The sequence below is a fragment of the Anomaloglossus baeobatrachus genome, chromosome 3 (genome assembly GCF_048569485.1).
Source record: "Anomaloglossus baeobatrachus isolate aAnoBae1 chromosome 3, aAnoBae1.hap1, whole genome shotgun sequence".
NCBI lineage: Eukaryota > Metazoa > Chordata > Amphibia > Anura > Aromobatidae > Anomaloglossus > Anomaloglossus baeobatrachus.
Window position 1 is genome coordinate 158,502,341 of NC_134355.1, and position 1,153,433 is coordinate 159,655,773.

Below are 1,153,433 nucleotides of genomic sequence, written 5' to 3' on the forward strand. Positions count from 1 at the left end.
ATTGCTTCAGTATTTTTTTACTCCCTAAAAGGATTTCTCTTGTTTTAATTCGCCTTTATTTTATACGTTTCAAACTTGATTTTAGCTTTGTTTCTCTTCTGCATTTCTAAAGGTAACCATGATGTATTTCATGACAACCTTATGTCTTGGATGAAATTCTGCACTCTGCATTTTATGTGTCCACATATTACAGGTTATGGCACTTACTACGAGCACTGGAGGTGTCAAATTGCTGACATGAATTAATCTATTCCTAAAATGTATTTATTTTTACAGCAAAAAATTATTTATGGACTGTGAGATCTGTGACAAAGGCTACCAGTGAATGTGGCCTTCTGCGAACTTCTCCACAGCACTTATGTTTCAAATGGTAAAAAAAATTCTGTAGATTTATTCAGTTACCCCTTTATACAGCTGAAAAAACCCCAACAAAAACAGTAATTAATCTGGCCACACACGTGGTAGTTCCCCAAAACAGTCACTCAGTGGACAGCCATCCCGACTCCACAATACACATGAATGTTCTTCCATTCATTACAACACTAAGCACAGACAGCAGAAGAATTGTAAACTGATGCCATCCCGTGTGCCGTTTATGATTTTTTATCGACCCATAGAATTGTATGTGCAATTTTGATTTGGGACTCCAATCTAATATATATAAAGCTGAGTGTATGTATGTCCGCTAAAGGAATCCACACCGTCGCATTTACAATCACAATATTTTGCACAGATACATCATGTGACCCAGGGAGCATCATAGACCGTGTTTTGATGGGAAAATTTAACCCCGCGCTTTACAGTTACTCTCCAAAAAACCTGCCTCCATTAAAGTCAATGGAGCTGGGAGCTATTAGCTTATTAATAGGAGCTGTAATTGGTTGCTATAGCAACAAAATAAATTGTTAGTATAAGAAGCTATAAGAAGCATATGTGTTAGGTAATAAGAGGTCAGTGGGGAAAGAGACGGGGAAAGAGAGACAGAGACGTTGAAAGAGAGCCAGAGACGTTGAAAGAGAGCCAGAGACGGGGAAAGAGAGCCAGAGACGGGGAACGAGACTGACAGACAGATAGAAAGAGAGAGACACAGAGATAGAGACAGAGAGAGACTGATACAGAGATAGACAAAGAGACTGATACAGACAGAGACACAGAGACAAACATCAGAGACAGAGACTGGGGGAGAGACTGTTACTATCCCGGGCAACGCCTGGTTAATACAGCTAGTTAATAATAGACATGGCTCCGTCTTTTGTTTTTTGCCAAAAATGGACATGTGAATAGCACCATAGAAGTTAATGGGCATGTATTCTAGCCATAAAACCAGTGGCGTACCGTCCATAGAGGCAGACCACGCCACTGCTACGGGGCCAGTGATCTGAGGGGAGCACTCATTTTAGTTTCATGATGATCATTCAATCCAAGCCAGCCAGGCTGGGTGTCACTTCAGCGCCGTTAGTCGCAGAAACCCTTGTGCTCTATTGCTTCTCTGGCTGAACTTGTATGTGAACGACACGCCCCCCTGGCTGACATAGGTTTGCAGCCAGAGAGGGGAGCTTCAGATGCAGGCAACAGGCAGGCAGATGTTTGCTTGTACTATTCGGGTGGGGGCTCTGCAGCGTCAGACACAGCGCTGTGTGGGCCCTCTCTTCACTGTGACCTGAGCCGTATGTGCTACACCTCCCCCCACTCGATCTGTATGTGCCCTCCCTGCTCCCTTATTTATGGGCCCCGGTGAGCTGTCTGGGCTCCCCCCCCCCCCCCCGAGATGCGTGTGTGGGCCCCGCAGAGCCGTGTGTGTGGGCCCCCTAAAGCCACGTGTGTGTGTGTGTATGTATGCATGCAACAGAGTTGTGTGTGTCTGTATGTATGTAGCAGAGCTGTGTGTGTCTGTATGTATGTAGCAGAGCTGTGTCTGTATGTATGCAGCAGAGCAGTATGGCTGTATGTATGCAGCAGAGCAGTGTGTCTGTCTGTATGTATGCAGCAGAACAGTGTGTCTGTATGTATGTGTGTATGTATGCAGCAGAGCAGTGTGTCTGTATGTATGTTTGCAGCAGAGCAGTGTGTCTGTATGTATGTATGCAGCAGAGCAGTGTGTGTCTGTATGTATGTATGCAGCAGAGCAGTGTGTGTCTGTATGTATGTATGTATACAGCAGAGTTGTGTGTCTGTATGTATGTAGCAGAACTGTGTTTGTATGTATGCAGCAGAGCAGTGTGTCTGTCTGTATGTATGCAGCAGAGCAGTGTGTTTGTATTCATGCAGCAGAGCAGTATGTGTTTGTATGTATGCAGCAGAGCAGTGTGTCTGTATGTATGCAGCAGAGCTGTGTGTGTCTGTATGCAGCAGAGCTGTGTGTGTCTGTCTGCATGTATGCAGCAGAACTGTGTGTCTGTCTGCATGTATGCAGCATAGCTGTGTGTGTCTCTGTGTATATAAATCCAGCAGAACTGTGTGTGTGTCTGTCTGTACGCAGTAGAGCGGTGTGTCTGTCTGTCTATATGCAGCATAGCTGTGTGTGTCTGTCTATATGAAGCCAGCAGAGCTGTGTGTCTGTCTGTATGTATGCAGCAGAGCTATGTCTGTATGTATGTATGCAGCAGAGCTGTGTGTGTCTGTCTGTATGTATGCAGCAGAGCTGTGTGTGTCTGTATGTATGCAGCAGAACTGTGTCTGTCTGCATGTATGCAGCATAGCTGTGTGTGTCTCTGTGTATATAAATCCAGCAGAGCTGTGTGTGTGTGTGTCTGTATGCAGCAGAGCGGTGTGTGTCTGTCTGTCTATATGCAGCATAGCTGTGTGTGTCTCTGTCTATATGAAGCCAGCAGAGCTGTGTGTGTCGGTCTGTATGCATGTATGTATGATGTGTATTTATGTATGTCAGTGTATATGACTGTATAGATTTGTCTGTTTATATGTATTTTTGTGAGTTTGTCTTTAAATATGTATATGTACATGTACGTATCTGTGTATGTGTGTGTCTGCGTGTGGATGGGGGCCCACTGGGACTCTTCTGCCCGGGGCCCACAAAAACCTGGAGCCGGCCCTGTGTCCCCCCCCAGTAACTTGTACCCCCCATTAAACATGTAAGCTACCCTCAGTAACTTGTATGACCCCCACTGGCTCCTAGTAACTTGTATGCTGGCCTCTCAGTAACACGTGTGCCGCCTCTCAGTAACTCGTATGCTGGCCTCTCAGTAACACGTGTGCCGCCTCTCAGTAACTCGTGTGCCGCCTCTCAGTAACACGTGTGCCACCCCTCAGTAACACGTGTGCCGCCTCTCAGTAACTCGTGTGCCGCCCAGTGGCGTACCGTCAATAGAGGCAGACCACGCCACGGCTACGGGGCTTGCGACCTGGAGGGGCCCAGGGCGGCTGCCTGCAGTGTGTGTGTTTTCAAGTTCATGCATCATGCCCCCGGGCCGTCACCTAGCAGCTCATTAACGCCGCTGGGTGCCAACACTGCTTGTATAGCTGCAGGCTAGCCAACGCAGAGATGCAGACGCGTCCACACTGCACACTGTGCGCGGCCTGTGCTGAAGAGGAGGGAGTGGCCAGGCAGCTTCTTCCTCCAATCAGAGAGCTGGCAGAGATGCCAGGAGGAGAACAGCCAATCAGGAAAGGGGGCTGAACTTGTTCAGTACAGCGCAGGAGAATGAAATGATGAAAAGGAAAACATTGCTGGAGTAGAGGAGCGTTATAGAACACAGAAAAGAGAGAAAAGCAAACAGAGAGCAGAAAAACAGTGAGTGAGCAGCGGAGAACAGAAGGAATAGAAAGAAAAAGCAGAGGAGAGAAGGAGCAGCCAGGAGGAGAGACAGGAAGGGCATGCAACAGGAAGGCCGGAGCCACTATCATCATCTTTCACAGCACAGGAGCAGGTGAGTATTATGATGTACAAATGTCTGCCTGTAAACACTACAGAAAAACTACCCTGTGCCATCATTTTGTTGTGTGCGTGTGTCTGTTGCCCCTGTGCTGTGCCATCATTCAGTGTGTGTGTGTGTGTGTGTGTCGGCCCTGTGCTGTGCCATCACTGTGTGTCTGTTGCCCCTGTGCTGTGCCATCACTGTGTGTGTTTTGCCCATGTGCTGTGGCATCAGTGTTTGTATGTGTTTTGTCCATGTGCTTTGCCATAAGTGTGTGTGTCTCTGTTACCCCTGTGCTGTGCCATCACCGTGTGTGTGTTTCTGTTGCCTCTGTGCTTTGCCATCAGTGTGTGTGTGTGTGTTGCCCATGTGCTGTGCTATCAGTGTGTTTGTGTTACCCATGTGCTGTGTCATCAGTGTGTGTGTGTATATTTTTGCCCATGTGCTGTGCTATCAGTATTTGTGTGTGTGTGTGTTTTGCCCATGTGCTGTGCCATCACTGTGTGTCTGTTGCCCCTGTGCCATCACTCTGTGTGTGTGTGTCGCCCCTGTGCTGTGCCATCACCGTGTGTGTGTGTCTGTTGCTCCTGTACCATCACTGTGTGTGTGTTGCTCCTGTGCTGTGCTATCAGTGTGTGTGTGTGTGTGTGTCTGTTGCTCCTTTGCTGTGCCATCACTGCGTGTGTGTCTGTTGCTTCTGTGCCATCACTATGCATGTGTGTATGTCTGTTGCTCCTGTGTTGTGCCATCACGGTGTGTGTGTGTGTGTCTGTTGCTTCTGTGCTGTGCCATCACGGTGTGTGTGTGTGTGTGTGTGCGTGTCTGTTACTTCTGTGCTGTGCCATCACTGTGTGTGTGTCTGTTGCCCCTGTGCTGTGCCATCATTCTGTGTGTGTGTGTCTGTTGCCCCTGTGCTGTGCCATCAGTGTGTGTGTCTGTGTATATGTGTGTATTGTGCCTGTACTGTGCAGTTTTACTATAGATCTATAAGGCTATGAAGAGAGTCATAATGGTTAGCATTATATGGGGGAGACAGATGTGAATATGTATATTGTGTGTGCGATGAGGGGCACGAAGGACATCACTACTTTAGGCAGAGTTCACATATTGCAGATATTTGGGGATTTGTGGTGTGAACCCACTAGTCTTGGTGCAGTGGCCTTTGCTCAGTAACAGGACGGTGCTTATATTCAGACTCTATGTGGGGATATTTGGTCATGGAGTGGTGGCATTATTTTGCAATGTATTAATGGCCTTGGTATGGTGGGTGTTGTTCAGTAACACTATGTAGTAGGTGTTATTTCTGACTATAAGTTGCCCCCAGTAACATGTATGATGATTATTATGTTAATATTTTATTGTCTTCATTTTTATCGGGGGAGGGGGGGGCCCATTCAGACTTTTGCTATGGGGCCACAAGATTTCTATGTACGCTCCTGCATAAAACTCAAGGATAGAACATGTACATGACAAACTGATGTGTGAATGAGGCCTTACTTGTGACACACTGTGGTCTATAGCTCTCCATACATTTGGATTCTAGAGATGGCCACATAACGCATCAGCCGCACACTATAGTAAAATACTTCACAGCTGCCATCTTCTGCTCTTCCCGAGGCCGCTGTGGTCCCGTTCTTCCAACATGTGATCAGTTTCTGGCTCTTTGAAAGAGCTAAAAGGTCACAAGCTCTCAATATAAACATTTACATACATGAAGCGTCAGCACACTTCAATTAATGAACACATGAACGTTAACGTTTACAGCACTTTTGGAATTCATGTATCCATTAATCGCAGTGTATTGACACATTGTGTTTGTATATGTTTGTATATCAACTATGAAATGTATTTGTGGTGCTCCGCATTAATTTAATAATAAAGGTGTGCAGGCCCGGTTTCCTTTTTGGAAGCTCTCAATATAAGTCTATGAGAGCCTCATTTTGGCTCTTAAAAACCTACTGACAAGTGACTTCCGATCTGCCACAAACCGCTGAAGATACCAGGTGGGCCACAAATAGCAGAAAACAACCAAATCAGTGCTGAGAAGAGAACACTGCAGCTATTTTACTATGAGCAGTGAACATACAATAGTGATATGACTCCAGTGGGGAAAAAATAAAGCTGTAGTGGTGCTTTAAGCAATCTATATATATAATTGCCTTATTCTGTCTGTCTGTCTTGCTCCAAAATTGTGTCCTTATGGTGACACAAAGCGGAATGGCCGCTGGGCTCGCCATGGCCCCACCCCCCGCACCGATTGGCCGCTCGCCCAGGCTCCGCCCCCCACTCGGATTGGCCTCTCGCCCCGGCACCCTGCCCGTATTGGCAACTCGGCCACGCCCCGCCCCCCTCACGCAATGCACGCTCGCTCTGGCCCCGCCCCCCACACGCATTCCCCGAAGCGACACGGAGCCACGACTCCTAGGTGAGTACTGTACCCCCCGGGAGCCCACATCAGCGTACGCCGCCAACCCAGCCGACACATACCCTCGCATTGCTGGGGTTGCCGGCGTATGCTGGTGTGGGCTCCCGTGCGAGCGGGGGACGGGATACGCTGGTAACCATGGTAGCATAGTTACCAGCGCATCAAGGTCCTGCAGCGGCGGAACATACACACGCACACACATAACAACACACACACACACTTCAGATCACACACATCACATCGCATCCACACACTCACAACATCCTGGGATATCGCTTGCTTCTCGGCGGCGATACTGTGCAGTGAGCTTCCAGGACCTGCCGGAGGATCACATGGCCAGAAGCATGTGGTATCTCCGGATGTTGTGAGTGAGAGCGCGTATGTGCAATATCGTCAGTGTGTGTGTGTGTGTGTGTGTGTGTGTGTGTGTGTATGTGTATGCAATCGGGTGTGTGTGAGTGTATGCGATCGGGTGTGTGTGTGTGTGTGTGTGTGCGATCGGATCTGTGAGTGTCGGCAGAGGAGCACGGCGTGCTGGAGGAGGGCTTGGAAGGACAGAGGCTGATCCTGGGGAACTCTGATGCTGGGGGAGGCTGGGAGGAGAGTGGCTGATGCTGGGGAGGCTGATGCTGGGGGAGGCTGATGCTGGGGGAGGCTGGGAGGGTGTAGGCTGATGCTGGGGGGAGGCTTGATGCTGGGGGGAGGCTGATGCTGGGGGAGGCTGGGAGGAGAGAGGCTGATGCTGGGGGAGGCTGATGCTGGGGGAGGCTGGGAGGAGAGAGGCTGATGCTGGGGGAGGCTGATGCTGGGGGAGGCTGGGAGAGAGAGAGGCTGATGCTGGGGGAGGCTGAGGCTGGGGGAGGCTGGGAGGGGGAGGCTGATGCTGGGGGAGGCTGTTAGGAGGGAGGCTGTTAGGAGGGAGGCTGGGAGGAGAGAGGCTGATCCTGGGGAAGGCTGGGAGGGGGGAGGCTGATGCTAGGGGAGGCTGGGAGGAGAGAGGCTGATGCTGGAGGAGGCTGGGAGGAGAAGAGGCGAGAGGCTTATGCTGGGGGAGGCTGGGAGGAGAAAGGCTGATGCTGGGGGAGGCGGAGGCTGATGCTGGTGGAGGCGGAGGCTGATGCTGGGGGAGGCTGGGAGGCTGATGCTAGGGAGGCTGGGAGGGGGAGGCTGATGCTGGGGGGAGGCTGGGAGGGGGAGGCTGATGCTGGGGGAGGCTGAGAGAAGAGAGGCTGATGCTGGGGGAGGCTGAGGCTGGGGTAGGCTGGGAGGAGAGAGGCTGATGCTGGGGACAGAGAGGCTGATGCTGGGGGAACAGAGAGGAGAGGCTGATGCTGGGAGGAGAGAGGCTGATGCTGGGAGGAGAGAGGCTGATGCTGGGGGCAGAGAGGCTGATGGCTGGTGCAGCATGGGGGATGGAGCACGATGGGGGGGTGCACAGCATGGGGGGATGGAGCACAATGGGGAGTGCGCAGCATGGGGGGATGGAGCACGTTTGGGAGAGCGCAGCACATGGGGGATGCGCAGCATGGGGGATGGAGGCACAATGGGGGAGTGCGCAGCATGGGGGATGGAGCACGATGGGGGTGTGCGCAGCATGGGGGATGGAGCACGATGGGGGGTGCGCAGCATGGGGGATGGAGCACGATGGGGGGTGCGCAGCATGGGGGATGGAGCACGTTTGGGATGTGCGCAGCTTGGAGGATACAGCACGATGGGGTGTGCGCAGCATGGGGGATGGAGCACGATGGGGAGTGCCGCAGCATGGGGGGATGGGAGCACGATGGGGAGTGCGCAGCATGGGGGATGGAGTACGTTTGGGATTGTGCAGCATGGGGGATGGAGCACGATGGAGAGTGCGCAGCATGGGGGATGGAGCACGTTTGGGAGTGCGCAGCATGGGGGATGGAGCACGATGGGGAGTGCGCAGCATGGGTGATGGAGCACGTTTGGGAGTGCGCAGCATGGCGGATGGAGCACGATGGGGAATGCGCAGCATGGGGGATGGAGCACAATGGGGAGTGCGCAGCATGGGAGATGGAGCACGATGGGGAAATGCGCAGCATAGGGGATGGAGCACGATGGGGAGTGCGCAGCATGGGGGATTGGAGAACGATGGGGGGTGCGCAGCATGGGGGATGGAGCACGATGGGAGGTGCACACCTCCCCCCAACACACACACACACACACACACACGCGCACTGCACAAACACACCACACACTGGGAACCACAAACACCGCCCTACACAGACACCCACACACACAGACAACGCTGCACACACACAACACCCAAACACCGTGGCATACATAAATATACGCACATACCGCACAACACACACATTGCACAAAACATACCTCCCCCCAAAACACACACACCCCTCTTCCACACAAACCGCGCAACACACACACACCCACAACGCTACAGACACACAGCGCACCACAAACAACGCAACACACATCCAACACCGCTCTCACCCCTCGCCACACCCAGACAACACTCAGAACATGTACAGCGCCCTACACAAACACTTGGCAACTACACACACAACAACATATATAACAAAAATCATACATTAACTACACAATACGTAAATTCTAGAATACCCGATGCGTAGAATTGGGCCACCTTCTAGTATTACTTATAAGTCTATTTATATTTACCTGCATGCATTTGATCTAATATCGCAGTAGAACACAAATAATCTAATTCCAGCATGATAAATATTGTATATCAGTGTCGCAAAACAAACGTACAAAAACAGCTTTTCTGAAATAAGTAAATCTGCATGTTTCTTGTTCACCATGACAAATGTAGCAGAACGTAAGATGACAGCGCAGGAATGTAATAACGGATGTCTCTCTCTAATAAATAATAGCATCAAAATCGGCTAATAAGAGTTTTTCAAAGTCCTGAAAATTAATAAAATATTTGTTCCCACTAATCCATGTCATATAGCCATATTAAAGACCTCAAGAAATCTGTGCATATGTAAGAGACTAGCACCCCCTAGTGTACATTCAATAAAATAGTTTCAATTTCCGTTCTATGCATTTTTATTTGGTTAAGGCCCCCTAAACAAGTCGAGTTTTCTTATACATGTTTTTTCTCCCCTCCCAAAAACAGAGAACAGGTACTCATTTTTCACTCATGTCGGTTTCTGTAGACGGATGCTCCATAAAAAGAGAAAAAAAGGGATAGGTTTCTATATTGTCTATTTGGCAGAACAAATTTGTAAACTCTCAGAGTTCATGTTTCAGGGACCTGTGACTTCATCCTAAACCAGCCATAAAGAAAATGAGACCAGGTCTTTACAAGGGATTAACCCTTTAACCACCCTGTAATGCTCACAGGGAGTGGACCAACTGGGCCACAGAACACAGAGGAGCAGGACTATGGATCACACCAGGTTTTCACCAGTACCTCTGATACGGAGTGTGGATTTGAACTCCAGGAAGAAACCAGTTGCCACTCAGGGAGACTTGGTGCTGTGACAACTGACCCAAGGTGTATGGACACTGACAGTCTCTGATGACGTAGATTTAGCCTTTATGGGAGTAATGTAACAGTGGCTGCTGCAGCAGGTTTGGCAATACACCAGCGACCGTTACAGCAGGCTTAGCCAATGTGGTACGATCCAGCAGCGGCCAGTACAGCAATATTGGCAGATATGGTACAATCCAGCAGTGGCAGGCACTGCAGGCTTGGCCGATATGGTAGGATGCAGCAGTTGGAACTACAAAACAGAATGGTGTAAGTAACACAGCTGCACCACATAGATAAGAGACCTGAACAACTAGAAACGCATCTCTAGGAATAGACAACGTTGCCCAGGTACCTCCCACACGGGGAGGGTGCCTTAAATACCTGGTTACGGGAGGGAGGTGTGTGTGTGTGTGTGTCGGCGCAGGAAAGTGCGAATACGCCGGATAGGCCATTACACACCTAACCTGTTTTCATGTTCCTTATCAGGCCATTTTTTTGTGTCACTTTATGAGGTAGTAACTCTTCAAAAGATCCCAGTGATTGAGAGTTTTTTCGTCACATATTGTACTTCATATTAGTGGTAAATTTAGGATGAATTTGACAAAAATTGATACATAAAGGGGGGAGGGGGTTCACAGCCTCATATAACCAACAATGAGTGCTGCTTCATGTGTGAAAAGGCAGAATCAATAAAGAGAAGAGTCCCTTCATTCCCCTGACGAAGCTGCTATGCAGCATAACGAGTGGGGCTTTTTCCATTTTCCTCCCTATTGAAGTAACTGCTTTGCTTCTCCTTTAGCACCAGTGCTATTTTGGGTCCCTACCCTCTTCATGCGGTTCCCTGCTCACATACTTGCCTGACTATTCCATCAGGATACCGGGCCCCACTGGTAACTATGTGTAGCTTAGGGTTAACCCCTTATATTACCTTTCACACATGTAATTTTCATGGGAGGGTTACCCTTGAGTCGTGATCTACTACTATTTTTTGTGCATGGGCATTTTTTATATAGACCTGTTAAAGGGAAGGTGTCGTGCTCAAAAAATGTTTTTCAATAACTGAAAAAATGTAAAGTATTAATGTTTTAATGTTTTGTTTAAATATTATTATATGTTTTTAATTGAGCAAAATATAAAAAAAAAATTAAAACGTTTGATATTTTCCACACTTACACACTAGGGGGAGCAGCTGCTGAAATCCTACAGAAATCCCACTGTAGAAAAAGCCTGGATTACAGCTGCAGTAAAGTGGGCAGAATCTGCTCTCCTATGTGTGATATCACACCTCCCCCTCCCAACCTGAGTGTTTCCAAAGGATAGAAGAGTATAAAATGTAGGGACACAGTGGGGAGCCATTTTGTTGGTGACCACAAATGTCTAAAGTGTCACAAAGGACAGCTACATCATGCTCCTCACATAACGATCTGCACACCCCGGTCCAGCAATGCTCTGCCGCATGCACGCCCACCTGCAATGTTCTGCCACATGCACGCCCGCAATGCTCTGCCACACGGATGCACGCAGTGTGTGTGTGTGTGTGTGCGCACTGTGTATATACTGTGTGTGACAGCACCCAGCATGATGGCAGCATGTGTATATACTATCTACAATGTACTCTGTGTATATACTATATACCGTGTGTACAGTGTGTGTATATACTGTGTGTGACAGCACCCAGCATGATGGCAGAATGTGTATATACTATCTACAATGTACTGTGTGTATATACTATATACCGTGTGTACAGTGTGTATATACTGTGACTGAGCAGCATGAGGAAGGCGGAGCCAGCATGTGTATATAATATATACCGTGTATTGAGTGTACATACTATATACTGTGTGTATATACTATATACTGTGTGTACACTGTGTATATACTGTGTGTGTGACCGAGCAGCATGAAGGAGGCAGAGCCAGCGTGAGTATATACAATATACCATGTACTGTGTGCATATACTATATACTGTGTGTATATACTATAGACCATGTGTACACTGTGTATATATTGTGACCAAGCAGCATGAAGGAGGCGGAGCCAGTGTGTGTATATACTATATACCATATACTGTGTGTATATACTACATACTGTGTGTACAGTGTTTATATACTGTGTGTGACCGAGCATGAGGGAGGCGGAGCCAGCGTGTGTATATACTATATACTGTGTATTGTGTGTGTATATACTATATACTGTGTGTATATATTATATACCATGTGAACACTGTGTATATACTGTGTTTGTGACCGAGCAGCATGATGGTGCAATGCTCTGCCACACACCCGCAATGCCCTGCCGCACGCTCACCCACAATGCTCTGCCACGCACGCACACACAATGCTCTGCCACATGCACGCACACACAATGCTCTGCCACACGCACGCACGCACAATGCTCTGCCACACGCACGCACGCACAATGCTCCGCCACACGCACGCACGCACAATGCGCTGCCACACGCACGCACAATGCGCTGCCACATGCACGCACGCACAAAATGCTCTGCCACATGCACGCACATACAATGCTCTGCCAGGCACGCACACAATGCACTGCCACATGCACGCACAAAATGCTCTGCCACACGCACGCACAAAATGCTCTGCCACACGCACGCACAAAATGCTCTGCCACACGCACGCACAAAATGCTCTGCCACACGCACGCACACAAAATGCTCTGCGAGACGCACACGCGCACACACACACACACACACACACACACACACACACACACACACAAGCACGCCCGCTGCGGCCGTACACTACTCACACAGGCCGACAGGTGACAGGCCATGGGGGGAGAGCGTGGGGGTGTCATTGGAGGGGGCGTAGCATCGGTGGCGGGGGGGGAGGGGCGCCGGTACACTACTCCCACGGGCAGAGCGGGTGACAGGGGGAAAAGTTCAGCACACAGCATAACCGCTGTGAGCTGCAGAAAGATGGCGCTGATCTGGAAAGCCCAGGGGGCACATCCATTTCACAACAGGGAGCTCTCCTGTAATAAGCCTAGGGGTCAGATTCCGACTATTAGGCTATGTGCGCACTAGGCCGTTTTCACCGCGGATTTACCCGCGGTTTTACTGCGGAAATTTCTTGAGAAATCTTTGAAATCTTTCTGCAGACATTGCCCAGCAAAACCTATGGGAAAAAAAATAGCTGTGCGCACGCTGCATTTTTTTCCTCAAGAAAATTCTTTGTGAAGATTTTCTTGAGAAAATTTCTTGAGAAAATGTGCATATCACTTCTTTTCTGCAGATACCTGCGGAATACCCCCGGAATTTCACTCCATTCACTGTAATGTAATCGCAAAATTCCGAGTGTATACTGCAGGTAGCAAATGATGTGCAGTATACCCCCGGTATAGCCGCGATTTACCTGCGGTAATGCACATCGCTCCCTGCGGTTTTGCAGGGAGTGATGTCATTATGCCAGGAAGAGGAAGCGGAGCAGAGTAAACACAGACGTCACACTCCCTGGACGCCGCACAGAAGCGCTTCCGTGTGACCTCCAGGTGCCCGTGCAGTCTGTGTCCCGCTGCAGCCCCGCCGCTGCACGCACAGCAGTGTCAGTGTCTGCCCACAGTGTCGGCAGATTGTCACCCTGCAGCGCAGGCAGACACTGACAAACAGCAGCGCGTGCAGCCGCGGGGATGACGAGCGCTGCTGTCAGGTGAGATGAGATCATTATCTGCTGTGACGATCTCATGCCTCCTGACGTCACCGCGGTTACTGCTGTCTATGCCAGTCTCGCGACCGGCCCGAGACTGTCACGGGCTATCACGATACTGCATAAAAAAACTGCAGGGACCAACCTGCGGAAAAACCACGGCAGAAACGCATGCGTTTTTCCCGCGGATTTGGTGCAATTTTTTACCGCAGGTGCGGTAATCTTCAACTCCCAGAAGTTTCTCAAGAATTTTTCTTGGGAAAAATCACTTTTCTAGTGCGCACATAGCCTTAGGGCGGCTTTGCACACTACGACATCGCAGGTGCGATGTCGGTGGGGTCAAATCGAAAGTGACGCACATCCGGCGTCACTTGCGATGTCGTAGTGTGTAAATCCTAGATGATACGATGAACGAGCGCAAGAGCGTCGTTATCGTATCATCGGTGCAGGCTCCGGCATTTCCATAATGCCGATGCCGCGACAGGTACGATGTAGTTCCTCGTTCCTGCGGCAGCACACATCGCTGTGTGTGAAGCCGCAGGAACGAGGAACATCTCCTTACCTCCCGCCAGCGGCTATGCGGAAGGAAGGAGGTGGGCGGGATGTTTACATCCTGCTAATCTCCGCCCCTACGCCGCCATTGGCCGCCTGCCGTGTGACGTCGCTGTGACGTCGCACGACCCGCCCCCTTAAGAAGGAGGCGGGTCGCCGGCCAGAGCGACGGTCGCAGGGCAGGTGAGTGCATGTGAAGCTGGCGTAGCGATAATTATCGCTACACCAGCTATCACAAGATATCGTACCTGCGACAGGGGCGGGGACTATCGCGTGCGACATCGCAGCATCGGCTTGCGATGTCGCAACGTCCAAAGCCCGCCTTAGAGTCTATGCACAGGGGCTGCCAAAAAGGAATGAGTAACTGTCATTACACACACAGCAAATCCAGCATGGCCCCCAGTGCCTCAAGTAAAATTAGAATGAAATAAAAACTAAATAAGCAGTGATTTCAATTTTGTATTAAAAATACTTTATATCATAATCACTATTTTTAATACAAAACTAAAAAACCGCGACACTTTCCCTTTAATATTAACTAGCGGGTTGTGAGGTTTCTAACTATTCCTGACCTACCTTGCAGGAATTTATTTGGGGGACTTAATTGTCTATGGCTGTGTAATAACTATTAATCTGTTTTTGGATCCGCGGTTAGGATTATTTATATCTATACTGGCTAGTTAAATCCTGGGAATAATCTTGATTATTTATTATGAATATCCTTATCATACAATTCCTTGTTATGCAAGATCGCATGTGTGTGCATATAATTATGCGTATATGTATAATATATGTTGGTATTAGGTCATTGACTTATAGATATATATTATATTTAATTCCTCGACTGTAGGATTGTGATCTATTGTCTCTGCCATTTTACATCCAGCATACCGTACTTACATTGGTATTAAACCATTACCTTGCCTATGGACATACTATATCCAGTTAGGTCCAGAAATATTTGGACAGTGACACAAGTTTTGTTATTTTAGCTGTTTACAAAAACATGTTCAGAAATACAATTATATATATAATATGGGCTGAAAGTGCACACTCCCAGCTGCAATATGAGAGTTTTCACATCCAAATCGGAGAAAGGGTTTAGGAATCATAGCTCTGTAATGCATAGCCGCCTCTTTTTCAAGGGACCAAAAGTAATTGGACAAGGGACTCTAAGGGCTGCAATTAACTCTGAAGGCATCTCCCTCGTTAACCTGTAATCAATGAAGTAGTTAAAAGGTCTGGGGTTGATTACAGGTGTGTGGTTTTGCATTTGGAAGCTGTTGCTGTGACCAGACAACATGCGGTCTAAAGAACTCTCAATTGAGGTGAAGCAGAACATCCTGAGGCTGAAAAAAAAGAAAAAATCCATCAGAGAGATAGCAGACATGCTTGGAGTAGCAAAATCAACAGTCGGGTACATTCTGAGAAAAAAGGAATTGACTGGTGAGCTTGGGAACTCAAAAAGGCCTGGGCGTCCACGGATGACAACAGTGGTGGATGATCGCCGCATACTTTCTTTGGTGAAGAAGAACCCGTTCACAACATCAACTGAAGTCCAGAACACTCTCAGTGAAGTAGGTGTATCTGTCTCTAAGTCAACAGTAAAGAGAAGACGCCATGAAAGTAAATACAAAGGGTTCACATCTAGATGCAAACCATTCATCAATTCCAAAAATAGACAGGCCAGAGTTAAATTTGCTGAAAAACACCTCATGAAGCCAGCTCAGTTCTGGAAAAGTATTCTATGGACAGATGAGACCAAGATCAACCTGTACCAGAATGATGGGAAGAAAAAAGTTTGGAGAAGAAAGGGAACGGCACATGATCCAAGGCACACCACATCCTCTGTAAAACATGGAGGAGGCAACGTGATGGCATGGGCATGCATGGCTTTCAATGGCATTGGGTCACTTGTGTTTATTGATGACATAACAGCAGAAAAGAGTAGCCGGATGAATTCTGAAGTGTACCGGGATATACTTTCAGCCCAGATTCAGCCAAATGCTGCAAAGTTGATCGGACAGCGCTTCATAGTACAGATGGACAATGACCCCAAGCATACAGCCAAAGCTACCCAGGAGTTCATGAGTGCAAAAAAGTGGAACATTCTGCAATGGCCAAGTCAATCACCAGATCTTAACCCAATTGAGCATGCATTTCACTTGCTCAAATCCAGACTTAAGACGGAAAGACCCACAAACAAGCAAGACCTGAAGGCTGCGGCTGTAAAGGCCTGGCAAAGCATTAAGGAGGAAACCCAGCGTTTGGTGATGTCCATGGGTTCCAGACTTAAGGCAGTGATTGCCTCCAAAGGATTCGCAACAAAATATTGAAAATAAAAATATTTTGTTTGGGTTTGGTTTATTTGTCCAATTACTTTTGACCTCCTAAAATGTGGAGTGTTTGTAAAGAAATGTGTACAATTCCTACAATTTCTATCAGATATTTTTGTTCAAACCTTCAAATTAAACGTTACAATCTGCACTTGAATTCTGTTGTAGAGGTTTCATTTCAAATCCAATGTGGTGGCATGCAGAGCCCAACTCGCGAAAATTGTGTCACTGTCCAAATATTTCTGGACCTAACTGTATATATATATATATATACACTCCCCCTCCCGTATATTCGGATTATAAGACGCACCCCCTACTTTCCCCCAAAATTTGGGGAAAAAAATGCGTCTTATAAAGCGAAAAATACGGTAAGTGGTCCATTTTCTCCTGTTACCCTTATGAAAATAAAAAATTGGGGCTAAAAGAACATTTTCGGGATTTTTTTTATTTTTTAATTTTCACGGTTTAATGTTTTAAAATTCTGTGAAGCACCTGAGAGTTCAAGATGCTCACCCCACCTCTACATACATTCCTCAAGGGGTGCAGTTTTCAAAATGGTGCTACTTGTGAGGGGTTTCTTACCCGATGTGTACTGCAGCTACATGTGCAGAGAGCAGGAGCCGGCACTGGCAGCGAGAGCGGTGGACGCTGGTAATGAAGGTAAATATCGGGTAACCAAGGAAAGGTCTTCCCTTGGTTACCCGATGTTTACACTGGTTACAGCTTACCGCAGCTGCCAGATGCCGGCTCCTGCTCCCTGGTCGCTTCATTTCGTCGCTCTCTCGCTGTCACACACAGCGATGTGTGCGTCACAGCGGGAGAGCGACGACCAAAAAATGAAGCTGGACATTCAGCAACGAGCAGCGACCTCACAGCAGGGGCCAGCTCGTTGCTGGATGTCACACACAGCGACAGCGAAGGGACATCGCTGCTACGTCACAGAAAATGGTGATGTAGCAGCGACGTCTTGTCGTCGTCGCTGTGTGTGACACCACCTTAATTCTCCGCAAAAGAGCTTGATGAAACAAGTCACTCTTGCACGCTGCCTCCGTAAAGGGATACCCACAGGTTCTGTTTAAACTGTACAGCCTAGAGCTCAGATAAGAAACGGAGGACATGATCGAAACTTAAATATCTTTCAACAAGGCTCAGCAGGGAAATGTTTTTAATAAACTTATTACAATAACAAGGGGGCACAATCAGAAATTAGGTGGATGGAAGTTCAGAAACAATATCAGAAAATATTTTACTGAAATAGTAGATGCTTGGAACAATCTTCTAGGAAATTTGGTTGAAAAATCAACAGTAGAACCACTTTGGCAAAACATTTCAATTCTAAAAATAAAAAAGCAGCGTAGATAAACTATATAATTTTTTCCGGACATTAATCACCCATTTGTCAATATACTTAATACTTCAGGCCATCCTTTAATGGCTTCCTGGCAATCACTTTTGGTAGTTGGCTGAGGATGCATAGGTTAGGGTAGATCGAAACACCTATCGGCAATTAGAGTCTACCTGGGAACAGAGGGGGTGAAAGGGGTAGTGATTTGGAATTTGATTCCATGGAAATTGTGTGTTTTGTATTTCCTTAAAACATTTGTGTGTTGGTTTTATATACTAGCCAGCTTATTCAATTCTGGTCCATTTTATATTGGGGCTCACCTGTTTTTTTGTGTGCTTTGAATGTTTTAAATGTTTTTAATGGTTTGGCTATGGTTGTTTCACACCATTGGTGCTGTGTGACACAAAAATGTTTTTGATATGTAATCAACTTATTTATAATTATTGATTTATTTGTTTGGTGATCCCTCATTTATGGCACTTCTTTTCTCCTTATTCTGATCGGTAGATCTGTCTTTCGAAACACCTATCGGCAATTAGAGTCTACTTGGGAACCGGGAGGGGGGGGTGGAAGGGGTAAGTGATTTGGAATTTGACTGGAATAATGCTTTCTGTGTGTGGAGGTTATTGAAGAAGATTGGGAAGGTGCTATAAGGTGGCCATACAAAACTACTTACCTAGCATTGAGTGTCGTATGGGCAGCAGGTGTACCTATAGACCTCCTTACACATGCTTGTTCGACTCACTGAGAGTAGAATTATCTGCTGTCAGACACATCTTTGGATGTCTTATCAACCACAGGAGACAACAGCGGTCCTCAAATAAAAGAATAAAATAGGGCTGCTATGGCAGGCCATTGATGAACAGAAGATAGGGGGTTTCCTATTAACCCCTTAACGACCCATGACGTACTGGGTACGTCATGGATCGTGTCCAGGCGGCGGCGATCCGCACACATATCAGCTGATTTCAACAGTGGAATCGCGTTCCACCCGCAACTTTTAACCCCTTACTTCTCTCTGCCAAAATCTGTCAGCGAGATGTATATGCGCTATATATATATAAAAAATTCCAAACGCCAAAATTACGGTTTTTGGTCGCTGCAACTTTTGCGCAAAATGCAATAAGAGGCGATCAAAACGTAGCATCTGCGCAAAAATGGATCAATTAAAAATATCAGCTCGAGACGCAAAAAATAAGACGTCACTGAGCTATAGATCCTGAAAAATGAGACTGTTACGGGTTTCGGAAAATGACGCAAAACATGCGCCACTTTTTTTGGACAAACTTGTGAATTTTTTTAACCCCTTAGATACAAGTAAACCTATACATGTTTGGGGTCTACAAACTTGCACCGACCTGAGGCATCTCACCGACACATCAGTGTTACCATATAGTGAACATGGTGAATAAAATATCCCAAAAACTATTGTGCGATCACACTTTTTTTTTTGCAGTTTTTCCACAGTTGGAATTGTTTTGCTGTTTTCCAGTACACCATATGGTAAAGCTTATGGTTTAAATTTAAAAGTACAACTTGTCCTGCAAAAAACAAGCCCTCATATGGCAAGATTGACAGAAAAGTTAAGTTATGGCTCTCGGAAGAAGGGGTGCAAACAAACAAAAACAAAAACAGAACAACTGAAAACGCCCGGGGGCTGAAGGGGTTATAGTCGTTAAGCAATATAAAGTTTGGATGGGGTTCACATGGAGAAGGGGTTATCATAATGAATGCTCCTCCCACCACCTTTGATGAGTTCTTTTACAATGCTTTATTTATATGTAGAGGCCATGGAAGCCAGTATTTTGCCTATTGACTGTAGGCCCAGGTTGACTTTAAGGGTATGTGCACATGTTGAGTATATGGTTGCAGAAATTTCTGCATCAAGATTTACTTGCGATTATGTGAGAAAACCTCACTTAAAAACGCGATAAGAAAGCACTGTGTGCACACAGCTAAAATAGTATATCTATAGGACAAGTAGGATCAATTTTCAGTTCCAGAGTCCTGCACTTTATTTTGGGAATGCTGCTATGACTTCAAGAGGTTGTTACTTCTTGTGCAGGTCAATGATCTTGTCCCTGACATTCTTAGAAAGCTCTTTGGTATTGCCCATGTTGTAGAGGATAGAGTCTGACTGATTAGTTGAGTCTGTGGACAGGAGGCTTTTATACCGGTAACAATTTAAGACAACTGTCTTTAATGCAGGTAACGAGTTGATTAGGAGCGTCTTAGGCTATGTGCCCACGTTGCGTCGAGGTAGTTGCAGTACTAAACGCATCCTCTGGCAGAAATGGTTTTTGCCAAAGTTGATTTTGATCACAAAAACGCGATAAATACGCGTGCGTTTTTACCGCGTTTTAAACGTGATTTACATGCTTTTTCATTGGTTAAACTCAGATGTGTTTTGAATATAAAGACACTGCTAAATAAAGTTTATACATACAAACACTTTGAAAAAAGGAAAAAAAAAAAAAAGAAAACAACTATAATTATATCAAAACGAAAATAGTTATATTTAATATAATTATAGCGGTTTTATAAGATCTATAACTAAAATAACATTAAATTAATATTTTTAATTATTTTATTTGTCGGACTATGTGTGTGTGTAAAGGGACATATCATTCCATTATTTTGATGTCATAAACGCATGTGTTTATGTAGTCCAAAATGCATGTTTTCTGCACCTAAAAAGCATGTAAAACGTTGGAATTTTGATGTTGCTTGCTTTTTGCTACTTCTCATTGACTTCAATGTTAGCAAAACGCAGCAAAAATGGCAAAAACAATGGACATGCTGCTTCTTTGAACGCGGAGTTTTTGCCCAAAATTATGCAAATTAAACGCAGTGTTTTGAACAGCAAAGTGTGGACTAGAAATCCCTATTTCTCATAGACTTTGCTGGAAAATCAAAACGCATGCATTTTGGCATTACAAAGGTGCAGTTGAAAACGCTGCGAAAAAGCATGTAAAAACGCATCGTGGGCCATAGCCTTAAGTGGTATGTAGTATCCAGCACTCTTAATGGTTGGTAGAGGATCAAATACTTATTTCTCTCTGCAAAATGCAAATAAATTTATATAATTTATACAATGTGATTTTCTGGATTATATTTTTGATATTCGCTCACTGTTAAAATTAACCTACCCTTAAAAATATAGACTATTCATGTCTTTGTCAGTGGGCAAACTTACAAAATCAGCAAGGGAACAAATAATTATTTCCTTCACTGTAGAAGACCACATTGTACTCACTGTACTAAATCAAAAGCTGGGGTTTTTTTTTGGAGAGGATCCGCTCTCAGTTCTAAAAAAAAAAAATAATATATGTCTGAAAATTTCTTAAAGAAAAACACTAGAAAGACTTATCCTATTCATTTCTATTGTAAAACCACTTTGCTGTTCACACGTTCAGTATTCTGAGTGTTGTTTTTCGCTTCAGGTTTGGAAAAACGTCCTGGTGGGGAAAGAGTGCATGTCACTTCTGTGAAGCAGTCACTGATGGAATCCTCTCCAAACTAGGAACTATCCAATCAAATTGCTGCAAAAAACACTTTAGGGAAAAAAAGGTTTTCCAAAAAAAAAACAAAAAAAAACCCAAAAAACACAGCCTTAGGCTTTGTGAAAATGGGTATGGAAGAGTTTATCAAAACGCATGAAGCTTTTTCAGTTAAAATTAGAAAAGAAAAAGCAAGTTTTAGCCGAAAATTTGCTATGCAGACTTAGAAATAAGTCCACGGTATAGAAAATATTGCTAAATGATTGAAGTGTGTTCCAGAACATCTCAATGATACAAACATATACTGATTTCTGCAGAGAACGGAGTTACAGCACTGGTACAGCACATAAAGTCCCTGGTGGTCCTATAAGTGCACACTAAAGAAGAGATACTGAAGGTGATCCGTTCCAGGAATGTCTCTTGTTAGGTGTTTAGTTTTTAAGAATTATTCGAGTTCCCTCTCTTCAGAAAACAGGTCGGCAAGGTCGGCCACAGTCAGGACGGAGGCTTCAGACTGCTTCATTGATGTACTTGTATGACTGAAAAACAAATAAGAAAACTATTTCGTTACAATGGTTAATGTCTGGTTTTGTGCAAATCAACCAAGCAACTTTCTACAACACTGTCTCAATACATCACTGCAGATATTCTACAAATAAATATGCAAAAAAGGAATTTTTCCCATCTAAGCCCCCACTAACATATGAAAGGTCTAGGCCCGATTTCTGGGAAAATTGGGTCTAGTCACTGGTGCTTCCTAATTCCTGCCAGCTGCAATCCTTATACACTTCAACAGAGATGTGGCTGCACTTTAGGCCCCTTTCACACGTCAGTGATTCTGGTACGTTTGTGCTTTTTTTTAAACGTACCAGAATCACGGACATACGCAGACCCATTATAATGAATGGGTCTGCTCACACGTCAGTGATTTGTCACTGCACGTGTCTCCGTGCAGCGTACCCGCGTGTGCGTGATTGCTGCACGGAGACATGTCCATTTTTTTCTGGCATCACTGATGTTCCACGGACCACGCAGTGGTGTGGTCCGTGAAACACGTGCCAGAAAAAAACGTACTTTTAAAATAAAAAACATTTTAACTCACCCGGCGTCCAGCGATGTCCTCTGCAGCCCGTGCAGCTTGCTCCTTCTGTGCCGGCTGATTACTGTCGCGCATATTCATTATGCGCGACACAGCCGACCCGGAAGCAGCCGCTGCAGGGGTCACCGCCGGCCGGATGCTGCGTCGCGGTAGCGATCAGCACCATGGAGAGCGGGAGCGCGCACAGGTGAGTGAATCTCTAAGTGCAATCACGGGCCACGGAGAACGGAGCCCGGATTGCACTTAGACAACCCACGTGTGCCGTGATTTTCGGCACACGCAGGGACATGTGCGTGTTTTACACGCCAGTGAAAAACGTCTGTGTTTTTCACTGACGTGTGAAACGGGCCTTAAAGCTTGGCAATTTGAGCAATCAAGGGTTCATTGACAATAGCCAGACCACCGAGTATACCCCATCAATCAGCTATAACCTGTAGAAAGCTGACCATTATTTATTCATTTCCTGCAGAGCCTCCAATGGAGAAACAAAGCATTACACATTCCACTCAAATAATGGACCGGACCAATGCCCCAAAGCAAGAAATGCACTTTGAGCAAGACTTGAGGATACTGAGATGAGGACTCATTTTATTGTCCCAGAAATAAACTCCTTTAACCCCCTAGCACAAAATTACTTACATACATGTCATCACTCGAGTTAAAGTGTATTAGTAATGCTCAGAAGCAAAGCGCTACACAAGAAAGACGTTGGCTACATTACATAGCCGGAAACTGCCTGACAGCAGAGAGGGGAGTTGAGCTCCGATTGCTGCGGTTAGCCATTTAGATGCTGCTGTCAATATCTGACAGCCAGTTATAATTAGAGCATTTGCACAGGCACGATCAGCCCCTCCAATATAACCTGGGGCTTCTGAAAGATTATATCGCTGCTATCCTGCTACTATTGTGAAGCTCAGCCTAATGGTGGTGTCACACACAGCGACGACGACAACGACATCGCTGCTAAGTCGCCATTTTCTGTGACGTAGCAACGACCTCAACAGCGACGTCGCTGTGTGTGACACAACAACGATCAGACCCCTGCTGCGAGATCGCTGCTCGCTCTTGAATATTCCAGGTCATTTTTTTGATCGCTGCTATCCCGCTGCGCCACATGCATCCTTGTGTTTGACACCGCAGCAGCGACGGTCGCGACGACGCTGAAGGCAGTGACGTAGGACTGAAGGCAGGACAAGGGCGTATTTTTGCGGTATATTTTACAACGCCGCCACGACTCCGATTGGTGGTCACAGCAGCGTTCTGATTGGGTAACTTGTCGAAGGCGTTACAGTGATTTCATTCTTTAAGTTCCATTCTTTGTTCCACGTAGTAGAGTCTCTGTCTGGTGTCACTAGTCTGTCATTCTTTGTGTCTTCCTTTGTTTGGCACGGTTACCCAATCAGGTTCCGCTGTAGTGATCACCAATCGGAACAGAGGGGCGTGAAAAAGGCAACGCAAAGGCGCTGTAGCGATCACCAATCGGAACAGAGGGGCGTGAAAAGAGGCGACGCAAAACATGTCTAGGGGTAAACACCACGCCTCTATCAAGGTCTGAGTCGTCGCACAGCGACGCGTGTGACACGTCCCAACAACCGTCGAGGTCGCTATGATCGCTGCTCCGTCGCTGCTTAAAATTACATGTTTGACAGCTAACTAGCGATCATGTAAGGTTGCTATTACGTCACAGGAAATGGTGACGTAACAGCGACGTCGCTGTCGTGTGTGAACCCTTTATAAGCGCAATAATTCTCTCTTCTGAGATAATCAGATCAATTATGGAAATGACACTCAGCTCAAACTCTTCTAAAATTTGGATACAAGTATCCATTTATTGTGATCCGATTGTCTTGCATGGCCGAATCATATCATAGGTACGGAGCAGATGATAACTTAATTTATCCATCTTCTCCATGGTCTGTGTCCGCGTAAATCGGACTGCAGTCAGATGACACCAGAGCGCAGGCCAATGTTTTACATGCACCCATTGACTTGAATGAGTGTGTGCTGTCAGATATATGCTGCTGCCAAATCGTAGCAGGCTGCGATTTTTATCTCATGCCAAAGTGACAGGAGAAAAAAAAACTTCTGAACTTTTTTCTCTGTTTCAATAAAAACATTTTTACTAACCTGGAGAATCATTTTTGCAACACAATAAATTTTGTAAAAGCAAAACCCAAAAGTTGTTTTTTTTCCCTACCATTTCATTCCACTTCGAATCCCCCCACCCCTCCCTCCATTTTCAATTCACGAACGTAAAAACAATGGGGTCACTCAAAACTGCAACTTGTTGCTCAAAAACAACACCTCAAACGTGTGTTAATGGAAAAATAAAAAAAATTATAGCTATTGGAAGAATGGGAGGGGAAAATTCAAAAGGAAAAACAAATTGGCTGCCAAGGCAAGGGGTTGATGTTGATGTCTACACAATTAGAAATATGGAAGTTTACAATGTACCTTAAAGCGAACTGGTCAGGTTGTATTTGTAGTCTGATCTGTGCACAGCATGGTATTCAGAAGGATAAGCTAAGCAGAATCAGATATAGGTTTTCTGGAAATTATTCACTTTAACTTGGATAAAATTCATTGTTATAGGATGGGGGTATATAGCAGGATGAGGGTATATAGCAGGATGGGGGCATATACCAGGATGAGGGCATATACCAGGATGAGGGCATATACCAGGATGGCAGTATATAGCAGGATGAGGGCATATACCAGGATGGCAGTATATAGCAGGTTGAGGGCATATACCAGGATGGTAGTATATAGCAGGATGGGGGTATATACCAGGATGGTGCTATGTAGAAGGATGGGGGCTATACCAGGATGGGGGACATGTATGTATGTATGTATGTATGTATGTATGTATGTATGTATGTATGTATGTATGTATGTATCTATCTAGTACAGACCAAAAGTTTGGACACACCTTCTCATTCAAAGAGTTTTCTTTATTTTCATGACTCTGAAAATTGTAGATTCACATTGTTGGAGGCATCAAAACTATGAATTATCACATGTGGAATGAAATACTTAACAAAAAAGTGTGAAACAACTGAAAGTATGTCTTATATTCTAGGTTCTTCAAAGTAGCCACCTTTTGCTTTGATTACTGCTTTACACACTCTTGGCATTCTCTTGATGAGTGTCAAGAGGTAGTCACCGGAAATGGTCTTCCAACAGTCTTGAAGGAGTTCCCAGAGATGCTTAGCACTTGATGGCCCTTTTGTCTTCATTCTGCGGTCTAGCTCACCCCAAACCATCTCGATTGGGTTCAGGTCTGGTGACTGTGGAGGCCAGGTCATCTGGCGTAGCATCCCATCACTCTCCTTCTTAGTCAAATAGCCCTTACACAGCCTGGAGGCGTGCTTGGGGTCATTGTCCTGTTGAAAAAATAAATGATGGTCCAACTAAAAACGCAAACTGGATGGAATAGCATGCCGCTGCAAGATGCTGTGATAGCCATGCTGGTTCAGTATATCCACTTATATCCTCCAAAAAGAATATACCCGATGCTAATGCTCCTTATAAAAATACATCATTTTATCAAGTTTAAAAATAAAAACAACATACATGGACATGGGCACAACAAGGTAGAGAGAAGTACAAATATAACTCCCACGAATTTCATATAATATGCACTGCTGCCCCAGCCCCTCACTGCGGTGCGATTTCAGCACCACCGGAGATGGACAGCGGCTGTGCATATTATGAGCGGGAGCAGGAGATCAAAGGCTGCAGCCCGCAGCACTCACCTGCCCCCACCTCCCCTGGACCCTGCAGTGTGTATAATATATATTATATATATATATATATATATATATATATATATATATATATATATATATATATTATATTATATTCTATATCCCCCCCCGTATATTCGGCTTATAAGTCGCACCCCCTACTTTCCCCCTCTTATAAAGCGAAAAATACGGTACCTCTTGAAGATCACCAAGAGAATGCCAAGAGTGTGCAAAGCAGTAATCAAAGCAAAAGGTGGCTACTTTAAAGAACCTAGAATATAACACATATTTTCAGTTGTTTCACACTTTTTTGTTAAGTATTTCACTCCACATGTGTTAATTCATAGTTTTGATACCTTTAATGTGAATCTACAGTTTCCAGTCATGAAAATAAAGATAAAAAAAAACTCTTTGAATGAGAAGGGGAGTCCAAACTTGGTCTGTGGGAAAATGGGAAAATAAAATTTTAAGCAAAAACTGTGGTCATGACACACTGTTATGGGGCGAGGATCTGCTGCTGGAACTATTATGGGGGTAATGTCCCCAAATTCTCTACAAAGGTTCCCCATCTTGGTAATGATCCTCCTGCCTTGTATATAATCCCCATCCTTGTATATGTATGTATATGTGTGTAGATAGATAGATAGATATATATATATATCTATCTATCTACACACATATACATACATATACAAGGATGGGGATTATATACAAGGCAGGAGGATCATTACCAAGATGGGGAACCTTTGTAGAGAATTTGGGGACATTACCCCCATAATAGTTCCAGCAGCAGATCCTCGCCCCATAACAGTGTGTCATGACCACAGTTTTTGCTTAAAATTTTATTTTCCCATTTTCCTCCTCTAAAACCAGGGTGCCTCTTATGGTCCGGTGCGTCTTATAGTCCGAAAAATAAGGTACATACACAAGAATGCACCCCCACCCAAACTGAAGAGTGAAGGAGGGTACGACAAAGGCATACTTTGGTGTCCAAAAGATCTACACCCATCTGCAGCGCCATGTAAAAAAAACGCACGTAATGCAACAAGCGGTGGGCAGGAGCCTTCAGGTTAAAGACCTCCGCCCCAGTACCTGATTGCCGACTGCGTCAAGGTACATGGTCTAGGCACACCAACGTGAGAGGATACAGACTGAGCAATTGCAGCCTGTACTCTCTGCCGCTTCGTGGGTGTAACAGAATGCACAATTACACCGTTAACTGCTAAACTGAAAAAGAAAGGAGAAACAATTAATGCCTAACTTGGCCTCTAAAGGCCAAATAGGTCTGAGACTCAGTTCCGTTGCCTCCAATTAACACTACACAAAACTAAGCAGCCTGGTGATGGCAGGCGCGGTATTATAGTCTGATGGGAAGGAGCTAATTTTCATTATAATTGTAATAATATAGTGTCAGCCTCCAGATGGCAGCTGATTTCCCCACTGTTAAGGGTACTTTACACACTGCGACATCGCTAGCGATCTCATTAGCGATGTGAAATTCTAGATAGCAAGTGCGATCTTTCGAGATCGCACATAGTAATTTTACGCATGTGCGATCTTGAAAGATCGCACTTGCGATCTAAAATTTCACATCGCTAACGAGATCGCTAGCGATGTCGCAGTGTGTAAAGTACCCTTTAGTGTGTCTCCCAATGAAGCGACTGACAAAAGAAAATTAAATGCTCATTAGACTTAATCAAAATCAAACAATATAATACTGTCAACACTTCCAACCGGTGAATGAATAGAAAGAATTACAAATAAAATACCTTCTGTCAACCGTCTTTAACATTGCTTGCATCCTTTCTTCAATTGTTGCTTTAATCAGAAACCGATGAACAATTGTAGCTCTATAACAAACAGTTGAAATGGACTTTTAGAATATTCTGAGAAAGAAGTCCTCACAGAAACATAAGAAAATAATCTGAATAGGAATGATAACAGTTAAATTATTGGGGACTGATTTTAAAAACCAACCAACCACCTCTATAGCTTGCTACTGAACAGCTCCCGAGACTCTTGTGGTGCTAGAGAGGAATCAAGCACTCGCAGTCACGCACCAAGAAGAGCCGCGATTATGTATCTCACAGCCATTGAGGTTGGGAGCAGCCATAAGTAGCACTTTGGAACTGTGCGGTTATGGGAGTGTCGGGTTAACTGGAGCAGGGACCTCTAAACTGGCCATCAGACTAGACACCCTGCGCTGCCCCTTATTGCAGAGGTAAGCTTGATGGTAGCTAGGTCTGGGCCGCCAGTGTGACCCTAACTCCTGTCCGAACTCTGATCTTGCACTCCCCCCACCCCCACCCCAGGAGAGGGCATAAAGCAAAGAAGCAAACCCCAGAAATAGCAAGGACAGGGGAAAAAAACAACACCTGCACAGTGCAATCAGACTCAGATGAGAAACAATACATGCCCAAGAAGAAATAAAACACAGGGAAGAAAAACTACCAACAAGGATATTTTACCACCACTCAGGAAAACCCACAACAGATGACAAGGTTCTGGATCACTACTATAAGGAATTGTATCGCTGAAGCAACACTGAGCTATATTCGGCAATGAGCAACCGGATCCAGTACCTTATAAAGAGTGAAAGCAGCTATGATAGGTCATAGCAGTCTGAGCTCCTAGCAGCAGTTCACAAAGCCAGCAGGAATTAACCCCTGCTGAACTGGAGAACAGTGAAGCTAAAACAGCCGACGCCAGTCAGGCTAAGCAACTAAGAGACCTCAGATCGCTTGTCCAAATCTGCGGTGTGAATAGAGTCCGAAGCCGACATGACACCAAACGAGTACAGTACAAAGCCGAACACCACATAACCTGCCATAAACTCCAGTGTTTCCACAGACTGAACCACAGTACATGCAGAACAAATCCCGAAAACTTACTTTTTCTGGCCAATTCTGTGCACACGACCTATTGCCTGAAGTTCATGTGCTGGGTTCAAAATTGGCTCTACCAAAATAACATGAGTAGCTTCAATGATATTCAGCCCATTGGATCCAGTGTGCAATGGAAGAAGTAAGATGTTGATCTTGGGATCATATTTAAATGCAGAAAGATTTTCCTGGTTAAGAAAAAAAAACATTTAGTGAATGGTAAAATATTTTTTCTGCAGATGTAAAGATGAAATGCTACATGTGTTACATGAAGGTATCAACTAGTCAGCATGAGGTGGTGCTCGTGATCTTCAGTGCTGTTCTACGCTTTGGTTCACTGGATTCTATATCAACTATTCTTGATTATTCACTTTTTACATGGCAATCAATCAATGTGACAAAAATGCTCGATGCAGCAAATCAGACGTATTGAAGTGGAAATACATCGAAAAAGCAATAGCCATTCGTTCAATTATACTATCAATCCTAAAATTTAACCCTAGTACTGTGGCAACATTTCAGGAGCTTCAATAAGAATAAACCGTCTTGAGTGACTTAAGCCTAAAACATTTAGCAAAGAAAGCTCCATCTTAAACTTTAACCCCTTAACGAATGCCAATACACATAAAAAAGGCAGAGGTTAAGGGACCTTATTCCCTAATCACCATTTTAAAACAATTGGGAATGAGGGTACAGTGCTCCCCCGGTGGCCAAAAATCCTGCAGGTGACAACTGTACATGACAGCTGACCTGACATTCACGGGCTTTGGCCTCAACCAGTTTTGGAAAAAATTGAGTTGAATGACTTCTTAACTACTGCTGTCAATTGTGATAGTGGTATCTAAGACATTAAAAAGGAGTTAAAAATCTATCTTTGACATAATCGGCCCATTGCGATTGTAATCGAGGGTGCTGATCATTGCCTTGGTACACTGAGGTCATCGGATGACCCCAAGGCATGTTGGCTTTATAGATCCTGCTATGAGCAAAGTCTCATAGGCTCTGTAAGTGAACAACTGGCAGGTATGTACCATAAAAAATATTCATGTAATATAGTGGAATTAGGTATGTGAACATGTAAAAAAAAAAAAAAAGGAGAACACAAGTCCAAAAACCCAAATTGCCATTTAAAAAAAACAGCCTTTGTGTTAAAAGAGGAATAAAAAAAAAAAAAAGTGCACAATTGGTATCCCAAATCCAGGAACGACCCAAACTATAAAACTGTCATGTTATTTATTCCCCATTGCACACACTTTAAATAAAAACAAACGAAAACACAACAAAAATGTCGCTTCTTCATTGTAAAGACAAAAATTTATTTTTAGAAAAAGTCATAACGTAAAAAAAAAAAAAAAAATAATATAAAAACACAAACATGGCGAACTTACCTGCAAAAAAGAAGCCCTAATAAGGCTCATTCGGCAACATTAAAAAAAGCTATAGAATCATTTTATCGCTATAATCGTACTGACCCGAAGAATAAAACGGTTTGATCACTTTTCTTGTGTGAAAAACAAAACCCAAAAACAGTATCTGAATTGCTGGCTGTTATTCATTCGGTGTTTGAAAAAGCTGAATAAAATGTTCTGTGTATCCCAACATAGTACCAAAAAATCTTCAACTTATGCAAAAATAAGCCCTCATACAGCTCGGGTAATGAAAAAATAAAGTTACAGATATCAGAATATGGTGCAAAAAATAACCTATTTGTTATAAAAAAAAAATTTAACGTGTGATCGCAGCAGAGCATATATGAAAAAAAATAAAAAATAAAAAATGATATGAATCTGGTATCACTAATTGCATTGACCCTATGAATAAAGTATTCTTATCATTTACACCATACGATGCACCACGCAAAAATAAAAATAATATCCCTGCACTACTATTTGAACATACTACCTCTAAAAATCAGAATAATAGTCGATTAACATTTATCCTGCACTCTCCGCTGAGTGGTTACGTCAGGGTTTCTGTGTAAATACCAAAAACCAGAATTGAGAATAAAACCCCCATTGGAACCAAAATTTTTGTTTAAAAGAACTGAAGTCCTCAGTGGTTGATACCTTTTAATGGTACCTTTTTTCCAGACCCCCCACTTCTGTGTTTTAGACAGCCCCCAAATCTAAGAAGCATCATTGTCAGAAGCTCCCTGTCCTCTCCAACACCATCCATTAAAAGATATCAACCACTGAGGACTTCAGTTCTTTTAAACAAAAATTTTTTTTATCTCTACTGGCTAACACGGTACAAAGATATATTTTACTTGTATCACCATTGGAACCACTCACTCTAATGAGGCAGATGGAGACACTTTGCACTCCAACTGGTCTACGTTCTGGTGGTTTCCAATCATTTTAGGTGACTTTTGAGCTCTGTGTACATCTAAAAAGATGGATACCACCAGAACAGATGTTCTATCAAATGGAGTCCAAAGTGTCTCCATCTGTCTCATTATAATGTGTTGTTCAGTTGGGGGTTTGCTGGAGTTTACAGTAGGTCCGGAAAGTATTCATACCCCTTTAAATTTTTCACTCTGTGTGTCATTGCAGCCATTTGGTAGATTCAATAAGTTTTTCTTTTCTCATTAATGTACATTCTGCACCCCATCTTGACAGAAACCCCCCCCAGAAATGTAGAAAAACTGAAATATCTCATGGTCATAAGTATTCAGACACTCATATTTAAGTCAGATGCTGTCCATTTCCTTGTGATCCTCCTTGAGATGGTTCTAGTCCTTCATTGGAGTCCAGCTGTGCTTATTTAAACTGATATGACTTGATTTGGAAAGGCACACAGCTGTCTATATAAGGCCTCACAGCTCACAGTGCATGTCACACCATATGAGAATCATGAGGTCAAAGGAACTGCCCAAGGAGCTCAGAGACAGAATTGTGGCAAGACACAGATCTGGACAAGGTTACAAAAGAATTTCTGCAGTACTCAAGGTTCCTAAGAGCACAGTGGCCTCCATAATCTTTAAATGGAAGAGATTTGGGACCACCAGAACTGTGCAATCGTGGGAAAAGAGCCTTGGTGAGAGAAGTACAGAAGAATCCCAAGATCACAGTGGCTGAGCTCCAGAAATGCAGAAGGGAGATGGTTGACTTTGTGCAACTTTCTTCCATCACTGCAGCCCTCCACTAGTCGGGCCTTATGGCAGAATGGCCGACTGAAGCCTCTCCTCAGTGCAAGACATATAAAAGCCCGCATAGTTTGCAAAAAAACAGATGAAGGACTCCCAGACTATGAGAAATAAGATTCTCTGGTCTGAGGAGACGAAGATAGAACTTTTTGGTGATAATTCTAAGCAGTATGAATGGAGAAAACCAGGCACTGCTCATCCCCTGCCCAATACAGTGCCAAAAGTGAAACATGGTGGTGGCAGCTATGGGGGTGTTTTTCAGCTGCAGGGACAGGACGACTAGTTGCAATTGATGGAAAGAGGAATGCGGCCAAGTACAGAGATATCCTGGAAAAAAACTTCTTCCAGAGTGCTCTGGACCTCAGACTTGACCAAAGGTTCACCTTCCAATAAGAGAATGACCCTAAAGCACACAACTAAAATAACAAAGGATTGGCCCAGCCAGAGCCCTGACCTAAACCCAATTGAGCATTTCTGGAGAGACCTGAAAATGTCTGTCCACTAACGCTCACCATCCAACCTGACGGAACCGGAGAGGATCTGCAAGGAAGAATGGCAGAGGATCTCCAAATCCAGGTGGGAAAAACTTGGTGCATCATTCCCAAGAAGACTCATGGCTGTACTAGCTCAAAAGGGTGCTTCTACTCAATACTGTAATGTCAGTTTTTCTTATTTAATAAATTTACAAAAATGTCCACATTTCTGTCAAGATGGTGTGCAGAGTGTACATTAATGAGAAAAAAAAATGAACTTTTTGGAATTTAACGGCTGCAATGAAACAAAGAGTGAAACATTTCAAGGGGTCGGAATACTTTCTGTTCCCACTGTACATGGAAACACTGATATAAGTGATCAGTAGAGAACACAAGAATGTGATTCCAGCTTTATGCTGAAATTGATCAAAAAATGTTGTTATGTATTGGAAATATCGGGAGTCCCCACATTACTGTAAGAACTAAGGCCCTGGAAAATCTAGCGAGCTCTGCACTCCCAAATCCAAATGCCCCTTCTACTGTATTTTTCCAAAAATAAGCCCTCCCCCGAAAATAAGCCCTAGTCGCGGTTCAATAATGAAGTGTCTGTGCAGCTAAAAAAGATAGATACTGCAGGACACTTCATTATAGACAGCGGCACTCTGCAATCACTCACCTGACGCTGAGGCAGGACCAGCAGTGATCGTACACCCGCATACATCAGCTCTCTCTCACACACACACACACACACAATCAGATCGCACACACAAACATCGGAGCACACACACACATCAGATCGCATACACACTCACCACATCCAGCGACACCGATCTCTTCTCGCCGGCAGAATCCTGAGAGGCAGTGCGGTGGAGCGCAACGACCTGCAGAACAGGACCTGCGGTCGGACACGTGACTTGCTCTCATCATTCCATGCGGCCGGAGGCACTGGATGTGATGTGATGTGTTGTGTGGCTGCAATCGGCTAGGTGTGTGGCTGCAATCGGCTAGGTGTGTGGCTGCAATCGGCTAGGTGTGTGGCTGCAATCGGCTAGGTGTGTGGCTGCAATCGGCTAGGTGTGATTTGCGGTGTGTGTCCTGGATCTGTTGTGTGTGATTTGCGGAGTGTGTCTGGGATCTGCTGTGTGTGATTTACTGTGTGTCTGGGATCTGCTGTGTGTGACTTGCTGTGTGTGTCTGGGATCTGCTGTGTGTGACTTGCTGTGTGTGTCTGAGATCTGCTGTGTGTGTGACTTGCTGTGTGTCTGGGATCTGCTGTGTGTGTGACTTGCTGTGTGTGTGTGTGTGTGTGTGTGTGTGTGTGCGCGTGTGTCAGCCAGCAGCAGGGAAGGACAGCGTGCAGCAACCACCGGAGATCACAGGAAGACCTGGGAGCCACGCAGATGTCCGGGTCTGGTGGGTAGGAGTCTCCTGGGAAGTGTGTGTGTGTGTGGGGGGGGGGGGGGGGGGAGGTCTGCTTTTTTCGGGGTAAACTTACCCTCCAACCGTGCTTCTCCAAGAATAAGACCTCCTCCAAAAATAAGCGCTAGTGTGTCTGCGATTGGCTGTGTGTGTGTGTGTGTGTGTGTCTGCGATTGGCTGTGTGTGTGTGTGTGTGTCTGTGATTGGCTGTGTGTGTGTGTGTGTGTGTGTGTCTGCGATTGGCTGTGTGTGTGTGTGTGTGTCTGCGATTGGCTGTGTGTGTGTGTGCGTGTGCGATCGGCTGTGTGTGTGTGTGTGTGTCTGCGATTGGCTGTGTGTGTGTGTGCGTGTGCGATCGGCTGTGTGTGTGCGCGCAAGCGATCGTCGCCGTGTGTGCGAGCGATCGTCGCCGTGTGTGCGAGCGATCGTCGCCGTGTGTGCGAGCGATCGTCGCCGTGTGTGTGCGAGCGATCGTCGCCGTGTGTGTGCGAGCGATCGTCGCCGTGTGTGTGCGAGCGATCGTCGCCGTGTGTGTGCGAGCGATCGTCGCCGTGTGTGTGCGAGCGATCGTCGCCGTGTGTGCGACTTGCCGTGTGTGCGACTTGCCGTGTGTGTGACTTGCCGTGTGTGTGACTTGCCGTGTGTGTGACTTGCCGTGTGTGTGACTTGCCGTGTGTGTCTGGGATCTGCTGTGTGAGTGTGACTTGCTGTGTGCGTCTGCGATCGGGCTGTGTGTGTGTGTGTCAGCCAGCAGCAGGGGAGGACGGCGTGCAGCAACCTCCGGAGATCACAGGAAGACCTGGCAGCCACGCAGACGTCCGGGTCTGGTGAGTAGGAGTCTCCTGGGAAGTGGGGGTGGGGTCTGGGTAAACTTACCCCCCAACCTGCTTCTCCAAGAATAAGAACTCCTCCAAAAACAAGCGCTAGTGTGTGCGATCATCTGTGTGTGTGTGTGTGTGTGTAATTAGCTGTGTGTGTGTGTGTGTGTGGGATCTGCAGTGTGTGTGTGTGTGATTAGCTGTGTGTGTGTGTGTGGGATCTGCAGTGTGTGTGTGTGGGATCTGCAGTGTGTGTGTGGGATCTGCAGTGTGTGTGTGTGTGTGTGTGTGGGATCTGCAGTGTGTGTGTGTGTGTGTGTGTGTGTGTGTGTGTGGGGGATCTGCAGTGTGTGTGTGTGTGTGGGATCTGCAGTGTGTGTGTGTGGGATCTGCAGTGTGTGTGTGTGTGTGTGTGGGATCTGCAGTGTGTGTGGGATCTGCAGTGTGTGTGTGATCTGCAGTGTGTGTGTGTGTGTGTGTGTGGGATCTGCAGTGTGTGTGTGTGTGTGTGTGTGTGTGTGTGTGTGTGGGATCTGCAGTGTGTGTGTGTGTGGGATCTGCAGTGTGTGTGGGATCTGCAGTGTGTGTGGGATCTGCAGTGTGTGTGTGTGTGTGGGATCTGCAGTGTGTGTGTGTGTGTGTGTGTGTGTGTGGGGGGGATCTGCAGTGTGTGTGTGTGTGTGTGTGGGATCTGCAGTGTGTGTGTGTGTGGGATCTGCAGTGTGTGTGGGATCTGCAGTCTGTGTGTGGGATCTGCAGTGTGTGTGTGTGTCTGTGGGATCTGCAGTGTGTGTGTGGGATCTGCAGTGTGTGTGTGGGATCTGCAGTGTGTGTGTGTGTGATCTGCAGTGTTTGTGTGTGTGGCATCTGCAGTGTGTGTGTGTGTGTGTGTGTGTGTGTGTGTGCGTGCGTGTGATCTGCAGTGTGTGTGTGATCTGCAGTGTGTGTGGGATCTGCAGTGTGTGTGGGATCTGCAGTGTGTGTGTGTGGGATCTGCAGTGTGTGTGTGTGTGGGATCGGCAGTGTGTGTGTGTGTGTGTGGGATCTGCAGTGTGTGTGTGTGGGGTCTGCAGTGTGTGTGTGTGTGGGATCTGCAGTGTGTGTGTGTGTGTGTGTGTGTGTGGGATCTGCAGTGTGTGTGTGTGGGATCTGCAGTGTGTGTGTGTGTGTGTGTGGGATCTGCAGTGTGTGTGTGTGTGTGTGGGATCTGCAGTGTGTGTGTGTGTGTGTGTGTGTGGGATCTGCAGTGTGTGTGTGTGTGTGGGATCTGCAGTGTGTGTGTGTGTGTGGGATCTGCAGTGTGTGTGTGTGTGTGTGTGTGTGTGTGTGTGGGATCTGCAGTGTGTGTGTGTGTGTGTGTGGGATCTGCAGTGTGTGTGTGTGTGTGTGTGTGGGATCTGCAGTGTGTGTGTGTGTGTGTGTGTGTGTGTGTGTGTGTGTGTGTGTGTGTGTGTGGGATCTGCAGTGTGTGTGGGATCTGCAGTGTGTGTGGGATCTGCAGTGTGTGTGTGTGGGATCTGCAGTGTGTGTGTGTGTGTGTGTGTGTGTGTGGGATCTGCAGTGTGTGTGTGTGTGTGTGTGTGTGGGATCTGCAGTGTGTGTGGGATCTGCAGTGTGTGTGGGATCTGCAGTGTGTGTGTGTGTGTGTGGGATCTGCAGTGTGTGTGTGTGTGTGTGTGTGGGATCTGCAGTGTGTGTGTGTGTGTGTGTGTGGGATCTGCAGTGTGTGTGTGTGTGGGATCTGCAGTGTGTGTGTGTGTGTGTGTGGGATCTGCAGTGTGTGTGTGTGTGTGTGTGGGATCTGCAGTGTGTGTGTGTGTGTGTGTGGGATCTGCAGTCTGTGTGTGGGATCTGCAGTGTGTGTGTGTGTCTGTGGGATCTGCAGTGTGTGTGTGGGATCTGCAGTGTGTGTGTGGGATCTGCAGTGTGTGTGTGTGTGGCATCTGCAGTGTGTGTGTGTGTGGCATCTGCAGTGTGTGTGTGTGTGTGTGTGTGTGTGTGTGTGTGCGTGCGTGTGATCTGCAGTGTGTGTGTGATCTGCAGTGTGTGTGGGATCTGCAGTGTGTGTGTGTGGGATCTGCAGTGTGTGTGTGTGTGTGTGTGTGTGTGTGTGTGTGTGTGTGGATCTGCAGTGTGTGTGTGTGGGGTCTGCAGTGTGTGTGTGTGTGGGATCTGCAGTGTGTGTGTGTGTGTGTGTGTGGGATCTGCAGTGTGTGTGTGTGGGATCTGCAGTGTGTGTGTGTGTGTGTGGGATCTGCAGTGTGTGTGTGTGTGTGTGTGTGGGATTTGCAGTGTGTGTGTGTGTGGGATCTGCAGTGTGTGTGTGTGTGTGTGGGATCTGCAGTGTGTGTGTGTGGGGTCTGCAGTGTGTGTGGGGGGGGATTTGCAGTGTGTGTGTGTGTGTGTGGGGGGGATCTGCAGTGTGTGTGTGTGGGATCTGCAGTGTGTGTGTGTGTGTGTGGGATCTGCAGTGTGTGTGTGTGTGGGATCTGCAGTGTGTGTGTGTGTGTGTGGGATCTGCAGTGTGTGTGTGTGTGTGGGATCTGCAGTGTGTGTGTGTGTGTGTGTGTGTGTGGGATCTGCAGTGTGTGTGTGTGTGTGTGTGGGATCTGCAGTGTGTGTGTGTGTGTGTGTGTGTGTGTGGGATCTGCAGTGTGTGTGTGTGGGATCTGCAGTGTGTGTGTGTGATCTGCAGTGTGTGTGTGGGATCTGCAGTGTGTGTGTGTGTGGGATCTGCAGTGTGTGTGTGTGTGGGATCTGCAGTGTGTGTGTGTGTGGGATCTGCAGTGTGTGTGTGTGTGTGGGATCTGCAGTGTGTGTGTGTGTGTGGGATCTGCAGTGTGTGTGTGTGTGTGTGTGGGATCTGCAGTGTGTGTGTGTGGGATCTGCAGTGTGTGTGTGTGTGTGTGTGTGTGGGATCTGCAGTGTGTGTGTGTGTGTGTCTGTGTGATCTGCAGTGTGTGTGGGATCTGCAGTGTGTGTGTGTGTGTGTGTGTGTGTGTGTGGGATCTGCAGTGTGTGTGTGTGTGTGTGTGTGTGTGTGTGTGTGTGTGTCTGGGATCTGCAGTGTGTGTGTCTGGGATCTGCAGTGTGTGTGTCTGGGATCTGCAGTGTGTGTGTCTGGGATCTGCTGTGTGTGACTTGCTGTGTGTGTGACTTGCTGTGTGTGTGACATCTGCTGTGTGTGTGACATCTGCTGTGTGTGTGACATCTGCTGTGTGTGTGACTTGCTGTGTGTGTCTGGGATCTGCTGTGTGTGTGACTTGCTGTGTGTGTCTGGGATCTGCTGTGTGTGTGACTTGCTGTGTGTCTGGGATCTGCTGTGTGTGTGACTTGCTGTGTGTGTCTGGGATCTGCTGTGTGTGTCTGGGATCTGCTGTGTGTGTCTGGGATCTGCTGTGTGTGTGACTTGCTGTGTGTCTGGGATCTGCTGTGTGTGTGACTTGCTGTGTGTGTCTGGGATCTGCTGTGTGTGACTTGCTGTGTGTGTGACTTGCTGTGTGTGTGACATCTGCTGTGTGTGTGACATCTGCTGTGTGTGTGACATCTGCTGTGTGTGTGACTTGCTGTGTGTGTCTGGGATCTGCTGTGTGTGTGACTTGCTGTGTGTGTCTGGGATCTGCTGTGTGTGTGACTTGCTGTGTGTCTGGGATCTGCTGTGTGTGTGACTTGCTGTGTGTGTCTGGGATCTGCTGTGTGTGTCTGGGATCTGCTGTGTGTGTCTGGGATCTGCTGTGTGTGTGACTTGCTGTGTGTCTGGGATCTGCTGTGTGTGTGACTTGCTGTGTGTGTCTGGTATTTGCTGTGTGTGTGACTTGCTGTGTGTGTCTGGGATCTGCTGTGTGTGTGACATCTGCTGTGTGTGTGACTTGCTGTGTGTGTCTGGGATCTGCAGTGTGTGTGATTTGCTGTGTGTGTCTGGGATCTGCTGTGTGTGTGACTTGCTGTGTGTCTGGGATCTGCTTTGTGTGTCAGGGATCTGCTGTGTGTGTGTGTCTGCGATCGGGCTGTGTGTGTGTCAGCCAGCAGCAGGGGAGGACTGCATTTACCTAAACATTAGCTTTTGACCACATATGCGACACCACTGTGTTCAGGAGAAATTGCATAAAAAATTAATGGGGTCAATTTTCTCCTAATACCTCCTTGTTGGAAATTATAAATTTGGTGCCAATACAGTATTTTAGTTGATTTTTTTTTTTAATTTTTGCTTTTACGTCTAAATGGAATAAAGTTTTGGGAATCACCTGTATGTAAAAATGATCAGCACACCCCCTACATGAATTCCTTGAGGGGTCTAGTTTCCACATTGTGGTCACTAGTGGGGGGATTCTGCTGTTTTGGCATGTCAGGGGCTCCGCAAATGCAACATGGCATCAACTGACAAATTTACGCTACAAAAAAAATCAAATATCCCTCTTTCCATTCCTTTCCCTGCCATGCGCTCAAACTGCAATTTTTGACCACATATTGGCATCATCGCATTTGGGAGAAAGTGCCTAACAAATTATGTGGTCCGTTTTCTCCTATCATCTATTGTGAAAATTAAAAATTTGGGGCTAAAATAACACTTTAGAAAAAAAAAAAGAAAGAAAAAAAAAAGTAAAATGTTCGTCTTCAAATTGACATTTTAAAAACTTCTGTGAAGCATCTACAGGTTCAATATACTCAACACGCCCTTAGATGAATTCCTTGATTGGTCTAGTTTCCATAATAATAGAGTCACTTGTCGGGGAGTTTCTGCTGTTTAAGCCCCTTAAGGGGTTCTGCAAATGCGACATGGCGCCTGCAATCTATTTCAGCCAAATTTGTGTTGCAAAAGTCAAAAGGCCCCATCCCTTTCAAGTTTGGCTGTTTGCCGGAACACTCAGAAGAAATTGGGTGACAAATTAGGGGTCCATTTTTTTGTTTTAAATGAAAAAAGTGGGGCTAAAAATAACATTTTAGTTGAGAAATATATTTTTTTTTTCTTCATTCCATTTTGCATCAAATCCTGTGTGACATCTGAAGGGTTTAAAACCTGATAGCAGTTTTGAAGTATTTCAGGGGGGAGGTTTTTAGGATGGTATCACTTTTAAAGCGTTTCCAGGATATAGGCCCCTCAAAGTACATTTAATTCTGAATAGCTCCCTAAAGAAACAGGTTTCGTAAATTTCTTGGGGAAACGAAGGACAAATTGCCTCTAAAAACTTTTAACCCTTCTAACTTGCTAACAAAATGACAAGATATTTTAAAAATTATGCAGATGTAAAAGTAGACATGAGAAACGTTATTTATTAATTATTTTGTACGGCATGACTTCCTGGTTTAAAGGGGTTGCACAATACTTGGACAACCCGTACGCTTTGCCCCATAAAAATAAATAAACCCATACTCACCTCCGATACGACCACAATTCCAGCGATTACTGAAGTCGCAGTTCCAGAGCCCAAGTGACAATGTTATTACATGTAATCAGTGCCCGGCATCTGTCTCCCTGCCTTCAGACAGTCGAGCAGAATGTCAGTGTTGCGCTGACTTCATGTTCAAATGTCCAAAAGTGGGGTGAAGGAAGCCGCCACTGATTTGTCAGCCAAAACAGAGCTGAGTATAGGCTTATTTATTTTTACAGGGCAAACAAGGGGAATGAGTAGAGGTTGTCCAAGTAGTGGACATCCTCTTTAACCCGTTAACGACCGCGGGTGGTAAACTTACGTCATGGCGGTCACAGGGTTAATCTTCCACTGCTGCCGCTGGCAGCAGCGATAGATCGGCGCACATCTCAGCTGATTTATACAGCTGAGATGTGTGTCTTCCAGGCACAAGCGGAATCATTATCCGCCCGTGCTGTTTAACCCCTTAAATAATGCTGTCAATAAGTGACAGCGCCATTATAAACGCAAGCGCTATAAACGTATACATACTGCCGACACCGGAAGTCACGTGACGTGATCACGTGACTTCCTGTGGTTGTCATAGTAGTGCAGGGTCATGTGATGACTCCTGTAGCTCACATGACTCACTCACTGTTTCACCTGGCCCAGAGCTGGGTGACATAAGAAATGAGTATATCTGCTATTCACAGCTGTGTAGCTGTGATTAGCAATCTGATCGCTCTGCCATATCTGCTGATCTATACAGCCCCCTAGGGGGACCTAGTAAAATAAAAAGTTTAAAAAAAGTTTTTAAAAAATGTAAAAAAAAACCCCGTAAAAGTTCAAATCACCCCCCCCTTTCGCCCCATTGAAAATGAAAGGGTTAAAAAAAATAAAAAAATAATATACACATATTTTGTATCGCCGCGTTCAGAAATGCCCGATCAAAATATACAATCAATTAATCTGATTGGTAAACTACGTAGCGGCAAAAAAAATTCCAAACGTCAAAATTACGTTTTTTGGACGCCACAAAGTTTGCGCTAAATGCAATAACAGGCGATCAAAAGTTAGCATCTGTGCAAAAATGGCACCATTTAAAAACGTTGGCTTGAGACGCAAAAAATAAGCCGTAGCTGAGCCATACATCCCAAAAATTGAGAACGCTACAGGTCACGGAAAAAGCGTAAAACGTACACCACTTTTTTCGGAAAAACTTCTGATTTTTTTAACCCCTTAGATAGAAGAAGTAAACCTATACATGTTTGGTGTCTACGAACGTGCACCGACCTGAGGCATCACAATGACACATCAGTTTTACCATATAGTGAACACAGTGAATAAAAATCTCAAAAACAATAGTGCTATTGCACTTTTTTGCAAATTTTCCGTATTTGGAATTTTTTAGCAGTTTACCAGTACACTATATGGTAAAACTCATGGTTTCATTTAAAAGTACAGCTCGTTCCACAAAAATATGAGCCCTCTCATGGAAGAAGAATGGCGAGAAAAGAAACGGAAAGCGAAAATTCGTCCGGTTGTGAAAAGGGTTAAGGAAATATAAAATGAAAGTTTAAAAATTGCAAAATTTTCGAAATATTTGCCAAAATTCTGATATTTTCACAAATAAACGCAAAAAATCAAATTCCCACTAACAGAGTGCAAAGTGTCATGAAAAAACCCCAAAAAATTTGGCCTAGTCATGAAGGTGAAAATGGCATGATAACTAAAGAGTTGTGTTCTTCAGAGTTAGAAAAAAAATAAACACAATACTTCCACACCTAAAATAAATAAATAGCCACAAGCCAAAAAAAATCCTGAAAAGTAACCTAATGGCAGCACAAAGGTAAGAGTTTTGTCAGGTAAAGGGGTGGTCCAAAGGCAAAAAGAAATTTTATTTAAATCCCTGTTTACTGCTATAATCTAAGCTATTTTCTAAATAATTTTATTAAAAATCCCTCACCGTTCCTTAACTACAGTAACTGCTATTTTTTTTTTTTTTTTTATTTCTTGTCTGATGACGATTTGTTTAAGGATCCCAGTGAATGCTGGGATAACCAAACTAAGTGTCATCAGGGAGCAGAGACCGCAGCCTCTCTCCCCTCCCTGAAATGAAGCGTCACCATGACACTCGTTTCAGGGGCTGCTCTGTGCCAGCTGTCTCTTCCCTGTTCCCTCACGTCTGCGCTGTGCACAGTATAATCTGCACAGCGCTTGCTCCGTTTTTGGCTCATATCTGTAGTAATCAGCCCGTAACAGATCACACAGTGCACAGCGCAGGGAGGGACAGACACAGCAGGAACACAGCAGGGACAGAGCAGCCCCTGAAATGAACATCATGAGGATGTTTCAAATAAGGAAAGTGACAGAGGTCACTGTCATGGTCACTGTCACATACTCTGCCCCTGATGACATTTCGTCAGAGTATCCCAGCATGCACTGGGATTCTCAAACAAAGAATCATCAGACTGGAAATAAAAATAAATAAACGAATGAAAAAGAATTGCAGTTATAGTGTAGTTTAGGAACGGTAGGGGACATTTAATACAAGTATATTAGAAAATAGCTAAGATAGCATCAAATGGATAGGGATTTAAATGAAATTTCTTTTTGCCTTTGGACCACCACTTTAAGCATTTTTTCATTAACCGCTTCAGGACCGCCGACGGTATATAAACGTCAGCATCTGCCGGGTTTTGTGCTGAACTGACGTTTATCAATGGTCTGCATTCAGGAGGTGATCGCGCCCCCCTGCATGCTGCCATCATCGGGTTTCCAGTGCCCTGAGACATCACCAGGATCTGATTGGATTAGGTCCTGGTGATGTTAACCCTTTGTGATCATTTATCTGCTGTGATCAAAAGTGATCACAGCACATAGAGGTTTCAGAGGTACAGAGAGCTGCTTCACGGTGGCTCAGTGGTTAGCACTGCATTCTTGCAGCACTGGGGTCCTCTGTTCAAATCCCACCAAGGACAACATCTGCAAGGAGTTTGTATGTTCTACCCGTGTTTGCGTGGTTTTCCTCCGGGTACTCCGGTTTCCTCCCACACTCCAAAGACAGAGTTAGGGACTCTAGATTGTGAGCCCCAATGGCGACAGTGTTGCAAATGTACGTAAATCACTGTGGAATTAATAGCGCTATATAAATGAATAAATATTATTAATTATTATTATTATTGTTCTCCTACCTCTCCCGGGTCTCCTGTGTCAGATCACGCAGGACCTTGGGTTGTCATGGCAACCGGAGGTCACATGATTCCGGGTCTGCCATCTATGGTAGCCTGTGAGATCCAGCCTGCAGCTGGATGTGACAGGCATTCTGCAGCATGACACTGTCAGTATGCATTGCTGTGCTGCTTCTGCATGGTAATCCATTAGACCAGTGATCAGACTTAGAAAGGTGAAAGTTCCATATATGGGCCAGGTAAAAAGCAAAGTAAAAAAAAAAAAAACCCCACCAAAAAACCCCTGCAAAATGTAAAAATAAAAGACAAAAAAAAGAAAAAAAATACCCAAAAACACATTTATTTATATAAAAACAAAAATAAACAAAAAGTGCACACATTTGATATCGCCGCATACGGCCCAACCTGATCTATAAAACTGTCTCACTATTTAACCCCTTCAGTGAACCGTTTTTTAAAAAATGCATCAAAAATTATCATACTGCAGAAAAAAAGTGGAATAAAACGCTATAAAAAAAATTGAACATAAACAAAAATGATATTACTGAAAACTACATCATGTCCCGCAAAAAACGAGACGCCACACAGCTCCATCAGTGGAAAAATAAATAAAAAAAAACAAAAACTTGTTTTTATTGCGTAAAGCATAACAAAAAAATAATATGTAAATGTAGTATTGGTGTATCCGTACTGACCGGATGAATAAACCTGTGTTGTTACTTTTACCAAACAGTGAACGGCATTAAAAAAAAAAAAAAAAAAATTCCTGAATATCTGTTTCATGCTAATTCTACCTACCAAATATGAAAATAAAAAAAAAAAATAAAATGTTATGTGTCCAAAAATGGTACCAATAGAAACGTCAATTCGTCACGTAAAAAACAATACCTCACATGGATGTCTCTCCAAACGCAACATGGCGTCCACTATTCCAGACAATTGTGCGCTCTAAAATTCAACTGGCGCTCCTTCCCTCCCGAGCCCTGCTGTACGCCCAAATAATTGATTTCCACCACATGTGGGGTATCGCGGTACTCAGGAGAAATTAAAGAATACATTTTATGGTGCATTTTTTTCCTGCTACCCTTGTGAAAAAAAAACCCCTATCTGGTTGAAATAACAGTTATGTGGTTAAAAATGCATTTTTTATTTTCACACCTCCAGTGTTAAATTCTGTGAAGTCCGTGGGGGTTCATGGTGCTCACCAAGTGTCTAGATATATTCCTCGAGGGGTCTAGTTTCTAATATGGGGTCACTTATAGGGGATATCCACTGTTTAAGCACTTCAAGGGTTCTCCAAACGCAATATGGCGTCCGCTAATGATTGCAGCTAATTTTGCAGTCAAATGGCGCCCCTTCGCTTCCGAGCCCTGCCGTGCGCCCAAACTGTAGATTCCCACTATATATGACATATCTGCGTACTCAGGCGAAGTTGCAGAATAAAGTTTATTGTGCATTTTTTCCTGATACCCTTGTGAAAAAATAAGCTACATGGTTGAAGTAACAATTTTGTGTTAAATTTTTTTATTTTTTTATTTTCATGGTTCAACGTTCTAAATTTCTGTGAATCCCCTGTGGGTTCAAGGGGGATCACCAAACAGCTAGATAAATTCCTTGAGGAGTTTAGTTTCCAAAATGGGGTAACTTGTAGGGGAGCTCCAGTGTTTAGGCACATTATGGGGTCCCGAAACGTGACATGGCGTCCGCGAAGGATTCCACGCAATTTAACTTTCAAAAATTCAAATGGCACTCCTTCCCTTCCGTGCCATGCACCCAAGCAGTAGACTTCCACCACATATGAGGTATCTGCATACTCAGGAGAACTTGCACAATACATTTTATGGTGCATTTTATCTTGTTACCCTTGTGAAAATGCAAAAATGTGAGGCTAAAAACATTTTTGTGGGAAAAAGTAAAATTTTCATTTTTTCCTTCTACATTGCTTTGGTTCCTGTGAAGCACCTAAAGGGTTAATAAACTTTTTGGATGTGGTTTTGAGCAGAGTGAGGGGTGCAGTTTTTAGAATGGGGTCACTTTTGGGTATTTTCTGTCACCTAGGCCTCTCAAAGTCACTTCATATGTGATGTGGTCCCTAAAAAAAAAAAAAAAAAAAATGATTTTGGAAATGTTTTAGGAAAAATGAGAAATTGCTGATGAACTTTGACCCCTTCTAACTTCCGAAAAAAAAAAAAAGAATTATGTTTGAAAAATTGCGCTGATGTAAAGTAGACATGTCGGAAATGTTATTTAGTAACTATTTTTTGTAGCATAACTTTCTGGTTCAAGGTCATAAACATTAAAAGTTTCAAAATTGCAAAATTTTAAAAATGTTCGCCAAATTTCCGATATTTTTACAAATAGACGCAAAAGATATCATCTTAATTTTATGCCTATTCTGAAGTACAATATGTCACGAAAAACAATGTCAGAATCACAGGGAACTGTTGAAGCGTTCCAGAGTTATAACCTGTCAAAGTGACACTGGTCAGAAATCCAAAAATTGGCCTGGTCATGAAGGCAAAGACAGGCTCTGGTGCGAAAAGGTTAATATAATATGCAGTTTGTTTACATTTTTATCTCATAAGCCAGACATGATTTGCATTTATTTAAAAAAAAAAAAATTGTAGCCATTGCTCCCATTCTAATAACTGGCACCTTAAGCAATTTCCCCCAAGGCTTTGACTCTCCTTCGCACTACATTAGTCAGGAATTTGAGTACCTGAAACTTCTGGATCCCATTGATCTGTGAGAAGACCAGGCCATTGTCCTGCAGAGCTTTTGCAATGATGTCCAGCACATCCTGCCACTAGAGAGAATAAATGATTGCGCTATGAATACTGACATGACAAGCATTACAGCTCACAAAGGAATATTACTGGGATAAGCAAATAGGAAAAAAGTACATGATAGGAAGGTCTGGTATAATGCCTACATACCCCAAACAAGATCATTTAACCCACTAGGACGTTTCGCACACACACTTACCCACAAAGCAGGTAACATTACACAACTAAAATGGAAGGTGCACACACATGTTCCTTCTGGAAAAAGACTGGTTTCTGTTCTCCTTAGCACATGAACGTGGTGCTGGGCACAATATTAAGTCTTCCTTCTTAGGGGCTATTGGATATTTTAATTGATGTAGCAGGGGTCGCTATTACAGAATTTCCCTCTAAGTGGGCGGAAAACTAAATTATGTGAGATGAAATCCAGCGCAGGAAAGAAGGCACTCTTCAATATAAATTTCCATATGGTTTATTCCATGTGCACACATATGAAGGTAAGTGCAGACAGCCCCTGAGCAGGGGAAAAATGACTAGTGACGCGTTTCGACCGTATTACACGGTCTTAGTCATGCAGCCCGGCCGATTGTCCGTGCTGCAGAGAGAGGGCCTGGAGACTTGGAGTGGGTGAGCTGAATTCCTTTGTCATTGAAAACTAAATTAAACCATTTCTTGAAATAAAACATATATAGAGCACCGCGCATCCAGTGGGGATTACATGTGCTAAACAAATAACATCCAAGAAGAAGTCTTTTTAACACTCTAATAATAAGTTAAAGGGAAGGTGTCATCCAAAAAAAAAAAATGTTCAATAACTGAAAAAAGTAAAGTATTAATGTTTTAATGTTTTGTTTAAATATTCTTATTTGTTTTTATTTGAGCAAAATATATATAAAAAAAAAAAAAGTTTGATATTTTCCGCTGTTAAACAGTAGGGGGAGCAGTTGCTGAAATCCTACACAAATCCCACTGTAGAAATAGCCTGGATTACAGCTGCAGTACAGTGGGCAGAATCTGCTCTCCTGTGTGTGATGTCACAGCTCCCCCCTCTCTGGGGGTTTCCAAAGGATAGAAGAGAATGAAATGTAGGGACACAGTGCAGAGCCATTTTGTTGGTGACCAGAAATGTCTAAAGTGTCACCAAGGACAGCTGGAGTAACACACAGGATAGGATTAGGTACACAGCTCTGCAGACAGTATCACACAGGATAGGATTAGATACACAGCTCAGCACAGTATCACACAGGACAGGATTAGATACACGGCTCAGCAGACAGTATCACACAGGACAGGATTAGATACACAGCTTAGCAGACAGTATCACACAGGATAGGATTAGATACACAGCTCAGCAGACAGTATCACACAGGATAGGATTAGATACACAGCTCTGCAGACAGTATCACCGGTACACACAGGCCGACAGGTGGCAGGCGGAAGGGGGGGGTGAGAGCGGGGGGTGTTATTGGAGACGGTAGCAGCGGTGATGGTGGGGGGAGGGGCACAGGTTCTCACATGCAGAGGCATACAAACACACAAAGCAGCAGGGGCGGCGGCGGCAACAGCAGTAGCAGGGGGGAGAGCGAGGCTGGGTAGAGCGGAGGGAGGGGGTGTAATTGGAGACGGTAACGGTGAGGGGAAGGGAGAGGAGGTGGCCCGGCGCCACGTACTCACACATCCCAGCGGTTGACAGGGGTAAAGTGGAGCAAACAGCATGGCTGTGAGTTCCACAATGATGGCGCCGATCTCCTCCTCCTGCTGTGATCTGGACAGCCCAGGGGGCGCATCCAGGTCACAGCAGACTCCTACTCTAACGTTACTAAATGGGGTCGAATCCCGATCACTGTTCTCTATGCACAGGGGCTGCCATAAAGGAGTGAGTAACTGTCGTTACACACAGCAAATACAAGATGGCAGCCCCCAGTGCCTTCAGTAAAATTAGAATTAAATAAAAACTAAATAAGCAGTGATTTTAATTTTGTATTAAAAATACTTGATTTCATAATCACTATTTTTAATACAAAAATAAAAAACTGCGACACCCTACCTTTAAGTGTCAGGAGTAATACTTTTTTACACCATGGACCAGAGCTACACAGTGGCGATGAGGCCACACAACATAAGTGACACTCAGAAACAAGAGAGTTGAAAAATTGCAGATGGACCCGGAAGATTGTGTGTGTGGTCCATAGTGTGGCTAGAGCTTTCCTAGGAAGGCTGAATGCAAGTGTGGCCTCTTCCAGGGTGAGTTGTGCAGAGAGAGTGGCAAAAATCGCAATACAGGCTGGAGTACCCCGGCCGGTGGTGTCCTGGCTGTAATGGAGTCGTGTATGGAATAGCGTGTGATGTCACAAGGTTAGGCAGTGAGCACTCCGGGCTCTACAATACGTCCAAAAACCAAACGTTTGAAAAGACTGTGTCCTTCTTCGTCTGATTGACCCAGAGCTGCACAGTGACAATGTAAAGAAGTATTACTCCTGACACTTAACCTATTATTAGAGTGTTAAAAGGCCTTCATGGGTGTTATTTGTTTAGCATCCTTACATGTAATCCCCACTGGATGAGCGGAGCTCTACATATTTTTTATTTCATTCATTCTGTCTGGGTGTTTGCCACACAGGGCCACGTGATCACCAGCGGCTCCATCATCTCTGTAGCGCAGGTGCTCCATATACATATCTAAAACATTTCTTTACACAGATGCTTCATGCTTGTGTTCTAGAGCGTGTTATGAACACACACACCCCCGGAGCTACAATCGTGCAGCTCCGATTCATGCCTTCTGTTGTTTGGGTAGCATGCATAAGTTAACACGCTCCCCTTAATACTTATTTTGCAGCAAACCAGCATGTTAAAGAGAATCTGTGACAATCACAAACCTATACACAGAATGACATTTACCGGATATGCTAATGGACTTATACCATAGTTACTCGCCCTCCTGCCTTCCCCCCGCCAAAAAAAAAAAAGTGCCAAATTAAGTACAGAAAGCAATATACTATGTAGTGTCTGCAGGTACATGACCTCTATCAGCACTGCTGATTGGAATAGACCGTGTGGTGTCATAGTGGCTGGATCTTTGTAGCTTAAATGTGGTACAAACACTTACTGTAGAGAAGACCAATGATTTTGCCCCTGGATCCAGAGATTGGATTTTCATCAGTGTTCTGACAACTGCCTCAACTTTTGTGGAATGGCTGCCCTTTAAAAGGTAAACAGATTTATTACAAGTTCACATTAATTTCAAAATAAAGTGAAATCGCTCTAAAAAAACAGAGTGGAGATAATTTTCGCATCATTATATCCTATGTACTGTATGCTGATCATCACCTGTGAGTTGACCATTCATCTACAGTGGAGGAAATAAGTATTTGATCCCTTGCTGATTTTGTAAGTTTGCCCACTGACAAAGATATGAACAGTCTATAATTTTAATGGTAGGTTAATTTAACAGAGAGAGATAGAATATCCAAAATAAATAAAAAAAAAAATAAATAAAAAAAAAAAAAAATCACATTGTACGTATAAGTTCTATAAATTTATTTGTATTTTTCAGAGCGAAATAAGTATTTGATCCACTAGCAAATAAGACTTAATACTTGGTGGCAAAACCTTAACGGCAAGCACAGCAGTCAGACGTTTAGAGTTGATGATGAGGTTTGCGCACATGTCAGGAGGAATTCTGGTCCACTCCTCTTTGCAGATCATCTTTAAATTATTAAGATTTTGAGGCTCTCCCTTGGCAACTCTGAGCCTCAGCTCCGACCATAAGTTTTCTATGGGATTAAAGGGAACCTGTCAGCAGATTTGGTGACTATAAGCTGCGGCAATGACTAGTGGGCTCTTATATTCAGCATTCTAACATTCTGTATATAAGAGCCCAGGCCGCTGTGTAGAACGACAAAAATGACTTTATAATACTTATCTAAACGGTCGCTTCGGTGCAGACTGGTCAAATGGGTGGCGGGGCAGATCAACGTATGGTAGTGCGCCTACGCAGGACCTTAATGCTGGCGCGTATGCATGACGTAGGACGCGTCATGCACCCCGACTTCACAAGGTAGGCAAGGATGGACATAAGAGGAGGTGCCGAACCCAGAGAACGGAGCCACCCATTTGACCAGTCTGCACTGAACCGACAGTTTAGGTAAGCATTATAAAGTCAATTTTTCGTTCTACACAGCGGCCTGGGCTCTTATATACAGCATGTTAGAATGCTGTATATAAGAGCCCACTGGTGATTGCAGCAGCTTATAGTCACCAAATCTGGTGACCGGTTCACTTTAATGTTTGGAAACAGGTTAGGTCACTCCATGACCTTAATGTGTTTCTTTTTAATGTCCTGGCGGAGGGAAGGAGGTGGTCACTCAGGATTTTACTGTACATAGTTCCATCCATTGTCCCATTGATGCGGTGAAGTAGTTCTGTGCCTTTAGCAGAGAAACACCCCCAAAACATAATGTTTCCACCTCCATGTTTAACAGTGAGGATGGTGTTCTTTGGGTCATAAGCAGCATTTTTCTTCCTCCAAACACGGTGAGTTAAGTTAAGGCCAAAGAGCTCAATTTTTGTCTCATCTGACCACAGCACCTTCTCCCAATCACTCTGAGAATCATCCAGGTGTTCATTGGCAAGCCTCAGCTAGGCCTGCACATGTGCCTTCTTGAGGAGTGGGACTTTGTGGACACTGCAGGATCTGAATCCATTACGGCGTAATGTGTTACCAATGGTTTTCTTGGTGACAGAGGTCCCAGCTGCCTTGAGATCATTAACAAGATCCCCCTTGTAGATTTAGCCTGATCTCTCACCTTCCTCATGATCCTGGATATCCCACGGCGTGAGATTTTGCATGGTGCCCTTGAACAATGCCGATTGACACTCATTTTGTATTTCTTCCATTTTCTTACTATTGCATTAGCAGTTGTCTCTTTCTCACCCAGCGTCTTACTTATGCTTTTATGGCCCATTCCAGCCTTGTGCAGGGCTATGATCTTGTCCCTGACATCCTTAGAAAGCTCTTTGGTCTTGCCCATGTTGTAGAGGTTAGAGTCTGACTGACTAACTGAGTCTGTGGACAGGAGGCTTTCATACAGGTGACAATTTAAGACATCTGGTTTTAATGCAGGTAAGGAGTTGATTAGGAGCGTCTAAGTGGTCTGTAGGAGCCAGAACTTTTAATGGTTGGTAGGGGATCAAAAACTTATTTCTCACTGAAAAATTCAAATAAATTTATATAATTTAAACAATGTGATTTTCTAGATTATTTTGAATATTCTCTCACTGTAAAAATTAACCTACCCTTAAAATTATAGAAAGGTTCATGTCTTTGTCAGTGGGCAAACTTACAAAAACAGCAAGGGATCAAAAAATTATTTCCTTCACTGTAGAAGACCACATTTTTCTGAATTTATACAGTAGGTGTTCATCTTAATAAGGTTTTAGTGAACGTGCAGAATATGGATTAAATATAGCGCGCACATAAAAATATATAAAAGTTTCTGCACAAGGTGTGTAATATGGCCACTGGACAGGTCCTCGAGGGGAGACACGTATCATCAAGGTTGGTAGCCTTGGTTATGTAATCTTGTAGCAAGCTCCAGCACGTATAGTGGTGAGAGAGTTAATAGGGTGCGTCAGGGACGGGTTACGAGCAGTCAGAGATGGGTGGGACTGGCTGCTCACATATCCCCTCCCTGGGGCGTTGTACAGCAGGTAAAAAAGAGCCAGTTGTCTGATTTACTGTCTGGGTGTGGAGGTGTGCAGACCTCCAGTGCTGTTAGTCTTGGCTAAGGACTAAGAGCTAGGCATTAACCTGAATTGGCAAACCCACACTACGGTATGAGTTATTGGGTTATTTGCTTTTTGGTCTTTAATTTGTGCCAGAAAAGGTTGTTTTTTCGTTCATTATCCTGAGCGCTTTTGCGGTACAAATAAACCACCCATGAGTTTTAATGACACTACTTCCTGTGCCTACCTCAACACGCAACCGAGTGAGTAGAAACCTTACAAGTGTCACATAACATACAAGGCGTTTAAAGCCACTGATCTACTTTTTCCAAGCGCACTTCATTCTTGATAGATGATGTATGAACAATTTACAATGACAAGCAAAAGGGTAACAATGTTTTGAAATTTTTACTTTCAGGCTCCATACCTCACCATCCACTACAACTCTGAACACAGAACTCTTTAATTTTATAGACAATCATCTTGGCTATCTCATAAATAAATTTGACTTGCAACTATTTAGCAGACGATTAGTTATGCAGATTCTTGTCATGTCACTACAATGATACTGTTTTGCACCTAAAAATCTCCATTTTAAATTATTTTATTAGCATTTTGTAAATCCACCTTTGCCTTTCAACACTGTCTGAATCCTTCTGATGCAAGCATGTCTTGACCGAAATCTGATTCCATGTCTCTTGTACATGTTCCCAATGTTGGTGCATACTGGTGGACTCACTTGAGAATGTATAAAGCTTTTCTTTAATTCTACCCACAAGTGCTTGATTGGGTTGAGGTCTGGTGACTGTGGGGGCAAATCCAGGATCTCTACTTCGGACACGTGTTAACCCCACATGAAGTGAGAGCTGCAACTGGCCGCTCCTTTCCTGTTGACTACTTCTGCGATCAAAGGCGGGGTGGGAAGCCGGCCTTGATTGAGCGTGGGGCTCGTGTGACATCACGACCGTACGTGAGACCCGGGAAAATGAGCGCAGCTCTACTAGAATGGCAAAACCACCATAGGTGAGTGTAAGCCTTATTTTAATTGGGGGAAACATGTGGAATGAGAAGGCGTTGTCCTAGTAGTGGACAACCCTTTAAACACTAAGTTCATTTAAAAGCCATGGCCATGTTTGCACTGATTTCTAAACTGAAAAAAATGAAACTAGCTTTAAATAAAATTAAAATTATTTTTTTTCTATGAATTTGTTGCTGTGGAGTTTATGCAACTCATACACGGCAGACAATCCTGTGGCTTCTGACCAAGTTGTCAAAAACACTCGATAAACATGACAAAGTCTTCAAGGGGAAGACAGCAGGAGTTACGTTCATCCAGCTGCTCGGGAGACACCGATTATATTCATGTATGATCGGTATGAGAGTCTGCAAAAGGGAAACGTAGCACAAAAAGCCCCTCAAAAGAACTACTAGCATTTGTCTGAAGCATCTTCTTTGGGCACAACTCAACGTTTACAAAGACATCTGTGAGTTGCCATGTGCACATACCTCTAAATGGTTTGCTCATTTTGTTAGGTCAGTTCTGGAGTTAGTACATGTAAGCTGTCCGTATCCTTGTGACAGCAGTCAGCCAACAGTCAGTACACACAAGCATTTGGCTCGGTTGGGTGTTCATGTGTTTTCAGTGGGGTTCGAGCAGAGTGGCAGAGAACCAAAGGTTCTAAACATAACTGGCCGATCCTAATCTTCCCTGTCATCTTCTGTCGAGGGAGAGTCAGAAAGCCCTTACACAAAGCAGCACCTCAATCTTATTGCTATAGGGGAACCCCTGAACATTTTCCCTTTCTTGGAGAACCTCCATGTCCATTTTCTACCTCAAAGAAGCTTGTCGCGGTGATAACCTTTTTATTATAGTTGCCCTTCATTCTAATCTCAAATAGATTGTTTTGACCATCATCTTTCAACAGTTTGAGGTCCCTAGGTCTTGCTGCTGTGTCCTGGAGAACCCCTAACCAGGCGATAAGGAACCTCTGAGTCTTAGGGAACCCCAGCTGGGAAACACTGACTTAGACTTTAGAGCAGAATGTTCTGCACTGGTCCAGACTCCTCTAGTTGCTATAGTTACGGCTATTGATGGTCTTTCAGGTTCTCTGCAAATGATTAAACTCAACTGTATATTGAAAACCTGGACATCTGACAAAACTGTAGCTATAGCAACCACTGCAATGACGAGCAACAGCCAAAGGGGTTAAGGCTGTTCTGGTATTACATCTAGTATAATGTATTAACTGTAATATACTGTATTTATGTACCTTTTCTATATATCGAAAATTTGCATACACCTCCATGGTGCAATGGTTTAACCAGTTCATGGACCATTTTCTCCTTCTTGACCAGGTCTATTTTCGAGTTTTATCACACAAGCAATTTTTTTTCTGTGCTGGTTTGCCACGTAACTGACGCTTATATATTGGCCCTGCTTTTAGGGAAATTACAGCCTCCTGCCTGCATAACAGATATCATGACTACTGGGTCTGGAGGAAGAAGCACTGTCGGTGCCTGTATACACAGCACTTGTTCAGGATTGGCAGAGATGAACTCCTACAGCTGAATCCCCACGCTCCTGCAGTTTGGAAATGGTTAACCAGATACGCTGCAGTAAAGCCTATGACTTTAAGGACACCATCTAGTCCAGGCAAAAATCATTCTTTCAATGCAATGTACGTTAAGAACACATAACCAGTAAAGATAAAAGGCAACTGTACAGGATTTTGCATTAATTCTGCCAGTTATTGGAAAAGCCACCACTGTATCAGTAGAATATGACCTTTGTATTTTATAGAAGTACCGTATTTTTCGCTTTATAAGACGCACTTTTGTTCCCCCAAATTTTGGGGGAAAGTAGGGGGTGCGTCTTATAATCCGAATATACGGGTCGAGGGGAGCTGGGGGCAACTCTGGAGCGGTGCTGGGGGCTGCTGGGGGGGGCTGGTGGAGGCTGGTAGAGGCTTGTGAAGCTGCGGGAGGGAGCCTTTGATCTCCTGCTCCCGCTCATATAATATGCACAGCCGCTGTCCATCACCGTGGTGCTGAAACTGCACCGCGGCGATGGGCTAGGGCAGTGGCTCATATTATATCTGCTTGCGCCCTCCTTTGATCGCACATGCCCCCCCGCCTCCTCCCCCCGTGTTAGATATGGCCCCCATGCTGCTGGCCATTCTAAAATAAAGAAGGGAATTTTGTTTACTTACCGTAAATTCCTTTTCTTCTAGCTCCTATTGGGAGACCCAGACACTTGGGTGTATAGCTTCTGCCTCCGGAGGCCACACAAAGTATTACACTTTAAAAAGTGTAACCCCTCCCCTCTGCCTATACACCCCCCCGTGCATCACGGGCTCCTCAGTTTTGGTGCAAAAGCAGGAAGGAGGAAACTTATAAATTGGTCTAAGGTAAATTCAATCCGAAGGATGTTCGGAGAACTGAAAACCATGAACCAAAAGAACAATTCAACATGAACAACATGTGTACACAAAAGAACAAACAGCCCGAAGGGAACAGGGGCGGGTGCTGGGTCTCCCAATAGGAGCTAGAAGAAAAGGAATTTACGGTAAGTAAACAAAATTCCCTTCTTCTTTGTCGCTCCATTGGGAGACCCAGACACTTGGGACGTCCAAAAGCAGTCCCTGGGTGGGTAAAAGAATACCCCGATAAAAAGAGCCGACAACGGCCCTCCTCTTACAGGTGGGCAACCGCCGCCTGAAGGACTTGCCTACCTAGACTGGCATCCGCCGAAGCATAGGTATGCACCTGATAGTGTTTCGTGAAAGTGTGCAGACTAGACCAGGTAGCTGCCTGACACACCTGCTGAGCCGTAGCCTGGTGCCGCAATGCCCAGGACGCACCCACGGCTCTGGTAGAATGGGCTTTCAGCCCTGAAGGAATCGGAAGCCCAGAAGAACGGTAGGCTTCAAAAATCGGTTCCTTGATCCACCGAGCCAAGGTTGACTTGGAAGCCTGCGACCCCTTACGCTGGCCAGCGACAAGGACAAAGAGCGCATCAGAACGGCGCAGTGGTGCCGTGCGAGACACGTAGATCCGGAGTGCTCTCACTAGATCTAACAAATGCAAATCCTTTTCACATTGGTGAATTGGATGAGGGCAAAATGAAGGTAAGGAGATATCCTGATTGAGATGAAAAGAGGACACCACTTTGGGGAGAAAGTCCGGGACCGGACGCAGAAACACCTTATCCTGGTGAAATACCAGGAAGGGGGCTTTGCATGACAGCGCTGCAAGCTCTGACACTCTTCGGAGTGATGTAACTGCCACTAGAAAAGCCACCTTCTGCGAAAGACGTGATAGAGAGACATCCCGCAGTGGCTCAAAAGGTGGTTTCTGAAGAGCCCGTAGAACCCTGTTGAGATCCCAGGGTTCCAGCGGCCGCTTGTAAGGTGGGACTATGTGGCAAACTCCCTGCAGGAACGTGCGGACCTGCGGAAGCCTGGCTAGACGCTTTTGAAAAAACACGGAAAGCGCCGATACTTGTCCCTTGAGAGAGCCGAGAGACAAACCCTTGTCCATTCCGGATTGAAGGAAGGAAAGAAACGTGGGTAAGGCAAACGGCCAGGGGGTAACCCCCTTATCAGAGCACCAGGCTAAGAAAATCCTCCAAGCCCTGTGATAGATCTTGGCTGACGTTTGTTTCCTGGCCTGTCTCATAGTGGCAATGACCTCTTGAGATAACCCTGAGGACGCTAGGAGCCAGGACTCAATGGCCACACAGTCAGGTTGAGGGCCGCAGAATTCAGATGGAAAAATGGCCCTTGAGACAGCAAGTCTGGTCGGTCTGGGAGCGCCCACGGTTGACCTACCGTGAGGTGCCACAGGTCCGGGTACCACGACCTCCTCGGCCAGTCTGGAGCGACGAGGATGGCGCGGCGGCAGTCGGACCTGATGTTGCGCAACACTCTGGGCAGCATTGCCAGAGGAGGGAATACATAAGGCAGTCGAAACTGCGACCAATCCTGAACTAAGGCGTCCGCCGCCAGAGCTCTGTGATCCTGAGACCGTGCCATGAATGCCGGGACTTTGTTGTTGTGCCGAGACGCCATGAGATCGACGTCCGGCGTTCCCCAGCGGCAACAGATCTCTTGAAACACGTCCGGGTGAAGAGACCATTCCCCTGCGTCCATGCCCTGGCGACTGAGAAAGTCTGCTTCCCAGTTTTCTACGCCCGGGATGTGAACCGCGGAGATGGTGGAGGCTGTGGCCTCCGCCCACAGCAGAATCCGCCGAACTTCTTTTAAGGCTTGACGACTGCGAGTGCCGCCCTGGTGGTTGATGTACGCGACCGCCGTGGCGTTGTCCGACTGTATGCGGATCTGCCTGCCCTCCAGCCACCGATGGAACGCTTTTAGGGCTAGATACACTGCCCTTATCTCCAGAACATTGATCTGAAGGGAGGACTCTGTCGGAGACCAGGTTCCCTGAGCCTTGTGGTGGAGAAAAACCGCTCCCCACCCTGACAGACTCGCGTCCGTCGTGACCACAGCCCAGGATGGGGGCAGGAAAGATTTTCCCTTCGATAGGGAAGTGGGAAGAAGCCACCACTGAAGAGAGGTCTTGGCTGCCAGAGAAAGAGAGACGTTCCTGTCTAAGGACGTCGACCTCTTGTCCCATTTGCGGAGAATGTCCCATTGGAGTGGACGCAGATGAAACTGCGCAAAGGGAACTGCCTCCATTGCTGCCACCATCTTCCCCAGGAAGTGCATGAGGCGCCTCAAGGGGTGTGACTGGGCCCGAAGGAGAGATTGCACCCCTGTTTGCAGCGAACGCTGTTTGTCCAGCGGTAGCTTGACTATCGCTGAGAGAGTATGAAACTCCATCCCGAGGTAAGTCAGTGATTGGGTCGGAGTCAATTTTGACTTTGGGAAATTGATGATCCACCCGAACCTCTGGAGAGTCTCCAGAGCCACGGTCAGACTGTGTTGACATGCCACCCGGGAGGGTGCCTTGACTAGGAGATCGTCTAAGTACGGGATCACCGAGTGGCCCTGAGAGTGTAGGACTGCCACAACGGATGCCATGACCTTGGTGAAGACCCGTGGGGCTGTCGCCAGGCCGAAAGGCAGTGCCACAAACTGAAGGTGTTCGTCCCCAATGGCGAAACGCAGGAAGCGTTGATGCTCTGGAGCGATCGGCACATGGAAATAGGCATCCCTGATGTCGATTGATGCTAGGAAGTCTCCTTGGGACATCGAAGCGATGACAGAGCGGAGGGATTCCATGCGAAACCGCCTGGTTCTCACATGTCTGTTGAGCAATTTGAGGTCCAAAACGGGACGGAATGAACCGTCCTTTTTTGGTACCACGAACAGGTTGGAGTAAAAACCGCGACCACGTTCCTGAAGGGGAACGGGGATCACAACTCCTTCTGTCTTCAGAGTGTCCACCGCCTGAAAAAGTGCAACGGTTCGCTCGGAGGGCGGAGATGTTCTGAAAAAACGAGTCGGAGGACGAGAGCTGAACTCTATCCTGTAACCGTGAGACAGAATGTCCCTCACCCATCGGTCTCGGACATGTGGCCACCAGGCGTCGCAAAAGCGGGAGAGCCTGCCACCGACCGAGAATGCGGTTTGGGGAGGCCGAAAGTCATGAGGAGGCCGCCTTGGAGACGGTGCCTCCGGCGGTCTTTGGAGGACGTGACTTAGACCGCCATGCAGAAGAGTTTCTCTGGCTCTTCTGTGGCCTGTTGGACGAGGAGGATTGGGACCTGGCTGAGGGCCGAAAGGACCGAAACCTCGCTTGAATTTTTCGTTGCTGAGGTCTCTTTGGTTTGGGCTGGGGTAAGGACGAGTCCTTTCCCTTGGATTGCTTAATAATTTCATCCAATTGTTCACCAAACAATCGGTCGCCAGAAAAAGGCAAACCGGTCAAGAACTTCTTGGAAGCAGAGTCTGCCTTCCATTCGCGTAGCCACATGGCCCTGCGGACTGCCACCGAATTGGCGGATGCTACCGCTGTACGGCTAGCCGAGTCTAGGACAGCATTCATGGCGTAGGATGAAAATACCGACGCCTGAGAAGTCAAAGACGCTACTTGCGGAGCAGAGGTACGGGTGACCGCATTAATCTCAGACAGACAAGCTGAGATAGCCTGGAGTGCCCACACTGCTGCAAAGGCTGGGGCAAAGGACGCGCCTATGGCTTCATAGATGGATTTCATTAGGAGCTCTATCTGCCTGTCCGTGGCATCCTTGAGCGTTGAACCGTCAGCCACTGCTACTACGGATCTAGCCGCCAGTCTAGACACTGGAGGATCCACCTTGGGACATTGAGCCCAACCCTTAACTACGTCAGAGGGGAAGGGGTAACGTGTGTCATTAAGGCGTTTAGTAAAGCGCTTGTCCGGGAAAGCCCTGTGCTTCTGGACAGCATCTCTGAAGTTCGAGTGATCGAAGAAAGCACTCCGAGTACGTTTGGGAAACCTAAACTGGTGCTTCTCCTGCTGTGCGGCCGACTCCTCTATAGGTGGAGTTGGGGGAGAAAGATCTAGCACCTGGTTGATGGACGCTATAAGGTCATTTACTATGGCGTCCCCTTCAGGTGTATCAAGATTGAGAGCAACGTCAGGGTCAGAGTCCTGGGCTGCGACCTCCGCCTCATCCTCTAGAGAGTCCTCAAGCTGAGACCCCGAACAGCGTGATGAAGTCGGGGAAGATTCTAAGCGAGCCCGCTTAGCCGGTCTGGGACTGCGGTCCGTGCCGGAGTCCTCCACGTAATAACTAGAGGCCACCCCAGTAGCACGCTTCGTCGCAGACCGAGAGGGGCCTGGGGGCGATCCCGCAGTGCCCGGGGCCTGTGTAAGGGCCGGTCTGGACTGCAAAGCTTCTAGTATCTTAGCAGACCATTTGTCCATAGACTGAGCCATGGATTGTGAAAGTGACTCAGAGTTTCTCAGCAAAAGCTGCAAACTCTGTCCCTGCCGCCTGGACAGGGGAAGCCGGCGGTTCTACCTGGGCCGAGGGTCCCACCAGTGCCCCAGGCTCCGGCTGAGCGAGTGCCACAGGGCCCGAGCATTGCTCACAGTGAGGGTAGGTGGAACCTGCAGGTAGCATAGCCGCACAAGAGGTACAGGTTGCAAAATAACCCTGTGTCTTGGCACCCTTGCTCCTTGTGAACGACATGCTGTTGTCTCCCAGGAGAGTGATCACTGAGGGATATATAGCCACAAGCTAACAGTACAGCCGAACCGAGAAAATGTATACAAATATAATATATATATATATACAGTTCGGCACTCTAGGGGGCGCAGCACCGGGTGACCGGTGTGGCTTACCGACCGCTCAAGCGGTGTGTGGCCACCAGATTCCCTGCCTCGGGTCTCCCAGAGATGCAGCCAGAAGTCCTCCACCGGCAGAATGTGCTTAAAACATGGCTGTCGGCGTTCACAGGGGAGGAGGGAGCCGTGGGCGTAACTACAAAAGTGCGGGAATCTGGTGCCCCAGAGTGATTAGTGAGGGGGGCGGAGGACAGCTAAGTGTGCTCCAGCCCTCACTGTCGGCGTCATACCGACCGTCCCGCCCTTACCCCTGACTGGCAGGCCCGGGGGCGGGAGTTTAAGGCACTAGGCCGCAAAAGCCGGGGACTAAAGTTAAAACCGCGGCCGGCAAGCAGGCGCGGTCGGCGCGGTAGTCCCGGTCTCATACCAACACCGCAGTCGCTGCAGCGTCTGAGGCCAAGGTGCTCCATGCACCGTCCCCAAGGGGACACAGAATACCTGTAGATGCAGGGCCCTGTCCCTGATGATAATCAGTCTCCTGTCCGTCAGAATCCCACAGGGGCTGCGGAGGGAGCCCGGTCCCAGTGCCTGGATGACCGGATAGGATCCCACTTCTCCCAGAGCCCCTAAGGGATGGGGAAGGAAAACGGCATGTGGCTCCAGCCTGTGTACCCGCAATGGGTACCTCAACCTTAACAACACCGCCGACTTAGTGGGGTGAGAAGGGAGCATGCCGGGAGCCCTGTTAGAGGCCCTCTTTTCTTCCATCCGATACAATCAGCAGCTGCTGCTGACTAAAATGGGAGCATGAGTGAATGTGTGCCTCCTTCAACACAAAGCATAAAACTGAGGAGCCCGTGATGCACGGGGGGGTGTATAGGCAGAGGGGAGGGGTTACACTTTTTAAAGTGTAATACTTTGTGTGGCCTCCGGAGGCAGAAGCTATACACCCAAGTGTCTGGGTCTCCCAATGGAGCGACAAAGAAAAAAGCTTTCGTACCTCCTCTAGCGTGTCTCCCGGTGTCTCCCCGATCTCACTGCTGATGCTGTGATCAGGCACGCAGAGATCATGTTACTCTGCTGTGCTGATCACATGACCGGCACGAGAACCAGGAAGTGGGGGAGCTCAACCCCACGGAGGAAGACACGAGGGATTACAGCGCTGGAGAAGGTAAGGAAAGAGTTTATTTTACTATGGGCAGCAGCATGGGGGCGATATCTAACACAGGGGGATGTGTGCCAGCAATATGAGACCTGTGCCAGCTGTATTGCATGTGTGCCAGCAATAGAAGACCTGTACCAGCTGTATTGCATGTGTGCCAGCAATATGAGACCTGTGCCAGCAATATGAGACCTGTGCCAGCTGTATTACATATGTGCCAGCAATATGAGACCTGTGCCAGCTGTATTGCATGTGTGCCAGCAATATGAGACCTGTGCCAGCAATATGAGACCTGTGCCAGCTGTATTGCATGTGTGCCAGCAATATGAGACCTGTGCCAGCAATATGAGACCTGTGCCAGCTGTATTACATATGTGCCAGCAATATGAGACCTGTGCCAGCTGTATTGCATGTGTGCCAGCAATATGAGACCTGTGCCAGCTGTATTGCATATGTGCCAGCAATAGGAGACCTGTACCAGCTGTATTGCATATGTGCCAGCTATAGGAGACCTGTGCCAGCTGTATGGGATGTGTGCCAGCACAAGGGGGCTATATTCAATATAAGGGGGCCATATCCAGATTAAGGGGGCTAATTATAGGATGGGGGGCTATAAGAGACATATACCCTATATGATTTGTTAGACGGACACTGGTATTATAAGATGGACCCCATTTAACAATAAAAAAATAAATTCTCTTTTCCTTCAGTAAATTTGGGGGTGCGTCTTATAATCAGGTGCGTCTTATAAAGCGAAAAATACGGTAATTACTTTTATTGATGCGATATGAAGTATCAACAATATGAAAGAGGTTTAAAGTAAAAACTAAACATTTGCAAATTTTTTTGTCCCTTTAAATTGCCAATAGATCAAAAAGGGGTCTGGGTCCCCCAGTGTTAGCGCATAAATACCCCTGAAAAGTGCAAAGTTAAGTAACTTTTTGGTCTTTTTTTTATAGTGATATATAGGGTTTCATTTTTAGGTCACTGTCATATTTTACAGGTTTTTGTTTTTTTTCTACGGTGGCAGAGCTTGTAACGGTGCATTCTGCTCCCACATGACCACTGGTATGGAGGACAACACCATCAGCACAATCAGTCCCCATCATTGTTCGCCGCCTGGGTAAACCACACTTTTGAATGTGCATTAATTGCAAAATTGGCATATTACAGTTCATGTAGCAGGGGTAAGTTCATGATTACATACACGGATTAAAGGGAATCTTTCGGCAGATTTTTGCTCCCCCATCGGAGAGCAGCATACTATAGAGACAGAGACCTAATTCCAGCGATGTGTCACTTACTGAGCAGTTTGCTGTCATTTTGATAAAACTAATGTTTTCTCTGCTGCATATCTAGCAGTTATACAGAGCTGATGAATATGCTGGACTATCTGGCAGCAGGCCAAGTAGTCCTCTAATGATAAAATCACAGATTAATCAGCAGTAGATTATCACTACTACACTAAGCAGTCCAGTAAGTGACACATCCATGTAATCAGGATCTCTGTCCCTACGTTATGCTGCTCTCAGATTAGGTGGCAAAAACCTGGTGACAGACTCACTTTAATGACCTATGAGACCAAACTTACAAATAAAGATATTGGCGTTAGTGGGCCATTTAGGCACAGATATTTTGCTATGATCATCTACTATTTTCTATGATTGATAGTCTTTGAGATGCACTTAACATTCTACAATCATTGTAATAGGCAGACAAATTTTCTATTTACACACATTGGTGTGTAAATAGAAAATGTGTCTGCCTATTACAATGATTGGACAGAATTTGGTCAGATATTTGTGCATGTAATGCAGACTAATGATCTATGATCTAGTCACACTCCTACAACTATGGTATTTATACAGTGTGTCCACCCATATCCTGTCCACCGCCATTAACTTGAGAACGGCAGTAGCTATAGGCATAGAAGTGTCTAGGTATAGTAAAGTAGCCATGCGCTACGCAATGAACCCACCTATAGCGCCACCTGGTGGAAAACATCGGAGTTAGCATTTTTATCTCGAAAACGGAACAAGATAGAGAAAAGAGTGAATTACAAAATTGTAGGGCATCATCAATTCAATACAAATCAACACCTTGCATACAGAATTGCTATGATATGAAACCTCTGACCCCCCCAGAACATTGAATGCTGGTCACGCATATGGAGCTCGCTCATGTAACTTTGATGCTCAAAGTGGCCACCATCAGCTGCAATGCACATCTGGACTCTGGACAGCATACTGTATCTTGTACGTCCTGCAATGTTGGTGGAGGGGTCGCATACACCTGCTCTTGATCTGACCTCACAGAAAGAAGTCCAATGGGGCCAGGTCAGGTGAGCGTGGAGGCCACTCCACGCAGCAACCATACCCAATGACTTGTAGGAAGGTCTCCATGAGGTATTGCTTCACGTCCGCAGCCTTGTGAGTTTTACACGTTCTAATCATAGCATTTTTGTATGCAAGGTGTCGATTCGTATTGAATTGATGATGCCCTACAACTTTGCAATTCACTTTTTTTCTCTATCTTGTTCCGTTTTCGAGATAAAAATGCTAACTCCGTTGTTTTCCACCAGGTGGCGCTATAGGTGGTTTCATTGCGTAGCGCATGGCTACTTTACTATACCTAGACACCACTTCTATGCCTATAGCCCCCGCCGTTCTCAAGTTAATGGAGGTGGACAGGATATCTGTGGACACACTGTATAATTCATATTTCTTAATTTTCTGTACTACTATCATGCCTTGCTAATTCAAATGTTAATTCAGGACTTTCCCACTGAGATAGTAACACAACAATACTTTTTCCTTACCTTTACTGGAATGTCCATCTCTTCATTTTCTGCCTTACTTGTGAACACGTAAGAGATCTCCTTGTGTGATGTGGTCTGTCTACATATAGCACACTTAATAGCACTTCTTCTTGTGCCAACACTATATTGATCGATAATGATCGCTACACATTCATTGCAGAAGCAATGGCCGCATGTCAGTACTGCCCACTAGGAAGGAAAGTAAAAAGAGTTGAAATAGTAATGGTAGTACTTGATATTCTTTATAATTGAAATGTATTGCCAAACAAAAAAAAGAGTTAAAAATGGAAAACAGAGCAATATGCAAAAAAAAAACAACAATTGGGACAGAAAGGGTGACCTTAAAGGAGTTGTACGGCCTTAAGTGGGCTTTACATGCTACAATATTGTTAATGAATTATCGTCGGGGTCACGTTGTTTGTGACACACATCCAGCTTCATTAACGAGATCGCAGTGTGCGACACTTATGAGCGACCTTAAACGATCGCAAAAGTGGTCAAAGTAGTTTCCCGCGGAGAGGTCGTCCTGAAACAAAAAAACGTTTTCTGCTTATTAGCGATGTTGTTAGTTGCTCCTGCGGCAGCACACATCGCTGTGTGTGACACCGCAGGAGCGACGAACATGTCCTTACCTGCCTCCACCGGCAATGCGGAATGAAGGAGGTGGGCGGGATGTTACGTCCCGCTCATCTCCGCCCCTCCGCTTCTATTGGACGCCTTCCGTGTGACATTGCTGTGACGCCGAATGAATCGCCCCCTTAGAAAGGAGGCGGTTCGCCGGCCAGGGCGACGTCGCAGAGCAGGTAAGTAGTGTGACGCTGCCGTTGCGATAATGTTCGCTATGGCAGCAATCAACACATCGGCCATACGACGGGGGCGGGTACTATCGCGCTTGACATCGCCAGCAAATGCAAGCGATGTTGCAGCGTGTAAAGCTCGCTTTAAGGTCCAAGTCTGCATTTACTCTGACTGCGGACTTATGAAACCTCAATTCTCACATTGTGCCCACTGCGCACTGAGACGATTTGACGATGCGGAAAGGGTTGTCATGTGACCGCAAGTATGCGATTCACACACTTCCAACCACACGGACTAGACTGTATCCAGCCTCGCTTAATAGAAAATGCATACTTGCGGTCACGTGCCCGCAGATCCCAGCACCAAAAATCGAAATATCCTCATAGTGCATGTGACGTGAGGATTCAAGTCTGCAGTCAGAGTGCACCTTTGTTTCACATCCTGGTGATTGGTGTTCTATTGTATTCTTATTGGGCTTTGGCTGGTCTGATTGCGCTCACTCCACTTCCGTACCTCTTCCTCTGTGTTCATGATATCATAATCGGTGACTTCTTTTCACCGCTGCCCATTGTAACATGTTTTTCCAAAAATAAGACCTCCCCCAAAAATAAGCTCCAAGCAGGGAATTTTCGCATTTTCGGAGCAAGGCTTAAATATAAGCCCTCCCCCGAAAAGAAGCCCCAGTCACGGATCAATAATAAATTGTCTATGCAGCTAAAAAAGATAAAGATACTGCAGGACACTTCATTATACACAGCGGCACCCCGTAATCATACTCCCCAGACACCGAGCAGAGGACCTGCAGTGATCACACCTCTGCACACATCAGCTCACACACACACACACACAATCAGATCGCGCGCACACACACACACAATCAGATCACACACACAATCAGATCACACACACACACACACACACACACAATCAGATCTCACACACACAATCAGATCTCACACACACACACAATCAGATCACACACACACACACACACACACACATCTCTCACAGTTGCCTCAATATATAGCCCCATCCTGCAACACAATGCTTCTCTCAGCTGCCTTGATATATAGCCCCATCTATAGCACATCACTCCTTTCAGCCCCCTAGATTGTACAGTCCCATCCTACAACACTTCGCTTCTCTCAGCTTCCTCGATAAACAACCTCATCCTGCAGGACATTGCTCCCCTCAACTGCTTCGATAAATATATAAATATATATAAATATATATATATATATATATATATATATAACCCTGTACTACCGCACATCGCTCCTTTCAGCCCTGTTGATATAGAGCCACATCCTGCAGCACGATCCTCCTCTCGGCTGCCTTGATATAGAGCCCCATCTGCAGCACCATGCTCCTCTCAGCTACCTCGATATATAGCCCCATCATACAGCATAGCGCGCCTTTCAGCCCCCTTGATATAGAGCTCCATCCTGTAGTAAATTCAAAAACCAAAAAGCCGATAAAAGTAGATAATAGCAGAGAACTTAACCCCTCATTTGCCTTCCAGTACACCAGCAGAACTTAGGATGCGGTATGGTTATGTGTTGCTTTGCCTTTTCTCCGATTCGCTCATCAGAAAGGGGATCAATTATTAGATATTACTGATAATTATTATCAATATATATCTGTCTCTTTATAGCTTAAATATCTAATATATAAAGCTGAATGTGTGTGTGTATGTATGTATGTATGTATGTATGTATGTATGTATGTATGTATGTATGTATGTCCGGGATTGGCATCTGCACCGTCACAGCTACAGCCACAAAATTTTTATTTTATTGATAGAAAATAGCTAAAAAGCAGACAAACAATATTGGATTAAAATTAGCAGAGACAAAAAATGGTGAGTACCAATAGATGGCGCCCTCACCCCACAGTAGGTATATGGTAGCACATGTTAGAGTTTAGCACACAGCACATAAAGGGCAATGGGGGAATTGGGCTCTCATCCACCATTTAGGTATGTTGGTTGCAAGGTATTATAGTGCGTTGTTACAAGAACCTTTCTGACACTATGTAATTGATGTATCAGTAACGGGCACCTAATAAGCAGCAGCACGCTTTAGTTTGTATGTAATACTGGCTTTTTAGCCCTTTATGTGCTGTGTGCTAAACTCTAACATGTGCTACCATATACCTACTGTGGGGTGAGGGCGCCATCTATTGGTACTCACCATTTTTTGTCTCTGCTAATTTTAATCCAATATTGTTTGTCTGCTTTTTAGCTATTTTCTATCAATAAAATATACATTTTCTATCATTAAGTCGTTGTACAGAATTTTTTCTTCCTTTTGTCTATAATAATCTGTATATGGCTTTGTCCATATTGTGAATATGGCACGGGATTGTCCGTGCCTTTTGGTATTGTTTATTTATAGCCACAAAATTTTGCACACTCACACGTCTGGACACAGAGCGTCATAGGCTATGTTGTGAGCCGAAAGTTTAACCCCGCGCATTCCAATTTACCATCAATTTTGCCCCTATCTACATAATGGGGAAAAAGTGAAATGAAAAGTGTATCCGCACCGTCTCATTTACAATCACGAAATTTTGCACAAAGACCACATGTGACCCAGGGCACGTCGTAGACTGTTTTGACAGGAAAATTTAACCCCGCACTTTACAGTTACTCTCCAAAAAACATGCCTCCATATTAGTAGAAGCTGTGATTGTTCCTATAGCAACCAAAGGACATTCATAGTATAAGAAGCTTATATGTGAGGTAATACGATGTTGGTGGGGAGACAGAGACAGACTGGGGAAAGAGACAGACTGGGGAAAGAGACAGACTGGGGAAAGAGACAGACTGGGGAAAGAGACAGACTGGGGAAAGAGACAGACTGGGGAAAGAGACAGACTGGGGAAAGAGACAGACTGGGGAAAGAGACAGACTGGGGAAAGAGACAGACTGGGGAAAGAGACAGACTGGGGAAAGAGACAGACTGGGGAAAGAGACAGACTGGGGAAAGAGACAGACTGGGGAAAGAGACAGACTGGGGAAAGAGACAGACTGGGGAAAGAGACAGACTGGGGAAAGAGACAGACTGGGGAAAGAGACAGACTGGGGAAAGAGACAGACTGGGGAAAGAGACAGACTGGGGAAAGAGACAGACTGGGGAAAGAGACAGACTGGGGAAAGAGACAGACTGGGGAAAGAGACAGACTGGGGAAAGAGACAGACTGGGGAAAGAGACAGACTGGGGAAAGAGACAGACTGGGGAAAGAGACAGACTGGGGAAAGAGACAGACTGGGGAAAGAGACAGACGGGGAGAGACAGACGGGGAGAGACAGACGGGGAGAGACAGACGGAGCACATTACTTGGCCAATTTAGTTAAATCTGAGTGGAATATCTGTGGTGTTGAAATATATGTTGTGAAATGCTTCTATTAGCCTAGTTTTTGCCTTTTAATACTTACATTTCTATTGATTTGTTTTGTGGTTTTTGTGTGCAGAATAAATTTCTGTTAATACATTCTATTTTGTTAACAGCAGTTATTAACCCGGGTAGTACAGCTAGTATTAAATATATTTCATAGGAAGTATCAGTCCCTTTAACATTACTGAATGTTTTAGGGAAGTTAAGCTATTACTATTAAATATGTCAAATGGGTAGATTAACTGCAAAAAAAAATTAAATTGGGGTAGCTAATTGCCATTAGTGCAATCTTACACAAACTATTTAGTAATATTTAATGAATAAATTCTGTGCAAAAATTAAAAAAGTTTTCGGGTCACTTTCCCTTTAAAAGTGCAATCTGCACAAAAATTATTTGATATATTAAGTGGATAAGATCTGTGCAAAGGGTAAGTCGCATATCCTGGCACATTGAGGTCGCTATCCCTTTAAGAAGACTATTCATGTAATTTCTTACGATTAAACCACTTAATCTACTTAAAGGTTAAATTGAATACAAAAAACATGTATTCGGACATTGTACAAATCAAATAAAAAGCTGAAGTTTTCCCAAACGTTTATATAAAAAAGAGAATTTTGTTTACTTACCGTAAATTCTTTTTCTTATAGTTCCGTATTGGGAGACCCAGACATCGGGTGTATAGCTTCTGCCTCCGGAGGACACACAAAGTACTACACTCAAAAGTGTAGCTCCTCCCTCTGAGCTTATACACCCCCTGGAGAACCAGATCTAGCCAGTTTAGTGCAAAAGCTGAAGGAGAATAGCCATCCACAAGTAAAAACAGAGCAAGAACCGGAACAAGAAACTGCCAACAGGCAACAGGGAGGGTGCTGGGTCTCCCAATACGGAACTATAAGAAAAAGAATTTACGGTAAGTAAACAAAATTCTCTTTTTCTTTATCGTTCCTATGGGAGACCCAGACATTGGGACGTCTCAAAGCAGTCCATGGGTGGGAATAAACAGAAAAACGGAGAAGTAGGCGGAGCCTAACTTCACAAGTGGGCGACAGCCGCCTGAAGGATGCGTCTGCCCAAGCTCGCATCTGCCGAAGCATGAGCATGCAGGCTAGTCCAAGTGGCAGCCTGACAGACTTGCTGAGCCGTAGCCTGGTGCCTGAAAGCCCAAGAGGCACCGACAGCTCTGGTCGAGTGTGCCTTGATCCCCGGCGGGAGAGGCACTTGAGAACACTGGTAGGCATCCGAAATGGTTGACCTAATCCAATGGGCTAAGGTCGGCTTAGAAGCAGAGAGGCCCTTACGCCGACCTGTGGTTAGCACAAAAAGAGAGGTGCACCGCCTAAGAGCAGCGGTGCGAGACACATAGATCCGGAGCGCCCGCACCAGATCCAGAGTATGCAACGCTTTTTCAAAGCGATGAACAGGAGCCGGACAAAAGGAAGGTAAGGTAATGTCCTGGTTAAGGTGGAAAGGAGAAATCACCTTAGGGAGAAAGTCCGGAGTCGGATGGAGAACCACCTTGTCTTGATGAAAAACCAAAAAAGGTGACTCCAAAGAGAGCGCAGCTAAATCAGAGACTCTCCTGAGGGAAGTTATGGCCACTAGAAAGACCACCTTCTGTGAAAGACGAAACAAAGAAACCTCCCTAAGAGGCTCAAAGGGGGGTTTCTGCAAAACCGTGAGAACCAAATTGAGGTCCCAGGGATCCAAGGGCCGCCGATAAGGCGGGATGATGTGAGACGCACCTTGCATGAAGGTGCGGACATGAGCCAGCCGGGCGATACGCCGCTGGAACAGAACTGACAAAGCTGAGACTTGTCCCTTGAGAGAGTTGAGGGACAGTCCAAGTTGTAGACCGGACTGTAGAAAAGACAGAAGGGTCGGCAAGGAAAAAGGCCAAGGAAAATGCCCGGAAGAGCGACACCAGGACAGGAAAATCTTCCAAGTCCTGTGATAGATCTTGGCAGAGGAAGACTTACGGGCCCGAGTAATAGTGGAGATGACTTCAGGGGGGATACCAGAAGTCGTCAAGATCCAGGACTCAAGAGCCACGCCGTCAATCTGAGAGCCGCAGAATTCTGGCGGAAAAACGGACCTTGTGAGAGAAGGTCTGGACGGTCCGGAAGATGCCACGGCACCTCTACGGACAGATGGAGCAGGTCTGGATACCAAGCTCGCCTGGGCCAGTCCGGGGCAATGAGGATGACTCGACGGCCCTCCATTCTGATCTTGCGCAGGACTCTGGGCAAGAGAGCTAGAGGGGGAAACATGTAGGACAGACGAAACTGGGACCAGTCTTGAACCAGAGCGTCCGCTGCAAAGGCCTGAGGATCGTGGGAGCGAGCCACGTAAACAGGAACCTTGTTGTTGTGACGGGATGCCATTAGGTCCACTTGCGGCAGATTGACTGAAACACTGCCGGATGCAGGGACCACTCGCCACTGTCCACGGTTTGACGGCTGAGATAATCTGCTTCCCAGTTTTCCACGCCTGGGATGTGGACTGCGGATATGGTGGACTTGAAGTCCTCCGTCCATTGAAGGATGCGTTGAACCTCCAACATTGCCAGGCGGCTACGTGTCCCGCCTTGGTGATTGATGTAGGCAACCGCTGTCGCGTTGTCTGACTGGACTCGGATGTGCTTGCCCGCCAACAGGTGGTGAAAGGCTAGGAGAGCTAGAAACACAGCTCTGGTTTCCAGCACATTGATCGAGAGGGCTGACTCGGACGGAGTCCAAGTGCCCTGCGCTTGGTGGTGGAGACATACCGCTCCCCAGCCGGATAGACTGGCATCCGTGGTGAGGATCACCCAGGACGGGGCCAGGAAGGAGCGCCCCTGAGACAGAGAGAGGGGCCGAAGCCACCACTGAAGAGAGCTCCTGGTCTGTGGCAACAGAGCCACTAGCCTGTGCAAGGAAGAAGGCCGCTTGTCCCAACAACGGAGAATGTCCAGCTGCAGAGGACGCAGATGGAACTGGGCTAAGGGAACAGCCTCCATTGACGCCACCATCTGACCCAGCACCTGCATCAGGTGCCTGATGGAATAACGGTGGGACCTCAGCAGAGAGCGCACCGCCAGTTGGAAGGACTGCTGTTTGACTAAGGGCAGCTTCACAAGTGCCGGCAGAGTCTCGAACTGCATCCCTAGGTACGTGAGCCTCTGGGTCGGAGTCAGAGTGGATTTGGGCAGATTGACAAGCCACCCGAATTGGGCTAGAGTGGCGAGAGTTAGCGAGACACTCCGCTGACAGTCTGCGCTGGATGAAGCCTTGGCTAGAAGGTCGTCCAGGTAAGGAATCACTGCCAACCCCTGGAGGTGCAGAACCGCAACCACTGCTGCCATGACTTTGGTGAATACCCGAGGGGCCGTGGGTAACCCGAAGGGGAGAGCCACGAATTGGAAATGTTCCTCTCCGATTGCAAAACGTAGCCAACGCTGGTGTGAAACTGCAATTGGCACATGTAGATAGGCATCTCTGATGTCGATGGATGCCAGGAAATCCCCTTGGGTCATTGAGGCAATGACTGATCGCAGAGACTCCATGCGAAAATGCCGCACCTGAACATGCTTGTTGAGAAGCTTGAGATCCAGGATGGGCCGGAAGGAACCGTCCTTTTTGGGGACTAGGAAGAGATTTGAGTAGAAACCTCTGAACCGTTCCCGGGCGGGAACCGGTACAATTACTCCGTTGGCCTGCAAGGATGCCACGGCCTGTGAGAAGGCGGCGGCCTTGGAGCAGGGGGGAGTTGACAGAAAAAAATCTGTTTGGCGGGCTGGAAGAGAATTCTATCCTGTAGCCGTGGGAGATGATATCCCGCACCCACTGATCGGAGACGTGTTGAAACCACACGTCACCAAAGTGGGAGAGCCTGCCACCGACTAAGGACGTTGCTGGCGCGGACAGATAGTCAAGAGGAGGCTGCCTTAGTGGCAGCAGCTCCTGCGGTCTTCTGTGGACGCGCTTTTGTGCGCCAGCTGGATTTTTGGTCCTTGGCTGAGTTAGTGGACGAGGCCGAGGGCTTAGAGGACGACCAGTTGGAGGAACGAAAGGAACGAAACCTCGACTGATTCCTACCCTGGACAGGTTTCCTGGGTTTGGTTTGTGGCATGGAAGTACTCTTCCCGCCAGTAGCTTCCTTAATAATTTCATCCAGCTGTTCACCGAACAGCCTGGACCCAGCAAAAGGGAGTCCCAGCAAGGAACTTCTTCGAGGACGCATCTGCCTTCCACTCTCGAAGCCACAGGATCCTGCGGATAGCGAGGGAATTAGCCGAAGCCACCGCAGTGCGGTGAGAAGCTTCCAGCATGGCAGACATGGCATAGGATGAAAAAGCTGAAGCTTGGGAAGTTAAGGTAACCATTTCAGGCATAGATTCCCTGGCGAGGGAATGCATCTCCTCTAGAGAAGCATAGATGGCTTTGAGAGCCCACACTGCTGCAAAAGTTGGGGAGAACAAGGCCCCTGCCGCCTCATATACAGATTTGGCCAGAAGGTCAACCTGGCGGTCAGTGGAATCCTTGAGAGAGGTGCCATCAGCCACTGACACAACGGTCCGGGCTGATAGCCTAGACACCGGAGGGTCTACCTTTGGTGAATGAGCCCACTTCCTTGACCACCTCAGGTGGAAATGGAAACCGGTCATCAGAACCACGCTTTGGGAAGCGTTTGTCAGGACAGGCCCTAGGCTTGGACACAGCGGCCTGAAAACTGGAGTGGTTAAAGAACACACTCTTTGTCCTCTTAGGCGAGGTAAACTGGTGCTTTTCTGCCAGAGAGGGTTGCTCCTCTGATACTGGCGGATTGAGATCCAGTACAGAATTAATGGACGCAATCAAATCACTAACATCTGAGTCACTTTCGGACAGATCAATGGGGCACATGGAGTTAGCCTCCGAGCCCCCTGTAAAGGCATCCTCCTCGTCCCGCGAGTCAGCGTCTGAAACAGAGCCGCGGGACGAGGAAGGAGAGGGAGCCCTGCGTCTCCTTTTAGGAGGACGGGGTCTGGGACCAGATGATGAATCCTCTGTGAGCTCCGCTGAGAGAGCCCTAGCAGCAGAGGCACCCTGTGAAGGGGGCTGAAGCATGCTCAGCAAAGTCCTGGACAGCTGTCCCATGGAATCGGCAAAAGACTGGGAGATAGACCTAGAAAAGGATTCTACCCAAGCCGGGGGTTCAGCCACAGGGACCGGAGCAGCCTGAGAGACCACTGGGGGGGCAATTCCATGCTGAGGCATCGTCAGGTTGGAGCAGGCATCACAATGTGGATAGGTGCTCGGTTCAGACAGTGGGAGCTTACATGCAGTGCATACTGAATACAGCTTTGGAGCCTTGCTCCTCGTGTGAGACATGCTGCTGAAGTGGGGGCTCTGCGAGAATGACCCCCAGAGAGTATATACAGAAGGTCCACAACCGGAGGTTGTGGCTTACCAGACCGCTGGAGCGGTTTGTGTGCCCTCCAGATCCCAAAGCCCGGACCCCCAAACACCTCAGCAGGGATGCTGCAGCCAGCGCTGATCGCAGGGAAGAACGCTGAGAAAATGGCGCCGGAACGAAGAGAGGGGGCGGGACTCACTCTGAGAGCGGGATCTGGAGGGCCATAGAGACCTACAGGGGAGGAGACATATACTCAGTGAGGAGTGTCCCTCCCCTGTGCAGAACGGCCGCTGGGCGGAGCCGCACTGTCCCTCTGCATGAATGACATGCGAGGGCAGTGAAACCGAAAGTAGGCCTCCGGCGAAGCCGGGGCCTAAATTTGAGCGGTGCGGCCGGCGCGCAGGCACCATCGGCGCGATTCTCAGGCGACAGCCAGAGAACCCGCCGGAATGTCACAAAAATCACTCAGCACACTCTCCCACAACAATAAAGTACAAGGGACCCCCATATTAAACGTCTCAGGTACTTAGCTTGCTGAGACGCAGGGTTCCAAGTTCCTGGGGGCGAGTGCTCCGGTCCAGCAGGATCCTGAAGGGCTGCGGATGGAGACCGGTCTCCTGCCAAGCATGGAGAACCGTGCTGGCTCCCACTTCAAGCCAGAGCCCAAAGGGATGGTGAAGGAGCACGGCATGTAAGGCTCCAGCCTTGGAATCAACCTTAATAACACCGCCGACACAGTGGGGTGAGAAGGGACATGCCGGGGGTCCAAGCTTGGACCCGCTTTTCTTCAAACTCTTTCCAAAAATGAAAAATCAGATGAGAATGCATGTGTGGATGTATGCCTCCTGAACACAAAGCGATAAACTGGCTAGATCTGGTTCTCCAGGGGGTGTATAAGCTCAGAGGGAGGAGCTACACTTTTGAGTGTAGTACTTTGTGTGTCCTCCGGAGGCAGAAGCTATACACCCGATGTCTGGGTCTCCCATAGGAACGATAAAGAAAATACAAATTTTATTGGGAGTTGTAGAAATCGGTTAAATAATTATTGGCATTTTTGTATATTTCATAAAATTGCCATTAACCCCTTCACCCCCGGCCATTTTTTGCAATTCTGACCAGTGTCACATTGACAGGTTATAACTCTGGAACGCTTCAACGGATCCTGGCGATTCTAAGATTGTTTTCTCGTGACATATTGTACTTCACGTCAGTGGTAAATTTAGGCCGATATTTTTTTCGTTTATTTTTGAAAATTTAGGAAATTTTGCGAAAATTTCGCAATTTTCAAATTTTGAAAATTTATGCCCATAAATCTGAGAGATATGTCACACAAAATAGTTACTAAATAAAATTTCCCACTTGTCTACTTTACACCAGCGCAATTTTCGAAACAAAATTTTTTTTCGTTAGGAAGTTAGAAGGGGTCAAAGTTCATCAGCAATTTCTCATTTTTCCAACAAAATTTACAAAATAATTTTTTTTAGGGACCACATCACATTTGAGGTGACTTTGAGAGGCGGAGGTGACAGAAAATACCCAAAAGTGACCCCATTCTAAAAACTGTACCCCTCACACTGCTTAAAACCACATCCAAGAAGTTTATTAACCCTTTGGGTGCTTCACAGGAACCAAAGCAATGTGGAAGGAAAAAATGAAAATTTTACTTTTTAACACAAAAATGTTAGTTTAGCCATAAAATTTTCATTTTCACAAGGGAGAAAAGAGAAAGTGCACCCTACAATTTATTGTGCATTTTCTCCTGAGTACGCCGATACCCCATATGTGGTAAAAATCAATTGTTTGGGCGCACGGAAGAGGTCGAAAGGGAAAGAGCGCCATTTGAATTTTTTAATTTCCGTTATGTGCATCCCTGATCAGCGCTTGGCGGGACGCACGGACAGATGCGATACAAAGAGCGTCGCGAATACGAAAAAAAAAGTCATGCCAAAAATTGAGCACGGATGCAGATACGTTATGTGCATCCCTGATCAGCGCTCGGTGGGACGCACGTACAGATGCGATACAAGAAGCGTCGGGGATACGGGAAAAAAAAAAAGTGCTGACGAAAACTGACCATGGATGCAGATCCGTTATCTGCATCCCTGATCAGCGCTCGGCGGGACGCATGGACAGGTGAGGTGTAAAAATGGACAGGGGATACAAGAAAAAGAAAAAAAAAGTTATACTCACAGTACCTAGGAGGATTAGCAGGAGGATTAGCAGGAGGATTACTGACCAGAAGAACTGCAGGAGGACAGGAGGAACAGAAGGCAGCCAGATGGACAGCTTTACACCAGCAGCAGGCAGGACGTTGGACAGATCAGCAGAAGGACCCAGCGATGGAGGCAGATGTGATCTGGCAGTGAAAACCTCGGATGACCCGATGAAGGCAGGTAGGGGACGTCGGGGGTGGGGGAGCAGAGGGGGGAGGGGGGAAAGCAGAGGGGGGGGGAAGCAGAGGGGGGGTGAGAGCAGAGGCAGAAGGAAGGAAGCAGAATAGAGATCACAGAGGAGGCAGGCAGATCGCGTGGGGAGCAGATCGGGATGTCGGGGGGCAGATCGGGGCGTGAGGGGCAGATCGGGGGGGCCACAGGCAGGGGCCATCACGGGAGCGCGCACGGGCTGCAAGGGGAGCGCGCACGGGCTGCAAGGGGAGCGCGCACGGGCTGCAAGGGGAGCGCGCACGGGCTGCAAGGGGAGCGGAATACTTACCATTGAAGCAGAAGCGGTAACATCAGCGGCGGCTGCAGCGGTGGCATGGTACCACAAGTACCAGCCAGTGCATGCTGCAGACATGGTGGGGGAGGGTCCCCAGACCAGCACAGGCCTAGGGAGGGCGGCCACCTCCAGATCAGACCGCACCACTGCACACCGATTGGAGCGATTGCGCGTCATAGCACGATCGCTCCAATCAGTGCTGCAGGGGCTGGGGGCGACATGTTTGAGGTCCACCTATGATATGCTGCAGCTGCTACAGTACATCATAGCCGGATCTCACAGTATCGCACTAATTCGGGCATTATTTTTGCCGAAATCAGTGCGAAAGATGTGGTTGGCGGTTCAGATTTGAACAGCCAATCACATCGATCGTCGATGGGGGTTGGCGATGCCACACCCCCCTGGGGTCAAGCAAAGGTCCCCTGCTGTAAGAAACAGCAGGGGACATAATTTGAAAGCCATTGCTATGGCCACGGCAATCAAATGAAGTTTGGGCCCAGAGATGGATCGCAGTGAATCACGTACATTTCTTCTTACAGGATTAATTTGAATTCTCATATCTTCTCACTATATATAACTTTGCAGTAAACGGGGATTTTTCCTTCATTATCTACAATCAATACAAGATGCCTTTGCTGGGAACATATCAGGGACAATCAGAGGACACATCAGGGGCAAAACTATATCATACCAGGATAGGGGCCATGTAATACCAGGATGGGCTGTCATATAATACCAATATGGGGGCCATATCACACAAGGATGGGGGCCATGTAATACCAGGATGGGGGTCATGTACTCGTAATATCAGGATGGGGGGCATATAATACCAGGATGGGGCACTATAAAAACAGGATGGGGACCATATAATAACAGGATATTGACACATACGAGGATGGGGGACAAAGATACAAGCATGGGATGGGAAATCTGGTTGCTGAGGGAAAGAGGCTCTTTCCCTCCTCACTCAGCTTCCATGTTCTGCTTTACATCTTTCTCTCAGAACCCAGCTTTCCCATGCTCTGATATTATGGGAAAGCTGGCTGCTGAGGGAGAGATGTATATCAGAGCATGGGAAAGCTGGGTGCTGAAGGAAAGGTGTACAGCAGAGCAAGTGAAAGCCGGCTGCTGAGGGACAGATGTATAGCAGAGCATGGAAAAGCTGGGTGATGAGGGAAAGATGCATAGCAGAACATAGGAAAGCTGGGGGGCCCAGGTCCCCATTCTACATCAGGGTCCATCAAACTGTAGTTACACCACTGGGTCACATCCATGAAAAGACCTTAAACATCTCTGGTAGAATGAAAGCTGCGTTCTGATTGGTTGCTATGTGTAAGGACAGGTTTCCTGTCAGATATGTTGGAGCAAATCAAAAAGGTCCGTGGAGTCTCTGTTAGGAGTCTCAACACAGAAACCAGCCAGATATCCCTCCGGGAAGGGCCCAGCCAAGGGGTGACTCTTTTTAGGAGACCACCATAACCACCATCTTAAGTGGCCCTTTTAGTCAATATCCAACTTTTTGACAAGTTTAAAAAGATATGACAAGGGAAATATTAAGGCCAGGTATCCATCCACAGACAGCTGTTTCAGGGTATTGCCCCTCATCAGTGTGGAGTAGGATTCTGGCTGGGTGGGAGCAATGCCTAGTAGACCAACAAAACAAAACAATCACTGATCTCGGGGAGACCGGCCAGAGAAAACACTGCCAGCAGCCAGCGAGGGCGCTCAAGACCGTGAAATCCTAGGTACATTGCCCCCTGGGAAATATGCAAATCAAAAAGGTCCGTGGAGTCTCTGTTAGGAGTCTCAACACAGAAACCAGCCAGATATCCCTCCGGGAAGGGCCCAGCCAAGGGGTGACTCTTTTTAGGAGACCACTATAACCACCAAAGGGCCACTTAATATGGTGGTTATGGTGGTCTCCTAAAAAGAGTCACCCCTTGGCTGGGCCCTTCCCGGAGGGATATCTGGCTGGTTTCTGTGTTGAGAGACTCCTAACAGAGACTCCACGGACCTTTTTGATTTGCATATTTCCCAGGGGGCAATGCACCTAGGATTTCACTGTCTTGAGCGCCCTCGCTGGCTGCTGGCAGTGTTTTCTCTGGCTGGTCTCCCCGAGATCAGTGATTGTTTTGTTTAGATACGTTGGAGCGTCTGTTTCACTGTATCCTCATTGTATACTGATGTTCTGTCATTTTCTGTATAAATACATTTGTGTTTTCTGTTTAAAAGGGAACCTGTCATGAGAAATGTCCCCTAAAACCTCACAGATTCCCCATCTGCAGCTCCTGGGCTGCATTCTATAAAGGTCCCTGTTATGATTGTGGCCACTTTCTGACCTAAAAAAAGTGTTTATAAAGTTGTACCTTTTTTGCTTCTGATTCTGTAAATCCGTCACGGGGGCGGGCTGCCTGATGGCCGTTATTCTGCCCCCTGGTCCTGTATGCCGCCCCCATCGCTGATTACAATAATGCTGGACGCCGCCCCCTTCTCCATCCATCGCCGCGCATGCCCAGTGCCCATCTCTCGGGGATGAGCACTGTGCCTAGCGTCACCGCTGGTGACGTGCACGCAGGGTTAAGATTATGGGCGGTGCTGTGATGTTTATTCCTAAGCAACCGCCCATAATCGCGGGGCCGCGCTTTCCCCCTCGGCCTGCTTCGTTCTGCGCAAGCGCGCTGCTGCAGACCCCCACGTCACCTCCTTCCCATCTTGCCCCGATGGCAAGGAGGTGACGTGGGGGTCTGCAGCAGCGCGCTTGACCCTGCGTGCACGTCACCAGCGGTGACGCTAGGCACAGTGCTCATCCCCGAGAGATGGGCACTGGGCATGCGCGGCGATGGATGGAGCAGGGGGCGGCGTCCAGCATTATTGTAATCAGCGATGGGGGCGGCATACAGGACCAGGGGGCAGACTAACGGCCATCAGGCAGCCCGCCCCCGTGACGGATTTACAGAATCAGAAGCAAAAAAGGTACAACTTTATAAACACTTTTTTTAGGTCAGAAAGTGGCCACAATCATAACAGGGACCTTTATAGAATGCAGCCCAGGAGCTGCAGAGGGGGGATCTGTGAGGTTTTAGGGGACATTTCTCATGACAGGTTCCCTTTAACCAGAGTCTGTAATGGACAAAGCGAGGCACAGAGTCCGACCCTCTCCTAGTCTCACCGGTGACTCCCGACCAGAGACAAGTCATATTAAGCGACCACAAAACTTACATAAGGTAAGATCATTATAACAGGAGTGCGAGTGCATAATGTGATTAATGACAGGAGCTGATAACAAACGGCCATGACACCACATTGTGTTGACACAGAAGAGTGAAGATTCTCCTGGAAAACTAAAGGAGAAGTGATCAATAGTGTCTATTAATAATCTGCCTGCAGCCACCACTAGGGGGGAGCTCCCATTCACTGCAATGCACAGGCTCCACTGCTCCACCTAGTGGTACACAGATTTATAACTAGTGACAGAGAACAGAGAATTCGGAGCGGTGTGTCAGAAAAACTGAGCTCCAGCTCCGATAAAAAATACAGTGCCTTGCAAAAGTATTCCCCATGAATTTTTCAACCTTTTCCCAAATTTCAGGCTTCAAAGATAAAAATTTATAGTGAAGAATCAACAAGTGGGACATAATTGTGAAGTTGAACGAAATTTATTGCTTATTTTAACCTTTTCTAAAATATAAAAAACAGAAAATTGGGGTGTGCAATATTATTCGTCCCCCTTAAATTAATACTTTGTAGCGCCACCTTTAGCTGTGATTACAGCTGCAAGTCGCTTGGGTATGTCTGTCTATCAGTTTGGCACATCGAGAGACTGAAATTCTTGCCCATTCTTCCTTTGCAAACTGCTCGAGCTCACTGAGGTTGGATGGAGAGCTTTTGTGAACAGCAGTTTTCAGCTCTTTCCACAGATTCTCGATTGGATTCAGGTCTGGACTGTGACTTGGACAATCTAACACCTGGCTACGCTTATTTGTGAACCATTCCATTGTAGATTTTGCTTTATGTTTTGGATCATTGTCTCATTGAAAGACAATTCTCCGTCCAAGTCTCAGGTCTTTTGCAGACTCCAACAGGTTTTCTTCAAGAATGGTCCTGTATTTGGCTCCATCCATCTTCCCAGCAATTTTAACCATCGTCCCTGTCCTTGCTGAAGAAAAGCAGGCCCAAACCATGATGCTGTCACCACCATGTTGGACAGTGGGGATGGTGTGTTCAGGGTGATGAGCTGTGTTGCTTTTACGCCAAACATATCGTTTGGCATTGTGCCCAAATAGTTCGATTTTGGTTTCATCTGACCAGAGCACCTTCTTCCACATGTTTGGTGTGTCTCCCAGGTGGCTTGTGGCAAACTTTAAACAACACTTTTTATGGATATCTTTGAGAAATGGCTTTCATCTTGCCACTCTTCCATAAAGGCCAGATTTGTGCAGTGTACGACTGATTGTTGTCCTATGGAAAGACTCTCCCACCTCAGCTGTAGATTTCTGCAGTTCATCCAGAGTGATCATGGGTTTCTTGGCTACATCTCTGATCAGTCTTCTCCTTGTTTGACATGAAATTGTTTGAGGGACAGCCGGGTCTTGGTAGATTTGTAGTATGATACTCCTTCCATTTCAATATGATCGCTTGCACAGTGCTTCTTGGGATGTTTAAAATTTTGGAAATCTTTTTGTAACCAAATCAGACTTTAAACTTCTCCACAACAGTATTATAGACCTGCCTGTTGTGTTCCTTGGTCTTCATGATGCTCTCTGTGCTTTAAACAGAACACAGACTATCACAGAGCAGGTGCATTTATACGGAGATTTGAGTACACACAGGTGGCTTATATTTATCATCATCAGTCATTTAGGACAACATTGGATCATTTACAGATCCTAAATGAACTTCTGGAGTGACTTTGCGGCAGTGAAAGTAAAGGGGACGAATAAAATTGCACGCCTCACTTTTCAGTTATTTATTTTTTACAAAAGTTTAAAATAAGAAATACATTTCATTCAACTTCACAATTGTGTCCCACTTGTTGTTTATTCTTCACCATAAATTTAAAATTTGTATCTTTATGTTTGAAGCATGAAATGTGGGATAAGGTTGAAAAATTCAAGGGGGCCGAATACTTTTGCAAGGCACTGTATATGTATTAGATTAATCAATGCAGAATTATAACATGTTTTCTGTTATTTTGTACACAGGGATGTGAACTAGAACAAGAACAACCCCCAAGATGCGACTATAATAAAATGTCGGTGTATCATCATGGACCCAAATATATTCCAGGTAAGAAGAATATGATAAGTGGTAGAGAATGGGAGTAGGAAGAGTAGCCAACATTAAAGCAGAAGGAGAGCGAATTCAAAAGGATCTAGGCACTCGAACAATGGACCGATGAGAACAGAATGGGGTTTACCAGAGACAAATGCAAAGTCCTAAATCTGGGTAAAAAATGTAAAAAGCATATATAGTATGGGAGGAATAGAACTAAGCGATAGCCCCGGGGAAAAGGACTTGGGCAAAATAGTAGATCCCAGATTCAACATGAATCTGGGATCTACAGTCCATCATTATTTCCATCATTCCCATATTCCTTTGCTGGGAACATATCAGGGAATATCAGAGGACAGGGGTCACATCCATGAAAAGACAGTACACCTCATTTATCAAAACTCCCCATAGAAACCAATCAGAGCTCAGCCTGCATACCTTAAACATCTTAGATAGAATGAAAGATGCGTTCTGATTGGTTAATGTGTAAGGACAGGTTTCCTGTCAGATATGTTGGAGCGTATGTTTCATTGTATCCTTATTTATACTGATGTTCTGTCACTTTCTGTATAAATATAATAATGTGTTTTCTGTTTATCCAGAGTCTGTAATGGACAAAGCGAGGCGCAGAGTCTGACCCTCTTCTGGTCTCAGCGGTGACTCCTGACCAGAGCCGGGTCACATTGTGCGACAACAAAACCTCACATAAGGTAAGATCATCAATGCATAATGTTATTAATGAAAGGAGCTGATAATAACAGCGGGCATGACGCCACATTATGCTGACACAGAATAGTGAAGATTCTCCTGGAAGATGAGAGAAGTGAACAGCAGTGTCCATTAATATTCCAATCCGCTGCGTGACATCTTGACTGCTTGAAGTCTAGTGGGAGCGCCCATTCACCGCAATGCACAGGCTCCACTGCTCCCCCTAGTGGTGCACAGATTTATTACTAGTGACAGAGAACAAAGAATTCAGAGCGGTGTATCAGAAAAACGGAACTCTAGCTCTGATAAAAATATACTATGAGATTAATCAATGCAGAATTATAAAGTGTGTTCTGTTATCTTGTACACAGGGGGTGTGAACAAAAACAAAAACGACCTCCAAGATGTGGGACCCAAATATATTCCAGGTAAGACTAATATAATAACAGATAGTGACCGAGAGTAAATCATGTGCACCTCTCTGCTATGTAATATTCGGCTGCTCCATGACCAGATAAGTTTCCTTTTTCTACAGATCACCGCTCCAGAGCGGGGGGCCCGCTGTGTCCCCACAATGAAGATGGGGTACGGCTGGGGAAGACGATTGAGAAGTCAATGATGTGGCGGCCGCCATGTCAGGAGCACGACACTCCTCAGTACGAGGCAGATTCCGGGCTCGGTCTCTGCTCTCATTGCTTTTCGCAGTCAGATGTAAATCACAGAGTAAGTGAATCTTCTGCTGCACCCACCACGATCTACAGCACATGCTGCCGTTATCCAGCACAAGGGCGGCACGGTGGCTCAGTGGTTAGCACTGCGGTCTTGCAGTACTGGGGTTCTGGGTTCAAATCTCACCAAGGACACCATCTGCAAGGAGTTTGTATGTTCTCCCTGTGTTTGCGTGGGTTTCCTCCGGGTACTCCAGTGTCCTCCCACACTCCAAATACATACAGATAGGGATCTTCGATTGTGAACCCCGATGAGAACAGTAAAAATATGTATTATAACTGGCCGTGTGTAAGAGTTTCTTTCATCCTGACTGTATATTTAGTATGGAAGGTGGTGACCCCAGGATATTTTGGGGTGCAGTATTGTAATAGTGTTTCTGTCTTATATATTTAACCTCAGCTTGTTCCCTGCTCCCATACACATGTTCTGTATATAGAGTAGACGCCTCATAATATATCGTACCGCACTGATCAGAGGTTTTCTGGTCAGCCATGACTTTCTCCCATCCAACTGAGTTTATGGTATCCTGTCTGATGAGATGAATCCCATCAGACTCAGTTTCTGCATGCAAATCCCCCCAAAAATTAGTTTTTATCACAGGAAGAAATAGGCAGAAACCATATGAAAGCAAAGCTTATCAATGTCTTTCCAGTAATAGGTCTCAAGTGGAGGACTACTGCATGACATCCATATTACAGCTGGGACTTTACTTCATGGCAAACGTTACCTGTCTGATAGACCATCCATAAAAGCGTAACTGGTGGAGGCTCAAAATCACGATCCCCATCACTGTTGAGAATAAGAGGCCCTACGAAAGCTCCCTGTGCTCCTAACTATTCCTGTAGACCAGGTGGCCCCAACTTGTGGCTCTCAGGCCTGTGTTGTGTGGCTCGGTGTACTAACCGTCAATCTTGCCATTTTAGGGACTTTTGGGGGGAAGATGAGTTGTACTTTTGAATTAAACCATACGTTTTACCAAATACTGTGGTGTACTGGAAAATGAGCAAAAAATTTCAAGTGCAGATGAAATTGCAAAAAAAAGTGCAACAGCATGATTGTTTTGAGGGTATTTTATTCACTGTGTTCACTATATGGTAAAACTGATGTGTTAAGCGGGCTTTACACGCTGCGACATCACTAGCCGATGCTAGCGATGACGAGCGCGATAGCACCCGCCCCCGTCGTACGGCCGATATGTGGTGATCGCTGCCGTAGCGAACATTATTGCTACGACAGCGTCACACGCACTTACCTGCCCTGCGACGTCGCTGTGATCGGCGACCCGCCTCCTTTCTAAGGGGGCGGTTCGTTCAGCGTCACAGCGACGTCACTGAACCTTCGCCCAATAGAAAAGGAGGGGCGGAGATGAGTGACCAGAACATGCCGCCCACCTCCTTCCTTCCTCCATTTCTAGTGGAGGCAGGTAAGGAGATGTTTGTCACTCCTGCGGTGTCACACACAGCGATGTGTGCTGCCGCAAAAACGACAAACATCGTACCTGTCGCTGCAGCGATATTAACCTCATAACGACGGCCGTACGACTTAAAGCGGCGGCAAAACAGTGTACCTATTCTGTTCCGCCGCTTTAAAGCGGCGGCCCGAAAAAACCCTGTAGCGCCCCCCAGCGACCGAAAATCTCGGGGGTTTCAGTTACCGGGGGTAGCGGAGACCCCCCAGATTATGAATCGGGGTGTTTTTTTTGGACCCCGATCATGTGATCGGCGGTATACACCGTATACCGACGAACACATGAAAAAAAAATAAATGGCCGGTAAAACGGATTTCTTTTTCATCTGACATGATCAAACATGTCAGATGAGAAAGAAATATAAACCCCTAGTGCCCCCCAAAGCCCCCGGTACCGGAGAGTCCCCCCCCACCCCTACCCCCCCTCCGGAGCAGTCAAAATGGCGCCGAAGCGCACAGAAAACTGCCGCCGGCGCCGGCTCTGCATTCATTTCCCTCCGATCTGAAATGATCAAACATTTCAGATCGGAGCGAAATGTCCTCCCCCTGACCCCTCCTCCGGTCCACCGGAGCCTTCTGGTCCACCGGAGCCCCTCCGGTTCTCCAGAGCCGCCCCCCTTCCCCCCTCCGGAGCATGCAAGATTGCGGCGCGCAGCGCACAGCGCGCGGCCGCATTCATTCTGCTCTTTCTGCCGCATGTGACACGTCACATGCAGCAGAAAAGTCGTCCCCAGGTCCCCCGGTCAGCCCTCGGTCAGCCCTCGGTCAGCCCCCGGTCAGCCCTCGGTCAGCCCCCGGTCAGCCCCGGGTCAGCCCCCGGTCAGCCCCGGGTCAGCCCCGTTACCTGGCTGCTGCTCCGTCCCCGCGATCACTCCGCCTCCTAGAAAGCTGGCGGCGCATGCGCAGACAGCGGCTGTCAGCTGGATCCTTGCAAGCAGGGACGCTGACCTCGCTGCTGCGCTGTGGACCGGGGGAGAGTGAGTGCAGTAATCTGCAGCCACACTCCTCACATGGAGAGCCTGCTGTTCTAGAATATGGGGGGTACGTTCTGTGAGCGTGCCCCTCATATTTTGGAATGAGGTTACTGCAGGTCACTCTGCCCTAGGTTGGACCGGGGCAGTGTGAGTGCAGTATTCTCAGATTACTGCACCCACACTGCTCATGGAGAGCTTGCTCTTCCAGAAAATGGGGGATACGTTCCCTGAACGTGCCCCCCATATTCTAAAAGGTCCAGAGTCGCCGAGGGACCTCCAAAATGGATTACAGCGATCGAAATTTATTTATTTTCAATAAATTGGTGAAAAAGGAATGTTTCGGGGAGTTTTTTTTTTCAAATAAAATTTTTTTTTTGTCTTTATTTTTTTCTATTACTGACTGGGTTAGTTATGTCGGGTATCTGTTTAGATGCCGTGACATCACTAACCCCAGGGCTTGATGCCAGGTGACATTACAGCTGGTATCAACCCCGTATATTACCCCGTTTGCCACCGCACCAGGGCGCGGGATGAGCTGGATGCGCCACTTCTGGGGCGGCTGCGGCCTGCTATTTTTAGGCTGGGAAGAGTCCAATAACCATGGCTCTTCCCACCCTGAGAATACCAGACCCCAGCTCTCCGCTTCACCTTGGCTTGTGATCTAATTTGGGGGGGACCCCACATTTGTTTTTTTTTTGGTTTTTTTTTTAAAAAAACGCCTGGGGTGCCCTCCAAATTGATCACCAGCCAAGGTGAAACTGTCAGCTGTGGTTTGCAGGCTACAGCTGTCTGCTTTACCCTAGCTGGCTATCAAAAATAGGGGCGACCCCACGTCGTTTATTTTAATTATTAATTTTCTGGGGGGCTAAATACAAGGCTAGGCACCCTTTAGTGCCACATGAAAGGCACTAAAGGGCGCCAGCTTAGAATATGCAGGGGGGTGGGACGTTATATATGTTTGACATCTATCCATTCATCCATTGTAGCATTTTAGGCTATGTGCCCACAATCAGGGTTTGCAGTGTTTTGGGCGCAGTGTTTTCCCTGCATCCATAGCGCTGCATTGTGCAGTAGAAGCACAGTGGAAGGATTTTTAGAAATTCTATGCCCAATGTGCTTCTTTTCTCCGCAGCATAAACCGACCTGTGGTGCAGCTTCCCGAGCCTCAGCATGTCAGTTTATGCTGCGGAGACAAGAGTGTTCTCTACAGGTAGCATAGAGCTCCACAGCAGCCTGAACCCAAATCGTGGGCATGGGCAGCTGCGTTCTCCCGTGGACAACACTCACATCTCTACAGGAAGGCTGGCACTGTGTACTAGACGCCGTGTCGCTGGATCATGGCCACATAGCCTAAAAGTGAGAAATTTGTTGCTACAGCAACATTTTTGTGAAGTACCTGTGGATTCAAAATGCTTACTATACTCCTGAATAAAATCCAGTTTCCAAAATTGGGTCACTTGTGGGGGGTTTCTGCTGTATAGGTACCCAAGGGGCCCTGCTAATGTGACATGGTGCCCGCAATTTATTTCAACTTTTCCAGAATTCAAATGGTGCTCCTTCCATTCCAAGCCCTCCCATTTATCCAAACAGAGGTTTTTGGCCACATGTGGGGTATCCCTGTGCTCATAAGACATTGGATAACAACCTGTGGGGTCCACGGTTTGTTGTTGCCTCTTGAAAAAGTAAGAAATATGATGCTAAAGCAACATTTTTGTGAAAAAAATGAAAAATTTTCAATATGGTAACCTAAGCTTATCAAATTCTGTGAAGTACTCTTGGATTCAAACTGCTCAATATACACCTAGATAAAAGCCTTGAGGTGTCTTGTTTCCAGAATGGGGTCACTTGTGGGAAACCTTCACTGTTTAGGCACCTTAGGGGCTTTCCAAATGCAACATAGCGTCCACTAATGATTCCAGCCAATTGTGCAGTCAAATGGCGCTCCTTCCCTTCCGAGCCCTGCTGTGCACCCAAACAGTTGATTTTCACCACACATAAAGGTATCAGCATACTCAGGAGAAATTGCACAATAAATTTTATGCTGAATTTTTTCCTTTTACACTTGTAAAAAAAAAAAGCTACCTGGTTGAAGTAACAATTTTGTGGTAAAAATGTATTTTTTTATTTTCATGGCTCAACATTATAAACTTCTGTGAAGCACCTGAGGGTTCAGGGTACTCACCAAACATCTAGATAAATTCCTTCAGGGGTCTATTTTCCAAAATGGGGCCACATGTTGGGGAGCTTCACTGTATAGACACCTCAGGGGCTCTCCTAATGCAACATAGCGTCCGCTATTGATTCCAGCCAATTTTGCAGTCAAATGGCGCTCCTTCCCTTCCGAGCCCTGTCATGCGCCCAAACAGTTGATTTCCACCACATATAAGGTATCGCCAAACTCAGGAGAAATTGCACAATAAATTTCATGGTGATTTTTTTCCTGTTACCCTTGTGAGAAAAAAAAAGCTACCTGGTTGAAATAACAATTTTGTGGTAAAATTTTATTTTTTTATTTTCATGGCTCAACGTTATAAAATTCTGTGAAGCACCTGGGGGTTCAGGGTACTCACCAAACATCTAGATAAATTCCTTGAGGGGCCTAGTTTCCAAAATGGGGTCACTTGTGCGGGGTTTCTGCTGTTTAGGTACCTTAGGGGACCTCCAAATGCGACATGGTGCCCGCAATCTTTTTCAGCCAAATTTCCTTTCCAAAATTCAAATATTGCTCCTTTCGTTCCAAGCCCTCTCATTTGTCCAAACAAAGGTTTCAGACCACATGTGAGGTATCACCGCGCTCATAAAAGAGTGGTTAACAAACCTTGAGGTCAAATTTTGGAATTACCTCTTGAAAAAGTGAGAAAATTGATGCTAAAGCAACATTTTTGAGAAAATTATTAAAATTTTCAATATGACAACGTAACGTTAACAAAATCTGTGAAGTACCTGTGGATCTAAAATGCTCACTATACCCCTAGATAGAAGCCTTGAGGGGTCTAGTTTCCAAAATGGCGTCACTTGTGAGGGGTTTCTTCTGTTTAGGTACCTTAGCGGACCTGTAAATGCAACATGGTGCCCGCAATCTATTTCAGCCAAATTTGCTTTCCAAAATTCAAATATTGCTCCTTCTGTTCCGAGCCCTCCCATTTGTCCAAACAGAGGTTTCTGACCACATATGGGGTATCGGCGCGCTCATAAGAAAGTGGGGAACAAGTTTTGGGGTCCACTTTGTTGTGTTATTTCTTCTAAAAGTGAATACATTTGGGTTAGAGCAACATTTTTAGGTAAAATTTAATTTTTGCTTTTTTTCATTCCACATTGCTTTTGTTCATGTGAAGCACCTGAAGGGTTAATAAACTTCTTGAATGCGGTTTTGAGTACTTTGGGGGGTGCAGTTTTTAGAATGGTGTCACTTTTGGGTATTTTCTGTCATCTAGGCCTCTCAAAGTCACTTCAAATGTGATGTGGTCCCTAAAAAAATGGTTTTGTAAATTTTGATGTAAAAATGAGAAATCACTGATAAACTTTGAACCCCTCTAACTTCCTAACAAAAAAAAATTTTGTTTCCAAAATTGTGCTGATGTAAAGTAGACATGTGGGAAATGTTATTTAACTATTTTGTGTCACAGAAATCTCTAGTTTAACGGTATAAAAATTCAAAAGTTGAAAATTGCTAAATTTTCAAAATTTTTGCCAAAATTCAATTTTTTTTATAAATAAACGCAAAAAATATTGTCCTAAATTTGGTACTAACATGAAGTCCAATATGTGACGAAAAAACAATCTCAAAATCACCAGGATCCGTTGAAGCGTTCCAGAGTTATAACCTCATGAAGTGACACTGGTCAGAATTGCAAAATTTGGTCTGGTCATTAAGGTGAAAATTAGCTCTGTCACTAAGGGGGTTAAGGAAATGAGCGACATGACAACGAGCAACGATTTTTGCCGTTTTTGTGCTCGTTGATCGTCGCTCATTTGCGTTACACGCTGCGATGTCGGTAACGACGCCGTATGTGTGTCACTAACAACGTGACCCCGACGATATCTCGTTGCCGATGTCGCAACGTGTAAAGCCCGCTTTAGTGTGATGCCTCATGTCGGTATGAGTTTGTGGATACCAAAACATGTATACTTTAATCTAAGGGGGTTAAAAAAAATTCAGAAGTTTGTATAATAAAAAAAAAAAATTAAAAATTAAAAAAAAAAAAGTATTGCTTTTGTCAGCATGTTCTTAGACCTGTAGCTTTTTCGGATCTGGGTCTCAAGTGACTGCTTATTTTATGCGTCTCGAGCTGACGTTTTTATACCATTTTTGTGCGGATTTTGATTGCATTTTAAAAAATTTTGTGGCAACCAAAAAAAAAACCCAAAAGCGTAATTTTGGCGTTTGGATTTTTTTTTCTCATCACGCCATTTACCGATCAGATCAACTGATTTTATATTTTTATTTTGATATATCTGAACGTGGCAATACCAATAGGGTGAATGTGGGGGATGGGGGGCTAATTTGAACTTTTCTTTTATTTTTTTTTTACTTTTTTTTTTTAATTTATTTTACTAGATCTACTGTCTGATCAGCAAAACTGCACTGTTCGCTTAAGAACCACCGATTTGTCAGCTCTTAGGCTACCGTTGTTTTCCATCAGTCACAATCCGTTTGTGACAGATGCGTTGGTGATTGTTGTACAACTGATGGAACGGATCTGTTAAAAAAACTGATCCGTTGTAGCAGTTTGTACCTGGCAAAGAGAATCCAGCTGTAGCCACGGCTAACCTGAGTGACGTCGCGGCTGACAGCGCGACTCATTTCAGTTGCTCCGTGGAGCTCACAGCGAGCGGCGGTGTTCTACGGCCGCTCCTGTCAGCATCCGATGTAGCAGAGCTGAAAGCGTCGTGGGACATCGTGTGGATTACATCGGATCTGGAGGGGTATTTAAGGATTTTAATAAAGTGGTGAAAGAGGGTGTTTTTTTTGTCTTTTATTTCAAATACAGGATTTTTCGGTGTTTGTGTTTATTTACTTTCACTACAGTTCAGTGATTGGGATGGGGGGTGTCTCAGACACCTGCCATCACTAAGCTAGGACTTAGTGGCAGCTATGAGCTGCCATTAACTCCTTATTAACTCAATTGCCACCGCATCAGGGCAATCGGGATGACCCGGGTAGAGTCCCGGGACTGTCGCATGTAATTGATGCGGCATTTCTGGGCGGCTGCTGCCTGATATTTTTAGGCTGGGGGCACCCCATAACGTGAGGCTCCCTATCCTTAGAATACCAGCCCTCAGCCGTGTGGCTTTACGTTGGCTGGTATCAAAATTGGGGGGGACCGCACGCCGTTTTTTTAAAAATTATTTAATTATTTACTTTACTGCAAGATATAGACCCGCCCACTGGCGGCTGTGATTGGTTGCAGTGAGACAGCTGTCGCTCAGCGTGGGGGCTCGTGTGACTGCAATCAATCATAGGCGCCGGTGGGCAGGAGAAGCAGTGAATACGAGATGGAATAATGAGCGGTCGGCATTTTCAAAAGCAGGAGAATCCGCTGGATCTTTGTGACAGCTGTGCAGCGCTGCACCGCTGATCGGTGAGTATGTGAGAGGGGGTGAGAGGGAGAGCGAGCGACAGACAGCGAGAGACAGAGAGAGACCGACCGACAGAGAGACAGATATTTTGTAACCAGAAAGGAATTTACACGTCTGAGCATGCTCTATTGCTAAAATACGGAACAGTCGCCGGAATCCGTCATTTGACGGATTGGACGGATTCAGGCGCCCATAGGCTTCCGTTATAACCAACGACGGATGCCAATGGAATCCTGAGCTCTGCGTTTTTTCAACGCTACAAAAAACGTTACATTCTGCGTTTCCTCAGCCCGGCGGTCAGTCATTCCATAACTGATCAGTCACATAGCAGATGCAAAGCAGGGCCATCAGTCGCAATCCGTCATTAATACAAGTGTATGGGTAAAAAACGGAATCCTGCAAAATATTTTGCAGGATACCGTATTTCCTCAAGGCGACGGATTGTGACTGATACAAAACAATGGAAGCGTGAAAGCAGCCTTACAGGAAGTATGTCATCGTCGCATCAGGGGTCATCATCATATGATCCGTTCCTACCATGGCAACCATTGGCTGCCCGTGAACGGCGGAATCCCCACAGCGGCCATTTCAATTGCGTCATATTTTGACAGCGTGATTTAAGTGACAAGCAGGTGCGATTGTATCGCGGATCCACTTGCCCTGTTAGCTGCACATGTCTGCTATTCAAATTTTCAGAGATGTGCGGGGATCACCACCGGCTCACTGCAGCGGCCGGTGGGGATTACCGTGACACAACCAATGACGTATCAGTCATGAAGGGGTTAAACTGCCCTTGTCTTGCTCTAGGCTTGTAAGCAATTGTGGTGTTTTTCCATGGTGGGGGGAGGAGGGGTACACACAGAGCGAGTTGCTGAGGGTGGCAGTACAGAGCAGTGAGAAAAAGAAAGCTCAGTGCTGATTGGTGGAGTGGCAGTCAGCAGGGGCTGCTGTGCAATGCTTCACCAATCAGAATACAGATTAAAAGCACTCTGTGCACAGTGAAGAGAGGACACAGCGCTGAGGTGGAGGAAGCTCCGCCTTACAGTCATCCCCTGCCGGCTCCATGACACCTACTTGCAGAAGTTAGTACAGAGCTCTGCACTAACACTGCTGTGCTCCTGTTGTGTGAAGGAGAGGGCAGGAGGCTCAGGACTGCGACATGTCCCTGGGGAGACTGAGTGAGCTTCTCCAGTAGGACAGGAGCTCTGATAGGTGTCCTGCTTCTTATCCTATTCCTGATACAAGCCCCCTTCTCCCTGTTATCTGCAGGATCCTGGGTCCTGTAAGTGTGGCATTTTATGATCCCTGGTCTGTGTCTGGAGCTAATGGTAAGGGAGTTAAGGGATATGCAGGTCAGTGACACTGCCCTCCCACTGTGCCCCGCCACTGTGCCCTGCTCTGCCATGCCTTGCCACTCTGCCCTGCCACTGTACTCTGCATTGCCAACATTGCCAGGCGGCTGCGTGTCCCGCCTTGGTGATTGATTTAGGCAACCGCTGTCGCGTTGTCTGACTGGACTCGAATGTGCCTATCCGCCAACAGGTGGTGAAAAGCTAGGAGAGCTAGAAGCACGGCTCTGGTTTCCAGCACATTGATTGAAAGGGCTGACTCGGACGGAGTCCAAGTGCCCTGCGCTCTGTGGTGGAGACATACCGCTCCCCAGCCAGATAGACTGGCATCCGTGGTGAGGATCACCCAGGACGGGGCCAGGAAGGAGCGCCCCTGGGACAGAGAGAGGGGACGAAGCCACCACTGAAGAAAGCTCCTGGTCTGTGGCGACAGAGCCACTAACCTCTGTAAGGAGGAAGGCCGCTTGTCCCAACAGCGGAGAATGTTCAGCTGCAGGGGGCGCAGATGGAACTGGGCAAAGGGGACAGCTTCCATTGACGCCACCATTTGACCCAGCACCTGCATCAGACGCCTGAGGGTATAACGGCGGGGCCTCAGCAGAGAGCGCACTGCCAGTTGGAGGGACTGCTGTTTGACTAAGGGCAACTTCACAAGTGCCGGCAAAGTCTCGAACTGCATCCCTAGGTATGTGAGTCTCTGGGTCGGAGTCAGAGTGGATTTGGGAAGATTGACCAGCCACCCGAATTGGGCTAGAGTGGTGAGAGTGAGCGAGACACTCCGCTGACAGTCTGCGCTGGATGAAGCCTTGACTAGAAGGTCGTCCAGGTAAGGGATCACTGCCAACCCCTGTAGGTGCAGAACCGCAATCACTGCAGCCATGACCTTGGTGAATACCCGAGGGGCTGTGGCCAACCCGAAGGGGAGAGCCACAAATTGGAAATGATCTTCTCCGATTGCAAAACGTAACCAACGCTGGTGTGAGACTGCAATTGGCACATGCAGAAAGGCATCTCTGATGTCGATGGACGCCAGGAAATCCCCTTGGGTCATTGAGGCAATGACTGATCGCAGAGACTCCATGCGAAAGTGCAGCACCTGAACATGCTTGTCGAGAAGCTTGAGATCCAGGATGGGCCGGAAAGTACCGTCCTTTTTGGGGACTAGGAAGAGATTTGAGTAGAAACCTCTGAACCGTTCCTGGGCGGGCACCGGTACAATTACTCCGTTGGCCTGCAAGGATGCCACGGCCTGTGAGAAGGCGGCGGCCTTGGAGCAGGGGGGGGTTGAGAGAAAAAATCTGTTTGGCGGACTGGAAGAAAATTCTATCCTGTAGCCGTGGGAGATGATATCTCTCACCCACTGATCGGAGACGTGTTGAAACCAAGCGTCGCCAAAGTGGGAGAGCCTGCCACCGACCAAGGACGTCGCTGGAGCGGGCAGATAGTCACGAGGAGGCTGCCTTAGTGGAGGCACCTCCTGCCGCCTTCTGTGGACGCGCTTTTGGGCGCCAGTTGGATTTCTGTTCTCCGAACAGCCGGGACCCAGCAAAAGGGAGCCCAGCAAGGTACTTCTTAGAAGAAGCATCTGCCTTCCACTCTCGAGGCCACTAGATCCTGCGGATAGTGAGGGAATTAGCCGAAGCCACCGCAGTGCGGTGAGAAGCCTCCAGCATGGCAGACAAGGCATAGGATGAAAAAGCTGAAGCTTGGGAAGTCAAGGCAACCATTTCGGGCATAGATTCCCTGAAGAGGGAATGCATCTCCTCTAGAGAAGCAGATATGGCTTTGAGAGCCCACACTGCTGCAAAAGTCGGGGAAAACGAGGCCCCCGCCGCTTCATATACGGATTTAGCAAGAAGGTCAATCTGGCGGTCAGTGGAATCCTTAAGGGAGGTGCCATCAGCCACCGACAACAGTCCGGGCTGAGAGCCTAGACACCGGGGGGTCTACCTTTGGGGACTGAGCCCACTCCTTGACCACCTCAGGTGGAAAGGGAAAACGGTCATCAGAACCGCGCTTTGGGAAGCATTTGTCAGGACAGGTCCTGGGCTTGGACACAGCGGCCTGAAAACTGGAGTGGTTAAAGAACACACTCTTTGCCCTCTTAGGCGAGGTAAACTGGTGCTTTTCTGCCAGAGAGGGTTGCTCCTCTGATACTGAGTCACTTTCGGACAGATCAATGGGGTACATGGAGTTAGCCTCCGAGCCACCTGTAAAGGCATCCTCCTCATCCTGCAAGTCCGCTCTTGAATCAGAGCCGCGGGAGAAGGAGGGAGAGGGAACCCTACGTCTCTTCTTAGGAGGACGGGGTCTGGGACCTGATGATGAATCCTCTGAGTTCCGGTCCTGAGAGAGTCCTAGCAGCAGAGGCACCCTGTGAGGGGGGCTGATGCATATTCAGCAAAGTCCTGGACAGAAGTCCCATGGACTCAGCAAAAGACTGGGAGATAGACCTAGAAAAGGTTTCTACCCAGGCCGAGGGCTCAGCCACAGGAGCAGGAGCAGCCTGAGAGACCACTGGGGGAGAGACTCCAGGCTGTGGCACCGCCAAGGTAGAGCAGGCATCGCAATGTGGATAGGTGCTCGGTTCAGGCAGCAGGAGCTTACATGCAGCGCATACAGAGTAAAGCTTTGGAGCCTTGCTCCTCGTGTGAGACATGCTGCTGGAGTGGGGGCTCTGCCAGAGAATGAACCCCAGAGAGTATATACAGAGGTCCACAACCAGAGCCGGTTGTGGCTTACCAGACCGCTGTGCTGTGCAGAGCGGTGTTGTGTGCCCTCCAGATCCCGAAGCCCGGACCCCCAAACACAGCACCTCAGCAGGAATGCAGAACGCAGACCAACGCTGAGAGAACTCTGAGAAAATGGCTGCCGGAGCGAAGAGAGGGGGCGGGACTTGCATGAAGAGCGGGATCTGGAGAGCCATAGAGACCTACAGGGGAGGAGACACGCACAGCAGTGGGGAGTGTCCCTCCCCTGTGCAGAACGGCCGCCGGGAGGAGCCGTGCTGTCCCTCTGCATGAGTGACATGCGAGGGCAGTGAAACGAAACTAGGCCTCCGGCGAAGCCGGGGCCTAAATTTGAGCGGCGAGGCCGATACGCAGGCACCATCGGCGCGGTTCTCGGGCAACAGCTAGATAACCCGCCGGAAATGTCAGAAAAAACAATAAGCACACTCTCCCCCAACAATAAAGCACAGGGACCCCCAAATATAAACGTCTCAGGTACTTAGCTGCTGAGACGCAGGGCCATGTCCCTGGAGATGAGTGCTCCGGTCCAGCAGGGTCCTGAAGGGCTGCGGATGGAGACCGGTCTCCTGCCAGGCATGGAGACCGTGCTGGCTCCCACTTCAAGCCAGAGCCCAGGAGGGATGGTGAAGGAGCACGGCATGTAAGGCTTCAGCCTAGGAAATCAACCTTACAACACCGCCGACACAGTGGGGTGAGAAGGGACATGCCGGGGGTCCAGACGTGGACCCACAGTTCTTCAAACTCATTCCAAAAGGGAAAAACCATATGAGAATGCATGTGTGGATGTATGCCTCCTGAACACAAAGCGATAAACTGGCTGGGTCTGCTCACCAGGGGGTGTATAAGCTCAGAGGGAGGAGCTACACTTTTTAGTGTAGTACTTTGTGTGTCCTCTGGAGGCAAAAGCTAAACACCCATGGTCTGGGTCTCCCAAAGGAACGATAAAGAAAAACACATCTGTGGGTTTTTTACCTGCAGATTTTCTGCACCTAATGCACTTCTTTGTGGGAAAATCTGCACATAAAACTCAGTATATACACAAGAGATCTCCCATCAATAGTTATAAACAGTATTTCTATTAACACCAAACTTCACACAAGAGTATATTATACCAATAAAAAAATATTCTTATTAAATAATTAAAAAGGAAAATATTTCGTTCAAAAAGTTAATAGTCAAATATTTACAGACAAATACAATTGTGGGGAGGTAGTCACCGCTACATTACATTAACTACATGTGCCAACGCTTAATGCGAATATTATTTATATTATCGATATGGGTTAAGGAATTACTGTTATAACTAAATACATCAGCAAAGGTAACAGAATGGTGAATTTGCTTCAAGAATTATTTCAACCCAGAAGTAAAATATCAAGTACCGTATATAGTCGAGTATAAGCCGACCCGAGTATAAGCCGAGGCCCCTAATTTACCACAAAAGGCTGGGAAAACGTATTGCCTCGAGTATAAACCTAGTGTGAGAAATGCAACAGCCACTGGAAAATTTAAAAAATAAAAGTATATACCAATAAAATGTAATGTGCCCATATTGTCCCTTGTAGTAATGTGCCCCATAGTAGCGTGCCCCATCCTTATGGCCCATAGTAATGTGCTCATCCTGCAGTAATGTGTCCTGCAGTAATGTGTCCATCCTTTAGTAATGTCTTCATTCCGGTCCTCTATGCTGTTGAACACACACACACACACACACACACACACACACACCACACACACACACGTTCTCCGTTCCCGCGGTGTCCTCGGCTACTTCTTGCAGTCCATAGGTACGTAGACCCCTCAGTGATCTCTCCCGAAACTGCCGCTGCAGGCTGTTGTTATGACTTTACTGCAGTTGGATGCTTTGCGGCGCCGTAAAGCATTTAACTACAGTAAAACATAACAGCAGCAGCCCTGTGCAGAGGACACGATCATTGAGGGGTGCTTCTTTCAGTCCGCATGCACACAGACCCTTTGGTGATCTCATCCAGTTCATGTAGCCGCCACTCCAGTCATAGTTTTACTGCAGTTGAATGCTTTGCGGCGCCGCAAAGCATTTAACTGCAGTAAACCCACGATGGCAGCCTGCAGCGGCGGCTCTGGGCGAGATCACCGAGGAGTCTAAGTGCCTGTGGACTGCAAGAAGCACCCCTCAAAAATCGTATCCGCTGCACAGGGCCACCGTTAACTGCAAGAAGCAGCTAAGGACACAGCAAGAATAGAAGACAGGTGAGTATAATTTTTATATGGGAACCTCATTCGAGTATAAGCCGAGGGGGGAGTTTTCAGCATAAAAAAAAAATAGGCTGAAAAACTAGGCTTATACTCGAGTATATACAGTAATAAAATATAGAGAACAATCAAAAATATAAGGAATTGAAATACATATCCGGCAACATGCGATATGTGCCATAAATGTCAGATGCTAAATCCACGATCTGGAATGCTTGAATAATTCTGGAACTCCCATAGAAGCAAATGGCCGTAAAAGCATTGCATCGAGTTGGGGTACTCTCATTCTTGAGACTAATGCACATCCAAGAGATGGGACTAGCACCTGTCAGACTTGTATGACATATCCCTTGGCTATGCTCAAAGCCTGAAATAGAACCACTCTTAAGAAAAGCATAACATGTTAGAATGTGGGTTCAATTAATTACCTGTTTTCCCAGGGTTTTTGCACATATTGGACAAGGCTCTGGATTTTCTCCTCCGCTGGTTTTGTCCTGAGACTAAAATAGAAGCAAACACTTCAGTTATTTTGCTCTCACCAACAGAAGGTCATCTAACGTGGCCTGGCTAAATTGTTTTTCCAGAAAGAAATGAGCCGGCACATCGCCGCTGACCCTTTGTAATGTTCGGTACTCCCAAGAATAAATGAGAAAAGGATAAAACTTTATGACAGTGACAATATTTGGAAATCCATAGAATCCTAGGCTACAAGAACTGGTGAAGAAACCCATAAAATCATTATAGGGGTTTTACCAAGACAATAAATCCATGCTGGGTAAAAGATTTTGGAAAGATAAGCTTTTAAAATGAAATTTATATTAAAAAATTCAGCATTTTTGTAATGAAAGAGCCTGGCAGAATTGATATAAGCAGTTGTCACTGAACGCACAGAGAGCACTTCTTCCATGACTGTGATTGACAGCTGGCCTATACTGTGTCCCCGTCAGACAGTGCTGTTCCATTAAGCCGGCTTGCTGCACGGTACAGGCCAGCAGACACTCTCGAAAGAAGCGCTGACTGCATTCACAGCGGCATAGGCATATAACGGAGTGATTTCCTCTTTCAGCAGTGTTCTGGGCCCTACTTACAGAGGGTTGTTTGTGCTCCCCGCTCTCGGCACACACAACCCATTTACTACTACTTGAAAATAAATTGCATTTGAAACGTTTAGGCTATGTGCCCACGGGGACAGTGTCCTGCGCTTATATCCGCAGAACATTCCGCAGGAGCTCCCAGGAAACCGCACCACAACTTCTGTCTGTTTCCTTGCTGCGGAATGTCCTTCAGATATGCTGCGGGCATTCTGCATTGAGGATACAGTACCATGGCTTCGACACTGCATCCTCAATGCAGAACAAGTGCTGCAGTGATTGGGGGAGTTCATACTTCCCTCCATCATGCAGCACCTCGCTTTCCGGCGGCTGGGTCACTGTTAGCGTCTGCAGGAGAAAGTGGGCGGGCCTGAACTAGCTCCGGCTGTCACGCGACCGGAGTTCGTGCAGGCCCCGCCCACCTCTTCCTTCCTGTACCTGGATTCACCGCGCTCCTGTACACCAGACGGAGAAAGTGATTCTGGTGAGGCAGGTAAGTATATGGGACCCTGCGGAGAAATCCGCAGGAATAATTGACATGCTGCTGATTTTTCCGCAGGGAAATCCGCATTATTTCCGCTGCGGAAAAATCCGCAGCGTGGGCACAGCAGTTCCCAAATGCCATAGAAATGGCTGGGCAGTAGCTGTGCTGCAGATTTTGAAAAATCCGCGGAATTTCCGCAGCGTGGGCACATAGCCTTAATCTGTTTCCAAAATCTTTGTGGTGATACCCCTTTAAAGTGTCAAAATCAACAAACCCCAATTACGTGTCTATATCACTGAATTGCAGATGCTCATAAATACCTTTTCTAAGTTTGTAAGGTATAGCAGCTGGCCCAATTTTTTCTGCAACTGAGACTTTGCCACGGCTTTGTCATTAAGCAACTTCACACGATTCTGCTCCACCTGCAGAGACAAAAGGAGAAAACATTTAATGAGTAACTGTCAGTTTATTTTTTATTTCATAACTCAATAGTACACATGAAAATAACAAACTTTGTTACATATATCTTACCATACAAATCTTTTCTCCTGGACTTTTCATTCCTTCTCAAAATTCTCAATTCATGGGTAAAATCTGTTTTGACTAAAGACTGATCGTTACATTACTGATATAGGACAGGACAGCTGCTACTGAGAGCATTCTAGCTCTAGCTCCACCTCCTCCCCTCTACATAGAATGTTATCAGTACTAACTGTCATGTCCTATCTCAGTAATGTAACAATCTGTCTTTACTCTACACAGTTTTTACCCATGAATTGAGAATTTTGAAAGCCATCAGTCCTGGCTGTGAGAGAAGCAGATTTCGCTGATAAAAATAAGTGCCTTTTTAATATATTTCATCTCAGAAATCTGCTTCTTTCTCTGCCAGAATTGATCTGTCATTATCAAAATTCTCAGTTCTGAGATAAAATCTGTACTCGGTGAAGACTTTCCCATTACTGAGATGGGAAATAGCAGTTGGTACTGATGAGATTCTATGATGATGGGAGGGGGAGGAGCTAGAGGCAGAGCTCCGCCCCCTCTACATAGGAGAGGACAGTTGTTACTAATAAGATTCTATCTCAAGTAAGGTAATAATCTGTCTTCAATCAACAGAGATTTTAACTGTGAATTGAAAATCCAGGAAGAGAAAGAAGCAGATTTCTCTAAAAAGATACAGGACAAAGTTGCTGATTTTCATGTACACTATTGAATTATGAAATGAAAATTGTGGTTACTTGTTAAGCATTTCTAAGACCTTTAACCCCTTCAGCCCCCGGGCGCTCTCCGTTTTTGAATTTTTGCTCCCCTTCTTCCAAGAGCCGTAACTTTTTTATTTTTCCGTCAATCTTGCCATATGAGGGCTTGTTTTTTGCGGGACAAGTTGTAGTTTTAAATAAAACCATACGTTTTACCATATGGTGTACTGAAAAACAGCAAAAAAATTCCAAGTGTGAAAAAACTGCAAAAAAAGTGTGATGGCACAATAGTTTTTGGGATGTTTTATTCACGGTGTTCACTATATGGTAAAACTGATGAGTGGGTATGATTCCTGAGGTCGGTGCGAGTTTGTAGACACCAAACATGTATAGGTTTACTTGTATCTAAAGGGGTTAAAAAAAAGAGAATTTTGTTTACTTACCATAAATTCTTTTTCTTATAGTTCCGACATGGGAGACCCAGACCATGGGTGTATAGCTTCTGCCTCCGGAGGACACACAAAGTACTACACTAAAAGTGTAGCTCCTCCCTCCGAGCATATACACCCCCTGGATGACAAATCCAACCAGTTTAGTGCAAAAGCTGAAGGAGGACATCCACCCATAAGTAGAGATAGAGTAAAACCCGGAATAACCGGAACCTCTGTCTACAACAACAGCCGGTGAAAAACACACGAAACAAGAAAACTGCCAACAGGCAACAGGGAGGGTGCTGGGTCTCCCATGTCGGAACTATAAGAAAAAGAATTTACGGTAAGTAAACAAAATTCTCTTTTTCTTCATCGTTCCTTATGGGAGACCCAGACCATGGGACGTCTCAAAGCAGTCCATGGGTGGGAAATAAACAGAAACTGAGAAGTAGGCAAAACCTAACTTCACCAATGGGCGACAGCCGCCCGAAGGATGCGTCTGCCCAAGCTCGCATCTGCCGAAGCATGAGCATGCACTTGGTAGTGCTTCGAAAAGGTGTGCAGACTAGACCAAGCGGCAGCCTGACAGACCTGCTGAGCCGTAGCCTGGTGCCTGAAAGCCCAAGAGGCACCGACAGCTCTGGTCGAGTGCGCCTTAATCCCCGGCGGGGGAGGCACCTGAGAACATTGGTAGGCATCGGCTATAGCCGACCTAATCCAACGAGCTAGGGTCGGTTTAGAAGCCGAGAGACCCTTGCGCTGACCTGTGGTCAGCACAAAAAGAGAGGTGCACCGCCTAAGAACAGCGGTGCGTGACACATAGATCCGGAGCGTCCGCACCAAATCTAAAGCATGCAACGCTTTTTCAAAGCGATGCACAGGGGCCGAACAAAAGGAGACAATGAAATGTCTTGGTTAAGGTGGAAAGGAGACACCACCTTAGGGAGAAAACCCGGAGTCGGACGGAGAACCACCTTGTCTTGGTGAAAAAACGAAAAAGGGTGACTCCGAAGAGAGCACAGTCAAATCAGAGACTCTCCTGAGAGAAGTTATGGCCACTAGAAAGACCACTTTCTGTGAAAGACGAAACAACGAAACCTCCCTAAGAGGCTCATAGGGGGGTTTCTGTAAGGCCGTGAGGACCAGATTAAGGTCCCAGGGATCCAGAGGTCGTCGGTAAGGCGGAATGATGTGAGATGCGCCCTGCATGAAGGTGCGCACCTGAGCCAGCCGGGCGATATGCCGCTGGAACAACACTGACAGAGCCGAGACCTGTCCCTTGAGGGAATTGAGGGATAGTCCTAGCTGCAGACCGGACTGTAGAAAGGACAGGATGGTCGGCAAGGAAAAACGGCCAAAGAGCATGGCCGGAAGAGCGACACCAGGACAGGAAGATTCTCCAAGTACTGTGGTAAATCCTGCCCGAGGAAGACTTCCGAGCCTGAGTCATAGTGGAGATGACCTCGGAAGGAGTGCCTGAAGCCGTAAGGATCCAGGACTCAAGAGCCACGCCGTCCATCTGAGAGCCGCAGAATTCTGGCGGAAAAACGGACCTTGTGAGAGAAGGTCTGGGCGGTCCGGGAGATGCCACGGCACCTCTACGGACAGACGGAGCAGGTCTGGGAACCAAGCTCGCCTGGGCCAGTCTGGGGCGATGAGTATGACCCGACGGCCCTCCATTCTGATCTTGCGCAGGACTCTGGGCAAGAGAGCTAGAGGGGGAAACACGTAGGCCAGACGGAACTGGGACCAATCCTGAACCAGCGCGTCCGCCGCCAAGGCCTGAGGATCGTGGGAGCGAGCCACGTAAACCGGAACCTTGTTGTTGTGCCGGGATGCCATTAGATCCACTTCCGGAGTGCCCCACTTGCGGCAGATTGACCGGAACACTGCCGGATGCAGGGCCCACTCGCCGCTGTCCATGGTTTGACGGCTGAGATAATGTTCCTCCCAGTTTTCTACGCCTGGATTGTGGACTGCGGATATGGTGGACTTGGAGTCCTCCGTCCACTGAAGGATGCGTTGAATTTCCAACAGGGCTAGGCGGCTGCGAGTCCCGCCCTGGTGATTGATGTAGGCAACTGCTGTCGCGTTGTCTGACTGGACTCGAATGTGCTTGCCCGCCGACAGGTGGTGAAAAGCTACGAGAGCTAGGAGCACAGCTCTGATTTCCAGCACATTGATCGAGAGGGCTGATTCGGACGGAGTCCAAGTGCCCTGTGCTCGGTGGTGGAGAAACTGCTCCCCAGCCGGATAGACTGGCATCCGTGGTGGGAATCACCCAGGACGGGGCCAGAAAGGAGCGTCCCTGGGACTGCAAGGAAGAGGTCCGCTTGACGCCACCATCTGACCCAGCACCTGCATGAGGTGCCTGATGGAATGACGGCGGAGCCTCAGCAGAGAGCGAACCGCCAGATGAAGGGACTGCCGTTTGACTAAGGGCAGCTTCACAAGTGCCAGCAGAGTCACGAATTGCATCCCTAGGTACGTAAGTTCCTGGGTCGGGGTCAGAGTGGACTTGGGCAGCTTGACAAGCCACCCGAATTGAACAAGCGTGGCGAGAGTGAGCGAGACACTCCGCTGAGAGTGAGCGAGACACTCCGCTGAGAGTCTGTACTGGATGAAGCCTTGACTAGAAGGTCGTCCAGGTAAGGAATCACTGCCAACCCCTGGAGGTGCAGAACCGCAACCACTGCTGCCATGACCTTGGTGAATACACGAGGGGCCGTGGCTAACCCGAAGGGGAGAGCCACGAATAGGAAATGTTCCTCTCCGATTACAAAACGTAGCCACCGCTGGTGTGAAACTGCGATTGGCACATGCAGATAGACATCTCTGATGTCGATGGATGCTAAGAAATCTCCTTGAGTCATTGACTGATCGCAGAGACTCCATGCAAAAATGCCGCACCTGAACATGCTTGTTGAGAAGCTTGAGATCCAGGTCGGAAGGCACCGTCCTTTTCGGGGACTAGGAAGAGATTTGAGTAGAAATCTCAGAACCGTTCCCAGTCGGGAACTGGTACAATTACTCCATTGGTCTGCAAGAATGCCACGGCCTGTGAGAAGGCGGCGGCCTTGGAGCAGGGGGGAGTTGACAGAAAAAATCTGTTTGGCGGGCTGGATAGAATTCTATTCTGTAGCCGTGGGAGATGGTATCCCACACCCACTGATCGAAGACGTGTTGAAACCACACGTCGCCCAAGTGGGAGAGCCTGCCACCGACCAAAGGACGTTGCTGGCGCGGCCAGATAATCAAGAGGAGGCTGCCTTGGTGGCAGCAGCTCCTGCGGACTTCTGAGGACGCGGCTTCATGCGCCAGTTGGTTTACGGACCTTGGCTGAGTTAGTGGACGAGGCTGAGGGCTTAGAGGATGACCAGTTAGAGGAACGAAAGGAACGAAACCTCGACTGGTCCTGCCCTGGACAGGATTCCTGGGTTTGTGGCATGGAAGTACTCTTCCTGCCAAAAGCTTCCTTAATAATTTCATCCAGTTGTTCACCGAATAGACTGGTCCCAGCAAAAGGGAGCCCAGCAAGGTACTTCTTAAGAAGCATCTGCCTTCCGCTCTCGAAGCCACAGGAGCCTGCGGATAGCGAGGGAAGCAGTCGAGGCCACCGCAGTGCGGTGACAGTCTCCAGCATGGCAGACATGGCATAGGATGAAAAGACTGAAGCCTGGAAGTTAAGGCAACCATTTTGGGCATAGAGTCCCTGTGAGGGAATGCATCTCCTCCAGCGAAGCAGAGATGGCTTTGAGAGCCCGCACTGCTGCAAAAGATGGGGAGAACGAGGCCCCTGCCGCCTCATATATAGATTTGGCCAGAAGGTCAACCTGGCGGACAGTGGAATCCTTAGAGAGGTGCCGTCAGCCACTGATACAACTGTCCGGGCTGAAAGACTAGACACCGGAGGGTCCACCCTTGGTGAATGAGCCCACTCCTTGAACACCTCTGGTGGAAGGGGAAAACAGTCATCAGAACCACGCTTTGGGAAGCGTCTGTCAGGACAGGCTCTGGGCTAGGTCACCGTGGGCTGAAAAACTGGAGTGGTTAAGGAACACACTCCTTGTTCTCTTAAGGTATACTGATGCCTTTCTGCCAACGGGGGATGCTCCCCTGATACAGGCGGATTGAGGTCCAGTACAAATATAATGGACGCAATCAAATCATTAGCATCTGCGTCACCTTCGGACAGCTCAATGGGGTACATGAAGTAGCGTCCGAGCCCCTAGTAAAGGCATCCTCCTCGTCCTGCGAGTCAGCTCGTGAATCAGAGCCGCGGGACGAGGAAGGAAAGGGGACCCTGCGTCTCCATTTTAGGAGGACGGGGTCTGAGACCAGATGAAGAATCCTCTGTGAGCTTTGCTGAGCGAGCAGCAGAAGCGCCCTGAGAAGGGGGCTGATGCATGCTCAGCAGTGTCCGGGACAGCTGTCCCCTGGAGAGAGGGATTCTACCCAAACCGGGGGTTCAGCCACCGGAGCCGGAGCGGCCGGAGGGACCACTGAGGAGCTTCCAGGCTGAGGGACCACTATGTTAGAGCAAGCATCACAATGTGGTTATGTGCTCGGTACAGGCAGTACGAGTCTACATGCAGTGCATATTAAGAACAGCCTTGCAGCCCTGCTCTGATGTGAGACATGCTGCAGAAGTGGGGGCTCTGTCCAGAATGACCCCCAGCAGAGTATATAAACAGAGTATATAAGCAGCTGCACAACCGGAGGTTGTGGCTTGCCAGACCGTTTAACATAGAGACATCTCTGTGCCCTCCAGATCCCCCAGCCCAGGCCCCCATTTGTCACAATGTGGTTATGCAGACATTAAGAACGCTGATAAAATGGCGCCGGAGCGAGGAGAGGGGGCGGGGCCTACTCTGAGAGCGGGATCCGGAGGGCAAATGAGGTATACAGGGGAGGGAATCTTTCCTCAGTGAGGAGTGTCCGTTCCCTGTGCTGAACAGCCGCTGGGCGGAGCCGCACTGTCCCTCTGCATGACTGACATGCAGGGGCAGTGAAAATCGAAACTAGGCCTGAGGCGAAGCCGGGGCCTAGATTTAAACATGCGGCCTGCGTGCAGGCACCATCGGCGCGGTTCTCCAGTGAAAACTGGAGAACCGGCCGGAAATGTTAACACAGTCATATAACACACTCTCCCCAATATATAAGTACAAGGGACCCCTGGAAAGACCACTTTCTGTGGTAATAACGTCTCAATACTTAAGTTTGTGAGACGCAGGTGCCAGGTCCCTGGGGGGGGTGAGCGCTCCGTCCGGCAGGATCCTGAAAGGGCTGCGGATGGAGACCGGTCTCCTGCAAAGCAGTGAGAACCGTGATGGCTCCCACTTCAAGCCAGAGCCACAGGGGATGGTGAAGGAGCGCGGCATGTAAAGGCTCCAGCCTTGTAAAATCAACCTTAACAGCACCGCCGACACAGTGGGGTGAGAAGGGACATGCCGGGAGTCCAGATTGGACCCGCTTTTCTTCCAAATCTTTGAAATCAAAAATCAAAATTCAGAGAATGCATGTGTGTGTGTGACCTCCTGAACACAAAGCATTGAACTGGTTGGATTTGTCATCCAGGGGGTGTATATGCTCGGAGGGAGGAGCTACACTTTTAGTGTAGTACTTTGTGTGTCCTCCGGAGGCAGAAGCTATACACCCATGGTCTGGGTCTCCCATAAGGAACGATGAAGAAAAATTCACAAATTTGTCCAATAAAAATGGCATACGTTTTGTACCATTTTCCGAAACCCGTAGCGTTCTCATTTTTTGGGATGTATGGCTCAGTGACTGCTTATTTTTTGCGTCTCGAGCTGACGTTTGTAACTGTACCATTTTTGCGCAGATGCTACGTTTTGATCGCCTGTTATTGCATTTTGTGTAAAACTTGCGGCAACCAAAAAACGTAATTTTGGCGTTTGGTAAACGGCGTAGTGGCAAAAAAATTCCAATCAGATTAACTGATTTTATATTTTAATAGAACGGGCATTTCTGAACGCGGCGATACCAAATATGTGTATATTTATTTTTAACCCTTTAATTTTCAGTGGGTGAAAGGGGGGTGATTTGAACTTTTAGGTTTTTTTTTTAAACTTTTTTTTTTACTTTTTTTTTTAATTTTTTTAGTCCCCCTAGGGGGCTATAGCGATCAGCAATCCGATCGCTCTGTCCCATCTGCTGATCACAGCTATACAGCTCTAAACAGCAGATATGGTCACCTCCTGCTTCACTGGCCTCCCAGCCAAGTGAAAACGAAAGTGACTCGTCATAGCTGCAGGCGTCATCACATGACCCTGTGCTACCATGGCAACCACCGAAAGTCACGTGATCACTCACGTGACTTCCGGTGGGGGCGGCGGTAAGTAAAAATCGTAACCGCGCGTATATACATCTCGCTGCCAGACTTTGGCAGCGAGATGTAAGGGGTTAATGTTACGGGTAAAATGCGATTCCACTTGTAACATGCAGGCACACATGTCAGCTGTTCAAAACATCTGATATGTGCGCCGATCACCGCATCCTACCCGCGGCAGGGGGCGGGGCTTAGCGGCACACGCTCCATGACGGAAAGATCCGTCAAAGGTCGTTAAGGGGTTAAGGAGGTATAATGAGAGAAACACTTTTGCACTTGAAAATGACTGTGCTGTATGTATGCACCAACCTCGTGTGGTTCAATGATGTGAAGAACAGGAGGGTTAGGCTTGGGTTCATCGGGAAGCCGGACTCTGAGCCTCTGGGTTGCCATTGACAGCTCATCAATTGCAGACACATGGTTACGTAGGACCATCCAGTATTCATGAAGTAACTAAAGTCACCATTCGAGGAAAAAAAAATAAAAACAAAAAACAATATATTCTGCATGATTAAAGCTAATAAAACTCATTTAAGAATATAAATGATTTTAATAGGTTTACAATCTTTTGATAGCAGTCATTGGTTAAAGGGGCTGTTCAAGATCTTAATAGATATCCTCAGGAGAGGTCATAGATATCAGATCATTGGAGTCAGACATCATAATTCTCCACCAATCAGGTATTATCAGGTGCTGTGGCGACTGGACTACAAAGTGTATGGAGACGGAGCAGTCCAGCTGTCTAGTGGCTGTTCTCATGTACTGCAGTTCATCTCTAGCAAATAGGAGGCGAGTTGCAGTACCCAAGAATATCCACTACAGTGTGTGCTGTGAACTTCAAACTGCCACGGGACTTGATAAATGCTGATCTGAAGAAGTGTGCAACCACGCAAAACGCGCATAATTTGGTGGGGACTCCCTCCTCTTAGCACTACTGGCACTATACAATTCACCAAGTAACTTTTCATTACTTTCGTATCTAAGGGGAAAACCTTTTTCAATGCGGAGACTGACAAACCAACCTGGTTGTCGGTGAGGAGTCTTATAGCTGCAATGCTCCTCTGGGTAATATTCAAATTGTCTCTTCAGGGAGGAAGGAGATGAACTCTAGCGCCACCTATTGGAAGTAGTAATCCTAAAACTCAAAAGTGGCCCTTTAATGAGCCTTGTCATATGGTTTGTCAGTCTCCAGAAGGAGAAACGTTTTCCCCTTAGACCCCAGTAGAGCTTCTCATACAGTCAGATCAGATCTCATACTTTGCACTGATGAGGAGCAATCATCCCGAAACACAGTGTCTGCAAATTGAGGTTCTGATCTGGCATAAATGCTAGGTCATATGAAAAAGCTTGTTAGAAGGGTCACTTTTGACTTTTAGGATTGCTACTTCCAATAGCTGGCACTAGAGTTAGTCTCCTTTTTCTCTGAAGAGACAGTTTGAACATTACTTTGGTATGAATGTTTCTCTCCCCTGTGATGGCTCTTGTATATAAAGTATTGACCATTGTCTCCATATGTTCACTGCTTCCACCACAGGTGGCTTTATGCATTGTATTGAACATACGATATACTGTGCTAACTTTCCCGCAGTTGTGCTGTTTTGTACTCCACTCACTTGCCATTTATGTATATTAATAAATTTGTATTTGTCTTTTTGCAACCGATTATCCATGTTGCATTTTTTTGCTCATAAATTATAGTGGAAGTTTCTGCACCTTAGAAGCCACATAGTGCCTAAGTGTCACTATTTGAAAGTATTTCCTCCTTATGGATTTTGTTTGTATAACGTCACTAAATCAACTAGCGAACTCACCTTATATTCTTTTTTCCAAGCCTCAAAAAGCTCCATGAAGCATGTGCCTTCATCAGTAAGCCTGGGATCCATGCGGTGACTTCTGGCAAATGCCAGGATCGCTTTCAGAGATCTCTCAAGCTCACTGGCTGCCCACAGGCCGCGGCTGGTTTTAGGCAAACGATCATCCACCAATCCATTTTCTTCTTCAATCATTTCCTCAAAAATAGCAGTCTGTCCTTTTACCCTGAAATGTAAATTAGAACAATAAAATTATCTGACACAACTTAAAAGAAAAAAAAATGAAATTTCCTCATCTGTACCTGATTTCAGAGTACAAACAGACATCAGACCTGAGGAGGCTGTGTACTTTCTTTGAAAATTTATGTCAGATAGGTATATGGTGATTTTTAAAGTTTTCTTGCCAGTTATTGTCTGGATAAAAAAAAAGGTTTATTTCAATATTGATTAAAGGGGGCTTTACACGCTACGACATCGCTAATGCGAACTCATTGGGGTCACGGAATTGGTGACGCACATCCGGCCGCATTAGCGATGCCGTTGCGTGTGACACCGATGAGTGATTTTGCATCATTGCAAAAACGTGCAAAAATCGCTCATCGGTGACATGGGGATCCATTCTCAAAAATCGTTACTGCAGCAGTAACGAGGTTGTTCCTCGTTCCTGCGGCAGCACACATCGCTCCGTGTGACACCGCAGGAACGAGGAAACTCTCCTTACCTGCCTCCCGGCCGCTATGCAGAAGGAAGGAGGTGGGCGGGATGTTACGTCCCGCTCAGCTCCGCCCCTCCGCTGCTATTGGGTGGCCGCTCAGTGACGTCGCTGTGACGCCGCATGGACCGCCCCCTTAGAAAGGAGGTGGTTCGCCGGTCACAACGACGTCGCCGGGCAGGTAAGTATATGTGACGGGTCTGGGCGATGTTGTGCGCCACGGGCAGCGATTTGCCCGTGTCGCGCAACAGATAAGGGCAAGTACCCACACTAGCGATATCGGGACAGATATCGCAGCGTGTAAAGCTCGCTTTATTCAAAAAAGATTTTGCAACCAATCTGACACAGATTTTTAGAGTACACAAGCCTCATTGGGTCCAAGTGTCCTGTTTAATAATGTATGCGATTTGTATTTCTTGTAACTAATTTTTTATCTGGATATGAAACTTTCCAATACAGATGAAAAGGTACTCAGAAGCTAGCTTGTAAGTAAATTACATAGTTAATTATAGCATGAGACATAATAAGCATTCCTAAATACGTTTTTCAGGACATTCGTAAAACTAAATGTTGGGAGCTAGGTCAGAGAAAATAAACTTATTTGGTACTCACCATAAAATCTTTCTAGTAGCTTTCATTGAGGGATACAGGAACCATGGGCTCGACGGCAAATCAGTGGGCAAGTTAGTCCATGGTTCTAGTGTCCCACAATGAAGCGACTGAGAAAATTGATGTAGCAAAGAGTACTGTACTTCAGTGTTAGCTTCAGAAATTTTAGCTATGAAAGGTATTAAAAAAACAATCCATAAAAACATACTGCCGGTGTCCTTTTGAGTCCACTCAAGGTCCACCTGATGTGTCCAGTGCAGGTGGTCAGACATGCTGTAACTTGGATTGATCTTCACGTGGAAGGATGGCGGAATGATTTAAGATCTCCTTCTCTGCTCCCCTTGCATCTCCTTTTCCCACAATCATATCCAAGATTTCTCCCCCGAGCATCCCTCATACTATAACTCTCTGCCACAACATACCAGACTCTCCCCTACCTTGACAAGCTTCAAAAGAAACCTAAAGCCCCACCTCTTGCGACAAACCTACAACCTGCCGTAACACTCAGTCCTCCATAGCGCCACATGACCATTTCCATCCTCCCCTACTGTATCCTCACCCATCCCTGTAGACTGTGAGCCCTCGCAGGCAGGGTCCTCTAGCCTCATGTACCAGTCTGTGCCGTGTTTTGTTCATGATTATTGTACTTGTCCCTTTTATTTGTACCCCTTGTGTCACATGTAAAACGTCAAGGAATAAATGGCACTATAATAATTATTATTATTATTCCTGCTATTGTAGAGACCAGTCAATAAGAATCAATGCAATAAAATTGACTATCACACCAGCATTGAACACATTAGGTGGACCTCCTGACAAGAAATCCAAAAGAACAGCAGGGGGTACTATACCAAGGATATAACAGTAAGGCATTGATGTAACTGCATGTTCCCAAATTTAAAACTTTGCGCTTTAAGTGATTGAACAGAATGAATATTTAATTGCAACGCTTTGTGCTTTAGGACATCATTTTCACAAGGCGAGGAAACAATGAAAAATAATAATTTATATATCCGTCTCTAAAAAAGGAAAGCAAACCCAACCAATGAAACTTTATTTGGTGCATCATTAAATATAGCAAAAAAAAAAAAAAAAAAAGTCATATCACATTAAAAAGCCAGTAACAGTTTCCTTTGTGTTTCTAAAATATGCCATATTATTAACATATGAATCATTGGACTTGCAGCTGCAGCATGACAAACCGATAAAAGAATATTATAACTATAAACAACTGAACTAATTTGCTACACGGAGCCCCTGAATACTGTCTTGTCTCATAAGAGAATAATCATTGTAGTGAGGTATCTACTTACGTATGAGAGAAGAGTTTGGACTCGTAATCCGTGAATAATTCATCAGCCTTACAAAAGACGCAGCTGTAAAAAGAGGAAACGTCAGACGCCCGCTGTCAGCAGTAGAGCACTCAATATTCGGCAATCGATAGACATAAGACAGGTGGGCTAAGAAATAGTCAGGTATAGAAGTGGCATCACCAACATAAAATAACACTGATCTTAGTGTACAGTATCCAAAAGTAGAGTCATAAAAATATATAGTGTCCATGTTCACCACCACTAGGCACTATTCACACTCGTGTTAAATAGTTTTTGTTTTCCTGTAAAATGACATATAACAGAACCAGAGGGACCCAACTATAGTCAATGGTGCAGTCAGGTGACGCTTGCATCAATAATACAAAAGGATCAATAGTTCTCTTTTTTTTATTTTGTTTGTTTTAATTCTGCTTAAAAACAGAATACAGAAATGGAGTTTCCTAGTTGTGGACACAGCCAGGCAATTTACACACACACACACACACACACACACACACACACACACACACACACACACACACACACACACACACACACACACAATCTATGGAAGCTGTTGTCTAACCTATCAAGTACATTGCATCTGCTGTCACACAGAGCATATTATAGTTCAGAGCTGAAGGCCCAATTCTGCACATCTCAGAGCTGAAATCTCCTGAAACATTCCTTGCTGGCTGAATGTTTGAACAGTTTGCTGTACCATACATTTAATAGTCAGATAGTCAATAGTCAAACAATGCCAGAAGAGGAGAGGCAATCGATGGAGGGTGGAGGTGAAGCAGGGGGTCGGCAAGTAACAAGTCAATCTTTATTTTTTTATTGCTACACAAAAATAATAAATAAATATTATATATATATATATATATATTATATATATATATATACAGTTAGGTCCAGAAATATTTGGACAGTGACACAAGTTTTGTTATTTTAGCTGTTTACAAAAACATGTTCAGAAATACAATTATATACATAATATGGGCTGAAAGTGCACACTCCCAGCTGCAATAAGAGTTTTCACATCCAAATCGGAGAAAGGGTTTAGGAATCATAGCTCTGTAATGCATAGCCTCCTCTTTTTCAAGGGACCAAAAGTAATTGGACAAGGGACTCTAAGGGCTTCAATTAACTCTGAAGGCGTCTCCCCCGTTAACCTGTAATCAATGAAGTAGTTAAAAGGTCTGAGGTTGATATCAGGTGTGTGGTTTTGCATTTGGAAGCTGTTGCTGTGACCAGACAACATGCGGTCTAAGGAACTCTCAATTGAGGTGAAGCAGAACATCCTAAGGCTGAAAAAAAAGAAAAAATCCATCAGAGAGATAGCAGGCATGCTTGGAGTAGCAAAATCAACAGTCGGGACATTCTGAGAAAAAAGGAATTGACTGGTGAGCTTGGGAACTCAAAAAGGCCTGGGCGTCCATGGATGACAACAGCGGTGGATGATCGCCGCATACTTTCTTTGGTGAAGAAGAACCCGTTCACAACATCAATTGAAGTCCAGAACACTCTCAGTGAAGTAGGTGTATCTGTCGCTAAGTCAACAGTAAAGAGAAGACTCCATGAAAGTAAATACAAAGGGTTCACATCTAGATGCAAACCATTCATCAATTCCAAAAATAGACAGGCCAGAGTTAAATTTGCTGAAAAACACCTCATGAAGCCAGCTCAGTTCTGGAAAAGTATTCTATGGACAGATGAGACAAAGATCAACCTGTACCAAAATGATGGGAAGAAAAAAGTTTGGAAAAGAAAGGGAACGGCACATGATCCAAGGCACACCACATCCTCTGTAAAACATGGTGGAGGCAACGTGATGGCATGGGCATGCATGGCTTTCAATGGCACTGGGTCACTTGTGTTTATTGATGACATAACAGCAGACGAGAGTAGCCGGATGAATTCTGAAGTGTACAGGGATATACTTTCAGCCCAGATTCAGCCAAATGCCGCAAAGTTGATCGGACGGAGTTCATGAGTGCAAAAAAGTGGAACATTCTGCAATGGCCAAGTCAATCACCAGATCTTAATCCAATTGAGGATGCATTTCACTTGCTCAAATCCAGACTTAAGACGGAAATACCCACAAACAAGCAAGACCTGAAGGCTGCGGCTGTAAAGGCCTGGCAAAGCATTAAGAAGGAGGAAACCCAGCGTTTGGTGATGTCCATGGGTTCCAGACTTAAGGCAGTGATTGCCTCCAAAGGATTCGCAACAAAATATTGAAAATAAATTTTTTTTTTTGGGTTTGGTTTATTTGTCCAATTACTTTTGACCTCCTAAAATGTGGAGTGTTTGTAAAGAAATGTGTACAATTCCTACAATTTCTATCAGATATTTTTGTTCAAACCTTCAAATTAAACGTTACAATCTGCACTTGAATTCTGTTGTAGAGGTTTCATTTCAAATCCAATGTGGTGGCATGCAGAGCCCAACTCGCGAAAATTGTGTCACTGTCCAAATATTTCTGGACCTAACTGTGTATATATATATATATATATATATATATATATATATATATATATATATATATATATATATATATATATATATATATATATATATATAATATATATATATATATATATATATACATGTATATATATACATACATATACACACACACACACACACACATACATACAACATACATACACAGTACGAACCAAACGTTTGGACACACCTTCTCATCTCTAGAACAACTGTTGAGAGAAGACTTTGAACAGCAGGCTTTCATGGTAAAATAGCTGCTAGGAAACCACTGCTAAAGGACAGGCAACAAGCAGAAGAGACTTGTTTGGGCTAAAGAAAACAAGGAATGGACATTAGACCAGTGGAAATGTGTGCTTTGGTCTGAGGAGTCCAAATTTGAGCTCTTTGGATCCAACCACAGTGTCTTTGTAGAAAAGGTGAATGGATGGACTCTACATGGCTGGTTCCCACCGTGAAGCATGGAGGAGGAGGTGTGATGGTGTGGGGGTGCTTTGCTGGTGACATGGTTGGGGATTTATTCAAAATTGAAGGCATACAAAACTAGCATGGCTACCACAGCATCTTGCAGCGGCAAGCTATTCCATCAGGTTTGAATTTAGTTGGACCATAATTTATTTTTCAACAGGACAATGACCCCAAACACACCTCCAGGCTGTGTAAGGGCTATTTGACTAAGAAGTAGAGTGATGGGGTGCTACGCCAGATGACCTGGTCTCCACAGTCACCAGACCTGAACCCAATTGAGATGGTTTGGGGTGAGCTGGACCGCAGAGTGAAGGCAAAAGGGCCAACAAGTGCTAAGCATCTCTGGGAACTCCTTCAAGACTGTTGGAAATCCATTTCTGGTGACTACCTCTTGAAGCTCATCAAGAGAATGCCAAGAGTGTGAAAAAGAAGGATTTTTGTGTACTCACCGTAAAATCTCTTTGTCTGAGTCTTCATTGGGGGACACAGGACCATGTGTATGCTGCTGTGACTAGGAGGCTGATACTAAGTAGACATAAAAAAAGTTAGCTCCTCCCTAGCAGTGTACACCCTGAGCCGGAGGCGGAACTATGCCAGTTTAGTGTACAAGCAGTAGTAGGAGAAAACTGAACAACCATAACTATTCAAGGTAATAACAAGAAACACACAGTATCTTATCTAAACCTATACTGTATATAAATATACATATAAAAAACAAATACGCCGGGTACGGAAGAACGTGTTTCCATAAGGAACCAGTAACATCCGGCAACAAAGAGCAACCCAATATCCAAATAGGGTGGGTGCTGTGTCCCCCAATGAAGACTCAGAGAAAGAGATTTTACGGTGAGTACACAAAAATCCTTCTTTCTCTATCGCTTTCATTGGGGGACACAGGACCATGGGACGTCCAAAAGCAGTCCCTGGGTGGGTACAGGAGTAATCCTGCAGATTCAAAAAACATATCTAAACTCTGTAGGAATGCTCGTTGCAAAAATATACCGGCTTATCATAGTGTGTGACAGCCGCTTGCTGTATCCAGGGAACCGTGGAAAAGGTATGAAAAGCTTGACTACGCGGCGGCTCTGTAGACTTGCTTGGCTGACGCGTGGCATCTGATTGTCCTAGAAGCCCCAATTGCACAGGTGGAAAGGCTTTTACACCCCTCGGGGTAAACCTGACTATTCCTGCAGACCTCTGATATGGTCTGCCTGATCCAACTTGCCATGGTAGCCTTGGGCGCCGGCATGCCCCTCCGGAGTCCAGTAAACCGGACGATTAGGCCGTCCAAGATGCAGAAGGGCGCGGATCTCGAAACGTAACTCCTCTGAGCTCGCACTACATCCGATGTAAGCCGTGACCTCTCCAAGGAACGAATGGAGGCTGTCACGAAGGATGGCGCCGCCATCATCTCATTCAGATACTATCCGGTAGGAAAAAAACCTGAGACTGGTGCCGAACAATTTCGTCTTGGTGAAAAAACACAAGAAACAAAAGTGACCCGCATGAGCGGGCTGACAGAACAGACCTTCCTCTGATTGAAGTGACTGCCCTAAACAAAGCCACCTTCCTGGATAGGCGAGAGATTGCGGATCAAACGGGGCTAATTAAAGAGACCCTAGAGCCAGCTGGAGGTTCCATGGTTCTAGCGGGGAACGACCTAGCGGTGCCAGATGGAGGACTCCTTGGATGAACGTCCTGACTTCCGGCCGAAATGCAAGATTTCTCTAGAAAAGCCAGATAGAGCAGACATCTGCCCTTTGAAGGTTGCTGGCGAGAGACCCGCCTGCAAGCCTGACTGTAGGAAGGCCAGTAACACTGGGAGTGACAGATCCAGTGGAGATGAATTGACGTTGACCTCACACTCTTGAAAGGAGATCTATCGGGTGCGGTAGTAGATGTTTGAAGACGGAGGCTTCTGAGTTCTGACCATGGTCTGTAACACCTGTGGGATAAAGCCTGCCTGGGCTAGTAGCCATGGTTCCACAGCCATGCGGTCAAATTGAGAACCCCTGAATATTGATGGAAAAAGAGGACTTTGCGACCGGAAGTTCAGACGATCTGGAAGTCACCCTGGGGTGTCTGATGAGCTGCGTGAGCTCTGCGAACAATGCTTGCCTGGGTTAACCCAGGCAATGAGAGTCACTGGTATGCCCTCTGCTCTGAGTTGCTTGAGGACTCCCATGACTTGATTGTTGAATCGAGAAGCCATCAGGTCCATATTCGGAATATCTCATCTGTGGCAGATCCATTCGAAAGCCTCTCCGTTCAGGGATCATTCGCCTGCCGCCAGACCTTGCTGATATAGTCTGCTGCCCAATTATCTGCGGCGGTGAAAAATGATTGCGGGCAAAATCTGGAGTGGTGAAGCTATGCCCACTGTAAGATCTTCTTCACCTATGTCACCTCCGTGACGCTCCTTGTTCCGCCCAGGTGATGTCCGACTGGATTCTGGATGGCGATTCTTGTATGCAAGGCTGAAAAAAATCTGTAGGGCTCGGAGAAAAAACTCTGATCCCTAAAAAAAAAAAAAAATAAAATTGATAGGCAGACGGCTCTCCTGGGAGGACTACCGACCGTGAGCCGTGTGTTTCGGAACACCGCTCTCCACTGGACCGCTGAGGGCCGCTGGTTCACCATAAAAACGAGCGTCGGGTTCCCAGAGTCAATTGGATCCTGCGATTCAAGGTAAATAGAGAATTGTCCCATCTGTTCTGCCAAGTCAGCTGAAGAAGACAAAGGCGGAAGCGGCAAACGGAACCGCCTCTATTTCCGCCCCCAGCCGACTGAGGACTCTCCGGCTTGGAGTGACGGAGGATCTGGCGGTCTCTTTGGAAGGACACGCGTCCTTGGATGGTATCGAACTCCATGTCTAGACAGGTAATCCTGCTGGCCGGAGTCAGAGAGGGCTTCTTCCGCTTGATGAGCTAGCTGAGTCGGGACATGATATCAATGGTGACCTGAACACCTAGGAGACAATCGAAGAACCCTGATCAACAAGGCGCCCAGGTGCGGAAACACCAAAAATGATCGTCTGCTATTGCGAGACGCAGAAGGATCTGTGCTGTTGTCAAGTTAGGTGCGACCTGTAAGTCCGATGATAGACTTGCTGAAAACTCTATTATGTACCCTGAGTCCAGTATCTCTCCGACCCAGGCGTCCGTGATCCAAGTCTGCCAGACGTGAATGAGAAGAGATATACGCCTCCCCCTCCACCTGGTCTGCGCCCACGCGCAACGACCAAGAGTCAACAGCGGGGTGGCGCTGTGAACCGGACGTCGTCTTTGATGGCTGGCGTGTCTGAGAAATGCCAGAAAAAGCATGTATAAAAGGACAGGAACTTCCTGTTCCTCTGCGGAGGCCTGGTTTTCTTTTGTGTGTGGAATCGAAGCTCATGTGATCTCGTCGATATCTGATCCAGCCAGTCCCCAAACAGATGACTTCCTGTAAAGGGGGGGGTTGTAAGTGATATCCTAGAAGCCACGTCCGCTTACCAGGTTCTGAGCCAGATCGCTTGACCGATGGCCCCCGTGCTGCCAGCCGCTTGCACTGCGCAGTAGGCTGCTGACAGATATGCGATGAGTATGTACTCACCCGCCAGAGCGATCTGTGTAGCCGTGACGAGAACTCAAGATTGCTCGATCCCGCACGAAGACCGTTCTGGAGGTAGCGGCCCAGGACATCATGGATACTGCCAGCCAGATGGCGGCGAAGACAGTAGGAGTACCGTGCCTGCCGTCTGAAGACAAACTGAACGGGCCACTCTCGGTGTCTTGATCCGTGGCGACTCGGAGCAATGCCCCGTGCGGGAGAGATAGTATTGGAAGATGACAGACGGAAAAAAACAGAAGGGCGACCCTAGGCGAGCATGCCCATTTCTTCTTGAGAGCCTCAGGGAAGGGGAAAAAGTAAATCAAACGACTTACCATTGTTGAATATCTTGACCGGTTGTCGTCAGTGCTTGTATAGAATTTCCGCAAATTCTGTATGGTCACCGAATTGCCTGTGTGCCCGCTTAACCTGTTTGAATGAGACATGCAAGCACTGGGTAGCCACAGAGTCCGTCTGCAGCTCTAGCGTACGACTTACCGCTTTGAGCGGACTATCCACCCTACCTCTGACATCCGCCCTCTGATCTGGACTCAGCATCGAGGCTGCATCCGACTCTTCTCCTGAAACAGGGGGTCAGCCGGTCTCGGAGCCGAGGAGCACTCGGAGTCTGGAGGTGATAGAGATGTCCGGGAGGGCTTGAGAGGAGACCCCGCAGGTCCCCTTCTGCGCTCCAGCAGTAGGGTCTGGATCAGACCGACTGTTGCCCAGAGCCAGCTGGACCGGGGGAGCATGGCCAGGCGTAGGGAGCGACTGCAATGCCTGCGCAATGGTCATAGACGCCCTGGGGAGAGAGCCCACAGACTGGGAAAGGGGTTCTACCCCTCTGGTTAAGGGAGCGCAGCGGAGGTCGGGTGGTTTGTGGCGCAAGCCGAGCGGGGGGCGAAGCCTGGCTTTGGAGAAATTTACCTAGCAGGCTGTGCAAGCCTCAAAAAGGCTATAAAGTGGCCCGGTCTGTATGGGGAGACTAGCATTAGCCATGGCACTTAGGAAAACAACCACTAGTCACGCTAGGGGGGAGACAGGAGAAAAGAGTGAAAAAATTAAGAAAAATAATAAAAAAAAAGGGGAAGGAAGCTATAGTCTGTTCCTAAGCAGGAGCAGCCCTCACCCAGGTCCTGTGTCCCACCCAGGTCAGCAGAGGTCTCAGAAACTGCGGGGACAGTATTGCTGAAGAAAAAAACGCAGCCCTTCATCATTTTTTTTTTTTTTTTTAATATAGTAGGGGGGCTGGCTGGTTTGGGACCGGGCAGGAACTGCAGGGGTCTGCTTGGGAAAAAACACGAGCGCGCGCAAGCGGTGAGACGGAGGACTGAGGCCTGAAGTATGCCGAAGCAGGGGACTAGAGTAGTGGGCGGCCCACGGGAGCGCAGCGCTGCGCGCAGAGCAGTCTTACCTGCGTTCTGCCGGTGTCGCTGTGATCCTCGGCCCCATCCTGCCTGCCGGAGAGTTGCCTGGGGAGAACAGTGTGATCACGATCCCCTGCCTGGGCCCAGGGAAGCAGTGAACGCTGGGGAGGCCTGGAGATGCAGAGCGCTCCTGCGCTGCAGCTGTGATCCTCCCCCTGGGGCCTGTCATGTAGGGGACGCTGGGAAGCTGTCTCCGGGCAGAAGGGGGGGCGTGGCCGGAAAAAGCGCGCGCAAACAGGGGGTGGAGCGCTCCGGCCTGAGGTAGGCCCAAGCCGGGGACTAAATTAGTGAGCGGCGGCCGCCGGGAGCGCAGCGCTGCGCGCGGAGCAGATCTTACCTGCGTCCATGCGCGGCGCCTAGATCCACGGGTCCCATCCTGGATGCTGCGGCCCCCAGTGAGTGCAGGCTGCTGCTGGCAAGCGCCAGGGGAGGGCTGCTGGGGGGCTGTGGGGGAGACTGCAGAGCGCTCCTGCCCTGCAGTGTCAGATGCTCTGCCTGGGCCCAGTGAATCAGGGAAGAACACTGGGGGAGGCCTGGTGCTGTGGGCGCTCCTGCGCTTGCGATCCTGATCCCGGTGAAGAGCGTCCTCGCCGTCTCCACCTGAAACACCCCTTGGGACGGTACCATAGGGGTCGACGGGGAGTGAGCCCATAAAAAATAAACGTGTGGGACCCCAAGCAGCCTCTGGAGTGGTACCGTGGGACCGGAGGGGGATAAGGGCTGTTGTCTCGATCCTCAAGGAACCCTGGGGACGACACCCTGTAGGGAAAGAGCAGGCGAGGTTTCTCTCTGATGCAGGGCCTAAAACCCTGCAGAAAAAAACATGAAAAAAAACGGAAAAAAAGGAATAGCCTAGGCTGAGGTTGGCCCACAGAGATATGGGCCCACATCAGCCTCCTACGACACTAAGCAAAAAACGGACATAGTTCCGCCTCCGGCTCAGGGTGTACACTGCTAGGGAGGAGCTAACTTTTTTTATGTCTACTTAGTGTCAGCCTCCTAGTCACAGCAGCATACACATGGTCCTGTGTCCCCCAATGAAAGCGATAGAGAAATAGTAATGAAAGCAAAAGGTGGCTACTTTGAAGAACCTAGAATATAAGATATATTTTCAGTTGTTCCACACTTTTTTTTACGTATTTCATTCCACATGTTTTAATTCATAATTTTGATGTCTTCAATTTGAATCTACAATTTTCAGAGTCCTGAAAATAAAGAAAAAGGGAATTTTGTTTACTTACCGTAAATTCCTTTTCTTCTAGCTCCTATTGGGAGACCCAGACAATTGGGTGTATAACTTCTGGCTCCGGAGGCCACACAAAGTATTACACTTTAAAAAGTGTAACCCCTCCCCTCTGCCTATACACCCTCCCGTGGACCATGGGCTCCTCAGTTTTGGTGCAAAAGCAGGAAGGAGAAAACTTATAAATTGGTCTAGGGTGAATTCAATCCGAAGGATGTTCGGAGAACTGAAGACCATGAACCATAAGAACAATTCAACATCAACAACATGTGTACACAAAAGAACAACCAGCCCGAAGGGCACAGGGGTGGGTGCTGGGTCTCCCAATAGGAGCTAGAAGAAAAGGAATTTACGGTAAATAAACAAAATTCCCTTTTTCTTTGTCGCTCCATTGGGAGACCCAGACAATTGGGACGTCCAAGAGCAGTCCCTGGGTGGGTAAAAGAATACCTCAATAAAAAGAGCCGAAAACGGCCCCCTCTTACAGGTGGGCAACCGCCGCCTGGAGGACTCGCCTACCTAGACTGGCGTCTGCCGAAGCATAGGTATGCACTTGATAGTGCTTCGTGAAAGTGTGCAGACTAGACCACGTAGCTGCCTGACACACCTGCTGAGCCGTCGCCCGGTGCCGCAAAGCCCAGGACGCACCTACGGCTCTGGTAGAATGGGCTTTCAACCCTGAAGGAAGTGAAAGCCCAGAAGTACGGTAGGCCTCGAGAATCGGTTCCTTGATCCACCGAGCCAAGGTTGACTTGGAGGCCTGAGAGCCCTTACGCTGGCCAGCGACAAGGACAAAGAGCGCGTCTGAACGGCGCAGGGGCGCCGTGCGAGACACGTAGAACCGGAGTGCTCTCACTAGATCCAAAGAGTGCAAATCCTTTTCACACTGGTGAATTGGATTAGGGCAAAAGGAAGGTAAGGAGATATCCTGATTTAGATGAAAAGGGGATACCACCTTAGGGAGAAATTCCGGGACAGGACGCAGAACCACCTTATCCTGGTGGAAAACCAGGAAGGGGGCTTTGCATGACAGCGCTGCAAGCTCAGACACTCTCCGAAGAGATGTGACTGCCACCAGGAAGGCCACCTTCTGAGAAAGACAGGAGAGAGAGACATCCCGCAGCGGCTCAAAAGGCGGCTTTTGAAGAGCCGTCAGAACCCTGTTAAGATCCCAAGGTTCCAACGGACGTTTGTAAGGTGGGACCATGTGGCAAACCCCCTGCAGGAACGTGCGGACCTGCGGAAGCCTGGCTAGACGCTTTTGAAAAAACACGGAGAGCGCCGACACTTGGCCCTCCCTTGAGAGAGCCGAGGGACAAACCCTTGTCCATTCCAGATTGTAGGAATGAAAGAAATGTGGGTAATGCAAACGGCCATGGAGGAAAACCGTTATCAGAGCACCAGATAAGAAGATTTGCCAAGACCTGTAATAGATTTTGGCGGACGTTGGCTTCCTGGCTTGTCTCATGGTGGCAATGACATCCTGAGATAGCCCTGAAGACGCTAGGAGCCAGGACTCAATGGCCACACAGTCAGGTTGAGGGCCACAGAATTCAGATGGAAAAACGGCCCTTGTGACAGCAAGTCTGGGCGGTCTGGAAGTGCCCACGGTTGACCCACCGTGAGATGCCACAGATCCGGATACCACGACCGCCTCGGCCAGTCTGGAGCGACGAGAATGGCGCGACGGCAGTCGGACCGGATCTTGCGTAGTACTCTGGGCAGCATCGCCAGAGGGGGAAACACATATGGCAGTCGAAACTGCGACCAATCCTGGACCAGAGCGTCCGCTGCCAGAGCTCTGTGATCCTGAGACCGTGCCATGAAGGCCGGGACCTTGTTGTTGTGTCGTGACGCCATGAGATCGACATCCGGCGTTCCCCAGCGGCGACAGATCTCTCGAAACACGTCTGGGTGAAGAGACCATTCCCCCGCGTCCATGCCCTGACGACTGAGAAAATCTGCTTCCCAGTTTTCCATGCCCGGGATGTGAACTGCGGAGATGGTGGAGCCTGTGACTTCCACCCACTGCAGAATCCGCCCGACTTCCTGGAAGGCTTGACGACTGCGAGTGCCGCCTTGGTGGTTGATGTAGGCGACGGCAGTTGTGTTGTCCGACTGGATTCGGATCTGCCTGCCCTCCAGCCACCGATGGAAAGCCAATAGGGCTAGATATACTGCCCTTATCTCCAGAATATTGATGTGAAGGGACGATTCTATTGGAGTCCAGGTTCCTTGAGCCCTGTGGTGGAGAAAAACCGCTCCCCAACCGGACAGGCTCGCGTCCGTGGTGACCACGGCCCAGGTTGGGGGGAGGAAGGATTTTCCCCGAGACAGAGATGTGGGTAGGAGCCACCACTGAAGTGATGTTTTGGCTGCAAGTGAAAGAGAGATGTTCTTGTCGAGGGAAGCCAAACTCTTGTCCCATTTGCGAAGAATGTCCCATTGGAGTGGCCGTAGATGGAATTGCGCGAACGGCACTGCCTCCATAGCTGCAACCATCTTCCCCAGGAAGTGCATGAGGCGCCTTAAGGGGTGTGACTGACTCCGAAGAAGTGACTGCACCCCCGCCTGCAGAGAAAGCGGTTTGTCCCGCGGTAGCTTGACTAACGCTGGCTGGGTATGAAACTCCATCCCGAGGTAAATCAGTGATTGGGTCGGCGTCAACTTGGATTTCGGGAAATTGATGATCCACCCGAACTGCTGGAGAGTCGCCAGAGTGACGGTAAGACTTTGTTGACAAGCCACCCGAGAAGGGGCCCTGACTAGGAGATCGTCCAAGTATGGGATCATTGAGTGGCCCTGAGAGTGCAGGACCGCCACGACGGATGCCATGACTTTGGTGAAAACCCGTGGGGCTGTCGCCAGGCCGAAGGGCAATGCGACGAACTGGAGGTGTTCGTCCCCGATGGCGAAACGCAGGAAACGTTGATGTTCGGGTGCGATCGGCACATGGAGATAAGCATCCTTGATGTCGATCGATGCTAGGAAGTCTCCTTGTGACATCGAGGCGATGACCAAGCGGAGAGATTCCATCCGAAACCGTCGGGTTCTCACATGTCTGTTGAGCAGCTTGAGGTCCAGAACGGGACGGAATGACCCGTCCTTTTTTGGCACCACGAACAAGTTGGAGTAAAATCCGCGACCACGTTCCTGATGGGGAACGGGAATCACAACTCCTTCTGTCTTCAGAGCGTCCACTGCCTGAAAAAGTGCGTCGGCCTGTGCGGGGGGTGGGGAGGTTCTGAAAAAACGAGCCGTAGGTCGAGAGCTGAACTCTATCCTGTAACCATGAGACAGAATGTCTCTCACCCATCGGTCTTGAACGTGTGGCCACCAGGTGTCGCCAAAGCGGGAGAGCCTGCCACCGACCGAGGATGTGGCTAGATGAGGCCGAGAGTCATGAGGAGGTCATCTTGGAGGCAGTGCCTCCTGCGGCCTTTTGGGGGCGTGACTTGGACCGCCACGCATAGGAGTTCCTCTGGCCTTTCTCCGGCCGGTTGGACGAAGAGGATTGGGGCTTGGCGGAGGGACGAAAGGACCGAAACCTCGATTGGATTTTTCTCCGCTGAGGTCTCTTAGGTTTGGACAGGGGTAAGGAGGAGTCCTTTCCCGAGGATTCCTTAATAATCTCATCCAACCGTTCGCCAAACAAACGTTCGCCAGAAAAAGGCAAACCAGTTAAGAACCTTTTGGAAGCAGAGTCTGCTTTCCATTCGCGCAGCCACATGGCCCTGCGGACTGTCACGGAGTTAGCGGATGCTACAGCCGTACGGCTAGCGTAGTCCAGGACGGCGTTCATGGCGTAGGACGAAAATGCTGATGCCTGAGAGGTCAAGGAAGACACATGCGGAGCAGAATTCCGCGTGACGGCATTAATCTCAGTCAGACATGCCGAGATTGCTTGGAGAGCCCACACAGCCGCAAAGGCCGGGGCAAAAGACGCGCCCGTGGCCTCATAAATAGACTTCACCAAGAGCTCTATCTGTCTGTCAGTGGCATCCTTCAGGGATGAGCCATCGGCAACAGACACAACGGACCTAGCAGCCAATCTAGAGACTGGAGGATCCACCTTGGGAGAGTGTGCCCAGCCCTTAACAACTTCAGGTGGAAAGGGATAATGCGTATCAGTGTGCCGTTTAGCAAAGCGCTTGTCCGGGACCGCTCTGGGCTTCTGGACAGCGTCCCTGAAGTTAGAGTGATCAAAAAACGTATTGCGCGTACGTTTGGGGAATCGAAATTGGTGTTTCTCCTGCTGAGAAGCAGACTCCTCTGCAGGAGGAGGCGGTGGTGAGAGATCCAACACCTGGTTGATGGACGAGATAAGATCATTTACTAAGGCGCCCCCCTCAGGGGTATCAAGGTTAAGGGCGAAGTCAGGGTCAGAGCCCTGAGCTCCCACGTCCGCCTCGTCTTCCTGAGAGTCCTCAAACTGGGATCCAGAGCAGCGTGAGGAGGCCGGGGAAGAGTCCCAGCGAGGCCGCTTAGCAGGTCTGGGGCTGCGATCCGGACAGGAGTCCTCCGCCTGGGACCTAGGGGCTATCCTGGGAGCGCGCTGCGGCGCGGACCGAGAAGGGCCTGGAGGAGACAAACTAACAGGGACTGGGGCCTGTGAAGAGCCCGGTCTGGACTGCAATGCCTCAAGCAGCTTAGATGACCATTTGTCCATAGACTGTGCAATGGATTGAGAAAGTGACAGAGAGTTTCTCAGCGAAAGAGGCCAACACCGGTGACTCTGTCCCTGCAGCCTGCTCAGGGGGAGCAGGGGGATCTACCTGAGCCGAGGGGCCCACAATTACCCTAGGCTCTGGCTGAGCAAGCGTGGCAGGAGTCGAGCATTGATCACAGTGAGGGTAGGTGGATCCCGCAGGCAACATAGCCCCACAAGAGGTACAGGCCGCGAAAAAAATCTGTGCCTTAGTAGCTTTGCTCCTTGTGGACGACATGCTGTTGCCTCTTAGGAGAGTGACCACTGAGGGTATATGGGAAAAGGGTATACCGCCTTTCCGAACAGATATATATATCTATTATATATATATCTATTATATATATATATATCTATTATATATTATATATTATATATTATATATTATATATTATATATTATATATATATATATATATATATATATATATATATATATATATATATATATATATATATATATATATATATATATATATATATATATATATATATATATATATATATATACATACATATATCCCGACACCTTAGGGGGACCAGCACCGGGTGACCGGTGTGGCTTACCAACCACTCACAAGCGGCGTGTGTCCTCCAGATTCCCTGTCGTGGATCCCCCGGAGCTGCAGAGCCTTGCTGCTGAATAGCATCCACCGGCAGAATGCTAAAAATGGCTGCCGGAGCTCTCAGGGGGGGAGTGGAGCCGGGGGCGGCGCTAGCAGAGAGCGGGAATCTGGAGTCCCCAAGTGGTCAATGAGGGGGGAGGGAGTCATGCAGGATGCTCCAGCCCTCAAGGCCGACGTCATGTCGGTAATCCTGCCCTTACCCCTGACAGGCAGGCTCGGGGGCGGGATTTTTCGGACTAGGCCGCGGCGAAGCCGGGGGCTAAATTTAAGGCCGCGCCCGACAAGCAGGCACGGTCGGCGCGGAAGTCCGCCGAAAAGATAACGGACGGAACCACCGCGGCTTCCAGGGAGCAGGTGCGACCCCTGTACAGTCCCCACATGAGGATACAGAGTACCTTCAAGTTGCAGGGCCCGGTCCCTGGGGATGAAGAAGCTCCGGTCCGGCAGGTTCCACCAGGGGCTGCGGAGGGAGCACGGCCCCAGTACATGGATGACCGCATAGGATCCCACTTCTCCCAGAGCCGCATAAGGGATGGTGAAGGAGACGGCATGTGGCTCCAGCCTCCGTACCCGCAATGGGTACCTCAACCTTAACAACACCGCCGACTTAGTGGGGTGAGAAGGGAACATGCCGGGGACCCCATCGGGGACCTCTTTTCTTCCATCCGACATAACTATGTATGAGAATGCATGAGTGGATGTGTGCCTCCTTCCACACAAAGCATAAAACTGAGGAGCCCGTGGTCCACGGGAGGGTGTATAGGCAGAGGGGAGGGGTTACACTTTTTTAAGTCTTTTTTAAGTCTCCCAATGGAGCGACAAAAAAAACTCTTTGAATGAGAAGGTGTGTCCAAACTTTTGGTCTGCACTATATATATATATTATATATATATATAATATATATATATATATATATATATATATATATATATATATATATATATATATATATATATATATATATATATATATATGTATATACACACACATATTGAACAGAACGCAAAGTGAATGAACAAGTAAGTATAAATCAAATCCCTATTTGGTGTGCGCACGCTTTGCTTCAAAACAGTATCAAAGCATCAATTCTTCTACTTATCATTCCACAATTTTTGAAGGAACTCAAAAGAGGAAGTTACCATATTTTTCGGACCATAAGACGCACTTTTTTTCCTCCAAATTTGGGAGGAAAGTGTGGGGTGCGTCTTATGGTCTGAAGCTGCAGGGTAGGGAGCTGTGGGGAGTCAGCGCTATGCAGTGGGATCACAGGAGGCAGGGAGGGTCGCTGCTGCAGGAAGCCGGCAGCTGGAGAAACCACGTGTGCTCGCTGCTTAAAGTAAATGAATATTCATTAGCTGCTCCCCGCCCACCTCTCTCTGCAGTCAGCGGGGGTGAGGAGCAGCAAATCAATAGTTTAATGTAAACAACGGTCACACGTGCGAGCTCCAGCCCTGGCTTCCTGCAGAGCTGGGGAGACTGTGTGTCCGCTGTTTAGGAGGCAGGAGCAGGGTGCCGCTGCAGCCATGTCTGGCCCGGAAGAAGTGTAGATCTGTGCAGTGTCCGGGCCAGAGCACGGCATACCTTCACAGCACAGCCGCAGTCTCTGTGCTGAGGGCTCAAATTACTTTCACTTTGCTCCTGCCTCTGCTCAGTCTCCCGTAGCTGACAAGGACCTACAGTGATGTAATGCAGAGGGGTGGCCAGAGCAGCACAGAACAGCACAGTGCCTGCCTCTACATTACATCACTGCAGGTCCTCGAGCACATCAGTAAAAGGAAGGCAATAAATAATATAGTATATAAAGACATTACTGTACACCTGGATGGGGTTGAATCATATATATATATATTACACACACACACACACATATACATATATATACACACATACACACACACAGTATGTAACTATATATGCACACACACACATACACAATATAACTATATAAACACACACATATACATATATATATATATATATATATATATATATATATATGAGTGTGTGTGTATATAGTTATATCATGTGTATGTGTGCGTGTGTGTGCATATATAGAGTTATATACTGTGTGTGTGTATATATCACACACACACAGTATATAACTCTATATATGCACACACAAGCACACAATATAACTATATATACACACACACACACACACACACCAGATTGGAGGATCACACATATAATGATGGGGAACATACATATTCCACGATGGGGGCCATATATACCTGGAAGGTACCCAGAATGGGGGATATGAGGACAGAATTTGGGGATATTATTACCTCAGTAACACTGTCAGCAGTAAAATAACAGTGTGTCATGACCACATTCTTTTACTTTAATTTTATTTTTTTTCTATTTTTTCCTCCTCTAAAACAAGGGTGCGTCTTATAGTCCGGTGCGTCTTATAGTCCGAAAAGAAGGGAATTTTGTTTACTTACCGTAAATTCCTTTTCTTCTAGCTCTAATTGGGAGACCCAGACAATTGGGTGTATAGCTACTGCCTCCGGAGGCCACACAAAGTATTACACTTAAAAGTGTAAGGCCCCTCCCCTACTGCCTATACACCCCCCGTGGGATCACGGGCTCCTCAGTTTTAGTGCAAAAGCAAGAAGGAGGAAAGCCAATAAACTGGTTTAAGCAAATTCAATCCGAAGGAATATCGGAGAACTGAAACCATTCAACATGAACAACATGTGTATACAAAAAAACAGGGGCGGGTGCTGGGTCTCCCAATTAGAGCTAGAAGAAAAGGAATTTACGGTAAGTAAACAAAATTCCCTTCTTCTTTGTCGCTCTATTGGGAGACCCAGACAATTGGGATGTCCAAAAGCAATCCCTGGGTGGGTAAAATAATACCTCGTGATAGGGCCATAAAAACGGCCCTTTTTTACAGGTGGGCAATCGCCGCCTGAAGGACTTGTCTACCTAGGCTGGCGTCCGCCGAAGCATAGGTATGCACCTGATAATGCTTGGAAAAAGTGTGCAGACTCGACCAGGTAGCCGCCTGGCACACTTGCTGAGCCGTAGCCTGGTGCCGTAATGCCCAGGACGCACCCACGGCTCTGGTAGAATGGGCCTTCAGCCCTGAGGGAACCGGAAGCCCCGCAGAACGGTAGGCTTCAAGAATTGGTTCCTTGATCCACCGAGCCAGGGTGGATTTGGAAGCTTGCGACCCTTTACGCTGGCCGGCGACAAGGACAAAGAGTGCATCCGAACGGCGCAGAGGTGCCGTGCGGGAAATGTAGATTCTGAGTGCTCTCACCAGATCCAACAAATGCAAATCCCTTTCACATTGATGAACTGGACGAGGACACAAAGAAGGTAAGGAGATATCCTGATTGAGATGAAAGGGGGATACCACCTTAGGAAGAAACTCCGGAATCGGACGCAGAACCACCTTGTCCTGGTGAAACACCAGGAAGGGAGATTTGCATGACAGCGTTGCTAGCTCGGACACTCTCCGAAGAGACGTGACCGCTACTAGAAAGGCCACGTTCTGTGAAAGGCGAGACAGGGAAACATCCCTCAAAGGCTCGAAAGGCGGCTTCTGGAGAGCAATTAGAACCCTGTTCAGATCCCAGGGCTCTAACGGCCGCTTGTAAGGAGGGACGATATGACAAACCCCTTGCAGGAACGTGCGTACCTGAGGAAGTCGTGCTAGGCGCTTCTGAAAAAATACAGATAGCGCAGAGACTTGTCCCTTAAGGGAGCCGAGCGACAGAACTTTTTCCAACCCGGATTGCAGGAAGGAAAGAAAAGTAGGCAAAGCAAATGGCCAGGGAGAAACTTCCTGAGCAGAGCACCAAGCTAAGAATATCTTCCACGTCCTGTGGTAGATCTTGGCAGAGGTTGGTTTCCTAGCCTGTCTCATGGTGGCAATGACCTCTTGAGATAATCCTGAAGACGCTAGGATCCAGGACTCAATGGCCACACAGTCAGGCTCAGGGCCGCAGAATTCTGATGGAAAAACGGCCCTTGAGACAGCAAGTCTGGCCGGTCTGGTAGTGCCCACGGTTGTCCTACCGTGAGATGCCACAGATCCGGGTACCACGACCTCCTTGGCCAGTCTGGAGCGACGAGGATGGCGCGGCGGCAGTCGGACCTGATCTTGCGTAGCACTCTGGGCAACAGCGCCAGAGGTGGGAACACATAAGGCAGCCGGAACTGCGACCAATCTTGAACTAAGGCGTCCGCCGCCAGAGCTCTGAGATCGTGAGACCGTGCCATGAAGGCCGGGACCTTGTTGTTGTGCCGGGACGCCATTAGGTCGACGTCCGGCCTCCCCCAGCGGCGACAAATTTCCTGAAACACGTCCGGGTGAAGAGACCATTCTCCTGCGTCCATACCCTGGCGACTGAGGAAGTCTGCTTCCCAGTTTTCTACGCCCGGGATGTGAACTGCGGATATGGTGGATGCCGTGTCTTCCACCCACGTCAGAATCCGCCGGACTTCCTGGAAGGCTTGCCGACTGCGTGTCCCTCCTTGGTGGTTGATGTATGCCACCGCTGTGGAGTTGTCCGACTGAATTCGGATCTGCTTGCCTTCTAGCCACTGCTGGAAGGCTTGTAGGGCAAGATACACTGCTCTGATTTCCAGAACATTGATCTGAAGGGTGGACTCTTGCTGAGTCCACGTACCTTGAGCCCTGTGGTGGAGAAAAACTGCTCCCCACCCTGATAGACTCGCGTCCGTTGTGACCACCGCCCAGGATGGGGGTAGGAAAGACTTTCCTATTGACAATGAGGAGGGAAGAAGCCACCACTGAAGAGAATCCTTGGCCGCCTGAGAAAGGGAGACGTTCCTGTCCAGGGACGTCGACTTCCCGTCCCATTGGCGGAGAATGTCCCATTGTAGTGGACGCAGATGAAACTGCGCGAAAGGGACTGCCTCCATTGCTGCTACCATCTTCCCCAAGAAGTGCATGAGGCGTCTCAAGGGGTGCGACTGGCCCTGAAGGAGAGATTGCACCCCTGTCTGTAGTGAACGCTGTTTGTCCAGCGGAAGCATCACTATCGCTGAGAGAGTATGAAACTCTATGCCAAGGTATGTTATCGATTGGGTTGGGGTCAGATTTGACTTTGAAAAGTTGATGATCCACCCGAAACTCTGGAGAGTCTCCAGCGCAACGTTCAGGCTGTGTTGGCATGCCTCTTGAGAGGGTGCCTTGACAAGTAGATCGTCCAAGTAAGGGATCACAGAGTGACCCTGAGAGTGCAGGACTGCTACTACTGCTGCCATGACCTTGGTGAAGACCCTTGGGGCTGTCGCCAGACCGAAAGGCAGGGCTACGAACTGAAGGTGTTCGTTTCCTATAACGAAGCGTAGAAAACGCTGGTGCTCTGGAGCAATCGGCACGTGGAGATAAGCATCTTTGATGTCTATTGATGCTAGGAAATCTCCTTGAGACATTGAGGCGATGACGGAGCGGAGGGATTCCATCCGGAACCGCCTGGTTTTCACATGCTTGTTGAGCAGTTTTAGGTCCAGAACAGGACGGAAAGACCCGTCCTTTTTTGGCACCACAAACAAATTGGAGTAAAAACCGTGACCTTGCTCCTGAAGAGGAACAGGGATCACCACTCCTTCTGCCTTTAAAGAGCACACCGCCTGCAGAAGAGCCTCGGCTCGGCCGGGAGGCGGAGAAGTTCTGAAGAATCGAGTTGGAGGACGAGAACTGAACTCTATCCTGTACCCGTGAGACAGAATGTCTCTCACCCAACGGTCTTTGACATGTGGCAGCCAAATGTCGCCAAAGCGGGAGAGCCTGCCACCGACCGAGGATGCGGAGAGAGGAGGCCGAGAGTCATGAGGAAGCCGCCTTGGTAGCGGTTCCTCCGGCTGCTTTCTTTGGGCGTGACTGAGCCCGCCAAGAATCTGAGCTCCTCTGATCCTTTTGAGTCCTTTTGGACGAGGAGAATTGGGACCTGCCCGAGCCTCGAAAGGACCGAAACCTGGACTTTCCCCTCCTCTGTTGGGGTTTATTTGGTCTGGGCTGAGGTAAGGATGAATCCTTACCCTTGGACTGTTTAATGATTTCATCCAATCTCTCACCAAACAGTCTGTCACCAGAAAATGGTAAACTGGTTAAGCACTTCTTGGAAGCAGAATCTGCCTTCCATTCCCTTAACCACAAGGCCCTGCGTAAAACTACGGAGTTGGCGGACGCCACTGCCGTACGGCTCGTAGAGTCCAGGACAGCATTAATAGCGTAAGACGCAAATGCAGACATTTGAGAAGTTAAGGACGCTACTTGCGGAACAGATGTACGTGTGACAGTGTCAATCTGCGCCAGACCAGCTGAAATAGCTTGGAGTGCCCATACAGCTGCGAATGCTGGAGCAAACGACGCGCCGATAGCTTCATAGATGGATTTCAACCAGAGCTCCATCTGTCTGTCAGTGGCATCTTTAAGCGAAGCCCCATCTTCCACTGCAACTATGGATCTAGCCGCAAGCCTGGAGATTGGGGGATCCACCTTTGGACACTGGGTCCAGCTCTTGACCACGTCCGGGGGAAAGGGATAACGTGTATCCTTAAGACGTTTGGAGAAACGCTTATCTGGATAAGCGTGGTGTTTCTGGACTGACTCTCTAAAGTCAGAGTGGTCCAGAAAAGTACTCAATTTACGCTTGGGATACCTGAAATGGAATTTCTCCTGCTGTGAAGCTGACCCCTCCACTGGAGGAGCTGGGGAAGAAATATCCAACATTTTATTAATGGACGCTATGAGATCATTCACTATTGCGTCCCCATCAGGTGTATCCAGATTGAGAGCGGTCTCAGGATCAGAATCCTGATCAGCTACCTCTGCCTCATCATACAGAGAGTCCTCCTGCTGGGACCCTGACCAGTGTGATGAAGTCGAGGGTCGCTCATAGCGAGCTCGCTTAGGCTGTCTGGGACTGTCGTCCGTGTCAGAGCCATCACCCCGGGATGCATGGGACCCCCCCGGAGCACGGATTTGTTCCAAATGAGGGGGGCCAGGGAGCATTGAATCAACAGTGCCCATGGTCTGAGTTACCGGTCTGGACTGCAAAGTCTCAAGGATTTTAGTCATAGTCACCGACAATCTATCAGCAAAAACTGCAAACTCCGTCCCTGTCACCTGGACAGTGTTCACAGGTGGTTCTCCTTGGGCCACCTCTAGCACAGACCCCGGCTGAGCAAGTGCTACAGGGGCCGAACATTGCACACAATGGGGGTCAGTGGCACCTGCCGGTAGAACAGCCTCACATGCGGTACAAGTAGCATAGAAAGCCTGTGTCCTGGCCCCCTTGCTTTTTGCGGACGACATGCTGTTGTCTAGCAATCTAGGAGGGTATATAGCCAAGAATAGCGACCGTACAGTGCACTGTATAGCATACAAGCATAAAGTACAAATGAACACTTCGGCACTAGTGGGGTCAGCACCCGAGGTGCCGCTTACCGCCCGCTCCAAGCGGGTGTGTGGTCGCCAGAATCCCGTGTCTGGGTCTCCCAGAGCTTGTCTCCCCTCTCCAGTCAGACTGCAAACAGGAATGGCTGCCGGCGTCCTGTGAAGAGGGGCGGGCCGTGGGCGTGCCCCAGACAAAGTGCGGGAAACTGGCGTCCCACTGTGCCCAGTGAGGGGGGTTGGAGTATGCTAAGCAGACTCCAGCCCTCGGCGCTGACGTTCTGACCAGCGTCCCGCCCTTCCCCTGACTGGCAGGCCTGGGGGCGGGAACGAAACGGAACTAGGCCGCAAAAGCCGGGGACTCGATTTATAAGCGCGGCCGTCGTATAAGCACGGCCAGCGCGGAAGTCCCCGGCGCACCACAAGTCCCAGCCACGCCGCAGTGTAAAAAACCGCCAGCAGCGGCCGGCGCGGCAGTCCCTAATACATAAACTCACTCAGCGAAGCTGCAGTGAGTAAAGCACAAGCGCGCCGCGCTGCTGTCCCCGGCGCACTAACACACCCAGCAATGCTGCAGTGTGTGTGTACGGGGACACAGAGTACCTTAATGTAGCAGGGTCCTGTCCCTGACGATACTCAGCTCCATGTCCAGCAGATTCCCAGGGGCTGTGGACGGAGCACGGTCTCCTGTGCCTGGAGACCGATGGGATCCCACTTCACCCAGAGCCCTAAGGGGATGGGGAAGGAAAGCAGCATGTGGGCTCCAGCCTCCGTACCCGCAATGGGTACCTCAACCTTAACAAACACCGCCAACAAAAGTGGGGTGAGAAGGGAGCATGCTGGGGGCCCTAGTATGGGCCCTCTTTTCTTCCATCCGACAAAGTCAGCAGCTGCTGCTGACTAAACAGTGGAGCTATGCGTGGATGTTAGCCTCCTTCGCACAAAGCATGAAAACTGAGGAGCCCGTGATCCCACGGGGGGTGTATAGGCAGTAGGGGAGGGGCCTTACACTTTTAAGTGTAATACTTTGTGTGGCCTCCGGAGGCAGTAGCTATACACCCAATTGTCTGGGTCTCCCAATAGAGCGACAAAGAAATACGGTATTCCAAACATCTTGGAGAACTAACCACAGATCTTCTGTGGATGTAGAAGGAAACAAATCCTTCTGTCTCTTTATGTAATCCCAGACAGACTATGTTGAGATTACATCCGGCTTTTCGCCCGTTCCAGTGCACGCCAGTACAGTGTATACAGTACAGTGGCAGCACGAAAAGCTACGGTCACATACTGTCATGTGACCGGAGCATGTGACCCAGAAGTTACAGCACTGCCATTGTACTATATACACTGTACTGGCGTGCGCCGGAACCGGCAAACCGGCGAAAAGCCGGATGTGTGAAACCGGCCTTAGTGGGGAGCCAGTTCATCACTTCCAGGACTCTGCTCTTTTTTATGCTGAACATAGTTCTTAAACGTATTGGCTGTATGTTTGGGGATGTTGTCCTGCTGCAGACTACATTTGGAGCTCTATATTATACTGATATCAGATGGGGGAGCAAAAACCTGGGGACAGATTCTTTTTAATGATGACCAAATCTCCAACTTCATTTGTTGAAATGCAGCATCAAACTTACAAGGAACTTGCATTCTGTTAGAGCCCAAACAATTAAAATTTTGACAACAGTCCAGAGAACCTACAGCCGTTTTTTGCACACCAGTTCCTATATTTTTATGCATAGTTCAGTCACTTGGCCTTGTTTCCATGTCAAAAGGTATGGGTTCTGGCTACAATTCTTACATGGAGAACAATTCTGGCCAAACTTTGCCAGTCAATGGGTGTAGCTGCCAGTTCTGAGCTGATGGCGTTGCAGGTCATCTTTCAATTTTGAAGGAAAATAAGCATGATGTGTTTTGCCATCTGCTGACCACTGGGTTTATAAAGCTCCAGTATGCTTTAAAACCTTTCCTGGGAGAGACTTTGCCGATGCACTATAATTACCTTAGGATTTGTTGCTGTGCTCAAGCTTGCCATGGTGTATGACTTGTGTGATATTAAACAATATTCCACAACATCTTCCACAACATTTTTTTGCTTTGCCACTTATATCCAACCGTAATCTGTCCACTGTATTTTTTGTGAGTTATAACTATTGGTTTCTGAATACAAGATGGGTAAAATGGGATGGCAAGGGAGATTTTGAAAGCCTGAATTCTATAAATATCTTTAAGGTCCTCAAAAGTACATATAACATAAGGGAATTTGTCAGGGAGATGCACTGGCAATACATGTATACTATACATCGTACATACATATGGAGTGGCAGCCGACCGACTCTAAGGTGGCATATTGATGCGGTCTGGATGACCTCTTGAGATGGAGGACCTTCAAGGTTCTTCACCGCTTCTCTGACTTGCTTCTGGCACGTTCTCACTTCTTCCATTTGAGTGGTAACAATGTACTGAAGGCCTCTGCAGTCCCGAAACCTGAGGAGCATAACATGTGTTATTACAAACTAATTGCATTGTTAAGAGAAAGAATTGGATGTTTAGCCACAGAAGAAACCGATGTGTGATTAGGTGAGAACATAAGGACAGAGTTCAGACCTTTGCATTATATAAAAGTTTTGAATCTCCGCTTTTATATATTAGCTTAATACTTCTAGGCGCAATACAGTAGGTACGGAAAGTATTCAGACCCCTTTAAAGTTTTCACTTTGTTTCATTGCAGCCATTTGATAAATTCAAAAAAGCTCATTTTGTTTCTCATTAATGTACACTCTGCACCCCATCTTGACAGAAAATTTCCCAGAAATGTTTGCAAATTTATTACACAAGAAAAACTGAAATATCACATGAAGATATGTACATGGAGACAAAGATGTAGTCCATGTTAAATAAGTTATCATGATGCAAATGATATCCCATCATAGAAAAGTGTATTGTGACACCGAACAATACAAATTCAATGGCTTTGTTGTATTTAAGGCAATCTCCATCTTTGGGGGACAATTTGGTTTCTTAAATGTATACGTAATGCTAAGAATCATTTTTGCAATTGGGCTTCATTAAAACTTTTGCCCCGCTGCCTTCTATATTGTCTGTGCTCCACGGTCTATGGCAGGCTGCAGGAAGAGGAAATGAGGAATCCATGAGCTCATTAATTTTTTTTCTGGAAGAAAATGGGAATGACATGTATAGGCAACCCGATCGGAGGACAAGATGGTATATAGGAAGAAAAGTTGAGCATAGTTATATGTTGGTTTGTTGGAAAAGATTCAGTTTAGTTTGTATTTTATTCACTGAAATGTCAGGTGTCTGTATCTAAGAGTCCAGTGGATGGTCCTATCAGTGATTGACAGCTATCCCTGCATGCACAGCCACAAATGATTGTTTGCAGCTGTATAACTGTAGCATTTACACAATGCACAGGGTGTTTACCTTCAGACAATATACTGATATGGAGTAGAATATGAAGCTTTTATTGTATATTTCAGATCTTATTTATATTCATTAACAGTCTGAAAATTGTCCTGAAAGCAAAAGTGTTACAAACAGTGTCACCAATATGCCTTATTACTACTTCTCTGGACCAAAACACACATTTGTGACAACCCCCCATTAACCTTACTTATCTGCCATGGACAGCTTGTTCACTTGGTGTTTATAGCTGACCGCTATTTCATTTTGCACACGCTGAACTAGATCTTCATCATTAGCATTTTGGATGGCACGCTGGATGACATCAATCCACCAGGGAGAGGAGAAGTTAATCTGCAAAAGAAATTAAACATTTTCGGTTGAACTTGAAGCTACAGCATTTTGAAAGGATTAGGGTTATCCTCAGAAGCGGCAGATAAAGGGATAAAAGCAAATAAGGGGACTACCGCATGGTAAGCCTAGTCAACTATCAAATAACCATGTACCGTGAAATAATACGGCTTAAACATTCATTCATTATGTTTCTTATTGTAGTAATTGTTGAAAGCAAAGGGTCTTGCAATTTAAACAGCCACAGCTAAGGCGCCGCTCACACTAGTGGTATTTTGCCGGAAAGCCGGATCCGGCACAAATGCGTTTCAGTTCCATTCATTTACAATAGAATCGTGGCAAGATGTGGTCACATTACTCTGATGCCAAATGTAGATATCCCATGTGAGGACATGGTGTATAATTGCTCACATTAGATCAGGTGGCCGTAAGACTGTGTTATGCCCATGACAACCAATTATATACAAAGAAAACACCTTCAAGAGAATGTTTGAAACTTGTGCAAATAAAAGTGAATGCAAAACAGATTGAGTCAATTGTTAGAAACAAGGCCAGATAATCTATAGGTGTTTTCTGAGCCACATGCTGATGACCAATCCTTCGTATAGGCAATCAATATGAGATCAGTGGGGGTCTGGTATCCAGCAGCTCCATCGATCAGCTAATATCTGCTCTGGTGGCCGCTAGATACAAGCGCATAGAATGGAGCTGCAACGTGGGACACTGCTGGAAACTGCAGAATGGCTACAATTCCCAACAACCAGCACTGTTCTGCTGTACCCAGAAGTGGCTGCAACACACTATGCACCCCGTTCCATGTGATAACATCTGCAGGCCACCAGAGCAAAGAACTGTTCGGGAAGAGTGGCTGACCCCAACCAATCTGATATTGATGACCCACCAGCCAGATGAGTCCTCGATATGTTGTGCTCGGACTATCCCTATAAGATTGCAGTGTATTTCAGAAGTATATGTCAGGAGGATTTCATAATGTACACAGAAGAAATCAAAATTAATCAACACCCAGTGCAAATTATATTTATTATCAAAATTCACAAACTTTCTAGTTTGCAATAAACCAATAAAACAAGAGAGAAATTAAAATAGTCCACACAACTAATATAACAAGTGGTTCTCCAACATCAACACAAAATGCTAGGACTAGGTATATATGTTGACTTAGTTTCCAACGCTTTTCTCTTCACCAACGTTCTCCCGGGGCCTCACCTACAGCGCAGCGCAATACAAGTGAATGGGGTCACAATGCAAACCCGAGGGTCGTGCATCAGTCAAGTCGCAAAAAATTGGATGTTGTTGGACTTCTCGTGATTTGCTTGTCGAGGTCAGAGTGCAAGCATTATCACTTTTATCGCTGTGCTATAGTAGAACAACCTACTGAACTATGGTCACATAACTGTTGTAGCCAAAGTCACCATCCTACTTGACTACTGCAGTAGCAGAAGTATTCACCCCCTAAACCAAATGCCTCGTTTGATCACATATTTACATTACATATCTGGTTTGAAGCTTTACTAGTTGCACTTGCTTGAGATAAAGCAGATCAAATATCAAAAAAGTGGTCGATTGTTGCTTTGAACAAACAAAGGGAAAGGATGCAAAAAGATAGCAACAGCATGAATGTTCTGAGAGACATAACTGTAAGGACAGTTTGCAAGTTCAAAGTTAACCCCTTAACCCCCGGGCAATTTTCAGTTTTTATTTTTTCTCTCTTTCCAAGAGCCGTAACTTTTTTATTTTTCTGTCAATCTTGCCATATGACAGCTTGTTTTTTTCAGGACGAGTTGTATTTTTAGGCTACATTCACACGACAGGTCCGTTTTTGCGGTCCAAAAAAAAAAAAAACCCGGTCCTGTTTTTCCACGGATGCATCCGTGTGACATCCATTCCATTCCATATACGGTCTTTTTTTGCAGACCACAAAAAAAAAAAAAAAAAAAATATGTAAGGCACGTTACATACCGTCCACGGTCTATTTCGTACAATAAAATAAATTACATAAAAAAAAACAACGTGCGGTCCCCCCACAATTTTGATACTCAGCCAAGATAAAGCCTCACAGCTGGGGGCTGTTATTCTCAGGCTGGTGAGACCCACATTATTGGGAGCCCCCCCAGCCTAAAAATATCAGCCAGCAGCTGCCCTGAATTGCAGCATCCATTAGATGCCACAGGCCTGGGACTTTACCTTCTTCCCAACTGTCCTGGTATGGTGGCAATCGGGGTAATACATGGGGTTGATAACAACTGTGTAATGTCACTTGGCATTAAGCCCAGAGGTGGTGATGTCACTGCGTTTATCAGATACCCCACATCCCTAACCCAGTCAGTAATAAAAAAAAAAGAGAATTTTGTTACTTACCGTAAATTCTTTTTCTTATAGTTCCGTCATGGGAGACCCAAACCATGGGTGTATAGCTTCTGCCTCCGGAGGACACACAAAGTACTACACTCAAACGTGTAGCTCCTCCCTCCTAGCATATACACCCCCTGCTAGCCAGTCCTAGCCAGTTTAGTGCAAAAGCTGAAGGAGGACATCCACCCACAAGTAGAGACAGAGTAAAACCCGGAACAACCGGAACCTCTGTCTGCAACAACAGCCGGTGAAGACACACGGAACAAGAAACCTGCCAACAGGCAATAGGGAGGGTGCTGGGTCTCCCATGACGGAACTATAAGAAAAAGAATTTACGGTAAGTAACAAAATTCTCTTTTTCTTTATCGTTCCTATGGGAGACCCAAACCATGGGACGTTCTAAAGCAGTCCATGGGTGGGAATAAACAGACAAACTGAGAAGTAGGCGAAACCTGACTTCACAAATGGGCGACAGCCGCCTGAAAAAAGCGTCTGCCCAAGCAGCGTCTGCCGAAGCATGAGCCTGCATTGGGTAGTGCTTCGAAAAGGTATGCAGACTAATCCAAGTGGCAGTCTGACAGACCTGGTGAGCCGTAGCCTGGTGCTTGAAAGCCCAAGAGGCACCGACAGCTCTGGTCAAGTGTGCCCTGATCCCAGGCGGGGAAGGCACTTGAGTACACTGGTAGGCATCGGAAATGGACGACCTAAGACGAACCAGGGTCGGCGTAGATGCCGAGAGACCGCTACGCTGACTAGTGGTCAGCACCAGAGAGAGGTGCACCGCCTAATAACAGCGGTGCGAGACACAAAGATCCGGAGCGCCCGCACCAGATCCAGGATATGCAACGCTTTTTCAAAGCGATGAACAGGAGCCGGACAAAAGGAAGGCAGGGAAAATGTCCCGGTTAAGGTGGAAGCAGCAACCACCTTAGGGAGAAAGTCCGGAGTCGGACGAGACCACCTTGTCTTGATGAAAAACCAAAAAAGGGGGTGACTCAGAAGAGAGTGCAGCCAAAACAGAGACTCTCTTGAGGGAAATTATGGCCACTAGAAAGACCACTTTCTGTGAAAAACGAAACAAAGAAAGCTCCCTGAGAGGCTCAAAGGGGGGTTTCCGGAAACCGTGAGGACCGGATTAAGGTCCCAGGGCTCCATAGGCCGCCGGTAAGGCGGAATAATGTGAGATGCGCCCTTGAAGGAGCGCACCTGAGCCAGCCGGATGATACGCCGCTGGCACACACTGACAGAGCCAAGAGCTGTCCCTTAAAGAGGGATAGTCCTAAGCTGTAGACCGGACTGTAGAAGGGACAGGAGGGTCGGCAAGGCCAAAAGGCCAAGGACACTTCGGAGCTCGAGTCATAGTGGAGATGACTTCAGGAGGGATACCAGAAGTCGTCAAGATCCAGGACTCAAGAGCCACGCCGTCAATCTGAGAATCCAGAATTCTGGCGGAAAAAAACGGACCCTTTGAGAGAAGGTCTGGACGGTCCGGAAGATGCCATGGCAACACTACGGACAGATGGAGCAGGTCAGGGTACTAAGCTTGCCTGGGCCAGTCTGGAGTATGAGAATGACCCGACAGCCCTCCTTACTGACCTTGCGCAGGATTCTGGGCAAGAGCTAGAGGGTGAAACACGTAAGACAGACGAAGCTGGGACCAAACATGCACCAGTGCGTCTGCCGCAAAAACCTGAGGATCGTGGACTGCGGATGGACAGCTGAGATAATCTGCCTCGCAGTCTTCACGTCTGGGATGTGGGCTGCGGATATGGTGGACTAGGAGTCCTTCGTCCACTGAAGAATGCGTTGAGCCTCCAACATTACCAGGCGGCTGAGTGTGCCGCCCTGGAGGTTGATGTAGGTAAACGCTGTCACGTCGTCTGACTGGACTCGAATGTGCCCAGCCGCCAACAGATGGTGAAAGGCTTAGAGAGCTAGAAACAGCTCTGATTTCCAGCACATTGATCCAGAGGGCTGATTCGGACAGAGTCCAAGCGCCCTGCGCTCCGTGGTGGAGAAACACTGCTCCCCAGTCGGATGGACTAGTATCCTGGTGAGGATCACCCGGGACGGGGCCAGGAAGGAGCGTCCCTGAGACAGAGTGGCCGAAGCCACCACTGAAACGAGCCCCTGGTCTGTGGCGAAGCCACCACCCCGTGGAAGGAGGAAGTTCGCTTGTTCCAACAGCGGAAAATATCCAGCCTCCGAGGAGGAGAAACTGGGCAAGGGAATCGCTTCCATTGACGCCACCATATGATCCAGTACCTGTATTCGGTGCCTGATGGAACGATGTCGACCGCCAGCAGAGGGACTACTGTTTGACTAAGGGCAGCTTCACAAGTGCCGACAGAGTCTCGAATTGCGTCCCTGGGTACGTGAACTTCTGGTTCGAAGTCAGAGTGGTCTTGGACAGAATGACAAGCCACCCGAATTGGTTAGCGTGGCGAGAGTGAGCGAGGCACTCTGCTAAGAGTCTGCACTGGATGAAGCCCCGACAAGAAGGCCGTTCAGGGCAAAAGATCACTGCCAACCTCTAGGGGTGCAGGACCCTAATCACAGCTGCCCCAACCTTGAGAGTACTCGAGGGGCCGTGGCTAACTCCAAGGGAAGAGCCACGAATTGGACCACTCCGATTGCAAAACGTAGCCAACGCTGGTGAGAAGCTGCGATTGGCACATGCAGATAGACATCTCTGATGTCGATGGATGCTAGGGAATGTCCTTGGGTTATCAATTGATCCGGTGAAAACACCCGGAACAAGACCGAGACTCCATGTGAAAACGCCGCACCTGAACATGCTTGAAAAGCTTGAGATCCAGGTCGGAAGTACCTGCCCTCTACGGGGACTAGGAATAGATTTAAGCAGAATCTCAGAACCGTTCCCAATTGGGAACCGGTACAATTACTCCATTGGCCTGCAAGAATGCCACGGCCTGTGAGAAGGCGGCGGCCTTGGAACAGGGGGGAGTTGACAGAAAAAATCTGTTTGGCGGGTGGATAGAAATCTATCCTGTAGCCATGGAGAAGTAATCCCGCCCCCACTGATCGGAGACGTGTTAAAATCATACGTCGCCAAGTGGAAGAGCCTGCCACCGACTAAGGACGTTGCTGGCGTGGCCAGATAGCCCGGAGGAAGCTGACTTAGTGGCAGCATCTCCTGCGGTTTCTGAAGACGCGGCTTCGAGCGCCATTTGGGTTTTACGATCCTTGGCCGAACTAGTGGACGAGGCCGAGGGCTTAGAAAACGCTCAGATGGAGGAACGCAAGAACGAAAACCTCCGCTGATTCCTGCCCTGGACAGGTTTCCTGATTTGGGATTGTGGCATGGAAGATCTCTTCCCGCCAAAAGCTTCCTTAACAATTTCATCCAGTTGTTTTCGAAAGACTGGTCCCAACAAAAGGGAGCCCAGCAAGGAACTTCTATAGAAGCATCTGCCTTCCACTTCCGAAGCCACAGGAGCCTGCGGATAGCGAGGAAAGTAGCCGAGGCCACCGCGGTGCGGTGAGAGTCTCCAGCATGGCAGACATGGCATAGGATGAAAAGGCTGAATCTGGAAGTTCAGGCAACCATTTCGGGCATAGAGTCCCTGTGAGGGAACGCATCTCCTCTAGAGAAGCAGAGGAGGCTACGAAAGCCCGCACTGCTATAAAGCTGAGGAGAACGAAGCTCCTGCCGCCCCTAAACAGATTTGGCCAGAAGGACAACCTGGTGGACAGCAAAACTATAAATGAGGAGCCATCAGCCACTGATATAACGGCCCGGGCTGAGCCACCCTTGGTGAATGAGCAGCCCACTCCTTAACCACCACTGGTGGAAAGGGAAACAGTCATCAGAACCACGCTTCATGGGAAGCGTCTGTCAGAGCAGACTCTGGGCTTGGTCACAGAAGCCTGAAAAACTGGAGTGGTTAAGGAACACACTCCTTGTTCTCTTAGGCAAGGTAACTCCGGCGGATTAAGGTCCAGTACAAAAGTAATGTACAGTGGGATCCCTATAGAGGTGCCGTCAGCCACTGATACAACTATCTGGGCTGAAAGTCTAGACACCGGAGGGACCACCCTTGGCGAATTAGCTCACTCCTTGACCACCACTGGTGGGAGGGAGAAACAGTTATCAGAACTCCGCTTTGGGGTCTGACAGGACAGGCTGTGGGCCTGGACACAGTGGGCTGAAAACTAGAGTGGTAAGGAACACACTCCTTGTTCTGTTTAAGGTATACTGATGCCTTTCTGCCAGCGGGGAGTGCTCCCCTGATACAGGCGGATGGAGGTCCAGTACAAGTATAATGGACGCAATCCCATCATTAGCATCTGCGTCACCTTCGGACAGATCAATGGTACATAAAGTAGCGTCCGAGCCCCTGGTAGGGACATCCTCCTCGTCCAGTGAGTCAGCTCGTGAATCAGAGCTGCGGGACGGGGAAGGACAGGGGACCCTGCGTCTCCATTTTAGGAGGACGGGGTCTGAGACCAGAAGGAGAGTCCTCCGTGAGCTTTGCTGAGCGAGTAGCAGCAGAAACACCCTGAGAAGGGGGCTAATGCATGCTCCGCAGAGTCCGGGACGGTCATCCCCTGGAAAGAGCGGATTCTGCCCAAACCGGGGGTTCAGCCACCGAAGCCGGAGCAGCTGGAGGGACCACTGATGAGCCTCCAGGCTGACTCTGCGTCTCCTGTGTTTATGTGCTCGGTACAGGCCGTACGAGTCCTCATACAGTGTAAATTAAAAACAGCCCTGCAGCCTTGCTCTGATGTGAGACATGCTGCAGAGGTGGGGGCTCTGACCAGAGTGGCCCCCAGCAGAGTATATAACAGATAAAATAAGCAGCTGCACAAACCGGAGGTTGTGGCTGCTAGGCCGTTTAATAGACATTTTTGTGCCCCCAGTCCCTCAGTCCAGGCCCCCACTTGTCACAATGTGGAATCTCTGTGCCTATGCAGGCACAGAGAACGCTGAGAAAATGGCGACCGGAGCGAGGAGAGGGGGCGGGGCCTACTCTGAGAGCGGCAAATGAGGTAGACAGGGGAGGGAATCCTTCCTCAGTGAGGAGTGTCCCTTCCCTGTGCTGCACAGCCGCTGGGCGGAGCCATCCTGTCTCTCTGCGTGACTGACAAGCAGAGGCAGTGGAAACCGAAACTAGGCCTCAGGCGAAGCCGGGGCCTAGATTTAAACATGCGGCCGGCGTGCAGGCACCATCGGCGCGGTTCTCCAGTGAAAACTGGAGAACCGGCCGGAAATGTTAACACAAACATAAAACACACTCTCCCCACAAAATAAAGTATAAAGGACCCCTGGAAAGACCACTTTCTGTGGTAATAACGTCTCATGTACTTAGCTTGTGAGACGCAGGTGCCAGGTCCCTGGGGGATGAGCGCTCCGTCCGACAGGATCCTGAACAGGGCTGTGGATGGAGACCGGTCTCCTGCAAAGCAGTGAGAACCGTGTTGGCTCCCACTTCAAACCAGAGCCTCTCAGAGGGTGTTGAAGGAGCGCGGCATGTGAAGGCTCCAGCCTTGGAAAATCAACCTTAACAGCACCGCCGACACAGTGGGGTGAGAAGGGACATGCCGGGAGTCCAGACTGGACCCGCTTTTCTTCCAAATCTTTGATCCAAAGAAAAAAATCAAAAATCAAAAATCAGAGAATGCATGTGTGTGTGACCTCCTGAAACACAAAGCATTGAACTGGCTAGGACTGGCTAGCAGGGGGTGTATATGCTAGGAGGGAGGAGCTACACGTTTGAGTGTAGTACTTTGTGTGTCCTCCGGAGGCAGAAGCTATACACCCATGGTTTGGGTCTCCCATAGGAACGATAAAGAAAAAATATATATAAATAAGAAGGAAGACAAACACATTTTTATTTGGAAAAAAAAAAAAAAAAAAAAAAACACTCCGCAAAACATTCCCTCTTTCGTAAATTGATTCGCAAGAACAATCAAACCTGGGTCCAGTGTAATCCATAATGGGGTCCCACGACGACCCATGCTCACCGTTTCAGTCAATAAAAAACAGAATGTTCACCATTGGTGGGAGAGCAGTGCAGTGACCTGAGCTAACATTAGGTCAGCCCAGGTCACTGCAGGGGATAACGAGTGCTGACTTCATGAGGTTAGCTAGGTACATTACCTGCGGTGATGGAAGGCGCTGAACTCCTGACATCAGCGCTTGTCATATACTTCCATTTTCCGCCGCGTTCCCAAGCGAAGTATCGCGAGCGTCCAGTGAGGTCACTGCTAGCTGATTCTCGGGCTGCTCGCGAGACCTGATGTGAGAACGCGGCGGGCATGGAATTCAGTGACGAGCGCTGACATCAGGAGTGCAGCGGACTTCATCACAGCAGGTAATGAACTTAACTAACCTCTTGACAGCAACGCTCATCATCCTCACAGCTGCTCGCATTGATGTGCGCGCAGATGCTGACACACTGCAGTGCGAGCGGCTGCGAGGCTGGCGCAGGAGTGGGACACAGACTGCAGGGGCAACCGACGGAAGCCACACAGAAGTGCTTCCGTGTGGCTTACGGGGATTTTGCGGACCCATTGAATTGAATTGTGTCAAGGTCCGCAATTACGGAACAGAATAGGACATGTTCCATAATAATGGAACGGACATACCGCATCCGATGTGTTTTTTTGTAGGAACTGATGCACACAGAAGTGCTTCTGTGTGCCATCAGATCCTACACAAAAGACATTGAAAAGATGGTCTTGTCAGTAGGTCCGCAAAAAAATAGGAACTGACCAGGACAAACAGAACGGTCGCCTGAATGAGCCCTTAACTGAAACCATACGTTTTACCATATAGTGTACTGTAGAATGGCAAAAATAAAATTACAAGTGCAGAAAAATTGCAAAAAAGTGCCATTGCATGATGATTTTTGGGATATTTTATTCACAGTGTTTAATATATCGTACAACTGATGTGTTGGTAGGATGCCTCAGGTCGGTACGAGTTCGTAGACACCAAACATGTATAGGTTTACTTTTTTCTACGAGGTTAAAAAAAAAACCAAAAAAATAAACGTTTGTCCAAAAAAATGGCGCACTTTTTGCACCATTTTCCGCAACCTGTAGCGTTGTAATTTTTTTGGGATATGGGGCTCAGTGATGGCTTATTTTTTGCGTCTCGAGCTGAAGTTTTTAATAGTACCATTTTTGCGCAGATGCTACATTTTAAAATCGCCTGTTATGTTACTTTGTGCAAAATTTGCGACGACTAAAAAGCGTAATTTTGGCATTTGGAAATTTTTTTACCGCTACGCCATTTACCGATCGTGTTAACTGATTTTATATTTTCATAGATAGGTGTATATTTTTTTATTTTCTTAACCCCTTTATTTTCAATGGGGCGAATGGGGGGTGATTTGAACTTTTAGGATTTATTTTTTTTTAAAATTTAAAAATAAATAAATATATTATATATATATATATATATATATATATATATATATATATATATTTTACAAGTCAGATTAGCAGTCTGACTGGCTGATTCATTTCTGTAGATCAGAGCTACACAGCTCAGATCAGCAGAAATGTTTGTCTTCTGTAACAGCCAAATCTCTGCTGTTTGTAACAGGAATTACATCATGATAGCAACAGGAGTCCTCACATGACCCTGTGCTACAATGGCAACCATCGGCTCCCTGTGATCACGTCACGAGGCCTCCGATGGCAGTGGGAAGAAGGGAATTTTGTTTACTTACCGTAAATTCCTTTTCTTCTAGCTCCAATTGGGAGACCCAGACAATTGGGTGTATAGCTACTGCCTCCGGAGGCCGCACAAAGTACTACACTTAAAAGTGTAAGGCCCCTCCCCTTCTGGCTATACACCCTCCCGTAGGAGTACGGATTCCTCAGTTTTAGTACCAAAGCAAGAAGGAGGAAAGCCAATAACAGTTTCAAAAAACAAATTCAATCCGATAACAAGATCGGAGAACTTAAGAAACAACATGAACAACATGTGCACCCGAAAAACGAAACCCTAAGAACAATAGGGCGGGTGCTGGGTCTCCCAATTGGAGCTAGAAGAAAAGGAATTTACGGTAAGTAAACAAAATTCCCTTCTTCTTTTTCGCTCCTAATTGGGAGACCCAGACAATTGGGACGTCCAAAAGCAGTCCCTGGGTGGGTAAAAAGATACCTCGTGATCGGGCTGTCAGGCAGCCCTTTCCTACAGGTGGGCCACCGCCGCCTGAAGGACCGGTCTACCTAGGCTGGCATCTGCCGAAGCGTAGGTATGCACTTGATAGTGTTTGGTAAACGTGTGCAGACTCGACCAGGTAGCCGCCTGGCACACCTGCTGAGCCGTAGCCTGATGCCGCAATGCCCAGGACGCACCCACGGCTCTGGTAGAATGGGCCTTCAGTCCAGATGGAATCGGAAGCCCAGCAGAACGGTATGTGTGAAGAATTGGTTCCTTGATCCACCGCGCCAGGGTGGATTTGGAAGCTTGCGATCCCTTATGCTGACCAGCGACTAGGACAAAGAGTGCATCAGAACGGCGCATAGGCGCCGTGCGAGAAATGTAAATCCTGAGTGCTCTCACCAGGTCCAACAGATGTAAACCTTTTTCAAATTGGTGAACTGGATGCGGACACAAAGATGGCAAAGTGATATCCTGATTGAGATGAAAGGAAGAAACCACCTTGGGAGAAAACTCTGGAATTGGACGCAGTACTACCTTGTCTTGGTGAAACACCAGGAAGGGAGATTTGCAAGATAACGCCGCTAGCTCGGACACTCTACGAAGAGACGTGACCGCCACAAGAAAAACCACTTTTTGTGAAAGCCGAGAAAGGGAAACCTCTTTCAAAGGCTCGAAAGGCGGCTTCTGGAGAGCAATGAGAACCTTGTTTAGATCCCAGGGTTCCAATGGCCGTCTGTAAGGAGGAACGATATGACAAACTCCTTGGAGAAACGTGCGTACTTTAGAAAGCCGTGCCAAGCGTTTCTGAAAGAATACGGATAGCGCGGAGACTTGACCCTTAAGAGAGCTAAGCGACAAACCTTTTTCCAACCCAGACTGCAGGAAGGAAAGAAAAATTGGCAATGCAAATGGCCAGGGAGAAACCCTCTGAGCCGAGCACCAAGCTAAGAATATCTTCCACGTCCTGTGATAGATCTTAGCTGAGGATGGTTTTCTAGCCTGTCTCATTGTGGCAACTACTTCATGAGATAAACCTGAGGCCGCTAGGATCCAGGACTCAACTTTGCTTTCCACCCACGTCAAAATCCGCCGGACTTCTTGAAAGGCTTGGCGACTGCGTGTTCCCCCTTGGTGGTTGATGTACGCCACCGCCGTGGAATTGTCCGACTGAATCCGAATCTGCTTGCCTTCCAGCCATTGTTGGAAGGCTCGCAGAGCAAGATAGACTGCTCTGATTTCCAGAACATTGATCTGCAGGGTGGACTCTTCCTGAGTCCACGTCCCCTGAGCCCTGTGGTGGAGAAACACCGCTCCCCACCCTGATAGGCTCGCATCCGTCGTGACCACTGCCCAGGATGGGGGTAGGAACGACTTTCCCTGTGACAATGAGGTGGGGAGAAGCCACCAACGCAGAGAGTCCTTGGCAGTCAGAGAGGGAGACAGTCCTGTCGAGGGACGTCGACTTCCCATCCCATTGGCGTAGAATGTCCCATTGTAGAGGGCGCAAATGAAACTGCGCGAACGGGACCGCCTCCATTGCTGCTACCATCTTTCCTAGGAAATGCATGAGGCGCCTCAGTGAGTGTGACTGGCTCTGAAGGAGAGATTGCACTCCTGTCCGCAGCGAACACTGCTTGTCCAGTGGAAGCTTCACTATCGCTGAGAGAGTATGAAACTCCATGCCAAGATAAGTCAGTGATTGGGTCGGGGTTAGATGAGACTTTGGAAAGTTGATAATCCACCCGAAACTCTGGAGAGTGTCTAGTGCCACTTTCAGACTGTGTTGGCATGCCTCTTGAGAGGGTGCCTTTATAAGCAGGTCGTCTAGATACGGGATGACCGAGTGACCTTGCGAGTGCAGGACAGCTACTACTGCTGCCATGACCTTGGTGAAGACCCGGGGGGCTGTTGCCAGACCGAAAGGTAACGCTACGAACTGCAGGTGTTCGTCGTGTATGACGAAGCGTAGGAAACGCTGATGCTCTGGCGCAATCGGCACGTGGAGATACGCATCTTTGATGTCTATTGATGCTAGAAAATCTCCTTGAGACATTGAGGCTATGACGGAGCGTAGGGATTCCATCCGGAACCTCCTGACTTTTACGTGTCTGTTGAGCAACTTTAGATCCAGGACGGGCCGATACGATCCGTCCTTTTTTGGGACCACAAACAGATTGGAGTAAAAACCGTGACCTTGTTCCTGAAGAGGGACGGAGGTCACCACTCCTTCCGCCTTTAGAGCGGCCACCGCCTGCAACAGAGCATCGGCTCGGTCTGGTGGTGGAGAAGTTCTGAAGAAACGAGTTGGCGGACGAGAACTGAACTCTATCCTGTACCCGTGAGACAGAATATCCCTCACCCAACGGTCTTTGACGCGTGACAGCCAAATGTCGCCAAAGTGGGAAAGCCTCCCACCGACCGAGGGTGTGGGAATCGGAGACTGCAAGTCATGAGGACGCCGTCTTGGCAACGGTTCCTCCGGCTGTCTTTTTTGGGCGTGACTGAGACCTCCAAGAATCTGAGCGTCTCTGATCTTTTTGAGTCTTTTTTGACGAGGAAAATTGGGACCTGCCCGGTCCTCGAAAGGACCGATAACCAGACTGACCCCTCCTCTGTTGGGGTTTGTTTTGTCTGTGTTGCGGTAAGGATGAGTCCTTACCCTTGGAGTGTTTGATGATTTCATCCAAACGCTCTCCAAACAATCGGTCACGAGAAAAAGGCAAATTGGTTAAGCACTTCTTGGACTGAGAATCTGCCTTCCAATGTCTCAACCACAGGGCCCTACGCAAAACAACGGAGTTGGCTGACGCCACTGCCGTACGGCTTGTAGCGTCAAGAACAGCATTAATCGCGTACGACGCGAATGCCGCCATTTGCGAGGTCAATGGTGCTACCTGCGGGGCAAATGCACGTGTGACTGAGTCGACTTGCACAAGCCCGGCTGAGATAGCTTGGAGTGCCCATACGGCAGCAAAAGATGGCGCTAACGACGCTCCAATAGCTTCATAGATGGATTTCAGCCAGAGCTCCATCTGCCTGTCAGTGGCATCTTTAAGTGCCGCTCCATCTTCAACTGCAACCAAGGATCTAGCTGCAAGCCTGGAAATTGGAGGATCCACTTTTGGACACTGGGTCCAACCCTTGACCACCTCAGGGGGAAAAGGATAGCGTGTATCTTTAAGCCGTTTAGAAAAACGCCTTTCCGGATAAGCGTGGGGTTTCTGGATTGCGTCTCTAAAGTCAGCGTGGTCCAGAAAAGTGCTTAATGTACGCTTGGGATATCTGAAATGGATTCTCTCGTGCTGCGAAGCTGACTCCTCTACCAGAGGAGCTGGTGGAGAAATATTTAACATCTTATTGATGGATGCTATAAGATCATTAACTATGGCATCACCATCTGGTGTATCTAGATTGAGAGCGGTCCCAGGATCAGAATCCTGATCAGTTACGTCCGCCTCATCACCCATAGATTCATCTCGCTGGGATCCTGACCATTGAGATGAATGTGAAGGCCTCTCATAGTGAGCCCGCTTAGGTTGCCTGGGACCATCGTCCGAGTCAGAGTCTTCACCCTGAGGTGTATATGCCCGTCCCGGAGCTTGGAAGTAATTCAGCTGAGGGGGACCAGGGGGCAATGATTGCACAGTGTCCGTGGCCTGAAGTACAGGCCTAGCCCGCAATGTGTCAAGAATTTGTGACATAGTGAGAGACATTCTGTCAGCAAAAGCTGTAAACTCAGTTCCTGTCACTTGGACAGCATTCACAGGTGGTACACCCTGGGTCACGTCCAGCGGAGGTCCCGGCTGTGCAAGTGCCACAGGGGCCGAGCACTGCACACAATGGGGGTCATTGGAGCCTGCCGGTAGAAAAGTCCCACATGCGGTACAGGAAGCATATAATGTCTGACCCTTGCGTTTTGTGGACGACATGCTGTTGGCTCTCTGCAATGTGAGAGAGTCTATAGCCAAAAGGCGACCAGCGCTATGCAGTACAAAGTATTTGCAGGAACAAAATACTAAGATTACTACTGGCACAAGAGGGGGTGAGCCCGGAGGGCTGCTTACCGCCCGCTGAATAGCGGGTAAGAGGCGCAGAATTCCTTGTCTGGGTCTCCCCGGCTCCCCTCTGCAGCTCAGCGTGTCAGCAGGAATGGCTGCCGGCGTCTGTGGAGAGGGGCGGCCCGTGGGAGTTCCCAAACAAAAGTGCGGGAAACAGTGTCCCCTCTGTGCCTATTGTGAGGGCTGGAGTATGTAAAAACGACTCCAGCCCTCCGCGCTGATGCACTGACCAGCGTCCCGCCCCTCTCCTGACTGGCAGGTCTGGGGGCGGGAACGAACGGAACCAGGCCGCAAAAGCCGGGGACTCGAGTTATCAGCGCGGCCGCCGTAAAAGCGCGGCCCGCGCTGAAGTCCCCGGCGCACCACAAGTGCCAGCCGCGCCGCAGTCCCAGCGGCCGGCGCGACCGTTCCCCAAAAGTGTGCCCGCTTCAGCGAAGCTGAAATGAGGCCATGGCACAAGCGCCGCAGCGCTGATGTCCCCGGCGCACTACAACACCCAGCATGCTGCGGTGTGAGCGCGTGCACGGGGACACAGAGTACCTTGAGGAAGCAGGGCCATGTCCCTGATGTACTCCGCTCCAATCCAGCATCTTCTCCAGGGGCTGTAGATGGAGCACGGTCTCAGTGCCTGGAGACCAGTAAATCCCACTTCACCCAGAGCCCTGTAAAAAGGGATGGGGAAGGAATCAGCATGTGGGCTCCAGCCTCCGTACCCGCAATGGGTACCTCAACCTTACAAACACCTCCGACATACAGTGGGGTGAGAAGGGAGCATGCTGGGGGCCCTGTATGGGCCCTCTTTTCTTCCATCCGACATAGTCAGCAGCTGCTGCTGACTAAAAACAATGGAGCTATGCGTGCGTGTCTGACCTCCTTCGCACAAAGCTAAAACTGAGGAATCCGTACTCCTACGGGAGGGTGTATAGCCAGAAGGGGAGGGGCCTTACACTTTTAAGTGTAGTACTTTGTGCGGCCTCCGGAGGCAGTAGCTATACACCCAATTGTCTGGGTCTCCCAATTAGGAGCGAAAAAGAAAAGGTGCATCCCTGCTGCGGGCATTTAAATCGTGCTGTCACATTTTGAAAGAGTGATCTAAGGGGTTAACAGGCACGGGTGGATTGCAGATCACCTGCGAAGCACACAAGTCAGCTGTTTAAATCAGCTGGCATGTGCATGGATTGCCACTGGCACATCGCAGCAGCCAGCGGTGCTTCCCCCTTCATGATTTAGGACTTACCGGTACGTCCTCGGTCATGAAGGAGTTAAAGGAACTATGGCTACACTATTGCAGAAAGAAGCAGCTATGACCAGCTGCCACTAAATTCCTGAGGAAGCAGGTGATAAAAAAAAAATAAAAAATAAAAGAGCCAGCAAAATAAAGATTTTTTTTTTGTACAGTAAAATCTCCTTTTCGTAGCCTTCAGTGGGGGACAAAGAACCACGGTGACTGACATTAATAAAATCAAAAAAGTTAGCTCCTACCCAGAAGGCTATATCTAGTCTACTGGTACTGTGCTACTCATGGAGTGAGAAAGCAGTAGAAGAAGCAAAAGAAAAGAAAGACAGAGAAGCCCAACAATCCCAAGAGGAAAATGAACACTCATCCAAAGGAGGGTGCAATGTCATTCAATGAAGATTGAGAACAATTTTACAAGTACCAAAAATGTAAATATCTCGGGTGCTTCATTGGGAAACACAGGAACAATGGGACATCCTAAAGTAGTCCCTGTGGTGGAAAATAAAGATTATACTGTTACACAGGAAGAATTGTCCTAAATCAGGCTACCGCCTGAGCAACCTCTGCCTATAGCACCTTTCCGTCTTCCAAGCTACCTTCAAGACTTGAGTCAGACAATGCAAACTTATGCACCCTGTAATACGTCAAGTTGTGAACAGATGACCAAATATCTGCCTTTACAGTTGAAGAACAGATGTTGGTGTCTGTCGGCCCAGGAGACTGCCACAGCCCAAGTAGAGTGAGCTCCAACCCTGAATGGGGGAGATCTGGCCTTGACTCTGTATGGTTTTAGAATGGTAAATTGAGTCTAACAAATAATGGTTACCTTAGAGGCAGTTAGGTCTCTGCATGGGCCGGATGTCGGAACGCATCTGACAGACAAGTCACACAGCACTGACTATGCCTGGGTGGACTTTGACTTATGCTCGTAATCATTCTCCTGATGGAAAATCCAATGGTTTCCAAGCTTCAGGTTCCTTTCAGAAGTCCTGACGTTTTTTTCCTATGATTATCATATATTCTCTACATCTGTAATGCAGTTCAAATTTTCCATATTCACCGTTTAGATGTTCGTGCTTAGAGAGTGCTGCTGTATTCTTTGGTTTCTATATTGTGGCATGGCAGCTTGCACCTATTTACACCTGCTTTAGCCTGTTTTGTTGTTTTCAGAAAAAGCCTTGCAAAATTGTAGAGCGGCTGTTACAGTTTGCAAATGTTGATAATGAACCTCATCTGCAATGGGTGCTGAATAATTCTCATTGCAAATGTACCTCAGATCTCTACATAGACAAAATATGGCACGCTGCCGGTAGGCGCCCTTGATACAATAATGTAGACTGTACATTATTCAATAAACTTGTCATAATCTTTACATATTTCTCATACACAGATCTGATATTAATCTTCATGTACCTTTCTTTGCAGCTCCCGTAAGTTTTGCAGGACTGGTTGTAGAGCTTGGTGGGCCTCCGAGACCTCAGCATTCGATTTGATCATGTAGTGTTGTTTAAGTTCTTTTATCTAGAATGAAAAAGTAACGTCTTATAGAAGTGTGAATTTTGACTATGATGGGCACATCTGACATTCCCTGCACTAAACACACTATAGCGCACCATATAGAAGTCTTGGTTCACATAGAAGGATTGTCACATCGATCCATCTATGGCAACATGGTGCTAAACCCTTCACGGGAATGGCCATAATAGTTGGATCCAATTATTCACCTATATAAGAATGTTCATCTCCCTTTCACAGCAGTAGATGCATGCTATAAAATATAGGTTATACTAGAAGACAAATCTTGTAATGAAGAATAGCACTGCTTTATTTGGTTAAGATAGGAAAATTATTCCTATTCCCATTCTAGCACAGTATATTTTATACATAAGGTGATAATGGCTACATTCATCCAATAAGAACATTAACTAATCTCCTTAAAAATGTCTGATCCCATCACCATGACAGAATAAAATAATGATCAGCGGTCTCTCCATTATTTGCAAATGTAGGGCTTTAGCTGCCAATATTTGAAGGGGTTGTCCAGCAAAGGAAATCCCCCCCCCCAAACACAACCTTCACCTTGCAGACTGGTGCCGCATGTCGTAGTCAGCACTGTGAACCCAAATGGTTTGTGGGGATCAATATTTAATATTTCTTAAAAAAAAAAAAATAAAAAAAAAAAAAATAGTGCAAACTAACCTCTTCCTCCAGTTTGTCATCGCGCAAGGTTGGCGGAATCCCAGGATGCTTTGCAGAAAGCAGTTCAAGCAGGTTGTGTGTGGAGTGCAGTCTCTAAATAAAATGGGCACATTAGAAATGAAAGGCGTTCTTAAAATTGCTTTAATTAGTTAAACCGCATGAAAATTAGCAAGGAAGTAATCGACTTATATTGTCTATATTTCTATTTCATTTCACCTGAATGACAGCTTTTATCTTTTAGTGCATACAGCTCGTTTCAATGGAGCCTGACCCTAAAGCCTGGCCAAGAATGCTCCGTAGCTACATTGCAGGAGAGGAGTTTGCCCTTTGGACCACCTCTTTAAGGGTTAAGAAATTTTAATCTAAATCCCTATTTAGTGCTGTAACCCAATTTAATTTCTAGTATGGTAGCATTTCAAGTTCTCTACCCTTCCCTAACTAAACTATTGTTTTTTTCCCAACTTCCATCATGTTAATGCTTTGTTTGAGAATCTCACTAAATGCTTAAAGAAAGCGTCCTCATGGGCAGAGGCTGCCGTCACTGATACAGCCTTTGTCCCCTCTCTAAAAAGAAGCATCATCAGGGACAGAATCTGCTGTCCATGAAAAAACCTCCGCCCCCTCCCTAAAATGAAGCATTATCAGTCATATTCATTTCAGGAGCTGGTCTTCAACCTGAGCACTGTTATTATACGATGTGCACAATGACAGCGCTCTGTGTTGCAGGCTCAGATCAGTAGCAATGAGCCAACAGAGCAGAGAGGACTTAAGGCTATATGCCCACGATGCGGAAAATTTGCGGAATTTGCCGCGATTTTTTCGCAGAAATTCCACAGATTTTTCAAAAATCCGCAGTACAGCGAGTCCCCAGCCATTTCTATGGCATTTGGGGACTGCTGTGCACATGCTGCGTTTTTTTCCGCAGTTGAAATAATGCAGATTTCCCTGCGGAAAAATCTGCAGCATCTCAATTATTCCTGCGGATTTTTTCACACGATCCCATACTTACCTGTCTTGATAGAAGACACTGGAATCACTTCCTCCGATGCAGTAGAGCGCGGTGAGGCCAGGAGCAGGAGGTGGGCGGGGCCTGCACGAGCTCCGGTCATGTGACAGCCGCCGGAGCTAGTTCAGGCCCGCCCACCTTTTCCTGCAATGTGCACACAGACAGCCGGAAAGTGAAGTGCTGCGTGATGGAGGCAAGTATGAACGCCCCGATCACTCCAGCACTTGTTCTGCATTGAGGATGCAGTGCCGAAGCCAATGTACTGTTTCCTCAATGCAGAATGACCGCAGCATATTTTCACGATATTCCGCAATAAAAACGCAGCATGTAAAAGTTGTGCTGCGGTTTTCTGGGACATTCCTGCAAAGTGCCAAGTGGGCACATAGCCTTAGTGCTTGGAAGTCAGAATACCTGGCATTCAGAGACCAGCAGCGCCCCCGCAAGATGGGATGTCAATAACAGTGGGCTCTGGTCTATTGCTAGCTCGTTACTACTAATTTGAGCTTGCAACACAGAGTCCTTTAAAGGTCATCAGGGAGTGATGATGCACTTCTAGCTGCTCAGTCTCAGGCTGCATTTCCTACCTGTAGTACCCTCCTCTGGCTGAATTACTATTAACTAACCATGCACCCGAGAAAACAACCTGTCAATCAGCCAGGCGAGGGTGCTGCTAGGTAGGATATACAGCGTGAGACTGAGAAGCTAGACGCGCATCATCTCATCCTCATCAGCTGCCAAACACAACGTAACATGATTTCTCACTTTGTGGAGTTATAAATGGGATCAAATGGCTTGTATTTTAAAGGGCTATACAGTCGTATTAACAAATGGTGGGTTAAAGTTTGTGATCGGTTCAAGAAAATTTTAACTAAAATTCCATAAAAAATGAAAAAGTAATAAAAAGACAGCAATGACATTCAGACCTCTTCTCCTCAAATACAGTGATAAAATGTTATGCCGATAACTGAAGGAGAACAAGGGAGGAGACGCATGAACCAGAAATGAACAAGAGGAAAAAACATGGCTCAGTTACTACAAACACCATGATAGATATATATATATAGAGAATGTGTCTTAGTAAGGAAGCTGCTAAACTTATGTACATGCTCAATCCTGGCCAAAAAATAATGCCACAATGTCCTAATGATTCATTAAGGCTCTGATCACATTAGTACCATGGATTCCCCTCAATAGAACCAAGAAGGATATGCTGGATCATTTTCAAACAGATCCTGACAAACCCCACTGATTTACTATGATGAGGCACCATTATGGTCAAAAAAAAACAAAAAAAAACAGAACAGAGAACAATCTAGGTTATTCAAAATGGAGGTTCCATTAAAGGGAACCTGTCAGGTGCAATATGCATCCAGAGCCATGAGCAGTTCTAGGAGCATATTGGAAATCCCTGCCTAACTGTCCCTGTATACACTAGCATAGATAGAGATCTTTAGAAAAAGTATTTCTAGAGATCTTATATCGTATGCTAATGAGCGAGGGGACTAGTCCCCTGGTGCGTTTGTTCCCCTAGCTAGTCGCTCCCATTTGCATGTTAGTACGCCCCTGTGTGTGTGCTAACATGCTAATGAATGTGCAGCGCCAGAGGATGATCTCACTCACCTCTCCGCCGCCATCGCATCTGACGCGGTATTTCGGCTCAGTGCGCATGACCCCGGAGTTTCGGTCATGCGCACTACTTCAGTTTGAAGCCAGGATGAGTACACCCGGCTTCATAGTGCACATGACCAAAACTCCGGGGTCATGCGCACTGAGCCGAAATCCAGCGTCGGACGCGATGGCGGAAGAGAGGTGAGCGAGATCGTCCTCTGACACTGCACATTCATTAGAATGTTAGTATGAAAACAGGGGCATACTAACATGCTAATGGGGCCAACTAGCCAGGGGAACTAACGCCCAGGGGACTAGTCACCACTCATTAGCATACAATGTAAGATCTCTAAAAATACTTTTTTTTCTTTTAAATCAGATAAATTTTTATTTTTCACCAAGTACACAAAACTTGTTATATTTTCAGCAATGAGCAGAACTACAAACTTTCCCTCCCCAACATCCCCTCCCCCCTCAGCGTACATATTACCCATAGCAATATCAAAGATCTTACATTTTAAACCTTCAATAGCATATATTGGAATGTATAGAACTAACTATCTCTGCCCATAGTCCAACATCTCCCAACTCTAATATTTATCCATATTGCAACCACGGATTCCACAATCTATCAAAAAGTGCAAGTTGTTTCCTTTTCCTATATGCTTCTTTCCATTCGAACAATATGATTAACATATGCGACAAATTCCCCTCTAGTCGGTGGGTCCCCGTGCATCCAGTGTTTGGCAATTACTTTCCTTGCCGCATACAGCAGTCTGGCTATCACTATTTTAAAATTGTTGTCTACTCTAATTTCCTCCACGTAACCTAGAAGACATACCAGGGGTTGTCTGGGAAGTTTACATATACGCTCCTTCTATTCTATTAAGAACAGTTATCCGAAAGGGTGCCAACCTGGGGCACATCCACATCATGTGGAAAATGCCGGCACCTTCTCCCTTACATCTAGGACAGTCGGAGTTACTCCTCAATCCCATTTTATACATAATTAGCGGGGATCTATATGCCCTATGCACCACGTAGAGGTGGGATAATCTTGCTGGTTCACTCATTGATAATTTCGGTATGTATACCAAAACACTATCCCATACCTCATCAGTGATCCCGTCTATCTCTGCCTCCCATTTAGTCCTATTGTTTACAGGGTGATCAAGCAAATATGTATGCAGTAGATCCCCATATATAGTAGATATGATTCTGCTTGTGGGTCCACTACTACACACATATTTCAGTACTAGGTCTGCCTGCACCAGCAATGATTGCTTAACCCCCTGAGCCACCACTGCATGCGCCAACCGTTTGGGATATCCCCACTTGGGTGGTACCAGTACAAACACATCCTGTATTTGTGTAAACGATTTCAGACGTCCCTGGCTAAGAATTTGCCCCATATACCTTTACGTGCCCATTCCTTAATTTTGCCTATCTTGTATATCTCAGAGCAGTTTTCTTTTTCCCACAACAGAGAGAATTCAATTATTGCTGGAATCCCTCTTATTTGCTTGATCTTCCTCCAGATTCTATTCATCAAGCTAAGAGTGGGGCTCATTTTTCCTACTCTCCCAAATGATCTGTCTTCCAGTCCGAACACTAATGGTTTCTGATGCAGAACATGCCCTAACAGTCTGGATGCTGGGTCCACCACCCCTAAATCTGCCCATCCCCTGAAATGTTGACTCTGAGCTGCCAGATAATATATTCCCGGATTTGGTAGTGCTAGCCCCCCTCATCCTTCGGTCTCTGTAGCGTCTCGAGTTTAAGTCTGGCTTGTTTGTGCTTCCATATTAGAGCACGGAACATGGAATAATTCTCCTTAACCCCTTCACGACCGCGGGCAGTAAAATTACGTCCTATTTTAACGTGACTTAACGACCAGGGACGTAATTTTACTGCCTAAACTTCATTTGATTGCCGTGGCCATAGCAACGGCTTTCAAATTATGTCCCCTGCTGTTTCTTGCAGCAGGGGACCTTTGCTTGACCCCAGGGGGGGCGGCATCGCCACCCCCTATCGACGATCGATGTGATTGGCTGTTCAAATCTGAACCGCCAACCACATCGATCGCACTAATTTCGGCAAAAATAATGCCCGAATTAGTGCGATCCTGTGAGATCCAGCTATGAGATGGCGCAGCTGCTGCAGCATATCATAGGTGGACCTCATGATATCCGGCTCCGGCTCCGACATATATTGCTTATAGTTAGGTGAAAAATTTATTGTAGTACATGAATATGTGTATGTGACCATCAGACATTTAATAATTTCTATGATACAATAATCAAGATATTTGGATAGAACATAAAATATATTTATTGGAATACAACTTTAGAACACAAAAAACTGTAATAAATTGTAAATATGTAATACACTATGTAATATACAGTAGATTACATATATATCTTGTGTGTGTATATACACTGTATATATATATATATATATATATATATATATATATATATATATATATATATATATATATATATATATATATATATATTACATATTTACAATTTATTAGTTTTTTGTGTTCTAAAGTTGTATTCCAATAAATATTTTATGTTCTATCCAAATATCTTGATTATTGTATCATAAAAACAATTAAATGTCTGATGTTCACATTGTACTACAATAAATTTTTCACTTAAATATAAGCATTATACTAAATGTTATTATTTAGTAAAATATTCAGCACATTCTGCATTGCACTACTGTCCCCAATTTATTATATATTTTAGGAGTCGGAGTCGGTGCATTTTATACCGACTCCGACTCCGACTCCACCAAAATGAGCTCCGACTCCGACTCCACGACTCCGACTCCGAAGCCCTGGTCTTCACCGGCCTGATCACATCTGCGTCCATCGCTGGGTCCTTCCTGGGCATTCTGCTGATCTGCCTGCTGCTCCTGTAAAGCTGTCCATCTCTCTGCCATCTGTTCCTCTGCAGCTCTTCTGGTTAGTGATCCTCCTGCTAGTCCTCTGGGTACTGTGAGTATAACTTATTTTTTTTTTTCCGTATCCCCTGTCCATTTTTACACCTCATCCGTCCGTGCGTCCCGCCAAGCGCTGATCAGGAATGCAGATAACGGATCGGCATCCCTGCTCAATTTTTGGCGTGACTTTTTTTTCCGTATCCCCGACGCTTTTTGTATCGCATCCGTCCGTGCGTCCCGCCAAGCGCTGATCAGGGATGCAGATAACGGATCTGCATCCCTGCTCAATTTTTGGCGTGACTTTTTTCCGTATTCACGACGCTTTTTGTATCGCATCCGTCCGTGCATCCCGCCAAGCGCTGATCAGGGATGCACATAACGTATCTGCATCCATGGTCAATGTTTGGCGTGACTTTTTTTTTTACGTATCCCCGACGCTTTTTTTTAATCGCATCCGACCGTGCGTCCTGCAGCGGCCGATCAGTGCACTGCGTCTGTGCGTTTGAAAAGTCAAATGGCGCTCCTTCTCTTCTGAGCCCCGCCATGCGCTCAAACAATTACTTTCCACCACATGTGAGGTATCTACATACTCAGGAGAAATTGCACAATACGTTTTATGGTGCATTTTTTCCTGTTACCCTTGTGAAAAAAAAAGCTACCTAGTTGAAGCAACCGTTTTGTGGTAAAAAAAAAAAAAATTTCTTTTCACGGCTCAACGCTATAAACTTCTGTGAAGCCCCCAGGTGTTCAAAGTGCTCACCAAATATCTAGAAAAATTATTTGAGGGCTCTAGTTTCCAAAATGGTGTCACTTGTGGGGGATCTCCACTGTTTAGGCACCATAGGGGGTCTCCAAACGTGACATGGCGTCCGCTAATGATTCCAACCAATTTTGCTGTCAAATGGCGCTCCTTCTCTTCTGAGCCCCGCCATGCGCCCAAACAATTACTTTCCACCACATATGAGGTATCTGCGTACTCAGGAGAAAATGCACAATACATTTTATGGTGCATTTTTTCCTGATAGCCTTGTGAAAAAAAAAAGCTACCTAGTTGAAGCAACCGTTTTGTGGTAAAAAAATTTTTTTTTCTTTTCACGGCTCAACGCTATAAACTTCTGTGAAGCCCCCAGGTGTTCAAAGTGCTCACCAAACATCTAGAAAAATTATTTGAGGGCTCTAGTTTCCAAAATGGGGTCACTTGTGGGGGAGCTCCATTGTTTAGGCACCTCAGGGGGTCTTCATACCCCACATGGCGTCCGCTAATGAGTGCAGCTAATTTTGCACTCAAAAATTCAAATGGTGCTCCTTGCCTTCCGAGCACTGCCGTGTGTCCAAAGATTTGATTTCCACCACGTATGAGGTATCAGCGTACTCAGGAGAACATGCACAATAAATTGTATTGTGTACTTTCTCTTTTCTCCCTTGTAAAAATGAAAAATTTATGGCTAAAGTAACATTTTTGTGTTAAAAAGTAAAATTTTCATTTTTTCCTTCCACATTGCTTTGGTTCCTGTGAAGCACCTAAAGGGTTAATAAACTTATTGGATGTGGTTTTGAGCAGTGTGAGGGGTGTAGTTTTTAGAATGGGGTCACTTTTGGGTATTTTCTGTCACCTAGGCCTCTCAAAGTCACCTCAAATGTAATGTGGTCCCTAAAAAAAAATTATTTTGTAAATTTTGTTGGAAAAATGAGAATTTGCTGATGACCTTTGACCCCTTCTAACTTCCTAACGGAAAAAAAATTTGTTTCGAAAATTGCGCTGATGTAAAGTACACAAGTGGGAAATGTTATTTAGTAACTATTTTGTGTGACATATCTCTCAGATTTATGGGCATAAATTTTCAAAGTTTGAAAATTGCGAAATTTTCAAAATTTTCGCCAAATTTCCTAAATTTTCACAAATAAACGCAAAAAATATCGGCCTAAATTTACCACTGACATGAAGTACAATATGTCACGAAAAAAAACAATCTCAGAATCGCCAGGATCCGTTGAAGCGTTCCAGAGTTATAACCTGTCAAAGTGACACTGGTCAGAATTGCAACAAAATGGCCCGGTCATTAGGGTGTTTTAGTGGCCGGGGGTGAAGGGGTTAAAGTGACTCTGAGGGATCCAAACAGGAGAATTGTGCAACACAGAGTATCTTGGGCATAAGCACCATTTTAATAAGATTAATCCGTCCTATTACGGATAAATAAAGCTTATTCCAAGCAGTTATCTTACTTCGCAGTTGCTTCAGCAAAGGGACTAGATTAATAGTAATGTAGTTCTCAATTGGCATGGATACCTGAATGCCCAGATATCTAAACTGGTCCACAACCCGCAGTCTGTTGACCTCATCACCCAGGATCGACCTATTCACTCCCGCATCCACCTGAAACAGATTCGATTTGGTCTAATTGATAGTACCGCTCGATCATCTGCATGGTACAGCTCAACGATGCCCCTGGGTCTCCCAGAAACAATAGAATGTCGTCTGCGTAAAGGGCTATCTTCTCTTCTAGATGGCCATATACAAATCCCTTTATGTCTCTGTTCTGCCGTATAGCAGCTGCCAGTGGCTCCACTGCCAGAGCAAAAAGGAGAGGCGAGAGCGGACATCCTTGGCGAGTACCCCTTTGTAAATCCACCGTGTGTGACAACATTCCATTAATCCTCACTTTAGCTACTGGTCTAGCATATAACAGCTGTATCCAGGATATAAAGTTAGGGCCAAATCCCAGATATCTTAGCACTCCCCACAGATATCCTGATTCCACACTGTCAAATGCTTTATGAGCATCTAATGAAGCTATTACTCTCTGTCCCGGATTGTCCACCGGCAGTTGCATGTTAAGGTATAATCTTCGTATATTTTTTGCCATGGATTTATTAGGCATAAAACCCGACTGATCCTAGTGGCCAAAATTTTAACATCCGTCGTTAACAGTGAGATGGGCCTGTATGATTCGGGGAGTTTTGGATCCTTATCCTCTTTAGGTATTACTGTTATTATCGCCTCCCTCATAGACTCTGGCAGTGTCCCCCTCTCCCTTGCCTCCTGCAAGACACTCAGCAAATTGGGTAAGAGTATTTCTTCCAGAGATTTGTATACCTCCATCGGCAGACCATCCACCCCCGTGGGCTTTTTCATTTGCCATGCCATGCAAAGCTCTCTATCTCCTCAAGTGTGATAGGGCCCTCTAGACTGTGTTTCTCTGTCTCTGTAATTTTGGGTAAGGTCATTGTACCGAAAAAAGCCTCTAGGTCGCTCTGTCTCGTCTCCCCTCTAGTGGAATAGAATTCCTCATAAAGGGCTGCGAACGTGTCCAGAATATCTACCCCCCTCCGTAACCAAATCTCCCGTTGTGGTGCGAATGCAATGCACAAAAGATGATTGTCTCTGGGCTGCGGTCACCACCGACAACAGATGTGCCACCTTTTCTCCCTCCGCATAAAAGTTCTCTTTTTGAAAAGCCTGCTTCCTAGCTACTTTCTGCAATAGCACCTTATTAACTTCTTCCTGCGCTGCTTTTAGCTTCTAACTATTCTCTGGTGTGGGCTGTGTTACCATCTCTGCTTCTGCTCCCTTCAAGGCCTCTGAGCAATCAATTTCCCCGTCTACTATGAGACTTACACCGGCAAACGTCTCTAAATAAAAGGCCTCTCAGGTATGCCTTCATGGCGTCCCAAACTACCAATGGATCCGCACTACCTCTATTAAGGGTAAAATATTCCAGAATCTCACTGGCTATACCGTCGATGTCAATACTTTTTACCCAAACCGGATGTAACTTCCATTCTCTTGTTATCTACTCCCCGTTTTTTAATAGATACCAGTATTGGACTATGATCCGATATTACTCTAGCCAAATATTCAACATTTGAAATTCCAGAGTCCATCAGATCATTTCCCAAGGCCAGGTCTATACGGGAAAGCGTACCATGGGTCGCTGAGTGACAGGAAAAACAGGTCACCCCTAAATTCCTTATCCTCCAAACGTCTACCAACTCCAATTCTTGAATAAAGATACCAAATGCTGTCGCTCCGTCCCTCCTCGCCTCCCGTGAGTTTCTGCTCCTATCCCAATATGCATTTATGACATTAAAGTCACCGACCAACAAGAATGGCAAATTCCCCCATTTAGCCGAACGCTCTCTCACCTCTCTAATTTTGACACTAGTGTAAGGCGGTGGAACATATATAGCAGTAATGCATAATAATTTTCCATACAACTTACAGATCACCATGACATATTGTCCCTCTGTGTCTATCCATGTCTCCACTTCTTCATATAGGGCGGATCTATGGACCAACACAGAGACCCCTCTAGCATAAGTAGAAAAAGTAGAGCGATACGCCTTTTGCACCCATCGCTTGTTCAGTACATTTGTCGTTTCGCTCGTCAAATGCGTCTCCAATAAACATTATTGATGGTCTCTGGTCTAGAATATATTTTATCATTGCATTTCTTCTACCTCTGACAGTCCCCTTACATTCCAACATAATAATTCTCCTCTCCCATGTTGAAAATTACAGGTTATCTTTAAACAAATATCCTGTCCCTTTGTACGCTGAGTCTTTCCCTTCCCTAACCCGCCCCTTAGAACCACCCCAACAAAACTCCTCCACCTCCGATTTACATCTTTAACTCCCTTATAGGCAATGAGGTCTGTCTCTCCCAGACCGGTCTACCTCGTTCCTCCTGTTCTGTCATACCAAACCTGTCTCATCCCAGTGAGCAAAACCCCCTAACTCACCTTCCGCCTTCACCATATTCGTTTTCATTTGCATATATCATATAATGTAAATCCACATTTAACTTTTAGGATCACTACTTCCAATAGGTGGCTCTGCACTAGAGTTTGTCTCCTGTCCTGGAGAGAAAATTTGACTAATGTAAACTGCTAACATATGAATTTTTGAAAAGTTAAGCATTTGTCAACCGCCGCCGCATAGCCAGAAGAAAAAAATAATTATTATCCTCCTCCTGTCATTGTCCAGCTTAGTGTTAGGAAACTTCTCCCTGCCCCATCTAAAGGTCCCGTCACACACAGATAAATATTTGGCAAATCTGTGGTTGCAGTGAAATCATGGACATATTGTTCATTTGTACACAGCCACAAACCTGGCACTGATTGTCCACAATTTCACTGCAACCACAGATCTGCCGTCACTGCCATAACAATGGGTTTATGAAGTCTCCTGCTCCACTAGCATATGCAAATGCTTCAGTCCTGTAGTCCAGGAAAATCACGAAATTGCAGTGTCACTCATAGCCAGCTTCTATCCTTCTCCTGTTGTTTGCAGCTTCCTTGCATTGATGTCTATCCATTTCATGGCCTCCTCTGGATCAAGAAAAAAGTGCAACTTCTCCAGTGCTGCTACTCGAAGTTTTGCTGGGAACATCATGGAATATTTAACCCCCAGCTCACGGAGTCGTCTCTTTACCCCTGTAAATTGCATTCTTTGCTTCTGTACCGGTACAGAGTAGTCAGGGTATATAGTCACTGGGTGTCCATCAATTGTCAGGTTCTCCAGATCCCGCGCCTTGCGTAGAATAATATCCCGGTCCCTGTAGTTAAGCAGTTTCGCCAGCATCATACGGAGTCCCTTGCCAGGTGGTTGCGGTTGCATTGGGACTCTCTGTGCCCCTCTCAATTGCATATAACTTGGTCAGATTATCAGCGTCAATCTTTTCTTTAAGCCATGTGTCTATGAATTCAGTAGGATTTCTTCCCTCTGATGCCCACCAGTCTTATATGGTTTCTCCTGGAACGGTTCTCCAAGTCATCCATTTTTGCAGACAACTCAGATATCTGCTGCTGGAACTTTTTCTCTGCTTTTTGCAGTGTAACTATATGATCCTCAGCTGCCCCCACTCTTTCCTCCACAGCACTGGTTCTCATATCAGTTTTCTTCTGACCTTTGAGAGTAGCTATATCTTCCTGTGTTCCCAGCACCTGCTGGGTTAATGTTGTGAGGGCCTGTTTGCAGGAGACCACCTGAAACACATCCTTAATAGTGGGGTTCTCCTGTATTTCCTCTGCTGCCTGCTGCTCTCCTGAATTCTCCTCCTGTTTGTCTTCTCCTGGTGCTCCCTCTATTCCTTCAGCCTCCTCCATATCTTCCTCCTCCTCCCCGTTCTCCTCCACGATCTTACCGATCTCCTTCAGAGGTTCCTCTGATTGTCTTGCAAACTGTGCAAGCTTTGCAGGCACTTCCATGCCACGTCGGCAGGCTGTGTTTACTTTCTCCGCCTCCTCTCTGACCTCAGTGCCATCTTGTGATCCAGACCCTCTCCCTGCTCCCACTTCCCTCTGTTGCCCCCTGGACATGCTGCCGGTTCAGGAGCTGAGACTTCTCCTGCCCACTGGTGTCACTATGATCGTCAGCCGTGCGGCGGCTCCAGCGGTATCACGGTGAGTCAGCACTAGAGTGTCTCCCTGTGTGTGCTCACATCCCGGTCCAGGCTCCGCCCTCAGAAATATTTTTTTCTACAGATCTCTTTATCTATGTTACTGTATACAGGGACGGTCAGGCAGGGATTAGCAATATGCACAGAACTACTCGTGGCTCTAGCTGCATATTGCACCTGACAGGTTCCCTTTAATAATTGGTCTAGAATGAACAGAAATGTGGAAGCGTAGATTTAGTTTCCAAATATAGCCTGACTAAAAAGGGGAACAACCTGCCCTTATAACATGTTTATCCTAAAATAGATGAAATTTGAAGCTAATTCAATGTTTTCCATACTTACTTGTAAAGAATCCGTCTTTAGCTTTTCTTTGTGTTCCTCTGATGACCTTAAAACTTCCCTATACAACTCGGTAGCCATAGGGTACTCCTCTGCAGGAACAGAAATCGACAATATTTTTTCTTTATTTCTGCAGTTTCTTGCCTATATATTCTATTTATTTACTAGGATGTTCTTTTCATTTAGATATTCAATGTCCTCCATTATAAATGATGGGGACCAACTGTATGGGTTGTTAAACAAACAATGCACATTATAATCAATAGATCTTGACCGAAAACCAAGTTTCCCATTTGGATGTCTTAAAAAATTTTTTTCCCTGTGCTTAGATCTTATTAATCTATATATATAATTGCCTTATTCTGTCTGTCTGTCTGTCTGTCTGTCTGTCTGTCATGCTCCAAAATTGTGTCCTTACGGTGACACAAAGCTGATTGGCCGCTGGGCTCGCCATGGCCCCGCCCCCCCCCACGGATTGGCCTCTCGCCCCGGCTTTCTGTAGGCCCCGCCCCCCTCACGCAATGCACGCTCGCTCTGGCCCAACTGACACGGAGCTCCGACTCCCAGGTGAGTACACACACACACACATCAGATCACACTCACTCTCACACACACCTCACACATCACATCCACACACTCACAACATCCTGGGATATCGCTTGCTTCTACACCGGCTCCGTCACGATCCCAGCAGCGCCAGACATAACCTTGCGATGCTGGGATCTTGACGGAGCCCGTGAACGCTGGTAAACATTATACACATCGGGTAACTAAGGTCCCTTAGTTACCCGATGTGTATAATAGTTACCAGCGTACACCGGCTCCCGGTACACATGTGCAGGGAGCCGGCATTATACTCCTCTCCCCCCAGGACTACTCCTCCTATTACAGTCTTCCTATTATACTCCTCTCTGAGTATAATAGGAGAACTATTATAGCATGGGGCATGTAGCACGATGGGGTGCGCAGCATGGGGGATGTAGCACGATGGGGAGTGCGCAGCATGGGGGATGTAGCACGATGGGGAGTGCGCAGCATGGGGGATGTAGCACGATAGGGAGTGCGCAGCATGGGGGATGTAGCACGATGGGGAGTGCGCAGCATGGGGGATGTAGCACGATAGGGAGTGCGCAGCATGGGGGATGTAGCACGATGGCGGGTGCACAGCATGGGGGATGTAGCACGATGGGGAGTGCGCAGCATGGGGGATGTAGTACAATGGGGGATGTAGCATGATGGGGGATGTAGCACGATGGGGGGTGCGCAGCATGGGGGATGTAGCACGATGGGGAGTGCGCAGCATGGGGGATGTAGCACGATGGGGAGTGCGCAGCATGGGGGATGTAGCATGATGGGGAGTGCGCAGCATGGGGGATGTAGCACGATGGGGAGTGCGCAGCATGGCGGATGGAGCACGATGGGGGGTGCGCAGCATGGGGGATGGAGCACGATGGGGGGTGCGCAGCATGGGGGATGGAGCACGATGGGGAGTGCGCAGCATGGAGGATGGAGCACGATGGTGAGTGCGCAGCATGGAGGATGGAGCACGATGGGGAGTGCGCAGCATGGGGGATGGAACACGATGGGGGGTGCGCAGCATGGGGGATGGGGCACGATGGGTGGTGCACACCTCCCCCCAACACACACACACACACACACACACACACACACACACACACACACACACACACACAGGGAACCACAAACACCGCCATACACAGACACCCACACACACAGACAACGCTACACACACACACAACACCCAAACACCGCGGCATACATAAATATACGCACATACCGCACAACACACACATTGCACAAAACATACCTCCCCCAAAACACACCACACCCACACAAACCGCGCAACACACACACACCAACGCGACAGACACACAGCGCTCCACAAACAACGCAACACACATACAACACCGCTCTCACCCCCCGCCACACCCAGACAACACCCAGAACATGTACAGCGCCCTACACAAACACTTGGTAACTACACACAACAACATCTATATATCTATATCTATATATATAATAAATATATATTATAAATAAATAAATAAATAAATAAATATATATATTATATATATATATATATATATATATATATATATATATATATATATATATATATATATATATATTATATCTATATCTATAACAAAAATCATACATGAACTACACAATACGTAAATTCTAGAATACCCGATGCGTAGAATCGGGCCACCTTCTAGTGTATATATAATCAAACACTCCACATGTAGCAGACATCAAACACCACACTTCTGTAGCAGTGGATCCCAAGTTCAACAACGGACCAACAAAATACCAGCAAATCCCAATTTTTTTTTTCACCACCCACCAATGTTAAAGGGGTTCTCCAGTTAAAACAAGTGATCACCTCTCCACAGAGCAGATGATAACTTGATGCTCGGTGGCCAACTGCATGGTCCCACACCGATCAACAGTAGTGACCTGTGCTCCATCCATTCCCTATGATTCTGCCAGGTGCCATATTCCACTTTTCCACCAGCCGTTAGAAAGAAAAAAAAAAAAAAAAAATTAATGGAGCGGCATCCAACTTGCTGCACTATCTTGTAAAGGCGATAAAAGGTTCTTGACGTACCCTGATCTGTCGATTGATGGTTGTCCTAGAAGTCAGCAAGTTATTAACTAGCCCATGGAGAAGTGATAATTTTTGTTAATAGGAGAACCCCTTTAAAGTGAGTAATTTACAGAAAATAGAAAGATCCCAGTAATGAACACAAAGATCTTAGAACAAAAACACGACATATACAGAAGGGTGATCCAATATAGCACCTTTAATGATGTGGATTCCAGCCAAACCATTAAGAGCACAGACAAGCTGGCGATGAGCCTCTTCACACTCTGTGCGACATTTTTTCTGGAGAGAAGTCAGCAGTTCTTCCATTGTCATTGTGCTGTAAAGGAAAGAAAAAGCAGAAAAAGAAGGGAATTTTGTTACTTACCGTAAATTCCTTTTCTTCTAGCTCTTATTGGGAGACCCAGACGATTGGGGTATAGCTACTGCCCTCCGGAGGCCACACAAAGCACTACACTAAAAAGTGCAAGGCCCCTCCCCTTCTGGCTATACCCCCCCGTGGTATCACGGGTTCTCCAGTTTTAGTGCCAAAGCAAGAAGGAGGAAGCCAATAACTGGTTTAAACAAATTAACTCCGAATAACGTCGGAGAACTGAAAAACCGTTCAACATGAACAACATGTGTACCCGCAAACAACAAAAAAATCCCGAAGGACAACAGGGCGGGTGCTGGGTCTCCCAATAAGAGCTAGAAGAAAAGGAATTTACGGTAAGTAACAAAATTCCCTTCTTCTTCAGCGCTCTATTGGGAGACCCAGACGATTGGGACGTCCAAAAGCTGTCCCTGGGTGGGTAAAGAGAAACCTCATGTTAGAGCTGCAAAACAGCCCTCCCCTACGGGGATGTCACTGCCGCCTGCAGGACTCTTCTACCTAAGCTGGCATCCGCCGAAGCATAGGTATGCACCTGATAATGTTTGGTGAAAGTGTGCAGACTCGACCAGGTAGCTGCCTGGCACACCTGTTGAGCCGAAGCCTGGTGTCGCAAAGCCCAGGACGCACCCACAGCTCTGGTTGAGTGGGCTTTCAGCCCTGAAGGAACCGGAAGCCCAGCAGAACGGTAGGCTTCCAGAATTGGTTCTTTGATCCATCGAGCCAGGGTGGCTTTATAAGCCTGTGACCCCTTGCGCTGGCCAGCGACAAGGACAAAAAGTGCATCTGAACGGCAGATAGGCGCCGTGCGAGAAATATAGATTCTGAGTGCTCTCACCAGATCTAGCAAACGTAAGTCTTTCTCATACCGGTGAACCGGCTGAGGACAAAAGGAAGGCAAGGATATATCCTGATTAAGATGAAACGAGGATACAACCTTAGGGAGAAACTCCGGAATGGGGCGCAGCACTACCTTGTCCTGGTGGAACACCAGGAAGGGAGCCTTGGATGACAGAGCTGCCAGCTCAGACACTCGCCGAAGCGATGTGATCGCAACAAGAAACGCCACTTTCTGTGACAGGCGAGAAAAGGAAACGTCCTTTAGAGGCTCGAAGGGCGGCTTTTGCAGAGCAACTAGTACTCTGTTCAGATCCCATGGATCTAACGGCCGCTTGTACGGGGGCACAATATGACAGACCCCCTGTAGGAACGTGCGCACCTTAGGAAGACGTGCTAGACGCTTCTGAAAAAACACAGATAGTGCCGAGACTTGCCCTTTAAGGGAGCTGAGCGACAAGCCCTTTTCCAACCCCGATTGCAGGAAGGAAAGAAAGGTGGGCAATGCAAATGGCCAAGGGGATACTCTCTGTGCAGAGCACCAGGATAAGAAAATCTTCCACGTTCTGTGGTAGATCTTAGCAGACGTTGACTTCCTAGCTTGTCTCATTGTGGCTACGACTCCTTGAGATAATCCTGCGGACGCTAGGATCCAGGACTCAATGGCCACACAGTCAGGTTCAGGGCCGCAGAATTCTGATGGAAAAACGGCCCTTGGGACAGTAAGTCTGGTCGGTCTGGCAGTGACCACGGTCGACCGACCGTGAGATGCCACAGATCCGGATACCACGATCTCCTCGGCCAGTCTGGGGCGACGAGTATGACGCGGCTGCAATCGGATCTGATCTTGGGTAACACTCTGGGCAAGAGTGCCAGAGGTGGGAAGACGTATGGGAGCCGGAACTGCGACCAATCTTGAACTAATGCGTCTGCCGCCAGAGCTCTTTGATCGCGCGACCTCGCCATGAATGCCGGGACCTTGTTGTTGTGCCGGGACGCCATTAGGTCGACGTCCGGCACTCCCCATCGGCGACAGATTTCCTGAAACACGTCCGGGTGAAGGGACCACTCCCCTGCGTCCATGCCCTGGCGACTGAGGAAGTCTGCTTCCCAATTTTCTACGCCTGGGATGTGAACCGCGGATATGGTGGATGCTGTGTCCTCCACCCACATTAGAATGCGCCGGACTTCTTGGAATGCTTGCCGACTGCGCGTCCCTCCTTGGCGGTTGATGTATGCCACCGCTGTGGAGTTGTCCGACTGGATTCGGATCTGCTTTCCTTCCAGCCACTGTTGGAAGGCCAGTAGGGCAAGATACACTGCCCTGATTTCCAGAACATTGATCTGAAGGGTGGACTCCTGCGGAGTCCACGTCCCCTGGGCCCTGTGGTGGAGAAACACTGCTCCCCACCCTGACAGACTCGCATCTGTCGTGACCACTGCCCAGGATGGGGGCAGGAAGGATCTTCCCTGAGACAATGAGGTGGGAAGGAGCCACCATTGTAGAGAGTCCTTGGCCGTCTGGGAAAGAGAGACTTTCCTGTCCAGGGACGTTGACTTCCCGTCCCATTGGCGGAGAATGTCCCATTGAAGTGGGCGCAGATGAAACTGCGCAAAGGGAACTGCTTCCATGGCTGCCACCATCTTCCCGAGGAAGTGCATGAGGCGCCGTAAGGGGTGCGACTGGCCTTGAAGGAGGGATTGCACCCCTGTCTGTAGGGACCGCTGCTTGTTCAGCGGAAGCTTCACTCTCGCTGCTCGAGTATGAAACTCCATGCCAAGATACGTTAGCGACTGTGACGGTGACAGATTCGACTTTGGAAAGTTGATGATCCATCCGAACGTCTGTAGAGTCTCCAGCGTAGCATGTAGACTGAGTTGGCATGCCTCTTGAGAGGGTGCCTTGACAAGTAGATCGTCTAGGTAAGGGATCACCGAGTGTCCCTGAGAATGCAAGACTGCTACCACCGCCGCCATGACCTTGGTGAAGACCCGGGGGGCTGTCGCCAGACCGAATGGCAGAGCTACGAACTGAAGATGGTCGTTTCCTATCACAAAACGTAGAAAACGTTGATGTTCTGTAGCAATTGGCACGTGGAGATAAGCATCTTTGATGTCTATTGAGGCAAGGAAGTCTCCTTGAGACATTGAGGCAACGACAGAGCGGAGGGTTTCCATCCGGAACCGTCTGGCGTGCACATGTTTGTTGAGCAGCTTTAGATCCAGAACAGGACGGAACGAGCCGTCCTTTTTTGGAACCACAAAGAGATTGGAGTAAAACCCTCGCCCTTGTTCCTGAGGCGGTACAGGAACCACTACTCCTTTCGCTCTTAGGGAGTCCACCGCCTGCAGCAGGGCATCTGCTCGGTCTGGATGTGGGGAGGTTCTGAAGAACCGAGCTGGAGGACGAGAACTGAACTCGATTCTGTACCCGCGAGACAAAATGTTTGTCACCCACCGGTCTTTGACCTGTGACATCCAAATGTCGGAAAAGCGGGAGAGCCTGCCCCCGACCGGAGATGCGGAGGGGGGGGGCTGGAAGTCATGAGGTAGCCGCTTTGGAAGCGGTTCCTCCATTTGCTTTCTTGGGGCGTGCGTGAGCCCGCCAGGAATCTGAGACTCTTTGCGTCCTCTGAGTCCCTTTGGACGAGGAGAATTGTGTCTTGCCCGAACCTCGAAAGGACTGAAACCTCTGCTGCCATTTTTTCTGCTGAGGTTTGCTTGATCTGGGCTGGGGTAAGGAAGAGTCTTTACCCTTGGACTGTTTAATGATGTCAGCCAATGGCTCGCCAAACAGTCTATCTCTAGATAAAGGCAAGCTGGTTAAACATTTTTTGGAACCAGCATCTGCTTTCCAGTCCTTTAACCACAAGGCTCTGCGCAAAACTACCGAATTGGCGGACGCCATTGAGGTGCGGCTGGTAGATTCTAGGACCGCATTGATAGCGTAAGACGCAAACGCAGACATCTGCGAGGTAAGGGACGCCACTTGCGGCACCGCTGGATGTATGATAGCATCCACTTTTGCTAAACCAGCTTGGAGTGCCCATACGGCTGCGAATGCTGGAGCAAACGACGCGCCGATAGCTTCATAGACAGATTTTAACCAAAGGTCCATCTGTCTGTCATTGGCATCCTTAAGTGAAGCGCCATCCTCCACTGCAACTATGGATCTAGCTGCAAGTTTGGAAATCGGGGGGTCTACTTTTGGACACTGGGTCCAGCGCTTGACCACATCAGGGGGGAAAGGAAAACGTGTATCCTTAGAACGTTTAGAGAAACGCCTTTCTGGATGAGCGTCGTGTTTCTGGATTGACTCTCTGAAGTCAGAGTGATCCAAGAAAGCACTCAATTTACGCTTGGGATAGAGGAAACGAAACTTCTCCTGCTCTGCAGCTGCCTCCTCTGCAGAAGGAGCTGGGGGAGAAATATCCAACAGTCTATTAATGGCTGAGATAAGATCGTTTACCATGGCGTCCCCATCCGGGGTATCCAGATTGAGAGGGGTTCCAGGATAAGACTCCTGATCACTCTCTTCAGACGCATCACAGGGCGACTGATTGCGCTGAGACCCTGAGCAGTGTGATGACGTTGAGGGTCTTTCCCAGCGAGCTCGCTTAGGGTGGCTGGGGCTATCATCTGAGTCATAATACTCAGCCTGGGAAGCCGGGGACCCCCTTGCAGTCTGGATTAATTCCAACTGAGGGGGATTAGAGGACAGAGACCTCGCCGTGTCCATAGACTGAGCCCCAGTCATGGATTGCAAAGTTTCAAGGATTTTTGCCATAGTCACAGACATTCCATCAGCAAAAACTGCAAAGTCTGTCCCTGACACTGGGGCAGGACTTACAAGCGTCTCAGCCTGGGTCACTACCCCTCCGGACTCCGGCTGGCGAAGCAGCACCGGATCTGAGCATTGCACACAATGGGGGTCTTTGGAACCTGCTGGTAGAGCAGCCCCACATGCAGCACACGCAGTGTACACAGCCCTAGCCTTGGCAGCCTTGCGTTTTGTGGATGACATGTTGCTGCCTCCTCAGAGCGATCTGGGGTATCCAGCCAGGAAGCGACCTCACAGCGCAAGAAATAAATAAATATATATATCTGGTGACACAGTACACCAATACACACTGAGGCACTAGAGGGGCCAGCTGAAATGCCGCTTACCGCCCGCTTAAGAGCGGGTGTGTGGTCTCCAAAAGCCCCCTAGTCCAGGTCTCCCAGAGCCTTGCGTCCTTCCTCTAGCCAGACTGCATGTAATGGCTGCCGGCGTCCTGGGAGAGGAGGGGGGGCGGGCCCCGGGCGTTCCTGGCTAAGAGCGGGAAGCCTGCTTCCCTCTGTGCCTAGTGAGAGGGCTGGAGCATGTAAATCAGGCTCCAGCCCTCGTCGCTGCTGCGAAACAGCGTCTCTCCCCTACCCTGATTGACAGGGTGGGGGCGGGAACGAAGCGGAGCTAGGCCGCAAAAAAACCGGGGACTGGATTTATAAACGCCGCCGCCGTAAAAGCGCGGTCGGCGTGTCCCCGGCGCACTACAAGTCACAGCAGCGCCGCCGGTCCAGTGGGGGTCGGCGCTGCGTTCCCACAACACAAAAGTCCCCCAGTAAACTGCAGGAACACCAACTCAATCGTTACGGTCCCCGGCGCACTACAACACCCAGCCAGCCCGGAGTGTGTCTGTGCCTGCCGGGGACACAGAGTACCTGTATGATGCAGGGCCTTGTCCCTGATTGTACTCCTGCTCCGTATCCATCAGGTGCTATGGGTCTGTGGATGGAGCCCGGCGTCAGAGCTTAGAGGCCGGCAGGATCCCACTTCCACAGAGCCCTACAAGGGGATGTGGAAGGAAAACAGCATGTGGGGCTCCATCCCCTGTACCAGCAATAGGTACCTCAACCTTACAACACCATCCACGGGTGAGAAGGGAGCATGCTGGGGGCCCTATATGGGCCCTCTTTTCTTCCATCCGAAATAGTCAGCAGCTACTGCTGACTAAAATCTGTGGAGCTATGCGTGGATGTCTGACCTCCTTCGCACAAAGCTTGAAAACTGGAGAACCCGTGATACCACGGGGGGGTATAGCCAGAAGGGGAGGGGCCTTGCACTTTTTAGTGTAGTGCTTTGTGTGGCCTCCGGAGGGCAGTAGCTATACCCCAATCGTCTGGGTCTCCCAATAGAGCGCTGAAGAAAGTAACACATGCCAGCCACTGCACTGTCTATAAAGGAGGATACGGAGCATCATAGGAAAGGGGGAAAGGGGAGTAGAGTTTTTTTTTCTTTTTATGCATTAGAGGCAGAACAGTGAACATATACAACATGAAGGGGCCCATGATGGTGACATATATCCCATGAATAGTGACATTACCAAGAAAGGGCTATGGATGGGGACATATATACCAGGATAGGCCAAGATTGGGAGACATCTATACCATGACTGGGGACATATTTACCATAAAAGGTTCCCCAAATGGGATACATGTATATCAGGATGGGAGATATTTACCATAAAAGGGGTCCAGAATGGGCAACATATTTACAAGGATGGGGGACATATTTACCAGGTAGGGGCCCAGGATGGGGAACATTAGTACAGGATGGGGGGGCAACACTTGTTTGATAGGATTTATAACACTACAAGAGCCTATACATTTGACCAACATGAGAAGGGAAGAGGGGGAAAGAGTAGCTGCCAGGTCTAAATTATGCACTGTGGTCCATCGGACTCTAGTTATACCACTGGTGTGTGAGATATAATAATACAGCTGTGATTTCCTGGTCTAACTTCCTGCATGATTAGGATGTAGTGATCTACCCCCGATGCTTTCTAATCATGCACAAGGTTAGACCAGGAAAATCAGAGCTGTATCTTTACATCTCACACACTGAAAAAAACGGATTTTTGTGTACTCACCGTAAAATCGTTTTCTCTTAGCCATCATTGGGGGACACAGGACCATGGGTGTTATGCTGCCTATCCATAGGAGGACACTAAGTAGATGCAAAAAGCATTAGCTCCTCCTCTGCAGTATACACCCCCTGGCCGGGCCAGGCAACCTCAGTTTTAGTACACAAGCAGTAGGAGAAAAAAAAAAAAAAAAAAAAACACAGTAAAACTTCTCAACGGAGGAACATGAGGAAAAAAAAAAAAAAAGAGTCATAACCAAATAAGGTACGGAGAGAACCAAGGCCCAACAGGGCAACAGGGTGGGTGCTGTGTCCCCCAATGATGGCTAAGAGAAAACTATTTTACGGTGAGTACACAAAAATCCGTTTTTCTCTGACGCCTCATTGGGGGACACAGGACCACAGGACCATGGGACGTCCTAAAGCAGTCCATGGGTGGGAAAAATAAAAGAAGACAACACAACCCAAGGACTAGGAACCAGTCCCAGACAGCCTGGAGCGCCTACTGAGAGAGGTGCTCTACTGCTGTTTGCAGAATTTTCCTACCCAGATTTGCCTCAGCTGAAACCTGAGTATGGCCTCTGTAATGCTTTGAAAAAGTATGTAGGCTAGACCAGGTCGCAGCCTTACACACCTGTTCCACTGAAGCCTGATGCCAAATGGCCCACGAAGCGCCAACTGCTCGCGTGGAATGAGCACGCAGCCCACTAGGAATGGGCTTGAGTTGCAAGCGGTAGACTTCCTGGATCGCAGAGCGAATCCAGCGAGCCAGAGTTGCCTTTGAAGCGGCCTGTCCCTTCTTAGGCCCCTCAGCAATGACGAACAAAGAGTCCGTTTTCCTAAAGGGGGCTGTCCTGGATATGTAATATCTGAGAGCTCTGACGAGGTTTAACGAATGCAGAGAACTTTCCACCCTATGAACTGGGTGAGGACAAAAAGGCAGAACAATGTCCTCGTTCAAATGAAATGGGGTAGGAACCTTTGGAAGAAAATCCGGAAGGGGGCGCAGAACCACCTTGTCCTGGTGAAAGATCAGAAAAGGCTCGCGGCAAGAGAGTGCTGCCAGCTCCGAAACCCGTCTGATGGACGTAATTGCCACCAGGAATGTTACCTTCCAGGACAAAAGAGCAAGGGAGGATTCCCTGAGAGGTTCAAAGGGAGACCTCTGGAGACCGTCCAGAACGAGATTGAAGTCCCATGGGTCCAGCGGCTGTTTGTACGGGGGAACTAGATGGGAAACGCCCTGGAGGAAGGTCATGACTTGCGGTTTTTGAGCCAGGCGGCATTGGTAGAAGATTGAAAGCGCTGAGACCTGCCCTTTAAGGGAACTGAGAGCCAACCCCGCTAGCAAGCCAGACTGCAGAAAGTTGAGAATTTTGGGGACGGCCAGAGGCATAGGCTGGACGTTAGTTTCCCTGCACCATAAAAGGAAGATTTTCCACGTACGGTGGTAAATGCGGGATGAAGCAGGCTTTCGGGCGCTGATCATGGTGGAGATAACCGCGTGGGAGAATCCTGCTCTTAATACCCAGGTCTCAATGGCCATGCCGTCAGCTTCAGGGCTCTGGAGTTCTGATGGGAAATGGGCCCTTGGGTCAGCAAGTCTGGGATGTTTGGAAGGCGCCACGGTACGTCCGTGAGCATTTGTACTAATTCGGCGTACCATGCGCGCCTGGGCCAGTCCGGTGCTATCAGTATCACCGGGACTCCCTCTGCCTTGATCTTCCTGATTACCCGCGGCAGCAGGGGTAGAGGTGGAAATATGTAAGGCAGGCGGAAGTGGTGCCAGGAGCAGACTAGAGCATCCGCGCCGATGGACTGCGGATCGCGTGACCTGGCTATGAACGCGGGTACCTTTGCGTTCAACCTTGATGCCATTAGATCCACGTCTGGTGTGCCCCAGCGAGTGCAGATGTGTAGCAACACTTCTGGGTGGAAAGACCATTCTCCGGCGGCCAGGCCTTGGCGACTTAGAAAGTCTGCTGCCCAAGTTCTCTACCCCCGGTACGTGTACCGCTGATATCACTGACCCAGTCGATTCGGCCCAGCTGAGCATCTTGTGGGCCTCGAGATAAGCCGCTTTGCTGCAGGTGCCCCCCTGCCGATTGATATAGGCTACAGCTGTCGCATTGTCCGATTGGACTCGAATCTGACGACCCGCTAGCAGAGGGCAGAACGCCCTGAGCGTGAGGAAGATCGCGCGGATTTCCAGGATGTTTATGGGTAGGGAAGACTCCTGGGGCGTCCAACGTCCTTGAGCAGTTTGGTGCCGGTACACTGCTCCCCAGCCTAGGAGGCTGGCGTCCGTGGTCAGGACCAGCCAGTTCACTGGGAGAAAAGATCTCCCCTTCGATAGGGATGAGGACCGAAGCCACCAGCGGAGTGCATACCTGACTGAAGGCGTCAGGTGAAGATGTTTGTCCAGGGAGAAGGGGCTCTTGTCCCAGGCTGCTAGAAGGGCTAGCTGCAGTGGGCGGAGGTGCAGTTGAGCAAAAGGTACTGCCTCCATAGCCGCCACCATCCTGCCGAGCACCTTCATGCTGAATCAAATGGAGAATGGAGACGGCGGACGTAGAAGGCAGCGTACCGCTTGTCAAAGAGCGATCGCCTTGTCCTGAGGGAGAAGGACCAAGCCCCGACGGGTGTCCAGGGACATGCCCAGGAAGGTGATGGATCGTGATGGGACCGGGGATGATTTGTCTAAATTCAGTAGCCACCCTAAGCGGGATAGGGTGTCCACGGTGATCTGTACGCTGGTTGAGCAGTCGCGGAAGGAGGGGGCCTTGATGAGGAGGTCGTCCAAGTAAGGGAGAACGACTACTCCCCTGGCGTGAAGGACGCTCATGGCGGCCGCCATGACTTTGGTGAAGACCCTTGGTGCGGTGGCAAGGCCGAAGGGAAGGGCTACGAATTGAAAATGGGAGTCCTGAACTGCGAAGCGGAGGAACTTTTGGTGATCTGGGGCGATGGGTATGTGCCGGTACGCGTCCTTGATATCTATGGAGGCGAGGAATTCCCCTTCGACCATGGATGCAATAATGGACCTTAGGGACTCCATTCTGAATCTCCGTATGTGCACATGTTTGTTCAGGTGTTTGAGGTCCAGGATGGGTCGAACTTACCCATCCTTTTTGGGGACCACAAAGAGGTTGGAATAAAAACCCCTGAACTTCTCGTCGTCCGGGACGGGTATTATCACTCCTGCTGTTTGGAGCGAGTGGATTGCTGAAAAAAACGCCTCACGTCGTTTTCGAGTCTTTGGGGGGTTTGAGAGAAGGAACCGACTCGGGTCCGAAATTTTATGTGGTAGCCGGAAGACACAAGGTCTTGCACCCATTTGTCGTCTGAGGCGGCAGCCCAGATGTGTTGAAAGAGCCACAGTCAACCACCTACAATGAGTGTGTCTTCCGGGGCGCCGAAGGAGTCATGAGGGGGGAAAACGTCGTGAACGAGTCTCCCTAGTCCTGGACTGTTTCGGTCTAGGCTGCCATGACAAAGTGGGTTTCGGGAAGAGCTGAGGTCGGTCGGTCCCTGCGTAGTCCGCGGCTAGTGGCGGGGACAGCGCAGGATGTCGACCAACCAAATGGAGTTCCAAAAGGAGCGGAACGAGGACTGTGAACGTCTGGTGAAGGTCGTCCTGGGCTTCAGTTGGGGAAGGGAGGTACTTTTTCCTCTCCCGTGGCGTCAGGAATGAGCTTGTCCAGACGTTCGCCAAACAATCGGTCTGGAAAAAAGGGAAGGCCCGTGAGAGACTTCTTGGAGGCAGAGTCCGCTTGCCATTGTCGGAGCCAGAGAGCTCTACGGATGGCTATGGTATTTGAGGCGGTAAAAGCTGCGCAGATAGCAGCATCAATGGAGGCCTGCATGAGGTACTCCGCCGCAGCGGCAATTTGAGCTGTTACCTCTGTTACGGTATGAGGACACTGGGATTCCTCAAGCGAAGTGTTAAGGGATTCTGCCCAGACCGAGATCGCGTTTGCGACCCACACAGAGGCAAAGGAGGGCGAGAGGGAGGAACCCGCAGCCTCAAAAGGCAGAGTGGGCGAGGTGCTCCACCTGTCTGTCTGTCGGGTCCTTGATGGAGGAACCATCGGGAAAAGACAGGAGCGTCTTTGTGGCAAGGCGGGAGACCGGGGGGGTCGACCAAGGGCGGATCGGCCCAGCCCTTAGGGGCAGGTGAGGCAAAAGGGTACCGGGACTCCATGAGTTTACGGTTACCGAAGCGCCTGTCAGGCTTCTCCCTTTGCTTTGTGATGATATCCTGAAACTCTGGGTGATCAGCGAAAAACTTTTGGGGTTTCCTTGCCCTCTTAAAGGAGACCACATGGTCAGTGGTAGTGGATGGGGGATCCTCCACATGCAGAGTTTGGTTGATTGCTACTATAAGGGAGTCTCTTGCTGTTTGATCATCTGGGGAGGGTGAAACCAAGGAATCATCCTGGTACAAACAGCATTCTCCCTCCTCCAGCTCTTCAGAAGCCGTGGAGTGTGTGGGAGAGCCTGCCCAGTGTGCTCCCAAGGGAGAGCCATGGGGGCCATGAGAGAGTGCTGGAGACACCTGGCCGTGTGCTCTTTTTCTGATCCCTGCAAACGGTGAAGCATGTGCCCGGATTACCTCAGAAGAATCCTCCATAGGGGTATCCTCAGGCTGCGTTCGGTCCAGGGGCCCAGAAGGGTGTGGAGGACGACATTGCATAGCCAGCAACAGGTTCGGTGACCGTTTTTCCATGGATTGGGACAGAAACTGTGCCCATTCCGGTGGGCTGGGAGCCCTAGGTTCTGGGCTGACTGTTGCGGCGGTGGTGGCGGGGGGGGGGGGGGGCTTTGGGGCTATAGGGGCACAGGACTCAGAGAGAAGAGGTGTGTTTACGTAGTAGCTCAGCGTGGCAGGCAGTGCAGGCTGAATAATAGACTATGTGAGCCTTAGCACTCTTAGAACCCTAAGAGTTCTCCATGTTCCTAATAGGAGTATGCCAGGAGGGGAGCAATGATATGCAGAGCTACAAGTGAAGCAGTGGGAAGCAAGGATTGTATTTGCTTCGGTGTACCTCACCAGAATCAGCCGATGGCCCTGCGTCCTCAGGAAGGAGTCTCTGTGATCTTTGCGCGTTTTCCTGGGGGGGCGGGGCTTATCGCGGCCCACGGGGGGCTGGGCTTAGCGCTAAAAGAGCCCCAAGAAGAAGTCAGTGTGCCCCCCTGCTGTCGGTAGTAAAAAACGGCGGGAAGGGAGCTTCTGTGACAGTTTTTCTCCCCCTCCCTCCAGTCAGCACACAGCTACCAGTAGATTATCTCTGCAGGATTCCCTGCAATCAGCAAGGGACTTTCCCTTCCTCTAGCCAGCACGCAGCTACGGTGGGAATAAAAGACTGTAAATTCAGTAGTCCTGGGAGCCTTCCCTGCACCGTCTTTCTCCCTTTGTCTGTGAAACCAGTCAGGGGGGATCTCACCTTAATGCTGCCTCAGTCCAGGCAGTGGAAATAGAGTCAGCCTGCTGTGTCCGGCCACACAGGTGCAATGTATCAACTCAGAGCCTGCAAAGAGGGGCTGAGGAATTGTGCCTCTGCCCTGGGCTCTGGAAAATCGGTGTCTGTGGGACCCGTCGTCCAGTAAAAGGCAGCCCAGGATCCAGCGTCGCAGAGGGGGTACATGGAGGCAACACTCCGCGTTCCCGCCTGTTGATGGTATTGGGAGATCGGTCCCTAAGGGAAACTGTCACCCTCAAAAAATAAAAAAAACCTTGAAAGGATGTGCTTTCTACAGATACTAAGCTAAAACTGAGGTTGCGTGGCCCGGCCAGGGGGTGTATACTGCAGAGGAGGAGCTAATGCTTTTTGCATCTACTTAGTGTCCTCCTATGGATAGGCAGCATAACACCCATGGTCCTGTGTCCCCCCCAATGAGGCGTCAGAAAAAACATGTGTCCGCATCTTAAAAGGATGAAAAAGTACACTACTGCATGTAAAACAATCTAACAACCACTTGGATTAAAAAAAAAAAAATTAGGTGCCTAATATTTTCATTGTTTGCTAATATCTCCACCACAGAGAAGCAAAATGTAGGGGGGGGGGGGGGGGGGGGGGAGTTTTATTCCCCTCTGCAGCCACTATTAGGCCCTGTACTCACTAGAAAAAGGATTTTTCTCAAGAGATTTCTTAAGTGAAAGATTAGCGCATCTGCGTTTAATACACGCACCAATAATGCATGCATTTTTGGTTCGTTTTTTCCGCAGGTTGGTCCCTGCGTTATCTTACCATTATATATGGCAATAAATGCAGGTACCTGCAGAAAAGAAGTGACATGCACATTCTTTTTCTCAAGAAATTTGGCAGAAAGAATTTTCTTGAGAGAAAAAAAAAAAAAATATAATAATAATAATAATAATAATAATAATAATAATAATAAACAGTGTGCGCATAGCTATTTCCCATAGGTTTTCCTGGGGAATGTCTGCAGAAAGGTTACAACCATTTTCTCAAGAAATTTCTGCAGCATAAACGCAAAAAAAAGCAGGTAAAAACGCAGTGTGTGCACAGGGCCTTATATGATGCGCTTAGTAAAACATGAAAAATTTGGTGGAAAGTGGTGTTTGGGCTAAAAGGATAGCAGATCGATCACTAAAATGCTGATACCATAGTACATGCCATCACAATGGGGTGTTTTTTATAAATGTGAGAACAAAAACAGGTTAGGCACATCAATATGTGCTCAAACCTTATTTCCCTGTGGAAGTGTGTTAACTTGCGAGCGACACCCCTACACTCCTTTTCATGGTCCGCCAGCCTCACTGGACTCTTCATCTTTGAGTGACATTTTCCTTTAACCAGGAACAGGCAAACCAAGGCATGGAAAGGAGGCATTTTCCAGATTGTTGTGAGGTAAGGTGATGCCAATAGGCTAGACTGACTAGGCAAGGGTATTTAAATACAGGGCTAAGGCAGCAAAAAAGAGAATTTTGTTTACTTACCGTAAATTCTTTTTCTTATAGTTCCGTATTGGGAGACCCAGACCTTGGGTGTTTAGCTTCTGCCTCCGGAGGACACACAAAGTACTACACTTAAAAGTGTAGCTCCTCCCTCTGAGCTTATACACCCCCTGGTGAGCCAGTCCCAGCCAGTTTAGTGCAAAAGCTGAAGGAGAATAGCCACCCACAAGTAGAACAGAGCAAGAGACGGAACAACCGGAGACTCTGTCTACAACAACAGCCGGTGATAACACGCGGAACAAGAACTTGCCAACAGGCAACAGGGAGGGTGCTGGGTCTCCCAATACGGAACTATAAGAAAAATAATTTACGGTAAGTAAACAAAATTCTCTTTTTCTTTATCGTTCCTTTGGGAGACCCAGACCTTGGGACGTTCCAAAGCAGTCCCTGGGTGGGAATAAACAGAAAAACTAAGAAGTAGGCAGAACCTAACTTCACAAATGGGCGACAGCCGCCTGAAGGATGAGTCTGCCCAAGCTCGCATCTGCCGAAGCATGAGCATGCACTTGGTAGTGCTTCGAGAAGGTATGCAGGCTAGTCCAAGTGGCAGCCTGACAGACTTGTTGAGCCGTAGCCTGGTGCCTAAAAGCCCAAGAGGCACCGACAGCTCTGGTCGAGTGTGCCTTGATCCCCGGCGGGGGAGGCACCTGAGTACTCTGGTAGGCGTCTAAAATGGTCGATCTAATCCAACGGGCTAAGGTCGGCTTAGAAGCAGGGAGGCCCTTGCGCCGACCTGTGGTTAGCACAAAAAGAGAGGTGCACCGCCTGAGCGCAGCGGTGCGAAACACATAGATCCGGAGAGCACGCACCAGATCTAGAGTATGCAGCGCTTTCTCAAAAGCGATGAACAGGAGCCGGACAGAAGGAAGGTAGGGTAATGTCCTGGTTAAGGTGGAAAGGAGAGACCACCTTAGGAAAAAAGTCCGGAGTCGGACGGAGAACCACCTTGTCTTGATGAAAGACTAAAAAAGGTGACTCCGAAGAGAGCGCAGCCAAATCAGAGACTCTCCTGAGAGAAGTTATGGCAACCAGAAAGGCCACTTTCTGAGAAAGACGATACAAAGAAACCTCCCTAAGAGGCTCAAAAGGGGGTTTCTGCAATACCGTGAGGACCAAGTTAAGGTCCCAGGGATCCAAGGGCCGCCGATACGGCGGAATGATGTGAGATGCGCCTTGCATGAAGGTGTGAACCTGAGCCAGCCGGGCGAGACGCCGCTGGAACAGAACTGACAGAGCTGAGACTTGTCCCTTGAGAGAGTTGAGTGACAGTCCTAGCTGCAGACCGGACTGTAGAAAAGACAGAAGGGTCGGCAAAGAGAATGGCCAAGGAGGATGGCCGGAAGAGCGACACCAGGACAGGAAAATTTTCCAAGTCCTGTGATAGATCTTAGCGGAGGATGCCTTACGGGCCCGAGTCATAGTGGAGATGACTTCAGGAGGAATACCAGAAGCCGTCAAAATCCAGGACTCAAGAGCCACGCTGTCAATTTGAGAGCCGCAGAATTCGGGTGGAAAAACTGACCTTGCGAGAGTAGGTCTGGACGGTCCGGGAGATGCCACAGCATCTCTGCGGACAGGTGGAGCAGGTCCGGATACCAAGCTCGCCTGGGCCAGTCCGGTGCAATGAGGATGACTCGACGGCCCTCCATTCTGATCTTGCGCAGGACTCTGGGCAAGAGAGCTAGAGGGGGAAACACGTAAGACAGACGAAACTGGGACCAGTCTTGAACCAGAGCATCCACGGCGAAGGCCTGAGGATCGTGGGAGCGAGCCACGTAAACAGGAACTTTGTTGTTGTGACGGGATGTCATTAGGTCCACGTCCGAAGTTCCCCATTTGCGGCAGATTGACTGAAACACTGCCGGGTGCAGGGACCACTCGCCACCGTCCACGCTTTGACGGCTGAGATAATCTGCCTCCCAGTTTTCCACGCCTGGGATGTGGACTGCGGATATGGTGGACTTGGGAGTCCTCCGTCCATTGGAGGATGCGTTGTACCTCCATCATTGCCAGGCGGCTGCGTGTCCCGCCTTGGTGATTGATGTAGGCAACCGCTGTCGCGTTGTCTGACTGGACTCGAATGTGCCTGCCCGCCAACAGGTGGTGAAAAGCTAGAGAGCTAGAAGCACGGCTCTGGATTCCAGCATATTGATTGAAAGGGCTGACTCTGACGGAGTCCAAGTGCCCTGCGCTCTGTAGTTGAGACATACCGCTCCCCAGCCGGATAGACTGGCATCCGTGGTGAGAATCACCCAGGACGGGGCCAGGAAGGAGCGCCCTTGGGACAGGGAGAGGGGCCGAAGCCACCACTGAAGGGAGATCCTGGTCCGTGGCGACAGAGCCACTAACTTGTGTAAGGAGGAAGGCCGCTTGTCCCAACAGCGGAGAATGTCCAGCTGCAGGGGACGCAGATGGAACTGGGCAAAGGGAACAGCCTCCATGGACGCCACCATTTGACCCAGCACCTGCATCAGACGCCTGAGAGTATAACGGCGGGGCCTCAGGAGAGAGCGCACCGCCAGCTGGAGTGACAGCTGTTTGTTTAAGGGCAACTTCACTAGAGCCGACAAAGTCTCGAACTGCATCCCTAGGTACGTGAGACTCTGGGTCGGAGTCAGAGTGGACTTGGGAAGATTGACAAGCCACCTGAATTGGGCTAGAGTGGCGAGAGTGAGCGAGACACTCCGATGACAGTCTGCGCTGGATGAAGCCTTGACTAGAAGGTCGTCCAGGTAAGGAATCACTGCCAACCCCTGGAGGTGCAGAACCGCAATCACTGCTGCCATGACCTTGGTGAATACCCGAGGGGCCGTGGCTAACCCGAAGGGGAGAGCCACGAATTGGAAGTGATCTTCTCCTATTGCAAAACGTAGCCAACGCTGGTGTGAAACTGCAATTGGCACATGCAGATAGGCATCTCTGATGTCGATGGACGCCAGGAAATCCCCTTGGGTCATTGAGGCAATGACTGATCGCAGAGACTCCATGCGAAAGTGCCGCACCTGAACATGCTTGTTGAGAAGCTTGAGATCCAGGATGGGCCGGAAGGTACCGTCCTTTTTGGGAACTAGGAAGAGATTTGAGTAGAAACCTCTGAACCGTTCCTGGGCGGGCACCGGTACAATTACTCCGTTGGCCTGCAAGGCTGCCACGGCCTGTGAGAAGGCGGCGGCCTTGGAGCAGGGGGGAGTTGACAGAAAAAATCTGTTTGGCGGGCTGGAAGAGAATTCTATCCTGTAGCCGTGGGAGATGATATCTCTCACACCCTGATCGGAGACGTGTTGAAACCAAGCGTCGCCAAAGTGGGAGAGCCTGCCACCGACTAAGGACGTTGCCGGAGCGGGCAGATAGTCACGAGGAGGCTGCCTTAGTGGCAGCACCTCCTGCGGTCTTCTGTGGACGCGTTTTTGGGCGCCAGTTGGATTTCTGGTCCTTAGCTGAGTTAGCGGACGAGGCGGAGGGCTTAGAGGACAACCAGTTGGAGGAACGAAAGGAGCGAAACCTCGACTGAATCCTATCCTGGGCAGGTTTCCTGGTTTTGGTTTGTGGCATGGAAGTACTCTTCCCGCCAGTAGCTTCTTTGATAATTTCATCCAGCTGTTCTCCGAACAGCCGGGACCCAGCAAAAGGGAGCCCAGCAAGGTATTTCTTAGAAGAAGCATCTGCCTTCCACTCTCAAAGCCACAAGATCCTGCGGATAACGAGGGAATTAGCCGAAGCCACCGCAGTGCAGTGAGAAGCCTCCAGCATGGCAGACATGGCATAAGATGAAAAAGCTGAAGCTTGAGAAGTTAAGGCAACCATCTCGGGCATAGATTCCCTGGTGAGGGAATGCATCTCCTCTAGAGAAGCAGAGATGGCTTTGAGAGCCCACACTGCTGCAAAAGTCGGGGAAAACGTGGCCCCCGCCGCTTCATACACAGATTTGGCCAGAAGGTCAATCTGACGGTCAGTGGAATCCTTAAGGGAGGTGCCATCAGCCACCGACACAACGGTCCGGGCTGAGAGCCTAGACACCGGAGGGTCTACCTTTGGGGAATGAGCCCACTCCTTGACCACCTCAGGTGGAAAGGGAAAACGGTCATCAGAACCACGCTTTGGGAAGCGTTTGTCAGGACAGGCCCTGGGTTTGGTCACAGCGGCCTGAAAACTGGAGTGGTTAAAGAACACACTCTTTACTCTCTTAGGCGAGGTACACTGGTGCTTTTCTGCCAGAGAGGGTTGCTCCTCTGATACTGGCGGATTGAGATCCAGTACAGAATTAATGGAAGTAATCAAGTCACTAAGATCTGAGTCACCCTCGGAAAGATCAATGGGGTACATGGAGTTAGCCTCCGAGCCCCCTGTAAAGGCATCCTCCTCATCCTGCGAGTCAGCTCTTGAATCAGAGCCACGGGATGAGGAAGGAGAGGAAACCCTGCGTCTCCTCTTAGGAGGACGGGGTCTGGGCCCTGATGATGAATCCTCTGTGAGCTCCGGTGGACGGAGGTCAGGTGATAGAGATCCTAAGGGACCCTTAGCAGTAGAGGCACCCTGTGAAGGGGGCTGATGCATATTCAACAAAGTCCTGGACAGAAGTCCCATGGACTCAGCAAAAGACTGGGAGATAGACCTAGAAAAGGATTCTACCCAAGCCGGGGGTTCAGCCACAGGTGCAGGAGCAGCCTGAGAGACCACTGGGGGTGAGACTCCAGGCTGTGGCACCGCCAAGTTAGAGCAGACATCACAATGTGGATAGGTGCTCGGTTCAGGCAGCAGGTGCTTACATGCAAGGCATACAGTATAAAGCTTTGGAGCCTTGCTCCTCGTGTGAGACATGCTGCTGGAGTGGGAACAGCTTCTACAAGAGAATGAACCCCAGAGAGTATATACAGAGGTCCACAACCAGAGACCGGTTGTGGCTTACCAGACCGCTGGCAGCGGTGTTGTGTGCCCTCCAGATCCCGAAGCCCGGACCCCAATGCACAGCACCTCAGCAGGGATGCAGAGTGCAGGCCAGTGCAGAGTGAACCCTGTCTGAGAAAATGGCCGCCGGAGCGAAGAGAGGGGGCGGGACTTGGGGCGTTCCTGTAGGAGAGCGGGATCTGGAGAGACCTACGGGGAGGAGACACGCACAGCAGTGGGGAGTGTCCCTCCCCTGTGCAGGATGGCCGCCGGGAGGAGCCGAGCCTGTCCCTCTGCATGAGTGACATGCGAGGGCAGTGAACAGAAACTAGGCCTCCGGCAAAGCCGGGGCCTAAATTTGAGCGGCGAGGCCGACGCGCAGGCACCATCGGCGCAGTTCTCGGGCGACAGCTAGAGAACCCGCCGGAAATGCCAAGATAAATACAGTAAGCACACTCTCCCCATACAATAAAGCACAGGGACCCCCAACATATAAACGTCTCAGGTACATAGATGCTGAGACGCAGGGCCAGGTCCCTGGGGATGAGTGCTCCGGTCCAGCAGGATCCTAAAGGGCTGTGGATGGAGACCGGTCTCCTGCCAGGCATGGAGACCGCGCTGGCTCCCACTTCAAGCCAGAGCCCAGGAGGGATGGTGAAGGAGCACGGCATGTAAGGCTTCAGCCTTGGAATCAACCTTACAACACCACCGACACAGTGGGGTGAGAAGGGACATGCCGTGGGTCCAGACGTGGACCCGCACTTCTTCAATCTCATTCCAAAAAGGAAAAAATCATATGAGAATCCATGTGTGGATGTATGCCTCCTGAACACAAAGTGATAAACTGGCTGGGACTGGCTCAATAGGGGGTGTATAAGCTCAGAGGGAGGAGCTACACTTTTAAGTGTAGTACTTTGTGTGTCCTCCGGAGGCAGAAGCTAAACACCCACGGTCTGGGTCTCCCAAAGGAACGATAAAGAAACTGATCTATACCTCGGGTTGAGGAAAACCTAGCTATGCCTTTACTTTGAGCACATTTTCATTGTTGTGGTCATGCTCCTTAGACAACAAATAAGTACAAAGCAGGAAAGTAGAGCAAGTATCAGCGAGCCAAAAGGTATATACCGATTTCATGATAGATAAGAGCAGGGCTATGCAACTTACCTCTTCTGCAATGGTAAGAATTGCCCACGCACAGCCTGTGGGTGACAACAGGCCTGTCTTAGCCTCAGTAGAGGATATAGGATGGAGGATACAGTCCGTCTATCTAAGCTACTAAGTTTGAGAGACCAATCGGAGATCTTCCGTAGCTTTGCTAGAGCATCCTGACAACAAACTTCATGCTGCCTGTGATAGAAATGTCTCTCCACTGGAGAAAAGTGAAGCCAGTGCACATCTTCTGTTTGTTCCGGGATTTGAATCTGCAAAAAGCAAATCACATTATATACATTTTAGGCTTATAGTGGTTGTCCACTACTAGGACAAACCCTTCTCATTTCTCATGTTTGCTCACCTCCCATGCCGGTGCCATTCCAGCAGTGTTGACACTCACTCTCCCGGGGCTCACGTGAGTTTGTTACGCCACATGAGCCCTGCGCCCAATTACCGACGGCTTCCCTCTCCCAGCCTTTGGACGTACAGTATAAGTAATTAAAGCACCACTCCAGGGTTTTTTTTATTTCAGCGCTAGAGTGGTGCTTTAAATCCACGTTCCCCGACCCCACTCTTATATGTACCCTCTGATGTCTTCATCTGTTATCGGAGACACTCCTGTCGGTCTCCAGCAGTTTGTGACCTTCTGGCTGCTCTAGTGTTTCCTAGACAGATCCGGAGGTCATTCTTCAATGAAAGTTCATGAGAGCCTCGTGTGGGTCTCGTTCTGGCCCTCATAGACTTGCATTAAGAGTTTAAGACATAACTTCAGACTTTGAGCTAGTCAGAAGTTTCGGTCAAAACCTGGCGCAACAGGATCGGAGTGGTGTAGGTAAAGGTGAAGATGCCGGAACGGGAGTATATATTTCTAGTAGCACCACTCCAGTGCAGTAAAAATAAACAAACCCCTAAGGTGGTACATTAACAGGAACTGAGTGGCAGCAGCGGTTCTCACTCCCTGTTGATTAACTATATGTCTGGAAGAGGGGGTGAGAGAAGTCAGTGCTGATTGTTACATTACACAAGCTCCGTGCCCAATCTTATGTGATCTCCGGGAGAGCGAGTGTCGGCATGGGTGGTGAGTATAACCTTTTTTTATTTTAATGGGGGAAAACATGGGAAATGAGAAGGGGGTTGTCCTAGTAGTGGAATATAGTGTATATAGTCCTCTATATACAACCCCCTTTCTTACTGCAGAATAAAATCATTTCAGAGAAAACCTCAGAACTGCAGCAAACTCTTAATTTGTGTCTTATTTCCTTCATGTAACAAGCAGCATGTACAGAAGATAAGGCGTATTCACAACAATGTATATACCTGATCAATAACGTCTTTTTTGGCGGACCTCCACATAACTTTGGCGATAAGACGATATAATGGAAGAGGATTCCTCCTGCAGTATGGTCTATAGAGTAGCTGGTCCCACCAATGTTTTACCCAGTAAGGGTCCACTCCAAGAAACAGCACTAGTCCAAATAAATCTAAAAAACACAATGGAAAAGAATACATATCCGTTCAAAGATTTTTTTTTCCCCCAGGCTGGGTTCTGTGGGTTATTTTGCCACTATGTAAAGCCCCGTTGCGGCGAGGGCTTGAAGACAAGAAAACATAACTTTCAGTTTAATCTTTAATCAGAATCTGTCACCAGGTTTTTGCCACTTAATCTGAAAGCAGCACAACGTAGGGGCAGAGATCCTGATTCCAGCGACGTGTCACTTACTAAGCTGCTTAGTGTAGGTTTGATAAAAATCAATGTTTAGTCAGCAGTAGATTATCATTAGAAAACTACTTGGCATGCTGTAGATAGTCCAGCATATTCATGAGCTCTGTATAACTGCTTGATCTGCAGCAGAGAAAAGATTGGATTTTATCAAAATGACAGCAAACAGCTGAGTAAGGGACACATCACTGGAATCAGGGTCTCTGCCCCTACGTTATGCTGCTCTCAGATAGGGTTGCAACCTGGTGACTGAATTCCTTTAAAGAGAAGGTATTGTCAAAACAAAATTTTAATGTTATGTTTAAATAAAATTATTTGTTTTTAATTCAGAAAAATTAAAAAAAAAAAAAAGTTAAAGTGTCATTTTCCACTCTTAAACACTATGGGGAGCAGCTGCTGAAATCCTACTGTAGAACTAGCTCACATTACAGCTGCAGTAAAAGTGTTCAGAATCTGCTCTCCTGTGTGTGATGTCACCTCCCCCTCCCAATCTGGGGGTTTCCAACAGGATAAGAGAGAATTAGGTTTAGGATCAGAGAACCATTTTGTTGTTGGCCACAAAGTGATTATATGTCTAAAGTGTCACCGAGGACCGCTGCATAGTGCTCCATTGTCTCCCTATGCCCCGCCGCTGGCTGTCTCCCTCCCTATGCCCCGCCGCTGGCTGTCTCCCTCCCTATGCCCCGCCGCTGGCTGTCTCCCTCCCTGTGCCCCGCCGCTGGCTGTCTCCCTCCCTGTGCCCCGCCACTGGCTGTCTCCCTCCCTGTGCCCCGCCGTTGGCTGTCTCCCTCCCTGTGCCCCGCCGCTGGCTGTCTCCCTCCCTATGCCCCGCCGCTGGCTGTCTCCCTCCCTATGCCCCGCCGCTGGCTGTCTCCCTCCCTATGCCCCGCCGCTGGCTGTCTCCCTCCCTATGCCCCGCCGCTGGCTGTCTCCCTCCCTATGCCCCGCCGCTGGCTGTCTCCCTCCCTATGCCCCGCCGCTGGCTGTCTCCCTCCCTATGCCCTGCCGCTGGCTGTCTCCCCATGCCCTACTGTATCTCGCTCCCCTATATTCTGTGCTGCCGGCCGGATCGGAGGTCCGAGGTGACATGCTGTGAGGAGGGAGGGGGGGGGGGGAATCAGTAGTGCAGTGCCGCTCGGGCTGCAGATCACCCAGCCACATGCACTCACCTCATACCTCATACCTGCAACCCCGGCAGGATGTCCTGTCAGCAATCATAGAACGAGCAGCGAACGGAGGCCCGAGGTAAGCGGCGGCGGTGGTGTAAGCGGCGGGGGAGGAGGGGGGCTGAACGACAGAGTGAGGGAGCAGCACGCCAGGATCAGTAACTGTGCAATCACTGATGCCCGGCATTGGTACTCACTCCATCCATCCCGGCGGCTGACAGGGGTAAAGTGGAGCACACAGCATACTATGTGTGCTCCACAAAGATGGCACTCATCTCCTCCCTCTGCTGTGATCTGGACAGCCCAGGGGGCGCGTGAATTTCCCAGCAGACACCTTCTATAATGTTACTAAATGGGGTCGGAATGCGACCACTGTTCTCTATGCCCTGGGGCTGCCATAAAGGAGTGAGTAACTGTCGTTACACACACAGCAAATCCAGCATGGCCCCCAGTGCCTTCAGTAAAATTAGCATTAAATAAAAACTAAATAAGCACAGATTTTAATTTTGTATTAAAAATACTTGATTTCATAATCACTATTATTAAGACAAAAATAAAAAAACGCAACACCCTTCCTTTAATAATCCTGCCAGTCCCACGGTGCCGGGGCCTGAAGATCAGATGTATTTAGACTGAGACCAGCAATGTTACCTTCTAAGCCCCTCTGCACCGGCGTTCCGCTCACACACCACCTATTCACCCCTGTTAATCGTAATGCCATTTCAGCAGCCTGCAAAAGAAAAAAGAAAGAAACAAAGTTCGGTCTCAGATCATTAATTTAACAATTTGCTGCCCATCACCTTATACCTTATACCTGCCTAAAAAAACACTATTACCCTTTTGGATTAGTGCAATCTCTTTTGCTGTTTAATCACAGTATGCGACTAATCCATTTGGAAAGTGATTGCTCTCTTGGTGAATTTTATGTTTTGCATTAAAAACCCACGCATGTAGTCAGACATTATCTGTGCTTCATCTCTCTCAGGTGTTGTACAAAATTGCTTTAATATTGAAAACAATTTGATAATTACAAAGTGATGGTTACAGCCGTAAAAAAAAAATAAAAAATAAAATTTAAGGAATACAAAAAAAACCCCTGAATTTAAATAAAGGGAACCTGTCAGCAGATTTTTGCTAACCGATTTGAGAGCAGTATGGAATGATATAGGCTGCTTGCTGCAGTTTTGATTAAAACATTTTTAACTGCTGCAGATCTACGGTACCTGTTCTCTGAATACAGAGCTTTGAATAACCCCGCTCACAACACTGATTGGCAGCATTCTATGTACACTGTGCATAGGCAGAAAGCTGAAAATCAGTGGTAAGGCATACTTGAATCAACAGTATCCCATGCACCACTCGTGGCAACGAGAAGCTCCTCTCCGTTTATAAATCTTTATTTGTTCCATTATACAGGTGGAAAAAGTACAAAAAAAAAACAACGTTTCGGCTGACAAAGGGCTTTTTCAAGCCATAAAAATTACATCAGTGGTAAAGCAATTACTAGTTATTTAGTGATGATCTGCTGCACTAAAACCAGTTTATAACAACTACATCAAGCAGCCCAGTAAGTGACATCTCTGGAACACATTGCTCTTGGATTAGGTGGCAAAAGCCATGGGACACATTCCCTTTAATTCTATTCAAGAGAAAAGCAGCTGATCTGCAGCGATTGGCAGAAGTTTCCACGCGATGCACGGAGCGGTGCCATTGAACTTTGATCACTTCATAAACCTGCCAGCAGCGGAGCCAATAACAGTTGGGGAGGAGCTGGATGTTGTATCCCGATTGATCTGATGATCAATTTAAAGGGTCAATTTATACAGGACAATAATCGTGAACGAGTATTCTTAGGGACACTCATTTCCCGATTATCTAAACAGGCCAGCAATAACCAGACAAACCAATAAAATGTTTGCTTGTTGGGCGGGAGGAGTTTTAGCAAACTTAGGAATCATTGTTCTTGGTAGCACGTCGTCCTGATGTTCTATCCGCACAGAATGATTGTGGTAAAGGGAATCTGTCACCACTTTGCCCTTTCTAACCTATTAATATGGGCATACAGGTAACAGTCATGCCTCTGTCTCATAGCAGATACCTTCTTGTAGAGAAATCATCTTTTAAAGCTTTAGGTTAAGGAGTTCCTCCAGGCTATGGGGCGTATGCTGCCAGGATATATAGCCCTGCCTTATTGCTTTATTAGCACAGTTTTCGCCGCCATATAGCATCACAGTATGCCTGTAACATGTAGTTCCTGCTCTTAAATCCCACGCAGTAAATGTCCCAAAATAAGCCTGTATTGTTTTGCACTCTGAAGGGCATTAGCTTAATTAACTGTTCATCACTGCTGTGTCAATTAGAGTGATCTTAAGGTGCCCTGTGGAAACGTGCTCTCCTTACTACCTTTGGAAGATGGAACAATACAGGCTAAGGTCGAGACATTTACTGAGCAGGACTGGGATTTTAGAGCAGGAACTACACATCACAGGCAGACTGTGCCGATAATAGGTGCCAAAAATCATGCTAATGAAGTGCATAGGCAGGGCTATCTTCCGGGCAGCATACGCCCCATAGCCTGGAAGATCCATTAACAAAGTAATACAGCCAACACTATTTTCAGCATACAATTACCTATTTTAACAAAGGAAAACATGTGGAATGAGAAAGGAGCTGTCCAAGCAGGGGTAGCCCTTCTAAAGGTTTCCTATTTATTCAATTGTCTCAAACCCATACATTTTTTTCTTGAATGAAAGGCAGGATAATGTGCAGTGGATTTCTAGTAGATCAGCTAATTACTGTAAGTATCATCACTGAGGCTCTTACCAGACATTGGAGGGGTTCACTAAAGGACTATTCTGGCTCAAAAAAGTGAATACCAAGTTTTATGATGTCCAAATGTCCTTCCTGGGACAGCCCCTTTCATCTTTTCTTAACTTCTAGTATTCATTTTAGCCACTATCACCTTGCCACTACCGCCGCACTGACCTTGGCTGTGGTGCATTCCACCATTTGTGCTTCATCTAAACAAATCCGCCACCACTCCACAGCGACCAGAGGGCTTGGTATTGCCATGTAGCGTTTTTGGTTGCGAAACCGCCGTCCATCTTTGCTATTGCTGTGAGGAATGTCCACATAATTTAACTCTGTTCTCAGAACATCATAAGTGGTTATGACTACATCTTGCTCTGCTAACATCTGAGGTTGTAGGAAGCCATGTTTCTTAACACCTTGATACACCTAAATGGAAGAAGTAAACATTACTGAGCATAGTAATCAAGTGTCTAAAAATATCCATATCCAGTATTCAAAATCTAGGCAGATGCTGTAAGGAGCACATTCGATTTGTTAAACGGTTTTGATAAAAGCCTGTTGGTAAAAAAATAAATTATGCTTTACTCACTGTCCCCAGGGCCAGTGCCAAGTATCCACCATTGCTCGTGGTGTCCGTAGCGCTGACATCACAGTGACAGCACTGCAGCCAATCAGTGAACCCAGCAGCTCTGAGCATTCTGTCCGGCATGAGCCACTAGGCTTAGGAAAAGGTTGCAGTGCTGACAACATGCCATCAACGCTGCAGACAAAATCAGACAATGGGTGCAGCGGCGGTGACTGCTTGCTAGACCCAGTGGGGTTAGTAAAGCACATGGTTTGTTTTTTTTTGTTTGTTTTTTATAAAAAAAAAAAAAAACAAACACCGTAGATGCAGGACGGGGTTTTTCTGAACCATAAAACCCCTTTAACCCTTTTGCGCCAGAGCCTGTTTTCACATTCCTCAAAAGGCCAATTATTTCACTTCTGACCAGTGTCACATTATGAGGCTATAACTCTGGACGATTCAATGGATCCCAGTGATTCGGAGAATGTTTTTTCGTGACATATTAGTGGTAAATTTAGGACGATATTTTTTGTGTTTATTTGTGAAAAAAAACCAGAAATTTGGCGAAACTGTTGAAAATGTCGCAATTTTCTAACTTTCAATTTTTTAAACCAGTTATGTCACACAAAATAGTTAATAAATTACATTTCCCACATGTCTACTTTACATCAGCAACATTTTTGAGACAAAAAAAAATAGGAAGCTAGAAGGGTTCAAAGTTTATCTGCAATTTCTCATTTTTCCAACAAAATTTAAAAAAAGCAAAAACAAACATTTTTTAGGGACCGCATCCCATTTGAAGTGACTTTCAGGGGCCTAGGTGACAGAAAATACCCAAAAGTTACATCATTTTTAAAGAAAAGCACACCTCACACTGCTCAAAACCACATCCAAGAAATTTATTAACCCTTCAAGGTGCTTCACAGGAATTCAGGAAATGTGGAAGAGAAAAATAAAAATGTGCTATTTTTTTTCCAACAAAAATGATACTTTAGCCCCAAATTTAGCATTTTGACAGGGGTAACAGGAGAAAATGTGCCATAGAATTTGTTGTGCAATTTCTCCTGAGTACATAGATACCCCATATGTGAGGGAAAACCACTCTTTTGGATGCACTGCAGGGCTCGGAAGGGAATGAGCGGTATTTTGGCTGGAACAGATTGCAGACGCCATGTCCCATTAGAAGATCCCCTAAAATATCAAAAGAACAGAAACCCCCACAAGTGAACCCATTCTGTAAACTACTCGAGGAATTAATCTAGGGGACGTGAGCAATTTGAGTTTTGGAGTGCAAATTATCGGTTATAGATAGCAGATGCACATGGCATGTGTTTGCAGAGCCCCTGATGTGCCTAAACAGTATGTAAAAACTAAAAATGTGACTCCATCTTGAAAACTGCACCCCTCAAGGAATTTATTTAGGAGTGATGAGCTTGAATCTACAGGTGCTTCACAGAATTTTATAACGTTGAACTGTGAAAATGAAAATATCTAATTTTCCAACAAAAATGTTGCTTTTGACACAAATTTTAAATTTTTACAAGGGTAACAAGAGAAAACGGACCATATAGTTTGTTGTGCAATGTCTCCGGAGTACGCGGATACCTCACATGTGGTGTAAAATGATTGTTTGGCTGCACACAAATCAGAGTGAAGAGGGGGTTAATGCCGCGCATCAGCCAAAATGAAGATGTAGCACGTTGATGTTATAAACGTATTCTTTTATTCCATCGGTCTACGCGTTTTGAGGATACACCTCTTCTTCAGGACCAGTGCATCAACATAGATACTATGTTGATGCACTGGTCCTGAAGAAGAGGTGTATCCTCGAAACGCGTAGACCAATGGAATAAAAGAATACGTTTATAACATCAACGTGCTACATCTTCATTTTGGCTGATGCGCGGCATTAACCCCCTCTTCACTCTGATTTGTATGCACATCCTTGTGGGGCTGCAGCAAACGCCTTCATCCTATGCTCTATCAGTGGTTGTGACTATCTCACAACCTTTTCAGGTGAGTGTATTTTTCCTGATCTACCTCACTGATCTGTTGGTATTACACTATCAGCGCTCCTTATTTTTCAGTTTATACGTTGTTTGGCTGCACAACAGGGCTCGGGAGGGAAAGAGCACTATTTGACTATCGAAGCACACATTTTCCTAGAATATTTTGGGGTTGCTAATTGCAAGAACAGCAGAACCTCTCCCACCGCAGTTACCCCACTTTGGAAATAACACCCCTCTGAGATTTCTTCTTTGGTATAAGTGACGGTTTTCACTCCATCGATAATTTCCAGAAAGAAGCACCCAGTATGTTTTATTGAAAAAAAATTGCAAATATGCCATAATAGTGTCCAATATACAGTGGGTACGGAAAGTATTCAGACCCCTTTAAATTTTTCACTCTGTTTCATGGCAGCCATTTGGTAAATTCAAAAAAGTTCATTTTTTTTCTCAATGTACACTCTGCACCCAATCTTGACAGAAAATAAACAGAAATGTAGAAATTTTTGCAAACGTATTAAGCAAGAAAACCTGAAATATCACATGGTCATAAGTATTCAGACCATTTGCACAGACACTCATATTTAAATCACATGCTGTCCATTTCCTTGTGATCCTTCTTGTGATGGTTCTACTCCTTCATTGGAGTCCAGCTGTGTATAATTAAACTGATAGGACTTGATTTGGAAAGGCACACACCTGTCTATATAACACCTCACAGTGCATTTCAGACCAAATGAGAATCATGAGGTGAAAGGAACTGCCCAAGGAGCTCAGAGACAGAATTGTGGCAAGGCACAGATCTGGCAAAGGTTACAGAAGAATTTCTGCAGTACTCAAGGTTCGTAAGAGCACAGTGGCCTCCATAATCCTTAAATGGAAGAAGTTTAGGACCTCCAGAACTCTTCCTAGACCTGGCCGTCCAGCCAAACTGAGCAATCGTGGGAGAAAAGCCTTAGTGAGCGAAGTAAAGAACAACCCCAAGATCACTGTGGCCGAGCTCCAGAGATGCAGTATGGAGATAGGAGAAAGTTCCACAAAGTCAACTATCACTGCAGCCCTCCACCAGTCAGGCCTTTATGGCAGAATGGCCAACGTGAGGCTCTCCTCAGTGCAAGACATATGTAAGCCCACATAGAGTTTGCAAAAAAAAAAAAAAAAAAAAAAACAGATGAAGGACTCCCATACTATGAGAAACAAGATTCTCTGGTCTGATGAGACACAGAAATTTTTGATAATTGTAAGCAGTATAAGTGGAGAAAACCAAGCACTGCTCATCACCTGCCCACTACAATTCCAACAGTGATACATGGTGGTGGCAGCATCAAGCTATGGGCGTGTTTTTCAGCTGCAGGGACAAGGCGACCGGTTGCAACTGAGGGAGAGATGAATGCGGCCAAGTACAGAGATATCCTGGAAGAAAACGTCTTCCAGAGTGCTCTGGACCTCAGACTTGGCTGAAGGTTCACCTTCCAACAAGACAATGACTAAGCACACAGCTAAAATAACAAAGGAGTGGCTTCAGAACCACTCTGTGACCATTCTTGACTAGCCCAGCCAGAGTTCTGACCTAAACCCACTTGAGCATCTCTGGAGAGACCTGAAAATGGCTGTCTACCAACATTCACCATCCAACCTGATGAAACTGGACATGATCTGCAAGGAAAAAAAGGCAGAGGATCCCCAAATCCAAGTGTGAAAAACTTGTTGCATCATTCCCAAGACGACTCATGGCTGTACAAGCTCAAAAGGGTGCTTCTACTGAATACTGAGCAAAGGGTCTGAATACTTATGATCATGTGATATTTTAGTTTTTCTTGTTTAACAAATTTGCAAACATTTCTACATTTCAGTTTTTTTTCTGTCAACATGGGGAGCAGAGTGTACATTAATGAGAAAAAAAAATGAACTTTTTTTGATTTTACCAAATGGCTGCAATGAAAGAGTGAAAAATTTAAGTGGGTCTGAATACTTGTATTGCTAGGCCCTGAGTGAATTTAGACTATAAAGTCTATTTCCTGAAAAATCTATTGCGTCGTGAAAACTTTTTTTTTTTAATTTTATTTTTTTTTTTAACCAAAATGACACTAAATTACAAGCAAATACATAACATTCTTACCATCACATGGAGAGAGGAAGAGCGAACATGACGATTAATTTCATCAACCCATTGGTGACAGATGGAACTAGGTGAAATGATCAAAGTTGCTCCTGTTGGAACAGGGTTCATTGCTACCAGGCAATGCGGGCAATAGAAAGGTACAGTGTGGACACTTTCCCGCTTATAGTTTACACACTCTGCGTGTTGCCATAGATGGCACTGCAAGCACTGTACCCGGTCCTTGAGGTCAGGATGCCTAAGACTACCACATATACATTCAAAACGGTAATCAGAGGTATTAACTGGGAAGACCGGACCTTGGTGGCAGTCCATTTCCTGAGATATGAACTCTATGTCAGTGGTAGATTTCTCATCCATCACAGGAGAAGCTTGCGAGGTATCCAGCGGCTCGGGAATGCCAGGATTTATAGTACACCCCTGAAGCGCTTTCTCTGGTGTACTGGTTTTGCTAAGTGCACAGTAGTCATGATCCTTGGACAAGACATTTAAATCAGGAACAGTCTCAGAAGGGTCTTCATTGTTTTCCCTGAGTTGAGTCCTAACGCTTTGCAGCCTATTGGAAGCTCTTGTGTTCTACAAAAAGAAAAAGGTAAAAAGTTCCTAATTTATTGATGAATACCAATTGTTACGGCCTTACTGACTTACTGTGTTAGGTGATAATACTTTTATTTGTTTACATGAACAACATTTGTACTAGAAACATCGACTAATGTAATTTTACTGTGTGGCATCACCTGGATTGGTAACTAAAGAATGCATGTCTGGAACACCAATGGTGTGAACAAGGTGCAAAACTGAAAAACATAACTATACAATAGGATAAAGAGTTGCACACAAGTAACAATGTATAGGGGAATAATGAAAAGCATAACTGCTATGGGAATACTAGACTGAAAAATACATTGAACTATCTGAAAAAGTGAAAAACATGAAAATGGAATATGCATAACTGCTATGAATAAGAGGAATATAAGAGATGTTTAGCCATTCTATTGATCAATGCAAAAGAGCCCCAAACCAATGCCAAGGTAATCTTTATTTTTGGGGTCCCTAGCCTATATGTAACCTCACCTGCAGTTAAAAAACTAAACATCTCTTATATTCCTATTATTCATAGCAGTTATGCATATTTCATTTTTCACGTTTTCAGATAGTCCATTGTATTTTCAGTCTAGTATTCCCATAGCAATTTTGCTACTCATCATTCCCATATACATTGTGACTTGTGTGCAACTCTTTATCCTATTGTATCACCTGGATTGGTGACAGTGGAAGCATTAATAAAGTGGGGATGTCCTGGCCTATTCCCACCAGCAGGTTGTGAAATCGGTCTCACATGTTCCATTCAAGAAAATTACTTATTACCTTTAAAAGAAGAGTCGCTGTATATACAGAAATCCAGCTCACCATTTTTTGGACTGAATGTTTATCTCGAGTCATCTGCTCTTTAAAGTTCACCCCCAATTTAAAGGATCCTAGAAGTCCACGACCTTTAACTTGCTCCACTATCTTTTTGGAAAGCAGCTTATCCAAGGTTTTTTTGAGCTGCCGATGATTCCTCTGCATGTCATAACTGTACATGGAGCTTATATATTTAAGGATGCCAACTGTGGACACACCTTTGCTTGTGTTCATTTCTTTAATTGCTGCTAAAACCATGACCCGTACACCTGGCAAAAGAGAAAAAGGACTTAAAATGCCAAATCCTAAAAGGACCGTCACATCCAGAAGAAGGGAATTTTGTTTACTTACCGTAAATTCCTTTTCTTCTAGCTCCAATTGGGAGACCCAGACAATTGGGTGTATAGCTACTGCCTCCGGAGGCCGCACAAAGTACTACACTTAAAAGTGTAAGGCCCCTCCCCTTCTGGCTATACACCCCCCCGTGGGAGCACGGGTCCCTCAGTTTTAGTGCAAAAGCAAGAAGGAGGAAAGCCAATAACTGTTTCAAAAACAAATTCAATCCGATAAACAATATCGGAGAACGTAACTTATCAACATGAACAACATGTGCACCCGAAAAACAAATACCCTAAGAAAAAACAGGGCGGGTGCTGGGTCTCCCAATTGGAGCTAGAAGAAAAGGAATTTACGGTAAGTAAACAAAATTCCCTTCTTCTTTTTCGCTCCTAATTGGGAGACCCAGACAATTGGGACGTCCAAAAGCAGTCCCTGGGTGGGTAAAAGAATACCTCGTGATCGGGCTGTCAGGCAGCCCTTTCTTACAGGTGGGCCACCGCCGCCTGCAGGACTTGTCTACCTAGGCTGGCATCCGCCGAAGCGTAGGTATGCACCTGATAATGCTTGGTAAAAGTGTGCAGACTCGACCAGGTAGCCGCCTGGCACACCTGCTGAGCCGTAGCCTGATGCCGTAATGCCCAGGACGCACCCACGGCTCTGGTAGAATGGGCCTTCAGTCCAGAAGGAGTCGGAAGCCCAGCAGAACGGTAGGCGTGAAGAATTGGTTCCTTGATCCACCGCGCAAGGGTGGATTTGGAAGCTTGCGACCCTTTATGCTGACCAGCGACCAGGATAAAGAGTGCATCCGAACGGCGCAGAGGCGCCGTGCGGGAAATGTAGATCCTGAGTGCTCTCACCAGGTCCAACAGATGCAAACCCTTTTCAAATTGGTGAACTGGATGCGGACACAAAGATGGTAAAGTGATATCCTGATTGAGATGAAAGGAAGATACCACCTTGGGAAGAAACTCTGGAATTGGACGCAGTACTACCTTGTCTTGGTGAAACACCAGGAAGGGAGATTTGCAAGATAACGCCGCCAGCTCTGACACTCTCCGAAGAGACGTGACCGCCACCAGAAAAGCCACTTTCTGTGAAAGCCGAGAAAAGGAAATCTCCTTCATAGGCTCGAAAGGTGGCTTCTGGAGAGCAATTAGAACCTTGTTCAGATCCCAGGGTTCCAATGGCCGCTTGTAAGGGGGAACGATATGACAAACCCCTTGCAGGAACGTGCGTACCTTAGGAAGTCGCGCCAGGCGCTTCTGAAAGAATACGGATAGCGCAGAGACTTGTCCTTTAAGGGAGCTAAGCGACAAACCTTTTTCCAACCCAGACTGCAGGAAGGAAAGAAAAATAGGCAATGCAAATGGCCAGGGAGAAACTCCCTGAGCGGAGCACCAAGATAAGAATATCTTCCACGTTCTGTGGTAGATCTTGGCGGAGGATGGTTTCCTAGCCTGTCTCATGGTGGCAACAACATCATGAGATAAACCTGAGGTCCCTAGGATCCAGGACTCAATGGCCACACAGTCAGGTTCAGGGCCGCAGAATTCAGATGGAAAAACGGCCCTTGAGACAGCAAGTCTGGACGGCCTGGTAGCGCCCACGGTTGTCCTACCGTAAGATGCCACAGATCCGGGTACCACGACCTCCTTGGCCAGTCTGGAGCGACGAGAATGGCGCAACGGCAGTCGGACCTGATTTTGCGGAGCACTCTGGGCAACAATGCCAGAGGTGGAAACACATAAGGTAGTCGGAACTGCGACCAATCCTGAACTAAGGCGTCTGCCGCCAGAGCTCGGTGATCGTGAGACCGTGCCATGAAAACCGGGACCTTGTTGTTGTGCCGTGACGCCATCAGGTCGACGTCCGGCATCCCCCAGCGGCGACAGATCTCCTGAAACACGTCCAGGTGAAGGGACCATTCCCCTGCGTCCATGCCCTGGCGACTGAGAAAGTCTGCTTCCCAGTTTTCCACGCCTGGGATGTGAACTGCGGATATGGTGGATGCTGTGTTTTCCACCCACGTCAGAATCCGCCGGACTTCTTGAAAGGCTTGCCGACTGCGTGTTCCCCCTTGGTGGTTGATGTACGCCACCGCTGTGGAATTGTCCGACTGAATCCGGATCTGCTTGCCCTCCAGCCACTGTTGGAAGGCTCGCAGAGCAAGATAGACTGCTCTGATTTCCAGAACATTGATCTGAAGGGTGGACTCTCTCTGAGTCCACGTACCCTGAGCCCTGTGGTGAAGAAACACTGCTCCCCACCCTGATAGGCTCGCATCTGTCGTGACCACCGCCCAGGATGGGGGTAGGAACGACTTTCCTTTTGACAATGAGGTGGGAAGAAGCCACCATCGGAGAGAGTCCTTGGCTGCCTGAGAGAGGGAGACATCCCTGTCGAGGGACGTCGACTTCCCGTCCCATTGGCGGAGAATGTCCCATTGTAGAGGGCGCAGATGAAACTGCGCGAAAGGGACTGCTTCCATTGCTGCCACCATCTTCCCTAGGAAATGCATGAGGCGCCTCAAGGAGTGGGACTGGTTCTGCAGGAGAGATTGCACCCCTGTCTGCAGAGAGCACTGCTTGTCCAGTGGAAGCTTCACTATCGCTGAGAGAGTATGAAACTCCATGCCAAGATATGTTAGTGATTGGGTCGGGGTTAGATTTGACTTTGAAAAGTTGATAATCCACCCGAAACTCTGGAGAGTCTTCAGTGCCACGTCCAGACTGTGTTGGCATGCCTCTTGAGAGGGTGCCTTTATAAGTAGATCGTCCAAATACGGGATCACGGAGTGACCCTGCGAGTGCAGGACAGCTACTACTGCTGCCATGACCTTGGTGAAGACCCGAGGGGCTGTTGCCAGCCCGAAAGGTAACGCTACGAACTGCAGGTGTTCGCTTTCTATAACGAAGCGTAGAAAACGCTGATGCTCTGGCGCAATCGGCACGTGAAGATAAGCATCTTTGATGTCTATTGATGCTAAGAAATCTCCTTGAGACATTGAGGCTATGACGGAGCGTAGAGATTCCATCCGGAACCTCCTGGTTTTTACGTGTTTGTTGAGCAACTTTAGATCCAGGACGGGCCGAAAGGACCCGTCCTTCTTTGGCACCACAAACAGATTGGAGTAAAAACCGTGACCTTGTTCCTGAAGAGGAACGGAAGTCACCACTCCTTCCGCCTTTAGAGCGGCCACCGCCTGCAGCAGAGCATCGGCTCGGTCGGGCGGTGGGGAAGTTCTGAAGAAACGAGTTGGAGGACGAGAGCTGAACTCTATCCTGTACCCGTGAGACAGAATGTCCTTCACCCAACGGTCTTTGACCTGTGACAGCCAAATGTCGCCAAAGCGGGAGAGCCTGCCACCGACCGAGGATGCGGAGAGAGGAGGCTGAAAGTCGTGAGGAAGCCGTCTTGGTAACGGTTCTTCCTGCTGTCTTTTTTGGGCGTGACTGAGTCCGCCAAGAATCTGAGCCTCTCTGATCCTTTTGAGTCCTTTTGGACGAGGAGAATTGGGACCTGCCTGAGCCTCGAAAGGACCGAAAACCAGACTGACCCCTCCTTTGTTGGGGCTTGTTTTGTCTGTGTTGAGGTAAGGATGAGTCCTTACCCTTGGAGTGTTTAATGATTTCATCCAAACGCTCCCCAAACAAACGGTCGCGAGAAAAAGGCAAACTGGTTAAGCACTTCTTGGAAGCAGAATCTGCCTTCCATTCTCTCAACCACAGGGCTCTGCGCAAAACCACGGAGTTGGCTGACGCCACCGCCGTACGGCTCGTAGAGTCCAGGACAGCATTAATCGCGTAAGACGCGAATGCAGACATTTGAGAGGTCAATGGTGCCACCTGCGGGGCAGATGTACGTGTGACCGAGTCGACTTGTATAAGCCCAGCTGAAATGGCTTGGAGTGCCCATACGGCTGCAAAAGCTGGCGCCAACGACGCTCCAATAGCTTCATAGATGGATTTCAGCCAGAGCTCCATCTGCCTGTCAGTGGCATCTTTAAGTGCCGCTCCATCTTCTACTGCAACTAAAGATCTAGCTGCAAGCCTGGAGATTGGAGGGTCCACCTTGGGACACTGGGTCCAACCCTTGACCACGTCAGGGGGAAAAGGATAGCGTGCATCTTTAAGCCGTTTAGAAAACCGCTTCTCAGGATAAGCGTGGTGTTTCTGGATTGCATCTCTAAAGTCAGAGTGGTCCAGAAAAGTGCTTAATTTACGCTTGGGATATCTGAAATGGAATTTCTCCTGCTGTGAAGCTGCCTCCTCCGCAGGAAGAGCTGGCGGGGAAATATCTAACATCCTATTGATGGACGCTATAAGATCATTCACTATGGCGTCACCATCCGGTGTATCCAGATTGAGAGCGGTCCCAGGATCAGAATCTTGATCAGTTACATCCGCCTCATCACCCATAGATTCGTCCCGCTGGGATCCTGACCAGTGAGACGAAGTTGAGGGCCCCTCATAACGAGCCCGCTTAGGTTGTCTGGGACTGTTGTCTGAGTCAGAATCGTCACCCTGGGGTGCATGTGACACCCCCGGAGCTTGGAAGTGTTCCAGCTGAGGGGGACCAGGGAGCAATGATGCCACAGTGTCCATGGTCTGAGTTACTGGTCTAGACTGCAATGTTTCAAGAATCTTTGACATGGTCATAGACAATCTGTCAGCAAAAGCTGCAAACTCCGTTCCTGTCACCTGGACAGCATTCACAGGTGGTACACTCTGGGTCACGTCCAGCAGAGGCCCCGGCTGTGCAAGTTGCACAGGGGCCGAGCACTGCACACAATGGGGGTCAGTGGAACCTGCCGGTAGAGCAGCCCCACATGCGGTACAGGCAGCATATAATGTCTGTGCCTTGGCACCCTTGCGTTTTGGGGACGACATGCTGTTGCCTCCTTGTAATCTAGGAGGGTATATAGCCGAGAATCACCAGCGACCGTACAGTACAAAGTATTTGCAAACACAAAATACTCAGTATACAAACGGCACAAGTGGGGGTGAGCCCTTGAGGGCTGCTTACCGCCCGCTGAACAGCGGGTATGAGGCCGTAGAATCCCGTGTCTGGGTCTCCCCGTCTCCCCTCTGCAGCTCAGCGTGCAGGCAGGAATGGCTGCCGGCGTTCTGTGAAGAGGGGTGGACCGTGGGCGTGCCACAAACAAAGTGCGGGAAACTGCGTCCTACTGTGCCTGGTGTGAGGGCTGGAGTATGTAAAAAAGACTCCAGCCCTCAGTGCTGATGCTCTGTACAGCGTCCCGCCCTCCTCCTGACTGGCAGGTGCGGAGGCGGGAACGAACGAACGAACTAGGCCGCAAAAGCCGGGGACTGTAGTAATAAGCGCGGCCGTGATATATGCACGGTCAGCGCGGAAGTCCCCGGCGCACCACAAGTCCCAGCCGCGTCGCAGTCCCAGCGGCCGGCGCGACCGTTCTCCCTGAGTCTACCCACTCAGCTAAGCTGAAGTGAGGAAATGGCACAAGCGCAGCAGCGCTGTTGTCCCCGGCGCACTAACACACCCAGCAATGCTGCGGTGTGCGCGCGTATGCACGGGGACACAGAGTACCTTGACGGAGCAGGGCCATGTCCCTGACGATACTCAGCTCCATATCCAGCGGCTTCTCCAGGGGCTGTGGATGGAGCACGGTCTCAGTGCCTGGAGACCGGTAAAATCCCACTTCGCCCAGAGCCCTAATGGGGATGGGGAAGGGATCAGCATGTGGGCTCCAGCCTCCGTACCCGCAATGGGTACCTCAACCTTAACAAGCACCACCGACAGAAAGTGGGGTGAGAAGGGAGCATGCTGGGGGCCCTGTATGGGCCCTCTTTTCTTCCATCCGACATAGTCAGCAGCTGCTGCTGACTAAATAGTGGAGCTATGCGTGCGTGTCTGACCTCCTTCGCACAAAGCAAAAAACTGAGGGACCCGTGCTCCCACGGGGGGGTGTATAGCCAGAAGGGGAGGGGCCTTACACTTTTAAGTGTAGTACTTTGTGCGACCTCCGGAGGCAGTAGCTATACACCCAATTGTCTGGGTCTCCCAATTAGGAGCGAAAAAGAAATGCTGTTACCCGGCGTATAGTAGTAATCTGCAGGTAAATCATGCTTAAATCCTGGTTAGCCTGGCTTACTAAAACAACAGCTACAGGGAGAAAATGTTTTATTTTCCCTTCAGGTGCTTGCTTCCAGTCATCAGGGAGGTACAGAGAGCAGTGGTTATAATCACTGACCTGCATGATGATTGACATTCCACTGCACGCACACACACTACATGTGCGCATGCACACACACACACACACACACACACACACACACACACACACACACACACACAGCGCAAAAACGCGCTGCCGTACCACATGCCCCTGTAAGCCAGTTATACATGATTTAAGCACCACTTACCCACAGATTAATGTGTTACAGTTTTTAATGAAGTGAATAGGATTTGAGCTGCAGTACCCGAGTATAGTCACTACCTAATGGATACAGACTTTCTGTTCCATATTTGTACACTGTTTTCATACACCCACAGTAAGAGCCAGTAGCCGCAGATCATTGGGGTGCCAGTGTCAGACACCAAAAAAAATCTAACATGAGTGTCCTAACTTCAGGATAGGCCATCAATAGAGGTCCTCAACATCATCTTCAATAAATATTAGTTCCTTTTTAATAAATACTTTAATAGTGAAACAACAACTAAATACAAAAATATAAAAGATACATGTGCAAGTCACTTATATGATGCTTATCTGTATTTCCAAATGGCTCTGAAAGTTCCCCTAAAGAGAAACTGTCATGTAAAAAACAATATTAACCTGCAGATAGCATTCTGAAGCTGCCCGGCTAGCCGCATTCAGTGTTCTGCTGCCAGGAGGAAATTAACTTTATTCCTCCCGGCTTCCTTGGGCTTTCAGTCACAGTTTTGAGCATAGTGAGAAACGTCTGTAAATATGCCCCCGGCAGCACTGACAACCAAATCGAATGCTGATTCGGCTGTCAGGCAGTGTTAAGGGCGTAGTTACAGCTGCCTCTCACTATGTTCAAAACAGTGACTGTAGCCGTGCCCCTATGACTGAAAGCCCAAGGCTACTGGGAGGCATAAAATTAATTTCCTCCTGGCAGCAGGGCTCTCAGTGTGGGTTCTGGGCAGCTTCGGAATGCTATTAATCTGCAGATTAACTCCATATCTGCAGGTGAATAGCTTTTTTACATGACCTATTCCTTTTAATACCCAATTGAAAATTTAAGTGTGCCCTGATGCTTATTTCCTGCCCTAAAAAGTTTCCTTATCCAAGCCGCAAGGACTCATTAACTCATGTTTTTATAAAACCACAAGCACTTCGTTTTTAATATGAAATGGTAGAACAGAAGGAACAGTATTTGCCCATTTCTGGAAAACGCAATGCCTATGATTACTTTCTGATTTCTTGAAACATACCTTCTATCTCTAGATTATATAGATAAGTTACCATGCATGCTTCATTTTCTAGGTGCAGTTCTGGTAGAACACAATGGCAGCTTAGGCAATAGCAACCTTGCTTGACTCCCTCGTGATCATGCATGTTGGATTAGCAGAGTTTGCATGTGTATTTCAATAGGGATCATCTCCAATCCCATCGCTGTCATCTGCTACGTAATATCGTACGTACGCCTATAGGTGACTTAACAGTGTGACTGGCACTATGGACACATAACCCTCCCTGTATCTACACAGCAGCTGTATTGAAGGCTTGTAATACAACTAAAAGAATCCAACATAGACACATGCGGTGAAGAGGCGGGAAGCTCCACACTAGGGCATAGTGTATCATGGCCTTGGTTCCAATAATATTTCCCTTTAAAGCAGTATTTATTAAAGCACTCACTAGGATAGGTCTGCCTGTTCACTGCCCTGCATTTCTTTGTCTTTTCTTTAGGTGGAGGTGGAATAAAGTAGTTTACAGTTTGTCCCTAGAAAAAAAAATAATATTCACAAAGTTTGATTATGGAATAATGGAAAATGAGAAAAGGTGACAGATACAATGACTTATTTACTCAGCCAAGGCTATAACATAAGTGGATGCATTAGTAGTTGCTGGTTAGTACAACAGGGATATTATGCAGCATCAGTCACTATTTTTAGGATACGTTTCAGAGCCACAAAGTGCATAAAAGGTGTTTTTGTCATACTCAAGAGCAATAACAAATCCTCTTAAGACAAATCTGTCCTTTTTTTCCTAGTGAGTGTTGAACTGTTGTATATAAATAGCTTGCCAATTAAGAATCTAATACATACATTAAAGGAACACTAAATAGAAGCCAAATCAGTGGTCATTTAAAGGGAACCTGTCATGTGCAATATGTGTGACGCCCCTGGACTATCACTTCGTCACAGGGTACTGCACAAACTGCCCTTCCGTGCAGTATTCCAAGTCCTCATGGTTCTGGGTCCTTACTTACGGTGTTGCCTCCAACAGCAAATCAAATCCTAGATAGACCCTGCACCACACCTACCTGACACACCAGTGGATGGCTTGAGTGGAATAGAGTTGCCCACTTGGGGGTGGTCAGGGAGGGGAGGTGAGTAGTGTAGTCTGTGAAGTAAGAGAGGAGTGAGTGATAGAAGCTGTCTAGGTTGCAGACGGTGGTCTGGACCTAGAGGAGTTGGACCCCTGGTCGCAGGGGATTGCGGCTAGATGCCTGGATCTGTCAAGGAGGACGGTCAGCAGCCTGGTACTGTCACCGGTCCGGGACCGAAGGCACGGCAGGGAACACGGACCCTAGGTTAGGGAGAAGCCTCAGGCAAACCGGCAATTAACCTGATGAGAACGGAGTCTTTTTGATCTGTTCCCACCCGCTCCAGAATCGGGCCACTAGCGCAACGAGGGGCATAAGGCCTTCCAAACAAACGGTCCAAGAAAATCCCAAGCGTGAGTCCTGAGAGCAAGCTCCCACACTTAGCCACAGTGGGGAATGGGGCCCGGCAAGTTACAGACTACTGGGCCACTACGTTGAAGTTAAACTTCTTGCCAGGAGGCAGGTCACAGATCAACAGGCAACACTATAGGGGACGGGACCCGGACGAGCTCCCCTCAAGCGGCAGCAATACCCCGAGATTTGGTTTACCTTGTTGTCAGCGTCTGCTTATTGACTGAGTGAGTACCTGAGTGATCCCTGCACCCTACGGCATTCCACAGAGTTCCGGGGCCTTCACCTACCCGTGGAAAGCCACAACACCTTGCTGCCCCACCCCATCACCCCAGGTACTTCCATCGGCAGCAGCCGTATCCCTTCATTACTGTACACCACGGGTGGCATCACGAACTATACCTCCCCTTTAAATAACTTTCCCCCTTTTGTATTTAGAAGTGGTCCGGAGACCCTTGAGTCACAAGTCATCACATGGATCAGAGTGGTTCGATCCGCTGCAGGGGCGGCACATATGCACCCAGAACCACAAGCAGTTCTGGGTGCATATTGCTAATCCCTGCCTAACAGTCCCTGTATACACTAGCATAGATAAAGAGATCTTTAGAAAAAGTATTTCTAAACATTGTTTCTGATTCCCGGCTTCAGTGAAGTATAGTGCGCATGACCGGAAGTGCTGGGGACTCTTGATTATGCCCAGTGCGCATTCATCCACCTTCAGGAGTGAGGCATACGCAGTGTATCTGCGAATTCATTAGCATGTTAATATGCCCACAGGGGAGAGTGCTACCATGCTATGTGGGCCAACTAGCCAAAGGAAGTAAGGCCCTTGCGACTAGTCCCCGGCCTCATTAGCATATAATATATGATCTTTAGAAATACTTTTTGTAAAGATCTCTTTATCTATGCTAGTGTATACAGAGACGGTTAGGCAGGGATTAGCAATATGCACCTAGAACTGCTAGTGGCTCTGGGTGCAAATTGCACATGACAGGTTCCCTTTAATAGCCAGTTTAGACGGGCCAATTGTTCCATGTGCATGGGTAGTGCAAATCGGTAAGATCGTTCTTGGAGCATTAACCATCATTGTTCTTGGCAGCGCAGGTCCTGTTTATAAAGGATGATGTGCTGCAGATAACCATGATATCACCCGATAATAATCACTGTGCTCACCTGTCCAGGTGATTGCTAGCCTGTCTACACTGCATGATTATATACAATTGAACATTCCCAGGCATGCTCTTTCTTAAAAGGAATCTGTTAGCAGGGTTTCACTCCCAAACTATTATTATTTGCATGTCTTTCAAATACAAGTCCAGCAAATAACTTTACATGGAGAGTCCGTTCTTCAGTTACTGAGAAAAACGGATTTTTGTGTACTCACCTTAAAATAGTTTTCTCTTAGCCATCATTGGGGGACACAGGACCATGGGTGTTATGCTGCCTATCCATAGGAGGACACCAAGTAGATGCAAAAGCATAGCTCCTCCTCTTCAGTATACACCCCCTGGCCAGGCCAGGCAACCTCAGTTTTAGTATACAAGCAGTAGGAGAAAAAGCCAGTAAAAACTCATCTCAACAGAGGAACATGAGAAAAAGAGAGTCATAACCAAATAAGGTACGGAGAGAACCAAGGCCCAATAGGGCAACAGGGTGGGTGCTGTGTCCCCCAATGATGGCTAAGAGAAAACGATTTTACGGTGAGTACATGAAAATCCATTTTTTTCTGACGCCTCATTGGGGGACACAGGACCATGGGACGTCCTAAAGCAGTCCATGGGTGGGAAAAAGAAAAACAAGACACTGCAACCCAAGGACTAGGAACCAGTCCCAGACAGCCTGGAGCACCTACTGAGAGAGGTGCTCTACTGCCGTTTGCAGAATTGTCCTACCCAGATTCGCCTCAGCTGAAAACCTGGGTATGGACTCTGTAATGCTTTGAAAACGTATGTAGGCTAGACCAGGTCGCAGCCTTACACACCTGTTCCACTGAAGCCTGATGCCGAATGGCCCACAAAGCGCCAACTGCTCGCGTGGAATGAGCCCGCAGCCCACTAGGAATGGGCTTGAGTTGCAAGCGGTAGACTTCCTGGATCGCAGAGCGAATCCAGCGAGCCAGAGTCGCCTTTGAAGCTGCCTGTCCCTTCTTAGGCCCCTAAGGAATGACGAACAAAGAGTCAGTTTTCCTAAAGGGGGCTGTCCTGGATATGTAATATCTGAGAGCTCTGACGAGGTCTAACGAATGCAGAGACCTTTCCACCCTATGAACTGGGTGCGGACAAAAGGAAGGCAGAACAATGTCCTCGTTCAAATGAAACGGGGTAGGAACCTTTGGAAGAAAATCCGGAAGGGGGCGCAAAACCACCTTATCCTGGTGAAAAATCAGAAAAAAACTCGCTGGAAGAGAGTGCTGCTAGCTCCGAAACCCATCTGATGGACGTAATTGCCACCAGGAACGTTACCTTCCAGGACAGAAAAGCAAGGAAGGATTCCCTGAGAGGTTCAAAGGGGGACCTCTGGAGACCGTCCAGAACGAGATTGGGGTCCCATGGGTTCAGCGGCCGTTTGTACGGGGGAACTAGATGGGAAACGCCCTGGAGGAAGGTCTTGACCTGCGGTTTTTGAGCCAGGCGGCATTGGTAGAAGATTGAAAGCGCTGAGACCTGCCCTTTAAAGGGAACTGAGAGCCGACCTACAGAAAATCGAGAATTCTGGGGATGGCCAGAGGCAGAGGCTGGACGTTAGTTTCCCTGCACCATGAAAGGAAGATTTTCCACGTACGGTGGTAAATGCGGGATGAAGCAGGTTTTCGGGTGCTGATCATGGTGGAGATAACTGCGGGGGGAGAATCCTGCTCTTGTTAATACCCAGGTCTCCATGGCCATGCCGTCAGCTTCAGGGCTCTGGAGTTCTGATGGGAAATGGGCCCTTGGGTCAGCAAGTCTGGGATGTCTGGAAGGCGCCACGGTACGTCTACGTGCATTTGTACCAATTCGGTGTACGAGGCGTGCCAGGGCCAGTCCGGTGCTATCAGTATCACCGGGACTCCCTCTGCCTTGATTTTCCTGATTACCCGCGGCAGCAGAGGTAGAGGTGGAAATATGTAAGGCAGGCGGAAGTGGTGCCAGGAGCAGACTAGAGCATCCACGCCGATCGACTGCGGATCGCGTGACCTGGCTATGAACGCGGGTACCTTTGCGTTTAACCTTGAGGCCATTAGATACACGTCTGGTGTACCCCAGCGAGTGCAGATGTGTAGGAACACTTCTGGGTGGAGAGACCACTCTCCGGCAGCCAAGCCTTGGCGACTTAGAAGTCTGCTGCCCAGTTCTCTACTCCCGGTATGTGTACCGCTGATATCACTGACCCTGTCGATTCGGCCCAGCTGAGGATCCTGTGGGCCTCGAGATCTGCAGCAAGGCAGCCTGTGTCCCCCTGCCGATTGATGTAGGCTACAGCTGTCGCATTGTCCGATTGGACTCGAATCTGATAACCCGCTAACAGAGGGCAGAACGCCCTGAGCGCGAGGAAGATCGCGCAGATTTCCAGGATGTTTATGGGTAGGGAAGACTCCTGGGGCGTCCAAGCAGTGTGGTGCCGGTACACTGCTCCCCAGCCTAGGAGGCTGGCGTCTGTGGTCAGGACCAGCCAGTTCACTGGGAGAAAAGATCTCCCCTTCGATAGGGATGAGGACCGAACCAACCAGCGTAGTGCGTTAGTGACTGAAGGCGTCAGGTGAAGATGTCTGTCCAGGGAGAAGGGGCTCTTTTCCCAGGCCGCTAGAAGGGCTAGCTGCAGTGGGCAGAGGTGCAGTTGAGCAAAGGGTACTGCTTCCATAGCCGCCACCATCCTGCCGAGCACCATCATGCTGAATCGAATGGAGCGAGACGGAGGACGTAGAAGGCAGCGTACCGCTCGTTGAAGAGCGATCGCCTTGTCCTGAGGGAGAAGGATCAAGCCCCGACGGGTGTCCAGGGACATGCCCAGGAAGGTGATGGATCGTGATGGGACCGGGGATGATTTGTCCAGATTCACTAGCCACCCTAAGCGGGATAGGGTGTCCACAGTGATCTGTACGCTGGTTGAGCAGTCGTGGAAGGAGGGGGCCTTGATGAGGAGGTCGTCCAAGTAAGGGAGAACGACTACTCCCCTGGCGTGAAGGACACTCATGGCGGCCGCCATGACTTTGGTGAAGACCCTTGGTGTGGTGGCAAGGCCGAAGGGTAGCGCTACGAATTAAAAGTGGGAGTCCTGAACTGTGAAGCGGAGGAACTTTTGTTGATCTGGGGCGATGGGTATGTGCAGGTACGCGTCCTTGATGTCTAAGGCAAGGAATTCCCCTTCAACCATGGATGCAATAATGGACCTTAGGGACTCCATTCTGAATCTCCATACGTGCACGTTTGTTCAGGTGTTTGAGGTCCAGGATGGGTCGAACTGACCCATCCTTTTTAGGGGACCACCTGAATTTCTCGTCGTCCGGGACAGGTATTATCACTCCTGCTGTTTGGAGCGAGTGGATTGCTGAGAAAAAAAGCTTTGCGTCGTTTGAGTCTTTGGGGGGTTTGAGAGAAAGAACCGACTCGGGGGTCGGGTCCTGGTAACCGGAAGACACAATGTCTTGCACCCATATGTCGTCTGAGGCGGCAGCCCAGATGTGTTGAAAGAGCCGCAGTCGACCTCCTACAATGAGTGTGTCTTCCGGGGCGCCGAAGGAGTCATGAGGGGGGAAAAAAACGTCATGGACGAGTCTCCCTAGTCCTGGACTGTTTCGGTCTAGGCTGCCATGACGAAGTGTGTTTCGGGGAGAGCTGAGAGGGTCGGTCCCTGCGTAGTCCGCGGCTGGTGGCGGGGACAGCACAGGATGTTGACCAACCAATGAGTTCCGAAGGAGCGGAACGAGGACTGTGGACGTCTGGTGAAGGTCATCCTGGACTTCAGCTGGGGGAGGGAGTTCCTCTTTCCTCCCGTGGCGTCAGAAATAAGCTTGTCCAGACGTTCGCCAAACCATGAGTCTGGAAAAAAAGGAAAGGCCCGTGAGAGACTTCTTGGAGGCAGAGTCCGCTCGCCATTGTTGGAGCCAGAGAGCTCTGCAGATGGCTATGGTATTTGAGGCGGCAAACGCTGCGCAGGTAGCAGCGTCCATGGAGGCCTGCATGAGGTACTCCGCCGCAGCGGCAATTTGAGCTGTTACCTCTGTGAAGGTATGAGTGAACTGGGATTCCTCAAGCGAAGTGTTAAGGGATTCTGCCCAGACCGAGATCGCCTTTGCGACCCACACAGAGGCAAAGGAGGGCGAGAGGGAGGATCCCGTAGCCTCAAAAACAGAGCGGGCAAGGTGCTCCACCTGTCTGTCTGTCGGGTCCTTGATGGAGGAACCATCGGGTAAAGATAGGAGCGTCTTTGTGGTAAGGCGGGAGACCGGGGGGTCGACCGAGGGCGGATCAGCCCAGTCCTTAGGGGCAGGTGAGGCAAAAGGGTACCGGGACTCCAAGAGTTTTCGGTTACCAAAATGCATGTCAGGCTTCTCCCTTTGCATTGTGAGGATATCCTGAAACTCTGGGTTATCAGCGAAAACCTTTCGGGGTTTCCTTGCCCTCTTAAAGGAGACCGCATGGTCAGTGGTAGTGGATGGGGGATCCTCCACATGCAGAGTTTGGTTGACTGCTGCTATAAGGGAGTCTATTGCAGTTTGATCATCTGGAGAGGATGACACCAAGGAATCCTCCTGGTACAAACAGCATTCTCCCTCCTCCAGCTCTTCAGAAGCCGTGGAGCGTGTGGGAGAGTCTGCCCAGTGTGCTCCCGAGTGAGAGTCATGGGGGCCATGAGGGAGTGCTGGAGACACCCGGCCGTGTGTTCTTTTCCTGATCCCTGCAACCGGTGAAGCATGTGCCCGGATTACCTCAGAAGGATCCTCCATAGGGGTATCCTCAGGCTGCGTTCCGTCCAGGGGCCCAGAAGGGTGTGGCGGATGACATTGTATAGCCAGAACCAGGTTCTGTGACAGTTTTTCCATGGATTGGGACAGAAACTGTGCCCATTCCGGTGGGCTGGGAGCCCTAGGCTCTGGGCTGACTGTTGCGGCGGTGGTGGCGGCGGGGGGGGGGGGGGATCTTGGGGGGCTATAGGGGCACAGGACTCACAGAGAGAAGAGGTGTGTTTACGTGGTAGCTCAGCGTGGCAGGCAGTGCAGGCTGAATAATCTCTTAGTACCCTTAGAATTCTGCATGTTCCTTATAGGAGTATGCCAGGAGGGGGAGCAATGCTCAGCAGAGCTACAAGTGAAGCAAGTACCTCACCAGAATCAGCCGATGGCCCTGCGTCCTCAGGAGGGAGTAAGCTCTGTGGAGAACTTCGCACGCTTTCCTGGGGTGGGGGACCAGTCAGGGGGGATCTCACCTTAATGCTGCCTCAGTCCAGGCAGTGGAAATAGCAGAGTCAGCCTGATGTGTCCGGCCACACAGGTGCAATGTATCAACTCAGAGCCTGCAAAGAGGGGCTGAGGAATTGTGCCTCTGCCCTGGGCTCTGGAAAATCGGTGTCTGTGGGACCTGTCGTCCAGTAAAAGGCAGCCCAAGATCCAGCGTCGCAGGAGGGGGTACATGGAGACGACACTCTGCGTTCCCGCCAGTTCATGGTATTGGGAGATCGGTCCCAAAGGGAAACAGTCGCCCTCAAAAAATAACAAAACCTTGAAAGGATGTGCCTCCTACAGACACTAAGCTAAAACTGGGGTTGCCTGGCCCAGCCAGGGGATGTATACTGCAGAGGAGGAGCTATGCTTTAGCATCTACTAGTGTCCTCCTATGGATAGGCAGCATAACACCCATGGTCCTGTGTCCCCCAATGAGGCGTCAGAGAAATCAGCATTTTCTTAAATATGCAAATGAGGCTGAAGAGCTACAGTTATTTGGAGGTCTGAAGCCTCTGTCACTCCAGTTCTACTCTCCACACCTGCTTGTCTGACAGCCTCCAAGCAGGAAGCGGCAGCAGTGGTTAGAAACTAGAGCTGGAGTGACAGAGGCTTCAGTAGATCTTCAGCTTCATTTGCATATCAGTTCAAATGGGGTTTTCTTCATAGCGGAGAACCAGACCGGCCATGTAAAAGGTCATGCTTGACTTGACTTTGAAAGAGCTACATGCAAATTTTAAAACTTTTTGGGTGAAATCCTGCTGACAGATTGCCTTTAATAATCAACCAGGGTAACTAAGATTTCCTCTTGCTGCTAAAGCAAAACAGTCTTAGCTCCTTTGAAAACACAAGGGTTAGGCCGGGGCCACACGGGGCACTAGTGCGATGCCCGCATGACACTCGGCTCGCGCTGGCAGCACAGCAGAAGCAGAGTGTCATGCTAGTATCCTTGCGACTGAGGTCCGACTGTGCAAGCGGACCTCAGCTGCGGGGGGCGGGCTGACACTGAGGGTGGGCGAGCCGGCGCTGTGGAGGAGAAGGAGGGATTTATCTCCCTCTTGCGTCCATAGCTGGCTATTGCGATTCTCGCTCAGCACGCGCGGTACACCGGTGTACCGTGAGTGCAGTGCGATTTTTCTCTCGCCCCATTGACTTGAATGGGTGCGAGAGAAAAAAAAAAAAGTCTCGCATTACAGTCTGCGATTGTTTTCTCGGTCCAATTAGGACACAGGCTAATATTGGTCCGAGTGGAATGCAATGTTTTATCGCACTCCACTCGCAAAGATTTTCTCCACAGCGCCGCCCATAATCTCGCGCATGCGCCGTGCCACTCTCGCGGGACTGTGCAATGTGCACAGTGTGACCGCTGGTGACGTGTTGCACATGCGCGAGATTATGGGCGGCGCTGTGATTGTCATCAGCAAGTACCCACCCATAATCTCGTGCTCGCGCTTTCACCGCCGCCTCCACCGTTCTGCGCAAGCGCTGGCCAGCTTACCTCACGTCACCTCTTTGAAGTAGCACGAAGGGGGGCGGCCTAAAGCGGCAGGAGGCAGACTAGCGGACACCAGAGAGCCCGCCCCCGTGTACCATTATCAAGATCTGAATACAAAAAGGTACCACTTTACAAAGTCTTTATTTTGGTCAGAAAGGGGGCACAAGAAGAACAAGAACATTGCTAGAATGCAGCCCAGGAGCTGCAGAGGGGGAATCTTTTAGGTTTAGTGCAAAATTTCTGATGACAGGTTCCCTTTAATAAAGTGAATGATCCAGTTGCAATTTTTTAGCAAAATATAAAAAAAAAAAAAAATGAAGAAAAAAAAAAAAATCACACTTTTTTTGTCCTGCCAAGACAAAATAACAGATTGCTGCTGGATCCATTTCAGACAGATGATTGCTGAAAATGTGAACTCAGCCTTAGGGATCTTTTTGTCCTACTATATATGGAGCAGGGGGGGGGGGGGCTCTAGCCATTTTACATCCATACATATGAGTGGGGCACGTCTGATCTGCAGGGTCACATACAGCAGACTTCTTAATATGTATATTTCTCTGTCTTAAAGTTATGTAACAAAATTAGTACGAAAAAGGAGGTAAAAAAAAAATGAAAAGGTCCAAGACAATATCTTACTACTCCAAAGAGATTGTCTATTCTTTTACTTTTAATAGCCTGATTGTTAAAATAATTTTGACATCATGGCCCCCTGTGAAGTCCCATCTCCTCAAATAATTATATCTTTGGTTGTCGCAAACCACGATTTATCACTAATCTTGAAATCCCAAGCGCCCGTGGTTTCCATTTGAACTGGCTGTCATCCATGAGACCCAGAACGCTTATTACCTCGGGTAATGTCAGCAAGTCTGCTTTGACATCTTTCCTGGGATGACAAAGGATTAAGCTTAGAACTTCCACCGTCTTTCCAAGTCCCATTTCATCTGCAAGAATACCTCCGGGCCACTCACGAGCAGCGGCGGGACGTTCACCGATTATACTGGAGAACAGCAGAGCACAAAACAACAGATTGCATGAGTAACCGCTGTGTGCAAAACTCACATTTCTCATGTAATGCATTATTAATGGAATGTGATGTGATACAGATGTGAATGGGGCGTTACATTACGTCTTAATAAAAAACAACAGAACAGGAAATCATGAGGAAATAAAAGCGAATGTGAACAGAGCCATAAAGAAATATATAGTATATATAGTATAATGTGTTATATCTAGTCAACTAGTCACCACATTTAGCAGGCACTGCTGACAGCAAAATGTATAAGAGGGCATTTACCACCGCAGATTATACAGCTGGATTTCTATTCTGCAGTCATCAATGCCGGCTAGAAGAGATCTAGGAATGACTGTTAAGGGTACTTTACATGCTGCGATATCGGTTGTGCATCATGGGCAAATCGCTGCCCGTGGCGCACAACATTGCTAACACCCGTCAACACTACTTACCTTCCCTGCGACGTCGCTCTCGCCGGCGATCCGCCTCCTTTCTAAGGGGGCGGTTCGTGCGGAGTCACAGCGATGTCACACGGCATCCGTCCAATACCAGAGGAGGGGCGGAGAGGAGCGGCCGGAACATGCCGCCGACCTTCCTTCCTTCCTCATTGCCGGTGGTCGCAGGTAAGGAGATGTTCTTTGCTCCTGCGGTGTCACACACAGCGATGTGTGTTGCCGCAGGAACGACGAACAACATCGTACCTGCAGCAGCAACGATATTTGGAAAAGGAGCAACGTGTCAACGAGCAACGATTTTCACGTTTTTGCGCTTGTTGATCGTCGCTCCTTGGTGTTACACGCTGCGATGTCGCTAACGGCGCCGGATGTGCGTCACCAACGACGTGACCCCGACAATATATCGTTAGCGATGTCGCAGCGTGTAAAGCCCCCTTTACAGTGATGATTTTATAAGGCCGAAACTATATCATTTGTGATTTTAAAGGGAATCTAACCAAAAAAATTCAGCAGCACTGTGAAATGCTATAATATGTAAACATTGAACACATGAAATTGGAACTGCATTGTTCTTATAGAACGTAGTAAAAAAGGAGGATACTTCGTGCACAAATTGGCCAATTCACAAGAGCCCAGCAGCCAGCAACAAGACGTACCCCTTTGTTGGGGCTCTAAGCTTATATTCTTCTACCTGTGCTCAAAGCCTACAATTTAAAAGGCAGGATCCAGCTCTAAATAAAACACCCTAGACTGATGGGAGGAGAGCTCAGTGAGAACGGAGTGTACTACAAATATCAATAACTGACCAGCACCTCCAAGATTAAGACAAGTGTGAACAGGTGCAATCTGAGACAACTTGTCAATATAACCCAAAAAAAATACAACTGCACTCTAAAATAGTATAATATGTATAGGATGAATATATGGAATTACTACTATACAAATTAGGTGAAAATGAGGTCTTTGGCGCACAAATTGGCATACCCCTTGTCACTGGCTGTTGGGCTCTCATGAACAGAGATGAGCGATTCCGTGGAGGTTCAGTTCGCCGGCAGCAAATGAGCCAAGCCTCCACAGGCTTGAACTTGACCCGAACGTTGGAGCAAGTAATTGATTGGCAGTTTGAGTCTCCACCCACATACAGCCAGACATAAGCATATCGCTTCCGGAGGAGGGAGGGCAGGCCATTTCAAACAATGTTTTGGGTTGCACAATACACAATCGTGCTGATGTTACCTCCAGTACGAGGCGTTCAAACACTGCAAGTGACTGGCACAGGGCTGAGCACCAAGCGTACCTGAGCACTCGCACGAGTGAACTTCACACATAAAGCATCCGAAGCTTGATTTTTAAATTTGTTGTTCGGTTCGAAACTCAAACCTCGGGTTTGCTCATCTCTAATCATGAATTGGCCAATTTGTGAGCCAAGTACCTAATTTTTTTTAATCTAGTTTATGTAGCAGTAATGAAATTCCAAATTAATTTATTCAATGTTTACATATTATACCATTTCAGGGTGCAGTTGAAATTTTGAGGATATTTACTAGTATATGGACTAGCTGTCTCAGCATGCACCTGTTCACACTTGTCTTATCCTTGGAGGTGCTGGTCAGTTATTTGATATTTGTAGTACACTCCCTTCTGACTGAGCTCTCCTCCCATCAGCCTAGGGCATTTTAATTAGAGTTGGATCCTGCCTGCCCTTTAAATTGTAGGCTTTCAGCACGGCTAGACGAATATAAGGTTAGGGTCCCAACAAAAGGGTAGTAGGTCTTGTCGTTGACTGTTGGACTTTTTGATTTGGTCAATGTGTGCCCCAATGCCTAATTTTTTAACCTAGTTTCTATAGTAGTAATGAATTTCAAAAATTCATATATACAATGTTTACATATTATACCATTTCAGAGTGCAGTTGTCTCAGCCTTCAATGCACACTTTTTTTACTCTCGGAGGTGCTGGTCAGTTATTTGATATTAAAAGGAATCGATCACCAGGTTTTTGCTACCCCATCTAAGAAGATCATAATATAGGGGCAGAGACCATGATTGAAGGGAAGTGTCACTTACGGAGATGCTTGTTGTCATTTCGATAAGCTCACTGTCTTATCTGCTGCAAATCTGTCAGCTGCCCAAGGCTGAGCTGTGTGTAACGCACCCACACCAGTGATCAGCAGCTTTCTGATCATGTACAGTGCACACAGAAAGCTGCCAATCAGTGGTGGGAGCAGGGTTATACAGAGCTGAGTAACATGGCAGGAGGTTTACTAGTCCTCTCCTGCTGATACAACAATAACTTTATGTAAACAACACTAAGCAGCCCAGTAAGTGACACATCGCTGGAATCAGGGTCTCTTCTCTTCATTACACGGCTTTCAGAATTTATCAATATTTATTAAAATTGGCTTTACCTTCCGGAAAAAGGATTATAGTAGATCTTAATTCTATCCAATGTAGTGACTTCTCTCCATAATGGATGCAGGGCATTTTCTATACAAATGAGAAAAACAAGTGAAATCACAATGTATAAAATGCAATTAAACACAAGACATTAACCCTTTACCAAAGCCTGCTTGCACATTGCTGAGAGCCACATTTTTAAATGCTGACATGTCACTTTATATGGCAATAGCTTTGGATTGCTGCTTCCAATCGGAGGGATTATGGACACTGTTTTCTTGTGACACATTGAGCTCCTTGTAAATTTAGATAGATAAAATGTGCTCCTATTTCGCAAAATATCAGAAATGTGGGAAAAATGTAGAACAATGTGCAATTTACAACCGTTCACATTTTTATACCCTTCTAACAAATCGTCACACCACACAAGATAGGTCACTAGAATTGTATCTAGGGTGTGAGGAGCAGAATATTACAATGCACTCCGCTGGAATACACTCGGTGGAAACAAAAAAATAACTATTTCCCACTAAAATGTTATTTTAGCCCCGAACGTTTCATTTTCACAAGGCATAAAATAGAAGTAAAACGGACACCACAATCCAAAAAGCAATTCCTCCTGAATGTGGCAATACTCAGAAAATACTGTATGCACACACATAAGGGCTCGAAAGGGCAACATTATTTGGCTTTTGGAGTATAAATTTGCCAGTAATAGTTTGTAGGTGCCATTTGCAGAGCCCGAGGTAGCAGATAAACCCCACACTGAACAAGTTTTACAAATTACACATGGGGAATTCATCTACAAGTCTAGTACTGACTTTGACCCCTGCTAGGTACGGAGAAGTAGCAAGCGATCAGTGAAAGGGAAGAGAAATTCTGTGTCTACGGAAGGGTGAAGATAGTGACCCTGCTGAATGAACCTACCGCTGGTCCCTGGGGTCCCTCACCGCCCTAGATAGGTTCGGCACCTATGTGCCAAGCCGGATACCTGACTCTAGGTATCCCTAGTGCTGGGCCTTAAAAATGGAACGGATGGGATTAGCTCTTCGTCAACACCACTAAACACTAAAGAAGACACAAGGAGGACACATGGGAGAAATAGTGCATGAACTGTTTATCCACAGATTGACTCCGGTAGAAGTTCAACAAACTTTCAGCAATAATACTACAAATGTACAAGCCACCTGCTTGCAACCAGAGCTTGAATGAACTGAATATCACCAGCACAAGTCCTGTGAAAATTAGAGTATTTAAACTCAAGGGTGAATACAGATCAGCAGCTCAAGGGAAGAGGAGCGCTGGGTCTTAAAGGGAAAAGGATGAAAACCCAGAAGAGAACCTATCTAAGGCTACTTTCACACATCCGGTTTTTGATCTGTGGCACAATACGGCGCTCTGCAGAAAAATCGCAACAGTTTTTTTTGCCGCCGGTTGTGGTTTTTTTTGCATAGACTTACATTAGTGCCGTATTGTGCTGCATGGGCTTGCGTTCGGTCCGTTTTTTGCTGCATGCGGCAGAGTTAGCCGATGCCGCGGCTGGATGGAACGTTGCCTGCAACGTTTTTGCTCCGGCAAAAAAAAAACGCATCGCGCCGCATCCGGCTGCTGCGGCGCATTTTTCAATGCATGCCTATGGACGCCGGATGCGGCAAAAAAACGCATCAGGCCACCGCATGCGGTTTCTTCCACTGCGCATGCTCAGTAGCGTGCCGCAACCGGAAAAAAAACGGACGGGCCGCATGTAAAAATGTATGCAAAGGATGCGGTGTTTTCGCCGCATCCATTGCATAGGTTTCACAGCTGGATTGAGCCGCACTGCTCAAACCGGATGTGTGAAAGTAGCCTAATACACTGAATACTGACAGCAGGAACAATAGTCCGGGAGCATTTTGCACAGCCAAATGCTGTGACCTTCTATTGCCGGACACTATAGTACGGTCTGTCATCTGTGACAACTCCACTGGCATTTACCAGAAATTAGTGCACAGAAGATGTTGCAGAGTGAAACATGGCAAATAATTTAGAGACCAATACATGGTGCTAGCTTGTGCTTCTGGAGATATGTACCCCATAAATTGTTAAATTGAGTGGTCCAGGACTTGACAATTAATGACATAGCTCAACATGAGATCGGTGGGTGGCCAACATTCCCCCGATCAGCTGAAATCTGCTGTGGCAGCAGTCACAACGAAGTAAGGTATAGGCTGCATGCAGGAGCACCGCACATTGCTTGGTGGCTGCTGCTGAGTACTGCAGTATACTCACTCAGAGGGAGATAAAGCAAAGTACTTGTCTTCAGTAACTAAGCAATGCTCGAGCCTGCTATGTTCCACCTTACATTGCCTAATTCAGGCCTCTGTGTGTCGGGTGTCAGACCCCCAATGATCTCACACCGATGATCTAATCAGCGGGGAGGTCAGCAAGGATTAGACCAGGAGAAACCCTTTAGGGGCAGTCCAGTACCTAAAAGGTCTTATTTAGATATCTATCTGTACACCCTAACCATTGTTTTCGAAATTTGCTTTTTTTTTTTTTTTAAATAAAAAGACCCACACTTCTCCCTATTCCAAAATATGTTTTTTCCACATCACTTCTTCTCACAGGAGGCTGCTTTATTTCCCCACACCATGTAGAACCCCGGTGGAACAGGACATGATCAGAAACTCAGACAGAAGCCTTCAAAATACAGCGGAACGCAGCATGTACCTAGCCCAAGTGAGATCTTCAGGAAAAGGGACCTGTCCGCTGGATTTTCATTATTAAAGAATAATGCCACCATGTCCAATCACCTGTAAATAGTTTTTCAGAAGTTCCCCAGGGAGAATTTACAGATATAAAAGGGGGAGATACCGTGTTTCCCCGATAGTAAGACGTAGTGGGGGTTTTGGGGGGGGTCGGCTAATGTAAGACGTACCCCGAAAGTAAGATGTAGTAAAAATTTATTTATTTATTTTTTTTCCTCTTTACAGTACAGTTACAGCGGCCGAGCGCTCAGCTGAGAGCCCTGACATGCCGCCGGCAAAGCGCTCAACTAAGCGCCCTGACATGCCGCCGGCAAAGCGCTCAGCTGAGCGCCCTAACATGCCGGCGGCCGAGCGCTCAGTTGAGCACCCTGACATGCCGCCGGCATGTGACAGCTCTCAGCTGACCGCCCTGACATGCCGGCGGCTTAACGCTCAGCTGAGAGCTGACACATGCCGGCGGTCGGGCGCTCAGCTGAGCGCTCGGCTACCGAGAAATGTTGAGATGTTGCAGTAATGTTGTCCGTGGTCCATCAGGACCATGGACAACATACAAAATCACACAGCCTCAGTGCCCTCATGTGCAGCCGCTGGTGGTTAAGTTTCCTTAACTTGCGGTACACTTAGGGCGCAATCGCGGCAAGTCCCCATACAGTACATTGCATGGAGACTTGCTGCGATTGCTGTGGGATTTTTTCCAATATAAGACATACCCCGAAAGAAGGGAATTTTGTTACTTACCGTAAATTCCTTTTCTTCTAGCTCCTATTGGGAGACCCAGACGATTGGGTGTATAGCTACTGCCTCCGGAGGCCACACAAAGCATTACACTAAAAAGTGTAAGGCCCCTCCCCTTCTGGCTATACACCCCCAGTGGGATCACTGGCTCACCAGTTTTAGTGCAAAAGCAAGAAGGAGGAAAGCCAATAACTTGGTTAAACAAATTCACTCCGAGTAACATCGGAGAACTGAAAAACCGTTCAACATGAACAACATGTGTACCCGAAAAAACCCAAAAATCCCGAAGGACAACAGGGCGGGTGCTGGGTCTCCCAATAGGAGCTAGAAGAAAAGGAATTTACGGTAAGTAACAAAATTCCCTTCTTCTTCGGCGCTCCATTGGGAGACCCAGACGATTGGGACGTCCAAAAGCAGTCCCTGGGTGGGTAAAGAAATACCTTATGTTAGAGCTGCGAAGACAGCCCTCCCCTACGGGGAGGCAACTGCCGCCTGCAGGACTCTTCTACCTAGGCTGGCGTCCGCCGAAGCATAGGTATGCACCTGATAATGTTTGGTGAAAGTGTGCAGACTCGACCAGGTGGCTGCCTGGCACACCTGTTGAGCCGTAGCCTGGTGTCGCAATGCCCAGGACGCACCCACGGCTCTGGTAGAATGGGCCTTCAGCCCTGATGGAACCGGAAGCCCAGCAGAACGGTAGGCTTCAAGAATTGGTTCTTTGATCCATCGAGCCAGGGTGGCTTTGGAAGCCTGCGACCCTTTGCGCTTACCAGCGACAAGGACAAAGAGTGCATCGGAGCGGCGCAGGGGCGCCGTGCGGGAAATGTAGATTCTGAGTGCTCTCACCAGATCTAACAAATGTAAATTCTTCTCATACCGATGAACTGCATGAGGACAAAAAGAAGGCAAGGAGATATCCTGATTAAGATGAAAAGAGGATACCACCTTCGGGAGAAACTCCTGAATGGGGCGCAGCACTACCTTGTCCTGGTGGAAGACCAGGAAAGGAGCCTTGGATGACAGCGCTGCTAGCTCAGACACTCTCCGAAGAGATGTGATCGCTACCAGAAAAGCCACTTTCTGTGATAGTCTAGAAAGTGAAACCTCCCTCAGAGGCTCGAAGGGCGGCTTCTGGAGGGCAACTGGTACCCTGTTCAGATCCTATGGATCTAACGGCCGCTTGTACGGGGGTACAATATGACAAACCCCCTGCAGGAACGTGCGCACCTTAGGAAGTCGTGCTGGACGCTTTTGAAAAAAGACGGATAGCGCCGAGACTTGCCCTTTAAGGGAGCCGAGCGACAAACCTTTTTCTAACCCAGATTGCAGGAAAGAAAGAAAGGTAGGCAATGCAAAAGGCCAGGGAGACACTCCCTGAGCAGAGCACCAGGATAAGAATATCCTCCACGTTCTGTGGTAGATCTTAGCGGACGTGGGCTTCCTAGCCTGTCTCATGGTGGCAACGACCCCTTGGGATAATCCTGAAGACCCTAGGATCCAGGACTCAATGGCCACACAGTCAGGTTCAAGGCCGCAGAATTCCGATGGAAAAACGGCCCTTGGGACAGTAAGTCTGGTCGGTCTGGTAGTGCCCACGGTTGGCCGACCGTGAGATGCCACAGATTCGGAAACCACGCCCTCCTTGGCCAGTCTGGGGCGACGAGTATGACGCGGCTGCAGTCGGATCTGATCTTGCGTAGCACTCTGGGCAAGAGTGCCAGAGGTGGAAACACATAAGGGAGCCGGAACTGCGACCAATCTTGCACTAAGGCGTCTGCCGCCAGAGCTCTGTGATCGCGAGACCGTGCTATGAAGGTTGGGACCTTGTTGTTGTGCCTGGACGCCATTAGGTCGACGTCCGGCCTTCCCCAGCGGCTACAGATTTCCTGAAACACGTCCGGGTGAAGTGACCATTCCCCTGCGTCCATGCCCTGGCGGCTGAGGAAGTCTGCTTCCCAGTTTTCTACGCCGGGGATGTGAACTGCGGATACGGTGGAGGCCGTGGCTTCCACCCACATCAGAATCCGCCGGACTTCCTGGAAGGCTTGCCGACTGCGTGTCCCTCCTTGGTGATTGATGTATGCCACCGCTGTGGAGTTGTCCGACTGAATTCGGATCTGCTTTCCTTCCAGCCACTGCTGGAAGGCTAGTAGGGCAAGATACACTGCTCTGATTTCCAGAACATGGATCTGAAGGGTGGACTCCTGCTGAGTCCACGTACCCTGAGCCCTGTGGTGGAGAAAAACTGCTCCCCACCCTGACAGACTCGCGTCTGTCGTGACTACCGCCCAAGACGGTGGTAGGAAGGATCTTCCCTGTGATAATGAGGTGGGAAGAAGCCACCATTGCAGAGAGTCCTTCTGTGAAAAGGATACTTTCCTGTTCAGGGATGTTGACTTCCCGTCCCATTGGCGGAGAATGTCCCAATAAGAGGACGCAGATGAAACTGCGCAAACGGAACCGCCTCCATTGCCGCCACCAACTTCCCGAGGAAGTGCATGAGGCGTCTTAAGGAGTGCGACTGACCTTGACAGAGAGTCTGCACCCCAGTCTGTAGTGACCGCTGCTTGTCCAGCGGAAGCTTCACTAGCACTGAGAGGGTATGAAACACCATGCCAAGATACGTTAGTGATTGGGTCGGTGACAGGTTTGACTTTGAGAAGTCGATGATCCACCCGAACGTCTGGAGAGTCTCCAGCGCAACATTCAGGCTGAGTTGGCATGCCTCTTGAGAGGGTGCCTTGACAAGTAGATCGTCCAAGTAAGGGATCACAGAGTGTCCCTGTGAGTGCAAGACTGCTACCACTGCCGCCATGACCTTGGTGAACACCCGTGGGGCTGTCGCCAGACCGAATGGCAGAGCTACGAACTGAAGATGGTCGTCTCCCATCACGAAACGTAGAAAACATTGGTGCTCTGTAGCAATCGGCACGTGGAGATAAGCATCTTTGATGTCTATTGATGCTAGGAAATATCCTTGAGACATTGAGGCAATGACGGAGCGGAGGGTTTCATCCGGAACCGCCTGGCCTCCACGTGCTTGTTGAGCAGTTTTAGGTCCAGAACGGAACGGAAAGAGCCATCCTTTTTTGGCACCACAACCAGATTGGAGGAAAACCGTGTCTTGTTCCTGAAGAGGAACAGGGATTACCACTCCTTCTGCCTGCAGAAGAGCATCGGCTCGGTGGAGAGGTGGGGACGTTCTGAAGAATCGAGTCGGAGGACGAGAACAGAACCCTGTCCTGTGCACGTGGGCACAATGTCCCTCACCCACCGGTCTGTGACCTGTGGCCGCTAAATGTCGCAAAGGCGAGCAAGTCTGCCATCAACCGCGGATGCGGAGAGATGAGAGAGCTGAGAGTCATGAGGAGACCGCCTTGGTAGCGGTTCCTCCGGCTGCCTTCCTTGGGCGTGATTGAGTTCCCGGAAACTGAGCCCCTCTGAGGCTTTTCAGCTCTTTTGGACGAGGACAATTGGGACCTGCCCGAGCTTGGGAAGGACCGAAACCTCGACTGTCCTTCCAGGACAGCATTAATAGGGTAAGTCGCAATGCAGACATTGCGAGGTTACGGACGCCCCTGCGGCACAAATGTACATATGCTCAAGACCAGCTGTGCAAGAACAGCTGAAAAGCTTAGGGTGCCCATACGGCTGTAAATGCCGGAGCAACCGACACGCCGATAGCCTCATAGACAGACTTCAACCAGAGTCCATCTGTCTGGTATCTTTAAGTGAAGTCCCATCTCCACTGCAACTATAGCTCTAGCCGCAAGCCTGGAGATTGGAGAATCCACCTTTGGACCCTGGGTCCCACGCTTGACCACGTCAGGGGGAAAAGGATAACGTGTATTCTTAATACGTTTGGAGAAAACGCTTATCTGGTAAGCGTGGTGTTCCTGGACTGCTTCTCTGAAGTCAGCGTGGCCAGAAAAATACTCAATATACGTTTGAGCAACTGAAATGGGACTTCTCCTGCTGTGCAGCTGACTCCTCCGCTGGGGGAGCTGAGGGAGAAAGATCCAACATTCCATTGATGGACGCTATAGGATCATTCCTTATGGCGTCACCATCCGGTGTATCCGGATTGAGAGCGTTGTCAGGATCAAAGTCCTGATGAGCTACGTCTGCCTCATCATACAGAGAGCCTCCTGGGACCCCCCCCGGAGCACCGATTTTATTCCCAATGAGGGTGGCCAGGGAGCAATGATCCAGATTGCCCATGGCCTGTCCGGACTGCAAGTCTCTATCCCATTGCAACTCCATCCCTGTCCTTGGACAGGGTTGACAGGTGGTTCCTTTGGCCACGTCTAGTAGAGACCCCGGCTGACTAAGTGCTCCAGGGGAGCATTGCACACAATGGGGTTCAGTGCCGTGGAACAGTATCACATGCCGTAAAAACAGCATCGAAAGCCTGAGTTGCTTATATGCTGCTGCCGACTAGCCATCTAGGACATAGAGCCAAGAATGGCGACCGTACAATGCAATGTATAGCATACAAGCATAAAGTACAATGAACACTGCAGCACATGCAATACAAGCAGCATAGAAAGCCTGTGCCTTGGCACCCCTGCTTTTCTGCTGCTGTAGACTAGCCATCTAGGGGAATATAGCCCAGAATATCGACCATACAGTGCAATGTATAGCATACAAGCATAAGTACAAATGAACACTGCAACCCCTGCAATACAAGCAGCATAGAAAAAACCTGTGCCTCAGCACCCCTGCTTTTCTGCTGCTGTAGTCTAGTCATTCTAGGCGAAAATAGCCCAGACTAGCGACCGTACAGTGCAGTGTATAGCATACAAGCATAAATACACATGAACACTTCAGTACATGCAATACAAGCAGCCTAGAAAGCCTGTGCCTTAGCACCCCTGCTTTCCTGCTGCTGATGTGTCGCCATCTAAGAGGGCATATAGCCAAAAATAGCGACCTATGCAGTGTAAGCATAAAAATACAAATGGACAACTGCGGTATTTAGTGGGGTCAGCACTTCAGGTGCCGCTTACCGCCCGCCTATAAGCGGGTGTGTGGTCGCCCTAGTCCTGTGCCTGGTCGCCCAGAGTCCGATCTCTCAGCTCGGACTGCAGTAATGGCTGCCGGCGTCCTTCTCCAGCTCGTGTGAGTAGGGGCGGGCCGTGGGCGTGCCCCCAAGTCAGAGCGGGAAACCGGCGTCCCACAGTGTCCAGTGAGAGGGCTGGAGCATGTAAATAAGGCTCCAGCCCTCGGCGCTGCTGATTGTACAGCGTCTCTCCCCTACCCTGATTGACAGGGTGGGGGCGGGAACGAAGCGGAGCTAGGCCGCAAAAGCCGGGGACTGGATTTATAAGCGCCGCCGCCGTAAAAGCGCGGTCGGCGCTAAGTCCCCGGCGCACTACAAGTCCCAGCCGCGCCGCCGCTCCCGGAGCGTCCGGCGCGGTAGTTCCCCATACATAAAGTCACTCAGCTAGGCTGCAGTGACTGTAACCCTTTACTGTCCCCGGCGCACTAGCACACCCAGCAAGTCTGGAGTGTGCTGTGCCTGTGTGTACGGGGACACAGAGTACCTGAATGGTGCAGGGCCATGTCCCTGAACGGTACCCAGCTCCGTATCCAGCAGGTTCAATGGGTCTGTGGATGGAGCCCGGCCTCAGGGCTTTGGGGCCGGTAAGATCCCACTTCCTCAGAGCCCCTCAGGGGGATGTGGAAGGAAAACAGCATGTGGGCTCCAGCCGCCGTACCAGCAATAGGTACCTCAACCTTACAAACCACAAGTGGGGTGAGAAGGGAGCATGCTGGGGGCCCTTTCATATGGGCCCTCTTTTCTTCCATCCGATATATGCAGCAGCTACTGCTGACTAAACAGTGGAGCTATGCGTGGATGTCTGACCTCCTTCGCACAAAGCAGAAAACTGGTGAGCCAGTGATCCCACTGGGGGTGTATAGCCAGAAGGGGAGGGGCCTTACACTTTTTAGTGTAATGCTTTGTGTGGCCTCCGGAGGCAGTAGCTATACACCCAATCGTCTGGGTCTCCCAATGGAGCGCCGAAGAAGTAAGACATAGTGGCACTTTTGGGGGTAAAAAGAAAGTAAGACACTGTCTTACTTTCGGGGAAACACGGTAGTGAAGATCCAGCAGTGCCTTAACTATGGCACTCAGAATGGTCCTGACTAGCCAAGCCTGGAATTACAGTGTCTGCTGTAATCAGGATCCACTCGTAGTAGACAGGACCAGTGAAGTCAGATACGACTGTGGTTACAAGTGTCACTAGTCACCACTGCTGCAGCACCACCTGAATGACTATGCAGGACAAGGCTCGCCAGTGTAAACCCTGCCAAGATACAAAGGAACATCTATGACAAGGTATCTGAAGAAGCCGTCACCTTGTGGTATTCCTTTAACAACCAAACTCCTGCTGATTGGCCCCCTTTAAATACATTCTCCACATATTCTTTTATTTGAAATAGCTAATGTGGACGTGACTAGTTAATGACTTTGGTCATTAAAGGGTAATTATTTTCAATAAACTTTTCAGAATAGGTCTATGTGCACACGTTGAGTATTTGGTTGCAGAAATGTCTTCACCATTTGTGCATCTCTTGGATTTTAATGGTGAAAAACGCAGGTAAAAACATTGAAAGAATTGACATGCTGCAGGATATTTTCTGCACCAAATCCGCAGAGAGATGAACCTCCACATGTGCATTACACTTCAGGTTTCTCATTTACTTTTCTGGCATCAGGATTTGCTTGCAGTTTTAATGACAAAACTGCACTAAAAAACAAACCACATAATAAACACGCACTGTGTGCACACAGCCCAAGACCCCTGCACACGTCCGTGTGTCCGGTATGTGTGAGGTCTGTTTGCACATGTTACGGAGACACAGACACACGCAGACCCATTAAACTCCATGCGTGTTTTCACATTGACCGTGTGTCCGTGTGCTCCTCACGTAGACGTGTCCCATTTTTCTCCATCAGCATGGGTGTCACACGGACCGCACACTGATGTGATCTGTGTCACATCAGTGTGACACGTACCGGAGAAAACCACGTGTGTGTGTGAAATAAAATGATTTTCTATACTCGTCTGTCTTAAGCCCTGCTGTCACTTTCTTCCGAGCCCGCTCATTATGCTCATTGCATATGCACTGCACCAAGGACTGGAAGCAGCAGAAGTGCCGGAGACAGCAGCACCATGGACAGGCAAGTATAGAAATTCATGCTGTCCGTGTGCTATTAGAATGTCACACGGATAGCACATGCTGAACACAGACATGGACACACAAACGCACCTACACCACGGACCAAGCAATATGTGTTTTGCACGGACGTGTGAAAGAGGCCTAAGCTGTCCTGAGTGTGTACATGAAGAATAACACCATTTATATCCTCTGTCCTTATTCTGCATTTTTATAGTTTTTCGCTCTGCGGGCTTTGGCCCTAATGTGCAATGTATAATAAGCTGTTTGGAGGAGCCTAGCTGCATGTCAGATCCTGCTTTAGGTAGCAAACAGAGAAGCAGCAGAATGGAGGAAACACATAAGTACTGAGTAGTGTGGATGTGAATCCAGCTCTGCAGTATAGTAGAAGACTTGTTGGAAAACTCCGCACAATTGTGGTGAGCTTTCCAACTAGCCTTTTACTATACTGCAGAGCTCCCAGTCTTCTCTCCTCCTCTGTCTATAGAGTATAATGGTAATGGGTTATGACACAACACCACAGTGAGGGGCAATCCAAGAGTGCAACGGGAGGTCAGGAGGAAGAATAAGTAGTGGCTCTTAGATGGACAAGGAAGAATATTAAATGCTAAGGAATATTACAAAGTTTCTTATATTTGCCTGTACTATTGGTTTATGCATGTGTTGAAAGTACAGGTCCATTTAATTAGTGCTTCCGCAGTAACCAGACTGTCAGGCCCAGCATCTGGGTAGCAGTCATGACACCCATCTCATGTTGCAGTAATAAACATATTACATACGAGAAATGACAAAATGAAAGGATGCTGTGCAGTAAGTGATCGCGTATCTACCATTAGAAGGCACACTTTTGAAGTTCTCTCTCTGCAGCATCCAATTGACGGCTTCATTTTGGTATGGGCGCAGGACGGGTATCAGTGCTGGATGCTGCACATCTTCATGCAGAGCTGGTTCTTCCTGTTGGTGAAGCTGTCTGACATAGTCGTAAAGTTCTTCAATATTCTGTCGCTCCAGCTCTTGGTCCGATTCCTCCTCATTGTCCTCTGAAATATCTGCAAATAGGTAATTATATAAGTAAATAACACAAATTAATGATGAAATAGTGTAAACCGTTCCACTAGTGGACGGACGGCGGAGTGCCACCAGACCAGTATGGCAGGTGGCACCCCCAGTATACCCAGTCATAACAGCTGAATTTCAAGTCTCTCGATATCTTTTTAAAAACTTTGCATTATGGGTTTTCTTGGTTATTCCTCCTGGAAATATATAAATAAATTGACAACCTTACAGTGTTGTAAGACGTGTGTCCAAAATCCGCTTACAAGTAAAAAACTAATATCACGGCTAGATCCTGCAAGTCTCCGCAATCTGCCACCAGGATTTTACAATGTAAGCTGAGAACAGCATGCTGCGAGGGTTAAAAAAGAAACATCTGTGTTTCTCTCATCTGTGTTCGAGCTATTTACTCATACTAAAGGGTTGATCTCTGTCTGATTTATATTAGTGTGACTCTCCTGCAGGTGCAGAGCAGTCCAGCACGCCCCCTGCTGTGATTGACCCCTCACAGTCAATGCACAATCTCTACTGAGAGCCTCTGGTGTGGGCAGAGACAGCTCCCAGCTCTGCTACACTCAATTCTGAGATAGGCTGGAATCACACTTGTGCATGTAAAAATCGGTCCAATTCTCATGCTGGAAAGTAACATAAGCTCTGTTCACGTTATGATCAGTGTGCAATGCAACTGCAAAGCGATTCTGTGATTTTTCAATTGATTGTAGTCCGTGTGCAATCTGTTGATGCGTATGTGATCAGTTTTTATTCTCAGCAGTTATGTCATCTGCCATTCAGCTCTGCTACATGGCCGCTGACAGCAGACACAGACAGAGCCATGTAGCAGAGCTGAATAGCCACTGACAGCAGACACAGACAGAGCCATGTAGCAGAGCTGAATAGCCGCTGACAGCAGACACAGACAGAGCCGCGTGATCAGAATTAAGTCGGATGAACTTCACCCGACTTCATTGTCATCCCGCGGCTCTGTGTCGTGGCCTGATTTTCGGTCACCGGTGAAGGTCTCACCGGTCACCGCAAATCCCCTGAGTGACCGCAGTGAGCCGCGCGATCAGCGGTGCCGTCACTGAGGTTTCCCGCGGCCCCAGCTGAAGTCCTCCCGCTGAGAGCGGTGGCCGCGGGTAACCTGAGTGACATCGCTGATAGCGCGATTCACTTCAGTTGCTGCGGGGAGCTCGCAGAGAGCAGTCGTGATCTGTGACCGCTCTCTGTCAGCTTCTGATGTAGCAGAGCTGAAAGCGTCGTGGGACCTCTGTGGATTACGTCGGACCAGGAGGGGTATTTGGGGACTTGAATAAAGTGGTGAAAGAGGGTGGTTTTTTTTTGTCATTTATTTCAAATAAATGATTTTTGGGTGTATGTCTTTATTTTCTTTAACTTACAGGTTAATCATGGAAGGTATCTCGGGGAGACGCCTGCCATGATTAACCTAGGACTAAAAGGCAGCTATGGGCTGCTGCCATTAACTCCTTATTACCCAGATTGCCACCGCACCAGGGCAATTCGGGATGAGCCGGGTACAGTCCCGGGACTGACACATCTAATGGATGCGGCAATTCCGGGCGGCTGCTGGCTGATATTGTTAGGCTGGGGGGCTCCCCATCCTGAGAATACCAGCCTCCAGCCATATGGCTTTACCCTGGCTGGTATGAAAATTGGGGGGAACCGCACGCCGTTTTTTTTTTAATTATTTATTTCATTTACTGCACGATATAGACCCGTCCACCAGCGGCTGTGATTGGTTGCAGTGAGATAGCTGTCACTCAACGTGGGGGCATGTCTAACTGCAACCAATCATAGGTGTTGGTGAGCAGGGAAAGCAGTGAATACTAGATGGAATAATTAGCGGCCGGCTTTTTCAAAAGAGAAAAAGCCGCCGGAGCTTTGTGACAGCCGTGCAGCGCCGCGCCGGTGATTGGGGAACGGCGAGTATGAGAGGTGGGGGAGAGGGATAGACAGACAGAGAGAAATAGAGACCGACGACAGAGAGACCGACAGAGAGCGAGACAGAGAGAGAGAGATTGACCGACATCGACAGACCTCACTCATTTGCAGTGTTTTCTGCAACATGCAATAAATGTATTTTTAAAAACAGATGTCACTAGGATGGTGTGTGTGCCGTCCGTGTGACATCCGTTTAATTTCACGCACCCATCCCATAGACTTGCATTGGAGTGACTCGCGCGAGAAACTCACCAAAACACAGCATGCTGAGATTTTTTTTTTTTCTCAGTCCGATTTGGACTGAGAAAAAAATAGCAGATGAGAGCTGCCTCATTGATTAACATGTGTCAGAGTGCTATGCAAGAATTTCTCACATTGCACTCGAGCGAGTTAATCGCAAGTGAGAAGCCGGCCATAAAGTCAGAACGGCTGCACACAGTGATCCAAGATAAATGTGGTTAGTTTCAGAAGCTCTTTGTATACATTATGCTGCTCTCAGATGAAATAGCAAAAACCTGGTGACAGTTTCCCTTTAAATCCATACATGTAAGGTACCTGGTATGGCCAAATCATGAAACTTTTCCATCAACTTTTGAATAATAAGGGAAGATTTCTTCATTCTTCTGTGTCCTTCGCTGAGAGATTCAGGTTTGGATAAACACGCTTCTAACAAATAGATCCCAACCTATAATCCAGCACAAGAAAAGTGACAAAACTAGGAACATTATTGGCAACAGGCAGAAACAGTCCTGACAGCTTATAGAAAAGCTAAACTATACTACACAAAGAAGAGATTTATCCAGGGAAAGGTGGACCAAGCTAAAAAATAAATACAGAAAACTAACCAGAAAAAAAAATACAGCAGGAGGATTTTACATAGGAGTAAATGACAATTGTAAACTTCCCATTCACACAAAACATGCAAAGAAAGAAAAAGGAACTTTAGTCAAAAAACATTGCAGCATTTAGGCTGCTTTCACTCATCCGGTTTTTGCCGTCCAGCACAATCCGGCAAAAAAAGTGATGCAAAGGATCCGGCGGAAAAAAAGGATCCGTTGCATCAGTTTTTCCATGCGTTCCCTCAGTTTTTTGATGGATCCGTTGTGCTACTGAGCATGCGCAGTTCAAAAAAACGGACATTGAATTCAGTCATATGCCGGATGATGACGGATCCGACGCCCATAGACTTCCATTATATGCAGGACAGCGCCGGATCCAGCGTGGTCCGTTTTTTTTTGCCGGAGACAAAAAACGCTTCATGCTGTGTCCTTTCCAGCCGCCAGACGAAGACATTTCGCAGCCTTACTTTATTCTGATATCTCTTAGTATCATATTAGAGCAAAACTTAAGATGTTTCCTGTGTTTCAGGAGATCAGTCATGTCCTCACTTTCTTATGTATGGCAATAAGACAAGTGCACAGAATCCTGGCTGTGCATTATCTACAGTAGGACAAAATCCAAAGCCCCTCCGACAGGGAAGTTGTGACCCAAAACATTTCTGCAGCTTGATGCACGAGTGGCAGAAGTCATATGTGACCTACGATGATGTTTAGGAGAGTAAATTCATCCTCAGTTTGCAAAAGCCAACAGGGTTTGTTTTTTTTTGCACAGCAGGTCACGTTAGCGATTAACGAGGATTAGATGCAATATAGCAATGCATCACCTCAATCTCCATACTTGATCCTGTCCAGAAGTTTCACTATTCATCCAGTGTGACTCAAGCTTTATGGATATAGTGTATTTACCTGCACGCCTTAGAATATTTTCATTATTCATTAGGCTGGGGCTAAATGGCGACTCTGGCTGGAATACAGGTCGCACGGCTAAAGATTGCTGCATGTGACCAACCTCAGAGAAATGTGATATTACATTGATTAAAGGGCAACTATTTAAAAAGGGACTGTCCAGTCTAAACCGATAAATAAGTCTGCAGTCACTCTGTGTGTCACCCTACATAACTACAGACTTGTGAATCCTCCATTGACTCACATTTCCAGCTCTGACACCAGTGAATCCTCACAGCGAACAAGTGCACAGTGCAAATGATGGGAGAATTCACAAGTCTGCAATCACATGGAGGGACTACAGACTTATGGGTTCAGACTGGACAACCCCTTTAATAGAGTCGCAGCCATTCTATTCCTGATCTGGCTAACAGAGGGAGGTCGCAAACAAAAATCGGATTTTTGTGTACTCACCGTAAAATCGTTTTCTCTTAGCCATCATTGGGGGACACAGGACCATGGGTGTTATGCTGCCTATCCATAGGAGGACAAAGTAGATGCAAAAGCATAGCTCCTCCTCTGCAGTATAAACCCCCTGGCAAAAACAGTAAAAACTTACCTCAACAGAGGAACATGAGAAAAAGAGTCATAACCAAATAAGGTACTGAGAGAACCAAGGCCCAACAGGGCAACAGGGTGGGTGCTGTGTCCCCCAATGATGGCTAAGAGAAAACGATTTTACGGTGAGTACACAAAAATCCGTTTTTCTCTGACGCCTCATTGGGGGACACAGGACCATGGGACGTCCTAAAGCAGTCCATGGGTGGGAAAAATAAAAGAAGACAACACAACACAAGGACTAGGAACCAGTCCCAGACAGCCTGGAGCGCCTACTGAGAGAGGTGCTCTACTGCCGTTTGCAGAATTTTCTTACCCAGATTTGCCTCAGCTGAAACCTGGGTATGGACTCAGTAATGCTTTGAAAAAGTATGTAGGCTAGACCAGGTCGCAGCCTTACACACCTGTTCCACTAAAGCCTGATGCCAAATGGCCCACGAAGCGCCAACTACTCGCGTGGAATGAGCCCACAGCCCACTAGGAATGGGCTTGAGTTGCAAGCGGTAGACTTCCTGGATCGCAGAGCGAATCCAGTGAGCCAACGTCGCCTTTGAAGCTGCCTGTCCCTTCTTAGGCCCCTCAGGAATGACAAACAAAGAGTCCGTTTTCCTAAAGGGGGCTGTCCTGGATATGTAATATCTGTGAGCTCTGACGAGGTCTAACGAATGCAGAGACCTTTCCACCCTATGAACCGGGTGTGGACAAAAGGAAGGCAGAACAATGTCCTCGTTCAAATGAAACGGGGTAAGAACCTTTGGAAGGAAATCCGAAAGGGGCGCAGAACCACCTTGTCCTGGTGAAAGATCAGAAAAGGCTCGCGACAAGAGAGTGCTGCTAGCTCCGAAACCCGTCTGATGGACGTAATTTCCACTAAGAATGTTACCTCCCAGGACAGAAGAGCAAGGGAGGATTCCTTGAGGGGTTCAAAGGGAGACCTCTGGAGACCGTCCAGAACGAGGTTGAGGTCCCATGGTTCCAGCGGCCGTTTGTACGGGGGAACTAGATGGGAAACGCCCTGGAGGAAGGTCTTGATTTGCGGTTTTTGAGCCAGGTGGCATTGGTAGAAGATTCAGAGCGCTGAGACCTGCCCTTTAAAGGGAACTGAGAGCCAACCCCGCTTGCAAGCCAGACTGTAAAAAGTCGAGAATTCTGGGGGTGGCCAGAGGCATAGGCTGGACATTAGTTTCCCTGGACCATGAAAGGAAGATTTTCCACATACGGTGGTAAATGCGGGATGAAGCAGGCTTTCGGGCGCTGATCATGGTGGCAATAACCGCGGGGGAGAATCCCGCTCTTGTAAATACCCAGGTCTCAATGGCCATGCTGTCAGCTTCAGGGCTCTGGAGTTCTGATGGGAAATGGGCCCTTGGGTCAGCAAGTCTGGGATGTCTGGAAGGCGCCACGGTGCGTCTGTGAGCATTTGTACTAATTCGGCGTACCAGGCGCGCCTGGGCCAGTCCGGTGCTATCAGTATCACCGGGACTCCCTCTGCCTTGATCTTCCTAATTACCCGCGGCAGCAGGGGTAGAGGTGGAAATATGTAAGGCAGGCGGAAGTGGTGCCAGGAGCAGACTAGAGCATCCGTGCCGATGGACTGCGGGTCGCGTGACCTGGCTATGAACGCGGGTACCTTTGCATTCAACCTTGAGGCCATTAGGTCCACGTCTGGTGTGCCCCAGCGAGTGCAGATGTGTAGAAACATCTGGGTGGAGAGACCATTCTCCGGCAGCCAGGCCTTGGCGACTCAGAAAGTCTCCTGCCCAGTTCTCTACCCCCGGTATGTGTACCGCTGATATCACTGACCCAGTCGATTCGGCCCAGCTGAGGATCTTGTGGGCCTCGAGATAAGCAGCTTTGCTGCGGGTGCCCCCCTGCCGATTGATACAGGCTACAGCTGTCGCATTGTCCGATTGGACTCGAATCTGACGACCCGCTAGCAGAGTGCAGAACGCTCTGAGCGCGAGGAAAATCGCGCGGAGTTCCAGGATGTTGATGGGAAGGAAAGACTCCTGGGGCGTCCAACGTCCTTGAACAGTGTGGTGCCGGTACACTGCTCCCCAGCCTAGGAGGCTGGCGTCCGTGGTCAGTACTAGCCAGTTCACTGGGAGGAAAGATCTCCCCTTCGATAGGGATGAGGACCGAAGCCACCAGCGGACTGCGTACCTGACTGAAGGCGTCAGGTGAAGATGTCTGTCTAGGGAGAAGGGGCTCTTGTCCCAGGCCGCTAGAAGGGCTAGCTGCAGTGGGCGGAGGTGCAGTTCAGCAAAGGGTACTGCTTCCATAGCCGCCACCATCCTGCCGAGCACTTTCATGCTGAATCGAATGGAGCGAGAAGGAGGACGTAGAAGGCAGCGTACCGCTCGTTGAAGAGCGAACGCCTTGTCCTGAGGGAGAAGGACCAAGCCCCAACAGGGGGCCAGGGACATGCCCAGGAAGGTGATGGATCGTGATGGGATCGGGGATGATTTGTCCAGATTCACTAGCCACCCTAAGCGGGATAGGGTGTCCACAGTGATCTGTACGCTGGTTGAGCAGTCGCGGAAGGAGGGGGCCTTGATGAGGAGGTCGTCCAAGTAAGGGAGAATGACTACTCCCCTGGCGTGAAGGACGCTCATGGCGGCCGCCATGACTTTGGTGAAGACCCTTGGTGCGGTGGCAAGGCCGAACGGTAGAGCTACGAATTGAAAGTGGGAGTCCTGAATTGCAAAGCGGAGGAACTTTTGGTGATCTGGGGCGATGGGTATGTGCAGGTACGCGTCCTTGATGTCTATGGAGGCGAGGAATTCCCCTTCGACCATGGATGCAATAATGGACCTTAGGGACTCCATTCTGAATCTCCGTACGTGCACATGTTTGTTTAGTGTTTGAGGTCCAGGATAGGTCGAACTGACCCATCCTTTTTGGGGACCACAAAGAGGTTGGAATAAAAACCCCCGAACTTCTCGTCGTCTGGGGCAGGTATTATCACTCCTGCTGTTTGGAGTGAGTGGATTGCTGAGAAAAAATCTTCGCGTCGTTTTCGAGTCTTTGGGGGGTTTGAGAGAAAGAACCGACTCAGGGGTTGGGTCCGAAATTCTATGTGGTAACCGGAAGACACAAGGTCTCGCACCCATTTGTCGTCTGAGGCGGCAGCCGAGATGTGTTGAAAGAGCCACAGTCGACCTCCTACAATGAGTGTGTCTTCCGGGGCGCCGAAGGAGTCATGAGGGGGGAAAACGTCGTGGCCGAGTCTCCCTAGTCCTGGACTGTTTCGGTCTAGGCTGCCATGACGAAGTGGGTTTCGGGGAGAGCTGAGAAGGTCGGTCCCTGCGTAGTCCGCGGCTGGTGGCGGGGACAGCACGGGATGTCGACCAACCAAATGAGTTCCGAAAGGAGCGGAACGAGGACTGTGGACATCTGGTGAAGGACGTCCTGGACTTCAGCTGGGGGAGGGAGGTACTCTTTCCTCCCGTGGCCTTAGAAATGAGCTTGTCCAGACGTTCGCCAAATAATTGGTCTGGAAAAAAGGGAAGGCCTGTGAGAGACATCTTGGAGACAGGGTCCGCTCGCCATTGTCGGAGCCAGAGAGCTCTATGGATGGCTATGGTATTTGAGGCGGCAAACGCTGCGCAGGTAGCAGCGTCCATGGAGGCCTGCATGAGGTACTCCGCCGCAGCGGCAATTTGAGCTGTTACCTCTGTGAAGGTATGAGTGAACTGGGATTCCTCAAGCAAAGTGTTAAGGTTTCTGCCCAGACAGAGATTGCCTTTGCGAACCACACAGAGGCAAAGGAGGGCGAGAGGGAGGAACCCGCAGCCTCAAAAGCAGAGCGGGCGAGGTGCTCCACCTGTCTGTCTGTCGGGTCCTTGATGGAGGAACCATCGGGTAAAGACAGGAGCGTCTTTGTGGTAAGGCGGGAGACCGGGGGGGGGGGGGGGGTCGACCGAGGGCTGATCGGCCCAGCCCTTAGGGACAGGTGAGGCAAAAGGGTACCGGGACTCCATGAGTTTTCGGTTACCGAAGCGCCTGTCAGGCTTCTCCCTTTGCTTTGGAGGATATCCTGAAACTCTGGGTGATCAGCGAAAACCTTTTGGGGTTTCCTTGCCCTCTTAAAGGAGACCGCATGGTCAGTGGTAGTGGATGGGGGATACTCCACATGCAGAGTTTGGTTGATTGCTGCTATAAGGGAGTCTATTGCAGTTTGATCATCTGGGGGTGATGAAACCAAGGAATCCTCCTGGTACAAACAGCATTCTCCCTCCTCCAGCTCATCAGAAGCCGTGGAGCGTGTGGGAGAGCCTGCCCTGTGTGCTCCCGAGAGAGAGCCCGCTGGAGACACCCGGCCGTGTGCTCTTTTCCTGATCCCTGCAACCGGTGAAGCATGTGCCCGGATTACCTCAGAAGGATCCTTCATAGGGGTATCCTCAGGCTGCGTTCCGTCCAGGGACCCAGAAGGGTGTGGAGGACGAAATTGCATAGCCAGAACCAGGTTCTGTGACAGTTTTTCCATGGATTGGGACAAAAACTGTGCCCATTCCGGTGGGCTGGGGGCCCTAGGCTCTGGGCTGCCGGTTGTGGCGGTGGTGGCAGGGGGGTCTTGGGGGGCTATAGGGGCACAGGACTCACAGAGAGAAGAGGTGTGTTTACGTGGTAGCTCAGCGTGGCAGGCAGTGCAGGCTGAATAATAGACTATGTGGGCCTTAGCACTCCTAGTGCCCTTAGATTTCTGCATGTTCCTAATAGGAGTATGCCAGGAGGGGGAGCAATGCTCAGCAGAGCAAGCACCTCACCAGAATCAGCCGATGGCCCTGTCCTCAGAAAGGATTAAGCTCTATGAAGATCTCAGCATGCTTTCCTGAGGGTGGGGGGGGGGCTTATCGCGGCCGCGGGGGGGCGGGGCTTAGCGCTAAAAGAGCGGGAAGATGAGTCAGTGTGCCCCCCCCCCTGCTGTGGGTAGTAAAAAAAAAAAAAAAAAAAAAAAAAAAAACGGCGGGAAGGGAGCTTCTGAGTTTTCCTCCCTCTCCCTACAGTCAGCACACAGCTTGTCACCGGTGGTTATCAGCCGGCTTTTCTGCTAGAGCAAATAAACAGAGCAGATAATAAACAGCGTGAGTCCCTGAGCCCTGGGCCCTCCCCCCTACCACCTGGAAATTATCTGCAAGATTTTCTGCAAACAGCAGAACTTCCCCCTCCTCCAGCCAGCAAGCTAGAGAAAGTTAACACTGTGTGTGCAGGATCCTTGCTCCTTGCACATAATAAATACTGTAGATGTCCTGGGAGCCTTCTCTGCAGCGTCTTTTCTCCCATTGTCTGGGAAACCAGTCAGGGGAGAATCTCACCTTAAAACACTGCTTTCCAGGCAGTGAAAATAGCAGAGTCAGCTTGCTGTGTCGGTGTCATATTCAACTCAGAGCCTGCAGAGAGGGGCTGAGGAATTGGGCTATAGGGGCACAGGCCTATACCCTGGGCTTTGGAAAATCGGTGTCTGTGGAACCCGTCGTCCAGCCCAGGATCCAGCGTCGCAGGAGGGGATACGTGGAGGCAACACTCCATGTTCCCGCCCGTTGATGGTAGTGGGAGATCGGTCCCAAAAGGAAACCGTCGCCCTCAAAAATAACAAACCTTGAAAGGAAGTGCCTCCTACAGACACTAAGCTAAAACTGAGGCTGCCTGGCCTGGCCAGGGGGTGTATACTGCAGAGGAGGAGCTATGCTTTTGCATCTACTTAGTGTCCTCCTATGGATAAGCAGCATAACACCCATGGTCCTGTGTCCCCCAATGAGGCGTCAGAAAAACAGTTTTTAATTTTTACATGAAATATTTTAAATGAATGACCTCTCAATTTTGAAATTAGACTTTCTCATCCTACACTAAACACATAGATTGTAAAAAAGTGTATTCAAAGAGTAACTACTTATGTTTATTTAAGAAATCAACAGAACAAGTGAAGAGGATTTACGGTGTCAAAAATCGCTCAAATCAATTTCCTCCTGCCTATAGAAGTCTATGGAGAGCAGAGGAGAAAGCCACAAGTAAAAATGCTTCTAGTAGAGGGAGAAAAAAACCCTGCAAGAACTGAAGGATACGAGTGGTATACACGCCAACTATAAGATTCATGTGGTTTCAAAGAGGTATATTTCGAAATGTATTTCATGAACAATAGTGAATGGCAAATGATAATGAACATAGCCTCTCCCAGTTTAGCACATGATGCCTATAACTGTGCTATGTGTCCTCCTTTTGTCACACGACCTGCATACATGTGGTAATCTAGTTCGACCCAAACACCCTGCAGCATGTCCCATCGATGGTCATTAGAGCAGTGGTATTGCGGTCCCGGAGCTCATCCAGTGTTGCTGGCGAAGGTGGGACATTGTTTATGTCTTTGATATACCCTCAAAAGGAAGAAATCACACTGTCAAATCGAGAGACCTGGGGTCCATCTGAAGAGTGCCAAGCCAACACTACTGCAGCACCCAATCTACGGCTTTGGGAGTTCCTCGTTGAAATAGCGCTGAACCTCAATGCCAGTGGGTTGGAGCTCCATCTTGTTGATAAATTAGGTGCCAGAAACAATAGTCTGTGTGGAAACAACCATAACTAACATATCAAGGTACAATGTACCCGTCACAGTATTTTCAGGGGGGGTGGGGAAGGGGGGGGGTTATACACCTTTGTTTTCAAGATTGCACAGAAAACATTTACTTTTGGATAATCTCTATTCTACTGTGACAGTGGGATTTTCCATTCCCGATATTTGGGCATTGTGACAGTTCCCCTTTCTACTTAAAGCACACCAATCACCAGGATTTTCCTATATAGCCTAAAGCCAGTGCTATACTGACACTATCAGGCTGACTCTACATCCTGACTACTAAAAGGTATGTATATATAGTTTTTGAAACACAGGCAAGTTACAGAAATGTACAGCTTTTTGATTGGCAGCAGCTGCCGATCAGCTATAGCTGGAGTGGGGTTTGATCTTTCGGCCCCCCGCCTGTCCATCCACCTCCTCTCTTTAATTCATTCTAATTCTATTAAAGAAGCGTTTTACTCATGGTTGTGTAAAACAAAGTGGTTGATGTCATACTCATGTGACCAGAAGGGGGCAGGGCCTCAGCCAACAAAGCTGATACAAAGACGCAACATTATTTTTCTGTTGGCTGAGGCCCTGCCCCTTCTGGTCACATGGATATGACATCAGCACAGGCCCTTCTAGCCACTTTGATTTACAAAACTATTAGTAAAACGCTTCTATAATAGAATTACCTTAAATTAAAGAGAGGAGGTGGACTGAAAGGCAGGGGGCGGAAGTCGCTATCAAACCCCACCGCAGCTATCAGCTGATCGGCAGCTGTTGCCAATCAAAGCGCTGTTCAATTTACAAACTTTACTTGTGTTTTAAAAACTATACTTCCTAGCTACCAACTAAACTAGTGGGAGGCTTAACCCGTTAGCAACCCATGATGTACAGGGTACGTCATGGATCGTGTGAGGTTAAACCCCACCCCCTGCCGTGGGCAGGCCGCACACATCAGCTGATTTCAACAGCTGACATGTGTGCCTGCTAGTCGCGAGTGGAATCGTGTTCCACCCACGACTTAATTCCTTCCATCTCGCTGCCAAAATCTGGCAGCGAGATGTACCGTATTTTTCGCTTTATAAGACGCACCGGAATATAAGACGCACCCCAAACTTAGACATAAAAAAAAAAAAGGTAAAAAAAAGAAAAATGGGGTCCGTCTTATACTCCGGTGTTCTCTTACCGGAGGGGGGCAGCAGTGGTGGTGAAGCGGGGTCACAGGAGGCACAGGTTGTGCTGGCAGGCGCGGCGGGTCAGTGGCAGCGGGGTCCGTGGTTGCAGGTGCCGTGGCGTCCGCGGTGGCAGGAGCCGTGGGGTCAGTGGTGGCGGCAGCAGGCCGATGCAGTGAATGTCCGCGGTCCCGGTTCAGTGGTGGCAGCGGCGGGGACTGCTCAGTGGTGGCGGCGGCGGGGACTGCAGTGAGTGTCCGCGGTCCCGGTTCAGTGGTGGCAGCGGCGGGGACTGCTCAGTGGTGGCAGCGGCGGGGACTGCTCAGTGGTGGCAGCGGCAGGGACTGCTCAGTGGTGGCAGCGGCAGGGACTGCTCAGTGGTGGCAGCGGCAGGGACTGCTCAGTGGTGGCAGCGGCAGGGACTGCTCAGTGGTGGCAGCGGCAGGGACTGCTCAGTGGTGGCAGCGGCAGGGACTGCTCAGTGGTGGCAGCGGCAGGGACTGCTCAGTGGTGGCAGCGGCAGGGACTGCTCAGTGGAGGAGCAGACGGATGCGGTGTTTTCCCAGTGTGTCCGCGGTCCCGATTCAAGTAATGACGCCTGGAGCGACGCATGCGCAGATAGAGCTCTCATCCAAGGGCTCCATCTGCGCACGCGCTGACTCCCGAAGCAGCGCGTGCGCAGATGGAGCTCTCATCCAAGAGCTCCACCGGCGCCATCATTTGAAAGTGGGACCGCGGACAACTGGTAACATGCTGCACAGCCGCCCGCCCCGCATGCACAGAGTGGCAGCCAGCAGGCTGCCCGCCCACCCTGCGTACAAGCCGCCGGGTACCTGTGCTTGCGTGCGGTGGCAGCCGGGTACCCATGGCTGTGTGCAGGTGGTAACTGGGTGCTGTGTGCGGGCGGCAGCCGGCTGCCGCCCGCACGGGCACCCGACTTCCGCTCGCACACAGCACCCGGCTGCCGCCCTCACACAGCCATGGGTACCCGGCTGCCGACCCCACACAGCACCCGGCTGCCGCCCGCACACAGCCACGGGTACCCGGCTGCCACCGCACGCAAGCACAGATACCCGGCCGCTTGCATGCAGCCACAGGCACCCAGCCGCCCGATCGCCCCAGACAGGACACCGCCCCCAGGTACCGCTTTATAAGACGCACCCCCCATTTTCCTCCCAAATTTTTGGGAGGAAAAGTGCGTCTTATAAAGCGAAAAATACGGTATATGCGCGCCGCCATTAGGATAACTTATCCCGCCCCCATCGGAAGTCACGTGACTTCCGGTGGTTGCCATGGTAGCACAGGGTCATGTGATGACTCCTGTAGCTAACGAGTCACTTTCTCTCAATGATGGCATAGTGCCGGCATTGAGAGTAAGGATAACTGTGGAAAAAAAAGGCGCAAAATAGGGTCTTACCCGGTATGACACGTGGGGGCAAGTGTGGGTTAGTACACTCACCTGAAGGGGTTGTGCAAGTCACAACCCCTATGAAGGCACGTAGTAAATGTGGAAGGCAGCAGTCCCGCAGTATAGATGTATTCCAAAAAGGTAGAGCAGAAAGCAGGTTTCAAAATCCGCGCCAGACCACAACGAATCCAGATGCTTGTCAGTAAATTCTCTATTTATTTTTTCACAGGTCTACGCGTTTCGAGGACATATCCGTCCTCATCATCAGGACAAAGTACAAAGAAAGACTATAGCCAGCTATAGTCTTTCTTTGTACTTTGTCCTGATGATGAGGACGGATATGTCCTCGAAACGCGTAGACCTGTCAAAAAATAAATAGGAGAGAGAATTTACTGACAAGCATCTGGATTTGTTGTGGTCTGGCGTGGATTTTGAAACCTGCTTTCTGCTCTACCTTTTTGGCATTGAGAGTAAAGCAGCATATCTGCAGATCTCAGCTCTGTAGCTGTGATCTGAAGATATGGAAGAGAGATCAGACAGCTGATCCATATAGCCCCCTACGGGACCTAGTAAAATAAAGAGTTAAAAAGTTTTAAAATAAAAAAAAATAAAAGAACCTAAAAAAGTTCAATTCACCCCCCTTTCGCCCCATTGAAAATTAAAGGGTTAAAAAAAACCCCACATATTTGCTATCGCTGCGTTCAGAAATGCCCAATCAGAATATAAAATCAATTAATCTTATTGGTAAAAAAAATTCCAAACACCAAAATTGCGTTTTAGGTCGCCACAAATTTTGCGCTAAATGCAATAATAGGCGATCAAAACATAGCATCTGCACAAACATTGTACAGTTAAAAACGTCAGCTCGAGATGCAGAAAATAAGCTGTCACTGAGCCATAGATACTGAAAAATGAGAACGCTACGTGTTTTAGAAAATGGCGCAAAATGTGTGCCACTTTTTTTTTTGGACAAACTTGTGAAATTTTGTTAACCCCTTAGATACAAGAACAAATATTCATGTTTGGTGTCTCCAAACTCGCAACGACCTCAGGCACCACAGCAACACATCAGTTTTACCATATAGTGAACATGGTGAATAAAATATCCCAAAAACTATTGTGCAATCACATTTTTATTGCTGTTTTCTAGCACACTATATGGGAAAACTTATGGTTTAATTTAAAACTACAACTCGTCCCACAAACAGCAAGCCCTCATATGGTAAGATTGACGGAAAAAAAAAATGTTACGGCTCTCGGAAGAGAGAGAGAGAAAAAAAAAAACAAAACAAAAAAAAAAAAAAACGGAAAAACGCAAAATGCCCGGGGGCTGAAGGGGTTACAGCATATAAGAATACCAACACAACTCCAAGAGAAAAATATGCAAGTCAAATGTATTTTATTTAACCTTTATTACAATCATTTTAAAACCAATCTCAAAACCCAAAATGGATAGAATCCGCATGATCGCGCCAGTATAGCACTGGCTTTAGTTTATATAGGAAAATCCTGGTGATTGGTGCGCTTTAAGTAGAAGGTTGCCTCATCACTGAACACTAGTCAGGAATCAAATTCCTCATCTTCTAATTTTGCCTGAAAACGTACACAGAATTCATAATGGATGCCGTCGCTGGCTGCCCGTAAATGATGCAATAGCTGCACTCGATATGGTTTCTGACACAGTCGACAACACAGAATCTTGGTTGAGGAATGCCAAGTTCATGACTTCTGTGAGATGTTGATTTCTGTGGGCTACGCGCAAAAGGTTTCTCCACTGCTGTCACGGAGTACAATGGGATAACCGGAGACCAGGGCTCCTAAACTGGCCCGAAGACTAGGGGGGGCTCTAGCTGTCCCTGATCCCAGAGATACGTCTAAACAAGCGATTATGTCTGGGCCGCCTTCCTTACACTGCTCCTGAACATCCCTAAGGGCTGGAACAGGAGTGGTAGATCCTACAGATAAGGACAAACAGGGGAAACCAAAACTTGATCACACAGAGGTATTAGACAACAAGTGATAAGGAAAATAAGAAAGAGAACGGAGGAAACCAATGAGACATGATAATTCCACAACCACGCACAAAGCAAAACATACACCAAAGAACTATGATACAGCAGCACACGGACCAGTGTAGCTAAAGCTATCGTTGGCATGGGAAGACAGATTCCACCATAATAGGTGAGGATTAGCTGTGATAGGTCTTCCTACAACGTGATCCCAGAGGTAAGCAGCAGGCCAGTTGAAATTAACTCCTGCCAGCCTGATTACAAATGAACACCGCAGGTCAACGCCTGAGCTTACATCTGTAACTCAGAAGCATCAGAGAAACCAGTCTGGAGTGTGAGAGTCTGTTGTGCCTCTAGACACCAAGGACCTGGGGTCTCTGGATGACAGTGATGGAATACCCTAACTAGATGCTCCGCATGGATCTCATAGGCTGGAACCAAAGTCCTCTCCTCAGGACCATAACACAGTCAGTGATCCAAGTACTGTAAAGACAGATGAACGACCAGAGAATCTAATTCTCGACACCTGAATTTCCAATCTATCTGCTAAAACCGAAGGTGGAGGGGCGGGAAGAGGAGCTTTTGAACGCAAAACTTCTTTAAGAGAGATTTGTGGAACATATTATGAATTTTATATGTTGCTCATAAGGCTAGATGGAAAGCCTAAGGGTTGATGACAGCAGTAATTTTGAAACTGACAATGAACCGAGGTCTTAACTTAAATGATGGCACTTTAAGCTTAATGGTTTTTATGGATAACCACATCAGATCACCCACACACCGGTCCAGACCAGGGAAACATCTACAGTCAACCACACGCTTATACTTAAGACACCATGTTATGCTGAACCTTTTCCAATGTAATGATATTGGTCTCAGCACTAGGTTATCCTCAGGTAGTCCGGAGGATTCCCCCTACACAAATGTACAGAACTGGAGATGGGGACCTTAGACACAAAAGAAAGGGGACATATCAGAGGACTCATTGCAGTGATTATTGATCGTAAACTCTGCTAGAGGGAGAGACAAGGACCGCTCCTGATTATCAGAGACCAATCAGCACAAATACTACTGCTCCAAATTCTGGTTCATGAGCTCTGTTTGTCCATTAGACTGAGGTTGGAACACCGATGAGCAAGAACGCTTAATCCCTAAGCGAGAGCAGAAAGCCCTCTAAAAATTGGCAATAAATGGGAGTACCTCTATCAGACGGATGGGATGCCATTGAGTCTGACGAGCGAAAGTATAAATACCTGAGCTGAGGTTTCTGCATTGGGTAATGTTGGTAAGGCGATAAAATGCGTAATTTTGGAAAACTTATCCAGTACAACAAAAATATAGCCTAACTTAGAGGGATCCATCCTAAAACCAGAGGCGGAAATTATGTAACTCAAAAATGGAAATTCCTGAACGGCAAATACACACTTTGCTAATTTTTAGAACAACCTGTTCTCTCTGAGAATTTGCAAAACCTGTTTAACATGTTTCAAATGTGACCGACCCAAAATCTTGTGAATAAATGAGAATGCCAAACAAGTAAATTTCCCCAACAGGTAAACAAATACATCATTACCAAAGTGCTGAAAAACCGCAGGGTTCATCAGCCCAAAGGGCATCACCAGATATTTTAAATGACCCTCTGGTGTATTGAATGCCGTCTTATAGTCATCCCCCTGTAAGACCCGAATTAAATTATAGACCCCCTGAGATAGAGTTTGGAGAACCATTTAGCACCAGTAATCTGATTAATAGGTCGTGTGAACAGCGTCTGATGCCGCCGGCAATTTATGAGCCAAACTTTTATGACAACTGGTTTGCCTTACCACTCGGTCATCCAGGGCTTTTTACGTTTACACATGCATCCTGTGTCCTCAAATTGTCGCTACCACCACAGAATGCTCTGGTGACTAGGTGGGTCACTTTCATACTGTCTTTGGACCGCTAACTGCTCTTCTCATACTCAAACACAACGCTTTCTCTTGCATAGTCATCATTTTGTGAGCTAAAGTCGCCCTGCCACCTGGTGAGTAAGGCCGGTTTCACACATCCAACATTTTGCAGCTTTGCCGGATCAGTCACACGCCAGCACAGTGCAATACAGTACAACGGCATCACGGCAAGCTCCGGTCACATGCTGTTATGTGACCGGAGCACGAGTTACAAATTCTGAGATGTGAACTTTCAAACGTTATTACTACAAACGGATGAAATTTATGTTTTTGCAGCTACACGAATGCAAAACCCAGTTAATCTTTTATAATCTTCCTGTACTGAAACTCGTGAGGGACCTTAGGAAAATGAGGACTTAAAGGGTTATTCACAAGTTGTTTCTTGAGCATCTCACAGTTCTGAAGTCTCCTTACTTCAGGACTTCTGGCAGGGTGGACCACTCCTCCCGGAGTGACAGTTCGGCCTAAGCCACACGGCGAGAAAATCGGTGTGAGTGGAGTGCGATAAAACATCGCATTCCCCTCGGACCAATTCTAGCCTATGTGTCAGCACACATGAGCGATTATTTTCTCAGCCCTAATCAGATCGAGAAAGCAATCGCAGCATGCTGCAACCGTAATGCGAGACTCTTTCTCTTGCACCCATTCAAGTGAATGGGGTGAGGGGGGGGGTAGAAAGAAAAAAAAAAAAAAAAAAAAAAAGAAAAATCGCACTGCACTCGCGGTACACCGGTGCGAGAATGGCAATAGCTATTATTATAGCATATTATTAATATGCACAGTAGCATGACACTTGGCTCCTGCTGTGCTGCCAGCGCGAGCCGAGTCTCATGCGAGCATCGCAGTAGTGCCCCGTGTGGCCCCAGCCTTCTGGTGAGCAGCAGAGCTATCATAGTAGGACTATAAAGCCAAGCACAGGCTCTGCAGTAATACATTCAGCCATCAGGGGTTTTGTTCTGGAATTTACACTGTTATTACTATATTTCTATATAGAGATAACAGGGCCCTTGAACACTCACTTGGTTCAGGAAATTAAGAGCTATGATTAGGAAAACTGCTCTGAAAGTTGCAGATTGTGTGGGCTGGCAATTCTGCAAGATTTATAACAACGGCTTGTCTACAGCTGATAAGGGATGGAAGTCAGCAAATAACTGCTGTATAGAAATGATTGGGCTGGAGGGAGGCTGGGATGCTAGGAGTTAACTAGAACACTTCTACGGTGCACGCTCACCTGGGAAGCTTACAATATTTAATAATAGTTAGAAGTACAATCAATTAGGAATGAGCGGACCCAAACTGTGAAGTCCGGGTTCCGATGCTCGAACAAGAAGTTCTCACGGAGGTTCATGTCCAAGTTCGGATGCTGCTCATTTGCTTAATAAAGTTGGCTGCACTGCAGCCTTTCAACAAATCAAGCTTTTCGGCTGTGGGCACTTTCGCACCCATCACGAGTACTGGCATGGCTGTGAGTGGCCAGCTGCATTGTCATTGGTCCTACACAGGACCTGATGTCATGATGCTCGGCACACACGGTCCTCTGTATGTTGACAAAAGCAAAGCCCCCCCCCCCCCCCCCCAGATACTGTACCCTTTAGTGCCATTTTAAGTCGTAAAAAAATAGCATGCCCCCCCCCAATATTTTTGGTAACTAGTCAAGGAAATCAATTGACCTAACAAATGTGGATAGAGAATAAACAAATTATTATTAATTATAAAAAAGTGGGGTCCCCTTATTTTTGATAATCAGCCCATGATAAGCAAACCACTGCGGGCTTCCGCCCTCAGCTGTCTGCTTTACCATGGCTGGTTATCAAAAAATAGAGGCGATCCCATGCCTTTTTGATTAATGATTTTCAATTATTATTAAACAAAACAAAACAAAAAAAAAAAACACAACCTAGGGCCACCCCCTATTTTTGTTAACCAGCCATTTTAAGACCAGGCAGCTAGAGGCTGGCATTATCAGGCTGGAAGGCTCATTGTTATTTGGCCTTTCTCAGCCTAAAAAATAGCAGCTTGCAACAGCCCCAGAAGTGGCACATCCATGAAATGTGCCAAGTCCGACGCTTTGCCCAGCTCTACCCGATTGCCACCGCACCAAGCCAGTCGGAGTAAGGCTCTGTGCCCACGTGAGCGTATTGCATACAGTTACGCTGCGTTCTGCACTGCAGCGCAACTGCATGTGTCCTGCGTCCCCAGCACAATCTATGAAGATTGTGCATAATCCAATGCGCATGTTGCGTTTTAGAACGCAGCGATTTGCAAGCTGCCAAATCGCTGCGTTCTAAAAAGCAACATGTCCCTTATTTCATGCGCTTTGGATGCAGGTCCAGGTCTGTCTATAGGGAAAGGCAGCATCCAGAGCGCATGAAATCTGCTTTTGTATGCAGTGTTTCTGCAGCGATTTGAAGCGCATATGTGCTGTTGAAATCGCTGCAGAAATTTCTTCAGGGACACAATGCAACGTGGGCACAAACCCTAATACTGCTAGGGTTCATGTCAGCTATGAATTCACAGCTGATATCAAGACCAGGTGTTACTAATGGCTAGGCGTCTATCAGACACCCCCTATTACTAATCCAGTAAATATACATTTAAAAAGCACACCAAAAAAAAAAAAAAAAAAAGTTGCTTTTTTGAATGAAATCTTCCCCACACTCCCTTGTTCAATCAATTAAGCAGAAATCCTTGAAGTTCAGAAATAATCCAATGGTCCAATAACCCAGGAAGCCCATCGGATCCTATGGAGCCTCATTCTCAAACTGAAGATTAAACTGAAGATTTTGTAATGAAATTTAGATTATTAACCTTTCATGTTATGGAATAAAACAAAAGAAAAAAGTTCTATGAAATTCATCTTGTCAAAATTTTAAAAATTATTCTTGTGTTCAGTGAGATATTGCTTAAAGTCCTCTTTCTAAAAAGAGAGTGAATTCATTTATGATCAGCATTGTACAAATAGACATTCCCCATAAGGTCACTTAAACACAGCAATCCTTTAGGAGTAGAATTGAGCGAGTACCTAACTATTCATACTCGCTATATTGTCTACATTCCGAATAGCGCGTGCAATGCAAGTTTACAGCATGACTCGTGTGAAGGGGCTGTTCTAAGCTTTTGGCCACTCATTCATTAGTCGTCACTGGGGTTCCCTGACCCTAAACCAGACCTTACAAATGAATGTCAACCACACTCGCTTTTTTATGACTGGTCACAGAGTTAATTTTTATGGTTGATCTTTGACATAAAGGAGAAAGAAACCCAACATGCCCAAATCCGTTTGCTCTCACTGAGATAAGCTAAAACGATGATTTATATACAAGCTTAATCGTCAACACAATGAACAAGCAATATCCTGACCATTATATGTTGCGCGATCAGAAAACAAGCTTTCCCAGGAACATTTGTTCTGGATGATCTTCCAGTGTAAAGGCACCTTGGATCTTCTTGCCATTCAGAACACATGGTTTGTGAATAGTCATACCATGCCTGAGGAAGAGACCTGAGATGTCTCGAAAGCTTGCTTTAGAACATCATATTTTATTTTTATTTTAGTTAGCCATTAAAAAGGTATCACAACTACAACATTTTAATTTTGTTTCTCTCACTGAGAGCAATCAATCAGAACACATGCACACACAGCCAAGGAGAAAGCTGAAATGTATTGACTCCATTGACACAAGTAGTCAACGATATAATAAAATTACCTTAAGTTCATTATTATGGGTTGTCCTTTGATAAAGTGCAATAAGCTTCTTCTTCTGCAGCCACATTAGCTCTTCCAGCATTTGGCCATCAAGTGAAGTTTTCACAAGAATGTCTTCTCTGCACATATTGCTGGATCCTTGTTCAGACCCATCAACATCTACAATCGATTCCTGCACACAAAGCAAAAGCTGGGCATGTCTGGAGGAAGAGGTACCAGTCAATGTAAGACTACACTCATGAAAGTCTGAACTAAAACATTTCCCAGATGAAACATGAAGACTGAATACACCAAGCAAAGCTCTCCAGACGTCATCATCAGGAAAGGGCAAGACTAATAAACTAAGATCTTCAGATAATGGGGCCAAGATGTCTCTGGAGTCTTTATTTTCTTCTCCTTGTGGCTTTGTACTTGGACCTTCAGTCTCATCTATGGATAAGATCCTTTCAGGACTGTCATTTATTCGGGAAAGTGATGTGCTCGGCTCAGTGGGTGCCCCATCCTCGTCTAGCGTTCCATCATTCCCTCCATCTTCATGCATATTCCAGGATAGCAGCTTCTTTGCTCCATCATCCAGTTTGACTGGAGCCGCTCGTTTCCGGCGACCTGACATCTTGGAAGAACTCTTGGCCCTAGAAAGTGAAGATGGAACATTTCTTAGCAAATGTGAGAACACATCATGCATTTGGAGAATAAATGGATAATATGGTATGGCCTCTGTAAGCTACAGCAAAGAATCTTCACCATGTAACGTAGCTAGCCATGCATTACAGCAGATGACCACTATTACATCATGGACAATAAACGGGTTGTTACATCACGGAGCATGTATAGACGTGTCGAGCATACAGAGATCAACACAAGGATCGGTATACGCCAGCACCAACCTCCAACAGTACTGATCAGTGATAGCGCCGATCTCTGCTGTTTAACCACTTAATCTCTGACAGATGCATTTATATGGAATTTGTCGCCTTCAAAAATGCTATTTAACTACAAATATCTGCAAGTAAATAGCATTTAAAGAGGTTAGTTAGGACTTTTTAAAAATACCTTAATGGGGCTAAGAACTTACCAGCAGATAGTTACTGACTACGTCTGTTCTGTCCAGTAACTGAGGTGCAATTCTCCTAATGACAAGTCAACAGATCAGCTCAGTCTGCTGTCGATGAGGTGTCACTGCTGTGGTGGTAATAAATAATTGACAGCCAACTCATGGAGTTGGTTGTCAATCTGGATGACATCAGCAGTGACACCCTGTCTATACAGCGGAGTAAAAGACAAGGAGCTGCACTGACATGACACCACGGGAAGCAGGAGAACTGCCAGCAGACAGTTAAGCTACCTGCTGGTAAGTGCTTAACCCCATAGGAAAGAAAACACAAAGTCCTGCATAACCCCTTTAAGGCCCTGTGCGCACTAGAAAATGAAATTTTCTTAAGAAAATTCCACACCCTCTGAAACATTACCGCACATGCGGCAAAAAAACGCACCCGAAAACCGCATGCAGTTTTACAGCGGGTTGGTACCTGTGTTTTTATGCATTCAATGCAATAAAGCACGTTGAAAAATAAAATAAAAAAAAGTGTTGTCATTTCCTTCTTCTGGGATAGAGGGATAGGTTGACAGATATTACAGCTTTTATTTCTGATGTATGTGTTTCATCCACCAAAAGTATTTCTCATACAGCAGTGATCCTGTGGGACCTTGGATCTGAGTTTTCGCAGGGTCACTTCCGGTCGGTGACGTCACTATTATCGCTTGTGAGGCCCTGAAGTTCTTGCGAGAGGTAATGTGTTGACATCCCCGACTGTGAGAAATGACCTGTAGTTACCCCTGCAGCCTAGTTCACGGAACGATGCTGCATTGAGTACTAGCTCACAGACGCAGCTGGATCAGTATGCAAGCGTCGTGGGGCCTCGTGTGGAATACGCCGGACCTGGAGGGGTATTTGGGGCTTTTAATAAAGTGGTGAAAGAGGGTGGGGTTTTTTTGTCTTTTATTCCTAATAAAGGATTTTTTGGGTGTGTGTGTTTATTTACTTTCACTTACAGGTTAATCATGGGGGGTGTCCCATAGACGCCTGCCATGATTAACTTAGGACTTAGTGGCAGCTATGGGCTGCCATTAACTCTTTATTACCCCAATTGCCACTGCATCACAGCAATCGGGATGAGCCGGGTACAGTCCCAGGACAGTTGCATCTAATGGATGCGGCAATTCCGGGCTGCTGCTGGCTGATATTTTTAAGGCTGGAGGGCTCCCCATAACGTGGGGCTCCCTATCCTGAGAATACCAGCCCTCAGCGTGTGGCTTTATCTTGGCTGGTATCAAATTTAGGGGGAGCGCACATTTTTTTTTTTTTTTTATTTATTTATTTTACTGCACGATAAAGACCCACCCACCGGCAGCTGTGATTGGTTGCAGTGTGACAGCTGTCACTCAGCGTGGAGGCGTGTCTGCCTGCAACCAATCACAGCCACCAGTGGGCGGGGGCATAAGTGAACATGAGATGGAATAATGAGCTCCTACCCCTTTGCGCCCGATTCTGGTCCCCATAGCTGCTGAGGGCCAAGCTGCTCAGAGGACAGGTGGAACAGAGACCTGTCAGTCCAGGGCAGAAAGAAGCTGCAGAGGAGCCGCCTGTCTGACCTTCTCTAGTGCATGGATATTGGTCTTTTCCTCTGAAATATAAGAGGAGTTCACAGCCCGGCACCCCAGGCTGCGCCCACACAGCCCGGCACCCCAGGCTGCGCCCACACAGCCCGGCACCCCAGGCTGCGCCCACACAGCCCGGCACCCCAGGCTGCGCCCACACAGCCCGGCACCCCAGGCTGCGCCCACACAGCCCGGCACCCCAGGCTGCGCCCACACAGCCCGGCACCCCAGGCTGCGCCCACACAGCCCGGCACCCCAGGCTGCGCCCACACAGCCCGGCACCCCAGGCTGCGCCCACACAGCCCAGGCCTGGTACATGACACCCACAGATCAGCTGCAGCTCCCTTTAGATGTGATTTACCTGCAGAGTGACGACACTGGAGGTGACCGGAGGCGCTTGCTCCTACAGGGGCTTCTGCTTAATACTGATCAGAAAATAACTAACCCAATCAGTTTATTTGTAGACTTACACAACTTCTATTAAACCACTAAAATAATAGAACTAAACACGATTGGTATAATATGGCTGTAATGGCATGGGCTGGAGAATCACTTCCAGGAGCTTTCTTCCACACACAGAGCCCCATACACTATGGCACAATCACTCAGAACTTTACTTTCCCGCTTCTTAGAACATTATATGGTAAAGTGAATGATGACAATAATAACAACTCGTCCGGCACAAAACAGCGGCCACACAAGGGAGGACACTGACAGGAATGGAGAAACAATGACCTGCGCCCAGCACAGAGCCCGGGCATAGGACAGCACACGTCACACAGCCGGATACCGTACCCGTGCTCTATAGCTCCGCTCCTCGGTACCGCACACTCTCCGCCATTGTGCGCCGCTCACCCTCCGCACACAGCGTCCATGACTTCTGTATACATCGCTGTGGCCCGGAAGCAGTGAAGACACGAGCAGCCATTCACTTCCCACAGCTCAGCCCCGCCCCCACCGTCCTATCCAATCACATCTCTGCATGGAAAACAAGCACAAAAAACAGAGGCTCTTACTGGCTTGTGAGACTGCGCCTGATAAAACAATTATCGTGATAGGCTGCCTGCGTGTCCGAGGTCGTGTCATGTGACCAGCCATGTGATGAGCTTTGTTATTGTGCCCAAAAGCCAAAACTAATCACGTTATGGAACGGAAAGGCAAAGTACATAGCGGTTATGTGTATACAGGAGAGGAGTGTACAGGGCAGGTGTATATACAGCAGGGGTGTGAAGCGGGAGGGTGTATATAGGATAGGTGTACAGCAGGAGGGTGTACATACTGGAAAGGTGTATACAATATAGGTGTACAGCAGGATGGGTGTTTACAACACAAGTGTTACAGGGAGAGTTGACTATACGAAAGGCATACTGCAGGAGGGGTGTATATACAGGAAAGGCATACTGCAGGAGGGGGTATATACAGGAGAGGCATACTGCAGGAGGGGTGTATATACAGGAGAGGCATACTGCAGGAGGGGGGTATATACAGGAGAGGCATACTGCAGGAGGGGTGTATATACAGGAGAGGCATACTGCAGGAGGGGTGTATAGGAGAGGCATACTGCAGGAGGGGTGTATATCCAGGAGAGGCATACTGCAGGAGGGGTGTATATACAAGAGAGGCATACTGCAGGAGGGGTGTATATACAGGAGAGGCATACTGCAGGAGGGGTGTATAGGAGAGGCATACTGCAGGAGGGGTGTATATACAAGAGAGGCATACTGCAGGAGGAGTGTATATACAGGAGAGGCATACTGCAGGAGGGGTGTATATACAGGAGAGGTATACTGCAGGAGGGGTGTATATACAAGAGAGGCATACTGCAGGAGGAGTGTATATACAGGAGAGGCATACTGCAGGAGGGTGTATATACAGGAGAGGTATACTGCAGGAGGAGTGTATATACAGGAGAGGCATACTGCAGGAGGGGTGTATATACAGGAGAGGCATACTGCAGGAGGGGTGTATATACAAGAGAGGCATACTGCAGGAGGAGTGTATATACAGGAGAGGCATACTGCAGGAGGGGTGTATATACAGGAGAGGTATACTGCAGGAGGGGTGTATATACAAGAGAGGCATACTGCAGGAGGAGTGTATATACAGGAGAGGCATACTGCAGGAGGGGTGTATATACAGGAGAGGTATACTGCAGGAGGAGTGTATATACAGGAGAGGCATACTGCAGGAGGGGTGTATATACAGGAGAGGCATACTGCAGGAGGGGTGTATATACAAGAGAGGCATACTGCAGGAGGAGTGTATATACAGGAGAGGCATACTGCAGGAGGGTGTATATACAGGAGAGGTATACTGCAGGAGGAGTGTATATACAGGAGAGGCATACTGCAGGAGGGGTGTATATACAGGAGAGGCATACTGCAGGAGGGGTGTATATACAAGAGAGGCATACTGCAGGAGGAGTGTATATACAGGAGAGGCATACTGCAGGAGGGGTGTATATACAGGAGAGGTATACTGCAGGAGGGGTGTATATACAAGAGAGGCATACTGCAGGAGGAGTGTATATACAGGAGAGGCATACTGCAGGAGGGGTGTATATACAGGAGAGGTATACTGCAGGAGGAGTGTATATACAGGAGAGGCATACTGCAGGAGGGGTGTATATACAGGAGAGGCATACTGCAGGAGGGGTGTATATACAGGAGAGGCATACTGCAGGAGGGATGTACATACAGGAGAGGCATACTGCAGGAGGGGTGTATATACAGGAGAGGCATACTGCAGGAGGGGTGTATATACAAGAGAGGCATACTGCAGGAGGGGTGTATATACAAGAGAGGCATACTGCAGGAGGAGTGTATATACAGGAGAGGCTTACTGCAGGAGGGGTGTATATACAAGAGAGGCATACTGCAGGAGGGGTGTATATACAGGAGAGGCATACTGCAGGAGGGGTGTATATACAGGAGAGGTATACTGCAGGAGGAGTGTATATACAGGAGAGGCATACTGCAGGAGGGGTGTATATACAGGAGAGGCATACTGCAGGAGGGGTGTATATACAGGAGAGGCATACTGCAGGAGGAGTGTATATACAGGAGAGGCATACTGCAGGAGGGGTGTATATACAGGAGAGGTATACTGCAGGAGGAGTGTATATACAGGAGAGGCATACTGCAGGAGGGGTGTATATACAGGAGAGGCATACTGCAGGAGGGGTGTATATACAAGAGAGGCATACTGCAGGAGGAGTGTATATACAGGAGAGGCATACTGCAGGAGGGGTGTATATACAAGAGAGGCATACTGCAGGAGCGGGGTGTATATACAGGAGAGGCATACTGCAGGAGGGGTGTATATACAAGAGAGGCATACTGCAGGAGGGGTGTATATACAAGAGAGGCATACTGCAGGAGGAGTGTATATACAGGAGAGGCTTACTGCAGGAGGGGTGTATATACAAGAGAGGCATACTGCAGGAGGGGTGTATATACAGGAGAGGCATACTGCAGGAGGGGTGTATATACAGGAGAGGTATACTGCAGGAGGAGTGTATATACAGGAGAGGCATACTGCAGGAGGGGTGTATATACAGGAGAGGCATACTGCAGGAGGGGTGTATATACAGGAGAGGCATACTGCAGGAGGAGTGTATATACAGGAGAGGCATACTGCAGGAGGGGTGTATATACAGGAGAGGTATACTGCAGGAGGAGTGTATATACAGGAGAGGCATACTGCAGGAGGGGTGTATATACAGGAGAGGCATACTGCAGGAGGGGTGTATATACAAGAGAGGCATACTGCAGGAGGAGTGTATATACAGGAGAGGCATACTGCAGGAGGGGTGTATATACAAGAGAGGCATACTGCAGGAGCGGGGTGTATATACAGGAGAGGCATACTGCAGGAGGGGTGTATATACAGGAGAGGCATACTGCAGGAGGGGGGTATATACAAGAGAGGCATACTGCAGGAGGGGTGTATATACAGGAGAGGCATACTGCAGGAGGGGGGTATATACAAGAGAGGCATACTGCAGGAGGGGTGTATATACAGGAGAGGCATACTGCAGGAGGGGTGTATATACAGGAAAGGCATACTGCAGGAGGGGGTATATACAAGAGAGGCATACTGCAGGAGGGGTGTATATACAGGAGAGGCATACTGCAGGAGGGGGGTATATACAAGAGAGGCATACTGCAGGAGGGGTGTATATACAGGAGAGGCATACTGCAGGAGGGGGGTATATACAAGAGAGGCATACTGCAGGAGGGGTGTATATACAGGAGAGGCATACTGCAGGAGGGGTGTATATACAGGAAAGGCATACTGCAGGAGGGGGTATATACAAGAGAGGCATACTGCAGGAGGGGTGTATATACAGGAAAGGCATACTGCAGGAGGGGGTATATACAAGAGAGGCATACTGCAGGAGGAGTGTATATACAGGAGAGGCATACTGCAGGAGGGGTGTATATACAGGAGAGGTATACTGCAGGAGGAGTGTATATACAGGAGAGGCATACTGCAGGAGGGGTGTATATACAGGAGAGGCATACTGCAGGAGGGGTGTATATACAAGAGAGGCATACTGCAGGAGGAGTGTATATACAGGAGAGGCATACTGCAGGAGGGGTGTATATACAAGAGAGGCATACTGCAGGAGCGGGGTGTATATACAGGAGAGGCATACTGCAGGAGGGGTGTATATACAGGAGAGGCATACTGCAGGAGGGGGGTATATACAAGAGAGGCATACTGCAGGAGGGGTGTATATACAGGAGAGGCATACTGCAGGAGGGGGGTATATACAAGAGAGGCATACTGCAGGAGGGGTGTATATACAGGAGAGGCATACTGCAGGAGGGGTGTATATACAGGAAAGGCATACTGCAGGAGGGGGTATATACAAGAGAGGCATACTGCAGGAGGGGTGTATATACAGGAGAGGCATACTGCAGGAGGGGGGTATATACAAGAGAGGCATACTGCAGGAGGGGTGTATATACAGGAGAGGCATACTGCAGGAGGGGGGTATATACAAGAGAGGCATACTGCAGGAGGGGTGTATATACAGGAGAGGCATACTGCAGGAGGGGTGTATATACAGGAAAGGCATACTGCAGGAGGGGGTATATACAAGAGAGGCATACTGCAGGAGGGGTGTATATACAAGAGAGTTGTACTGCAGAATGATGTATATAGAGGAAAGATGCACTGCAGAAGGGTACTGTAATACCCAGTATGCAGGACAGGAGAGTACTAATACTGTGGAGCTGTGTGTATAGTATTTAGTGTAGAGCTGGGCCTGTGGATGTGATAGAGAATCCTCCGTATACTATTTAGTATATACAAAGCTCCGCTGTTGTCACGGCTGTCTTTCTGCTCTAAGTTTTTAGTGACCGGTTTTGGGTCTGAGTCTCACTACCCCCTTTGAGACTCTGCTATTTGAGGCCCCCCGTGTCTTCGGTACGTGTGACATCCGTTTTCATACGTACCCGAGACACGGGCACATGTAAACCCATTAAAATAAATGGGTTTGCACACATGCATGTTCTCCAATGAACCGTATGTCTGTGTGGAGCATACGTTGTCCGTGTGCTCTACACGTAGACATGTCCATTTTTCTCTGGCAGCATGGAAGTCACACGGCCCACACACTGATGTAATCCATGTGACATCAGAGTGACACGCACCAGAGAAAACACATGTTTGTGAAATACAATGCTTTTCTATACTCACCTGTCTCCTCCGCTGCTGTCTCCAGTGCTGCTGTCACTTGCTTCCGACCCCCGCTCATTATGCTCATTGCATATTCACTGTACCTCGGACTGGAAGCAGCACCATGGACAGGTAATTCTAGAAGTTCACGCTGTTCATGTGCTATGAGGATGTCACATGGATAGCACATTGACAGCACACACTGAACACACACTTGGACACACGCACACCAAGGACCATGCAAAACTTGTGTGTTTTGCACGAATGTGTGAAAGAGGCCTAAATGTGTTTTCCTTTCCTTTTGCAGTTGTAGGGTTAATGGCAGTATTGGTTGCCAGCAAGCAGGCCAATTACCAGCAGCTCAGGTGTTTCCGGTTTGGACCAGTCCCAGTCCCTTTTATATACCCTATGCTACAACCAGAGGGTGCTGGTTGGTCTTGATTCATTTGGATGCTGGTCCTGGAGGTCGACGGAGCTGATTAAACCCTTTGCGGAGTTGCTGTGGTGTGGCTGCAGCAGTCTGTTGTAGTGGTTTACCCCATCTGTCTTCCTTCCTGATGTGTTCTTTCAGAGCAGCAGTGGGGCTAGTGTCCTTCACCTGCACACTCCCTAGCTAGGGATTTTTGTATGGTCATCTCAGGGCTTCAGTTTCCTGTTTGACAGGTGAGGAACCTGTATAGGGACTGACTAGGAGTGCAGGGTAAAGCTGCCGGTAAGTGGAGGTGGTGTCCACCTTCCCTCTCACTAACACTAGGGCCCACTGTTGTTTGTGTCCCTGGTGTACCACTTGTTTGGAGCTATGTATATACTACATAGTGTCGATATGTGCCTGTGTATATATTGTCGCAGGCGGAGGAGGGGACGCTGCGCTCTCCCACTGCTCGGGTCCGGGTCCGGCTGCTACTGCTCGGTGGTGGCGCGAGCGGTGGGCCGGATCCCGGGGACTCGAGCGGCGTTCCTCGCCCGTGAGTGAAAAGGGGGACTTGATTGTGGGGATTTGATATTGTCCGTGACGCCACCCACGGTTGTGGTGAGATTGGTGACACCACCGCTGCTCTGGACGGGGATCCCGGGAGCGATGGCAAGGAGCAGCCTGGATGTTAGTTCTCCCCTCTGTGGGTAGGGGGTTGGTTGTCCCGGGGCCCGGTGATGGGGTAGGGATGGATGGCAGGCGGGTTACGGGGCCTGGCGAGGTGCAGGGTCGCGGGGGCAGCGCTGTGCCGCACGGCACGGTGGTACTCACTCAGCCAATGATGTACACAAAGTCTCCGGTAAAACAAACGGCTGGATGGACGGGTCCCACAGACGGCTGCGGTGTTTCTTCTCCCGGCAGGTTGATGGTGACTGCCTTTCCCTGCACCTGTGTAGTGTAACGGTTCCAATGGGTTCCCACCGGTAACCCACTCTCCAGCTTGAAGGTTGCTGAAGGAGCCCCTTTTGCCCGCAGGCTCTGGCCCTGGGAACTTTAGCCTTGGCGGTGACTGTGTTTCCCTCTAACGGTTGGACTGTTGCCTTCTGTCGGGACTTGGCTGCTGGGAAACCCAGGAGGTTCCCTTCGCTAACAGATTTGACAAATTGCACGGCGACTCCTAGCCTTGCCGGGGTCCGTAAGCCCCTGCCGGATGGTGCTGGCTTCTCTTTGCGTACCGGTCCGGTACCGTTGGGCCACCGCCCGTCCACGGTCCTTACTGCTAGCTCCAATAGGCCTCTCCTGCAGACGGTCACCACCGTCTGCCAACCTTGCTGTTCCGTCCGGGCCACACACCCGGACCACTTTCTGTCTTCTCCTTTATCACTTCACTCTCCTCTCACTTTCACTTCCCAACTGAAACTCACTCTTTCTCCCGCCTCCAGGACTGTGAACTCCTCGGTGGGCGGGACCAACCACCTGACCCACCCCCTGGTGTGGACATCAGCCCCTGGAAGGAGGCAGCAAGGGTTTTTGTCTGACTTTGGTGTGCCTGACCGGGAGTGTGGGGTGTGTTGGTGTAGTGCTTGTGACGTCCTGGCTTGCCCAGGGCGCCACATTCCCCCTTAGTAAAATGCAGACCGTCCGCGGGCTGCCCGTCCATCACCGGTTTTATTTTCACAACTGAAAAAGATAAACGGTTAACATTTAAAAACATTTGCAATCTTCCCACATCGGGAGGCACATACTTAAACGTTGCTAAAGGTAACGGCTTCTGCTCTCTCCCACCCAAGCAACCTGGCCCTGATGCTGCCCCTAAGCAAATGGGCAGCACCCCTTGACCCCAGTCCAGCACAAGTTACCCGAGCGAGTTCTGTCCTTTTCAGGGGACCCACGTCCATGGGGAACCCCTGAAACCCCCGGAGGATCGCCACCGGTTGCGGTAGTGGCGGGCCTGGGCCATCACTTCCCTCCAGGCCCATCCTCCAAATCAGCTTCTCCGGAGGCGGTTACGGTAAAGCCAACATTTATATTTACAGACCACAAGTTCATGGTTTCCCTGCCAGTTCTCGGGCTTGTCCGTAGCAGTTTCTACGCATAATTTGCAAACAGTCCCCACGGGGACAACAGTTGCCGTCAACGACCGGTTCAAATCAGGGATGGTCAATCAGGTAACTTCTTCGGTAATCATTCACTTATCATTCACAATCTTTTTAAAACTTTTAAACTTTTTCTGACTTTGGTGTGCCTGACCGGGAGTGTGGGGTGTGTTGGTGTAGTGCTTGTGACGTCCTGGCTTGCCCAGGGCGCCACAATAGCTTATAGTGTGGAGTTCACACTGTATACTATACACACAGCAACTAACTATGAACTATATATACAGGTCTACACTCTCTGCTTATTTGTACTTTATACATCACATACTAGACACTGGAGCTGTTCTATGTATATCACATAAGAGATGCTGAGGTTAGTGTGCAGTATAAACACCACATAGGAGATGCATAGAGCTGATGAATATGCGTCACATTAAGAGATGCTAGGGCTGGAGCATCTACATCACAGGAGATTATGGGACTGGTGTATATACAGCACATAGGAAACCTTGGGGCTGATATGCATACATTACATAGCAGACTCTGAGACTTGTGTATATACATCACATTGGAGATGCTGGGACTGCTGTATATACTATACATTGCAAGAAGAAACTTTGAAATCCATTGGGCTGGTAAAAATACAACACATTGGAGACCCTGTGGCTGATATATATACATCTCATAGGAGAAGCTAGGATTGGTTGTATACACATATAAGACATAGAGGCTGGTGTATTTATTTCACATAGTAGACACTGGGGCTGATGTATATACAGCACTATACAACTATACATCACATAGAAGACACTGGTGTTTGTACTCCGCATAGGAGATGCTGTGTGTATATATACAGTTAGGTCCAGAAGTATTTGGACAGTGACACACTTTTCGCGAGTTGGGCTCTGCATGCCACCACATTGGATTTGAAATGAAACCTCTACAACAGAATTCAAGTGCAGATTGTAACGTTTAATTTGAAGGTTTGAACAAAAATATCTGATAGAAATTGTAGGAATTGTACACATTTCTTTACAAACACTCCACATTTTAGGAGGTCAAAAGTAATTGGACAAATAAACCAAACCCAAACAAAATATTTTTATTTTCAATATTTTGTTGCAAATCCTTTGGAGGCAATCACTGCCTTAAGTCTGGAACCCATGGACATCACCAAACGCTGGGTTTCCTCCTTCTTAATGCTTTGCTAGGCCTTTATAGCCGCAGCCTTCAGGTCTTGCTTGTTTGTGGGTCTTTCCGTCTTAAGTCTGGATTTGAGCAAGTGAAATGCATGCTCAATTGGGTTAAGATCTGGTGATTGACTTGGCCATTGCAGAATGTTCCACTTTTTTGCACTCATGAACTCCTGGGTAGCTTTGGCTGTATGCTTGGGGTCATTGTCCATCTGTACTATGAAGCGCCGTCCGATCAACTTTGCGGCATTTGGCTGAATCTGGGCTGAAAGTATATCCCGGTACACTTCAGAATTCATCCGGCTACTCTTGTCTGCTGTTATGTCATCAATAAACACAAGTGACCCAGTGCCATTAAAAGCCATGCATGCCCATGCCATCACGTTGCCTCCACCATGTTTTACAGAGGATGTGGTGTGCCTTGGATCATGTGCCGTTCCCTTTCTTCTCCAAACTTTTTTCTTCCCATCATTCTGGTACAGGTTGATCTTTGTCTCATCTGTCCATAGAATACTTTTTCAGAACTGAGCTGGCTTCATGAGGTGTTTTTCAGCAAATTTAACTCTGGCCTGTCTATTTTTGGAATTGATGAATGGTTTGCATCTAGATGTGAACCCTTTGTATTTACTTTCATGGAGTCTTCTCTTTACTGTTGACTTAGAGACAGATACACCTACTTCACTGAGAGTGTTCTGGACTTCAGTTGATGTTGTGAACGGGTTCTTCTTCACCAAAGAAAGTATGCGGCGATCATCCACCACTGTTGTCATCCGTGGACGCCCAGGCCTTTTTGAGTTCCCAAGCTCACCAGTCAATTCCTTTTTTCTCAGAATGTACCCAACTGTTGATTATGCTACACCAAGCATGTCTGCTATCTCTCTGATGGATTTTTTCTTTCTTTGTCGCTCCATTGGGAGACCCAGACAATTGGGTGTATAGCTTCTGCCTCCGGAGGCCACACAAAGTATTACACTTAAAAGTGTAAAGCCCCTCCCCTTCTGCCTATACACCCCCCGTGCATCACGGGCTCCTCAGTTTTTATGCTTTGTGCGAAGGAGGCTGACATCCACGCATAGCTCCACATCTTAGTCAGCAGCAGCTGCTGACTATGTCGGATGGAAGAAAAGAGGGCCCATAACAGGGCCCCCAGCATGCTCCCTTCTCACCCCACTCTGGTCGGCGGTGTTGTTAAGGTTGAGGTACCCATTGCGGGTACATAGGCAGGAGCCACATGCTGTTTTCCTTCCCCATCCCTTAAGGGCTCTGGGTGAAGTGGGATCCTAATCGGTCTCCAGGCACTGGGACCGTGCTCCCTCCGCAGCCCCTGGGGAATCTGCTGGACAGGAGCCGGGTATCGTCAGGGACAAGGCCCTGCTACTGTGAGGTACTCTGTGTCCCCTTGGGGACCGCGCATGGAGCGCTTGTGCCAATACACACTGCAGCGCTGCTGGGTGTGTTAGTGCGCCGGGGACTACCGCGCCGACCGCGCTTATTTGCCGGCCACGCTTATAACTTTAGTCCCCGGCTTTTGCGGCCTAGTATCGCATATTCCCGCCCCCAGGCCTGCCAGTCAGGGGAAGGGCGGGATGCTGCACAGGACGTCAGCGCTGAGGGCTGGAGCATACTTTGTATCCTCCTCCCCCCTCACTGAGCACCGTGGGGCACCAGATTCCCGCACTTTCTAGGGCACGCCCACGGCCCCCTCCTCCCCACAGAACGCCGGCAGCCATTCCTGTCAGCACTTCTGAAGCTGGAGAGGAGAGACAACACGGCTCTGGGAGGCCCAGGCAGGGAATCTGGTGATCACACAACCGCTTTGAGCGGGCGGTAAGCAGCACCTGAGGTGCTGGCCCCACTGAGTGCCGAAGTGTATATATATATATATATATATGCTTATATGCTATACATTTACACTGGACGGTCGCACTGTTGATTTTTGGCTATATACCCTCCTGGATTGTACTCAGAGGAGACAACAGCATGTCGTCCGCAAAAAGCAAGGGTGCCAAAGCACAGGCTTACTTTGCAACCTGTACCTCATGTGCGGCTATACTACCGGCAGGTTCCACCGACCCTCATTGTGTGCAATGCTCGGCCCCTGTGGCACTTACTCAGCCGGAGCCTCTGCTACGGGTGGCCCAGGTGGAACCACCTGCTACCACTGTCCAGGTGACAGGGACGGAGTTTGCAGTATTTGCTGACAAACTTTCTGAGAGTATGGATAAATGGTCTGCTAAGATACTAGAAGCCTTGCAGTCCAGACCGGTGACTCAGGCCCCGGGCACTGTTGAATCATTGACCCCAGGCCCCCCTCATTTGGAGCAGCAAAGTGCTCCTGGGGTGACTCATAGGTCCCAGGGTGAGGTCTCTGACACGGACCGCAGTCCCAGGCCACCTAAGCGGGCTCGCTGGGAAATTCCCTCGACTTCATCACACTGTTCAGGGTCTCAGCAGGAGGACTCTCTGGATGATGAAGCGGAGGTAGCAGATCAGGATTCTGATCCTGAGGCCGCTCTCAACCTAGATACACCTGATGGTGACGCCATAGTGAATGACCTTATAGCGACCATCAATCAAATGTTGGATATTTCTCCCCCAGCTCCTCCAATTGAGGAGTCAGCTTCTCAGCAGGAGAAATTCCGTTTCAGGTTTCCCAAGCGTACAATGAGTACGTTTCTGGATCACTCTGACTTCAGAGAGGCAGTCCAGAAACACCGAGCTTGTCCAGATAAGCGTTTTTCCAAGTGCCTTAATGATACACGTTATGCCTTCCCCCCTGACGTTGTCAAGGGCTGGGCTCAGTGTCCCAAGGTGGATCCTCCAGTCTCCAGACTGGCGGCTAGATCCATAGTTGCAGTGGAAGATGGGGCTTCACTCAAAGATGCCACTGACAGACAGATGGAGCTCTGGTTGAAATCCATCTATGAAGCTATCGGCACGTCTTTTGCTCCAGCATTCGCAGCCGTATGGGCTCTCCAAGCTATCTCAGCTTGTCACGCGCAGATTAATGCAGTCACACGTACGTCTGCTCCGCAAGTGGTGTCCTTAACCTCTCAGGCGTCGGCGTTTGCGTCCTACGCCATTAATGCTGTCCTGGACTCTGCGAGCCGTACGGCGGTAGCATCCGCCAATTCGGTGGCAGTACGCAGGGCCATGTGGCTACGTGAATGGAAGGCAGACTCTGCTTCCAAAAAGTTCTTAACCGGTTTGCCATTTTCTGGCGACCGCCTGTTTGGTGAGCGATTGGATGAAATCATTAAACAATCCAAGGGAAAGGACTCATCCTTACCCCAATCCAAACCAAACAGACCTCAACAACGGAAGGTACAATCGAGGTTTCGGTCCTTTCGGTCTGCGGGCAGGTCCCAATTCTCCTCGTCCAAAAGGCCTCAGAAGGATCAGAGGAACTCCGATTCATGGCGGTCTAAGTCACGTCCTAAAAAGACCGCCGGAGGAACCGCTCCCAAAGCGGCCTCCTCATGACTTTCGCCCTCCTCACACCGCATCCTCGGTCGGTGGCAGGCTCTCCCGCTTTTGCGACGCCTGGCTGCCACAGGTAAAAGACCGTTGGGTGAGAGACATTCTGTCTCACGGTTACAGGATAGAGTTCAGCTCTCGTCCTCCGACTCGATTCTTCAGAACATCTCCGCCCCCCGAGCGAGCCGATGCTCTTCTTCAGGCGGTGTGCACTCTGAAGGCAGAAGGAGTGGTGATCCCTGTTCCTTTTCAGCAACAGGGTCACGGTTTTTACTCCAACTTGTTCGTGGTGCCGAAAAAGGACGGATCCTTCCGTCCTGTTCTGGACCTAAAACTGCTCAACAAACACGTAAAAACCAGGCGGTTCCGGATGGAATCGCTCCGCTCCGTCATCGCCTCAATGTCCCAAGGAGATTTCCTAGCATCAATCGACATCAAAGATGCTTATCTCCACGTACCGATTGCTCCAGAGCATCAGCGCTTCCTGCGTTTCGCCATAGGGGACGAACACCTTCAGTTCGTGGCACTGCCTTTCGGCCTGGCGACAGCCCCACGGGTCTTCACCAAGGTCATGGCAACAGTAGTAGCAGTTCTGCACTCTCAGGGACACTCGGTGATCCCTTACTTAGACGATCTGCTTGTCAAGGCACCCTCTCAAGTGGCATGCCAACACAGCCTGAACATTGCTCTGGAGACTCTCCAGAGTTTCGGGTGGATCATCAATTTTCCAAAGTCAAATCTGACACCGGCCCAATCACTGACATATCTTGGCATGGAGTTTCATACTCTCTCAGCGATAGTGAAGCTTCCGCTGGACAAACAGCGTTCACTACAGACAGGGGTGCAATCTCTCCTTCAAGGTCAGTCACACCCCTTGAGGCGCCTCATGCACTTCCTAGGGAAGATGGTAGCAGCAATGGAGGCAGTTCCTTTTGCGCAGTTTTATCTGCGTCCACTTCAATGGGACATTCTCCGCAAATGGGACAGGAAGTCGACATCCCTCGACAGGAACGTCTCCCTTTCTCAGGCAGCCAAAACTTCCCTTCGGTGGTGGCTTCTTCCCACTTCATTGTCGAAGGGGAAATCCTTCCTACCCCCATCCTGGGCGGTGGTCACGACGGACGCGAGTCTGTCAGGGTGGGGAGCGGTCTTTCTCCACCACAGGGCTCAGGGTACTTGGACTCAGCCAGAGTCCTCCCTTCAGATCAATGTTCTGGAGATAAGGGCAGTGTATCTTGCCCTAAAGGCGTTCCAGCCGTGGCTGGAAGGCAAGCAGATCCGAATTCAGTCGGACAACTCCACAGCGGTGGCATACATCAACCACCAAGGCGGAACACGCAGTCGGCAAGCCTTCCAGGAAGTCCGGCGGATTCTGCTATGGGTGGAAGCCACAGCCTCCACCATATCCGCAGTTCACATCCCGGGCGTAGAAAACTGGGAAGCAGACTTTCTCAGTCGCCAGGGCATGGACGCAGGGGAATAGTCCCTTCACCCGGACGTGTTTCAGGAGATCTGTTGCCGCTGGGGGATGCCGGACGTCGACCTAATGGCGTCCCGGCACAACAACAAGGTCCCGACATTCATGGCACGGTCTCAAGATCACAGAGCTCTGGCGGCAGACGCCTTAGTTCAGGATTGGTCGCAGTTTCAACTCCCTTATGTGTTTCCTCCTCTGGCACTGTTGCCCAGAGTGTTACGCAAGATCAGGTCCGACTGCCGCCGCGCCATCCTCGTCGCTCCAGACTGGCCGAGGAGGTCGTGGTACCCGGATCTGTGGCATCTCACGGTGGGCCAACTGTGGGCACTACCAGACCGACCAGACTTGCTGTCTCAAGGGCCATTTTTCCATCTGAATTCTGCGGCCCTCAACCTGACTGTGTGGCCATTGAGTCCTGGATCCTAGCGTCTTCAGGGTTATCTCAAGAGGTCATTGCCACTATGAGACAGGCTAGGAAACCAACGTCCGCCAAGATCTACCACAGGACGTGGAGGATCTTCTTATCTTGGTGCTCTGATCAGGGGTTTTCTCCCTGGCCATTTGCCTTGCCCACTTTTCTTTAACTTCCTTCAATCCGGATTGGAAAAAGGTTTGTCGCTCGGCTCCCTTAAGGGACAAGTCTCAGCGCTCTCTGTGTTTTTTCAGAAGCGCCTAGCCAGACTTCCACAGGTACGCACGTTCCTGCAGGGGGTTTGTCACATAGTCCCTCCTTACAAGCGGCCGTTAGAACCCTGGGATCTGAACAGGGTGCTGATGGCTCTTCAGAAACCACCTTTCGAGCCAATGAAGGATATTTCTCTCTCACGCCTTTCGCAGAAAGTGGTCTTCCTAGTAGCAGTCACATCACTTCGGAGAGTGTCTGAGCTAGCAGCGCTGTCATGCAAAGCCCCTTTCCTGGGGTTTCACCAGGACAAGGTGGTTCTGCGTCCGGTTCCGGAATTTCTCCCTAAGGTGGTATCCCCCTTTCATCTCAATCAGGATATCTCCTTACCCTCTTTTTGTCCTCATCCAGTTCACCAATGTGAAAGGGATTTGCACTTGTTAGATCTGGTGAGAGCACTCAGACTCTACATTTCTCGTACGGCGCCCCTGCCCCGCTCGGATGCACTCTTTGTCCTTGTCGCTGGCCGGCGTAAAGCGTCACAGGCTTCCAAATTAACCCTGGCTCGGTGGATCAAGGAACCAATTCTCGAAGCTTACCGATCTTCTGGGCTTCCGGTTCCCTCAGGGCTGAAGGCCCATTCTACCAGAGCCGTGGGTGCGTCCTGGGCTTTGCGGCACCAGGCTACGGCTCAGCAGGTGTGTCAGGCAGCTACCTGGTCGAGCCTGCACACTTTCACGAAACACTATCAGGTGCATACCTATGCTTCGGCAGATGCCAGCCTAGGTAGGCGAGTCCTTCAGGCGGCGGTTGCCCACCTGTAGGAAGGGGCCGTGTTACGGCTCTATTACGAGGTTTTATTTTACCCACCCAGGGACTGCTTTTGGACGTCCCAATTGTCTGGGTCTCCCAATGGAGCGACAAAGAAGAAGGGAATTTTGTTTACTTACCGTAAATTCCTTTTCTTCTAGCTCCAATTGGGAGACCCAGCACCCGCCCCTGTTCCCTTCGGGCTGTTGTTCTTTGTGTACACATGTTGTTCATGTTGAATGGTTTCAGTTCTCCGAAATTCCTTCGGATTGAATTTACTTTAAACCAATTTATAAGTTTTCCTCCTTCTTGCTTTTGCACCAAAACTGAGGAGCCCGTGATGCACGGGGGGTGTATAGGCAGAAGGGGAGGGGCTTTACACTTTTAAGTGTAATACTTTGTGTGGCCTCCGGAGGCAGAAGCTATACACCCAATTGTCTGGGTCTCCCAATTGGAGCTAGAAGAAAAGGAATTTACGGTAAGTAAACAAAATTCCCTTCTTTTTTTTCAGCCTCAGGATGTTCTGCTTCACCTCAATTGAGAGTTCCTTAGACCGCATGTTGTCTGGTCACAGCAACAGCTTCCAAATGCAAAACCACACACCTGTAATCAACCCCGGACCTTTTAACTACTTCATTGATTACAGGTTAACGAGGGAGACGCCTTCAGAGTTAATTGCAGCCCTTAGAGTCCCTTGTCCAATTACTTTTGGTCCCTTGAAAAAGAGGAGGCTATGCATTACAGAGCTATGATTCCTAAACCCTTTCTCCGATTTGGATGTGAAAACTCTCATATTGCAGCTGGGAGTGTGTACTTTCAGCCCCTATTATATATATAATTGTATTTCTGAACATGTTTTTGTAAACAGCTAAAATAACAAAACTTGTGTCACTGTCCAAATATTTCTGGACCTAACTGTATATATATATATATATATATATATATATATATATAGATATATATAGATATATATATGTACAGTGCCTACAAGTAATATTCAACCCCCTGCAGATTTAGCAGGTTTGATAAGATGCAAATAAGTTAGAGCCTGCAAACTTCAAACAAGAGCAGGATTTATTAACAGGTGCATAAATCTTACAAACCAACAAGTTATGTTGCTCAGTTAAATTTTAATAAATTTTCAACATAAAAGTGTGGGTCAATTATTATTCAACCCCTAGGTTTAATATTTTGTGGAATAACCCTTGTTTGCAATTACAGCTAATAATCGTCTTTTATAAGACCTGATCAGGCAGGCACAGGTCTCTGGAGTTATCTTGGCCCACTCCTCCATGCAGATCTTCTCCAAGTTATCTAGGTTCTTTGGGTGTCTCATGTGGACTTTAATCTTGAGCTCCTTCCACAAGTTTTCAATTGGGTTAAGGTCAGGAGACTGACTAGGCCACTGCAACACCTTGATTTTTTCCCTCTTGAACCAGGCCTTGGTTTTCTTGGCTATGTGCTTTGGGTCGTTGTCTTGTTGGAAGATGAAATGACGACCCATCTTAAGATCCTTGATGGAGGAGCGGAGGTTCTTGGCCAAAATCTCCAGGTAGGCCGTGCTATCCATCTTCCCATGGATGCGGACCAGTTGGCCAGGCCCCTTGGCTGAGAAACAGCCCCACAGCATGATGCTGCCACCACCATGCTTGACTGTAGGGATGGTATTCTTGGGGTCGTATGCAGTGCCATCCAGTCTCCAAACGTCACGTGTGTGGTTGGCACCAAAGATCTCGATCTTGGTCTCATCAGACCAGAGAACCTTGAACCAGTCTGTCTCAGAGTCCTCCAAGTGATCATGAGCAAACTGTAGACGAGCCTTGACATGATGCTTTGAAAGTAAAGTTACCTTACGGGCTCGTCTGGAACGGAGACCATTGCGGTGGAGTACGTTGTGACGACATGGACTCTCATGGGTTAAAGTTTCTTAAAATCCAGCCAGACGGCATGATAGATTGTCTATAGACGGGGGAGAAGTCCCTCATTGTTTTTACAAGACTCTTGTTGACTCAATGTAATTGTGTTGGCCACTGAAAGCCAGACGTATTGTTCACCAGACATTTCCAGTAACCATTGTATTGTAGTTGTGTATTGATAATGTAATTACCTTAGTAGCCATTGTCTAGTCAGTGACTTGCCGACTCCATGTAGATATACTGAGTCTTTCTATGCACATCATTTAAATGAACATTATCCATGCAGCTTGAAATTCATCCAATGGGAGAAGCAATCTTGTCCAACCAATCGATGAGGACGCAGTGTATCCTAAGGGAAGGTTATGGCTATAAAAGGGACTTCTTTAAGCCACCAGGGTTGATGAAGGTTGATGGATGCTGATGGATCCAGTCTAAGCTCTTTGGAGCTGACTAGAGGATCAGGATATCTTATGGCTTTAATTTAGGGGCTCCGGTTCCAGTTGGAGACCATATCCACAGCCTAGGGATTTCGACTCCGGCTGCCAGGATTGTAACATCATACCAGGACTACATAAGGAGGACACTCAGGTTGGGACAGTTCAGTCACCTGTTACAGACTTTGCAGACCTCACACAGCTTCCTAAATCTGGCGTTATTCTAGTCACGGTGGGTGCCCGCCAAAAGCAGGGTGCTGCTGGACTGGAGTGAGTAGCCCTCAAACCTGTGAGGCATGGACATTCTAAATCCCTGGTGAGCCAGCGGAAGGGTGAGACTCTGTTGCCTGTTACATTTGTGTGTTTTGCTTGTTATGTGTTATGTGCCGTTAATTGTTTGGGGATCCAATAAAGTCTAATTATTGTGGTTCCCTCACCCTGTGTTGTCTGAGTAGTGTTACGCCCACGGTTAAGGAGGCCGGCGTTCAGTTGGGATGAGCCCTGAGCCACGCTGTCTTTCTAAAGGCGGCGGGTTTTAGTGGACGAGAGCACCCACTGAGCCCCGTGTCTCCACATACGTTACTTATGGTATTGACTGAAACCAATGTCCCCACTGCCATGAGATCTTCCCGGAGCTCCTTCCTTGTTGTCCTTGGGTTAGCCTTGACTCTTCGGACAAGCCTGGCCTCGGCACGGGTGGAAACTTTCAAAGGCTGTCCAGGCCGTGGAAGGCTAACAGTAGTTCTATAAGCCTTCCACTTCCGGATGATGCTCTCAACAGTGGAGACAGATAGGCCCAACTCCTTGGAAAGGGTTTTGTACCCCTTGCCAGCCTTGTGACCCTCCACGATCTTGTCTCTGATGCCTTGGAATGCTCCTTTGTCTTTCCCATGTTGACCAAGTATGAGTGCTGTTCACAAGTTTGAGGAGGGTCTTAATTAGTCAGAAAAGGCTGCAAAAAGAGATAATTAATCCAAACATGTGAAGCTCATTGTTCTTTGTGCCTGAAATACTTCTTAATACTTTAGGGGAACCAAACAGAATTCTTGTGGTTTGAGGGGTTGAATAATAAATGACCCTCTGAATAAACTTTTCACAATTTAAAAAAAAAAAAAAAGAAATAACATTCTTTTTTGCTGCAGTGCATTTCACACTTCCAGGCTGATCTACAGTCCAAATGTCACAATGCCAAGTTATTCCGAATTTGTAAACCTGCTAAATCTGCAGGGGGTTGAATACTACTTGTAGGCACTGTATATATATATATATATATATATATATATATATATGTGTGTGTGTGCATATATACTGTGTGTGCGTGCGTGTGTGTGTATATATATAATATAAATATTTATTTACATACCACATAGCCGAAACCAACACACACTGAGGGCTGCAGCCCACCAGGAATATACTTGGTGCAGCAAATTGTCACTTGTCACTCTAGGTCTGGCCCCCTCCTACTGTCCACCTCTTTTGTATAATCAGCCCCTCCTGCTGTACAAAGGGTTGGACTGGGGTGTCTGGGGGCCACAGGGGAAATTGACTCTAGGGGCCCTCACAACAGCTATATGCAAATTCATATCTGTAGATCGTTATCCCCATTATAGTGGAGCGTTGACAATAAAATAAAGGAGACCTCTGCACCTCTGCTTTGTGCACACCATAACTGGGATGTACAATTATGTTAGTATGCATTAAAGGGGGTTTTGATGAGAACAAATTATCACCAATCTATGATATCCACAGAATCAGTGATTATTAATTGGTATAATTCAGCCAGTGGAAATCACACCGATTGGAAAATTTTGGAACTTTTATCCCCATTTTAAAATGCAGAGGCAGGTTTGATCTCTGACCATAGTGTTGTTAATCCTGTTTAGGGCTCATAGAAAAAGCTAAATGCAGCACACACATACACTTAGTGAATGAATTGATCAGTGGGCAAATCGAACTTGCGGCTCTATTCTAATAGGAGTAAAGTTCTCCATGCAGCCAATTGATGCGGGTCCCAGCATTCAGCCCCCACCAATCAATAAGTTATATCACTTATTGTGTGAAGAGGTGATCACTTGTTTTCAATGGAGAACTCTTGAAAGTGCATCTTTGCTATTCTGTAGCAAAATCTCACAGGACTGACATGAAAAAATACGTTTCTGGTAGTCTTTACCCTACAATGAACCCCGTGCAAACAAATCCCCCAAAAATTGCAAAATTGCATTATTTTCAACCCACTTGGAATTTTTGCACTGAGTTTCAGTACACTCTATAGTAAAATGAATACTGCCAGTCTGACATTCAAAACTACAACTCGTCCTGCACCAAAAAAGCTCTCATGTATCTATGCGGATAGCAAAATAAAGTTATGAATCTTGGAAGAACGGAGGAAAAAAACAAAAGTGTAAAAATTGAAAATCCCCTGGTCCCTAAATGGTTAAGTAATTTTGCAGTGGTTCCTCATCATATGCCATTCGCACTCATCCCCTCCATGTGGATTATCGTCACAGACAGTAACGATGACGATGTACAGTAATAAAATGATTTTTTAACTGGCTAAAAATTATTTGTTTGCAGCAGTACATTTTCCTATGTAACCTGCCATCAAAACACCAGTGGATCCAATAGCACTTCTATAAATGTTTTAATATGCCTATTAAAAAGTAATTTTTAAACCTGGACCTGAGATCTGAGATAGGGCTCATTTAGACATCTGTGTATATCAGTTTGATCCCGGATGTCAGTAGCTCACCAGCGCCATGCTCGTACCCGCCCATAATCTCGCGTCTGCACATTTAGCTCACTGGCGTGAGCTATGGCAGCTGTGTTTTCTGCTCTGCCCGCGATATGGCAGCTCAAACTGCGCCTGCGCGATCAGACCTAACTGCACAGGTATGAGATTTGAAAATGTGACGAGGAGGATGACGGAGGCGTCATCCCGTCAATTAAGGAAGGAGGACAGCGATCAGTGGCAGGAGGGGGATAAAGGAGCAGAAAATGATCCCGCCCATCTGGCCAACCAAGGTAATTAGCATACCTAACGACCAAGTTTTATAAAGTTATTTTTGGAGTCCAGAAGGGGAGTCAAGGCCAAGAAGCACCTTCATAGAATGCAGCCCAGGAGCTGCAGAAGGTGATTCTTTTAGTTTAATAGGGAAAATCTGGTGACAGGTTCCCTTTAAGCTGTCATGCTCTGGTCAATAGAGCCATGGCCAGTCTGTGCTTAGCAGTCCAAGATCGGACCGATGAGACGTCTGAATGAGCACATACTATTACATAGGTTGTAACATCGATAGTCCATAGTGAAAGTTATATCGCATTTGGTAGAAAACAAAATTAAAAATCCCACAAAAAAGATAAAGTAAGGATTAAAAAAACAATTATAATTCACAGACACAATAATTACAGTGCCTTGGGAAAGTATTCACCTCCACAACCCTTGGCTTTTTACCTATTTTGTTACATTACAACCTGTGTTTAAATATTTTATTAATTGGATTTGTGTGGTGCATCAGCAATAAATTGTCTAAGTTGAGGAAGTGAAGGGAGAAACATTTAGGCAAAAATTAAATTTATGGGATAAAATAAATAAAAATTGCCATGTGTATATATATTCACCCCTTTTGCTATGAAGCCCCTAAAAAATTCTGGTGCAAGAAACTACCTTCATTAGTCACATGCTTAATGAAAAGGAAGTTCACTTGTGTGCAATCTTACTCTACTGTGGTCTGTCAGTATATACACAACTTTTCTGAAAGGCCACAGAGGCTGCAACACCATTAAGAAAGAGGTACCAATGATTAAATAACACTATGAAGACCAAGGAGATCTCCAAACAAGGCAGAGACAACGTTTTTGAGAAGTAGAAGTCAGGGTTCGGTTCTAAAAAATATATCCAAATCTCTGATGATTTCCAGAGCACCATCAAATCCATAATCATCAAATGGAAAAATTATGATACCACAACGAGCATGCCAAGAGAGGCCATCCACCAGAACTCTCAGCCCAGGAAAGGATGGCTTAATCAGAGAGGGAGCACAGAGACCAAAGGTAACTGTGAAGGAGCTGCAGAGATCCTAGCAGAGACTGGAGTATCTGTCCATACAACCACAATAAACCTTACACTTCATAGAGCTGGTGTTTGTGGAAGAGTGGCCAGAAAATAAGCCTTTACTTACAGCCAAAAAGGGGAAGGCTCATTTTGATTTTGACAAAAGACATGGGGGAGCCTCCCTAAATGTATGGAGGAAGAGGCTGTGGTGAGATGAGACCAAAATGTAACTTTTTTGGCCATCAAGGTAAACGCTATGTCTGGCACCAAACCAACACAGCCTATCATCTAAAGAATCTCCACACTGAAATATGGCGGTGGCAGCATCATGTTCTGTTTTTCAGCAGCAGTGACACAGAAAATGGTCCGAGTCGAGGAAAAGATGGATGGTGCAAAATACAGGGCTATTATTGAGCAAAACCACCTGTCACAGTCTCAGTGTTTTGAGACTGAGATGGACATGTTATTTACAGTTAGGTCCAGAAATATTTGGACAGTGACACAAGTTTTGTTATTTTAGCTGTTTACAAAAACATGTTCAGAAATACAATTATATATATATAATATGGGCTGAAAGTGCACACTCCCAGCTGCAATATGAGAGTTTTCACATCCAAATCGGAGAAAGGGTTTAGGAATCATAGCTCTGTAACGCATAGCCTCCTCTTTTTCAAGGGACCAAAAGTAATTGGACAAGGGACTCTAAGGGCTGCAATTAACTCTGAAGGCATCTCCCTTGTTAACCTGTAATCAATGAAGTAGTTAAAAGGTCTGGGGTTGATTACAGGTGTGTGGTTTTGCATTTGGAAGCTGTTGCTGTGACCAGACAACATGCGGTCTAAGGAACTCTCAATTGAGGTGAAGCAGAACATCCTGAGGCTGAAAAAAAAGAAAAAATCCATCAGAGAGATAGCAGACATGCTTGGAGTAGCAAAATCAACAGTCGGGTACATTCTGAGAAAAAAAAAATTGACTGGTGAGCTTGGGAACTCAAAAAGCCCTGGGCGTCCACGGATGACAACAGTGGTGAATGATCGCCGCATACTTTCTTTGGTGAAGAAGAACCCGTTCACAACATCAACTGAAGTCCAGAACACTCTCAGTGAAGTAGGTGTATCTGTCTCTAAGTCAACAGTAAAGAGAAGACTCCATGAAAGTAAATACAAAGGGTTCACATCTAGATGCAAACCATTCATCAATTCCAAAAATAGACAGGCCAGAGTTAAATTTGCTGAAAAACACCTCATGAAGCCAGCTCAGTTCTGGAAAAGTATTCTATGGACAGATGAGACAAAGATCAACCTGTACCAGAATGATGGGAAGAAAAAAGTTTGGAGAAGAAAGGGAACGGCACATGATCCAAGGCACACCACATCCTCTGTAAAACATGGTGGAGGCAACGTGATGGCATGGGCATGCATGGCTTTCAATGGCACTGGGTCACTTGTGTTTATTGATGACATAACAGCAGACAAGAGTAGCCGGATGAATTCTGAAGTGTACCGGGATATACTTTCAGCCCAGATTCAGCCAAATGCCGCAAAGTTGATCGGACGGCGCTTCATAGTACAGATGGACAATGACCCCAAGCATACAGCCAAAGCTACCCAGGAGTTCATGAGTGCAAAAAAGTGGAACATTCTGCAATGGCCAAGTCAATCACCAGATCTTAACCCAATTGAGCATGCATTTCACTTGCTCAAATCCAGACTTAAGACGGAAAGACCCACAAACAAGCAAGACCTGAAGGCTGCGGCTGTAAAGGCCTGGCAAAGCATTAAGAAGGAGGAAACCCAGCGTTTGGTGATGTCCATGGGTTCCAGACTTAAGGCAGTGATTGCCTCCAAAGGATTCGCAACAAAATATTGAAAATAAAAATATTTTGTTTGGGTTTGGTTTATTTGTCCAATTACTTTTGACCTCCTAAAATGTGGAGTGTTTGTAAAGAAATGTGTACAATTCCTACAATTTCTATCAGATATTTTTGTTCAAACCTTCAAATTAAACGTTACAATCTGCACTTGAATTCTGTTGTAGAGGTTTCATTTCAAATCCAATGTGGTGGCATGCAGAGCCCAACTCGCGAAAATTGTGTCACTGTCCAAATATTTCTGGACCTAACTGTACATGAACGTAATGCAAACCCTAAAAAACACAGTGAAATCCCAGGCTGTGAGGTAGCAAAACACAAAAAATGCCAAAGTGGATGAATACTTTCACAAGACACTGTATATAACTTAAGAAACTTGTTAAAGGGAATCATATCCCAAATGCTATTAATCGGCAGATATGGGTTTAATATATGGCTTCAATCACCACTCAGTACATAGCATTGACTGTAACCGTGCATCGACACAGACTGACAGATGGTAACAGAACATCTGTAGGTGGACAGAATGCCCCACTCCTACTGAGTATACACTGTGTTTTATATATATCTACAGTTAGGTCCAGAAAGATTTGGACAGTGACACAAGTTTTGTTATTTTAGCTGTTTACAAAAACATGTTCAGAAATACACTTATATATATAATATGGGCTGAAAGTGCACACTCCCAGCTACAATATGAGAGTTTTCACATCCAAATCGGAGAAAGGGTTTAGGAATCATAGCTCTGTAATGCATAGCCTCCTCTTTTTCAAGGGACCAAAAGTAATTGGACAAGGGACTCTAAGGGCTGCAATTAACTCTGAAGGCGTCTCCCTCGCTAACCTGTAATCAATGAAGTAGTTAAAAGGTCTGGGGTTGATTACAGGTGTGTGGTTTTGCATTTGGAAGCTGTTGCTGTGACCAGACAACATGCGGTCTAAGGAACTCTCAATTGAGGTGAAGCAGAACATCCTGAGGCTGAAAAAAAAGAAAAAATCCATCAGAGAGATAGCAGACATGCTTGGAGTAGCAAAATCAACAGTCGGGTACATTTTGAGAAAAAAGGAATTGACTGGTGAGCTTGGGAACTCAAAAAGGCCTGGGCATCCACGGATGACAACAGTGGTGGATGATCGCCTCATACTTTCTTTGGTGAAGAAGAACCCGTTCACAACATCAACTGAAGTCCAGAACACTCTCAGTGAAGTAGGTGTATCTGTCTCTAAGTCAACAGTAAAGAGAAGACTCCATGAAAGTAAATACAAAGGGTTCACATCTAGATGCAAACCATTCATCAATTCCAAAAATAGACAGGCCAGAGTTAAATTTGCTGAAAAACACCTCATGAAGCCAGCTCAGTTCTGGAAAAGTATTCTATGGACAGATGAGACAAAGATCAACCTGTACCAGAATGATGGGAAGAAAAAAGTTTGGAGAAGAAAGGGAATGGCACATGATCCAAGGCACACCACATCCTCTGTAAAACATGGTGGAGGCAACGTGATGGCATGGGCATGCATGGCTTTCAATGGCACTGGGTCACTTGTGTTTATTGATGACATAACAGCAGACAAGAGTAGCCGGATGAATTCTGAAGTGTACCGGGATATACTTTCAGCCCAGATTCAGCCAAATGCCGCAAAGTTGATCGGACGGCGCTTCATAGTACAGATGGACAATGACCCCAAGCATACAGCCAAAGCTACCCAGGAGTTCATGAGTGCAAAAAAGTGGAACATTCTGCAATGGCCAAGTCAATCACCAGATCTTAACCCAATTGAGCATGCATTTCACTTGCTCAAATCCAGACTTAAGACGGAAAGACCCACAAACAAGCAAGACCTGAAGGCTGCGGCTGTAAAGGCCTGGCAAAGCATTAAGAAGGAGGAAACCCAGCGTTTGGTGATGTCCATGGGTTCCAGACTTAAGGCAGTGATTGCCTCCAAAGGATTCGCAACAAAATATTGAAAATAAAAATATTTTGTTTGGGTTTGGATTATTTGTCCAATTACTTTTGACCTCCTAAAATGTGGAGTGTTTGTAAAGAAATGTGAACAATTCCTACAATTTCTATCAGATATTTTTGTTCAAACCTTCAAATTAAACGTTACAATCTGCACTTGAATTCTGTTGTAGAGGTTTCATTTCAAATCCAATGTGGTGGCATGCAGAGCCCAAGTCGCGAAAATTGTGTCACTGTCCAAATATTTCTGGACCTAACTGTATGTATCCTATTGTGTTTTGGTTAGATTTTATCCTATAGTGTCTGAGTATGTAATATATGTCATGGCTGAAAGCAATATTGTATTTTGTCATATAGAGTGTAATGTGTTTTGCGTACGGTGTTTTATTGCAGGGAAAGATTATATTGTCACTTATGTAAAGTATAAGCATGTTAAATAGGATGATATGGAGTAAGCTATAGATAAGTAACAGCCACAGGAATAGTAGTATAGAATGTTTTAAGCTAAGAGTTAGTGCAATGTAAGGACCAAGTGTGCAGGAGAGGGTTAAGTGGTAGATAATGTGTAGGCAATAGGAAATGTTATGTGCAGGTGCAGAACGCCAGAGATGGATACTGTGGGTGATCTCGGAGACAGAGCACAGTGGGAGGAGCAGAGAGTGAGTTGGGCAGACAAGCCAGGGAAAGTGAGGTGAAGTTCTGCTTAGGGGTTCCTGGGATCAACCAGCTCTGTTTCGGGGTCCACCCAGGCTTCCGGAGGTATCCTCCATTGTGTCCCACGTACACAACAATCACAAAGGCAAGAGACGGGATCCACAGAAGTTAGACTCAGCTCCTGGAGAGCTAGTACCTAGGGCGAGGGTTAGACAGAAGGGTACTCCATAGAACAGCGGCAGCAGAACAGTAACACGGGTGGAAACTGTCATGTCGTTATTTGCTAAATAAAGAAGTTGGAGTTTGAGTTAAAAGGAAATTGTTTCTGTGGCGTGTTGCTCAACTACGTCTATGACAGGGACCAGTGACAGGGGTGGCGGATGAGCCGGTAAAGATGCAAGTAAGTGTTGCACCCCCTGACCGGGACGGAACACATGCACGACACCAGTGTGAGGAAATAGTGTGGAGCCCTGCTGGCCATCACCTGTCTCCCGACTTCACACTAGAACAAAACCAGACGTGTTTACAGCCAATGTTCACTATGTACTGAGCAGTGACTACAGCTGCACCTCTAAGACCGAAAGCCTGAGGCTGCCAGGTGGATTCAAATTAATTTCCTCCTACTATACATTGACGAGCAAAAGTGTAACACTGTTTTGAGCTTTTGACTTTCAGGCTCCATATCTCACATCTTTGAACATGAGACTACCAACATTTTATAGACAATCATCTTGGCTATCTCATACATAAATTTGACTTGTAACTATTTAGCATGTGATTAGTTATGTAGATTATTGTCATGTCACTGCATTGTTACTGTTTTGATTCTAAAACTCATACTTTAACTTTATTATTTTTTAAATCTACCTTTGGCTTTCAACACTGCCTGAATCCTTCTAAGCATGTTCTTGATCAGATTTAAGCATGTCTCAACTGAAATCTGGTGCCAGATCTCTGCATACTGGTCGACTCACTTGGGTATGTATAAAGTTTTTTTTCTTCAACTCTACTCATTTAGTAAGTGTTCGTTTGGGTTGAGGTCTGGGGACAGTGGTGGCCAATACAGAATCTCTACTTCATTGTCATTGAACCATTTCTTCACCAATCTCGATGTATAATTTGGGTCATTGTCTGCTGCAACACTATGTCATCCTTTTCACACCCATAGTATGCAAGTGTATGAAGTAACTCGTCTTGTAGGATACTCACAGCATTGTTAACACCATCAAGCATGGTCAAGTATCCAAAACCTTTGGCTGTGAAATAACCCCATATCATCAGGCTTCCTCCACTGAACTTGACAGTTCCTTCAATTTCTTAATTCGTTAGTGTAATGCAAGGGTACTGCTGGGATGATTGGACTGCAGGCCAGCAAACGCAGTATGCCAGGCACACTGCGCTAGCTGTCACACAACTGTACACCTTAAATTGCCGGGGTACTTTTCACCTGCCTTCTGATCCTGCCTTCTGCTCTTTGGCAGAGCCCTTCCTAGGTGAAAATAGCGGGGTGGCTTTTGGCTGGGCACACAGGCCACAGTCAGATCAAATGCACTAATACCAGCAAGAAAAGTAGTAACCACTAAACAGGTATTAAGGGAGGCTAGGGACAAAGCCAAAAACAAAAGACCAGAACAGAGAACGAACCAGTAGAAACACAAACTAATAAACTTACTACCCAGGCACAACTGAAAATAATCAGTGCTGATCCAGAGGAGATGGGTTTAAATATCCCTCTCATGGATCATCTGACACTGCTGAGGTAATGCCCAGTCTCCACCTTCAACCGAGAGTGCCAAAGGAGGGAGTGAGGAAGATTGAATGGAAGGAGCCTCACACCACCTTGCTGAACCAGAAGACATATATCCCCTGGCAACCTTTAACACTAGAGGACCCTGGGACTCTTGCACCACATAATCGCTGGTAGCGATGGCGTCTCGCCTCCTAGCAATACCACAAGTCAAAGTGAGTTTCTTAGAGCACAAAAGTTGGCCATAGCAGTTTTCTGCCTGGAGATGCAGGTCTGTGAACTCAGTGAAAGTTTATTGAAGTCACCTGGGGTCAGGTTACCTGCAATCACAGGTGGAGGACTGTGGGAACCTTCAGCTGTGACCACAAATAACCTGAGTTGCGTCACTGCTCATTGTGTTTCAGTCTCTGCCTGAACCTCACAGCATTCGGTCATGTTTCATGATCGCGCACTTTGCCTTCAGTAATGTAGCAAAGCTGGAATCGTCGTGGGACCTCGTGTGGATTACGTCAGAACTGCAGGGATGTTTTGGGGGTTAATAAAGTGATGAAAGAGAGTGATTTTTTTTTATGTCTTTTATTTCAAATAAAAGATTTATTCAGTGTTTGGGTTTATTTACTTTCCCTTACAGATTAGTAATGGCAGGGTTTCATAGAGGGCTTAGTGGCAGCTGTGAGCTACGATTAAAACCTCATTACATCAATTGTCACCTCAGCAGGGCAATCGGGAAGAGCCAAGTAAAGTGCTGGGATTGTCGCATCTAATAGATGCGACAATCCTGGGCGGCTGCGGGCTGCTATTTTTAGGCTGGTGGGCTCCCAATAACAATGGGTCTCGCCAGCCTGGGCATACTAGCCCCCAATTGTTGGCTTTATCATGGCTGAGTATCAAAATTGGGTGGACAGCACACTGTTTTTTTAAATTATTTATTTAAATCATTTTATAAAAAGCCACATGCGGTTCCTTTTTTTTTTTTATACACAGCCAAGATAAGTGCATGGCTGGGACTGCAACCTGTAGCCATAGGCTTTATCTGTACTAGGTATCATAATATGAGGGGACCTTTATTCAAATTTTTTAATTTATTAATTCTTACTGTACGCTATAGATCCGGGTCTGTGATAGGAAGCGTCAGACATACTGTCACTCAGGGTGGGGGCGCGTCTAACTGGAACCAATCACAGACACCAGTGGACAGGAAAAGCAATGTATATGCATGAGCTTAATGTGTGGCCCTGTTAGTGAATGGGAGGCTGCCGGAGCAGTAGCCTCGGTAAGCATGAAGCGCCTGCTCCTGTCCCCCTATCCCTTCTACCATCATTTTTAATTGCCAAATTCTAGTCCCCATAGACTTATATGGGGACTGGCATCCGGCCAGATATCCGGGATCAATTCTGGGCTGGAACCGATTTATTGTTCTTTTAATTCCAGTTAGTCCTGCCAATCCCGAATACCTGCGAGTTTGCCTAACACTACTGGTGAACAATTCATTGAAGAAAAAACAAAAAGCCAGCACTAAATGTGCACTACAGCACTTAAAATTCCAAACTGTACTTATAAAAAATGTTGATATTTTTGGCAAAAAATTGCAATTTCTTGAGCTGCCTCGCCACGTCACGGCAAATCTCATCTGGGGCAGTCCTACACTAAAATATTTTTATAAAATGTGCCATACGGCTTCACATATGAATAGTAGAACTGCTCTTAGCAGCACTCACCTGGTCTATTTCAATCCCGTACCCATGACTGAGTCATAGTAGGGAGAGAAGCTCCGCGTCACTGATAAGTAGGTGCTCTAGGGTAAAAAATATACATAGAGAGAAGATAACCCCGACACACTACAACTCCCAGAAAAAGGCAGGATGCAATAATAAAGTATGCAAATTTTTCTTTATTAATATATCAGTTTCTTGAATGTCTTTTCAGAATAAATGATTATGGTCCAACACACATGGACGTTTCGGCCACAGGCCTTCGTCAAAATGGACTATTATCTGACAAATATACAAAAATTACAGTCAATAATACATTCATAGACGGAAAAAAAAACAAAACGTATACCTTCCAACATCATTTTTTTAAAAAAAGGATAAGGACACGATAATAAGGTAGAAACATACTGTGACATATAGTAAGAACCAGCATAGTATGTTCATAAACTAGTAGATTCAGGTGGATAGATAGTGCACATTTTAGGACCTGGATGATTAAATCGAGAATCCTGCCCGAGGTGAGGGTGTGTATCCAGCTGTGTCTATGGTAGTCCGACCAGAGCCAAAGGGGAGGGAGAGAAAAAAAGGGAAGAAGGAAAAAGATAAAGAGAAAGAGGCAAGAGGAAGGAGGAAATAAAGAGCAAAAAGGCGAAGACATGGAAGGAACAAGTAAATTGGAATGGTAAATGGTAAAATGCAATGCCATCTAATGTAGCACTCACCATGCAAAATCAAATGCACGTAGACATTCGGCTAAGAGGCTAATAATCATAGAAATGAATGGAGTCTCATATGTATTTCACTACAATGAAAAACATGTATTAGCAAGACATACTATACATATGTGTGATGTATAAAAGAACAATCCATGACAAATATTGTATATATGCACGAAAAATTATAGTACCTGTGTTAGTTTGCATACCATCAGGTGATACGATATAATGCATCAAGGGCACTTAGTGCCAGCACAAGGACTCTATGCTGAATATTATAATCAATGGTGCTATGGGATCAGACCTTAATAGAAAGAATCATACCTCATGTTAGGGACCACAGAAAAGAGAAAATATGCGCATAATACCATGAACAGATTTACCTATATGTACGGTGCCAAATAGGGTCAGCGTGCACTTGGTCACATAACATAAAGGGATAACCATAAGATGGCGCTTGTATTGGGTCCTAGTTTCAAATAGAAGGAACTATAAATATATCAAACGGTGTATCCATAAGCAATAAACCATGACCGTTGTAGCATAAAACACCACACATAACTATGAGGGTAGATCTCATTACCTGCTGAGAGGCGGTGGGATAGGTAAGCTGTAACAACATGATATGATATGGATATAATCTCCTTTTATTTTTTTGGATGATGTACATTGACCATATGATTCATTAACTTTCTTATCTCCAATGATGATGTGGTACTTATGGTTCACTGTGATTTCATGCGTATAACATATGTATCTTTCATTTCTGCATTTGAATTATTCATATATTGATATTTTTTTCTCTCTCTTGCAGAAACGCTAATTATTTGACAGTGTGCACTTATCTACACTCACATGGACTCTGTGCACCGTTCCTGTATCTAATTAGGCACCCAGGATGAGCCACTCCGACTTCCAGCCATTAGTATGCACGATTCCTATGTGTTTTTCCAGCGATTTCCCCTCCCCATCACATGACCTAGTCACCATGACGTTTGCCAGTGAAGTCGGGCCTGGAGCGCGCACTGCGCATGCGCGGCGTGCGTTCCACAGTCCCAACTTCCTGTATTCCAAATACAGGAAGTTACATTATTATACCCGCCCACACTTCCCATTTAAACCGCCTCTATGCTGGACATAGTTCACTGTGCAGGAGTCTTTACACAGAACACACGTCCAGCGGCGGTTTGGTAAGTAATGGCAGCCGACCTCTTTTCCCTTCCTCCATCCTTAAGATCTTGTACATTCTTGACGCTCATATGTTTCATTACCTTTGTCTATGTAAGGTCCTGGCAGCTTTCCCCTCCGGTTCCACCGGCTTCATTCTCCCTTTTCTGCCGGACATCCTAGGTAATGTTGATAATAGCAGTATATTATATGTGAAGTCTTTCCTTTTGGGCCTTAGTACTGATGATTATTCACCTTTACCATAGAATAGTCTTATTGTCACAGCACATGCAGGCCTGCTCACCAGCTGTTACAGCTTACCTATCCCACCGCCTCTCAGCAGGTAATGAGATCTACCCTCATAGTTATGTGTGGTGTTTTATGCTACAACGGTCATGGTTTACTGCTTATGGATACACCGTTTGATATATTTATAGTTCCTTCTATTTGAAACTAGGACCCAATACAAGCGCCATCTTATGGTTATCCCTTTATGTTACGTGACCAAGTGCACGCTGACCCTATTTGGCACCGTACATATAGGTAAATCTGTTCATGGTATTATGCGCATATTTTCTCTTTTCTGTGGTCCCTAACATGAGGTATGATTCTTTCTATTAAGGTCTGATCCCATAGCACCATTGATTATAATATTCAGCATAGAGTCCTTGTGCTGGCACTAAGTGCCCTTGATGCATTATATCGTATCACCTGATGGTATGCAAACTAACACAGGTACTATAATTTTTCGTGCATATATACAATATTTGTCATGGATTGTTCTTTTATACATCACACATATGTATAGTATGTCTTGCTAATACATGTTTTTCATTGTAGTGAAATACATATGAGACTCCATTCATTTCTATTATTATTAGCCTCTTAGCCGAATGTCTACGTGCATTTGATTTTGCATGGTGAGTGCTACATTAGATGGCATTGCATTTTACCATTTACCATTCCAATTTACTTGTTCCTTCCATGTCTTCGCCTTTTTGCTCTTTATTTCCTCCTTCCTCTTGCCTCTTTCTCTTTATCTTTTTCCTTCTTCCCTTTTTTTCTCTCCCTCCCCTTTGGCTCTGGTCGGACTACCATAGACACAGCTGGATACACACCCTCACCTCGGGCAGGATTCTCGATTTAATCATCCAGGTCCTAAAATGTGCACTATCTATCCACCTGAATCTACTAGTTTATGAACATACTATGCTGGTTCTTACTATATGTCACAGTATGTTTCTACCTTATTATCGTGTCCTTATCCTTTTTTTAAAAAAATGATGTTGGAAGGTATACATGTTTTTTTTTCGTCTATGAATGTATTATTGACTGTAATTTTTGTATATTTGTCAGATAATAGTCCATTTTGACGAAGGCCTGTGGCCGAAACGTCCATGTGTGTTGGACCATAATCATTTATTCTGAAAAGACATTCAAGAAACTGATATAGTAATAAAGAAAAATTTGCATACTTTATTATTGCATCCTGCCTTTTTCCATGACTGAGTCATGGCTGTGGGCGGGACAGGTCCAAGCAAATGCTGCATGAAGTAAATAGCCTGTGGACAGGGCCTGATGACTGAATGTGAACAGTCACCAACTGCCAAAATCTAGACAGGTGGAATACATGCCAAATTGGGGTGCATAGCAAGGTGGGGGTCAGCCAATTTTGGCGATTGGTGACTGTTCACATTCAGTCATCAGGCCCTGTCCACGGGCTTTTTACTTCATGCAGCATTTGCCTGGACCTGTCCCGCCCACAGCCATGGTTCAGTCATGGGTACGGGATTGAAATAGACCAGGTGAGTGCTGCTAAGAGCAGTTCTACTATTTCATATGTGAGGCCGTTTGGCACATTTTATAAAAATATTTTCGTGTTAGGACTGCCCCTACTGAGATTGCTGTGGAGTGGCGGAGTGGCTCAAGAAATTGCATTTTTTTTCCAAAAATCTCATATTTATAATAAGTACAGTTGGAATTTTTAGTGCTGTAGTGCACATTTAGTGCTAGCTTTTTTGTTGTTGTTTTGGTGAACAATTCATGCAGCTTTCTATTAATACCTTTACTAATTATAAAAAATGGGTGGACCATACACTACAAACAAATTCTACCTATTGTGTCACCAATACGTCTTCATAGATAGTTAGCTCTTGTCAAGAGGGTCCTCACACTTCTTGTTTACTTGTTGAATTATATGTTAAGACCCCTCCCACACACATAATACTGTTGGTCTAACTTGCCAAAATCAATGGGTTCGGCCGACAGGGTAATGTCATCTGACAGACCAAGCTGATATCTTGGACTCATCATTAATGATGCAAATTTATGTCAAAATGAAAAATATTGCTCAAGAATAACACAAAAATAGGTTCAAAATGTTACTGCACCCAGAAACACACTTTGCAGCTGCTATACTTTAGCTATATGGTAGAGCAGGGCGGTATGATCTCACTGCACTACCACTCTCTATTCTATAGACAGCAGATCACTTTAAGCCTGTGGTCTATAAAATAGCACAAAAATTCAGTGGCTAAAGGGGGCTTTACACGCTGCGACATCGCTAATGCGGAGTCGTTGTGTGTCGCCCTGGACAAGCCAGGGGACACAGGTAACAACACACACACACACCCACCCCCAGCAGTTCACAGCAGACATCCCCAAAGTGACCTGCTTTCTGCCTCGGGCTCAGACTGACACACCAGGTGGGCGGAGTCAAGAGATGGGGACGCCCACCCTGGAGTGAGCTGGCCTGAGGCAGGAAACAAGCCCAGTCAAGTCCTAGGAGAGGAGGAGAGAAGGTCTGCAGAGAGGCAGACATAGCCAGGGGCCTAGGTTGGAGCCTAGGGCCTCGTACAGAGAGTCCGGCAGACGGAAGTGGCCATCTGCAGGGAGCCGGAGAGACAGCTGGTGGAACCGCAGGTAGCCGGGGCTGGGCAGTGGCCCCCCGGTACTGAATCGGGGAGCCAGCTGGAAGCCGGAGTGCAGGAGAAGCGTGCACGGAGGTGGAAGAAAAGACTTACACCACCACACTGGGTCAGGGGAGAAACAACAACCGCAGCCGTCTGTGGGTACCCGTCCATCCAGCCGAGTGTTTTACTAAGAACTGTGTCATCGTCTCAGGCTGAGTGAGTACCACAGTGCCACAAGGCACAGCGCTGCCCCCGCGTCCCTGCGCCCACCAAGCCCTGCATCTCCCAACTCATCACTGGGCCCCGGGATCACCAACCCCTACCCACGGAGGGGCAACACAACAACTGGCTGCTCCATACCATCCTTCCCAGGATCCCCATACAGAGCAGCGGTGGTGCTAACAAATCACCACAACCGTGGGTGGCGTCACGGACAATAAACAATCCCCACACCCAAACAAACCCCCTTTCACTCACGGGCGAGGAGCGCCGCTCGAGTCCCCGGGATCCGGCCCATCGCTCGAGCCACCGAGCAGCGGCAGCAGCAGGCCGCAGCAGCCGCAGCGGCAGCCGGACCCGAGCAGCAGTAGGGAGAGCGCGGCATCCCCTCCTCCGCCCGCGACAGTTGGGGTCACGGAATTTGTGACGCACATCCGGCCGCATTAGCGATGTTGCTGCGTGTGACACCGATGAGCGATTTTGCACCGTTGCAAAAACGTGCAAAATCGCTCATCGGTGACATGGGGGTCCATTCTCGATTATCGTTACTGCAGCAGTAACGATGTAATTCGTCGCTCCTGCGGCAACACACATCGCTATGTGTGACACCGCAGGAACGAGGAAGCTCTCCTTACCTGCCTCCCGGCCGCTATGAGGAAGGAAGGAGGTGGGCGGGATGTTCCGGCCACTCATCTCCGCCCCTCCGCTTCTATTGGGCGGCCGCTCAGTGATGTCGCTGTGACGCCGCACGGACCGCCCCCTTAGAAAGGAGGCGGTTCGCCGGTCACAGCGACGTCGCCGGGCAGGTAAGTATGTGTGACGGGTCTGCGCAATATTGTGCGGCACGGGCAGCGATTTGCCCGTGTCGCACAACAGATGGAGGCGGGTACCCACGCTAGCGATATCGGGACCGATATCGAAGCGTGTAAAGTAGCCTTAAGGCACTGGCACATGCACAGTATGTTAGAGTAACAGCAAGGTAATATCATCACACTGGGACTCTAACATCCTCCTCATATGTCGGCACTATGACAGTGCTTTGCCTTGCCGATGGACTTGACAGGAACCTGGATTAGGTGAGTATATGATTTTTATTTCAATTAAAGCGTGGTGGATAGTGGGGGCATAAAAACAATGGGGAGACCCTCATGGAGTGTGGAGGATACTGTGGCTGGCCCTCATACATTGCAAGGACTAATGTTGGGGACCCTTTTAAAGTGTGGGTACCATAATACAGTGTGGGGCTAATGTGCGGCCATTATACAGTTTGAGGACAATATGGAAGCCATTATACAGTTTGAGGACAATATGGGAGATATTATATAGTTTGGGGCTAGTGGGAATATCATACTATATGTGGTATATGTGGGGAGCTGTAGATCCATCATACTGTGTACAGGGGAGCTGTGGGCCCATCTTACTGTGTATACAAGAGCTGTAGGCTCATCATACTTAGAGATGAGCGAACCTTTCAATGTTCATATGGTGCGTTGATGAACCAAATCCAAACCTTTCCGAACCCCATTGGATTAAATAGGAGACCAAATGTAAGGCAGAAAAAACACCTTTAGAGGGTCGAAAGCTTCAAAATAGCAAAAATATATTTGATAGCCATTAGCTTCCATGGCTAATGACAATAGAAATATAGAGATGGATGAGAAACAAGTGTAAGGCTGGTACTCTCATACCCCTGCCAGTACAGAGAAGACACAACTTGGAGACCCATCTTGGAGTCTAGAGAAAACATTTCAGGCAGACAGCAGGACAGTGCCATCAATTGATACCCCCTCCCCCATTTCCCCATAGTGTCTTTGCATAGCAGGGAGGTATTGTCCATGCAACACACAGTATGCGGCCTGGCATTTCCATCTTAGAAAGTGAACACACAGCGACTATGCCTTCTGCATCAGCTCATTGAGGCAGGATTAGTGCCCTATAAATTTCTGTACAACCAGGTTGAGCATGTGAGCCATGCAATGCACATGTGATGTTGCACCGTTATCGCAGATGGCCTTCCCTGGCTCCAGGTTCAGAGGAGACGGCTATTGATAAAACTTGGACTGGATAATGGTCTACAACTCTGCAGCTGTGTGACTACGATTTGCAATGCATAATAATTTAAGCATTATTAAATGCTTAAATTGCCTAATTGCATTGACTTACACACAGGATGTGGCCTGGCATTTTCATTTTAAAACTAAAGAGATGCATGAGGGACAGACATAGGGCTGGTGGTCCCATACCCCTGACACTACAGACAAAAGCCAACTTGGAGACCCTACTTGGAGTCTCCACTGTTATGATTCAGGGACCGAGGAGGATCAAAAAATTCAGAAACCCAAACTGTAACCAGAGTGGCTGGAACCTTAACGGATTGCAGACCTAATTCTAACACACAACTAGAAGTAGCCATGGGACAAGCCTAGTCGTCTCGATACAGCTGGAGAACTAAATATTCTTACAGATAGAAATATAAGCAAAGCTAATCTGCCTCGGAGCAATCCCCAAAGATATAGATAGCCCCCCACATGTAAAGACTACAGTGATATAGGAAAACACAAAACAAAGCTAGAAAACAGGTTCAGCAAAGGTGAGGCCCAAACTATCTTTATAGGAAAGGATAGGAAGGAGTACTGTCCATCTTTATAGGAAAGGATAGGAAGGAGTACTGTCTATCTTTATTGGAAAGGATAGGAAGGAGTACTGTCTACAGCCATAAAATCCCTCAAAAATACCAGCATGTCTGATATAGAAAAACCCTGAGACCAAACGGCCTCTGCCCCACTATATCAGCACTCTGATGTTACTGGGATCCAAAAACACTACTATAGATGAGGGACTGAATTAATACCAAACATGACAGAACACAATATATTGCAGAATCCAGAATCATGGAGCTGGGTATACAGACACTCCCAGCAGGGAATGATCCAATTCCACCAGGAACTCCACACAGTCAAAATAGAAATCAAGCATTAGTGGAAACAATAATCAGAGGTACAAGACCAACTTATCTGAGAGGAGTTCTGGTAGAGAACAGGGCTGGTTTCAGAACATCCTTAACACATAGGATATCCATTGAGCACCGGCAAGTAACAGGAGAAAACTACTCAGCTATATAGCCCAATAAGAGAGACCTGATTGCCAGTCCTCCACAGGTGTGTGACTTTCATTCCACAAATCAACTGCACCGTCAGCGCTGACCACAAGAGGGAGCCCCAAACTGGAAAATGTATTCACAACAGTACCCCCCCCTTGAGGAGGGGTCACCAAACCCTCACTGTAACCCCCGGGTTTGTCAGGATGGGCTTGGTGAAAAACACGTATTAAGCGATCAGCATGTATGTCGGAAGCAACCACCCAAGAATTATCCTCCTGACCATAACCTTTCCACTTGATCAGATACTGGAGCTTCTGTCTAGCAATACGGGAATTCAAAATTTTTTCCACTACATATTCCAGATCGCCTTCGACCAACACATGGTCAGGAGGCGCAGCCATGGGCACTACTGGTTCCACATATTTATTCAACAAAGACTTATGAAGACATTGTGAATCTTGAAAGTCCTTGGAAGAGCCAAACGGAAAGAAACAGGATTAATTATCTTCAAAATTTTAAAAGGTCCAATAAACCTTGGCTTAAATTTCAGAGAAGAGACTTTCATAGGGACATGTCTGGAAGACAACCAGACCAAGTCCCCTACCTTAAACTGGGGACCCACAGTCCTACATCGGTTGGCAAACCGTTGGGGATTTTCCTGGGAGTGAGAAAATTTATCCACCACTTCATCCCAAATATGCTGCATTTTCTCTACTGCAGAATCAACACCCGGGCAGGCGGAAATCTCCATCTGCCCCAAAGTAAACCGAGGATGAAACCCGAAATTGCAAAAAAGGAGACATCAAAGTGGCCGAGCTAGCTCTATTAATAAGAGCAAACTCAGCCAAAGACAAAAAAGAAACCCAGTCGTCCTGATCAGCCGACACAAAACATCGCAAATAGGTTTCCAAAGTCTGATTTGTCCTCTCAGTCTGTCCATTGGTCTGAGGATGAAACGCAGAAGAGAAGGATAACTCAATTCCCAGCCTAGAACAAAAAGCTCTCCAAAATCTAGACACAAACTGGACTCCCCTATCGGACACAACGTTCTCAGGAATACCATGCAAACGAACCACCTGACGAAGAAACAAAGGTACCGACTCCGAAGCTGATGGTAACTTAGGCTGTGGCACCAAATGAATCATTTGAGAAAATCTATCACAGATTACCCAAATAACCATCATCCCCTGAGAAACAGGGAGATCATAAATAAAATCCATTGAGTCTCATAGGCACCGGCACCGGCAATAATAGGCCACTAGAAGGAGAACAAGAAGACTTGGATCTAGAACAGATCCCACAGGACTGCACAAAACTCCTCACATCACAAGACAGAGAAGGCCATCAAAAGGACCTACTCACCAAAGCCCGGGTGCCAAAAATCCCAGGATGACCAGCCAACACAGAGCAATGAACTTCAGACATCACTCTACTCCTCCATTGGTCAGGAACATACAATTTACCCCAGGACATCTTTCAGGTTTATTCTCCTGAAATTCCTCAAGAGCAAGTTTCAAATCGGGTGAAATCGCAGAGAGAATCACTCCCTCATACAGGATGGTAGCAGGCTCGTCACTAGAGATGAGCGAGCCTCTGAAGGCTCAAGTTCGGTTTGGTTCGTCGAACGGAGGCCCCGTTCGAGTTCGGTTCGACAAACCGTTTGACGAACCTCTCGAACCCCATTAAAAAGAATGGGAGGCAAACACAAACACATAAAAACACATAGAAAACACCTTCAAAGGTGTCCAAAAGGTGAGAAACAACTCCCAAGACACCACAAACACATGGGAAAGTGACAAGGACATATACTCATGCGATAACAAAACAACTGGACGAGGAAAAAGAAGAGGAGACACAGATATAGGCATGTCATGCCCTTCTAAAATCATGAAAAACACATCAAGGGGACTCCAAGCAGAGTCTCCCTTTTTCCCACAAATTGGGCCCCACTGACACCACTTCAGTGGCATCACTTGTGCCCCAGTTGCAAACTTGACAGGTAGATTTGCATCAAGCACAGTCAAAAATACGCCAGCCTTAACTGGCCCCAGGATGACACAGGGGTAGTAAAGTCCTTGCGGATCCATGACTTGTTCGTCTTGATGAACGTGTATGTCCACATTGTCACTGGACAGACGCGTGCGCTTATCTGTCAGCACACACCCAGCAGCACTGAAGACACGTTCAGAGACAACGCTGGCTGCGGGACACGACAAGATCTCCAAGGCGTAAGTGGCGAGCTCAGGCCATTTTTCAACATTTAAAGCCCAAAATGAGCAAGGCTCCAAATGCAAAGTCATGGCATCGATGTTCATTTGGAGATACTCCTGTATCATCCTCTCCAGCCGTTGACTATGTGTCAGACTTCTTGTCTTTTGTGGCCTTGCATTGGATGGTCTAAAAAAATTATGAAACGATTCCATAAAATTGCTGTTACCAGCACCAGATATGGTGTTGCTGGTACGGTTTGACTGATAATGACGAGACAGTCCCATGCTTGGCAAGTTACAACTGGGAGACTTACTCCGTGCACCAATGGTGTTTGGTGGAAAAGTCAAGCTAAGATTGAGTAACAGCTTCTGCTGATACTCCTGCATACGTGCGTCCCTTTCTATGGCTGGAATTATTTTGCCAAATTTGGACTTGTACCAGGGATCTAAGAGTGTGGCAACCCAGTAGTCATCATCACTTCTAATTCGGACAATCCAAGGGTCATGTTGTAGGTAGTGCAGCAAGAAGGCGCTCATGTGTCTTGCGCATCCATGCGGACCAAGTCCTCGCTGTGTTTGTGACGGCGAGGTGATAACCGTGCTTTCTTCCTCTGACATCTCCCCCCAACCTCGTTCAACCGAAATTTGACCAAGGTCTCCCTCTCCCTCCCTGAGTCTTCCATGCCCATCGAGAGTTCGTCCTCCATTTTTTCCTGGTCTCCTGCACCTTCCTCAACATTTTGTCTGCTACCATGCGGCCTTGTTAATCCCTCTCCCCCATGGTCCCATGCCTGCTGCGTTGGTGATGCTGAATGTCTGGACCTTGTAGATGTTGGTGTCCCTTGCGCATATGAATCATCCTTTACTTCCTCCCCTTCCTCTTGTCCCACCCCCTGACTCCAAATAGTGTTTAGCGTGTGCTCCAGCATGTAAATGACTGGAATTGACATGCTGATAATGGCATTGTCAGCGCTAAACCTATTCGTCGCCATGTCGAAACTGTGCAGAAGGGTGCATAGGTCCTTGATCTGAGACCACTCCAGCAGTGGGATCTGCCCCACCTCTGCATCTCGTTGGCCCAGGCTATACGTCATAACGTATTGCACTAGGGCTCGGCAGTGCTGCCACAGTCGCTGCAACATGTGGAGAGTCAAACTCCAGCGTGTCGGCATATCGCATTTCAGGCGATGAACCGGCAGGCCGAAAGACTTCTGGAGCGATGCAAGTCGGTCAGCTGCGGTGGTTGAACGGCGGAAGTGAGCAGAGAGTGACCGTGCCCTGTGCCGAAGCCCATTTAGGCCAGGATTGTGGGTTAAAAATTGCTGGACAACAAGGTTCAACACGTGAGCCATACAAGGCACGTGTCACCTTGCCCCGGCGTAGGGCCGCACCCAGGTTTGCAGCATTGTCACACACGGCCTTCCCTGGCTGCAGGTTGAGTGGAGAGAACCATTTAGTAAACTCGCTTGCAAGAGCTGACCACAACTCCTCAGCTGTGAGACTCTTATTTTCAAGACATTTCAAGATAAAGACCGCCTGATGCCATTGAGCTCTGCTGCCAGCATAGTAAGGAGGTTTGCGGGATTCCTTGTGCGCAGTTACAATGCGGGTGACCTGACCAGGCAGGCTTGGGCGCGGAGGTGGAGGACCCAGACGAGGTTGAGGAGACAGAAGCAGTGGAGGAACTTCGACATACAGAGGATTGACGCACAAGTCGTGGGGACGCCAAGACTTGTTCAGCAGACCCTTCTGCATCTCTCACCATAGTTACTCAGTGCCCAGTCAGCGACATGTAACGCCCCTATCTATGCTTACTGGTCCAAGTATCGGTGGTGAAATGCACCCTGTCACACACAGAGTTTCTCAAGGAAGTGGTGATGTTGTGTGCGACATGCTGGTGTAGCGCAGGCACACCTTTCTTGAAGAAGTAGTGGCGACTGGGCATCTGGTACTGGGGCACTGCGACTGACATAAGGTCTCGAAAATCCTCTGTGTCCACCAGGCGGAAAGGCAGCATTTCGGTAGCCAAGAGTTTAGAGGGATAAAGTCAACCTCTTAGCTTTGTCATGGTTCAGAGGAAATGGCCTTTTATTTATCCACATCTGAGGGACCGAGATCTGGCTGCTGTGTGGAGACGGTGGTGAGTAGGGTGTCCCTGGAAAACTGCAGGTCTGTGAGGAAAGTGCAGGCAGAGACATGATGTTGCCTTCATCCAAAGTTGGTGCTCTTGATGTCTGAGAGAGCTCTACACCAGCACTTGTTTCCCCTTCCAAAACAACTGATGACCTGCCAAGCAAACTGCCTGTTGCGGTTACAGAGGTGGAAGGTCTGCGTGGAAAACCAGGTGTGACAGCTGTCCCCACAGTCATAGAGGATGAAGAGCGTGCGGATGCACTTGAAGGGGCAGACGGTGGTTGGCCCGCTCCGCTAGGCCGCATTGTAGCATGGTGAGCTTCCCACTGGGACACATGCTTGTTATTCATGTGACGATTCATGGAAGAAGTTGTCAAACTAGTGAGGTTTTGGCCTCTACTTATAGATTGGCGACAAATCTTACAGATCACATGATTTGGGAGATCCTTTGCGATGTCAAAATAGGAACAGGCTAGGCAAGGCTTAGAGGACATGCGACCTGCAGAGCCACCCCGACTAGTGCTCAGAGGCAGAGTTGTGGCTGAGGATGCAGTTGTTGACGTGCTTCCAGTACTCCGACTCTGTCCAGTAAGGCGCAAGGTAACTTCGTTGTTAGTTTCATCCTCCTCCACCGCCTCTGGTGACCTCCTCGAGTGCCTGACTTTGGGTTGACAGTAAGTGGGATCTAGAACTTCATCATCAAGTGTTGTGTTTGCACTCCCCTCGCCCTCAGACCTAACCTCTTCCTGCCCTGACTGAATAGTTAAGTTGTCATCCCAATCAGGTATCTGCGTCTCATCGTCATCAGTATGTTCCTCATTGTCTCAACCAACAGGTGTTAGACTTTGGGAATGAGGGTCTACATTATCCTCAGAAACTTGGTCATTAGGACCTGAATCTGACACACAAAGCTTCTGGGCATCACTGCAGACCATTTCCTGGTCTGTACTCACTGTAGCTTGGGAGCAGACCTCTAATTCCCAACCTATAGTGTGACTGAACAGCTCTGCAGACTAAGCCATCTCTGTTACACCATACTCTGCAGGGCGAGTGGAAGCTTGAGAGCTGGGAGAAAGCAAGTGCGATTGGGGTGATAACTCAGAGGACTGTTGTTTTTTGGATGTTGAAGTTGAGGTGGAGGAGAGGCCACTTGTTGGAACACTTGAGATCCATTCAAGCATGTTCTTTTTTTGTGCATCATCTACCTTTGTTACAGTTGTTCAGTTCCGTAAAAAAGGTAGCACATCCGATTGTCCATGGAAAGTAGTAGACATCTTACTTTTGCTGGAAGATGGCCTTTCTTCAGCAGATGTTAATGTAGCTTTCCCACCTATCCCACGGACACAAACTTTTTTTCCTTTTCCAACACGCCTGTTCCCCTTTCCACCAGAATCTGTCCTTTTGACACTCATTTTGTTAGCAACAAGATTGGACACTTAAAATGTGGTAGCAAAAATGGAGAGGTGGTGTAGATTGCAGAGGTGGTCTAGCTTTATTATAGCTGACTATCACAGTCAATTTTAGTATGCCCCTAACAGTGGCAGCACAGTTTGCAATTAGAATTGCATCGCAAAAATGGGCAGGTGTGTAGCATGCACAGGTGCTGTACCGTGATTGGCAGCAAAGCAACACTAAAGGTGGCTTTACACACTACAAGATCGCTAAAGCAATCTCGTTGGGGTCCCGGATTTTGTGACGCACATCCGGCCGCTTTAGCGATGTCGTTGCGTGTGACACCTATTAGCGATTTTGAATCGTTGCAAAAACGTTCAAAATCGCTAATCGGTGACATGCCCCCCTCTTCCCAATTATCGTTGCTGCTGCAGTAACGATGTTGTTCCTCGTTTCTGCGGGAGAACACATCGCTCCGTGTGACACCGCAGGAACGAGGAACCTCACCTTACCTGCGTCCAGCCAGCAATGAGGAAGGAAGGAGGTGAGCGGGATGTTCGTCCCGTTCATCTCCGCCCCTCCGCTTTGATCGGGCGGCCGCTTAGTGATGTCGTGGTGATGTCGCGGTGACGCCGAACGCACCTCCCCCTTGAGGGAGGGATTGTTCGGCAGTCACAGCGACGTCGCTGACCAGGTATGTGCGTGTGATGCTGCCGTAGCGATAATGTTCGCTACGGCAGCGATCACCACATATCGTTACAATGACGGGGGCGGGTGCTATCACGCTCGACATCGCTAGCAATTGCTAGCGATGTCGTAGCATGTAAAGCGGCCCTTAGGTAGTTTCCCAGACAATTTTAGTATCCCCCTAACTGTGGCAGCACAGTTTGCAATTAGAATTGCGTAGCAAAAATGGACAGGTGTGTAACATGCACAGGTGCTGTACCGTGATTGGCAGCAATGGAACACTAAGGTAGTATCCCAGACAATTTTAGTATGCCCCTAACAGTGGCAGCACAGTTTGCAATTAGAATTACGTAGCTAAAAATGGACAGGTGTGTACAATGCAGAGGTGGTCTAGCTTTGACAGCTGAACCAACACTGACAATCCCAGTCAATTTTATTATGCCCCTAACAGTGGCAGCACAGTTTGCAATTAGAATTGCGTAGCAAAAATGGGCAGGTGGGTAGAATGCACGGGTGCTGTGGGTCAGTGGACAGCAAAGGAACACTAACTTAGTATTCCAGACACTTTTAGGATGCCCCAAAAAGTGTCAGCTTTTTGGGGAAATAAAATAGCGTGGCAAAAATGGGCAGGTGGGTAGAATGCATGGGTGCTGTAGGTAGCAGGACAGCAAAGGAAGCCTCACTTTCTATCCCTGCTAATGAAAAAATGCAGCAAGGAATTGCCTGAGCTGAGGTAGCCAGACGCTGTTATGTAAATCCCTACACAGCGTTTGCACGGACCTTCCTAGCAGCTATGGCTATGAACGCCTGTAAATCAGCCCTGAAAAGGGCTGAAATAACCAGTAGTCCCTTATCCCTAAAGCGCTGTGTAGATTGCACTGTATCTCTATTGCACACACAGCAGCAGCAGCGGGAGCGGTGACTGTCACCCACACGCAGCAGAGATATAATGGCGGCGACAGGGAAAATGGCCGTGTCTTATAAGGCAAGGACATGTGACATGCACAGCCTATGACACATGCCCTTGCTTGTCTGGCAAAAATCCACTTTGCAGTGTGTGTCTCTGTGATTTTGATTTGCTGACAGCCTGGCCCCCCCCCACTGTACGCACGGTTAGGGGAAAAAAAAATGGCGATCGGCATTCTCTCAGCACTCCTCAGCAGCATCTATCTAAACCCCATCCCCCCCGCACACTATACGCTGAATTTTGATAATAGCGTGATTCACAGTGACTCACACTATTACAGTGAAAAGCCAGCTACTAACTAGCCAGGCTTTTTGTTGATCGAACCGTTCTCGAACGCTACTCGAACTGTCGAGTTTTTAGCAAAAGGCTTGAGTTCATCGAACGTCTCGAACACCCCCCAAAATCACTCGAACATGAATTTGGCGAACCTCGAGCCTCGAACATCGCTCATCTCTACTTGTCACATCCAGAGAATCAGCAAAGAAACTCCTAGAAAGGGTATCCGCCTTAATATTCTTAGTACCCGGAATTTAAGAGACCACAAAATTAAAGCGCGTGAAAAACAAGGCCCATCTAGCCTGGCTAGGATTCAACCTCCTGGCAGATTCAAGATAGATCAAATTCTTATGATCAGTAAGTACAACAATTTGACATCTCGCCCCCTCCAGCCAATGTCACCATTCTTCAAATGCCCACTTCATAGCAAAAATTCCCGATTCCCCACATCATAATTTCACTCCGGTGGTGAACATTTCTGGGGAAAAAAAAGCACAGGGTCTAAGTTTAGAAATCACAGGGTCTCTTTGAGACAAGACAGCCCCAGCTCCGATCTCCGAGGCATCGATCTTCACCTGAAAAGGAATAGACAAATCAGGCTGCCGCAAAACTGGAGCAGAAGTAAACCTCCTTTTAAGCTCCTGAAAAGCCAAGACTGCCTCTGAAGACCAATTTACAACATCAGCTCCCTTCTTGATCAAATCAGTCAATGACTTGACAATACTGGAAAAATTGTCTATGAATGTACAATAGAAATTAGCAAAACCCAAAAACTTTTGAAGGCCTTTCAAAGAAGTAGGCTGAACCCAATCATGAATGGCCTGGACCTTGACCGGATCCATCTCAATAGAAGATGGGGACAAAATAAACCCCAAAAAGCGATCTTTTGTACGTCAAACAGACATTTTGATCCCTTGACATATAATGCATTGTCCCTGAGAACCTGAAACACTGTCTGAACCTGTTCAACATGAGAATCCCAGTCGTCAGAAAAAATCAAAATGTCATCCAAATAGACAATCAAAAACTTGTCCACTAAGTCCCGGAAAATATCATTCATGAAAGATTAAAAGACGGAAGGGGCATTAGTGAGCCCAAAGGGCATCACTAGGTACTCAAAATGCCCCTCAGGGGTATTAAATGCCATCTTCCATTCATCACCCTGCTTAATGCGAATGAGATTATACGCTCACCGAAGATCGAGCTTAGTAAACCAACTAGCACCCTTCACTCTAGAAAACAGGTCGGAAATCAGAGGCAATGGATACTGATATTTAACCGTGATTTTACGAAGGAGACAATAGTCATTACAGGGCCACAATGAGCCATCCTTCTTGGCCACAAAGAAAAAAACAGCGCCCAGAGGTGAAGATGATGGTCTAATGTGACCCTTCTCCAAAGACTCCTTAATATAAGTCTGCATAGCAACATGTTCAGGTACAGATAAATTGAAAAGCCGTCCCTTAGAAAATTTACAACCAGGCACTAATTCAATAGCGCAATTGTACCGCCCACGTGCCAGCGGCCGAGCCGCTCAGATCCGGAGCCGGGGTGGCTCGAGGGGTTTCTGGATCCGGGGGGTCCGCATGGACACTCGAATTAAGAAGAAGGGGGGGGGGGATGAGATATATACAGAGGGGATTTTTGGAAAGTTGGTGACGCCACCCACGGTACGTGGTAATGTGAGGGACCACGGCTGCTGTTGGGGAGCCCGGTGACGATGGTGTGGCAGCTTGATGTTGTTTAACCCCTCCGTGGGAAGGGGGTTTGTGTCCCGGGGCCCGCTGGTGATGGACGGTGTTTGGGTGCCGCTGGGGGATAGGTGCAGGGGGGGTGCCAATGTACTCAGTCAGTCCTAGAATAATCACACCGACAGATTATAAACCAAAGTTCTGAGCACCACTGTAGTCTGTGGGGAGCATGCCTGGATCCGTGCCCCTGGTGTTGTTGTTGGTCTGTGGCCCTATCCCTGGCACCTTAGTCTCGATTGGACCCATCGGTATGAAACTCTCAGGGTCCCGCTCACCCGTGTGGCTAACGGAGTGAGCTTGCTCTCAGGGTTCACGCATAGGATTTCTTTGCACTGTAGTGGGAAAGTCGTATCCCATCGATACGCTAGTACCCCGATTTTCGAGCGGGTTGGGGATGACACTTGAAGTCTTCACCCCCGTCGGGTAAATTGCTGAAATGCGTGAAGCTACTTTCCAGCCTAGGGTCCACGTACCCCGTCGTGCCCTGACCCCTGCCCAGTGAAAGCTCAAGGCCGCCGGCTGCCCTTCTCGGCAATCTGTGCCCCTTGACACTGTCCCCTGCGACCGGGTTCCAGCTCCTGCCAGGCCCAGACCAACATTTGCCACCTAGCAAACAGGGAGCTCTCCTCTGAGGCCTCTCCTCATGAGAGCCACTTCACCTCCTCTCCTTTACACTCACCTCTCAACTCTCAACTCTCAATTGTCACTGTCCTCACTTTCTCCTCACCAACCCCCCATATGGGTGTCCCTATTCCCTTCAGGCCACCCAATGGTGTGTCTGGTAGGTTCAAGTGGGAAGTGTCCCTAGGATTTTAATTGGACTAGCTGTTAACAACACCAGAGGACTGGGATCCGTTAACCAAGGAGGGTGGATATTGTGCAGCAGGGCAGATTGCACAATACCCTGTGACAACCTGATAGGCCAGGGCGTCGCACAATTATAGTCCCTATGCGGAGGCAAAGACACAGCCTCGGTCTCCTTAAATACATCCATGAAATCCGCCAAATAGGGATAAAACAATCACTGATCTCGGGGAGACCAGCCAGAGAAAACACTGCTGGCAGCAAACGAGGGCGCTCAACACAGTGAAATCCTAGGTGCATTGCCCCCTGGGAAATATGCAAATCAAAAAAGTCCGTGGAGCCTCTGTTAGGAGTGTCGACACAGAAACTAGCCAGATATCCCTACGGGAAGGACCTAGCCAAGGAGTGGCTTTTTTTAGGAGACCACCATAACCACTATATTAAGTGTCCCTTTTAGTCAATATCCAACTCTTTGACAAGTTTAAAGATATGACAAGGGACATACCAAGGCCAGGTATCCATCCACAGACAGCTGTTTTGGGGTATTGCCCATCATTAGTGTGGAGTAGGATTCTGGCCAGGTGGGAGCAATGCCTAGTAGACCAACAAGACAAAACAATCACTGATCTCGGGGAGACCAGCCAGAGAAAACACTGCCGGCAGCCAGCGAGGGCGCTCATCACAGTGAAATCCTAGGTGCATTGTCCCCTGGGAAATATGCAAATCATAAAAGTCCGTGGAGCCTCTGTTAGGAGTCTCGACATAGAAACTAACCACATATCCCTCCGTTAAGGACCTAGCCAAGGAATGGCTCTTTTTAGGAGACCACCATAACCACCAATTTCGACCAGTTTCTGTGTCGAGACTCCTAAAAGGGACACTTAATATGGCGGTTATGGTGGTTTCCTAAAAAGAGCCACTCCTTGGCTAGGTCCTTCCCGGAGGGATATCTGGCCAGTTTCTGTATCGAGACTACTAACAGAGGCTCCATGGACTTTTTTGATTTGCATATTTCCCAGGGGGCAATGCACCTAGGATTTCGCTGTGTTGAGCGCCCTCGTTGGCTGCTGGCAGTGTTTTCTCTAGCTGGTCTCCCAAGGATCAGTGATTGTTTTGTCTTGTTGGTCTACTAGGCATTGCTCCCACCTGGCCAGAATCCTACTCCACACTGATAAGGGGCAATACCCCGAAACAGCTGTCTGTGGAAGGATACCTGGCCTTGGTATTTCCCTTGTCATATCTTTAAACTTGTCAAAACGTTGGCTATTTAGTAAAAGGGCCACTTAATATGGCGGTTATGGTGGTTTCCTAAAAAGAGCCACTCCTTGGCTAGGTCCTTCCCGGAGGGATATCTGGCCAGTTTCTGTATCGAGACTACTAACAGAGGCTCCATGGACTTTTTTGATTTGCATATTTCCCAGGGGGCAATGCACCTAGGATTTCGCTGTGTTGAGCGCCCTCGTTGGCTGCTGGCAGTGTTTTCTCTAGCTGGTCTCCCAAGGATCAGTGATTGTTTTGTCTTGTTGGTCTACTAGGCATTGCTCCCACCTGGCCAGAATCCTACTCCACACTGATAATGGGCAATACCCCGAAACAGCTGTCTGTGGAAGGATACCTGGCCTTGGTATTTCCCTTGTCATATCTTTAAACTTGTCAAAACGTTGGCTATTTAGTAAAAGGGCCACTTAATATGGTGGTGATGGTGGTTTCCTAAAAAGATCCACTCCCTGGCTAGGTCCTTCCCGGAGGGATATCTGGCCAGTTTCTGTGTCGAGACTCCTAACAGAGGCTCCACGGACTTTTTTGATTTGCTTTATTTGAACAGTCATTTTATACCAAGAGACTTCAGTTAAAGCTATGTAATTTTTAAGCCCTCTGAGGTGGTGCTCCTGACGCTGATTCATGTTACCATGCCTTCCTCGCCGATCTGGTGTTTGTTCATTCTGCCATCCCTATCTTTTGCAGAATAGAAGTGACTGCTCTACACTTCGCTTATTTCCTAATTCAGAGATCCCTGTGGAGAGACATCCTTGTCCAGTGGTGTCTGGTGAGGTTTGGCACAACCTGATTAGGGCCCCCTATTCTCTTGAGCCCCATTGTAGTTGTCTCTACGCTATGCACACCATTGCATTGATTATACATTAGAGTACTACTGAGCGCTGTTACCTTTTCCTTCTTATCTGACTCCCTCTGGAAAACATGAAGTTGCTTTGCAAGAGGTACAAGTGATTAGATATACTTTACTTCAATCTGCAATCGGCTTGACATATATAACGTTAACTAGACTTGCCTTTAGCTGTGATTTATTGGGAACTGGAAAATCAATCCATCAGCCTTTCTGCAAAGTAAACAAGAAAATGTACAATATTTTCTGTGCGCGTTACCATGGAGATCTCGCTGCATTACGGCAGTCTGTTCCCTTTGAATGATATAAACCCCTTCGGAGACCTTTTGCACTCTCTCCGAATTCTGATAATCTTGCAAAAGTAACGGAGGATAAATATTTTACTTATCTAATTTGCTATTGCAAAACATTTCTGATTTTATCACGTGTTCCGCATATATTTACAACCATTCTTTCAGAATTATCTGCATTGTCAAACACACAAAAAGAACATTCATTTCCGGTGGGTGAACACAATATATAGATGCCAATTCCCAAAAGTCATTTTATTTATTTATTTATTTATTTTTAGGATGAACCAACCTCTATATCCTATAATCTGCGTAACCTCTAAGGCTCCAAGTAACGTCTTCAAAAATATAGGATCTATATAAAATGACATAATTCTGCAACAATTCACTAAAATATGGTACATTGCAAAACTGAAAAAAAAATTGCCCCATTGTTTTACTGAGATAAGTAGCGCCAGAAATGGTTCACAGCTGCTCACCCTCCTAGGGACTAATATGGTCATTCATCTGAGCTGAATATGGATGTTATTAAGGGGCTTGTGAGTGATCATTTCTGATTTTTGGCTTGCAAATATCTACTGCTCAAAATTTAGGAATAATCCAAGACAAGGGCACAGCTGTTTAACCCCTTCCCACTACAGCTAAACATTTGCTTCATTTTCATTTTTTATACATATTCATAACTTTTTTTATTTATTCTTCAATATGAGGGTATGATTTTGCTAGATGAATTGTATTTTATTTTAGTTATTTTAAGAAAACTGTGGATAGAAGCGCAGAATACCAGGTAAGTGTTATGGGGGGACCTCCTGGTATAGGAATAGATGAAGATATACTACTACCAGTGGTCAGGGTCCACCGTGCAGTGATGGCAGAACTACAGCTGGTGGCACAAGGCCCTACTGAAACCCAACAGTAACTCAGTAACTAAGGTACTCTATGTTACAGGTCACGCAGAGGTGCCAACAGATGTAAAGAGACTCTGTCCCGTCACAGAGGACCTGTATATGCAGTAACCGTGTTCTAAGCCACACGATACTGCAATATGTATACTGAACTCTATTAAATGACAGAGTCAAATAAGGAAATAATATTATAGTAAATAAACAGAACTCTGTTCACTCAAAGTCTATATGGCGCATTACACTTCTGTTCCTTCACAGAATGTAATATATATGTCGCATACACGGTATGTATAGGAGCAGACAAGCAGAACACTAGCCGTATCCTGCTAGTAGGGCTCATGGTATATGCAGTGGTGAGTGTACAGGGTACTGCTCCTATATCGGCTTGCTATATGGTACAGTTGGTTAGCCACCGGTCCCAAAGCCGCCCAAGCCCGATATCACTGGAGCCTAGCTTTGCCAGCTATTGACCCTAACTCGGTCAATGGATATGACCGCAACGCCTCACCCTAACCTGCCTCCTGACCCTCAATCAGTCTGGTGGGACTTCGCCGCCTAACCCTATCTTAGATGTGTACAGCAGTATGCACAAAGACACCTCCATGTGTGCGCCAGGGCTATTTATCACCTCTGTACCGCCCACAAGATGGAGGGACCACGTGTAGCCAGCCCCTTTGGCCAATGGGAGCCCTACACATAACTGAGGATGTCACGGTGGCCAATAAGAATGTGCCACATCACCGATGATGTCACGCAGCCAATGGGGACGTGCCACATCACTGATGATGTCACTGTGGCCAATGGGAACGTACCACATCACCGATGATGTCACTGTGGCCAATAGGAAAGTGCCACATCACTGACATGCTCAGATAGTGGCAAAACACCCATAGGAATCCCGCACATGCTCAGTATGCTCATTTTGGCACTTAATGTCAGAATGCCAAAAAGTCCTGGTCAGCATCCGTGGCTCAGAAGACCAGACCGAGTGACTTCGGGTACGGGGAGGAACTGCTCCAGAAGGCAAACGAGGAGCCCCCGTATCCCGGTTCGTGACAGTACCCCCCCTCCGACGTTCAAATGCCGCAATCAGGTCAGGGGCATTGATGTTCTCTACTGGCTCCCAGGAGCGATGCTCAGGACCATACCAACCCAATCAACCAGATAAAATCGCCGCACATGGACCACTTTGGTCTCCAATATAGCTCGGACCACAAAATCGGATGAGGACGACGTAGAGAGGATGATTCCTCTCTGGGAACGGTGGACAATCTCACTGGTTTCAGTAGAGAGACGTGCAATGTATCGTGAATCCAGAGTTGAGCCGGGATGTGGAGTCGATATACAACCGGGTTTATTTGCTGAAGAACTTCAAAGGGGCCCAAGTACCGTGGAGCAAACTTTGTTGACTCCACTCGGAGTTTTATGTTCTTCGCAGATAGCCAAACGTAGTCTCCTGGTGAAAAGGTAGGAGCAGGACATTGGAACCTGTCCACTCCGGCTCTCATTCGCTCCTTGGCAGCTGCTATGGCAGCATGGGCATCATCCCACGTTACTCTGGCAGAAGAGGTACCAGTTTGTAATTGCTGGAGATGAGGAGGACACGGGCATAGGTACTGGTACCCGGGGATGTTGCCCATTATTCAGCATGAAAGGGGTTTGCCCCATAGCCTCGGAGATCGAGTTGTTCAGGGCAAATTCAGCCCATGGAAAGAGCACAGACAAATCGTCATGGTTGGTACACACGAAGTGCTGTAAATATGTCAAGAGGGACTGGTTTGTGTACTCTACTAACCTATTTGCCTCAGGATGGTATGTGGATGAGATATTAAGCTCTATGGATAAGAGCTGACTTAGATCCCTCCAAAACCGGGAGGTGAATTGCGGACCTCGATCACTGACGATCCTGTCCGGTAAGCCATGTAACCTAGAGATGTGTTTTATGAACAACCTAGTGAGAAGGCGGAAGATGGAAGACAAGACAGAGGAACCAGGTGTACCATGAGGGAGAAATGGTCGGTCACTACCCAGATGACTTTGTGACCCCGTGATCTTGGAAGATCAACCACAAAATCCATCCTCATGATCTCCCATGGTCTATCTGGACCTGGCAATGGATATAGCAGTCCAGCAGGCCTCTGACGAGATGGTTGGTTCCTGGCACAGGAAATGCAGGCCTGTAAATAGTCTTTCACGTCCCTCGCTAGATGTGGCCACCAGTACCATCTCTCGATGAGTTCCTGGGTTGACAAAGTCCGAAATGTCCACCTACCTTAGATGTATGTGCCCAGGACAAGATGTTGTTTTGTCTCTCAGGAGGTACATACATTTTTCCAGGTGGAACCTGGTCTAAGGTCACTGTTGCAATGGTGCGAATGGAGTCTGGTGGTAGAATGAATCGAGGCTCTTCCTCCTCATCCTCTATCGCCAAACATGACCTCGAGAGAGAGCATTGACTCTTATGTTTTTCTCTCCCAAAAGAAAATGAAGGGTAAACTTAAAACGGGAGAAAAAGAGAGACCACCGAGCCTGTCTTGGGTTTAACCGCTGAGCGGTTTGTAAATATACCAGGTTTTTATGGTCCGTGAAGACCTGGAATGGATGTTTAGCACCCTCTAGCAGATACCGCCACTCTGCTAATGCTAGCTTAGTAGTTGTGTTTATGCTGGTTTGTTCTCTGCTCTGATCTTTTGGTTTTGGCTTTGTCCCTAGCCTCCCCTAATACCTGTTAGTTACTCCTTTCCTTGCAACTAGCCACCCCACTATTGTCACCAGGGAAGGGCTCTGCCAAAGTACCACCTCCAGGGCCGAAAGATGGGTGAAAAGTAATCTGTCCTTTAAAGGCTGCTTGTGGCATATGGAGAGGTGCGTGTGTCTGCACATATTCCATTTTCACAAAGCAAACCGACTATAAGGCTATGTGCGCACTTACCGGATTTTTCGCGGATTTTGCCGCGGATTTGCTGCATGTTTCGCTGCAGAAAATGTTCATAACATCTCTGCAGTGAATCACCAGCAAATCCTATGGAGAAAAAAAATCCTGTGCGCACTGGGCGGAATTTGACAGCTGCATGTTTTGCTGCGGGAATCCCGCAGCAAAAACAAGTGCATGTCACTTCTTTTCCGCACATTGCTGCGGGATTTCACTCCATTGACTCAATGTTAATCATGAAATCCCGCAGGGAATAACGCAGGCAGCAAATTCTGTGCGGTTCACTGCGTTTTCCTGCGTTATTCCCTGCGGTATTTTGCGGTTTACCTCCGGTAATGTGCATCACTTGCTTGCGGTTTTGCAGGGAAGTGATGTCATTACAGGAAGAGGAAGCCGTGCAGAGTAAACACACACACATCAGACACAGATAGACATCACAGACACATCACAGACACATAGAACACATAGACACAGACACATAGAACACACATAGAAAGAAAACGGAAATATAGGAAAAAAAGAACGTGGGCTCCGCTGCATATTTACCTTCCAGCCGAGGTAAGCACACAGCGGCGGCCCGGTATTCTCAGGCTGGGGAGGGAGAGGGGCAGGGGTAATGTCCCCCGCCTCACTCCCCCTCCGGCAGCCGAGAATATCAGCCGCAGCTGCCCCGGCACTGTCGCATGCATTATGCGGCACTGCCGGCGTGTCCTCGGCTCTTCTTGCCACCGTGTAGCAGTGGTGGCAAGGTAATACAAGGGGTTAATGGTGATGGGGGACCACCGCCATTAACCCCAGGCTTGATCATGGCAGCGTCTATGTGACAGCTGACATGATCAACCCGTAAGTAAAGTGAAAAAAACACAGACACCAAAAATCCTTTATTTTAAATAAAACCAACAAGCCTCGTTCACCATTTTATTAACCCCTCCCAAACAAAGCTCCGGCGTAATCCACACAGCTCCGGCTCCTGCGTCCTGCGCTGCTTCCATCCAGCCGTGACTGTCACAGACACAGCGCTGAATGAAAGCAGCAGACAGCAGAGGTAATTACCGGTCATTTCCCACGGCCGGTAATGTGAACTCACTGCCGACCGTGGGAAATGCAGCGATCTGTCTATCCCTCTATCTATCTATCCCTCTGTCTGTCTATCTATCTATCCCTCTATCTACTATCAGAATTAAATGTATTTTTTTTTTTTCTTCAATGTGCTTTATTGCATTGAATGCAATAAAGCACATCCCAACCCGCACGCGGCAAAACCGCGGCAATACCGCGAACAATACCGCGGTAAAGCCGCGGCAAACCGCGGCAAACCGCATGCGGTTTTCGGGTGCAGTTTCCCGCGGTTTTTTACCGCGGGTGCGGTAATCTTTGAGTGGATGCGGAATTTTCTCAAGAAAATTCCATTTCCCAGTGCGCACAGAGCCTAAGAGTGTGCAGTAGTTATACTAATTATTAGGCTCGGTTCAAGTTAACCTGTCCACGCTACACCCAGTGTGTGCACGCCAAAATATTCAGAAAACCACATGGGCATGATAACATCCTTAGTGGGCCGACTAGTCTTTAGAATTAATGCCATTGGGACTAGTCAAAGGTCTAATTAGCATAGGGAAAAGGAACCTATAAATCAATTTTTTAAACATTGTTTTTTGACAATAGCATTGGACAGGGATGGTTAGGCAAGGAATTTTGGCCCACAAATGTTCTTGCTGCTACGTTAGAGAGCATAAGGGACCTGACAGGTTCCCTTTAACTATCATGTTGTTTTAGCTCAAAGTTGTACATTTTTAAAAGGGCTACTAAGAAAAAATAGACCACACAGTTTGTTGTGCAATTTTTCCTGAGTATACCAGTACCACATATATAGACAGAAACTACTTTTCAGGCACAATGCAAAGCTCAGAAGCTGAAGAGTTCAATATTATAGCACATATTTGCTGAAATGTGTTGTGGGTGCCATGTCCCATTGGCACAGTCCCTGAGGTGTCAGAACAGCAGAACCCTCCCACAAGTGACCCCATTTTGCAAACTACACCTTCCAATGAATTGATCTAGTGGTGCTGTAAGCATATTGATATCTGGGCAGCACTATGGCTCAGTGGTTAGCACTGCAGTCTTGTAGTGCTGGGGTCATGGGTTCAAATCCCACCAAGGACAACATCTGCCACCATTGCATGGGTTTCCTCCCACACTCCAAAACATACTCATAAGGAACCTAGATGGTGAGCTCCAATGGGGACAGTGTTGCCCTTGTATGTAAAGTGCTGTGGAATTAACTGAGCTATATAAATATTATTATTATATTAATGGTGCTTCACGGAATTTTACACCATTGTGTCGTAAAGAAAACAATTACATTTTTACCACAAAAATCTAGTTTTAGTCCCAGATTTTCCATTTTCACAAAAAGGAATACATAAAAATGGCACCATAGTTTGTTAGACAATTACTGTTAAACTTAACAATTACTTATATGTGGCTCTATAGTACCGTTTGTCCACATGTTCAGAAGACAAGGACTGTTATTTGACTATTTGCTCAGATTTTCCTAGCATAGTATTCAGACTCCATTTGTAGCGCCCCCAAGTGCTAGCAAAGAATAATCCCCTCTCATCTGACCCCATTTTGAAAATAACAGCCCTCTGGGACTTCATCGAAAGGTGAGGTGATGATTTTGACTCCATGGTGGAATTCCAGATACAAGCAGGGGATTTTGCAGAATGAAAAATGTAATTATGCCATTGTAGTGCCCATACATTTGTCAGGGCAGGGAGGACTGGTAGACCCAGGAGGTGGATCCGCTGGACCGAGCACTCCACCGGGGGGCAGGGTACATGGCAGCCGGAGCACTGGCGTGGCCGGGATGGGAGCGGCGTCCCACAGGGGACGGGAAGAACAATGTCACTGGGGTCACGGAGTTCCTAAGACTGTACGGTATACTGGTACAGGTGCAGGGTAGGAAAGACAAACAGTAGTCCAGGACACGGCACAAGGGGACCTCAGCACCTAGCTCACAAGACAAGGCTTCAAGACACGTTGATCAGGCGCCGCCCACATGGGAAGGCCAGTCTTATATACCCAGCACAGCCTCATGTCATTTCCTGCTGCAGGTGTGCTGGGCCTATAAGACCAGAGGAGAGTGGGCGCGGCCTGGTCCTATACAGAACCATGTGGCTAAGACTCAGAGTCAGACTCATAAGACCAGGAGCAGGACACAGGAGAGCACGAGCGGGAGCGGCAGGCATGACCGGCGGACACGTGAACTGGATCAGTGGGCAAGGAGCGGTGGTGCGATGCATGTGCGACTCGATAAGTGGGTACGGAGCAGTGGTGCGATGCAGGTACGACTGGATCAGTGGGTATGGAGCGGTGGTGCGATGCAGGTACGACTGGATCAGTGTGTACGGAGCGGTGGTGCGATGCAGGTACGACTGGATCAGTGGGTACGGAGCGGTGGTGCGATGCAGGAACCGGGTCAGTGGGTAAGGAGGGCTGCCGGGACACCGGGAGCGTGACAGTACCCCCCCCTTGAAGCCCCCCTCCCCGCGGCCGGGACATGTAGGCGCGCCGAAGAGGGGCAGCAACGTACTTCCGGGACAACCAGGACCGGGCCTCAGGACTGCAATCCACCCAATCGACCAGGAAGGACTGCTTACCCCGGACCGTTTTCATGGCCACTATGTCCCGTATCGGAGAACCCAAGTCAGCAGCAACGGAGGCAACGGAAAGGGGAGGACAGTCAGAAGCAGGACTGGAGTCTTGGACGACCGGATCGGGTGTCTCGGACTGGGTACAGGACATTGTCTCATCCTCAGTAGCCGGTGACATCGAAGTCTCAATAGCCAGGGACGGTGGAGCGACGCTAGACTGCGTCGTTTCTTCTTCAGGGCCCGGTGGTACCAAGGACTCAGGCAACAGGAGTTGTGGTACGACGCTGGACTGCGTCGTCACTTCTTCCTCCTGTTGTGACATGACAGGTCCAGGTGACAGGGACCGAGGAACAGGCTGTAGACAGGTATCCTGGCACAACGGACTCCAACGAGTGATTGCGCCAGAGCGCCAACTGATGTCAGGGTCATGGAGTTGTAGCCAGGGCAGACCCAGCAGGAGCGCGGGAGCCATTCTCGGGATGACGTACCAAACAATAGTCTCAGTGTGCAGGGCACCAACACAGAGTCTCACGGGTTCGGTGGTGTACCGGACGGGTTCGTATAGCGGTTTTCCGTCCACGGAGGCGAACCAAAGGGGTTTAGCAAGCGGGATGACCGGTATTTGATAACGGTCCACTGTAGCTTGTAGAATGAAATTACCCGCTGCCCCCAAATCGATGTGAGCCTCTGCCGTGAACCGGGTCTTCTCAGTCGTTACCTGGACAGTTTGTGTAACCGGGACTGAGGGGATTCCGGTACCAAGGGTGGCGGTTCCCACCATCCCTTGGACTTGGGGTCTTCCTGGCCTCTCAGGGCAAGAGCGGAGCAGATGTGAACCACTTCCACAATAGAAACACAGGCCCCGGGCGATCCGCTCTGCACGGCGTTGCTCGGTTTGGCTCAACCGGTCTATTTGCATAGGTTCGGGAGTTGAATCACAGGAAGGCAATGACGGGGGAACGGTAGACCTCTGCAGGACAAAGGCATGACGGACTGGTCGCTTCAACCGGGATACCTCCTTGGTCCGTTCCTGAAAACGGAGATCAATCCGGGTGGCTAGGGATATCAAAGCGTCCAACATACGGGGAACATCACGACCGGCTAATTCGTCCTTGATGCGACCGGAGAGCCCCTCCCAGAAGGCGGCAGTCAATGCCTCATTGTTCCAGCCTAGCTCGGAGGCAAGCGTGCGGAACTGGATGGCGTACTGGCCAACCGTTAGGGTCCCTTGGCATAGCCGGAGGAGCGAAGAGGTAACCACGGTAGTACGTCCTGGTTCATGGAAGGTACTTCTAAAAGCCTGAAGGAATTCCCGGATGTCGGTGGTCACCGGATCCTCATTCTCCCACAACGGATTTATCCAGGCCAGAGCTTCGCCTTTTAGGTGTGACATTAGAAATGCCACTTTTGCTTGGTCCGAAACAAACAGGTGCGGGAGCAGCTGGAAATGCAGAGAGCACTGGTTCAAGAAGCCTCTGCAGGTCTTGGGATCTCCCGCATAGCGAGGCGGTGCAGCGAGGCGGAGTTGCGAGGCCGAGGAGACAACGGGTTCGGACGTAGTAGCTGTACGCTGTGTAGATGAGGTCGAGGCGGCGGTCTGTAACGTATACAAGCGGCTGTCCACAGACGTCAGGAAATTCAATATACGGGTTAAGGTTTCCCTCTGTCGCACCAGTTCCTGGCGCAGTTCAGCCAGTTCAGACATCTGTGCTCCGGCGGAATCCATGGCCTGATCAATCTGTCAGGGCAGGGAGGACTGGTAGACCCAGGAGGTGGATCCGCTGGACCGAGCACCCCACCGGGGGCAGGGTACATGGCAGCCGGAGCACTGGCGTGGCCGGGATGGGAGCGGCGTCCCACAGGGGACGGGAAGAACAATGTCACTGGGGTCACGGAGTTCCTAAGACTGTACGGTATACTGGTACAGGTGCCGGGTAGGAAAGACAAACAGTAGTCCAGGACACGGCACAAGGGGACCTGAGCACCTAGCTCACAAGACAAGGCTTCAAGACACGTTGATCAGGCGCCACCCACATGGAAAGGCCAGTCTTATATACCCAGCACAGCCTCATGTCATTTCCTGCTGCAGGTGTGCTGGGCCTATAAGACCAGGAGAGTGGGCGCGGCCTGGTCCTATACAGAACCATGTGGCTAAGACTCAGAGTCAGACTCATAAGACCAGGAGCAGGACACAGGAGAGCACGAGCGGGAGCGGCAGGCGTGACCGGCGGACACGTGAACTGGATCAGTGGGCAAGGAGCGGTGGTGCGATGCAGGTGTGACTGGATCAGTGAGTACGGAGTGGTGGTGCGATGCAGGTACGACTGGATCAGTGGGTACGGAGCGGTGGTGCAATGCAGGTACGACTGGATCAGTGTGTACGGAGCGGTGGTGCGATGCAGGTACGACTCGATCAGTGGGTACGGAGCGGTGGTGCGATGCAGGAACCGGGTCAGTGGGTAAGGAGGGCTGCCGGGACACCGGGAGCGTGACAACATTGTAGTGCCAGTACATTTTAGTGCCCGTATTTTGAGGCCAGTTTGTGCTTTTGGAGACACGCACCCAGTAATTATGTGGACTCTTCTTGCTACTGTACTAAGAAATGCTAACTACATTTTAGGCACACTGTGGCTCAAAAAGGAGGGGTGTACTTTGGACTTGGAAGTGCAGATTTGGCTTGATTTCTTTTAGGGGTTGGAGAAAGAAGAGCCGAGAAGTTCTTCCAGAACCATTGTGCTACCAGTACCGTGCAAACTGCCTGTATTTCTGTTAACAAATAACAGAATGGGCAATTGTTTTATTTTTGTGGAATGAGTTGAAGCTTTCACTAAGAACACTTTACATAGCATTTTGGATTACATTTATCCTGTGCTTGACGTTGAGCACTTACATTGGGGTTTCCATTTACATCTTCGAAATACGGAATGACAAGTTCAGTATTATATAGTGAATATCCTGTCAGGGCATTGCCTGAATCACATATTTCAGAAATTTACATAGAAACCTCCATATAAATGCTCAGCGTAGCATGTGAGCCAAGCATTATTGTGATCTGTGGGAGGAAAAAATAACAAATGAACAGTAGGTCAAGAATTGATTTAATTTATTTTTAATGCCGTTCACTGTGCAGCATAAGTGATTAGACACCTTTATTATTCAGGTGAGTGCGATTACAGCGATACCAGATTTATATCGGGTTACTATCACACACAAAAAAACACTTTGAAAACAACAAAACAATGCCAAATTTTGAGAGCTATAATTATTTTATATTTTTACTGACAGTCATGTAAGGGCTTGTTTTTTGCAGGATGAGTTGAAGTTTTTATTTGTTAAATTTTCGATCACATATATTTTTTGTTTATCACTTTCTATTCTGATATTTGGAAGGTAGATTGTGGTAAAATTGATAAGATAGCTTTATTATTCAGCTTAATATGATTATAGCAATACCACATTTATAACACATTTATAGAGGGCAGTTTAGTTATGTTTTTAATACATTTCAATTTTAACACAAATCTGGGAGAAAAGTTAAAAGTATAAAAAAATATATAAAATGAACGACGTGACACAGATCACCGATTTTTTTACTGTTTCACGCTCGTTCATCTTCTCCCCCAGGCTTTACACGTTGTGACGTCATTACCGGCGCCGGATGTACATTACTTTCGATTTGACCCCGACGATATCGCAGTAGCAATCTCGCAACGTGCAAAGTATCCCTAAGAGCTGTTGGCATTGGACGGAGTATGGTGGAATGGATCATGGCCCTCTATCATGCTCCAACAGCAAGGGTGGGAGTCAATGGAAGACTGTCATCCCCGTTCACAATTAAGAATGGGACTAGACAGGGATGTCTGTTGGCCACTTTCCCTTTTATAATGGTGATGGAGACACTGGCTAATGAGATAAAGCAAAACCGTTCGATTAAAGGACTTCAAATTCAATCGGAATATTGTCATTATTTGAGGACGATCTACTCCTCTATGTGGCTTCCCCCTGAATAAGTATCCCTTCCATCTTAAAAGAGTTTGATTATTTTGGCAAACTAAGTATGGTAATTTTAAGGTCAATTTGCAGAAATCAGAATTCCTCAATGTTTTGCTCCCATCTTCAGAGGTCGGGTCACTCGAGACTGCCTTCCCCTTTAAATTGAACACCCAGTGAAGTAAGTACCTTGGGATATCACGATATACCCCCAATCTCTATATGATCTATATGATCTATATGATCTGAATTACTCGACTGGGAGCTTAAAGACTGGAATAACCTGCCTATCTCATGGTTTGGGAGAATATATGCTCTTAAAATTGACATCCTTACTAAGGTACTTTATTTCTTCCAGACCAATCCATGGGAACTAGATGTGACCTTCTTCCTCAAACTATGGAAAATCATGAGAAATTTTATTTGGCAGGGGGGTAGCTTGCGAGTGAGTAATAGGGTCTTGGTCAGACTGAGAGAGAGTGGGATGTGGGACTACCAGACCTAAGGGCCTATCATGCAGCGGCAATTGGTACCTGCGTACTGGATCTTGTGCAGGATCTCCTTGGTTTCCTGCAGGATCCAAGAGTTAAATTATAAAATCTTGGCGCATTGGTACAGAACCCCAGTAAAACATCATAGACTATACCCAGCAGTTTCAAGTCTTTGTTGGAGACGCGCCAGAGGGGAAGGAACAATGCTACATATGTGGTGAAACTGTCCAAACATTAGACCTCTCTGGAATGATATATTTCAGTTATATAACCATTTGCTTTCGGATCAGATCAGGCCCACCCAGGAACTGGCCCTCTTGTCTATGTTCTTGGGCTCCGTGCCTAGCGTTAAGAAGGACCTACTGCCATTCTTTCTGATTAACACACTCCAACGCTTAGAAGAAATCACGGCATTCGATGGAAAATGCGATTCTAAATGGTTTGCAATCTGGCACCCGTGGATATTTTTTAAAGAAACAGCGGGGATTCAAAGGTGTCTGACACAAGGGATCCTGGAGATCTAATTCCCTCCCTCCCCCCTCCTTCCCCTCTTACTCTATCTTTTCTTCTCTCCTATTCTATATCCCATCGTCTATATTCATCTCGTTTCTCTTATTTTACTCCTTCTTCCTCTTGTTATTTGTTATTTTATTTTAAAATGGATGAAGAATTTATTTATGGCATTACATCAATTATTGTTGAAGGTTTTCTAGGCACATAACTAATCAAGAAAGCGGGATAATTCCTGCTCGGACCAACCTTTACTTGTTCGATTATTTTTGCCTAATTGAATGCCTGGAATTGTTTTAATACTTATTGCTTACCTGTTTAATAAAAATATATTGAACCTTAAAAAATATCAGCAATTTCAAAGTCCATCTCCAGAGGTCTTGATGCTCCTTTGTCCTAGTGCACAACATAATCAAGATGTTTACAACCCATGGCACTGTAGCTTATCTCCCTGGATGTGGACAGCAGAAAATTATTGATGAAAACTTGTAATGCACTATAGTTAGGCTAGGTTCACACACTTCGTTTTTTTGACGCTGCGCTTTTGTGCGTTTTTTGCTGCGTTTTTGCTCACTGCGTCTTTATGCGTTTTTTATCAGTGAACAAAAAAAAAAAGGTCTGATGTCATTTCCTTCTTCAATATGTTCTTCATTCTCCACTAGTGTATGCAGGAGAGCAGACAGCTGCAGAACTACAAGGCTCAGCATACTCCATCCAATAGTGTATGCAGGAGAGCGGACAGCTGCAGAACTACAAGGCTCAGCATGCTCCATCCAGGACTGTATGCTGGAGGGAGAGTCAGGGGGAGCAGACCTACAAGGCTCAGCATCCTCCATCCAATAGTATATGCAGGAGAGGAGACAGCAGCTGTCGAACTACAAGGCTCAGCATCCTCCATCCAATAGTGTATGCAGGAGAGAAGACAGCAGCTGTCAAACTACAAGGCTCAGCATCCTCCATCCAATAGTGTATGCAGGAGAGCAGACAGCAGCTGTTGAACTACAAGGCTCAGCATCCTCCTTCCAGGACTGTATGCAGGATTTCTTTGCCCCCCCAAACAAAAAATGACATGGGCTTCAACATATTTTTGTATGCTAGCCGGGTACAGCAGGCAGGTACGAGCTGCCCCCAACCCCCAGCTACCTATTTGTACCCGGCTGGGAACCAAAACTACAGAGAAGCCCTTTTTTTGTAATTATTTCATGAATTTCATGAAACAATTAAAAAAAAAATGATGTGAGCTTCGCCTAATTTTTGTGTCCAGCCGGATACAACTAGGCAGCTGGGGATTGGAATCCACAGTGCAGGGTGCCCATGCTTTCTGGGCACCCCCGCTGCATATTGCAGTCCGCAGCCACCCCAGAAAATGGCGCTTTCATAGAAGCGCCATCTTCTGGCGCTGTATCCAACTCTTCCAGCTGCCCTGATGCCGGGTGGCTCACTGGGTAATAATGGGGTTAGGGCTAGCTGTATATTATCAGCTGGCCCTAAGCCCGAAATTCATGGTGTCACGCCAATATTAGGCATGGCCACCATGAATTACTAGTAAAGATAAAAAAAACCACAACACACAGAAAAATATTTTTATTAGAAATAAAACACAACACAATTAGTGACTCCATCTTTATTGAAATAAAGAACCCCCCTCCACAGTAATCCTGGGTCAAGGGTCCTGCGCCGTCCAATCCGGATCCAATATCATCTGATCGGTTTGCTGGAAGGCAAAGCGATCAGATGATGTGTCAGCTTCAAGTGCCTGAATCACATGACACAGCAGCTGATTGTATAAAAGCCGTTTATACAATCAGCAGATGCATTGGTGCAAAAAAAAAAAAAATACTCACTTATGTGCTGATTACCGGCAGCTCCTGGAGCGGAGTCTGATCCCGTCTGATCGCTGCAGGAGCGGCCGGTAGTCAGGGATGAAGTCTCCTGACGCATCCGCTGATAGGTTAAACCGGCCGGCCGCTGGCGTCACCCCGAGACTTACGATCAGCTGATGCGTCAGGTGACTGCATCAGGTGATCCATCGCCAGGTCCTGCATCCTGCAGGCATACGTCCCCGGGGAGGCTGCACACAGCCGGAGCAGCGGTAGCGGGAAGAGGAGCTGGGAGCGGGCATGGCACCGGGAGTCTGCTGTCAGGTGAGTATGACATTTTTTTTTCTATTGTTCACTTTTGTTTTTGCAGCCGCTTCCACCTCCTGCCCATACTTGATGCCGCACAGCAGCATACATGCACAGGACTGGAGTTGGAAGCAGCGGTGACAGTACCGGGAGGATTCATGCTTCTGTGTTTACTGACAGAAGGAATCATCTTCCTGTACATGTCACTTTACTACCCACCTCCTGCCTTTATAGCTGCGGTTTTGGTCTTAGAAACGCACCAAAACGCACCTATTTGCGTTTCTCATTGCGTCTTTCAACATCCCATTGCACTCAATGGATGAAAAGCGCAGTGAAAAACGCGGGAATAATTGACATGCTGCGTTTTTTTGGCACCACAAAAACGCAGCTGAAAAAAAACGCTGTGTGCAGACAGCAAAAATGAAAACTCATAGACTTTGCTGGGGAAGCAAAGTCATGCAGTTTTCTGAGCAAAAACGCACCCGAAAACTGCGCAAAAACGCCGCGAAAAACGCACTGTGTGAACTTACCCTTAAAGGTGAAAATGTATACCCTTTGGATCCTGGGACATCATGCTGCTTTATTTGAGCGGGAGGATCAGTTTATTTGAGGACTCTCCTTATCTGTGATTGCTGACCTGATAGCATGGGATGTCCTTTTACAGGGAATCTGCTTTACCCTTAGGGGTACTTCACACACAGCGAGATCACTACTGAGATCGCTGCTGAGTCACGTTTTTTGTGACGCAGCAGTGACCTCATTAGCGATCTCCCTGTGTGTGACACTGAGCAGCGATCTGGCCCCTGCTGTGAGATCGCTGCTCGTTACACACAGCCCTGGTTCGTTTTTTTATTGTTGCTCTCCCGCTGATAAGCACACATCGATGTGTGTGACAGCGAGAGAGCAACAATCCTGAATGTGCAGGGAGCTGGAGCCAGCGTCTGACAGCCTACGGTAAGCTGTAACCAAGGTAAACATCGGGTAACCAAGGTGGTTACCCGATATTTACTTTCGTTACTAGCCTCCGCAGCTCTCACGCTCCCAGTCCGGCTCCTGCTCCCTGCACACGCTAAGCTAAGTGGTGTGCGCTGGTAGCTAAGGTAAACACCGGGTAACCATACCCGATGTTTACCTTAGTTACCAGTGTCCACAGCTTCCAGACGCCGGCTCCGTGCAAGCGCAGCGTCGCTTGCACGTCGCTGCTGGCTGGGGGCTGGTCACTGGTCGCTGGTGAGATCTGCCTGTTTGACAGCTCACCAGCGACCATGTAGCGATGCAGCAGCGATCCTGACCAGGTCAGATCGCTGGTGGGATCGCTGCTGCATCGCTAAAGTGTGACGGTACCCTAATTGTCTGTGTCTGTGGGACCAACATAGTGAAAAGATAAGTGATTAGTTTAATCCTTTAAGTATAATACAGCTATATGACATAGGAGCTGGGAGTTCCCTTGTGAACTTTACCTGGGACATATGTATTAATTTTTATGTGTTGGATTTTTGTCCTGGCTAAGGATTGTATGCACTACATGCATTGTTCATGGGAACACTGTTGCTCTATTGATGCCCTACCTGCAATCATACAGAGGGACAATTATTTTGTTCTTGAGCCCTGATACAGAGTATATATTTATGTCTTTAACATCCGATATATTGAATGACTACGTGTCATATACAGTGATTAATTTTGTCTATCCACTCCTGAAGAACCCTAGACAGATAGGAAGAAATGCGTTTGGTGGTTTCCTCCAATTTTTGGTAGGAATAAGTTATAAAAATCTAGGACGATTGGCTGTTGTGTCCCTCTGATGTAATTGTATTGGACGAATACTGAATTGAACATTTGTGTTGGAGTATCACACATTTAATCATCTTTTGTCATTTCCGACTAGGCTATTTGGTGTTTTTGATCTTAGATTGTTTATCACTTTATCTCCCAATAGGGACTAATAGGGTCATTAGGTAAAAGTCGACGGTGAGCGGGGGCTCCAATTGCGCAGATAATATGGCGCCGACCTCCGCCGCAAGGTAGGGGCAGTCATAGGGCTCATTAGGGTCAGCCTCTTTGTGTGTTGTTCTTATTTAATGTATTGGATGTGGGGTTTCCCCTCTTTATAACCGTACTAATACATTTTAGGTTTTAGGAGTTTTTTGTTTATGATATAATGCACTATAGTCCGGATGGTGGACAAGCAGCCCTAATTAAGTTCCAAACAAATTCAAGCTGTCTTGCAGGTTTCACGGTGCTTCAGTTACAACTTGAAATATCAGTTGACATGTGAATGAAATGAAATGCTATGGCAGGAGACCCAGGAGGACCCTACTACAGAGACGTAAAAAAAGCTAGACTGCAGTTGTCAAAAATGTACGTGAGTAAGCCAAAATCTTTCTTGGAAAGCATCTTATGGACAAATGAGAACATTATAGAGCTTTTTGGTAACACAAATTATTCTACTGTTTACTGAAAATGGAATGAGGCTTACAAAAAAAAGAACCCAGTACCTACAGTCAAAAATGGTAGCAGTTCAAAGATTTTGTTTTGGGTTGCTTTGCTACCTCTGGCAATGGCTGGCTTGACAGTGTTTAAGGCATCATAACATCTTAAGATTACCAAAGGATTTTGAATCACAATGTAGTTCCCAGTGTCAGAAAGCTGGGTTTGCATCCTAGGTCAATTGTCTTCCAGCAGGACAATGACCCCAAATATACTTCAAGAAATGGATGGGAACAATGTGCTGGAGAATTCTGAAGTGGCAGCAATGAGTCCGGCTCTAAATCCCATTGAACATCTGTGGAGAAATCTTGCAATTGCTGTTGGGAGAAGACACCAGTTAAACATGATAGATCTGGAGCAATTTACAAAAGAAGAGAGGTCCAAAATTTCCTTTGAAGGGTGTAAGAAACTTGTTGATAGTGATAGAAAGCTATTGATTGTAGTTATTTATTCCAAAAGGTGTGCAACCAAATATTAAATTGAGATGGCCAACAATTTTATCCAGCCCATTTTTGGAGTTTTGTTTGAAGCTATGTCCAATTTGCATTTTTTTCCTTTGTTTTTTTTGTGTTGTTCCAATACACACAAAAAGTTAACAAAAAAAATGTAACTGCAATAATTTTCTCTGAAAAATACTTCATTTCCTGGAACAATTTCAAGGGTGCAATCACTTTTGGCCGTGACTGTACATATATATTTTTTTAGAGATGTGCAAATTTGTTTGAGGTGAATTGAATGCACCTTGAATTTTGAATAAAATTCAGATTGCAATTTGATCCATGTGAACTATAAGCAAGTTGATGGCTAGCTGGTCAGGAAAAAGCGTAAAAAAAAGCAAAACTCTACTTGCTATTTACCGGTCCTCCATTCTGTCCGACCTCTTCTTTCTGATGGTCCCTAGGGGGAGACATGCTAGTCTAGTCAGCGCCATGGGCATCGTAATATGGGGATATCAAAATATGTGCCATGATGTCAGATGCTTACTCTGTTCCAGAAGACCCCACGCAGAGTATGGAAGGCTGAAAAGGATGTCACAAGTGGGAGACAGTAGAAAGAAAGGCCAAGTGGTGGGACAAGTGAGCAGCAAGGTAATTTTTTTTATTTCTTTTTTATACCCTACTAGCTGTAGCACCAGGCGTTTCCCGAATAGTAATTAGTCAACAATTCACCTGACCATATATTCATGCCACTAAATTCAACTAGACCAACACAAGCGACTGTCCCCAATCAGGAAACCAATAAGTGGTTCATGTTCAAAACAAGGATTTTTATTACACAGATTAAATAACACACATTTAAAAAACAGAAAAATCCTGTAGGGACACTATTTTATGCCCAGAAACCATTGGTTACATCCTGACAACTAGGGCTATATGTTACAATGGTAAAAATACTATATATAAGGCAAAATACCAATGAGCATTGCCGCTAGTAAGACCATACATGCACTGACATACACATTATATCCATAAGGTTGCCCAATAAGTAGAATGAAAAAGTGCCTAATAACTAGAAATTAACAATGCACAGATGTAAACAGGAGGTCATCCCAAGGCTAAACGCCACAATAGCTACCTGATGAATAGCCTGGGTCCGGGTAAAACGTCCCTGCACCCCAACGCCGTTTCGCCCTTGCTTCTTCTGGGGGTGTGTAGACAAAAATCGTTGGTAAATAAGGTCATTCATTTACCAAAAATTGTTGTCTGGTAAGTAGCGATGTTGTTCCTCGTTCCTGCGGGATCACACATCGCTATGTGTGACACCGCAGGAGCGACGAACATCTCCTTACCTGCGTCCACCGGCAATGCAGAAGGAACAAGGTGGGCTGGATGTTACGTCCCACTCATCTTCACCCCTTCGTTTCTATTGGACGCCTGCCGTGTGACGTCGCTGTGACGCCGCATGAACCGCCCCCTTAGAAAGGAGGCGGTTTGCCGGCCAGAGCGACGTCGCAGGGAAGGTAAGTCCGTGTGACAGGTGTAAGCGATGTTGTGCGCCATGGGCAGCGATTTGACCATGACGCACAACATATGGGGGCGGGTACGCTCGCTAATGATATCGGTACCGATATCGCAGCGTGTAAAGTACCATTAAGGCTGTATTCAGATTTGTAAATGCATTTTTTTCTGCTATCCTCACATTTTCAGCAGCTGTTTGGATCACCTTATGCATTAACAATTTTTTCTTATTGCATTTCTGATGCTTTTTTAATGCCGTTTTAATGTTAATTGATGTATTTTTGGTAGTGGATTATAAACAGCGATTTTAAACCTTTTGTATAGTTTACTTTTATAATGCACTTAATAAATGCAACTGCATTTTTTTCCTTCAATATTTTCAGGCTTCTCGTCACCTAAAAGCTTATCTGCACTGACCGGCGGGAAAGCCCATTGCTGTTGTTAGAGGCCCATGTCAGCTATATTATATAGCTGACATCTGCTCTTGGAGAGAACTTTGACTTTAGAGCGGACTCAGAAGTAAAGTCCCTGATACGCTTCATGTGTCATGGGTTGGTAAAGGGTTAAAGTATATTTTCTCTTGAGAAAAATCACATAAATAGAATAATAATAGAGAGTAGTAGAGATGGGTTTAAAAGCCGTGCCAATGACCAAATGATCATGGAAGTTTAAAATTAATGTTGCTTTATTTCATGCACAGGTCAATGCGTTTCAAGAGACTCAGCTCCCTTCCTCAGGACAAACTGGCAAAGAACATCAAAGATTTGTCCTGAGGAAGGGAGCTGAGTCTCCTGAAACGCGTGCATGAAATAAACCAATATTAATCTTAAACTTCCATGATCATTTGGTCATTGGCGCGGCTTTTAAACCCATCTCTACTACTCTGTTATCAGCCTACATGGGGACCGCTGCTGTGGCTTGGAGTTACATGCTTTTACAGGAGTTGTGACTGTCACAACCCCTATTGGTGAGTAGTACTGCTCATTTCTAAACCCCGGTACTATTGGGGTAAGATCCTATTTGCGCTTCTTTTTGCACAGTCCTCTTACTATAAATAGAATAATATAAGTCTAAGGCATATATACTAACTCTCATATATTTTCTCTGAAAATGCCAGAGCCTTTTAGAGAAAATATAGTTGGCTGCAAGCGTTCAACCAGGATTTGATTCATCCTGCCTGCGGTTTGGGCAGCATGACTCGAGTGACAGGTTCCCTTTAACCTTATCTCAAATAATAATATCATCCTATTAATGTCATTGTTCGCTGCCTTTTTTCTATAAAGGGTAGATTTTAAATTGGTAGACCTTTATCGTTTCTGTTACTGTCCCACTTATCTGAAGGGGGTTTACAAAAAGTCAATGAACTTGCTGCCAAAACATCCCCTTTCATATGTTTTTACCTAATTTTCAGGCACAGAAACTTCTGCAAAAAATCTACAACGTGTGAATATCTCATTACAGTTACAGATAATGGCATTGTATGTTTCTCCAACCGAAACATTAAAGGGCTATACCCATCTCCAAAATCCCATCCCAATATGTAGTAGGTGTAATAACAATATTAGCAAATACCTCCAATTAGAAATGTAGTATAGGTCTTCTGATTCACTATGTTCTTTATTTTCTTCTTTATTTTTTTTTTTATATAGCGCTAACATATTCCGCAGCGCTTCACATACATCAGGAACGCTGTCCCCATTGGGGCTCACAATCTAAATTCCCTATCTGTATATCTTTGGAGTATGGGAGGAAACCGGAGTACCTGGAGGAAACCCACGCAAACACGGGGAGAACATACAAACTCCTTGCAGATGTTTTCCTTGGTGGGATTTGAACCCAGGACCCCAGCGCTGCAAGGCTGCAGTGCTAACCACTGAGCCACCGTGCCGCCCACTATGTTGCTTACCTCATGTGCAGGGGATTGCAGGACCTTAGGTATTCATCGTTACGACCACGCATATAGTCAGTTAGTTGTTCGTGGTCATAACCATGGATACCTAAAGTCCTGTGATGCCCTGGACATGGAGTAAGGGACATAGTGAATCAGGAGAACTATACTACATTTCTAATTGGAGATATTTGCTAATATTATTCTTATTATTATTACACCTACTACATATTGGGATAGTATCTTGGAGATGAGAATACCCCTTTAAGACAACAGACTCAGACGTCACCTTCTACGTTCTCGGGGACAGAATTCATATTGGCATCAGTGTCACGTAGACCAGTGCATGTTGTTTTACAAGGTTCCTATGATAAGTGTAGTTTGGCCTTTCCGGTTCACATCAGTTTTCATTAATGGTCTCTCGATGCCAGATAATGTTTTTATGCTTTGAGGACAGGCAGTAAAATGTGTTTCTGGATCGGTCCCAACTAACAACAGAAGAGACCCGTGGCAGGAGCTTACGATAGTTGTGAACATAATTTCTAAAGCAAATCCCCCTTTCTGGGAACAGTACCAAACTGCCAATGCCAACTTTAAAATCTCAAAATGAAATATTCTATGAAATGTCTATGATTTCATCTTGTATATCAACTTATAATTGCCATCTCAGCTTTAATGTGCATTACAAGGTGTCTTAAAAAATACTTAGCTCTTGTAGTACTTCTGTATACATTACTCAAGGACACAGCTAACTTTGGCCTTCAGTAGACAGCAGCATATGTTTTTCTTTCTTGCTTTACTGTATTCCAAGAGGCATAAATATTTTTTTTTTTCATTTATTGACGTTTTTATCTAATGACTTCTTTATTTTCAAGATATCTTTTTATAGTATTATTTTGCAGTATATATAACATTTTATTTAGTCAATCATATACTCCATACTCACTACTGAACCCAATCTACACCCTGGTGTCGAGCATTTTTATTGGCGACTGATAGAGAAAAAATTCAGCTCACTGCAATCTTCATCCAGGAAACTTGGAGGGTGGAATAGACCTTACTGAGATGTGGAAATCCAGAGGTAAGAATATTTGATCCAGCTTCACAAGTAAAATTTCCTTCACACACCAGAAACGCGTTGAGAGTGCCATGGACATTAATTGGTTTTAAGATTTGTTAACCTTCCGGGTGTAATGAACCAGCAGAGGGAGCTGGAACACCAGGAGAGTGCTAGGTAGGGGTTCCCCACTAGATGGAACTAGACTTAATAAACCAGCAGGTGGAGCTGGAGCATCAGGAGAGTGCTGACAGCAATCATCCACTAGAGGGCACAAGTCTCCCCAGTGGAAGAAGTGGATGGTCGTACGGGCCGGGGTCAGAACCAGGATGTCTACGAGGTACTAAGGGTTAGACGGAGACAGAGTCCAGAGAAAGCTGAGTCAGGAACCGAGAGGGAATGTCAAAGACCGGGGGAGCGCAGAAACCAGAGTAAATAGACAAGCTGAAGTCGGGAGCCAGGAGAGCAGGTAATAGCAGGGAGTACAGGAGGACGGAACAACTGAGGAGGGAGGATAGGAGGAATGGAGGTAGTCAGGACAGAAGGCAGGGAGAACATACACAGGCAGTACAGGATTTGGGGGAGCGGACACAATCAGGATGGGAGGCAGGGAGAACTAATGTAAACAGGATGGGAGGCAGGATCAGAACTCACAAGGGACCAGTGGCACACAGTAGAGCAGAATTATAACTGGCACCACCTGAACAGAAGTGCCCAGAAGATAAAGGCGCCGTGATCCCGGGAACGAGGCACGGAGGGGCGCCCCTCCCCACGGACACGCTCCAGGAAACACTGACAGCCTGAGTCATGACACCGGGACTTTTAATGTATCTACAATAAAGGAAATTTTACTTGTGAAGCTGGATCAAATTTTCTTACCTCTGGATTTTTATTGGCACATTTTTTATTTTAGTGAAGCATTACCTAAAAATGGAATGTATTTATTGTGCAAAAACTTATCTGTAAATCACAATTTTGGTGTAAACTCTGTGGTGTATTCTTTCCTCCTCTTTATTTACAGTACATTTTGTGCCGCTGTCACCATTATCCCTATGGGTGGTGCATGCACATTGCTATGTTCATGTTGTAGTGAAATCATTCGGTAAAATGACGCTGGAGTTGGCACGTGCGCATACTGCAATCTCCGGTGCCATTTTATTGAGGACACGACACCAAGTTGGTTACTAGTGATATTCGCAGAGACAATGTCTTCAATAAAATCACGTCAGAGTTCACAGAATGCGCATGTGTGATGCCCCTGGACTAGTCAGGGCGTCACAGGGTACTGCACTTTCTGCTCTTTAGTACAGGGCTCAACCCCCCATGGTTCTGGGTTCCCAACCTATGGTACTGCCTCCATCAGCATCCAAATCCCAACCACACCTCACACCACACCCTGTCAGACACACCAGTGGGCTGCTGAGCTGGAATAGGGCTGCCCACCTAGGGGTCGGGCACACTGGTGGGAGGGAAGTAGAGAGAGTTGAGTGTTAGCCCTCAAGAAGTGAGGAGCTAGGGGAGTAGTGGTTCCCTGGGAGTTGCAGGTTGGGTCGCAGACGGTGGTCTGGGCCCGGAGGAGTAGGAGACCCGGTTGCAGGGTATTGAGGATGAGTGCCTAGACCCGGTCTTGGAGGACGGTCAGCAGCTCGAGTCTAATAATTGGTCCGGGACCGAAAACACGGCGAGGTACAGTACCCTAGGTCGGGGAGTAGCTTCAGGTAGCCCGGCAATTAACCTGTGGAGGATAGTGACTTTATGGACTATCCCCAAGAAGCTCAGAGATCAGGGGCACTAGCGCAATGAGGGGGATAGGGCTTTGCAACCCACGCAGCCCACAAAAATCCTAAGTGTGAGCCCTTGAGAGCATAGCTCCACTACCAACAAGTAGGGTGCGGGGCCCGGACAGCTTTAAGCCAATGAGCCATCAGAACACTTCTAATTTTTGCACAGAGGAAGGGTCCGGATCACCTGGCAGTACTATAGGAAATGGATACCCGGACGGGCTACCCCAAGAGGGCAGCTACACCCAGTGACTTGGTTTACCTTGTTGTCAGAGTCTGCTTTGCGGCCGCATCATCACCAACACTGCCTGAGTGAGTACGTGGTTCCCCCCGGCCTCCCCTACCCATGGAGGGAACGTCATCTGGCTGCCCCACTCTATCTCCCCGAGGTACTCCCATCGGCAGTGGCGGTACTCCCCTTACCGCGAACCACGGGTGGCGTCATGAACTCTTATTCCCTGTAAATATCCCCTTTTCATTTGACGTGGCCGCGAGCCCCCGGGTCCGGAGACCCTCGAGCCACAGCAACAAACCCCGGATCCGAGCGGTTCGACCGCTGCAGGGGCGGCACACATGCGCTGACTCCGGCGCCATTTAATCAACAAATTCAACTACAATGTGAGCATAGCTCATGTTCTTCTTTATCTATTCCTTCCCTGGTTGCTTTATTCCCCTATATTTAAATTTAGTGTCTTGGTTGTCGCCATTATCCCCATGGCTGGTGCGTGTCCAGTGCTATGTAGTTGAATCATTCAACAAAATGGCGCTGGAGTTAGTGTGTACGCATAATGTGAACTCTGGCCCCATTTTAATGTACACTGTCTCTCCGAATATCATCTGAAACAAATTGGTGACTGTTGATATTCACAGAGACAGTATCTTCATTAAAATGGTGCCAGAGTTGGTGTGCACACACGTTGACTCCGGCACCATTTTATTGAAGAATTCAAATACAATGTGAACTTAGCACTGCGCATCCCAGCTTCGGATAGAAGGACGCGTTCGGAATTATATTATTATAGATAGATTATTGGTTACACTTGACAAGGGTCTAGTTGTCCATTGCAACCAATCAGAGATCAGCTTTCACTTTACCTCAGCAGCTTCAAAGCTGAAAGCTGCACTCTGGCTGCTATAGGTAACCAGAACAATCTTACAATACTATGAAGCCGTTCTCATAAATGAAGCCTATAGTGGCTAACCTTTTTTTTTTTAAAAAAAAATAAAATAATAATAGGCCTATGGCAGTGTAGTGGCTGTTTGCGGGGGAGTTCAGTTGCCACTCAGTCAGCCTGAAAGACACCTCAGGAAGAAGTGAGGCAGTTGAGTACGGGGACTTCTGGTAGACCAGGCACGCACGGGGAACAGGTCCCTAGAACCAGACATCCATTTAGTGGTCTGCTAAAACCTGCCGGTGAGGGCACTCCAGGTGTCTCACCAACCAACACAGAGTCCGCAGCATCCGCAGCAACGGGTACCACTTGCCACAGTTGAAAGTGAGTAAACACCAGTTGCAAGGCATTTCTGGACTGAGACTGGGTTATTCTGCGACCTGTTGTTCTACACACATACACCCGAGCACCTGGGGCCAGCCTCACTCTCGGGAGGCCATACCACCAGACTGCAGACACAATCAGCCCCAGATGCTTGTTAAACTGCAGTGGCGGTCACCTATCACCCTGACCACAAACACCAAGAGTGGCATCACAACTCAGAAGTAAACATCCTACCCTACCTGTTGCCAGAGGGGTCCCTAAGGAGAAGTCCCCACAGTGTCCCGGAGGCGACCACTGCAGCACTGTGGAAGGCGACTCATCTGGCGTCACAAACAGGATAAGGACTAGACCTGTTAAGACAGGTGACAGTGCGCCTTGGAGGTCCAATCGGAAAATTGGGACCGCCGCCATATTGACATTGCAAAAGCGCGCAAAGTTGAAGACTACAGCCCGCGCAGAAGGAGAGTACCTCCCATGAAGAGGTGTGGCTGTTGCAGAACCCCTGAAGTGTTTTGACCCCGTGAGATGAGAAGATGGGGGCGGATCTGTCCTTGAACTGGGGGGACGTCCCAGCCCTGAAGAAGAAAAACAACGAAAAACGAAACTGAGCAAAGAGTGCAGAGAGAACTTGTTGAGCAGTGTGCGAGGCAAGATGGAGCCATCAGAGAGCATCCGTGAGGAGCCGGGTTGGAACAGGCCGATGACTGCTGCTGAGCTGCAGGCTGAAGTCGGGGAAATAGCTGACAGCATGGAGGAGCGGAGTCGGCAGGAGATAACTGCATGGAAGAAGGAGATGGTGTTGGCCATAAGGAACCTGCAGATTTCAGTGCAGTGCGGCCCTCGTGGAGGTGCCGCCCCCGCCCAATTGAAGTCGTCGCCGGTGACAGCGACTCTGCTGTGGGATGTCTCCAGCCGGAGCCTGAGTGAGTCTTGCACTGCCCCTGACCGATCGGGTGTGCTGACCCAGCCGACGTTGTCACCAGACCAGGCCGCCACGCCGCGCCCGGCCAGATCAGACCAGGCCGTAATGCCTCGTATCCTGGCCAGACCAGACCAGGCCACAATGCCTCGTATCCTGGCCAGACCAGACCAGGCCGCAACGCCTCGTATCCCGGCCAGACCAGACTAGGCCGCAACACCTCCTGTCCTGGTTCCCAGACCAGAAGCGGTCACAGCGCCCCAGTCGCTGACTGGGGATGCCGCCTCTACATTCCTGCCAGAAGCGGCCAAAGAAGTGGCTCAACTAAGGAGAGACTTAAGGGCTAGGTTCCCAGCTCACCTGGTGGACATGTACCTGGTCCCCAGGCTGCCCTTCAGACCTGAAGCGGTCCCAGCACCCTCTCTGCTAGAGGGACCCATCGCCCTGCCTGGCTGATGAGAGCTCATCCCCAGAGCTGCCCCTAAGCCGGATGGAGGAGGAGGGAAGCATGTAGGCCGAGCCGCCGTTCCCCCGATGACCGGAAGAAGTCGCTGCATTCCCTGCCGAGGAGGAAGAGCTGGCCGCCTATATGCCCAGCATGTATGTCGCCTGGGAGCCAGCTGGTGACCAGGTGATGGTGATGCAGTGCCCAGCCCGTAGAGAACGGCGCCGCTTGAGGGCAAGACACCCCCTTGTGCAACCTACCCACGAGAAAGAACGAATGGAGGTCAGGGATCTGAAGGAGAAGCAGTCCCTACAGCAGACCGGGTTACAGGCCAGAGGTCCCCTCCACCATGGGGTAGTGGAGGAATTTAATTTTTACAGAGGCTACGGTTTCATCGTAGAGTCCGGAATAAAAGAGGGCATATTTGTCTCAAGAAGGGATGTACAGTCCCACTTACAGCGAGGACACCCATATCGAGACCTCTATGCTGGAGATGTTGTGGAATTCACCAGGCACATGGATGAAAGAGGCTGGTATGCCTTAGATGTCATGCAGTGCCCTAAGAACACAGTGGCAAGTCCAAGCTACACCCCCCCGCTGCTACCAGGTCCCCAAAGTCACCGCTACAAGATGAAGCACAAGATGAAGCACAAGATGAAGCACAAGATGAAGCACAAGATGAAGCACAAGATGAAGCACAAGATGAAGCTCAAGATGTCACTTCCCAGAACCAGAGCATCGAAGTGCCAAGCCCTGATCTTGAAGAAAAGGAGGTCCATGTAGTTGAAGAGTAGAGTTGAGCGCGGTTCGCGGTTTGAGGTTCTCCAGTTCGCGGCTCGAGTGATTTTGGGGGCTGTTCTAGATAGAACTAGAACTCGAGCTTTTTGCTAAAGCTCGATAGTTCTTATACGTTCGAGAACGGTTCTAGCAGCAAAAAGCAGGGCTTTTTACAGCTACAGTGTGCAGGAGCCATCGCTGGCAGCCTGCCAGAAGCTGGTAACCAAGATAAACATCGGGTATCCAAGCAAAGCGCTTTGGTTAGTAACCCGATGTTTATCCTAGTTACGTGCAGAAAGCCCACACTTCCCCGCTCAGCTCGCTCCGCCCCCTCCTGCATGCAGCATGTACACATACATACACACACACACACACACACACACACACACACACACACACGTCCCCAGCCATGCAGTCCACGACACTGACGTCCTCCTGGCACTCTGCACACATGGTCCCGCTCGGCTTACCTGCGGTGATGAAGTCCCGACCTCAGCGCTGTCACTGTCCTCCATGGCCGCCACTTGACACATCACCTTCTCTCGCTTCCGACCCGAGACTGACTAGCGGTGACATCACAGGCCTCTCGCGATACTTGGCTGTGAAGGTCATTGAACTCAGTGACAGGTGCTGTCAGCAGTGCAGGAGATCAGCGCAGGTAATGTACCTCTTTGACAGCAGCACTTGTCATGCCCTGCAGTGACCTGGGCTGACCCATTGATGTTAGCTCAGGTCACTGCACTGCTCTCCCAGCCAATGGGGAACATCCTGCTCTTCATTGACTAGGACAGTGTGGATCGTCATGGCAACCCCTTGGATTACACCAGACCTGGATTTGGTTTTCTTTCTAATAAATTGGTTAAAGAGGGAATGTATTGGGGAGTGTTTTTTCAAATAAAAATGTGTTTGTCGTCTATTTTTTTTTATTACTGACTGGGTTGGTGATGTCGGGTATCTGATAGACGCCTGACCTCACCAACCCCAGGGCTTGATGCCAGGTGACATTACACATCTGGTATTAACCCCATATATTACCCCGTTTGCCACCGCACCAGGGCGCGGGATGAGCTGGGGCGAAGCACCAGGATTGGCACATCTAATGGATGTGCCACTTCTGGGGCGGCTGCGGCCTACTATTTTTAGGCTGGGGAGAGTCCAATAACCATGGACCTCCCTAGTCTGAGAATATCAGACCCCAGCTGTCTGCTTTACCTTGGCTGGTGATCCAATTTTGGGGGGACCCCTACGTGTTTTTTTTTTTTAATTATTTATTTAATTTAAAATAACAGCGTGGGGTGCCCTCAGTTTTGGATTACCAGCCAAGGTGAGGTTGCCATCTGTGGTCTGCAGGCTGCAGCCGTCTGCTTCACCCTAGCTGGCTACAAAAATAGGGGGAACCCTACGTCATTTTTTTTCCCATTTTTTTGGCTAAATACAAAGCTAAGCACCCCTTAGTGCCACATGAAAGGCACCAAAGGGTGCAAAATTACAAAATGCAGGAGAGTGGGACATTGTGTCTTTCTGCCATTATAATGACAGAAAAGACTGATATGAAGTGCACAAGCACAAGCAAATCACCAGAGCGCTCTACGCTGTGAAAAGCAGTAGAAAATGGCACTGCAGTGAACATGTGACTGCCTCATGTAGGATGAAGCTATGGATCCTGGGTAAATTTATGTATTTTCCCTCCTTCAGTTTTTTTGCAGTACACAAAAAAAACGGAAGGCACACGGATGACAAACAGATGACATACGGACCGTCTACGGAACGGAAACGGATGCCACACGGATGCACCCGTGAAAAAAAACGGACTGTTTTTTGCAGACCGCAAAAATGGATCGGTCGTGTTAATGTCGCCTTATTCTGATCTGCCGTTTATAAACAGCAGGCAGAAATAAGTGAATAACGCCGGCCAGCGTCAGAAAATCTCCGGGGTTTCAGGGCTAGCTGAGACCCTGGAGATCATGATTCAGGACGGTTTTTCCGTTCCCCGCTGACGTGATCACAGGTATACACCGTACACCGATGATCACGTTACAGTAAATGACAGCGCCGGTAAAAAATTATTTATCTCCCATCTGGCATGAACAAACATGATAAATCTCCTCCCCGGTCCCCCGGTGTCGCCAAAGTGCCCCCCCTGATGCCCTCCCAGAAATCCAAGATGGCCGCGCGCACAGCAGCGTGCCGGCCGCATTCACCCTACTCCTCTGATTTCTGTCGCATGTGCCATGACACATGCGACAGAAAACTTCTCCCCAGGCCCTGCCAGGTCACCCCCTATAACCCCACCGGTGTTCCCCGGTGTCCGACGGTACCTGTGCAGCGTTGATCCCCCCACGGCCCTCTCCTTCACAATAGACGCTGCCGCATGCACAGAGCGGCTGTCATCTCAGCTTCCTGTGTTCAGACACAGTGAGTGGTGGTTATGCATCTGTAAGCTAAATGGGTGGCATGGTGGCTCAGTGGTTAGCACTGCAGTCTTGCAGCGCTGAGGTCCTGGGTTCAATTCTCCCCGAAGACACCATCTGCAAGGAGTTTGTATGTTCTCCCCGTGTTTGCGTGGGTTTCCTCCGGGTACTCCGGTTTCCTCCCACACTCCAGAGACATACAGAGCTATGGAATTAATAACACTATATAAATGAATAAATTATTATTATTACTGCAATGCCCTGCTTATGAGGTAAGGAACATAATTGATCAGGAGAGCTATATACTACATTTCCAAATGGAGGGATTTGCTTTTATAGTTTCCCTGCTGAACGACTACCAAACATGAGACTCCGTTATATGCCACAAGAAAACACATCTAAATAGCGAGCTCTGTTGTTAAGTATTCATTCAGCTGGATAACTGGACTTAAAGGGGTATTCCATCTCCAAGATCCTATCCCCAATATATAGTAGGTGGAATAGCAATAATATCAGCAAATACCAATATTTGGAAATGTAGAATAGTTCTCCTGATTAGGCATGCCCTTACCTCATGAGCAGGGCATTGCAGCTTTGGTAGCAACCATTACGACATGGACTCTGCTGCTGTTGACCCGGGGAGAGTGAGTGCAGATTCATTGCACCCATACTCCTCACATGAAGGGTCTGCACTCCTAGAAAATGGGGGATACGTTCCCTGAGTGTCTCCCCCCCATATTCTAGACGGTCCAGAGTCATCGTGGGACCCCTTTATTTTTTTTCTTACAAGAAATTGGTGAAAGAGGAAATGTTTTGGGGACTGTTTTTTCAAATAAATTTCTTTTGTCGATTTTTTTTTTTGTTAGTACTGACAGTTTATGATGTTGGGTATCTAATAGACGCCATGACATCACAAACTGCTGGGCTTGATCTCAGGTGACCTTACAGCTAGTATCAACCCGATTTATTACCCCGTATGCCACTGCACCAGGGCACGGGATGAGCTGGGGTGAAGCGCCAGGATTGGTGCATCTAGTGGATGCGCCACATCTGGGGTGCCTGCGGCCTGCTATTTTTAGGCTGTGAAGGCCCAATAACTATGGACCTTTCCACCCTGAGAATACCAGACCACAGCTGTCCGCTTTACTTTGGCTGGTAATCCAATTTGGGGGGGATCCTACTTTTTTTGTGTAATTATTAATATTAATAAAATAATTATAAAAAAAAGAGCCTGGGGGGACCTCCACATTGGATCCCCAACCACGGTAAAGCTGCCAGCTGTGGTTTTCAGGCTACAGCCGTCTGCTTTACCCTAGCTGGCTATCAAAAATGGGGGGACCCAACGTCATTTTTTTAACTATTTTTTAAATAGAAAAAATTAATTCCCTGTATTTTGATTGCCTACCAAGGTAACGGCAGGCAGATGGGGGTGGCAACCCATAGCTCTCTGCTTTGTCTGCGCTGAGAATCAAAAATATCGCGGAGCGCTACGTCATTTTTTTAAAGATTTATTTTTACAGCACTGTGATGTCCAGCAATCAAAATACAGGGAAGCCCATTTTGTTTTTAGTTATTTAAATAAATAATTAAAAAAAATATATATGGGCTCCCGCTGCATTTTTTGTATTGCTAGCTAAGGGTAATCCAAGCAGCTACTGGAGCTAACCCCCACTGCTTGGTGTTACCTTCACTGGCAATGTAAAATCCAGGGAAGCATTTTTTATTTTTTTTGCCAAAAAACTACAAAAAAAGGACGTGAGCTTCGCCATATTTTTGTATGCTAGCCAGGTATAGCAGGCAGGTGCTGGAAGAGTTGGATACAGCGCCAGAAGATGGCGCTTCTATGAAAGTGCCATTTTCTGAGGCGGCTGCAGACTGCAATTCGCAGCAGTGGGGCCCAGAAAGCTCAGGCCAACCTGTGTTGCGGATTCCAATCCCCAGCTGCCTAGTTGTACCTGGCTGGACACAAAAATGGGGCGAAGCCTACGTCATTTGTTTTCTAATTATTTCATGAAATTCATGAAATAATAAAAAAAGGGCTTCCCTTTATTTTTGGTTCCCAGCCGGGTACAAATAGGCAACTGGGGGTTGGGGGCAGCCGTACCTGCCTGCTGTACCTGGCTAGCATACAAAAATATGGCGAAGCCCACATAATTTTTTCAGGGGGCAAAAAACTTCTGCATACAGTCCTGTATGGAGTATGCTGAGCCTTGTAGTTCTGCAGCTGCTGTCTGTCTGTATGGAGAAGAGCAGACTGCAGCTGCAGAACTACAAGGCTCAGCATACTCCATCCAGGACTGAATTTTAATTGAGATTTTTTAAAATAAAAAATCCCCAATAAACCAGCGCTGATAAGAGGGTTTTTTATTAATATTTTATACTTTTTATTGCTATCCTTGTTTTAGACACAAATTTATTCAAAACAATTCACACAATAGAACAATGAAAAAGAAAGAAGAATAAACCACATATGGTAGAAATAAAAATAAAAGTAAAAATAAAGAATAAGTAATTGATAGTGCAGCAAACAGATACCAGGTGTCTGGTTGCAGTACCCCGGCCGGTAGTAGAGCAATTATTAAATCTAGTATAGTATATGAAGTGATGCTTCAAGGCATATGATATTTAATGACAATTGAAACTATCACTGCAATATGATTTTTCAGATACCTGGAGAGTTTTTTTCAATCCATAAGCAAAAAGGTTTTTAATAGAGGCTTAAATTATAAGCAGCAATTTCAGCGTTCCAAGTGCCTTTAAATGAATTTGAAGAAACTGCACTTCAGGATTGTAGTGAGGATGAGGTAAACTCCCACAAAGGAGCACGCCTGTTTATGGGGCCTAGCTCTCCACCACAAAGAAGCCGGTACGCCTGTTTATGGGGCCTACCCTACGCCACTTGGTCACCCAAGGGACTGGTGATCACTCCGTATACGGGTCTGGGTGGGTAATGGATTTGTGGTTGGTGGGTGGTGAAGAATGGTACCTGATATGATGTTTTATGATGTTTTATGTGAATGCCTCTCCTGTGTGGGGAAAGTTGTATTAAAATTTTAAAAAAATGTTCTTGTCTTTGCAGCCCGACGATGTGCTGTTGAAAACTAAGGGGGAATGTGGTGCCTCTGACCTGGTCAGGCACCACTGAGTACTGCACCCACGCTGGGTGAGTACAAATAGGTAATCCTGAAGGCTGGAATAGGGTGTGTATGCACAGACACATAGTGACCAGGTTTCACTCACACACCTTAGAGGGGACCCCTGAGTAGACCCAGGAGGGGGTGTGGCCTCCATATCTCAGCTAGTGGTACAGTGGAGAGGCTGGAAGCTAGTTTGCAGTGGCAGTCAGTCGGAGGAAGGAGAGGACTAAGCCGAGTCTGAAGTGAAGACGCAAGAGTGCGGACACACTAGTCAGACCCTGCAAGTGTAGTGGCTGTTTTCGGGGGAGTTCGGTTGCCACTCAGTCAGCCTGAAAGACACCTCAGGAAGAAGCAAGGCAGTTGAGTATGGGGACTTCTGGTAGACCAGGCATGCACGGGGAACAGGTCCCTATAACCAGACATCCATTTAGTGGTCTGCTAAAACCTGCCAGTGCGGGCACTCCAGGTGTCTCACCAACCAACACAGAGTCCGCAGCATCCCTAGCAACGAGGGGGCCAAGATAGAGCCAGGTAGCAGAAACTGCTGTGTGAATACTGACATGAAAAATTCAATAGCTATTTGTAAGAATGAAATGTGAAAAATGGAACCTGCATTACTGCCATGAATATATGAATAAAGAGAAATTTAGCTACTGAATTGATCAATGCAGAAGAGCCCCAACACTACGCCAAAGTATTTCTCTACGTTGGGGTCCCTAGCTTGTGTGTGTCCTCTCATGCAGTTAAAAAACTTACCGTGTATGGGACGCTGAGACCCAGGCTATATATGCGTATAATGTGGATTGGCATTAGGTGTGTATGGGGAGGGTTCACAAACGAAAAACTACTAACATTAAGGAATAACGTTTGGAACTCCATTCTATGTGTCTGAACTGGGTGCAAAAAACCTAAAAAACATCACTATGGGGAGATAAGGTATGCACACCAGTGACTATGGAAGGGGAATACATGGAATAGCAGAAACTGCTGTGTGAATACTGACATGAAAAATTCAATAGCTATTTGTAAGAATGAAATGTGAAAAATGGAACCTGCATTACTGCCATGAATATATGAATAAAGAGAAATTTAGCTACTGAATTGATCAATGCAGAAGAGCCCCAACACTACGCCAAAGTATTTCTCTACGTTGGGGTCCCTAGCTTGTGTGTGTCCTCTCATGCAGTTAAAAAACTTACCGTGTATGGGACGCTGAGACCCAGGCTATATATGCGTATAATGTGGATTGGCATTAGGTGTGTATGGGGAGGGTTCACAAACGAAAAACCCTCCCCATACACACCTAATGCCAATCCACATTATACGCATATATAGCCTGGGTCTCAGCGTCCCATACACGGTAAGTTTTTTAACTGCATGAGAGGATACACACAAGCTAGGGACCCCAACGTAGAGAAATACTTTGGCGTAGTGTTGGGGCTCTTCTGCATTGATCAATTCAGTAGCTAAATTTCTCTTTATTCATATATTCATGGCAGTAATGCAGGTTCCATTTTTCACATTTCATTCTTACAAATAGCTATTGAATTTTTCATGTCAGTATTCACACAGCAATTTCTGCTATTCCATGTATTCCCCTTCCATAGTCACTGGTGTGCATACCTTATCTCCCCATAGTGATGTTTTTTAGGTTTTTTGCACCCAGTTCAGACACATAGAATGGAGTTCCAAACGTTATTCCTTAATGTTAGTAGTTTTTCGTTTGTGAACCCTCCCCATACACACCTAATGCCAATCCACATTATACGCATATATAGCCTGGGTCTCAGCGTCCCATACACGGTAAGTTTTTTAACTGCATGAGAGGACACACACAAGCTAGGGACCCCAACGTAGAGAAATACTTTGGCGTAGTGTTGGGGCTCTTCTGCATTGATCAATTCAGTAGCTAAATTTCTCTTTATTCATATATTCATGGCAGTAATGCAGGTTCCATTTTTCACATTTCATTCTTACAAATAGCTATTGAATTTTTCATGTCAGTATTCACACAGCAGTTTCTGCTATTCCATGTATTCCCCTTCCATAGTCACTGGTGTGCATACCTTATCTCCCCATAGTGATGTTTTTTAGGTTTTTTGCACCCAGTTCAGACACATAGAATGGAGTTCCAAACGTTATTCCTTAATGTTAGTAGTTTTTCGTTTGTGAACCCTCCCCATACACACCTAATGCCAATCCACATTATACGCATATATAGCCTGGGTCTCAGCGTCCCATACACGGTAAGTTTTTTAACTGCATGAGAGGACACACACAAGCTAGGGACCCCAACGTAGAGAAATACTTTGGCGTAGTGTTGGGGCTCTTCTGCATTGATCAATTCAGTAGCTAAATTTCTCTTTATTCATATATTCATGGCAGTAATGCAGGTTCCATTTTTCACATTTCATTCTTACAAATAGCTATTGAATTTTTCATGTCAGTATTCACACAGCAGTTTCTGCTATTCCATGTATTCCCCTTCCATAGTCACTGGTGTGCATACCTTATCTCCCCATAGTTATGTTTTTTAGGTTTTTTGCACCCAGTTCAGACACATAGAATGGAGTTCCAAACGTTATTCCTTAAAGATAGAGCCAGGAGCCATCTTTACTTGGTCCACGCTGCCAGCAAACGGGCCAGAAAGGGGAGAAAAGGCAGTTGCGACTTCCTTGGATGAATCCAATATACTTCAAGTCAGGGGTTATCTGAAACAAGAAGTGCTGGGAAGGCGAGCTAACAGTCATCCCTACACCAGTCTGAAGGATACCTGGTTCTCCCTGCAGTTTATCTCAGCATCGCCCGGGTACCACTTGTCGCAGTTGAAAGTGAGTAAACACCAGTTGCAAGGCATTTCTGGACTGAGACTGAGTTATTCTGCGACCTGTTGTTCTACACACATACACCCGAGCACCTGGGGCCAGCGCTTGGGAGGCCATACCACCAGACTGCAGACACCATCAGCCCCAAACACTCGTTAAACTCCAGCGGTGTTCACCTATCACCCTGACCGCAAACATCGAGAATGGCGTCACGACTCAGAAGTAAACATCCTGCCCTACCTGTTGCCAGAGGGGTCCCTAAGGAGACGTCCCCGCTGTGTCCCGAAGGCGACCACTGCAGCACTGTGGAGGGCAACTCATCTGGCGTCACGAACAGGATAAGGACTAAACCTGTTAAGACAGGTGGCAGTGCACCTGGAGGTCCTATCGGAAAATTGGGACCGCCGCCATATTGACATTGCAAAAGCGCGCAAAGTTGAAGATTACAGCTCGCGCAGAAGGAGAGTACCGCCCACGTAAGATTTACTGCACGGATTTACTGTAATGATTTAGGGATAATTAATACTTGAAGACTGTTTATTTAATTTTTTTTAAAAAACTTTTACTTAATTGAAGAATTGCTCCATGAAATACTTTATTCTCTTCTTTTGACAATTTTTTTTTTTACCATTTATTGTATTAAACTTTATTTTTATCATGTATGTATGATATGAATTTATGTATTGTGTATTTTGATTTTGTCAATTTTTTTTAGCACAATCTGTATAAACAATAGACTATAGAAATCTTGTAATTTTCACACTGGCAACTGAGATTCTTTAAGCTATGTGCCCACGTTGCAGGTTTGGGTGCAGAAATTTCTGCACCATTTCCCTATCTCTTGGCAGGAAAAATGCAGCTGCAAAAATGCGTGTTTTGACACATATTTTAAGCATTTTTTCATTGAAGTGAATTGTTGAAAAACGCAGAAAGAAATGACATGTAGCAGATAATTTTCTGCACGAAATCTGTAAGGAGAATATCCTGAATGTGTGCATTACACTTCAGGATTGTCAATGACTTTGCTGGCATCAGGATTTGCTTGCAGTTTTGTGACAAATCTGTAAGCAAAAACGCAACTGTGCCACCTCCGCGACAGCCGACGGGCTGCTCGGATCTGGATCCGCAGTGGCTCGAAGGGTCTCCGGACCCGAGGCGGGGTCGCGCGGGCCGCTCAAATTGAAAAGGGGGGAAAAAGAAAGAGATATTTACAAAAATGGGGGTGGAAGGATTAGATAGAGTTCATGATGCCACCCACGGGTTGTGGTAAAGCGGGATACCACCGCTGCTGCGTTTGGGAGAGGGAGCACCCGGGAGCGATGGAATGGCAGCATGGGATGTTAACCCCTCTGTGGGCAAGGGAATGATGTCCCGGGGGCTCGGTGATGGAAGGCTGGGGACCCGTCAGGAGTAGAGGGGCACAATGTACTCACACAGTCCAGAGATACTGACACCGACACCGGGTAAACCAAAGTCCTGAATGCTCTGTAACCTTTGGCTGAACACGCTGGGTCCGTGCCCTTTTGGCGTTGCTGGTTGGTCTGAAGCCTTGTCCCTTGGCACTGTGTTTACTCTTTGTGAATCCCTTTTGGCTGAAACTACTCAGGTCCCGCTCACCTGCGTGGCTAGCAGGGTGATCTTGCTCTCAGGGTTCACGCTTGGGATTTTCTGGATGGTTTTGGGAAGTCCTATCCCCCTCGATGCACTAGTACCCCGATTCTGGAGTGGGTGGAGAACGGTTTGTGAAGATTCCATCCTCGTCGGGTGAATTACTGGGCTGCATAAAGCTCCTTCCCAGCCTAGGGTCCACGTACCCCGCCATGTCCTGGCCCCTGGCCGGTTGTAGCACAAGGCCGCCGATCTGCCCTCTGTGGCAGTACCGTGCCCCCTGTCACTACCCCCTGCAACCGGGGTTCCAGCTCCTTCCAGGCCAGGCCAACGTCTGGCACCTTGGATGGGTACAGGAGCCCAGCTCCGCAGCGTGACCTTTTCCTGTCACTGCTTACTGACACTCTCTGACTACAACTGACACTTCTGGCTCTCCTTCTACCATCCCTCCATCTGGGTGGCACTATTCCCCTCAGGCCGCCCAATGGGTGTCTGGTGGGTGTGGTGCAGAGTGTTCCTCAGGATTTGTGTATACCTGTTCTTAGCAACACCAAAGGGACAGGACCCATAACCAAGGAGGAGCGGGTACCATGCAGAAGGGCAAATTGCATGGCACCCTTGTCACGACCTGATAGGACAGGGCGTCACACAACATGTGCACACAGTCTTGGTCCCCTTTCACACTGTGTTTTGCATTAAGTTCACAGGTCCCGTCGGGGCATCCATCCGAATCACCCCACCCCCACCCCGCAAAGCGCCGACAGGGCCTTTGACTGTAATGAAGCAGACTACGTTAGCGTGTGCTCTGTTTTGTACCATTTTCGGACATATACGTTTTCTGCAGGCGTACACCAAAATGTAGTAGACTATTTAACTTATTTAAACAGGTAATTTTCTGATGATAGCCTCCTTTTAACAAAGAATACAGTGTAAAAAGATTCTACATTTCTGACATGAGAAATACAAAATGCCTAGGGGCCGTTACATCAAATTGTTGATGCCAGAAAATTGTAGGGTTGGGTAACATTGTTTCGACTTTTAGAATTTTCATGCCAGTTTCAAGCAGCTTTACCAAAATGGCCATTGCTGGGGAGGAGCTGGATGAAATGTGTCTATGGCTGCTCAAAAAATTAATCGAAATTAGTGCCATTTTCCCCTGTGACATGCATGAAGGTAATGCTATTAGATGTAATTGAAAAAACTACCGCGCTAACTGGATGACTGGGAAAAGGGAGTGAATGGGTAGACATAAATTTAGATATACAAATATGGAGACAGAGCAGGGAATTGGTAAACTGTAAACTGATTTATTGTATAATAATTTAAGATAAAACACAAGTTTTAAAATTATAAATAAAAACAAAACAAAAAACCTCTGCGTGGAGGTATTGTGAAGAGGGTCCTGGTGAGGAACTTAGGGACAGAAGGGGAGACGTGGGACCTGTTAGGAATACAAAATGGCAGGAATGAATGCAGGTATACTGATAATAGGAATAATGAGGATCTGGGTTGAATACTAATTACCTGGTGGTTATGAACACAATGAGGATGAAAATGTAGAATTTGTGAAAATGAGAAGAGGAGGAGAGAACAACTTTTGATGTTTCACCTTTATGTAGGAACCTGTAAACCAAGGTAAGTAGATTAGTCTGTGTTGACAGTAAGCTCCACAGTATGGGGGCTTCCTAAAAGGGTTGGAGGGGAGAGGGGGGAAACCTACCAGTACTGGTCTTTTGAGTGCCTGTGTATTTGCTTTTGGAGGCCTGATAGATTAGCGATATTTAGGAAAATGTCCTAAAAATATTATTAGATTGAAATTAGTATTAATAGATAATTTTTTTATTTTTCTTTCAAAAACTTTAAACTTACACATAAAGTTTCCCCTTTTTTTTCCCTACTTTGGGAGGATATATAAAGCCGCCATTTTACACTCTGGGACTATCCCTGAGGAAGAAGGATTGCAGTCCTTTGAAGCGCGTAGGATTTAGTACCCTTGTATCTCTGCACACTTGCTAAATCCCCCACTATCCACAGTGACGTCACCCATACCTGAGCTCACGGTAGTTGGACGAGAGAGTTTCCGGCCGGGACCTCCCACCCACTTCCACACGGCGGCCTATTACACCGCGCTCCACGCAGCTCCCAGCGACACTCCTGACGGACCAGCTTCCATGGACATCCCAAACAGTTAGGTAAGACAATTACTGCCCCTAGCAAGCCACCTGCTGACAGCCCGACTGTGACATTTTTTCACTATACCGTAGCTGACTCATACAGTCAGCTATCTGACCTCACTATCTTTGACTATGATCACCCTCTGTTTGCCATTACCTAACGCAACCACTAGTCAGGTTGCAGGTTAACCCTTGAGCTTCTACATCCTCATCAGGCAGCCTGAATTTTCAACAGCTGAACTCAGCGCTCACTGACGGGTAAAATATATATATATTTTTTTTTCTTAATCACCACCTAGTTCTATTTACAGCAATATTCTAGGTATATTAACTAATGACCCTCAATTCTAACATATATTTAACCCCTTAACGACCGCCAATACGCCTTTTAACGGCGGTAAATAAGGGTACCTCTTTCGATCCGCCGCTTTTTTACGGCGGTTGGAAAAAAGGGTATAGCGCTCCCCAGAGTCAGAAAATCTCCAGGGTTTCAGCTACTGAGGGTAGCTGAGACCCTTGAGATCATGATTCAGGCCGGTTTTTCCGGTCCCCGCTCACGTGATCAGCGGTATACACCGCATACCGATGATCATGTTACAGTAAATGACAGCGCCGGTAAAAAATGATTTATCTCCCATCTGGCATGAAGAAACATGTCAGATGGGAGATAAATCTCCTCCCCAGTCCCCTCCGGTCCCCCGGTGTCGCCAAAGTGCCCCCCCGACCCCCAACCCCCTCCCGAAAATCCAGCATGGCCACACGCACAGCAGCGCACCGGCCACATTTACCCTTTTCCTCTGGTTTCTGTCGCATGTGCCATGACACATGCGACAGAAAACTGCTCTCCAGGCCCTGCCAGGTCGCCCCCTATTTCCTTGGTGTTCCCTGTACCTTTCGCAGCTCTGATCCCCCCGCGGCCCCTCCTCCACAATGAATTCTGGTCACATGTGTGCAGAGCGCAGCTGTCAGCCAGCGTCCTGTGTTCAGTGTGAGCTGTGCTGGCTGCACGCACACCGCTGCTGTGACCCGGGGAGAGTGGGTGCAATGTCATTGCACCCACTCTCCCCAAATGGAGGGTCTGCACTCCTAGAAAATGGGGGATATGTTCCCTGAGCGTGCCCACCATATTCTAGAAGGTCCAGAATCGTCGTGGGACTTCCAAAATGGATTACAGGGGACCCGATTTTTTTTTTCTTTTCAATAAATTGGTGAGGGAGGGAATGAGGGAGGGAATGTTTTGGGGAGTGTTTTTTCAAATACATTTTTTTTTTGTTGTCAATTTTTTTTTTATTACTATCAATTAGTTATGTCTGGTATCAGATAGACGCCGTGACATCACTAATTGCTGGGCTTGATGCCAGGTGACATTACACATCTGGTATCAACCCCATATATTACCCCAATTGCCACTGCACCAGGGCAACGGGATGAGTTGGGGCGAAGCGCCAGGATTGGTGCATCTAATGGATGCGCCACTTTTGGGGCGGCTGCGGCCTGCTATTTTTAGGCTGGGAAGAGTCCAATAACCATGGCTCTTCCCACCTTGAGAATACCAGACCCCACCTTGGCTGGTGATCTAATTTGGGGGGACCCCACGTTTGTTTTGTAATTATTTATTTATAAATAATTAAAAAAAAAACAGCTTGGGGAGCCCTCCAAATTGATCACCAGACAAGATGAAGCTGTCAGCTGTGGTTTGCAGGCTACAGCTGTCTGCTTTACCCTAGCTGGCTATCAAAAATAGGGGGGACCCCACGTCATTTATTTTAATTTTTTTTCTTTTTGGGCTAAATACAAGGCTAGGCACCCTTTAGTGGTACATGAAAGGCACTAAAGGGAGCCAGCTTAGAATATGCAGGGGGGTGGGACGTTATATATGTTTGACATCTATCCATTCATCCATTGTAGCATTTTAGGCTATGTGCCCACAATCAGGGTTTGCAGCGTTTTTGGCGCAGAGTGTTTTCCCTGCATCCATAACACTGCATTGTGCAGTACAAGCACAGTGGAAGGGTTTTTAGAAATCCCATGCCCACTGTGCTTCTTTTCTCCACAGCATAAACCGACCTGTGGTGCGGCTTCCCGAGCCTCAGCATGTCAATTTATGCTGCGGAGAGACAAGAGTACTCTCTGCAGGTAGAATAGAGCTAAAGTCCACAGCAGCCTGAACCCAAATCGTGGGCATGGGCAGCTGCGTTCTCCAGTGGACAACACTCACATCTCTGCAGGAAGGCTGACACTGTGTACTAGACGCCGTGTCGCTGGATCATGGCCACATAGCCTAACAGTGAGAATATTGTTGCTACAGCAACATTTTTGTGAAGTACATGTGGATTCAAAATGCTTACTATACTCCTGAATAAAATCCTTGAGGGGTCCAGTTTCCAAAACGGGGTCACTTGTGGGGGGTTTCTAATGTATAGGTACCCAAGAGGCCCTGCTAATGTGATATTTTGCGCACAATTTATTTCAACTTTTCCAAAATTCAAATGGTGCTCCTTCCATTCCAAGCCCTCCCATTTATCCAAACATAGATTTTTGGCTACATTTCTCACAAGAAATTGGATAACAACCTGTGAAGTCCATGTTTTGTTGTTGCCTCTTGAAAAAGTGAGAAATGCGTTCCTAAATCAACATTTTTGTGAAAAAAAAGAAAATTTTCAGTATGGCAACTTAAGCTTATCAAATTCTGTATAGTATTCGTGGATTCAAAATGCTCAATATACACCTAGATAAAAGCCTTGAGGTGTCTTGTTTCCAGAATGGGGTTACTTGTGGAGGACCTCCACTGTTTAGGCACCTTAGGGGCTTTCCAAATGCGACATAGCGTCCGCTAATTATTGCAGCCAATTGTTCATTCAAATGGCACTTTTTCCCTTCCGAACCCTGCTGTGCACCCAAATAGTTGATTTCCACCACACATAAGGTATCAGCATACTCAGGAGAAATTGCACAATAAATTTTATACTGTTTTTTTTCTTTTTACTCTTGTTAAAAAAAAAAGCTACCTGGTTGAAGTAACAATTTTGTGGTAAAAATGTATTTTTTTTATTTTCACAGCCCAATATTATAAACTTCTGTGAAGCACCTGGGGGTTCAGGGTACTCACCAAACATCTAGATAAATTCCTTGAGAGGCCTAGTTTCCAATATGGTTTCACTTGTGGTGGTGTTTTGCTGTTTATGTACCTTAGGGGTCCTCCAAATGCGACATGGTGCTCGCAATCTTTTTCAGCCAAATTTCCTTTCCAAAGTTCAAATATTGCTCCTTTCGTTCCAAGCCCTCCCATTTGTCCAAACAAAGGTTTCAGACCACATGTGAAGTATCACCGCGCTTATAAAAAAGTGGGTAACAAACATTTGGGTCAAATTTTTGGAATTACCTTTTGAAAAAGTGAGAGAATTGATGCTAAAGCAACATTTTTGAGAAAACAAATGACAATTTTCAATATGACAACGTAACGTTATCAAAATCTGTGAAGTACCTGTGGATCCAAAATGCTCACTACACCCCTATATAGAAGCCTTAAGAGGTCTAGTTTCCAAAATGGGGTCACATGAGGGGGGTTTCTGCTGTTTAGGTACCTTAGGGGATCTGTAACTGCAACATGGTGCCCGCAATCTGTTTCAGCCAAATTTGCTCTCCAAAATTCAAATATTGCTCCTTTCGTTCCAAGCCCTCCCATTTGCCCAAATAAAGGTTTCTGACCACATGTGGGGTATCGGCGTGCTCATAAGAAAGTGGGTAACAAAGTGTGAGGTCAAATTTTTGGTGTTACCTCTTGAAAAAGTAAGAAAATTAGTGCTAAAGGAACATTTTTAGGTAAAATGTTAATTTTTATTTTAGTTTACTAAAATATTACTTTAGTTCCTGTGAAGCACCTGAAGGGTTAATAAACTTCTTTGATGTGACTTTGAGTACCTTGAGGGGTGCAGATTTTAAAATGGTGTCACTTTTGGGTATTTTCTGTTACCCAGGCCTCTCAAAGTCACTTCAAATGTGATGTGGTCCCCAAAAAAAATGGTTTTGTAAATTTTGTTGAAAAAATGGGAAATTGCTGATGAACTTTGAACCCTTCTAACTTCCTAACCCCAAAAAATGTTTCAAAAATTGCGCTGATGTAAAGTAGACAAGTGGGAAATGTTATTTATTCACTATTTTGTGTGACATAACTCTCTGGTTTATGGGCATAAAAATTAAAAGTTTGAAAATTGCAACATTTTAAAAATGTTTTGTCAAATTTCAGATTTTTTCACAAATAAAATAAAAAAAATATCATCCTAAATTTACCTCTAACATGAAGCCCAATATGTCACAAAAAAACAGTCTCAGAATCACCGGGATCCATTGAAGCATTCCAGAGTTATAACCTTAAAGTGAAGTGAAGACTGGTCAAAATTACAAAAAATGGCCTGGGCATTAAGTACAAAACTGGCTTCGTCCTTAAGGGGTTAACCATAACACTGTCAGTTACAGGTTAACACCTGAGCTCCTACATCCTCACCATTTAGCCTAAATATTTTACAGCTGAACTCAGTGCTCACAGACAGGTAATTTTGAAACCGCTACCTAGTTTTATTGTCAGGTAACGTTGAATTCATCACCTAGTTTTATTAACAGCACTAGTCTATTTCGTATTAACCATTTTCAACTCTGACCTTTATTGTCTATCTTCTATAGGTGGCACCAGCTAAATTATACAGTATCAGTAATCATATGAACATTCTCTCTATTTATCTCTTTATATTCACCAAACACCCTAACAGGTATTTACACTTATTATACAATACTATTACCAATTTTTATACTGTCCCTTATTTCCATATGGTTATTCATGTGATTACATCATTTCCATTCATATTCTTTCAATTTCCTATACCATTTTTACCAGGTGATACTCCAATCTCTATCCTATGTAGTTGCTGAAACCAGCACACATATTATATCCTACAGACAGCATTCATATCATCAGGTATTTTTCTATCACCACCATTAACACTTGTATTCCTGTGGTTTTTCTATTAATACTCATTTCAATCTACTAATATTTTTAGGACATTTTCCTAAATATCGCAAATCTATCAGGCCTCCAACAGAAAATACACAGGCACTCAAAAGACCAGTACTGGTAGGTTTCCCCCCTCTCCCCTCCCCCCCGTTTTAAGAAGCACCCACACTGTGGAGCTTAAGGCCCTGTCACACACAGAGATAAATCTGTGGCAGATCTGTGGTATATCTGTGGTTGCAGTGAAATTGTGGCCAATCAGTGTCAGGTTTGTGGCTGTATAAAAATGGAACAATATCTCCATGATTTCACTGCAACCACAGATCTGCCAAAGATTTCTCTCTGTGTGTGACGGGGCCTTTACTGTCAACACAGACTAATCTACTTACCTTGGTTTACAGGTTCCTACATAAAGGTGAAACATCAAAAGTTGTTCTCTCCTCCTCTTGTCATTTTCACAAATTCTACATTTTCATCCTCATTGTGTTCGTAACCACCAGGTAATTAGTATTCAACCAAGATCCTCATTATTCCTATTATCAGTATACCTGCATTCATTCCTGCCATTTTGTATTCCTAACAGGTCCCATGCCTCCCCTACTGTCCCTAAGTTCCTCACCAGGCCCCTCTCCACAATACCTCCACGCAGAGGTTTTTTGTTTTGTTTTTATTTATAATTTTAAAACTTGTGTTTTATCTTAAATTATTATATAATAAATCAGTTTACAGTTTACCAATTCCCTGCTCTGTCTCAATATTTGCATACCTAAATTTATGTCTACCCATTCACTCCCTTTTCCCAGTCATCCAGTTAGCGCGGTAGTTTTTCAATTATTTCTTCTTTTAGACAGGTTTACGCGGACCCTGCCAACTGCCTGCAGCTTCCATTCCCTTCTTCCCCTCCTTTTTTTATATATTTAACTGATATTTTCAGTCCTGTGTCCCCTCCCTGGCAACACCTCCATACCCCCAGAGTTAAGTATAGCCCCTTTCCCATTCCTTGTGGGAGCGCTAGTGTCCATCGTTATAATTATTGATAAAGATGTGCAGAATTCTTTAAGTGAGGTGCTCCTGTTAATGAATTTTGTGTATCTTATTTATGCAGACTCCTCATAAAGACTTGCAAATGAAACCCAGTATTAATAAATCGGGGTCATAGGGTCCAGTTAATCTATTAATTTAACTCATGCATGTCCAAAGATTAGGCTTGGCGAAACCATAATATTACATTGTGTCAATCATATGCTTCAATATTAAAGATGGGCAAATAGAGAAATATTTGGGTTCAGATTATTTGAGCTGAATAATTTCTATTATTTGTGTATTCATTATGAATAACGAACCCAATACAAGTCAATGGGAAGCTTGAATAATTTTCAGGAGGACCTTGATAGTCAGGCTAGGAGGGCTGTAAAAATGCTGTAATAGATGGGAAAATGCTGAAACTAAATGGGAACAGCATGGGGAAGATGCCTGGATGCATTTATGACTCACATTTGGTTTCTGGGAATAATAATGTCAGAGAATTACGTGGATTAAAGGCAGGAGAATTATACTTACCGAGATTCCCCGCAGCTGTCACACTACTTACGGGTCCGCTCATTAGATCTTATATATATACACTGCTTGCCCCACTCACCCTCTCTGCCGGCGTATGTGGTTGGCTGCAGTCAGACTGCCGTCGTGTTGGCGTGTCTGATTGGCTGCCCTCACAGTAGCTGTCTCGGTCCCCGAATGAAGTGTAAAAATAAATAAATGAAAAAAATCTTGCAGGGTCCCCCAAATACAGATACACAGCACAGATAAAGCAGACGAATACAGGCTGCAGCCCTCAGCGATGTGTTATATCTAGGCTGCATATAAAAATAAGAGGGAGCCCATGTGGCTTTTTAAAATTATTTTAATAAATAATTTTTTTAAAAAACATGCGGTCCCCCTCACTCAATTTTGATACAAGCTAAGATAAAGCCTACAGCTGGGGGATGGAATTCACAGGCTGATGATGTCCATGATTATAGCAGTCCACAGCCACCCAGAATTGTCACATACATTAGCTGTGACAATCCTGGTGCTTTACGCAGCTCATCCCGAATGCACTGGTGCAGTGCCAGTCGGGGTAATATAAGGGGTTAATGACACCTCACAGCTGCCACTAAGCCCTAGATAAGTAATGGGTAGAGATCTATGAGACCCCCATTACTAATCTTGTAAATGAAAAAAAAAAAATAAGCCCAAACACCGAAAAAATCCTTTATTTGAAAAAAACAAACAAAAAAACCCACCCTTTCTCCAATTTATTAACCCCACAAATACATAGGTCCAACTTAATCCACACGTGATCCCACAATGATCCAGGCTCTGCTAAATGTTGAAGTCGCAGTGTGCGGGAATGTGCCGCCCCCACGTCAGCAGCCGGGCTGCTCGGATCCGGATCTGCGGTGGCTCGAGGGGCGTCCGGACCCGAGGGTCGTGCGGCCACTCAAATGAAGGGGGTATTTACAGGGGATGGTGTATTTAAAGTTTGTGATGCCACCCGTGGTGTGTGGTAAGGTGGATTACCATCGCTGCCACTGGGGAGTACCCGGGGTGATGACGGGGGCAGTCAGGTGTTGCGACCCTCCATGGGTAGGGGGTAATGCCCCGGGACTCGGTGATGGGATTGGGGAGTGCCGTTGGGGTGAAAGGGTCAATTGCGTACTCACACAGTCCATAAAGCTGACACCGACAACTTGGTAAACCAAAGTTCTGGACACCGCTGCCGCCAAGGGGAGCTCGTTTGGGTCCCGTCCCCAGTGGTGTTGCCTGATGATCTGTGACCTTCTCTCTGGCACTTCCTAGTTGGCCCTGGTAACGTAAAACTAATCGGGTCCCGCTCCCCAGTGTGGCTAATTGAGGGAGCTTGCTCTCAGGGTTCTCGCTTGGGATTTTCTGGACCGTTTGAGTGGAAAGTCCTATCCACTTGTTGCGCTAGTACCCCGATTTTGGAGCGAGTGGAGAGCGGATCTTGAAGGCTCCGTTCTCATCGGGTGAATTGTCAGGTTGCTTGAAGCTACTGCCTGACCTAGGGTCCCCGTACCCCGTTGCGTCCTGGTCCCAGCCCGGTGATGGTACAAGGCCGCCGGCTGTCCTCCTCGACAGTTCTGTGCCCCTTGTCACAATCCCCTGCGACCGGGGGTCCAGCTCCTACTAGGCCCAGACCACCGTCTGCCTCCTAGTTACTTCCAAGGAGCCCAGCTCCTGACCTCCTCTCTCCTTCACCTCCAACACTACACTGACCTACTCCTGACACTCCTGATCTCCCCTTACGAACCCCTAAAGTGCGACCCTATTCCACTCAGGCCGTCCACTGGTGTGTCTGGTGGGTGTGGTGCAGAGTGTTCCTAGGATTTTGTTTAGCTGGTTTTGGCAACACCATAAATTGGGGACCCAATAAGGAGAAGGTGGATACTGCACAGAAGGGCAGATTGCACAATACCCTGTGACGACCTGATAGAGAACATGACCACCTGCTGCGGCTTCAGGTAGACACTGACTGAGCCTCAGCTGTGAACGGTGATGTCACTGAGTTTACAGTGGTTACAGCTGAAGGCTCCCATTGATACCCCACTTGTGACCACAGGTAAACTCTCCTCAGGTGAACTCATTGAAATCTGTGACCTCACCTCAGGTAAACTCATTGGAAGAAAAACGTGTATTTTTTTCAAAGAGATGAAGCTTTGTTCCTGGAATTTACACCAAATTCCTGCACTAATACTGCACCTCGTGGCAAAAAAATGCATCAAAACATGATGCGGTTTCTTGCCAGGAGATGCAGATTCTGTACAGGAATTTGGTGTATAAATTCCAGCACCAAATCTGTATCTCCTTGCAGAAAACCACACACAAAAAATGTGGTTTTCATACCGTTTTGGTATGATTTTCTGACAGGAGATGCAAATTTGGTGCAGAAATCTTGTGTAGACATTTCTTCACTAAACCTGCATCTCCTGGCAAAAAAGCAAAACGCAGTTTAGATGAACCTAAACTGTGTTTTTTTTGCCAGGAAATGTAGATATGCTGCTGAAATGCATACACCAAATTCCTGCACCAAATCTGCATCTTCTGGCAAAAAAAAATAAAAAAATGCATCAATATGTGATGCGGTTTTGATGCGTTTTTTTTTTGCGGGGAGATACAGATTTGGTGCAGGAATTTGGTCTATAAATTCCAGCACCAAATCTGTATCTCTTGGTAAAAACCTTGCAGTTTTCTGCCAGGAGATGTAGGTCTCATTGAGCACAATCAGTTCACCTGAGGTGAGGTCATTGAGTTCAATGAGTTTACTTGAGGTGAAGTCACTGAGTTCATTGAGTTCATCAAGGGTCAGTTCACCTGAAGTCATAACTGGGGTACTATGGAAACTCCAGCTGTGACCTCAGGTAACATCATTGACCTAAATGCTGGGTCGCCATGTGCACATTGACTATTTGGCTGCACCAACTCTGCATGTCCTGGCAAAAAAACACACCAAAACACGTGTTTTTTGCCAGTAGATGCAGATTTGGTGTAGAAATATCTGCAACTAAATACTCAGTATGCTCACATTGCCTAATCTGGCAATCCAACAGCTGGCTCAACTGATGTCACTGACAGCAGCGGTGTGCCCCCGAGTGTGAACTCCGATGACCTGACTGCCGTATTGCCAGACCGTCGGATTGTAGGACACAGTGGCACAGTAGTCCAACAGTCCAGTAGCTGGGAGGCCCGCAAGCCTTAAAGGAGCCTTTAAGAGAGTCTTTAAGTTTTTTAGAGCTTTCAGCTGTTGCGACACCTGGAGGTTGTGAACTCTGGTAACAGTTCAGAGCCTCCAGTTGTCTCAGCAGCTGGGAACTCAAGGAAATTTAAAGACTATCTGCAAGGCTCCCTTAAAGTTACTGGGTTTACAGCTGCCATGATATGCGTGGGCTGTGATCGCTGGTAACCTAACGGTTATCAGAGCTCACAGTCATCTGCTCTCCTGGCAGCTCTAAGGTCCGTAAACTGTAAAGGAGCCTTTAGGAAAGCCTTTATATAAGCCTTCAGGTTTCTTGGAGTTCCCAGCTATTGGGATGTCTTGAGGCTACGAATTCTGGTAGCAAATCACAGCCTCCAGGTGTCCCAACAGCTGGAAACTCAAGTAATGGTAAATGCTCTCTTAAAGGCTCTCTTAAAGTTACTGGGTTGACAGCTGCCACGAGACTCGGTGGCTGTGAGCTCTGGTAACCCAAAAGTTACCAGAGCTCGGAAACCTTAAATGAGCCTTTAGAAGAACCTTTAAGAGAGCCTTTAAAGGGAATATGTAACCACGTTTTTGCTTCTTCATCTGAGAGCAGCATGTTGTAGGCAAAGAGATTCTGAAACTAACCACATGTATCTTAGATTACTGTGTGCAACCGTTCTGATTTTATCTCAGAATTGAGTGTAGAAGATCTGAGTGAGCTTCCCAGCACACACCAGGCTCTCAATAGAGATTTTGCATTGACTGGGAGGTATAGAAACACATGGTCCACATATTTTACCACAAAATCATAAAGGATAGCATCCAATACATCAACTTTTCTTCACTTGTATCCAACCAAGAATACCAATGATGCAAAAAATCCATAAAATATATTTATTCATTTATTAACAATGTATAAAATTACAAAACTTGGCATTATAGGGCAAACAAAAATGCAAAACTGCACCCTCCATCTATTGGGGGAGGGGTGGGTGCGGAAACACAAAACCTGCAGAACATGTTACCAGGTAACTACACAAATATCATACAAAGTTATAAGTACTCCAAAATACACATTCTATATTGACTGGTAGTGATCTGTCACAGGCTCATGTGGACAGTATTCCCAGTCCCAATGGCCATCTGAGGAGCACTCACCAGTCATAGTAGTCAAACAGCATTTTAATCAATAAGTGCACAGACTATGTCAAAACATTTTAATTATCCACATGGGTCGTAGTGTCCGGCAGCACATCAATCTATATCACACAGAATCTTATATTAAGTGAATCCATGCGCTGCAGGACACCACCCCCAACCGTGGCGAATATACAAAATCTTGAACCGTGTATCCTCAGTACCATAACATAGTGTGCAATATCAGTACTCATGCAATCAATTGCTATAGACATCCATTTTAAGCTATATATATGTGTGGCACAACAAATCTCCCATGCATCATAGGAAATATAGCAAATGGCAGTACATAAGCACAATGTCTGAGTACAAACCTGGTTAACGGCTAATGCTTCTCATACCCCACCGCGCCTTGCCTTATAATGCCAAGTTTTGTGATTTTATACATTGTTAATAAATAAATATATTTTATGGATTTATTGACTGGAAGGTGTCAATCACAGCCAGTTAAAGCGTCAGGATTGTCACATCTAATGGATGCGATAATTCTGGGATGCTGTGGGCTGCTATTTTAAGGCTAGGGGTATAAGCTGAGCCAATTAGGATGCAACAATGTAGGTCCATGAAATACCTATATAACTGAGTGATGATGATGTAATAAAAACACTTTTTTGGAGACCATGAGAGGGTTGCCTTGGTACATGTTCCAGCGTGGCTTTCTATGTATCTAGCCTCTGTGATTTAATCAGGAGCAGATATAAAGATTTATATATCCCATGCTGAGTGGTGACGACAGTGGTGGCAGCATCATGATATGAGGATGCTTTTTTTTTTTAGCAGGGGCAGGGAAGCTGATCAGAGTTCATGAATGGAACTAAATACTGAAGGAACACCTGTTAGAAGTTGCAAAACACATAAGACTGGGGTGAAGGTTCACCTTCCAACAGGACAATGACCCTAAATATACTGCCAGAGCGGAATTGTTTGGATAAAAGCAAACTGATGTGTGTCACACTCCACAAACCAGATGAGGGGGGAGTGGATCCACTGGTCCAAGATACTGTTCACTGACACAGAGGAGCAGACCTGAGTGGCTACTGAGACTTCACTGCAACCACAGGAGGGCGAAATAGGTACACATGCTGGTAGGTAACCGGCAGAAAGCAGTCCCGGGATATCTCTGTATCTCAGCAACTGGCGCCACATGACGGAGACCAATTACTGTTATGGATAAGGTAGAGGATAGCGTGGACAGGTGTATGCTGGTACTGCTGGTACTGAAAGACACGCACTAGTGGATGGATGCATGCAGAGATAGGTAGGTTCAGAACGGGTACAGGCAGGTACACCTATAAAACTAGGTGGAAACAGAGTCATTAGGCAACATATAAAGTGAGTGTAGAAACACAGAGACGTGACCGTCGCTACTTCAGATCCTGCATAAGCGCACTTACCATTCCCACAGCCTTGCTTGCTTCTCATCTTCAGACTTGCTCTGCGCATGCTCAGAAGACTAATGTAGTTCCGGTCATGCGCAGAGGGCATCTGAAGATGAGAAGCAAGCACCCAGATAACAAGGCTGCAGGAATGGTAATTGCGCATGCACAGGATCTGAAGTAGCGACGGTCACGTCGCTGATGTAAATCCACGGTATCACGCCAGCAAGGTACAACTAGGCAGCTGGGGACTAGTATCCGCAGCGCAGGGTGGCCCAAGCTTTTTGTCCCCCCCCCCCGCTGTGAATTGCAGTCCAGAGTCGCCCCGAAAATGACGCTTTCATAGAAGCGCCATCTTCTGCTGTTGTATCCAACTCTTCCAGGAACCCTGTGTAATAAAGGGTTAATACCAGCTTTTTTTTACCAGCTACTATTAAGCCAGAGATTCTTAATGTCAGGCCAACTTTGACCCGGCCATTAAAAATCTCCAATAAATGGTTAAAACAAAAGACGCCACACAGCGAAAAAATACTTTATTAGAAATAAATACACAGACACACTTGGAGACTCCATGTTTATTACTCCCTCTCACCCCTCCACGATCCTGGTCTTCTGTCATCTTCAACCTGGCACTGGCATGATGTCTTGGCGCTACACGGTGTCCTCCGATTAGCTGTTCTCCTCTGCTGCTGTGACCGCGCACGCTGCTGCTGTCACGAGAGCAGAAGATGCGAGGGTGAATGCGCTGCCCTCTTAGTTGGAAGAATAGAACAGCAGGGGGTAACGCGGGCTTCAGAACGATGGCGCTGGAGATAAGCGCTATGCACAGGCGCCAACTCCGACGCCATCTTACTGCATAGAAAACTTATCATAGAGAGAGGGAAGAACAGGTGGCAGTTGGGCAGGAATCCAGATGAATACCTGCCTGGTTATTATCTGCTGCGGTGAAACTGTCAATCAAAAACCTGATGAATTTTTAAACTTCACTTTCTTGGATTTGAAAGCCTAAACACCTGAGCTGACCACTAATGGTATGTAGATAATCAGCCTGATAGTGCCAGTACAGCACTAGCTTTACCTTATATACAAAAATCCTGGTGATTGGTTCCTTTTAAGGCAAAGAAGTGGAATATTCTGCAGTGGATAATTGAAATCATAAGATCTCAACCACATTGAACATGTATTTCACATGACTAAGACAAAACTTAAGGTAGAAAGACCCACAAGCAACCAACAAATGAAGTCAGCTACAGTAAAAATCTAGCAAGGCATCACAAAGGAGTAAACCCAGCGTTTGGTGATATCCATGGCTTTCAGACTTCAGACAGTCATTGCCTGCAAAGCATTCTCTGCAACGTATTAAAAATGAACATTCTATTTACTTTTAAGCCCCTGAAATGAGGAGGTTTTGAAGAAAAATATTTGCAATCACAAAACGTTTCACAGAATGTATAGAAAAATTGTGACCTGCAGAGCTGAATTCATGAAGATTCTGCCAGTGTCCAAACCTTACCATATATATACTGTATATATATATTTTTTTATATATATATATATATATATATATATAAAATATATAAAGCTGAGTGTATGTGTGTATGTATGTGTGTGTGTGTGTGTGTGTGTAAATATGTCCGCTAAAGGAATCCGCACCGTCGCATTTACAATCACGAAATTTTGCACAGAGAACCCATGTGACTCAGGGAGCGTCATAGACTATGTTTGGTGGGATAATTTAACCCCACGCTTTACACTTACTCTCCAAAAATCCTGCCTCTATTAAACTGAATGGAGGTGGGAGCTACTGGCTATAAAAAACAGCCGTCAGTGGTTGCTATAGGAACAAAATACACTGTTAGTATTATAAACTTATGTGTGAGGTAATAGGATGTCGGTGGGGATACGGATATAGAGAGAGACAGAAAAAGACAGACAGACACACACAGACAGAGACAGACGGGGAAAAAGACAGAGAGATAGACGGCCAAAGAGAGACCTGGAAAGACATAGCCCTGGAAAGCGGCAGCCGGGCAAAGAGACAGACCGGTCAATGAGACAGACTGGGCAAAGAGACAGACTGGGCAAAATACAGACCAGGCAAAGAGACAGACCGGGCAAAGAGACAGCCCTGGAAAGAGACAGCCAGGCAAAGAGACAGCCGGGCAAAGAGACAGCGGGGAAAGAGAGAAACAGACAGACACACACATAGAGACAGACAGACAAGGAAAGAGACAGACAGAGAGACAGACAGACAGCGGCACACAGAGACTGGGAGAGAGACAGAGAAACAGTTACTATCCCGGGCAATGCCGGGTATTACAGCTAGTGTATGTATAAATATGTGTGTGTGTGTGTGTGTGTGTGTGTGTGTGTCCGCTAAAGGAATCCGCACTGTCGCATTTACAATCACAAAATTTTGCACAAATGCCTCACTTTACTCAGGGAACGTCATAGGCTATGTTTTGAGGGGAAAATTTAACTCTGCACTTTACAGTTATCGCCAAAAATCCAGGTTACATTAAAGTCAATGGAGCAGGGAGCTACAGTTCATTAATAGGAGCTTTGATTGGTTGCTAAAGGCAAAGAAGCTCATTCTTAGCGTAAGAAGCTTATGTGTGAGATAATATATCGGTAGAGACAGACAGAGACACACAGAGACAGAGACAAACAGAGACACGCAGAGGCAGAGACACACAGAGACAGACACACAGAGACAAAGACACACACACACGAACAGACACACAGAGACAGAAACACACACAGAAACAGAGACACAGAGACAGGGATACTCTTAAACAAACATACAGAGACACATAGAGACACGCAGAGACTGACACACACAGAGATTCACAGAGACAGAGACACACACACAGAGACAGACACACAGACAGACATATAGAGACACATAGAGGCAGATACAGAGACAGAGACACACACACAGAGACATATACACAGACACACACAGAGACAGACACACAGAGACTGATATAGAGACACACAGACACACACACAGAGACAGAGATACATAGAGACTGATAGAGACAAAAACACACAGAGACAGAGACACACAGACACACACACAGAAACAGAGACACTTAGAGACAGACACACAGAGACAGAGACACACAGAGATACACAGAGACAGACACAAAGACAGAGACACACATAGATGCAGAGATATAGACACACAGAGACAGAGACACAGAGACAGAGACACACAGAAACACAGAGACATAGACACACAGAGACAAAGACACAGAGGCACACAGAAACAGAGACACAGTGACAGATGTAGTTTAGATTGTAGATTAGTTGGACCATCATTTCTTTTTCAACAGGACAGTGACCCCAAACACACCTCCAGGCTGTGTAAGGGCTATTTGACTAAGAAGGAGAGTGATGGGGTGCTATGCCAGATGACCTGGCCTCCACAGTCACCAGACCTGAACCCAATTGAGATGGTTTGGGGTGAGCTGGACCACGGAGTGAATACAAAAGGGCAAACAAGTGCTAAGCATCTCTGGGAACTCCTTCAAGACTGTTGGAAGACCATTTCCGGTGACTACTTCTTGAAGCTCATCAAGAGAATGCCAAGATTGTGTAAAGCAGTAATCAAACCAAAAGGTGGCTACTTTGAAGAACCTAGAATATAAGACATATTTTCAGTTGTCTCACACTTTTAAGTATTTCATTCCACATGTTTTAATTCATAGTTTTGATGCCTTCAAAGTGAATCTACAATTTTTAGAGTCATGAAAATAAAGAAAACTCTTTGAATGAGTAGGTGTGTCCAAACTTTTGGTCTGTACTGTATATATATATATATTCAGTACATATATATACACATTATGTAATGTGGATGCAAAGTGTGGAATGGAATATATATTCTATTTCACAATTTGATTTGTTAAAATGGAACTTGAAATCTTGCAATTTTCACATTGGCCATTGGGGGCTAATTTTCAGGAAATCCATACAGTAACAACAATAGATTGTTTCAGACGCTAACTTTTGTATTGCACCATTTCATGAACAGACACAAACATCATTATGAAGGGAGTGAGAACAGGGGGAGATGTGATATCACCTATCTTGATTTGTGGATCCTGTGTTAGCTGTATGTAGAAATATTACCTGTCATTGTAATCCTGTCTCTCTAATGATAAAGGACATGCTGAAAAATCCCTGACAGGACAGTAAAGAAGAATCTATATAATAATAGTGTGAAAATTGCAAAAAAAAAAGTTTCTAAATGCATGATGCGGAAAAAAAAATTAGCAATTTTTATTTTAAAATATATATAACACAAAAAACTGATTTACACAATAGGTCATTTTTAGGCATGAGTGAACTGCTTGGTTCTCTGTTGCTGTGTAAGCCTAACAAGCCTTTTGATGCTCGGGTCTCGTTTACAGAGTATAATGGAAGTCAATGGAGAACCAAGCATTTTTCCGGAAAATCTTACACATTCCCTTTAAAGTTAATACAAAATTTAATATATAACAATATGTAGAAAGCTCCCAAACTCCATCCAGTGGCGGCTGCACAAAACGTTGAACCTATTTAATTAAAAAAAAAATAAAAAAAAAATGAAATGCTATAGAAGGGAAAAGAGTAAAATGTTTTCTGACACCATTAGCAATCTTTTGAGTCTTAATGTCATTAGAAATAGTGAATAATCCCCCAAATTCATGCTATATTAAGGTGTATGCGATATATCATGAGGAAATAATTGATGCTAACAATTCTAGAGCACAATGACATAGGAGAGAAAAAAAAGTTTTGTTTCCTTGTGATGAAATAGTATTGAAGGAAGAGGGCACCAGAGTACAGACAAAACCTTGGATCCGCAGCTCATTGTGTCAGTGCAGCGTCTTGTGCTCAGAGCAACGATTCCATCAGAGCCAGGTCTCCAGATCGCACCCAGGTAAGTCTTTAACTTTAATCCCCTAACTCAGCATTGTCACCACAGATCAGGGAATCTCATATTCCATCCATGATTGTATCCATGTTACCACTTTACACTCTGGAAGCTCATTATTTTTGCTGGTTTCTTGATGACAGCTCTGCATTTACTGATAATCTGGATGTAATCCCTATTGATTATTGAGTGGCTGTCAATGGTCAGTAGGTGCCAGCCTTAGTGACAGCCCTGCATGGAGTGGGCAATGCACTGAGCCCACAGCGACAGAAGGCACTGCTGGTTGCATTTGCTTGTGTGTGGGCTGCTGAATGTGTGTGGGAGCTCTGTGATTGTGGGAGAGAGTTACAGACAAAGCTAGATAAGAAAGCAACTGTGGCTATGGACCTGAGTGGACCACTGCTTCAGAGCACTATCACGGTAAGTGGCAATGAATGGAAGTTATACCGCTATATATATTACATAGGTATAGCCAGAGCATTGTCCTTGGTGGGGGAACCAGGAGCTAATATAGAAGGCACACCAAATCTCAAGTACAATGCAGAACACCTTGGCTGGAGCGCTGTCCACAGTGCTGAAAGTACAAGATGAGTCCACATCTGAGAGGGCAGAGCACAGGGACAGAGAACTACAGATCCCAGAGAAAGCACATACCAGCACAGTATATATGCACTGTGCATCAATAATACACATCGGTATAGGCTGAGCAGCACATACATTAATCTGAGTGTACAGCATGCACAGACTAACTGCTGCTCTATACTATACTATACACATAGTATTGAAGCTTGGTGCCTTGTGCTTTGTATTACAGTTTATTCTTTTTTATTCATGCTATTGTGATGTAATAGATAATAAGCAGAGCACAGACTAGGGGCAGAAATTCCCCCCCTTTTGCAATGGTTCACACTTAATATGCTATTAATCATTTACATATTAAAACTTTGAGACTGATATCCAGTCATCACTTAGTGTCATGCTATATGCACAGAACCATATCTAGATGACTAGGTCAGACCATTAAAGTTTACGACTTGATATTGGATGATATAGACTTCAGTATATCCAACAATGGTTCTGTATTTGTCAGCTGCTCTCAATACACCAGTTCTGACCTTGCCAAAAGGACAAGATAAACAAGTTGCATTTTTTAACATAAATTGAGAAAGAATGATGTAGGGCTGTTTTCTATCCTATCGTTTGCCTGGAGCAATGAAATGACAACCTTCCATGAGGGGAACCGGAGTTGACATGCAACAAGATACATACCAGCAATACCCATATGGTGGCCTGAGAAGTGTGTGTGTGTGTGTATGTATAAATATATATATATATATATATATATATATATACGTCTCATATATACATATATGTGTGTATGTATAGATAGGTAGATATATACATATCTATTCTACAATCTATCATCTCTCTATCTATTCTACTACCTGTTATCTATCTATTTAGTTATCTATTTATCCTACTATCTATCCTCTATCTATCTATTCTACTATCATCTATCTACCTATCTATCTATCTATCTATCCTACTATCCTACTATCACCTCTCTATCTATACTACTATCTATCATATATCTATTCTACTATCCATCGTCTATTTATCTATCTATCTATCTTGAGGCAGATTAGTAATCCTTATAAGTTATCAGGTAAGTCCATAAAAAAAAGAAAGAAAGGCCGAACTCCAAGATTCCAAATATAAAGGGTGAGGATTTCATTGGGCCAATGGAAGGTTTCAGTCTGAACTGCATTGGGCCAATAAAGCCCTTACTCTTCATATTCAGAGTTTTGGAGTGCTGCCTTTTTAATGTGTGTGTGTGTATATATATATGTTCTGTCTTTTTGCTAGTACACAAACTTACACCATACCTAGCAATATGACTATATACTATTTCATATCGCTATATCGCTCTAAGTATTCTTTCTCTTTCTTTATAACAGGGTCACAGTGTCTGGAGAGATGTCCCTGGCTACAGACTCAGTCTGCATAATGTAGAGTTACTAAGGCAGGATCTGGAAGCATTGGATTGTGATTAGGAACAATACAGAGTGATCAGGCATTTTTTTCCTAGCAACTCCTTTACTTTTCCCAAGGATCTGCATGGCGTCGTTTTGTAAAATGCTTGAATTTTGCTTGATCTTCTTGATGATGATGATGACACTGGACAGCTTTGATGGAAGTGTTGGTAGAGCAGGTGCTACTAGCCCAAGGTCAGTAGCAAGGATGGATGGAGATATTATTATAGGAGCCTTGTTTTCTGTACACCACCAACCTCCAGCTGACAGGGTACCAGAGAGGAAATGTGGGGAAATCAGAGAACAGTATGGCATCCAAAGAGTAGAAGCTATGTTTCACACTCTGGATCAGATTAACATGGATCAGACCTTACTACCCAACATTACTCTGGGAACAGAAATACGAGACTCCTGTTGGCATTCATCGGTCGCCCTGGAGCAAAGCATAGAATTTATTCGAGATTCCCTTATTTCAATGAGAGATGACAAAGATGGCATCAGTAAGTGTTTAGATGCCACTCCAACCCCTCAGGGCAGAATTAAAAAACCTATTGCTGGTGTGATCGGACCAGGGTCTAGTTCTGTGGCTATCCAAGTTCAAAACCTACTGCAACTTTTTGATATACCACAAATTGCTTACTCTGCAACAAGTATTGATCTTAGTGACAAAACTTTATATAAGTACTTTCTTCGAGTGGTTCCTTCTGACATTCTTCAAGCCAGGGCTATGCTGGACATTGTAAAAAGATATAACTGGACTTATGTATCTGCTGTCCATACAGAAGGTAAGATGATTGTGAAGCAAAACTAATTAAAAAAACCCCCAATAATAATCACAAATAATAGATGGTTGTAAGATCAGTGAGTCTAAACATCTTCATATGTATTACAATGCAGAAAGTTATAAAGAACATGGGCTTAGATCTTTATATTATACTTTGTCTATTGTACTATTATTATATATTTGTTATTGCACAGTACAGATTATACTTTTGGCTTCATGTACTTTATGCAATTGTTTACTTTGCCTTTTCCCCTGTTGATGTGATACCCTCAGGGTGAATCTTTCCTTCTGTACATTTTTTTCTAATAGGAAACTAACCCATGAATCTTTTATTACCTTGTAGTAGCAAACATGCCTTAAGTTGAATTTATTTTTTACAAGTTTTCAGAGTGAAGATATTGACCCAATGTTGGTAATATTGTCATTTCTAAAGAGTAAAATAGGGACTGAAGTCCTCATTCCTATATCTTCACTGATGGTCCCAGTGATTTATTGTATTTTTTCCATAATATTTTGCTTTTTGATGATCATTGGCTACTGAAGATTTGATTTGTAAGATCTAGCTGCTCTGCTGTGTTTTGACATTCATATAGTGGTGAAATCCTTTGGTAATGTGTAGTAACAAAACCTTGATGGGTACAATTTTATTATAAGATATAATGTAATGTTATCAGCAAATAAAAAAACAAAAAATATTATTACAAACCAGCAAATACCATCCTCCTCCTTATCTCAAAATCCTGCTCTACACTTTGTGAGATAAAAGCAGATTGTGCTGGAAATGTGCACATATAATAATGCTCATAACATTATTGTCAGTGTAAAGTGTGCTTGGGAGCAAGAAATAGTATATTCCTTTATTTGTTGTATATTATTTGACTTTAAAATGGACCTTTCCAGGAGTAATACTGTATTTTGCCTCATTTTAATTACTTTATTTACTCTTTTTTGCCAAAACGGAACATTTACATGACTTCATATCTTGTTAATCTTGGATTAGACATTGTCTTTATGGTGTATCCAGGTGATGGAACTCGTGAAATAGCTTTCTTAAAGGGGTTGTCCAGGATTAAAATTATTTTTTTTTATTTCTGCAGAAATAGTGCCATTCCTTTGCATGGCTTGTTCCTGCTATTGAAGCTCAACTGTAGTAAAAACTACATAGATCAGACATAACCCATAGACAGGAAAAGTGCTGTTTCTATGGAAAAAAAAAACAAACAAATTTATTCTTTTTTCTTTATTCCTTCAAAACCCCTTTAATTCTGGGGGAGAGTGTTTTACTTTTTTCCCCAAACAACTTTGAGTACATCCATATTACGTTCTTGTTTATTTGATGGTTCTTCTTGAAGATGATGTAGTATTCTCGCAAAGTTAATTATGGCTGTAAAAACATCACCTTAAAGATCCTTTATTTTTATTCTTGCAATAATACAATACAACAAATGGATACAAGAATAGGATGTGATGGCCATTTATTACTGCTGGATTCCAGGATCTAAATAAGATGACCTTTATTATTTTATACTCTTTCAAGTATGATAGACTAGGTGAAGAGTATTAGCATTTATAGATTTTGTAGGCATTTTCAGGGATATAATATTGGCATCCATAAGCCCATACTGTTGAGACTCCGTATTGCACTAATTGGTATAAAGAGGGGTTGCTGTCATAACCCCATTGACTGGAATAGGTTTCTATTAGCCTTTGTTGGTTAGGTTATTTATCTTATATTTCTAAACACTCGAAACATAGGTAACTCTCAACACAATTGTATTACCGATGTTATGATCATTACTGGAGTAAGCTTTTATGGTGTACATAGCAATGCTTTCATACTATCACTACTCCATATGCTCCAATTTTGTAGTTTTACACTCTTGTGAATCATGTTTTGTTGATACAACCTGTTATTTGGTGTTTACTAGGGATGATCGAATACCTCAAATATTTGGCTTCGCAAATATTTGACGAATAGGTAGCCCCTATTCGACTACTCGAGAATATTTGATGCGCAATGTAAGTCTATGGGAAACCTGAATAACAACTATTCGGAACTATTCGGGGTTCCCATAGACTTACATTGCGCATCGAATATTCGCACAGTGGCAACCTATTTGTCGGATATTTGCGAAGCCGAATATTTGAGGTATTCGATCATCCCTAGTGTTTACCATTAGTTTTATTATATTTTAGATTACTTGAATGGCTAGTTCTTAGTGTGCTTATGTTGATCTTATCTCCTTTTTTGTATACCTATATGTAACTGGAGCCCCCAGTAATCCTATAAGGTGAAGCCCTCCTGAAGGTTAAAATTGTGTTTTTGTTGGACTTATGAAACATCATTTTGCAAGTTGAGGCAAATAAATAACAATTACTATGTAGATTATGACACAATTGTATTAAGAAGGTATGATTTTTTATATATATATTGGCTACCAAAAGTTTACTGTCAGTATTTACATACTATTACAATTATACTACATATTTTCTCATGATGTATTTTTCAGCCTAGAATACTAAATAATGCAAAACCCTTGTAGAGCCGACTCTCATATCTGTCCAGTTTGATCACTTCTTACTGTTGATTTGCATTTTACCGTCATACCATCCTTAATTATATGACCAATTGTTATTAATACTGTATTTGTACCTTTGGCTATACTACCACCATTGTTTAGTGGTTAATTTGTATTGCAATCAAGAAAAAAACAAAGTTGTACAAACATATAACATGCTTGGTGCTAAGAGCTGCACCAATATGTGAAGTTCATAGCTTTAAGATGTATTTCAAACACTTTTGTTCCAAATAATTGACCTCATGATCATTAAACATAATATCATTATTTTTTTGTCTATTTATTGATTTATTTAATTTTATTTCAAGAATTGTGTCTCATGCGTTAAGCATTGTGTATTGTGTTTCTGACTTTTTTTTTAGCTAAGTCTATGTTATAGTTGTTGGTCAAAACATATTCGCATTTATTATAGGCTGCACAATCCAATTATTATAAATTGCAATAAATTTAAAGTACTGTATCTTAATCCAATTAAGTTGTATGCTGAGTGTTATATATGTAAAGCAGAGCGCTTTTACAGTTTGAGAGCTTACATAACTTTCAGCTGTGAACTAGAAAAAATGGTTATTTTCTTACTACCATTTTTATCAGCAACCATTCCCTTATGTCTTTTATGAGTAGTGTATGTCTAAATGTGAATGCACTTTGGAAACTCCAAGCACTGTAATCAGCCCTGGGTCAAGCACTTGGGAAAACCAATTTAAGTTAGCCTCGATTTCTTTGAGAATGATCCACTAATATTATCATACATTACCTACAGTAAATAATAACACCACATTATCAGACCCTGCATACATCAACTAAATAACTGGTGTACGGTGCCTAAAAAATGAGATCATGTAAGCATGCTGACAAGCGATCAAACAACCTGTAAGCTATCCAGCAGTTCTTCATAGTGAATCATAAAGTATTCTGCAAGTGACTGTAATGCCGTAGTAAAGTTGAAAGGGAAAAAACTTCTTTAAAGTGGTTGTCTACTGCACCACTGTCTCCTGGTTTCCTGAATATTGTGGGGGCAGTGGCCTCGGGAAGAGTGACAGTCCGGACGAGCAGCATGGCTGCATCAATTGTCCAAACAGGGAGTTCTCCGGTACTGCAGGCTGACACAGATATGTCTTTACAGCACTTGAAGAGCGCAGGGACACTGAAGCTGTTCCAATAGCAAATAGCTTGCAAGCGTAGAATCTTTGCCTAGGATAAAAGGTTGTAGAGATGGTCAATAAACTAGAAAATAAACTAGAAAATAAACTAGAGAGTAAACTATATATTAAAAAGTCCATCCGTTCTTTAGACAATCCTCCTTGTGCAACCAAAACACATCTCACTTGTAAATCATGGACTCAGTAAGACCTCTGCAGAGATCCTGTGATATCTGGCACCAAGATGTTAGCAGCAGATTATTCACGTTCTTTAGCTTGATGTGGCCTCCATTGATTTGCCTTGTTTTTATTGTGTTCTTCAAATGATTCACAAATAAAATAAAGGCCACTAAAACAATCATTTTGGACCACTCTGCCATTTTATTTAAATTGCCTTTTCTGTTTTCAATTAGTAAAGCGTATAATGAGTCCTTTAAAAAAAAATGTACCGGTTGCCGTCTTTTGCCATTTCCAGTGCTGCTCTGATCAGCGCCTGCTTTACGACCTGATTGCTCACACAGTGTCTCTGTTTGTGTGACGCCCTGGCCTATCAGGTCGTCACAGGGTATTGTGCAATCTGCCCTTCTGCACAGTATCCACCCTCCTTGGTTACGGGTACTGTTTTTTTGGTGTTGCTAACAGTTTAGCCAATAAAAATCCTAGGAACACTTTGCACTTTACCCACCAGACACACCATTGGGGGGCCTGAAGGGAATAGGGCCGCCCACATGGGGGGGTTGGTGAGGGGAAAGTGACGGTTGAGCTAGAGTTGAGCTGAAGTTGAGCAAGGGAAAGGAGAGGAGCATGGGAGAGGAGTGTGAAGCGGTGACTCTCTGAGAGAGAGAGGTTACTGGCTGGGAGCAGGGCTCCTGTAGTACTAGGTGGCAGATGTTGGTCTGGGCCTGGTAGGAGCTGAAACCCCGGTCGCAGGGGATAGTGTCAAGGGGCATGGACAGCCAAGGAGGGCAGCCGGCGGCCTTGAGCTATCATCGGGCAGGGGCCAGAGCATGACGGGGTACGTGGACCCCAGGCCGGAAAGTAGTTTCACACGTTCTGGTAATTTACCCGACGGGGGTGAAGACTTCAAGATTCATCCCCAATCCGCTCCAAAATCGGGGTACTAGCGCACCGATGGGATAGAACTTTCCCAATACAGTCCAAAGAAATCCTACACGTGAACCCTGAGAGCAAGCTCACTTCGTTAGCCATACGAGTTTTATACCCAAGTGTCCAACAGAGACAGAGGTGCCAAGGACAGGGCCATAGGCTAACAGCAACACCAAGGGCACGGACCCAAGCATGCTCCCTACAAGCTGCAGTGGTGCTCAGATTTCTGGTTTACAAACTGTCGGTGTTGTTATTTTCTCGACTGAGTGAGTACACTGAAAACCCCAGTTCTTATCCCCCACGGCACCTGAGCACCAACCATCCAACAGGCCCCGGGACAAAAACCCCCCACCCACGGAGGGGTTAAACATCAGGCTGCCACACCATCGTCACTGGGCTCCCCAACGGCAGCGGTGGTCCCTCACATTACCACACACCGTGGGTGGCGTCGCGGACTTTCCAATCCCCCTGTAAATAAACCCCTCCTTTTTCTGAGTAGCCGCATGACCCTCAGGTCCGGAGACCCCTCGAGCCACCGCGGATCCGGATCCGAGCAGCAGCAGCCCGGCTGCTGGCACGGGGGCGGCACATTTGGACCAGAGGTCACTTTCTGAATGTGAATCTATGACACTCAGAACAAGGGAGATTTACATTAAGAAAGGAACCAATTGTCTTCAGTGTGAGCCAGCAAGAAACAGCTGCAGTCACATGATACAGTAAAGGCAATGTTGAAAACGTCCAAAAATAGTGACCGACAAGTATTTTAATTACTAAATGATAACAAAGTGGACAGTAAATGTCGGTATGGTCAGTTAAGTAAAACTGTTGGCTTGAACTCATATTTATTTGGTTTACCTCACTGTTTAAGTAGAAGGTACATGTCAGCCTAATATTCACATGAATGTCATGACCCAAGCATTTCTGCAAACACATTGTCCAGAGCGTCATACTGCTTTCACTAGCTGCTTACTTGCCTTCTTCCTATACTGTTTTCTGTGATCATCTGCTCAGGTAAGGCTGCTTTCACACATCCGGTTTGAGCCGTGCGGCTCAATCCGGCTGTGAGACCTATGCAACGGATGCGGTGAAAACACCGCATCCTTTGCATACGTTTTTTACATGCGGCCCATCCGGTTTTTGCTGCTTGCGGCATGCTACTGAGCATGCGCAGTGGCAAAAATCATGCCGCATCGCGCCGCATCCGGCATCCATAGGGATGCATTGAGAAAAGCGCCGCATCGGCCGGATGTGGCGCGATGCGGTTTTTTTTGCCGCACAAAAAACGTGCCAGGCAACGTTCCATCCGGCCGCCGCATCGGCTAAATCTGCTGCATGCGGCAAAACCCGGACCGAACGCAAGGCCATGCGGCACAATGCGGCACTAATTAAAGTCTATGCAGGAAAAACGCAACCGGCAGCAAAAAAAAAAAAAACGGTTGCGTTTTTCCTGCAAAGTGCCGGATTGTGCCGCATAGCAAAAACCGGAGGTGTGAAAGCAGCCTAAGATATACAGAAGACCACAGTTATTCACATAAGGAATAACATGTTATTCACCATACCAGTCTATCTTTGTTAATTGTTCGATGGTTTAGTTCTCTATTTTACAGTTAGGTCAACACAAATTTGGACAGTGACACAAATTTTGATATTTTAGCTGTTTACCAAAACATATTCAAGATGCAGTTATCAATATGGGCTTAAAGTGGAGACTTTCTGCTTTAATTTGAGGGTAATCACATCCTAATTGGAGTAGGGGTTTAGGAATTACAGCTCATTAATATTTAGCTGCCTCTTTTTAAAGAGACCAAAGCAATTGAGCAATTATCTCAAAAGCTCTTTAATGGGCTAGATATGCTATTCCCACATTAATCCCTCATCAATTCAGCAGGTAAAAGGCCTGGAGCTGATTCCTTTTGTGGCATTTACATTTGGAAGCTGTTGCTGTGAACCCACAACATGCGGTCAAAAAAGCTCTCAAAGAAAGAGAAACAAACCCACCAGAGAGACGGCAGAAATGTTAGGAGTGTCCATATCATCAATTTGGTGAGCTTTGGAACTCAAAAAGGCCTGTATATTAACAGACCACAACAGTGGTAAATTATTGCAAAATCCTTTCTATGGTGAAGAAAAACCCGTTCACAACGATCCATTTAAGTGAAGAACAATATTTTTGTTCAACCCTCTTAATTAAACCTGAAAGTCTACACTACAATTGCATCTCAATTGTTTCAAGTTAACCACTTCATGACCTTTTATAAACTGGTATGTCAAAAGCCGCGTCCCTGCCTTGATGCAGGCTCCCACGCCAAATTTGACTATTTCTATGCACAATATGGCTGATTTAATCAGCCAACATGTTCTTCTAAGAGCCACGTGTGGATTCTAGTTCTGCCAACAGCTGTTAACCAATTAAATACCGCTTTCAATCTCTGACAGTGGCATTTATGATGAAACTACAGGGAGAGTGCATTATTCCTTCTGCCCATTAGTGTGCCTGTGATGAGAATGCAGGGCACCGATGGGTTTCCATGACAGTTGGGGGTCTGCTAATGACCCCCATGCTTTCATTGCAATCCTCCTGTGAACATTGGCCTATGGCCAACGTTCATAGGAGATTGTGATTTCTGCTATACATAGCAGTGCTGATGCGTTGCTGTGTATAGCACAAATGATCAGATGATCCCACATTTAAGTCCCCAAAAGGGACTATTAAATACAATAAAACTTGAAAAAAAAAATATAAAAAAAAGTTAAAAAAGCCACACAAAAGTTCAAATCACCCTCCTTTTACCCCATTAAATATAAAAAAAATCAAGAGGATGTTAATGGCCAGCCATAGTTCTTACTTCCTGTTGATTAATCAATTGTCTAAAGACAATTAGCTTTGGTAATGTGAGCGCCGGCGCCGTTTGCTGACATGGGAGGTGAGTTTAAGTTTTTTTTATTTTAATGGCACCAAACATGTGGAATGAGGAAGGATTGTGTACAACTCCTTTAAATCACAATATTGTGGTACTTCTAAAGGTGGTATCTCCTTTATGCACTCTGAGCTTGAGCCTTGCAAAAAATGCCAATGGAATGTAAAAACTGCAAGGGTGAAAGGGCTATGTAAGGAGATTCAGACACATCTGCAAGTAAATGTTACCATCTGCTGGCTGAAAATGGTAAAACAAGAACAATTGCCGGGAATATCAGAAAGAGGAACCAAAGAGCATACGTCTCCCAGGGGAAGAATTTAGAGGAGACACCAGGTCAGTTGACAGTTGTGTTGCAGATACTAAATATAAAAGGCCTAGCAGGGCCAAGAAGGGTGGAGTTGGATTCAGAATGTTTTTCCAGGAAGATTGTGTGGCAGTGAAATGAACTTACAGCCTTTTCACCACAAAAGGTCCTAGAGCAGTCAAATCCCAGAAATGTCCTGAGCTGAGAGGAAGATCGGTGACCTAAGCTAAGAGGAAGATCGGTGACCTAAGCTGAGAGAAAGATCTGTGATCTGAGATGAGAGATCGGTCACTTAAGCTAAGTAGAAGACCCTGAATTGTGCCAGTAGAAGCCAGTGATAAAATCCAGAGGAAACCTGTGACCTACGTCAGTAGAAGTACCTGAGGAAGACCAGACTTGTGTCATATCATTATCTTTCATAATCCTTAATTTGTTTAATAAACCCAGTTTTGGTTAAGTTACCACTACCTCCTCATTGTCTGGGCAATTGCCGTTGCATCCGACTGCCTGCTTTACACATGCACAGTACAAATCTCACATTGGTTGTGGTCATGTGAATGTAGAGCTTTATAGGCAATAGCAAGAAATGCCAGAGCATCTTTAAACAGGTGGTTGGAGCAGGAGCCAAAAACTTACAACAATGTTACACTTTTCTTGAAGTTTAGAACCTAGAAGCATTACACTTGGGTTTCACATAAAGTGACAGTAGCCACCATGATGACTGTCATGTATATTGCACAATAACTGGAGTAGGTAACACAAGGCATACAGTTAAGGAAATAATTGTTTGATCCCTTGCTGATTTTGTAAGTTTGCCCACTGACAAAGACATGAACAGTATAAAATGTTAAGGGTAGTTTAATTTTAACAGTGAGAGATGGAATGTCCAAAAGGAAATCCAAAAAAATCACATGGTAAATTATATCAAATTATTTGCATTTTACAGAGAGAAATAAGTATTTAATCTATCTGGCAAACAAGACTTAATACTTGGTGGCAAAACCCTTGTTGGCAGGCACAGCAGTCAGATGTTTTTTGTAGTTGATGATGAGGTTTGTGCATATGTCAGGAGGAATTTTGGTCCACTCCTCTTTGCAGATCATCTCTAAATCACTAAGATTTTTAAGTTGTCACTTGACAACCCAGGGCTTCAGCTCTTCCATACGTTTTCTATGAGATTAAGGTCTGGGGACTGGCTCGTCCACTCCATAACCTTAATGTGCTTCATTTTGAGCCACTGCTTGTGGCCTTGACTGTATGTTTTGGGTCATTTTCATGCTGGAAGACCCAGCCACCACTCATTTTTAATGTCCTGGCGGAGGAAGGAGGTTGTCACTCAGGATTTTACAGTACATGGCTCCATCCATTATCCCATTAATGCAGTTAAGTAGTACTGTGCCCTTAGCAGAGAAAAACCCCAAAACATGTTTCCATCTCCATGCTTGACAGTGGGAATGGAGTTTTTTGGTAGGTGGTGTTCATAGGTAGCATTTCTCTTCCTCCAGGCACGGTGAGTTCCGTTCAGTCCAAAGAGCTAATTTTTATCTCATCTGACCACAGCATCTTCTCCCAATCACTCTCAGAATGATTTCGGTGTCCATTGGCAAAGTTCAGATGGGCTTGTACATGTGTCTTCTTGAGCAGTGGAACTTTGCGGGCACAGCAGGATTTTAAGCCATTATGGCATAATGTGTTACCAATGGTTTTCTTGGTGAAAGGGGTCCCAGTTGCCTTGAGATCATTAACAAGTTTTCCCCGTGTAGATTTAGGCTGATTTCTCACCTTCTTCATGATCCTGGATACCTCACGAGGTGAGATTTTGCATGGAGCCCTAGATTTATATAAATTGTCACTCATTTTATATTTCTTCCATTTTCTTACTATTGCACCAACAGTTATCTCCTTCTCGCCTAGCATTGTACTTATGGTGTTGTAGTCAATTCCACACTTGTGCAGGTCTATGATCTTGTTCCTGTCAGCCATAGAAAGGTCTTTGGTATTGCCCATGTTGTAGAGGTTAGAGTCTGACTGATTGAGTGTGTGGACAGGAGTCTTTTATACAGATGACAATTTAAGACAGCTGTCCTTAATGCAGGTAATGAGTTTATTAGGAGCGTCTAACTGGTCTTTAGGAGCCAGAACTCTTAATGGTTGGTAGGGGATCAAATACTTATTTCTCTCTGCAAAATACAAAAAAACTTATATAAGTTATACAATATGATTTTCTGGATTTTATTTTGGATACTCTATATCTCTCTGTTAAAATTAACCTGCCCTTAAAATTATAGACTGTTCATGTCTTTGTTAGTGGGCAAACTTACAAAATCAGAAAGGGATCAAATAATTATTTTTTTCACTGTACATGCAAGAATTACTGTATTTTTCAGACTATAAGATGCAATTTTTCCCCTCAAATTTTGGGGGAAAGTGGGGGGTGCGTCTTATAGTCTAATGGCTGCGGTGCGGTGGAGGTGGAGCGGGTGAAGGCGGGTGCGGTGGTGGTGGAGTAGGTCATCAGAGGCAGGAGCAGGCCTTAGCAGCGCAACCCTGACCGAGTGGGCCCGCTCATTTGATATGCACGCCCATCATCCCGCCCATCATCTCTCAGCCCTGAAGCCGGCGCTAACAGGTGGGCGGGGGATACGCGCATACTAAAGAGCCGGCCCGTGTGATCACCCCAGGCAACTGCAGTCTGGAGTGATCATATGCGGCTGTATTCACTGCCCCCTGTGCACCATTATCAGCGTGGGGGGGGCAGTGAACGAGTACAGTATATGCACTGTTCCCCTACAGCATCGCAATGTCCTCCTGTTTGCCGGCCTACAGATGTGTGTGGAAAGTGGTGAGCACAGTGATGACGCCATCGCTGTACACATGGCTCAACACAGGTCAGCTGGCACACAGACAGGAAGCGAGCGATGCTGCATAGAGTGAGGAGAGGTGAGTATACAGCGGGAGTCCTCCAGCTGTTACTGAAATTACCGCAAATCCGGCTGCAGCTGAAGTGACCGCGAGATCCGCGGTGACTTCAGTCAGGTGATATGCAGTGACAGCTGGAGTCACCGCGGATCCCGGCGGCTCACTTCACTTGTAGCCTGACCCTCACAGAGAGCGGTTGTGTTCTATGGCTGCTCTCTGTGATTGTCAGATGTAGCAGAGCTGGATGCATCGTGGGACATCGTTTGGATTACATCGGACCTGGGTATTTTAAGGGTTAATAAAGTGGCGAAAGAGGGTGTTTTTTTTGTCTTTTATTTCAAATAAAGGATTTTTATGCGTGTGTGTGTGTGTGTTTATTTACTTTCACTACAGTTTAGTGATGAGGGGGTGTCTCATAGATGCCTGCCATCACTAAGCTAGGACTTAGTGGCAGCTATTGGCTGCTGCCATTAACTCCTTATTACCCCGATTGCCACCGCATCAGGGCAATCGGGATGAGCTGGGAAAAGTCCCAGGACTGTCGCAATTCTGGGCAGCTGATGGCTGATATTTTTAGGCTCGGAGGGTTTCCAATAACGTGAGTCTCCCCAGCCTGAGAATATCAGCCCCCAGCTGTGAGACTTTATCTTGGCTGGTTATCAAAATTGGGGGAACCGCACGCCGTTTTTGTTTTTTTTGTTTTTTTAAATTACTCCCATACAGTGTCAGCAGCAGATCCTCGCCTCATAACAGTGTGTCATGGCCACATTTTTTGCTTAAAAATTTTATTTTCCTATTTTCCTCCTCTAAAACCAGGGTGCGTCTTATGGTCCGGTGCGTCTTATAGTCCGAAAAATACGGTAACAATATTTTCTAAATATAAAAAGAAGTAATTTAAGGTGCATGCCTGTTATCCAGTGAACTCTCACCTACAAGCTCAGCATGTGCATTCTTTCTGATGCCTCCTATCATGCCCAGTGTCACTGAGGAAATTTTAATGCACACCTTTGTAGCATATACTAAACCTGCAAGATCTCATAGGTTCAGTCTAATGGGAATGCGTTTGTCAAAATGGGATATTGTCAGTTCATAGTTAGATCATTCCAGTATACCTCTCTGATATACCTCCTCATCTGGCACAAGCAGTCAGCTCAAAGTTAAAATAACTCAAATCAAATGTTCCCCATTCTGTTTTCACTGAAAAATATTTGGCAAGGCATTCATGCTTTTATGCACTATGCTTCAGCCACATGATTGGCTTATTACATATTTATATCAAGGAGGCAGTGTTTTCGAGCACTTGAAGCAAATCTATCATCAGGTTTCGCTACCTCATCTGAGAGCAGCATAATATAGAGACAGAGATCCTGATTCCAGCGATGTGTCACTTACTGGATTGCTTGCAGTAGTTTTAATGAAATCACTGTATTATCTGCTGCACATCTACCAGTTCTCTGACTGCTGAGCTCTGTATAACCTCGCCCACACCAGTGATTGTCAGCTTTCTTAGTACACTGTGCATAGGCAGAAAGCTGCCAATCAGTGGTGAGGATGTGATTATACAGAGCTATGGATTATGGAGGACTACATTGCAGCAGAATTACTAGTCCTCTACTGAGCAATCTCCTACTGATAAAACAATGATCATCAAATCTATGGCAAGCAGCACAGTAAGTAAAACACACTGGAATCAGGGTCTCAGCTTTTAGATTATGCTGCTCTCAGATTAGGTTGCAGAAACATGGGGACTAGTGATGGGCGAGTATGTTCACCACTGCTCTTTACTTGATTGATCGGGGTGCTCGAGTACTTGTGCAGCTCGGCTGAGAATCAGTGATGCTAAGAAGATGTTTAATCTGTGAAACAACGACCACAACCCACAGGCATGCTTCACTGTATGATGTGTGCAGGCAGACCATGGAGAGCCATTTACAGTCTCCGAAAGGCTCTCACTGGGGTTAACGCAACATTTTTTAATGTAGTGTGATAAAATGAAAAATAATTTGCCCTCCCTGCCCTGGAAATGCTCTGTTTATGGCTGTCTGTATATGGGCAGAGAGACGAACTGACCAATCACTGACTTCCTTTATACTCATTACCAGGGCCGGATTATAGGCGGGGCAGACGGGGCTCCAGCCCAGGGGCCCCCACCAAAAGAGCTTCTAAGGGGGCCCCCACCATACTTGGCACCTGTCAGCATTTTTTTTTTCTTCCCACCCTCTCCCCCTCCGTAAAGACAGTCTAATAAATCAGCTGTGTTTTCGGGGGGGGGGGGGGGAGGCGCGGGGTGTTGAAGCACCGCTATTTATTTGTATCTGCGTCTTTAAGACGCAAAAACAAACTGCGGGCACATGACGCTGATTGACACCGGAAGTACCAGCGGCCGCTTGTACTTCCGGGGTCAGGTGTGCTAATGCTCCCTGCTATGTGCTGCGGCCGTACCCAGCGAGGGGCGGGCAGCTTCCCCCCCTCCCCCTCCCTAGAAGCAGGGGCACGGTGTAGTGCGCCGCTGTATCTGCTGTCCCCGCTGCGCTCCTCTACACTGTGTGCATGCCAGGCACACTAGAAGGAGGCAGCGCGCTGTGCTCTGTCGGCTCTGCTGTGTGCTGTGCTCGGCATGCACCCAGTGTAGAGGAGCGCAGCAGAGCCGATGACCGCAGCTTCCTCTTTCCGTTCCTATTCAAATGTATTTGCATCTTTCAGATGTAAATACATTTGAACAGCGCGCCGGGACCCGGCCCCGCCCCCGACGTGCAGCAACGTGATGAGATCAGCACCTTGCTGACGTCATCACAGTGCTGCAGGCGCCACACAGGGGACAAGAGGAAGCGAGCGCTCCATGAAGGAGCTGAAGAGACAGGTGTAATTAATGGGGATGAGTGAGGAGGGGCTGAGGACACAACGGGGAACATTTGTGAAGGAACACAGCTCTGTGACAGGCAGAGGAGGAGCACTGTATTCCAAGGGAGGGGGGGAGGCAGGAGTGTGTAGTGATGGGGCAATGTAATTTGTGTGTGTAGGGGGTGATGAGGGTTGTATTGTGTGTGGGGAGAGGGGTAATGGAGGGTGCATTGTATCGTGTGTGTGGGGAAGGGTAATGGAGGGTGCATTGTATTCTGTGTGGAAAGGGTAATGAGGGGTGCATTGTATTGTATGTGGGGGGAGGGGTAATGGGGGGGTGCATTGTATTGTGTGTGTGTGTGTGTGAGGTGATGTGGGGTGCATTGTGTGTGTTTGTGAGGTGATGTGGGGTGCATTGTGTGTGTGTTTGTGAGGTGATGTGGGGTGCATTGTGTGTGTGTGTGTGTGTGTGTGAGGTGATGTGGGGTGCATTGTGTGTGTGTGTGTGAGGTGATGTGGGGTGCATTGTGTGTGTGTGAGGTGATGTGGGGTGCATTGTGTGTGTGTGTGTGTGTGTGTGTGAGGTGATGTGGGGTGCATTGTGTGTGTGTGTGTGTGTGTAGGAGGTGATGTGGGGTGCAGTGTGTGTGTGTGTGGGGGGGTGCATTGTATTGTGTGTGGGGGAGGGTTAATGGGGGGGTGCATTGTATTGTATGTGGGGGGAGGGGTAATGGGGGGGTGCATTGTATTCTGTGTGTGTGTGTGTGTGTGTGTGTGTGTGTGTGAGGTGATGTGGGGTGCATTGTGTGTGTTTGTGAGGTGATGTTGGGTGCATTGTGTGTGTGTGTGTGAGGTGATGTGGGGTGCATTGTGTGTGTGTGTGTGTGTGTGTGTGTGTGGTGATGTGGGGTGCATTGTGTGTGTGTGTGTGTGTGTGTGTGTAGGAGGTGATGTGGGGTGCAGTGTGTGTGTGTGTGTGTGGGGTGCATTGTAGTGTGTGGTGATGTGGGGTGCATTGTGTGTGTGTAGAGGGTGCATTGTAGTGTGAGTGTGTGTGTGTGTGTGTCAGAGCTGTGTGTGAAAGAAGCAGTACTGTGTGTGTGTATATATGAATTAGAGCAGTCTGTGCGGCCCCCCCCAGAACTATATGGGTCCCCCAGAGCGCTATGTCACCCATCGCAGTAATGAGTACACCACCAGAGCTGTTTGCCACTCCAGTAACGTCTATGCCCCCTGCCCCTCCTGTGATGTATATACAGCAGTGCTGTCAGTGTGCAGTCATGTCTGTTAGTGACAGCCATCGTGAAACACAGCCACATGTCCTGAAGGAGCTGGACGGAAACAAGCGGGAGAGGTGAGTGAGGCTGCTGGCGATTTCCCCATATTAATACCTGTAAGGGCTCATGCGCACGTGACTGCTGAATATTCTGCAGCGATTTGACAGCACATGTGCGCGTCAAATCGCTGCAGAAACACTGCATAATGGATGCAGTTTTTCTGTACAGAAAATCCGATTTCATGCGCTATGGCTGCTTCCCCCGCCATAGACAGAGTGGGAGCTGCATCCATAGCGCACGGAATAATTGACATGCTCATTTTATGAACGCACAGATTTGGGTCAACATTTTAGCACCCAAATCACTGCGTTCATAAAAGCTACGTGCGCACGTATCATGCACAATCTAAATAGATTGTATAGGGGACGCAGGACGCATGCATTTACACTGCAGTGCTATACGCAGTGTAAATGCATGGAATTACACAACGTGCGCACGAGCCCTAATGTGTCTGTGTCTGCATATATGTCAGTGTATATGACTGTGCATATATTTGTCTGTTTGTGTATGTATTTTTATGAATTTGTCTTCAAATATGTATATGTATGCCTGTATGTGTATATGCGTGTCTGTGTGTGGATGGGGTCCACTGAGACTCTTTCACCCGGAGGCCACAAAAACCTGAAGCCGGCCCTGGCTGCCTTAACATTGGGATCAGTAAAAAATGTGAGTAAAGCTTTACACGCTATAATATATCTAACGATGTGTCACGTCGTAAGTGACGCACATCCGGCATCGTTAGTGATATTGTAGTGTGTGACAGCTACGTGCCACCCTGATTGTGCGTTAAAACGTTGATCGCTGACACGTCGTTCATTTTCTAAAAATTGAACGTCTCGTTGTTCATCGTTCTTAAGGCAGCACACATCGCTCCGTGTGATACCCCGGGAACAATGAACTGCAGCTTACCTGCGTACTGCCGGCAATGCGGAAGGAAGGAGGTGGGCGGGATGTTTACGCCCCGCTCATCTCCGCCCCTCCGCTTCTATTGGCCGGCCGCTGTGTGAGGTTGCTGTGACGCCGAATGTCCCTCCCACTCCAGGAAGTGGATGTTCGCTGCCCACAGCGAGGTTGTTTGGAAGGTACGTGTGATGGGGGTAATCGTTTGTGCGACACAGGCAACAAATTGCCTGTTCCGCACATACGATGGGGGCGTGTGTGATCGCATACGAGATCGAAATGTGTAAAGCAGCCTTAACTCTACTTTCCGTGTATAAGTGACGGCTGTGAGTGATCCTGGACTGTGTCTGTATTGTACTGTGTGTATAAGTGACGGCTGTGAGTGATCCTGGACTGTGTCTGTATTGTACTGTGTGTATAAGTGACGGCTGTGAGTGATCCTGGACTGTGTCTGTATTGTAGTACTGTAAATCTGAATGTGGCAGAACAGGATAAATGTTCATTGGATTTATATCTAAATGCTACAGTTCGCGCTCTACTGTTATGGCTAAAAATGTTAACGTTATGGGGCCCCCACCAGATTTTCTGCCCAGGGGCCCCCACCAACCTTAATCCGGCCCTGCTCATTACTCGAGTTGAGCATCTGACTTGCTCGACACGAGGACCAAGCACCCGAGCATTTTAGTGCTCGCCCATCTCTACTGGTGACTAGTGATGAGTGAGCACTACCATGCTCAGGTGCTTGATACTTATAACGAGCGGTTGGTTGCTCAAATGGGCACTACTCATGTACCCGAATATAATGGAAGCCAATGAACGCATTTTTCTGGGAAATCTTCTGGAAAAATGCTTGAGTCCTCCATTAATTTCCATAAAATTTGCCCATCCAGGCATCTAGCTGCTCGTTACAAATACTGAGTACCCAAGCATAGCAGTGCTCGCTTATCACTACTGGTGACAAATTGCTTTTAACAAAATCATTACTTTTCTATACAGTATTTCAAATCTACATTGTATATAATGTTAAACCACATTATGGTTTCTCTCACACTAGCATATAAAAAATTGGTTCCATTCTCATCCAGAAAAGTGGAATGAGTGAAATCTGTTTGGTATTCCATAAGTCATGCAAGTGTATGATTGTTTTCTCACCTAACATCCATATGACGTGTTTTTTTTCTCACCAACTATTATTCTACAGTAAATTTACAGGACCATGTGAAATGCTCTATGCTACAGAATGGTAATGTAATTACCAACAACCAGAAGTCCAATTTGTGGACTACTGAAAAAAGGTCACTCTCAAAATAAATAGAATTAAAATGATATTTTTTATTGAAAATTCACCAATATAATAATAAGTAAATAAAACAGGAAAAATTTCCTCCAATAGAACAAACTAAGGGGGCAGACACATAAATATAATATAAATACAAGATATATATATACATATATGTATATATATATACATACATATAACATATACCCCTATTAATGTTAACCTTTTTTCTTTATAACAATTTGGGTTTTTGCAACAGCTATTTCAGTTTCATATATCTAATAACTGATGGACTGAGTAACATTTCTGGATTGAAATGAGGTTTATTGTAATAACAGAAAATGTGTAATCCGTATTTTAACAAAATTTGACCGGTGCAAAAGTATGGGCACCTCAACATAAAAGTGACATTAATATTTTGTAGATCCTCCTTTTGCAAAAATAACAGCCTCTAGTCGCTTCCTGTAGCTTTTAATGAGTTCCTGGATCCTGGATGAAGGTATATTTGACCATTCCTGTTTACAAAACAGTTCCAGTTCAGTTAAGTTTGATGGTCGCCGAGCATGGACAGCACGCTTCAAATCATCCCACAGATTTTCAATGATATTCAGGTCTGGGGACTGGGATGGCCATTCCAGAACATTTTAATTGTTCCTCTGCATGAATGCCTCAGTAGATTTGGAGCGGTGTTTTGGATCATTGTCTTGCTGAAATATCCATCCCCTGCCTAACTTCAACCTCGTCACTGATTCTTGCACATTATTGTCAAGAATCTGCTGATACTGAGTTGAATCCATGCGACCCTTAACTTTAACAAGATTCCCGGTGTCGGCCTTGGCCACACAGCCCCAAAGCATGATGGAACCTCCACCAAATTTTACTGTGGGTAGCAAGTGCTTTTCTTGGAATGCCGTGTTTTTTGCCTCCATGCATAACGCCTTTTTGTATGACCAAACAACTCAATCTTTGTTTCATCAGTCCACAGGACCTTCTTCCAAAATTTAACTGGCTTTTCCAAATGTGCTTTTGCATACCTCAGGCGACTCTGTGGCGTGCTTGCAGAAAAGGCTTCTTTCGCTTCACTCTCCCATACAGCTTCTCCTTGTGCAACGTGCGCTGTATTGTTGACTGATGCACATTGACACCATCTGCAGCAAGATGATGCTGCAGGTCTTTGGAGGTGGTCTGTGGATTGTCCTTGACTGTTCTCACCATTCTTCTTCTCTGCCTTTCTGATATTTTTCTTGGCCTGCCACTTCTGGGCTTAACAAGAACTGTACCTGTGTTCTTCCATTTCCTTACTATGTTCCTCACAGTGGAAACTGACAGTTTAAATCTCTGAGACAACTTTTTGTATCCTTCCCCTGAACAACTATGTTGAATAATCTTTGTTTTCAGATCATTTGAGAGTTGTTTTGAGGAGCCCATGATGCCACTCTTCATAGGAGATTCAAATAGGAGAACAACTTGCAAGTGGCCAACTTAAATACCTTTTCTCATGATTTGATACATCTGCCTATGAAGTTCAAAGCTCAATGAGGTTACAAAACCAATTTAGTGCTTTAGTAACTCAGTAAAAAGTAGTTAGGAGTGTTCAAATCAAGAAATTGATAAGGGTGACCATACTTTTGCATCGGTCAAATTTTGTTTAAATGCGGATTGCACATTTTCTGTTAGTACAATAAACCTCATTTCAATGCAGAAATATTACTCAGTCCATCAGTTATTAGATATATGAAACTGAAATAGCTGTTGCAAAAACACAAATTTTTATAAAGAAAAAAGGTTAACATTAATAGAAGTGCCCAAACTTTTTCATATCACTATATAAGTAAAAATATTGAAAATGTGGAATCCTTCAGATTATGAGAAAAAAATATAAATATATACGCAATATATGACAAATTTATTTTTTTCTTATAATCTGAAAGATTCTATATTTTCAATATTTTTACTTACCGGTATATGTGCTGAAATCAATTATATATTAAGATATATATATATATATATATATATATATATATATATATGTATATATATATATATATATATATATATATATATATATATCTTGTGTTTATATTATATTTATGTGCCTGCCCCCTTAGTTTGTTCTATTGGAGGAAATTTTTCCTGTTTTATTTACTTATTATTATATTGGTGAATTTTCAATAATAAATATCATTTTAATTCTATTTATTTTGATGGTGACCTTTTTTCAGTAGTCCACAACTGGACTTCTGGTTGTTAGTAATTAGATTGTGCAGGTCTTATACATCCCTTGGGATTTGTGTTGTTTCAGAATGGTAATGTAGCTTTAAAAATCACACGCCACATGGATATCACACAGACACACCTGTGGCGTCCATTTTTTTCTCGCATCCATTGACTTGCATTGACAAGTTATGTCCTATAGCCGAGTGTAGTCGCAGCATGCAGAAATGTGCGACAGATCTGCTCTGACTTATTGACTAAGGGGTACTTTGCACGTTGTGACATCGCTACTGAGATATCATTGGGGTAAAATCAAAAGTGACGCACATCTGGCGCCGGTAACGACGTCGCAGCGTGTAAAGCCTAGAAGCACCGATAAACAATCGCAAAAGCGTCGAAAATCGGTGATCTGTGTAGTGTCGGTCATTTCCATAATTTCGCTGCAGTGACAGGTACGATGTTGTTCCTCGTTCCTGCGGCAGCACACATCACTGTGTATGAAGCCGTAGGAGCGAAGGAACATCTCCTTACCTGCGTCCCGCCTGCAATGAGGAAGGAAGCAGGTAGGCGGGATGTTTACGTCCCGCTCATCTCCGCCCCTCCGCTTCTATTGGCCGCCTGCCGTGTGACGCTGCACGACCCGCCCCCTTAGGAAGGAGGCGGGTCGCCGGCCAGAGCGACGTCGCAGGGCAGGTAAGTGCGTGTGAAGCTGCCGTAGCGATAATGTTCGCTACGGCAGCTATCACAAGGGATCGCATCTGCGACGGGGGCGGGGACTATCGCGCTCGGCATCGCTACAATCGGCTAGCGATTTCGCATTGGTCTCAGTGCAATGTGATTTTTTTTCTCTCACATTGCACTCTCCATTTTATATGCCAGTGTAAGAGAACCCTAAGACATCTATATAATGTGACATCTATTGAACATTGCAGCAAAGATTGGCCTTTCTCTTTGATAATTCCCTTAGAGACAAGGGCGAATGCATATAAGATATAATTTAGATGAAAATCCATAACCAAAAAATCTGGCCTTTATCAGGTATGATCTCAAATGTGCTGTCCTTTGGAGAAGTTTGCCTGTTTCCATATCTACAGTGGGGAAAAAAAAAGATTTAGTCAGCCACCAATTGCGCAAGTTCTCCCACTTTTTACCCATCTAACCTTCCTAGCTCTTCAAAAACCATTAGTAGATTGTAAGCTCTTCTTGTTGGAGCTGTAATATGAATCTGTATATGATTAAGCACAGCATGAATCACTTTCCCTGCTTGAGTCTAAATGACATGTTGACAATTTACTTTGTAGCCATGTAAAATGTGGTTGCAGATGTTCACTTGCTCAGCATGCGTCCTCTACATCCTGTAAATTTAGGAAGCAATGGTATATTTATTGTGATCAGACTGCTGTTAAAACATTCTTCAGCTGTATTTTCTTAATCTCAAGTATGAATTATGCATCAAACTTTAACTAGTTTAATTTTTATTCAGTTGTCAAAAAAATATTCTAGGGATTCAAGATTTAGAATAAGAAAAGTATTTTAGTGTTAGATTTTTTAAAGTTAAATAATTTTTGTCATCCTAAGGGTTCAGTGACCTATTAAAGGGATACTCGAGGCAGATAAAAAATGATTCTAATGACCATGCCCTCATAAATGATAAAAAATAAATCCACAGTGTTGTTTCCCATCTTCACAGTACATGCAGTTCAGTGTGATACTGCATTTGCTCCTTAGTGCTCCCCCTCCCTTTTGGGATGTTACATCACACATCAGGGGGTGTGGCCTGCTCCATACTGTTGGTAACAGCAATCTCGCGGATAATATCTGCTTCTGTTAACTCTGAGCTCAGGGGGCATGGCCTGCCACTGGCCACTAGTTGCTGCCACCCCTTCATATTATCTCTTCCCTGCAGTCCTAAATCTGGGAGCGGTCCACACCCACCACCATATACCCTGCTTTCAGACTGAAGAGGAGATATTATCAGGGAGCTGTCCACATTACTTTTTCACAACCCCTGCTTTTGACTAAACAGAAACATATATTATCAGAGGGCTGGCAACTACTAGCAGTAGGGAGCAGGCCACACCCTCTCAAGTGTAAAATAAATTACCAGAAGGAAGGGGGAGCACTAAGGAGTTAATCCATCATCACTCTGAATCTGTAAGGATGGGGAAAAAAAACTATGGATCTGATCATTATAGTTTATGAGAGCATGGCCATTAGAATAACTTTTTTTCCCCCAGGAATACCCCTTTAAGTACAAGATAGATTCTGGACTGTATCCCCAAATTTGGGCTTCTCTCTTCCCCACCCTGCGATAGTGAAACATCACCTACCACTCCTGGTACATGTTAATATAGTTGAATGGTTTGCTCTTGTTCTCCTTATGTGGACAAATCTGGGTGTTATTGTTTGCCTTCACAGTCTGACACTGTCTAGTCATATTCAACTTTATTAAACTGTGTAAGGGGATACATCCATTTAATAAGGGGAATTCTATCAATTACTTGTCAATTAAGCTGTAAAGAGACAAATTCTCTTGACCACTGTGTAAAATGTCTCTGAGCAGCAGTTGGCTGTATCAGACCTTGCCATCAGGAGATTTGAGTGCTGCAGGGAAGATGTGGAGAACAGTGAAGATGGTGACCGTTGTGTCGTCGAGGATGGTGCTTAGCATAGACTCTAAAATAGTGGATGATGATGCCGCTCCAAAAGGGGACTTCTTCAGTTGTGGGCATTGGAGAAGTGGAAGGGTGCAAAGATCTGTCCTGCCCTGGAGAGGCCATGCCTTGGAAATACCAGCCCATGTCGATGAGTGGAAGCCGTCTGGATCCACACTTCATGTGCCTCTGTATTGCGCAGAAGAATACCAGCCACCCTTTGCACATAAGTCTGGCTTCCTCATCTTGGGGATAAAGGGATCTGGTGGTGCTGAGAGCAGGGCTGAATCTGAAGGTGTCCACAGCAGCAACAGTATCACCACACACCGACACACAGGTCCCACTTCAGGTGACAAAGAAAATGGCACCAGCACCAGCTTTCTGGAGATCTTTTCCAGGGGCCGTGTTTCGGAGATGTGCACAGTGTCAATTGTCACTTTCGATGACTCCACCTTTGGCCAAACCTACTGCAGTAGCCATTCATTGCCCAATGTGCAGATCTTCAGTTTTCCCCATGCCCTCCTTTGGTGTGCACATCCCCTATGGGGCTAGATCTATGCATTGGGGCACACCCGCTTGGGCCAGGTTCCGGCCACAAGGCATACCTTTTTTAAGGCTAACACTCTGATGGGCAGGACACTTTTTCATGCCTCCAAGCACTGTCCTCTCCCATGAAATGTGGATCCTCTATTCTGTTCATGAGCCATCACCATCTTAGAGCCTATGCTTCTGGCCACCATCTTGGGTTGCCCAACATCAGCGCTATTCCACTTGCGCCACGGGTCTTCACTACCACGTTTTCTCCCTGCGAGGAACTCACATCCTGACTAATATGCCAACCCAGTCCTACTTGGTTAGGACCCCGTAAACATAATGTCCAAATTCTTTAAAATAAGGGGCCCTGTAGCGCAGAAGTCCAAGAAATGGAGGTAGTGTCATGAGTCCCTGTTACTGTTGAGAGATTTGTGATGATTTTGTGATCTGAGTCTCACGTGTTGTTTTCTGGCTCAGAATACTACATGCATTTTCTTTCTTTCGGCACGGTTTTTCCCTTGTAGGTTGCTGCATACCAGTAGTTCTCAGCTGCAGCGAGTTTCTGAGCACTACCCTCCTTTTTAAATACTCACATGATCCGTCTTGTGATGCCGGATATAGTTTCACTATATGCTGACCGCCTGAGGAGTGAGGAAGGTAGCAGGTCTTGCTGATAATAACCTTGCTGTTTTCTGTATGGTGTTTGACTACTGTGTTGATTATCTTTTTGTTGTCCACACTTGTCTGTTAAGGCCCCATCTGAGAGTGCCATGTGATTTAGTTCTGTGTCCCCTGTTGCTCGATTTTTGGGGTTACCACTCCGGTCGCGGCCCTCCTGAGGGATAGTGGAAGTGGGGGGGTATGAGATCAGGGCTGGCCAGGAGCAGGTCCAGGCTGGCAGCCCAGATGTCCTCACCTCTAGAGGTAATTCTGGGAACAGGGATAGGGAGGGCCCCCCTAGTTTGAGGGTCAGACTAGGAGCCCCTATCCCCATATCCCCTACCAGTTCCGTTGCACCCCATATCCTATATCCCCAAGCTGTTCCGTGACACCCCTATTCCATATCTCCCATACTGGTTCTGTGACATAAACATAAAGAACATAAAGTCATTTTTCTTAAAACTCGCAAAGGCAACGTTTTCTCCATTTCCCCCTACTTTTACCAACAGTCCTTAGAAGATGGACACAGTCCAAAATGGGCTAAGCCTAGAGTTGGATGGGGCAAAGTCATTTAAAGGTGACAAATCCCTTCAAACACGCTGAAATATGTAGAAAAGGGCGCAATGGTTGCAACTAAAATTAAACCAATAATAAAGTTCAGGCCTCTCATCTATTAGGGCAATAAAACAGTCCCTCTCTTAAAACGGTCCTCACACTCAACACAGGTCTATCTTCTGGAGGGCAGGATCAAACTTTACTATCAGAAAATCTGAGTGTTACATACAAGGTGTGTGGAACATTGAAAAAAGCGACCAAACATTGCATGGTTGAAGATGGCACTGTGAATAGTCTTTAAGATGGCAAACAGTGGCACAGTTGCAAAAGAGGACTACGTTAGTCATGGGCATTGGGCAGCATGGTGGCTCAGTTGTTAGCACTGCAGTCTTGCAGTGCTGGGGTCCTGGGTTCAAATTGCACCAAGGACAACATTTGCAAGGAGTTTGTTCTCCATGTGTATGCATGGGTTTCCTCTCAGTTTGCTGGTTTCCTCCCACACTCTAAAGACATACTGATAGGGAATTTAAATTATGAGCCCATTGACAGTGTTGAATAGGTGAAAATGGGATGGCCATTCGAAAGAGACCCCACAATGCTCAAGGTGAAGCTGTACAACTGCCCACCAAGGGTTAAACAGGTTAGCACCATTTTGTTAGTGGAAAATTGAGAACATTATGGCAGAATGAGTAGTAGTTGTCTGTGAAGAAGAAAAGAGCAAGTATCAGCAAGGAACCTACAGTAATGGTAGTAAGCAGGCGAGTGGGGCTACTCTGGGACTGAAACAGTTAATGCATTGCAGCAGTTGTGTACTGGACACTGGGGAACAGGCTTGAAGAGAAGGTGTATTCGGTCAGACCAGTGGTGCATTTAATAGGGTGGTTTTCAGAAGTGTCTTCCATCATTGCGAGACCTTTGACAGGACTGAGATCTAAGGTTTATATTGACTTGTGAAACTCTGAGTTTTAAATGTAGTTGCTTTCTTTTGGTGGAGCAAGAGTTAAGGAATCTATTCATGCTGGTAGTTCCTTGTTACACCAATCTTAGGTGCAGCTGGTTTGTGACCACTCCCATTCCCTTTAAATAGCCACATATTCCATCACCTGATGCATAATATAGAACTCATTTATGAATTGACCACTGTGGAGGGAAGAAGTCTCTGGAAGCTGCCGGAGTCCTGTTGTTTGCAGCGCTGTTGTTTGGCTGCAACTTTAGTGTTGGTGTATATCCTTTTATCTGTGTTCCCCTGTCTGTCTTCTTTGCCCTGAATTTGACTATTGCAGTGGTGAAATCTATTGCACTCACCAGCCTTTGCACTACTCAGGGTGAGTGTAGAGACAGTGGAGAGATAGGGATGTTAGGGAGCTCAGGGTTCACACACAGGTTAGTGTCAGGAGATGACCATCTCCATTAGGGCATTCCCACCCTTTGCATACTCATTAAATGCTCTGTCTTAGTCCATGTGATGGACATTCCCTTGCCCAAGCGAGATAGTAACAGCTAGCAAGAGCCGCCCTGTCTTTCATTTAAGAATGGAGTCACTCCTATTGCCATTTTCATCTGAAATATTCACTAGTATTGTGCTGCCATCCAGAATCACTATGCATGTTCCTCTGTATTATGGAAAAGAAAACTATAATGTAATATCTGCTACCCTTTGTACAAAAGTTTATTCTTTAGTAAAAAAGACTAATTTTAAACTTACCGTATATGTCTTCCTCATCTGGGAGATAAAAGGGTCTGGCACCATTCAGAGCGGGGCAGGGCTAAATCTGAAGGTGTCCACTGCAGCAACAGTACCATCACACACCCAGAACCCCCATCTTTCTGTAGCATGCCGGAATGTGGAACATGAGTACCTCGTAAACCATTTACCCACCTCAGCCATATTACAACTGCAAAGTTTTAAGCTAAAAATTCTTAAGCTGTCACCTCCGCAGTCCATCCACAGCTAGACCTCAGACAAAGGCAGATCTAGGCTTTCTAGCACCAGGGGCAAGAATCCAGTTTGGTATCCACCCCTTCAAGCAGTAGTTATAATGTGTCCAATCATTCATATGCAATTTGCACACTGAGGCTATGTCCGCACGTTGCTTTTTACCTGCTTTTTTGCCTGACATGTCAATTGTTTTTGCCATTTGGATTTTGCCCTGCAAAGCTGAGTTTTTGATCAAAGTTCTGCAACAAAAAGGCTGCAGTTTGAACTGCATAGTGCGGACAAGAAACCCAAATTCCCATAGACTTTGCTTGAAAAGCAGAACACAACCATTTTGGCATTAAACGCTGCAGTTGAAAAAGCAGCAAAAAAGCAGGTAAAAAGCAGGTAAAAAGCAACGTGCGGACATAGCCTTACAGTCACGTGCTGACTAGCTGCTCTTCCTAATTTTCTCAATGTTCAGTGAAAAACTGAAAGAACCAGGAAGAAAAGCCCATTGTCACATGACCGTTAGTATTGTAAGGTTGCACCCCGCAACCTGGGGGTTCAACTCGCTTGCAGCGGGGTGAGGTAGCTTCAGCAACATATCTACAGTTTTTTTATAAAATATCCAGCCGTTTATTAAAAACTTGTCATAAACGGCAAACATTAAACATAACAGGCCTCTCCTGGCTTAAGGCAAAAACATAGCACAACCACATACCGTGGGCTTCCAGTCCAATACAGTCTCTATTGGAAGTGTGGCGCCTGTACACACTGGCTCCTGCCAGGGAACAACACTTGCTGTGGCTCCTTCCAAGAACCCAGAGACACACTGTAGACTCCTGTCTGTCTCTCCACTCCAGGAGAGCTTTGGTCCAGTAGCCACAGCACTAACCAGCCTGGCTTGCACACTACTTCCAGTCTAAACCCAGACTGAATTCCAGAACCCTGTGTTCAGCCTCCAACAGGCTGATACACCCAGAGCTCCCTGCTCTGCTCTCACACTCTCTGCAGAACACACACGGAGTCTCCTAAATCAGACTGGACACACCCACAGGTGGAGGTCTGTGATTCCCAGACCTGCACAGCACACAGGCATTATTAAAGGGAATCTGACCCTTATATGCAGAAACAAGCCTTTGTGGAACTACAAGTCCCATAGCAACCTCTTCAGTTTAATATCGCAGCGACCTTCTCCACTGCGACATATAGCGACCATTTTCCACATTGGTGGTCGCTATCTCACAGTATGAAAATCAAACATGAGTGGAGTCACCATGTGGTGACTGCTGGAACTAGCAAGCAGAGCTGAATCCTGACAGTGAGTATAATACATGCTGTTATGCTGTGTTATGCAGTCACTGAGTTCATTGTGGACACCAGAGGTCAGTTTTATCTGTGGTCAAAGGTGGGATACTGTGTGAACCTCCAGCTGTGACCGCAGATAAACTGAGTGATGTCACTGCTCACAGCTGTGGCTTTGTCAGTCTTTGCCTGAAGCCACAGCATGTATACATGTTATGTGCCCGCTCGTTGTAACTTCAGTATATATGTAGCAGGGCCGGGATCGTGTGGATTACACCGGAACTAAGTGTTTTGAGTTAATAAAGGAGTGAAAGAGGATGTTGTTTTTGTATTTTATTTCAAATAAAGGACTTTTTCAGAGTTTGTGTTTATTTCTTTTCACTTACATATTAGTAATGGAGGGGTCACATAGATGCCTCCGATTACTAAACTAGGGCTTAGTGGCAGTTGTGAGCTGTCATTAACAACTTATATTACCCAGATTTCCATTGCACCAGGTCAATCGGGATCAGCCAGGTAAAGTGCCAAGATTATTGCATCTAATGGATGTAACAATTCTAGGTGGCTGCATTCTGCTATTTGTAGGATGGGGATGCCCAATAACCATGAATCATGGCTGGGTATCAAAATTGGGGGGGACCAAACTCTGTTTTTTAAAATTATTAAAATAAAATAAAGCCACATGAGGTCCCTCTTATTTTAATACACAAGCAAGATAAGCACATGGCTGGGGGCTGCAACCTATAGCAATATGCTTTATCTGCGCTGAGTATCACAATATGGGGGGCCCTACACCAATTTATTTATTTTTACACCACTATAGGAAGCAGACAGCATGTGTGATTCCAAGCAGTCAAACACGCTGTCACACAGGATGAGGGCACGATCTGACTGAAACCGATCAGAGACACTGGGACTGCTGGTAGACGAGGGAATCAGTGAATATGTATGAGGGCAATGAGGGGCCCCAGAAGTAGTGTTACTGCTAAGCGGGAGACTTGGTAAGTCTAATGGTCCTGCTCCTAACCCTTTCTACCACCATTTTAAAGCACAATATTTGGTTCCCCACAGACTTATATAGGGATTGGCATCTGGGCAGATATTCAGGATTAATTCTGGTCCTGAACTGTTTTTTTTTTTTTTTTTAAATCCTGATGGACACGCCGATCCCAAATATTTGCGGGTTTGCCCATCACTAGACACATCCATTAGATGTGACAATTCTGGCACATTACCTGGCTTATCCTTATTGCCCTGATGAGGTAGCAATCGGGATATTATAAAAGGTTGATGACAGCTCGCAGCTGACACTAAACTGTAGATTAGTAATGGAAGGAGTCTATAAGAACCCCCCATTACTAATACTGTAAGGGAAAATAAATAAACACAAACACTGAAAAAAATCCTTTATTTGAAATGCAATACAAAAAAACACCCTCTTTCTTCAATGTATTAACCCCAAACACCCAGTTCTGACGTAATCCATATGAGGTCCCATGATGATCCCAGTTCTGCTACATAATGAAGTCGCAGTGCTTGGGCACATTACATAATATGTTCTTCGCCTGCGGCTTCAGACAGAGACTGATTGAGCCCCAGCTGTGAGCGATGACAACATTTAGTTTATCTGCGGTCACAGCTCAAGGGTCCTACAGTACTTACATCTGTGACCGCAGGTAAATTGACCTCAGGTGACCTAATTGAACTCAGTGACCTCACCTCAGGTGAACGCATTCTGTTCAATGAGACCTGCATCTCCTAGTAGAAAACCTTTATTTTTTGACAAGATATGCAGATATTGTCCTGAAATTTATGCATCACATTTCTGCACTAAAAATGCATCTCCTGGCAAAAAAAACGTCAAAACTTGATTCATTTTGCCAGGAGATGCAGATTTGGTGCTGAAATTTATTCACCAAATTTATTCTGTCAATTGCCATTTTTGTTTTACCATATTATTTGTACGCACACCACTGTAATTCATTTTTAATAATCTTTTAAAACCCAATTATTGAACCCTTGCCAAGAAGAATGTAACAAGAAATGCTAGATTGGTAGGTGCATATACAGAAAGCAAAAGGTGAAGGTGACAGTAGGCCACAGAACCCAAACTGTTTGGTGTATTTGACAAGTTCTGTGGCTTTCACTTGTAATCTTTATTGCTGACCAATAGTGATGAGCGAGTATGCTTGTTACTACTCGGTACTCGCACGAGTATCACTGTACTCGGGCTACTCGGCGGGTACCGAGTAATTTTGCAATACTCGTGCTTTACTCGTGGTCTTCATCCCTGCATGTTGGCGCTCTTTTGAGAGCCAGCCCTCATGCAGGGATTGGCTGGCAGACCACTGCAATGCCACAGCCCTGTTAGTTGTGGAATTGCAGTGATTGGCCGGCCCGCACAGCGTGACCGAGCCTTTATACCGGCGGGCGCGCTGTGCTCTGTACACAGCCATCTCATATTCCCTGCTTTCCACGCCCACAGGTGCCTATGATTGGTTGCAGTGAGACACGCCCCCACGCTGAGTGACAGGTGTCACACTGCACCCAATCACAGCAGCCGGTGGGCGGGTCTATACTGTGCAGTAAAATAAATAAATAAATAATTAAAAAAAACGGCGTGCGGTCCCCCCAATTTTAATACCAGCCAGATAAAGCCATACAGCTGAAGGCTGGTATTCTCAGGATGGGGAGCTCCACGTTATGGGGAGCCCCCCACCCTAACAATATCAGTCAGCAGCTGCCCAGAATTGCCGCATACATTATATGCGACAGTTCTGGGGCTGTACCCGGCTCTTCCCGATTTACCCTAGTGCGTTGGCAAATCGGGGTAATAGCAGCATATAGCTGCCACTAAATCCTAGATTAATCATGTCAGGTGTCTCCCCGAGATTCCTTCCATGATTAATCTGTAAATTACAGTTAAAAAACACACACACCCGAAAAATCCTTTATTAGAAATAAAAAACACTAACAAAGTCCCTCATTACCAATTTATTAACCCCGACAAACCCTCCATGTCCGGCGTACTCCATGGACTCCGGCGTCGCGTCCAGCTCTGCTGCATGGAAGTGACAGGAGCTGCAGAAGACACCGCTGCTCCGGTCACCTCCACGCAGCTAATGAAGGGAATAGCGCGATCAGCTGCTGTCAGTCAGGTAACTCCCGGCCACCGCTGGATCCAGCGGTGGCCGCGATTAACCTCAGCGACAGCAGCTGATCGCTATACTCACCTCAGTTGGTGCATGGAGCTGACTGGAGCGGCGGTGAGTAGCGCGATCAGCTGAGCTGTCACTGAGGTTACCCGCGGCCACCGCTGCATCCACCGCTGGATCCAGGTAACCTCAGTGACAGCTCAGCTGATCGCTATACTCATCTCATTAGCTGCGTGGAGGTGACCGGAGCGGCGGTGTATTCTGCAGCTCCTGTCACTTCCATGCAGCAGAGCTGGACGCGACGCTGGAGGACTGTGGAGTACGCCGGACATGGAGGGTTTGTCGGGGTTAATAAATTGGTAATGAGGGACTTTGTTAGTGTTTTTTATTTCTAATAAAGGATTTTTCGGGTGTGTGTGTTTTTTAACTGTAATTTACAGATTAATCATGGAAGGAATCTCGGGGAGACACCTGACATGATTAATCTAGGATTTAGTGGCAGCTATGGGCTGCCATTAACTCCTTATTACCCCGATTTGCCAACGCACTAGGGTAAATCGGGAAGAGCCGGGTACAGTCCCAGAACTGTCGCATATAATGTATGCGGCAATTCTGGGCGGCTGCTGACTGATATTGTTAGGGTGGGGGGCTCCCCATAACGTGGAGCTCCCCATCCTGAGAATACCAGCCTTCAGCCGTATGGCTTTATCTGGCTGGTATTAAAATTGGGGGGACCGCACGCCGTTTTTTTTAATTATTTAATTATTTATTTCACTGCACAGTATACACACACCGGCTGCTGTGATTGGGTGCAGTGAGACAGCTGTCACTCAGTGTGGGAGCGTGTCTCACTGCAACCAATCATAGGCGCCGAAAAGCAGGAAAGCAGAGAATACGAGATTGATTAATGAGCGGCCGGCTTTTTCAAAAGAGGAAAAGCCACCGGAGTTTGAACAGCAGTGCAGCGCCGCGGCAGTGATCGGGGAACGGTAAGTAAGAGAGAGGGGGGGGAACTGACCGACAGACTGTGAGAGGGGGACAGACAAGACAGAGAGAGACAGACCGACGGGAGATAGAATGAAAAAAAAAATGACCGACATCGTTAGTAAAAAGCACAAAACGTGCGTTTTGGACATCGGAGTGCCACACAAGGTTTTCACGTAAAATCTTTCATGTATTAATCTCAAAAAGTAACATACACCAGCTCTATCTCACTATTGGGTATGTGCCCTTAACATTTCCGCCATGAAAATTCATTTTGGTGTCATTTTGGAAGGTTTTCTGGTGAGTCCGTAAAAATGGCGTAAAACTTGGACAAAATTGTTCACAGCTGTGACTTTTGAGTGATAAATGCTTCAAGGGGTCTTCCCCATGCTGATGCCATGTCATTTGAGCACTCTTCTGAGACTTTTGTGACATTTTTAGGGTTTCTACATGCTGCCGGGGGGTCATTTCACAAAAATACTCGGGTCTCCCATAGGATAACATTGGGCTCGGTGCTCGGGCCGAGTACACGAGTATCTTGGGAGGCTCGGCCCGAGCTTCGAGCACCCGAGCTTTTTAGTACTCGCTCATCACTACTGACCAATAAGCGCTGATATCCTCTAACAATCCAAAACAACTCTAAAATGTATGCTGAATTTTCTGCCTTGGCTTTTATGCATGGCCCCTTCTAATTAGCTTCACTATATTAAGGGATGTCATAGCTGCAAGGCATTATGGGGATGGCCTGACAGTCATCCCTAAGGGGCACTTTGCACACTAGCAGGTGCGATGTCGGAGGGGTCATGTCGAAAGTGACGCACTTCCGGCGTCGCACTCGACATCGTAGTGTGTAAATCCTAGATGATACTATTAATGAGCGCAAAATCGTCGTAATCATGTCATCGGTGTAGTGTCTGGGAATTCCATAATTACGCGACTGCGACAGGTACGATGTTGTTCCTCGTTCCTGCGGCAGCACAAATCTCTGTGTGTGAAGCCGCAGGAGCGAGGAACTTCTCCTACCTGCGTCCTGCAGCTCACGCCGGCTATGCGGAAGGACAGAGGTGGGCGGGATGTTTACGTGCCGCTCATCTCCGCCCCTCCGCTTCTATTGTCCGCCTGCAGTGTGACGTCACTATGACGCCGCACGACCCGCCCCCTTAATAAGGAGGCGGGTCGCCGGCCAGATCGACGTCGCAAGGCAGGTGAGTCCATGTGAAGCTGCCGTAGCGATAATGTTCGCTACGGCTGCTATCACAAGATATCGCTGCTGCGACGGGGACGGGGACTATCGTGCTCGGCATCGCAAGCATCGGCTTGCGATGTCGTTGTGTGCAAAAGTGCCCTTAAGGTTGAGTGCACATTCTGTAGTTGATACAATCTTCTGCAATGTGTAAAACTGCGTGTTAGGCACTTTTTTTTGGCAATGCCATAAGTTGAAACCCAAATTGTTCACATATGCCAGTAACTATGAATTGAATGCAATTTTACACAAATTTAATTCACATTGAACAGATGCTCTCCTTTATATTGAATGAATATCATCTTTTCATCTCTTTAATGTGCAGACAAAAATTTATAGTCTTTTCAAAGTTTTTGATATTAAGAAATAACATTATTCATGCAACCAAAATGTCCTATTTTTCTTACACAACTCCACATCTTTTCCGTTTAAGACTTCATTTCTAGTCAACACCTACGTTTATTGGTTTTGTTTGTAGCTGTATTTTATTTTGCCCAGAGCTAAAAATTACTGTGGGAAATAAAGGAGCATCAAGCTGACATGACTGCCGCTGTTCCTACAGCTGTCGGAAATGCTTGTGTCCTTTAAGCATCTTGGGAACATGTGCAGAAAGAGGACAAAACCTAAGCTTGTCAGAGCTTGGGAAAATCATGTCTACTTCTACATAAGCAAACATGTCTTAAAAACTTTATAGCGGATTCCAAGCTAGTATTTCAAAGACAAAATATTACTAATTTGTCTTGTTTGAATGAGTGCAAACGTTTTGTAGTAACCAAGTGTGAACTAGGCAAAAAGGCTGTCAAAATAACTAAAGTCTTAGCCCTAATATGTTTGTTATATTAATCAAAGTAATTATTTAATTTTAAAGTGCTATTCAGATTCTTTTCTCTTCCTGCTGTTTTCAAGAAATAGCCTCAAGTTCTTTTTGGCACAATTGTTGAGTGCCCCACGTTAGCAGCACTCACCTCTACAAGAGCTAAAGCAACAGCAAGCTCGAATGCAGTGGAGAGATTAGTAAATAATGTTTAACTCAGGCTGGGTTCATAGCTGTTGTTTGGGAATTCCATATTTTCGTTCTGTTGTAGGAACACAAAAAATATATGCAAGGAATGAATCCATCAAATGATTGCACCAAATTGCTGATTACCGTATTGACTTTTTCTTCTCTTTTGCTTGTCTGGTCTAATAGAGAAAAATATAATCCATGCAGGGACTGGATCTGATAGGCACAAACAGCCACACAACTTAGCAGACAAAATAGCACAGCATGCTAGAAACAGATCCATGGCACTTAGGGGTACTTTGCACACTGCGATATCGCAGGCCGATGCTGCGATGCCGAGCGCGATAGTCCCCGCCCCCGTCGCAGCAGCGATATCCTTGTGATAGCTGCCGTAGCGAACATTATCGCTACGGCAGCTTCACATGGACTCACCTGTCCTGCAACCGTCGCTCTGGCCGGCGACCCGCCTCCTTGTTAAGGGGGCGGGTTGTGCGGCGTCACTGCGACGTCACACGGCAGGCGGACAATAGGAGTGGAGGGGCGGAGATGAGCAGGATGTAAACATCCCGCCCACCTCTTTCCTTCCGCATATCCTACGGAAGCCGCAGTGACGCCGGTAGGAGATGTTCCTCGCTCCTGCGGCTTCACACACAGCGATGTGTGCTGCCACAGGAGCGAGGAACAACATCGGACTGTCGCGTCAGCGTAATTATGGATTAAGCCGACGCTGCACCGATGATACGATTACGACGCTTTTGCGCTCGTTAATCGTATCATCGAGCCTTTAGACACTACGATGTCGCATGCGATGCCGGAAGTGCGTCATTTTCAATTTGACCCCACCGACATCGCACCTGCGATGTCATAGTGTGCAAAGCCCGCCTTAGAGAGTGAGTGGCCCACCTCCGAACAGCAGTGTCATTATAAACACAGTCATGGTGCCATGATGATGCAAAAATACTGAAGCAGGGAAGTGGAGAAAATGTGTTGCACTCTGTGTGGGAAGGTGTAGGTAAGCGTACTTACCATGGGTGAATATGTTTGTGTAGTAGATCTTCCATTCTCCTTCCCTATCACAGCTGACAAGAAATCTTACATCCCCTGTAGTGGTGGCCTGGTCTCTACTTTTTCTGCTTGCCGGTTTCTCTCCTTACGATACGCATTGACAGTGCACTCTCTTGCCATCTTGTCACTTCTTATTAGAGCTGGCAAGGGAGTGCACTGCCACTGTGCATTACAAATAATATGCACATTGACAAAAGAGCTTTACTGAGCATACATCAGAATTGATAACCGATGCATGCTTGGTAGAATGGAGACTAGTTCAGCCCCTGAAACCGACGTCACTAGTTAAGCTTAATTAAACATGATTTCAGGGCGAGGACATGGGTTTCTGCAGTGATCCCATCCTCTTCCCCTATGCATTTACATTTACTAGATAAATAGGAGCTTATGGTTAAGGAAAAATTTCCTGAGCTCTCACTTTACTCCACCGTCCAGTTTTACAAACAAAAAAATATCTACATGGTACAAAAATATTTTTACAAAGCACAGTCTTAAACTGAAGGAGCACTTGCTCAAACTCTGCTCCATTTATTTTCTACAGGACTGCCAGTGAAATTTGTTTACAGGATTAGGCTAATTTGGACTTATTTGCTGAAGGCTCTTCACTACAGAGCCACCTCTCTTTTGCTCCAAACTGGTCCATGTTTAAAGGGGTAATGCTGTGACATTCGATCTACAACACGTCATTGCTGAGTCCAGTGGTTGGCGGCAATCGTCACCAGCTGTATTTGGACATTACTGCTGCAGCCTTGTCAACAAATGACTCTAGGGAGTAGTAGGTAAGTTCTGTTTATTTATTATTTTAAACTCTTAAGTAGAGATGAGTGGTTCCATCAAGGCTCGGTTCATGGTAGCAAATGAGCCTAGCTCCACAGGCTCGAACTTGACCCGAACTCTGGATCAAGTCATTGATTGGCAACTTGAGTCTCCACCCACATACAGCCAGCCATAAACAGAATACCTCTGGGGAAGGTGGGCGGGATTTTTTAAACTTTTTTTTTTGTTGCACACTACATCCGAGCACGCTGTTGTTACCCCCAGTGTGCGTCGTTCAAACAATGCAAGCGGCTTGCACAGGGCTGAGTGTGACGCCCTGGACTAGCCAGGTAGTCACAGTTAGAGCCCCGCACAACACCTGTCCCCTAATAAGGTGTCACCAACCAACTATAAAAACCCTATTCACCCCCCTCAGGGCTTGATGGGCACACCAGGGGGCGGAGCCAGGCGGTTGGCCATGCCCACCGAGGAGTTCAAAGAGCCTGAGGCGGGAAAAAGTGAGTAGTAGTTGCTAGTGAGTTGAGTAGAGGAGTGGAGAGTGGAAGCAGGCCTGTGCCCAGGTCTGCAGCAGTCTGACAGGTGCCATGGTTGGAGCCCGGGCACCTTTGACTAGGAGGCATACGGAGGCCTCTGCCTGCAGGAGCTGGGAAGATGGCTCGGTGGAACCGTGGTGGATCGGGACAGGGTAGTGGCCCGCCGGTACCAACCTGGGGAACCGACTCGGAAACCGGAGCACAGAGGAGGGGGGTACTCAGACCCTGAAACGTGGTCCAGAAGCTAATGGACTGAGTTAATTAACTGATTGCGGCCAGGACTACAGGTCCTTTCCCACCCAAAGTCCCGACTGAAGACAACAGCCCAACGAGGGGGATAGAAAGCCATCGGTCATTCAGAGAGATCCCTCGGGCCAGCGTCTGCGGGCAAAAGGGCTCCTCCGACATACACAAGCCGGGGAGCGGACTCCTGTATTGCAAGTTCAGCTAGTCCATCAACACTTAAAAGGTGCAGGAGAAAGGATAATTAATTTAACACAAGAAGAAGTACGCCTACGTCTGAGTAAATTAAACATTGACAAATCCCCAGGGCCAGATGGCATTCATCCACGAATATTAAGGGAATTGAGCTCCGTAATTGACAGACCGCTGTATCTTATCTTTTTAGACTCGCTTGTAACAGGGTTGGTGCCTCAGGATTGGAGGATTGCTGATGTGGTACCAATATTTAAGAAAGGTAAGAGGGTAGATCCAGGCAACTACCGTCCAGTAAGCCTGACATCAGTAGTATGCAAAGTTTTTGAGGGCATTTTAAGGGATGACATGCAAAAATATGTTGCAGAAAATAATATAATAACTGACAGACAGCATGGATTCATGAAAGATAAGTCGTGTCTAACCAACCTGTTGGGGTTCTATGAGGGGGTAAGTGCAAACCTGGATATTGGTAATGCAGCTGATGTGATTTATTTGGACTTTGCAAAGGCATTTGATACTGTACCACATAATAGCCTTATACTAAAGCTCTAGAAGCAAGGACTAGGGGACACAATATGCAACTGGGTAAGGAATTGGCTAAAAGATATGAAACTAAGAATAGTCATAAATGGAACATTCTCTAAATGGGCTATGGTCAGCAGTGGGGTGACACAGGGATCTGTGCTAGGACCAATTCTTTTTAATCTCTTTATTAATGACCTTGTGGATGGGATTGATAGTAAAGTGTCAGTCTTTGCTGATGACACCAACCTATGTAGGATATTAAAAACTGACCTTGATAGTATAATATTACAAAAAGATCTGGATAAGATGTCAGAATGGGCAGATACTTGGCAAATGAGATTTAATGTTGATAAATGTAAAGTAATGCACCTAGGACGTAGTAATCCTATAACTGCGTATACATTAAATGGAAGTAAACTCGGGACTACAGAACAAGAGAAGGACTTGGGTATTCTCATTACAAATAAGCTGAGCAGCAGCACTCAATGTCAAGCAGCAGCTGCAAAAGCAAACAAGATTCTAGGGTGTATAAAAACAGAGATTAGATCCCGTGATCCCAACGTATTGTTACCCCTCTATAAATCACTTGTAAGGCCACATCTGGAATATGGGATTCAGTTTTGGGCTCCACATTTTAAAAAGGACATTCAGAAGTTAGAGTCAGTTCAAAGGCAGGCAACTAGACTACTACAAGGAATGGAAGGCCTCCCATATGATGACAGGTTGAAAAAGTTAGATATGTTTAGCTTAGAAAAAAGACGTCTCAGAGGAGATCTCATTTATATGTATAAATACGTGTGTGGTCAATATAAAGGACTGGCACATGACTTATTTCTTCCGAAGACAATACTAAGGACCAGGGGGCATTCACTGCGAGTGGAAGAAAAGCGATTCCGACAGCTAAATAGGAAAGGGTTCTTTATAGTTAGATCAGTCAGACTGTGGAATGCCCTACTACAAGAGGTAGTAATGGCAGATACTATAACAGCTTTCAAAAAAGGGCTGGATGATTTCCTCAGTACACACAACATTGTTGGTTATAAATGACTTAGTGACCAAATGTAGAACTGGTGGAGGAAGGTTGAACTAGATGGACCTAGGTCTTTTTTCAACCTTAGTAACTATGTAACTATGTAAAAAAGGCAGAGACCACCAACCGGGTGGGGGACCAGACCTCAGCTGGCTGCGGGCACCAACCACTCTCATCTTGGTTTACCAGAGACTTGTGTGTGTTTCTAATCATGAGTACACCTGTGCCCTACGGCCACCCATCTTCCTGCACCGCCAAACACCCCCCAACGGGTCCCGGTGCCACCATCCCTACCCACGGAGGGGTTAACATCTTGCTGCGCAAAATGTCCCCAGGTGCCCCGTAACCGCAGCGGTTGTGTCTACCTTCAGCACAACCCGTGGGTGGCATCACGAACTTAACCACGGCTCCGGCCGTAAACCTACGTCCCCCAAAACGCCAGCCCCTTTCAGATCGGAGTGACCACAGGGCCCCGGGTCCGGAGACGCTCGAGCCACCCACCAGTGAGCCCGGATCCGAGTGGCTTGGCTACGGCCGAGCACGGAGCGGTACACTGCACACCAATCGTACCTGAGCACAGCGCTGCTTGCACGAGTTTTGTTCGCATGTACAAGATCCGAACCACGTACCCGAACCATGATTTTACAATTTGGTGTTCAGTTCGAAAACCAAACTTCAGCTTCACTCATTTTTATTTTTAAGGATTGGGTGATGTCATTTTTACGTTTTCATTTTTCCCTCACCTTATTCCAAGAGCCACAACTTTTTTTTATTTTTTCAGTTGAAATAGCCATGTGAAGGTTTGTTTTTTGTGGGACGAGGTGTACATTTTTGAACTAAAACATCCATTTTATCATCAGATCTAATGGTAAGACAACAACATATGTGTCAGGAGTAGGGATGGGCAAGCATGCTCGCCGGTACTCGGTGCTCATCCAAGAATCTCAGTACTCGAGATACTCGGCGAGCGCAGAGTACTGGTGAGATGCTCGGGCACATGCTCAGCTCCCCTCCCTGCATGTTGGCGCTCTTTACAGAGTCAGCCCACATGTAGGGGTTGATGCAGAGAAAACCTCGCATCACCTCTTGTGGGTGCTCAGGAGAAAGATAAGTCAGACAATATGGGAACTCCGGCACACTCACTATCACCCTTAGAGACACAGAAAATCGGAAAACATGAAGCTGATGTCAAAATCCTTTTCTTTTTATTTTGTGGTGAAAATGTGCCAAAAAGTGCTGTACAATAGTCCGCCAATCACAACCTTTCGGCCAATATGGCCTTCTTCAGGTCGGACAGGCTGAATATAATATATACAAGAAACAAAACAAAAATACAGGACATCCATCAGTATAGAAAATTGGAACACATGAGGATATCATGACATATACATTGGGATAACAGGAAATAAAAATAGGAGACAATGATACAGAGTCATGGTTACATTGAAATATACAAATGCGTCAGCATCAATGATTCAGAGTGAAGTAGGGAAAACCATTGAAGAAATGTTGAAAAAATATATAACCAACCAAAAATGGATAATCCCATGAATCCATAGTGGTATGTGCGCGTTTGTGTGATGTCAATATTATGTGACGTACATGGTAAAGAGGCTCACCTTAAGAATAGAAGGACACAAAATTGATGAATATGCACAGGACACTATTGTTAGACCTATGGTATAATAGAATTGGTCAAATTATTAAAATAATGGCGTCAGGATGTCATTTCTGAAAGATTATTGTGTAATCATACCAATTCCGGGATGCTATAAGGATCAAGGTATGCAAGATAGTCAGTTTCGGAATGCACTATAGGTGAAAGGTAGCACTGGGGAAAGATAACAAGTGTATAAATAGAAGTAAATCACAGCTATGTGTGGTTAAACGTGTAATGGTTACCTGTTATCAGAACATATGGATCCCAGACATTGTATTAAATCAATGGTATGGTGGCGTATGGTCATGCACACAGGGGGTCTGGATTATATCGAAGCCAACACCTATAGCAGATGACATATCTTGGTAAATATGATTCATAAGAGAAATGTCATAGGGGATGACCAAAAAATTCGTAAATTACCTCAGTGATCCATAGAATGTGGATAGGTCTCTGACGTGATCAGAAGTCTAAGATGGCCTGTGAAATGCGGTGATTTCTATTGAGGACTGGAGAGAAAGAAGGAGAAGGATAGGAGAAAAGAAAGAGAGAAAGAGGGAGAGATAAAGGAAGAAAGAGAGAGGGAAAGAAAAAGGAGGGAGAGAGAGGGAGAGAGAGAAGAGAGGGAAAGAGAGGGAGAGAGAGAGGGGGAGAGAGGGGGAGAGAGAGGGGGAGAGAGGGAGAAAGAGAGGGGGAGAGAAGGAGAGAGAGAGAGGGAGAAAGAGGGAGAAAGAGAGGGAGAAAGAGAGGGAGAAAGAGAGGGAGAAAGAGAGGGAGAAGGGGAGGGAGAAGGAGAGAAAGAGAGAACAAAAGAAAAGAAGAGAGAGAAAGGGAGAAGGAGAGAGAATAAGAGAACAAAAGAAAAGAGGAGAGAGAAAGGGAGAAAGAAAGAGAAAGAGAGAAAAAAAGAGGGAAAAAAGGAAAAAGAAGTGAAGGAAAGAGGAGAGAAGAAAAGAAAGTAAAATAGAGTAGATATGAGATAAGGTAAATGCCAGATATGAATAAACATTGAGGATCAACAAACAGATAGTTACAGTATACCTTTGGTAATATATGGAGACCATGAGTAAAATGCCACAATGTGGTCACACTTGTCAGCAATTTGGAAGAAAATGGATGTTGGTTCAGGTAACTACCTGACTGTGTGAGAGAAAGAAAGGGTATTGAAAAAAAGCTTAGAACCATGAAAGATGGAAGAGCATAGTAGAAAAAGAATCTATACCTGAGACTCCACTGGTATCTAGTCTGGATAGGGGTCCTTGAGGTACAGTGGTGGGAGTCCGGGTAGCTAGTGGATAAAGAGTAAGAGGGAAGAGGGATCGCTCAGTAAGTTCTAATGGCCTGGTGTGCGTGTCCCAATCATCAAGATGAGCCACTTACCATGTGCCTGCGTGGTGTCAGGGGTGAACCGCACGTCCTATGGGTAGTGAGACCTGGCTGTGAGTGATCTATTTAACAAGAACGGTATCGCGACGTCACTTCCGGTTTTGGGCTGTCAATCAAGCATGGAGCCGGAAATGCATTACTGCGCATGCGCGGAAGAAAGAATACACAAGATCGTTGTTGTGGACGGTGGTTGCCTGGCAATAGGCGTCATGCCATTGGGTGGAGCGTAGGTTAGACGTGTTAACGCGCTCATGTGCCTATGAGGGCGTGTTTTCAGGGCACACAGTGATTTCGGCCGGTGGTCTCAGATGAAAACCGGACATAAGTGCAGGGGCAAGTGAAAGACAAGTGGTGGCCCAGGATCACATATAGGGTGCCCCACCACAGAAATGTTGTTAGTTCTGTAAAGGAGCAAAAAAGAGAATAAAATTAGAAGACATAAAATGTAATGGAAAGCACGCATAACATTGAACCAGTGAATGACATCTATTATAGGTACGTTCCTGTTGTTGTGAAATTGTGATATATTATCCACTGTATAATCAAATGTCATAATAGTGCAACAATTGAGTGACAGTATCAATGTCATTACCAGATAAAGGACTCTGAGAGATCCTATGCAGGAGATGGCATGCAAATATATATAGGGGGAGAAAGCATATTAGTACATTGTATGATGAATAAACGAGATCACAGGTATGTAAAAATCATCAAAAGATCCTTCAAAAACCTGATTCATATTTGCGGTTCAGACCGTGGGGTTCAAGAGTCCCCAGGGTATGAATCCATCGTGCCTCCCTTTCGCGGAGTAGTTTAACCCTATCCCCACCCCTACGGTGCAAGCCCACCTGATCAATGACCTGGAATTTGAGTTGAGAAATCCTATGTCCTGCTGAAATGAAATGGGAAGGGATAGGCAATAAAGTGCGTCCACATCTGATGTCGGACTTGTGTTTGTTTATGCGGTCTCGGACATGCTGGGTAGTCTCCCCAACATATCCGAGACCGCAAGGACACTTTATATAGTAGACCACGTAGGAGCTGTCACATGTAAAAAAATCCCTGATTTGGAAAGATGCACCTGTTCTGGGATGAGTAAAGGAGCTGCCCTTGGTGACATTAGAGCACTGTGCACACCTGAGACAGGGAAAAGTGCCAAATTGTGGGTTGTGTAGAAATCTCTGTTTAGGGACCTGGGTGGAAGAGCCTATGTCGGCTCGGACAAGTTTGTCTCTGATGTTGGGGGACTTCTTATAACAGAATAATGGGGATGCCTGAAATTCATTAATCTGTGGATAGGCGAGGCCTAAAAGTGGCCAGTGTTTCAGTATTATTTTCTTCACTAATGGAGAAAAAGGATGGAAAGTATTCACCAAAGGGATGCGGTTGGATTGTGTTGATGGATCAGATGGACGAGATGTCTTATTGTTGGCTATATTGGCAGGATAACCTCGCTGTATGAATTTGTTACCCATCTCCCTGTGTCTCACTGTGCGGGCCTCACTACAACTCACTATGCGGTCAACTCTAGTGTGTTGGCTAATCGGAAGAGAGTTCTTGGTGTGTTTGGGATGACTACTTGTAAAATGGAGAAGGCTATTCCTATCTGTCGGTTTTGTGTATATGTCAGTTGAAATAGTGCCATCGCTGTTTTTAATGATCATACAGTCCAGGAAATTAATCTCTTTGGTACTGTAATGAATGGTAAACGTTAAACCTGGTAAAATTGTGTTGATCTCACTGAAAAATGTCAACAAGGTCTCAAGGGGGCCGTCCCAAATCAGAAAAATGTCGTCGATAAATCGACGCCATAATAAAGCATGACGTATGATTAAGGGATGAGAATGTATATGTTTGTCTTCAAAGGACGCCATAAAGATGTTTGCGTAGGGGGGCGCGACATTAGAGCCCATCGCGGTCCCCCTACGCTGCATGTAAAACTGGTCCTGGAATAGAAAGAAGTTTTTTTCAAGGATAATTTTAAGGAGATCCATACAGAATTCCTTATTATCGGCCGGTAAGGTAGTGAATTGATCCAGGAACCAGTGTACGGCCAGTAAGCCGTCGTGATGGTTAATGCTGGTATATAATGAATTGACGTCCAGTGTGACAAATAAAGCTGTGGTCGGGACTTGACGTAAGTCAGTGAGTATCTCTAAAAAGTGAGATGTGTCCTTGAGATAAGATGGTGTTAGAGGGACAAATGGTGATAAGATTTTTTCAATAGTTTTAGCCAGAGGCGAGAGAACTGAATCAGTGGAAGCCACTATGGGTCTGCCGGGGGGGTCGAGATAAATGTTTGTGGATCTTTGGAAGGGTATAAAAAACAGGAGTGATGGGATGTGGATTATTCAGGAAATCTCTTAGTTTTTGATCTATTGTGCCATGTTCAAAATGTTGTTGGGCCATGGATCTGATCAAGGAGGCAATATCCGCGGTGGGATTATAAGGAACTGGTTCGTAGGTTGATCTATCGGACAATTGTCCCATAATCTCAGTAATGTAGTACTGCCGTTCTAGGATGACTATAGCGCCCCCCTTGTCAGCTGGTTTGATTATGATTGACTGGTTGTCTTTAAGACTTTTTAGGGCTCTAGACTCCTCAACAGATAGGTTGTTTTTTATATTAAATTCACCTGTATGAATCTGTTTGTTTAGTGTCTCAATATCATGTGAAACTAATGAAATAAAGGTTTAAACTGGATGGTAGGTCCTGGGAGGCATGTAAGAGCTATTTGTTTTGAGTTGTAAATTTCTAGGTGAAAAACAAAAAGAAGAGGTCGATGGATCATCACCTACTGGGTTTGTGTAATCGGTGTTACTAAAGTGTGTTTTTAGCCGAACCGACCTGTAGAACCTATCTAATTCTTGTTGGACCATAAAAGTGTCATATTGGGGAGTAGGGCTGTACGATAAGCCCTTCTGAAGGACTGAGTGTTCGGAGGGAGATAGGCTGTATGAGGAAATGTTGTAAACTAAATTCTCTTTACCTGTGATCTCGTCCACACTCTGTTCTCCCGATAATGGTGATCTCCGCCTCTGCCCCCTCCTCGTCTTTTTGTGGGAGGACGGCGCTGCCCTAAAAAATTGGGTTGATGGCGTTGTGGTCGCGAGTCCACATCTGAACTTCCGGAGGAGGAATAGTCTGTGAACCTTGGAGTGCGTCGTGAGAAGGAGGAGGATTCCCCTGAGCGCCATCTGTAGACGGTTCCCTGGGCGTAGTCCTCCTGGTCTCGTAGGAATTTATTGCGTTTTTTTTGCCTCCAAGGTCCTCCTGAAGTCCGCAATGTATTCTTCAGTGGTCTTCTTGAGTTTCTCAAGGTCTGTTGTGGATAAAACTTGTTTAAGTTGGACTTCAGTTGTTTGAATGTTGTCAGATAGTTGGTTCACCTCCTTTTGTAAAAAATCAATCGTAAGGGTTATGATGTCCATAGAACATTTGTTCAGGATGGCCTCGAATTTATCACAAAAATCGTTATTATCAGCAAAAATTGTAGGTCTGAGTGGGACACGTAAACCCCTTGGAATTCGTTTAGTTCTGTGATATTCTGCGAGGGTTGCTAGATGGAGATCCAAGGAGGCGTGTCTCTGTAATGCTCTCTCAAAATCCCTCCTTCTGATGTCTTCTGCTGGTATATTGAGGAAAGTGTTTGACGTGGTAACCTTTGAGACTATATCATTTGTCTCTGTCTCGTTGTAGGAAAACGTGGAAAAATTTGTTTGCGACATGGGCAAACCCAAAAACGAAAGGAATAAATAGTGTCTCGTGGGGAGATGAGGGAGCTAGGTCAAAAATAACGTACTGATGCAGAGAAAACCTCGCATCACCTCTTGTGGGTGCTCAGGAGAAAGATAAGTCAGACAATATGGGAACTCCGGCACACTCACTATCACCCTTAGAGACACAGAAAATCGGAAAACATGAAGCTGATGTCAAAATCCTTTTCTTTTTATTTTGTGGTGAAAATGTGCCAAAAAGTGCTGTACAATAGTCCGCCAATCACAACGTTTCGGCCAATATGGCCTTCTTCAGGTCGGACAGGCTGAATATAATATATACAAGAAACAAAACAAAAATACAGGACATCCATCAGTATAGAAAATTGGAACACATGAGGATATCATGACATATACATTGGGATAACAGGAAATAAAAATAGGAGACAATGATACAGAGTCATGGTTACATTGAAATATACAAATGCGTCAGCATCAATGATTCAGAGTGAAGTAGGGAAAACCATTGAAGAAATGTTGAAAAAATATATAACCAACCAAAAATGGATAATCCCATGAATCCATAGTGGTATGTGCGCGTTTGTGTGATGTCAATATTATGTGACGTACATGGTAAAGAGGCTCACCTTAAGAATAGAAGGACACAAAATGGATGAATATGCACAGGACACTATTGTTAGACCTATGGTATAATAGAATTGGTCAAATTATTAAAATAATGGCGTCAGGATGTCATTTCTGAAAGATTATTGTGTAATCATACCAATTCCGGGATGCTATAAGGATCAAGGTATGCAAGATAGTCAGTTTCGGAATGCACTATAGGTGAAAGGTAGCACTGGGGAAAGATAACAAGTGTATAAATAAAAGGAAATCACAGCTATGTGTGGTTAAACGTGTAATGGTTACCTGTTATCAGAACATATGGATCCCAGACATTGTATTAAATCAATGGTATGGTGGCGTATGGTCATGCACACAGGGGGTCTGGATTATATCGAAGCCAACACCTATAGCAGATGACATATCTTGGTAAATATGATTCATAAGAGAAATGTCATAGGGGATGACCAAAAAATTCGTAAATTACCTCAGTGATCCATAGAATGTGGATAGGTCTCTGACGTGATCAGAAGTCTAAGATGGCCTGTGAAATGCGGTGATTTCTATTGAGGACTGGAGAGAAAGAAGGAGAAGGATAGGAGAAAAGAAAGAGAGAAAGAGGGAGAGATAAAGGAAGAAAGAGAGAGGGAAAGAAAAAGGAGGGAGAGAGAGGGAGAGAGAGAAGAGAGGGAAAGAGAGGGAGAGAGAGAGGGGGAGAGAGGGGGAGAGAGAGGGGGAGAGAAGGAGAGAGAGAGAGGGAGAAAGAGAGGGAGAAAGATAGGGAGAAAGAGAGGGAGAAAGAGAGGGAGAAAGATAGGGAGAAAGATAGGGAGAAAGAGAGGGAGAAAGAGAGGGAGAAAGAGAGGGAGAAAGAGAGGGAGAAAGAGAGGGAGAAAGAGAGGGAGAAAGATAGGGAGAAAGAGAGGGAGAAAGAGAGGGAGAAAGAGAGGGAGAAAGAGAGGTCATCCCCTATGACATTTCTCTTATGAATCATATTTACCAAGATATGTCATCTGCTATAGGTGTTGGCTTCGATATAATCCAGACCCCCTGTGTGCATGACCATACGCCACCATACCATTGATTTAATACAATGTCTGGGATCCATATGTTCTGATAACAGGTAACCATTACACGTTTAACCACACATAGCTGTGATTTCCTTTTATTTATACACTTGTTATCTTTCCCCAGTGCTACCTTTCACCTATAGTGCATTCCGAAACTGACTATCTTGCATACCTTGATCCTTATAGCATCCCGGAATTGGTATGATTACACAATAATCTTTCAGAAATGACATCCTGACGCCATTATTTTAATAATTTGACCAATTCTATTATACCATAGGTCTAACAATAGTGTCCTGTGCATATTCATCCATTTTGTGTCCTTCTATTCTTAAGGTGAGCCTCTTTACCATGTACGTCACATAATATTGACATCACACAAACGCGCACATACCACTATGGATTCATGGGATTATCCATTTTTGGTTGGTTATATATTTTTTCAACATTTCTTCAATGGTTTTCCCTACTTCACTCTGAATCATTGATGCTGACGCATTTGTATATTTCAATGTAACCATGACTCTGTATCATTGTCTCCTATTTTTATTTCCTGTTATCCCAATGTATATGTCATGATATCCTCATGTGTTCCAATTTTCTATACTGATGGATGTCCTGTATTTTTGTTTTGTTTCTTGTATATATTATATTCAGCCTGTCCGACCTGAAGAAGGCCATATTGGCCGAAACGTTGTGATTGGCGGACTATTGTACAGCACTTTTTGGCACATTTTCACCACAAAATAAAAAGAAAAGGATTTTGACATCAGCTTCATGTTTTCCGATTTTCTGTGTCTCTAAGGGTGATCGCAAAAAGGTGTCAAATCGTTCGTCGTGTACACGTCGTTCATTTTTAAAAAATCATTCTTCGTTTGAAACGCAGGTTGTTTGTCGTTCCTGCGGCAGCACACATCGCTATGTGTGACACCGCAGGAACGAGGAACAACATTGTACCTGCGGCCGCTGGCAATGAGGAATGAAGGAAGTGGGCGGGATGTTCCGGCCGCTCATCTCCGCCCTTCCGCTTCTATTGGGCAGCCGCTTAGTGACGCCGCTGTGACGCTGAACGAATCTCCCCTTAAAGGAGAGATTGTTCAGCGGCCACAGCGACGTCGGTGAACTGGTAATTGCATGTGACGCTGCCGTAGCGATATTGTTTGCTACGGCAGCGATCACACCGTGACGCGCCACCGACGTGGGCGGGTGCTATCGCTCGCGACATTGCTAGCGATGTCGCAGCGTGTAAAGTCCGCTTAATACTACAGCCATGTTGGTTGTGGCACTACAGTGATTGGCTGGCCGCACAGCATTATCAGGTCTATATAAGACCTGATGGCTCTGTGCTCGTCACTCTGATCCACAATCAGCTAGTGGAGGGAGAGGTGCTGCTGAGCTAGGGACAGATTTAGTGTGTCAGAAAGCTCGGGGTGAGGAAGAATGATTCTGATCCCCGTGCTGTCTAATCACTCAATGAGTGAGCAGAAACTGCGGGTTGGTAAGCAGTGACATCACTGCTGCCACCGTTGCCATAGTAACCTAACAAGCAGGTTACTATAGCAATGGTGATCTCCAATCACTTGATTACCGGCGCCGCTATTTACCAGCTCCTGCAGGAGCCGCAGGAGTTAACTCCCTGTTTACCGAAGCCGCTATTCACCGGCTCATGCAGGCCACAGGCGTTAACTCACTGTTTACTGGCGCTGCTATTCACCGGCTTATGCAGGAGCAGGTAAATAGCGGTGACGGGAATCAGTTGATCGGAGATCACTGTTGCTATAGTAACCCACTCGTTAGGTTACTATGGTAACGGTGGCAGCAGTGATGTCACCGCTTACCAACCCGCAGTCTCTTCTCCCTCATTGAGTGATTAGACAGCACGGGGAGCAGAAGCATTCTTCCCCTCCCTGTGCTTTCTTATATAGTAGAGCTGCATCAGTTGAAGAAGACAGAGGATCAGGATCGTGGAGGGGTGAGAGGGAGTAATAAAGATGGAGTCCCTAAGTGTGTCTGTGTATTTATTTCTAATAAAGTATTTTTTCTCTGTGTGGTGTCTTTTTTTTAACCCTTTATTGGAGATTCTTAATGGCTGGGTCAAACTTGGCCGCACTCCACTTTCGACTGTTAGAGGTAGATGAAAACTTAATAAGTCAGCCTTCATCTGCTGTGAAAAACGTGGGCTCAGTGTGCGAGCCCACATCAAAGGCAGGGAAACGACTTTTGATGTAGACAGTACGTCATAAGTCATTAAGGGGTTAATGATCCCTCCCAACTTTCCAAAATGCAAACGAGAAAAAGGATTATTCTGTGCAAACAACATAGTGCGGCAGCATTTTAGACCATACCATTAACTACATCTCTAGCAACACCCATTTATAATTAAAACCTCCCAGCGACACATAATAAAAATGTAACAAAGTGATGAATGAATACTGTTAAATCACCACTCCAGCTTTTTTTTTATTAGCACTGGAGTGGCGCTTTAATTTAAGCCCACTGCCTCCTTTCATATATTCAACTGCTGGCGGCTTCAACTTTTACCGACGGCGATCCGGTCCTGAAGCGCCATCTTTTGCCTGTAGCTTCTAACTGGCTGGAAGTCAAAAGTTATGTCACAAGCTCTCAGTCCATCTCTATGAGAGTCATAACGGGGCCAGAACGAGACTCTCATAAAGTTGTATTGAGTTATGACCTTCATCTCTACATGAAACACTGGAGGTTCTGGCAGGTCACAAATCACAGGAGACTGGCTGTGATAGAAGATGAAGCCACCAGAAGGTGAGTATAACAAGGGTCAGGGGACTTAGATTTAATGCACCACTCCAACAGTGGAATAAAAATAATGCTTGAGTGGTGCTTTAAACCACAACGCCAAAAAAAAATGGCTGAATTGCATTTATTTTTTAGCTTTTCATATTTTTGGATTTTTTTTCCATTTTTCAGTAGACTTTATGGTAGAATGAATGGTGCCATTGAAAATGACAACTCTTCCAGCAAATGACAAGCCATCATATGGATATGAAAGTGGAAAAAATAAAAAAATATGATTGGGAAGAAGCGGCATAAAATATGTAAACTGTAAAAAAGAAAATTGGATGTGGAGGTGAGGGGTTAAAGTGTTTAGGGACAAATAATTAAGAAATGACAGTGAACAGGGACAGTGGGGGTCAATGTAAGGTCTAGAAGACCAAGCAAAATTTCTGTGAGAGCTGCTCATAGGATTGTTAGAAAGGCAAATAAGAATCCCCAGCATGACTGCAAAAGACCTTCAGGAAGATTTAGCAGACTCTGGAGTTGTGGTACATTGTTCAGAAACACCTGCATAAATATGGCCTTCATGGAAGCGTCATCAGAAGAAAGCCTCTCCTGTGTCCTACAAAATAAAATTCTGCGTCAGAAGCATGCAAGAGAACATCTAAACCAGCCTGATTCATTTTGAAAATAAGTCCTGTGGACCAAAGAGGTTTAAATAAATAAAAAATCTTTATTTTTATAAAGATTGATTTATTTATTTAACCTCTTTAATTAAAATGAAATTATTTGGGCAAATAATGATAAAAAAGTTATATATGGAGGGAAAAAAAGGAAACAGAATTTCTGGAAAAGAAGATATCGCCAACTATGAAGCATGGGGGTGAATCATGCTTTGGGGTTGCGTTGCAGCCAATGACATAGAGAACAATTCATGGGTAGCGGGAAGAATAGATTGAAAGAAATGTCAATAAATTCTTAATGCAAACCTAACACCATCTGTAAAAAAGAAGACGTCTAAAAGAGGATGACTTCTACAAATGGATATGATCCTAAACACAAGTTAAAATCCACAATATGCTACTTCTAAAGTCTCAAGCTGAAGGTTTTACAATTGACCTCACAGTCCCCTGATCTGCACATCATTCAAAATTTTTTTTGCCTAAAATACAAAGGAAATGTTATCTTTAACTCTATGCCTTTTAGAAATCATTTCTAGTGATGAGCGAGTACTAAAAAGCTCGGGTGCTCGAAGCTCGGGCCGAGCCTCCCAAGATACTCGTGTACTCGGCCCGAGCAACGAGCCCAATGTTATCCTATGGGAGACCCGAGTATTTTTGTGAAATGACCTCCCGGCAGCATGGAGAAACCCTAAAAATGGCACAAAAGTCTCAGAAGAGTGCTCAAATGACATGGCAACAGCATGGGGAAGACCCCTTGAAGCATTTATCACTCAAAAGTCACAGCTGTGAACAATTTTGTCCGCGTTTTACGCCATTTTTACGGACTCACCAGAAAACCTTCCAAAATGACCCCAAAATGATTTTTCATGGCAGAAATGTTAAGGGCACATACCCAATAGTGAGATAGAGCTGGTGTATGTTACTTTTTGAGATTAATACATGAAAGATTTTACGTGAAAACATTGTGTGGCACTCCGATGTCCCTGAGAAGAGACGTACATGAAGGCCTCTTGAGTCTAATGTGCCCATTTTGAGGAAGTGAGTCTTTGTAGTATTTTCCTTTGCCAGGGCAGTCCTAAATTGTGAGGTTCACCAATGCCCCTGCATACAGACGTGCATGAGGGCCTGTAAACCTGAAGTGCCCATTGTAAGGAAGTGGGTGTATTATAGTATAGCCCTTAGGCAGGGCAGCCAAAAATTGGGAGGCTCCACGTTGTCCCTGGATAGAGACGTGCATGAAGGCCTGTAAACCTGAAGTGCCCATTGGAAGGAAGTGGGTGTATTATAGTATAGCCATTAGGCAGGGAAGCCAAACATTGGGAGGCTCCACGTTGTCCCTGGATAGAGACGTGCATGAAGGCCTGTAAACCTGAAGTGCCCATTGGAAGGAAGTGGGTGTATTATAGTATAGCCCTTAGGCAGGGAAGCCAAACATTGGGAGGCTCCACGTTGTCCCTGGATAGAGACGTGCATGAAGGCCTGTAAACCTGAAGTGCCCATTGGAAGGAAGTGGGTGTATTATAGTATAGCCCTTAGGCAGGGCAGCCAAAAATTGGGAGGCTCCACGTTGTCCCTGGATAGAGACGTGCATGAAGGCCTGTAAACCTGAAGTGCCCATTGGAAGGAAGTGGGTGTATTATAGTATAGCCATTAGGCAGGGAAGCCAAACATTGGGAGGCTCCACGTTGTCCCTGGATAGAGACGTGCATGAAGGCCTGTAAACCTGAAGTGCCCATTGGAAGGAAGTGGGTGTATTATAGTATAGCCCTTAGGCAGGGAAGCCAAACATTGGGAGGCTCCACGTTGTCCCTGGATAGAGACGTGCATGAAGGCCTGTAAACCTGAAGTGCCCATTGGAAGGAAGTGGGTGTATTATAGTATAGCCCTTAGGCAGGGCAGCCAAAAATTGGGAGGCTCCACGTTGTCCCTGGATAGAGACGTGCATGAAGGCCTGTAAACCTGAAGTGCCCATTGGAAGGAAGTGGGTGTATTATAGTATAGCCCTTAGGCAGGGAAGCCAAACATTGGGAGGCTCCACGTTGTCCCTGGATAGAGACGTGCATGAAGGCCTGTAAACCTGAAGTGCCCATTGGAAGGAAGTGGGTGTATTATAGTATAGCCCTTAGGCAGGGCAGCCAAAAATTGGGAGGCTCCACGTTGTCCCTGGATAGAGACGTGCATGAAGGCCTGTAAACCTGAAGTGCCCATTGGAAGGAAGTGGGTGTATTATAGTATAGCCCTTAGGCAGGGCAGCCAAAAATTGGGAGGCTCCACGTTGTCCCTGGATAGAGACGTGCATGAAGGCCTGTAAACCTGAAGTGCCCATTGGAAGGAAGTGGGTGTATTATAGTATAGCCATTAGGCAGGGAAGCCAAACATTGGGAGGCTCCACGTTGTCCCTGGATAGAGACGTGCATGAAGGCCTGTAAACCTGAAGTGCCCATTGGAAGGAAGTGGGTGTATTATAGTATAGCCCTTAGGCAGGGAAGCCAAACATTGGGAGGCTCCACGTTGTCCCTGGATAGAGACGTGCATGAAGGCCTGTAAACCTGAAGTGCCCATTGGAAGGAAGTGGGTGTATTATAGTATAGCCCTTAGGCAGGGCAGCCAAAAATTGGGAGGCTCCACGTTGTCCCTGGATAGAGACGTGCATGAAGGCCTGTAAACCTGAAGTGCCCATTGGAAGGAAGTGGGTGTATTATAGTATAGCCATTAGGCAGGGAAGCCAAACATTGGGAGGCTCCACGTTGTCCCTGGATAGAGACGTGCATGAAGGCCTGTAAACCTGAAGTGCCCATTGGAAGGAAGTGGGTGTATTATAGTATAGCCCTTAGGCAGGGCAGCCAAAAATTGAGAGGCTCCACGTTGTCCCTGGATAGAGACCTGTTAGGTTCTTAGTGCCTCCGTGCTTGCATTTAAAAACCGCACGTGTGTGCCTGTTGGTGGCAGCTTTCCGCTGCATTTGTGTGAGTTTTGCAAAAACTTGGATATAACACACAAGTCTAGTGAATACACATCAGCACAGCATTGCAAAATGCGCAAGGGCGTTGTCAACGAACAAGGAAGTGGACGTGATGGTGGTGCAGGCAGACACCGAGGTTGTGTGCAAGCTCTAATTTCGCCACAACAAAGGGCCACATCTAGTCGCTCGCACGTCCTGTCCCAAATTCTTGGGGACCGCAGCAGTACACCGCTCTTGAACCAAGACCAGTGTCAACAGGTTGTTAGTTGGATAGCGGATAATGCTTCCAGTCAGATTGGCACCACCACAAACACTCTGTCTTCCACACGGTCAAGTGTCAGTAGCCGTGATACTGCACCGCACATTTCAGAACCTGATCCTCCTTCCTACCACCAGGCCGAGTACACGTCCACGGACATTACTGATCCCACACTTGGACACTCGGAATAGCTGTTCGTTCACGTTTCCATTCACAAATTCTGGCCTCTCGCCAGCTCCTGTTGAAGTGGGCCATGACGAGATTGTATGTACAGATGCACAAATATTTGAGCAGCCACGTTCTCACGAAGTTGGCAACGTGTCTCAACAAGGGGTGGACGATGATGAGACACAATTGTCAGGAAGTCAGGAGGAGGAGCAGGGTGCGGAAGAGGAAGACGACGTGGTGGATGATCCAGTAACTGACCAAACCTGGCAGGAGGATATGCAGAGCGAGGACAGCAGTGCACAGGGGGAGGGAGGCGTAGCATCCCAACAGGCAGTAAGAAGCAGAGTGGTGGCCCCAGGCAGACGTCAGGCAACTGTTCCCCGGAAAAACACGACACAAGGTGCCTGTACAAATGTTAGGTCTTCCCGAGTCTGGCTGTAATACTATTGTATGTATTGAGGATTTCGATTGCGTTAGGGCAATGACAACCAGAGACGAGTTCTTGGTGCAAGACATTTATAATATGCAACCAGCAAATATGTACATAAACGGAACAAAAACACAGTAGAACATAAATACAGGAAATACCTTCCAGGGACTGAGCGAAAGGGAATTCCCGGGACCGCGCACCGGACTCCCCCAGGGAGACCACCAACAGCAAACCCCTATACAGGGACTGTCTGGCAATCACCCCAGAAGCCCTAAATGCGCAGCAGCCGGGACACAAAAGGGCAATAGGTAAGTCGAAAAATGTCTGTACGTGATGTGAGTCCAGAGTGGTATTAAACGGAAGGAACCGGGCAGAAGTTCCGACCAAAGACGGCAAACGGAGTCCAGGTACAGCTAGATGATACCAGATGAAGTCCAGAGTCGGTGTCGGTTGTTTTCCAAGAGGATCCGAATAACAATCAGGAACCAAAAGCAGCAGGGCAGGAGCACACAGGAAGCAGTATACTCAGGCACTGGACTAAGCTTTAGGGGCGGCTTTTAAACAGATGGACAGGAAGTAGGGCAACAGAACAGAAAACTCCATGTTAACAAAGGGCAAGCTCTTTCAAAAGAAAACTGGAAAACCCGGAACTCTGACACTGGCAGTTTTTAAGTTGGCTCCAGATGATTCTAAAAAAGCCATTTGCAACACCTGCCATGCCAGCATCAGCAGGGGTACCAAAACTAGCAGCCTGACCACCACCAGCATGATCAGGCACATGTCAGCCAAGCACCCGACTTTGTGGGAAGTACAACAGAGTCGAGGAGCAGTGCTTGCTGATGTCACTGCTACGTCTTCGCTGGTTGTGCATGCGAGCCAATCCCCTGTCCATGCTGCCTGCGAACAAGCCTCCTCCACTCCTGCACCTGCAGTTGCCTACGCAGAAAGAACACCATCATCAAGCACGTCCTTGTCCCAGCGCAACGTTCAGTTATCCATTCAGCAAACCTTTGAGCGCAGGCGCAAATACACTGCCAACACCCCACATGCCACAGTTCTAAATGCTAACATTTCGCGACTGCTTGCGCTGGAAATGTTGCCTTTTAGGCTGGTTGAGACAGAAGCATTCCGCGAACTGATGGTGGCAGCTGTCCCACGTTACTCGGTCCACAGACGCCACTATTTCTCCCTGTGTGCCGTCCCCGCATTGCATAACTAACCACGTGTCACAAAACATCACACGTGCCCTGAACAACGCTGTTTCAGCCAAAGTCCACCTAACCACAGACACGTGGACAAGTGCATGTGGGCAAGGACGCTACATCTCGTTGACGTCACACTGGGTTAATATTGTGCAAGCTGGGACCCAGTCTGAGCGAGGGACGGAACACGTCCTTCACACACCAAGTTTTGCAGGCCCTACCTCAGTCAGGGTTTCACACACACTTTACAGCTCCGGAATGTCATGCTCCTCAGCCTCCTCCTCCTCCTGCGCATCCTGATCCACTTTACCCTCCACACCAGTCCCAAGCTGGAAGTGTCGCTGGCGGAGGAGGGGACGGTGCGCTCTCCCACTGCTCGGGTCCGGCTGACGCAGCTCTACGGCTGCTGCTGCTCGTTGGCTCGAGCGATGGCCGGATCCCGGGGACTCGAGCGGCGCTACTCGCCCGTGAGTGAAAAGGGGTGGTTTGGGTTTTGGGGATATTGTCCGTGACGCCACCCACGGTTGTGGTGATTGTGTGGACACCACCGCTGCTCTGGACGGGGATCCCAGGAGCCTGTGACAGGGAGCAGCTTTGTTGTTATTTCTCCCCTCCGTGGGTAGGGGGGTTGGTTGTCCCGGGGCCTGGTGATGGGGTAGAGATGGATGACAGGCGGGTTGCGGGGCCTGATGAAGTGCATGGTCGCAGGGGCAGCGCTGTGCCGCACGGCACGGAGGTACTCACTCAGCCCAATGATGATGACACAGTTCAGGGTAAAACAAGTGGCTGGATGGACGGGTCACTCGGACGGCTGCGGTTGTTCCTCCCTGCAGGTTAGTGATGACTGTCTCTCCCTGCACCTAAGTTAAGTGTTGGTAGTGATGGTTTCCCAACGGTAACCCGCTCCCTGACCTGGATATGGGCCGGAGGAGCCCCTTTTGCCCACAGGCGCTGGCCCTGGGAGACGGTTGCCCTTGGCGGTGGCTGTGTCTCCCCTTCACGGTTGTACGGTTGCCTTCTATCTGGACTTGGCTGTTTGGAAACCCTGAGGTCCCCTTCAATAACGGATTTGGCAAATTCACGGCGACACCAAGCCTTGCCGGGATCCGAAAGTCCTCTGCCAATGGTGCTGGCTTCTCTTTGTATACCGGTCCGGTACGGCCGGGTCACCACCCGTCCACGGTCCTTACGGCAGACTCCAATCGGCCTCCACTGCAGACGGTCACCACATCCTGCCAACCTTGCTGTCCTGTCCGGGCCACACACCCGGACCAACTTCAGGCTCTTTGCTGTCACTTTTCTCCTCTCTACTACTTTCCTCCTTCCAGTTCCTTAGCTTAACTCTCACTGCCTGTGTTTTCCCTCCTCCTCGGTGGGTGGAGACCAACCGCCTGGCTCCACACCCTGGTGTGGACAACAGCCCCTGGGGAAGGCAACAAGGATTTTGTGTTTTGACTATGATATGCCTGCAGGGAGTGTGGGGTGTTTAAGTGTTGTGCTCTGTGGCCCCTGGCTTGTCCAGGGCGACACAGAAGCACTGCAGCACTGCCTCGGCGAAGCGGCAACAGGCAGTGCTGAAGCTAATCTGCATAGGTGACAAACCCCACAATGCAGAAGAGGTGTGGACAGCTCTGAAACAGCAGGCAGATCACTGGCTCACAACTCTGAACCTAAAGCCAGGAAAGGTCGTGTGTGACAATGGCCGGAACCTGGTGGCGGCTTTGAGGCGAGGCCAGCTGACACATGTTCCATGCGTGGCCCATGTGCTCAACCTCGAGGTTCAGCGGTTTCTAAAGTCATACTCAGAGCTGTCTGATCTGCTGGTAAAAGTTCGCCGCCTGTCTGCACATTTTCGAAAGTCACCTACTGCTTCAGCCGGCCTTGCCGGCTTAAGACGCCGTTTGCATCTTCCGGCACACAGACTGGTGTGTGATGTCCCCACGCGTTGGAATTCAACTCTGCACATGTTGGTCAGGATATGTGAGCAGAAGAGGGCAGTTGTTGAGTACCTGCATCACCTAAGCCGTCGGGAAATGGGTCAAACTCCACACATAACACCTGAGGAGTGGAGATGGATGTCCGACCTATGCACCATCCGCCAAAACTTTGAGGACTACAACAAGATGGTGAGCGGCGATGACGACATTATTAGCGTCACCATACCGCTTCTCTGCCTTCTAAAATGGTCTCTGCTCAGAAAACAAACATGATGCATTGCAGGCGGAGCGCGATGAGTTTCAGCAAGAAACAGTAGTGGGTGTGGGTGATGAATGATAACACACAGCCCAGCCTCGTCTCATCACAACGTGCAGTGGAGGACTATGACGAGGAGGAGGATGAAGACATGGAGCAACTCTCTGGCCAAATTGAGGATATGACATGCAGTCATATCCTCGGTTCAGCGTGGCTGGCCAGAGGACAGGGTAGATGATGAGGAGGAGGAGGACAGCATGTTCAGTCATCGTGTTGGTCAGGATACTGAAGTGATGGCTGTTAAGAGTCTGGCACACATGGCTGACTTTATGGTAAGCTGCCTGTCTCGTGACCCTCGCGTTAAGAACATCTTGGCCGACAATCATTACTGGTTGGTAACACTGTTAGACCCACGCTAAAAGGAGAACTTTTTGTCTCTTATTCCCGAGGCGGAGAGGTCAGGCAAAATGCAGCAGTTCCAGAAGGCCATAGTCACGGAAGTAGGCAAAGCATTCCCCTCACAAAACGCTAGCGGCATAGGTCATGAATCAGTGGACAACCGAGGCGTACAGCCGAGAGAGGCACAAGTCCAATCCGCCAGAGGTAGGGGAACAGTCTTTAAGATGTGTGACAGTTTTCTCAGCCCCTCACGTACCACAGCCCCTGAGGTGCGGGGTAGTGCCACAAGAAATCCTAAGTTTGCCCAGATGCTGAAGGAGTACCTTGCAGATCGAACAACTGTACTCCGACATTCCTCTGTGCCTTACAATTATTGGGTATCCAAGCTGGACACGTGGCATGAATTGGCTCTCTACGCCTTGGAAGTCCTGGCCTGCCCTGCTGCTAGCGTTTTGTCAGAGCGTGTTTTTAGTGCCGCAGGTGGAATCATTACAGATAAACGCACCCGCCTGTCAACTGAAAATGCTGACAAGCTGACTCTGATCAAGATGAACAAGGGTTGGATTGGGCCAGACTTCACCACACCACCAGCAAATGAGAGCGGAATTTAAAGTTTGCCATGTACCTCCACTCACCCATGGGTACACACTTCTGGACTTTGGATAATCGCTGGACTGCTCCTCCTTCTCCTCATGCGCCACCATGATGATGACCGTTACAAATTGCAATACTTAGGCCTTTGTTTCAGGTATACCCCCAGTGGTAAATTTTTTCGCCCATTCTTTGCAGAATGGACATTACAACGACAGGAGACCCGCTCCTTTGCAATGGGAACAATGTTTTGAGGCCCTCATGCACGTCTCTACCCAGGGACAACGTGGAGCCTCCCAATTTTTGGCTGCCCTGCCTAAGGGCTATACTACAATAGACCCACTTCCTTCCAATGGGCACTTCAGGTTTACAGGCCCTCATGCACGTCTCTATCCAGGGACAACGTGGAGCCTGACGCTGCCACCGACTGCCACACACGTGCTGTTTTTAAATGCAAGCACGGACGCAATAAGAACCTAACTGGTTTTTAGGAGCGACAATTACTGAGAAGTCTGACACTATCAGACACTGCTGACTGACGTGTATTATACACTAGACTTGTGCGTTATATAATAGTTTGTGCAAAACGCGCACCTGTACGCTGCCACCGACTGCCACACACGTGCTGTTTTTAAATGCAAGCACGGACGCAATAAGAACCTAACTGGTTTTTAGGAGCGACAATTACTGAGAAGTCTGACACTATCAGACACTGCTGACTGACGTGTATTATACACTAGACTTGTGCGTTATATAATAGTTTGTGCAAAACGCGCACCTGTACGCTGCCACCGACTGCCACACACGTGCTGTTTTTAAATGCAAGCACGGACGCAATAAGAACCTAACTGGTTTTTAGGAGCGACAATTACTGAGAAGTCTGACACTATCAGACACTGCTGACTGACGTGTATTATACACTAGACTTGTGCGTTATATAATAGTTTGTGCAAAACGCGCACCTGTACACTGCCACCGACTGCCACACACGTGCTGTTTTTAAATGCAAGCACGGACGCAATAAGAACCTAACTGGTTTTTAGGAGCGACAATTACTGAGAAGTCTGACACTATCAGACACTGCTGACTGACGTGTATTATACACTAGACTTGTGCGTTATATAATAGTTTGTGCAAAACGCGCACCTGTACGCTGCCACCGACTGCCACACACGTGCTGTTTTTAAATGCAAGCACGGACGCAATAAGAACCTAACTGGTTTTTAGGAGCGACAATTACTGAGAAGTCTGACACTATCAGACACTGCTGACTGACGTGTATTATACACTAGACTTGTGCGTTATATAATAGTTTGTGCAAAACGCGCACCTGTACGCTGCCACCGACTGCCACACACGTGCTGTTTTTAAATGCAAGCACGGACGCAATAAGAACCTAACTGGTTTTTAGGAGCGACAATTACTGAGAAGTCTGACACTATCAGACACTGCTGACTGACGTGTATTATACACTAGACTTGTGCGTTATATAATAGTTTGTGCAAAACGCGCACCTGTACGCTGCCACCGACTGCCACACACGTGCTGTTTTTAAATGCAAGCACGGACGCAATAAGAACCTAACTGGTTTTTAGGAGCGACAATTACTGAGAAGTCTGACACTATCAGACACTGCTGACTGACGTGTATTATACACTAGACTTGTGCGTTATATAATAGTTTGTGCAAAACGCGCACCTGTACGCTGCCACCGACTGCCACACACGTGCTGTTTTTAAATGCAAGCACGGACGCAATAAGAACCTAACTGGTTTTTAGGAGCGACAATTACTGAGAAGTCTGACACTATCAGACACTGCTGACTGACGTGTATTATACACTAGACTTGTGCGTTATATAATAGTTTGTGCAAAACGCGCACCTGTACGCTGCCACCGACTGCCACACACGTGCTGTTTTTAAATGCAAGCACGGACGCAATAAGAACCTAACTGGTTTTTAGGAGCGACAATTACTGAGAAGTCTGACACTATCAGACACTGCTGACTGACGTGTATTATACACTAGACTTGTGCGTTATATAATAGTTTGTGCAAAACGCGCACCTGTACGCTGCCACCGACTGCCACACACGTGCTGTTTTTAAATGCAAGCACGGACGCAATAAGAACCTAACTGGTTTTTAGGAGCGACAATTACTGAGAAGTCTGACACTATCAGACACTGCTGACTGACGTGTATTATACACTAGACTTGTGCGTTATATAATAGTTTGTGCAAAACGCGCACCTGTACGCTGCCACCGACTGCCACACACGTGCTGTTTTTAAATGCAAGCACGGACGCAATAAGAACCTAACTGGTTTTTAGGAGCGACAATTACTGAGAAGTCTGACACTATCAGACACTGCTGACTGACGTGTATTATACACTAGACTTGTGCGTTATATAATAGTTTGTGCAAAACGCGCACCTGTACGCTGCCACCGACTGCCACACACGTGCTGTTTTTAAATGCAAGCACGGACGCAATAAGAACCTAACTGGTTTTTAGGAGCGACAATTACTGAGAAGTCTGACACTATCAGACACTGCTGACTGACGTGTATTATACACTAGACTTGTGCGTTATATAATAGTTTGTGCAAAACGCGCACCTGTACGCTGCCACCGACTGCCACACACGTGCTGTTTTTAAATGCAAGCACGGACGCAATAAGAACCTAACTGGTTTTTAGGAGCGACAATTACTGAGAAGTCTGACACTATCTGGACTGTTTTACACTGTGTACACCAGCCCCAGATATGATGAAGGCTGGTATACGGTCACCACTACCCTGCCTGCCTGCCTGCCTGTATACTGCTACAATAGTCCTGACAAGGACTCTTCTGGTCACTAGCCTGTATTCCGACCTGGCTATACCCTGCCTGTATATAGCAACAATAGTCCTGAGAAGGACTCTGCTACTGTACTCCGACCTGGCTATACCCTGCCTGCCTGTATACAACTAGAATAGTCCTGAGAAGGACTTTTGGTCACACTGTTTGCAGCCCTGCAACTGAAAAATCTATAAAGGGCCGCAAAGCTTTCCCTGAATCAGCGACACTCTCCCTACACTCACTGTCAGAATAGCTGTGAGCAGAGCACAGCGCGCCGGCCTATATAAAGGCTCGGTGACGCTGTGCAGGCCGGCCAATCACTGCAATTCCACAACTAACAGGGCTGTGGCATTGCAGTGGTCTGCCAGCCAATCCCTGCATGAGGGCTGGCTCTCAAAAGAGCGCCAACATGCAGAAATGAAGACCACGAGTAAAGCACGAGTATCGCGAGATTACTCGGTCCCCGCCGAGCAGCCCGAGTACAGCGATACTCGTGCGAGTACCGAGTAGTGACAAGCATGCTCGCTCATCACTAATCATTTCCTCTTCAACCCGCTTAACTGTTCACAATAACAGTAATTTTGAGAAGGGGTGCCCAAGCTTTTGCATGCCATTGTAGGTCCCCCATGGTCACTTCAAAACTGAATAGGTCCCCCCAAAAAATAAGTTTTATAACTTTCCTTAAAAGAATGAAAAATATCTGCTACATTTTTAAACCAAATAATATCCTAATATAAAAGAACATTTCGGAAATGGTGCTAATGTAAAGCAGATATAAGGTAAATGTTATTTATTAACTTTTTTGTTTTTCTTAATCTGAATTAAAGGGATAATCAAAGCTTGAAAATTACAAAAGCTTAGAATTTTTTGTTAAATTTCTGATAAATAAATTATAAATAAACACAAAACACATCTACCTAAATTTACCTTTTAAAGGGTTTTTCCCAAGAACAACATTCATTTTAAAGTTGATTTTAATCTATAGATCTTAGAATAATAATAATAATAATAATAATAATAATAATAATAATAATAATAATAATTTATACACTTGGATGTAATTAAAAAAAATCTTCCTGTGCCGAGATGATCTTATATATGTGTCCTTGACTAGTGCTAGTTTACAGTATGTGATAATAATTCTTGAATGCTTCAACATTTCTTGGGATTGGGATTCTGATTGGTATTCTGATCTGGCTTATATATCCTGAGTCATATTGCAAAGGATTGTTGAAAATCCACTTGTGACTTTTAGGATCGCTACTTCCAATAGGTGGCGCTGTGCTAGAGTTTGTCTCCTTTACTGGAGAGACAATTTGAATATTTCTTAGAGGGGCGTGGCAGCTATAAGTCCCCTTACCTGGCAGCCAGACTGGCTTGCAAAGTCTCCTTAAGGAGAATAGTGTTCCCCCGTGGTCCCCACATAGCTTTCTCATGAGCCAGATCAGACACCCCCATACTTTGCACTGACGAGGGGCAAGCACCCCGAAACACCGTGTCTGCAAATTGGGATTCTGATCTGGCTTATATATCCTGAGTCATATTGTAAAGGATTGTTGAAAATCCACTTGTGACTTTTAGGATCGCTACTTCCAATAGGTGGCGCTGTGCTAGAGTTTGTCTCCTTTACTGGAGAGACAATTTGAATATTTCTTAGAGGGGCGAGGCAGCTATAAGTCCCCTTACCTGGCAGCCAGACTGGCTTGCAAAGTCTCCTTAAGGAGAATAGTGTTCCCCCGTGGTCCCCACATAGCTTTCTCATGAGCCAGATCAGACACCCCCATACTTTGCACTGACGAGGGGCAAGCACCCCGAAACACCGTGTCTGCAAATTGGGATTCTGATCTGGCTTATATATCCTGAGTCATATTGCAAAGGATTGTTGAAAATCCACTTGTGACTTTTAGGATCGCTACTTCCAATAGGTGGCGCTGTGCTAGAGTTTGTCTCCTTTACTGGAGAGACAATTTCAACATTTCTTAGTGATTCAAAGAAATTTTTTTGTGGCACATTGCACTTAATGATAGTGGTACATTTTGCGCAATATTCTATGTGTTTATTAAAATATCAAAAATTTGACAAAAAAATTAGAAACTCTCAATTTTCAAACTTGGAGTTTTTATGCTCTTAAACCAGATAGTTATATCACACAATATCATATATAAATAATATTTTCCACATGTCTACTTTGCATAAGGTGCCATTTTTGGAACATATTTTTTTTGTTAAGAAGTTAGCATGGCTAAAATTTATCAGCAATTTCTCATTTTACCAACAAAATGTACAAAATCATTTTTTTTAGAGATTACATCACATTTGAAGTGATTTTGAGGGTCTTATGTGCCAAAAAAATACCCAAATGTAAAACCATTTTAAAAACTGCATCCCTCAAAGTACTCCAAACCACATTCAAGAAGTTTATTAACCCTTTAGGTGCTTCAAAGGAATTAAAGCAATGTGGAAGGACAAATATGAACATTTTACTTTCTCCCACAACAATATTGCTTTAGCCCCAGTTTTTTCATTTTCACAAGGGTAACAGGAGAAAATGGACCATATAGTTTGTTGTGCAATTGTTCCAGAGTACAAGGATACTCCATATAAGGTGTAAAACTACTGTTAATGCTCACAGAAGAGCTCAGAATGGAAGGAATGCTACAGTATTTGTATTTTGGAGTATAACATTGGCTTAGATTACAGATGCCATGTTTGCTGAGCTCCCGATGTTCCTAAATAGTGGAAACACTACACAAGTTACTGTATTTTGGAAACTACAACCATCAAGGAATATATCTAGAGGTGTATTGAGCACCTTGAACCCACAGGTGCAACACAGAATTTTATAATCCCAAATATTTTCATTTTCACAAGGGTAACAGGAAAAAAATGGACAATACAATTTGTTGTGCAATTTCTACTGAGTAAAGAGATTCCCCATATATGGGGGAAAACTACATTTTGGGCACATGACTTAAATCGAGAGGAAAGGAGCGCTAATTGAATTTTAGAGTGCCATATTGTCTAGAATAGATTGTGGATGCCATTAGATGCACCAAATCCGGTACTTTGCTCGGCTTTTCCCAATTGCCCCAGTATGGTGGCAAACAGGGTAATACTTTTGAGGTTCATGTCAGCTGTGAATTGACAGCTGGCATGATGCTTAGGGGTTAGTAATGGATAGGCATCTATCATCGCTCATTACTAACCCTGTAAGTATAGTGTTAAAAAAAACACACAGCCAGGGAAAAAAAGTTTCTTTGAACAAACACTCCTTGACACACCCTTTTTCACCATTTAGTTGAATTAAAAAATCCTCGATGTTCCGACGTAATTCAGATGGCGAATAAACACTCCCCTAAATTCACTTGTTCACCAATTTATTAATTAAACAGAAGTCTTTGAAGTCCTGTCGTAATCCAATGTAGTAATATCCATTGATGCCTATCGATTCCTATGGAGCTTCATTCCAAGAACATTCTAAGATTGCAGCTCCATAGGTTACTGTCAGTCAGTGACAGCTCAGAATTTTTCACAAGTTCCATACTGAGCATCCCATGTTTCCCCTTCTTCATACTGAGCACCACATGTTTCCCCCTGTTCATACTGAGAGCCTTATACTGCCCCTTCTCTATACTGAGCCTCTCATGCTGCCCACTCTCCAAACTAAGCCTTCCATGCTTGCCCTTCTTTATACTCAGGTCCCCTAGTTTGCCCCCTTTCCATGCTGAGACCCACATTAAGACCCTTCTCAATGCTGTGATTTCCCCATGTTGACCCCTCTCCATACTGAGCCTCATCCATATGTAATAAAAGCCTCTTGGATCTTAATCTCTATATCTGAGCTCCTACCTGCTCCTGGTTTTTGCATCTGCAGCATGATAACATGATCTTACTGTGCAGCAGCGACATCATTATCATGAAGTAACTACTACATGTTGGGGCAGGAAACTGATCAGTGCTCCTCTAACCTCGGAAGTACACGTGCTCACATATTTATATGGATTCACGTCTTGTAGACACCAATATGAATGAATACCAGGAATCTCCAACAAAACCTTAATACTTTAAGGTTGAAGAATAACGGAACTTTTATTTTATTTTTTAATATTTTTTTTTCCTATGGAAAGTTGTGAAACTTTTCAAATCACTTTAGTAGGGGATTTGTCTTCAATCTTGCAAATAATTGTTTGCAGCTTACAAACCCCTGATTGTCCACAGCCTATTTTTTGACTGCTTGACATGTTAGCGAGTGTGGACCCACTGCATCACGGTGCAGGCTACCCATGGAGGGGTGTGACTAAACTCCTACCATGTTTTCACCAGAGCCTCTGATGGTGAGGGTGGACTGGGCTGCTGTTATATTTAAGTTACCACTCCTGAGCAGTCCCCGGTACTGAAGCGGTTGACCCAAAGGTCAAGTACACAGGTATGGAGGACAGGCAGGACGCAGTGGATAGGGGAGTCTGACTGCACGGAGTTTGTACAGGAGACAGGCTGGATGGGCAGGTACTGGAGACAGGCAGGTCCGATTTGGGACACGAATAGGCAGGGCAGATTCAGGTATTGGAAACGGGCTGGCATGACAGGTTCTAGTAAAAGGATTGGTTCCAGGCTACAGGACAGGGTCCGGATCACAGCATGTGTTCAGGTTCAGGGTCTCAAGAGTACGGATTCAGGTACACAGGAGTAAGGATTTGAGTTCACGGGAGTAAAGGTTTAGGTTCACTGGAGTGCGGGTTCAGATACACAGGGGCAAGACAACATTACAAGCAAGCACAGAAACTAACTAGAAACTAAAGTGCTCAGGCATCTCCCTACAGAGTTTGGAAGGTATGAAGAAAAAAAAAGTTCAGTTACTCTTTAAACATTGTCAAGATACTTTGTATGCTCATTTATACCACTGATGGCTCATAATATTTTAGTGGTTACTAGTTTAAATATTTATACAGCTAAAGCCTGCTTTACACGTTGCAATTTTGCATACGATATCCCATCGTATGTGCAGCACGTTCAATTTGTTGAACATGCCGCACAAACGATTAACCCCCGTCACACATACTTACCTTCCATACGACCTCGATGTGGGCGGCGAACATCCACTTCCTGGAGTGGAAGGGACGTTCGACGTCACATCGACGTCACGCGGCAGCCGGCCAATAGAAGCAGAGAGGTGGAGCTAAGCGGGACGTAAACATCCTGCCCACCTCCTTCCTTCCACATTGGCGGCCAGGAGCCGCAGGACGCAGGTGAGATCTGTTCATCGTTCCCGGGGTGTCACACACTGCGATGTGTGCTACCCCAGGAACGTTGAACAATCTGACGTTCACTCCTAGAGAAATGAACGATGTGCATGCGATGAACGTTTTAACGTTCAATCGCAATCGCACGTACCTGTCACACACTGCAATGTAAATTACAATGCCGGATGTGCGTCACTTACGACGTGACCCCGCCGACACATTGTAAGATGTATTGCAGCGTGTAAAGCGGGCTTAAGTTTCAAGAATAACTTATTACTTATTTGGACAACCTCTTATTAAATGTTAAGTTCAGACTATGTTCTCCTCCCCACTCCATTGGGGGCTTCATGACAGATACCTATCATGGCAACAAATTGTCACTTAGATTGAAGTCCCTTCTTTCTGTCTAACCAGATGTTGAGGTCAGGATTATTCTTTTCTTCAAAAGGGTTAAATTACCAGGATTGGGATCGTACCTATTAGATTTTGTCTCAGCTATATTGTACTATTAGCATCCACAATGATGATACAGAAATAACTCATGTCATCTCACAACATCCGTGTTCTGTAATAGTATAGTGACACTGCTACTGCGCAGGTTCAAAAAAAGCAACAAAGAGGAGATATAACTCCCCCATAAATTTAGTATAATTACAGCAGATGTGTGCTACATTTGAGTAGTGTCCGGGCAACCCACCTGATCGAATAGTATGGGCGTCACTAATAGGTTGCTAGCCGGACACCGTGCACACATATGTGTGAACAGTGCCCTATGCACGCTACTAGTGTGCAATTTTATTATCTAGCATCACCCCCTCCACTAGTGGTAGCGTGTGAGTGATTGCTTTACCTTGCACCTGTGATGCCTCCATCATGTTGAGGGGTTTGGCTGAATCCTGTCAGTGCATTAGATTTCTTGGCCTCGGCTGACTGGCTAGTTGCCCTTTTTTCTGCTGTAAGTATACTGCTACTGCGCAGGGTGGAAAATGACTGAGCAGTTGGAACTTGATAGTTTTTGTCTTTAGAAATATGAAAGTATGAAGAATGTAAATGCCATGATAACATAAGAAGATGAACGAAGATACGAAGGTAAGCATCATGCATCTTTCACCATTATGGAGCCTCAATAGCTATTGTAGCGCCCCTGAGAGCCTCAGGGCACTACAAGGAACTGCATCCTCTTGGGGATGCAGGACCTACCCCCTGGGTCCTGGAGTACCAGTGCCGATTCCACCAACACACATCTAAAATCCTAGTTCTCCTCTCCACACTGGCCATAAAGGGTTAACCATGTAAGGGGATAGTCGCCATGGGAATGAGTCCCTGGGTATAGCCAGCCTGGTGGGAGGGGTAAGACAGTCAGGAGGCAGTCAGAGGAGTTAGAAGTGGGGAGCACACAGGAGAGGTGTGCGGACATGCCTGAGGTGGGTCCGTGTAACAGTGACCCCGGGGCACAGGAAAGAGGATGCCAGGACGGGTACCGAGATATCGCTGGGGCCAGAGCACAAATTGGGCACAGGGCCCTATGTCAAATGTCAAGTTTCAAACGATTTGATAAATACCTGCACGGTGAGGATACCTTCATGCACTTCATCGAACCAAATAATCTGGGGGCATCAGCACTAAACTAGGATCGGGGTTCGGACACTTACCTTCCCGCAGGGGCCACACTGCCCGCTGTACAGAGAAGGAGACTGTACCCCAAAAGGGACAGTTGGGGTTCCAAAACGCTCCACGCTACGGGATTCAATCTACAGAGAGTGTCGGGGACAGAGCAACCTGGGTCACTACATTGGCACTGATACTCCTGGGACCGGAACCAGCAGGCTGAGGCTCCATGTGAGTAGGGACTGTTAAAGTTAACCTGGTGTGGTCTCCATCATTATACACCATACATCTCCCAGTCACATCCCTACCTGCAGAGGGCCTACCACCATAGCTGCCACTACCACCATCCCTGGGAGTACCCACATTGAGCAGCAGTGGTTTTCCATTCTTAACTGCAACCCGCAGGTGGCGTCATGAACATTAACTGTATTATCCCCTGTAAACACTTCCCTTTTATTAAGCGTCCCAATGGCATGGGATCGGGCAACGGCCACCAGAGTGACATTCCCATTTGCAACCACCCGGGACCGAGTACCCCCTTCCCTGGGTGACACACTATCATTCTGCCTATCTTCAGTATTATTAGTCCATTGTGAATGTAACTAGTATAGTATACTGTGGATGTCTCTTACTCGTGCTCTATGGCCGATCCTCAGGAGGGCTCCACTATTATCTTTGCCTCTCTTCATCCTTCAGCTATTCTTTCCTGCCTTTCACTACAGCTTTAACTTTTTTTTATTTTCAGTCAATAGAGCTGTATGAGAGCTCATTTTTTTCAGCATGTATTGTAATTTTTGTTGTTATCATTTACGGTTCCATAGGCCTTTCTGATAAATTTTTTTTTTTTTGAATGGCAAAGTGACCAAAGCGATTCTGCTATTTTGATCAAAATGCAGTCTAAGTTCAACTTGTGGAGACTGACACACCAATCTGGCATGCGAGTGAGGAGATTTATAGCTGATAAGCTCCTCTGAGAAATATGCAAATTATCTTTTCAGGAAAATAGGAGCCATTGTCACGGATGGGGCACGGGTGACAGAAAGTCATGTGGTTTCTGGCCATAGAAGGTCACAGCATTTGGCTGAGCAGAATGCTCCCTGAATTTCCATTGTTCCTGCTGTCAATATTCATTGGGATAGGTAGATTTCCTGCTGGATTCATCTCTCTTCCTTTTAGACCCAGCATGAGCTTGACTTCTTCCCAGCTGCTGATCATCAGTATTCATCAGTATTGGTGCTTAAATACCCCTTCCTTCCTTGGACTGGTGCTGGTGATATTTTTCAGTTCATTCAAGCCTTGGTTGCAAACAGGTAGCTTGTACTCCTCTCTGATGTCAAATTTTGCTGAACTTCTACCTGTGTCATCTGTAGATAAGTAGTTCATGCATTTTCCCTGTGTGTCCTCCTTGTATTTTCTATAGTGTTTAGTGGGGTTGATGAAGAGCTCATCCCATCCATTCCCTATTTAGGGCCAAGCACTAGAGATACCTAGGGTTAGATATCCGACTCGGCGCAGAGGTGCACAACCTATCCAAGGTGGTGAGAGACCCCAGGGACCAGCAGGAGATTTGGTCAGGGGTCACAATCTTCCCTTGCCCTAGACACAGGTTTCCCTCCCCTTCCCTTTCGTTGGTCGCTTGGTAGTTCCCCATACCTAGCGTGAGACATACTCTAGTGCCACCTATTGGAAGTAGCTATCCTAAATGTCAAAAGTGACCCTCTATCAAACCTTGTCATATGACTTAGGATTTATGCCAGATCAGAAGAACCTCAATTTGCAGACCCAGTATTTTGGGGTGAGTGCCACTCATCACTGCAAAGTATGAGATCTGATCTAGCTGTATGAGAAGCATGCACATTTTTTTTAGTCCCAAATAAGTAAATTAAGTACAAAAAATGTCCCAAGAGGTGGACAACCTATGTTTAGTCCCTTAAGTAATACTCACCTCTTACCATTATAGGACAGATACTTATCACTTTAATAGTGCCAGTCTCTTCCCCTATAACTATACTAGCCACTTGACACATCTCTCCTTCAGTCTACCTTGCACAAGCCATGTCTCTGAAGGGTCAGTCTTGTAAGGACATTAGTTGGCAGAGCAGTACCTTGGCTGATGGGTGTCATCACTCGGGGAAGCCCGACATCAGCTTTGGAAATGATCTGCCACTCTGTTACATTTCTGATTTTATGAATGGTAAGATTATACTTCCTTTCCTTTATAGCATTATTACATAAAAGGTAAATATCTTGAAATTGTTTTACATTATCTGCTTGAATAGTTTCATCCAGTTTTCAATTATTTCCTTTCCATGTAATAGAAACTGTGGTGATGCGGTTTACTTCACAGTATCCAATATCCTAAATAGTTATTTGGGAGAAAGAATATTGTAACCCACTGTGATATCTGTACTAGTTATCTGAGGAATGGTGCGGGCTCCTCTGGGTTCATTGAATCAAACTCATCCAAAATACGCGGAATGAACTATGGGATATATCTATCAATCTCACTGGATTCATTTATACACAGTAGGGTAGCTGTGACTTTTTCATCTTTCATTATGAAACACTTTCATCTGTCATTATCCTGTTCTCCACTAGATGGAAGAGTATGAATTTTATCAAGGACACACAGCATATTTTTACTAATATTCCATAATGCTCAATGGCAGGTATTCATATCTTCATAGACAGAAAATACAAACACTTTATATTGGCGTAAGTTACATCAAAAGACAAAAACAAAGCAAACGATCAGGTACATTTCTGTTTTCAGCTAATACTCTTACTGTATATTCTTTTTCATACAATTCTGAACTTCAGGTAAGCCATGTTGTACGTATATTTTCTATCATACGTTGTTGTACGGATTTTTTTTTCACGGATACAACCTATACCCGTTATAGTCTATGGGGCTCTTCAAATGTCTATGCTTTTTTAACAGACCGTGTGTCCATGCAAAAACTCACAGAGAAATGCTCGTTATTTAGCAGTATCACTGATGAAAAAGGACAATACAAATCTACGGGTCCGTGAAAAAAATAAAACAACACACCAATGGCATCTGTGTACGATCCGTGTGCTCTACGAATTTAACATTGCAAAGGATAGGAGAAGCTTTGTAATAATTTATTTATTTACGTATCCATCTGTGAAAAATACTGATGACAAAAAATGGACACATGGACCATACACTGATGACACACTGACCCAAAACACTGATGACATGGAATTGTGAATGAGGCCTAGCAGTAAAAGTTGAAAAAATAGTACAAAATAATCATGGTTAGTAATGAGTGAATATACTCGGCACTATTCGTTATGAATATTACGTTATTTGTGATATCCGTTACTCGTTGAGTATTTTGGCATTCGCCTCGTGAGTCTCGAGTCTCCTCTCCACATGTTTGGCCCCAGATGTTCAGCCACTAAACATGTGAGGATTGCTTGCCAATCACAGTAAGGCTATGTGCCCACGCTGCGTATTTGCATGCAGTTACGCTGCATATTGCACTGCAGCATAACTGCATGCGTCCTGCGTCCCCAGCACGATCTATGAAGATTGTGTATAATCCAGGCGCACGTTGCGTTTTAGAACGCAGCGATTTGCAAGCTGCCAAATCGCTGCATTCTAAAAAGCAACATGTCACTTATTCCGGCGCTTTGGATGCAGGTCCCACTCTGTCTATGGTGGGGGCTGCATCCAGAGCGCATGAAATCGGCTTTTTCACTGCTTTCATACGCAGTATTTCTGCAGCGATTTGAAGCGCACATGTACTGTTCAAATCGCTGCAGAAATTTCTGAAGGGACAGGACGCAACGTGGGCACACAGCCTAAGGCCCCCTTCACACGTCCGTGAAAAACCACGCACGTTTTTCACGGACGTGTCAGAGGTGCGTTTTGCCCTCCGTGACCCGTGTTTATGGGCTACGTGTGTTCTCCGTGTGTTATCCGTGATAACACACGGAGAACGGGAACTTTCTACTCACTTGTCCCTGGCGTCGCTGTCCGTGGTGCTGATCTTCGGTCTCCGGTCCTGAGACTCCCCGCTGCTGCTGCTTCCGGCCGCAGTGAAGTGAATATTCAATGAGCATAATGAGCGGTGGTCGGAAGCAAGTGACAGCAACGGCAGAGACAGGAGGGCAGGAGAAGGTGAGTAAAGGTTTTTTTTTTTTTTCTCACAGACACATGTCTTCTCTCCGGTGCGTGTCACACGGAACACATCCGTGTGGTCCGTTTGCAGACGTGTGACACGTTTGCGTTTCGTGTGACACCCGTGATGCCAGAGAAAAACGGACATGGCGTGAGAAACACACGGACACACGTAAGTACGGAACGGACACATGTTCCGTGCGCAAATACTTACGTGTGTCTAAAACCATAGGAATACCTAGGTCTACGTGTGTACGGGTCTCCGGTACGTGAGAAAACTGCCAAACACGTACCAGAGGCACGTGCATGTGAAGGGGGCCTAATGCTGTACTCCTCTTTCTGCTGGCCTTTATCTGTGGTCATTAACCCCTTCATGCCCTGGCGATTTTTATGTTTTTCATTTTTGTTTTTTCCTCTCCTTCTTCCAAGAGCTATAACTTTTTTTTATTTTCCATCAATATTGCCATTTGAGGGCTTGTTTTTTGCGGGATGAGTTGTACTTTTTAACGACACCATTCATTCTGCCCCATACTGGAAAATGGGAAAAAAAATTCCAAGTGCAATGAAATTACAAAAATAATTGCAATTGCACGATGATTTTCGGGTTTTTTATTTATAGTGTTCACTATTTTGAAAACTTACCTGGCATTATGATTCCCCAGGTCAGTACGACTTTGTAGATACCAAACGTATAGTTTTACTTTTATCTAAATGGTGAAAAAAATTCAAAAGTTTGTAAAAAAAAAAAAAAAAAAAAAAAGAAGAGGAATAGCGCTTTGGTCGCTGTTTTCCGAGACCCGTAGTGTTCTCATTTTTTTGGATCTGGGGGTCAGTGATAGATTATTTTTTGCCTATTGAGCTGTTGTTTTCAATTATTACCATTTTTGCATAGATGCTAAACCATAAAAAGAGCAATTAAATTTTCCAAAATAAGTTCCGAAAAATTTTAGAGCAACAAAGGGCAAGAGTGTTTACCTGCCCAGGCCACAGAATCAAATGCACTTACAGGATGCAGCAAAACCCCTTAATAAAGATGGAGGCAACAGGTGTAAAACACTGGTGGAGCAACCACTCACGCACGGCCAGTTCATAGAGGGGGTGATTGCTTAGTATTAAAATTACACAAAAATGGCTTGTATAGGGCGACGTTCACACATGTAGGTGCACAGTGTCTGACTTACAGCCTATTGATGATGCCCATACTATCAGACAAGGCAGCTTGCCCATCACTATATAAGTGCACCACACACGAACGGAGACCCTAGTTTACAAGGCCTACATTAACAGGCCTGGCTGCGTCCTGTATAAAGATATAAGTAAAAAAAAATCTATATGATATATACACTATATATGCTTGCAAGTCCCTACACTAAATTTAAAAGCTAAACCACAAAAAAGAAGAATAAAATTTTCCTCCAAAAATTCACAGCATGTGTGAAAGACGCCCTATACAAGCCATTTGTGTGTGCAATTTTAATACTAAGCAATCTCCTCCTCCATGGAATGGCAGTGTGTGAGTGGTTGCTCCATCAGTGTTTTGCACCTGTTGTCTCCATCTTTATTAAGGGGTTTTGCTGCATTCTCTTAGTGCATTTGATTCTGTGGTCTTGGCAGGATAAAACTATTGCCATTTTTCTGCATTTTTGCATAGATGCAATGTTTTGATCATCTGTTGTTGCATTTTAATACATTGTTCTGGCAAACAAAAAATGTAATTTTGGTATACTTTATGATTACACAGTCTTATCACTTGTGCCAGGCAGAGCGATGCTTCTGCATCAGTCTGACCAGCAGAAATGCTGTGTTACTGTGAGTGCTGGTGCTCTGCCAGCATTCACAGAAAGTGAGTTATGGGAGTGACAAGGGTCATAATCTGACCCCATGCTGCAATGCCAACACATTGACGCCCCATGATCGTGTCATGCTGCCTCCGATGACGGCGAGGAACGATGCGATCCCTGCTGGAGCGCATTAGAGTGTGCTGTCAAGAGTTTGACAGCGCGATCTTAGGTGTTATAAGGTGTGGGTGGCTTTCTTTTCTAAAAAAAAAAAGGATCTGTGCGGGTACTCTTAAAAAAAGGTCTGTGTGGCCTCTCTGCAACAGGCTTTATAGGGGTACTCTTAAAAAAGGGTCTGTGGGGGAACTTTTAATAAATATGTCTACTTTACAAAGACAACTTGTGGATATGATGCTGACCATGTGCACTCTACTGCTTTGTTCGACCATGGCGAGGCCTGTTCTGAGTGGAACCTCTCTTGTTAATCCCCAGTATGATCTTGGCCACCATGCTGCAACTCAGTTTCAGGGTGTTGGCAATCTCCTTATAGCCTAGGCTATATTTATGTAGTGCAGTAATTCTTTTTTTAAGATCCTCAGAGAATTCTTTGCCATAAGGTGCCATGTTGAACTTGTATTGACCAGAATGAGAACCTGTGTGAGCGATAAACCAGATCTAGAGTTGTAACACTAATGAGTCACATGACACTGGTGAGGGAAAATGGCTAATTGGAATCAGTTTGGTCATTTTCATTTAGGGGTGTACTCACTTTAGTTTCCAACATTAATTTAGACACTAATGGCTGTATGTTGAGTTATTTAGAGGGCACACCAAATTTACGCTGTTATACAAGCTGTACACTGATTACTGTACATTGTATAAAAGTGTCATATTGTCCCATGAAAATATTTACAAAACTGTGAGGAGTGTACTTACTTTTAAAATATATTGTTTACAGTAATTACTGCTACTGGTTTTGGTTCTTATAGCAATAGTGCTGGCACAGGTGTTGTCTCTCTAGGGTACAAAAGGGCATCTCCTTGTCAGATATGCATGCTACAGGCCTCTAATTGGTGAATGCTTTGCCGAAAAGGAAACATGATTTTTCCTGCTAATGCAATCAATTTTGACTTCCCTTTTGTAACTGAAGAACTAATCTATTTTGCTTTGATGAGAGAAAAAAAGCCTGATTATCCAACAGTCATCTCTTTGCATGATACTTATGATATGCATGTTAAACCAAAAGCAATCAAACTTGAACTTGCCATGCTTGCCAGCATAACCAGCATGAGCCCCTGATGAAGGTGACGCCGAAACGTGCGCGTCAGGGTTTGGCGTAATATGTGCCCACAGGTCCTCTCTATCCAGGTATTTTCTCTTCATCATGTATCGCTCATATGTTTTCTCTTTGCTGTATCACACTCTGCTCTTTGGTTCACTGCACATCAGAGTATGCTGAAGCCACAGGTGCTCTATTCTCCTTCAGCATATCACTGCTCTGTGCATGTTCCAAGTTGCTTTACGGCACTGGTCTTGACAGCATCTCTATTATACCCTGGTTGTTTAGCATGCCATTATTATCTTACCTTTCTGCTATATTTCAACAGTCACTATTATTGCTCTCTTTTTCTTTGTTCCACCTGCTTTCATATATCATACAGCCACACTTACATCGATTAATTTATAACCACCTTTACGTGATATGCTTTTTATTACATACTACACATTGGGCTATGAGACTTTTTAAGCTTAAGATTATTTTTTCATGCCATTTATGATATTTTTTTTACTTTTTGTGACTTTCTATTTTTTAGCTGGATTCATTTCATTATACATTGTTGAGCACCTCTATATTGCTACCCTGCTACTTATTGGTTGTCCTAGAACTTTCGTTCTATATTTCTTTGCCAGCATAATGACATAGACTGGAAAGACAAGCGCAACAGGGTCTTTTCTGAGCAAAATTTTATGGAGGGACAATAAAATTGGTCACCTGGTTTTGGTTGTACATCCACAACCACAAATATTGCTTGGAAAAGGCTGCTGCAGCCCCACAAAAATGGAAGATAACACTGAAGGAGAGAACGAGTTGCTGTAATTCCTGCCCTGCCAAAATGGAGAGTCGTGGATGGCTGAAGTCAAATAGTCAATATGCTAGGAATGTAGTTTACAATAATTCGTATTCTATTAAGAAGCTCCATCCGTCCACGACTTTCCATTTTGGCAGAGCAGGAACTAAGCCACTCTCTCCTCCATTCTCTCCTCCAGTATTTTGCTTGCCAGCATGACTGGGGTCAGTCAGTATAGCCAATGTCGTCATTGTTATCAATTTCACACTGACTGTCACCATATGCCCTGCCTGTGCCTGGAATAACTCATTATCTTTCTAAACATCCATTAGCTGCTGTTCCTCCATCATATCCTGTTGCACAAAACTTTGTCCTTGAAGGTTCCAGGGGCAGCAATGAACATATAGAAGTTGTTATTTTTCCTCCATCACTTGTTGCATCCTTGTGATTGTATTTTCCAATATAAATAATGATGCTGCAGTTGTCTATACCGACAGACTTTTAATAGCCTCTTCGAAGTGCTTTAGTAGGTGACATGTTTCTGCCAACGGCAGATTTCGAAGTAATCCAAGCTCCAGCTTGTCTGCTGCACTATATAATCAGTAACTGCCTTACGTTGCTCATACAGATGCTTTAACACATGCAGCAATTAATTCCATAACGTTAGAAATCAGGTAGTGCTCAGGCAGACCATTCTGCTTCTACATAGCTTGGAGGCCATGCTTCACCACGTAATAACGGTTAACATGCCCAGACATGCTTCAGTCAGGAATATTTCTTTAACAAATTTTGCACAATGAGAGTGCCTTGCAGGATCCATATGTTACAGTGCCCATTAGCAGCCATTATGTTCCTGGCATTGTTGCTTTCTACATGCCTAGTTGTATTTGACGGGGATCCATTCAGCCTAACATTTGCTGCTCAATACTGAGGAACAACTCCTCCACTGTATGGCTTTTGTGCCAATAACCTCGAAAAAAGCTTAGCAGCACATTAGTGTACAAGGATGAAAAAGCTGATGGCAGGAGCAAATGCAACATCCTTTACTGTTGCCTTTGGAGATGAGGAAATGTCTAAGGAGAAGTATGTGGAGGATTTGTATATGTGCCACCTTGAGTTCCAGTTCCATTGTTCAACCATGCAGGTTGGTATCACCTGTTTTGTTTGAGATGGTGCATCTCTGATCCTCAAAACATTGCCCAGAGGATCATGGAAGACATGTATTGTCCTTAGTCATAATTGCTGCTCCATGTGTCCATGGTGTAGCACACTTTCATACACCACCATGTTGCTTTCCAGAGCTCGTACAACAAAGTCTAACAGTACCACTTCAAGAAGCATCAGCTAGGCATTTTGGTCATTTCTTCCACCTCTGACAAGAGGAATACACAACTTTTAAAGGACGTATAGGTAATAATGTGGAGCAGATACAGAACTATCAATTTTTGCAGAATGGAAAGAGCAGCATTACTATTGCATATATAGTCAGGGCTTAAAGTAACACTACACACAGAAAATGCACATTTTTTTCTGCACAGCAATTTCTTTCTTAATCTTCTAATTGAAAAATTAAAACTAGCACTTTTTATAAAAAATATTCTACTGTTTAAATTGCATTTTTTTTTTGTTTCATTTTAGCAGGATGCATTGGAGCATTAAAATCAGTTATGATTGTGGACATAGTCTTTTAGTGCTGGCAGGCACTTTATGCTTTCACCATTCTGAGCATCCTTACAAATAAATGCACCTTTAACAACTTTCCATAGTTTTTTTTTTTATTAAAATGACAATTCTATTTTGATAATATTAGGAGAACAGTAGTAGAGAACAACATCCTCATAAAAGTTTTATTAAATTACTATTAATATGATTCTGACAGTCCATGAGTTGCGAACTTGATGGGTTTTGTCCAGTGCTCTTCTTTATGCCTCATCACACTGCACCGCTATCCCCTTTACTTTAGGCCAGGACTCCTGGCCAAATCCAGGCAACATAGTGACCCATAGCTGAAAGTCCCATAGTGAAGAGGCAAGAGATTTTGCGCTCAGTAGCAGAAAGAAGACCAGACAGTAAACATCGGGGTGACCAGAGAGTTGAGTGTTTAGGTATTATGTTTATTTTTAATATTTTATCTTTGTAATTATGAGTTGTACGTAAGTCAGGGACTACCTGTATATAGGTCAATGTTTTTCAATGCTCAATATACAGTACCCTTTGTACAGGTTGCTTCTCAAATACAACCTCTGCTCAAAATCAGGAAAAGTGAGTATTATGCAGCCTTGGATTGGACATCTGCAAATGCTGGCTGGGAATAAGCACTGAATTGCAAAGTGGGCCACCAGATCCTTTATTCAGCTGTTGGCCATTTAAGTACAAGCAGTGTCCATGTGTGACGCCCCTGGACTATCAGGTCGTCACAGGGTACTGCACGCTCTTTCTTTTTAGTGCAATATTCGAATCCCTCATGGTTTTGGGTCCCCATCTTACAGTGCTGCCTCCAACAGCAAATCAAATCCTGGATACACCCTGCACCACACCCACCAGGCACACCAGTGGGCGGCTTGAGCGGAATAGGGTCGCCCAGGCCAGGAAGGGGAGGTGAGGAGTGAAGCAGGAGTGAAGTGAAGGAGTAGTAGAGTGCAGGAGGCTGGGAGTAGTGGCTCCCAAGAGAAGCTGACTAGGTTACAGACGGTGGTCTGGGCCTAGAGGAGTCGGACCCCCGGTAACAGGGGATTGAGGCTAGGTGCCTGGACCTGTCAAAAAGGGGGGTCAGCAGCCTGGTCCTGTCACCGGTCCGGGACCGAAGACACGGCAGGGTACACGGACCCTAGGTCAGGGAGAAGCTTCAGGCAATCTGGTAATTAACCTGCGGAGAACGGAGCCTTTATGGACTGTTCCCACTAGCTCCAGAATCGGGGCACTAGCGCAACGAGTGGGATAGGGCCTTCCATATAAGTAGCCCACTAAAATCCCAAGCGTGAGCCCTGAGTGCAGGCTCCAACACTTAGCCACGGTGGGGAGTGGGGCCCGACAAGTTCCAGACTACTGGGCCACTACGGTGAATTTAAACTTTGTGCCAGGAGGCAGGTCACGTATCACCAGGCAGCGCTGCAGGGGACGGGACCGGATAAGCTCCCCTTTGAGAGGCAGCGGCACCCAGAGACTTGGTTTACCTGGTTGTCAGCATCTGCTTATTGGCTGAGTAAGTACCTGAGTGATTTCCCCTTCACGGCACCCAGTAGCATCATCCAGAGTCCCGGGGCCTACCCCTACCCATGGAGGGCAACGACACCTTGCTGCCCCACTGCATCACCCTGGGTATTCCCAATGTCAGCGGTGGTACTCCCAGTTACTGCACACCATGGGTGGCATCACAAACTATAACTCCCCTATAACTCCCTTGTAATTATCACCCCTTTTTACTTTAGAGTGTGGCCCCTAAGTCCCCATGTCCGGAGACCCTCGAGCCCCGAACGGACACTACCCTCGGATCTGAGCGGCTTGATCTGCTGCTGGGGCGGCACACCCTCTAAAAACTTGGCGTCACGATTCGGACAGGACCCACTAACCTGGGTGACGTGCACCTTGAAATCCCAGAACTGCGTGTCAAAAGTCCTGTTTCTGCCATTTTCTGCCATCTTTGGCACCAAATGCCATCTTCTCAACCAAAAGCGCATGAAGACGAAGCCCCACCCCTCGTCCTGAGAGTTTGCCTGGAACCGGAAGTTCCCAGAGGGCCCCAGCGCAGCAGTGAGTGGCTGGCGAAAACCGAGGGGGCGTGACGGCATGTAACAGCGGAAGTGGAGCAGGGACGCCTGGACTCTGCCATAATGTTCCTGGGTACTGCAGAAGCAAGATGGCGGCTGCATGAGACTGGTCACCAGAGCGTGCTGCTCCTGGGACCGCGACCTGGATTGAGCAGGAGACGGAACAAGTCTTCAGGAGGATGAGGACGCAGTTCCGCTATAGCCTGGACCACTGGAGGGAAGAGATGAGGAGCCTGGCAATGGCAATGCGAGCCCGTGAGATTGAAGCAACCTCCTATGCAAGTGCTCCACCACCACCACCCTCGTCCTCGTCGGACTCCGAGCTGCTAATCCCAACACCAGCAGCGAAACCTTCAGCCCCCATTTGCCAAGAACAAGCTGCAGAGCTTCCGATCCAACCCCCCAACCAGGCCACGATAGCGGTTCCCCTAGCATCAGCCTGACCAGACCCGGCCGCATCACCGGGCCCGTACCTTGATATGGAGCACCCGGACTCTGCACCCCCGGCTGCGGAGCATTCGGTCCCTTTTCCCTTTGTGGCAGGGGGTGGAACCTGAGGAGCTGCCAGCTCCGCCGCTGTGTGGCATCCCAGCGGCTACTGGGCCCGCAGGAGTCAGTCTCCGAGAGCTACCAGTGAGGCAGGCGAGGCCGAACGCTGATGCCTCTTACTGGGAAAGAGAAAAGCAACTACAGAAATTGCAATTAGAAGTGACCACAAGAGATCAGCGACGACAGGAGATTGCTGCCCGTACTCTGAGAAAAAAAGAGCATCTGAGGATAGCCACCTTCCGCATTAGAGGGCCGCGGCACCTGGGCCATGCGAGGCGTTTTGACCCCGATAGAGGATGGGCGTTCATAATGGAAGCAGGCTTCACAGAGGAGGTGTTTGTCTCCCGGAGAGATGTAGAGGAGCATCTCCCGAGGGGGCATCCGGGCCGTAACCTGGAACCGGGAGAGGTGGTGCCTTATACCCGGCATTGTGGAGAGCAGGGCTGGTATGCCCTAGATGTGAAGAGGCTTGTCATGATCGATGAGAAAGTCATGCCGGCCTCCGCCATGGATTATAAGTAGAGTTGAGCGATGTTCGAGTGGAACGGTTCGCCAATTTCATGTTCGAGTGATTTTGGGGGGGTGTTCGAGTCGGTCGACGAACTCGAACGATTTGCTTAAAGTTTGGCAGTTCGAGTTACGTTCGAGAACGGTTCGATCACCATAAACGTGGCTTTTCACAGTAAGTATGTGCGCACGTCGTGTATTTGCATGCGTCCTGCGTCCCCAGCACAATCCCGCTCTCTTTCCTACTCACCGATCACGGGCGCCTCGCTGCACGGCTGTCACAAATCTCCAGCGGCTTCTCCTCTTTTGAAAATGGCTGCCGCTTCATTATTCAATCAGGTATTCCGTGCCTTATCTGCCCACCGGTGCCCATGATTGGTTGCAGTCAGACACGCCCCCAGGATGAGTGACAGCTGTCTTACTGCAACCAATCACAGCCGCCGGCGGGCAGGTCTATATCGTGAAGTAAAATAAATAAATAAGTAATTAAAAAAAAAAAATGCGGTTCCCCCCAATTTTGATACCAGGCAGCATAAAGCCACACGGCTGAAGGCTGGTATTGTCAGAATAGAGAGTGCCACGTTATGGGGAACCCACCACCATAACAATATCAGCAGGCAGCCGCCTGGAATTGCCGCATCCATTAGATGCGGCAGTCCCGGGACTCTACCCAGCTCATCCCAAATTGCCCTTGTGCGGTGGCAATCGAGGTAATAACTGGGTTAATCATGACAAGCGTCTCCCCGAGACACATTCCATGATTAACCTGTAAGTGAAAGTAAAGAAACACACAGCGAAAAATCCTTTATTTGGAATAAAAGACAAAAAAACCCCTAATTTACCTCTTTATTAATCCCAGACCAACAATCCAGGTCCGAAGTAATCCACACGACACTGTCAGCTCTGCTACATGAAGATGACAGGGAGCCCCGTAGAACACGAGCGATCTGTGTCCTCTCCACGCAGCACCTAAAGTGAGCCACGCTGTCACTGGAGACTTCACTCTGCAATGCAGACGTCAAGATGACCAAATCTTCCTATGTTTCTCATTAGAGGCAGTGGTTCAATGGATAGACCTACTGCCTAGGGAGCATTACTTCACGAGTTTAAGTCCCGGCCATCCCGGTAAAGAATTTCATTTAATTTTAAATTATAATTATTATTTATTTATGATTATTTAATTTAATTTAATTATGCACTGAGGGGAGGAGCCGGACATCAGCTGTGAGCTGCGGGCCACACTTTAAAATTGGAGCAGTTCACGAAATGAGGCTGCATTGTTCTCTCTCCTCTCTCTTCTCTCTCTTTTCTCTCTCTTGTTCTCTCTCTCTTGTTCTCTCTCTCTTGTTCTCTCTCTTGTGTTCTCTCTCTTCTCTCTCTCTTCTCTCTCTCTCTTCTCTCTCTCCTCTCTCTCTTCTCTCTCTCTTCTCTCTTCTCCTCTCTCTCTCTCCTCTCTCTCCTCCTCTCTCCTCCTCTCTCCTCTCCTCTCCTCTCCTCTCCTCTCCTCTTCTCTCCTCTTCTCTCCTCTTCTCTCCTCTTCTCTCCTCTTCTCTCCTCTTCTCTCCTCTCTCTCCTCTTCTCTCCCTCTTCTCTTCTCTCTCCCTCCCTTTTCTCTTCTCTCTCTCTCCCTCTTCTCTTCTCTCTCTCTCCCTCTTCTCTTCTCTCTCTCTCCCTCTTCTCTTCTCTCTCTCTCCCTCTTCTCTCTCACTTTTCTCTCTCTCAGACCTGGCGATGATCAATTGATGCGGTCACCTGACGGAATTAGCTGACACTAAAAGTTGAGCGGTGAGGCCGGCTTTTTACCGCCCGGCCGGCCAAACTATCAGCTGCTGCTGTTGGACAGGAGTCTGCACAGAAGTGTGTAGTTTGTTGGGTTTTTTTCCACTGATGCATCAGCTGATTGTATATACGGCTTTTCTACAATCAGCTGCTGTGTCATGTAATTCAGGCCCTTGAACCTGACACATCATCTGATCGCTTTGCCTTCCAGTAAACTGATCAGATGATATTGGATCCGGATTGGACGGCGCGGGACCCTTGCCCTAGGATTACTGCGGAGGTTTTTTTTTTATTTAAATAAAGATGGAGTCACTAATTGTGTTGTGTTTTATTTCTAATAAAAAATATTTTTCTGTGTTGTGCTTTTTTTTTATCTGTACTAGAAATTCATGGTGGCCATGTCTAATATTGGCGTGACACCATGAATTTCGGGCTTAGGGCCAGTTGATAATATACAGCTAGCCCTAACCCCATTATTACCCAGCGAGCCACCCGTCACCAGGGCAGCTGGAAGAGTTGGATACAGCTCCAGAAGATGGCGCTTCTATGAAAGCGTTATTTTCTGGGGCAGCTGCTGACTGCAATTCGCAGCAGGGGTGCCCAGAAAGCTTGGGCACCCTGCACTGCGGATTCCAATCCCCCGCTGCCTAGTTGTACCTGGCTGGACACAAAAATTGGGCGAAGCCCACGTCATTTTTTTTAAAAAATTATTTCATGAAATTCATGAAATAATTAAAAAAAAAAGGGCTTCCCTATATTTTTGGTTCCCAGCTGGGTACAAATAGGCAGCTGGGGGTTGGAGGCAGCCCGTAGCTGCCTGCTGTACCTGGCTAGCATACAAAAACATGGTGAAGCCCACATAATTTTTTTTGGGGGGGCAAAAGACTCCTGGTCCTGGATGGACTATGCTGAGCCTTGTAGTTCTGCAACTGCTGTCTATCTGTATGGAGGAATGCAGACAACAGCTGCAGAACTACAAGGCTCAGCATGCTCAATTCACTAGTGTATGCAGGAGAGCAGACAGCAGCTGCAGAACTACAAGGCTCAGCATAGTCCTTCCAGGACTGTATGCAGGAGTTTTTTGTCCCCCCCCAAAATGACGTGGGCTTCGCCATATTTTTGTATGCTAGCCAGGTACAGCAGTCAGGTACGGTTGCCCCCAACCCCCAGCTGCCTATTTGTACCCAGCTGGGAACTAAAAAAAATAGGGAAGCCCTTTTTTTAATTATTTCATGAATTTCATGAAGTAATTAAAAATAAAATCGACATGTGCTTCGCCCCATTTTTATGTCCAGCCAGGTACAACTAGGCAGCTGGGGATTGGAATCTGCAGCACAGGTTGGCCCGAGCTTTCTGGGCCCCTCTGCTGCGAATTGCAGTCCGCAGCCGCCCCAGAAAATGGCGCTTTCATAGAAGCACCTTCATCTGGCGCTGTATCCAACTCTTCCAGCATCCCTGAAGCCGGGTGGCTTGTTGGGTAATAATAAGTTAATACTAGCTTTGTTTTACTAGCTAGTATTAAGCCAGAGATTCTTAATATCAGGCAAGTTTGACCCGGCCATTAAGAATCTCCAATAAAGGGTTAAAAAAAAAAGACTACTTAAATAGAAATAAATACACAGACACACTTAGAGACTCCATGTTTATTACTCCCTCTCATCTCTCCACGATCCTGGTCTTCTGTCTTCTTTCTCTTTCAACCCATGCAGCTCTGCTACAGCAGACAGCACTGCATGGGAGGAAGACGCTGCTGCTCCCCGTGCAGTCTAATCACTCAGTGAGAGTGAGCAGAGGCTGCGGGCTGTAAGCGGTGACGTCACCGCTGCCACCCTTGCTAAAGTAATCTGTCAGGAGGTTACTATAGCAACGGTGCTCCGATCACATGATTCCCGGTGCCGCAATTCACCAGCTGTGGCAGCCAGTCCTTGCATGTGGGCTGACTCTGTAAAGAGCGCCCACATGCAGGAACGGGGAAGCCGACCATGTGCCAGAGCATCTCGCCGGTACACGGAGATGCAAAAATGAGCACCGCGTACCGGAGAGATGCACTGACAGGACCTAGCATGACGTCTAGCCATGTGACCAGTCTGTAGCCAATGAGATAATACACACGTGACTGGTCACATGCTATTTTGACGTCACGGAAGGTCCTATCATCAGTGCTGGTTACCGGGAGGATGCAGCGATTATCGGAAGGAAAAGTGGCGGAAGACTGAGTGCAGGACGTGTCGAGGGGACCTGTAAGTGTTATGGCAATATGTATTAACTGTATGTGTACATTTATAATGTGTTTTTATGTGTTTGTGTTTGCCTGCCATTGTTTTCAATGGGGTTCGAAGGGGTTCGTCGAACATACGTCGAACATTCGCCGAACGGAGCCTCCGTTCGACAAACCGAACTCGAACTCTAGGGGGGTGGCTCATCTCTAATTATAGGGTCTTAGTAGGCCTGATTGTTTATGTTGTATAAAACAGTAATTGTTTAACCAAAGCTAGGATTTTAGGTTTAAAGATGACCAACCATCAGGATTTTTCTATATAAACTAAAGCGAGTGCTTTACTGGCATTATCAAGCTTATTCTATACATACCTATAGTTGTGAGAGCGAATGTAAAGTTTTTGCAATACAGGCAAGTAAAGTTTGTGAAATGCACTGTTATTTGATTGATAGCAGCTACAGAATATCTAATAGGTGGGTTGGGTTTTTTTAGTTTTTCTTTTGACAGCACAATCAAAGGGATTTACAGATGTAGGTGCATCTCCGCTCCAGCCATGCCTATTGTCTACTAGCACATGTCTACTGATCAGGGGAGCCCGCGGTAACTGAACAGAGGTGACCTAGGACATATATATATATGTCCTAGGTCATAAAGGGGTTCAAGGCATGTGAAAAAAGCAAGTGAGTTTTTTGCTCTAATTGTGTTTTGTTGTTAAGAATAACTTTTGCCAATATGGGACTGCCCCTTTTTATGTAATAGACGAGCAAAAGGTTAACAATGTTTTGAACTTTTTACTTTCAGGCTCCATATTTCACCTTCCACAACAGCTTTGAATGTGATAATACCTTAATTTTATAAACAATCATCTTGGCTATCTCATACATAAATTTGACTTGCAACTATTTAGCATATGATTAGTCATGCAAATTCTTGTCATGTCACTGCATTGTTACAGTTTTGCTTCTGGTGGTGGAAAAATCTTTTTCTTCCTGTATACTACAAATTACAAACTGTTCTTAAATTACCTAATAGCTCAGTGTGTTGATAGGCTGATTCCCAAGCAAAAAGTCACTGGTTTCAATCAAGGAGCAGCCAAGAAGTAGATATCCCAAGAAAAGAGAAACATCATTATCCAACCCATTGAGGAGTGGTCTCTCAGCCAAGAAAATTAACAAACTGCATCATGTCAGTGTCATGAAAGAATAAAAAATGTATTTAGTATTTTGAAAGAATACAAAGTTAAGTCAGTTTATCCATTCAAAAACCAAGAGGTGGACGTCCACTCCAGACAAAATATCGGAGTCAGCAAGTTGGCTCATCACAAAGTCTATCAATTCATTGGAGGTGTCTCGTATGCTTCGTAATAGAGAGATCACAGCCATCCATACAAGCATACAATACACATAGTCTTAAATGGTGGCCCGAAAAAAGGTAAAGTATCGACTTCAATATTGCCATAAGAAGCATTTGCTCATGTTTGCAAAAAAGTATGAAACGTGGACAGTAGAAGATTGGAAACAGGTGATTTGGAACAATGAGACAAAATTCAATAGACTAGGCTCTGATGGGTGCAAATGGGTCAGGAAGAAACAAGGAAAAATGGCCTAACAGATTGAGAAATAGAAGGAACTGTCATGTTTGGTGGAGAAAGCCTGATGATATATGGTTGTTTCACAGCCAAAGGCATTGGTACATCACCAGGATTGATGGTGAGCTATATGTGAGTATCATACAAGATGAGTTACTTTGTACACTCGAGTACTATGGGTATGAAAAGGACGACATAGTGTTCCAGCAGGACAGCGACCCGAAGCCTACGTAGAGATGGGCGAAGAATTGGTTAAAAAACAATGAAGTAGAGGTGCTGGATTGGCCCCCAGACTTCAATCCAATCAATCACTTGTGGGTAGAGTTGAAGAACAAGCTGTGAATATACCCAAGTGAGTCGACCAGTATACACCAACATTGAGAATGTGTAGAAGAGAGCTGGGATCAGATTTCAGTTGAGACATGCTTGAATCTGACGAGAGTATGCCCAGAAGGATTTAAATTGTGTTGAAAGTCCTAGGGAATTTAGAAAACACTAACAAAATAAGTAAAATTAAAATTTTGATTTTAGGAGCAAAACAGTAACAATGACATGACAAGAATCTGCATAAGTAATCATATGCTAAATAATTAGTCAAATATATGTAGCGTTAACCAAGATGATTGTCTAAACAATTATGGTAGTCTCACATTCGAAGCTGTAGTGGATGCTAACATATGGAGCCTGAACTTCAAACGTTCAAAAACATTGTTACCCTGTTGCTTGTCAGTGTAAAATGGGGTGGTCTGGGTGGTGTGAGATCTTGCACTCTCCTTTTAATAAAGGTCTTTCCATGTATTTTATTGAGCTATTACCAAATGTTAACATAATTGCAGTTGTTACTGTTAAATAACTTCTAAAGTATGCAGCAGTGCTAAGTTAGTGGAAATAGCAAAATCTCTCGAGATCTCACTCTTAAACTGCGAGAGGACCCGCAGAGGGTTGTGGAATCCTGCTCTGAATGCTAAGATCCCACAACTTGGCAGTTTAGAGGATATTAGAGCTTTCTCTGCGCTATATCATTACTAGATTATATTTAGAGAAATCATCATCAAGGGATGTCCACTGTTTTACAGTATATAAATAGAAAGGGCAGCCCCAGATTGATGATAGATACTTGCTCCATCGGGGCTTATGTCTTACCCTTTCCTAAATGGGATTCAGACTTATGCACTGACTAGGCCTTAACTACATCTTGCTGCTATCCTCAATTAGGCATATATGGACGAAAATAATGTATGACAGATAACACAGTGACTTAATCTGCATCATTATTCTCAATGTCCCCATTTTGTGGGGGTTCGGCCATAAGCTCCGATGGAGCCACAGAATGTAAGGTAAAAGGTGATATGAATGTAGCCTTAATAAAGTTATTTCCATAATTGAAAAAAACATGCAATGTACAATGGATTTCTAATATGCAATCCTTGACAGCTGTTAGATGTCTGAATGTTGAATATTTGGAAGCCCAGATATTTGCTCTAAATATGCAATTTGCATTACTAAGATCTATTAACAACATGGATAGAGATTGATGTTCAGTAAACAGATGGTGGCTGGTGTAGATGTGGTAAAAGATGGTGGCATTGAGGTACAGGACAATGAGGCAGTTAGCTGGGTGACAGAAGATGACGGAAAGGCAAATTATCAGGAAGGGAAGTACTTAACTGACACACCCCAAGTTTTCCAGGTTGGCTGATGATGGGGTTTCATTAAACGGGTAGTACTGCTCCAAGATACTTCCTCTGAAAGCCAGAATAAAAAGGGCAATAGGAAAGCCAGACAGTTTTTGGTAGTCGATTTACTAATTAGGGGCACAAACAGAGCAGTCTGTCACAAAGACCAGAATCGTTCAATGGTGTTGGCACATAAAGGGAACCAATCACCAGGATTTTTGTATAAAAACTAAAGCCAGTGCTATACAGTACTGGCACTATCATGCTGATTCTATACGTACCTTTAATGGTCAGTTCGGATGTTTAGGTTTTGAAACCCAAGAAAGTAAAGTTTATAAAATCATCAGCTTCTTGAGTGACAGCAGCTGAGGAGCAGATAATATCTGGGGGGTATTCATAGTTATCCCCTTCCCCTGTTAGAATTAGCATAAGTATTATACAAACGATTCACTTTTTTTCTTGCAGGACCTGTGTGAGGTCATACCCATGTGACCAGAAGGGACGGGGCCTCAGCCAACAGAAAAATGTTGCTTTGTAGTATCAGCTTTGTTGGCTGAGGCCCCACCTCTTCTGGTCACATGGGTATGACATCACACAGGCCCTGCAAGAGGCAAAGTGAATAGTTTGTATAATACTTATGCTAATTCTAACAGTGGGAGGGGAGAACTATGATTATCCTCCAGCTATTATTTGATCCTCAGCTGCTGTCACTCAAGAAGCTGCCAATTTTATAAACTTTACTTTCTTGGATTTCAAAACCTAAACATCCGAGCTGACCACTAAAGGTATGGAGAGAATCAGCCTGATAGTGCCAGTATAGCACTGGCTTTAGGTTATATATGAAAATCCTGGTGATTGGTTCCCTTTAAGTTCGACATATCGAGGATTGGGTTGATAGATTACATCAAAGGGCTAATGAAGACCCAGCTGTCATGATGCACATTGTCATCAATGCAAATTTAGAGCGTGGTACTCGAACCAATTGAAAAGCAGGATAGTCAAACTTTCTGGGATCAGGTACCAGGACAGCACATCAAGATAAAGTGGATAGAAAGTGGCTTTTACTCCCACTCCACAGTGCTTCCTAGTCACGATGCTCAATGCTCTAATCAGAGTATCCTTACACTGACCAGAGCAGAGAACAGTGTAACACTAATGGAAAGTGAAGCACTATGGAGCAGCAGGGAAAGCTCTTCTAATAAGGTAACAATGTTCCTGGCAGTATTGCGTATACCATCATTCTATCTACTTTCTCACTGCACTAAGCAGTGAGATCTCATTGTTCGGTTAGGTGAGAATGAAAATGTCTGATATTGTATGAGCTACTGTGAGGAGATAGTTTTACTTTATTAGAAGAGTTACAACTCTCCAATCAGAGCACAGATCAGTGTGACAGTCATGGACAGTCCAGTGCTGTGGAGTAGCAGGGAAGGTTCTTCTAATAAAGATATGCTCTAACAGCATCGCATACAATATCTGTCATGCCACAGCACTGATCACAATCTCTCTTCGAGACATATGGATCTTTTGACATTCGAATTTGATGGCTTCAGTAAATTTTCTCAAAATAATTTATTCACGGCATATAAATTTGTGGGAATCTCAATACTGGAAAGCTTGTAATTTCTTGGAAAATTGATGTAGGTGAAAGAATAGAGAGAACCCTGTTGACCAAGAGAACTAACACTCTACAGGGGAGAGAGGAGTCCATTGATCACGAGAGCCTACACACTACAGGCAAAAGAGAGAGACCAAACCACACTCATCTTAAGAGCCTACACTTTACATAAGGCCTGTTTCACACGTCAGTGATTCTGGTACGTTTGTGCTTTTTTTTAAACGTACCAGAATCACTGACATACGCAGACCCATTATGATGAATGGGTCTGCTCACACATCAGTGATTTTTCACTGCACGTGTCTCCGTGCGGCGTACCTGCGTGTCCGTGATTGCCGCACTGAGACATGTCAATTTTTTTCTGGCATCACTGATGTCCCACGGACCACGCAGTGGTGTGATCCATGAAACACATGCCAGAAAAAAACGTGCTTTTAAAATAAAAATCATTTTTACTCACCCGGCTCCAGCGACGCTCTCTGCAGCCCGTGCAGCTTGCTGCTTCTGAGCCGGCTCATTATTGTCGCGCATATTCATGATGCACGACACAGCCGACCCGGAAGCAGCTGCTGCGGGGGTCAGCGCCGGCCGGATGCTGCACCGCGGGAGCTATCAGCACCATGGAGAGCGGGAGCACGCACAGGTGAGTTACTCTCTAAGTGCAATCACGGGCCACGGAGAACGGAGCCCGGATTGCACTTAGACAACCCACGTGTGCCGTGATCCACGGCACACGTAGGGACATATGCGTGTTTTACACATCAGTGAAGAACGTCAGTGTTTTTCACTGACGTGTGAAACGGGCCTAAGAGAGAAACTTTGGAGATGGAAAATGACTCTGCCGTACAAACTGGGAACCACAGATTTGTGATGATGACCCAAGTACTGACCTGTAATGTACAAGGTATAATAATCTGCTAGGTGTCATAGCTGAATACACTGCTTCAAGCATAAAAATAAGAAAACCCCAATAACAAACAAAATTTAAATTGGTTGTTTCCTATATAAAGGACCATAGATAAACCTACGCCAAAACATGAATATCCAACAAAAATAGCGTATCACGATCAATAATGATAAAAACAATTTTTATTATTACATATTACATACATATAAAAATTATGCTCATATAATAAGGGGGAAGGGACCCAACAGTGTGGTAACCAACAATACAAGGGGAAAAAAAATCAACCGCAGTAATGTCAAGGTAAATATATAATTTTAAGAATACAGCAATCAATTGGTCCAAGAATTACATAGCAATATAGAACAATTATTACAGAGCCAACATAATTTGAGGAGATGGTGCAAAAGGTTATTGTAATTATTAATAAGCTGGGATAAATAAGTAAAATATAATAATAAAGTGATTTTATTAGGTTGTAACCTATATGTAAAAATGTATAAGTCTAGTAATCTATATACCGATCTATAATACCACACAGTGTTCTTGTACAACCCCAAAGCCTATGTAAACAAACACACTAGCTGCTTTGGATATAATATGAATGATATGTATCAGTTTGAAAAATACCACTAATTGCACTATCCCAAATCAAGTAACAAAAATCTATCAACCACGGTTTCTATGCTATATTGATTCCATGACAACAATAATGTAATTACCACCAATGCTTGTTCCCTATTACATAATAAGCTAGGTACTCAGGTTGTCATTCACACTACTTGCATATAAGTATATTGACGTTAACCACGTGTAGAGTAGCATGTGAATCAAATTGACAACACAAAACTACCAAGCAATGTATCACAAGTAGCAAAATGCTACAATAATTTACATCATAGTAACCTTTACCTTACAATGTTGGGGAACCCCCGCTCTCCCAACGCACGTTTCAGCATCTGCTGTTTTTCTCAAGGGAGGAAGTGTTGTATGAGTGCAAAAGAGTTCTCCTAATAAACTCCTTTTCACCAATCACATAAACTAGCGTCATATAGAGGAGTCACCGCTGGAACGGCGCATGACACAACCATTGTGTCAGCCAGCACTGCCAGCGAGGGCGTCAACCACAATGCCGTATGAGGCTACATCACTGTGGGAGGAATAGACACGGTTACCTACAGGCCAAACTCACACGCAAGTGCGAATGCGCACAAATGGCACCCGACCGGTGTGTATCAAATATAAGTGCATTACCGCTACTGCCTTAATACTGGAGCACATGAATTTAAAAGCACTCAGAGCCAATGTAAAATATTCATGTGTACATTTAAAGTTATGATATTAAGATGCTATATGTTGGTAACCATATGTTAATAATAAATTATTCTATAATAAGTGTAGTGATACAAATATAAAACAAAAGTGAATACCATATAATACATATAGATGTGAAAATAATTATAATATAATAATATGAATCTAAATATAATATCAGCCAATGAATATAAATAATGCAAATAGCATACAAAATGAATGTGACTAATATAATGCCAAGTGATGAATGTTAAGATAATAATAAATACTACCATACATGTGTGATAAGAATAGTACATATGCTATAGCAGCATCATAATTTAGTGAAGTGACATGAGTACAATGAATAAATACTAACGCACATATATGAATGACTAATCACCAAAATGTTATAAATATTCCAGCAAGAACTGTGTAAAGTGGCATAAACACAATAAATGAATAAAAAAACATTGTACAATAAAACAATGGCTAACAATCCCACAAAGAACATCATACAATGTAACAAACACTTGGATAAGAAATCCTGGTCCATCCTGCAAGAGGGAGGAGGGGGGCGAAACTTCTGGAACTAATTCTAACCAATAGACAGAATATCAAATGTAATGGTCGCGGCTTAGGGGTACTTTACACGTTGCAACATCGCTACCAATATATTGTCGGGGTCACATTTTTAGTGACGCACATCCGGCGCCGGTAGCGACATCTCAATTTGTAAATCCTAGGAGTGACGATGAACGAGCGCAAAACAGTCAAAAATCGCTGATCTGTGTCACGTCATTCATTTTCATAATGTCGCTCCAGCTGCAGATGCGATGTTGTTTGTCATTCCTATAGTACCACACATCGCTGTGTGTGAAGCCGCAGGAACGACAAACATCTCCTTACCTGCATCCACCGTCAATGCGGAAGGAAGGAGGTGGGCAGGATGTTACGTCCCGCTCATTTCCGCCCCCTCCGCTTCTATTGGCCGGCCGCTTAGTGGCGTCGCGGGGACGCCGAACGCACCTCCCCCTTGAAGGAGGGATTGTTCGGTGGTCACCGCGACATCGCCGACAAGGTATGTGCGTGTGAAGCTGCCGTAGCGATAATGTTCGCTACGGCAGCGATCACCAGATATCGCATGTGCGATGGGGCGGGTACTATCGCGCTCGACATCGCTAGCCGATGCTAGCGATGTCGCAACGTGTAAAGTACCCCTTACTTGGGTAATACTGACCAAACAAATATGTTTTCACTTATACATTTATACCGTAGCATTATTAGTAAAAGGGCTACAAAATCCTTGACCTTCAAGAAGACTAATTTCCATCAGTTCCAAGAGATGAACTTAATGCAATAAAATGTGATTATGTTCTGAAAAATAAAAGTACACAAAGCTAATGGGCCACTTCTAAGCATCCTGAACCTTTTACATAATAAATACCCTTTGGGAATGAACAGGTTAAAAACAGTAGAAAACTATTATGGATAAATACAGCTGTAAAGGGGGGAATAATTGACAAAAAAAGTTTAGAAAATTAACGTAAGAGGGTAGTAATGAGGCATAAACATTAATACCATAAATTCTCCATTAAATGTTACCTCTTTAAGCAAGAAATGCAGCCATGCTTGAAAACACAAAAAAGACAAATTATCAGGTCAGAATGGCATACACCCTCAAGCTCTACAGGAATTAGATACCATGATAGGCAGACACTTCTACCTAATATTCAATGCTTCCATAATAGCTGGTTCTGTAGCCCAGTACTGGTACATAGCAAATGTGGTGCCAATATTCAAAAAGATGTGAAAAAATAACCCTGAAACTATATACCTGAATGTTTAACCTTTATTGCGGGCAATATCTTTGAGAGTTTTCTAAAGGTTCTATCATTCATTGTCTCAATAAAAATTAACCTCATACAGTAAACAAGCATTAACATGCATTTATGAAGGATTGGTCCTGTTAATTTCATCTGATGAACTGCTGTGATTCAGTAAACGCTAGACTGAACCAGGAAAAGAACGTGGATGTTGACTCTATGGGATTTTCAAAGGCATTCAATATGGTGCTATTAAAAAGGTTGCTACAAAGAATTACAACAATGGGACTAAGGGAAAATATGAGTAAATATGTTAATAACTGGCACAGTGCTAGAAAATAAAGAGTGGTTATTTATGGAACACACTCTAAATGAGCACAGTTATCAGTGGGGTATCAGAGAGGTCAGTATTGGGCCCTCTTTTTCTTTAATATGTTTGTTAGCAATTTTTTTTATTTTGCAAATGATAGTAAGCTCTTCAAAGTAATTAAAACAGAGAATGGGTATATAATATTACAAAGATATTTAGGCAAGCTGGATGCTTGGGTCAAAAAATACAGATTGAAGGTTAACATAGATTTATATAAGGTAATGCACTTGGGCCAAAGAAACAACTTGTACAGCTATGTGCTAAATTGTGGACAGCAAACTAATATCTAGGCAGTGGATGTCAAGGCAAATGAAACCATGGGATACATTAAAGATAGATTCTCTTGACAACTCTATACAAGTCACTGGTGCAGCAACAGTTACAACACTATGTAAAATTTCAGCTATAGCATATAAGGACCTGGCTGAACTAGAGCTGATCCAAAAAAGAATGACTAAGGTTATTAACTAGATCAGAACGGGGCTATTTACCTCCATTCCTAAACAAGCATATTTTCATGTTTTTTTTTCATACATGCAGTTTAAGAGCTGTAAAAAAAAGTCCTCACTCAGATTTCCTTTTAATTTTTGCATTTTTTTTGTGAAACGATGTGGTTATGTTAACATTATTTCCATACTCTTATTTTGCCGATATTGGGTGTGATCGGTGGGAAAACCAAGGAAATATGTTTATTTTCTACATTTATTTCATGACCACTAAAATACATTTTATAACTTGTTCCCCTTTCTGTAACAAATATTTTATATATCGGACATGGTTTGTTTTCTTTTCAGAGGAGCAGGGCTATAAGCAACGATTTAAATTGGCAGCATTATTAAAATTTTGTTTTTTACCTAGTTCTTTTTTCTTTAATTTTAATTTATTTTACACACTGTGGCTCCAAAAGGTCATAAAATGCCCATAAGGTGCGTTCCAACATATAATTACTTTTTTTAGCTGAATTTCTTTGTAGCTGGGGCTAGTATATTAGCTTCAGTTACAGTGGAAATGCAGCTTCCTGGCTATATAGAAGAGCAGATTTGGGTCTCCAAGGATCCCACAGCTCCTGTTTCCTCCCTAGACCCAGTGATTACATGACCGCAGGGTCAGAAAGCAGAGATGTTAATGAATTGTCTCTGCCTTCTCTATCGGGAGTTTGGCTATGTCTAACATATCATCTGCAGCTGCTCTACTACGTGGTCCGCCTGGATGCTTAAAGTTTATGGACGGTCTAGAAGTAGTTGAAGGAATGGATAGACTGCAATAATAAGACAGGTTAGCAGTTTGGATAAATGATTTCTTAGGTTTATCTTTTTACAATTAAAAATATGTGAATAGACACAGCAGAGATCTGTTTAATGCTATTTTTTCCTTAAGGTCCAGTCACACTAAGCAACTTACCAGCGATCCCAACAACGATAGGGATCGCTGGTAAGTTGCTAGGAGGTTGCTGGTGAGATGTCACACTGAGACGCTCCAGCGATCCCACCAGCAACCTGACCTGGCAGGGATCGCTGGAGCGTCGCTACACAAGTTGCTGGTGAGCTCACCAGCAACCAGTGACCAGCCCCCAGCGCCGCGTGGAAGATGCTGCGCTTGATAACTAAGGTAAATATCGGGTAACCAACCCGATATTTACCTTGGTTACCACCGCACGCAGCTACACGTGCAGAGAGCAGGGAGCAGCGCACACTGAGCGCTGGCTCCCTGCTCTCCTAGTTACAGCACACATCGGGTTAATTACCCGATGTGTGCTGCAGCTAAATGTGCACAGAGCAGGGAGCAGCGCACAATGCTTAGCGCTGGCTCCTTGCTCTCCTAGTTACAGCATACATCGGGTTAATTAACCCGATGTGTGCTGCAGCTACATGTGCACAGAGCAGGAGCCGGCACTGACAGTGAGAGCGGAGGAGGCTGGTAACAAAGGTAAATATCGGGTAACCAAGGACAGGGCTTCTTGGTTACCCGATGTTTACATTGGTTACCAGCCTCCGCAGAAGCCGGCTCCTGCTGCCTGCACATTTAGTTGATGCTGTCTCGCTGTCACACACAGCGATCTGTGCTTCACAGCGGGACAGCAACAACTAAAAAATGGCCCAGGACATTCAGCAACAACCAACGACCTCACAGCAGGGGCCAGGTTGTTGCTGGATGTCACACACAGCAACATCGCTAGCAACGTCACAAAAGTTGTTCGTTAGCAGCGATGTTGCTAGCGATGTTGCTTAGTCTGACGGGGCCTTTAGCCTGTGACAATGACGTCTCTGCCAGGTCTAGAGATAGAATTATCACTGATAGTGATGCTTGTTGTAATGTTCGATTCACTAAAAAAGTTCAAGGAAGGCCTGCATGCAATTCCTGAAAATATAGTATTACAGGTTATGTGCAGTAGATTCTGTAATGGGATGTTGATCAAGGGAACCAGTCTGATTGCCATATGTGGATTTGGGAAAGACTTGCCAATTAGCATCTGTCTCATGAGGTTTGCACTTCTCTGGATCAACATGGTAGGTCATTGGTTGTAACTATGAAACTACTCTCCTTCACATTGAGATTGAAACTGCAAGAAGAAAAAGAAATGGAATTATGGAAATCACAAGCTCAATAGACATGTTAATGATATTCAAGTGATGAAAAATAGAAACAAAATATTTAGTATTTAGTATGAGTGCCACGCACTGTTCACACTTACACACCTTGTCATAGACTAGTATCAATGAGGTATTATTGGTTTTCTAAGAAATGTTCTGCCATGCTGAATGAACATGACATCTTCTACTGACAGCTCCCTTTGCTATTGCTGTCCAATGACAAACCAGATGTGCTGGATGGGAGACAAGACCGGAGATGCTGCAGACCATGGAAATTCAATTAGCCAACACAAGCTGCTGATAGTAACATGAGCAACATGTGACTGGGCATTGTCATGTTGAAAATTGGCTTGTGTGTCACTGGAAAAATGGCTGGTTCCACTGGTTCCACGATTGGTCCATTCTGTACTACAAGTGAAATTGGATGTTATATACCAAGCTTAAGGTGTCAAAGAGTGTCTATACCAGAAGTCTCAATCTCAACTGGCTATATAGGTTGCAGCTAGAAAAAAATAATTTGGTCGGTTGGGCGCAATCTTTGCAGGGCCAAGTGACATTTTTAGTGGTACCCATCCTATAGTTATGTGCCCATCCTCATGCCCATCCAGTAGTAATGTTCCCATCCTTGTCCCCATCCTGGAGTAATGTGCCCATCCTTGTCCCCATCCTGTACTAATGTGCCCATCCTGGACCCAATCCTGTCATAATGTGCCCATTCTGGTCCCCATCCTATAGTAATGTCCCCATACTTGTCCCCATACAATAGTAATGTGCCCATCCTTGTTCCTATCCTAGAGTAATGTGCCCATCCTTGTCCCCATTTCATACTATTGTGCCCATTCTTGTACCCATCCTGGAGTAATGTGCCCATTCTTGTCCCCATCCTGTAGTAACGTGCTCCTCCTTGTCATCATCCTGTATTGTTGTGCCCATCCTTGTTCCTATCCTAGAGTAATGTGCCCATCCTTGTCCCCATTTCATACTATTGTGCCCATTCTTGTCCCCATCCTGTAGTAACGTGCTCCTCTTTGTCATCATCCTGTATTATTGTGCCCATCCTGGAACCCATCCTGTATTATTGTGCCCTCTCTGGTCCCCATCCAGTAGTAATTTGCCCATCCTTGCCCCCTTCCTGGAATAATGGGACCATCCTTGCCCCCATCTCGTAGTAATGCGCCCATCCTTGTCCTCATCTTCTAGTAGTGTGCCTTTCCTGGACCCCATCCTGTAGTAATGTGCCCATCCTTGTCCCCATTCTGTAGTAATGTGCCCATCCTGTAGTAATGTGCCCATCCTGGTCCCCATCCTGTAGTATTGTGCCAATCCTGTAGTAATGTGCCCCATCCTGTAGTAATGTGCCCATGATCGTCCCCATTTACTAATGTGCCCATGGTGGTGTTCTTCTTTCTGCAATGCCTCATTCTGTACACGTGTGACCTATTGTGCCATACATACACACACAAAATAATTATTCTCACCTATTCTCTGTTCCCTCGATGTCCTCTTTCTTGCTTCTTGTGACCCGCAAGTCTGTGGCCCCCTTGATGATCGCGGCTGGTGCAGGGGGCTACCGCAGTCAGCACTTTATTTGAAATGCGCTGCGCAGAGTCAAGCCACAGAGGCTGCATATGGCCTGTGGGCCACGTGTTTGAGACCCATGGTCTACACTAACCCTCAGAACCAGCTTTCCTGATGATTTGGGGCCTAAGTGCATTCAGATAATCCATTAGTAACATCATTTATAGAACCAAGGTGTGTAATTGCTTGTATTTTGTAATTGCTAGCTTGTTTGTGACAAATTAAAGGTTGAGACTAAAATTTATTAGCTAGCAACTTTCACCTAAAATATATTTTTTGATAAGTTATTCACATTATTCAAAAACATCTACATAATTTGCCTAGTAAAAGCATACATAGTGTACCTAGACATGTGCCAAGTGCTTTGGTGTCTGATTGCAATTATTTGTATTTCTGAATTGACATCCTATATTAATGGGAACCTGTCAGCAGAAATTTCGCCCAAAACCTAAAAGATTCCCCCTCTGCAGCTCCTGGGCTGCATTCTAGAAAGGTCCTTGTTATTATTGTGCCCCATGTGAGACCAAAATAAAGACTTTATAAAGTGGTACCTTTTTGTATGCAGATTCTGTAAATGTGACACGGGGGCGGGCTGCCTGATGGCCGTTATGCTGCCTCCTGCCGCTTTAGGCCGTCCCCCATCGCCGATTTCCATAGCTGTGGACGCCGCCCAGTGCTCCACAGGTCCCCGCGCATGCCTAGTGCTCATCTCTCGTGGATGAGCACTGTGCCCAGTGTCACCGCTGGTGACGTGCGCGCAGGCTTTAGATTATGGGCGGTGCTGTGATGTTTATTACCAAGCAACCGCCCATAATCACGGGACCACGCTTTCCCCCTCGGCGTCCTTCGTTCTGCGCAAGCGCGGTGCTGCAGACCCCACGTCACCTCCTTCCCATCTTGCCCTGAGGCAGGAAATAGATAGGACGTGACGTGGGCTCAGCAGCACCGCGCTTGCGCAGAACGAAAGACGCCGAGGGGGAAAGCGTGGTCTCGTGATTATGGGCGGTTGCTTGGTAATAAACATCACAGCACCGCCCATAATCTAAAGCCTGCGCGCACGTCACCAGCGGTGACACTGGGCACAGTGCTCATCCACGAGAGATGAACACTGGGCATGCGCGGGGACCTGTGGAGCACTGGGCAGCGTCCACAGCTATGGAAATCGTCGATGGGGGACGGCCTAAAGCAGCAGGAGGCAGCATAACGGCCATCAGGCAGCCCGCCCCCGTGTCACATTTACAGAATCTGCATACAAAAAGGTACCACTTTATAAAGTCTTTATTTTGGTCTCACAGGGGGCACAATAATAACAGGGACCTTTCTAGAATGCAGCCCAGGAGCTGCAGAGGGGGAATCTTTTAGGTTTTGGGCGAAATTTCTGCTGACAGGTTCCCTTTAATCATAATCTGAACATTGAAAGATCTAATTAGCTACAGACTGGGAAATCGCCTGGTACATCATTTACACTTTTTCTTAAAGGGAATCTGTCAACAGGTTTTTGCCACCTAATCTGAGAGCAACATAACGTAGGGGCATAGATCCTGATTCCAGCGATGTGTCACTTACTGGGCTGCTTAGTGTAGATTTGATAAAATCACTGTTTAATCAGCAGTAAATTATCATTACAGGACTACTTGGAGTGCTGCCAGGTAGTCCAGCATATTCATGAGCTCTGTATAACTGCTAGATCTGCGGAATAGAAAACATTGATTTTATCAAAATGACAGCAAACAGCTCAGTAAGTGACACATCGCTGGAATCAGGGTCTCTGACTCTACATTATGCTGCTCTCAAATGGGGGTAGCATTAACCTGATGACAGATTCCCTTTAATATAATTGGTACTGGGAATGCTGAATGTATGTCTACAGCCCCTGACAGAAGTTCTGTCGCTTATCCATGTTATGTAAATAAAAGCTTATAACCTGACTTTAAATTCATCCATTGGTTTTATAAATTAATCTTTTGAAAGCTGAAATTTGGTTTAGGTTATGAAAATAAAGTTGCTGCAAAGCTGAAATATTGATCATTTAATGAACACAGAAAGGTCAGATTTTGGCAACACATAAGTTTTGTCGCCCACAGAAAGTAATGTGAAATTCAAACAAATAATTAACTTCTACTACAAAGATATGTTGCATATCATTGGTGAATGAAGTTGTGGTGCTATTAGAGCCATATTTAATATTTTGTGTGACTTCCATGAGCTTGAAGGACTGCATCCATGCGGTTCAACAATGATTCATACAATTTATTGATGAAGTCATCAGGAATAGTAAAGAATGCAGTCTTAACCTTCGTCCGGCTGAGTAGGTACAATAGTAACTATTCCGTTTTAAAATTGCAATAACTTTTTTTTGAAAAGCCGAAGAGGGCTGAAATTTCGTGAGATCTCAGCAGTTTTGGTCCAGAATATATTGGGCAAATTTCAATAAAATATCTCCACCCCCTTCCGAGATAAGGGGTCGAGATATTTTTGCATCCATAACAAGCTGCATAGGTACAAATGTACCCTCATATATTTTGAATGAAGATAATGCAAGGAAAAAAAATAATATTTTTTTAATGATAATGCTATTTTATTATTATTAAAAACAAGTAAAACAACTGTTCATTTACATTATAAAAGAAAATGTAAGAAACTTTTTTTATTGATTTTCTTCGCAAGTAATGCATGTTGTCTTTGCTACCGAGTGTTCATCGCAAATGGGTTTCACACAAACCACACAAGACTTTCTAGTACGTTGTTTTCGCCTCAGGTCTCGGCAGACATAGCAACTACCAACAGGGGAGGGTCCACGACTACCATGAGGTATTTGAGGGCCAGCTGCTGCTTGCGATGCTACCAGAATGCATCGTCCAAGCACCATTTCTACTGCACCTTGAATAATGATTTCTCATCATCATTCGGTTTGTACTACGATCTTCAATTGCAGGCATACACAGCTGATTTGCGAGATCTTTCAGGAACTTTCTTCATTGATCCTTTGTCCTGAAGCTTGGATTGTCTTCTCTGTAGATGATGTAGGATGCTAACCCAGTGACGTCAATCATATTGTAGAAAAATGGCAGAGGCCAACGTAATGTTCGTCGTTTCACAGTGTACTCTCCCAACATTTTATCCATAACATCAACTCCGCCTTTTGTTTTGTTGTAGTATTTTATTATCTCTGGCTTGGCTGCTAGTGTCTCTTCAACTTCTCCCGTCATGTGCATAGATGATAGAAGCACGACTGATTTGTTCTTCTTTGGTACCTATGAACAGACTGTTGCATCATGATTGTAGGCAAAATTTGTCGAGTTTACAGGCCTTTCTTTGGCAGGCTGCATGTTGCTAGGTAGGAACCTTTTGTTTTTTCTCACTGTACCAACTAGTGTCATGTTCCAGGAGTTCAATACCTTAGCTAGTTCCATGGTTGTAAAGAAGTTATCGGTGGTGACATTTCTTCCAGAGCCTTTATACGAGCTTACTAGGTCCAATACTGTTCGTTCACCAATGTTTACTTGTCGAGGACCATCAGTTGGTTTCCCAGTGTAGAGCTGACCTTGTAATGGGTAGGCGTTTGACGAGTCACAAGCCCAGAAAATCTTTATGCCATATTTAGCTGGTTTTGAAGGTAAATACTGGGTAAATTTAGTATTGCCTCTAAATGGAAATAATTGCTCGTCGACGGTGATACATTATATGGCTTGTAGGCTCTCTTCAGATTTCTGTTCAGCATTGTCCAGATGTCCGGTATTGGTGCAGCTTTATCTGTTTGCACACGTTCTGCACGTGTATTTTCATTGTCAAATCTGATAAATCTGAGTATCATCTTGAAGCGGTCACGAGACATGGCTGCACGTATAAGAGGCAGAGCAGCAACATTCCACATTTCCTCCAGATTCTCTTTGTTGTCTCTGTGCACACCAGCAGCAATCAGTATGCTCAAAAATGCATGGAGTTCAGTTTCAGTAAATTGCTTGAATGTTTTTTGTGGTGGCCGTTCAGAAGAATCAGGAAAACGTTGTACCAGTTCATTGTTGTAAGCATCACAAACTCTCTTGGCCTTTCGATTTGTTTCTCGTAATATGATGTCACACATCTCGGGAGTCATGATTGACTTGAATAGCTCTTTTGCTGTATACAGGTTGCTGATTGCTGCAGGGCCACCTCTTTGTCGTAGAACATTACGAGATTTTGTTTGTGCATTTGGCAGTGGATCACTACACCATTGAGTTTTATCCTTGGCAGTCCAAATGTCGCCTGCACTTTGAGGCACAGACTCATCCTCAACACTTTCGTCTGAGTCGTATTCTTTTTCCTGCTCTATGACCATTTCTGGTTCAATGTCTGAATCTTCTTCAGTAACATCCACTTGTGGTACATAGTTTTCATCATCAGATGCAACATATGGTTCTTCCTCATGCTCAGAATCAGATTCTTCTAGCATTCACATTATTTCATCAGACGTAAATCTGTAAATATGAAAAAATGAAAAATAAATAATTTTCCGAAATACTACACAATACTACATTATTGGCTTTTCACAAAATGATACTAACCTACAAACACGTTTTCTTGGATTATGGCGGAAACTAGATCCAGCATCACTCATGATGACTTGGCAGATGAATTTTGGCTTCGTAATTTGGTTCAGTAACACGTGGCAAGTAGAATGAAACTCGATTCTAAAGGGCAGATAAAAAAGTAAATTATTTCTAGTGATAATTATTTATAAATGTTATTTATATATTATGTAAAACGTATACGGTTTCAGAATTTTCATTCCATCTTCGACTGTTTTTTCGACCAATAGGAAAATTGTAACAGAGCCACCATCTTTATTTTGTGCTGAATATAAGTAAAACATTGTAAAACAATATGTAGATACTAATTATTATCCATTTTTTATTATCCATTTTTCGTATAAAAATCATACCTATAGTGATAAGTTTCATACAAAATATATGTAAGCCAAGTCCAGGCTCAAAGGCAATTTCTGACTGTTCTGTCCCCACATAAGGCGAATGAAGGTATAACTGGCTGTTAGATGCTGTGAGACTTTCCTACCTTCGTATCCAAGAAATTGAAGACTTCACAAGCCTAGAAATGTGTGTGCTCACAGCAATGAGATGAACAGCAAAATGGCTACTGAGAGGAGGTAGGCAGGAAGAGAAGTAGAAGACACTCCCAGTTTGAATCAACTTAATTGACAGCAACATAAGAGAGCAGTAACAACACTGGCCAATAGATGTCAGCATAACATTTGTAGCTGAATGAACTTTAGTTTCTGAAACCAAGTAAAGGAGAAAGTCTTCCCACAGTGGAGGTTTATATGAAGATACAATTGTACCTCTGCAGCCTGTTAACGTTGTAAAATTATGTAGCCTGATGAAAGTTAAGCAGGCTTTACACGCTACGATATATCTAACGAGATGTCGGCGGGGTCACGTCGTAAGTGACGCACATCCGGCATCGTTAGTGATTAGAGTTGAGCGCGGTTCAAGTGATTTTGGGGGGTGTTCTAGATCGAACTAGAACTCGAGCTTTTTGCTAAAAGCTCGATAGTTCTAGTTACGTTCGAGAACGGTTCTAGCAGCAAAAGCAGGGCTTTTACAGCTACAGTGTGCAGGAGCCATCACTGGCAGCCTGTGGTAAGCTGGTAACCAAGATAAACATCGGGTATCCAAGCAAAGCGCTTTGGTTAGTAACCCGATATTTATCCTAGTTACGTGTGCAGGAAGTCGACATCTTCCCCGCCCAGCTCGCTTCACCCCCCTCCTGCACGCGGCATGTACACACACACTCACACACACACACACACTCACACTCACCTGTCCCCAGCCATGCAGTCTACGACACTGACATCCTCAGCGCCACATGGCCCCGCTAGGCTCTGCCCACCTGTCACTCTGCACACATGGTCCCGCTAGGCTCCGCCCACCTGGCACTCTGCACACATTACCCCGCTAGGCTCCGTCCACCTGTCACCCTGCACACATGGTCCCGCTAGGCTCTGCCCACCTGGCACTCTGCACACATTACCCCGACAGGCTCCGCCCACCTGGCACTCTGCACACATGGTCCCGCTAGGCTCTGCTCACCTGGCACTCTGCACACATTACCCCGCTAGGCTCCGCCCACCTGGCACTCTGCACACATTACCCCGCTAGGCTCCGCCCACCTCACACTCGGCACATATGGCCCCGCTAGGCTCCGCCCACCTCACACTTGGCACACTTGGCCTCGCTAGGCTCTGCCCACCTGGCACTCTGCACACATGGCCCTGCTAGGCTCCGCCCACCTGGCACTCTGCACAGATGATCCCGCTAGGCTCCGCCCACCTGGCACTTTGCACACATGGTCCCGCTAGGCTCTGCCCACCTTGCACTCTGCACACATTACCCCGCTAGGCTCCGCCTACCTGGCACTCTGCACACATGGTCCCGCTAGGCTCCGCCCACCTGTCACTCTGCACACATGGTCCCGCTAGGCTCCGCCCACCTGGCACTCTGCACACATTACCCCGCTAGGCTCCACCCACCTCGCACTCGGCACACATTACCCCACTAGGCTCCGCCCACCTGACACTCTGCACACATGGTCCCGCTAGGCTCCGCCCACCTAGCACTCTGCACACATGGTCTGCTAGGCTCCGCCCACCTGGCACTCTGCACACATGGTCTCGCTAGGCTCCGCCCACCTGGCACTCTGCACGCATGGTCCCGCTAGGCTCCGCCCACCTGTCACTCTGCACACATAGTCCCGCTAGGCTCCGCCCAGCTGGCACTCTGCACAAATTACCCCGCTAGGCTCCGCCCATCTGACACTCTGCACACATGGTCCCGCTAGGCTCCGCCCACCTAGCACTCTGCACACATGGCTCCGCCCACCTGGCACTCTGCACACATTACCCCGCTAGGCTCCGCCCACCTGGCACTCTGCACACATTACCCGGCTAGGCTCCGCCCACCTGGCACTCTGCACACATTACCCCGCTAGGCTCCACCCACCTCACACTCCGCACACATTACCCCACTCGGCTTACCTGCGGTGATGAAGTCCCGCCCTCCCGACCTCAGCACTGTCACTGTCCTCCATGGCCGCTGCTTGTCACATCACCTTCTCTCACTTCCGACCCGAGACTGTGACTAGCGGTGACGTCACGGGCCGCTCGCGATACTTGGCTGTGAAGGTCATTGAAGTCAGTGACAGGTGCTGTCAGCAGTGCAGGAGATCAGCGCATGTAATGTACCTCGCTCCTGACAGCAGCACTTGTCATCCCCTGCAGTGACCTGGGCTGACCCATTGATGTTAGCTCAGGTCACTGCATTGCTCTCCCAGCCAATGGGGAACATCCTGCTCTTCATTGACTGGGACAGTGTGGATCGTCATGGGAACCCCTTGGATTACAGCAGACCTGGATTTGTTTTTCTTTCTAATAAATTGGTGAAAGAGGCAATGTGTTGGACAGTGTTTTTTCAAATAAAAATGTGTTTGTCGTCTATTTTTTTTTTTATTACTGACTGGGTTGCTGATGTCGGGTATCTGATAGACGCGTGACATCACTAACCCCAGGGCTTGATGCCAGGTGACATTACACATCTGGTATTAACACCATATATTACTCTGTTTGCCACTGCACAAGGGCACGGGATGAGCTGGGGCGAAGCACCAGGATTGGCGCATCTAATGGATGCGCCACTTCTGGGGCGGCTGCGGCCTGCTATTTTTAGGCTGGGGAGAGTCCAATAACCATGGACCTCCCTAGTCTGAGAATATCAGACCCCAGCTGTCTGCTTTACCTTGGCTGGTGATCCAATTTTGGGGGGACCCCCACGTGTTTTTTTTTAAATTTATTTATTTAATTTAAAATAACAGCGTGAGGTGCCCTCAGTTTTGGATTACCAGCCAAGGTGAAGCTGCCAGCTATGGTCTGCACGCTGCAGCCGTCTGCTTTACCCTAGCTGGCTACAAAAATAGGGGGAACCCCACGTCATTTTTTTTTCATTTTTTTGGCTAAATACAAGGCTAAGCATGAAAGGCACCAAAGGGTGCAAAATTACAAAATGCAGGAGAGTGGGACATTATGTGTCTTTCTTCCATTATAATGACAGAAAAGACTGATATGAAGTGTACAAGCACAAGAATATCACCAGAGCGCTCTACGCTGTGAAAAGCAGTAGAAAATGGCACTGGAGTGAACATGTGACTGCCTCATGTAGGTTGAAGTTATGGATCTGCTCTCCGCCGAGCCGCTCGGATCCGGGCTCGGGTTGTCGGTGGCTCGAGCGCCTCCGGACCGGGGGCCACGTCGCTCTGGAAAGGGGGGGGGGTTTGGTTGTTTGGTTTGGGGTGGACCAGTTTCACGGCCGGTTCCGCAGTTCAGTCCCTGACTGGACTCCTGCAGACGGCCACCACCGTCTGCCTGCCTGAGCATTCCAAGGGGTCCTAGGCTCCGTCCTGGGCCCCTGACTCTCAGCTCGCCACTTTCACTCCTCTCACTACTCCTCTCCCCACTCGACTCACTTGTCCTTTCCCTCCCTCAGGCCAGCAGACTCCTCGGAGGGCGTGCCTATCCGCCTGGCTCCGCCCATCTGGTGTGCCTTGCTAGACCTGAGGGAGGCGGTCAGGACTTGTTGGCTGCTAGTGCCTCACTGGGGTGGGGGTGTGTGTGGTGTTGTGTGTTGTTACCTGTGGCCCCTGGGGGTCCAGGGCATCACAGATCCTGGGTAAATTTATGTATTTTCCCTCCTTCAGTGTTTTTACAGTACGCAAACAAACGGAAGGCACACGGATGACATACGGACCGTATATGGAACAGAAACGGATGCCACATGGATGCACCCATAAAAAAAACAAAACGTTTTTTGCGGACCGCAAAAACGAATCGGTCATGTGAATGTAGCCTTATTCTGATCTGCTGTTTATAAACAGCAGGCAGAAATAAGTGAATAGCGCCCCCAGCGCCTGGCCCACCCCCTGGTGTGAACATCAGCCCCTGGAGGAAGGCAACAAGGGTTTTTGGGTCTAGCTTAGATGTGCCTAACCGGGGTGTAGGGTGTGGTGATGTGATTACCTGTGACCCCTGGCTTGTCCAGGGCGTCACATTCCCCCTTAGCAAAATGAAGACCGTCCGCAGGCTGCCCGTCCAACACCGGTTTTATTTTTCTGCAAAAAGATAAAAAACGGTAACAGACATACATGCATATTAACATCATCCCACATCGGGAGGCACTTTCTTAAACGTTGCAAATGGTTAACGGTTACGGCTTCCGCTCTCTCCCACCCAAGTAACCTGGCCCTGATGCTGCCCCTAAGAAAACATGCAGCACCCCTTGACCCCAGTCCTGCACCAAGTTACCCGAGCGGGATCTGTCCTTTCCAGGGGACCCACGTCCATGGGGAGCCCCTGGAACCCCCAGAGGGTAGCCACCGGTTCCGGTGGTGGCTGGGCCCCAGCCTGCTCCACTGCGGGCCCTCCCTCCAATCTGCCTCTCCGGAGGCGGTAACGGTGGAAGCTGCAACAACAACATTATTTACAAGCCACTAGTTTGTGGTTGCCCTGCAAGTTCTCAGGCATGTTCATAGAAGTTTCTATGCAAGGTGAAGGGGGTCCCAACGGGGACCAGTTGCCGGCTACGACCGGTTCCAAATCAAGGCTTCAATCAGGTGAACAACAGTGCTTCGTAGCCAACGGGCTACCACAAACAAAACTGTAGGATCCCAACGGAGACTTGCCGTAGGGTCCCGACAGGGACCGTTAGCTGGGTCCCAGGGGCCATCCACAACGCTTGGCTCTGGTACAACTTCTCCTGCAGCTTTCCCACAGTCCATCACCGAACAGCACGAGCCCCCAACGCCACCCACACACAGGGGTGAGACTGTCCCACAGGACTCCATTTTCAGCTGCCGATGATGCGAGTACGACTGCTCCTCCAACCGGACTCCTTAGCCTTGAGGGCCGTCTGGAATGTCAGCAGAGTCCCAATGGGGACCAACAGCAAGGTAACCGGGGACCGCTACCATGCTTTAACTTTTCTTACTTCAAGGCCAGCCATTCGCAGGGCACTGGCCTACAAAATGCCCCCACTGCCGACAGTACCTGCAGCGCGCCATCCACGTGTCTCCAAAGGCGCGAATGACAAGCGGGGCCTCATCCCTCGACAGGGACTCCGTATCTTCCCCTGAGCTGCTTCCATCTGTTGTTTCCTGCCGCGGACTGGCTTCTCCGGGGTCCTCGGCGCCGCCCGCCATTCCTGCCACGGTCGGGCGGGTTGCTGGGGCAGACATCCTCTCCGCGGCAGGCGGGCCGCTGTCAGCTGCCGCGCGGGGAATTACTGCCGCGTTTTCGGGGCCCGCGGCTCCTGCGACCGGAGCAGGGGCTGCAGCCATCTCACCATCCTCTGCCCCCGCGGGCGCCGCCGCTCCATCAGGCGGTTCGGGGCTAGCATCAGACTCGGGAGCCGACATCTTCCATCCCGTTCCCCCTAAGCCTCTTTCCGGCTCCTCCTCTCCAGGGGCGGGGTTTTGGCCTTCACGCCTCCACTACTCGAGGAGACGCTCGAGCGGGAACTTTTCGCGCCAAAGATGGCGGCTTCTGAAATTTTCTGGCCGGACACCTCTGGCGGTAACAAGGCGCACCTCTACCAGACGGCAGAGCGGTAAGATCCTGTTCGTGACGCCAAGTTGTCGCGGGCGGAGGAGGGGACGCCGCGCTCTCCCACTGCTCGGGTCCGGCTGCTGCTGCGGCTGCTGCTGCTGCTCGGTGGTGGCTCGAGCGGTGGGCCGGATCCCGGGGACTCGAGCGGCGCTCCTCGCCCGTGAGTGAAAAGGGGTGGTTTGGGTTTGGGGATATTGTCCGTGATGCCACCCACGGTTTGTGGTGATTTTTGGTGACACCACCGCTGCTCTGTACGGGGATCCCGGGAGCGGTGACAGGGAGCAGCAGAGTTGTTAGTTCTCCCCTCCGTGGGTAGGGGTTGGTTGTCCCGGGGCCCAGTGATGGGGTGGAGGATGAGTGATGACAGGCCGGGTGCGGGGCCTGGTGAGGTGCAGGGTCGCGGGGGCAGCGCTGTGCCGCATGGCACGGTGGTACTCACTGAGCCTGAGACGATGACACAGTTCTCGGTCAAACACACGGCTGTAAAGACGGTTCCCACGGACGGCTGCGTTTGCTTTTCCCCCGGTAGTTAACGGTGACTGTCTCTCCCTGCACCTAGTACTTCTGTTGGTTCCAATGGGTTCCCACCGGTAACCCGCTCCCCGACTTGCATGTAGGCCGGAGGAGCCCCTCTTTGCCCGCAGGTGCTGGCCCTGAGAAACTGGTGCCTTTGCTGTGGCGGTGTCTCTCTCATACAGTTGGACTGTTGCCTTCTATCGGGACTTAGTTGTTTGGAAACCCGGAGGTCCCCTACACTGACGGATTTGGCAAATTCACGGCAACTCCTAGCCTTGCCGGGATCCGAAAGGCCCCTGCCAATGGTGCTGGCTTCTCCTTGTGTACCGGTCCGGTACCGCCGGGCCACCACCCGTCCGTGGTCCTTACGGCAACTCCGATAGGCCACTCCTGCAGACGGTCACCGCCGTCTGCTAACCTTGCTGTCTCTGTCCGGGGCACACACCCGGACGCTCTCAGTTAGTTACTCCACTACCACTTTCCTCCTCACACTCTCCCGTCCAACACTAAACTGGTCTCTTTTCCCGCCTCCAGGACTGTGATCTCCTCGGTGGGTGGGGCCAACCGCCTGGCCCACCCCCTGGTGTGAACATCAGCCCCTGGAGGAATGCAACAAGGGTTTTTGGGTCTAGCTTAGATGTGCCTAACCGGGGTGTAGGGTGTGGTGATGTGATTACCTGTGACCCCTGGCTTGTCCAGGGCGTCACACATACAGATAGGGAATTTAGATTGTGAGCCCCAATGGGGACAGTGTTCCCAATGTATGCAAAGCGCTATGGAATTAATAGCGCTATATAAATGAATAAATTATTATTATTACTGCAATGCCCTGCTCATGAGGTAAGGAACATAGTTGATCAGGAGAGCTATATACTACATTTACAAATGGAGGTATTTGATTTTATAGTTGCCCTGCTGAACGACTACCAAACATGAGAGTCCGTTATACGCCACAAGAAAACACATCTAAATAGCGAGCTCTGTTGTTTAGTATTCATTCAGCTGGATAGCTGGACTTAAAGGGGTATTCCATCTCCAAGATCCTATCCCCAATATATAGTAGGTGGAATAGCAATAATATCAGCAAATACCAATATTTGGAAATGTAGAATAGTTCTCCTGATTAGGCATGCCCTTATCTCATGAGCAGGGCATTGCAGCTTTGGTAGCAACCGTTACGACATGGACTCTGCTGCTGTGGACCCGGGGAGAGTGAGTGCAGATTCATTGCACCCACACTCCTCACATGGAGGGTCTGCACTCCTAGAAAATGGGGGATACGTTCCCTGAGTGTCTCCCCCCATATTCTAGATGGTCCAGAGTCGTCGTGGGACCCCCTTATTTTTTTTCTTACAATAAATTGGTGAAAGAGGGAATGTTTTGGGGAGTGTTTTTTCAAATAAATTTTTTTTGTCGATTTTTTTTTGTTAGTACTGACAGTTTATGATATCGGGTATCTGATAGACGCCATGACATCACAAACTGCTGGGCTTGATGTCAGGTGACTTTAAAGCTAGTATCAACCCCATTTATTACCCCGTTGAGCTGGGGTGAAGCGCCAGAATTGGCGCATCTAGTGGATGCACCACGTCTGGGGTGCCTGCGGCCTGCTATTTTTAGGCTGTGAAGGCCCAATAACTACGGACCTTCCCACCCTGAGAATACCAGACCACAGCTGTCCGCTTTACCTTGGCTGGTGATCCAATTTGGGGGGGACCCTACTTTTTTTTTGTAATTATTAATATTTATAAAATAATTATAAAAAAGAGCCTGGGGTGACCTCCATATTGGATCCCCAACCACGGTAAAGCTGCCAGCTGTGGTTTTCAGGCTACAGCCGTCTGCTTTACCCTAGCTGGCTATCAAAAATGGGGGGACCCAACATCATTTTTTTTTTAACTATTTTTTAAATAGAAAAAATTAATGGGCTTCCCTGTATTTTGATTGCCAGCCAAGGTAACACCAGGCAGATGGTTGTGGCAACCCGTAGCTATCTGCTTTATCTGCGCTGAGAATCAAAAATACCGTGGAGCGCAGACACTTACCCGGCCTGGAGGAGGGAGAGACGCTGGAGCGGAGTGGAGCACGAGCCGGACACAGTGAGGGGGAGCCACCTGGTGACTGTCGGGCCTGAGAGAGAGCTGGCTGGAGGCAGGCAGTGAAGTGACAGGCGAACGGCAAGAGAGAGGAGGCTGGTGAATGGAAATCCCCCGTGCATAGGGGCGACAACCAGCCGGGTAACTGGCTGGTCCTAGGACGCATACATCCCCTGGCTCTAAAGCCAGTGCCACGCACTAGAGCACCATCACCCACTAGGGCTGTAAATTAACCCTCACCCCCACAGCACGAGTCGCACTGCTCTGATAAGAAGCACAGGGGCTGCACACGGGTGTGGGGGAGTCTGAGGCTGGTTTCCCTGGAGGGGAAGGAGCAGTACTAGGGTGAAGTGGAGGGCCTGGTCGGGGGAGAAGAGGGAAAGCTAAGACCTCCAGAGAAGAAAGTACGCCCTGAGATCTGATAACATCCAGTGCCCTCATAACATCTGAAGAGTTAACCCTTGACTCAAGTCTGATCCTGTGGCAGTACAGGGAGAGGGGTGCTTCGGTTCCCTCTTCCATGATATAAGTAAAGAAGGGAGAAAGAAGAAAATTCGGGGCAGTGCTGCAGAATTGTCTTTTCAGAGCCCGCCTTTTCTCTATATAGAAAAATCCCTCACTTTCTGCATTGTACTCTGCTGCCATCTTGTGGACATTGGAATAATAGCTTGCTGCAAAGAGATTTCCACGGGACGGAGCCATGAAAGAGATGTACACCCCTGTATAATGTCTGAGTAGAGGGGGGCTTGTCTTACCGCCCAGATAGAGGACATAAGTGAACAACTATAATTTTAACGGTCTTACATCAATAAACAATATTGAAAGGCGACATAATATATTGTACAGACCAGGTGACGATCTGGCTGGGGTGAGGAGGAGAAGAGGTCCAAGCTGGTCATACAGATTGAAAGGGGGGCAGTCGTTTGTGACCCCTCTAGACAAGTTTCTTACTAAGAAAGACTGTGCTGTGAGTGACTCCATGCCACCAAAGTCACAACGACAATCAACCCATAAAAGCAATCAAGCGAAAAATAAAACTACGCGGTCGGGTTCCGTGGATATGGACCTGGACTCTACGCCTTCACTGTCTGCTTTGGTGTCTCAACAGGAAGATGGAGGAGGGTCACGCGACTCCCCATCAGAATCTGAGTCGGGAGATATGGAACACCATTTTGATCACAGAAAATTAAAAAAGTATCTGGATCTCCTTCCTACCAAGGAAGACTTCAGATCCCTGATTTCGGAAGTAAAAGAAACCTGTAAGTCAGAGATTAACTCAATCCGCCAAGATGTTGGGCTACTAGCAGATAGAGTGGACTCGGTGGAAAGGGATCACGATACCACTAGACAGTACATCATCAAATTACAAAAGAACGTGACCTCTTATGCTCGGGCTCTGAGTGAAACTAACAAACATCTGAAGGACCTAGACAACAGAGGGCGCCGTAAAAATATCCGAGTGAGAGGCGTCCCTGAGGCTACAGGTAATGAAGACGTCCATGCCATACTTGAAACCATATTCAACACTGTATTGGAGCACCCTACAACTCAAAGGATAAAATTGGACAGAGCACATAGAGCATTACGCCCCAGGGGGCCTCAAAATCACTCTCGTGACATTATTTGCTGTGTCCATGACTTCCAACTAAAAGAGTCTATCATGGCCAAAGCCCGTACTTCGGAGGGTATTGAATATAAAGAGACTCGGATCCAATTATTCCCTGATCTATCTTGGATCACCTTACAGAAAAGGAGACATCTGCAGCCACTACTTGCATCCCTAAAAGATAAGGGCATCCGATACCGCTGGGGGTTCCCGTTTGCCCTCATAGCCTCAAAAGATGGTCGTACGGCTGTGCTACGCTCTACTCAGGACCTCCCAGCCTTCTGCACTGACCTGGGAATCCCTTCACCCTCCCTGGTAGACTGGGAATTAGAGATGCCATCCAATCCACCCCGTCCGGTCTGGCAACAAGTGGACTCTAAGGGGGGTTCTCCCTCATCACGGCCTAAGGCACGACCGGCTCCGACCTGAGATGACAATTTTATTTTTTCTTTCTTCTAGGAACTGGAGCCTTGAGTTTGAGTCTCTGGTTTCAGGCTGCAGTCCCCCCCTTGGGGGGTGGTTTCATGCCCTCCCCGATTTATTATAAGGACTTTGGTTGGTCTTTTCTTTCATAACTAGTTGTTCACTTTCTTTTTTTTTCTTTTTTGATATTGATATATCTGGTTACGATTCCTCATATCATTTGCATTGGTTTGCTACTAGGGCGGTGAGAACTGAATACTCCCCTCTCTTAGATGTTTAGAATCTAGCTTTAGACACTGACTGTGATAGCAGTGTGTCCATAGCCACAAACCCCCTTTAAGGGCTAGAGTTACCCTGGTTCCTCCTACGGAAGAGTTGGTATAGGAGGTTAGGGTTTAGATATTGGTAAAGTTTTAAATTATGCCAATTTTTTCTTCTTTGACCCTGACCTGGGAGGACGGAAGCGGAGGTGAAGGCTTTCGCCTGTGGCTTCACTCGTCACCGGTAACATTTGTGACATGTAAATGTTATGCTTTATATGTTATGTGTTTTGTCATTGTCTTTTACCATTCCTTATGTGTTTACACTGATTGTGGTGAGGGAATCTTTTGTACCCCATTGAGAGCCATCCATCATGGGCCGTCAGGCAAGTTTGAGATGGGCAATACCCGGTTAGCCTTTGTATGTAATGCTAATTTTGCTTTATACTACTATAACTTAAAATATGGTTAAAATTTTAACACTAAATGTTAAGGGTTTAAACTCAAACATTAAGAGGCGAATGGCACTAGGTGAGATGCGGACCCAGCGAGCTGATGTGGTTTTCTTGCAGGAAACGCACTTGAATCTCAACGGGAACTGCAATTTCGCCAAACACCTTTACGCTACGATTTTTTTAGCCTCTCAGGAAAGGAAAAAAGCCGGTGTGGCGATTTTGATATCAAGGACCTGTCCCATTCAAGTTACTACCTCCCTGGCAGACCCACAGGGTAGATACCTTATCCTACAAGGGACATATAAGGAAGTTCCAATCCTTTTGTGTAACATTTATGCCCCTAACACCTCCCAGATCCTTTTTTTGAACCGGGTATTCCTCATATTAACACGCCTTCCCCCCTCAGTGTGGATTGTGGGTGGAGATTTTAACACTATTTTCTCTGACTCTTTAGACAGGTTGACCATTAACAATCAATTGTCGAGCCCGTCTCAACGTAAATTGACAGCTGCCTTTCGAAGACTGATCCGCAGGTTTGCCTTATTTGATTTGTGGCGAGTTAAACATCCCTCAGAAAAAACCTTTACCTTCTACTCTCCCCCTCATGGTACACACACCAGGATCAATTTCTTCTTTGGCAACATTCAGGCCCTTAGATTGACGAGCAAAGTGGATATTGGTGCAATAACGTGGTCAGACCACGCGCCAATGACTCTCACCCTAGATCAGACAACCCAACGTACAAGAGTCTGCCACTGGAGGCTCAATGAGTCCCTCCTCAAGAGAACTTCCTACAGAGACAAACTGGAAGCAGGATTGATGGAATACTTTGAGAACAATGAGGGGTCAGTGCCCAATTTTTCTACTATTTGGGAAGCCCATAAGGCCGTCTTTAGAGGGCAATGCATAGCTTTAAGCTCCCGCATCAAAAAAGATAGACTATATCAGAGAGATCAGCTCCTTAAAAGTCTCAGAGACTTAGAAAATAGGATGACCCTTAACCCATCAATACGTACCCTTAGAGGTATAGTAAAGACTCGTGCCCAACTGAAGGACCTAGAGGTCAATATAACAGAAAAATTACTACTCTATAGCAGGCATAAATACTATGACAAAGGAAATAAATCTCACTCTCTTTTAGCCCGCCAACTTAGGGAGGATAGGGGGAACTCATCCGTTTATGCCTTGAGAGATTCGGGAGGGAATACGTTATATGACCCCACTAAAGTTGCAAAGATTTTTCAGGATTATTTGTCAAGATTGTATTCTTTGCCCAGCACCCTTCCTACAGACCCAGGAAAACAGAGGGAGCTAATCCACTCCTTTCTTGAGCAGTGTAAGCTGCCTACCCTTACTAAGAATGCTGTAAACACACTGAATAAAGAAATCACGTGTGAAGAGGTAGGAGAGGTGCTTAAATTACTTCCTAATGGAAAATCACCGGGTCCAGACGGTCTGACATACTTCTACTACAAGGCGTTTGCGGATCGACTTACCCCCTATTTAGTTAAATTATTTAATAGCTTCCTCACGGGCTACCCTATACCCACAAGTATGTTACATTCATATATTACGCTTATACCCAAACCTGGGAAGGATGCTATGGAATGTGCCAATTATAGGCCCATAGCACTCCTTAATGCTGATTTGAAAATCTTTACTAAACTACTAGCTCTACGCCTTTCAGTTCTACTTCCTCACCTAATACATAAAGACCAGGTGGGTTTTGTCCCATGTAGACAGGGAGGGGACAATACCAGGAAGATCATTGACTTAGTAGAGGTTGTTAATAAGACAGAGAGTGAAGCACTCCTTCTTAGTTTGGATGCGGAGAAGGCGTTTGACCGTCTGGGGTGGCCATTCATGTTCGAAACATTGCATCAATTTGAAATTTCGGGTCCATTTATTACTGCCCTGAAAAGTCTATATTCATGCCCCTCAGCTTCGGTCAAGCTTCCTTATGCCACATCTCAACCCTTTCAAATACACAACAGCACTCATCAGGGATGCCCTTTGTCCCCCCTTCTCTTTGTCATGTGTATTGAACCATTGGCTGCTGCTATTCGCAATGACCCTAATATACATGGAGTAATGGTACGAGATAAGGAGTTTAAGCTATCTCTATATGCGGATGATGTCCTATTGATCTTGTCCCAACCACATATCACCCTCCCGAATTTGCATTCCTTGTTACTACAGTTTGGAAGGTTGTCAGGGTATAAGGTCAATCAGAACAAAACGGAAGCTCTGCCTCTTAATATTCCACAGGTGCGGGTCTCCTCCTTACAGGAAAACTACAACTATAAATGGAAAAACATATCCTGGACATACCTTGGGATACAATTAACATCTAAGTATAAGCTCTTGTATCAGCAGAACTATCCTAGTTTATTTACTGAGATAAAAAGGCTCCTGCTCAATTGGAACAAGCTCCCATTGTCTCTGTTTGGAAGAATCTCTGCAGTCAAAATGTCTGTTCTGCCAAAGTTACTTTACCTGTTTGAGACCCTTCCGGTGTGTGTGCCATACAAAGAATTGCGCAACATTCAGTCTAGTATACTTCAATTTGTTTGGGCCCATAAGAGACATAGAATCAAGAAAACAACATTATTTGACAGTAAACTGAGAGGAGGCCTGGGAGTCCCTGCTATTACTAGGTACTATTGGGCAGCACACTTACGTCACATCCCTGCATGGGCATGGTCTAATCGCAGTGCCTTCTCTAGATGGATGGAAATAGAGAAGTTATGGCTAGCCCCAATACACCCTAACTCCTACCTTTGGGGCACCTCATCTAATAAGCCTGACCCACATACCCTGGGCCCTATAGCCTTCACGAAGAGGATATGGGACTGTTGTGTCAAAAAGTTTCCACTTAAATCTGAACACTCTCCATTGACTTCTTTTCTTTTTAATCCCAGAATGCCGGACGGTATGCAGGGTACAGCGACTAAAACGTGGTTTGACAGGAAACTCTTTTGCTTTGCTGATATAGTAGACGCACACTCCAGAGTCCTTCTCCCATACGCCACCATAGCTGCTAAATTTAATCTCCCAGGCAATTCCCAATATCGGTATTTACAAGTTAGACACCTGATGCATTCCCTTTTTACCTCCTTAGAAGTCTCTATCCCTACACTTTTTGAGAGATTGTGCAGAGCTGGGGCCTCTACTAAAGGCCTCATCTCCGATATATATCGTATTTTAATGGCTCCGTGCCCAGAAGACAAGCCAAATCATACATATATGAGGAAATGGGAAGATTTCCTTGGTGAGTCCATTCCCTTGTGTATGTGGAAGCGGATCTGGGATACGGCCTCAAAGACATCTTCGTGCTATGTTTATAAGGAAAATCAGTATAAATTACTTATGTATTGGTATCACACCCCATCACTACTACATAAACTAAACCCAGCTATACCTGACAATTGTTGGAGGTGTGGAGCCACAGGAGGAGACATACCGCACATATTCTGGGTATGCCCCAATATCCAGTGTTTCTGGAGGTTGGTGCAATCTCTTATTTATAAAGTAACTAACCTTCGGATTCCCCTGGATCCTAAATTCTATTTATTAAATATACCACTTGCTCAGCTAGGGAAAAGAGTGAAGCGGTTACTATTACACATGACCACAGCAGCTAGATGTCTAATTGCCCGTAACTGGAGGTTGGCCCATCCACCCTCACTTACAGATCTCCAATCTCGGATCCAAGATGTGAGAAGGATGGAGTATTTATCTGCCCTGTCAAATAACACAGTAGATCTTTTTGAGAGTGTTTGGTCACTTTGGGATACTTATTGGGCCAACAAAGAATAACAGTGAAGTACGGCCTTGATGGAAGCCTGATATGCTCACCCTCCCCAATCCATCCCCCCTCCCTTATGTTTCCCTGTCTAGTATTGTATTGTTCGTCTTGTCAGATTCCCTGTTTTCAGTGTATTAGTGGATAATATGTATACTGATTTCTGGTTTACAGTTATTGCTAACAAGCTTGTGAGACATATCTATGCATCCATGTACTTTTTTTGTATCTGTTCTAAAAACTTAATAAAACATTCAGTTATAAAAAAAAAAAATACCGTGGAGCGCTATGTCATTTTTTTTAAAGATTTATTTTTACAGTACTGTCATGTCAGGCAATCAAAATACAGGGAAGCCCTTTTTGTTTTTAGTTATTTAAATAAATAATTTAAAAAAATATATATGGGCTCCCGCTGCATTTTTTGTATTGCTAGCTAAGGGTAATCCAAGCAGCTACTGGCTGCTAACCCCCACTGCTTGGTGTTACCTTCACTGGCAATGGAAAATCCACGGAAGCAATTTTTATTTTTTTTGCCAAAAAACTACAAAAAAAAATGACGTGCGCTTCGCCATATTTTTGTATGCTAGCCAGGTACAACAGGCAGCTACGGGCTGCCCCCAACCCGCAGCTGCCTATTTGTACCCGGCTGGGAACTACAAATATAGGGAAGCCCTTTTTTTACTTAATTCATGAATTTTATGAAATAATTAAAAAAAAAAACAAAACGACGTGGGCTTCGCCCCATTTTTGTCTCCGGCCGGGTACAACTAGGCAGCTGGGGGATTTGAATCCACAGCACAGGTTAGCCCGAGGTTTCTGGGCCCCTCTGCTGCGAATTGCAGTCCGCAGCCACCCCAGAAAATTGCGCTCTCATAGAAGGGCAATCATCTGGCGCTGTATCCAACTCTTCCAACAGCCCTGAAGCCGGGTGGCTTGTTGTGTAATCATGAGTTAATACTGGCTTTGTTTTACTAGCTAGTATTAAGTCAGAGATTCTTAATGCCCGGCACGTTTGACCCGGTCATTAAGAATCTCCAATAAAGGGTTAAAAAAAACCACCACACTGAAAAAAAATACTTTAATAGAAATAAATACACAGACACATTAGAGACTCCATCTTTATTACCCCCTGTCACCCCTCCACGATCCTGCTCTTCTGTCTTTTTTCCCCTTCAACACATGCAGCTCTGTCTGCTCCATCAGACAGCACAGCTGCATGGGGGAAGATGCTGTGCGCCGTGCAGAAATCACTCTGTGAGAGTGACCACAGGCTCCCGGCTGTAAGCGGTGGCACGGGTTGCCATAGCAACGCTGCTCCCATTACGTGATTGCGGTGCCGCTGCGTGCTGGTAGCGGGACGTCCCTGTCACCGCTACCAAGCGCGTTGCTATGGCAACGGAGATCTCCGTTATTGACCGGCTGTGTCAGCCGGTCAGGAGCCAGCTTCTGCGGACGCTGGTAACTACGGTAAACATCGGGTAACCAAGAAGCCCTTTCCTTGGTTATCCGATGTTTACCATATTTACCAGCGTCCGCCGCTCTCACGCTGACAGTGCTAGCTCCCTGCACACATAGCCAGACTACACATCGGGTTAAATTAACCCGATGTGTACTCTGGCTAGAAGTGCAGGGAGCTAGCACTAAGCGGTGTGCGCTGGTAACCAAGGTAAATATCGGGTTGGTTACCTGATATTTACCTTAGGTACCAGGCGCTGCTGGCTGGGGGCTGGTCACTGGTGAGATCTGCCTGTGTGACAGCTCACCAGCAACCCGTGTAGCGACGCTCCAGCGATCCCTGCCAGGTCAGGTTGCTGGTGGGATCGCTGGAGCATCGCTTAGTGTGACGGTACCTTAAGGGAACGGGGAAGCAGAGCGGGGAGTCGACCGTGTGCTAGAGCATGTCACTGGTACACGGCGATACACAAACGTGCACGTGTAAAAGAGAGATGCAATGACAGGCCCTAGCATGAGGCGTCATAGTCATGTGACCAGTCTGTAGCCAATGAGATAACAGACACGTGACTGGTCACATGCTATTTTGATGACGTCACGTAGGTCCTGCATCACTGCTGGTTAACAGGAAGACGCAGCGATTATCGGGAGGAATAGCGGCAGGAGACAGAGTGCAGGACGCATCCCGGGGACAGGAAAGTGTTATGGCAATGTTTATTAACTGTATGTGTACATTTATAATGCATTTTTATGTGTTTGTGATTGCCTCCCATTGTTTCCTATGGGTTCGATTGGTTCGCCGAACCGAACTCGAACCAGACCTCGGTTCGGCAAACCGAGCTGGAGCCGAACCGCGACCGGTCGCTCATCTCTATTAGTGATATCGTAGCGTGTGACAGCTATGAATGAGCAGAAATACTCACCTACTCGTTCATCGCTGACACGTCGCTCATTTTCTAAAAATCGCATGTCCTGTTGTTCATTGTTCCCGGGGCAGCACACATCGCTCCGTGTTACACCCCGGGAACGATGAACTGCAGCTTACCTGCGGCCGCCGGCAATGCTGAAGGAAGGAGGTGGGCGGGATGTTTACGTCCCGCTCATCTCCGCCCCTCCGCTTCTATTGGCCGGCTGCTGTGTGACGTCGCTGTGACGCTGAACGTCCCTCCCCCTTCAGGAAGTGGATGTTCGCCGCCCACAGCGAGGTTGTTTGGAAGGTAAGTGCGTGTGACGGGGGGTTATAGCATTGTGCGACACAGGCAAGAAATTGCCCGTGTCGCACAAACGATATGGGCGGGTGCGATCGCACGAGAAATTGTAAGGTGTAAAGCAGCCTTTACATGCCTCCCAGAGTTCATCTAGATTCTTTGGTTTTATTTTCCAAGCTTCCTCTTTCATCCTACCCCAAACATGTTCAATGATATTCATGTCTGGTGACGGGGCTGGCCAGTCCTTGAGCACCTTGATCTTCTTTGCCAGGAGGAACTTTGTTGTAGAGATGGATGTATGAGATGGAGCACCATCCTGCTGCAGAATTTGACCCCTTTTATGATTGGGTATGCAAGAGGTAGCTAATACTTCTTGATATTTTAGGCTATTGTTATTTCCTTCCACCTTGCAAAAGTTTCGCACACCCCCATGCTGAATGTAACCCCAGACCATGACCTTTCCACCACAAAACTTAACTGTTTTTTGGATCCATACGGGCTCCAGTAGGTCTCCTGCAGTATTTGCAATGGCTGTGGTGTAATTCAAATGAAGATTCATCAGAGAAATCCACCTTCTGCCACTTTTCCAGCATCCATCTGTTTAGCAGGCTGTGGGACTTGGCAAATGCCACACGGTTTTTTAGTTGCCTTTTGTTTAGTGCTGGCTTCTGGGCACTGATTCGACCATGGAGGCCATTTCGAGACAGAATCCTACAAACTGTTCTAGTTGACACAGGGACTTGAGGTTACCAGGCCTTTTGGAGCTCTGCTGCAGTGGAAGAGAGGCTGGCTTTGGATTTTCTAACCAACAAACGTTCCTCCTGAGTAGTTGTCATGCAGGGTCTGCTGGACCTGGGCTTGTCAAACACATCTCCAGTCTCTTTTTTTAATTCTTTGTACTTGACGCTGAGACACATTAAAGGTGCCAGCGACCTCTGCAGTGGATCTGTTCTTCAGCCTCTTGATAATCAAGGCTTTGGTCACAGGGTGCATTTTTGGCATGTTGTCAGAGGTCAAGTTGCAGTTCAAGTGAATATCTGGGGTGCTGGGTTTCTTTTTATACACACCCACTAATTAACCGATCATTTAGTGAGCACAGGTGAGGATGTAAACTAAGATTGAGTGCATTAAATGATAAGGCGACAAAACTTTTATCTTGCCAAAATCTGACCTTTCTGTGTTCATTAAATGATCAATATTTCAGCTTTGCAGCAACTTTATTTTCATAACCTAAATCAAATTTGGGAGGGTTTCAGCTTTTAAAAGAGTAATTTATGAAACCAATGGATGAATTTTAAGTCAGGTTATAAGCTTTTATTTACATAACATGGATAAGCGACAGAACATCTGTCGGGGACTGTAGATGAAAGAAAAGACTTATGCATCAGAATTCCCATTACAGTATAGTGTTTTACTATGTACATGTAACGCCCCAGGGCAGTGGGATACTCGGTCCCGGGCGTGCAGTGAAGGAATATGGGAGTCGTGGTCGCGGCCGATGCCCGGTCCCGAGACCCCGGGGGGGGGGGCGATCCAAAAAAGGGTGAAAAAGTGTAAAAATAAAAAAAATAAAATAAATAAAAGTTTTTGTCTACGCCTCTTGCAGGTTGCGGCTATTTTGTGGGAGCCGCCACTGCATGGTCTTCCTGGGGCGAGTAGTATTATGCAGCTCAGGTGTTCTGGCCTTCCGCAAGCAGGGCTAGGCCTCAGAAGAGGATGATGGTGGTTGTAGTGTGTGGTGTAAGCTGATGATGCACCAAGGTGGAAAGGATTCAAGCCACACAGGGACTGCATTTTAAACTGCTTTTACTCACTGTTCTGGTACTACCACTGGGTTGTGATGGTTTTCAGTTGTTCCCTCACCCTTTATTCCCAGTGCCAGTTGTTGACCTGGTGAGCTGTCCTCTGTGCAAACTTTGGTTTTTGGTGGGTCCCTGTGACCTAAAACCTCTTGGGATCCCCTCCGTTTCACAGTCTTTGCTCGTATAGCAGACAGCCTGGACAATTTTAATAAGTTGGACTCCTGTCCCTGTTCCCAGGTCCTCTATTTGCTGCTTTGCTCTGGACATTCAGGTTGATGGGGGATCCTGACGATCCCCTCACCTGGCAAATTTAACAGGTAGCTTTACGCGTACTGCCATTCAAGGGTTCTGCACCCCACCTTGTGCTTAGTTCTTTGAGTACTGGTCCCGCACTCCTCTGGCAACTCTCGGTTCCTTGAGTACTGGTTCCTTACTCCACAGCAACTCTCCTCCAGTCTTTCTTCAGGTTTTAACATCTTTCTCCTCACCTACTCTCACTTTCCCCTCCTCACACCGTACTAACGTCCTCTCATGCTTAACTCCTCCCTCTAACTGACTCCGACTTCACTCACGTCTTCCTCTCACTTAACTGACTTTAGTTCCCGCCTGCTCTCTGTTCAACTCCAGCCCCTGCCCCTCCCAGGTTTCTAGCTTACGGATTGGATGAGTTCCTACCAATAGGTGGCTTCCATCAGGCCCGTCTCTAAGCCATCTCCAGGCAGGGAAAAGGGGTTGTGTGTTTGTGTGTTGTGTTGTCACTGGCACTGGTATTCCAGGGTTTGTGTTGTCCACTGTTGGTTACATATTTTGTGGCACCTGATACCTCAAGGGTGCTACATTTACACATTTTGGGGTTCGAAATGCATCCTCTCTGACAGTTGTTTATACCCTGTTTGGACCTTTTTCATATGGATTTTAATTTGATTTAATAAATTTTTGGATTTTAATATCCCTCGGACTTTGTTGCTGGTTTACCCTCTGGCTACATTTACACAGTATTTAAACTATGATTGAAGCACTTGTATGAAGCATACATAGATTTATGTTTAAATTTAAGAACATTTTAGGCTTTGGCATGTGCAGTGATTTTAAATGTTTTTAAAATAAGAAACTAGTTTTAAAGATGGCAAGTCCTTTGAATTTATACACCTAGGAAAGAAACCCTGTTTAATGCCATATATGAGAACCTACTTATGGGATCATATATATAGTTACCATCAAAACTATTGAATCCCATTTGCAAATTTGCAAAGCATCTTGTAATTTTTAGCTGAGGACTACCCTTGGCCTTTTATAATCTCCTGTAAATATGATGTAAAAAAGATGCCACCTTCTGGCAATGTTCATGAGGAATCTTAAAAAGATTGGCCATTACTTTAACATAATGGCCTATCCATTCTATTGTCTGATCGGCTGGGGTCTGATACTCCTAACCCCCGCCGATCAGCTGTTCTTGTTGCCTGAAGCAGCAGCAAGCAGCCATGAATACTCAGTTAAGTTCAAATCAATGGGAGGCGAATGTGCAATACCTGGCTACCGCCGCTATCAGAAGATGGGGCAACTCTGGGACCGAGCATTTCCAGCTGCCTGCCACCACCTTCATGACCAAGAACAGATGATCGGCAAAGGTGCAAGTGTTGGACCCCAGCCGATCAGACATTGATAATGTATACTGAAGCTGGCTTTACATGCTACGATATATCAAACGATATGTCGTCGGGGTCACGTCATTAGTGACGCACATCCAGCCTCGTTTGACATATTGTAGCATGTAACACAAACGAGCGACTGTGAACGAGCAAACATACTCACCTTAACGTTAGTCGTTGACACATCTCTTATGTTCAAAAAATCGAACGTCCTTCTGTGCTCCGGTTGTTCATCGTTCCCGAGGCAGCACACGTCGCTCCGTGTGACAGCCCGGGAACGATGAACTGCAGCTTACCTGCGGCCGCCGGCAATTTGGAAGGAAAGGGTGGGCGGGATGTTTACGTCCCATTCATCTCCGCCCCTCCGCTTCTATTGGCCGGCCGCTGTGTGACGTCACTGTGACGCCGAACGTCCCTCCCCCTTTAGGAAGTGGATGTTCGCCGCCCACAGCGAGGTTGTTTGGGATGTAAGTACTAGTGACGGGGGTTACTGACTTTATGCGACACGGGCAACAAATTGCCCGTGCCGCACAAACGATGGGGGCGGGTGCGATCGCACATGCAATCGCACGAGATATCGACGCGTGTAAAGCAGCCTTAAGGATAAATGATCAATGTTAAAGTAGTGGACAACATCGTTAACCCAGAAATCACTTTTTTGACCAAACTTTAGTGGATTTTGAAGTATGCTTGGGATAATTGTCTTGTTGAAAGGTCCAATGACTTCTAAACTTCAGCTACCTCACAGAAGGCATGAAATTTTCTCCTAGAATTTCCTGATACTTGATTGAATTCATCTTGCAATACACATGTTACAGTACATGTTTGCCATGCCAGTGGAAGAACCAAGAGCCACAAAGCATTACTAAGCCACTAAAATGCTCCACTGTGGGTAGGGTGTTCTATTAAGAATATACTTCATTTTTCCACATACATATACTTCTTTCTTCCATAGAACGAAATGCCAAATACCTCTTTGGCTGATTTATACGATTTTGGTCATACTGAAGCTATCACAAAAAGTCTGACCACCAGTTACCTCAGGAACCTGGAGAAAACAAGTGATAACTTTTTCTTTCTGCCATGTCCAGGTATTGTAGCCAGCACTAAATATGCCACTAAGTAAAGATCCAGTGCCTAGAGAGCAGGTAGTGAAAATGGCACCAGCATGCAACAGATTTTTTTTTCTTCTTTTCTGCTGGCAGAGGAGTACTAATCAGTGGTGTCATGAAACTGCTGATGTCACTGCATTGTAATGATATCATACTGTTGACGTCGCTGAATTGCAGTGACGTTACCTAATTATGTGGCTAATGTTGCTGCAGTGCTGCAGAGGCATCAAAGATGTGGGAGCCAGGAGATGGTAGTGGAGGTGAACAGCGAAGGTACTTTTAAGCTGTGTGCGCAACTTGTGGTTTTATCTTGTTATTTATGCGTTTTTCAGTGCAGATTCTGAAGGGAATCCTGATGCCATCAAAGTTAATGAGAATCCTGAACATGCACACTTCACACATGCTTATTTGTGACTTGTAGATTTCGTGCAGAAAATAATCTGCAGCATGTCAACTCTCTGCCACATGACGTTGTAATGGTTGATTCACTGCTAAAATTTAAGAGCGGTCTGGATGCCTTTCTTGAAAAATATAATATTACTTATGTGCACTAGATTCTGTGATGGGGTGTTGATCCAGGGAGCTAGTCTGATTGCCATATGTGGAGTTGGGAAGGAATTTTTTTCCCCTAATGTGGTGCTTACTGTTTGTCGCATGAGGTTTTTTACCTCCTCTGGATCAACATGTTAGGCTATGGGTTGAACTCGATGGACTTAAGTCTACCTTCAACCTTGAACACTATGAAATGCTTTTAGCATTTTTGCACCTTTATTCACCCATTAACTTCCATTAAGTCAGTTAAAAACGCAATAAAAGTGCAGGTGTAAAAATGATTGCAGATTTGCTGCGTTTCCGTAGTATTTTTGCTTGATTTTTTGGATGCATTTTTAATTTTAAATTGTTTTTTATTTATTTTTTAAAAATGCCTTAAAACATTCTCTCTCTCTCAATATTCTGGTATTTCGCAAATATAAATAATTTTGGTTCCTAATTCACTTAAAAAGGAAAAGGTTTATTCTGATTTAATTTGTCTTTTTAAATTTATAATCTACATTACAATTTTTATTATTTTGTAATTCCATCTTTGTCTTTCAACACTGCCTGAATCCTCTTGAGTATATTCTTGATCGCAATCAAGCATGTGATAGGGAGATAAAATAGATAGATAGATAGATAGATAGGGGGAAGAAGGCTGCGTAGTATAAATAGCAATGCAGTATGTGAGCGAATGCCATAGACTTTGAGAAAGAGAACTATGATATGCCATGGACTTCCATAACCCCCATCCTGGATTTGCCCCCATCCATCATCCCAGGGGTGTACACTGACAGGTTGGGGCCCCATGTGCAAGAAATTGTGCCTTGGCCACCCTCCATTTATGGCGAGAAAGCTACAAATATAGATATATTGCAAAAACAGGAGAACCTGAGCAATTTGCTGAAAAACAGTTTAAAGTTTTTATTGCACAAAAATATCAAAAATACAAGTGTAGTACAATTAATCTCATTAATAGTCATACAAAAAGTGGAAGACAGATGGAAGGCAATTAATAACAAGCAAAACAGTGGCCTGGTACGGACACCAGGAATAAGTGTTCCAAATATGAACTTGTAAAACCCTAAATCACTGGCTTGCAAGCATAGCAGATAAATTTCCCCCAAATCACTGGCATGTAAGCACTATAGAGCTATTGTGAGGGAAAATATCCGAATGCATAGCCCTAAATCACTGGCACGTAAGCATAATAGGGCTAGTAAAAAAGGGGGGGGGGGGAGGGAAAAACTGGTAGAAGCATCAGACTTGGAAAAAACTGGGCAATAATAACCCCGAGAGGGAGCAGACTTGACCCCAGTCCACATTGGCCAGATGTAGGCGATGGGGAAAGAGAGAATCCCACTCAAGGGTAAAATTCCCAGTAAATGTGCAGTAATGTTAGAATAAGTCAAGAAATCCCAAGCAATGATGCATGTCCCAGTGGATGAGTAATAATATCAGAGTGAGTAAAAAATGTTTTCCCAAATAGGAATGCACGACCTGACTCACTGTCCAAGAGGGGCTTAGCCCCTGTTAGTACCTGCTACAATTTGTGCACGCTTGGGCAACCCCATAAAAGACATCATTAAGTAAGAAGACTAATGCTCAAAGTGAATGTGGGTGCCCAGCAAACCACAGAGATATAATTTACATGGCAGCAGGACTAAGGATGATAAAGGGGTAACCAGTGCCCGGAAGCACTATATTGCAAATAAGCCCCCCTATGAAGGGTATGGGGGAAAGAGGGGAACCAAGTGACGGTTCGACCTCGGGGAAGGAACACAAATTACCTGGGTGCGGTGGTGGAGAAGGCCCGACGTACGTTTCGCGGCTTACAAGCACGTCGCTTGCCGCTTCGTCATGGGGAAGGTGAAGAGTGGTGCACATATCCGGTAAGTGCAACTCATAAATACCTCCGCGATGGTGAAACCGCGAATAGGATTCAGAGTTCCGGAGTCGGACGGCGCGTGCGCGGGCCAGCCAGACACGCCCCCCGCCCCGCACCCCGGCAGTCAAGGAGTCAGGCGCATGCACGGACGCCCGAGCAATAGTTGCCCAGACGTCCGCGCATGCGCGGACTCCATCGAGACACCGGAGCGCGGACAGGGGACGGCAGGCAGGCGCGCGCACGCGCACAGGACTCCGGGAACAATGAATGGACACACAAGGCTGAATAACAAGTAAGAAAAACAGAAAGACAAAGGGATACATCAAAGAAACTGAGCACATTATAAAATACTGTAGAGATACAAGATTCATTGTCCATCAAAGGCATATATATCCTAACAAATCAGAATAAATGACAAAAGAAAAACGAATTCATGCATCAATACAGCAGAATCAATAAAATGTGTTCATATGCCAATGGATCCCAAAGGAGACCATAGAGTGTATACATCAAGGGACATCAATAGAATTTCAGGGTTGTCAAGTCCAATCCATTTCGGTAAGAGTCGCAGAGGAACATGAAGCAACATATAATAAAAGAACTAAAAAAGAAAAAGTGAAAAGTGAAATTAAAAACATAAAAACCACAAAAACCAGACAATCGTTTTTGCAAAGAGACAGTAGGTATATACGATAATATTCATAATAACGAATAAAATTGTAATATACAAAGAACCATAAGTCTCAATATTAAGAAATCAGAGAAAACACAGAAAACACAATGGTCCTACAAAAATGAAGCGAAACTCAAAGCCTCATTAAGACCCATAGGAGTGACCGTATTCAAAGCCACAATCCATTTTGTTTCTCTCTGGGAAAGCAACTTTTTGATGTTGCCACCCCTAATGCCAGTATGGACCACATCAATCCCCCGAATTTTTAGGGATCTTGGGTCACAATTATGGAATTTTTTGAAATGGCGGGGTAAAGTCTTGAGTAGGGAAAAGTCATTCACCGTCCTGGCCGCGCCAATATCCCGCACATGCTCCCTCACACGTATCCGCAACTCCCTAGATGTGAGTCCCACATAAATAAGTGGACAACTACAGGTGGCATAATAAATGACATTGGCTGTGCCACAAGAAATACGATGTCTAATCTGGTAGGTACGTTGGGAGTCGGAACTAGCGAAGGAGCATGAGCGGAAAACATTGGCGCAGGCAAGACAGTGCCCGCAAGGTATGCAGCCCAGGATGGGACCACTAGAACCAAAAGGATTGGGGCTTTTGGCGATGTAATGGCTATGAACGAGTAAATCATTCAGATTGCGGGCTCGACGAGCCGTGACCATAGGCGCAGGAGAGAGAGACCGAGAAAGGACAGGATCTGTTTGGAGAACAGACCAATGGCGGGCCAAGATATCCCGCATCTGATGCCACTCGGAATTATAAGTCGAAATGAAACGAGGATTTGAGTCACCAGAAGGACGTTTCGATGGTTGGTGGATGAGTGAATTTCTGGGGGTATTTTTGGCCCTCAGATAGCCCTTTTTGATGCACCGGCGACTATATCCCCTCTCCTCAAACCGTGTTTTAAGATCCACAGCCTGAGCTTCGAATTTGGCGTCCGATGAGCAGATACGCTTCATCCGTAGGAACTGTCCGGTCGGAATAGCTCGAATCGTAGCCCCTGTGTGTCCCGAGGAGGCATGAAGAAGTGCATTGACTGATGTGGATTTACGAAAAACATCAGTCTGAACACGTTGGTTGCCATCTACTTCCAGAACAATATCCAGGAAATCAATACGACTCGAGCTATAGTTATAAGTGAGTTTGATGTTATAGATGTTAGAATTAAGACACTGAACGAACGAGTCGAGCTGCTCCACCGTACCCTGCCAGAACATCAAAATATCATCAATGTATCTAATCCAGCACTGCGCCTGGGCAGCGGCCTGCACACCCTCGTCGCCAAAAACCTGTCTTTCCCAGTACCCCAGGAAAAGGTTGGCATACGAAGGCGCACAGGCCGCGCCCATCGCAGTGCCGCGCTTCTGGAGGTAGAAGGAGTTCTTAAAAGTGAAATAATTGTGTGACAGGGCAAAGTTTAACAGCTCGACTACTAGTTCATTCAGCTCTGGATCCCGACCGGACATTTCCAGGAAAAAGCGGGCTGCACGGACGCCATCTTCGTGTCGTATGCATGTATACAATGATTCAACGTCCATTGTGACAAAAAGCAAATCAGGTTCCATCGAGATGCCGTCAACCCTCATGAGCACGTCCGTCGTGTCTTTGGCATAGGATGGCAGTGATTCTACTGATGGTCTTAAATAAAAATCTATAAATCTACAAACTGGTTCACAGAAACCATCAATGCCAGACACGATCGGGCGGCCAGGAGGGTTAACGGCATCCTTGTGGATCTTGGGGAGGAGATATAGCGTCGGGGCTCTAGGGAACTTAACCACCAGACCATCGAACATCTTCCTGGATATAATACCCAGATCATGAGCTTTGGAGAGGATTTGTTGGAGTCGGGAGGAGAAAGAGGTGGTGGGGTCAAAGTCCAATTTTTGGTACGTCTCTTTATCTTTAAGTTGTTTAAATACTTCTCTCTCATACTCATTAACCGTGCTTTTCTGGATAAATACATCCAGAAAAACTTAGTTCCTCGCGGCCTCCGTGTGCAAATTTTTCCTTCATTTGAGGTGGAGGATACCATCTTCAAGACCAAGTGGGAGGAATTTGCACATGCTTGTTCCACTGGTTTTTTGACCCTTCTACGTGACCATAATAGCTCCACTCTGCTGGAGATTGAGACTGAGATGGACAATCTACTGTCTACTATTAAGTCTAATTCGTCTGAGGATTTTTTACAGCGATTTAACGAGGAGATGGATTTGAAGTCACACAAATGTGAGAAAGAGGTGGTGGAATATAAGTCACAACGGACGTGCCAAAGACACGACGGACGTGCTCATGAGGGTTGACGGCATCTCGATGGAACCTGATTTGCTTTTTGTCACAATGGACGTTGAATCATTGTATACATGCATACGACACGAAGATGGCGTCCGTGCAGCCCGCTTTTTCCTGGAAATGTCCGGTCGGGATCCAGAGCTGAATGAACTAGTAGTCGAGCTGTTAAACTTTGCCCTGTCACACAATTATTTCACTTTTAAGAACTCCTTCTACCTCCAGAAGCGCGGCACTGCGATGGGCGCGGCCTGTGCGCCTTCGTATGCCAACCTTTTCCTGGGGTACTGGGAAAGACAGGTTTTTGGCGACGAGGGTGTGCAGGCCGCTGCCCAGGCGCAGTGCTGGATTAGATACATTGATGATATTTTGATGTTCTGGCAGGGTACGGTGGAGCAGCTCGACTCGTTCGTTCAGTGTCTTAATTCTAACATCTATAACATCAAACTCACTTATAACTATAGCTCGAGTCGTATTGATTTCCTGGATATTGTTCTGGAAGTAGATGGCAACCAACGTGTTCAGACTGATGTTTTTCGTAAATCCACATCAGTCAATGCACTTCTTCACGCCTCCTCGGGACACACAGGGGCTACGATTCGAGCTATTCCGACCGGACAGTTCCTACGGATGAAGCGTATCTGCTCATCGGACGCCAAATTCGAAGCTCAGGCTGTGGATCTTAAAACACGGTTTGAGGAGAGGGGATATAGTCGCCGGTGCATCAAAAAGGGCTATCTGAGGGCCAAAAATACCCCCAGAAATTCACTCATCCACCAACCATCGAAACGTCCTTCTGGTGACTCAAATCCTCGTTTCATTTCGACTTATAATTCCGAGTGGCATCAGATGCGGGATATCTTGGCCCGCCATTGGTCTGTTCTCCAAACAGATCCTGTCCTTTCTCGGTCTCTCTCTCCTGCGCCTATGGTCACGGCTCGTCGAGCCCGCAATCTGAATGATTTACTCGTTCATAGCCATTACATCGCCAAAAGCCCCAATCCTTTTGGTTCTAGTGGTCCCATCCTGGGCTGCATACCTTGCGGGCACTGTCTTGCCTGCGCCAATGTTTTCCGCTCATGCTCCTTCGCTAGTTCCGACTCCCAACGTACCTACCAGATTAGACATCGTATTTCTTGTGGCACAGCCAATGTCATTTATTATGCCACCTGTAGTTGTCCACTTATTTATGTGGGACTCACATCTAGGGAGTTGCGGATACGTGTGAGGGAGCATGTGCGGGATATTGGCGCGGCCAGGACGGTGAATGACTTTTCCCTACTCAAGACTTTACCCCGCCATTTCAAAAAATTCCATAATTGTGACCCAAGATCCCTAAAAATTCGGGGGATTGATGTGGTCCATACTGGCATTAGGGGTGGCAACATCAAAAAGTTGCTTTCCCAGAGAGAAACAAAATGGATTGTGGCTTTGAATACGGTCACTCCTATGGGTCTTAATGAGGCTTTGAGTTTCGCTTCATTTTTGTAGGACCATTGTGTTTTCTGTGTTTTCTCTGATTTCTTAATATTGAGACTTATGGTTCTTTGTATATTACAATTTTATTCGTTATTATGAATATTATCGTATATACCTACTGTCTCTTTGCAAAAACGATTGTCTGGTTTTTGTGGTTTTTATGTTTTTAATTTCACTTTTCACTTTTTCTTTTTTAGTTCTTTTATTATATGTTGCTTCATGTTCCTCTGCGACTCTTACCGAAATGGATTGGACTTGACAACCCTGAAATTCTATTGATGTCCCTTGATGTATACACTCTATGGTCTCCTTTGGGATCCATTGGCATATGAACACATTTTATTGATTCTGCTGTATTGATGCATGAATTCGTTTTTCTTTTGTCATTTATTCTGATTTGTTAGGATATATATGCCTTTGATGGACAATGAATCTTGTATCTCTACAGTATTTTATAATGTGCTCAGTTTCTTTGATGTATCCCTTTGTCTTTCTGTTTTTCTTACTTGTTATTCAGCCTTGTGTGTCCATTCATTGTTCCCGGAGTCCTGTGCGCGTGCGCGCGCCTGCCTGCCGTCCCCTGTCCGCGCTCCGGTGTCTCGATGGAGTCCGCGCATGCGCGGACGTCTGGGCAACTATTGCTCGGGCGTCCGTGCATGCGCCTGACTCCTTGACTGCCGGGGTGCGGGGCGGGGGGCGTGTCTGGCTGGCCCGCGCACGCGCCGTCCGACTCCGGAACTCTGAATCCTATTCGCGGTTTCACCATCGCGGAGGTATTTATGAGTTGCACTTACCGGATATGTGCACCACTCTTCACCTTCCCCATGACGAAGCGGCAAGCGACGTGCTTGTAAGCCGCGAAACGTACGTCGGGCCTTCTCCACCACCGCACCCAGGTAATTTGTGTTCCTTCCCCGAGGTCGAACCGTCACTTGGTTCCCCTCTTTCCCCCATACCCTTCATAGGGGGGCTTATTTGCAATATAGTGCTTCCGGGCACTGGTTACCCCTTTATCATCCTTAGTCCTGCTGCCATGTAAATTATATCTCTGTGGTTTGCTGGGCACCCACATTCACTTTGAGCATTAGTCTTCTTACTTAATGATGTCTTTTATGGGGTTGCCCAAGCGTGCACAAATTGTAGCAGGTACTAACAGGGGCTAAGCCCCTCTTGGACAGTGAGTCAGGTCGTGCATTCCTATTTGGGAAAACATTTTTTACTCACTCTGATATTATTACTCATCCACTGGGACATGCATCATTGCTTGGGATTTCTTGACTTATTCTAACATTACTGCACATTTACTGGGAATTTTACCCTTGAGTGGGATTCTCTCTTTCCCCATCGCCTACATCTGGCCAATGTGGACTGGGGTCAAGTCTGCTCCCTCTCGGGGTTATTATTGCCCAGTTTTTTCCAAGTCTGATGCTTCTACCAGTTTTCCCCCCCCCCCCCCCCCCCTTTTTTACTAGCCCTATTATGCTTACGTGCCAGTGATTTAGGGCTATGCATTCGGATATTTTCCCTCACAATAGCTCTATAGTGCTTACATGCCAGTGATTTGGGGGAAATTTATCTGCTATGCTTGCAAGCCAGTGATTTAGGGTTTTACAAGTTCATATTTGGAACACTTATTCCTGGTGTCCGTACCAGGCCACTGTTTTGCTTGTTATTAATTGCCTTCCATCTGTCCTCCACTTTTTGTATGACTATTAATGAGATTAATTGTACTACACTTGTATTTTTGATATTTTTGTGCAATAAAAACTTTAAACTGTTTTTCAGCAAATTGCTCAGGTTCTCCTGTTTTTGCAATGTGTTTTGAGCTGCTGTGAGCCTTTGGTGTTTCCACCAGGCTCTCATTTTGTTCAGAATTTGTTTCCCATGGATTTTTCCAGGTTGCCAAATATAGATATATATGTATATACTGTATGTATACACACATATATATATATATTACATAGTGCCTGGTATTGTTATGTACAGCACCATCCCTTACATATTGGATGCTCGTTATTTTTGTTTATTGCTCCCTACCTTTATTTCATAGCGTTCTCTCTTGTTAGATATAAAATTACATGACTGCTGATGGAACATGGTAAAGCTTTTCTGATGGAGGAGCTGATGGACTGGTCTTCTGGTCAGATATTGCTCCATCAGCAGTCATTTATATCTAAAATGAGAGGATTATTTAATAAAGAGAGGGCACTGTGAATAACAAAAATAACGAGAATACGCTATGTAAAAGATGCTGCTATACAGGACAAGAGAGAACTCTATATAATAAGGGACAGTGCCATACATAACTAGCGTGGATGCTAATAAGGGACAGTGTTATACATAATAAAAGGGGAACTATGTAATTAAGGATGGCACTTTACATAGTGAGTACACTAAATACTAATGGACTTGCTATACATAAGAAGACTACGTTAATGTATCTGTGTGCAGTGTCAGTGTGCTGCATGATTTTTTTCTTGGACAGCACACAGACCCATGGAGTATGTCCTAATCCTCATAATCAGAACAGAACAGCACATGCTCCTGTGATGCCCTGGACTAGTCAGGTCGTCCCAGGTAGTCCCATGCACACCCCCCCTAAAAAAGGTGACAGCAGCCAAACTACAAACCTTTGTCACCACCCTCCGGGTTTGATGATCACAGCAGGGAGGCGGAGCCAGGCGGTTGGCTCTGCCCACCGAGGAGTTCACAGGCCCGGAGGCGGGAAAAGAGTCTAGATTAGTCTTGACAGTGGAGTGAAGTGGAGTCAAGTTCAAGGGCAGACCTGTGTTCGGGCCTGCCAAAGTCTACACTAGGTGTCTGGGTTGGAGCCCAGTCACCTCTGGCAAAGAGGCAGACGATGGTGGCCGCCTGCAGGAGCTGGGATTACAGCCAGTGGAACCGTAGGGACCGGGGACGGGCGGTGGCCCGCCGGTACCGAACTGGGGAACCGATTGGAAACCGGAGCACCAGGAGGGGTACTCAGACCCAGTACGAGGCCCAGAAACAACTAGGCTAAATCAAATCAACTGATTGAGGACTGGACTTTAGGACCTTTCCCACACAAGAACCGACTAAAGACAACAGCCCGACAATTAGGGTAAAGCCACCACCAAGGCATAGAGACCCAAGGGGCCAGCGTCTGTGGGCAAACAGGGCTCTCCCGACACACAGCAAGCCGGGATGTGGACTACCGTTGCTTAGGCATAAGAGTCATAACTTTCACACAAGAGAGGTGCAGGAGAAAGGCGGAAATCATCAACCTGTTAAGGGGAAAACTGCAGCCGGCTGCGGGCACCATTCACCATCTTGTTTGGTTTACCAGAGACTCCAGCGTGTTTTCTCATAGTGAGTACAACAGTGCCTTCGGGCTGCGCACCGCGCCGCACCGCACCGCACCGCACCGACACCCCAGCACGCATCCGTCCCCTCGCCTCAGCACCTCCCTCGGGCCCCCGGGACCACCATCCCTCTACCCACGGAGGGGGTCAACACCAAGCTGCGCAACACCGTCTGTTGTGAATGTCAGTTATGCTTTTCCTGCTGTGAGGCTCCCTCTTGTGGCCAGGAATGGTTTGGACAGAGACCAGGTGTGTTGAGCAATGGACGTTTCCATTGCTAACTCTCTGCCTATTTAAATCCTGGTCTGCTAGCAGGCTATGCCGGATGTCAGGTGTTCTTTGTACACCAGCCTGCTTCATCCTGCTCCAGACCACATCTACCCCACATAAGTGCTTGGCTCTTTATTTGTTGTTTGGTTCTTTTTGCTCTTATCTGAGTTTGTCTTTTGTTGTGGTTATTGTCAGTTTATTTGCTTGCAGGAATCTTCCCTCACAGTTGCTTAGCTCCCTGCAGCTATGTTTGGACTATTGCTCCTATTAGTCCATATGTTTGTTGTTTCTTGAATTTGTATGATTCCTGCTTTCTGTTCATTGGTATGACAAGAGCGCCTGGTATAGGACGGAGTTCAGATCTAGTGATCTGAGGGCTTTTTGTACTATCAGGTTTTTGGATTTTTGTAGGGTTTTTCTCTGGCCACCATCAGTCCCTTTCCTATCCTGTCCTATTTAGTCAGTAGGGCCTCACTTTTGCTAATCCTATCATCTATCTGTGTATTGTGTTTTCCTATATCACCACAGTCTTGGAATGTGGGGGGCTTGCTATTCTTTGGCAATCTATTTTCTGAGGCAGAGAGTTATTCATCTTTCCTTCCTTTAGGATAGCTAGTTCTCCGGCTGGGTTCATGGTGCACAGGATGTTAGTTCACCCCTCGGCTACTTCTAGTGTTGATGGTTAGCAAGGGTATGGCGGCCAGATTAGTTGCCAATGCTCTTGTCACCTTTTACCAATGATATATGGTGGTCTTCCATGGTTCCGGATCATAACAACCATCCCCGGGAGCCTAGTCAACGGCAGCGGTGGTGTCCATCCATTCACCACAACCCGTGGGTGGCGTCACGAACTTAAATCTAAATAAATAACTGCATAATTCCAAGTCATACTGTACAGAATAAATATTTGCATTCAGTGACTTACCGCTGACGTCTTTTCTGATTAGCCTATTGTTGTTTCTTCTCCATCTGGTCAGACCTTCATGTCACCATCTTACAGCCATGACTCGTCTTACGACTGATCACTGCAGCCCTGAAAATCAGGTCACATACAGGGTCGGACTGGGGTGCTAGGTGCCTACCAGGGAAATTGACCCTAGGGCCCCACACTGTAGCTGCCATAAACATTTTTATTACTTGTTCGTTTTCAGCTTTTCTCACTAAAGTGTGTGTCTTTTAGAAAACTATAGTGTGCAAAAGAGAACTATATTGTGCACTGCGCTATATTCAATGACTTCTTGTTCAGCCTCATATTTATTGTACTTAGTAATGGAATCTATTATTTACAATCAGTCGCAGTTTTTCTTACACACGGACATTCCTTGTTCTCAGTAACCCACCGAGTCCATCAGCCAAAAAATTTTCAATGTGAAGCAAAATGCTATCCATCATGTTCAAACGGAATAGTTTACAAAAGTTAATCCACCTCTGCCGCCATCTATCCACCCACATAGGGTCTATCCCAACTGACCCTATAAAAGTCAATATGTAGTGGTGTGAAGCATTACCACTCCTATACACTTTTCCATTTGGAGACTCTGGTGAATATTTGTCTATTCTTTTCACCTTCACACATTTACATAATTAACAGGTAATGATCGGCCACGAGTGTCTATACTGGATGTGGACAGTCATTCTGTAGGGACAGAGGCCTATAAAAGCCTCACTATGGTGTTTAAATTAGTTTTACATGTTGGATAAACCCTTTACAAGTCCTGTTTATTCTGACAATACTGCTTTATAAGTCGATAATGCTTTTTTTTTTCTCCCATATATTAATATTGAGAAAATTCCTGCACTATCATCATATATAGAGGCTCCCCTGAAGAGTAATTACATATAGCCTAAGATAATAACACTGTCACTGGGGGTACAGGATAATAACACTTACACTTGGGGTACGGGATAATGACACTGACACTCGGGGTACAGGATACTGACACTGAGGGTACATGATCATCACACTGACACTGGGGGTACAGGATAATTACACTGGGGTACAGGATAATGACACTGCCACTGGGGGTACAGGATAATGACATTGACACTCAGGGTACAGGATGATGACACTGACACTGAGGGTACATGATAATGCTACCATGGCGCCTCTGAGGCTTCAGTCACCATAGGGTACTGCACCTCAATTAAAGTGCAGTATTCATCTCGGGTAAGGAGGGGGTTAATCACCGGTGTTTCCACATTTCACCTTACATACAGCTTAGGTACCTTCTCACTAGGGACTGGACTAGGGTAGGCTGGGGGGTGGCCATCATGAGGCATGGCACTTTCCTGGCACTAGGACAAGCACCTCAGGGGTGGGCAACAATTGGGGTAGAAGTAGGAGCAATTTTTACATGATCTTCAGTCAAGTCGGGACTTCAGTTCTGGCAACATGACACCACCTTCTTCCTTCTTTCTTCATGGAGCCTGAGGCATGGAGCGGGAAGCTCAGCCCAGGTTCCTCACTTCTGAAGGGGCATCCTTTGGGAAAGGAGACTTTGAAACACTGGTGGCTACCTTTGACAAATGTGGGATCGGTTGAAGCCCATCACGGCAGAGACTGGCACCTCCGGGCAACCCATGGACAGTGAGTAAAGACCTGGAACCGCAAGTACTGTGTCAACCCTTCATTGTCGGCGCCAACGCCCCTCGCTTCTCGCCAATGGCCATTACTATCTCCATCATCCTCCCTGGGGCCTAGCTTCACCCGCGGGAAGCTAATCTATCCTAGCTGCGACACCATCAACCTCAGAGAACTGCGACCGCAGCAGCGGCTAATCCCTGCCCGCATACCGCAGGTGGCATCTCAAGACATGTACTACAGCCATCCATCCTCATCATTCCACCATCCTTCAACTCTATTCCCCTTTTGTGGACACCTTGGGGTCATGAAAATAGGCAAGGGCCACCCGTGATAACCCCCTGACCCTCTACCGGCCCAGTGACGAGTATTCCCAAGACCCCATGGAGTGCTCCATTACTGACATTGGGGGTACAGGATAATGACACTGACACAGGGGGTACAGGATAATGACACTGACAGTGGCGGTACAGGATAATGACACTGGGGGTACAGGATAATGACACTCCTCTACTATTATCACATATAAAGGCCCTCCTGAAGAGTAATTACATATAGCCTAAGATAATAACACTGACACTGGGGGTAAAGGATAATGACACTGACACTGGAGGAGCAGGATACTGACACTGAGGGTACATGATAATGCTACTGACACTGGGGGTACAGGATACTGACACTGAGGGTACATGATAATACTACTGACATTGGGGGTACAGGATAATGACACTGATACTGGGGATACAGGATAATGACACTGAGGGGTACAGGATACTGACACTGAGGGTACATGATAATGCTACTGACACTGGGGGTACAGGATACTGATACAGATACTGCGGGTACAGGATAATGAAACTAAAGGCCGCTTTACACACTGCGATATCAGTACCGATATCGCCATCGTGCGTACCCGCCCCCATCGGTTGTGCGACACGGGCAAATCTCTGCCCCTGTCGCACAACATCGCCCGGACCCGTCACACTACTTACCTTCCCTGCGACGTCGCTGTGACCGGAGAACCGCCTCCTTTCTAAGGGGGCAGTTCGTTCAGCGTCACAGCAACGTCACAGCAGCGTCACTGAACCGCCGCCCAATAGAAGCGGAGGGGTGGAGATGAGCGGGACGAACATCCCGCCCACCTCCTTTTTTCCGCAATGTGGCCGGGAGGCAGGTAAGGTGAGCTTCCTCGTTCCTGCGGTGTCACCTGGAGCGATGTGTGCTGCCGCAGGAACGAGGAACAACTTCGTTACTGCTGCAGTAACGATATTTGAGAATGGACCCCCATGTCGCCGATGAGCGATTTTGCACATTTTTTGCGACGATGCAAAATCGCTCATAGGTGTCACATGCAATGGCATCACTACAGCGGCCGGATGTGCATCACAAAATCCGTGACCCCAACGAGATCGCTATAGCGATCTCGTATCGTGTAAAGCCCGCTTTAGAGTACAGGATAATGACAATGACACTGAGGATACAGGATAATGACACTGAGGGTACAGGATAATGACACTGGGGGTACAGGAAAATGACACTGACACTGGGGGTGCAGGATAATGACACTGACACTGGGGGTGCAGGATAATCACACTGACACTTGGGGTACAGGAAAATGACATTGACACTCGGGTACAGGATAATGACACTGACACTGGGGGTACAGGATAATAACACTGAGGGAACGGGATAATGACACTGACACTGGGGTTACGGGATAATGACACTGACACTGGGGATACTGGATAATGACACTGACACTAGGGGTACAGGATAATGACACTTGAGACTCGGTACAGGATAAGACACTTGGGGTACAGGATAATGATACTTGATACTCGGCACAGGATAAGACACTTGGGGTACAGGATAATGATACTTGATACTCGGCACAGGATAAGACACTTGGGGTACAGGATAATGTCATTTGATACTTTGTACAGGATAAGACACTTGGGGTACAGGATAATTACTCTGGACACTCGGTTCTTTTCCCCATCACCCTTCTTTTCTATGTTCTGATGGCCATTTTGTCCTCCACACCCAGCTTTCCCATGATACCAGAGAATGGGAAAGCTGGGAGCTGGTGAGCTAAGGACAAGATGGCTATCAAAACATAGAAAAGCTGGGCGATGAGGAAAAGAGCCTCTTTCTCTCAGCTCAGCATCCAAATTTCCCAATCCCATCCCATGCTCTGACTGCTTCTATCCCTCTTTCCCTAATCCCTATTCCCTACTGATATATGGTTACTGTGTGGATTTCACTTACATCACATAGCAGGGACTGGAGCACACACCCTGCACCCCAAATCACACATCTAATGGATGCAACAATTCCGAGCAGCTGAAAGCTGCTATTTTTAGGTTCCGAAGGTCCAATAACCATGGTCCTATCCACCCTGAGAATACCAGCCCTCAGCTGTCTGCTTTATCATGTCTGGGTATCAAAATTGTGGGGACCGCACAATGTTTTTCTAAATTATTTAAATAATTAAAAAAAAAAGCATGGGGTCCCTATTATTTTGATACACAACCAAGATAAGCACACAGCTGGGGGCTGCCTGTAGCCCTATGCTTTATCTGTGCTGGGTATCTTAAAAAGGGTGGCCCTTAAACCAATTTTTATTTATTTTTCTTTAAGCCAATATAGACACGCGCACAGCGTCTGTGATTGTGAGCAGTAAGACACACTGTCACACAGGGTTGGGGCATGTCTGACTGTAATAAATCACAGACATTGGAACTGCCAGTGGGCAAAGGAAACATATGCATAAGCTTAATGAGCGGCTCCAGTAGTAGTGTTACAGTCGCACGGAGACTGGTAAATATAACGCTCCTGCTCTAATCCCTCTAGCCCTTTCCACCACCATTTTAAAGCGCATGATTCAGGTCCCCATAGACTTAATTCTGGATTCTGGGCCTGAACCAGTTTTGTTTTGTTTTTTTAAAATCCAGTTAGACCTTCCAATCACGGGTATTTGCGAGTTCGCCCATCACTATTCACAATGATAACTCCACTTTTATTTAAGGTCATAAAGATCCTTAATTGCAGAAAGTCCCATTAATCCAGCCATTTACTGTGAGTATGAATAGTACAATTCTACATATTGCAGTGCAGTGTATTAAAAATTTAAGCAGGTTAAACCACCCAGAGTGCTGACATAATTGGATATCATTTAATGTATTTGCCATAAAAAGGTAGCACTGAAAATGCTGTTACTAAGTCACCCAAGAGAGAAAACAAACTGCTTGTCCAGAAAAGTCTATTAATTTTTTCCACGTGAGTTATACTAGCAAAAACTAATTCAGATATTAGTAAACTTAATGTACACGCCACAAAATATATAATATATATTTAGACAACAGAAAATATTCCACAAAATGTATCTATTATATGATAGGATGAAAATGTGGCATTTCGTTCTGCGAGTTTGCTGCAATACATCAATGACATACATAAATGATGACATTGTCTTGATATGCCTAAAATACTCTCCTTAACATTGAAATTGCAACACCAAGAAGGAAAAGTCATGCAATTATTGAACTCACAAGATCTATAGTGATATACTAATGATGAAAAAGTTTGAAACATCAAGCATGAGCAGAGTTCGGCATTTAACCCCTCCCACATCATTGATTGGCATCTTTCTATGTACAATATATATTGACAGAAAGCTAAAAATCAGTGCTGTGGACATGGATGTACAGACTAGTAAACATTGGGCAGCTCGTACTGTAAAGATAATCTACTAGTGATATAACATTGACTGTATTAACCCCTTAACAACCACGGGCAGTAATATTACGTCCCTGCGGTCATAGTGTTAATCCCCACCAGCTGCCGCAGAAAGCCGGGGGGATCCGCGCACATGTCAGCATTTATACAGTTGACATGTGTGCCTTGCAGGCATGAGTGGGTATCCACCCATACCTGTTACCCCCTTAAATGACGCTGTCAAAATGTGACAGCGTCATTTTAATAGCGATTACGGTAATCACATACTCACTGGCCTCCACCGAAAGTTACGTGATGTGGTCACGTTGATCCGATGGTTGTCATGGTAGCACAAGGGTCATATGATGACTCCTGTAGCTCACATGACTCAGGTCCTATAACAAGTAGCCGAGTACTGCAAGTTACAGGAAATGAGCATTTCTCCCGATCTGAGCGGTGCTGCTCTGATCTGGATAAAAGAACCAGCGATCAGATTGCTGATCCTTATAGCTCCCTAGGGGACTACACCATGTGCAGAATTATTAGGCAAGTTGTACTTTAGAGGATTTTTTATTGATCAACAACTATGTTCTCAATCAACCCAAAAGACTCATAAATATCAAAGCTTAATATTTTTGGAAGTTGGAGTGTTTTTTTTTTAGATTTGGCTATCTTAGGAGGATATCTGTTTGTGCAGGTAACTATTACTGTGCAGAATTATTAGGCAACTTAATAAAAACCAAATATATTCCCATCTCACTTGTTTATTTTCACCAGGTAAACCAATATAACTGCACAAAATTTAGAAATAAAGATTTCTGACATGCAAAAACAAAACGCCAAAAAATTAGTGACCAATATAGCCACCTTTCTTTCTGATGACACTCAACAGCCTACCATCCATAGATTCTGTCAGTTGCTTGATCTGTTTACGATCAACAATGCATGCAGCAGCCACCACAGCCTCCCAGACACTGTTTTGAGAGGTGTACTGTTTTCCCTCCCTGTAGATCTCACATTTTATGAGGGACCACAGGTTCTCTATTGGGTTCAGATCAGCTGAACAAGGGGGCCATGTCATTATTTTTTCATCTTTTAGACCTTTACTGGCCAGCCATGTTGTGGAGTAGTTGGATGCACGTGATGGAACATTGTCCTGCATGAAAATCATGTTTTTCTTGAACGATACCGACTTCTTCCTGTACCACTGCTTGAAGAAGTTGTCTTCCAGAAACTGGCAGTAGGTCTGGGAGATGAGCTTCACTCCATCGTCAACCCGAAAAGGTCCCGCAAGTTCATCTTTGATGATACCAGCCCATACCAGTACCCCACCTCCACCTTGCTGGCGTCTGAGTCGGAGTGGAGCTCTCTGCCCTTTACTGATCCAGCCTCTGGCCCATCCATCTGGCCCATCAAGAGTCACTCTCATTTCATCAGTCCATAAAACCTTTGAAAAATCAGTCTTAAGATATTTCTTGGCCCAGTCTTGTCGTTTTATCTTATGTTTCTTGTTCAAAGGTGGTCGATTTTCAGCCTTTTTTTACCTTGGCCATGTCCCTGAGTATGTCACACCTTGTGCTTTTTGATACTCCAGTAACGTTGCAGCTCTGAAATATGGCAAAACTGGTGGCAAATTGCATCTTGGCAGCTTCACACTTGATTTTCCTCAATTCATGGGCAGATATTTTGCGCCTTTTTTGCCCAACACTCTTCTTGCGACCCTGTTGGCTATTTGCCATGAAAAGCTTGATTGTTCAGTTATCACGCTTCAAAAGTTTGGCAATTTCAATACTGCTGCATCCCTCTACAAGACATCTCACAATTTTGGACTTTTCAGAGCCCATCAAATCTCTCTTCTGACCCCATTTGCCAAAGGAAAGGAAGTTGCTTAATAATTAAGCACATCTTATATAGGGTGTTGATGTCATTACACCACACCCCTCCTCATTACAGAGATGCACATCACTTTACATTTATTTAATTGGTAGTTGGCTCTCAAGCCTATACAGCTTGGAGTAGGACAACATGTATAAAAATTATCATGTGATCAAAATACTCATTTGCCTAATAATTCTGCACGCAGTGTAGTAAAATAAAAAAAAAGTTTAAAAAAATTTAAAAAAGTAAAAAAAACCTAAAAGTTAAAATCAACCCCCTTTCACTCCATTGAAAATTAAAGGGTTAAAAAAAACCCCAAAAACTTACACACATTTGGTATCGTCACATTCAGAAATGCCTGATTTATCAAAATATAAAATCAATTTATCTGATTGGTAAACGGCGCAGCGACAAAAAAATTCTAAACACCAATATTACGTTTTTTTGGTTGCAACAAATTTTGCACAAAATGCAATAACAGGCGATCAAAATATAGCAACGTGCGCCACTTTTTTGGTCAAATTTCTTATTTTTTTTAACCCCTTAGATAAAAGTAAATCTATACTATGTTTAGTATCTTTGAACTCGTACCAACCTGATGCATCACATTGACACATCAGTTTTTCATATAGTGAACACCGTGAATAAAATATCTCAAAAACAATCATGCAATTGCACTTTATTAGCAATTTTTCCACACTTGTAATTTTTTTGTCATTTTCCAGTACACTATATGAATAAACTTATGATTTCATTTAAAAGTACAACTTGTCCCGCATAAAACAAGCCCTCATGTGGCAAGATTGACAAAAAAATAAAAAAGTTACAGCTCTTTGAAGAAGTGGAGCAAAAAAAAACAAAAAACAAACAATGAAAAATCTGCCTGGGGTAAAGGGGTTAAAATAGCAAAACACAGACCTGTAAGTGATACATCACTGGAATCAGGCTCTCTTACCATAAGCAAAACATTCATGAAATTGCAAACTTATCTGCAGAGGAATGGTCAATCACTGCCCATATAATGCATTGTGAAATCAACAGTCTTGCCAGCTCCCATAAGCAAAAATGCCATATAACAAAACAAAGGCTGTGGTTGCTTAAAAAATATGATTTTTTAAGTTACATTTTAATTTAAAAATAAATTCACGGGGGCGTGTTCTGGCTATGAAGGAGTGAGGACGTGTTTGTCTCACCTCCTACCACCGGACTACATTACTGACGATTCAATCAGCCCAAGAGCCCAGAAAAAAGGATATGCAGCGGAGGAGAAGGGAGAGATCCTAGGGGCTTAGCAGCGGAGCGTCACAGACAGAGGAGAAGGGGATCAGAGGCTTCCTTACCGGGCCGAAGCAGAGGACAGCACCGCAGACATCTCCCAAGATGGCCGCCGCAACAGCAAGTGCGGGGAAAACAGCGCGCCTCACAGTGTCAGCGGGCACGGAGAGGCAGGGGAAGCCCCAGCAGCAGCAAAGACAGAGGGAGGAAACCACCCGGGCAGCGGAGGAGAGGCAGCCGATAACGCCAGACAGCCAGCGTGCAGGGTCTCAGGTACAGGGGAGCCCTGGAGTTGGGAGCATGGGTGCAACCCCTGCCATTGCTGATTGAAAACCTGCAGTGTGGAGGCCTCAGGAGGGGGGAGAGGTGTCCTTACCCCTGTCACAGATGGAGGACAATAATGAATCTCAAAAAGAGGTTATTAATGCTGCAAATGGGGAACAGGGCCCTGCTAGTGGAAATCCGCTATCTACAGAGAGACACAGCCTGAGCCAAAAAGTGTATGATATGGAAATGCAAGCAGAGTTAGAGCCTACCACAAGTACAATAAGATCACATGAACCAGGAGTACTGACAGAACCTAATGAAATTCGGGCACATATCTCTTCTATGCCCACCAGAGAAGATATGGAGACATATATAGCCATGCTGGAACAGGCATACCGCACAGAGCTGTCAGCCCTGAGGGAAGAGGTGGAAAGAGTGGACACTCAGACCCAAATACAGGCGGCTAAAATACAGAAAATAGAAGACACCACTAAGGCACAAAGGGCCATTTTGGATCAACACTCCCGCCAAATACAATATATGGTGGAAGCAATGGACGATGCTGAAAACAGGGGCCGGAGAAACAATTTAAGGGTCCGGGGTTTACCAGAGTCTGTTGATCCTAAGAATCTCCAGAGAGCTCTCCAAGTGATGTTTAATGAGATCCTGGGTGAACCATCAAGCCAACCCCTGGAGCTAGACAGAGTGCATAGAGCGCTTGGCCCTACACCTACACAGAATGACAGACCTCGAGATATGATTTGCAGGGTCCACCATTATGTCCTTAAAGAGGCCATCCTGTTTAAGCTGCGCAGTGGAGTTTCACCAACATATGAAGGGAGCCAAGTCCAGATCCTGCAGGACTTATCCCGTTTCACTTTACAAAGGAGAGCACTGAAACCTCTCCTGGATATGCTCCATTCGTATGAGTTTCAATACAGCTGGGGATTTCCCTTCCGCCTGCATGTCCAACACGCGGGAAGAATGCATGTTCTTAGGAACCTGACTGATATGCAATCATTTGCTGCAGCCCTGGACATTCCGTTCATGCCTATAGAGGAGTGGCCGGTGTTTCCAATGGGGGGAGGGGGTGCCGCTCCAGATGGTGATCGAATGCGTGGCCCTCGAAGAGAAAGAAGAGGAAGACCAGTCTGATGTTTAAGGAGTTATAGGTTTAAAAACAAAAATTCATTGGGTTGTTTCTTAATAGAATGTACCTCCCAGTATTACCATGGTTTTTGCCAGGAGGGATTAAGTCTTTCTGATTATGAGGGTTCTGGCTGATAAACAAAACTACTAACAAAGGGGGGATTGCTCGGCACCACCTGAATTATTAGACAAATCATGTGCCATGTACCTATCAAAACACCTGAACACACACAATATGGCACAAAGAGGCACCAGACTTATGAATAATAAATAATTAATATGGAATAGACCTTGATGTGTGCAAAAAATACAATATTTATTTATTTATAAAGGGTGGCAAAACACTCACAATTTTAAAATCATTTAAAATCAGACATAAACACTAAACACTGCCTCCAACATGGGACATGTGAATTGCATAGACAAGCATATTGAGGGTAAACACAACAATACTGCCCCCTATCTGGGTATTCTTATACAAAATCAAGTATATACTCCATCTATGCTAAAAATGTGCTTGTATTGCATCAAGTTGTTACTGGGTATCCTGAGACTGTCACCAAATGGTATATAACAAAGGATAAACTAGCCAAAAATAATAACAATGAGTCCAAACAGTCACTAAGGAAGGTTACCAAAAACTGCAATACAAGGTCACGGAGTCACAGTGTGAGAGCCCGACGCGTTACGCCAGTCACGCTGGCTTCATCAGGAGACTGCCATCCCAGTGCTGTGTGGGTCTATAAATATCACCCACTAAAATATTTAAACCTATCCTACCTTACTTGCCTGCACATCTCTCTCTCTCCCTAATCCCCGAACCTATCCTTATCCCTAGAGTCCCCACCGTTCCTCCGCATTGGAATGACACAGATTAACTGGGGTTCACTAAACGTGAGGGGAGTTAATTTCCTGCAAAAACGCTCCCAGGTATTTTTTGACATGCACAAAAAAAGAGTCCATATACTATTGAGTCAAGAAACACATTTCAAAACGGCCCGCCTCCCCATCTTTAGAGACAGATATTACACTAACTAGGTCCACAGTTCCAACCCAGAGTCAAAATCCAAAGGGGTGTCCATAGGCATCCATAAGTCCCTGGTGCACACGGTCCTGGATACACGGGTGGACACTGAGGGAAGATTTATATTCCTGAAAATTTATGTTAACTCATTCATTTTTACCATTGTCAATTGGTATCTACCAAACAGAGACCCGGCGACGTCCTGCTCCTCTCTCCTGTCATCACTGGATGAATTCGCAGAAGGGACCGTGGGCGGTGATTTAAACTTCACTTTGGACCCTGAGGTAGACACAACATCGGGACATAACTTTCTCTCAATAAGGAAGCTACCGAAGGTTAAACGTTGTATACAAGAACTCAGATTAGTGGATGCATGGAGAATGCTACACCCAGTAGACCGTGACTACACTTAATTTTCCCCGGCTCACTCTCCGTACAGCCATATAGACCTATTCCTTGTAAACCAGAAGGCCCTGACATGGCAGATACAGGCTTCTATAGGCAGTATGTCTTGGTCAGACCATGCCCCCATATTCCTGAGCCTCACTATTCCGGATGGGCCTGGGAGGCCGTGGTCTTGGCGGCTGAATGATAGTTTGCTGAGGGACCAGGGATGCTTGAAAGACCTGCAGAACACAATAGATGAATTCTTGGAGATACACTCAGGAGACACTACTACCCTACCTGTTCAATGGGAGACACTCAAGTGTGTGTTGAGAGGAACTCTGATCAAACATGGGGCCAGGATTAAGAGGGAGAGAGACCAGGCCATTATGTCTCTACTTCAGAATATTTCAGACCTGGAGAAGATTCATAAGCAGACATTATCCCTGGTGACACTGACAGAGCTAGTTAAAAACAGAGAGGAACGTAAATCCATTCTGGACCGACAATACGAGCGCCACAGGAATAGACTAAAAAGATTTATGTATAACTATGCAGACAAATGTGGCAGACCACTAACTAGGTTACTGCATCCGAGGGGGGACCCCAGCCACATCCCTACGATCAAAAAATCAGATGGCTTTATCACTCAGAACCCAATCCACATAGCGGAGCAGTTTCAAAAATATTATAGCAAACTTTACGCCATAAGGGGCAAATTTGGGGATATGCCACAAGAAGCTTTGGAAACTAAAATAAACGATCACATACTTAAAACAGCCCTGCCGACTATACCTGACTCGCCCACCCCAGGGCTATGGGACACCCGGTGCCGGGCCGGACTAGTCCGGTGGTAGTCAGTGGTGGCTGGGCCCGGCTCCGTGGCCCTGGTGGGAGTCAGTATAATATGTGGCTGATGACTTTAAGTTTGTGTTCGTGACGCCACCTGTGGTATGCGGCTAATAAGCCGCCGCTGCTGTGTGAGGCCTCCGGGATGATATTATGGCAGCAATGGTAGTACTGCTCCCCACAGGTGGAGCAATGCCCGGGGCACAGTTGGTGCTTGTGAATGTCTATGCAGATGAAATAACTGAGGCCACTTCAGAGGTGCAGTTCAAGTTCTTTTACTCACAGTTCTTGTCAGGGCAGGCAGGACCCTTGGACTGCTGGGACCGCTGTCAGGGACCTCCGTCTTCTGGGTGATTCAGAGTGTGAAATCCGGTGCCCTCTCTCTCTTAGTGTCTCTTTCTCTGCTGTCTTCACTAGCCTTGCCTTAGTTAGATGGACTTGGCTTGGCCTCCATTACAGCCTCCAGGCTGGGGGGTCACCTGTCGGCTGATTACCCCTTTTCTGAAGGTCTGCTCTGGGTTCTGGCCCTGGGAGCTTGCAATTCCCTGGGCCTCGGTTTTTACTGTCTGGAGATTGTCTTTTCACTCCTCCAGTCTCTAGGGACCGTCCCCTGTCGCAGCTAATCACTCCACCGATGTCACTGTGGACCAGGCCACCGCAGCCTGCAGCTACTCGTAGCGCCTCTGGGCCCTCGGCTTCGGTACCCAACAAGGACAGCTCGTGGTACCTACAGGACTACCCGCGGCCCTGTGACCCTTTCTTTCCTTCTCTTCTTTCTTTCTCCTTGCCTGCCCCCAGCAGGCCTCCTCCTCCCTCCTTTCTCTCGTTCTTCTTCTCCAACTACATGCTGGCTCCTCACTCTTTCACTCCCTGAGGTAAACTGAAACTAACTTGACCTTCCTTTCTCTATCTGCTCTCTGGTGGCTCCTCCCACCTCCCCAGTTGCTAAGCTACCACCCTATGGGAGCAGGGATGGGTCTTACAGCCCCTCTCAGCATGCAGCATGGGAGGGTTGCCTGCCACTTTCCCTGGTCCTGTGTGTCCCTAGCAATGGGTGTAGTGTGAATTTACCAGGGGACCGGAGTTCACTCTCTTCCTCTCCCAGAATGGGGCATCACACCGCTGATGGGGTGCAATGACCTGTGGCGACGGAAGCCTCAGGGGCGCCACACTCCCCCACAGCAAATCCCAGCACGTCCTCGGGCTGAAAAACAACAAAAACATATGGAGAACTGCAAAACATTTTTGGTATGCAATAACATAAACTGTAAAACATTTCTTCCCTTTATGGGAGGCACATATCATGAACGTTGCAAACTTCTTATAAAGAAACTATGTGTGCACTTCCAGTCCATTGCACGGTTCAGGCAAATCCCCCATAATTCTGGTAGGGGGCACAACGGGTGCAACTAATTACATCTTTGGCTACTACAAGTCCAGTAGCCCGGCAGTTCGTTTCTTTCAATCAAACAATAATGGGACAATCGACCAGCCATTAAGTCCAATGGCCTGATTACATAAGACACATACACAACATACCAGCCACTAAGTCCAGAGGCCTGGTAGGACATAACATGGGGGTGACGTCTTCAAAAAGCATCAGGGGCAGTACAGCAGGAAAGGGTGTCATCTTCGAAAAGAATAAGGGGCAGACAGGGGCTATATACAGTTCAGCAACTCCTTACTTCTTTACATGTAGGGATTCTTCTCCGGCTCCCCACCCGGCAGCAGGTAGACAGCGGTCAGCACAGTCTGCGTCTCCTGCGTGGCTGTAGCAGGCCTGCTGCAAGATGCTGCGGCCTGGGCCTGCTCTGAGGTAGTGCTGCTGGCTTGCATAGGGTTACTGGCTGGCGCGAGGCTGCTGGCTTGCAGGGGGTTACCAGCCATACGGCGCCACTCTGGCTCTTCCGGGGCTGCCTCCTTGTCTTGGCGGGCCGCGCCTGGCATGGCGGCGGCCTGGGTTGGAGTCGCTGCTGCGGTGTGGATGGGTGTCGCTCCGGCGGTGAGATCTTGGCGGGCCGCACTTGGCGTAGCTGCGGCCCGGATCGGCGTCGCCGTGCCGGGCGTCCCTCCAGGGACCGCGGGCATGGCAGCGGGGGTTGGGGCTCTCGCGCTGGCAGGGGCATTAAATGACTCACCCCTCAGTAGCATCTCCGGTGTTCTGGTGGTCGCTGTCTTGCTGCAGGGTGCTGGTATCGGAGCTGCGGTCGTGGCACGCGCGCCTGCAGGAGGACCGGGCAGGAACCCCACCTGGCAATCCGGGTTCCGCCGGCTGGGGGTGTCACTCTCTTTACCCGGCTCTGCAGCGGCTGCTGGATCTTCTCCGCTCTCCAGGACGCAGGACACAACCCGGTTCTGAGGTGCGTGTCCCGGCTCGGCCACTCCTCCTCTGGCCGCTCGTTGCTCGGCGTCCATCCTTTTAGCTTCTTCACGCGCCATCTTTTCTTCCTCCGCCTTCTATGGCGGGCACCGCTTCGCGCGCTTTTCTTGGACAAGGGGGCGGGGCTTCTCTTCGCGCCCTTTCTTCTTGCACGCCCCCCTTCTTCCCGCTCTCAGCAGCGCTAATGGCGGTGGTTTCTCAGTAAAGTACACAGTCTGTCACACGGTTCTTCAGGCGCACAGTACCCGGTTAGACCGGGCACGAAATCCTGTTCGTGACGCCAAAGTTGACTCGCCCACCCCAGGGCTATGGGACACCCGGTGCCGGGCCGGACTAGTCCGGTGGTAGTCAGTGGTGGCTGGGCCCGGCTCCGTGGCCCTGGTGGGAGTCAGTATAATATGTGGCTGATGACTTTAAGTTTGTGTTCGTGACGCCACCTGTGGTATGCGGCTAATAAGCCGCCGCTGCTGTGTGAGGCCTCCGGGATGATATTATGGCAGCAATGGTAGTACTGCTCCCCACAGGTGGAGCAATGCCCGGGGCACAGTTGGTGCTTGTGAATGTCTATGCAGATGAAATAACTGAGGCCACTTCAGAGGTGCAGTTCAAGTTCTTTTACTCACAGTTCTTGTCAGGGCAGGCAGGACCCTTGGACTGCTGGGACCGCTGTCAGGGACCTCCGTCTTCTGGGTGATTCAGAGTGTGAAATCCGGTGCCCTCTCTCTCTTAGTGTCTCTTTCTCTGCTGTCTTCACTAGCCTTGCCTTAGTTAGATGGACTTGGCTTGGCCTCCATTACAGCCTCCAGGCTGGGGGGTCACCTGTCGGCTGATTACCCCTTTTCTGAAGGTCTGCTCTGGGTTCTGGCCCTGGGAGCTTGCAATTCCCTGGGCCTCGGTTTTTACTGTCTGGAGATTGTCTTTTCACTCCTCCAGTCTCTAGGGACCGTCCCCTGTCGCAGCTAATCACTCCACCGATGTCACTGTGGACCAGGCCACCGCAGCCTGCAGCTACTCGTAGCGCCTCTGGGCCCTCGGCTTCGGTACCCAACAAGGACAGCTCGTGGTACCTACAGGACTACCCGCGGCCCTGCGACCCTTTCTTTCCTTCTCTTCTTTCTTTCTCCTTGCCTGCCCCCAGCAGGCCTCCTCCTCCCTCCTTTCTCTCGTTCTTCTTCTCCAACTACATGCTGGCTCCTCACTCTTTCACTCCCTGAGGTAAACTGAAACTAACTTGACCTTCCTTTCTCTATCTGCTCTCTGGTGGCTCCTCCCACCTCCCCAGTTGCTAAGCTACCACCCTATGGGAGCAGGGATGGGTCTTACAGCCCCTCTCAGCATGCAGCATGGGAGGGTTGCCTGCCACTTTCCCTGGTCCTGTGTGTCCCTAGCAATGGGTGTAGTGTGAATTTACCAGGGGACCGGAGTTCACTCTCTTCCTCTCCCAGAATGGGGCATCACACCGCTGATGGGGTGCAATGACCTGTGGCGACGGAAGCCTCAGGGGCGCCACATACCCAACACTGAGGTTGAAAACTTAGACGCAGACTTTACAGAGACAGAAGTGGCATTTATTATCAGGGATTCTCCCTCAGGCAAAAGCCCAGGTCTGGACGGGTTTACCCCTAAGTTCTATAAACTATTTCAAACTCAGTTATCCCCGTTTATGACCAAAGTATTTAACTCCATATCTGAAAACTCCCAGTGGGTAGCACAGTCTCTCGAAGCCCATATATGTGTTATCCCCAAACCAGGGAAGGACCACTTGCTGGTTACAAATTACAGACCCATTTCACTGATTAATTTAGACTTGACGTTTTTCTCTAAGGCACTTGCCAACAGACTTGCCTCGTCCCTGCCTGGGATAATACACACGGACCAGGTGGGATTCATATAAAGGCCGGGAGGCACGGGACAACACCAACAAATTGTTTCTCCTGATGGCTCGGTCGAGGGCTCAGTCTCTCCCCCTGTGTTTACTTTCAGTGGACGCGGAGAAGGCCTTCGATCGGGTCAGCTGGAGCTCTATGATGGCAGCTTTGAGACAGGTAGGTTTGGGTCAGAAATTTTTGGGTAGTTTACGTCCCTATATACGAGACCCTCAGCAAAAGTCAGCACAAATGGGTTTCTATCATCATCCTTTCCGGTCCACAATGGAACGAGACAGGGATGTCCACTGTCACCCCTGCTATACGTCATAGTCATGGAGCACCTTGCGGTCGCCCTGAGAAACAACACAAGCATCCACGGGATAGATGCTGGGGGGGAGAACCGTAAGCTGGCTCTATTTGCGGATGACCTTCTCATGTTCATTTCCAAACCACACATATCCATCCCGTCCTTACTCAAGGAGTTTGAAAAGTTTGGCAACTTAAGCAACTTTAAAGTAAATTTTTCCAAATCAGAGGCCATGAACGTGACTTTATCGGTAGAAGACCTTACAAGAGTATCACAAAGCATCCCCTTTAAGTGGCAACCGTCAGTTTTAAAATATCTGGGAGTAATGGGAATGAGTGATTCACTACTAACATTTAAGCAGAGCCTGGATGCCTTTCTTGAAAAATTTAATATTACCAGTTATGTATATTACATTTTATTACAGGATGTTGATCCAGGGAACTAGTCTGATTGCCATATGTGGAGTTAGGAAGGAATTTTTTTCCCCATTGGAGCTTGTTTGACACATTGGGGTTTTTTTGCCTTCCTCTGGATCAACATGTTAGGCTATGGGTTGAACTAGATGGACTTAGAGTCTCCCTTCAACCTTAAAAACTATGAAACTATGAATGGGACCTCGGGATCCAACAAAAATTGTACATCATATTTTTTTTCCTTTATTAGAGAGGACAATCAGGGACTTAAAGAAAGACGACAAAAAGAGACTGACGTGGTTTGGGCGTATTAACGCGATAAAAATGGACGTGTTACCGAGGTTCCTGTTCCTCTTTCAGACAATACCCATGCAGCTACCGGGAAGTTACTTCTCCAAGATCCGGACAGCCAAGTCTGGGTTTGTCTGGGGGAGCAGGAGACCCCGAACAGGAACTAAAACTCTGACCAGACACAAAAGTGACGGAGGGGCAGGGCTCCCAAATTTACAGTTATATTACATGGCAGCTATCCTAACGAGATTACTGGACTGGCATTTTCATAGGAATTCGAAGCAATGGGTGGTGATCGAACAGGATATGCTGGGAAGTCTCTTACATTTACTCCCATGGTTAGAGAAAGAAAGTAGGACCCAGATAGCGAAGGGAATGGAGTTCACGCGGACAGTGATGGGGATGTGGGATGGAGAGATAAAAAAGGGATCTCTCTCAGGAGCAGGGCCCACTTACCCCCGTATTCGGTAATAAGAAGTTCCCCTTGGGACTCCACTCCCACAAATTCGGGGGATTTGCTCGGGCGGATGATACTCATTTTTGTCACGTGCTCCAGGGACTCACCCTACCAAATTATATTTCCATGCAGGCCACAGGGAGAGAGGTTTCCTGGATGGAGTACATGCAGTTGAAATCTTTCCTCTCGTATCAGGACAGGGAGAGAAGGATGAGGACACCCCCTACTCCTTTCGAGAAAGTATTTTTACTTGGGTCATCACCTGGACATGGCATCTCACTCATTTATAAAATGCTGAACCAGAGAAATAGGGTGCATAAACCTCACTTTGTATGTAGATGGGGAGAGGAACTGGAAGAGGATATTTCAGAGGACGATTGGAGCAGAGCGTACCTATGGACCCACAAGCTTTCTTTGGCGTGCGCCGCTCACGAGAAAAGTTATAAAATTCTCACAAGGTGGTACCATTACCCAACTAAACTACATGCTATATTTCACTCGGTGTCTGACGTGTGCTGGAAATGTGGCACAGAAACAGGGACAATACTACACATATGGTGGAGCTGTACTAAATTGCAACCCTTTTGGGACTCAGTGTTCTATCTGTACAAAAAGATGAGCGGAGGTGAAATAGAAAAATCCCCCCAGGTTGCCCTTCTTTCTAATCTCCCAGGAGCTATTATAACACAAAAAAGGAACATGTTGAGATTTTGCCTGGCGGCTGCCCGTATGGTTATCCCCCGATACTGGAAACAGACTAGATGCCCTACGGTGCTGGATTGGCTGGAGGAGATGACAAACCGCCACAGAATGGAGGAGATTACAGCAGAACTAAATGGGAACACAGAAAAATTTACTACAGTTTGGGGACCATGGATTATGTTCATGGAGTCCCCAGAGTTTGTGGAGAGTTTGGCGAGCTTTTTGAATTGAGAAACGGTGGGGAGTCCCATTCCTCCCCCCCCTTCCTTTTCTTTTCTTCCCCTCTCCCCCCTCCTCTCAAATTTCCTCTTCTCTATGCATATATCTTTCTTCTTCTTTCTTTCTTTTCTAAACATCTGCATCTTTCTAGTTTTACCTTCTATATGAAAAGATTTTTCAACAATTCATAAGATAATAGACATACATTGATAACGAGTATATCAGAATACGGGAAGTCAAAATAAGTGGGAATTCTCACTTATAATTTATCAATGGTTAAAAAGTAATAGTACAAAAATAATTTGAAGAATTCCAAGAAATGTAGTAATGTAATAATTTCTGGATGTTATCCCGTCATTAAAAAAATGTTGTTTATGTATCGCAATTGCACTAATTATATGTTTGTATGTTGACAACAGTTTCATTAATAAAATAGATTTGAAATAAAAATAAATTCACATCAACAGTGATGTTCACACACACGTTAACGCGTTTTGAATGCTTATCAGTTATAGTAATGTGTGATATAGACTAAAATACTACTATTTAACCCCTTAAGGTGAGTTTTCCTCTTTTTCCAAGACCCATAACTTTTTTATTTTTCTGCAGGATGAGTTGTACTTTTGAGTGACACCATTCATTTTATCATATGATGTAATGGTAAGTGGGCAAAAAATCCAAGTGTGGCCAAATAAAAAAAAAAAAATTAAATTCTGCATTACATTTTTTTTTCCCAGCATTCATTTTACCATAAACGTGACTTGGCTGTATGGTTCTCTAGCTCAGTACATTTAACCTCATAACGACGGCCGTACGACTTAAAGCGGCGGCAAAACAGGGTACTTATTCTGTTCCGCCGCTTTAAAGCGGCGGCCCGAAAAAACCCTGTAGCGCCCCCCAGCGACCGAAAATCTCGGGGGTTTCAGCTACCGGGGGTAGCTGAGACCCCCCAGATTATGAATCGGGGTGTTTTTTTTGGACCCCGATCATGTGATCGGCGGTATACACCGTATACCGACGAACACATGAAAAAAAAAGAAATGGCCGGTAAAACTGATTTCTTTTTCATCTGACATGATCAAACATGTCAGATGAGAAAGAAATCTAACCCCCTAGTGCCCCCAAAGCCCCCGGTACCGGAGAGTCCCCCCACCCCCACCCCTACCCCCACCGGACATCCAAAATGGCGCCGAAGCGCACAGAAAACTGCCGCCGGCGCCGGCTCTGCAGTCATTTCCCTCCGATCTGAAATGATCAAACATTTCAGATCGGAGGGAAATGTCCTCCCCCTGACCCCTCCTCCGGTCCACCGGAGCCCTCTGGTCACCGGAGCCCCCTCCGGTTCTCCAGAGCCACCACCCCCCTCCCCCCTCTGGAGCGTGGAAGATGGCGGCGCACAGCGCGCGGCCGCCTTCATTCTGCTCTTTCTGCCGCATGTGACACGTCACATGCGGCAGAAAGGTGTCCCCAGGTCCCACTAGGTCACCCCCCCCCCCCCCCAAGCCCCCGGTTATACGTTACCTGTCTGCCGCTCCGGGCCCGCGATCGCCGCCTCCTTCTTCAATGCTGGCGGCGCATGCGCAGACAGCGGCTGTCAGCTGGATCCCTGCAAGCAGGGATCCTGCTGACGTCGCTGATGCACAGGCTCCACTGTGGACCGGGGGAGGGTGAGTGCAGTGATCTGCAGCCACACTCCTCACATGGAGAGGCTGCTGTTCCAGAAAATGGGGGGTACGTTCTGTGAGCGTGCCCCTCATATTCTGGAATGAGGTTACTGCAGGTCACTCTGCCCTAGGTTGGACCGGGGCAGTGTGAGTGCAGTATTCTCAGATTACTGCACCCACACTGCTCATGGAGAGCTTGCTCTTCCAGAAAATGGGGGATACGTTCCCTGAACGTGCCCCCCATATTCTAGAAGATCCAGAGTCGGCGCGGGACCTCCAAAATGGATTACAGCGACCGGAATTTCTTTATTTTCAATAAATTGGTAAAAGAGGAATGTTTCGGGGAGTGTTTTTTCAAATAAATTTTTTTTTTGTCTTTTTTTTTTCTATTACTGACTGGGTTAGTGATGTCGGGTATCTGTTCAGATGCCGTGACATCACTAACCCCAGGGCTTGATGCCAGGTGACATTACAGCTGGTATCAACCCCATATATTACCCCGTCTGCCACCGCACCAGGGCGCGGGATGAGCTGGGGCGAAGCGCCAGGATTGGCGCATCTAATGGATGCGCCACTTCTGGGGCGGCTGCGGCCTGCTATTTTTAGGCTGGGAAGAGTCCAATAACCATGGCTCTTCCCACCCTGAGAATACCAGACCCCAGCTGTCCGCTTCACCTTGGCTGGTGATCTAATTTGGGGGGGACCCCACGTTTTTTTTTTTTTTTAAAAAACGCCTGGGGAGCCCTCCAAATTGATCACCAGCCAAGGTGAAGCTGTCAGCTGTGGTTTGCAGGCTACAGCTGTCTGCTTTACCCTAGCTGGCTATCAAAAATAGGGGGGACCCCACGTCGTTTATTTTAATTATTAATTTTTTGGGGGGCTAAATACAAGGCTAGGCACCCTTTAGTGCCACATGAAAGGCACTAAAGGGCGCCAGCTTAGAATATGCAGGGGAATGGGACGTTATATTTGTTTGACATCTATCCATTCATCCATTGTAGCATTTTAGGCTGTGTGCCCACAATCAGGGTTTGCAGCGTTTTGGGCGCAGAGTGTTTTCCCTGTGTCCATAGCGCTGCGTTGTGCTGTAGAAGCACAGTGGAAGGATTTTTAGAAATCCCATGCCCAATGTGCTTCTTTTCTCCGCAGCATAAACCGACCTGTGGCACAGCTTCCCGAGCCTCAGCATGTCAATTTATGCTGCGGAGATGAGTGTTCTCTGCAGGTAGCATAGAGCTCCACAGCGGCCTGAACCCAAATCGTGGGCATGGGCAGCTGCGTTCTCCCGTGGACAACACTCACATCTCTGCAGGAGGCTGACACTGTGTACTAGATGCCGTGTCGCTGGATCATGGCCACAGAGCCCAACAGTGAGACATTTGTTGCTACAGCAACATTTTTGTGAAGTACCTGTGGATTCAAAATGCTTACTATACTCCTGAATAAAATCCAGTTTCCAAAATGGGGTCACTTGTGGGGGTTTTCTGATGTATAGGTACCCAAGGGGCCCTGCTAATGTGACATGGTGCGCGCAATTTATTTCAACTTTTCCAGAATTCAAATGGTGCTCCTTCCATTCCAAGCCCTCCCATTTATCCAAACAGAGGTTTTTGGCCACATGTGGGGTATCCCTGCGCTCATAAGACATTGGATAACAACCTGTGGGGTCCACGGTTTGTTGTTGTCTCTTGAAAAAGTGAGAAATTTGATGCTAAAGCAACAGTTTTGTGAAAAAAATGAAAATTTTCAATATGGCAACCTAAGCTTATCAAATTCTGTGAAGTACTCGTGGATTCAAACTGCTCACTATACACCTAGATAAAAGCCTTGAGGTGTCTTGTTTCCAGAATGGAGTCACTTGTGGGGGACCGCCACTGTTTAGGCACCTCAGGGGCTCTCCAAATGCAACCTGGCGTCCGCTATTGATTCCAGCCAATTTTGCAGTCAAATGGCACTCCTTCCCTTCCGAGCCCTGCTATGCGCCCAAACAGTTGATTTCCACCACATATAAGGTATCGCCAAACTCAGGAGAAATTGCACAATAAATGTTATGCTGAATTTTTTCCTTTTACTCTTGTAAAAAAAAAAGCTACCTGGTTGAAATAACAATTTTGTTGTAAAATTTTATTTTTTTTTTTTCATGGCTCAACGTTATAAAATTCTGTGAAGCACCTGAGGGTTCAGGGTACTCACCAAACATCTAGATAAATTCCTTGAGGGGCCTAGTTTCCAAAATGGGGCCACTTGTGCGGGGTTTCTGCTGTTTAGGTACCTTAGGGGACCTCCAAATGCGACATGGTGCCCGCAATCTTTTTCAGCCAAATTTCCTTTCTAAAATTCAAATATTGCTCCTTCTGTTCCGAGCCCTCCCATTTGTCCAAACAAAGGTTTCCGACCACATGTGAGGTATCACCGCGCTCATAAAAAAGTGGTTAACAAACCTTGAGGTCAAATTTTTGGAATTACCTCTTGAAAAAGTGAGAAAATTGATGCTAAAGCAACATTTTTGAGAAAATTATTAAAATTTTCAATATGACAACGTAACGTTAACAAAATCTGTGAAGTACCTGTGGATCTAAAATGCTCACTATACCCCTAGATAGAAGCCTTGAGGGGTCTAGTTTCCAAAATGGTGTCACTTGTGAGGGATTTCTTCTGTTTAGGTACCTTAGCGGACCTGTAAATGCAACATGGTGCCCGCAATCTATTTCAGCCAAATTTGCTTTCCAAAATTCAAATATTGCTCCTTCTGTTCCGAGCCCTCCCATTTGTCCAAACAGAGGTTTCTGACCACATGTGGGGTATCGGCGCGCTCATAAGAAAGTGGGGAACAAGTTTTGAGGTCCATTTTGTTGTGTTATTTCTTCTAAAAGTGAATAAATTTGGGTTAGAGCAACATTTTTAGGTAAAATTTAATTTTTGCTTTTTTTCATTCCACATTGCTTTTGTTCATGTGAAGCACCTGAAGGGTTAATAAACTTCTTGAATGTGGTTTTGAGTACTTTGGGGGGTGCAGTTTTTAGAATGGTGTCACTTTTGGGGTATTTTCTGTCATCTAGGCCTATTGAAGTCACTTCAAATGTGATGTGGTCCCTAAAAAACTGGTTTTGTAAATTTTGATGTAAAAATGAGAAATTGCTGATAAACTTTGAACCCCTCTAACTTCCTAACAAAAAAAAATTTTGTTTCCAAAATTGTGCTGATGTAAAGTAGACATGTGGGAAATGTTATTTATTAACTATTTTGTGTCACAGAAATCTCTGGTTTAACGGTATAAAAATTCAAAAGTTGAAAATTGCTAAATTTTCAAAATTTTTGCCAATATTCAATTTTTTTCATAAATAAACACAAAAAATATTGTCCTAAATTTGGTACTAACATGAAGTCCAATATGTGACGAAAAAACAATCTCAGAATCACCGGGATCCGTTGAAGCGTTCCAGAGTTATAACCTCATGAAGTGACACTGGTCAGAATTGCAAAATTTGGTCTGGTCATTAAGGTGAAAATTAGCTCCGTCACTAAAGGGTTAAGCATCTACCAAGTAGTTTTTGTTTTATTTAAGAGGGGAAAAAAAAATTCTAAATAATTGAAAAAAAATAAAATCTTGCTTGTATCAAAACTTTTGAGAGCAGCAACGTTTTCAATTTTGGGGATGTGAGGCCTGTGTGAGGACTCATATTATTTTGGAGTATATACAATGTTTGATCGCCTGTTATTATATTTGTTTCTGTCAGTTCGGTGGTCAAAAAACTGCAATTTTGTTGGTTTCATTTTTTCTCGTTACGCTGTTTACCAATCAAAGTATATTATGTTATATTTTAAAAGACATTTCTGAACACAGCTATACTAAATATATGTTTTTTTTATTGTTTTATTTTCAGTGGGGCAAAAGGAGGGTGATCTGAACTTATTTTTTTTTATTTTTTTATATTTATAAAAACTTTTTTTTACTTTTTACTATTTTTACTAGTCCCCTTGTTGGACTTGAAACTGCTATACAGAGCAGTGCATGAGTATAAACATCAACACTGCTCTGTATACCAAAATTCACAATTTCCTATGAATATTGGCTCACAGCCGCCGTTGACAGGAGGATCGTCATGACAGATACAGGGGTCATCAGCTGACCCTTGGCTGTTATGACAACCCATAGGCACCCAGATGTTGAAGGCACATGCTGGCTGATCAGATCAGCCGATACGGCAGGGAAAGATGCGGGCTTGGTGTGAGAGCCCGCATCAAAGGCAGGGAGACAACCCAAGAAGTAGATAGCACATCATGGATTGTTAAGGAGTTAATAAGACAATTTACCCTCTAATTAAAAATATAGTAGAGATACGCAACAGATATTTATGCACACATTTTACACTATCTTTTTTCAATATGCAACTTTTTAATGCAATAAGAAACAAATCAAAGACAAAAATAAAGACAATTTTGAACTTTGGGCAAAATTAGAAAAACCACATGTGCCAACAAATACCACACAATTTTTTTAAAAAAACTGACTTAAAAGGCTAATATTTTGTATGTTTTTTGTTAGTCTTGTATTGTCTTCATTTATCACTTGATGATGAATTATGACCTAAGACTGACATCCTCAACAATTCGAACCTCCCACTCCCGTCTTCAAGATTTCTCACGAGCTGCGCCAATGCTCTGGAACACACTACCAAGAGCAATCCGATTAATTCCCAACATCCACACATTTAAGCGGGCCCTAATATCACATTTCTTTAGACTCGCCTATCACCTCACTGCCCTGATCTAATCTAGTCCCTTCTGCCCTTCATAAAGTTTACTTCCAATTCTTGTTCCCTGTACCTGTATAAATTCTGGCCGATGACGGGTTCATGCAGCTGGTTTTGAATACCCTATTAAATCGATGGCTGGACCATATATGACAAGCTTTTCTCCCCCAAATTCACCTTTTGTGCCTCCCCTATTTCCTCATAGACTGTAAGCTTACGAGCAGGGCCCTGACTCCTCCTAGTATCTTAATTTTGTTATTTTGTATTGTCTCATATTGTCTGTACATGTCCCCTCTGAATTGTAAAGCGCTGCGGAATATGTTGACGCTATAGAACTAAAACATTATTATTATCACTTTATCAATTGTTTTTGTTTATCTCAAAAAAGTAATTTTCTTATTTTACTAAATAGTTATTTAGTACAAGTTTTGTACTTGTTGTCATAAATGTAAGGATATTGCAATTATTTAATTAGGTTTAATTTCTCTATTTGTGAAAAATGTAAATAAAAAGACAGTTAATTTAAAAAAAATGCAAATTATGAATAGGGCCATAAATGTTCTGAATTCCACTGAATCAATACAGTGGGTGAAATACATATTGAACACTTCTCCAATTGCCTAAGTAAATATATTTCTAAAGTTACTATTGACATGAATTTCTCACCATATGCCGGTAACAACTCATCCAATCCACACAGGCAAATAAGCCAAACCATAAATGTCCATACGTTAAGTTATGTGAAATAATGAGAAAAGAGAGGGAGAGAGAGGTATTAAACATATGAAGAAAGAGAGGTGCATGGAAAGCCATGACACCAGTTGAAATCTATCAAGAATTAGAAATCAATCCTGTCATGTATTGAAAAATAATATCAACTGGTTCAACTGATGGCCTATAAAAAAGATGTCTCATTACCATGGTGCCACACAAGAAACATCTCATGATGGGTAAAATCGGTGAGCTGTCTCAAGACTTTCACAACCTTATTGTCGCAAAACATACTGATGGATTTTCTTACAGAAGAATTTCTATATTACTGAAGTTTCCAGTGAACACTGTTGGGTCCATAATGCAAAAGTGGAAAGAACATAATTTCACCATAAATCAGACACGACCAGATACTGGAGGGCCGGCAGCAGATCGGGAAGGTGAGCAGCAGATCAGGAAGGTGAGATGGTGGAGGGCCGGCAGCAGATCAGGAAGGTGAGATGGTGGAGGGCCGGCAGCAGATCAGGAAGGTGAGATGGTGGAGGGCCGGCAGCAGATCGGGAAGGTGAAATGGTGGAGGGCCGGCAGCAGATTGGGAAGGTGAGATGGTGGAGGGCCGGCAGCAGATTGGGAAGGTGAGATGGTGGACGGCCGGCAGCAGATCGGGAAGGTGAGATGGTGGAGGGCCAGCAGCAGATCGGGAAGGTGTGCTGGAGAGAGCGGGCAGCGGATCGGGAAGGTGAGATGGCGGACAGTGGGCAGCAGATCGGGAAGGTGAGCTGGAGAGAGCGGGCAGCGGATCGGGAAGGTGAGATGGCGGACAGCAGGCAGGAGATCGCGGAAGTGAGATGGCGGAGAGCGGGCAGCAGATCAGGAAGGTAAGATGGCGGACAGCGGGAAGGAGATTGCGGGGCCCTGATGGTGGACAGCGGGCAAATGATCGTGGAGGTGAGATGGCAGACAGCGGGCAGGAGATCGCGGAGGTGAGATGGCGTACAGCGGGCAGGAGACAGCAGAGGTGAGATGGCGGACAGCGGGCAGGAGATCGCGGGGGTGAGATGGCGGAGAGCGGACAGCAGATCGGGAAGGTGAGATGACGGACAGCGGGCAGGAGATCGCGGAGGTGAGATGGCGGACAGTGGGCAGGAGATCGCGGAGGTGAGATGCTCCCCACAAAACAGCAGAGAGCTGTCCATGAACCACATGTGGAGAGCTCAGAAAGATCTGGAATCAGCAGGTACAATTGTTTTAACCCCTTCACGACCGCGGGCTGTAAAATTACGTCCTATTTTAACGTGACTTAACGACCAGGGACGTAATTTTACTGCCTAAAGTTCATTTGATTGCCGTGGCCATAGCAACGGCTATCAAATGATGTCCCCTGCTGTTTCTTACAGCAGGGGACCTTTGCTTGACCCCAGGGGGGGTGGCATCGCCACCCCCCATAGGCGATCGATGTGATTGGCTGTTCAAATCTGAACCGCCAACCACATCGTTTGCACTAATTTCGGCAAAAATAATGCCCGAATTAGTGCGAGACTGTGAGATCCAGCTATGAGATGCCGTAGCAGCTACAGCAGATCATAGGTGGATCTCAAACATGTCGCCCCTGCAGCACTGATTGGAGCGATCGTGCTATGACGCGCAATCGCTCCAATCAGTGTGCAGTGGGGCGGTCTGATCTGCGGGTGGCCGCCCTCCCCAGGCCTGTCCTGGTCTGGGCACCCTCCCCCAACATGTCTGCAGCGTGGAGTGGCTGGTACTTTTGGTACCACGCCACCGCTGCTGCCGCCGCAGACGCCACCTCTGCTGTCACCGCGCCTGCTCCAATGGTAAGTATTGCGCTCCGGCGATGGCCCCTGCGCGCGCCCGTGAAGGCCCCTGCGCGCTCCCGTGAAGGCCCCTGCCCGTGCCCCCCCCGATCTGCCCCCCTTCGCCCCGATCTGCCCCCCGGCATCCCGATCTGCTCCCCACGCGATCTGCCTGCCTCGTCTGTCATCTCTATTCTGCTTCCAAGGTTCCTTCCTTCTGCCTTTGCTTCTCCGCCCCCTCTGCTCTCCCTCTAACCCCCCATCTACACCCCCTCTCCCCATCCTCTCCCCATCCCCCCCTGCCCCCCCCCGACGTCCTCTTACCTGCCTTCACGGGTCGTCCGAGGTCTTCACTGGCCCGATCACATCTGCCATCGCTGGGTCCTTCTGCTGATCTGTCCAACGTCCTGCCTGCTGCTGGTGTAAAGCTGTCTATCTCACTGCCTTCTTGTTCCTCTGCAGCACTTCTGGTCAGTGATCCTCTTGGTACTGTGAGTATAACTTTTTTTTTTTTTTTCTTGTATCCTGTCCATTTTTACACTTCATCCGTCCGTGCGTCCCGCCAAGCGCTGATCAGGGATGCAGATAACGGATCTGCATCCGTGGTCAGTTTTTGGTGTGACTTTTTTCCGTATTCGCGACGCTTTTAGTATCGCGTCCGTCCGTGCGTCCCGCCGAGCGCTGATCAGGGATGCAGATAACGGATCTGCATCCATGGTCAGTTTTTGGCGTGACTTTTTTCCGTATTCGCGACGCTTTTTGTATGGCATCCGTCTGTGCGTCCCGCCGAGCGCTGATCAGGGATGCACATAACGGATCGGCATCCCTGCTCAATTTTTGGCGTGACTTTTTTCCGTATTCGCGACGCTTTTTGTATCGCGTCCATCCGTGCATCCCGCCGAGCGCTGATCAGGGATGCACATAACGGATCGGCATCCCTGCTCAATTTTTGGCGTGACTTTTTTCCGTATTTGCGACGCTTTTTGTATGGCATCCGTCTGTGCGTCCCGCCGAGCGCTGATCAGGGATGCACATAACAGATCTGCATCCCTGCTGAATTTTTGGCGTGACCTTTTTTTTTTCCGTATCCCCAACGCTTTTTGTATCTCATCCGACCGTGCGTCTTGCAGCGGCCGATCAGTGCACCGCGTCTGTGCGTTTGAAAAGTTAAATGGCGTTCCTTCTCTTCTGAGCCCCGCCGTGCGCCCAAACAATTACTTTCCACCACATATGAGGTATCTGCGTACTCAGGAAAAATTGCACAATATGTTTTATGGTACATTTTTTCCTGGTACCGTTGTAAAAAAAAAAAGCTACCTGGTTGATACAAAAATTTTGTGGTTAAAAAAAAATAATAATTTTCACGGTTCAACGTTATCCACTTCTGTGGAGCCCCTGAGGGTACAAGGGGCTCACCAAACATCTAGATAAATTCCTTGAGGGGTCTAGTTCCGAAATGTGGTAATTTGTGGGGGAGCTCCACTGTTTAGGCACCATAGGGGGGTCTCCAAACGTGACATGGCGTCCGCTAATGATTCCAACCAATTTTGCTGTCAAATGGCGCTCCTTCTCTTCTGAGCCCCGCCATGCGCCCAAACAATTACTTTCCACCACATATGAGGTATCTGCGTACTCAGGAGAAATTGCACAATACATTTTATGGTGCATTTTTTCCTGATACCCTTGTGGAAAAAAAAGCTACCTGGTTCAAGTGACAGTTTTGTGGTGAAAAAAAAAATTGTATTCATGGCTCAACATTATCAACTTCTGTGGAGCCCCTTGGGGCTCGCTAAACATCTAGATAAACTCCTTGAGGGGTCTAGTTTCCAAAATGGGGTCACTTGTGGGGGAGCTCCACTGTTTAGGCACCATAGGGGGTCTCCAAAACGTGACATGGCGTCCGCTAATGATTCCAACCAATTTTGCTGTCAAATGGCGCTCCTTCTCTTCTGAGTCCCGCCATGCGCCCAAACAATTACTTTCCACCACATATGAGGTATCTGCGTACTCAGGAAAAAATGCACTATAAATTTTATGGTGAATTTTTTGCTGATACCCTTGTGAAAAAAAAGCTACCTAGTTGAAGCAACAGTTTTGTGGTAAAAAAATTTTTTTTCTTTTCACGGCTCAACGTTATAAACTTCTGTGAAGCCCCCAGGTGTTCAAAGTACTAACCAAACATCTATAAAAATTATTTGAGGGCTCTAATTTCCAAAATGGGGTCACTTGTGGGGGAGCTCCATTGTATAGGCACCTCAGGGGGTCTTCAAACCCGACATGGCGTCCGCTAATGAGTCAGCTAATTTTGCGTTCAAAAATTCAAATGGCGCGCCTTCCCTTCCGAGCTCCGCTGTGCGCCCAAACAATTGATTTTTACCACATATGGGGTATCAGCGTACTCAGAAGAAAATGCACAATAAATTGTATGGTGCACTTTCTCTTTTCTCCCTTGTGAAAATGAAAATTTTATGGCTAAAGTAACATTTTTGTGTTAAAAAGTAAAATTTTCATTTTTTCCTTCCACATTGCTTTGGTTCCTGTGAAGCACCTAAAGGGTTAATAAACTTTTTGGATGTGGTTTTGAGCAGAGTGAGGGGTGCAGTTTTTAGAATGGGGTCACTTTTGGGTATTTTCTGTCACCTCGGCCTCTCAAAGTCACTTCAAATGTGATGTGGTCCCTAAAAAAAATTATTTTCTAAATTTTGTTGGAAAAATGAGAAATCGCTGATGACCTTTGACCCCTTCTAACTTCCTAACGAAAAAAAAATTTGTTTCGAAAATTGCGCTGATGTAAAGTAGACAAGTGGGAAATATTATTTAGTAACTATTTTGTGTGACATATCTCTCAGATTTATGGGCATAAATTTTCAAAGTTTGAAAATTGCAAAATTTTCCAAATTTTTGCAAAATTTCCTAAATTTTCACAAATAAACGCAAAAATTATCGGTTTAAATTTACCACTGACATGAAGTACAATATGTCACGAAAAAACAATCTCAGAATCACCAGGATCCGTTGAAGCGTTCCAGAGTTATAACCTGTCAAAGTGACACTGGTCAGAATTGCAAAAAATGGCCCGGTCATTAGGATGTTTTAGTGGCCGGGGGTGAAGGGGTTAAAGAAAACAATAAGGGGGCGTGGCCTAATGATGGACGACACAGGTTGTATCTTTTAATTGCTGCTGTATCTCCAACCTCAAAAGCAACATAGAAGAAGATAAAAAAGTATAATAGCTTCAGGAAGACATGAGGAGCCTTTAGAGACTAAATTTGTCAGATTTCACATCAAAATAGTTGTAACCCAGGTCTCCTTAAGCTGTAAGCGGCGCATGGAGGTGCCTCTGTGACAGGACAATTATTCTACTACTAAACACCAGAGAAGATAATTTCTCACAAAATAATCTAATATTCTTTATCTGCTTTTATCAGTAATCGAAATTATCCCACAATTAGTGGATAATCTCCTCACACTGCTGAATAACATCCCTCTGAGGAGACAGCAAACTGCTTTTATGTAGTGAGGGAGCCATCTAGTTGTCATGGGGACACCTCAGAAAACATAAGTTAAAGCTATTCAGGAAATTTACTTCAAGTACATTTACCCTCAAAGCAGTAAGAAACATCCCCACCTACAATTTAATATCTTTTTGGAGCAATTCTGACTTGGTACAAGAGAATTATTTAAAGCTGAAATTGACAGTGTTGAATTCCTGTCAGTGGTGCCTGTGAACCCTGTTAACTCTGATCTATGACAGGATAACTGCCCTGACAGAAATCATTCTTGACAACTTTTTGGAGAAATTGTTCTGATTAAAACGAACTACCCTTGATAAGAAGAGACCCTAATAAAAATATTACGACCATAATTGATAATATCTGTGCAAATTCACAGGATAAATCGGCGGCTGAAATCAGTGGTGCAAACAACTGTGGCTAGCCTGAGACCTATATGCAGTTTGCATATCAGAGATCTTCTATAGCCTCAGTTGTGACCGCTAATACTAAAACCTGGTCTGACTTGTTTTGACACTTAGCAGAAGGAGAGCCCTTTACTAATCTCAATACTGAAGGGAGAGAGGACCCTCTCCTGCATAATTCCAGACATCGTTCAAGAAAAATAAAGCTGGCACAAAAAAGTTATTGAGCCTAAAACATTGCGGGATTGTTGACAGCAATAATGGAGAGTAAAGTAGAGATGAGCGAACCGGTCGCGGTTCGGCTCGAGTTCGGTTCGCCGAACGGAGGTCTCGTTCGAGTTCGGTTCGTCGAACGTTCGACGAACCGAACTCGAACCGCATAGGAAACAATGGCAGGCAATCACAAACACATAAAAACACCTAGAAAACACCCTCAAAGTTGTCCAAAAGGTGACAAACAACTCACAACACAACACAAACACATGGGAAAGTGACAAAGACATATACTCATGCGAAAACAAAAGAGCTGGACAAGGAAAAAGAGGAGGAGACAAAGATATAGGCATGGTACGCCCTTCTAAAATCATGTAAAGCACCGCAAGGTGACTTCAAGCGGAGTCTCCCTTTTTTCCAAAAATTGGGCCACACACACACACCCACCCCTTCAGTGGCAGCACTTGTGCCCCAGTTGTACACTTCACAGCTAGATTTGCATCAAGGACATTCAAAAATACGCCATACTTAACCGTCCCCAGGATGACACCGGGGTAGGTAGCAAAGTCTTTGCTGAACCATGACTTGTTCGTCTTGGCTCCTTTTCAAAAACACAGCAAGCAAGGGTTACTCCAAGTGGAGTCTCCCTTTTTTCTAAAAATTGGGCCCCACACACACCCACCCCTTCAGTGGCAGCACTTGTGCCCCAGTTGTACACTTCACAGCTAGATTTGCATCAAGCACATTCAAAAATACGCCATACTTAACCGTCCCCAGGATGACCCCGGGGTAGGTAGCAAAGTCTTTCCTCATCCCAGCTCTGTTCATCTTGGATCATTTTTAAAAACAATGTAAGCAAGGGTTACTCCAAGCGGAGTCTCCCTTTTTTTCCAAAAATTGGGCCACACAGACACTAACCCCTTCAGTGGCAGCACTTGTGCCCTAGTTGCAAACAGGATGTTTTGATTTGCATCAAGCACATTCCAAATCCACAAGCATTTTCTCTCCCCAGGATGACACAGGGGTAGTAAATTCCTTGTGGATCCATGACTTGTTCATTTTGATGAACGTTAGTCTGTCCACATTGTCACTGGACAGATGCGTGCGCTTATCTGTCAGCACACACCCAGCAGCACTGAAGACACGTTCAGAGACAACGCTGGCAGCTGGACACGACAAAATCTCCAAGGCGTAACTGAAGAGCTCTGGCCATTTTTCAAGATTTGAAGCCCAAAATGAGCAAGGCTCCATTTGCAAAGTCATGGCATCGATGTTCATTTGGAGATACTCCTGTATCATCCTCTCCAGCCATTGACTATGTGTCAGACTTGTTGTCTCTGGTGGCCTTGCAAAGGAGGGTCTAAAAAAATTATGAAAAGATACAATAAAATTGCTGTTACCAGCACCAGTGCTACTGGTACCGATAGACTGTTGGAGATGACGAGACCGTCCCATGTTTGTCAAGTTACAACTGGGAGATTCAATCCCTGCACCTGCACGGTTGTTTGGTGGAAAAGCCGAGCTAAAATCGAGTAACAGCTTCTGCTGATACTCCTGCATACGTGCGTCCCTTTCTATGGCTGGAATTATGTCACAAAATTTGGACTTGTACCGAAGATCTAATAGTGTGGCAAGCCAGTAGTCATCATCACTTCTAATTTTGACAATACGAGGGTCATGTTTGAGCTAGTGCAGCAAGAAGGCACTCATGTGTCTTGCGCAGCCATGCGGACCAAGTCCACGCTGTGTTTGTGGCATAGAGGTGCTAACCGTTCTTTCTTCCTCTGACATCTCCCCCCAACCTCTTTCAACTGAAATTTGACCAAGGTCTCCCTCATCCGCTGAGTCTTCCATGTCCATAGACAGTTCGTCCTCCAATTCTTTATGTTCTCCTGCACCTTCCTCAACATTTCGCCTGCTACCATGCGCGCTTGTTGATCCCTGTCCCCCATGGTCCCATGCCTGCCGCTTTGGTGATGATGAACGTCTGGACCTTGGTGATGTTGTTGTGTCTTGCACATATGAATCCTCCTGTAGTTCCTCCCCTTCCTGTTGTCCCACCCCCTGACTCCGAATAGTGTTTAGCGTGTGCTCCAGCATGTAAATGGCTGGAATTGTCATGCTGATAATGGCATTGTCAGCGCTAAACATATTCGTCGCCATGTCGAAACTGTGCAGAAGGGTGCACAGGTCCTTGATCTGAGACCACTCCATCAGGGTGATCTGCCCCACCTCTGCATCTCGTTGGCCCAGGCTATACGTCATGACGTATTGCACCAGGGCTCGGCGGTGCTGCCACAGTTGCTGTAACATGTGGAGAGTCGAATTCCAGCGTGTCGCCACATCGCATTTCAGGTGATGAACCGGCAGGCCGAAAGACTTCTTGAGCGATGCAAGGCGGTTGAACGTCGGAAGTGAGCAGACAGTTTTCGTGCCCTGGTCAGAAGGCCATCTAGGCCGGGATAGTGTGTTAAAAATTGCGGCAATTTGCAATTTGCAAAAAGGTTTGCAGCATTGTCGCACACGGCCTTACCAGGCTGCAGGTTGAGTGGAGACAACCATTTATTAAACTCCGTCTCCAGAGCTGCCCACAACTCAGTCGCTGTGTGACTCCTATTTCCAAGACATGTCAAGCTAAAGACTGCCTGATGCCGTTGTGCTCTGCTGCCAGCATAGTAATGAGGGGTGCGTGATTCCTTCTGCGCAGTGAGAACGCTGGTGGCCTGACCAGGCAGGCTTGGGGCGGAGGTGGAGGACACAGATGAGGTGGAGGAGGCAGAAGCAGTGGCGGAACTTGGACAGACAGAGGATTGACACACAAGTCGTGGGGACGGCAAGACTTGTGCAGCAGACCCTTCACCATCTATCACCATAGTTACCCACTGCCCAGTCAGCGACATGTAACTTCCTTGTTCATGCTTACTAGTCCAAGTATCGGTGGTGAAATGCATCCGTTCACACACAGAGTTTCTCAAGGAAGCGGTGATGTTATGTGCGACATGCTGGTGTAGCACGGGCACACCTTTCTTAGAGAAGTAGTGGCGACTGGGCATCTGGTACTGGGGCACAGCGACAGACATAAGGTCTCTAAAATTCTGTCTGTCCACCAGGCGGAAAGGCAGCATTTCGGTAGCCAAGAGCATACAGAGGGATAAAGTCAACCTCTTAGCTTTGTCATGGGTCGCAGGAAATGGCCTTTTATTTGTCCACATCTGAGGGACAGAGATCTGGCTGCTGTGTGTAGACGGTGTTGAGTAGGGTGTCCCTGGAAAAATGCAGGTTTGTGAGGAAAGTGCAGGCGGAGACATGATGTTGCCTTCATCCAACGTTAGTGCTATCGATGTCTGAGAGAGCTGTACACACGCATTTGTTTCCCCTTCCAAACCAACTGACGACCTACCAAGCAAACTGCCTGTTGCGGTTACAGTGGTGGAAGTTGTGCATGGAAAACCAGGTGTGACAGCAGTCCCCACAGTCCTAGAAGATGAAGAGCGCGCGGATGCACTGGAAGGGGCAGGCGGTGGATGGTTCGCTACTCTAGGCCGCATTGCAGCACGGTGAGCTTCCAACTGGGACATATGATATTTATTCATGTGACGATTCATGGAAAAGTTGTCAAGCTGCTGAGGATTTGCCCTCTATTAACAGAATCACGACAAATTTTACAGATCACATAATTTGGGCGATCTTTTGGTATGTCAAAAAAGGACCAGGCTAGGCAAGGCTTAGAGGGCATGCGACCTGCTGAGCCCCCCCGACTAGTGCTCAGAGGCAGAGTGGTGGCTGAGGATGCAGTTGTAGACGTGCTACCAGTGCTCCGACTCTGTCCAGGAAGGCGCAAGGTAACTTCGTCGTCGGTTGCTTCCTCCTCCACCGCCTCTGTTGACTTCCTCGAGTGCCTGACTGTGGGTTGACAGTAGGTGGGATCTAGAACTTCCTCATCAATTGTTGTGTTTGCACTCCCCTCACCCACAGACCGAGCCTCTTCTTGCCCTGACCGAATATTTAAGTTGTCATCACAATCTGGTATCTGCGTCTCATCGTCATCAGTATGTTCCTCATTGTCTATAACAACAGGTGTTACAGTTTGTGAAAAAGGGTCAACATTATGCTCAGAAACTTGGTCCTCACGGCCTGAATCAGAGTCACAAAGGTTCTGGGCATCACTGCAGACCATTTCCTGGTCTGTACTCACTGTAGCTTGGGAGCAGACCTCTGATTCCCAGGCTATAGTGTGACTAAACAGCTCTGCAGACTCAGCCATCTCAGTTCCACCATACTGTGCTGGGCGGATAGAGACTTCAGAGCTGGGAGAATGCAAGTGTGATTGGGCTGACAACTCAGAGGACTGGTGTTATTTGGATGCGGTAGTTGAGGTGGCGGAGAGGGCACTTGTTGGACCACTTGAGATCCATTCAAGCATTTTCCTTTTTTGGCCATCATCTACCTTTGTTCCAGTTGTTCGTGTCCGTAAAAAAGGGAGCACATCGGATTGTCCACAGTAAGTAGTAGACATCTTACTTTTGCTGGAAGATGGTCTATCTTCAGCAGATGTTAATGGAGCTTTGCCACCTTCCCCACGGACAAACCCTTTTTTTCCTTTTCCAACACGCCTCTTCCCCTTTCCACCAGCATCTGTCATTTTGCCACTCATTTTGATTGCGACAAGATTGTGCACTTAAAATGTGGTAGTAAAAATTGAGAGGTGGTGTAGATTGCAGCGGTGGTCTAGCTTTATTAACAGCAGAATAAACAACAATAATTATCCCTGACAATGCAACTACGGCCCTTAAACTGGCAGCATAAATTGCTAGTATAATAGCTTTGTAACAATGAGCTTGGATGTTCAATGCAGAGGTGCTGCAAATATCTTTGCACTAGTGGGACACTAATGAAGTCCAACAGCCACTTTTAGGATGCCACTAAGTTTCCTCAGTGTTTGCTATTATAATGGCTTAGTAACAATGAGTTTGAGTGTGCAATGCAGGCAGATGTGCTGCAAATATCTTTGCACTAGTGGGACAATACAGAAGTCCAACAGCCACGTTTAGGATTCCACTAAGTTTCCTCAGTGTTTGGTATTATAATGGCTTTGTAACAATGAGTTTGAGTGTGCAATGCAGGCAGACGTGCTACAAATATCTTTGCACTAGTGGAACAATACAGAAGTCCAACAGCCACTTTTAGGATGCCACTAAGTTTCCTCAGTGTTTGGTATTATAATGGCTTTGTAACAATGAGTTTGAATGTGCAATGCAGGCAGACGTGCTGCAAATATCTTTGCACTAGTGGGACAATACAGAAGTCCAACAGCCACTTTTAGGATGCCACTAAGTTTCCTCGGTGTTTGGTATTATAATGGCTTTGTAACAATGAGTTTGAGTGTGCAATGCAGGCAGACGTGCTGCAAATATCTTTGCACTAGTGGGACAATACAGAAGTCCAACAGCCACTTTTAGGATGCCACTAAGTTTCCTCAGTGTTTAGTATTATAATGGCTTTGTAACAATGAGTTTGAGTGTGCAATGCAGGCAGACGTGCTGCAAATATATTTGCACTAGTGGGACAATACTGAAGTCCAACAGCCACGTTTAGGATGCCACTAAGTTTCCTCAGTGTTTGCTAGTATAATGGCTTAGTAACAATGAGCTTGAGTGTGCAAAGGGCAGGAGGGTACAGTGGCAGGGCTGTGGGTCTGGGTAGAGGAAAGGAAGCCTCCCTTTCTATCCCTCCTAATGGGGAAATGCAGCGAGGAAATCCCTGACCTTAGCTACACAGACGCTGTCATCTTGTGTAGCTGTTAAAATCTGTTTTCATGGCCCTGACTGTCACCTATGGCTCTGACCCTGCCGGTATTAGCCCTTAAAAGGACTAATAGAAACTTCTGTCCCTATTCTGTATAGCACTGTGTATAGAGCGTACACAGCAGTATCGGAGACAGGAGCTACGCCAGCGGTGTCTGACACCCAGACGCAGAAGAGATAATGGCGTCCGGACGGGCAGATACTCGTTTTAATAATGCAGGGACATGTGCCATGGACATCCTATTACACATGCCGTTGCTTCTCTGGCTAAAAGTCCACTTAGCTGTGTGTGTGTCTGGGATTGGCTGACATGCTGGCCCACCCCACTACACGCGCGCGCTTAGGGAAGGAAGACAAGGAAAAAAAAAAAAAATGGCGATCACCATTATCCAAACAGCAGTGATCTGAATGCGCTGTTCCCGCACACTATACACTGAAATTTCATAATAGTGTGAGTCACAGAGTGACTTACACTATTACAGCGGAAAGCCAGCTAGTAATTAATCTTTTTGCTGCTAGAACCGTTCTCGAACGTATCTAGAACTATCGAGCTTTAGCAAAAAGCTCGAGTTCTAGTTCGATCTAGAACAGCCCCCAAAATCACTGGAGCCGCGAACTGGAGAACCTCGAACCGCGAACCGCGCTCAAGTCTACTCTCTAGACATCAAAGAGATATAATAGATTAGGCAAACTAGTTATAGACGAAGTTTAAAAACTATAATTAACCCCTTAAGTGACCTACTGTATAATACTAATATTGCTGAAACAAAATGTCTCAAAAAGATAACAGAAAAGGAAAAGAGGAAAAATACTTCGAATACATCAACAAACACCAAAGAGGCACCATCTAACACAACAAATATTTCACCTGGGAATCCAAACTCTGGAGTAATTCCCAAAATAATTAAAGACAAACGCCAACAAGGGAAGAAAAAAGGCTCAAGACAAAAAGAAAAGGATGCATCAAAAAACAGAGATGCTGACTGGGATGCTTGGGCCATAGATTCAGATTCTGGAAATTAACTTTCTTCTTCACTCAACAGTCCAGATAAAAAAGAGCACGCTTGGATGTCGAAAATAACTCACCTGATACCTCACCTATGGACTTAGGAGCTGTAAAAGAAAATGTTTGTTTATCACAAGACATACTCTCACTCCAAAAATTCATTTCGGACTCACTTTCTAATTTCAGAATGTCAATTCAGTCGGACTAAAGGGTGCTTTACACGCTGCAAAATCGCTAACGATATATCGTCGGGGTCACGTCGTTAGTGATGCACATCCGGCGCCATTAGCGACATCGCAGCGTGTGACACGAATGAGCGACGATCAACGATCACAAAATCGTTCAAAAACAATGATCGTTGACACGTTGTTTATTTCCTTAATGTCGTTGCTGCTGCCGGTACGATGTTATTCATCGTTCCTGCGGCATCATACACCACTATGTGTGACACCGCAGGAGCGACGAACATCTTCTTACCTGCGGCCGCCGGCAATGCGGAAGGAAGGAGGTGGGCGGGATGTAACGTCCCGCTCATCTCCGCCCCTCCGCTTCTATTGGCCGCCGCTTAGTGACGCCGCAGTGACGTCGCTATGACGCCGAACGCACCTCCCCCTTGAAGGAGGGATTTTTCGGCGGTCACAGCGACGTCGCTGACAAGGTATGTGCGTGTGACGCTGCCGTAGCGATAATGTTCGCTACGGCAGCGAGCACCAAATGTCGCACGAACGATGGGTGGTGGCGGGTGCTATCATGCTCGGCATCGCTAGCGATGTTGCAGCGTGTAAAGCACCGTTTAGATCAACGGTTCAATGAGATGAGATCAACTTTTAATTCTATGTCCACAAGAATTAAAAAAACAGAAACTGAAGTCGATTCATTGAAAAAAGATACCAAAATGGTCGCTATAGAGCAATTGAAAATTAAAGAAGAAATCAGAATTTTGAAACAAAAACTAACTGACCAAGAAGACAGGAAGCACATTAATAATGTTAAGGTTAGAGGCATTCCTGAAAATGTGAAAAATAATGAACGTTTTGCAATACATCCAGAAACTACTGAAAACAACCCTGCCTAACATGTCAGACTTGGATTTGACTGTAGATAGGGCTCATAGCCTACCTAGACCAAAATTTATATCACAAGACACTCCGAGGGATACCATTCTCAGGATACATTTCTATAAAACGAAAGAAACACTATTTGAATATGTACGGTGGGCTTTGCACACTACGACATCACAGGTGCGATGTCGGTGGGGTCAAATCGAAAGTGACGCACATCCGGCTTTGCAGTTGATATCGTAGTGTGCAAATCCTTTTTGATACGATTAACGAGCGCAAAAGCGTCATTATCGTATCATCGGTGTAGGGTCCGACATTTCCATAATGCCGCTGTAGCGACAGGTACGATGTTGTTCCTCGTTCCTGCGGCAGCACACATCGCTGTGTGTGAAGCTGCAGGAGCGAGGAACATCTACCTGCGTCCCAGCTGCAATGCGGAAGGAAAAAGGTGGGCGGGATGTTTACATCCTGCTCATCTCCGCCCCTCCGCTGCTATTGGCCGCCTGCCGTGTGACATCGCTGTGACGCCGCATGACCCGCCCCCTTAGGAAGGAGGCAGATCGCCGGCCAGAGCGACGTCGCAGGACAGGTGAGTGCATGTGAAGCTGGCGTAGCGATAATGTTTGCTACGCCAGCAATCACAACATATCGCTGCTGAGACTGGGGCGGGGACTATCGCGCTCGACATCGCAGCATCGGCTTGCGATGTCGCAGCATGCAAAGTACCCCTAAGACTTCACAAGAATCTTCCTTCACCCTACAAGAATTTAAAGATTTTTTTGAAGGAAACCCTTCTACAGAGGAAAAGTCTCAACAGTATCACTCAAGTACTTAGACAGAACAACATATCATATAGATGGGGATTTCCTACAAAGATCCTAATCTATCATGAAGGAAAGACTTTGTCTATCAGCTCTCTGCAAAAGAAGGCGAGAAGATGCTAAAGGATCTTGGACTTCTTACAACTTGATTTATTATTTCTTCTCTAGGCTCATCAATTTTGTTGGACAAAATTTATGGTCCACCACCTGGATTTGAAGAACACTTCATTATCACTGGATTTGGATATCCACTCATAAAAGAGGTTGAAGTAAGACATTGGCTGTTGAACTTTACCCCCATCAGGAGTGATCCTTGAAATGGGTTTCATTTCATTTCCATATCAAGGTCCTCCAGGAAGACTTTGGGACTTTTGTCATACAGTTATGTTTTTCTTGTTTGTATTACTTGTGTTTAACCTTTTTCCTTCCATACAGGAACAAAACAATAGTCAAGTTATATGTTTGTACAAATCTAACCTTTGGTTACCCCACACAACATTCGGAATAACCACTTTTTTCAATACTATTGCTAATGACAATTAATCTCTTGACATATAATGTCAGGGAACTAAACAGTCCGAGGAAGAGATTTGCAGTATGGAAATTCCTGAATGAATCAAAGGCGGATGTTGTAGGTCTCCAAGAGACAAAATTTAAAAAATACAAACCGCATTCATTCAACCATAGACTTTTTCCCCACAAATATACTTCCTCAAATGAAAAAAAAAAAAAAGGCTGGAGTGGCTATTCTAATTAGAGACTCGGTAACCTTTGAACTTATTACTAAGGTATCTGATAATGCAGGTAGGTATTGCATAATAGTGTGCAAAATCAACAACACAATATATACATTTGTTAATGTATATGCACCAACTAGAGGCCAGATACACTTTCTTCATAAGTTGATGACTATTGTCAGAGAAGTTCAGAAGGGGGATTTGATTCTTCTTGGTGATTTTAATTTGGTACCAAATGGCATACTAGATTCAACATCTAACACAAGATATCTTTTACCTACATTAGATAATTGGCTTGAAGATGAAGAATTGTTTGATATGTTCAGTTGCTTAAATATGAGTTCAAGAGAGTATACGTATTATTCTGACTCCCATAAGACTTTTTCAAGAATAGACTTGGTTCTAACTACATTATTTACAATAAATAAATTTAAATCTGTAAGCATAGGTCAAAGAACCTGGTCTGACTATTCCCCTGTAAATTTTCAGATAGGTTCTGGAAAATTAGATAATAGTGATAGAATATGGAGATGCAATTCGTATTTGCTTAGAAACCCAAAACATGCTGCAGTAATTGAAGAAGCCCTTAAAAATTATTTCAAGGAAAATGACACAAGCAATATCTCAATTAGCTCTCTTTGGAACGCACATAAAGCGGTCATAAGAGGGATAATGATACAAAATAACAGTAAAGATAAAAAGCAACATTTGAAGAAATTCAAAGAAATTTCAGACAAAATTAGGGAAGCTGAACATATACATATAAGAAACCCATCGGATGCAAATCACTCCTACATTCTGAATCTAAGATTAGAACTAAATTCTTTACTTACCCAAGAGTACTGTAAGGGGTGGGCAGACCCCTTACAAGGAGGTGCAGTTTCCCCCTGAAGATACCTCACTCTGGGGTAGTTACTGTTGATGTTATTAATAAACATGTTTTTACTGTGCAGTGGGTTTTCCCCTAGAGCCCGGGTGGGACGGCTGTCCCCATAGAAACAGGGCAGGAGAGAGGAGGAGCCGGCAGCTTAGAGAGAGAAGTGTGTGTGTGTTGAAGTCAGTTGATTCCGGGACAGGGGAGAAGGAACAGCCAGGGGCAGAGTGTGGAGCTGAGTGGGCAGAAAGAAAGAAAGAAAGAAGGGAAGAAGAGAAGAAGTGTCCTCAAGGGTGAAGCAGAATTGGTGTGGGTCCAGTCTGTGTTAGCCGGAGTGGGAGCCTAGGTGAAGTGGAGTAGCCGGGCACATCCCCACTAGAGGAGACAACAAGGAAAGATTTCCCCGGACAGGAATTGTGACCGTGCGCTACAAAATCCGTGCATTGAGCTGTCGGTGAAACTCTGTGCAATAAAGATGTCATTTGGTTTATCTGATCCCTGCCTGAAGAGTCTTCCTGCGGCTGAAAGTATGCTCTTTTCCACCACACTCTGCCCCACAGAACAATCCCCTGTCCCAGTAGTGACGGCGGAGCCGGGGGTTGGCCTGAGAGAAAAGGGGGCCACGACTACAAGCCCCGAGGCACCCCTGGCACCCCGTTACATGTGGCGTAGTCTGCAGGATCCGGATCATATGCAAGGGGTCCCGACTCAAGAAGATGGAGACCAAGTTGTGCCTAGGGCACAGGATCCGGATTATTGGCGAAGAGTCCCGATCCCTTGGTGGGAAGAACAAGTGGTGCCTAAGGCGTTGGACCGGGCACAAGATGGCGGAAAGATGGCCGCCGTCTGCACGAACACAGTGAGAGCGCGAAGAATTGGCGCCAAAAGAAAAGCCTGGGGCTGGTCAGTGAAGAAAAAGAAGTACGGAGTACTCCTCCCAAAGAGGGGAGGTGCTGGCCCCAGGATGCTGAAGAAGACATGTGAAGTGGGCGGTGTTCCAGAAAAAAAGAAGAACCGCCGCAGAGGGGTCGACCGGATGTGTGAGACTGGGGGTGGAGTATACCCAAGAGCGGGAAAAGTAGGCCCGCCTCCACCTTCCCCAGCATCTCCACCGTTCCCGGCGCCATTACAGGAAGGTCTGCAAGAGATCGGATGGGAAGAGTTTCAGTACCGGAGACGTACACAGCAGAGACCGGTGCTGGCTGAGATTTCCTGGCCGAGAAACACGCTGGCGGTGTCGCCAGAAGTCATGACAGGACTGAGTGCTGACCCAGACAAGGGGACACCGGCGGTGTTAGCGATCCACCAGAGTATGGTCACACACCCGGTGATCGTCGTGGGTAGTCCCCGTCCGTCCCGTTCAGCGACCCCGTCACCCCCGTCGGGGGTTGAAGAGGCAAAACCGGAGACAGAGGCGCCAGAACCACCAGTCAACTACGAACCGTTCCGGAGGCTGCGCCGCTTGCCAGGTCAGTCCCTTTCCGATTATGTGAGGGCTCAGCGGGCCGAATGGCAGCGCGCTTACCATCCCGAGTGACCCGTAACGACCGGAGGTGATGGACATGTTCGTGTTGAAGACCGGTGTTGTTAAAGAGCCGGAAAAGTTCCACAGTTTGCAACCATGTTTAAGTTACCGAGCCCGGAAGGAGCCTGATGCTGGACTGAGCCAGGGGCTCCCTCCGTGATGTTAAGGAAGACTTTATTGTTTGTCCTCCTATCTACTAAGACCGGGAGTGCTGTAAAAGCCTCCGGGCAGAAGACCAGCAAAGACCGGGAGTGCCTGTTGAAGGCCTCCTGGCACACTGCCTACAAAGACCGGGAGGTCCCAGGAGGGACTCCGGGTGCAGAACTTGGGCGCTCAGTGGTTGACTTTGTTTATGAAGGTTTTAAAGTTTTATCCAAAGTTTGCCTTGCTGCTAAATTGTGTTTTACAGGTTTGAGCCTTGCCGGGAGGCTTAGGCTTAAAGAGGGGAGGAATGTAAGGGGTGGGCAGACCCCTTACAAGGAGGTGCAGTTTCCCCCTGAAGATACCTCACTCTGGGGTAGTTACTGTTGATGTTATTAATAAACATGTTTTTACTGTGCAGTGGGTTTTCCCCTAGAGCCCGGGTGGGACGGCTGTCCCCATAGAAACAGGGCAGGAGAGAGGAGGAGCCGGCAGCTTAGAGAGAGAAGTGTGTGTGTGTGTTGAAGTCAGTTGATTCCGGGACAGGGGAGAAGGAACAGCCAGGGGCAGAGTGTGGAGCTGAGTGGGCAGAAAGAAAGAAAGAAAGAAGGGAAGAAGAGAAGAAGTGTCCTCAAGGGTGAAGCAGAATTGGTGTGGGTCCAGTCTGTGTTAGCCGGAGTGGGAGCCTAGGTGAAGTGGAGTAGCCGGGCACATTCCCACTAGAGGAGACAACAAGGAAAGATTTCCCCGGACAGGAATTGTGACCGTGCGCTACAAAATCCGTGCATTGAGCTGTCGGTGAAACTCTGTGCAATAAAGATGTCGTTTGGTTTATCTGATCCCTGCCTGAAGAGTCTTCCTGCGGCTGAAAGTATGCTCTTTTCCACCACACTCTGCCCCACAGAACAATCCCCTGTCCCAGTAGTGACGGCGGAGCCGGGGGTTGGCCTGAGAAAAAAGGGGGCCACGACTACAAGCCCTGAGGCACCCCTGGTACCCCGTTACAGTACAACAAAGTGACGTTAATAAACAAAACTAATTTTTACCATTCCAATAATAGACCCACAAAATTAATGATGAAAAGAATTAAGCAACAAAGAGTTAAAAGTAGAATACCAGCAATTAAAAATAAAGACAGTATCCTTTGTACACATCCTAGAGATATTGCAAATTCCTTCGCCAGATACTACCACGATTTATATAACTTGAAAGATAACGATAACCTAAAACAACCCACTGAAAAATCAATAAAGGATTTTCTAGATAAAATTGACCTTCCCAAAATTTCAAATAATGATTTAAAAACTTTAAATAAGCCATACACAAAAGAAGAAGTTATATTAGTCATCAAACAGCTTAAATTAGAGAAATCACCAGGTCCTGACGGGCTAAATAATGAATATTATAAAACATTTGGAGATATATTATCCCCATATCTGACCAGATTAATTAACTACTTATCTACAGAAGGACATATCCCAAAAGAGATGCTTACAGCTAATATTACTATTATCCCAAAAAATAAAGGTGATCCTCTAGACATGTCAAATTATAGGCCGATATCCTTGATTGACACAGATATGCAGTTAATCTCTAAGCTTATTGCAAACCGGCTTCAGAAAATTCTCCCTAATTTGATCCACTTGGATCAGGTGGGGTTTATTAAAGACAGGCAGTCATCTGATGCGACGCGTAAAATTTTGAACCTTGTGGATATGGTTGAGAAAATTGGGAGCCTTCTCTGCTCTTTTCATTGGATGCAGAGAAGGCTTTCGATAGGATCCACTGGGGTTACATGATCGCAACCTTAAAAAAATTCGAATTTAATGGTCAGATATTAAAATTAATATTAGAAATTTATTCCCAACCCACTGCAAAAATCTATGTCAATAACTTCCTCTCTAGTAATTTCCCTATACACAATGGAACCAGACAGGGCTGCCCACTCTCTCCTTTATTATTTGCCTTAATGATGGAACCCCTAGCTGAAAAAATTAGAGTAAGAGAAAATATAAAAGGTGTTTCCACAAATCACAAACAGTATAAAATCACACTATATGCTGACGATGTAATTCTTAGTATAACCGACCCACTAGAGTCACTTAGAAATACAATTAATATTCTGGATGATTTCTCAGCCGTATCATATTATAAAATCAATTATTCTAAGTCCCAAATTTTGGGTTATAACATAGACCCTGATATAAAAGATTGTATTCAGAAGAAATTTGCCTTCAAGTGGGAAACTGAAAAATTGAAATATTTAGGGATATACAACACAAAGCCAACAAAAAAAATGTATCTATGAACATTACCCCATTATTAAACAACATCCAAAATGAATTGAAAAATTTAAAGATGACTGAAGTTTCATGGATGGGAAAGGTCATATCATATACAGTACAGACCAAAAGTTTGGACACACCTTCTCATCTCTAGAACACCTTTTAAGAGGAGACTTTGTGCAGCAGGCCTTCATGGTAAAATAGCTGCTGGGAAACCATTGCTAAGGACAGGCAACGAGCAGAAGAGACTTGTTTGGGCTAAAGAACAAAAGGAATGGACATTTAACCAGTGGAAATCTGTGCTTCAGTCTGATGAGTCCAAATTTGAGATCTTTGGATCCAACCACCGTGTCTTTGTAGAAAAGGTGAACGGATGGACTCTACATGCCTGGTTTCCACCGTGAAGCATGGAGGAGGAGGAGGTGTGATGGTGTGGGGGTGCTTTGCTGGTGACACTGTTGGGGATTTATTCAAAATTGAAGGCATACAGAACCAGCATGGCTACTACAGCATCTTGCAGCGGCGTGGTATTCCAATCGGTTTGCGTTTAGTTGGACCATCATTTATTTTTCAACAGGACAATGACCCCAAACACACCTCCAGGCTGTATAAGGGCTATTTGAATAAGAAGGACAGTGATGAGGTTCTACGCTAGATGACCTGGCCTCCACAGTCACCAGACCTGAACCCAATCAAGATGGTTTGGGGTGAGCTGGACCGCAGAGTGTAGGCAAAAGGGTCAACAAGTGCTAAGCATCTCTGGGAACTCCTTCAAGACTGTTGGAAAACCATTTCCGGTGACTACCTCTTGAAGCTCATCAAGAGAATGCCAAGAGTGTGCAAAGCAGTAATCAAAGCAAAAGGTAGCTACTTTGAAGAACCTAGAATATAAGACATATTTTCAGTTGTTTCACACTTTAAGTATTTCATTCCACGTGTTTTAATTCATAGTTTTGATGCCTTCAATGTGAATCTACAATTTTCAGAGTCCTGAAAATAAAGAAAACTCTTTGAATGAGAAGGTGTGTCCAAAACTTTTGGTCTGTACTGTAAATCTATTATTTTGCAGAAAATTCTATACCTATTCCGATGTTTAACAACAACAATTCCTAAACCCTGGATCCAGAAACTGCAATCTCAGTTATCACTATTCATCTGGCAAAATAAGAAACCTAGAATTTCCCAAAAAATCTTATGTAAACATAAAAGGAATGGAGGCCTAGGTTTACTGAATATTTACGCTTATTATTTAACTAGTCTCATTAAACAGACCCAAAATAGTCTAATTACAGAATTTAAAAATAGTTGGGTACATATAGAAAAACATTATAATCGAAACATTCCCAAATCAGATATCATTTTGGCCCAACTTTTAAACACACAAAAAACATTAACTAAATTTCAAACAAACAAGTAAAGCAGAACTATGGGCATGGAAATCCCTATTAAAAACATTGATGAAAGATAATGTACCTTTGAAGGATATTAAATGTTGCCCAATTGAAACAATACAAATTCTGACTCCCAAAATGAACATAATAAAATGGATAATAATAATAATAAAACAATTTTCTCGACCTAATAGAAAATAACAAAATCTTGCCCTTCAAAAACATACAAAGTAAATTCAACATCCCAAATAAAGAGAAAAAAATTTGGTACCGTATAGAAAATTTTCTTACAAACAAAAAACCTAGATTTCAGCTTCCTAAACCCCTAATAAATTTATTGAATAATCCACTAAACCAAATTATTTGGAAAACCAGTGATATATATTTCTTGCTAAATGAAGATTATGAATTTTAGAAAAAGCTAAACCTAAATAATTGGAAGAAAAATTTGCACTAGGAATTCCCTATAAGTACATGGAAACAAGCTCTGGAAACAACTTATGCAACTGCAACCTGTGCTTCTCTTCAGGAGACATATTATAAAGTGTTTTCCAGATGGTACTATACCCCTCTAAAGTTGTGCAAGTTTTCTGCTAAAAACTCACCACTATGTTGGAGAGGTTGTGGGAAAAATGGATCCTTTATCCACATTTTCTAGGGATGTCCTTTACTTAAACCCTTATGGAAGGAAGTCAGAGACCTCTTAAAGCAATTAACTACAAAAGATATAAATCTTACTCCAGAATTGGTTATTCTTTCCATAGGGTTAGAAGAATACGAGAAAAAATATAGACACATTGTCAGTCACATTTTCTTAGTTATTAAGAATTTATTAGCAGCCAACTGGAGAGAAGAAAGAATACCATCTATTTCAGAAGTTACGGACAGGGTTTCAGCTCATAATTTATATGAGTATAATATTGCGTTAAAAGAAAAAAAGTGTCAAAGATATAAAATAAGATGGTCTCTTTGGTCCCAGATGTACATGCCAAACCTTGTTTTGAATTAGTTCCTTGACATTCTCTAAATAATATAAATGTAATATGTTATTTCCGAATGTGTTTATTTACTGTGCTAAATGAATATGAGTTTATAATCTTGCTTGACTTTGAAACTTAACGAATTGCCTCAATGTCTTCCTCCTTCCCTTTCTCCTCCCCCTTTATATTCCCTAACTCCTTCCATTCCCACTTCCCCTCCAATACCCCTTCCCCATCCACTTTTAGCCTACCCTTTCTTCCCTTCCTCTTCCCCTTCATTGTTCTTTCAACAATATTTTAAGAATGCATTTTAAATACTTCAATTACCCACTCCCCTGTTATTGTAAACCCCTTAAAATTGAATAAAGTATACAAAGAAAACAAAAAGTAATGCAATCTATCTTCATGGCCTGTATTCACGCTCACCACACAAAACTCCATTGCTGAACAAAAGCATGTTTGAGCACATTTAAAGTTGCCCAACAACATTTAGACATGACTATGATATACTGGGAGAATACAGTATAATCTGATCAGATGAGACCAAAATTGAACTCTTTGTATGCCATAATACACACCATGTTAGGTGACCAAAAGGCACTGCAAATCACCCCCAAAACATCAAACCAACATTGAAGTTTGGAGATGGGAACATCATGGTGTGGAGCTGTTTTTTAGCATACGGTACTGGCAAACTTAACCCCTTCACCCCCGGCCACTAAAACACCCTAATGACTGGGCCATTTTTTGCAATTCTGACCAGTGTCACTTTGACAGGTTATAACTCTGGAACGCTTCAACGGATCCTGGCGATTCTGAGATTGTTTTTTTGTGACATATTGTACTTCATACTAAATAGGATAACTGAAGTGAGCACTAATATATATTCTGAGTGCAAGCCAAAAAAAATGTATATTGTACTTCATGTCAGTGGTAAATTTAGGCCAATATTTTTTGCGTTTGTGAAAATTTTGGAAACTTGGCGAAAAATTTGAAAATTTCGCAATTTTCAAACTTTGAAAAGTTATACCCATAAATCTGAGAGATATTTCACACAAAATAGTTACTAAATAAAATTTTCCACATGTCTACTTTACATCAGCGCAATTTTTGAAACAACATTTTTTTTCGTTAGGAAGTTAGAAGGGGTCAAAGTTCATCAGGAATTTCTCATTTTTCCAACAAAATTTACAAAATAATTTTTTTTAGGGACCACATCACATTTGAAGTGACTTTGAGAGGCCTAGGTGACAGAAAATACCCAAAAGTGACCCCATTCTAAAGACTGCACCGCTCACACTGCTCAAAACCAGATCCAAGAAGTTTATTAACCCTTTAGGTGCTTCACAGAAACCAAAGCAATGTGGAAGGAAAAAATGAAAATTTTACTTTTTAACACAAAACTGTTACTTTAGCCATAAATTTTCATTTTCACAAGGGAGAAAAGAGAAAGTGCACCATACAATTTACAAAGTACGCTGATACCCCATATGTGGTAAAAATCAATTGTTTGGGCGCACGGCAGGGCTCGGAAGGCAAGGAGCGCCATTTGAATTTTTGAGTGCAAAATTAGCTGGACTCATTAGCGAATGCCATGTCGGGTTTGAAGACCCCCTGTAGTGCCTAAACAATGGAGCTCCCCCACAAGTGACCCCATTTTGGAAACTAGAGCCCTCAAATAATTTTTATAGATGTTTGGTGAGCACTTTGAACCCTTGGGGGCTTCACAGAAGTTTATAAGGTTGAGCCGTGAAAAGAAAAAAAAAAATGTTTACCACAAAACTGTTGCTTCAACTAGGTAGCTTTTTTTTCACAAGGGTATCTTGAAAAAATGCACCATAAAATGTATTGTGCATTTTCTCCTGAGTACGCAGATACCTCATATGTAGTGGAAATCAAATGTTTGGGCATACGGCAGGGCTCGGAAGGCAAGGAGCGCCATTTGAATTTTTGAGTGCAAAATTAGCTGCACTCATTAGCGGACGCCATGTCGGGTTTGAAGACCCCCTGAGGTACCTAAACAATGGAGCTCCCCCACAAGTGACCTCATTTTGGAAATTAGAGCCCTCAAATAATTTTTCTAGATGTTTGGTGAACACTTTGAACACCTAGGGGCTTCACAGAAGTTTATAATGTTGAGCCGTGAAAAAAAAAAAAAAAAATTTTCACCACAAAACTGTTGCTTCAACTAGGTAGCTTTTTTTTCACAAGGGTATCAGGAAAGAATGCACCATGAAATTTATAGTGCATTTTTTCCTGAGTACGACAATACCTCATGTGGTGGAAAGTAATTGTTTGGGCGCATGGCGGGGCTCAGAAGAGAAGGAGCACCATTTGACAGCAAATTTGGTTGGAATCATTAGCTGACGTAATGTTGCATTTGGAGACCCCCTGAGGTACCTAAACAATGGATCTCCCCCACAAGTGACCTCATTTTGGAAACTAAGGGGCTCCACAGAAGTTGATAATGTTGAGCCATGAATACACTTTTTTTTTTCACCACAAACCTGTTACTTTATCCAGGTAGCTATTTTTTCACAAGGGTATCAGGAAAAAATGCACCATAAAACGTATTGTGCAATTTCTCCTGAGTACGCAGATACCTCACATGTGGTGGAAAGTAATTGTTTGGGCGCATGGCTCAGAAGAGAAGGAACGCCATTTGACTTTTCAAACGCACAGACGCGGTGCACTGATCGGCTGCTGCAGGACACACGGTCGGATGAGATACAAAAAGCGTCGGGAATACGGAAAAAAAAAACAGTCACACCAAAAATTGAGCAGGGATGACGATCCGTTATGTGCATCCCTGATCAGTGCTCGGCGGGACGCACGGACAGATGCGATACAAAAAGCGTCGGGGATACGGGAAAAAAAAAGTCATGCCAAAAATTGACCATGGATGCAGATACATTACGTGCATCCCTGATCAGCGCTCGGCGAGACGCACGGACTGATGCGATACAAGAAGCGTCGGGGATACGGAAAAAAAAGGAAGAGGTGTAAAAATGGACAGGATACAGGGAAAAAAAAGAAAAAAAAAAAGTTATACTCACCGTACCCAATGGATTAGCAGGAGGATCACTAACCAGAAGAACTGCAGGAGGAACAGAAGGCAAGCGAGATGGACAGCTTTACAGGAGCAACAGGCAGGACGTTGGACAGCTCTGCAGAATACCCAGGAAGGACCCAGCGATGGAGGCAGATGTGATCGGGCCAGTGGAGACCTCGGAGGACCCGGTGAAGACAGGTAAGTGGACGTCGGGGGAGAGAGCAGAGGGGGAGTGGGGAAAGCAGAGGGGGAGTGGGGAGAGCAGAGGGGGAGTGAGGAGTGGGATACCGGAGAAGGAGCTGCAGAAGCAGAATAGAGATCATGGGGGATGCAGGCAGATCACGGGGGGAGCAGATCGGAATGTCGGGGGGCAGATCGGGGCGTGGGGGGGCAGATCGCAGGGGGGCACGGGCAGGGGGCGTCACGGGAGCGCGCAGGGGGCGTCACGGGAGTGCGCAGGGAGCGTCACGGGAGCGCGCAAGGGCTGCAAGGTGAGCACAGTACTCACGTGGAGCAGGAGCAGAAGCAGTGACATCAGCGGCGGCAGCAGCGGTGGCGTGGTACAACAAGTACCAGCCAGTGCATGCTGCCGACATGTTGGGGGAGGCTCCCCAGAACAGCACAGGCCTGGGGAGAGCGGCCACCTGCAGATCAGACCGCCCCACTGCACACTGATTGGAGCAATTGCGCGTCATAGCACGATCGCTCCAATCAGTGCTGCAGGGGCTGGGGGCGACATGTTTAAGGTCCACCTCTGATATGCTGCAGCTGCTACAGCATCTCATAGCCGGATCTCACAGTATCGCACTAATTCAGGCATTATTTTTGCCGAAATTAGTGCGAACGATGTGGTTGGCGGTTCAGATTTGAACAGCCAATCACATCGATCGTCAGTGGGGGGTGGCGATGCCACCCCCCCCCAGGGGTCAAGCAAAGGTCCCCTGCTGTAAGAAACAGCAGGGGACATCATTTGAAAGCCGTTGCTATGGCAACGGCAATCAAATGAACTTTAGGCAGTAAAGTTACGTCCCTGGTCGTTAAGTCACGTTAAAATAGGACGTAATTTTACTGCCCGCGGTCGTGAAGGGGTTAATGTAATTGAAGGATGGATGACTTGACAAATCTACCAAAATATTATTAATGAAAATCTGCAGACATCTACCAGGATGATAGAGATAAAACAAAGGTGGACATTTTAACAAGACAATGATCCCAAACGGATCCAAAAGGAAGAAAACTCTCAATTAGTTTCAGAAAAAGAAAATAAAGCTGCTAGAATGATCCAGCCAATCACCTGACCTGAATTCAATAGAAAATAGCTGTGATGGCTAAATAAAAAAAATCTGATTGTGTCACAATGGCTGCACCCAGTAACCTAGTGATACATCGTTGGATTCAGGATGTCTTTACTTACATCATGCTGCTCTCAGATGAGGTAGCAAAAACCTGCTGACAGATTCCCTTTGAAAGCTGCATTAGGTGCAATTGAAAAACTACATATAACTGAATAGGATAACTGAAGTGAGCACTAATATATATATTTTATGAGTGCAAGCCAAAAAATACATACTATACAAAGGATAAGGATGCACATCAAACATAGATAATGGTATAATGCCTCAAGCATATGGAAGAATATTGGAATATACAATGAAAAATGCTACTTGCTAATTTGAACATGTGAATAATGAATTGCATACTTGCCATGAATATTAGGAAAAAGGAGATATTTAGCAATCGCATTGATCAATGTAACTGAGCCCCAAGACCTCGTCAAGGTATATCTCTATATTGGGGTCCCTAGCTCTGTGACCCTAACTGTGTGTCATCTCATTGCAATTAAAAACTGCTGTGGGTGGAGAGGGGTAACGAAGGACTTTCTTATATAGGAGATGGAAAAAACATGGCCGAAAGGGGCGGAGCTGTGTTCACATTCAGAAAAAAACTACAGATAACTGAATAGGATAACTGAAGTGAGCACTAATATATATATTTTATGAGTGCAAGCCAAAAAATACATACTATACAAAGGATAAGGCTGCACATCGGCCATGTTTTTTCCATCTCCTATATAAGAAAGTCCTTAGTTACCCCTCTCCACCCACAGCAGTTTTTAATTGCAATGAGATGACACACAGTTAGGGTCACAGAGCTAGGGACCCCAATATAGAGATATACCTTGACGAGGTCTTGGGGCTCAGTTACATTGATCAATGCGATTGCTAAATATCTCCTTTTTCCTAATATTCATGGCAGGTATGCAATTCATTATTCACATGTTCAAATTAGCAAGTAGCATTTTTCATTGTATATTCCAATATTTTTCCATATGCTTGAGGCATTATACCATTATCTATGTTTGATGTGCAGCCTTATCCTTTGTACAATTGAAAAACTAGACTCAAATGGCTTTGTCCTTTTAATGTTTTGTCTATATTTTTTCCAGTTTTCTCATGTTATGTGATGGTCACTTGTGCATATCTTTACTATGTCATTAATTAGGGGGTGACTTGGGATTTGAATGGAGTGTTTGGGTCTTTAACACATTATGATTAAGAGCAGTGAGTATCTGAAACATGCCAACATTTGCAGTGGGGAAAATAAGTATTTGATACACTGACGATTTTGCAAGTTTTCCAACCTACAGGAATGGAAAGGTCCATAATTTATACAGTAGGTACACTCCAACTGTGACTGACAGAATAAAAATAAAATCCAGATAATCACATTGTATGATTTTTAAATAATTAATTTGCATTTTATTGCATGAAATAAGTATTTGATACAAAAAAACACAACTTAATATTTGGTACAGAAACCTTTGTTTGCAATTACAGAGGTCAGACATTTCCTGTAGTTATTGACCAAGTTTGCACACACTGCATCAGGGATTTTGACCTATTCCTCCATACAGATCATCTTCAGATCTTTCAGGTTTCTGGCTGTCACTATGCAACATTGAGTTTCATCTGCCTCCAAAGATCTTTTATTGGGTTAAGGTCTAAAGACTGGCTAGGCCACTCCAGGACCTTGAAATGCTTCTTACAGAACCACTCCTTATTGCCCTGGTTCCGTGTTTCAGGTAATTGTAATGCTGGAAGACTCAACCACAACCCATATTCAATGGTGTTACATAAGAATTAAGGAAAGGAAATTGCTGGCCAAAAATGACCTAATCCATTGTCCCTTCAATACGGTGCAGTTGTCCTGTTCCCTTTGCAGAAAAGCGCCACAAAGTATGATATTTTCACCCCCATGCTTCAAGGTTGGGATGGTGTTCTTAGGGTTCTACTCATCTTCCTCCAAACACGGTACAGGGAGTTGACACCAAATAGTTCTATTTTGGTCTCATCTGACTAAATCATTTTTTTCCAGACCTTCTCTGAATCATCCAGGTGGTCATTGGCGCACTTCAAACAGGCCTGGACATGTGCTGGCTTGAGCAGGGGGACGTTGCATGCCCTGCAGGACTTTAATCTATGATGGCGTGGTGTGTTACTAATTGTAATCTTTGAGACTGTGGTCCCAGGTCCCTTCATGTCATTGACTAGGTCTGCATCTTTTGGCAGAAAAGTGCACCAGAAAAGCGTCGAAACCGCATTGCATTTTTGGTGCATTTTTTTGCCAGAAGATGCAGGTTTGGTGCAGAAATGTCTGCAACCAAATGCTTAACATGTGCACATAGCCTAATCCGGTAATCCAGCATTGACTTCAATGAATTCACCTGAGGTGAGGTCACTGAGTTCAATAGATGTCATTTCACCTGAGGTTACAGTGGGGGTACTGTGGTGTGATGCCCCAGGGCTGTGGAGTACTCGGTCCAGGGCATGTGTGACACTCAGGGGAGTCGTGGTCGCGGCCGATGGCCGCTTCCTGGACTCTAGGGATCAGTACTAAATAAAAAGGGGTTTAAATAAAATAAAATAGTTTTTGTTGACTAAGCCACTTGCTTTGTGTGGCCAGATTATTTGGGGCCGCCACTGCAGGTTTCTGCTGGGGCTGGTGGAGTGATACAGCCTGGATGTTTGGAGCCCTCAACAAGCAGGGACAAGCCCCAGCAGTGAATGATGGGAATAGTAGTGGGGAACTGTCTGTGTGACTGCACAGTGTGATCAAGAACAACACTTGCCTTTACTTTGCTGTGGTGGCACCTGAACCCGCGGGTGCTGGTCCCAGGTGTGTCTGCTCCCCTTGTTCTCCGTGCCAGCTGTGACCTGGGTTGACTGTCCTCCATGCACACTTGTTGTTGATTGGCTCCCGTGGCCTAGAGCTACAGTCATATGAAAAAGTTTGGGCACCACTATTAATGTTAACCTTTTTTCTTTATAACAATTTGGGTTTTTGCAACAGCTATTTCAGTTTCATATATCTAATAACTGATGGACTCAGTAATATTTCTGGATTGAAATGAGGTTTATTGTACTAACAGAAAATGTGCAATCCGCATTTAAACATTTGACCGGTGCAAAAATATTGGCACCCTTATCAATTTCTTGATTTGAACACTCCTAACTACTTTTTACTGACTTAATAAAGCACTAAATTGGTTTTGTAACCTCATTGAGCTTTGAACTTCATAGGCAGGTGTATCCAATCATTACAAAAGGTATTTAAGGTGGCCACTTGCAAGTTGTTCTCCTATTTGAAGCTCCTATGAAGAGTGGCATCATGGGCTCCTCAAAACAACTCTCAAATGATCTGAAAACAAAGATTATTCAACGTAGTTGTTCAGGGGAAAAATACAAAAAGTTGTCTCAGAGATTTAATCTGTCAGTTTCCACTGTGAGGAACATAGTAAAGAAATGGAAGAACACATGTACAGTTCTTGTTAAGCCCAGAAGTGGCAGGCCAAGAAAAATATCAGAAAGGCAGAGAAGAAGAATGGTGAGAACAGTCAAGGACAATCCACAGACCACCTCCAAATACCTGCAGCATCATCTTGCTGCAGATGGTGTCAATGTGCATCGGTTAACAATACAGCGCACTTTGCACAAGGAGAAGCTGTATGGGAGAGTGATGCGAAAGTAGCCGTTTCTGCAAGCACGCCACAAACAGAGTCGCCTGAGGTATGCAAAAGCACATTTGGACAAGCCAGTTACATTTTGGAAGAAGGTCCTGTGGACTGATGAAACAAAGATTGAGTTGTTTGGTCATACAAAAAGGCATTATGCATGGAGGAAAAAAAACACGGTATTCCAAGAAAAGCACTTGCTACCCACAGTAAAATTTGGCGCAGGTTCCATCATGCTTTGGGGCTGTGTGGCCAATGCCGGCATCGGGAATCTTGGTAAAGTTGAGGGTCGCATGGATTCAACTCAGTATCAGCAGATTCTTGACAATAATGTACAAGAATCAGTGACGAAGTTGAAGTTACACAGGGGATGGATATTTCAGCAAGACAATGATCCAAAACACCGCTCCAAATCTACTCAGGCATTCATGCAGAGGAACAATTACAATGTTCTGGAATGGCCATCCCAGTCCCCAGACCTGAATATCATTGAACATCTGTGGGATGAGTAAAGCGTGCTGTCCATACTCAGCGACCATCAAACTTAGCTGAACTGGAATTGTTTTGTAAACAGGAATGGTCAAATATACCTTCATCCAGGATCCAGGAATTCATTAAAAGCTACAGGAAGCGACTAGAGGCTGTTATTTTTGCAAAAGGAGAATCTACAAAATATTAATGTCACTTTTATGTTGAGGTGCCCATACTTTTGCACCGGTCAAATGTTGTTTAAATGCGGATTGCACATTTTCTGTTAGTACAATAAACCTCATTTCAATTCATAAATATTACTGAGTCCATCAGTTCTTAGATATATGAAACTGAAATAGCTGTTGCATAAACCCAAATTGTTATAAAGAAAAAAGGTTAACATTAATAGGGGTGCCCAAACTTTTTCATATGACTGTACTTGGGGACCCCTCCGTTTCTGTCTTGGTCCTATTGCAGGCAGCCTGGACTATTTAAGGGGTTCAGTCCCCGACTTACTCTTTTCTGCTTGTGCTTTAGACTTTTTTGGGTTGGCAATGGACCCTGGAGATCTTCTAGCCCGGCAAAGTTAACAGCTGGCCATAAAGTGTCCCACTGTCCTAGGGTCTGCACCCCGCCTTGTGCTGAGTACTGTGAGCCTTGGTTCCAGACTTCCACAGGCCTCCTGTGGTACCTGGAGTCTAACGCTTCCACAGGTAACCCACGGTGCCTGGAGTCCTGGTTCCGTACTCCAGTCCCTCACTCCTTTTTACAGCACTCCAGTGGTTCTTCAGGTCAGTTTCAGTACTTTCACTTTCTTTTTTTTTTAATTTCAATACATTTTTATTAAGATTTTACATAATACAGGTTATACACCTCAACAAACATGCGGACAGTTGAAAAATTTGTCCTATAACAGCAGGACAATAAAATTCAAAGTAAAAACAGATAACAGCTGAAAATTCTGCATAGTAGGGTTAGGGTATACAATTTACAACACAGGAAGCAAGGGTAGGGATGATAGGTAATAAGATAACAGGTCCACCAATCACGACTGGAAGGACGAGAATTTGGACACCACCCAGGGGGACCAACGATTCCTTATTTTATTTTTGGTAAACAGATCTGAGGTCAGAAGGAGCTCGTATTGGTGATGTTTATTGATTTTTTTTTGATAATTTCCAATTTAGAGGGGATAGTTATTTCTCTCCAGTGGTCTGCCAGACACATACGTGCTGCTATTAGAATGTGTGATACAATTGGTCTCAAATCACCAGGGAATATATGTAAACCGATCCCCAAAACCGCTAGAGGACCGCTCAAACTTCCAGCCAGGCCTTTAACTGAGGTAATAATGTTAGACACTTCTTCCCAAAAAGGCCGGATGAGCGGGCAATCCCACCACACGTGCCCTAGGGAACCAACACCCGAGCAGCCCTTCCAGCAGGATTGGGGATAGGAACCACGGAATTTGGAAATCTTCAGCGGGGTGTAGTACCAGTCAAAGTGAACTTTCTTAAGTTGCTCAAGATGATTGATACAGGAGGAAAATTTCTGCAGGTTGCCAGAAGCGGACCACCATTGGTCTGGAGTTGAGGAGAAAGCAAGGGCCCCTTCCCAGCGCCTCATATTTGCTTGTTTAGGACCATTACCGGGGGAATTAAACACTTTATATACTACCGAGAAGCCGTGTTTTTGAGAAGAGGAAGAACTAAAAAAACGAGGTATTGGCGAGCAAACAGCTTTATGGCAGGATAAAGGAAATACACATGAATTTAAAATATGCAGAATTTGCAGATACTGGTAGAAGTTATTTCTGTGAAGGCCAAATTCATCCATTAGGACAGAGAAAGGTTTCAACTCTTGAATTAACCCCTTAACGACCCATGACGTACTAGGTACGTCATGGATCGTGTGCCGGTAAGCCCCGCCCCCTGCCGCCGGCAGGCGGCGGCGAGACGCGCACATATCAGCTGTTATCAACAGCTGATATGTGTGCCTGCTAGCCGCGGGTGGAATCGCTTCCACCCGCGGCCATTAACCCCTTACATTTCGCTGCCAAAGTCTTGGCAGCGATATGTATATGGGCGCCACCATGACAGTGACTTACCCCGCCCCCACCGGAAGTCACGTGAAATGATCACGTGACTTTCGGCGGTTGCCATGGTAGCACAGGGTCATGTGATGACGCCTGTAGCTAACATGACTCACTTCCTCTCAATGCCGGAATACAGCCGGCATTGAAAGTGAAGCAGCAAATCTGCAGTTCTCAGCTCTGTAGCTGAGATCTGCAGATAGTGCAGAGCGATCGGATTGCTGATCGCAATAGCCCCCTAGGGGGATTAGTAAAATAAAAAAAAAAGTAAAAAAAAGTTTTAAAAAATTAAAAAAATAAAAAAACCTAAAAGTTCAAATCACCCTCCTTTCACCCCATTGAAAATTAAAGGGTTAAAAAAATAAAAAATGCACACATATTTGGTATCGCCACGTTCAGAAATGCCCGATCTATCAAAATATAAAATAAATGAATCTGATCAGTAAACGGCGTAGCGGCAAAAAAATTCCAAACGCCAAAATTACGTTTTTTGGTTGCCGCAAATTTTGCGCAAAATGCAATAACAGGCGATCAAAACGTAGCATCTGCGCAAAAATGGTACCGTTGAGAATGTCAGGTCGAGACGCAAAAAATAAGCCATCACTGAGCCTCAGATCCTGAAAAATGAGAACACTACGGGTTTTGGAAAATGGTGCAAAACGTGCGCCACGTTTTTTGGACAAGCTTGTGAATTTTTTTTAACCCCTTAGATACAAGTAAACCTATACATGTTTGGTGTCTACAAACTCGCACCGACCTGAGGCATCATACCCACACATCAGTTTTACCATATAGTGAACACGGTGAATTAAATATCCCAAAAACTATTGTACAATCCCACTTTTTTTGCAATTTTTCCGCACTTGGAATTTTTTTGCTGTTTTCCAGTACACTATATGGTAAAATTTATGGTTTCATTTAAAAGTACAACTCGTCCCACAAAAAACAAGCCCTCATATGGCAAGATTGATGGAAAAATAAAAAAGTTACGCCTCTCGGAAGAAGGGGAGCAAAAAACAAAAACGCAAAAACGGAAAGTGCCCGGGGGCTGAAGGGGTTAAGAGGATATCTTTAATGACCATAATACCATTCCTCACCCAATTGCCTAACGTGAGGCCATCCACATGAAGCTCCAAGGCACTAATAGAGATAGACTCAAATTTAATCACCTGACGAGTAGAGACCAGATCAGACCACTAAGAAAATGCCACTTTCATTGTCTGCAGGGTAAGAGAGGGGGCAAAGGAACTAAGTACTCGCGCCTCCAGTAGAAATCTCAAAGCCCCACACGGGGCCAAGTATTTCTCCACAAGCACCCATTTGTGAGTACTAGAATCATCATACCACTCCCTTAACACCTCTAGAACCGCTGCTTTATGGTACAAATAAAAATTTGGGACCCCCAGACCACCATGTGAATAACTATAAAATAAGGTAGACATACCAACCCTAGGTTTCTTTCCTGCCCAAATAAATCTGCTCACAACTGCCTGCAGGAGAGAGAGAAACCTCTTGGAGAACCTCAAGGGAAGACAGCGGAATAAATAAATAATTTTTGGTAGGAGCATCATCTTAACTATCTGAATGCGCGCCATCCAGGAAAGGGGTAAATGTATTTGATTGTCTATGTCCTTTTGAATGGAATCAAGCAGAGTCTTAAAATTCTGTTTTACTATTGGAAAGTTTACAAATCCTTAGCCCTAGGTACGAAAAGCCGTCCTGGGCCCAAGTATATGGGACAAGTGAGGAGATTCTATCTTTAACAGATGGTGGAACATTAACTGGGAAGAGAACCGATTTTCCTTTGTTTAGCTTGTAATATGAAATCTTAGAAAATTCAAGAAGAGCATTTTTGATCCCTATCAATGATCTTTCACTATCAGTGCAAGAGAGTATTACATCGTCAGTATATAGACCGATCTTATGTTCTACATGGCCTATTTTAACTCCAGAGATATCCGGGTTGAGCCTAATGGACTCCGCCAGGGGCTCCATGACTAAAGCAAAAATTGGAATCCGCAGCACAGTTTGGCCTGAGCTTTCTGGGCACCTCTGCTGCGAATTGCAGTCCGCAGCCGCCCCAGAAAATGGCGCTTTCATAGAAGCGCCATCATCTGGCTCTGTATCCAACTCTTCCAGCAGCCCTGAAGCCGGGTGGCTTGCTGGGTAATAATGTGTTAATACTAGCTTTGCTTTACTAGCCAGTATTAAGTCAGAGTTTCTTAATGTCAGGAAGTTTGGCCCGGCCATTAAGAATCTCCAATAAAGGGTTAAAAAAAAAACACCACACAGAGAAAAAATACTTTAATAAAAATAAATACACAGACACACTTAGAGACTCCATGTTTATTACTCCCTGTCAGCCCTCCACGATCCATAGTTTTCTGTCTTCTTTCTCCTTCAACACATGCAGCTCTGCTACATCAGACAGCGCTGCATGGAAGGAAGACACTGCTGCTCCCCGTGCAGTCTATTCACTCAGTGAGTGAGCAGAGTCTGCAGGCTGTAAGCGGTGACGTCACCGCTGACAGGGGGGTTGCTATAGCAACGGTGATCTCCATTATTGACTGGCTGTGGCAGCCGGTGAATAACGGAACGGGGAAGCACAACTGGGAAGCCGACCATGTGTCAGAGCATTTCGCCGGTACACAGAGATGCTGGAATGATCACCGCGTGCCGGAGAGATGCAATGACAGGACCTAGCAATGGCATCTAGCCATGTGACCAGTCTGTAGCCAATGAGATAATAGACACGTGACTGGTCACATGCTTTTTTGACGTCACGGAAGGTCCTATCATCAGTGCTGGTTACCAGGAGGATGCAGCGATTATTGGAAGGAAAAGCGGCGGGAGACAGAGTCAGGACACTTCGTGGGCACCAGTAAGTGTAATGGCAATGTTTATTAACTGTATGTGTACATTTATAATGTGTTTTTATGTGTTTGTGTTTGCCTGCCATTGGTTTCAATGGGGTTCGAGAGGTTCGTCGAACGGTTCATCGAACGGAGCCTCCGTTCGACGAACCGAACCTCCGTTCGACGAACCGAACCTAACTCGAGCCTTCAGAGGTTCGCTCATCTATACTCCTCAGTAAGGGGGACATTAAGAGCAGCCACAGCCGTGGGGGAAAGTTTGGGCAAATTTAGTTTAGCAAGGAAAGAAGAAATTTCACCCTTCATGGGCTGGTGTGTTTTAGGATCTGACTTAAGATTATATAGTTGGGAATAGTATTCTTTAAACTCACTAGCTATATGAGTAGGGTTTAAAACTTTGGACCAGTTGTGCTTAATCAAAAAGGGAATGGTCATCTGAGCCTCCCTTTTCTTCACACGACTTGCTAGGACCCTACCGGCTCTATCACCCAAACTATAGAATTTGGATTTAAGCTTTTTTAGATTTTTTCATAGGAATACAGCATAAATGATCTCAGCTGATCTGTCAGACCTCTAATAGAGTCAAGGAAAATGTCAGAGGGGTGGGCCTTGTTTGCCCTTTCCAGGAGCTGGAGTTTAGACAAAATATCATTAAATGCTTTTAACCTTTTCCTTTTCTCCATTGCTGCAATTTTAATGAGGACACCTCTAGCAAAGGCCTTATGGGCCGCACAAAGAGTTTCATCCGAGACCATTTGATTATCATTAATGTCAAAAAATTCTTTTAATTGCCGAGCGATTTCATCGCTGGTATCTTGGTTAGTGAGGATATAATCATTCAGTTTCCATTTGGAAGGAGTAGGACCCTCGTCTGAAATTGTTAACATAACGAGCGCGTGGTCTGACCATGTAATAGGGACAATGTTAATCTGTTCACAACTCAACAGTAACGAATCATCTACTAAGATATAATCTATTCTAGAGTAGGTATTAAACCTTAGGGAGTGAAAAGAGTAGTCTCTCTCTCCTGCATGAGCATATCGCCATATATCATGAAAACGAAACTCACAGATCAGGTGGCCCATCTCTTTTCTGGCCGGGGCTTGGTGGGAACAATCTAGGGATTTACATATAGGGACATTAAAGTCTCCTCATATCACCGAGGAACCCTTTACCACTCCCCTAAAAGTCTCCAAAAATTTACGTATGAATTTTAATTGGCCCACATTGGCAGCGTACACTGAAGCAATAGTGAATTGCACATTGTTTAGTAGACCAATTAAAATGACATATCTCCCCTCAATGTCCCCCACCACCCTTTCAAGCTTGAAGGCTACAGAGCTTTTAATGAGGATTCCCACACATGTCCTTTTGTGGGCATTATTGGCAAAAAACCGATGAGGATAATTAACATTTTTCATTCTAACATTATCCTGGGCTAATAAATGTGATTCTTGAATGCACAAAACATCACTACTCTCCTTTCTTGCCTCCTTCCAGACCGATGACCTTTTATGCGGAGAATTTAATCCCTTTACATTTAGAGACAATACCTTTAAACCCATGGTATGTAAGGCCAGAAGTGGCTGTGATAGCCGAGAATCTGCTTCCTTTGGAGTATTAACCCTGCAGAAAGAAACGTTACAAACAGGCAAGACCTATCAACAAATAACACGACATAACAATTAAAGAAAAACTGAGAAACAAGTTGCTCCTCACATAACATGACGGAGCTACACAAGGACTGACAAGCAATCAAAAAAGTAAGAGCGAAAAAAAGACGCTCGTGGGGCAGGAACTGCAGGTGGGCAGGATGCGGCCACAAAATTTAGTAGCCAGCACCCTCTGCAGAAACAAAAAAAAAAATCCAGAAAAATGAAGACCACGACCTCAAAAGGCAAATGTTTTGGGAACTTCAAGCTTTAAACCATTCAGGGTTAATTCTCCTGTTTCGGGGTGAATATTTATCCAAGGTAGATGGCGGAGGGGGTGGAATATCCCAGTCCTCAAACACTTTCCCAAGTTGCGCAGTAGAGAAGCAAACCCGAGTGTTACCAATTTTACTGACAATGAGCTTGATAGGGAAACCCCAACGATATATAATACCTTTATCCCGTAGAATCTTTGAAAAAGGGGTGAATTCTCTCCTCCTCGCAAGCTTGCCAGCTGAGAGATCTGGAAACACCAAAAGGCGACCAAATCTGTCTGGCAGGGAAGGTTTCTTCTTTAAACCAAGCAGGAAGGCCTCCTTTGTTTTATAGAAGTGAATGCGGGCAATAGTATCTCTGGGAATCGAAGGGTTAAGTCCTTGAGGCTTAGGGATTCGGTGGATCCAGTCCACTAAGATATCTCTCCCTTCTGCTTCAGGCACAATAGCTTGAATAAAGTCCTGTAACAGGGGGAGCAGATCTTTATCATGTGCTTCTTCTGGTATTCCTCTTATTCTAACATTGTTTCTCCTGGATCTGTCCTCCAGGTCCAGCATTTTAGATGTTAACTTGCGGACTTCAGCTTTAAGCTCCTCATGCTCATCTATCAGGGCATTGTGGGACCCTGTTAACTCCTCCATTTTGTTCTCCAAATGATCTGTGCAGTTCCCTATGGCTCCAACTTCCCCCTTCAGCTCTGCCAACATGCTCTTTATATAATTTTGCATAGATTTCCTGAAAGCTGCAAAGAGGGATTTCATCTCCTCCTTTGTCAAGGACTCAATGGATCCAGGAAGAGATTAATGCTTCTTTAATAACATGCACAAGTCTACGCGTTTCTGGAGACACAGCTCCCTTCATCAGGACATTGGCAAGAGAACATCAAATCTGATTTGATGTTCTCTTGCCAATGTCCTGATGAAGGGAGCTGTGTCTCCAGAAACGCGTAGACTTGTGCATGTTATTAAAGAAGCATTAATCTCTTCCTGGATCCATTGAGTCCTTGGCGCGGAATTAAGACCCTTCTTCTATCACTCTCTGTTATCAGCCAACTTTGGGACTGCTGCCTGGACCTGGATCTTTTATATGCCTGTATAGTGGTTGTGACTGGCACAACCATTATAGGTGAGTGTGTTTTTATTACATATCTTCCTCCCTTTTTGGGGTAAGACCCTATTGCGCTTTTCTTTCCACAGTTTCTCATCTCCTCCTTTGTGACAGACTGGTTATTAGGGCTTACCATTTCCACAGTGCCCGCAGTCTATGTGGCGCCCCAGGACCTGGTCGCCACAACAGCATTGCCCTCCCAAAGGGTTAATGCTGAGCCTGGAGGTAATTGGGAGATCTATTGGCCAGTAAGTTAACACTCAACACAATTCTCCCTCCGGCCAGCAGAGGGAGCTCTGAACCTGGAACTTCAGGGAGGATTCCTTAAGTCTGGCTGAAGGGAGGAAGTAGTGGTTAGTCTGGAGACAGGAGTGAAAGAGTGCAGACGCAGGGTAGTGCTGCCTTGTGAAACTGGGGCCTAGAGCTTGGATAGCTTGGCCCAGTGAAGCAAGAAGTGCAGAGAGGCATAGCAGAGACTCGGACATCGGAGTCTGTAGTTGCCAGGGCATAAAATCCATCCCTGGTAGCTGAATCCGGAGGGCAGGAGAGCTGCAAGCCCCCTGTCCCAGAAGCAATCTGAAGGTACAACTGCATCCCAAGGGCCTGGTGTGGGCTCCAGCAGAGAAGCACCAGAGAGGGCCTGCGCAGTCTACCACACAGAAAAGGGGACGAACAACAAGTCCCAGCAGCAAGAGGGCAATTGCAAACCTAAAGTGCAGTGTCCTAAAACAGCAGAGAAAGATTAAGGAGTAGGCCTCATACTCAACTGGCCAAAGATCACCCCAGGCACTTCCAGGCCGGCCGGATCATCTTTACCATCTGTGACGGTCTCCCTGGACTAAGTTTCTGCCGAGTAAAAGAGGAGAAGGTAAAGAGACTACTGTTTGTGCCTGTTTCTTTCATTGCTTGTCGGCCCTGCACCGTGTTAGTCACACAGCACCATAGACTTCCACAAGCACCAACTGTGCCCCGGGCATTGCTCCACCTGTGGGGAGCAGTACCACCATTGCTGCTATAACATCATCCCGGTGGCCTCACACAGCAGCGGCGGCTTAATAGCCGCAGACCACAGGTGGCGTCACGAATACAAACTTAAAGTCATCCGCCACATATTCAACTGACACCCACCAGGGCCACGGAGCCGAGCCCAGCCACCACTGACTACCACCGGACTAGTCCGGCCCGGCACCGGGTGTCCCATAGCCCTGGGGTGGGCGAGTCAACTTTTGGCGTCACGAACAGGATTTCGTGCCCGGTCACACCGGGTACTGTGCGCCTGCAGGAATTGTGCTTAAAAGACTGTGTACTGTCTGTAAACCGCCGCCGCCATTAGCCTCGCCGAGCGCAGGAAGAAGGGGGGCGTGCCTGAAAAAGAGCGCGAAGGGAGCGCGCCATCAGAGCAGAGCGCTGTTAACCCCGCGCGACCCAGAAGGAAATTTGAAAAGTGAACGGAGCCTGGTAAGGTTCACTAAGGGGGAGGAAGATGTCCGACTCAGAGGGAGAGCAGGTGGCTGCCATCGCCCAAGGCGCCGCAGCACCGGCCGAAGCAGTCCCAGTCGCCGTCGCCCCGGCCCCCACTGTAGCGCCGGTAATGCCGATCACCATGCCGTACATACCGGGAGCAGAATGGCTGCCGCAGTACTCCGGGGAGTCCCATACCTTGAGTGACTTCAGAGAAAGCCTGCACAGCTTATTCCGGGTGTATCCGCTGACTGAGAGCCAGAAGGTGGGCATAGTAATGGGACAGCTAGCCGGCGCAGCCCAGCGTGAAGCGAAGTCCTGGCCTGATACAGATAAAGGGACAGCAGCCCAGATACTGGCCAAGCTAAAGAGTACGTTTGACACCCGCACCGCAGCAGAGATAAAGATGAGATTCTTTGGGTGCAAGCAGCGGGCCACAGACAGCATAAGGGACTATGCCTAAAACTTGCAGGAGGCCCTGAAAGCAGTTAAACAGGTGGATCCAGAGAGTGTACGTGAAGAAGACAAACTCCTAACTGAGCAGTTCATAGAGGGGCTCCTGTCAGATGCCCACAGGACCCAGCTGCGTATCCTGGTCCTGCAGAACCCTGCTCTGGACTTTGCCAAGTTTAAGGACCAGGCCATCAGGGTACTGAGAGAATCTACACCGAATGACCCAGTACCCCTCCGGCCTCTTGCTATCACGTACCCCGGGGTGGTGCCTGCAACACGAGCCACTGCAGGGGCTGAGGCGCAGTCCCTGGATAAGGATCCCACTGCAGAGCTCAGACAGCAGTTCCAGGAGCTGACCAAGACTGTGGCTGCCCTTGCCAAGACCGTGCAGTCTCTGCAAATGACCCCCTCGCCTGCAAAAATCGAGTTGGCCTCCAGCCCAGAGGACGTCCCATGGATGCGACAGAGGAGGATGCCGCCGACCCGAGGCAGAGACACAGACCGGTATGATTCAACAGGACAACCGATCTGCCGCCACTGCAACCAGGCGGGCCACATTGCACGACGCTGTCCTTTAAATGGGCTGAGCCTGGGGCCAGGAGCCAACCCCCAGGTGTAAGGAAGCCCGGCTCAAACCCCAGCCGCAGCAAGTATGTGGGAGGACGACCGGTCCTTCCCATTGTGCTGGATGGGATCCCTTTGAATGCCCTCCTGGATACGGGGTCCCAGGTAACAACCATCCCCCACAAACTGTACAAAAGATATTGGGCTGATTCAGACATTGACCATGGCCCAGATGATGATTTAACAATTGTGGCCAGTAATGGTCAGCCCTTACCTCAAATTGGGTACAAAGAAGTAACCATTAAAGTGGGGCGGGTGGAATTGCCATGTCAGGGGATGATAATTGTAGATATTGATCGCAAAGAATCTGACCCACTGCTAACCATTGGTACAAATGTGATAGAAAATTGTATTGCCGAAGTGATAATTTTGTTGCAACAGGCGTCTGAAACTGCCAGCTCCGGGCAGCAGCGTGTCCTACAGAGGGAGATCCGAGCCCTGATGAGGAGGCAGCAGGTAGAGCTGGCCGGAGGAGAAATTGGCAGTGTGAGGGTAAGTGACCCCCTCCCCATTGTAATACCCCCAAGAAGTGAAATGTTGATATGGTGTCGGGCAGCAATAGGCCTCAAGGGTCAGGATTACCATGCCTTGGTAGAACCGGTGTATTCAGACAGTAGGCCTGGAGTCCTGATAGCCAGAGGGGTAGCGGACGTCCGCAAGGGGAGAGTGCCCGTCCGTGTCTTGAATTGTGGGGAGGAGGAGGCCAAATTGCCCCGGTACGCCACTGTAGCAAAACTGTACACTGTCAGCAACAATACCATTAAAGCAGTGGAACCCTTGATCCCGTCCGACCAGGCGGAAGACAATGGCTCCAAGGGGCAGCCGGAAGACTGGTGCCAAAAATTACATGTAGGCACCGACTCCACCCCCTCGCACCAAAAGCATGGGGTTTACCGGGTGGTACAGGAGTACGAGCGGGTCTTCAGCAAACACCCCCTAGATTTTGGGCAGGTGAAAGGGGTTAAACATCAAATCCCCACGGGTGATCATCATCCCATTAAAGAGAGATACCGCCCTGTACCCCCCGCACAGTATCAGTGTGCCAAGGAAATGTTACGGGAAATGAAGGAGGCTGGGGTTATCAGAGATAGTTGTAGCCCCTGGGCAGCTCCACTAGTGCTCGTAAAGAAAAAAGATGGTACGATGAGAATGTGTGTAGATTACAGGCAAATTAACCGCATTACACATAAAGATGCTTATCCACTGCCCAGAATAGAGGAGTCACTAACAGCCTTAAAGTCAGCTAACTATTTCTCCACCTTGGATCTCACCAGTGGGTATTGGCAGGTTCCCGTGGCAGAGGCGGACAAGGAGAAGACTGCATTCACGACACCAATGGGCCTCTGTGAGTTCAATTGTATGCCATTCGGGCTCTGCAACGCCCCAGGGACATTCCAAAGGTTGATGGAGTGCTGCTTGGGCCACCACAACTTTGAAACCGTGCTGTTGTACCTGGATGACGTCATAGTCTACTCCAAGACTTATGAGGACCACCTGAAGCACTTAGCAGAAGTGTTTGAGTCCTTGTCGAAATATGGCCTGAAGATCAAGCCGTCCAAATGTCACCTCTTGAAGCCAAAGGTACAGTACCTGGGTCATGTGGTCAGCGCAGAAGGTGTGGCACCTGATCCGGAGAAAGTCACTGTAATCAAGGACTGGCCAAGACCCACCACAGTGAAGGAGGTGCGGCAGTTCCTTGGACTGGTGGGCTACTACCGAAGGTTCATTGATGGTTTCACCAAGATAGCAGCGCCCCTTCAAGATCTCCTGGTGGGCCAGCCAAAGCAGGCTAAGAAGCAGAGCCCTCCATTTGAATGGAGCAGCCAACTGGAAACATCCTTTGTCCGGCTGAAAGGGGCTCTCACGGGAGAAGAAATTCTGGCCTACCCTGACTACAGCCAACCGTTTGTACTGTATACAGACGCCAGCAACGTGGGACTGGGAGCAGTTCTGTCCCAGGTACAGGGAGGCAGAGAGAGGGTGATAGCGTACGCCAGTAGGAAGCTTCGGCCCACAGAAAGGAATCCAGAAAACTACAGTTCCTTCAAGCTGGAGTTCCTCGCTATTGTTTGGGCAGTGACTGAACGCTTCAAGCACTATCTGGCATCGGCCAAGTTCACCATCTTCACGGACAACAATCCGTTGACACACCTGGCAACAGCCAAGTTAGGTGCGATGGAACAGCGATGGATGGCCCGGCTGTCTAACTTTGACTTTACCATCAAGTATCGGGCTGGCAAGAAGAATAACAATGCTGATGCGCTGTCCAGAATGCCTCACTTACCCGAGTCTGGAGAAGACCTGGATGAACTCGAAGAGATAGAGTTACCGGCTTTCCATCACCAAGGTGTTTCCCAGTGTGAGCATGCTGTGGGAGTGAAGCGCTCAAGCCAGCACGAGGTCTCGGTCAACCCATTACTCCACCATAATTGGGAAGAAACACAGAATGGTGACCCGGCCGTGCGATTGGTCAAAGAGAAGCTAGCGCAAGCTGAGACCCATCTTGGCCCAGATGCTCCAGAGGAAGCCCAGCAGCTGTGGAAGGAGAGGGGACGACTGTTCACCTACCAAGGCAAGCTCTGCAAGAGATATGTCAACTGGCGAACAAATGAACTTGTCTGGCAGATAGTGGTTCCGCAGAGGGATGCTCCAATGGTCCTAGCAGCGTATCATGATAACGCAGGACACTTCGGGTGGAAGAAGTTGGAGGCCCTACTCCGTGATCGGTTCTATTGGGTGCACATGAGAAAGATGATCGAGAAGTGGTGCCGAGACTGTGGTCCGTGTAACCTGAGGCGGAAGGATGATGCCAGCCAAAGGTCTCCCCTACAGCCAATTGTCACGAAGCAGCCCCTGGAGTTGGTGGCCCTGGACCACGTGAAGCTAACACTGAGCCGGTCAGGCTATGTGTACGCCCTCACCATTGTGGACCATTACTCTCGTTTCCTGGTAGTAGTGCCTGTCAAGGACCAGACAGCCAGGACAGCAGCTAGAGCGTTCCAGGCATCCTTTTGTCGACCTCACGGCTATCCGGAAAGGGTACTGACTGATCAGGGTCCTGCATTCGAGGCTGAAGTGTTCCAAGAGTTCTGTAACATGTACGGTTGTAAGAAAATCCGAACCACACCGTACCACCCCCAAACCAATGGACTGTGCGAGAAAATGAACCATGTGGTTATTGATACGCTGAAGACCCTACCGCTGGAGGAAAGGAACCAATGGCCAGAAAAGTTGCCAGATCTGGTAGACCTGTACAACCATATCCCAGTGAATTCGACCAACTGCAGCCCCGCTTACCTGATGCGAGCCAGGCCTGGCAAGTTGCCTGTAGACTTTGAGATGGGGACTGTGTCGCCTGAGGCGGTTCAAGAAATAGAGGATTGGGATACAGAACGGCAGCAGCGGTACCGTAAGGTCCAGGAGTGCGTAGAGAGGAGCCTGTCTCAAGCAAGAACGAGACAAGAGCAGCATTACAATCAAACAGCCCCAGCAACTCCCTTAGCACCTGGAGAACAAGTCCTCAAGAAGAAGCGGAGGACGCATAAATTGGATGATCAGTGGGAAAACGAGCCCTACACCATTATCCCCTCCAACTTTGACAATAGTAAGGTATGCCTCATAAGCAAGGATGAAGGCAAGACCTATCAAGCAATTTCCCGAGACCGCCTGAAAGCGTGCCCTGAACGGTGCAGAATCCAAAGAGAAATGGAAGGAGTACAAGGAAGTCCCCAAAGTCAAGAGAAAGAAGGGGAGATGATTCAAACCATCCTTGGAAAGTTCCCCAAAACTTGGACCCGAATAAACAATGCTATAGTGGTACCAGTTTTGACGTTTCCGCAGTTGGTCGAGCCAGAAACAGAAAAGGTTCCGGATCCACCTAAAGAACCGTCCGCGCCAGCACGAGATGACACGCTAGCAGTGGAACAGGAGGATCAACCCCCTGTCAGTGGTGAACCTGTCATACCCTTGGCGACTCTTAGCCCACAAAGGCAACCATCACGCTTACCTATTGGGGTTAGGCCCACCTGTAGTGCTGAGATAGAAGACGCACCACGTAGTCAGGGGCAAACACCAGAGCTACGTAGGTCCCAGCGCAGCACTCGGGGACAACCCCCTCCAAGGTATAGAGAGTCAACTGTATAAGGGAAAAAGAAGGAGTATTTATTAGAATGTACATAGTTATGCAAAATGTCTGTAAGGTTGTGTACAAAATGTTTTTCTTTTCTTTGATTGCGAAAATGGACAATTGGGCCACTGGACTATGGGTGGCCAACACCTAAATTGTTCATAGTTAGCACCAGTGTGCTCGACACCCCTGAAGAAAAACCCGTCCGGCGTGCATAGAGTGGGGTCATCAATGCTCTGACGCACGCCCAGAGCCTACGTTGGGGGTTTGATCGCGGCGGGTCCCCCATGGAGCAGTGTAATGGACACCCGGCAGGGAGCCACACTGGACTCTTATAGTAATGTTTAAGTTTGTAACGTTAAAGTATTTGCGCCTCCCATAATGGGATGAAATGTTCTAACATGTCATGTTTGTTTCTACAGTCCGGGAGTACTGAATTTAACTAAGGGGGAGTGTGGCGCCCCAGGACCTGGTCGCCACAACAGCATTGCCCTCCCAAAGGGTTAATGCTGAGCCTGGAGGTAATTGGGAGATCTATTGGCCAGTAAGTTAACACTCAACACAATTCTCCCTCCGGCCAGCAGAGGGAGCTCTGAACCTGGAACTTCAGGGAGGATTCCTTAAGTCTGGCTGAAGGGAGGAAGTAGTGGTTAGTCTGGAGACAGGAGTGAAAGAGTGCAGACGCAGGGTAGTGCTGCCTTGTGAAACTGGGGCCTAGAGCTTGGATAGCTTGGCCCAGTGAAGCAAGAAGTGCAGAGAGGCACAGCAGAGACTCGGACATCGGAGTCTGTAGTTGCCAGGGCATAAAATCCATCCCTGGTAGCTGAATCCAGAGGGCAGGAGAGCTGCAAGCCCCCTGTCCCAGAAGCAATCTGAAGGTACAACTGCATCCCAAGGGCCTGGTGTGGGCTCCAGCAGAGAAGCACCAGAGAGGGCCTGCGCAGTCTACCACACAGAAAAGGGGACGAACAACAAGTCCCAGCAGCAAGAGGGCAATTGCAAACCTAAAGTGCAGTGTCCTAAAACAGCAGAGAAAGATTAAGGAGTAGGCCTCATACTCAACTGGCCAAAGATCACCCCAGGCACTTCCAGGCCGGCCGGATCATCTTTACCATCTGTGACGGTCTCCCTGGACTAAGTTTCTGCCGAGTAAAAGAGGAGAAGGTAAAGAGACTACTGTTTGTGCCTGTTTCTTTCATTGCTTGTCGGCCCTGCACCGTGTTAGTCACACAGCACCATAGACTTCCACAAGCACCAACTGTGCCCCGGGCATTGCTCCACCTGTGGGGAGCAGTACCACCATTGCTGCTATAACATCATCCCGGTGGCCTCACACAGCAGCGGCGGCTTAATAGCCGCAGACCACAGGTGGCGTCACGAATACAAACTTAAAGTCATCCGCCACATATTCAACTGACACCCACCAGGGCCACGGAGCCGAGCCCAGCCACCACTGACTACCACCGGACTAGTCCGGCCCGGCACCGGGTGTCCCATAGCCCTGGGGTGGGCGAGTCAACTTCATGGAGCTTCCTCTGCTTGAGGCCTGCAACACACATCCGTAGAAAACGTGCGTGTTTGGTCCGTTTCCGTATATACCGGAGACACGGCCAAACGTGCACCAATGTTATTTAATGTTTGAGGACACATGTGCGTTTTTCATTAAGGTCCGTGGGTCCGTGTGCGTGCTACGTTTGTGTCTCCGTTTTGCACGGAAGCATGTCCGTTTTCAGCACGCAACACGCAACACGGACCCAATGAAAGTCAATGGGTCTGTGCGCACGTCCAAGTGACACGGACGCATCTCTGTTTGTTCCCTGTACTTTTTGTGCTTTTTTCATGTGATGTCGGTCTTGTTTCTTTTTCTGTTTCGTTCTCTCCCTCAGTCCGTCGGTCGGTCGGTCTCTCTCTATGTCTGTCGGTCGGTCTCTCTGTCTTATCTGTCCCTCTCGCTGTCTTTCGGTCAGTTCCCCCCCTCTCTCATACTTACCGTTCCCCGATCTCAGGCGCGGCGCTGTACGGCTGTTATAATAACTCCGGCGGCTTTTACTATTTTGAAAAAGCCAGCCGCTCATTAATCAATCTCATATTCCCTGCTTTACCCGCCCACAGGCGCCTGTGATTGGTTGCAGTCACACACGCCCACCACGCTCAGTGACAGCTGTGTCACTGCACCCAATCACAGCAACCGGTGGGCGTGTCTATACTGTGCAGTACAATAAATAAATAAATAATTAAAAAAAACGGCGTGCGGTCCCCCCCCCATTTTAATACTAGCCAGATAAAGCCATACGGCTGAAGGCTGGTATTCTCAGGACGGGGAGCCCCACGTTATGGGGAGCCCCCCAGCCTAACAACCTAACAATATCAGTCAGCAGCCGCCCAGAATTGCCGCATACATTATATGTTCAGTCAGTCATGGGGGGCTCCCCATAACGTGGGGCTCCCCATCCTGAGAATACCAGCCTTCAGCCGTATGGCTTTATCTGGCTGGTATTAAAATGGGGGGGGACCGCACGCCGTTTTTTTAAATTATTTATTTATTTATTTTACTGCACAGTATAGACACGCCCACCGGCTGCTGTGATTGGGTGCAGTGACACAGCTGTCACTCAGCGTGGTGGGCGTGTGTGACTGCAACCAATCACAGGCGCCTGTGGGCGGGTAAAGCAGGGAATACGAGATTGATTAATGAGCGGACGGCTTTTTCAAAATAGTAAAAGCCGCCGGAGTTATTCTAACAGCCATGCAGCGCCGCGCCGGAGATCGGGGAACGGTGAGTATGAGAGAGGGCTTCTCAATTCAGTCACTCAGGGGATTAGCGGTCACCGGTGAGTCCTTCACAGGTGACCGCTAATCAGTACGCGGCACATTGACAGAGCCGCGGCATGACAATGAAGTCGGGTGAAGTTCACCCGAGTTCATTCTCATCGCGCAACTCTGTCTGCTGTTTGCCGACATGTATCAACGACATTGTGCATCACACACACACACGGAACATTTCACACGGACAACACACACACATGTCAGTTATTTCGCTCACGCACACACGGACATTCCAGACGCACAGACGGCTAGCATACGGGATACACACGCAAGGCCACACATACCATAAAAACGGACCTAAAAAACGGAAAACGGACCCGAAAAACGGCCCGTTTTACACGGACGTGGTTTTAACGGATGTGTGTTTTCGGCCTGAGGCAGAGGAAGTAGCAAAGTGTGCAGGCCTTGCAGACTTTGCAGCATGAGGGGAGGCAGCAGCCATCTTAGAAATCCTCTCCAGCCTGGAGCCTCTGGTAAAGAAGTCAGATACCTTTCTTTGGGAGCTCCGGAGCCTGGTTTTGGACCACTTCATCTGATCCCAGGGTGATACTGAGTGCCTGGAGAAAGATTCACCGCTGAAGCAACTGCCAGTAAGATGTGTGAGCTGCTTCACCTCCTGAAGTAGTCAGAGCTCCTGGATTATGTGACCAGCACCATGCTCTGCTAGGCCACTCCCCCTAGTACTTTCACTTTCCAATACTACTCCTCTCCTCACCTTCTCTGACTGACTGCATACCACTTTTTCCCGCCAACTTTCCAACTGACCACTGGCCCCTCCCCCTCGCTGGGTCTCTCCTTCAGGTTCGGTGGCTACTATCCAATCAGTTCCTGTCCCTTTTACCTGTTTCCAGGCAGTCTCCCAGTTTGGTATTGGGGTTGTGTGTGGCCTGAAGGTGCTGGTGTGTTTGCTGGCATGGGAATTCCGGGGTTTGGGTTTTCCACGGGTTACATTTGTGGCACCTGGTACCTCAGGGGTGCTACATTGAGAACTTCAGCTGTGATGTCAAGTGAGCTCAGTGATGTAACTACTCAGCTGCAGCTCTGTCAGTGTGTCCCAGATGCCGCAGTGAGCAGTCACATTTTCTAATGTGACCATGCACTGTGGCCTCAGATGTAGCAGAGTCGGGATTGTTGTGGGACCTCATGTGGATTACGTCAGATCTGCAGGGGTTTTTTGGGCATTAAGAAATTGGAGAATCATGGTGTGTTTTTTTTTAAATAGATAAAGGATTTTTCTATGTTTTTTGTTTATTTCTTTTGACTTACAGGGTAAGAAATGGGGGGATCTCACAGATGCCTTCCAATTACTAACCTTGGGCTAACCCCTTCTATTACCCCGATGGCCACCGCTCCAGCTACCGCAGAAATTGGTGCCTCTAATGGATCAACATATCTGGGGCCCCTGCGGGCTGCTATTTTTAGGCTGGGGGGCCAATAACCATGGGTCTCCATAGCCTGAGAATACAAGCTCCCAGCTGTCGACTTTATCGTGGATGGCGAATACAATTGTGGGGGACTGCCCTCCATTCTTTTTAAAATTATTTATTTAAATAATTTTATAAAATTCACATGGAGCCATTTGCTTTATTTGCACTGGGTATCAATATACGGGGGACCATGCGCCATTTTTTCCAATCATTTATTTATTTTTACACTTCACAACTAATCACAGATGCCAGCACCCTGGCAGTCTGACTAAAACCAATCACAATGGGATGGGCGCAACATGAGTACCGAGTATAAATGAAGTCAATGGAGGAGCCGAGCATTTTTCCAGAAGAGTTCCTGCGAAAATGTTCAAGTTACCCATTGACTTCCATTATACTCGGGTACTTGCGTTGCGCAGATCCGAGCGTCAGACTGCTCTTAACGAGTATTGAAGACCCGAGCATGGTAGTGCTTGCTCATCACTGCTGATTACTAATTGACTACAGCATGTTGAGCTGAATTAGCCTAAGTGCCCATGGGACTTTGTACCTGCGGATTTATCTGCAGTTACGTTCGCAGGTTTCCCGCAGCTGCTCCCCGAAAACCGCAGATATTGATAGCTGTGATAGTACAGCGAAATAGCTGTGGTAAACCTGCGGACATTCATGCGGCTTACCTGCGGAAGTCGCAGCCTCTATCTCCATAGTGGAGGGCCGGGAATTCCGCAGGTATTTCTGCATAAATAATTGACAAGCAGTTACGTGCGGCTGCGGGACATCTGCACATTGTTCTGCAGCCACACATACCGCAGCATGGACACAGCACTCCCCATGTCCCATAGGATAACATGGGGAGTGGCTGTACTTGCTAAAACCTGAAAATCCAGATAAATCCGCAGGTTTTCCGCGGCATAATCCGTGGGTAAAGAGTCCCGTGGGCACATAGCCTTATTAGCCATATACTTTGCTTTTTCTAGTTTGCAGTGGTGAATAAAGTGTCTATTACTATTTTCAAAGTTCCTTCAACTCAACATTGTTTTGAGCATTAGGTTCAAGCTATGTAAAATAGGGAAATTTGAATAGAAAATTGATACATTATTTGTGCAATAATAATCTGAAAATCCAAAGAAAACTTGTGAAGAAAGCTCAGTTAAATTACAAGGACCCAATCAATAAAGCATATAAGAAAGCAAATGTGATATAACTTATAAATGTCCCTTTAAGGAAAAAAAGTTCCCTTTTTCTCTCTTTTGTTATAGATTATGCCCTGTAGACATCAGTCAATGTTTTGCGAAGAAAATTACTAAGTATGCTGGAGAGTAGTTGCTTATAAAGTACATTAGTCGTACTGATAATTTGTGCTCATATTGGATATGAGTGGGAGGGAATGCTGGAAATGCCAAACTGCGCTGTTTGAGGTTTTCTAAAACCCCTTGTCGTCTTGTCACCTTTCTCAGATGGCTTGTGAGGCTTTACAAAAGTAACCTGTGTCTTGCCAGCTCAGTTTCATGCATAGAAATATCGACTTTCTATTTTACCAAACCAATATTCTTATATAAAAAAACCATTATTGATTATGTGATTATATTCCTTCATATAATATATACCGTATGTAAAATATGTATACAAATCTCTGCCATTAGAATACCATACAAGTCAAGAAATACCTATGTTAGAGACGTTCTCCAGTCACAACAAATTTACTACTGAATAATAATGTCAATTCTTATATAAGCAAGGTAATGTGGCTTTCTGTTAATTTTGCAGCCCAAATGGCTATAATGGTTTACCAGTGCCGACTATTAAACTAAGGGCGGCTTTGCACGTTGCGACATTGCACGTGCGATGTCGGTGGGGTCAAATCGAAAGTGACGCACATCCGGCGTCGCAGTCGATATCGCAACGTGCAAATCCTTTTTGATACGATGAACGAGCGCAAAAGCGTCGTTATCGTATCATCGCTGCAGCCCCCGACATTTCCATAATGCCGGTGCAGCGACAGGTGCGATGTTGTTCCTCGTTCCTGCGGCAGCACACATCGCTGTGTATGAAGCCGCAGGAGCGAGGAACTTCACCTTACCTGCCGCCGGCTGATGAGAAGGACGGAGGTGGGCGGGATGTTTACATCCTGCTCATCTCCGCCCCTCCACTTCAATTGGCTGCCTGCCGTGTGACGTCGCTGTGACGCCGCACGGCCCGCCCCCTTAGGAAGGAGGCGGGTCGCCGGCCAGAGGGACGTCGCACGGCAGGTATGTGCGTGTGAAACTGCCGTAGCGATAATAATCGCTACGGCAGCTTTCACTAGATATTGCACGTGCGAAGGGGGCGGGACTATCACTGCAGCATCGGTAACACATTGTTACTGATGTCGCAGCGTGCAAAGCCCGCCTTAGGTAATGATACTGTGGAGTAGAGAAGCGCAATAGTCTTACCCTGTAGGGAAATCAAAAAAGGCAAAGATCAAAGGTACACTCACCTTTTCAGATTGTGCAAAGTCACAACCTCTATGAAGCACATGCAATGATGGTATCAGCTAGCAGCCCTGAGGTTTAAGACGTATAATACAATAAAAGAAGGAATTGGGTATATGCCGCGCTAATACTCAAAATTGATATTATTATAATTGTATATATGTCAGTATATTATTATATATTAGTATATAGTATATATTGTTCGTACAGGTCGACGCGTTTCAGAGACATCTGTCTCCTTCATCAGGACACCAAAGGAACAATATGTTCCTGTACGAACAATAAAGGAATTATATTAATATCCATTTTGAGTATTAGCACGGCATATACCCAATTCCTTCTTCTATTGTATTATACGACTGTTAAACTAAGAAACAATTTCTGACCCATGAAACACCATACTCCTTACCCATGAAATGTGAAGGAGAGGTCTAGCAGTGTGCACAGCGTCTCGGCACGGTGGCTCAGTGTTTACCACAGCCTTGCAGCGCTGGGGTCCTGGGTTCGAATCCCACCAAGGACAACATCTGCAAGGAGTTTGTATGTTCTCCCCGTGTTTGCGTGGGTTTCCTCCTACACTCCAAAGACATATTGATAGGGAATTTAGATTGTGAGCCCTAATGGGAACAGTGTTCCTGATGTATGTAAAGCGCTGTGGAATATGTCAGAGCTATATAAAAATAAAGATTTAGTTATATAGGTACTTAGGTTGAAAAAAGACCTAGGTCCATCTAGTTCAACCTTCATTTTATTATTTATTTATTTATGTAGGTAGTGTGGGTACCTGACCTTTCAAAGGAGGGCTGGACTAATTAACCCGCTAATCCCAATAGTTATAAGATATTTATGAAGAAAGTATACTGTAGTAAAGTAAAACCGTACATTTATATATTGCCCCTCCCCCCGCCCCCCCAGTTAAACAAAAATATTAGACAAGATTTGCTATGTAGATTCTCCGGCAATAAGTGAAAGTTTCCTGAATTTCTGATCTTGGTAACTTTACATAAAAGTCACAGTCAAAATTAACTGTCACACAGGGCTGGTTTGGTTACTATTGGAATCCAGAGCTTGGATACCTAAGGTTTAATTTATTTGCTCCTATACAAGAATCTATAGATTCAGAATTTTGCTCAGCGTTTTTCTTTTTTTTCTAAATTTCTCCTATTTGTTTTAATTAAAGAGGAACCATTTCTTAAAAAGAAAATATATGTTGGTCTTCTATTACTTCCAGTCAATGAATACTGAAATACAAAACACTTTTCGTAAGGTTTATATACATGTATGTGACCGGTCTGGCAGGAATGGGGATAAGGATCCACGGATCACGGGCTTACTCTGGAGTTTCGTGACTAAGCGGCTACCTGGTCTTCTCTAAAGCCACTGGTGGTGAGGTTAGGTTTGAACTGCAGGTAGGCACTAGGTACCACTCTGTTGTGAATGTCAGTTATGCTTTTGCTGCTGTGAGGCTCTCTCTTGTGGCCAGGAATGGTTTGGACAGAGACCAGGTGTGTTGAGCAATGGGCGTTTCCATTGCTAACTCTCTGCCTATTTAAACCCTGGTCTACTAGAGGGCTATGCTGGATTTCAGTTGTTCTTTGTACACCAGCCTGCTTCATCCTGCTCCAGACCACATCTACCCCAGATAAGTGCTTGGTTCTTTCTTATGTTGTTTTGTTCATTTTGCTCTTATCTGAGTTTGTCATTTGCTGTGGTTATTGTCAGTTTATTTGAATGCAGGGATCTTCCCTCGCAGTTGCATAGCTGAGAAGCTCCCTGCAGCTATGTTTGGAGTATTGCTCCTATAAGTCCATGTGTTTGTTGCTTCTTGAATTTGCATGGTTCCTGCTTTCTGTTCATTGCTATGACAAGAGCGCCTGGTATAGGATGGAGTTCAGATCTAGCAATCTGAGGGCTTTTTGTACTATCAGGTTTTTGGATTTTTGTAGGGTTTTTCTCTGGCCACCATTAGTCCCTTTCCTATCCTGTCCTATTTAGTCAGTAGGGCCTCACTTTTGCTAATCCTATCATCTGTGTATTGTGTTTTCCTATATCACTGCAGTCTTTGAATGTGGGGGGCTTGCTATTCTTTATCTATTTTCTGAGGCAGAGAGTTATTCATCTTTCCTTCCTTTAGGATAGCTAGTTCTCCGGCTGGGTTCGCGGTTCACAGGATGTTAGTTCACCCCTCGGCTACTTCTAGTGTTGATGGTTAGTAAGGGGATGGCGGCCAGATTAGTTGCCAATGCTCTTGTCACCTTTTACCAATGATATTTGGTGGTCTTCCATGGTTCTGGATCATAACACCACTCCAAATATATAGAAAAAGACTCACCAACACTTCCAATAGGTGTGAACAAGGTGTAAGCTGAAGACACAATATAATTAAAAAAATATAGACAGCAGCACCCTAAAAATCTAAACTATGCTAACATTGAATGGGGGGATTCTGGCTGTGCATTACTGTTATAAGAATATTTGAAAAAAAAAAGATATACTTAGCTTATGTATTGGTCAATGAATATGAGCCCAATAACCACGACAAGGTGATCTCTTTACTGGGACCCTAATTACAATTCCTCTATGTGAATTAAAAAGTCTACAATTTTGGGCATTTAGGATACAGCTAAAAGGAATATGGCAAAGAACTGGCTATAGGGCCTTGTAATGCTAAAGTAATTGAAAAATGGTTTAAAAAATAGAAGTTAGTTTTAGTGTGTTAGTGTTAGTTTATTTTTTATCAATTAACAAAATGCAAAGTAAATGAGCAAAATTAAAATGTAAATGAAATCGATATTTAGTGTGACTACTCTTTGCCTTCAAAAAACATCAATTCTTCGAGGTGCACGTCAGGGATTCAGGGATTTTGTAGAATTATAGTCAGATGTGTAAGTAATTAATTATACCAAACCATTTTCATTAACTGAAGCAGAAAGAGCACTGTGGTGACTTAAAACTGGTTGAGAAACAGCCAAACTCTGCTACCCAGGTGAGGCTGTGGATGACAGTCTTGACCATGGTAAGATTGAGCGCAGCATCAAGACACAAGGCAGTTATACAACATCATCAAGGTCTCTTCAAAGCAAAGATTTCAAAGATGACTGATCTGCTGATCAAACACTTTTGAACCACCAAGAAATGGATAACAACTATAGACACAGTAGTCGGCCAAGGAAACTCAGTGCAGCAGACAAGAGACACATCATGCCTACTTCCTTTATAAATCAGTAAATCAGAAGATGTCAAACAGTTCCATTAGTTCAGAACTTGCAGCAACCAATGGATCTTGGCTACATCCATCTAATGTATGTAAACATCTGGTCAGAATGGTCATTATTGATTGTTTGCAGTAAAAAGCCATACATTCAAGAAGGAAACAATGCATAGTAACTATACATGAAAACAGAAACTGAAATGCTAAAAAAAATAGCAATAGATGCCCTGGAATGATTGATCAAATTTGTAAAAAAAAAAAAAGGCAGTTTGTTCACTGGAGGGCTGGAGACCATTACAACAATCTTTAGGTGTAATGGTGTCTTCACTGGTGAGAAATATAGGCAGATATGTATCCATCATGCAATAACATCAGGAAAGCATCTGATTGGCTCCAAATGTATTCTGCAGCAAGACTATGATCCCATATATACTGCCAATGTTATTAAGAACCATCTTTTTTTGAAATGTCACTTTATTTAATGAATTTTGAGAGAGAAGTAATACAATCACAGGGCTCTGAATGTGCAGAGATAACAAAACCACAAAAATAAAAAAATAAAAATAATGTAGCATCAATAAAATCTATCATAAAAAGCATTGAGTAATGTCTTAACATTAAAGGGAATCTGTCAGCAGGTTTTTGCTACTCATCTGACAGCAACATAATGTAGGCAAAGAGATTCTGAATCCAACGGATTATTACATAGATAACTAGGTGCAGCCGTTCTCACATAATCTCTTTGATTAAGTTTTAAGCATGTAGCTGTAGCGTGTCTCGCCCACACAAGGCTCCCAGTAGAGTTTGTACATTGACTTTGAGGGTTCAATCACAACAGGGGGCATGTTGGACTCCCATGCACATGTCAGCTAGACCCAGCAATGTTAATCACAGGGTAATAAAACCATTAGTTTACGTAAACAATAGTTCACACACAGATAAGAGAGGCATAGTTGCTTTTTGTTTTTTAACTCTTACAGCATGCTGTCATCAGCTTACATAGCAAAAACCTGCTGACAGATTTCCTTTAAACCCATTAAGGTAATCCAAGACAGAAGCACAAGTTTTGCATTAAAGAAACATGATCTAATCTAATGATAACACAAATTGAATAAGAGATTGTAGCCATAATAAGGATAACAAAATAAAGTAATAAATGAATAAATAAAATAAGAGAAAAGCAGAGGAAAAAAAGCAGAAAAAACTCAAAGAAGAAAATAATGGAGGGAGGAGAGGTGATGGAAGAGGGAGAGGTGAGCAGGCATGAGGTTGTATGTTTATAGATTCAATTTTTGCCCAATAAGGGCCCAGAATTTCGCAGAGGATCTGAATTCTAACCAATAACACCAGGATTTGTAAAAATTATCATAGGAATTATTGACAGTGGAGGTGAGTTCTTCCATTAACATAACTTCATTCATTTTGGAAAACCAGAGGGGAACTGTTTGAATAAAGTCTCTTTTCCACAGCATAGGAATGCATGCTCGAGCAGTCGTGATTAAATGTCTTAAAATAGAGGCCCTATATATTTTCATGGGAATGTTGCAATGATGGAAAACGAAAAGAGCGGAGTTTAGATCAATTGTTAAGGTCTGTGAACCTATGCAACACTAATTGCACATTAACCGCCTCACCACCCAGCACTTTCTTCACCTTCCTGACCAGGCCAAATATTACAAGGTTCAACAGTGTCACTTTAAGAAGTAATAACTCTGGAACGCTTCAACGGATCCAAGTGATTCTGAGATTTTTTTTATGACTTATTGTACTTAATGATAATTCTAAATTTAAGACGATATTTTTTGCATTTATGTGGAAAAATATCAGGAATTTGTAAAAAAAAATAAATTTAAAATTTGCTGTTTTTAATTGTTTTGCCCTTAAATCAGAGAGTTATGGCACACAAAATAATTAATAAATAACATTTACCACATGCCTGATTTACATCAGCATTATCTTTAAAACATTTTTTTTGTTAGGAAGTTAAAAGGATTAAAAGTTCATCAGCATTTTCTCATTTTTCTAAGAAAATTTACAAAAACAATTTTTTTAGGGACCACATCACATTTAAAATGACTTTGGGGGGGCCTATATAACAGAAATACCAAAAAGTGACACCATTTTAAAACTACACCCCTCAAAGTGATAAAAAAAAACATTCAATAAGTTTATTAACTCTTTAGGTGCTTGACAGGAATTAAACCAATGTGGAAGGAAAAAATTAAATTTTAACTTTTTCTGACAAAAATGTTGATTTAGCCCTAAATTTTGAATTTTCACAAAGGTAACAGGAGAAAATGGACCTTACAAGTTGATGCCAAATTACTTCTGAGTATGACGATACCCCATAAACTATTGTTTGGGCGCATGAAGAACTAAGAAGGGAAAGAGCACCATTTGACTTTTGGAATGCAAAATCAGCTATAATTGATAGTGAATGCCATGTCATGTTTTCAGAGACCCTGATGTGCCTAAACAGTGGAAAGCACCAACAAGGGGCCCCATTTTGGAAACTAGACCTCTCAATGAATTTAACTAGACATGTGGTGAGAATCATGAACCCCCAGCTGCTTCACAGAATTTTATAACGTTCAGCCGTAAAAATAAAAAATACCTTTTCCCCACAAAAATGTTGCTGTAGCTCTATTTTTTTTTTTTTTTAAATTTCACAAGGGTGGCGATAGAAAATGGACCCCAAAATTTATTGTGCAACTTCTATTGAGTATGCTACTTGGTGGAAAACTACTGTTTGGGCACACGGCTTATGTCGGAAGGGAAGGAGCACTGGAATAGATTGCACATGCCATGTTACATTTGAAGAGCACCTGACAAGTCATAACAGCAGAAACCCTCAAAGTGACCATATTTTGGAAACTACACCTTTCGAGGAATTGAGCTAGGGTCGTTTTGAGAATTTTCAACCCTCAAGCAATTCACAAAACTCTTTACATCGCACTGAGTAAATGAAAAATTACCATGTTTTCCTCTAAAATGTTGCTTTGGCCCCAAGTTTTTAATTTTCAAAAGGGAAATAGGAAAAATAAGTGCTATAATTTGTTACACAATTTTTACGGAGGTCAACAATACAACAAATGTGGCTTAAATCTACTTATGACGCATAGTGCAAAGCTCAGAAGGGAAGGAATGCTGTATTGGAGTGTATACAGTGCCTACAAGTAGTATTCAACCCCCTGCAGATTTAGCAGGTTTACACATTCGGAATTAACTTGGCATTGTGACATTTGGACTGTAGATCAGCCTGGAAGTGTGAAATGCACTGCAGCAAAAAAGAATGTTATTTCTTTCTTTATTTTTTTTTTTATATTGTGAAAAGTTTATTCAGAGGGTCATTTATTATTCAACCCCTCAAACCACAAGAATTCTGTTTGGTTCCCCTAAAGTATTAAGAAGTATTTCAGGCACAAAGAACAATGAGCTTCACATGTTTGGATTAATTATCTCTTTTTCCAGCCTTTTCTGACTAATTAAGACCCTCCCCAAACTTGTGAACAGCACTCATACATGGTCAACATGAGAAAGACAAAGGAGCATTCCAAGGCCATCCGAGACAAGATCGTGGAGGGTCACAAGGCTGGCAAGGGGTACAAAACCCTTTCCAAGGAGTTGGGCCTACCTGTCTCCACTGTTGTGAGCATCATCCGGAAGTGGAAGGCTTATGGAACTACTGTTAGCCTTCCACGGCCTGGACAGCCTTTGAAAGTTTCCACCCATGCCGAGGCCAGGCTTGTCCGAAGAGTCAAGGCTAACCCAAGGACAACAAGGAAGGAGCTCCGGGAAGATCTCATGGCAGTGGGGACATTGGTTTCAGTCAATACCATAAGTTACGTACTCCACCGCAATGGTCTCCGTTCCAGACGAGCCCGTAAGGTACCTTTACTTTCAAAGCGTCATGTCAAGGCTCGTCTACAGTTTGCTCATGATCACTTGGAGGACTCTGAGACAGACTGGTTCAAGGTTCTCTGGTCTGATGAGACCAAGATCGAGATCTTTGGTGCCAACCACACACGTGACATTTGGAGACTGGATGGCACTGCATACGACCCCAAGAATACCATCCCTACAGTCAAGCATGGTGGTGGCAGCATCATGCTGTGGGGCTGTTTCTCAGCCAAGGGGCCTGGCCATCTTGTCCGCATCCATGGGAAGATGGATAGCACGGCCTACCTGGAGATTTTGGCCAAGAACCTCCGCTCCTCCATCAAGGATCTTAAGATGGGTCGTCATGTCATCTTCCAACACGACAACGACCCAAAGCACACAGCCAAGAAAACCAAGGCCTGGTTCAAGAGGGCAAAAATCAAGGTGTTGCAGTGGCCTAGTCAGTCTCCTGACCTTAACCTAATTGAAAACTTGTGGAAGGAGCTCAAGATTAAAGTCCACATGAGACACCCAAAGAACCTAGATAACTTGGAGAATATCTGCATGGAGGAGTGGGCCAAGATAACTCCAGAGACCTGTGCCGGCCTGATCAGGTCTTATAAAAGACGATTATTAGCTGTAATTGCAAACAAGGGTTATTCCACAAAATATTAAACCTAGGGGTTGAATAATAATTGACCCACACTTTTATGTTGAGAATTTATTAAAATTTAACTGAGCAACATAACTTGTTGGTTTGTAAGATTTATGCATCTGTTAATAAATCCTGCTCTTGTTTGAAGTTTGCAGGCTCTAACTTATTTGTATCTTATCAAACCTGCTAAATCTGCAGGGGGTTGAATACTACTTGTAGGCACTGTATATTCCTGGAATGGTTTGAGGGTGCCATGTGAGATTGGCAAAATCCATAACATGCCAGAGAAGTGACCCCACTTTTCAATTTACACTCACCCAGTCAGGGGCAGACACTGACAGCTTGGGGCCTCTGTGCAAGAAATTTTGCCTGGGACCCCCCTTCTTCAGCGGCGACAAAGCTGCAGATATAGATTTATATGTGTGTGTGTACATAGCGCCTTCTCTTGTTATGTACAACATCATCCCTAACATATTGGATTATCTTGTCATTCTTGTTATTTATAGTGCTCTCTTTATTTCATAGTGTCCTCGCTTGTTAAATATAAAATGACATGGCTGCTGATGGAACATGGTAAGGCTTATTTTTTAAAGGTGAGGCTGATGGACTGGTCTTATGGTCTCAGATGCTGCTCCATCAGCAGTCATTTTATATCTAACAAGAGAGGATTAAGTAACAGAGAGGGCGTTGTGAATAACAAAAAGAATGAGAATATGCTATATAAGAGACGGTGTTATACATAACAAGAGAGGACACTATATAATAAGGGACAGCGCCATACATAACTAGCGAGGATGTTAATAAGGGACAGTGTTATACAGAGTAAAAGAAGAAACTATGCAATTAAGGACAGCGCTTTACATAATGAGTACACTAAATACTATGACGGTGTTATACATAATGAGGCTACATTCCTTCATCCATGTGCACTGTCAGTATGCAGTGTGCTGCCTGCCTTGTTTTTCTTGGACAGCATACTGACCTATGGAGCATGTGCTATTCCTCATCAGATCAGAACAGCACATGCTCTGAGTCTCACAGATCTCATTCTTGGCTTGGTAATTTTACCGGCTATGTGAATAGATCTATGAAACTCTAGGAGTCTGTATGCAGTCTGATAAAAAAAAAAAGTCTGGCAACACAAATTTGAGAATGTGTACTAAGGGATTTGACATATAATATCATTACTCCAAGTCATACTGTACAGAATAAACATTTTCATAAAGTTTTTTTCCGCTGAAGTCTTATCTGATTACTTTTCTGTTTTGTGTTCTGATCCGACCTTCACGTCCCATCTTCCAGCAACAACTCGTCTTGTCACACTGATCATCACAGCCCTGAAAATAACAAGGTCACATCTATTGTGTATATACATTGCCTCCTGAATAAAAATCCTCCAGGCTATGAAGTTATCAGGGCTGTCTCATATATAGTGGGATGAGGAGGACACTATGGGGGTCATATAATTAATTGTGAGGTTGGAAGGAGGTTATCAGGGCCATATCATGAATTGTGGGATGGGGATGATGCCATGAGGGCCATATAATTTGTGAGGTGGAGTAGACACTATGAGGGCCATTTAATGAATTGTGGGGTGAGGAGGAAGCTATGAGGCTATATAATTAATTGTGGGGAGGAAGCTTTGAGGAACTTAGCATTGTTCCCCACCATCCAATTAATTTTAAAAGGAATCTGTCAAGCACTCCATGCCATCCAACCCAGCAGCATTCACATCTGTATGCCAAAGTTCCCTGCCTAACTCACCCTGTATAATGTTAAACTAAAAAATGAATGTTTACCAAAAGGCATTTATAAACTGATCTTTCACTGTGCTACTTATGGCAGTGACTAGTTCATGGGGTGTTAGTTCCCCAGACTAGTTGGCCCTCCATCCATGCTTTCATGCCCCTATGGGTGTAATAACATGATTTCCACGTGGCATCACCACAGTTCCTGGAAATCTTGCACATGTGCGCGGCTGTGTTCACTCACAATTACTTTAATCTGAAGTTGGGTGTACATATCCCGGTTTAAAAGAGGCACACTGCACATGATCAGAATTTCAGAAGCTGTTTCTCCGATCATGCGTAGTGTGCCTTTCTGAAGCCGGGACGTGTGCACGCGACTTAAGATGAGATTCAATATGAGTGAACACAGCTGCGCCCATGCATAAGATTTCCAGGAGCTGTGATGATGCCGCCTCGTAGAAATGAGGTTATCATGCCCACAGGGGCATGATAGCATGGAAATAGGGCCAACTAATCAAGGCCCTAATTAGCATGGGAACAGTGCACTTTATAAGTCCTTGTTTTAAACATGAATTTTAGGCAATAACATTACACAGGACTGGTTATGCAGGGGATTTTTACATACTGATATGAATGCTGCTGGTGGGTATAATAGGATCTGATAGGCTGCCTTTAAATTCCCATATAATGTCCTCCTCCCCCACCTGTTTATCATAAAGCACTTTAAGCCCCTCTTCCACACCTCACTCTAATCCCAATCCTCCCCTTCCTTATTGCCCCTCCTCAGGCTATTGGTCACCCCTCACCTCGCCACTCCTTATTGTCCCCTCCTTAGGCTATTAGTCACCACTCACCTCTCTGCTTGGGCCTTCGCTGCACTGCTTCTTCTCCTGCTAGTAGTTTTCAAATAACACTGGCTTGTGCGTGCATCCTACTAGCGTCATCAGGGCGCACGCCCATGTGTCACTGAGAAAGTTCCGGGCAATGAGTAGAGGACAAACACCTGCCTTCCACTGCCTGCACTGTGCGGAGCTGCTGGTTCACTCCCTGCCCAGCATTCTGCATGTGATGAGGGCAATGTGGCCATGGGCCCCCCGGAGCCTTGATTTCCACACAACAAGTCAGATTGTCCTCATTATTAACCGGCCACCAAGAGCCCGCTAAACCTCCTGGACCTGGTGCAACTGCACTGGCTGCACTGGCAGTATGTTCATCACTGCACCCAGTGAAATAATCTAAAGTGCAATGAACATGTTGACACCACATGTGCCTCAAATAATTTTATAATATTGGGTGGTGAAAAAAAATATTTCATTTTTACCAATAAATTGTTGTTTTAGCCTAAAGTTTTTAAATTTTATAATGTCTAATAGTAAACAAACATGCAGTGGAAGTTGTTGAGTGAAAATCGCAAATCTGCCATTCTAGTGCGTTCAGTACATTGTAGTGCCCAGTACATTGTGCCCAGCTCATGCTTCTGCAGACATGGACCCACTAAAGTAATTTTCTCTATGTTTCTATGACCATCCAGTAAACTAGAATATCATGTCCCATTAATGCTGGATTAAAGTAATGAAATAAATGTTTAATTTGATAAAACTGTTTTCCTCTTCTTTTTCCTATATGTTTATTCACCATTTTTCATCACTCTTTATGCCTTAAAGTAGATTACAGCTTGTTTAGTTGTTTTTTTATTCAGCTGTTAAAAGCAGAACTAGGGCCTGTGCTACAAATGTCCTTATATTTTTAATGTCATGCCTTGGGCAAGGATTTCCCATCAGAAATACTGTAGAATCATTTTTAGTTAGGTTATGTCTGAGTGCCATGCCTGGTTCAGCGGGTCATGCTTATGCAATCTTTCAGCTATGAAGACTAATGTCGAATAATCCAAAAAATGCATGAGTTTAAAATATTGTAAACACAACATAAGGCACATAATGAGAAGTACAAGAGACTAACGTCATTCTTATTTTATAGGAAACTATGGAGAAAGTGGGATGGAGGCATTTAAAGAACTTGCTGCACTAGAAGGACTCTGCATTGCCCACACAGACAAGATATACAGCAACGCAGGGGAGAAAAGTTTTGACCGACTCCTCAGAAAACTCCGTGAGAGATTACCAAAAGCAAGAGTGGTGGTTTGTTTTTGCGAGGGAATGACAGTGAGAGGACTATTAATGGCAATGAAGAGATTGGCTGTGATCGGTGAATTTCTCCTTATTGGAAGGTAAGTTTATTTTTGGAAGTTTATTTTGCCAATTATCAAAATGACATTTTATATATGTTAAATCAATGTGATTGTTATAGATATTTACAGATTTTATATATTATTTTACCAATAAATTTTTATATAAACGAGAAATTTTATATTTGGGCATATACTGTATTGCCTTACAGACGCTCACAGCACCAGATTATAGTCAAATATAAAATAATTATAATTAATATTAATTATCACAGGATCTCCTGGTGTGTTTAGGCTTTGAAGGAATAATACATGATCTTCAAAGGTCATTTGAAGCTGACAATGGAACATATTCACTGACCGTTATTTATTTCCTTTGGGTTGACTGACAATTAATTTTTTATACCATATATAATATATAACACAAACTAAAATAGAAACAAAATAAGCATATACCTCACAGTAAGTATCTAAATAGTGATAGTACATGTAAGTAACATAGGATACATAGTGTTAGGAGAGAAGCCAGCACTCTTGACATAGAGTATTGTGCTCGAGGAAAGGACCAAGCCCTCGTTTGTGGAGAAAAAAACCTCAGCACCAAGAAGACAAAAAGGAGATTGAGCTGCTGCAATGTGAATGTTGTTTCATTCCAGACCGGCAACACAGTAAATCTAAACAATCCAAAGTTTCAACCTCAGGGATGGCAGCTTAATACTGTCAGGAGACCACCGCATGTGTAAGAGCTCCGTGAGGTAGTCCCCTAGCAGTATAAGCTGCCATCCCGCACCTGGCACCTCCTTCTCCATTACCTATACATTTGGCACCACCCATATAGATATCCTTGAAAAAGACCTTGTTGATGTGGAAACGTTGGATTGTTTGGATTTACCGTAGTGCCGATCTGGAATAAAAAAGTGTTCACATTGCAGCAGCTCAATCTCCTTTTTGTCTTAGTGGTGCATGGGATACATAATAACACGGTTTCTGATTAAAAAAAAAGTGTAAAAATACATCCCCCATGACAAGGTGAACCCTAATTAGGACGGTTCTTACCTCTAATGTAAAAACTTCACCTTGTGTTAATTAACCTTAATATAGCTAGGGACAGAGCAGGTTCGGGGCCCAGCTACCTGAGACACTCAGCCATGAGAAGCTATATAAATGAAAGGCTTAGCTCAACAAGGAAGAGTCATGACCCCAAATCGAAGAAATGAGCTGTAGTATAAGTTAGTATACATGTGGTGTATGTTATATCTATATATTATTACTATTTACTTACTGCAGAGTATATGCCCATATTGTTTCTATCTTAGGTTTTGTCAGTTAAATGGCCACAGTGTGAACATGCTCATACATGCTACATGTACACCAACTTATACTCTGGCTCATTTCTTTGGTTTTTCCGTATTTATTATATGTCCTGTCTGTGCATTGATAGCAATAATGCTTAGTATGCAAATGGAGGAGTAACGATAAAGGATGATCTGATAGTACCATTTCTTCTTTTAGGTTCTTGGAAACTCAGTCCAACACTCTAGCCATATTATTCAAAGTGTATCATTAGGTTACCGACTGAATTTTAGAGTTTGAGCAAAAGGACTTGGAGTAGAAAAGTGATGGGTCCTCTATAATGCCACATATAGTCATCACACAAGATGTTTGCTTAGGATAATTCATCCAAAGAAATCATAGTCTTCAGTAGAATCGTGAATACTTCCATTTTGGTGTGGGTTCCAAATGTAGAGAATTACAGATCCTACACCAGAGGTCTCAAACACGCGGCCCGCGAGCCGCATGCGGCCCCTCAGGCTGCTTCATGCGGCCCCCAGGGCCGTGCCCCCGTTCACTATCGCGGCCGATGCAGGGGCCGCAGCCACTATCTGCGCTTTATGTCAGATGAATGTTTTGCCGGTGCTGCGTCAGCAAAACATTTATCTGACATAAATCGCCGACAGGGGCTGTGGCCCCTGCACTGGCCACGATAGTGAACGGGGGCACGGGCCTGCAGAGAGCAAGAAGCAGAGATGAGGCAGCTGAGGGAACGCGGGACAGGTAAGAATGTTTTTTTTTTGTGTGTGTATGTGAAGGACGGCACATTAACCCCTTAGCGACCCATGATGTACTGGATACGTCATGGCTCCCTGGTACTTAAGGACCCATGACGTACCCAGTACGTCATGGCGAAATCGCGGCCCCGGTGGCTGCAATCACTTTGAAAATACCTTAGATTCGGGGAGGAGGGGACCTCAGGAGGGGTGGTGTCTCCTTCCCAGACCTACGGAGGCTGTGATTGGCTGACGAACGCCGCTCAGCCAATCACAGACACTGTAATGTTTCAGCCATTGAAAATGACTGAAACATTGAAATCCAGCCATGATCAGTGCAGCTATAGTGCTGATCATTGGCTGGAGCTGGGTGACCTCTGCTTCACCCGCCCCCAGCTCTGATTGGAGAGATTGGCCTTGCGAGCGATCTCTCCAATCACTGTGGATCTGGGGCCGGAAACTACTCCCCTCAGCTTCACTCCGGTGTCTGTGGAAGCTGAGGACTGGAGAGCGATCGGTAAGTTATAGCCACTGCCCCCTTTCAGTCGGTGCCACCACATTACTATAGGATGGGGACAGTAGTATAGGATGGGAACAAGGTGGGCACATTACTATTAGATGGGCACATGACTATACGATGGGGACAAGTCTGGGAACATTACTAAAGGATGGGGACATTACAAGAATGGGCACAATACTATAGAATGGGGACAAAGCTGGGGACATTACATGGATGGGCAGTTGGGCACAATACTATTGGATGGGGACATTACTATAGAATGGGGACAAAGCTGGGGACATTACTATAGGATGGGGACAAGGTGGGCACATTACTATGGGATGGGGACATTACTACAGGATGGGGACAAGGTTGGCACATTACTATAGGATGGGAACTAGGATGGGCACATTACTATAGGATGGGGAAAATGTGGGCATGTTACTATGGGATGGGGACTAGGATGTGGACATTACTACAGGATGGGGACTAGGATGGGCACATTACTATAGTATGGGGACTAGGATGGGCACATTACTTTAGGATGGGGACAAGGTGGGCACATTACTATGGGATGGGGACTAGGATGGGGACATTACTACAGGATGGGGACTAGGATGGGCACATTACTATAGGATGGGGACAAGGTGGGCACATTACTATGGGATGGGAACTAGGATGGGGACATTACTATAGGATGGGGACTAGGATGGGCATAGTACTACAGGATAGGTACATTACTAGAAGGGGACAAGGATGGGAAACATTACTATAGGATAGGGATAAGGCTGGGGACATTACTATAGGATAGGGACATTACTATAGGATGGGGATAATGATAGGCACATTACTATTGGATGGGGACATTACTACAGGATGGGGACATTACTATAGAATGGGACAACTATATGATGGGGACAGTACTACAGGATAGGGACATTGCTACAAGGAGACAAGGATGGGGAACAGTACTATAAGATGGGGACAAAGATGAACACATTACTGTAGGATGGGGACTAGGATGGGGCACAATACAACAAGATGGGAAGCATTGCTAAAAAGATGTTGGCCAAGATTTCTATATAGTGCTAATTGTAACACTATTAGTTACAAGAAAGGGATAACATGTAAAAAAAAAAAGCAAACTCAAAGTAAGGCATGACTTTTTTTTTACCATTAATTTTTTTTTATACATATGTAAACAAAGAATGTGCACATTTGTTATAATAAACAAGGGAAAAATGTTCAAAATCAGTGATCCAAGTGTGTGTATAAAAATATATATGGTACCAATAAGAATGTCACTTTGTCCTGCAAAGAATGCGTCCCCCAAAATTATTTTTTTTCCTCTGTGCGGCTAATACACCCAGCCGAGTTTGAGACCCCTGCCCTACACAGTTGGCTATAGCTAGATAAAACTAAACAATCTTTAGGTCAGCTGGCATTTTTGCACTTGAGTAGCCTAGTATGCAGTTTGGCAAAAAAAAAAATTTGAAGGTTAGCTGCAGCTGACAGATTTTGCCCAGGGGAGAGGTATGCTTAGGGCTTCTGAGTTGGAGACTTGGAGACTGCGAGAAATACTTCATTTTCTGCACCAATTTCAAGGGTGTATAAGAATATATATACAGTAGATATATATATATATATATATATATATATATATCTACTGTATATCTCTATATATAGATATATATGTATATCTTAGACATAATGCATCTGTTTATGATCCTATTGGTTTTATAAATGCAATTTTATTCCATTATAAATTACAATCATTAAGTAATTCCTGTATACATTTACATACACAGTAATATTGCAGCGTAGGGGACTGAAAAATGTAGCTACTTATTTGATACAGTAATTACGTTATTGTGCATTTTCTGGGCATAAATATGCAACAGATTTAATTGACATAACATTATAAAGAAATTGATGGATGCAAAATTATTTTTTTAAAAGGTTGCACTGATGACTTTTACAAGAATTGCATTTTTTTGTTATGTGTTGTATTCACAAATAATGATCGGTAATATACTTCTTTATGTTTTCTTAGTAGACACTTGAGAGTGGGCAGCTTACTCTCAGTTTTTCTTTGTTTTCAAGTTGAAATGGAATGTCTCCGATATTAAATGAGTGTTATTAATGGGGTTGTCCACTACTTTTACATTAATGCCCTGTCCTTAGGATGGGTCATCAATGTCTGATCGGCCGGGGTCCTAAACCCCGAACCCCCGCCGATCAGCTGTTTTCGGTCCCGGCAGCGTCAGCATGTAGCTGTAAATGCTCAGTTATGGAGCTTCTGATAGCGGCCAAGGCCAGGTATTGCACATCCGCCTCCTATTGATTAGAATGACGGAGGAGCTTCGAAGTTGAGCATTTCTGGTTGCCTGCTGCTGCCACTGGGACCGAAAACAGCTGTTAGTTGGGGGAGCAGAGTGTCAGACCCGGGCCGATCAGACATTGATAGGCCATCAATGTAAAAGTAGTGGACAATCTCTTTAATTTTAATTTTAAATGTAATTCCCTATCCACAGAATAGAGGATAGCTTTCTGATCCCGAGAAATGGGGCTTTGAATAGACCTGGCTTTATGGAGGATGATCATGTGCATTTCCACTCCATTCATTCTTGAATAGGAGATATATTTTCCTATGGACTCTGTGGGGTAAAAAAAAATATAAAATTAATGAACCTGATTGGTAAAAACTGTAAGAGAGAAAAAATGGGAAGTCCCAAATTGCTGTCTTTGCTTTGTCGTTGTTCCAGGACAGCAAAAAAAAATTAAATAAGAAGCAAATAACACATAGTGGCTATTCCAAAAAGTTGTTAATAAAAGGATAGTTTACATGCAAAAAACAAGATCACACAAAGGTCCAGCAATGTTAACAATGAAAACGCTATGGGTTTTGAAAAAATCGACTTACTTTTTTTTCTTTACAAATTTTTGAAATGTTTTCATCACTTAAATAAAAGAAACTGGTTGATGTTTGGTGTCGCTGTAATTGTACTGGCCTTTAGAATCATGTTGTCAGGTCACTTTTATAGCATAATGAACAAATATAAAAAAAAAAACAAGTAATTGTAATTTTTTTTTTTGCACAATTTCACCCCTCTTATTTTTTTTATTGTTTCCAGTATTTTGAATGGTAAAATTTATTGTGTAATTAAATAATACAATTCATGATGCAAAAAAGCATCTTATGGTTATGAGGATAGAAAAATAAAAGAGTTATGTCTCTTGAAAGAGGGGAAGAAAGAAAATTAAATTGGAAAAAGCAGAAAATTGGCATGTGAAAAAGGGCTTAAATAGATTAAATATTTGATCTTTTTGAAATAACAAAATCAACATTACTTTCCTCTGCTTTTCCTTTGCAACCTCTCTGCTGCTGCCTGCCTTGATGACATGGTGGGAATGGTGATATCACAAACAGTCACCTATTACACTCAGTGATAAGGCTTGCTAGAGTTTGAGATCACTGAGTGTAATGATTGTCTGCAGTGGTCACATACCACAGCCACATAAACAAAGTCTGATTAAAAGCAGCATATTGAAGAAAAAAAAGACTGAGAATCCCAATAGCATATGCGTGCGTGGTATCTTATAGACACCAGCGTACCAGCATAGTTTTTGAAGCAGAAGATGTTACAAGAAAACGCTCACAGTGCTTTTACTGCAGCAAATTCTTTGTCATCTTTGTGTTCATATGTTGTTTCACTTTATATAGAAAATAGGGACACTTAGAGAATAGATAAGAATAAGAGGTGGAGATAGGGGTTCACCACAGAGGGGCAAAACATTTCAGTGGACCCTTAACCAGGTTACCATGTATACAACTATGGTGGTACACCCTAATAGATATATAGGTACCTCAGAAGGACTGGACTGTTACTGAAAATCTTTATACTAACATTGACACTGAATGCAGTAAGACAGAAGGCCACTAGAGGTTGCTACCACAAGAGCAGGGATAGTCGATCAGTCAGGGTCTATGCCGGTATGTCACATCTGAACCAAGAAGAAAACAAACCAAAGTCAAAGAACAGAGCGGAAGTCAGATACTTGGAGAGCAAGTAAGCACAGGGGAGGGAGTGGAGGACACGGAACAGGACCGGAGTCCGGAGGACAGGGAGGGATAGAGGTAAGGTCAGGAAGGAGGGACGGAGCTCAGGATGGGCAGGAGGGATGGAGGTAAGGTCGGGCCTGGGAAACACAGGTCAGGTCAAGTCGGGGAATTGGAGGTCAGGTCAGGTCGGGCAGGAGGGACGGAGGTTAGGACGAACAGTACCGGGTTTTTGGAAAAGAAACAGAGGACTTCTCTCAGGAACATTGCACACAGTAAAGTTGGAAATATTACTGGCAGCGTCCTGGAAATAGCAGCACCAAGATATGGCGGCACGACCCCCGGAACGAGGCCAGAACGAACAGGCCTCTCCCAAGGGACCTAAACCCTGGAGGCAGGATACATGCACTGGCTCAGGGACGGCAGAGCCATACATGAATCATGACAAAAAGAAGATCATCAGCAGGCGCCTTTTGAGTTGCTTTAACCCCTTCACGACCAAGGACGGATCTGGATCGCGTGAGGTTAATCCCCGCCCCCTGCCGTGGGCAGGTCGCGGTGATCTACGCACATATCAGCTGTTTTCAACAGCTGACATGTGTGCCTGCATGTTCCGAGTGGAATCGCATTCCACCCGGAACATTTAACCCCTTACATCTCGCTGCCAAAGTCTGGCAGAGAGATGTATATGCGCGCGGCCATTATTTTCACTTACCGCCACCCCCACCGGAAGTCACGTGCGTGATCATGTGACTTTCAGTGGTTGCCATGGTGTCATGTGATGACGCCTCTAGCTATCATGAGTCACTTTCAGTTTCACTGGCCCGGAGCCGAATGAATCAGGAAGTGACCATATCTGCTGTTTAGAGTTGTGTAGCTGTGATCAGCAGATAGTGTAGAGCGATCGCATTGTTGATCCATATAGCCCCCTAGGGGGACTAGTAAAATAAAACAAAAAAGTTAAAAAAACCCAAAAAAACTAAAAGTTCAAATCACCCCCCTTTCACCCCATTAAAAATTAAAGGGTTAAAAAAATATACACATATTTGGTATCGCCGTGTTCAGAAATGCCCGATCTATCAAAATATAAAATCAATTAATCTGATCAGTAAACGGCGTAGCGGCAAAAAAATTCCAAACGCCAAAATTACATCTTTTGGTCGCCGCATTTTTACACAAAATGCAATAACAGGCGATCAAAATGTAGCATCTGTGCAAAAATGGTATCGTTAAAAATGTCAGCTCGAGACGCAAAAAATAAGCCATCACTGAGCCATAGATCCCAAAAAATGAGAACGCTACGGGTTTCGAAAAATGGTGCAAAACGTATGCCACTTTTATTGGACAAGCTTGTGAATTTTTTTTAACCCCTTAGATACAAGTAAACCTATACATATATATGTTTGGTGTCTACAAACTCGCACCGACCTCAGGCATCACAATGACACATCAGTTTTACCAGAGAGTGAACACGGTGAATAATATATCCCAAAAACTATTGTGCGATCACAGTTTTTTTGCAGTTTTTCCACACTTGGAATTTTTTTGTTTTCCAGTACACTATATGGTAAAACTTATGGTTTCATTTAAAAGTACAACTCGTCCCGCAAACAACAAGCCCTCATATGGCAAGATTGACAGAAAAATAAAAAAGTTACGGCTCTCGGAAGAAGAAACAAAACCGCAAAAAAAAACAACAAAAAAATGGAAACCGCTCTGGGGCTGAAGGAGTTAAATTCCCTGCATTTTAGGATTATTGATATCATTTTATTTTTGTCTGTCACATAAACAGAAATGTTAGAAAGTCCATTTCTTGCTAAATATGTGTCCTATCCACTAAAGGTAATGACAGCATGTTCGCTTATTGTTCACCAGTGTCACCATTGCAGCCTCCCTGACTTTCAGTAACATACTTCCTCACATTTTCCTCTTTGAACGTTCAGTCTGTACAATAAGCAATATTTAATTTATGACTGCAGCTCAATTTTTGATGACCTTACAAAGTGGCCTTCTATTTGCATTGCAAAGTAGAAATTCTGTCAAAATTAAGTTATTTTTACTCCTTAGTAATCATTTTCCGTTCATAGGTTTCTATAATTATTCCGGCTTTCATGCAAAGATAAAAACTGTTTCTGTTGCCTGTAGAAAGTTGTCACAGAATATGATTACTAACATTTTCTTGCGCCTTTCTTTGTTGTTTGGTTTATGTGTTATTTCTCCCTATTCTTTGATTTTTACATAAAGATTAACATTTAAACCATTGGTGTATTTTTAGGTTTAACCTGCGTTACATTCTCTTCTGCGCACTGTAGGAGAGAGAATTCCAGAAAGTCCCATAGAGGCCATCACCATTGCTGTTTAGTTGCTGCTTATAGCCAAGCAGATGGCACCAAATTAGTGCAATGATATTTTTTCTGACATATCAAGAGGCATAACAGAGTTTCAGACCCCACAGTCACCAGTGTCTGTGTAAGGTGTTATTCAGATATGTTTGTCATCCATTTGCTCTCATTTTTCCACGGACAGCAGGTTATATTTTAGGGGAAAATTCATATGTTCCTCTTTTTGTTGACAGTCCACATATAAAAAAACCTGTAAACTTATTCATGCCGTCCAAACTATGAGCATGAGTCAAAGCCTGGCTGCTTCATTGTGGCCAAGTATGTTTCTCTCTAAAATTCTTTTGCATTACAGACAAAATATAGTTTGCAGATCTATCAACTCTACCAGGACAGTCAGAGATGATTGATAGCTCTCTCCCGCAGCATGAGGCAAATCATTCACTTGGAGCAGAGCCAGCTCCAGGTTTTTGTTGGCCCCGGACGAAAGAGTCTCAGAGGGCCCTATGCACACACAGACACGCACATACACAAACATGTACACCTACAGGCAATACTTACATATACATTTTTGAAGACAAATTCCCAAAATTATATATACACAAATATAAATATATACGCAAATATATATATATATATATATATATATATATATATATAAAAAAAGACTGACCAGCACATCCAATAGGTGTGAACAGGTGCAAGCTGAAGACACAATATAACAACAAAAATATATACATCTGCACTCTAGACTACTAACAATGAATAAGGAAACTCTGGTATTACATTACTGCTCTAAGAATATTTGAAAAAAGAAATACTAAAGCTGCTTTACACGCTACGATTTATCGTGCGTTCACATGTTGCCCATGTCGCACAAAGTCATAATCCCCCGTCACACGTACTTACCTTCCAAACGACCTCGCTGTGGGCAGCGAACATCCACTTCCTGAAGGGGGAGGGACGTTCGGCGTCAGTCACAGTGACGTCACACAGCGGCCGGCCAATAGAAGCAGAGGGGCGGAGATGAGCGGGACGTAAACATCCCGCCCACCTCCTCCCTTCCGCATTGCCGGCGGGATGCAGGTAAGCTGCAGTTCATCATTCCCAGGGTGTCACACGGAGCAATGTGTGCTGTCTCGGGAATGATGAACAAGCGGCGCGCAGAAGGATGTTTGAGTTTTTGAAAATGAGTGACGTGTCAACGAGCAACGATAAGGTGAGTATTTTTGCTCGTTCACAGTCGCTCGTAGCTATCACACGCTACGATATGTGAAACGATGCCGTATGTGCGTCACTAACAACGTGACCCCGACGACATATTGTTAGATATATCGTAGCGTGTAACTTACCCTTTAGGTTATGCATTGGCCAATGCATGTGAGCCTGTTAACCACGACAAGGTGATCTCTTATATATCGGAACCCTAACTTGAAATGCAACTTTCTGGGTTGAAAACCTCCATGTCTGGGCAGAAAGGATCCAACTATAATGGAAAATGGACACACCCTGGTTATAGGGCAGAGTGCTCAGTCAGAAACAAATGAACTACAAATATATCTGGGTTAAAAGCCTACATGTCTGAACAGAAATCAGCAGTGCACCCAATAACCAGATTGTGTCCATCTTCCATTATAACTAGATCCCTTCTGCCCAGGCATGTAGGTTTTTAACCCAGATAGCGGCATTTCAAGTTAGGGTCACAATATGTAAGAGAGCAAACTGTCATGATTACCGGGCTCACATGCATTGGTCAATACATAAGCTAAGTATCTCTTTTTTCAAATATTTGTGGCACCCCTGAGGTTTCAGTCGCCACAGAGGTACTGCACCTCAGCCAGATGTGTGGTATTCCATCTCGGGTAAGGAGGAGGTCAACACCGGTTCACACGAAGCACGACACCCAGGCTCAGAAACAAATCATCAGACATGGCAGAGAGTGTGATTATACCTGAAGCCAGGCTGTCAGGAGGAGTCTTAGGAGTAGGAACATAGTACAAAGTGGGAACACAGTGTGAAGTGCGGAGTTCAGTCTGAGGAGCAGTGGAGGAGCTAAGACCAGTGGCCTGGAGCAGGTACTGCTCGGCCCGGGCACCTACAGAAAGGGTCCTAGAGACCACAGGAGCTAATCTCTCGTGGCCTTGTTCCACACATAATCTACAGGTGGAAGTGTGACGCCCTGGGCAAGCCAGGGGTCACAGGTCACAACATCACATGCACCCCACATTCCCGGCAGGTACACCAAGCTAACCTAAAATCCTTGTTGCCTTCCTCCAGGGGCTGATGTCCACACCAGGGGGTGGGCCAGGCGGTTGGCTCCGCCCACCAAGGAGTTCACAGCCCTGGAGGCGGGAGAACCAGGTAGTTAAGCCAGGGTAGTGAAGGAGTAAACAGTGAAGTGGTAAAGGAGGACAGTAAGAGTGGCGACAGAAAAGAAACAGTTAAGGAAGCCTGAAGTTGGTCCTGGTGTGTGCCCCGGACTGAGACAGCAAGGTCAGCAGACGGCGGTGATAGTCTGCAGGGGGACTGTTTGGAGGTTGCTGGAAGGACCGCGGACGGGTGGTGACCCGGCGGTACTGGAGCAGTATACGAAGAACAGTCAGCACCAGGGCAGGGGCCTTTCGGATCCCGGCAAGGCTAGGAGTCGCCATAATTTGCCAAATCCGTCAGTGAAGGGGACCTCTGTCTCCTAACAACCAAGTCCCGATTGAAGGCAACAGCCCGACCGTGAAGGGGAGACACCGCCACCGCCAGGGCACCAGTTTCCCAGGGCCAGCGCCTGCGGGCAAAGTAGGGCTCCTTCGGCCCAGATTGAAGCTGAGGAGTGGGTAACCAGAGAGGACCCATCGCTACCAAGAGACTTTACATAGGTGCAGGGAAGAGACCGTCACCGCTAACTGCAGGGAACCGCAGCACCGTAACCGTCCGAGGGACCCGTCCAACCAGCCGTTTGTTTACCGAGAACTGTGTCGTGTCTACTGGCTGAGTGAGTACCTCCGTGCCGTGCGGCACCGCGCTGCCCCTGCGCCCCTGCACCTCCACAGGCCCCATACCCGCCTATCCACCATACCAACCCCATCACTGGGCCCCGGGAGCACCGAAACCCCTACCCACGGAGGGGCAAATCAACAACTGACTGCTCCATACCATCACTCCCGGGCTCCCCAGACAGAGCAGCGGTGGTGTCCACTTAATCACCACAACCGTGGGTGGCATCACGGACAATAAACTATCCCAAAACCCAATCCCCTTTCACTCACGGGCGAGGAGCGCCGCTCGAGTCCCCGGGATCCGGCCCATCGCTCGAGCCACCGAGCAGCGGCAGCAGCAGGCCGCAGCAGCCGCAGCGGCAGCCGGACCCGAGCAGTGGGAGAGCGCGGCGTCCCCTCCTCCGCCCACGACTACTTGGCGTCACGAACAGGATCTTACCGCTCTGCCGTTGGGTAGAGGTGCGCCTTGTGACCGCCGGAGGTATCCGGCCGGAAAATTTCAGAAGTCGCCATCTTTGGCGCGAAAAGTTCCCGCTCGAGCGTCTTCTCGAGTAGCAGAGGCGCGAAGGCCAAAACCCCGCCCCGATAGAGGAGGGGCCGGAAAGAGGCTAAGGGGGACGAAATGGCGACTGGTCGCATGTAGCCGCGGCTATAGAAGCAGAGACGCCAGAACTCTGCAGCAATACCGGGTTCCTGGAAGGCACGATTGCCAAGATGTACAACCCAACTCCCAACGAGGAAGCCCCCGCGCCCGGCACGGCGACGTGGTTGAGGGACCGGACCGTCCCGCTGAGTAACCGTCTGCAAGCCCACATGCGACTCCTCTTGGAGGAGTGGGAGACCGACATGGCGGACGTGGTGGCAGCTATGCGGAGACGCGAGGTGGAAGAGGATTTGGAGGAGCGGGTAAGAGACCCACGCCCCTGTATTCCCGAGGGATCGGCCATTGAAGCTGAGGGGCCCGGCCTGCCTCCGCTCACCCTGCCTCTCGTCCCCCCACTACCCGCGTTAGCTGCTGCCGCCCCACCACTAGGCCCGCTACCTGCCCAACTGGTAGCGATACCCTGCCAATCCGCCCCGGCGGACCAACCGGCTGCAGACACTCAGGACGTTCCCGAATCATTCCCGGGGGAACCGCTGGAACCGCGGCCCTATAATGAAAATGTGCCAGAAGCCCCGGCAGTGATTGTGCCAGACCCCGAGCCCGGGACCGTGGCATGGATGAAAGCCCGGGTGATTCAATTCCACCAACGTCAGCAGGGTCAGATCTTCAGGATGATGGAGCAGTGGACCAACGAGGTGGAGATGCTGATTGCAACTGCCCCGATGTACGGAGGGGGAACGGATGTAGCAGAACCGACTGGTGACCCACGTCCCTATGTCCTACCAGGACCGGCCGCTGCGGCTGAGGGGCCCGGCCTAGTCTCGACCTATGCATCATCCTTGCCGTTACTTCTGGGGCGCCTCAGTGTAAACTCGCCTGACCTGCTGCCCCGTGCTGCTGCAGAGGGATCTGATGTGCTGGACGCTGGAGGCCAGGAGGCTGCGGCAGCTGGCGGTAACCCGCCTGGCGCAGGAACAAGAGATGATGACTCCGGCCCCAGCCCCGGGTCCGCTTCTGAGTTTGAAGAGGCAAGTGAGCATTCCCGCTATGTAGGAGACCCCGTGGTTTTCCATACCCCGCGTACCGGTGGAAATGGGTACCGGGTACCCCTGTCACAGCAGGCATGTCAGTGTATGTTTGATATGCTGGTGGCAGAGGATGGGTCCGCCTCAGCAGAAGAATCTGAGTAAGGCAGCGGAGCACCGTTGCACCGTCCCCGTTGGGACCACCAGTGTGTTTGTTTGAAACTTTTAGTGACAATGAAGAATTGATTACCGAACAGTCACCTGATTCTTCTGTGATTTGGAAACCGGCCGTTGCCGGCACCGTTGTCCCCGTGGGGACCGTTTGAAAAATATGCATAGGAACTCCTATGGACAAGCCCGTGAACTTGCAGGGCAACCACAGACGTTAGTGGCTTGTAAATAAGTTGTGTTACCGTTACCGTTTCCGCATTTACCGCCTCCGGAGAGGCAGGTTGGAGGGAGGGCCCACAGCAGAGCAGGCTGGGGCCCAGCCACCACAGGAACCGGTGGCTACCCTCTGGAGGGGAAGGACAGATCCCGCTTGGGTAACTTGTGCTGGACTTGGGTCAAGGGGTGCTGCCTGGGCTTTAGGGGCAGCATCAGGGCCAGGTTACTTGGGTGGGAGAGAGCGGAGACCGTAACCGTTAACCGTTTTAATGTTTGTAACGTTTAAGAACTGAACCTCCCGATGTGGGATGATGCAATAAATTGTATATATGTTACCGTTTTTTCTATTTTACAGAAAAACAAAAGGAAAATAAAACCGGTGTTGGACGGGCAGCCCGAGGACGGTCTGCGTTTTGCTAAAGGGGAATGTGACGCCCTGGGCAAGCCAGGGGTCACAGGTCACAACATCACATGCACCCCACATTCCCGGCAGGTACACCAAGCTAACCTAAAATTCTTGTTGCCTTCCTCCAGGGGCTGATGTCCACACCAGGGGGTGGGCCAGGCGGTTGGCTCTGCCCACCGAGGAGTTCACAGCCCTGGAGGCGGGAGAACCAGGCAGTTAAGCCATGGTAGTGAAGGAGTAAACAGTGAAGTGGTAAAGGAGGACAGTAAGAGTGGCGACAGAAAAGAAACAGTTAAGGAAGCCTGAAGTTGGTCCGGGTGTGTGCCCCGGACTGAGACAGCAAGGTCAGCAGACGGCGGTGATAGTCTGCAGGGGGACTGTTTGGAGGTTGCTGGAAGGACCGCGGACGGGTGGTGACCCAGCGGTACTGGAGCAGTATACGAAGAACAGTCAGCACCAGGGCAGGGGCCTTTCGGATCCCGGCAAGGCTAGGAGTCGCCATAATTTGCCAAATCCGTCAGTGAAGGGGACCTCTGTCTCCTAACAACCAAGTCCCGATTGAAGGCAACAGCCCGACCGTGAAGGGGAGAAACCGCCACCGCCAGGGCACCAGTTACCCAGGGCCAGCGCCTGCGGGCAAAGTAGGGCTCCTTCGGCCCAGATTGAAGCCGAGGAGTGGGTAACCGGTGGGGACCCATCGCTACCAAGAGACTTTACATAGGTGCAGGGAAGAGACCGTCACCGCTAACTGCAGGGAACCGCAGCACCGTAACCGTCCGAGGGACCCGTCCAACCAGCCGTTTGTTTACCGAGAACTGTGTCGTGTCTACTGGCTGAGTGAGTACCTCCGTGCCGTGCGGCACCGCGCTGCCCCTGCGCCCCTGCACCTCCACAGGCCCCATACCCGCCTGTCCACCATACCAACCCCATCACTGGGCCCCGGGAGCACCGAAACCCCTACCCACAGAGGGGCAAATCAACAACTGGCTGCTCCATACCATCACTCCCGGGCTCCCCAGACAGCAGCGGTGGTGTCCACTTAATCACCACAACCGTGGGTGGCGTCACGGACAATAAACTATCCCAAAACCCAATCCCCTTTCACTCACGGGCGAGGAGCGCCGCTCGAGTCCCCGGGATCCGGCCCATCGCTCGAGCCACCGAGCAGCGGCAGCAGCAGTCCGCAGCAGCCGCAGCGGCAGCCAGACCCGAGCAGTCGGAGAGCGTGGCGTCCCCTCCTCCGCCCGCGACAGAAGGACTAGGTCGCAACATGGGGATTGGTCCCTAGGCTAGAGGAGAAGAACCTACGGGCTCCGCTAGCAAAACCAACGGCTTGGGTGAGTCCAAGTACCACAGCCACACACTGCACATGAATTTGCTCGAAGGTGACCAAAAAGGACCAAGGGATAGAGCTTCACGCCACCCCACAGGGTTCATGGGCACAGATACAGGCTTCAATGAGCAAGGATGCAAGGCAGTAGGGCGAAGCAAGCACAGAGACGACAATGAAAGAGTACACTTTAGAAAGGTGCACCGGACTCGACCTCCGAACTACCCGGGATCGGCTGGAGCCCATCACGGTGAATCCTGGCACTCCAAAGGTGGTCCCTGGTGTGTGTAACTGGCTACAGTGAGTAAAAACCTTGAGACTGCATCCCTGTGTCTTTCCATTATTCACCTGTGCCCGCCATCATATACTACTACTACTCCCATCCACCCTGGGGCCCAGCTCTACCTATGGGGAGCTACACAATCTAAGCCGCGTCACCATCTGCCCCAGAGGTCCCCCATCTTGCAGCGGCGGCACCTAACTTGCTGCATACAACAGGTGGCGTCACGAATCAAACATCATCATCCCCTTCCTTTTTATTAAATGACACCATTGGGGTCATGGAACCGGGCCTAGCCACCGTGGCGTCCCAGCAGCAGAAGAACCGCAGCCCGGTAACAAGTCGCCCCAGGCCCCAGTGGGCGCGTCATATTCCTATAGCAAGAAGCCTCGCTCACCTGCTACACTTTGTCTCCTGTCCAGCTCCGCCTGGGTGCTGTGTCTGTGCAGGGCGTACTGCTTGATGGCTGTCACTTCAATAGACATGTCCATGCATAGTGCACACTGAGATTGCTGTATATACATCACATGGTAGGCTGGAGGCACACACTTCATTGGGGGGGCATACATGTTACTTTAGGTAACCACATTATTGGGTGGCATACACATTACTGGTGGGCAAACATGTTACTGAGGTGGAGGGACAAACTGCACTGGGAAGCATACAGCACTAGAGGGCATAAACATTACTGGGGTGGGGGGCATACAGCTCTGACGGGCATACACATTACTGAGGGGAATACACATTGCTGGTAGGAATACAGCAATCGGGTCATACAGCACTGGGGGGCATAAATCTCTGGGGGATCCTGGCTTGCACTGTGGCTCATTTTTATCTGTGGGATACGAAAGCATCAAACATTAACTTCGCTCACGATGGACCCCATCCTACAATGCACATGTATGTGCTTGCACTGCAAGTGCAAGTGTAAAATGCCGATAGCTGGCAAAGTCCCTGGAAATCTGCCAGGAGGTTGCAGAAAAAATCACCGTCCCTGACAACGGCAAGAGGGCCCACCCTTTTGCTGAGAGCCCCAGCACTTGCCAGGGTATACCGGATGCTGATGTCAGCCCTAACCTGGAGATGCGCTAAAAGAAGCCAGCCGTAGACAGAACTGAGAGTCCATATCAAACACTTCAAAAGACCATATTCTATTTCAATTACCAATCTTTATTAACATGATTAAAAAACAAAAAACACTAGACACAATAGACATGTTTAAAAATTGACAAAAACAAGGTGTAGGGTGGAGGGCCCATCATAATTCATTCATTTATAATATCATACAGCATTTAGTTCATAATAATACTTTGCTGATTCCTGATTACCATATATCATGGATTATATATCCCCTCTTACTCATTAGAATTCAATGGATTAATCCTCCGTTTATTATTATAGTATCCTAACACATCAAACCCAGAGGATATGAATCCTTAATCTCAAGATGTATGAAAGAGTGGGAGAACTCACAGTTCCTTCCAGAGGAATTACCAGAGTCCTTCCCAAACAAGGGGCAAAGCATAGATTAAACAGTTGTTTAATTTTCCATGATACTTTACCTAGACAGACCCTCCCCACACCACTCCAACGATCGTTTCACGTAGCTTCGTCAGGGAGTCGAGAATTTTTAAACATGTCTATTGTGTCTAGTGTTTTTTGTTTTTTAATCATGTTAATAAAGATTGGTAAGGCTACTTTCACACATCCGGCTTGAGCTCTGCGGCTCAATCCGGCTGCGCATCCTTTGCATAAGTTTTTCCTGTGCGGCCAGTCCGGTTTTTGCCGCTTGCGGCATGCTACTGAGCATGCGCAGTGGCAAAAACCGCATGCGGCGGCCGGATGCGGTTATTGCCGCATCGCGCCGCATCCGGCCGCCATAGGCATGCATTGAAAAATGCGCCGCATCGGCCGAATGCGGCGCGATGCGTTTTTTTTTGCCGCACGAAAAAACGTGCCAGGCAACGTTCCATCCGGCCGCCGCATCGGCTAAATCTGCCGCATGCGGCAAAAACCGGACGGAACGCAAGGCCATGCGGCACAATGCGGCACTAATTAAAGTCTATGCAGGAAAATCGCAACCGGCAGCAAAAAAAAACCGGTTGCGATTTTCCTGCAAAGTGCCGGATTGTGCCGCATAGCAAAAACCGGAGGTGTGAAAGTAGCCTAATTGAAATAGAATATGGTCTTTTGAAGTGTTTGATATGGACTCTTGATTGGAGACACTTTGGGACCACATTAAAGTGTTTTGTTATAGTTGATAACTTCCTTATGAGTAAATACTCGTAGACAGAACTGGACTAGTCTGGTCTCTAGCTCTGGTACCAGCCAGATCTTCAAACTATATTTTCTCTGAAATGCCGGAGCTAGTCAGAGAATTAAATACCAGGCTGCAATTATGCAGCTAGGCTTTGATTCATGCTTCCCTTGGATTGAGCAGCAAGAATCAACTGACAGGTTCCCTTTAAATAATTTAGCTATAGAAACCTATTTGTGTTATACCATTATTCCATTTGGCAATGGCTACATATTCACAGTCACCTCTCGAATGAAAGAAGAAGATAAAGCCCCTTATTTTTGAGAAAGAAACAATTACATTTTTTTCTTACATCTGAAATGCTTTGATATGCCCGATCGATGCACTATTTTCTTTAGTTGAATAATACATACACTATTGACCTCGATGCAAAAAAAAAAGCATCATTAAATGTTGTTTTTGATATATGTGCTTCACTGTGAATCAGACAACTGATTTAAAAAAATGCATGAGAACATTATGATTTATATTTTCAAATATTCTAGTATAAAAATGTCCTTTTTCTGTTCAGCCCTTATTATCATGATCAAATGTGCCATTTTTAAAGGAGTTGTCAAATTTGGATAACAAATTCTTTTGTCTTAACTTCTTCCTAAACCTACCGCAGTAACAGCACACAAGGTGCACTAGATGTAAAGGGTGCTTTACACACTGCGACATTGCTAATGATATATTGTTGGGGTCACGTCGTTAGTGACGCACATCCGGCGTCGTTAGCAACATCGCAGTGTGTGACACCAAGGAGCGACGATCAACGATCGCAAAAACGTCAAAAATCGTTGATCATTGACATGTTACTCCTTTTCAGAATATCGTTGGTGGTGCATGCCACTGGCTGTTCGTCGTTCCTGCGTCATCACACATCGCTATGTGTGACACCGAAGGAACGATGAACATCTCCTTACCTGCGTCCACCGGCAATGAGGAAGGAAGGAGGATATTCCGCCCGCTCATCTCCGCCCCTCCTCTGCTATTGGGCGGCCGCTTAGTGACGCCGCTGTGACATCACTGTGATGCCGAACGCACCTCCCCCTTTAAGGAGGGATTGTTCGTCGGTCACAGCGACGTCGCTGAACAGGTATGCGCGTGTGACGCTGCCTTAGCAATATTGTTCGCTACGGCAGCGATCACCAAATGTCGCATGAACGACGGGGGCGGGTGCTATTGCTTGCAACATTGCTAGCAATCGCTAGCGATGTCACAGTATGTAAAGCACCCTTAAATAAGACCTTTTATGGATCTTGGATGTCTTGAATTAAAGGGATTTTTTAGGCCTGGGTTTAAAGTCTGCAGCCACTCTATGTAATTGCAGACTTGTGAATCCTTACAGCTCGTAGTGTGCGAGCTGTTGGGATTCTCCAGTGGTTATATTGAGTGATGCTGTGCACGTCTAGTCAGCACATAACCACATTTATGTTAAACGCATAATTGCGATCACATAGTTTCCATCTCCAGGTGCCAGCCACAGAAGATCCTGCAGAAGATCCTGCAAACTGTAACACCAACCCCTTTACTTTTGTCTATTTTGTAAGTGGATGGATATAATTAATGACCTAGATGGATACTAGTCATCAACTGTAGGGTCCCATAATAAAAAAAAATAAAACCATTAGCCCCTTGATGACCCATTATTATTATTATTATTATTATTATTATTATTTATTTATAGAGCACCATTAATTCCATGGTGCTGTACATGAGAAGGGGGTTACATACAAAATACATACACAAGTTACAGTAGACAGACTAGTACAGAGGGAAGAGGGCCCTACCCTTGCGGGCTTACATTCTATAGAAATATGGGGAGGAGACAGTAGATGGGGTGTAGATTGGGCGGCAGCTCGGCACGGTGGTTGGGCGGCAGCTCTGCACGGTGGTCGGGCGGCAGCTCTGCACGGTGGTCGGGCGGCAGTGAGTTCATTGTAGATTGTAGGCATTTCTGAACAGGTGAGTTTTCAGGTTCTGTTTGAAGTTTGCAAAGGGATAGTCTGACGTGTTGAGGCAGCGAGTTCCAGGAGACGGGATGCTCGGGAGAAGTCTTGGAGTCGGTTGCGAGAGGAGGGAATGAGAGAGGAGGAGAGAAGGAGGTCTTGTGAGGACCGGGGGAGACGTGTTGGAGATTAGTTCAGAGATGTAGGGTGGAGACAGATTATACACAGCTTTGTAGGTTAGTGTTAGTAGTTTGAATTGGATATGGTGGAAGATTGGGAGCCAGTGGAGGGACATGCAATGTACTATGTATGTCATAGGTCATCTCCTTGCCTAGATGCGGGCTCACACACTGAGCCCACATCTTTCCATGCACATGCCGGCTGATTTAATTTGAGGCGTGCTGTTCTGAGCCCTCATGGGCATGCCTGCAACACAATCGCGGGATGCTGATGAGTTTTCATGACAGCTAGGGGTTAGCTGATCATCCCTGTGTCTGTCATCTCACTACTCCTGTGAAATGCAGCCCATGTCTTACGTTCATAGAAAACTGTGATTTCTTCCATGTTCAGCAATGCAGTGACATTGCTGTATATAGAACAAGTGATCAGACCATTGCAGGTTCAAGTCCCCCAACAGAACTTTTAAACACAGTGCAAAGTAGATAAAAGTGTTTTATGAAATATGAAAAAAAGAAAAAATGCATAAAAAGTTGAAATCACTCCCCTTTTGCCACATTAAAAATTAAGAAATAATAACAAAAATCACATATTTTGTATCACTACATTCATAAAAGTCAAAGTCGGTTCTATCAAAATATGAAATAAATTAATCCAATCGGTAAACAGAGTAACAAGAAGAAAAAAAACAATTGCAATTTTTCAGCCACCGCAACAACAGAAAAAAATTTAATAACAGGTGATCAAAGCATCGTATGTGTCCCAAAATAATACCAATAGAAACATCAGCTTCGGACGCAAAAAACAAGCACTCACGCAGCTCCTTATCTTAAAAATGGAAAACAATATGGCTCTCGGAAAGTCGCGCAGAGGCAAGAATTTTTTTTTTTTAAATTTCAGACTTCTTTTCACCACTTAAAAAAGCAAAAACTATAAAGGGTTTGGTATCTGCCTGCCAGGCCACTTTTGTAGTTTTATAGTTATCATACTGCCAGGTCAGTTTTATAGTAAAATGAATGCTTTAAATCAAAAAACAAAAAAATAATGCAGAATTTAATTTTTTTTGCTATTACGCCACACCTGGATTTTTTTTCGCTTACCATTACATCATACTAATAAATGGTGTCATTCCAAAATACAACTCATTCTGCAAAAAACAAGCCCTTGCATGGCTATATTGATGGAAAAATAAAAAAATGATGACTCTTGGAATAAAGGGAGGAAGAAACAAAAGCGTAAAAATGCAAAATCAGGGGTTAAAAACAATCTTTTTTTTTCTTTTTGTTTCTTACTGCTGGACTGTGATGAATACCCTAGTATTTCAATTACTAACACTTGTTAGTAATTGAAATAATAGGCTATTATGTAAAAAAAATGCTTTTTACTTTTACTTTTTTTTACTGGTTTGGGATTGTATTGAATTACTATAATGAAAAATTGCACTAGCATTAGCTATAGGGTAAGGGTGTGAAGGAATATAGGGTAAAGGTGTGAAGGAATATAGGGTAAAGGTGTGAAGGAATATAGGGTAAAGGTGTGAAGGAATATAGGGTAAAGGTGTGAAGGAATATTGGGTAAGGGTGTGAAGGAATATTGGGTAAGGGTGTGAAGGAATATTGGGTAAGGGTGTGAAGGAATATTGGGTAAGGGTGTGAAGGAATATTGGGTAAGGGTGTGAAGGAATATTGGGTAAGGGTGTGAAGGAATATTGGGTAAGGGTGTGAAGGAATATTGGGTAAGGGTGTGAAGGAATATTGGGTAAGGGTGTGAAGGAATATTGGGTAAGGGTGTGAAGGAATATTGGATAAGGGTGTGAAGGAATATAGGGTAAAGGTGTGAAGAAATATAGGGTAAGGGTGTGAAGGAACCAGGAGACAAGCGGTTTCATCTGCGCTGCCAAAGAAATGATAAAAGAGAATGGATGCGGGTTGCAAGGGATTTAACTCTATGTGTTTCTAAGTGATCTCACTAAGTACTTAGTGGTATCCTGAGGAAGAAGTGAAATCACTTCAAAACTCGTAGAATTAAACCACCTGCAACCCGCATCCAGTGTACTGGCTTCTCTATCATTTCTTTGATAGAGCAAATGAAACCACATTGTTTCCTGGCTCCTTCACACCCTTACCCAATATTCCTTCACACCCTTACCTTACTGTATATTCCTTCACACCCTTACCCTTTATTCCTTCATACCCTTACTCAATATTCCTTCACACCTTTACACTATAGCTAATGCTAATGGAATTTTTCATTATCCTAATTTAATACAATCTCAAACCATCCAGTAAAAAACCCCATAAAAGTGAGAAGTATTTTTTTAATATAGTAGCCTATCAGTTCAATTGCTAACAGGTTTCATCCATCAAATGAAACCAAGTTGTCTCGCTGTTCCTTCACAATTCTTCTGACCTTATGCTCTGTGAATTTAGTAGTAGCTGACCCATTTGCTATGCTTTTTGTAAGGCTGTGGAAACCGAAGAGACTGGGTGTTCATGCCACGCCGCAGTTGTAAAAGATGATTCCAGATATATTAATAAAAGTGATTTATTTCTACGCGTTTCGGAGAACTAAACTCTCCTTCAGGAAAAATCCCTAAAGAAGGAGAGGGTGGCTATCCAAAACACGTAGAAATAAATCACTTTCATTAATATATCTGGAATCATCTTTTACAATTGTGGCACGTCATCAACATCCAGTCTCTTCATTGATTTCCTCTAATTTCCTCTACTTACACATGGGGCTGCAGTAGCTGTGCCACCGTGTGACCCATACTTTGTGCAGTTGGTGGTGACTCACAGAACCCTTGAAGGTGAGACTTCCTAATGTCCTTTATTCCCTATACTCCTCGGATAAGACCCTATATGAGCTCCTTCTTGTCTTCACAATTTTCTCTAAGGTTGTGTGAGAAACAACCAGAAAAGATGAGCAATAATTCTGCATTCTTGGTTCTTAATTTCCGGATAAGACCCTATTATGCTTTTTTGTCCGTCAGCTCCCTGACCTATAGGATAAGGTTGGAAATATCTGTACAAGGCTAAGACATTATCTCAACCAACTGAATTTTTCATATGTTGAAGGAAAGCATAGCTTATTTTGTGCTCATCTTGAGAAAGATAACAAATGTGAAATAGGGTACATTTTATATAACCATAAGGAAACGAATTATGGCTGTTTACCAAATTGCAGTGTTACATATTTACATCAACTAATTGCTGTTCCATTTGTTACACGGCACATTCTGTCGTTAAATGGTCCTAAATGAAAGATGTGTTTGATTTAAACTAAACCATTCACAGTGAGATAAAAGGCTGAGATATATGACCTTCATAAATGGAAGAAGAAGACTGAATGCTAATCATAATTCCAGAATTTGAAGCCAGTACAACACATGTTTAGCTTACAGTTATTTGAGAGTCACCCAAGCATATAACTAGTACAGATCCAATTAGTCTAAACCTTCTGCTACAGTAACTTAATTTTTACAATATTATTTTTTCAGTGTGTTCTCGTCTCTGACATGGGGACATTAATTGTTATTGGATGTCACCATTATGTCTTGTGTTTACGAGGCACAGATACCTTTCCGTTTTTTATGCTCCTAATAACTTTATGTCTGTTTCTCTGTAAAGATGCCATTTGTAATGTTCTAATCATTATTCTGTCTCCTTACTCGATGAAAAGGATGTCTAAGGGAGAAAACTAATATTGTGCTGGTGACATATAGAAAACTGCTCACTGAAATGGGAAAAAGTCTCAACTTACTGCTTCATTATCCTCAAAAAGATGAAGCAAGGTCATGAGGAAGACAATTTTCGCTTCTGTGCTATGAGAAAAATAAACTACGGCTATTAGCTTATTCCTATATGTGCTCGTAGTTGTGCTATAACTATAATGAGACCAATTATTGCTATGGCCAATTATAAAAAGTTTTAACAGTCCATAAACCTGGCTTGTAACCCAGTATCACAAATATTTTCAGCTCACATTAAAATGATTTTGATTTTCTGTATTACATAAATGGAAAATATTGAAAGTAGTTTGGTAGAATATCAGCATGATATATTGAAAGAGTCTATGAAACCTCTTTTCATTAAAGGCCACTTTACACACAGTGACATCGCTAGCGCTGGTGAAAGCAGCCGCCCCCGTTGGTTGTGCGTTACGGGCAAATCGCTGCCCGTGGCGCACAACATCGCTAACACCCGCCACACATACCTGCCTAGCGACGTCGCTGTGTCAGGCGAACTACCTCCTTTCTAAGGGGGCGGTTCGTGCGGCGTCACAGCGGCGTCACTAAGCGGCCGCCCAATAGAAGCTGAGGGGCGGAGATGAGTGGCCGTAACATCCCGCCCACCTCCTTCCTTCGTCATTGGTGGCGGCCGCAGGTACGATGTTGTTCCTTGTTCCTGCGGTGTCACACATAGCAATGTGTGCTGCCGCAGGAACGACGATCAACATCGTACCTGCAGCAGCAACGATATTTGAGATTAGAACGACGTGTCAACGATCAACGATATGGTATTTTTGATCGTTAATGGTCGTTCTTGTGTTTCACACGCAATGACGTTGCTAACAAGGCCAGATGTGCTTCACAAATTCCGTGACCCCAACGACATCTCGTTAGTGATGTTGTTGCGTGTAAAGTGGTCTTTAGTCCGCAAAAGAATTATGAGTTTAGATGTGGACTCCATGTTTGATAATCCAATTAGTAGCTACCTCTACTCCTTACTCCTCCTCACGCTGTCCATAGAGCATAATGGGAGGAGTAAACTGACCTCTCGCTGTACTGTCAGTCAGTCTGCTCTTGAGCAAGATGAATTTGAGCTGTTTTCTCAAAATTCTCAAAGTTCAGGATGTGGGGGAGGATATTTCTCTGAGAAGATATATAATAAAGTTTCTTATATTCGCTTGTACTATTCATTTACACAAAATTTGTTGAAAGTACTGGATCCAAACAAATTTTCTAAACTTTCATTTGTGGATAGCTATAAAATCTATGTAGACTGGCTCCCCAGAGCCAATAATTGCACTGAACGCCAGTTGATTTGATAACGCCAATCACAAATTGTGAGTCTCTTAAAGTGAACCTGTCAGATGCAATATGCACCCAGAGTCACGAGCAGTTCTGGGTGCATATTGCTAATCGCTACCTAACTGGAACTAGATCTTTTATGGATGCTAATGAGGCTAGGGACTATTTGCAAGGCCATTAGTTTCTGCGCTCATTCCGCCCTTTTAGCATGGCAGTACGCATACAGGGGCGTGCTAACATGCTATTCAGTGCAGCATCTCCAGCAGTGACGCATGTACCTGTGTCTGCTGTCACCGCTGATCAGAAGTCCTAGCACTTCCGGTCATGACCGAAAGTGCCCGGCATTCAGATCAGGGGTCACAGCGGACACAGGTACGTGTGTCAGTGCTGGTGATTCTGCATTGAACAGCATGTTAGTTCATCCCTATGGGCATGCTACCATGCTAAGAGGGCAGAATGAGCGCAGGAACTAACGCCCTTGTGACTAGTCCCTGGCCTCATTAGCATATCATAAAGTATCTTTAGAAATACTTTTTCTAAAGATCTCTTTATCTATGCTAGTGTATACAGAGACAGTTAGGCAGCGATTAGCAATATGCACCCAGAACTGCTTGTGGCTCTGGGTGCATATTGCACCTGACAGGTTCACGTTAAGCCAATATAACCTTGTTACATTTTCTTGTAGTTGAGAAGTTCAACTAATTTTCTTAAGCCAGCTTTACACGTTGCAATTTCATTTGCAATGCCCCCATCGTATGTGTGGCACGTTCAATTTGTTGAACGTGCTGCACAAACGATTAACCCCGTCACACGTACTTACCCGTCCATACGACCTCGCTGTGGGCGGCGAATGTCCACTTCCTGGAGTGGGAGGGACGTCCGGCGTCACATCGACGTCACGCGGCAGCCGGCCAATAGAAGCGGAGGGGTAGAGCTGAGCGGGACGTAAACATCCCGCCCACCTCTTTCCCTCCGCATTACCGGCCGGGAGCCGCAGGACGCAGGTAAGATCTGTTCATCGTTCCCGGGGTGTCAAACACTGCGATGTGTGCTGCCTCGGGAACATTGAACAACCTCATGTTCATTTCATGAGGAATGGACGACGTGCATGCGATGAACGGATTTTCGTTCAATCGCACGTAGCTGTCACACACTGCAATGTATCTTACGATGCCGGATGTGCGTCACTCACGACGTGACCCCGCCGACACATTGTAAGATACATTGCAGCGTGTAAAGCAGGCTTTAGTCCAATTTTCTGTTTCAAATTCTCCTATGCATTCTGGCCACCCTATTTCTGAAAAGCACAGCTCTAGGAGACAATTTTCGATGTATATTTGAATAGTGACCTCTAAGACATTTTAGAATAGTTTTTGCAGGTCCCATTCCATTTCTACATCACACCTTTTAAAATATATTCTGTAACTGTAGTATGTACAGTATATATACTTCAACAAATTGACTTTCTCTTTAACCAAATATTTACTTTTTTTTTACTTGAAAAAACATTTGAATGTTTGAAGCCATAAACTAATTACACCAATCATTATGTGGTTGTCAGACTTTTCCATATCTAAGTGATGTATGTGTGTTACACCAGGGGTAATATGAAATTGTATAGACTATTCTGGGGTTATATGCCCCTATGGGACCTGCTCAGTGATCCCGTTGTAATATACTCGGCCAGATCGGGGGCCGCGTCTCAACGCGCGATAACTTGCACTGAAGGAATGACGACGTGGTGGATTACATGCCTGGTCACATGATAATGTATATTCGTGTGATGTGATCTTCCCCCTTTTCACCGTTAGGGTCCACGTGGCGCGGACCTATATATGTCTATACTATTTAAACCAGGGCTGTGGTCGCCCAGTAAAACACGTAACAGGCAGTTTATAATCCCCCCTTTGGATGGCCTGGGGGCGTGTCTTTACACTGTAGCGTCCCCTTGAATGAAGTGATGACGCGGCGGATCACGTGTTTAGTCTCATGCCAATGTTTACATTATGTGATGTGATCCTGTCCCCTCTCCACCGATAGGGGCTATGTGGCGTTTATCTATATGTTCTTAAACGAACTTTACTAGGGCGCTACAGCTCAGTAAAGCACGTAACAGGCGGTTTTAAGTCCCCTTTCTAACCTATCTGGATGCCCTGGGGGCGTGTCCCTACACTGCAGCGTCTCTCTGAAGGAAGCGATGACGCGGCGGATCACGTGTTTGATCACGTGGTGCTGTTTGTACCACGTGATGTGGTCCAAGCCTCGCTCTCGCATACACAACACAGAAATGCGATGCACGCACCGGGATAATGGAGTCTGAAGGACAGAGGGACGCCAGGACACGTGTAACCCAGCGGGAATAATCCTCCTAAAAGGGCGTTGAGTGTTTATTTGGCCATTTGTGATTATGAATTGCACCTGATTGGAAGTTATCTGGATTGGCTGTGCGGGCCCTGACCATACATTTATAGGTCATCACTTATGGGGCTAGCGGTTTGCAGCAATTGGTGTATGGACCCTCCAGGTGCCACACCATTTTTGGCCCACTACATCTTCTTCATGCTTGGTCCCCTGAGGAGTCACTAATTGTGACGAAACACGTCGGGAGGGATGTGGGGCGTCTGTGTACAAGGACATAGGTTCAGATGTGGACCGTCCTTGTAAGGACGGGAGTCAAGGGGGTTTAGGGCAAGTTACATCAAGCCCGGATTTCAAGCCCCGCTGTGACCCCTCCAATAAGAATTTACTGTGTTAAGCATTGGAAGATCATCTAAATGGGTGAGATCCTTCCTTATTATTGCTTTGTCTGTGTGTTGAATATTTGCTAAAGGGGTTAAAGCTGTATCCTGCTGTCAGTGTTTGTGGGATTGCTATATCCAATTTTCCATATATATCATATGTCGGTAGTGGGACCACTGTCCTTAATCCCCTGTACTACTTTGTATACTGACAGCTTGATTCTAATTACCCCCAACACACACGATTGTTATCCCCTAATGGTTTTTGCCCAAAGGTACCCTGACACGGTGTGGGAATACGGGCCTTTGGTTACCCGCAGGGTGATCCTAAGTGTATTTTTTAATATTGCACAATTTTAATGATTAAAATTAAAAGCTAAGTTTTATATCTATTTCCTCACTGATGCTATTCACTTGTCAGACTTTTAAGGGAATCTGTCACCTATAAAACTGCTATTAAACTGCAGATATGGGGTTAATCTCCAGGTCAATAGCATTTGAATCCTGCCCAGCATCTGCACATTGAACCCCACTGCTGGTAAGAAAAGACCTTTATTCCTCCTGGCAGTGTTCCAGTTTTAGTCACTGCGGCGGCATCAGTTCAGTCACCACTCTGTGAATGGAAAGCGGCATCTGTAACTGCCCCACGCCCTGACTGACAGCTGGTTGTAATGAGGGGTGTCTGTCAGTTAGCATGGGGGCGTGGTTACAGACGCCGCTGTCCATAAACAGAGCAGTGACTAAAACTGGAATACTGTCAAGCGCTGGTGCCACCTATATGACTGAAACCAAAATGCTACAAAGAGGAATAAAGTTTTTTCCTCCTGGCAGCAGAGGTCAATGTGCAGGCATCGGGCAGGTTCAGAATTCTATTAGCCTGCAGATTAACCCCATATCCGCAGGTTAATAGCGTTTTTACAAGTGACATGTTCCCTTTAATATTCAGATGAAAATCTTATCCTAGTTGTAAAGCTAACAAGGGTGAGCTTCAGGGCTGTTGCAGTTGTATGACTGTTTCACTACTAGTTAACAGGATCTTAGGTGTTGTTTGGGAATTGGTCTTTTTATAATTCGGAACTTCAAGTCTAACATTTTTACTAGCAGTGGGGATTTAACCCATGTGGATACTTCAGTATGGTAGCTTAAAGGCCCCGTTACATGCAATGACATCGCTAACGAGATGTCGTTGGGGTCACGGAATTCGTGACACACATCCGTCCTCGTTAGCGACGTCGTTGCGTGTGACACGTACGAGTGACCGCTAATGATGTAAAATACTCACCAAATCATTGATTGTTGACACGTCGTCCATTTCCCAAATGTCGTTGCTCGTGTAGGATGCAGGTTGTTCATCGTTCCTGAGGCAGCACACATCGCTACTTGTGACACCCCAGGAACGACGAACAACACTGTATCTGTGTCCTGCCGGCAAGGAGGTAGACGTGACTTTCTGCAGCTGATCTCCGCCACCCCCTTCGATCGGCCAGTGAACAGCCTCTTTCTAAGGGGGTGGTTCATGCGGCGTCAAAGCGACGTCGCTAGGAAAGTAAGTATGTGTGACAGCTCCCAGCAATATTGTGCGCCACAGGCAGCGATTTGCCCGTGACTCACAAACAACGGGGGCGGGTGCTTTCACAAGCAACATCGCTAGCGATGTCGCTGCGTGTAAAGCCCCCTTAAGTCCAAAGCCTTAACCACTCTGCCATGCTGGTGGAATACCTTAAAGGTTTGGATTCCATATGTAGTAGAATGGGTCAGTGACCCATTATGTCTATACATTATACAATTAAAGGAGTTGTCCATTACTTGGACTCAATTACTAAACTCCCCCATGTACAATAAAAACAGGTTGTACTACTCAGCTCTGATCCCAGCGTCATTCCAGTTATGTCAACACTACATTTCCTGGCACTCACATGACGTTGTTATATAACATGAGCCCTGCAGCCAATCAGTGCCCCCTAATGGACACCTTCACTCTCACGTCTATTGGACATGATTGACATTTCAAGGTAGTCAGAGAGCAGCAGCTTTCTATTTTTCCGGGTGTCAGTTTCATCCGAAGAATCTGAGAGTAAAGTGGCCCATTACTGGATGCTGATTGGCTGCAGGGCTCACAAAACATAAGAACATTACGGTAGTCATCTGTTACATATGGATTCTGATTATAAAAAAAATTGACAGTTAAGTATTGGTTCTTTTTAAAATTATCCCATTTTCTTCTGATAGGCTAATTTTTTACATTCTCAGAAAATCCTTCAACTGATTTAAGCCTCATGAAGATTGTTTTGAAGTGATTCTCTCCTTTGCCTATTTTTCAATGGTCAACGCTGATAAGCTTATTATACATTTTTATAGCATTTACAATATTGCAATCATCAGAATTCAGCAATAATCCATGGGACAAACTAGCAGCAACTGTTGAATTCTTCAGCAATGCCATCACAGGATAAAAAGCATAAACAAGCATTACACTGTACACTGTGAGTTTATGTTCCTAGCCGTCATGTAAACACACACAGCAAAAGCAAATATATATACTGCAAGTGCATCTCGATAAATTAGAATATCATCAAAAAGTTCATTTATTTCAGTAATGCAATACAAAAAGGAATTACATATATTATATACAGTCATTTACACACAGAGTGATCTATTTCAAGTGTTTATTTCTGTTTATGTTGATGATTATGGATAACAGCGAATGAAAACCCAAAAGTCATTATCTCAGAAAATTAGAATAAGCAAAGGGTTTCTAAGCGTTTAAAATGGTTCCTTAGTCTGGTTCAGTAGGCTACACAATCATGGGGAAGACTGCTGACTTGACAGATGTCCAGAAGACAGTCATTGACACACTGCACAAGGAAGATAAGCCACAAAAGGTCATTGCTAAATAAGCTGGCTGCCCACTGAGTGCTGTATCCAAGCATATTAATGGAAAGTTGAGTGGAAGAAAAAAGTATGGTAGAAAAATGGTGCACAAGCATCTGGGATAACCGTAGCCTTGATAGGATTGTTAAAAAAAGGCCATTCAAAAATTTGGGGGAGGTTCAAAAGGAGTGGACTGCTGCTGGAGTTAGTGCTTCCAGAGCCACCACACACAGATGTATCCAGGACATGGGCTACAACTGTCACATTCCTTGTGTCAAGCCACTCATGAGTCCAATAGACAACGCCAGAAGCGTCTTACCTGGGCAAAGAAGGAAAAAAAACTGGACTGTTGCTCAGTGTCCAAGTTGTTGTTTTCAGATGAAAGTACATTTTGCATTTTATTTGGAAATCAAGGTCTCAGAGTCCGGAGGAAGAGTGGAGAGGCCACAATCCAAGTTGCTTGAGGTCTAGTGTGAAGTTTCCACAATCAGTGATGGTTTGTGGAGCCATGTCATTTGCTGGTGCAGGTCCACTGTGTTTTATCAAGACCAAAGTCAGCACAGCCGTCTACCAGGAAATTTTAGAGCACTTCATGCTTCCCTCTGCCAACAAGCTTTTTGGACAAGGAAATTTAATTTTCCAGCAAGACTTGGCTCCTATCCACACTGCCAAAATTACCAATACCTGGTTTAATAACCACAGCATCACTGTGCTTGATTGGCCAGCAAACTCGCCAGACCTTAACTCCATAAAGAATTTATGGGGTATTGTCAAGAGAAAGATGAGAGACACCAGACCCAACAATGCAGACAAGCTGAAGGCTGCTATCAAAGCAACCTGGGCTTCCATAACACCTCAGCAGTGCCACAGGCTGATCGCCTCCATGCCACGCCGCATTGATGCAGTACTTCATGCAAAAGGAGCCCTGACCAAGTATGGAGGGCATTTACTGTACATATTTTTCAGTAGGCGCCAACATTTCTGAGTTTAAAATCATTTTTTCTGTTGGTCTTATATAATATTCTAATTTTCTGAGATAATGACTTAATCATCAACATTAACAAAAATAAACACCTGAAATAGATCCCTCTGTATGTAATGACTAAATAATATATGCTTTTCCCTTTTTGCATTGAATAACTGAAATAAATTAACCTTTTGATGATATTCTAATTGATTAAGATGCACTTGTATCTCCTGCCAGGTTCCCATAAAACTGCTGCAATAGAGCAGTGATACATACTGTATGGGAAAGGTATTAAATAATGTCATAGATGCTTTCTAGCAGAACAGATATTTTCCTGCTGTAGAAAATGCTTGAAATCTAATCTGCATGTTTTATAGATTGAGCTGTGAACTTTCTTAGCAGATTTTACCTTTTGCAATGCTTAAAATGCAAAGAAAAAACAAAACAAAAACAGAAAGGTCATGGTGCCATTTGTAAAACCCACAGCATATCCATTAAGCACACACTGTTGTACTATAATTTGTTTCAGATGTTTATGCGGATTTCACTCTGAAATTCTGCAACAATATGCTCCTGTAAATGTTGGGGAACGCCTTGACACCTATTGTCATTTCTCTTTACATTCAATAGCATCAATACCTGTAAGTGGGTTTTGTTTAAATTAGGCAGAACAAGGAAGAAGATGGAAGGAATACACTGCATAGTTATGCCGGCGTCCCACGCAACGATATATCGGGCGATATGTCGTCGGGATCACGTCGTTACTGACGCACATCCGGCATCGTTTGACATATCATAGCGTGTGACAGCTACGAGCGACTGTTAACGAGCAAAAATACACACCTTGTCATTGCTCGTTGACATAAAATCGTTCCTCCTTCTGCGCGCCGGTTGTTCATCGTTCCCGAGGCAGCACACGTCGCTCCGTGTGACACCCGGGAACGACGAACACAGCTTACCTGCGTCCAGCCGGCAATGCGGAAGGAAGGAGGTGGGCGGGATGTTACGTCCCGCTGATCTCCGCCCCTCCGCTTCTATTTGCCGGCCGCTGTGTGACGTCGCTGTGACGCTGAACGTCCCTCCACCTTCAGGAAGTGGATGTTCGCTGCCCACAGCGACGTCGTCCGGGAGGTAAGTACGTGTGATGGGGGTTTAACGACTTTGTGCACCACGGGCAACTAATTGCCCGTGACACACAAACGACGGGGGCGGGTACAATCGCTCATGCAATCGCACGATAGATCGTACCGTGTGACGCCGGCCTTACACTAATCGATTGGCAACTATTCATGTCCTGTAAGAAGCTTTCTTTCTTTAAAGGGATTGTCTATGATTTTAACTTGATGGCCTATCCTCAGGATAGGTCATCAATGTTTGATTGGTGGGAAGGTTATACCTGGCACCCACCTGCCCCACCTCCCCGATCAGCTTTTACGATGCTGGTGGCGGCCAGAACTGCTCAGTTGTGGATACGGCTGGGTACTGCATATCAGACTTTATTGATTTGAATAGGTGGTGGATATGCAGTACCCAGCCATGGTAACAATACAGTTAACGGAGTTGTGCTGTGCAGCTCCTCAATTGAGTAGTTCCAGTCGCCACCAGCATCGGGAACAGCTGATCAGTGGGGTGCCCGGTGTCACACTCCTATCAATCAGACATTCATGACCTATCCTGAGGATAGGCCATCAATTTTAATGTCCTGGACAACCTCTTTAAATTGTCATCTGACTGGCGCAGAATAAGTAAAGTACAATAAGCTTCTTACTGTACATCACCTGTCTTCATGAATGACTGTGTATAATTATAAGGATCTCTTCATGTTTCAACACATAAAGGTGGGAGAGATAACTGCAAACAAGATCTTGTGTCCTTTACATTTCTGTGCAGCTGTCTTGGATTCTTTTTATTTGTACATCTATTGTATTTGTAGCGCCCCTGAAGCCATCAGGAGCTACATGGAACTGCATCCTGTCAAAGATGCAGGGCCTATGCCCAGGGACCCAGAAGACCAGTGTCGGTAACACCAAAACACACATATAATCCCTTTTTTCCCTTTCCCTGAACTGGTGACAGGCTACGGTTGGACACAATGAATGGCTGCCTAGGGGTGGAATCGATCCTGTCCACTAGACGACAACCAGGGAGGAAGGGTCAGACAGTCAGTAAGTGGAAGTGAAAGGAGATGGACATAACGGTACTGATGGGAGAGTGTAGCAGTGACCTGTCAGGCTCAGACGTGTGGTTGCCGAAGGAGTATGGTAGAGTACTCTCGGAACTTCCAGGCAGACCTGATAAAATCTGCACGATGAAGGGACCATCCAGGACCTCACCGACCTTAAAGTTCGGGTCTAGCAGTAACGGGAGAACTGTGGACCGGGAACAGCGAACTGACCCAGCAGGGTTCAAAACTGTCTGCCGTATGGACTAAGACTGAAAGACTACCAGGAGGGGACCCCCAGAGGCTCCAAGCCATGGGGACCACCAACCAGAGATGGGTGCAGGGGAAGTTAACTACCAGGTCACCACACCGGCACTTGAACTAAGGGGACCAGTGGTGAGGACCAGCCTCCATTGGGTTGCAAGCATCACCATCGTGAGTAAAGATCCAGTTACACTGCAATCCCTGTGTGGTCTTTCTTCTTTCCGTGTCAGGGTATTGTGAACGGACTTAAACATCAAATATCATCATTTATCCCCTGGGGCCTAGCCCTACTTGCAGAGGGCCACAACATCCAGGCTGCCATTAACACCAGCCCCAGCAGTGAGAGACTGTGCAGCGGCGGCTCCATCCATATAGCCACAACCAGCAAATGGCGTCACAACAGAAATTTTATTGTAATCCCTGTAAATACCCCCTTTTAAAAGCGATCCCCCCCAGGGTCACGGAACCAGGCACCAGCCATTACATCCATGGCACTTCCCAGTGAAACCAGGCCCAGGACCGAGTATCCTATAGCCCTGGTGCGCGGCATATTCATTTATGGCCATACAGTGAATTCTGCTGAGATTGTCAGGATCTGTGGAAGCATCAAGGAACCATATCCTAAGGTCTGTAGCCCAAAATGCTGTAAGCCATGCGGACAATGCTAAATTTCCTAACTTCTTTCTCCATGTTGTTGATGTCATGCTCTGTTTTTGGAAAAAGGAAAAAGATCTGTTAGTCCCAAATGTGTCATAACAACACCATTAGCTTGCCTGCATTATATTTATATTGGAAAAATGACTAGAACAATATTATGTATTTAATCCATGATAATGCTAAGGAAAAATAGCCATTTTAATTATGTAATTCCTTTGCAAAACTAAATATCACTTTAAATAAGATCCATGGCATGGTATACATGGCATGCTCCATTTTTGGATTTGATCCACCAGCTTTAGACTCCATCAGTCCTCTAATGTGTCTGCTAATGATGGATGGGGATGTTGAGTATCTGAATAAGTTAATATTCTTAACTAGTGATCAGAAAACCCGTGGATATTCGAGTTTGTTGAACCTGCACACACAAAAAAAAAAATCAGGTTTGGCATTTGAACTTGACCCCGGACAACTAACCCCATACAAGTCAATGGGGACGAGACGTTCTGTGCTGTATAATGGCCGTAGTAAGTGCTAGGGGGCTAGAAATTGAAGTAAAATGTTAGTAAGAGCAGTACAGTTATACATACTGTGTTTCCCAGAGGCTCACACTGCATTCAGACTCTCTTCCGCACCTGCTTATTAAGCTTCATCAATATTTACTGCTTCCCCCGCCCCCTCTCTGTACCAGTGACTGGGATTGATTACAGTCTGCTGTACATGCCTCCCACCATGTGTCCACGTCTGTGATTGGTTGCAGTCAGTTTGCTGTATGGTAATGTAAAAAAAAATAATTTATTATCTAAAAAAGACATAATCTTCCGCCATATTTTAATAGCCACCACGGGTAAAAACAGACAGCTACAGCTGCAGCCGCCACCTGTGAGCTTTACCATGGCTGGATATCAACAGAGAGTGTTATGATCTAGTCACCGTGGATGATCACAAATATCCAATCAGCAGAAAAACACAAAAGTAGTTGGAACCTGAGCTGCCCGCAATCCCCTATCGGTCAGACCACACTTGAAGTAGCCGTGGAGCGTTCCTAAACACACCTAGATGCCACATCAGATCCGGAGAAACTTACTACACATCACAGATAGAAATGAGGAAACCTATCTTGCCTCAGAGTAGTCCCCAAAGGAATAGCAAGCCCCAAACATATAAAGGCAATGGTGATGTAAGAAAACACAATACACAGATAGGAAATATAGATTAGCAAAGGCAAGGCCCGACTTCCTAGATTGAACAGGACAGGACAGATAACTGATTGCGGTCAGTGCAAAATACCCTGTGGAAAAATACCAATCTCCTGATAAGAAAAATACTGAGACCACACGGACTCTTCCCTACTATATCAAGTATTCTTGTGAATAATGGGAGAAAAAAAATACCGAAAACATCACAATAAATACAAAAGTGCAAATGATCAAATAGAACAGGGAGAATCTCCCTTTTCTTGCAGTGGGACCTGCAGAGGGAGAACCCCAATGCACATCAAAACAGAGAGAGAATTCCTCTCCTGCAAGAAAACAGACTTTAAGCAAAACAAAAAGAAAAACAAACACTCTTAAGTGTGGATCAGGCAATAAAGCAAATAACTTGCAACTTATCTGGAATGGGAGAGGCACAGGAAAAATGGAAGGGCAACTCCAAGCCAATTCAGGGACTGAGGAACAACAACAATAACCGGCCTCAGCTAGCAGACACTGCACCACTATATAACCCAGGCTGATCTGCAATTATTGGGCTTCCCAAACTCCCAATTAACTCCCACACCTGTTGAGTTACAGTCAGCTTCACCCCCAGTCCTGACCACCAGAGGGAGCTCCAAACCATCACCCCCTCGGATTACATTCACAACAATAGAGGGGATCCTACACCATTTTTAAAAATTATTTAAATATAAATATAGGTTTAAATATAATTTTAAAAAAGGCAATGGATCTCCACCATTTTCTATAGTCAGCTACAGTAAAGCAAACAAGTGGAGGCTGGTATTATCAGGATGAAAGGAGCCATGGATATTGGCCACACCAGCCTAAAAATACCAGACCGCAGCTGCCCAGAACTGGCACTTCACATTAGATGTGCTAATCCTGGCACTTTACCTGGCTCATCCCGATTGCGGTTGCAATCGAGGTATTATAATGGATTATTGACAGCTGTGATTTGTCAAAAATGAATGCTGTCATCAAGCCAGGGATTAGTAATGGAATGCATCTAGGAGAGACCCCCATTGCTAATCCTGTAAGTGAAAAGAAATTAAACACAAACAAAAAAATCCTTTATTTGAAATAAAATACACACACCATCTTTTACCCTTTTATTAATCCCCAAAACACCCTTGCAGATCCAACATAATCCATATGAAGTCCCACGATGATCCTCAGCTCTGCTACATCCAGAGGCTGCAGAGAGGGAAAGCATGACCATTCTCTGCAGGCTTCAGGAATTACTGACAGTCGAGGGGGACCTGGCTGTTTGTTCATGTTATGTCACTCAGTTCAGCAGATTCACACCTGGGTTCCCACGGTGTGACCTCAGGTGACCTGACTGCCATAATGTCGGATTACAGTACACGCAATCCAACAGTCTGGCAGTCAGCTCACCTGAGGTCACACCGGGGGCTTTCCCGCTGCCCTCAGTGAAAGTTGAAGCTTGTACCGAACTGTCAAATTGTGGGTCACGGCTGTGTCTCGCAGTCCAACAATCTAAAAGCACTTTCACTGAGGGCAGTGAGGGAGTCCCCAGTGTGACCTCAAGTGACCTGACTGCCAGACTGTCAGATTGCGAGAACCCGAGTGTGACCTCCATTGAACAGAGTGATGTCACCTGCTCACAGCTGGGTCCCCCTTGGCTATCAGTGATTCTCAGAACCTGCAAAGAGCGGACATGTTTACCCATATTCATTTGAATGGGAAGATGTGCAGTACCCAACCAATTTTCGCTATCAGTTGACGGGGCAGCTCTGGAACTGAACATTTCCGGCTGCTTGCTGCTGTGCCGCCATGGAGAACAGCTGATCGGCGGGACTACCAGGGGTCGGATCCTGGCCAATCAGACATTGATGACATATCCTAAAGATAGGCCATCAGTGTAAAGGTAGTGGATAACTTCTTTAAATACAAGCTTTTACTGGCGTTGTGAAAATCACAACACAATCGGTTAAGCAATACCTCACGCCTACCCCGCTACCTACAATATCACCCTATAGCCTGCTTTACACGTTGCAATTTCGCATACGATATCGTATGCGATTTGCAACATCCCCATCGTATGTGCAGCACGTTCAATTTGTTGAACGTGCCGCACAAACGATTAACCCCTGTTACATGTACTTACCTTCCATACAACCTCGATGTGGGCGGCGAAGTCCACTTCCTGGAGTGGGAGGGACGTTCGGCGTCACAGCGACGTCACGCGGCAGCCGGCCAATAGAAGTGGAGGGGCGGAGCTGAGCGGGACGTAAACATCCCGCCCACCTTCTTCCTTCCGCATTGTGGGCCGAGAGCCGCAGGACACAGGTAAGATCTGTTCATCGTTCCCGGGGTGTCACACACTGCGATATGCGCAACCCCGGGAACGTTGAACAATCTGACGTTCAATTCTAGAGAAATGAACGATGTGCATGCGATGAACGTTTTAACGTTCAATCGCAATCGCACGTACCTGTCACACACTGCAATGTACCTTATGATGCCGGATGTGCGTCACTTACGACGTGACCCCGCCGACACATTGTAAGATATATTGCAGCGTGTAAAGCAGGCTTATGGGTGCTTGTCTCTTTTTTTTTCCTTCTCAAAGTTGTACTATGTTACTATATTTTAAACTGTAGCTCTGAAAAGACTGATATGTTTTAACTTGATGAATTGAACTGATAAGCGGACCATTGTTTTCCATGGTACTTATTTATTCACTCGCTGCTTCAGCATTTTGCCCTACTTTTTTATTAAATAAGACACAGTGTATTTATAATGTGTTCTTCATCTGAGGTTGTATTTACCTGACCTTCCAAGTATCACATGATGTTTATCATGTCCAGGTACAAAGAAATACAGAATACAAAGAGAATGCACTGTATTTAGTTTTTCTTATGACTGTAAATATTCTATTCGTACTTTTTTCTTTGACATACGAGTTACTAGAGATAGAAAGAAGTACTATCTTGTAACAAAGAAACAACTTGCCTATATACCATGGCAACAGAAGAGAATATTGAATTTTAGGCTACTCTAAAGGGCGCTTTACAAGCTGCGACATCACTGGCGATGTTGCTAGCGATAGCACCCGCCCCTGTTGTTTGTGCGTCACAGGCAAAACGCTGCCCGTGGCGAACAATATCGCTGGGTCGCGTCACACATACTTACCTTCCTAGCAACGTCACTGTGGCCAGCAAACAACTTCTTTTCTAAGGGGGAGGTTCGTGCGGTGTCACAGCGATGTCACAAAGAAGGCCACCAATAGAAGCGGAGGGGAGAGCAGCCGCATGAAGGACACTCCCACCTCGTTGCTGGAGGATGCAGGTACACTGTTGTTCGTCGTTGCTGGGGTGTCATACATAGCAATGTGTGCTGCCTCAGGAATGACGAACAACCTGCGTCCTAGAAGTGCAACGATATTTGGGAAATGAACGACGTGTCAACGATCAACGATGTGGTGAATATTTTTGATCGTCAGCAGTCGCTCGTATGTGTCACACGCAATGATGTCGCTAACGAGGCCGGATGTGTGTCATGAATTCCGTGAACCCAACGACATCTCGTTAGCGATGTCGTTGCGTGTAAAGCGGCCTTTACTAGTCTGGTCTGTTGGCTAAAATGCATTTTTATATGGCATCAACATTTAGTTTCTGGATTTGCCACAATTCTTTTTTGTAATTCATTCAATTGTAATCTTATATACAATAATTTATGGTACCTAATATATACACTGTTATAGTTGTGTCTGACTTGGTAGAATAATTTGCTAACAAATTTTCATTGTGGTGAGAAATAATTAAATATTCTTTATTACACAATATTGTGTCGTAAAATTTTGCATTTACTTTTTTATAAACAGTAGTGTTTGCTATCCGGTTACACCTCTATAAACCTGTCATCTGGCACACTGATGTAATTATTTCCATAGCAGCCAATTGTTGCTGTAGTACATTATGTTTCTATGGGCACAACATCACTGTGGTCAACAGTCACCGCATCATCACATTATAATCTAAACACCGGAGTGGCAGCACCTACGGAGGGCAGTGGTGGTGACTGGCATGTAATTAATCTATCAGTATGACTTCTCATGCTGATAATGAAAAAAAAACAAGTGAAGCTCATTTAGAATTGAATTTCTACCCAGTATGCCAGTGTTATTACAATTATACAACACTTTTATTTGTATCGTCAAATTGTAAAAAAAAAAACAAAAAACTGAACAAACATGAAAGGATAAAATATACGATATTTGCAGTTTATCCTAACTACATGCAGACATGCATATTATGTTATTGCTACTGTATTTTTTTTTACTTATAAGACGCACCGGATTATAAGACACACCTCAAATTTAGACACACCTCAAATTCTTCTAATCCGGTAGTGTCTTACCAGGGGAGGGTTGACAGCGGTGATGGAGCAAGGTCACAGAAGGCAGGGGCGGTGGTGGAGAAGGGCGATGCTGTGGGTGGTGCAGCAGGTGTCCCAGAGGCTGGCTGCAGGTGCTGTGAGGCAGAAACTTCCAGAAACTGACGACGGTGCAGGCTTAAAAAAAAATGGCGCCCGGAGACGGCATGTGCGCAGATTGGGCTATCGTTGTAGAGATAAAAATATAGCATATGAGAAGCACCCGTGGAGTGATTTCTGTATATTTATATTATAGAATTGCTCACCTGGTTAGGTTGTGCGCCCTCGCACAACCCCGGTGTTAGATGTATAATTCCTCTGGGAGATGAGGGACTGTCTCAGCTGGCGTTATCCGTTGTTCTGCTGGGTGGATCCAGGTTTGTTGCCTCTGCTGGCTTCAGATTCACGGACTTCTTGAATCCTGGAGCTCTGTGCGGACCTGCGTCCTCCCGCTGTTAGTTCAAATGATCTGATGGATTCTATTACTCACAGCAGCTCTACCCGGATTCCCTTATGGGAGTAGGCATATAGAAAAAAGATTCCGGTCTTTGTGAGCGCTAGTAATAGATCTTTGGACTTTGATCTTTTAAGAAATTTGGCTTTATTATTAATAACATAAAGCTCCTGTATTAACACTAGTGTTAATACAAGAGCTTTATGTTATTAATAATAAAGCCAAATTTCTTAAAAGATCAAAGACCAAAGATCTATTACTAGCGCTCACAAAGACCGGAATCTTTTTCTATACAGATTGGGCTATCGGCTCAATGACCAGTCGAGATCTCATCTTCGTACGCACCACCTCCAGGTGCATTTTCCCCTGCTGTGAGAGCAATGGTTGTGCAGATGAGATCTTGAGCCGAGAGCTCCATCTGCACACGAGCCGACTCTGGGCTCCATTATTTGAAGCCGCACTGCTGACATTTTCAGGAGGACTCCTGCCTCACCTCCCGGCAGCCCAGCAGCACAGCGTCCAGCAGCCCCAGGAGCAGAGTGCCTGGCAGCCCCAGGAGCACAGCGCCCAGCAGCACAGCACCTGCAGTATTGCCCCTGCTACCCCTCTCGAACACCTGCCGGTAAGCTATATATGTATTATAAAATGCACCCCTCCTTTTCCTCCTAAATTTTTGAGAGGAAAAGTGCGTCTTATAATCCAAAAAATGTAATATATTATGTTCAGAGCTTGTATTTGCAGCCAAGCTCATAATGTTTGTATATATAGAGGCTAAATTTTTATAAGTGTTGACCCTTATTTTTCAAGTTTTTGGGACCAAATCATGACTAAAGGCAACCTATTAAACCTAAGCCTTCTGTGTTTTTGTTAACTCACCTGCTATTTGGGTATTGTCTACATCTTCTCAATGGGATTGAGATCTGAACAGTTTTCTGGTCATGGCTCAAAATGTCAATGTTTTGCTCACTGAGCCACTTAGTTATCACTTTTGCATTTTGACATCATGCTGGTGAAATCATTGTTCTTCCCCAATTTGCTCCTGAATCATTGGGAGAAGTTGTTCTTTGAGGATATTTACATCGCAGTCTTTATACAAAATTGTGAGTGTGCCCACCCCCTTGGATGAAAGCCAACCCCACACACGAATGATCTCTTTACTTTTGACTTGAAACGGGACTAATGTTTAACCAATCCATAGCTGAATCCTCTTTAGGAAATAGTCCTGGAACTTGCAGGACTTTCTTGGATGGTCTGGAGCCTTCATCACAGTGATTGAACCTATCTCTCTGAGGTTCTTGATAATCCAATAAGTGGTTGAGTAAAGGCCCCGTCACACTAAGCAACATCGCTAGCAACATCGCTAGCAACATCGCTGCTAACGAACAACTTTTGTGACGTAACAGCGATGTTGCTAGTGATGTTGCTGTGTGTGACATCCAGCAACAACCTGGCCCCTGCTGTGAGGTCGTTGGTTGTTGCTGAATGTCCTGGGCCATTTTTTAGTTGTTGCTGTCCTGCTGTGAAGCACACATCGCTGTGTGTGACAGCGAGACAGCAACAACTAAATGTGCAGGAAGCAGGAGCCGGCTTCTGCGGACACTGGTAACCACAGTAAACATCGGGTAACCAAGAAGCCCTGTCCTTGGTTACCCGATATTTACCTTCGTTACCAGCCTCCGCCGCTCTCACTGTCAGTGCCGGCTCCTGCTCCTTGCACGTGTAGCAGAGTACACATCGGGTAATTAACCTGATGTGTACTGTAACTAGGAGAGCAGGTAGCCAGAGCTAAGCAGTGTGCGCTGCTCCCTGCTCTGTGCACATGTAGCTGCAGCACACATCGGGTAATTAACCCGATGTGTGCTGTAACTAGGAGAGCAGGGAGCCAGCGCTAAGCAGTGTGCGCTGCTCCCTGCTCTCTGCACGTGTAGCTGCGTGCGCTGGTAACCAAGGTAAATATCAGGTTGGTTGCCCGATATTTACCTTAGTTACCAAGCGCAGCATCTTCCACGCGGCGCTGCTGGCTGGGGGCTGGTCACTGGTGAGGTCACCAGCAACTCGTGTAGCGATGCTCCAGCGATCCCTGCCAGGTCAGGTTGCTGGTGGGATCGCTGGAGCGTCGCAGTGTGACATCTCACCAGCAACCTCCTAGCAACTTACCAGCGATCCCTATCAGGTTGGATCGTTGTGGGGATCGCGGGTAAGTTGTTTAGTGGGACTGGGCCTTTAGGAGCTGTCATGCCATTGGATTGATCCAGAGGCCTCCTGTGCTTTGGTCTGTTTCCCTCTCTACTGAGCCACAGTGAGGCTTGGTTGCTGTCCAGGTCCTGAACACTTAGTAACTAGTTGTGCTTGTTGCCTTTCTGCCAAGAAGAGTTTCCAAATGCCGTATTTCAGTCTGCCACATCACCTGGCAGATGTAACTATTTAAAGCCTCCCCAGGCTTCCACTTACTGCTGGTGATATTTCTGAAGTGGACTCTGTTTGGAACTACAACCTGCTTTTCTTGTGTTTCTCCAGATTATAACTTTTGGTTTACTTTATTTTACTCTGCACTTTCCCTGGAAACCCTTGTTGGCCGCTTAGGAAGCGAAGGTTTGAGTGGTCATCTAAGCTATCCCTTTAGTGTGGTTTCAGTCTGCGCAGGTTCCTTTAGGGACTGCATAACTGGGACTTCTAGTCTGTACAAGAACCAGGTGTACCAGGTGTAGTAGTTTTAAGTAAAACCATATTTTTTGTTTTATACAATGTGCGCACTTTTGTGCAAATAACAGAACCAATGTTACAAGCAGCATTTCCCTTGTCTGAAAAGCCATTTTGAATCAAAGTAATAATGACTGTACCTGTTTCCTTGAAGGTAGCCATGGTAACAGAAGAAGACAATGATTTCAAGAATCAGCTCCCTTTTAAAGTAACTAGTCGGCTCTTATAATGACAGACTGATATCTGATGCCTTGTCCTTGGTCTCCGTTAGCACTCTCTCCGGAGCTAAAGAGTTGGTCACTGAAATGATATTAGCCGGTCATTTTGTGGCAGGGCTGAAATTTAGTGGAAATGAGGTTTCTGTGATTAAGTTAATTTTCATGTCAAGAAATAACTTATTATTTTTTTGCAAATTATCTGATTCCTCATAACAAACCTGTGTTAATTTAAATTGCCACAAAACAAAGTAGGCAGCAAACTCTGTTAGAAGCATAATATGGATCAATCTCGAAACTTTTGACCTTGATTGTAATATACCGGACTGTAAGCAGGGATGTTTTAGAATTAAAAAAGCAGCACTGTCACAAGCCCCATCAGACCACATACAAATTCAGCTTCCTCATTACATAGCACGAACAAATAATGACACAAATACACACTATAATGTCTAGAAAACGCTGCAGAATATGATGGCTCAACAAAAGCCAAAATAATAAATATTACGGGGGTTTATTAAGTTTTGTCAAATTTCTTTATATGTTTGTTAATAGCTTCAAAGGTTATTCTCATGATACACAATTATGGCATATCCACAGGGGATTCTATAAATGTATGATACTGTCACGTCTCTACCAGAGTCCTCTCAGCTCTGCCCATCCACTGCAGTACAACTGGCTGACTGTGGTGGCACGTGCTTTCCAGCGGAAGTTACCACCTTTCAGCCACAGCCAAAGGGGAGGTACCACACACTTCTTATTCCTCCTCCAGTCTGCTGGTCGCTGCCAGATATAGTCTTGTGGTGTTACTGCTGTGTCTCTGGTTCACACACTGTTCTTTACCATTGGATACCTGTGTTTTGACCTCTGCTTATTCTCTGACGACTCTCCTGCCTGCCGTTTGTGTACTTTGCTGCCATCTCTGGTTTGACCTTAGCCTGATTTCTTGACTACTCTCTTGCCTGCCGATTTTGTCTCTTTTTGTACCTCCTGGTTTTGACCCTTCCTGACGATTACTCTTCTCTAGATTGCAGCCTTCCATAGGCAGCGACCTCCTGGACCCTGGAGTAATTCCAGATCCATGTACAGGGTTTCAGAGTCCTCTGGATCCTGCTGAGTGGGCTTCTAGTCTGTCCATGACAGCCATCCTGAGTCTGTCGCCCCGAGCAGATGTCACAGATACATGGAGTTGCCACTTCTGAAACCCAGACAGATCTCAAAAACAGAGGTCCATGGCGATACAACAATGCAGCACAAAATACCTCCCCAGCAGTGCCAAACAAATATCATAGTGCAACATTACTGGCCTGGCAGCAGAATTACGAGTCTACCCATCATTCCTCCACTTGGTGCCAGCAAGGATTCCCTTCCCAATTTACCATATTCTCAACAGTATTATGTTTCTCCTCCACTGTAAACTGCATTGTTCCCCAGGTTTCTCATCCCCCACTTACTAGCTGCATTTCGCCCCCGACCATTTCTCCGCCACTGACAGCAGCATTGTATCTTTTCCCACACCTCCACCATTCACAATATTATTCTAATTTTTCCCAAACTTACCCATCATCAATAAAGTTTTTCCCTATTCTCCACCCAGACTGGCAGGAGATGATGGAACTGATACTTGGGATTAAAGGGAGAAGCACTCACCTCTGCAGTTGCTCCAAATTCCTGCTAAGTGCAGGACCTGTGGTCATGTAATCATATATGTGGTAACAGGACCTTCTCTTCTTCTAGCTTTAGAAAATACATGCAGGCTTGGCATTATCAATGCAGATTTTGCTTCGCCAATACATTCAGCCCACAGACTGATTAGCCCACTGAGAATGTGCCCCAGAGGCCAATCAGTCTAGGCCTTACTGTAGACAAGTATTTATCATACAATACTAGTATTCCAGTTATAAAATGCAATCTGCTCATTTTTATTTAATTGAATGCAGTGTAAAATCAGTAGGATGCCAAAGAACAGGTATTAGACTTTATTGAAGTGTCTGTTCTTTATATTTGTTTCTTTGATGGTGTATTAAGCCTCTAATGTAAGATACAGAACTAAATCCTTGACGTTTCCCAGAAGTCCTTTGGCTTCCTCTGAATGTATTTGGCACTCACGTATAACAAATGGCAAAAGCAATCTGTAGTGAAATAATCTTTTTGCTTGACAGAGTTAGCTTCTTGAACAGCGTTCTGTTCTGCAATCTGAGGTCCATGGATGTGTAATTTCACCACCTGGTATTCAAAAACTAGCTAATCATATGATTCTAGTTAGCACAGAAGAAAGAGTGTTGTGTGTGTGTATATATGTATACATTTTTGCTCTGGCAAAAATAAAGAGACCACTGCAAAATTTTTCTGATTTTTCTCTTTATAGGTATACTAGCTGTACTACCCGGCTTCGCCCGGGTTAATAACTGCTCCTAACAAAATAGAATGCATTAACAAAAATGTATTCTGCACACAAAAACCACAAAACAAATAGATAGAAATGTAATTATTAAATTTTTGCCTATATTAACCAATCAGAGCTCAGATTAATTAACAATAGCAAAATAGAAGCTAAGCTGTGATTGGTTGCTATTGGCAGCCTGATAAATCTCCAGGCAACAGAAAGCCCTCCCCCCTGACAGTATATATTAGCTCACACATACACATAATAGACAGGTCATGTGACTGACCGCTGCCATATTTCCTATATGGTACATTTGTTGTTCTTGTAGTTTGGCTGCTTATTAATCAGATTTTTATTTTTGAAGGATAATACCAGACTTGTGTGTGTTTTAGGGCGATTATGTGGCGAGGTTGGTGTATGTGTGAGATGTGTGCTGAGGGTGGTATATGTGTTCAAGCACGTGGTAGTGTGTGGCGCATTTTGTATGTGTTTTCATATCCCCGAGTGTGGTGAGTATCCCATGTCTTGGGCCCCACCTTAGCAACTGTATGGTATATACTCTTTGGCGCCATCGCTCTCATTCTTTAAGTCCCCCTTGTTCACATCTGGCAGCTGTTAATTTGCCCCCAACACTTTTCATTTCACTTTTTGTATCCTATTATGTAGATAGGGGCACAATTGATTGGTAAATTGGAACGCGTGGGGTTAAAATTTCGCCTCACAACATAGCACCCAGCGCTGCCTGGGATAATAACTGTCTCTCTGTTTCTCTCCCATTCTCTGTCTGTCTCCCCCTCTGTATATCTCTCTCTCTCTATCTCTTTGTCTGTCTGTCTCTTTCCCTCTCTGTCTCTGTCTCTTTCTCCGTCTGTCCCATCTCTTTCCCTGTCTGGCTATCTATCTCTGTCACTTTCCCTGTCTGTCTATCTATCTCTGTCTCTTTCCCTGTCTGTCTCTTTCCCTGTCTGTCTCTTTCCCTCTCTTTCCCTGTCTGTCTCTTTCCCTCTCTTTCCCTGTCTGTCTCTTTCCCTCTCTTTCCCTGTCTGTCTCTTTCCCTGTCAGTCTCTTTCCCTGTCAGTCTGTTTCTTTGTCTGTCTGTCTCTTTGTGTCTGTCTCTTACCCTGTCTGTCTCTTTCCCTCTCTTTCCCTGTCTGTCTGTTTCCCTGTATCTGTCTCTGTCTCTTTGTATGTGTCTGTCTCTTTACCCGTCTGTGTCTGTCTCTTAACTTTCTCTCTTTCCCTCTCTTTCCCTGTCAGTCTGTCTCTTTGTCTGTGTCTGTTTCTTTGTGTCTGTCTCTTACCCTGTCTATGTCTGTTTCTTACCCTGTCTGTGTCTGTCTCTTTCCCTGTCTGTGTCTGTCTCTTTCCCTGGCTGCATTGTGACATGCCAACATTCCATATAAGGGCATGGCTGCGCATTCTTCTGAAGTTCTAGCTGCACTGTGGCTCCCAGCTCCATTCGCTTTAATGGAGGCAGGTTTTTTGGTGAATAACTGTAAAGAGCGGGGTTAAAATTTCCCCTCAAAACATAGCCTATGACACTCTCGGGGTCCAGAAGTGTGAGTGTGCAAAATTTTGTGGCTGTAGCTGCGACGGTGCGGATGCCAATCTCGGATATACACAAACATATATACACACACACACACACACACACACACACACACACACACACACACATACACACACACACACACACACACACATTCAGCTTTATATATTAGATTTTTGAGTAAATGTAAATTGTTCTTTTATTCTATAAACTACGGACAACATGTCTCTAAATTTCCAAGCAATACATTTTGAATTTATTTTTTGAAAATGAGAAATGGTCAAAATAACAAAAAAAATGCATTGCTTTCAGACCTCAAATAATGCAAACAAAAGAAGTTCATAATCATTTAGAAACAACAATACCAATGTTTTAACTCAGGAAGAGTTCAGAAATCAATATTGTGTGGAATAACCATGATTTTTAATCACAACTTTCATGCATCTTGACATACTTTCCACCAGTCTTTCGCACTGCTTTTGGGTGACCTTATGCCACTCCTGGTGCAAAAATGTAAGCTGTTCTTCTATTTTTGGTGGCTTGTGACTATCCATCTTCCTCTTGATTACATTCCAGAGGTTTTCAATGGGGTTCAGGTCTGAAGATTGGGCTGGTCCAACTCCAGCCTTGCTAAAGCATCCCCAGATCATCACTGATCGGCCACCAAATTTCAGAGTGGGTACAAGACACTGTGGCTTGTATGCCTCTCTAGGTCTCCAACTAACCATTAGATGACCAGGTGTTGGGCAAAGGTGAAAATTAGACTCATCAGAGAAGATTACCTTACTCTAGAAATTGGGCAGGATTTGGGCAGATTAAACTTTGCGAAGGACGTATGAATCAAGCCGCATACAAGGTTATCCTGGAAAAACAGTTGCTTCCTTCTGCTCAGGCAATGTTCCCCAACTCTGAGGACTGTTTTTTTTCCAGCAGGAAAATGTGCCATGCCACACCGCTAGGTCAATCAATGTGTGGATGAAGGACCACCACATCAAAACTCTGTGATTGCCAGCCCAATCTCCAAACCTGAACCCCATTAAAAACCTCTGGAATGTAATCAAGAGGAAGATGGATAGTCACAAGCCATCAGACAAAGAAGAACTGCTTGTCATGTGGCCTTGAGCATGCTGCTCACAAGTGGAGTGATTGTCTGCTGAGGCATGGCATCCCATTATTCTTGAAGGGTGGACCTCAGGTCATTGAGGTTCTGGGGTAGAGTTACGGCCTCTACATGGTGACTCAGATGATCCCATAGGTTTTCTATGAGATTACAGTCTGGAGAAAGTGCAGGCCACGCCACCTGAGATTCCCCAGTCTTCAGCAGCTGTTCCATAATGATGCAACCTCATGTCGTCCATGAAGATAAAATTAGGCCTGTGCTGTTCATGTAGAGGCACAATGGCTGGAATAATGCATAAATATTTAAGTAGTAGGGGCTATCACTGTACCATTAACAAATTGTAGGGCAGTTCTGTATTGACTAGACATACCTGCCCCCACAGTAACACCAACACTACCAAAGGCTCGTCTGGTGACAACAGTGGCTGATACATAGCGCTTTCCTTGACGTCTCCAACATCATTAGTGGCCATCATTTCTGCTCAGTATGAATCAACGTTCATCACTGAACAGCACTCAGGCCCACTGGTCTGTCATCCAACAAGACAATGACACCTGTGCCTGGTGGTATGGTCAGGTACCCTGGAAGGTAATCTAGCACACACACTACAATGATTTAAATGATTTTGAAAGGTTTGACGTGACACTCGGGTGCTTCTCACACCCCTAAAATAGGCCTGGAGTTAATTATAAAGCCAAAAAGAAAAAAGGTAAAAACAGCTCACCTGCAAGGCGTGCACGTATCTCTCCCTTTTTGTTTTAAAATTGATTTACCCCTTAATGACCTCGGGCAGTAATATTACGTCATAGCGGTCATAGTGTTACTGCCCGCGATCTGCCGCCGGCAGCATGCAGCGATCGGCGCACATCTCAGCTGATTTTTACAGCTGAGATATGGGCCTGCCATGTACGAGCAGAATCGTTATCTGCCCGTGCCGTTTAACCCCTTAAATGGCGCTGTCAATATGTGACAGCGCCATTATAATGGCATCGGCGGTAAATATTTACTCACGGACGATACCGGAAGTCACGTGACTTGATCATGTGACTTCTGGTGGTTGTCATGGTAGCACAGGGTCATGTGATGACTCCTGTAGCTCACATTATTTACTTTTGGTTTCACCCGGCCCAGAGTTGGGTAAGGCAGAAAATGAGTATATCTGCTGTTTACAGCTGTGCAGCTGTGATCAGAAGATATGGCAGAGCGATCAGGTTGCTGATCCACATTGCCCCCTAGGGGGACTAGTAAAATAAAAAAAAAGTTAAAAAATAAGTTTTAAAAAATTCAAAAAAATTAAAAAACCTAATAGTTCAAATCACTCCCCTTTTGCCCCATTGAAAATTAAAGGGTTAAAAAAATAATAATATACACATATTTGGTATCACCGCGTTCAAAAATGCCCGCTCTATCAAAATATAAAATCAATTAATCTGATCGGTAAACGGCATAGCAGCAAAAAAAATCCAAATGCCAAAAACTACGTTTTTTTGGTCACCACAAATTTTGCGCTAAATGCAATAACAAGTGATCAAAACGTAGCATCTGCGCATAAATGGTACCATTAAAAACATCAGCTTCAGATGCAAAAAATAAGCCATCATTGAGCCATAGATCCTGAAAAATGAAAACGCTACGGGTCACAGAAAGTGGCGCAAAACGTGCACCAATTTTTTCGGACAAACTTCTGATTTTTTTAACCCCTTAGATGAAAGTAAACCTATACATGTTTGGTGTCTACAAACTTGCACTGACCTCAGGCATCACACTGACACATCAGTATTACCATATAGTGAACACAGTGAATAAAATATCTCAAACAAAATAGTGCTATCGCACTTTTTTTGCAATTTTTCCTCATTTGGATTTTTTTTGCCGTTTCCACTTCACTATATGGTAAAACTTATGGTTTCATTTAAAAGTACAGCTCGTTCCTCAAAAAATGAGCCCTCACATGACCATATTGACTAAAAAATAAAAAAGTTACATCTCTCGGAAGAAGATGGCAAAAAAGAAATGGAAAGCGGAAAATCGGCCGGTCGTGAAGGGGTTAATAAACAAGATTTTTATGTATATTGAGAGCAACTTGATTTTTTCTACTATACTAGACACCGAAAAATACTGGCAGTTTTTAAAAATGCTTTCTTTATGCAGTGGTACAAGATAAACTCTGCACCTTTCAAGAAAACCAAAATTTTTTTTTGTAGATCAATACTCCATTGCATGCATCAATGTTCTCCACTGCTTATCTGCCAGTAATGGCTTTAAAGTAATGACATGGCCTCTTCCTCAATTGACCTAAACCTTGTGAGCCTTCCTTAACCCGTTCACGACATTGGACGGATCTATCTGTCAAGGATCGTGTCCCGTTAAGCCCCGCCCCCTGTCGCGGGCAGGCGGCGGCGGTCGGCACACATATCAGCTGTTTTCAACAGCTGACATGTGTGCCTGCATGTTGCGAGTGGATTCGCTTCCACTCGCAACATTTAACCCCTTAAATCTCGCTGCCAAAGTCTGGCAGCGAGATCTATATGCGCGCGGCCATGTTTTTTACTTACCGCCGCCCCCACCGGAAGTCACGTGAGTGATCACGTGTCATTCAGTGGTTGCCATCGTAGCACAGGGTGATGATGCCTGCAGCTATGAAGTTTCACTTTCGTTTTTCCTCGGCACGGAGCAGAGGGAAACCGGAAGTGACTGAATCTGCTGTTTACAGCTGTATAGCTGTGATCAGCAGATAGATAAGAGCGATAGGATTGCTGATCGCTATAGCCCCCTAGGGGAGCTAGTAAAATAAAAAAAAAAGTAAAATAAAAAGTTTTAAAAAATAAAAAAATTAAAAAAAAACCTCAAAGTTCAAATCACCCCCCTTTCACCCCATTGAAAATTAAAGAGTTAAAAAATAAATAAATATACACATATTTGGTATCGCCGCGTTCCGAAATGCTCGATCTATCAAAATATAAAATCAATTAATCTGATTGGTAAAAGGCGTAGTGGCAAAAAAATTCTAAACGCCAAAATTACGTTTTTTGGTCGCCGCATGTTTTATGCAAAATGCAATTACAGGCGATCAAAACGTAGCATCAGCGCAAAAATGATACCATTAAAAATGTTAGCTCGAGACGCATAAAATAAGCCATCACTGAGCCATAGATCCCAAAAAAGAAGAACGCTACGTGTTTCGGAAAATGGTGCAAAACGTATGCCACTTTTATTGGACAAACTAGTGAATTTTTAACCCCTTAGATACAAGTAAACCTATACATGTTTGGTGTCTACAAACTCGCACCGACCTGAGGCATCACATAGATCATCAGTTTTACCATATAGTGAACACGGTGAATAAAATATCCCAAAAACTATTGTGCGATCACACTTTTTTTGCAGTTTTTCCACACTTGGAATTTTTTTGCTGTTTTCCAGTACAATATATGGTAAAAGCTATGATTTCATTTAAAAGTACAACTCGTCCCACAAAAAACAAGCCTTTATATGGCAAGATTGACGGAATAATAAAAAAGTTACGGCTCTCGGAAGAAAAGGAGCAAAAAACAAAAACGCAAAAGCGGAAAGTGCCCGGCGGGCTGAAGGGGTTAAACGGGAGATTGAATGCGAAGGAGAACAGTCACCTCTCTGCAAAGTCAGGGACGATTTGGTTGGTGCTGCCAAAAAGTCAATCGTCAACAGATTAACAAACTGACAGACTCCATGGATGGAAGGCATACAGTTAGGTCCAGAAATATTTGGACAGTGACACAAGTTTTGTTATTTTAGCTGTTTACAAAAACATGTTCAGAAATACAATTATATATATAATATGGGCTGAAAGTGCACACTCCCAGCTGCAATATGAGAGTTTTCACATCCAAATCGGAGAAAGGGTTTAGGAATCATAGCTCTGTAATGCATAGCCTCCTCTTTTTCAAGGGACCAAAAGTAATTGGACAAGGGACTCTAAGGGCTGCAATTAACTCTGAAGGCGTCTCCCTCGTTAACCTGTAATCAATGAAGTAGTTAAAAGGTCTGGGGTTGATTACAGGTGTGTGGTTTTGCATTTGGAAGCTGTTGCTGTGACCAGACAACATGCGTTCTAAGGAACTCTCAATTGAGGTGAAGCAGAACATCCTGAGGCTGAAAAAAAGAAAAAATCCATCAGAGAGATAGCAGACATGCTTGGAGTAGCAAGCTTGGGAACTCAAAAAGGCCTGGGCGTCCACGGATGACAACAGTGGTGGATGATCGCCGCATACTTTCTTTGGTGAAGAAGAACCCGTTCACAACATCAACTGAAGTCCAGAACACTCTCAGTGAAGTAGGTGTATCTGTCTCTAAGTCAACAGTAAAGAGAAGACTCCATGAAAGTAAATACAAAGGGTTCACATCTAGATGCAAACCATTCATCAATTCCAAAAATAGACAGGCCAGAGTTAAATTTGCTGAAAAACATCTCATGAAGCCAGCTCAGTTCTGGAAAAGTATTCTATGGACAGATGAGACAAAGATCAACCTGTACCAGAATGATGGGAAGAAAAAAGTTTGGAGAAGAAAGGGAACGGCACATGATCGAAGGCACACCACATCCTCTGTAAAACATGGTGGAGGCAACGTGATGGCATGGGCATGCATGGCTTTCAATGGCACTGGGTCACTTGTGTTTATTGATGACATAACAGCAGACAATAGTAGCCGGATCCTTGGTTTAAGAGTAACTTGGTTTGAGAGCGTTTTGCAAGACAAGCAAAGCTTTTTATAAATGTGTAACTTGGTTAAAGAGCAATGCTTTGCAATAAGAGCAAATTTCGCTCTGGCGGTAACTTTCTGTACATATGTATTGTATACTGTACACAGTATACCATTGTACAGTATATACTATATAGCATGTCTATCAATTTGTATGTATGGATACAGTATTGTACTTTCTTTCTGCTAATCAGTGCAGCACATTGCTTATACTGTACCTCTCACGCACCAACAATTTTATTGTAAGCTAAAGTGCAGTTTAAGTTGCTTTACATGTTTTTTACTGTAAAACATTTTGTATTAGTGTATTGTAATAATTTGAATGAATTATATGAATACTGTACATTATTTTGTATTACTGTAACAAGTTTATATAAATGCAGTAAATATTTTTGGGCTGTGGAATGAATTGTCTGTATTTCAATTATTTCCTATGGGAAAATTCACTTTGAACTTGGTTTAAGAGCACAGTCTCAGAACCAATTATCCTCGTAATCCAAGGTTCCACTGTATATAATTTATTTATTTATTTTTTTTTAAATGCAGTAATGTATTTTTGTACACTTTTAGTTGTTTGATTATTATCACTTTAACAGATAGAAGTAAATAATTGAAAATTTACATTTTTAATTTAGTTGTACACTACAAGTATTTCTGCTCAAATCAACAGTATGATAAGTTCGATGAATTCCCATAAATAAAGCATAGAGGTGCAACAATATAAAATAAATCATTTTATGAAATACAATTTTTTTTAAATATATTAAAAATACTACAAAAACAAGAAAAAGGGATCAAAATATCAACCGAGGTATCAGTATGGTAAGTAAATACACAGATACATCTCTATAAAGTGCTGCCCATGCAAAATAGTAACACTATACACATAAATATCATAAATAACAGTATTTATGCAAAAAGACAGTTCAATGAAGTAATTACATGCAAAAACCAGTGTAAAATAAGACACTGCAAAATGCAATGCCCAAACAATTAGTGAAAATATTTTACAGGAGACAACTGTGAAGTTGAACGAAATTTATTGCTTATTTTAAACTTTTTTAAAAAAATAAATAACTGTAAAGTGGGGCGTGCAATATTATTTGTCCCCTTTACTTTCAGTGCAGCAAACTCACTCCAGAAGTTCATTGAGGATCTCTGAATGATCCAATGTTGTCCTAAATAACTGATGATGATAAATATAATCCACCTGTCACTGTGTGTAATCAAGTCTCCGTATAAATGCACCTGCTCTGTGATAGTCTCAGTGTTCTGTTTAAAGCATAGATACCATCATGAAGACAAAGGAACACAACAGGCAGGTCCGTGATACTGTTATGGAGAAGTTTAAAGCCAAATTTAGTTACAAAAAGATTTTCAAAACTTTAAGCATCCCAAGGAGTACTGTGCAAGCAATCATATTGAAATGGAAGGAGTATCATACCACTGCAAATCTACCAAGACCCAGCCGACCATCCAAACATTCATCTCAAACAAGGAGAAGACTGATCAGAGATGCAGCCAAGAGGCCCATGATCACTGTGGATGAACTGCAGAGATCTACAGCTGAGGTGGGAGAGTTTGTCCATAGGACAACAATAAGTAGTACACTGCACAAATCTGTCTTTTATGGAATAGTAGCAAGGAGAAAGCCATTTCTCAAAGATATCCATAAAAAGTGTAATTTAAAGTTTGCCACAAGCCACCTGGGAGACACCAAATATGTGGAAGAAGGTGCTCTGGTCAGATGAAACCAAAATCGAACTTTTCGGGGACAATGCCAAACCATATGTTTGGCATAAAAGCAACACAGCTCATCACCCTGAACACACCATCCCCACTGTCAAACATGGTGATGGCGGCAGCATCATGGTTTGGGCCTGCTTTGCTTCAGCAGGACAGGGAAGATGGTTAAAATTGATGGCAGATGGATGGAGCCAAATACAGGACCATTCTTGAAGAAAACCTGCTGGAGTCTGCAAAACATCTGAGACTGGGACGGAGATTTGTCTTCCAACAAGACAATGATCCCAAACATAAAGCAAAATCTACAATGGAATGGTTCACAAAGAAACATATCCAGGTGTTAGAATGGCCAAGTCAAAGTCCAGACATGAATCCTATTGAGAATCTGTGGAAAGAGCTGAAAACTGCTATTCACAAACGCTCTCCATCCAACCTCACTTAGCTCCAGCTATTTGCAAAAGAAGAATGGGCAAGATTTTCAGTCTCTCGATGTGCAAAAATTGATAGACACATTCCCCGAGCGACTTGCAGCTGTAATCGCAGCAAAAGGTGGCGCTACAAAATATTAACTTAAAGGGGCCGAATAATATTGCACGCCTCAATTTTCAGTCATTTATTTTTTAAAAAAGCATAAAATAAGCAATAAATTTCGTTCACCTTCACAATTGTGTCCCACTTGTTGTTGATTCTTCACCATAACATTAATTTTTTTTTATCTTGATGTTTGAAGCATGAAATGTGGGAAAAGCTTGAAAAATTCAAGGGGGCCGAATACTTTTGCAAGGCACTGTATGTACCCAAATTTTTGATAACCAGCAAAGGTAAAACAGACATAGTGTGATATTATCAGCGTGAGAAGGTCCATGGTAATTGGGCCCTTCCCAGCCTAAAATAGCAGCCTGCAACCACCCCTGAAGGGGTGCATCACATTAGATTAGCCTCTTCCTGATTGTCCTGGTGTGTTGGCAATTGGAGTAATGGTAGTTGGGGTTGATGTCATCTGTGTAGTTTCAGCTACTTCAAGCCCTAGAATTAGTAATGGAGACGGTGTCTAACAAACACCCGTATTACTAGTAAGTAAAACTAAAAAACCACACACAAAAATAGTTTATTATAAAAAAAACACTCCCCAACTGTTTCCCAGGTTCACCATTTTATAAAAAAAAAGTAAAAACTGATTCAGTTTTGGCATAGTTCAGGGATTCCGATGTAGTCTGGGGAATTTTACATATTTCACAAATGGAAATCTGAAAGACCTAAAAAGAGAAATAAAAACAAGAGACTGTCCCTTGTTTACTAATTTATTAGCAAGCAAAGTTCCCAGCTCCAACAAAGTCAGGCAATTCCCATGACGTTCCTCGATTACGTAGATCAAAATCTGTATAGACTTTGAGCAGCAGCCACTCCCAGCTCACTGTGCGCGCCACGAGACCCGGTGACTGGGATGAGTGGTGAAATCAGGAACAGCGTCTTGTTTAAATTTATCAAAATTGGGGGAACCCACGTCGCTTTTTTTTTTTTATTCTTTTTTTTTTTTTTTTTTTTTGGCTAATAACTGTAAAATCCATATAGCTATCTATCATTTCTCTCTATCATCTTTGCACATCTTTAACAGATAAAAAACACTATTTCCTTGAATGCATTTAATTGTGGTCTCTGTCACACGAACAGAACACAGATGTGACACGGATGTCATCTGTGCACCATACGTTTTTTTCACGGACCCATAGACTTCTTTTAACCCCTTTCATCTGTGCTGACAGTAAAAAACGGACATGTCTGTGTGGATTACACGTGATTCACCCATTCCTTGTGAAAATGCAAAAGTGTTAAGATCAACAGAGATTTTAATGAGTGTGCATATGAATGTGCCTCCTGTATGTGTGAAAACGGACACCACATTTACTGGAAATATGGATACATTACCATTCTGCACCTTAGTACACTGTAAATGGTCCTATAAATGAATGTTGATTAATAACTGCTGATAAAAATACCCTCATTGAATACAGATGGCATACGCGTGTAATAGGGATGCTAGGCAAGAAAATAATTGCAGACTCGTATGACATATGGAATACAAAACAGATATCACTCATCCAATTTTTTTGGATGAAAATCAAATGGACTTTTAATACAGAGAAGTGAGCCTCCCCTAACAGTTCACATGAAATTATCCATTTGTGAGCACAGGTTGTTAGAGATGAGCCACCCCCCTAGTGTTCGAGTTCAGTTCGGTTCGTTGAATGGAGGCTCCGTTCGACGAACGTTCGACGAACCTTTCAACGAACCACTCGAACCCCATTGAAAACAATGGGAGGCAAACACAAACACATAAAAACACATTATACATGTACACATACAGTTAATAAATATTGCCAGAACACTTCCAAGTCCCTGCGACGCATCCTGCACTCTGTCTCCCGACGTTTTTCCTTCCGATAATCGCTGCGATAGGATAGGACCTATCGTGACGTCAAAATAGCATGTGACCAGTCACCTATCTATTATCTCATTGGCTACAGACTGGTCACATGGCTAGACGTCATTGCTAGGTCCTGTCAGTGCATCTCTCCGGTACGCGGTGATCGTTCAAGCATCTCCGTGTACCGGCGAAATGCTCTGGCACATGGTCGACTCCCCGTTCCTGTATGTGGGCACTCTTTATAGATTCAGCCCACATGCAGGGACTAGCTGTCACAGCTGGTAAATAGCAGCACCGGGAATCACATGATCGGAGCACCGTTGGTATGGTAACCCGCCTGTCAGCGGTGACGTCACCGCTTACAGCACGCAGCTTCTGCTCATTCACTAAGTGAATAGACTGCACAGAGCAGCATCGTCTTTCTCCCATGCAGTGCTGTCTGATGTAGCAGAGCTGCATGGGTTGAAGGAGAAAGAAGACAGAAGAGCAGGATCATGGAGGGATAAGAGGGAGTAATAAACATGGAGTCTCTAATGTGTCTGTGTATTTATTTCTATTAAAGTATTTTTTCTCCGTGTGGTGTCTTTTTTTTTAACCCTTTATTGGAGATTCTTAATGGCCGGGTCAAACTTGCCTGACATTAAGAATCTCTGGCTTAATACTAGCTAGTAAAACAAAGCTAGTATTAACTCATTATTACCCAGCAAGCCACCCGGCTTCAGGGCTGCTGGAGGAGTTGGATACAGCGCCAGATGATGGCGCTTCTATGAAAGCGCCATTTTCTGGGGCGGCTGCGGACTGCAATTCGCAGCAGAGGGGCCTAGAAAGCTCGGGCTAACCTGTGCTGAAGATTCCAATTCCCAGCTGCCTAGTTGTACCCGGCTGGACACAAACATGGGGCAAAGCCCACGTCGGTTTTTTTTCATTATTTCATGAAATTCATGAAATAATTAAAAAAAGGGCTTCCCTATATTTTTAGTTCCCAGCCGGGTACAAATAGGCAGCTGGGGGTTGGGGGCAGCCGTGCCTGCCTGCTCTACCTGGCTAGCATACAAAAATATGGCGAAACTCACATCATTTTTTTTTTAATTTTTTGGCAAAAAAAATAAAAATTGCTTCCCTGGATTTTCCATTGCCAGTGAAGGTAACACCAAGCAGTGGGGGTTAGCAGCCAGTAGCTGCTTGGATTACCCTTAGCTAGCAATGCAAAAAATGCAGCGGGAGCCCATATATTTTTTTTTAATTATTTATTTAAATAACTAAAAAAAAAAAAAAATGGGCTTCTCTGTATTTTGATAGTCTGACATCACAGTACTATAAAAATAAATTATTAAAAAAAATGACGTAGCGCTCCGCGGTATTTTTGATTCTCAGCGCAGATAAAGCAGACATCTACGGGTTGCCACCCCCATCTGCCTGGCGTTACCTTGGCTGGCAATCAAAGTTCAGGGAAGCCCATTAATTTTTTTTATTTACAAAAATAGTTTAAAAAAAAAGAATTACGTGGGGTCCCCCCCTTTTTGATAGCCAGCTAGGGTAAAGCAGATGGCTGTAGCCTGAAAACCACAGCTGGTAGCTTTACCGTGGATGGTGATCCAATGTGGAGGTCACCCCAGGCTCCTTTTTTATAATTATTTTATAAATAATAATAATTAAAAAAAAATGTAGCGTCCCCCCCAAATTGAATCACCAGCCAAGGTAAAGCGGATAGCTGTGGTCTGGTATTCTCAGGGTGGGAAGGTCCATAGTTATTGGCCCTTCAGAGCCTAAAAATAGCAGGCCGCAGGCGCCCCAGAAGTGGCGCATCCACTAGATGCGCCAATCCTGGCGCTTCACCCCAGATCATCCCGTGCCCTGGTGCAGTGGCAAACGGAGTAATAAATGGGGTCGATACTAGCTGTAAGGTTACCTGACATCAAGCCCAGCATTTTGTGATGTCATGGTGTTTATCAGATACCCGACTTCACAAACTATCAGTATTAACAAAAAAATAGACAAAAAAAAATGTATTTGAAAAAACACTCCCCAAAACATTCCCTCTTTCACCAATTTATTGTAAGGAAAAAAAAATAAGGGGGTCCCACGACGACTCTGGACCGTCTAGAATATGGGGGGACACACTCAGGGAACGTATCCCCCATTTTCTAGGAGTGAAGACCCTCCATGTGAGAAGTGTTGGTGCACTGAATCTGAACCCACTCTCCCCTGGTCCACAGCAGCAGAGTCCATGTCGTAACTGTTGCTACCAAAGCTGCAATGCCCTACTCATAAGGTAAGGGCATGCCTAATCAGGAGAACTATCCTACATTTCCAAATATTGGTATTTGCTGATATTATTGCTATTCCACCTACTATATATTGGGGATAGGATCTTGGAGATGGAATACCCCTTTAAGTCCAGTTATCCAGCTGAATGAAGACTAAACAACAGAGCTCACTATTTAGACATGTTTTCTTGTGACGTATAACGGACTCTCATGTTTGGTAGTCGTTCAGCAGGACAACTATAAAATCAAATACCTCCATTTGGAAATGTAGTATAGCTCTCCTGATCAACTATGTTCCTTACCTCATGAGCAGAGCATTGCAGTAGCTTACAGATGCATGGTTACCGCCACTCACTGTGTCTGAACACAGGAAGCTAAGCTGACAGCCGCTCTGTGCATGCGGCAGCGTCTATTGTGAAGGAGGGGGTCGTGGGGGATCAATGCTGCACAGGTACCGTGGGACACCGGGGAACACCGGTCGGGTTATAGGGGGTGACCTGGCAGGGCCTGGGGAGGAGTTTTCTGTTGCATGTGTCATGGCATATGCGACAGAAATCAGAGGAGTAGGGTAAATGCGGCTGACGCGCTGCTGTGCGCGCGGCCATCTTGGATTTCCGGATGGGGGTGGGGGGGCACTTTGGCGACATCGGGGGACCGGGGAGGAGATTTATCAACCATCTGACATGTTTGTTCATGCCAGATGGGAGATAAATAATTTTTTACCGGCGATGTCATTTACTGTAACGTGATCATCGGTATATGGTGTATACCGGTGATCACATGAGCGGGGACCAGAAAAACCGGCCTGAATCATGATCTCCAGGGTCTCAGCTACCCCCTGAAACTTCTGAGATTTTCTGACGCTGGGGGCGCTATTCACTTATTTCTGCCTGCTGTTTATAAACGGCAGATCAGAATAAGGCTACATTCACACGACTGATCCGTTTTTGCGGTCCACAAAAAACGGTCCATTTTTTCACGGATGCATCCATGTGGCATCCGTTTCCGTTCCATATACAGTCCGTATATCATCCGTTTGTCATCCGTGTGCCCTTCATTTTTTTTCGTACTGCAAAAAATCTGAAGTAGGGAAAATACATAAATTTACCCAGGATCCATAGCTTCAACCTACAAGAGGCGGTCACATCTTCACTCTAGTCCCATTACTACTGCTTTTCACAGCGTAGAGCGCTCTGGTGATTTTCTTGTGCTTGTACACTTCATATCAGTCTTTTCTGTCATTATAATGGCAGAAAGACACATAATGTCCCATCCCTATTTTTGATAGCCAGCTAGGGTAAAGCAGACGGCTGCAGCCTGCAGACCACAGCTGGCAGCTTCACCTTGGCTGGTAATCCAAAACTGAGGGCACCCCATGCTGTTATTTTAAATTAAATAAATAATTTTTTTAAAAAAACACGTCGGGGTCCCCCTAAAATTGGATCACCAGCCAAGGTAAAGCGGACAGCTGGGGTCTGATATTCTCAGACTAGGGAGGTCCATGGTTATTGGACTCTCCTCAGCCTAAAAATAGCAGGCCGCAGCCGCCCCAGAAGTGGCGCATCCATTAGATGCGCCAATCCTGGTGCTTCGCTCCAGCTCATCCCGTTGCCCTGGTGCGGTGGCAAACAGGGTACTATATGGGGTTAAAACCAGATGTGTAATGTCACCTGGCATCAAGCCCTGGGGTTCTTGATGTCAGGCGTCCCTCTTTCACCAATTTATTAGAAAGAAAAACAAATCCAGGTCTGGTGTAATCCAAGGGGGTCCCATCACGATCCATACCATAGTCAATATCCCAGTCAATGAAGAACAGAGTGTTCCATATTGGCTGGGAGAGCAATGCAGTGACCTGAGCTAACATCAATAGGTCAGCCCAGGTCACTGCAGGGCATTACAAGTGCTCCTGTCAGGAGGATAGCGAGCTACATTACCTGCGGTGATCGCTGCACTTCTGATAGCAGAGCTGTCACTGCAGGGCATGACGAGCGCTGCTGTCAGGAGGCTAGCAAGGCACATTACCTGCAGTGATCGCTACACTCTTGATAGCAGAGCTGTCACTGAGTTCAATGACCGCCGCCTTCACAACCAAGTATCGCGGGTGCCTGTGACGTCACCGCTAGTGACAGTCTCGGGTCGGCAGTGAGAGGAGATGTGACAAGCGGCGGCCATGGAGGACAGTGACAGCGCTGACGTCGGAAGGGCAGGACTTCATCACCGCAGGTAAGGAACTTCACTAACCTCCTGACAGCAGCGCTTGTCATCCCCGCGGCTACTGTCAATGCAGTGTGGGCAGCTGCGAACACCGTACAGTGCGGGCAGCTGTGGACACTGCTGAGCGGGCAGCCGCGGGGCTGGGGCTGGAGCGGAACACAGACTGCAGCGGCATCCGACGGAAGTCACACAAAAGTGCTTCTGTGTGGCTTTCGGGGATTTTCGCACACGTAGCCAGGGTAAACATCGAGTTACTAAGCAAAGCGCTTTGCTTGGATACCCGATATTTACCCTGGTTACCAGCTTACTGCAGTCTGCCAGCGATGGCTCCCTGCACACGTAGCTGTAAAAAGCCACGAACTCGAACCGTTCTCGAACGTAACTTGAACTGCCGAACTTTTAGGTAATCCTTCGAGTTCGACGAACGACTCGAACACCACCCAAAATCACTCGAACATGAAATTGGCGAACCTTGAACCTTGAACATCGCTCATCTCTACAGGTGGTATAGGTATGCTGAAAATAAATGTCAGTAATATAATGCCGTGCAAACATCTCTACTCGACTTGTTCTCCATCAACCTCGTCCATTATCTCCAAAGGCATCTTTTTCTTTCATTTTTTTTCTTTTTGACTTCTTTCGATGTGACATGATTTGTCAGATACGATGATTTCCATGGCAATGATATATCGTGTCACTTTGCTTTTGATGATTCTTGTTCCTCCTCAGTATTCCAAGAAAAATCGCCTACAGTCACTGGAAGAATTTGCATATAAGTAGCTTATCATTATCACACGTTATATCAGATTCCTGTTACAGTCAGTAGAAATATTATTTCTTTACCGAAAAATTGAAATTATTTTTATTGTATTTTTGTTATTTGTTTCCTACTGAATTACCTGTAATCCCCAAATGGCTTATTTTTATGAAAAGGGGATTAGAAATATTTAGTTTTATGGAAATCTTTGTCAAGCTTTGTGAAAATGAACATCTTTTCTTTTCCTGCATATATTGTTTCTAGTCTGTTGCAGTAGACTACTGAGATTAGAAATAGACAGTGAATAATACTTATGCAAAACTTTTTGTTGTACATTATATGCCTCCAGCAAAATATTTCATTATCTCTTTCTTTTGGCATACATTTGTGATGGGGTCGCGGATCATAGGTCTTGTACCATTGCCAATGGGAAAACACAGACAATGGCTATGTTTTTGTTTAGCACCTATATTGCTAATAGGTTCATGCTGCCTAAATATATATATATATATATATATATATATATATATATATATATATATATATATATATATATATATATGCTACAGTTTAAAAGTTTGGGGTCACCCAGAAAAAAATTTTTCTTTTGAAAAATCATACTTTTATTTATCAAAGGAGTTGCATAATGAATAGAAAATATAGTCCAGACATTGACAAGGTTAGAAATAATGATTTTTACTTGAAATAATAATTTTCTCCTTCAAACATTGCTTTCATGAAAGAATGCTCATTTGCAGCAATTACAGCTTTGCAGACCTTTGGCATTCTAGCAGTTAATTTGCTGTGGTAATCTGGAGATATTTCCTCCCATGCTTCCAGAATCCTCCCATAAGTTGGATTGTCTTGATGGGCATTTTTTTCGTACCATACGGTCAAGCTGCTCCCACAACAGCTCAATAGGGTTGAGATCTGGTGACTGGGCTAGCCACTCCATTACAGATAGAATACCAGCTGCTGCTTCTTCCCTAAATAGTTCATGCACAATTTGGAGGTGTGCTTTGAGTCATTGTCCTGTTGTAGGATGAAATTGGCTCCAATCATGTGCTGTCCACAGGGTATCCCATGGCATTGCAAAATGGAGTGATAGCTTTCCTTATTCAAAATCACTTTTACCTTGTACAAATCTCCCACTTTACCAGTACCAAAGCAACCCCAGACCATCACATTACCTCCACCATGCTTGACAGATGGCATCAGGCACACTTCCAGCATCTTTTCAGATGTTCTGCATCTTACAAATGTTCTTCTGTGTGATCCAAACACCTCAAACTTCAATTCATCTGTCTATAACACTTTTTTCCAATCTTCCTCTGTCCAATGTCTGTGTTCTTTTGCCCATATTAAACTTTTCCTTTTTATTAGCCAGTCTCCGATATGGCTTTTTCTTTGCCACTCTGCCCTGAAGACTAGCATCCCGGAGTCATCTCTTCACTGTAGACATTGACACTGCCGTTTAGCGGCTACTATTTAAAGAAGCTGCCAGTTGAGGACCTGAGAGGTGTTGATTTCTCACACTAGAGACTTTAATGTACTTGTCTTGTTGCTCGGTTGTTCAGCTGCGCCTCCCACTTCTCTTTCTACTCTGATTAGAGCCTGTTTGTGCTCTCATCTGAAGGGAACAAGAATAGACTGTCGAGTTTCACATGAAAGTTCTCTTTTTTTGGACATTTTGAGAGTTTAATGGAACCAACAAATGTAATGGTTCAGATTCTTAACTAGCTCAAAGGAAGGTCAGTTTTATAGCTGCTCTAATGAGCAAAACTGTTTTCAGCTGTGCTAATATACTTGCAAAAGGGTTTTCCAGGGATTTCTAAACATCCATTAGCCTTCTAACACAGTTAGCAAACACAATGTACCATTAGAACGCTGGAGTGGTGGTTGTTGGAAATGGGCCTGTATACACCTATGTAGATATTTCATTCAAAACCAGATGTTTGAAGCTAGAATAGTCATTTACCACATTAACAATGTAAAGAGTGTATTTCTGTTTAATTTAATGTTAGCTTCATTGAAAAAAAAGTTCTTTTCTTTCAAAAATAAGGAAATATCTAAGTGACCCTAAACTTTTGAACTAAAGTGTATATATGTACTATTTAGTATACGTAACGTTTTTTATTACTTTTACCTTTCTATGTAATTGCATATTCTACTTTGCGATTCCATGCTACATAAAAGGTAGATTATGATATAAACAAAAAAGAACACTGTTATGACCTTTGTTTAGTGAATGGACCCTTATTGATGTTTGTAGCTTTTTTTTCAGCATATGCCAAACATAAGCTCTAAAAGTGACCTGAACATGTGCAGATGTTTTTATCCACTCCCTTGAAATTCTGAAGTGGGCTAGACTCTGAGATGGGACATTGATGCAGGGGAAAATTCTGATTGCCAGTTGTAGAGTCAGGAATAGAGATGAGCAATGTTCTAGGTTCGCCAATTTCATGTTCGAGTGATTTTGGGGGGTGCTCGAGATCGAACTCGAACGCGAGCTTTTTGCTAAAAGCTCGACAGCTCGAGTTACGTTTGATAACGGTTCGATCAGAAAAAAGCCTAGCTAGTTACTAGCTGGCTTTTCACTGTAATAGTGTGAGTCACTCTGTGATTCACACTATTATCAAATTTCAGCGTATAGTGTGCGGGGGGACGCGTTTAGATCTGTGCTGCTGGGAGAATGGCGATCGCCATTTTTTTTTTTTCCTAAGCGCACGTGTAGTGGGGCGGGCCAGCATGTCAGCCAATCCCAGACACACACACAACTAAGTGTACTTTTTGCCAGACAAGCAAGGGCATGTGTCATAGGCTGTGAATGTCACATGTCCTTGCATTATAAATACGGCCATTTTCCCTCACGGCGCCATTATCTGCCTTCTGCGTGTGGGTGACAGTCACCGCTCACACAGCTCCTGTCGCCGCTCCTGCTGTGTACGCTACACACACAGCGCTGTACAGAATAGGGACAGAAGTTTATTTCAGGGCTGATTTCCTGGGGCTCAGAGCCATAACTGACAGGCAGGTCCGTGGAAATGCTGTATACAGCTTTAGATAACGTCTGTGTACCTAAGCTCAGGGAATTCCTTGCTGCATTTCATCATTAGGATGGATAGAAAGTGAGGCTTCCTTTCCTGTCCACTGAACCACTGTACCCACCTGCCCACTTTTGCCACGCTATTTTTATAGAAAAGAGTGCTGAAACTTAGTGGCATCCAAAAAGTGGCTGCTATACTCCATTGTTGTCCCACTGATGCCAAGCAATTTACAGCAACTCTGCATTCTACGCTCCTGCCCATGTTTTGCTACGCTATTTTAATAGCAAACAGTGCTGAAACTTAGTGGCATTCACAAAGTGTCTCCTATACTCCATTAGTGTCCCACTGGTGCCAAGCAAGTTCCAGCACCTCTGCATTCAACCCTCCTGCCCATGTTTGCTACGCTATTTTAACCCCTTAACGACCGCGGGCCGTAAAATTACGTCCTAAATGACATAATGTTACTGCCCGCGGTCCTCCAGCGGCAGCATGCCGCGATCGGCACACATCTTAGCTGATTTTCACAGCTGAGATGTGTGCCTGCTAGGCACGAGCAGAATCGTTATCTGCTCGTGCCGATTAACCCCTTATATGGCGCTGTCAATACATGATGGTTTCATTTAAAAGTACAGCTCGTTCCGCAAAAAAATGAGCCCTCACATGACCATATTGACTGAAAAATAAAAAAGTTACGTCTCTCAGAAAAAGAATGGCGAAAAAAAACGGAAAGCGAAAAATCGGCCGGTCGTGAAGGGGTTAATAGCAAACAGTGCTGAAAATTAGTGGCATCCACAAGGTGTCTACTAGGTGTATACTAATTTAGTGTCCCACTTGTGCCAAGCAAGTCCCACCACCTCTGCATTCTACCCTTATGCACATTTTGCTACGCTATTTTTATAGCAAAAAGTGCTGAAACTTAGTGGCATCCACAAGGTGTCTACTATACTAATTTAGTGTCCCACTTGTGCCAAGCAAGTCCCACCACCTCTGCATTCTACCCTCATGCACATTTTGCTATGCTATTTTTATAGCAAAAAGTGATGAAACTTAGTGGCATCCACAAAGTGTCTGCTATACTCCATTAGTGTACCACTGGTGCCAAGCAAGTTCCAGCACCTCTGCATTCTACCCTCATGCACATTTTGCTACGCTATTTTTGTAGCAAACAGTGCTGAAACTTAGTGGCATCCACAAAGTGTCTGCTATACTAATTTAGTGTCTCACTGGTGCCAAGCAAGTTCCAATACCTCTGCATTCTACCCTTATGCACATTTTGCTACGCAATTTTTATAGCAAACAGTGCTGAAACTTAGTGGCATCCAAACAGTGTCTGCTATACTAAATTAGTGTCCCACTGGTGCCAAGCAAGTTCCACCACCTCTGCATTCTACCCTCATGCACATTTTGCTGCGCTATTTTATTAGCAAAGAGTGCTGCCAGTTTTAGGGCCATAGTTGCATTGTCAGGTATAGTCAGTGTTGGTTCTTCAGCTGTCAATAAAGCTAGACCACCTCTGCAATCTACACCACCTCTCAATTTTTGCTACCACATTTTAAGTTGCTAATCTTGTCGCTAACAAAATGAGTGGCAAAAGGACAGATGCTGGTGGAAAGGGGAACAGGTGTGTTGGAAAAGGAAAAAAAGTTTGTGTCCGTGGGGAAGGTGGCAAAGCTACATTAACATCTGCTGAAGATAAGCCATCTTCCAGCAAAAGTAAGATGTCTACTACTTTCCGTGGACAAGCCGATGTGCTCCCTTTTTTACAGACCCGAACAACTGTAAGAAAGGTAGATGATGCACAAAAAAAGGACATGCTTGAATGGATCTCAAGTGCTCCAACAAGTGCCCTCTCCTCCACCTCAACTACCACATACAAAAAAAACAGTCCTCTGAGTTGTCATCCAAATCACACTTGCTTTCTCCCAGCTCTGAAGTCTCCACCCGCCCTGCACAGTATGGTGTAATAGAGATGGCTGAGTCTACAGAGCTGTTCAGTCACACTATAGCCTGGGAATCAGAGGTCTGCTCCCAAGCTACAGTGAGTACAGACCAGGAAATGGTCTGCAGTGATGCCCAGAAGCTTTGTGACTCAGATTCAGGCCCTGATGACCAAGTTTCTGAGCATAATGTAGACCCTCATTCACAAACTGTAACACCTGTTGGTGGAGACAATGAGGAACATACTGATGACGATGAGATGCAGATGCCAGATTGGAATGACAACTTAAATTTTCGGTCAGGGCAGGAAGAGGCTAGGTCTGAGGGCGAGGGGAGTGCAAACACAACGCTTGATGATGAAGTTCTAGATCCCACTTACTGTCAACCCCCAGTCAAGCACTTGAGGAGGTCAACAGAGGTGGTGGAGGAGGATGCAACTGACGACGAAGTTACCTTGCGCCTTCCTGGACAGAGTCGGAGTACTGGTAGCACTTCTACAACTGCATCCTCAGCCACTACTCTGCCTCTGAGCACAAGTCGGGGTGGCTCTGCAGGTCGCATGTCCTCTAAGTCTTGCCTAGCCTTGTCCTTTTTTGACCTTGCAAATGATGTCCCAAATCATGTGATCTGTAAAATTTGTCGGGAATCTATAAGTAGAGGCATAAAGCTTACCAGTTTTACAACTTCTTCCATGAATCGTCACATGAATACCAAGCATAATTCCCAGTGGGAAGCTCACTGTGCTGCAATGCGGCCTAGCGTAGCGGGCCAACCACCGGCTGCCCCTTCCAGTGCATCCGCGTGCTCTTCATCTTTTATGACTGTGGGGACAGCTGTCACACCTGGTTTTCCACGCACACCTTCCACCACTCTAACCTCAACAGGCAGTTTGCTTGGTAGGTCGTCAGTTGGTTTGGAAGGGGAAACAAGTGCGGGTGTACAGCTCTCTCAGATATCGATAGCACTAACTTTGGATGAAGGCAACATCATGTCTCCGCCTGCACTTTCCTCACAAACCTGCATTTTTCCAGGGACACACTACTCACCACCGTCTCCACACAGCAGCCAGATCTCTGTTCCTCAGATGGGGACAAATAAAAGGCCATTTCCTCCGACCCATGACAAAGCTAAGAGGTTGACTTTATCCCTCTGTAAGCTCTTGGCTACCGAAATGCTGCCTTTTCGCCTGGTGGACACACAGGATTTTCGAAACCTTATGTCCGTCGCTGTGCCCCAGTACCAGATGCCTAGTCGCCACTACTTCTCTAAGAAAGGTGTGCCTGCACTACACCAGCATGTCGCACACAACATCACCGCTTCCTTGAGAAACTCTGTGTGTGAACGGGTGCATTTCACCACCTATAGTTGGACCAGTAAGCATGGACCGGAACGTTACATGTCGCTGACTGGGCACTGGGTAACTATTGTGATAGATGGAGAAGGGTCTGCTGAACAAGTCTTGCCGTGCCCACGACTTGTGCGTCAATCTTCTGTATGTAGAAGTTCCTCCAACGCTTCTGCCTCCTCAACCTCGTCTGGGTCCTCCACCTCCGCCCCAAGCCTGCCTGGTCAGGCCACCAGCGTTGTAACTACGCACAAGGAATCACGCACACCTCCTTACTATGCTGGCAGCAGAGCGCAACGGCATCAGGCAGTCTTTAGCTTGAAATGTCTTGGAAATAAGAGTCACACAGCGGCTGAGTTGTGGGCAGCTCTGCGGTCCGACTTTCGTAAATGGTTGTCTCCACTCAACCTGCAGCCAGGTAAGGTTTACAATGCTGCAAACCTGGGTGCGGCACTTCGCCTGGGCAAGGTGACACACGTGCCTTGTATGGCTCACGTGTTGAACCTTGTTGTCCAGCAATTTTTAACACACTATCCCGGCCTGGATGGCCTTCTGCACAGGGCCCGAAAACTGTCTGCTCACTTCCGTTGTTCAACCTCTGCAGCTGACTGACTTGCATCGCTCCAGAAGTCTTTCGGCCTGCCAGTTCATCGCCTGAAATGCGATGTGCCGACACGCTGGAATTCGACTTTCCACATGTTACAGCAACTGTGGCAGCACCGCCGAGCACTGGTGCAATACGTCATGACGTATAGCCTGGGCCAACGAGATGCAGAGGTGGGGCAGATCACCCTGATGGAGTGGTCTCAGATCAAGGACCTATGCACCCTTCTGCACAGTTTCAACATGACGAATATGTTTAGCGCTGACAATGCCATTATCAGCATGACAATTCCAGTCATTTTCATGCTGGAGCACACGCTAAACACTATTCGGAGTCAGGGGGTGGGACAACAGGAAGGGGAGGAAGTACAGGAGGATTCATATGCGCAAGGGATAACAACATCACCAAGGTCCAGACGTTCATCATCACCAAGGCGGCAGGCATGGGACCATGGGGGAGAGGGACTAACAAGGGCGCATGGTAGCAGGCAAAATGTTGAGGAAGGTGCAGGAGAACATGAAGAAATGGAGGACGAACTGTCCATGGACATGGAAGACTCAGCAGATGAGGGAGACCTTTGTCAAATTTCGGTTGAAAAAGGTTGGGGGAGATGTCAGAGGAAGAAAGAACGGTTAGCACCTCTACGCCACAAACACAGCAAGGACTTGGTCCGCATGGATGCGCAAGATACACGAGCGCCTTCTTGCTACCTACAACATGACCCTCGGATTGTCAAAATTAGAAGTGATGATGACTACTGGGTTGCCACACTATTAGATCCCCGGTACAAGTCCAAATTTTGTGAAATAATCCCAGCCATAGAAAGGGACGCACGTATGCTTAAGTATCAGCAGAAGCTGTTACTCAATCTTAGCTCGGCTTTTCCACCAAACACCAGTGGTGCACGGAGTGAATCTCGCAGTTGTAATTTGACAAACATGGGACAGTCTCGTCATCTTCAACAGTCTACCCGTACCAGTAGCACCGTATCTGTTGCTGGTAACAGCAATTTTATTGAATCGTTTCATAATTTTTTTAGACCATCTTTTGCAAGGCCAACAAAGACAAGAAGTCTGACACATAGTAAACAGCTGCAGAGGATGATACAGGAGTATCTCCAAATGAACATCGATGCCATGACTTTGCAACTGGAGCCTTGCTCGTTTTGGGCTTCAAATCTTGAAAAATGGCCTGAGCTCTCCACTTACGCCTTGGAGATCTTGTCGTGTCCAGCTGCCAGCGTTGTCTCAGAACGTGTCTTCAGTGCTGCTGGGTGTGTGCTGACAGATAAGCGCACGCGTCTGTCCAGTGACAATGTGGACAGATTGACGTTCATCAAAATGAACAAGTCATGGATCCACAAGGACTTTACTACCCCTGTGTCATCCTGGGGAGAGTAAAGGCTTGTGGATTTGGAATGTGCTTGATGCAAATGTACCTGTCAAGTTTGCAACTGGGGCACAAGTGATGTCCCTGAAGGGGTGTCTGTGTGGCCCAATTTTTGGAAAAAAAAGGCGACTCTGCTTGGAGTACCCCTGCTCTGTTTTTAAAATGAGCCAAGATGAACAAGTCATGGTTCAGCAAAGACTTTGCTACCTACCCCGGTGTCATCCTGGAGACAGTTAAGGCTGGCATATTTTGGAATGTGCTTGATGCAAATCTACCTGTGAAGTGTACAACAGGGGCACAAGTGATGCAGCTGAAGTGGTGTCTGTGGGGCCCAATTTTTGGAAAAAAGGGAGACTCAGCTTGGAGTAACTCCTGCTGTGTTTTTAAAAACGAGCCAAGATGAACAAGTCATGGTTCAGCAAAGACTTTGCTACCTAGCCCTGTGTTATCCTGGGGACAGCTAAGGCTGGCGTATTTTTGAATGTGCTTGATGCAAATCTACCTGTAAAGTGTACAACAGGGGCACAAGTGCTGCCACTGAAGGGGTGTCTGTGTGGCCCAATTTTTGGAATAAAAAGGGAGACTTTGCTTGGAGTCCACTTGCTGTGTTTTACATGATTTTAGAAGGGCATGCCATACCTATATCTGTGCCTTGTCCTCTTTTTCCTCGTCCAACTGTTTTGTTTTTGCAGGATTATATGTCCTTGTCACTTTCCCATGTGTTTGTGTTGTCTTGGGAGTTGTTTGTCACCTTTTGGACTCCTTTGAGGGTGTTTTCCGGGTGTTTTTAGGTGTTTGCGATTGCCTCCCATTGTATCCTATGGGGTTCGAGAGGTTCGTCGAATGGTTCGTCGAACGGGGGTACCGTTCGACGAACCGAACTCGAACTCTAGTGGGGTGGCTCATCTCTAGTCAGGAATGAATTTTCCTGAATCCCGGAAGGTAAGAGATTTGTGAGCATCCTATTCCAGATTACTGACTTGGCCGATGGACCAGAGTCTTACCAATCAATCTGTCCATATCTATTTACTAAGCATGCTTTGAATCAGTGATGTACAGCCAATGGCAGCAGCTAAGGAGCCAATGAGCACATCCCCACCCTGCATCGCACTTTCAACTGTATTGTCTTTGTGGATGTCAATACAGCTGACAATAATGATTTAAGAGTGATCCATCCACTCCCTCCTCCATCAATCACCCTGTGATGTGACTATATCATGTACGCTGCGCCAAGATTTGCAGCACTTCAGACTACATGATGCGGAGACTGGGGGAACCAGGGAACAAGGAAAGATGAGCATTTTCTTCTTATTCTTATTTGAACAGCTTACATGTGCGGCTATCAAGCACGAGTAGATCTCCTTTCCTCTCGTGCCTGTTAACCCCTTCCATCTCGCTGTAAAAATGTGACAGCGAGATGAAACAGCATGCCGCAGTAAGCATTCACTTTCCTGGCGCCATCAGAAGTCACATGATGTGATCACGTGGATCCGATGGTTGCCGTGCTAGCACAGGGTCATGTGATGACTCCTGTAGCTTTGATAAGTTGCTTCCTCTTATACCTGGCAGAGGGCCATTTGTAATAGGAGAGCTGCTTTTCTGCAGATCTCACCTGTGTAACTGTGATCTTGAGAAATGGAAGAGGGAGAAGATTGCTGATTGTTCCCTAGGAAAACTAGTAAAATTAAAAAAACCTAAAAAAAAGTTTTAAAAATTAAAAAAAAATAAAAAACCTTAAAGTTCAAATCACCCCCATTCACCCCATTGAAAATTAAAGTTATAAAAAAAATAAAAAATATACACAAATTTAGTATCGCCACATTCAGAAATGCCCGATTTATCAAAATATAAAATCAATTAACCTGATCGGTAAATGGTGTGGTGGCAAAAAAATTCCAAGCGCCAAAATTACATTTTTTGGTCATCGCATATTTTGCGCAAGATGCAATAACATGCGATCAAAATGTTGCATCTGTGCAAAAATAGTACCGTTAAAAACGTCAGCTCGAGATGCAAAAAATAAACTGAGCCCCAGATTCCAAAAATTGAGAACACTACGGATCATGGAAAATGGCTCAAAAAGTGCGCCTTTTTTTGGACAAACTTGTGAATTTTTTTAACCCCTTTGATAAAAGTAAACCTATACATTTTTGTTGTGTATGAACTCGTATCAACTTAAGGCATCATACCAATACATTAGTTTTACCATATAGTGAACACGGTGAATAAAATCTAACTAAAAAAATCATGCAATCACTTTTTTTGCAATTTGTCTGCACTCAAATTTTTTGTGCCGTTTTCCAGTATACCATATGGTAAAACTTTAAATTTCATTTAAAAGTACAACTCGTCCCGCAAAAAACAAGCCTTCATATGGCAAGATTGACAGAAAAGTAAAAAAGTTACGGCTCTCAGAAGGGGAGCAAAAAAGAAAAACGGAAAATCACCCGAGAGTTAAAGGGTTAGGCTGGAATCACACTTGTGAGTGTAAAATCGGACCGAGTCTCATGCTAGAAAGTAGCATGAGCTTTGTCCGAGTGTTGATCCGTGTGCAATGCAACTGAAATGCGATTCTGTGATTTTTCTCATGATTGTAGTCCATGTGCAATCCGTGTGTGATCCGTTTTTATTCTCAGCAGCTATGTCATCTGCCATTCAGCTCTGCTACATGGCCGCTGACAGCAGACACAGACATAGCCGCGCGATCAGAATGAAGTCAGATGAACTTCACCCAACTTCATTGCCATCCCGCAGCTCTGTCTGAGTGTCATGGCCTGATTTTCGGTCACCGGGGATGGTCTCACCAGTGACCGCAAATCCCCTAAGTGACTTAAGTGATCTGCGCTATCAGCGGTGCCGTCACTGAGGTTACCTGCGGCCACAGCTGAAGTCCTCCTCCTGAGAGCAGTGGGTAACCTGAGTGACGTCATCACTGATAGAATGACTCACTTCAGTCGCTGCGGGGAGCTCACAGAGAGCGGTCATGGTTTGTGACCGCTCTCTGTCAGCTTCTGATATAGCAGAGCTGAAAGTATCGTGGGACCATTGTGGATCACGTCGGACCTGGAGGGGTATTTGGGGGTTTAATAAAGTGGTGAAAGAGGGTGTTTTTTTTGTCATTTATTTCAGATAAAGGATTTTTTGATATATGTCTTTATTTTCTTTAGCTTACAGGTTAATCATGGAAGGTATCTCGGAGAGACGCCAGCCATGATTAACCTAGGACTTAGTGGCAGCTATGGGCTGCTGCCATTAACTCCTTATTACCTCGATTGCCACCGCACCAGGGCAAATCGGGATGAGCCGGGTAAAGTCCCGGGACTATCGCATCTAATGGATGTGGAAATTCCGGGCGGCTGCTGGATGATATTGTTTGGATGGGGGCTCCCCATAACGTGGGGCTCCCCATCCTGACAATACCAGCCTCCAGCCGTATGGCTGTATCCTGGCTGGTATGATAAGTGGGGGGAACCGCACGCGTTTTTTTTTAAATTAATTATTTATTTAATTTACTGCACGATATAGACCCACCCACCGGCAGCTGTGCTTGGTTGCAGTGAGACAGCTGTCATTCATTGTGGGGGCGTGTCTGACTGCAACCAATCATAGGTGCCAGTGGGCGGGGAAAGTATTGAATACTAGATGGAATAATGAGCGGCCGGCTTTTTCAAAAGAGGAAAAGCCACCGGAGCTTTGTGACAGCAGTGCAGCGCCGCGCTGGTGATCGGGGAACGGAGAGTATGAGAGAGTGGGGGGGATAGACCGACAGAGAGAGAGACCGATAGACAGAGAGAGAGACCGACAGACAGAGAGAGAGGCAGACAAACAGAGATAGACCAACATCGACAGACCTCACTCATTTACAGTGTTTTCTGCAACATGCGATAAATGTATTTAGAAAAATACAGGTCACTAGGATGGTGTGTGTGCCGTCCGTGTAACATCCGTTTTTTTTCACGCACCCATAAACTTTCATTGGAGTGACTCGCACGTGAAACTCTACAAAACGCAGCATGCTGCAAGATTTTTCTCAGTCCGATTTGGACTGAGAAATAAATAGCAGATCGGAGCTGCCTCATTGCTTAACATTGGTCCGAGTGCAATGCGAGAATTTGTCGCATTGCACTTGTGCGAGTTAATCGCAAGTGTGACTCCAGCCTTAATAATAAACTTCTAGGTCCGTACATTCTCAAAGCAATGGACAGATATAGTCTTTCTTTTGAGTCCATACCCTTCTCTGTGCACACAGCTCATACAGGAGCTGAGCATTTCAGAGTACTGTTTTGACTATTTATTGGTGGCCTTTAGAAGTTGGATAAGCCCTTCAATAAAAAGAATATGAAAAATGTATCGCTTATCTTTTCCTTTTCCTTGTTTCACATAAAAGATCTTTTCTCTATTTTTTCAATCTCGTTTGTTGCCTTGTTAATTATTTCTATGGTACTGTACTGTTGTTTTATTGATTAAAATGTGTAGTGTGGAAGAGAGTCAATTTGCAATTGAAACCACTTTGAATTGCTGGATAGAAAAAAAAAATTAAAATATTATTTCAATTGGTATATTGAATTATGTTTCATTTTTTTTTATATGTGTTATAATTTAAAAGATAAGCAAATAACTAACACAGAAAGAGTAGCTCAAATTGACTTGTGATAGGTTTAGTGCAAAGCTATTAATTGCATGGTCTATTGAGAAGAAACAACATAAAATATGACCCAGACATGAAGGACATAAAAGTCAAATGTTGAAGAAGAGCAAAGTCTCCCCACGCAACAACACATGAAGGTTTTGTGTAAGGTGTATACAATGATCTCATCAGGTGATAATTGCATGCAGTCACATTGAAGGTGGTATCAAACTCGAGTTGAAAGCTCATCTCCTACTTCATGGTTGTGCTAATTTATTAGGTGATTAAGCACACTGTGTATCTCTTTGCAATCAGAATATAAAATAGAAAACTGGAAACCAATTAAAATGTCTCCACAGAAAACATCTGAGTTTAGTTTTGTAAAATCTTTGTGATAGCAGAAAATAATTAGCTTTGCTTCAATATCTCTACATCACATCCATGACTTGAAAGGAAATGTGATTTTATTTTTGTTCATTTTGTGTTATGCAAAAAATACAAGTTGCGATTTAATCATTTCATCAAAGCCACTCTCTCATAGTTTTTTTAATCACACCATTTTTTTTTTCTGGCAGGGTCATGACATGTGGCCATCAGAACACAAATTGTAATATTTATTCTTGACCATTATATTTAAGAAATACATGAATATATTGGAGCAAGTCCAGAGAAGAGCAACCAACATGGTAGAAGGTCTGCAAACCATGTCATATGAAGAATGGCTAAAAGAACAAAGAATGTTTAGTTTGTAAAAGAGAAGGCTAAGAGGAGACTTAATAGCGGTCTACAAATATCTGAAAGGTGGTCACAATGCAGAGGGAACTACCATATTCTCATTAGCACAAGGAGGTACAAGAAGCAACGGGATGAAACTAAAAGGAAAGCGATTCAGATTAGACATAAGGAAACACTTTCTGACAGTGAGGGCAGTCAGGGCGTGGAACAGACTACCACGGGAGGTAGTGAGCTCTCCATCAATGGAAATCTTCAAGCGGAAACTGGATTAACTTATAGGTGGGATGATTTAGGAAAACCTGCACTTGCAGGGGATTGGACCCGATTGCCCTTGCGGTCCCTTCCAATTCTTCCATTCTATGATTAAAAGGTGCATGTTCTTATCATCAAGTTTGTGCAGACCGACATCCCCGAGCAGGGTCATTGAGCAGGGTATCTAAAGGATAGGTACAGAATCTTGTGGCATAGGCAGAATTTTTTCTGTCAAGTCTGGACTCACATACAGCAAGTCTGTTGCATTATGTTCAGTTCTTTGAGCATAATGCAACTTAAACGGATCACAACTGATGGCAAAACTGATCCAAAAATACATTGGTTGCCATCAGGCTTTCTCATCATTTTTTGCCTAGGCATATATCCGGAACTGGAACAAAATGTTGCATAAAATTTTGTGATCAGGCTTCTAGACCAGTGCATACACTTGCAAGTGCTGCAACTGATATTCCAGGTAGATGGAAACAATCACATAGTAAATAATGGCATCAGTTCCTCCATCCGTTTCCATGCACTGTTTTTGCTAAATGCAGTCTTGGAAATACTATATGTGAATCAAACATCTTTTATAGTGATAAAACACCAGAATGATGCCCTCAGTAACCTGGTTTAATTCAGATGTCTGTTCTTCATACACATTTTAGCTGTGATTTTCACCAATAGAACACGTACCCATTATAGTCTATGAAGCTGCTCAGATGTCCATGTTTTTTTGTGAGCCATGTAGCCATGAGAAGATCATGGAGATAAGACCATTTTTTTTCCGCACTACTGATGAAAAGTCAATAAAAAAGAAAAGTAGGCTCACCACTCCTTGGATGGATCCACAGGGTGGGACAGTTGACAGGGAAACACCGATACAAGTCCAAGAAAAAGGAGGGAAGAAAAATGCTGTAGTCTGTTCTTCTATAAAACATCCAAATTTATTTAAACATTTTAAAATCCTCTTTACAAATTACATGTTCTGAACTCCTTGCCCCGCCTTACGCGTTTCGGACAGTAGTCCTTTCTCAAAGGCTTGTTGATGTCTTTTTTTTTTTTTTTATTATACCATAACTTTTTATTAGTAATTAATGTCAGATGTTACATCATACATGTTGATGTCAAATAAAAGGAACAGTAAATAAAATGTTATATAATGTTACTGTTATTTGACATCAACAAGCCTTTGAGAAAGGACTACTGTACAAAACGCGTAAGGCAGGACAAGGAGAACGGAAAATGTAATTTTTAAAGAGGATTTTAAAATGCTTAAATAAATTTGGATATTTTATAGAAGAACAGACTACATGATGTTTCTTGGACTGATGGAAAGTAGCAATACAAATCTACGGGTCTGGGAAAATGAATGACATCACATGGATAGCATTTATGTGCTCTCCATGATTATAATTGCAAAAGATAAAAAAATTGTGATTTATCTATATATTTATAGATACATAAAAATCACTACTGAAACCCTGCTGGTAAAGTCTGGCAAACTAACCAAACAGTGATGAAAATCTGATCTAAACCACTGATGACATTGGTACAGACATCTGAATCTGGGCATTAAGTTAGCACAAGGTTCTCTGCCTAGCTGTGTGCACAATTATTAGGCAATTTGTAATTTAGATGATCAATTTTGTTAGTAAACAGCCTGAATATTTAATAAAGTAAATGTGATGTGTTTCTTATGAAAATGTATTCAGCTAAATGAAAAATATAAAATTTCCCATCTCAATTGTTTATTTTCATTTATGAAAGTGGGATTAATTACTGAACAACTCAAAAAAAATTAATGACCAATAGAGCCACCCGTGTTTTCAATATAAATCATAAGCCTTGAAGCCATGTCAGTTTCTTAAATTGAAGATCAACTTGTTTGGGCAGCACCAACCACACCTCTCAAACACTGTTCAAAGACGTGTACTATTTTCCTTCACCATAAATCAACCATTTAAGAATGGCCGACATGTTCTCAATAGGGTTTAGGTCAGGTGAGGCTATGCCAAGCAGTGGAGTACTTGTTGTATGCAAAGGAGCATTATTCTTCATAAAAATCATGGTTTTCTTGAAAGATGCAGGGCCCAATTCATCAAAGCTTTTAAGCTAGTATTTTGGCAAAAAAAGCTTTGAAAAGTCATAATTTTGGAGCAACTCAATGATGCAATTTTTGTATTCTCATGCTATTTTCACCCAATTCCAGCAAAGTGAGCAGAACTGGGATGGGACAGGGGCATTGCTGCTCCTCAAGTTCATGATGAGAGGCGGCTTTTGATACACCACAATATTCCAGCAGGAACTGGAGTTGGATTTATGGCAAGGTGCACACGCCACTCATCCGATGCACCTGATTCATGAAGGAATGCCTCTTCATGAATCAGGGGTGTCTGAATCCAGCATATATCGTAATCTAGACTGGCATGAACAATGCCAGTCTTGATTAATTGGGCCCACAGACTTTTTCTGGTACCACTGCTTGAAAAAAGTGTCATCTCAAAACTGATGGTAGGTTTGGGAGTTGATTTTGGTTCCATCTTCAACCTGAAAAGGTTCAACTTGCTGATATTTATTAATAACAGCCTATACCATTATCCCACCTTACAAATCTTTGGCAGTCAATGTGCATGTTTTTGAGACTCTATTGAGTATTTGAAACAAAATGTTTGATAGTTCTCTGATCATGCCCCAATAACGTAGCAATTTCAAGTGTGCTGCATCACTCATTAAGAGTTGTAAAATGTTTTACTTTTTAGTCAGTTATTTCTCTTTATTTGAAACAAGCTCCAATCCCCCCCACCTTCAAAGACTGTCCTTAGGACAAGTACACAGTCCATGATGGGCAAAGTCCATAAAGTTCCTGACTTGGCTGAAACATTGGGTCAGCTATCCCCACTTCCCCAAATAGCAGTCCTTCTGCCATTGACCCAGAGAAAGTAACAGGTCCCCACCTTTTCATTTCCCCCATAAGTCCATCAGGGCAGAGCATAGTCCATGGGGGCAGAGTTAAGGGTGAATAGGGCAGAGTCCATAAAAGTGGCTGATTGAGTCTACGGGGATATTGAGGACAAAGTCCATGAGCTTTATAGGGCAAATTCCAGGCAAAGGGCATACTACCCATTTGCGGTCTACAATCCCTAAATCCAGCAGCGGGTTAAACATCTTGGTGAAAAGAACAAATAAGTGACTGACAAAAAAACTCTTACATCTTCGAGTCTTAAGCCTGCTTTACACGGTACGACCGATTGTGCGATTTCACAATCGATCGTACCCGCCCCCGTCCTTTTTGCGTCACGGGCAAATCGCTGCCCGTATCGCACAAAGTTAGTAACCCCCGTCACACATACTTACCTCTCGTGCGACCTCGCTGTGGGCGGCGAACGTCCACTTCCTGGAGTGGGAGGGACGTTCGGCGTCACAGCGACGTCACACGGCCGCCGGCCAATAGAAGCAGAGGGGCGGAGATGAGCGGGACGTAAACATCCCGCCCACCTCCTTCCTTCCACATAGAGCCGGCGGCGGCCGCGGGAGGCAGGTGAGCTGCTCATCGTTCCCGTGGTGTCACACGGAGCGGCGTGTGCTACCACGGAAACGATGGTCAACTAAATTAAACGATATTATGGAACCTAGCGAGCAGTACCCGACTCACGATTTGTGAGCGATACTGCGTCACTAGGAGGTGTCAAACAGGCCGGCATCGCCAGCGATGCCGGATGTGCGTCACAAAATCCGTGACCCCGACGATCTATCGCACGATAGATTGTCTGGTGTAAAGCAGCCTTTAGACTCCAGGCCTTCCAAGGACTTTCAACTGTCCAGTTGATACAACAAGCTCAAAACAGGTCGTAATCCATCCGACTTCTTCATTTTTAATTGCTTGACTGGCCATTCTCACTGCCAGCTGAGCTATCATTGTTGGCACTTCCTTGGCCATCACAGTTCTTGTGGGATTCTGGAGAACTGAAATAGTCTCTCCTACACATATGGGAGACCCACTGGCTACTGAGCCAATATAGCTTTTAGCTGTTCGGCCATTTCATGGAGCTTAGGCCACATTGAAGTGGACATCTCGGTCTTCAATTCAAGTTTCAGAGCCAAAGCAACCATCTCGATCATACCACCCAGCCTCTCCTCCTCTGACATGTGGGCCAGTATCTGCTTCCACTCAGCGCTCCCGCTCTTCCTGGGATCCAAGGCATCCCTTGTCACAGCTCCACCTTCTCCAAGGAAGGGGCTCCTCTCCCTCAATATCCCGATCTTGTGGAGTGTCTGCCCATCCTAGGTTATCACTCATCAATGGGCGGGTCTTTTTCCTCCACCATGCCCTCTCGGGGGGGGGAAACTCTTTAACATGGGCTGCCATCTCCAGGTATTGCTCCCCCTCCAACAGGTGTCTAAGGGATTTTCAATTAAAAAAAATAAAAATGCACATATTTGGTATTGCTGCATTCAGAAATATATGCTCTATCAAAATATAAAATAAATTAGTCAGATTGATAAACAGCATAAAGAGAAAAAATATCAAAACTTCAGAATTGCAATTCTTCGCAACACTAATAAAAAAGTATAATACTGTAACAGGCGATCAAAACGCATCCGCCCGAAATTATTATCAATAAAATCAATCAATCAGCTCTGGGTGCAAAAAAAACAAGTTCTCACACAGATCCATATCTCAAAAAATTTAAAACCTTTACAGCTCTCAGAAAAAGCAAATTTTTTTTTTCAAACTTTATGAAAATTTCAGAATTTTTTTCACCACTTAAATAAAACAAAACTATACATGTTTAATATTTCCATAATCATACTGAACTGGAGAATAATACTGCCAAGTCAGTTTTATGGTAAAATAATCTGTGTAAATAAAAAAAAACAAAAACAAAACACAATTGCAGAATTTAACTTTTTTTCTATTTCCCCACACTTGGATTTTTTTCCTGGTTATCATCCCATCTTATGATAAAATAATGATGTCATTCAAAAGTACAACTCATCTTGCAAAAAACAAGCTCTCACACGGTTATATCGACTGAAAACTAAAAAAGTTATGGCTTTTTGAATAAGGGGAGCAAAAAACAAAAGTGCAAAATGAAAAATTGCCCGAACCTTAAGGCCTTAGGGCTCATACGCATGTTGCCGAATTTCATGCATTTACGCTGTGTATTGCACTGCAGCGTAAATGCATGCGACCTGCGTCCCCTGCACTAATCTATGAAGATTGTGCATGAGACGTGCGCACGTTGCGTTTGAAAGCGCAGCAGTTTGGATGCCAACATTTTGTTCCAAATCTCTGCGTTCCAAAAAGCAACATATCAATTATTCCGTGCGCTTTGGATGCAGCTCCTGCTCTGTCTATGGGAGAGGCTGCATCCAGAGCGCATGAAATCGGCTTTTTTTCTGCAGAAACACTGCTTCCATTATGCAGGGTTTCTGCAGCGATTTGACGCGCACTTGAGCTGTCAATTTCTGCAGGGACACGACGCAACGTGCGCATACAGCCTTAAAGGGAACCTGTCAGGTCCAATATGCACCCAGACCCACAAGCAGTCCTCGGTGCATATTGCTAATCCCTGCCTAACCGTCCCTGTATTCACTAGCATAGATAAAGAGATCATTAGAAAAAGTATTTCTAAACGTTATTTATAATATGCTAATGAGCGAGAGGACTAGTCCCCTGGGCGTTAGTTCCCCTGGCTAGTCAGCTCCATTATCATGTTAGTACGCCCCTGTGGGCTCCTGTCGGTGTGCTAACATGCTAATAAATGTGCAGCGTCAGAGGATGATCTCACTTACCTCTCCGCCACCATCGCATCCAGCGCTGGATTTCGGCTCAGTGAGCATGATCCCGGAGTTTCGGTCATGTGCACTACTTCAGTTTGAGGCCAGGATGCGTACACCTGGCTCAATACGCACTGAGCCGAAATCCAGCGTTGGGCGGCGATGGCAGCGAAGAGGTGAGTGAGATCATCCACTGACGCTGTACTAACATGTTAATAGGGCCGACTAGCCGGGGAACTAATGCCCAGGTAACTAGTCCCCTCACTCAGTAGCATACGATATAAGATCTTTAGAAATACTTTTTCTAAAGATCTCTTTTTCTATGCTAGTGTATACAGGGACAGTTAGGACAGCTAGGCAGGGATTAGCAATATGCACCCAGAACTGCTCGTGGTTGTGGGTGCATATTGCACCTGACAGGTTCACTTTAAGATTGTGTGGCAACGATGAGTTTTTGGGGAGTTTTAGATGTTGCAGCATTTTTCCACCAATTTTGTAAATTAGGTTACTTGCTTTTCTTTTCATTGCACTTTTTCCATGTGTTTATATTGCACTTTTGACTCAGCATTTTTTTCTCTTTATGTGTCATGTTTTACATAAAGCTGCTTTGTTTTTGATACCTCCTATTTGGCTTTGACAAAAGTTCATGGCAGATTATAGCAGTTTTTGTGGACAAATCCGCACATAATACTTAGCGAAGCCGCAAAAGAAATTGACATGTTGCTAATTTGAAATACGCACTGCAGGTCAGTTTACACTGAAGAAAAAAAAAGTACAGTTGGCAGGAGATTTTTTATAAATCCCATCCACTTTGCTGGAAACGTAAGACATTGTATTTTTGAAGTGAAAATATGCATAAACTCAATTAAAACTCATAGTGCGCACACTGCCTAAAAAGGCTGCTTCAAATCTGCAGCAAAACCACATCAAATAAGGAGATAAGGACGATAAAAAAAATGCATCAGAAATGGAGCAACAAGAGAAGATTGTAATTGCATAGTTGGATGCAGACACCTGCAGAAGATAAAAAAAAAGCAATGTGTGAACACAGCCTACGGCCGGTTTCACACTTGTGTTGTTTTGACAGAAACGGGATCCGTCACAAATGCAGTACAGTTCATTTATTTACAGTGGAAGTGTTGACACATGCGGGTAGAAGCACACAATAGCATGGTGTCGCGCTTCCACTGTAAATAAATGAACTGTGCTGCATTTGTGACGGATCCCGTTTCCGTCAAAACAACGCAAGTGTGAAACCGGCCATACAGAAGAAAAAACAAGCCCTCATGCAGTGAAGCTTATGGAAAAATTAGAACGTTATGACTGTTACATCTAAGATTGAAGTCTAACGGGGACGAGGGACAACCATCCCAAAACACCGTGTCTGCAAATTGAGGTTAGTTCTGGCATAAATTCTAAGTCATACGACAAGACTTGTTTGAGGGTCACTTTGACGTGTAGAATTGCTACCTCCAATAGGTGGCACCAGAGTTCGTCTACTTCGTCCGTCAAGACATAATTTGAATTAAGAATGAATAAACAAAAAAAAAAAATCAATAGATACCAGCCATACCAGATACAGCAGGATAGCCCTGGATTTGGGTCTATGCCCTGTGTTCCCAGCTAAATGTCCCTCACTGCTATCATGCAGTTGGGAGTTATGCATTACTATTAGTGATAAGCGGGTACTACCATACTCGGGTGCTCAGTACTCGTAACAAGCAGTTGGACGCTCGGATGGGCGCAAGTCATGTACAGAGTGTAATGGAAGTCAATGGGGAACGGGAGCATTTTTCCTAAACGTGTTCCAGAAAAATGCTCTAGTTCCCCATTGACTTCCATTATACTATCTACATGAGTCGTCCAGCTGCCCGTTATTAGTATTGAGCACCCAAACATGGTAGTGCTCACTTATCATTAATTACTATACCTCACTTGCCTTATAGAAAAGGGTTACAATATGGCTATAATTTTTAATTCTTCCCAATGAGACGCGCTATTGTGCAAGGAAGACAAATGTCATTATGTTTCTATTCATTTTCTATCCAGAGTAGAACAGTTTTCATACATGAGATGCTCAGGAATCTAATGTGACAAACAAATTGCTTTATGCATCTTACACCTGAATGACTTCTTAACACAGCTATGCTGTCAGTTCAGGGTGTAATTGATTGAGTTAACAGAATTACTGGTATCGTGACAATGCACATGTACAAACATTGCTAGGATGAAAATAGAAAGATTTCTCCCGTCTGCTTTGCTCTTTTCTTTTTATTAATTTAAATAGAAAAACTTCAAGTCAAGTAGTGTGTCAAAGCCAGCACTGAAGTTCTTTGCTTCTATAAATCTATAAAAAAAATATGTTTATAAAAATTAACAATGCATAATCAAAACAACAAAGTAAGAGGTATTATTTATATGAAGAACTGATATTCTGAAAAAAATAAGAATTAAAGCCATCAGCTGAAAGTTGTTGATGGCTTCTCCAGTGGAGATGTGACTATTCGGGTTAGCTCACACTGGCGTGTATTCACTTATGCCAGAGAATCGGGCTGATTATGCAAACTCTGCTGTGAGCGTGAGCTGAGAGTCATTTTACTGTGATGCATGTGAGAGTCAGATCACAGGTGCAGAGAAGATGGAGAACGTAATTTCTCCAATTTCTCCATTTTCTGTTTTGGCATATATCACACTGCACTCCAATGTCACCTGAGTGCAGTCCAATGATTTCCTCTCACCTATTGGGTGCACGCCGTCCGAGATACGCTGCTACTCAAAGCATGCATCGATTTTTTTCTTTTCTTCATGTCGAATCGGCCTGAGAAAGAATGCGCTGGTTGGCACTGCCTCATAGTATAACATTGGAGTGAATGCTATCTGATAAAACATTGGATAGCACTCATCCGAGTTATACACCAGTGTGTGTGAGTGTCGCGGGCGGGGAGGAGGGTGTCGGCACACCGCGCTCACCCCCTCTGCTCGGGTCCGGCAGCTGCTCAGTGGTGGCTCGAGCTGTGGGCCGGATCCCGGGGTTTCTCGAGCGACACTCCTCGCCCGTGAGTGAAAGGGGGGTTTTGTGGTTGGGTGTGGGGGATTGTTATAGTTCGTGACGCCACCCACGGTTGTGGTGATTTCACCACCGCTGCTCAATTCGGGGATCCCGGGGATGGTGATGCGGAGCAGCCAGGTGTTGTGTTGCCCCTCCGTGGGTAGGGGTTGGTGATCCCGGGGCCCGGTGGTGGAGACGGAGGTGCGGGGCCTGGTGGGCGCAGGGACGCGGGGGCAGCGCTGTGCCTTGCGGCACTGTGGTACTCACTCAGCCTGAGACACGGACACAGTTTGTACGGTAAACCAAACGGCTGGTAGGACGGTCCCACAGACGGCTGCACCTGCACTCCCGGTAGTTGACGGTGATGTCCCTCTTCCTTGCACCTATGTTTGACTGATGGTAGCGGTGGATTCCCTCCGGTTACCCGCTCCCCGACTGCAATCTGGGCCGGAGGAGCTCTACACTTTGCCCGCAGGCGCTGGCCCTGAGAAACTGGTGTCGTGGCGGTGGCGGTGTCTCTCTGCTTCAGGTTGGGCTGTTGCCTTCAATCGGGACTTGGTTGCTGGGGGATCTACGTCCCCTTCACTGACGGATTCGGCAAATTTGGCGACTCCAAGCCTTGCCGGGGTCCGAGAGGCCCCTGCCCTGGTGCTGACTGTCCTTCGGAACACTGCTCCAGACCACCGGGCACACAGCCAACGGGGTCCTTCCAGGAACTTCCAAACGGTCCCCCTCCAGACAGTCACCGCCGTCGCTGACCTTGCTGTTCTGGCCCTACACAAAGCTGGACCCTTCAGGCTTTCCTTCCTTCTTGTCACCTCACTTGCTTTCCTCCTTTACCGCTTTCTTACTTTCACTACTTTCACTTAGTTGCTTTCTCCTTCACCCCCCCTAACTGTTCTCCTCACTCCTGCTCCTCCCTGAGCTTTCTGCCTGGTTTCTCCCGCCTCCAGAACTGTGATCTCCTTGGTGGGCGGAGCCAACCACCTGGCCCACCCCCTGGTGTGAATCATCAGCCTCTGGAGGAAGGCAACAAGGATTTCTGGTTAGCTGTGATGTGCCTACCTGGAGTGTGGGGTGTGGTGGTGTTGTGACCTGTGACCCCTGGCTGGCCCAGGGCGACACATTCCCCCTTAGCAAAATGCAGACCGTCCGCGGGCTGCCGTCCTACACCGGTTTTATTTTTCTGAAAAAAGGGGTAACAAGGTTAAGCAAACATGAATAACATTTTTAATAACTCTTCCCAAACGGGAGGCACATTTCTTAAACGTTGCAACGGTTTACGGTTACGGTTTCCGCTCTCTCCCACCCAAGTAACCTGGCCCTGATGCTGCCCCTAAAACCCAGGCAGCACCCCTTGACCCACAGTCCAGCCCACGGTACCCGAGCGGGATCTGTCCTTCCCTCCAGAGGGTAGCCACCGGTTCCTTTGGCGGCTGGGCCCTGGCCTGCTCTGCTCAGGGCCCTCCCTCCAACCTGCCTCTCCGGAGGCGGCATTGCGGAAAACGGTAACGGTAACCAACATATTTACAAGCCACTAACGTTTGTGGTTGCCCTGCAAGTTCACGGGCTTGTCCATGGATAGTTCCCATGCATTTTTAAACGGTCCCTACGGGGACAACGGTGCCGGCTCCTGCCGGTTCAATCACAAGCAAATCAGGTTAAACTTCGGTAATTTTCATTTTCCTTATCATTCTTTCCAAAACTTTTAAACAAACAAACTTTTCCAACAACAAACAGGTGGTCCCCACGGGGACTGGACAACGGTGCTCCGCTGCCCTACTCCGGTCCTTCTGCTGCTTCATCCGAGGGAGGGGGTGCAGAGCTCACCCTGCTCTCGTTTCTGCCCCTAAGCTTCACATCCAGGGCAAAACACCCCCTCTCTCCGCAGTGCCGGGTATACCGCACCATGCCTCCCGGTATGAGGTTACGGCCAGGATGCTCCTCGGGCAGGTGGGTATTCACACCCCGCCGGGCTACAAACACTTCGGCCTCCAGGCCCGGTTCATATATAAACCCGTAGCCCCGGCGGACATCAAACCGCCTCACCTGCCCCTCGTACAACGGGCCCCGGACACGGAAGGTCGCTTGCCGCAGATTTTCCTTTTCCCGAATGGCTCGGGCCACCAGCTCGGCTTTCCTTCTCTCCCTCTCTGCGATCTCCAGGCCCAGCTTTGTCGGCTCCCTTTCCCAATATGGCGCTGCTGCCAGCTCCGGCGCACGGGTCGGGCCCCGCGGGACATCCAGAACGTTACCCACTGTCAGGAAGGTGGGCGGCGTATCCCGCGGTGTCATGGCCTTGGGCGCTGCCCTGCAGCAACAACCCGGCGCCACCTCAGCCGAGGTGTGGGGGATGGGCACAGGGGCTTTCCGCAGCTGGGCCTTCGGCTCGGAGCGGGTCATCGGCTCCGGCTCGGGAAACTGCTCGGGGACTGTCTCTGGCACACTCTTCGGGGCCTTCCATGGCAACACCTCCGGTTTGCTACGGGCTCCGGCTACAGGTCGGTCCGCTGGGGCGGACGGGCTGGGTATTGCTACCGGTGGCGGTGGTAGCGGGCCTAGTGGCGGGGTCACGGCCTCCGAGACGGGTGGCGAGGGAGGCAACGGGGGGAGAGGGCTTGGACCGGGTCCCTCATCCGCAGCGACCAGTCCCTCCGGGACATAAGGGCGTGGGTCACTCACCCTCCCTTCCTCCGCTTCCTCCTCGCGTCTCCGCACGGTGGCTATAACGTCCGCCATGTCGGTCTCCCACTCCTCCAAGAGGAGCTGCATCTTGACCTGCAGCCTTAGATGGAGCTGCGCGGTCCGGATTTCCACCCACGCTGCGGTTCCCGGCGCGGGGGCCACGGTGTTTCGGGACGGCATCCACATGGTGACTTTCTCTTTTCTTTCCAGGAACGGTATGCTTGCAGGGTCCTGGCGTCCCTGCTTTTATAGCCGCAGCTACATGCGGCCAGCCGCCATTGCGTCCCCCTTAGCTCTTTCCGGCCCCTCCTCTCTCGGGGCGGGGACTTGGCCTTCGCGCCTCTACTGCTCGAGAAGACGCTCGAGCGGGAACTTTTCGCGCCAAAGATGGCGGCTTCTGAAATTTTTCTGCCGGATACCTCCGGCGGTAACAAGGCGCACCTCTACCAGACGGCAGAGCGGTAAGATCCTGTTTGTGACGCCAAGTTGTCGCGGGCGGGGAGGAGGGTGTCGGCACACCGCGCTCACCCCCTCTGCTCGGGTCCGGCAGCTGCTCAGTGGTGGCTCGAGCTGTGGGCCGGATCCCGGGGTTTCTCGAGCGACACTCCTCGCCCGTGAGTGAAAGGGGGGTTTTGTGGTTGGGTGTGGGGGATTGTTATAGTTCGTGACGCCACCCACGGTTGTGGTGATTTCACCACCGCTGCTCAATTCGGGGATCCCGGGGATGGTGATGCGGAGCAGCCAGGTGTTGTGTTGCCCCTCCGTGGGTAGGGTAGGGGTTGGTGATCCCGGGGCCCGGTGGTGGAGACGGAGGTGCGGGGGCTGGTGGGTGCAGGGACGCGGGGGCAGCGCTGTGCCTTGCGGCACTGTGGTACTCACTCAGCCTGAGACACGGACACAGTTTGTACGGTAAACCAAACGGCTGGTAGGACGGTCCCACAGACGGCTGCACCTGCACTCCCGGTAGTTGACGGTGATGTCCCTCTTCCTTGCACCTATGTTTGACTGATGGTAGCGGTGGATTCCCTCCGGTTACCCGCTCCCCGACTGCAATCTGGGCCGGAGGAGCTCTACACTTTGCCCGCAGGCGCTGGCCCTGAGAAACTGGTGCCGTGGCAGTGGCGGTGTCTCTCTGCTTCAGGTTGGGCTGTTGCCTTCAATCGGGACTTGGTTGCTGGGGGATCTACGTCCCCTTCACTGACGGATTCGGCAAATTTGGCGACTCCAAGCCTTGCCGGGGTCCGAGAGGCCCCTGCCCTGGTGCTGACTGTCCTTCGGAACACTGCTCCAGACCACCGGGCACACAGCCAACGGGGTCCTTCCAGGAACTTCCAAACGGTCCCCATCCAGACAGTCACCGCCGTCGCTGACCTTGCTGTTCTGGCCCTACACAAAGCTGGACCCTTCAGGCTTTCCTTCCTTCTTGTCACCTCACTTGCTTTCCTCCTTTACCGCTTTCTTACTTTCACTACTTTCACTTAGTTGCTTTCTCCTTCACCCCCCCTAACTGTTCTCCTCACTCCTGCTCCTCCCTGAGCTTTCTGCCTGGTTTCTCCCGCCTCCAGAACTGTGATCTCCTTGGTGGGTGGAGCCAACCGCCTGGCCCACCCCCTGGTGTGAATCATCAGCCTCTGGAGGAAGGCAACAAGGATTTCTGGTTAGCTGTGATGTGCCTACCTGGAGTGTGGGGTGTGGTGGTGTTGTGACCTGTGACCCCTGGCTGGCCCAGGGCGACACATGAGCCCTTAGATGTCATTTACACTGTCCATAGGTCATCTGTGTTTTTGATCTGATATTCAGTTTAGTGGTTTTCACCATCAGCATTTCATCACCAATTTTCCCATATGAAAAACAAAATTAAAATTGAAAAGCTTTTATACATTGCAATGTTAAACACAGACAGCACAAGGATTGATTTTTACAAACCCTTAGACTTATATTGGTAATTTTGATCCGATGAAGAACATACAAGTATCCGTGAATTTTTTAACCACATATGTTCCTCGAAAGACAATGTTAATACCTCCAAAGGTTTTAGCACATTTATGAAAAGCAAATGTCTGACTGAGGCCTTAAGGCCCTGTCCTACACAGAGATAAATCTGCGGCAGATAGGTGGCTGATCTGTTGCAGATCTGTGGTTGCAGTGAAATTATGGACAATCAGTGCCAGGTTTGTGGCTGTGTACAAATGGAACAATATGGCCATGATTTCACTGCAACCACAGATCTGCCAAAGATGTATCTCTGTGTGTGACGGGGCCTTTAGACTGAAGAAGTCCCTTGATTCTGCGTCTCAGATACTATAAAAATCTGCCCATATGACAATATTCTAAACAACAGTGCTATATTTTATGGCTTTATCTAACAGTATGGCATCAATTGTTTGGCACTGGCATTGTTTGCTGACTATTCTATGGCATTTCTTTTTAGCAATTGTTTGGTTCTTTTATTTTAAAATTATATAGCACTAGTGCTATTTACAGTGCCTTGGGAAAGTATTCAGCCCCCTTAAATTTTCAACCTTTTCCCACATTTCAGACTTCAAACATAAAGATAACATTTTTAATGTTATGGTTTAGAATCAACAACAAGTGGGACCCAATTGTGAAGTTGAACGAAATGTATTGCTTATTTTAAACTTTTGTAAAAAAGAATAAACTGAAAATTGGGAGGTGCAAAATTATTCGGCCCCTTTACTTTCAGTGCAGCAAACTCACTCCAGAAGTTCATTGAGGATCTCTGAATGATCCAATGTTGTCCTAAATGACTGATGATGATAAATATAATCCACCTGTGTGTAATCAAGTCTCCGTATAAATGCACCTGCTCTGTGATAGACTCAGTGTTCTGTTTAAAGCACAGAGGGCATCATGAAGACAAAGGAACACAACAGGCAGGTCCATGATACTGTTGTGGAGACGTTTAAAGCTGGATTTGGTTACAAAAAGATTTCCACATCTTTAAACATCCCAAGAAGCACTGTGGAAGCGATCATATTGAAATGGAAGGAGTATCATACCACTGCAAATCTACCAAGACCCGTCTGTCTCTCAAAACTTTCATCTCAAACAAGGAAAAGACTGATCAGAGATGCAGCCAAGAGGCTCATGATCACTCAGGATGAACTGCAGAGATCTACAGCTGAGATGGGAGAGTCTGTCCATAGGACAACAATCAGTTGTACACTGCACAAATCTGGCCTTTATGGAAGAATGGCAAGGAGAAAGCAATTTCTCAAAGATAACCATAAAAAGTGTTGTTTAAAGTTTGCCACAAGCCACCTGGGAGACAAACCAAACATGTGGAAGAAGGTGCTCTGGTCAGATGAAACCAAATCGAACTTTTTGGGCACAATCCCAAATGATATGTTTGGCGTAAAAGCAACACAGCTCATCACCCTGAACACACCAGCCCTACTGTCAAACATGGTAGTGGCAGCATCATGGTTTGGGTCTACTTTTCTTCAGCAGGGACAGGGAAGATGGTTAAAATTGATGGGAAGATGGATGGAGCCAAATACAGAACCATTCTTGAAGAAAACCTGTTGGAGTCTGCAAAAGACCTGAGACTGGGACGGAGATTTGTCTTCCCACAAGACAATGATCCAAAACATAAAGCAAAATCTACAATGGAATGGTTCACAAATAAACGTATCCAGGTGTTAGAATGGCCAAGTCATAGTCCAGACCTGAATCCAATTGAGAATCTGTGGAAAGAGCTGAAAACTACTGTTCACAAACGCTCTCCACCCAACCTCACTCAGCTCGAGCTGTTTGGAAAGGAAGAATGGGCAAGAATTTCAGTCTCTCGATGTGCACAACTGATAGAGACATACCCCAATCAACTTGCAGCTGTAATCGCAGCAAAAGGTGGCGCTACAAAGTATTAACTTAAAGGGGACGATTAATATTGCACGCCCCAATTTTCACTTTATTTTTTTTTATAAAAGTTTAAAATAAACAATAAATTTCGTTCACCTTCACAATTGTGTCCCACTTGTTGTTGAGTCTTCACCATAAAATTTACATTTTTTATCTTTATGTTTGAAGCCTCAGTCTGATATAACGCCGCACAACCAGCTCTACCCTAACCTACTGTATCCTCACCAATCCCTTGTAGACTGTGAGCCCTCACAGGCAGGGACCTCTATCCTCCTGTACCAGTCTGTGACTTGTATTGTTTATGATTATTGTACTTGTCCCTATTATGTATACCCCGTTCACATGTAAAGCGGCATGGAATAAATGGCGCTATAATAATAATAAATAATAATAATAATAATAAAAGCCTGAAATGTAGGAAAAGGTTAAAAAATTCAAGGGGGCTGAATACTTTTGCAAGGCACTGTAGATGGGGTTTTTTTTCACTTGTTATTTGCCACTGTATAGCATGAACATTTCATGCTACTATTTTCGCATTATATGTCAATGTTGTGATTTAGTATTAATTTTTTTTGCATATAATGCTATAATTTGGACATTTTATTACTTTTTTTCTGGAATTGTTATTTTTTTTACTTTATACCCTTTTAATTTAGGGGTTTTGACAATATTATTTGGAAATTGTAGTCTTATTTGGACTACATTTGTGTGTATTGCTTTTACAAGATTTATGTAAGTAACATTTTAACTGTTGGTGCAATTATGGAGACTTTTGCTACTGTTGTTTGGTAGAACCCATAGGCATTGCTTGTCATTGAACCGCCTGTAATAAATATGCAGTTATAAACAGATGAGATCCTAAGTTCACATACACTTAGATTGAAATGATTAAACAATTGTAACAAGATGTTTCAGGTATTTACAGTAAATCATCCATGACACCAGCAATTTTTACCATATCAAAAATGTAGGAGGTCAGAAGGTTGCATACACCATGTTGCTTATGTCTACAATTAGCATGGAAAAATCCATAAAAGACTAATTGACATAATTTGAGCTAATTTGATATGTACATATCAATGCTTAAGGCCTACCGTTAAGGCCTACTTGCCTCTTTTCTTGATATCATGTAAAAATTAAAATCAAATTAGCTAAAACATCAGAAAAAGGTGGTCTTCCATAAGACTGTGACATCTTTGGGACAATTTCCAAACACATGAAGATTCCACGTTCCAAGTTCAAATTCTGATCTGCTAGTTAAAACACCATAAATGACACCTTGCAGCCATCTACCAAACAGGGTGGAGACATGTTCTGTGTCAGAGTTCCGGGATTTCCAGTTTTCTTATGAAGGATCTTGCCCTTTGTTAACATGGAGTTTTCTGTTCTGTTGCCCTACTTCCTGTTCATCTGTTTAAGAGCCCGCCCCCTAAGCCTAGTCTAGTTGCCTGAGTATACTGCTTCCTGTGTACTCCTGCCCTGCTGCTCTCATCTCCTGATTGCTGTTTGGATCCTGTTGAAACACCCGACACCAGCTCTGGACTTCACCTGTCTCATCAAGCTGTGCTCGGACTCTGTCTGCCGTCTCTGGTCGGCACTTCTGCCCAGTCCCTTCCGTTTCATATCCACCCTAGGACTCACATCACGTACGGACATTTTTGGACTATACCTGTTGCCCTTTCGTGTCCCGGCTGCTGCGCATCTAGGCCTTCTGGGGTGATTGCCAGACAGCCCCTGTATAGGGGTTCGCTCCTGGTGGTCTCCCTGGGGGAGTCCGATGCGCGGTCCCGGGAATTCCCCTTTGCTCCTAACCCAGCAGGTATTTTCTATGTTTATGTTCTACTGTGTATATTCTGTTCTGTGTACATATTGTGGTTACATATTATAAAACGTCTTTGCACCAAGAACCCGTCTCTGGTTGTCATTGCCCTAACGCAATCGAAATCCTCAGTGCATACAATAGTATTACATTATACTCAGGCCAATAAGAGGATTTCGCTGGGGCAATGACGGAGACACGAGTAGATCAGCTTTTCTCCATGATTAACTCCTTGCAGCAGGGGATGGAGGCGGTGCAAACTAAGCTTAGAGATGTGGAGGTACAGCTGGGCCATGATCACCAGGTACTGGGTCCCGCTATTCAGGATTTGCAAACCAGAGTGAAGGCTCAAGAAGCCACCCCCGCTACATCCGTATCAGCTCCCGGTATGCCTAGGTTACCTCCATTTCGTTTCAGTGGTGATCGAAGTCAGTTCCGTGGGTTTGTTAACCAGTGTATACTGTTTTTTGATGTACATGCTGATTATTACCGGTCTGACCGGTCAAAAGTGTTATGTACAATCATGTTGTTAACCTTACGAGCACTGGCTTGGGCTAATCCTATGATAGAGAATCGTGATATCCATTTAAATAACCTGGATGACTTTTTAACAGCAATGGCGCAAATGTTTGATGATCCTAATCAATCGCCGTGCTGCCGCTGAATCGGCTTTGCTTTCCTTACGTCAGGAAAAGCGGTCTGTCGTCGAATACGGCACTGAGTTCAAAAGGTTAGTGGTAGACACTGACTGGGGAAATAATGCGCTATTATCAGTGTTCAGAAAGGGTTTGTCCGGTACCATCAAGGACGAGTTAGCTCGTGCCGAATCTCCACGGGATTTTGAACTGTTTCTCCAACACTGTGTGCGTATCGATACCCGCTTGACGGAACGCAGACAAGAAAAATGGGCAGCTGTAAACCGGGTAACCAACTTTTCGTTTCCTTCTAGAGAACCCGCTCACAAGACGCCACGGGAGGCCGAGGATGTTCCTATGCAAGTGTACTCTCTACAAAGGCGAGAGACCAACGAACGTCGTGAACATCGGCTCCGTGAGCGTTTGTGTTTCTATTGTGGTCAATCGGACCATTTTCTGATTGACTGTCCAAAACGTCCAAATCGCCCGAATAAGGTACTGGCAGCAATGGCAGAGTGTGACAACACGGACGCAGAGTCCGATATCTCTGAGGCAAGTTTACACCTGGATGCGGTATTTCCCTCGACATTGATGTCAACTTCACCTAAGGACCCAGAAGGGAAATACACCCATTGCTCGCTTCCCATTCAGATATGGTGGGAGGGACAGTTAATTCCTACATCTGCTATGATAGACTCTGGGGCAGGGGGACTCTTCTTTTGCCAGGAAACACGGTATCCAGACTCAACAAAGATCCTCACCGGTTACCATGGAGACGGTAGACGGTTCTCCATTAGTTTCCATACCAGTTGATCGGGAGACAGTACCCCTTGAATGTGTGATGAAACCAGGTCAGCAGGAGACCCTTGTTTTCATGTTGATTTCTTCTCCCCATTTTCCGATAATTTTAGGAATTCCTTGGCTGCGGTCTACAAATCCAGTCATCGATTGGGAGACTAAAGAAATATCCTTCCCACCCCAGAGTGGTCCGACCATTAGTCCAACTGTACCGGTTCCAGTAACACCGAATGCGGAGGGCACTGTACAGGTACCTGTTTTATCCCCGGTTTATAATGACTTCGCTGATATATGCGACAAAAAGAAAGCAGATCGGCTTCCCCCGCATAGACCGTATGATTGTCCCATAGACTTACTCCCAGGGGCAGAGTTCCCGTTTGGTCATGTCTACCCGTTGGCGGCACCTGAGTTACAAGCACTAAAAGATTACATCGATGAAAACCTAGCCAAGGGATTTATTCGACCTTCTACCTCACCAGCAGGGGCACCCATCTTTTTCGGGAAAAAGAAAGAGGGGACTCTGAGACCTTGTATCGACTACCGGGAACTAAATAAGATAACCATCCGGAACCGGTATCCGTTACCGTTAATTCCCGAACTATTGGAGAGAGTACAACAGGCCAAAATATTTACTAAATTGGATCTCCGTGGGGCATATAGTCTACTCCGCATACGTCCCGGGGACGAGTGGAAAACAGCGTTCAGATGTCGGTATGGACATTATGAGTATCTAGTGATGCCTTTCGGACTTTGTAACGCCCCTGCGGCTTTCCAACACCTAGTCAACGATATTTTTAGGTATATAATGGACCAGTTCATGGTGATTTACCTGGACGATATCTTGATCTTTTCTGATTCCCTACAGGAACACCAGGAACACGTCAAGACAGTACTTACCCGTCTGAGGGATAACCACCTGTATATTAAACTGGAGAAGTGCGAATTCCATTGCTCAAAGATACAATTTTTAGGATATGTCATCTCTCCTAAGGGACTGAACATGGAGTCTGGCAAGATACGGGCAATTCTAGACTGGTCGGAACCGGGAAACATCAAGGAGGTACAACGCTTTGTCGGTTTTGCTTTCTTTTACAGACGCTTTATCCGCAACTTTTCAGAGATCGTCCGTCCTATCACTCTGTTAACCAAAAAGGGGCAGACGTTTGTGTGGTCTGCCCAGGCCCAGGAAGCTTTCAATCGTCTCAAGGTTTGTTTTACCTCAGTGCCAATACTAATACACCCGAATCCCGCACTCCCTTTTATTGTGGAAGTCGATGCTTCCGATTATGCATTAGGGGCTATCCTTTCACAAAGGACTGGGGACAAGAGTCTCTTGCACCCGTGTGCTTTCTTTTCTCGCCGGTTGTCCCCTGCAGAAAAGAACTATGACATTGCGGACAAGGAATTGTTGGCGATTATTTCTGCTTTTAAGGAATGGAGACACCACTTACAGGGAGCAGCGCAACAAGTGATAGTTCTCACAGACCATCGTAACCTAGAATTCCTTAAATCTGCCAGGTGCCTGTCTCCACGGCAAGCCCGTTGGAGCCTGTTCCTTAACCAGTTCAATTTTATCGTTACATACCGTCCAGGGTCACGTAATGGGAAAGCCGATGCCTTGTCCCGAATCCACGCCATGGACTCCGTGCCTGGAACCCCGTCTCAGACCGTTTTATCAGATGCCAATTTTGTTGGAGTAATCTGGGACCAGGACTTGTGGAAGGACATCAAGCTGGCCTATGATGGTGACGTATTCCTTGCTGCCCCCCCGAATGATGTGACTCTTGTCCTTCGGAATGGTGTGTGGTTGAGAGAGCGACGTATTTATGTCCCGGAGGCTGTAAGACTTCGGGTTCTCAAGTTGGTCCATGACTCCGTGTTGGCAGGTCATAGGGGGGTACAGAAGACGCAGGAATTTCTGAGTCGTTTTTTCTGGTGGCCTACCTGTTTAATGGATGTGAAAGACTATGTCCACTCATGTGTGGTTTGTGCCCGGTGCAAGGTCCCTCGTGTGGCTCCTACGGGACTCCTTCAACCGTTACCCGTACCATCTCGCCCTTGGGGATCCATCTCAATGGATTTTATTGTGGAGTTGCCCATCTCGGGCGGTAACAATACCATTTTGGTGGTAGTGGATCAGTTGACAAAGGCTGCTACTTTATTCCGTGTACCGGTCTTCCCTCAGCCGCAGAGACAGTGGATTTGGTTATCCAGAATATAATTCGGTTGCATGGGGTACCGGATGAAATCATCTCTGACCGAGGCGTGCAGTTCACTTCTAAGTTCTGGAAAGGGTTTTGTTCGGCACTCCATATTGATGTCTGTTTGTCTTCTGCATACCATCCCCAGACAAATGGGCAAACCGAACGGACTAATCAAACCCTGGAACAGTACCTGCGATGTTATGTCAGCCATCTGCAGGACGATTGGTTGCAGCTGCTTCCTTTGGCGGAGTTCTCGTATAACAACACTCAGAGCAGCTCCACTAAGGTAACGCCCTTTTTCACTAACTTGGGTTACCATCCGAATATTTTGCCTAGGTCACCGGTGGCGGTTTCGGTGCCAGCGGTGGAGGACAGATTGACGGAGCTACAACGAAATCTGGAGGTTTTAAAGGACTCTTTGGCTTCGGCTCAGGAGCGTTACAAGAAGTCGGCAGACACTCACCGGAAACAGACACCCATGTATAAGGTAGGGGACTCGGTGTGGTTATCCACCAAGAATCTGAAACTAGGTGTTCCTTCACAGAAGCTGGGGCAGAAATTCATTGGTCCGTTCAAGATCACCGGGATAGTGAGCTCTGTGGCCTGTCGGCTGAGGTTGCCGCACAATTTAAAGGTACACCCGGTCTTTCACGTTTCTCTGCTGAAACCAGTTTCCCCTAATACGTTTCAAGGTCGTATCGTGCCTCCTCCTCCACCGGTGATGGTTGATGGCCAGGAGCAGTTTGTGGTTGAGGACATTATTGACTCCCGGCTCCATCGGCATCGGCTTCAGTATCTGGTACGTTGGCAGGGGTACTCCCCCGAGGACGATTCCTGGGAACCTGTGGGTAACATCCGAGCGCTCCGGAAGGTTGCTCAGTTTCATCGGAGGTACCCGGACAAGCCTGGCCCTGGTCTGTCCTGAGGCTGTTTCTGGGGGGGGGAGTACTGTCAGAGTTCCGGGATTTCCAGTTTTCTTCTGAAGGATCTTGCCCTTTGTTAACATGGAGTTTTCTGTTCTGTTGCCCTACTTCCTGTTCATCTGTTTAAAAGCCCGCCCCCTAAGCCTAGTCTAGTTGCCTGAGTATACTGCTTCCTGTGTACTCCTGCCCTGCTGCTCTCATCTCCTGATTGCTGTTTGGATCCTGTTGAAACACCCGACACCAGCTCTGGACTTCACCTGTCTCATCAAGCTGTGCTCGGACTCTGTCTGCCGTCTCTGGTCGGCACTCCTGCTCGGTCCCTTCCATTTCATATCCACCCTAGGACTCACATCACGTACGGACATTTTTGGACTATACCTGTTGCCCTTTCGTGTCCCGGCTGCTGCGCATTTAGGCCTTCTGGGGTGATTGCCCGACAGCCCCTGTATAGGGGTTCGCTCCTGGTGGTCTCCCTGGGGGAGTCCGATGCACAGTCCCGGGAATTCCCCTTTGCTCGTAACCCGGCAGGTATTTTCTGTGTTTATGTTCTACTGTGTATATTCTGTTCTGTGTACATATTGTGGTTACATATTATAAAACGTCTTTGCACCAAGAACCCGTCTCTGGTTGTCATTGCCCTAACGCAATCGAAATCCTCAGTACATACAATAGTATTACATTCTGTCTTATAGAGGTGAACATGCTTTGATTCAAAAATGATAATACAATACAAGAACAGCAGCACATGACCTTATGAAAATGCTGGAGGAAACATCAACAACAGTATTGATATCAATAGCAAATAATATCCTATACTGACATGACCTAAAATGACTTTCAACTGCTTCTCAAAAACCAGCATAAAAATTTAAGGTTGCAGTTTTCAAATATACTTTCAAACAGTGACTACCGAGGTCCTGCTAGGTGTATATGGGACTCCTGGTGAATCCCACAACACACAGGGTACATGGGGAAATTATACAACAGAGGGGCCTGGGTCTAGGGAGAGGTGAGCGGGGTCGCCTCCTAACACTCACCTGATGCTGACCCCTACGCTGTCTAACGTCCCTATTCGGGTCCTTCCTCCCGTCTTCGATCACATGCCTAGGCCCACTCTAGCTCTGAACCCACCCTGGCTAGTGATGGCCAGTGAGATGCTACCCTTGCCACTGCAAATAAGAAAACACAAAGGAGCAGGGGCGGACATATCATTGGTGCAGCCTGTGGGGCCTCACAGGGGCCCAAAAGATAAGGTGGCCCATTTCTACAACTAAAGCTGGTAGAATTGTGCATTTTGATGCGTTATTGGACTAAAGAGGGCCGAAATACTGTTCTGGCACAGGTACCATCTTCTGTCTGTGTCTACTAGTGTGAGATAGTTAAGACAAACAAGAGCAGAAAGGGACAACAATGAGTTATCTAAGGTTTCTTCTGCAGGAGCTTTGCAGCTGCAGTTGTAGCAATGACTTACTCCTTCAAAGTGAACAGCTAAGGTATGAGCTATAGCTGACATAGGGTGGAGAGAGGAGTTGATATTTATAGCAGAAGGGAGTGGCTGCAGCTGAGATTTCTGCAGGATAGAAATGAATCTTAATGCCTTCAGCACCAGATGGAATTAAATATGCTTCAACTCAGTGGACAAGTGGGTACTAAAGAGAATCTACGATCAACAATATGCTGTGACCTTCTGATCCCAGATCCCCCCTAGATCACATAAAGGCCATATACATGTCAACAACAATTTTACTGTGAGGAGAAATTTCTTCTTGTCTAATCAAACAAAGCTGTTTGGTCATAATGACCATCATAATGTATAGAGAAAAAAGGGGGAGACTTGACAGACAAAGGGCACCATCCCAGCCATACAGTATTCAAGTGGCATCATCATATTATGTGGGGTGTATGCTGCAGGAGGGACTAGTGCATGGCACAAAACAGATGGCATTATGAGGAAGACAAATTATCTGTAGATATTGATATTGAAGTAACATTTCAAGACATCACCAGGTAGTGTAATCTTGGGTGCAAATCAATCTGCCAAATGGGCAATGTCCCCAAGTATACTTCAATCTTAAAGTGAAATAGCTTAAGGACTATAAAGTGAAGATAATCTAGTGTTTATCACACAGTTCTGGTCTTAGTCCCATAGAATATGTGTGAGCAGAAGAATAAGCATGTGTGAGAGTGAAGAAACCTGGATTACTGGATTATCAGTTCTTTTAAACAATTTTTGAATCCTGGATTAGTTACACCAGTTCTGTCACGAGGAATAGGCAAAAATTCCAGCAAACTATTTTGAAAAGCTTGTAGAATGCTAACCGAAATTTTTAACCAAATTTAGAAATTGGGCAAAACTACTAAATACTAAAGGCGTTTCACATTCTTGAAGTATAATAGTTATTCTAACTGACCTAAGATTAAGCTAATGAAAACATGCAATCATCACTCCCATAGGCAATGAATGGAGCCGTGATTGCACATGCTTACTGCCACTACATTCACACAGTAACCTTGTGAACCCCGTTTTTATGATCGGTACAAGGCTCCCACATATTCCATTGAAAAAAAATCAATACCACTTATTTAGAAGTTACAGTTGCATGAGCAGCATTACTTAGATCAAATATTTGCTGGATGTAAATCACAGAGGCGGATAAATGAATTGTAAACCCAATCCTCAGAGCATCCTTTAACAGGCTTTTAATAATAAATGTTTAAAAAGACTCTCAAAAATGGAAGACGGGATTAGTTTAGTTATAAACAGACAAATCAATTCTGAAAAGGAAACTCATTTATTTCTGTGGATTTCTAAGAGTATGTTAAAATGATCTTGGAACATTATAATAGAAGTCAGGTCGTCTACAATTCTCTGTTATAATGCAAATTAGCCTTGGTTATTGGCATGTGAAAGCATTAATGTGGTTTGACTTCAATCCAAGGATTAAACAATTGTTCGCATAAAGAGGTCAAGAAACAAGACAATTGATTTACATGTAGGACTTTCCAGTTTCTCTGGATTACAAACAATTCAGTAGAGCACAATATTAATATATATTCAGTTTTATTGAAAGCTTCATATTGTCAATCTATTTTAAAGGAGTATTCCAAGAAGTTATGTGGTGCCCCTGACCTGGTCAGGCACCACTGAGTACTGCACCCATGCTGGGGACAGTACAAAACAGGTAATCCAGAAGGCTGACCGAGGTGTGACTACACAGGCGCATAGTGATCAGGTCTCACACATTTACCTTTGAGAGGACCCCTGGGGATCCCAGGAGGGGGCGAAGCCTCCATCTCCACTCGAGGGGTGTGGTAGAGAGCCTGGTTGCTAGGTGACGTAGGCAAGAACAGGAGAGGAGGGAAGAGTGAGCCGAGAACAGTTGAGTGGTGAAGTTCAGGGAGAGCAGAAGCAGACCCTGTAGCTCTACACAATTCTGACAACGTACGCGCAGTGACTACCGACGGGGGAGAACGGTCACCTGGTAGTGCTGCCCGAAATCCACCCACAGCTAAAGAGAGAGCAACGGAGTGGAAAGTAAGGAGACTGTCAGGGAGATACCAGGCCCAAACGGGTAGCAGGTCCCAGTGCAGGGATAGATCCACCTGTCCTTTGCCAAACCTGCATGAGGGGGCACTTTACACCCCCAAGACAACACCACAGAGTCCGCAGCCACGTAGCAAAGTGAGGGCCCATAGCTCACAGGAGGCAAGCAGCCGGAGTGACCTGGTCCAGGCTACAAGCAAACGGGCCAAAAAGAAGGGGAGAGAGGCACCAGCAACTTCCCTGGGCGACCCCAGCAGGGCTTCAAGCAGGGGTTACCCCAAAACACAACGGGCTAAGGAAGGCGAGTTGGTAGTCACCCTCACAAGTCAGCCTGAAGGACACCTGGTTCCAGCCTGGTTCATCCCAGCTACGCCCGGGTTACTCACCCTGCCACCATCAGTGAGTAAAACCCCTGAAAGACATCCTGCTTGTGCGTGTGAGTCATTCTGCGACTTGTAGTTCCACACACCTACACGGGGCCCTGGGGCATGCCTCACTCTCAGGAGGCTATTACAACTGACTGCACCCACTATCAGCCCCAGGCACCCCTAACCTGCAGTGGTGGTCTCCACTGACTGCAATTCTGAGAGTGGCGTCACGACAATCAAAATAGAGGATTTCTCACCTGTGACAAGATCCAGCCGCGTGGAGTCCCTGAAGGTAATGCACAGCTGCACCGACACCGAACCTCGGGGTTCCACAGTTATAGTTATCTTTTATTCAAAGGATAGGGGATAATGTATTGATTTCTAAAGATCCCACCATTGGTAACCCCCGTCATCTCAAGTATGGGGGTCTACAGAGCGGAATACAACAGAGGTACGAATGCTCGACCTCCACTCCATTTGTTGTCTATTGGACTGCAAGATGTAGCTAAGTGCAGTAAATAGCTTTCTCTGACATCAATACTATTTACCTCCCTAGGAAAACTCCATTTAACCCCTTCACGACCATCGACGGAAAGATCCGTCCTTGTGCCCTGGGCCTTAACGACCAAGGACGGATGTTTCCGTCATGGCGGAATCGCGGCACCGGAGCCTCCGGTGACTGCAATATGTTAACATAAACCGCAGATTCAGGGAGGAGGGGACCTGTTCCTGACCTCAGGAGGAGTGGTGCCTCTTCCCCGGACCTACGGAGGCTGTGATTGGCTGACGAACGCCGCTCAACCAATCACAGCCACTGTAATGTTCCAGCCATTTAAAGTGACTGAAACATTGAAATCCAGCCCTGGCCAGTGCAGCTGTAGCACTGGCCATTGGCTGGAGCTGGGTGACCTCACTGGATCACCCTCCCCCAGCTCCAGTAGCTCTGATTGGAGAGATCGGCCTTGTGACCAATTTCTCCAATCACAGTGGACCTGTTGCCGGTGACCGCCCCATCAGCTTCACTTGTCGTCCCTGCAGCACGCCAGCACAGTGAGTGTACACAGTGCAATGGAAGGGCGATAAGCTCTGCTCCCATGCTGTTATGTGACCGGAGCATGGGACCCGGAAGTTGCCGCGCTGCCATTGCACTGTATGAAACCGGCGAAAAGCCTCCCGATCTGCCTCCGCCGCTGCCCTCCGCGATCTTCCACCTGTCTCCCCGATCTCCTACCCGCACCCCCACCCCTCGTATCTGCTGCCCGCACCCTCACCCCCACACCTCCCGATCCGCTGCCGCCGCCCTCCATCTGCCACAGTGCCACCGCTCCCCCCGATCTGCTGCCCGGCCCCTCACCGCTCGTGATCGGTGCCCGCCCCCTCACCTCCGTGATGTGCTGCGCGATCCCTGTCCTCCTCCATCTGTCATAGTGCCACCGCTCCCTCCGATCTGCTGCCCGGCCCCTCCCCCTCGTGATCGGTGCCCGCCCCCTCCCCTCCGTGATGTGCTGCTTGCCCCCTCCCCTACGTGATGTGCTGAACACTCCCCCCACCTCTCACCCCCATGGTCAGCTACCCGCCCCCTCCCCTGTCACCCCGTGATGTGTGCTCCCTCCCCTGTCACCGCCGTGATGTGTGCTCCCTCACCTGTCAACGCCGTGATGTGTGCTCCCTCACCTGTCACCCCCGTGATGTGTGCTCCCTCACATGTCACCGCCGTGATGTGTGCTCCCTCACCTGTCACCCCCCATGATGTGTGCTCCCTCCCCTGTCACCGCCGTGATCTGTGCTCCCTCACCTGTCACCCCCGTGTTGTGTGCTCCCTCACCTGTCACCGCCGTGATCTGTGCTCCCTCCCCTGTCACCGCCGTGATCTGTGCTCCCTCCCCTGTCACCGCCGTGATCTGTGCTCCCTCCCCTGTCACCGCCGTGATGTGTGCTCCCTCCCCTGTCACCCCCGTGATGTGCGCTCCCTCACCTGTCACCCCCGTGATGTGCGCTCTCTCTCCTGTCACCCCCGTGATGTGCGCTCCCTCACCTGTCACCCCTGTGATGTGCGCTCCCTCACCTGTCACCCCCGTGATGTGCGCTCCCTGACCTGTCACCCCCGTGATGTGCGCTCCTTCACCTGTCACCCCCGTGATGTGCGCTCCCTCACCTGTCACCCCCGTGATGTGCGCTCCCTCACCTGTCATCCCCGTGATCTGTGCTCCCCCACCTGTCACCCCCGTGATCTGTGCTCCCTCACCTGTCACCCCCGTGATCTGTGCTCTCTCACCTGTCACCCCCGTGATCTGCGCTCTGCTCACCTGTCTCCCCCATGATCTGCGCTCCCTCACCTCTCACCCCCGTGCTCTGTGCTCTGCTCACCTGTCTCCCCCGTGATCTGCGCTGCGCTCCCTCTCCCACCTCTCACCCTCCCCGATCTGCTGCCTCCTTCATCTCCTGTGATCCTGCTGCCTAGATCCATCCTGTAGGGTAACTATCCCCAATCTCACCTCCCACTCCCCTTCCACCATCCTCTGCCGCTCTTGCATCCACTGCGCCCTCTCCCATCTGCCCCCACCCTATCCCAGTCGCCGCCGTCTCACATTCACAGATGCTCCCTTTATATGCCGCTGCCCCCCCATCTGCCGCCGCCCAATCTGCCGCCCCCCAATCTGCCGCTGTTCTGATCCATCCTGTAAGTATTGTTCGTGGCTCTTTTCTAACTATCCCCAATCGCATCTCCCACTCTCTCTCCCCCCCTCCTCCCCCACCTGCCTGCCGCCAAGTGCTGATCAGCTACGTAATTGTTGCTCTAGTTTTTGCTTTTTTTGTGCACCCCAAATAAAAAAAACAAAACAAAACATGTACAATTAGGGACCTGATCAGCAATCGTCCTGCAGTCGTACTCGACTTTGGACAGGACTTCTTTTTTCCATCCCACCTAGTCCTCCCCCCCTTTTTTGCAGAACATTTGTGCGTGTGCCCTATTTTTTTTTCTATGCCATGGGGGTCTAGTTTCCAAAATGGGGTCACATGTGGGGGAGCTCCACTGTTTTGGCACCTCAGGGAGTCTCCAAACACAACATGGAATACGCTAATTATCCCAGCCAATTTTGCGTTTGAAAAGTCAAATGATGCTCCTTGCATTCTGAGCCCTGCTGTGCACCCAAACATTTGATTTCCACCACATATGAGGTGTCTGTGTACTCAGGAGAAATTGCACAATACATTTGCATTTTATGGTGCAATTTTTCCTAATACCCTTGTGAAAAAAAAAGCTACCTGGTTGAAGTAACAATTTTGTGGTAAAAAATAAATGTTTTATTTTCATGGCTCAACTCTATTAACTTTTGTGAAGCCCCCAGAGGTTCAAAGTGCTCAATAAACATCTAGGTAAATTCCATGAGGGGTCTAGTTTCCAAAATGGGGTCACATGTGGGGGAGCTCCACTGTTTCGGCACCTCAGGGGGTCTCCGAACACAACATGGAATACCCTAATTATCCCAGCCAATTTTGCGTTTGAAAAGTCAAATGATGCTCCTTGCATTCTGAGCCCTGCTGTGCACCCAAACATTTGATTTCCACCACATATGAGGTGTCTGTGTACTCAGGAGAAATTGCACAATACATTTGCATTTTATGGTGCAATTTTTCCTAATACCCTTGTGAAAAAAAAGCTACCTGGTTGAAGTAACAATTTTGTGGTAAAAAATAAATGTTTTATTTTCACGGCTCAACTCTATTAACTTTTGTGAAGCCCCCAGAGGTTCAAAGTGCTCAATAAACATCTAGGTAAATTCCATGAGGGGTCTAGTTTCCAAAATGGGGTCACATGTGGGGGAGCTCCACTGTTTCGGCACCTCAGGGGGTCTCCGAACACAACATGGAATACCCTAATTATCCCAGACAATTTTGCGTTTGAAACGTCAAATGACGCTCCTTGCATTCTGAGCCCTGGTGTGCGTCCAAACATTTATTTTCACCTCATATGAGATGTCTGTGTACTCAGGAGAAATTGCACAATACCCGGTTGAAGTAACAATTTTGTGGTAAATTTTTTTTTTTTTATTTGCACGGCTCAACTCTATTAACTTTTGTGAAGCCCCCAGAGGTTCAAAGTGCTAAATAAACATCTAGATAAATGCCATGAGGTGTTTAGTTTCCAAAATGTGGTCACATATGGGGGAGCTCCACTGTTTCGGCACCTCAGGGGCTCTCCAAATGCAACATGGTGCGGCTAACGATTCTAGCTAATTTTCTGTTCAAAAAGTCAAATGGCGCTCCTTCCCTTCCGAGTCCCGTCGTGCGCCCAAACAGTGTTTTTTCGCCACACATGAGGTATCTGCGTGCTCAGAAGAAATCGCCCAACAAATTTTGGGGGTTCATTTAATCCTACTACCCTTGTGAATATGCAATATTTGAGGCTAAATTAACATTTTTGTTGTAAAAAGTAAAATGTTCATTTTTTTCCTTCCACATTGCTTTAGTTACTGTGAAGCACCTGAAGGGTTAATAACCTTCTTGAATGTGGTTTTGAGTAGCCTGAGGGGTGCCGTTTTTGGAATGGTGTCACTTTTGGGCGTTCTGTGTCATGTAAACCTCTCAAAATCACTTCAAATGTGATGTGGTCCCTAAAAAATGTGGCTTTGTAAATTTTGTTGTAAAAATGAGAAATTGCTCATAAACTTTGAACCCCTATAACTTCCTTAAATTTTTTTTTTTTTCCTCCAAATTGTTCTGATGTAAAGTAGACATGTGGGAAATGTTATTTATTAATTATTTTGTGTCATATGTCTCGTTGGTTTTAGAGCATAAAAATTAAAAGTTTGAAAATTACAAAATTTTCAAAATTTTCGCGAAGTTTCTGTTTTTTTCCCAAAGAAACGCAAAAAATATTGGCCTAAATTTACCACTAACATGAAGCCCAATATGTCACGAGAAAACAATCTCAGAATCACCGGGATCCGTTGAAGCGTTCCAGAGTTATAACCTCATAAAGTGACACTGGTCAAAATTGCAAAAAATGGCCTGGTCTTTAGGTTCAAAATAGGCTTGGGGCTGAAGGGGTTAATGGTCTACAAGTACCAGTTTAACCCTGCCAAGTTATACAGTATCTTTAAAAAAGTATTCATACCCCATGAACATTTCCACTTTTTTCATGTTACAACCACAAAAGTAAAGGTATTTTATGTGATATATCAACACAAAGAAGAATTTGTAAGTGTAAGTAAAAAACACATAGTTTTCTAAATTATTTAAAAATATAAATCTGAAAATTGTGAAGTGCATTTGTATTCAGCCCCCTGTAGTTTGATACCCCTAAAAAACTCCTGAGTGATCAATTGCCTCATCCAATTAGCAAATTGAGCCCACCTGTGTGTAATTTATTCTCAGTATAGATACAGCTGTTCTGTGAAGGCCTAAGAGGTTTGTTTGAGGACATTAAAGATCAAACAGCATCATGAAAACCAAGGAACACACCATACAGGCCAGGAATAAAGTTATATAGAAGAGTAAAGAAGGATTAGGTTATAAATAGAGATGAGCGGAACCGTTGAAGTTCTGTTCGGCGGGTTCAGCCGATCATTAAGTCTCTGATTGGGCAGTTCTGCTCCACCCACATACAGGCAGCCATAGACAGAGCCCTTCTGGGGGAGGGCGGGATTTTTTCATTTTTTATTTTGTGCACACTACATCTGATAATGCTGTTTTTACTCCTAGTGCACACCATTCAAACATTGCAAGCGGCTCACACTCGGCTGAGCACCACATGTACCTGAGCACAGCGATGTTCGATCGAATTGTTAGCAAACTCGAGCACTGATTTTTTTTTTTATAAACTCCATGTTCAGTACAAACACAAAACTTTACTGTCCGGATTCACTCATCTCTAGTTATTATAAAAAGCTGAAGCTCTGGATATCTCACATAGCACTGTTCAATCGATCATCCAAAAATGGAAGGTCAACGGCACAACTGCAAACCTACCAAGACATGGCCGTCCACCAAAATTGACATCCAAGGCAAGGAAACCACTAAATAAAAAAGCAGCCAAGAGGCCCATGGTTACTCTGGAGGAGCTGCAGAGATCTGTAGCTCACGTTGAAGAATCAGTCCACAGGACAACTATTAGTTGTATACTCCACAAGTCTGGCCCTTTTGAAAAAGTAGCAAGAAGAAAGCCTTTTTAAAAGCAAACCACAAAAAGCAGTTTGCAAAATGCCATGTAGGGGGACATATCTAGCTTGTGGAAAAAGGTGCTCTGGTCAGATGAGGCCACATAAGGCCTTTTTGGGCTAAATGCAAATGTGTAAATATGTGTGGCGGAAAACTTACACTGCACATCACCCTGAAAACACCATCCTTCCAGCCAACATTGTAGTGGCAGCATCATGCTGTGGAGATGCTTTTTTTTAATGACGTAAACTTTATTGATTTTTAAAAGTATAATAAGACATAACATAGTATCTATGTCAAATACAAGAAGCGAATTGTGTGCATTGACCCTTTAACGTAAAGAATACCATTCAAATATCATTAATAACAACCTATCCTATCTGTTTCCTATAACAGAGGGAAAGGGGAAAGTAGATAAGTGAAGGAGAAGAGAGGGTAGAAGAAGCCGAGGCTGTGGAGATGCTTTTCTTCAGCAGGGACAGGGAAGTTGGCCAAATTGATGCATCACTGGGCCCAGGAAGAATGAGAAAAGCAGTTTGTTTTTATAAAAACTGCTGCCAAAAAACAGGTGGTTTCTAAAAATGGGAAACTCCTTTAATGGCCTATTGATGCAATGTATACACTGTTTAAGAGTGGGCAAGATAATAAATATTTTTGAGGGGGCCCTTTCTTATTAAACTTTATTTAACTTAATTTAACCTTTTAGTATTTTGTTGTAAATAAATTATTGCAAACCTGGGGACTTTGGGTTTCCATCGCATTCCTCAAGTACTTAAAGGGGTACTGATGAGCTAACAGAGAGCGTTGCTTACCTATGCCAAGCTGTTGAACCCTGTGGGAAAAAAAATCTTGCGACCCCTCAACCAGTCCTATGTATACTCATTTGTGTTCCCAAAGTGTCTAATCATGAATGTTCTATTATGATCTAGTCAATGGGAACTTGCAGCCACTTACCTCTCCTCACTCCCACCTATCGTTCTGGCCAATCTAACAGTTGCTATGCTTGATCACATAGATACCCCTACGCTACTAGTTGTGAATTCTCTAATATACCTAACAGGCGAAACATCATTTCACTGCCACTTGCTGTGCTCAGCTGCTCCACTCAGCCTCCAATTTCACTCGGCCGGGCCAGCACTCTGATGGTAAAATTTTTCAATATCAAATCAATATTATTTTTCAACCATTGCAAGGGGCCCCCCAAAAAACTTATAGGCCGGTGCCTACTATGCCTAACTGTTAATCTGGCACTGTGCTGCTGAAGTCAATATTGGCTGTATAGTCCAACTAATGGGAGGGTCACAGCTCCATTATGTCCAGTTTCAGTTAGAAAACCATAAGTCTAGATGTAATGGCATTTGTAGGAATGGGTTAAGGGTACTGATGGGGAGACTCACAGATAACCGGGACCGGCGGGTCATGGTTATCTGTTTTTTTAAAAATTCAGTTCTAGGCTGGATTCTGATCCCTATATAAGTCTATGGTGATCAGAATATGGTGATTAAAAATGGTGATAGAAGGGATAGGAGTATATGGGCAAGTACGCTGTACTTACCAAAGCTCTGTCATCGCTATACACTGCTCCCATGGCCACCCATTCACTTCTGGGGCCATGCATTAGGCTCATGCATATTCACTACTTCCCCGCCCACCGGCATCTGTGATTGGTTGCAGTCAGACGTGCCCCCACCCTGAGTGACAGCATGTCTGACACTTCCAATCACAGACCCGGTCTGCGGGTCTATCGTACAGTAAAAATAAATCAATAAATAAAATATTTGGTGTAAGGTCCCCCCATATTATGATACTCAGCACAGATAAAGCCTACAGCTATAGTCTGAAACCCCGAGCCGTCCGTTTATCTTGACTGTGTATCAAAATAGGAGAAATTGCATGCGGCTGTTTTTTTTTATCACTAGTTAAGGGGGTTAGAAAAGAAGTGGATCACATATGGATCAATGCCACACCTATCTTTGGGCTAATATTGAAGCTCTATTAAATAAAACCTACGCAACATCAAGACTGTGTGGCAGCCATGTTTTTCCAAAGTTATAACTACTTTTTATAACCATATAAGCTAATGTTTAACATTGCTCCTTATGATCTAATTGGTGCATCCTTGTGATCTGCTTTTTTTTCTACAATTAATCATGCATTTTTTCCATTGTTTTATTTTTTTACTTGTTAGAATAGAATGTAATACCTTGATGTACAATAGAATAGAATAGAAATAAAATACGGCATTTTCTTTGATGCCAATAAATATTTTATTAACCAGTTACTTCAGGAAAATATTTTACACAGGTATACACTCTAGTTACTTTAGTATGTATGATAAAAAATAAACCTGGCAACTTAAGCTGTGCCATCCAGAGATGTGCACCATAATTATTTTTCAGAGAATTTTGACATATCTAGGGCATTTTCAGTCTTTACTGCAGTGGAACATTTTAATGCATAGCAGGCTCCCTGGAATAAAGATTCTGCAGGAGAATTGCTAATGACACTACAATAGGCTTGCACTGACAGCTCCACAGACATGAAGAAAACCCTAGATCTAGAAGATTCTTGCAATCATTTTCTTTTAAGAAATCCCCTATCTACCAGTTTTACCGATCAGGAGATGCATGTGGGATGACTATATTGCTGGTATGCAAGCAGCACAATGATTTAATAAGAGAAGACTAGTAAACATATTGGGTGCCATGGAAACGTTTACACCAAGTCAGTACAATTTCTACGCTTCAGCATCACCCTCTGCTATTACAGTTTTGTGTAGGCTCGGAGTTGTAATATGGCGCCTACAGATGTCTATAGAGTCATACTACGAATCCTTATGTCACCGATTTCATAGGATTTTTTACAGTTATCCTTATGCCTGTGATTTTATAGGATTTTGTATATATGATTAGATATTCATGCATACACAATTGAATATTATATTATTATATTTTGATATTTAATCTAACTACTTATATTATTATATCACAACTATGGTACTTGAACATTTCGGATTCTTTTTACTTAATTCTGCTCTCTTAATGATGTCACCTCACTTACACATCCATGTGCATATACCCTGTCATAGGGGTGGTCTGAAACTAAAATTTATTTTATTCCTAAATACCTATTTAATTTCATAATCTAATCTCTTTTCTAATATACTTTAATTAAAAAAGTCCCTACTGTTCCCTCACTACTCTAACTGCTTTCTATATATATTAATTTTCCTATTCCTCTTTGATGATGATTCATTTTAGAATCTCAGTGCATGCTGAGATAGTCAAACAAAGAATCATGAGAGGGTAGAGGCTGCAATCACTGCCACAACCTCTGCCCCTCCCTAAAATAGTCATCAGTGACTAGTCCCTACTCTATTGAGCATGCCTCGGTTGTCAATGCTGACATATGCACAGTAGATTCTTGTACTGTGCAATATGCACAGTGACAGTGCACTCACCAGCTCTGATCAGAAGTGACGAGCCGACAAGAGAGCTCACTGTTAGTGTGCATTGTAAGAAGAATAGCCAGGCCAGTGCCACCCCAGCAAGTGACGTCACATATAGCAGTTAGATAGAGTAGTGGTGGAATGTTAGGGATTTTTAAATTAAAGTGTATTAAAAAAAGAGATTACATTATGAAGATAAGTAGATAGGCATTTAGGATTCAACTACATTTTAGTTTTGGACCACCCTTTTAAGACATATGGATATTGTGGAGATTGTCCCCCACTTGGGAACTTGCACTGTAAGCCACCGCAGCAAGTGACATCACCTAGAGCAGATAGATAGAGTTGTGGGGGAACGGTAAGAACTTTTTAAGTAAAGTATATTAGATTATGTTCAGAAATAGCCATTGAGGATTAAATTACATTTTAGTTTGAGATCACTCTTTTAAAGCATATGAATATTGTAGAGGATGGCCCCCACTTGGGAACTCCCACTATAAACCAGAACAGAGATGTCATGATTCCTCTGTGCAGAGCATCTTGCCTTTGGAGATGCTCTTCTGCACTTTCCTGTGTTACTAGCTAGCAGTGTGTTTGACAGCACAGGATTCCATGTTGGTGCTGATTATTCAGGTGTCCCACCTTCCTAGTAATTGCTCAGGCTTCTTTACTGAGCATTCTTGCCCAGGACATCGCCAGTTGTATTTTGTGGTTCTGCAGTTGTGCTGTTGGTGTGTGTCTCTGTTCTGATCTTTGTTCTCTGACCCAGGACCATTATTTGACCCCTCTCTGCCTGTTCCCTATTCCTGTCGTGATCTCCTGGCTGGTTGACCTCGGACTATTACCTGACTACGTCTCTGCTTTCCCCCTGAACTTATTGCATACTCTCCTGGACTTCTGACCCTTGGATATTTCCCTGACTACGCCTCTGTTTTCTCTTTATGCTTATACATGTCCTCCTGTTAACAGATCCCGGCTTTCCTGACTATGCTCCTGCCCAGACTTTCCGCAAGTAGTGGCTAGCATCACAAGAGAGCCATTCTGTAGCAGCCACCATGTAATTGTACAGTGCAACCACATAGGAGATGTATGGACAGACATGGCATTCTGTCTGCTGCTGAGGTTTATAGAAGTTGGATCCACAGTGATCACCTAATTGTCTAAACAGAGCTGTTTTCAATATATAAATTAGGACCCCTATCTGCATTCTGATTTCTTTCCACATCTAATCAAATATATAATATCCCAATAACATTCTGTAATTTTGCCATTACTACAAATGGATAAGATGCTTTAATTATGATAAATAAAGAATGCATGGACTCAAGTTCTTTAAAGTATGTGTGTATGAAAAAATAATGAAATTCCCTACAACATTGCTGTATCATTCAATCCTTCACTTGCCAATGGATCAGTCTTTCGTAAAAAGTTCATTTTCAGCAACCGGTTGTCATGGTAAAACACGTAGAGCAAAGAATACATTCATTTACATGAAGAAAATGTAGAAATAAAGGCAAACACTGACTGAGCACCTGGAAGGAGTCTTCATTGGGAACCTGACAAGAGACGTATGCTGCTCAAACATGAATCAGACCCCGGCTGTGTTATTTTATTCGTGTGTGATTTAATATGAAATGCTGTAGTGTTTTAGAAAAAATGTACTTTGGAAAACCGTCTGGAAAGTTTGTGTCTCAGATGACTAGACCAAGAGGCCTGTCCCCAGTGGTTTCTCCCCAACCCGCTCCCCTATACTGAAAGGTTCTCTCCCCTTGTGTATATAAGACTGGGAAATCAGTGAAGATTACTTGCGTATTTTGGTACCACACGGCATTGATGCATTTCTAACAATGTTCTCTAGAGAGTAAAGCTAACAAATATTTCAGTGCTATGTCTAATGAGTATAAAAACTTTTTTGCTGCAAAAATATAATTCATCCTTTATAACAACTAATTTGATATAATAACTTTTTTCTTAATTGGTATTAATTAAAGGGAACCTGTCACCAGGTTTTTTCAATATAATCTATGGCGACCTCCTCTATGGCTTTATACACCGCATTCTAGAATTTCCGCTTTAGAGTACTGCTTGGCCACACCACGTGGCTTGGGAGTGAAGAAGCGCTATTTGACTCTTGAGGCAAAGATTTTACTAGAATAGTTTACGATCTCCATTCTCAATATACAGAGCCCCTAAGTGCCAAACGAGCAGATGACTCCCTCAAAGGTTCCCATTTTAGAAATTACACCTCACTAGGAATTTGGCCACAGGTGTAGCGATGATTTTAACTCCATGGATATATTCTAGAAAAAAAAGCAGCAATGTATGTTACTGTGTGAAAATTGTAAATCTGCCATTGTAGTGCCCATACATTGTAGATACATTTGGACTATAACCTCTGTTTGGCAGCAATCATGACGCGCCCATGGGGGCTACGTTTATCTATCGTAGTATAAAAATAAATGAAAAAAAAAATTGGTGTAGGGTCCTCCATTTTGATGCCCAGCACAGATGAAGCATATGGCAACAGGCTTCAGCCCCCAGCCATGCACTCATCTTGACTGTGTATCAAAATAAGAGGAACCACATGTGTCTTTTTTTTAATTATTTAAATAAATTATTTAAAAAAAAACAGCTTTCGGTCCCCCTAATTTTGATACCCAGCTATGATAAAGCCCGACAGCTGGGGGTTGGTATTCTCAGGCTGGGGAGACCCATGGTTATTGGGAGCCCCCCAGTCTAAAAATATCAGCCTTCATCCACCCAGGATTGTCGCATCCATTAGCTGGGACGATCCAGTTGCAATCGAGGTAATAAGGGGTTAATCGCAGCTTACAGCTGACACTAAGTCCTAGATTTGTAATGGGAAAATACAAAAAAAAATCCTTTATTTCAAATATAATACAAAAAACACCCTCTTTTACCACTTCATTAACCCCCCAAAACACCCCTGCAGATCCAATGTAAGTCACACGGGGTCCCACAACGATGCTAGCTCTGTTACATAACTGAAGGCACAGTGTGCGATCATGGAACATGACCAAATGCTGTAAAGTTCAGGCAGAGACTAAGCCATGATGAGCTGTGACGTCCCTCACGTTAGTTGCGGTCACAGCTGGAGGTTCCCACGATCCTTCACTTATGATCGCAGGTATCCTGACCCCAGGGGACCTGAATGAACTCTCACTGAATTCCCAGACAGGAGGCTTGGTAAGTATGAAGCACTGCTTGCTTTATTATTTTTTTTCTATATTTTTCCTCTATTTTTTTTGTATTACTCTAGTGTTGAACCTGAATCGTTAGCCGGAATTCCCTGAGAATTCTTGCCCTAGGTCCTGCACCTGGATACTTTTGAAACCGCCCATCACTACCCAGCACTCATAAAATCGTAGAAGCTACAAGGAAAGCTCAAATGTTGAACTCTCAGATGGAGCTGAAATGTTCAGAAGCTGATTAAAGAGACCTGTAGAATTGTTTGTTTTAGACTGAACAACCCCTTTAAGCCTCCATTATCTCATATATGGCAAATAAGATTATATATATTTGTGCAAGTGAAACAAGTTTTCACAAATTTGCTCATTCTTATTACTAACTAATGATGTTGCCTTATAGCATGTAATATTGTTTACTTGATATTTGTTCCTATATATTTTTTCTTTGTTTACAATATTACCAAACATCAAGGCAAATTCTTTATAAGAGTCTGGCAGAGGCATCTAAAGATTCTAATGTGTTTTTATGTTAGTGACTATTTGGTAATGTTGTTTTCTATTATCTTTAATTAAATATTGCTTATTAGATAGTTAATCATTTTGCATGATTTGTATAAACAGTGTTGCTAAAGATAGAAGAGAAAAGTAATAATCATCCTCAATACTGGCAAAAAAACACGTTAAATGGTGGGGGTTTTTTTAGTTTTCGTTTCTATTTTAGTAACACTTTAAGAAACAGTTCGTTACTATAGTCTAATTTACCATCTCAGTTATTTTCCCTTGTGACAAAACATAGTGCGAACTATCTAACACACAACCAAAATATAAGAGTTGGCTTTTTATTTTTGTAGCATTTTCTTTTAACATGACTTTTTTGAATTATCTTTGTGTCAACTGCATTGAAGTAGTAGAACATCATTTTTATTGGGATAGGAACCAAGAAAATGACAGATAGAAGCATTGGCTGTTATATATGGATTTCATCCAAAAATGTCCACCTTCAACTTGCAGTGTTTTATTATAAACACCATTACGTACACTAGTTCTGAGATAGAGCCGGAGAAGCTTTTCTTAAAACACCAAATAGGCAAAAACAAGAAATTAAAGAAAATGTTTTGTTTGATAAAAGTCTACATGCTGCATTGCTGCTTCTACATACTGTATACTGCAACGTGAGGTCAAAACACTAATTTTGTCTTCAGACTCCCTCTGTATGCCCTCCAAATACTTTTTGAAATTCTCCCGCACTGTATGCAAATCCTGACTGTCTGGTCTGATGGGCATGCTTGCTGCAGCTCGCTCTTGTTATGTTTGACATGGATGACACCTCCTGCCTCATCCACATGTTCAAGTGAAATTTCGCAGCTGCAGAGAGCAATCACCGGCTCGCGCAAGTGCAATGTCCTCTGCCCTACTGTGAGCAGAGCCTAATACATGAAAGCGAAACGTCGAAGTCTGTGCATTCCCTAATTTCATCCGATGGTATGGATGGCGTCTTCTGAGTCATCCAAATACTCAGGCAAAATCTCATGCCTGCAGCTGTATTTGGTCTTTGGGTTCATGTGAAGACGGTAGGGCTCATGTCTTGTTTAGACTCAGTACACTTCCAGATGATTCCACTGCAGACGACATGGGTCAGCTCTGTTGTGTACACGTTTACTCCCCTGTTAATCGTAATGCCAACTCCACGTCTTTGTTGCTGACCCAGCCTTTCATATTTTGTAACTGCGCCACAGTTGTCACTTGACCCAGCATCCCCTTCTAACTCTTCCCTCAAGGAAACACACTCTTTACAGTTCAGTTCCTGACAGTTCTGGTTCACTGGCAGATGGTGATGTTAATCTACAAATACCATAGATCATGGAATATGGGTGTCTTCTATTGGCTTCCCCCTTGTCTTTTTCATTGCAGAATTGGGGACAATATATGAACAATGATAAAATCCTTAATTTTATGGGAATTTGATTTTTGTCCATACTACTTGCAAAAAGGGTTCTGACAGTTGCAACCAACTTTATTAAATATCAATTTTATGAATAGGGCATAACTTGTTGATCACTTGGGAGACCACCACCAGCAGTCTTGAGATTGAGGCTCTGGAAACCCAAGAACAGGGCCCAGCAGCTTCATCCTGAATGGAGCGGATTTGCACGTGTGGTCTCAGCTACAATTGTTGTTTTTGGAACCAATGTAAATTGCCATTATATATAGTTCCACAGGCAATGAGTGGAGTGGAGGCCGAACATACTCATCTCAGCTCCATTCAAGACCTGAATTAGGAGCCCTCATCTTGGAATCGCTGCAATGCTATGAAAAAAATAACAGCATTCATGTATGACATGTGAACTTTACTCTAAAAGTAGATACAATTACAGAAATACTTTTAGGATTATAGGGTTTACTTTGTTCTACCTTTACACAATATAAACACTCTTTAAATTATCATTTCCTGAGGGGCATAACCTTATTTTTGCATTGAAGGCCTCTTTCACATGTCTGTGTTTCTGGTACATGTGGCATCCGTTTTTTACATGGATGCTACAAGTACCCATTACTTCCTATGATTTCACTCACATGTCCGTGTTTTCACACGGACCGTGTGTTCATGCGGCACACATGGAGGTTGTCCATTTTTTTCCAATCTGATGGGTCACACGGACAAGTCTATGGGTGCTTTATTTGAACAAACACCCCCTCGACTTTAGAGCTTGTTCATCAATTTATTTAAAATTTTATTGAAAAAAATGCCCAACGTAATACATAGCGACGTCCCACAAAACCAAACCTTAAAGACATAAAAAAAAGACAATGATTAAAGAAATAAAGACAAAAGCCACCCTCATTCACCAATTTATTTCCTTGGCAAATCCCTAATCTGGGTCCGACCTAATCCAATAAGCGGGTCCCACGATGATCCATACTCACTGTCCCAGCCAAAGAAGAATAGATTGTTCCTCATTGGCGGGCAGAGCAGTTACTGCAGGCCCACACACATTGATAACCTATCCTAAGGAAAGGCCATCAATGTAAAAGTAGTGGATAACCTCTTTAATATCAATTGGAAGGATGGGATGACAGTTGAAGCTCCTGGTTCTGTAAACAATTTATATGGCATGGTCAACATTAAGTGTAGTATGAAAGAGGTCAAATGCTCAGCATCGGAGTTATGATTGATCCTGTCTATTGCAGCAGGAATCTATCAAGGTATCAAAGGTACTTTCAGGATGGGGTCCCTGGAGGAGATGCTTCTAAAATCGAGATGGTCTGGGTCTTGCTTCTTCCTATCAAAAGAAGACTCATGGTGCATGAGTCTGCGTTTGTGTGAATTGTTAAATACTTTTATGCAGAAATCACTTTGTGTAAGGAACTACGTAAGACAGCAAATGTTAGGATAGAGTTCTAATTTAGCAATGCAAAGATAACTAATGAACTATCTAGAGTAGAGGTCAAAGTTTTGGAGCTGACATTTATTTGGATTATGCAAATTAGACTTGTTAAGTCCCCCACCAGATCAATGTACAAATGTCAGGCTGTGCAATGTATCTCAGCGACCTGTAAATAAATTGTAAAGAATAAAATACATATAATTATTTTAATATTATTAATATGAAAAAGAAGGTACGAAGTATCCATGGTTTTCTTAATTAGCTTTAAAGAGGTTGCATATTACAGGACAACCCCATCTTAACTGGCAAAATGGCCTTGAAAAAAACCCCCAACATTCTCACCTCCCAAATTACGGCCACTAATCAATCACTTAACATAACAAGAGGTGTACATTTTGTTATTTTTTTCTGGGGCACTTTAGCACATAAGAATATGTTGGACAAAATTAGATAAAATAGCTCAAAATCTAGCTCTAGCTGGAAGACTAAAGGCTACTTTACACACTGCGATATCGGGCGCGATGTCGCCGTATGTGCGGCACGCCCTGTTCGTTAGCGCGATGTGTGTTCATCGCTGTGTGTCCATGTTTTTGTCGTGTGCTTACGGTCACATGTCACAATCTCTGTTATAGTCACCTTTCAAGCTATCTCGTGTCCCGATGTAATGAGGAACAATATTATCGTTGTGTAGCTGTCTCACCGCATGGATTTCCAAGTGTCATGGCGATATGGGCGTTGGTTCCCCACACAAAGTGCATCTTGATGTAGTAGAATTGTAAACTCGCTACACCCCTGCTTGCCTCGACTCATTTGTTTAATCAGCGCTATAGATTTTCATTGGTTGTTGGTAGTATAAATGTGCGCAGATGCGTGTTCATTCTTGCAGCTGTTGTCTACCCATTTGCGTTTGTCCTCGCACAACTTATTTTGGAAAACAACTGTCATCTGGACGCAACTGTCATCTGGACTTGCTTTTCTTTGCTTCAAGGTATGTGTTATCGTTTTATTTTTAATTATTTTTTTAATGTATTTTTTAAACTCATTGTTTGTACTGATTTTGCTCCAATTTAATGTTTGCCTGACGTGTATGTGCAATTTTTTTTTTTTTTTTTTTTTTAATTTTTTTTTATTCTTATTTAAATCAGTGCTTGTACTGATGTATCTCCAATTTACTGTTTTACAGATGTGTACTAATAAGGAGGAATTCCTACGTGAATTCATTGAGGTGTACCAGACGCAAACACCCTTATGGAAAATTAAATCCCCCGAGTACAGCAATAGGCAACTTAAAAAGGATGCGTACCTTAAAATGATTGCAATATATGACAAATACCATCCTAATCAAAAAGGTACCGAGGATCTGGTTAAAAGAAAAATACAGGCAATACGCACAGTTTATAAGAAAGAACTGAACAAAATAGAGGAATCCAAGCGTTCTGGTGCTGGCACTGGTGATGTCTACGTCCCAACGCTGTGGTATTTTGATTTATTAAATTTCACAAGGGACCAGGAGCTTCACAGGCCATCAACCAGTAGCCTCAATATTGGTGGTGATATTCCCCCTGATGCGAACAATGAAGTGACTATATCTGAGGTATAATTTTTAAAATTGTCCTAATTGGTTTTAAAAATTGTTTTTGGTATTTTTTATTGATGATGAAATGAATATTTGTCTACTTTCCAATATATATGTAAAAGTGTACAAATTTTGTTTAGAAAAATAGATTTGAATGACAATTTTATTTATTCATGTTAATTTTGTATTGCAGGAGCCAACAACAAGTCAGCAATCAACATCTGAACAACTAATGGAAACTCCTGCTAGCCAATTAACCAATGTTGATTTGGTTGAGGCAGGCCCATCCAATGTGTCCTACACACAAAGTTGGCAAAGGAGAAAAAAAACCATCCCTCCAAACACTACTACAGCTGTAACAAAACTGATGGGAGTGGCACAAAACATCCTAGACCAGCACAACAGACCACCCCTTTCTGGTATTGCTATGTTTGTGGATGATGAAATGCGTGAACTGACCCCAGATCAAAAATACATAGCCCAATGTTTAATCCAGGATGTCTTACGTTTGGCAAGAGCAAAAAAACTAACAGACTCATCCTATGTTGCCATTGGCGAGGTTTCTCATCCTGTTGAACCTGTTGAACCTGTTGAACCTGTTGAACCTGTTGATCCTGTTGCTCCTGTTGATGCCCCTGAAATTCCTCAAGCTGCAGCAGAGCCATCAAGACAAGCACTTCGAAAGGGTGGTGTGCGTGGCCGTAGGTCACGCATGAGTTTGGTAAACAAACGCAAAAAGAAGTAGTTGTATTGTTTTTTTATATTATTTTCGTATGTTTTTGGTGATTATTGTATTCCTTCTGTTGCCTGATATTTCGTGCATATTTGTGAAAATAACAAATGTGTAACCATTCCACAGATAATAAACCTGCCATATGAAATAATGTGTTTTTCGAATCAATTAGGCACAATTTTTGTGAAAATGGTTTAAAACTTTTATTTTAATTTAGATTTATTTATTAACTTGTCTAATTTTTTTTGCAATTTTAAAAAAATTTTTTCTGGTAAAATCTTAGTTTACAAAAAATTAGACATACATGGTTAACATAGAAATCTACAAAACAAACATCATTTATTTATTACGTTGATTAATATATTTAAGGATTAGGGCATCATGCGCCGCAGAGGCTTCTTTGAGTCGGTTCGCAGACACATAAACATCATATAGTGTGACTATTTCTGTAAAAAAAACAACAAAAAAAACATTTATTGTTATATATTTTAGCGTTTGGTTATAAAAATTAAATTAAACAATGAAAAATTGAAACATTTACCATTATGTTGTACACTCATGAAACTTACCATTACTGACAACTTGTTTTTCACGTTCATCTCCTGATGATGCGCTCATGTCCCAACCTGATCCTCTACCACCTAATTGAAACATAAGGTAATTTTGTTAGAGTATTAGCCATGTAGCTAAAGATTTTCCACTGTACTAACTTTGGAAAACCACATCAGTACCATTGTCCTCCATATTCTCTTCAGACGTTACATCAGCATCACCATGTCCTGATGATGGTGACAGAACATCATAATCAAGGCTGTCTGCTTCCTCATTTAAAATGGGTAGGCTATTTTCAGGGTTGGAATCCATGCTTGCAGACAGCTGCTGGACTACATTTTCATCAGTATTGTTGGTGGGCTGCCTTGACTCATTATTCAATGAGTTTACATCTGTTAACATTAAATAAAAACACTTTTCATTAAACCCAAACAACAACATATAATGTGATTTTTTGATCTAACAAATCACTGCAGACCGTTAATGATTTTAAAAACTGTTATGTTTTTATATTATTAATCACAAATATAGATAATGTATGTATGTAAAAATTATCTTACCAGCTATCAATACCAGGCTACTTCGAATTTCTTCGATTCTCTCCTTATCCCTGTACTTTAAATCAGCCCATTTCTTCAGTACCTGCGTTGATGTGCGTCTGATATGAAATTTACGGAACAGGCCCCTGCATATTTTTTTCACAACACTCCTTTTATGTCCCATAGGACGTGGATATGTCTTTGCACATATATAGTCCAGTGCATCCATCCTTTTCACCAAGTATTGGACCTCCCCTTGGCCCCAGACCTTTGAACGTTTGTTGGTTGCCATTTTCCCTTTCAGTTTCGCTTTAGATCAGCAGGTACACAGTGTGGCGTGTCACATGGTCATTTAGACGTTTGTACGTCATGACGTTTCTTTATTTATATGTGAACAAACTGAACATTGTATGTCGCCGTAATGTACATTAGTAATACTTATGTGCTCATTTTTGTATGCGCAAATGGTTTTTTTTGTTTTTATCACTTTGTTTTTTGTGTTTATTAAAGAATTATCTTTGAATTATATTTTAGTTATGGAAAAGTGCCTTTTTTTTTTTAAAATCATAATGTTTTATGTCATGTTTAAAACATACATATTAGTAAATTTAAATAATCAATCGAGAAAAATGATTGACAGAATGCTTGTACTGCTTAATTGTTTAGTTATCTTTTTTTGATAATTTGTAAATGAAAAATTTTGCCCAAATAAATATTTTGTTTACAATCATACATTATTTTGTAATGATTAAACATGTTATCACAATAAACTTCAAAAAACTATATTCACAATGTTGTATTAAGTTACATCAAACAATTTACTTTAATAACACAATAAACATTTTTCAACTCAAAATCAGAATCTTTCCACACTTAAGGCAATTTTAGTTAAAAAAAAAAAAAAAAACAAAAAAAAATTATGACTTACATTATTTAAACACAACCATGCAATCTCATGTTTAAAGAGCACCTAAACTCATGAATTAATTATAAACATGCTGCCATGACACAGCCCCTGGTCCATTAAAAAAATTACAATAATTAGCTCTGTTTTCCATTGCATCCATCATACTACGTGACAGGGGTGGCTGTGGCAAAAGATTATCCAGTGGGTTACCTTGCTGACGCCATGCCCCCAGCTCAACAACACCATTACTTGGATTTTCTACATCAACAAAGCCAGGTGGAACATATTCAAGACCATCTCTTTTTCTGAGAAAATTATGCAAATAACAGCATGCAAGCACAACATTGTCAATGGATTCAAGTTTTAAGTTGATTGGCATGGAAAAGATACGAAATCTACTGCTTAATATGCCAAAAGCATTCTCGACAACTCTTCTAGCTCTGCATAGACGATAATTAAAAATGCGTCTTTCAACATTCAAGCCTGTAAGTGGATATGGCCGTAACAAATTACGTAGTAATGGAAAGGCCTCGTCCGCCAAAAAAACAAAATTTAAATTTCCAATGGTATTTTGGTTTGTGGGTAATTGGAGTTGATTTTGTTTGAGCCGTAATGCAAACTCCGTATGTTCAAATACCCCACCATCAGAAACTCGGCCATTCATGCCGATATCAATGTACAGAAAATCATAAGTTGCGTTGACAACCGCCATAAGGATAATGCTGTGGTAGCCCTTGTAGTTGTAATAATATGAGCCAGAATTATGTGGCTGCATTATCCTTATGTGTTTGCCGTCAATAGCGCCACCACAATTAGGGAATTGCCATAATAGGTTGAATGTATTAGCAATTTTGTCCCAATCAGTAGGACTATTTGGCAAATGCATGTAGTCATGTAAAGCATGTGCTATTGCCAAACATGTCTCTGGAATTAATGAGCTAAGTAGAGAGCGGGACACTGCTGATGAATACTGAAGGTCAGTCAAACTGCGTCCTGTAGCCAAGAATCGAAGAGTCACCCCCAAACGCTCGTCTACAGGTACTGCCTGACGCATTACTGTATTATTGCGCTGGATATAAGGGCGGACTTTCTCTAAAAGGTATGAGAACGAGCTTTCAGACATGCGTAAGTAGTTTCGAAAGTCATGTGGGTTATGCTCTTGTAGGTCTCTTACAAGGTGCATGTGAGTATAGCGTTGTCTCTCTAGTAGCCATTTGCGTGCCCAAATTCTTCTTTTTCTTGTTCGGCATCGCATGTCATGATCCTCGGCAAGTGCAAGGGCTCCTCCGGCTACAAGCATGGCAGCTATTACGGCATTTTCCGGCTCACTACGCATATTTAGCCTGTATAACAGAGAATAATATAGTATTTGTTGTGGTATTTTCTAATAAAAACTTTTTGGGATAATAATAGCAAAATTTTATTTGGATCGCACAATAAAACCCCTTAACAAATATGATTATTATTCTTATTGGTCACAGTAATGTTTGACGTCTTTTAACCGTTACACTTTGGATGCCAGCAATCTTGATTAACATACAATTATGGATAATATAATATATCTAACTGTAATGTATTAAAGAAACACAAATACAGTCATGATATTGGCTAGTTAATAAATTAAGATAAACCCCATTTAATTCTACAACAATATTTAAATGTTATAATACAAAGGAAGACATAAATCCTATAAAAAAGGCCAAATATACAACAATTATAGTAAGAAAAAAAAAAATATAATTAAAAAAAAAAAAACTCACATGCGAAGTTTATCTCACAGACGAATGACGCCTAACTAAACGCCGGACACGGAGGCAGCAGGACACGTCCAAAACCGACGAAATGAACCTAGGAAATGAACCCACCAAATGGATAAACGCTAAAAGGATGTTAGCGTATTACATATATTATGGTCCAATCATGGAGCAGATGCGTTAGCAAATAGGAAACAAGTAGGTGTATTGAACATTTAAACCACCATACACGCCCGTATCGATGATGACGCAAGAGGCAACAATTTTTAAAGTCGCTTTAGTAGTGTCACACGTAACGTTAAGTATGTTGAAAGGAACGAGCAACGATAGTTACAAAGAAATTACAACGATTTTTGGGAATTAGGACCCGTGTAGCCGATTAGCGATAAATCACGCTTTTGCGACGATTTTACATCGCTGAACGCTGTTACACAAAGCTATATCGCTAACGATTGCGGAAGTGCGTCACCAAAACCGTGACCCCAACGACAAAATTCCGGCGATATCGCAGTGTGTAAAGCCCGCTTAACTTAAAAAAAAATACAAAAAATAAAGCTACAAGAAATCTCAGCTGTGCATAGACATTTGAGAAGTATAGTAGATCATAATATAATTATACCAGTTTATTTGCAATTAAGCTTGTTATATTTAGAATCAAAATAGCAACATCTTTTACATCATTATACAAAATGTCTTAGCAGAATACCATGATTACAATTACAAGACTTGCACTTTTCAAATATCATGGCATTCATGAAAAGCATGCTACAGAGCTCAACAAGAGGCAACGCAAAGTATAAGGATAAAGTGTGTATTACAGATATACAGCTGGGTCCAGAAATTTTTGGATAGTGACTAAATCTTCGTGATATTGGCTCTTCATGTCATTATTTTTTATTTAAAGTGAAACAACTGAGATATAATTGAATTTGAGTCTTTTAAGTTTAATTAAAGAGGTTGCATAAAAATATCCTATGAAACGTTTTGGAATTGCAACAATTATACTAAAATGCCATCTCATTTCAGAGGCTAAAAAGTTATTGGACAAAGGGACTTTACCATAAATAAAATGTTCAGTTTTAATACTTTGTAGGGAATACTTTGCCCCCTAATGACTGCCTTAAGTCTGGAAGCCACAAAACGCTGGGTTCCCTTCTGACCTTTCCTGCAGCTGACTTCAGTTGTTGCTTGTGGGTCTTTCTGTCTTAAGTATGTGAAATGCAGCTTGATGGGGTTGAGATCTGATGATTGACTCGGCCAATGCAGAATATTCTACTTCTTTGTCTTAAAAAACTCCTGAGTTGCTGTTGCTGTATATTTCGGGTCATTATTCATCTGTTCTTTGAGGCACCGTCCAATCAACTTTGCTAAATTTGGTTGAATTTGAGCAGAAAGTATCACCCAGTACACTTCAGAATTTATGCGTCTGCTTCTGTCTTCAGTCACATCAATAAACACTACTGACCCAGGGCCATTAGAAGCCTGCATGCCCATGTCATCAAACGGCCTCCATCATGTTTTACAGAGGATGTGCTGTGATTTGGATCATGAGCCGTTCTTAGGGGTACTTTGCACATTATGACATCGCATGCCGATGCTGCGATGTCGAGTGCGATAGTCCCCGCCCCCATTGTACGTGCGATATCTTGTGATAGCTGCCGTAGCGAATATTATCGCTATGGCAGCTTCACATGCACTCACCTGTCCTGTGACGTCCCTCTGGCCGGCAACCCGCCTCCTTCCTAAGGGGGCAGGCCGTGCGGCATCACAGCGACATCACACGGCAGGCGGCCAATAGCAACGGAGGGGCGGAGATGAGCAGGATGTAAACATCCCGCCCACCTCCTTCCTTCTCATAGCAGCCGGGATGCAGGTAAGGTGATGTTCCTCGCTCCTGCGGCTTTACACACAGTGATGTGTGCTGCCGCAGGAACTAGGAACAACATCGTACCTGTCGCTGCACCGGCATTATGGAAATGTCGGAGACTACACCGATGATACGATAACGACGCTTTTGCGCTCATTCATCGTATCAAAAAGGTTTTACACACTACGACATCGCAAGTGACGCCGGATGTGCGTCACTTTCGATTTGACCCCACCGACATCGCACCTGCAATGTCGTAGTGTGCAAAGCCGGCCTAAGCCTTCACCATACTTTCTTCTTCCCATCATTCTGGAACAGGATCTTAGTTTCATCTGTCCAAAAAATGCTTTTTCAGAACTGGGTGGCTTCTTTAGATATTTTTTTTGGCAAATTCTAATCTGGCTATTTTTAAGTCTTATTTATAGTTTGCAAAATGTGGTGAACCCTCTGTATTTGCTCTCATGAAGTATTTTCTTCATGGTAGACCTAGATACTGAAACACCTAATTCCTGGAGAGTGATTTTCAATTGGGTGGATGTTTTGAAGGGGTTTTTCTTCCCTATGGGAAGGATGCTGCGATCATCCACCACTGCTCTCTTTATTGCTTGCATGGGCGTCCAGGCATTTTTAAACTCCGAAGCTCACCAATGCACACTTGTTTTGCTGAATGAACCAAAGTGTTGATTTGGACAGTCCTAACATTTGTGCTATCTGATGGGGTGTAACTGAGATCACCTTATGAGGTCAGCCCAGGTCACTGCAGCGGGTCACACAGTAGTGTGTAAGCCACAGTGGCCAGTGACAAGTGGTGACAGCATGAGTTCAACCCAGTTCATTGCCCACTGTACTCATGCCGAGTATCGTACATCACCGCTTGGCACTAGACGCTGCGGCTCACACGCTACTGTGTGACTCGGTGCAGTGACCTGGGTTGCAATGATCCACCTGTAGCTGTTAACCATTTAAATTCCGCTGTCAATCTCTGACAATAGCATTTAACATGTGGTGACAGGAAGTGCATCACTGATTCCACCAATCGGCACCGCGTCATGTGATCACGGGGTGTCAAGGGGTTGTCATGACAGGCGAGGGTCAGCTGATAACCCCCATGCCTGTTATCACAATGTTTCTGTGAGTTGGCATTCATAGGGATCGTGATTTTTTATATCAGCACTGCTTTTATAGCACAGACGATCGGAAGATTGCAGCCTCAAGTCCCTAAAGGGTTCTTTAAATACTGTAAAAAGTTTTAAAAAAAAGTATTAAAAATTAAAAAAAAAACAAAAGCTCAAATCACAATTCTTTGGCCTGATAAAAAAAAAAAAACAATAAAAAAATAAAGAATACACATATTTGTTATCACCAAGTTCAGAAATGTCTGATCTATCAAAATATAAATTAAATTAATCTGATCAGTAAATTACATTTTTTGGTCACTGCAACATGAAAATAAAATGTAATAAAAGGCGATCAAAACATCACATCACAAGTTCAGATTTTTTTCCCCACTTTAATAAAAAAAAACTACGTTTGGTATCTACATACTCATCCCAACCTAGGGAATCATACTGCCAGTTAAGCTTGACCATATAGTGAAAATGAACTCTTATGCATTTTGCATAAAAAAATTCTTTAAATCTTTATTAAGATTAATAATATAATTAAAGAAGGTTGTTTCGACAACTGGATGAACATCGATGAAGCATTGTTGAATGCGAAACGTACGTTGGGTGGGTAGGGACGTCATCTTACATTTGTTTTGCTGATTTCCCTATATAGGTAAATGCTGTGCCATTATGTGATGTTCATATATATGGTTAATAATGTCACCTGTGTAATATATTACTGACACACTTGTGTCTTCAGTATTTTGATTCATGAGTCGTTTGTTACTATTAGGTAAATATTGTGCCTTTATGTGACCTTTATATATATATCGGTAAATGATGGGACTACTTGTGTAATATATTACTGACACACTTGTGTCTTTAGCATTTTGATACATAATTATTCTTTCACTATTGTACATTGTACTTATAGTGTGGTGTAACCAATTTTCATCTGTTTTTACATATTTATATACAGTATATTATAGAGGGTTCGGTTTTGTGTTCCAAATATTTTCCGTCTCCCCATGTGTAGGGGTTTCTATTTGTTGAGACAACCTTTTTTAATTATTTTATTATTCTTAATAAAGATTTAAAGAATTTTTATGCAAAATGCATAAGAGTTTTTGGTGTTTATCAATGTAGTTTATGCTCTCACTAGCGAGATTGTGGCAGAGGTGTTATCATATAGTGAACATGGTAAATAAAAAAAAAAGTTAATTATAAAAAAAAACAAAACAGTGTTGAGTTGTACTTGTTTTTGCAATTTCACCGCACTTGGAATTTTTTCCCATTATCTGTGCAGAATGAATGGTGTCATGCAAAAGTACGACTCGTCCCACAAAAAAAAAATCAAGCCTTGATACGGCTATATTGACAAAAAATAAATATGTTATGTCTCTTGGAAAAAGGGGAGGAAAAAACGAAAAACGGAAAATCACACAGTGGTATAGGGGTTAAAAAAATTCCATATAGTAATAGCTCTGAATCTAGTTTACTTGACCGGCCCCCTCACAATGTGTAGCTATAGATCAGGCAACAGATTTGCCCATTCATGCTTTTTTAGAAACATCACTTCAGTGTTTTGTTTTGTTTTTTAAGTGCTGGAGTGGCGCTTTAACTGTAAGCCCCTGTATTATACTTACCCTCTGACGGCTTCATCATTTTTTGACACGGCTCACATCCAGCAACGTTATCGTGTGCCCATAACCTCTGACTGGAAGTCAGAAGTTTTGTCACAAGCGTTCAGTGCAACTCTATGAAAGTCAGAACAAGGCTCTCATAAAGATGTATTGAGGCGTGACCTCCGGCTACCTCCATTAAACATCGGAGCTACCGACATTTCGCATATTGCCAGAAACCAAGGGACTGATGCTGGAAAAAGATGAAGATGGTGGCAGATGAGTATAGGACAGGGGAGGGAACTTACATTTAAAGCACCAATCCAGCGTTAAAATAAGGAAAACAGGCTGAAGTGGTACTTTAGGTTTTAAAGGGAACCAATCACCAGGATTTTCGTATATAAGGTAAGGCCAGTGCTATACTGGCACTATCAGGCTGATTCTCTACATACCATTAGTGGTCAGCTAGGATCAGCGTCGGACTGGCTACCGGAGGAATATCCAGTAATACCAGGCCTGGATTCAGGTACCTGCATTGCACTACGAAGCTCTCATCTGAGCTCCAGACTGCAGCCTAGACTGTACCTCGAGCGCCGAGTGATTGATTCCCCGGCGATTGCGGTTCAGTTCATGTCAGCTGCAGACAGACCGGGGTGATCTCTGGAGTTCAGGTGAGAGCACCGGAGATCACCACAGCCTGTCTGCAGCTGACATGAACTGAACCGCAATCGCCGTGGAATCAATCACTCGGCGCTCGTGGTACAGTCTAGGCTGCAGTCTGGAGCTCAGATGAGAGTTCCATAGTGCAATGCAGGTACCTGAATCCAGGCCTGGCATTACTGGAGATTCCTCCGGTATCCAGTCCAATGCTGGTTAGGATGTATAGGTTTTGAAATCCAAGAAGGTAAAGTTTATAAAATCAGCAGCTTCTTGAGTGACAGCAGGTGAGGAGCAGATAATAGCTGGGGGGTATGCATAGTTATCCCCTAACTCTGTTAGAATTAGCATAAGTATTATACCATCGATTTAAATTTTGACTTCCAGGACCTGTGGTGAGGTCATACCCATGTGACCAAAAGGGGCGCGGCCTCAGCCAACAAAGCTGATACCAGGAAGCAACATTTTTCTGTTGGCGGAGGCTCTGCCCCTTCTGGTCACATGGGTATGACCTCAGCACAAGTCCTGCAAGTCAAAATTTAAATCGATGATATAATACTTATGCTAATTCTAACAGAGGGAGGGGATAACTATGAATACCCCCTGATATTATCTGATCCTCAGCTACTGTCACTCAAGAAGCTGATGATTTTATAGTCTTTACTTTCTTGGATTTCAAAATCTAAATCAGCCTGATTGTGCCAGTATAGCACTGGCTTTAAGTTATATTGGAAAATCCTGGTGATTGGTGCGCTTTAAGGGAAGCATCTATATTTAATAAATTACAGTTTTGTGGTCATAAATGGGAAGAGGTAAATAGAACCATGCCCTCCTCAAGAAAAAAACAGCAAACAGCAATATTCTTGTGATCACAATTATAAAAAGACGTATAACATATCCTCAGCAGACCCCAATCCTGGTCACTGGAGACAATAAGGTGGACCTAACAGAACATTGCAGCTATTACAAATTGCATGCCTTTAAAGCTAAAAATCATTATCGTTATCCTTGTAACACAATGAAAGATGTTACAAATGGTTAAAAAAGTATATAAAAAAAAAAAAGAGCGAGAGAGGTGCTCATTAAGGATAAAGTATCTTGTGTTTTTTGCTTTGGCTATTTATCTTATAGTGTAGAAACAACATATGCAGAGCACAATCTGATGCATGAAACATGCCAGCTCTGCAAAATATAGGATTGAAAATAATGTGCAGCATATGTTTAGGTAGCCAATAAATGCTGAGCATCTGATTCACCAACACATAGTTAGTGAGAAGAGATGAAACTTAACACCACTTACAGCTTCACTAGGTGGCTGCTTCAGGATTCTCACCTTAGCAGCATGAAGAAACACTGCATAAATTTATACTTTGTGCTAAGATGCATTGGAATAGAAATCAACATCTTAAGAGTATGACCATGTTTTGCCTGGCAACAATAAAAGTTACTACTGTGTATAAAAATATTATAATATATCGCCATCTACTGTTCAGCCTTATGGGAATAAGAAGTAAAAACATGTACAAATGTGTATGGTGTGATCTATAATACGTGAGAGCAACCACAAAACAGAGTGCACAGAGTTGGGCTGCGTATACTGTGTACATCTGTCCAACGATGGAGCTAGTATAAATTGGGCTTTACACGCAATGACATCGCTAACGAGATGTCGTTGGGATCACGGAATTCGTGACCCACATCCGGCCTCATTATCAAAGTTGTTGCGTGTGAAACACACGTGTGGCGCCCCTGACCTGGTCAGGCACCACAGAGTATTAGACCCATGCTGGGGCAATGCTTCCAGGTAATCTCCAAAGGCCAGGATGAGGCGTGCACATACAAACACATAGCAACCAGGTCTCCCACACCATAAGAAGGGACCCTTGGGTAGCCCTGAAGAGGTTAACTTTCAATTCCCTGCAAGGGGTGTAGCAGAGGGGCTGGAAGCTAGAAGCAGGGCAGACAGGAAGAGAAGGAAGAGTACAGGTCCCCAGAGCAGAAATCTAATTCTCTGGAGCTGCTCAACCTGCCGGTGAGGGTACTTGCGGTACCTCACCAGAAACACAGAGTCCTTGCCCAAGCAGCAACAAGGGGACACACAAGGGGACAAGGCCAGAAGCCATCTCACCAAGGTCTACGCTGCTGGCAGACAGGCCAGTGAGGGGAGTGAAGTCAGAAACAGCTTCCTTGGAGGAATCCCACCATACTACAAGTAAGGGGTCCTCCTAAACAAAAGGAGTGCAAGGAAGGCGAGTTGATAGCTACCCTCAGAACAGCCTACAGGAATTCCTGGTTCGACCTGGTCATCACAGCATCGCCCGGGCATCTCACAGAAACAACCAAAAAGTGAGTAAACAAGTTAAAAGACTTTCTGGACTGTGTTTGAGTCATTTTGCGACTTGTAGTTCCACGCATATACACCCGAGCCCCTGGGGCCAGCCTCACTCTCGGGAGGCCGCACCATCCGACTGCAATACCATCAGCCCCAGAATTGCAGTTGCGGTCACCCATCCCTGACCGCAAATACCGAGAGGGGCATCACGACTTCATATAAAAGAAAACCTGACTGACCTGTTGCCAGAAGGTATTCCCCAAGAGCCGTCCCCGCAGTGTCACGCTGCAGTGCTGTGGTGGGCGACTCATCTGGCGTCATGAACAGGATAAGGATTAGACCTGTTAGGTAGGTGACCGTGCGCCTCAGAGGTCCGACCACAAAATTTGAACCACCGCCATATTGTCATCATCAAAAGCGCGCAAAGTTGAAAGCTGCAGTCCGCGCGAATGAGAAGAGCACCGCCCACAAAGAGGTGTGGCCGCCCCAGAATCCCCGGAGCGTTCTGACCCTGGAAGAGGAGGGCGTAACCTGCAGAAAAAGAAGAAGCGGGACTCTGAGAGAAGATGGACGCCGCGAGAGCTAATGTCCCCAGCCAGGACGACGCAGCCCAAGCAATGCCAGGCCCCGACGCGGTGAATGCAGCAGCGCCTAGTGCTGGTGTCGCAGTCGCAGCTGCGCCGGCTGAAGTCTCCCCGATTATGCCGATCTCCTTACCGTACGTCCCAGGGGCGCACTGGCTGCCCCAATACGCCGGCAAAGCAGACACCCTGACTGGATTCAAGAAGAAGATCAGCACCCTGCTGGACATGTAGGCAATGACCGGTAAGCAGAGGGCCGCCGTGGTGCTGGGGCAATGGGGCAATTGACTGGATTACTTACAGGAAGATGGGCTGCAGTGTGTACATTGCCCTGGCCAAAAACTAGTACTCTAGCAGGATACAGCTAAACCCCCACTAAAGTGGAAGCGTCACAGGTGCAGGAGGAGCAAATCACACACATACCTCCATGGAATGGAGGAGGGCGATTGCTAGATGATAAAACTGCACACTTGTGGCTTGCATAGAGCGCTGTTCACATATGCAGATAACACAGTCACAAACCCGCAGCCTATTAGGTGACACCCATACTATTAGAGCAGGCGGGCTGCCAAGCCGGACCCCACTGTGTATCATGCACGGACAGACACTCTACAGTGCAAGGCCCAACAGAAAGGGGCCTGGCTGTATCCTGTCCAAAAAAATAAATATGAGGTTTTTGTTGGTATTTATGGCCATAAAAACGTAAGCCTACAACACTACTACACTAAATATAAACATAGCAACAAAAACCTCATTTATTTTTACTGCGGGCCCTGCAATCTCAGAAGAAAAGACCATCCCAGCCAGAAAGCACCGCTCCAGCCAATCCAAACCAAACGACCCCTGGAGATCGTGGCCCTGGACCATCTAAAGTTGGTGCCCAGCAGACAAGGCTACAACTACGCTCTCACTATGGTCGATCATTACTCCAGATTCCTGGTGGTAGTACCAGTCAAGGACTTGACAGGCCAGACTGCAGCCAGAGATTTCCAAGCCCATTTCTGTAGACCACATGGCTATCCAGACCAAGTACTCACTGACCAAGGGCCAGCCTTTGAAGCTGAGGTGTTTAAGGAATTTTGTAACCTTTATGGCTGCAAAAAGATCCGTACCACAACCTACCATCCTCAGACCAACGGCATGTGCAAAAAGATGAATCGCATTGTTCTCGACCTCCTGAAAACTCTCCCACTAGAAGAAAGGAGCCAGTAGCCAGAAAAGCTGCCTGACCTGGTGGACATGCATAACAACATCCCTGTGAGTTCCACGAACTGCACACCGGCATACCTGATGAGGGCCAGACCTGGAAGATTGCCAGTGGATCTGGAAATAGGAGTTGAGACCCGTGAAGACCCTCTACAAGATGCTGATTGGGATTCCACCCGCCAAGCCCAATACAAGAGAGTACAAGAGTGTGTGGAGCGAAGCTTGACTCAGCAGCGGGAGAAACAAGAAAAAGCCTACAATCAAAATGCACCTGCTGTTCCTTTGATGCCTGGAGAAGTAGTCCTTAAGAGAAAGAGAAGACGTCATAAACTCCACAATCACTGGGTAGCAGAACCCTACACTGTGCTACCATCAACGCTTAGCCGTGAAAAGACATGCCTCATCAGCAAAGATGGAGGAAAGACAACAGCTGAAGTTTCTAGAGACCACCTTAAAAGTAGAGATGAGCAATGATTGAGGTTCGCCAATTTCATGTTCGAGTGATTTTGGGGGGTGTTCGAGCTCGAACTCGAGCTTTTTGTTAAAAGCTCAACAGTTCGAGTTAGGTTCGAGGACGGTTTGATCAACAAAAACGTGGCTTTTCACAGTAAGGCTATGTGCACACATTGCTATCTGCATGCGTCCTGCGTCCCCAGCACAATCCCTCTCCCTTTCCTACTCACCGATCACGGGCGTCTTGCTGCACGGCTGTCAGAAATCTGCGGCGTCTTTTCCTCGTTAGAAAATTGCTGCTGCTTCATTATTCAATCAGGTATTTCATGCTTTCCTCGCCCACGAGCGCCCATGATTGGTTGCAGTCAGACACGCCCCCACGATGAGTGACAGCTGTCTCACTGAAACCAATCACAGCCGCCGGTGGGCGGGTCTATATCTTGCAGTAAAATAAATAAATAAAAAAAAAACATGCGGTTCCCCCCATATTTGATACCAGCCAGCAGGATAAAGCCACACGGCTGGAGGCTGGTATTGTCAGGATGGAGAGAACCACATTATGGGGAGCCCACCACCCTAACAATATCACCCAGCAGCCGCCCGGAATTGCCGCATCCATTAGATGCGACAGTCCCGGGACTCTGCCCTGGTGCGGTGGCAATCGGGGTAATAATGAGTTTAATCATGTCAGCTGTCTCCCCGAGATACCTTCAATGATTAAACTGAAAGTGAAAGTAAATAAACGCACACAGCGAAAAATCCTTTATTTGGAATAAAAGTAAAAAAAATCCTCTTTTACCAGTTTATTAATCCCCAAATACACATCCAGGTCTGACGTAATCCACACGACACTGTCAGCTCTGCTACATGAAGATGCAGCAGCACCGTAGAACACGATCGCGCTGTGTCCTCTCCACGTAGCAATGAAGTGAATTGCGCTGTCACCAGAGACTTCACTCTGCAATGCAGAAGTCAAGATTACCAAATCTGCCAATCTTTATCATTACAGGCAGTAGGTCAGTGGATAGAGCGCTCGCTTAAGAAGCATAACCTTACAAGTTCTGATCCCGGTAAAGAATTTATTTATTTATTTTTAATTTTAAATTATAATTATTAAATATTTATAATTATAATTTAATTTAATTATGCACTGAGGGCAGGAACCGGATATCAGCTGTGAGCCGCGGGACACACCTCTAAAATCGGAGCAGTTCACGGAATGAGGCTGCATTGCTCTCTCCTCTCTGTCCTCTCTCTCTCTCTCTCTCTCTCCCCCTCTGTCTCTCTCTCTTTTTCTCTCTCTCTTTCTCTCTCTCATTCGCTCTCTCTTTCTCTCTCTCATTCGCTCTCTCTTTCTCTCTATCTCTCCTCTTTCTCTCTTTTTCTTTCCCTCTCTCCCTCCCTCTCTCCTCTCTCTCCTGTCTCTCTCTTTTTCTCTCTCTCGCTTTCTCTCTCTTTTTCTCTCTCTTTCTCTCTCTCTCTTTTTCTCAATCTCTCTTTTTCCCTCTCTCTCTCTCCCCCTCTCTCTCTCCCTCTTTCTCCTCTCTCTCTCTTTTTCTCTCTCTCTCCTCTCTCTCCTCTCTCTCTTTTACTCTCTTTTTCTCTCTTTTTTCTCAGTCTCTCTTTTTCCCTCTCTCTCCTCTCTCTCTCTTCTCTCCTCTCTCTCTCTCTCTTTCTCTCCCTTTCTCTCTCTCTCTTTTTCTCTCTGTCTCCCCCTCTCTCTCTCTCTCCCTTCCTCTCTATTTTTCTCTCTCTCTTTTTCTTAGTCTCTCTTTTTTCTCTCTCTCTCCTCTCTTCTCTCTCTTCTCTCTCTTCTCTCTCTTCTCTCTCTTCTCTCTCTTCTCTCCTTTCTCTCTCTTTTCTCTCTCTCTCTTTTCTCTGTTTCTCTCTCTTTCTCTCTCTTTCTCTTTTCTCTCTCTCTTTTTCTCTCTCTCTCTCCCTCCCTTTCTCTCCTCTCTCTCTCTTTTTCTCTCTCTTTTTCTCAGTCTCTTTTTTTCCCTCTCTCTCTCTCTCTCTCTCTCTGTCTCTCTCGCTCTTTCTCATAATTTTTTGGGGGGCAAAATACTCCTGCATACAGTCCTGGATGGAGTATGCTGAGCCTTGTAGTTTTGCAGCTGCTGTCTGTATGGAGGAGAGCAGACAGCAGCTGCAGAATGACAAGGCTCAGCATGCTCCATTCACTAGTGTATGCAGCAGAGCAGACAGCAGCTGCAGAACTACAAAGCTTAGCATACTCCATCCAGGACTGTATGCAGGAGTTTTTTGCCCACCAAAATAATGACGTGGGCTTCGCGATATTTTTGTATACTAGCCAGGTCCAGCAGGCAAGTGCGGCTGCCCCCAACCCCCAGCTGCCTATTTGTACCCGGCTGGGAACTAAAAAAATAGGGAAGCCCTTTTTTTAATTATTTCATGAATTTCATGAAATAATTAAAAAAAAAAATCGATATGAGCTTCGCCCCATTTTTGTGTCCAGCCAGGTACTACTAGACAGCTGGGGATTGGAATCCGCAGCACAGGTTAGCCTGAGCTTTCTGGGCCCCTCTGCTGTGAATTGCAGTCCGTAGCCACCCCAGAAAATGGCGCTTTCATAGAAGCGCCATCATATGGCGCTGAATACAACTCTGCCAGCTGCCCTGGTGACGGGTGGCTCGCTGGGTAATAATGAGTTAATACTAGCTTTGTTTTACTAGCTAGTATTAAGCCAGAGATTCTTAATGTCAGGCAAGTTTGATCCGGCCATTAAGAATTTCCAATAAAGGGTTAAAAAAAAGACACCACACAGAGAAAAAATACTTTAATAGAAATAAATACACAGACACAATTAGAGACTCCATGTTTATTACTCCCTCGCATCCCTCCACGATCCATGGTCTTCTGTCTTTTTTCTCCTTCAACCCATGCAGCTCTGCTACATCAGACAGCACTGCATGGGAGGAAGACGCTGCTTCCCGTGCAGTCTATATCACTCAGTGAGTAGCAGAGACAGCAGGCTGTAAGCGGTGATGTCACCGCTGACAGGTGCGTTGCTATAGCAACGGTGATCTCCGTTTTTGACCGGCTGTGGCAGCCGGTGAATAACAGAACGGGGAAGCAGAACGGGGAGCCGACCATGTCCCAGAGCATCTCGCCAGTACACGGGGATGCACAAACGAGCACCGCGTACCGGGAAGAGGCACTGACAGGACCTAGCAATGACGTCTAGCCATGTGACCAGTCTGTAGCCAATGAGATAATACACACGTGACTGGTCACATGGCTATTTTGATGTCACGATAGGTCCTATCATGAGTGCTGGTTACCGGGAGGACGCAGCGATTATCGGAAGGAAAAGCGGTGGGAGACAGTGCAGGACGCGTCACGGGTACCTGTAAGTGTTATGGCAATGTTTATCAACTGTATGTGTACATTTATAATGTGTTTTTATGTGTTTGTGTTTGCCTCCCATTGTTTTCAATGGGATTCGAGAGGTTCGTTGAGCCGTTCGTCGAGCCGAACTCGAACGCGGCCTCCGTTCGGCGAACCGAACCGAACTCAAGCCTCTAGAGACTCGCTCATCTCTACTTAAGAGATATCCTAAACAGCTAAGAATCCCTGAAAAAGTTTCCAACCCTTCGCCAGTCGAAGAACCAAGAGAAAGGATGATCCATACTGTACTTGGAGATTTTCCAGCAAGTTGGCCTCAATACAATGGAGCAGTTGTTATTCCAGTCATTACCTTCCCTCAACCCAGAGAAGAAGTTAGAGAACATGAAGGACCTGTTCAGAACTTAGAAGAGCCGAGTGAAGCTGAATCAGAAGACCATGCACTGGTATCAGCGCCGAGTACACCCATCGTTCACAGTGAGACACATACACCGGGTGGGAGGACACAACCTCAGACAGATGACAGTATAGTACTGCGTAGATCAACCTGCAGCAACTTTGGTCAGCCCCCATTACGGTATAGAGAAAGTACAGTTTAGTCCAAAATGCCAGTATAAAATGTAATGTTTAACCTGTGTACTGTTAAGTAAAGTTTCAGAATGTTTACAAATGTTTTCTGAAGGTTTAGTAACGTTCAAGTGAAATGCGCCCACAAGGACTATTGCGAGAACTTTGCTGCTAAAATGTGTTGCACCAGTTTACGTGCACTTTAAAAATTGACCACAGGTTATGAACTGGCTATAACCACAAACTCTCTCAGTGTAAAAATGTGACGCCCCGGACTAGTCGGGTCGTCCCAGGTAGTCACACACAACACCACACACCCTCCCGGTTAGGTGACACCAGCCAACCTAAAAACCTTGTCACCACCCTCCAGGTTTGATGTCCACACCTGGGGGGGCGGAGCCAGGTGGTTGGCTCCACCCACCAAGGAATTCACAGGCCTGGAGGCAGGAAAACACAGTCCAGAGAAGTCTGAGTCAAGTTCGGAGTCTAGAGCTGTCAAGTGCACGGGCAGTCCTGTGTCCAGGCTGCCAACAGACTACCAGGTGGCTGGGTCAGAGCCCAGTCACCATTGGCAAGGAGGCAGACGGTGGTGGTCGCCTGCAGGAGACCGGGAATACGACCGGTGGAACCGTAAGGGACCGGGACAGGGTAGTGGCCCGCTGGAACCAAACCGGGGAGCCAACTGGATACCGGAGCACCAGGCAGAGTACTCAGACCCAGTACAAAGCCCTGAACCGGCTGGGCCTAGTCGAATCAACTGATTGCGGACTGGACTTAAGGACCTATCCCACACAAGTCCCTTTAGAAGACAACAGCCCAACCATACAGGGTAAAGCCACCGCCAAGGCATAGAGACCCAAAGGGCCAGCGTCTGCAAACGGGCTCCTACGGCATATACAAGTCAGGGAGCGGACTACCGGTGTCTAGGCATAGGAGTCAAACATTTACACACAGAGGTGCAGGAGAAAGGCGAAACCACCAACCTATTCTGGGAGAAGCTGCAGCCAACTACGGGCCCCGTTCATCACTCCGTTTGGTTTACCAGAGACTCCAGTGTTTTGTTTCAGAGTGAGTACACCAGTGCCATAAGGCACTGCACCGCGCTGCACCGCAACACTTCACCCTGCACCCCGGCCCTCGCCCACCGGGCCCCGGCACCAACACCCCCTACCCACGGAGGGGTCAACACCTAGCTGCGCCATTACACCGCTCCCGGGAGCCCCCCATACCTTCACCACAGCGGTGGTGTCGACAATCACCACAACCCGTGGGTGGCGCCACGAACTAACATCCAAAACCAAACCACCACGGCCCCGGCCGTGGAACTCACCACCCAAATCCCCACGTGTAGCGCCAACTCCCTTGCAGAGCGACGTGACCCCCGGGTCCGTGAGAGGCTCGAGCCACCACCCGCAGTACAAGCACGGATCCGAGCGGCTCGGCTGTCACAGCCAAGCCTGCGGGGCGGTACAAAAAGTTACCTCAATGGTAACCACCACCTTCCTCAGGAGAGGAAGATTGGAGGAAAGGTCTGGGGAAAAAGATGACTCAGACCTTGTCACCAAAAGGATCGTGACCTACCTCCTGGAGGTTTTTGGGTGGGTTTCAGACTTGTGGGTGGTTGGTGGTGGAATGGTACCTGGTATGTTTTATATGTTTAAATGTAAATAGTTGCCCCTGTGTGGGAAAAGTTGTATTTACCCTTTTTTTCTTGTCTTTGCAGCCCGAGGATGTGCTGATGATAACTAAGGGGGAATGTGGCGCCCCTGACCTGGTCAGGCACCACAGAGTATTTCACCCATGCTGGGGCAGTGCTTCCAGGTAATCTCCAAAGGCCAGGATGAGGTGTGCACATACAAACATATAGCAACCAGGTCTCCCACACCATAAGAAGGGACCCTTGGATAGCCCTAAAGAGGTTAACTTTCAATTCCCTGCAAGGGGTGTAGGGGAGGGGCTGGAAGCTAGAAGCAGGGCAGACAGGAAGAGGAGGAGCAAGCAGTCTAGAGCAGAGTGTTCAGGAGTGTGGAAGGGAGCAGATGTACACCCATGCTAGCCAGACCCTGCGGAGTGTGGTAGCTGTTAACAGGGGAGAACAAATACCTGTGGGACAGCCTGAAAGACACCTACAGAGAGGTGGCCGAGTACGGGGACCGCTGGTATTCCGGCACGCACGGGAATACAGGTCCCCAAAGCAGAAATCTAATTCTCTGGAGCTGCTCAACCTGCCGGTGAGGGTACTTGTGGTACCTCACCAGAAACACAGAGTCCGAACCCAAGCAGCAACAAGGGGACACACAAAGGAACAGGGCCAGAAGCCATCTCACCAAGGTCTATGCTGCCGGCAGACGGGCCAGGGAGGGGAGTGAAGTCAGAAACAGCTTCCCTGGAGGAATGCCACCATACTACAAGTAAGGGGTCCTCCCAAACAAAAGGAGTGCAAGGAAGGTGAGTTGATAGCTACCCTCAGAACGGCCTGCAGGAATTCCTGGTTCCACCTGGTTATCACAGCATCGCCCGGGCAAGTCACAGAAACAACCAAAAAGTGAGTAAACAAGTTAAAAGACTTTCTGGACTGTGTTTGAGTCATTCTGTGACTTGTGGTTCCACGCATATACACCCGAGCCCCTGGGGCCAACCTCACTCTCGGGAGGCCGCACCATCCGACTGCAATACCATCAGCCCCAGACGCTCGTTAAATTGCAGTGGCGGTCACCCATCCCTGACCGCAAATACCGAGAGTGGCGTCACAACTTCATATAAAGAAAACCTGACTGACCTGTTGCCAGAAGGTATTCCCAAAGAGCCGTCCCGCAGTGTCACGCTGCAGCGCTGTGGTGGGCGATTCACACGAACGACCGTTAACGATCAAAATGACTCACCTAATTGTTGATCGTTGACAAGTCGTTCTAATCCAGATTATCATTGCTGTTGCAGTACGCAGGTTGTTCATCGTTCCTGCGGCAGCACACATCGCTATGTGTGACAACACAAGAACAAGGAACATCACCGTACCTGCGGCTGCCCGCAATGAGGAAGGAAGAAGGTGGGCGGGATGTTCCGCCCGCTCATCTCCACCCCTCCGCTTCTATTGGGCGGCTGCTTAGCGACGCTGCTGTGACGCCGAAAGAACCGCCCCGTTAGAAAGGAGGCGGTTCGCCGGCCACAGCAACATCGCTAAGCAGGTAAGTACGTGTGACAGGTCCTAGCGATGTTGTGCGCCATGGGCAGCGATTTGCCCGTGACGCACAACCAACGGGGGCGCTCTGTGTAAAGCCAGCTTTAGCTGATTTGAGGGGATGCTAACAATTTTGCATAGATGACTAGAGTTGAGCGCGGTTCGTGGTTCGAGGTTCTCCAGTTCTAGGCTCGAGTGATTTTGGGCCCTGTTCTAGATCGAACTAGAACTCGAGCTTTTTGCAAAAGCTCGATAGTTCTAGAAACGTTCGAGAACGGTTCTAGCAGCAAAAAAACAGCTAAATCCTAGCTTGGTTTCCGCTGTAATAGTGTAAGTCACTCTGTGAATCACACTATTATGACATTTCAGTGTATAGTGTGCGTGAACAGCGCCTTCAGATCACTGCTGTTTCTATAATGGCGATCGCCATTTTTTTTTTTTTTCCTTGTCTTCCTTCCCTAAGCGCGCGCGTGTAGTGGGGCGGGCCAGCATGTCAGACAATCCCAGACACACACACAGCTAAGTGGACTTTTAGCCAGAGAAGCAACGGCATGTGTGATAGGATGTCCATGTCACATGTCCCTGCATTATAAAACCGGACATTTTCCTCCAGGACGCCATTATCTCTTCTGCATCTTTGGTGTCAGACATCACTGTCGCAGCTCCGTCCTTTGTCCTATCGCTGATACAGCTGTATGCGCTCCATACACAGCGCTGGACAGCTTAGGGAGAGCACTTTCTAGCAGTCCTTTTAAGGGCTCAAACCGGCAGGGTCAGAGTTAAGGTGACAGGTCCTGAAAACAGCGACAGCGTCTGTGTAGCCAAGGTCAGGAATTTCCTCCCTGCATTTCCCTATTAGGAGGGAATAGAAAGGCAGGCTTCCATTCCTCTACCCAGAGCCCCACAATCCTGGCACTGTACCCTCCTGTCCTCTGCACACTCCAACTCATTATAACTAAGCCATTATACTAGCAAACACTCAGTGTACCTAGTGGCATCCTAAACGTGGCTATTGGACTTTGCTATAGTCACACTAGTGCAAAGACATTTGCAGAGCACGTCTGCCTGCATTGCACACTCCAACTCATTATAACTAAGCCATTATACTAGCAAACACTCAGTGTACCTAGTGGCATCCTATACGTGGCTATTGGACTTTGCTATAGTCCCACTAGTGCAAAGACATTTGCAGAGCGCGTCTGCCTGCATTGCACACTCCAACTCATTATAACTAAGCCATTATACTAGCAAACACTCAGTGTACCTAGTGGCATCCTAAACGTGGCTATTGGACTTTGCTATAGTCCCACTAGTGCAAAGACATTTGCAGAACACGTCTGCCTGCATTGCACACTCCAACTCATTATAACTAAGCCATTATACTAGCAAACACTCAGTGTACCTAGTGGCATCCTAAACGTGGCTATTGGACTTTGCTATAGTCCCACTAGTGCAAAGACATTTGCACAGCACGTCTGCCTGCATTGCACACTCCAACTCATTATAACTAAGCCATTATACTAGCAAACACTCAGTGTACCTAGTGGCATCCTAAACGTGGCTATTGGACTTTGCTATAGTCACACTAGTGCAAAGACATTTGCAGAGCACGTCTGCCTGCATTGCACACTCCAACTCATTATAACTAAGCCATTATACTAGCAAACACTCAGTGTACCTAGTGGCATCCTAAACGTGGCTATTGGACTTTGCTATAGTCACACTAGTGCAAAGACATTTGCAGAGCACGTCTGCCTGCATTGCACACTCCAACTCATTATAACTAAGCCACTATACTAGCAAACACTCAGTGTACCTAGTGGCATCCTAAACGTGGCTATTGGACTTTGCTATAGTCCCACTAGTGCAAAGACATTTGCAGAGCACGTCTGCCTGCATTGCACACTCCAACTCATTATAACTAAGCCATTATACTAGCAAACACTCAGTGTACCTAGTGGCATCCTAAACGTGGCTATTGGACTTTGCTATAGTCCCACTAGTGCAAAGACATTTGCAGAGCACGTCTGCCTGCATTGCACACTCCAACTCATTATAACTAAGCCATTATACTAGCAAACACTCAGTGTACCTAGTGGCATCCTAAACGTGGCTATTGGACTTTGCTATAGTCCCACTAGTGCAAAGACATTTGCAGAGCGCGTCTGCCTGCATTGCACACTCCAACTCATTATAACTAAGCCATTATACTAGCAAACACTCAGTGTACCTAGTGGCATCCTAAACGTGGCTATTGGACTTTGCTATAGTCCCACTAGTGCAAAGACATTTGCAGAGCGCGTCTGCCTGCATTGCACACTCCAACTCATTATAACTAAGCCATTATACTAGCAAACACTCAGTGTACCTAGTGGCATCCTAAACGTGGCTATTGGACTTTGCTATAGTCCCACTAGTGCAAAGACATTTGCAGAGCGCGTCTGCCTGCATTGCACACTCCAACTCATTATAACTAAGCCATTATACTAGCAAACACTCAGTGTACCTAGTGGCATCCTAAACGTGGCTATTGGACTTTGCTATAGTCCCACTAGTGCAAAGACATTTGCAGAGCGCGTCTGCCTGCATTGCACACTCCAACTCATTATAACTAAGCCATTATACTAGCAAACACTCAGTGTACCTAGTGGCATCCTAAACGTGGCTATTGGACTTTGCTATAGTCACACTAGTGCAAAGACATTTGCAGAGCGCGTCTGCCTGCATTGCACACTCCAACTCATTATAACTAAGCCATTATACTAGCAAACACTCAGTGTACCTAGTGGCATCCTAAACGTGGCTATTGGACTTTGCTATAGTCCCACTAGTGCAAAGACATTTGCAGAGCGCGTCTGCCTGCATTGCACACTCCAACTCATTATAACTAAGCCATTATACTAGCAAACACTCAGTGTACCTAGTGGCATCCTAAACGTGGCTATTGGACTTTGCTATAGTCCCACTAGTGCAAAGACATTTGCAGAGCGCGTCTGCCTGCATTGCACACTCCAACTCATTATAACTAAGCCATTATACTAGCAAACACTCAGTGTACCTAGTGGCATCCTAAACGTGGCTATTGGACTTTGCTATAGTCACACTAGTGCAAAGACATTTGCAGAGCACGTCTGCCTGCATTGCACACTCCAACTCATTATAACTAAGCCATTATACTAGCAATTTTTGCTGCCAGTTTAAGGGCCGTAGTTGCATTGTCAGGGATATTTATTCTTTATTATTCTGCTGTTAATAAAGCTAGACCACCACTGCAATCTACACCACCTCTCAATTTTTACTACCACATTTTCAGTCCACAATCTTGTCGCAATCAACATGAGTGGCAAAATGACAGATGCTGGTGGAAAGGGGAAGAGGCGTGGTGGAAAAGGCAAAAAAAGTTTTGTCCGTGGGGAAGGTGGCAAAGCTCCATTATCATCTGCTGAAGATAGACCATCTACCAGCAAAAGTAAGATGTCTACTACTTACCGTGGACAATCCGATGTGCTCACTTTTTTACGGACACGAACAACAGGAACAAAGGTAGATGATGGGCAAAAAAGGAAAATGCTTGAATGGATCTCAAGTGGTCCAACAAGTGCCCTCTCAGCCACTTCAAGTACCGCATCCAAAAAACACCAGTCCTCTGAGTTGTCATCCCAATCAAACTTGATTTCTCCCAGCTCTGAAGTCTCCATCAGCCCTGCACAGTATGGTGGAACTGAGATGGCTGAGTCTGCAGAGCTGTTCAGTCACACTATAGCCTGGGAATCAGAGGTCTGCTCCCAAGCTACAGTGAGTACAGAACAGGAAATGGTCTGCAGTGATGCCCAGAACCTTTGTGACTCTGATTCAGGCCGTGAGGACCAAGTTTCGGAGCATAATGTTGACCCTTTGTCACAAACTGTAACACCTGTGGTTATAGACAATGAGGAACATACTGATGAAGATGAGACTCAGATACCCGATTGGGATGACAACTTAAATATTCGGTCAGGGCAAGAAGAGGCTCGGTCTGAGGGGGAGGGGAGTGCAAACACAACAATTGATGATGAAGTTCTAGATCCCACCTACTGTCAACCCACAGTCAGGCACTCGAGGAGGTCAACAGAGGTGGTGGAGGAGGATGCAACTGATGACGAAGTTACCTTGCGCCTTCCTGGACAGAGTCGGAGTACTGGTAGCACGTCTACAACTGCATCCTCAGCCACCACTCTGCCTCTGAGCATTATTCGGGGTGGATCAACAGGTCGCATGGCCTCTAAGCCTTGCCTAGCCTGGTCCTTTTTTGACATAGAAAAAGATCGCCCAAATTATGTGATCTGTAAAATTTGTCATGGTTCTCTTAGTAGAGGTCAAAACCTCAGCAGTTTGACAACTTCTTCCATGAATCGTCACATGAATAAATATCATATGGCCCGGTGGGAAGCTCACCGTGCTGCAATGCGGCCTAGCGGAGCGAACCATCCACCGCCTGCCCCTTCCAGTGCATCCGCGCGCTCGTCATCTTCTAGGACTGTGGGGACAGCTGTCACACCTGTTTTTCCACCCACAACTTCCACCACTGTAACCGCAACAGGCAGTTTGCTTGGTAGGTCGTCAGTTGTTTTGGAAGGGGAAACAAGTGAGTGTGTACAGCTCTCTCAGACATCGATAGCACCAACTTTGGATGAAGGCAACATCATGTCTCCGCCTGCACTTTCCTCACAAACCTGCATTTTTCCAGGGACACCCTACTCAACACCGTCTACACACAGCAGCCAGATCTCTGTCCCTCAGATGTGGACAAATAAAAGGCCATTTCCTGTGACCCATGACAAAGCTAAGAGGTTGACTCTATCCCTCTGTAAGCTGTTGGCTACAGAAATGCTGCCTTTCCGCCTAGTGGACACACAGGATTTTAGAGACCTTATGTCTGTCGCTGTGCCCCAGTACCAGATGCCTAGTCGCCACTACTTTTCTAAGAAAGGTGTGCCCGCGCTACACCAGCATGTCGCACACAACATCACCGCTTCATTGAGAAACTCTGTGTGTGAACGGGTGCATTTCACCACCGATACTTGGACCAGTAAGCATGGACAGGGACGTTACATGTCGCTCACTGGGCACTGGGTAACTATGGTGATAGATGGTGAAGGGTCTGCTGCACAAGTCTTGCCGTCCCCACGACTTGTGTGTCAATCCTCTGTCTGTCCAAGTTCCGCCACTGCTTCTGCATCCTCCACCTCATCTGGGTCCTCCACCTCCGCCCCAAGCCTGCCTGGTCAGGCCACCAGCGTTCTCACTGCGCAGAAGGAATCACGCACCCATCATTACTATGCTGGCAGCAGAGCGCAACGGCATCAGGCGGTCTTTAGCTTGAAATGTCTTCGGAATAAGAGTCACACAGCTGAGGAGTTGTGGTCAGCTCTGTGGTCCGAGTTTAATAAATGGTTGTCTCCACTCAACCTGCAGCCTGGTAAGGCCGTGTGCGACAATGCTGCAAACCTGGGTGCGGCCCTTCGCCTGGGCAGGGTGACACACGTACCTTGTATGGCTCACGTGTTGAACCTTGTCGTGCAGCAATTTTTAACACAGTATCCCGGCCTAGATGGCCTTCTGAACAGGGCACGAAAACTGTCTGCTCACTTCCGCCGTTCAAGCGCCGCAGCTGAGCGACTTGCATCGCTCCAGAAGTCTTTCGGCCTGCCGGTTCATCGCCTGAAATGCGATGTGGCGACACGCTGGAATTCAACTCTCCACATGTTACAGCGACTGTGGCAGCACCGCCGTGCCCTGGTGCAATACGTCATGACGTATAGCCTGGGCCAACGAGATGCAGAGGTGGGGCAGATCACCCTGATGGAGTGGTCTCAGATCAAGGACCTATGCACCCTTCTGCACAGTTTCGACATGGCGACGAATATGTTTAGCGCTGACAATGCCATTATCAGCATGACGATTCCAGTCATTTACATGCTGGAACACACGCTAAACACTATTCGGAGTCAGGGGGTGGGACAACAGGAAGGGGATGAACTACAGGAGGATTCATATGCGCAAGACACAACAACATCACCAAGGTCCAGACGTTCATCATCACCAAGGCGCCAGGCATGGGAGCATGGGGGACAGGGATCAACAAGGGCGCATGGTAGCAGGCGAGATGTTGAGGAAGGTGCAGGAGGACATGAAGAAATGGAGGACGAACTGTCCATGGACATGGAAGACTCAGCAGATGAGGGAGACCTTGGTCAAATTTCAGTTGAAAGAGGTTGGGGGGAGATGTCAGAGGAAGAAAGAACAGTTAGCACCTCTATGCCACAAACACAGCGTGGACTTGGTCCGCATGGCTGCGCAAGACACATTAGTGCCTTCTTGTTGCACTACCTCCAACATGACCCTTGTATTGTCAAAATTAGAAGTGATGATGACTACTGGCTTGCCACACTATTAGATCCCCGGTACAAGTCCAAATTTTGTGACATAATTCCAGCCATAGAAAGGGACGCACGTATGCAGGAGTATCAGCAGAAGCTGTTACTCGATCTTAGATCCGCTTTTCCACCAAACAACCGTGCAGGTGCAGGGAGTGAATCTCCCAGTTGTAACTTGACAAACATGGGACGGTCTCGTCATCTTCAACAGTCTACACGTACCAGTAGGACCGTATCTGGTGCTGGTAACAGCAATTTTATGGAATCTTTTCATAATTTTTTTAGACCCTCCTTTGCAAGGCCACCAGAGACAACAAGTCTGACACATAGTCAACGGCTGGAGAGGATGATACAGGAGTATCTCCAAATGAACATCGATGCCATGACTTTGCAAATGGAGCCTTGCTCCTTTTGGGCTTCAAACCTAGAAAAATGGCCAGAGCTCTCAACTTACGCCTTGGAGATTTTGTCGTGTCCAGCTGCCAGCGTTGTCTCTGAACGTGTCTTCAGTGCTGCTGGGTGTGTGCTGACAGATAAGCGCACGCGTCTGTCCAGTGACAATGTGGACAGACTGACGTTCATCAAAATGAACAAGTCATGGATCCAGAAGGAATTTACAACCCCTGTGTCATCCTGGGGAGAGTAAATGCTTGTGGATTTGGAATGTGCGTTATGCAAATCTAGCTGTGAAGTGTACAACTAGGGCACAAGTGCTGCCACTGAATGGGTGGGTGTGTGTGGGGCACAATTTTTGGAAAAAAAGGGAGACTCCGCTTGGAGTAACCCTTGCTTACATTGTTTTTAAAAGAAGCCAAGATGAACAAGTCATGGTTCAGCAAAGACTTTATCTACCTACCCCGGTGTCATCCTGGGGACGGTTAATTATGGCGTATTTTTGAATGTGCTTGATGCAAATCAAAACATCCTGTTTGCAACTAGGGCCCAAGTGCTGCCACTGATGGGGTGGGTGTCTGTGTGGCCAATTTTTGGAAAAAAGGGAGACTCCGCTTGGAGTAACCCTTGCTTGCTGTGTTTTTAAAAGAAGCCAAGATGAACAGAGCTGGGATCAGGAAAGACTTTGCTACCTACCCTGGTGTCATCCTGGGGACGGTTAATTATGGCGTATTTTTGAATGTGCTTGATGCAAATCTAGCTGTGAAGTGTACAACTAGGGCACAAGTGCTGCCACTGAATGGGTGGGTGTGTGTGGGGCACAATTTTTGGAAAAAAAGGGAGACTCCGCTTGGAGTCACCTTGCGGTGTTTTACATGACTTTAGAAGGGCGTGCCATGCCTATATCTGTGTCTCCTCCTCTTTTTCCTTGTCCAGCTCTTTTGTTTTTGCATAAGTATATGTCCTTGTCACTTTCCCATGTGTTTGTGTTGTGTTGTGAGTTGTTTGTGACCTTTTGGACACCTTTGAGGGTGTTTTCTAGGTGTTTTTATGTGTTTGTGATTGCCTGCCATTGTTTCCTATGCAGTTCGAGTTCGGTTCGTCGAACGTTCGACGAGCCGAACTCGAACGGGACCTCCATTCGGCGAACCGACCTCGAGCCGAACCGGGACCGGTTCGCTCATCTCTATAGATGACATAGCCTTATAGCATAGTACTAGACAGCTTCTTGAAATGTAATTCACTCTTTAACATTATGCAAATTGTTTCTTCAGACAGGAAGAGGACTTGCACTCTAGTGCCACCTATTGGAAGTATCAATCGTAAAAGTCAATATCAACCCTTTAAACGAGTCTTGTCGAAGGACTTAGGATATATAAGCCAAAGCAGAATCTCAATTGCTACTTGCAATAGGTGGCACTAGAGTTCAAGTCCTCTTCCTCTCAGAAGACGCAATTAAGTATCCTCGTACGGGCTTGCCAGATATGGTCTGTCACACTCCATAAGAAGAGTACTTCCCCCTTAGTTCCCACTCTTCAACATTGAAATTGTAACACCTGGAAGGAAAAGTAGTGGAATTATGGAAATTAGGAGATCGATATTAATATCTAATTTGATCATCTTCTATGAGGAAGTATGGATGTTGTGTATCTTTCCAAAGGCATTCAATTCAATGTCACAGAAAAGGTTGGCACATAAAATGAGAGCAATGAGACTAGAGGAAAATATGTATAAATAGATTAACAAATGGTTCAGTGATAGTAAACAGAGGGTGTTTTGAATGGATCACATTCTAATTGGGTCAAAGTTAATACTGGGGTACCTCAGGGGTCAGTATTGGACCCTCTTCTTTTAACATATAAATATATACATATGAGACATTGCAGGGTATGCAGAGTAACCTTTCAATATTTGCAGATCCTACTAAATTCTACAAAGTAATCAATAGAGAGGTGAATATTTTACACTGGTTTCACATCAGCATTTTTCTGCCACACTGCCGGATCCGGCATAAGTGCAGTACAGTTCAATACAGTTCATTGGCAAGCTACGTCACATGTGGTCATGTAACCCGAGCATGTGACAGCATGTGACCGGAGCTTTCCGCGATGCCTGTGAACTGTATTGAACTGTACTGCACTTGTGCCGGATCCGGCAGTGCGGCAGAATACCGCTAATGTAAAACCAGCCTTATACCCACAAACTTAAATGTGTTTCATTTGGATTTTATGTGTTAAGGCCCCGTTACACGAAACTACATATCAAACGATATATTGCCGGGGTCAAGTATTCCGTGACGCATATCCGGCATCGTTAGCGACGTCATTGCGTGTGACACCAACGAACGGCCGTTAACGATCAAAAATACTCACCCTATCGTTGATCGTTGACATGTCATTCATTTTCAAAAAATCGTTGATTGTTGCAGGACGGAGGTTGTTCGTCGTTCCTGAGGCAGCACACATCGCTACGTGTGACACCTCGGGAACGACGAACTACAGCTTACCTGCGGCCACCGGCAATGAGGAAGGAAGGAGGTGGGCGGGATGTTACAGCCGCTCATCTCCGCCCCTCCGCTTCTATTGGGCGGCCGCTTAGTGATGCTGCTGTGACGCCGCACGAACCGCCCCCTTAGAAAGGAGGCGGTTCACCGGCAACAGCGACGTCGCTAGGCAGGTAAGTACGTGTGACGGCTCCTAACGATTTTGTGCACCATGGGCAGCGATTTGCCCATGACATACAAATGAAGGGGGCGGGTGCTTTCACCAGCGATATCGCTAGCGATATCGCTGCGTGTAAAGCCCCCTTTATACCAACAGAAAGTGGCAAATATTTGTCAGCTGTAAAGGGTTTTACATGGTTTTCTAAATATTTAAAAATATAAATCTGAAAATTGTGACCTGCATTTGTGTTTAGCTTTCCTGAGTCAATACTTTGCAAGACCACCTTTTGCTGCAATTACTGCTGCAAGTCTTTTGGGGTTTGTCTCTACCAGCTTTACACATCTAGAAGCTGACATTTTTGCTCATTCTTTGAAAAATAGCTCTAACTCAGTGAGATTAGATGGAGAGCATCTATGAAGAGCAATTTTTAAAGGATTGCCCCAGATTCTCAATGGGTTTTAGGTCTGGACTGTGACTGGGCCATTCACACACATGAATATACTTTGATCTAAAGTATTCTATTGTAGCTCTGGAGTATGTTTAGGGCCGTTCTGCTGGAAGGTGAACCTATGACCCAGTCTCAAGTCTTTTTCACCCTCTAACAGGTTTTCCTCCAGGATTCTCCTGTATGTAGCTGTAGCACCATCCATCTTCCCATGAACAGAGACCAGCTTTCCTGTCTCTGCTGAAGAAAAGCATACCCACAGGATCATGCTGCCTCCACCATGTTTGATGGAAGGATGGTATTGTTAGGGTGATATGCAGTGTTAGTTTTCCGCCACACATAGTATTTTGCATTGATCCCAAAAAGTTCTACTTTGGTCTCATCTGACCAGAGCACTTTATTCGATATGCTAGCTATGTCCCCTACATGGCTTTTTGCAACCTGCAAATGGGACTTCTTATGACTTGCTTTCAAAAATGGCTTTTAGACACTGTTCCAAAAAGCCATATTTATGGAGTACACAATTACTAATTGTCATGTGGACAGATTAGCCCATTTGCATTATGGATCTCTCTATAAGTCCTCCAGAATGAACATGGGCCTCTTGGCTGCTTCTCTAATTAGTGGTCTCCTTGCTTGGGATGTCATTTTAGGTGGATGGTCACGTCTTGGTTCTGCCATACTCCTTAAATTTTTGGATGATGGAGTGTACAGTGTTCCATGGGATGTTCAGAGATTGGGCTATTTTGTTTATAACCTAAGCCTGGTTTACACTTCTCCACAACCTTAGTCCTGACCTGACTGGAGTGTTCTTTGATTTTTATAATGCTGTTTGATCCATAATGTTCTCAAACAGACCACTGAGGACATCACAGAATCGCTGTAGTTATACTGAGAATAAATTATACACAGGTGGATTCAACTTACTAATTAAGTAACTTCTGAAGCAATTGGTCACTCAATTTCAATTAGGGGTAACAGACTACAAAGGGCTGAATACAAATGCCCGTCACAATTTTCAGATTTATATTTTTAAAATATTTAGAAAACTCTATACCATTTCCTTTACACTTCACAAATACTTGCTACTTTGTATTGTTATACTGAAGAAAAAACAAAAAGCCAGCACCAAATGTGCACTCCAGCACTAAAAATTCCAAACTGTACTGATTATAAAATTTGGAGATTTTTGGCAAAAAAATGCAATTTCTTGAGCTACCTCACCACGTCACGGCAAATCTCATTTGAGGCAGTCCTACACTAAAATATTTTTATAAAATGTGCCATACGGCCTCACATATGAATAGTAGAACTGTTCTTAGCAGCGCTCACCTGGTCTATTTCAATCCCGTACCCATGACTGAATCATGGCTGTGGGCGGGACAGGTCCAAGCAAATGCTGCATGAAGTAAAAAGCCTGTGGACAAGGCCTGATGACTGAATGTGTACAGTCACCAACCGCCAAAATCTAGACAGGTGGAATACATCCCAAATTGGGGTGCATAGCATGGTGGGGGTCAGCCACCGACCAATTCAATGAAGAAAAAACAAAAAGCCAGCACCAAATGTGCACTCGCCACGTCACAGCAAATCTCATTTGAGGCAGTCCTACATTAAAATATTTTTTATAAAATGTGCCATACGGCCTCACATATGAATAGTAATGCACCCCAATTTGGGATGTATTCCATCTGTCTAGATTTTGACGGTTGGTGACTGTTCACATTCAGTCATCAGGCCTTGTCCACAGGCTATTTACTTCATGCAGCACCTTGGACCTGTCCCGCCCACAGCCATGACTCAGTCATGAGTACGGGATTGAAATAGACCAGGTGAGTGCTGCTAAGAGCAGTTCTACTATTCATATGTGAGGCCGTATGGCACATTTTATAAAAATATTTTAGTGTAGGACTGCATCAAATGAGATTTGCCGTGACGTGGCGAGGTGGCTCAAGAAATTGCAATTTTTTGCCAAAAATCTCAAAACTTTTTATAATAAGTACAGTTTGGAATTTTTAGTGCTGATGTGCACATTTAGTGCTGGCTTTTTGTTTTTCTTCTTAGTATTGTTATACTGTATCTAGTGATGAGCACTACCATGCTCGAGTGCTTGGTACTTGTTAAGAGCATCCGAGAATAATGAAAGTAAATGACAACTCAAGCATTTTTCTGGGAAATCTCCTGGAAAAATGCTGGAGTCCCCCATTAACTTCCATTATACTTGGGTGTTGGAGTCGCGCCCATCCGATCATCCAACTGCTCTGAACAAGAACCAAGCCCCCAAGCATGATAGTGCTCACTTATCACTAGTTATATCACATAAAATCACAATAAAATACATTTAAAGTTTTGGGTATGATGTAAAAAAAATGTGGAAAAGTTTATAAGGCAAGGAAATCCTTTTTCATGGCACTGTACACAACCTGGAGGCTTGGGCTGAGAAATGACAATTAAAGTTTAATGTAGATGAATGAACTTGGGCTAAGGAAATAAAATGTAAATTTTGTAATAAATAGGAAAGCACTAGCTAACACTGTCAATGAAAAAGACTTGGTTGTATAAGCAGAAAGCAAACTCAAATTTAGTGCCCAGTGCCAGGCAGCTGTTGCCAAAGGAAATATAATCATGGCACGTATTAAGGAGGCATACAGTGTGTACGGAAAGTATTAAGACCACTTTAAATTTTGTACTCTTTGTTTCATTGCAGCCATTTGGTAAATGCAAAAAAGTTCATTTTTTTCTCATTAATGTACACTTTGCACCCCATCTTGACAAAAAAAACCCCAGAAAATGTAGAAATTTTTGCAAATTTCTTAAAAAGGAAAAACTGAAATATCACATGGTCATAAGCATTCAGACCACGCCAAAGTATAACTCTCAACTGTGTCCTAATCTATTGGGTCTAGTCTAAATTTAGATTGGGACCCAATTGAGAGTTATACCTTGGCGTGGTAACTGGGCTCAAGTAAACTTGGCCAATTTTATTTGCAAAATAACTCAGGTTTTCCCAATTTTTTTATTTTTTTTTTAATTTTTCATGTTTTCTTTGCAGCAATGAATTTTCACATTCTAGTGTTCACCATATACATATCTTTGTTTTTCTCCTTCCCTCTACTTGAGTGCAACTGCTATTTTTGATAATGTGTCCTATGAACTCTGGCACACTGCCGGCATTTACAGAAAGTATGTCGTGGCATACACAGGGGTCATTAGCTGACCTCTGGCTGTCATGAGAACCCCTTGGCACTCCGTGATCACATAATCAGAATGCCGATGGGAATGGGGAATTACACGCTCCCCGCTGGCATAACTTGAATCCTGCTGTCAGAGATTAATAGAGGGATTTAACTAGTTAACAGGCATGGGTGGATCTCCGATAATCTCATTGCTCTTGCAATAATGAACTGCTGGATGTTTCCTCTAGAGAAAAGAAGGTTTCTTCATCATAACATCCAGCAATTCATTATTGTGAGAGCAATGAGACTATGGAACTCTCTGCTACATTGTATTGTAATGGTCGATTCAATAAAAAGTTTCATGAAGGCCTAGATGCCTTTCTTGAAAAATACAACATTATGTAACTATTATGACAACTTTTAATTAAGGGCTGATGGTTTCCTCAGTGCACACAACATTGCTGGTTATAAATGATTTGGTGACAAATGTAGGACTGGTGAAGAAGGTTGAACTAGATGGACCTATGTCTTTTTCAACCTATATAACAATGTAACAGGTTATGGGTACTAGATTCTGTGATGGAACGTTAATCCAAGAAACTAGTTTGACTGCCATATGTGAAGTCAGGAAGTAAGTTTTCTACTGAAGTCGTCTGAAATCTCCTTTGGTAACGGCATTGTATACTTCCACAAACTTTGATAGATCTTTTAATAAAACAGGTCACCCTCAGACATCTTTATTCTGTAAACTACCCTTTCATATACATATCTAGCTTATGCCAATAAGACACTTTTTTGCCTGTATCAGGTACACAGTGGTCTATAAATAAATTTGATTTATGTCTAAGCCTCAGTACAAAGAGATTCTGATGATGAAATGTTGCCTTCTGATTTCCGTTAACATCGTCATGGAAAACTTTTATCAATTCAAAGTACCTCTCAATAAAATACTGATAGTAAATAATTGCTAGTATTCCAGCCATAGATGTTGTATATGACATGCCCCACCGGGGTCTGGGGGCACTCGTTATCGGGCCGCGGTTCTGTTTCTGCTCAGAGGATGTCACGGCGACACGGCCCTGCTCTGTGACCCCAGCGGTGTTGTTAATAAAGATGATTATGGTGGGGATAATTTACAGGGGATATGTCATGACACCACCTGTAGTATGCGGCAAGATGGGTGCCGCCGCTGCTGTTCAGTTCCCCTGGGGTCGGTGGTGACGCAGCAGAGTTGGAATAGCTCTCCACAGGTAGAGCTGGGCCCCAGGGCTGTTGGGAGTAGTAGTCTGTATTGGCGGGGTACAGGGCCGGAGGTGCAGGGAATAACCAGACAACGTAGGGATTCAGTCACAAGGTCTTTACTCACAGTTAAGAGTTCCAGATTAACACATCCGAACGGTCAAATGTGCCCTTGGAGTGCTGAATTCTGCTGTGAAGGGCCCCAGACGATCTCGGATAGTTCGGAGGTACAACCCGGTGCACCCTTCTGTGTTCCATTCTGGTCGTCTTTCTGCTTGGACCTCTCCCGCCTGTCCTGCGCCTGCACACACAGAGCCCCGAGCCGGTGTCCGCGGACCCTGTTGGGTGACTTGAAGCCCTATCCCTTGGCCCTATGTGGTCACCTTTTCACTGGATGTGTGTGGATGTGGCTTCGGTACTTGCAGTAACCTCAGCCTCCGGTTAGCTAGCTGAGCCTTGTAGTTCTCCACTAGTTGAGGGGCAAGTTCCCTTCTGTGGCCAAGTCCCTCCACTCTGGTATGCAGTTTGTGGAACGAGACCACGGGTGTATGGCGCACTTCCCGTGGGCTCTAGGACTCCTTCTCTCCTGTGCCTGGGCCGAGCTGCACCAGCTCCAGACCACAGGTCTTTACTCCTCCACTCCTACTTCCTAACTCACTTATTTTCCACAGTGTGCTCCCACTAAATAGACTACACCTCCAAGCTGGCTTAGGGGACGGTGCTTCTACCAAAGGAGAGCTATACCGTATCTTAGATGCACTAGGCCCTAACCATGGCCTGATGGAGTGTTGCTAAATAAGAGTGTATCTGTGTTTGTGTGTACACCGATTTGTGACCTCCCCCTCACCCGGGAATGGAATACTACACCTCTGGCTGAGATGCAGCAGCTCTGTGGTGGCTGGAGCCTCAGGGGCACCACATACAGTCAGGGCCAGAAATATTTGGACAGTGACACAAGTTTTGTTATTTTAGCTGTTTACAAAAACATGTTCAGAAATACAATTATATATATAATATGGGCTGAAAGTGCACACTCCCAGCTGCAATATGAGAGTTTTCACATCCAAATCGGAGAAAGGGTTTAGGAATCATAGCTCTGTAATGCATAGCCTCCTCTTTTTCAAGGGACCAAAAGTAATTGGACAAGGGACTCTAAGGGCTGCAATTAACTCTGAAGGCGTCTCCCTCATTAACCTGTAATCAATGAAGTAGTTAAAAGGTCTGGGGTTGATTACAGGTGTGTGGTTTTGCATTTGGAAGCTGTTGCTGTGACCAGACAACATGCGGTCTAAGGAACTCTCAATTGAGGTGAAGCAGAACATCCTGAGGCTGAAAAAAAAGAAAAAATCCATCAGAGAGATAGCAGACATGCTTGGAGTAGCAAAATCAACAGTCGGGTACATTCTGAGAAAAAAGGAATGGACTGGTGAGCTTGGGAACTCAAAAAGCCCTGGGCGTCCACGGATGACAACAGTGGTGGATGATCGCCACATACTTTCTTTGGTGAAGAATAACCCGTTCACAACATCAACTGAAGTCCAGAACACTCTCAGTGAAGTAGGTGTATCTGTCTCTAAGTCAACAGTAAAGAGAAGACTCCATGAAAGTAAATACAGAGGGTTCACATCTAGATGCAAACCATTCATCAATTCCAAAAATAGACAGGCCAGAGTTAAATTTGCTGAAAAACACCTCATGAAGCCAGCTCAGTTCTGGAAAAGTATTCTATCGACAGATGAGACAAAGATCAACCTGTACCAGAATGATGGAAAGAAAAAAGTTTGGAGAAGAAAGAGAACGGCACATGATCCAAGGCACACCACATCCTCTGTAAAACATGGTGGAGGCAACGTGATGGCATGGGCATGCATGGCTTTCAATGGCACTGGGTCACTTGTGTTTATTGATGACATAACAGCAGACAAGAGTAGCCGGATGAATTCTGAAGTGTACAGGGATATACTTTCAGCCCAGATTCAGCCAAATGCCACAAAGTTGATCGGACGGCGCTTCATAGTACAGATGGACAATGACCCCAAGTATACAGCCAAAGCTACCCAGGAGTTCATGAGTGCAAAAAAGTGGAACATTCTGCAATGGCCAAGTCAATCACCAGATCTTAACCCAATTGAGCATGCATTTCATTTGCTCAAATCCAGACTTAAGACGGAAAGACCCACAAACAAGCAAGACCTGAAGGCTGTGGCTGTAAAGGCCTGGCAAAGCATTAAGATGGAGGAAACCCAGCGTTTGGTGATGTCCATGGGTTCCAGACTTAAGGCAGTGATTGCCTCCAAAGGATTCGCAACAAAATATTGAAAAAAAAAATATTTTGTTTGGGTTTGGTTTATTTGTCCAATTACTTTTGACCTCCTAAAATGTGGAGTGTTTGTAAAGAAATGTGTACAATTCCTACAATTTCTATCAGATATTTTTGTTCAAACCTTCAAATTAAACGTTACAATCTGCACTTGAATTCTGTTGTAGAGGTTTCATTTCAAATTCAATGTGGTGGCATGCAGAGCCCAACTCGCGAAAATTGTGTCACTGTCTAAATATTTCTGGACCTAACTGTATGAGGGTCTTCATGGCAGCTCAGCACCTAAAACAAACCACTAGGATTCGAGCATAGATGTGTGAGAGTGATACGCATGGCCTGATGACTACCTGGGGAATGGGAACAAACAAGAGACTAGCATTTTAAGAGAAATCAACTCAACAGCAGGTACATACATTGTAAACTCAAAGAATGTGGCCTTCAATCCTACTAAAATATTACCTTTTGCCAGGAGAAGTCACTGCAAGACCATCATTGAGTCTAATACAAGGAAGGTTTGGGTCCACCATTATGGCTGATAGAGTTGGTAATATTAGAGGATGGACAGGTTTGTGTTCATTAGTCAACTCTTTTAAGGCACACAAATGCCTCTTGATATTGCAAAATATATTTGCTTATCTTTTCAGGTCAGTAGGGTAAGGTCCATGAATCACTTTTACAATATCCCCTCCCTCTTATTAGTTATTACTGTTAAAGTAGATCTGTTAATACTCATAACATGGCACGCTATGGGGACAGGTCTGCTCTTCTTTGAGCCAAAACAGTACAAAAATTATTATGACACTTGGATAACAGAAGCAATAAAAGTTAAGAGCCATGCAAGTAGAGATATAGCCATTCTTAAAGTAGCAAACGAGAAAAATAACTCAGCAAATACAGATGAAGATAATATCATGTGAATTTATTACTTTTCATTGTGACCTCGCATCACACTTTGCTTCTGCTCTTGAGTGCTTCCCTTCCTGCTAAGACACTACCTTAAAGATCAATGATCCTGACTTTCATCTTGTGGCTCCTTATGCAGGGTGCCTGGCTGACCAATCCCTTTCTGTGTGCAGGATTAATGTCCCCAATCTCCCTCACTGTCATTCAGTACTGCCTGCCTGCACCTTCACAGCTTGTATAGACCCTGTCATTTCCCTTCCCTGTTTCTTCAGAGATCGCAACATGCTCCTTGCCAGGTCATGTAAAAGCTGTGAAGGTGCAGGCAGGCAGTGCAAAACTAGAGTGAGGAGAAGGGGGATATCCAACCCACACACAAACTGTGTTACATATTAGTCAGCGGGTTGGCTAGTATAATAGGCAGCAAGACACAAGTCATGACATGACAACTGATTTCTGACATGATGGAAGGGAGAACACTTAGGAGAAGCAGCATTGCTGTGAGATGGGGGTCACAATGGGAAGTAGTGAAATCACATGAAGTAATCCGCGGTAAATCCGCGGTAAATCCGCGGCAAAACCTCATGCGGATTTGGTGCGGATTTTTTCCGCAGGTCCGGAAATCTTTCACTGGCAGAAGTTTCTCAAGAAATTTTCTTGAGAAACTTCACATTTCTAGTGCGCACATAGCCTTATACCGTAGTTACTTAAAAGAACAGGCAGAGTGGTATGAATCTTTGTAGTTTAGGCAGAATGTTGATTGAAATGCATTTATATGTGTCCGGATTACCCCTTAATGCTTAACTTTTAACCAACACAAGTCATTGAATTTGTATTAGCTGTTGAGATACCCAATTCAATTCTGGGAAATCTTTCTGCATAATCATTTCTTTGTCATTTTAAGAATAGTCATGTGTCCCTCCACAATCTTAGTCCCTCCCTAGAGTAAGATTTGTGGCGAGTTGTATGGAGGCGCACAACACTTTTAAGACAATCCTGATTCTTCAAGAGGTGTCTGACTCCAACATGCCCCACATCAAAACTGGCATAAAAAATGGTGGTCTTGGTGAATAAGGCTCCTTGTGTCTATACCAACTAACGTTGGCCATGGCCACAAATAGGATATACTTTTTGATACAAAGGTGTTCATTATAGTGCATATTAATTGTGTTTAGCCTATAGGTCTCCAGCTAATGCAAAACTACATTTTCTGTCTAACTCCAAATGTCAAGTAGTATCTAATCCCAAATGCCCAGACCAATGTAGGAAAGATCGCAAAAGTAAAGCATATTTGTTTCCTTAGTTAAACACACTTTGCCTGAAGCAAACATACTCTAAATTTATAGGTGAAAGCACTCTAGAGAGAAGCAGTAAAAAGCGGAGAATGCTAAAAACAAGAAAACGTTCAATGAACTCTTAGGAAAAATAGAGCAAACAAATGGCTGCCTAAAAATTGTTCAAAATGAAATGTGATCAAACCTATTTATGATGTTGTCACCTCAGTTAACCTGACAGAGATTTGTAATGTCATGATTTCTTACATTCCCAATTGTCCGAAACCCACATGTTATGACACAGCATTGACCAGTTGTCATGTCACAAACCTAAATTAGTATCCTAAGCTATAAGTATAAAGCTTACATGCACATTGAAATCATGACATACCTATACAAAAAAAAGTGCAAAACAAAAAAAAAAAATATATATATATATATATATATATATATGTATTCCACAAAAAAATTCCACAACTAAGTGAGTAATGGCACCACACTTTTGAAGGTTTGAGCAAAACAAGAATATTAATATCTGAATATTAAAGAAGCCTTCCCATAAAGATAATGTTTAAATAGCTCTATGTATTTCTTATTTTGTGAATGTGTTAATCTACTCATTTCCTGCTGCCTTATTCAGAATCCAGTGCTGTTCTGCTCCTCTTTTCAGTGATGTCACCACACCAGACTATGCGGCTCACTCTGTACTTTATATGCATGAGTTAGAAGTCTCTCTTACAATGTAAGCCTATGGAGCCTAGTTTTGATGCTTCATAGGCTTAAATTGTAAAAACCACTTCTGAGTCATGGAGTCATGTAGAGTGCAGTGTAACCCATAGAGTGTTAAGGGTGGTGAGGTCACTGAGAAAAGGAGCAGAACGGCGCTGTATGTTGGAAAAAGTGGTAGGTAAGTACAGTACAGACCAAAAGTTTGGACATACCTACTCATTCAAAGAGTTTTCTTTATTTTCATGACTCTGAAAATTGTAGATTCACATTGAAGGCATTGAAACTATGAATTAACACATGTGGAATGAAATGCTTAACAAAAAAGTGTGAAACAACTGAAAATATGTCTTATATTCTAGGTTCTTCAAAGTAGCCACCTTTTGCTTTGATTACTGCTTTGCACACTCTTGGCATTCTCTTGATCAGTTTCAAGAGGTAGTCACCGGAAATGGTCTTCCAACAGTCTTGAAAGAGTTCCCAGAGATGCTTTGCACTTTTTGGCCCTTTTACCCTCACTCTGCGGTCCAGCTCACCCCAAACCATCTTGATTAGGTTCAGGTCTGGTAACTGTGGAGGTCAGGTCATCTGGCGTGGTACCTCATCACTCTCCATCTTAGTCAAATAGCCCTTACACAGCCTGGAGGTGTGTTTGGGGTCATTGTCCTGTTGAAAAATAAATGATGGTCCAACTAAACGCAAACCGGATGGAACAGCATGTCGCTGCAAGATGCTGTGGTAGCCATGCTGCTTCAGTATGTCTTCAATTTTGAATAAATCCCCAACAGTGTCACCAGCAAAGCACCCCCACACCATAACACCTTCTCCTCCATGCTTCACGGTGAGTACCAGGCATGTAGAGTCCATCCTTTCACCTTTTCTGCGTTGCACAAAGACACTGTGGTTGGATCCAAAGATCTCAAGTTTGGAGTCATCAGACCAAAGCACAGATTTCCACTGGTCTAATGTCCATTCCTTGTGTTCTTTAGCCCAAACAAGTCTCTTCTTCTTGTTGCCTGTCCTTAGCAGTGATTTCCTAGCAGCTATTTTACCATGAAGGCCTGCTGCACAAAGTCTCCTCTTAACAGTTGTTCTAGAGATGTTTCTGCTGCTAGAACTTTGTGTGGCATTGACTTGGTCTCTAATCTGGGCTGCTGTTAACCTGCGATGTCTGAGGCTGGGGACTCAGATAAACTTATCCTCCGCAGCAGAGGTGATTCTTGGTCTTCCTTTCCTGGGGCGGTCCTCATGTGAGCCAGTTTCTTTGTAGCGTTTGATGTTTTTTGCCACTGCACTTGGGGACACTTTCAAAGTTTTCCCAATTATTCGGACTGACTGACCTTCATTTCTTAAAGTAATGATGGCCACTCGTTTTTCTTTACTTAGCTGCTTTTTTCTTGTCATAATACAAATTCTAACAGTCTATTCAGTAGGACTATCAGCTGTGTATCCACGAGACTTCTGCACAACACAACTGATGGTCCCAACCCCATTTATAAGGCAAGAAATCCCATTTATTAAACCTGACAGGGCACACCTGTGAAGTGAGAATCATTTCCGGTGACTACCTCTTGAAGCTCATCAAGAGAATGCCAAGAGTGTGCAAAGCAGTAATGAAAGCAAAAGGTGGCTACGTTGAAGAACCTAGAATATAAGACATATTTTCAGTTGTTTCACACTTTTTTGTTAATTATTTCATTCCACATGTGTTAATTCATAGTTTTGATGCCTTCAATGTGAATCTACAATTTTCAGAGTCATGAAAATAAAGAAAACTCTTTGAATGAGAAGGTGTGTCCAAACTTTTGGTCTGTACTGTATATTAATACACTACATGCATATATACACAGATTTAGTTTATTTATTTTTTTATCTAAGTGCTTCTTTAATCCCTTCACGACCCTGGACGTATCAGATCAAACAGTGTATTCTCTACAGCCCCTCACCCATTGACAACATCTATCATTATTATATACTAGAAGGTGGCCCGATTCATCGCATCGGGTATTCTCGAATTTACGTATTGTGTAGTTCATGTATGATTTTTGTTATATATATATATAGATGTTGTTGTGTGTAGTTACCAAGTGTTTGTGTAGGGTGCTGTACATGTTCTGGGTGTTGTCTGGGTGTGGCGGGGGGTGAGAGCGGTGTTGTATGTGTGTTGCATGTGTTGCGTTGTTTGTGGAGCGCTGTGTGTCTGTAGCGTTGTGTGTGTGTGTTGCGCGGTTTGTGTGGGTGTGGTGTGTTTTGGGGGAAGTATGTTTTGTGCAATGTGTGTGTTGTGCGGTATGTGCGTATATTTATGTATGCCGCGGTGTTTGTATGTTGGGTGTTGTGTGTGTGCGGCGTTGTCTGTGTGTGTGGGTGTCTGTGTATGGCGGTGTTTGTGGTTCCCAGTGTGTGTGTGGTGTGTTGTCTGTGTGTGTTGGGGGGAGGTGTGCACCTCCCATCGTGCTCCATCCCCCATGCTGCGCACCCCCCATCATGCCCGATCCCCCATGCTGCGCACCCCCCATCGTGCTCCATCCCCCATGCTGCCCACCCCCCATCGTGCTCCATCCCCTATGCTGCGCATTCCCCATCGTGCTCCATCCCCGATGCTGCGCACCCCCATCGTGCTCCATCCCCCATGCTGCGCACTCCCCATCGTGCTCCATCCTCCATGCTGCGCACTCCCCATCGTGCTCCATCCCCCATGCTGCGCACCCCCCATCATGCTACATCCCCCATGCTGCGCACCCCATCGTGCTCCATCCCCCATGCTATAATAGTTCTCCTATTATACTCAGAGGAGTATAATAGGAGGACTATAATAGGAGGAGTAGTCCTGGGGGGAGAGGAGTATAATGCCGGCTCCCTGCACATGTGTACCAGGAGCCGGTGTACGCTGGTAACTATGATACACATCGGGTAACTAAGGGACCTTAGTTACCCGATGTGTATAATGGTTACCAGCGTTCACCGGCTCCGTCAAGATCCCAGCATCGCAAGGTTATGTCTGGTTCTGCTGGGATCGTGACGGAGCCGGTGTACACTGGTAACTATGATACACATCGGGTAACTAAGGGACCTTAGTTACCCGATGTGTATAATGGTTACCAGCGTTCACCGGCTCCGTCAAGATCCCAGCATCGCAAGGTTATGTCTGGCGCTGCTGGGATCGTGACGGAGCCGGTGTACACTGGTAACTATGATACACATCGGGTAACTAAGGGACCTTAGTTACCCGATGTGTATAATGGTTACCAGCGTTCACCGGCTCCGTCAAGATCCCAGCATCGCCAGGTTATGTCTGGCGCTGCTGGGATCGTGACGGAGCCGGTGTACACTGGTAACTATGATACACATCGGATAACTAAGGGACCTTAGTTACCCGATGTGTATAATGGTTACCAGCGTTCACCGGCTCCGTCAAGATCCCAGCAGCGCAAGGTTATGTCTGGCGCTGCTGGGATCGTGACAGAGCCGGTGTACGCTGCTGGGATCGTGACGGAGCCGGTGTACACTGGTAACTATGATACACATTGGGTAATTAAGGGACCTTAGTTACCCGATGTGTATAATGGTTACTAGCGTTCACCGGCTCCGTCACGATCCCAGCAGCGCAAGGTTATGTCTGGCGATGCGTGCGGAGGGCCGTGGCGAGTGGCCAATCCATGCGGAGGGCGGGGCCAGGCCGAGGCGAGCGACCAATCCGTGGGGGGGCGGAGCCGAGGCGAGCGGCCAATCCGTGCGGGGGGGCGGGGCCATGGCGAGCCCAGCGGCCAATCAGCTTTATGTCACCGTAAGGACACAATTTTGGAGCAAGACAGACAGACAGACAGAATAAGGCAATTATATATATAGATTTTGAGTATTTTTCTTATAGAGTCAGAAGTTACTCCACAAGTGCTCAATGCATCTCTATGAGAGCCAGAACAAGGTTGTCATAGATTTGCATTGATTTGTGACCCTCATCATCCTCCATGAAACACTAGGGCACGCTGGCAGGTCACAAATCGTCAGAGCCTGTTGGAGCGCTGGGGATAGAGGATGAAGCCTCCGGAAGTAGAGTATTAGATATGGGTCAGGAGATTTGCATTTAAAGCACCACTCCAGCGGTGTAATTAACAAAAAAAAGCTAATGTGTTGCTTTAATATATGTGACACTCTCCTCCTTTCTCAGTAATTTTGTTTAAAGCATTGATTGTTACATTTTTTGGCTATTATGAGTATCTGTCTTTAACCCCTTCACCCCAGCCTGTTTTCACCTTCATGAACATGCACATTTTTTAAATTCTGACCAATGTCAATTTATGAAATTATAACTCTGGAGCGTTTCAATGAATCTCAGTGATTTTGAGATTGTTTTTTCATGAAATATTAATTCAAATACTTATGCCCCAAGAATGACAAAAGTATTCATGGAGTGATTCCTTTATTAGCTAATCAGAAGAATTATATTAGCAAGCTATCAGAGCACAGAGGCTCCTTCTTCATGCAAATTACAAATTAGACAAAATCACAACATTTAAATGAATGTTACAACAGGACATGGGAAAGATGATGCCTCCTAAAGATAAGCCAAGGAAATCAAATTGAGGTTTTTGTTACAAATGCAAATTTACAGAAAGTAATAAAAATGCCTTAAACATGCTCTCTCTCTCAATATTCTGGCATTTGGCAAATATAAATAATTTTGGTAAACTTAATTGACCTAAGTGCTGTTTCTGCATAGTCACTAAATGTGACTGTGAATTAATTCAATTGAGTTATACCGCAATAACAATCTATATATATAATTGCCTTATTCTGTCTGTCTGTCTGTCTTGCTCCAAAATTGTGTTATTACAGTGACATTGTGTCCTTACAGTGACAACCGTCGGATTGGCCGCTGAACTGGCCTGGCCCCGGCCCTCCACACGGATTGGCCGCTCGGCTCGGCCTGGCCCCGCCCCCCGCATGGATTAACCGTTTGGCCAGGCCCGCCCCCTGCACACGATGCCCGCTAGGCCATGTCCCCCGCACACGATGCCCGCTAGGCCACGCCCCCCGCATGCGATGCCCGCTAGGCCACACCCCCACAGGTGATGCCCGCTAGGCCACACCCCCCACCCGCACTTCCCACTAGGCCATGTCCCCCGTACACGCTGCCCGCTAGGCCACGTCCCCCGCACACGCTGCCCACTAGGCCATGCCCCCACACGCGATGCCCGCTAAGCCACACCTTCCATGCGATGCCCGCTAAGCCATGCCCCCACACACGATGCCCGCTAGGCCATGCCCCCTCACACTATGCCCGCTAGGCCACGGCCCCTCACACTATGCCCACTAGGCCACGCCCCCCTCACACTATGCCCGCTTGGCCACGCCCCCTCACACTATGCCCGCTAGGCCACGTCCCCTCACACTATGCCCGCTTGGCCACGCCCCCTGCACACGTTGGGCACCTGTACACCTCCCCCCAGGACAACTCCTCCCATTATACTCCTCTTTCCCCAGGACTACTCCTTCTATTATAATCCTCCTATTATACTCCTCTCTGAGGGGTTCGCAGCATGGGGGATGGAGCCTGATGGGGAGTGCAGCATGGGGGATGGATCACGATGGGGGGTGCAGCATGGGGGGTGGACCACGATGGGGGGTGCCCAGAATGGGGGGATGAAACACGATGGGGGGTGCGCAGCATGGGGGATGGAGCACGATGGGGGTGCGCAGCATGGAGGATGGAGCATGATGGGGGGTGCGCAGCATGGGGGATGGAGCACGATAGGGGTGCGCAGCATGGGGGATGGAGCACGATAGGGGTGCGCAGCATGGGGGATGGAGCACGATAGGGGTGCGCAGCATGGGGGATGGAGCACGATGGGGGGTGCGCAGCATGGGGGATGGAGCACAATGGGGGATGCGCAGCATGGAGGAAGGAGCACGATGGGGGATGCGCAGCATGGGGGAAGGAGCACGATGGGGGGTGCACACCTCCCCCCAAAACACACACACACCGCCACACACGCACCGCACAACACACCACACACACACTGGGAACCACAAACACCGCCCTACACAGACACCCACACACACACAGACAATGCTGCACACACACAACACACAAACACCGCGGCACACACAAATATATGCACATACCACGCAACACACACATTGCACAAAACATACCTCCCCCCAAAACACACACACGCACCCCACACACCCACACAAACCGCGCAACACACACAGCACCACACACACACACAACGCTACAGACACACAGTGCTCCACAAACAATGCGACACACAACGCAACACACAAACAACACCACTCTCACACCCTCCCCACCCAGACAATACCCAGAACATTTACAGCGCCCTACACAAACACTTGGCAACTACACACAACAACATCTATATATATATATATATATATATATATATAACAAAAATCATGCATTAGAATCGGGCCACCTTCTAGTACATTAATAACAGCCTTTTTTATTTTCCAAACTTCAATCAAGTAGGACAATATTGACCCCTTCAGCCCTGGGCCATTGAAAAAGTGTAATTGCACAATGCATTTGAGGGGGTTTTATTTACCTTTGTTCAATGTTTTGAAAAACTGACCTGGCATTATGATTCCCTAGGTTGAAATGAGTTTGTAGATACCAAACATGTATAGTTTTACTTTTATCTAAGTGGTGAAAAACAAACATTCAAAACTTTGTAAAAAAAAGAACAGCGCTTTTTTCACCATTTTCCAAGGCCCGTGGTACTCTCATTTTTAGGGATCTGGGACTCAGTGATGGCTTATTTTTTGTGTCTTGCGTTGGTGTTTTTAATTTATACCATTTTTGCGTAAATGCAATGTTTTGATCACTTGTTCTAACATTTTAATGCAAAACTATAATTTTCTCACTACGCCGTGTACTAATCAGATTAATTGATTTTATATTTTGATAGATCAGGCATTTCTGAAAGTGATGATACCAAATATGTGTATTTTTTTATTAGTATTATTATTATTGTTTTTTTTCAATGGGGAAAAAAGGGGTGATTTCAACTGTTAGGTTTTTTGTTTTTTAATATTTTTTTAAATCTTTTTTTCTTTTTACTGATTTTTACTATTATCCCTAGGGGACTTTATGATTACACTGACTAATCACCTGTAGTGATCAGAGCCATGCATTAGCATGCTTTAGCAGAAATGTTGTGTTCCAGTGAGTACCAGCGCTCAGCCAGCATTATCAGAAAGTGAATGATGGGAGTGACAGGGGTGATCAGCTGACCCCGCGCTACCATGCAAACCCATTTGCTCCTTGAGATTGCATCATGGGGCTGCCAATAATGACGAGGAACAGCGCGATCCTCAGCAGAACGCAGTAGATTGTGCTGTCAGAGTTTCATAGTGCAATCTAAGCTGTTAAAAGACGCTAGTGGATCCACCCACACCTGTTAGCCATACATGTCTGCTGAACTTCTTAGCAGACATGTGGGGGGATTACACGGTAATGGGACAGAAACGGACAAGGGCGTACCAATACGTCCTTGCTCATGAAGGTGGGGGTTAAACCACTCAGTGCTAATGTTGCTACTAACCCAAAATCCTGAAACCAAGGCTTGTGTGTCACAGAAAATATGCCTCATGTGAGATGGGCAGGTCATTCATCCAGGGATGTGAAGACCACATTTCCTCAACAGGTGTTTCACTGATTTCTTTACTATTAGGTTGTGTAAAAATAAAAAATTACATCTATTTCAATAATAAGTAGACTGAGCTCAAAATGTTTCATCTTTACCATGACTAATGAAAAAACATAACCTATAAAATATTATGATATTTTTTGCCAAGTACAGCACTTCCTTATATTAGTTCCTACACTATGGGCTAGCCACATGGCAGGGTTCACAAATGAAAGCACCTCATTTAGTTTTTTGGGTGCAGAATTTCCTGGAGTAGGTGTTTTTGTAGGCACCACTTGCAGAACCTCTAAGGTGCCAAAACAGCAGACATTCTCAATCCTCAGTGACCTAATAAAGCAGACTGCACTCATGGGATTCATATACTGGTGTAGTGACTTTGGAAATCCATTGGTTTTGTTCAAAAATTAGCTGCACAGCTCTGATTAGCAAAAATGAAGCATTCCTGTGAGAGCCGACGCTCTGTCGGCTCTCACAGGAAATACGTCATGGTGAAGTCAGGTGTCATCAGAAGGCCCACGAGTTATGATGGCAACTATTGGCTCCCCGTGATCACGTCATCATGAGGCCACTGATGGCAGTGGGGAATGGCGCGATCCCTGCCGCGGCCATTTAAATTCCACTGTCGCATTTTCACAGCACGATCTAAGTGGCAAGCAGGTATGGGTGGAATGCAGATCCACCCATGCCTGTTATACCCACAAGTCTCCTGTTCAAATCAACAGACAGGTGCAGGGTTCACAGCTGGCTCACTGCAGCAGCTGGTGATGATTACCACGAGATGATCGATGACGTATTAAATTTTACGTCATCGGTCATGAAGGGGTTAAATGTTATAATTTTGTCGCAGTAAATAATTTTTGATTTTGCCTGAAGAATGCGCCATTGGGATCTGAAAGCTTGCTAATATACACTGTGTGCAGAATTATTAGGCAAATAAGTATTTTGATCACATGATAATTTTATTACATGTTGTCCTACTCAAAGCTGTATAGGCTTGAGAGCCAACTACCAGTTAAGTAAATCAGGTGATGTGCATCTCTGTAATGAGGAGGGTTGTGGTGTAATACTAATGACATCAACACCCTATATAAGGTGTGCTTAATTATTAGGCAATTTCTTTTCCTATGGCAAAATGGGTCAGAAGAGAGATTTGACGGGCTCTGAAAAGTCCAAAATGGTGAGATGTCTTGAAATTGCCAAACTTTTGAAGCGTGATCACCGAACAATCAAGCTTATTATGGTAAATAGCCAACAGGGTCGCAAGACGCATGTTGGGCAAAAAAGGTGCAAAATAACTGCCCATGAATTGAGGAAAATCAAGCGTGAAGCTGCCAAGATGCCATTTACCACCAGTTTGGCCATATTTCAGAGCTGCAACATTACTGGAGTATAAAAAAGCACAAGATGTGCCATTCTTAGGGACATGACCACCTTTGAACAAGAAACATAAGATAAAACATCAAGACTGGGCCAATAAATATCTTAAGACTGATTTTTCAAAGGTTTTATGGACTGATGAAATGAAAGTGACACTTGATGGGCCAGATGGATGAGCCAGAGGCTGGATCAGTAAAGGGTAGAGAGCTCCACTCGCACTCAGACGCCAGCAAGGTGGAGGTGGGGTAATGGTATGGGCTTTTATCATCAAAGATGAACTTGTTGGACCTTTTCGGACCTTTGTTGAGGATGAAGTGCAGCTCAACTCCCAGACCTACTGCCAGTTTCTGGAAGACAACTTTTTCAAGCAGTGGTACAGGAAGAAGTCGATATCATTCAAGAAAAATGATTTTCATGCAGGAGAATGAGCATTCAAGGCATTCAACTACTCCACAGCGTGGCTGGCCAGTAAACGTCTAAAAGATGAAAAACTAATGACATGGCCCTTTTGTTCACCTGATCAGAACCCCATAGAGAACCTGTGGTCTCTCATAGAATGTAAGAAATACAGGGAGGGAAAATAGTACACCTCTCGGAACAGTGTCTGGGAGGCTGTGATGGCTGCTGCCTGCAATGTTGATCATAAACAGATCAAGCAACTGACAGAATCTATGGATGGTAGGCTGTTGAGTGTCATCATAAAGAAAGATGGCTATAATGGTCACTCATTTTTTGGGGTTTTGTTTTTGCATGTCAGAAATGTTTATTTTTATATTTTTTGTGCAGTTATATTGGTTTACTTTGTGAAAATTAACAAGTGAGATGGAAATATATTTGGTTTTTATTAAGTTGCCTAATAATTCTACACAGTAATAGTTACCTTCACAAACAGATATCCTCCTAAGATAGCCAAATCTAAAAAATCCCACTCCAACTTCCAAAAATATTAAGCTTTGATATTTATAAGCCTTTTGGGTTGATTGAGAACATAGTTGTTGATCAATAATTAAAAAAATCCTCTAAAATACAACTTGCCTAATAATTCTGCACACAGTGTAATTTTTTTCTGGTTAGACAATAAGGGAATCACTCCTAAAATACATTTGTCGTTCTTGGGGGCATAAGTATTTGAATTGATTTTTTCCAGCTAACAAGGTACCACAATATTACCTTCTATTGTATTTCATGAGATATTGTACTTCATAATAGTGGTAAATTTAGGATGATAGATTTTTCGTTTATTTGTGAAAATATCAGAAATTTAGCAAAACTTTCGCGACTTTCAAACTTTTAATTTTTATGCCCTTAAACAAAAGAATTATGTCACAAAAAAGTTAATAAATAACATTTTACACATGGCTACTTTTCATCAGCATAATTTTTGAAACATCATTTTTTTGTTAGAAGGTTTAAGGCTTATCAGCCAATTTTTTATTTTTCCAACAAAATTTACAAAATCATTTTTTAGGGACCATATCACATTTGAAGTGACTTTGAGGGACCTATATGACAGAAAATACCAAAAAATTACATAATTCTAAAAACAGCACCCCTTAAAATGTTCAAAACCATAATCAAGAAGTGTTTTAACTCTTCAGGTGCTTCACAGGAACTAAAGAAATGTGGAAGGAAAAATTGAAAATTTTACTTTTTCCCACAAAAATGTTTCTTTAGCCCCAAATTTAGCATTTTCGCAAGGGTAACCAGAGAAAATTCACCATACATTTATTGTGCTCTTTCTCCTCAGTACAATGATACCCCATGTGTGGTGGAAATCTATTGTTTGGGTGCAAAGAAGTACTCGGAAAGAAAGGAGCACCATTTGTATTTTAGCGTGTGGAATAAACAGCAGATGCCATGTCATGTTTTGAGAGCCCCTGGTGTGCCTAAACAATGGAACCTCCCCACATTTGACCCCATTTTGGAAACTAGACCCCTAAAGAAATGTATCTAGATGTTTGGTGAGCACCTTGAACTCCCTGGTCTTCACAGAATTTTATATTGTTGAGCCATAAAAATGAAAAATGCATTTTTACCACAAACATGTTGTTTTCATCCCAAATCTTACATTATTACAAGAGAAACAGGAGATAAGGTACCATAAAATTTCTTTTGCAAATTTTCCTGAGTGCAAGAATACCCCATATCTGGTGGAAGTCTACTGGTTAGGCACACGGCATGGCTCGGGAAGGAAAGAGTGCCATTTGACCTTTTTGAACTCAAAATTGTCTGGAGTTTATAGTGGACGCCATGTCGCATTTTGAGAGCCACTGATGTGCCTAAAAAGGGGAGCTCCCCCACTTGTGACCCCATTTTGGAGAGGAATTTATCTAGATACTTGAAAAGTATCTTGAACCCCCAGGTGCTTCACAGAATATTATAAGCTTAAATAATAATAATAATAATAATAATAATAAATAATATCTTTGAGCCGTGAAAATAAAAAAATACATTTTTACCATAACGACGTTGCTTTAGCCCCAAATCTTTAATTTTTCAAGGGTAACAGAAGATGAGGCACCATTCAATTGGTTGTGCAATTTCTCCTGATTTTGCCAATATTGCTTATGTGGTCAAAAACTACTTATGAGGCACAGTACAAAGGAAGGAGTGCCATAATTGAGTTAAGATTTAGTTGGAATGGTTCGCGGGTTCCATGTCACATTGGAAGAGCCCCTGAAATGACAGAACAGCAGACACCCCCATAAGTGACCCAATTTTACAAACTTCAGCCATCAATTACTTCCTCTAGGGGTGCAGTGAGCATACTGACACAACAGGTGTGTTACAAAATGTTATACTATTGGGCGGTGAAGAAAAAATAATTACTATTTTACCAGTAAAATGTTGTTTTACCTCCAGATTTCCAATTTTCACAAGAGGAATTGGTAAATAAGGCCCAAAAATATGTTACACAATTTCTTCTGAACATGGCAATACTCCACATGTGACTGTACAATACTGTTTGGACAAACGGCAGGGCTTCATAGGGAAAGAGCGCTATTCAATTTTGGAGCACAGGTTTTCCTAGAATAGTTTGCAGATTCCATTTGCAGAGCTCCAAAGTGCCAAACCAGCAGAAACCCCCTCAAGTGACCAAATTTTGTAAATTTCACCCATCTGGGAATTCATCTATGGGTGTAGTGAATATTTATTCTCTGGAAAACACTCAAATGCAATGAATGTAGCAAAATTAAAATTGCAAGTAAAGCTCTTGTCGAGCAACTGCTTACATGTTTGCACTAGGAGTGGCATAAGGTCACCCAAAAGCAGTGTGTAAGACTGGTGGAAAGCATGCCAAGACACATTAAAGCTGTAATTAAAAATCATAGTTCTTCCACAAAATATTGATTTCTGAACTCTCCCTGAGTTAAAACATTAGTATTGTTGTTTCTAAGTGGTTATGAACTTGTTTTCCTTGCATAATTTGAGGTCTGAAAGCAATGCATTTTTTTATTTTTTTGTTATTTTGACCATTACTCATTTTCAGAAAATAAATACAAAATGTATTGCTTGGAAATTCGAAGACATGTTGTCAGTAGTTTATAGAATAATTTCACTCAAAAATATACCTACAAAGAGAAAAATTTGAAAAACTCAAAATTTTGCAGTGGAGCTACAATATATGTCCTTATCACATAGACTAAAGCAGTTATGGTTTTATCTATACCTTTCCAATCTGGAAATTTACCCTATTATTATAAAAGCAATCATGTTGTTTTTGGTATATTGGAAATTTTCACTTTGCAATATCCACTGCCCATTAATTTTGTTTTTGTGGTTTTCATTAGCCACTACATAAGTATATGAATCCCGTGAGTGCAGTCTGCAGAAGGGACTGGTACACTTCACAAGCTAAATGGCATCATGAGGAAAGAAGATTATTAGCAACACTGAAGCAACATCTCAAGACATCAGCCAGGAACTTAAAGCTCCCAAACTGGTTACAAAGAGGCTTGAGGATATCAAAGTCAATGTTTTGGAGTGGCCATCACAAAACCCTTATCTCAATCCTATTGAAAATGTATGGACAAACCTGAAAAGGCAGGTGTGAGCAATGCGACCTACAAACATGGCTCAGTTACACCAGTTCTGCCAGTAGAAATGGGCCCAAATTCCTATCAACTACTGTGAGAAGCTTGTGCAAGGATATCCATAATTGTTGACAAAAGTCATACAGTTTAACCCCTTCATAACCAATGACATACTGGTACATCATCAGTCATGTGTTGGTAATCACCGCCAACTTCTGCGGTGAGCTGGTGGTGACACCCGCACATGTCTGCTGATTTGAACAGCAGACATGTGGTGTTAACAGGCTCAGATGGATCTGTGATCCACCCGCACCTACTTGCCACTTAGATTGTGCTGTCAAAGGAAAATCCTCTTTACATGTTGCAATTTCACATACGATATCGTATGCGATTTGCAACGCCCCCATCGTATGTGCGGCACGTTCAATTTGTTGAACGTGCCGCACAAACGATTAACCCCATCACACGAACTTACCCGTCCATACGACCTCGCTGTGGGCGGCGAACGTCCACTTCCTGGAGTGGGAGGGACGTTCGGCATCACAGCGACGTCACGCGGCAGCTGGCCAATAGAAGCGGAGGGGCGGAGCTGAGCGGGACATAAACATCCCGCCCACCTCCTTCCTTACGCATTGCTGGCCGGGAGCCACAGGTCGCTGGTAAGATCTGTTCATCGTTCCCGGGGTGTCACACACTGCGATGTGTGCTACCCCGGGTACGATGAACAATCTGACGCTCAATTCTAGAGAAATGAACGATCTGCGTGCGATGAGCATTTTACCGTTCAATCGCAATCGTACGTACCTGTCACACACTGCAATGTACCTTACGATGCCGGATGTGCGTCACTTACGACGTGACCCCGCCGACACATTGTAAGATACATTTCAGTGTGTAAAGCGGGCTTAAGACAGTGCAATTTAAATGTCACAGCATGGATCACGCTGTTCCATGCCGCCATTGGCCACCCCATGACGTGATCATGGGGAGCTGATGATTTCCATGGTAACTTGGAGTCATGAGATGATCTCTGACGCAACCATGACAGCGTCAGCTCTCACTGGAACGTTGCATTTATGGTGATCAGAGCTGTGCAGCTCTGATCAACAAAAATCAACTAGTGATGCGACTGCTGATCCATAAAGTCCTCTAGGAGGAGTAGTAAAATAAATTAAATAAAATTAAAAAAAATTCTCTCATTTGGCAAATATAAATAATTTTGGTTCCGAATTGACTTAAAACGGGAAAGGTTTATTCTGATTTCATGTCAGATAGGGAGAAAAACCTGCATATATGTATCTTTAGATAGTGTATGTAAACGTCTGGTTTCAACTGTACCTATAGCAAGTGGATCCTTGGATTAATCACAGACTCAGACTACCATATGATTGAGCACTGAAGTAGTGCACCACAGTTAGATTAGCGCTTTTTCTATGCCTATGTGGAATTTACTGTGTGCTCTGACCTACTATTACCACATTGGAAAAGCCTAAACTGGCACTGTTTGGCCAGTCCCCATGTTTTACACTACCTGTGACAGTATACCCAGATTAGCTGCACTAGACCATGTGATGTGATAGCTCCATGGACACCTGATATTATTAACCCGCTTTCTGAGTTTTCAGCAGTGTGTGAAATGGCTCTAGACATACTTTTTTTTGGCGAGGGGTAATCCTCATAAATCGAATTACTAGAGTGTTTGAATTTGCAGTGAATGTGAGAATTTCAGAAAACTCGATTCAAATTCAATCTTTCACAGATCAGTTCTCTTATCTATTGCTATAAAGCAGGGGTGGGGAACCTCCGGCCCGTGGGCCGTATGCGGCCCGCAATGACTTTTTCTGCAGCCCGCGGGCTGATTCCCGGGGACTGCAGTGCTGGGGCGGCAGCGGCATCTTGCTGGCTGCTGGCCCTTTAAAACCTCACACGGCACGTTCAATGCTGAAAGCTGTATTTCCTATATCTGAAGAACTTCGTTACCATGCTGGCACTGACTACATGAGGATTTTACTTTGTAGGTGGGGTAGGCACGAGGTGCGCTACAATCCATCAGAAGAGGAGTGACTACCCTATCATCCCCCAGGTCTTACAGTGCCGGGCACCACTCTGTACTCGGCAGCGGCGGCTCTCTGTGTGCCAGGCGGCGGCTCTCTGTGTGCCCGGTGGTGGCTCTCTGTGTGCCCAGCGGCGGCGGCTCTCTGTGTGCCCAGTGGCGGCAGCTCTCTGTGTGCACGGCGGCGGCAGCTCTCTGTGTGCCCGGCGGCAGCTCTGTGTGTGCCCAGCAGCAACTCTGTGTGTGCCCGGTGGTGGCTCTCTGTGTGCCCAGTGGCGGCTCTCTGTGTGCCCAGCGGCAGCGGCTCTCTGTGTGCCCGGCGGCGGCTCTGTTCCTGGCGGCAGCGGCTCTCTGTGCCCAGCGGTGGCACTCTCTGTGATCCCAGCCTCCCCCAGTGCTCTCTGTGATCCCAGCCTCCCCCAGTTCTCTAACTGCCTCAAAGCTACCCCAGGTCTGCCTGTGCCCCCAGCCTCCCCCAGGTTTGCCTGTGCCCCCACCCTCCCCCAGGTCTGGCTGTGCCCCCAGCATCCACCAAGTCTGCCTGTGCTCCAAGTCTCCCCCAGGTCTGCCTGTGCCCCCAGCCTCCCCCAGGTCTGCTTGTGCCCCCTGCCTCCCCCAGGTCTGCCTATGACCCCAGCGCTCTCTGTGCCCCCAGCGCTCTCTGTGCTCCTCTTTCTCCCAAGTGATCTGTGCCACCCCAGTGATCTGTGTCCCCCAGTCTCCCCAGTGATATTTGTGCCCTGAGCTTCCCCAGGTCTGTCTGTGCCTCCAGCCTCTTCCATCGTTCTCTGTGCCCTCTGTATCCCCAGTGTCCCCCAGGTTTGTGTGTGCTTCCAGCCTCTCCCATCATTCTCTGTGCCCCCAAGGCTGTCTGTGCCCCTCCGGCATCCCCCAGGGCTGTCTGTGACCCTCTGGCATCCCCCAGGGCTGTCTGTTTCCCCAGCTATGTATATACCCACAGCAATGTTTGTGCCCCCAGCTATTTCTGTGTAACCCAGTGATGTATATACATCCAGTGAAGTTTGTGCCGCCCAGTGATGTATGTGCCCTCAGTGATGGCTATGCCCCGCTGCTTCCCTAGTGATATAAATTCCTCCCAGCCCTCCCCAGCAATGTTTATGCCCCCAAGCTATTTCTGTGCTCCCCCTCAATGATGTATATACTCCCAGTTTTGTATGTACCCCTCAGTGATGTCTATGCCCACAGCCATGTCTATGTCCCGCAGCTTTTCTAGTGATATATACTCCTCCCAAGTGATGTATTTGCCCTCAGCATCTCCTTTTGATGTCTATGCTCCCAGCCTCCCCAGTCATGTCTATGCCCTCCAGCCTCCCCAGTGATCTACATTCCTCCCAACCCTCCCCTGTGATGTATATACAGCAGTCCCAGCCAACTCAAACCTGGAAAAGCAGTTGTGAAAACAACAAGATCAATATAGCCTAATATTACAGCTGCACCAAACAGTAGAAGCTCCAGCCGCCACAGTGAGTTAATTGTTTGAGCAAATATAGCAAAGTAATTTTCAAGTTGATAGTTTTGTGTGGCCCCCGAAGGTTGGTAGAAATTTCCAAATGGCCCCCGGCAGAAAAAACGTTCCCCACCCCTGTTATAAAGGCACAAAAATTTAAAGTTTAGAAATGGGAAAGGTTTCAAATTTTTGCTAAATTGACAATATTTTCATAAATAAATGCAAACCTTAAAAACTTAAATTTACCAATACTATAAAGTACAATGTATCACAAAAAATATTTTCTGAATTACTGGGATATGTAGAAACACTCCAAATTTATCACATAAAGGGACACAGCAGATTTGCAAAAATGACTATTTGTCAGGAAGGTAAAAACTATCTTAGTGGTTAAAGAAAGAAAAATGATCCCAGACACATCACTGTAGATTGCTTAGGTATCTATTTCTTTAATATACAAGAAAAGCCACAGCCACACCATGATTTACCAGAAAAACATGTGACAGTATAGTGCAACCATATTGTTCACAGCAACTGGATGGGGACTAGGACAAGTCGTTCTACTTATGTAAAAACCAGGAGAAAATTACGACCAAAGTCCAAGGTATTGAGGTGATAAACGTTATTGAAAAGGATAGGTGGGTTGGACACGGACATTGTATTGATGACCGCTCCTCTCCAGGTAATATGACACTTTAATCAATTGTTGTCAAAAACCCTTGTTGCCTTCCTCCAGGGGCTGATGTCCACACCAGGGGGTAGGCCAGGCGGTTGGCCCCGCCCACCGAGGAGTTCACAGTCCTGGAGGCCGGAAAAGTAGGGCAGATTAGTTTTGGAAGTACAAGTGGAAGGAGGAAAGTGGCAGTAGAGAAGCCTGAAGTTGGTCCGGGTGTGTGGCCCGGACGGAACAGCAAGGTTGGCAGACGGTGGTGACCGTCTGCAGGAGTGGCCTATTGGAGCTTGCCGTAAGGACTAGAGATGAGCGAACCGGTCGCGGTTCGGCTCGAGGTGGTTCGCCGAACGGAGGTCCCGTTCGAGTTCGGCTCGTCGAATGTTCGACGAACCGAACTCGAACGTATAGGCTATAATGGGAGGCAATCACAAACACATAAAAATGCATTATAAATGTACACAAACAGTTAATAAACATTGCCATAACACTTACCGGTCCCCGCGATCCCTTCTGCACTCTGTCTCCTGCCGCTATTCCATCCGATGATCGCTGAATCCTCCCTGTGACCTGCACTGCCAGCAGAGAAGCAGGACCTATCGTGACGTCAAAATAGCCATGTGACCAGTCACGTGGCTATTATCTCATTGGCTACAGACTGGTCACATGACTATGACACGTCATGTAGGACCTGCGAGTGCATCTCTCCGGTACACGGTGCACATATGTGTATCGCCGTGTACCGGCGACATGCTCTAGCACACGGTCGACTCCCCGTTCCGTTAGGGACCGGCTGACACAGCCGGTCATTAATGGAGATCACCGTTGCCATAGCAACGCAGTTAGCGGTGACGTCACCGCTAACCGCGGCTCCGAGAGCACCGTTGCTATGGTAACGCGTCTGTCAGCGTTACCGCTAGCAGCCAGCAGTGATCACTCACGGAGTGAAGGCTGCACGCTGCTTCGCGATTGTAGTGAGCATTGTAGTGAGGATGGAGGTTCCCCAGCCCCAAGTGATGAGCTGGTGAATCTCATCCTTCCTCACTACAATCGTCACTACTACTACACTAGAAAGAAAGAAGACAGAGGAGCAGGATCGTGGAGGGCTGACAGGGGGTAATAAAGATGGAGTCTCTAATATGTCTGTGTATTTATTTCTATTAAAGTATTTTTTCTCTGTGTGGTGTCTTTTTTTTAACCCTTTATTGGAGATTCTTAATTGCCGGGTCAAACGTGCCTGACATTAAGAATCTCTGGCTTAATACTGGCTGGTAAAACAAAGCCAGTATTAACTCATGATTACCCAACAAGCCACCCGGCTCCAGGGCTGTTGGAAGAGTTGGATACAGCGCCAGATGATGGCGCTTCTATGAGAGCGCCATTTTCTGGGACGGCTGCGGACTGAAATCCGCAGCAGAGGTGCCCACAAACCTCGGGCTAACCTGTGCTGCGGATTCCAATCCCCAGCTGCCTAGTTGTACCCGGCTGGACACAAAAATAGGGCGAAGCCCACGTCATTTGTTTTTTAATTATTTCATGAAATAAGTGAAATAATTAAAAAAAACGGGCTTCCCTATATTTTTGGTTCCCAGCCGGGTACAAATAGGCAACTGGGGGTTGGAGGCAGCCCGTGGCTGCCAGCTGTAACTGGCTAGCATACAAAAATATGGCGAAGCCCACGTCATTTTTTTGGTGGGCAAAAAACCTCTGCATACAGTCCTGGATGGAGTATGCTGAGCCTTGTAGTTCTGCAGCTGCTGTCTGCTCTTCTCCATACAGACAGACAGCAGCTGCAGAACTACAAGGCTCAGCATACTCCATCCAGGACTGTATGCAGAAGTGTTTTTCCCCCTGAAAAAATTATGTGGGCTTCGCCATATTTTTGTATGCTAGCCAGGTACAGCAGGCAGGTATGGCTGCCCCCAACCCCCAGTTGCCTATTTGTACCCGGCTGGGAACCAAAAATAAAGGGAAGCCCTTTTTTTATTATTTCATGAATTTCATGAAATAATTAGAAAACAAATGACGTAGGCTTTGCCCCATTTTTGTGTCCAGCCAGGTACAACTAGGCAGCTGGGGATTGGAATCCGCACCACCGGTTGGCCTGAGCTTTCTGGGCCCCACTGCTGCGAATTGCAGTCTGCAGCCACCTCAGAAAATGGCATTTTCATAGAAGCGCCATCTTCTGGCGCTGTATCCAACTCTTCCAGCACCTGCCTGCTATACCTGGCTAGCATACAAAAATATGGCGAAGCTCACGTCCTTTTTTTGTAGTTTTTTGGCAAAAAAAATAAAAAATGCTTCCCTGGATTTTCCATTTCCAGTGAAGGTAACACCAAGCAGTGGGGGTTAGCAGCCAGTAGCTGCTTGGATTACCCTTAGCTAGCAATACAAAAAATGCAGCGGGAGCCCATATATATTTTTTTTAATTATTTATTTAAATAACTAAAAATAAAATGGGCTTCCCTGTATTTTGATTGCTGGACATCACAGTGCTGTAAAAATAAATCTTTAAAAAAATGACGTAGCGCTCCGCGGTATTTTTGATTCTCAGCGCAGATAAAGCAGACAGCTATGGGTTGCCACCCCCATCTGCCTGCCGTTACCTTGGTTGTCAATCAAAATACAGGGAAGCCCATTAATTTTTTCTATTTAAAAAATAGTTAAAAAAAAAAAATTACGTTGGGTCCCCCCATTTTTGATAGCCAGCTAGGGTAAAGCAGACGGCTGTAGCCTGAAAACCACAGCTGGCAGCTTTACCGTGGTTGGGGATCCAATGTGGAGGTCCCCTCAGGCTCTTTTTTATAATTATTTTATAAATATTAATAATTACACAATAAAAGTAGGGTCCCCCCAAATTGGATCACCAGCCAAGGTAAAGCGGACAGCTGTGGTCTGGTATTCTCAGGGTGGGAAGGTCCATAGTTATTGGGCCTTCACAGCCTAAAAATAGCAGGCCGCAGGCACCCCAGACGTGGCGCATCCACTAGATGCGCCAATCCTGGCGCTTCACCCCAGCTCATCCCGTGCCCTGGTGCAGTGGCTAACGGGGTAATAAATCGGGTTGATACTAGCTGTAAAGTCACCTGAGATCAAGCCCAGCAGTTTGTGATGTCATGGTGTCTATTAGATACCCAACATCATAAACTGTCAGTACTAACAAAAACAAAAAATCGACAAAAGAAATTTATTTGAAAAAACAGTCCCCAAAACATTTCCTCTTTCACCAATTTATTGTAAGAAAAAAAAAAAAGGGGTCCCACGACGACTCTGGACCGTCTAGAATATGGGGGGGAGACACTCAGGGAACGTATCCCCCATTTTCTAGGAGTGCGGACCCTTCATGTGAGGAGTGTGGGTGCAATGAATCTGCACTCACTCTCCCCGGGTCCACAGCAGCAGAGTCCATGTCGTAATGGTTGCTACCAAAGCTGCAATGCCCTGCTCATGAGGTAAGGGCATGCCTAATCAGGAGAACTACTGTAGAGGAAGCTCTGCTCACTGGTATATAGGTGCTCAGAGGTAATAATAGATAAAATTAGTGAGTAACCTCGGCACTCTAAATCTCCCAGACTAAGTCAGTAAGTCACAATGGATAGTAATGCAAAATCACTCTTTATTGGTCCGTATTAAGAATTTTTTTTTTCATAAGCATATATGTTTTTGTCCAAAACAAGTTACAAATGACGTTTCGGCCTGAGCCTTCGTCAGATTGGACTTATCTGCATGTAATCATGAAAAATGACAATAATCAGTATCACATAAGAGTGAGAGAACAATAACATAAACTCGAACAATGTAGAGGTACAATTGGGATGCAGCAAAAAAATTGCAACACAGCAAGAAATGAAACACATGATACAAATGTCATAATACAGTACAAGGACAATATAGTAATGACAAATATGGGGTCAGAGTAGGCTTAGACAGCTCTGGTACGAAAGAGATGTCAATCATAAAGTAACATGTGCAGTAGGTGTAGAGCTACAGTATGCATGGCAGAACTAATGGGTAGACCGACCATAGAAAAAGAACGGAGAAAAAGTGGAGAAATAGTGGAGAAAAAGTGGAGAAAAAGTGGAGCATAAGAGGAGAAAAAATGGAGAAAAAGTGGAGAAAAAAGTGGAGAAAAAAGTGGAGAAAAAAGTGGAGAAAAAGTGGAGAAAAAGTGGAGAAAAAGTGGAGAAAAAGTGGAGCATAAGAGGAGAAAAAGTGGAGAAAAAGTGGAGAAAAAGTGGAGAAAAAGTGGAGCATAAGAGGAGAAAAAGTGGAGAAAAAGTGGAGAAAAAAGTGGAGAAAAAAGTGGAGAAAAAGTGGAGAAAAAGTGGAGAAAAAGTGGAGCATAAGAGAAGAAAAAGTGGAGAAAAAGTGGAGAAAAAGTGGAGCATAAGAGGAGAAAAAGTGGAGAAAAAGTGGAGAAAAAAGTGGAGAGAAAAAAGTGGAGAAAAAGTGGAGAAAAAGTGGAGCATCAGAGGAGAAAAAGTGGAGAAAAAGTGGAGAAAAAGTGGAGAAAAAAGTGGAGAAAAAAGTGGAGAAAAAGTGGAGCATAAGAGGAGAAAAAGTGGAGATTAAGAGGAGAAAAAGTGGAGAAAAAGTGGAGCATAAGAGGAGAAAAAGTGGAGAAAAAGTGGAGAAAAAAGTGGAGAAAAAAGTGGAGAAAAAGTGGAGAAAAAGTGGAGAAAAAGTGGAGAAAAAGTGGAGCATAAGAGGAGAAAAAGTGGAGAAAAAAGTGGAGAAAAAAGTGGAGAAAAAGTGGAGAAAAAGTGGAGAAAAAGTGGAGATTAAGAGGAGAAAAAGTGGAGAAAAAGTGGAGAGAAAGTGGAGAGAAAGTGGAGAAAAAGTGGAGAAAAAGTGGAGAAAAAGTGGAGCATAAGAGGAGAAAAAGTGGAGAAAAAGTGGAGATTAAGAGGAGATTAAGAAGAGAAAAAGTGGAGAAAAAGTGGAGATTAAGAGGAGATTAAGAGGAGAAAAAGTGGAGAAAAAGTGGAGCATAAGAGGAGAAAAAGTGGAGAAAAAGTGGAGAAAAAAGTGGAGAAAAAAGTGGAGAAAAAAGTGGAGAAAAAAGTGGAGAAAAAAGTGGAGAAAAAGTGGAGAAAAAGTGGAGCATAAGAGGAGAAAAAGTGGAGAAAAAGTGGAGAAAAAGTGGAGAAAAGGTGGAGCATAAGAGGAGAAAAAGTGGAGAAAAAAGTGGAGAAAAAGTGGAGAAAAAGTGGAGAAAAAGTGGAGATTAAGAGGAGAAAAAGTGGAGAAAAAGTGGAGAGAAAGTGGAGAGAAAGTGGAGAAAAAGTGGAGAAAAAGTGGAGCATAAGAGGAGAAAAAGTGGAGAAAAAGTGGAGATTAAGAGGAGATTAAGAGGAGAAAAAGTGGAGAAAAAGTGGAGATTAAGAGGAGATTAAGAGGAGAAAAAGTGGAGAAAAAGTGGAGCATAAGAGGAGAAAAAGTGGAGAAAAAGTGGAGAAAAAGTGGAGAAAAAGTGGAGAAAAAGTGGAGCATAAGAGGAGAAAAAGTGGAGCATAAGAGGAGAAAAAGTGGAGAAAAAGTGGAGAAAAAGTGGAGAAAAAGTGGAGCATAAGAGGAGAAAAAGTGGAGAAAAAGTGGAGAAAAAGTGGAGCATAAGAGGAGAAAAAGTGGAGAAAAAAGTGGAGAAAAAGTGGAGAAAAAGTGGAGAAAAAGTGGAGATTAAGAGGAGATTAAGTGGAGAAAAAGTGGAGAAAAAGTGGAGCATAAGAGGAGAAAAAGTGGAGAAAAAAGTGGAGAAAAAGTGGAGCATAAGAGGAGAAAAAGTGGAGATTAAGAGGAGATTAAGAGGAGAAAAAGTGGAGAAAAAGTGGAGATTAAGAGGAGATTAAGAGGAGAAAAAGTGGAGAAAAAGTGGAGCATAAGAGGAAAAAAAGTGGAGAAAAAGTGGAGAACAAGTGGAGAAAAAGTGGAGATTAAGAGGAGATTAAGAGGAGAAAAAGTGGAGAAAAAGTGGAGCATAAGAGAAGAAAAAGTGGAGAAAAAGTGGAGAAAAAGTGGAGAAAAAGTGGAGCATAAGAGGAGAAAAAGTGGAGATTAAGAGGAGAAAAAGTGGAGAAAAAGTGGAGCATAAGAGGAGAAAAAGTGGAGATTAAGAGGAGAAAAAGTGGAGAAAAAGTGGAGCATAAGAGGAGAAAAAGTGGAGCATAAGAGGAGAAAAAGTGGAGAAAAAGTGGAGAAAAAAGTGGAGAAAAAAGTGGAGAAAAAAGTGGAGAAAAAGTGGAGCATAAGAGGAGAAAAAGTGGAGAAAAAAGTGGAGAAAAAGTGGAGAAAAAGTGGAGCATAAGAGGAGAAAAAGTGGAGAAAAAGTGGAGAAAAAGTGGAGAAAAAGTGGAGAAAAAGTGGAGAAAAAGTGGAGCATAAGAGGAGAAAAAGTGGAGAAAAAGTGGAGAAAAAGTGGAGAAAAAGTGGAGCATAAGAGGAGAAAAAGTGGAGAAAAAAGTGGAGAAAAAGTGGAGAAAAAGTGGAGCATAAGAGGAGAAAAAGTGGAGAAAAAAGTGGAGAAAAAGTGGAGAAAAAGTGGAGAAAAAGTGGAGAAAAAGTGGAGCATAAGAGGAGAAAAAGTGGAGAAAAAGTGGAGAAAAAGTGGAGAAAAGGTGGAGCATAAGAGGAGAAAAAGTGGAGAAAAAGTGGAGAAAAAGTGGAGTAAAAGAGGAGAAAAAGTGGAGAAAAAGTGGAGCATAGGAGGAGAAAAAGTGGAGAAAAAAGTGGAGAAAAAGTGGAGAAAAAGTGGAGCATAAGAGGAGAAAAAGTGGAGATTAAGAGGAGAAAAAGTGGAGAAAAAGTGGAGCATAAGAGGAGAAAAAGTGGAGCATAAGAGGAGAAAAAGTGGAGAAAAAGTGGAGAAAAAAGTGGAGAAAAAAGTGGAGAAAAAGTGGAGCATAAGAGGAGAAAAAGTGGAGAAAAAGTGGAGAAAAAGTGGAGAAAAAGTGGAGCATAAGAGGAGAAAAAGTGGAGAAAAAGTGGAGAAAAAGTGGAGAAAAAGTGGAGCATAAGAGGAGAAAAAGTGGAGACAAAGTGGAGAAAAAGTGGAGAAAAAGTGGAGAAAAAGTGGAGCATAAGAGGAGAAAAAGTGGAGAAAAAAGTGGAGAAAAAGTGGAGAAAAAGTGGAGATTAAGAGGAGATTAAGAGGAGAAAAAGTGGAGCATAAGAGGAGAAAAAGTGGAGAAAAAGTGGAGAAAAAGTGGAGCATAAGAGGAGAAAAAGTGGACAAAAAGTGGAGAAAAAGTGGAGAAAAAGTGGAGCATAAGAGGAGAAAAAGTGGAGAAAAAAGTGGAGAAAAAGTGGAGCATAAGAGGAGAAAAAGTGGAGCATAAGAGGAGAAAAAGTGGAGCATAAGAGGAGAAAAAGTGGAGAAAAAAGTGGAGAAAAAGTGGAGAAAAAGTGGAGAAAAAGTGGAGCATAAGAGGAGAAAAAGTGGAGATTAAGAGGAGAAAAAGTGGAGAAAAAGTGGAGAGAAAGTGGAGAAAAAGTGGAGAAAAAGTGGAGAAAAAGTGGAGAAAAAGTGGAGAAAAAGTGGAGAAAAAAATGGAGAAAAAGTGGAGAAAAAGTGGAGAAAAAGTGGAGAATAAATGGAGAAAAAGTGGAGAAAAAGTGGAGCACCCTTTGGTGCCTTTCATGTGGCACTAAGGGGTGCTTAGCTTTGTATTTAGCCAAAAAAATGAACAAAAAAAATGACGTAGGGTTCCCCCTAGTTTTGTAGCCAGCTAGGGTAAAGCAGACGGCTGCAGCCTGCAGACCACAGCTGGCAACCTCACCTTGGCTGGTAATCCAAAACTGAGGGCACCCCACGCTGTTATTTTAAATTAAATAAATAATTTAAAAAAAAAAACACGTAGGGGTCCCCCAAAATTGGATCACCAGCCAAGGTAAAGCAGACAGCTGGGGCCTGATATTCTCAGACTAGGGAGGTCCATGGTTATTGGACTCTCCCAAGCCTAAAAATAGCAGGCCGCAGCTGCCCCAGAAGTGGCGCATCCATTAGATGCGCCAATCCTGGTGCTTCGCCCCAGCTCATCCCGCGCCCTGGTGCGGTGGCAAACGGGGTAATATATGGGGTTAATACCAGATGTGTAATGTCACCTGGCATCAAGCCCTGGGGTTGGTGAGGTCAGGCGTCTATCAGATACTCGACATCACCAACCCAGTCAGTAATAAAAAAAAATAGACGACAAACACATTTTTATTTGAAAAAACACTCCCCAAAACATTCCCTCTTTAACCAATTTATTAGAAAGAAAAACAAATCCAGGTCTGGTGTAATCCAAGGGATTGCCATGACGATCCACACTGTCCCAGTCAATGAAGAGCAGGATGTTCCCCATTGGCTGGGAGAGCAATGCAGTGACCTGAGCTAACATCAATGGGTCAGCCCAGGTCACTGCAGGGGATGACAAGTGCTGCTGTCAGCGAGGTACATTACCTGCGCTGATCTCCAGCACACTGACAGCCCCTGTCACTGAGGTCAATGACCGGCGCCCTCACAGCAAGTATCGCGAGAGGTCCGTGACGTCACCGCCAGTGTCAGTCTCGGGTCGGAAGCGATAGGTGATGTGACAAGCGGCGGCCATGGAGAACAGTGACAGCGCTGAGGTCGGGATGGCGGGACTTCATCACCGCAGGTAAGCCGAGCGGGGGGGTGTGTGGTGTGAGAGTGTGTGTGTGTGTGCGTGTGTGTATATGTATGTATACATGCCGCGGGCAGGAGGGGGCGGAGCGAGCTGAGCGGGAAAGTGTGTGCTTCCTGCACGTAACTAAGATAAACATCGGGTTACTAACCAAAGCGCTTTGCTTGGATACCCGATGTTTATCTTGGTTACCAGCTTGTGGCAGGCTGCCAGCGATGGCTCCTGCACACTGTAGCTGGGAGGGGGGGTGTGCGTGAGTGAGAGTGTGTGTGTGTGTGTATATGTATGTATACATGCCGCGGGCAGGAGGGGGCGGAGTGAGCTGAGCGGGAAGTGTGTGCTTCCTGCACGTAACTAAGATAAACATCGGGTTACTAACCAAAGCGCTTTGCTTGGATACCCGATGTTTATCTTGGTTACCAGCTTGTGGCAGGCTGCCAGCGATGGCTCCTGCACACAGTAGCTGTAAAAAGCCCTGCTTTTTGCTGCTAGAACCGTTCTCGAACGTATCTAGAACTATCGAGCTTTTAGCAAAAAGCTCGAGTTCTAGTTCGATCTCGAACAGCCCAAAAATCACTCGAGCCTAGAACTGGAGAACCACGAACCGCGAACCGCGCTCAACTCTAGTAAGGACCGTGGACGGGCGGTGGCCCGGCGGTACCGGACCGGTACGCAAAGAGAAGCCAGCACCATCCGGCAGGGGCTTACGGACCCCGGCAAGGCTAGGAGTCACCGTGAATTTGCCAAATCCGTTAGCGATGGGAACCTCCTGGGTTTCCCAGCAGCCAAGTCCCGACAGAAGGCAACAGTCCAACTGAGAGAGGGAAACACAGTCACCACCAAGGCTAAAGTTCCCAGGGCCAGAGCCTGCGGGCAAAAGGGGCTCCTTCAGCACCCATCCAAGCTGGGGGAGCGGGTTACCGGTGGGAATCCATTGGAACCGTACACGTTACACAGGTGCAGGGAAAGGCAGTCACCATCAACCTGCCAGGAGGAGAAACACCGCAGCCGTCTGTGGGACCCATCCATCCAGCCGTGTGTTTTACCGAGAACTGTGTCCTCATCATTGGCTGAGTACCACAGTGCCGTGCGGCACAGCGCTGCCCCCGTGACCCTGCACCTCACCAGGCCCCGTAACCCGCTGGCTATCCATCCCTACCCCATCACCGGGGCCCCGGGACAACCAACCCCCTACCCACGGAGGGGAGAACTAACATCCAGGCTGGTCCCTGTCATCGCTCCCGGGATCCCTGTCCAGAGCAGCGGTGGTGTCACCAATCTCACCACAACCGTGGGTGGCGTCACAGACAATATCCAATCCCCACAATCAATCCTCACCCTTTTCACTCACGGGCGAGGAACGCCGCTCGAGTCCCCGGGATCCGGCCCACCGCTCGAGCCACCACCGAGCAGCGGCAGCAGCAGCCGGACCCGAGCAGTGGGAGAGCGCAGCGTCCCCTCTTCCGCCCGCGACAAAAGCATTGTAGTGTGCATGCTCGGGAGGTCTTTAGCCTTTCCTCGCACCTGCGCATTACAGTTCTTTGATCTGCCCTCAGAGGTGGAAATCAAAGTGTTCCTGTGCAGGACCGCAATGTCAACCTGTGTGGATGACGTAGACATGTCTTCCATACTGGGCTGGGTAGAAGGAGGACAGAGATTGCAGCAGAGATGAGGCGCCGAACAGAGAGCAGCGTCACCCATTGGATCGGACCATACCCCAAGGTGAGTATTATAAAAGTGTTTTTTATGTTTACAGAGCGGCCTGGGCTGTTATATAAAGTATTCTGGAATGCTGTATATAACAGCACTACTGGTGGTGGCCTATAGTCGCCAAATCTGGTGACAGGTTCCCTTTTAATACATATGAAAAAAACAGTGCTAAAAAAAAATTGCTTAACTAACTTTCATTGCCTTGCCATTAAAGAACAACTGGATATGAAATGCTGACTGACGTTACAAAGTGTAAGCAGCCACATACTGGAGATTTACCTTGTACTTTACAGTACTCTAAACTGAGTCACAGCTTTAAAATAATCCACTGTACTATAGTTGGGTGCTACATTTCCAACATGGTAGTGAAAGTAAAAGAGGATAAAAAGCAACCTCCCCCTTGCAGGAATTATTTTTTTCTACCTTTTTAAATCACTGCATATGAAAAGTGAATGGTGAAATAAAGTTAAAGTTATTTATAGAATAAAATACATTAGAATGTCAGATGTGAGATAAAAATGAAAAATTTACCTTAACAAGATAACCTTGACGATGTCAGACACGGCATAATTGTACTTTCTATCTGTCATAGTCTGAAAGTGTAAAAGAACTGTGTGAGGCTTGCGTGAAAACAGTATAAAGTGTGAAGTTACTGGATGTGTTAACATGATCATTGTGCAAGTATGCAATGTTGTGAATGCTCTGAGTTTACAGAAGATACCTTATTCCTTTAGATCCCATTTTAAGCCTCTCACATAGCCAAAAGAGATCTCATACTTTTCACTCATAAGTCAAAAAATTGTGCCTGCAAATTGAGATTCTGCTTTGGCTTATATCATAAGAGTCATATGGCAAGGCTTTTTAAAGGCTCGAAATTGACTTTTAGGATAGCTCCTTACAATAGGTGGTCCTAGCGTTCTGAAGAGGCTGTTTGCAAATTATATTTCCCCGAAAAGCATGCAAGGTGTTTAAGTCTCCTCATATTGGCATGCCAGACCTGGAATCTCACTCTCTACAAAGAAAAACCTTACCTCTTAAATTACAGAAGATACAGCGATTGTTGCGTCGTGATTGTGGACTTTTAGGATTGCTTCTTCCAATAGGTATCACTAAAGTTCAAGTCCTCTTCCTCTCTGAAGAGGCCATTTGCATTTCCCAGAAGAACATGTAAGGCGTTTAAGTCTCCTCATACTGGCATGCCAGACCTGGCATCTCACTCTTCACAAGGAGAAGCCTTAAGCGGGCTTTACACGCTACGACATCGCTAATGCGATGTCGTTGGGGTCACGGAATTTGTGACGCACATCCGGCCGCATTAGCGATGCCGTTGCGTGTGACACCTATGAGCAATTTTGCATTGTCGCAAAAACGTGCAAAATCGCTCATCGGTGACATGGGGGTCCATTCTCGAATATCATTGGAGCTGCCGGTACGAAGTAGTTCGTCGCTCCTGCGGCAGCACACATCGCTCCGTGTGACGCCGCAGGAACGAGGAACCTCTCCTTACCTGCCGCCGGCCCCAATGAATGCGGAAGGAAGGAGGTAGGCGGGATGTTATGTCCCGCTCATCTCCGCCCCTCCGCTTCTATTGGGCGGCCGCTCAGTGACGTCGTCGTGACGCCGCACGGACCGCACCCTTAGAAAGGAGGCGGTTTGCCGGTCACAGCGACGTCGCAGAGAGGGTAAGTATGTGTGACGGGTACGGCCAATGCTGTGCGACATGGGCAGCGATTTGCCCGTGTCGCACAACCGATGGGGGCGGGAACGCACGCTAGCGATATCGGTACCGATATCGCAGCGTGTAAAGTAGCCTTTACCCTTTAGATTACAGATGATAAAGTGATTGTTGTGTCATGATCGTTACTTATGATAGTTCAATAATGATAATATTTATTTACTTATATAGCAGCATTAATTCCACAGCGCTTTATTAAAAAATTAAAAAAATTAGCTCTTTAATGACGCTATATAGTTAATGATTTTAAAATGTTAACTTTGCATGATGGGATTGTCTAGATTTACACACATTTCTAATATATCACAGCATTCACTACTCTCAATAGGCTGGCATTCCTTGTTCTTTATGGCCCTTATCTCAATATCATCACCGACAGGATTACAATGGAAAGAATGCAAAAAGAGGAAAGGATCCGGCACAAACTCCTCTGGATAAAATGTCAAAGCTTTATTAGCAAATATTAAAAAGGTTCCATCCGTGTAAACAAAAGGAGGGAGTTATCCCATGGAAACTTTACGCGTTTCGGACTTCCATATTAAAAGCAAAGAGTCCTTAATCATAATAATTTGACTTATGATTAAGGACTCTTTGCTTTTAATATGGAAGTCCGAAACGCGTAAAGTTTCCATGGGATAACTCCCTCCTTTTGTTTACACGGATGGAACCTTTTTAATATATGCTAATAAAGCTTTGACATTTTATCCAGAGGAGTTTGTGCCGGATCCTTTCCTCTTTTTGCATTTATTCCTAGACCGGCTGGGACTTGCCGGTGGATCCATGGCACCCGCAAGGACTGGCAGCCCGAGGACCAGGTGAGCTGAGGATACCCTATCATTACAATGGAAAGACATGTTTAAAATAAGTATGGAGTCAAACTACATAGGAGCACACAATTCATAATAGGTGATAGGTGAAAAAATTTTGCTGGCTGAAGTTTAATTTTTTTTTTTAAATATGTTGTTTCTGTAAAGTATACTGTTGTTCACAGCTCATAGTAGGCGCTGAGACAAGCTGGCTAGCCTCATTATGTACAAGAAATAAAATTAAAAAAGTATGCAAAAGATATAATTAGAAAAAGCTTATAGGCCAATTCATTATTGCATTTGCTCTTATTTATTCTTCTTTTTCTTGTTTTAAGGGGGATTTTTGTTTTGCACCAATTTTTTCTTTATAGGTACACCAATTTTGAACTCTTTTCTACTTCTTTCTCTGTTTGCCATTGTGGACATGGTTTTTGTAATCTAAGTCTTTGTAGATGATTCATTATTTTTAACTCTTTAAAAAGCTGCAAAATCTTTGTGCAAATGTTGTCCATTCTCCCGCTGTAGTCATTTTGTTTTGTGTGCTTGAAATACTTCTCGAGTTTTAGACTTTAGAGTTGTGTGTAACATTTTAACTGATCATGTGAATTTTTGCTCTAAAAAGTAAGAGATAAAAGGGTTTTGGATGATTTCTGAACCCATGTGTGCTATTTTGAAGAATTGTGTGCTAAAAACCGCAACAAATATGGAAAGACAAAAAAGAAAACTGTTTTAAAAAATCAAAATAATAAATTGGACCCAAAGTGTTTTTTGTTTCTCCATTATTTTTTCATTACAAAAGTGGCACACACATATATATATATATATAAAGGAAAAACCTACAACTGCCTAAAATTTTAAACAAAGATACCATGAGCTTCATATAGCCCAAAATTATGGGGTCCCACCTCTTGTAAAAATGACACTATATTTAAAACCATATATTTTATTAATTACATTTTACAAATAATGTTTTCACAATAAGTTTGAGAGGCAGTTTACTCTTGATGTCTTGCTGTGAATAGCCAGGTAAGAAAGTTATGCCAAACGTTTTTTTTTCCCATTTAGAGATGTTAGGATGTTTGGAAAAAAAAAAGTATTCTTCACAGGGATTACAATTACAGATGAGCTATCCTGATCGGTAAAGATCGTAAAATGTTAAAATCGTATGATTTTTGGCCAGATTGGATGAGGATCAGACATCTGAACATTTACTGCAAAAGTCGGCAATCTTGCCAAGGATTGGTAAATGTTCGGATGGTAAAAAACATCCTCTCCCTACCCATCACAGTCATGTCAGGTATTGGCATGGCTGTGATTGGCCAATATAAAAAAAAAAGGAAGCAAAAAGGTTAAAGCCGAGTCTCCCCGCAGCTGCAGCATTACTTCCGGGGCTGATAATTATCCCTCATACATACTCACTGCTTTTCCCGCCCACCAGCTTCTCTGATTGGCTGCAGTCAGACTGCACCGCCACCCTGTCTGACAATTTTATACTGATGGTGTAAAATAAATAAATAAAAATGCAGTGCGGTTCCCCCATATATTGATACCAATACATATGAAGCCACAGCTACAGGCTGCAGCCGCCAGCCGTGCACTTATCTTAGCTGTGTATCAAAATAAGAGGAACTGCATGTGGCTTTTTTAAAAAAATATTTAAATAAATATTTTTTTAAAAAAACGGTATGTGGTCCCTTTAATATTGATACCTAGCCAAGATAAAGCCTGACAGTTTGGAGCTGGTATTCTCAGGCTGGGAAGACCCATGGTTATTGGGCCCCCCCAGCTTAAAGATAGAAGCCTGCAGCCGCTCAGGATTGTTGCATACAATAGATGCGACAAACCCAGAACTTTACCTGGCTCTTCTTCATAGCCCGGGTCTTTTGGGGTTCATAAAGTGGTGAAAGAGGGTGGTGTTTTTTGCATTTTATTTCAAGTAAAGGATTTTTTTGGTGTTTGTGTTTATTTCTTTTCACTTACAGATTAGTAATGTGGGGTGCTCATAGATCATTCCCATTACTAATCTAGGGATTAGTGCCAGCTGTGGGCTGCCATTAACCCCTTAATACCGCAATTGCCACTGCACCAGGACAAAATCGAGAAGAGCCGGGTAAACTTCCAGGACTATTGAATTTAATGGATGCAACAATCCTGGGCAGCTGCAGGCTGCTACTTTTATGTGGGGGGGCCCAATAAGCATTGGTCTCCCCAGGCTGAGAATAGCAGCCCCCAGCTGTTGAACTTTATCTTGGCTCGTTTTTAAAATTGTGGAGGAACTGCACACTGTTTTTTTAAATTAATTTATTTAAATAAACACATTTTTTAAATAAATTATTTTTAAGTAAAGCAGCATGCGGTTTCTCTTATTTTGCTACACAGCCATGATAAGCACAAGGCTGGGGGCTGCAGCCTGTGGCCATGGCTTTATCTGTGTTGGTATCAATACGGAGGGGACCCTACAGCATTTTTTTTCTTTTTTTTAATTTATTTGCTACCACTATAAGGACATAGACAGCGTTTGTGATTCCAACCAATCACAGATGCTGTCTCAGAGGGTTGGGGGAATGGTTCAAAGGCAGCTAATCAGAGATGCCGGTCAAAGGAGAAAGCAGTGAATATGTTTAAGGGATAATTAGCGGATCCAGAAGTAGCTCTGTAGCCACGGGGAGACTTGATAGGTATCTATTGCTTTAACCCTTTTTTATTTTCTTTAGTTTACAGCCGACCTACACCATTTTACAGCACATCACTTTTTCCTTTCATTGAATTTAATGGGTTTGGCTAGTATTGCTGATCAGATCAGCTAGAATCGCCAATTGGAGATCTCAGGTGGGATCGACAATTCTGAACTGATCCAATCCTTGGCAGGATCGCTCATCTCTAATTACAATTAGCAGATTTTCCTTTATCTTTTTATCTCCTGATATAATATTTGTATATCTGGACAGTAAATCTAAAGATATATAAACCTGTTCTTATGATCTTAACCTCAAATAACTGTTAATAACATCTTACCATGTATTGCCAGTGATTTATGAAGGATAACACAGACGACGTATTAAGAAATATTGAGTGACCTTATGTTCATTGTTGAATCAGTTACTTTTTTTTTCAAAATCCTTTTACATTCCTTTTTCCCTAAAGACAAATGTCCCAATTCCATTTCCACCTGACCTACTATCATGCCATAACCCTTATCTTTACATTACAATAGCAAAGTATACAGCCTACATATAGTCCGTTTACAATTGTTTAAAATGTATTAATATTCCACCAAATTTCATACAGAATACTGAAACATATTGTTTTACTCTATAAAATAGTTTTTTGAACACTTCGGACTTCTGCAGCATAACGGGAATTTATCAGTAGGTTTTGCTATATAATCTAAAAGCAGTGTAAGGCTATGTGCGCACGTGTGTGTAATTCATGCAGTTACGCTGCGCTTTGTAGCGCAGCGTAACTGCATGCGTCCTGCGTCCCCTGCACAATCTATGGAGATTGTGCAGGGGCCGTGCGCACGTGGCATATTAGAACGCAGCGCTTCGGCTGCTGCCCGAATCGCTGCGTTCTAAGAAGTGACATGTCACTTCTTCCGTGCGCTTTGCCGGCAGCCCCTGCTCTGTCTATGGCAGGAGCTGCAGGCAGAGCGCACGTTCTCGCCGGCACCATGCGCTTCAGAACGCAGCTTTTCAGCTGCGCTCTGAAGCGCACCTTTTCGGTGCGGTGCAGAGCGCACACGTGTGCACATAGCCTAATATTGGATAAGAAATCCTGATTTCATGGATGTATCACTTACTGGCTTTTTGGTCCAATTTTGACAAAATCCCTATTTTGTCTGATATTGGTATAGCAGAGCTAAATCATCTGAGCTGTGTATAACCCTACCCACACCCCTGACTGGCAGCTTCCTGTGTACAGTATACATTGCCAGCAAGCTGTCAATTAGTGGTGGGAGTGGAGTTACACAAAGTAGCCTCACAGCCGTGCAAGTGGTGTGTTGTCCTTTAATAATAATCTGCTGCTGAAAAAACACTGATTGTATTGAAAATTAAATGCACAGCCTAGAAAGTCACACATCCCTTGAATCAGGTTTTCTTGCCCTCTATTATGCTGCTCTCAGATTAAATATAAAAAACCTGCTGACAGATTCCCTTTAAAGTGACATCACCAACAGTGTTGTGTTCGTGCTTGTGGACTTCAGGGAGTTGCTACTGGCTGGAGCACTGTCAGGACATTAGATTTTTCCCTACAGAGGATTATCTGTAATCAGATTGGGGTTGTCTGGCATTAGAGAGCGGTATAATGTCAGTATGCGTTGCTCCATAGGGTCACACCAGCGAATATTTACTCATCCGAGAGAATCGGATTGATTATGCAAGTCAGAGTAGGATCAGAATGTGACACAATTTTCTCTAGTAAGTAAAAGATGGAGAAAAAGAATCTCCATTATCTCAGTTCGTGAAAATCAGACTGCACTCAGATGTCATCCGAGGGCAGTCCAATGGTTTCCACAGACTCATTGACATGAATGGCCGAGTGCAATCCAATAATTATTATAATCAGATCCAAATCGGACATGCTATCATATTTTCTGTCACGGTCCGAGGATAAAATCAGACATGTGCACGGCCCCATAAGATAACATTGGTTCTAGGGCAATGCAATGCTTTGTCGGCTTATACTCGGACCAAAAACACAGTGGTGTGAACGAACCCTTAGGCTATGTGTCCACGTGTGTGCGCTCTGCACCGCAGCGTTTTTGTCACTGCATGTGCGCTTCAGAGCGCAGATGAAAAGCTCCGTTATGAAACTTTGGTGACTGCAGAATTCGTGCGCTCTGGATGCTGCCTCTCCCTATAGACAGAATGGAGACAACATGCAAAGCACACGAAAGAAGTGACATGTTGCTTTTTAAAATGCAGCGATTTGGCAGCATACAAATCGCTGCGTTCTAAAACGCAACGTGGGCATGGATTATGCACAATCTTCATAGATTGTGCAGGGGTCGCAGGACACATGCAGTTACGCTGCAGTGCAGAACCCAGCGTAACTGCATGAAAATACGCTACGTGGGCACAGAGCCTTAGACCTCCAAAGCTTTCTACCAGGTCTCTGTCCATCGGCCTGTTAGTTCTTTATCTTTCCTCTCTCCCTCTTACTTCCTTCTAGTTTTCACTAAATTTTTTCATTTTTTTCCACTTCTGACCCGCCTGCTTCATTAATAAAAATTTGTATTCTTAAATTAAACAAATTTGAAGCATTTCTTCTTATTACGCTGATAAAAGATGAATGGTACAATTCACCTATTAACCCCTTCACCCAGGCAAATTTCCATTTGTTTTTCCTATTTCCTCCCTTTCTTCCAAAAAACATAACTTTTTTGTATTATTCCATCAATACAGCTGTATAAGGGCTTGTTTTTTTGTGTGGTAAAAGGCAACATTTATTCTGCAACATAGTGTACTGGAAAAAAGGGAAAAAAATTCCAAGTGTGGTGACGATGTGAAGCCCCACAGGTGTAGTGTCGGTGCATTACCTTCAGGGACTCCACTCAGCTGGATCTGGTCACAGGTAGGAGATCTTCTTCTTGTCGTGACGCCACTCTCAGTATTGCGGCCAGTAGGGACCGCCACTGCAGGTTGAGGGACGCCTGGGGCTGATGGTGAGTGCAGTTAGTTGGAATAGCCTCCTGAGAGTGAGGCAAGCCCCAGGGCCCTGGGTAGGTGCGTAGAACCACAAGGCGCAGAATAACTCCACACAGGCAGAATGTCTTTCAGGGTTTTTACTCACTTCAGGTGGCAGGGTGAGTAACCCGGGCGTAGCTGGGATGAACCAGGCGGGAACCAGGTATCCTTCAGGCTGACTTCTGATGGTGACTACCAACTCGCCTTCCTTAGCCCTTGGTGGTTTGGGGTAACCCCGACTTTTAGTCCCTATGGGGGTCACCCAGGGAAGTTGCTGAAGCCTCTCTCCCCTTCGTTTGCCGTTTGCTTGTGGCCTGGACCAGCTCACTCCAGCTGCTTGCCTCCTGTGAGCTATGGGCCCTAACTGTGGCTACGTGGCTGCGGCTTTTGTGGTGTTGTGGTGTGGGCTTTGAGGGCCCCACACCGGCAGGTTTAGCAGGGAAAGGTGGATCTATCCCCGCTCCGGGATCTGCCGCCCGTTTGGGCCTGGTTCTCCCTAGCAGTCTCCTTACTTCCCACTCTGTGCTCTCTCTCTAGCTGGAGATGGGTTTCGGGTAGCACTCCTAGGTGACCGTTCTCCCCCGTCGGTAGCCACTGCGCGGACGCTGTCAGACTACAGCAGCCCAGGGGAAGGGGTCAGCTCTCCTCGGAGCTCCCTGGACTCTGCTCTGAACCGGCTCACATCTGGGACCTTCACTGCTGCTCCTGTCAGAGCTTCACTTTCCTGCTCCTCACTCCTCCACACTCTGCTGCAGACTGTTTACTCCTCCTTCTCTTTTCCCTTTTGTGCCTGCCTACGCCACCTAGCAACCAGGCTCTCTTACCACACCCCTTGAGAGGAGATGGAGGCTTTTGGCCCCCTCCACTATTCCAGTGAAGGTGAAGGCTTTTCCCCCTCCTGGGATCCCCAGGGGTCCTCTCATAGGTACATGTGTGAGACCTGATCACTATGCGCCTGTGTAGTCACACCTCGGTCAGCCTTCTGGATTACCTGTATTGTACTGTCCCCAGCATGGGTGCAGTACTCAGTGGTGCCTGACCAGGTCAGGGGCGCCACATTCCCCCTTAGTTATCACCAGCACGTCCTCGGGCTGCAAGACAACATTTTAAAATGCATAAAACATTAAAACATGTAAAACATTTAAAAGCACCAGGTACCATACATCACCACCCTCCACCCACAAGTCCGTTAACCCACCCAAACCCTTTCACGTTGGCCGCGCCTTCAGCCACTTCTGGCAGGATGTAGAGGCGGCTTCCATGGGCTGGTGGTTTTCAGGGTATACCTGGCCTGGTGGATCCGCGCCTTCAGCCTCTTCTGGCAGGATGTAGAGGCGGCCTCCACAGTTGGTGCTGACCAGGTACCCTCTTGGTGGTGGAGAGCCAGGCCCCATAAACAGGCATGCTCTCTGGTTGCAGGTGAGCCAAGGCCCTATATACGGACGTGCTCCCTGGTTGCAGACGAGCCAAGCCCCTAAACAGGCTGACTCTGGTGGTGGTGGTGCCCTCTGGTGTAACTATTTACACTGCGAGAGTTTGTGGCTATAGCCAGTTCATAGCCTTAAGGTTCATTTCTCACATGAGTTTATGTGGGCACATTCTTAAACTTGTAAAACGTTGCAAAACAAACTTTTTCCAAACTGGTAACTTGCTTTACTTTACATGAACTTTATGCAGACTCCTCCTCACCAGGGCTTGGGCCTGTAGGGCTGCGGCACCTGCTGTTTCCTTGACCTTTTTCTTCATCTGTGGTAGTCTCGTCAGTAGGTCCTTGGTCTTTTCTTTCTTCATCGCTGTCTTTCCTTTCTTCTTCTTTAGGACATGGTGCTACATCTAGTGCATACCAGCCTCTTTCTCCTTGATGCATGGTAAACTCCACTGAATCTCCCATCCTTAGGTTCCTTCCCGGATGTCCTCTGGGCAAATGAGCTCTAACGTCTCTTCTGTTGACAAAAATGCCTTCTTTCATACCAGGTGCTACTATGAAGCCGTATCCTGATTTTAGGCTGAAATCTTCTACTACACCTCGACAAAGTGGACCTCTGACCTGGGATTTGGCTCTTCTCAAAAACCGTTTCTCCTCTACGTCTCTGGCCGTGACTTCTCTCTGCTCTGGGGATGGCGGTGCAGGGAAAGACTGGGTTCTACTACGGCGCCGTGTCTTGCGGGCTTGACTCTGCGAGGTACAGCTTACCAGCTCCCAGGTGAGGCTTTTGGGTAGATCTTCTTCCGCAGACGGTGTCAGGTCTTCTTCATCCCAGCGGGAATAGGGCAACATCTCCGGCTCTGGGCATGGATCCACTGCTGGTATCTCCTGAGTCAGCTCCTCAGCTTCCTGGCCTCCCCTCCCCCTTAGTTCTTCTGAGCACTCCTTTGGTGGCAGTGCTGGGGATGGACTTTCTTCAGCAGGCCCAGGCAGGGATCTCTTTGGCATGATTGCTGCAGGAGTCGTCTTGGGGGTATGCGGAGGGAGTATGTACTGGTCCACCAACCATTGTGGAAACTTGGCCTCCATGTCAGCCTTCAGCTGCCAGTATGCGGGGTCCTCCCCCAGCGTGGGCTTTCCAGCAGGGACCTCTTTGGACTGGGGAGCGGTGTCTGCTCTGGCCTTGCAGGCCGGGGTAAATGGTGATGCAATCTTATCTTGGCGGGCCGCGCCTGGCATGGCGGCGGCCTGGTCTTGGCGGGCCGCGCCTGGCATGGCGGCGGCCTGGATGGGCGTTTCTGGCGCAGCTTGGATCGGCTTCGCAGCTGCGATGGGGTCTTTGCAGGCTGGGCTGGGCGTCGCTGCCTCGATCGGAGCTTGGCGGGCCGCACCTGGCGTGGCTGCGGCCTGGTTCAGCACCTCACTTGCGGCGCGGACGAGCGTGGCTGCTGCGGTGGGGTCTCGGCGGGCCGGGCCTAGCAAGGCGGCGGCCTGGGTCAGCGTCACACCTGCGGCGTGGATGAGGGTCGCGGTGGCTGCCGGTTCTCTGCGGGCCGGACTGAGCGTTGCTGCAGGGACCGGGTCTTGGTGGGCCGAGCAGGGCATCGCTGCGGCGGCCGGGGCTTGGCGGGCCGCACCTGGCGTGGTTGCGGCCTGGCTCAGCGTCGCCGCGCCGGGCGCCTCTTCAGGGACTGCGGGCGTGGCAGCAGGGGTCGGGGCACTCGCGCCGGCAGGGGCATCACTGGACTCACCCATCGGTGGCAGCATCGGGGTCTGAGTCGTCACCGCCCGGTCTGGCACTCGGCGCGCGGCTCTCCCCTCATAGGCCTGAACCGCGGCAGCCATCTCCAGAAGTTCCATGCGTTCTTCTCTGATCTGCTCCACGACCCGGGTCTCCAGTCGGTCGCAGAACTGGGCCAGCTCCCGATACCACCAGGCAGCGGAGCCCGGTTCTGGGTTTCTGCGGTCAGACGCCATTTCTTCTGCGCCCTCTTCTGTACGATTTCCCAGCAGTGGACTCGTCGTTGCCTCTAGTAGCAAGCTGTTCAGTTTCCGCTCTGCCTCTTTCAGCAGCTCCTTTCCCAGCAGCAGGCTTCTGGCTCCCTTTCTGTCCCGACGTCTCTGGACGCTTCCGCTCTCTTCACTTGCGAGGTCAGGACTCTGCAGGGGATCTCTGGGTAGCCACACCTCTTCGTGGGCGGTAACTTCTCCCAGCGCGGGCTGCTGTTGTTTTTCAGCGCGCTTTTCATGGTGGCAATATGGCGGCGCTTCCAATTTTTCAAGCGGACCGCCCAGGCACATGGTCACCTGTCTGAACAGGTCTAGTCCTTATCCTGTTCGTGACGCCAGATGTGAAGCCCCACAGGTGTAGTGTCGGTGCATTACCTTCAGGGACTCCACTCAGCTGGATCTGGTCACAGGTAGGAGATCTTCTTCTTGTCGTGACGCCACTCTCAGTATTGCGGCCAGTAGGGACCGCCACTGCAGGTTGAGGGACGCCTGGGGCTGATGGTGAGTGCAGTTAGTTGGAATAGCCTCCTGAGAGTGAGGCAAGCCCCAGGGCCCTGGGTAGGTGCGTAGAACCACAAGGCGCAGAATAACTCCACACAGGCAGAATGTCTTTCAGGGTTTTTACTCACTTCAGGTGGCAGGGTGAGTAACCCGGGCGTAGCTGGGATGAACCAGGCGGGAACCAGGTATCCTTCAGGCTGACTTCTGATGGTGACTACCAACTCGCCTTCCTTAGCCCTTGGTGGTTTGGGGTAACCCCGACTTTTAGTCCCTATGGGGGTCACCCAGGGAAGTTGCTGAAGCCTCTCTCCCCTTCGTTTGCCGTTTGCTTGTGGCCTGGACCAGCTCACTCCAGCTGCTTGCCTCCTGTGAGCTATGGGCCCTAACTGTGGCTACGTGGCTGCGGCTTTTGTGGTGTTGTGGTGTGGGCTTTGAGGGCCCCACACCGGCAGGTTTAGCAGGGAAAGGTGGATCTATCCCCGCTCCGGGATCTGCCGCCCGTTTGGGCCTGGTTCTCCCTAGCAGTCTCCTTACTTCCCACTCTGTGCTCTCTCTCTAGCTGGAGATGGGTTTCGGGTAGCACTCCTAGGTGACCGTTCTCCCCCGTCGGTAGCCACTGCGCGGACGCTGTCAGACTACAGCAGCCCAGGGGAAGGGGTCAGCTCTCCTCGGAGCTCCCTGGACTCTGCTCTGAACCGGCTCACATCTGGGACCTTCACTGCTGCTCCTGTCAGAGCTTCACTTTCCTGCTCCTCACTCCTCCACACTCTGCTGCAGACTGTTTACTCCTCCTTCTCTTTTCCCTTTTGTGCCTGCCTACGCCACCTAGCAACCAGGCTCTCTTACCACACCCCTTGAGAGGAGATGGAGGCTTTTGGCCCCCTCCACTATTCCAGTGAAGGTGAAGGCTTTTCCCCCTCCTGGGATCCCCAGGGGTCCTCTCATAGGTACATGTGTGAGACCTGATCACTATGCGCCTGTGTAGTCACACCTCGGTCAGCCTTCTGGATTACCTGTATTGTACTGTCCCCAGCATGGGTGCAGTACTCAGTGGTGCCTGACCAGGTCAGGGGCGCCACAACATTCTCCAAAAAGTGCAATTCTACAATTTTTTTTATTTACCATGTTCAATATTATTCCCAGATCAGTAGGAGTACCATCATACCAAACAAATAGTGCCTTGCTAAACTATTGCCCCCTTGGCATTTTTCATTGTTTTTTACCTCACAACGTGAACTTTGACTTTTTTTTGAGGGTTTGTATCAGTTCACGTAAAGAAAGGCCTACAATTGTGAATATTTCTTTTTCATTTTATTATGAAGCAATAACAAATAGGATAAAATAACTGAAAACTGCAGTTTGCATAAATATTCACCCCCCTAAAGTGCGTACTTTGTAGAGCCTCCTTTTGCAGCAATTACAGCTGACAGTCGCTTTCGATAAGTGTCTGAGCTTTCCGCATCCTTCTACTGGGTTTTTCGCCCATTCCTCAAACAAACCTGCTCCAGCTCCTTCAAGTTTGATGGGTTTTTTTGGGGAACAGATTTAGATAAGTTTGTGAACAATATTTGAGAGAGAAAGTCCTTTTGTATACAGGGAAAAAGTCTTAGATCTTTAAGTTGCGCTCATGAAAAATGGAGCAAAAACAAGTGTTGTGTTTATATTTTTGTTTAGTGTAGATCCTCTATCTTTTAGATGGTTATTATCATCAGCATTCATGTCTGTCGTGCATTTTCTTCTCTATTATTGAGGATGCTGTACTGTTTTTTGGCCACCATCATTCAGAATAGCGGCACCAGCTGAACGAACATAATTCTACGATACATTACTAGGTTTGCACCTGCATTTGTACAACCTTAGTGTGATGAGGAAAACTCGGGCTTAATAAGTCCCCAAACCACTAGATGTCGCTAGACACACCTAATGGGGGCAGTCAAACAAGCCAGGGGTCAAAAGCCAGGAGATAACGTAAATGACGAAAGAAGCGAACAGAGTCAGGGGACGAGCTGTGGTCGGTAAACAGAGAGGTCATGTAAGTACAAAGGAACGAGCAGAGCTGGAGTCAGGGGACGGGCCGGGGTCGGTAAATTGAGAGGTCATATAAGTACAAGGGAGCGAGCACAACCGGAGTTAGGGAACAAGCCGGGGTCAGGGAGTCAGGGAATCAAGTCACTAGGTAAGGAGACAGGAGGGGAACAGCGGAACTAAGTAGCGGGACAAGATAAGGTCAGACACTTATGGGAACCAGAATCGTGCACTGCAAAACAGGAACTATCACTGGTGGCATTCCGGATGAAACAGCTCCTAGATAAAGTGGAGCAATCACACTGAAGGAGGCTCCAAAGAACTGACCCCTTCCACACCACTTAGGACTCGATCGGGAACCATGGAAACATATGAGGCCCAGCATAGACTCTACAGGAGAGCAGAGCACTGCTTCAGAATCATGACACCTATAGGGTGATCGCATTGTCCACTAATTTATCTATATCTCCACCTTATTAGATTTATTGTGTCAGTCTCTTGCAGCAACAATGTATTTCTAGGCAGAATAACAGACAATGTTATAAAATAAATTGATCCAAAATTGTTGCTCATGAGGAATACAAGTGTTTACAAATACAGACATATCAGGGAAGCTAAAAGGACTTCTTTTTAGCTCGGGAGCCTATAGCTCTATACAGCAGAGAATTAATATATCATTCAAGCTATTAACGAGGCTATTAACAAAGCTTTAGCTGCACTAGACATCACGTCAATCTGGAAATTATGCTGTAGTTAGAAATTTTATTATTTTTACATCACTTTTCATAATCAGTGAAATGAATATACTATTGTTATTTTATTCATTATTTTAATATTTTTTATTTACTTGATGAATAATAAATGGTGATGACAATATTCCAAATGTTTTTGTTCTTCACTTTGTGACTTCCATTTTTCAAAAGTGTGAAAAGCTTAACTATACTTAACATTTGTTGAAGTACCATCTGCTATGATTTATTGAAATGCAGTCCTTTGAAATTAAAGTCATCTCACCGGGATCACATCACATATTTCATGGCAGTAAACAGATTTTCAGTTTCTCTCAGTTACTGCACTAAGCCTAAACTCATAGTTATCAGGAGACATTATATTCAGGGCTCTATATAAACCAGTGTACCCAAAGATTTCTTCTGGGTTAATTAGTCTGTGTCCTAAACGTGACACTAAACTCTTTTACAAATTGAAAAATGCAGCCTTATATTGAAGAGGAATATTGCAGAAACAATTATTAAAGGGAACCTGTCACGTACAATATGCATTCTACTCTAGAACCAGGGTGACGTGTGGCCTAGTAACCGCTTCCTACCCACCCCTGTGTTGTAATATTGAGTAATATGAATTTATAAAAATATGTTTTATTTCTTATGTGTTCCGTATGTAAATGAGTAGGGGCTCTAGTCCTCTGGGCGTTTCATCGCCCTGTGGGCATTTGCATGTTTTCCGTGGTATTATGCCCCTGTGGGCGTGACACCACGGATTTACATGAGCAACGTCCCCGTCGCTCCTTGAAATCCCACACGTTCGCACTTACCATTCACGCAGCCTTCTTATTCGGGTGCTTGCTTCTCGGCTTCAGATGTGCACTGCGCATGCTCAGAAGACTCCTGCGGTTCCTGTCATGCGCAGAGCGTGTCGGAAGCCGACAAGTAACAGCTGAGACAGCGCCTGACCAGAACCGCAGGAGTCTTCTGAGCATGCGCAGAGCGCATCTAAAGCCGAGAAGCAAGCACCCGAATAAAAATGGTAAGTGCGCATGCGCGGGATCTCAAGGAGCAATGGGACGTTGCTCATGTAAGTCCATGCTATCACACCCACAGGGGCGTGATACCACGGAAAACATGCAAACTCCCACAGGGCGATGCGACGTCTAGGTGGCTAGAGCCCCTGCCCATTTACATACGGAACACATAAATAATAAAACATATTTTTATACATTCATATTACACACTATTACAACACAGGGATGGGTAGGAAGGGGTTACTAAGCCACACATCATCCTGCTTCTAGGTTAGAAGTTATAAGGGTCCTGACAGGTTCCCTTTAACATTGGTATATCTGAACTGAATGTGCAAATTGCCCCTTCAGAGAGGAAGAGGACTTGAGCTCTAGTTCCATAGTACCAATCCTAAAAGTAAATATTGACCCTTTAACTCCTTCCCAAATGGGTGTTTTCACATTTTTGATCCTTCATTTTTTCCTCCGCTTATTCCAACAACCATAACTTTTAATTTTTCCATCAACATAGAAATATCAGGGCTTATTGCTTGCTGAAAAAGTTAAACTTTAGAATAGTACCATCCATTTTATCATGTGATGTACTAGAAAGTGGGTTAAAAATTAAGTGGTGAAAAAAAATCAAAATAAAAAAATATTTTGGCTTATTTCACATTTTTCTAAGAGCTATAATAGATATGGACCCGTGAGAGGGCTTGTTTTTTGCATTGTAAACCAGCATTTTCTTAAGTTTAAATGGAAGAAAAAAGGGGTGACTTGAATTTTTATATGTATGTTTTCATATTTTTAAAAAGCTTTTTTGTTTTACTTTTCAGTGTATTGGTTAGTCCCCTTTATTGACCTAAACCTATATTTATCCAATCACTTGTGCTATACACAGCACAGCATTAGCACTGATTTGTATAGCAAAAATCATGGTCTCTTATGAACTACAGATAAATCCTGGTTTTCCCATGAAAACTATCTTGACCAGCAAGGGGGGTCTTCGGCAGACCACCAGTTGTCATGGCAAACCATCAGAACCCAACAATCATAGAATGACATGCCCAACCTGCTGGTGTCAGGGATTGACATTGCCATATAACAGGTTGAAAGCCACAATCAGAGCTCCGATCCCTCCACGCCTGTTAGCGGCACATGATGGTTGAATAATTCAGTCATCTGTTAGCAAAGATGCAGGCTCGGCTTGCTACCCCATATCAAAGTCACGGAACCAGCAGATGATGTACCAGTATGTTATATGTTGGTGAGAGTTAAAGAGCCTTACCATATAAGCCAAATCGGAATCTCTATTTCCAGACACATATTTCAGAGTGTTGCTCCTCCTCAGTGCAAAGCAAGAGATCTGGCTGGTTTGGCTGAATGAGAGACCACTTAATGGAGTCTAAGGGGCAATATTAGGATGCTACTTCCAATAGGTGGCTCTATAGTTGAAATCCTTTTCCTCTCTGAACAGTTAATTTTCAAGCTTCAAACGGAACCTGAAAACCCATCTGTTAAAAAATGCCTAGAATCTACAATGACCTCACTGCTTCACCACCGTGCGGAGCTGCCGCCCGACCACCGTGTGGAGCTGCCACCTGACCACCGTGCAGAGCTGCCGCCCAACCACCGTGCGGAGCTGCCGCTCGACCATCGTGCGGAACTGCTGCCTGACCACCGTGCGGAGCTGCCGCCCGACCATCGAGCGGAGCTGCCGCCCAATCTACACCCCACCTACTGTCTCCTCCCCAAAATCCTATAGAATGTAAGCCCGCAAGGGTAGGGCCCTCTTCCCTCTGTACTAGTTTGTCTACTGTAACTTGTGTATGTATTCTGTATGTAACCCCTTCTCATGTACAGCACCATGGAATTCATGGTGCTCTATAAATAAATAATAATAATATTTAATTTCATAAGGGAGAATTGCATGGCCTATAAGTCTCCTTACGCTTGTATGTCATTCTCCACAGGGAGCTATCCCGTATGCCCCTCAACTGTATATGGAAATAATGCACTTTTTTATTTCTATAGGTACTACATGTATCATGTTCAGTGTATACATACAAGTTAAAGTGGAATTCCCATCTCCAAGATCCTATCCTAATATGTAGTTGGTTTAATAATAATAGTAATAATAATAATATTAGCAAATACCTCCAATTAGAAAAATAGAGAAATATAGTATAAATCTGTTAATTCATCATGTCCTTTACCTCATGTTGAGGGCATTGCAGTACCTTAGGTATCCATGGTTACGACCACGCATATACTCACAGCCAGTTAGTTGCTAATGGTCATATCCATGGATACCTAAGGTTCTGCAATGCCCTGCACATGAGGTAAGCGACAGTGAATCAGAAGAACTATACTACATTTCAAATTAGAGGTATTTGCTAATATTATTATTAAACCTACTGCATATTGGGATAGGATCTTGGAAATGGGAATACCCCTTTAAGTTCCTTATATATGATGCATTTTCCACTGGCAGTTTGATAAGAATTCTAGTGCTAGATGCTACATGTTAATTACACCTATTGAACTAATGCTATCTGTTTAGTAAGGAGCAGATCAAATATGGCATGAACATGTTGGGGCTGCTTTGTCAGTGATGATTATACTTTCTCCCTGAGAATCTGCTGAGAGAATAATTAGCTCAGTTTAAAATTGCAACAGTCGAGCAGCCAGCACTGGATCTAATGATAGCAGCAATGCCCGCAGGGACCCTAACAAATAATTATATTCCTTACAATCAAGAAGAACAGAGGTTTGATGGAAAAGCTCCCAGCCAGAAAACATATGTCAAATAAGTATCATCATAGTGTGTGCAGCGCTATAAAATAATAGACACAGCACCTGTATATAGACCAATCATATGTGAAAACATCATTATACATAGGCAAATACTATAAAGCTTAACATCACATAAAATCTGAACATGAATCATAAGTTTGAACTACAGTATATATGAACGTTAATTTTTAAAACTAATTCCATTAGCTGATTTAGCATCCAAATCAAGAATCCATTTGGACTCATTGAGCAGCTCAACATTCTTCTTCCCTTGTTGAGTATTTTACTCCAAAAAAATCCAGATTTTTCCCATGCACCTCTACAAGGGGTCCTATTACCACTGGCAATATGTGACATGTCTTGAGCAATTCTTTTTTTTTTTTTTTTTAAATCTTTCTGTTATTTCTCACATATTTGCTATTGCAAATCTCCATTGGAAACTAGTCAGTTTATTTATATGTCATCTTAAGGTCTGAAAGACCAAGCAAAATTTCTATGAGAGCTGTTTGTAGGATTGCTAGAGAGAAAAATCAGAATCCCCAAGCATGACTGCAAAAGACCTTCAGGAAGATTTAGCAGACTCTGGGGTTGTAGTATATTGTTTTTCTGTTCAGAGACACAGCACAAATATGGCCTTCATGGAAGAGTCATCAGTAAGAAACATCTCCTGCGTCCTCACCATAAAATTCAGTGTCAGAAGTATGCAAAAGAACATCTAAACAAGCCCGATGTATTTTGTAAACAAGTCCTGTAGACCAATGAGGTTAAAATAGAACTCCTGGCCACCATGGTGAAAGGTATGTGTGGAGAAAAAAAGAGCACAAAATTTCAGGAAAAGAACATCTCACCAAATATTAAGCATGGGGGTGGATCAATCATGCTTTGGGGGTTATGTCAGCCAATGGCACTGGGAACATTTCACAGGTAGAGGGAAGAATGAATTCAATGAAATTTCAACAAATTCTTGATGCAAACATAACACTCTCTGTAAAAATTTGATGTTGAAAAGAGGGTGGCTTTGTCGTAATTTCCATGGGAAAGTGGGGAACCATGGCTCATAGGCTGTCCCTCAAGCTGCGTGGCCCTATGCTATACATAACTTCAGGTATACTCTTGATGGTGGAGAGGCCTGGGACTGTTACTAACCAGTCATGACCTGATTCAACTCCCCTCAGGGAGGGGCGTGATAGGAAACCCATAGATAAAGACAGAAAGGGGAAAACCTAAACTCTGCCACACAGCATGGACACACAAAAGTAAAGACAATAAGAGGTTCAGGAGGAAAAATAAGATCAGAAAGAAAGCTACAAAACAACAGGGGTAAACTCCACATCCACACCAAGCAATGAGCACAACTTTCACCGTTAAGTCTGGGTCACCACACCTCACAGACCAACATAGAATGAATTATAGCTGGCATAGTTAGAAGGATTCATCCTGCATAAATAGGAGAGTAGAAGAGGTTAAAGGTCTGCTGCTCACAACATGTGACCAAAGGAGCAAGCAGATCAGCAGAGATTAACTCTTGCTAGCCTGCCTATGAATCAACACACAGCAGGGTCAACGCCCAAGTCTGTCTGTGTTGATTCCAGACTCCAGAGAAACCATCAGGCGGAATTTTAGAATCTGCAATCTGAACAACATCCAACGCCATCATGACAATCAGCGAACTATGTGCAAAACTTTGTGTGTCAGGCTTCAACAAATGGACAATGATCCTAAACACAAATCAAAATCCACAATTGACGACCTCAAAAGGCACAAAGTGTAGGTTTTACAATGGCCCTCACAGTCCCTTGATCTAAACATAATTGAAAATCTGTGGCTAGACCTCAAAAGAGCAGTGCAAGCAAGACGATCAAAAAATCTTCCAAACTGGATGACTTTCCAAGGAAAAATGGATGAAAATCCCTCAAATAAGAGTTTTAAGACTCCTGGCTGCTACAAAAAATGTTATCAAGTTATGATATTTGACAAAAAGGGTGCTACTAGGTACTAACGATGCAGGGTGTCCAAACTTTTGCATTGACCCATTTTCCTTTCTTGTTAATTTAAAAATGTACAAGATGAAAATATATAGGTTTTTTTTTGCCTAAAACACAAAGGAAATGTATCATCTTTAACTTCATGTCTTTTAGAGATCATTTCATCTTCAGCTTGCTTAACTGTAAACAATAGCAGTAATTTTGACCAGAGGTGCCCACACTTTTGCATGCCACTGTAGCTCCACCTCACTTCACATTTTTTTAACTGTGCTGTTTCATTGTATAGTCTGGAGACATTTCTGTTGGTGAATACAAAAATATTGTATAAAAAGTTTTGGATAGTGTATAGCAAAATGTTGAATCTGTCAGCAGTTTTTGTTAGAAGACAGCATGCTTCAGGGGTTGACACAGCGATACAGTGATCTGGCTCTTTTTACAGTGTGCTGTTGTTTACCCGCAATGATTGTTTTAGCTTCAGCAGATTTTCATTGTGGGACTAGGTCAGATAGATGTCAGCTGGTCCAGCACACACCCTGCTATGTTTAGCAGTTTACTGTCTAGAGAAATATAAATCTATAGCTTGGTGTGGGCAGGATCAGCTTTCTGAACTGTGCTACATGCTAAGTCTAAAAACTCTCATCGTGTCAGTGTACCGCCCCCGTTGAAGCAGCCGAGCTGCTCGGATCCGGGTTCACTGTGGCTCGAGGGTCTCCGGACCCGGGGGTCATGCGGCCACTCAAATGTAAAGGGGATATTTACAGGGGAGTTGATATATAGTTCGTCACACTACCCATAGTGTACAGTAACTTGGGGAGTACTGCCGCTGCCATTGGGAGTACCCGGGGTGATGAAGTGGGGCAGCAAGGTATCGTAACCCTCCACGGGTAGGGGGGATGCCCCGGGACTCATGTAGGGGTGCTGTGGGGTGCAAGGGTCACTCTCGTACTCACTCAGTTCATAAGCAGACACTGATAACCTGGTAAACCAAGTCTCTGGGTACCGCTGCTGCTGAGGGGAGCTCGTCCGGGTCCCATTCCCAATAGTGTTGCCTGGTGATCCGTGACCTGCCTCCTGCCACTAAGTTTGACTTCAACTTGATGGCACAGTAGTATGGAACTAGCCGGGCCCCGCTCCCCACTATGGCTAAGTGTGGAAGCTTGCTCTCAGGGCTCACGCTTGGGATTTTCTGGACCGTTTTGGATTGGAAAGTCCTATCCCCCTCGTTGCCCTAGTGCCCCAATTCTGGAGTGGGTGGGAACAGATCGTAAAGGCTCCGTTCTCCTCAGGTGAATTGTCGGGTTGCCTGAAGCTACTCCCTGACCTAGGGTCCGTGTACCTTGTTGTGCCTTCGGTCCCGGACCGGTGACAGAGCTAAGCTGCCAGCTGTCCTCCTCGACAGGTCCAGGTACCTTGCCACAATCCTCTGCGACCGGAGATCCGACTCCTCTAGGCCTAGACTACCATCTGCAACCTGGACAGCTCTTCCAGGAGCCCCCGCTCCTGACCTCCTCTGAGCCCCTCACAGCTCGAGGACTACTTCCCAACTTTCTATCCACTCACAGACTGACTACACTCCTCACCTCCCCTCCCTGACCTCCCAGGTGGGCAACTTTATTCCACTCAAGCCGTTCACTGGTGTGTCTGGTGGGTGTGGTGCAGGGTGTATCTAGGATTTGATTTGCTGTTGGAGGCAACACCATTTAGATAGGGACCCAGAACCAAGAGGAAGGCGGAATACTGCACGGAAGGGCAGCTTGTGCAGTACCCGGTGACGACCTGATAGTCCAGGGGCGTCACATCAGAACCGCTGCATCCAGTAAACTATGTGATACATTGCTGTCTTTAGATGAGGTAGATAAAATATGTTGACAGATTCCCTTTGAAGGAGGGATCTCAGTAAAAAGAACCCCTTTTAATATGCATATAGATGACTTAGGGCAGTGCACCCCAACTCCAGTTCTCAAGAGCCACCAATAGAGCATGTTTTCAGGATTTCCTTACTATTGCACAGGTGAAAATTTAATTACCATAATTTACATCCCCAGTGCTGTACTAAGGAAATCCTGAAAACATGCAATGTTGGTGTCTCTTGAGGACTGGAGTTTGGGAACACTGACTTTGGGCATGGTGAATTGCTTTGGATTCCACTTTATGAGCTATTCTCACATGGGAACAAGGATGGGCACATTACTACAGGATGGAGATCAGGATGGGCACACTACTACAAGATGGGGACAACAATGGGGCACATTACTACAAGATGGAGACAACAATGGGGCACATTACTACAAGATGGGGACAACAATGGGGCACATTACTACAAGATGGGGACAACAATGGGGCACATTGTTACAACATGGGGACAAGGATGGGTACATTACTACAATATGTTGGCCAAAATTACTATATAGTGCTTCTTTTATGAGTATGTGAAGAATGGCCGAATAGGGAACATTACTACAGGATGGGACATTACTACAAGGGAACAAGGATGGGCACATAACTACAGAATAGATACAAGGATGGGCACATTACTACAGGATGGGGACAAGAATGGGACACACTGTTACAGGATGGAGACAAGGATTGGCACATTAGTACAAGATGAGGACAAGGATGGGCACATTACTACAGGATGGAGACAAGGATGGGCACATCACTACAGGATGGAGACAAGGATGGGCACATTACTACAAGATGGGGACAAGAATGAGGCACATTAATACAAAATGAGGACCAGGATGGGAACTTTACTACAAGATGTTTTCCAAAATTACTATATGGTGCTAATTGTAAGACAATATTACTTATACGAAAGGGATAAAATGTAAATAAAAAAAAATCGAAATAAAGCATGAAATTTTTTTGTCATTTAAAATGCTTTTTTATATATACAGTAAACTAAAATGAACCAAAATAGTGTCTGTTTGTTATGGCCACATCCATAATGACTCAAGCTATAAAACTATAACATAACCCATATGATGAATGCCATTAAAAAAATATAATAAATTAGCAAAAAATGTGAAAAAAAAGTGATCCTAAGGTGAAAAGAAATATGGTATCAACTAAAAATATCACTTTGTTCTGCAAAGAATGCGGCCCACCAAATTAAATTTTTTTCTATGTGCGGCCCATACACCCAGCAAAATTTGAGACCCCTGATGTAAACTCTGCCTTAATATTAAAAACGTCTAGCTGGCCAAAGTTGAATATGGTTAAATATGAGAAGTCACATTTTGTAAAATTTATAAAATGCATCATGGAATACTTACTCAATGGGCACCCATGTCACCTATAACACTGGTCCAGAAAAGACAAATAGAGATTTTGTTTCTGATAGGAAAAATGTATAAATAAAGCAATTTTAAATCCAAAAAGCAAATAATTCACTTTTTTCCGGCTTTTGCCAGGTCTAATGAGAAATTCTACAAATGTATTTGATTTTTCTTTGAACATACTAATGTTTGAAGAGACATGTCCTTGACTTTAATGTGACTTTCATGCAGATGATAACATGATCCATCGAATTGAGCTGATCATAATTCTCTTCACTTGTCATCTTCAATAGTTTCAGATATTACTTTTAAGAGTAAACAAAGACCTTTACCTTCACATATCCAATTACTGAGCCATACACATAGCTATTGCCAATGACTTACATGACTTTGTGTTGACATTGTTTTTATTTCTCTGCAAACCTGAGATTAACTGATGATGTGTTTATAGCACATTAAACCAATTAAAGCAAGTGTTACTGGAATATACAGAATAATAAGTATTTGTAGGGTACCTTAAATGTACTTTTCCCAAAGCTGTCCTTAGGAGTTGTTTTGCCAAGTATTTCAAGGGCTCAGATACGGCTTTAAAGAAGGCATTTGATTTTAATATAATGATTATAGAAAATAGGGAATCGTGTGATATTACGTACACTTTTGCATAATATAGATCACAAAGGTAAAGTACTTAGTAGAGTTGAGCGCGGTTCGTGGTTCGTGGTTCTCCAGTTCTAGGCTCGAGTGATTTTGGGGCATGTTCTAGATCGAACTAGAACTCGAGCTTTTTGCAAAAGCTCGATAGTTCTAGAAACGTTCGAGAACGGTTCTAGCAGCCAAAAAACAGCTAAATCATAGCTTGGTTTCTGCTGTAATAGTGTAAGTCACTCTGTGAATCAAACTATTATCACATTTCAGTGTATAGTGTGCGTGAACAGCGCCTTCAGATCACTGCTGTTTCTATAATGGCGATCGCCATTTTTTTTTTTTTTTTCTTGTCTTCCTTCCCTAAGCGCGCGCGTCTTGTGGGGCGGGCCAGCATGTCAGCCAATCACAGACACACACACAGCTAAGTGGACTTTGAGCCAGAGAAGCAACGGCATGTGTGATAGGATCTGCATGTCACATGTCCCTGCATTATAAAACCGGACATTTTCTTCACGGACGCCATTATCTGCCTTCTGCGTCTTTGGTGTCAGACATCACTGTCGCAGCTCCGTCCTCCTGAGTCCTATAGCCGATACAGCTGTATGCGCTGCATACACAGCGCTGGACAGCATAGGGAGAGCACTTTATAGCAGTCCTTTTAAGGGCTCAAACCGGCAGGGTCAGAGTTAAGGTGACAGGTCCTGAAAACAGCGTCAGCGTCTGTGCAGCCAAGGTCAGGGATTTCCTCCCTGCATTTCACCATTAGGAGGGAATAGAAAGGCAGGCTTCCATTCCTCTACCCAGAGCACCACAATCCTGCCACTGTACCCTCTTGTCCTCTGCACACTCCAACTGATAACTAAGCCATTATACTAGCAAACACTCAGTGTACCTAGTGGCATCCTATCTGTGGCTATTGGACTTTGCATTAGTCCCACTAGTGCCAAGACATTTGCAGAGCGCATCTGCCTGCGTTGCACACTCCAACTAATTATAACTAAGCCATTATACTAGCAAACACTCATTGTACCTAGTGGCATCCTATACGTGGCTATTGGACTTTGCTATAGTCCCACTAGTGCCAAGACATTTGCAGCGCGCATCTCCCTGCGTTGCACACTCCAACTAATTATAACTAAGCCATTATACTAGCAAACACTCAGTGTACCTAGTGGCATCCTATACGTGGCTATTGGACTTTGCTATAGTCCCACTAGTGCCAAGACATTTGCAGCGCGCATCTCCCTGCGTTGCACACTCCAACTAATTATAACTAAGCCATTATACTAGCAAACACTCAGTGTACCTAGTGGCATCCTATACGTGGCTATTGGACTTTGCTATAGTCCCACTAGAGCCAAGACATTTGCAGCGCGCATCTCCCTGCGTTGCACACTCCAACTAATTATAACTAAGCCATTATACTAGCAAACACTCAGTGTACCTAGTGGCATCCTATACGTGGCTATTGGACTTTGCTATAGTCCCACTAGTGCCAAGACATTTGCAGCGCGCAGCTCCCTGTGTTGCACACTCCAACTAATTATAACTAAGCCATTATACTAGCAAACACTCAGTGTACCTAGTGGCATCCTATACGTGGCTATTGGACTTTGCTATAGTCCCACTAGTGCCAAGACATTTGCAGCGCGCATCTGCCTGCGTTGCACACTCCAACTAATTATAACTAAGCCATTATACTAGCAAACACTCAGTGTACCTAGTGGCATCCTATACGTGGCTATTGTACTTTGCTATAGTCCCACTAGTGCCAAGACATTTGCAGCGCGCATCTGCCTGCGTTGCACACTCCAACTAATTATAACTAAGCCATTATACTAGCAAACACTCAGTGTACCTAGTGGCATCCTATCTGTGGCTATTGGACTTTGCTTTAGTCCCACTAGTGCCAAGACATTTGCAGAGCGCATCTGCCTGCGTTGCACACTCCAACTAATTATAACTAAGCCATTATACTAGCAAACACTCAGTGTACCTAGTGGCATCCTATACGTGGCTATTGGACTTTGCTATAGTCCCACTAGTGCCAAGACATTTGCAGCACGTCTGCCTGCGTTGCACACTCCAACTAATTATAACTAAGCCATTATACTAGCAAACACTCAGTGTACCTAGTGGCATCCTATACGTGGCTATTGGACTTTGCTATAGTCCCACTAGTGCCAAGACATTTGCAGCGCGCATCTCCCTGCGTTGCACACTCCAACTAATTATAACTAAGCCATTATACTAGCAAACACTCAGTGTACCTAGTGGCATCCTATACGTGGCTATTGGACTTTGCTATAGTCCCACTAGTGCCAAGACATTTGCAGCACGTCTGCCTGCGTTGCACACTCCAACTAATTATAACTAAGCCATTATACTAGCAAACACTCAGTGTACCTAGTGGCATCCTATACGTGGCTATTGGACTTTGCTATAGTCCCACTAGTGCCAAGACATTTGCAGCACGTCTGCCTGCGTTGCACACTCCAACTAATTATAACTAAGCCATTATACTAGCAAACACTCAGTGTACCTAGTGGCATCCTATCTGTGGCTATTGGACTTTGCTTTAGTCCCACTAGTGCCAAGACATTTGCAGAGCGCATCTGCCTGCGTTGCACACTCCAACTAATTATAACTAAGCCATTATACTAGCAAACACTCAGTGTACCTAGTGGCATCCTATACGTGGCTATTGGACTTTGCTATAGTCCCACTAGTGCCAAGACATTTGCAGCGCGCATCTGCCTGCGTTGCACACTCCAACTAATTATAACTAAGCCATTATACTAGCAAACACTCAGTGTACCTAGTGGCATCCTATACGTGGCTATTGGACTTTGCTATAGTCCCACTAGTGCCAAGACATTTGCAGCGCGCATCTGCCTGCGTTGCACACTCCAACTAATTATAACTAAGCCATTATACTAGCAAACACTCAGTGTACCTAGTGGCATCCTATCTGTGGCTATTGGACTTTGCTTTAGTCCCACTAGTGCCAAGACATTTGCAGAGTGCATCTGCCTGCGTTGCACACTCCAACTAATTATAACTAAGCCATTATACTAGCAAACACTCAGTGTACCTAGTGGCATCCTATACGTGGCTATTGGACTTTGCTATAGTCCCACTAGTGCCAAGACATTTGCAGCACGTCTGCCTGCGTTGCACACTCCAACTAATTATAACTAAGCCATTATACTAGCAAACACTCAGTGTACCTAGTGGCATCCTATACGTGGCTATTGGACTTTGCTATAGTCCCACTAGTGCCAAGACATTTGCAGCACGTCTGCCTGCGTTGCACACTCCAACTAATTATAACTAAGTTGCATTGTCAGGGATATTTATTCTTTATTATTCTGCTGTTAATAAAGCTAGACCACCACTGCAATCTTCACCACCTCTCAATTTTTACTACCACATTTTCAGTCCACAATCTTGTCGCAATCAACATGAGTGGCAAAATGACAGATGCTGGTGGAAAGGGGAAGAGGCGTGGTGGAAAAGGCAAAAAAGGTTTTGTCCGTGGGGAAGGTGGCAAAGCTCCATTATCATCTGCTGAAGATAGACCATCTACCAGCAAAAGTAAGATGTCTACTACTTACCGTGGACAATCCGATGTGCTCCCTTTTTTACGGACACAAACAACAGGAAGAAAGGTAGATGATGGGCAAAAAAGGAAAATGCTTGAATGGATCTCAAGTGGTCCAACAAGTGCCCTCTCAGCCACTTCAAGTACCGCATCCAAAAAACACCAGTCCTCTGAGTTGTCATCCCAATCACACTTGATTTCTCCCAGCTCTGAAGTCTCCATCAGCCCTGCACAGTATGGTGGAACTGAGATGGCTGAGTCTGCAGAGCTGTTCAGTCACACTATAGCCTGGGAATCAGAGGTCTGCTCCCAAGCTACAGTGAGTACAGAACAGGAAATGGTCTGCAGTGATGCCCAGAACCTTTGTGACTCTGATTCAGGCCGTGAGGACCAAGTTTCTGAGCATAATGTTGACCCTTTGTCACAAACTGTAACACCTGTGGTTATAGACAATGAGGAACATACTGATGAAGATGAGACGCAGATACCCGATTGGGATGACAACTTAAATATTCGGTCAGGGCAAGAAGAGGCTCGGTCTGAGGGGGAGGGGAGTGCAAACACAACAATTGATGATGACGTTCTAGATCCCACCTACTGTCAACCCCCAGTCAGGCACTCGAGGAGGTCAACAGAGGCGGTGGAGGAGGATGCAACCGACGACGAAGTTACCTTGCGCCTTCCTGGACAGAGTCGGAGCACTGGTAGCACGTCTACAACTGCATCCTCAGCCACCACTCTGCCTATGAGCATTATTCGGGGTGGATCAACAGGTCGCATGGCCTCTAAGCCTTGCCTAGCCTGGTCCTTTTTTGACATCGAAAAAGATCGCCCAACTCATGTGATATGTAACATTTGTCATGATTCTCTTAGTAGAGGTCAAAACCTCAGCAGTTTGACAACTTCTTCCATGAATCGTCACATGAATAAATATCATAAGTCCCGGTGGGAAGCTCACCGTGCTGCAATGCGGCCTAGCGGAGCGAACCATCCACCGCCCGCCCCTTCCAGTGCATCCGCGCGCTCTTCATCTTCTAGGACTGTGGGGACATCTGTCACACCTGTTTTTCCACGCAAAACTTCCACCACTGTAACCGCAACAGGCAGTTTGCTTGGTAGGTCGTCAGTTGGTTTGGAAGGGGAAACAAGTGAGTGTGTACAGCTCTCTCAGACATCGATAGCACCAACGTTGGATCAAGGCAACATCATGTCTCCGCCTGCACTTTCCTCACAAACCTGCATTTTTCCAGGGACACCCTACTCAACACCGTCTACACACAGCAGCCAGATCTCTGTCCCTCAGATGTGGTCAAATAAAAGGCCACTTCCTCCGACCCATGACAAAGCTAAGAGGTTGACTCTATCCCTCTGTAAGCTGTTGGCTACCGAAATGCTGCCTTTCCGCCTAGTGGACACACAGGATTTTAGAGACCTTATGTCTGTCGCTGTGCCCCAGTACCAGATGCCTAGTCGCCACTACTTCTCTAAGAAAGGTGTGCCCGCGCTACACCAGCATGTCGCACACAACATCACCGCTTCCTTGAGAAACTCTGTGTGTGAACGGGTGCATTTCACCACCGATACTTGGACCAGTAAGCATGGACAGGGACGTTACATGTCGCTGACTGGGCACTGGGTAACTATGGTGATAGATGGTGAAGGGTCTGCTGCACAAGTCTTGCCGTCCCCACGACTTGTGTGTCAATCCTCTGTCTGTCCAAGTTCCGCCACAGCTTCTGCATCCTCCACCTCATCTGGGTCCTCCACCTCCGCCCCAAGCCTGCCTGGTCAGGCCACCAGCGTTCTCACTGCACAGAAGGAATCACGCAGCCCTCATTACTATGCTGGCAGCAGAGCGCAACGGCATCAGGCGGTCTTTAGCTTGACATGTCTTGGGAATAAGAGTCACACAGCTGAGGAGTTGTGGTCAGCTCTGCGGTCCGAGTTTAATAAATGGTTGTCTCCACTCAAACTGCAGCCTGGTAAGGCCGTGTGCGACAATGCTGCAAACCTGGGTGCGGCACTTCGCCAGGGCAAGGTGACACACGTACCTTGTATGGCTCACGTGTTGAACCTTGTCGTCCAGCAATTTTTAACACACTATCCCGGCCTAGATGGCCTTCTGAACAGGGCACGAAAACTATCAGCTCACTTCCGCCGTTCAAGCGCCGCAGCAGAGCGACTTGCATCGCTCCAGAAGTCTTTCGGCCTGCCGGTTCATCGCCTGAAATGCGATGTGGCGACACGCTGGAATTCAACTCTCCACATGTTACAGCGACTGTGGCAGCACCGCAGAGCCCTGGTGCAATACGTCATGACGTATAGCCTGGGCCAACGAGATGCAGAGGTGGGGCAGATCACCCTGATGGAGTGGTCTCAGATCAAGGACCTATGCACCCTTCTGCACAGTTTCGACATGGCGACGAATATGTTTAGCTCTGACAATGCCATTATCAGCATGACGATTCCAGTCATTTACATGCTGGAGCACACGCTAAACACTATTCGGAGTCAGGGGGTGGGACAACATGAAGGGGAGGAACTACAGGAGGATTCATATGCGCAAGGGACAACAACATCACCAAGGTCCAGACGTTCATCATCACCAACGCAGCAGGCATGGGACCATGGGGGACAGGGATCGACAAGGGCGCATAGTAGCAGGCGAAATGTTGAGCAAGGTGCAGGAGAACATGAAGAAATGGAGGACGAACTGTCCATGGACATGGAAGACTCAGCGGATGAGGGAGACCTTGGTCAAATTTCAGTTGAAAGAGGTTGGGGGGAGATGTCAGAGGAAGAAAGAACGGGTAGCACCTCTATGCCACAAACACAGCGTGGACTTGGTCCGCATGGCTGCGCAAGACACATGAGTGCCTTTTTGTTGCACTACCTCCAACATGACAGTCGTATTGTCAAAATTAGAAGTGATGATGACTACTGGATTGCCACACTATTAGATCCCCGATACAAGTCCAAATTTTGTGACATAATTCCAGCCATAGAAAGGGACGCACGTATGCAGGAGTATCAGCAGAAGCTGTTACTCGATCTTAGCTCGGCTTTTCCACCAAACAACCGTGCAGGTGCAGGGAGGGAATCTCCCAGTTGTAACTTGACAAACATGGGACGGTCTCGTCATCTTCAACAGTCTACCCGTACCAGTAGGACCGTATCTGGTGCCGGTAACAGCAATTTTATGGAATCTTTTCATAATTTTTTTAGACCCTCTTTTGCAAGGCCACCAGAGACAACAAGTCTGACACATAGTCAACGGCTGGAGAGGATGATACAGGAGTATCTCCAAATGAACATCGATGCCATGACTGTGCAACTGGAGCCTTGCTCCTTTTGGGCTTCAAACCTAGAAAAATGGCCAGAGCTCGCAACTTACGCCTTGGAGATTTTGTCGTGTCCAGCTGCCAGCGTTGTCTCTGAACGTGTATTCAGTGCTGCTGGGTGTGTGCTGACAGATAAGCGCACGCGTCTGTCCAGTGACAATGTGGACAGACTGACGTTCATCAAAATGAACAAGTCATGGATCCAGAAGGAATTTACTACCCCTGTGTCATCCTGGGGAGAGTAAATGCTTGTTGATTTGGAATGTGCTTGATGCAAATCAAAACATCCTGTTTGCAACTAGGGCACAAGTGCTGCCACTGATGGGGTGGGTGTGTGGGGCCCAATTTTTGGAAAAAAAGGGAGACTCCGCTTGGAGTAACCCTTGCTTACATTGTTTTTAAAAGAAGCCAAGATGAACAAGTCATGGGTCAGCAAAGACTTTATCTACCTACCCCGGTGTCATCCTGGGGACGGATAAGAATGGCGTATTTTGGAATGTGCTTGATGCAAATCTAGCTGTGAAGTGTACAACTAGGGCACAAGTGCTGCCACTGAATGGGTGGGTGTGTGGGGCCCAATTTTTGGAAAAAAAGGGAGACTCCGCTTGGAGTAACCCTTGCTTGCTGTGTTTTTAAAAGAAGCCAAGATGAACAGAGCTGGGATCAGGAAAGACTTTGCTACCTACCCCGGTGTCATCCTGGGGACGGATAAGAATGGCGTATTTTGGAATGTGCTTGATGCAAATCAAAACATCCTGTTTGCAACTAGGGCCCAAGTGCTGCCACTGATGGGGTGGGTGTGTGGGGCCCAATTTTTGGAAAAAAAGGGAGACTCCGCTTGGAGTAACTCTTGCTTACATTGTTTTTAAAAGAAGCCAAGATGAACAAGTCATGGGTCAGCAAATACTTTATCTACCTACCCCGGTGTCATCCTGGGGACGGATAAGAATGGCGTATTTTGGAATGTGCTTGATGCAAATGTAGCTGTGAAGTGTACAACTAGGGCACAAGTGCTGCCACTGAATGGGTGGGTGTGTGGGGCCCAATTTTTGGAAAAAAAGGGAGACTCCGCTTGGAGTAACCCTTGCTTGCTGTGTTTTTAAAAGAAGCCAAGATGAACAGAGCTGGGATCAGGAAAGACTTTGCTACCTACCCCGGTGTCATCCTGGGGACGGATAAGAATGGCGTATTTTGGAATGTGCTTGATGCAAATGTAGCTGTGAAGTGTACAACTAGGGCACAAGTGCTGCCACTGAATGGGTGGGTGTGTGTGGGGCACAATTTTTGGAAAAAAAGGGAGACTCCGCTTGGAGTAACCCTTGCTTACATTGTTTTTAAAAGAAGCCAAGATGAACAAGTCATGGGTCAGCAAAGACTTTATCTACCTACCCCGGTGTCATCCTGGGGACGGATAAGAATGGCGTATTTTGGAATGTGCTTGATGCAAATCTAGCTGTGAAGTGTACAACTAGGGCACAAGTGCTGCCACTGAATGGGTGGGTGTGTGGGGCCCAATTTTTGGAAAAAAAGGGAGACTCCGCTTGGAGTAACCCTTGCTTGCTGTGTTTTTAAAAGAAGCCAAGATGAACAGAGCTGGGATCAGGAAAGACTTTGCTACCTACCCCGGTGTCATCCTGGGGACGGATAAGAATGGCGTATTTTGGAATGTGCTTGATGCAAATGTAGCTGTGAAGTGTACAACTAGGGCACAAGTGCTGCCACTGAATGGGTGGGTGTGTGGGGCCCAATTTTTGGAAAAAAAGGGAGACTCCGCTAGGAGTAACCCTTGCTTGCTGTGTTTTTAAAAGAAGCCAAGATGAACAGAGCTGGGATCAGGAAAGACTTTGCTACCTACCCCGGTGTCATCCTGGGGACGGATAAGAATGGCGTATTTTGGAATGTGCTTGATGCAAATCAAAACATCCTGTTTGCAACTAGGGCCCAAGTGCTGCCACTGATGGGGTGGGTGTGTGGGGCCCAATTTTTGGAAAAAAAGGGAGACTCCGCTTGGAGTAACCCTTGCTTGCTGTGTTTTTAAAAGAAGCCAAGATGAACAGAGCTGGGATCAGGAAAGACTTTGCTACCTACCCCGGTGTCATCCTGGGGACGGATAAGAATGGCGTATTTTGGAATGTGCTTGATGCAAATCTAGCTGTGAAGTGTACAACTAGGGCACAAGTGCTGCCACTGAATGGGTGGGTGTGTGTGGGGCACAATTTTTGGAAAAAAAAGGAGACTCCGCTTGGAGTAACCCTTGCTTGCTGTGTTTTTAAAAGAAGCCAAGATGAACAGAGCTGGGATCAGGAAAGACTTTGCTACCTACCCCGGTGTCATCCTGGGGACGGATAAGAATGGCGTATTTTTGAATGTGCTTGATGCAAATCAAAACATCCTGTTTGCAACTAGGGCCCAAGTGCTGCCACTGATGGGGTGGGTGTGTGGGGCCCAATTTTTGGAAAAAAAGGGAGACTCCGCTTGGAGTAACCCTTGCTTGCTGTGTTTTTAAAAGAAGCCAAGATGAACAGAGCTGGGATCAGGAAAGACTTTGCTACCTACCCCGGTGTCATCCTGGGGACGGATAAGAATGGCGTATTTTGGAATGTGCTTGATGCAAATGTAGCTGTGAAGTGTACAACTAGGGCACAAGTGCTGCCACTGAATGGGTGGGTGTGTGTGGGGCCCAATTTTTGGAAAAAAAGGGAGACTCCGCTTGGAGTAACCCTTGCTTGCTGTGTTTTTAAAAGAAGCCAAGATGAACAGAGCTGGGATCAGGAAAGACTTTGCTACCTACCCCGGTGTCATGCTGGGGACGGTTAATTATGGCGTATTTTTGAATGTGCTTGATGCAAATCTAGGTGTGAAGTGTACAACTAGGGCACAAGTGCTGCCACTGAATGGGTGGGTGTGTGTGGGGCCCAATTTTTGGAAAAAAAGGGAGACTCCGCTTGGAGTAATCCTTGCTTGCTGTGTTTTTAAAAGAAGCCAAGATGAACAGAGCTGGGATCAGGAAAGACTTTGCTACCTACCCCGGTGTCATCCTGAGGACGGATAAGAATGGCGTATTTTTGAATGTGCTTGCTGCAAATCTAGCTGTGAATTGTACAACTGGGGCCCAACTGCTGCCACTGAATGGGTGGGTGGGTGTGGGGCCCAATTTTTGGAAAAAAAGGGAGACTATGCTTGGAGTCACCTTGCGGTGTTTTACATGATTTTAGAATGGCGTGCCATGCCTATATCTGTGTGTCCTCCTCTTTTTCCTTGTCCAGCTGTTTTGTTTTCGCATGAGTATATGTCCTTGTCACTTTCCAATGTGTTTGAGTTGTTTGTCACCTTTTGGACACCTTTGAGGGTGTTTTCTAGGTGTTTTACTGTGTTTGTGATTGCCTGCCATTGTTTCCTATTGGCTCGAGTTCGGTTCGTCGAACGTTCGACGAGCCGAACTCGAACGGGAGGTCCGTTCGGCGAACCGACCTCGAGCCGAACCGGGACCGGTTCGCTCATCTCTAGTACTTAGATTACACACTACAGAAGAAGAAATTTCACCAAGAGCTAAACGCATCATCTGCCCGGAAACATCAGCTGTGAGAAGCAAAACAGTGAAGACAGAGAAACTCCTGGGATCCACACTGTGGTGTCATAGGCATCCCCTCCACAGGTGCACAGGCTTCTGACTTTGCTGAAATTTTCACCGGTCTCTATCTCACTTGAAAACAAATTGCTTGCATAACCAAATGTTACACAAACTCTAATGGGTTCCATTTGTCCAGTATAGTATCCCTCTTCTGAGTGGCTAACTCTTCAGATGTCAGTCTACACCGGACAAATGAGTCATCAGATGAGACATGCCAAAAAGCTCCTGGTTTCAGATATTTTACCATATTAGAAAACACGCGCACATTCTCAGTAAATATTGATAAGAAAAATATGTGGGACTGAGTGATATAAACGTACTGTATTTTCTCACTAGAACTAAGGGGTGCTTTACACGTTGCGACATCGCTACCGATATATCGTCGGGGTCACGTCGTTAGTGACGCACATCCAGCGCTGGTAGCGACATCGCAATGTGTAAAGCCTATGTGAGACAATGAACGAGCGCAAAAGTGACAAAAATCGCTGATTTGTGTCACGTCGTTCATTTTCATAATGTTGCTCCTGCTGCAGATAAGATGTTGTTTGTCGTTCCTGCGGCACCACACTTCGCTGTGTGTGAAGCCGCTGGAACGACAAACATCTCCTTACCTGCTCTCCACCAGCAATGCGGAAGGAAGGAGGAGGGTGGGATGTTATGTCCCGCTCATCTCCACCCCAACGCTGCTGTTGGCCGGCCATTTGGTGACTTCGCGGTAACGTCGCTGTGACACTGAACGCACCTCCCCCTTGAAGGAGGGATTGTTCGGCGGTCACAGCAATGTCGCTGACCAGGTACAGTATGTGCGTGTGAAGCTGCCGTAGTGATAACGTTATATGCAAACACCATATATCGCATGTACGATGGGGGCGTGTGCTATCGCGCTCGACATCGCTAGCCGATGCTAGCGATATCGCAGCGTGTAAAGGTCGCCTAAAACTCCTGGTGTCTGGGGAAAATTACAGAAAAGCAAGCTAATATGAACTATAACTGTTGCAGGCTAATATCTAAAAGGGTTTCTTAGAGGTACTTTGCACGCTGCGACATCGCTAGCCGATGATAGCGATGCCAAGCGCGATAGTACCCGCCCCCGTCGCACATGCAATATCTTGTGATAGCTACCGTAGCGAACATTATCGCTACGGCAGCTTCACACGCACTTACCTGGTTGGCGACGTCGCTGTGACTGCCTAGGAATCCCTCCTTCAAGGAGGCGGTGCGTTCGGCGTCACCGCGACGTCACTGCGACGTCACTAATCAGCCGGCCAATAGAAGCGGTTGGGCGGAGATGACCGGGATGTAAACATCCCGCCCACCTTCTGCCTTCCGCATTGCCGGTGGATGGCGGGCGCAGGTAAGGAGATATTTGTCGCTCCTGCGGCTTCACACACAGCGATGTGTGGAACTGCAGGAACGACAAACAACATCGTACCTACAGACGCACCAACATTATGAAAATGACCGACGTGACACAGATCAGCGATTTTTGACTGTATCACGCTCGTTCATCTTCTCTCCTAGGCTTTACACGTTGCGAAGTCGTTACTGGCGCCGGATGTATGACCCCAACGATATTGCAGTAGCTATGTCGCAACGTGCAAAGTACCCCTTAAAGACAGATTTGCAATATGGATTCCTGATGGCCGCTAATATGTTAGCACTACAGGATTCTCAAAATACAAGGACTTAGGATTATGTCCAGGGTATCCACATTCAGGATTTGGGGTATAGGCATAGAATTTAGAGTCAGGTTTATATCTCAAGGGCCTCTTTTCTAATGAGAAAGCCTAAGGAGCTTCAGTGTAAAGGCACAGATACATGAATCAGGAATCCTACTTGTTTTAACAGATCAGAATATGGAATGCAGGCCACAACAAGGGGTTCAGGATACTAAGATACTAAGCATAAGGTAGGCAGTACATTTGGGCCCATGGTAAGCAGTTAGATCTTAAGTTCATCCACAGAATACAAGAACACAGGCACAGATCAGGGGTCTAGATATGTGGCAAACTATGTTCCATAGTGGGGTCACACATTTAAAACACTGGGCAAAGCCAAAAGTCACCAGGTACAGGATACCCAATCAGATTTAAGGTAGAGAAAAAAAAGATCACTTTCAGTGTTCAATATGCAGTGTGAAGATATCAGGTTTACATTCCTTTCTGCAAATGCAAGCTCAAAGTGTTGCAATTTACAGCAGAATACAAACAAGGTTCATGCTGAATCCCCAGAAAAAGCACTGAACTTCATGGTGCAGTATAAACTAAACACTATTCATTTAATGTAGGGTGTGTTGCTTTTAACCACTACAATATTGAGCATGCAAAGGAATTCTGGTGTACATTCCAACTAGTACATCTAGAACCAGAATCAGACATTGGTGCATATGCACAATCAATTTCCTAGCTGACTGCATATGTCATGATTCAGGCCGGAATCTGCCTTGGCAGTGCTCCAACCCTGACCTGGTCATGGCAGGGGTTAATCTCTCTCTGCCTCGTTCCCGCTTCTGGCACATTATATCCAGGTGTGGCAACTCTTTTGCTGCGCCAGTTATAGTCTATACCTACAGCGTGTGTAGCTGGCTCTGGTGAGTTCCCTGATCCATTTTACCGCATTCCCCTGACTTCCTGACCCATGTCTGTCAGCTCATTCCTGACCTCGTCCCTCATACCTTATCCTACCTTATCTCCTTGTGTATTCTGACTTCCCGGTACTTGACTTGCTTCGTCTCCGACCTTGGTTCTGTCTCGCCCCTTTGATATCTCCGTGATTGACCGGCTTCTGACCCCATTGCTTGCTTCTGACACTGTGTGTGGTTTTTCCCATTGTACTTTGTTTGACCTCTGGCTACCTATTTGGCTCGCTGACTATTCTACTGCCACCTTGTGGTTACTGTACTACTCCTGGTCTCCTATTAGTGAAGGGTTTCTGGGCTCTATTACCACTCTGCTGTCATCTAGTGGAATTTGCGCTGTACTGCTTCAGTACAGCGTGACAGCATACCTTTAGAACTTCTGCTGTCTTAGTAGAGATGCAAAGAAAGTTTTTTTCCTAATTGCAAATTTGAAAAGTTTGAAGTTTGCTTTGATTTACATAAACTGCAGTGAGGGCACAGGCACCTTCCAACCAACTGACACAGAGTGCAGTACATGGCAGTCACTAATGTTATTGACAATTTTATCCAGTGTTTTACCATTTTTACTTAGTTAAACATTTTATTTCCTCTGTACAAATGCATAACCTTACATTCATTTATTTTAAATGTCAAATTTCCATTTCGTAGCCAAGCCTCCAGCTTTAAGAAATGTATAAGGTCTTTATTAAATATGTTTAAAAAAAAGGGCCCAATACTAACCCACTGTTTACTGTGACCCAATTAGAGTCTGTTCCATTAATAACCACATTCTGCTTTTTATTATTGAGCTAGTTGTTAACTAAATTATTACACATATTTCTCCCCAAGCTCTTTTCTCTCATTTTATATACCAACCTTTTATGTTGCACTGTATCAAATGCCTTTGAATAGTCCAGACAGAATTACCCTGGTCCAGTATAAAACTTACCTCCTCATAGAAGCTGACAAATTGTAGGACTAATCCTTCATGAATCTATATTGATGTTGGGTCATGAGGTTTTTTTACTATTCAAGGATATCATCTCTTTTAGAAAACCCTCAAAGATTTTGCAGTAGAGATTAATCTTACCAGCCTATAATTTACAGGCTCAATTTTTGTCAACTTTTTAAATATTTCCCCCACATTTCTTATGCATTAGACCTGTTAGTAGAGACCCTGTTATTATGGGATCCTGAAAAGTAATAAAGCCTAGTCTATCACAGTACTTCATTGATACATTATTCTTCAGGTCAGTATGATTACTTACAGCAATACCACAATGATGTTTTTTTTTTATGTTTTGCCACTTTTACACAATATAAACAATTTTATAGAAAAAAAAAGAATTGTTTTTGCATCTCTATATGCTAAGAGCTATCGTTTTTTTATTATTCTGTGGACAGAACTGAGTGGGGGCTTATTTTTATGGGATAAGATGACAATTTCAGCTATATTCTTTTTCTTTATAGGCAACTTTGATTGTGTTTTATTCCACTCTTTTATGGTGGTATGATGAAAAAGCATTTTTTTGCCACTTTTTTAATGGTGTTAACTGAAGGGGTTATTTAGTGTGACAGTTTTATAGAGCAGGCCATTCTTAACCAGGCCAGTCCAATCTGTGTATTTTTTCGTTTTTACAAAAATACACTATATTTATTGGTATCATTTTTTTTATTTTTTTGTGATTTTTTTAATATTTTTACAAAGTTTTTAAACTTTTTTCTTACTTTTTAACCCAGTTACAGGATGAGACATCAACTTTTGTTGCCCTGATTGCTGATCTAATTCTCTGCAATGCTTTTACATTGCAGGGCATTAGATTAATGACTTGCAGACAGGCATATGTGCAGAGAAGACATGCATAGAAGACATGTCAGGACAGTGTGCAAAAAATGCAGTAGATGGAGAAATTAAGTTCTCCATCTTCTCTGCACCTGTGATCCAATTCCCATTCCTACATGCAAGAGACTCGAATCACAGTAAAATGACACTTGGCTCACAGTTGCAGCAGATTTTGAGCTGACTGTCATTACCATATAGCATGCAATTCTATCTCATGAAAGAAAACTTGGATGCTATACGCTAGTGTGACCCTAGAATTATATAAATACAATTGTAGTAACCCTTATCTTGTCAGAAAGTGCAGCACTTTATTAACATAGAATCACATAATCTTACAAGTTATGAATTTTTACATGTGTACAGGATCAGAACCAATAACAGCACAGGATTACAACACTAGAACAACCATCACTACAGAAATACATAATCAGAATCACCATCATTGCATGAATACATGACTAGTACCACAACTAACAGTTGAATACATCATACAACCACCATTGGTACATTAGTAAATCACCAGAACTACCATCAGTACATGAATTCAGCACCAGAACCACCATCAGTACAAAAAAACATCACCAGACCTGACAAATGTCTTTTATCAGCCATGCATTTATATCCGTTCACATAACCTTTAGGTTATTTGGTACCCCTTGCCTTGCCATACAGAAGAGAGCGACAAAGAAAACTGTTCCTCCTCAGGAATCCCTTAAGACCCATCTCCACTGAAAGTACAGAACTAAGAGTGAAAGCAATATGAAAAAAAAAAAAAAAGGACCTACTGGCAAACTCATTGTGACGATTGCTTTGATCAGTCAATGAGGGAGCTCTGGAACTGAGCTTCTCTGGCCACCTGCTGCCGTGGCCGCCACCAAGAACAGCTACTAGGCAGGGATTCCAGCTGTCGAACCCTGGCCGATCAGACATTGATGATCTATCCTAATGATAGGCCATCAATGTTAAACTAGTGGAATTTTTTTTTAATGCAAACCTCTATAATTTTACATCAGTGTTATTGTGCGGGCTCTATATTACAGTCAACACTGGCTTAATAAGGATAACTTCTAACAGGCAGGACCAGATTGGGACTGAAATTCACCCGTTGCATTTGAAAGCACACTGGTCCATGCTGCAACCCCACAACCACTTCTCTAGATGCAGGTCTCATGCCTGATACTGGAAAAAGTAATAATTTACCACTAATGCCAACGTATAGGGTAAATAATACCTCTTTGCTATGACAAAATAATGGTACCATATAATAATGGAATAGTGACACCATGCTAGTCATTGCCAAACACCACTGTTATATGATCAATTCTGCCATGAATACTGACAAAGAAGAGACGTATATTATTGCCATACTATGACCCCATATTACCAATATACACTGTATACAGTAGTGATAATACAACCATAGTGATTATTTACCAAAACTACTGTGTTAGTTTTACATCAGTGCTCTGCAGACCAGGCTATATATATGTGTATAGTATGCAGATGAATGTACAAATATATGTGTATATTAATATAATTTTTCTGATCGTAGACGTTCCTTTTCTTTTCCACACGGCTCAGACTGCCATGACCATTTCTTCCATTCATGACCCCTTTCTGCAGAATATAACACATAGACATCTTTGGCTTATCGCTTTTCCACACATCTACACAAACCTCATAGTATTATCACCAGTGTCTTAGGTTGAAATAATGCCCCCTCTGTGCTTTCCCTGGAAAAGCTCTCCTACTGTTGTGCCCCTGACCGTTCTTCTAATAATAATAATAATAATAATAATAATGCTCAATGTGTCTCCTTTAATAATGTCCTTTATAGTAATAAATAATAATGCTTCCCTGTGCTTCCTTATAATAAAAATAGTGACAAACCTTGGGCCACCTTAAGAAAATAATGTCCCTCCGTGCCATCTGGGCCTCCTTATAATAATAATAATAATAATAATAATAATACACCCCAATAATAGTGCTTTCTTATAGTAATAGCGCCACCCTGGCCTTCTGCTAATAACAATATTGCACCTATGGGCTTCCTTATAATAATATCCCCCTGTGCCTCCTTGTAATAATACTGCCTGCAGTGCCTTCTTTTAATATTAATAGTGCCCCCTGAGCCTTCTTAATGTAGTGTTGCAAGGGATTCATAATAATAATAATAATAATAATAATAATGTCCCCATGGTCCTCTTTATATTAATGATAGTACCCTCTGTGCTTTCTTATAATAATATTAGTACCCTGGGCCTTTTTATAAAAACTGTGCCCCATAGTCCTCCTTATATTATTAATAATGTTTCACCACTGCGCCTTCTTATAACAATATTAATTATAGTGCTACCTGTGCCTCCCTATAATATTTCAGCCTTTGCTATCTTATATTAATAATAGTGCACCCTTGGTCTCCTAATAACCATATGACTAATAATCCCCTATCCCCATTGGCTTCCTATATAATAATAGTGTCACCTTACAATAATAATAGCGTTCTTCATGTACCTCCTTATACTCACAAGGTTGCATCATGACGCCTTCTTAAATAATACTAGTGCCTCTGGGATTCTTTATAATGATAATATTCCCCCCTGGCTCACCTTAAAATAGAAATACTGATAATCCTTTGTTTCCTTGGGCCCCTTATAATAATAATGCCACCATGTGCCTTTTTATGATAAGAATAGTCAGCCCTATAGGCCTCCTCCTAATAACAATAGTGCTCCTTGGTGCCTTTTTATATTAATTATTATTAATAATAATAATAATAGTACCCCCTGGACTTGATGATAATAATAATGCACTAGAAATTGTCTCCTTATAATAGTAATAGTGCACCCCTAAATCTCATAATATTAATAATAGTAAGTGCCCTCCTGAGTCTTATAATAATAACAATAGTAATAGTGTTCCCCTGTTCCTTCTTATAATAGTATATAGTAATAATAATAATAATAGAGCAGGGTCTTATAATAATAGCGGCCTCTAGGCCTCATAATAATATGGACAATGTCTTCTTACAATAGTACCGTCCCTTGGGCCTCCTTATAATTATAATAATAATAATAATATGGCCAAGGTCTTCTTACAATAATACCGTCCCCTGGGCCTCCTTATTATTATTATTATTATTATTATTATTATAAGTGTTCCTCTGTGCCTTCTTATCTATTATATAAAGCTGAGTGTATGTATGTATGTGTGTATGTCCGCTAAAGTAAACCGCACCGTCTCATTTACAATCACGAAATGTTGCACAGACACCCCATGCGACTCAGGGAACATCATAGATTATGTTTTGATGGGAAAATTTAACCCTGCGCTTTACAGTTACTCCCCAAAAATCTGCCTCCATTAAAGTGAATGGAGCTGCGAGCTAAAGGTTATTAATAGGAGCTGTGATTGGTTGCTGTAGGAACAAAGGACATTATTAGTATAAGAAGCTTATGTGTGAGGTAATAAGATGTCAGTGGGGAGACGGATGGAGAGAGACAGAAAGAGACAGACAGACATAGGCACAGAGAGTAAGAGGCAGACAGGGAAATAGAGAGACAGAGACAGACAGGGAAAGAGACAGAGAGAGAGACAGACAGACACAGACAGGCAAAAAAAGGGAAAGAGACAGAGAGAGACAGACAGGGAAAGAGACAGAGAGAGACAGACAGGGAAAGAGACAGAGAGAGACAGACAGGGAAATAGCCAGAGGCAGACAGACACGGAAAGAGACAGACAGAGACAGACAGGGAAAGAGACAGACAGGGAAAGAGACAGACAGGGAAAGAGACAGATAGGGAAAAAGACAGACAGAGAAAGAGACAGACGGGAAAGAGACAGACGGGAAAGAGACAAACGGGGAAAGAGACAGATGGGGAAAGAGACAGACCTGGAAAGAGACAGATGTGGAAAGAGACAAACCTGGAAAGAGACAAACAGAGACAGACAGAGACAGACAGACATAGACAGACAGACAGAGACAGAGACAGACAGAGACAGAAAGAGACAGACAGACAAACAGATACAGATAGACAGAGACAGAGACAGACACACAGAGATAGACAGAGACTGGGAGAGAGACAGAGAGACAGTTACTATCCTGGGCAACGTCTGGGTACTATAGCTAGTAATAATATATAGTAATAATAATAGGGCCAGGGTCTTATAATAATAATAATAATAATAATAGCGGCCTTTATGCCTCCTTATAATAATAATAATAAAAATAATAAACATAATAAACATAATAATAATAATAATAATAATACTAATAATAATATGGCCAAGGTCTTCTTATAATAATAGTGTCCCCTAGGCCTCTTTATAATAGTGCTCTACTGACCTCTTTATAATAATAATAATAATAGTTGCCTATAGGCCTCCTAATAATAATAGGGCCAAGGTCTTCCTATAATAATAGGGGTCTCTAGGCCTCTTTAAAATAATAATAATAGTGATCTACTGACCTCCTTATAATAATAATAATAATAATAATAATAATAATAATAATAATAATAATAGTGGTCTTTAGGCTTCATCATCATAATAATAATAATGACAGGCCCAAGGTCTTCTTAGAATAATAGTGCTCTATTGACCTCCTTTTAATAATAATAATAATAATAATAATAATAATAATATTGGCCCCGGGGCCTTCTTATAATAATTGTGCCCCTTGGATCTCCTTTCAATAAAAATAGTGCCTTTGTGCTTGACAAATAATAAAAATAAATACTATACTCATCTCGTTCCCATGCAGTGATGATTTGCACCTCCTCACTGCAGTATTCTGCCACTCGTGCTATCCAATGGATTGTTGTAATTCAGAAAATTGTTGCAAAACTATGCAGCCCACTGCCGGACTGGCCCATCTAGCAGTTGCCAGAATTGCCATTTGGCCCACCCAGCCCAGCTAACAGGCAAGCAACTGTAGTTTGGCCAGCTGTAATCACTTCTTCTTGAGGGACCAAAGCCGCCCCGTCTGACATTGGTAGTAATATTAGATGGAATAATTGAGAAATTAAAATTGCACTTTTAAAATATATTGGAGAAATGTTGGTAAATGTTTAGAAGTAGTTCATCTCCTTGTCACAAACTGTTAACTATTCAGCAATAAAATACAGTTTCACCCCAGGCATTACAAAATTCAGAAAAGAATTCTGCCTTTCAAACCATAAAGTGCATCAGGCATGCTAGCAAGAAAATTGCAGTCTGCACACATGCTAGTAAGTTGATGGAAAGCAAAGCTGGCAAGGTGATATTTTTTAGAAAGCGTGTACATAGTGAAGTGCACATTAATTAAAAAAGAAAACAATACCAGCGATTAAAACAGAAAATCAGTGCAGAGACAGACTCAACATGACTCGCAAAATCTGCAAAGCACCGCATGTGTACAGACCATTGTTTCTCCAATAGCATATGGTCACACTGCCAAGCTTTCTAGATTATTTTTACATCCAGCTATAAACCTATGTTGATGTTAATTTTGGAGCCATTGTCTCTAAAAGCTTAATTGTCTTTTTATGGATTTTGACCTTGCTGAGTTTTCATACAAAATGATTCATTCTTGGATATATATGGAGTATGTATAAAAAAATAACATATAAATAGTAACCATATAACTTTCCTTCCAGGATGGAAAAATATTAATTTTGGCTTCTATATGTAATTCTATGTATGTAAAGTGAATAAACATTTAAGGTTCTGTGATGTTCAATTTGTTTTTATATATTCTGATACAAATTACAAAATCCCATGCCAGACATCAGTTAATTGATAACACTGTTGATACCTGCAGTCAGCACAGGAGGGAGCTGAAAAGTATTTATTTTAGTGGTCAATGGATATAGTTGCAATCAAAACTATGTCACTTCACCAGCAAATGAGATTTACTAGCAAAATTTACAAATGTCCTGCAGTTTCCAATAAACCAAACAACCAAAATAAATTAGTTGTATTGAACTATTTAAATTGTTTGGGTTTTTTTAATTGGTTTACTGCAAACAGCAGAAAGATTGCACATTTTCATAGTTTTCAGTTTGAATGAAGAACCAAGTCCATCATGTTCAACTTATAATTAATGAGGACGAGTAGTTGAAAGCTCAGAAAGGCTCATAGAATCATAAAATTGTAAAGTTGAAAGGGACCTCAAGGGCCATCTGGTCCAACCCCCTGCAAGTGCAGGTTTTCCTAAATCATCCCAGCTATATGTTTATCCAGTTTCCTCTTGAAGATTTCCATTGATTGAGGGCTCACCACCTCCCATGGTAGTCTGTTCCACTCTCTCTGACTGCCCTCTCTGTCAGAAAGTGTTTCCTAATGTCTAATCTGAATCTCCTTTCTTTTAGCTTCATCCTGTTGCTTCTTGTACATCCTTGTGCTAAACAGAATAGGGTAGATCCCTCTGCACTATGACCACCTTTCAGATATTTGTAGTCCACTATTAAGTCTCCCTTTAGCCTTCTCGTTTACTTTCTTTCAATTCTTTTAGCCGGTCTTTAAAGGACATGGTTTGCAGACCTTCAACCATCTTGGTTGCCCTTCTCCGGACTTGCTCCAATATATTGATGTCTTCCTCGACTCATGTACCGAGTATAATGAAAGTCAATGAGGAAACGTGAGCATTTTTTCAGAAGATCTTCCTTTAAGGCTACATTCACATGACCATTCCGTTTTTGCAGTCCGCAAAAAACGTTCCTGTTTTTTCACGGATGCATCCATGTGACAACCGCATCCGTCCCGTTCCGTTTCGTATACACTCTGTATGTCCTCCATGTGACCTGTTTTTTTTGCGGACCGCAAAAAAAATGGAACGCGAGTTACATGTAGTCCAGGGTATCTGGCCAGATGCTGGTCCCCATATAAAGTCTATGGGGAACAGAATCTGGGGCAAAGGGGTAGGAGCAAGTGCTACATACTCACCGATCACCGCCATGGCTGTCACTCTGCTCCCGCAACAGCTCTTTGATCTTCCCGAGCCGGCCACTCATTAGGCTCATACATATTCACTCCTCCCCCTGTCTGTGATTGGTTACAGTCAGATGCGCCCCCACGCTGAGTGACAGCTGTCTGACTGCAACCAATCACAGCCGCCGATGGGCGGGTCTATATCGTACAGGTTAATAAATAAATAAATAAATTAAAAAATCAGTGTGCGGTCCCCCCAATTTTGATACCAGCCAAGATAAAACCTCACAGCTGCTGGCTGGTATTCTCAGGCTGGGGAGACCCACGTCCATTAGATGCAACAGTCCCGGGACTTTACCCAGCTCATCCCATTGCCCTTGTGCAGTAGCTAACAGGGTAATATATGGGGTTGATACCATACATTTAATGTCACCTGGCATCAAGCCCTGGGGTTATTGATGTCACGGTGTCTATCAGATACCTGACATCACTAACACAGTCAGTAATAAAAAAAATAGATGACAAACGAATTTTTATTTGAAAAAACACTCCCCAACACATTACCTCTTTCACCAAAAGTTATTGCAGGGCATGACCAGCGCTAACTTCAGGAGGTTAGTGAGGTACATTACCTGCGGTGATGGAAGCCGCTGCACTCCTGACGTCAGCGCTCGTCACTGAGTTCAATAACCACCGCGTTCACAATCGAAGTATCGCGAGCAGCCTGTGACGTCACCGCTAGTCACAGCCTCGGGCAGCCCGCGAGAGGTGATCTTAAAAACGCGGCAAGCATAGAAGTCAGTGACTAGAACTGACGTCAGGAGAGCAGGACTTTATCATCACAAGTAATGAACTTTACTAACCTCCTGACAGCAACGCTCATCATCCCCGCGGCTACTCGCACGCTGCTGTGCAGGCAGCTGCTGACACTGCAGTGTGGGCTGGTGCTGACACTGCAGTGCAGGAAGCTGCTGACACAGCAGTGCGGGCAGATGCTTACACACTGAAGTGCGAGCCGCTGCTGGGCAGGCTCAGGAGCGCGGCACAGACTGCAGGGGCACACGATGGAAGTCACACGGAAGTGCTTCTGTGTGGCTTAGAGGGATTTTGCTGACCCATTGACTTGTATTGAGTCAAGGTCCATTATTACGGAACAGAATAGGACATGTTCCATAATAACAGAACGGACAAACGGCATCCAATGTGTTTTTTTGTAGAATCAGATTCACACGGAAGTGCTTCCATGTGCCATCCAATCCTACACAAAAGACATTAACAAGATGGTCCTATCAGTAGGTCCGCAAAAAAACAGGAACTGAACAGGACAGACGGAACGGTTGTTTGAATGAGCCCTAAAGGGAATCTGTCTGCAGGCTTTTGCTATGTAATCTGAATACAACATGCTGTAAGGCTTAAAACATAGAATTCGGGGGATGGTTTCTAGTCAAGGTCCGATCCATTGTTTTCCTGGAATGTTTGTTTAAGCAGCAGGACACAGTAAAGGCCCTGTCACACACAGAGATAAATCTGTGGCAGATCTGTGGTTGCAGTGAAATTGTGGACAATCAGTGCCAGGTTTGTGGCTGTGTACAAATGGAACAATATGTCCATGATTTCACTGCAACCACAGATCTGCCAAAGATTTATCTCTGTGTGTGACAGGGCCTTAAGACTTATCATTGCTCGGACTACAATGTTACCTGCAGGGCAGTCCAGCACGCTCTCTAACTATCAATGTAAAATCTCCATTGAGAGCCTGGCGTGGGTGGGACAGCTCTCTCAGCTCTGCTGAATGGCTAAATCTAAAAATTCTGATTGTGTCCATCACCTCCTGTATCCTCACCCATCCCTTGTAGACTGTGAGCCCTCATGGGCAGGGACTTCTTTCCTACTGTACCAGTCTGTGCCTTGTATTGTTTAGGATCATTGTACTTGTCCCTATTATGTACACCCCTTTTTCACATGTAAAGCACCAATAAAAGGCGCAATAATAATAATAATATTAATAATAATAAAAACAGCTGCAGCCAGTAATCTAAGCGATACATTGTTGGATTCAAAATCTCTACCTCTCTCTGACCTACATCATGCTGCTCTCAGATGAGGTAGTAAAAACCTGCTGACAGATTTCTTTTAATTGCCAGTAGAAGTGTTTGCAGGCAGGAATGATCAGTTATAATGGAAGGTAGGGCCATGTGGAAAAATGGGCTAAATAATGCAGCTAAGAAACCCCTTTACGTATGATTATTATGTAAAATTAGAGGAAATCCGGAAATATATTTTCACAGCACTGTGTGTTTATACACCATGGTCATATCTAATTATTTTGATTGAAAAATTGGTTGCAAACAACATAAGTGCATTAGATTTCCTAATACTTTAATTAAAATGGAAGGAACGTGCATTGAAAGCTTCATTGTTCATTACAAGCATTTAAGAACATACATTGTGTTGTTAGTAAGAGAGCCCATTTGCATATTCCATGTGCCATGCAGATAATTTATAATGACAAGTCTAATAAGATGTTTGCCACAGTCTGCTAACTTCTACCATGTTCCTTTATACAGACTGAAAAGCAAATCACAATAGATAGATCATCTTAAAGAATGTAACAAATTGTTCCTCCACTTTGGAGGTATAACAAATCTCTATTGGAAGACATTGTCCTGACATGTTTATTTTTGCTGTAAAGATCCACCAATTTTAGCATGCTAAGCTCTACACATAATGGAATAGCGGCTGCAGGGTTGAATGAAACATAGATTTTATATCTTCATTTCTCTCAGTTGTGGAGATATTATCTTGTGAAGTTTAGATTGTAATTTATAATAAGCCCAGTGGGGCATTGCTAGAGATTTTCCTGTTAGGTTGTGTACTTTATCCCCTGTGTGACACCTCCTGTTTATGATTGGTCAATATCATGTAGGTGAAAAACACACAACCTGATAGAAGAATCTCTGGTAATGCCCCATTGGGCTTATAATAAATTACAATCTAAACTTTACTAGAACACGGCCCCTGAAGGTCTAGCTGGAGAGATCAGGGCTATCTATCATTACCTGTTTCACAAGAAAAAATACGTTATTCTGACCTTCTGGCAATATCGCTGCAACAAAGATGAAAAATTTAAAAAATAAAAACTATTTTTTTACAGCTCTGCAGCCACTATTCTAGGACGTGGCATGCTAAAACTGGTGAAAGGACCTTTTTAAAGGGAATTGTCTGTCAATTTTTCCCCCTGTAATAAATTGGTTATCCAGGACTTTGCTTATTTTTTTCTTTGGGGCAAAGATCTTACAGGCTGGCAGTTGCTAACTACGTGAAGCCACAAATATATGAGGAGACAGTATAGAGATCTCTCTAATGATCTTTTTACACCTAGGCCTGCAACGAGGACAAGGGGGCATCCACGGTTAGAGCAAAGGAGGTTTAATCATAATCACAGATGCAGATTCTTTACTGTAAGAGCAGTGACAATGGAACTCCCTGCCACATTATGTTGTAATGGTTAATTCACTACTAAAATTTTAGAGAGACTTGGATGGCATATTAGAAATAATATAATATTCCTGGTTACATGCACTAGATTCTGCAATGAGGCATTTATCCAGGGATCTAGTCTGATTTCCGTATGTAGAGTTGGGAAGGATTTTTCTCCCCTAATGTGGTGCTTACTGTCTGCCAAATGGTTTTTTATTATAGTTTTCTTTAAGCAAGGGCTTTTTTGAGGGCACTCTTCCATAAAGCCCCATTTTGTGGGGTATACAGCTTGTATGGGTTTTATGGTCAGATAATTCCTTCTCCACTGTAGATCTTTGGCGCTCTTAAGGTTTTGTTGGTTTGTTAAATCTGATTAATTCTCTCATTGTTCAATCTGCGAGTTTTGGTGGTTAGCCTTATCTAGTCTGGTTTGTAGTTCAACCATATTCTTTTCATTTTGTTACAATGGATTTAATGGGGATTTGTATAGGTTCAAAGTTTGGGACAACTCTGATCTTTAACTTTATCTCTGATCGATCTTGAACCTTCCTTCAGTTGTATGTTGCTTGCAATGTGGTGTTGCAGACCTTTGGGTCTATCAGAGCAGGGGATTTATAATGACATCATTTGACAGATAATGTGACTAGTTTAACCAAACATTATTTGGGGGTTTTATACCAAAGCTAGTGAATATATAATATAACTGTGATGGGGTTACTCACTTGGCTTGCTTTACCGAGGTAGCACGTAGGAAACACTTCCATTAAAACTTCAGTTACTTTATTGACACATACAATGAACCTCTGCATGAGGTTCCTTCCTGAAGGCATAGCAGCCCTCACACACTGACTGACTCCGGTCAGCACGCGCACCTCTGCATGACCACATGACAAACAAACTGTCATGTCTTCACCAGAGTCCACTCTTGTGACATCTGCTTCGATCACCAGGCGCCGCCGTATTTCCACAGTTGGCAATGCTGGAGATGGGAAGGAGTCAGTGTCAGTGGCTCTGGTGGGCGCAGGCTCCACTCAACCACTAAGCTGGGTTTCCTTGGGACCTGCAGACCACTAGCTGACTTTGGTGGCATGTTTCTTCCAGCTGAAGTTACCATCTTTCAGCTATAGGCAATGGGAAGGCATCCACACCCTTCTTATTCCCCCTCCTGTCTGCTTGTCGCCACCAGATATAATCTTATAGTATACTGCTTTACTCTGGTTCACACCCTGCTCCTGAACTTCTGATCTCAGTGTTTGACATCTGCCTGTTCTGACGACTCTCCTGCCTGCCGTGTTGTGTACTTCGCTGCCATCTCTGGTTTGATTTTAGCCTAATTTGCTGAACACGCTCTTGCCTGCCGATTTTGTCCCTTTTTGTACCTCCTGGTTTGGATCCTGCCTGACGACTCCTCTTTCCTGGATTGCAGCCTTCAATAGCCAGCGATCTCCTGGACCTTGTTGTATTTCCAGATCCCTATACAGGGGTTAAAGGGTTTCAGGGTTCTCGGGATCCTGCTGAGTGGGCGGCTAGCCTGTATTCTGTCCATGACAGCCATCCTGAGTCTGTGGTCCCAGGCAGACGTCACACAAACAGTCTTCATCTTAACAGATGAGACACACCCATGGGCATAGGTATGTAGATATCCATCTCTCCAGCTATCCGTACAATTTGGCTTTCACATACCCTAATAAGACTCACAGACATCCAGGTTTACACTACTTCTGCACTGATCATCTTAACATCTTGTTAATATATATATATATATATATATATATATATATATATATATACAGTACAGACCAAAATTTTGGAGACACCTTCTCATTCAAAGAGTTTTCTTTATTGTCATAACTCTGCAAATTGTAGATTCATATTGAGGGCATCAAAACTATGAATTAACACATGTGGAATGAAATACTTAACAAGAAAGTGTGAAACAACTGAAAATATGTGTTATATTCTAGGTTCTTCAAGTAGCCACCTTTTGCTTTGATTACTGCTTTGCACACTCTTGGCATTCTCTTGGTGAGCTTCAAGGGGTAGTCATCGGAAATGGTTTTCACTTCACAGTTGTGCCCTGTCAGGTTTAATAAGTGGGATTTCTTGCCTTTTAAATGGGTTTGGGACCATCAGTTGTGTTGTGCAGAAGTCTGGTGGATACACAGCTGATAGTCCTACTGAATAGACCATTAGAATTTGTATTATGGCAAGAAAAAAGCAGCTAAGTAAAGAAAAACGAGTGGCCATCACTTTACGAAATGAAGGTCAGTCAGTCCGAAAAATTGGGAAAACTTTGAAAGTGTCCCCAAGAGCAGTGGCAAAAACCATCAAACACTACAAAGAAACTGGCTCACATGAGGACCGCCCCAGGAAAGGAAGACCAGGAGTCACCTCTGCTGCGGAGGATAAGTTTATCCGAGTCACCAGCCTCAGAAATCGCAGGTTAACAGCAGCTCAGATTAGAGACCAGGTCATTGCCACACAGAGTTCTAGCAGCAGACACATCTGTAGAACAACTGTTAAGAGGAGACTTTGAGCAACAGGCCTTCATGGTAAAATAGCTGCTAGGAAACCACTGCTAAGGACAGGCAACAAGCAGAAGAGACTTGTTTGGGCTAAATAACACAAGGAATGGACATTAGACCAGTGGAAATCTGTGCTTTGGTCTGATGACTCCAAATCTGAGATCTTTGGATCCAATCACCGTGTCTTTGTGCGACGCAGAAAAGGTAAATGGATGGACTCTACATGCCTGGTTTCCACCATGAAGCAGTGGGTGTGATGGTGTGGGGGTGCTTTGCTGGTGACACTGTTGGAGATTTATTCAAAATTGAAGGCATGCTGAACCAGCATGGCTACCACAGCATCTTGCAGCGGCATGCTATTCCATCTGGTTTGAGTTTAGTTGGATCATCATTTATTTTTCAACAGGACAATGACCCCAAACACACCTCCAGGCTGTGTAAGGGCTATTTGACTAAGAAGGAGAGTGATGGGGTGCTACGCCAGATGACCTGGCCTCCACAGTCACCAGACCTGAACCCAATCGAGATGGTTTGGGGTGAGCTGGACCGCAGAGTGAAGGCAAAAGGGCCAACAAGTGCTAAGAATCTCTGGGAACTCCTTCAAGACTGTTGGAAGACCATTTCCGGTGACTACCTCTTGAAGCTCATCAAGAGAATGCCAAGAGTGTGCAAAGCAGGAATCAAAGCAGAATGTGGCTACTTTGAAAAACCTAGAATATAAGACCTATTTTTTGTTGTTTCACACTTTTTTGTTAAGTATTTCACTCCACATGGGTTAATTCATAGTGAATGTACAATTTTCAGAGTCATGAAAATAAAGAAAACTCTCTTTGAATGAGAAAGTGTGTCCAAGCTTTTGGTCTGTATTATATATATGTATGTATGTATATATATATATATATATATATGTATATATATATATGTATATATATACACACCCTTGCACAATTTCTGTTTTTTTGCTATTTAATTTTTATACAAAGGATTTTTTCACTCTGGCCCAATACGTAAAATCAGACTTCAGATCCTTTTTAATTCCAAGTGGTAATGCAACAAATCAGGAAAAACAGTGTGGGGGATAAATACTTTTACTTGGCACTGCATCATGGCCAGTGACCTGCTGGTTTGAAGCATTTTCAATGGAAATAATCTCTATACTGTGTGATTCATTATATAGCCACAATAAAACACATCATTATTCATGTTAGCTAGTGATGAGCGAGTACTAAAAAGCTCGGGTGCTCGAAGCTCGGGCCGAGCCTCCCAAGATACTCGTGTACTCGGGCCGAGCAACGAGCCCAATGTTATCCTATGGGAGACCCGAGTATTTTTGTGAAATGACCCCCCGGCAGCATGGAGAAACCCTAAAAATGGCACAAAAGTCTCAGAAGAGTGCTCAAATGACATGGCAACAGCATGGGGAAGACCCCTTGAAGCATTTATCACTGAAAAGTCACAGCTGTGAACAATTTTGTCCGCGTTTTACGCCATTTTTACGGACTCACCAGAAAACCTTCCAAAATGACCCCAAAATGATTTTTCATGGCGGAAATGTTAAGGGCACATACCCAATAGTGAGATAGAGCTGGTGTATGTTACTTTTTGAGATTAATACATGAAAGATTTTACGTGAAAACATTGTGTGGCACTCCGATGTCCCTGAGAAGAGACGTACATGAAGGCCTCTTGAGTCTAATGTGCCCATTTTGAGGAAGTGAGTCTTTGTAGTATTTTCCTTTGCCAGGGCAGTCCAAAATTGTGAGGTTCACCAATGCCCCTGCATACAGACGTGCATGAGGGCCTGTAAACCTGAAGTGCCCATTGTAAGGAAGTGGGTCTATTTCAGTATAGCCCTTTGCCAGGGCAGCCAAAAATTGGGAGGCTCCACATTGTCCCTGGATAGAGACGTGCATGATGGCCTGTAAACCTGAAGTGCCCATTGTAAGGAAGTGGGTCTATTTTAGTATAGCCCTTTGCCAGGGCAGCCAAAAATTGGGAGGCTCCACATTGTCCCTGGATAGAGACGTGCATGATGGCCTGTAAACCTGAAGTGCCCATTGTAAGGAAGTGGGTCTATTTCAGTATAGCCCTTTGCCAGGGCAGCCAAAAATTGGGAGGCTCCACATTGTCCCTGGATAGAGACGTGCATGATGGCCTGTAAACCTGAAGTGCCCATTGTAAGGAAGTGGGTCTATTTTAGTATAGCCCTTTGCCAGGGCAGCCAAAAATTGGGAGGCTCCACATTGTCCCTGGATAGAGACGTGCATGATGGCCTGTAAACCTGAAGTGCCCATTGTAAGGAAGTGGGTCTATTTTAGTATAGCCCTTTGCCAGGGCAGCCAAAAATTGGGAGGCTCCACATTGTCCCTGGATAGAGACGTGCATGATGGCCTGTAAACCTGAAGTGCCCATTGTAAGGAAGTGGGTCTATTTCAGTATAGCCCTTTGCCAGGGCAGCCAAAAATTGGGAGGCTCCACATTGTCCCTGGATAGAGACGTGCATGATGGCCTGTAAACCTGAAGTGCCCATTGTAAGGAAGTGGGTCTATTTTAGTATAGCCCTTTGCCAGGGCAGCCAAAAATTGGGAGGCTCCACATTGTCCCTGGATAGAGACGTGCATGATGGCCTGTAAACCTGAAGTGCCCATTGTAAGGAAGTGGGTCTATTTTAGTATAGCCCTTTGCCAGGGCAGCCAAAAATTGGGAGGCTCCACATTGTCCCTGGATAGAGACGTGCATGATGGCCTGTAAACCTGAAGTGCCCATTGTAAGGAAGTGGGTCTATTTCAGTATAGCCCTTTGCCAGGGCAGCCAAAAATTGGGAGGCTCCACATTGTCCCTGGATAGAGACGTGCATGATGGCCTGTAAACCTGAAGTGCCCATTGTAAGGAAGTGGGTCTATTTCAGTATAGCCCTTTGCCAGGGCAGCCAAAAATTGGGAGGCTCCACATTGTCCCTGGATAGAGACGTGCATGATGGCCTGTAAACCTGAAGTGCCCATTGTAAGGAAGTGGGTCTATTTCAGTATAGCCCTTTGCCAGGGCAGCCAAAAATTGGGAGGCTCCACATTGTCCCTGGATAGAGACGTGCATGATGGCCTGTAAACCTGAAGTGCCCATTGTAAGGAAGTGGGTCTATTTCAGTATAGCCCTTTGCCAGGGCAGCCAAAAATTGGGAGGCTCCACATTGTCCCTGGATAGAGACGTGCATGATGGCCTGTAAACCAGAAGTGCCCATTGTAAGGAAGTGGGTCTATTTCAGTATAGCCCTTTGCCAGGGCAGCCAAAAATTGGGAGGCTCCACATTGTCCCTGGATAGAGACGTGCATGATGGCCTGTAAACCTGAAGTGCCCATTGTAAGGAAGTGGGTCTATTTCAGTATAGCCCTTTGCCAGGGCAGCCAAAAATTGGGAGGCTCCACATTGTCTCTGGATAGAGACGTGCATGATGGCCTGTAAACCAGAAGTGCCCATTGTAAGGAAGTGGGTCTATTTCAGTATAGCCCTTTGCCAGGGCAGCCAAAATTTGGGAGGCTCCACATTGTCCCTGGATAGAGACGTGCATGATGGCCTGTAAACCAGAAGTGCCCATTGTAAGGAAGTGGGTCTACTTCAGTATAGCCCTTTGCCAGGGCAGCCAAAAATTGGGAGGCTCCACATTGTCCCTGGGTAGAGACGTGCATGAGGGCCTCAAAACATTAAGTGTCCATTTTAAGGAAGTGGGTGTATTATAGTATAGCCCTTAGGCAGGGCAGCCAAAAATTGGGAGGCTCCACGTTGTCCCTGGGTAGAGACGTGCATGAGGGCCTCAAAACATTAAGTGTCCATTTTAAGGAAGTGGGTGTATTATAGTATAGCCCTTAGGCAGGGCAGCCAAAAATTGGGAGGCTCCACGTTGTCCCTGGGTAGAGACGTGCATGAGGGCCTCAAAACATTGTGTCCATTTTAAGGAAGTGGGTGTATTATAGTATAGCCCTTAGGCAGGGCAGCCAAAAATTGGGAGGCTCCATGTTGTCCCTGGGTAGAGACGTGCATGAGGGCCTCAAAACATTGTTCCCATTGCAAAGGAGCGGGTCTCCTGTCGTTGTAATGTCCATTCTGCAAAGAATGGGCGAAAAAATTTACCACTGGGGGTATACCTGAAACAAAGGCCTAAGTATTGCAATTTGTAACGGTCATCATCATGGTGGCGCATGAGGAGAAGGAGGAGCAGTCCAGCGATTATCCAAAGTCCAGAAGTGTGTACCCATGGGTGAGTGGAGGTACATGGCAAACTTTAAATTCCGCTCTCATTTGCTGGTGGTGTGGTGAAGTCTGGCCCAATCCAACCCTTGTTCATCTTGATCAGAGTCAGCCTGTCAGCATTTTCAGTTGACAGGCGGGTGCGTTTATCTGTAATGATTCCACCTGCGGCACTAAAAACACGCTCTGACAAAACGCTAGCAGCAGGGCAGGCCAGGACTTCCAAGGCGTAGAGAGCCAATTCATGCCACGTGTCCAGCTTGGATACCCAATAATTGTAAGGCACAGAGGAATGTCGGAGTACAGTTGTTCGATCTGCAAGGTACTCCTTCAGCATCTGGGCAAACTTAGGATTTCTTGTGGCACTACCCCGCACCTCAGGGGCTGTGGTACGTGAGGGGCTGAGAAAACTGTCCCACATCTTAAAGACTGTTCCCCTACCTCTGGCGGATTGGACTTGTGCCTCTCTCGGCTGTACGCCTCGGTTGTCCACTGATTCATGACCTATGCCGCTAGCGTTTTGTGAGGGGAATGCTTTGCCTACTTCCGTGAGTATGGCCTTCCGGAACTGCTGCATTTTGGTTGACCTCTCCTCCACGGGAATAAGAGACAAAAAGTTCTCCTTGTAGCGTGGGTCTAACAGTGTTACCAACCAGTAATGATTGTCGGCCAAGATGTTCTTAACGCGAGGGTCACGAGACAGGCAGCTTACCATAAAGTCAGCCATGTGCGCCAGACTCTTAACAGCCAGGACTTCAGTAGCCTGACCAACAAGATGACTGAACATGCTGTCCTCCTCCTCCTCCTCCTCCTCCTCCTCATCTACCCTGTCCTCTGGCCAGCCACGCTGAACCGAGGATATGACTGGTGTGCATGTCATATCCTCAATTTGGCCGGAGAGTTGCTCCATGTCTTCATCCTCCTCCTCGTCATAGTCCTCCACTGCACGTTGTGATGAGACGAGGCTGGGCTGTGTGTTATCACCCACACCCACTACTGTTTCTTGCTGCAACTCATCGCGCTCCGCCTGCAATGCATCATGTTTGTTTTTCAGCAGAGACCGTTTTAGAAGGCAGAGTAGCGGTATGGTGACGCTAATAATGGCGTCATCACCACTCACCATCTTGGTGGAGTCCTCAAAGTTTTGGAGGATGGTACATAGGTCTGACATCCATCTCCACTCCTCAGGTGTTATGTGTGGAGTTTGACCCATTTCCCGACGGCTTAGGTGATGCAGGTACTCAACAACTGCCCTCTTCTGCTCACATATCCTGACCAACATGTGCAGAGTTGAATTCCAACGCGTGGGGACATCACACACCAGTCTGTGAGCCGGAAGATGCAAACGGCGCTGAAAGCCGGCAAGGCCGGCTGAAGCAGTAGGTGACTTTCGAAAATGTGCAGACAGGCGGCGAACTTTTACCAGCAGATCAGACAGCTCTGGGTATGACTTTATAAACCGCTGAACCACGAGGTTGAGCACATGGGCCACGCATGGAACATGTGTCAGCTGGCCTCGCCTCAAAGCCGCCACCAGGTTCCGGCCATTGTCACACACGACCTTTCCTGGCTTTAGGTTCAGAGGTGTGAGCCAGTGATCTGCCTGCTGTTTCAGAGCTGTCCACAGCTCTTCTGCATTGTGGGGTTTGTCACCTATGCAGATTAGCTTCAGCACAGCCTGTTGCCGCTTCGCCGAGGCAGTGCTGCAGTGCTTCCAGCTTGTGACTGGTGTGGAGGGCACAGTGGATGAGGATGCGCAGGAGGAGGAGGAGGCTGAAGAGCATGACATTCCTGAGCTGTAGAGTGTGGGTGAAACACTGACTGAGGTAGGGCCTGCAAACCTTGGTGTGGGAAGGACGTGTTCCGTCCCTCGCTCAGACTGGGTCCCAGTTTCCACAATATTAACCCAGTGTGCCGTCAACGAGATGTAGCGGCCTTGCCCACAAGCACTTGTCCACGTGTCTGTGGTTAGGTGGACCTTGGGTGAAACAGCGTTGTTCAGGGCACGTGTGATGTTTTGTGACACGTGGTTATGCAACGCGGGGACGGCACACCGGGAGAAATAGTGGCGGCTGGGGACCGAGTAACGTGGGACAGCTGCCGCCATCAGGTCACGGAATGCTTCTGTCTCCACCAGCCTAAAAGGCAACATTTCCAGCGCAAGCAGTCGCGAAATGTTAGCATTTAGAACTGTGGCATGTGGGGTGTTGGCAGTGTATTTGCGCCTGCGTTCAAAGGTTTGCTGAATGGATAACTGAACGCTGCGCTGGGACAAGGACGTGCTTGATGATGGTGTTCTTTCTGCAAAGGCAACTGCAGGTGCAGGAGTGGAGGAGGCTTGTTCGCAGGCAGCATGGACAGAGGATTGGCTCGCATGCACAACCAGCGAAGACGTAGCAGTGACATCAGCAAGCACTGCTCCTCGACTCTGTTGTACTTCCCACAAAGTCGGGTGCTTGGCTGACATGTGCCTGATCATGCTGGTGGTGGTCAGGCTGCTATTTTTGGTACCCCTGCTGATGCTGGCACGGCAGGTGTTGCAAATGGCCTTTTTTGAATCATCTGGATCCAACTTAAAAAACTGCCAGACTCGGGAAGACCTAACATTTGTACAGGCACCTTGTGTCGTCGTGTTGTTCCGGGGAACGGTTGCCTGACTTCTGCCTGGGGCCACCACCCTGCTTCTTACTGCCTGTTGTGATGCTACGCCTCCCTCCCCCTGTGCACTGCTGTCCTCGCTCTGCATATCCTCCTGCCAGGTTGGGTCAGTTACTGGATCATCCACCACGTCGTCTTCCTCTTCCGCACCCTGCTCCTCCTCCTGACTTCCTGACAATTGTGTCTCATCATCGTCCACCACTTGTTGAGACACGTTGCCAACTTCGTGAGAACGTGGCTGCTCAAATATTTGGCCATCTGTACAGACGATCTCCTCATGACCCACTTCAATATGAGCTGGCGAGAGGCCAGAATGTGTGAATGGAAACGTGAACAGCTCTTCCGAGTGTCCAAGTGTGGGATCATTAATGTCCGAGGAGGACGTGTACTCAGCCTGGTGGTAGGAAGGAGGATCAGGTTCAGAAATGTGCGGTGCAGTATCACGGCTACTGACACTTGACCGTGTGGAAGACAGAGTGTTTGTGGTGGTGCCAATCTGACTGGAAGCATTATCTGCTATCCAACTAACAACCTGTTGACACTGGTCTTGGTTCAAGAGCGGTGTACTGCTGCGGTCCCCAAGAATTTGGGACAGGACGTGCGAGCGACTAGATGTGGCCTTTTGTTGTGGCGAAATTAGAGCTTGCCCACGACCTCGGCCTCTGCCTGCACCACCATCACGTCCACTTCCTTGTTCCTTGCCAATGCCCTTGCGCATTTTGCAATGCTGTGCACTGCTGACGTGTATATTCACTACTTGTGCGTTATATCAAAGTTTCTGGAAATTGCACACAAGTGCACCTGTACGCTGCCACCAACAGGCACACACGTGCGGTTTTAAAAACCAAGCACGGACGCAATAAGAACCTAACAGGTTTTTTTGGGGAGCGACAATTACAGACAAGTCATACACTATCTGGACTGTTTTACACTGTGTACACCAGCCCCAGATATGATGAAGGCTGGTATACGGTCACCACTACCCTGCCTGCCTGCCTGCCTGTATACTGGTACAATAGTCCTGACAAGGACTCTTCTGGTCACTAGCCTGTATTCAGACCTGGCTATACCCTGCCTGTATATAGCAACAATAGTCCTGAGAAGGACTCTGCTACTGTACTCCGACCTGGCTATACCCTGCCTGCCTGTATACAACTAGAATAGTCCTGAGAAGGACTTTTGGTCACACTGTTTGCAGCCCTGCAACTGAAAAAGCTATAAAGGGCCGCAAAGCTTTCCCTGAATCAGCGACACTCTCCCTGCACTCACTGTCTGGATAGCTGTGAGCAGAGCACAGCGCGCCGGCCGATATAAAGGCTCGGTCACGCTGTGCAGGCCGGCCAATCACTGCAATTCCACAACTAACAGGGCTGTGGCATTGCAGTGGTCTGCCAGCCAATCCCTGCATGAGGGCTGGCTCTCAAAAGAGCGCCAACATGCAGAAATGAAAACCACGAGTACAGCACGAGTATCGCGAGATTACTCGGTCCCCGCCGAGCAGCCCGAGTACAGCGATACTCGTGCGAGTACCGAGTAGTGACAAGCATGCTCGCTCATCACTAATGTTAGCCAATTGAACATGGTCTTAAGTAAGGTTGCTCTGAGCTTTCTTTTAAGAAATGCAACTTCTTCAGACAATATTCACACGCAGCAGATTTCTTGCAAAAAATTTGATGTCTATTGAATTCACCTGAATAAATCAAAGTGCGTGCCGATGAAGAGAATTTTATTCAGATGAAGAAAAAATATTTTCAATCAAATAAAAGGTCTAAAAAAAGTTCCCCCTGCACATCACCAGCGGATGAACAAAAAAAGACACAAAATAAACCAATGCAACAATTATAATAAAATACAAACAATATTGGATATATTTTTCTTTAAAGAATAAACTCTAAAAAACTGTCACAAAAATGATGCTTGGTTTTGGGACCTTATAAATATGTATCATCAAAACTAATTACATCTGTCACTTTTCTTGATCTATTTCATAGATGCATAAATTTATAGAATATTGCTGAGCCTAGAACAAAGCAGGAATAGTGGACACAATGTTTTCTTTCAAACTAACAAGCTTTTGTTATACTTGAAAGTCTCAATTATTGATTTTTCTGAGTAAGCAAGAATTTGCCTCTCATACGTTACTGCAGAATCATGCTGTCCAGTCATTAGAGAAATATTGTCAGGGTCTGGTTCAATACTGGCTAGAGATTGATTACACCACAAAAACTATTCATCACCAAGTCATTCTGATAATCCAATCTTTACTCTCTGCAGATGTTTTGTTTGGAAACAGTGCTTAAAGGAGCCATGCACATAGAGGGTTCTCTTGGATGGTAGCAGAATAATCAAGGCTTTTACCTTCAGAAATGCCAGATATCTTAAAGCAGGGGTCCCCAACCTGTGGATCATTGGCCCGTGATGTGTGGCTTGCGACTGTCTTCCAGCTTATTGCATTAGCACCAGGTCACCATCTGGAGAAGGTCCGATTTGACCCCACCGACATCGCATGTGCGATGTTGCAACGTGCAAAGCCGCCCTAAGGCGGGCTTTACACGCTGCGACATCGCTAGCATCGGCTAGCGATGTCGCATGCGATAGCACCAGCCCCCGTCAGTGGCACGATATGTGGTGATCACTGCCGTAGTAAACATTATCGCTACGGCAGCGTCACACGCACATACCTGTGCAGCGACGTCGCTGTGACCGGCAAACCGCTTCCTTTCTAAGGGGGCGGTTCATTCAGCGTCACAGCGACATCACACCAGCGTCACTGAACCGCCGCCCAATAGAAAAGGAGGGGAGGAGATGAGCGGCCGGAACATCCCGCCCACCTCCTTCCTCCCTCCTTTTCCGGTGGACGGAGGTAAGGAGATGTTGGTCGTTCCAGCAGCGTCACACCTAGTGATGTGTGCTGCCGCAGGAACGACAAACAACATCATTACTGCAGCAGCAATGATAATTGGGAATAGGGGGCATGTCACCGATGAGCGATTTTGAATGTTTTTGCGACAATTCAAAATCGCTCATAGGTGTCACACACAACGACATCGCTAAAGCGGCCGGATGTGCATCACAAATTCCGTGACCCCAACGAGATCACTTTAGCGATATCGTTGCGTGTAAAGCCACCCTTAGAGTGATTTCTATGAGAAAGCTTTGGCTGTCATTATACTAGTAATGGGGTCTATGGGTGTCACTACTGTGAAGGGGATGGGGCTAGATGTGGCTCGCGAACCTCTCTGAGACCTAAAAGTGTCTCTCAAGGCCAGAAAGGTTGAGGACCACTGCCTTACAGGAATGTGTTATCGACATTTTTCAAATAAAAATGGCATGTTTATTATTTTTATAGTCTGATATACTTTTATTCCATTGTTTTGTATGTGATTATTGAGGTATGTATCCTGCCTGACCTGTTGATCTGAGATGTGAACAGCAGTTTAGAGATTTGCTTTACAGCAGCCGTATGAACATGAAAATCCTCTGTGACTTGTGCAGAGTTGAATTTGCAAGGAGGGGAAATGGGTGAGCTGTCACCTTTAGGCAGGGGTCACACTGGCGTATAGCATCAGATGCGACATGTTAGGCTGGTTTCACACTACGTCTTTTTAACATCCGTTGAAAACGTTTTTTTAACGGAAGTACGGATCCTGCTTTTACAGCAAATAACGTATGCAAACGCATATGTTATTTTGCAGGATTCTGCACTGGATGTTTAGGGGCGGGCATTGGAGTCATGTGATCGGGAGTGAGGGTAACTAGACTGGGAGGAGGCTTCTGACAGCTGCAGACGCTGGTAACCAAGGTAAACATCGGCCTTGGATACCCGAGTCAGCTGCTCGAGAGAGAGAGAGAGAGAGAGAGAGAGAGAGAGAGATAGAGATAGAGATAGAGATAGAGATAGAGATAGAGATAGAGATAGAGATAGAGATAGAGATAGAGATAGAGATAGAGATAGAGATAGAGAGAGAGAGAGAGAGAGAGAGACACTCTGGTTCTGGGCATGCTCAGTCCAAAAGCAGGATCCTGTCTATCAGCATGCAACGTTCACCTGCGTTTGCGTGCGTTATAGTCAGGATCCAGCAATTTGCAGTATTTGGACGGAGCTCAAAAACGCTACATGTTGCGTTTTTGAAACATGTTAAAATAACGCAAAAGGACGGATCCTGCGTCTAACGGACGCAAACGCACGCAAACGCAGGTGGACGCGAGTCCATTGAAAATGCATTGACATGAAAACGGATTTGCACAGGATCCGTACTTCCGTTAAAAAAACGTTTTCGACGGATGTTAAAAAGACGTAGTGTGAAACCAGCCTTAATGATAATTGGCTCAAACTTTGCTGCAAGCATGAGCCAAGTGTCATGATACTGTGCTTAGTTTCTCTCGCATGTGAAAATAGGGGTACAGGTGTATGGGTGGGGTTATACACAGCTCAACATCAGAGCACTGTTACATCTGCAGCGGAGAAAATAAGGATTTTATCAAAACTACACTAGTCTATGAGTGCTGGAGAAGGCTGAGTACATCTACCCTGACGAAGGAGCCCGTCATGCTCTGAAATACATAGGATTGTATCTTGAGCCCCAGCATGACGTCACCTCCAGCACTGCTCTCTGCACCATGCCACTAGCTCGAAACACCTGATGGTCGAGATATCCCATGCGTGACATTGCGTGAGTAGCAAGGATATGTGCAGCAGGATAGACCCGCATGGCACGAAGCATCCAGCTCCCCAGCAAGGTATTGATTCAGGTTAGCAATAAGGCATGAAATTATCCTCATAGTGAGGCTACATATGTTCCACGATGTAGAAACTTTGTGTGCAGCTAGTACATCTGTTACCACGCTAACTATTTGCAGTAGCTTGCGGCTGCAGTAATCTAGAGCAACTTAAAAATCACCTACGCTGGTAACAATGGGCCAGCTGAAGCTGTGTTGGTGCCTCCATAGAGATTGTGACCCATCAATATTGGACACTGTATCACCATCTTACTCTTAAACTAAGCAAATCGGAGGTACCCTAGGTGTTGTTACACAGCACATGCTTTGGCTGATGACAGTGTTTGTTATGTGGTGTTTACTATCTACTGTTTATTACTTGGTGGACTATGCCTAGGGCTGCACAAGTTCACTTTAACTATGAATGATGTACCACTTTTGAGTATTATCTCATCCGATTTGGTCTTACTATATGCATGATTAATTTAGGATTATGCTATTAAATAGATTTTCTCATCCACTAAATATTTTACACTTCTACCAATTTGTGCATACTTTTAAAAAGGGCACTCTAGTGGTGTGATGAATGCACTGTACTCGACTATATGTTTATGTGCACTACAGCTGCTATTTAGCTCTATTTAAGCTATATATCAGTTGATTGTATTTACATCTTACTGTCACGCTAGTGTGCCGCCCCCGTGCCAGCAGCTGGCGCTGCTCGGATCCGGGCCTTCAGGGGTGGTGGCTCGAGGGCCTCCGGACCCGGGGGTCTCGCGGACACGCCGAAAAAATGGGGGGACGTAGATGTATGGGCTAGGCCGTAGTAAGTTCGTGATGCCACCCACGGTGTGTGGTGAGGTGGGACACCACCGCTGCTGTTACGGGGCACCCGGGGGAGATGTTGTGCAGGAAGTTGTTAACCCCTCCGTGGGTAGGGATGGTGGCCCCCCCGGACCCGGTGGCTCGGTGCAGGGGATGGCGACCGCAGGGGGTTCTGGTGTACTCGCGGTTAGTAAAACACACAAGTCTCTGGTAAACCAAGGTGATGGTGGCCAGTGCCGCTGCCGGTTGCATTCGTGTCCCCCCCACTCGGCTGGTGGTCTCTATCCTTTTCCTGCACTGCTTTGTGTAAGGTGGACCTTGCTAGTGTGAAACTCAGTAGTCCGCTCCCGGCTGGATGTGGCCTAAGGAGGCGTGCCCGCAGACGCTGGCTCGTGGGATCTATGGGCCCTGGCGGTGACATCTGATCCCTAATCGGTGGGCTGTTGTCTTCTATGAGGGACTTTGGGTGGGACACGACCTCTAGTAGTAGCCTAAATCGGTTAGTTAACCAGTTCCACTTGGTTCTGGTTCTGGCTTCAGGGTCCAAGTACCCCCCTTTGTGCTACGGTTTCGGGGTCGGTTCTCCGTGTCGGTACCAGCGGGCTACAACCCTGTCCTGATCCACCTCGGTTCCACCGAGCCGTCTTCCTGTCTTCTGCTGACGGAAACCACCGTCTGCCTCCTAGCCAGTGGCACCAGGGCTCCTACCCTGGTACCATTCAACTTGAACTCTCCTGCTGGAGCTACACTTAGCTCCAGCCCACACTCCTCTCCAAACTGAACTTCAGACTGAACTGACTTGTTTTCATGCCCTGGGCTGTCTGGACCCCTAGGTGGGCGTGGGGTCGGCAGCAGGTACGGGCAGCGAGGGAGGCAGCATGGCGGGCAGGGGCAGGCCGGGCCCTCAGTCTGGTCGGCCGGTCCCTGAGGGACATAAGGGCGTGGGTCGCTTACCCGCTCCTCCAAGGTTGCCTCCACTTCACAAACCCGAATGGCTGCAGCCAACTCCGCCATCTCAGCCGTCCATCGCTCAAGGATAAAGCACGCCTGTGCCTGGATCCAGCAGCACATGCGCTCTGTCTGGGCTTCTACCCAGGCCGCTGTTCCGGGCACGGGCTCCTGCACTCCGGGCTTGCCAGACGGGTCGGCCATGTTGCTCTGATGGTGTCTAGGAACAAGAAGGGTAGCAGGGTCCTGGAGTCCCTGCCCTTAATCTGCTCAGTCACATGTCGCAGAATCTTCACCCGCCCCCCCTTGGTCTTTTGCTGACACTTCTTTCTCAAGCCTGTTAGTTTCGTTTTGCGACTTCCGGCTTTCCGGCCGTGTTCCCAGGGGGCGGGGCTTCACCTTTTGCGCCCTTTTCTCGGGGAAGAAGGCGCTGGGCTGTATTTTTTGCGCCCAAAATGGCGGCAAAATGGCGACTTCTGAAAATTTGGCAATGGATCACCGCTGACTGTCCAATACAAGACGCACTTCCACAAGGTAAGTGGATGGGTAAGTATCCTGTGGGTGACACCAAGTTTTGGGGTGTGCCGCTCCCGTGCCAGCAGCCGGCGCTGCTCGGATCTGGGCCTTCAGGGGTGGTGGCTCGAGGGCCTCTGGACCCGGGGGTCTCGCGGGCTCGCCGTATAAATGGGGGACGTAGATGTATGGGCTAGGCCGTAGTAAGTTTGTAACGTCACCCACGGTGTGTGGTGAGGTGGGACACCACTGCTGTTGTTACGGGGCACCCAACCCAGGGGAGATGTTGTGCAGCAAGTTGTTAAGCCCTCCGTGGGTAGGGATGGTGGCCCCGGGACTCGGTGGCTCGGTGCAGGGGATGGCGACCACAGGGGGTGCTGGTGTACTCACGGTTAGTAAAACACACAAGTCTCTGGTAAACCAAGGTGATGGTGGCCAGTGCCGAGGCCGGTTGCGTTCGGGTCCCCCCACCCGGCTGGTGGTCATGTCTGGTCCACCTGGTCACGCCCACTGGTGTGCCTGTCTTTCCCTAAGGAGGGGTGACTAGGTTTTCTGGCTGGCTGTATGTTTCCTAATGAGGGAACGGTGTTATGCAGTGGCCTAACTGTGACTACCTGGTTTTGCCAGGGCGTCACACTAGGTACAGGGAAGTACCAAGCGAACGGTGAAAGGGAATTGAAACCCTGTGTCTAGGGAAGAGGGAAATGGTGATCCCTGACCAAACCTGCCGCTATCCGCTGGCTTCCCTCACTACCCTAGATAGTTTCCACACATATGCGCCAAACCAGATACCTGACCCTGGCTGACCCTGAAATAGGCCCTAGGTAAGGAACGAATTGGATAAGTGCTATTAGTGATATAAGATCTATCACCAGCACAGGGGGAATTAGGCCCTGTGCGCACTAGGCGTTTTTACCCGCAGATTTACCCGCGGTTTTGCTGCGGAAATTTCGTGAGAAATGTTTGTATTCTTTCTGCAGACATTTCCCAGCAAAACCTATGGGAAAAAAAATAGCTGTGCGCACACTGTGTTTTTTTCTCAAGAAAATTCTTTGTGAAGATTTTCTTGAGAAAAGTTCTTGAGAAAATGTGCATGTCACTTCTTTTCCGCAGGTACCTGCGGTATGCCCCCGGTATTTTACTCCATTCACTGTAATGTAATCGCGAAATTCCGGGGGTATTCCGCAGGTAGCAAATGATGTGCAGTATACCCCCGGTATAGCCGCGATTTACCTGAGGTAATGCTCATCGCTTGCCTGCGGTTTTGCAGGAAGTGATGTCATTATGACAGAAGAGGAAGCGGAGCAGAGTAAAAACACACATCATACTCCCTGGACACCGCACAGAAGCACTTCCGTGTGACCTCCAGGTGCTCGTACAGTCTGTGTCCCGCTTCGGCCCCGCCGCTGCCAGCACAGCAGTGTCAGTGTCTGCCCACAATATCAGCAGCTTGTCACGCTGCAGCGCAGGCAGACACTGACACACAGCAGTGCGTGCAGCCGCGGGGATGCCGAGCGCTGCTGTCAGGAGGTGAGATTAGATCATTACCTGCTGTGATGATCTCCTGCCTCCTGACGTCACCGCGGTCACTGCTGTCTATGCCCGTCTCGCGAGCGGCCCGAGACTGTCATTTGTGGACTCTCGTGATACTGCTGAGAACGCGGCGGGCATAGAATGCAGTGACAGCGCTGACGTCAGCAGTACAGAAGATTATCACAGCAGGTAATGATCTCATCTATTCTCCTGACAGTAGCGCTCGTCATCCCCTGCAGTGACCTGGGCTATTGATGTTAGCTCAGGTCACTGCATTGCTCTCCCAGCCAATGGGGAACATTCTGTTCTTCATTGGCTGGGACAGTGACTATGGTATGGATCGCCATGGGATCCCTTCCTTTATTGGATTACACTGGACGTGGAATTGATTGTTCTTTTCAATAAAATGGTGAAAGAAGGAATGTTTTAGGGAGTGTTTTTTCAAATAAAACTTTTTTTGTTGTCTATTTTTTATTTCTTACTGACTGGGTTGGTGATGTTGGGTATCTGATAGACGCGTGACATCACGAACCCCAGGGCTTGATGCCAGGTGACATTACACATCTGGCATCAACCCCATATATTACCTCGTTTGCCACCGCACCAAGGAAACGGGATGAGTTGGGGCGAAGCACCAGGATTGGCACATCTAATGGATGCATCACTTCTAGGGCAGCTGCGGCCTGCTATTTTTAGGCTGGGGAGTGTCCAATAACAGTGGACCTCCCTAGTCTGAGAATATCACACCACAGCTGTCCGCTTTACCATGGTTGGTGAGCCAATTTGGGGGGGACCCCACGTTTTTTGTTTTAAATTATTTATTTAATGTAAAATAACAGCGTGGGGTGCCCTCTGTTTTGGATTACCAGCCAAGGTAAAGCTGCCAGCTGTGGTTTGCAGGCTTCAGCCGTCCGCTTTACCCTAGCTGGCTACAAAAGATGGGGGGACCTCACGTTGTTTTTTTTTTAATTATTTATTTTATGGCTAAATACAAGGCTAGGCACCCTTTAGTGCCACATGAAAGTCACTAAAGGGTGCCAGCTTAGAAAATGCAAGGGGGTGGGACATTATATATGTCTTTCTCATCTATCTATCTATCTCTCTATCTATTCATCTATCCATCTTTCCCTCTATCCATTATCTGTCTGTCTATCGATTATCTATCTATTATCTATATTATTTATTGCAGTTACAGCATAAAAAAACGCAGGGACCAACCTGCGGAAAAAACGCGGCAAAACTGCGGTAAAACCGCGGCAAAACCGCGGGAAAAACGCATCCGTTTTTCCCGTGGTTATGGTGCGGTTTTTTACCGCATGTGCGGTAATCTTCAACTCCCAGAAGTTTCTCAAGAAATTTTCTTGAGAAAAATCACTTTTCTAGTGCGCACATAGCCTTAGGGTATTTAAAAATAAATACAAGGGGAAGTGCTGAAAATTAACAGCTAAAAAGGTGAGGAAATTTGCAGGGTCCTAAAGAGAAAGGGATAAACCCGAAGCAGGGGAAAAGGGAAAGTCAGAGCAATTGTGTAGCCAAATGCTGCAACCGTCTACTGTGTGAAAACCCATGACACTTACATTGTACACCAGAACCCCCTCTGGGTATCGATGAGGGGAGGCTTGGTAACAGTAGTACATATTATTTAAATAATCAACATTGACCAAATTCTACTTTATGTGGGGATAAGCGCGTGAGCCTAATAATATCAGTTTTTTACCTGTGGTGTGACACATTCTTCACAGAGGTGTCCTTAGCTCATTTTGCTGCAATCCCCACTGTTCTTTAGCTGCTGTTTAGTTGATCAGCTGTATAATATAGGGGGTGCTAGTGCAAATGTTTTGTTAAACTATTATTATCAGTGATATCTCTAATCAAATCGGTCACTGTTGGATGTTGGCTGTGCATCACAGCTAATGCCTGTGCTGCATAGAGCAGGCTCACCTCCTGAGTGTGCTTGTTACATTTATAGTGTTTCTGTTCCGTGCATGTACAGTGGCCATTGTAAGGGGTTTATTAGATGATCTTTTAGGCTTTTTTCATTTTAATTTTGTAATTTAAGCATAACGTATGAAATAAATGTAGTAGCATATTGTTTTGGTATATTTAGTAAAAATACTATTGAAAAAATCCAATAGAACCAAAACATTCAATACTAACCATGGGGCTAAACCAATATATTATACATCCTATTGCCTAAGCCTGGATAATGTTGTTTAAATAAAATATGGATCTAGCATTGTAATCTTCTGAAAGTGCGGTGAAATTCTTCAATATTTGAGCTGTGTAGACTTAAACACTTATATTCAATAGGAGTTGACAATGCACAGGAGAAAAGTATTGTACTGCTCACTAAGCAATCAGAATAAGTACTTTGCACTGTCAAGTGATAAATTTCCTACTGTCTTGCATAATTTCTCCTTCAATGAAGACTGATTTAAGAACCATTTTCTTGATTAAAGGTAATTCCATAGGTTCTGTTACACATCATTAAAATTATGCTCAACTCCAACTCAGCACATTCTGTGAAGGAGGGATCTATCTGTTACCAAATGGAAAACAGGCAGATGGATGTTAAAGGTAGTTGTATGAGATTGGAAGAAAATATCTGCTTTTTCTAGCAACAGTGCCATTTCGCTCCATGGCCTGAGGCTTTGCCTCTTTCAAATAAATGTGGCAGGAGACCAACCTGGTTGATCCTTGTAAGTCTTAGCAGCTCTTGTATTATATAGTCACACAAATTATTGCACACATGACCTTGATCTTGATAACTCAGCTAATGGTTGTATAGTCCCACTCAAAACTATTCAGATTACGTGTGACTTTTTGGCATTTTCTCACACTATGTTGTATGTGATGAAAATTGGCTAAAAATTAGTTTACACAAGGTTTTTATTTTTTCTTCACTTACACAGATTGGCTCAACTATTGTTTTAAGTACTAGTAGCTGAAACTCCAAAACACAACCTGTACAGTCTTTAGGTCCTTGCCATCACCATAGGGTCTTAGACCACTGTTGCTTCACACAGATCTTCAGACTCTGAGTGAACATCAAGGCATCAAAAGGGTGATCTGAAGTCCAAAGTACTTTTCCTCCTAAATCCCTATCTATTTAGTGTCACAATCTAAACTATTTTCTAATATATTTGTGTGATGGTGTGATATTGTGGGTTGTGTATAATTTTTTGTCGATTCATATTTTAGGTGTGTTGCTCTGTCCATTCCATGTATTATTTGTCCTGTCTGCAGGTTCATAACCCCCTGCAGTGCTTCTGCCCTAGGTGTGGAGAAGGGGGCCTGGAATCCACCCAAACTTTCTGCTTACCTGGTGGATTATTCAGTCTGTCTGAGAAGGGGAAGAGAGAAGCAGGAATATTTATCCTTTGTGGGAGAAGCTGAGGCTCCCCAGAGAGACCTGGACATTTTTTGTTTACTGGACTATTTTACCCACTGTGAGGTGAATTATTTTATGGACCTTCTGGATTACATGGAATAAAGGATCTTTGGATTTTTCACCCATGTCTCACTCTGTTGATTGTGGGATATGTGAGAAGGACCCTGTCACAATTTGCATTAGAAATGTACTACCATTCTCTAACTACAATATCTAACTGCTTTTCATTTCTTTTTCACTTCCCTTTTTGATGATGCTTAGTTTGAAAATCCCAGTGCATGCTGGGATACTCATACCAAGTGTAATCAGGGGCAGAGGCTGCGATCACTATGGAAGATGTTGATCCCTGATTGAATCAATGTGTTTTCAGTGACGCTCGAATTAGGGGCTGGAAACAGCATGTCACATTCCTTTGACGTTTTGTCTGATGCTTTTTCCTTTAAGCATTCAACCTCGGACCAAAAATCACAGTGATATCATGAGAGTGGCTGTCTTAACTGGACTGTGAAAACTGTGCGCACACATCCTGTTAAGACAACTGCTTGAATAATGTCATTGAGATGTTCTATCTAAGGTTGAAGGCAGTATGAAGGAGCCGTCCATTGACTGTCATTGTCATGGGCAGCCTAGGCCGACTTCGTTGCCCTGAGGCGTACAGTAAATGGTGGGGAAGATTTGATGGGGGTAGTAGTAGGATAAATGTCGTGATGCCACCTGTGGTATACGGACAGGGATTAGCCACCGCTGCTGTCGCTGTCCTCCGGGGCGGATGGTAGTAGCTGCCTCAGATGGTATCGCTTCCCACAGGTGGAGCGGGACCCGGGGAGGATGATGAGAGAAGTAGTATTTTCGGGCGTCGAGTCACGGGGCGGCGGTGCCAGTAATCAAGAGACAGAATCTATGGTTGCGGTTCCAGGTGTCTTCCAGGTGCCATCCCACTGTCTGTCTTTCCCTCCAGGTGTCCTTACTCACTCTTTGGTGCTGTGCTGCTCGCCCGGGTAATACCGGTCACTTGCTGTGATTGGCTTCGCCAACAACGGATAAGTTAGGAGAAGTCACCGGTGTTGAAAAGAAGAAGAAAGTCCCTTGTCAGAGTTGCCCTTGTAGCTGTGATGCACCTGGGCTGAGCAGTACACTCCCAGCCCCAGGTCCTGTGTAGAGAAGGAAGAAGTGGTGTCGTGTCCCAGAACTGATGTCTCGGGTAGACTGACTAGTGATTGTGTGTGTTTGCTCCTCTTCTACCCCAAGTGGAAGCCGCCCACCAGGTGGTTGTCCTAGTGACTGGGGCAGTCCCAAACTCTGTGTTGGCCACCCCTCTGCCTACCCTAGTTCAGCTCCCCAGAAATAAGGCTCCTAAGCTACTGTATATGTAAATTGGGAATGTGGAACACTGGTGATTAACCTCCTCCTTACCTCGAGGTGAATACTGCAACTTGAATGAGCTGCAATACTCTGTGGCGAATGAAGCCACAGAGGTGCCACATATGTCCATTTTTTTAAGTGATCAGACTAAAGGTTACATTTTAAATCCCATAGGTGCTATTTCTGATCTGATCTATATGTGAATTATCATAGTCTGGATACCAACGGGTTATCTTATATGCTTATTGTATGATTTGAGTTTATCTGATATGGCTGGGTTTTTCTCAGGAGGTTTCAACACTGATCAATGGCTTGAGGAGGCCATGAGGGTCTTTTCGGACAAAGGGACCATTCCAAAAAAAGTATACTCCCACTTATAATGATATCTTTCAAGATCTGACTATGATCTATAAGATATTCAACATTTGGTCCTAAATGAAACCGCACTTCGGTATAATATAATAAACAACCTTGAACATGTATATATGTTCAATAAAGAAGTGACAACGTAAAGAGATTAAAACCGATTTTTTATTGATATATATATTAAAAATTAAACACGCTCCTTGATAAAGCAACAGAGCGAAACACGTGTCGGAGTGAGGAGTCGTGGACGGTTTGCTATACCACCTGTATATACTGGTAAATATACCTTCTAACATATGATGCCTTTATTATATGTTTAATAATTGCCATTGCGTGTCAGTGCAGTGAGGTTCAGGAGGGTTGCACTTAATAGGATGGTTGTTTAAATTACTGCTTGGATATTTTGATACCATTTATTTAATTATTTATTCAACTATTTATCTATTTATTTCATCCATATTTGGTGGCCCCTATTTTCCTTTTCCCCCTCCCCCTAGCACATTGGCACTTTAATTGCAATATTTAGAAAATCTCTTTGAAGCAATTTTGTTTGGCATTTTTACTCATATATATTTAATATAGGTGGTATCTATTTAATTATCAAATTCCCATGAAATTTGTAAATTTGTATATATGGGATCACTATAATCAATAGAACAATAAATCTGATGTTCCGTCCGTGACCCTAAATATTATATTCATCACTTAGCACTTTTTCTTGCTGTTTTTCTGTGTAATTTTTTGTGTGAATTTTTAATATATATATATATCAATAAAAAAATCAGTTTTAATCTCTTTACGTTGTCACTTCTTTATTGAACATGTATACATGTTCAAGGTTGTTTATTATATGATCTATAAGAACCAGGTTGCATCGTGATGGGAGGTTCAAAGCCTAGAAAGTTACATCAGTGACGGCATAGTACCTCGAGGTCTAAGGATCACCCTAATTCCTGGTAATAGGTTTAAAAGTTCTGAATTTATAAAAAAAATAGTGGGAGAAGGAGGTTACTGGAAGTGCCCTCAGGCTTATGACACTACTCCTCAAGGAGGAAAGGCAGACCCTCTGGGCTCATAATGATAGTCTCAAATAACAGATCAGTCTAGCCAAAAAATACACTGGGGAACCTGACTTTGCCAAAAGGGAGACTAAACTGCAAAATACCATCGAACACTTTCAGTACACTATTAAGGAACGGAAACATAAGCAGTATATCCATGATGTTCAGGACTTCTGTGATAACAAAGCATACATGTTTCAGAACAATAGGACATTACAAGCTCAACCAGGGGTAGACATATCTTCCACGGACACTGATGCATCCGATATTGAGACAAGAGGTGGGCACAGTTTCCGGGGAAAAATAGGAACAGAGATAGAGGTCATGGACCGAATAGGGGGAGAGAAAAATATTAACCTACACAGGGTTCCCATTTTTTAAGACGTTACCAATCCCCTGAGAAATCGGTTGGGGTCAATAAGGAATCAAATCTAGAAGTATGTCCCCAGGTTATTAACCTCTCATCCCGCAGATTGAATAAAATGGAAATCTCTATACTGGAATGTGGGTTTTCCTTTGTTCCCACAACAACAGATTTTGACCTCTTTTCCTGTGTTAAGGATCTCAATATTTTTGCACATAAGCTAAAATGGAAAAAAAAATGTAATACGGGCACAAAGATCAGTTACGAATTGGGTATTCTCCTGCTCCCAGCTGTCAGGTTGTTGGAGAGCCTCTTAGATGCTTGCCCTAACCTCTCTGGACAGGGCCTCTTTTCTATGTTTAAAAAGAAAAGTACTAAGAAGCCAGCCTCAGAGAATGAAATGTTGGCTATAGACATTTTTATTAACCTGGTATCGAAAGCCCCCCCCTCGTATAAGAACACACTATTGGTAGAACTCCTATTGCCCATACATATATGGGTGGCTATACCAATATTGTTTCTAACTAGGTATGGGGGTCACTTATGTCTGTTTTTTTAAGCGATTAAATTAAAGGCTACATTTTAGATCACCATATCTGTAATAGCAATTTTACATGTGACAGGTTCCTTTTAAGATTATTTTTAAACTTGCTTCAGATGGATTGAAACAATGTGAAAAATTTGCAGACTAAACTGGATCAGTGTAATCAGATTTTTACCATTGCAATTATTTTTGGTTTCATTGTGGTTTTCCAATTTAATTGAACAAAAATAGTTACCAAGTTGGTACCTCAGGCAAGTAATGGCAAACTTATTCTACACTGTAAAGTAATAGACAAAGGTTAAGAAAGTACTTATTTGAGTACTATGGCTAAAACCCATAGTAGAGGATTACAGTTAAGCTGTCATGCCTTGGGATTTCATCTGGCAATCATCTGTTCTGCGATCTGATTCCCTCTCCACTGAGCCCCACATTCAAGTTCGGTTTGTTTCCAGGTTCTGAACATCCTTTGTTTGTGTTCATTCCTTTTCTGCCACCAGGTGTTTTTTATGTTGTAATTCAGCCTGCCCTATCACCTGGCAGGTTTAACTTTTAAAGTTTCCACTGGCTTTTTTGTCCCACTGGTGATATTCTGGAGGTGACCCTGCTTTGAATTCCAGCTTTTCAGCCAAGTGCTATTCCCTGGCAAATTAACTTTTTGGTTTATTTTATTTTTAATGATTCACCTTCCCCCAGATTCTTAAGGAGGTATCTGATACACTTGATGGCTGATTAGGAAGCAAGGCCCAAGTGATCATGTTAGTCACCTGGTTAGGATTGTTTCAGTCTGCGTAGGTGCCTACTATGACCTCTCATCTGTAGAATAACCGGACTGGTTAGGTGTAGTTGTATTGAGTTAGTTTATGTTGCTTTATTTTTCCACTTGTGCACTATTGTGCACATAACAGCACTACTCCATTAGTTCTGTGCTTTCTTGGGGCAACTCTTCAACAGATCGCTAGCAAATACTACAAAAAGTATACTACAAGAAGTATCAAAGATATATTGCTCAATATGCTGCTTTATTTACCAACATATTTATAAAAATGACAAGTGCTCTCAGCGATAAATATAATAAAAAGGGGGTACATATATAAAAAGATATATACTATTTATAGGGACTTTAATGGCCCACTCCTTCTTCCTCCTTCCAGTGGTCCCACCTGCATTCACATGGAAATACCAAATAATCAAATTAATATGTAATAAAACAGAACCAGTTTCTGATAACTCCTTAAAGAAAGGTCCACATAATATGGCGTTTCGGGGGTGGGTTGCTATAATGGTCATATCTTATAATTGAACTAGATGCGTAAATATAATAATCTTACTTTTTCATTCAAAAGTCAAGAGACTCTAAGACCTACAGCGCTGATGTCATTATCTGCCCACATGTGCTGTGAGAAGCAATAACATATTATAGGAAAATTTTCTACACACCCACCTATTCAAAACACAAAGAAGTAGACAGATTTTGAGTGAATTAATTCTTCTCTAAAGCAATGGTAATCATATACAATATTACACTTTGATTTTAGGAAGATTTTCTGTAAAGCTTTAGCTTACAATTGTGTTTTGGGTTTCATTTTTAAACCATAATATTGAGATATTAAAATCAGTTTGAGAGACGTATAAGGGACAGGGACTGATATAAATGGTGACTATCTCTTTACATCATTTAATATAATGTATATGAACTTCCTCTATCATTGCAAAAGTAGGCAGTAGCTTAATTTGTTGATAATTTTTTTCACCTGAACTACTTTTTTTCTTTCAGTGATGGATGGGCAGACAGAGATGAAGTAATAGATGGCTTTGAGCCTGAAGCAAATGGAGGAATTACTATAAAGCTTCAGTCCCCAGAAGTCAGGTCCTTTGACGATTATTTTCTAAGTCTACGTCTGGACACCAATTCACGAAATCCATGGTTTAATGAGTTTTGGCAATACCGATTTCAGTGTCGTATTCCAGGACATCCTCAAGAAAATACCAACTTTAAAAAGATTTGTAAAGGTAAGAACATTAATAATTTACTTATTTCTGGGTGATTAAGTTATTATTTACAAGTAATTTTGTAGTGATTAGTTATAAATACTAATTGTTTTACATGAATATGTTTTATCTCAAGAAGCTGTAGTATACATTGTAGCACTGCCCCACTGTCTCCCCTTGTCAGGGACACCAATATACTCACGGCCATCGTGTTCTCCCTGCTCTTGTCTGCCCCTCCCGGGGAGTTTTTTATGTCCTAGGTAGGTCTATTGGCAGGATCCTTAGGGCAAACCTAGCCTCTTAAAGAAACAGCGTGCACTCTAAAGTGTCCCCAGCCTATGGCTTGTAGTCTCTGTGTACATACTGTTAATAAACATTGCCATAACACTTACAGGTCCCCGCGACGCTTCCTGCACTCTGTCTCCCGCTACTTTTCCTTCCGATAATCGCTGCCTCCTCCCGGTAACCAGCACTGATGATAGGACCTATCGTGATGTCAAAATAGCATGTGACCAGTCACGTGTCTATTATCTCATTGGATACAGACTGGTCACATGGCTAGACGTCATGCTAGGTCCTGTCAGTGCATCTCTCCGGTACGCGGTGCTCATTTGTGCATCTCCGTGTACCGGCGAGATGCTCTGGCACATGGTCGGCTTCCCCGTTCCTGCATGTGGGCGCTCTTTACAGAGTCAGCCCACATGCAAGGACTGGCTGCCACAGCTGGTGAATTGCGGCACCGGGAATCACGTGATCGGAGCACCGTTGCTATAGTAACCGCCTTTCAGATTACTTTAGCAACGGTGGCAGCGGTGATGTCACCGCTTACAGCCCGCAGCCTCTGCTCACTCTCACTGAGTGATTAGACTGCACGGGGAGCAGCAGTGTCTTCCTCTCATGCAGCGCTGTCTGATGTAGCAGAGCTACATGTGTTGAAGGAGAAAGAAGACAGAAGACCAGGATTGTGGAGGGCTGACAGGGAGTAATAAACATGGAGTCAAGTGTGTCTGTGTATTTATTTCTATTAAAGTATTTTTTTCTCTGTGTGGTGTCTTTTTTTTTTAAGCCTTTATTGGAGATTCTTAATGGCCGGGTCAAACTTGCCTGACATTAAGAATCTCTGGCTTAATACTAGCTAGTAAAACAAAGCTAGTATTAACCCATTATTACCCAGCAAGCCACCCAGCTTCAGGGCTCCTGGAAGAGTTGGATACAGCGCCAGATGATGGCGCTTCTATGAAAGCGCCATTTTCTGGGGCGGCTGCAGACTGCAATTCGCAGCAGAGGGGCTCAGAAAGCTCGGGCCAACCTGTGCTGCGGATTCCAATCTCCAGCTGCCTAGTTGTACCTGGCTGGACACAAAAATGGGGCGAAGCCCATGTCGATTTTTTTTTTTAAATTATTTCATGAAATTCATGAAAGAATTAAAAAAAGGGCTTCCCTATTTTTTTAGTTCCCATCCGGGTAAAAATAGGCAGCTGGGGGTTGGGGGCAGCCGTACCTGCCTGCTGTACATGGCTAGCATACTAAAATATGGCGAAGCCCACGTCATTTTTTGGCGGGGAAAAAACTCCTGCATACTGTCCTGGATGGAGTATGCTGAGCCTTATAGTTCTGCAGCTGCTGTCTGCTCTCCTGCATACACTAGTGAATTGAGCATGCTGAGCCTTGTAGTTCTGCAGCTTCTGTCTGCTCTCCTCCATACAGACAGACAGCACACAGCAGCTGCAGAACTACAAGGCTCAGCATACTCCATCCAGGACTGCAGAAAAAAGAAATAAATATCCAGCAGCAACGTCTTCATAGGAAAATATTTTTCTTAAAATTCCATTTTATTGAAAACTAATTAAAAAACATAGTGCAGCAAGTTATAAACACGCGGTTGACGCGTTTCAGAAGTTAGACTTCCTTAATCATAACCATAACAACAATGGTTATGATTAAGGAAGTCTAACTTCTGAAACGCGTCAACCGCGTGTTTATAACTTGTTGCACTATGTTTTTTAATTAGTTTTCAATAAAATGGAATTTTAAGAAAAATATTTTCCCTATAAAGACGTTGCTGCTGGATAGTTTTTTCTTTTTGCTGCAATCACGTTTGAGCCTCCCTTATTCCATGCACCGTCTGACCTTCTCTATAACATGAATTTACCAGCATAATATCATAGGTGAGCTGTATTTTTTCTTTTTTTACTTGTGTCCATCCAGGACTGTATGCAAAAGTTTTTTGCCCCCCAAAAAAATTACGTGGGCTTCGCCATGGTTTTGTATGCTAGCCAGGTACAGCAGGCAGCTACGGGCTGCCCCCAACCCCCAGCTGCCTATTTGTACCCCGCTGGAAACCAAAAATATAGGGAAGCCCCTTTTTTTCATGAATTTCATGAAATAATTAAAAAAAATGACGTGGGCTTCGCCCAATTTTTGTGTCTAGCCAGGTACAACTAGGCAGCTGGGGATTGGAATCCGCAGCGCAGGGTGCCCAAGCTTTCTTGGCACCCCTGCTGTGAATTGCAGTCCACAGCCGCCTCAGAAAATGGTGCTTTCATAGAAGCGCCATCTTCTGGCGCTGTATACAACTCTTACAGCTGCACTGGTGACGGGTGGCTCGCTGGATAATAATGGGGTTAGGGCTAGCTGTATATTATCAACTGGTCCTAAGCCCGAAATTCATGGCGTCAATATTAGACATGGCCACCATGAATTTCTAGTACAGATAAAAAAAAAGCAACACACAGAAAAATATTTTTATTAGAAATAAAACACAACACAATTAGTGACTCCATCTTTATTGAAATAAAGAACCCCCCTCCGCAGTAATCCTAGGTCAAGGGTCTTGCGCCATCCAATCCGGATCCAATATCATCTGATCGGTTTGTGTCAGGTTCAAGGGCCTGAATCACATGACACAGCAGCTGATTGTATAAAAGCCGTTTATACAATCAGCTGATGCATCAGTGCAAAAAACAAACAAACTACACACTTCTGTGCAGACTTCTGTCCGACAGCATCAGCTGATAGTTTAGCCGGCCGGGCGAGAGAGAGAGAGAAGAGAGAGAGAAGAGAGAGAGAAGAGAGAGAGAAGAGAGAGAGAAGAGAGAGAGAAGAGAGAGAGAAGAGAGAAAAAAGGAGAGGGAGAGAGAGAGGAGAGAAGAGAGAGAGAAGAGGAGAGAAGAGAGAGAAGAGAGAGAGGAGAGAGAGAGAGAGAAAGAGAGCGAAATAGAGAGAGAACAAGAGAGAGAGAGAGAACAAGAGAGAGAGAAAACAAGAGAGAAAGAGAGAGAGAGAAGAGAGAGAGGAGAGAGAGAGAGAAAGAGAGAGAGAGAGAACAAGAGAGACAGAACAAGAGAGAGCGAACAAAAGAGAGAAGAGAGAGCGAAGACATAGAGGAGAGAGAGAGGAGAGAGCAATGCAGCCTCATTCCGTGAACTGCTCTGTTTTTAGAGGTGTGGCCCATTGCTCACAGCTGACGTCTGGCTCCTCCCCTCAGTGCATAATTAAATGAAATTAAATTACAAATAAATAATAATTATAATTTAAAATTAAAAATAAATTAAATTCTTTACCAGGGCGGCCGGGACTTGAACTCGTGAATAAAGATGAGCGATGTTCTAGGTTCGCCAATTTCATGTTCGAGTGTTTTTGGGGGGTGTTCGATTCGTTCGATGAACTCGAACGATTTGCTAAAAGTTCGGTAGTTCGAGTTGCGTTCGAGAACAGTTCGATCACCGAAAGCGTGGCTTTTCACAGCTACGTGTGCAGGGAGCCATCGCTGACAGCCTGCCATAAGCTGGTAACTAGGGTAAATATCGGGTATCCAAGCAAAGCGCTTTGCTTAGTAACCCGATGTGCACCCTGGCTACATGTGCAAAAATCCCCAAAAGCCAAACAGAAGCACTTCTGTGCGACTTGCGTCGTATGCCGCTGCAGTCTGTGTCCCGTTCCAGCTCCAGCCCCAGCTCCGCGGCTGCCCGCTCAGCAGTGTTCGCAGCTGCCCGCACTGTACAGTGTCCGCAGCTGCCCACACTGCAGTGATAGCAGCCGCAGGGATGACAAGCACTGCCGTTAGGAGATTAGTAAAGTTCCTTACCTGCGGTGATGAAGTCCTGCCCTACTGATGCCAGAGCTGTCACTGTCTTCCATGGCCGCTGCTTGTCACATGTCCTCTTGCTGCCAACCCGAGACTGTCACTAGCGGTGACGTCACAGGCTCCCACGATACTTGGTTTGTGAAGGCGGTGGTCATTGAACTCAGTGATAGTGCTGCTGTCATGCTGTCAGGAGTGCAGTGATCACTGCAGGTAATGTACCTCGCTAACCTCCTGACAGCAGCACTCATCATGCCCTGCAGTGACAGCGCTGACGTCAGGAGGGCAGGAGATCATCACAGCAGGTAATGATCTCATCTAACCTCCTGACAGCAGTGCTCGTCATCCCCTGCAGTGACCTGGGCTGACCTATTGATGTTAGCTCAGGTCACTGCATTGCTCTCCCAGCCAATATGGAACATTCGATTCTTCATTGACTGGGACATTGACTATGGTATGAATCGTCATGGGATGCCCTTGGATTACACCAGACCTGGATTTGTTTTTCTTTCTAATAAATTGGTGAAAGAGGGAATATTTTAGGGAGTGTTTTTTCAAATAAAAATGTGTTCGTCGTCTTTTTTTTTTTTTATTACTGACTGGGTTGGTGATGTCGGGTATCTGATAGACGCCTGACATCACGAACCCCAGGGCTTGATGCCAGGTGACATTACACATCTGGTATTAACCCCATATATTACCCCGTTTGCCACCGCACCAGGGTAACAGGATGAGCTGGAAGCAAATCACCAGTATTGGCACATCTAATGGATGTGATACTTCTGGGGCGGCTGCGGCCTGCTATTTTTAGGCTGCGGAGAGTCCAATAACCATGGACCTCCCTAGTCTGAGAATATCAGACCCCAGCTGTCCGCTTTACCTTGGCTGGTGATCCAATTTTGGGGGGGCTCCCACTTGTTTTTTTTTTTAAATTATTTATTTAATTTAAATTAACAGCGTGGGGTGCCCTCAGTTTTGGATTACCAGCCAAGGTGAAGCTGCCAGCTGTGGTCTGCAGGCTGCAGCCGTGTGCTTTACCCTAGCTGGCTATCAAAAATAGGGGGAACCCGATGTCATTTTTTTTTAAATATATTTATTTTTTTGGCTAAATACAAGGCTAAGCACCCTTTAGTGCCACATGAAAGGCACCAAATGGTGCAAAATGACAAAATGCAGGAGAGTGGGACATGATGTGTCTTTCTGCCATTATAAAGACAGAAAAGACTGATATGAAGTGCACAAGCACAAGAAAATCACCAGAGCGCTCTATGCTGTGAAAATCAGTAGAAAATGGCACTGGAGTGAACATGTGACCACCTCATGTAGGTTGAAGCTATGGATCCTGGGTAAATTTATGTATTTTCCCTCCTCCAGTTTTTTTGCTGTACGCAAAAAAACGGAAGGCACACGGATGACAAACGGATGACATACGGATCGTATACGGAACGGAAACGGATGCCACACGGCTGCATCCGTGAAAAAAACGGACCGTTTTTTGCAGACCGCAAAAACAGATCGGTCTTGTGAATGAAGCCTTATTCTGATCTGCCGTTTATAAACAGCAGGCATAAATAAGTGAATAGCGCCCCCCAGCGTCATAAAATCTCCAGGGTTTCAGGGGGTAGCTGAGACCCTGGAGATCATGATTCAGGCCGGTTTTTCCGGTCCCCGCTCACAGTAAATGACAGAGCCGGTAAAAAATTATTTATCTCCCATCTGGCATGAACAAACATGTAAGATGGGAGATAAATCTCCACCCCGGTCCCCTCCGGTCCCCCGGTGTCGCCAAAGTGCCCCCCCGACCCCTCCCGGAAATCCAAGATGGCCGCGCGCACAGCAGCGCGCTGGCCGCATTCACCCTACTCCTCTGATTTCTGTCGCATGTGCCATGACACATGTGACAGAAAACTCTTCCCCAGGCCCTCCCAGGTCACCCCCTATAACACCACCGGTGTTCCCAGGTATCCCACGGTACCTGTGCAGCGTTGATCCCCCGCGGCCCCCTCCTTCACAATAGACGCTGCCGCATGCACAGAGCGGCTGTCAGCTCAGCTTCCTGTGTTCAGACACAGTGAGTGGCGGTAACCATGCATCTGTAAGCTACTGCAATGCCCTGCTCATGAGGTAAGGAACATAGTTGATCAGGAGAGCTATACTACATTTCCAAATGGAGGTATTTGATTTTATAGTTGCCCTGCTGAACGACTACCAAACATGACAGTCCGTTATACGCCACAAGAAAACATGTCTAAATAGTAGGGAGCTCTGTTGTTTAGTATTCATTCAGCTGGATAACTGGACTTAAAGGGGTATTCCATCTCCAAGATCTTATCCCCAATATATAGTAGGTGGAATAGTAATAATATTAGGACATACCTTTATTAGCAAATTTAGTATAGTTCTCCTGATTAGGCATGATGTTATCTCATGAGCAGGGCATTGCAGCTTTGGTAGCAACAGTTACGACCAAGAACAACCCACTGTGTCTATGAATGGTGGTAACCATGCATCTGTAAACAACTGCATTGCCCTGCTCATGAGGTAAGGAACAAACTTAATCAGGAGAGCTACACTACATTAGAGAAAAGCTGTGCCCAATTGTCAAGTATTAAACCTTTAAAAAGGAACAGGTAAAAAAACTTTCCATATAAAAAGGGGGAATCATGATAAATTTAATGTGAAATATGCAATATGCATGTGTATCCAGACAGAAGTGTTGAGTGAGAAAGATAAACGTAACATGAAAAACCCATCGCGCGTGCGCAGGCCAAGGTTCCTAGAAAGAAGGAGACCAATTGACTGAGAAAGGTAAAAAAAGGTCAGGAGCGTGGGAAAAAATGAAATGCGCGTGCGCACCACGCTCATTGCTAGAACACCGGCACTCCTGAAGGGGTGAACGGAGTTCAAAGAAAAAAAAAAAAATTTCAATTGGTGCTGCTGCTTTGCAGCATATGCCCGTGGTAGGGAATGAAACTGCTCAGGAGCAGGGAAAGAAAGCAGATAAAAGGGTGTTAAGGAATTAAAACAAAAAGAGAGAGAACGGAATAAGGGTATAAAAATACCTGATAGAAATACAGATGTGCGGGGTTTGAACAAAGAGGAAAATGTATAGTGAAAAGGAAAAAGGAATACATGTACACTTGGGTACTGAAAACACACGATGCTCCATTAAAACAAACACACTTATAAAAACATTATCTGTAAAAAAGAAATGATGATTACAATCATATAAAACATGTGGATAAAGGACATATGTTAGACATATAAAATTTAAAAGAAACGCGCTCAATTTAAAAGAATAGGTAAACAACACATGTAATAAAAGACAATCCAAATGACCCCTACAGGAATAAGAACTATAAACATCTCCAGGTGACATTGACCTCCGTAACTCAATGTGTAGATGCAACCAAAAGATAATCGTAATAAATGACCATAGATGAAGATATGGATAAAAACATTGACATATAGTAAAAAGGTATGAAAAAAAAAAAAAATTATTTTAATAAAAATAAATGAAAAATAAAAAATTATATATAAAGATATAAAAAAATATATATATAAAAAAATATATATATATGGGAAAAAATCAAATGGGTTTGCTCTTAATTTCATTACAACGTATAGTAGCGATAACCTCAATATCAGGAGAATATTTTCCAAGCATTGGAATATCCTTTTAAATGACCCGATTCTCAGAGACACTCTACCCCCCCACCCTGGAATCACTTTCCGAAGACCCCCGACTATTAAAAATATGGTAGCCCCCAGCAGACTGAAGGGCCCTCTAAAAAAGGCCACTAATGCTTCTATAGTTGGGTCTTTCAGGTGCAATGTTAGGAACTGCTTGTGCTGTAGAAGCATTTGTCACAATAGAACGTCTTTTTGCTCCATTAAGGGACTTGAGAATTTTCCCATTAAGCACCATATGACTTGTCAGACAGACCATGTTGTCTATTTGATTGACTGTTTTTGCGGCAAACAGTACGTGGGGAGGACTAGTCAGGCTCTACACAACAGACTAAATTCCCATCGGCATAATGTGAAGGTCGGTTTCATGCTGCATGGTCTCTCTAGACATTGTGCCTTATTTCACAATAAAATGTGGTCTCTCAAAATCACCCCGATAGAACATATTACCACTGACACACCCAATAGATTGGAATTGCTCAGCAAGAAAGAGACTTTTTGGATCCATAAGCTGGGTACCTTAAAACCTCATGGTCTCAATGAGGTCACTGACCTTTTTTATTGACCTTCTGTCCTCTATTTTTATTTTTCATTTCTTCATTTTTTTTGTTTGTTTTCATCCCCGTTTTTATATATCCTAAGCAGTCATATCATACCATATCATATTGTATCAGTTCCCCCTCCTTGATTTTTTCCCATATATATATATATATATATATTTTTATATATATATTTTTATATCTTTATATATAATTTTTTATTTTTCATTTATTTTTATTTTTATTAATTTAATTATTTTTTTTTCATACCTTTTTACTATATGTCAATGTTTTTATCCATATCTTCATCTATGGTCATTTATTACGATTATCTTTTGGTTGCATCTACACATTGAGTTACGGAGGTCAATGTCACCTGGAGATGGTTATAGTTCTTATTCCTGTAGGGGTCATTTGGATTGTCTTTTATTACATGTGTTGTTTACCTATTCTTTTAAATTGAGCGCGTTTCTTTTAAATTTTATATGTCTAACATATGTCCTTTATCCACATGTTTTATATGATTGTAATCATCATTTCTTTTTTACAGATAATGTTTTTAGAAGTGTGTTTGTTTTAATGGAGCATCGTGTGTTTTCAGTACCCAAGTGTACATTTATTCCTTTTTCCTTTTCACTATACATTTTCCTCTTTGTTCAAACCCCGCACATCTGTATTTCTATCAGGTATTTTTATACCCTTATTCCGTTCTCTCTCTTTTTGTTTTAATTCCTTAACACCCTTTTATCTGCTTTCTTTCCCTGCTCCTGAGCAGTTTCATTCCCTACCACGGGCATATGCTGCAAAGCAGCAGCACCAATTGAAATTTTTTTTTTTTCTTTCTTTGAACTCCGTTCACCCCTTCAGGAGTGCCGGTGTTCTAGCAATGAGCGTGGTGCGCATGCGCATTTCATTTTTTCCCACGCTCCTGACCTTTTTTTACCTTTCTCAGTCAATTGGTCTCCTTCTTTCTAGGAACCTTGGCCTGCGCACGCGCGATGGGTTTTTCATGTTACGTTTATCTTTCTCACTCAACACTTCTGTCTGGATACACATGCATATTGCATATTTCACATTAAATTTATCATGATTCCCCCTTTTTATATGGAAAGTTTTTTTACCTGTTCCTTTTTAAAGGTTTAATACTTGAAAATTGGGCACAGCTCTTCTCTAGTTCACAAGGTTTTATCTTTTCTGCACTTTAAACCATCATAGGACACACTCACTGTATATGAATATGTATATATATATTTTTATATGTATATATTTTTAAAAAAAAAAAAATTCAAAATTTTTTTTCATTTCATTTTTGATTTTTATTTTTTATTTATATTTTTACTGGTAACAATTTCTCTTCACTTACACCAATTTACTTTTTTCTTTTTTCCCTTATGCATAAACTTCCCCTATTTTTTTCACTCTTTTCTGTTTGCTTCATGTGCAGCTTAGTCATTTGACAGATGATGTCATTTCCGCATACATGACCACTCCCTTTTAGTGGTATATATGTATCCTCTGGGTGCAGCATGTGTTAGGCTGTTCTTTTATTTTTCCTTGTCCTGATGAAGAAGGCGGACATGCCTTTGAAACGCGTAGACCTTTGTAAATAAAGAAAAAGTTTTTTTACAACCTTGGATATTGTGGTTTTTAGCGCAGCATCAAACCCGATTCTTTATCTCAATTGTTTTTTCTCCTAGAAAATGGGGGATACATTCCCTGAGCATGTCCCCCCATACTCTAGACGGTCCAGAGTCGTCGTGGGACCTTTTTTTTTTTTTTTCTTACAATAAATTGGGGAAAGAGGTAATGTTTTGGGGAGTGTTTTTTCAAATAATTTTTTTTTGTCTATTTTTTTTGTTAGTACTGACAATTTGTGATGTCTGGTATCTTATAGACGCCATGACATCACAAACTACAGCGCTTTATGTCAGGTGACCTCTTACAGCTAGTATCAACCCCATTTATTCCCCCGTTTGCCACTGCACCAGGGCACGGGATGAGCTGGGGGGAAGCGCCAGGATTGGCGCATCTAGTGGATGAGCCACATCTGGGGCGCCTTTGGCCTGCTATTTTTAGGCTGTGAAGGGCTAATTACTATGGACCTTCCCACCCTGAAAATACCAGACCACAGCTGTCCGCTTTACCTTGGCTGGTGATCCAATTTGGAGGGGACCCTACTTTTTTTTGTAATTCTTATTATTTATAAAAATAATTATAAAAAAGAGCCTTGGGTTACCTCCACATTGGATCACAAACCACGGTAAAGCTGCCAGCTGTGGTTTTAAGGCTACAGCCATCTGCTTTACCCTAGCTGGCTATCAAAAATGGGGGGACCCCACGTCATTTTTTTTTAACTATTTTTTAAATAAAAAAAATTAATGGGCTTCCCTGTATTTTGATTGCCAGCCAATGTAACGCCAGACAGATGGGGGTGGCAACCCGTAGCTGTCTGCTTTATCTGCGCTGAGAATCAAAAATACTGCAGAGCTCTACGTCATTTTTTTTTATGATTTATTTTTACAGTACTGTGATGTCAGGCAATCAAAATACAGGGAAGTCTATTTTTTTTAGTTATTTAAATAAATAATTAAATAAAAAATATATGGGCTCCCGCTGTATTTTTTGTATTGCTAGCTAACTGGCTGCTAACTCCCACTGCTTGGTGTAACCGTCACTGGCAATGGAAAAACCAGGGAAGCATTTTTTATTTTTTTTGCCAAAAAACTAAAAAAAAAAAAATGACGTGAGCTTCGCCATATTTTTGTATGCTAGCCAGTTACAGCAGGCAGGACAGGTTATCCAGAGATTTCTGGGCCCCTCTTTTGCGAATTGCAGTCCACAGCCGCCCCAGAAAATGGCACTTTCATAGAAGCACCATCATCTGGCGCTGTATCCAACTCTTCCAGCAGCCCTGAAGCTGGGTGGCTTGCTGGGTAATAATGAGTTAATACTAGCTTTGTTTTTCTAGCTAGTATTAAGCCAGAGATTCTTAATGTCAGGCAAGTTTGACCCGGCTATTAAGAATCTCCAATAAAGGGTTAAAAAAAAAAGACACCACACAGAGAAAAAATACTTTAACAGAAATAAATACACAGACACATTAGAGACTCCATGTTTATTTCTCCCTGTCAGCCCTCCACGATCTATGGTCTTCTGTCTTCTTTCTCCTTTAACCCATGCAGCTCTGCTACATCAGACAGCACTGCATGGGAGGAAGACGCTGCTGCTCCTCGTGCAGTCTAATCACTCAGTGAGTGAGCAGACGCTGCGGGCTGTAAGCGGTGACGTCACCGCTGACAAGCGGGTTACCATAGCAACGGTGCTCTGATCACGTGATTCCCAGTGCCGCTTCACCGGCTGTGGCCTCTAGTCCCTGCATGTGGGCTGACTTTGTAAAGAGCGCCGACATGCAGGAATGGGGAAGCCAACCATGTGCCAGAGCATCTCGCCGGTACATGGACATGCTCAAATGAGTACCGCGTACCGGAGAGATACACTGACAGGACCTAGAATGACGTCTAGCCATGTGACCAGTCTGTAGCCAATGAGATAATAGACACGTGACTGGTCACATGCTATTTTGACGTCACGATAAGTCCTATGATCAGTGCTGGTTACCCGGAGGACGCAGCAATTATCGGAAGGAAAAGCGTCAGGAGACAGAGTGAAGGATGCGTTGCGGGGACCTGTAAGTGTTATGGCAATTTTATTAACTGTATGTGTACATGTATAATGTGTTTTTATGTGTTTGACTGCCATTGTTTTCAATGGGGTTCGAGTTGGTTCGGCGAACGGTTGTCGAACGTTCGACGAACTATTCCTCCGTTCGACGAACCGAACCGAACTTGAACTCTAGGGGGGTGGCTCATCTCTACTCGTGAAGTAATGCTTCTTAGGCAGTAGCTCTAACCATTGAGCCACTGGCTCTAATGAGAAACATAGGAAGATTTGGTTATCTTGACCTCTACATTGCAGAGTGAAGTCTCCGGTGACAGCACGGCTCACTTCAGGTGCTGCGTGGAGAAGGACACAGAGCGCTCGTGTTCTACGGGGCTCCCTGTCATCTTCATGTAGCAAAGCTGACAGTGTTGTGTGGATTACTTCTGACCTGGATTGTTGTTTGGGGATTAATAAAGAGGTAAATGAGGGTTTTTTTTGTCTTATTCCAAATAAAGGATTTTTCGCTGTGTGTGTTTCTTTACTTTCACTTACAGGTTAATCATGGAAGGTGTCTCTGGGAAACGCTTATCATGATTAACCCCGTTATTACCTCGATTGCCACCGCACCAGGGCAATTTGGGATGAGCTGGGTAGAGTCCCGGGACTGCCGCATCTAATGGATGTGGCAATTCCGGAGAGCTGCTGGGTGATATTGTTAGGGTGGTGGGCTCCCCATAACGTGGCGCTCTCCATCCTGACAATACCAGCCTCCAGCCGTGGGGCTTTATCCTAGCTGGTATCAAAATTGGGGGAACCGCATTTTTTTTTTTAATTATTTATTTATTTATGTTACTGTACGATATAGACCCACCCACCAGTGGCTGTGATTAGTTGCAGTGAGACAGCTGTCACTCATCGTGGGGGCGTGTCTGACTGCAACCAATCATGGGCGCCGGTGGGCGGGGAAGGCACGGAATACCTGATTGAATAATGAAGCAGCTGCCATTTTCAAAAGAGGAAAAGCCGCCGGAGATTTGCGACAGCCGTGCAGCAAGGCGCCCATGATCGGTGAGTAGGAAAGAGAGAGGAATTGTGCTGGTGACGCAGGACGCATGCAGATACGCAACGTGCACATATACTTACAGTGAAAAGCCACGCGTTTGGTGATCGAATCGTTCTCGAAAGTAACTCGAACTGCCGAACTTTTAGCAAATCGTTCGAGTTCGTCGAACGACTCGAACACCCCCCAAAATCACTCGAACATGAAATTGGTGAACCGTTTGACTCGAACATCGCTCATCTCTACTTAAGACTCTGTAGGCACTTAGTCACACCCCTTCAAGTTAAGGTCGTCCATGGTGCAGTGGGTCTACACCTGCCAGCATACCATACAGTATATGATAGTTTATCTCCAAAAAATATAAAATATCTCCAATCCCAGTTGTTGTTGCAGAGTTCCATATAAATGCGGTCCAAGCTTTTTAACACAAGAATGACTGCAAGATGTACATGGTTGCTCCCTCTGTCATCTCACTCTCCCTCCCCCACACAAGATTACACTTGGGCGATCTGGCAGCCAGCGGCCAAAAAATGGTAAACTAAGTAAAACCTGCTCTGGAGCTATACTAAAGGGTACTTTACACGTTGCGACATCGCTAGCATTTGCTAGCGATCTCCAGCGCGATAGTACCCGCCCCCGTCGTATGTAAAATATCTGGTGAATGCTGCTGTAGCGAACATTATCGCTACGGCAGCTTCACACGCAAATACCTGCTCGGTGACGTCGCTGTGACTGCCGAACAATCCCTCCTTCAAGGGGGAGGTGCGTTCGGTGTCACAGTGACGTCACCACGACGTCACTAAGCGGCCAGCCAATAGAAGCGGAGGGGCGGAGATGAGCGGGACGTAACATCCCACCCACCTCCTTCCTTCTGCATTGCCGATGGAGGCAGGTAAGGAGATGTTTGTCATTCCTGCGGCTTTACACACAGCGATGTGTGACGCCGCAGGAGCGACAAACAACATCGTATCTCCTGATGGAGCGACATTATGGAAATGAACGACGTGACACAGATCAGCGATTTTTACCGCTTCTGTGCTCGTTCATCGTCGCACATAGGATTTACACGTTGCAATGTCGCTACCGGCACCGGATGTGCGTCTCTAACGACGTGACCCCGACGATATATCAGTAGCGATGTTGCAACGTGTAAAGTACCCCTAACAATCATAGTACACTGCAATGCAGCAGTATTATTCCTCAAAAAAAGCTATCTAAATGGAAGTTAAAAATGTTATGGATCTTTTACATATTTTATTGTGTAAAAATATAACAAAATATATACATTATATATCACCACAATTGTACTGATTACAGTTAATATGTTATTTTCATCTCACAATTACCACTAAAAACAGAGTAGTAAAACAATGCCATCTTACTGTTTTTTGTATATCTTACCTAAATAAAATAAAATGTAAAAATATTGAAAATGTCACATGTACTCTAAAATGATACTAATACGAGGGGCTGCTGATAAGTCTTTGGCTTTACCCAGAAAGAAAGGAGATAGGATGATGAAACTTTACATTTATTCCACATACTCTCCACTGATGTCAACACACTCCTTACATTGGTATTCCAAGTTCTGTAAGCCTAGCAAAAAGAAAGATTTCGGTTGTGCCTCCAACAAGACATCCGTAAAAGCCATGGCATTAGAAATGGTGTGAAATTTGGTACCCTTGAGGTGTTTCTTCAGGTTTGGAAACGATAGTTGGAGGGAGCTAGATCTGGTGAATAAGGTGCTTGGTCAACCAGCTGGAAGCCCAGCTCTGCCAGTTTTGCCATGGTGGCTTGTGCAGTGTAAGTGGAGGTGTTTTTTTGCAGGAACAAGATTCCTTTGGACATCTTGCCGCACCTTTTGGCCTTCATAGCTGCCAGAATTGGTGCAAAAGTTCAATGTAATACCTTGCATTGATGGTGGAACCCTTTTGAAGATAGTCCACCAGCAGCACGCCGGTAAAAACTAACTGAAGTGATTAAAGGGAACCTGTCACCAGGTTTGGCGACTATAAGCTGCGGCAATTCACCCCAAGCTCTTATATACAGCATTCCAGAATACTGTATATATGTGCCCAGGCCGTGCTGTATAACATAAAAACATTTTTATTATACTCACCTAGGGGGCGATCCAGTCCGATGGATGTTGCTGTTCTCCAGTTCGGCGCCTCACTGTGATCTCCTTCCTCCTTCTACCCAGCCCAGTATGGATGACGCGTCTACGTCATCCACACAGGCCGTCAATGCGGTCCTGTGCAAGTGCACTTTGATCTGCTCTGCTGAGGGCAGATGAAAGTGCTGTAATGTGCAGGCGCGAGGAAAGGTCAAGAGAAAGATCTGCGCATGCGCAGATGAGCTAAGTGCATAGGAGTAATTTAATAATTATGAATATGGCTATTACCACAATTATATTGCTCATGAATTTACTTGTATAATATTACTACACATCTTTAAGGTGACATTCTACTCCTTCATGAACTATTTACTTCTTAAATATTCGTTTAATGATGGCGACAACTAAATGCCAGGGTCATATGATGTATTTCATACAAACGACTCAGATTTGATCTACCCAATATCCAGTTACTTGGATGTTATCTCATGGTGCATTGCTCCTTAGTACACTTGAGCATTTTGTTGATGTGTAATGCACCAGTTTTATGTTGTTCATCAATTTTTCAAAGTACATACTTATTTCTCATTTTATACTAATCTTAATGGCTGGAAATTGCAGAATCCTAAGTGAGCGTATAAAAAAGAATTTATTTCCACCTTAAGTTATGATGTTTTCTTGCCTGAATTTAAAGTTCAGGAGGAACGTTACCATGGCAGCAGAATCTCAATATTCCAAAGAAGTTTAAGATTTACAGAATTGATTCAAGGGCATCATATTCACAATTGAAAGTCTCTTTAGATTTAGCAGTTTAGCACTGGCCTTATTTAGTGTTATATCATTTGAATGACCTATAATGCTGTCAAAGGGAAACAGATTTTAGAAAAGCATGGGACGTGACATGATTATTGAGAGGATAAAAATGAATCAGCTAATGTTCTTATTATCAAAATTGGCATCCTTTGCTACTCACAAAAATAAATATCGGTAATCGTACATCAATCACAGCAGACAAGACCAATTACATAGATGAAAAGGGAAAAAGATATTGAATTTGTTTCCTGAACTTTTCACCATAGAGGATTCCAGCAAAATCGTGACAATGGGAAACTTTACCTACACAAAGATTTAAAGGGGTTAACACTTCTTTGTTCAAACTTTACTGACTTAATATTTTGAAAAGTTATACCAATCTTTTCTACGTGTAGCCACCACAGAACCCCAAGTTTTTATCTAATCTAGTTGAGAAAAGCTTACGTACATTCAATGGCCATTGTATTAGACATCTGTCCTTTCACAATTGGAGTTTCTTTGTGAATAAAATGCAAAATAAAATGAAGTGATCAGTTTCAGAGTGAATCCACAATAAAATCGAAAAAATTGACCAATCAGAGCAACTCAACTTAAGCGGGCTTTACACGCTACGATATATCTAACGAGATGTCAGCGGGGGTCACGTCGTAAGTGACGCACATCCAGCATCGTTAGTGATATCGTAGCATGTGACAGCTATGAACGAGCAGAAATACTCACCTTCTCGTTCATCATTGACACGTCGCTCATTTTCTAAAAATCGAACGTCCAGTTGTTCAATGTTCCCGAGGCAGCACACATCGCTCCGTGTGACACCCCGGGAACGATGAACTGCAGCTTACCTGCGGCTGCCACCAACGCGGAAGAAAGGAGATGGGCGGGATGTTTACGTCCCACTTATCTCCGCCCCTCTGCTTCTATTGGCCAGCCGCACATGTAAAGCAGCCTTTAGGTGTAAAAATTGGTAGAGATGAGCGAATCTATTGAAGTTCGGGTTTGACAGGTTTAGTTGGACTTTAAATAAAGTTTGGTTCTGGAGCAGAACTTGACCTGAACCCCAATGGAAGTCACTAATTGGGCAATTCGGGTCTCCACCAACATGCAGCCAGCCATAAACAGAACTGTTCCGGGGGAGGGTGGGCAGGGTTTTTCCATGTTTTTTTGTACACACTACATCCAAAACCACTAATGTTAACCCCAGTGTAAACTATTCAAACACTGCAAGCAGCTCACACTGGGCTGAGCATCGGGCATCGGGCATACCCAAGCACAGCGATGCTCGGTCAAGTGGTCAGCATACGTAAAGCACCCGAACTCCAAACTCAAGCACAAATTTTTTAGTAAAGTCCGTGTTCGGTACGAACATTGAACTTTACTTTTCAGGTTCGTTCATCTCTGATCTTTGGTCCTAGGCTACCCTGAGCCAGTAATACTAATGCAATATTATTGAGAGTAAACAAAAATAATCAGAATAGAATGGCAAGAATTGTTCTGACAAAGCACAGATGGGTTATAACAAGTGTCTACGGAGTCTAAGGGATAAAGAAAAAAAGGAAAGGGCCTGCTCAGATGAATACAGATTTATTATGCACTATGCAGATGGAAGGGTTAGGGTTTAGCATAAGAAACATGTATTAATTACTCCTTCAAGTCAAGTGTCAACAGTCCAGTCACCTGGATGTGCAGTAATGGGCAAGGGCTGGCTGTCAAATTTTGGCCTGGGGTACAATCACAAAGTATCAGCCCATGAGTCTTGACATTTTAATTCCTGTGTCTTGCTCATTGATAGTTGGGTCTCCTCCTTCCTTACCTTGACCATGTCTCTGAGCACTGGTCATCTTGTACTTCTGGGCCCTCCATTGAGGTTACAATTCTGCAACTTGACATCACTGGAGGATAATGGGTTTCTCATCACTTCACATTTGATTCTTCTCAAAACTTTAGAAGTTAATTTGTGTCTTTTTTTTTTCTCTATACGTTTTTTGCTACCCTGTTGACTATTTGCAATAAAACGTTTGATGGGTCTGTGATTACGCCTCAATAATTTTTGATGTTCAGTATTAGTTAAACCTAATTTTAAGGCTATTTTGCCTGAAGAAAATTGGTTGCCTAATAATTCTGCACACCTTGACAAATATTGTTGATATACTTAGGCTACACCGTCCTTCATTAACCTCTTCAAAATAGGCCCATTTACCGTTTTTAGCTTTCATGTTTCCCTCCCCTTTTTCAAAACATATAGCTTTTTATTTTTTAGTCCACATAGCCATATAAAGCTTGATTTTTTGCTACACGAGTTGTACTCTTGAATGATACCATTCATTTTATGGTGAGAAACACTAGAAAGTGGGAAAAAAATTGTAAAGCGGGCTTTACACGCTATGATATCGTTAATGATTTATCGTCGGGGTCACGTTGTTTGTCATGCACATCCAGCGTCATTAACGATATCCCAGTGTGTGACACCTATGAGCGACCTAAAACGATCGCAAAAGCGGCCAAAATCATTTGCCGCGGAGAGGTCGTCCTAAAACAAAAAAACGTTCTCTTCTAATTAGCAATGTTGTTCCTCTTTCCTGCGGCGGCACACATCACTATGTGTGACACCGCAGGAGAGACGAACATCTCCTTACCTGTCTCCACTGCCAATGCGGAGGGAAGGAGGTAAGCAGGATGTTTACGTCCCGCTCCTCTCCTCCCCTCCGCTTCTATTGGACGGCTGCCATGTGACGTCGCTGTGACGCCGCACGACCCGCCCCCTTAGAGAGGAGGCGGATCGCCGGCCAGAGCGATATCGCAGAACAGGTAAGTCTGTGTGATGGGGGTAAGCGAGGTTGTGCGCGACGGGCAGCGATTTGCCCGTGTCGCACAACCGACAGGGGTGGGTACGATGGCTTGCGATCTCGCTAGCGAGATCGCAGCATGTAAAGCCCGCTTAAGTGTGATGAAATTGCAAAAAAGTTCACATCCACGATGTTGTTTTTGGCTATTTTTTTTATTTACCATTTTCTGAATATGGCAAGGCAGTAAACTTACGCAGTTACCAAAATGTATTTTTTTTTTTTTTTTTTTAACTGGTGAAATTTGAAGGGGAAATTTGTAAAAGAAAAATAAAATTATGCTTGTATCACCATATTCCAAAACCCGTAACGCTTTCAGTTTTTGGATCTGGAGCTGTGTGAAGGCTTCTTTTTTGTGCCCTGATCTGATGTTTTTATTGATATCATTTTGGGGTAGATGTGATATTTTGATAGCCTTTTATTGCATTTTATTGCAATGTTGTGGTGGACAAAAAAAATTTGCCTGGCTTTTTGATTTTTCTTTTTCCGGCAATGAGGAAGGAAGGAGGTGGGCGGGATGTTACGGCCCTCCGCTTTTATTGGGTGGTCGCTTAGTGACACCGCATGAACCGCCCCCTTAGAAAGGAGGCGGTTTGTCGGCCACAGCGACGTCGCTAGGCAGGTAAGTACGTGTGACGGGTGTTAGCGATGTTGTGCTTTCACCAGCGACATCGCTAGCGATGTCACTGTGTGTAAAGTGGCCTTACGTATATGTATATTTTTTTTATTGTTTTATTTTTAATGGGGCAGAAGGGAGGGGATTTTAACTTTTATGTTTTTTCATTTGTTTCATATAATTAACAACTTTTTTAAAAAAAATTTACTGCATCTAATAGTCTCCGTAAGGCACGTAAAGCTGCGATCTAATTGCTTGTGCTATACATAGCAGTGCATCAGCACTATTATGTATAGCAAAAATCACAATCTCCTATAAACGCCAGCTAAGCACTGGCATTCACAGTATAATCATAATGATTGGCAAGGGAATCTTGAGCAGACCACCAGTTGTTATGAAAACTGATCGGCGCCTCATGATCGTATCACAGGTGAACTGATGGGCACATGGAATGACCCGTCCCCCTGCCAGACCTGCTTAGCTCCATCCATGAATCATAAATGAGCCATTATGTGCTGGCAAAGTTCAGCCACACTCAATCCTGGACATGTTCCACAAATTTTGGTGGGACTGGTGTGAAATCATCCGAAGTTGCAAAAAAAAAATAATTGTGACATCTGAAGTTGTTTTAATCAAGAAAAATGGCAAAAACACATCCATGAATTAAAGCCATTGTGTTTACCTCTGTCTGCTTTATGAAAGATGTAGAAGTAATAAGATTTAAAAAGATAAAGCTGCTGTGATGCTGGTGTACCGCCCCTGTGTCAGCGGCCGAGCCGCTCGGTTCCGGAACCGCGGTTGCTTAAGGGGTGTCCGGCCCGGGTGTTGGGGTTGCGCAGACACCCGAATTGAAAAGGGGGGGGAGATATGTACAGGGAGATTGGAAGTTCGTGACGCCACCCATAGTGTGTGGTAAGATGGAGTAACACCGCTGCTGTTGGGAGCACCCAGTGGCGGTGGTATGGCAGCAAGATGTTCAACCCCTCCGTGGGTAGGGGGGTTTGCCCCGGGGCCCGGTGATGGTGGTGAAGGGGTGCTGTTGGGGAGGAAAGGGTTTCTGCGTACTCACTTAGTCCAAGAATACTGACACTGACAGCTTGTAAACCAGAATTCTCAGCACTGCTGCAGCAAGGAGGGAGCATGCTTGGATCCGTGCCCTTGGTGTTGCTTGTTAGCCTGTGACCTTTTCCATGGCACCTTCTTCACTATTTGGACCCTGTAGTGTGGAACTAGTCGGGTCCCGCTCACCTGTATGGCTAATGGAGTGAGCTTGCTCTCAGGGTTCCCGCTTGGGATTTTCTGGACTGTGTTTGGGAATAGTCCTATCCCATAGTTGCGCTAGTACCACGATTTTGGAGCGGGTGAGGGATGAATCTTGAAGACTTCACCCCCGTTGGGTAAATTACCAGGACGCTTGAAGCTAGGGTCTAGGGTCCACGTACCCCGTTGTACCCTGGCCCCTGCCTGGAGATGGCTCAAGGCCGCCAGCTGCCCTCCTCGGCAGATCCGTGCCCCTTGACACGATCCCCTGTGACCAGGGTTCCAGCTCCTACCAGGCCCAGACCAGCGTCTGCCACCTAGTATTCTACAAGGAGCCCTGCTCCTGACCTCCTCTCTCTTCTCCTCTCCTCACACTTTTCTTCCCACTTCTCTACTGACACTTCTCACTTCCCTTACCAACCCCCGAGTGGGTGGCCCTATTCCCTTCAGGCCCCCCATTGGTGTGTCTGGTGGGTGTGGTGCAAAGTGTTCCTAGGGTTTTGACTGGTTCTGATCTTAGCAACACAAAAGGACAGGGATCCGTAACCAAGGAGGATGTGGATACTGTGCAGAAGGGCAAATAACATAAAAGGGGGGAAGAAAACAGACTACTAGGTAACATCCATACCATATAACCAGCACTCCTAGAACTGCGGCAGCAAGCACCAATGCAGCAACCCACAACACAAATCTCAGAAAGAGGGTTTCACCAGCTCCTTTTGCCTCCTGCCAAGCTTCCAAATAATGAAAATAACTGGCACCCTCTGGTGAAAGTAGAAGGTATATATATTTAACCTGGGCATGGTCCCAACTGGAAACATCTGACCAGGAGTCAGGAGCTGCTAGAAGATAAACTGACATTAACCCTCGCCTCCCCAAAGGAAAGGGAATCCATTTAGTCAGTGGAGTCTCACAAGATAAAGTCTTACCCAGAACCTGTCATAAAACTGCAACAGAGAAAAGAATGTGACATTGATTTATAAGAGCAGACTTATTGCCTGCAAGATTACCTCTATTGCCCCTAAACTTATGTAAAAATGCTTATAATTGCACTTCAGCAACTATAGAAAATCCGACATAGGTTTCCTTCACATGTATAAAATATGTATGTGAAAAAATGGTACCGATGTCATCAGTGTTTTGGATCAGTGTGTCATCAGTGTATGGTCTGTGTGTCTGTTCTAGCTATCAGAGTATCATCAGTGTTTTTATGGTATGGAATTAAATTACAAAGTTTCTCTTATACTTTCCAGTGTTAAAAAGCACATGTTTTTTTCACGGACCCACAGTCTTGTATTGGCTCTTGTCATCCATGCTAATAGTTTAACCCCTTCAGCCCCAAGCCTATTTTGACCCTAAAGACCAGGCCATTTTTTGCAATTCTGACCAGTGTCACTTTATGAGGTTATAACTCTGGAACGCTTCAGCGGATCCCAGTGATTCTGAGATTGTTTTTTCGTGACATATTGGGCTTCATGTTAGTGGTAAATTTAGGCCGATATTTTTTGCGTTTCTTTGTGAAAAAAACGGAAATTTCGCGAAAATTTTGAAAATTTTGTAATTTTCAAACTTTGAAATTTTATGCTCTAAAACCAACGAGACATATGACACAAAATAATTAATAAATAACATTTTCCACATGTCTACTTTACATCAGAACAATTTTGGGAAAAAAAATAAAAATTTAAGGAAGTTATAGGGGTTCAAATTTTATGAGCAATTTCTCATTTTTACAACAAAATTTACAAAGCCACTTTTTTTAGGGACCACATCACATTTGAAGCGATTTTGAAAGGTCTACATGACACAGAACACCCAAAAGTGACACCATTCCAAAAACGGCACCCCTCAGGCTACTCAAAACCACATTCAAGAAGGTTATTAACCCTTCAGGTGCTTCACAGTAACTAAAGCAATGTGGAAGGAAAAAACAAACATTTTACTTTTTGCAACAAAAATGTTAATTTAGCCTCAAATATTGCATATTCACAAGGGTAGCAGGATTAAATGAACCCCCAAAATTTGTTGGGCAATTTCTACTGAACACGCAGATACCTCATATGTGGCGAAAAACCACTGTTTGGGCGCACGGCAGGACTCGGAAGGGAAGGAGCGCCATTTGACTTTTTTGAACAGAAAATTAGCTGGAATCGTTAGCCGCACCATGTTGCGTTTGGAGAGCCCCTGAGGTGCCGAAACAGTGGAGCTCCCCCACATTTTGGAAACTAGCCCCCTCATGGAATTTATCTAGATGTTTATTGAGCACTTTGAGCCTCTGGGGGCTTCACAACAGTTAATAGAGTTGAGCTGTGAAAATAAAAAAAAATTTTTTTACCACAAAATTGTTACTTCAACCAGGTAGCTTTTTTTTTCACAAGGGTATCAGGAAAAATTGCACCATAAAATGTATTGTGCAATTTCTCCTGAGTACACAGACACCTCATATGCGGTGGAAATAAAATGTTTGGGCGCACAGCAGGGCTCGGAAGGCAAGGAGCGTCATTTGACGTTTCAAATGCAAAATTGTCTGGGATAATTAGCATATTCCATGCTGTTTGGAGACCCCCTGAGGTGCCGAAACAGTGGAGCTCCCCCACATGTGACCCCATTTTGGAAACTAGACCCCCATGGCATAGAAAAAAAAAAACAGCGGCAGATGGGGGGGGCTGTAGATGGGGCGGCAGCAGATGGGGGGGCAGCGGCATATAAAGGGAGCATCTGTGATTGTGAGACGGCGGCTGGGATAGGGTAGGGGCGGATGGGAGAGGGCGTAGTGGATGTAGGAGCGGCAGAGGATGGGGGGAGGGGGGGATGGGGGGGATAGGGGGGAAGGGGAGTGGGAGGTGAGATTGGGGATAGTTACCCTACAGGATGGATCTAGGTAGCTGGATCACAGGAGATGAAGGAGGCAGCAGATCGGGGAGGGTGAGAGGTGAGGGAGGGAGCGCAGCGCAGATCACGGAGGAGACATGTGAGCAGAGCACAGATCACGGGGATGAGAGGCGAGGGAGAGCGGACAGCAGATCACGGGGGTGACAGGTGAGGGAGCACAGATCACGGCGGTGACAGGTGAGGGAGCACAGATCACGGCGGTGACAGGTGAGGGAGCGCACATCACGGTGGTGACAGGTGAGGGAGCGCACATCACGGCGGTGACAGGGGAGGGAGCGCACATCACGGCGGTGACAGGGGAGGGAGTGCACATCACGCCGGTGACAGGGGAGGGAGTGCACATCACGGCGGTGACAGGGGAGGGAGCGCACATCACGGCGGTGACAGGGGAGGGAGCGCACATCACGGCGGTGACAGGGGAGGGAGCGCACATCACGGCGGTGACAGGGGAGGGAGCGCACATCACGGCGGTGACAGGGGAGGGAGCGCACATCACGGCGGTGACAGGGAAGGGAGCGCACATCACGGCGGTGACAGGGGAGGGAGCGCACATCACGGCGGTGACAGGGGAGGGAGCGCACATCACGGCGGTGAGGGGACGAGCAGCCGATCACGAGGGAAAGGGGCCGGGCAGCAGATCGGGGGGGACCGGTGGCACTGTGGCAGATGGAGGGCGGCGGCGGCGGATCGGGAGGTGTGGGGGTGAGGGTGCGGGTAGCAGATACGAGGGGTGGGGGTGCGGGTGGCAGATCGCGGCGGAGGGCAGCGGCGGATCGGGAGGTGTGGGGGTGAGGGTGCAGGTGGCAGATCGCGGCGGAGGGCAGCGGCGGCGGATCGGGAGGTGTGGGGGTGAGGGTGCGGGTGGCAGATCGCGGCGGAGGGCAGCGGCGGATCGGGAGGTGTGGGGGTGAGTGTGCGGGCAGCAGATACGAGGGGTGGGGGTGCGGGTGGCAGATCGCGGCGGAGGGCAGCGGCGGATCGGGAGGTGTGGGGGTGAGTGTGCGGGCAGCAGATACGAGGGGTGGGGGTGCGGGTGGCAGATCGCGGCGGAGGGCAGCGGCGGCGGATCGGGAGGTGTGGGGGTGAGGGTGCGGGTGGCAGATCGCGGCGGAGGGCAGCGGCGGATTTGGAGATGTGGGGGTGAGGGTGCGGGCAGCAGATACGAGGGGTGGGGTTGCGGGTGGCAGATCGCGGCGGAGGGCAGCGGCGGCGGCGGATCGGGAGGCCGGTTTCATACAGTGCAATGGCAGCGCGGCAACTTCCGGGTCCCATGCTCCGGTCTCATAACAGCATGGGACCGGAGCTTGTCGCCCTGCCATTGCACTGTGTACACTCACTGTGTTGGTGTGCTGCAGGGACGATGACGGGGGCGGTCACCGGCAACAGGTACACTGTGATTGGAGAAATCGGTCACAAGGCCGATCTCTCCATTCAGAGTTATTGGAGCTGGGGGAGGGTGATCCAGTGAGGTCACCCAGCTCCAGCCAATAGCCAGTGCTATAGCTGCACTGGCCAGGGCTGGATTTCAATGTTTCAGTCACTTTAAGTGGCTGGAACATTACAGTGGCTGTGATTGGTTGAGCGGCATTCGTCAGCCAATCACAGCCTCCGTAGGTCCGGGGAGGAGGCACCACCCCTCCTGAGGTCAGGTACAGGTCCCCTCCTCCCCGAATCTGCGGTTTATGTTAACCGATCGCAGTCACCGGAGGCTCCGGTGCCGCGATTCCGCCATGACGGAAAGATCCGTCCTTGGTCGTTAAGGCCCAGGGCACAAGGACGGATCTTTCCGTCCATGGTCGTGAAGGGGTTAAAAGGGACATGTATCCCTGTGGCTTCGACGGACACATGTTCTGCGTGAAAACACGGGTATATGAGCAGCACCATAGTTTATAATGGGTACGTGTGGTATCTGTGATAAAAACGGATACCATACATACTGAAAACACGGACGTGTGAAGGAGGCATAAAAAATCCAAAATCACTGAAGCATCAAACATTGTTTAAACTAAAATTTGTATCAGTCTCGCACCTTTTTGCCACGATCCTACAATATATTATATTACAGAATTCTGGAAATATAGAAAAATGTAATGAATATCACTAGATTATGTCATTAAACAAACTGTCACTGTGGCCCAAAAATGAAGAACAGCCTATATTTTTTATACACAAATAAGAAACCATTGTAAAGATTATTAGTGATTTCTGTATAAATGCTAGGATACTAATATGAACACATCTAAGATATTTACTATGAATTTTATAATGCTGATAAATACATTTATGAAAACCAGCTAAAAAAAAATCATTGTTTTGTAAAAGAGTTCAATATTTTCTTAACTGTTTAGATCTAAAAAGTGGATCTCTTTTAGGAGGTAGAAGAGTCCCCTCTGCCAAATGAACAATCCAAGTATTAGAAATAGCACGTCGTTGTTTGAGGTTTCCATATTAGATTTTGGATTGAGGTCCAGGAGCTGTTACATCTGAACACAAAACATAATGATATTCACACTGCCCGGTCTCGCTCTCTTTTTTTTAGCACTAACAAAGACATTGCCTAGAAGAACAAAATTACTTTACATATATCATATACAACAGTTTTTATATGTTTTTTTCTACCTTTGATATGTTTATAGAACAGAAGGCGCTAAACAGTAAATCTTTCTGAGGGAAAAATAATAGCCTATAACTAAGGCATTTGCAGACAGATAAATCAATAATTGGCCATGCTTCTTTGGTCTTTTGTTTTTTTTCTTGTCTCTCTTGGGTCTTTTGTAACTTTGTGGAAAATAAGATTAATTCTGTGAATAAAGGTCACAGAAATCTATGCAGCTTGTGGAAGGAGTCCTAAGATAATGTTGATTAATGAGAGCAACATTTATGTATTTGTGTCAACAGGTTTTTATAGTCTTAAAGCTTGATTGAGTCAGATCATTTATCGAGGTTGTCCACATTATCTCTATTTTAACAGATGTGTCGGGGACATAATTTTGGAAACTTACTATTCTATAAATATTACATGTTCTTCTCCTGCACTTGATAATGCAGCTTTCTACACAGATTGCACTCCCAAAACATGTCTCCAAAAATGAATTGGTTAAGAAAAATATCAAATGGCCAACTTCTTCAACTATTCTAACAGATCTATCACAATAATATTTATTAACTTGTACATCAGTTCACGGTTAGCTTGATAGAAGGCCATTAGAACTTTTCAAATTCTTTTTCCTTTCAATTAAATGTGTTTAACTCCTTCCCATCAAAGCTAGCTTTCAGCTTCTTTACTAGGTCAAATTGTTCAAATCTGGCATGTTACTTTATGTGTCAATAACTTTAGACTTCTTCTATATATCCAAGTGATTCTGATACAATGTATTTTATGTAAGTGGTAAATTTAGGTCAAAAGGATTTGTCTGCAATCAAATAATCAATGTCAAAACAATCACTGATCTCGGGGAGACCAGCCAGAGATACTGACACTGCCGGAAGCCAGCAAAGGCGCTCAACACAGTGAAATCCTAGGTGCATTGCCCCCCTGGGAAGTATGCAAATCAAAAAAGGTCCGTGGAGCCTCTGTTAGGAGTCTCGACACAGAAAATAGCCAGATATCCCTCCGGGAAGGACCCAGCCGAGGAGTGGCTCTTTTTAAGGAGACCACCATAACCACCATAATAAATGGCCCATTTAGACAATATCCAACTCTTTGACGAGTTTAAACATATGACAAGGGAAATACCAAGGCCAGGTTTCCATCCACAGACAGCTGTTTCGGGGTATTATCCCTCATCAGTGTAGAGTAGTATTTTGGTTAGGTGGGTGCAATGCCTAGTAGACCAGGAAGACAAAACAATCACTGATCTCGGGGAGACCAGCCAGGGAAAACACTGCCAGCAGCCAGCAAAGGCGCTCAACACAGGGAAATCCTAGGTCCATTGCCCCCTGGGAAGTATCAAAAAAGGTCTTTGGAGCCTCTGTTAGGAGTCTCAACACAGAAAATAGCCAGATATCCCTCTGGAAGGACCTAGCCAAGGAGTGCCTCTTTTTAAGGCGACCACCATAACCACCATATTAAGTGGACCATTTAGTCAATATCCAACTCTTTGACGAGTTTAAAGATATGACAAGGGAAATACCAAGGCCAGGTCGGGGTATTGCCCCTCATCAGTGTGGAGTAGGATTCTGGCTAGGTGGGAGCAATGCCTATTAGACCAGCAAGACAAAAAAAATCAATCAAATCATCAATGTGCACAACAGGCTGAATCTGATAATGTGCCATTGAGTTTAATGGCTTCGAATGAGGTGAGGTTACTGAGTTCAATGAGTTCACCTGAGATCACTTCACTTGAGGTCACAGCTAGGATACTGTGGGAACCTCAGGTGAACTCATGTACATCACCGCTCACAGCTGCGGCTCCGCCAGTGTGTCTCTGAAGCTGCAGTCATCTGTCATGTTTTCCAATGTGACCATGTCCTGTGACCTCAGAATGTAACAGAGCCGGTATTATCGTGGGACCTCCTGTGGATTATGTTGTACCTGCATAGGTGTTTTGGTCGTTAATACGTTGGAGAAAGAGGGTGTTTTTTTGTTTTGTTCTTTTCAAATAAAGGATTTTCTGTGTTTTGTGTTTACTTCTTTTTACTTACACTGTTAGTAAAGGGGAATGTCTCATAGACCCCTCCCCATTACTAACCTCAGGCTTGATGACAGCTGTGAATTATTAACAACTCACACCTCTCATTAACCCCTTTTATTACCCAGATTAAGCACCACACCAGTGCAATCGGGATGAGCAAGGTAAGCAACAGAATTTTCGCCTCCAAAGGATGTGCCAATTCTGAGGCAGCTGTGGGCTGCTATTTTTAGGCTGCGGAGGACCTAATGACCATGAGCCTCCCCAGACCGAGAATACCAGCCTCGAGCAGTCTGCTTTATGTTGGCTGGGTATCAAAAATGGGGGGGACCCCCCAATAGTTTTTTAAATGATTTATTTAAGTAATTTAAAAACATGCATGGTGTCTCTCATATTTTGATAGCTGTCTGCTTTATCTGCGCTGGGTATCAAAATAAGGGGGGACACTATGTCATCTTTTACATTTATTTTTTTATTTTTACACCCCACTTTGAGGACCCAAGCAACTAGTATGAGGGCAACCAATCACAGATGTGGCACAGAAGATGGGGTATTTGTCTGCAAACAAATACTAAAAACCAAAAAACAAGCCAACACTACTTTAGTGTAGAACAACAGGCCTGTGACATATACTGTACCCTAGAAGCAAGCAATGTAAGAAGGTGAAGGGGTATACATGAGGCACCAAAAGACCAGCATAATAAATGTAATATAATGGGCTTAAAGGACCATATAGCATGAACAAAAACACTGTATTTAATAACTAGTCACTGTAAAAACAAAGAATAAAAACACTAAAACAGGCTGCAATAAAAAAGGCAGCCTAGACAAATAGCATGTACCATAAAAAAATCTTCCAAAAAACTCCTAATAGAGGTTATACAGGTTCCTGTCACACTGAGAAGACAACAGGGGACAGGAGCTCCTAAACTGGCTCTCAAGCTACGGGACCCTAGCTATCCCTTATTTCAGTTACCTCTGAAGGTAAGGATGTCTGAGCCACCTTCCTGGCCCTGCACCTGACCAGCCTTTATTTTGCACCCGTCCCCCTAATCCCTGGGGAGTGCCAAGGCAAGAACGATAAAGCCAGTAGATACAGACAAAAAAGGGAAACCAAAACTATCTCTCAGCACACACACACACACACACACACACATTCACACACACACACATTCACACACACACACACACATTCACACACACAGAGGTATAAGACAATAAGAGCTTTGGAGGAAAATAAGAGTAGGGTGGAAACAACAAGACAACAAGGGAACTCCACAACAACTCCAAGCTATGACAATCAGTGAGTTTTCGCAAAACTCTTAGTGACAGTTCCTTAATATAGATATAGCCCAACAAGATATGCACATGGAGAGTAGCAGCACAAAGTGTCATAACAGACCCTAAACATGAACAGAGTTGGAGCCAAAGACTCACACAAACATGAACATCATAATAAATGCAACACTGAATATACCCTGTATGAGATAGAGAAGATCACATACATGGACTAAATACATGAATAATAATACCTGGAAACAAATCATGTATGGCATACAGACTTGAATATAAGGCATGTGACCTAAAAGCTGTGTCCTATGTGTGGTAGGATAGAAGGGGAACAAAAAAAAGAAAAATGATGGAATGGGAAAAAGGATTTATTTTAAATAAAGACTTTTATTTTTTTGACTTACATAAGTGATATGAAAAGGCTTGTTAAAAAGCCATTTTTGACTTGTAGGATTGCTACTTCCAATAGGTGGCGCTAGAGTTTGTCTCCTTCCTCCCTGGAGAGACAATTTGAATATTTCACAAAGGGGCATTGCAGCTATAAGTCCTCTCACTGGCAGCCAGACTGGTTTGTCAAGTCTCCGTAAGGAGAATAGTCTTCCCTGTGGTTCCCACTATGGCTTCTCATAAGCCAGATCAGTTCCCATACTTTGCACTGATGAGGGGCAATCACCCCAAAACACCGCGTCTGCATGAAAAGGCTTGTTAAAAAGCCACTTTTGACTCATAGGATTGCTACTTCCAATAGGTGTCGCTAGAGTTTGTCTCCTTCCTCCCCAGAAAGACAATTTGAGGATTAGTAATTGGGTGTCTCATAGACCCCCTCCCCATTACTAACCTCAGGCTTGATGACAGCTGTGTCTTTTTGCCAGTTTACAGCTGACATTAACCCCTTATATTAAACTAATTGCCATCACTCCAGGGCAATTGAGATTAGCCAGGTAAGTGCCAGAATTGGCACATCTAAAAGATGCATCAATTTTGGGGTGGCTGCAGGCTGTGTTTTTTAGGTAGTGGAGGGACCAATACCTAGAGACCTCCACAGCCTGAGAATACTAGCTCTCAACTGTCCACTTTATCTTGCTGGCTATCAATATTGGAAGGGACTTCACAATTTGTTGTTAAATTATTTACTTAAATAATTAAAACCCGCTTAAGGCCCAGTCACACACAACGACTTACCAGCGATCCCGAAAACGATGCGACCTGATAGGGATCGCAGGTAAGTCGCTGGGAGGTCGCAGGTGAGATGTCACACAGTCAGATCTTACCAACGATGCAGGAACAATACAGGTCGCAGTAGTGACCTGTATACCGATCTCAGCAGTCACTGTGACCCTGTCACACAGCGTCAAACACAGCGATGGGTCCTGCCCAGCAGGACATCGCCTTTGAAGAAAATGGCCTGGACCATTCTGCAACGACTAGAGATCTCACAGCAGGGGCCTGATCGGTGGTAGGTGTTACACATAACGAGATCGTTAACGGGATCTCTAACAGAAACCGTGACTCAACTGCGATCTCGCTAGCGATCTCGTTATGTGTGACAGTACCTTTAGGGCCCCTTGTGTTTTCATATGCAGCCAAGATAACGCACACAGATGGCGGCTGCTGCCTGTAGCTGTATGCTTTTTTTTGCCCTGGATATTAAAATACAGGGAACCCTGTGCCCATTTTTCAAATTATTTATTTATTTTTACACTCCTCTTTGGGGACCCAGACAGCTGGTGTGAGGGCAACCAATTACAGACACTGTTACACAGAGTGGGCAAGGGAAGCGGGACTGCAACCAATCACAGACACTTTAATAGAGGGTAGGTAGGGAAGCAGTTCATATTCATGAACTTTATTGATCGGACCAGGAAGTAGTGTGACAGTCTCGGGGAAACTCAGTAAATATTACTCTCCTGCTTTAATGACCACACATAATTTGTTTCTCACTGTACCTCCCAATCACAGTAATGCCAGTAGCAAAGATGGCTACAGCAGTACTGCGATTGGCAAGAGATGCCCACATGTTCAGTGACTGAAAATCAGGCACCAAACATGCGGAGAAGGGGGCTCGAAGCTTACAGGGCAAGGACCAAAATGCTTGTCGAGTAACGGATATTTCAAATACCTTAATATTCGTGTGAGTAATGAATAGTGCTGAGTACATATGCTCATCACTAATAACTATCCAATTTAAAGACATAAAAATTCAAAGTTTGAAAACTGTGTCATTTTTAATTTTTTGCCAAATTTTCAATATTTAATAAACGCAAATCATATCAATCAAAAATTACCATGAAATACAATGTGTAATGAAAAAACAATCCCTGAATCACTGGGATTACCACATAAAGTGACACTGGTAAGATTTGGAAAATGAGGCTCGATCATTAACATGCAAATTGTCTCAGTCCTTAAGAGTTTAATGGTGTCATGAAATTAATATTTTCTGCAGCATATAAAATGTAACTTTGATTTTGTTATGTTTCAGGCAATGAAAGCTTAGAAGACAACTATGTACAGGATAGCAAAATGGGATTTGTCATTAATGCAATCTATGCAATGGCTCATGGCCTCCATGATATGCATGCAGTCTTGTGTCCAGGACATGTTGGTTTGTGTGATGCAATGAGACCTATTGATGGCAGCAAACTTCTTGAATACCTAATAAAGAGTTCATTTACTGGTGTTTCTGGAGAAGATGTGTGGTTTGATGAAAAAGGAGACGCTCCCGGAAGGTAAGAATTTGGTTTATATTAGCATAGCATAAGGGAACATTCTGTGGTATGAGATTTAACAGCATCGATCTATTAGGCCCCTTTCACATTGATTTCAGCTATCCGTTCACTGATCCCATCGGGGCTTCCTTCCGAACTCCCCGCATAACAGGATTTGGACCACTGACTATAATGGTGAAGACGGAGTCACTGTGTGCTCTGTCGTGCACCATTTTTGGGAGTGTACGCTTTCAGGATGTGGACACCCGGATGTAGTAGACTGCTTCTGGGTGTCCTCCTCCAGAAAAGCTTATACTCCCGAAAATGGGGCACAGTAGAGCACACGGTGACTCCCTCTGCACCATTATAGTCAGTGGCGCTATGTCTGAAACCCGTTTTGCGAGAGGGTCAGACGGAAGCCCTGACGGGACCACTGAACGGAGATCAGAAAACATTGTGAAAGCGGCCTTACCCTTTTTGTGGATTTTAACGAAGAGGTCCGTTACTGGACCAACCTACCTTAATCAATTACACTCCACATCTATATATATATATATAATTGTCTAATTCTGTCTGTCTGTAACGGAAATCCCGCGTCGTTGATTGGTTGCACCAGCTGCCTCCGGATTGGATGTGGGTATTGTGGGTGTTGCTGAGGGAGTGGTGCGGGCAGGCTTCTTAGATACCCGACTGCAGCCTTAGCAACGTGACACAGACAGTCACACAACCTGTGTTAGAGAGCAGAATACCCGATGCGCTAGAATCGGGCCATCATCTAGTGGAAAATAATAACACTGTAAACTTACCTCAATAGTCCATTCCAGAGATGTTAGCGCTGCTGTTCCCACTGGGTGATATTGTATGATGTGACCATTTCAGCCAGTTATCATCCACTGAATGTCTACAGCTCATTACTATTCCATCATGGCGGACATCTTCTCTGGCAAATGAATAAAGGGTGATTGTCTGCAGTGGTTCAGTAAAACAATAATGTCACATCACCCACTGGGATCAACAATTAAGGCATTTCTGAAACAGCACCACTGCGGGTGGTGAGTATCTATTGTTTTTTTTCAATGGGATCATGAATTGATTAAGTAGGGTCTGTCCAGTGGAGAACTACTTTATGAAGGTGCATTATTTAATAGAAAAAAATGTAGGTAATAAGTGCTTGTATCTTATAGTTCTCAGTCACAAAAAAAATGAAATAAAAAATCTTCACTTTTCCCTAGTGCTTCTGTGGTTGACTTGGTCTCCTAATCTCTGTATCGTGGTGTCTCTGTGATGCTGTCAAGGTTTTTCTTTCAGGTTTTGCAGATTTTGCTGCAGATTCATTGATAATCCACATTGACTCATGCAACAATTGGGGTTGTCACAGATTTTCTTTTTCAACAAATTGATATAGGGAAATATATAAATTTCCAAACAATCTGCAACAAGAGGTTAGGAAAAAAAATGATCACTGTAATTTCTGCGTAAAAAATGACAAATCATATGATGATGACATTTGGTCAAAATGTCATCCACTTTGTTGCTAATATATTCTATTGTAGATTTTTTTGTCTATATTTTAGATACAAAACTAATTCATAGCATTTCCTGGACACGTGGATGCAGGTTCGAATTTGTCTCCAATTTTGAAATACGGAAATAAAAATAATAAAGGATTAAAATACTGATAAACCTGAAAAATACTTCTGTAATCTGAAATATTTTTTTCTATTTTCTGCTATCTAAAGGTCATTCCTTGAGTAAAGTGCTTTTTATCTCCAAAAAAATACTGCATATCAAGATATTTTATTTTTTTCATTGGAAACCTGACCTTTTATGTTATGTACAGCACAATACATTACAATCTAGTCAATAATTTATAAAATTATATAAAATCATGCTGCACTGAGCAGAGAGCAAAATATGTTGAATCAGAGGAAATCGGGTATTTTGATTTCATAAATTCGGGATTGTTCAATTTTTCAATCTGTTGAATGATTTCACAAAAGTGATGACAGTGGTTTATGCAACCACCCTATGCTACTCTGTTCTCATACACTTTGAATGAACTACACACTACACAACTAGTATAGGCTGGTCACATTATTGCCATACAGCCACCTCCTAAATTAATCTTTGACTGGACATGGTGACTGGAAACAAATTTCATCCGGAAGGTGCAGAAGCAGGGACGCAAACTTACTCACCGCCGCCACTGGGTTGCATCCTCCCCTGCAGCTCCCCGGCCATCCACATGTGCTGCTGCCTCCTTTCCCTCCAGAGGCCTGTACACACAGCGCAGGTCTCCCAGCATGAGCACGCACACCGTCCTTTCTCTTAAAGGACTGCTGCCTTATTTCCAGGAAATGCCTCTCAGCCTATGGTTGAGAGGCACTATATATTTAAGACATCCCCCATTAAAGGAGGTGCCTGCACTACATCCTTAGTTAGTTTGGCTACCAGTCTGCTAGCTAGTTGTCAGGTCCCGTTTATCCCTATGTCTGTCACCTGTATTTGCCTTCCTATACCTATCTGTTTCTGTCTCCCTGTTTGCCCCAGGCATTCTGCCTGTACCTGCCTGCACCTGTGCCTATACCTGAGTCCATCTCCTGTCCTGGGGGTCAGCTGTCACAGTCCTGGTCACTACCCTGGAAATGATATCTGGTGTCTGCCTCACAGTAGGCACAGTAGGCACTTCTTGTGTTCCCCCAGGTCCAATGGGTCCACTAACCATGCTCGCTACCCCTACACCTATACTGACTGCGAATGTTACACATTGGTCCCAGAAATGGGACCAACATCTATCAGATATATAGGGTATAGCCTGTAATCTGCTGCTGTGTTGAGAATACTCTTTAAAAAATGATTGGGTTCTTTCAAGTGCTATACACTGTAACATTACACGAGTTAGATTTTATATATTCACCCAGTTTTGCATAAGTTCAGATAAATATAAGAAACTTTATCTGAAGATAAAGTTAGGTCATCAGAAAATTCTGCTTCTTTCTACATCTAGGAGCTTCTTCTCCCCCCCATTGATTTCTTAAACTCATCATCCACTCTTAAAAAAAGGCTAAAATTCCTCATGCTCAATACAAGATTTATTTATGCACATTTCATATTTTATTACCAATATTAGATGCACAAATAATTTTAATACAATTTAACTGGAGTGGTGCTCTAAATTTACAGTGCCTACAAGTAGTATTTAACCCCCTGCAGATTTAGCAGGTTTACACATTCAGAATTAACTTGGCATTGTGACATTTGGACTGTAGATCAGCCTGGAAGTGTGAAATGCACTGCAGCAAAAAAGAATGTTATTTCTTTTTTTTTTTTTTTAAATTGTGAAAAGTTTATTCAAAGGGTCATTTATTATTCAACCCCTCAAACCATAAGAATTCTGTTTGGTTCCCCTAAAGTATTAAGAAGTATTTCAGGCACAAAGAACAATGAGCTTCACATGTTTGAATTAATTATCTCTTTTTCCAGCCTTTTCTGACTAATTAAGACCCTCCCCAAACTTGTGAACAGCACTCATACTTGGTCAACATGGGAAAGACAAAGGAGCATTCCAAGGCCATCAGAGACAAGATCGTGGAGGGTCACAAGGCTGGCAAGGGGTAGAAAACCCTTTCCAAGGAGTTGGGCCTACCTGTCTCCACTGTTGGGAGCATCATCTGGAAGTGGAAGGCTTATGGAACTACTGTTAGCCTTCCACGGCCTGGACAGGCTTTGAAAGTTTCCACCCGTGCCGAGGCCAGGCTTGTCCGAAGAGTCAAGGCTAACCCAAGGACAACAAGGAAGGAGCTCCGGGAAGATCTCATGGCAGCGCGGACATTGGTTTCAGTCAATACCATAAGTAACGTACTCCACCGCAATGGTCTCCGTTCCATACGAGCCCGTAAGGTACCTTTACTTTCAAAGCGTCATGTCAAGGCTCGTCTACAGTTTGCTCATGATCACTTGGAGGACTCTGAGACAGACTGGTTCAAGGTTCTCTGGTCTGATGAGACCAAGATCGAGATCTTTGGTGCCAACCACACACGTGATGTTTGGAGACTGGATGGCACTGCATACGACCCCAAGAATACCAGCCCTACAGTCAAGCATGGTGGTGGCAGCATCATGCTGTGGGGCTGTTTCTCAGCCAAGGGGCCTGGCCATCTGGTCCACATCCATGGGAAGATGGATAGCACGGCCTACCTGGAGATTTTGGCCAAGAACCTCCGCTCCTCCATCAAGGATCTTAAGATGGGTTGTCATTTCATCTTCCAACAAGACAACGACCCAAAGCACACAGCCAAGAAAACCAAGGCCTGGTTCAAGAGGGAAAAAATCAAGGTGTTGCAGTGGCCTAGTCAGTCTCCTGACCTTAACCCAATTGAAAACTTGTGGAAGGAGCTCAAGATTAAAGTCCACATGAGACGCCCAAAGAACCTAGATAACTTGGAGAAGATCTGCATGGAGGAGTGGGCCAAGATAACTCCAGAGACCTGTGCCGGCCTGATCAGGTCTTATAAAAGACGATTATTAGCTGTAATTGCAAACAAGGGTTATTCCACTAAATATTAAACCTAGGGGTTGAATAATAATTGACCCACACTTTTATGTTGAAAATTTATTAAAATTTAACTGAGCAACATAACTTGTTGGTTTGTAAGATTTATGCATCTGTTAATAAATCCTGCTCTTGTTTGAAGTTTGCAGGCTCTAACTTATTTGCATCTTATCAAACCTGCTAAATCTGCAGGGGGTTGAATACTACTTGTAGGCACTGTATATCACCTTCCCCTGTTTTATACTCTCCTGCCACCATCTTGATCAATTTCTAACATCACCTCTATCGGTCTCTGGCGATGCATGATCTGCCCGTCAGCTCCAGCAGTTGAGACTTAATACAACTCTATGAAAGCCTCGTTCTGGTTTTGTTCTGGCTCTCAAAGACTTGCATTGAGAGATTGTGACGTAACTTCTGACTTTTAGCCAGTTAGAAGTTATTGGTACAATATGGCGCCTTGAGACCGGAGCGCCGCCAAAAAAAGATGAAGCTTCTGGAAGGTGAGTATAAGAACCAAGACAGGGGACTTACAGTAGATTTAACGCATTACTTCAGGGCTGAAAAAAACTCTCTGGAGTGGTACTTTACACATGAGAGGTTACTTGTATGTTTATTGATTTTTAAACACATGGTATATAGTATCTGAATGAAGGGAATGATAAGAAGATGAGTTGAAAGATTTTCTAAATGAAAAAAATCAATTTCTTTCCAACTTTAGATATGATATCATGAATCTTCAATTCATTGAGCCAAACCGCTACGATTATGTTCTTATAGGAACTTGGCATGAAGGAATTTTAAATATTGATGACGATAGGATACAAATGAATAAAAGTGGAATGGTGAGATCTGTATGCAGTGATCCTTGTTCAAAAGGACAAATAAAGGTAGGATTATACAGAACAATCTATTATCAATGTGAAATAAATGAAAAATACAAAGATTTTTAATGAAAACAAATTAGATATGTTGTTTTTAAAGAAATACATTTTATTATGGAGTTATGGATTATAACTAGTATTCAAAGGAATTTTGGGGGGTCCATGCAAATTGTGATTACTACATAAATTAAGTTACACAACTTTCTATAGTACTGTATTATGAGTTTTTTCACTATTTTCAAAATATTACCTATCAATAAATAAGAACAGTGAAGACCATAAAAGAGAAGTGAACAAAATTGTATCCCAATATTATAATGGACTGATATTTTGTAGCAAATTACAAGATTTGCACACCTGTTTCAGATGTATTCAATTCAGAGAACATAACTTAGTCTGGGTCCGCATCCGTATACTGTATATACGGGACTGCATTGTTGTTTCCATCGTGTGTTTAACAGTAACACCACATTGAAAGTGATGGAGCAAGTGAAACAATTGTTTATAATGGAATCATTCCCATCTATACGGCACAACAGGTTCTTGTACTGATTGGGTGCAGATGAGGATCTGGAGGCTAAATGCCAATGCTTTATGTAAAATCATGATCCGGATTGGGAGAAAATGGGAAAAGGCCTAATGACAACTGATGCATTTTGCCTAAAAATTGACTCGTAAAAAGCTTACCCAGACTTAGGGGCACTTTGCACACTGCGACATCGCAGGCCGATGCTGCGATGCCGAGTGCGATAGTGCCCGCCCCCGTCGCAGCAGCGATATGTGGTGATAGCTGGCGTAGCGAAAGTTATCGCTACGCCAGCTTCACACACACACTCACCTGCCGTGCGACGTCCCTGTGGCCGGCGACCCGCCTCCTTGTTAAGGGGGCGGGTCGTGCGGCGTCACTGCGACGTCACACGGCAGGCGGCCAATCAGAGCGGAGGGGCGGAGATGAGCAGGATGTAAACATCCTGCCCACCTCCTTCCTTCCGCATATCCTACGGAAGCCGCAGTGAGGCCGGTAGGAGACGTTCCTCGCTCCTGCGACTTCACACACAGCGATGTGTGCTGCCGCAGGAGCGAGGAACAACATCGGACCATTGCGTCAGCGTAATCATGGATTACGCCGACGCTGTACCGATGATACGATTAAGATGCTTTTGCGCTCGTTAATCGTATCATCCAGCCTTTACACACTGCGATGTCGCATGCGATGCCGGAAGTGCGTCATTTTCAATTTGACCCCACCGACATCGCACCTGCGATGTCGCAGTGTACAAAGTGCCCCTTAGACTGGATATACAGTTAGATCCAAAAATATTTGGACAGTGACACAAGATTTGACATTTTAGCTGTTACCAAAATGTATTCAAGATACAGTTATATAATCAATATGGGTTGACTCACAGCTTTCATTTGTGGGTATTCACATCCCATTTGGAGTAAGGGTTTAGGAACTACAGCTTATTAATATGTACCAGCCTCTTTTTTAAGGAACCAAAAGTCATTGGATAATTATCTCAAAAGCTCCTTAATGGGCTGCATGGATTATTCCTTCATTAAGCCATCATCAATTAAGCAGGTAAAAGGTCTGGAGCTGATTCCAGGTGTGGCATTTGCATTTGGAAGCTGTTACTTTGAACCCATAACATGCAGTCAAAGGAACTTTCAATTGAAGAGAAAAAGACCATCATTAGGCTGAAAAAAAAGTTGAATTCCACCAGAAAGATAGCAGAAATGTTAGGAGTGGCCAAATTAACGGTTTGGTGCTTTCTGCAAAAAAGCACACTGGTGAGTTTGGAACTCAAAAAGGCTTGCACGTCCGCAGAAAATACAGTGCCTTGCTAAAGTATTTAGCCTCCTTGAATTTTTCAACCTTTTCCCACATTTCAGGCTTCAAACATAAAGCTAAAACGTTTAATGTTATGGTGAAGAATCACAACAAGTGGTACACAATTGTGAACTTGAACGAAATTTATTGCTAATTTTAAACTTTTATAAAAAATACTAAATGGAAAATTGGGGTGTGCAATATTATTCGTCCCCTTTACTTTGAGTGCTGCAAACTCACTCCAGAAGTTAATGGAGGATCTCTAAAAGAGCCAATGTTGTCCTAAATAACTGATTATGATAAATATAATCCACCTGTGTGTAATCAAGTCTCCGTATAAATGCACCTGCTCTGTGATAGTCTCAGTGTTCTGTTTAAAGCACAGAGATCATCATGAAGACCAAGGAACACAACAGGCAGGTCCATGATACTGTTGTGGAGAAGTTTAAAGCCGGATTTGGTTACAAAAAGATTTCCACTACTTTAAACATCCCAAGAAGCACTGTACAAGTGATAGTATTGAAATGGAAGGAGTATCATACCACTGCAAATCTACCAAGTCCCAGCCTTCCATCAAAACTTTCATCTCAAACAAGGAAAAGACTGATCAGAGATGCAGCCAAGAGACCCATGATCACTCTGGATGAACTGCAGAGATCTACAGCTGAAGTGGGAGAGTCTGTCCATAGGACAACAATCAGTCGTACACTGCACAAATCTGGCATTTATGGAAGAGTGTCAAGAAGAAAGCCATTTCTCAAAGATATCCATAAAAAGTGTCATTTAAAGTTTGCCACAAGCCACCTGGGAGACACACCAAACAAGTGGAAGAAGGTGATCTGGTCAGATGAAACCAAAAATGAACGTTTTGGGCATAATGCCAAACAATATGTTTGGCATAAAAGCAACACAGATCATCACCCTGAACACACCATCCCCACTGTCAAACATGATGGTGGCAGCATCATGGTTTGAGCCTGCTTTTCTTCAGCAGGGACAGGGAAGATGGTTAAAATTGATGGGAAGATGGATGGAGCCAAATACAGGACCATTCTTGAAGAAAACCTGTTGGAGTCTGCAAAAGACCCGAGACTAGGACGGAGATTTGTCTTCCAACGAGACAATGATCCAAAATATAAAGCAAAATCTACAATGGAAGGGTCCAACAATACATGTATCCAGGTGTTAGAATGGCCAAGTCAAAGTCCAGACCTGAATCCAATCGAGAATCTGTGGAAAGAGTTGAAAACTGCTGTTCACAAACGCTCTCCATCCAAACTCTCTCAGCTTGAGCTATTTGCAAAGGAAGAATGGGCAAGAATTTCAGTGCCTCAATGTGAAAAACTGATAGAGACCTACACCAAGCCACTTGCAGCTGTAATCACAGCAAAAGGTGGCGCTACAAAGTATTAACTTAAAGGGGACGATTAATATTGCACGCCCAAATTTTCACTTTATTTTTTTTTATAAAAGTTTAAAATAAACAATAAATTTCTGTCAACTTCACAATTGTGTCCCACTTGTTGTTGATTCTTCACCATAACATTAAAATGTTTTATCTTTATGTTTGAAGCCTGAAATGTGAGAAAAGGTTGAAAAATTCAAAGGGGCTGAATACTTTCTCAAGGCACTGTATCATTAGTGGATGATCGCAGAATCCTTTCCATGGTGAAGAAAAGCCCCTCCACAATATCCAACCAAGTGAAAAACACTCTCCAGGAGGTAGGTGTTTCAGTATCTTGATCTACAATACAGAGAAGACTCCATGAAAGCAAAAACAAAGGGTTCACCACAAGCTGCAAACCATCCAGCTTTAAAAATAGAAAGGCCAGATTAGACTTTGCAAAAGAAAATCGAAAAAAACAAGCCTAGTTCTGAAAAAGCATTCTTTGGACAGATGAAACTAAAATCAAAATCTACCAGAAAGAAGTGCAGAAGAAAGTATGGAGGATGGTTGGAACAGCTCATGATCCAAAGCACACTACATCCTCTGTAAAACATGGTGGAGGCAGTGTGAAGGCATGTGCATGTATGGCTTCCAATGGCACTGGGCAACTAGTGTTTATTGATGATGTGGCAATGACTCAAAACATACTTCAAAATTACCCAGGAGTTTAAGGCAAAGAAGTGAAATATTCTGCGATAGCTGAGTCAATCACCAGATCTCAATCACATCGAACTGCATTTCACATGCTTAAGACAACACTTAATTCAGAAAGACCCACAAACAATCAACAACTGAAGTCAGCTGCAGTAAAAGCCTGGAAAAACATACCAAAGACGGAAACCTAGCAACTGGTGACATCAATGTCTTCCAGACATCAGGCAGTCATTGCCTACAAAGTATTAAAACTGAGCATCTTATTTATGGGAAAGTTACTTTGTCTAATTACTTTCGAGCCCCTGAAATGAGGAGGCTTTTTAGAAAAATGGTTGCAATTCCTAAACGTTGATATTTTTGTTTAACTCCTTTAATTACACTTGAAAGTCTACGTTTCAATTGCATCTCATTTGTTTCATTTTAAATAAAATCAGTGGCCTGCAGAGCCCAAATAATGAAGATTCAGTCACTGTACAAATATTTCTGGACCTAAATGTACTTGTTTTGGGTGGATAAAATTGAGTCCACTTCTCAGCTAGTGCAGGACTAGGTATCTACAGTATTACTGCTGAGAATTCACCACTGCTGGTGTTTCATATGTCAGTTTTAAACAGACGCCATCTGGAGTAAGATTAGCCAAATTCGTTGAGAAGCATTGACCTTATTAATTTAAGGCATCTTGTAAAATGTGTTCTCCACAAAATACAATTTTAATTTACCATATAATTTACACCAGTGTCTAGCATATAAAATAAAAAAAAACTGATGGCACTTCCTAAGGCCTAAAACACATATCCGTGAAAACCACGTCCGTGTAAAACGGGCCGTTTTTCGGGTCCATTTTCCGTTTTTTAGGTCTGTTTTTATGGTATGTGTGGCCTGCATATGTATCCCGTATGCTAGCCGTATGTGCGTGTGAAATGTCCGTGTGTGCGTGTGAAACTTAACTGACATGTGTTTGTGTTGTCCGTGTGGAATATCCGTGTGTGATGCAAAATGTCATTTACTACATGTCGGCAGACAGCAGACAGAGTAGCGGGATGAGAATGAACTCGGGTGAACTTCACCCGACTTCATTGTCACGCCGCGGCTCTGTCTGTGCCGTGTACTGATTAGCGGTCACCTGTGAAGGATTCACCGGTGACCGCTAATCCCCCGAGTGACTGAAGTGTCCCCCCCTCTCTCATACTCACCGATCCCCGATCACCAGCGCTGCACAGCGTTCACACTGCTCTGGCGGCTTTTTCTAATTTGAAAAAGCCGGCCGCTCATTAAACAATCTCGTATTCCCTGCTTTCCCCGCCCACTGGCGCCTATGATTGGTTGCAGTGAGACACGCCCCCACGCTGAGTGACAGGTGTCTCACTGCACCCAATCACAGCAGCCGGTGGGCGTGTCACTATGGAGTATAGAAATAAATAAATAAATAATTTAAAACAACGGCGTGCGGTTCCCCCCAAATTTAATACCAGCCAGATAAAGCCATACGGCTGAAGACTGGTATTCTCAGGATGGGGAGCTCCACGTTATGGGGAGCTCCCCAGCCTAACAATATCAGTCAGCAGCCGCCCAGAATTGCCGCATACATTAGATGCGACTGTTCTGGGACAGTACCCGGCTCTTCCTGATTTGCCCTGGTGCGTTGGCAAATCGGGGTAATAAGGAGTTATTGGCAGCCCATAGCTGCCAATAAGTCCTAGATTAATCATGTCAGGCGTCTCCCCGAGATACCTTCCATGATTAATCTGTAAATTACAGTTAAAAAACACACATCCCCAAAAAATCCTTTATTAGAAATAAAAAACACTAACAAAGTCCCTCATCACCAATTTATTAACCCCAACAAAGCCCTCCATGTCCGGCGTAATCCACGGACCTCCAGCGTCGCTTCCAGCTCTGCTACATGCAGGTGACAGGAGCTGCAGAATACACCGCCGCTCCTGTCAGCTCCACGCAACAAATGAGGTGAGTAGCGCGATCAGCTGCTGTCAGTCAGGTAATTCGCGGCCACCGCTGGATCCAGCGGTGGCCGCGGGTAACCTCAGTGACAGCTCAGCTGATCGCGCTACTCACCGCCGCTCCTGTCAGCTCCACGCAGCAACTGAGGTGAGTAGTGCGATCAGCTGAGCTGTCACTGAGGTTACCCGCGGCCACCGCTGGATCCAGCGGTGGCCGCGAGTTACCTGACTGACAGCAGCTGATCGCGCTACTCACCTCATTTGTTGCGTGGAGCTGACAGGAGCGGCGGTGTATTCTGCAGCTCCTGTCACCTGCATGTAGCAGAGCTGGAAGCGACGCTGGAGGTCCGTGGATTACGCCGGACATGGAGGGCTTTGTCGGGGTTAATAAATTGGTGATGAGGGACTTTGTTAGTGTTTTTTATTTCTAAAAAATTATTTTTTCGGGTGTGTGTGTGTTTTTTAAATGTCACTTACAGATTAATCATGGAAGGTTTCTCGGGGAGACGCCTGACATGATTAATCTAGGACTTATTGTCAGCTATGGACTGCCAATAACTCCTTATTACCCCGATTTGCCAACGCACCAGGGCAAATCGGGAAGAGCCGGGTACAGTCCCAGAACTGTCGAATATAATGTATGCGGCAATTCTGGGCGGCTGCTGACTGATATTGTTAGGCTGGGGGGCTCCCCATAACGTGGGGCTCCCCATCCTGAGAATACCAGCCTTCAGCCGTATGGCTTTATCTGGCTGGTATAAAAATTGGGGGGGACCGCACGGCAGTTTTTTTAATTATTTATTTATTTATTTTACTGCACAGTATAGACACGCCCACCGGCTGCTGTGATTGGGTGCAGTGAGACACCTGTCACTCAGCGTGGGGGAGTGTCTCACTGCAACCAATCATAGGCGCCGGTGGGCGGTTAATGCAGGGAATACGAGATTGATTAATGGGCGGCCGGCTTTTTCAAAATAGTAAAAGCCGCCGAAGTTTTTATAACAGCAGTGCAGCGCCGCGCCAGAGATTGGGGAACGGTAAGTATGAGAGGGGGGGGGAACTGACCGACAGACATAGAGACTGACCGACGGACTGAGGGAGAGAATGAAACAGAAAAAGAAAAAAGACCGACATCACATGAAAAAAGCACAAAACGTACAGGGAGCAAATAGAGATGCGTCCGTGTCACTCGGACGTGCGCACAGACCCATTGACTTTCATTGGGTCCGTGCTGCGTGTTGCGTGCAGAAAACGGACATGCTGCCGTGCAAAACGCACACAGGTACGGATCACAGACACGGACAAACGGACATGCATCAAAAATGCACGTGGAGCTTTTATCATACAATAACATTGGTGCACGTTTGGCCGTGTCTCCAGTATACACGGAAACGGACCAAACACGCACGTGTTTCACGGATGTGAGTTTCAGGCCTAACAGACAGATTTGAACAGGTGCAAACTAAATATGCATCATATTCTAATAAATGAACAGCTGCACTCTGAAACAATAAGGCATGCAAACATTGAATACAGGAATTTGGACATGCATTACCGTTAAGGAAATACATTTTAAAATTGAGTCACTTAGCCCATAAAAAAGGCCAGTTTTTGTGAGTCCAGCAGCCAGCATCAAGGCATATTTCTTTTTACTAATGCCTCTACCTAGGGACCCAGCAAAAAGAAATACACCTTGACGCTGGCTGCTGGGCTCACATACACTGGCCTTTTTAATTGGCTAAGTGTCTCAATTTTAAAATGTATTTCCTTAGCAGTAATACATGTCTAAATTCCTGTATTCAATGTTTGTATGCCTTAGCGTTTCAGTGTGCAGCTATTTATTTGTTAAAATATGTTGCATGCACAGTTTGCACCTGTTCACATTTGTCTGTTAGGAATGCTATCAGTTTTTTCATATTAGATTACAAGGTCATGCCGTCTGACTGAGCACTCCTCTTCAGCTTAAGGCAATTTTAATTTCCTATTAGCAGGTTCCTGCCCACCCATAAAATTGTAGGCTTTTTTAGCCCAAGTTGAGACATTAGTAGGTAGGGACTCAGCAAAAATAGATAAGCATTGATGCTGACTGCTGGGCTCACATAAAATTGGCCTTTTATATGCTCTATGTGTCTCAATTTTTACATTTATTTCCTTAGCAGTAATGCATGTCCAAACTCATGTATTCAATGCTTGCATGTCTTAATCGTTCAGAATGCAGCTGTTAATTTGTTAGAATATGTGGCCTGTAAAGAAGATCTCTTATTACTTTTTTGCAACTGTTTACCTTACCAAGAAAGGGTTGAAAAACTGATTAAAAGTTTTTTTCTCTTTTTTTCTTCATTCTATTAAGCAAATATGGGCTTCTGAATTTTTCCGTGCACAAAAAGCAAATTTCTCCTTTAGCTTATGTGGTATTAACAAATATTCTTCTTTGAAGGTGTTTACTTTTTCCCCTGTATGACGCTGCTCAATCATAAAAAGGCATTGTCATACAGGGGAAAAAAAAACACCTGAAATGGTTTAAATCAAATGGTTTAATACATGTATTCTAATAAATTAGAATGTTGTGTAACTTTCTTTTATATAGTATTACACTGTATTAACCTAAAACAAAAAGTAACGATGAATCATATTAGCCAGATAGCAAAAATCATAATACTTTTGTATAAATAGTACAGTGTCTTCTTTTTTAATATTTTGGCTGCTATAGTTTCCTTATAACTGGTGTGATCTGCCACCAAGCACCTGGGCACACCGGTGGTAATGAGTTCATAGATTCCCAGTTGGAATCTTGGGTAAACAGTGAGCTAATTTTTCTTGTTTGCTTATCACTTCTGCGAGGTTATCACATGAATTGTATGTATCATTCAGGTAGCTAGATTTCTCCTAGAAATACTGCCAATAAATCCTCCCACTCAATTCTCAGGTAAACTGTGTAATTGAATACCTCAAATAATTACTTGTTTAGTAGTCAACCACCAGTCGCTGTTTACTACACACACATTGATTAACACAGGCAGTTCTTCTAGGGAAACATTATTACAAGGGATCTTTACCGTGAATTTACACATGGAAGATTGGTTGCAATAAATACTTCTGCAGAAAAATATGGTTCTACACAGACGCGCCATACGGTGGTATAGGCAATACCTACTGGTCCTTGTACTGCCATAGGCTGAGTTCACACAGGGCATCTTTTGCTGCATTTTTGGTGTGTTTTTGAAGTTAGAAAGATGCACCTTAATACATGCATTTCCTTCTCCCAGCAAAGTCTATGAGATTTCGATTTTGCTGTCCACACTGGGCATCGTTCGTTGGCTGCATCTTGGCTGCGTTTTTCAAGATGCAGCATGTCATTCTTTTTGCGTTTTTACCGCATTTTTGACTCTTCCAGTCAATAGATTTGACTTAAAAACGCATTTGGCAAAACGCGGTAAAAAACGCATCATATTTTTGATGCATTTTGGCCACGGTGCGTTTTTGGTGCATTTTAAGATGCACTCGAGATGCACTGACAAAAAAGAAAAAAGCACAATGGGCAGAAGATTTCTATAAATCCCATTGACTTTGATGGAACTGAAGACACTGTATTTTTTGCACAGTGAAAATGTGCAGCATCAAAAACTCACCAAAAACTTATCATGGGAACTTAATCTTACAGGCTATGTGCATATGACAAAGTCAATATGACAAAATATTTGTAAAAGAAAATAATCTATCATTAGTGAAAATTAGCCATGTATGCATTGAAACAAGCTTTAAATATTGTTGATTTTAGTTTTTGAAATGTAAAGTAAGTTTTTGACTGCCGCAAGCATAAGAAAATGTCTAGAAAAATGCTAATGCCTTAAAGTGATGTTTTGCAGATAACTAGCTTTATTAATCAGATTGTAAGTAGAAGAGAAATTTCATGCTTGTTTTTCCTTAAAGGGAACCGGTCATGTTCATTTTTTTATATTAAACTGTATCCAGTGCATTTTAAATGATGCAATGTGCATCAATAACATTGGGATTAAAAAAAACATTTATTTATCTTAAGAAAAACTTGATATGCTTAGGTGAATGCAGTAATTACCTTAGGGTTCAGTCATATGGGTGGAGCTTTTGTTGGGATCAGTCACTATCACTCACGTTCAGGCATGATTCTATTTTTAACTTATGGAAAATATTAATCCGGCACTTAAAAAATAGATTCCGTGGTACGAAGCTTCTTCGTCCATGGCACCAAAAACGTTTTTTATTGTCACACAGATATCCTGCCTGTAAATAAACTTTCACGGAATCCTTTTTTTGAGTGCCAGATTAATATTTTACATTGCACAAATGGGGTTGGACCCTATCCAGGCACCAATTATTATGATCAGGAGTGCCGCACTTCCATGATAATTTTTTTTAACTTAGTCACGCCGCCAGCGTTGTAATTGATTATACCACAGGTCTTTCAACATCACTTCTCTGTTGAGCTCTGTAAATTACGGTCACATGATCGTAACTTCAGCACAAGTACTTCACCGACTTCTCCAAAGCTGAGCTCCAGAGCTCAGCATTGAGAAATAGTGGTGAAGGACCTGTGCTGACATCACAAATAGTGATTAGCAGATTCGCAGATAACCAGCACTGGCGGATCCTGGTGATCCGCTTTTTAAAATCTGGTTTCAGATATAAAAAAGCAAAAAAGAGGAATAAATATCATTACTTACAGCAAAGATGGAACTGCAGTTGTACATTGCCCAGGCCAAAACACTACTACTCCAGCAGGATACAGCTAAACCCCCACTAAGTGGAGGCATCACAAGTGCAGGAGGAGCACATCACACACACTTCCAAGCATGGAGGGGGCGATTGCTGGATGGTAAAACTGCACACTGATGGCTTGCATAGAGCACTGTTCACACTAGCAGATGCACAGTCACAAACCCGCAGCCTATTAGGCGACGCCCATACTATTAGATCAGGTGGGCTGCCAAGCCGTACCCCAACTGCGCACTACATAGGGGCAAGCCTGCCTGGATCCACAGACTCAGATGGGCTGTAAAGGGGAGGCTAGAGGGAAGCCACTCACCAAGTAGGACCCCCAGAACCCTGAAACCCTTTAACCCCTATACAGGGACTTGGAATTACACAGGGAACTGGAGATCACTACCTGTGGAAGGCTGCAGTCCGATGAGAGTAGTAGTCAGGCAGGGTCAAACCAGGAATTGCGGAACAGGGACAGAATTGGCAGGCAGTGACGTAGTCAGCAAACGTAGCAGAGGTCAGATCCGGGTCGGGCAGCAAGGTACAAAAACAGAGGCAGAAGGGTAGTCAACACACGCAGAAGTCAACACAGGAATCACCAACAGAATAGGACGTAACAGGAGCCAGGAAAATCAGAACTATATCTGGCAGTAATCATGTGACAGGAGGGGAAATAAGAAGGGTGTGGTGTCTTCCCATTGGCTGTAGCTGAACGCTGGCAACTTCAGCTGGAAGACACATGCCACCCACAGTCAGTCAGCGGTACTGCAGATCCCAAGCTAACCCAGTCCAGTGGATGATCGGAGCCTGCGCCCACTGGTGCTGCTGGCATCGACTTCTCTCTCATCACCAGCACCATCCACGGCAGGAACACGGCGTCGCCTGGCGATCGGAGCAGAAGTCGCTGGAGCAGACTCCGGCGGTGACGTAACAGGCAAGAACTCTAATAGCAAGGCCTAACAAAAAGGGGCCTGGCTGTATCCTGTACAAAAAAATACCATCCAGCAATCGACTCCTCCATGTTTGGAAGTGTGTGTGATTTGCTCCTCCTGCACCTGTGATGCCTCCACTTAGTGGGGGTTTAGCTGTATCCTGCTGGAGTAGTAGTCTTTTGGCCTGGGCAATATGCAGCTGCAGTTCCATCTTTGCTGGAAGTAATAAAATCTGGTTTCAGGCCAGATTCTGGTCCTCATATAAGTCTATGGGGACCAGAATCTGGTGATTAAAAATGGTGGCAGAAGGGATAGGGGGATGGGAGTAAGTGCGCTGTACTTACCAAGGCTCTGGCACAGCTGTACACTGCTCCCGCTGCCACTCACTCCCTTTCAGTGCCATGTATTATCATTCATGCATATGCACTGCTTTCCTCACCCAACAGCGTTTGGGATTGGGTACAGTCAGACATGCCCCCACCCTGAGTGACAGTGTGTCTGATGCTTCCAATCACAGACACTACGTGCATCTATCGTGACATAACAAAATAAATAAAATATTTGGTGTAGGGTCCCCACATATTATGACACCCAACACAGATAAAGCATACGACTACAGGTTGCAGCCCCCAGCCATGTGCTTATCTTGGCAGTGTATTGAAATAGAAGGAACTGCATGCGGCTTTTTTTTATTAATTATATAAGTAAATAATTTAAAAAAACAGCGTACAGTCACCCCAATTTTGATACCCAGCCAAGATAAAGCCCAATAGATGGGGGCCGGTATTGTCACACTCGGGAGGCCCATGGATATTGGGACACCACCCAGCCTAAAAATAGCAGACAGCAGCCGCCCAGGATTTTACAGTCCGGGTCCGCCCATCACTAACGAAGACTCAAAAATGAAAAATTCTGTAGTATTTAAAAGGTTAAAGAGATGAGTTGATCGCCGATGATTCCAGAACTTAATGTCAAGGGACCCTTTTAACATCTAGGAATTGTCCAACATGGCGAATGCCTCTAATGGTATCAGTATTTAGCAGGCAATAATGTTCATTTATTTTACACAATGGTAATTTAGATAAACTGGTAATGGAAACTATAATGCTAATTAATAATAAAAAGTGTTGACTTATTTCACTTCACCATATGTTATTGATTTGATATTATTTCCCTCTCTATATGGCTTAGGTGATCAGAAAGGGTGAAGTAAGTTGTTGTTGGATCTGTACTCCCTGCAAGGAAAATGAGTTTGTACAGGATGAATTTACATGCAAGGCTTGTGATCTGGGATGGTGGCCCAACCCTGGGCTGACAGGTGAGATTGCATTTCTTATAACACATGGAACATAAATACCAGAATTAAACTGTTAAAAAAAAATCCTATATATGTTCACAAAATATAAGCTTTATTTTTGCCATTAATGGTTGAACACTTTATTTACTACAGTCATATCAGAATTTACTATTTAAAAAAAAAATCTATTTTTAGCTATCACTTATGGATTTTGCACAAAATGAGCGTGAAATTAAGTACAAGCGACATGAACAAGGAAAAGCTTTATTGCAACCAAAAGTGTACACACTATTTTATATATATATATATATATATATATATATATATAGATATATATATATATATATCTATATATATATATATATATAGATATATATATATAGATATATATATAGATATATATATATATATATATAGATATATATATATATAGATATATATATATATATATATATATATATATATATATATATATATATATATATATATATATATCTATATATATATATCTATATATATATATATTATATATACAGTGCTGGCCAAAAGGTTTGGCACCCCTGCAATTCTGTCAGATAATACTCAGTTTCTTCTTGAAAATTATTGCAATCACAAATTCTTTGGTATTATTATCTTCATTTATTTTGCTTGCAATAAAAAAACACAAAAGAGAATGAAACAAAAATGAAATCAGTGATCATTTCACACAAAACTCCAAAAATGGGCAAGACAAAAGTACTGGCACCCTTAGCCTAATACTTGGTTGCACAATCTTTAGCCAAAATAACTGCGAACAACCGCTTCCGGTAACCATCAATGAGTTTCTTACAATGCTCTGCTAGAATTTTAGACCATTCTTCTTTGGCAAACTGCTCCAGGTCCCTGAGATTTGAAGGGTGCCTTCTCCAAACTGCCATTTTGAGATCTCTCCACAGGTGTTCTATGGGATTCAGGTCTGGACTCATTGCTGCCACTTTAGTAGTCTCCAGTGCTTTCTATCAAACCATTTTCTAGTGCTTTTTGAAGTGTGTTTTGGGTCATTGTCCTGCTGGAAGACCCATGACCTCTGAGGAAGACCCAGCTTTCTCACACTGGGCCCTACATTATGCTGCAAAATTTGTTGGTAGTCTTCAGACTTCATAATGCCATGCACACGGTCAAGCAGTCCAGTGCCAGAGACAGCAAAGCAATCCCAAAACATCAGGGAACCTCCGCCATGTTTGACTGTAGGGACCGTGTTCTTTTCTTTGAATACCTCTTTTTTATTCCTGTGAACTCTATGTTGATGGCTTTTCCTAAAAAGCTCTACTTTTGTCTCATCTGACCAGAGAACATTCTTCCAAAACGTTTTAGGCTTTCTCAGGTAAGTTTTGGCAAACTCCAGCCTGGCTTTTTTATGTCTCGGGGTAAGAAGTGGGGTCTTCCTGGGTATTCTACCATACAGTCCCTTTTCATTCAGACGCCGACGGATAGTAGGGGTTGACACTGTTGTACCCTCGGACTGCAGGGCAGCTTGAACTTGTTTGGATGTTAATCGAGGTTCTTTATCCACCATCCGCACAATCTTGCATTGAAATCTCTTGTCAATTTTTCTTTTCCTTCCACATCTAGGGAGGTTATCCACAGTGCCTTGGAGTTTAAACTTCTTGATGACACTGCGCACCATAGACACAGGAACTTTCATGTCTTTGTAGATGGACTTGTAGCCTTGAGATTGCTCATGCTTCCTCACAATTTGGATTCTCAAGTCCTCAGACAGTTCTTTGGTCTCCTTTCTTTTCTCCATGCTCAATGTGGTACACACAAGGACACAGGACAGAGGTTGAGTCAACTTTAATCCATGTCAACTGGCTGCAAGTGTGATTTAGTTACTGCCAACACCTGTTAGGTGCCACAGGTAAGTTACAGGTGCTGTTAATTACACAAATTAGAGAAGCATCACATGATTTTTCAAACAGTGCCAATACTTTTGTCCACCCCCTTTTTTATGTTTGGTGTGGAATTATATCCAGTTTGGCTTTGACAATTTTTTTTTTCATTGAAGACAAATTAAATGAAGATAATAATACCAAAGAATTTGTGATTGCAATCATTTTCAGGAAGAAACTGAGTATTATCTGACAGAATTGCAGGGGGTGCCAATACTTTTGGCCAGCACTGTGTATATATATGTGTATATATTTTTATATATATACATATATATATATATATATATATATATATATATATATATATATATATATATATATATATATATAATTGCCTTATTCTGTCTGTCTGTCTGTCTGTCTATCTGTCTATCTGTCTGTCTATCTGTCTGTCTGTCATGCTCCAAAATTGTGTCCTTACGGTGACACAAAGCTGATTGGCCGCTGGGCTCGCCATGGCCCCGCCCCCCCACACGGATTGGCCGCTCGCCCAGGCTGCGCCCCCACACGGATTGGCCAGCCGCTCGCCCAGGCTCCGCCCCCCCCACAGATTGGCCTCTCGCCCCGGCACCCTGCAGGCATTGGCAATTCGGCCACGCCCCGCCCCCCTCACGCAATGCATGCTAGCTCTGGCCCCGCCCCCTCCCTGCCCCCGCGCATTCCCCGAACTGACACGGCTGTCACGGAGGTGAGTACTGTACTCCCCCCCCACCCCCACCCCCCCCGGCCCCCGCTCGCACGGGAGTGGTGTGGATACGTTGGTAACCATGCTCGCATGGTTACAAGCGCATCAAGGTCCTGCGGAAGATCCACACGCACACACATAACAGCACACACACAAACATACACACACATCAGATCACACTCACTCTCACACACACCTCACACACACCTCACATCGCATCCACACACTCACAGCATCCGGCGATATCGCTTGCTTCTCGGCCTCGATACTGTGCTGTTTTGACCTTCCAGGACCTGACGGAGGATCACATGGCCAGAGGCATGTGGTATCTCTGGATGTTGTGAGTGTGAGCGCGTATGTGCGATATCGTCAGTGTCTGTGTGTGTGAGTGTATGCGATCGGGTGTGTGTGAGTGGATGCGATCGGGTGTGTGTGAGTGGATGCGATCGGGTGTGTGTGAGTGGATGCGATCGGGTGTGTGTGAGTGGATGCGATCGGGTGTGTGTGAGTGGATGCGATCGGGTGTGTGAGTGTCGGCAGAGGAGCACGGCGTGCTGGAGGAGGCTGGGAGCAGAGAGGCTGATCATGGGGAAGGCTGGGAGGGGGAGGCTGATGCTGGGGGAGACTAGGAGGGGAAGGCTGATGCTGAAGGAGGCTGGGAGGGGGAGGCTGGGAGGAAGGAGGCTGGGAGGAGAGAGGCTGATCCTGGGGAAGGCTGGGAAGGGGAGGCTGATGCTGAGGGAGGCTGGAAGGAGAGAGGCTGATGCTGGGGGAGGCTGAAAGGAGAGAGGCTGAGGCTGGGAGGAGAGAGGCTGATGCTGGGGAAGGCTGATGCTGAGGGAGGCTGGGAGGGGAAAGCTGATGCTGGGGAAGGCTGGGAGGACGGAGGCTGGGAGGAGAGAGGCTGATCCTGGGGAAGGCTGCGAGAGGGAGGCTGATGCTGGGGGAGGCTGGGAGGAGAGAGGCTGATGCTGGGGAAGGCTGGGAGGAGAGAGGCTGATGCTGGGGACAGAGAGGAGAGGCTGATGCTGGGAGGAGAGAGGCTGATGCTGAGAGGAGAGAGGCTGATGCTGGGATGAGAGAGGCTGATGCTGGGAGGAGAGAGGCTGATGCTGGGGGAGGCTGGGAGGAGGAGGCTGATGCTGGGGGAGGCTGGGACGAGGGAGGCTGATGCTGGTGGAGGCTGATGCTTGGGGAGGCTGATGCTGGGGGAGGCTGGAAGGAGAGAGGCTGATGCTGGTGGAGGCTGATGCTTGGGGAGGCTGATTCTGGGGGAGACTGGGAGGGGAAGGCTGATGCTGAGGGAGGCTGGGAGGGGGAACCTGGGAGGAAGGAGGCTGGGAGGAGAGAGGCTGATCCTGGGGAAGGCTGGGAACGGGAGGCTGATGCTGAGGGAGGCTGGAAGGAGAGAGGCTGATGCTGGGGGAGGCTGGAAGGAGAGAGGCTGATGCTGGTGGAGGCTGATGCTTGGGGAGGCTGATGCTGTGGGAGACTGGGAGCGGAAGGCTGATGCTGAGGGAGGCTGGGAGGGGGAGGCTGGGAGGAAGGAGGCTGGGAGGAGAGAGGCTGATCCTGGGGAAGGCTGGGAAGGGGAGGCTGATGCTGAGGGAGGCTGGAAGGAGAGAGGCTGATGCTGGGGGAGGCTGGAAGGAGAGAGGCTGAGGCTGGGAGGAGAGAGGCTGATGCTGGGGAAGGCTGATGCTGAGGGAGGCTGGGAGGGGAAAGCTGATGCTGGGGAAGGCTGGGAGGACGGAGGCTGGGAGGAGAGAGGCTGATCCTGGGGAAGGCTGGGAGACGGAGGCTGATGCTGGAGGAGGCTGGAAGGAGAGAGGCTGATGCTGGCGGAGGCTGATGCTGGGGGAGGCTGGAAGGAGAGAGGCTGATGCTGGTGGAGGCTGATGCTTGGGGAGGCTGGGAGAGGGAGGCTGATGCTGAGGGAGGCTGGGAGGAGGGAGGCTGGGAGAGGTAGGCTGATGAGGGGTGCGCAGCATGGGGGAAGGTGTACGATGGGGGGTGCGCAGCATGGGGGATGGAGCACGATGGGGCTGCACACCTCCCCCCAAAACACACACACACCGCCACACACGCACCGCACAACACACCACACACTGGGAACCACAAACACCGCTCTACACAGACACCCACACACACAGACAACGCCGCACACACACACAACACCCAACACACAAATACCGCGGCATACATAAATATACGCACATAGCGCGCAACACACACTGCACAAAACATACCTACCCCCAAAACACACATACGCACTCCACACCCACACAAACCGCGCAACACACACAGCACCACACACAGAACGCTGCAGACACACAGCGCTCCTCAAACAACGCAACACACATACAACACCGCTCTCACCCCCGCCACACCCAGACAACACCCAGAACATGTACAGCGCCCTACACAAATACTGGCAACTACACACAACAACATCTATATATATATATATATATATATAACACAAATCATACATTAACTACACAATACGTAAATTCTAGAATACCCGATGCGTAGAATCGGGCCACCTTCTAGTATATATATATATATATATATATATATATATACATATATATATATATATATATTTACAAAATTAATTCTTGCACCTTTTCCTTTTTTCTCGAAACCTTCTCTTTATACCTTTTCTCTTATAGTAGACCTGCGGATCTACCTGTGAAGCATCCAGCAGTAGTCCCCCATCATGCTCATATTCTATTTAACTTGGTATCGTTGTTCCATCTCGTTAATATCCTATGAAATCTTTCTCCTTGCTCTTCACTAACAGCACCAAGTTTGTCAAAGTTAATCAGACAACCCAAGGCTTTAAAACATTTCAGCATGTTCTCCACAATGGACTTACATTTTGGATGTTTGTTGTTGCCTAGAAATGTCTTCATGATGTCTTTAAAAGAATCCCAAGCCTTTTTTTCAACAGACTTCTTTTTTGTTTAGAACACAACGTCCTTTATGAGTATCCGAATATCCAGACCCAAAAAATGCATCCCTTAGTTTTGCTTTGGACAGTCCCTGAAATTTGGTACACAGGTACTTAAGTTTCTCCTTCTTTCGAATGAGCTTTCACAAACTGCTTCATCAGTCCACGCTTAGTATAGAGTAATGGCAGGAGAACGTTAGTGGGACCAACTAAACTTTCTGCAACTATGCTCTGGAGTCCAGGTTGTAAAGATGCTGTCATTGGCCAACTGCTTTGGCTTCAGTGATGACTCCTATATCAGCTGTCCCATTCACACAAAAAGTATGGGTACTTAGTATATCCTATTTACTGCCCAAGGAGCACAGAGAGAACTTTCAGCTCACCACATGTTGACCATCTTTGATTCTCGTAGTCAAGTTCCTTGAGACTAAAATCTAAATTCGCATAGCTTTCCTTCAAGTGCACAGAATGACCTACAGCACTGAAGCATACTTACTGCCATTGTGCAGCAGCACAGCTTTCAGCCCTTTTTTGGAGGACTTAATTAAGACTCGCCCCTCTCTCACATTGTTCTTAAATATAAATTCTTCCATCACCCCAGGAACATCCAAACAATACGCTAGAACATCCTCTTGAGACAAGAATGGAAGGAATTCCTTTTGGAACTCTATGAAATTTTATTCTTTTTGAAGCCTATGAAGTCAGTGTTTTTAAATAAATGGAATTTGTTTGATATTTTGAAAGATTCCAGTGATCGAAAGTATATAAAAATCACCTCTTACTTTTCAAACAATTTTACTCTTGCAGACCTAAGTGATCACACCAATCTTGACTGTATGTGTGATCACACCAATCTTGTAGTTTTTTTTCCTACAACACACAAATTGTATACGGACAACACCTGTGTGTTGTCCGATTGTTTACATGCACCAAAAATTTAGAGAGTTTAATCCATGATTCTGATCAAAATTTGACGTCTCCAATTTTTTGTGCCAACAACTTTCTCTTCGAAAAAACACGGACATGAGATATTTTTCTCATGGGTGTGTTTTCTATCCAAGGAAAGCGTGGATAGGTCACAAACGTGAAAAATTGATCTCTGAATGAACGCTAAGTTGGTATGTTACTTTTGTATGTTACTATCTAAAAGTCAGAATTTTCATGCCGCATTTAGGTCCAGATTTTCAGGGGGGGGTTTTATAGTGGGGGACACATGCTAGCAGATGATTGGAGAATATAAGGGTCTCCATTCACAATTGGGAAGAATTTTCAATGCAGTAGTTTTCTGAGTAAAATGGATTTAAACAAGATGGTATTTGGCTCAATAAAATGTAGCATATTTATTTACGAATCAGATAAAGCTACTGAAACATCACACAGTGAACCAGTATCAGTAAATATTCCAATTTTAGTAGTCTGAGATTCTGTTTTTAGCCCATGTGGCATTTGTTCTTACTCAAGACATGGCATTTTGAGATTTTCCACTCAGAGCTAATATTTAATAAATCCTGAATAAATACTGAAAATTAAAAAAAAAATCCCTTTTATATAGAAATACAGTGCCTACAAGTAGTATTCAACCCCCTGCAGATTTAGCAGGTTTGATAAGATGCAAATAAGTTAGAGCCTGCAAACTTCAAACAAAAGCAGGATTTATTAACAGATGCATAAATCTTACAAACCAACAAGTTATGTTGCTCAGTTAAATTTTGATAAATTTTCAACATAAAAGTGTGGGTCAATTATTATTCAACCCTTAGGTTTAATATTTTGTGGAATAACCCTTGTTTGCAATTACAGCTAATAATCGTCTTTTATAAGACCTGATCAGGCCGGCACAGGTCTCTGGAGTTATCTTGGCCCACTCCTCCATGCAGATCTTCTCCAAGTTATCTAGGTTCTTTGGGTGTCTCATGTGGACTTTAATCTTGAGCTCCTTCCACAAGTTTTCAATTGGGTTAAGGTCAGGAGACTGACTAGGCCACTGCAACACCTTGATTTTTTCCCTCTTGAACCAGGCCTTGGTTTTCTTGGCTGTGTGCTTTGGGTCGTTGTCTTGTTGGAAGATGAAATGACGACCCATCTTAAGATCCTTGATGGAAGAGCGGAGGTTCTTGGCCAAAATCTCCAGGTAGGCCGTGCTATCCATCTTCCCATGGATGCGGACCAGATGGCCAGGCCCCTTGGCTGAGAAACAGCCCCACAGCATGATGCTGCCACCACCATGCTTGACCGTAGGGATCGTATTCTTGGGGTCGTATGCAGTGCCATCCAGTCTCCAAACGTCACGTGTGTGGTTGGCACCAAAGATCTCGATCTTGGTCTCATCAGACCAGAGAACCATGAACCAGTCTGTCTCAGAGTCCTCCAAGTGATCATGAGCAAACTGTAGATGAGCCTTGACATGACGCTTTGAAAGTAAAGGTACCTTACGGGCTCGTCTGGAACGGAGACCATTGCGGTGGAGTACGTTACTTATGGTATTGACTGAAACTAATGTCCCCACTGCCATGAGATCTTCCCGGAGCTCCTTCCTTGTTGTCCTTGGGTTAGCCTTGACTCTTCGGACAAGCCTGGCCTCGGCACGGGTGGAAACTTTCAAAGGCTGTCCAGGCCGTGGAAGGCTAACAGTAGTTCCATAAGCCTTCCACTTCCGGATGATGCTCCCAACAGTGGAGACAGGTAGGCCCAACTCATTGGAAAGGGTTTTGTACCCCTTGCCAGCCTTGTGACCCTCCACGATCTTGTCTCTGATGGCCTTGGAATGCTCCTTTGTCTTTCCCATGTTGACCAAGTATGAGTGCTGTTCAAAAGTTTGGGGAGGGTCTTAATTAGTCAGAAAAGGCTGGAAAAAGAGATAATTAATCCAAACATGTGAAGCTCATTGTTCTTTGTGCCTGAAATACTTCTTAATACTTTAGGGGAACCAAACAGAATTCTGGTGGTTTGAGGGGTTGAATAATAAATCACCCTCTGAATAAACTTTTCACAATTTAAAAAAAAAAAAAAGAAATAACATTCTTTTTTGCTGCAGTGCATTTCACACTTCCAGGCTGATCTACAGTCCAAATGTCACAATGCCAAGTTAATTCCGAATGTGTAAACCTGCTAAATCTGCAGGGGGTTGAATACTACTTGTAGGCACTGTATGTAAAATCTGTAAAGAAACAGAACCTGCTATGTGGTGAACCTCTTACCTATATTGACTTAAATCAGACCAGAAAATGACAAAATATGCTGAAAATATGGCATTTCTCCATGTTTTAAATGAAAACTAATCCTAGCAATAAATGTTTAATTTAAACATGAAAAAAGTCACTCTATTTATAATAAGTGTATATGGTAAGTGAATATATTTAAGTCCTTTTTGTCATGATCCAGAAACAGTCAGTCCTGTAAACACCCCACAAACAAACAGGGGTTAACACCTTGCTGATCAGTTCCATCATTTACTAGTGGATGTCTGGAGCTCTAGCCCCGAGGTCTACAAGCAGAATAAGTGAGAGTGCAGCAGCTCACTGGTGGCCATTGATTGGTGGTATTGGTCACATGGCATATGACAAACTCATGTGAGTCGCAGGAGTCCCTACTTTCGATATCACTCTATTCTCTATTAGTGTCAGTGCGATGCATTTAAAAAGGGGATGTCCTGATAGTGAAGTACCCCTTTAACCCCTTCACAAACTATGATGCACTGGTACGTCATAGGTTGTGACGCTCATTTGGATGTGGGCTCAAACGCTGATCCCGCAAAATTTAAGAAAAAAAAAAATTCATATCCCCCTCCTTTTCCTCATTGAAAATAAAACAATATCCTCCCCCCAAATGTCCGATCTATCAAAATATGAAATAAATTAATCTGATTGATAAACAGTGTAACAATTTTTTTTTTCAAAACGACAGAATTATGTTTTTTTGGCCACCGTTAAATTGCAATAAAGTGCGATAAGAAGCAAACAGCATATCGCATTTACACCAAAAACTGCATTTGTAAAAACATCAACTCAGGTCGCAAAAAATAAGCCATCACACAGCCCCAGATCCTGAAAAATGAAAACCTTATGGGTGTCCGAAAATGGTGACAAAAAAAAGCAATCTTTTTAAAAAAAAAGAGAATAATTGGAGTTTTTTTTCACCACCTAAATAAAAAAAAATAAACTATACATATTTATATTTGGTATCTAAAAACTCGTACTGACCTGGGGAATCATAATGCCAGGTCAGTTTTACCATATAATGAACATGGTAATTAAAAAAAAAAACAATTGTGGAATTTAACTTTTTTTTTTCAATTTCTCCGCACTTGGATTTTTTTTCCCATTTTCTAATACAAAATGTGGCAGAATGAATGGCCTAATTCAAAAGGACCACTTGTCCCACAAATAACAAGCCCTCCTATGGCTGTATTGACAGAAAAAAAGCTATGGCTCTTAGAAGAAAGGAGAAAAAAAAACGGAAAATCGCCAGGTGGTGAAGGGGTTAAGGAAGAAGTTGCTGGAATATGTTTTCATCTTTTTTAAATTTTCTTTGTTCCTTTACGGTATGTGTTTGTTAACTCTTCAGCACGATGACTTTACCAAGATTGATGCGTTACATTACAAGTAATGTTAAAATAAATCCTATTTTGTGTTGAAGCAGCGTTGTCTGTCCGAGCTCCTGTAAGCAGAAGAGATAATGGAACAGAAGCCTGAGTCTTGTATGGGAGTCTCATAACATTTTTCACCATTCCACTTATAGATGCAGCCATAAAAGGTTCACGATCTATACCGCATTATCATAGCACAAATGGTGTCTTGACTTTGAATTGGCTGACAGAGGGTTTAAACTGCAAGTATAATACAGAAATGACTGTTATTTCACATCAGGACAACATAAAGACACCATAAGGTGATATTGTAAAAGTTCCAAGCAGATGGAGATTACCGTCTACAAACTGTTCACTTAAGTAGAGAATTTGCATAGCACAATAAAAATGTAAATGCAATTTTCTGAGCCATTCTGTTGTGCAACATCTTTGCTTAATGTATAACTTATCAACAGGATCCGCTCCAATGCCAACTCTTTGTATTCATGGTAAACATCTTGCTTTATTTAACCCAAAATTAACTTATTGTTTTCTCTGCTTTCTACAATGTTGATAGATAAGTAAAAGGAATCATTACTTTCAACAAAGTTTGCAAAAATCAATGGTACATATGATAATAAAAAATCTTCGTAATGCATCTTATTAGAGAAATCAGCATCCTTCTCAACTTATCAGACACTTATTCCCCTCCCCCGCCTCCTGAACTTGTCATCCACTGTCAAAAATCAGTTTCGGCTAAGAGAAGATAGACTACAGGGGTCATGTGACAGCTAATTATCCTCTATGGCAGGGGTCCTCAACTTGTGGCTCGGGAGCTACATGTGGTTTGCGGGCCTGGGATGTGTGGATCATGTCTCTTTGCCAGTTCGGTTCATTAGCACCAAGAAGAGAAGGCCTACAGATGATGACTTTTGTGAGTAGCCTACATAGAAGAGCATACCTAGATGTGTGTATGCTGTCCTTGGAGGAAATATAAATGTAATGAGCTTGAGATGGGATGATACTTCCAGTTAGAGGGGTGCTTGATGTGATAGTGTTGTGCAAGAATACCAAATGGGATAAGTTGTGAACCCCTGGAAGTAATTATACTGCCTATATGGGTGGATCAGAAGGCCTTGGTGTGCTTACGGCTGTTATACCACTGATGGGAAACTCTGGGTGTCATTACTGGTCATACGTGATACTGGATGGGAATCACAACCATCTCTCACAGCTTAATGTGGCTCTGAAGGTAAGAAAGCTTGTTCTCTATAGATAAGGGAAAAGTGAGCAGCAGGGAAGGGAACAGGCAGCAGCGGATAGAAAAAAAGTCCAGAGCTCTGTAACAAGTGTTTTACCTCCCATCAGAGCTTGATTCAGATAAAGACAGCTCAGCTCTGCTGTATAATATCCTCCATGTTGCTGGAGCCTGTCTCTGTGTGCTAAAAATACATGAAGAGGAGGAATCCCCAGCTGCTTTCTGTACATGGGAGACATCAGTCCAGCTCGTTATCTCCCGAACAAATAGTGGATTGCAAATTATCAAGGCGAATACTGGTGAAAAATCTGGATGTAATTTAATCTCTACTAGATACTTGTAGCCACCAAACAGAAATATAGTTATTTAATGCCAGATAACTAGCCTGTTACATTCACATTATTAACCCTATATAATTTACCATATTATAGTACAATTCTAAAGGGCTGTAATATGACATCCATAAAAGTCTATGAGGGCCCTGATGTAACTAAATAAGCCATTGATTTCATATGGAGGCATACAACTTTTCCATATCAAGGATGGATTTAATATTTTTAGAGTTAATATTTTTAGATGACATTGATAGTCCGATGTTTTTCTCTAAAGCAGTATTTTTTAAACTCCAATCCTCACAACCTCCAACCAATCATGTCTTCAGGATTTCCTTAGTATTGCACAGGTTAGATGCCTCAATAATGATCCCATCACATGTGTAATACTAAGGAAATCCTAAAAACATATATATATACACACATTTGCTTACACTATTGATTTATGCAAACTATGTTGACCTTTTATTGTTTCTTGCTTTGTCAGCATTGCATAAATATTATGAACAGCCCATTGAATTTTTTTTGCTGGTCCATGGTATGAAGGCTATTAAAAATGAGAGCCACTGATCTATTTTCTTTCTCCCAACAGGTTGTGAGCCGATAGTTATAAAGTATCTGCAGTGGAGTGACATTGAATCCATCATTGCTGTGGCCTTCTCTTGTGTGGGGATTCTTATCACTATGTTTGTCACCTTGATCTTCATTCTCTACAGGGACACCCCTGTGGTGAAATCATCAAGTCGAGAGCTCTGCTACATTATCCTGGCTGGGATTTTCCTAGGGTATATATGTCCTTTCACACTCTTAGCCAGGCCCACTACAACGTCATGTTATTTACAGCGCCTCCTGGTTGGTCTCTCATCAGCAATGTGCTACTCTGCGCTAGTGACCAAAACCAATCGCATTGCCCGAATACTAGCGGGAAGTAAAAAGAAAATTTGTACTCGTAAACCACGTTTTATGAGTGCTTGTGCTCAAGTAATCATTGCTTCAATACTGATTAGCATGCAGCTTACTTTGGTAGTCACATTGATCATTATGGAGCCCCCAATGCCCATTCTTTCTTATCCAAGCATTAAAGAAGTCTATTTGATCTGTAACACTAGTAATTTAGGTGTGGTGGCTCCTCTTGGCTATAATGGACTGCTGATAATGAGCTGCACCTATTACGCATTCAAGACCCGCAATGTTCCAGCAAACTTCAATGAAGCTAAATACATTGCATTCACAATGTACACTACTTGTATCATCTGGTTGGCATTTGTTCCAATATATTTTGGGAGCAACTACAAGATCATTACCACATCTTTTGCTGTCAGTCTTAGTGTCACAGTGGCTTTGGGTTGTATGTTTACTCCCAAGATGTATATTATTATTGCCAAACCTGAAAGGAACGTTCGAAGTGCTTTCACTACTTCTGATGTTGTACGTATGCATGTCGGAGATGGAAAAACACCCTGCAGATCAAACACCTTCCTCAGCATCTTCAGAAGAAAGAAACCAAGTGCTGGGAATACAAAGTAAGTAAAGTTCACTTTACCATTATCACAGTACTGGAAAATGTGCATTATGTGTCCTGTACAGAATTGTTATTCTGTAAATAGAAAGTTATGAAAAAGCTCTAGATTTCTTATCCTGCATTACACAGACAACCTATTGATCTGAATGGGCGATAACTAATGCATCATTTCCCAAATGGGATTTTTTGCAGGGAAACTGAAACAACAATGCCTTCCTATTTTACCAGTGGTTACAGCAATTCATTAACACTTTTTTTCAGCATAGTTGATGTTCAAGCAACCAATCCAGATAGACTGAGCTTTAAGGGAAGACATAATATCACGTGGCCTACTAAGCACAAAAGACATTCAGTACACCAGGTCAAAGATGCCAGCCATAGAGGTGCATACCACCCTGGTCTAGCTGCCATGGAGGAGCAGACTATATTCCCATTCATGGCCATATGAATACTTTTGCTCAACTCTAACAGTACATCTCTTTGTTTTCACGGTAGTTGTAAGGGGTTTTCCTTCTTTTCCCATAGTAGTCACAACTGTTCATTCTCTTCTCCTATTAGCTACAGTACTGATACCCTCCTTTTTTCCCTTCTTTCATTAACCATAAAAAGCCTCCAAAATGTTGCCAATAAATTACCACATATGAAAAAGACTATTATGCAAGTAGAGTAAATTTGCCCAATAGTCCTTTTAACAATACCAAAGCAGCAGGGACTAAAACAAAACCTTTAATTACCATGATTAAAATACAATGAAAAATAAAGTGCAGTGCAATAAACATAAGATGCAATATACAAGAAAAATAAGGGTCAATCTCACTCGATCCTTCTCCACGGATGAAGTAAGCACCAATCAACAAGCGAGGAGCCACAGGTTGGAAGAACAGAGACAATAACCAGGCTATGAAGTATAAACAATCCCCTGTCGTGCCCCGTGTGCAGACTTCCGCTCTGATAAGCGCAGCACTCTAGTAAGCTGTGTGCCCCAAAATCTCATGAAAAAGCACCCTCCCAACACGTTTCCCTTTCAATCAAAAGAGTTCATCAGGGGAGAAACAAGAATCAATCTGCAGTGGCAGGGATTGGTACAAAATTGCACAAAAAAGGCAATGTGTGCAAAGACAGACGGTGATGCACTGCCTAATGACCCCCACTCAGTTAAATACCTTGCACGGTGCCACAGCTTTTGAGGTCACATCCTCCATGTACCAGCTGCCGGTCACTTCCGCATTGCTCAACCCACAGTACCAGCGCATCTGAGGTCACATCCTGTGTGCCAGACGCCGGTCAATTCCACAATCCCAAGTGGAATGCAGTGGAGCACACAGTACCGTGCATCTGAGGTCACATCCTGTGTGCCAGACGCCGGTCACTTCTGCAATTCGCAGTGGAACGCGGTGGAGCGCATAGCAACACGCATGCGCGGTCAGCGCTCCACTGTCTGATCAATGCAGGGCACAGAACGCCGAGAGCACATGCGCACAGACCACAGCTATTGTGCACATGCACACAATAGTGTCTGCAATCCACTTGCCGGATCTGAAAAAAACAATTAATCCATTGCGCAGATGCCTGCATAAGGCAACAAACATGTTGCACCATGGCAACCTACAGGACAATAAGAGAGCAATGCACTCTGCGGTTATTCAAGTTGAATAACCTTTATGGCCTCAGTCAAACTAAAGGGCACAAAGGGTGACATTCACCAATACAGCAAAAAAACAATTGTATGCTATAATGTGGAGTATGTAAAACAGCAGTATATTAGCAAAATTACTGAATCAAAAACTGAGAGGATACAAAAAGATTTATACACCATATGGGAGATGAAGATCAAGTAATTTACCACACTGACCCAAATAACTAATGAACCACAGAGGCCAGAAATGTAAATAAAGCAGTCAAAATTGATTTGGTCATTGAGACCCTCAGGACGACAGGTATTGAGGCGAAAGATCATCCTTTCCTCTTTCTGCAAAAGTATACGATCCAAATTGTCACATCTAGGAAATGATTTGACCTTAAGCATACCCATGAAGGAAATGGCTTCCCTATTTGAACTGTGCTGTATATTCATGTGCCAGGCAATAGGGGTATCACGTGCATTCCTGATGTCCCCCAATGTTCACCTACTCGCCTGCGAAACTCCCTGGGGGTATTACCGACATATTGTTTACTCCAATGAGACGTGGCCAAATACACAATGCCGTTTATTTTACAGTTAATGAAATCTCTAATATAGAGAGATTCTCCTGTGAATATGCTAGTAAACCTTTTACCCGTGCCAACATGCTCACATGCCACACATAGACAGCCCTTGAAGCAACTAGACGGTTTCTTTGGAATCCACGTGGTACATCCACTGAGTGCCACAAAGTGGCTATCTGTAAGGTGATCACCCAAGGATCGTTTTTGCAAAAGGTGACATTTGGCTGCAGATCAATGCATCCCACAATGTCATCATCCATCTTTAGGATCCCTCAGTGTTGTTCAAGTAATATTATAGAAAAAAGTCCAGCACACCCAGTTCATATGGAGACCACTCAAACCAGATGGAGGAGTCGGCGAACATCCACATGGCAGGAGAAAAAAAGATGTCGAGCAATCACGTCCAGGTTATATTAAATATAAAAATTCTTTATTTTAATCCATATTAAAATAACTTAGTCCATCCGAGAATTAAAAGAAAAAATCTAATGAACAATAGAGTAGAGGAACTAGTTTCAGACTACATGTCCTTATTTTTTTGAGGTGTAAAGGCCACTTTACACACAAAGATAAATCTGCGGCAGATCTGTGGTTGCAGTGAAATTGTGGACAATCAGTGGCAGGTTTGTGGCTGTGTACAAATGGAATAATATATCCATGATTTCACTGCAACCACAGATCTGCCAAAGATTTATCTGTGTGTGTAAAGTGGCCTTAAGACTTCAGTGAATAAGGACATGTAGTCTGAAACTAGTTCCTCTACTCTATTGTTCAATGGATTTTTTCTTTTAATTCCCGGATGGACTAATTTATTTTAATATGGATTAAAATAAAGAATTTTTATTTTTAATATAACCTGGATGTGATTGCTGGACATCTTTTTTTCTCCCTCAGTGTTGTTCAAGTATCTGCCTAACATGAGAGGCACCCTTAGTATAAGTCATGATAAGTCTTACACCTCCATCCCTTTCATTTTCTTTCAATTGGGGGGACAGAAGTCTGGTCTGATCCTGATTGAGGAAATGATGGAAAGCTTCCCTCAAAACATGATCTGGGTACCCCTTTTCCAAAAAACGATGCCTAAGGTCCTTTGCCTTTTGAGCAAATTTAATCTGGTCAGAACACTTCCTTCTCAGGCACAGGTCCTGTCCTTTGGGGATACCGCACCTGGGAGAAAAATGGTGATGACTGTCCAACCTGAGGAGTGAATTTGTTGCCATTGGTTTCCGATAAATAGTGGTCTTGAGTTTCACCTCTGGATCAATCAACACCATCAGATTGGATAACATAAGTGAAGGTGAGGCTTAAAGAATTAGAATTAAGATCCTTGACAAATTCAGAAAACATCTCACGGGGTCCCCTCCATAACAAAAAGACATCGTCGATAAAATGAGTCCTAAGATCAATCATGTTAGTATAACGTGCAAGTGAGTCATGGAAGACCATGGTGTCCTCCTACCAGAGCTCCCCATTGCTGTGCCCCTGAGCTGGTGGTAGACTGATCCATCAAACATAAAGAAGTTATTATGCAGGACAAACTGTAACAGTGACAGAATCAATTTATTATGAGCATCAAATTGTTGTCCCCTAGTTGCCAAGAAATATTGAATGGCCTCGATTCCCTGGTCATGAGGAATGGAGCAATGCAATGTTTCAACATTGATGCTGGCCAGAATGGTATCTGACCCCACCATGACACCCTCAATTCTGGTTATAAAGTCCAAACTGTCCCATATGTAAGAAGGTAAGGAAATGACAAATGGATTTAGGATCTTATCCAAATACACCCCAACATTTTGTGCAATATTACCTACACCGGAAACAATAGGTCTACCTTTGAGTGGGCTCACCCCCTTATGTATCTTTGGGAGTATATAAAAGGTAAACTTGACCGGAAAATCAGGGACCATGAAGGAAAACATCACTACCAATGAGACCGTCCTTTTTAGCCTCCACAAGCAGCTCCTTGAGATTGTTTTTAGCAGTTTCAATAGAGTTACCAGAGATCTTACAATAAGTATTCATATCCTTTAAGATATTTAGACATATGTCACGATAGTCACTAGAATTCATCAAGACTATATTGCCCCCTTTATCTGAGGGCTTTATAGTAAATGTAACATCTTTCTCTAAATTACATAGGGCCTGCATTTCAGTCCTGGTTAAGTTATTTATTTGTACACATAGCCCAGATATAACGCCTGTTTGAACAAGATTGCTTCTAGTTAAAGAAAGGACATCCTGAGTGACCAGATTAAGAAACACGTCAATAGTCAATACATCAGTCATACAAGGGGGCATCTTGGTGCTGGGATTCTTTAGTGTAGTAAATGGACCTCTACTAGTATTAGAAACTAATCGATCCTGCAGATCAGCCAATAATCTCACATCATCCAACATATCCATAGGGATGTCGTTCTGTACAAATTCTATTATCTTTTTGTTTAAAGATTTTTTTCCAGCGGAGCTTACAGACAAATAGATTGAGATCTTTGATAAAGTCAAAGACCGAGAAGTCACTGTTGGGAACAAATGAAAGAACTCGCTTGATTGAGAGGGAAATGCGTTGGGAGGGTGCTTTTTGATGATGTTGTGGGGCAGACAGCTTACTAGGGTGCTGCCCTTTTCAGGGTGGAATTATTCACACAGGGCATGACAAGGGATTGTTTATACTTCATACCCTGGTTATTGATTATGTTCTTCCAACCTGTGGCTCCTCCCTTGTTGATTGGTGCTTAGGATCGGGTGAGATTGACACTTATTTTTCTTGTATAGTGCACCTTATGATTATTGCACTTCACTTCATTTTTCATTGTATTTTAATCATGGTAATTAAAGGTTAAGTTTTAGTCCCTGTTGCTTTGCAAATAAATTACAACAACACAATTTTTCCCTTATATTTACATCAGAACTTTCTTCTCCCATTCCTGTATTTAGAGCTTTTTGTACCCCTAGTACTGTTGTCTCCTTTCCACATCAAACTCAAATCGTGGACGTATAGGCAGTAATTAAGTCAAAGTCAAGTCTTTCCCTTGTAATTATACCACTCATTTTACTTTCCAGTAATGGGTTATTTCCACTTCCCTAAGTAACCACCGTAATCAAAGCAATGAGAGCAATGGTTTCCCAACCTCCACAGGTAATCACAGTTGCGTCCATCCTTTTCCTCCAATGGTCACATTAATAACCACCTCTATCAATAGTCATTGCAGTGCATATCCTTTCCTTCATTAGTCACAGAAGTGTCTGAAACCATCATCCATTAGTTACAACAGACTGAACAGTTCTCTAATACCTTTGGTTTTCGATCCAATGATTTTATTCATATGACCAGATCCAATTGTGCACACCACATATATTAGTATTGTACACAGGACATATAGTTGTATTGGATTTAGCAACATTTCAGGTTAATAGCCTCAAACAGATTTTAAAGTGAACCTGACAGGTCACTCATGCCCTCTCACCCAGAAGCATTGATATATTTATTACTAAATACCCTGCCTATGGAGCCCTTTATACTGCCTTACATCTAAACACATATTCAAAAAAGATATTTATAAAATCCTTTTTTGATATGCTAATTAGACCTTTGATGAGTCAATGGGGCGTTAGTTCCCAAGACTAGTCAGTCCTCTCCGCATATTATCACGCCTTTGTGGGTGTGGTAACATGATTTGCAAAGAATCAGTGTGGTCACCAGCTCTCTTCAAATCCCACACATGCGCACAGCTTTCTTTACTATCATCAATGAGCCTCTGAAGCTAGATGTATGCATCCCTGCTTCAGAGAGGCACACTGCGCTTATGCAGAAGTGAAGCGTACACCGCCCTTCAGAGGCACAATGATGTTAGTGAAAAAAGTCGCATGCATGCGCAGAATATACAGAGAGCCGATGATGCCGCCTCTCTGCAAATCATCTTATCCCACCAAGAGGGGCGTGAAAACTTGCAGAGAGGGTCGACTAGTCTGAGAAATCAACGCCCCATAGACTCATCAAAAGACTAATTTGGAGGCATCAAAACTATTAATTAACACATGTGGAATGAAATACCAAAAAATTGTGAAACAACTGAAAATATGTCTTATATTCTAGGTTCTTCAAAGTAGCCACCTTTTGCTTTGATTACTGCTTTGCACACTCTTGGCATTCTCTTGATGAGCTTCAAGAGGTAGTCACCGGAAATGGTTTTCACTTTACAGGTGTGCCCTGTCAGGTTTAATAGGTGGGATTTCTTGCCTTATAAATGGGTTTGGGACCATCAGTTGTGTTGTGCAGAATTCTGGTGGATACACAGCTGATAGTCCTACTGAACAGACTGTTAGAATTTGCATTATGGCAAGAAAAAAGCAGCTAAGTAAACAAAAGCAAGTGGATTACTTTAAGAAATGAAGGACAGCCAGTCCAAAAAATTGGGAAAACTTTGAAAGTGTCCTCAAGTGCAGTGGCAAAAACCATCAAATGCTTCAAAGAATCTGGCTCACATGAGGACAGCCCCAGGAAAGGAACACCAAGAGTCACCTCTGCTGCGGAGGATAAGTTTATCCGAGTCACCAGCCTCAGAAATCGCAGCTTAACAGCATCTCAGATTAGAGAGCAGGTCAATGCCACACAGAGTTCTAGCAGCAGACACATCTCTAGAACAACTGTTAAAAGAAGACTTTGTGCAGCAGGCCTTCATGGTAAAATAGCTGCTAGGAAACCACTGCGAAGGACAGGCAACAAGCAGAAGAGACTTGTTTGGGCTAAAGAATACAAGGAATGCACATTAGACCAGTGGAAATCTGTGCTTTGGTCTGATGAGTCCAAATTTGAGATCTTTGGATCCAACCACCATGTCTGTGTGACGCAGAAAAGGTGACCGGATGGACTCTACATGACTGGTTCCCACAATGAAGCATGGAGGAGGAGGTGTGATGGTGTTTTGCTGGTGACACTGTTGGGGATTTATTCAAAATTGAAGGCATAGTGAACCAGCATGGCTACCACAGCATCTTGCAGCGGCATGCTATTCCATCCGGTTTGCGTTTAGTTGGACCATCATTTATTTTTCAACAGGACAATGACCCCAACACACCTCCAGGCTGTGTAAGGGCTATTTGACTAAGAAGGAGAGTGATGGGGTGCTACACCAAATGACCTGACCTTCACAGTCACCAGACCTGAACCCAATCGAGATGGTTTGGGATAAGGTGGACCGCAGAGTGAAGGCAAAAGGGCCAACAAGTGCTAAGTATCTCTGGGAACTCCTTCAAGACTGTTGGAAGACCATTTCCGGTGACTACCTCTTGAAGTTCATCAAGAGAATTCCAAGAGTGTGCAAAGCAGTAATCAAAGCAAAAGGTGGCTACTTTGAAGAACCTAGAATATAAGACATATTTTCAGTTGTTTCACACTTTTTTGTTAAGTATTTCATTCCACATGTGATAATTCATAGTTTTGATGCCTTCAATGTGAATCTACAATTTTTCAGAGTCATGAAAATAAAGAAAACTCTTTGAATGAGAAGGTGTGTCCAAACTTTTGGTCTGTACTGTATAATAAGAGGACTTTATAAAGACCTTTTTTCAATATGTGTTTAGCTGTTAGGCAGGATATTTGGTAATAAATAAATATATATATATATATATATATATATATATATATATATATATATATATATATATAAAAATGCTGGTGGGTGGGAGGTCACGAGGGACCTGCCAGGTTCCTTTTAAGTACAGAAATACAAAGCACAAGTTGCAATAGTTTAGGGCCATATAATGTTGCCATACATATATAGTTACTACTATACATAAACACTACATACAAAACAGTATTATACCAAAGTGCAAGGTTACAAACCTATTGACAATAGCCTTTCCAGTGGGAGACTCGGGGCACAGGTCAAGCTTAAGAGCTACAAGCAACTATGCTTTAGGGATCCATACGGTTGTCTTCCATAATGAAGGTACCTACTGAGAAAGCACTTGCACTAGGGAATGTTAGAAAAGGTCCCACTGTACAATAGATAGTAATCTGCCTCTAGTCATTTATATGGGGGAGATAAATTACAAATGGCCAACTACAGTATATATCACCTGTTATATAGTCTATGATGAAACGTGATGGGTACAGATCTATTATGAACTGAGATATGACCCTAGTATATGCAGGTAAACTACACATAGTATAGGGATCAATGCCCTTTAAAAGAACATGCATAGAATAGAGTAATAATGTCAAATATAGGGAAAATACATGGAACATATCAGTTTTAAGGCACAAAATTGCATGCTTGCAGTATATATATAGCACATATACTAAAGTTATAGCATCCTGGTTCTACAAAATTAACAGTCCTGCAAATGGTAATTCATACCGGCAGTTCAGAAATAAAGAATATTTAACTGAATGCTCCAGAGACTACATTTATTTCAGCTGGTTCAGTAGTAACTGAATAAAGGGGTCAAAGTCTGAGAAGTATGTGTATGTATGTGTAGTGACAGACCTGACCTGCGCAAATTCAGAAAAATTATGTCTATATGGAAGTCAGATAAACTACCCCAAGGGGTCTCATTAACTACTATCTGATTTTCTCTGTTTGATAATCCAGTTTATTCCACATTTTCTGTTATACGGTGCACCACCTCTGGAATACCTACTTCCTGATACTTATAGTACATGGTGTATAGTTGTGAATAATAATGGTATTATCTCAGTCGTTAAATTGAAACCATTGTTTTAATTTTATTTAATAAATGAATAGTACACATGAAAATAAGCATTCAAAACCATAAGAAATATAACAAAAAGAGGAAACTTTAAAGGACCGAAAAAAATCCTCTAAAACCAGATATTTATTAATTCTAGTTAAAAAATGGCAAGGCCATGTAACACAAATAGTTGCAATGGTCAAAACACACAGCAAATGTCGTGCAGGGGTGGGTATACAGAAATAGGGTTATCTATGTGGTGCAAGATAGCCGTGTGTATATAAATAATAGTCTCTTAGAAATGATATTAGAGCAATAGCTTGTGAGACTGGGCTACAAGTCCCTGGTCTCAATCCTTCCTAACTGCGGAGGTTAATACAGCATAATGTTTTGGGCGCCCCCGCTCAGCATCAAGTCGCCCTGTTTTACCCTATTCTTAGCAAAGTGCCAAATTCATACCCATCACCCAGAAAAAGTGCAATTAGTGCTGAAGTTAGGATAATTCACTCAATCAAACATTGCACAAGATCAGTATTTGGAGATATTGATAATAATAATGGTGTTGGTCATATATTAACTCCCAGGTGGGAAAAGCAAAATAACCTATACATTTTGTCCTATAGGACAATTCAGCTGTCTAGATGTAATATATTATTAATAGACCCATCTATATAAAGAGGTCCGATGACCAACACAATGTTCTTAAAAAATGAAAAATAGGCCCATAAATAAGTGCGTTCCACTTATCTTGCTGGAAAATAAATCCCAGAAGAGTTCTGAAGCATTCCCCCCCCACTCTTTCTGGGGTTCATCAGGGGACATTAACGAGCCATGTAAAATCCTCAATACTCCATTTCACCTTATAGTTCCTAGTGTCCCGTTATGGATCCATATAAATACTATAAGGTGGCATGGAGTATTGTGGATTTTACATTGCTCATTAATATCCCCTTATGAACCCCAGAAAGAGTGAGGGGAAATGCGTCGGCATACTTCTGGGATTCATTTTCAAGCAAGATATGTGTACCCCTTAATTGTGACGTACTTATTTATGGGCCTATTTATCATTTTTTGAGAACATTCTGTTGGTCACTGGACCTCTTTATATAGATGGGTCTATTAATAATATATTACATCTAGACAGCTGAATTGTCCTATAATAGGACAAAATGTATAGGTTATTTTGCTTATCCCACCTGGCAGTTAATATATAACTAACGGCATTATTATTATCAATATCTCCAAATACTGATCTTGTGCAATGTTTGATTGAGTGAATTATCCTGACTTCAGCACTAATTGCACTTTTTCTGGGTGATGGGTATGAATTTGGCACTTTGCTAAGAATAGGGTAAAACATGGCGAGTTGACTGAGCGGGGGCGCCCAAAACATTATGGTGTATTAACCTCTGCGGTTAGGAAAGCGTGAGACCAGGGAATAGTAGTCCAGTCTCACAAGCTATTACTCTAATATCATATATTATACCATGGGTCCTTTTCTGACAATTCCTAGCTTATGTACTGTCTAGGTAGTTCAGCTATATTGGACAACCATATACCCTTTAAACCACAACCACATTTTATCTGATAATGGCACCTCTCCATATATAATGTCAGTACAGACTTACTTGTCTAGTACTAGTAATAAGTATTTCCATTATGTATCTCCCCCACATTTTGGTGCTACTACTTCCTTCCAGCCATCTGACCATCTGAGTAGTCAAAACTGTTCTTCTCTTTCACTAATAGACACAAAAATCATCCCCTTCAATCTAGTGATAAAACCTTTCTGAAGCAGTGCCCATTTCTCCAATAAGAATAAATCAGAATGGCACAACGTCCCTTTTCTGCCAATACTTATAACAGGGATGCACTTCTGTGGTATTTAGCCTGTTTATTGGGCAGTGATCATCAGAAAATGACTAGTGATGGGCGGATTTGGACTGTAAAAGTCCGGATCCGCGTGGTTTCAAACATACCCAAGTACCGGACCAGGACCCAGAATTTTCAGGGAATTCTGGCCAATGATCAGGATCCGGCACTTGGGAAATAAAAAGTAAAAAATAAGAAAGAAGCAAGCGATTCAAACTTACCAAGCCTCCGGCACGGCTGTAACCTCTCCCACAGCTGTTCATTTATCTTTCGGGGCTGCTCATTATTGCTCATCCATATGCACTGCTTTCCCTGCCCACTAGCCTTCCTGGCATTTGTGATTGGTTGCAGTCAGATGCGCACGCAGCCTGTGTGACAGCGTCTTACTGCAACCAATCACAGGCGCTGTCTGCGGGTCTATCGTGGTGTAACCATAAATAAAACAATTGGCGTAGGGTCCCCCCATATTATGATACCCAGTACAGATAAAACATACTGCTACAGGCTGAAGCCCCCAACCATGCACTTATCTTGGCTGTGTATGAAAATAGGAGGAATCGCATGCGACTTTTTTAAAAAAATTATTTAAATGAATAATTTAAAAAAACCGGCGTGTGGTATATGGATTTTAAAAAGCCGCATGCGGTTTCTCTTATTTTGAAACACAGCCAAGATAAGCGCGCTGTTGGGGGCTGCAGCCTGTAGCCGTGTTTTTTTATCTGTGCAGGGTATAATATGGGAGGACCCTATGCCAAATATTTTATTTATTTATTAATTTTTACTGTACGATATAGACCCGCAGACAGTGTCTGTGATTGGAAGTGTAAAACAGGCTGTAACTCAGCGTGGGGGCGCACCTGACTGCAACCAATCACAGACACCGGTGGGCAGGGAAAGTAGTGCATATGCAGTGAAGGTAATGAGCGGCCATGGGAGTGAATGAGCGGCCACAAGAGCAGTTACAGCCATGCTGGGACTCGGTAAGTACCACCCGCTTGCTCCTATCCCTCTATCCCTTCTATCACCATTTTTAATCTCCTGATTCTGGTCCCCATAGACATATATGGTGACCGGCGTCCAGCCAGATATCCAGGACCAGTCCTGGACTGGAACCAGTGGGAGGGGGGAATTTAACCCGGTTAGGTCCACTGGTCCTGGTTATCTGTGAGTCCACCCATCACTAAAAATGACCCATTGTCTAAGTAAGATTTTTGTGTTACATGTAATCTGGCAGTGTGTGTGCATATGTGCATGTGTGTGCGTGTGTATGTGTGCCAATATATATCATCGCCTCTACTAAAAAAAAGTTTCAATAAAGCTTATTATCATCATTAGGGACAGGATTAGAATAACAAGTGACATCTCTACACACATCTGCTAACAAAGGATTCACAAATCACAATAGACCCTGCACCTCCTTCCTTAGCAATGTGATATTAAATTAAAAAAAAGAACAAAACATTGCAAAATAAGACCTCAGTCTATGAATTTCGCACCACAGATATGCAGTTTTCTACGGAATATAACTGAGAACAAATAAGCAATTTATGCGTGATGTTGTCAGGCTTTTTAGGTTCCCGGCAGTATTTGGGCATTTTTCCTACATATTCCAAATATCTACAAAGTCTTAATTCAAAATATAACTCTTCAACATCTGCATGTATGGTCAAGCCCACTTTCCTTAATAAAACCAAATAACCAGCAAATATACTGCATATCTTGCTGCAAACAGAAAAAACTAAAACTATTGGTTTCAAATAATAATTGTTCATTCTATAGATGTATTTATGTAATATTCGAAGCAGCACAAACTCATTGTCATAGATTTTCTTTTTTTCTAAGATGCACTAGACATTCAGAAATTGAGGTAACCACATGAAAAATGCAAGTGTCAGACTTTATTACACAATCCGGTCCGGCTGAACAGATGTCCTTTTTTTATCGTAATGTTAAATTATGGTGTAGAAGTCGGAAACAGATTTTGAATAGTGCCCCAGCTGCATTGCCACTGTAATTCACAAAAGATCTCAATCAGCTGAAAGGGCTAAATTGCAGCTTGGGAAGTGGATTGAAATTTCATGGCATTATTGAAACTACGCCATATAACTTTCCTTCCTGCTTTTACAAAGTATATCCTACTTTATGGGACCTGTAAGAAAATATTCATTTTACAAATGGATGTCTAATAATATTTTTATACTGAAACATGCATTTCAAAAACGTTGATTTTTTTTTTTTATTAAACTGAAGGATATTTTTATAGTAATGAAAATGTTATGTATATATAGATTTACCATAATTTTTTGGGAATATATTTAATGCTGTGTGTGTACATACAGTCATGGCCGAAAGTGTTGACACCCTTGAAATTCTTCCAGAAAATGAAGTATTTCTCCCAGAAAATGATTTCAATAACACATGTTTTGTTATACAGATATATACTGTATTCCCTTTGTGTGTGTGTATTCTATACCAGGAAACATCTTTGAACAAATTATTAAACAACATGTATGCAAGTACTTGGATGAGAATGAAGTGATTAACCAGAGCCAGCATGGGTTTGTAATTAATAAGTCATGTCAGGCTAACTTAATTTCCTTCTATGACAGGATCACTAACTGGATGGATCAGGGAGACACAGTAGATATAGTATATTGTGATTTCAGCAAAGCATTAAACAAAGTATCTCATACCATCCTTATTGAAAAAATGACCAAGTATGGATTGGACAAGGCAACTGTTACGTGAATTCATAACTAGCTTAGTGATCGGACCCAAAGAGTTATCATAAATGGCTGCACATCTAGTTGGAAGAATGTCTCAAATGAGGCACCACAGGACTCTGTCCTGGGCCCTGTGTTGTTCAACATCTTTATCAATTATTTAGATTAAGGAATTGAGAGTAAACAGATTAAATTTGATGATGACACAAAGCTAGGTGAGATAGCCAATACTAGAAAAGAGAGAGGACTCATAAAGATCTAAACAAACTGTAACAGTGGGCAGAAACTAACAGAATAGTTTTTAACAGGGAGAAATGTAAAGTCCTACATCTGGACAATAAAAATGAAAAAAGCATATACAGAATGAGAGGAATAGGGCTAAGCAACAATACGATTAGGGCTAAGTAACAAACTGGAGCAAGTTCAGAGAAGAGAGACCAGAATGGTGACCAGTCTGCAAACCATGTCCTATGAGGAACAGTTACAGGATTTTTGAATGTTTAGCTTGTGTGATGCCTCTGTGGTAACCAGGTATCACAAAACAAGGTAACACCACAGAAACAGCTCAGGCCCTGCATAACTGTACCAGTCAATACACACACAGCACACCAGGATACATACACTCCAAAAACCAGGGCGGGAGACTCCCATAGAACCAGGTGACAGGGCTGGGCACTGTGAGCTAACAGGCAGCCAGACCTGGGGGAGGAGCAGGTGGCCTGGGAGGTGTGGGTAGACAACGAAACAGTCACTTTAGAAAAAGTGAGTGGAGTTGGAGGAAGAGAGTGAGGAGGAAGTGAAGTGAAGTAGGTGAAAGGGTGCAGTCGTAAGAAAGGTGTCAAGACAGACAAAGGAATCTTGAGACACAAGGAAAGAGGAGTAGAAATTCACCGCAAGGACCTGAGGAGAAACAGCAGCCACTCAGGGAAGAAAGTAGCTGGAGAGCGAGAGAGCAAGCTCCAAGGACAGAGGCATCCTCTGGGGTGGACATCCAGGGCTCCCAGTACTTTGCTCGCATGGGGTGCAGATTCCAGAACAGACCGGGACTTCAAGCCATCTGTTAACTCTACCAGGTGGGTGGGTTTCCAGGACTCATTTTCCACCACTAACATCCAAGGTATCAGCAGCAAAGGAAGGGCCGGGACATATTCCCTTAAATAGTCCAAGCTGCCTGCGATAGGACCCAGACACCAGGATGACCTCCAAGTGCTCCACACCAGGGAGGACCCACACACACACATGAGTGCATCAGTGGACGAGTGGCACCAGGTCAACTGGCACAGGGACACAGGACTCGGGTGCACCTGGGATCTAGCACGTCTCCAGGGTGTCAACCCAGCTGTAAGTAAAGCGACCAAACTGCACTCCCCTGTCTGGACTGAGTTATTTCCCTGCGCCTCAACGTTAACCCTTACCTGCCCCTGGGAACAAGCCCTACTCGTGGAGCGCTTCACCATCCACGCTGCCCCATCCATCATCCCCAGAGAGGACCGGCAGCGACAGCCATACCACCCTTGGCCACGCACAGCGAGTGGCGTAGTCATACTATTTTTATTATTTTTCCTGTTTTATTTAAAAACTGTTCAACGGTGACCCCGGGTCCGGGACCCCTCGATCCACGGACCGCCTGGATCCGAGCAGCTCGGCTGCCCCGGGGCGCGACACTTGCAAAAAAGAAAACTGTGAGAAGACTACAAATATGTCAAAGGCTGTCACACTGTAGAGAGATCAGCCCTATTCTCATTAGCGAAAGGACAGACTAGATGCAATGGGATGAAACTGACTGGGAGGAGACACAGATTACATATTAGAAAAACAGTGATGGTGAGCAATGAGTGGAACAGGCTCCCACAAGACGTAGTGAGTTCCTCTTCAATGGAAGTCTTCAAAAGAGACTGGACTGACATCTGTGTGGGATGATTTAGTTAATCCTGCATTGAGCAGGGGGTTGGACCAGATGACTCAGGAGGTCCATTTCAACTCTACCATTCCATGATACTCTGAACAACACAAAAAAAAACAGAGGTAAAAAAGCAAATTGAATATAATTTTAGAGAAAATTGTAAAAATGGTCTCGATAAAATTGTTGGCACCCTCAACTTAACATTTGGTTGCACACCTTTTGGAATGAATAACTGTAATCCATCGTTTTATATAACTATCAACAAGTTTCTTACACCTCTCAACTGGAGTTTTGGACAACTACTCTTTTACAAACTGCTCCAGGTCTCATATGTGAAGGGTGTCTTCTCCCAACAGCAGTTTTAACATCTCTCCACATGTGTTCAATGGGATTTAGATCTGGACTCATTGCTGCCACTTCAGAACTCTTCAGGGCTTTGTTTCCATCCATTTCTGGGTGCTTTTTGAAGTATATTTGGGGTCATAGTGGAAGACCCATGACCCAGGACACAAACCCAGCTTTCTGACACTGAGCACTACATTGTGACCCAAAATGCTTTAGTAATCTTCAGATTTCCTGATGCCTTGCACACAATTAACAAAAAAGAGACAGTTCGACTCTGTAGTGCTAAGATATGTGTAACAATGAATATAGGAATATAGACATGCATTAGTGCTATGAAAAAAGATATAAAAACTGAAACACTTAGCACACAAAAATGGCCAGTGTTACATGAGCCCAACAGCCAACGCCAAGGCGACCTCTTATTGTTGGGTCCCTGCCTACTCTAATGCATCTCTTAGGGTTAAAAGAACCCCTCCAATTTATGGGCGGACAGGAACCTGCAAATAATGAATTAAAATTGCCTAAGGCAAAAGTTCAGGAGTGCTCAATCAGAAGGCATGACCTATAATCTAAGAAAAAGACTGACACCACTTCCTAACTTTCTAATGTAAACAGGTACAATCTGAGCATGAAACTTAGTAACAAAAAAGAAACAGTTGCACTCTGTTGTGCTAAGATATGTGTAACAATGTTATTCATTGTTACACATACCGTAGTACTAGTACTACAGAGATAAACTGTCTCTTTAATATTACTATGCACCTGTTCACATTAGAAAGTTAGGAAGTGCCGTCGGTCTTTTTCTTGCACACAATTAAGGCACCCAGTGCCAGAGACAGCAAGACATATACAATATATCTTTGAACCTCCACCAAATTTGACTGTACGTACTGTGTTGTTTTTTTTTGGTAGACCTCATTACATTTTCAGTAAACAGCAGAATGATGTGCTTTACCAAAAAGCGCTATCTTGGTGTCTTTTGTCCACAACATGTTTCCCCAGAAAGATTTTGGCTCATGCACAGTTTGACAAACTGCAGTCTAGTATTTTATGTCTTTTTGTCAGCAATGGGGTCCTCGTGGGTCTCCTTCCATAGCATCTTAACGTCCATCAGTAACGTCCCGGATGTGGATTCACTGGGCCAATGTTACGGGGGGCTGTCTGATAATAAAACCCAAAGGAATATCAGACAGTCAGGGTCCACCGTGCAAAGACTCTGCTGCAGACTATGGCAGAGGATAAGGGGTATATAAGTGTGCCACTGTAAATAGTAATAGCACAAGTGCAGAGTCCAATACCTCTGTTAAACTCACAGAGGAATATAATTAGGAAATAAAGCAATTCCTCCCTTACTTGGAGGGTGTGTGGTATGGTCTCTGTTAATGGTCACAGAGACAAAAGCAGTGAGTGGGAAATTGCACCTACCTAGGTCCGTTCCTCTAGCGGTGCCAGGAGACGGACACCAGCGTAAGCCACACAAAGCTCCTACCTGCGTTCGCTCTACTAGTGTGCGAGGACACGAACCATTAGATATGGCAGCTGCCTGGGTCTGCTCCACTAGTGGTGCAAAAGAGACGGACAGCAGCATAAGCTGCACAAAGCTCCTACCTATGTTCGCTCCCCTAGTGTGCGAGGATACGAACAACTGCCAGACGCAGTATAAGGAACGTTACCCTAGCGGCAACATCCACCTACGAGTAGAATCACAAGGCCCAGCCGGACCATGTGCCTCAGGCACCTTCCTATGTCCGCTCCACTAAGATGTAAGGATACGGACTGCAGCCGAAGCTGTAAGGTATAAGAACGCTACCCTTCCGGTAGCGCTCACCTAGCATAGACAGAGAGATGCCTAGAGGGACGTGCACAGAGCGTCTACTCTCATGCATGAACCAAGAGGACTGAGCCCGGGCGGCGTGCGTCAGGGTCTTATATAGACTTTGTGCCTCATCCAAGATGGAGGACACCAGATCCAATCCACTGCCAGAACGACAGGAATGACGTCACGCTGGCCTATCACCGAGCAAAGCATCACAAGCACATGACCAGCGACCAATCGGCATAGAAGGTGTCAGAGACATGTGACCACGTGTCACAAACACATGACCAGCGGCCAATCAGCTTAGAAGGTGTCAGAGACATGTGACCTCGTGTCAGCGATGATGTCACCCGCACATGTGCAATGGCTCCAAAATAGGACTTAGTCTCCAGCGCTTGCACATGTGCAGTAGCAAGAAATCCGAACATAGTCTCCAGTGCTCGCACATGTGCAGTAGCAAGAAATCCGAACATAGTCTCCAGTGCCACAGCAACCATAACAGCCGTGCACCGGACTCCCCCAGAGAGGCAACTCGGAGCTAAACCCTATACAGGGACTGTCCAGTCACCCCGCCAGAGGGCCTAGATGCACGGTAGCCGGATCACGGGAGGTACGGAGTCCAAGTCCTACAGAAGTCTGCTAGAGTCCAGAGGGAACTGTAGGCAGGACAGATGACTGGAACCGGGTTCAGGTGTCGAGAAGGAACAGCAGACAGGATCCAGATCCAGACGAGATGTGCAGAGCGAGGTTACCAGGAACCGGTGACAGGATCAGACTGACGGATGATGGCGGGATCAACAGCAGACAGTCACGGGACACTTCCTGGGGGCTCCGAAATTGGGACAATGTCAGGGCAGTAGTCAGGCTCTGAGGAAGAGACAGAGTTAATCTGGTACAAAGTACCAGTACAAAGTACAAAGGGACCTGAATTCCTAGCTATGGGAACACGTTGATCAGGCACCGCCCACAGGGAAAAGGAAGTCTTATATACCCAGTACTTGTAATTAGCCATATCCTGTTCCAGGGACGCTGGCCCTTTAAGAAGAGGTGACTGAGCACGTGCCCTAATGCACATGCGCGAGGCCCGAGTGCCAGAGGCCAGAGCAGGAAGCGGCGGTGAAGGTGCAGTAGATGCAGGGGAGCCAGGCAGAGGATCCGGAGACGCAGGGGGACGCCGAGACCGACGGATGGATGGCACAGGAGACGCACAGGAGGGGGAGTGAGAGGGACCACCGTGGGCAGGACAACTGGAGACCGGAGCGGTGAGTGACAGGCGGCGACGGGACCCGGGGAGCGTGACACATTTCAATTCATTCAAATGTCGACAAATAGTTTGTGCTGACACTGATGCACAATGAGCCTGCAAGACAGCTTGAATTTCTTTGGAGCTTGATTGGAGCTGCTGTTTCACCATTCGGACTATTGTGCATTGTAACCTTTCATCAAGTTTTCTCTTCTGCCCATGTCCAGGGAGATTAGCTACAGTGCTATGGGTTGTGAACGTCTTTTTTTATGTTGTGTACCATAGACAAAGGAACTTCAAGGCCTTTGGAGATGAATTTGTAACCTTCAGAATCCTGATATTTTCAACTATTTGAGTTCTCAAGTCCTCAGACAGTTCTCTTCTCCTCTTTCTGTTCTCCATGATTAGTGTGGCACACTCAGACACTCAATGCAAAGATCAAGTCAACGTCTCTACTTTTTATCCTTTTTCAGGTATGATTTTCATATTGCCCACACCTGTTACTTTCCACAGGTGAGTTTGAACGACCATCACATGCTTGAAACAAAGTTGTTTACCCGAAATTTTGGAAAGGTGCCAACAATTTTGCCCACCATATTTTGGGGTTTTGTATAAAATTATGTCCAATTTGCCTTTTTTTCTGTTTTTTTTTTGTGTGTTGTTTCAGTACTCACAAAGAAATGAAACGTGTAAAAAAAAAATATGTAATTTCAATAACTTTCTGGGAGAAATACTTCATTTTCTGGAACAATTTCAAGGTCCCAACATTTTCGGCCATGAGTGTATGTAACAAAAGCAGACCATGTGGTTGTTTTAGAGAGTGTCAAACCCTTGTCGGGGGGTGAGGACTTGTGCAGTACTCCCTGCTTGAGATGAGCTATATTACTAGCAAATAATGAGTTTGAACACAGTGGTCAAGGAAAAATCTTGAAAAGGAAAACCAAGATCAAGCTTTCTGGCCTGCTTGTCAAAATACAGATGTGCCCCTAGTATAGGAGGCAAGATATCTATAAATATCATTCAAAATTTCCTCTTTGTTTTATATGAAGGAAAAAGAAGTTTAGTTCAAGAAATACTGGGACTTTCATGATAAAGTTTGTAGTTGCCCCAAGAATATATGTAAAACTGAAAGATAACAATTTTGATAAATGAAGCCCAATATGTTCACAAATTTCAAAATAAATGATGCTTTTATTATAGTTTATATTTTCTTTTAATGGAAAAGGAATCACATTTACAACAAAAATGGGATGTACATGGCTATTCATCATAAATATACATCTCACGGATATTGCGGACAAAGGAGGCCCATGCAATCAGCAGTTGGTGCCTCCTGTATATGATGGCTGATACACAGCTACAATAGTTGGGATTTGAAATAATAATATCTAACTAATTTTTGAAATGCTAAAACAAATTCATAGATAAAATAGAGCAAAAAATCCAATGTGAAAAAAACCTTCTTACAAAATTGTTATTATGGAAGAAATACATAAATCATTATCAACACAACTGTAACCACACATGCTATAAAAGTAAGTTATCCTGTAGGGTGAAAACTGTACGAAAAAAACACTATTGCTGTTTTTTGTTTAGAAAAAAATATATGGTTCTCAAAATGTAGGCACAAAATTAAATTATATAAAAACAGTGTTTTCTATGTGACACTGGCTGGTTTTGAAAATCACTAGCTCTGAAGAACCTTTTAAAGAGGACCTGTCACCAAGTTTCCCAATATAAAGTATGGCCGCCTCCTTTAATGCCACTATTACAGCATTCTATTAAGCTGTATGTATGTCCCCAATCCCCTTTCCATAGCTCAAAAAATACCTTTTCTTATACCTACAGATAGTGCGGTCTGGTCCCATGGGCGTCTCTGGTCTTGATGTAACATTACCTCTATTCATACAATCACCGTTCTCCTTCCCATCTTCATGTGTCCTATGTCTTAGACACAGTATCACCCAATCATTCTCCTGCACCGGTGTACTTAGATTCGCTCTGCTGAGGGAAGAGCAAAATACTATAATGTGCATGGAAAGGCCAAAAAGCGCTGATGACTAGAGATGAATGACCCTAAGATTCGATATTCGGAGTTCGGGTTTGGAAACTGACTTCCAAAAAAAACAAACTTTGGGTTTAAAAATTGAGTGAGTTACGAGTGCAAATCACTCAAGCGAGCAGCGCTGTGCTTGAGTATGTGTGATGCTCAGCTCTGTGCGAGTTGCGTGCTCACCTTTGGGGTAAAATCAGCATGATCAGATTCAGTGTGCACACACAAAAAAAATTGAAAAACCCACCTACCCTCCCTCGGAAGTGTTCTACTTATGGCTGGCAGCAAGTGGGTGGAGCCATGAAATGCCCAATTACTGACTCCATTAAGGTTCGAATGAAGTCGCGGTAAAAAACCGAACTGTTTTTAAGGTTTGAATTTACCCGGTGAACCGAACCTCCAAAGGGTCGCTCATCTCTACTGATGACCCAGAAGAAAAACCTGCACATGCGCACTACTGTACTTTGCTCTGCACTCAGTAGCGTGATTGGGTGACACTGTGTGAATGACATAGGACAGAGACACCCATTGTACCGGACCGCTTTGTCTGTGAGCATAAAAAAGCTGTTTCTTGAGCTATGCAAAGAGGATTAGGGACATACATTTAGTTTAATAGAATGCTGTAAAAGAATGCTTAAGGGTGCTGGCTGTACATTATATTGGGAAAACCTGGTGACAGCTTTCTTTTCAGATAGATTATTTTAATATTCACTGCCACATATTCAGTATATAAAACAGCATGAGGTAAAGCATGAGCTTGCGAAGGAGAGTTAGAGGTTATAGAGGTATCTATGATCAATATATCACAAAATGCAACTTCATCTTGAAGTCTGAAAAGCAAAGTTATTATTTTTAGTTCAGCATAAAATTGGAACACAAAGTAAATAACCTAATCCTTCAGATATCAGGAATGTATTTTAAGAATGCCACTGGTCTACAATCTAATGATGTATTTTTTCTTCCTCTTGGCTGGTGGACTTCACTTATTAACAGTTGATTTGTAGCAATGATTTCTATAAGTACAGCTATAGACAGCCTTTCCTTAGGTGTGATCACTGTGACAATCTGACACCCAGAGAGCTCTGCTGATTTGGATTAGACTGGACTCTTACAAGATCATTTCCATTCCTTGAATAGGGCACAGCAGTGAAGAAACCGTTGTGTTTGGCTGATAATTTTGGATTTGTAATTCGTCCCCCAAGAGTCACATCTAAGGAAAGGCCATCTATAAAAATAGAGTTTGACTTATGCCAATGTGAAACTAATGTCTTATACTGTACAGTCTAAATGAATGATACTTAAAGTAATGATGCCATTTTGTCATATGTATTCATTCTTGGGTGGGGAATTGTGTGCAAACATATATGTTGATCCATAATTTATCAACTGGCATGCTTCATGCGTAACGACATTGTGAATGTTTTGCACAATTTTTCCTTGAATGTCTCTATAATTAATCGCATGATTTGGTATATGCTATGGCCAACTGATGTGTGCATGGAATGTAAGCTATGAAAGTCATTCACTGTATCGCTTTAGCAAGCTAAGATTATGTTATTTTGTTTCTGCTAATCTATACTGCATCCATCAGATTCTGCTGAGAGCAAATATTATGCATGTAACTCATCAATTTGCTACACGTAAACATCAATTTACCCCAACACAAAGACACCTAGACATACTGCATGCTAATGGTCTTTAAGTGTGTTAAAAAACATATATTATATATATAAAGAATATATATATATATATATATATATATATATAAATAATAATAAAGAAATATATATATAATAAAGAAATCGAGCAGATGTTGCTTGATAATTTAACTGTCATCTCATAAACATTAAGGATAACACAAAATTATCATTCACATTGTTTTAGTTTTAAACTGAGAATCAACATTAACAAGTAAACAGAACAGCTCTACATACCAGCATCATTAACCTTTCGGGTGCTCAAGCAGGCATGGAGATTAATGCAACTAGAAAAAAGTCAGCATTCTGTTCTCCAGGAAGAATTATTGTTCTTTATTCCAAAATCATGTAGATAGGCAATATTAAATATATCAGAACATTTCCTTAAGCGTTTCGGTATAAAATTCCTTGATCGTAGCCATTCAATACATGTTAGAATGATCAAGATCAAAATTAGTTAAAAAAAAAGTATTATTATAGTAATACATTTAAAAAAAATAGTTTTGATCTTGGTGATTGTAACATGTATTTGTAATGGGAGCACTGTCTGTGGTCACTTGGCAGCTCCTAAGAGGGCCACCACGACAGGTTTGGCACAAACAAATTCCTACAATCACCTGGAAATCTATCAGGCAGGTTAACCTTGGGTTCAAATAAAAACACGGGGCTGTAGTGGCTTGTGTCTGAGCGGTTTCATGCTGCTTCAACTGTCTTGCAAGATACTGGACTAACTGGGCCAGGTCTTGCATTTGATCCACCACAGCTTAGGCCAGTTATACTGTAACGGGAGCACTGTCTGTGGTCACTTGACTGACAGTTCTACAGAGGGCCACCATGAACAGACTTAGCAGACTTGACTACTCCATATTCCAGATCCTATGGATTACCCTGGCCTTCACCCTTTAAGCCCTATACAGGGATCTGGATTTATCATGGACCCCTAGGCTTGCAATCCACCGGCTACTGTAGGCGCTCCACCACGACAACCCACAAGTCCGCATATCGTTGACCCTACACCACCACTGCTGCTCCGGTAAGCCATATATGGTTTGTAAGACACACCCCCATTTTCCCCCAGTTTGAGGGGGGGGGAATGTGTGTCTTACAAACTAGAAAATATGGTATTTTTTATTAAAGATTTGTCTGCGAGCCAGATGCAGCCATCAAAAGAGCCACATCTTGCTCGTGAGCCATAGGTTACTGACCAATGTTATAGCCCCACCCAAACCAAACAGCAGTCAACTCTATATCTCCCTATATGCATGGGACTAAGCTACAACTGTCTCCCTGACATCATCCGCGACAAGAGTGTGCTGCCTGTCATTATCACAGTATTTTCAGCTGTAATTAAGGAATTTTATTCAAAAACACATGAGGCCTGTTATATTTTTATAAATAAAATATAAAATAAAAACTATATAGAAAACACAGGTTATTAATAATTATTTATAACCTATTGTGTTGCTTTTATTTTATATTTTTACTACTCAGACATTAAAATATATATAATAAGTAAACAAATTTTATTTAATAATTTTCAAGAATTTCCTTAAAAACACACCATATGTCACTTCATATATCCATTTTTAGAATCTAAGTGAAGGTGTTAATTTCCAAATCATACAGGCAGTAAAGAAATCCTATAGTTACAAACATAGAGAATAACATTTGAATTAAAGGGGTTGTTCAGTGCTTTATATTGATGGCTTATCCTTAGGATGGGTCATCCATATCAGATTGGGAATAGGTAGATGCGACACCTTGTACCGCGGCAAATCAGCTGTTCCCAGTGCTATTGGCTGCTGTATATGATCGGTTGCAGAGCTGCACAGCTCTGTCAATGAGGGCCAGACATATGATTGGGGCAGCCTGTGCAGCCCACAGGGGTCCAAGAAATAAGGGGGCCCATTTCACCTCCAAAGCAGGTGATATAGTACATTTTATTGAGTTATTGGACTTAAAAGGGTCATATACTGTTCTTGGACAGGGGTCCTTTTCTGTCTGCGTCACCAGTGCCATCAACTGTATAGTGGCCGCGGCCGGGTACTGCACAACCATCCTTATTCAAATTAATAGGAGCGAATGCAGTATACCACCGTGGCCACTATATAGTTGGTGGAGTTGTGCTGTCCCATTCCGCAATTAATCACCCTTGGTCACAGGCTTAGGGAACAGCTGATCATCTAATATTAAAGGGGTTGTCTAAAGCTATTTTATTTTCTTAATTTGGGTCTAAGAACTAATAGGCATGTAGTTGATATCTACCTGGCTGTTCTGCCTGGCCCAAATCACTGCTGGCACAGAGCAATCAAGAGTGCACTCCTGCTGGTGATCCTGAGGCTTCTGCTGATGTCATGCTGACAGTGCAGCAGTTTCTCTTCCACTGACTAACTGAGGGGGGCTGGGTACCAATCAGCATGACATCAACAGTCACGCCTCGTCAACAAAGCTGCCAGAAGAGAAAGAGCTGCTCTATTGATGTAAAACAGCAAAATCAATAGCAGGAGCGGTCCGTGACCACTCTGTGATGGCAGAGATCTGCACTGGGCTGAACAGGCAGGTAATTAGCAACTACCTATCAAAGTACTGGACACCCACTTAAATTTTGATGCATATGACATTATACTGTTTATAAATCACACACATGCACACACGTAAAAAGAGTTAGTAGTATATACTAAATACAGTATAATATTCATATATAAACTACACATAAATCATTCATTTACATTTTTCTGGCTTTTTATTTTTAATTTTTGAAGTGATTTTCTGCATGCTGTATATTCAAATGCACCCATCTTTATTTTATTCATAGTTCTAATGGAAAGTCTGTATCATGGTCTGAACCAGGTGGAAGACAAGTACAGAAGGGGCAACACATGTGGCAAAGACTATCAGTGCATGTGAAGACCAAGGAAACAGGATCATCAAACCAGACAGCTGTGATAAAGCCAATAACCAAAGGCTACCAAGTGCAGAGCAAGAGCCTCACATTTTCAGATACTAGCACTAATACTTTATACAATGTGGAAGAGGAAGAAGAAAATGAGCCAGGAAGGTTCAACCAACCAAGCAGTCCATCTATGGTGATACACAGGCGATTGAATGCAAGTCCTCCACCTTCTCAAGAATTTGAGGAGGGATCCGTATATTTGTCGGAGCAAGTCTCTAAAAGCCTGCCATTGCAAAAGTCTATTTTAGACCAGCTGCATGGGGTGATCAATAAATTCTCAACTGGCATTCCAGACTATAACTCTGTTATTCCAATACCAGGACCAGAGAATGGTGTTGATTCCATCTACCCTACCCAGCAAGTGCTTCCACTTCAGATGGCGGCTTTCAGTGAAGGAATAGACTCCTCCACTGAGGAGGTAGAGAATGAAAAATTTAACCTTATTCGGGATTATATGTATGACAGCACAGATATACCTGATGAAGAACTTGTTCCAAGGAAATTAGTGCTGGAGGATTCACCTGCTTTGACTCCTCCATCTCCTTTTCGGGACTCAGTAGCTTCAGGCAGTTCTGTGCCTAGTTCACCGGTTTCGGAGTCAGTACTCTGCACACCCCCAAGTGTGACATACGCTTCAGTTATGTTGAGAGACTATAAGCAAACCTCATCCACCTTGTAGAGAATTGTTCTTAAGCTATATAGGGCTTGTAAATGTAATCTAAAAGGACAATTTATAGTAAAAGTGAAAAAAGAAGGAATAGCAAATAATAAGTGTCCTGCACTAAAATCGATCTTTATGAGGGCTCCAAGTCTTAACAGCTGTATTATTTGTTTCACTGTATTCATAGAGATGCAGAACATTAAACTAAGCACAACATTGTAATTAACACCTAGCTATAATTCCCTTTTGGCAACAGTAGCCAAAAATTTCTGTAGAAACCATCATGGTCATATTCGTCTTGTTAGTCATTTCATTGGGCTCTGGCGAGTATTAAATGTATATGGCTATGGTATATGTATATGGCTATTTTATAACAAAGAAAACCTTTATTGAGTGTACGATGATGTATTTAGCAGGGAAGCTGAGTAATCTTATATCCTTTTTTTGTTTGCTCATTAATTTATTCAAGAACATGATATGTAGAAAAGAAAAAAAATTGTCTTTAATGGCACATCATTGCTCTTCACAACCAACCAATAGTTAGGGTATATACCAAATGTGTCAATCATGTATAACAGGATACATGCAGCCGAGGCATCTTGATTTAAAGGTAATCTGTCAGGAGGTTATTGCTACCTCATCTGAGAGCAGCATGATGTAGGCAAAGAGATCCTGAATCCAATGATGTATCACTTAGATTTCTGTCTGCAGCCATTATGACACAATCTGATTTTTTTGGATTAGTCATGTAGCTGAGATCTAGGGAGCTGACCCCGCCCAAACCAGGCTCTCTATAGAGATTGGACATAAACAGGTATCAATCAGAGGAGGGGGCATGGCGGACTTCTCTGCAGGTGCCAGCTAAACCTAGCAATGATAAAGCCTTTAGTTTAAGTAAATAATAGCAAGGAGCCTCATGAGAGGCATAGTTGATTTTTCTTAACCCCTACAGCATGCTGGCTTCAGCTTACATAGCAAAAACCTGCTGACAGATTCCCTTTAACATCCCATTAGCATCACTATATAATCTGATGCCTAAAAAACATGTTATAGCTGTATCCACTAAAACAATGGAGCACCAACTAATGCTTTAAACATTTTAGGTGGCTATAACTATAACTTTCCTAACCTTTAAAAAACATTCCTTCCACTCAACCGGTAGACTTTTTTCTAACTGGCGGTGAGTTAATATGTATACTGTGTGATCATAGCATAAGAAATACTGCCAATACGGACCTTCTTGGTAAGGTGTTCTACTGTATATAATCCAAAAAATGAGGACTAGGAATCCAAACCAGATGAGAATAATTACAAGAATGTTCCGGTGGAAATCCTTACGTTTTTAACAAATTAAGGATATGATTACCATATCGTAATGATGTTTCAGAGATGACGCATTTTCATCAATTCTTTTCTCCATCACTGAAATCCAAAAGTGAATTAAGTAAATTTATTATATGTTTTCCAATATCTGGAATGCAGTTTTCTGCAGGAGGGACTGTCCTACTGTTCTATCTTTAGTGAGAGACCAAATGGACTAAGTCCAGAATTTATTAAGAATGTTTTTTCCTACAATGGAGTAGGGTGTGCCAAATTAATTGAGAGATACTTGATTTCTAATAAATATTTAACATCCTAAAGCAGTTAGAAATCTATGATAGCTATGATATGTCACAGATTTCAGCTACAATTTATACCAATATCTGTTGCCCCACCCAGGTTGGGATTGGCACTAAAATGAGAAAACAAAAATCATAAATTTGTTTTTAGAATTAGCCCTTGTGGCAAATTTTTGGACTTATTTGTTCCACCGTATGGGTTATACCTTGGGTAGGCTCATTTTGTTCCTAATCGGAGTAGAAACCTTTAATATTTTTTTCTAAGTTAAATGTCCTTTTACCATTACATGTATAGCTTTCATATTGAGAAGGGCAGCTATTTTTAGTTAGTATTTCAGTATTTGAAACATTTATGTTAATATTTTAAGTGTAGATGAGTCAATTCTATAAATATATACATTCCAATAGAGCAGGACTGATGTTTTAAATGAGATAGCCCATGGGGTTGTCTAAGCTTTCGAAGGGTATGCCTGTGTCCCCACTATGTTCATGGCGAGAATGGAGGTAAACCTATATAGGTCTTCTCATCAGAAGCTTTGATCTGCACAATCATTTATATATTTTTAATCACTGTGGGAAATGGAAAATCACTTGTCGCTATTTACTTTTGTATATTTGAACTGTTTAAACTACTTATAGTTGTCTCACCGATAATAAATATTACTGCTATTTTTGTCAACCTGTGTTTATGACTTACATACAGTTTTAGAAATCTACATTTTTCATATATGGCTACTATCTTTAAAATGTAAAGCCGACCTTTGTATGTCTGAGATAGCTGCTAATATTAAAATAAAAAAGTTTTGGTTTATATGTGAGAGTCTTTAAGGTGTTTGCAATAAGTATGCATAAGATTAAAAATTGTAGAAAATGTATTGCACAATCGAGTATTTATTATAATCTCATAAGAGTAAAGAGAAAGAAAAATACATTTTTGAAAATGTTTTCATAGACAATATTTATTGTTCCGGATTAGAATCTTTCCCTATAGATTAATGTGAATTAACATGTAGAATAGGAGTTGTGACCTTGTGCTAACCAGTCATTTTGGAATTCTATTTCCCAGCATGTGTTCACTACTCGCTGTCATCCAGAACTGCTGGCGAGCTAAAGGTTGACAACATTTGAATTGGAAAAACCAGACCATTTTTACCTCAGTATTGGTATTTTAGACTCGGGTTTGTTTTCTATGTTGCATGTTTCCTCTGCATTTTCTATTTCAGAGGATAATTATCTATATTTTGCCAAGGAAATTTCAGTGTTTCTGGTGGCATTAAATGTTAAAGAACCTTTATTGCATTGTTGTGGTCCATTTCACTTGTTACTTGGCCACAATCTGCTGTATGTTGTATGAGCAAGTGAAGAATGAAGGAAAGACCTACACTGCGTATAACATATTAAAACTGTTTGCCATATAAATGCTGCCATTTATTTATCAATGAATGTAAAATATTTGCATTGATAACAATAAAAGTTACAAATCTTTTCTACTTGGTTTTCTACTTCTTTGAGAGTTTGTGAATTGATATTATCTTTTTGTAATGTATATTTACCAAGGTATGACCTCATCGTCTGAGAATGAATGTTGGGTTAATAAATAGCTGCGGTGAATATCCATCGGAGAAAGATCCATCCTGAATCACCATGAATAGTAAAAAGATACAAGTTCATCTCAATAAATTAGAATATCATCAAAGAGTTAATTTATTTCAGTAATTCAATACAAAAAGGAAATATATATATTATATATGCAAACAGAGTTATCTATTTCAAGTGTTTAAATCTGTTAATTTTGATGATTATGGCCAATGAAAACCCAAAAGTCATTATCTCAGAAAATTAGAACAATTACAACAAAACACCTTCAAGGGCTTTTAAGCATTTAAAATGGTCCCTTAGTTTGGTTCAGTAGGCTACACAATCATGGGGAAGACTGATGCTGACTTGACAGATGTCCAGAAGGCAGTCATTGACACACTCCACAAGGAGGGTAAGCCACAAAAAGTCAATTGCTAAAGAAGCTGGCTGTTCAAAGAGTGTTGTATCCAAGCATATTAATGGAAAGTTGAGTGGAAGGAAAAACTGTGGTAAAAAAAGGTGCACAAGAAATCGGGATAACTGCTGCCTTGATAGGATTGTTAAGAAAAGGCCATTTGAAAAATTTAGGGGAGATTCACAAGGAATAGACTGCTGCTGGAGTCAGTGCTTCAAGAGCCAACACACACAGACATATTCAGGACATGGGCTATAACTGTCGCATTTCTTGTGTCAAGCCACTCATGACCAATAGACAATGCCAGAAGCGTCTTACCTGGGTCAAGGAGAAAAAGACCTGGACTGTTGCTCAGTGGTCTAAGGTGTTGTTTTCAGATGAAAGTAAATTGTTGAGTAAAGAGGCACGCAATCCAAGCTGCTTGAGGTCTAGTGTGAAGTTCCCACAATTAGTGATGGTTTGAGAGACATGTCATCTGCTGGTGTACGTCCACTGTGTTTTATGAAGACCAAAGTCAGTGCAGCAATCTACAAGGAAATGTTAGAACACTTCATGCTTCCCTCTGCTGACAAGCTTTTTGGAGATGGAAATATAATTTTCCAGCAAAACTTGGCACCTGTCCCACTGCCAAAAGAACCAATACCTAGTTTAATAACCACAGCGTCATTGTGCTTGAGTGGCCAGCAAACTCACCTGACCTAAACCCCTTAGAGAATCTATGGGGTATTGTCAAGAGGAATATGAGAGACACCAGACCCAACAATGCAGACGAGCTGAAGGCTGCTATCAAAGCAACCTGGGCTTCCATAACACCTCAGCAGTGCCACAGGCTGATCATCTCCATGCCATGCCACATTGGTGCACAAGTTTATGCAAAAGGAGCCCCAACCAAATAGTGAGTGCATCTACTGTACCGACTTTTCAGTAGGCGCCAACATTTCTGAGTATAAAATCATTTTTTCAGTTGGTCTTATATAATATTGTAATTTTCTGAGATAATGACTTTTGGGTTTTCATTGGCTGTAAGCCATAATCATCAACATTAACAGAAATAAACACGTGAAATAGATCACTCTGTGTGTAATGACTCTATATATTATATGTGTTTACCTTTTTGTAATGAATTACTGAAATAAGTTAACTTTTTGATAATATTGTAATTTACTGTGATGCACTTGTATATCAATCATTTTGGGATGAGCCTGAGCCCAATTATACACATTATTCATTTCAGATAAGTCTTGACTGTTTTTTGTTTCGACTCAGCTTCCCTCATTGTATCTAACACTAATATCTCTTAACGCTCCAGACTACGAAGCCTGAAAATCCAACAGAATTTTCGTCTATTTTTTACCTTCGTATGCACTATATCAATATTGTGTCCAGCCAGTTAAACATGACTAGGAGTAAACTCAAGACCAAAGTACAAGAGAAAGACTTGGGTATTCTGGTTACAAGTAAGCTGAGCAGCAGCACTCAATGTCAGGCAGCAGCTGCAAAAGCCAACGAGATTTTAGGGTATATAAAGAGAGTGATTCGATCCCAAGATCCCAAAGAATTGTTACCCCTCTATAAATCACTTGTAAGGATATTAAGAAGTTAGAGTCAGTTCAATTAGATCATTAAAAGGAATAGAAAGCCTCCCATATGTTGAGAGGTTGAAAAGTAGGGCTGGTTTAGCTTACAAAAAAGATGTTACAGAGGAGATCTCATTTATATCTATAAATACATGTGTGGTCAATATAAAGGACTGGCACATGACTTATTACTTCCAAAAACATTATTAAGAACCGAGGGCACTTATTATGGGTGGAAGAAAGGCAATTTGGGCAGCTAAATAGGAAATGGTTCTTTACAGTTAGAGCTTTCAGACTATAGAATTCTCTACCACAAGAGATAGTAATGGCAGACACTATAACAGCTTTTAACCCCTACACCCCAAGCCTGTTTTCACCTTCATAACCAGGTCATTATTTTTTCAATTTTGACTAGTATCACTTTATGAGATTATAATTCTGGAACACTTCAACGGATCCCAGTGATTCTGAGAATTATTTTTTGTGACATATTGTACTTCCTGATTGTGGTAAATTTAGGGAGCTGTCTTTTGCATTTATTTGTGAAAATATCAAAAATTGGCAAAAATGTTCAAACTTAATTTTTATGCCCTTAAACCAGAGGGTTATGTCACACAAAATAGTTAATAAAAACATTTCCCATATGTCTACATTAAACTTGGCCTGACATTAAGAATCTCCGGCTTAATGCAAGCTGGTAAAACAAAGCTGGTATTAACCCCTTATTATTTAAGACCAGAAAAAAAAATTCCCATAAAAGATAACCTTTAATTAGACATTTTAAAAGATATAAGATTTACAAAAAAAAGTGTAACACTCACCCTAGTAGTGCACAGGCAAACAAGACAGGTAGATACCAAAATTAATTTTTGAAAAGGGTAGGGAGGGGGGGAGACTGTCCCTAATTCACCCCTAATTTTATCCCTACCTGGCAATGGAGGGTATGATGCCCTAGGGTTTTGGTGCCCCCATTCACCGATAGGAGACCCTAAAGTCACCCTAAAATGCCCTACACTACGCTAATAAGGTGACTGTATGTAAATTGTTCTTTTATTCTATAAACTTCTGACACCATGTCTCCTAATTTCCAAGCAATAAATTTTGTATTTATTTTCTGAAAATACTAGTTTATAGAATAAAAGAACAATTTTCATTTTTCTCAAAAATATACCTATAAAGAGAAAAATCAGAAATACTGAAAATTTTAAAGTGGTCTCTTAATTTTTACCAGAGCTGTATATTATATATATATTGTACACAATATATAGTAGAAAAATAAAGAAATAATTAAAAAAAAATGACGTAGCGCTCTGCGGTATTTTTGATTCTCGTGCAGATAAAGCAGACTGCTAAGGGCTGCCACTCCCACCCCCACCTGCCTGGCAATACCTTGGATGGCGATAAAAATACAGGGAAGACCATTAATTTTTTTTTATTTAAAGAAATAATCAAAAAAAATGCATGGGCTTCCGCTGTATTTGGATCGCCAGTCTCATAAAGCCACGTAACTGGGGGCTGGGATTCTCTGCAGCCGCCCCTGGAAATGGCATATTGTTTCTTAGCGCCATTTCCAGGCACTTTACCCAGCTCATCAAGCGGCCCTGGTGCCGGGTGGCTCGCTGGGTAATAAAGGGGTTAATACCAGTTAATACCAGCCTTGTATTCTCAGATGGTACAAAGCCCAAAATTCATGGTGTCATGCTAAATTAGACATGGCCACCATGAATTTCTAGTAAACGGTAAAAAAACACTTTATTTATTAGAAATAAAGCAAAAAAATTTAGAGACTCCATCTTTATTATAAAAAAAATCCTTAGTCCGATGTAATCCACAGGGACAGCAATGTCAGCTTCATCACTCTGTACAGACAGTCTATACACAGTGAGAAGCAGAGAGTATTGTCAGCTCTGCTACATCGCTCTGTACAGAGCGATGTAGCAGGCTGACAGTGAGGATATGACTTGTGCAGTATAGCATTGAATCACCCCACACCTGACGCTCTCCAGACAGAAGTACTTCAACTGCATGGAAATACATGCAGATCATCCACTCCTGTCATGAGATTGCGCGCCGTAATGGTAAAGTAGCACAGTGACAATGAAAGTTCAGCTACCAGGACCTTCGATGATGTCATAGTCATGTGAGCAGTCTGTAAGCCAATCAACATTCACACCAGACTGGTCACATGCTATGACATCATTGAAGGTCCTGTAAGTCAGTGCTGGTTACCAGCGGCACAGCAATGATCGAGCTCGAAAGCAGGAGCGGCCGGGAGACAGAGTCTGCAGGATGCGTCGCGGGACCTGTAAGTATAATGACAATGTTTTTTAATAATGTGCTTTTTTTTTTTTTACAGCCCCTTGACCTCATTTGGACACGATCTGGACCTGATCTGTAACACGAACTTCCCAGGAAAGCTCGTGATCGAGATCGTGTACACGATCACTATATGATCGGTACGATGCCTGAACTTTACAGATTGTGATCACCCATCACTACTAAGAATCCGAAATCGATATTTACAAAATGTTCGGGCGAGGCTCCCAAACGCGAACATCGGGGGGTTCACCCATCACTAGTTACCTGCTAACTTTATAAAATGGAAGAGTGTAGGGATTTGCTTTTAGAATGAAAGCTCATGGTGGTTTATAGAAAAATGTAATAATTTTTCATAAAATAAAGATTTTCATCATGAAAACTTCTTATACAGAATTATAAGGAAAGGACTTGCAACTTTTCCTTTTAAATTTGTTTTGTTTTTCTTTAAATACAAAGGAAGTTCTTAATTGCTAACGAGAGAAGTAATGTCACCATAGCTAAAGCCATAGATGTAGCATGTTATGGTTCTAGACTTTTTTATTCCATTATTGGTGCACTATTGACTCTCTGATATATTAATAGATCATGTTGTGCATCCCCAACTCAGTCCCTTATGTGGATAATAAGTAACTTACTGGTGGTGATTGTAGGTATCACATTAGTGGTTTCTAGTGATCCTTTTTACGTACCGGCTGTGAGTAATATCACTTCTTAGTCATGTACTGTAGCTGCATCGCTATGTTGTTTTTAAGTCAGCAAATTCATTTGGCGCACACAATAGCTTCCATAATGTATAACAAATATTTTGGGCTTTTTATTTCTAGTGGTAATTATAGTATTGGACATGCTGGCTGTGATAAAGTGAATGACACATATTTTGCATACAATCCTAATTGTTTAAACTTGACATTCCAGCCGCTATTAAGAGTCCTCTAAGAATCACATTGGGACAATGATAACAATTTGAATTTGGATTAAAAGGATAGGAAGTAACTGATCTTGCTAGTTTAGAGGGGAGCAAACACTGTGCCAATAGGGCTCGACTGTACTTCATCAAACTGAACTTGTGCTTGTGTTCCACCTTGGACGTGGGTGTGACACTTACTCCTGTCTTTAGGGGAGCATTCACCTCCCCGCAGCCGGTTGTAGATGTGGCAGGGTAACACATCACACAGAGAGTCTCTTTACAAAACAACATGAACTGGTTTATTCATTCTTCAACCTTCTTGACAGACATGGCCATTCCTATCCCGTTCTGCTGTTCTCTGCGGTACTCCTTCTGTGTAGCCCTCGCCCTGGGTATTTGCTTTCTAGCGGCCGAACCAAAGCTTCTAATTGTCAGCATTCTTGTCTTCCTGACAACATGTGTCCAATCGCTGTCTCGGATGGCTACACTAAGCCCATCCCGAGGTGAGCCGTAGGCTGAGGAGACACAGAGGATACTTCCAGGTTCCCCGATGGGTCCAAGTTACCAAGCAACGTCCGCACACCTGAAACCTCTCTGCAGAACTAACTTCCCTCAAGCCTGTCAAACCAGCCAACCCTCTGGCTCTCTCTTTCTTCCCATCCTGGCTCTCCGTTACCTCGGCAACCAGAAAGTATCTGTTACATTGTACATACTAAAACCTTCAGCGACTTAGTCACAAATTAATTTTCTTAAAGCTTGTAAGTTTATTCCATGATGTTGAAAACAGATATACATGTTAAGAACATAACAGCCTACGCGTTTCAAAAATAGGGGTTCTAAGAACCCCTATGTTCAAAACGTGTGGGCTGTTCATGTTTTTAACATATAGAAAAGAGCTGTGGAAATAAAAGCGCAGATAGGGTATTACCCCAATATATGTGGGGTGAGGAGGGGGGAGTAAATACAGTGATTTGATGTTTCTTTGGTGCTTGACGGTCCTGAGGAAGGGAGCAGAGCTCCTGAAACGCGTAGACCTATGCCAATAATAAAGACACGTTAATCTGACATTTTAACAAGTGATCATTTGGCGCGGCATTATCACCCCTCTTTACTCTTCTCTGTTACATGTTTTTAACATGTATGTCTGTTTTTAACATCACGGAATAAACTTACAAGCTTTAAGAAAATTAATTTTGGACGAAGTTATTGTAAATTTTTTTTCTTGGATCTCCACTTTCTGAATGAGAAGACTGGTCTCCATGCACTGTCCTGGACTAATGATCCACGTTTGGATTGAACAGGTGAGCTGACTGACATTTTTTTAATACACACTAAAACCTTGATTTACTCTAATAACTATTTGGCTAACATTCCTATATTTTACATAACACAGTTAATGCATTAGCCACACATAACAGATTATATAGTAAAATGCAATATGCAGTAAAACACTTTAAACTCTCAGTCGCTAAATGACGCCAACCGCTGGAGTTCTACGGCTCTACTACCCTGCCAACCCGTATTCTCCAGCAGCAACACTTAAACAGCCATTCTATAAAACATGACTATTAAGATGTACGCAATATAAAACAAATCGAATACTACATGTATGAACACCGTAGGAGTGGGGTAATCTGTCCACCTCCTACACTTGTTAGAACATTGTCTATAAGAGCAATTATATTTATTTTTTAGCTTCTATCAGTCTTTCCATTGCTTTCCTCTTCTATTAGTAGTATACTTCCATACGTCCTATTTGCAGTTCCCACAATTGGATGTGTTGGGGGAGACCTCCAGGGGGTCTCTCTCAGGGTCTTGGAGGAGGATTCCAAATCAGAACTGCACAGATGAATCAGGAGAAATGACCACACAGAGACATGTCTTATCCGGGAGAAGCTCAATGCTCTTCTGACCCTTGTATTCAAAACAGCATATATATACAGCTTACTCAATACATCCTCATTATCTATCAACCAACCAGCTAGGCGGGCATAGTTCATTCCTTGTCTGAACAGTCTTAGCAACATTCATTAGCAAAACATTCAAGTATGTTTAGACATAGATGAGAGTCTATGAATGGAACAATGACAGTTACATATTCTCTTCCATTCATGAATGTCAGTCACTTATTTGAAACTACAGATAATCATGCTTCCATGAATAGAAGAATGCTAGTTACCCATCTGAAACCACAGATAAGTATCTCTTCCATTCATGAATGTCAGTCACTTATTTGAAAATACAGATAATCATGCTTCCATGAATAGGAGAATGCTAGTTACCCATCTGAAACCACAGATACGTATTTCTTCCACTCATGAATGTCAGTTACCTATTAATGAACTAAAACTTATTATACTTAGCCCTGAGCATAATTTGTTTTGGTTATACATTCTGTTAATATTTCAATTAGGTATATATGGAGAAGCAATACATAAAGCATTCAAAGGACAGATTTTCTTACTATTATACTGGACAAACGATTCATAGCCTAGGCCTTCACAGATGCACCAGTATCCATGTTACTGTGAGAGAACTGGAGCTGTCTAGATTAGTCATTACTGGAGTTTGGCTTGACTGATAGCTGAGCTCCAACTGTAACAACCAAGACGGGGCCTGCACCATTCTTGGCAGTTTAATTCTCTAAAAGCCATGATCAATAGCAACAGTTTCAAGATGGAGGGGGCTTCCTCTCTCAGCCTATCAGCACTGCCCAAAAAAGATTGCACTGGTTGTCATACCACCAATGCAATGGTTGTCAAGCCATCCGACGGTCAAACCGTCAACCCCAGGTCTTTCAACTATTATGGGCTGTGAGGGTCTAGTGGGCATTATGTCAGTGTAAAACTGACAAGTGTAATGCACGGCAATGCATATGTCTTTCAGGATATTACACTAGGAATCAGACATGTAATGTTGAAGTCCCAAGGAGAGCCAAATAAAAAAAATTAAAAAGTATTTTAAAAATTATAAAAACAAATAAAAAAAAACCCACAAAACAAAAAATTAAAATATTACAAATAAATATCACACCAGTAGATTTGCATGTCTATGTAAAAACAAAAATTAAAATAAATTGTACACATTTGGTTTTTCTAGGTTTAGAATGACAATTTATTAAGAGTCACATTTTGTAACCCTTACTTTGAACATAGCAAAATTAAAAAATAAAAATCATGGCAAAAACTGTTTTTTTCCATAATCTATTCTAGGATGAATTGCTCTCTAAAGTCAAATAGCGCTCGTTTCCTTCCGAGCCCTTCCTTATGCCCAAATGTTTTTTTCTCTACACATATCTGATATTTTCAGATTCAGGATTAATTCTATTTTTTAAGTCTATTTTATCCGGTTACCCTAGTGCAAATTAGAAATTTGAGGATAAAGCAACACTTTTGTGAAAAAAAACATATTTCATTTTCACAACCAAATGTAAAATTATGTGAATCATCTGTGTGTTCAAAATACTTACTACACCCCTAAATAAATCCCTTGAGGGGTGCAGTTTACAAAATGGGGTCACCTATGGAGGCTTCTGCTGTTTCTTATCTGTCACTAGAAGCTTTGCACAAAACTCACCTATTGTCATGGCAGCGTCAGGCGCTGTTCACATTACAGATCCTGACACTCCACCCTGTGGTTTCTCTGGGGCTTTTGAGCTACACAGGTAGGCTTGCGAGTTGACCAGCTGTGTGCTCATTTATGAGCAGACTAGCAAGATCAATCCTCTGCTAGCCTGCTTGTTACTTCTGGATCACATGTTGTTGGAAGCCTATCACATTGGTTCCCTTCCTATTTAAGATGGTGGAATCTGTCCTCTCACATCGACTACAGTTTATCACTGGGTTGGTCTGTGTGCTGTTATGTCCCAGTCCTGCTGGTGATTATATTGCTTTGTGCTTGCAGTTGTTGTGGCATTCTCCCATCGTCTTGTTGTTCCCTCCCTTCTCTTATTTTCCTCTTAAGCTCTCCTCATCTTATACCTCTGTGCAAGTGTGCTGTGAAAACGAGTTTTGGTTTTCCCTGTTTGTCTATTTCTGTTGGCTTAATCACACTCCTGGCTTGCCCTTCCTCTGGGAGGATCAAGGCTGATCAGGAGGAGGGCCAGGAAGGCGGTTCAGAAATCTTCACCTTCAGAGGTAACTCTGAGATCAGGAATAGCTAGGGCCCCCTAGCCTGAGGGCCAGTCTAGGAGCCCTTGTTCCCTGCTTTCTCTGTAATTACCGTGACAGTATCTCAGGAGTTCTCCAAACGTGACATGGCATTTGCAGTCTGTTCCTGCAAAAACTAAAGACCAAAAGCCAAATGGTGTTTCTTTTCTGCCAAGCCCACACAGTACTTTCTTACCACATGTGAGGTATCAGCATACTCAGGCAAAAATGGATCCCATAATCAATTGTGCAATTTTTCCTTTTACTCTTGTGAAAATTAGAATGTTGGGGCTAAAGCTTCATTTTTGTGGAAAAAAAGTAATATGTAATTTTCATGGCCCCATATTATAAAGTTCTGTTAAGCACATGTATATCTGTCTGCAATTGTGCAGCCGGGCTTTGATTCATGCTGTCCGCAGTTTGGGCAGCATGAATCAAGTGATAGGTTTCTCTAAAGATAATGCTACTAAAATTACCAATACAAACTATTTATGTCAGCAAATGCAATCCTCAAAGATTTAAGGGAACACTTCAGCATCACATTATAACCGCAGGTCAAATTGACCTCAGGGACAAAAATCTGTCCAGATAGGAAGTACAAGCAATTGTGAATCACTTTTACTTGATTTATACAAATGAAAGTGACAGGAGCTCTGGAGTAATAGCAAGACAAGAAGAAAATGGTATTACATGTGGTGGCCACAGTTACCCTATTTTTATCCTTCTTGGATTAATCTTATTTAGTTTAGCATTTTGTTAGCATCCTTAACACTACTGATAGTATGAGATTGTACTTTGTACTTGCATCAAATTCTACTGTCTTCCAGTTCAGTCTCAAGTGCATGGAGCAGATAATAGGATAGGTACTGTATCTGTTTTACGATGAGGCATCCACCCATCAGCAGCACTGCTATCCACTTCTTTGTGTGATGAGGACAAGGAGGAGATCTGCCAGATCCCTTCAAAATTACCCCACAGAGTAGCCACTCTTGGGCACCTTTCTCACCAAACTATCAGAAATAGAATCCATGAAGGTGTCATGAGGGCAAGACATCTTGTAGTGGAACTTAGCACAGTCCAGCTTTGTACTCTCTTGACAGATGAGAACAGATTCAAACTGAACCTGTGATAGATGTGAACGAGTCTGGAAATGTTATGCTGCCTGGAACATCATCCACCATGACTAGTTTGCTGGTGAGTCAGTGATGGTTTAACGAGGTATAGCTTTGAAGAGTTGTACAAACCTCAATGTGATAGACAACAGTACCCGACTGCTGTTAAGTACCAGGATAAAATCCTCCCAGGCCGTGTCAGACCTTACATTGGTGCAGTGAACATTTGGCTCCTCCTAGTGCAGACCCGTATCCAGCCGTATGAAGACAAAGTGTGTAATTAGCTACTAAATGAAGAATGTATTGAAGCCGTTGAATGTTCTTCATGTTCCTCGGATCTGAATCTAATTAAAAAAACTCTGTATAATTGCATACAATGCCTTTAAGTAGAGCTACAGCTTGTCAAGGAACTCAATTATGTCTTGATCCAGGTCTATAGGGACAAGCCCTAGGACACAATGTCTCATCTGGAGCATGTCAAAATATTGTCAGAAGTGCATAAAGGCATGTGAGGGCAATATACATTATTCTTCATGCTGAATGCACATAAGTATACAAATTATTAAGATCTGCTGCTAGCAGCTCCCTTTGCAGTTGCCGACCAATGATGTCCCAGAGGTGCTTGATTGTAAAAAAAAGTCCGAAGACGAGGCAAAACATGATAGACCAAGCAGTTTATTTCCATCTTTTAATAATTTGAATATCATTAATATGTCTATCTAACCTGTGAGTTCCACAATTCCGCAATTTTACCTTCTTGGTATTACAATTTTTTAGGAGGGGAGTGTATGTGAGATGTCATCCATGGGCATTACTACAATTGTAGCTGATATACCAGCAGCTAAATTGACCCATTTCCAAACAAAAGTGAACTGTGACTAATAAATGATGAATTAAGAAGGAATAGAGAGGAAGAGAAATGTTTGTGAAGATATCAACCAAAATCATCATCATTTACTTATCCTATCCTGAGCTCACACGCTGCAGTTGGCTAACAGTACTGATCTATATTGTAGCACAAGTATCTGTATGGCATAAATCCTTATAAAATGTTAAATACACGCTAATTACATCTCCCCACATAACCATCAGGTTTACAGAAACTCTGCCTAGGATAAGAATAATGTAAAAATGTAAACTAATGTTTGATGCTCTAGTAAATATTACCGTAGCTACATTTATTAATCAATGTATAATATCAATGGATATATTACAAGGGTTTATTATACTATAGCTGAACATTTCATTTTTGGCTTATAATGTTCACCAATAAAAGAAATTATACATCTAAAACATTTTTTTAAAATCTATAAACATTGCAATTTTATTTTCAAGAGTGCTGTTAGTCATAATTACCATTAATGCACAGGATTTTTTTTTTCCACAGGGAACAAATCTGAAAGCATAAATGTGACTACCACACCAAAAATACTGTATAATATACAATGCACAAAAAAATGAAATAAATCTTGATTACCAATTGTCTCACTATTTAAGCTTTGATACATTAGGACACTGATCTGTAACGCTGTACAATTGTGTATTGCGCTTAACTTAGAAGCGTGTGAGTCGCCTTCGGGATGATGTAAGAAGCCTATAATGGTAGGACCACAAGGGTGACAACGTTGGTGTTCATTTCAGCTTCATCCAATGGAATATTACTTATGTTCATGCCTGTTGAGAGAGGTTTAGGTAATATATGCACATGAATAAGTTAAGTTTTCTCCAATAAATAATAATATTTTTAGCATTCTTGTGTATTCGAAAAGTGCTGACTGTACAAAACTAGTTCAGGATAATTCATGGGAATGTAAGCTGTGCTTAATTTGGCCATAATTCTGGAGCCTTCACAGAAACATATTACTGGACATGGATGGTGCAATTCTGGAGATCTTCTCTTGACTAGTGATGAGCAGACTCGCAGATTACCGGGACCGGCGGGTCCGTGTTATCTGGTTCTTAAAATCCGGTTCCAGGCCGGATTCTGATCCCCCTATAAGTCTAGGGGGAACAGAATCCAGCGACTAAAAATGTTGGTAGAAGGGATGAGGGATGGGAGCTGGTGCACTGTACTTACTGACTATCCGTCATAGCGGTACACTGCTTCCAGAGCGCATTCCCTTCTGGGGATGATCATTTTCCTTCTTTGCATATGCACTGCTTTCCCCGCTCATGGGCACCTGTGATTGGTTGCAGTCAGATGCACCCCCACGCTGAGTGGCATGGTATCAGCTGACTGCTTCCAATCACAGGCACTGTTTGCGGGTCAGTATCATACAGTAAAAATAAATAAATAAAATATTTAGTGTAGGGCCCCCCATATTATGATACCCAGCACAGATAAAGCCTATTGCTACAGGCTGCCACCCCCAGCTGTGCGCCTATCTTGGCTATATCTATATCAAAATAAGTGGAACCGCATGTGACTTTTTAAAAAATTATTTAAATAAATAATTTTAAAAATTGGCGTGCAGTCCCCCCAATTTTGAGACCCAGACAAGATAAAGTCTGACAGCTGGGGGCTGGTATTCTCAGGTATTTCAAGTGATATAAAAAAGTGGAGTATTTGGAATGACCTATAAAATGCCATAAAACATACAAAGTGCAAACCTTTGAACCACATTGAAGCATAGCTCTGTTACGGTTGCTGCGAGCACTGGAGACTATGTCCAGATTTTTTGCTACTGCACATGTGCGAGCGCTGGAGACTAAGTCCAGATTTCTTGCTACTGCACATGTGCGAGCGCCGGAGACTAAGTCCTATCTTGGAGCCATTGCACATGTGCGGGTGACATCATCGCTGACACGAGGTCACATGTCTCTGACACCTTCTATGCAGATTGGTCGCTGGTCATGTGCTTGTGATGCCTTGCTCGGTGATAGGCCAGCATGACGTCACTCCTGTCGTTCTGGCAGCGGATTGGCTCTGGTGTCCTCCATCTTGGATGAGGCACAGAGTCTATATAAGACCCTGACACACGCCGCATGGCGCTCAGTCCTCTTGGTTCATTCATAAGAGTAGACGCTCTGTGCGCGTTCCTCTAGGCATTCCTCTGTCTATGCTAGGTGAGCGCTACCGGCAGGGTAGCGTTCTTATACCTTACAGCTTCGGCTGCTGTCCGTATCCTTACCTCTTAGGGGAGCGGACATAGGCAGGTGCCTGAGGCACATGGTCTGGCTGGGCCTTGTGGTTCGACTCGTAGGTGGACGTTGCCGCTAGGGTAACGTTCCTTATACTGAGTCTGGCAGTTGTTCGTATCCTCGCACACTAGGGGAGCGAACAGAGGTAGGAGCTTTGTGCGGCTTACGCTGCTGTTCGTCTCTTTTGCACCACTAGAAGAGCGGACCTAGGCAGGTGCCATATCTAGTGGTTCGTGTCCTCGCACACTAGTGGAGCGAACGCAGGTAGGAGCTTTGTGCGGCTTACGCTGCTGTTCGTCTCTTTTGCACCACTAGAAGAGCGGACCTAGGTAGGTGCCATTTCGCACACATTGCCTTTGTCTCTGTGATTATTAACAGAGATCATTCCACACACCCTCCAAGTAAGGGAGGAATTGCTTTACTTACTTATTATATCCTTCTGTGAGTTAACAGAGGTATTGCACTCTGCCATAGTCTGCAGCAGAGTCTTTGCACGGTGGACCCTGACTGTCTGATACTCCTTTAAGTTATTATCAGACAGCCCCCCGTAACATTAGGACTGAGCCAAGGGTCTGGCAGTTATGGCAGAATATCAGCAGTTACACCGTTACATACAAGTACTTGAGTCACGGCTCAAGAGTATAGAGGATAAACCTCAGACCATGGTGACATCTGCACATGATCCTCGACTTGCTCTGCCAAACAGATATTCTGGCGATGCCAGATCATGTCGTGGTTTCATTAGTCAGTGTCAGATACACCTAGAGGTCAACTCTTCTCGCTTCTCTACGGAGAGGTCCAGAGTAGGCTTTATCATCTCCTTACTTCAGGACAAAGCCTTAGAATGGGCGACTCCCCTATGGGAGCGCTCTGATGTGGTTACTCTGAGACATCAAGACTTTCTTGATGCTCTTAAGGCGGTATTCATGGGTCCGCAGGTTACCCATGATGCGGCCCTGAGACTGTTAGATCTATCTCAGGGTTCGTTATCCACTAGTTCTTATGCCATTGCTTTTAGAACTCTGGTGGCAGAACTAGATTGGCCAGAGAAGGTGTTGATTCCTATCTTCTGGAGAGTGTTGGCAGGCTATGTCAAGGATGCTCTTGCTACTCGTGAGGTGCCTGCTTCTCTGGAGGACTTGATCACAGTAGCAACGAGGATCGATGTACGCCATAAGGAACGTAGACTCGAGGTCTCTTCCTCACGCCCTAAGCATCGGGCTATTCCAGTTGTTGAGGGTCTACTACCATCTTCCTCAGCATCTGAAACATCTCCCACTCCTATGGAGTTAGGTCATACGTCTTCCAGACTACGCAAGTCTGGTCCTCCTATATGGTACGTATGTCGTCAGGGTGGGCACTATGCCAACAAGTGTCCTAGTCGTCAGGGAAACTCCCTGGCCTAGTAACCATTAGAGGGGGGTTACTAGAGACGTCTTCTGCACCCTCTAAGTGTTGTATCGCAGGTCAGCTCTCGTTATCTGAGAGTACATGGCCTATTATGGCTTTTGTGGATTCCGGAGCTGACGGGACTTTTGTGTCCTCAGGATTTGTAAAGGGACACAATATTCCCTCTATCATGTTAGAGGCGCCTATTCCTGTCCGTGTTGTTAATGGAACTATGTTGTCTGACTCCATTACATTGAGGACAGTTCCCTTGCGCCTTTCCCTGTCTCAGGGTCACATAGAGGAGATTTCTTTTCTTGTTTTGCCTGAGGGTATAGACGACGTCCTTCTGGGTCTCCCATGGCTTCGGACTCATGCTATTCACATTGACTGGGAGTCTGACAGCATTATTAGTTGGGGTTCGAAATGTCAGTCCCGATGTCTTCCCTTACCACCTAAGGTCATTGCGGTTGCATCTACTGATCTCTCTCCCATACCTACACCCTATCTGGATTTCGCTGACGTGTTCTCCAAACAGGGTGCTGAGGTTCTTCCACCCCATAGGCCGTATGACTGTGCCATAGACCTTATCCCAGGTTCGGTTCCACCTAAAGGCAGGGTTTACCCCCTGTCGATACCTGAGTCGGAGGCCATGTCGACCTATATAAGAGAGAGTTTAGAGAAGGGGTTCATTCGTAAGTCTGTCTCTCCCGCGGGAGCTGGGTTTTTCTTTGTTCGGAAGAAAGAGGGTGATTTGCGTCCCTGCATAGATTACAGGGGTCTCAACGCAATCACAATAAAGAACAAATACCCATTACCTTTAATTTCGGAGCTCTTTGACAGACTGAGAGGAGCTCAAGTTTTTACGAAGTTGGATCTGCGGGGTGCGTATAACTTGGTACGAATTCGAAAGGGTGACGAATGGAAGACCGCTTTTAACACCCGAGACGGTCACTATGAATACCTCGTCATGCCTTTTGGGTTATGTAATGCACCCGCAGTATTTCAGGACTTCGTAAACGATGTGTTCAGGGATTTACTGTTATCCTCAGTAGTGGTGTATCTGGACGACATCCTGATTTTTTCTCCTGATCTGGAGACTCATCGTCAGGATGTCGTTCGTGTCCTTTCCCGTTTAAGGGAGCACTCATTGTTTGCTAAACTCGAGAAATGTGTATTCGAGCAGTCCTCATTGCCTTTTTTGGGTTACATTATCTCACAAGAGGGCCTGGCTATGGATCCTGCGAAGCTCTCTGCTGTCCTGCAATGGTCCGAACCTCATTCCTTGAAGGCGGTGCAACGCTTCTTAGGATTCATAAATTATTACAGGCAGTTCATACCCCATTTTTCTACTTTGGTGGCCCCTTTGGTGGCCTTGACTAAGAAAGGTGCTAATCCCAAAGCCTGGTCTACTGAGACATCTCAGGCTTTTGAGGCAGTAAAAAGACACTTTTCAACTGCACCCGTTCTTCAAAGACCCGATGAGAGTAAGCCCTTCCTCTTAGAGGTTGATGCCTTTTCAGTGGGTGCTGGTGCGGTCTTGTATCAAAAGAACGGTGCAGGTAGAAAAAGGCCGTGTTTCTTCTTTGCAAAAACCTTTTCACCGGCAGAGAGAAACTATACCATTGGGGATAGGGAACTGCTCGCCTTGAGATTAGCCTTGGAGGAGTGGCGTCACTTGCTGGAAGGAGCGAAACATCCTTTCCAGGTCTATACAGACCATAAGAATCTGACGTACTTACAAACCGCTCAGCGTCTGAATCCTCGCCAAGCCCGCTGGTCCTTGTTTTTCTCCCGCTTTCACTTCTCCATCAACTATCTGTCTGGGAGTAAGAATAACAAGGCAGACGCCCTGTCTCGCTCTATGCTTTCTACCCAGGAAGAGATTGACGAACCTCGTCTTATCCTTCCCTCCAGGGTTTTTCATACGCTCTCCCCTGTGACGTTAGACCAAATCCCACCGGGCAAGACCTTTGTTCCGCCTGATCGACAGAATGATATACTGTCATGGGCCCACACCTCAAAGGTGGGTGGGCATTTTGGTATTAGGCGGACACGAGAGTTACTGGAGAGGTGGTATTGGTGGCCACACTTAGCCAGCCACGTCAAGAGATATGTCGGTTCCTGCTACTCGTGTGCTCGCAACCGTCCATTACGGCAGAGACCGGCTGGGCTCTTGCATCCTTTACCAGTGCCAGATAGACCATGGGAGGTGGTAGGCATGGACTTTGTGGGTGATCTTCCATGTTCACAGGGACATAGATTTGTGTGGGTCATTACAGACCATTTCTCCCGGATGGTTCATCTCGTACCGTTATCGAGAATCCCATCTTCCAGGGTACTAGCCAAACTATTCCTCAAGCATGTCTTTAGGCTTCACGGGATGCCAGATCGTATCATTTGTGATAGAGGCCCGCAATTTACTTCCCGTTTCTGGCGAGATCTTTGTAGCCTTCTGCAAATTGAGTTGAATCTCTCTTCGGCATACCATCCGGAGACCAATGGTTTGGTTGAACGTACCAATCAATCTATGATTATATACCTTCGACACTTTGTTGCTGAGAACCACGATAACTGGTCCTCCCTCCTACCCTGGGCAGAATTTGCCCTTAGCAATTCGCTGGCTGAGGCCACTGGGCAGACACCGTTCGTACTCAATAATGGGCAACACCCTAGGGTACCGGTACCGTTTCCCGCTGCTGCACCTCCTCCTCTTGTGGCCGACTGGGCAACTAATGCCAGAGAGGTTTGGGATCGGACTCAAGAGTCGATCCAAGCAGCTAAGGACCGTATGAAGACAGTGTCCGATCGGTTTCGTCGCCCGGCTCCTGTCTTTTCTCCAGGGGACTTTGTGTGGCTCTCTGCAAAACACGTGAGACTTAGAGTGAGCTCTGTCAAATTTGCTCCTCGCTTCCTGGGTCCTTATGAGATTCTTCGACAGGTAAATCCTGTAGTCTACCAATTGAAGTTACCCGTCCATCTTAGGATTCATGACAAATTCCATGTCTCACTGCTAAAGCCGGCTATTTTACCTCACGCTCGTGAAGTGCACTCTCCTGCCTCTGATTCCTCTCGCTCTAGCTATGAGGTACGAGCCATAGTTGGTTCTAAAATGGTTAGAGGGCGCAGGTTCTTCTTGATAGATTGGGAGGGTTACGGCCCGGAACATCGCTCTTGGGAGCCTGAGGAGGCTGTCCATGCTCCCGACTTAGTTGCCGATTACCTGCGTCGCCGGGAGGGGGGCCCTTGAGGGGGAGGTACTGTTACGGTTGCTGCGAGCACTGGAGACTATGTCCAGATTTTTTGCTACTGCACATGTGCGAGCGCTGGAGACTAAGTCCAGATTTCTTGCTACTGCACATGTGCGAGCGCTGGAGACTAAGTCCAGATTTCTTGCTACTGCACATGTGCGAGCGCCGGAGACTAAGTCCTATCTTGGAGCCATTGCACATGTGCGGGTGACATCATCGCTGACACGAGGTCACATGTCTCTGACACCTTCTATGCCGATTGGTCGCTGGTCATGTGCTTGTGACGCTTTGCTCGGTGATAGGCCAGCGTGACGTCATTCCTGTCGTTCTGGCAGCGGATTGGCTCTGGTGTCCTCCATCTTGGATGAGGCACAGAGTCTATATAAGACCCTGACACACGCCGCATGGCGCTCAGTCCTCTTGGTTCATGCATAAGAGTAGACGCTCTGTGCGCGTTCCTCTAGGCATTCCTCTGTCTATGCTAGGTGAGCGCTACCGGCAGGGTAGCGTTCTTATACCTTACAGCTTCGGCTGCTGTCCGTATCCTTACCTCTTAGGGGAGCGGACATAGGCAGGTGCCTGAGGCACATGGTCTGGCTGGGCCTTGTGGTTCGACTCGTAGGTGGACGTTGCCGCTAGGGTAACGTTCCTTATACTGAGTCTGGCAGTTGTTCGTATCCTCGCACACTAGGGGAGCGAACAGAGGTAGGAGCTTTGTGCGGCTTACGCTGCTGTTCGTCTCTTTTGCACCACTAGAAGAGCGGACCTAGGCAGGTGCCATATCTAGTGGTTCGTGTCCTCGCACACTAGTGGAGCGAACGCAGGTAGGAGCTTTGTGCGGCTTACGCTGCTGTTCGTCTCTTTTGCACCACTAGAAGAGCGGACCTAGGTAGGTGCCATTTCGCACACATTGCCTTTGTCTCTGTGATTATTAACAGAGATCATTCCACACACCCTCCAAGTAAGGGAGGAATTGCTTTACTTACTTATTATATCCTTCTGTGAGTTAACAGAGGTATTGCACTCTGCCATAGTCTGCAGCAGAGTCTTTGCACGGTGGACCCTGACTGTCTGATACTCCTTTAAGTTATTATCAAACAGCCCCCCGTAACAAGCTCCCTATAATGGTCCAAACATGTTGCCAAGAGAGAAAGCATAGCCTTGTTAAATATACAGTCTTCTGTTGTGGAATAACTCATTTGATGTAAGCATAACATATAAGCAATCATCACAACTGTATGTTAAATTTATGGACTAGTATCCTTAAGGATGTACTGTGTATTAGTGTTATCTAAAGTAGCAACAACTAACAGTTCATGAATATTAATAGTGGTGAAAATACAAAACACATATAAATATGTAAACAGCGTGCATAAGTGCATAATATACATCTTAAGTAACTCATGCATAATAAAATGCTTTAGTTATATATTTCCCAATTTAAATCATTTATAAATTAAACAACTTGTCATACAACTCTTACAACTCCTTCTTCTTCAGAATTTTATCTTGAAATATCTCAAGAAGAATAGCCTCATGATCCAGTATCAACATGGGTTTATGAGGGATCGATCCTGTCAAGCTAATCCGATCAGCTTCTATGAAAAGTTAAAAGTTCCAGACTGGACCAGGGAAATGCAGTCAATGTTGTGTATATTGACATTTCAAAGGCATTTCATACTGTGCAACACAAAAGGATGTTACAGTCATATGAAAAAGTTTGGGCACCCCTATTAATGTTAACCTTTTTTCTTTATAACAATTTGGGTTTTTGCAACAGCTATTTCAGTTTCATATATCTAATAACTGATGGACTCAGTAACATTTCTGGATTGAAATGAGGTTTATTATACTAACTGAAAATGTGCAATCCGCATTTAAACAAAATTTGACCGGTGCAAAAGTATGGACACCTCAACATAAAAGTGACATTAATATTTTGTAGATCCTCCTTTTGCAAAAATAACAGCCTCTAGTCGCTTCCTGTAGCTTTTAATGAGTTCCTGGATCCTGGATGAAGGTATATTTGACCATTCCTGTTTACAAAACAATTCCAGTTCAGTTAAGTTTGATGGTCGCCGAGCATGGACAGCACGCTTCAAATCATCCCACAGATTTTCAATGATATTCAGGTTTGGGGACTGGGATGGCCATTCCAGAACATTGTAATTGTTGCTCTGCATGAATGCCTGAGTAGATTTGGAGCGGTGTTTTGGATCATTGTCTTGCTGAAATATCCATCCCCTGCGTAACTTCAACTTTGTCTCTGATTCTTGCACATTATTGTCAAGAATCTGCTGACACTGAGTTGAATCCATGCGACCCTCAACTTTAACAAGAATCCCGGTGCCGGCATTGGCCACACAGCCCCAAAACATGATGGAACCTCCACCAAATTTTACTGTGGGTAGCAAGTGCTTTTCTTGGAATGCCGTGTTTTTTTGCCTCCATGCATAACGCTGTTTTGTATGACCAAACAACTCAATCTTTGTTTCATCAGTCCACAGGACCTTCTTCCAAAATGTAACTGGCTTGTCCAAGTGTGCTTTTGCATACCTCAGGCGACTCTGTTTGTGGCGTGCTTGCAGAAACGGCTTCTTTCTCATCACTCTCCCATACAGCTTCTCCTTGTGCAACGTGCGCTGTATTGTTGACCAATGCACATTGACACCATCTGCAGCAAGATGATACTGCAGGTCTTTGGAGGTGGTCTGTGGATTGTCCTTGACTGTTCTCACTATTCTTCTTCTCTGCCTTTCTGATATTTTGGCCTGCCATTTCTGGGCTTAACAAGAACTGTACCTGTGTTCTTCTATTTCCTTACTATGTTCCTCACAGTGGAAACTGACAGTTTAAATCTCTGAGACAACTTTTTGTATCCTTCCCCTGAACAACTATGTTGAATAATCTTTGTTTTCAGATCATTTGAGAGTTGTTTTGAGGAGCCCATGATGCCACTCTTCATAGGAGATTCAAATAGGAGAACAACTTGCAAGTGGCCACCTTAAATACCTTTTCTCATGATTGGATACACCTGCCTATGAAGTTCAAAGCTCAATGAGGTTACAAAACCAATTTAGTGCTTTAGTAAGTCAGTAAAAAGTAGTTAGGAGTGTTCAAATCAAGAAATTGATAAGGGTGCCCATACTTTTGCACCGGTCAAATTTTGTTTAAATGTGGATTGCACATTTTCTGTTAGTACAATAAACCACATTTCAATCCAGAAATATTACTCAGTCCATCAGTTATTAGATATATGAAACTGAAAAAGCTGTTGCAAAATCCCAAATTGTTACAAAGAAAAAAGGTTAACATTAATAGGGGTGCCCAAACGTTTTCATATGACTGTAACATCCTTTTGTGTTGCACAGTATGAAATGCCTTTGAAATGTCAATATACACAACATTGACTGCATTTCCCTGGTCCAGTCTGACTTTTTCATATGACTGTATATAAATTGAAAATAATGGGACTAGAGGAAATATGTGTAACTGGGTTGACAACTGGCTCAATGATAGGAAACAAAGGGTAGTTATTAATGGAACACACTTAGACTGGGGCACAGTTAACAGTGAGGTGTCACAAGTTCAGTATTGGGTCCTGTTTTTTTTAACATTTATTAATGTCCATTTAGGGGTCAAAGAGAGTAAAATTTCAATATTTGCACACAATACTAAACTCTTAAATGTTATCAACACAGAGTGGGAGTATTTAATATTACAGCAGGATTTATGTAAGCTGGAGGCTTGGGCTGATAAATGGCAATTCAAGCTTAATGTAGATAAATGTAAGACACCTTTCAAATTTTGTTTTGTTCTTTGTTCAATGGTCTCTTTGGGTTTTTGTCCGAATCCCCCACAAAATGGTACTTGGACATGTGCGTCAAAGAGGCCACTATAATGGGTGCAGACAAAGTGACCTTGTGCTCTGCCGTATATCATTTTTGGGCGCATACACCTACGAGAGGTTGACACCCAGACGCAGTCTGCTATGTCTGGACATTCGTCTCCCATAGGTTTATACACTCGAAAATGGTGCACAACAGAGCACACAGTGACTCCATCTGCACCATTATAATCAATGACTTTATACATGTCCGAATTCCATTTTGTAGAGGGTTCAGATGTAAGTGCCAACAGGTGCACTAAATTTGGGAAAGAACATAATGTGAAGGAGCCCTAAGAGGCAGAGGAAATAAAATGTACAGGTTATGTGTGTCTGAGGCCACAGGCTCAAAATGGCTACCTAGGACAGACTTGGCACAAGAATCAAGATAAACCCTGACACCATTTAACCCCTATACAGTGATCTGGATTTACAACGGGGTCCAGTAGATTGCTACCTCCAGAGGTGTGCATAAGAGGCAGGAATGGTCGCCAAGAATGGTCTAAGCTGGGAGGTCACATAAAGGACAAAATCAGGATCCCTAAGGGTAGTCAGTGAGCTAGGTTCAAATTGAGAGGGTAGCAAAGTACAAACAAAGGAGGAGGAGAAGCATCAAATAACAAGCCGAGGCCAAACAGGAAAACACCAATAATTAGTAGGACAAGAAAACCAGACTTTTCCAGGGAAGCACAAACAATATCTGTCAGTTTCCAGCAGTAAGCTGGAAGCTTAAGTAGGATGTGATGATTTCTAATGGGCTGAATCCAGGAGCTGACAACTTCAGCTGGATATCACACACACCCATTCTGTCAGACTGGAAAGTACTGTAGATCCAAGCCAGTCTAACTAGAGTTAGGACAGAGCTTGCATTTTCCAGAGCTTCTGGTTCTGACATCTCCTCTATCACCAGAACCTCTCACAGAGTGAATATGGTGACGTCTGACGACAAAAGCAGATGTTGCAGGATCAGGTTCAAGTGAAGTTGTGACAGTATAACTAAGTAATAAATTGTAAAACTCTGGTTAAAATTGTCACTAGAAAAGACTTGGGTATATGAGGGGACAGAAAACTCAACTTTAGTGACCAGTGTCAGGTAGCTGCTGCTAAGGTTAATAAAATAATGGGATGCATTAAAGAAGCATAGCTACTCATGACAAAAACATTTTTTTCCACTATACAAGTCACTAGTGCGGTCACACTTAGAATACGGTATACCTGTGTACCTGTGTAATAGAAGCTCATTACAACCGTGGTGGATGCCGCTGTCTGCACACAAAGCTCGATCATCCTGATGCCAGTGATAATTAAACATTTCTGCACACTGATGAAACTCGCCTGACCAAAACGTTTTTGACTGTTTAATTTCTAATGCCTGGATATTTAAAATAAATTGAACAAAATCTTCTACTGAGTGCCAAATATTGCTTGATACGACATATCAGTTTGGAACCTACTTGTGCACCACCCAGAATTATTCACAGAAAAGGAGATAAATTCAAAAGAAGTAAAAACAACTCACCAAATGCAGCCATTAGCCAACAGGTCAAACAGCAAAAAGCACTAGCAGGATGCAGCCAACCCACTATGATAAAGGTAGGGGCAACACAGGTGCAGAATACCGATGAAGCAGCCACTCTCAACCTACCATATCATGGAGGGAGGGTTGCTGGTATTTAACATGCACACAGATGGAGTTTGCATAGGGTGCCAGTCACACGCATATGTGTGATGCACAGTGTCTGGCTTACAGCCTATTAATGGTGCCCATACTATTAGATTAGGCGAGCGGCCCAGCACCCCTTTGAGGTGTCTGTCCTGTGTGTCGAGGCACCTATATAATGCTGGGCAGTCTAACTTATTTAATAGTATAAGCGTCATTAACAGGCACAAGTTTATTTAATATGCCTGCATTCAGGGCTGGGATGAGGAGTGAACAGGTTAGGCGCCTACCTAGGGTGTCATTTCACAACATGTTGGGGGGGTGCACTTTTTGAAGTTGAGATGCAGCTGTACCTGACATTCGAAAAAGGAGAGAGTGATGTTGTAAAAGGGTTGACAGAAGAAGATACTCAGATTCAGTGCTCGATGGCATTTATGCATCAACATCACCATCTGTCTGAGGATCAGGGTCACAAAGAACCAATTTGTAAGAAGTTTGTTTCCTCGAGGTAATGAGTTAGAAGGAGACCCCTATGGAGCATCATTCTGGGTAATGCTGCGCTGTGCCTGACTCGGCGACTCTGATGAGCGGAAATGTTAATGATGTCACTGCTCTTCAGAGGCACCTGGCCTCACACAGTATAGCGTGACATGGTGACCCTGAACAGCAGTAACTTTACTGATTTCCCTACTCTTCAGAGTCGCTGGGTCTCACTCAACGCAGCGGGACCCAGAATTGGCTGCAGGCAAAATGTAATACTTGATACTATGAAGTAGTGTGATACTAGTCCCTAGGTGGCGCTGGATGGAAGCTAGAGACTTTGTGACGTAGTATGAAGCTAGTAACAAGATGACGCTGGAAGCACTAGTGTACTGAGAGAGCAGAGGGAAAGTCAGACTAGACAGGATCAGTAACCAAGAGGACATGACAGAAGACAGAGCAGGCAGAAATGAGGTTAAGATACAGTTTGAGTGTCAGGATACCAGGAGAGTATGTATGGGATGTAAGGAGGAGGCAGGGGCGTGGTCAGGAAGAGGTCCAAGGTCAGAAGCCAGAAGGTAATGACAAGGTCCAGGAGGACAGGCAGATCAGAGTCAATAACAGTCCAGGTTCGAATAGCCAAAATCAGATAAGACACAACAGGAGCCAAGCACTTACTGCAGAACAGGAAATATGACTGGCATTGTTCCAGCTGAGCATGCTCCCTAATAAAGTAGAGCAATCACTCGGAATGTGGAGCATATTAGCAAGCCCTCCCAGCACCAGCGTAGGACCTGGTGTGGGAAAGCAACCCATCCACAGGAGTGCAAAACAACAGAGCATCAAGGCAAAATTCTCTGCACAGACAAACAGGTGAACACCGGCTCCACAGGAGAGCATAACAGAACGTCACAGCACAAAAGATGCACCTCAAATCAGAACCATGACACAAAGTCCATGGAGCATCAGAAAGGTGCTCCATAAACATTGTTAGTCAGAATATCTGCACTACGTCGGACCAGCTGGGAATTTCTTGAAAGCATTTTATTCTGGTCCGTGTCACATGGATGTCTTTAGTGTGCAGTATGCTTTTCACAGACCAATCATCTTCTATTGGCTTTTATCTTCTGTGCTAACACTAAAAAAATGTACATGTCTCCTAGTGGATCATGTGGACTCACTGTCCATGTGACAATACAGAGGTGTGAAAATCAACACTGATTTTAATGAGTATCCATATGAAGGTGTCTCCAGTACATGTGAAAATGGACACCACATGTACTAGAAACATGGATGTGTGAAGGGGATCTTACACAGAGACCAGGAAAGCAACACACAATAAAAATGACTAAGTGGTGACTTCAACAGGTTTTTATTAGGGTGATGGACGCGGAATGGCTAAGCAATATGCAATGAAGAAATACATAACAAAGAAAATCAAATAACAGTTGGCATGTTTCACAGTTACACTCGACTGATTAAGTATGTGCAATCACTAAAGATTATTATGAAGAAATTCATTTAGCAATAACCCAACCCCACTCCTTTTATCTGGGGAGCATCAGAGTTGCCCTACTATGGTCACAATATGCAATCATATAAGAAACTGTAAACTTTCATAGACCCACTTATGACAACAGTTCACTAAACTTTGTGTTAATAAGTTAGTCTTTCTCACAGTACTGCATGATGGGTGGGAAGTACCAGCTAAGCTAACTTGCTGTTTCTGATCAAATGCCCATTTCAGAGTACCTGGGTCTCAATGTCCAATTTTCGGAGCTTGACCATTTAGATTGATCCTCTTCCGCTGACGATTTACAGTGTTTGGTCTTTGGGTTCCTCTGGTCATGATATTCGGTCTTCTGGTTGCTCTGGCGATGATATTTGGTGTTTGAGGTCCTCTGGTGATGACATTCGGTCTTTGGATTCCTCTGGTGATGATATTCGGTCTTTGGGTTCCGCTAGAATGTTATGCAGGTTTCGGGTTCCTCTTGGCTCACTGTGCTTCCAGATGATTCCCTTGGAGATGACTCATCCATTCCCCTGATGAGCTTGGCAACGACTCTGCCTTTCCACTGCCAGCCCAGGTTTTTATATTTGGTAGCTGCACCACAGTGGTCATCTGACTATACTTTGTTCATCTGAATTCCTGGACCATGTCAAACCAGCTGAGAATTATTTTTTTCTTATTTGAAATAAAATGGTGAATGAGAGTAAATGTCTTGATTTACTTCTCTGTGTTTGTACATTTATAGTTTTTTTTTCAGATATCCTGTTTTGGACTACAATGGATTTGATGGAATACAGTAGATTCCCTGGACTATGGCGGAGCTGTATGTGTTTTTTTTTTTTTTTAAATAACATGGAAAATGAAGGAAAGCTTTGGGGAGTGGTTATTGATTTTTTTTTCATGTTGTGTCTTTTATTTTTGGATTACTGGGTTAATAATGGCGGTGTTTGGCAGAAACCAGGACAATATATTTTGGTGTCCTAGGCAGAAGAGGATAGTGCTGCCCCCCCTCCTGAGCGGGGACCTTCCACCCACACACACCGCAATACCCTCCCTCCTGTAAACATGTAGTTAAAATCAATTCAAAATGAGCTTAATAACAAAAAAGGAAACATTTAAAAAAAATAAAAATAAATAATTTAACATTATGGTTATAACTAGCAAATGATTTTAAGCAGGTACCAAATACAAACTGTAACTCAGACGTTATTGAAGAACACTGAAAGAAGAATGGTACAAAGTGCAAACAATAAAGGTAAATGAATAAAGTGCAGCATAACATGAGAAAACTCAAATAACACAATCAACAGATAAACAAATTACAAATAAAAAAATGGTAAAAGTTGTCAATAATGCGTTGACAAGGAATCATTCCACCATACATTACAGTGCAATTTGTCTTGCTTTCATGGATGCAAACTCATCAAGTCCATTTATTTTGCTGTTGCATATTCAATTGATAGAATGCTAAGGATTGAAAGTCTTTCTTGACCACCAATTGATCTTAAGTAGTTTTTTATAAGTTTTAACTTGCTAAAACTTCATTCACATGATGAAACAATCACTGAAAGAGTTAAACATAAGCACAATGCTGTTTCACTGTTTGGTTAGGAGGACTGAAAGCAATCATTCTGAATAATTTGAAAGAGTTCAAGTGATGTTGCAGAATTCATGTCTGACAGTAAAGCAATCTGAAGCTTTCAATTCCTATACAGAATTCAGATGAATCCAAATCACTTTGATATTTAAGTGCAAGATCATTCGATGCTTTCTGTAAATCGGGGATGTCCATTTCAGTAAGTGTTGGACAAAAAAGAAATGCAAAATCCTCTGCAGTTTTCCTTAGGGTTTCTGACTTCCATGTTAAGTTAGAGATGAGTACATCAAAAACCTTTGCAATATCAACTCTAAATTAATCTGCAGCAGAAACGTTTACTTCATCTTCATACACTGTGTGTAGAATTATTAGGCAAATGAGTATTTTGATCACATGATACTTTCTATACATGTTGTCCTACTCCAAGCTGTATAGACTTGAGAGCCAACTACCAATTAAGTAAATCAGGTGATGTGCATCTTTGTAATGAGGAGGGGTGTGGTGTAATGACATTAACACCCTATATAATGTGTGCTTAATTATTAGGCAACTTCCTTTCCTTCGTCAAATCTCTCTCCTGACCCATTTTGCCAGACTCTGAAAAGTCCAAAATTGTGAGATGTCTTGCAGAGGGATGCAGCAGTCTTGAAATTGCCAAACCAAAAAATCAAGCGTTTCATGGCAAATAGCCAACAGGGTCTCAAGAAGCATGTTGGGCAAAAAAGGCGCAAAATAACTGCCTATGAATTGAGGAAAATCAAGTGTGAAGCTGCCAAGATGCCATTTGCCACCAGTTTGGCCATATTTCAGAGCTGCAATGTTACTGGAGTATCAAAAAGCACAAGGTGTGCCATACTCAGGGACATGGCCAAGGTAAGGAAGGCTGAAAAACCACCACCTTTGAACAAGAACCATAAGATAAAACGTCAAGACTGGGCCAAGAAATACCTTAAAACTGATTTTTCAAAGGTTTTATGGACTGATGAAATGAAAGTGACTTTTGATGGCCAGATGGATGAGCCAGAGGCTGGATCAGTAAAGGGCAGAGAGCTCCACTCCGACTCAGACGCCAGCAAGGTGGAGGTGGGGTACTGGTATGGGCTGGTATCATCAAAGATGAACTTGTGGGACTTTTTCGGGTTGAGGACGGAGTGAAGCTCAACTCCCAGGCCTACTGCCAGTTTCTTAAAGACACCTTCTTCAAGCAGTGGTACAGGAAGAAGTCGGTATCGTTCAAGAAAAACATGATTTTCATGCAGGACAATGCTCCATCACATGCATCCAACTACTCCACAGCATGGCTGGCCAGTAAAGGGCTAAAAGATGAAAAAATAATGACATGGCCCCCTTGTTCACCTGATCTGAACCCCATAGAGAACCTGTGGTCCCTCATAAAATGTGAAATCTACCGGGAGGGAAAACAGTACACCTCTCGGAACAGTGTCTGGGAGGCTGTGGTGGCTGTGGCACACAATGTTGTTCGTAAACAGATCAATCAACTGACAGAATCTATGGATGGTAGGGTGTTGAGTGTCATCATAAAGAAAGGTGGCTATATTGGTCACTAATTTTTGGGGGTTTTGTTTTTGCATGTCAGAAATGTTTATTTCTAAATTTTGTGCAGTTATATTGGTTTACCTGGTGAAAATAAACAAGTGAGATGGGAATATATTTGATTTTTATTAAGTTGCCTATTAATTCTGCACAGTAATAGTTACCTGCACAAACAGATATCCTCCTAAGATAGCCAAATCTAAAACTAAAACACTCCATCTTCTAAAAATATTAAGCTTTGATATTTATGAGTCTTTTGGGTTGATTGAGAACATAGTTGTTGATCAATAATAAAAAAAATCCTCTAAAATACAACTTGCCTAATAATTCTGCACACGGTGTATGACTCGTAAAATGCCCCACTTTTACATTTTCATCTCTCTTGTGGAAATGTTGCAGGAATGTCCGATGTTTCACATATTTTTGGCATAATCGAATACTTTCTGCACATCAATATTCCGTCTCTCCTGAAACGCCATTTTAAGGCCATCTGATGCTTCTATTGTAGAAACCTCTTTACCTTGTAGTAACTGATTCACTACATCTAGGTGGCCTAAAATCTTGTTCCATGCATAAAAAATTGAAGTTTAATTGTAGCTGAAGACTTTTCCCAGAAGATATAGTTCATGATTTGCTGAGGTTTTCACAACTTTGCTGATGGCCTCACGTATCAGGGATTTGATTGTATAGTGCTTTTGTTAGCAATTGGGTCTTCAAGACCACATGTATCTGTATGTCCTTTCAGGGTTGATTTTAAAAATTGTACAAGTATCTACCAATGTTATGTGGAGCTAGAGAAAACTTGCCATGCTGAGTCTATGCATTGCACATGGAACAAAGGGTGCGTATTCATTGTCTTGAAAAATTCTTCCTTGTACTCCATTAAATTTTCCTGCCATATTATCAGCATTGTCATATCCTTGGCCTCTAGCATCTTTGAGGTTAATGCCGTCAGTGGATAGTTTTTTGAGAATCTCAGAAGCCAGACCACTTCCTCTCTTTTCTTTAGTGTGGATGAAATCAATAAAGCTTTCCTCGATGCTTACTTTTCCATCCACAACTGAAACATAATGTAGGATATCACATATTTGTTCATGATGTGATATATCAGAGCAACATACTTTGCTTGTTTTATCTTTCAAATAATTTCTTTCTTTCCCAAATTGTCAGTAAACTCATTCTGAATTTTATTGAATAAGTAACTGACACTTTTTCCTTGATGTGAGTAATTTTTTTCATTCAGAGCAGTGTTATGTTTCCTTAACACTTCTATGATGTCAAGAAAGATGCCAGCTTGAGGAGTGACAATTACATCACTAGACCCCCTAAGTGGAAGATTGTTTTTGGCACAGAGTAATAAAGCTTGTAGAACACACTGTAAAACATTTCACCACTTTTCTTTTTCTCTCAATATTACCTTCTCCAACTCAGAATCTATGGAATGTCTTTTCTTCATTGGGTTTTCCATTAATTTACAAAAAGAGTAATTATAACGATGGTCTGGTGAATTTTCATGTGTTAATTTTCTTGAATTTTATGCAATTGAAAAAGAAGGAGAGAAGCGCTCCGCTATGAAAGAAGTACAGGAAATGTGTGGTGCAGATCACCTGGGCAGTTGTGCACCACTGCACAACTCCGGTAATCGTGGATAATTGATAACCTGCGAACCAGATACAGCTGCCTCCGAAGAGTAGAGACATCCAGGCACAATCACCACGGGGGGGAGCCGAGGCGATCCACACACAGCAGCCACCTTTAGGTAGAGGGAATCCACATGCTGTGATCCAGATACAGCTGCCATTGGGGAACAGATACGTCCATGCATAGTCACCACCAGGGGAGCTCTGAAGTTCACACGCAGACGTCTTAAGGTAAAGGGAATCCACATGCTGCTAGGGGACAGAGGAGGTGCCACCTGAAGGCAGAGGGAATCCACATGCTGCTGGGGGACAGAAGAGGTGCCACCTGCAGGCAGAGGGAATCCACATGCTGCTAGGGGACAGAGGAGGTGCCACCTGAAGGCAGAGGGAATCCACATGCTGCTGGGGGACAGAAGAGGTGCCACCTGAAGGCAGAGGGAATCCACATGCTGCTAGGGGACAGAGGAGGTGCCACCTGAAGGCAGAGGGAATCCACATGCTGCTAGGGGACAGAAGAGGTCTGCTCGTGGCAATCACCAGGCGATAGAGGGATGTCCACTCACTATGCCAGCGTGTGATGCAAGATCCGGATCCTGTAGGTGATGAAAGCAATCCTATGAAACCGCTGTCACACTCACAGCCTCCCCACTGCAAATTGCAGAAGAGCAGAGGGAATCATTGAGGAATAAAAAATGGCTGAATAGAGGCGCTGCGGACAAGAGGTGTAAAAATAAGCGGACATTTTCATTTTTGGGTCCTATAAACGCATAGTTCCTTGTACTTCTCTTGCTATTTTCTAATAAATCATCCTTAATTTATTTTTACACCTCTAGTCAACAGCACATCTATTTAGCCATTTTTTTTATTCCTCATTGATATTCTTGCATTTTAAATTTTCCAGTCTAAAAATCCTTTTTGGGAGTTAAGGTTAAACTATGTTTGGCAAGTAAAATGCAAGGAAAACAAAATAAAGCTTCTGAAGTTCTAGAATAAATCATCCAAATGCATGCAACATTTTTCCCATTAGCCACCCATTTCAAAAACTAATTTAGGTTGAAAAATGTTTTCCTCTTGATAAAGAGTTCTTCGAGAATAAAGATCCATGCCATGATCAGGTCCTTGCTGTACAAGTTATTGTCTAATTATCTCCCTTGTCTCTGGCCCTGATGGTGGATCATTTAAATTTATTATACCAAATTCTGCAACACAAATGTCCTATAATGGTATTTCTGTGACAGTTGACTTACTTTGAGGTTCAGCATTCTCTGGAACACACTCTTCAGTGTTACCTTGTTCTGAATTCAAGAAGGTACAGATTGTCATGATCCAGGCCGGCTTTTCCCTGCTGCTGGTCACACCCATCTCTGGCCTGGTCATGTCAGGGGTTAACTTCCCTTGCCTTGTTCTGGATCCCAGGACGCTATATATTGCCTCCTTACCTATGGCTCGGTGCTAGTGATATTTCTGCCTTGCAGCGTGTATACTGGTTCTGGTGAGTGTTCCTGATCTGTTCTGCCTCCCTGCTACTGTGTCCTGACTTTGACCCTTCCCCATTCCTCTGCTTGTTCTGGTCCCTGATTTCCCTCTCCTGTATGTTGTTTATGCTTCCCTCTGCATACCTGATCTCCCGGCTTCCAACTCGGTTCTGTTTTCTGACTTTGATATTGATCCTCCCTTTGCGGTAACTCGACTTTCCTGGCTAGACCCTGACTGTTTGACTACTCTATTGCCCCCTGGTCATTTGCCTGTTAACTGCCTGCTGAAGTTACTCTGCTGTACTTCAGCTACCTTTTCGTTACAGTGTTTCTTTGTCTCTCCTTCACTACTCTGCTGCCACCTAGTGGGGATGATGCTGCACTACATCTTATTAGCCTTTGTACAGTGTGACACAGATGAGTCTTTCTGGAACTTCACAGGCTGTGGTCAGACGCTCATCAATATCTCTGCTGCACACCTCTGTGGCTCTGGGACCATGGGAATCATAGCTTGAACTAGCTGTTGAATGCATACTAGGTAGTCCTTCAACCTCAACAGCTTTGGCTGGTTGTAGCCATTTGTGCCACTGCTAGGAGACTTTACTTGCTTTTTTTCTCTTAATTTTCGCCTTTTCTGGATTTCTGCTTCTGACCGCTTTTTTGAAGACATTCTCTGAGAAAGAATAAAATTATTTCATAGTTTATCATCTGTTACAGCTATTAAATAGAAAAATGAGGGAACTTCCCATGAAAAATACATATTTAAACCCACACAAATAAACAAAATTTTATCTATTCCTATGATGTAAAAGCTTAAAATGGCGCTGTTCAGCCAGCCCCCATCTTTTATATTGGCTGTGATCGTTTCCTCCTGACTGTCTTCTGTAGGCCATCTGATGTGATACCAGCGTGGTATTATTGGGAAGCCTGCACTATCACTCTTCATCAGTATTGGAGTGAATCGAATCGGAAACTGTTCAAATTCGAAGGAACCTGTGAATATCAGGAAATTCAACTCAACATTGATTCTTCGAGGATCAATGCGATAGTTTCTGGTCATAAAGCCATGTTTTGATAATGATTGAGAAGGAATTAATTATAAGGGCTTATGCAGATGAACGTATTATATAATGTTTCCACAGACCACTTTGGACCCATACTTTAACTCTATGCACCTTTTACTGATCTATCTCGGAATACAATATGTCTAATGTATTAAAAAGTGAGTGCCACTTAAGAAATTTGAAGCATTCTGGTATGTATTTAAAATGAAACTTATTCTACGCCTGCTGTGAACTGGTACAGATTTGTGCTGCTTTGTGTGTCTTTAACACCTTTTTCTGCTCAAAAGGCAAGAAAAGTCACAAATTATAGTACAAGCATGGTAAGCACCATAAAATCCTGAATAAATTCACCCCACAGAGACTTTCTTTGACATTAATGCAATACAAAAGTTCCATCATATGCCATATTATGCAGTAGGCAATGCTTCCATCAGGCAATAGAGACTCACAGAGGCACAACATAATGGCATGCAGAATGCCTATGGATCTGTAATGAGGACCAGGAGAGATTTGGATTTGGATTTGGATCACTTGGAATAGTGTATAAACCATAAAAAAGTATATTTTTTTTTTATATTTCAACCTTGCAAATGGCAACAATAAATAACAATTTGTCTATGAATTCACTAAATTGAGATGTTCAGGCTCATTATAATTCTGCTTTATGCAAGATTTAACATAACAATAAAGGAGAATGTAAGCCCTGCTGTTAATACGTTATTAGTATTCTTAAAGTATGTTTTTGAAATAACAATCAATGGTCTCTTCATCTGAAGTAATTTTCATAGTTATAGTGAATAACTATAATTTAAAGTGCAGACCTATTGATATGAAGCCTTTGTTTATTATAAGGTCGCGGAACATCAGCCATAATTACTTTTACGCATTTAGACTATTATAGTAATCTGAGACAGTGACTAGAAAGCTTTTAAAAGAAATATATTCACTCCAGTTTCTATGCTGAGCAGTATAAATCCACGGTAAAAGTCAAAGACATCTTCCTGGTCTATGTTAACCTGAATATATTTTTCACCTCCTTAATTTAACATAATCCTTATTGTTTAGTCAATAGAATAAATTTGTACCTCTTGATACAAATTTGTCACATTGGTATTTAGCATAGAACTTTTTTTCCTTAGCAGCACACTATTGATATCCTTAACCATTTTATAATCAGAGTCTGTTCCATTTGGAAGAAGTAATTTTAATTAAAATGATCATTGATATTTACTGAGTATCTGTCACCATTATGTGGCACCCCTGAGGTTTCATTCACCACAGGGTACAGCACCTCACCAGACGCGCAGTATCCATCTCGGATACGGAGGAGGTCATCGCTGGTAAAACCACCACAATCCACCAAAACACACACAGTTAGATTCCCTCTCACTGGGACTGGGCTAGGGTAGAGACATTGGAGGGTGGCTATCACTAATATAGTGGCCCCTCTGTTCACCAGTTCAGAAACCCGGGGGGGGAGGAGCTAGACACTGTGGAGCAAGGCGACACATACACACACACTTAGGGTATGTGCCCACGATCAGGACTCGATGCGTTCAGAATGCAGAGAGTACTGACCGGGGGGGCCGCGCGTCTCTTCCACAGGAGAACGCAGGAGACCGCAGCTGTCAGTACCCATGATCCTGCTTGTGTTCTTCCTACGGAGAACGCAGGCAATTCCGCAGCAAACAATTGACATGCTGCGCTTGGGAAAGCTGCTCTGCAGGTCAGTGTTTGCTGCGAAAAAAACAAGCATAGTAGGCACGGGATTTATAGAGATCCCGTTCACTACAGTTTTCTGGTACTGTACACCGCAGCTGTTTGGACGCAGCTAACATATGCTGTGTCCAAACCGCTGCAAACACTGATTGTGGGCATGCACCCTAACAAGCCGGCTAGTCCAGGACATGAAAGGAGTAAGACGCAGGAGGACACAGTCGCTGAGGAGAGAGCTGATAGCTCCCTCAGGACTGGCGCCCACCTCAGGGTGCGGAGCCCTAGGCTGGTGGGCACTGCAAAGTCTTCCAGCAGAATCCGCTGGGCAGAGGATTTCAAGTCTTCTGTTCCACACACACAGCGCCGAGAGCAAAGCAGCATATACAGACAGGAGTCATGACCAAAGGGCGGCTCCATCTATGGAATCGCGGTGCCTGCTATACGGGATGGGGGAATGAACAAATGACTCGGAATGAACAAGGGGAATGAACAAGAACTTGGGTCCCAGGGTAGCTTCAAGCCGCAGGGACTTGCACAACACGGCGCAGGGAGGAAGGAGTCACTGAAAGAAACACCGGTTCTGACCTCCAAACTATCTGGGATCGGCTGGAGCCCATAACGGCGGAGTCCGGCAGTCCAAAGGTGGTGACATCTCAGTGAGTAAAGAATTTAAACTGCACCCACTGTGTCATCTGATCCTTCCCACGCCCCACTCTCTTTCCTTGGAGTGGACTACTACTCCCCACATCCTCCATGGGGCCTAGCTCTACCTGTGGAGAGCTGCAACACCCAAGCTGAGTCACCATCTGCATCAGTAAGAAACTGGTGCCACAGTGAAACGCTGCCACTGAAGGCACTCACTGTCTACAGATCTTCCCACATGATGCATTGCTGATCTGGGAGGAGGTCTATTTTTACAGCCAGCACGTGACCCAGGGTGACCCAGGACAGCAACTGGACCCACTTAGGGGAATCTATTTCAAGGACACAAAGAAAGATGAGGAGATTGATGGCCTAGACTAAATAGAGACATCTTGAAGCATATACCTCCCCTGATGAACCCCAATATATCGGGGCGAAACGCGTCGGGATCAAGACCAGTCCTGGCAGGATGACTACTTGGACTTTCAGGCCCATCATATCTGTGGATAAGACCCCCATTTAATGCATCTCCCCAGTTGTTATAGCTATTTAGGCATGTGCTTAACTGGGAATTGAGAATTATAATATTTACATGAGATTGGGGGTTTCTGAATTGTGACCTAAGACACATGACTACATAATCACTTCAGCACACTGCACCTGGTGGTGGTTCTAGGTCAAAATAGTGACAGGGACATATAGGGCTAGCCGCCGAGGAACGGGGGGCACCCAACAAATTAAGGTGTACTTGACCTCCATTGCTAGGTAGGGATAAATATAAGGGAACATTAGGTCCCTTTATCCTAGTATTGTGATATCTTAATAACCTAATGATAGCGGGTGGTGCACGCCCCTTGCCCACTGCCCTATTTGAGGACCTCACAAAATAATCACTTATCACGACTTTGTTAGTGACTTGTACAATTGGATATGGATCCAGTGTTTTTAGATTAAGATATAAGATTTTAGTGAAATTAATAAACGTGACGTTTTAGAGGTTTGTTCTGGTCAATATAGCGTCACCATCTGCCCCAGAAGAGAGAGACATTCCGCAGCGGCTGATAATTGGCCGCATACCACAGGTGGCGTTACGAATAACAACCCCCATCATCTCCATCTCCCCCATCTTTTATTGACACTGACAGGGTCATGGAACTAGGCCAGGCCACTGTGACATCCCCAAACCGGCCTGGTGACAAGTAACCCAAAACCCAAGACCCCGTGGGTGCGTCAATTACAATCAATGGTACGTTGTGATTTATACTTTTTAGTTTATTCTATTAAATGTGACTTTTTTATCTATATGGTTGAGCTAGGCAGTGCTCACATCACATTCTCCTGCTAACTGATCACTCCATCCGGGACGCCATCTGAACACTCCAAAAATGGTACTCACACATTTCACAGATATAGCCATTTACTATAGTCTATAGTATGAAACGGTGTACTCTGACCTTTCTTCCATCTTTTTTCTCAAATACAAAATGATTGGTAGACATAATTATTAAATGATAAACTTTCACCAATTTTTTTTATTTTGAACTGAAAGCAGGATGTAATAGCAGCTGCTAACCAGAAAAAAATGTTTCTGTTTTTCTATTAATTTCACATCTGTTGCAGAGATATCAGCAATCAAAGTACTTGTCACCTAAAAAGAGTTACTTTATAAGAGCAAGATGGTATTATCACTTTTCACTGGGAATGTACTTCTTCCCCCTGTATGATGCTAACCAGTCATTAGCAGGTAGAAACATTCAAAGGAAAGGAGACAACATACGCACCATAGCTTAAAGCATGCTTCTCTTATTGAGATGTAATGATACAGATTTACAGGTCTAACCTCCAGCATGAGTAAGGGGGGAGGAGCAGTGACGCGGAGTTTAAAGGTGTCTCATTACAAACCCTTCTATCAATTTTCCTCCTCTCGTAGCACTGTCAGCTCTGCTGTACTGCCCCTCCCCCCACTCTCTATCCAGAACTGTTGTTAGTAGTTGGCTGTGAGATCGTTCTGTATTCAAATCAGGATCATCATTACATCTTACACAGAAGTAACCTACCTGTTCTGGACTACTCCTGTGTGAGATGTAATGAGACCCTGCTCTGCTCTCACTTAATAGCGATTACATGTTGAGTACAACAGACATAAGTTTGATTATTGACAGATCACTGGACAAGCAGCGTGGGGGAGGTGCAGTTTATTAGAGCCAACAGTGCTATCAGAGGGGAAGAGCTAATAGAATGGTTTGTAATGTAAGACAGCTAAACTCCGCTGTGCTGCCCCTTCCCCACAAGGAAATTATCCTAAAAGAGTTAGTTATCTGTGCTCTCTAATCATGTAGAAGGTTTTACCAGGGATGTCTGATATAATCTCACACACTAAAAATCCTGCTCTAAGCTATGGTGGGGCATGTTCTTTTTTGTTTTGAGTATTGCTGCCTGCCTAAGGTTGGGCAACTTCAATCAAGGGGAAGAAGTTCAGAGCCCATTAAAACTGTATGATAACTTAGTAGGTGTCAAATACTTTGGTTGCTATTATATAAGTTTTATTCCACTCTGCAGACACTATTATATTGTGTGTTCCAATATGAAATATGTGGTAAATTGTCCTCTTTAAGTCCAACAAAACAGAGAGTCAACTGGAGCCCAAAGTTTCATATTTTAGACTCCATTTGCCTCAGCCTTGTGAAGGGCTAACACACTTTTCAGTCATTCAGATCCTAGTCATGATGAAGTGCTCAGCAAGGTAAAGACCATGACAAATACCCTGGTTTACTTTTCAGGATTTATTTTGCTTAGAAACTAATCAGTCACTAAATAAGTCTACCTGATGGCACATTGCATTTACTGTTAATTTAGTAGGTTTAGCAGTGAAGGTGAGGTTAGCTTCTTCTGGTTTGAAATATCACTCCGTAGTAGTAGAGCATCAAGCAATTGTGCAGCTGCAGTAGCGAGGAGCCAGCTGTCAGACATAGCCGGACACCCCATTGAGAAGACAAACAAAATAAAATATCCAGCCATGCAATGATTCAACTGTAATGGAGGAAAAGTGGGATAAAACTTTGTATTTATTTCTTCATTAAAAAAATGTTAAAGCAGCAGACAGTCCAAAAAATTTAAACCAACTGGAGTGAAACACCGACGCATTTCGGCTAGGCCTTATTCATGCTTTATGTCAAGGTGTTTCCGTTCGAATTACAAGAACCTGGAATTGGGAGAATTAGGTGAGCTGACATGTACCTTTGATTTTTGTCTGTATAGAGAAGGCAGAGACCATTTATTACTGTCTCTGCCTTCATAATTGCTTTATACACAGCATTAAATTAATGCTAATGACTCTTCTTTGTCCAGACCCAGCAGTCATATGATCATTGTATGCAGGGAAATAACAGGAGCTGCTGGGTCCTAGGAGATCAAGTCACCTGTGCCATGCAGCCAGAGGGCTGAATTTCCAATTTAGCAAAGGCTAATATACCAGCCCCAGTTACAAGACAATTATATATATAAAAAAAAATATTTAAATGTTGACATGCCCCTCCCAAAGATCTTTTATGATCTAATGGGGGGCACAATATGTGAAAATGAAAACATAAATAAATACATGAAAAAGGTTAATAAAGAAAAGTTGCTGCCAGTCCAAATCGCTGTTACTACCCCCATGAGGAAAAAAAAGTCGGAATTTTTTAAAAAAAAAAGTTTCAGTGGTCCTTTGTGGTTAAAGTAATTGTGTGTCTGTTTTTCACATTTTATTTATTTTTTATAATTTTTCCCACCAATATTGCCAAATATTACCACACAAGGGCAAAATTAAACATAGAAAGGATGAAAAATATTAAACAATATGCCCCACCTATCACGAAAAAAGATGCAAAAAATTATTTGACTATCTGAATGAGAAAAATGTCTACAGATTTTAAAGCAGACTTAGGAGAAAACCTAAAATGTCCCAGGTCACAGTGGATGTCATGTAAATGGCCTAGTTTTAATACCAAGCCAGACAGCTGTCATCTTGTACTGGATGCTGCTAAGTTATGTTTTCTTAGACAGTAGTCACAGGCAAAAAGCCCAGTCACACAAGGAGCTATACAAACCCCAACATTCATAACTGACCACCGGTGTCCAAGTGTCTGGGATTCTGCTTTGAGCAAAGAATGCTTTAACCGGTAAAAAAAATATAATTGCTCACCCATGCACATACAAATCTCAGACTCGTGGTGTTTCACCCATCAGATATATCAGTTTTAATTACCTGACCACACCAAAAGGTCTTAGCAGCATGAACGTGCCATATCTCTCAACTTCCTTAGTTATAATTATTTTTTTTCTTAATACGTATACTTAATTCCATATGTTCAAGGGGGAGGGGAGGATTTGTCTTCTTTAGAGACAGAAGTGTCTTATGGATTTTATAATTTCTTTAAGATATTCCCTTTAAATGAGATATTTCAGAATATGTAATGCAGAAATATGCATAAACCACTCACATATCTTTCCCCCAACTAAAGGACCCCACTCTATTTGACTTCATAGCTCCATCGTCTTTTAAAATTCAATGCTAGGCTAGCTTAAAGAGAGCCTGTCACTAGATTTTTGCTGTCCGAACCTTGAACACCATGTATTCAAAGCCTGGCTGTATGATTGCTGTCAGGTGTGTCTTCTACAGTATCTACAAGACAAAACAATCACTGATTTCGGGGAGACCAGCCAGAGAAAACACTGCCGGCAGCCAGCGAGGGCGCTCAAGACAGTGAAATCCTAGGTACATTGCCCCCTGGGAAATATGCAAATCAAAAAAGTCCGTGGAACCTCTGTTAGGAGTCTCAACACAGAAACCAGCCAGATATCCCTCCGGGAAGGGCCCAACCAAGGGGTGGCTCTTTTTAGGAGACCACCATAACCACCATATTAAGTGGCCCTTTTAGTCAATATCCAACTTTTTGACAAGTTTAAAGATATGACAAGGGAAATACCAAGGCCAGGTATCCATCCACAGGCAGCTGTTTCGGGGTATTGCCCCTCATCAGTGTGGAGTAGGATTCTGGCTAGATGGGAGCAATGCCTAGGATTTCACCTAGGATGTACCTAGGATTTCACTGTCTTGAGCGCCCTCGCTGGCTGCCGGCAGTGTTTTCTCTGGCTGGTCTCCCCGAGATCAGTGATTGTTTTGTCTTGATGGTCTACTAGGCATTGCTCCCATCTAGCCAGAATCCTACTCCACACTGATGAGGGGCAATACCCCAAAACAGCTGTCTGTGGATGGATACCTGGCCTTGGTATTTCCCTTGTCATATCTTTAAACTTGTCAAAAAGTTGGATATTGACTAAAAGGGCCACTTAATATGGTGGTTATGGTGGTCTCCTAAAAAGAGCCACCCCGTGGTTGGGCCCTTCCCGGAGGGATATCTGGCTGGTTTCTGTGTTGAGACTCCTAACAGAGGCTTCACGGACTTTTTTGATTTGCATATTTCCCAGGGGGCAATGTACCTAGGATTTCACTGTCTTGAGCGCCCTCGCTGGCTGCCGGCAGTGTTTTCTCTGGCTGGTCTCCCCGAGATCAGTGATTGTTTTGTCTTGTTGGTCTACTAGGCATTGCTCCCATCTAGCCAGAATCCTACTCCACACTGATGAGGGGCAATACCCCAAAACAACTGTCTGTGGATGGATACCTGGCCTTGGTATTCCCTTCTACCACCATTTTTAATCACAAACACACCTTTAATCGATAGTATAATAATACGGTAATTAAAAAGCCTATAAACTAAAAAAAAATCATAATAACACAACAAAAGGTAAGTACAGTCATATGAAAAAGTTTGGGCACCCCTATTAATGTTAACTTTTTTTCTTTATAACAATTTGGGTTTTTGCAACAGCTATTTCAGTTTCATATATCTAATAACTGACGGACTGAGTAAAATTTCTGGATTGAAATGAGGTTTATTGTACTAACAGAAAATGTGCAATCCGCATTTAACAAAATTTGACCGGTGAAAAAGTATGGGCACCCTTATCAATTTCTTGATTTGAACACTCCTAACTACTTTTTACTGACTTACTAAAGCACTAAATTGGTTTTGTAACCTCATTGAACTTTGAACTTCATAGGCAGGTGTATCCAATCATGAGAAAAGGTATTTAAAGTGGCCACTTGAAAGTTGTTCTCCTATTTGAATCTCCTATGAAGAGTGGCATCATGGGCTCCTCAAAACAACTCTCAAATGATCTGAAAACAAAGATTATTTAACATAGTTGTTTGGGGGAAGGATACAAAAAGTTGTCTCAGAGATTTAAACTATCAGTTTCCACTGTAAGGAACATAGTAAGGAAATGGAAGAACACAGGTACAGTTCTTGTTAAGCCCAGAAGTGGCAGGCCAAGAAAAATATCAGAAAGGCAGAGAAAAAGAATGGTGATAACAGTCAAGGACAATCCACAGACCCCCTCCAAAGACCTGCAGTATCATCTTGCTGCAGATGGGGTCAATGTGCATCGGTCAACAATACAGCGCACTTTGCACAAGGAGAAGCTGTATAGGAGAGTGATGCGAAAGAAGCCGTTTCTGCAAGCTCGCCACAAACAGAGTCGCCTGAGGTATGCAAAAGCACATTTGGACAAGGCAGTTACATTTTGGAAGAAGGTCCTGTGGACTGATGAAACAAAGATTGAGTTGTTTGGTCATACAAAAAGGCGTTATGCATGGAGGCAAAAAAACACGGCATTCCAAAAAAAGCACTTGCTACCCACAGTAAAATTTGGTGGAGGTTCCATCATACTTTGGGGCTGTGTGGCCAATGCCGGCACCGGGAATCTTGTTAAAGTTGAGGGTCACATGGATTCAACTCAGTATCAGCAGATTCTTGACAATAATGTGCAAGAATCAGTGACGAAGTTGAAGTTACTCAGGGGATGGATATTTCAGCAAGACAATGATCCAAAACACCGCTCCAAATCTACTCAGGCATTCATGCAGAGGAACAATTACAATGTTCTGGAAAGGCCATCCCAGTCCCCAGACCTAAATATCATTGAAAATCTGTGGGATGATTTGAAGCGTGCTGTCCATGCTCAGCGACCATCAAACTTAACTGAACTGGAATTATTTTGTAAACAGGAATGGTCAAATATACCTTCATCCAAGATCCAGGAACTCATTAAAAGCTACAGAAAGTGACTAGAGGCTGTTATTTTTGCAAAAGGAGGATCTACAAAATATTAATGTCCCTTTCATGTTGAGGTGCCCATACTTTTGCACCGGTCAAATTTTGTTTAAATGCGGATTGCACATTTTCTGTTAGTACAATAAACCTCATTTCAATCCAGAAATAGTACTCAGTCCATCAGTTATTAGATATATGAAACTGAAGAAGCTGTTGCAAAAACCCAAATTGTTTTAAAGAAAAAAGGTTAACATTAATAGGGGTGCCCAAACTTTTTCATATGACTGTGTATATATATATATATATATATATATATATATATATATATACATACATACACACACACACATTTTTTACATTTTTGCCCCGGGGTACCCCTATCTCCCCTTTTTTTGTGCAATTCCTCCATGTGCAGATTAATGTTTTCTGCACATGTGGGAATATGCGCACCATCTTACAATTCACAACCATCCTAACCCATGTCCATCTTAGGATGCTTTAATATATTGTTAGTATTAATGTTTCATTCTATTAACATTCCAGCAATATATATTCTAAGGATGGCTTTACACGCTACGAGATCGCTAGCCTATGCTAGTGATAGCACCCGCCCCTATCGTTATGCCGATATGTGAAGATCGCTGTTGTAGCGAACATTATCGCTACGGCAGCGTCACACGTACTTACCTGCTCAGCGACGTCGCTGTGACCGGCGAACCGCCTCCTTTCTAAGGGGGCGGTTCACTCGGCGTCACAGCGACGTCACTAAGTGGCTGCCCAATCAAAGCGGAGGGGCAGAAATGAGCGGGACGAACATCCCACCCACCTTCTTCCTTCCTCATTGCTGGCGTGTGGCAGGTAAGGAAAGGTTCCTCGTTCCTGCGGCATCACACATAGCGATGTGTACTGCCGCAGGGACGAGGATCAACTTCGCCCAAGCGACAGCAGCGATAATTGGGAGAGGACCCACATGTCAACGAGGAGCGATTTTGGACATTTTTGCAACGATCCAAAAATCGCTCCTAGGAGTCACACACAACGAGATCGCTACAGTGGCCGGATGTGCGTCACAATTCTGTGACCCCAACGAGATCGCTGTAGCGATTTCATAGCGTGTTAAGCTCGCTTAATATACTGTTTTAACTGTTCCCACAGCATCCAATGTTAGGATGATTTAATAAAGTAAATATTAGGGAGGGCTTTAAACTAGAAGAAGAGGGGATGGGAGAAAAAACAGCAGACAAGAACATGCAGCAGAAGGACAAACTAATCAAGGATACTAGATGCCGTAAAGAGGACCCAAGACAGGGTACTAAGAAGGAAGCTGAGAAAAGGGGAGCAAAACTTCTTTCCTGCATGCTGACCAATGCAAGAAGCCTGACCAATAAGATGGAGGAACTGGAGCTGGTAATGTATGAGGAGAAATACGACATAGTAGGAATAACTGAGACATGGTTAGATGATAGTTATGACTGGGCGGCTAACCTGCAAGGATATGAATTGTTTAGGAGGGATTGTAAAAAAAAGGAAAGGGGGTGGAGTCTGTCTATATATATAAAGTCCAGTTTAAAGCCCAGACTAAGAGAAGATATTCAAGAGGGAAATGAAGAGGTGGAGTCTCTATGGGTGGAGATACAAGGAGGGAAAACTAATAAAATCCTCATAGGGGTTTGTTATAAGCCACCAAATATAACAGAAACCACTGAAAATGTATTATTGAAACAAATAGACAAAGCAGCAAATCACAATGAGGTGATTATTATGGGGGACTTCAATTACCCCGATATAGACTGGGAAACTGAAACCTGTGTATCTCAGAAAGGAAACCGGTTTCTGTCAGTAACTAAGGATAATTATCTGTCCCAACTTGTGCCGGGCCCAACTAGAGGGGCAGCCCTTCTGGACTTAATTTTAAGCAACAGGCCAGATAGAATAACAGACGTACGAGTGGATGGGCACCTAGGGAATAGTGACCACAATATAATACAATTCCACTTGTCCTTTAGTAAGGTGCCTTGGAGGGGGGTTACAAAAACGCTGAATTTCAGGAAAGCAAAGTTTGATCAACTTAGAGAAGACCTTCGCCAAATTGATTGGGACAATGTCCTCAAAAATGGGAGCACAGAAAATAAGTGGGAAATTTTTAAATCAGTATTAAACACCCACTGCGAGCTAGCCATACCATACAGAAATAAAAGGGCTAGGAACAGGAGAAAACCAATGTGGCTTAATAAGGATGTAAAAGGGGCAATGAATAATAAGAAAAAGGCATTTAAAAAGCTAAAACAAGAAGGCAGCGAGGAAGCATTAAAAATATATAGAGAAAAAAATAAAATGTGTAAAAAACAAATATATTTAGCAAAAGTAGAAACTGAGAGACTCATTGCTAAGGAAAGCAAAACAAATCCCAAACTATTCTTTAATTATATAAACAGAAAAAAGATTAAAATTGATGGTGTTGGCCCTTTAAAGAATAATGAGGGTAAAATCATAGAAAGCGATGTGGGAAAAGCAAATGTTTTAAATACTTTTTTCTCAACTGTGTTCACACAGGAAAAGCATATGCCAGGGGAAATGCAGAGTGATCATGTAAATGCCCCATTAAGTATGACCTGCCTAACCCAGGAAGAAGTGCAGAACCGACTTAGTAACATTAAAATTGACAAATCACCAGGCCCTGATGGCATTCACCCTCGGGTATTAAGGGAGTTAAGTAATGTGATAGACAGGCCTCTATTCCTTTTATTTAAAGACTCTATAGAAACTGGGTCTGTTCCACTGGATTGGCGGCTAGCAAATGTGGTACCAATATTCAAAAAAGGGTGCAAAAGGGAACCTGGAAACTATAGGCCGGTAAGCTTAACATCTGTTGTGGGTAAAATGTTTGAAGGGTTTTTAAGGGATACTATTATGGAATGTCTCAATGTTAATAACTGTTTAACTCCATATCAACATGGATTTATGAAGGATCGCTCCTGTCAAACTAACCTGATCAGCTTCTATGAGGATGTAAGCTCTCACATGGACCGAGGAGAATCATTGGATGTCATTTATCTCGACTTCGGTAAAGCATTTGACACTGTCCCACATAAAAGACTGCTAAGTAAAATGAGAAAGCTTGGGCTCGGGGAAAATGTGTGTAGATGGGTAGGTAGCTGGCTTAGTGGTAGAAAACAAAGAGTGGTTATTAATGGTGCATACTCAGATTGGGCCAGGGTTACTAGTGGGGTGCCACAGGGGTCTGTATTGGGCCCCCTACTATTTAATATATTTATTAATGATCTGGTGGATGGTTTACAGAGTAAAATATCAGTATTTGCAGATGATACAAAACTATGTAAGGTAGTTAACACAAAGGAGGACAGTTTGCAACTACAGATGGACTTGAGTAAATTGGAGAATTGGGCTGAAAAATGGCAAATGAGGTTTAACACAGATAAGTGTAAGGTTATGCACATGGGAAGGAGAAACAGATGCTACGATTACTTACTAAATGGGAAACTGCTGGGGAAATCAGACATGGAAAAAGACTTAGGCATCTTAGTGAATAAGAATCTAAATTGGAGTGCCCAGTGTCAGGCAGCAGCCACCAAAGCAAATAGGGTGATGGGATGCATTAGAAGAGGTCTGGGGGCACGAGATGAAAACATCATTCTCCCTCTGTACAAATCACTAGTCAGACCACACTTGGAGTATTGTGTGCAATTTTGGGCGCCGGTGCTGAAGAAAGACATTACTGAACTTGAAAGGGTTCAGAGGCGGGCTACTAAAATAATAAATGGAATGGGTGCATTACAATACACGGAAAGGTTATCAAAATTAGGTCTATTTACTCTAGAAAAGAGAAGACTTAGGGGAGACCTAATAAATATGTACAAATATATCAGAGGGCCATATAGAGATCTCTCCCATGATCTGTTTGTACCAAGGACTATGACAAGAACAAGGGGGCATTCTTTTCGATTGGAGGAAAGAAAATTCCTACATCAGCATAGAAGAGGGTTCTTCACGGTAAGAGCAGTGAGGCTCTGGAACTCTCTTCCTGAGGAAGTGGTGATGGCCAACTCACTGAATGAATTTAAGAGAGGAATGGATGCATTTCTTGTTAGCAAAAGTATAGAAGGTTATAAATAGCATAATCTTACAGGTAGATAGAAGAGCGACCAAGATTATTAGAGGAATGGGTGGGCTGCAATACCAAGACAGGTTATTAAACTTGGGGTTAGTTAGTTAGGAAAAACAAAGGCTTAGGGGGATCTAATCACAATGTATAAATATATGAGGGGACAGTACAGAGACCTTTCCAAAGATCTCTTTACACCTAGGCCTGCGACTGGAACACGGGGGCATTCGCTACGTCTTGAGGAAAGAATGTTTAATCATAATCACAGATGAGGACTCTTTACTGTACGAGCAGTGAGACTATGGAGCTCTCTGCCGTATGATGTTGTATTGAGGGATTCACAAGTAAAATTTAAGCAGAGCCTGATCGCATTAATTGAAAAATATAATATTACCAGTTATGTATATTGGATTTTATGACAGGGTGTTGATCCAGGGAACTAGTCTGATTGCCGTATGTGGAGTCAGGAAGGAATTTTTTTCCCCATTGGAGCTTATTTGACACATTGGGGTTTTTTTGCCTTCCTCTGGATCAACATGTTAGGCTACGGGTTGAACTAGATGGACTTAGAGTCTCCCTTCAACCTTAAAAACTATGAAATTAGTATAAATGTTTCTATTTATTAACATTCCAGCTATATATATTCTAATAGACTGTTTCAACTGTTCTCACAGTATCTAACATCTACACTCTTTCCTTATTCTCTACACTAAGTTTTTCTGTCATACACACTAATTCCCCTTTCTCTGTGCATATACGGTACCTATGCCTGTCACCTGCCTTGCATCATTACGGCCGCTGTATTCCCTCCCCCTGTCTTGTCCTGATCGGCTTCCCGTCCATCTGCTATTGCGCATGCGCTCGCATTCCCTTGTCCGTGGCTCAAGCGGTGCCGGCGTCCATTTACAGGGGACTATAATATCACTCTATTATATACCTATATAAGCCTCTTTTGGACCTCCTTTCTCCACACTTTCCCTGACGAAGCCGCTGCAGTGGCGATACGCGTGGGGTTCAGCTGCATACCCACTCATCCACGCTGGTCTCCGGCCACAGGAGTTCACCCCACCCCTCCACCCCCGGCCGCACTATTCATTCACTGGTGCTTTACCAGGGTTACTGTCTCCTTGCCTGCGTCCCTGCCCCTTTATTCTCTTTTTGCAGAGTTCCTGGTTGGCTATTTTCCTTTCCAGGTCTGTTGGTTTTTCTCTTGAACCACTTTACTGTTATTTGATCCCATCTTTTTGGACGTTGTATCTTATGTTTCTTGTTCAAAGGTGGTCGTTTTTCAGCCTTCCTTACCTTGGCCATGTCCCTGAGTATGGTATACCTTGTGCTTTTTGATACTCTAGTAATGTTGCAGCTCTGAAATATGGCCAAACTGGTGGCAAATGGCATTTTGGCAGCTTCACGCTTGATTTTCCTCAATTCATGGGCAGTTATTTTGCGCCTTTTTTGCCTAACACGCTTCTTGTGACCCTGTTGGCTATTTGCCATAAAATGCTTGATTGTTCGGTGATCACGCTTCAAAAGTTTGGCAATTTCAAGACTGCTGCATCCCTCTGCAAGACATCTCACAATTTTGGACTTTTCAGAGCCCGTCAAATCTCTCTTCTTACCCATATTGCCAAAGGAAAGGAAGTTGCTTAATAATAATCACACCTTATATAGGGTGTTGAGGTCATTACACCACACCCCTCCTCATTACAGAGATGCACATCACCTGATTTACTTAATTAGTAGTTGGCTATCAAACCTATACTGCTTGGAGTAGGACAACATGTGTAAAAAGTTTCATGTGATCAAAATACTCATTTGCCTAATAATTCTGCACACAGTACACAAGGCTGAACACTCTTTAGTGCCACATGAAAATCACTAAAGGGTGCCAGCTAAGAATATATAGGGGGGTGGGCCATTACATATGTGTTTGACATCCATCCCTTCTAGCTTTTTAGGCTATGTACCCATGATCAGGGTTTGCTGCGTTTTGGGGGCAGAGTGTTTTTGTTGCCTCCATAACGCTGCGTTGTGCAGTACAAATGCAGTAGAAGGATTTTTAGAAATCTCCTGCCCACTGTGCTTTCTTTTCTCCACAGCATAAACTGACCAGCAGAAGAGCGTCCTGAGCCTCAGCATGTCAATTTATGCTGTGGAGATGTGTTCTACTTGGGGAGAACAGAGCTAAAGTCTGCAGCGGCCTGAAACCGTATCATGGGCATCGGCAGCTGTGTTCTCCTGTGGACAACACTCACACCTCTGTGGAGGGCTGGCACTGTGTACTAGGCGCAGTGTCACCAGATCGTCGGCACATAGCCTAAAAGTGAGAAATTTGGCAATACAGCAACATTTTTGGGAAGTATCTGTGGATTCAAAATGATCACTATACCCCTGGATATAATCCTTGAGTGGTTTAGTTTCCAAAATGGGATCACTTGTGGGGGTTTCTGCTGTATAGGTACCTTTATTGACCCTGCAAATGCGACATGCTGCCCATAATTTATTTCAACTTTTCCAAAATTCAAATGGTGCTCCTTCCACTCCAAGCCCTCCTATTTGTCCAAACAGAGGTTTTTGACCACATGTGGGGTATCCCTGTCCTCATAAGAAATTAGATAAACTGTGGGGTCCACTTTTTGGTGTTGCCTCTTGAAAAAGTGAGAAATTTGGTGCTAAAGCAACATATTTGTGTGAAAAAAGGAAATTTTCAGTATGGCAACCTAAGGTTATCAAATTCTGTAAAATACTCGTGATTTCAAAATGCTCACTATACCCCTGAATAAAAACCTTGAGATGTCTTGTTTCCAGAATGGGGTCATTTGTGGGGGAGCTCAACTGTTTAGGCACCTTAGGGGCTCTCCAAACATGACATGGTGTCCGCTAATGATTCCAGCCAATTTTGCAGTCAAATGGCACTCCTTCCCTTCCAAGTCCTGCCGTGCGCCCAAACAGTTGATTTCCACCACATATGAGACAGCAACGTACTCAGGAGAAATTGCACAATACATTTTTTGGTGCATTTTTTCCTGCTACTCTTGTAAAAAAAAAAGCTATCTGGTTGAAGTAACAGTTTTGTGGTAAAAATGTATTTTTTATTTTCACATCTCAACATTATAAACATCTGTGAAGCACCCAGGGGTTCAGGGTGCTCACCAAACATCTAGATAAATTGCTTGAGGGATCTAGTTTTGCAAATGGTGTCACTTGTTGGGTGTTTCTGCTGTTTAGGTACCTTAGGGGCCCTACAAATGCGACATGGTGCCTGCAATCTATTTCAGTCAAATTTGCTTTCCAAAATTCAAATATTTCACCCTTCTGTTCTGGGCCCTCCCAGTTGTCCAAACAGAGGTTTATGACCACATATGAGGTATCAGTGCACTCAAAAGAAACTTGGTAAAACATGATCATTTTTTTTTTTTAATTCCACATCCCTTTAGTTCCTGCGAAGCACCTGAAGGGTTAATAAACTTCTTGCATGTGGTTTTAAGTACTTTGAAGGGTGAAGTTTTTAGAATGGTGTCACTTTTGGGTATTTTCTGACACCTAGGATTCTCAAAGTCACTTCAAACACAATGTGGTCCCTCAAAAAATGATTTAGTAAATTTTGTTGAAAAAATGGGAAATTGCTGATGACCTTTGAACCCTTCTAACTTCCTAATCCCAAAAAATGTTGTTTCAAAAAATGCGCTGATGTAAAGTAGACAAATGGGAAATGTAATTTATTAACTATTTTGTGTGACATAACTCTCTGGTTTAAAGGCATAAAAATGAAAAGATTGAAACATTTTCATCAAATTTCCGTTTTTTTTCACAAATAAAAGCAGAAAATATCGTTCTAAATGTACCACTAACATGAAGTACAATATGACACGAAAAAAAACAATCTCAGAATGACTGGGATCTGCTAAAGCGTTCCAGAGTTATAACCTCAAAGTGACACTGGTCAGAATTGCAAAAAATGGCCAGGGCATTAAGTACAAAACTGGCTTCGTCCTTAAGGGGTTAAACCCTTCACCCCCTGGAGATTTTCCATTTTTCGTTTCTTCCTCCCCTTGTTCCGAGACAAATAACTTTTTTATTTTTCCGTCAATATTGCCACATGGGGACTTATTTTTTGCTGGATGAGTTATACTTTTGAATGACACCCTTCATTTTTTCTGTATAAGTGTAAATGAAAAATGAGAAAAAATTCCAAATGTTGAGCAATTGTAAAAAAGTAAAATTCCACAATGGTTTTTGTCTTTTTTTTAATTCACCATGTTTTTCATATTGTAAAACTGACATGTCAGTATGATGCCTCAGGTCAGTACGAGTTCGTAGATACCAAACGTGTATACTTTTACTTTTAGCTAAGTGGTGAAAACAATGTCAGAAGTTTGTCCAAAAAAAGAATAGCGCTTTTGTCGCCATTTTCCAAGACCTGTAGCGTTTTCATTTTTCTGGGGTTCAGTGATGGCTTATTTTTTTGCATCTTCAGCTGGCACTTTTAATTACATTAATTATACAATTTTATGTAGGTGCAATACTTTGATCGCCTTTATTGCATTTTAATGCAATGTTACGGCGGCCAAAAAACATAATTGTGGCATTTGGAATTATTTTCATGCTATGCCATGTACCGATCAGATTAATTGATTTCAGATTTTGATAGGGCCTTTATGAACCCAGTAATACCAAATAGTGTCTTTTTTTAAAAAAAAATATTGTTCTATTTTCAATGGTGCAAAAAAGGGGCGACCTTTTAGGTTTTTATTAATTTTCCACATTTTTTAAAAAACTTTATTTTTTACATTTTTTATTTGTTTTACTAGACCACCTAGGAGGCTTTATCACTGCACAGTCCGATAGTTTCTCCTGATCAGAGCGATGCTGATCTCTTGTGCGTGTCGGCACTTTGCCTACTCTTAGGGTATGTGCGCACATTGCGTTCTTTGCAGACTGGACACTGCGTTTGTAAAAAACAAAATGCAACCACAACGCATGCATTTTGGATGCTTTTTCCATGCATTTTGCATGCATTTTTGACAGTGCGTTCCCCCGGCAAATCAGCTCTGCTACATGCCGGTTGACAGCAGACACAGACAGAGTCGCGCGATGAGAATGAATTCGGGTGAACTTCACCCTACTTCATTGTCATACTGCGGCTCTGTCTGTGTGTGGTGTCCTGATTAGCGGTCACCCGTGAAGGACTCACCGGTGACCGCTAATCCCCTGAGTGACTGAAGACTCAGGTAACTCAGACATGATTAATCTAGGATTTAGTGGCAGCTATGGGCTGCCATTCACTCCTTATTACCCCAATTTGCCAAAGCACCAGGGCAAATCGGGAAGAGCCGGGTACAGTCCCAGAACTGTCGCATCTAATGTATGCGGCAAATCTGGGCGGCTGCTGACTGATATTGTTAGGGTGGGGGGTTCCCCATAACGTGGAGCTCCCCATCCTGAGAATACCAGCCTTCAGCCGTATGGCTTCATCTGGCTGGCATTAAAATTGGGGGGGACCGCACGCCGTTCTTTTAATTATTTATTTATTTATTTCACTGCACAGTATAGACACGCCCACTGGCTGCTGTGATTGGGTGCAGTGAGACACCTGTCACTCAGCGTGGGGGCGTGTCTCACTGCAACCAATCATAGGCGCCGGTGGGCGGGGAAAGCGGGGAATACGAGATTGTTTAATGAGCGGCCGGCTTTTTCAAAATAGTAAAAGCCGCCGCAGCAGTGTGAATGCTGTGCAGTGCCGCGCCGGTGATCGGGGATCGGTGAGTATGAGAGAGGGGAGGAAACTTCAGTCACTCGGGGAATTAGCAGTCACCGGTGAATCCTTCACAGGTGACCGCTAATCAGTACTCGACACAGACAGAGCCGCGGTATGAGGATGAAGTCGGGTGAAGTTCACCCGAGTTCATTCTCATCGCGCAACTCTGTCGGCTGTCAGCTGACATCTATAAACGACATTGTGCATCACACACACGGACATTCCACACGGACATTCCACGTACACATACACGTTAATTCCACACGCACACACGGACGTTCTACACACAAACACGGCTAGCATACGCAATTCACACAGATGCCACACGGACCATAAAAACGGACACAAAAACGGGATACGGACCCGAAAAACGGCCCGTAACACACATGCGTGTTTTTCACGGACGTGTGAAGGGGGCCTAAAATGTATTAAAAATTAACCTTTTTTTATGTTAAAGTTAATTTATCCAAATAACAGACCACACATCCAAAAACCATACATTGATCTAATGCCAGTACTCAAAAATTTCCAAAATTGAACATGAGGTTCTTAGTGTAACATTCTGCTCAGACTGTATGAAGCCCTTGCCTTCTAAATGTGAACCTCTGTAACCCCAGGATTACAGGTGCAGTGTTGTGCGCCAACCATCGCTATGGCGGCAGTACACCAGCAGGGTGGGTGACTTGGTGCACCACAGCACATGTGCTACGAGGCTGAGTCCACATGACTACAGGACACAGCACTCCACAAGCATATCACCATAGCAATAATGGCTTCCAAACAGCATCAACACCAAGTGAATACATCTAAGAAAACTCACCTTCAACAAGGAAGACTGAGTTGAGAGCAAAAATAGGCAGAACCCTTCTTGCACTCTACTAGTAATTTCAAAACACCAGGGCCAAATGGGAGAAGTGCTGGTCCAAATAAAACAATAAAATGTAGGGGACAGTAATGGAATATGATAGATCTGTAGAACAAAGCCATGAACTGCATAACCAAAAATCATGCATTAATCTAATGCCGTTAAGCAAATGTTTACATAACTGAAAATTAGATTCTTAATTTTGCTGCTTCAAGTAATTGATTTATCATCTATCCCAGTGAATCTGTAGATAATGAACTTTGCATTGTATCTTATTATGGAAAAATGCCAATGGAGTAGTCAACAGTAGTCAATGAGGTCAATGGAGAGAGGTGGGAGGGAGGAGGAAATATCTACGTAGGGAGAGAACAAGACACAAACACACAGACATTTCTGCATGTGCTATGTGTTCTGTTTCATGTAGTTCTGCATTCATAGCAACATTGCTCAGTACTGCTGTATAATATTCTCCTTGCTACTTCTCATTTTTGAAAGCGAGCTACAGTGCCTTGCAAAAGTATTCGGCCCCCTTGATTTTTTTCAACCTTTTCCCACATTTCAGGCTTCAAACATAAAGATAAAAATTTCAATGTTATGGTGAAGAATCAACAACAAGTGGGACACAATTGTGAAGTTGACAGAAATTTATTGCTTATTTTAAACTTTTTTAAAGAATAAAAAACTGAAAAGTGGGGCGTGCAATATTATTCATCCCGTTTACTTTCAGTGCAGCAAACTCACTCCAGAAGTTCATTGAGGATCTCTGAATGATCCAATGTTGTCCTAAATGACTGATGATGATAAATATAATCCACCTGTGTGTAATCTAGTCTCCATATAAATGCACCTGCTCTGTGATAGTCTCAGTGTTCTGTTTAAAGCACAGAGAGCTCCATGAAGACCAAGGAAGACAACAGGCAGGTCCGTGATACTGATGTGGAGAAGTTTAAAGCCGGATTTGGTTACAAAATGATTTCCAAAACCTTAAACATCCCAAGAAGCACTGTGCAAGCGATTATATTGAAATGGAAGGAGTATCATACCACTGCAAATCTACCAAGACCCAGCCGTCCCTCAAAAATTTCATCTCAAACAAGAAGACTGATCAGAGATGCAGCCAAGAGGCCCATAATCACTCTGGATGAACTGCAGAGATCTACAGCTGAGGTGGGAGAGTCTGTCCATAGGACAACAATCAGTCGTACACTGCACAAATCTGGCCTTTATGGAAGAGTGACAAGAAGAAAGCCATTTCTCAAAGATATCCATAAAAAAGTGTTGTTTAAAGTTTGCCACAAGCCACCTGGGAGACACACCAAACATGTGGAAGAAGGCGCTCTGGTCAGATGAAACCAAAATCGAACTTTTTTGGGCACAATGCCAAATAATATGTTTGGCGTAAAAGCAACACATCTCATCACCCTGAACACACCATCACCACTGTAAACATGGTTAAAATTGATTGGAAGATGGATGGAGCCAAATACAGGACAATTTTTGAAGAAAACCTGTTGGTGTCTGCAAAAGACTTGAGACTGGGACGGAGATTTGTCTTCCAACAAGACAACGAACCAAAACATAAAGCAAAATCTACAATGGAATGGTTCACAAATAAATGTATCCAGGTGTTAGAATGGCCAAGTCAAAGTCCAGACCTGAATCCAATCGAGAATCTGTGGAAGAACTAAACACTGCTGTTCACAAACGCTCTCCATCCAACCTCACTCAGCTCCAGCTGTTTGCAAAGGAAGAATGGGCAAGAATTTCAGTCTCTTGATGTGCAAAACTGATAGAGACATAACCCAAGCGACTTGCAGCTGTAACCGCAGCAAAAGGTGGCGCTACAAAGTATTAGCTTAAAGGGGCCGAATAATATTGCACGCCCCAAATTTCAGTTTATTATTTTTTTAGAAAGTTTAAAATAAGCAATACATTTTGTTCACGTTCACAATTGTGTCCCACTTGTTGTTGATTCTTCACCAAAAAACTTTAATTTTTATTTTTATGTTTGAAGCCTGAAATGTGGGAAAAGGTTGAAAAAATCAAGGGGGCCGAATACTTTCGCAAGGCACTGTGAGGTGAAGCATTTCCTCTCTTTTTGTGTGTGGGCTGTGTATGGAAGATATAATTGCAGGTAATCTTCACAAAAGAGCTAAGAGAAAAAATGACAATCAGAGATGGAGCCCACAGAGGGAAAATTGCTAACAAATGCAAGATACGAATCACAAAATGATCATCCACATTGTTAATTCACATGTGCACACACCTGATGGCTTATTGTAAAATGTCCAGGCTTGTTGTCCAATTTGAATTAAGGTAATTCTCTAAAGAACCAAATTTCTCCGTAGCAATGAGAAAGGCTGATTACTAGAGTTGAGCGCGGTTCGTGGTTCGTGGTTCTCCAGTTCGCGGCTCGAGTGATTTTTGGGCTGTTCGAGATCGAACTAGAACTCGAGCTTTTTGCTAAAAGCTCGATAGTTCTAGATACGTTCGAGAACGGTTCTAGCAGCAAAAAGCAGGGCTTTTTACAGCTACAGTGAGCAGGAGCCATCGCTGGCAGCCTGCCACAAGCTGGTAACCAAGATAAACATCGGGTATCCAAGCAAAGCGCTTTGGTTAGTAACCCGATGTTTATCTTAGTTACGTGCAGGAAGCCCACACTTTCCCGCTCAGCTCGCTCCACCCCCTCCTGCCCGCGGCATGTACACATACATACACATACACAAACACACACACACACATCCACCCGCCCGCCCGCCCGCTCGCTCGCTCGCTCGGCTTACCTGCGGTGATGAAGTCCCGCCATCCCGACCTCAGCGCTGTCACTGTCCTCCATGGCCGCCGCTTGTCACATCACCTCTCGCTTCCGACCCGAGACTGACACTGGCGGTGACGTCACGGACCTCTCGCGATACTTGATGTGAAGGCGCCGGTCATTGACCTCAGTGACAGGGGCTGTCAGTGTGCTGGAGATCAGCGCAGGTAATGTACCTCGCTGACAGCAGCACTTGTCATGCCCTGCAGTGACCTGGGCTGACCCATTGATGTTAGCTCAGGTCACTGCACTGCTCTCCCAGCCAATGGGGAACATCCTGCTCTTCATTGACTGGGACAGTGTGCATCGTCATGGCAACCCCTTGGATTTCACCAGACCTGGATTTGTTTTTCAATCTAATAAATTGGTTAAAGAGGGAATGTTTTGGGGAGTGTTTTTTCAAATAAAAATGTGTTTGTCGTGTATTTTTTTTTTATTACTGACTGGGTTGGTGATGTCGGGTATCTGATAGACGCCTGACCTCACCAACCCCAGGGCTTGATGCCAGGTGACATTACACATCTGGTATTAACCCCAAATATTACCCCGTTTGCCACCGCACCAGGGCGCGGGATGAGCTGGGGCGAAGCACCAGGATTGGCGCATCTAATGGATGCGCCACTTCTGGGGCGGCTGCGGCCTGCTATTTTTAGGCTGGGGAGATTCCAATAACCATGGACCTCCCTAGTCTGAGAATATCAGGCCCCAGCTGTCTGCTTTACCTTGGCTGGTGATCCAATTTTGGGGGACCCCTACGTGTTTTTTTTTTTTAATTATTTATTTAATTTAAAATAACAGCGTGGGGTGCCCTCAGTTTTGGATTACCAGCCAAGGTGAGGTTGCCAGCTGTGGTCTGCAGGCTGCAGCCGTCTGCTTTACCCTAGCTGGCTACAAAACTAGGGGGAACCCTATGTCATTTTTTTTTTCATTTTTTTGGCTAAATACAAAGCTAAGCACCCCTTAGTGCCACATGAAATGTACCAAAGGGTGTTCCACTTTTTCTCCATTTTTTTCTCCACTTTCTCTCCACTTTTTCTCCACTTTTTCTCCATTTTTTTCTCCACTTATTCTCCACTTTTTCTCCTCTTATTCTCCACTTTTTCTCCACTTTTTCTCCACTTTTTCTGCTCTTATTCTCCACTTTTTCTCCACTTTTTCTCCACTTTTTCTCCATTTTTTTCTCCACTTTTTCTCCACTTTTTTCTCCACTTTTTCTCCTCTTATGCTCCACTTTTTCTCCTCTTAATCTCCACTTTTTCTCCACTTTTTCTCCACTTTTTCTCCACTTTTTTCTCCACTTTTTCTCCTCTTATGCTCCACTTTTTCTCCACTTTTTCTCCACTTTTTCTCCACTTTCTCCACTTTTTCTCCACTTTTTCTCCACTTTTTCTCCTCTTATTCTCCACTTTTTCTCCACTTTTTCTCCACTTTTTCTCCATTTTTTTCTCCACTTTTTCTCCACTTTTTTCTCCACTTTTTCTCCTCTTATGCTCCACTTTTTCTCCTCTTAATCTCCACTTTTTCTCCACTTTTTCTCCACTTTTTCTCCACTTTTTTCTCCACTTTTTCTCCTCTTATGCTCCACTTTTTCTCCACTTTTTCTCCACTTTTTCTCCACTTTTTCTCCACTTTTTCTCCACTTTTTCTCCTCTTAATCTCCACTTTTTCTCCTCTTATGCTCCACTTTTTCTCCACTTTTTCTCCACTTTTTCTCCACGTTTTCTCCACTTTTTTCTCCACTTTTTCTCCTCTTATGCTCCACTTTTTCTCCACTTTTTCTCCACTTTTTCTCCACTTTTTCTCCACGTTTTCTCCACGTTTTCTCCACTTTTTTCTCCACTTTTTCTCCTCTTATGCTCCACTTTTTCTCCACTTTTTCTCCACTTTTTCTCCTCTTAATCTCCACTTTTTCTCCACTTTTTCTCCACTTTTTCTCCACTTTTTTCTCCACTTTTTCTCCACTTTTTCTCCTCTTATGCTCCACTTTTTCTCCACTTTTTCTCCACTTTTTCTCCACTTTTTCTCCTCTTATGCTCCACTTTTTCTCCACTTTTTCTCCACTTTTTCTCCTCTTATGCTCCACTTTTTCTCCACTTTTTCTCCACTTTTTTCTCCACTTTTTCTCCTCTTATGCTCCACTTTTTCTCCACTTTTTCTCCACTTTTTCTCCACTTTTTCTCCTCTTATGCTCCACTTTTTCTCCACTTTTTCTCCACTTTTTCTCCATTTTTTTCTCCACTTATTCTCCACCTTTTCTCCTCTTATTCTCCACTTTTTCTCCACTTTTTCTCCACTTTTTCTCCTCTTATTCTCCACTTTTTCTCCACTTTTTCTCCACTTTTTCTCCATTTTTTTCTCCACTTTCTCCACTTTTTCTCCACTTTTTTCTCCACTTTTTCTCCTCTTATGCTCCACTTTTTCTCCACTTTTTCTCCACTTTTTCTCCTCTTAATCTCCACTTTTTCTCCACTTTTTCTCCACTTTTTCTCCACTTTTTCTCCACTTTTTTCTCCACTTTTTCTCCACTTTTTCTCCTCTTATGCTCCACTTTTTCTCCACTTTTTTCTCCACTTTTTCTCCACTTTTTCTCCTCTTATGCTCCACTTTTTCTCCACTTTTTCTCCACTTTTTCTCCTCTTATGCTCCACTTTTTCTCCACTTTTTCTCCACTTTTTTCTCCACTTTTTCTCCTCTTATGCTCCACTTTTTCTCCACTTTTTCTCCACTTTTTCTCCACTTTTTCTCCTCTTATGCTCCACTTTTTCTCCACTTTTTCTCCACTTTTTCTCCATTTTTTTCTCCACTTATTCTCCACTTTTTCTCCTCTTATTCTCCACTTTTTCTCCACTTTTTCTCCTCTTATTCTCCACTTTTTCTCCACTTTTTCTCCACTTTTTCTCCATTTTTTTCTCCACTTTCTCCACTTTTTCTCCACTTTTTTCTCCACTTTTTCTCCTCTTATGCTCCACTTTTTCTCCTCTTAATCTCCACTTTTTCTCCACTTTTTCTCCACTTTTTCTCCACTTTTTTCTCCACTTTTTCTCCTCTTATGCTCCACTTTTTCTCCACTTTTTCTCCACTTTTTCTCCACTTTTTCTCCTCTTAATCTCCACTTTTTCTCCTCTTATGCTCCACTTTTTCTCCACTTTTTCTCCACTTTTTCTCCACTTTTTCTCCTCTTATGCTCCACTTTTTCTCCACTTTTTCTCCTCTTAATCTCCACTTTTTCTCCTCTTATGCTCCACTTTTTCTCCACTTTTTCTCCACTTTTTCTCCTCTTATGCTCCACTTTTTCTCCACTTTTTCTCCACTTTTTCTCCTCTTATGCTCCACTTTTTCTCCACTTTTTCTCCACTTTTTTCTCCACTTTTTCTCCTCTTATGCTCCACTTTTTCTCCACTTTTTCTCCACTTTTTCTCCACTTATGCTCCACTTTTTCTCCACTTTTTCTCCACTTTTTTCTCCACTTTTTCTCCTCTTAATCTCCACTTTTTCTCCACTTTTTCTCCACTTTTTCTCCACTTTTTCTCCACTTTTTCTCCACTTTTTTCTCCACTTTTTCTCCACTTTTTCTCCTCTTATGTTCCACTTATTCTCCACTTTTTCTCCACTTTTTCTCTACTTTTTCTATGGTCGGTCTACCCATTAGCTCTGCCATGCATAGTGTAGCTCTACACCTACTGCACATGTTACTTTATGATTGACATCTCTTTCGTACCAGAGCTGTCTAAGTCTACTCTGACCCCATATTTGTCATTACTATATTGTCCTTGTACTGTATTATGACATTTGTATCATGTGTTTCATTTCTTGCTGTGTTGCAATTTTTTTGCTGCATCCCAATTGTACCTCTACATTGTTCGAGTTTATGTTATTGTTCTCTCACTCTTATGTGATACTGATTATTGTCATTTTTCATGATTACATGCAGATAAGTCCAATCTGACGAAGGCTCAGGCCGAAACGTCATTTGTAACTTGTTTTGGACAAAAACATATATGCTTATGAAAAAAAAATTTTCTTAATACGGACCAATAAAGAGTGATTTTGCATTACTATCCGTTGTGACTTACTGACTTAGTCTGGGAGATATAGAGTGCCGAGGTTACTCACTAATTTTATCTATTATTACCTCTGAGCACCTATATACCAGTGAGCAGAGCTTCCTCTACAGTAGTTCTCCTGATTAGGCATGCCCTTACCTCATGAGCAGGGCATTGCAGCTTTGGTAGCAACCATTACGACATGGACTCTGCTGCTGTGGACCCGGGGAGAGTGAGTGCAGATTCATTGCACCCACACTCCTCACATGAAGGGTCCGCACTCCTAGAAAATGGGGGATACGTTCCCTGAGTGTCTCCCCCCCATATTCTAGACGGTCCAGAGTCGTCGTGGGACCCCTTTATTTTTTTTCTTACAATAAATTGGTGAAAGAGGAAATGTTTTGGGGACTGTTTTTTCAAATAAATTTCTTTTGTCGATTTTTTGTTTTTGTTAGTACTGACAGTTTATGATGTTGGGTATCTAATAGACGCCATGACATCACAAACTGCTGGGCTTGATCTCAGGTGACTTTACAGCTAGTATCAACCCGATTTATTACCCCGTTTGCCACTGCACCAGGGCACGGGATGAGCTGGGGTGAAGCGCCAGGATTGGCGCATCTAGTGGATGCGCCACGTCTGGGGTGCCTGCGGCCTGCTATTTTTAGGCTGTGAAGGCCCAATAACTATGGACCTTCCCACCCTGAGAATACCAGACCACAGCTGTCCGCTTTACCTTGGCTGGTGATCCAATTTGGGGGGTCCCCTACTTTTATTGTGTAATTATTAATATTTATAAAATAATTATAAAAAAGAGCCTGAGGGGACCTCCACATTGGATCCCCAACCACGGTAAAGCTGCCAGCTGTGGTTTTCAGGCTACAGCCGTCTGCTTTACCCTAGCTGGCTATCAAAAATGGGGGGACCCAACGTAATTTTTTTTTTTTAACTATTTTTTAAATAGAAAAAATTAATGGGCTTCCCTGTATTTTGATTGCCAACCAAGGTAACGGCAGGCAGATGGGGGTGGCAACCCATAGCTGTCTGCTTTATCTGCGCTGAGAATCAAAAATACCGCGGAGCGCTACGTCATTTTTTTAAAGATTTATTTTTACAGCACTGTGATGTCCAGCAATCAAAATACAGGGAAGCCCATTTTATTTTTAGTTATTTAAATAAATAATTAAAAAAAATATATGTTAGCTCCCACTGCATTTTTTGTATTGCTAGCTAAGGGTAATCCAAGCAGCTACTGGCTGCTAACCCCCACTGCTTGGTGTTACCTTCACTGGCAATGGAAAATCCAGGGAAGCATTTTTTTTTTTTTTTGCCAAAAAGCTACAAAAAAAGGACGTGAGCTTCGCCATATTTTTGTATCTAGCCAGGTATAGCAGGCAGGTGCTGGAAGAGTTGGATACAGCGCCAGAAGATGGCGCTTCTATGAAAATGCCATTTTCTGAGGTGGCTGCAGACTGCAATTCGCAGCAGTGGGGCCCAGAAAGCTCAGGCCAACCGGTGGTGCGGATTCCAATCCCAGCTGCCTAGTTGTACCTGGCTGGACACAAAAATGGGGCAAAGCCTACGTCATTTGTTTTCTAATTATTTCATGAAATTCATGAAATAATAAAAAAAGGGCTTCCCTTTATTTTTGGTTCCCAGCCGGGTACAAATAGGCAACTGGGGGTTGGGGGCAGCCGTACCTGCCTGCTGTACCTGGCTAGCATACAAAAATATGGCGAAGCCACATAATTTTTTCAGGGGGCAAAAAACTTCTGCATACAGTCCTGGATGGAGTATGCTGAGCCTTGTAGTTCTGCAGCTGCTGTCTGTCTGTATGGAGAAGAGCAGACAGCAGCTGCAGAACTACAAGGCTCAGCATACTCCATCCAGGACTGCATGCAGAAGTTTTTTGCCCACCAAAAAAATGACGTGGGCTTCGCCATATTTTTGTATGCTAGCCAGGTACAGCTGGCAGCCACGGGCTGCCTCCAACCCCCAGTTGCCTATTTGTACCCGGCTGGGAACCAAAAATATAGGGAAGCCCGTTTTTTTTAATTATTTCACTTATTTCATGAAATAATTAAAAAACAAATGACGTGGGCTTCGCCCTATTTTTGTGTCCAGCCGGGTACAACTAGGCAGCTGGGGATTGGAATCCGCAGCACAGGTTAGCCCGAGGTTTGTGGGCGCCTCTGCTGCGGATTTCAGTCCGCAGCCGTCCCAGAAAATGGCGCTCTCATAGAAGCGCCATCATCTGGCGCTGTATCCAACTCTTCCAACAGCCCTGGAGCCGGGTGGCTTGTTGGGTAATCATGAGTTAATACTGGCTTTGTTTTACCAGCCAGTATTAAGCCAGAGATTCTTAATGTCAGGCACGTTTGACCCGGCCATTAAGAATCTCCAATAAAGGGTTAAAAAAAGACACCACACAGAGAAAAAATACTTTAATAGAAATAAATACACAGACACATTAGAGACTCCATCTTTATTACCCCCTGTCACCCCTCCACGATCCTGCTCTTCTGTCTTCTTTCTTTCTAGTGTAGTAGTAGTGACGATTGTAGTGAGGGGCATCACTTGGGGCTGGGGAACCTCCATCCTAACTACAATGCTCACTACAATCGGGAAGCAGCGTGCAGCCTTCACTCCGTGAGTGATCACTGCTGGCTGCTAGCGGTAACAGCGGTAACGCTGACAGACGCGTTACCATAGCAACGGTGCTCCCGGAGCCGCGGTTAGCGGTGACGTCACCGCTAACTGCGTTGCTATGGCAACGGTGATCTCCGTTAATGACCGGCTGTGTCAGCCGGTCCCTAACGGAACGGGGAGTCGACCGTGTGCTAGAGCATGTCGCCGGTACACGGCGATACACATATGTGCACCGTGTACCGGAGAGATGCACTCGCAGGTCCTACATGACGTGTCATAGTCATGTGACCAGTCTGTAGCCAATGAGATAATAGCCACGTGACTGGTCACATGGCTATTTTGACGTCACGATAGGTCCTGCTTCTCTGCTGGCAGTGCAGGTCACCGGGAGGATTCAGCGATCATCGGATGGAATAGCGGCAGGAGACAGAGTGCAGAAGGGATCGCGAGGACCGGTAAGTGTTATGGCAATGTTTATTAACTGTTTGTGTACATTTATAATGCATTTTTATGTGTTTGTGATTGCCTCCCATTATAGCCTATACGTTCGAGTTCGGTTCGTCGAACGTTCGACGAACCGAACTCGAACGGGACCCCCGTTCGGCGAACCGGCCTCGAGCCGAACCGGGACCGGTTCGCTCATCTCTACTGATTACCAGAAGTTGAAAGCATTCCCATGAACAGGAGACAACCAAGTATACATTTCATACAGAATCTCCTGATATTCTTCAGTAAATACTAGTCAATTAAAAAAAAAAGTTTGATTGTCTTTGTTTTATATTGCATTTTGAAGTAAATGTTAAAAATGCTCCCTCTCAAGGAATCCTATAATACAATTTTTATATGCAAGAAATGACTGAAAATATGAATACATGCACATAACTTAAGATGTCTCTTTATGGTTATAATAAATTTTTATTATAGTTACGCTAAAAGAGAACAAAAACCTCCATCATGGATCTTAAAACAATAAACACAAACATTTCTCACAACATTCAATTGCAACAAAAAAAAATGTTTCTAAATAATGTACTAATGCTGACAATCTGAGTGTTTAATTTATCAACACAAAAAGGCATATAAGGTGACCCTACAATCCATACAATGGGGATACATCATACAGTCAGTGCATAACAATCACAGAGCCCTGCTGCTTTACGTAATGCTAAAAACCACTGAATACTGTCTAGATGTACTGTCTGGTATTATTGGTATTATCATTGGTCTGGTATTATTGTGAATACTGTCTCTTAAGACTAGACGTCCATTTTTAAGACACAATTTCCATTAAGTATGCTTAGTTGTCCATAATACAGCAAAATGTAAAGGACTATAATATCTGTGTCTTGACATTCTAGAGAGTTTCTGTATTGAGAAACCAATATGTAGGTATTCACATACACAGATGGTACATTTCTAATTTTAGAATAAGATGACTTTAAAGTGATGTTCAATGCTCTGTTAGTCATAAACTGGTTTGTCAGTTCTTTGCACAGTTTTGTCCGTGCATTATGTGTACACATTTATAGTAACTAGATCCAGGTGCTCTATTGCTGTGCCCTTACGTAGTTCGGCCTGGGTGTCTGGATACACTATCCTGAGTTGCTGTTCTGTGTGCCCGCATATCACCATCAGCATTGCTTGCATAGTGTGGGGAAAACCTTTCCTGCGATAAGCTGCATCGTCATCCGTTCTGGCGCATGCGCAGTATATCAATTACCAACTATTGATTCTTGTAGTTCCCCAAATATCCTTTTTTATATTAAGTTATATATATATATATATATATATATATATATATATACAGTGCCTACAAGTAGTATTCAACCCCCTGCAGATTTAGCAGGTTTGATAAGATGCAAATAAGTTAGAGCCTGCAAACTTCAAACAAGAGCAGGATTTATTAACAGATGCATAAATCTTACAAACCAACAAGTTATGTTGCTCAGTTAAATTTTAATAAATTTTCAACATAAAAGTGTGGGTCAATTATTATTCAACCCCTAGGTTTAATATTTTGTGGAATAACCCTTGTTTGCAATTACAGCTAATAATCGTCTTTTATAAGACCTGATCAGGCCAGCACAGGTCTCTGGAGTTATCTTGGCCCACTCCTCCATGCAGATCATCTCCAAGTTATCTAGGTTCTTTGGGTGTCTCATGTGGACTTTAATCTTGAGCTCCTTCCACAAGTTTTCAATTGGGTTAAGGTCAGGAGACTGACTAGGCCACTGCAACACCTTGATTTTTTCCCTCTGGAACCAGGCCTTGGTTTTCTTGGCTGTGTGCTTTGGGTCGTTGTCTTGTTGGAAGATGAAATGACGACCCATCTTAAGATCCTTGATGGAGGAGCGGAGGTTCTTGGCCAAAATCTCCAGGTAGGCTGTGCTATCCATCTTCCCATGGATGCGGACCAGATGGCCAGGCCCCTTGGCTGAGAAACAGCCCCACAGCATGATGCTAACCCCACCATGCTTGACTGTAGGGATGGTATTCTTGGGGTCGTATGCAGTGCCATCCAGTCTCCAAACTTCACGTGTGTGGTTGGCACCAAAGATCTCGATCTTAGTCTCATCAGACCAGAGAACCTTGAACCAGTCTGTCTCAGAGTCCTCCAAGTGATCATGAGCAAACTGTAGACGAGCCTTGACATGACGCTTTGAAAGTGAAGGTACCTTATGGGCTCGTCTGGAACGGAGACCATTGCGGTGGAGTACGTTACTTATGGTATTGACTGAAACCAATGTCCCCACTGCCATGAGATCTTCCCGGAGCTCCTTCCTTGTTGTCCTTGGGTTAGCCTTGACTCTTCGGACAAGCCTGGCCTCGGCACGGGTGGAAACTTTCAAAGGCTGTCCAGGCCGTGGAAGGCTAACAGTAGTTCCATAAGCCTTCCACTTCCGGATGATGCTCCCAACAGTGGAGACAGGTAGGCCCAACTCCTTGGAGAGGGTTTTGTACCCCTTGCCAGCCTTGTGACCCTCCACGATCTTGTCTCTGATGGCCTTGGAATGCTCCTTTGTCTTTCCCATGTTGACCAAGTATGAGTGCTGTTCACAAGTTTGGGGTGGGTCTTAATTAGTCAGAAAAGGCTGGAAAAAGAGATAATTAATCCAAACATGTGAAGCTCATTGTTCTTTGTGCCTGAAATACTTCTTAATACTTTAGGGGAACCAAACAGAATTCTGGTGGTTTGAGGGGTTGAATAATAAATGACCCTCTGAATAAACTTTTCACAATTTAAAAAAAAAAAAAAAGAAATAACATTCTTTTTTGCTGCAGTGCATTTCACACTTCCAGGCTGATCTACAGTCCAAATGTCACAATGCCAAGTTAATTCCGAATGTGTAAACCTGCTAAATCTGCAGGGGGTTGAATACTACTTGTAGGCACTGTATATATATATTTTTTTTATCATATAGGCACTTGCTGGTCTTTGTAGTCCCACAAAAAAGTTTCAGGAGACTGTTTTTTGGAGCAATATAATACAAGTTCGAGGCTTTAAAAGTCCAGTTGTATTGCTCTGAATATGGAGACATATGTATTTCTCACATATTGCTAATGTGTCATTCCATGATTCATTCTTCAGTGACATGCATTAATCCAACTTTTCATACCTATTTTTGCATTTGTTTGAGGCATACGCAACATCTATAAACAATCTGCGAAACTCCTGATCTAACGAAACATACATTTAACAAAACAAATTAGAACCAATGAGAGATACATTATCACAAGTAGAGGTACACCATTACACCCACTAGATGACATTACTCTGATGAAAAAGAAAAACAATACCCCTACATACCTATAGCTAATAACTAGGATAATAAATACATTCACTGCACTCATAGATTGTGATGCAAAAAAAAATATTACATTTATTGAGGCGACTGAAGTCATTCGACGTTTCAACCCCGCCTGAGTCTTAGTCAAGAGTCGCTTAAAGATGGGTGCCTGAGATATGGAAATTTGAGTGGATTATAATGTTGGTAGAGAACCACAGGATACACCATACCACCAGCCACAGCGCTGCTGCACTGGCTAAACCCAGGACCTTTATCCTCAAGGTATTTTCTACCAACGCTATTAATCCACTCAAATTTCCATATCCCAGGCACCCATCTTTAAGTGACTCTTGACTAAAGACCCCGTTACACCCAACGAGATGTCGCTGGGGGTCACGGAATTCATGATGCATATCCGGCCCCGTTAGCGACGTTGTTGCGTGTGACACGTACGAGCGACTGCTAACAAATACTCACCAAATCGTTGATTGTTGACACGTCGTTCATTTTCAAAATATCGTTGCTCGTTCTTGACGCAGGTTGTTCGTCGTTCCTGAGGCAGCACACATCGCTATGTGTGACACCCCAGGAACGACCAACAACAGCATTCCTGCGTCCTCTCGCAATGAGGTGGGAGTGACGTTCATGCGGCTGCTCTCCACCCCTCCGCTTCTATTGGTGGCCCGCTGTGTGATGTCGCTGTGACGCCGCACAAACCGCACCCTTAGAAAAGAGGTTGTTCGCCGGCCACAGCGACGTTGTTAGGAAGGTAAGTTCGTGTGACGCGCACTACCGATATTGTTCCCCATGAGCAGCGATTTGCCCGTGACAAACAAACGACGAGGGCGGGTGCGATCGCTAGTGATGTCGCAGAATGTAAAGCGGCCTTAAGACCCAGGCGGGGTTGAAACGTCAAATGACTTCCCAGTCGCCTCAATAAATTTTAAAAAAAATGTGCATCACAATCTATGAGTACAGTGAATTTATTTATTATCTTGGATTGGACCCATTTTTCACTTGCACCACCACCCACTTCCCTGACTGCAGACCAATTTTATTGATCTATAGCTAATAACTAACACCTAACAGGTTCACTGCAAAATGCATGATAAAGCACGGAACAGTGCTTATGAGCAGAACAACCACAGGAATATCTGTGCTCTGGTAAATAATCCTGATAGCAGATGTACTGATTGATCTGTTCTTCCCGCTCAAGTGTCAAGAAGGGCACCGGGATCTTCATCTAGCTTCATATTACAAAAGAAAATTGAACATTTATAATTATGAATGTAGGATCTGAAAACGAGTCATACAAATTTAGTCTTCATTACTTTGCAGTCCTGAACACAAGGAAGGTAAACACTAACAGAAGACAAGTTTCTGCATATGAAGTTAATTACCTTCTCCCCGACTCAAAACACTGAAATTCTCATCAATGATATAAAATTCATGTTCCGGTGTTCCAAACACTCATATGGAGGTGTAATTCAAGTGGACTTTCCATGGATCAGTTGTTCTGCTAACATAACATCTATCTATAGTATGTCTATCACGTCTATCACGTCTCGGGTTCAAGACAAGATTTGGTAACTTGTGTTGCATGGTCAGTTTCTTTCTATGCTAAGCCACACCCTGGTCAGTAACTATCCAAATGCTGATGGCCTTTTACCTTTGCTTTTCTCTTTTTGGTTGTGTACTCATTTACTCATTTTCTCTGTCTTATCGAATCCTGGGTGAGACTACTTATACTTTCCTGATAGTAGCCTTCTCTGCTGGTTATAGTCCTAAGAGGATCCTGCTAAGGAGTTCCAGACCCGCGGCTAGAGATTTGGCGTGGCTGACAGAGATCAGTGTGGCATTTGCTTTGTGCGTTATCATTTATCATCATATTACATCTTTCTCTTAATTGTTGTTAGGTCTGTAGGAGACTACTCTAGCTTGCATTTGTTATTTCCCTTTTTCCACTTGTGCATATATTTTATGTTTCCTAACCTTGGGTCTCTGCCTATCTAGGAGTTACGAGGAGCAACTCGACGGCCTTTTAGGCAGACAGGTCTATGTTGTGGGTTTCTTGTGTTGCAGTTCGGGATATCAGTCTATATAGGAAGTAGTAGAGTGCAGAGCAGCTGCATTGTGATAGGCGTTATTTCCCCATTTACAAATCTTGGAATACTTATGTGCATAACTTTATTTAATGTATATCTACAGTACACTACACAAGAGAAAAATCTAAAACACAGATCAAACTGCAACTTGCATATTGAGGGGTCAGAAAACAAATGAAGAAATAAAAATGGAGGCAGCCTGAAAGTTTATTAACTGAAACATATGTAAAAATATTTTTTCCCATATGTAAGGTGTCCATAGTCTTTAAAAGAAAATCAAGGAAAATCTTATACTTGTTATGCCAAAACCTTTGCCCTTTATCTTAACTAGAGATGAGCGATCTTGATCGGAATATTACAAAATCGTAAGATCCTCGGCGGGATCGGGTCACGATCAGAAAACTGAACATTTGACTAAAAAGTCGGAAATGTTTGGATTGGTACACAGGTCCGCAATCAGGGCAAGACAACCGTGATTGTTATATGGGGTCCAGTGAAGAAGGGAGCCTGGGTGGGTCCAAGGTAATTGCTTAGCTTTATTAGGCCCAGGCCCCAACCGGCTGTGTCGCTTTAGCCACTACACTGGCTAATTTGCATGCAATCTAGAAGATGGATCAGGAAAAGAACGCCACGGTTTTCAGCATCTTCTGCTCGAAAAATATGGCAGTTTTGCATGACTTTAAAATTCCTTGTGTGCACATACCCTTAGGTTTTCTAGTTTTGCATTGTTTGTTTCTATTCACTCTTCCCATTGTCTGCAGCATTGATGTTACATTGCAATGACAGTGCTGCAACCAATCAAGAAGCTCAGTAGCTAACTGATTGGCTACAGCGCTGTTGATGTAATGTCAGATATGCGTACAACTAAAAACACTAGATGCAACAGCAGTTTGTATTATTTATAACAAAAAGGACGCATCAGACATCAAGAGGTTGTGAACAGTTAGCATCATGTAAGGTGTACTTACATGAATACATCACCAGAGCCAAGTTTGGAATATCTGAGGAGGATTTGGAGAGATTCTGCTGAGTTTCTGTTTCACAAAATATGTGTAAACATATGCTAATTTACACTGCTTTTGGAGAAGAAATTGGGGAGAATCTTGCCAAATCTCCTCCAGCATTGCCCCTCTCCATAATATTTCAATACACTACCACTTCCCATAATGTCCCCCACACTGCCTCTGTTTATAATATACCCCCACACTGCCGCTCTATATAATATACCCCCCACACTGCCTCTCTATATAATATACCGCCACACTGCCTCTCTCCATAATGTCCACCCATACTGCCTCTTTATATAATATACCCCATACAACACCTTTATATATAAAATACACCACACTGCATTTCTATATAATATACCACCACACTGCCTCTCTATATAATATATCCCCCACACTGCCACTTTATATAATATACCCCCACACTGCCTCTCTATATATCACCACACTGCCTCTCTATATAATATACCACCACACTACCTCTCTATATAATATACCACCACATTGCCTCTCTATGTAGTATACCCCTACTGCCTCTCTCTATAATATACCACCACACAGGCTTTCTATATAATATACCACCACTGCCCCTCTATATAATATACCACCACATTTCATCTCTATATAATATACCCCCCACACTGCCACTTTATGTAATATACCACCACGCTGCCTCTCTATATAATATACCCCTCAAACTGCCACTTTATATAATATACTCCCCACACTACCACTTTATATAATATACCCCCACACTGCCTCTCTATATATCACCACACTGCCTCTATATATCACCACACTGCCTCTATATAATATAACCCCCATACTGCCTCTCTATATCATATACCACCACATTGCCTCACTATGTAGTATACCCCCATTGCCTCTCTATATAATATACCACCACACTGCCTTTCTATATAATATGCCCCCCAAACTGCAGCTTTATATAATATATTCCCACACTGCCTCTCTATGTAAAATACCACCACACTACCCCTCTATATAATATATCCCTCCACACTGCCTCTCTAAATAATGTACCCCCACACTGCCTCTATATACTGTGCTTTGCAAAAGTATTCGGCTCCCTTGAATTTTTCAACATCTCCCACATTTCAGGCTTCAAACATAAAGATAAAAATTTTAATATTATGGTGAAGAATCAACAAGTGGGACACAATTATTAGGTTTAATGAAATTGATTGCTTATTTTAAACTTTTTTAAAAAATAAATAACTGAAAAATGGGGCGTGCAATATTATTCGTCCCCTTTAAGTTAATACTTTGTAGCGCCACCTTTTGCTGTGATTACAGCTGCAAGTCACTTGGGGTATGTCTCTATCAGTTTTGCACATCGAGAGAGTGAAATTCTTGCCCATTCTTCCTTTGCAAATAGTTTGAGCTGAGTGAGGTTGGATGGAGAGCGTTTGTGAATAGCTTTTTACAGCTCTTTCCACAGATTCTCGATTGGATTCAGGTCTGGACTTTGACTTGGCCATTCTAACACCTGGATACGTTTATTTGTGAACCATTCCATTGTAGATTTTGCTTTATGTTTGGGATCATTGTCTTGTTGGAAGACAAATCTCCATCCCAGTCTCAGGTCTTTTGCAGACTCCAACAGATTTTCTTCAAGAATGGTCCTGTATTTGGCTCCATCCATCTTCCCATCAATTTTAACCATCTTTCCTGTCCCTGCTGAAGAAAAGCAGGCCCAAACCATGATGCTACCACCACCATGTTTTACAGTGGGGATCGTGTGCTCAGGGTGATGAGCTGTGTTGCTTGTATGCCAAACATAGTTTGGCATTGTGCCCAAATAATTCGATTTTAATTTCATCTGACCAGAGCACCTTCTTCAACATGCTTGGTGTGTCTCTCAGGTGACTTGTGGCAAACTTTAAATGACACTTTTTATGGATCTTTGAGAAATGGCTTTCTCCTTGCGACTCTACCATAAAGGCCAGATTTGTGCAGTATACGACTGATTGTTGTCCTATGGACAGACTCTCACACCTCAGCTGTAGATCTCTGCAGTTCATCCAGAGTGATCATGGGCCTCTTGGCTGCATCTCTGATCAGTCTTCTCCTTGTTTGAGATGAAAATTTTAATGGACGGCCGGGTCTTGGTAGATTTGCAGTGGTATGATACTCCTTCCATTTCAATATGATCGCTTGCACAGTGCTTCTTGGGATGTTTAAAGTTTTGGAAATGTTTTTTGTAACCAAATCCAGCTTTAAACTTCTCTACAACAGTATCAAGGACCTGCCTGTTGTGTTCCTTGGTCTTCATGATGCTATCTGCGCTTTAAACCGAACACTGAGACTATCACAGAGCAGATGCATTTATACAGAGACTTGATTACACACAGGTGGATTATATTTATCATCATCAGTCATTTAGGACAACATTGGATCATTCAGAGATCCTCCATGAACTTCTGGAGTGAGTTTGCTGCACTGAAAGTAAAGGGGATGAATAATATTGCAGAACCCACTTTTCAGATATTTATTTTTTTAAAATGTTTAAAATAAGCAATAAATTTCTGTCAACTTCACAATTGTGTCCCACTTGTTTTTGATTCTTCACCATAACATTAAAAGTTTTATCTTTATGTTTGAAGCCTGAAATGTGGGAAGAGGTTGAAAAATTCAAAAGAGCCAAATACTTTCGCAAGGCACTGTAATACACCACCACACTGCCTCTCTATATAATATACCACCACATTGCCTCTCTATGTAATATACCCCCACTGCCTCTCTATATAATATACCACCACACTGCCTCTCTATATAATATACCCCCCACATTGCCACTTAATATACCCCCCACGACCTTTCTATATAATATATCCCCCCACACTGCCTCTATATAATATACCCCCACACTGCCTCTCTATATAATATACCACCAAATTGGCTTTCTATATATTATACCACCATACTGCCTCACTTTATAATATACCCCTACACTGCCTCTCTATATAATATACCATCACACTGCCTCTCTATATGAGGGACTGCTGATAAGTCTTTGGCTTTGTGATATTTTTTGTTTCTATGGTGACGAGTGTTACATTACATAAAAGCCTTATATGTCTAATATATGTATTCAAAATGTTGTGTTTGTTGCTCATGGCAAGTGTTCTACGCATGCGGGAAAACAAACGGGTGGAGTTTAATGCGATATTCACAGCAGCTAAGAGCAGAGGAGTGATAAAATTCTTGTTTCTAAAAGGAAAGTCTGCAAAGAATATTCATGGTGATATCTTGCAGACATTGGGGGATCAATGCACTTCATATTCCACAGTTAAGAACTGGGTTGCCAAGTTTAAAACAGGCCCCTTCAGAACCAATGATAAGGAACGTCCTGGATGACAAGAGTGGTTGTTGTTCTGGAGATGGTCGACCTCATGGGGATTTTCCGTGAACTTGTTTGTGTTATTATCCATGAACATTTTACATGAGGAAGCTATCTGCAAAGTGGGTCTCCAAATGTTTGACAACAAATCAGAGAAACATGCAAGTGAAAACTTCCTGGTTTATTTGTCAGCGTTTTCGGACTGATAAGAACTTCCTAGATGGACTGGTCACTATGGATGACACCTCTATTTATTGGTATGACCTTGAAAACAAGGAGCAGTCAAAAGAGTGGAAGCACAGTGCTTCTACTCGTCCAAAGAAGTTCAGGGTTCAAAAATCAGCCACTAACGTGATGGCTTCTTTGTTCTGGGATAAGGAGGGTGTGCTGCTAGTGGTCTACCTTCAAAAGGATTTAACCGTCAGTGCAAGGTAATACATTGAACTTTTGGACTAATTGAAGGCAGCTCTGAAGGCCAAAAGGCGCGGCAAGCGGTTCAAAGGAATCTTGTTCCTGCAAGACAACACTTCCGCTCACACTGTACAAGCGACCACGGCAAAACTGGCAGACGTGGGCTTCCAGCCCACTCACCTTATTTAGCAGATCTAGCTCCCTCCGACTACCAGCAGTTTCCAAACCTGAAAAAACACCTCAAGGATACCAAATTTCAAACCATTTCTGATGCCATGGCTGCTAAGGATGCCTTGTTTGAGGCATAACCAAAATCCTTCTTTTTGCTAGGCTTACAGAACTTGTAATACCAATGGAAGAAATGTGTTGACATCAGTGGAGAGTTTGTGTTATAAATGTAAAGTTTCATCATCCTATCTCTTTTCTTTCTGGGTAAAGCCAAAGACTTATCAACAGCCTCTCGTATAATATAGCACTACACTTACTCTTTATATAATATAACCCCCTACTGTCTCTCTATATCATATACCTCCACACTGCCTCTCTATATAATATACCTCTTGCTGCCTCTCTATACAATATACCCCCACTGCCTGTCTATATAATATGCCACTACACTGCCTCTTTATATAATATACCACCACACTACATCTCCATTTAATATACTACCACACTGCCTCTCTATTTAATATACCACCACACTGCCTCTCTATATAATATACCCCCCACTGCCTCTCTATATAAAATATACCACCACACTGCCTGTCTATATAATATACCACCACACTGCCTGTCTATATATACTCCACATTGCCTCTTTATATAATATACCCCCTACACTGTTTCTCTATATAATATACCTGCCCACTGCCTCTCTATATAATTTACCCTCCACTGTCTCTCTATGTAATATACCCCTCCACTGCCTCTCTATTTAATTACCCCTCCACTGCCTCTCTATATAATATACCAGCACACTGCCTTTCCACATAATATACCATCCCACTGCCTCTCTATATAATATACCCCCTCCCTGCCTCTCTATATAATATATCCCCCACTGTCTCTGTATTTAATATATCCCGCACACTGCCTCTCTATATAATATACCACCACACTGCCTATTTCCATAATATCACCCCTCACTGCCTCTCTATATAATATACCCCTCCACTGTCTCTCTATATAATATACCCCCACTGCCTTTCTATATAATATACCACTACACTGCCTCTCTATATAATATACCACCACACTGCCTCTCTATATAATATACCCCCTACACTGCCCCACTCCAAGATATCATCCCCCTCCAATACTGCTCCTCTGAATAAAGTACCCCCACTGCCTCTCACAAAGCTGTGTCCCTTTCACAAATGTTACCCCATGATGTGTCCTAATCCTCTCCTCATTCATCCACAGTGATTACAGATTTCCCCTTTGGTTCCTCGCCCTTACCGCTGTCCGAAAAGTCTCTGTGCCGCCAGCAGCAGTGTGATGACGTCAGCAAGGTGCTGATCGCATCAAACTGTTGCACGTCAGAGCCCCAGGCCCGGCACTACACTGTTCAAATATATTTACACCTGAGAGACGCAATCACATTTGAATAGGAAGGATGGAGCTGCGGTCACCACCATTCTCCTCAGCAGTGTGTTTGCCCGTCAGAATTCGTTTGCCTGGCCCACACGATCGCACTGCATAGCAGGGCTGGGGTGGCACAGCACAGTGTGCTGCCTCCTGGTCTTGCTGCTTTCAGTGATACAACTGCGCGCAAGGCAAATTAATGTTGCATGGCGTACACACTACTGAGAAAAGCGGCGATGACTGTAGATTGAGCAGCCCACTACAGGGACTAGCACATCTGGCATCTATCAGAATTGCCTGATGGCCAGTCAAGCCCTGAGCGGAGCACTCCACTCCATCATTCATGATTGCTGTGTGCAATGACTGGTGAGGGCCCATGAGTGCCCGCATGCCACAAGCATGTGCCCCCCAGATTCATGAGCCCCATAGCGGCTGCCTGGTCTGCCAGAGAACAGCGCAGCTCTTCTTTCACTGAGAGCAGGGCGGGCGCCAGGTCCCTAACCCTGCCAGGCCCGGTCGCAGTGGCGATTTCTGCGACCATGGTCTTTATGCCCCTGGTGATGGCTATAGAAGTGGCAACTGCCGAAAAGCTTGTTGATTGGCTGCTTATCAATATTTCAGTGCAGAATTGGGGCACCACTTTTATTTTTTGCCCAAGGTCTAACTTTCTATAAAATCGACTCTGGGTCTGACACAGCATACTCAAGCTGAGCGGATTTCATCTCCTTCTGTATCAGGATGTATGCAGTGTACAGAACTGGAGCAGCACAGCTCCATACCAGGCCCGTAACTACAACCGGGGCAGCCGTGGCACTGCCCCGGTGCCCCAACGACCCACAGGGCCCCAAATTGATGGTAAAAAATTGTATTTTAATACTTTAATTTCTCATAAAATACCCAGCTTCTATATTATTCGAGTTTAAAGTTAATAAAAAATAACGAAAAGATCCATGAAATGCAAGCGTAAATGTTTTTTGTTTGTTTACTTTAAACGGGGAAACGCTATTTTGCTTAGTAACAGGAGCTCTATGGCAGACAGTAGACTGTTAGCTGATCGTGTGGTGTCGCGCCAGGTGGTGACTCAGTAGTAGTAGTTGTGACTCAATAGTTCAGTCAGTGGCGCGACGTGCACTGAGGTCTTGTTTTGAGAGGAGACAGACAGTCTCAGCAGACACAAAATATCTCTGTGACAAACTGTGAGAAGCCCTGCCCTCTCCAGTCTGCAGGTCTATACTGCTGCGAGGGGGAAGTCTCCATAATCTCACATTCCTCCCGGCTCCGGGTCATGCAGTATCTATCTTTCAAGTCATCTGCCTCTTGTTTTCAATAATCAGAGCTGTGTACAACCCTCCTCAGAATCGGAAGGGAACAATAGTGACTGCTGCTGTACCTGTGGTCGGGGCTTGTATTTGATGTCTGACACCTGCTGGGGGAGGCAGAGATGTCAGCTCCAGTCTCTCTCTTCCCGGAGAGCGCGGCTGGACACAGTGCACATATCCTGGGCAAGCCGCACTGTCTCTTTGCCAGTGGGTGGCCGTGGCGCCTTTGACAAAGTAATTGATGAATTTGCTTCTCTGAAAGTTTGGAAACAAATGTTTAAGTAGCTGTTTAAAACTGAACAAATTGGTAATGTTTAAGCAATGTTATGTTTAAGTGAACAAAGTTTAAATATATACTGTTTAATATTTAATAAATTTATACAGTTATTTGAAAATTGTGCAATATTTGGAATTATTCACCCTATTAATTTTCCAAACATATTCACTGAATATTTAACTTCTAAAACTTGCATCATAAACAAAATCTATTAAAGGTCTTGCAGAACGTGGTGAAGCCTGTGTGTTGTATACAACAATGCGTAGCAGGCTTCACCATGTTTCGCACAACCTCTAGTAATTGAAATGTTGAGGGGCCCCACTATGAAGTTTTGCCCCGGGGCCCCGATGTTTATAGTTACGACACTGCTCCATACACCATTTATTGCCGTTCTCTTGAACTACAGCTGTCATCTAAAAATGGACACTATTGAACTGTGCTATTTTGTCTCTGTACATTATATTCATTGTCTAGAGCATGAGCTAAAAGCAGCTAACTATGGGTGGACTGAGTTTCGTACCCCCCCTTCATCTGATATTGATGACCTATCAGTTATACATCCTTGAAACCCTTTTAAATATAGTCTGTTTTTGCTTTATAAAGTATACATATAGACTATGTTAAGCGGGCTTTATACGCTACGATATATCAAACGATATGTCGTCGGGGTCACGCCGTAAGTGACGCACATCCGGCACCGTTTGACATATCGTAGCGTGTGACAGCTACGAGCGTCTGTTAACGAGCAAAAATACTCCCCTTATCGTTGCTCATTGACACGTCGCTCATTTTCTAAAAATTGCACGTCCTTCTCTGCGCCGGTGGTTCATCATTCCCGGGGCAGCACACATCACTCCGTGTGACAACCTGGGAACGATGAACTGCAGCTTACCTGCGTCCCACTGGCAATGCGGAAGGAAGGAGGTGGGCAGGATGTTTACGTCCCGCTCATCTCCGCCCCTCCGCTTCTATTGGCCGGCCGCTGTGTGACGTCGCTGTGACGCCGAAAGTCCCTCCCCTTTCAGGAAGTGGATGTTCGCCGGCCATAGCGAGGTCGTTCGGGAGATAAGTACGTGTGACGGGGGGGTTACAACATTGTGCGACACGGGCAACAAATTGCCCGTGCCGCACAAACAATGGGGGCGGGGGCGATCGCAAATACGATCACACAATTAATTGCAGCATGTAAATCAGGCTTAAGGTCTGGACTGATTTACCTCAGTATGAAATGTAAAGCGGAACTATAGCATTTAATTGTATCAAAATGTAAAATTGAAAAAAAAATGAAATGAAAATGTCCAACATAACCAGAAGGATAAGTAAAACTCAAATGACCCGCTATGCTTAAAGGCAGGCAAGCAATGTCTAAAAAATGATGACTCTGCAGCCCTGGATTAATCAAGAGTAAAGCTGACTTCAAAGTTTTATATCCTCTAAAGGCATATCGCTTCAGAAGACTTTATTGTATTATTAGTAAAATGCTTATTCTTGTAATTAAAGTTAATGTTTCTTTCATATCAATAAACCTTTAGATCAGCAATTATTTATCCCAAACCAAAGCTTCTCTACATTATTTAAATAACAATGATGGTTATTTTTATGCAGCTTCTTCTAGTGCTGTTATAGGTATTGCTGCCTCAGAACCCTATAAGATTGCATAGTTAGCTGAGCACATAAAAAGCACAATCCATTAAGGCGCACTTTAAAAGCCTCAGAATTGTTTTTTCTTAAACAGAAAGTTCTTGTAATTTTGTTTTAACATTTGTATCCTATATTGACAGAATATCATCATTACCCATTAATTTACCTTTTTTCAGCAGTATTTCAAACTACTCATGTTAAAATATTAATGAAATAAAAGGATGTTTCTATACCAATCTTGTCCATCGGTTGTGCACGTTACTGAAGCTTAGTTTTATTCTCCTAAGGCCCGTTTCACACGTCAGTGAAAAACACTGACGTTTTTCACTGGCGTGTAAAACACGCACATGTCCCTCCATTTGCCGTGAATCACGGCACACGTGGGTTGTCTAAGTGCAATCCGGGCTCCGTTCTCCATGGCCCGTGATTGCACTTAGAGATTAACTCACTTGTGCGCGCTCCCGCTCTCCATGGTGCTGATCGCTCCCGCAGTGCAGCATCCGGCCGACGCTGACCCCCGCAGCAGCTGCTTCCGGGTCGGCTGTGTCATGCATCTTGAATATGCGCGACAGTAATGAGCCGGCTCAGAAGCAGCAGAGAGCGTTGCTGAAGCCGGGTGAGTAAAAATGATTTTTATTTTAAAAGCACGTTTTTTTCTGGCACGTGTTTCACGGATCACACCACTGAGTGGTCCGTGGGACATCAGTGATGCCAGAAAAAAATGGACATGTCTCCGTGCGGCAATCACGGACACGCGTGAACACTGCACGGAGACATGGTCAGTGAAAAATCACTGATGTGTGAGCAGACCCATTGATTATAATGGGTCTGCATATGTCAGTGATTCTGGTACGTTTAAAAAAAAGCACAAACGTACCAGAATCACTGACGTGTGAAACAGGCCTAAAGAGGTTGTACCCTCTTGCCCCTTCATTAATTGCCATTTTGATAATCGGGAAGGTTGCCCTAACAAGTAAGCAGTACTTGCCAAAGGACGAGAACACGTCATACTTAAAGATATACTAGAAGGTGGCCCGATCTAACGCATCGGGTATTCTAGAATTTATTGTGTAGTTAATGTATGATTTTTGTTTTATATATATATATATATATATATATATATATATATATATAGCTGTTGTTGTGTGTAGTTGCCAAGTGTTTGTGTAGGGCGCTGTAAATGTTCTGGGTGTTGTCTGGGTGTGGGGGGGTGTGAGAGTGTTGTAGTTTGTGTGTTGCGTTGTGTGTATTGCGTTGTTTGTGGAGCGCTGTGTGTCTGCAGCGTTGTGTGTGTGTGGTACTGTGTGTGTTGCGCGGTTTGTGTGTGTGGGGTGCGTGTGTGTGTTTTGGGGGAGGTATGTTTTGTGCAGTGTGTGTGTGAGGAGTAGTCCTGGGGAGAGAGGAGTATAATAGGAAGAGTAGTCCTGGGGGGAGGAGAGTCTAATAGGAGGAGTAGTCCTGGGGGAGGAGTCTAATAGGAGGAGTAGTCCTGAGGAGGAGGTGTCTAATAGGTGGAGTACTCCTGGGGGAAGGTGTCTAATAGGTGGAGTAGTCCTGGGGGGAGGTGTATAGGTGCCCAATGTGTGCTGGGGGTGTGGCTGAGCGGACAAAGTGTGCAGGGGGTGTGGCCGAGCAGACAAAATGTGAGGGGGGCATGGCTGAGTGGGCAAAGTGTGCGAGGGGTGTGGCCGGGCCGAGCCGAGCGGCCAATGCAACGGTTGTCACTGTAATGACGTCATTTTGGAGCAAAACAGATAGACAGACAGAATAAGGCAATTACCGTATATATATAGATTAGTATGCCATAAAAGCACGTCCCCTAAAACAGTTGCTAAAATATAAAGTGGACTCCTTCAAGATAAATAAACTCCTTTAAAATTTGAGCTGAACTGCATACCATGCACAGTTCACGGACAAGAATGATACAATCTTTGAAAAATGGTAAACAGCCTTTTTAAATATAAACTAGCAAACAAAATAAATCTATTGGGGCCCAACTTGCAGCTTATAGCACCATTCTTATATATATAGCACCAATATTTTTTCAGTTGACCAGGACTATATGCATAAGAACTAACAGTCAGGTAGTTGCTACTTACAATTCTAGCCAGTAACTGCTCCAATCAATCACTGACGGCTCCTGCCGTTGATTCTACTTCTTCATGTCACCAGAGCAGCTCTTCCTCTTCTGCTTTGCTCTGTCAACGGGTTGTAACTGCCAATGTCATGCTGATTGACAGCCGGCTCCCTGCAGATAGGCAGATGGGAGCTAGCTGTCAATCAGTATGACATCAGAAGAGCAGAGCAGGAGAGAAGCAACTGTTCGGTAAACATGATGTCAGTGGAATCTGGGAAGAGGATTGTGTAACACCTCTGCTGAAAGAGATGGGCGCCGTGCAGAACAGGCAGGTAGTTGGCAACTACCTGCCTGCTAGTTCTTAGGCTCATACTGAAGAAAAAAACTAACAATACCTTTAAAGCATGAATGTCCAAATTGCAGCCCATGGATTGCAAACAGCCCAGGATGGCTTGTTAGTGCAGCGCAAGAGATTTCCAGAAATAGTGGGCGATGGCTTTTATATTTTTGTTAGAACTGTGAGCGCATGCAGTTTTCTTTACTAAATGTTGTTGCTCATTAGACTGGGTTAGTCTGACAATGACTAGTGCCAGGATGTTCTTTGTAGGCGGAGTTAGTGTGCTCCTGTACCACCATCATCACAGCTCTGTAGCTTTTTATTTATACGGTCTGGGTGAGTATACTCTATATACCATAGTCACAGTGTCTAATGTGTGATGTGTATAAGTCAGTCATAAGGGATGTATATATGGCAGATACATGTCTCCTATATGATGTATATACAGTTAGGTCCAGAAATATTTGGACAGTGACACAAGTTTTGTTATTTTAGCTGTTTACAAAAACATGTTCAGAAATACAATTATATATATATAATATGGGCTGAAAGTGCACACTCCCAGCTGCAATATGAGAGTTTTCACATCCAAATCGGAGAAAGGGTTTAGGAATCATTGCTCTGTAATGCATAGCCTCCTCTTTTTCAAGGGACCAAAAGTAATTGGACAAGGGACTCTAAGGGCTGCAATTAACTCTGAAGGCGTCTCCCTCATTAACCTGTAATCAATGAAGTAGTTAAAAGGTCTGGGGTTGATTACAGGTGTGTGGTTTTGCATTTGGAAGCTGTTGCTGTGACCAGACAACATGCGGTCTAAGGAACTCTCAATTGAGGTGAAGCAGAACATCCTGAGGCTGAAAAAAAGGAAAAAATCCATCAGAGAGATAGCAGACATGCTTGGAGTAGCAAAATCAACAGTCGGGTACATTCTGAGAAAAAAGGAATTGACTGGTGAGCTTGGGAACTCAAAAAGGCCTGGGCGTCCACGGATGACAACAGTGGTGGATGATCGCCGCATACTTTCTTTGGTGAAGAAGAACCCGTTCACAACATCAACTGAAGTCCAGAACACTCTCAGTGAAGTAGGTGTATCTGTCTCTAAGTCAACAGTAAAGAGAAGACTCCATGAAAGTAAATACAAAGGGTTCACATCTAGGTGCAAACCATTCATCAATTCCAAAAATAGACAGGCCAGAGTTAAATTTGCTGAAAAACATCTCATGAAGCCAGCTCAGTTCTGGAAAAGTATTCTATGGACAGATGAGACAAAGATCAACCTGTACCAGAATGATGGGAAGAAAAAAGTTTGGAGAAGAAAGGGAACGGCACATGATCCAAGGCACACCACATCCTCTGTAAAACATGGTGGAGGCAACGTGATGGCATGGGCATGCATGGCTTTCAATGGCACTGGGTCACTTGTGTTTATTGATGACATAACAGCAGACAAGAGTAGCCGGATGAATTCTGAAGTGTACCGTGATATACTTTCAGCCCAGATTCAGCCAAATGACGCAAAGTTGATCGGACGGCGCTTCATAGTACAGATGGATAAAGACCCCAAGCATACAGCCAAAGCTACCCAGGAGTTCATGAGTGCAAAAAAGTGGAACATTCTGCAATGGCCAAGTCAATCACCAGATCTTAACCCAATTGAGCATGCATTTCACTTGCTCAAATCCAGACTTAAGACGGAAAGACCCACAAACAAGCAAGACCTGAAGGCTGCGGCTGTAAAGGCCTGGCAAAGCATTAAGAAGGAGGAAACCCAGCGTTTGGTGATGTCCATGGGTTCCAGACTTAAGGCAGTGATTGCCTCCAAAGGATTCGCAACAAAATATTGAAAATAAAAATATTTTGTTTGGGTTTGGTTTATTTGTCCAATTACTTTTGACCTCCTAAAATGTGGAGTGTTTGTAAAGAAATGTGTACAATTCCTACAATTTCTATCAGATATTTTTGTTCAAACCTTCAAATTAAACGTTACAATCTGCACTTGAATTCTGTTGTAGAGGTTTCATTTCAAATCCAATGTGGTGGCATGCAGAGCCCAACTCGCGAAAATTGTGTCACTGTCCAAATATTTCTGGACCTAACTGTAAACCTGTCCCAGTGTATCCTATATGATGTGTGGTATACAGTACTTCAGTATTGGTGTTTATTATTGTTATGTCTGCAAGATTATGAACAAATACATATTCATTGTGGACAGCCTACATAAAGGGGATGATTTCGAAAGACTCTCAGATTAGGCTGCTGCATAATCAGGATTACTGTACTGTATATTCTGAGGATTTGTTTTGTTTGTCTGTGGTATCAGACATCACGAAAATTATGCAAGGACTCATTTTTTCCTCATCAGCTTTAGTTAGAGTTTGTTTATGCATTTAGTGTGCAGCGCAAGACAACTGTTCTTCTTCTAATGTGGCCAAGAGTTGCCAAAAGGATGGATTCCCAAGCTTTAACCCCTTTCTGACATTGGATGTACCGATACATCGTATATTGTGGTGCATTCCCGCAAATGGACATACCAGTAAGTCTTGGGGAAAGTGCAAGGAGCACAGGAGCTGATAACCGAGACCCGGCTTTCACGGCCAGGGCTGGTCACCGTGCAGTCCCTGGCTGTTTAACCCCTTAAATGCTGTGATCAATAGCAATCACAGCAATTAGGGGGCTGGGAAAGAGGGTGAGCTCTCGGTGTTTAATACACATAGGTGACCACCCGAGAATTAAAAGTGTGCGTCAGGGAGCATATCAGAGACATTGAAAAATTGAAAACATCAGAGGATTCGGAACATTTAAAGACCTACATTTTAAGAAATATCATAGTTCTGACCCAAAAATGTTGATAATCAAGGTGATTGACCAGGTGTCCCTAGGTGTAAGAAGAGGAGATCTTTTCAAAGTATTAGCCCAAACAGAGAGTCCATGGATATAGCAATTAAATACTGTTAAGCCTGCTTTACATGTTACGATTTAGCATACGATATCGTATACGATCGTAACTGCCCCCATCGTATGTGCGGCACATTCAATTTGTTGAACGTGTCGCACAAATGAATAACCCCCCGTCACACGTACTTAGCCGTCCATACGACCTCGATGTGGGCGGCGAACATCCACTTCCTGGAGTGAGAGGGACGTTCGGTGTCACTTCGACGTCACACGGCAGCCGGCCAATAGAAGCGGAGGGGCGGAGATGAGCGGGACGTAAACATCCCGCCCACCTCCTTTCTTCCGCATTGCCGGCCGGAAGCCACAGGACGCAGGTAAGATCTGTTCATCGTTCCCGGGATGTCACACATTGCGATGTGTGCAACCTCGGGTACGATGAACAACCTGACGTTCAATTTTTAGGAATTGAACGACGTGTATGTGATGAACGTTTTACCGTTCAATCGCACGTAGCCGTTACATGCTACAATCATAGTTACGATGTCGGATGTGCGTCACTTACGACGTGACCCCGCCGACACATCGTAAGATATATTGTAGCATGTAAAGCGCCCTTTACACCTTTATGGCTTGAATGAAAAAAATCTTTTTGTAAATAGAGCAATTTTATTGAGAAGTTGGGGTTAGTTCTAGTTAATATACTGTACATTTGAATGTTTGATCAATTAATTTTATGTGTATGTTAACATTTTATTATTATTTCGATTGAATATTGGATATTAATGAATTACTTCAGGATCATGCAGGAGCCAGAGTGAGGAACCTGATGGGAAAGCTACAAAAGAAAAATGGAGACAAAGAATTAACATCATTAATTTATTATGATTGTATGTACATACTGTATATCAGATATATTTTACTTAATTAGCATATATGAGTCATAACCATTTTATATGCTTTCTAGTTTTATTAATATTTAATATAGAAAGACAAATATGATGTATATTTAATATTTTTCAATGTATAGTACGTTTTTTATATTTGGCTGGGATATCACTTATTAGGGTTTCTTCATAAGTAATTTATTAATTAATTGTATTTCATATTATTTTTTTATTATTACTGAGCTATATAAGCTATATATGGGGTGTACATAGGAAAATAAATGTTCAATGTTTCACCACTAGGGGGCTATGGATACCAATTACTAACTGCAGTTCTTGCTTTCCTGATCTGACCGATGATGAGCTAATACAATTTTCACTAATAAACTGATGTCAGGAATCAAGTGTTTATAATTATGGTTTGAGTATATAATACATTTTAGAGTTAGGTATATTATGTCCAGGCTTTGCAATTCCAGCAACCCTTTTTATTACAGTTATGATGTTGTGTAATTTTTAAAAATTGATGATCAAATAAATATTTTGAGCTTTTAATATACTCTAAGTTTGGATTTAATTTTTGTAATAATGAAATTCAATGAAGTAGAGGTGCTGGAATGGCCCTCACAGTGGCTGGACCTCCATCCAATTAAAAACGTGTTTGTAGAGTTGAAGAAAAAGCTGAATACATACCCAAGTGAGTCGACCAGTATGCACCAACATAAAGCGCGTAAAAGAGACATGGGATCAGATTTTAGTTAAGACATTTGAATCTGAGTGAGAGCATGCCCAGAAGGATTCAGGCAGTGTTGAAAGCCAAAGGTAGATTTATAAAATACTAACAAAATAATAAAAATTAAATTTAGATTTTTAGAAGTAAAACAGTAACAATGCAGTCACATGACAAGAATCTGCATAACTAATCATATGCAAATAGTTGCAAGTCAATTTTATGTATGAGAGTCTATAAAATGAAAGTAGCCTCACGTTCAAAGCTATAGTGGATGGTGAGATATGGAGCCTGAAAGTCAAAAGTTTAAAACATTGTTACCCTTTTGTTCATCAGTGTATATTGTCTTTATGCCATTTTGAATTTATTTTTATAAAACAAAATGTGTATGGTTTTTGAATGTAATTGTTAAACCCTCTTTGTTCTTAGTAGGCATTCTGTTTTGATTGGGTGTATCCTGTTACAAATGTAGGCATAGCATACTGCAGGTTGTTTATTACTAACACAAGCCCAACCTGACATGAAGTGAGCCCTTTTGGTTGGCAACTGATTTGACAAAGGCTAAACTGGAGAGTCTAAGGAATCATCTGAAATTCACTCTTTAATATCCATTAAGAGATGTGGATTTTGCTTCAGAGAATCCCCTGGATGCGTCCCATTGAATAGTCTATGTTGACATTGGTGGTTTGTCCAAAGGCACAGGTTTTCCAATTCACAGTGCAGGGCAGAAACAACTGAATAGTTCAACAGTACTGATCAAAGAACAAATTCAGTCATATTGTAAAGATTCTTGTTACTTACAGTGTGCACTTCTTATACCTCTAGCAACGTTTTTCTGCATTCATGTCATGCACTGTCCGGATCCGCACACACAGATTACTTCTACGGTGTCAGACTCTGTTCACATACAGAGTCCAAAAGGTAACCTAGTCTCTCGGCTGGGCATCATCTGAGTTGTTTCTCTTCTGCCATGCAGGGGTTAATCATTTTTGGAGCAGTGTGGTACTCTTCTGAGAACCAGGTTGCTGATTATTTTCAACAGCTGGTCTCCTCCTATTTAAGGTTTTGGAGTGTACTTGGAGACCGCCGAAGATGGTTTCTGCTTGCAGTTGCGACATACTGGCGTAAATGGCGATCCTCCATTTGGTGACCAGCAATTTGGTGTCTGCACTGTATGAAAGTTCCCTGGTGTGACTTTCTCCTTCCCCTTTGGTTTATCCCTTCTGTTGTCTTTTTGTCTCCCCTCCGTGGATATCTGCAGTGTGAGTGAGTTTCAGTTTTACCCCCTTGTCTTTGTCTTGTGGGAGGTGTATTTGTGCCACTCCTCATGCTTAAGTCACCACATGGTACTGCACCTCACCATAGGTTCAGTATTCATCCCAGGTACAGAGGAGGTCACTGCCGGTAAACCACTACAATCCACCAAAACAAACAGTTAGTTCCCTCACAGAACTGGGTTAGGGTAGGGTCATTTGGATGGTCACCACAAGGTATGGGACCTCCCACCCACTAGTTCAGTATCCCAGGGGGCGGAGCTAGACAACGGGGAGTAAGGCGACACGCACACAGACATTCAGTCAGTGACAGTTAGTCAGCAACAGGGGGAACAAGTGAGACATGGAGAGAACACGGTCACTGAGGGGAGCGCTGCGCCATAGCTCCCTCAGGACCGAGCGCACAGAACAGAGTGTGGAGCCCTAGGCTGGTGGGCACTGCAGGTCCCGCCAGCAGAATCCGCCAGGCAGAGGATTTCAAGTCTTCTGGCCCACACAAAGTGCCCGGGGCACAGCAGCATATAGTGCCAGGAGTTGTGACAAAAGAGCGGCACCAGTAACGGACTTGCATTGCCTGCCATATGGGACAGGAACGGAGCCCATCTAAGGACTCGTGTCCCAGCATGGCTTCAAGCCTCAGGGACTCACACAACACAGCACAAGTAGGAAGGACTCACAGAAAGAAACACCGATTCTGACCTCTGAACTATCCGGGATCGGCTGGAGCCCATAACAGCAGAGTCCGGCAATCCAGAGGCGGTGACATCTCAGTGAGTAAAGAACTTTAACTGCAACCTCTGTGTCATCCATTCCTTCCCGCGTCCTGCTCTCCTTTAATAAAGTGGACTACTACTTCCAACCTCCCTGTGGGCCTGAGCTCTGCCTGGGGAGAACTGTACTAACCTAGCTGCACTACCAGCTGCCCTCAGAGGAAACCTCTTGCAGTGGCGGCTCCTATTATAGCCGCACACCACAGGTGGCGTTACGAATAACTACTATCCCCATCATCCCCCCCATTTAGTGACAACGCTGTGGTCACGAAACCGGGTCTAATTACTGTGACATCCTAACCCTCTACATCGGCCCGGTAATGAGTAACCCCCCAGACCCCATGGGCACATCATATTACTTCATGTACTGCCCAACCCTGGGTTTGGGGTGCAGGGGTATTAGCTCAGGGCCTGACAGGAGACAAGGCCAGGTCGGGGACCAGGACCTCACTACAATTAAGGGTACCTCCGTGGTGAGGGTGAGTGCAGGGCTCCCATTCTTAGGGCCAGCATAGGTCCCCCTATGTCTCCTAGTCACCTGTGACAATTCACATATGGTTCTTGAGCAATCTGTATCACTAATGAAGTACTGAAATGTTTATTAATTTGGATTGTACGAATAACACGTAAAATATATTTTTGTACCGTGTTAGCCAGTAGAGATAAAAAAAAGTTTGTTTAAAAGAACTGAGAGTCCTCAGTAGTTGATACCTTTTAATGGCTAACTGAAAAGATGGTAATAATAGCAAGCTTTCGAGACTACTCAGGTCTCTTCATCAGGCATGGTATAACACAAAATCTGAAGAGTCACATATTTATACACAACAGGACATAGAATAGTGCAGTAAAAAAAAAAACAAAAAAAAAACAAGTTATGTGATGCAGAACTATCACTATGGCAAGGGGGCAAACTGTTGTGGCCATAAATATTGTTGTTGTTCATAGATAAGCAGTGTGAAAGTTTTATTGTCCTTTGATTGGGGTCTGGTCAGGGCTGCGATGCCCCCGGATGCTCTGAAGAGCACATTTCTTAATTGATGTAAAAAGACATAAATCCATGTGACACATTCAGTCCTGCTCTGAATGTGTCAAAGGTCATCATAAGTTTGTATTCCCAAACTCTCCTGTCTCTTTGGGACTTGAAATTCCCTTTCAATACCAGCAATTTCATGTCCATGATGCTGTGGTCTGGGTTACAAAAATGTTTGGCCACAGGTAGATCCATCCTTTTTTCTCTAAAAGTGGTGTCACACATAGCGACGCGACAACGACGTCGCTGCTAAGTCACCATTTTCTGTGACGTAGCAGCAACGTCCCGTCGCTGTCGCTGTGTGTGACATCCAGCAACGACCTGGTCCCTGCTGTGAGGTCGCCGGTCGTTGCTGAATGTCCTACTTCATTTTTTGGACGTTGCTCTCCTGCTGTGAAGCGCACATCGCTGTGTGTGACAGCGAGAAAGCGACAAACTGAAGTGAGCAGGGAGCCGGCGTCTGGCAGCCTGCGGTAAGCTGTAACAACGGTAAACATCGGGTAACCAAGAAGCCCTTTCCTTGGTTACCCAATATTTACCTTAGTTAATAGTGTCCGTCGCTCTCACGCTGCCAGTGCCGGCTCCAGGCTCCCTGCATACGTAGCTGGAGTACACATCGGGTAATTAACCCGATGTGTACTTTGGCTAGGAGTGCAGGGAGCCAGCGCTAAGCGGTGTGCTCTCACGCTGCCAGTGCCGGCTCCCTGCACACGTAGCTGGAGTACACATCGGGTAAGTAACGCTAGTAACTAAGGTAAATATCGGGTAACCAAGAGAAGTTCTTTCCTTGGTTACCCGATATTTACCTTAGTTATGCTTCCACGCGTCGCTGCTGGCTGGGGGCTGGTCACTGGTCGCTAGTGAGATCTGCCTGTTTGACAGCTCACCAGCTACCATGTAACTACACAGCAGCGATCCTGATAAAGGTCAGATCGCTGGTCATGATCGCTACTGCGTCGCTATGTGTGACACCACCTTAATTGTGTGGCGGTGAGAATTCATCCTTGTCCTGAGCTGTTGTCCTGTCTCCCCTACATACAGACCCCCAGTTGGACATTTGGTACATATAATTAAGCACACCACATTGGTTGTGGTGCAGCTAAAGGTACCTGGGATCTTGTAGTCCTGAAGTGTTCTGGGAATCTTTATCTTGTCCGTTGTCAATATAAATGGACAGGTCTTTCATTTTTTCTGGTTGCAGGGAAATATTCCTGTTGTTGGAGAGGACAGGGAGCTGCTGACAATGATGCTTCTTAGATTCGGGGGCTGCCTAAAACACAGAAGTGGGGGGGTCTGGAAAAATAGATTTTAATCGGGCATCTTTTTGCAGTAATGGTTGTAGTTTCCGTGGAGCTGCTCTTAACACCTCCAGATGTGGATTGTAGGTGATTACAAGAGGTACCCGGTTGTTTTCTTCTTCAGTTTTATAATGTAGGAGATGGTTTCTTCATATTCTGGTGGCTCTTGTAATCTGGTTTTCAATTGTTCTTGGGTGGTAGCCTTGATTCAGAAAGGTCTTTCTGAGGCCCTCAAGGTGATTGTCTCTAACTGTAGTGTTGGAACATATCCGATTGTACCTGATGGCCTGACTCTACACTATACAGTTTTTTATGTGTTTTGGATGAAAACTGTCCCATTTCAGGTATGTTGGACGGGCAAGTGGCTTCTTGTATAGGGATGTCTCTATTTCATTGTTCCGTAGTTTAATGATGGTGTCCAAAAAGTTGATTTCAGTGCAGGAGTAGTTGAGTTTTAGGGGCACTTTGCACACTACGACATCGCAAGCCAATGCTGCGATGCCGAGCGCGATAGTCCCCGCCCCCGTCACAGCAGCGATATCTTGTGATTGCTGCCGTAGCGAACATTATCGCTACGGCAGCTTCACATGCACTTACCTGCCCTGCGACGTCGCTCTGGCCGACGACCCGCCTCCTTCCTAAGGTGGCGGGTCGTCCGGCGTCACAGCGACGTCACACGGCAGGTGGCCAATAGGAGCGGAGGGGCGGAGATGAGTGGGACGTAAACATCCCGCCCACCTCCTTCCTTCCGCATAGCCGGTGGACACAGGTAAGGTGATGTTCCTTGCTCCTACGGCTTCACACACTGCGATGTTTGCTGCCTGCTGGAACGAGGAACAACATCGTACCGTCGCTGCTGCGAAATTATGGAAATGTCGGACCCTACACCGATCATACGATAACGACGCTTTTGCGCTAGTTAATCGTATGTAAAAGGAGTCACATACCGCGATGTCGACAGCAACGCCGGATGTGCGTCACTTTCGATTTGACCCCACCGACATCGCACCTGCGATGTCGTAGTGTGCAAAGTACCCCTTAGGTTGATGGTGGGATGAAACTGATTAAAGTGTTCATGGAAGGTCTTCAGCTGCTCTTTTTACATCAATTAAGAAATGTGCTCTTCAGAGCATCCGGGGGCATCACAGCCCTGACCAGACCCCAATCAAAGGACAATAAAACTTTCACACTGCTTATCTATGAACCACAACAATATTTATGGCCACAACAGTTTGCCCCCTTGCCATAGTGATAGTTCTGCGTCACATAACTTGTTTTTTTTTGGTTTTTTTTTCACTGCACTATTCTATGTCCTGTTGTGTATAAATATGTGACTCTTCAGATTTTGTGTTATACCATGCCTGATGAAGACACCTGAGTAGTCTCGAAAGCTTGCTATTATTACCATCTTTTCAGTTAGCCATTAAAAGGTATCAACTACTGAGGACTCTCAGTTCTTTTAAACAAACGTTTTTTACGAATAAAACGAGAATCTAATATTGTGATCTGAGTGCCAAGTTTTTGTTTATGGGATAGGATCCTTCTTGAGCACCTCTACCAGGAGTGGCGTGTTCTTCTGTTATATTGATATTGCATAGACAAGCAGAGGCATGTTTAATACTAGCGCCACCTCCTCCAAGAATTGGTAGGATGTGAGAGGTTGTTTCTTCGGTTTTCTTCAATATTTTGTACCTGTTCTTCCCCCCAGCCCCCTATATCATGAGGGCCTACTGCATCCTGCTAGGGCAATAGTAATCTGACCATGTGTTGGTAATGGCTGTTTCATTTTCTGCGATTTTTTTTTTTTCTATTTAATGTCTTTTTTCTGTGATATTGGGGTTGGCAGCAGACCATAACATTTGTTCAAAAACAAACCAATTCAAAGTCAAATGTGAGTGTATCAGATTATATATTTGCTCAGAATAGATACAACCATAATGTTATTGTTCATGCAGAGCAATTGGGGACTTAAAAATAATGGTACTGGACCTTTAAAAGATCAGAAGACAGTGGACATGGAGCCATAGTGTCAGAAGAGCACAGGGACCCAGAGGAAGGAATGAGGGATGGTCAGGAGACAGAGGCACTGCCAAGGTCTGGTAAGATGGTGCAGTGTGACAGTTCTCCAGGATCAGTTTACCTATCCATTACAGTCATCCAGTACATGCTGCATGAATCTTTCATTTATTCTGTAAAAGCACAATTTAACTTGACTGTTCATTGTTCTATTCAAGCATATTTTATGCCTTGCTAGTCATTGTCTTAAGGTTCCTTTCACATCATATATTGTAATCCTCAAGCAAAGATCTGACAGCATGGGAATAATTATGACATTTTTTATAATCGATGATTCAGGCTTTTCCACTATCACTATTTTGCTACTAATTATTATTTTGTCTTACATCTTAATGTTGTCACTGCTCGGGATTGTGCAGATGTCACAAAAATGATGGAATACTGTCATTTAAAATCAGGATAATAATACAAGCCCTTACCAAATGTCACTTGCATAGTTGTGTATCTTTGTATAAAATTTTACTGATTCATCATCTTGATAGACTAGATACTGCTAGATGTAGCACTGAATGTAGCACAAAATTTTTCACATGGCGACATTTTATCTACAGTATAAGCTATGGCATCACTAGTGATCAGAAGAATTAGACAGCTGGGAATTGTTCTCTCCAAGTGAGGTGTTCTAAAGCAGTGAAAATAAATGTTTCCATATTCTATCAAAATATTAGATTCAGTTCGACAAAGTGTCCATGTAAGTAACATTTCTCAAGATAAAATGTTCCCAACCTGCTTGTTACTGTCAGCGAATGTGAGTGAATGCAAGCTTCCCCTATAGACTGGGATCAAGGCCAGATTTGTCAGTCATATAATTGGCATAAATGTTCATGTCTACATCCCTATTGATTCAGAGTAGTGATGTTTACTAAAAAGAAAAATACTGATGAAAAACATAACTGCTGAAACCAAAACTTTTGGAAAAGGGTAACTTAGTACCCATAAACATCAATAGACAAAGTTAGCTGGACGATGTTGATTTAAAATTTCGAAAACGTGAAATAGCAAAAATACAAACGTAAAAAACAAAATAGCAAATTTGGTGCAGATCTCTAGTGCAGACATTTCAGCACCAAATTTGCATCTCCTGGAAGAACACTGCACCAAAACAGTGTCAAAACCATTTTTGTGCATCTTTTTGCCAAGAGATGCAGAGTTGGTGCTGAAATTTACAAACGATATTCCTGCATAAAATCTGCGGCTCCTGGCAAAGAATCACATCACTATCGCATCAGAACCGCATTGTGTTTTGATGCACTTTTTTTGCAGATTAGGAGCAGGAATATGGTGTATAAATTTCAGCACCAAATCTGTATCTCTTGGTAAAAAACAAACAAACTGAGTTTAATGAGGTCACCTGAGGTCAGTTTACTTGCGGACAAAGCTGGGGTTTCATGGGAACCTCCAGCTGTAACCGCAAATAAACTGAGTGAAGGTCAACACATATCGCTGCACCTCAGTCTCTGCTTGAAGCCTACATCGTGTGGACATTTTCTGTGCCCGTGCGCTGTGCCATCAGTATGTATGTAGCCGGAATAGTCATGAGCCCTCATATGAATTACGTTGGAACTGGCTGTTTGGTGTTAATTAAAGGGGTGAAAAAAGTTTTTTTGGTACTTTTTTCAAATAAAAGATTTTTTTCGGTGTTTGGGTTTATTTCTTTTCCCTTACAGATTAGTAATGGGGGGTCTCAAAAATGCCTCCCAGTACTAATCTTGGGCTTAGTGGCAGCTGTGAGCTGTCATTAACCCCTAAATACTTCGATTGCCACTGCACCAGGGCAACCAGGATTACCTGAGTAAAGTTCTGGGATTGTCGCATGGAGTCCCTCTTATTTAGATACACAGCCAAGATAACCACACGGCTGGAGGCTCTAAGGTGTAGCCATATGCTTTATCTGTGCTTGGTATCACAATATGGGGGGACCCTAAGCCAATTTATTTTATTTATTTTTACCCCATGATGGGGACACCCACAGTGTCTGTGATTGCTTGCATGCAGACATGATGTCCCACAGGGGGGCATAGTCTGACTGCAACCATTCACAGACGCTTGGACTGCCGGTGGGTGTGCGGAGGAAGCAATGTATATGCATGAGGGTAATGAGCGGCCCCGGAACTAGTGTTACAGCCGCACAGGAGACTGGTAAGTATAACGTGCCTTCTCTAATCCCTTCTACCATCATTTTAAAGTGCCTGATTTGGGTCCCCATAATTCTAATTTATTTCTTTTCCCACAGGAAACTCCCAAGTAGAATAACATGACCACCATATTTCTGAGCATACTTTCACCATCCTAAATACACCAAACATGACTATAATATACCTATAAATTTTAGTTGGTATTACATAAAAGCTATTATGTCCTCTGATCACAGATGTAATGATCAATTGTATTCACATCAGATTTTTGTAGATATGGCATGGAAATATTACATTTCCATTGTGCATGTGATATCGATGGGTTGGACTTGAAAAATCTAGTGGTCCATGGGACAATTCTTTTCCAGCACGGCTACATGCGCACGCTGCTTCTTTTTTGTGTTCACAAACTGCAGCCAGAACTGCAGCCAAAACTGCAGCCAAAACTGCACCTTGTCAGAGAGAGCCTGGAAATGTCACAAAAAATGTAGGTGCTTTTTTGGTGCATTTTTTCTGCTTTTTTGGTGCGTTTTTGGCTGCAGTTTTGTCAACAATTGTTTCATGTATTTTTGAGTTCAAACAAGCCCATAAAGCTTGTTGAATTGAAAAAAAAAAATTAGAAATAAATAAATAATTAAAAAAAACTGGCGTGCGGTCCCCCCCAATTTTAATGCCAGCCAGATAAAGCCATATGGCTGAAGGCTGGTATTCTCACGATGGGGAGCTCCACGTTATGGGGAGCCCCCCAGCCTAACAATATCAGTCAGCAGCCGCCCAGAATGGCCGCATCCATTAGATGCGACAGTTCTGGGACTGTACCCGGCTCTTCCCGATTTGCCCTGGTGCGTTGGCAAATCGGGGTAATAAGGAGTTATTGGCAGCCCATAGCTGCCAATAAGTCCTAGATTAATCATGTCAGGCGTCTATGAGACACCCTCCATGATTAATCTGTAAATTACAGTAAATAAACACACACACCCGAAAAATCCTTTATTAGAAATAAAAAACACAAACACATTCCCTCATTACCAATTTATTAACCCCGACAAAGCCCTCCATGTCCGGCGTAATCCAGCATGCTCCAGCGTCGCATCCAGCTCTGCTGCATGCAGGTGACCGGAGAAGCAGCAGACACAGCCGCTCCGGTCACCTCCATGCAGCTAATGAAGACAGCCGCGCGATCAGCTGAGCTGTCACTGAGGTTACCTGGATCCAGCGGTGGCCGCGAGTAACCTCAGTGACAGCTCAGCTGATCGCGCTACTGCGTGGAGCCGGCAGGAGCGTGGAGCCGGCAGGAGCGTGGAGCCGGCAGGAGCGTGGAGGACGGGACTTTCGGCGGCGGCGGCGGTGGCAGTGAGAGGGGTCCATCATCTCCCCTGTGCGTGCACGCTGGGGACAGCGGTACTTCGGGGAACACGTGGAGGACGGGACTATCAGCGGCGGCGGCAGCGAGAGGGAAAAATCAATGTTTTCAGCTGCCAATGTCCATCCCCCTCTCGCTGCCGCTGCTGATAGTCCCGTCCTCCACATCATCTCCCCTGGGGACAGCGGTACATCGGGGAACACATGGAGGATAGGACGGGACCACTTGCCTGACCTCACTTCCTGACAAATCACCTGCGTTTTTGCTAGCAAAAACGCAGGTAAAAGGCAGGTAAAATGCACCACTTGTGATTAGCATGCATTTTTCCTGCGTTTTTGATGCCCTCATTGATTTCAATGGGTGACAAATGTTGACAAAAACGCAGGAAGAATGAACATGCTGCATTTTTTTTGTCACAAACTTTTGACAAAAAAAATGCTGACAAATAAACTGCAATGTGCGCATTACAAATCTGACTTCTCATAGACTTTGCTGGGAAGTCAGATGTCAGAAAGTTCAGCTGACAAAACTGCAGCCAAAAAAGCAGCAAAAAAGCAGGAAAAAAAGCAGCGTGCGCATGTAGCCTTAGTCTCTTTTTGGATAGGAAACACACAGACATCACTTAAATCTCACTGTAGACTGGCTAACTCCTCGTTATTTCAATTATCTTCTCACAGAAGATGCTGCAAGTGATATTGGATTTTTTTTTTTTTCTTCATTTACCTAATCCTTAACACAATCCATAACAATCCTGGTGACCACCTAAAAAAATGTGAAATGTTAAAATTGCAATCCTAAAACAATGAAACAGAACAAAGTTGTATGTACTCTAAACGTAAAGAAAAAAAAAAATAACCCCCCAAACTATGCACCTGCAATGATCTGAGCAATAAATAATCACTTTATTCATCCTGCATATTTTATTTTAATCTTTAAAAAAACCCATAAAATGCAAAGTTATGAAATGTAATATTCCTTTAATAGACCGTATTCTAATTGCCACTCTTTATTGCCTAGTTGTGGAAGTATGCCCAGCCCACGATATTTAAAGAGACTCTGTCTGCACAGAATTAATGATCACACCAAGGGTTGTCAGTCAAAGGAAGTTGGAGATAGAGAGAAAACTAGCAGGTGGAAGGTGCACTTAAATGATTGGATCCGCCATGGTGCACAAGGTCCTGTACTTGGCTTGAACAGTTATCCTGTGCTGACAGAGTCTATTTAAATACATAATTAGAAGAGCTAATGATCTACACAGGAATTAACTCATGAGTTTTATATCCCTTTCTGTGGATATCCTTCTTTTAGGTATATAGTGGCATGTAAAGGTTTGGTTAAAATTACTGTTATTGTGAGCAGTTAAGCAAGCTGAAGATGAAATGATCTCTAAAACAAATAAAATGAAAGATGATACTGGAACAATATATGTTACTTTTCTTTGGTATCTAGTTCTAAGTGTTAAGATATCTGTATGATCAGATATTTCTGGTATGATTTTTCACTTTAATGTTCTTTTATTTTTGTTTTTGTTACTTTTCCGTTTATGAAAATTCTTTGTTAAAAAAAAAAAAAAGTGATAAAATGTCAGATGTATCCCATAATGATACCAATGAGAACTCCTGTTCATGCAACAATCATAACGTCATACAAAAGTATAACTTAAAAAAACACATACATTTAATCCCTTCCCCCCTGGATGATTTTCCGTTTTTCATTTTAATTTTTTCCTCCCCTTCTTCTGAGAGCCAAAATGTTTTTAATATAGCAGCATCGCTCTGATCAGGAGAAATGCAGTGTATCTGTGAGTGCCGTGCTCTGCTGGCTCTCACGGGAGGTGAGTCATGATAGCGTCAGGGGTCATTATCTGATTCCATGTCGTCATGGTAACACATTGGCGTCCCATGATCACGTCATAGGGCCGTCGAGTGCGGTGGGGAACAGCGCAATCCCCGGAACAGCCCTTTACATCGCACTGTCAATGTTTGACAGCATAATCTAAAGGGATAACAGGTGCATATGTCTGCTGATCAGATCAGCAGACATGGGCGGGGATTATCACGGTTTCGCCAAGGAACCTGTAGTAACTGGAGGGAGGCGACCAAGGACATGCCAGGCAAACCGACAAAGCCCTGTGTGTAGGCCTAAAGAAAATAAACAGTAACTACAAGAAATGAGCTAATGCCATGATAAAATTAGCACAATAAGAAAAAATGGCTAAAATAACAACCAATTGAGAACCAGCAGGGTGCCGTCATGATGTGACAGCAGGTGTCATGCCTGGTACGAGTGGGCTCACGGCGAGCAGTGTAACACAGTGAGAACACCAGCAATTAAGGTGTAGCAAGTCAATGGAAGGCCCTGCCGCTAGGGAGAGGCAATGGGGTCACCTCCTAACATTCACCTGAGGCTGATTCTTGCACTCGCTAAAGTCTCTAGATGGGTCCTATCACCCGTGCCATGTGCCTAAGCACTCGCTGGCCCTAAACTCACCCTGACTAGTAAAGGTTAGCGAGACGCTTGTCTTGCTACTGCAAGAAGACAACACAAGGAAGGTAAGACAAACAGATGTGAAAATACACAACAAACAACACTCCACAGCTTCTCCAGCAGGAACGTCTAAGCTGCAACAGAAGCAACCTTTTGACTTCTCCAGAGACTGGCTCCATCCAATTTAACAGCATAAGCATGAGCTACAAAATCATTGTTCTCAGCAGCGCAATACCCGATGCAAAATGCAAAAGTGCTGTTGATAACATGATACCGTCACACGGTGTTTAGCTCTAAACTCACCAAGTGACATGGTGGCATCTGATGCTGTTTACATTGCAGAATCTGATACTCCACACCATGCCTCTTTTGGTGCTTCTGAGTTACACAGACAGGCATGCATGTGGACCAGCTGTGTTCTCACTACTGATAGGGCTTGCATGAACTAATTTATGCAAGAATGCTTGTTACCTCTTGGATCACATTGTCTTGTTGTTTCCACCCTGCTCTTTTTTTCCTACTAAGATCTTCTGACTCGTGTGTGTGTGTGTGTGTGTGTGTGTGTGTGTTGTGAGATAGAGATTTGTTTTCCCCTGTTTGTCTATTTCTGTTGGCTTTATCACGCCCTCCACAGGGGTTGGGGGTAAGAGAGGTATAAGATCAGGGCTGGTCAGGAGCAGGGCAAAGAAGGTGGCCCAGATATTTTCTACATCAGAGGTATCTCTAGGATTAGAGCTAGCCAGAGTCCCTTCCCTGAGGGACTGTCAAGGAGCCCCTGGCCCCTGCTCTCCACCCACACCAATACAGATATTATATGTAGGCTGGGAAACAAGCACCAAAAGGACTTGAATATTGACGATCGCGCTCATTTACAAGTCTGAACTCAGTGTATGTGAGCATTTCTGGGCCCACTTTGTCCAAAACTCATCCTGCATGGAGCTGGTGGATGTTAGCGACCTTGCACTCCTCCACTTTCCTTTTGATGATCCCCACAGATGCTGAATAGGGTTTAGGTCCATCACCTTTACTCTCAGATTATTTTTTTATCAAGGCAGTGGTCATCTTGGAGGTGCATTTGAGTCGCAATCACATTGGAATACTGCTCTGCAGCACAGTTTCCGAAGGGAGGGGATCATGCTCTGCTTTGGTATGTCACACTACAAGTTGGCATTCATGGTTACCGCAATGAACTGTAGCTCCCCACAGCAGGCAGCATGCATGCAGCCCCAAACCAGGAGGGTTGAAAAGCTTCCAAAACAGCAAAAATACATTTTATATTGCAACATTATTGTTTGGCAGAGCCGTTAGAAAACTAGGTTATTGAAATAAGAAATATAGAGGCGTATAAGAGATAGGTGTAGGGCTGGTGCTCTCATACCCCTTCCAGTAAAGACAAGAGACAACTTTGAGAGCTATCTAGTAGTCTCGACATTGAGAATCCTTTCAGGCAGACAGCAGTACAGTAGTATCAATTGCCCCCCTCCCCATAGGGCCTTAAAAGAGTAGGGTGGAACGGTCCATGCAATACACAGGCTGCATTTCAATTTTAAAAAGTGAGCACACGGCGACCGTGCCTTCTGAATTTCTTTACAACCAGGTTGATCCATGCAGTGCATGTGTGCGTATTGCTGCCTTTATATTTGCATCGTAATCACACATAGCCTTCCCTGGCTCCAGGTTCAGTGGACACAGCCATTTATCAAACTCGGCCTGTATAGTGTTAAACAACTCTGCAGGTGTGTCACTGTGTTCTCTGATGCATTTTAATTGAAGAAATGCCCAACTGCATTTGCTTAAACACAGGATGTTCCCTGGCACTTACATTTTAAAACTCAACAGAAATGTTTAAAAACCTTTCAGGCACACAGCAGTACAGTAGCATCAAGTGCCCCCCTCACCATAGGACCTTAAAAGAGCAGGGAGATACAGTCCATGCAACACAAAGGCTGTGACCCGGCATTTCAATTTTATAAATGAAGACATACCTGAGTGGTAGGTGAAGGCCTCTTGCTCCCAGAAGACTGGCACTACAGACAAAAGAAAACTTTGAAACCCTTCTTGGAGTTTCCACATATCTAAAAATTAATGTCGGGCAACAGGAAAAGTGACAATAATTGGCACTCACTACAAATACAGCCCAACAAAGCAACATGGCTGTGTGGGACCGGACCTGGAACAAGGCCTGAACCAGCACTTCTACCTTCAGCAGAGACATCAAGATGACAGATAGGTGTAGGCCTCTTGCTCCCAGACCACTGAAATTGTAGTGAAAATATAACTTTGAAAACCACAATAAAGTAGAAAAAAGAGTAGTGCACTGCACTGCTTACCGCTCTGTGGAATAACTGCAGTAAAGTCCTGTAGCTTGATACCATATGGAGTCCATCACATGGGCTTTTTTTGGAGTGCAGACAGGCTGCAATATACTCACATGGGACTTTGTTGTATAAACCAGCTACCGGCAAGTGGAAGTCCTGACCAGCCATGGTGCTAATGCCAGGAAATCAGAACAAATACTTAAGTCGCAAAAGGAGAGAAGTTTGGCAGCACTCAGCAATGTCAAAAAGTCTGTTTTATTTTTCCTTGCAGATGAGTGGTACAAACATTAGGGAGTGAGAGGGAGCAGAGCACTGGGACCCCCTCACTCCCTAATGTTTGTACCACCCATCTGCAAGGAAAAATAAAACAGACTTTTTGACACCGCTGAGTGCTGCCAAACTTCTCTCCTTTTGCGACATAACTTTGAAAACCAACTTGGAGTGTTCAGATTTAAAAAAAATTCGGGGAAGACAGCAGGTTATGACATCAATTGCTCCTCCCATTACCCCATAGTGTCTTTGCACAGCAGGGGGGTATGGTCCATGCAACGCACAGGATGTGGCTTGGCAATTAAATGTTAAAAATCAAGAGATGCATGACAGACAGGGATAGGCCTCTTGCTCACAGAAGGTCGGCACTGCACCATCGCCTAGTCTGGACAGTCTAGGAATGGGGTGGCAAAGTACTGGACATCCATGACTTGTTCATCTTTATGAACATTAAGCGGTCTACACTTTCAGGAGATCATCACAATCTAAAAACTTGAAAATGTACTGCTATTTTCCACTAATGAAGAACGTTGTGTAAAGATCACGTATTTTGGCCAGTCCAAAATTCTTGGCAAAACCTCACTAATGACAACTTTGCGTGGACACCCAACTACTTGGTTCCTGAAGTGTTGATCACAGGAGGAGGAAAAAGCAGCAGAAGCGGTTGATTTGGTGGCCACTGATTTGGTAGGCCCAGTAGTCCATATTTTAGCGCAGTGAGATTCGCACCGTAATGCATGTTGGTTGCGCATGTGCCTGTTCATGCATGTAGTAGTCAAATTATTTGAATTTTTGCTTCTACTGAGCCATTGTTTAGAGCGTTGGCAGTTAACGAAAGTTGGATCACCCCTTGCTGTCTCAAAAAAGGCCCAGGCTAGGCAACTCTTCCTGCAAACTGCAGACCCACCACCGCTGCTGGCCACAGCCAGAGTTGTGGCTGAGGATGCAGTGCTTCACATGGTTGCATCACTACGTGTTTGTGTGGGAATCACCAACGTAACATCCTCACCTTCCTCCTCCTCATTTGCTGAGCTACTCAGCTGTGTACCTCTGGGTTCACACCAAGTGGGATCTATAATTTCATCGTTATGCTCTGTGTTGTCACCTGTTATGATTCAGTGATCGAGGTGGATCAAAAAAAGGACAAAAACTCGTAAACCCAAAAAATAACCAAAGTGGCTGGAACCTTAACGGTCTGCAGGCCTAATACTGACACACAACTAGAAGTAGCCGTGGGGAGTGCCTACGATGACCTGGTTGCCTCAACACAGCCGGAGAACTAAATATTCTTACAGAGAGAAATATTAGAAAAGCTAGTCTGCCTCAGAGCAGTCCCCAAAGATATAGATAGGCCCCCACATGTAAAGACTACGGTGATATAGTAAAACACAATACGTAGCTAGAGAATAAATTCAGCAAAGATGAAGCCCAAACTATCTGCATAGGAAAGGATAGGAAAGAGCACTGACTGCAGCCTTAAAACCCTAGTAAATACCAGCACGCCTGATATGGAAAAATACTGAGCCTACACAGGCTCTCCCTCACTATATCAGTACTCTGGTGTTACTGGCATCAAAGAAAAACACTGATATAGAGGAGGGACTGAATTTAGTACCAAGCATGACAAAACACAATACATAGCAGAACATGGGGCAAGGTACATAGATACTCCCAGCAGGGAATGATCCAACTCCACCAAGAACTCCACACAGGCAAAATAACAAGAAAGTGAAAACCATAAGCAGAGGTACAAAGACCAACTTATCTGAGAGGAGTTCTGGTAGACACAGAGAAAAGGGCTGGTTTCAGAATGTCCTTAGCACACAGGAGATACATTGAGCACTGGCAAGGAACAGGAGGAAACTACTCAGTTATATAGGCCCAATCCAAATGGTCTGATTGCCAATCCTCCTCAGCTGTCTGTTTCCCATTCAGCAAGTCAACTGCACTACCAGCACTGACCACAAGATGGAGCCCCAAACTGGAATCTAAATCAAATGTATTCACAACAGTACCCCTCCTGATCTTGCTGACCTGACATCACAGGACAGTACGTGTGCACCTCAGGTATCTTAGTCTCATCATCATCACCTCCACCCCGGGGGGTTATCAGTTGACTAGGGTCGGGATCCAGCTTGGACCCTACTTTGTCTGGGCCAGGATCCAATTCACAAAGATTTTGGGCATTGGTGCAGGTTCTTTCCTCCTCTTCAGTCTGGGAATCTTTGGAGTGGACCTGTGATGCCCATGGGATAATGTGTGAACAGCTCGAGAGTCGCCTATGTGTGGTTCCCCACAGTCAGTTTTCCGGTTGGCGATTTATGACGGGGTGCAAACAAGTCCAATTGGGGTGGTACATCTGAGGAATGAACTATGTGTGATGTTGAAGTGCAAGAAGAGGAGGAGAGGACACTTGACACAGTGCTTGCCATTCACTCCAGCACCTGCTGTTTATCAGCCTTGTCATGAACCACCGGGGGGGGGGTCACTCAGAAATCCCCCGTGCTGGCCACCAATGTCACGATCGGGGGGGTAACAAGTGGGGGTCACCCCTCCTTTATACCTCCTGACAGACAGAGCACGTGACGCGCTCTCTAGCGCCCCTCTTATAGTCAGGCCAATTATGGAATTGCCCAATAATAAGCAAGGAGGCCGCTATTCTCCTGTGCCGATGATTGAAGGGCTCCCGGTGAGAGTTAGGTGTATATTCCCCCGACTCCAGCAGACGGAATATACAAAAACCTCCTCCAATCTCCCCGGCTGCCCCACAATAATCCTTGGCACAAACTCGCTGCCACCAACCAACTTACGGTAACTATTAGCCGAACTCGCTGGTGTGGGGTTCAAGATCAAGATAACAGGACAGCTAAAGATTAATTATATAATTTAATCGGCCTAAGCCACACTGGAAACTACAATATATACAATAGGGGATCTACAGAATATACATAGGTCAGAGTACAGTTACAAGTAAGATATGGATTACAAACAGGTATACAATTCAATCAGTTACCTTGTGCATCTGGCCACAGGGGGGCACTGTAGACCAGGTTTCTAGGATCTTTCCCACAGATGTTTCCTACACGTGACCCCCGGCGAAAGAACCCTGGAAAATTGCCGAATTGGGGTTATCAACCTGGGCAAATCCAGGTCCCCTCCTACCTTAGTGACCTCACAGGGAAGCACTGCCACTCCCCCTGCATTGAGTCACAGTAATATCCCAGAAGGGGGTATTACCCGCAACTCCGGACTGGGAGGTCCGATCGGGCGGTTCTGGTGCCATCAGATCCGCCCGGGTCCCCTCTGCATTTTGAGTCCAAGCACGACTCATCTACCGGACTCCTATTAGCAGTTCTCTATATCTCGCCGCCGCAGGGTGCCACATAGACTTCGAGGATATGCACAGATTCGGCTCGAAGTCCCGATTCTAACTATGTAGGGGGTGTATGGCTGAGACGCACGGTAATATCATAACTGTGTATGATATTACGGAGCCAGCAGTATGCTCTCCTGTGGTGACTAGCTTCCTTTTGGTTTTGCTAGGTCCCTATCCACTCTCTTTGATGAATGGACCCAACCCCCCAGGGGGTCTTCCTCTCTCTTTGTTGTAAAGGCCTGAGAGGACAACTAATCTCCATATCACAGGAGATGGCCATGGGTGTGTTGCTGGGATGTGACACCTTCCCAGATGTTGGACATCTGAGAACAAGACGGGAGGGGGCGCTGCCATGGAATGATGAGAGCGGTTATGACTGGAAATCATAATTCCTCTTCATATCCCAGGATTTTCCTCACAAGCCTCATTTCAAAAGTTGAAGTGATGTGCAGCTGCAAAGAAAATCTAGTAGAGTAGGCTGTCCAGTAACATGTCATGTCAGAACATATCCAAAAAATCAACCATAACCAAGAAAAATCCAACAATCCCAAACGATAAAAAATTTCAAAACTTTATTTCACATTTTAAAATTCCATGGTTAGGACTCCATTAAAAGGGAAACAGATGACGCGTTTTGGATACAGATCTGTACTCATATCTTATATATGTGAGGTATGAGTAAGGATCTGTTGGAGCCAAAACATGTCATCTGTTTCCCTTTTAATGGAGACCTAACCATGGAATTTTAAAATGTAAAATAAAGTTTTGGAATTTGTTATCATTTGGGATTGCTGGAGTTTTCGTGGAGTTCTTTGGATTGCTTCTTCTGGTGACCAGCTGGACTCTGTTTCGTGCATCCCCTTCTCTATATCAGGAATTGCAGATGGTGGTGGAGTGGCTGATAGGTATTTTTTTGTTTTTTGTCATGCTAGAGCATCACCTGATGGGAGAGACTGGACGAGAGGCCACTTCCACTTAGCCCCAAGCTAAAGGGGAGCCCTAGGCTGACCCTTATCTCAGAATTACACTTAAGGGTAGCGACACCTCAGCCTCTAACCTCTCCCCATCTCCAGTCCTGGCCCAAATGGTATTGTCCCCTTCACACCCACCACCCAAAGGGACAAACCAGGATGGGGACCCCCAAAGCTCCCCCCAACAATAAACAACAGACAAGAGGTACAAAAACACACAGAAACCCATAAACAAACCACAGGGGAACACATAAGGAGGTGAAGTGGAACCAACATCAGCAGGGGGGAAGTAACTACACCAGGGAACTTTCACACAACCCATCACCAGACACCAGCAGCAGCAACAGAATATGTCTATCCATCTCCGGCCCAAGCACCAGAATGAGCTGAATAATCGGCAACCCACTGCTGGAGGCAGAGGGTATTTCTCCTGGCTGGAAGTGGCCATCAGCAGGAACAGCTGAGCAGAATTCAGGAGTATGCTGCTGCAACAGAAACTGACAATAACCCCAAGAGTGCCCGAAGAAACACGTTTAAACAACAAAATCAAAAGGCACATAGACAACGGCCCTGAGCATGTTACAAGTCACATGGCACATAGTGACTAAAGTGACATAACGGAGGTTGTTCACATTTCTCTTGTGATAGGATGAGCCGGCATTTGCTGATTAGACCTTTGACTAGACTAGCAGAACTTCCCCCTCGTACACCTCCAACACCCCTACTATTCCCCCTTCGACGACAACCTTGTTGTGATTTACCACTCATGGTTATTGTACCCTTCCCCTTTCAAACAGATGTTTTGCAAACATACCCATAGAGAAAAATCCTTTAATTTACAATAAAGTACAAACGCACCCTCATTCACCACTTTATCACCCCAACACCCTGCAAGCTCCGACGTAATCCACATGTCCCACGGCGACACATCCGGCTCTGCTACATGTCACAGCTAGCAGCCGCGTAGAGCACGACTGCCTGCTCTGAGTGTAGACGCTGACTGAGCGGCTGTGACATTGTCTCCTCCGCAGCTCCAGCCCCTCCTCAGTGCCGGCTCGCTCCACGCAGTAGCAGGGACACTTGCATGACACTCAGCTCTGCTGTACTGCCAGCGTGAGCCGTGTGTCATGCGATGGGATCGCACCAGTGTAAAATTGCACCAGTGCACGTGGAGACAGACAGCGGAGGAGATGGGGAGAAAATGCTCCCCCTCTTCTCCGCTCCTGTGATGCGATTGCAAGATCGCATCACAGTCGCATGACTCTCAGCTGACACCCGCAGCAGAGGGTCATTTGCATATCACTTCCGATGCTGTCGCATCGGAAGCGGAATGGAAGTGTACAAGAGCCCTCAGACGTGTGCGGGTGACGCAATGTCAGACTCGTGCTGGTCTGACATGACATTACAAGGCACAGTCTGCCACTGTCTGAAAATGAGCGTGCATGTACCTAGAAACACATGCACGCTCCTGTCAGAAGTGTGTGTGGGTGATGCAATGTCAGACTTGTGCGGGTCTGACATGACATCACATGGCACAGCCTGCCACTGTCTCAACATGAGTGTGCATATACCTAGAAACATATGCACGCTCCTGTCAGAAGTGTGTGCGGGTGATGATATGTCAGACTCGTGCGGGTCTTACATGACCTCACACGGCACACGGCAGTCTGCCACTGTCTGAACATGAGCGTGCATGTATCTAGAAACACATGCACGCTCCTGTCAGAAGTGTGTGCGGCTGTGCTGCGATGTCACCATTGTGGGAGTCCCTAACTGTGACTGCTGCCTAAGAAAAACCGCATGCGTTTTTTGTTTTTTTTTGTTTTTTAAATTTAAATAAATAATTAAAAAAAAAAAAACGACGTGCGGTCCCCCCCAATTTTCATTCCCGGCCATGATAATGCCGGCTGGGGGCTGGTATATCCTCAGCCCGCAGCCTCCCGGTATAGCCGAATCTATTAGATGTGGCCATTCTGGGGCGATATCGGCTCATCTTGATTGCCCTGGTGTGGTGGCAATCAAGGTTATATAGCAGGGGTTAATAACAGCACACAGCTGCTACTAAACCCTAGGTTTGTGATCGCACGGGCATCTGTGAGACACCCGCATCACAAACCTGTAAGTTACAGTAAATAAACAAGACACAGAGAAATCCTTTATTTGGAATAAAGTACAAACGCAGCCTCCTCCTTCACCACTTTATTACCCCAACACCCTGCAGCTCCGGCGTAATCCACACGAGATCCAACGAAGACACATCCAGCTCTGCTACATGTCAGAGTGAGCAGCCATAGAGCACGGCTGCCTGCTCTGAGTGCAGCCTATTACTGACCGCGATAAGCGATGACTGCACGGCAGAGCTGTCACAGGGTGGGGGGGCGCGTCAGCCAGGAACCAATCACAGATGAGAGGACGGCCGGTGGGCAGGGAAAACACGGAAAGCTGTGCGATTGCGTGCACAGCACAGGAAGTGAAAGCGCAACCCGGAAGCTGTGTGCCGCCATGACACCGAGTCTCGGTAAGTATGAAACGCTCATTTATTTATTGGGTTTTGTTTTCATTTTTATTAATTGCCGATTCCGGAGCGTGCAACCGGAATCCCGCGCCCGGGTCCGGCCCGGGGATAGCGCTGATACCGCGTGGATCCAGACGCTTACAGTCCGGGTCCAGTGAACACTAATAACAAAAAAGACCTTCTGAAGATGCTGGCGGAAGTTGGTAAGTTTGTTTCATTATCCACAGTAAAACAAGCACTGTATCCACATAGGCTGAAAGGACATTCTGCCAGGAAGAAACCATTACTCCAAAAGAAACATAAAAAAGACAGATTATCATTTTCAAATGCACACAAGAACGAAGCCCTTAATTTCTGGAGACATATCATGTGGTGTGACGAAACTAAAATTGACCTGTTTGGCTATAATGACCATCGTTATGTTTGGAGTAAAATTGGAGAAGATTTGATGCCTAAGAACACTATCCCAACTGTGAAACACGGGGGTGACAACCTCATGTTGTGGGGTTGTTTTGCTGCACGAGGGACTGGTGCACTTCACAAAATAAATGGTATTATGAGGAAAGAAGATTATGTGGCAATACTGAGTACTGTGTATTTTTAGATAGTGTATGTAAACTTCTGTTTTCAACTGTATATATGCACCCAAGGATGAACCAGACTTGTGTACGTCCACAATTCTCTTCCTGAGACTTTGGCTAATTTCTTTTGACTTTCCCTTGATGCTATACAAAGAAGCCATGTGTTTCAGGTGGGCATTAAAATACATCCACAGGTGTGTCTCTAACTCAGATGTTGCTAATATACCTATCAGAAGCTTTCAAAGACATGACATCATCATATAGGCTGTTCCATAGTGTTTAAAGGCATTGAGTGTATATAAACATATTGCTTTGCAGAAAGTAATAAAAATGCCTAAAAAGATTCTTTCATTATTCTGGCATTTTGACAAATATACATAATTTTGGTAATTCTATTTTACCTAAAACTGGAAAGGTTTCTTCTGATATCATGTCAGATAGTGAGAAAAACATGCATATGTGTCTTTTTAGATAGTGTATGTGTCATGATCCAAGCCGGCTTTTCCCTGCTGCTGGTTACACCCATCTCTGGTCTGGTCATGTCAGGAGTTAACTTCCCTTGCCTCTTTCTGGATCCCAGGATGCTATATATTGCCTCCCTACCTATGGCTCAGTGCCAGCGATATTTCTGCTTTGCAGCTTGTACACTGGTTCTGGTGAGTGTTCCCCATCTGTTCTGCCTCCCTGCTACTGTGTCCTGACTTTGACCCTTCTCCATTCGTTTGCCTGTTCTGGTTCCTGATTTCCCTCTCATGTCTGTTTGTGTTTCCCTCTACATACCTGATCTCCCGTCTTCCGACTTGGTTCTGTTTTCTGACTTTGATATTGATCCTCCTTTTGCTGTGACTCGACTTTCCTGGCTAGACCCTGACTGTTTGACTACTCTAGTGGGGATTACGCTGTACTACATCTTATTAGCCTTTGTACAGCGTGGCAGTATGTAAACTTCTGGTTTTAACCATATATACATAGACATACCAATATATATATATATATACACACAGTCATGGTTGAAAGTGTTGCCACCCTTGAAGTTGTTTCAGAAAATTTATTTTCTTCAGAAACACCGCCCCTGCACCATCCCGCTGTATAATATCCACCTTGACACACCAACCCTCTGTATAATTTCCCCCACACACATACTGTTCGTCTGTATAATATCCCCTACAGACTGTTCCTCTCAAGACTTTGTTAAGAAAGAGTTAGTGGGCACCACAGGGTAAAAAATATAAATATGCCCCTCCTGGTAAATATACGTCCCCATCCTGGTATACATGTCCACATCCTGGTATATTTGTCACCTTCCTGGTTTATTTGTCCCCCTTCTGCTATATATGTGCAACTCATGATATACATGTCCCCCTCCTGGGCCATTCTTAGTATATATGTCCCCCTCCTGGGCCTCTCCTGGTATATGTGTGTCCCCTTCCTGGTATATATGTCCACCTCCTGGTAAATATGTCTCCGTTCTGTCTGGAACGCAAAGACAAGAAAAAAAACACATAAAAAAAAAATATTTTACTCACCCTCTCCTGGTCCCACGTGGCATCCTGACGGCGCCAGGATGCATTTCAGCTGGATGTGCACCCTCCATCCCCTGTCTTCAGCTCACAAAGTGCTTACCTTTCCTCGGCATGCCAGCGGCTCTACCTACAACAGTCTGATGAGGTGGCAGCATGATGACCTCATAACGCTGCTGCATTCGGTGTCACGGGATGATGCACCTTGCTCTTCTCCACTGCCTCTGGCCCCACCATATGGCTAATTTGCATGTGAGGTTCCTTAAGTGCATCACATGCAAATTAGCCATGTGGTAGTTAGCTGAGCTCTGCTATGGCCATATCTGCAGGCTGTGGCTGTGCCTAGGGCCCACTGAAGAGGGGGGCCCGGCTCGGAGCTTAATAAAGCAAATTAAGTACCCCGGCCGGGCCCCATTCTCCAGTAATAGTTGTAATGCCCTGGTAACAAGCAGGCTAGCAGATATTTATTCTTGCTAGCCTGATCACGAATGAGCCAACAGCTGGTCGACACCGAACCTGCCTGTATAGCTCACCAGATGAACCATAGGGTGTAGTGTCAGGATCTGTAATGTGAACAGCGTCTGATGCCACCATAACAATCGGTGAGTTTTGTGCAAAACACCTAGTGACACTGTCATAATGGAGAAGGTAAAGAAACATTTTTTATTTCTCCATGTAATAGGAAAATGGATAACACTCGGACCAGACTTTGGTCACAATCTGCTCAAAGTCTGATCAGAAAAATCGATCTGTTTTTCAAAAACATGGAAAATTGGAATTGTGAATAAGTCCTATGGAAAGGGGAGAAACAATAATTGTGTTTTTGTAGGTCTTGAAATATATGTTACTGTACTATAATGCATTGCATTTTAAAGGAAAAAAACTGATATTCTATGGGGGATAGATTGCCTCATATATAACTTGATGCCATTGTTATGCATAGCAAGGTCACCCAGGTTCTCAAGACAGCAGTTGTAAATCTGTAAACTAGCAGATGTGCCATCTATTTTTGAGCCTCCTAATTTATGTGCTGTAGTTGAAGCAGATTTGCTTTTATATCTAACTTACTATCTATACACTGTTGGGAACCTGAATTATATTACATGTACCACTTAAGTTATACCATAAATGGAAAATGCTGTTACTGGCTAAATAGACTACCTAGTAGGTCAGGCCTGAGTGGAGAATTATCATTTATTCTATTGTGCTTTCACAAAAGTCACGTTTTACAAAATCCTATTCACATAGTGCAGCTGACAACTGCATGGCTCCTAAATCACGCAGTGTTGTTAAAACTTTAGCACTAACTCTTACAGAAGTATGGGAGGGATATGTCATTCTTTCCACATGTATTTATGGTCATCTGATATTGTTGTGGACCAGAATCATGTCCCATGTAAATCTTCATGACAATATTCGTTTATTTAACTTGCTGCGCCTGACCTAGATGTATCCTGTCCCTGATCTGCAATACTGCCAAAGTGAATTCTGAGCATGTTACTCATTAATAAAAGTGTTAATACATGCAAATTTGTGCTGGTTCTTCTCTACGACTGTGGTAATCAGGGGTTAGCTGTGGGAGCGACTGAAGAGGAGTGTGTGGCACATTGTGGCGTGAAATTGTGCGTCAGGGAGCCACATGACTGTCTCAAAAATACAGGGAACAGAAATAAAGATTTTTTTTTTCCCAATAAGTGTACTACAAGGAATAGAAGTGCAAACTGGGGAAATAAGGGTAGCTGTAGGGCTAAGGCACCTTTCACACAGCATTTTGTCCTCCATTCAATGGTCCCATTGGGGCTTACGTCCAAACCCCATGCAAAATGGGATTTGGAAGTGTCGACAGGGTCATTGACTATAATGGTGCAGAGAGAATCACCGTGTGCTTTTACACAAGTATATGCCTATTGGAGGCGGACACTCAGACGCAGTCTACTACCTCTGGGTTGTCCGCCTCCAGTAGGTATACACCCAAAAATGCTGCACAACAGAGCACACAGTGCTCCATCTGCACCAGTATAGTCAATGGCACGGTCGGCGCATATGTCTAAATCCCATTTAGCTGGATAAACTGACATAAGTCCCGAAAGGACCACTGAACGTATGAAAAAACGCAGTGTGAATGGGGCCTATGTCATGCAGAAGCACAGTCAGCAAAGTCCTTGTGGTAACCCCAAGCACAGTTACAGATAGTGAGGCGTTAAAGTGAACATTGTACAGGGCGATATTTATACAGTGAGAATTGTCTTAGGTCCAAACCAGTGACCACTGTACTGCAGTTAGAAAGTCACAGTAGCCTCGAATAATGAAGCCAGGTAGTCAACCTAAGGCTTGTTGAAGTCTGCCCTGAGACGTGCCAAGGCCCAGTGGGACTGTGTTGACATTCCAGTGAAGAGAGAAGTTCTGAGTTGTGTGTGAGACAAGCCAAAGCAGTATCAAGCATGATCATGGGCCTCGCTGAGGCCCAGAAAAGCAGCTATTACAGTGAGTGCACAAGGTGAGATGCACTAAAGAAACCACAAAGTGGAGTAAAGCCTGCTTTACACGTTGCAATTTTGCATACGATATTGTATGCGATTTCCAATGCCCCCATCGTATGTGTGGTACGTTCAATTTGTTGAACGTGCCGCACAAACGATTAACCCCGTCACACGTACTTACCTTCCATACGACCTCGATGTGGGCGGCGAACATCCACTTCCTGGAGTGGGAGGGACGTTCGGCGTCACATCGACGTCACGCGGCAGCCGGCCAATAGAAGCAGAGGGGCGGAGCTGAGCGGGACGTAAACATCGCACCCACCTCCTTCCTTCTGCATTGTGGGCCGGGAGCCGCAGGACGTAGGTAAGATCTGTTCATCGTTCCCAGGGTGTCACACACTGCAATGTGTGCTACCCCGGGTACGATGAACAATCTGACGTGCAATTCTAAAGAAAGATACAATGTTTATGCGATGAACGTTTTAAGGTTCCATCGCACGTACCTGTCACACACTGCAATGTAACTTACGATGCCGGATGTGCGTCACTTACGACGTGACCCCGCCGACACATTGTAAGATACATTGCAGCGTGTAAAGCAGGCTTAAAGCTGCTTTAGTTGCTTACATACCATTTAGAAGTTCAAGTTATGAAGAGGAACGGCTCGGCACTCCAAATTTGTGAATTTAAAGCCTTCATTTAGTCAGTCCCATGCATGGTAATAAGCGTCACTGTGATGCTTATTCCTGTGCATGGGATTGACTAAATAAAAGATTTAAATTCACAAATTTGGAGTGCAAATCCGTTTTGTGTATTGTGGATGCCTTTCTTAGACCTGAACACCGTGAATATTTGAGTGCCGCCCGGAACTGTGTCTCTTTTATGAAGTTCAAGTTCTGAAATATTATTAAGTATTAATTTTGGCAGACTTTCAAATAAAATCAAACAGTTTTTAAGAATCCTGCTTTTAAGAAGTATTTTGATGCTGAGACTTCTAGTGCACTATACAAATTTTGATCACAAATATAGGAAGTGAAATATTTGTCCGTCACACCCTTACAGTGGGTTTGTACATATGCAGAGAGGAAAAACATCCCACTATAATGACATAGACCTCTGAAGCGTTTAGCTTGGGGGACACATTGCACAGGCCCATTATCAAGCTGTAATTAATTTAATAGTTTCCTTTTCTTTTTATATCCCCTTCTTCCTCTTTTGCTTTGCTAAAGTATTCGGCCCCCTTGAATTCTTCAACCTTTTCCCACATTTCAGGCTTTAAACATAAAGATAAAAAAAATAAATGTTATGGTGAAAAATCAACAAGTGGGACAGAATTGTGAAGTTGAACTAAATTTATTGCTTATTTTAAATTGTTGTAAAAAATAAACTGAAAATTGGGGCGTGCAATATTATTCGGCCCCTTTACTTTCAGTGCAGCAAACTCACTCCAGAAGTTCATTGAGGATCTCTGAATGATCCAATGTTGTGCTAAATAACTGATGATGATGATAAATATAATCCACCTGTGTGTAATGAAGTCTCCGTATAAACGCACCTGCTCTGTGATAGTCTCAGTGTTCTGTTTAAGGCGTAGAGAGCATCATGAAGACCAATTTGGTTGCAAAAAGATTTCCAAAACTTTAAACATCCCAAAAAGCACTGTGCAAGCGATCATATTGAAATAGAAGTAGTTTTGTTATGATCTGGTAACCGTGGATGATCACAAAAATCCCATCAGTAGAAAAACACAAAAAAACCCCACAAGAGTAGTTGGAATCTGAGCTGACCGCAATCCCCTATCTGACAGACCACACTAGAAGTAGCCGTGGAGCGTTTCTAAACACACCTAGACACCACGTCACAGCCAGAGAAACTTACTACATCTCACAGATAGAAATGCGGAAACCTATCTTGCCTCAGAGCAGTCCCCAAAGGAATAGCAAGCCCCCAACATATAGAGCCAATGGTGATGTAAGAAAACACAGTACACAGGTAGGAAATATAGATTAGCAAAGGCGAGGCCAGACTTCCTACATACAACAGAAAAGGAAAGAAAACTGATTGCGGTCAGTGCAAAACCATGCAGAAAAATACCAATCTCCTAATATACAAAACCCTGAGACCACATGGTCTCTTCCCCACTATATCAGGTACACTTGTAAATAACGGGAGAAACAAAATACCAAAAAAACCACAAGCAATACAAAAGTGCAAATAATCAAGTAGTACAGGGAGAATCTCCTTTTTCTTGCAGTGGGGCTTGCAGAGGGGAAAGCCCCATGCTCATCAAAACAGAAAGACAATTTCTCTCCTGCAAGAAAACAGACCTTAAGCAAAATGAAAAAAAAAAACACTAACACCCTTAGATGTGAATCAGGGAATAAAGCAAAGAACTTGCAACTTATCTGGAATGGTACAGACACAGCATAAATAGAAGGACAAACTCCAAGCCAATTCAGAGACTGAGGAAAAACATCTATCACCGGCCCCAGCCAGCAGACAATGCTCTTCTATACAGCCCAGGCTGATCTGCAATTGGACTTCCCAAACTCCCAATTAACTCCCACACCTGTTGAGTCACAGTCAGCTTCACCCCTAGTCCTGACCACCAGGGGAAGCTCCAAACCATCACCCCCTCTGATGAAATTCACAACAGTACCCCCCCTTGAGGAGGGTTCACCAAACCCTCACCAGAACCAACGAGTCTGTCAGGATGGGCATGATGGAAGGCATGAACCAATCAGTCAGCATGAATGTCAGAAGCATAAACCCAAGAATTGTCCTCCTGACCATAACCCTTCCACTTAATAGACAAAAGCTTCAGTACCTTATTAAGACAGGAATCCAAAATGTTCTCAACTTCATACTCCAGATCTCCTACCAACACAGGGTTTGGAGGCGCCACTGTGGGAACTACTGGCTCCATATGTTTCTTCAACAATAAGTTCTGAAAAACATTGTGCATTTTAAAGCTACTCAGGAAGAGACAAAACAAAAAGATACGGGTTTATTGATCTCCGAAATCTTATGGGGTGCAATAAATCTTAGCTTAAATTTAGGAAAAGAAACTCTCATAGGAACATTCCTGGAGGACAACCAAACCATGTCCCCCACTTTAAACTGCGGACCAACAGTCCTATGCCGGTTGGCAAACCTTTGAGCATTCTCCTGGGACTGAAACAATTTGTCCATTACTTGCCCCCAAATCTGCTTCATTCTCTTCACCACAGAATCAACTCCCGGACAGGCCAAGGCCTCAACCTGCTCTGAAGAGAACCTAGGATGAAACCCAAAATTGCAGAAAAAAGGAGACATCAAAGTAGCAGAGCTAACCCTATTATTGGGAGCAAACTCTGCCAATGGCACAAAAGAAACCCAGTCATCCAGATCCGCAGATACAAAACATCTCAAATAGGTTTCCAAGGTCTGATTTGCTCTCTTAAGCCTGCTTTATACATTTCAATATGTTGTGCGATCGCATTTGGGATCGCACCCGCCCCCATCGTTTATGTGGCACGGGCAATTTGTTGCCTGTGTCGCACAATGCTGTAACCCCCCATCACACGTACTTACCTTCCAAACGACCTTGCTGTGGGCGGCGAACATCCACTTCCTGAAGGGGGAGGGACGTTCGGAATCACACAGCGGCCGGCCAATAGAAGCGGAGGGGCGGAGATGAGCGGGACGTAAACATCCCGCCCACCTCCTTCCTTCAGCATTGCTGGCGGGATGCAGGTAAGCTGCAGTTCATCATTCCCGGGGTGTCACACGGAGTGATGTGTGCTGCCTCGGGAACATTGAACAACCGGACGTTCGATTTTTAGAAAATCAGCGACGTGTCAACGATGAACAAGAAGGTGAGTATTTCTGCTTGTTCATAGCTGTCACACGCTACGATATCACTAACTATGCCGGATGTGCGTCCCTTACAACATGACCCCGCCGACATCTCGTTAGATATATTGTAGCGTGTAAAGCCCACTTTAGTCTGACCATTGGTCTGAGGACGAAAAGCAGAAGAAAAAGACAGCTCAATTCCTAATTTAGAACAAAATGCTCTTCAAAATCTGGACACAACATAAACTCATCTGTCTGACACAATATTCTCAGGAATACCATGTAAACGAACCACCTGTTGAAAAAAGCAGGGCACCAACTCTGAAGAAGACGGCAACTTCAGCAATGGTACCAAATAGACCATCTTAGAGAATCTATCACAAATAACCATCATCCTCTGAGATATAGAAAGATTTGAAATAGAATCCACGGCGATATGAGTCCAAGGTCTTTTAGGCACAGGCAATGGCAACAACAACCCACTAGAACGTGAACAACAAGGCTTGGATCTGGAACAAATCCCACAAGATTGCACAAAACTCCTAACATCCCGAGATAAAGAAGGCTACCAAAAACACCTACTCACAAGATCCCTAGTACCAAAAATCCCAGGATGACCAGCCAATACGGAATAATGAATCTCGGACATAACTCTAGTCCTCCATTGATCAGGAACATACGTCTTCCCCAAAGGACATCTCTCAAGTTTGTCCCACTGAAATCTCTCAAGTGCTAACCTCAAAATCGGGCGAAATAGCAGAGAGGACCACACCTTCATTCAGAATGGTAGATGGCTCAACAACATCAAGAGAATCAGCAAAGAAACTTCTAGAGAGGGCATCGGCTTTAATATTCTTGGTGCCCAGAAGAAAAGAGACCACAAAATTGAAACGTGTAATAAATAGAGCCCACCTAGCCTGCCTAGGGTGGAGTCTCTTGGCAGATTCAAAGTAGGTCAGATTCTTATGATCGGTGAGCACCACAACTTGATGTCTCGCCCCCTCCAGCCAGTGTCTCCATTCTTCAAAAGGCCCACTTCATAGCCAATAATTCTTGATCACCCACATCATAATTTTGTTCGGATGGAGATAACTTCAGAGAGAAGAAGGCACAAGGCTTCAGCTTGGAAGTTCAGGATCAACAGCTCCTGCTCCAATCTCAGGCATTTATCTCCACTTGAAACGGAAGGGAAACATCAGGTTGCTGCACGACTGGGGCAGAAGTGAACCACTTTTTAAGCTCCTGGAAGGCCATAATTGCCTCTGGAGTCCAATTCTCAACGTCAGCTCCCTTTTTGGTCAAATCAGTCAAAGGCTTAACACTAGAGAAATTGCCTATACATTTATGGTAGAAATTAGCAAAGCCCAAAATTTTTGAAGGGATTTCAAAGAAGTTGGCTGAACCCAGCCATGAATGGCCTGAACCTTGATCGGATTCATTTCAATAGAAGCTGGGGACAAAATAAACCCCAAAAAGGAATTTTTTTGCACGCCAAAGAGACATTTCGATCCCTTAACGTACAATGCATTTTCCTTAAGTACAAGAAAAATTGTCCGAACTTGCTCAACATGAGCATCCCAATCATCAAAAAAACAAAAAATCAAAATATCATCCAAATAGACAATCAGAAATTTGCCAATCAGGTCCCGAAAAATATCATTCATGAACGACTCAAAGACAGAGAGGGCATTAGTAAGCCCAAAAGGCATCACTGGGTACTCAAAATGCCCCTCAGGGGTATTAAAGACAGTCTTCCATTAATCACCCTTATTAATTCGAAGGAAATTGTACGCCCTCTTAAGATCAAGTTTCGTAAACCACTTAGCTCCCTTTACTCTGAAAAACAGATCCGACATCAGGGGTAATGGATACTGATATTTAACAATGATTTTATCAAGGAGATGACAGTCAATACAAGGTCTCAACGACCCATCCTTCTTGGACACAAAGAAAAAAAAAATCGGCACCCAAAAGGTGACAAGGATGGTCTAATATGACCTTTTTCCAATCACTCCTTAATATAGGCTCTCATAGCATTATGTTCGGGCACAGACAGATTGAAAGCCATCCCTTAGGAAATTTGCAACCTGGCACTAATTCAATGGCACAATCACACTCCTTGTGGGGAGGCAAGGAATCAGAACCAGTCTCATTAAACACATAAAAAAAATCTGACAAATATTCAGGTACATCGTGTGGCTGAGAAGAAATATACAACACAGAAAGATCATTATGCACACATTGACAACCCCAACTAACCACAGACAAGGATTTCCAATCTAGAACTGGATTATGGGTCTGCAACCAAGGGAATCCCAGTACCAAAATATCATGCAAGTTGTGTAATACTAAAAATTTACAAACCTCCTGATGAACTGGCGCAACTTTCATAGTTACCTGAGTCCAAAACTGGGGCTTATTTTCAGCTAGGGGAGTAGCATCAATACTCCTTAAAGGAATAGGAGTTTGCAAAGGTACCATAGGAAAACCACAATTCTTAGCAAACCTAAAATCCATTAAGTTCAGGGCGGCCCCTGAATCAAGTAAGGCCATAGCCGAAAACAAGGATAAAGAGCAAATCAAAGAAACGGACAAGAAATTTAGGTTGCACAGTACACACAGTAAACAAACGAGCAAATCTCTTTTCCCGTCTAGGGCAGACAGAAATAGCATGAGACGAGTCTCCACAATAGAAACACAACTTGTTCTTCCGTCTAAAACCCTGCTGCTCAGCATTAGAGAGGACTCTATCACTCTGAAGACTGTTCCACAAGCAATACATCAGCACGTATCAATTTGTGCTCGGGTAAACGTCTATCAATCTGAATGACTAAAGTCATAGAGGCATCGAAACCAGAAGGGATAGGAAATCTCAGCATAACATCCTTCACTGCATCCGCGAGACCCTTCCGAAAAAGTGCCGCAAGTGCATCATCATTCCATTTAGTAAGAATCGCCCACTTTCCGAATTTGACAAAAAATTTCAGCGGAATCCTGACCTTGGATTAAAGTCAACAAGGCCTTTACAGCTTGATCAATCACATTGGGTTGATCATACAACAATCCCAGGGCCTGAAAAAGGAATCCACAGTAGCAAGCATCAGCTCACCAGGTACCAAAGAAAAGGCCCAGTCCTGAGGGTCACCGCGAAATAAAAAGATGACAATCCTGACCTGCTGCACGGGAATCCCTGAGGACTTAGGTCTTAAGGCAAAAAATAATTTACAATTATTTGTAAAGTTCAGGAATTTAGACCTATCCCCCGAGAACAATTCAGGAACAAGAATTTTAGGTTCTAAAACAGGTGTCTGTCTAAGATAAGCTGATATTGCCTGAACCTCAGATGAGAGATTCTCAACACGCTCAGCCAACTGTTTAGTATCTATACCAGCAGAACCCAAAAAATAAGAGGAAAAAATATATAGAATAAAGAAAAATATTTTTCCTTCTTTTGAGTACCTCTTTTGTTGTGTGGCCGGTGATACTGTTATGATCTGGTAACCATGGACGATCACAAAAATCCCATCAGCAGAAAAACACAAAAAAAACCCCACAAGTGTAGTGGGAACCTGAGCTGACCGCAATCCCCCATCTGTCAAACCACACTAGAAGAAGCCGTGGAGCGTTCCTAAACACACCTAGATGCCTCGTCAAAGCCGGAGAAACTTACTACACCTCACAGATAGAAATGAGGAAACCCATTTTGCCTCAGAGCAGTCCCCAAAGGAATAGCAAGCCCCCAACATATAGAGCCAATGGTGATGTAAGAAAACACAATACACAGATAGGAAATATAGATTAGCAAAGGTGAGGCACGAAGTCCTAGACATAACAGGAAAGGAAAAAAAACTGATTGCGGTCAGTGCAAAATCCTGCGGAAAAATACCAATCTCCTGATATACAGTGCCTACAAGTAGTATTCAACCCCTTGCAGATTTAGCAGGTTTGATAAGATGCAAATAAGTTAGATCCTGAAAACTTCAAACAAGAGCGGGATTTATTAACAGATGCATAAATCTTACAAACCAACAAGTTATGTTGCTCAGTTAAATTTGAATACATTTTCAACATAAAATTGTGGGTCAATTATTATTCAACCCCTAGGTTTAATATTTTGTGGAATAACCCTTGTTTGCAATTACAGCTAATAATCGTCTTTTATAAGACCTGATCAGGCCGGCACAGGTCTCTAGAGTTATCTTGGCCCACTCCTCTATGCAGATCTTCTCCAAGTTATCTAGGTTCTTTGGGTGTCTCATGTGGACTTTAATCTTGAGCTCCTTCCACAAGTTTTCAATTGGGTTAAGGTCAGGAGACTGACTAGGCCACTGCAACACCTTGATTTTTTCCCTCCTGAACCAGGCCTTGGTTTTCTTGGCTGTGTGCTTTGGGTCGTTGTCTTGTTGGAAGATGAAATGACGACCCATCTTAAGATCCTTGATGGAGGAGCGGAGGTTCTTGGCCAAAATCTCCAGGTAGGCCATGCTATCCATCTTCCCATGGATGCGGACCAGATGGCCAGGCCCCTTGGCTGAGAAACAGCCCCACAGCATGATGCTGCCACCACCATGCTTGACTGTAGGGATGGTATTCTTGGGGTCGTATGCAGTGCCATCCAGTCTCCAAACGTCACGTGTGTGGTTGGCACCAAAGATCTCGATCTTGGTCTCATCAGACCAGAGAACCTTGAACCAGTCTGTCTCAGAGTCCTCCAAGTGATCATGAGCAAACTGTAGACGAGCCTTGACATGACGCTTTGAAAGTAAAGGTACCTTACGGGCTTGTCTGGAACGGAGACCAATGCGGTGGAGTACGTTACTTATGGTATTGACTGAAACCAATGTCCCCACTGCCATAAGATCTTCCCGGAGCTCCTTCCTTGTTGTCCTTGGGTTAGCCTTGACTCTTCGGATAAGCCTGGCCTCGGCATGGGTGGAAACTTTCAAAGGCTGTCCAGGCCGTGGAAGGCTAACAGTAGTTCCATAAGCCTTCCACTTCCGGATGATGCTCCTAAGAGTGGAGACAGGTAGGCCCAACTCCTTGGAAAGGGTTTTGTACCCCTTGCCAGCCTTGTGACCCTCCACGATCTTGTCTCTGATGGCCTTGGAATGCTCCTTTGTCTTTCCCATGTTGACCAAGTATGAGTGCTGTTCACAAGTTTGGGGAGGGTCTTAATTAGTCAGAAAAGGCTGGAAAAAGAGATAATTAATCCAAACATGTGAAGCTCATTGGTCTTTGTGCCTGAAATACTTCTTAATACTTTAGGGGAACCAAACAGAATTCTGGTGGTTTGAAGGGTTGAATAATAAATGACACTCTGAATAAACTTTTCACAATTTAAAAAATAAAAATAAAAAAAGAAATAACATTCTTTTTTGCTGCAGTGCATTTCACACTTCCAGGCTGATCTACAGTCCAAATGTCACAATGCCAAGTTAATTCCGAATGTGTAAACCTGCTAAATCTGCAGGGGGTTGAATACTACTTGTAGGCACTGTACAAAACCCTGACTCTTCCACACTATATCAGGTACTCTTGTAAATAATGGGAGAAACAAAATACCAAAAAAAAACACAAAGAAATACAAAAGGTGCAAATAATCAAAGTAGAACAGGGCAAATCTCCTCTTTCTTGCAGTGGGGCTTGCAGAGGGGGAACCCCCATGCTCATCAAAACAGAAAGACAATTCCTTTCCTGCAAGAAAACAGACCTTAAGCAAAATGAAAAGAAACACTAAGGCTATGTGCGCACGTTGCGTAATTACATGCAGTTACGCTGCGCTTTGTAGCGCAGCGTAACTGCATGCGTCCTGCGTCCCCTGCATAATCTATGGAGATTATGCAGGAGCCGTGCGCACGTGGCGTCTAAGAGCGCAGCGCTTCGGCTGCTGCCCGAAGCGCGCGTTATAAGAAGTGACATGTCACTTCTTCCGTGCGCTTTGCCTGCAGCCCCTGCTCTGCCTATGGCAGGAGCTGTAGGCAGAGCGCATGGAAATCAGCTTTTTTTTTTTTTTCACTACGGACATTTTCTGCAGCGATTTGAAGCGCACATGTGCTTTTCAGATCGCTGCAGAAATTTCTGCAGTGACTGTACGCAACGTGCGCACATAGCCTAAAGGGGGCTTTACACGCTGCGACATCGCTAATGCGGAGTCGTTGGGGGTCACGGAATTTGTGACGCACATCCGGCTGCATTAGCGATGCCGTTGCGTGTGACACCGATAAGCGATTTTGCATCGTTGCAAAAACGTGCAAAATCGCTAATCGGCGACATGGGGGTCCATTCTTAAAAATCGTTACTGCAGCAGTAACGAAGTTGTTCCTCGTTCCTGCGGCAGCACACATCGCTGCGTGTGACGCCGCAGGAACGAGGAAGCTCCCCTTACCTGCCTCCCGGCTGCTATGCAGAAGGAAGGAGGTGGGCGGGATGTTATGTCCCGCTCATCTCCGCCCCTCCGCTGTTATTGGGCGGCGGTTCAGTGACGCTTCAGTGACGTCGCTGTGACGCCGCACGGACCGCCCCCTTAGAAAGGAGGCGGTTCGCCGGTCACAGCGACGTCGCCGGACAGGTAAGTATGTGCGACGGCTCTGGGCGATGTTGTGCAACACGGGCAGCGATATGCCCGTGTCGCGCAACAGATGGGGGCGGGTACCCACACTAGCGATATCGGGACCGATATCGCAGTGTGTAAAATAGCCTTAACACCCTTAAGTGTGGATCAGGCAATAAAGCAAAGAACTTGCAACTTATCTGGAATGGTACAGACACAGGATAATTGGAAGGACAAACTCCAAGCCAATTCAGAGACTGAGGAAAAACATCTATCACCGGCCCCAGCCAGCAGACACTGCTCTTCTACATTGTGTGCAGAATTATTAGGCAAATGAGTATTTTGATCACATGATAATTTTTATACATGTTGTCCTACTCCAAGCTGTATAGGCTTGAGAGCCAACTACCAATTAAGTATATCAGGTGATGTGCATCTCTGTAATGAGGAGGGGTGTGGTGTAATGACATCAACACCCTATATAAGGTGGGCTTAATTATTAGGCAACTTTCTTTCCTTGGCAAAATAGGTCTGAAGAGAGATTTGACAGGCTCTGAAAAGTCCAAAATTGGGAGATGTCTTGCAGAGGGATTCAGCAGTCTTGAAATTGCCAAACGTTTGAGGCGTGATCACGAACAATCAAGCGTTTCATGGCAAATAGCTAACAGGGTCGCAAGAAGTGTGTTGGGCAAAAAAGGCGCAAAATACCTGCCCATGAATTGAAGAGAATCAAACGTGAAGCTGTCAAGATGCCTTTTGCCACCAGTTTGGCCATATTTCAGAGCTGTAACGTTACTGGAGTATCAAAAAGCATAAGGTGTGCCATACTCAGGGGACATGGCCAAGGTAAAGAAGGCTGAAAAACAACCACCTTTGAACAAGAAACATAAGATAAATCGTCAAGACTGGGCCAAGAAATATCTTAAGACTAATTTTTCAAAGGTTTTATGGACTGATGAAATGAGAGTGACTCTTGATGGGCCAGATGGACGGGCCAGAGGCTGGATCAGTAAAGGGCAGAGAGCTCCACTCCGACTCAGATGCCAGCAAGGTGGAGGTGGGGTACTGGTATGGGCTGGTATCAAAGATGAACTTGTGGGACCTTTTCGGGTTGAGGATGGAGTGAAGCTCAACTCCCAGACCTACTGCCAGATTCTGGAAGACAACTTCTTCAAGCAGTGGTACAGGAAGAAGTAGGTATCGTTCAAGAAATACATGATTTTCATGCAGCACAATGCTCCATCACATGCATGCAACTACTCCACAGCGTGGCCCCCTTGTTCACCTGATCTGAACCCTATAGAGAACCTGACCTGTGGTCCCTCATAAAATGTAAGATCTATAGGGAGGGAAAACAGTACACCTCTCGGAACAGTGTCTGAGAGGCTGTGGTGGCTGCTGCACGCAATGTTGATCGTAAACAGGTCAAGCAACTGACAGAATCTATAGATAGTAGGCTGTTGAGTATCATAAAGAAAAGGTGGCTATATTGGTCACTAATTTGTTTGTTTTTTGTTTTTGCATGTCAGAAATGTTTATTTCTAAATTTTGTGCAGATATATTAGTTTACCTGAAAATAAACAAGTGAGATGGGAATATATTTGGTTTTTATTAAGTTGCCTAATAATTCTGCACAGTAATAGTTACCTGCACAAACAGATATCCTCCTAAGATAGCTAAATCTAAAAAAACCAACCACTCCAACTTCCAAAAATATTAAGCTTTGATATTTATGAGTCTTTTGGGTTGATTGAGAACATACTTGTTGATCAATAATAAAAAAAATCCTCTAAAATACAAGTTACCTAATAATTCTGCAAACGGTGTATATAGTCCAGGCTGATCTGCAATTGGACTTCCCAAACTCCCAATTAACTCCCACACCTGTTGAGTCACAGTCAGCTTCACCCCTGCCTGACCACCAGAGAGAGCTCCAAATCATCGCTCCTTCTGATGACATTCACAACAGAGTATCATACCACTGCAAATCTACCAAGACCCGGCGGTCCCTCAAAAATTTCATGTCAAACAATGAGAAGGCTGATCAGAGATGCAGCCAAGAGGCCCATGATCACTCTGGATGAACTGCAGTGATCTACAGCTGAGGTGGGAGAGTCTATCCATAGGACAACAATCAGTCGTACACTGCACAAATCTGGCCTTTATGGAAGAGTGGCAAGAAGAAAGACATTTATCAGAGATATCCATAAAATGTGTTGTTTAAAGTTTGCCAGAAGCCACCTGGGAGACACACCAAACATGTGGGAAAAGGTGCTCTGGTGAGATGAAAACAAAATCGAATCTTTTGGGCACAATGCCAAATGATATGTTTGGCGTAAAAGCAACACAGCTCATCACCCTGAACACACCATCCCCACTGTCAAACATGGTGGTGGCAGCATCATGGTTTGGGCCTGCTTTGCTTCAGCAGGGACAAGGAAGATGGTTAAAATTGATGGGAAGATGGATGGAGACAAATACAGGACCATTCTTGAAGAAAACCTGTTGGAGTCTGCAAAAGACCTGAGACTGCGACGGAGATTTGTCTTTCAACAAGACAATTATCAAAAAACCTTAAGCAAAATCTACAATGGAATGGTTGACAAACTTATCCAGGTGTTAGAATGGCCATGTCAAAGTCCAAACCTGAATCCAATCGAGAATCTGTAGAAAGAGCTGAAAACTGCTGTTCGCAAATGTTCTCCATCCAACCTCACTCAGCTCGAGCTGTTTGCAAAGGAAGAATCAGCAAGAATTTCAGTCGATGTGCAAAACTGATAGAGACATACCCCAAGTGACTTGCAGCTGTAATCGCAGCAAAAGGTGGCGCTACAAAGTATTAACTTAAAGGGTCTGAATAATATTGCACACCTCAATTTTCAGTTTTTTATTGTTCACAAAAATGTAAAATAAGCAATAAATATTGTTCTCCTTCACAATTGTGTCCCACTTGTTGTTGATTCTTCACCATAAAATTAAATTTTTTTATCTTTATGTTTGAAGCCTGAATTGTGGGAAAAGGTTGAAAAATTCAAGGGGGCCGAATACTTTCGCAAGGCACTGTATGTTTTGGTTCCTCCTTCCTCCCTGTTTAATTCTCCCTTAATGGTTCTTACCATACATTAGGTCATCTTCAGGTTAATGATTGACTGACACAATTAAATTCTGGAAGATTTTGCCTGGTTTGAGTGGGAAGAATGATTAAATCCAATTGGCTGATGCCTTCAAATAGAAGCAAGGTTTGGGGTTTCTAAAGCCCACTTTCAACGCAATTCAGGCAGATCTTGGGCAACAATTCAGAGGTGCCGATGGAAGACCTCTTCAAGTAATTCTAGAAAGCAGGAGCAGTTGCTGTTGAAGACTAGCTGAAAAGATGCTTGAAGGCGACTGAGCCGAGAGTGGAGGAAGAAGACATTCTGAGGTTTGAAAGACACATACCGGAGGGAAAGTTGCTGACAGCAGCATCGCAAAAAGCGAACCGAAGACAAAAGTATCCGCCCAAAAGGAAGAGGAGTAACTGTAAAGTATATTTATTGCCATCACAAAGTTCCCGCAGGCAGAGCAGTGCTGAAATAAGAAGGCTGGTGGTGGACGGGATGGGTCACAGCAGATTACATTACTAAGCAGGAAGTATACTAGCATCCAGGGTGTCATCACTGGCAAAAAGACATCGCCAGCCATAACAGGAGTGCAGCCGTCCAGCCTGGAGTCCCACCCATAGTAGGTAGTGTCTGGTCAAAAGAGCAGCTCCTTGTTTTGGTTCCAGAAGCTGTGAGATGTAGGGCAGTAATGGTTTTGTTAAATTATTCTGTGAATTCTTTGCTACATTTAATGAGGGTAATTCAGCTGCTAGTGTTTGGCTTAAACCTACCAATTCAGCTTCTGTTTCTTCTAGTGTTTTTTATGCTAAGCTTAACAGAAATTTGTCAGCAGGTTTTTGCTACCTCATCTGACAGCATCATAATGTAAGCAAGGAGATTCTGAATCCAAGGGTGTATCACATAGATTACTGGCTGTAACCATTCTGAAACAATTAAAGAATTTATATTTAGGAAAACACCAGACCTGATAGTGCTGTCCTGCCTACACCAGGCTCTCAGTAGAGATTGTGCCTTGACTGAGTTTTCAATCATAGCAGGGGTGTGTCGGACTGCCTTGCATGTCAGTTTCTAGTCCTGTAATGTTAATCACAGGGTAATAAATTATTTAGTTAAGTAAACAATTACACACACACACTGATAAGAGAAGCACAGTTGCTTTTTATTTTTTAACTCTTACCATGCTGTCCTCAGTTTACATAGCAAAAAGCTGCTGACAGATTCCCACGGTTTAATAGTTAACCCTTTATTGTTAGAGAAAGGTTCAGGTGTATTTGAAACTTGCGTTAATAAATGTGAATTTTATGAATTTTCCCCTTTAGGTTTTACCTTAAGTTCTATTATAAAGGGATGTATTTGGAAAAATGAGGACATTAATTTATTATCAATACTATCCTCAGCCAAAGAAAATAATATTTGTGATAAAAAAAGACAATAAAAACGACTCTGATAAGAGAAAGCGTGATCTGACAAAATCATTTAATAACTGTCTCCATGCATTTTGTATTTATGCCTCTGTTTTAAAGGATCTGGATAAATGCCATGACCTTTTTCAATATGTTAACAAAGATACCGTATTTTTCGCTTTATAAGACGCACCGGAATATAAGACGCACCCCAAACTTAGACATAAAAAAAGGTAAAAAAAAGAAAAATGGGGTCCGTCTTATACTCCGGTGTTCTCTTACCGGAGGGGGGCAGCAGTGGTGGTGAAGCGGGGTCACAGGAGGCACAGGTTGTGCTGGTAGGCGCGGCGGGTCAGTGGCAGCAGGGTCCGTGGTTGCAGGTGCCGTGGCGTCCGTGGTTGCAGGCGCGATGGCGTCCGCGGTGGCAGGAGCCGTGGGGTCCGTGGTGGCGGCAGCAGCCATGGCGGGTGAGCCGTGCAGCAGACCGGTGTAGTGAGTGTCCGCGGTCCCGGTTCAGTGGTGGCAGCGGCGGCGGCGACGGCTCAGTGGTGGGAGCGGCGGCAACTGCTCAGTGGTGGCAGCGGCGGTGACTGCTCAGTGGTGGCAGCGGCGGGGACTGCTCAGTGGTGGCAGCGGCGGGGACTGCTCAGTGGTGGAGCAGACGGATGCGGTGTTTTCCCAGTGTGTCCGCGGTCCCGATTCAAGTAATGGCGCCCGGAGCGACGCATGCGCAGATGGAGCTCTCATCCAAGGGCTCCATCTGTGCACGCGCTGACTCCCGGAGCAGCGCGTGCGCAGATGGAGCTCTCATCCAAGAGCTCCACCGGTGCCATCATTTGAAAGTGGGACCGCGGACAACTGGTAACATGCTGCACAGCCGCCCGCCCCGCATGCACAGAGTGGCAGCCAGCAGGCTGCCCGCCCACCCTGCGTACAAGCCGCCGGGTACCTGTGCTTGCGTGCGGTGGCAGCCGGGTACCCATGGCTGTGTGCGGGCGGCAGCCGGGTGCTGTGTGCGGGCGGCACCTGGGTGCCTGTGTGAGGGCGGCAGTCAGCTGTCGCCCGCACGGGCACCCAACTGCCGCTCGCACACAGCACCCGGCTGCCGCCCGCACACAGCCATGGGTACCCGGCTGCCACCGCATGCAAGCACAGGTACCCGGCTGCCGACCCCACACTGCACCCGGCTGCCGCCCGCACACAGCCACGGGTACCCGGCTGCCACCGCACGCAAGCACAGGTACCCGGCCGCTTGCATGCAGCCACAGGCACCCGATCGCCTCAGACAGGACCCCCCCCAGGTACCGCTTTATAAGACGCACCCCCCATTTTCCTCCCAAATTTTTGGGAGGAAAAGTGCGTCTTATAAAGCGAAAAATACGGTAATTAATGGTACCTTTAAAGCCTACCCAACCGACATATGACGTACAGTTAAATCATATGTCAGCTCACTGAGCTTCATTCAGGCTGCAAGCCGAATCTTTCCAGGCAAATGATGGCTCTGTTATTCATCCATCATCTACCTTTAATAGCCACGGGTTGAACAGAGCTCCTCCAGTGGCTAACGTGTTAAATGCCACTGTTCATCTCTGGCAGCGAAAGTTAACACGTGAGCAGGTGAGCGAGTCATTCCACACACTGATGACGTGATCACGGTGCGACAATAAGTTGCTATGACAGCCAGGGGTCAGCTGAACACCTCCATGCTTGTCATGACGATCCTCCTGTGACAGCTTGCGTTCATAGGGGACCGTGATTTTCTCTATAATTAGCAGATTTTAAAAATATGAAAAAACAATATATAATATTATATATATAAAAATAAATAAATGTGCAAATCACCTTTTGCTCCATTAAAAATAAGCAATTAAAAAAATACATATATTTGCCATCGCTGCGTTTTTAAAAGTTTTATCTTTCAAAATATAAAGTGAATGAATTTGATCGGTAAATGACATAAGAAGAAAAAAGTCTAAACGTGTATATCCGCCGCAACATTACAGTAAAATGCAATACAAGGTGATCAAAGCATTGTATCTACCCTAAATTGGGATCATTAAAAATGTCAGTGCAGGGTGCAAAAAAGTAAGCCCTCACACAGCCCCCTATCCTGGAGATTGAAAACGTTATGGGTCTTGGAAAACGTTGACGCAAACCACATACATTTATTTATTTATTATTTTTTTTTTTACAAATTTCTGTATTTTTTCACTACTTCCATTAAAATAAAACCTATACATGTAATCGTACTGACATAGAGAATCATGCTGCCAGGTCAATTTTACAGTATTGTGAATATGGTTAATAATAAACAAATTATGGAATTTGCACTTTTTTTGCAATTTCAAAGCACTTGGATTTTTTTTCCCGCTTCCCAGTAAATCCATGTCTTTTTCGGTGTGCACAAAAGTGAAGTCACCAACAGTTTTGTTCACTTTTGAAAAGACAGACATTGCTGAACAGAGGCCAGAGTCCGGAGTAAGGGTATGTGCGCACGTTGCTTTTTACCTGCTTTTTACCTGCTTTTTTGCTGCTTTTTCTTCTGCGCTGTTTAATGCCAAAATGGATGTGTTCTTCTATTCAAGCAAAGTCTATGGGAATTTGGGTTTCTTGTTCACACTATGTTGTTCAAAATGCTGCCTTTTTGTGGCAGAACTTTGGTCAAAAACTCAGCTTTGCAGTACAAAACCCAAATGGCAAAAACAATTGACATGTTGCTTCTTTGAAAAGCTGAGTTTTTGACCAAAGTTCTGCCTCAAAAAGGCAGCATTTTGAACAACATAGTGTGAACAAGAAACCCAAATTCCCATAGACTTTGCTTGAATAGAAGAACACATCCATTTTGGCATTAAACAGCGCAGAAGAAAAAGCAGCAAAAAAGCAGGTAAAAAGCAGGTAAAAAGCAACGTGCGCACATACCCTAACTCTGCTGCCTCATTATAGTGAATGGATCATTCATGGGTTTCACCTGAATCATTTATTTCGGAGATGTAGATAGAAACACCGATGTAAGCGCTCAACAAGGAGCAAGGGATAAACGTGCAATTGTCCAAATTGTTCTGTACACCAAATTGCCAACAAATAGCATTCAACTCAACCCACAAAAGCACAAGTCCCCACTCAGGTCCGTCATCTGTTAACGGACATATAGGGGACACATTACTGATAGCACAAAGGCTCTGGAAAAACGCTATAGCCCCCCCACCTCCCTCAAAAAATATGTTCAGCAAAATCTGCACTCTCACATGCCCCCCTCACTTCTGAGTCCACAGTGTGCCTCAACCACAGGTAGCATCCACATGTGTGCCATTATTGTAGTGAAGAGAGCCCGATAAATTTATGGGGTACAGGTTTCCAGAAGCACGAGCTGGGCACAATGTACTGCCCTACAATGTACAGGGCACGACAAGGGCTTATGTGCAATTTTTAATTCTACAAGATTCACTGCGTTTGACTCCAGGGGTGTTTTCCCGAGACTAAATCATCACTACACCCATAGATAAATTCCCAAAGGGGTGATATTGATGAATTTAATAATAGTATTATTTATTATTAAATTAATTATAATCTGGTAACCCTTAATAAGCATTGTGGCCTATTGTATCCATTTAAACTTAGTAAATTAATAGTAAATTAAGAAAGCTGAGTCAATTTGGAGGTGGGCCTTCTGCTACCATGCATGCACATGAAATATTTTTTGTTTTCTTTTTTTTGCACAGTTCTGCCACAAAGTTACACATGGAAACAATTTTTTGCAACCATATGCAATGTCCAAACTTTCACAATGTCCTTGCAGAATCAGCATTTGTAGGAGTAGGGAGCAGGCTGTCAGAGACAGTGACCGTTCTCATAGGGAAAGCAGGGTTCATTTCCATCACTCAATTCACGATCGCTGTACACACACTGTTAAACCAACATTGTGATAATAATTCATGATATAGGCACACAACATCTCTTTCAGAAGGGTATGCTCCATAACCCACCTGAAAACACGCTAAATAAATGCTAATAACAATAACTTGTTTTTTTCCATGTTCAGTCTTTTGAGCTTCTTTTAACAGATTCAGCATTCCAAAGACGCCAAGCAACTAAAAGTGACCTGACCATTCTGCAGGCGGTTTCAATTCCACTTTAAAAAAAAGCCAGTCAAAAGAGATTGCCAAAAGTGTAAAAAACAGACATTTTTTTTTTCATTCCATTTTCCTCTGCTATTGCAAAGAATAAAAATCAGAATACAAAAAAATAACATAAAAAAGACTCCACATACCATGAAAAAACAGGAAAAAAATTATTTGAATAATCAAATGAGAAAAAGACTGAAAGTTCTTAAAACTTCATGTGCAGAAACAAAAATAAAAAATGAAAATGCGCCTTGTCATAAAGGTTAAAAAGTAGCTTGGTCTTGAACTGGCTGAGATACAGAGTATTGGCGTTTTTCTGCCAAACACCATTCTTTAAATTTGATAGGATTTCTGATATCTCCATTAGTGCCTCCTATCCTCCAGTGCGAAATGCCATCTGCAGTCACCAGATGATTAGGACTGAAGTGCTGTGATATGACCTGACTCAATAAGAGACAAGATGTCAATTGTTCAGTGCTTGCTGTCAATTTGGCCTTGAAATGAAGACATGAGAAATGTAAGACAGAAGTTACTAGGCCAACGTTGCCTGCCTTACAATGAAAAGCAGTATAGTAACAGGAGAGTAGATACATAAAAAGTATATAGGAAACATTATCAGAATGATACCAGTTTACAAATAGTAAAAGTATCCTATTAGTTAACTAATGCTATAGAGTCAGTATAGTAATAATTATAGCCATATTCTGTAAGAAAATAATCCATGTGCACTAGTATAGAAATTATTATATATTATAAATTGCTGTCCGTGTGTGATCCGTTGCACACAATACCATCATATGGACTGAAAATACCCATATGTGGCCTCAGCTTTAAAGGGACATTACATTTTAGCAAATATATTTTATTAGAAAAAAATTGGACAACTTTCCAATATAATGCAGTATTCAAGATCTGTGCTTGCCATCAAGTCCAGGAAATTAATAAATCCTAGATATGCAATAGACAGACAAGTGCTAGGCTCATTACACTGCATAGTTCTGATGTTATCATTATATGAACAGGTTAGTTACATAATTAACATGATTAAATAAAAGACAAATGCCCAACAAGTTCAACCGAGGGATGGAAAAGGAGAAAGGGAAGGGCACATGCACGAGTATGCATGAGCTGGTCCATCCTAAAAGAAGTAATCTTAAATCCTGATCCCAATTTTCGATCAACTGAACCAAACATTTAGAAAAGAACTTTGTACATTTACAGAAGCATTTATGTACTTTTATAAAAAAAAAAAAAACTATTGATTCCCGCTGTGACCACCTCCTGGAGTAGACTGTTCCACAGATTAAAGGGAACCTGTCAGGTCCAATATGCACCCAGGACCATGAGCAGTTCTGGGTGCATATTGCTAATCCCTGCCTAACCGTCCCTGTATACACTAGCATAGATAAAGAGATCTTTAGAAAAAGTATTTCTAAAGACCTGTTACCATATGCTAATGAGCGAGGAGACAGTCCGCTGGGTGTTATTTCCCCTGGCTAGGTGGCTCAATTAGCATGTTAGTATGCCCCTGTAAGCCCTTGTGGGTGAGCTAACATACTAACGAATACGCACATCACAGGATCATCGCTCTCACCTATCTGCTGCCATCGCCGCCCGACACTGGATTTCAGCTCAGTGCGCATGACTCCTGAGTTTGGATCACGCACACTATGAAGCCGGGTGTACGCGTCCTGGCTTCAAACTGAAATAGTGTGCATGACCGAAACTCCGGGGTCATGCGTACTGAGCCAAAATCCAGTGTCGGGCGGCAGAGAGGTGAGTGAGATCATCCTCTGATGCTGCGCATTCATTAGCATGTTAGCACGCCCACAGGGGGTCACAGGGGCATTCTAACATGCTAATGGAGCGGACTAGCCAGGGGAACTAATGCTCAGGGAACTAGTCGCCTCGCTCATTAGCATACGATAAAAGATTTTAGAAATACTTTTTTCTAAAGATATTTGTCTATACTAGTGTATACAGGGACGATTAGGTTAGCAATATGCAAGCAGAACTGCTCATGGTTCTGGGTGCATATTGGACTTGACAAGTTCCCTTTAATAATGCTTAGAAAAAAGGCCTGTCTACTCTGGAGATTTAATCTTTCTTTCTCCAGGTGGAAGTGTAATTTAAAAAAAAATTTGAAGATGACACGTTTTGAGGCAACAGGGTTACTGAGTGTTCAGCCAGGGCGCGGAGAACTTTCCACACTGTGCTGTACGTGAGCTCCAATTGCCTGGAAAAACTGCATTTACTGCTGTTCCCGGCAGTGTTGTTCGTGCCCTGTTCTACGGCAATGTCCTCCATAACCTCTCTGATTACCGGTCGTCGCCCGCGCCCTGGCTGAACACTCAGTAACCGAGTTGCCTCAAAACGTGTCATCATCAGTCTCAGCGAAAGTTTGGCATAAAAGGTTTTTTTAAGATGCCTTCCGTTTCCCCATGCCTTGAATAGCATACATACCAATTTTCAGCCAATTCTGTTCACTGGGTCAGTCTGCACACGGTTCCAAACACCTTAGGTTATTTTATGGTCACCTTGTATATGTAATAATTTCCCACAAATAATGGTACCTGGAAAGAAGATCAATATACAGTGAATATGTTACTGTAATATAATGAACAAAACAGTGATAATGTAAAAAGTATATCAATATAAGTACAATTGTGCTGCCCCTGCAGCGGTCAAACTGCTCGGATCCGGGGTCTGCTGTGGCTCGAGGGTCTCCGGACCTGGGTGCTCGCGGCCACTTCAAATGAGAAGGGGGTATTTACAGGAGATTAGAGTTCATGACGCCACCCGTGGTTTGTGGTAAGAGGAGTACCGCCGCTGCTGATGGGAGTACCCGGGGGCGATGGAGTGGGGGGCAGCCAGATGTCGTTCCCTCCACGGGTAGGGGAGGCCCCGGGACTCTGGATGGTGGTGGTGTAGGGGAGCGCCTGGCTGGTTGGAAGCAGGGGAGCACCATGTACTGCATTGTTGGTGGTGTAGCGACTGCAAAGCAGACTCTGACACAAAGGTAAACCAAGTCTTTGGGTGCGGCTGCCCTCTTGGGGGAGCTCGTCCGGGTGTCCGTCCCCTCTGGTACTGCTGGATGATCCGGAGCCTGCCTCCTTGCACAATTTAGGAATGTTCTGGTGGCCCGTTGGCTTAAAGCTGTCCGGGCCCCGCTCCCTACTTGCTGGTAAAGGAGCTGCGCTCTCAAGGTCTCACGCTTGGGATTTCAGTGGGCTGCGTGGGTTGGAAAGCCCTATCTGCGCTAGTGCCGTCGATCTCTGAGGTTCTTGGGGACAGTCCATAGAGATACTATCCTCCACATGTTAATTGCCGGGTTGCCTGAAGCTACTCCCCGACCTAGGGTCCTGTACCCCGCTTTGCTTTCGGTCCAGGACCGGTTATTAGGCTTGAGATGCTGACCGTCCTCCAAGACTGGGTCTAGGCACCCAGCCTCAATCCCTGCAACTGGGTCTCCGACTCCTCCGGGCCCAGATCACCGTCTACGACCCAACCAACAACATACAGGGAGCCACCATTCCCTCAGCTCCTCATGTCTTGGAGGCTAACACTCTACTCTCCTACTTCCCTCCCACCAGTCTGCCTGACCAATAGGTGGGCAGCCCAATTCCAGCTAGGCAGCCCACTGGTGTGCCTGACAGGGTGTGATGTGAGGTGTGGTTGGGATTTGGACACTGATGGAGGCAGTACCATAGGTTGGGAACACGGAACCATGAGGGGTTGAGTCCTGCACCAAAGGGTAGAGAGTGCAGTACCCTGTGACGCCCTGACTAGTCCAGGGGCGTCACACAATCAAATATATTTATGGGTGGCTGTATGTTGGCAGACACACAAACAGGCCAGTCATTGACTTTCCATAATGCTAGTTACTCGTGTCGAGCTCATCCGAACGTCTGACCAGCTTGAATCGAGAAAAGAGCATTGGAGGATTTTAGCGCTCGCCTATCACTAGTCATCATATCAAAGTCACATGTTCACTGTATATTCATCTTCATTCCAGGTACCATTATTTGTGGGGCATTATTACATATGCATACATTTTCTCTATATTTAGGGTAATATTTAAAGGGGATGTCCACTACTTGGACAACACTAACTCATTCCCCTTGTTAGTGTCGCGGGCGTGGAGGAGGGTGTCAGCACACCGCGCTCACCCCTTCTGCTCGGGTCCGGCAGCTGCTCCTGGTGGCTCGAGCTGTGGGCCGGATCCCGGGGTTTCTCGAGCGACACTCCTCGCCCGTGAGTGAAAGGGGGTGTTTATTGGGTGAAGGGATTGTTATAGTTCGTGACGCCACCCACGGTTGTGGTGATTGCACCACCGCTGCTCAGTGTGGGGGTCCCGGGGATGGTGATGCGGAGCAGCCAGGTGTTGTGTTGCCCCTCCGTGGGTAGGGGTTGGTGATCCCGGGGCCCGGTGATGAGATGTAAAGTGTAGGGCCTGGAGGGCGCAGGGACGCGGGGGCAGCGCTGTGCCTTGCGGCACTATGGTACTCACTCAGCCTGACACACGGACACAGTTTGTACGGTAAACCAACGGCTGGTAGGACGGTCCCACAGACGGCTGCACCTGCACTCCCGGTAGGTGACGGTGATGTCTCTCTTTCTTGCACCTATGTTGACTGATGGTAGCGGTGGATTCCCTCCGGTTACCCGCTCCCCGGCTGCAATCTGGGCCGGAGGAGCTCTACACTTTGCCCGCAGGCGCTGGCCCTGAGAAACTTGTGCCGTGGCGGTGGCGGTGTCTCTCCAATACGGGTTGGGCTGTTGCCTTCAATCGGGACTTGATTGTTGGGGGATCTGCGTCCCCGTCACTGACGGATTTGGCAAATCTGGCGACTCCTAGCCTTGCCGGGGTCCGAGAGGCCCCTGCCCTGGTGCTGACTGTCCTTCGGAACACTGCTCCAGACCACCGGGCACACAGCCAACGGGGTCCTTCCAGGAACTTCCAAACGGTCCCCCTCCAGACAGTCACCGCCGTTGCTGACCTTGCTGTTCTGGCCCTCACAAAGCTGGACCCTTCAGGCTGTCTTTCTCTTCTGTTACTTTACTTGCTTTTCCTCCTTTACTACTTTCACTTTCCTAACTCCTCCACTTAGCTCCTCACACTTGCCCTGCCTGGGCTAATCTGCCTGGTTACTTCCTGCCTCCAGTGTTGTGAGCTCCTCGGTGGGCGGAGCCAACCGCCTGGCCCACCCCCTGGTGTGCATCATCAACCTCTGGAGGAAGGCAACAAGGATTTGTGGTTAGCTGTGATGTGCCTACCTGGAGTGTGGGGTGTAGTGGTGTGTGACCTGTGTCCCCTGGCTTGCCCAGGGCGACACATTAGCCCTCGTAAAAATAAATAAGCCTATACTCACCTCTGGATTGTCCACGGTTCCAGCGATGTCTGAACTCGTGTTCCCGGGGCCCAGGTGACATGGCTATGATCAGTGCCCTGCGTCTGTCTTCCTGCGAAAAAATGTCCAAAGGTGGGGTGAAGGAAGCCGGCACTGATTGTTATGAAACATGGGCCTGTGACCAATGTCACATGCCCCCCGGGAACATGACTTCAGACATCACTTGAACTGCTGCCACACTGGAGGTGAGTATAGGCTTATTTATTTTTCGGGGCGAACAAGGGGAATGAGAAGGGGTTGTCCAAGAGGTGGACAACACCTTTAACACTCTTATTCTTGGACACTTGCATGTCCTTTTGACAGGATGCAGGCATCCAGGTAATTTTTGTGCATGTGTACTTATCACTTTGTTAAGCCATTTTCTTTTCCCTTTCTATGCACCCTTATCTTTGGACACTAGAAAATATGAAAAATATCTTTCCTACTCAATCAAATTTCACTGGCGGTGTTAAGCTGTCACTATCCCCAGTTCTAATGCACAAGGTCAGAATAGAGAGTTGATGGATATAATGCTAGATTTATCTGCAGCCTTTGTATCGCGCACACTATTTACACTATGCATGGCACACATACTGTATATAGACCACTATATAGTACACACATCTCTGCAATGTACACAGATAGCCCTGCTACATGCACATTTTTATACACATACAACTCTGCTACATGTATATTTATATACACACAAAGCTCTGCTACATGCACATTTACATACACACACAGCTCTGCTAATTGAACATTTATATACTCATACAAACATTATACATTACCACGTTTTGCAGTTATTTCCAGGCAAGATACTGATCATATGACCTGAAGGGTCCTTCAGTTAGTTGGGTGAAAAATCCTTCAGCTACTTGTGACAGCCTGCACCCCGAGTGTATTGGTGAGACACGTCTGGCAGCGGGATTGAGGCACACTGGAACACTTTATCACATTAATAGTCCAGGCATTTTATTAACAAACAGGCACTGCACCTCAAAGTAACACACAAAGCTTCTCCTGGCTTAAGGCAAAAACATAGCACGTCCGCATACCATGGGCTTCCAGTCCAATACAGTATCTATTGGAAGTGTGGCGCCTGTACACACTGGCTCCTGCCAGCAAACACCAATTGCTGTGGTTCCTTCCCAACACCCAGAAACACTCTGCAGACCTCTGTCTGTCTCTCCTCCAGGAGAGGTTCAGCCCTGCAGCCACAGCCCTAGCCTGGCTGCACTCACCTTCCAGTCTCCACTCAGACTGACAGTCTAGAGCCAGTCTTCCCTAGACACTCTGCCCCAGGTTCAGAACCACAGGATTGTTTTAACCCTTGGAGCCACATCCACAGGTGGTAAGGAGTGTTTAACCCCTTCACGACCTTTGATGGATCTAGCCGTCATGGTGCCCTGGTACTTAAAGGCCCATGACGGATACATCCGTCATGGCGAAATCGCGGCCACGGAGCTCCGGTGACCCCGATCAGTTTTCAAAACTGTAGATTCGGGAAGGCGAGGACTTGTACCTGACCTCAGGAGGGGTGGTGTCTCCTTCCCGGACCTAAGGAGGCTGTGATTGGCTGACGAACGCCGCTCAGCCAATCACAGCCAGTGTAATGTTTCAGCCGTTGAAAATGGCTGAAGTATTGATATCCAGCTATGTCAGTGCAGCTGCAGCACTGGCCATTGGCTGGACCTCGGTGAGCTTTACTGCACCCGCCCCCAGCTCTGATTGGAGAGATCGGCCTTGTGACCGATCTCTCCAAGCACCGTGCATCTGGGACCGGGTGAGCTCGCTGTAGGAGATCGCTCTCCTTAGCTTCTCCCTCCGTGGAATCTGAGGAGAGTGATCCCTGCAGGTGCCCATCTGTGAGTCACAGCCCCCGATCCACCGCTGCCCTCCTCCATCTGCTTCGCCCCTGCTCTCCCGCTGCGCCCCTGCATGTGACGCCGTTACTCTCCCGCTGCACCCCTACATGTGACGCCGCTGCTCAGCAGAAAGAGAGCAGTGGCGTCAGATGCAGGGGGTGGCGCAGCGGGAGGAGAGCAGCGGCGCCACATGCAGGGGGGCATCTGACGCCGCTGCTCTCCTCCTGCTGCGCCCACCCCCCGCATCTGATGCCGCTGCTTTCTTTCTGCTGCCTCCTTGTATCCGCCGCTGCTCCACTCCCCCATCAGCCACTGCACTCTCCATCAGCCACTGCACTCTCCCCATCAGCCACTGCACTCTCCCCACCAGCCACTGCACTCTCCCCACCAGCCACTGCACTCTCCCCATAAGCCACAGCACTCTCCCATCAGCCACAGCACTCTCCCCATCAGCCACTGCACTCTCCCCATCAGCCACCGCACTGTCCCCATCAGCCACCGCACTGTCCCCATCAGCCACCGCACTCTCCCCATCAGCCACTGCACTCTCCCCATCAGCCACCGCACTCTCCCCATCAGCCACCGCACTCTCCCCATCAGCCACCGCACTCTCCCCATCAGCCACCGCACTCTCCCCATCAGCCACTGCACTCTGCCCATCAGCCACCGCACTCTCCCGATCAGCCACCGCACTCTCCCCATCAGCCACTGCACTCTCCCCATCAGCCACTGCACTCTGCCCATCAGCCACCACACTCTCCCCATCTGCCGCTGCGCCCCTGCATCTGCCGCTGCACCCCTGCATCTGCCACCTCACTCCCCCATCAGCCTCTGCCCCCTCCCTGATCTGCTGCCTGCTTTCTCCCATCCCCTTAATCTTCTGCCCCCTCTTTCCCTGCCAGATCTGCTGCAATCCTGCTGCCTAGATCCATTCCGTAAGGTAGCTATCCCCAATCTCACCTCCCACTCCCCTTCCACCCTTCCCCTCTCCCCCCCTTCCTCCGCTGCTCCTGCATCCGTTGTGCCCTCACCCATCCTCCGCCGCTCCTCCATCCGCCGCGCTCTCTCCCATCCTCCATCCATCTTTTTTTCCATCCCACCTAGTCCCCCCCCTTTTTGCAGCACATCCGTGCGTTAGTCCTGATTTTTTTTCTGTAAACTAAGGAAGAAATACAAATAAACTTAGTTTAGGGCTAGTAAAATTATACTGTAGTAATCGTCAACTACAGTATTTTTCACTGAATATTGTAAGGGTCAACTCAGTGTCACACGTGAGAGCGATGCACGAGTCTCACATTGCAAAGTCCGGCATGGTCGCTCTCTTCCAGACAGGAGTGTGCGGCTGTGTCGGGTGATGCGATGCGAGATTTGTGCATCGCTAACACGTGTGGCACTTGACTTAGTGTCAGTTGCAGGCGCTTATATATATATATATATATATATATATATATATATATATATATATATATATATATATATATATTTTTTTTTTTTTTTTTTATTTTTTTTTACTGACGCCAAACTAATATTTCTTTGTATGGGGGTCTAGTTTCCAACATGGGGTCACATGTGGGGGAGCTCCACTGTTTGGGCACATCGGAGGGATCTCCAAACGCAACATGGTGCGGCTAACGATTCCAGCTAATTTTCCATTTAAAAAGTCAAATGATGCTCCTTCCCTCTGGAGCTCTGCCGTGCGCCCAAACAGTGGTTTTCTGCCACATATGAGGTATCAGCGTACTCAGAACAAATTGCCCAACAAATTTTGCTGTCCATTTTATCCTGTTACTCCTGTGCAAATTAAAAAATTGAGCCTAAAATAACATTTTTGTGGAAAAAAAAGTACTTTTTTGTTTTTATGCCTCAATGTATGAAGCACATGAGAGTTCAAAGTGCTCATTACCCATCTAGATTTATGCCATGGGGGGTCTAGTTTCCAAAATGAGGTCACTTGTGGGGGAGCTCCATTGTTTAGGCACCTCAGGGGGTCTCCAAACGCAACATGGCGTACGCTAATAATTCCAACCAATTTTGCTGTGAAATGGCGCTCCTTCTCTTCTGAGCCCCGCCGTGTGCCCAAACAATTACTTTCCACCACATATGAGGTATCTGTATATTCAGGAGAAATTGCACAATACATTTTATGGTGCATTTTATCCTGATACCCTTGTGGAAAAACTAGCTACCTGGTTGAAATAACAATTTCATGGTAAAAAAAAAATATATATATTTTCACGGCTGAACATTCTAAACTTTTGTGAAGCCTCCAGGGGTTCAAAGTGTTCAGTAAACATCTAGATAAATTCCATGAGGGGTCTAGTTTCCAAAATGGGGTCACTTGTGGGGAAGCTCTATTGTTTAGGCACCTCAGAGGGCTCCAAACGCAACATGGCGTACGCTAATAATTCCAACCAATTTTGCTGTGAAATGGCGCTCCTTCTCTTCTGAGCCCCGCCGTGTACCCAAACAATTACTTTCCACCACATATGAGGTATCTGTGTACTCAGGAGAAATTGCACAATACATTTTATGGTGCATTTTTTCCTGATACCCTTGTGGAAAAAAAGCTAACTGGTTGAAATAACAATTTCATGGTAAAAAAAAAATATATATTTTCACGGCTGAACATTCTAAACTTTTGTGAAGCCTCCAGGGGTTCAAAGTGTTCAGTAAACATCTAGATAAATTCCATGAGGGGTCTAGTTTCCAAAATGGGGTCACTTGTGGGGAAGCTCTATTGTTTAGGCACCTCAGGGGGCTCCAAACGCAACATGGCGTACGCTAATAATTCCAACCAATTTTGCTGTGAAATGGCGCTCCTTCTCTTCTGAGCCCCGCCGTGTACCCAAACAATTACTTTCCACCACATATGAGGTATCTGTGTACTCAGGAGAAATTGCACAATACATTTTATGGTGCATTTTTTCCTGATACCCTTGTGGAAAAAAAGCTACCTGGTTGAAATAACAATTTCATGGTAAAAAAATATATATATATTTTCACGGCTGAACATTCTAAATTTTTGTGAAGCCTCCAGGGGTTCAAAGTGTTCAGTAAACATCTAGATAAATTCCACGAGGGGTCTAGTTTCCAAAATGGGGTCACTTGTGGGGGAGCTCCATTGTTTAGGCACCTCAGGGGGTCTCCAAACGCAACATCACATCTGCTAATTATTCCAGACAATTTTCCTTTCAAAAACTCAAATGATGCTCCTTCTCTTCCGAGCCTTGCCATGCACCCAAACAATTGATTTCCCCACATATGAGATGTCGGTGTACTCAGGAGAAATTGCACAATACATTTTATAGTGCAATTTTCCTGATACCCTTGTGGAAAAAAAAGCTACCTGGTTGAAATAACAATTTCATGGTAAAAAAAAATATATATATTTTCATGGCTGAACATTGTAAACTTTTGTGAAGCCTCCAGGGGTTCAAAGTGTTCAGTAAACATCTAGATAAATTCCACGAGGGGTCTAGTTTCCAACATGGGGTCACTTGTGGGGAAACTCCATTGTTTAGGCACCTCAGGGGGTCTTCAAACACAACATGGCATCCACTAATGATTCCAGACAATTTTGCGTTTGAAAAGTCAAATGTCGCTCCTTGCCTTCCGAGCCCTGCTGTGCGCCCAAACATTTGATTTCCACCACATATGAGGTATCTGTGTACTCAGGAGAAAATGCACAATACATTTTATGTTGCAATTTTTCCTGATACCCTTGTGAAAAAAAAGCTACCCTGTTGAAGTAACAATTTCGTGGTAATTTGTTTGTTTTTTTTATTTTCACGGCTCAAAGTTATTAACTTTTGTGAAGCCCCCAGAGGTTCAAAGTGCTCAATAAACATCTAGATAAATTCCATGAGAGGTTTAGTTTCCAAAATGGGGTCACTTGTGGGGGAGCTCCATTGTTTAGGCACCTCAGGGAGTCTCCAAACGCAACATCGCATCTGCTAATTATTCCAGACAATTTTGCTTTCAAAAATTCAAATGATGCTCCTTCTCTTCCGAGCCTTGCCATGCGCCCAAACAATTGATTTCCCCCACATATGAGATATCGGTGTACTCAAGAGAAATTGCACAATTAATTTTATGGTGCATTTTTCCTGATACCCTTGTGAAAATGCTAAATTTTATGGCTAAAATAACATTTTTGTGTAAAAAAGTAAAATTTTCATTTTTTCCTTCCACATTGCTTTGGTTGCTATAAAGCTCCTAAAGGGTTAATAAACTTCTTGGATGTGGTTTTGAGCAGAGTGAGGGGTGCAGATTTTAGAATGGGGTCACTTTTGTGTATTTTTTGGCAACTAGGCCTCTCAAAGTCACTCCAAATGTGATGTGGTACCTAAAAAATCTTTTTTGTAAATTTTGTTGGAAAAATGAAAAATTGCTGATGAACTTTGAACCCTTCTAACTTCCTAACGGAAAAAAAAATTGTTTCGAAAATTGTGCTGGTGTAAAGTAGACAAGTGGGAAATGTTATTTAGTAACTATTTTGTGTGACATATCTCACAGATTTATGGGCATACAATTTCAAATTTTGAAAATTGCCAAATTTCCAAAATTTTCACAAATAAACGCAAAAAATATTGGCCTAAATTTACCACTGACATGAAGTACAATATGTCACGAAAAAATAATGTTAGAATCGCCAGGATCCGTTGAAGCATTCCAGAGTTATAACCTGTCAAAGTGACACTGGTCAGAAATGTAAAAAATGGCCCGGTCTTTAAGGTGAAAATAGGCTGGGGGTTGAAGGGGTTAATCAGCCTCACACACCCTTCCATGACTCTGCATGCAATGCAATCCTGTGGAACCACAGGTCCCAGCCAACCTCACATTGCAGAGCACCAACGCCTCTGCAAAACATACCGGCCATTTACAATGCTGCCGGTTGATGCCTCACATACTGAAGACATGCAGTCTACTTGCTCTGGAGCTTTCTCTCTTGACATGGTCCAATGAAGGTTGCAAAAAGAAAACCACACAGGGAGAAAACTTTTTTTGCCATATTTTAATGTAAGGGGTATTTCTTTCTGATTCAGTTTATTCATTAGTTAAATTTGGAGCTTGTTTTCAGCAGGAATGTCTCAAGAATTGTAGTTGATTTCTCATGTGTAAAACCAAATACAGCACCTTGTACACTATAGGGGTATGTTCACATTGAGTTTTTTGCTGAGTTTTTGGAGCAGAAACTCTCAAAAACTATGTGCACATGACATCTTTCAAATTCAACAGCTTTTTTCACACAAAAGACTCTTCTGGAAGATTTGGACTTTTTTTTCCTGTTGCATCTTTTCTGTCATTTTTCGGTTGTGTCTTGAGTATTTTTCTCACAGTTTTGGCTGACGATGTTTTCTGGGAGGGTTTGCCTACGGTTTTTGTGGTCTTTTTTACTATTATTTTCTTAGACTTGACAACAGCCATCATTTTTTGAAGCAAAAACTGTCACAATGCTACAAGAAACATCTTGCAGGCATCTTTTAAGCTTTCCATTTGACTTGTATTGTAATGTACAGAGCATCGTTCCCAGCAGAAACTGACAGAAGAATGGACATATCACTTATTTTAACTACTTGCCATTTTAGGAACCCTGAAATCGTTAAAAGACGTTCAAAAGCCTTAACATATATACAGCAAGTGTTTTTACATAGAAATGAAATATGTTAATTCTTTTTAATAGGTTATTCCGGCAATTTACACCATGGAATCCACCTGAAAAATATCTTGTGTACACATAGCCAAATGGTATGTTCCCACTGAGTCTTTTTTGCTGAATTTCTGACATGTATCTCAGTATAAACTCCTACTTATGAGGAGTTTTGAGTATTTGAGGAGGAGTTGATGATTTTCTGCTCAATTTTTGCTCAAAAAAACTCCACAAAAGATTTGGTGTGAACATATCCCAAAGGATATGTTCACACAATGTATTTTAGACACCGGCCTAGCCAAATTGTTTTTAAAGCAAAAAATGCTTCAGAAAAACGTGGGTGATGTCTCTTACACCAGCGTTTTTTCTTTTATTTCCATATATAAAATAGCGGCAGCTTCCAGAAGATTGGACCAGTGATTTCTTTTAGCAACATCGCATTTTTTGAAGCCTTAAAAGGGTTGTACAGCCTTTGGCTACAAGTCAAAAGTCATTCTATGTGCCGACAGATGTGTGAATTCTCACATCGCAAGCACTGCACACTGTGAGGATTCTCTGGTGTTGGGCGCATGGTTGTAAGTATCTGATTTGCGTACCAGCGGTAACATGCCAACTAGGTTGGTGCAGCCTTGCTCAATGTTAGTATACTGATTGAGGCTGGATAAAGTCAAGTCGGAATGTGGTCAGAAGTATGCAAATTACATACCTGAGTTCACAAGACTGCCTCCACCAGTAGAGTGACTGCAGACTTGTAGGCCATGGGCAGACAACCCATTTAAGCAGTTAAAAGAAACCATAAAAAACAGAACGTATGGACAACAAATCATTTTGACATTGCCGTGCCTAATTTCATTATTTTGTTTAAGTCTTTTTATTTTTTTCAGGCACATTCCAGGTAGAATTGACTTGAAAAACACGATTTGTGCACATCCTGTTCACAGTCTTTTTGCTGAGTTTTGGAGCAGAAACTCCCACGCTTAAGAGGAGGTTTGAGTTTTTGAGAATATTGGAGTTCCTGCTCCAAAAACTCAACAGAAGGACTTAGTGTGAACACACCTCAACTCTCCTTCATTTTGCCTGTGCGCCTGCTCTGCAGAGCAGTGCAAAGCTTCACTGAAACCGGATCATTAGAGCAATGAGAGGTATTTATTTTAATCAATGTGGTGACCATTGTATTGTTTAGCGGGCAATGTGGGGACCATTACAGTCATATGAAAACGTTTGGGCACCCCTATTAATGTTAAACTTTTTTCTTTATAACAATTTGGGTTTTTGCAACAGCTATTTCAGTTTCATATATCTAATAACTGATGGACTGACTAATATTTCTGGATTGAAATGAGGTTTATTGTACTAACAGAAAATGTGCAATCCGCATTAAAGCAAAGTTTGACCGGCGCAAAAGTATGGGAACCCTTATCAATTTCTTGATTTGAACACTCCTAACTACTTTTTACTGACTTACTACAGCACTAAATTGGTTTTGTAACCTCAGTAACCTCTTTGAGCTTTGAACTTCATAGGCAGGTGTATCTAATCATGAGAAAAGGTATTTAAGGTGGCCACTTGCAAGTTGTTCTCCTATTTGAATCTCCTATATAGAGTGGCATCATGGGCTCCTCAAAACAACTCTCAAATGATATGAAAACAAAGATTATTCACCATAGTTGTTCAGGGGAAGGATACAAAAAGTTGTCTCAGAGATTTAAACTGTGATCCAGGACACGCTGTCTGGCTCCCCTGCATCTCCTTCACAGAGTCCTGTACTGGCCTCCGGCACCCGAGCCTCGCGCATGCGCATTAGGGCGCGCGCGCGCTCACTCACCTTGTCTTAAAGGGCCAGCGTCCTGGGAACAGGATATGACAGATACAGGTACAGGGTATATAAGACTTCCCTTTTCTGGTGGGCGGTGCCTGTTCAACGTGTTCCATAAGCTAGGTGCTCAGGTCCCCTTGTGCTTGTCTCTCCGTTAACACTGTCTCGTCCATAGACTCCGTCCGCTGGTCCTGACTACCGGTTCTCCAGGAAGTCTCCCGGCGACCGTCTGCTGAGGATCCCGTCATCTCCCTTCAGCCTATTCCCGTCACCGATCCCCAACTCCACCTGGTACATCCGCCTGCACGGCTCACTGGACCCGGACCCAGTTTGCTGTTCCTACCCGGCACCTGAACCCGGTTCCCGCCATCTGTCCTGCCCACGGTGCCTTTGGACTCAGAGACATTCCCTGCCAATCCCTGAAGGACTCGTACCCCTAGTGTTCCAGCTACCGTACATCTAGGCCCTCTGGTGAGGTGATCGGACAGTCCCTGTATAGGGGTTAGCTCCGGGTTGCCTCACTGGGGGAGTCCGGTGCACGGCCTAGTGAATCCACCACCAGGACGTTACATATGGGCACCATTATACTGTTTGGAGGGCTATGTAGGGGCCATTATACAATTTCAAGGACTATGTTTGTGCTATTATCCTGTTTGGATGGCTATAGGGGGGAGGGGCATTAAACTGTCAGAAGGATTATGCAGGGGCCATTATAATAATAATAAGAATAATAAATCTTTATTTCTATAGCGCTAACATATTTCGCAGCCCTTTACAATTCAGGAGGTTCATATACAAACAAAGCAGTTATAGAAAATACAATAATTGTAGTAAGGAAAAAAGACAACCCTGCTCGTGAGAGCTTACAATCTACAATGCGATGTGGAGGGGGAGAGACAAGGTACAAGTGCTTATTTACAATGGCAGTCCAGCCATCTCAAGAAAATAGGGAATAGAAAATGGCTGCCTGGACCAGTTGGCCAGAACCTTGAGATGCCTTTGGGTGCCATGGAGTGTGACGTGGGGTTAAGTTCTGAGAAGGCGTAGAGGGACTATGTGAATTTAGTTCAGCTAGGGAGTGTGATATGCCACCCTAAAAAGATGCGTTTTTAGGGAGCGTCTGAAGCTGAGTAAGTTGTGATTTGTCCTAGCTTCTTGGGGTAGAGCGTTCCAGAGGATTGGTGCAGCTCGGGAGAAGTCTTGGATCTGCGAGTGGGAGGTTCGGATTAGTGGGGATGTTAGTCGAAAGTCTTTTGCAGAGTGTAGCGAACGGGTGGGGTGATAGACAGAGAGGAGGGTGGAGATGTAGGGGGGTGCCACACTGTGGAGAGCTTTGTGGGTGAGAACAAGCAATTTGAATTGGATCCTGTGATATACAGTCAGGGCCAGAAATATTTGGACAGTGACACAAGTTTTGTTATTTTAGCTGTTTACAAAAACATGTTCAGAAATACAATTATATATATATATATAATATGGGCTGAAAGTGCACACTCCCAGCTGCAATATGAGAGTTTTCACATCCAAATCGGAGAAAGGGTTTAGGAATCATAGCTCTGTAATGCATAGCCTCCTCTTTTTCAAGGGACCAAAAGTAATTGGACAAGGGACTCTAAGGGCTGCAATTAACTCTGAAGGTGTCTCCCTCGTTAACCTGTAATCAATGAAGTAGTTAAAAGGTCTGGGGTTGATTACAGGTGTGTGGTTTTGCATTTGGAAGCTGTTGCTGTGACCAGACAACATGCGGTCTAAGGAACTCTCAATTGAGGTGAAGCAGAACATCCTGAGGCTGAAAAAAAAGAAAAAATCCATCAGAGAGATAGCAGACATGCTTGGAGTAGCAAAATCAACAGTCGGGTACATTCTGAGAAAAAAGGAATTGACTGGTGAGCTTGGGAACTCAAAAAGGCCTGGGCGTCCACGGATGACAACAGTGGTGGATGATCGCCACATACTTTCTTTGGTGAAGAAGAACCCGTTCACAACATCAACTGAAGTCCAGAACACTCTCAGTGAAGTAGGTGTATCTGTGTCTAAGTCAACAGTAAAGAGAAGACTCCATGAAAGTAAATACAAAGGGTTCACATCTAGATGCAAACCATTCATCAATTCCAAAAATAGACAGGCCAGAGTTAAATTTACTGAAAAACACCTCATGAAGCCAGCTCAGTTCTGGAAAAGTATTCTATGGACAGATGAGACAAAGATCAACCTGTACCAGAATGATGGGAAGAAAAAAGTTTGGAGAAGAAAGGGAACGGCACATGATCCAAGGCACACCACATCCTCTGTAAAACATGGTGGAGGCAACGTGATGGCATGGGCATGCATGGCTTTCAATGGCACTGGGTCACTTGTGTTTATTGATGACATAACAGCAGAAAAGAGTAGCCGGATGAATTCTGAAGTGTACCGGGATATACTTTCAGCCCAGATTCAGCCAAATGCCGCAAAGTTGATCGGACGGCGCTTCATAGTACAGATGGACAATGACCCCAAGCATACAGCCAAAGCTACCCAGGAGTTCATGAGTGCAAAAAAGTGGAACATTTTGCAATGGCCAAGTCAATCACCAGATCTTAACCCAATTGAGCATGCATTTCACTTGCTCAAATCCAGACTTAAGACGGAAAGACCCACAAAGAAGCAAGACCTGAAGGCTGTGGCTGTAAAGGCCTGGCAAAGCATTAAGAAGGAGGAAACCCAGCGTTTGGTGATGTCCATGGGTTCCAGACTTAAGGCAGTGATTGCCTCCAAAGGATTCGCAACAAAATATTGAAAATAAAAATATTTTGTTTGGGTTTGGTTTATTTGTCCAATTACTTTTGACCTCCTAAAATGTGGAGTGTTTGTAAAGAAATGTGTACAATTCCTACAATTTCTATCAGATATTTTTGTTCAAACCTTCAAATTAAACGTTACAATCTGCACTTGAATTCTGTTGTAGAGGTTTCATTTCAAATCCAATGTGGTGGCATGCAGAGCCCAACTCTGGAAAATTGTGTCACTGTCCAAATATTTCTGGACCTAACTGTATGGGCAGCCAGTGCAATGACTGGCACAGAACGGAAGCATCTGAGTAGCGGTTAGCCAGGTAGGTGACCCTGGCTGCTGCATTAAGGATGGACTGTAGAAGAGAGAGTCTAGTTAGGGTGAGACCAATTAATAGTTACAGTAGTCGAGGCGGGAGTGGATCAGGGCCACGGTGAGCGTTTTTGTCATTTCCATTGTGAGAAAGAGGCGGATTCTAGAGATGCTCTTGGGGTGCAAGCGACAGAATTGGGCAAGACATTGTATATGGGAGTAGAAGGACAGATCGGTGTCAAGTATAACACCCAGACCGCGAGCCTGCTGCCTAGGAGTTATCGTGATGCCACACACAGAGAGGGAGATGTTGGGTTTAGGGAGGTTAGAAGCTGGAGGGAATAGAAGAAGTTGAGTTTTGGAAAGGAAATAGACAGAAAAATTCAGCTCACCTGCCAACTGAACTGCTTGGATCTTCAGGGTGCACGGGTCTGCTGGTAGGTCCAGACCAGCCTGGGGTAAACGGCAACAAAAAGGAAAGGAGGATCCAGCACAAATTCCTTCAAGTTAAAATGATTCTTTCCTTTATTATTATTATTATTATTATTTATTATTCCTTTATTTGTTGTCAGTTTTGGAAAGGTTAAGTTTCAGAGAGAGAGCAGACATGACATTGCAAACTGCAGTCAGGTAGTCACTGGTGTTCTGTAGTACAGCGTTTTGCTGTCAGTAGGTCATTGGTCACTTTGACGAGGGCAGTTTCTGTTGAGTGTAGGGGGCGGAAACCAGACTGTAAAGGATGTAGAAGAGAGTGAGAGAAGAGGTAGCGGGTGAGGCGGGAATAGACTAGGTGCTCCAAGAGTTTGGAAATGAAGGGGAGATTGGAGACTGGTGTGTAGTTGTTTGCACAAGATGGGTCAAGAGTAGATTTTTTTTAATAATGGAGTAATGATAGAGTGTTTAAGGGAGGAGGGGAAGATACCAGAAGAGAGAGAGAGAGAGTGAAGATTTTAGCTAGGTAAGTAGTGATGACTGGAGAGAAAGACTGGAGTAGGTGTGAGAGGAAGGGATGAGTAGGGCAAGTCGTAGGAAGTGAAGAGGAGAGGAGCTTGGAGACTTCTTCCTCTGTGACTGGGTCAAATGTGGAGAGTGATCCGAACAGGATGTGGGGAGGGATGGTAATCACGATGCTTGGTGACTGGGAGTTGATCTCTTGCCGGATGTTTTCTATTTTCTCTGTGAAATGCGAGGCCAAATCATCAGCATCAAAGTCTGTGATAGGGGTCTATACTTTGGGACTGAGGAGGGAGTGAAAGGTGTCAAAGAGATTTTTTGGATTGTCGGATAGGGAGGAGATCAGGGTGGTGAAGTAGGCCTGTTTGGCGAGGTGAAGGGCAGCATTGTAGGTTCTTAACATGACTCTATAGTGGATGGAGTTTTTTGGTGTGCGTGTTTTCCTCCATAGGCGTTCAGCCCTCCTAGAGCATCGCTGGAAAAATCGAGTTTGCGATGTGAACCAGGGCTGTTTTACTCTGTGTTTGGTCTGTCTGAAGGTGAGTGAGGGGTGCTACTTGGTCTAGGGTATTTCTGAGTGAGTCAAAGTAGTGATGTATAGCCAGATCAGGACAGGAAGCTGAGGAGATAGGGGACAGTGATGAATGTAGAGAGTCTGTAAATGTCTGAGAGTTGATGGCCTGTAGGTTTCTGAATGTGTGATAGGTAGGAGAGTGCTGGGGTGGGCGAGGGTTTGTGAGCTTGAAGGAGAGGATGTTATGGTCAGAGAGGGGAAGAGGTGAGTTATCAAAGTGAGAGATGGAGCAGAAGCGGGCGAAAACCAGGTCAAGGATGTTGCCATCTTCATGTGTCTCAGAGGATGAAAGCTGTAAGAGGCCAAAGGAGGTGGTTAGAGATAGAGGCTGGGATGCAGATGGGGAGGAGGGGCTGTTCATGGGTATGTTAAAGTCTCCTAGGATAAGGGCTGGTAACTGTGAGAACATGAAGTGCGGCAGCCAGGCTGAAAAGTGGTCAAGGAACTGGGTGGGTGAGCCTCGGGGACGGTATATGACCGCTACTCTAAGGGGAAGGGGATGGAAGAGCCTGATGGTGTGGACCTCAAAGGATGGGAATGAGAGTGATGGAGCTGGGGGGATGACCTGGAAAGTGCAATGTGGGGACAGGAGTAAGCCGACTCCAACACCGTGTCTGTTCTCAGGTCTTGGTGAATTGGAAAAGTGTAAGCCACCGTAAGAAATGGCAGCAGGGGAAGTAGTGTCTGAATCCTGAATCCATGTCTCAGTGAGGGCCAGCAGATTAAGAGAGTTATTGAGAAAGTAGTTGTGGATGTAAGGAAGCTTGTTACATACAGACTGTGGATTTCAGAGAGCACAATTTAAAGAGGGGGGTGAAGGTGTGCAACTAATGCTAATGAGGTTAGCAGGGTTTCTATGAGAGGTGGGGGAGGGGGTAAAGTTGGCATGGGGTGGACCGGGATTCGGAGAGATATCGCCTGAGAGAAGTAGCAGTAAAAAGAGAAAGAGCAGATGGTTTTTGGAGTTGTGGCATGTGTTTTTCTGCATGACCCTGGAGCATGAAGGAGTGAGGTTATTAAAGAAGGTGAAAAGAACGTGGGAACTGTACATAGGAGAGGGGAGGAGAGAGGGGCTGATGTGGATGAGTGGTAATGGAGGGGGGACAGGTCGCTGAAAGTATACAGTAAAAGCACATAGGATGGTGAGGATAGAAGTAAAGATCATAGTAGTACCAGAGGGTGTTAGAAAGTAAGTGACTGCCGCCTCCTGCCCTGACTAACTGCCATTGAAATAACTGCCCATCACTTTAGCAACGATGGCACTTTGCATAAGATGGCACATACTATTTGGAGAGCTATGTAGGGTCCACTATAGTATTTGAAGGACTATGGGATCCATTATACTGTTTGGAGTGCTATGTGGGGGGCATTATACTGTTTGGAGGGCTATGTGGGGGTCATTATACTATTTTAAGGGCTAAATTGGGGCCATATTACTGTTTGGAGGGCAATGTTCTGGCTATATTGCTTTTTGGATGGCTAGTGCTGGCCATTATACTGCATGCAGAGGTGGAGGGTTGTGTGAGGGTCATTATATTGTATTTAAGAACATTATACTGTATTTCGGAACATTATACTGTATTGAGAGCTTTGTCAGGACTTTCCTACAGTACTGGGGTCATCAGCATTTGCAGGGTGGTATTGTGAGGTCATCATACTGTTTGTGTGAAGGGTATTGTGTTTGGGGGGCACTTTTGTTGGCACCATGCCTTAAGGGGGCTATGAAAGTAAGTTCTTGATGCATGGGAACACTAAGGGTCTTCAATAGGAGAAAAATTACAATGTAAGGGCTGCCAAGTTGTGAGACATTCTCTTCTGTGACCTCACCGAATATACAGTACTTTTTTTTTGGGAGGGAGAAGGACAAATAGGACTTCTGCTATCGGACCCCATGACTTCTATATATGCCCCTGTCAGTGGGTGTGGGTTGTTTTCCCATTAACGTCAATAGGAAGTTGTTTATGTAGTTTTTCATGTAGAGTTCTAACCCCTTAACGACCAATGACGCACTGATAAGTCCTTGATCACCTCCCTCTGGTTACCACGGGCACCAGCAGTGAGCCCCTGGTATTCCCCGCACATGTCTGATGATCTGATCAGCAGACATATGTAGCTCAAAGGCGCAGGTGGATCAGAGATCCACCTACACCAGTTAACCCCTTAGATTGATCTGTCAAACACTGACAGCGCGATTTAAAGAGCCACGGCTAGGATCGAGCTGTTGCCAGATGCCATCAGCGACCCGTGATGTGATTACGGGGCACCATGGTATTGCCATGGTAGCACAGGGTCAGCTGATGACCCCCGACGCTGCTATGGCTCACTACCTGAGAGAGCCGACAGAGCACCGGCACTCACAGGAGATGAGCATTTCTCCTAAACAGAGCGATGCTGCAGAATCGCTCTGATCAGGAGAAGTGATCAGACTATGCAGTGCTAAAGTCCCCTAGACTGGTAAAATAAATAAAAAATGTAAAAAAAGTTTTAAAAAACATGAAAAAACAAAAAAAAAAGAAACTAAAAGTTCAATCACCCCCACACACGTATTTGGCATCGCCGAATAAATAAACACAAACACCAAAAAAATCCTTTATTTGAAATAAAATAAAAATCGCCCTCTTTCACCACTTTATTAACCCCCAAACAACCCCGCAGGTCCAAAGTAATCCACATGAGGTCCCACGGTGATTCAGCTCTGCTACATCCCTGTCCTGTCACAGCGAGCGTCATAGATCATGACTGCCAGCTGTTAGTGCAGACATAGCCGCGCTATCAGAAAGAGCTTGGGTGAACCCCTGATGTCACAACTGCAGGCCCCACAGTACGGCGTGTGTCGCTGCAGTGACGGGCGGCTTCACCGCTGTGAGGTTCAGGCCATGACCGAAGTGAGTGGCACGATCAGCGGTGATGTCACTCAGGCGAGTCCTCTACCTGCAGATCACTTCAGTTGTGGCATGATTTGAGGTCACAGGTGGAACAGTCCAGCTGTGGCTGCGGCTAACCTGACGTCAACGCTGATAGCATGACTCACTTCAGTTGCAGCATGGAGCTCACAGCGGGAAGTCATATTCTATAGCGCTCACTGTGAGCTTCAAATGTAGCAGTGCTGGAAGCGTCATGGGACTTCGTGTGGATTATGTCGGACCTGCAGGGGTGTTTGGGGGGTTAATAAACTGGTGAAAGAGGATGCTTTTTTGTTTTTTATTTCAAATAAAGGATTTTTTGGGTGTTTGTGTTTATTTACATTCAATTACAGATTAGTGATGGCAGACGTCTATAAACCCATAGGGTGTATAGCTAGGGTTTAGTATCAGCTGTGAGCTGTTATTAACTACTTATTACCCCAGTTGAAACAGCACTAGGGCAACGGGAAGAGCTGGGCCCAGCTCCAGAACTGGTGCATCTTATGCACTTATCCACTTCTGGGGCGGCTATGGGGTGCAATTGTTAGGCTGGAAAGGGCCAAATAACGATGGCCCTTCCCATAATATCAGCCCTCAGTTGTCTGCTGTACCTTGGCTAGTTTTAGAAAAATGGGGGAGACCCCATATCATTTAAATAACAAAAAAAACCAAACTATTAAAAAAAGCGTGGGATCCCCTGAATTTTTCATAACCAGTCAAGATACAGCAAACAGCTGAGAGTTGAAACCTGCAGCTGCTACTGTTCCTGTGCTGGATATGAAAAGCGGTGGGAACCCCACGTTATTTTTTTAACCCTCCAAAAAATTAAAAAAAACTACTGGCCAAGCTAGATATCGCTCTATCAAGCTATTCTGTTATTGCTTTCTACTAGGGCTGAGCAGATATGAACTCTAAAAGTCCAGATCCGCTCTGTTTCAAAGATTTCCGGATGCAAGATCTGGATCCGGCACTGGGGGAAAATAATTGAAAAATAAAGAAAAACAGAAATAAAACAGCGCTTCATACTTATACTCATGGCGGCACACTGCTTCCGGGTCGCGCATTCACTTCCTGTACTGTGCATCATATACACACAGCTTTCCGTGTTTTCCCCGCCCACCGGCCGTCCTCTAGTCTGTGACGCGCCCCCAGCCTGTGACAGTATCTGCTTGTCATTCAGTCATCACGGCTGTCATTGTCTGCACAGCCAGCGGTCGTGCTCTATGGCCGCTGGCTATGTAGCAGAGCTGAAGCGGCGTGGGACCTCGAGTGGATTATGCTGGACCTGCAGGGTGTTGGGGGTTAATAAAGTGGTGAAGGAGGGTGTGTGTTTTGTACTTTATTCCGAATAAAGGATTTTTCTCTGTGTCTTTTTATTTACTGTCATCTACAGGTTAGTGTGATACAGGTATCTCATAGACGCCTGTGCTATCACACTAACCTAGGGCTTAGCAGCAGCTGTGCACTGCTATTAACCCCTTATTATCCCGATTGCCACCACTCCTGGGCAATCGAGAAGAGTCGGTATTGCAGCGGGATTTTCACATCTAACAGATAAGACAATACCAGGCAGCTGCGGGCTGAGAATACCAGCCCCCTGCGGGCTGAGAATACCAGCCCCCAGCCGACATTATCATGGCTGGGGATGAAAATTAGGGGGGGACTGCAAGTCGTTTTTTTTTTTAAATTATTTAAATAATAATAATAATAAAAAAAAAGCGCCGTATCACCAACACAGCCACACACACTTCTGACAGGTGCGTACATGTGTTTCTAGGTACATGCACGCTCATGGTCAGAGCGCGGCAGGCCATGCTGGCTGATGTCATGTCAGACTTGTACGAGTCTGACAGCGCATCACCGGCACAGCTGCACACTTCTGACAGGAATGAGCATGTGTTTCTGAAAGACATGCACATTCACCATACCGATCCGCAGACACTTGCACTGCTTTCCCCGCCCACCGGCCGTCGTGCAACACGTGATTGGTTGCAGTCAGCTGACATGCTGCCACTCAGGGTGAGGGCGCGTCTAGCTGCAACCAATTAAATGTGCCGGTGGGCGGGCAAAACAATGAATATTGAATTGTCAGCTCCAGAAGGGAAAAGCGTGACCCGTAAGCAGTTTGCTGCCATGACACAGCCTCGGGTGAATACACCGCGCATGCTCCTACCGCCGTATCCCTTCCACAAATGTTTTTAATCTCCAGAATCTGGTCTCCACAGACCTATATGGGCACCGGAATCCGGAGCGGATCCGGATTTTGGCAGATTCGATCAGCACTACTTTCTAACTATTCTTTCTATCTATATAGTCTCTATTTTTCTAATTTTCTATCTATTTTAGATAGGATATATAGAATATATATCATATTTTTTTTTCTCCTTTAAAAAAATCACACAACTAAATAAGTGGGAAAAACGCAGCAAAAACTGATGCGTTTTTACCACTTTTTTTGTCAAACATAGTGTTTACAGTTGTCAGTCTGCCAGAGGGTGCAGTTTTGTTGTCAAACCAAAAATGCAGCGTGCGCACATACCCTTAGTGATTGATGCCTAATGGAACGTGCCCACAATCAGGACTCACTGTGTCCTGGAAGCAGTGGGTCCTGACCTGCGGGGATGTGAATCTCCTCCACAGGAGAACGCAGGAGACCACAGCTGCTTGTATCCACGATCAGGGTTCACTGCACTGCATCGCTTGTGTTCTCCATACGGAGGACGCATGCGAATCCACAGCAAACAAGTGACATGCTGCGGTCTGGAAAGACGCAGAAAAAACAAGCACAATGGGCACGGGATTTCTAGAAATAATATCCACTATGCTTGTACTGTACAAAGCTGTGTTTTGGACGCAGCTGAAGCAGGCTACGTCCAAAACACTGCAAACACTCATCGCGGACACGTACCCTTAAGTTCAGCTTCAGGACAAAGGGAAGGCTTCAAAATGAAGGGACCTGTGAACCTGGGTTATACTCATACCAAAAGTCAGGGCAGTAGTCCTTATAGTGGACGGATGTAGATTTGTGTCTCTATGGTGTATCTCTGGCCTATAACAGAATGGACCTCTCTATGTCCCATGGCATTTGTGCTGTCTTGGGCTTTTAGGGGTTAATACTGGTCCGTATGATAGGCACAAGTCCAATACGCCCACATCATCATTTTTTGAGTTCTTTCACCACAGGTGTGCTGTGGTCATTTATTTCAGTTTGGACATACTTTTTTTTTTTTTTTACCTCTGAGCACCCATTGTTTTTAAGGGTACCGTCTCACTAAACGACGTACCAGCAATTCCGACCTGGTCAGGATCGCTGGTGCGCCGCTACATGGTCGCTGGTGAGCTGTCAATCAGGCAGATCTCACCAGCGACCAGCCACCAGCGACTCTGCGCTTGGTAACCAGGGTAAATATTGGGTAACTAAGCAAAGCGCTTTGCTTAGTTACCTGATATTTACCCTGGTTACCAGCATACGCTGCTTACACAGAGTCGGTGCTCGTTGGTCTCTATTTATCCTGGTTATGTGTGCAGGGAGCTAATGCTAAGCGGTGTACCCTGGTAACAAGGGTAAATATTGGGTAACTAAGCAAAGCGCTTTGCTTGGTTACCCGATATTTACCCTGGTTACCAGTGTACGCTGCTTACACAGAGTCGGTGCTCGTTGGTCTCCCGCAGTCAAACACGCCGATGTGTGCTGCACAGCGGGAGACCAACGAGCAAAAAATTAACCAGAACAGTGTGTAACGATCAGCGATTTCACAGCAGGGGCCAGGTCGCTGCTTTGTGTCACACAGCGAGATCGCTGATGAGGTCACTGGTGCGTCACAAAACCTGTGACTCAGCAGCGATCTCGCTATGTGAGAAGTACCCCTACCAGTTGAGCCAGACCATGCAAAAAAAGAATCCATCATTGAGCCCCAGATCCTGAAAAATGAGAACGCTACAGGTCTCAGAAAATGGAGACAAAAGTGCTATTCTTTTTTGGGACAAACTTCTGAATTTTATTCACAACTTAAAGTAAAAGTATACAAGTTTGGTATGTAGGAACTCATACTGACCTGGGGAATCATAACGCCACAGGTCAGTTTTACCATATAATGAACATGGTACAAAAAAAAAAGAAAGAAAAAAAAACATGAAATTTCACTTTTTTCACAATTTCTCCACATTTGTAGTTTTCCTCTTTTCCAGTATAGTATATGGTAAATTCAATGGTGTCATTCAAAAGTAGAACCCTCATATGGCAAGATCGACGAAAAAATATAAAAGTTATGGCTCTCAGAAGAAAGGGAGGAAAAAATGAAAATGAAAAACGGAAAATTGCCCGGGGTGAAGGGGTTAACCAGAATCCTCTTCAAAATCCACATAAAAAAATCCTCAGGAAAATAAATACTCCTCCAAAAATCAAGCGAAAAGGACATCCTGAATCATTTCTGCTAACAAAACAAACAAACAACAAAAAACCTAATGTGAACACATCCTAATGACTACCACTGCCGCAGAGGGAACTCTCCCTGCGTGCACGGTGGGGGGATTCTGCCGGCTCTGGGGTCCTCTGTGCACAGCGCTGTCTCCGCGCCCTCTCCCTCCTCGCCCGGAGCCTGGGGCAGCTGCGAGCTCGGCGGCTTCCTGTCCTGTGACTTGCAGTCAGGTGGTTGGTTCCTTCAGAGACTGGGAGGAGAAAAGAAAGGAAAAAAAAGTTTGCAGAAAAGTGAAGTGTCCCCTGATACCGCAGAGAGGGATGCGGACATAGCGCGCTGCTCGGACGCGTTTGTAGCTGCATGTACGAGGCGTCTGCGTAAGCGGCAGCGGACAGTGACTACATGGCGGGGGAGACGGCGGCCGGAGAGCCGGGGGCAGCGGCTCCTGAGCGCAGAGAGCACCTCTTCAAAGTGCTGGTGATCGGAGAGCTGGGGGTGGGGAAGACCAGCATCATCAAGCGCTATGTGCACCAGCTCTTCTCCCAGCACTACAGGGCAACCATCGGGGTGGACTTCGCCCTCAAAGTCATCAACTGGGACAGCAAGACTCTGGTCAGACTGCAGCTATGGGACATTGCAGGTAAGGGGATCACTTCAAGGGGAGCTCCTACAGAAAGTGGAAGGGGATCACTTCAAGGGGAACTCCTACAGAAAGTGGAAGGGGATCACTTCAAGGGGAACTCCTACAGAAAGTGGAAGGGGATCACTTCAAGGGGAGCTCCTACAGAAAGTGGAAGGGGATCACTTCAAGGGGAGCTCCTACAGAAAGTGGAAGGGGATCACTTCAAGGGGAACTCCTACAGAAAGTGGAAGGGGATCACTTCAAGGGGAACTCCTACAGAAAGTGGAAGGGGATCACTTCAAGGGGAGCTCCTACAGAAAGTGGAAGGGGATCACTTCACTTCAAGGGGAGCTCCTACAGAAAGTGGAAGGGGATCACTTCACTTCAAGGGGAGCTCCTACAGAAAGTGGAAGGGGATCACTTCACTTCAAGGGGAGCTCCTACAGAAAGTCTGTAACACTCAGGTCAGAGATTTCATCACTAGAAATCTGACCCAACCCTGTCAAATCTGACATTGTTGTGCAGGTAAGTCACCCCACATAAAGCTTTACACTCTTCAGATACCTCAATCCCGTATGTGGTTTGCGTGCCCACCCCCCCCTCGATGCCCGTAAGTGCTTTGCGTGGCCTCCCCGGTGCCCGTAAGTGCTTTGCGTGGCCTCCCCGGTGCCCGTAAGTGCTTTGCGTGGCCTCCCCGGTGCCCGTAAGTGCTTTGCGTGGCCTCCCCGGTGCCCGTAAGTGCTTTGCGTGGCCTCCCCGGTGCCCGTAAGCGCTATGCGCCTATTCCCCCCCCCCTCTTCCCAACCCGGTGACCGTAGGCGCTTTATGTGCCCCAACCCCCCCCCGGTGCCCGTAACTGCTTTGCGTGGCCCCCGTTGCCTGTACATTCTGGAAGCTTTTTTTTTAGATTTCTCACTTTATGCCTATTGTCGCGGAGTTAATTTTTAATCTAAGGTGTAATAAACATTTATTGTATACCTCAGATGGATTTTTGTAGAACTTGTATCAGTTGATGCTTGTAAAGGGAAAGAGGTAATAAAGAAAGTTATTACGTGGTTAGCCTCGCCCCATCCCCGTATTACATAGGTCCCCTGTTAGGCTAGGTTCACACTTCCGTTAAATTGCATCAGTCACAATCCGCTGCTCTGGTAAACAACGGATTCAGTTTGGCGGATTCCGTTGTTCCCATAGACTTGTATGAGCGGCGGATTGTGACTGATGATGCTGCATTGCACCCGCCGCCCGACTGATCAGTTGTGGAACGACTGACCGCGGGGAGGAAGGAACGCAGCCTGTAACGTTTTTTTTTAGCAGCGCGATCCGTAGGATTTTGCTGTGCATGCTCTCTCTGGCTCCCTGCACACGTAACCAGGATACACATCGGGTTACTAAGCAATGCGCTTTGGTTAGTGTTTTCCTGATATTTACACTGGTTACGTGTGCAGGGAGCCAGCACTAAGCGGTGTACGCTGGTAACCAAGGTAAATATTGGGTAACCAAGCAAAAAGTGCTTTGCTTTTAGTCACCTGATATTTACCCTGGATACGTGTGCAGGGAGGCCGACACTTCCCCACTCGGCTCCGCCCCCTCCCGCACTCCGCATGTACACACACACACACACACACACACACACACACACCCCTACCTACCTGTCCCCGCGGCACTGACGTCCTCAGCGCCACGGCCTCGCTCGCGCTCCGCCCCCCTTACACAACGGAGTCCGACAATGAATTCTGTTCTTTGTCATCTGTTGTACAGCGCATCAGTCACATGCGTCATGCAATGCATGTGACTGATGCAAAACAACGGAAATGTGAACCTGCCCTTACATGGCTATTTCGGTGTCAATACCCGATCTGATATTGTGGGGTGTGTACTGCACGCTCTTGTGATCACCAAGGTCCTCTACACTTACAGATGGGGACTGATAACTCCAACATAGCAATTTATATAGCGCCAACATATTCCGCAGCACTGTACAATTTAGCGGAGACTTGTACAGACAATAAAAACAAAACAAAGTGCCCCATAGTTAAACAGTTGCAGGAGGAGGCAGGGCCCAGGCTTACAATCTATATATTGTCCCTACAATGAGCTGGAAGTCGCAGGTCACACGGTCAGCTGTCACGTCACAGAAAAGCCTACACACTTGGAAACCTTTGTAGACTCGTAGTAGGTTGCAATGCGACACCCTAGGTGATTGTTACATCCTATGTAGCAATGTGTCGCCTCGATTTCATGGTATGTCGCTGTATAGCCATAGACTCGTAGCTTTGCATACTGTACACTTAAAAACAAAAAAGTGAGTCAGAGTGTCAGCTGGTATACTTTTTTTTTTTTTTTTTTTAATTTATTTTTTTTTTAAATATATCAAAAACAAAGTCTTTGTTTCCCATGGCTGTGTGTGCAGTTGGGATTCAGTCATTCTCTGCTCTTATTCACATTGAGGCTTATTTTGACACATGGTGAGGTTGTAATATTAGACAGTGTAGGTACTCTCCCGACTGAGTACACCTTGTCATGGTGGGATGGCTTTATGCTTTCATTGATCAAAACCAGTGTTTGCTAAGTACCCTATGTTTATATGCACTGTGCTTTTATTCAGTTACAGCAGGGTATACGTCCTGGTTTTGTCTTTTGTTTTTCTTTCTACTGTACACTTAGGCTGAGTCCACATGTCCAGAAATCATCTGTTACCAAAGAGTAGATCTGCATGGACCTCACCTATAGGGTCCAATTTATTGATGGCCCTTCTTAAAAATACAGTCTTTATGTATGATATCCATGCACCAAATATCATGTAAGTAAGCAACAACATCCTTGCAAACTGGTTTATCTGCATTGATAACCACGAACGCCCTCCCAAAAGTTAATGTGAGAACTGTGTGCTTGATAAAAATCAAATGCATTGCACAATGTACGGGTGGGAGACGGATGAGGGGCACTCCGGAGTCTTCTTTTTGTGTCCACATCTGTGACTATTGGGGGAAGGACACACAATCTGTGCTGTTACTTTCTGCTGAATGGAGATGTCCTTCCTCACAGGTAAAGTGGATCTGTCCCCAGATTTTATAATGCAAATTACATACATTTTATAGTAGACCTCCCTGTGATAAAGCTGGTGAACTTACAGTCATAACTTAGGTCTGAATGGCTATATAATTAATTTTGAAAGCTCATGTCAATATCTGCCCATCATTGGCCGCTCCTCAGTGTCTCTCCTCTGCTTCTGTGACCTCACACTGCTCAGTATAAGCTGCAGCGGTCAGACTGGGTGAGTGGCGACTCCTGAGCTCTCACTTGTGATCTGCATTTATTTTACTTAGCACCATCACATACCACAACTAGTAATAAGTGAGCGTCCTTGCAACTGTTCGTTACTCGATCAAGCAGCCGGGTTTTCGGGTGTCAATTGACTGCAGAGTATAATGAAAGTCGATGGGAAACTCAAGCATTTTTAGACTCCGATGCATCGATCACTGGTGAGCATGGGCACTCGTCACTATGCACAACGCTGTACTGACATCCTCACTGTCCCCATTAGGCTCACAATCCATAGTCCCTATCAGTATCTCAGTTGGGTGTGGCTGTATTTTGAGTGAGTTTCATGCAATTTTCACAGCTGCCATGTGTTTGGGAAGGGCATGGCTATGGTACATCACATAGAATGCACACTGTTACATTAGTCTGAGATGTCTATTTTTTTTCATGACAGTTCTGCTAATAGTTACATTGTAGACCTTGCAGCACTACTGAAGGAAGCTGTTGAGAAATTCTCAGTAAAATGTAAATTCTGTATAATTCTGTATGTATGTAATCATGATTATATATGTACAGAGTAATCCTACAAATTCCACTTTACAAAGCAAAACGCATGTCCGGGTATTGGTCAATGTGCTGTTTAGCAGACATGATTTGTGTGTGTGTGTGTGTGTGTGTGTGTATAATATACAGTGTGTCCACCCATATCCTGTCCACCGCCATTAACTTGCGAACGGCGGCAGCTATAGGCATAGAAGTGGTGTCTAGGTATAGTAAAGTAGCCATGTGCTACGTAATGAAACCACATATTGTGCCACCTGGTGGAAAAGAACGGAGTTAGCATTTTTATCTCGAAAACGAAACCGGGTAGAGAAAAAAAGTGAATTACAAAGTTGTAGGGCATCATCAATTCAATACGAATCGACACCTTGCATTCACCTTTAAAGGGAATGGATACGCCTATTGTGTGTATGGACAGGAGCCAGGACAGGGTATGACTATGCCTATTGTGTGTATGGAGAGGAGCCAGGACAGGGTATGGCTACTCCTATTGTATGTATGGAGAGGAGCCAGAACAGGGTATGGCTACCAGGGCTGTGGAGTCGGAGTCGGAGTCGTGGAGTCGGAGTCGGAGCTCATTTTGGTGGAGTCGGAGTCGGTATAAAATGCACCGACTCCGACTCCTAAAATATATAATAAATTGGGGACAGGAGTGCAATGCAGAATGTGCTGAATATTTTACTAAATAACAACATTTAGTATAATGCTTATATTTAAGTGAAAAATTTATTGTAGTACAATGTGAACATCAGACATTTAATTGTTTTTATGATACAATAATCAAGATATTTGGATAGAACATAAAATATTTATTGGAATACAACTTTAGAACACAAAAAAACTAATAAATTGTAAATATGTAATATATATAATATATATATATACAGTGTATATACACACACACAAGATATATATGTAATCTACTGTATATTACATAGTGTATTACATATTTACAATTTATTACAGTTTTTTGTGTTCTAAAGTTGTATTCCAATAAATATATTTTATGTTCTATCCAAATATCTTGATTATTGTATCATAAAAATTATTAAATGTCTGATGTTCACATACACATATTCATGTACTACAATAAATTTTTCACCTAATTATAAGCAATATATGTAGGAGTCGGAGTCGGAGCCGGAGTCGGAGCCGGAGTCGGAGCCGGAGTCGGAGCCGGAGCCGGAGCCGGAGTCGGAGCCGGAGTCGGAGCCGGTGCAAGAGAATTTGAGGAGTCGGAGTCGGAGTCGAAGGTTTGGCTTACCGACTCCACAGCCCTGATGGCTACGCCTATTATGTGTATGGAGAAGAGCCAGGACAGGGTATGGCTACTCCCATTTGTCAAATTCGTGTTAAGTGCCGTAGTTTTATTCCTGACTAGGGTAAAATGTCTGAGCCTGTAAGGCTAGCTTCACAATAGCGTTTATCTGCCGGTCGGCAGAAAAACTGAAAGCGCATGTTGCGGGATCCGTTGTCTGCTCAATGCATTGTCAATGGACTCGCGGCAACATGCATTTGCATCCGTTTGCATGTGGCAGAATCAGGATCCAGTGAGTTGCAGTTTTTAACCATCTTTGAAAAACGCAACATGCATCGTTTTTTGTCTCAGACCAAAAACAGCAGCTCACCGGATCCTGTACATTGCAGCACTAGCTGCCGTGTATTTCAATGGGCGCCGTATATATTTTTCATATTTGCGGTTTCCAGAGGCTGGAATGATCCTTTTTGCCGTTGCAAACATGGTCTGAAGCAGATAGTTTTCTATCTAGATCTTCACAATCTTTAGTTAAACATAATAAATAATAAAAAATGTATATAACTTTCCTTTTTTAAATTTTTGTTTGTTTAAATTTAAAATCAATTTATCTATCTACCGATCTATATATATATTTCTTTCCATAATCTTGCTCGCTTCCTACCTATCTATCTATCTATATATATTTCTATGCATCTCTCTATCTATATTTTTCTGTCTCTCGATCTATATATCTCTGTATCTCTTCATTAGCTAACTTTTTTTTTTTTAATTAATTTAAAGTCTCTATTCTCTCACTGTCGGTCTCCCTCTCGGTCTCTATTCTCTCTCTGGTCATGCCAGTCTATCCCTCTCCCCTGCTCTCTCATACTTACCGATCCCCGATCACCAGCGCGGCGCTGCACGGCGTTCACACTGCTCTGGCGGCTTCTCCATTTTTGAAAAAGCCGGCCGCTCATTATTCAATCTGGTATTCCCTGCTTTCTCCGCCCACCGGAGCCTATGATTGGTTGCAGTCAGGCACGCCCCCACGATGAGTGACAACTGTCTCACTGCAACCAATCACAGCTGCTGGTGGGCGGGTCTATATCATGAAGTTAAATAAATAATTAAAAAAACGACGTGCGGTCCCCCCCAATTTTGATACCAGCCAGGGTAAAGCCACACGACTGAAGGCTGGTATTCTCAGGATGGGGAGCCCCACGTTATGGGGAGCCCCCCAGCCTAAAAATATCAGCCTTCAGCCGCCCAGAATAGCCGCATCCATGAGATGCGACTGTCCCGGAACTGTACCCGGCTCATCCTGAATTGCCCTGGTGCGGTGGCAATCGAGGTAATAAGGAGTTAATGGCAGCAGTCCATAGCTGCCACTAAGTCCTAGGTTAATCATGGCAGATGTCTCACCGAGATACCTTCCATGATTAACCTGTAAGTTAAAGAAAATAAAAACACAAATCCAAAAAATCCTTTATTTGTAATAAATGACAAAAAACAACAACCTCTTTCACCAATTTATTAAAGTCCCCAGATACCCTTCCAGGTCCGACGTAATCCAAAAAGGTCCCACAACGCTCTCAGCTCTGCTACATCAGCAGGTGACAGAGAGCGGTCACAGACCACGACCGCTCTCTGTGAGCTCCCCGCAGCGACTGAAGTGAGTCACGCTATCAGCGGAGCTGTCACTGAGGTTACCCGCGGCCACAGATCTCTGCGGGAGGACTTCAGCTGTGGCCGCGGGTAACCTCAGTGACTGCACCACTGATGGCGCTGATCACTGCAGTCACTCAGGGGATTTGCGGTCACCGGTGAGACCTTCACCGGTGACCGAAAATCAGGCCATGCCACACAGACAGAGCCGCGGGATGACAATGAAGTCAGGTAAAGTTCATCCGACTTCATTCTGATCGTGCAGCTCTGTCTGTGTCTGCTGTCACCGGCCATGTAGCAGAGCTGAATGGCAGATGACATAGAATAAACGGATCCATCAAAACTAAGCTGAAAAACAGCAGCCAAACGCATGTAAATGCAAGTGAACGGTCCGGTTTTTTTACTGGATCCAGTAGACGGATCCAGTAAAAAACCGTTCAGGTCACTAGCGGTGGCATGCGTTGGAATCCTAAGAAAAAGGATCCAGTCACATGCAGTTTGCGTTTTTTTACCTTAAGGCAAAAAAAAGCTAATGTGAAGCTAGCCTAAGGCTCACCTTTTAAGACAGGAGTATGAATCCGTCTGGGCCATATGTTTTGCCAGTTACATAGGAAGTGGATACTCAGAGAAAAGGAAAAAAGAAAGCAAACACTCTTTCTTGTCCAAAAAGATATATGAAAACTATAGAAGGAAGGATAGTTATGTGGTCTATAGGAAAAGTAATAGACAATCAGTAAATACCCAGTGGTAATAATGTTGCTTCACCTGAAAAACACAAGTGCGTTTCGCTACATGCTTCGTCAGTTCACCAGTCTCTGAAGCGTCTTCTGGTGCAAGATGCTCCAAATGCAATAATTTGATGCATCTTTCAGCTGCTATGCGCCAGAAACAGAGGTTGGACTGCACTTCACTTCTGCTATACTTGCACTATTTTTCGAATGTAAACTATAATAACTGTCAGTCTGTTGGTCGTGCCCTCCTCCAAGCTCTCACATCTTTTCAGAAATTTGTCGGTGTTGGCATGAAAAATCCAATTCACTAAAGTTTTGCAACAGATCTAAAGCCCTGTGCGCACTAGAAAAAGGATTTTTCTCAAGAAATTTCTTCAGTCTGAAAGATTAGCGCACTTGCGTTTAAAAAACGCACCAATAATGAACCGGAAAAAAAAACGTTTTTGATGCGTTTTTTCCGCAGGTTGGTCCCTGCGTTTTTTGTTTTTTTTTACCATTATCTATGGCAAAAAATGCAGGTACCTGCAGAAAAGAAGTGACATGCACATTCTTTTTCTCAAGAAATTTTGCAGAAAGAATGTTCTTGAGAAAAAACCGCAGTGTGCGCACAGCTATTTTTTTTTTTTTTCCCATAGGTTTTGCTGGGGAATATCTGTATAAAGGTTACAACCATTTTCTCAAGAAATTTCTGCAGCAAAAAAAACACGGGTAAAAAAATAAGGGTGCGCACAGGGCCTTAAGCCAGTTTTCTGTTGCAATTTGGTGAATTGTGTATTCAAGATATATTCTGCTTCTGCAAAGGTCTTCAATGTACGGTTTCTACAACTGCAAATGCCCAGTAACTTTTTGGTGTGTATGATGGCATAGCCAAGCATGTAAATGGGGTGTCCCTTGCCTGTGTTTTTTATGGTAAAAAATGGCTATTAGGCAATGTGTGCACACTGCGGATTTATTTCTCCAGACAAAAACGCACCTACCTGCGGAAAAAACACACCAAAAACGTATGTGTTTTTACTGCGCTTTGGTGCGGATTTACTGCGGTTTTGCCTGCGGTTTTGTCCCTGCAATTTTTTAACATTGGCAATGGCAAAACGCAGCACAGACGTGACATGCTGCTTCTTTTTGCTGCAAAACCGCAGTCTGTGCACAGGGCCTTATACAGTAAAGGCTACTTTACATGCTGCGATATCGGTACCGATATCGCTAGCGTGGGTACCCGCCCCCATCGGTTGTGCGACACTGGCAAATCGCTACCCGTGGCGCACATCATCGCTCAGACCCGTCACACTACTTACGTGCACTGCGACGTCGCTGTGACCGGTGAAACGCCTCCTTCTAAGGGGGCGGTTCGTTCAGCGTCACAGCTGCGTCACTGAACCGCCGCCCAATAGAAGCGGAGGGGCGGAGATGAGCAGCCGGAACATCCCGCCCACCTTCTTCCTTCCGCATTGCGGGCGGAAGGCAGGTAAGGTGAGGTTCCTCGTTCCTGCGGTGTCACACAGAGCGATGTGTGCTGCCGCAGGAACGAGGAAAAACTTTGTTACTGCTGCAGCAACGATATTAGAGAATGGACCCCTATGTCGCTGATGAGCGATTTTGCACGTTTTTGCAACGAGGAAAAATCGCTCATAGGTGTCACACGCAACTGCATCGCTAAAGCGACCGGATGTGCGTCACAAATTCTGTGACCCCAACGAGATCACTTGAGCGATGTCGCAGCATGTAAAGCGGCCTTTAGGCTGTGTTCACACAGGGCTTTTTTTGGCCAGGTTATTTTTGTCTTTTTTTTTTTTTATTTTTTTTTTTTTATGAGGTTTTGCAAAGAATTGGCACGCTCATTCTTTCAAAAACTGAGCACAAACCAAGGTGATTTGACAAAACAGTCAGGAAAAAAACACAGGTATTTTATATGTGTGCATGAGCTTTGCTGGGACCTGGAAGGCAGCGTTTTATTAGCATGGATTTCCATAAAACAAGGCAAAAACCATGCTAAAAAAAATAGCAAAAATGCCCTGTGAAAATGACCAAAGGCTATGTGCGCACGTTGCGTAATTGCATGCGTCCTGCCTCCCCAGCATAATCTATGAAGATTATGCAGGAGACGTGCGCACGTGGCGTATTAGAGCGCAGCACTTCGGCTGCTGCCAAAGCACGCGTTCTAAGAAGTGACATGTCACTTCTTTCCTGCACTCTGCATGCAGTCCCCGCTCTGTCTATGGGAGGGGCTGCAGTCAGAGCGCATGGGATCGGCTTTTTTTTTCTTTTTCATTACGGACTGTTTCTGCAGCGATTTGAAGCGCACGTGTGCTGTTCAAATCGCTGCAGAAATTTCTGCAGAGACAGAACGCTACATGCGCACATAGCCTAAAGGCTACTTTACACGCTGCGATATCGGTACCGATATTGCTAGCGTGGGTACCCGCCCCCATCTGTTGTGCGACACTGGCAAATCGCTGCCCGTGCCGCACAACATCGCCCAGACATGTCACACATACCTACCTGCCCAGCGACGTCGCTGCGACCGGCAAACCGCCTCCTTTCTAAGGGGGCGGTTCGTTCAGCGTCACAGCTGCGTTACTGAACCGCCGCCCAATAGAAGCGGAGGGGCGGAGATGAGCGGCCGGAACATCCCGCCCACCTCCTTCCTTACGCATAGCGGCCGGGAGGCAGGTAAGGAGAGCTTCCTCGTTCCTGCAGTGTCACACGTAGCGATGTGTGCTGCCGCAGGAACGAGTAACAACTTCGTTACTGCTGCAGTAACGATTTTTGAGAATACACCCCCATGTCACTGATGAGCGATTTTGCACGTTTTTGCAACGATGCAAAATCGCTCATAGGTGTCACACGCAATGGCATCGCTAATGCGGCCGGATGTGCGTCACCAATTCCGTGACCCCAACGAGTTTGCATTAGCGATGTCGTAGCGGGTAAAGCCCCCTTAAGGCTATGCCGATGCCGGTAATGATTGAGAACCCTGAAGTCTCATGCACACGTTGCTTTGTGTTTTTGCTGCAGATTTCGCCCATGCTATTGAGCAGAGAAAAAGCTGCCCCAAAAAAATATATATAAAAAATGCATCAAAAACGCGCCTGTTAGGCTATGTGCGCACATTGCGTACAGTTCACTGCAGAAATTTCTGCAGCGATCTGAAGAGCACATGTGCGCTTTAAATCGCTGCAGAAATGTCCGTAGTGAAGCCGATTCCATGTGCTCTGCCTGCAGCTCCTGCCATAGACAGAGCAGGAGCTGCCGGCAAAGCGCAGGAAAGAAGTGACATGTCACTTCTTTTTACGCAGCGCTTCGGCAGTAGCCGAAGCGCTGCGCTCTAAAACGCCACGTGCACACGGCCCCTGCACAATCTCCATAGACTGTGCAGGGGACGCAGGACGCATGCAGTTACGCTGCGCTACAAAGCGCAGCCTAACTGCATGTATTTACGCAACGTGCGCACATAGCCTTACGCAGCCTTTTTCCTGCCAAGAGACACAGAAAACTCTGCACAAAACATTGTGTGCATCTAGCTTCAGGTTATGTGCACATTTTAAGTATTTGATTCAGACATTTCTGCTCCATTTCTGCATCTCTAGACACGAAACGTTGTGGTGTTGCATTTTTAGGCTATGTGCCCACGTTGCGTTCTGTCCTTGCAGAAATGTCTTCAGCGATTTGAACAGCACACATGCGTTTCAAATTGCTGCAGAAACAGTCCGTAATGAAAAGCCGATTTCATGCGCTCTGGATGCAGTCTCTGCCATAGACAGAGCAGGGACTGCATGCAAAGCGCACGAAAGAAGTGACATGTCACTTCTTAGAACGCAGCGCTTTGGCTGCTGCCGAAGCGCTGCGTTCTAATACGCCACGTGGGCATGGATAATGCACAATCTTCATAGATCGTGCTCAGGACGCATGCAGTTACGCTGCAGTGCAGATCGCAACGTAACTGCATGTAATACGCACACGTGGGCACAGAGCCTTATTGTGCTTTTTTTTTTTCTGCAGATTTTTCCCATTTATTTAGTATGAGTGAAATCTGCAGCAAAAACGCTGAAACAATTTACATGATGCAGATTTAAATCTGCGAGTAGAAAATGCTCATCATTTGCAGGACACTTCAGGATTCACTGTCCCTTTGTTGCCATCTGGAAAACCATCAGGTTTTTTAACAAATCTGCACTGGAAAAAAAAAACACATCAATAATGCAACATGTGCACACATCCTTGGGGACCCTAGTTATATTGGGACCTGATCTGTATGTTTTCTGCATATGTGTATACAAATCATGGGTAACCAATTGGCCATTGCCATGAGAGCCTTTATAGGCCTAGGACACACTGCAAAAAAAACAATGCGAGTGGAATGCGATAAAAAAAATCGCATTCCATTCGGACCAATATTACTCTATGTGCCCGCTCCCTTGAACGATTATTTTTTCAGCCCTAATTGGACCGAGAAAACAGTCGCAGCATGCTGTGGGTGGAATGCGATCCTGTTCCACTAGCACCCATGCAAGTTTATGGGGCGAGAGAAACATTGCACTGCACTTGCGTTACACTGGTGTAATGCGAGTGCAGTGTGAGAATCGCAATAGCCTGCATTGCAACGGAGAAGAGGGAGATAAATCCCTCCCTCTCCTCCACCGCACCCCCCCATCCCCCCGCAGGTGTGGTCTGATCGCATGATCGAACCACAGTCGCATGACACTCGGCTCCCGCTGTGCTGTGAGCATTTGCGGAGTGTCATCCCCGTGTGGCCTTGGCCCGCCTTACCCGTACTCTGTGACAACAACCCTTAGACATTCTTGTCAATGAGCATGCTCCAATTCCAGTTCCTGGGTAGGTTCTCATGTATTGTAAAGTAGCAGTTAGCATCAAGACCATAGTAGTCTTTGAGGGGGTTAAAACTGCTTGGCATCGAGGTAGAAAAGAAGTTGAAGATGTTGGCGCCGGTGGTCTAGAGGTGCTGATCTGTGGTACCCGGCTAGTGGCCAACATTTAATATCTGAAAGCAGTTAGCAAAAAAATGAGAACTGGCCGCACAGAAGGGGTTGCGGTGCTGGGCTTGTGGTGTCGGGCCATGATAAGCCTCCGTTAGCACCTGGAGCCAAACATCTGAGTGGAGCCGCTCCGGCCAAGCCAGAGGTGCCCGCTTGGCTGCGGTGGCCATTTACATTGTGGAACTCTTTAGCCAGCATTTTTATCTTTTCTAGTGAGATGTTAAAATTACAGATTGTCCAACAAATTAACTTTCTCCTATTAAGCGTAGTGTCTGAAATGAAGTGTTTTCTGTTGACCGCAAATGGGTACAAGGGTCACAGCAAGTAAACGCAAATTAGCTGTGATTTATTCTGTTCTGGTTTATTGCTTTCTATCTCACGATAAGCTGTAATTGCTAGTTTGCTTTCATGTGTACAATTTAATAAGTGACCCGAATGTATGGCGCGTTCATGTCAGACAAGGTTTCTGAAGTTCATTCAACGCCTCTATGAAATCGTAATACCTAATTTTATTTTTTTTTTTATTATTATTTAAATTTAAAGAAATAGCTGAAGAAAACGTACCCAGTTACACAAAGCATTTGTGTGATGCTTTCATGTAGCATATGTGCCGCCCCCGCATCTGCAGTCGGGATGCTCTGATCCGGATCCACGGTGGCTCAAGGGGCGTCCGGACCCGGGGGTCGTGCGGCCACTCAAAGGGGGTATTTATAGGGGATTGTATATTTAAAGTTCGTGACGCCACCCGTGGTGTGTGGTAAGGTGGAGTACCACTGCTGCAGCTGGGAGTACCCGGGGGCGATGGAGTGGGCAGCTAGGTGTTTAACCCCTCCACAGGTAGGGGGATGCTCGGGACTCGGTGATGGTGTTGGGGAGTGCTGTTGGGACTGAAAGGGTCACTTGCGTACTCACTCAGTCCATAAAGCTGACACCGACAATTTGGTAAACCAAAGTTCTGGACACCGCTGCCGCCAAGGGGGAGCACGTTTGGGTCCTGTTCCCACTGGTGTTGCCTGATGATCTGTGCCCTGCCTCTTGGCATTAAGTTCTCTTGCTAGTTGGTCCCTGTAGTGTAGAACTAGTCGGGTCCCGCTCCCCAGTGTGGCTAACTGAGGGAGCTTGCTCTCAGGGTTCATGCTTGGGATTTCCTGGACCGTTTTGGTGGAAAGTCCTATCTCCCTCGTTGCGCTAGTACACTGATTTTTTTTTTTTTTTTTTGAGCGGTTGGAGAGCGGATCTTGAAGGCTTCATTCTCATCGGGTCAATTGTCAGGTTGCCTGAAGCTACTCCCTGACCTAGATAATCCAGAAATGAAAAAGACCGCACTCATCCACTGTGCCGAAAATCCTCTTTATTCAAACACGTGCAGGGTAAAAGGCAGGAGAGGAACTAGGCGCAGGCTCCTCACAAGCGACAACGGCCGTTTCGCGTTTGATTACGCTTCGACTGGTCCACATGATACTCGGTCTAGTCTAGAGTGACAGATGAATATTGGTTATCTTTCATCCAGAAATTGGATAAAAGGTTGATGGTTGTGCAGACGGATTTTAAAAATAAAAGGAGAGAAAAAAATCTTAAGAGATAAGAGAGATTACAATACAAAACAGATTTTTTTTTTTGTTGGTCAAAAGACAAATTTAAGAACTATAGACAGAAACCATACATGAAAAATAAACGGGCTGGTATGTCTAATAAAGGGTACTGGACCACAGACTCAGAGTCTAGTGGCTCGGAGGATGTTATTCCAGGCCCCTCTAATAGTACTACAACCAGCGCACAGCCCCCTGCCCCTTTAGGAAATGTACCCGACGGGGGTGGGGGGGGGGGGCGGGCAGGAAGAGGCATAAGAAGGGGCCACAAGAGGAAATCTGTATTGTTTAGAAAATAGAACCCCCAACAGATTTTGAATCTTCCCTCTGCACAATTGTCAATCTTTCCAAGCAGGAGTTATCGGCCGACATGGTTTCAGTGCTGTCCAGGGGGTTTAGGTTTTGTATTCCTGAGGGGTTTGATTTCGTGGATTTTAGAGTTGATCTTTTTAAAGCTGTAAGAAAAATACATCTGTATAAGCACTTTCATTCTATGCCTGGTAACACAGGCGTGGATCCAAAGGGTCAACAACCTTGCACAACTGGTATTAGTACCTTTTGATGTTACGGGAGCTTTTGACTCTGCTTTAATTCAGGATTCTGAACTATTGCTCAGTCTGATTCTGACCTAGATCGAGATTTTTCTCTAGGTACAACACATGACTGTTGTACCTAGAGAAAAATCTAATTCACAAAGGGCGTGAAATCGGATTTTTGTCCACCTGCTGTGCAGGGTAATTTGGTTGACTTCTTTCAAGACTCCGTCCTGAAAGATATTGAAGCTTTGTTCTATTCTAAACCCACTCGTAAGTTGAGTTATGGTGAATTTACTGCCGTGCAGATTAGGCGCAAATGGGAAGACACTGTGTTCCGCGAGGCGGATAAAGGAGGGAAGGTGGTCCTCCTAACACGTGAATACTATGTGCAGGAATGTTTGAGACAACTGACAGACAGAACCACCTATATTCCACTCTCATCAAACCCCACTTGTATTTTCAAAAAACAACTGAAACGTCTTTTGGACAGGTATGTGGATCTGGACTTTCTTTCTCGGGGCCAGGCAGATAAGCTCATTCCCCTTTATCCAACAAAACCATATTGGTATTGTATACCTAAAATTCACAAGAGCAGGGAGAGACTCCCCGGGCCGCCCCATAGTGGCAGGCATAGGCTCACTCACTGAGCCCCTGTCCCACTATGTGGATTTTCTTTTGAGACCAATCTTGGTAAATATTCCTTCCTATGTGAAGGACAGTGGGGTTTTTTTATCCTTACTGAAAGGTATTACTTGGCTGGAGGAGTTTGTTAACATCAATAGATGTCAAAAGTTTGTACACCCGAATTTCTCAAAAACTGGGCATTGAAGCGGTCAAAGAAGTGGTAGCACATAGTGGGAAAAGCGATCGGTTTTGCGAATTTGTGGGAGAAGCTTTGGATTTTATCCTTTCCTAAAACACATTTACCTTTCTAGACAAGTGGTATTTACAGTGCGGGGGTACTGCTATGGGTACCCCCGTATCTTGTGCCGTGGCAAACATTTTCCTTGGCTTTTTTGAACGCAGGTACGTTTTCGCATGTTCCAACCCATATCTAAAACATATCAAACACTACCTAAGGTATGTGGACGATATATTTATCGTGTGGGACGGGTTAGAGAATAATTTCTCTGATTTTGTATCCCATTTAAATAACATCAACACGATGAATATATGACTTTCACTTCCCTATTTGGGGGTGATTCAATAAGTTTTTAGATGTGGAGGTCACCATAAAAAATGGAAACATTTTCACTAAAGTTTTAAGAAAGCCCACCTCCTCAAATTCCCTCTTACATTTTCATAGTGCCCACCCGGTTCACACCAAAACCGCTTTACCCTTTGGCCAGTTTTTGAGACTGCGAAGGGTTAATAATGATGACGAGACTTTTTTACAACAGGCTTCTGATTTAAAACTGAGACTGCGAGAAAGGGGCTATCCAGACCCTGTTTATTAATTCTGCCTATGAGAAAGCTATGGCCAGACATTTGCAGCCTGTACATGAGAAATGAAAAACTAAATAACAACTTCCCAAAAGATTTATTTTTAATTTCAAATTTGGCCCCCTGGAAGATACAATAAGAAAAGCACGGTACAAAAATTGGCATATCTTGGAAAGAGACCCCGATTTAAAGGATATGCTCTAGTCACCTATAGGAGATGTAACAATCTGAAGGACTTGTTGGTGAGGAACTGAATAAATAGTCCCACAACGTGGTGGGACAAATATTGTCCGTCAGGAAATTACCGCTGCGGTAATTGCAGGTTTTGCGATCTGCATCTCACCAGCAATCCCCTTCAGATTGGTTAAAATTTCCATAGTGTAAAACAATTTATTTCCTGCAAAACGAAATTTGTTGTTTATATTGTCTCTTGTCCTTGTGGAAGGTTTTAGATCGGCTAGACGATAAGGTGCCTATATGTCCGGTTTAAGGATCATTCTAACTCCATCCTCACGGGCAAAGGCTCTCCTCATTTGATTGAGTATGTCCGTGATCACCATAGGGGCAAACCAGAAACCTTGCGTTTTGCTGGTCTGAAAAGGGTTATCCTCCCTCCTCAGGGAGGTAACCTCCATAAAATATTACTGCAAACTGAAGCAAGGTTAATAATAAAATTTAAAGCCCAAGGTGAATTAGGTCTTAATGACAGGAATGACCTCTCTGTATTTATATAGTCCAATTTTCCCTACCTCTATTGTTATATTGTACCAATATTTATGTAAAGGTTTGATATCTTGAATGTATGCATATCCTTAAATGTTTTTACATGGCAGTGAAGTGGGCTAGGTGCACTCCTTTATAAGAAGCTACTTCCCGTCCCTCCATGTGGACCAGCACCTAGTTCCTCTCCTGCCTTTTACCCTGCACGTGTTTGAATAAAGAGGATTTTCGGCACAGTGGACAAGTGCGGTCTTTTTCCTTTCTGGATTATTTGTATTCATCCTTCTATGTGGACGAGCACCCCGCAGCCGGTGGATACCATACATTGGAGCTAAACAAGCAAACTTGCGATAACGCAAGGTAATACCCAAGTGGTGCGGGACTGATCTTTTTATCTATGATACTCCCTGACCTAGTGTCCACGTACCCAGTCGTGCCCTGGTTCTAGCCCGGTGATGGTACAAGCCCGCTGGCTGTCCTCCTCGATAGTTCCGTGTCCCTTGTCACGATCCCCTGCAACCGGGGGTCCAGCTCCTACTAGACCCAGACCACCGTCTGCTACCTAGTGACTTCCAAGGAGCCCGGCTCCTGACCTTCACTCTTACACTTCCTCACTCCTACTGTACTACTCCTGACACTCCTGACCTCCCCTTACCAACACCCCCAAGTGGGTGACCCTATTCCACTCAGGCCGTCCACTGGTGGGTGTGGTGCAGAGTGTTCTTAGGATTTGATTGGCTGATGTTGGCAACACCATATGTTGGGGACCCGTAACCAAGGAGGAGGTGGATATTGCACAGAAGGGCAGATTGCATAATACCCTGTGATGACCTGATAGGCGTCACACATAGCTAGAACTGTTGCTGAAAAGCAGGATCTTCCATATGTGAATGTGAGACCACCACATCAGTTCAGTCAGTGATTACCTCTAAGGATATCCCATATTGTAACTGTGAAATCCTGTATGTTCCCTTGAGAAAGTTACTGTCTCCTTAAGCAGGTACTATGATTTCTTTGGGTTCTCTCCACCATTTTCCCGTGTCGGATGTGAAGGTTGCTCAGCTGTTCCCATAATTCCATGTCTCCTCTTGATAAGACTGCGTTCACACAGTGAGGTCACCATACAGATTGACTCGGTTTGCAGATGACGGCAGCTAAAAGCGCTTTCATTGTTATATGGCCGCGCTGAATGCTATTTCGCTGTATTTCTTTGCTGCTTTTAACAATAAAAGTGCTTTTAGCAGCTCTCATGTTTGTCATTGCTGTCATAGCCCATGTATAGAGAAGAAGGGCACAAACTCAAAGGATTCTTCTTTCTCCTTCCTTTGCCACGGTCTTGGCTAGACAGGCGATTATTTTATAGACTGGAATAGCCTTTTTAAACGAAAACCATCATCAGAAAGTGATCAATTTGATTTGATTAAATGAGGATTTAAGATCAGTTACACCTGGTCATCCATTAATAACGTCACTTAGATGCATTTTGGGGTCGCAGACACGCAGCCGCATGCCTGAATAATTGTCACAGGTGACAGTCATGTAGTTTCTGGCAAACAAAAGTTTCATACCATTTGGCTGCGCAAACTGCTCCCTGACCTATTATTCCTGCTTGATGTATTTAGTATCCTATGTATCTCCTCTGTTTTGTTTTCATCCCTTTCCCTTTAGGACCCTGTGTAGTTCCTCACCCTTTCAGCTGCTTTTCATGAGCACTTCCTTGGTGTCTATCTATGCCCTTCATTTTCCCATACTCACTGCTGGTGAGAGGTTCTCTTCCCTTAACAAGTCTTCAGTGCAAGCAGTCTTCTGGTGATATTGGTTATTTGTAGTTCCTCTTTCTGAGGCATCTGGAGATAAGTTGTTTTTTTCCCTTGTATGTTATCCCTATGTCTTCTTTCGAGCTTAGTGGGTTGACTAAGCGCTCATCCCATCCGCTCCCTACCTAGAGCCCAGATCAGGGTCAGCCTAGGGCCAGATATCCATCTTGGTGTATAGGTGTGGAACCTATCTAGGGCAGTGAGGGAAGGCAGAGCCCAGCGGTAGGCTTGGTCAGGGGTCACAATCTCCTCCCTTCCCTTTTGCATTATGCTTGATACTTTTCTGTTCCTAGTGTGACAATAATGCTGCTTGCTTCTCCTTTCTTGGTGCCTAAAGAAGTCTTCCAGCCAAGCAGCATCTTCAGCAGTGTCTGTTTCATGTTGAATCCAAATAGTCTAATATAAATGTTAAAGGGTATCCATCATAGAAATCACCTATTGTTTAAATAAGTTTGTGTTCCATTTATTAAAGAAAAAAATTGCAATCATTTTTATTTTTCATATTACAATTTTTATTAAAATTTAAAATTAGAAATCTTGCAATTTTCACACTGGCAATTAGTGCTTTTTTAGACTTTGTCTTTTCAAGAAGAGTTTTCAGCAGGCTTCCTATCAGCAGAGGCAAGGTTACATGACAGGTAACGCGTCAAAGTTCCGTGTTGCGCAAAAACTTTGCAGCTTTTAAAATAATTTTATGCCATTTTCCGGCCTAAACGCTTTCATAAATCACGGCACACAAATATGCCCTTTTGTCAAGAGGATTTTATTTATTTTTTTATATAGATTGTGCTATGTAAATGAAAAACCAACACAATCTTGATTAACTCAATAGCTTATCTTCTGATAACTTCCCCTTGAGCTTGGCGGATAAGACTCTTTAACACCCTGCTCTTCAGGAAAAGCTTTCCCGTCCTGCATCAGATATTGCCACATCACAAGGAGCCTACGCATCACGCTGGCACAGCCCGTGCCAAGCAATCACAGGAAGTCCAAAATGTCCACAGCTAGCCCTTCAATTGCTTAACGCTGATAACCAATTCTGTTTAATAAGCAAAAAAATCAAATAAAGTATGTTGTCGCTTATGTAGTGTTTTGATTTCGTAAAACGTGTACTGTCAGGAACATTTTTAACAGTTGTTTAGTCTTATCAGCTTGTTTTTGACTTGTGCCATGTGACTGAGGATATTCTATAATCTTTCGACAGTGTGAAACTGCTCTCACTATTCCAGATTTCAAAACTTGCCATGTCCTTCATTTTATAGCTCCACATCCACACTGACAGTACCGGCTGTTTTCATAAATGTGCACCATTGTTCTTATGGGGAGGCTCGAGTACCCTAGTATAATGAAAGTCAATGGGGAGCTCAGGCATTTTTCTGGGGACTCTTAGGAACAGTGCTCCAGTTCCAAACTGACTTCCATTATACTTGGGTACTCGAGTCGTGTCTATCTGAGCGTCCAATTGCTCTTAACGGGTACCGAGCCCCTGAGCATAGAAGTGCTCGCTCATCACTAGAGCAGATGGATACATTTTAATTTTTATTTTTTTTTAATCCTCACATCCGAGAAAAAAGGGTCCCACTCTGATCATAGCCGAATTTAAAGGGAATCTGTCAGGTGATTTTTGTGTATCATACTAACAGTATCCTGAAATGGGGTTTGGGCAGCCCTTTCAGGATATGTACCGTAACTTTTATTTCTGTAGGCTGCCCCATTGTGTTGCAACTTTCTCTAACAAATGAATACGGACAGTCTGCACCAATCACTGATGCCGCACAGAGGGGTGGGCGGGGGAAGGGGGTGAATGTGCATGAGGCATTAACAGACTAGTCTGCAGGAGACCATAACATTTCAAGGGCTTATAGCAACCAGGGCTGTGGAGTCGGTAAGCCAAACCTTCGACTCCGACTCCGACTCCTCAAATTCTCTTGCACCGACTCCGGCTCCGACTCCGGCTCCGACTCCGACTCCTACATATATTGCTTATAGTTAGGTGAAAAATTTATTGTAGTACATGAATATGTGTATTTGAACATCAGACATTTAATAATTTTTATGATACAATAATCAAGATATTTGGATAGAACATAAAATATATTTATTGGAATACAACTTTAGAACACAAAAAACTGTAATAAATTGTAAATATGTAATACACTATGTAATATACAGTAGATTACATATATATCTTGTGTGTGTATATACACTGTATATATATATATATATATATATATATATATTATATATATTACATATTTACAATTTATTAGTTTTTTTGTGTTCTAAAGTTGTATTCCAATAAATATTTTATGTTCTATCCAAATATCTTGATTATTGTATCATAAAAACAATTAAATGTCTGATGTTCACATTGTACTACAATAAATTTTTCACTTAAATATAAGCATTATACTAAATGTTGTTATTTAGTAAAATATTCAGCACATTCTGCATTGCACTCCTGTCCCCAATTTATTATATATTTTAGGAGTCGGAGTCGGTGCATTTTATACCGACTCCGACTCCACCAAAATGAGCTCCGACTCCGACTCCACGACTCCGACTCCACAGCCCTGATAGCAACACAATGGGGCAACCTACAGAAATAAGTTACATATCCTGAAAGGGCTGCCCAAGCCCTATTTCAGGATACTGTTAGAATAATACACAAAAATCCCGACAGATTCCCTTTAAATTGACCATTTTTTTTCTAATATACGGTTGTGTGACCCTAGTCTAATAGTTCTTCAGATTGGTGTCCCTCTTCAGCAGTAATAAATTTCATTAAATGGAACCTGTCAGGTGCAATATGCACCCAGAGCCACAAGCAGTTCTGGGTGCATATTGCTAATCCCTGCCTAACCGTCCCTGTATACACTAGCATAGATAAAGAGATCTTTAGAAAAAGTATTTCTGAAGATCGTACATTATATGCTAATGAGGCTGGGGACTAGTCCTGGGGGCGTTTGTTCCCATAGCCAGTTGGCCCACATAGAATGGTAGCACGCCCCTGTGGGCGTACTAACATGTTAATGAACACGCAGCAACGCAGCACATACCTCACTGTTCATGGCCGGCGGAGGATGGATGCGCTCTGTGCATGATCCGGAGATCCTGGACTTCCGATCATGCGCAATAAAATGATGCCGGGTGTAAGCTTCCCCGGCTTCAGTGAGGTACAATGCGCATGACTGGAAATGCTGAGGACTCTTGATCATGTGCAGAGAGCATCCATCCTCCCCCGGCCGCCATGAACAGTGAGGTATGTGCTGTGTCGCTGCGCATTCATTAGCATGTTAGTACTCCCACAGGCGTGTGCTACCATGCTATGTGGAGCCGACTAGCTAAGGCAGGGGTCTCAAACTCGGCTGGGTGTATGGGCCGCACAGAGGAAAAAAATAATTTGGGGGGCTGCATTCTTTGCAGGACAAAGTGACATTTTTATTGGTAAAATATATATATATTTTTTTACACACCTTTGGATCACTGATTTTGAAATTTTTTTCACTTATTATAACAAAAGGTGCACATTCTTTGTTTAAATATATATAAAAAAAAAAAATGGTAAAAAAAATGTCATGCTTTTTTTTTTTTTTTTTTCATTTTATCCCTTTCTTGTAACTAAGTGTTACAATTATCACTATATAGAAATTTTGGCCAACATCTTTTAGTAATGTTCCCCATCTTGTTGTAATGTGCCCATGCTTGCACCCTTGTGGTATTGTGCCCCATCCTAGTCCCGTTCCCCCAGTAATGTGCTCATCCTTGTCCCCATTCTATAGTCATGTCCCCAGCCTTGTCCCCATCTTATCGTAATGTGCACATCCTGTAGTAATGTGTCCAGCCTTGTCCCCATCTTATGGTAATGTTCCCCATCTTTGTCTCCCTATCCTGTAGTACTGTCCCCATCATATAGTTGTCACATTCTATAGTACTGTCCCCATCTTATCATAATGTGCCCATCCTATAGTAATGTGCCCAGCCTTATCCCTATCCTATAGTAATGTTTCTCATCCTTGTCCCCTTGTAGTAATGTCCCTATCTTGTAGTACTGTGCCCATCCTGTAGTAATGTCCCCAGCCTTGTCCCCATCCTGTAGTAATGTCCCCAGCCTTGTCCCCATCCTGTAGTAATCACCCCATCCAATAGTATTATGCCCATCCTTGTAATGTCCCCATCCTTTGGTAATGTGCCCACCTTGTCCCTATTCTATAGTAATGTCCCCATGCTGTAGTAATGGGTCGGGGGGGCAGTGGCGGTGGCTGAAAAGGGGCAGGGGTGATATAACTTACCGATCGCTCCCTTCACCTCCCACATACGCTGGAGTGAAGCTGAGGGGCGGTCTCCGGCCCCAGATCCACAGTGATTGGAGAGATCGGTCACATCGCCGGTCTCTCCAATCAGAGCTGGGGGCGGGTGAAACTGAGGTCACCCAGCTCCAGCCAATGATCGGTGCTACAGCTGCACTGATATATGGCTGGATTTCAATTTTTCAGCCATTTTCAATGGCTGAACATTACAGTGGCTGTGATTGGCTGACGAACGCCGCTCAGCCAATCACAGCCTCCGTAGGTCCGAGCAGGAGACACCACCCCTCCTGAGGTCCCCTCCTCCCCGAATCTAAGGTATTTGCATGCAATGCAAAGGGATCGCAGCCACCGGGGCTCCAGGGCCTCGATCTCGCCATGACTGGGTACGTCATGGGTCCTTAAGTACCAGGGAGCCATGACGTACCCAGTAAGTCATAGGTCGCTAAGGGGTTAATGCGCGCACACACACACACACACACACACACACACACACACACACACACACACACACACATATATTATACACACAAAACACCATTCTTCTCACCTGTCCCGCGCCTGCCTCGTCTCTGCTTTGTGCTGCCCCCAGGCCCCTGTTCACTATCACGGCCGGAGCATTGTCACTGTCAGTGATTTATGTCAGATGATTATATTGCCGGAGCGAGAGCGCAGAGCCCTAGACTCTGAGAGCGCAGCGCCGGCAATACAATCATCTACCCAAGTGCAGACAGTGGCTGCGGCGCCTGCACCGGCCGCGATAGTGAACAGGGGCACGAGCCTGGGGGCCGCACAAAGCAGCCTGAGTGCCGCATGCGGCCCGCGTGTTTGAGACCCCTGAGCTAAGGGAACAAACTCCCTCGTGACTAGTCCTTGAGTTCATTAGCATAGAATATATGATCTTTAGAAATACTTTCTGCAGATCCCTTTATCTATTTTAGTGTATGCAGGGACGGTTAGGCATGGATTAGCAATATGCATAGGACTGCTCGTGGTCCTGGGTGCATATTGCACCTGACAGGTTCCCTTTATTGTGTCTGACTTCATCTGGCTCCTTCATTTTTGGCAGAGCTGGTGACTAGGTGCACGTGCCAGGCAGAGAAGACACAGCTATTACATTGATCTCTGCAGACTGGGGACTTGCGCCTCATTCAGATGTCCTTGTTTAAATATGTACTTTAGAAATGGTACCAGTGCCATCAATGTATCAGTGTACGGGCTGCACATCCGTTTTTATCACTAAATATGTGCTATTTCTTGGAACATAATGGTTATAGATTTATGCAAGCTTATTGCATAATGTCAGGTTGAAAAAAGAGGAAGTGAAGCAGACGGGTGATTTCTGTTCCTGTTCTCATTCAACCAAATTCTCCAGCAAGTCGGCCTGCTTGTTATACATTCATCAGTTATGATTGAAAAAGCTTAACCTTAATAATTTTATAGCCGTTTCAGCCTTATCAAATCATAAGTGCAGTTACTATAGAAAGCATTGTACTGACGGCATGGTGACTTCTGGCACTGTAGACACACAGGGCTGGGCAGGGTTCATAATGCAGAAGCACACGCCCTGCTGGTGACCACAGCGCCCCAATGTGACAGATGTCAAAACCCACACGTTATTATGCCTTATGACCTGAAATCACTTGGTTTGAACTGTGGTTAGAATTGGTGTAAATTGTTAATGTGCCAGCCTTCACTATTAGATAAGCATCTAAGGTTTTACCATAAAGACCTATTAACAAAACGTAGTGTGCTCGCCTATGGGGGTTGTGCGAGGCACCGCTCTGTTAAACGCCTGTCCAATGCCAGCTACTGCTGCTCCGTGTGCTGGAGGATGATCCTCAGCAAATAATTGGACTGGGTGAGGGAATTTCCTCTGGTGGATAGCGATTCTGCTAAATTCTCATGTATGGTAATATTTTATTAATATGGGGTTTTCTTTCTCAACGCGTTTCCTGGTCGAACCGACTCCTCTTTCAAGGCAAATGATCTACGATTACTGTGGCCATTAACACTTGCTGCATTGGGATTTCCATCAGTAGAATCCATACCACATAGTAAGATGCTTCACAAACAGTACCAGTGCCTCCTCTAAAGTGTCTGCCATTATGATGGTATCTGCTCCAGAGACCACAACATAGGCTGGTGACACACGGCCGTATAAGTGAAAGTGGCCAAATTGTGCCCAAAGTTTCAACATTTTGTGTAGCCACCATTATTTTCAGGCACTGCCTTGAAGAGAACCGTCAGGTGCAATATGCACCCAGAACCACGAGCAGTTCCGGGTGCATATTGCTAATCCCTGCCTAACTCCCTGTATCTAGTAGCATAGATAAAGGGATCTCCATTTCTAAAGATCTTTTATCTTATGATAATGAGCGCAGGGACTAGTCCCAGGGGTGTTCCTTCCCCTGACTAGTCTGCGTTCTCATTAGCATAAGATAAAAGAGCTTTTTGTAAAGATCTCTTTTATGGGACAGTTAGGCAGGGATTAGCAATATGTACCCAGAATTGCTTGTGGTTCTGGGTGCATATTGCACCTGACAGATTCCCTTTAACTCTCTTGGGCATGGAGTTCACTAGAGCTTCACAGGAGCCACTGGAATCCTCTTCTACTCCATGATGACATCACGGAGCTGGTGGATGTTGGAGATCTTGCGCTAATCCACCTTCCTTTAAGGATGCCCCGCAGATGCTCAATAGGGTTTTTGTCTGGAGTTATTCTTGGCCCCTCATCACCAGTTACCCTCAGTTGTGTGTTTTTTTTTTTTTTTTTTTGTTTTTTTGTTTTTTTAAGCAAAGCATTGTTGGTCTTGGAAGCATGTTTGTTTGCTGTCGTTTTCATGTTAGAATACTGCTCTGTGGCCCAGTTTCCGAAGGGAAGGGGATCATGCTGTGCTTCACTATGTCACAGTACATGTTTGCATTCATGGTTCTGTGTCGCCCAGGGTTATGGGGTACTCTGTCCCTGGCGGTATATATCTGGGGAATGTCACTTTGGTGGCCATTGCCTGGTTCCGTGCCCTGGGCCTTTTTTGAAAACGGGGAAATAATTACAGGGGAATAGAATACTATTCACACGTGACGCCACTTGCGGTGTTGCGGCTATGTAGCTGCTGCTGCACAATCTCCACAACTGGGGCTGGTGTTAATGACAGTCTGGATGTTAGACCCTCCTCAAGGAGTGCCGGGCACCAGAGGGTAGATGAATTGACTGGTGTCGGAAGAAGGTAGTCCACACAAGGAGTTCAGTGCAACTGGTTCTTTACTCACTTTGTCTGGTGGTAACTGGTTACACGAGACCGGCTGGTTTCACCTTCAGGTCCTCTTTGTCCTAGTGCCAGTTTAGTAATCTGGTGCCTTCTTCCCCTGCACCTCTCTTTGGTTGGTGGATCCCCGTGGCGTAGAGCAACTGAGCAACTGAGGGTCCCCGTCCGGTGTTTTTTTTTCACTGCTGTCCATATGACGGTGTGGGGTTGGAGTCTCTGGTCCTGTCCCCGATTCTCCCTTTGCTACTGAGTCTCGTATTTTTAAAGTCAGCAAGGTCCTTGATGGACCCTCGCTGTGCAGGTGTTAACAGGCTTGCTTTGAGCTTCTGCATGTCTTAGGGTCCTGTACCTCGTTGGTGCGTAGTTCTGGAAGTACTCCACAGTATTCCACCGGCAACTACCCTCCTGGGCACCAGGTTACTGTCAACTCCTTGTCGGTGCATCTCCTCATGTCCTCTGTCACTGTCTTCCTCTGACTGTCCACAGTCTTCCCCTCCCACCTGGTCAACTAGTGGACTGGAGTGGCTCCACCTCTAGGCGGCCATCCATTGGTCCGACCGTAGCTGTGTACCATTCTATGGGGGGATTGTTGGGGAAAACTGGGATTACCTGGAGTTTTTGTGTGTGACCAACACTGGTCTTCCGGGGCCCTAGGGGCTAGGCCCTGCATCCTGGTGAGGATGCAAAACCTTGTAGTTCCCTGATGGCTTCAGGGGCACTACAGCTCCTGCAATAAACTGTAGCTTCCCACAGCCGGCAGCACTCGTGCAGCCCTAAACAATAACTCCCATCACTATGCTTGAAACATGTCTTTGTACACTTCACCTGTTTGCCGCCACACATGCTTGACACAATCTGAACCAAATAAGTTTTATTGTGGTCTCCTTAGACACAGAACATGGATCTAGTAATCCATGTCCTTAGTTTGTTTGTCTTCAGCAAATGGTTGAGCATCATCTTTAGAAGAGAGCCATGCAGACTAATTTGATGTAGTGTGCGGCATATGGCCTGAGCACTGACAGGCTGATTTTGCACCCCTTTAACCTCTGCAGCTTTGCTGGCATCACCCATAGGTCTATTTTGGAAAGACAACTTCTTGATATGATGCTGAGCACGTTCACTCAACTTTTTTGGATGACCATGGTAAGACTTGTTCTGAGTGGATCCTGTCCTGTTAAACCTCTGTATGGTCTTGGCCACCATGGTGCAGCTCAGTTTCAGGGTGTTGGCAATTTTCTTATACCCTAGGCCATCGTTATGTAGAGATACAACTTTAAATATTTGATATCTAAAACAGATAATACATAATAGAATAATAAAGTGCACTGCATTAAAATGGAAACAAAAGGATAGATCTCGCCCGATTCTTCTCCACAAGTAGATCATACAACACCGGATATACAAAGGCGGAAGAGGGCCAGCTTGAAAAAAAGGGGAACACGTCAGTAAATACTACCCCTGTCGTGCCCATGCAGTAACTTCCACCCTTTACAAGGGCAGCACCCAAGTCAGATAGGCTACCCCAAACAGAATTAACCCCCTCCCAACGCGTTTTCCTCTCCAAATAATCAGAGAGTTAATCAGGGGAGAATAGGGACTTATACCCTGCAATGACATGTGTATACACACACAGCACGTTTGTAGTCTGTGTTCACACCTAGCTTGCTTTCTGCATGTGTGCTAGTGGCCAGTGGGTGCTGCCGTTTTGTAAGGGCGGAAGTTACTGCATGGCACGACAGGGGTAGTATTTACTGACAATTTTCCCCATTTTTTTGCAAGCTGGCCCTCTTCCGCCTTTGTATATCATTGGTGTATGATCTACTTGTGGAGAAGATTCGGGTGAGATCTATCCTTTTGTTTACATTTTAATACACTTCACTTTATTATTCTATTATGTATTGTCTGTTTTAGATATCAAATATTAAAAGTTATATTTTAATCCTTGCTATATAGCTACAATTTACAGGATTTGGGCTGCACATTTTGCCTGCGTAGCAGGATTTGCTGTCTGTTTCATCGTTATGTAGAGTAACAATTAATTTTTTCAGATTTTCAGACTTGTTTGCCATGTTGAACTTCCAGTGACCAGTATGAGAGAGGTGTGTGAGTGAGAACACCAAATTTAAAAGACCTGCTTCACACCGGAGACCTTCTAGGGCTGGGGCCACACGGGCACTACTGCGATCCACTTGCATGACACTCGGCTCGTGCTGGCAGTACAGCAGAGCCGAGTGTCATGCGTGTGTCCTTGCAACTGAGGTCCGTTTGTGTGAGCAGACCTCAGCTGCGGGGGTGGGCTGGCTCTCAGGAGGGGAGGGAGGGATTTCTCTGCCTCTCTCCTGCGTAGCCGGCTTTTACCATTCTCGCACTGCACTAGCGGTACACCGGTGTACTGCGAGTGCAGTGCGATTTTTCTCTCGCCCCATTCACTTGAATGGGTGCGAGAGAAAGAGTCTCGGATTACAATTGCAGCATACTGCGATTGTTTTCTCGGTCCAATTAGGGCTGAGAAAATAATCGCTCATGTGTTCTGACACACAGGCTAGAATTGGTCCGAGGGGAATGCGATGTTTTATCGCACTCCACTCGCACTGTTTTTCTCGCCGTGTGGCTTAGGCCTAACACTGAGTGACATGACACCTGGAGGAAAAAAATAACTAATTCGGAACAATTTGGCTATTTTCACTTAGGGGTGTACTGACTTTTGTTGCCAGCTGTATAGACATTAATGGCTGTGTGTTTCAGTTATTTTGAGAGCTCACTAAATTTATCCTGTTATACAAGCTGTACACTGACTATTTTACATGGTATCAAAGTATCTTATCTTTAGTGTTGTATCATGAAAAGATGAAGGAAACATTACAAAAATTTGAGGTGTACTCATGTTTGTGATATAATGTAAGCTACAATCACACAATCGTACTACCGGAATAAACCGATTATTCTAAGGTTTTGATATTGCTTCTATTATGATCTAATTATGAAGTGTTAGATATAGGTAACACATGATTTGTAACTTTATAATAATAAGCTTTGTCCCATTGTACGGCTAAAGTTAGGGGACAAGAAAGTAGGACCTTTTTTCATTTTTGCACATTTTTCGTTACATTGGGTATCCTTAATTGAAGTAATGCATGCCAGGATATGTTTCCCATACAAAAAAGAAACATTATTGTTTTAAATGTATTTTTAGATTCTTTTTAAAACTCCGTCTCCTCCTTGATGCTTTTGGGTAGATATGTTTTCAGCAGATCTTGTGGCTTTGTGCCACAGGAAGCAGAGGGAAATGTTTGATGTATTCTCCATTTTCAACAGAGAAATTTTTGAGGGAAACCGTATTTTTCGGACTATAAGACGCACCCTGGTTTTAGAGGAGGAAAATAACATTTTAAGCAAATAATGTGGTCATGACACACTGTTATGGGGCGAGGATCTGCTGCTGACATTGTTAAGGGGGAAATGTCCCCAAATTCTCTACTAAGGTACCCCATCCTGGCAATGATCCTCTTGCTTTGTTTTATGATCCCCATTCTTGTATATGTCCCTCGTCCTGGTATAGCTGCCATCCTGCTCATATACCCCCATCCTGCTCATATACCCCCATCCTGCTCATATACCCCCATCCTGCTCATATACCCCCATCCTGCTCATATACCCCCATCCTGCTCATATACCCCCATCCTGCTCATATACCCCCATCCTGCTCATATACCCCCATCCTGCTCATATACCCCCATCCTGCTCATATACCCCCACCCTGCTATATGGCCTGCATCCTGTGGAACAGAAAAAAATAAACGTGTATACTCACCTTTCCTCAATCCCGGCAGCATCGCTCATATTCCTGTCAGTGCCTGCAGCAGCGCCGCTGACCTGTGTGGAGCCATCACCGTTCCCCAGCAGCATTGCGATGTCCTCCTGTCTGCCACCCCGCTGATGTGTGTGGAGACTAGTGGTGTGCACAGGGATGACGTCATCGCTGTGCTCACCGCTCTCTACACAGATTAGCTGGCCAGCAGACCGGAGCATATCGCGAAGCTGCAGGGACCGGTGAATATACTGTACTTATTCACTGCCCCTGCGCTGATGATAATGTGCAGGGGGCAGTGAATATAGCCGCACATGATCACTCCACGCTGTAGTTGCCAGGGGTGATCACGCGGGCCGGCTCTTTACTATCCGTGCACCCCACGCCCATCATTCCGCCCACCTGTCAGCGCCGGTTTCAGCGCTGGGAGATAATGGGCGGGAGGAAGGGCGTGTATATGAAGTGAGCGGGCCCACGTGGTGACGGCAGGCACTGCCGATGACCCGCAGCACCCTCATTCCCCGCAGCCCTACATTCAAACTATAAGACACACCCCCATTTTCCCCCAACATTTGGGGTAAAAAAAAAATGCGTGTTATAGTCCGAAAAATACGGTAGATAAAATGGTGAATGGATCTAAATGGAATTGCAAAGTATAACAGTATATTACTTATTTTTAAGGAGGGGATATTGTTTTACATACAACTGGTTAGATTGGTCATAAATAGTAAAGGGAACCTGTGACCATTTTTTTTCCCTTATGAGCTGTGGCCCCCACCAGTAAGCTCTTATATGCAGCATTCCAGAATGTGTTGCTGCTCTGTCCTGCACCTCCTCCATCTTGTGGGATCGCCATCCTCCTGCCCAGTCTTGTGTGCATGACACATCCTGCATCATTCCCAGAGAGGTCTCCATTGTGCTCCACGCATGCACACTTTGATCTGAGGGCTGAGGGCAGAGTAAAGTACTGTAATGCGCAATAAAAGGTCAAAGACCTCCTGCGCACTACCGTATTTTGATCTGCCCGCAGATGGGCAGATGAAAGTCCACATGCACAGGAGCGCACTGGAGACCTCGGTGATATGCTAATGATCCTTGGCTCTCGCACTGCTGCGACCGTTGGCAGAGTGTCGTGCAACTGTGATCCAATCCTGTGATTGGATCACAGCTGCAGAGGAGATGGAGAGAGTAATCTCTCCATCTCCTCCATTGTCATCCGTTGCGTATATCTTATTGCACTTCGATGTTATCCAAGTGCCGTCCGATGTTTCACTTGCACCCATAGACTTGTGTGAGTTATCCAAGACTTTAGACAACCCTGGCATTTTGCGATTATTATACATTTTTTTTTTCTTTCTTAGTCCGATTAGGGCTGAGGAAAAACTCACAGATGAGAGCTGCAGCATTGTCCTACATGGGGCTGAGTGCAACGTGAGATTTTCTCACATTGCACTCGTGCGAGTGATATGCCAGTGTGACTACCCTAAGAATGTTTTGTATATTTTGATGTCACCTATAATCTGTACAATTGAATTGAAAAGTAAACTGAAATCTTTTCAGGTGGAAAAAGGAAAAACAAAGAATTCCCATACTGTGGTTACATAAATGTGCACACCCCATGAAGTACCCTTTGACTTATGTCAGCATTCAATCTTTTTGGGTAGGAGTCTATCAGCATGGCACATCTAGAATTAGCAATCTTTGACCATTCTTAGGCTACTTTCACACATCCGGTTTGAGCAGTGCGGCTCAATCCGGCTGTGAAACCTATGCAACGGATGCGGCGAAAACACCGCATCCTTTTGCATACGTTTTTACATGCGGCCTGTCCGTTTTTTCCCGGTTGCGGCATGCTACTGAGCATGCGCAGTGGAAAAAAATGCATTCGGCGTCCGGATGCGTTTTTTCCGCATCGCGCCGCATCCGGCGTCCATAGGCATGCATTGAAAAATGCGCCGCAGCGGCTGGATGCAGCGCGATAATTTTTTTGCCGGACAAAAAAATGTTGCAAGCTACGTTGCCTCCGGCCGCCGCTTTAACTAATTTTGCCGCATCCGGAAAAAAACGGATACAACGCAAAGCCATCAGGTACAATCCGGTAACAATGCAAATCTATGGGGATAAAACGGATGCGGTACCGGATCCGTTTTACCCCTTTTTTTTCCGGATTGTACCTGATGGAAAAAAACTGATGTGTGAAAGTAGCCTTAGGCTACTAATTAGTTAAAGCGGCGGCCGGAGGCAACGTAGCTTGCAACGTTTTTTTGTCCGGCAAAAAAACCGCATCGCGCCGCATCCGGCTGCTGCGGCGGATATTTCAATGCATGCCTATGGACGCCGGATGCGGCGCAATGCGGGAAAAAAATTGCATCCGGCCGCCGCATGCGTTTTTTTCCACTGCGCATGCTCAGTAGCATGCCGCAACCGGAAAAAAATGGACGGGCCGCATGTAAAAACTTATGCAAAGGATGCGGTGTTTTCGCCGCATCCGTTGCATAGGTTTCACAGCCAGATTGAGCCGCACTGCTCAAACCAGGTGTGTGAAAGTAGCCTTACTTGAAGTAGCCCTCCAAGTCTTTCAGATTGGGAGGGCATCTCCTGCGTTCAGCACCCTCTTCAGGTCAGCCCACAGACTTAAAATTGGATTCAATACTGGGCTCTGGCTGGGTCATTACAAAACTTTGATTTTCTTTTGTTGAAACCATTCATTTAAGTTGGAGGTTGTCTTCAGCTCCTTGTTATTCTGAAAGGTGAAATTCAGCTGTTTTGAAGTTATGACTAAAAAGTTGAACCTTGTGGTCTCCTCAGACAAGAACACGTTTTCACACATGCTCTTGGCAGACTTTGATATAGGTTTTGAAAAATCTAGTTTTGTTTGGGTGTGGTTTATTTTTTTTTTTTTTTTTTGGATTGTTGGGGGGTTGTTAAAAAAAAAAAAAAACAAACCTTCTGTTTTACCATCCTGATTCACAGTCCAGACTATGGGAGATTGTCACATGCAGTGCACAAGCACAACGTGCCAGGAGTTTATGCAGCTCCTTTAATGTTGCTGTAGGCTTCTTGGCAGCGACCTGGACCAACTTTGTTCTAGTCTTTTTATCAGTTTTTGAGGTACATCTAGTTTTAGGCTATGTCATGTTGTGTTAAATTTAAGCTACTACTTGATGACAGTCTTAACAGTATTCGACTGTATATCTAATGTCTTGGAAAAAACGTGTTGTACCCTTCCACTGACTAATAACTTTCAAAAATTAGATTCTTTTGCTGTGTTGTATGCTGTTTATCGACCATGACTTTTGCTGTAAAATGCAACTAAGAATTCATATTCCCTTTAAATAATTCCCCCAGTCTGTTTATAGTGTACTTGGTTGTGCCAGTAATTGTGGTCATTGCCATGGTAATGCTTTAAAACCTAGAAAATGGGGACAGTTGGTAACCACAATAATGCCAAGCGTACAGATTTGTTTTTCCTGAGGCTTAATGGAAAATATGTCCAAATAAACAAACTTGTCCGTGAATGTCGCCAGTCTTTTTTAGCTTTGCAGGAGATGGGCCATGGTCTTGTAAATGGCACCTTTTTTGTATGTTAAGCCTCAGTAGATCAGCACTTAATTAAAACCGCCTCTGTTATTAACTATACTTAGAGCGGGAGCAGATAAAGGGAGGGCATCGCGGAGAGGAGTCATTTTGATGTAATAATTTCAGCTGCTATCTAATCAGTAAAAGGAGCGTTCTGCCTAATTATATGGTGCTTGATGTCTGAATAGGGGCGAAGCCTGTCTTGTGTGCAGAACTAAACCGTGCGATTGGGAGAGGAATTTGCAGACGTTTCAGTGGCACAACGGAGTAAAAGCTCATCACTTGTAATAAAAAAAGATTTCTAATAAGTACTTTGTATTGAATGAAAAATAGTAACTGTGATTATGCAGAAAAGTCCTATTAATAGCCTGACATCAGCTATACAGGGTGGAGTAACGTCAGAGACAATGCCACTTCATCTCAGAATGGCACTATACATTTAGGCACCGCTTGGAGGTGTTTTACGTAAATTGAGGCTTTGTTCACACATGTGTAATGTGTATAGGCATAACAGAAACAAAGATGTATTGCTGAGAAGTGATCCAATCACGAATGTTCCAGGCGACCAATGAACAACATTAGCGCATTTGTCTATTATGGAGAGGTCTTTCAGACTATCTGAACAGCTATTGAGATGTCCATGCGGCCGTACCTCTCATTGGATAACTGCGTGAATCAGGAGAAGTTGCTAGTTGGCATGTGACCTCAAGAATACTTGCAGCCAATTAACACCGTCATAACTTTTGATGTACGTCAAGTCTTGTCCCTGCCTTTGATGTGGTCTCGCACGCCAAGCCCGCATCATTCCCCATACATGACGGCTAATTTAATCAGCCGATATGTGCTTCTAACAGCCACAGGTGGATCTCTGATCTAAATGTGGCTGTTAAAGGGAACTGGTCACCAGATTTGACTATAAGCTGCGGCCACCACCAGTGGGCTTTTATATACAGCATTCTAACATGCTGTATATTAGAGACCAGACCGCTGTGTAGAGCATAAAAAACACTTTATAATACTCACCTAAGGGTATGTGCACACGTTGCTTTTTTTTCCGCGCGGAAAAAAACGCACCCTCTGGCAGAGGGGAGAATAGTAAACAATGCTTTTTGAGAAACAACGCATCGAAAACGCATGCGTTTTTCATGCGTTTTTCATGGTGCGTTTTTTAAGACTTGGGTACCTATACGTCAGAAAACCCCCACAAGTGACCCCATTTTGGAATCTGCACCCCTCAAGGATTTTATTCAGGAGTATATTAATCATTTTGAATCCACAGCTACTTCCCCCAAAATGTAGCTGTAGCAACAATATTCTCACTGTTGGGCTATGTGGCCATGATCCAGCGACACGGCATCTAGTACCCAGTGTCAGCCTTCCTGCAGAGATGTGAGTGTTTCCCACGGGAGAACGCAGCTGCCCATGCCCACGATTTGGGTTCAGGCTGCTGTGGAGCTCTATGCTACCTGCAGAGAACACTCATCTACGCAGCATAAATTGACATGCTGAGGCTCGGGAAGCTGCGCCACCGGTCGGTTTATGCTGCGGAGAAAAGAAGCACAGTGGGCATGAGATTTCTAAAAATCCTTCCACTGTGCTTCTACTGCACAACGCAGCGTCATGGACGCAGGGAAAACAATCTGCGCCCAAAACGCTGCAAACCCCGATTGTGGGCATCCAGCCTAAAAAGCGTCAATGGAGGTCAAATATATATACAACGTCCCACCCCCCCCCTGCATATTCTAAGCTGGCACCTTTAGTACCTTTCATGTGGCACTAAAGGGTGCCTAGCCTAGTTTTTATCACAAAAACAAAAAAAAAATGGCGTGGGGTCCCCCCTATTTTTGATAGCCAGTCAGGGTAAAGCAGACAGCTGTAGCCTGCAAACCACAGCTGGCAGCTTCATCTTGTCTGGTGATCAATTTGGAGGGCTCCCCAGGTTTTTTTTTTTTATTTATAAATAAAAATAATAAAAAAAAAATAACATGGGGTCCCCCCAAATTAGATCACCAGCCAAGGTGAAGCTGACAGCTGAGGTCTGGTATTCTCAGGGTGGGAAGAGCCATGGTTATTGGACTCTTCCCAGCCTAAAAATAGCAGGCCACAGCCGCCCCAGAAGTGGCGCATCCATTAGATGCGCCAATCCTGGCGCTTCGCCCCAACTCATCCCGCGCCCTGGTGCGTTGGCTAACGGGGTAATAAATGGGGTTGATACCAGATGTGTAATGTCACCTGGCATCAAGCCCAGCAATTAGTGATGTCACGGCGTCTATCAGACACCCGACATAACTAATTGACAGTAAACAAAAGCAAAAAAAGACAACAAAAAATTTATTAGAAAAAACACTCCCCAAATCATTCCCTTGTTCTCCAATTTAATAAAAAAAATGGGTCCGCAGAAATCCATTTGGATGTCCCACGTCGGCTCTGGACCTTCTAGAATATGGGGGCACGTTCAGGGAACGTATCCCCCATTTTCTAGGAGGGCAGACCCTCCATTTGAGGAGAGTGGGTGCAAAAATCTGCACCCATGCTCCCCGGGTCACAGCTGCAGACTGCCGAGCAGCCAGCACAGCTCACACTGAACACAATGCTGGCTGTCAGCTGCTCTGCTCATGTGACCGGCCGGCGTCTGCTGTGAAGGAGGAGGGAGCCGCGGGGGATCAGCGCTGCGACCGGACAGGTATGTATGACACCGGGGGGAATTGGGGTGAACGGGCAGGGCCTGGGTGCATTTTTCTGTCGCATGTCTCAAGGCACATGCGACAGATAACATAGGAGCAGGGCAGCCGGTGCGCTACTGTGCGCGCGGCCATGTTGGATTTTCGGGAGGGGGGTCGGGGGTCGGGGCGGGCACTTTGGCGACACCGAGGGCTTTGCCAGGAAGTGAGGTCAACAGGAAACCTCTTGACCTCACTTCCAGGTAAATGCCTGCGTTCTGGCGTGCCGACAAAGCCCGCGGACCGCAACAAAAAAGCAGGTCCATGCGGTGTAGCTGCGTTCTGACCCCACATCATTGATTTCAATGGGGGAGAGAACGCAGCCACAACGCACAAAAGAAGTGACATGCTGCTTTTCTTTCCGCACCGATTTTTGGCATCCAAAACGCTGCGGAAAGAAACGCAGCGTGTGCACTGATTTTTCAGCTTTCCCATACACTTTGCTGGGAAAGCTGAACGCATGCAATTTGCCACTGAAACGCTGCGGTTCAAAACGCAGCGTTTCCGCGGTAAAAAACGCAACGTGTGCACACAGCCTAAGGGGCGGTGCAGTGCAGACTGGTTGGATGGGTGTCTCCATTCTCCGGGTCCGACGCCTCCTCTTTCAGCCAACTTTGTCCTCCTTCTTCTAAAGCCTGGGTGCATGACGCATCCTACTTCATGCACACAGGCCGGCATAGAGGTCCTTTCGCGTGTACACTTTGATCTTCCCTGAGCAGGGCAGATCTAAGTGTACACGCGCAGGACCTCTATGCCGGCCTGTGTGCATGAAGTAGGATGCGTCATGCACCCAGGCTTCAGAAGAAGGAGGACAAAAATGGCCTCCAATAGGAGGCGCCAGACCCGGAGAAGGGAGACACCCATCCGACCAGTCTGCACCGCACCGACCATTTAGGTGAGTATTATAAAGTGATTTTTACGTTCTACACAGCAGCCTGGGCTCTTATACACAGAATTCCTACATGCTGTATATAAGAGCCCACTGGTGGTGGCCACAGCTTACGGTCACCAAATCTGGTGACCAGTTCCCTTTAACCAGTTAAATCCCACTGTCGATCTGTCAGTGATTTCATATGCGCCGGCAAGGAGGTGCATCATTTATCCTGCCCATTGGGCTTTTTTAATTTTCGTTTTCATGTCAGCTAGGGGGTCAGCTGATGACCCTCCAATGCCTGTCATTCTATTTCTCCAGTAAGGCTATCGTAATTTCTGCTATTCATAGCAGTGCTGATGCATGGCTATGTATAGCACAAGCGATTAGACAATCACCGCTTGAAGTCCCTTAAGGGGACTATTAACCCCTTTCACGACCTAGGAAGTATGTACAAGTCCTAGGTCGCCTCCCTCCTGTTAACGCGGGATCAGCATTACATCTGATTAGCAGACGTGTGCAGCTAACAGGCACGAGTGGATCGGCGATACACCTGCACCTTTTAACCACTTAGATGACGCTGTCAAACTCTAACAGCATGATCTAACCCGCTCTGGCAGAGATTGCGTTGTTCCCCACCACCATTGGCAGCCCTGTGACTCGATCACAGGGTGCTAATGGGTTGTCATGACAGCACGGGGTCAAAAGATGACTCCTGTCATGACTCCCTTCCTGTGAATGCCAGCAAAGCACAGACACTCACAAGAGATCACCATTTCTGCTGATCAGAGAGAGGCTGGTAGTAGGGATAGTACAGGCATAGAGTCCCTCTAAGGGACTAGTAAAATCAATAAAAAATGTTAAAAAAAGCGTTAAAATCTCTTTTTATCCCATTCAAAATAAAACAAAAAATAAACACACCTTTGATATCGCCACGTTCAGAAATGCCCGATATATCAAAATATAAAGCTAATTCATCTGATCGGTAAATGATGTACTAGTGAAAAAAAAATCCAAAACCCAAAATTACATTTTTAAGAGGTTTTTTTTTGTTGCTGTAACATTGCCTTTAAAATGCAATAACAGGCGATCAAAGCATTGCATTTACCCCAACATACTGTAGTATAATTAAAAACGTCATCTCAAGACGCAAATAATAAGTCATCACGAAGCCACAGATCCCAAAAAATGAGAACACTACTGGTCTCTGAAAATGGTGACACGATTCTCTCTAGAATCCCTTGATAGTCTTGAGATTTTATTGTACCCTGCGCGGATTCAAGACACCCTGTACCAAATGCAGCAAAGCAGCCCCAGAACATAAGCGAGCCTTCTCCATGTTTCACAGTAGGGATAGTATTCTTTTCTTAATACGCTTCATTTTTCCATCTGTGAACATAGAGCTGATGTGCCTTTCCAAAAAGTTCAATTTTTGTCTCCTGTGTCCATAGAACATTCTCCCAGAAGCTTTGTGGCTTGTCAACATGTAGTTTGACAAATTCCAGTCTGACTTTTTTATATATTTTTTTTTTTTTTTTTTTTTTTCTTTTCAATAATGGTGTCCTCATTGGTTGTCTCCCATGAAGTCCACTTTTGGCTCAAACAATGACAGATGGTGCTATCTGACACTGATGTTCCTTGAGCTTGAAGTTGACCTTTAATCTCTTTTAGACGTTTTTCTGGGCTCTTTTGTTACCGTTCATATTATCAGTCTCTTTGATTTTTCATCAATTTTCTTCCTGCGGCCACGTCCAGGGAGGTTGGCTACAGTTCCACGGATCTTAAATGTTTGAATATTATGTGCAACTATAGTCACAGGAACATCAAACTGCTTGGAGATTGTCTGATAACCTTTATTTTTAACATGCTTGTCTATAATGTTCTTTCTAATCTCCTGAGACAACTTTCCTGTGCTTCCTCTGGTGACATTGTTTGTACCATACTCAACATGGACCAAACAGCACAGTGAGTATCTGTAGCCCTATATACAGGCCCACTGATTTATTACAAGATTGTAGACACCTGTGAGGCTAATTAGTGGACACACCTTGATTTAACATGTCCCTTTTCTCACATTATTTTCAGGGGTACCATAATTTCTGTCCAGACCTGTTTCATGAGTTTTTTACTTCTGTGGAAGCCGAAAAGCAATGTCTGACTTTCCTTTGTTCATTTTCATAGATTTTTTTATTATTACTTTTGACAGATTCAAGTTATTTCTGTGACCATTGTGGGTTTTTCTTTCATTAAACGAGGGGTACCAACAATTTTTTGACCCTGTGTGTTGCATATGTTGCAACCAGCAGTCCCGTGAAATTCCTGTAGTGACCATTTTGTTTTATAAATTGTGAGTAGACTATGAACGGCATCACTTTACTGCAGTCTTGCAGGTTACGTGTTGTTTCTCATAACTTCTTATAGCTCATAAATCGTGATGGAAGGCATGGATAAAACTAGGGGAGTGTAGTGAGCGATAGTGTTGCTTACGTCTCGCCTGTGACCTAACCCTCCCTTGTGAAACCTGATAGTCATGCCTGCTTATATCAGGAGCATTCACTGCCTCGCCCTATTCTAGCCACGTAATTTATTACAAGAAAGTCACTTGTAAAGTAAACTCCTATATTGTGAGAAGTGTAAAAGTACTATACTTGGCTTGTAATAGTAGTACTAAAGTGGGCTAGATCTTTTTATGAATAAAGTCCTAAGGTGCATGTGAACTGGGACTAGGGGTATTGTGCCTTCTAATTTCCTCATGGCTTCTTCAGAAATGGCTGCTGCAATTTCACCCTACAATTTCATGATCATACCAGCTATGAGCTGAACCTGTTTGATGTCTGCCAAATAGCAGAACTGTTTGTGGTTGACCAGACCATGACCTAAAAACTTGTCTGAAATACCCAGAACATGCTCTAAAAACAGTGACCAGGGGACAGATTAAAACCATTGGAGCTGGAGCTGTTCTCTAAACCTCAACAGCTGATGCTGTTGTATAGGACCACGAAGGAGGATTGAAAGGTGCTCTACCTGGCACTGCCCTGGGCAAGAGAGAATTTTCAGTCTTTTCACTGACAAGATCAACCACTTTTTTTTTTTTTTCTTGTATCTTCCAATCCCTAAGGGTGTGTTCACACAGAGGTTTGTTGTTGTTGTTGTTTTTTTTGGTTTTTTTTTTGTTTGTTTTTTTTTGTTATTGAAATCAGAAGTTATCCAATAAAAAGTTGTTGAACTACCCATGGTTTTGATAAGGTTTCTGCTCTCGAAGAATAATCTTTGTAAACACACCCTTAGAGTATGTGTACACCGCAGCTTTATCAGGTGG

At 45.1% G+C, this 1,153,433-nt stretch overlaps 4 protein-coding genes across 7 annotated transcripts in view; 3 read left to right on the plus strand and 1 right to left on the minus strand.

Annotated features, from left to right (window-relative positions):
* Window positions 1-17,482: 17,482 nt before the first annotated feature.
* SHPRH (SNF2 histone linker PHD RING helicase) lies at window positions 17,483-259,379 on the minus strand. 2 transcript variants are annotated; one of them, XM_075339544.1, is made up of 30 exons: window positions 259,248-259,379; window positions 255,796-256,426; window positions 237,205-237,334; window positions 234,468-234,686; window positions 222,982-223,060; window positions 219,954-220,104; window positions 210,156-210,240; window positions 201,959-202,221; window positions 200,549-201,124; window positions 196,033-196,284; window positions 193,699-193,777; window positions 191,479-191,642; window positions 190,174-190,430; window positions 170,232-170,353; window positions 167,409-167,497; window positions 155,103-155,195; window positions 154,317-154,424; window positions 136,950-137,092; window positions 135,632-135,805; window positions 111,377-111,439; window positions 108,743-108,968; window positions 107,241-107,384; window positions 99,273-99,374; window positions 97,806-97,877; window positions 64,029-64,217; window positions 49,193-49,285; window positions 46,020-46,106; window positions 28,916-29,094; window positions 27,794-27,874; window positions 17,483-21,718 (listed from the first exon to the last, which is right to left on the minus strand). In XM_075339544.1, the coding sequence occupies exons 2-30, from the start codon at window positions 256,405-256,407 to the stop codon at window positions 21,625-21,627; spliced, it is 4,926 nt and encodes a 1,641-aa protein (XP_075195659.1). In that variant the 5' UTR covers window positions 256,408-256,426; window positions 259,248-259,379; the 3' UTR covers window positions 17,483-21,624. The 2 variants fall into 2 exon arrangements, with proteins under 2 accessions (XP_075195659.1, XP_075195660.1); XM_075339545.1 differs by lacking the exons at window positions 210,156-210,240; window positions 222,982-223,060; window positions 234,468-234,686; ... (1 more) ...; window positions 255,796-256,426; window positions 259,248-259,379 and having other exon boundaries at window positions 219,954-220,024.
* Window positions 259,380-366,051: 106,672 nt separating this feature from the next.
* On the plus strand, window positions 366,052-954,857 carry GRM1 (glutamate metabotropic receptor 1). 3 transcript variants are annotated; one of them, XM_075339546.1, is made up of 9 exons: window positions 366,052-366,133; window positions 368,086-368,945; window positions 595,271-595,520; window positions 861,637-861,872; window positions 893,822-894,068; window positions 899,318-899,486; window positions 912,231-912,357; window positions 924,652-925,582; window positions 950,950-954,857. In XM_075339546.1, the coding sequence occupies exons 2-9, from the start codon at window positions 368,246-368,248 to the stop codon at window positions 951,764-951,766; spliced, it is 3,477 nt and encodes a 1,158-aa protein (XP_075195661.1). In that variant the 5' UTR covers window positions 366,052-366,133; window positions 368,086-368,245; the 3' UTR covers window positions 951,767-954,857. The 3 variants fall into 3 exon arrangements, with proteins under 3 accessions (XP_075195661.1, XP_075195663.1, XP_075195662.1); XM_075339548.1 differs by having other exon boundaries at window positions 950,985-951,233; XM_075339547.1 differs by lacking the exon at window positions 366,052-366,133 and adding an exon at window positions 366,315-366,547.
* Window positions 620,540-718,501, plus strand: LOC142295809 (uncharacterized). The gene is made up of 4 exons (XM_075338902.1): window positions 620,540-620,812; window positions 715,763-716,173; window positions 716,349-716,780; window positions 718,490-718,501. The coding sequence occupies exons 1-4, from the start codon at window positions 620,540-620,542 to the stop codon at window positions 718,499-718,501; spliced, it is 1,128 nt and encodes a 375-aa protein (XP_075195017.1).
* A 157,771-nt stretch (window positions 954,858-1,112,628) lies between the features above and the next one.
* RAB32 (RAB32, member RAS oncogene family) overlaps window positions 1,112,629-1,153,433 on the plus strand; it is an 82,037-nt gene continuing 41,232 nt past the window's right edge. The window contains exon 1 of the mRNA XM_075338159.1: window positions 1,112,629-1,113,024. Within this exon, the coding sequence (XP_075194274.1) occupies window positions 1,112,787-1,113,024 (238 nt within the window). The 5' untranslated portion in view covers window positions 1,112,629-1,112,786. The remainder of the gene's footprint in view (window positions 1,113,025-1,153,433) is intronic.

Coding starts and splice junctions, on each gene's coding strand:
- SHPRH (XM_075339544.1), bottom strand. CDS start 256,407: ATGTCAGGTCGCCGGAAACGAGCGGCTCCAGTCAAACTGGATGATGGA. Junction 97,878..99,272: donor ACCTTACAAACTTAGAAAAG/GTATTTATGAGC, acceptor CTTCTATTTTAG/TCTCAGGACAAAACCAGCGG. Junction 49,286..64,028: donor AGATGGACATTCCAGTAAAG/GTAAGGAAAAAG, acceptor TACCTTTTAAAG/GGCAGCCATTCCACAAAAGT.
- GRM1 (XM_075339546.1), top strand. CDS start 368,246: ATGGCGTCGTTTTGTAAAATGCTTGAATTTTGCTTGATCTTCTTGATG. Junction 595,521..861,636: donor GAATTTCTCCTTATTGGAAG/GTAAGTTTATTT, acceptor TTTTTCTTTCAG/TGATGGATGGGCAGACAGAG. Junction 894,069..899,317: donor AAAGGAGACGCTCCCGGAAG/GTAAGAATTTGG, acceptor TTCCAACTTTAG/ATATGATATCATGAATCTTC.
- LOC142295809 (XM_075338902.1), top strand. CDS start 620,540: ATGAGTTTAGATGTGGACTCCATGTTTGATAATCCAATTAGTAGCTAC. Junction 620,813..715,762: donor TTACACAAAATTTGTTGAAA/GTACTGGATCCA, acceptor ACTGTTTTACAG/ATGTGTACTAATAAGGAGGA. Junction 716,174..716,348: donor ATGAAGTGACTATATCTGAG/GTATAATTTTTA, acceptor TTTGTATTGCAG/GAGCCAACAACAAGTCAGCA.